Source organism: Chrysemys picta, chromosome 3, assembly GCF_011386835.1.
Source record: "Chrysemys picta bellii isolate R12L10 chromosome 3, ASM1138683v2, whole genome shotgun sequence".
Lineage (NCBI taxonomy): Eukaryota > Metazoa > Chordata > Testudines > Emydidae > Chrysemys > Chrysemys picta.
Window position 1 is genome coordinate 145,357,939 of NC_088793.1, and position 1,083,920 is coordinate 146,441,858.

Below are 1,083,920 nucleotides of genomic sequence, written 5' to 3' on the forward strand. Positions count from 1 at the left end.
GAGTGACATCATCCTTAGTTTATTTCCAGTTCTAAAGATACTAATGTGGATCAATACTTAACTGTACTAATTTACCTCTTCTCCAAAACATTATCCTTATATGGTATCCCTTATTTTTTTAAAAGGGAATAGCGTGCCTACATTCCTTTTTCAGTAACATATCCCCATTTTTAATATATGTTTGAAGTAATTTAATTTGCTATGGAAAGCTCAGGTTGGTGTTCAGCAATGCCCAACTTTTGACCTAAATTTCTAGCTGCAGTGCGTGATGCAACAAGAGGTCCAAAGATATGAATAATGTTTGGCTCCCATCTTTTGCTCAGTATTAGTCATGATGACACTGTCCCCAAACAAAACTGTTTTTCCTTAAGTGCTTTATATTGAGTCCAACTTTATGACTTGATCCCTTTGCTCCAAACTTCTGTACCAGAAAAATACATTTGTCCTCATATCAATCAGGGAGGTGTCATGTGCCTCTGATATAGCAATGAAGGCTTGTAGAACAGGTACCAGCACAAAGAGTCCTGGACGTCAAAAACGTGCAGTAATATTTCACTTCTTTGTGGGTACTGAATGAAAGGGTGTCTCAGCTATGCCAGTTCAAACCACATCACAGCTGCAGTGTCCAAAGAGACTCTAAAGTTTCAGACTCAGCCACTGCTATGTAAAATAATGCCACAGAAACATTCCCATGTCAAAAACACAACTTTTTATAGTACATTAAATAGCTCTCTCAAGCACTAAGGGAGCAGATCAAATAAATATCCTATTCCAAGTAAGACAGAGATCCACTGTGTATCTCTTCAGGAAGAGTATGCCGTCTAAAGTTTCATCTCTGCAAAGTGAGGTAATTTTGAAAATCCATCTACACTTCAAAAAGCTCAATTTTCAGTTTGTTAAAATAGTAAATAGAGTAGACTCCTCATAACTGAGGTAGCTCTTCCCCCAATTATGCTGCTGTCACAATTAAACAAAGGAGCCATTTTTAACAAAAAGAAGAACAGGAGTACTTGTGGCACCTTAGAGACTAACAAATTTATTAGAGCATAAGCTTTCGTGGACTACAGCCCACTTCTTCGGATGCATAAGTGGGCTGTAGTCCACGAAAGCTTATGCTCTAATAAATTTGTTAGTCTCTAAGGTGCCACAAGTACTCCTGTTCTTCTTTTTGCGGATACAGACTAACACGGCTGTTACTCTGAAACCCATTTTTAACAAAATAATTTTTAAAGCCTGAAAAGAATTTAAGGCCCAGTTTGTCCTATTGGTGAGCTAAGGCGAGGTCTGCAGATCCAGCTTGGGGAAGTACAGAAGTTGGGAGAGTATGTTTCCCCTTCTCACCTAAGAAGCCCTTCTGTGGGTTCACCAGGGATTTGTATGGGTTCCAGATTGGGATGGGGTGGGCCAAGGAAGAAGCACTGTCGCCTTCTAAGCCTGAGACAGTCAGGTACAAATGGATACAGATCCAGTCTGTATTAACTTGCACTGTGTTGCCAGAGGGAGAAGAAGAGGTTCCAAGTCTGTGCAGGAAGGCTGGCAGCTGCTTGTGAGTTAGGGCTCTGCCTTCCAACTCCTTGAGTTCAGATACCAGCAGGATAGGAAAGCATTCATACCCAGAGTGCCTGTTCTGCAAAGGGCAGGAGGCCACCTCTTCCCAACATCCTTCCTAGACAGCACGACGGAGTGGCAGCAATAAACAGAGACCAGAGAAGAGTCAAAGACTGAAAGGGGGCCAAATGGAGGTTGGAAGTACAGTACCAAAAGAGGAAAATCAGAAAGGAGAACATAGAAAAGGGGCAAAATGAGGGGAAGGAGGAGGACACACAAAAGGCACAGATAGAAAGGCAGAGAGGAACACAATTAGGAAGACACACGCACACACACACTCCATACCCCTATTCACAGAAAGGTGACAAAAATGAGAGGAGATAAACTGGATTTCAGTAGTGGAAAAAGGGGGTATATCAAGGCAAGAAGGAAAAAATGGGGACTCCCCCGGTATGAGAGGGTTTATGCTTTCCCCAAGGAGGAGCAGGAAGAGGGGGGAAGCCCAGTTTCCAACTCTTGTGCTATGAATCACATCTTGCATTATCAGGTGTTTTTTTTTTTTTAAAAAGTTCCTTCTCACTCTCTATATTGGGCTTTAAGGGCCATTGAGTTCAGTGCCTACGTGCTTCTGAAAATCCCCCTAGGTGCCTATCTGCATCTTGAGGCACATAAATACCTTTACAAATCTGTCTCAGAGTGGTGTGAGCAGACGCCAGACTACGGGCTTTAGCAGAGAGCTAGAGAATAATCTCCTGCCAGGAATCCCTCACTTAATAAAGTTTCTTCAGCACCGTATGCCAGTCCTCTCTGGCCACTGTGGGTATGTCTACACTACACTGGGTAGCGAGTGTCTCAGTACGGGCCCACAGATTTGGCCTAGTGGGTTTGTACTAGAAATAGATGAGTAGACATTGGGGCTGGGGCTGGAGCCAGGCTCTGAAGCCTGGGTCGGGTGAGGTGGACTTAAGTGCCTGAGCTCCAGCCTGAGTTACAATGTCGAGGCACAATCTACACAGCTATTTTTAAAGAGCTAGCACAAGCCCTTCTAGCATAAGTCTGTGGACATGGGCTTGCTCCCAGAGGTAGGGAAGACAAGTCCTGGAAGACCAAGAAATCTATGAGTGTAACTTTTTGCCACATTTTACCTCCATCCATTTTAGGCCTGTCTACACAGGACAGTTTTAGCAGTTTTACCAATACACCGATACAATCCCCCCTCCCCCCGTCCCCCCCCCCCCGTCCCCGTCCCCGTCCCCCATGCAAATGCTCTTGTTCTGGAATACTCAGTTTAGCTTCCCAAGTGACATACGGAAAAAAGGAAAAAATCACTCCTATAGTGGAATAAGCATGTCTAGAGGACCTGGGGTTATACTGGCATAACTATATCAATTTAAAGTCACACCTTAAGGTTTTTCAGTATAACCTTCCTGTGCATGCCCAGTCTTTGAGTTTTGCACTGATACCCATTACCATCATAACTAAGCAGCACAAAACAATGTGCTTTATTTTTTAAAATCTCATGATTTTTAAGCCAACCTCACAATTTTGGGGGAACTGACTAATTGTATTTGAAGAATTGGCACTGTGATGACAGAAGATTCCTATTCCCTCATGGGAAAGTCCATATGAGAAGGGAAACACTTCAGGTGAGGGAACAGGAGTACTCATGGAGGCATGGACCTGTTGTCTGTCCCCTCCCTCCCCTTGAGGAGACATTCAAAGGGAAAGTCATTTGAGTAGGGCTTCCATTGTTTTGGATAAATATCCAAACTTCTGGAGTTTCTTCCGGACCCCAAACATTTTGAGGCCCTTAAATAGGTTATTTAAATTAATCTAAAATTTACGTGCACCCTTCCAGCATCTGGAAGCCTCCCAGCTCCTTAACTTATTTGGATAATTGTCCCTGACAACAGGTATACAATGTCCAAAATTCTGTCCGTAAATGAAAACCTGTAGCCTTTTCCAGACCCTACTTGGAAATACCCCTCAAAAGAGAGCAGCAGACCTGGGATGAAGTAAAATTCTGTAATGCATAAAAGTAATAATCACTGCATTACATCTACATTTCTTCTTTTAAATTGTTATTTGGCAACTTTTCTATCAAAAGATTGAAGCTTAGAATTTCACACACCTTTAACACCTGGGTAAAATACACCTTCATTAAAATTTGCTACTACTGTCCTAATTAAGCAGCAGTCATTATCATTACTGTCATAGATTGGTTCCCTGGGAGCTGTTTCAACAAAGCGTCTGTCCCGATTAAATATGTCCAAATTAAGTGGAACGTATTTTACTGAAATAACTACCTCCATCTGGGGCTCTTTCTATCATTTTGAAAAAATGTTTCTAATAATGACCCTTACAACACACCAGAGTACAAATGTTTTTACAGAGTTAAAAAAATATATATATTGATGCTGTAACAGAGATAACACTTCTTGACATCTGCCACACTTGAGCCCTGTGTCTGTCATTTCCCTTGTTCTTTTGACTTGTCCCATGTGCCAGCTGATTATAGCCAGCATCTTGGCAGCACTCTGGCTTCATGTCTTTTACAGAGTGCTTTAGGCCAAGTACCTTTTACCTCCCCAGCTTTCGCCAGACGTCAGAAGTTTACTTTACATCTCTTTGGAACAGCCTGCCGTGGTTACCTCAGTAACAAGAATGTGAAACAAAATGATCTGAAAGAAAGCAATGTTTATTATATTAGAAACTAAACAGAAAATAGAAGTTAAACAGAATAAATGTGGCTGTGCTAGTACATACACAAGGCCTAGCTCAACAAGTTACAGCTAGGGCTGTCAAGCGATTAAAAAAATTAATTGTGATTAATGACGCAATTAAAAAAATTGTGATTAATCATGCTATTAATCGCACTGTTAAACAATAATAGAATACCATTTATTTAAATATTTTTGAATGTATTTTCAAATATATTGATTTCAATTACAACACAGAATACAAAGTGTACAGTGCTTACTTTATAATTTATTTTGGATTACAAATGTTTGCATTGTAAAAAACAGAAGAAATAGTATTTTTCAATTCCTCCATTACAAGTACTGTAGTGCAATCTCTTTATCATGGAAGTTGAACTTACAAATGTAGAATTATGTACAAAAAAACCTGCATTCAAAAACAAAACAATGTAAAACTTTAGAGCCTACACGTCCACTCAGTCCTACTTCTTGTTCAGCGAATTGCTCAGACAAACAAGTTTGTTTACATTTGCGGGAGATAATGCTGCCCGCTTCTTGTTTACAATGTCACCAGAAAGTGAGAACAGGCATTTTCATGGCACTGTTGTAGCCAGCATCGCAAGATATTTACGTGCCAGATGCGCTAAAGATTCACATGTCCCTTTGTGCTTCAACCACCATTCCAGAGGACATGCGTCCATGCAGACATTGTAAACAAGGTTCTGCTCGATAATGATCCAAAACACTGCAGACTGACGCATGTTCATTTTCATCATCTGAGTCAGATGCCACCGGCAGAAGGTTGATTTTCTTTTTTGGTGGTTTGGGTTCTGTAGTTTCCGCATCGGAGTGCTGCTCTTTTAAGACTTCTGAAAGCATGCTTCACACCTCGTCCCTCTCAGATTTTGGAAGGCACTTTAGATTCTTATGCCTTGGGTTGAGTGCTGCATCTAACTTTAGAAATCTCATACTGGTACCTTCTTTGCGTTTTGTCAAATCTGCAGTGAAAGTGTTCTTAAAATGATATGTGCTGGGTCATCATCCAAGACATAAAATATATGGCAGAATGCAGGTAAAACAGAACAGGAGACGTACAATTCTCCCCCAAGGAGTTAATTAAATTTGTGACTGAACGCATTATTTTTTAAACGAGCATCATCAGCATGGAAGCATGTCCTCTGGAACGGTGGCTGAAGTATGAAGGGGCATACAAATGTTTAGCGTAACTGGTACGTAAATACCTTGCCATGCCAGCTACAAAACTGCTATGTGAATGCCTGTTCTCACTTTCAGGTGACAATGTAAATAAGAAGCGGGCAGCATTATCACCCATAAATGTAAACAAACTTGATTGGCTGAATAAGAAGTAGGACTGAGTGGACTCGTAGGCTCTAAAGCTTTACATTGTTTGGTTTTTGAGTGCAGATACGTAACAAAAAAAAAATCTACGTTGTAAACTGCACTTTCACGATAAAGAGATTGCACTACAGTACTTGTATGAGGCGAACTGAAAAATACTATTTCTTTTATCATTTTTACAATGCAAATATTTGTAATAAAAAATAATAATATAAAGTGATCATTGTACACTTTGTATTCTGTATTGTAACTGAAATCAATATATTTAAAAATAAATTTAAAAAAATAATAAATGGAGATATACCTATCTCATAGAATTGGAAGGGACCCTGAAAGGTCATCAAGTTCATCCCCCTGCCTTCACTAGCAGGACCATGTACTGATTTTGCCCCAGATCCCTAAGTGGCCCCATCAAGGATTAAACTCACAACCCTGGGTTAAGCAGGCCAATGCTCAAACCATTAACAAGTAAACTATTAAAGGACCACTGAAAGAAAAAAAAATTCTAAATGGAAGGTGACTGTATTAATTATAAATTGGTCCAACAATATAGGGTCAAAACCTGCTCACCGAAAGCCAATGGGATCACTTAGTGAGTAACAATTTAACATTATTTTTTGTATTTACATAAACATCTCTTATTATTATTCATCCTTTCTAGAGTCAATACATGTTTTTTTTCCCCCATCAAACTACCAAGTATACCACAAAATTGCCCCTTCAGTGAGCAAAGTCTGGATTTGATTATCTAGGTATTAAAATAACCCCAAATATCACTGATATGAAGCATGCTAACTTCAAAATAATTGGAAAGAAGATTACAGGCAATGGAACAAACTCCCTCTCTCATGGATGGGGAGGGCAGCTGTCATTATGATCACAGTCTTGCCAAGGATATTTTATGTTCTACAGATGGTTCCCTTCCTCTTCAACTCTAAAGATAGAGATGTGCTGAACAAGCATTTTGTAAAATTCCTCTTGAAAGGAAAAAAGCCAAAGATCAAATTAGAGCAAAGAAAATGGTGGGATACCGTTCCCAAATTTAAAGATCTATCTGCCTTTTAACAACAACAAAAGGTGGTTATTTCCTAAACAAGGACTTGATTGATTTGACTTGGAAAGGATAATGTTTTAAAATATAAAACTGAGGTGGACTTTATATCATTGCTGATTATAGTGGATCCTTGGCTGCTCCAGTTATACTTGGCCTTTGTCTGAAGATAAACATTTCATAAATGTACCAGGAGGAGAGAAAATTGGAGCAAATCCTTTCAGACATCTTTTAATTCAAGATGGTTTTTCCATACAAAAATTGTATGTTTTTTCCATACAAAACATAATCCTCGTGAAGGAATAGCACCTTTGCTTAGTTTGAAAAACTAATTAACAAAATTGTGAGCATTGAAAATTACATCTGATCCTGTGTAGTAGAAAATTTCTGTCAAATCATTATGTGCACCATGAGTATGAGTGCACGCTTCCTTGTATGTACATGTTCCATCTAGACTCGGGGGCATACCATAGAGTTAGGGTGACCAGACAGCAAATGTGAAAAATCGGGACGGGGGTGGGGGGTAATAGGAGCCTATATAAGAAAAAAACCCAAATATCGAGACTGTCCCTATAAAATCAGGACATCTGGTCACCCTACATAGAGTTGTGTTCTCCATGCAACTGAGCCCTCACAGTGCTTGTATAGGAGTAATTAAAAGGCAGAAGTCGGAGGTGGGCAGATAGGAGAAGTCAGCATGAACATGGTCCTCAAGGAAGAGTGCATGATTTGCTACATGTAAGGGGTGGGGGAAAAGAATAGTGTTAAAGAGCTAAATAGGGACTCTGACAATGCTGGACTAAGCATATGTAGTAAACATTCCTTTTAAGGTAGCTGTACACATAAAGGCAAGTGTGAATTAATGAAAGAGCTGGACAAATAATGTAAAATATTTTTCACAATTTTATTTTCCATTTTTCAAACAGAATTTTTAGTTGTAACAAATATTGTCCAGCTAGCTGGAAAGTGCAGCTAGCTCACAGTGTGGCTAAACTCCACAGACTCCTTGCAGCAATTTTTTTCTCCAGCCTCCATAGCAGCAGACAAAGGAGAGGGGAAATGGAAACGGCCAACACTTGGAGTCTAAATGAGAGCTTAAAAGCTCACTGCTCTGTTGCTTTCAATGGCCATCCACTGACAGATGGCATCACTATTACAAATCTTGAAAGATATCTGTTTCTGCTCCACCAATGAGACGCGCCCAGTAGAATGAGGAACACCATACCAGCCTCTTCCAGTAGTAAAGAGAAAGGGCTCTTTCCTTTTCAGCAGGAGCCAGCTAGTAGTTTATTTGGTGCTCTGCTCAGCAGATCACTGTTGGTATTCCACAAACAACACATAACTGTAATGATATACATTGAACGGGGGGGGGGGGGGGCAGAATGGAGCCTCACAGAACCCTATCTTGTTGGGGTAGATGAACAGTTACCTAGTACTACTCTCTGAAATCCCTCAAAGAAATGAATGCAGCCATTAAAGAAAGAATCACCGCTAAGAAGCCCTGCTATAAGCACTTACCCTTGTAAACTTATTCTGTGGGTATTCAGACATTTTGTGCGCTGAAGACTGTAGAACATGAGACTTGGGTCAATTGGACTCACTATACATTAAGTAAGTGATAGTGTGTTGATGTGATTCAAGTTCTTTTTTGCTGAGGTACAGCCAGTTTCTGGCTTAGTTATCTTTTATCAGGTACCCATTTTCTATTCAATATCTCCCCAACATTGTTTCTGATCAGTCTGCTGCCTCTCTGACATAGATTTGCCTTCATGATGCAAGGAATGTCAAAAATACTCAGCTTTTTATTTGAAACATTATGACCCTGAGGTGCTTTCAGTGCTAGTTAATTGTTGCTGAGAAACCCACAGTTGGATAACCAGCAGTATTCTGAAGCAGCAAGTGGAATTTGGCAAAGACTGAGGCCATTCATATTAGTTCTAGGAGAAATTAAGCTTCATGATCATTTGACTCTGTGGTATTTGAGGGTGGTTGTCAAAAATTCAGTGTTTTTCTTTAAAAGATCCCTCTTTCGGACTGAAAAATGACTTTTGATACTTATATTGGTTTGCCTGCAGTTATCTTTCCCCCCATTATTCAAACAAAAATACAGTCATCTTGTGCTCTCTCTCTCTGCATACACATACTGCCAGAACTGATCTTTTCCTTCATTATTTCTAAGATATTATATTACCTTATTGGCTGGACTCCCCAAAACGGCCTTGCTACCAGTCTGCATTGCAAACAAAATTGTACATATAAACTCAGTCTCACTAAAACCTTATTTCAAATTAATCTGAAATAAAGTTGTGGAGTTTTAATATGGCCTTGCTTTAGTTTTTGCTTTTTAAGATTTTGATACTTATGATTTTACTAAACTCATTGGGCCAGACCCTGCGCCCATGCATATAGTGGAAATTTTGCCATTGGCTTTAAGGGAAGCAGGCTCTGGCCCTATAAATATTTCATTTGTAGCTATATTAACTGCCACACAAATTCTCTATCTGCCAGTGGATACCTGTTCTTAGTTAAGAAAGGTGCTCCAATTATTTTATTTGGAAGTATGGAGGGAAAAATCCTACCTTCTGCTGTATGCTTGTAGTAATGGGGGAAGAACATGTAAAGACCTCCCCACACCCTCTTCTCCCATGCAGTAGCATCATGTTGCATCCAAGCTCTCAAGAGCAGTAGGATACTGTATCTGCTGGCAGCCAAGATAAAGCCACAGGGATGATCTGTTATCTTGTGAGTGGCTAGGCATCCCAGCCCTTGCACATATGCTACAGCTTATAGGACATAGTATGGCAGGAGCATACTGTGCCCCTTTTCAAGGTCCAGATCCAACTTCTGTTGGCATCAGTTATAGTCAGGTCCTTAATTGTCCATGTACAAAGTGATATCTATTACTCTAATAGTCCCATTTCCCTGGGACTGGAGGAGGCAGAAATTGAGTTTAATTCTGTTTCTTTGTGAAAATATTTTGGTTCAAATTATCCTGATGGCTTTTTCTAATGATAGTCTTGTGCATACCTGGTTTGTTATATGCGTGTAATCAGATATTTCAGTCAGTTTAATAAAATAACTGGAAATGACATGCCATGGTTAGAGTAAAGATGCTCACTCTCTAACATGGGAACACTTCGTTAAATGGAGAGATCGGATGATTGAATTACCGTATAATGTTTCTCTAAACAAAAGCTCACTGTTGTAATTATTATTGTAATGTCTCTGATATTTACATGGCAAGGATTTGTTAACCTTTTAAAACTTCCTTAATAAAAAGATGTGGCCAGTGTCACAGCTTTCATGGGTTCCCAGTGTTTCACTTTTAGGCAATGTACAACATTCACTGTTTATTTTTTTCCAGAAGTATAGAAACAGCAATAGAGAAAGCAACACTGGGGACTTGTTCCAGATTTACACCCATGTTTCCAAGATCAGAATCTGGCCAGGACCGGCTTTAGTAAGTGCGGGGCCTGATTCCCAGGACGGCACTTCGGATTGCTGGCTGGGGGAGGAGGGGCCGCGGGGTTTGCTGCGCTCCAGCCGGAGCTCCAGCCGGAGCTCCAGCCGGGAGAGCGGGGCTCCCGAAGACGACCACCGCCGGGGTGAGTGCGCGGGGCCCTCTTAGGCACGGGGCCCGATTCCGGGGAATCGGGCGAATCGGCCTAAAGCCGGCCCTGAATCTGGCCCATTGTTTTATTTTGTTCTGAGTTACCCCCTATTTATGAGACAGCACAGAAGCTTTTTCCTTTGTATTTGCACACTTTCTTTACGATAACTGACGGGATGACTCACTTCTCATATTTGTAATATATATTCAAGACTCCACCTGGTCAAATCCCACCTTCATGATGTTATGCCGATAAATGCTTCCAGTACTTAGAGTGTGGAATGCTGGGTAGAGCACACACCAAGTCAGTTATCTATAGAGATGCTTCACAATCACTAAAAATCAGAATAAAGCCCCAGCGGTGTGAATCTGCACCAATTTAGATTTATATTTATATTTCATATTAAGCAATACATTCTTGTTCTATTTTAGCTTTCAGAATACCAAAGAACATGGTCGGAACATGATTTATTCTGAAACCCAGAGAAAATTCCTCATTTTCCTATCCTATAAACCTTCTAATCATTTGTAGATAAGATTGCTAAAGTACACGCAAGTTAGAGTGTAGAATCTAAATTTTTCTGTCATCAGTTGACCATTTATGAAAATGTTTTTAAAAGTCCTTCAATAAATAACATTTATCAATTCTAGGAATGTGTTCTTGGTTTTTTTGTTTGTTTGTTTTGTTTTGTTTTGTTTTTAACAAGGGAAGAGAGAGCTTAACTCAAAACCTATTACTTAAGTTATAAAACTACTTTCCAAAAATGATTTATTGTACAAGATATATTCCAGAAAGCTTATCTTTGTTTAACCATGTAAAAATCTACTTGTTCAGAGTCTGCATCCAATTATCTTCCCCTGTCTAGAGAACAACAAAAGTGATTAAGGGGCTGAAGGGGACTGTGTTATGAAAGGAGATTAAAAAAACAAAATATATATAGCTTGGCCAAATTACCACTAAAGAAAAATATGACAAATATGTACATGTATTTGAAAGGTATAAATACTAAGAAGAAAGAGGAAATGTGTAGCATGGACCAAGGAAATAGAGCTCAGGAAAAAATCCTACCAGTGAGGACTATAAATATATGGAGTAGTCTCAGAATAGTGGTGATGAAAACACGGAGCTAGATCTTCTGGTGCAGTGTAGCCACTTATTGCTGCATCATTAACAGCACCTCATGCTTCCAAACAATGACATATAAGGCCAGGTCTATATTCAAAAGTTAAGTTGACCCAGCTACATCGCTCAAGGGTGTGAAAAATCCACACCCTTGAGCAAGGCAATTAATTCAAATTAATTCTACCCAGTGTAGACAGCATAAGGTTGATGGAAGAATTCTTCCATTGACCTAGCTACTGCCTCTCAGGGAGGTGGGTTAACTATGCCAACAGGAGAACCCCTGCTGTTGCTGTAGCGAGAGCCTATGCTGAAGTGCTACAGTGGCACAGCCACAGTGCTGCACCTGTGCCGCTGTAGCATTTCAAGTGTAGACGAGACCTAAGGAGGTATGGACCCACCACTGCTCAGTTCCTTCTCAACAGCCTGCGACTCAAGATGAAGCAATTCCGTGTCCACTGTTCTGAGCTTGCTGCCTTTCTTAACATAGACACTTTATTCTTATTTTTTTATTTAGTTTGTTGAGTTATTTTATTTCTCTTTTTCCTCAAACCTCCTTCACCTCTCTGTGGCAATGCCTCTCCTCCAGAAGGATCTCCTGTCACTGAATTCTGGAATCCTGATCCTTCCCAACCTCTCTTCCTTGACCCTCAGAGCATGGTTCCTAGATGGTTCTCAAGTATGGAGCCAACCTGTTCGGATAGCATTCAGTCAGTTCTTCTATCTAGTAGGAAACCTAGTACTTGCAAAACTTATCTTCAGAAGTGGAAATGCTTCCATTCCTGGTGTTCTCTTCACTGTTCTCAAGAAGTCCTGCTCTCCAAAATCCTAAACTACCTTTAAAGACACAATGTTTATCAATGAGCTCAGTCAGAGTACATTTGGCTGCTATCATAGCTTTCCACTTGCCCACCAAGGACTTCTCAGTTTTTGCCCACCCTAGTATGCCCAGATTCTTCACAGACTTACACAACTTGTTTCCCCTTGTATGGAACCCTGCCCCACAGTGGGACCTTAATTTGGTTCTCAGTGTCCTGAGGAAACCCCCTTTGAACTGATGGCAACATGTTCTTTCCTCCATCTCTCCCTCAGGACTTCATTCCTTATAGCCATCACTTTGGCTAGACCAATGGGAGAGCCCGGTGCTCTCATGGTGAGCCCACATTTACTGTCTTCTACACAGATAAAGTTACACTGCGTCCCCATCCTCGATTCCTTCTTAAGGTCTCTTCAGAATACCATATTAATCAGAGGTCTACCTACCAGTGTTCTACCCCAGAGAGGAAACCAGCTTATCTACACTAGATGTCAGGAGGCCCTTGCCTTCTTTCTCAGCAGGACTAAGACATTCAGGGTCTTTCCCAGATTATTTGTTTCTTTTTTGCAGAGAGGATAAAGGGACAACCTATTTCCATTCAAAGACTGTTGAAGTGGGTTTTGGGTTGCATTTTAACTAATTATGAGTCTGCTGGGAAGAGTCCCCTCACAGAGCGACAGCACAATCCACTAGGACTCAGTCCACATCTATGGCTCTACTAAAAGATATTCCCATAGCAGAAAGCTATAGGACTGCAACTTGGTCTTTCTTTAACACTTTGGCCAAGAATTATGCCATCTGACCTGCTTCCAGGGATGGTACTAACTTTGGTGACACAGTCCTCTGCACTGTTGCCTCCTCAACACTCACCTCCTTGTTGATTTACTGCTTGTGAGCCTTCTATGGTGGAGCACTTTTAGGGACAAAATATCTCTAAGAATTCAAGTCACTGCAAGGTAAGTAACCTCTCCCATATCCAGCCCCAAGCAGATCACCCAACTGTAAGGGTGATCCTCCACTGGCACAGAGCCAATGTAGGGACTCTTCCACTACCTTCCCACCCTGTGTAGGATGTATGACTGGTGACACAAAGTATGCCCAGGACATACCTACACTGCACTGATCCTTAGCTGTAGTTTGGACCCCACTGTTAGCCAGGAGAAGTCAGAGCAGGCTCTAGGTTGCTCTAACTCATGCTGAAGACCTGACTTGCACAGAGCCACCTTGGGAGCAGGAGAGTGCAAATGAGTTTTTTTGCTCCCATCATTAGTGATATGTGCTGTGTGCAGGTCAGTCAGACCTCAGAATCTGGCTCACCAACAATAGCCTATGATTTAATAGGTCTTTCCATTTCTAATTTCTGTGCTTTAAGATTAAAGAGTGGGATTATGGAAATGATTCTAACAAACTAACTAACATTCTTATCTGGGAAACCCACAAAGCCCTGTGGACTTGTTGACCAATACATGGAGTCTTTAAAGTAATTCATTCTGTATTTTTCCACTTTCCTGATTAATTTTTGTGCGTGAGTGTGTGCGCGTGTGTATAAAAAATATGTATGTCTTCAGCCATGCCTGTTTATGGTGAATGTCTCAAATAGACATATAATGTAATTTATTACTATACATAATGGCCTACATTTTCTAATGTGATTCTAGAGTGACTAGTGATTTTTTGGATTTGAACTTGATACACCTTAAAGGATCCTGATTTTCAAATGGCAGGTAGCTAATTACTTTCTGTAAGTCTTTAGGACGCCCCTTTAAGGTGTCAAATGGGGAACCAAAAATTGAAGCATCCACAGTCAGTGATCATTTTTGAAAATTCAGCCATTACTTTTTAAGTTTAGCTCCCTCCTCAGAGTACAAACACCTGTATGTACACTCCAAGTTTAGGTGGAACCCTTATATGTACTTCCTTTACTAAGTATTTATTAGCGTACAGCACCATTATTAAATATAGGGTCTGATCCTAAAAATCCATATTTACATGAATAGGGACTATATTGTACTACAACTGAAGCATGGGAATTATGGGTCATAGGCTCTTAAATACAATGAAGAAAGAAAGGGCAAAAAGGCCAGAAATCCATTATAAATAACAAATATGCACTTTTAGTTTAAGAGCCCATTAAAATGTAAATAGCAACTTACAGTGTTCCAGTAACAGTAATCATAGGAACTCACCAGCCTGTCTTAAAATCTGCCTTTAAGGACTCTCCTAGTCCTTAGTTGAAATCCTTGAGGTAAGGTCTAACAAGAATGAAGGACATTTGAGCTAAGCTCTGGGCTGGAGACCAGTTTTACAGTTCCTTAGCTCAAACCTTTCTTGTTTTAGTCAATCAGTCCCCTATACCTTTCCCTGATATTTCCCTCCTTAGCCCTCCCCTCCTTGCCCATATATTTCTTCCCCTTATTAAAACATTTTTCTATCTTGTTACTTCCAGCCTAGAGCCAACCACTAACAAGCCCCCCATATAAACAAAGAAACCCAAACTAGAATATACAAACCACCTAATATACAGCATTTTCTGCTCTGCCCTGGGAAGTTGCAGTGTTGTTTTCCTTGCAATACTGCACTCCTAACATAAGATGGTATCAAGGTCCATCCGGCCATCCCCCTCACATGATCTAAAATGGAGTCCAACAGGCAGTAACAAACACTGCAGCTTTTCTTACTTTCAGAGTGATCTCTGCAAAAAAATTATAGCAAGGTAAGAGTTCCCACATCTTTGCACACTTCTATTCAGCTGTACTTACTTGGTTTCTTTTTTTGGCTCCCTTCACCACAACCAAAGAACTCTTAGGAGGAGTATAAAATGGCAGTAGTGATTTTTTTTTTCTTCCTTACCTACAGGCAAGAGGCAGACTTCATTTTTTTAAATATAAAAGTATGAGAATAAGGGTAATATTGAGGGAAAGTTTGGGCAAAGGGGAAGAGTTTGCATTTTGCTCTGAATGCAGTGAGTTTAGTGCACATTCAAGATCAACTTTCACATGGTTTCTGTGTGAAAATTCTGTACAGTTTGGAGGGTTACGGCCAAAATCTGATCTCAGTGAAGTCAGTGGAGTTACACCATGGATGAATATGGTTCTTTGCTTCCGAGATAACTTTTTAGAGTCAATGCATTTGAAATAAGCCACTATATATATGGTAGGAGCCAGTTCCTCAGCTGGTGCAAATTGTGAATTTGCATCCGCTGAGGATCTGGCCCCAGGAGTCCTATTTCTTTGTATCCGTTTAGATAAGCTAGACTGATAATTCTTTATTTCTTAACAATTCTGCACATTAAAGTTGTAATAACATCTGTTCATCTGTACATTTCTATATTTTGACAAAGCAAGTACTGATATCATACATTTGAAATGACAGTTTTTAAGCCAAATATATCAGTTTTATATTACTTTTTTTATTAATTAGAATACCCCCTGCTTCCCTTCAACTATTTATCTTCCAGATATTTTTCACTAACACTCTTATGCCTTCTATTCACATAAATATTTAGCACAGAATGAGATATCTGATGTGCTGATCCTTACATGTAAATCTGTACCAAATATGTAATCCAAGCTAAGTATAAAACCTGTGATTGGATAATACAATTATAAATGTTTGGAATGTTGTGATACAAGATGAAGTTAAATAGGGCTTCACATAGTCAAAGTTGACTCATCTCATACTCTAGAGAAGACCCACAAGCAGAAGAAAGATTTTGGTTTTTTGATAATGCCAATCCTTACACAGATTGAATATAGTCACATCTTTTGGTCATTCCAGGAAGCACTTCTGGCAAGAATATAACACCCCGAAGAACAACATTACGATGTCAGCAACATTGATTTTCTGGCACTGCAACTCCATTTACAAAATTATATTATTCTTTATATCCAGTACCCAAAGGAATGACAGCATGAAAAGTCTGCCAATTCCACAGCGCTAGCAGGCAGGCGGTATTTCTTTGGCAACCCATCTCTATTTCCATATCCTCTTGCTTTAAAAATAACCATTTATGATTAATTCTATATCTTGAGAGACACATTAATGGCTCTCCTTTCCAACTGGCTTTGGTGAAAAAAAGTCTCATAGCCTAAAACAAGGGTATCAGGTATGGCATATGTATCTTTCTTTCTGGCAGCATAACACAATATTCAAACAATTAATATTAACATTTATAGAAAATACATATTTATTTTACACATGGTTGTGTCAAATTCACCACTGGCATAAGTGGGAGATGTTATGCAAGATAATTAAGCCCAAAAGCTAATTGTGAAGAGTTGCAAAGGGATCTCACTAAACTGGATGACTGGACAACAAAATGGCAGATGAAATTCAGTGCTGATAAGTGCAAAGTAAAGCACGTTGGGAAAAATAATCCCAACTACACATACAACTGATGGGATCTAAATTAGCTGTTACCACTCAAGAAAGATATCTTGGCGTCATCATGGATAGTTCTCTTAAAATATCTGCTTAATGTGCAGCAGCAGTCAAAAATGCTAAAAGAATGTTAGGAGCCATCACAAAAGGGATAGATAATAAGACAGAAAATATCCTGATGTATCTGTGTTAATCCATGGTGTTTCCACACCTTGAATATTGTGTGCAGTTCTGGTCTCCCCATCTCAAAAAAGATTGGAATTAGTATTGGAAAAGGTACAGAGAAGGGAAATAAAAATTATTAGGGGTAGGGAACAGTTTCCATACAAGGAGAGATTAAAAAGACTGGCACTGTTCATCTTAGAAAAGAGATGAATAAGGGGAGATATGACTGAGGTCTATAAAATCATGAAGGGTGTGGAGAAAGTGAATAAGAAGGTGTTTTTTACCCCCTTCATATAACATAAGAACCAGGGTCACCCAATGAAATTAAGAGGCAATGGGTTTAAAGCAAAACATAAGGAAGTACTTCTTCACACAATACACAGTCAACCTGTGGAACTCGTTACCAGGGGATGTTGTGAAGGTGAAAAGTATAATTGGGTTCAAAAAAGAATTAGATAAATTCATGGAGGATAGATTCATCAATGGCTATTAGCCAAGACGGTCAGGGATGTAACCCCATACTCTGGATGTCCCTAAACCTCTGACTGCCAAAAGCTGGGACTGGAATACAGGGGATGGAGCACTTGAAATTGCCCTGTTCTGTTCATTTCCTCTGACGCATCTGAAGTGGCCACTGTCAGAAGACAGAATATTGGTATAGATGGACCATTGGTCTGTCCCAGTTCTTATGTTCTTCCATTGAAGTCAGCACAACTGGTGAGCAGTCAGAGAACAGAATTGCCAATTCGTAGAATCCTTCATCAAATGGCTGCATAACACACATTACTGCAATTGAAACCTGTAGCAGGATCCTCCTGATCCATAGGCAGCAGTCCTAATGTGGAAGGCAACTGGAGGACATGTCCTCTTGCTAAACTCTTCTTGTCGGCAAGTCATCCTTACCATATCTTACCTTCACATATAATGTGTTGCAATGCATTGCTGGGATGTGGTATTGATGCAACGTGGCATAAAAAACAATTAAAAGCATGTTTTTCCTCAGAGGGCTTGGAGGAGCACCCTTGTGGACAGAATGGAAAGGGAGAGTGTATAGAGGAGAAATGTGCAGCAAAAGGGAAGAGACAGGCAGCAGGACATGGTAGCACTTTTCAAGCACCAGATGGATATGCTGGAGACTATTACAGACCCTCAGGTACAAGTCACCCATGTTCAACTCCTGCTAGAGCCTCTCAATAACTGCATTCTGGGACCTTCCTACATGCCCATCCTCACATACCACATATGTTCTGGGGCCACTGCAGTATCCTACCACTCCACCCTGAGGGAGAGTACACAAAATCACAGTCACACATACTCTGACCTGTGAGACACTCAACTGGTGAATGTGTTTTTGAAATGAGAATGACTGTTTTTTCCCCTTCAAAGGTTCTTTTCACGGTACTTATACAGTTTCATGCAGTTACAATTAAAAGTCTATTTATGGAAAATTAATTAATCTGTATTAGTTCACAACATAAAGTGGCCTGGGATGATATCATTCAAAGATAATAGCAATAGGTGCATTTGCCCTGTTATATTACCATGCACACAGGACTCATTACAAGGTTCATACCGGAATGCTAAAAAACAATGCCAAGCAGAACACACTACAACACACATTACTGTGATTCACTATTGAAATGGTCTTTCAAAGCCTCCCTGATCTGTATAGGTGAACTCTTCTTATAGCCCTGGTATCTGGCTGCTCAAAACCAGCAGCCAGGCATTCCCCCTCCACACTCCACCCCAGTGGAAACTTTCCTCTCTTTGCTTCACAGATATTATCAAGCGCACAGCAGGCAGCTATAACCATGGCGATATTTTTTTCACTAAAGTCTAATTGTGTGAGCCAGCACCCTTCAACAGTCATTCTGCACCTGCTGAGCCTGTAATTGAAATTGTCCTTGGTGCTGTCAAAGTGGCCAGTGAATGGCTTCATGAGCCACAGAAGAAAGGGGTAGCCTTGGTCTCCAAGGATCACTATTGGCATTTCCATATCCCCAGTGGTAATCCGCCAGTCTGGAAAGAAAGTCCTTGCTTGCATCTTTCTGAACAGGCCTGTTTTTTTAAAGTGGCGTGTGTCATGCACCTTCCCTGACCATCCTGCATTGATGTCTGTAAAATGTTCCCGGTGATCCACCAGCACTTGCAATACTATAGAAAAGTAACCCTTTCTGTTGATATACTCCTTGGCAAGGTGGTCTGGTGCCAAAATAGGGATATGCGTGCCAGCTATCGCCCCACCACAGTTCAGGAAACCCATTACTGCAAAACCATTCAGAATGGTTGTCAAGAGTCACAGTCCTTTGTAGCAGGATGCAATTAATGGCCCTGCACACTTGCATCATAGCAACCCCCACAGTGGATTTCTCATCTCCAAGTTGATTCCCAGCTGATTGGTAGCACTCTGTCATGGCCGGCTTCCACACAGTGATCGCCACTTGTTTCTCCACCGTTAGTGTAGCTCTTATTTTGGTGTTGCTGCATCAGAGGTCTGGGGCAAGCTCCTCACAGTTCCATGAATGTGACCTTGTGCATCCAAAAGTTCTGTAGCCACTACTCATCATCCTGTGCTTGCATAATGATGCAATCCCACCAGTTTGCGCTTGTTTCTCAGGCCCAGAACCAGCACTCAGCTGTCTGCAACTGCTCCATGAATGCCAGCAACAACCTTGAATTGACTCTTTCTGTGTCTATGCAAGGCAGCCTACAAGGTATCGTCATATCCCTCCTGGCTCCTCTGGCAGCTCTGAAGGACCAGGTACATTGTGTTCATAACAGTCAGCACAATATTGAAAAGCAGCGCAGGATCCATGCTTCTCACAGAGGTGGCGGATGCGCGGGTTTGCGGGGCTTTTGAAAAGAGCTGCAGATAATATTATGGGATGGAGAAAACTGCATCATGGGACATTGAAACTGTGTTCCCAGTCACCTCTGCATGACTCATTTGCCTGCATGAAGCTTTTCAAACCCTTCCCAAAACACCCTGTGCCAGATGGTGGTGCATTGCACGGCAGGATAGCTACTCACAGTGCACTGCTCTCTGCATTGATTCAAGCGCTGCTAGAGAGGATGTGCACCGCTGACACAAGGACTGTAGTGTAGACATGCAAAAGTGATTTATTATTGCGGCGGCTGTAGATCATTGTAATTTATGTCGACTTAATTTTGTAGTGTAGACTTGCCCTTAGTCAAGGTCCCAAAAGAACTCTGTGGCAGAGCTGGGAACAGATTTCCTGAGTCTGAGTCTAGTGTGTTAACCACAAGACCATTCTTTTGTCCCTTAGTGCCTTTGACAGAGACAGAGTAACAAAAGCCTTCATTTGTCTTACAACACACACCTGAAAAAGTAAGAAAGGGCAAATATTTTGCCAACCTCAGCCCACTGTCTCTTAAAAAAAAATCCCTCTCATGCTAACCCTGGCTTCTGAAGGAGTCAGTTTTAAGATACCAACCACAGTGGGAATAACGGAATTAATCAAAATAATTAAAAATATTTCTTTGTGAATCTCATAATGACTAGTTAGGTTCAGGGAGAATAAGAAATGTCCATATTATCTCTGAACCTGGGCATTATTCATTATTTTAACTGTGTCCAATTTTATATACTTTGACACTGGAAAGTCTGTGACCCTTTAATACCAAGTAAGCATTTGTGGTGTTTTGTTAAAGTTTTTATCTTGTCTACACATGAACAGTTATTAACTCTATTTTCTTCGTATTCTTTTATTTTAATTTCATAGTTGTTTGTTTAGGATATATTTTAATACTTGACATTTTTTTTTTTTAAATTCACGATTACATAGACAGAGAGCGTAAGTGAAATATAATCGCTCTTCCAATAATTTTAGATGAGGCATTCATAAATAGAAAGGGCAAATATTTGGACCCCTGACCCACCATGGTTGAAAATCACAGAAGAAAATGAAAGGCCAAAGACTAGTGAACAACACTTTCATTCACCCCTGTTGAGAAGGAGTAAGACAGACTGATGGCTTTTCTTGAAGGGGTGGAAAATGAGTATTATCTAGGATCAAAAAAAAATTCTACAAGAATGTGGGCATCATCACAAGAAAAACATATATAGTATCTTATTACTCACTGCATGATTATTACAGAGCACACTATACACGCTATAAAATGGGTCAGGTTGACTTACGTATGCTGGAGGGGCTGGAATGAAATAATGAATGACTAAAGGGGCTGGGATGAATCTAATGGGAATGCCCAAGACTCCAGTCTTGCACAAAAGAGTGTTGAATGACTTCCTGGATGATGCTGAACTGTTCAGGGAGGGGGTGCCAAAGATCTTTGGCATGATGGGGGGATGCTTGTGGATGAGGATGAAAAACAAATGCCTGTGGAGTGGTTTGAGCAGGAGGCTAGCCATGAATATCCAGATGGGTACAGGGAATAAGAGCAGGGGTCCTGGTTGGAGGTGCTCCTTAAAGGACTCCATCAGATACCTTTGCAAGTTCAGATTTGGTTTAGACATGGGCTGAGAGTGGAGCTGGTTCTCATCTTATTGGAATTGCCTTCCATCCTTAAACTATATACATCTGAGGTCACAATCTGGCTCTCTCAGAAGTACAGCAACTATTGTATGGGACACTAGATGTGAAACTGGGCAGTCCTCCTGCCATCTATCCTTCCTCCACTCACATGTTGTTGTGGAAAACAGTTGTTCTGCTAGTGTGAACAGGGTCAACTGAGTTCAACACCTGTTGTAGTAAAGCGTGCCAGAAACCTAGCATACTTTGCTACTGTGGGTGTTGAACTCAGCTGACCCCGTTCAAAAGAGCAGGACAACTGTTTTCAACAGTATCTTGTGGGATGAATGGGCTCTGGTATGTTTGACACTCTGTGTCAATATGGCAATTTCTATACTGTAGACACTTCCTCTTAGTCTGCTGGAAACAAGTGTTCTAACTGCATTGCTTGTACAGACTCAGTCTCTCCACACAGGCCTAAAATTTCTGTGGTGTTGCATGACAGGCTAAGAAGCCTGATCCTCACCTATTGTTGTATCTATGAGAAATTATTCCACAGAGTGAACTAAAAGATATAGGGCAGATACCAGCTTATAGAGTGTCTGCCTAACCTATGTTGACATTGCAAATGTCCTATTTACATTAAAAACAAGACTAAGAAGAAAAGGCAAAAAAGATGTCATCAAGGCCACCTTAGTTACATTTAAACACTGCTGTGATTGAATAGGTCCACATACAATTTATAAACACTTAGACTGGTGCACTTAAATTTACAGTGATATTTATTTTACTCCTATGCATCAGAGTAAAGAAAAAAGTGTTTTTTGTTATCAGGCGGCTGGAGGCCCCACAGTCCTACTACACCATGTCCTAGGAAAGGAGCAGCAAAGGTGGATCCTCCAGGCCTGCCTAGAGAGGCTGCATGGAAGCATCCAATCAGAGCTCAGCAGCCTCAGATAAAAGGAGCTGCAGGAGTTTAGCTGCTCAGTTCCTGGATGGGACTTGGGTAAGCTCTTTTCTGCCACAGGAGCGCCACTGGCTGTGTTTGCTTAAGCTGGGAGAGAGAGGATTTACGAATTGTAATCATTAGGTAAGGGGTGAAGATAAAGGGGCCAGGTAGGAAGAGGCCCAGGAAGTAGCAGCAATGAACTGAAGTGAGCAGTATGTGGCTGCTGTTTATAGGGTCTCTGGGATGGAACCCAAAGTAGTGGGTGGGCCTGGGTTTGACCGCTGGTGAAGTGGTGTAACCCCAAGAAGCGGGACAAGGCTTCTTAGGAAGCCCAAGTGAAGGGGTGAATTTAAAGGGCCCAGAGCCTGGGCTGAAGACCATGGTGAGGGTAAATAGACTGTTTCTGATGGACTCTTTCCTTACCCCAGAAGGGGTTCATTTTGACTGTGACACCCAGCTGGAGGGCTGAGCCACTGGGAACCTGCCAAATGAGGTCAACAACCTATAGGGGTGCCAGGAGTGGGGAAAAGGACTGCAGGGGTGCCAGATGCTTCAGAGGGAGTGAACAGAACAAGGCAATTAATCGAGTGATCCATCCATGTAATCCAATTCCTGATTCTAGCCATCAGAGGTTTAAGGACACCAAGAGTCTTAGGGACACCAACATTGTAATATCTGTAATGGGGTTTGATAAAACACTGAAGGCAATACATACTTTAAAAGGAAAAGAGTCTCATAGATTCCAAGGCCAGAAAGGACCATTGTGATCATCTGGTCTGACTTCCCGTATGACACAGGCCATAGAATTTCCCCCCACAATAATTCCTAGAGCATATCTTTTAGAAAAACATCCATTCTGGTGTAACCCCTTTGGAGGAGTGCTCCTGAAATACCACACTGATACTGTAGGGGACTTGCACCTGGATTACAGAAGTAATGGGGTCAGAGGCACAGAACTCTGTTTCTCAGATTGCCTAAGATCCAGAGCAGAGAAAGAACAGGCTGGCAATGCTACTAGGACCAGTCATGAGCTAGGACTCAGAGAAAAGGGGCTGATTTTATTTTCATTTGGCTGTTGGAGTTGAGCAGAGAGAGAAGCATTACAGGTAGGGAGGACCTTTTTCTACCCTCCACACCCCTACCCAAGGGAAGACTGATTCCTTTGGGGATTTCTGGGACATTGAACACTGTCAGCGCAGCAGAGACCAGAAACCCAGGAGGCTGAGGAGGGAGTCAAGGTCACGCTACCAAGCACCAGCCTAACTGCACATTTGAATCCAGACCCGAGAGCCACAAAGACAATCTCTCCATCCTAGGTATGGAGACTTTGTAACATCCTCATTTATTTTGACATTGTGTCTTTAAGGCAGCCACCAATTTCAGCACTTTGAAACCTATCAAAGACTGAGCCTGAACTCACTACTTGCCTAGGCAGGTGCTGGGAGGAAGAAGGGAAGTATGCATTGGCTGTATATGTTGGAAGGGGTGGCATTTGTGTATTGGTAAGTTTTTCCCAATTGTTCGCTATTCTGAGTTTCCCTGTACCTGATAAAACCCTGGTTATTGTTTTATTATTCTAGCAGTTGTGATAGCTACTTTATTTTTGTGTGCACTAACACTCATCTGTATGAGATTGGGTGTTTAATATTTTCCTAAGGAACGGGCCCTCTGCAGTAGGAAGGGGTTCCTTGGGTAGAAGCACCAGGGGCCCTTATGGATGAACCCAGGAAAGGGAGAAGGCTGCAGCCCCACCTCATGGGTTATAGTTGGTTTAAAAACTGTCAGTGGTGGAGACTGCCCCATGAGCCTTAATAAGTTTAAAGGTGTTGGTGTAGTTGTTGTGCTGATCACACTGCAGAGGCAAAGTGGCAGAAGCAAATTAGCTCACCCCTGGTTAATGTCAATGGATTTAAGCCCTGATTAAGTAAAGTACTTAAGTGCTTGCTTAAGTTCCATTGAAATCACTGCGGTGTAAACACAAGGTTAAGTGCTTTGCTGAATCAAGGCCTTCAATTGTTACCTCTGATTGCCAGTTGGTGGACACTGCCGCTTCAGTTTTAGTAGTACAGAGGGGGGAAACTGAACTCCTTGGAGACCTGTTTAGACTATGTGGCAGAACCAACTTAGTGGACGTGAACTAGATAGGCTCTGTTTCAGAGTAGCAGCCGTGTTAGTCTGTATCCGCAAAAAGAAGAACAGGAGTACTTGTGGCACCTTAGAGACTCCGAAGAAGTGGGCTGTAGTCCACAAAAGCTTATGCTCTAATAAATTTGTTAGTCTCTAAGGTGCCACAAGTACTCCTGTTCTTCTTTTTGTAGATAGGCTCTACTTCCCTTCCCCTTGAGTTGGCTTAATGCACTCTCCCCAAAATGATGTGTGGGAGTTGTATTTGGATCCTGCTATCCCGTAGCAGGCCACTAAGGAAGCAGAACGACAAATATATATTTTTTAAGCCTGCGGGTGTTGCTGTCAGGGTTTAAGAGAGGGATAATAATCCTCTAACAGGCCGATAGTTTTCCTGAAACACCCGACCCTGTTAGCAGGTGTCTATTCTGCTGCGAAAGGGGTAAGTGCAAGTTGCTGACTTTCAGACACACACTATAAGGGACGTTGGAATGGTTCTCTGGGGAGTAAGTACTGAGTGTGGCCTCAACGTACTGAGTGTGCTGGGGGAGGAATCCTAGGGGCAGCCAGCCTAGGCAGAAAGTATGAGAAGTTGTTTGTTATCGTCTTGGGGGGTTTATTATTATTATTTTATTTTATTAAAGTCAAACACCTGGAAGGGGGTGGTTTGGAAGTGGCATGCTGTATGGACGGTGTTTGTAGAGCAGATTAGAAAAGATATCTGCTTTCATATCCTTACAAACATTGGAAACAGCCTCTTCTATTTTACGGCCAATGGTTACTGAGATGATTAAGGAGCTTACTGTAAAAATATACTATTTTACAAATCCCTGGATGACTTCTAAAAAGCACTATGACAATAATCAATGCTATACTTCAGCAGGGCTGCCCAGAGGATTCAGGGAGCCTGGGGGAAAGCAATTTCGGGGACCCCTTCCATAAAAAAAAGTTGCAATACTATAGTAAAATGTATTTGGAAATGTAAAAAATAACCAGTGAAATACATTCAAAAATTAATTTTTAATAATTTGAAAATACACAAAATACATTATTTAAAAACATTAAATGCTTTAATGGTATGTATACATTTGCAATTACATAATGGGCTGTTGCTGGGTGATGGTGGTTGGTGCCAATGGGCTGTCGCTGCCTGGGGGTGGTGCTGCTGTTGCCCAGGGCTGGGTGGGGAGCTGGGCTCTGGGTCAGGGGGTGCCCGGCTCAGAGGGGCTGGGCTCGGAGCTGGGGGTCAGAGCTGTGGGGGGTGGAGTCAGGGAGGTGTCCGGCTCAGAGGGGCTGGGCTCGGAGCTGCGCGTCAGAGCTGTGGAGGTGGTGTCGGTGGGGTGTCTGGCTCAGAGGGGCTGGGCTCGGAGCTGGGGGTCAGGGCTGTTGGGGGGTAGGGTCAGGGGTTGTCCAGCTCAAAGGGGATTACCGTGCTGCTTACTCCCGCCTCCCCCCTCTCCCAGAGCCTCAGCACGCCGCGTCCAGGAGCGGCCCTGGACAGCGCGGCAGCGGCGTGGCTCTACGGGACCTGAGCTCCCGCCGCTTGGCCCGGAGCTCGGAGCCCCACCCCCTTACCACACGGCTCCGAGCAGGAGGAGCTCGGGCCATGCAGCTGCAGTGCTGTCCAGGGCCGCTCCTGGATGCGGCGCGCTGAGGCGCCAGGGGAAGGCGGAGGCGGAGGTGGGGGGGAGCCTCCGACATTCTCGTGGGGGCCCCTGTGGGGCCCGGGGCCTGGGGCAAATTGCCCCAGTTGCCCACCCCCCGGGCGGCCCTGTACTTCAGAGCCATAATGACCAGGTTACTGAATTGAGACCATAGCTTATGTTTGTGGAAGAGCCTTTCCAAAAACATGAGAGTCTGGGGATGAAAATATTTTTGAGACCTTACACACAGCATGTATAGAGGTTAGAGAATTGCCTAAAGATGTAGAGTATAAGGACCACTGCATTTCAGTATAAACTATCAGGAGAGGATTGAGGGACTGTGCAAACTAGCTTCTCTGAAACTAGAGCAGTTTGGGCTAATTTGGAAGCAAGTCCTTCTGCGTGAAAGACTACTTCTGGATGGAAACCTGTGATGAAAGAAAGCAGGTCTGGTGCAGGATAGACCAGGAAAAGCGGGGACAAAGATAGTTCTCTGCCACCCTGGAACATGGGCTATTCTGAAGGCCAAAAATTCAGATATATCATCAAAATTACCCTGGCAGCTCCAATTTATGATAGTGCATCCTACGCTGCCTATTGTCTTCTGCACAGCCCAGAATCCCATAGCACCCAGTCCATCTTCCTGCCTGTGACATGCCCTCCCCACTAGGGCTAGTAAACAGATCAATACTGTATCTGCAGCAGGAAACTTCTTCCCTGGCCAGTTGCAGCACATTCACTGCTCCTACTAATTGCCAGAATGGCATCTATCCAGTCATATACAGGGATGTGTAGGTAATGGAAAGCCAACCACAGGTACAAAAAATGTGCCCCGCTTGGCCACCTCTTAATTTGCATATGTGAAGGAAGTGGCCTAAATCTGACACATACACTCTTATTTGTTATAGATTCACATAAATATAAAACTTTACACTGCATGCAATGTTTTGACAGCTTTAGCAGGTTAGTGAGCACTGACTGCTAACTTGCTTCAATCAAAATAGATGTTTGATATCTGGTTCTGGTTTTATTCAGATAATTGGGTTTATTTTTCTTTTCCAGCAAGATAACTGTACATATTACTTCAGTCTCTGGTATGTGTTAATCTTGTCCAGGTTTTTTCTAATGCACTTATATTAGAATTTCATAGAGCATCTATGTCAGTGAAGGGGGAGAGAATTGAGGACCTATTGTGTCTGACTGGCAAAGGCCTTGCTTGATTCAGAATTAAACAGTGTATTCTAGATTGGGTGCCTTCAGTGTCACTGGCATCTCAGGGTATATTTCGATGACCATGTGGAATCTATTTACTTACTTACTCTCTCCATCTCCTTCATTCCCCACCATTATTTTTCTTTTCCGATCACTTGCTTCTTTCTGCTGCACTATTTCCACTGCCTCTTCCTCACTCTAGTTCAGTCGCTGAGCCTTTTAGTTCTTTCCCTCCCCTCCATTTCTCCTTCTCTCCCCACAATTTGCTGGGCACAGACCCTGTTTCTCTCTCAAAAGTTACTCCCATCAAGTCCTTTCTCTCCTGCACACACCTACGCAATCCTCTCTCTGGGGTAGGTTGTGTTGCTCCTCAGGGGCAGGAGGAAAATGGGCAAGTGTGAGGCAGCCAGTGCTGGGCGACACCTCCTCTCCATTGTCTGTAGCTCCTCCCCACTGCCTGCCCCAAGGTGCTACATTATGAAGCACACTGTGGGTGAAGGAGCCAGAAGGAAGTGGGATCCTCAATAGAGAGACCAGATTTTCAAAGTTGGGGGGAGGGGAAAACTAGGACAGCTGTTTTAAGGTAGGGGACCAACAGCAAAGGAGAGAAGCTGGGACTCATGCTAGGGAAGCAGGGTATTTTAATAGGAAGTCTCATGAGGAGACTGGGAAGAGGAGGATGGGGAGTGCAGCTTTGCAGCGTCACAGACCTGCCACTGGGAAGCCCTGAAGCATACCAGCACTCAGTCAGCCTTTTGTCAGTTTCACAAGTGCTGCCAGCCAGTTGTTCCTTCTGGTTGCTTAAGACTGCAGGGGTAACAAAAACAGCTTTAAAAATATTCATACAGCCAATAGGGATTCTCTGGAAATACAGATGTTTCAGTAGTACACAGACATCCTAAGGATGAGGAAGGCTTGGCTACCTGGAGCACCCCCAGAGAATAGCCCCTAGCAGCTGGGTGGAGGAACCTGCTCATTTCCCACAGTCCTGCTTATGTGTGAAATTTCAAATTACCATGAGTGATAGAGCAACAGCAGGGACAAAGATTTGATACCTATCACGTGCCTTTCAGATGGAGTGAGTTTATAAATGACCTTCCCGTGGTCTTTGTAATTTCCCGCCCCCCATCACAGAGACTCTCTACTAGGTTTATAATAAAGTGGATTGTGTTACTTCAGTAACAGGTGAGCAATAGTACATGATGGACCTGCTTCTGCAGCCTTTCTGCAGACAAAATTGTATGATGGACAAGTCGAGACTTCTAGTCTGGAGCCTTCGGAGTAAATTTTCTGATGGGAGTTCTTGCTTTTGCAGACACAATTTGCACCCACAAAATCTGTATCTGCATTTTTGGACATACAATTCTAAGGCAGGCACAAACCTGAGTAGTTTTGTTATACCACCTGACTTCAGGTGGAAAGGGGCGGTTACTTAGATTCATTCTGTGAGCACAAAAATGTAGGAACAAATTATACCTGCACATAAAGAGACCAGTCCTTATACCTGCTGAGAATATACTCCTCATACATTCATAATCATATAATGGGTCTGATGCTGCTGCCACTGAAGCCAATAGATGCTGCCTTCAATGAGAACAAATTGGGGCCCAAAGTGAGAGAAATATCCAATTTTCTAGTGGAAAAATCCACTGTGATGCAAGATTCATGAGCAAAAATGTGTAATATAAGGTGGAGAACATTTTGTCCTGCTTTGGGATTCTTTGAGAAAACAGGAATGAAGGGCTGTAATGAAAGGGTCTTAGATTGCTATACCACTGTGGTTGCATTTATATTCAGAAATGCATTTCTTTGCAGCCACAAAGCCTTTGAGAAGTGAATTCTAATATTCTAATTAGATATGCATAGCAGAGCATTTTTCATTACATTTAAAAAAAAAAGGGAGGGTGGGGGGGACCAAAATCCACACCATCCTCCTGGAGTAAAGACTTTAAAGTCTCTCCCTGCAAGTTGCCGTAGAATGCACACACGCAAGCCCAAAAAAGTACTCAGAAAATGTATAAATAAACCCTGGATCCCTAAAGAACCAGATCCTGTTAGCCATTCAACCTTCTATAATGCCCAAAGCCTCAGTAATAAATAGAGAATGTTTTTCGTATTCCATGAGCTACTTTTTTCTTTTGTGGATAACTCTGAAACAATACTTTAGAAATATCAAGGAGATTTTACTACTTTTCCTGTCAAAATCAGATGTTTGACACCTCCCACCAGCATAACTCACTCATCACCCCACTGAAGCTATGACAATGTAGCTTTTATAATACATGCATGTTGTTATATAAAAATGGAGAACTGGCTTCACTTTGTAAAAACAAATTTGGGGATTCTGCGCATGCTTACGTCAAAGGGGGCCTGTCTAAGTTAAGTCAGCCTTCCTGGGCTGCCCTATGTTTAGCAATGTTGTCTGGAATCTCTGCAGCAATGTGGCTCACCCCAAGATGGCCCTCTAATCCACAGCCCTGTCCCCAGTTTACCCCTTACACCAGTGCTAGTAAGGAATCCTTGGGAGAAAGCCTTATGTCTGTTTCCATTGTTCTTGCACCAGGGGACTCCTCTCTTGGCCAGATGTGAGGCTTTTTGGACCCCTTTGTGCTTCTCAGCCCCTCTTAAATGGTATAAAGGGCCTGGCACGGGGGCACAGGATCCCACCCCAGGAGTTCAGTTTGGGACAGGTTGAATTTAAAATGACAGTGAGATATCCAGGAGGAGAAGGTGTAGAGATAGCCTGTGGTTTGGGACTGGATAGAAATTGAAAGGTCAGAGTGGAAAGGTAGATTTGTGAGTCAACCACATAGATAGCGGAGAGTCTGTGCTCCATCCTGACCAAGCCACAACAACTACACAACTATTTTTAGTGTGCTAGTGTGAACCTTGCCAACTGAAGTCTGTAGACCCAGACTCGAAGGCTTGCTCCCAGGTGTACAATAGGCATACCCTGTGAGACCTGCAAAGAAAACAGGAGAGGAATGTACGTGGACCCACCAAAAGAGACTCTTAAATAACCAAGGAAATAATCTGGATTGCCAAATATAATTGTGAATTTCTTGACTCTTATCCTTTTGTATCACTGCCCAATAGTATCATTTAAGTTTGGGATGACACTTAATACTGGCATCTTCAAATATTAACTGTAAATGTCAACAAGTTCATGAAATATGATAGTTAGGTGGCAACACTACAAAGCGTCTTTTGTGAAAGAAAGTGTTTTAAAATGCATACCTGAGCAAAAATTCTTCACTTTCTACTACTCTAATACTACTCTACATGCTGACTGCATATGTCACATAAGCATACTTCTAGTTCTAAATAATTAATCTCACATTATCCAGTATGTTAAGCCTCTTTGGGAGTTCATGCTTTGTGTATTTGGCTGACAAAGCAATATTTTCCTTCAAGATTCAATACTTTGCCTCACAATGTTAATCACAGCTGTTCAACAATACATGATGATTTTGGTTAGATTTTAAAGACAGTGGTTTAGCACTGTATTTTATGGTCATTCTAAAGGAATCTAAGATTTCCAAGATACCTTGTTGAATTTACTATTCTGTCTAATTATCCCCAATGCAGAGAGCATCTTATTGTACTAGCAATACGGAATTCTTTCATAGCTGAGAAACCAAGACTCTTTCCTTCAGTTTAAAAAAACAAAACAATTGAAATGAGAGTAATTAATGGACAAAATGATCTGGGGAAAGTAAAATTTTTAGAATATTATATTTGAACCCAGTCTTTAAGTGAAGTTACACTTGAATCTGGTTAATCCAAAGAGCCCCCTTTTCAGATAATAATTATTTGAAACTATTTTTATTGATGATCATTATAAATCAAGAAACCAACATGAACTGGGCTTAGACATGATAGGAGACATACAGGTAAGTAATCCAGATAAGGAGCTAGGTTCTGAAAAGGTCTAGTGAACACATATTTAAAAGGCTACATGTAATATTTATTATTTGTATTACAGTAGTACCTAGAGGCCCCAACCAAGTACATTGTCCTAAACACTGTATGTACGCATAGCAAGAGACAGTTCCTTCCTGTCCCAAATAGCTTCCAAGCTCAATAAACAAGACAGACAAAGGGATGAAAGGGCATGGAGAAGTGAAGTGACTTGCCCAAGATCACACAGCAGGTCAGTTGGAAATAAAACCAAGGTCTCCTGAGACTCAGTTGTAGCCTTAATTTTAAATTGAATTGATTAATATTTCTGTGTTAAATCAGCGAGTCCAGCTCCTGTGTGGCCACAGCTTTAAGATCAGTAGGCTGGAAATCACCCTTAGGCTATGTCTCACTACAGCCTATGTCAGCATAACTTATGTCCCTCAGGGATGTGACTAAACCACCCCCCTGAATGACATAGAATCATAGAATATCCGGGTTGGAAGGGACCTCAGGAGGTCATCTAGTCCAACCCCCTGCTCAAAGCAGGATCAATCCCCAACTAAATCATCCCAGGCAGGGCCCCAGGACCAACCCTTGGGGCACTCCACTTGATACCGGCTGCCAACTAGACATGGAGCCATTGATCACTACCCATTGAGCCCAATGATCTAGCCAGCTTTCTATCCACCTTCTAGTCCATTCATGCAGCCCATACTTCTTTAACTTGCTGGCAAGAATACTGTGGGAGACAGTATCAAAAGCTTTGCTAAAATCAAGGAATAACATGTCCACCGCTTTCCCCTCATCCACAGAGCCAGTTATCTCGTCATAGAAGGCAATTAGGTTAGTCAGGCATGACTTGCCCTTGGTGAATCCATGCTGACTGTTCCTGATCACTTTCCTCTCCTGTAAGTGCTTCAAAATTGATTCCTTGAGAACCTGCTTCATGATTTTTCCAGGGACTGAGGTGAGGCTGACTGGCCTGTAGTTCCCCTGATCCTCCTCCTTCCCTTTTTTAAAAATGGGCACTACATTAGCCTTTTTCCGGTCATCTGGGACCTCCCCCGATCACCAGGAGTTTTCAAAGATAATGGCCAATGGCTCTGCAATCACATCCGCCAACTCCTTTAGCACTCTCGGATGCAGTGCATCTGGCCCCATGGACTTGTACTCGTCCAGCTTTTCTAAATAGTCCTGAACCACTTCTTTCTCCTCCCCATACTGTGCTGCCCAGTGCAGTAGACGGGGCGCTGACCTTCATGAAGACAAAGGCAAAAAAAAAATTGACTACATTAGCTTTTTCCACATCCTCTGTCGCTAGGTTGTCTCCCCCATTCAATAAGGGGCCCCAACTTTCCCTGACCTTCTTCTTGTTGCTAACACACCTGACGAAACCCTTCTTGTTACTCTTAACAATCCTTGCTAGCTGCAACTCCAAGTGTGATTTGGCCTTCCTGATTTCACTCCTGCATGCCTGACCAATATTTTTATACTCCTCCCTGGTCATTTGTCCAATCTTCCACTTCTTGTAACCTTCTTTTTTGTGTTTAAGATCAGCAAGGATTTCACTGTTAAGCCAAGTTGGTCGCCTGCCATATTTATTATTCTTTCTACACATGGGGATGGTTTGTTCCTGCAACCTCAGTAAGGATTCTTTAAAATACAGCCAGCTCTCCTGGACTCCTTTCCCCCTCATGTTATTCTCCCAGGGGATCCTGCCCATCAGTTCCCTGAGAGAGTCAAAGTCTGCTTCTCTGAAGTCCAGGGTCCGTATTCTGCTGCTCTCCTTTCTTCCTTGTGTCAGGATCCTGAACTCGACCATCTCATGGTCACTGCCTCCCAGGTTCCCATCCACTTTTGCTTCCCCTACTAATTCTTCCCTGTTTGTGAGCAGCAGGTCAAGAAGAGCTCTTCCCCTAGTTTGTTCCTCCAGCACTTGCACCAGGAAATTGTCCCCTACACTTTCCAAAAACTTCCTGGATTGTCTGTGCACTGCTGTATTGTTGTCCCAGCAGATGATAGGGTGATTGAAGTCCCCCATGAGAACCAGGGCCTGTGATCTAGTAACTTCTGTTAGTTGCCTGAAGAAAGCCTCGTCCACCTCATCCCCCTGCTCTGGTGGTCTATAGCTGACTTCCACCACATCACCCTTGTTGCTCACACTTCTAAACTTAATCCAGAGACTCTCAGGTTTTTCTGCAATTTCATACTAGAGCTCTGAGCAGTTATACTGCTCTCTTACATACAATGCAACTCCACCCCCTTTTCTGCCCTGCCTGTCCTTCCTGAACAGTTTATATCCATCCATGACAGTATTCCAGTCATGTGAGTTATCCCACCAAGTCTCTGTTATTCCAATCACATCACAATTCCTTGACTGTGCCAGGACTTCCAGTTCTCCTTGCTTGTTTCCCAGGCTTCTTGCATTTGTGTATAGGCACTTAAGATAACTCGCTGATCGTCCTGCTTTCTCAGTATGAAGCAGGAGTCCTCCCCTCTTGTGCTCTCCTGCTCATGCTTCCTCCTGGTATCCCACTTCCCCACTTACCTCAGGACTTTGGTCTCCTTCCCCTGGTGAATCTAGTTTAAAGTCCTCCTCACTAGGTTAGCCAGCCTGCTTGCAAAGATGTTCTTCCCTCTCTTCGTTAGGTGGAGCCCGTCTCTGCCTAGCAATCCTTCTTCTTGGAACACCATCCCATGGTGTAAGAATCCAAAGTCTTCTTTCCGATACCACCTGTGTAGCCATTTGTTGACTTCCATGATTCGATGGTCTCTTCCTGGGCCTTTTCCTTCCACAGGAAGGATGGACGAGAACACCATTTGCGCCTCAAACTCCTTTATCCTTCTTCCAGAGCCACATAGTCTGCAGTGATTCGCTCAAGGTCATTCTTGGCAGTATCATTGATGCCCACATGGAGAAGCAGGAAGGGGTAGTGATCCGAGGGCTTGATGAGTCTCAGCAGTCACTCTATCACATTGTGAATCCTAGCTCCTGGCAAGCAGCACACTCGGTTTTTCCAGTCAGGAGGGCAGATAGATGATTCAGTCCCCCTTAGGAGGAAGTTCCTGACCACCACTACCCGCCTCCTTCTCTTGGGAGCGGTGGTCATGGAATCCCCATCCCCTGGACAGTGCATCTCATGCCTTCCAATCGGTGGAGTCTCCTTCTGCTCCCTTCCTTCAGATGTATCATCTAGTCCACTCTCTGCATTAGTACCTGTGGAGAGAACATGAAAACGGTTGCTCACCTGTATCTGCATTACTGATACATGGATGCTCCCCTTTCTTCTTCTGGAGGTCACATGCTGCCACTTTTCTTCTCCATCCTTCTGTCCCTGCTTCGCAGCCTGCTCTGATTCTTCAGAATGTTGTGCCCATAGAAGCATATCCTGATATCTGTCCAGGAAATCTTAGTTTTTCTCTTTTGCAATGCAGGGTTGATGCTTGTTTCTCCAGACCTTGAACCTTCTCTTCCATTATGGAGACCAGCTTGCACTTTGTACAGACAAAGTTGCTTCTGTCCTGTGGAAGAAAGACAAACATGGCACATCCTGTGCAGGTCATAACAGCTGATCGCTCACCATCCATATTACCTTCCTTCTAAGAGCTTCCTCAGCTGTTGGAGTAACTACTCAGAGAAGCCTGCAAGAAGAAAGCCTCAGTGGGCTCTCCCCAGGCGAAGTCCCAGTCAAACTCCCTCTGTTCGCCGCTCAGCTGGTTCGCAACTGGCTGCCTTTTTATAACGATCAGGCCCACCTGGAACAAAGCACTCCCAATTCACACTTTTCAAACAATCAAGCACATGGTCAAACTGACGAACTGTCCCCACAACAGACAGATACTCACCAACACAGCCCCCGTAATGCAGCCCTTAGTGTACCTATTCTCAGACAGATCCCAGTCAAACTCCCTCTGTTAGCCTCTCCGCTGTTACACCAACATAAGTGCTCATGTGCACAGCACTATGTTGGTGGGAGAGCTTCTCCCGTCAGCATAGAGTATTTTCACCAGATGTGCTGCAGAAGCACTGTACCTGTAAACAAGGCCTTAGATTTGGAGGCTCTAGGAACACACAAAGAATGGTCTTGTCTGTATTGTTTTACTAAGTAGATTATTAAGGTTACAATCACAAACAAAGACCAAAACCTAAGTGAGCTCACACGCTAGCAAATGCTGTATTCATACTCACATACTCAAAGATATTATCAAGTCTGGTGGATCTCTCAACAAGTGGTCAATGACAGAGGGGTAGTAGCGTAGCTAGTGGGGTGCAGGGGAAGCAGCCGCTTCCCCTCAGCACATTTTCGAAAAGCGGGGCCCACGCTCCGCTCTGAAGCTTGGTCTGCCGGGCAGCGCTGGGCTCCTGCAGGCAAAGGAGGGCAACACACCTGGAGGAGCCATGGGGAGAGGGCGGCACGGCCGGAGGAGCGAGGGGGGGCGCAGCATGGCGGCCCGCAAGTCCCCCTTCCCTCCCCGCCGCTGCAGACAACTTTGATGCGGACGGTTTGGCGGCCGGGCCCCTTGGAGCACTCCGCGGTGCAGAGGCAGCAGTTCCCGCTGGCTCAGGAGAGCCCCGCCAGCGCGGCCGCAAAGCAGAGGCAGTGGCAGAGCCCGTGCATGGTGGAGGAGCGGACGCCGCAGCTCTGCGCTGCTCATGGCAAGCTCCATGCACAGCCCGCTGTGAGGGCAGCTCGGTGCCCGCCCCGCCTCCTGCACTGACCGGGTCCCGGGACACCCCCAGGGCAGGGAGGGTCTCCCCCGCCTCCTCGCGGCAGCCACACTGGGCGGACCCGCAGCCGGTCACTCCCAGCAGGAGCCTTGGCACCGCCCTCAGCTCACCGGAATAAAACTCCCCCGAGGAGGGGAGAGCGCTTTCCCCCCTACCGCTGCGGCCTGTCAGCGTGACCCGCCCACAGCCAGGCTCCGCCAGCAGCCCCGGGCAGGGCAGCGCCCCCGGGCTGAGCGGGCGAGCCGGGCTGCAGCTTGCTCGGACCACGCCTGGTGGGGATCGCTGCCTTTTGCCCCCACCCCCCAAGGGGTAGGGCCAGCGCTGAGCCTGGGTTGGTGCTGCACGCGGCGAGCCCCTCCGAGGCAGTGACAGCGGGGTTTGCTTTCTGCTGCTGGCTGGGCCGGGCCTAGCGGCCGGGCCCTGGAAAGAAGCAGCAGAAGGGCAGGCAGCGGACTCCCAGGCTCTCCCGGTCCCAGGGGCAGCTCCAGCCCCCTCTGCACAGAGAGCCCCAGGGACCCCAGCCCACTCCCATCCCCGGTAACGCCTCCCCAAGCTCCATACCCGTGTACCCCTCCCATGTGCCCCTGCCTTTCCCTCTCTTTCACCTCCCCTCGTACCCCCATCCTCTGCCACCCTCCCTCCACATCCCTCCCCTCCACGTCCCCTCAAACCCCCTGTCCTCTGCCAGCCTCCCTCTACAGCCACGGGGGGGGGGGTGGCACAGCCGGAGGAGCGAGGGGGGGCGCAGCATGGCCGCAGTGTGGCCGGAGGAGCCAGCCAAGGGGGGCACGGCATGGCTGGAGGAGCCAGGGGGCGTGGCCAGAGGAGGAGCCAGGGGGGGGCACCTTTTTTATGTTTGCTCCCCCTGCTCTTAGAACCTGGCTATGCCACTGCAGAGGGGAGGTTCCTGCTGGGGACTTCCCTCAGGGTCTTCCCTCTCTAGCCCAGCCAGGGAACTTCTCATATTGTTCTGACCATGCATGAGAGTTCCTGGGGTCCCTGAAGGATCTGTGCTGGAACCTGTGCTATTCAACGTATTCATAAATCATCCAGAAAAGCAGGTAAACAATGAGGTGGCAAGGTTTGCAGATGCTACAAAATTATTCAAGCTAGTTAGGTCCAAAACTGCCTGCAAAGAATTACAAAGGGATCTTACAAAACTGGGTAACTGGGCAACAAAATGGCAGATGAAATTCAATGTTCATAAATGCAAAATTATGCACATTGGAAAACATCATCTCAACTATACATATAAAATGGCAGGGTCTAAATTAGCTGTTACCACTCAAGAAAGAGATCTGAGTCATCATGGGTATTTCTCTAAAAACATCTGCCCAATGTGCAGCAACAGTCAAAAAAGCTAACTATGTTAGGAACTGCTGGGAAAGTGATAGACAATCAGACAGGAAATTTCATATTACCATTATATAAATTCATGGTATGTCCACACCTTGAGCACTGCATGCAGTTCTGGTTGCCCTATGTAAAAAAAAAATATATTAAAATAAATACAGAGAAGGGCAACAAAAATTATTAGGAGTATGAAAAAGCTGCTGTACTAGGAGAGATTAAAAAGACTGGCACTGTTCAACTTAGCCCTTGGCTACACTTACCCGGTAGTTCGGCGGCGAGCGATCGAACTTCTGGGTTCGACTTATCGCGTCTAGTCTGGACGCGATAAGTCGAACCCGGAAGTGCTCGCCGTCGACTGCGGTACTCCAGCTCGGCGAGAGGAGTACCGTGGAGTCGACGGGGGAGCCTGCCTGCCGAGTGTGGACCAAGGTAAGTTCGAACTAAGGTACTTCGAACTTCAGCTACGTTATTCACGTAGCTGAAGTTCCGTACCTTAGTTTGAATTAAGGGGTTAGTGTAGACCTGGCCTTAGACGAGAGATAAGTAAGGAGCCAGGGATATGATAGAAGTCATAAAATCATGAATGGTCTGGAGAAAATAAATATATCCTGCAATTGCCACCAGTGTTACAAAGGGAGTTGGACAAGATGTGCAAAAAGTATTGGACTGAGTATGCATTCCTGTTGGACTCCAGTTTGCTCTTCAAACCACTCTGTCAGCTTTCCCCTGCATGCATTATGCATGTCAAGCTATGCTATAGGGAGTCTTTAGTATTTGAATCAACTTGCTGCTAAATGTGTACTTTTTGTTTTAACACTTTTGTTATATTAAACTTTTTGTGAATACTTTCCACAAAGCCTTTCTGTTAAGGTAATTGAATACTCTCCTCAAGTTACTGAATGTGATATACAGGGGTTCGTTGAACTCTGGCTCTGCAAGATTTGATGAAAAACAAATCTGATCTATGCTGGAACATCCAGATCTAAAGCCAGCTTGTGACTCAGAAAGGATTTCCTGTGCTCTTCTTTTCATTCGGCCGAGAATCCCTCTACATAATACCTTGCTTAGAAAATACTTATAAGAGTTGTTCCTCTGTAGTTGCTGCAGTCTTTCGGGTCACCTTTCTTAAAGTGATACAACAATTGAGTGTTGCCAGTCTTCAGGGATGTCACCCTTCATCCCAATGAGGTTAAATAGTTTCAACAGAGCATGACCATGTCTCATCCACCGTGTTTTAACACTGCAGGTGATATATCAGCTAGATCAGGAGCCTTGTTGTTTTTCAAGGACCTGATTGTGGATTCAATTTCTGCTTCCAGTATGTGGTGGCCTTTGTTGTTGCCTCTGCAGTTGATGACCCAACTGTCCTTGAGGCTAACTTAACTATTCATTTTCAGTACCCAGCGAAAATATTCTTTGCGTTTTTAAGCTTTTGATCTTCATCAACAACATAGTTTTCCTAAGCATCACATATTACTAGTCATAATTCATACCATTCATATTAAAGAGGAGTGTGGTTGTATGGTTGAAGCACAAGACTTGGAGTCAGATCTGTTATCTACTTGTGACTGGACCACAAACTTCCTGTGTAACCTAGTGCAAATCACTTACGATCTGATTCTGCCACCCGCACGCTAAATAGTACCTTACTCTGCGAGTATGGTACTACTCAATGTGAATCTGTTATTTAACAACTCTATTCGCTATTTTACAGCTTGGTAAGCGGGAATAGAATAGTTCCCTAAGTCACAAGGTAAGTATACATTCAGATACATATAAATCTCTATTATAAATATAGCACCTATTAAGGGTATGCAGTGTATTTTATCATCACAAGGATACTAGTAAAATTAACATGTCTATTTAATAATATTTTGGACCTTGGCTCACTTCTTGTAAATCCAAATTGTGAAATTCTCCTTCCCGCACTGGCATGGAAAGACCCACACAGTGTAATGACCAAGTTTCTGCTGATAGCTTGTCCCCACTGGTTCAGCAATGGAGAAGTCCCACAGGTGCATCAGCCCCTGTGGAGTGGAGATTGGGGGGAGGAGGTGTTGGAAGAGGAGCAAGAATGTGTCCAGTCGGTCTGTGATTATGTGGATCTGTGGCCCAACCATCTTGTATCTCAAGTGGCTGGTGAGGAAACACAGTGGCATTGGCTACTGCTATAGCCCATGGAGTGCTGTGCTGATGCTCTGCACCTTGGGAGGGGAGATTCAGGTTGAGATTGTGCTGTGCCTCTGAGAGTGGGTGGGGGCCTATGGTGGTTTTAAACCATCCTTGCACCCTCCTGGGTGGTTTCAGGGGCTGGAGAGGCCCCTGGCATAACTTGGAGAGAGGCCCCTGGGCCTAGTTAAGGGTATGTCTACACTGAAATTAGAGGGGCTTGCAAGGAGCTCCTCAGAAGGTAGTTTTATGGCAGTCTTCCACGATGCCTGAGCTGCAGCAATACTCCCCTGCCAGCTAGGTAGCTTTTAGGGCTCATTTATGCCACTCTGGTCCTCTTATGCAGCATAACCGGGCCAATGCGGGTGTGAGGCTCTGGTCCTCAATCTTTTCCTGACATTTACAGAGATCCCCTGCACTAAGTTGGCTTAGATATTGTAGGCACTCCAGATTTTACCCATATTAAAGGTTCTCTACTATTTTTAATATATTGCTTGGGCAGCATCCTAGAGAACTTGGCAGACCTTTCTATGGTATTTTTTAACCTGTCTGTAGAACTGAATAGAGCATTTTGTCCTTGCCATAGCATTCCATATAGGATGGCTTAAATAAACCTATACAAAATATCTCCTCCTCTGTGAAATTCTACAAATTTTGTGAATGGCTTTGGTGAACCCTATTGATTTCATTCCTTTTAAATTCTATAGGACTCTTCCACAAAGAGTATCTCCTCCTGGTTGGGAAAATCTTATAAAGACTCTGAGTTTTAAAGTTCTCTGGAACTCAGGGCCGCCCAGAGGGGGGGGCAAGTAGGGCAATTTGCCCCGGGCCCCGCAGGAGCCCCCACGAGAATGTGGGAGGTTCTCCTCCGCCTCCGCCTTTCCCCAGCACCTCAGCATGCTGCGTCCAGGAGCGGCCCTGGACAGCGCTGCAGCCGCGTGGCCTGAGCTCCTCCCGCTCGGAGACGCGTGGTAAGGGGACGGGGCTCCAAGCTCCAGGCCAAGCGGCAGGAGCTCAGGTCCCATGGAGCCAAGCCGCTGCAGCGCTGTCCAGGGCCACTCCTGGACGCAGTGCACTGAGGTTCCAGGAGAGAGGGGAGGCAGGAGTAAGCAGCATGGTAAGCCCCTCTGAGCCAGACACCCCCCTACCCCATCCCCCCACAGCCCTGACCCCCAGCTCCGAGCCCAGCCCCTCTGAGCCGGACACCCCCCGATCCCATCCCCCCACAGCCCTGACCCCCAGCTCCGAGCTCAGCCCCTCTGAGCCGGGCACCCCCCTCAACCCCATCCCCCCCATAGCCCTGACCCCCAGCTCCGAGCCCAGCCCCTCTGAGCTGGGCACCCCCAACCACATCCCCCCACAGCCCTGACCCCCAGCTCTGAGCACAGCCCCTCTGAGCCTGGCACCCCCCTGACCCCATCCCCCCCACAGCCCTGACCCCCAGCTCCGAGCCCAGCCCCTCTGAGCCAGACACCCCCCCACACACAGCCCTGACTCCCAGCTCCGAGCCCAGCCACTCTGAGCCTGGCACCCCCCTGACCCCATCCCCCCCCCAGCCCTGACTCCCAGCTCTGAGCACAGCCCCTCTGAGCCAGGCACCCCCTGACCCTACCCCCCACAGCCCTGACCCCCAGCTCTGAGCCCAGCCCCTGTGAGCTGGGCACCCTTGACCCAGAGCCCAGCTCCGCACCCAGCCCTGGGCAACAGTAGCGCCACCCCCAGGCAGCAACAGCTCATTGGCACCAACCATCACCATCACCCAGCGACAGCCCATTATGTAATTGCAAATGTATACATACCATTAAAGCATTTAATGTTTTTAAATAATGTATTTTGTGTATTTTCAAATTATTAAAAATTAATTTTTGAATGTATTTCACTGGTTATTTGTTACATTTCCAAATACATGTTACTATAGTATTGCAAGTTTTTTTTTATGGAAGGGGCCCCCGAAATTGCTTTGCCCCAGGCCCCCTGAATCCTCTGGGCGGCCCTGCTGGAACTGTTCGAAGTTACAATGCCTCGTGGACAAGTTATAGAAAATGTTGCTTTGAATCAGAAGTTTATAACATAGATGACTGTCCTAGTACCACATCCTGTCTTCTCAAATACTTCTAGAGCCCTACCCCTTCGCTTTCTGTCTCTCATCTGGACCATAATTCTCTGTACTATGAAAGAAGGCCTTGTAATTTCTCAGTGCTTACAGGTCTTCAATTGTCTGTCTCTTTCTCAAGCATCTCCCTCAGCTTTCAGATCTGCACTATAAGCTGTGGGCCAAATCCTGTTCTCACATACACCAGTGCAACAGGGAGTAAAACATGGGCCCCCTTGCTCTTCTCCACTCACTGCAGTTTTTCCAGCACTGCCTTGTTCTCCATTCAGTCCTGATTCACTATTGCCCTGCACCTCATGCCATTATTTACAATGTGAAAAGTGGGTGTAAAACACTACTTTTCTGATCTAATAGTGTTACACCTACCGGGCCCTCACTTTGCTCTTGTGTAAATGACTATGCAAGATGCAGGACAATGGTGAATCAGGCACATTGTGCTCAGTGCACTCCTCTTTTGACAGCACAGAGCTGCTTCTTTTATCCATATAAAGTAAACACAATTCAATGTCAAATGTGAGGAATGGATCAGATGCTATTTTACAGAGCACTAGAATCCACCTTTGACATGAAATGTCCTCTTTCTTTTCATAATAAAATGAACCTCTCCAAATTTGAATTGGGATGGCAGTGAAAGAGAGAAGTCAGTTAAACCACATTTGTAGTAAGAAAACAACACCCTTTCTTCCCTCAAGCAATATATACCAAAGTTTAAATCAAGCTTCATGTTTCTTTTACATAATCTTTAAACCTGCCTCAATGACAAAATTTTTCCAAAGTTTAAAAATATCCCCTATCAAGTTATTTATGCACTCAAAATATTTTTCCAGGACCATCTATTATTTCTGAGTTTGTTTTCCCAAGGGTCCTATTGTGAATGAACTCAAAAGCTACAGTTGGAAGGTATGGATTTAATCCATGTGCATAGGATCTCAGGCTCAGTCCTGAAAACACTTAGGCATATGTGCCTAGTATTAAGCATATGAGTACTTCCATTGAAGTTAATGGGACTACCCATGAGCTTAAAGTTACGTACATGCATCAGTGTTTGCAATGTAGGGTCCTAAAGAACTATAATAATTTTCAGTAAATATTTCTACGGCCTTTCTTTTCTCTGAAATGTTTAATATCTTTATTGTCCCTTGAAGACTTACCTAGCTTAATAAGCCTGTTTTGCAACATCATTTATGTTACCTGTGATTAAAAGCTAGGACTGGGAAAGCTTTGTGAATTTTAATTCACACAAGTTCCAGCTTATTTTGCTATTTCTGATTCTGGTGTCTTAGCACCCTATGAATTTCAATTAGAGTTTTGGGGTCAACCTAACGCAGAGCAGGAAAACCCAGCAACATTAATTAAGCACTGTGAATTACACATGGGATCATTTGACTTTTGATTGAAACCAGAAATAGAATTAATGTCTGTCTTGGAAATTCCTATTTGCAGGTTGAATTTAGGTGAGAGAAGTTGAATTTGGAAAGGACAAAAAGGCCCCATCTAGACTAGGAAAATAGGTCACATTTTGAAAATGTTTAAACTAACGCTTTTTTAAACACAACTTTGCAACAAACGTGGACAGAGAGTAACATCTTTTTAAGAGATGTTAGCGAGCATGTGTCCAGCTAATTCATTTTAAGGGTGTTAAGCTGTTTCTACAGTAGTGCAAAGTAATGTTTAAAAATGTATCGGCTAACACATTTTCAGACATGATCTAGTCTAGATAGGGCCAGGGAGGAAGAAGGAAGTTTTCTTTTTAAATGTACATATGACACATTTACCAACACTTCTGTTTTATAAGATTCCTTTTCAGTTAGAATGATAAGTTTCATTGTGTACGGTTTTTAATAACGCTTTTTAAAAGAGATGTGTAAGGAGGAGAAAAGAAGGCAGATGCTTTCCTTCCCCTGCACTCCTGGGTAGGCAAAGATCAGATTCTATGGAAACCATTCCTCATGGTTGTGGCTAAAATCTAATATGTCAAAAATGCAATAGAACTGAGTCATGTTCTATCAGGAATTTTATGTAGGATCCACAATTCAGTAGGAGCACATCTGCTCAAGCCACAGAGAGATGTCTGAGGGTCTGTCACACACAGAAGAGTGCCTAGATAGCTGCAGGCTAACATCAAGAGGTGCATGCACCCATGGTGTAGCTGCAGCAGAGGCATCGGGTTGTTTTGGAAGCAAAGTGGGCCTGGCTGCTGGAGGATATGAAGATGGTGGTTGAGTCTGTTAGCCTATGTGAGTGTCAATGACGAGTGAATGCAGGCTGTGTACAGTCAGACATGAGGCAGTGACCATCCCAGAAAGAATTATAACAGGAAGCCAGTTTCAAACTTAATTGTGAAGGGAACTGATGCCCCTCCATAACAGCAGGTGAGCCAATAGTGGAAAAGATACTCTTTAAAACTTGGAAGTGGATTTCTGTTTGAGAACAGGACTTGTTTTCTGTGGACAGTTGAGCATTTGCTAAGAGTCATAAATGGGCCCTCTGGTGAAAGTTTTGTTGTTGTTTTTTATTAAATGGACTTGCAGACCTCAGCTCAACATTATCCCCCGGAGAGAGCCCCACAGCAAATAGAAATGCTGATCTACCACATTACACTGGGAAAGTTCAAGAAAATAGGCTCCCAGAAGCTATCATGTGACTCATACCATGTGACTTCTGGTATCCGTGAACCTAAAAAACAAACTGCTAAGCTCAGTTTCTTTAAAAAAAAAAAAAAAAAAAAAAGGCTGTCTATCCAAATCAATTCTTTTTGATGAATGGGTTCCGTACTTGCCACCGTCTTGTGACAAAAAAGTATATTTTAAATTTGCATAATCCTATCTCAATGCCTGAAAGCGGCGCACCGGTGACCCTGGCTTGTCTGACAGTGATGATAACGGAGTGTATTCTCCAGTAGGTCCTACCATGGTATTAAGGTGCCAGGGAGGGGACAGTTGTCCTCCTTCTTGAGGTTGGGTACTAGCTAAGTTGAGGAGGTAAACCTGCCACTGACAGCATAGCCAGCATGTGGCTGAAGAAATGGCTAAAACAACATGAATAAATAGGCCCCAGTTCCTTGCATGTCCCTCGATCCATTCTGCAGCAACGGTGCTGAGTTCGATTGACGAGAGGCTGTTAAGAATCTCAGGGGCCAGAAAAAGGACTGCCCTCTCAGTGTGTACCTACAACTGCAAGACACTAATGAGGGATGACTCGATCAACCATATAATGGAGGAGAAGGCAAGGACAGCCTGCGCTGTCCTTGGTCTCTCTGAAACATAACAAAGAAAGGAGATGGAAGTGAAGTGGAGAGACAGAGGCACCATCATGTTGGGAAAAGGAGAAGGCATGAGAACTGTTGGAGGAATTGGTTTTATCATCAACAAGGAATGGTCTTCAAAAATCATCTCCTGCAAGTTCAAGTCATCACGCATTGGAGTGCTGTACCTCCAACTGAACAAGAACAGCACCCTCAAGATTATCTAGATCTACGCTCCCCCAAGCACAAATGAAGATGATGATGTGGAAGAATTCTATCAGAAACTTGAGGAAACCCTTGCTCAAAAATTCACATATACAATTGTGATGGGAGACTTCAACGCCAAAGTTGGAAGAGGGAAAGAAGGCGAAAAGTTCATTGGAAGGTCTGGCATCGGCAAACGGAATTCATGAGGAGAGTGACTGGCAACTCTGGCAGAGACAAAAGAAATGTTCATTGGTAACACCTGGTTTAAGAAAAAGGCCAAGAGATGGTGAATATGGATCACACCCAATGTGAAGAACAAGAAGGAGATCGACTATATTCTGATCGACAAGTGGTGCATTGTACAAGACATCTGAGTAGTGCCATCATTCAACACCGGTAGTGACCATCACTTGCTCAGAGCGAAGCTTAACTTCAATGTCAAGGTGGAGAAGAAAGCGCTACAGATGGCAAATCAGAGACAGTGGCCAAAAATGTTAAACAAGGCAATCCTGAAAGCCAGCATTTCCAAGGACGATTGGAATCTCATAGATAACTGCAGTGAGGACTGTAAAAACTTCACTGATAAGTTGAGACAATATGTGAAATTAGCCAAGAAAGAAAGTCCAAAAAGAGAGAAGGGAAGAATCTCGGAGGAAACGAGGAATTTGCTAGAGAAGTGAAGGAATATGAATCGAAATGATGGCGATAAACTTGAGTACTCCCTCCTCTGCAAGCTAGATAAGAAGACTAAAGGAGGACTTAGAAGTACTGAAATGAAAGGCTCTTAATGACCACTGAAGATCGCAGAAGCCTCAAAAAATGCAAATGGGAATTGACACTGTACAAGTCGACAATAATGGTGCTGAAGAACAAGGACGGAAAACCAGTCATTGACAGAACAGGGGTGGAAGCGGTCTGCAAAGATTTCTACACCAAACTGTTCATATCTCAAATAAATGTCCTACTACCAACACTTCAACAGACCAACAAGCATGCACTCCCGGTCTTCATCAGCAAAGTTCGACATGCAATTTACCAAATGAAGGAAGGGAAAGCTCCAGGAAAAGCTGGACTAACAACCAAAATGATAAGATCTGAAGGCCATGACCTCTGAAAAACCCTTGCTCAGAGGTTTAGCTGTTACTTGGAAAAGCAGAAAATACCATTCAGGTGGAAGGAGTCCAACACCATTTTGCTGTAGAAGAAAGATGATTGTGAAGATCTAAAGAATTATCCTCCAATATGCCTGCTCTCACATGTCTACAAGCTAGCTACCAAAATAATAACAAAATGACTAACAGAGTCTGGACGAGCAGCAGCAGAGAGGGCAGGCAGGTTTTCGAAGGAATTTCAGTACATTGGACCATATCTTCACTATAAACCAGCTATTGGAGTGCTCAAGGGAATACAAATTCCTTTTATGCATTGCCTTCATCAACTATAAAAAAGCATTCAACAGCGTAGAGATCAATGCAGTGCTGAAAGCTCTTGCAGAACTGAGCATCGACACAAACTACATCAAACTACTAAAGGAAGCAAACTCTGACTGCTCGATGGATATAACTCTGTTTGACACTCTCCTTCACATCCCAGTCAAAAAGGGTGTGAAGCAAGGAGACATAGTTTCACTGAAACTCTTCACAGTCTGCCTCGAAATGGTAATGAGGCGGATGAACTGGAAGGGTGGAATCAGCATCAACGGAGAGCATTTAAACCACCTCTGATTCGCGGACAATATCATGTTGATTGCCAAAAACACTATCGAAGTACAGAAAGTGCTGCGAGAACGACACAAAAAGCAGCCATGTCGGACTGAAAATGAACTGCTCTAAAACGAAATGTATACGGTCTGATGCTTTGCCAAAAGCCCAAATAATAGTCAAGGAAGAACAAATATCAGAAGTTGAACAATACGTCTATTTGGGCCAAGAAATTAACATGCGCCACAATCAGGAAGGCAAACTCTCACGAAAAAAGAAAGCTGGTTGGCACACATTCAATTCTATCAAGGATGTCCTCCAAGGAAAAACCAACAACGCAACACATGCCAGCCTCTTCAACTCAACAGTACTGCCAGCAATGTTGTATGGCAGTGAAATATGGGCACTGACGAAGATAGAGGAGCAACAACTGTCTGTCACGGAGAGGGCGATGGAAAGAAGAATTTGGGGAATTTCAATCCATGACTGAGTCCCCAGTGAAGTGATCAGACAGCAGAGTGGAGTGCAGGATGTCACTGAAAGCAGGTACAGTAAAATGCGATGGGCCGAGCATATAGCTAGGCTCACTGACAATCAATGGACTACAGCTGTTGCTGAGTGGTACCCACAGGAACTGAAACGACCACTCGGCCGACCTCCAAAGAGATGGAAAGATTTTATTATGAAAAGGCATGGCCACATATAGAGAAGGAAGGCCAAGATAAGAGAAGAATGGAAGACGTGTTGTGATCGGCGCAATCTATATGAGGGCTGAAGGACCAATTGATCAAGGTGATAAAATTGCACAAATTTGCATGAAGTGCTGCCTGGTGGCTCGGAAGCTTCTAGCCCATTCCAAAAAATAAAATCACCTATTATAGATGCCCCAAATCCCATACCAATAATGCACACCCCACATTTGCCCTTTTGCTCCCAGCACATTTATGCTCCCCCTGCATCTCTGGAGCATTCTTCTACACAAAGGCGATGTCTACACAGCAGCTGGGAGGACATGTGATAGCTCTGCTCCAGCTAGTATCTAAAAATAGCTATCATATGTGCATCGAGGAAGCGGCGAATTACACCTCCCAGCTACTACACAGACATACCCAGTTAAGATCAGACCTGAAGGAGGAGGGGTTAGAAGTTCTTTTTTATTCCCCCACCCAGACCTGAGAGGTAGCTCCAGAAAGGACCTCTTCTCACTCTTCCCAGACCTGAGGTAGAAGTTCTAGCAGGGCTCTTGACCCTATTTCCAGGCTTGGGTCTACAGGGGTGGAAAGTTCCTTCTCCCTAACACATTATGAGGAGACAGAGGCAGCAAAGTTGCCCTAAGCTGCTGGGTTCTTTGTTACGTTCTCAAGCCTCTCTACCCCTTGTGAAAATGGTATCAACTCCTTCCTATTCCCTATCCAAAATCTTCTGTTGGCTCTTAAGAACCAGTGGAGGGCTCTGTTTGCAATATACAACAGCTCTGACTGGCTTCCCTTACCTATCTCCCCCACATCCTGGGGAAGGGAAGCCCACCAGTCTGAGGGAGTCTTCCCCACAGACTGCAGAATCTCTGAGGAACACCCATAGAAATGTCAGACCTCCTAATTTTATTTCTATGTTTGAACCCCATTTTTAATGGGTTTGGGTTTTGTAACAAAATTTGTTCTGCTCCAGTAAAATCTCTTTACTTGGTGCAGGAAAGTTAGGCTTTTGCCAAGAAAATATATACATAGTTCAAAAGTTTAACAAGACATTTTTGTTCCTAGCTTCACACAAAATAACATCACTCAAAATTGTTTTGGAAATACGCAGCAAAATTAAAATACATCGAGTGTAAATCAGAGAGAGTGTGTTTATCGTAGCCTTTGAAATGTTCTAAAGCAGCCTGAGCTGAAAGGAAAGGGCCTCTACCTTAGCTTAATGCCAAGTGATTAGTCCTGTCCAAGACAATCAATTTATGATTAAGATCTTACAGAAAACCCTTGTCCTTTTGTGTTTCAATTACAGAAAATATTACAGTGCTAGCATATATATTGTTTAAAGTGAAAAAGCATCCAGAAGTAATAACTAATAACAGCAAATGGTGCGTGATGACCTGCTGGGAAAGGGCTGCTTCAGCCCCTGACTCTGCTCACATCCTTGCTGTTAAACTAGTTTTGAAGATAGAAAATACCTTGTTGGGGTGTGTGTATGGAAATAATATAAATAGGTTCAACAGCAAAGAGTAGCGACAGCAAGATCCCTTATTTCAACCTCATCTAGGGGGAAGGTTGGGTGATGAGGAGAGGGCAGAAGATTGCCCCCTGTTTCAGTAAAAACCTCACAAGGGAGCTCTTCATGGAGAAAGATTGTGTGAAATTTCTCTTGGAGTTTTTTTCCCTTCCCCTCAGAATGAGCATCGGTTCGGTCCCTAAACATGGGAGTGAAATCCTAGGCCCATTGAAGTCAACACGCAAACTCCCATTGACTTCAATGAGGCCAAGCTCTGGACATATCTCAAGGGATCTGCTAGAGTCCCAAGATCAGCTCAAAGCAACAGAGAGTCCTGTGGCACCTTTAAGACTAACAGATGTATTGGAGCATAAGCTTTCGTGGGTGAATGCCCACTTCGTCGGATGCATGTGGGCATTCACTCACGAAAGCTTATGCTCCAATACATCTGTTAGTCTTAAAGGTGCCACAGGACCCTCTGTTGCTTTTTACAGATCCAGATCAACACGGCTACCCCTCTGATACTTAAGATCAGCTCAGAGGCCCAGTGTCTCTGCACAGACTCTGGGGGATTCCTGCCTGCCCTCCTCTGGCTCCCTGGCACTGACAGGGCTTCCTTCACCAGCAGACATTCTCACAGATCTCACCTGGAGAAGAAGCAGTGTTTGCCCAGTGAGGGTGAGAGGCACCATGCAAAAGCCAGAGACATTAACTGCTGGTGTTCAGGAGTCATAGTGAACATTCCCCTTCCTTTTGTCTTTACCTCCCCTGCATCCCTGCACCTACAGAAGAACCATCACGGTGTTAGAGGTAGGGGGAGATTGTGCAGTGGCTGACTCTCACCACCTCCAAAAGGGAAAATCAATGTGCAGAAGTTTTTGTATGTGTGATGATACCTCCATGCCATTGCCACCTCCCTTTGACTGAAGCAGTTGTGGCAATCAAAAAATGTTCTTTATTTGCAGACAGTGGGTGCTATTTCTGAAATTATGTTCTGTCTGTGCAAAAACTGATTCAGGATCTCAGTATGAGGGAGTGAAGTGAGGGCAGTGTAAATATTTTTACACCTTTTTGACCTAATTAGTTAGCCGAAATTCGGGGTATAGTGCATTGTTTCAGTTAGGAGGAGAAATTGATTTTGGAGTCAAGTTTTTTTTTTATGCAATCCTGTTTACTTACAACAAATGTACAAAGTGCTGTTTCCCAGAACACAGCAGGAATCAAACAGCAGGAGACAGTTTCTTTGCTCACAGTTCCAAGCCTCTTTCCAGCCAGTACTTAGCCCAAAAGCTCTGTATCCAGGCTTTCCCCAGGGACATGTTCCTAGTGCTTGTTTTGGCTGGGTCATTGGCTTTCTGCTGCTTCTCTTTCAGCTTCCCTGCTGTTTCTCCTGCTTCTCACACAAATACACACCTCCACCAAACAATACCCAGCAACATTCCCACACCCACATGTGCTTCTGTTTTAGGAGTTGGCTGCTATTAGTTTCAGCTAACTGGTTCCATAAAGGAACTTAATTGTTTCTTACATTTATTAACAATTAAGCCTGGCTGTTACACTCACCAGTTTCTATGAGGCTTAACCCAATCCAAAACAACATAAATGTAACGGGCCCTCAACTTTAATAGCTATATATGAACAATAAATATATTCTGTGAAGGACAACATTCCAGTCTCCAAAAGATACATGTAGAAACAACCTTAAAGACTGTAAAATTCCCTGAATGTGTAAAAAGGGCAACCTCTCTAAATTTCTGTAAATGGCAAATCTAGTGACAGTATAAATATTAGGACATTTGGGAAATGAGTTGACAGGCCTATAGTCATTTTTAGTCTATGGATCTTACCTACTAGATTCCTGCCATGTGTAAAGTCAGTCTAGTCTGTAGTTATAGCCTAGTTTATCACTTTATGCTGCCTACCACAATATTAACAAGAACATAGATATTTAAAATGTATACCATATGTGCACCTTTTGGAGAGGATTCAAATGAAAATGGATAATAGATCCACGATGAAATAATTCTCAGTAAAGAAATTCTTTGGTATTCTCTCTTCTGCCAATTTACATGAAGTTATATTATATGGAAAAATACTGGGTTTTGTCACATTCCAAGATGATTGAGTAGGATATTAATAAGGGTCTGATGTGACCAGCCTATATAAGTATCTGGCAATGTAATTATGAGGTAGATCAATTTATTTTAAATAATCAATACAGGATCTTTCAACTGAGAAAGAAAGGAAGCAAGTTCAGAGTAGACATGTAATATGGATCAAATGAACTGAATACTTAGATTTTCTTATTTTTGGTGATACCTAGCCAAATAGAGAGAGAGTTCTTTGCAAAATTGAACAACAAGGCAGTGAAGTTCATGTAGGCAAGTAAAAAATTGTAATAAAATCAGAACTGGAGGGGAAGGAGTACTACTACTCACCTTTGGAAAGTATTAGATGGCTGTACAATTCTTATGGTACTCTGTGATCATCTTTTCCTCTTAATAATTTATGTATAGGTATTTATGTTAAAAATAATTCTTCTTAATATATTTAATCTTTGAAAGTTATTGTTTTTGTATATAGTCTATATACATAGTATATTTTTTATAAAGTAAAGGGAACAATAAACATTAGTGACAATGGTGACAATATTGGGTCTGATTCTCCTTTCACAATAGAGCTAAGGTGTTTTCAAAAAAGCAAATGGGCGCCTAATGCTAGGCTGTTAAATCCATATTTAATATAAACAATTGAGAAGAAGAAAAACAGGGAACCACCTTTTAACTCTTGGAAAATATGTTGGAATAGGAGCAGTGTAGCAGGCAGAGTGAGAAAAACTATGGATATTCTTTAAAAGGTAGAGACTGCCTTTCTTAAATAGACAGTTAACATGACACTTATTCTTGAAGTATACTAAAGCACTTCTAAACCACTGGTGTGCAGCCATCTGTGAGTGGAAAGAAACAGTTGTTTACCATGGATTGAAACTCTGCACAAAAGATCTTAAAATCCAGTTCTGCAAACACTATTGAGTGAACCTTGAGTAGAGCCATTGGTTTCAGGGTAGTAACCACTATGCTTAATAGTAAGTGTTTTCAGACCCTGTGTCAGGAAATGAAGAATACCGTATCCTTTTAAAACTGCAAGAGGAATTTAGATAGAATGTAGATACCAAATAGTACTTTTGGTCAAAATACAGGAGTCAAGACCTCCGGAGTTGCAAACAAGTTCCATAAAATTGTTGATGATCACTGTGGTCAGGACTTCAGATTTGTCTCACCAGAAATAGATCAACTGCAACAGCACAATGCTTGCTTATTCTATGATGGGGCTTTGGATGAAATTTCTAGGTTTTCTTTGAAGGTTTCCTATCCAAGTATTGAGCCTACTTAGTTTGTGAGAGCTAAAAATATCACAACATGAAGGGGTAAGGTGGCTGCAGAAATAAACAGAAAACTGGAATCGAACAAGATGTACCATAGATAGGCCTGGAGGCTTCATTCTGCCAGGTGTTGAACAGTCTGACTTTGATCCAGCAAAGCCCTTAAGAACAGACTTAATTTGAAGTATATGAGTAGCCCCACTGAAGTCAATAAGACTACGCACGTGCCTCAATGCTTTTCTGGATCAGGGCCAGAATGTTCAATACCTTGCAAGACTGAGATCTCGGTGAACAATTTAGGAACTGAATGTAAATGTTCACTTTCTAATCCATCCACTCCTTCCTTCATCTTTGATCAGCCATCTCTGTTTCAGTTGTAGTTATGAGTAACATTTGTAAGCAACATACTTTTTTTTAAGGTAAGTAAATAAGCTCCCTTCCTTTCACTGTTCTTGCTGCCTTTGATGTTCTGCTCAGTTGCAGCTGCTCTCCAATGCAATCCCATTTTTCTGCAAGAAATCTATTAAAGTACCCAGTGCCAAAAGCTCTCTTTATACATCATATACTTGGCACTGTAGGGATTATGAGCATCTTACAGGTCTCAGAATGGCAAATCTCATGTTCAAATACCAACCTGCCATTTAGCTGTGCAGGTGCTATAACTCAGCTCCTGTGTTTGTTCCTGTTCTCCTACTTCCCCTGAATAAAACCTGAGATTTTTCTTGATGAATTTCAGCTTAAAGTTGAACCCCAGGAAGAAAAGTCCAGCTTGAATAAATAGACAACCAGGTGAAGAACATTCTTATTTCATGAATAAGACTTTGTGTTTGCAGACAGGAGTCAGCTATTTTATTGAATACTTTCTCCAGCTAGGAAATGGAATTCCTTGCCTATTATGTCCCAGACTGCAATCCACTTCTCAGGGCCGACTCCAGCATTTCTGCCGCCCCAAGCAAAAAAAAAATTGCCGCCCGCGATTGGCGGCGGCAATTGGAAAAAAAAAAAGCCGCGATCGGCGGTGGCAGTTCAGCGGCAGGTCCTTTGCTCCTAGAGGGAGTGAGGGGCCTGCTGCCCCCGAATTGCCGCAGGTGCCGCCCCTCTCCCTTGGCCGCCCCAGGCACCTGCTTGTTAAGCTGGTGCCTGGAGCCGGCCCTGCCACCTCTGTGCAGGTGTACAAAGGGGAAGGAGGCAAGAAGCCTTGCCCCCCTTGTTCCCTAGAGGGCAGCCAAGTACAATCAGTCGCTGCAGCCCCCAGAGCTGAAGGGGCTATTTGACCCTATTGATCTTTGTGTTCTGCACATTGGATGATCTCTTGCCTACTCTTGCTCATTCCTGTGTGGCCACACAGGGTGCTGATATGGATTGGGGGGCGGGGTGGGGGTGGGCTTCTGCACACAGTCTTTTTACCGTGTCCTGCAGCAGAGATACATGGCTTATGCTGCAAAGGGCTTTTTGTGTCTGTGGAAAAGGGAACTGAATTTGCCCCTTATAGCCTACTAATGCATATCCTTTTTAGCTTATTGCTATATTGACCAAGGGAGAATCGCAATGGTCAAATGATCCCAGCGCGCTCAAGTGTACTTAAGCATGTTAAGTTAAGACATTTTCATGGTGTGGAGCCAAAAGAGACAAGTTACCTTCAAATTAGCCACTTGAAAATAATCACTGTGGATCTTCCATGGGGGACATCTGCTTCACAACAGAAATGCTATTCCATGAGACAATTCAGTTGTCTTTGACAGGTACTGAGAGTGCCAGAGAGCGGAAATTACATGGTACGTAGGCCAGTAGCCCCTTGACTGATGCCTCTGACTTTGCTGTACAAACAGAGATCCTGCCAGTAAATAGGTACTAGAAGAGTATGTATTCACTGTCACAGAATGTTACAGGGAAAGGCGCTTGAGAAGTAAATACACTGGCTAGAAAATTAACTGGATCTAATTCTGTCATACACTAGCCATGGAAACAAAACTATGCTATTATTCACTCTCTTGACCTGAAATACATTTTACAACTATGATACTAAAGCCTATCATGTATTTGTTAATAAGTTGTGTTCAAGCATCTTAAGGAGAGGCTGATGTGTCCATATGCACACAGCAAGATGGCAATGTTTTGAAAATGTAATTCTATCCTAAGTCATTTTGGCTGATAGAAAAGATGTTTTTCACTATTTTCCGTTTTTTGAGTGATTAATAATTGCATATATATGTGACCCATATATGCCAATCCAAATGCTCAAAAATCATGAGTCAGGCCCCCAAACTCATGAGATTTAAAAAAAAATCGGTTTCATTTTGTCTCTCTCCTGCTGTCAAAATGTTTGGAAATGTGAATCAATCTTCTCTCTGCAGCCATGAGGGTTAGAAACTTACTCTCATTAGACATGAGAGCTGAGATTCTCAGGTAATAAGCTGATTCAAGCAGCTGGGACTTAAAGAAAATGCCAAATATTATGAGATTCATAATGAAATGTTGAGAGTTAGCAGCAACGGTGGCCATTTGTCCCACAGTTACTGTTTCCAAGATAGGTGAATTCTTACTGTTAGCTTTCAAATCTGGAGAATCAATAAGGGACCACCTTTTCTCTTTTTTTCTTCAATCTAACTAGGTGGGAGGCACTCACGCTATGGTGGTGAGGGCTAATATAAGACCCTAACAAAAATAACAGCTTGAGCCCTGCTGACATCTGATCACAACAGTGCAGATGACAGAAAAAAGAGAAGCAGTGAAAGAGGAGGCACCCACAATAGAAATGGTCTTCAATCTGAACAGTGTCTTATAGCACAGCGGCTATAAGCAGTGCTGAGAGTGATGTTCCACCTCTTCTGTTATCACATTCTAGTGAGGGAGCAATTTAGTGCAGACGGTAGTCACAGCCCAGCAGTGGATTCAGCCATGAATGAGGCATTTGAAAGAGCATGGAATGTGTGGCAGATAGGGTGACCAGATGTCCCGATTTTATAGGGACAGTCCCGATATTCAAGGCTTTTTCTTATATAGGCGCCTATTACCCCCCACCTCCTGTCCTGGTTTTTTTACACTTTCTATCTGGTTGCCCTAGTGGCAGACCAAAGCAAAGTTAACTCATACTCTGAATTAATTGGATGCAAATTTGAAGACTCCCAGCAGAGTATTTTGGTCCCACTCTGGCTTTTAAAAAGCCCAATTCACTGGCGAGTTTTCAAACTGCTGCTGTGGCAATAAGGAAGAATGAGCTCCCTTTCCAGAGGCCCAGGGCTACCAAATACACAGGCAAGGATCCAGTAAGATCTTTAGACATGCCACTGACAAATCTAATGATGCAGAACGCTGAGTGAGGCAGGAGTCCTGCAGGGGGGAAAAAAGAGCAATCTTCTAATTAAAGACTATATTGTAATGCAAATGCATAAAACAGCTGAATTAAAGATGCATGGCTGATATCTAAGATCCTCAAACTTTAATGTTTTTAATATAGTTTTATAATGAAATATATACTTTCTAAATTCCATGTACATACTTTAGCTCTAACAACATCTGTCCTCCCTGTGCATTATGAAATGTGACTGAAAATTATACCTTGGAGGAAGAATTGTCCATATATTCACTGTTTATTACATTAACCAGTAATGTTTATTAAATTGTGCCCATCTCAATTTTATATGTATATAATCAGGAGGAAAAACATAAGGATTGATTGGAACACTGACAAAAGACCACATCAAAACAAACCCAAGTAAGTTGCTTTAATAAATCCTAATAATTTATATACCATAACACTGTAATATGGTTGTAAGCTCATTAGAACATGCTCCTCTCCATATTCAGGCCTGGGCTACACTAGAAAATTAGGTCAGTTTAACAATGTTAGTCAGGGGTTGTGAAAAATCCACACCCCTGAGCAGTGTAGTTAAGATGACCTATGTCCCCATGACAGCACTAGGTCATTGGAAGAATTATTCCCTTGACCTACCTACTGCTTTTCAGGGAGATGGATTAACTATGCTGATGGGAGAATTCCCCGGCAGTATAGGTAGTGTCTTATACTGAAGTGCTACAGTGGCGCAGCTGTGCCGCTGTAGTGGTTTTAAGTGTAGACAAGCCCAAGGCCTGGTCTACACTATATAGTTTGGTCAGCATAAACCGCCTTGCATCGACCTAGTTTTGCATGTGTCTACACTTAAAATTGTCTCCTACCGATGTAAGTGCCCCATTACACCAACATAGTAAAACCAGCTTGAACAGAAACCCACAGAGACTGCATATAGTACATTTCATTTTGTCAATAATCAGAGAAAAAAGAGCAAATGCAACTGATGGATTTTGTTCAGACACTTTTTTGGCCTCTCTTTCTCTTAGACCATTTATCATCTTTTCCCCATGATCTGTTTCCTGTGACCCTGTTAGCCTTTTGTAACAGCTGAATAAAGGCCAAGTGTATTACATCATGAAAGCCCAGAAAGCCCCTCCAACTTCATGCAGAAGAAAATGCAGTATTAAATTATGCAGGAGGACTTCAGGAGACACTTAGGCTCCGATTTAGACCATCTGCTTGTCAAATGTCTTGTCAGTATATCTTCATATTAACAAAAGCTTTTTCATCATGAGTGATAGGTCTGATGACTGAACAAGACAAAGAAGTGCCAGTGATACTGATGTATCCCCAAAGGTTCTGCCAGTGATTAAATACAAGTTTGAATTTAGCTGATGTCAGAGTTGTTGTGACTTTCCAAACCTGGAAAATAAACACTCGCACAGACACAATTCTCTCCCTCTCTTCCCCCCAAAAAGAAGAGACCACTGTGAAAATGCACCAGTGGTTTATTAAATGAAATGCACAAGCACCTACTTTGTAAGTATATTTACACTTTTTCCAAAATAAAAAGTTTGCAGTTCTGTACGTAAAACTCAAGAACACACAATCAAGTCTCCCAGTCGACTTACTAGTTATAGGTTTAACTGTTTTATACCTGCCCCATTTTTGCCAACTCATTTGCTTTTCCCACACTTAGCTTATTAAGAAGTTTTGATCAAATCAATTCGAATATGTTAAACACAATGGATGCTGAACTGGCTGTACAAGCTATAGATCATATTAAAAATTGAAAACATTTTGAATTCCTGTCTGATTTTTAATTCCACAATTTTCCACCATTTTGATACAAACACAATAACCTCTGTCACAAACAGATGGGATAGAAATCTGACTCCCATTGTAAATGTGAGAAGAGAAGAAAAGTTCAGAGTCCCCAAAGAACAAATTTTCTTCTTCCAATTCTTCATTCAGCATCAGGCTTTATATTTGGAGTCAGACACATTCATTAACTAATGGAAAGATTCTATAACTTTTCTCCCATTTTTCAATTTTGTCCTTGTGTGGTTTGTCCTTTGTTAATTATACCAAGCCAGTTTCCCACTGAAACTGTGACATCAGCATCATTGGCCCATAATCTCCCATTCCTCCTTCAATTGCCTTTGATAATGGAGTACCTCTCTGTAGGGTCCATTGTTTGTGTGTAAAATGTCCCTGTGTAATCAGCAAAGTCATCCCCGTGCTCAGGGAAATATTTAATATACGTATGGTAGTTGGATGCAAGAGGAGAGATGATTCTTCTTGAGAATTCCACTGTGTGTCATTTGGAAGCTGGAACATCAGTTCTCCTCTTTCATTCAACCAACCATGAGGGATGTAGAAGAATTTTCTTTTTTAACTTCCACAATGTGTTTTATGACTGTTGGAGATGTTCTTTCTCAATTAAGCTTAAATAGGTGGCTGAGCACCCAGGGGTCAGAAGTTTAGGATGATGATTGCACCTGAGAATCTCCCTTTTTTCTTTTATTATTGTTGTCTGAGCAAATAGTAAAGCCCTTCATCGTCATATTTTTCTGTGCGTTCTTGGGTGGCATCTTCAAAAACTTGGCCACAACATTTTGTGGTTTTCTATTTAGATACAATATCAATAGTTTGAAGATGGAATGTGGTGTTGTTTTTTCCATGTGGATGCTTGTAGCCAGTACTAGGTCCTTTCTCATGTTTGAACTTTTCTGAGTTACTGTCAATGTTGATTCTTTTAGGTCTTCCTTTTAATATTTCCTGTTTCTTTGCTTGCTGAATCTAATTATGGACCTCAACATTTAAGCCTCCTCAGTGACTACTATTCTAATTACAGGAGCAAATTCAAATACTGGTTAGTTTCAGAACTGATCATAATGATCCTGAAGAAATCCATGCATATAGAAACTCTAAATTATGTTTTGATGCTATTTCAGAGCCATTAAAATATGAAAATAATTGTAATCATCCCATTAATCTCATTAAGATGTAGATGTTCAAACTAAACATATTGATTAGACTTCTCTCCAGTTCAGAGCTCTCATGTATGGGTGAATTAGTTTAGGAAAAGAGTCAGCAGAGCACTAATTGTGCCTATTCATGGAGTCTTTACCCAAGAAAAACTCATACTGATGTTCAACCAAATCTATTTAAAACCTTTTTCTAACATCACTGTTTTTCTAGGTATGATTTTATAGTTCAGAGTCCTCCTATATGTGAAATGCTTTGTCTCTCTCTCTCCCGCACTGAGTAACACTAAATTTCCAAGTGGCATCCAAGATTTGTTTTTAAACTATATGGCCTGAAAAAGTTTGGGATCTGGTTACCTGCAAGATGGCTTTTCTCCCTATGACGTACTGCTATAGCTGCAATCAGTAGAGGCACTTCAGCTGCCTCTTCCTCCATTTAAATCACTGGGAGCTGCTGGTTAGGCTTTCTTCATTGATGGGTCCTCATTTATGGATCTTGCTCCCCAGTTTGGTCTATTAGAACCTGGATTTGATAACTATCTTGGCGTGTTGTGCGGCCTATTATTTATTCCAGGTATTTGGGGAGGTGATAGATGACACAGTAGGATTTTAAGGGGATAGAGGAGTGGTTGTTTGCTATAAAAATGTTAATTTTAATTTGTGAAGCTCCTAGAATCTAAGTGACATGTAGCTACAGCAATAAGTATACAACTGTTTACTCCTGAGGGCATTCTGCGCCAAAAAAAATAAAAATTCTGCACACAATATTTAAAAATTCTGCAAATTTTATTTGTCAAATAAATGTGGAGGCTCCATTATGGCATTAGGGAGCTTCCCCCCAGGACACGGACTCAGCAGTGAGGCTGCACCCAACCCTGACACAGCGCATGGACCAGGCCTGCCCCAGGAAAACCCCATGGCCCTGCCCCTCTGTGCCAGGCTCATCAGTTGTGGGCAGGCAGCCTCAGCAAGGCAAGATCCAAGTGTGGAGGGGATTAGTACGGGGGGATCCAGGTGTGGGTTGAGAGGGGTCTGTGAGGGCAATCTGGGTGCGGGCAGCTGTGTGGAGGATCCAGGTGTGGGGGGATCTGGATGCTCAGGGGCTTATTGGGGGGTCTGGATGCAAAGGTAATGGGATTCTGCAGAGGAGTCCAGGTGAAGGTAGTTGGGGCTCAACAGTAGGGGGTCTGGGTGTGGGGAGCTGACACAGCCCCAGATGCCATGCAGGGGAAGAGGAAGTCCTGTTCTCCCCAGCCCAGCCAGGATTAGCAGCTGAGCCCAGCACAGGATAGAAGTTACCAGCTGGGTCTGGCTTTTGTGGACTGCATTCTTAGGGTCCTCCATCCCCACCCTAATCAATGTTAGTAAAGGTCCCCAAGGAGGGACAGGAGCAGAAGGCTGCCACCTTCTCACTGGGACTACACATCTTAGCAATAACCCTGCCTCAAACAGAGGCAGGCTGTAACAAGCTCTTTTTTCCCTTTCAAAAATTACCTCCATAAGCTTGTCAAGCAACCCTCAGGTTTAAGCTGCATCCTCTCCTCCACAGATAATCTCATTGCTCCCTTCCCTTGGAGGTTCTTATCCCACAACCGCACCGTCAGATAATTACAGCTGGGAAATCTTATTGCAACTGTATAATGAGGGGGTGGAGGGAACTTTCTGCCCAGCAATGAAATGGGGGAAGAGATCTCCAGCCCAACCTCTTCTGGAACTCTAGTCTTGGGGTTGTAAAAGGGGGGGGGAATATGATGGGGTTACTAACACCACCAGCATGTTTCCCTGGGTAATCTCCCACTTAATTGACGGCGAACGCTCAGCTATTTTTAAGCTGATGTTCATGTGTGTTTCATTTACCTTGCACTGCAGTAGTGCTGTGGTGGGTATGTACCCCATATTGGTACTAAAAGACTTAACTGGAGACACAAAGTAACCAGTGCAGCTGGTTGCACCTGGATGGTGGGTCAGGCATAACTGAAGATGAAGACCAACTGAGGGAGGAGCTGGATGGTGAATGTAAAGGGAGGAATCCCAAATAAGAAAGCGTCTCCAAAGAGAAGAACTCTGTAGTTGCTCTCTGGTTGCTAGAGTGTGGCGGGGAAAGAGAGGCAGATGTATAGAAAGACCAGGGAGGGCTGTGGGAAAAGGCTTGAAGGAGTCTAAGGTAAAGAAGTCCAGGAAGGCAGCAAGGAGTGTGTAGGAGCGGACATTAGCAGCTTGCCACAGGGTCCCTGGACTGGAACCCTGAAGAGAAGAAGGGGCTAGCTTTCTTTATTGGTCCACTCCAAAAGGTAGTGCAGAAACACCCTGACAAAAGGAAGAGAAGGACCAGATCTCCTGGAAGAAAGCCGTAGGAGCCGTCACTCTGAACAAGAGTGGGAGGACAACCCTGCAGAGCCTGGGAAGGGGTGAAGAGTTATGTTTATTTGTGTTTAGTTTATTAGATTCTTGGCTTGCTCCAGAAGGGGAGGCACTAAATGTGACCTGACCTGAGGGCCAACTCACAAAAAGGCAGATAACTGCAGTGCCAGGGCAGCTTTTGGTAAGAGGGGCTAAAGGAGGAGAGCCTACTGTGCCACACCTAGCCAAGAGGATGGTGTACCAGCAACGAGGCCTCTCAGTGTGACTGCCCTGTTTATCGTCTTTCATATTTTGATGGTGTTAATAAACACAATTGCTTAATTTAAACCAGACTTCACCTGTGGGTCATTATTTCAATCCCACCTTCTTCTATAATAAATCTGAGATCTCCCTCTCTAAGAATAGTGCCGACTGGATTCTGTTAGATACAATGGTGTAAATCCAGAGTAATTCCATTGATTTCATTTGAGTTACTCCAGATTTACATCAGCATACATGAGTTTTGATTATCTGACCCACAATGGACAAAAAAATAGAGCAAATATCTCATGCCACAACAATTATGGTCTATGTTAAAAATAATTGTGATTATTTATTACAAGGATGCTGCATGGGACAAAGGTGTAAGGAGCATTTTAACAGAATTCTGCTGCAAATAAGAATGTACTGACGATTATTTGGGTGCAATCCAAGTAGGCACACAGCTTCTATTAAGAGTCACAGGAACTGTGCTTCTAGGTTTCACTGCACTATAATAAAAATGTCATTCTGTGGGCCTGCCCCATCTTCCACTGAAGTTAGCAGGACTCATTCCATTGACTTCATCAGGGGTTGGATCGAGCTCTGTGTGTCTGAGAAAAGCTAATATGGAATTCAACTGAATAAACAGTTTAGTGATGAAGATTACAAAGTAACCTTTTACTTGCTCTTTTTTTAAACAGGGGAGAGATGTTTTGCTGCCAGTTTGTGTGTTTATTTTCCAGTTACCATAGGAAATAACTGACCTATTTTCTTCCAACAATAAATACCTTTACTGAAGCTTCCTAAAATGAGCACACAGCCAAGACTTGCACTGAGGGCCCCACCCACACTGTCTACTGCTAGAGCCTACTGTGGACTGATTTAAGCATTACCATTTTTACTTGCGGCTGTGAACTGTTGGATGAGTGTTTTTTCTTACTGTATGTTTATCCTGCTGACTCTGCTGTTCCAGATCAGAGATACAATTCTAATAGGAAACCTACAGCATTGTAGGCTGTAAAGAGGCCAAGGAGCCCAGCAATGCCACTGCCCCTCATTCGTAATTGTATCCCCACAATTTTGTTTAGCTCCAACTGTGCACCTTTAAAATGTTTATTCTGATTATTCTTATTTCTCTTCTTGATCCAGATGTTCAGGTCCTGATCCAAAGCCCATTGAAGTTATGGGGAGTGTTTCACTTGACTTAAATAGCTTTTGGATCAGGCCTTCAATGCTAATGCTTTTCCTCTTTGTTTCCAGTTTAGTTAATGTAGCATCTTTTCTTTTGTTAAAAAAAAAAAAAAGAATCTGTGCAACTTTTTCAATGGGTGTTTAGCACTTCTGAAAAATAGGCTAATAGTTTCTTTAACCTATGTTATAACATTTGATTTGGCATCAATCTCGTAGCTCTTCTCCCTTGTGCTTTTTCATTTCTATTATTAGAGTAATGTCTGTGTATATATTACTCATATTGGCTTATCATGGTTTACTCAAAACAGTGCTAGAATTATTTCTGCCAAATGATAGCCAGCATTTCTATTTGTATATCATATTTGTTTTTCTTACTGCTGCTAAGCACTGTGCTGAATCTTTCAGAGTCTTATCTATCACTTTGTCCAGACACCAGTCCTGTTCAGTGTTGTACAGTATGGACAGCGAATGAGGCAAGTTTGTGTAATGAATGAGGCTGTCCAAAGGGGAATTTGAAAAGCATGTAATGAATGAGGCACAAAGAAGTGAAAGGAGAGTCTTGTGATTAAGTCATTGGACTGAGACCCAGAAAAACTGGAAGAGCCACTGATATTTTGCCCCTGCAAATATGCATTTGAAATGAATTGTTTAAAACTGTATGTCACAACTGGCCCAGTACCACACTGTACAAACACAAGTCTGTTGCAGGTGTACCCAAACACTGGGTTCCACATGCTTTGAAGCCAACTGGCCCTGGGCAGAGCATCAACTATGTTTCTAGCTCTGGAATTCTAGGGCACGCTCCCAGGCTCAGACTTCTTATCTAAGCCCCTCTTTGTGACATGAGACTTTGCAGTCCAGCTATGCTAGACTCCAAAACCACTGCCTCAGACCTCAGCCCCCGTAGTTGTTTGCAGATTCTTTTGTCCTGGAAAAAAGCAAAAGGCACATCCCTGACACAGTCCACTTCTCTGCCAAATTTCAAGCCCTCGCTCCAAAGCCTGAAGGCACAAAAGCTTCTAAGAGAAACACTTGTAAGAATTTTTATAACCTGGACAAAACATTGTATTCTTACACACACACACACACACACACACACACACACACACACACATACAATCAGCCTAACAGGGTCATATAATGGGAAGTGTTGGGCAACCTTCATTGTAAGTGGCACTACCAACCATTGTACATTAATAATCTGAGGTGCAGAGCAGTCAGGATCTTAAGTGTGTTCTGTAACTAGGCAAAAACCTGCCTCAGTTGTATTGGTGGTGTAGGTAAAAGGGGACCAGGATGGTTCATAGCAAATTCTCAAGCAGCATGTGCATTGCTACACTAAGCATATCCCAAATCCATCAGTCACATCTTTAAGTGGATTTTATAGCAATATCGAGTCAGTCTCCCCAGTAGCTGGTACAGAACATTCATAGATTCTTTAAAAGGCATTTGTTTAATCAAAACTAGTTTGCTTATAAAAAAAAATTAAATATGCAAATATACAAAAAGTACCTTTAAGATATGTACAATAGTGCATATTGCAAGAGTGTTTCATAAATTCAGTTACAATTAAGCATGACTGGAATTCTTGAGGTGGGACTGACATCCACTGGGAAGAGGAAAGGGAAATTATTTACTCAGCACTAAGAAGAGCAGGAGTACTTGTGGCACCTTAGAGTGCCACGAGTACTCCTGTTCTGTTTGCGGATACAGACTAACACGGCTGCTACTCTGAAACCTGTCATTATACTCAGCACTGGATCTCACACCAATAAAAAAAGACACATGGTTTTGATTGCTTGTCTCCCCACTAAATTCCCTTGTATAAAAGTGAAGTGATCCTAAAGATGCTCGGGGATCTGACCATTCCAGCATCTACAAATTATTTATCCAGCTAAATAGAACCCAGTGTTTATTTTAACATTCATCAGCTCTTTCGTATGTTGTTATTGTGGCATTTTTCCTTCGTTTCACTTTATTTCAAGTGGAATTCTATTTAAGATTATAGGTCACTGCCTTGTGTCCTTGGGCTGAATTTAAATCTTTAACTGAGCCACTACAAATAAATTGTAATAATTTTTATGTGATTTCAGATCATGGTTGTGCTGTTGAGAACATTTTATTTAAACGCCCTGTCACTTTTGCCTACTGCTTGAAGGCCAGTTCATGAAATGCAATAGGTGTCAGTAGAAATGTTACATCTGCAAGAAAGAACTCATGCAAATGTAAAACTAGAATGTGGAAAAATGGTGTAATACACTCTGTAATCTAATACTGTTCTGTCTTCAAGGAGATGTTTTCTATATTGTGAAGTGTGGTTTACTGGTACGATTGGTGCTTCATGTCAGTGGTGACTAAGTATATTTGATAATTTCCCTTTTCTTGGGATGTTCCTGTTAGGGCAGCTCCATTCTAGCCTCCTGTACATTTTGAAGAATGTTTTTCAATCTAATTAGGTAGAAATCTTTAGCAACACAAACTCAGAACATAATTAGAAGGGGAATTAGATCCATTTTCCTTATGGAAAAAAATAGAATTCCACCCTGTCAGAGAATGGCTGGAACTTCCAGGGAGTTGGGCCCCAGGTCACCTATGATTGGTTAGCTACCTCCCAGCTGAGACTGATCAGCTAGGAATCCGGTGATTATAAAAGCCAGCAAGTGGCTCAGTGGGGATAGAGAGCTGCTAGGAGGAGGGAAGCTCTTGGTTTGGGGAAGAGAAGCTACAGGAAATTGGTTGGCTTGCTCTGGTGTGAGGTCCTGGAGTAGGGTAGGACTTTTTCAGAGGTGGTCTGTAGAGTGGAAACCTGTAGTGAATAGATGGACCCCAGGTAGGGGGAAGGGATAATTGATATTCAGCTTGTGGAAGAAATAAAGCTGAACCAGACCCTGCACATGGCATCACTCCTTTCTGGGCTGAGGGGACAGGCCAGCATTGTATGCCCCCAAGGATCCAAAGGAAATACTCCAGATATCCATGCCCCTTGATGCATTGTTTTAAACTGAATTATATACCTAATGAAACAGTCCGAAGAAGTTATTCCCCCCCACACACACACTGTTTCCTGGACTAGTCATTCATTGTAGCAGCACAGAGAGCTCAAGAGGCAATGAACACAGGGGAAAAAATGAAGAGGAAAACCATTATATGATAGTGATGTCAGCCACATCAATGGTCATCTGGCCAGCTGGCAGCTATTCCTCCGCTTTAAATCTTAGCCATTCAATTAATGTCACTAGCATTCTTTCCCTTCCCAAGGTCTCTCTCCAGCCCCTGAGATCTGTCTCTGAATGAGGTCCCCTTGATGGTGCCTTCTTTATCTCACTCCTCTGTAAAGTTACTTTCTTCCATCCACTTAGGGAGGCTCCTGTTGGCCAGGCCTCTTCTTCTTATGTTGCCTCCTCTACACACACCCAGCTGGGTTGTTGCTGCCTTTACTGAGAGTGGAAGAATCCAGAGCTCCCCAGTCTTATAGTCCCTAAATGGCATCTCTTCTGCCTTCCCCCACCCTTGCTGCTGAGGTTTAGAGTCCCCTCTTCTGCTTCATTTTTCCTGAACCCAAATAAATCCTGCCACTGAGCTGCCCCTTCTTATGTCTGAATGCCAGAGGGGTGGTGGTGACCATAAATGATGGAACAGGCTCAGTTGGATGGCACAAGGAGGAAGCCAATCACACAGTGAACAGTGCCTTAGGTGGTCCAAAATTTAATTAAAATCCAGATGGAATCTGCTTTTGAAAAAGTGGGATGCCAGTGGCTTTATGGACTCCAAACACCAGCTTTACGCAGCTTTAACAAAGACTGTAAGTGACCCAGGATTTTTAGGAAATATTATCTTGGCAAACTTTCCTTCCTAGCAAACACTTTACATTTGGAAGGCTATAGTCACAAGGGAAAAAAAACCTAAACACTTTTCTTCAAAATGGAAAACAGATTTTTCAGGGGCAGAAATGAGTCTCTTCACCTCTCTCACACACACACTCCTGATCAAACACTGAAGAAAACTGCATTATTCATTTCCCCCATTGTTCCATTAATGATAAAAATGCATTTAATTAGACTACAGTTTGGGTTGAAATATACATATCAACAACTTAAGGCCAAATAAACTTTAAAAGAACCCTGAAGTTTAAACAAAAACGAATGAAACAAACAAAATTTAGAAGCTGAAAAATGTGAATTACTCTTTAAAAAATATGTTGCAAAGTATGGAAAATCAGTTAAGATCCCCTAAATAATCTTAACTCTGCTTCTGTAACCCTGTTTAGTGTCCCCACCTGTGTTCTCTCAATGTAAGGCTGTTTATGACAAGTACCACAATATCACAGCTACAGTAGTCTAGACAAGGGTGGCTCTATGTTTTTTGTTGCCCGAAGCACGGCAGTCAGGCGGCCTTCGGTGGCACGCCTGCGGGCAGTCCGCTGGTCACGCGGATTCGGCGGCGTTTCTGCAGGTGATCTGCTGGTCCCGCGCCTGCGGCGTACCCGCCGCCGAATTGCTGCCGAAACCGCGGGACTGGCGAACCTCCCACAGGCATGCCGCCGAAGGCTGCCTGACTGCTGCCCTCACAGCGACCAGCACGCTGCCCCCGCGGCTTGCCGCCCCAGGAACGCGCTTGCTGCGCTGGTGCCTGGAGCCACCCCTGAGTCTAGATCTGAAACCCTACATACTGAGCTAAGAAACCTGATGGCTGGGGACACATTAAACTCCATAGATATTAAGGCCAGAAAGCACCATTATAATCACTTAGTCTGACCTCCTACATACCATAGAACCTCGCCGAGCAATTTCTGCATAAAGCCCATAATGTCTGTTTGAGCTATAGCATATTTTTTTAGAAAGATATTCTGTCTTGATTCAAAGACTTCAGGTGATGGAGAATCCATTGCATCCCTAGGCAAGATGTTCCAGTGGATACCTACCCTCACTATTAAAATTTTGCATCTTATTTCTAGTCTAAAATTGTCCATTTTCAGCTTCCAACTACTGGATCGCATTATGCCCTTTTCTGCTAGATTAAAAACCATCTACTATCAGAAATACCTTCCCAATGGTAGGTACTTTATAGACCATATTTGTCACCTCTTAGCTTTCTCTCAGACAAACTAAATAGATTGAACTTCTTAAATGTCTCACTGCAAGGCAGGCTTTCCAGACCTCAAATAATTATTTTCTGGCCCTTTCCAATTTTTCAACATTTTTTTAAAGTGTGGACAGCAGAACTGGATACAGTATTCCAGTAATGGCCTCAGGACTGTGGAATACGGGGTAATACCACTTCCCTACTCCGACTTGTTATCCCCCCCTTTGTACATCCAAGGATCACATTCACCTTCTTAATTACAGTATCACAAGGGGAGGGGGGTCATTTCAACTTGTTATCTACCATGACCCCAAAATCCTGTTCAATGTCATTGTAGTCCACCATCTTGTAAGAGTGACCTACATTCTTTGTTCATAGATATATGACCTTGCATTTGGCTGTATTAAACGGCATGTGGTCAAAATGAGTCCATCTTACCAAGTGAGGCAGATTGCTCTGTAGAACTGACCTGTTCCCCTGACTCTACCAATATCTGTGTCATCTGAAAATTTTATGAGTAATGATTTTGTTTTCTTACAGAACACTGATAAACATACTGAATAGCATTTGGCAAACAATAGATCCCTCTGGGACCTCACTGGAAGCAACCCCATTGGATGATGAAATTCCCCCTTCTACAATTCTTTGTTGAGATCTATTAGTTAACTAATAACTATTTTTAATCCATTTAACATGAGCCACACTGGTTTTGTATGGAGGAAATTTTTACCAGAATATTATGTGGGATCAAGTCAAATGCCTTAGAGAAATCTAAATATATATTGTCAACAGGTTTACCTTTTTCAACCAAATTTGTGATCTCAAAAAATTATAGCAAGTTTTGTTTGTTTGACCTATCTTCCATAAAACCATGTTACCTGGTGCTAATTATGCTAGCAACCTTTAATTCTTTATTGATTACATCCTATATCAGCCTTCTCATGATTTTGCCCTGGATTGATGTCAGACTAACCAGTCTGTAGTTATGAATTTTAGTCTATAGCTATTAATTTTCATGGTTCATTAAACAATAAGTATAGTGAGTTTAGCAAAGAGTCCTGTGGCACCTTATAGAGAAACAGACGTATTGGAGCATGAGCTTTCGTGGGTGAATACCCACTTCGTCGGATGCAAGTGGGTATTCACCCACGAAATCTCATGCTTCAATACATCTGTTAGTCTATAAGGTGCCACAGGACTCTTTGCTGCTTTTACAGATCCAGACTAACACGGCTACCCCTCTGATACTATAGTAAGTTTGCAGCTGTGGACCTCTTGAACAAGATTCCCTCATAGCTTAGGGATGCAAGTATACATAGCCAAACCATGAGGTTATATAGAGTTTAAGTTGCCTGCTGTTGAAGAGAGCTTGACTACTGTGGATAGCAAAAAGCTTAAAGCAGGTTTAGAGGCCAAACGACACATTCATCTCTACTAGTGATCTCCAGAACAAATGTGAGACTCAGCGGCAATGTGATCTGGGGGATGCAAGTGCTGTTGCTTATGCTCTGCACCTTTTCTGTGGATAAACAGAGGAATTCATTCCCTACATGTACCAACCCAGCACTTTTAATGGGCATTGTTTTCTCTTTAAAGATACTTATGCCAATGTATAGAGCAGGAGCAGGAGGAATAGAGCTGGATCTTTTGACGCCTGCGTGAATGCCCCAACCACCAAGCTATAGAGTAATTCTCTCTCGCTGGCCAAATGACTCTTTAATTATTTAATCCAAAGTGGAACAGCTTCAACAGGAGAGGCTGAAGGAGCCCTACATCAGAATATCCCCTAGCCCAGAGGTTAGGCATCTCTCTTAGAGAGGGAAGGACCTTCAAATACTTTCTCCCCAACAGGCAGAGGAGACAATTGAACGTGGGGGTCTCCCACATCCGGGATAATGATCTTACCAGTGGGCTAAAAGTTATAAGGCAGCAGCTAAGCAGGGGGGTTGTGGATCACAGTGGTGCCTAAAACTGGGCCCTAGGCACCTAAGTATCTTTGTGTATCTGGGCCCAAACCCCTAAGCTTCAAAAGAATTTGAAGACTGCATGTAACTATAGTGGTCACTTGTGACATGTCAAAAGGTAAATGAAAATTAAAAAGATAATGGGTCAGATGCTCAGCTGGTTTAAATCAGTGCAGTTATATTGAAGTCACTGGACCTAGACTGATTTACCTCAACTGAGGATCCAGTTGTGGTTTGGTTTGGTCTTTTTCCTTCTGTGCCCCCTCTCAAAAATCTGACACAAAATTCCACACCTGACCCAAAGACCAATACAAATGGGATTCACTGATTTGCACCTACATTTTATTCCAGGGAAATGTTTCCACTCGTTCCTTACTAGCAACTATTCAAATTCCCTCATGCAAGTGCTATTTCAGTGCTTTACTCACAGCTGGGAATATGGGGCTTCCTCCTGGAACACCATCCTTTATTGACTCTATCAGTCATTTAACTATCACCATGGTGTCTGTACATCACACTGGATACATCAGTCTAGTCAGGAGGAGCACAGCGAAAGTGTTCTTGCGAACATCACTTACCACCTCTAACCCCAAGCTGCCTAATTTGAGCATCTCTGCAATGTACCAGTTCAACTGATCTCGAAAGCAAGAGTCCCCTAAACTTGACTCTCCTACATAAAAGTGTGAAGCACCGTGATGGGCTCCTGACTTCACTGGATATTGTTAATGAACAAATAAATTATTAAAATCATACCCAGAGAAAGGAAACTGCGCTATAAATATAACAAGCTGCTGCTTGCACTCAAGAGTTAAGCAGTCATCCATACCCTAGCTCATGTTCTAAATTATATAACTAGCTCACCCCGGTGGTTTATCCATTCCCTTCAAACATTATATATCTGCATTTGCTTCTATGGCAGTGTTATATTTTAGATCCATAGAATTTAATTGAAGACTTAGCCCCATTACCCAAGAGGGGGCAGGTTTTGTAGCTTTAATCATAACCTCGAAGCCTAGGTTTATCTTTATTTTTCAAATATGTGCTGTGGGGTCAGCACTGGGTCTTTGCGTTGATGACAACTACAAACACACACAGTAGAAAAATGAACAAGGGAGGTTTAAAATGGTTTCATCGGGATGTTGCAGCCACAGGAACCTTGATATAAACCAGCTGTGAGGCACTCAGGGTAAAACAGCATTAAGATGAATCAATTTTAATAAAACTTCTAGTTTGTCTGCCATTCTCACTGTCTCTATAAGGCTGCCAGGTTTGTTGGGTTCAAGGGATATGTTCATTATTTAAATAGTTTTATTATTTGCATTCATCCAATAAAACTTAAGAAATAAGTTCCTCACATGCTAACTATGTATGCTGCCGACTCCTAAGAGACTAGTAAAGGAGCTGATAGGCCTACTTCATGTCTCAAAGTTAGCAGACGGGTCCAAGTATAAATGTAAAGCGCAGAACAAGTCTTGTAAATAAACCCTCCAAACAGGAGAAAGAAAAGTCTTCTGAGTCATTTCTGTAACCTTAATTCTGACTGAGGGCTAGATCTGAAATAATCAGCCTCCCAGGATATCTGCAAGTACCATGAAACTAAAACATCCAGCGGTAACCTAAGGTGCCTCAGCTTGTTTCAGGTACAATAAATGTGGGAATTTTCAATTAATATATTTTTCCTAATTTACACTAAATTATTCTATGTGCATTCTATTTATTGTCTAAAAATGAACAAACGTATATAGTGTTCAAAAAGTTTCACTTGTTGCAAAACGCAAATTTTTGCAGTTGTATTGTTTTTAGTGCTGATTGTGAATGGGCTGAGGAGATGGGATTTGGGACTGGCTCTGAATTAGGTTTAGGTTTGGGTTCAGAGTCTGGATCGGAAGCCAAACCAAGACTAGCAGTTCAAGTTTGATGATGCTATAATCCTGCTAAGTATTCCCTGAAGATTTTGTCCCCAAATTGGTGGAATGCTGACTTCTTGAGATTGTCACCATTTAGGGGCTGATCAAAAATAGATTTGGAAAATTAAGTCCCTTCAAGTTTTGGTCTGATCACAAGCCAAGATCATACAGGCAAGTTTGGGTCTGGGGAGTTGAATCTGAACCCACCCACCCACCAATCATCTAAAACGTGTTTGAAATTTGAGATTCTAGTGTTACAGTGTGTCTTGCACGCCAGCAAAGTCCTGGGCTGCGTTAATACCACATCTTCCCTGCAGTTAGTTGAAGGAGAGGAAAACTCATATGAGCCACTCCTCATTGCAACCCTTGGGTGTATGCAAACCTGCAAAAGATAAGAAACTCTACGTGCAAGTACTTGGCAGTTAAGTACACCATGGAAATACGATTAATTACTGCACTGTTAAACACAGCATGCAACCTGATTATCTGTCACCCCACCTTGGAATTGTAAACAAACTAAAATGTGGGGCAAATGCGACAGGGTATAGCATCCTAAACATTTTCTTGTGCTTCAATTAATGCATCTAGCTTTCGATACAAGGAATTCAGCAGTAGGAATTTTGATGTGCCAATTAATTAAGGTGTTCAATAGTGAAAAAGAAAATGACTGATTGGTAAAAATGAATGTAACACAGTAAGGGCTTGTGTATACTTTAGCACAGCTACACCTGTGTAGTTGCTTAGTAAAGACACTGCCTACGCCAACGGGAGAGCTTCGCTCGTTGGTATAGGTACTCCATCTCCCCAAGTGGCAGTAGCTATGTTGACGGAAGAAGCCTGCTCATCAATATAGCACTGTCTACACTGGGAGTAAGTTCAGTATAACTGCGTCACACAGGGCGTGGAAAATCCACACCTCTAAGCAACGTAGTTATACTAATATAAACTGGTAGTGTAGACCAAGCCTTAGTCAAACAAATTGTCAGAGACAGTCCTGGGAAGAGTAGCAGCTTCCCAAGAAAGGGAGTTCACCCCAGCAAGGGACCCTGGCCTACCTCAGTGCTGGACCCCAAAACACCCAGTCTGCAGCACAGGACCCCTGGCCCCAATGTACACGTGTACAGGACCCCAGACTCCAATGTAGGTCTCCAGTGAAAGATCCCAGTGAGAGACCCCAGTGTACACACTTGCAGGACCCCAGCACACATCAGTGCAGGATCCAGGACTCCCCAGAGGGGGACTCCAGTGCACCTGCATTGGCATCTGTCAGTTTTGGTGTCAATCTTCTATGATGTCCATGTGTTTAGGCTTTGCCTATGGGGGCATCTGCTCACTTCCATTGTATCTGAGCACATTGGTGTTGAGTGGCCACAGCTTAGGAGAGCACAGCCACCTATTTTTCCCCAGTGTGATCCCTGTATGTGAGTGTGTATAGCTCATGGGAGCAGTTCCCAAGCAATGGAGGAATGATTCAAAAGTGGGTTATGAGACGGCACCCAGTGAGTCACATACACTAGCCAAGAAATGCAAAATCTCACAGTCAATAGGACCTAGTGGGAACTGAGGTATTGGCAGGGAGGAGCAAGTCTCTCCTCCTGGTTTCTTCTGCAGTAGCAGCTCCATCTGCCCCACCCATCATCCAATTCTATAATAGGTCCTTGTCTTCCACAGGGTTCAGTTCAGCTCCAGGTTGGGGGAGTGGTGGCTCGAGGAGCTATGGGGCAACTTCACAGCCTCTTGGAGCCAGGCTGCAACCCTCTAAGCAGCTATTACACTGCACAGTATCATTTTTTAAACCTAAATATTTCAGCCATAGTCATTCACATATTTTTGTTTAAAACCTCGTCTATATTAGGGATTTGCAGCCTGCAGAATTTCATTTTAGAAAACAAAGGTGATTTCTCTTACAGAGGATTAAACTAGTTAAACTAAAAGATTTTTTTCTGTTTCTTTGCCCTCTCAGTTTCCTCCATCAGAGCAAAACCATGTTACTGAAGAGGACTGAAAATGGCAATTTTAGAGTACTTTTGTGCAATTGACCATATTTTTTAAATGGTCATTTAAGAAAGAATTCCATTCTCAAGTACAAAATATTTAGAGGCTAAATTTCAGCCTGAAGTTACAATTTATGGCTGTTATGACCCTCTTAAAAGTGAGGGACCTTTAAATGCAATGGTGGTAACAGGCACCAGTATCTTGCTGTAATAATTTAACACTTGCAGACATTGGACAGATGTATACAAGTGCCTCTTCATACTCAGGCATCCACTAATTTTTGTAGCAAATGAACTGCAAATATAAGAGAAATATAAACTGGAATTACAGATGAAAAAACCCATGATGGTTTCAGAAGTCACAATTAGAGATATGTACAAACCAAATGACTGGGCGACATTTTTCCAGGGTATCTGAAAGTAGACTGCTCAGTACACAGTAGGCAGTACACTTCTTCCTTCCAATGTAGTCAGTTGGAGTTTTGGCCAATAGTTACATATAGCAATGCAAGTATTATATACATTATGTGAATTATCTGTGTTTCACTCATCTGATGGGCAGTAGTTTCCCTGACAAACCAATCCCTTTTAGCCTCACCTATGGAGAAACAGTGACATCCAGTGGCTAAATTGACCATAAATGTAATTATTAGACTCTAAATAGGTCAGGGCTGTTTCACAGAAGATTGACCATTCTCTTAATATCCTAAGAGTCTCTTAATATCCATAGTTTCCTATCAGCTGGTCAAGTATGAAAACCACGTTAATGGCAGGATCAAGTTGTGCTGCTGTAAAACCAGTATGAGTTCAGAATCAGCCCAATATCTTTATTTCCACTTAAAAGTCAAATTTTAAATCTGGCATCAATTGTTTGTATTTTTCAATCTGAGTAAAATACCATGCTAACGAAATTCCCCTTACAGCAGGAAAATTGTGGGTCATGTGCTCCCCTCCCACAGAAAATCCCATGAGTGGGGAAAATTACTTTTAAACAGAAAGCAGCCTGTGAATGTGAATTTGCAGTTTCAGGTACATGTTCCCTTTAAAGAAAAGGGATTTGTGACCTTGCAGAGGGGACAGGAGATACAGTCCTCAAATTTCCACAAGGAAATTAGCCTTCAAGCCACAGATTCCAGAACAACCATGAGTAGGATTGTCCATCCTTCCATGCTGCTATGAGAGCCATATGTAACACACACACCATCTGGGTGTGGTGTTCTGTCCCATCTAGTGGCACCAAGACCACTTAGGGGGGGGGGGGGGAAAGGGAGGGAGGGAGGGAGGGAGGGGGGGTGTGTGTGTGTGTGTGTGTGTGTGTGTGTGTGTGTGTGTGTGTGTGTGTGTGTGTGTGTGTGTGTGTGTGTGTGTGTGTGTGTGTGTGTGTGTGTGTGTGTGTGTGTGTGTGTGTGTGTGTGTGTGTGTGTGTGTGTGTGTGTGTGTGTGTGTGTGTGTACGCTCTACAGCCTTAGCTAACAGGCATTTGGCTTTTAGCTCATGCGGTAGAGGCTCATGCACTAAGCTCTAGAGGTCCCCGGTTCAATCCTGGCGACCAGGGTCTGTTGCCGTTACACGTACATTTGCTAGGGGGAGCAGGTCAGGCTTTTAGGTTGACTGGTATCTGTTCCAGGTTGTGACGAAGCAAAGAAACTGCCCACCAACACAGCAAAGCTTAAAGAAAGCCTTTGGGCCCTGCTCTGCTCTACCTGCAGCCAATGCCAGGCCTGGAGGGGGGATAAAAGAAGGGAGCCTGGCTTAGTTCAAGGCTGAGTGGTGAAGAGGCAGGAGCCTATCTGTCTCCCTGCCTGAAGGGATGGACCACCAGCCTGAGCAGTCACCTGGAAGAAAGCCACCAAGGGAGACTGTGAAGGAACTCCAGCACTGGAGGGAACTGACTGAGTGAACCACTGAGACTATGGGGCTCACCCTCACCAGCTTGCAGCTGCCCCACATGAAGGAGCCTGGGACTGCATCCAGGTGCCAGAGAGAATCCTGTGGGAAGCAAACTGCCTGGTAGATTGTACTAGAGGATCCATGCCTCAAACTAAATGGGCTGGTAGGAAGTAGCATAGGGCAGTAAATTCTGGGTCCCTGCTGAGAGGGATGCCAACCCTCCTGTTAAGGGATTGACATCCACAGGGCTCTAGGCTGGGCCCAGGTCTCCATCCTGTGTTTTACCCTCCTCTTCCCTGCCCTTAAAGGCTGAGGCCACTCACCCAGCCCCGAGCTGAGAGTCAGCTGATCTAAGCACTCTGCCACACAAGCCCAGTTACACAGGTCCTCAAAGGTTCTGAATCCACACTGCTTATTGAAAGAAATGTGACTCAGTATCAGTTTCTATCTTATACATTTTATTAAATCCCTTAAACTATAATAAAACTGAGAAAACATATAACCAGAGCTAGGTGACTAATTATACTTAACTAAGAATAAAACACTCTACCACATTAAGATAAAAATCAAACCAGTTATTTTCAATATTTGAGTGGAGTTAAATCTTCATATACATTCTAAGAAGGCTGTTTGTTTGATTATAAAGCCCAACTGAAGAACTTCACCAAAGTCAGTCAAATCTGGTTCAGTTTAATACTGAAACCAAATTTTCTAATCTCTGAGCCACAACCTCAGAGCCAGTTATAAAACTTCTGTTTAATACTTGAAATGGGATGGCTAATCCTTTCCTTCCCCCCTCAACAGAGATATTATAATACAAATGTTATCAGAACATTTTTGAGAAGCGGAAGTTAGTTACAGAGACCTGTTTGTTGATGTCATGACTTCCTCTTCCCAAGATGGTTGGTCTTGTTCGTTCTGGAAGGTCAGACTTTCCTCGGGTGGCTTATTGACCTGAAAGGCTAGGCCTCACAGCCTTACCCTTCATTCTTATGGTTTATTAATTGCTCTCATTCTGACTTAGGGTGCCTGCCTCCAAGATTTTTGGATAAATCACGTGTGAGACCTACTTTGGAGCCATGCATCTTGGTCCAATCAAATTTGAATTAGGTCATTATCTTTTCTGATGCTTGCTAACAAAGTCCCACTTAAGCTACCAATTTTTCAAATGTGCAGTGTTGTCCATATTACAGAGACTGTTGGTTTGTGACCTCCAGTAACATAAAGAATCTGACACACACAACCACTTTTGAGAATGTTTACAGAACATTCAAATAACGGGGAAAACCCTAGCACAACAAAACCAGTTACTCAACACTCATTCATCAGCAAAAGAAACAAACTCATACCTTTCAATGTCATCATCTCCGCTTTCTATTTTGCTCTATTTCTTAGGGTGTCATCAGTTGAAACTATATTTTCTAGAAAAATTCTGCCCCTGCTCCAATTTTGAGGCTAATATAGGGGGTTTATTGTGGATTTCAGAGGGGGGCAAAATCAGGCTTATAAGGGAAACTCAGTGGCAACCTTAACTATTAACTCCAAAATGACATCATAAAAAAATTTCCTGCTTGAAATGAAGTGAATTACAAGGTTTCCTGGCTAAAAGCTAATCTCTCTTTTTATCAAGAGAGCGGATGATGATTTCAGAAGAGGGAAAGCATTGTAATTCACTTCAGACAAGAAACATTTTAATTACTGTTGCAATATACTTGTAAGGTATGTATTGTGTACTTCTCTAGAGGCTAGTCTATATAGAGGACAATGTTCTGCCTACTGGTGCCAGCTAATTGAATTACTCCTTAGCTCAAGTGATCTATGCTTTGGGTCTGAAGGTCCTAGGTTTAAACCCTTCTAAAAGTTCACCACAGGGGTTGTTACACTGTAACATATGTCAGTGCCTTATAGCACTGCAACAAGTGAGGTGTGATTGCATATTACATGCACAAAGCTAGCTTTAATAACATGTTACGGTTGAGAAACTCAGAAGTTGGGGGATGAAATCCTGCCTCCATCCATGTCCATGACAAAACTCCCATTAACTTAAATGGGTATGTCTACACTGCAAAGAAAAACCCATGTCACTGAGTCTCAGAGCTTGGACCAATTGACTCAGGCTTATGAGGGTTGGGCTGCAGGGCTAAAAATAGCAGTGCAACTGCAGACATTCTCAAACCTCACCTGGCAGGCAGTGTTAGCCTAAGTGTGGATGGGAAATCAGTGAAAGCATAGCTCCTGAGGGACCCTTGCTGCCATGGGGAAATGTGTGGGTCTAGGACTTAGCTGGGCTTCTGCTGATGCTCCCACCATCTGTGGGATTTCCTTATGTATGTCAGCTATAACCACTACCCCTTTACCTTACCAGCTGTGTGATTTGGGAAAAAAATCTGAGAGTTAAAATTGAGAGTTGTTAGACCTTATCAGAGGTTTTTCTGCGGGGGGGGGGGGGGGAGTGGGGAGTGGGGTGGCATGACTTGACCGTAAAGCACAAATGATTGTCCTGGGCCAAATGCCAAGAAAATTTGAGTATCTGCACTGAAGTCATTGGGAATGGCAGATGCTCAGCGCCAATGGCCTTGTGTGTTTAATTAAAGGCTCTTAAGATTAGAGGAAAAAGGAAAGAGCACAGCAACAAGTAGGGGGGGAGAATTGTTTTTGGGAGGAGAAAAGTTTTTTTTCCACTTTTTTAAAAGATACTTTTCTTCCACAAGAATGCATTAGGTTTGCATACAACAGGGCTAATACAGAGAGGAGGTTAATGATCTTCTTGCGTGCTAGCTGGTCATTAGAGCCTCAAAGTGAAGAAAGTGATCAGAGAATACATGTCACATGCCCAGGCTCCCCTAATTCAAAGCAGCTGCCACCTCAGTGCATCATATGAGGCAGGTCAAGCCCAGGGTGAAGCAAGCTTTCTGTGTAAGAATTTTAATTAGCAATGAGCACAATGAAATCCATAAGCTGTTGAAAGTTAACAAGTGCTACTGTCTGGGATTTATGCTTAAAGCCAGTTTGTGCACGCACCCCCATCATGGATTAGCCATCTATTGGATAGTCATCTACAAATATTGCAGTCATCCCTCCTAATCTTATTAGCCAGCCGCTAAGAAGCATTAAGGACACATTTATACCACTTATGGGAAATAGTCCAAATAAAACTAACTAAAAAGCTACTTATTCATAAGCAAAAGCAGCCTTTTATGACTGATGGAGTCCAAGTTAATCAAATATATCAGGGGCCTAATTCAGGTCCTAAGTCTGGGAAGGTGACATGATTGTACATAAATCAGTGAAGGCTCACACCATAATTTATTGTAAAGACAAACCATGAGCTTATGTATTCTGCAGTTTGCCCCTTTTATGCATTTATTTTGACATTTTAAGTATTTCGTCAGCATCTTTTCACCTTACAAATTGGCACTGTTCTGCAATAGAATTGTAACAGGCTGTCAAGGTCCTAGGAAAAAGGGGGTACACAGTAAAATACAATTCTAAAAAATGTTAATAAAGTTTCCAAGAACATTGAAAGACCTCAGTATTTTTGTCTTCAACAAGTGTCATGAAGCTGATAACCGAACAACATCCATGACTTTGTGGAGCAAAACTTGAAGCAAATGAGGAGGGAAAGGGTGCAAAGGTGGCTTTGTGTTTCTCTGAGCCTGAGGCCATTGTTACTTTTTTATTTAAAGAGGGATGCATGGGATGGGTCAAATGTGCTGTATCAGCAGATTAACAGACACACAGAAGATTGTGCAGTCTGCTCTGCCGACTTGGAACCAACCTTCCATGGCTCTGCTGTTATGTGTGTCTGACTTTTAGGGCCCAGGCCTATTGACTTCACTTGATGAAGGATCTGACCTTCTGTGTAGTCTTCCCCCCACCCCCGCTGCTTCCTCTGCACCTTCAACCCCTACTTGCAGCCAATCATTCACAGAGGGTGAAAGACTTGACCTAGGTCCTCTGCTCACCCTCTGAGCTTTCAAAACAAGTGTCTGAATCTTTTATGCTTCCTCATCACTAATTCATATGTAATGAGAAACTCTCTTCTAGGAGGCATCATACCATGAACAGCGCTGTAAACTCCCTAGATTCACAGATTCTAGGACTGGAAGGGCCCTTGAGAGGTCATCGAGTCCAGTCCCCTGCCCTCATGCCTTCCTCACTAGGTTAGCCAGTCTGTGTCCAAATAGGGGCTTTCCCCTCCCCGAAAGGTGAACGCCATCTCTGTCTAGCAGTCCTTCCTGGAATAGCATCCCATGGTCGAGGAAGCCAAAGCCCTCCTGGTGACACCATCTTCGCAGCCAGGCATTCACCTCCACAATGCACCTGTCTCTGCCCAGGCCCCTACCTTTGACAGGAAGAATCGAAGAGAATACCACCTGCGCTCCAAACTCCTTCACCCATACTCCCAGAGCCCTGTAATCACTCTTGAGCCGCTCAGTGTCACACTCGCAGTATCATTTGTGCCCACATGGATGAGTAACATGGGGTAGTAGTCAGAGGGCTGGATAATCCTTGACAATGCCTCCGTAACGTCTCAGATACAGGCCCCCAGCAGGCAGCATACTTCCTGAGATGAAATGTCAGGGCAACAGACAGGCACCTCCATCCCCCCCAGAAGAGAGTCTCCGACCACCTCTACCCTACATTTCCTATTCACAGTGGTGGCAGCAGACCTCCCAGCCTTAGGGGTATGAGGCTTCTCCTCCTCTACTGTAGTGGGGTGATTCCTTCTCTCGTGTATCAAAAAGAGCATAACGGTTACCTATTACCACGGTGGGAGGGCTCGGGGCAGGGGTGGTGCACTGCCTGCTACCAGAAGTAACCAGCTGCCAGTGTGTACCCTGAGCCATCTCCTCCACCAGTGGTGTGTCAGTAGTCCCGTGTACTGGGACAGCTACTTCAGCTGTCTCCACAGGGACACTGTCCAGGAATTGTTTGTGGATTCAGATGCTCCTCAACCTAGCCACCTCCTTCTGTAGCTCCCCCACCTGCTGCCTGAGAGATTTCACCAGCAGGCACCTTTCATATTGGATGGTCCCCACAGCCTCAATGTCACTAAGTGGGAATTGCAAATCACCGTCTCTGCAAAACCACACCAGGATCTGGGTAGAAGCATTCATGCTCAGGCACTCTGTCTGGCTACAGGCACAACTGTTGCAGGTCTTCCTAACCATCATAGGCCTCCATCTGTCAAACTCCCCTGTCTGCAGCCCCCTGGTTGCTCTGGCTTTTAAAGCCTGCTTGCCTATGTCAGTCCCACTCCCCCGTGAGTCACACTGGGGAAGGCCAATCAAAGGCAATCAAGGGAACAAGGTCAGGCACTCAGTCCCAACTGCCACAGCAGCTGTAACTGAAACTGAAGTCACCTGAAATCAGAATTAAAATTAAAATTCAAACAGTCAAGCAAACTCACTCACACCAACAGCTAGTACTCTCACTCTCACCTGGTAGCCTATTCGGCAGTGGGATCTCTTGCTCTCCCTCTCAAACTTCCCTGTCTACAGAAAGAAGAAATATTTAATCATAAACAGAATTTGTACCTAGCACTACTTCAGCCTCTAAATGTGAGTAGGTTCTGTGATGCTAAGTGAACAAGAACATGAAGGGTGAGGACATGGGGAGGCAGGAGAGAGACCAGAGGGCTGGGCGTGAGTGTGACAAGCCACCTGGGAGCTGGAGCAAGGAAGCTGAGAGCCGTGCAAGGAAGCTGGCTATGCTGGTTGGAAGCCAGCAACGGGAGACAGGCCAGCAAGCAGGATATGTGAGACAACTGCAGTGAGGGCTGGAAGAGGAAAGGCTAAAACTGCTTGGTTAACGGTCCCTGAACCATAACCCAGAGTAGTGGGCGGACCGGGGTTCCCCTGCTGACCATTGGGGAAGTGGCACCATCAGGTCAGTATTAGAGAAGACTGCCTTTGGGTAACCCCCAGAAGGGGAAACCAAGTAGTGACCCAGCAGGAGTCATGAAGAAAAGGATGTGAAAGGAGCTGCAGGGTGGGATGACAATGAGAGGGACACTGCCAGAGGAGGGTGCAACACCTAGCCAGAGCTAATTCCCAGGTGCCACCTGCAGTGAGTGCAGCCTGTGACAAGGATGTGCTGTGATGGTTCTCGGGATACCCAGAAATGACAGCCACCTTGTTATCCACTGCCCCCTGTGAGATTTTTTTTTTTTTGTGGCAGTTGGGTGTCTGCTCTCTGACAGTGTCAGCCCTTCACTCACTCAAGCACACTCCTCTGGACTGTGTCAGTCCTAATTTTGCCTTAAAGGTTAACAATAGGTGCACCCCAACCCTTGAGTCCCTTGAATCACACTTCTGTGATATCCAGCCCCTGAGACTGGCTACTCACAGAAATCCCAGATTCTTGGAACCCAAAGATGCAGTGTAACCCAATTTACCAGTTTGACTTTAAACCACCGCTCCTGTAAGCCTTACAGCACGTGTGAACTAATAGTAAAACATAGGAAGATTTATTTAAGTAAGAATAAAAATTTAACTAGAAACAAGAGAGAGTGATGGAAACAACTGGTTAAAATACAAAACAAAATCATAAAACATGAATCTGGGTCTGCCTTCATCAGTGGTTACTCTTCCTAGCTAATATAGTAGATTTCCCCCAAAGTCAATCTTTTGCAGAGTTGGCTGGTTTCAGACAAATCAGGATCCAAGTGTTCATAAATGCCCTTTGTTCTTTAAGGGGGTTTCTCAGTTATGGATCCAGAGGGTCTTTTCCCCCCTCCTCTATTATACTGAAAACAGTATTTCATTTCTATTCACAGCCAGGGAAAAAGTCAGAAGGAACCATTGTGATCATCTAGTCTGACCTACTGCACATTGCAGGCCACAGAACCTCACCCGCCCACTCCTGAAATAGACCCCTAATCTCTGGCTGAGTTACTGAAGTCCTCAAATCATGGCTTAAAGGCTTCAAGTTACAGAGAATTCACCATATACGCTAGTTTAAATGTGCAAATGACCGGTGCCCCAAGCTGCAGAGGAAGGCGAAAACCCCCCAGGGTCTCTGCCAATCTGATGCAGGGGGAAATTCCTTCTGACCCCAAATATGGCAACCAGTTTATATATATATATATATATATATATATATATATATATATATATATATATATATATATATATATATATGGCAACCCTGAACATGTGGGCAAGACCCACCACCAGGCAGATATCTGGGAAAGAATTCTCTGTAGTAACTCAGAACCCTCCCCATCTAGTGTCCCGGCCATTGGGGATTTTTGCTACTGGCAGTCGCTGATGGGCCAAGTGCCATTGTAGGCAGTCCCATCATACCACCCTCTCCATAAAATTATCAAGCTCAGTCTTGAAGCCAGTTAGCTTTTTGCCCTAACTTCTCTTGGAAGATTGTTCCAGAACTTCACTCCTCTGACATTTAGAAACCTTCACCTAATTTTGAGCCTAAACTTGTTGATGGCCAGTTTATATCCACATGTTTTTTGTGTCCACATTGACACTTAACATGGGCAGCTGGTATTAAAGGCGGGGGAAGGCTCAGCCTACCCAAACTGCCTGCATTGTCCCACCCGAACTCCACCCCAAGACTCCCTCCTGCTTTGCGCTCTTCCTTCTCCTTTGGCCAGGGCCCTGGGCCTGTGGCGCCAGAACTGTGAGGACCAGGTGGCCATACCCCTCCCACTTTTTAAAAGTGTATGGGCCTGGCCCATCCACTTTTGGTCGGGGCAGATCCCGCCCCCTTCCCCTCCTCCTGTTCCCCCTGGGGCCCCACCCCCCAGCCAGGCCAGCATGGAGCCCAGCCGGGGAGCCTGGGCAGCTGTGGGGAACCACAGCAGACCCTCCACCTGCCTGGCATGCGAGGGAGGGAGGGGGGCTGAGAGCAGCCCCTGCCCGTGTCCCCACTCCCTGGCTACCCGGGGCAGGAGAAGGGTTCACGACTCCATGCCAGCTCCCCACAGCTGCCCGCATGGCTCTCCCCAACCCGGCTCCAGCTGGGGGGGGGGGGGCCTCAGAGAGCAGCCCAGCCTGGTAAGAGAACCAGGTCGAGGAGAGCCGTGTGGGCAGCTGTGAGGAGCCGTGGAGTCGCAGACCCTTCACCTGTCCCGGGTGGGTGGGGAACCTGGGGGATGGGGACATGGGACGGGGGCTGCTCGGGCCCCCTGCATTGCAGGCAGGTAGAGGGTCCGCCGCGGCTACCCACAACTGCCCGTCCAGCTCTTATCATAGCCAGGCTGTGGCTCTGAAGCCCCCACCTGGCCGGAGCCGGCTCGGGAAGAGCTGTGTGGGTAGCTCTGGGGAGCTGCAGTGGACCCTCCACTTGCTCGGGGTGGGGGGGGCTGAGAGCAGCCTCTGGCCCATGTCCCTGCCTCCTTGGCTGCCCAGGGCAGGAGGAGGGTCCGCGACTCCACGCTGACTCCCCACAGTTGTCCATGCGGCTCTCCTGGACCTGCCTCCAGCAAGGAGGGAGGGTCTCGGAGCTGCAGCCTGGCCATGGTAAGAGCCGCATGGGTAGCTCTGAGGAGCCGTAGCGCTGCAGACCCTCGATCTGCTCTGGGCAGGCAGGGGGTGGGGATATGGGCCAGGGGCTGCTGCCCCCTCCCACCACTGTGGGCAGGTAGAGGGACTACTGCAAATCCACAAAGCTGACCGCTCAGTTCTTATCATGGCCGGGCTGAGGCTCCTCCCCTGGCTGGAGTCAGGTTGGGGAGAGCCATGCGGGCAGGCATGAGGAGCCACAGAGTCGCAGACCCTCCACCTGCCCTGGGTGGGTGGGGAGCCCAGGGGGTGGGGACATGGGCCGGGGGCTGCTCAACCTGCACCCCCACTGCGGGCAGGTAGAGGGTTTGCCACAGCTCCCCACAGCTAATCGCGTAATTCTTATCATGGCCAGGCTGTGGCTCTGAGTCTCCTCCCCTGGCCAGAGCCAGGCAGGGGAGAGCTGTGTGGGCAGCTGTGAGGAGCCTGGGTCCCTCCACCTGCCCTGGGTGGGGGGCCTAGGACACGGGCAGGAGGCTGCTTTTGCCTCCACCTCGGATGGGGGCCGCTGCCCTCCCCCCCACACTTTTGGGAGGGCACAGCGCCCTTGCCCCGGGCTGGGGCTAGTGGGGGCTGGCTTGAAGCCAGGGACTCCAGGCAGCTGGAGCCGATGCTAGCATGCTGCCCACCCACCCAGTGCTCTGCGGTGGGAGAGGGCCTGCACTGCCTGCCTGCCCTCTGCACTGGGGGCCACGATCAGCTGCCTGCCCACTTGCCTCTCTGGGGCTCCGGCGGGGGGCTGTGCTACCTGCCCACCTGCCCATTGGACGCTCCAGGGCTGGTGGGGGGGAGCTCTGGTCTCCAGGCTCCGGTGGGGAAACAGAGGTGGGAGGGGCAGGGCCCTGGGCAGAAGGGATGGGCTGGCTGGGGGCTAGCCTCCCAAAGCCTGCAGTTCATCCACCACCCATGGCACTTAACTTAATTCCTCTCCTTCCCTGATATTTAGCCCTCTGATGTATTTATAAAGAGCAATCATATCTCCCCATAGCTTTATTTTGGTTAGGCTAGGGATAGCTCAGTGGTTTGAGCATTGGTCTGCTAAACCCAGGATTGTGAGTTCAATCCTTGAGGGGGCTACTTAGGGATGTGGGGCAGAATTGGTCCTGCTAATCAAGGCAAGGGGCTGGACTTGATAACCTTTCAGGGTCCCTTCTAGCTCTATGAGGTAGAGCTTATATATGGAGATATACCTGAGTCTCCTCTCATAAGCTAGGTTTTCCATTCCATGAATCATCCTAGTAGCTCTTTGCTGCACCTGTTCCAGTTTGAAATCATCTTTCTTAAACATGGGAGACCAGAATTGCATACAGTATTCCAGATGAGGTTTCACCAGTGCCTTGTATAATGGTACTAACACTTACCCATCTCTATTGGAAATACCTTGCCTAGGATGACATTTAACCTTTTTCACAGCTGATGGCTCATGGTCATCCTGTGATCAATCAATACACCCAGGTCTTTCTCTTCCTCTGTTGCTTTCAACTGATAAATCCCCAGCTTATAGCAAAAACTCTTGTTATTAGTCCCTAAATACATTACCTTGCACTTTGCACCTCTAAGATGTTTTAATTGTTTGTCATTGCCTCTGATGAAGTGAGGTTTTTACCCACAAAAGCTTATGCCCAAATAAATCGGTTAGTCTTTAAGGTGCCACCAGACTCCTTGTTGTTTTTGTAGATACAGACTAACACAGCTACCCCCTGATAATTGCCTCTGATGGTTTCCCATTTAAAGTTTTAGTATTGTGCAAGGCTAAACATTTAAGCTAACCAGGGCAGGGTGACAACTCCCCCTTGCCCAAATGGGACATTACCAAAACATCCTTTTACTCCAAGTCCATAAAACAAACTTTCAACAGAAATACATTATTTATTAATTATTACCCATATATAAATCTCACAATGATTGTGAATTGTGACAAGTTACAAGCTTTCTGTAGATACCTCACATAGAATCATAGGACCTGGAAAGGACCTTGAGAGGTCATCTAGTCCAGTCCTCTGCACTCATGGCAGGACTAAGTATTACTTAGACTCTCCCTGACACGTGTTTGTCTATATGTATATGACATACCATCTGATTCCAGACTTCCCTCTATTGAGAAGAGCACCAATGCTTGTGACTTTCCAGCCACATTGTGGAGAAACCAGTTCAGAGTGTTCTGATTTGTTTCCTGTGCTGCATGCTGTGTAATAACATGAGAGGCCTCAGCATTTCTAAAACTAAACTGGGTCTTTATTAAGAGAACCATTTACAGAGTTGCTGCACTGCAGCTACCATTTAAGCCACATGTACACAGACTGGCTTCCTGGTGCCTCCTCCAAATTCTTCCCTCCTGCCACTTATGCTCTTCCCTCCAAGTTCCATGAAGATTGCTGCACATTTCAGCCAGAGCTGAGACAAATACATTGTCCCAGGCATTGCAACCAACACTTGTAAACACTGTTATACCCCTGGAGTGGTTGTTGTGTGTTGACAGATGCAAGCCAATGTACAACATGGCAGGCTTGAGCCACAGCAACAAATGGTTGTTCCCAACACTTTTAAGACAATTGTAGTCTGGGCTGAAGTCACCTAATAGTAACTAGTTAAGGAAAATTACTTAAACAGCATGTGCTTTATCTTTCTCAGGGACCACCCTGGACATGATCCATTGGCAAGCTTTGGTGTAGCAAAAGTAGTACTATGGTGCTCTCTGGTGGCTTAAACGAAAAAGAGAAAATCAGGTCCCAAACATGATCAACAGAAAACAAAAGAAGAGAGAGTGATCAGTGCAAATGCTGGAGGAAAGGCAAAGTCCCTCCTTCATATCTCTTATATGATATGGCATCAAAAGGCATTTATAGAGTAAAGGCTGCCTAGCCAGAAAATCCACTGCTTTCCTGCTCTATATAAGCATGGATAAGAGGTCTTTCTTCCTCCTTTCCTAATAGCTATGCGTGTCAGCTCAACCGGGTCTAAAGACTGCCTATGAAGAGGAAGAAGAAAAAAGTTTCTTTTTATCATTGAGAGCCCTTTTCAACAAAGAATGTAGGGAATATGAATTAATCTGTTTTTAAATGGAGTTATGGAAGTAGAGAGAAGTTAAGTGACTTATCTTAGTCCATACAATAAATCACTGTCAGAACTACAGCTCATAAGAAATTTTTTTAAAAATTGTCAAAATTGTCACAAAAATGTATCCTGTTTTTAATTAAAAAATAAACACCTTTCTTGTGGAAATTTTATAACAGCACTAGTTACAACCAGGTCCCCTAGTTACAACCTAGGTCTATAACTAAGGGTACGTCTATACTTACCTCCGGGTTCGGCGGTAAGCAATCGATGTTCTGGGATCAATTTATTGCGTCTTGTCTAGACGCGATAAATCAATCCCAGAAGTGCTCGCCGTCGACGCCGGTACTCCTGCTCCGCGAGAGGAGTACGCAGAGTCGACGGGGGAGCCTGCCTGCCGCGTGGGGACCGCGGTAAGTACCTTGTAGTTCGAACTAAGGTACTTCGACTTCAGCTACGTTATTCACATAGCTGAAGTTGCGTATCTTAGTTCGAACTGGGGGGTTAGTGTGGACCAGCCCTAAGGGAGAGAGAACAGCTGATTATCCACACATCTATCACATCCCTTAGCTTGTGCAACTGATGATAAGATGCATGTGATTTCTGTGTGCCATCCTGCTGGATACCTCTGCATCACTAACACCCCTTGTCCTCACATTGTCCAAGTTTCCTCCTCAAAGATGATCCAATGTGTGAGCTCACACATATAACATCAATGGACTGATAACTGCTTCTCAGTAACAGGTATGTTATTTTTCACACGCACCCCCTACAATGTCCTGCAATGAACTCTGTCTTGGGAGATCGTCAGGGGACTTGCACAGAACTCACTGAAAGATTGGGCCCTAAGTCATCAAATGAGAATTCCAGTAAATCAAGTGCCAGCTTTGCATTAAGCAAAAAGAGCATGGTACGCTGGGTTGTTATCCCCATTTTACAGGTAGGAAAACTGAGCTAGTGAGCAAGTAATTTGACTTGGCCAGGTGTTAAATGTGATTTTCATGGGCTGGAAGAAGCAGAGCTTGACCACCGAGAGTGAAGCCCACCCCCAGAAAAAGCAGGGACTTTCCCAACAACAGCAGAGAGCAGCAGTGGGACAGGGACAGTCCCTGCTTTAGACCTCTTCCCTTGCCCAGACCTGTGTAGTCCTGGATGCCAGTGATGGGAACAGATTGCTTTTTCAATTAGTACTTTGGACATAATTTTCTTTTTTTAGTAAAAAGTTTGTATTACTTCAAGAACATGTGTGAACAACCAATAGGCAAACAAGCATAATAATACAATTATGTATGTTACATTTTTTTGTAGCTGAATTTTTTCCAAAATAAAATAAAATAGTACAACAAAAAGACATATGAGAGACAAAACAGCACAATCATAAAACTATAGTGAATGTAAGCCTTGCAATGACAGAGCCAGAGGACGACGACGTACCAGAAAGAAAAAGCGGGCCTACATGTATAATAAGGGCTTAAAAACAACACAAGGCCCATATCCATATCATAATGTTAAAAAGCAATTACATTTATCAGGATTCTTCATTACTTTTTCAGAGTTCTTCACTAAAAAGGGGCACTGAATTGTACCAAAATCACTACGAGCCATTTTTGTGCTAACAATAAGCTTTTCAATAGGAAATATATCCCATATACTTTTAAACCAAATAATTGTATCTGGAGGTTCCTTCTTTTGCCATCTCACAATTAAGGAGCATTTTGCCAGTAGATTAGAAATAAACTTAGATTTTTTCAGTGGCCACTTGCCTTTCACAGAAGGTAGCATTCAGAGGCCCACAAAATGAATTTAAGTCCAGTGGTTTAAAAGATTAAATGAAGGCTAGATGTAAAAAAAAAAAAGGCTATATTTGGACATCCTGTTGGACATGATTTTAAAAGCACCTTGCACACTATACTCACTCCAGCATATGTATTTGAGAAAGAACTTCTGGTGATTTGTTTAATAGAACACATATAGAGGAGCTAGCTGCTCTGTTCTAAATTTGGGACCAGTGCTCCAAAGAGGTCTCTTCCAATGTTGTTCCCATTTTGACATATAGCCATTTCTATCCTCCATATCACTTTTAAGAGTTCAATTAAGCCTTTATAGTCTTAATATTGGGACATTATGGCTTCCACTGCTGAAAAAGTCTTTCAAGCCTCTTTCTATCTTGAGTATTAAGTGCACAATGCTTTAACTGTAGTCTGGGAAGAAAAAGGATCTGGAGTAAATAAAGATTTATTTATTTAATTGTTTTAAAAGTAGCAGCTGTGAAAGAGATTATGCCAGATTTCCTCCCAGAACAAGGGAATTCTGGAACTTGTAGTCCAGGGACCATTGGAGTTGTAGGCCAGAGAGCAAGGTCTGCTGGGAAAGGAAGTGGTATAAATGCAAGTCACTTGTCTTAGAATGGGGAGAAACTTGTGGAGAATAAGTGCTTCTAAGGACTCTTAAGTAATTGGGGACTGGTCAAGAGTTGTGGTGGGCTCTCTGCTGAGATGGAACTAAGGAAGGGCTGGGCTGCGCTCCGCTGCGCTGTGCTGTAGAAATGTGTGGAAGGGCTAGGATTGAGGTCTGAGGCAATCAAGGGAAAGAAGTAGCCCTGAGGAAAGATTGAATCAAACAGTTGAGTTTGGAGCAGATGTCTGTTTCATTGGTTGGAGCTTCAGGGCTTGAGCCTGTGGTAGGAGGGCTCCTCTATGCCCTAGAGTGCTGCCTTAGGATGGTATCCTGAGACCCCTGTAGCTAAGGAAAAAGATCATGGATACCTAATACAAATTGGAGAAGGTCATGGTCTCAGACATCCTGGAGGAAGGATGAAGGACTTTGTGGTGCCTTGGCACTGAGGGGTGAACCTTAGATTTGTGATTTTATTTTTTTTTCAGGGGAGGGGAGACTTTTTTTCCCCATTTTTTTAGGCTGGTGGACTAACCTACCATTAGAAAAGAGAAACTGAGGCACAGAAGAGGGGAAAACTGAGACAGTGGCTGAACCTGATGGTGGAGAGGTTAAAAAAAAATCTTAAACCACTTTTTTTATTAATTGTGTTAGATCCTAAACTCTTCGATATTGTCTCCTTATGTAATCTGTAGAGTCCAGTACAATGGGGCTCTGATTCTGACTGGGATCTTTGGGCACTACTGAAATATAAATAATAATGTTAGTGAACTAGATGTGACTGGGAGTGTGGAACACTCCAAAGGTGATTTGTTGTGAGACTTTTGGTAAGTTACTTAACCTGCCTGCCTTGGTTTCCCCATCTCTAAAACAGGAACTACTATTATTAAACATGTTTGTTATGGGGGTGCCTAAGACTAATCAAGAATGGGGTCCAATCTGCCAGGCATGTGCTTACACACACTGATTAGTCCCTGCTGTGAGGATCTTACAATCTAAATAAAGAGAAACAAAAGGTGGGAGGAAAGAGGTATGACAAACAGAGCAATAGCAGCAAACATCATGTTAATGCCAAGATTTTTTTTTTCTTTTTTTTGTAAGGTGGGTTTAGTTAGGAGGGGATAAGACCTCATTAGGAACAGAACTTGCAAGTTTCTGGGTTTGTAATTTTCTTGTCCTTCTTTTAGGACATCTGGACCTCTGATAAGTGGGTGGTAGTTAAGAGGGAGGCAGACTGTCTGGCTGTGCCAAGTAGTACATTGGGATGGTGAGACAATAGTGGTAGGAAAAGACAGATGGTGCCTACTTGAGAGACCTGATGATGGGGGAGGAAAGGGCTGGATGGTGGGATGCAGGTGGATAATGGGAGGTGATAATGGGTAGCCGGGTAATGGTGTGTGTCTAGGTAACCAACAGTAGTGGACAGTGGGAAACTGTTGCAAAGCATGGTGACAGGTGGCAGTTATGGGCAAGCAGTGGAAGATGATGGTAAGTGGGAAGCAGCAGCAGCCGCCACCTGCCTGGACTTGGGCTTCATCAGCTAAAATGACTTGTGGTTATGGGAGGCAGTAGACAAGGCCCTATTTACTTGGCAGTAATTCCAAAATTCTACTTCAGCACTAACTTATTTTATTGCTTCATTTCCATCCCCACTGCAAACTGGATTCCAACTATTTCCTCAACTTGCTGCTGCTCTGTGGAAGAGGGCAAGGGGCCTGTGTTATAATCTAATTTACTCCCCCTTGTAGGAAGACCTGAGGAACAGTAAGCCTGGGAGGCAGGCAGGGTAGATTGGTTATAGGGAAAATGCTGAACTCTGCAGCATCTCTGAAAAATTCTGTATTTCAGAAAAATCCACAGGGCCCTGAATGAGATGAATGTGGAAGGTCACGTCTTAACTATTTTTTCAGGCTGTTTGCAGGCTCAGCAGGGCAAGGTTGCATTGACTTATTGCTTGGCTCATTCTCATGGTTGTCTCTGCAACCCATAAAAGCCAGAAACATAATCTAACAAAGAGATTCTGGAGCCCAGCTCTGCAGCGAGGGGTGGATTCAAGGGCCATGGGGGGGCTTGCTAGGCGTGGGAGGCAGCCTGTGGGAGCAAGAAAGGGGAGTGCATGGTGGCGTGTGAGGGGAAGGGTGCAGGCCGATCAGCCAGGCAGAAAGGTGATGGGAAGCAATGGGAGGTGGGGGTGATTTGGGGGAGGGGGAGTGAAGAAGGGTAGGTGGCAGTGTCAGGAGGGGTGGGGCTCGCTAGGGGCAGCACTGAGCTGTGTTGAGTGACAGCTGCAGGCACCGACTCTTCTTCTGGAAGAAACCAAACAGCTGTATGTGGATGGGGTGATATAGAACAAAATAGCCCCCCGCCACAGAGTTATTTCCTCTTCCCACCCCCTGGGGTTGTTTCCACCAACCAGAAGGTTTTTTACAGTCAGGTCAATGAGTCACTGCCCTAAAATACGGCCGGAGAGCCAATCGGAATGGGCGCTCGAGCAACCAATCAGACAGCGCTTTACAAACAGCCAATCGGAAGGGCAGTGGCATTGTTGTTGTCCTGTCACAGGGGGTTGGGCCGTGGAGCAGCTCGCCCGGCCCGCTGCCGCTGAGTGAGAGTCTTGGGGAGGCCCGAGGCCCGCGCCCCTTCCTCTCGGTCGCGCCTTCGCCGGCCCCGCAGCGGGCGGGGCGATGCAGCCTCCGGGCCCCCAGCAGCCGCCCCTCTACGCGCCCAGCAACGGGGACTTCACCTTCGTCTCCTCGGCCGAGGCGGAAGGTGAGAGCGGGGCTGGGCGGGTTCGCGGCTCCCGGCCCGGGAGTGGCCGAGCGGGCGGCCCGGGGGCGCCTCTGTCTCTGGCGGAAGAGGTGGCCCCTGCCCCGTTAAACTTGTGGGTGTCGGGGGCTTCTGCGGGACCCGGCAGCGTCTCTCCGTCTGGGCACTTGAGGTGGGTGGGAATAAAACGTAACCGCTTCCCTGCGAAATCCCAGCTACGCACCCGGCCCCGGGCTGCGGCTCCGTCTGCGTGGCACAGGCAGTGCCTGTGGGGCTGGTCTCCTCCTCCGGCAGCGGTGCTATCCAGGCCTGCGCCGCGCAGTGACACAGCCGTGCTTGTGACGAGTGTGGAGGTTGGGCGCCCTCCCCCCCCCCCCCCCCCCCCCGCGGCATGCCTGGGTTTGCTGCTTAGGTGGTGCTGTGAGTAGCTTGGGGCCACCATCTCCAAGGCTCAGTAACTCGGCGCTGAGCAGTAGGTATCTGAAAGCGAGTATTGTGCGGGATGCGTGGCCAGCACACTACGGTATAGTGTGGTGAATAGGCTGACGCTGCGTGAGCGGCTGTAATGTATTATCAAAATGTGCCTCGGGAGAATGCTGTCTTTATGTCAAGATATGCACTCGTGTTTAGTACAGCAGAATTATGCCACCTGTAGTTCGACTAGCAGCTGTATTCTCCTCCCCCCACCCCCCCAGCAATATCTACCCTAGGAGTATGAATGATCATTGCATGTGTATAAACATAACTGGTGGCTCTGAGAACATGTGTATGCAGACGTAATTCAGGACTTATATACAGCCCATCCTGAAACTAGAACCAGCATGGAAATCTACCAGAAAACTGAAGACTAAAGGGGGTGTGCTTATTCATGTATTAATGAACATAAACTGTGGTGAGTCAAGTGTAAAGGTAGAATTATGTAGGCCAAAAAAGAATTTGAAGAGCAACTAGCAAAAGACTCAAAAACTAGCAGCAAAAAATTGTTTTACGTACACCAGAAACAGAACCTGCCAAACAATCCGTGGCGCCACTGGATGAGTGAGGTGGTAAAGGAGCACTCAAGGAAGACAAGGCCATCGTGGAAAATACTCCAGCGGGAATTCTGTGCCATTGCACAAGTGCAGAATTAATGTCCTCTGCAGATGTTTGGTTTCTTTTTGTTTTGTTTTCCCCAAAGAATAATTGATTCTGATGGGGAGGCGAAGAGAAGCCATGAGAGGAATGTCATGCATCCCTCCCAGGCAGCGGTCCCAAGCGGGTGCATCTGTTCAGGCATCAGAAGCAGACAGGGGAGATGTAAATCACTGCCTCGGGGCTGCCCATGTGTGCATGCAAGACTCTGTCCCTCTTGCTTGCTATTGCGCTATGCCCGGTGCAGAAGGGCAGGATGCTGGGATGTTTCTGGCGCAGGCATGGGGTGGGTCAGGCCCGTGCACTGGGTCAGGGTTGGGTACAGCCTTGCCACCAAGTCCATGTCCAGGGGAGGTGAGGGGGGCTGGAGGATGAGCCCCCACCTCTGTGCAGCCAATGACCTGTGCCTTTCTAATCTAGGATGCCTTTCTTATCTAGGACACCTGGGAATCAGCTGGGGACATTAATTGGTGTTGCTTTATTTTTTGATTTGTATTATTAGATCTCACTGTCTTGATTCCTTCCTCCTATGTGCAATTCTTGCATGTCTCCAGAGTGTATACTTGCTGATTGCATGACTCCCTTTCTCCTCCAGGAAAGTTTTCCCACCCCCTTCTGCTTTTGAGATGGACACCAAGATAAGCCTGCTTACATTCTTGCCCTACCTTGTGCTAAGGATCAAATACACCTTCCTCTAATGTGGTGATTCACTGACCATTCATTTAGAAAAACATATCGGCTTTATTTTAAACATACTCAGTATTTTTCTTTCTATTTTAAGAATTTGTTTAAATTAGCCAGTCTGAGCAGAAATGTAATTCTAAAATGCACCGTTTTGCACCATTTAAAAATCAGGAGCTTAAGGGAATATTTCTTTTCTTTTTTTTTAATTTATATATAAATTTAATTTTTTAAAAACTGATTTTATACAAGGTCTCATTATTTAGCTTGCTGAGTATAAAAGAACATAAGAATGGCCATACTGGGTCAGACCAAAGGTCCATCCAGCCCAGTATCCTGTCTACTGACAGTGAACAATGCCAGGTATCCCAGAGGGAGTGAACCTAACAGGGAAGTGAACCTAACAGGAAATGATCAAGTGATCTCTCTCCTGCCATCCATCTCCACCCTCTGACAAACAGAGACTAAAGACACCATTCCTTACCCTTCCTGGCTAATAGCCATTAATGGATTTAACCGCCATGAATTTATCTAGTTCTCTTTTAAACGCTGTTATAGTCCTAGCCTTCACAACTTCCTCAGGCAAGGAATTCCACAAGTTGACTGTGTGCTGTGTGAAGAGGAACTTCCTTTTATTTGTTTTAAACCTGCTCCCATTAATTTCATTTGGTGACCCCTAGTTCTTATATTATGGGAACAAGTAAATAACTTTCTCCACACCACTCATGATTTTATATACCTCTATCATATCCCCCCTTAGTCTCCTCTTTTCCAAGCTGAAATGTCCTAGCCTCTTTAATCTTTCCTCATATGGGACCCGTTCCAAACCCCTAATCATTTTAGTTGCCCATCTCTGAACCTTTTCTAATGCCAGGATATCTTTTTTGAGATGAGGAGACCACATCTGTACGCAGTATTCAAGATGTGGGCATACCATCGATTTATATAAGGGCAATAAGATATTCTCCGTCTTATTCTCTATCCCTTTTTGAATGATTCCTAACATTGTTTGCTTTTTTGACTGCCGCTGCACACTGCATGGACGTCTTCAAAGAACTATCCACGATGACTCCAAGATCTTTTTCCTGATTAGTTGTAGCTAAATTAGCCCCCATGTACAATTGGGGTTATTTTTTCCAATGTGCATTACTTTACATTTATCCACATTAAATTTCATTTGCCATTTTGTTGCCCAATCACTTAGTTTTCTGAGATCTTTTTGAAGTTCTTCACAGTCTGCTTTGGTCTTAACTATCTTGAGCAGTTTAGTATCGTCTGCAAACTTTGCCACCTCACTGTTTACCCCTTTCTCCAGATCATTTATGAATAAGTTGAATAGGATTGATCCTAGGACTGACCCTTGGGGAACACCACTAGTTACCCCTCTCTGAAAATTTACCATTTATTCCTACTCTTTGTTCCCTGTCTTTTAACCAATTCTCAGTCCATGAAAGGATCTTCCCTGTTATCCCATGACAACTTAATTTATGTAAGAGACTTTGGTGAGGGACCTTGTCAAAGGCTTTCTGGAAATCTAAGTACACTATGTTCACTGGATCCCCCTTGTCCACATGTTTGACCCCTTCAAAGAACTCTAATAGATTACTAAGACATGATTTGCCCTTACAAAAATCATGTTGACTTTTGCCCAACAATTTGTTCTTCAATGTATCTGTCAATTTTATTCTTTATTATCGTTTCAACTAATTTGTCTGGTACTGACGTTAGACTTACCGGTCTGTAATTGCCGGGATCACCTCTAGAGCTCTTTTTAAATATTGATGTTACATTAGCTATCTTCCAGTCATTGGGTACAGAAGCTGATTTAAAGGACAGGTTACAAACCATAGTTAATAGTTCGGCGATTTCACATTTGGGTGCTTTCAGAACTCTTGGGTGAATACCATCTGGTCCCGGTGACTTGTTAATGTTAAGTTTATCAATTAATTCCAAAACCTCCTCTGGTGACACTTCAATCTGTGACAATTCCTCAGATTTGTCACCTACAAAGGACAGCTCAGGTTTGGGAATCTCCCTAACATCCTCAGCCATGAAGACTGAAGCAAAGAATTCATTCAGTTAGTCCGCAGTGACTTTATCGTCTTTAAGTGCTCTTTTTGTATCTCGATCGTCCAGAAGCCCGACTGGTTGTTTAGCAGGCTTCCTGCTTCTGATGTACTTAAAAAAACATTTTGTTGTTACCTTTTGAGTTTTTGGTTAGCTGTTCTTCAAACTACTTTTTTGGCTTTTCTTATTACATTTTTACACTTAATTTGGCAGTGTTTATGTTCCTTTCTATTTACCTCACTAGGATCTGAGTTCCACTTTTTAAAAGATGCCTTTTTGTCTCGCACTGCTTCTTTTACACGGTTGTTAAGCCACGGTGGCTCATGTTTTTTAATTTAATTTTAAAGCTCCAGTGTATGCCTCTTGTTTTGACATTCATGGCCTGTTTTGAATGTGCATCCCCCCCAATGCATCATTTTACATATAAATCATCTCTGAATTACATTGCTAGTGTTTCTGACTTCTCTGTGCAGAAATGTGTAACTTGTGCCAACATAAAATGTTTCTGAACTGTTTCAACATTGTCTTGTTCAGTGAGTGCCAAGGAGCCACTATTTGTTGCTGGGTTCTATATTGCCTTAATCCAGGTACACTTATGTTGCAAACTCTGGTTGAGAAACTAACAGTAGCTCTGCCTATGTGTTTAGGAAATGCTGAATAGGTATTGTGAGGTTATTTTTATGTATTGTAGTTTAATTATTACTTGTATTCCTTACTACACATAATACAGAATTTTAATCTGTCAAAAAACATTTCCTAAATCTTTTTTGTCTATAGTGTTACAGACATATTTGCTGATAGGTATGTTGAAATAAATTACCAAAATAATTGAAACTGGCATGATTATATTGTTTTGAAAAATAAAATATGCAGAATTTTAAAATTGTGCACAGAATTTTTAATTTTTGGTGCAGAATTCCCCCAGGATTAAGAGAGGCTAAATGAAGTCTTTGCATCTGTCTTAGTCGCAGAGGATGTGAAGGAGATTCTCACACTGGAGTCATTCTTTTTAGTTGACAAATCTGAGGGACTGTCCTAGATTGAGGTATCAATAGAGGAGTTTGGAACAAATTGATAAATTAAACCATAATAATCCACTGGATCAGATGGTATTTACCCAAGAGTTTTGAAGGAACTCATGTATGAAATTGCAGAAGTACTAACTGTGGTATGTAACCTATCACTTAAATCAGCTTCTGTACCAGATGACTGAACGATAGCTAATGTGATGCCAATTTTTAAAAAAGGCATCAGAGGTGATTCTGGCAATTACAGGCCTGTAAGCCTAACTGCCAGACCAGGCAAATTGGTTGAAACTATAGTAAAGAACAGATTTATCAAACATGTGGATGAACACAACTTGTTGGGGAAGCGTCAACACAATTTTTGTAAAGGGAAAGCATACCTCACCAATCTGTTAGTGTTCTTTGGGGGAGTGAACAAGAGTGACAATGCACATAGTGTACTTGGACTTCAAAAAAACCCTTTGACAAGGTTCCTCACTAAAGGCTCTTAAGCAAAGTAAGCAGTCAGGGGATAAGAAGGAAGATCCTCTCATTGATCAGTAACTGGTTAGACAAAGGATAGGATCATTCTTCAGAATGGATAGAAGCAAATAGCGGTGTCCAAGGATCTGTATTGGGACCATTGCTGTTCTACATATTCATAAAAGATTTGGAAAAAGGGGTAGAACAGTAAAGTGGCAGAATTTGAAGATGATATGAAATTACTCAACATAGTTAAGTCCAAAGCAGATTGCGAAGAGTTACAAAGGGATCTCACAAATGGCAGCTGAAATTCAATGGTGATAAATGCAAAGTAATGCACATGGCAAACATAATCCCAACTGTGTACAAAACGATGGGGTCTAAATTAGCTGTTACCACTCAACAAAAAGATCTTGGAGTCTTTGTGGATGGTTTTCTGAAAATGTGTTCAATGTGCAGTGTCAGTCAAAAAAAAGTTAATGTTTGGAACCATTAGGAAAGGGATAGATAATAAGATGGTAAATATACTTCTGCTATATAAATCTATGGTACACCCACACCTTAAATACTGCGTGCAGTTCTACTCACCCCAACTCAAAAAAGGTATATTAGAAATGGAAAAGGTTCAGAGAAGGGCAACAAAAATGATTTAAATATATGGAACGGTTTCCATTTGAGGAGAGACTAAAAAGACTAGGACTGTTTAGCTTAAAAAAAGAGATGGAGGGGGGGAGGCTTATGACAGGTCCATAAAATCATGAATGATGTGGAAAAAGTGAATGAGGAAGTGCTATTAACCCCTTCACATGACACACGAAGCAGGGGTTGCCCAATGAAATAAATAGGCAGCAGGTTTAAAAAAAGTACTACTTCACACAATGCACAGTCAACCTGTGGAACTTGTTGCCGGGAGATGTTGTGAAGGCCAAAAGTATACTGTGTTCAAGAAAGAATTAGGTGAGTTCAAGGAGGATGAGTCCATCAATGGCTATTAGCCAAGATGATCAGGGACACAGCCCCGTGCTCTGGGTGTCCCTAAGCAGCTGACCTCCAGATGCTGGGACTGGACAACAGAGGATGGATCACTTGATGCCTTTAAACCATCTGGCATTGACTACCATTGGATGCCAATACTGGGCTACGTGGACCATTGGTCTGACCCAATATGGCCATTCTTAATTTCTAGCTAAAAGACCCTGCAGGATTACAAAAAGCTGTGTTTGTTTTTTCTTTGTGTGTGTATGTGTCACTATTAATATGACGAAGTAAAAGTTTAAACAGGATTACGCAACACGAGTGGTTTCGATACCTGCATCATATCCACACCAGCACATCCATTGATGGAGCCAACTTGCACAGAAAAATTAGTTACACATTTTCTCCAATGTAGATTTATTGTAACGGGCAAAAATTGCTGTCTGGTGTAAAAACTATGCTCTTTTTCCACTCCTTTATTTGTCTATCTTCCTTGTCTCTGACTTCTTATTTCTTTTGGAAGATTCCTTCTCTCAGTGGGCAAAGGATACAAGAGCCACATTGTTCTCCCATCCATTGTATTGCTGCTTCATAACAGGAGCAGAGAAGATTCTGCTTTGAAAGCCAGCTTTCAAGTTGACTGTCTGCGAAAGATCTCGGTACCACTTGCACAGAATGCTCTGCCTCAGTGAGGCACCACAAACACAAGTTTTTGAAAGGTTCCGTAGCATCATACCATTACCAGTAACTGCAGGACTTGCTTGTTGGAGGCAGATTGGTGGCTTTTGATTCCTTGTGGGCCCATGTCCTTTCTATCATATGTCCTGAACATGGTTCAGTAGGACTACATGGTTAGGCGTGTAGGATTCATGATGGACTATTCAAAGTCACAGCTTGTCAGTAACAGACAACTGATATAAAGTAGTCAAAGGTCAGAAGGGACCAGTGTGATCATCTAGTCTGACTTCTGGTATTCTACAGACTATAGAACTTCCCCAAAATAAATCTTAGAGCATACCTCTTAGAAAAACATACAATCTCAGTTTAAAAATTGCCAATGATGGATGAGGACAACCTCTGAGGGGCTCTCCAGGTGCCAGTCCAGGGACAACTTTGTTATAAACTTCCAAATGCCTCTCCCAGTCCATTTCTCCTTCAGAAATGATACTGAATAGGGGGCCTTGCTTGCACGTACACCCCTCTACTGCTCAAGCTATTGCTATCAAGAGCTAGGGGAGTTCTGTCAGACTAGTTCTAAATTGCTGAAATCGGAGGAAAAAAAAGTCCTGCACAGGTTAGTGTGATGTCTTGCTCAGGTCACCCTCAAAACTGTGTGTCAGTTTCCTGTGAGCACACCAGCTTGTCTGCCTTGCCGGCAACCTTCAAGACTCTGCCAGTCCATACCTTGCCTTGCCGGTGACAGTCAGTGAACCCCAGTTCCCAGGTTTTCTTGAGATGTCTTTTGCTGCATCTAGACCTCTGACTGGACCCTCGGAGAAGGTGTTAAGTTTGCTGCCTCCAAAGAGACAACACACACTAGCCTGTTAATACACAACATGGAGATGGTTTTGTAATAAAACAAGAATAAGTTTATTAACAAAGAACATAGGGTTATGTGATTTCAAGTAAGTGAAAGAGATAGGAAAGGTTAGAAATGAAACAAACAAAACATACTTTCTAGTGACTAAAATTAACTTCAGCAAGTTATTTCTGTCTAAATAGGTTTTTCATCTATAGTCAGTTCGCAAAGACTTCAGCCTCTTTGATTGAAGGATCCACCTTTCTCAGATTTCAGGAGCTCTGGGCCCTTTTGCCCACCTAGTGATGGATGCCAAAATGGCATTCTGTTTCTGCTTGTATTTTCCAAAGTCTGTTGTCTTTGATGCCAGAGCCAGGAAGGCTTTGTGGTGGAGCAGGCTTCATTCCTATTGTGATCATTAAGTGGCCTCCCCCTCTCCCCCACTTGTTTTGCTTGAAGACTGTGTGTGCTGCCTAAGTAGGGGTACTTTACTTTGTCTTCTGACATATTACCTGGCTCAGTTTACATTGGAAATATAGGAAGAGAGGTGAAACAACATTCCTTTGTCTAAGACAGGCTGGGCTTATAGTTGCAAAACACCTTCTAACAACATATTTCCAAACACACATACATCACATAATATTAATGACCAGCATGTCATCAGTTTGCATAAGGTACCTAACATGTCACCTTTTAGATACAGATTATAACAACAGTGGGTTGGGGCAATAAGTGTGTCAGGTGTGATGTGAGTTGTGGTATGGTATGTCCTCTGCCAGCTGGCATTAGGGAGGCTTCCTGGCTCACAGTGATGTTGTCAGAAACAAAATTACAAATCAGTAAATATTTCCTTTTGTAATTTAAAAATGGCTGAACAGCAGACACAGGGAAAACTTAAGTTCCAAAAGTGAATCGTTTAGCTAACTGAGTTTAAGGCAGAATTCTAAATTGGTCTTAACATTGGGTGTTAAGTGAAAACTTTATGCATACAAACAGAATAGACTAAGTCGTTATACCATCATTATAAGTTGCATCTTGACTTTTTAAAAACTTAGTTGTATTTGCATAGTCTCTTATCCTATATCATTCACATAAAAATATAACAACAATAGACATTGTCAAATTTAAAATCCCTAGATACTATGTCTATACCCAGGATTGCTGTCAATTATATGGTTCATAGACACTATTCTTATGTTCCCTGTTCCCCGCCCCCTTTCTTTTGCTGTGTGAAAGGCCCACATAAACAGAGAAAAATGACTTTTCCCCTAGCATTGGCAGGGCAAGATTCTTAAAGACTGGAGGTGCCTCCAGGTTCCATATTGTAAATATTTGCAGAAATGCCACTGTGATCTATCTGTACTCTGTGCTAACTATGCTTACTGCTGTAAAGCTCTCAAAAAGAAGAGTTTCTGTACAAAAGATGTCACAATCTGACAAAAGGAGAGGAAAGACACCTGGGAATAGAAATACTTTAAATTGTTTTTGTTTTTTGTTTTAAACAACTTGATTTGGTTTAGATTCTACTCCTGGGCATTGCAGAAGTGCCTTTCAGATAGATTTGACTGCTGAGAGATTGGTTTCTTGGTGAACAAGTGTGTATATAGAGAGAATTTCATGAGGAAGGGATGGTATGGATAAGGCAGGAAGGTGGGAGGAAGGAAATGGAGTTTCTTTAAAGAAAAGCTGTGAAACAAAGGGGTTGAAGTCAACCAAATGAGTTCACAGTTCTCGCTTGCAAGGTTCTACACCAGTGTACTCAGCACAAGCTTTCTACAAAAGTTGTGCTTTTTCTAGTAACAAATAGTGATTGAGACTGTGTTCTTGGAAGATAGAGAATACCGTGTGGAGAAGTATCAAACTTTTTAACACAAAATGCAGCCTAGAATGGCATCCCTTCTTTTATGATCTTTCTTTCCCATAATTTCCTACTTCTTCCTTGCCTTTGTTCTGTTTTCAGTTATTACTCTGCTACTCTGTCATTCTAGTTTGTCTGTACCTCATTGCAAAGTAAGTGAAACATGCCAATACATTTTAGTTTGCCTTTTGTGGCATGTATACATAAACAGACAGAAAGCTTCCTTGCTTTGCTCCTTTTTTGTTTCTTTTAGTGTTGTGCCAGGGCTAGATCATTCTATGTTAGAGAAGTCTGAGAATCTCTTCTGACGATAGCTCTGAATAAATAAAAGCAGGGCCTATGGAGTTCTGGTAGTTTTCTTTTTTAAAATGTCTGTGTAAAATCCAGGTTACAAATTGAAATGCATCTATGAAAGGTTTTCCTGTTGTAACCAGTCACACATACAAGGGAAAAATGAGGTGGAATAGAAAGGTGCTGGAATGCAAATAGGTTGCGTTTAGTGCACTTGAAATACTAAGCAAATTGCTACTATTGTGGCATACGATAGTAATGTCATTTAACTATCAATAATATAACACAAAGTAAGTCCAAACTGTCAAACCATAATGTCTACAGTTAGACATCTAAATGAATGGGGTAACTTTAGACACCGAAGTTGGACAGTTTTGGCCCTAGAGCAATAATTGATATAGTTTTGTCAACATTTTCTGCCTATATAAAATATTTTATCACTTTCAAATTATGCATCTTATAGTGTACAATTTTATTCTATAACTTTGAATATTTCTCGGTATTACTCTGTGTAGGGTAGACCTACTGGAATACAGAAAAAATAGGCGAAGCAGTTCAAACTGGCTTTTGTGAAGGTATAAACATAGTCTTTCTCTCCTTTTTGTTCCAAGATCTTAGTGGCTCTATAGCATCTCCAGATGTTAAGCTAAATCTTGGAGGAGGAGGAGAAGGAGGAGGAGGAGAGTTCATCAAAGAATCTACTGCAACAACATTCTTGAGACAGAGAGGATATGGCTGGCTTCTGGAAGTAGAAGATGATGACCCAGAAGATAACAAGCCACTTCTGTATGTCAGAATTGCTCTTTGATATCTATCTTCATTTTCTGGTTAATAACTTTTTGTTTGTTTGTTTTCCTGAACATTGGTGAGCAGTTAGTCTTTTTGCTGTGACTAGGATTCCACAGTGATAAATGGCTTAACTTTAAGTCTGTCATTGTATTTGTAACATTGTACATCATTATCTTTATTCAAGTTTTATTTTTGTGTTGTGGGGAAGAAGAAGCTAAAACATGTTGCTTGTCTTGCTTTCGGGGAGGGTGGAAAGGATGAGGTAAAACTTGAGTATAACTGGCCATGGCTCATATAGAGTACCACAAAACGTTGTTTTCTCACTGCTTCTTTTAAACTTTTTTGTTCTTTTAATAATTAACAAAAAATCAAATCTTAAGCTTGGTCTATACTACAGAGTTAGGTCAACGTAAGCTGCCTTATGTTGACCTATGTCAGTGCCTACACTGCAGCCTTGCTCTCACTGATGTAAGTGCCCTACTACACTGACATTATAACTCCACCTCCAGGAGAGGCATAGTGCTCATGTTGGTGTAGTTAGGCAACACTGTTGCTGTAGAGGCTGCATTACCTACCTCAGCTGTTGGCTACAATTCTTGTCAATTCTGCTGGAGCTGTGAAATTGACAAGAAAGGCTGTTAGGTTCCCTGCTGTGAACCCTGAGCCAGGCTTACAGCTTGGGCTGTCTTCCTTGGACAGGTGTGGGGCTTCAGCTAGAACCCGGCTGCCCCCTAGGCTCCTGGCAGCCACTCTGAGCCCAGCTACCGGGCACCGAGAGCCGGGGCTCCCAGAGCTGTCAGAATGTGGCTGCTCTGAGCAGAGACAATAGCAGTGTGAAATTGCCAAGAATGTCAATTTCACTGCTGGTAGGCTCTGTGCTGTGAAATTGAGCCTGCGCGAGTCTCACAGCTGGGGCTTTCACCCTGGGGCAGATGGGGGGGCTCCAGCTGTGAGCCCCATGTGGCTATCAGTGCCCCACACTCAGCTGTCAGTGCCCCACAATGCCCCACTTCAGTCAATGCAAGTGCTCCTGGTGAGGACATGCTCCACTGGCAGGAGGAGGGTAGTGTGGACACCAACAGCCAATTGAGTTACTGCAGTGACTGTAGGATGACCTAAATTAAGTCGACCTAATTTTGTAGTGTAGACAAGCCCTTAGATTGTGACCTTTCTGTCCTCCTCTGTTGTGCTGCTATTAAGCTGAGTTTGTTTAGCATTGTTAAACAATCAACAACACTGACTTACTGCTAGTGTTCACTTGATATTTTGTTACTGTCTGAAATGAAGGTATTGGAAATAGTGGTGGTCATCACCATAGTCTTGAAGTAAGTGGACAGAGATTTGGATTTAATTCGGGTTTAACTCCTCTGATATATACTGACTTCATCAGGGCTTTTAAATGCTAGAGAAAAAAATATTCCTGCACTGTAGTCTTGTATACTAGGATTTTTCAGATCAAGGCTGTTTCACCGAAACTCAGTTTTAAAAGTATTATAAATGAAGTACAGTTCTTTTCCCACATCCTTTCATGTTACGTCAAAGGCACACAATCTGTTTAAAGCCAAAAATTACCATGATGCTGATAAACCCATGCTTCCCACTGTGTAAAGAGGTATGGTTGGGTTTTGTGATCTAATGGCTAGTGCACTTTGAAGCAGGTGATTTTGGTTCTGTTCCTAGTTCTGCCACTGATTTGCTGTGTGGCCTTGGCAAGACACTTAATATCTGTCCCGCAGTTTCCTCTCTGCAAAACAAGGATAATACTTGCCATTTTTTGTAAAGCAGTTGGAGATCCTCAAACAGAAAGAGCTGGGAGACAACAGATATTTCTGGAGACATTAAAACTCCATCTGCATCTCCTAGAGTAGTGAAACCCAAATATCTTTTCATATGATAAAAGTTGCACGCTAACCTTTTGTTTCAAAAAACTAAGACCACATTTCATCTCTTTTCCTAGAGAGCTAGACTGCTACATTGGGGGTGACAAAGCATCGGTGCTCTCTGTCACATAAGACTGTACACTATAAAAGCCAACTCTGTGCACCAAAAGGTGATCTGTGCATTCTTAATGTTTATTACACCTCACAATTGGAGGACAAAGCTCCTAACCTTAATGCTTCTATGGATTTAAAACATGGCAGGCTGCCAGAGAGCCAGCACTGACTCTGTTAAATTGAGTCAAGGTCAGACTTCATAGGATAAACCCGTCTTTATTGAGGGATGGCCTTATTCATGGCCCACCTCTAATGACAGCCACCACCCTCTTGAATGAGAGAAAAGTCAACGTCAGGCAACAGACAGATGCATATACACGATGGAACCTGTTGAGTGGTGGGGCTATGAATTTCACTCCAGAATTTAAATGATCATATCACATGACCTTCAGAATGAAATGTAAAACAAATAGTTGCTGACTTTAGGATGGATGGAGAGACATGCATGCTCCTGTCCTTTAGACAGTGGAAGGTACTAAAAATGTTGTGGCAAAGTTCAGTAAAAATACCTTGCTATAACAGAAGGAGATAAATTGCCCTAAGATTTGCATATACAAAAATAACTTCACTAGACTCAATAAAGAATATTCCCTGTCTGGGGAGACAGTGTAACTGCCTGTTTTCACTGGACTTAACTCATGGTCCAGCTTTTCTGAGAGAAGGCTATAAAACAAAGACCCTCTTATTTCCAGAGTACATTGTAAATGAGCATCATGGGACAAAAATCAAGCAATAACTTATTCTAATCATATTTAGCAGTTCTGTAATGATTTTCATCTGTAGAACTGAAAGTCCTTTACAAAGGAGGCCAGTATCATTACCTTCATTTTATAGAGGTGGAAGTTGAGGCACAGCATGGAGAGGGATATGCCCAAGATCACCCAGCAAACCAGTGGTAGAGCTGGGAATTGAACCCAGATCTGTGCCTTCTAATATAGTGGTCGTGATTCTGTACTTTCAGACCTATGCTCAGATGGGCAGCTGCAGGAAGTCTCTTGAAGCTCCCTACTTCAGAGCCGCCTAGTTCCAACTGCGCAGGGGCAGCCCTAACTTGCACTAGAGTCCATCGGCAACTTTACACCAATAGAGGATCAGATATAGCAGAGTTCTGCTTTGCCTCACCTCTCCCTGTCATATCTGTGCTCTGCCCCTTGAATGCTCCCTCCTTTCCCTTATGCCATGGTTGAGGGGAGCAGCAAAGCTAAACTCTGCCAGATCTATACCAATGGAGAGTTTTGCAGAGGGCAACTCTCCACTGGCCATCCCTGTCTGTTTTAAGGCTAATTTGTGGCCTGGAAGTGGGGGAGGGAGGTTGGAGAGTAGCAAGATCTGCTGCTAGAACATCTTTTACTGGTTTGATCAGCCCTTAGTTATTGCTGTTTACTCATGCTGGAAACCAGCCAGTTGAACTATTGGCATAAACTGGCCTGGGGGAAACTACCCAGTTGAAGCAACTACCTTTCCTTTAATTAAAAGACCATCTACTTCAGCTTGTTGGTATGCTTTTTTTAAACACTTTGAGGATTAATGAATCCTATGCTTTTGTTCCCTGTTGGGAGCATGTATTATTTTTAGTTGCATTATAAATAAATGTAATGTGTCTATGTGGTTGCATATTTCAATGTATATAATCTTTAAAATAGCATGACAATAAAAAAAACCTTGACAGATGAATATGGCATATATGTGCCTAGATGCTGGAGGACAGAAGCTTTGCTTTAATTCAGACTGCAGGGTATTTTACCCTTCTTTTGTGTTCCCAACCACAGTATTTATTTCAATATAGTTAATGATAAAATTGCATTAATGTTGAATAAAGTTGTTAGAAATTTAACAAGGGTTTCTTGAAGAAATATTTAAACAGTAAAAATAATTTTTATCTCACTAGGATGTTGAGATTTCATTTTATGCTGCCGGTATATCTTGGAAGTATTCCACGTCTTGTGTGTCACTGCACCTGAAAGCATGTTCATAATGAACAAACTACAGACTCACTGCTTAATTAACCTGCTCTCACAGATTAATTATGAGATGAATGATTCTCTTTACACAAACTGTTCCAGTACCAAAATATGTAGTAAAGCTTTTGTTTTACAATTGTAGGGAGGAACTGGACATTGATCTGAAGGATATTTACTACAAAATTCGATGCGTGTTGATGCCTATGCCATCTCTTGGGTTTAATAGACAGGTAGTGAGAGATAACCCTGATTTTTGGGGCCCTCTGGCAGTTGTCCTCTTCTTCTCAATGGTTTCATTATATGGACAGTTCAAGGTAGGTATAAACCTTTTATCTAAAGAGAACTTTAAATATTGTGACTTGAATGCTAAACAGTTTATCATATTTATAGACCAGTAGAAAGCCTCTTCTCCCCTTGCCATGAGTATAGTGAGAAGAATGGAACATCTAGTTCCAAATATATTTCTTTCATGGGTGTCTTTCTGCATATTAAAAAACTTGTAATACTATACTAAATGTTCCTTGAACTACATCTCTAAGGCTAATTAGAATAAAAATGTCAAGTTTTGTCTCTGAAATGGAAGTGAAGGAAGGGTGGGATTTCTGGAGGCTTGTAATGATATGCAATCTGTCAGATGCTCAGCTGTATACTAACTGGAATGACTAAAACATAAAACCTACATAATAAGTATATTTCATTACAATGCTAAAGCAAAAGACGGCACCTTTACAATGCTGGTTCATGTATGTTAAATAAAATGTAAATTGTGACTGAAATTGAGGGACCCATAGGAATCAGTGATGAAAGTGAATGTCACTTAAATTTCTGTAGTTGGGGCATGATTATAGAGTAGAAAGTCTGCACCATGTTTTTCTGTATGAACACATTCCCTCCTCTGAAATCTTCTCCCATCTTTAATTTAGTTCTCAAATACAATTTACATTGATTGTACTATTAACTTCGTAATGTTTCAGTTCCCCCTACCACTGTCCTCTTTTTGCATTGCACAGTGAAAAAGATAGTTGGCTTTCCTACATGCTTCACAAAAAAGTTTGGGGACAGGAAACCATTAGAAGATTCCCCCCGCCCAACCATGTTACCCAGCCACATACTCTTGCAAACATCTTTAGTAAGGATATCTCTTCTAGAGAGGGGAAAAATTAGCTCTGTGTCCGGACATATTAGTAATAAGTTGTTAACTAAGAATTCTAATTCAAAAGTGGCTTATTCAGTTGGCAGTTAGATACTTGCTGGTTGAACCTTCTGCATTCTAGTCATACTAGTAAGCTTTTTTTCAGATAATTTTAAACTTATTTACTGGTTTTATTACCAGAAAACCTTTGTATAAAGATCTTGAATTTATTGTGGTTACAAATAATGCCATAACTGTCTGGTACTTTTTTGTCACCTCAGCTACCTTTTCCTTCTCTTGCTCCCACCCCCATAATTAAATAACTTCTGTCTTCTTAATACCTCTGTCTCTTGTCACTTGACTTCTCCTATGATTCCTTCAGAACTCAGGGAATGCAGCTTTTGATTGGCCAGCAAGAATTATAGTATAGAGATGCTTGGCCTTTCTTCCGCTTTTCCAGTATTGCCCAAGCATAACATCCCTTGTAGTGCTTCTAATCACTGCCACCTTTAAAAAGTGACAGAACTTAGATATGAACCTAGGTCTTCTCTTGGTAGCACCTAAGTGAGCCCCCATGCAAGCTCCACTTATAATAATGAGTAAACACCTTTAACCTTATCTTTAAATATAGCAATAAGTAAGGCGGTGTTTTAGTCACGGGTATTTTAGTAAAAGTCATGGACCGGTCACGGGCAGCAAACAAAAATTCACAGCCCATGACTTGTACTATATACCTAACTAAAACTTGGGTGCTCAGGGGCAGCCCAGGGTCCTACTCGGGGGTGGGGGGTTTGGCATGACTGGCAGGCACTCTACCTGGCTCTGCGTGGCTCCCCAGAAGTGGCGAAATGTCCCTTGGCTCCTAGGCAGAGGTGCGGCCAGGAGGGCTCCACGTGCTGCCCCCACCCTGAGCGCCCACTCCATAGCTCCCATTGGCTGCAGTTCCTGGCCAATGGGAGCTTTGGTGGTGGTGCCTGCAGGTGGAGGCAGCGCACAGAGCTGCCTGGCCACGCCTCCGCCTAGGAGCTGAGAGAGAGAGAGAGAGACATGTTGCCATTTCTGGGGAGCCCCCCCAGGGAAGCGCCGCCCAGAGCCCTTACCCCCTTCTGCACTCCAGCTCCCTGCCTCAGCCCGGAGCCCCCCTCCCACATTCCCAGCAGTGTCCGGTGTGGCTGGGCCCAGGGGCTGCCAGAGCTGCTCAGGCGGCCTCCGGGCCAGACACTTCAGAAGACATGGAGGTCACAGAAAGTCATGGAATACGTGACATCTGTGACCTCTGTGACAGAATCGCAGCCTGAGCAATAAGCTATACCAGGATGTGTGGTATTACAGTATGCTATTAGTTGAGGTAATTAATTTTGAGATATTAAGGGCGTTCCTTCAACCTCCATAAGGTGTGCCCTAAAAGCTGACGAACGCGCACTCTTGAATGGCTTATTTCTATGAGTATAACTGACTAATTTTACATATGACACATTTAATGTGATTTGTTCTTTTGGATGGGAGAAAGGTGCGGGGAAAGAAAGACAGGTATGCACTGTTTCTTTCCATAGTGAAACATAATGGTTTTATGATGTGTTCTTTTTAAAATTATTACAGAATTTTAGCTGAAGAGACAAAATCTATAGTTATACCAGCTTCATGCTCTTTTCACCTTCCCCATTTGATTTTTACAGTGCATATGAAACCTTAAATCACTACCCACTTTAGGTTTGTAGCCTAAACTTGAGTTTTAAATGCAACCATACTTTGAAGCTCAGAGGCTGTCCTGGGAGCGCGGGTTCCCACTGTAGAAGTGCTATTTTCAAAGGGAAAGCAATATTTCCCTTATTCTGCTTAGCAGCTGCACTCCATATCAGCTGGGCTGCGATTTAATTTAAGTGTAGGCTAGGGACCTGAATTGCGTGATAATTTAAGCCAGTTTCATATTCATATTAAGAACTGAGGAGAGGAGGAAACCTGGGAGGAAGACTACCGCCTAAACTAGAAGTACTGTCAAGGTGTAGAAAGAGTTAGGAGTCATAACATAGATCTCTATTCTTTTGATTTTGTATTTTAAGGGTGACACACAGTATTCTGCCATCCCTAGAGACGATCTTCATCAACGAAGAAAGGAGATACAAGCTGAACATTGATTTTTCTTTGTTTTGTTGGTTTAAGCCAACAGCTCAATGTTGTCTGGGCATGCTTTTCATTGGGTGTGAAGAGATATTGATTTCCTTTTGTGTTTCAGAGTAGAATGAAAACAAACATGTTACCATCTTATAAAATCTGAGACTCAGTTGAACCCTCTCATCAGTGGATTCACTAAAATTTAGCCAGAGTTCTTTTAATTCCAAAATTTTTACTGACACTTTCCTGTTCTGATAACAAAACCACACTACGGGTAAAATACTGGTTTTACCATATTTTCTTGTTTGAGCATTCCAAACACACGAGCAAACTTGTCAGAAAAGATATTGTATAAATAATAAAATATCTGAATTTTATTTCTAAATTCCATTGTAATACTGAATAATACAAGGTTTGCTGCAGTTGACTTTCTTATGAAACCAAAATTAATTCTGAATTATAATAAAAATAATTGACTGATAAGAATTAATTGTTCTCTCTCTTTTAAGGTGGTTTCTTGGATTATAACTATATGGATATTTGGATCCCTGACAATTTTTTTATTGGCCAGGGTTCTTGGAGGAGAAGTAAGTAGCATGTGAAAGTGTGATTGATATATAAAATATTCAGAAGTGACTTGGCTTTTTGGATGCTCAACTTGCGGCACTTTAAAATCACCTAGCTACTTTCTCAAAAATCTTGACCTCCCAATATTTAGACATGAATTATAGCACAGTGTGGAACACATTGGTCTCTGTTGAAATTGAGTTTCAAGATAAATTCTTAGAGTTAGATCTAGTCAGAGAGCTGCTAGCTAGTGAACAGGTTTTGATTAAAAATAAGAACCAATCCAACTCATTTGTTCATGTAAGTCTGGATTTAAAAAACAAAACCAGACCCTTGGTCAATTTCACGTGCATTATTTAAACTGCTGGCATTTACTTACAACCTGGCCAGAACCAGAAATATATCAGAAATACTACTAGACTTCTAGAGCATCCTTACTACAATTTTCACTGCTAACATGAACTTCTATCATTAATTTAGGCATCCCAGTGGAAGAGTTACTTTGTGTGGTGGTTAATTGCAGATATTCAGAATTAATGACTATTGTCGAGTTGATTATTAATTTGAAATCTGACTGTGTATTTCATACATACTATACTAATTTCTAAATGCTGCAGTAATTATGTAATAATGATTTGAAATGCATTACTCTGTCATTACCAGTAAAGAACTTTGCATTAAAAAAGACTGGAAGTAACCAATTGTTATAATTTGCATAAATATATTACCCTGTGAATTTACATTTAATGACAGTAATATCAAAAAAAAAAAAAAAAAAAAAAAAAAGTTGCACATGTTAACAACTTTAATTCTGAGCCACAAGACAGATGCATGTACTCAACACTACACTTACTGGAATAGCTACTAATTCCATCATGACAAAATGTAAGTGTTTTCTCTGTTGACAAAACTTATGAGCTAGATTGAAGAAATTTTTTTTATTCTTTACTAATTGATTTATAATTTTCAGGTTGCATATGGGCAAGTTCTTGGTGTGATAGGATATTCTCTACTTCCACTCATTGTAATAGCACCTGTCCTCTTGGTGATTGGATCATTTGAAGTTGTATCTACACTAATAAAAGTGAGTTCAGTAATGTTTATTGTTTGTCACTATGCTTCAAAATATTATGTTGCCCTGAACAAAGTAATAATTTTAGTAACTTGTAATAGAATTTTAAAAGTACTGCTTGAATTCTTGTGACCCTCTTGTTCAGAAACATAGGTCAGGAAGTCACTCTGTCTTCCCCATAATTCAGTATAAGATATGTTTAGTTATTGCAATGTGAATGGTAACGTCAGTCATGTTCAGAGAGATGGTAGTAGAAGTAGTAATCTCAAAACACTTCTACAAAGAAGGTAAGTATTGTTATCCCCATAACACAAATGGAAAACTGAGGCAGAGAGAGCCAAAACTGACCAGCCCAAAGTCAACTACCAGTAGAGCTGGGCAAAATTTTTCAAACAAAACTTTTTTTAGCAACAAAATGCAGATTTGGTAACACTGAAATGTTTCGCAAATTGGTGTTGGTTTTGCCAAATTTGTGTCCAAAAATTTTTAGGAAAAGTAGAAATGTTTCATTTTGATACTTCTGAAATGAAACTAGGGCTGTCAATTAATCACCGTTAACTGAAGCGATTAATGCAAAATACATTAACTAGGTTAAAAAAAGGCACAATGAATCGTAGTTTTAATCACATTGTTAAACAATAATACAATACCAATTTGAAATTTATTATAAATATTTTGGATGTTTTTCTATCATTTCAAATATATTTATTTCAATTACAACAGAATACAAAGTGTACCATGCTCACTTTATATTATTATTTTTATTACAAATATTTGCACTGTAAAGAGATAAACAAAACAAATAGTATTTTTCAGTTCACCTCATACAAGTACTGTAGTGCAACTTACAAATGTAAATTTTTTTTTACATAACCGCATTCAAAAACAAAATAATGTAAAATTTTAAAACCTACAAGTCCACTCAGTCAGTCCTACTTCTTGTTCAGCCAATTGCTCAGATAAACATTGTTTACATTTGCAGGAGATAATGCTGCCTGATTCTTATTTACAATGTCACCTGTAAGTGAGAACAGGTGTTTGCATGGCACTGTTGTAGCCAGTTTTGGTATTTATGTGCCAGATGCGCTAAACATGTGTATGCCCCTTCGTGCTTTGACCACCATTCCAGAGAACATGTTTCCATGCTGAATTTAAATTGATATTCTATTATTGTTTAACTGTGTGATTAAAACTGTGATTAATTGCGACGATTTTTTAATCTCGCGATTAATTGTGATTTTAAAAAATCATTTGAGAGCCCTAAATGAAACATTTTGATTTTTCAATTTAAAAAAAAAACTAAACGAAACACTCAAAATTGAAACAAAACATTTTTTCAACTTTTCAGTTTGCTGAAAGGTTCTAAAAAGTGTTGGGTTTTTTTGTTTTGTTTTTTGATTCGCACCAAAACAATTTTTCGTTTTTGAATTGCCAGTGAACCAAAAAAATCTTTTATTTGCCCAGCTTTACCTACCAGGCCTGTGGCAGTAGAGAGTAATGAACTGTACTAGTATGGCAAAAGTTTCCTGAGGGTTTGCCTACCCAGCAATTAAAAATGCGTGTCTGACCCATGCCAGTTGACTCAGGCATGTGGGGCTTAGGGTACAGGGCTGTTTAATTGCAGTGTAGATGTTTGAGCTTTAGCTGGAGCCTGGGCTCTAGGACTCAGTGAGGTGGGATGGTCCCAGAACTCAGTCAGCAGCCCAAGCCCAAACATCTACACTGCAATTAAACAGCCCCCCTTAGCCCAAGTCAGCTGGCACGGGCCAGCCATGGGTGTCTGATTGCACTGTAGACATACCCTGAGAGGTCTCAGAGCTATGTGTGATTCTTTAAAGGCTATGCTATCTGAGTACAACTGCATGAATCTTTACTTGCAACTGTTGCCAGAGTTCAGGGAGGTGGCGGGTTGTCAATCAAAAGGTAACCTTGCTAGCTTTGTCCTGTATTCCTTTTGTATTGCTCTGTTTTGTTAGTTTATCTTTAGTTAGCTACCAGTAACCACTCTAATTTCCTCAAACTTGAATTACACTTTAGTTACCTTGCAGTTGCACCGTGGTTGAGGTTTTGCTACCTGTAATTACCACTAATTTGTATACTCAGAAGGTTAATCATTTTTTAATTACTTGTCTGTCCATTAATTAATACATAATTCTAAAAATAGGGTTACATTAATTAAATTTTAGTTACATGGTCATTATTTTATTGTCTTATGGTAACTTTAAGCAGATATGTGCACAATTCACTTGAGTTTCCGGTGCAAAAAATGCAGGGCCAAAGCCCTGTATCGAAGACATTTTAGCCCTGTGAAGCACCTATAGGTTGGCTTGAGGGTCTGTACTAGTGAGAATCTTCCAACCTGAGGGTGCTCAGGAACATTCCAGCGAGTTCTTTTCCAATTTCAGTCGGCAAAGGAGCTCCCTAACAATTCCAAATGATGTAGCTCAAGCCTTTACTATCGCAGCTTTGCTAAAGGCTATGAATATCTTACTGAATTCCAGTCACTAACCTCTTCTCCTTCCTGACACTGCCTACACAGAGCCCCAGTTTAGGAGTCACATGCGTGAGCATATAATCAAAGGACTTTTTGAGGCTATGTGCGTATTCCACTACTTATGTGAACAGATCCTTGGGAATATTGCTTGCAACAGGCTAAGGTCCTTTGACAGTCCCTCCAATTCATAGATTTCATTTTACACCAGTGTGCTAAACCTTCTTGCTTGAGGACAGTGGGTAGAGCCCTGCAAATCTACGGATATCTGCTTTATATCCGCAGATCATTTTTGCGGATTGGATGCAGACACAATTTTTGTATCCATGCAGGGTTCTAACAATGGGTGTTTGATTATATTTTACGCTATGACCCAGTTAGCTTGAGACTAGAGGTTTGTATCAGGGCTCACTTGGTCTGAGGCAAGGCAGCCAATACTGCTTGCCTCAAGATGTGTCAGTGACAAGCACATGCACACTAACTAGTTATGAGACACGCTGCATATTCACTAAGCACTGCTGCTTGTGTTCAGTCTTTTTAAAGCATTCCTGCCTTGACTTTACAAATACGATTGTGCATCCAAAGCAGAGGAATCCAAACTTGCCTGTACTTGGAGGTTTTGTTTTTTCCAGTGGGCAATGTGTTGGAACAGTTTTGTTATTTGGGGAGACATTTTACAGCCTGTACAGTGTTTGGGCCAGATGTGTTCTAGGAGAAGTAGCGTAGCTAGGGGGGGAGCAGGGGAGCAGCCGCTCCCCCACTGAGCATAAGTGGCGCCATGTCAATTTCTTGGCGTCTTTTTACTCACCCAGGGGAGTGATTTTTAAAAAAAAAAAAGGTGCCACCCGCTGCGGTGCTTTTATTTTATCACCCGGAGGCGCTCTGGGTCTTCGGCGGCGGGACCTTCACTCGCTCCAGGTCTTCGGCGGCATTTCGGCGGCGGGACCTTCAGTGCTGCCGAAGACACCTGGAGCGAGTGAAGGGCCCGCCGCCGAAGACCTGGAGTGCTGCCGGGTGAGTAAAAGCGCCGCAGCGGGTGGCGCCTTTTTTTTTTTTTTTTTTTTTTTTTAATTGCTCCCCCTGTTCCCTCCACCTGGCTACGCCACTGTCTAGGAGTTCTTAAATCCCATTTCTAAGATAACCAATATGAGTTTCTTGTAGTAGTTATTGCCTCATTTTTCCACTGGTACACCGTGGAGCTTTGTAGTCTCCAAGAGTGAGACTTCTGCCATAGATGACATCTTTAGGGAAGGGAAAACTACTTATGTGCAGGGAAGAATTCACAGATATAGGGTAAGATGTCCAAAGTTGCTTACGTACAAGGTCACTTAAGTCCTTTAGAAAACTTAACCCATAATCTTTCAGGATTCTCTCCCACTCTTCTACCCTGCTCCACTTCAGAGTGAGAGGATTCTGGATATGATGTTTTCTTGATTCAGGCTGGGATTTTCAAAGAGGCCATAGTATAGGCACCGAACTTCCATTAACTTCCTTCAGCCCCTTTGAAAATCCCAGTCTCATGCTCTAGGCCACGGGTGGGTAAACGACGGCCCGCGGGCCAGATCCAGCCTGCCAGCCATTTTAATCCAGCCCTCGAGCTCCCGCTGGGGAGTGGGGTCTGGGGCTTGCCCTGCTCTGGTGCTCCAGCTGAGGAGCAGGGTTGGAGGGCGCTCCACGTGGCTCCCGGAAGCAGCAGCATGGTCCCGCTCTGGCTCCTACGCATAGGGGCAGCCAAGGGGCTCCTCTCTGCACACTGCCCCTGACCCAAGCACCGCCCCCACAGCTCCCATTGGCGGGAACTGCAGCCAATGGGAGCTGCAGGGGCAGTGCCTGCAGACGGAGCAGCGCGCAGAGCCACCTGGATGCAGCTCTGTGTAGGAGCTGGAGGGGGGACGTGGCCGCTGCTTCCAGGAGCCGCTTGAGGTAAGCACCACCTGGAACGTGCACCCCTGAGCCTCTCCCTGTGCCCCAACCCCCTGCCCTAGCCCTGATTCCCCTCCCACCCCCTTGATCCCAGCCCAGAGCACCATCCTGCATCCCAGTCCCTCATCCCCCGCACCCCCAGCCGGAGTCTGCACCCTGTCCCGCACCCCACTCCTCTGCTCCACACCAGAGCCCTTACCCCCTCCCACACGCCAACCCCAATTTTGTGAGCATTCATGGCCCGCCATAAAATTTCTATTCCAAGATGTGGCCCTCGGGCCAAAAAGTTTACCCACCCTGCTGTAGGCAATCATGTATATATTGCTGTTACCTCTGGGATGTTAATATCAAAAGAATATTTTACAAAAATATTCTTTTTATGTCTATGCCTAAGGGAAGCTCTTGCTTCTTCTTGTTATTGAAATAAATTGGTTAGTATGTTCCAGAGCCCTTGAGGTAGGAGAATGCTCAGTAAAGTGACTAAGGTCACCAGCCAACAGGTGCTTGAGGAGACCACATTTTTTTAGTTTTTCCCATGATTTGCATTGGAGGTACAAGACCCAAGGGTAAGAATCTTGCAAGATGACATTCAGAGAAGCAGAATTACAGGTAATAATCATGAAAAAAGTTCAAGTTGAAGAGGACTAAAACAGAATGAAGAGTTGTCAAATAGTGCTCCCCTGGTATAAAGATCTATACTATCTGAATATGTACACTTACTATTTGCTTTATTGTAGCTATAGACTCTTAAATTCAAATGAGTGCACGTGCAGATGCTTGACGCCACATGATGACCTTCATTGTAAAGTGCTTTGAGATCTGTTGAGGAAAACCAGTACATAAGAGCTGGAGATTATTAGTACGAATACATGTAGGTAAAATCTCTCAAATATCCATGAATGAAAATACTTAGAGACCAACATGGTGCATCTCTCTCTGAACACAAAGAAAATAACATACTATGTGTTCTCAATATAACACTCAGTAAAAAATGTAAGGTTTCTTTCCTAATTACCTTAAAAAAAAAAGTACTGATTTTTGTATTGGTATCTGGACAGATTTTCTTGTACTGTCAGCTAACACTGTACCTTTTTTCTTTTTAAGCTGTTTGGAGTCTTTTGGGCTGCATACAGTGCTGCTTCATTACTAGTCGGAGAAGAATTTAAGACTAAGAAGCCCCTTCTGATTTATCCAATCTTTTTATTATACATCTACTTCTTGTCCTTATACACTGGGGTGTGACCTGAAGTGTTGGATGTGGCCAGAAACAATATTTTATTCACATGCAGACTGGTAAAACATAAGATTAAGGAGGCTGGAGAAAATAGGAGTGACTGTTTTGTATCCAGTTGTTGAAAAGTTTTAAGACCTAAACACACATTTGTGTATATTATTTAATTAAGCAATTATAGCTATGTGGATTTGTATCAGAGTTCTAGGTTTAAGATTCTTTAGATTTTCATGAAATAATATAAGAACTTTGTGTTTTATAAGATTGTGTAGCAAAAATACAGCTTGATACCTGTGCCATAAGCACCAGGACCAAATTACTATATTACATTGAACGGGAATATGAAAAAATATTGGTAATGGTCTCAAAGTGCAATTTTTCTTTTCAGTTAAACACAGCTGGCTTTTTTGGCACAGCAAATTCTGTATATATTTATGAAACAATCCTGATGGTTCACAGAATAGGCTCTATAATTGAGACATGAAGATATTAGTATTTTTATGTTAGAGCCCCAGATTTATTTGATTTGGCTTTTGCGATTTTATAAATTCTAATTTACTTTGGGGAAAAAAGTGTACATGTGTATTTTGTATCTATTGCTTATGTGTAGCAGATATACTCCTTGTTTAAGGATGTACATTGGGTTTTCAACACTTGAAGACCCAAGCATTTGAATTAAAATTCGCATTTATATCTCTGCCCAACGGAGCAAGACATATACTGTGTGACATTAATTCATTAAATGGCTTATTTGTGGAATCAAATTATTTCATATTTAACAAGATCTGAATTTGAAGTCACACAAAACAACTTTCAACTGCAGCATTGGAGTAAGGTGTGGGAGAAGGAAGATAATGTATCAAATTTGTGACCTTGAGCAATGTTTTAAAATGACAAAATAAACAGAATGCTTCCCTAACCTTGTATCTGTTTTGTAACAGCTTGTTCTGTATTGCTTTTAATGGTATGTAATTTAACCAGTCAGGAGTGTTTTTCTAATATACTGTTCACCTTTTGTAAAATGAAATATTAAGATTCTTAAAAGCCTGATTCTGCCTCCATTGAGTAAGTAAGGCAGAATTAGGGACTTAGCAACACATTTTCACACTAATTTTGACTATCAAATTAGGTAATATTGTGATAACATTAAATACTTCCTGTATATACTATATAAATTGTTTATGTAATAGTTTATGTTGATAATATTAATGGAAATTATGGAAAGAAAAAAATTATTGAAGGTAACTTAGCATGATATTTACTTTATTGAAAGTAAAGTTGTTTGTTATCTTTAGTAGGTAATATTTGGAAATAGGTTTTGACTGACTTGCAATTTTTTTTTTTGCTAACTTTTGTCTCTTAAAAATAATAGTAATAGTACAACCAGAGATCCTTACTGCAAATAATAAAAACTTATCAACCATTACAAGGTGATATGAGGAACTGCCTATTCTCTGTAGTAGTCAGACTACTGTGATTTAGCTTAATTCTGCAATATTTTTAATAAAATTATCCATATAACTTGAAACTTTAATTATTAATTTCATATAATTTATAATAATACTCATTAATTAAAATTTAAAGTTAAATTCTCAGCCTCCAAAAGAAACTTTGGTTTCTGTAACTTGCTTCTCTGCATGGGTACCTGGTAGTTTTAAATTAAACTACTTAAAGTTGGTGCTGGACAAATGTTGTGATAGCAAATCCCAGCTATGCTAAGTCTTACAATACTGTAAACCCAGAAAAACTTTAGTTTAAAAGTTGATCATGATACCAATCTTTGACTTCAGTGGAAGTTTTTGTTGAATAAGAACTGCAAGATTTTGTACTAAACAAATAGTATGGTTTCTAAAAATAGATTATATATCTACAGCTTAGTGAACCTTAACCTATACTAGTGTATTTTACCAATTACCTTGTTGCATAATAATCTATAGTAAATGAAATTCATATCCCAAAGTGTTTTGAAAGTATTTGTACTGTTTTAAAATAATATACGCATTAGCAGTGCAGCTCTATCAGATATGATTCTGGAAGAAGTCAGAATAATGTGCTTCCGATCTTTATAATTTATCATTATATTAGTGTTTCATGAGAAGATCCAATTAGCATTTTAAACTTTAAAGAAACCAAGTCAGTGTGAATGAATGTAGTTAACTGCATCATAAACACTAGGGGTTAACCCACTTAAAGACTGGTAGGTATTTAATGAGTTTTTACCATTTCTTGTCTGTCCTTTCCAAGTTGTGTTATAGACAACTTTATAACATGTTTATGGTTCTGAGATGACAATATGAACTTGGGTACTGATTGAGACAGTTTAAAATCACTCTTTCTACACACCCAGCTTCCTTTTCATAAGGGACTATGATCACATTTCTTTAAAAATCTTAGTTTCTTTTATGCTACTATTCTCTTAAAACTATAGTTTTTGCTGTTTTAACAGTTCCCTCCTGCAAACTAGAGGGAGGGAGGGGTGTGTGTGTGTGTGTGTGTGTGTGTAATACCCAGTGTATATATGCATATAACATAGTAAGTCTTTTATAGACAACTGCAGAATTGCACCTTTTAAAGTCAATATATTTAGTTTCATCTTTCGCATATGCTATTCAAAGAAACATACTTAAACAGTTCTCAAATGGTTCCAATAGTTTGTTATAACTTTGCATTCAATTAACTCATATTTTTAGACCAGGTATATATGTAAATACAGCATAAGATGTATTTTATAAAGATTTTGAATTAAATTTGTTTACCAAATGTATAAAGCGTATTTATATTCACTGAATCAAAACACATACATCTACATTCCTATATATGTAATCAATTTCATGTTCTAAAATTGTAAATAAATTTTTAGGATTATGAAGTATACAAACTTCTGTTTCGTACTTGAAAATGTAATGCAGATTTCCTATCATTAGTGCTGAAGCAATTATTTTCCAGCTAAGCTTATTTGCAATGGCATGGATGCAACAGTATGGGACTTGCACGTGCACAGTGAAAATTGTGTTCTGACAAACTTGTGTGCATAGTGAACAGACATGTACAAAGAAGTATTTTCCTTTCTTCCCTCATTTGCAAAACTGGTACCATTTGATGAAAAAGGCAGTACAGTTGTTGGAATTACTCTGTGTTGCCATATAATTGCTTTTACTAGGCGAAGATGACACAGTTTGACTTTTGCATGGAAGAAATCACCACCTTTTCTCTAAGTTCTATTTTAAAATTACACACCTGAATTTTTCATACTCCACTGAAATAACGAGAGGTTGCCTAAAAGTTACTATCATTTGGCCTTTAAAGCACACTTTTCTGGCTTCTCTTTTCACTGTCCTGCATCCAGTCTTCATACTATATATACTTTCTCTGCCTGCTCCCTCCATTTGCGTACACAGTCTCTGTTCAAAGATAAACCCTGATGTTGGTTCAGCTACAGGGGCAGATACTATCTATCTCATTGGCTTCTACCATAAAACAAATCCTTTTGTATCAATGGAACCCTGTAGCTTTTGTCTGCAATAACTGATCATCTCAAGTGCATTCTTACAAAGCGACAGCAGTATATTTTTAAATGTCAAATGTCCATCTTCAACTATAGATGACCCAAAAGTGCGTGTTTGTATTGTGTATCTATGCAAGCTAAAACTGCTAGCTCCTGCTGCTGGAAATTGTTCCAGTTTGGGAAAAGTAAGGGAGGGTCCTGTTGTCATAAAGACAGTTGACTACAAAGCTTAGTCCACCAGCTCTCAATAATTCAGTATTTTAAGCTATTTTTGATATGAAAAAGTAATGTTTATAAAACTGCTTGAGTTGTAACTAGAATTTAAAGAGCATAGCTATTTCTTCAGCATTGGACAAGCACTGCTTTCATCTTGAAGCTTTTAGGGCCTTACGCAAAGGCGACTGAACCCAGTGAGAGTATGACTGCAATGGGCTTTAGACCATGGACTTGACTATGGGTACATCTACACAGAGATAAAAAACCTGTGAGTGGTCTGGGTCAGCTGACTCCATCTCACAGGGTTCCGTGGCTGAAAAATTGCTCTGTAGACATTCAAGCTTGGACCCTGCAGAGCTCAGGCTTCAGCCTGAGCCCAAACCTCTACACAGCAACTTTTAGCCTCGCACACTTAGCTCCATGAGCTTCATTCAGTTGACTCAGGCCAGTCACGGCTATGCTGCAGGTCTTCTATCCCTAGGTAGGTGGGGAGACAGATTTTCAGAAGAGCTCAGCATTGTTCTCAGTGGGTGCTGCTGCACGCAGAGCATTTTTCCATAGCTGGGTGCTTCCCTTAGGTGCATAAATGGGAGCTGAGCTCTTTAAATATCTCACCCCAATTGTCATTTCCTCACACTTTGGATTTTTGCAGTGGCACTGCAAGAGTAGAGGCTGTCTTCTTTCATCCCAGTAGATTCATGAATAGCATCGTCCTCACACCATCCTTCAAGATCAGTAAGGCATTCTTAAAAGAGCATATTCTTGGAAAATAAAGTGTAGCAGTCACTTTTGATTATTTAGATCAATAGACATCTAGGATTTAATATTCGGGCACTCTTGCATCTACAGCTGCATGTAAACTGGATAATTGCTTACCTCATCAGGAATTCTGCTTCTCACTGCTCATTATATGCAACGTCCTAGAAATAGCATTTTGAAAATAAACATAACATTTCATATACATTATGTATATGAGGGCATGTCAACACTGCAATGTAAGCCCAACATTTGAACTTAGGCTGAAGACTCCCCCACTCCAACAATACACAGATTTTGCTAACCCCGGGCTTGGTTCCAGGGTCCCAGGACCCTATGGGGGTGGAGGGTCCCAGCCTGAGTCAAGCCGGGACCCAGGGTTCAAGCCCTATTGCTTTGCAGTGTAGACACGGCACTACTGGACTTACACTCCTTGAGTCTGCCAAAACTAGCCCACAATCTCACAGCCTGACTTTCTTTGTTCTCTGGACAGTCAAGTTCCCCACACTGCACCATGAAGAAAGGGCTAGAGCAGCCACATTTTGGGAGGGCACTAGGAAGTCTGGGCTATGGCTGACTGAAATCGGGCCCACATAATGCAGTGTAGACACTAGAGCCCCAGGTTAGGATCCAGCGTTTAACAATTCCTATCTGAGGTTATAAACTACCTCAAGCCCTAGGTTAACAGACGGGGGGTAGACATATCCCAAGTGTCCTGAGTAGACATATCCCAAGTGTCAGAAATTTAGGCCACTGATATAAAAATTAGATCTAGCAAATAAAACTTGCTTTCTCAGCCCTTTCCTGGGATGGATAAGAACATTGGTTTCCAATACAAGGCTTTTGATAGCAAACAAAAATTTTATAGAATCTAGAGCTGGAGAAGAATACATTTGAATAAATAATTGAAATATTTGATTTTTTAAAAGTTCAGTTTTATTCATACATATAATTCCTTATTCATGAATATTTAGATAGCTAACAGATAATAAAATGTTCATGTATCCCAATATTTTCATAATTTGAGCCTAATTTGATTGTTGTGGTACACAAATCCTTTTAAAATATTTGACAGTGTGAATTACATATCATAACTCAGCAGGCAATCACTTTAGATGCATGCATTTGACACTACAGGCTCTAGCGACTGGTGGAGTCTTATTAATCACACACACTTCTAATAAGAATTTTTTTTGTGGGGCTGGCAAAAAGTGTACAAATATCATAGCTACACTTAGTATAAATCAATAATTTATATTACTAAAAATCAACTAGGCTAAGATGAAGAGGGAAAAGGGGTAACTAGAAGTCAAAGGAGCCAGACTGCAAGCAACAACTGAAGTTCCTACACACTCAGCACAAGAGAAAAAGTAACTGAAATTGTTGGATGGGCTACACCTTCTTTGTTTAACAGGGAGTTTATTCTTATTTTAAATGGAAACTGGAACACAACTTTAAGTAGAGGGCCACAACCATCACCTCCATAATTACCTCAGGCATTCAGGGCTAACTGCCACTTTAGGCAACATTTAAGTGCTACTTACTTCTGTGAAACACCCTGTTCAGCTGTCACCTAACACTGTAAGTGCCTAAATTGCCTATGTACCTATGTTTCTGCCAGTAAAGCTACCATAGCACCTACGTTTCTGCTGGTGGGTATGTGTAAAATGGCTAGTCCTGATAGGCTAGTCCTAGTTGAGCTGCTCAGTGCCCTAGTGCAATTATCAAAATAGACATTTTCTTGCATATCTTGCCTATAGGACCCAATCTGGTAGGTATGCTCTGAGCACACCTAACCCACATAAAGGAATTTTTATGGCTGGCAGGCTCTGTGTGAGTGTGTCCAATAGCAGTGCATCCATCTGGGATGTGGGAAACCTTTTCTCAAATTCCGATTCTGCCTGTGTTTGAAACTTAGGAATTCTGGATTTAGAATAGGGACTTGAACCCCAGTCTCTCACCTCCCAATTGAGTGCCCTAATCCCCAAGCTATGGGGTATTCTGAGGTAGGTAGGGTTCAATCTCTGCCGCTGAAGCTGTTCCACTTTGAATAATAATTAAATATTAATTAGGCCAGACTAGGGTTACCATATTTTAAGTGTCCAAAAAGAAGACACTCCATGGGCCCCAGCCCCGCCCCAACTCCATTCCTTCCCCACCCCCTGCCCAGCCCAGCCCAGCCCCTTCCTGGCCCCGCCCCAACTCCGCCCCCTCCCCTGGATGCTTTGCCCCCCTAACCCTCCCCCTCCCCTGCTTCCCGCAAACATTTGATTCGTGGGAAGCCTGAAGCAGCAGGCAAGCTGGGGCGCGGGGGCGCGGCCTAGTCCGGCCCCCCAGCCGAGCAGCCGGCTAAGAGGCTCTGGCCCTGGCGTCTCCCGCCCGGCTTGGCTTGGGCCCTGGGGCGCCGGCCCCTGTCCGAGCACCCGGGGCCGAGCACCGCCGGCCCCGGCCCGAGCACTGCCGCCCCTGGCCCGGCTCCCAGCCGAGCACCGCCGGCCCCAGCCCCTGTCCCCGGCCCCGACCCCCGCCAAGCACCGCCGGCCCCCGACCCCGGCACCCGGCCGAGCATCCCCCAACCCCGGCCCCGGGCCGAGCACCGCCGGCCCCGGGCCCAGCCCAGCACCCCCGGCCCCGCACCGCGGGCCCCAGTGGCTCCAGCCCCCGGCCGAGCACCGCCGGTCCCTCCCTCCCTATTTTCCTGGACATGTCCGGCTTTTTGGGATTTCCTCCCAGACGGGGATTTGAGGCCCCAAAAGCCAGACATGTCTGGGAAAATCCGGACAGACAGAAATAGATTCTATAATCTTGTGATCAGAGCCCTCCCCTGTGATATGGGAGACCAATGGTCAGGCCCTACTCCAAATCAGGTTGAGCAGGGAGTTGAAACAGATCTCCCGCATTCCAAGTGAGTACCATAACCATTAATCTATTGGTTATAATGGGGTACAGTCTCTCTTTCTCATTCCTCCTATCTCTCTCTCTGGTTTTTCATGAAACAAGGCTGACCTGGCCTAGGCATCTAACTCCAGGAAGGCTCATAGCTGAGAATGCTTAGTGGGGAGAGGTGCCTCTCTCTGCCTTGCAGTTAGGCATCCAACCATCTTTAAAGGGGTTGGGGGGGTGGTATATGAAATGTTAAGGCGAGGGGTGGGACCTACTGGTTAGCTTAGATGGTTCCCCTCCCAGCTTGCTGGTTTCTGTAAATCCCTTTCTTAGGCACTTATCTCTCCCCATGCATTGTGTAGGGTGCATGGGCACCTAACTCATGGCTGAGGAGTCCATGGGGCACCAGGGCATATAAAAATTAAGCGTTGCAATGCTGAGCCTATGTTCTCTTTGTGGATCTAGCCCTATTTGGTGCCGAGGAGAGTTCCTACATATCAACCAATATTGTCTGATTGTTTCCTTGTACTCCCTTGTACTCCCCCTGTCTGTATCCTCCTATTGTCTTTTGTCTCAATTTTAAAGTTTTTAGGGCAAGGACTGTCTTTTGTTCTGTGTTTGTACAGCACCTAAAACAATGGGGTGCTAGTCCATGACTAGGGCTCCTTAGTGCTACAGCAATACAAATAAAATACAATCATCATCATCATCCTTCAGGGCCATGGTTTATACCAACACTCCTTGAGCTAGGGCACCTTTCCCAAGAGTGGGAATATGCAGACACTACCCCAAATGGACAAAGTTTAAACTTAGCTACTGATGACTCCATGTGAGAAGGCTACCCGCTCCTTTCTTTGGCACTGTATTTGTTACCTCTACTGTTGCGTACAGTACTGTGGTTACTGACAAAACAAGGAGTAATGGTCTCAAGTTGCAGTGGGGGAGGTTTAGGTTGGACATTAGGAAAAACTTCTTCACTAGGAGAGTGGTGAAGCACTGGAATGGGTTACCTAGGGAGGTGGTGGAATCTCCTTCCTTAGAGGTTTTTAAGGTCAGGCTTGACAAAGCCCTGGCTGGGATGATTTAGTTGGGGATTGGTCCTGCTTTGAGCAGGGGGTTGGACTAGATGACCTCCTGAGGTCCCTTTCAACCCTGATATTCTATGATTCGATGGCTTGGCTACATTTCACTTCCTGCTCCACAGTGTTTGTGACATGGGCCTCAACCCCAATCCCAGAGACACATGAAAGCTGGCAGGGTGACTCCGCAGGAATAAAACTGACAGCAACAACTTTCTAGCTGAAATCAAAACAAGTTACCTCATGTAAAACCAGTACGGTTCTCACAGTGTGGACCCTATCATGTACTCCTTGTAGATCAGAGGTGGGCAATCTACGGCCCACAAGCCATATCCGGCCCGCGGGACCCTCCTGCTGTTCCCCCTCCCCCGCAGCCTTAGCTTGCTTCACCGCTGGCGCAATGCTCTGGGCGGTGGGGCTGTGAGCTTCTGGGACAGTGCAGCTGCAGAGCCCGGCCTGACCCGGTGCTCTGTGCTGAACGGTAGCAACAGCGTGGCTGGCTCCAGCCAGGCGGCTGTAGCGCCGCCAGCCACCCGTGCTCCAGACAGCGCGGTAAGGGGGCAGGGAGCGGGGGTTGGATAGGGGTCGGGGCAGTCAGAGGGCAGGGATCAGGGGGCTTGAATTGGGGCAGAGGTCCTGTGGGGGCAGTCAGGATTGAGAGGAGGGGTTGGATGGGGCGGCGGGGGGCAGTCGGGGCAGGGGTTCCGGAGGCAATCAGGGGACAGGGAGAAGGGGTTGTTGGATGGGGCAGGAGTCCCATGGGGGTGGCAGTCAGGAAGGAAGGGGTGGTTGGATGGCCAGTAGGGGACAGTCAGGGGACAGGGAGAAGGGGTTGTTGGATGGGGCAGGAGTCCCGGGGGCGTGGCAGTCAGGAAGGAGGGGGTGGTTGGATGGGCTAGTGGGGGGCAGTCAGGGGACAGGGAGAAAGGGTGGTTGGATGGGGTAGGGGTTCCAGGAGGGGCGTCAGGGAACAGGGGGGGTTGGATGGGGCAGGGGTCCAGGATGGGGGAATAGGGGGTGGGGGCCAGGCCACGACCCCCTCCCCTAACCGGCCCTCCATACAATTTCCAAAACCCGATGCGGCCCTCAGGCCAAAAAGTTTGCCCGCCCCGTTGTAGATGGTGGGTTGCAGGCAGCTACAGTAGATCATGCTTCTGTACCAGATTTGGACTGGCTACAGCACTTCCTTCATACACAGAGAGAACACTCCTGTTGTATCTGTAAGATACTTGAATGCACTGCAAGGTATGACTCTTACCAGCTCAGGTAAGGTATGTCACATATGGTGTCAGCTAATGGCTAAATATTGTAATACAGCTTTAGCATTCCATCACATCTCCTCCCCCTTAGGAATGTAAAACTATCATTTACAAAATTTACACTATCATGTTATGTCTTTTAAGTACATTATTTCTACATACGTGGAAAAATAGTCCACTATGACCAGGTAATGATGTCCTCTACATTCACATAAATCTGCAGCTAGTCTCCTCCAAGGTCTGTCTGGTAGAGGTGTTGTTAAAAGTTCCTTGTGTTGTGTCGATTTGTTAGTTCTGTAATGTTCACATGCAGATACTTTATTTTTTATGTCCTTGTTGATGCCTAGCTACCACCCTGACTGGTTGCTTGTTCATGGCCTTTAGTTAGTCCTCTATTTCCTTCATGGATTTCTTGTTTCACTGCATTTGGAATGATGATGCAGTCACCTTTATTAGTCCATTTGACTCGCTTAATTGGCCACATAGGTTTTTCTTGCTTAATTTGCCACATTGTCTTTTGTCACCTCCTTAGTGTCCTTTGGATACTTGAGCTAGCTGCCCTAACAATTTCTTGAAGTTGTGTGTCTGCCAAGGTTGCTTTTTGTAGCTGGTGTAGTCTCTTTTCTGACACTGGCCTGTATGTGTCCACAGCATCCACGTACACTTTTACATCATCTTTGAGCTCACGGGTAGTTGAGTGCAATGCTGATCTCTCTGACAGTGTGTCAGCTACTACCAGATTTTTCCCAGGAACGTATTTACAAACTTGGTTAAATTGCATTAACCTTACCAAAAGATGGCATCTCAGCAGTGCTTGATCCAGGTCTTTTTCACTGATATGGGTTACAAGTGGTTTATGGTCTGTTATCAGTGTAAAAGAATTGTAAAAGTTCTCATACACCCATATGTTTCCCAGGCACTCCTTTTTAATCTGTGCATATTGTTTTACTGTTTCTGTGAGTATGAGAGAGCAGAATGCAGCTGGTTTGCATTCAGATCCATGTTGTTGCAACAATACAACAATTAGGCCATAGCAGCTTGCATCCACACTGACCATTGTGGGTTTGTTCATCCACAGTACTTGAGAAACTGGAATGTGGAGATTTTTTTTTTTACCTTTTTGAAGGCATTTTCTTGATTTGGCCCCCACAGCCAAGATGTGTTGGACTTTAACAGTACATTAAGTGTTTTTGTTAGTGTAGAAAGTTCTTGTGGGTATCAACCAAGGTAACTTGTATGTGTCTCAGTTCTGGTATATTCAGTGGTGCATTCAATTCTCAAATTGCTTTTACTTTCTCAAGGCTGGGACTGATTTCATCTTTCTTTACTGTCTGTCCCAAAAACTTGATTTGGTGTAGGGGGAAAACACACTTTCCCTTGTTTAACTTCAGTCCAGATTGACTGATTAAGCTTATAACTTCATTGAAGGTTTTGTTGTCATTGAAGGTCTCTTTTCATCGATGACCCACATATCAAAATATTGTCCATGAAAACTGCAACTCCATTTGTGTTTAGTAACAGTTCTGCTATCTTTCTTTGGAAAACTTCAGGTGCACTTGTAATCCCAAAAGTTAGTCTTCAAAAGCAAACTCTCCCAAAGCATGTGATAAATATAGTTAGTTTAGCACTCTCTTTGGATAAAGGAATTTACCAGAATCTATAAAAGGCACCCAGCTTGGGAAAATACTGTAGCTCCTATCACATTGGGGAGGAAGTCATCCTGTCTTGGGAGGATATATTTTTCTCTCCCAACTGCGTCATTAAGTCTTTTAAGATCCCCACAAATTTTTTTTTTCATTTTTCTTCATAACCAGTACCATTTGGGGCACACCATGCTCTTGGCTCAGAGATTTCCTCAATTATACTATTCTGTTCCATTCTCTTTAATTCAGCTGCCACTTTATGAAGCAATGTGATAGGAATCCTATAAAGTGTATGTACATTGTACAGTTCAGCATTGTCTCTTAAGATTATTTGTCCTGGATCTCCTTTAAAAAGTCCAATATCACCAAATACTACATCAAGTTCTTCTACTTTTCCATCATGGCTGCCATGCTGTAGCCGAGAAGGTTGCTGGTCTTTGATCTTTTGATCACAAACACTCTGAATGCAACATTTTTGTTTTTGTAATTTATTTGTGCTGTGAATTGGCCCATGAAGTTCAGAATTCCTCCACAGGAAGTCAGGGCTGTGTCAGGTGATTTCAGCTCTGGGAAGGGATAAAGTTAATTATATGTCCCTTCTGATATGATGGTCATGTCTGGTCCTAAGTTAATTTTACAGTTAATAGTCTTTCCATAAATATTCAGTTTCACTCTTCAGGCAAGCCTTTTGTCTTTATAAGTCTGCAGTAGTCAGTTCACTGACTGCTTTAGTCTGGCAAATGGTTACAAAATGTTCATATTGTATGCACTTATGACATCCTGAGCCTTCAGCTAGACACACATCTCTTGGGTTATGAAATTTTCCACATCTTGTGCATTTAGTCTGAATGGCTTTATAGTTAGCCTGGCACTTTTTGCTCACTGCCTTAAGGGTTTTATGATAAATACTTTTGGTAATCACACTGTGTCTCTTTACAGCTTCTAAGCTGTTTTTTTTTTTAAGATACTCCTGTGCTTCACTAATTCACTCTGCTTTGTGGCACCTTTAAGACTAACAGAAGTATTGGGAGCATAAGCTTTCGTGGGTAAGAACCTCACTTCAGATGCAAGAAGAAGTGAGGTTCTTACCCACGAAAGCTTATGCTCCCAATACTTCTGTTAGTCTTAAAGGTGCCATAGGATCCTCTGTTGCTTTTTACAGATTCAGACTAACACGGCTACCACTCTGATACTTGTCACTCTGCTTTGTTTTCTAGCTAACTATGTGTAGGGTTAAATCAGTCTTTAATTGTTGCTGCTGTGAGAGGCTTTTGTCTGTAAGCCCAATATCTGGTCTATTGCTAATATTTTCATGTTTTACAGTCCCCCAATCACAGTTTTCTGCCAAAGCATGCAAAGTTCTTATAAAAAATACAACAGATTCCCCTACTTCTTGAATTCTCTGGTGAAAACATGCCCTTTCATAAACTACATTTCTCTGAGAGGTATAAAGTGTGCATCAAACATAGCTAGAACTCTTTCACAGCCATCGCTCTGACTGTCATCAGTAAAGGCAAAGGGTTTAAAGAGATGTTCTGCCTATAATCTATTGCATAAACTAAAGACAATATCTGGGTGCTTCCAGTACCCTGGAAGAGTTTAGTAGCAATGTAAAATCTTGCAAGCACTGCTTCGTCTGTCTAGTCTAAAGGTTTGTCAAAACTGAAGTTCTCAGGGGGCATCGAAGAGTTGCATGCTGATGAGATTGATCCCAGAACCTTGGTTGCTTCCCTTCCTGTCTCTGTTTGTAACCTTTGTTCCTGTTTTCCTTTTGTTTCTGTTTTCCTCCATTGCCAGTTTGGTTATTTTACTTCTGACACCATGTCCTGCACTCTTTGTACATGGCAGGTTGCAAGGCTGCTACTAGGTGAGGCTCCTGTACCAGATATAGACGGGCTACACAGCTGCCATCGTAAGAGAGAGACCAGACGAGTTCTCCTTAAGATACTTTACTGCACTACCAGGTATGGCTGTTACCAGCTCAGGTAAGAAACGTTACACAGGCTGCCAGCTACTGGCCGCGCCACATTACAGTTTTGGCAACCCGTTGCAGACTCCATTCAGCAGCTGGCGCGGGAGGGGAAACCCAGCCAACTCATAGGCTGGGATTCCCCGCTTCCGCCCCGCCCAGCACGAGCTGTGTGAGAGGCGGGGACAATAAAGCAGGCCCAGGTAGCCCCCCCCGCTCTCCCCCGTTAGAGGGATAGACGCCTCCAGCTGTGACATCAGCCACAAGGAGACGGGCGCCCTGTTCCCTTCGCACTTCCGCCCCAGTCCCCAGGAGCGGGCATGGCGGAGGCTGCCGGGAAGAGGAGCTCGGAGCTAAGGGGAATTGCGGGTCGGGGGCGGAGTCTCTCCAGAAACAGGGCGGTGACGCACGCCCGGCCCCTCCCCCTTTCTTCCTTAGCCGTTGGCAACTGCGCTTTTGCTTTTTCCTCTTTCACCCCAGAGCTCTCGCTCTCAGTGTCAGTTCCGTATCCGGCGTGGGACGCGTCACTTCTTGCTCACGCCGGCGCTCTCTCTTTCCCCCTCTCCCCGGACCCGGATGGTGACTGGTGGCGGCCGCTGGGACTGTCACTGAGCGGTTCCCCGGGCCTGTTGTCCTGAGCGGTGGCAGCAGCCGGGAAGATGGCTGCGGCGGCGGCTGCGGGGGCCTCATGCTCCTCGGCGGCGGCCGCTGGCCCTGGATCGGTCTCCGCTGCGCCGGGCCCCTGCGAGTGGCTGCTGCTGCGGGACGGCTGCCTGCGCTGCGACGCCGACGGGCTCTGTAGCCTCTGCTACCACCCGGCTCTCAACGCCATCCTGGCCGTGACCGCCCGCGGCGCCATCAAAGTCATCGACGGTACCTCGGGGGCCACGCTGCAGGCCTCGGCGCTCAACGGTAAGTCCCGGCCTGGCCCGGGGGGAGGCGCCGGCGGAGCCAGCCCGGGCTCCGGCCCGTGGGGTAGGGGCTCCGTGAGAGCCGGGCCCCGCTCGGCAGAGTCTGGGGCGGGAGGTGGCCTCGGAACAGCTGGCGCTGGGCTGGGAGTCGGGCCCGGTGGTAGGTGGGAAGGGGGCTGTGATGGGCCGGCTGCCAGCATCTTTTCCCCCTGGTCGCTCCTCCGCCCGGCTGAGTGGCGGGGGCGATGCAGCGCCTGTTTCGGTTGGTTCCTAGGGCCCCGGCTCTCCTGTGCCTGGGGGTAACCCGGGGGGGGGGGCTGGGAGTCGCCCCCTCAGACCCGGTCCTGGCCTTGCTCCCGTATCTGAGGAGACTGGGGATCCCAGCCAGCCCCGCCGAGACGGGCCGCTGCCCGGTTAAAAACCGGTGAGAAAGGGGGAGGGGGTGTTGCGCGTGGGCGGGCAGGTGGGCTCCACTCGGTATCTTTGGCCTCTCGGGTTCCTCCTGAGCTTTCCTGCCTCTGTTGATCAAACCCGATAAATCCTTGCTTTCCTCGGGGGCTTATAGTCGGGGCAGCGCCGTGGCCAGCACTAAGACTTCCTTGTTTTTGGAAAATAAAATACAGACCGTTTACTGATGAGGTGCCAGTGGAGCATCTGTATTAGAGTTATTAAAGGAATAAAGCTAAACAGTTGTGAATCAAAGTGGATTATGTGATGGAGTGTCCTTGATTTCTTTTTATATTAATTTCTTTGTTGTTTTGTAAGTAATACACCATGCACAGTGAAGGCTCCCAGTTATTAGTACAAACCTGCTAGACTGTATAGGGCTTTACTTTAATCTTTATTGATGAAGATGTCAGTTATGTGTGGTGCTAATTGAGTCTTGATCTAAACTACACCTCTATCCTGATATAACGCTGTCCTCTGGAGCCAAAAAATCTTACCGCATTATATCGAACTTGCTTTGATTTGCCAGAGTGTGCAACCCTGCCCCCCGGAGCACTGCTTTACCTTGTTATATCAAGTATCAGAGGGGTAGCCGTGTTAGTCTGAATCTGTAAAAAGCAACAGAGGGTCCTGTGGCACCTTTGAGACTAACAGAAGTATTGGGAGCATAAGCTTTCGTGGGTAAGAACCTCACTTCTTCAGATGCAAGACTGAGGTTCTTACCCACGAAAGCTTATGCTCCCAATACTTCTGTTAGTCTCAAAGGTGCCACAGGACCCTCTGTTGCTTGTTATATCAGGTTGTGTTATATCTGGGTAGAGGTGTATTATAAATCCAGATATTAAGTTTATGCTATAAATCACGTTAGTTGAAATTTATTTTAGGTTCTATTCCAAATCAACTTTAATATCAAATCACTTTAGCTTCAAAAACCCTTCTGAGGTTTTTCTGAGGGCTTCTGTGCCCCTTGATTCTCATTGGTGATAACAATAATGTTTTTACCGTTCTGTTAAAAAGCGCTCGCTATTCACTGCATTTGTGGACATAGGAGTTCAACACTTTCTCTAATAATTGTCCACTTTTCCTTTGTTTTGGTTTTCTGTCCTGGTTAGGAAACTGATCTTTGGAAAATAAGTTCCGTGTATGAGGATTAGATCAGTTTCCCAGTTCATGAATTATCACCAGTAGAATAGAATATTCTGACAGGATTTCATAGTTTGGGGAAATAATCTTTATTATACAAAAATCCAATTCTGATATGTTACTATACTTCTGCTTTCACTATTGATTTTAAAATTACGTGGTTAGAGTTCATTAAGAGGGCTTCCTTCTCTTGAGATTTTGGTGACCACTACCAAAGGAAGTATTGATGGTTGTATACAGAATTTAGCTTAGTAAAGTCAGGTCCTGTACTGATTTCCTGCGAATTTTGCCTGTTAGGCTTGGGTAATAAATACACTCTCATTGAATATTAGGATTTAAATTATAAGAGCGAACTTCATAAGTGAGCAAAGGTTAGAAATCTGCACTCACTTTTCTTTCATAGAAAAATATATAATTCCCAAATGGTAATGGTCTCAATTCTTAAGTCTCTCATTTACTAAGTATCAGAGTTTCATCTATGATGATCTGTCAGGGGCAACACAATTGCAAAGTTGCCACTGACTGCTTAGTTTGGCCTGGAGAACCTTTATTCTTTTTTGAGTAATTGTCAACATGGATTCCACTTCCGGTGTGCATATGCCTAAAATCAGATTCTTTTTGGCTAGCAATGCCCGTTGGGATTGCACTTATGCCATGGATGTCCTTGTGCCACCTTACCTGGGGGAGGGGGAGGGGGGTATAAAGAATAGAGCAGACCCAATTGGCCTTAGTTCCTTCTTGCTGCCTATAACAGAGATGGAACCTCTGCAGTGTTCCCTTACTCTGTGCACTGTAAAATCTCATTAGCCTAGGTAGTGGTAAATGTTTTTTGCTCTGTTTGTATAGCACCTAGCATAGTGGGATCTTGGCCTATTACTAGGGTCCATAGATGGTATGGTAATATAAATTAACATTTTTTGTTCTCGCACATTGGCAAAAGGCTCTTACAAGAGATCCCCTAAATCTATTCTATCAGGACCTCCGCCATAGTGGCTGAAACAAAATCCTTGGGATTTAAAACTTGCCCCTTTTGTGGGGCTACTATCCCACACAGTGCTGGTCATTCTAGATGCGTCCTTTGCCTTGCAAAGGGACCCATCCCTGAAAGGTACTGGATATATTGCTCCTTCTCCAAGAAGACACACAAACCAAGGAGTGCCCCTTTTCAGAGCCTGAGGCAAAAGATTCTGCCAAGCCTGAACAGTCACTTTTGACTAGTGCTTCTGTGAACTGGAGCTCTACTGCCAACTCCCAGTTACACTTTTCAGGAGATTGAACCCCTTGACTACTGACAGTGGCAGAGCTCACCCCCCCCTCGGTTGTCATCAAAGGGGTGTAGGAAGGTACGTTGCTTCCAGCATGAGTGTAGGCATAGGTCACCCTCTCTGTTTTCTAGTAGAATGAGACACAAGATCCATCATGTTTCTGTCTCCACTTATGCTCCCCTTCTGAAAGGCAGTTCACTGCCCAGAGTGGGTCCTTTTGATGCATCAGCACTGGCTGCTTACCAAGCACTCAGAGTACCACCAGAAACTGTGGACTTCATTTCCTCTGGTACCAGTGCTCTTGGTATTGATAACCTCTGTGCCTATGATGCTGATCTCCTGCACAGACTTTTTCAGTACCCTAGGTGTTCTCTATACTGAAGGATCTCTGTGACCACATAACCAGAGCCCCATTGCTCCCCTCGTCGGCTGTTCTAACCTGTCCTTTTTAGAAGTGCTATTGCCTTGGTCCCAGTGAGCGATCCTGTTCATGTTGTGGGTAGGATTGGAGAATACCCTTCGACAACAGACAGGATAGCTCTCCCAACTCCCCTGGAAGAAGTATGTTCATTTTCTTCTTCCCCTTGTGAACATATCAGGGAGGTGTCTGCTGCCCCTCACTCTCCGTATTAGCTGTTTTGGTCTGGAAGAGAATCCAGAGATTACCCTATTAAACTTAGTGGGCAACCAACTAGGAAACTTCTTCCACCACCCTTCACTTGCCTCTCCTATAAGACAGCATACGTCTGTTTCTGAGGGTCATTTGGTACAGTCTTTCAGTCTGCACCTGCAGGAGCATGACGGCAAGGAAGAACACCAGCAGGAGGTGGAAGATCAATTGATCTTCCACCTCATGAGGCATGATAGATGCTTTGGAGATTGTGGGATTTTTCTTGCAGTATTTCCACCAGAAATTACAAATTTTTCTCTCCTCCATGCCTATTAATGAAGGATTGTTGGAATTGGCCAAGCATCTCTGGGGCCAGACAGTTGTGACATTTGGATCTGGTGAACCTCTCAACACAATCTTTGATCGTATTACATGTTCTACTGGACCTGGTTTAGCAAAATAGAGGTCCGATATTACACCCAGTTCCAGCATTGTTATGTCTGACAGACTGGATGCTGGCTGGTTAACTGCCATTGAAATAAATTGTTTAGCTGAAGTCCAGAATATTTTAGCATGTAGCATAAAAACCTCTACTAGACTGACTTGTGCAGCAGAACAGAAGAGGTTTTCTATTTGAGCAGCAGTGCATCACTTGTCTTCTTTGGAACCCCTATTTCTGCTATTCTGGACTATCTGCTCATTATACAACAATTCAGACTGTCCATCAGCTCTGTAAGTGTAAGCTTGCGTGCAGTATCTTCACATCATTTTCCAAGTCAGTCATACTATATTTTTGCATGCTACTCTTGAATGAGACCCTCAAGGAATCAACCACATTTCCCTCCTTCTGGGATCCCTTTCCTTCCTGGGACCTCAACACGGTGTTAAGTGACCTACTGGGACCTGCTTTTGAGCACCTAGTGACTTAGTCTTCATAGACAGGTGAGTAAAAAGAATGCCTTTTTTTAGTAGTCAGAACATCAGTTTAGCGGGTAGGGGAAATTCAGGCCCTTATGGCTGGTCCACTCTACATGGTATTCCATAAAGATAAGGTGACTTTTAGGCCTCACCCCAATTTCCTGACTAAAATTGTTCACAATTTTCATTTCAATCAGTTGATTCACCTCCCAGTTTTCTTTCTAAGCCCCACTCAAATCAGAGGGAAAGCCAAACTGCATACCCTTGATGTGGTGGGGCCTTTTCATACTAGCTGGATGAGACAAGGCCCTCCAGAAGCTTCCCTAGGCTGTTTTTAGCCTTTGCAGACAGAGTAAAGGTTGTCCAAATGGGTATCTAACTATAGGTCCTGTTATGAGAGAGCTATCTTGTATTCACATCTGCTGCTTAGAGCTCATTCCACTTGGGCTCAGGAAGTTTCTGTGGCTTCTCTAAGGGTCATCTCTATTCCAGAAATTTGCAAGGCAGCACTGCATGGTGATCAGTCCACACTTTGCCCAGCACTATTCCTTAGTTGAGGCTTGAAGAACCGATGCCCACTTAGATAGAGCTGTCTTGAAATCCTTGTTTTAAATAGCACTCCTAGCACTCCCTTCCTGACTCAGGTCACTGCTTGCTAGTCACCACAGGTGGAATCCACATGGACAATCATACCAAGAAGGAGGAACGGTTACTGACAGTTACTTCCAGGGATTGTGGATCTTTGAGATGTGTTGTCCATATGGAATCCCCAACATGCCCCCCTTCCTTGCTTCAGCGGAGTCCCATAGCAACAGGATTTTGTATTTTCAAAGAAATTGAGGTTCAGTTGTCCCTGCTCTGCTTTTTATGCCTTTGGGGGTTGTGTGTGAGCTGAGAGGATGTCCAGGGCACAGATGTGATTCTAATGAACGCTGCTAGCCGGAAAGAAGGCTAGATCTTGCATGCCTGGGGGTGTGTCTGCATCGAAAGTGGAATCCCTGTGGACAACCATCTTGAAGAACCACAGTTATTGCAAGGTAAATTATTATTCTTTATGGCTGACAAGGATGATGCACAAGAAGGAACAGAACTTTGCTTGCCTAATTTACATGTGTTTAGTTGGAAGTTTAAAAAAAAAATGAAGAGGATTTTATTTATTTTTAACTGATAAACTAAACTTACGACTCCATTATGCCACTGTTAAAGTAAATATATTTAGGGCTGTGTAACTGGAATTAAATTAAACCACTACAGTCAACATATTATAATACTTTTATACAGAGAACTACCTTAACTTGACACAAAATGTAGCAAATAAATGACTGACTTCTGATTTGCCTTTCATTCTGAAGGATTCAAAAACACCCTCCAAACTCTGTGAGTTCACTTATCCTCCAGTTAAACACTGTCATGCTTCTAAATGAAGGTAGCTATTCTGTGCCCTCAACTTAAACTAGGGGAAAAAATGGATAAATAATTTCCCCAATTACAGCAACTTTAGAGAATTTAGGTAGGTCCAAAACAAGTTACTGAAATGTGTATCTGGCCTTTACGCAAGGTTTAACACCTCTTACTTTTGTGAAAAGCTCTTCTAAAGAGGTAGTTGCAGCTGTGACACTGGCAAAAACCAATGTGTAACTTTGGGAAGGGATAGTGTGTAAGCAACAAAATTGTGCTTGACTTTGAGCTTTCATTGGAGGGAAAAGTATCCAATTCTCATGGTTTTGGAGGCAACCTTGCCTGTGTAAACCAAAAGTGTTTTTCTGGCCTTATATACACTAGAGAAACTTGGTATCTTTCCCTAAATTTAATGACTGTAGTCCCTCTAAAATGCCTATTAACACTCCTCATGTCAGCTCATACTTCCAGTGTTGCACGTGCATTACAACTATTGTTTGGATTAGATTTATTTCAAGTAAGGCTAACCGCCATGTGCACCTTAGTCTCTAATATGGGTCGAGATTGCTGGTGTAATAGCTCCAATAGTTCACTTGCAAGCTATGCACATAGTGAACAAGATCTTCTAGTGCCACCTCTTTCACCACTTGTGTTGCAACCTTAACTTGGTGACATGTCTCAACGTAAACCATCATGTTGCCAGCTGGTCTCAAGCTGATGTTTGATTCATGGTACGATTTGGGCAGAGGAAAAGATCCAGGGCCAGTTGAATTGGAGCATATGTAAAACCTAGGTATGTGAGTAAGCATATTCAGGAGTGCCAAGCCATGCCTTGACAAGATAAGGACTTAATAGGATATTTTCAAAATCACTTAGGGATTTAGTTGCATGAACCCCATAGAATATGGAATTTCTACACCTCCACATGTTGAGTGGATCATGGGGTTTACAAGGAGCCAAACAAGAGATGCCCAATCTGTTGCTGGGACTTCAGGATCCCTTTAGGATAGATATTAGGGCTGTCAATCGCAGTTAGCTCACGAGATTAACTCAAAAAAATTAATTGTGATCAGTTTTAATTGCACCGTTAAAGAATAGAATAATTGCAATTTATTAAATATTTTTGGATATTCTACATTTTCAAATATATTGATTTCAAAGTGTACAGTGCTTACTTTATATTATTTTTATTGCAAATATTTGCACTGTAAAAATGAGAAACAAAAGAAATAGTATTTTTCAATTCACCTCATACAATACCATAATGCAGGGGTTGGCAACCTACGGCATGCGTGCCAAAGTTGGCACGTGAGCCGATTTTTTTCCTGGCATGCGGCGTGGGCTGAGCCGCTCAGCCCCACCGCCACTCTGGAGTTCCCGCTGCCAGCTGCCGGCTCCTGCGGGACCCACCGTGGGTCCAACTCAGCCCCTGCTGCTGGCCTGGAGGGGGGAAGGAACCCCGGGCTGGCAGCGGGCTGAGACCCCGGCTGGCAGGAGCCGCCGGTGAAAACCCCAGAGCTGCGGCGGGCTGAACCGCTCAGCCCGCCCTGCTCTGGAGTTCCCGCTGCCGGCTCCTGCCAGCCGGGGTACCCGTGGGTCCAATTCAGCACCCGCTGCTGGCCTGTGGGGGAAGGAACCCCAGGCAGGCAGCGGGCTGAGACCTCAGCTGGCAGGAGCTGGGGGCAGAAACACCAGAGTGGCGGCAGGCCGAGCCAGTCGCTGCTCTGGGGTTCTGGCTGCTGGCCCCTCGCCAGCAGGGGTCTCTACCACGCAGCTCCACTCACCTTGCTTCTGGTTGGAGGCTCTCTTGCAGACAGGGTCCAGGCCTCCAGCCCTGCTCAGGCCTACCAGCCACCTACTCCACTCACCTCAGCTGCCAATCTTGGTTTCCAGCCCTTGCTCATCCTGCTTTCGGGCCTGGAGTCCCAGCAGGCCACCCTTTACATATAACAGTAGTTTGGTTATATATTATAGACTTATAGAGAGACCTTCTAAAAAGCGTTAAAATGTATTACCGGCACGCGAAGCCTTAAATTAGAGTGTATAAATGAAGATTTGGCATACCACTGCTGAAAGGTTGCCGACCCCTGCCATAATGCAATCCCTTTATTGTGAAAGTGCAACTTACAAATATAGATTTTTGTTGTTTTGTTATGTAACCAAGGTGGATTTGATTTAAATTGATTCAAATTTATTTAAATCACTTGTCAGGAAGACTTGATTTAATCATGGATTTCTACATAAAAGTGCATTTTTGTTGGTTGTTATAACGCTAATACATATTCTTCACAACACGGAGATAAATGTAGGTTTCATTTTTAGAAGGTACACACTATACATTTTTAAAGTGATTTATTTTGAAAACTTTTTTGATTAGTTTTACAGCTATATCAGAGAATGAATGATTGTTTGGTTATTTCATTTACCAAAGGTAATTGAAGCAGATAGTTCACCTCCCAATGACTTCATAAATATCTCCAATTCAACAGGTTAATCATTAATATTTGAAAGATTTTCTTGCCATGCTGTATTAGGAGGAGTACATCACCAGATAGACATTTAAATTTAGTTATTTAACTAAAACAACGTTACGTATTATGGATTTTTTTCTTCAACAGCAAACGTATAATATTTTAATAAAACAAGCACATGAATTTTTGAACTTAAACATTCAAGTTTTTTAAAATCAGGTTTGTTTTTGTTAAAATTGGTTAACTAAAATAGTTAAATGAAATATTAAAACAAATTAAATTGACTATGTCAGCCAGGTCAACATGAGAAATTTAAAATATTGGCTCCTACAGCTAACTCAGTTGTCTTCACCTTCATTTTCCTGTGTGTTCATAATCTGGAAAAGAAAAACAAGCTTTCCTGCTTTTTCAGGTCCCAAACGATTTCTCAATTTGGAATGAATTAGTCCAAAGGAAGAAAATACTCTTTCTACACCAGTAGGAGAAGCTACTGCTGTTAAGTGAGATTATCACTTCAGCGGTTTCTGAATCCAAGTGCTTAAGTGACTTTTCCACCAGTTCACTGGTGTGACTTTCTTTCAAACATAGATTTCCAAATTGGGTCTCTCTTACGGCCTGCTGCCATTATAGGTTTTCCCTTCTAGTGAGAGAATGGTATGGTAGATCTCAAATCAATGAAAGGCTATACTAAAGAAGACCGGAAGACTTCTGGAATATGCTGCTCAAACAGTTTCACTTTTGTTTCTATTGCCTGTCCCTCCCTTCTCACATTTATCTCCAGATTTCTTCTCCTTGTCCAGATCTATTCCGCCCCCAACAGTCTTCTATTCATTGAACTTTTTGAAACTTTGCACTTTTAGAGAGAGGTAAGGGATTGACTGTGTGTACACAAATTTGCAAAGGGACAATGGATTTGAGGTCTGTTATTTCTTACCTCTATTTATTTATTTATTTATTTATTTATTTATTTATTTAAAAACCTTTTTGCTGTTAACAACCATGTTATCTCTGGAGACACAAATCCAGTTTGAGAACTGCAAAACTAAGCATCTCTGATGGTATCTTCTAGACTGAGTACTTAGTCCCATGTTATAAAAAAAATCCAATTTAAATAAAAAAAATCAGATATAAAAAAAAATTGATTTTTATCCACCCTATATGTAACTTCACTCAAAAACAAAACAGTGTAGAACTTTAGAGCTTACAAGTCCACCTTATTCCTACTTCTTGTTCAGCCAATCTCTAAGACAAACAAGTTTGTTTACATTTATGGGAGATAATGCTGCTGACTTCTCACTTTCAGGGGACATTATAAATAAGAACAGGCGTTCGCATGGCATTTTTGTAGCCAGCATTGAAAGGTATTTACGTGTCAGATATGCTAAACATTCGTATGCCCGCCCCCATGCTTCAGCCACCGTTCCAGAGGACATACTTCCATGCTGATGATGCTTGTTAAAAAAAAAATAATGCGTTAATTTAATTTGTGACTGAACTCCTGAATAGTATGTCTCCTGTTCTGTTTTACCCGCATTCTGCCATATATTTCATGTTATAGCAGTCTCGGATGATAGCCCAGCACATGTTGATTGTTTTAAGAAGACTTTCACTGCAGATCTGACAGAATGCAAAGAAGGTACCAATCTGAGATTTCTAAAGATAGCTACAGCACTTGACCCAAGGCTGAAGAGTCTAAAGTGCCTTCCAAAATCTGAGAGGGATGAGGTGTGAAGCATGCTTTCAGAAATCTTAAAAGAACAGTCCGATGTGGAAACTACAGAACCCGAACCACCAAAAAAGAAAATCAACTTTGTGCTGGTGGCATCCTACTCAGATGATGAAAGTGAACATGCATCGGTCTGCACTGCTTTGGATCGTTGTTGAGCAGAACCCCCTCGTTAGCATGGACGCATGTCCTCTGGAATGGTGGTTGAAGCATAAAGGGACATGAATCTTTAACGCATCTGGCACATAAATATCTTGCGATGCCGGCTACAACTGTGCCATGTGAACACCTGTTCTCGCTTTCACATAACATTGTAAATAAGAAGTCAGCAGCATTATCTCCTGCAAATGTAAAAAAAAACTTTTGTCTGAGACTGACTGAACAAGAAGTGGGACTTGAGTGGACTTGTAGGCTCGAAAGTTTTACATTGTTTTGTTTTTTAATGCATTTTTTTTGTACATAATTCTTATTGGGATATGTAAGGGTTAAGTAGAGACCTGGGAAACAGCTGGTGTGCTGGTATAGTATTGGGAAGTAAAGTCACAGGCAGGCACCGTTTCTTCGCTTAATAGATAAGTGTCATCCCTCACCCTCCCCTTCAGCTTGTTGGGAATAAAGTGTTGCAGCTGCATTAAAAATGTAGTTGTCTAAAGGATATCTTTGTGTAAAGAACTGTTCTCCCCCTCCCTTCCTTTCCCAGCTACATAAATGAGAACTGCTCATGGCCCCCTCGCCCCTTCTCTTGAGAACTGCTGATTAAGGGAATTTGTAGCAACAAACACTGCAAAGAAATGTATTTTCAAGGTAAAAATGTGCGTATAATATGCGTAATGCTGTAATCAGTCAATAGGGGTGGGTTTTCTAACAGTGGGTATTTCTGTTACTTAAGGGTTTTGGGGGTAAAGATGCTCCTGACGTACGCAAGCATTCCGTTCTGGAATGCCTTGCATAACTCGAATTTTGCGTAAGTGGGGAACGTATCTCCGACCATTACGTCCCCCCAAAAACCCCTCCTATTTCTAGCTTACGGAACTTTTTCCGTAAGCTCGGATTTGCGCACGTCGGGTTTACATAACTCGGGGAGCGTATGTATTGTAACAGATGTAGGAGTGTGCATGCTAACCTAAACAAAAAGAGTGTGCTGTAACTAATTCAGTGCTTACTGGACAATTGGGTCCAGGGGAACAAGTACACCTCTACCCAGATTTAACGCAACCCGATATAACACGAATTTGGATATAACGCGGTAAAGCAGTTCTCTGGGAGGGCGGGGGCGGGGCTGCGTGCTCCGGCGGATCAAAGCAAGTTCAATATAATGCGGTTTCACCTATAATGCAGTAAGATGTTTTTTTGGCTCCTGAGGACAGTGTTCTGTCGGGGTAGAGGTGTATCACAATAAAGGATTCCATCTACTCAATCCATCTCTGGGTCAACCTGCTCCTTACAACTCTACATTTGTAAGTTCAACTTTCATGATAAAGAAATTATATTGCAGTACTTGTATGAGGTGAACTGAAAAATACTATTTCCTTTGTTTCTTTATAGCACAAATATTTGTAATCAAAAATAAATATTAAGTGAGCACTGTTAACTTTGTATTCTGTGTTGTAATTGAAATCAATATATTTAAATATTTTTGGATGTTTTCTCTATTTTCAAATAGTTTTCTATTATTTAACAGTGTGAGTAATCACGATGAATTTTTTTAATTGCGTGACAGCCCTAATAGATGTTCATTATTCTAACTAGCAGGGGAGATGGCAGCCTCCATTTTAGCAGGAGGAGGGAGTGTGTGTAAGGGATCCTTTGCAGAAGGTCTTCAGCTCTTTATTGTGAAACATAATGTACAGATTTGGGGATAGACAAAGAGTTTTGCAGGTTCTTACAAATATCGCAGCATTTGTAAAAGGCTGGACATAGCTTCACATGAGGGCAGAATTGTCCACTGCTTCCTCTACTCTGCCAGCACTTGTTCCATTAGTGGTATCTGCAAAGCCCATTGCCTGGTCAGTCTCCCTAATAACTGCCAGGACTTTTCATTCCCTCACGTGCATGGGACACCACTGCCAGTCAGGCTGGAAGTGCTCAGCATGGCATACGCAGCAGCTGTCTGAATGTGATTGGGTGGGATCCGAAATGGTGACCAAATGAGTGGCCCCGAATGGGGATGTGGTTCCATCAGTGGCTCTCGGTTTGGGCAGCCCAGCTGTATGATCTCTGACACTTGCTATCTTAATCACCTACACCATACTATGACCTGCAAACCTACACCACAACAGCACTCCCTCTCTGGGCTTCCTGACCCCAGATTGGTTGTCCTCGTTGAGGGGAACACTCAGTTTCATGGTTTGGTATTGAAATGTCAGCTAGCTCCCCATAGAGGTACAGAAAAGTCTCCTTTCCTCATCCTGAAGTTCTGGACCTGGTTCTGCTTATTCTAGATCCCTAGCACAACTTAGTTCCTGCGGTCTTTGGTTGCTCTGTTCCCTAAAATGGGGGGCAATCTCCCAATAATAATGTTTCTTAAATTTGAAGGTCCCCACTCATACTTGGCAGGGGGAAGGAATGTTTGTTTCCATGCTCCAGCTTCTTGGCAACTGTAAGAGGAAGGCTCTCTGCATTGGAACCCTTCCTCTTTTCATAGGTCTGGGGCTTTCTCCCCTGTGAATAACTACAGCGAAATGCACAACTTTATGAACACTAGTCAGTGGAATGGCTGAAACTTGTGGGCTCCCAGCATAATGCAACTACCATAGGTTAAAGGGTATTTTGAAGCAAGCAACTATGCTTTGCCTGTTTTCACCATGCCTTCCTGTTCTGAAAGGGAGTTGTGCCAGTGATTTGAAAAGATTTCTAGCATTTTGTAACGTTACTTTGCAGTTCCAAATTAAAGGCTTAATAACGTTTATATTTGCAGTTATGGGCATTGTTTTGGTACTTACCATGCACTAGATTAGTGATCCCCAAACTGTGGGGTGTGCCCCTCAAGGGGGGGGTGTGGTGCAGTGTTTGTGGGGGCATGTGGTGGGGTCCAAGCCAGCCCTCATGGGGGGTGGGAAGAGGAGAGAGTGCCAGACTGCCCCCAAGCCCAGCTACCGTCCCAGCCAGAACTCTGCTCTGTCCCCAGGCCAGCTGTGCCTCTAAGCCCAGCTTCTCCCAGTCTCCATTTCTGACCCCAGCTTTGCCTTCAGCCCAAGCTCCTCTGCTGAGTCAGTTGTGCAGTAGTGGAGTGGTGGGCGTGGACAGATTCTGTTACTGGTAAGGAGGGGCACTATGGGAAAAGTTTGGGCACCACTGCACTAGATCTTGGCAAAGAGCATTCACTATTAAGATTAATGTGTTTCCTTGGTGTGGATAGAAGTATTAAACTTTTTTTGTAATTTTTGAAAACAGCACAGTTTTTGGGGTACTCTCTCTCAAGGCCTTTTTTTGTTAAAATAACTTCAAGTTTTTGCCATAGGCTCCACCCTGGATCCTGACTTGACCTATCAATTTTCAAGCTGGTCTGACTCATCTTGGGATGTTGAACAGCGTCCAAAATTCAGCTAGAAACAGAACTGCAATTTCAGAGAGGTTCTCACTTCTCTATAATGACAACAAGAGTACTAAATAACATTTTTTTTAAAGTGGAATGATTATAAACCCTATAAACTGTTCTGTAAGTGAGAGGGTTTGTAAGAAACTTCCCCTGTGAACACGTTATTCCTTAATTACTCACTTTGGGGTTTTTGGACCTTCCTCAGATGCACTGGTACTGGCCATTGTGGGTGACAGAATACTCTATTAGATGGATCACTGTTTTGATCCAGTATGGAAATTCTTGTACTTACACTCCAATTTTACAACAATTAAAACAGCATATTTTAGTCAGGAAGGAAGGTGAATATGGCAGAGATCTGCTTACTGAACAACAAAAATAAAAATACTGAAATCACTTTTTACTGTCTAACCTGGACGTTGATTGAGGTAGGAGTCCTAGGGGGCTTGGGGGAATGAGTTGATCTCTAAGTAAAGAATTCATCATAATGTTTACACAAGGGGACAGAATTGCACGATGAATCTACATGCTATTTGCTCTTTGATGCTTGCCACAGGCAAAAAGTTTGCTCTTTATCATCATCTTAAGTCAGATGGTGACCATAAGCACGGACCATCTCCTTTACAGAGGAGGAAGAGATTCAACCATAGACAACAAAATCTGCCCCTCAGTTTGGACACTGCTCGTCTTTTTAGTATGCTTCATTTCTCATACAGAAGGTGCTTAGTGTTTTCCATCCTTTGGCTGCTGGAGTGGGTTTTGCTTTCCCCTCTGCTGCATACATGTCACAATACTTTTTCCTGTCATCCCCAATTTACTGTTGATTTGGGAATGGATCTGTGACTGGATTCAATTTTTCTAGTTTCTTGGGAGTACAAGTATTGTTGGTTTGGACTATCACTCTGCCAGCAGAACACCGGTTTGCCTAATGACTGTAGAATGAAGGCTTGACTCTTGTTTTGCCCACTCTTGTAAGCCAGGGATATGTAGAAAAAAATGAGCCAAGTCAATGCCAAGAGTATAAAGAAACTATTCCATGAACTTCTAGTGACTGGGGGTGGAATGCAGGGTGGTAATTAGAATGACTGTTCGTAGTGTTCAATGTTTCATGATTTGCCAAGGTTAGAAATATTTTGGAGGATCCAGTTCAAATGATTCCAGGATAATTAACTTTTCCAAATCCTGGTTCTGGACCTGTGATTTGTAAGAACTTAAATTCTTAAGTTTAGACTGTCCTGCTATCACATGGGCATGTGTAAACCACAGTCCACTTTAGAACTTGGAGCTGAACCTTTGAACTAGTGGAAGTTATTAGTCAGCTCTTGAGAGTTGGGTTTGCAACTTCATCAGTCTTTGATTGCGGTATCTGCTTCTGTAGGTGTAGGTAGACTATGGGATATCCTTTACCAGTTAACTCAAATTCTAGGAACTGAAAGTAGGCTAGTTTTCCTGTTGTAAACATTGAACAAAGTCCAGGTGGCAATTGTAAATATCCTTGTAGAGAGTTTTGATGATCATCCTTTGACAGCAAAAGTTTTTCTGCAAAAGCAAACTGAAGGAATCAAAATATAAAGGATACTTAGTCTCTCGATAGTCTGCACTGGAGACTTTACTAGATTTTTAGTTTAATAAAATAGGCTCTAGTATTATATAGTACATGTTAGTCTGTGGGGGTGACCACTATATTTGCAGTTTATGGCATAATTTTGAAGATGTCAAATACGTCTCAATTTTGAACATAATGGTTTTCAATGAGTCCTTGAGACAATTGTAAGTTTAAATAAGTGTAATTTACATTTTAATACTTTTGCTACTGTCTGTAGAAATGATTTTTTTCTGTAGAATGGTTTATTTTCCTTGGCTGCAGTTGTATTTGTCCATAGATATTTCTCGCTGAGGAACTCCAGCATGTTGGTAAAAGTATAGTTTTCAAATGCTTGATTTTCCATTTAAAGTGTCCTCTCCTTTTTAGGTCAGCTAGAAATAAGACTTTACAACTCTGATATGATTCAGTGGTTCCTGAGGTGGGGCACATGGCTCTCTCAGCAAGGATCTGCAAAGACAGTACACTGACAGACAAACTTATTTAAGGGAACCAGGGGAGTATAGGGGTCCTTGATACCAAAATTCTAGTTGATGAGGGCACCTGGCACAACTATTTCAGACTTTATGTATGACTTTAGAACTGTAAGTTTTATGTAGATCACTTTGCGTTGAGGGAGAAACCATAGGTGTTAAGGTGAAGCCGTAGTCAGATTATAAATAGAAGAGTAGTTTTCAGGTTAGTAATGGATTAGCTTGTTTATTATTTGAAGGAGGAAGTTTTGAACTTGTGATGGATGGCAGTTACTGAAAACTATAGAGGGATTGTGAAATATTTAAAATTCATCTGAAGTGTAATGGGGTGGAGGCAATATACATTACCTTGCATAATGTAAAATAATGCATATTGGTAAAAATAATTGAAACTACTCAGAAGTTGATGGGATCTGAACTATCAAGTTCCGCTGAGGTTGATTGGCTTCTAGTTGTTCTGTTACACATGAAAAGAGAGCACTGTAGAGATGTCAGTTTTAATATCTTGCACACTTTTGGTATTGAAATGTCTTTAAATGTTTTACAGTTTTAGAAGTGATATGTTTAAGTCGTCATTTGAAATTTTTCCTCTCCTGGAAGAAAACATTAGGATGACTATACATGAGTACAGATTATGGTATCTCTTGTCTAACTGGGACTAATTAGATTTGCTTTAGTTCCTTGCCTTTCCTTCTAGATGGAAAGGAAGGGGTCAGGAAGGGACCCCCCGCCCCCAAACTGTGTATTTTGTCTCCTTCCTCTAAAGCATCAGGGATGGCCAAAGCTGGAGATGGGACATTGAGGGCTGCGTCTCTGAGGTGGTATGGCGCATTCTCTCTCATGTGCTTAGCTGTCTGGTTCTTGCTCAAAATCTAACTGATCATCACATGTGGGGTCAGGAAGGAAATTTCCCCCAAGTTAGGTTGGCAGTGACTGGGTTTTTTTCCACCTTTCTCTGCAGCATGGAGTGTAGGTCACTTGTCAGGATTATCTGGGTGTATCTCAATTAATTCCCTGCCACTGCAGGGGCCTCAGGTATTGGTGCACCTATTCTGTGCCTGTGGAACATCATAATGTAGTCTCCTGTGTGCTGTAATATTTTGGTTGTTTGGTTTGGTGTACAGGTGCTGGGTTTTGTTGGTGAAGTGTGATATATAGACTGACTGACTGACTAGTGATCTGGTGGTCCCCTCTAGCCATGGAGAGGCTTCACCCATCTCCAGAGTACTGATCAGCTATTGAGTTTTTAGCTTGATCTATCTCTTCACTGTACAGCTTAATTCCTACCATTAACTTGACCTGCACTCAAGAAGTAGTACTCATCATCTTAAAGGAATGAATGCAAACTGTTCGTTTGCCACATATGTGCATAAACTAAACTAAGACTTTTAGTGAAAGTAGGACTTGATTGACTGCTTTCACTATAGCTCTTAAAATGGTTATAGATAATTGTTTGGCAAGAATACATGAACAGTGTCACCACATTAATCTTAAAGTGACTTTTGCCAGAGGGCTTAATAGCCTTCAAGATAACTGATCATATAGCTATTAAAAAACTAGTCCTAGACTGTCCCTTCAACGTTAACTTACTGATTCTTTAGCTAATTTTTATCTCATGTCCCAAAACACATGTTTACTGGATTGTGATAAATAGTTCTACTTCTTTTAATAGCATTTTCTTCTGTATTTTCCCATGCAGCTAAACCAGGTGGACGGGTGAAATGTCAATATATTTCTGCTGTGGATAAAGTTATCTTTGTGGATGATTATGCAGTCGGATGTAGGAAAGACCTCAATGGCATCTTGCTGCTAGACACAGCTCTGCAAACACCTGTTTCAAAGCAAGATGATGTGGTTCAACTTGAATTGCCAGTTACAGAGGTAAGTTCTACATTGTTAGTATATAATGACTCTATACTAGAGATAATGAAACTGTACTGAGTTGTTAATTTAATATTAAAGGATTGCATGCCTAATGGGATAATATTTTAATGTAAATCACCATAAAGCAGTAATTGCCCTCCACCAAAACTTGATGGGGGATAGTCCAACCTAAAATCTGGGAACAAAAAGGGCACATAGACAGTCTTGCTCCTGCTATCCAGCTGAGGCATTTCAGAAGAGAAACCTGTCCAGCAATCACTAGAGATAGGGATCCATTTCCTGCTCTGTTGTTGTCAACCAAGCAGCAGCTCCTGCTACCCATTCCAGAAACCAAGGCCCAGACTATGGAGCCCTTAGATCATGTGCTTTCTAGGCTTTCAAGAACAAGGAAAGAGGGATGAATGGCTAACATGTTGCCTCCGCTAATCAACTAATCCCCTACCTTAGAGGTGATTGAAAACACCACCTGGTCATTGAATACCACTTGAAGGAAGCTTGCCCATCTAGCTCGCGATGGAAGGATGATTCCTGGGGTCTTGTCTAGACTCGGAGTTAAGGTGTGATGTTAGCACGTTGGCTAACATATTTTAAGAGTCCATTAAAATATGTTAGCTAACGTGCTAGCATATTTTAATGTTATGTTAGCATGTTAGACATAGTAGACAGTGCAGTGTACTTCTAACATATGCTAAGCTGGTTGAGGAAAGCTAGACTCTAGCAAAATGTTAGCACATGTTAGATAACGTGTTAACGTTGGACCGCAATTCTTACTCAGGAAAAGGCCCATGTTGATAGTTAGCTCTGAAAAGAGCTTTCCAAGTCCTCAGGCTTACTGCTACCATTGCCAATGATATGCAGCTTATGCCTTCTGGGTGACTACAAAAGCTTGGTGGGTATCAAGGCCACATACGAGGACTCTAACTAGCCCAACACACTTCCTTTCCTGGGTTCTGCTCTCATTTGCTATGTCACTTATGATGTGATACAAACAGTATTCAGTTCCGTGGCTGTGTCAGTTTCAGCAAGAAGATCCCTGTACCTAAAACAGTGGGTAGTGGACACTTTTCCAAGGTCTGGACTCTTCTCTTTAAAGACTGTTTGGGAAGGAATTGGAGATCAGCAGGAACAGCTTCAGGGAGTCTAGGGCCTTATTGCCAAGAAAAAAGCAGGAAATGCTATTTTAAGGCAAGAACAGTCTGGTATAGTTACCTTTCATTACTAGAGGTGGTAACACCATCCCCAGAGAGCCCCAGGAAATTTTAAAACAGGTGTTCCGAAGAGAGCATGGGATCAGGTGGAAAAGTCCCTTCATCCATGCCTGGCCCCGTATTCCCCTGTTGTCCCAAGCTTTCACCAGTCTCGCACTCTACATTTATTAACTTTTGGTATGATGCGTTTACAAATCAGGTTCTGTATCTTGTACCCATCTCTAATAGACTGCATGTGATTCATTGGCATGTGACAACATAGTGAGGCTTTCTGCTCTTTCCTTTCTCCCAAATATTCTTTCTCTAAACTCATCACACGATATACTGATAAGTTTTCATCTTCTGAAGAGACTTGGGAAGTGTGAGGAGCCATGAGGATTTTAGTTTGCTCTTCCTCTGAGGAGCAGCCTTCGCTTGGGAGACTCTTATTGGTTTGCTTCCGTTGTCTGCTGCTCTTTGGGGAGTGAAAACAACATACATAGTAATGGTTGGTAGGCAGCAACCGAGTAGTCACCCCAGGTGGGTGGCACGGTGGGTGCCATTGGGAACTAGTGCTCCTTTTAAATGATCAGTTTCAGCTACCTACCAGCCTGCAAGCTACCCTGTTTCCCCGAAAATAAGACATCCTCCGAAAATAAGGCCTACTTACAGTTTTGCCTCTCGTTGTAATATAAGGCATCCCCCCGATAATAAGACCTCCCCGATAATAAGGCATCCACCGATAATAAGGCATTTTTCATTTCTGAAAAATAAGACATCCGCCGAAAATAAGACCTAGCGCATCTTTGGGAGCAAAAATTAATATAAGACACTGTCTTATTTTCGGGGAAACAGGGTAGCACATGGCATTGGGAAGTATTTTTGTTTTTCCCAATTCCAAACTATGAAAGATCTGACAAAACAGCTTCCTCAGAAGATGGGCTGTTAGCATACTGTAGGAACTGTGCAATGTGCTTCGCAAATAAAATACATTTCTTGTCTCTGATACCTTGATCTAGCTACTGAATCCATCAAGTCTTACATTTTCCAGGATAGTAGCTTCCAGACCTTAATTTTGTTTCTTTCCACATTTTTAGGCTCAGCAACTGTTATGTGCTTGCATAGAGAAGGTAGATGTCTCCAGCACAGAGGGATATGACTTGTTCATCACACAACTGAAAGATGGCTTAAAAAATACCTCACATGAGACAGCAGCAAACCATAAAGTTGCAAAGGTGAAGAAAGTGTCTCCAAAATTCTCTAACACTTCCTTTAAAAAAAAAAATTGACACTTCATTTCCATTGTATGTTTTAAGGGCGTTTGTAGGTCACTTTTGAATAGCTATACATTAATTCTTATGGGGAAATTGGATTCGCTTAACATCATTTCGCTTAAAGTAGCATTTTTCAGGAACATAACTACAACGTTAAGTGAGGAGTTACTGTAAGTCTATTCTAATCTAATATTACAGTTGGTCTGAGCAGCTTCACTAGTCTTCCTAGAATGGCTTTCCTTTCCTAACAAGTATAAAATTCATTCTTTCTGTTCCTCTGAGACATGAGTTTGAATTGTAAACTTCCTTGTCTACAGTGTAACAGGATTTGGTCTAAAAGAAAAAAGCCTTCCAATTCCTTAGCAACAACAACAAAATGTAATTGAAAGCAGTTAACCAATTTTAAAATCTTTGCCCAACTCTTCACATCAATATAAAATAAATATTTATGTAGTATCCATAGGTTAGGATCTTTAGAAGCAGTAAGAAAGACCCCAAAGTTTACAGTCAAAATACAGAACATACAGATGCAACGCTTCTTTTCAACTTTTAAAATGTAATTTAAATGCTTTTGCCCAAGTTGTTTCGACAAGGGGCTGGTCTGCAGTGTTTCAGTCTTAATCCAGGGGATTTGTGGCCATTAACATGCTGTTCTCAGGGATTGACTGGTGGGGCTATTGCTTCAGTATGAAATGTTCTATTGCAGTGATACTCAGACCTCAGTGGTTGAGGAGCCAAATTAGCAATCAACATTACCCAAAAGAGCCACAGTAATAGCTGGCTATAGTACTATATATTCATATTAAAACAGTATGACAGGGTAAATATTTAGAGTGTGTGTATAAAATCCATCCTCTCAGAAAATAAGTTAATACTTCAGTGCAAGTTGATAAGTTTATTGTTTAATAACATAGTAAAAAGACCCTGATTGGTTAATTTGCACTTGATTGCAAGTATGTGGAGCACACAGCAACTAGGTAAAGTAGCACAAGAGTACATTTAAAAGTGAAGTGTCCACAGGAACCGTTGGATTCTCCTAAAATTGATGCATTTTGAGTAATCTTTGAATTTATGGAAACTCAGTGTACCTGTTAGTTACCTTTGCTGAAATTCTATATTCTGTATCCTACCAGAAACCATATTGTTTTGCAATTACTTTAGCAGTAGGCATACCAATTTACACTTAAGTGGACACATGTTTAGTCCTCTAACAAACTTCCTGATTTCTCTACAAAATCTAATACTGTATTGAAAGCTGAAGATTTGAATAAAGGATGATCTGCCTCTTTAAATGTTTTATAAACTTTTTCTTTAAAAGTTAAATATCAGATCTCTATTTCTATACTATTTTCTGAGTAGGCATCAAACTTGACCTCCAAAGACTTGCAAACAAATGGTGGTTTAAAAATCCCCGCTAAAACTCTACAGAGCAACTGTATGAATTCAGGACTTTTATTTGTAAAATACATTTCTTCAGACATTAAAGACACTTCTGACTGAGAACTAAATTGGGATATAAAAAAGCATATTAAGTTTTAAGGTCTCATGTTTTTCCTGCTTTTATAACTCAAATAACTCAACTATTTTTTTATTATAATTCACCAAAAAAAAAAACTTATTTGAGGCATTTTTAGAGCTCACATTGCTGAGTTTGGCTGCCATGTGCAGTATTGAGTGGTATAAGCAAATTAATAAAAGCAGCAAAGAGTCCTGTGGCACCTTATAGACTAACAGATGTATTGGAGCATGAGTATTCAGCCACAAAAGCTCATGCTCCAATATGTCTGTTAGTCTATAAGGTGCCACAGGACTCTTTGCTGCTTTTACAGATCCAGACTAACACGGCTACCCCTCTGATACAAACTAATAAATGCACTCATTTTTCATGAGCTGCAGTTTTAAAAAATTAAACAAATATTTTTGGGTTTTTGTGTTGTATTAGCATTCTGATGCTAGCATCAATGACACACTTATTAAACACAAGACTAGGCATTAGTATTTCTTGATTCTTGTTTGATTTCCAGGTGAAATATTTGTATTGTAATTTCTTGTAATAACTTTCCGAATATCAAATTGGACATTTTTTTCTTAATTCAGTGGGCAACAGTTACGTTCCATCTTCCTCATCATGTATTGAAGTCTGTCGCCAGTGCCATTGTAAATGAACTTAAGAAGATAAATCAAAATATTGCTGCCTTACCTGTAGCCTCCTCTGTGATGGATAGGTTATCTTACCTCTTACCCAGTGCGCGACCAGAACTTGGCGTGGGACCTGGTCGATCTGTGGACAGGTATATTAAAAAATATTAATGGTGAATTTTACCTTTTGTCTGGATCAAAGTAGATTCTGATTTCTTCAATTAGGAGAAATTGGATTTATCCACCTGCGAGAAAAGAAACTGGGGACTGCAGAAACTGGTTAATGTGTAAAGGTTTAGTGTAAATGATTTTTTACAAATTTTGGCATTATTAAATAAAACTACTGCTTCTCCAAAGATACTATCTCTGTGGATTTATCTCTCCTGGGTGTTACTTCCTTAGTGGAATACTGGTTGAATTCCCCTAGCTCTTAAATTTGTGTGCCATCCCCTGCAGAGTATAAATGCTTCCTTTCAAGCATTCCCAGCACTTCCTTTTCAGCAGCAAATGGAGAAGACTTTACTTGCCTGGCTATCGCTTGAGCTTTTCCTGATTCCAGCAATGCCACATTAGGGTTAAGATAATAACTGATACCTGCTTGCCAGTTAGGTTGCTATAGTTGTATTTTTTTAGGCTGTTGCTTAATAACTTTTGGCATGTTTCTGTATTGATATTTATTTGGAGTGAAGTGTCAAAACCACTTCCTTCAGCATCTATATTTTTCCTTAATCTTCTCTGCAAGGTTGAACTTCTCCAGGTCCTGCTTGTATTGTTGGATTTCCCAAGTTCACAGCTTGAGTTGATATGACTACAAATTGATGTAGTGGCTGTCAGAGTGTTATGAGAGTTGTTTGTTTGTTGTGGTAGACATCATAGCACATACATTCGCTCATATACCTAGTATAGATCACCAAACTTAATTCTTATGCACAACAATACTGCAACACTGTTTTTATACTACAGTTTCACAAATAAAGAGCTATTTATAGTGTCGTCTTCACTTGGCAGCAGAAAACTCCTTGGACTGATTTTGGAGATGAGACTAAAACCATCTTGAATTCCCAGTTTCATAATTTCTTGTTTCAAGCATGTTAAGCAAAAGGGTACATCTACATTTATAGTAACGACACTGCACACCCATTTAGCATGGGTATAAATAGCAGTGTAGACAGCGAGGCACTGCTTAGGTGAGTAGAGTAGATTGCCCTACATGCCTGAACCCCCAGGATCTATACCTTACACAGGTTCACTACATGCCCAGGCAGTGCCTCCCACATCTACATTGCTATTGTTAGCAGTATAGTATCCCACCGCCAGTGCCTTTCTCTGCTGCAGTGTAAGGCTCTGGCAGCAGAATAGACTCTGTCAGGGGAGAGGCAGTGGGGAGCTGAAACTTTGTTCAGGAGTGCTATGTTTTCTCATCTGAAACTCTAAAGAATGAGAGGTGATGAGGTGGGGGCAGTCCTCCAACAGCACCAGCTCCCATCATAGTACAATTCTTTTCACCTGCAAAAGTCTGGGGTATGATGCACTATGGAATGATATTGGGTACTTAGTGAGTGGTGCCAAAAATTTAGGACCACTGTATTATACAGTACTCAATCCTCTAAGACCCATGTGTGGAACATACTGAAAAGATAAACAGTGGTGGAAACTAGAAAAGATACAGGCTTCATTACTTTAGCATGAATAAAGGTTTATGTAATCTCAGCTGCATAATTGAGAATTTTTAGTTTTGTTTTAGTATTTGTAGCATACAATGTATTTATGATGTAGCATATTTTCTTACATGGACTTGGCATAACTTCAGTTAAGTTTGAGCTAAAATAATGACCTTTTGGATACTGCAAAGTATGTATCTCCATCCCTGGCATCCTGGGCTGGTTTTGGTAGCAAAGATGATTCAGTGGGATTTTGAGATAGTTGTATACCTCATTTTTAGGGGTTAGCTAGGTTTTGAATATCAGACAGGGAGAATAATTTTGGTAGTGTTTAATGCTTATTCTTTTCCATCTGGCTGAAGAGTGCATAGTGGATTACAGTACATTCAAACTTTATTCCTGCATTTGAAATTGATCACGTATGTATTGCCTCATATTTAATTTGTTTGAAGAAATATTCTGAAACCAAGTGTTGATAAATCATCCTTTCCCATAGTTTTCCTGATAGTTGTAAAAATGGCTAATTTAGTTTGATTTTAATTTTATCTGTTTACTGATGGCATTTGCTTTCTTAGATGTTTGTACAGCCTGCAGTCATTTAGAACAATATTAAATGACACTTTGGATAACATAAAATGTCTCTTTTATAGGTCCTTGATGTATAGTGAGGCTAACAGACGAGAGACATTCACCTCATGGCCTCATGTAGGGTATAGGTGGGCGCAGCCGGATCCCATGGCTCAAGCTGGGTTCTATCATCAGGTAAAAAGATGATGCGTTTTGGATATAAATACATTATTGCCATATTTTACAATAAAAGAGATGCAGGGAAAAGTATGAATGCTCGTCAAAGATAAACTTCTCAATGGGTTCCTATGCTTGGATCGGTTCGTAGCACACCATCAGGTAGAAACTCTTAGCTCAAGAATTTTGAAGTAATTGAGCACTTTCTAGCTAGGAGGTGTCTCGTGCTTTCAGTGCATGGAGGCTGTCCCCAGAATTATTCCAAGGTCCAGTTCTTTTTTCACTATGGACAGTGGAAGATAATGATCTGAGTTCCCATATATGTAGCACTCTTTTAAATTTATATTTCTGGCAAAAAATAATTACTCAAATTCTGTTAATCATGTATATTACATTAATTTCTTTTCACATCACTAGATTACTGAACAATTTTTGTGTAACTGAAGACTTTCTCCTTTATGAAGAGAGCTTACATAAGGCAGAAAAAGCAAAAAGTGTGTGATCTGAATTCCTTGTTCACTAAATTACATTGATTTAGTGGGACTAACATTTTAAATTTTCCTTAATGTGGTGTAGATTCAAAACACATCTAGGTCTAGTTGATTAATTGGTTAAATATAATCGCTTTTTTTTATGTTGTTTCCCCATGCTTTTCATTAACTCCCTTAAGTTTCTAGCACTTTCTTACAGATAGCCTTCACTATGTAAATCCATATGTGGTACAGTAGATCTTTTAGTTTATTGTAAGGCTAGCTTACATCCACTGAAATCAGCATTATTTGCCAACTTCTAAGCCTTTTAAATGCACTTAAAAGGGAAGTCTTTTTTTGCAAGGCAGCCTAAAAAAACCTCTTTACTGTTAGACCGTACATGCTTGCTAGCAATTTTCAACCAAGTGTCCCTAAGAACAAATGCAGTATCATGAGAAATATCATGGAGTTGCATTTAAATGTTTCCTAGATATACTGTACTTTAATGACTTGGGGAACAAAGGGAAAAATGCTAAGTAAGGAGATTAAGTTCTTGTATGAGACACAAAATGGAATAGAATATTTGCAGTCTAACAGATTAAGCAGATAGTTTAACATTCCCCAGTCTTTTAGGTTTTATTTAAAAAAATTGCAGATATGTTAACACAATCTCAGCATTATTTATCAGCTGTCTTATATCCTATAGCTTTGTGACTTTTTTCAACAAAAATTACTTAAAGTAATTACTCTTCTTTCTTGTTTGAGACCTAGTATCATCTCTGAGATTCCTTTATCTCCAATGGCTTGGGCAGAGAAGTTTTGCAGTGCTCAGTCTCTTTTACCTAGTAGCATAGTGTTGTACTTTTTCAATTTAAAATACTGCCTCTTGCTATCTAAATTTTTGTGCGGGATATGGATGTAATGGTTAAATCTTCCTGTCAGAAGTAAAGTTTACAGTATATACAAAAAATCAAATAACTGGTTAAATTGTTTCTTTTCAAACTGATATGTTGACATTGATGCAAAACTACTTCCCTCTCATCTTTTTATAGCCTGCTTCTTCAGGAGATGACAGAGCCATGTGTTTTACCTGCAGTGTGTGTTTGGTGTGCTGGGAGCCTACAGATGAACCTTGGTGAGTCTAAGTGTGGAATGTGAGACTTATATTTTCATATCATACAGAAAGCAAAATATTAGATAAAAAAAATTAAGTGGAGCACTGTGGTAGACATACCTTCCCTGAGTTTTTCTTATGCATTTGTATTTAGAAAGTTGTGAAGCAATGGATTTCCAAAAAATACCAGTTTTAAATGCAAACTGTCCTGCCCTTTTAAGTAACACTTTATTGCACTACCTATAATACAGGAAAAGAATGAAACTGCTTGGTGAAAGCTCTTGGTTTTTCTCTTTCATTTGGAATACCTTTAAAATTTAAGGGTCTTTCTTCTGACACTCTAGGTTTACCTAAAATTTCTTCACCTGTAAATACTTATTTCAGGATTCTGTGTCAGGTGTGACAGTTGATGGTTACTGATATAAAGTGTGATAAGGCAAACGGGTTTGAATATTTGGATCTTACCGCCTTTAAATAAAGGGATCACTAGTTTTCAAATGACTTGTTAAATGTATGCATGAGTGCATTTCTTTACCTGTTTCTAGGTGCCTGATCTAACTTTGTCTTAAATACGTATCTTAAATTGTCACATTCCCTAAATTACATTCTGGCTAGCTTGATTTTTTTTTTTTTTTTTTTTTAATTTTAGCCCTTTACTTCTTCTTTGCCCCCTTTACTACACTTGATGATTTTCTCTTCTTTGGTACTATCCGTCAGGTATTAGTAAAGAATTATGATTCTTTTCAGTGTCTCCACCTACTGCACAAATTTAATTCAGAAATCTTTCACACTTGTCTTACTAGCTTTTTTTATTTTTATTGGTTTAAGACTCTACATTTCTCAGTGTCCCTTTCTGTAGAGAGAAATGTAGAACTGAACACAGTACTTAACTTACTAAAGCTACATAAAGATGAAATCTGGTATTACAAGCAATGATACTGTATGTATGAGTTAAATTTTCTCTCTTGTTATAGCATCTTACCGCTTGCTCTTTTGACATTAGTATCCAGTCAGAGCCCAGCAGTTGTCATGATAACTTCATGGTTATTTCTCTTAATGGTGTATGCAAATCCCCCTGCAGTTTGATACACGGAATTCCTTTAAGCGTTTCATACAATATGGTTATTGAGAAATAACCACAAACTAAGGATCAATAACCGTATTCTTATGCTCCGGTTAAAACAATTTCATTCTTATATGATTCAACTCTATTACAGGTTGAGATATTACTTGTACATTATGTATATAGTGTCTTCACAAACATGGAAATTGATCTTAATAGTTAGTAGTTTGTATTCTAATGCAAACTTGCTGCTATGAGAAGCCAATGTTTTGATATTTTATTTTTTTAATGCACAAAGGTCTGAACATGAAAGACATTCCCCAAACTGCCCATTTGTCAAAGGTGAGCACACACAGAATGTACCCCTCTCAGTCACACTCGCAACAAGTCCAGCACAGTTTCCCTGTACAGATGGCACTGACAGGATAGCCTGCTTTGGATCGGGAAGCTGCCCTCACTTTCTAGCTGCAGCAACAAAACGAGGAAAGATCTGCATATGGGATGTTTCCAAACTTATGAAGGTACATCTTATTTAAGAATTCAGTAGGTAATAATTGTTTTGTCAGATTTAAATCAATGTACACCTCTACATTTTTATTTGTTTAGGTTCACTTAAAGTTTGAGATCAATGCATATGATCCAGCAATTGTTCAACAGCTTGTGTTGTCAGGAGAACAGAGCTCAGGGGTTGACTCAAGGAGACCAACATTAGCATGGCTAGAAGATTCCTCTAGCTGCTCAGATATACCAAAATTGGAAGGAGACAGGTATGCTAACCTTCCAAATTTAAAAATATCTTTTTAAAATTTTCTGTCTTGGATAATGGATTAGAAATGCCATTAAACTTATTCACACTTAGTTAGAAAGCGGAAGTAATTGATTCATCATTTGCTTATTCATGGAGATGGGAGTGGAATGTGGAGTGGTGATGCTTATGTACTACCATGTGATGTAAAAATGTCACTGAAGTCCCGTCTGGTGAATGATTGTTTTTCTGTCAAAGCTTATATTTTACCCCAGTTATATTTTAAAATACTTTCCTCACCTGTCTTAATGTGTGCAGTTTTTACCTTGCAGGTAGAAGAGATACATTATCAGAGTTTGCTTGAAATATTGTTATGCACGAAGCTAGAAATAATGTGGGGGAACTTAAGTTTCAAGAATAGATCTTCATTTTAATCATATGGGATAGTAGTTAAATGCAAGTATTCTAAAGCTTTTGGAAAGTGTAGTTTCTAATCATTATGCTTTGAAATCAAGTAAAATTATTTAAGAGCTGCCAGACCTTGTTTTTTCCATGTCTTATTAATCTGCTGTATGTACAGCGCTTTTAAAGAACAAATTACTATGGAAGTACTAAGAACTGTAATTCTTTCCTTACTACTTATCTTGGTTATTAAATGTGTGTTTATAGAATCATATATGTTTGCAAGGCCTGTCCTGAGGCATTTCAATTTGTTAGCTATGACTTGATGCAGATTGAAGAGATGATATCAAGCAAAGGAAAGGATGGCAGTTGCCAAAAAAAAAACCTTTGCATATATTCACAACAAATACAGCTCTGTATTCTGTGAGATCTTATCACTATATCCAAGCATCATAAAATAATGTAGACTTTCTTTCTCTCGTGCCCATAAAACAATCATTGATGGAAAGCTCCTGGGGAAGCGAGTGGTGAAGGGTGATGTGATGAAATTTTCTGTCACCTTTCTAAACATTTTCACTGAACTTCAGGAGATCCAGAAAGCAATAGCCAGTCTGCATGGAAGCAGAAATTTATTTTTCTTTTTAACTGAAATTCATCTTCAAGTATACATCCCTATTGGTGTTCCACGTAGGATGTGTGTGTGCTTATGCACTCTTGACAGCCGATTATAAACAGTGTCTCTGCCTGCCCAATGCAGCACTGTGTGCTCCCACGTGTGGGTAGTAACGAGGCACAGACCTGCCACTGCTTAAGTTCCTTCTCTACTACCTGAGGCTTGACATGGAGCACCTGCAGTGTCCACTGCTTCCTATCTATTTTCCCACCTTTCTTACTTTTTAGCTTTATTTACTCTATTTAGTTTGTGTGTTTTGTGTGTTTTAAGTTCATTTTGTGCATGGAGGGAGCCCCCCACTGAATTTAACTCCTCAACTTTTGTGGTCTATGGCTTTCCCCATTCTGCCTAAGTCCTTGGGTTCAAACCCTGCCAGACTTGCCACAGGTCTCTTCTCTGTAGCAATGGGCACTCCAGCTGTCTCCGGTGCCTTGAAGAAACGTAGAAGTGCAGGGCTGGAAGGGACCTCAAGAGGTCATCTAATCCATGCCCTATGCTAAGTCAGGGCCAAGAATACCAAGACCATCTTTGACAGATGTTTATCTAACCTATTCTTAACCTCCAATGATGGAGAACCTCCTTTGGAAGCCTATTCTAGTGCTTAATTATCCGTATAGTTACAAGGTTTTCCCTCTTATCTAACCGAAATCTCCCTTGCTGCAGATTATGCCCATCACTACTTGACCTATATTAAGTGGATATGGAGAACAATTTAACAGCCCTTTAACGTATTGAATGACTGTTATTAGGTCTCTTCCCCCCTCCCCCCCTTCAGGCTTTTTTACCCTCAATACTAAACATGACCAGTTTTTAACCTTTTCTCGGAGGTCAGATTTCCTAAACCTTTTATCATTTTTGTTTCTGTCTTTTGGACTCTCTCTCCCATTTATCCACCACTTTCCTGAAGTGTTGGGCTCAGAATTAGTTCCCATCTGAAGTCTCACCAGTACTGAATAGAGCAGGACCGTTACCTCCTATGTCTTAAATACAACACTCCCGTTAATATACTCCAAAATGATAGTAGCTTTTTTGGCAACTGCAGTACATTGAATATAAGTCACTCATATGTGATCCATTATAACACCCAGTTTCTTTTCTTCAGTGCTTCTGCCTCTCCAGTTACTCCCCATTTTGTAGTTGTGCATTTGATTTTTCCTTCCTAAGTATAATACTTTTCACTTGTCTTTATTGAATTTCATTTTGTTAATTTCAAACCAGTTCTCCAGTTTGTCAGGATTGTCATTTTGTATTCTAATCCTGTCTTCCAAAGTGCTAACAACCCCTTCCAGTTTGGTGTCATCTGCAAATTTTATAAGCACTCTCCGCTCCTTTATCCGAATCGTAAATGAAAATACAGAGTATGTACCAGTCCCCTGCAGGGCCCCACTAGATATGTTCCCCCCAGTTTAACAGCAAACTATTGATAACTACTCTTTTGAGTATGGTCTTTCAACCAGTTACACACTCACTTTATAGTAGTTTCATCTAGACATATTCCTCTAGTTTGCTTGTGAGAATGTCATGTTGGCACTGTCAAAAATCTTACTAATTTTAAGGTATCATGTCTACAGCTTTCCCACTATCCGCTAGGCTACTAACCCTGTCAAAGAAGGAAATTACCATATATACTCGATCATAAGCCAGTTTGTTTATAAGCTGACGCGCCCCTCCCCCCCCTCAGCCTTCCTCAAAGATGGATAAGGAAAAATGGCTAATTTTTATGACCCATTCATAAGCCGACCCTGTAATTCAGGGGTTGGCAAACTTTGGCTCCCGGCCCATCAGGATAAGCAGCTGGCAGGCCAAGACGCTTTGTTTACCTCGAGCATCCGCAGGCACTGCTTATTGTCCTCTAGATCCAAGATGCCTGCTTTCATGTCATTGTTCATCATCCCCCCCCCCCCAGAGTCTTCTGTGGTCTGTTATAGGTTCAGAGCATTACCAATACAGTGTCCTTCTCTTTGGGAATCTCGATGGCTCCAAGGGTCTTTATGAAGGTCCTGTCAGCAGTAGTGGCTCACCTGCGTCAGTAGGGCATTGCAGTCTTTCCATATTTGGACGACTGGCTCCTCAGAGGCCACTCCATCAGTACTGGGAAAGATCTCTAAGAGAATTCAGATAATAAAAGCATCCCAGTCTTGCCCTCTGGACATGGTACAGCATAATACTTCGTTAATGGGGAGGTAGTATGAACACTTCGCTACCTAAATGTTATTGAATGACTTCTGTTACTCTGAAGGGAGTGTAATCTGTTGGTTATTGCATAAGAATAGGAATTGGGAACCCTGAATTCTAATTCTAGCTGGGCCCATGACATTGGACAAGTTTGTCAGCCTGCTCATGTCCCAGTTTCTGTTTTTAAAATAGGCATAAAACCTATTGTATCTCATAACATTGTGAGAATTAAAGTTTGTACAATCTTTGATGTATAGAGGCTGAGTAAATGCAAAGTGTATAATCCATGATTGCAAGTGTTGCAGTTGTCATGTTTTAAAATCTCATTGAGCTGTGTTGTGCTTTTAGTGATGACCTGTTGGAGGATTCAGACAGTGAAGAGCATTCCAGATCAGAATCTGTGACCGGTGGGTATGATATTTTTGAACACTGTATGCAAAAATCTGTTAGGAATTTAAGGATTTGTGGATTAGGCAATGAAGTTAATTTGAACTCTACTTTCTTGCATGTATATATGAAACTATATAGTGTTGGATCACCTTTACAGCTATAATACATATACACACTTTAGTCTGTGACAAGCTAAAGCTTTGGGAAAATGGCAAAATACACTTCACTTACATAAAATTCCATGGCAAGGAGTTAAAATCACATTACAAATCTTTTGTTGTGGAAAGAACTAATAGTAAAAGTAATAGTGGCATACAAATGTGTTCGCATTTTAAATAGCAGAAAGCATTAGAACAGCATAATCAACTGGGGTTTATGACCGTGAAGTAATGTAAAGTTAAATGAAGTTACATCTAGGCATTTGAAAATAAGAAGAAGTTATCATTCAGCTAGTGAAATTGTCAGTTAAATGAAACTGGAAGGATGTTAAATTTCAAAACAGCATTCAAGTTCTTCTCAAAATGTGTTAATTCCCCCCCCCCCCCCCATTATCACTGGGGAAGGATGTGCAGTCCTGTATGAAAGTAGTGTCTGAAAAGTGTTAATGCAGTATCTGAACATATAACCAAAAAGGCACATAAAATTTTAAGCTAAAGTAAAAAAGGAAGCAAAATATTGATAGCTTGAATTTGGGTCTGGATTGTCCCATTTCTGGAACTGAGGAAATAGAGTTCTGTGGGAGACTTAAAATAAAAATGTGAAATGTCAACTTTAACAGTTGTACAGTAACTTTCAGTTGTGAAAATCTTTTTCCATAGTGACAAAATTACTAAGGACCCAAAAGCTATATTGAATTATAAACTTTCTTGGATTTGTTTCTTGCTGTTTCTCACCAGTAGGTATAAACCTTCATGTTCTTTTGCTTTACTGGAGTCTGTACGGGGTTTGTTGTTTTTACTCTTGTAATGCTTGTATGCATTATCAGTTTTCATTTAATTTTATTATAACTTTTACACATCACTGGTTAAACGAACAGTTGCTGGACAAGGACAACAAGAATTTGAAATAGACTACTGATGGTAGTTGACATCTCCTCCTCACCCCCCGTAGTATTGCTACAGTGAAGATTGAGATGTAAAAGTATACTTTTTTAAAAAATACTCTCTGTAGCGGTTTTTATTTGAAAAGAAGAAAATACAGTGAGCGAACAACTTTGATGTCTTTCAGATTTTGACTTCTTTATATCATGCCATTTTGCATGATGTTCCATAGACAAAGCAAGGAGGTAGAGAAGAGGGGACAAGAGTAAACTCACAGCTACACACGTTTTCAGTTGTGTTGGTAAATTGATAATAAGGTAGGACAGGAGTGAAGAGCAAACTTAAGTCTAAAGTCAGGAAATTCAGAAGTGAGATTCCCACAGCAACTTTGAATTTCCAAGAGTTTTTGGCTAGAACAGTGTTTGTGAAAGGTACCACATACACATCTCTGAAGGCTAAATTTCTCTGTCCTTAAAAAAACTTCAGTGTAAACCCAGCTTCATTCTAGAGGGACCACCTTTTAAGACTGAGAGGTGCACTAAATGTATAATTGTAATATCTGGGAATGGTATCCGCCTGAAACAGAGTAGTAGGGTGAGCAGCAAAAAGGATGCCATGATCAACTTACTGCAGCTGAATTTTTGTAGTTAAGGGTAATGCCAGTAGTTAAACTCAACTTTCCAAAAATGTGACTTGCATATTCCTTTTTGTTTATCTGACTTTGCTGTCTAATAAAATCTTTATTGAACAACACAAATTGATTACATGGCTATCAATAAAATAACTCTCAAACTGAGGCAAAGGCAAGTTTCAGTTTTTCTAACAAGTTTTGTACTGTTGAGAAGTAGAAATATTGCAAAAAATTCAGTTTTATATTAAATAAAAATTGTTAAAGCTTTAGAAGGGAAACACTTGAAAGTCAGGAAGTGACAGCCCCCTAAATCTTAATTCTATTCGCGTGTATAGATGTAGTCTGATAGTTAATTACATGATCACAACTGCTTTTTGCAAGACCTCTTCATTTTCTGTGCAAAGTGAATAAGGTCGGGATCCTCATTGAAATGTCAAAGGACAGGGTGGGGAGAGAGAATAGAACTGCCTCACTTGCTCTACATTCTCCAGTTTGCACTCTGAATGAGATAGGGTTCTTACAGGAAAACTGATCATGTAATTAACTATATCATAATGCGTAAGAACAAGGGAGTAGACTTGAGGTGTAGAAATCTGGATCTTCAAGTTTAAATGCTAGAAAAGAAGAATTATTTATTTATTTATTTTAGGTTTATTTTCCTTCAGCTGTGTTTCAGCTTCTTCCTGGTCTGGTATCAACCTATGACTTTTGTTTGCAATCATTCATGTTTACTAAATAATGCAAAGGTTCTGCAGCTTCTCCGAGTCACTTTTTTAAAATGTTGTCCTTGCATTGTTCCAGTTTAATTAGACCAGGTTATATTTCAGCATTGATGGTGGTTCTTTCATATCTTATGATTGGTAGTTAGGAATACTGGGTGGGGGCGTGGTTTTGCTGGATGGTTTGTCAGCTGATGTGAACAGTAAAATATGGTGGTAGTGTAGCATGGGTTTATCAGCTAGGAGTGGGAGTCGAATCTGCCCTTCTGAGGGGGTCATACTGGGCTGTCTAGGTAGCTGGAGGGGGTATTGGGGTGTGTACAGCAGAGCCACTTGAGTGGCTTATGAGGTTCAGTATGGACAGCAGCTCAGGAAGGTAAGTTTGGCTTGATGGGAAAGTCTTCAGTTTCTTGTCCTCTATCATTCTGATTTGATTTTTCTTAATTATTTAAAGGACAGTTGTTAACTTTTGGGGAATAAATGTTTCTAGGTCTTTTCCCACGTATGGAAATGTCACATTTTTGTATCTTCTGTATATTTGGCGGTACATAGAGAAATGACTAAATGGTTGGTTAATAGAATTAGTCTATAATCTATACTTATTTGGTTTAGATTGTGGTGAATTATATATATATCTACTAATGCACTGTTTGTTCTAAAGGGCATACATCACAAAAAGAAACCATGGAGGTGAGCCTTGATGTAACAGCCCTGAGCATTCTTCAGCAGCCTGAGAAACTTCAGTGGGAAATCGTTGCAAATGTGCTTGAAGACACAGTTAAGGATCTAGAAGAACTTGGGGCAAATCCCTGTCTAGCTAACTGTAAGAGTGAAAAGATGAAGGAGAAGCATCTGGAACAACACAACATTCCCTTTCCTTGTTTATTAGCTGGGGGTTTATTAACATACAAATCACCTGCTACCTCCCCTGTTAGTAGTAACTCTCAGAGATCACTGGATGGTTTAAGCAGGACTCGAGGTGAGAGTGTATCAGAGCAGGGATCAACTGACAATGAATCCTGCACTAATTCAGAACTGAATTCCCCTCTGGTAAGGAGGACTTTACCAATATTGCTTCTTTACAGCATTAAGGAGTCTGATGAAAAAGCAGGAAAAATCTTTTCACAGATGAACAATATTATGAGTAAAAGTTTACACGATGATGGTTTTACAGTTCCACAGATCATTGAGATGGAGCTGGACAGTCAGGAACAGTTGCTGTTGCAGGATCCACCTGTGACTTATATTCAACAGTTTGCAGATGCAGCAGCCAATCTAACTTCTCCAGACTCTGATAAGTGGAATTCCATGGTTCCCAAGCCTGGGACATTGGTTCAGTGCCTGCGACTGCCTAAGTTTGCAGAGGAGGAGAACCTTTGTGTAGATTCAATCACTCCTTGTGCAGATGGAGTTCATTTGTTAGTAGGACTACGGACATGCCCTGTTGAATCCCTGAGTGCAATAAATCAAGTAGAGGCCTTGAATAATTTAAATAAATTAAATTCGGCACTATGTAACAGAAGAAAGGGTGAACTAGAGTCGAGTCTTGCTGTTGTGAATGGCACAAATATCAGTGTGATCCAGCACGAATCACCAGCAGATGTACAAACTCCTTTAATAATTCAACCTGAGCAGAGAAATGTTAGTGGTGGATATCTAGTGCTTTACAAAATGAACTATGCCACTAGAATAGTGACTCTAGAGGAGGAACCAATAAAAATCCAGCATATCAAAGACCCGCAGGACACAATTACCTCACTGATTTTGCTCCCACCAGATATACTGGATAATCGAGATGATGAGTGTGAGGAGCCTGTAGAAGAAATACATTTAACTCCTAAGAATGGTAATGGGAGAGAGAAAAAATCTGAGATCTCTACTCTTGGGCACCTGGTAATAACTACTCAGGGAGGATTTGTAAAAATTTTAGATCTTTCAAACTTTGAAATTCTGGCCAAAGTGGAGCCACCTAAAAAGGAGGGCAATGAGGAACCAGATATGTTTGTCTCTGTGATATACTGCTCGGGCACAGACAGACTGTGTGCTTGCACCAAAGGTAAGATACTTTTTTCAAAAAGTGATAAACGTGATAATAAAATGACAAATGTTAAATGTGGTAGAATGTTGACTGAGTTTCAGAACTACAAAAGTGCAACATATAAATGATCTTGAGGGTTGTATATTGAGGATGTTCTCAAATTCACCCCTGGGGTTCTAGAATTATTCCACATTTTAAGTTTAGGTGATCTCTCTAAAACTGGAATGTACGTTTCAGGTGCGCGCAGTGTATTGATAATTCTGTTCTTCATAGATTCATAGTTTAAAGCCTGAAGGGACTGTTAGATCATCTAGTCTGACTTCTTTTGTATTGCAGACCACTAAATTCCACCCACTTATCCTTGTATTTAAACCTAATAACTTTGTTTGACTGAAGCATATGTTCCAGAAAGACAAGGTGGGTGAGGTAATATCTTTTATTGGATCAACTTCTGTTGGTGAGAGAAGTTGGTCCAATAAAAGATATTCTGTCACCCACCTTGTCTCTCTAATATCCTGGGACAGACACAGCTTCAACAACACTGCATGTGTTCCAGAAAGGCATCCAATCTTGATTTGAAGACTCCACGAAATGGAGAATCCATCTCTTTCTTCCCTTTGTAGTTTGTTCCAGTGGTTAATCACCCTCACTGTTAAAAATCTATCTTGCTTCCAATTTCTTATTTCCAGCCGTCAGTTTTTGTTATGCCTTTCTTTCTTCACTCAATTAAATATTTTCTCCCCATGAAGGTATTTGTGCAGTAATAAAATCCCAATCCCAGGCCTAGTCTATGCTACAGAGGTCGACGTCAGGCAGCTTACGTCAACCTAATTATGTCAGTATCTACATTACAGCATTGCTCCTGCCGATGTAAGTGCTCTACTACACCGACATAATAACTCCACTTCCACAAGAGGCATAGGGCTTATGTCAATGTAGTTAGGATGATCCAGTGTCTGTGTAGACACTGTGTTTCTTACATCAGCTGGTGGTTGTCTTGTCAATTTCACAACAGAAATTGCTGTCCAGCTGCCCCTTGCTCCCCGGGAGAGCTGGGCAGCTGGACACTGCTTCTGCTCCCAGCTGGGAGCCAGGGCGAGAAGCCCAGGGTGGCTTCCCACCCACTCCTGGCAGGGAGCAGGAAGCCTGCCAGGAACCTGTGGGCAGCTAGGCTCCCAGCAGGGAGCTGCCAGCCCACTGCCTCTCCTAGGTCAGTGGAAGCGCTTCTGGTGAGGATGTGTACCACTGACCCAAAGAGGGTAGTGTGGACATGCTGTAAGTCGACCTATATTAGGTCAACTTACCTTTCTAGTGTAGACCTACCTTCAGTCTTTTTTGATAAGCTAAACTGGTTGATCCCTTTATTTCTCACTGTCGCGCATTTTCTCCAAATCTCGAGTAATTTTGTGGCTGATTTCTGCATCCCCAATTTTTTCAACTTCTTTTTATGGGTATGGACAGCACACACTATTTCATTATTGGTCTCAGCAGTGCTGCATACAAGGGTAAAATTTTCTCCATACTCCTACTTGCTACTCCTGTATTTATGCATCCAAGAATTTAACTAGACCTTTTTGCCACAGCATCACACGGGGAGTTGAGTTTCAGTTTGGGTCATTGATCTCCAGGATGCAATGCCCCATTCTATAGGTGTGGTCTGCCTTTTTTTCCCCTTTAGATGTCTGACCTTGTATTTGGCTGAATATAAACGCTTTTTTTTGAGTGGGCCTCGTTTACCAAGTGATCCAGATCACCCTGTATGGCTGCCTAGTTCTCATCTGCCATCCCACCAATCTTTGTGTCCTCTGCAAATTTTATCAGCAATGATTTTATATCGGGGGAGGGATAGCTCAGTGGTTTGAGCATTGGCCTGCTAAACCCAGGGTTGTGAGTTCAATTCTTGAGGGGGCCATTTAGGGATCTGGGGCAAAAAAAAAAACTGTCAGGGGCAGTACTTGGTCCTGCTAGTGAAGGCAGGGGACTGGACTTGATGACCTTCAAGGTCCCTTCCAGTTCTGTGAGATAGGTATATCTTCATATATTATTAATAATAATTAATAATACTTCCAGATCATTGATAAATGTTGAATGGTGTTGGGGCATAGTACAGACCCATGCAGAATCCCACTAGAATTTGATGATGATTCCCCATTGACATCTGCTTTTTGAGATTAGCCAGTTTTTAACACTTAATGTATTCTTTGATACTGTGTAGTGTTCATGTTTTAGAGTGTTGTGCAGGACTAAGTCAAATTATATTACATTTACCAGCCAAACCTGCACTCTAATCAAAGAATGAAATCAGGTTTGTGTGACAAGACCCATTTTTCATAAAACTGTGTTGATTGGCATTAATTAAATCCCTAGCTCTTTACTCTTAGTTAATTGAATCAGCTTTTCCATTATTTTGCCCAGGATTGATGTCAAGCTGCAACCTATAGTTATCTGGCTCACCTCAGCTTGCCCGCTTTGCATATTGGCACCATATTACCATTCTCCTAGTCTTCTGGATTTTCCCTGTACTCCAAGATTTATTAACAAAACAGCAGCAGGCCATAGATCTCTTCAGCCAGCTCTTTTAGAATTCTTGGGTGCAAGTTATCCGGGTCTGTTGATTTTAAAAATGTTTATCCGTTGCAGACATTGTTTAACATCCACCTCAGTTGCTAATGTACTAGAAAGTAATTCACATCCTCATGTGATAAAAGGATATCCTGCTTCTTTCCAAATATGGAACATAAATAATTATTGACAACTTCTGCTTTATTTGCATCATTAACAATAATTTTACCATCTCCATCTAGGCTTATACAATTGCCAGAACTTCTTTTGTTGATAATATCCTTATTGTCCTTGGCACTGCTGTCCATGGAGTTTCCCCAATGTTTTTAGTTTCCCATAATCAATTTTCTGTATTTCATAACTTCTAGTTTATATTGACTTGGTATCAGTTTCCTTTTTTTCCATTGTTTTGTTATTTCTAATTGCTGCTTTCACTTTGCCACTGAACCAGAGTTGGTTTTTAGGCAAAATTATCCTCTTTCTTGATTGTGGAATCATGGCTTTTTGACCATCTGCACTTTAAGTACTCTATTTTATTTACGTTTTTCTCTCTACATTTTTCTTATTGGTAAATTTTTCTCATAACTTTCCTAAGCTTTGGGAAATGAGTCCTTTTGAAGCTTCATTAAGACTGAATTCATTTAACATTTACAAATAGTTCTTAACTTAGTCTCAAAACATTTTATAAAGGGGGAAAAAATGCATTTTGTGAATAAGACCTTGATGGCTTCCTGTTCATAAGCACACCTGGCAATGATCTTGATATCATGAAAGCTAAAAGGGATTGGTTCTGGTTAATTTGTGGATGAATGTTCAAATTCCAGAAATAGCAACCATTACAAAATGTACCTGATCCGGATGTGTAAGGTGTCTGACACATTTTTCATTGAAAGAATTTCTCATACCATACTCTACTTCAGGGGTTGGTAACCTCTGGCACGCGGCTCGCCAGGGTAAGCACCCTGGCGGGCCAGGCCAGTTCGTTTACATGCCGCGTCCGCAGGTTTGGCCCATCGCGGCTCCTACTGGCCGCGGTTTGCCGCTCCAGGCTAATGGGGGCGGCGGGAAGCGGCGCGGGCCGAGGGATGTACCGGCTGCGGCTTCCCGCTGCCCTCATTGGCCTGGAGCGGCGAACCGCGGCCAGCCGAACTTGCAGCCAGGTAAACGAACAGGCCCGGCCTGCCAGGGTGCTTACCCTGGGGAGCTGCGTGCCAGAGGCTGCCGACCCCTGCTCTACTTCTTTATGCCATTAATGTTGGGAGAGCTGTCCTTTTCCAAAAATGAACTATTGCACGTCTGGCTGCTAGTAGTAATTGTGTTTATATGTCATTTTCCTGAGTCAGTAACCTCTTTGGATTGTAAACTAATAGAATCACTGAATTCTTTGGATCACCTAACTCTAGTTATCTTAAAAATTCTATTTTCCTTCAAAACAGATCATTCCCAGTATCTATGCAGAGAGGACCCTGTTCCTCTAAATACTCTCCAGTATTTGACTCCCATTTTTATATTTTCCTTACTTTAATCAGTCATCTCTCTCTCTCTCCACTTACGTTATTTTTTTTGCACAAATTGATGAGGTTTTTGGCTTTTCTTCAGATATTTTCCTGTTCTAAAGTGTTGAGAGTCTTATTGTCTAAATTTTATTAGTAATAATTCATTATATCATGAGGTGAGTAGGCCCTTTCAGGTGGCCTTTGCCATAATAAGTGTTTCTCTCCTCATTAAGGGTCTTGCAAGAGATTTGATGTAATGGTTTACTTGCAAGGAAGTCACAACTAAGAATTATGAATTATTTGGTGTTAATTTACATAATTTTGTTATTGTGGAACAGTTTTGTTTTTGTTTTGTTTTTTATTTCTACTCCCATACATTACATATTTTGGATTAGATAGCCCTGGTTGAATTTCTGGATTGTTTCTGATGCATGTGAGTGGGAAGGGAAGGGGGCTGTCTTGTGTTTGTATCAAATTCTGTATCTGAAGTCTTATTTCCCTCTTGTGTTGGTCTAAATCTTCTAGGTAAAAAAATAAAATCAATGCACTAAATTGCTATTTAAGTTCTATTCAATTTCTACCCATTGTTCTCTGGGTCACCATGATACCAAGTTGATGCTGATCTTAACTAAGCTGCCCAATAATGATTGGTGCTTCCAGTCCTACTGGTACTATTTTTAATATGTTTCTACTTGTAATATGTATCTGGAAGGTAGCTTAGAAACCTTCTCCCTGGCACATTAAACAGATGGCAAAGCTTGCAGATGAGCTCTCCACCAGACTAGAAAGCGGGGAGGCTGGAGGAATCCATCTGAAGCCTGAAAATAAAGCTACTTACTTGTTACAGAATGCAGTGGTGGAGGAAAATGATTGAAGTTTTTTTGTGGTAGAATGGATTTTGAAAATGCTGACTCTTTTGAAAACCGCTAATAGATTTAATACTATTAGTCCAGATTGAGTAGAATGCATTAGTAGTCGATATAGAGTATAAAATCCGTGATACTCCGTGGTTTCAGAAATGGTTTGTAATGATTGCCATAACCATATATTAGTGTTGGATTATTGGTAAATATTATACTAATGTTTTGTTGGAAATTTCATTTAATAATGCTGAATTTTTGTTTACTTGATTTGTATGGAAAAGTCAATTTTGACTTGCCCTCAGCTCAAAAATTAATTTTTTTTTTAATTTTTTTTTTTTTTTGGAAACTTGATCAAAATCAGTTCCCTAATTTTTGAGTAATGAGGGAGAAAATTCAAGTTTCATATTCAAAAATCCAGAACCTTTCCTAAATATGGATAACTCATGAATTGCTAAACTTTCAAACTCCCAGGTGGCAAGCTGTCGAAACTGTTAGGTCAACTTGCCAAAAGCCAACAAAACAATTAGGTAAAAACTGATTTTCTTTATTCCATTATAAAACTGCCAGTAAGTACAGAAATAGTCTTACTTTGCATTCATAATTAGAATGTCTGCATCCCACTGTAGATACATGTGTGAGAAATTAAGTGTTTGCGTCGGTCTCCATTATTCTGAAGTTTTCAGAACTTGGCCCCAAATGGAATAATGTTTTTCATTTGAGTTGGTCTGTTCTCACCCTTTTCTGAACTATAAACCCCTGTGCATCTGAAAGAGACTTACTCAGGTTAGATGTGGTCTGGACAGTGAAACTTCCATTGTATGAGCTGTATTCTGGAAATTTTCCAATAACTTCATCCTGAGGCAGACATCCGGTATAGATCATTTCAGACCAAACAGTTAAGGTTAGCCAAAATTCTAAGCAGCTGAAAACAGGATCTTACTGTGGGAAGTGTCAGGCAATCTCAATGGGTGGCACTCTTGCCTGCTGCTATAGATAAGAACATAGATGCTGGAACTTGGGGTAATGAGGTGCTACTGCACCCCCTGGCTTGAAGTGGTTTCCATCATATACAGGGTTTGCAGCTTGGTTCAATGGCTCTCAGAACCCCCACTATACAAATTGTTTCAGCGTCCCTGGATGAGAAAGTTTTAGTCTGGTAGAGATGGAACACTGCACCAATATCCATATGTGCCCACTGGGGGAGCAGGTAGAAGCAAGGTGCGTTGGGGTTGGGGGAACTTTCTCCATGACATAGGAGTAAGGAAGACATTCCATCTCGCATCTTAAATTCTGACTTAAGAGAACATAAAACTACAGGTAAGGAAACTAACTTTATATTTTCCTAAGAAAGAACAGCAAGAAATACATGGTTCACGAGAGCTACCCAAAAGTTCAGAATATCGGCAGTGAACCACTGGGAATTCTGTTAACTTTACTTTTCCGGTACTTAGCAAAGAGACACTGTAGCTGTTGGGCATCAAGTTTATAAAGAAAAGCTTAAAAATCTGCAGAAACTCATCTCTAGGTTCTTTTGCTTGCCAAGGCAAGATTACTACATGCCTAGAACTTAGTGGACAAGTGGATTTTTCAAGCCCTGACTATAAGAAGTTGAGGAAGTGGTATTTTATAGGGAATATGTTGAGTTGTTTTGAGTGGGTTTCCAGTTGAAATGTTGGTGTAGTATCAATGTATTATGGCAAGATTAGAATTATATGATACTTATGAAAAGGCTTATCAGAGTTGTTTTTGGCTTTTTTCACATGTACTGAGCTAACTGTCTTTTTGGGTATTCAAGGAACCTTTCTGGCTGATCTGTTTCCTTCATAATCATTAGCAGATGGAATAAACATTTGCATGGTTGTTTCTGTACTTTTTCTGGTAAAGTTTAAAAAATATACAGAAGAGCCTTCAGATGCTTCGCAACTACTGTATGTAATGACCAGATAATGATGTACTCGTTAACTAAAAGTGGTTGAGGAAATATATGTTTGTTTGACATAAACTTGTCTCAAACTACTTCTGTTAATGTCAACCACATTTTAGGTGGAGAGCTTCATTTCCTTCAAATTGGAGGAACCTGTGATGATATAGATGAAGCTGATATACTTGTGGATGGATCCCTTTCTAAAGGGGTAGAGCAATCATCGGAAGGCATGAAGCCCTTATCTAACCCTTCTAGTCCAGGCATTACAGGTAAACCATTCACATTTAAACACCACAAAATATATTAACCATATGGAGGGAGGGAAGGTGTGTGTGTGTGCGCGCGTTTTTTTTTTTTTTTTTTTTTTTTAAGCATGTCAAGTGATCATCAATAGTCTAGTCTTGTGGCTGCAAAAATACCCTAACTCAGTATTCTTCCCAGTTCATTTTATCTTTGCATGTTGCTTGATGTGGAGTGGGGGATAAATGTGGAAGTGACAGAGTTTTATCACTGCCAAAGCTAAACTTTCTACACCCCTTAAATAAGCCTGGTAAGCTCATTATGTTGAATTAATATCATGCATTCAACCTCTAACGGTTGTAATGGCAGGATTTATGATACAGATGCGATCTAATACTGCAGTCTAACATAAACATAACATTTTAAACATAACATTGGGTAGAAAAATCATATATAGTTGCCTGAACACTGGAGTTGACTTGGTATTCTTCAGATCCTACTATTTCCAATGCATTTTAGAAGCCTTTTTTTAGTGTAAAAGTATTTCAAACTATGAAATTTATTAGGCAAAAAAGAGAATGGAGATTATTTATTCTGTACAGATTCCTGAAAATCATTGATTAATCCTGGCTTTCCAGGGAAAGTTATGGTCGTCGTCTCTCAGAGTTTTTAAAAGCATTTTTATTTGTAAACTGAAGCTATTTTCATGTGGACTTATTGATCTGCTAAACAATGAACTCCAATGTCATTTTTAGTCATTTTTTCAGAACAGAACTGGACTTTAACAAAGGGCAGGTGCATTCCCTCAACTAGGGTTATTAATACAGCGTCTGTGAACTCTTCTGATTGTTTCCCTCTTCCTGTACGTTTTTCTCCTGACTTTATTGGGATTTAATCTTGTTCCAAGCTGCAACTTCATTCAGATACTTGGTTGCTATCTGGAAAGATTCACTCCTTCCCCCATACTGAAGGAAGCAGCTGGCTCTACCGCCCCAATATCCAGTTCACCACAAACACCATATCTAAGGCTTGTCTTCACTGTAGCAGTTAATTCAAGTTAATACAGTTGACTTATTTCACTGTAGCCTAGCTTGAGTGAGAGCGGCTGGACTGTGAAACACTGAAGATGCACAGTGATTTGATTGCCAGTCTAATTCTGCTGTGTAGCTAATGTGATTAGATTAGCATCTGAGTTGAGCTAGCTTGAGCTGTAGCCCATATCTACATCTCTACTGCATTAGGAGCGTAAGCATCTGCATCACATATATGTCGAACCATACACTCTGAACAGATCACCTAGCTCGAGTTTAAAGCTCCACTTAACTCAAACTAGAGGCCGTTGTGTGTGGATGGGAGTCAGGTTAGGGGCACCCCATATGTTTCACTTTGAGCTAATACAGTGAAGACAAGCCCATAGTTTGTCAACTTAGCTGGCCACTACCTGGATTCTTCTCTTTTCATATATCCTTATCAATTATTAAATGTTTATCAGGTCAAATTACACTTGTGTATCTCATTGCCATAACTGGGGTTGACACAGGTGTAAGTAATCGTTTTAGTAAAACCATTCTTATACACAAGAAGGAATAGAATTCTACTCTCACTTATGTTGGCTCTGTAGTGCTAAAAAGAGTTAAAATAATAACTTACTTTAGTCACAAAACAAAAAGACTTAGTATACAGGAAGCAGATCTGTTGTGGTAAATTGAAATCTTTGAATAATCACTTCAGAGTAGAGCCACCCTATAAGCACGTTTGCATCATAGGGAGCTTTTTAGAACGAGGGTAACCCTGCATCATTGTGATGTGTGGTTTAGCCTTTTTTTATTCTGTGCTAGGTGAAATGGGTGTATTCAATTTTTTCATGGATGCTGACCTTGCTATGATTATCTATTGCTTGGTCTCATGAAGATTACACTACAGCAACAAGTTCTACTTAACAGTAGCTTTAGATCACCGAGAGGCTGCAGCTGGGGTATTTCATGTAGAGAACAGTGTTAAAATTATTATACCTCAGTGTCTTTAGATTATTACATAGCAATTCCACATCCATAACAACAGTTTTCTCTGAATGGAAAGATTTTGACATGAAGTGAGTCAATAGATATTAAAAAGAAACATTCTGAAGTGCAAAAATTAAAGTTTTTGAGCAAGTTTGCTTTTAGGTATGCTGACTTCAAAACTAGCTGATTTTTTTCATGCCTTTTTCAGAAAATCTTCAAACACCTTTCTAGTGTTAGAGCAGCTTGGATAATTTTGAAATTTGGTCTACGATGTTTTGGAGAGGAAAGTATATGTAGTAAACCTGTTGTTTTTTATCCCCTTCAACAATTATTAGGAGTTGATCTTTTGGTGGACCAACCATTTTCCCTTGAAACATTGACATCCTTGGTGGAATTAACCCGTTTTGAGACTTTGACCCCACGATTTTCAGCCACTGTACCTCCATGCTGGGTGGAAGTCCAACAGGAGCAGCAGCAAAGGCGGCATCCTCAACATTTACATCAGCAACACCATGGGGATGCAGCTCAGCATACTCGGACTTGGAAGCTGCAGACAGATAGGTAAGTAGAGTAATGGCTCAAGAAAGATTGGGGTGGGTGAGACTAATTTATGTTGCAGTTGGTGTAGTAGTATAAGCTTGCTTCTTCTAATTGTTTTTTAAATAGTTGCACAGACAAGTGTGTGAACTAAAAACAAACAAACAAAACTGAACTGTTCATTCTTGATCTTTTGCATTGGCTCCCCTGCTTGAGGTTTCCATATTTGTCTCAGTGGACCTTGAAACTATTTGATTTGTTGGGGAAGAGTCAGGTGCATCATCAACCTATTACAGTAATTTGTGGAAGTCAATAAGCATATGGTTAAGAGTGATCCAGTTGATGTAGTGCACTTTTGACAGGGTTCCCTCACCAAAGGCTTTTAAGGAAACAGGGCTTGTCTGCACTTTAAAATGCTTCTGCAGTGCAGCGTCTTCAGTGAAGACACCACCTGCTCCGATGGGAGTCTCCTCCTGTTGGTGTAGACAATCCACCTCCCTGAGAGGCAATCGCTAAGCCGACAGAAGAATTTTCCTGTCTCCTAGTGCTGTCTACACTGGGGGTTAGGTCGGTTTAACTGCGTTGCTCAAGGGTGTGGATTTTTCACATCCCTGAGTGATATAGTTATACTGTAGTTATACCGACTTAATTTCCTAGTGTTAAGAGGGAAGGTCCTCTCTTGGCTCAGTAGCTGGTTGAAAGATAGGAAACAAAGGGTAGGAATAAATGGTCAGTTTTCACAGTGGACAGAGGTGAACAGCATCAGGATCCTCCAAGGATCTGTACTGGGAGCTGTCCTGTTCAGCATATTCATTAATGATCTGGAAAAGGGCGTGAACAGTGAAGTGGCAAAGTTTGCAGATGATACAAAACTATTCAAGATGGTTAAGTCCAAAGCTGACTGTGAGCAGTTGGAGGAATCTCTCAAAACTGGATGACGGGGCAACAAAATGACAGATGAAATTAAATGTTTATAAGTGCAAAGTAATCTACATGGAGGGGAAAAATCCCAACTATGCATACAAAATGATGGGTCCTAAATTAGCTGTTACCACCTAAGAAAGAGTCAACATGAATAGTTCTCTGAAAACTTCTGCTCAGTGCACAGCTGTGGTCAAAAAGGTGAAAGGTACGTGAGGAATTATTAGGAAGGGGATAGAAAATAAGACAGAATGTCATAATGCCACTATATAAATCCATGGTGCACCCACACCTTGAATACTGTATCCGGTTCTGGTTGCCCCCTCTCAAAAAGGATATAGCGGAACTGGAAAAGGCTCAGAGAAGAGCAACAAAGATGATTAAGGGTACATAATAACTTCCATGTGAGGAGACACTAAAAAGATTAGGACTATTCGTCTTAAAAAAGACTAAGAGGAGATATGATATATATGTCGATGAAATTATTAATGTTGTGGAAGAAGTGCATTATTTACCTTTTCACAAAATACAAAAACACCTGGTCACGCGGTGAAATTAATAGGCAGCAGTCTTAATACAAACAAGAGGAAGTACTTTTTTTCACAATGCACAAATAACCTAGGAGAGACATTGGCATGGGATGTTGTGATGGACAAAAGTATAAGTGGGTTCAAAAAAAGAATAGAATAAGTTCAATGGCTATTAGCCAAGATGGCAGCCCCATGCTCGGAGCGACCCTAAACCTCTGACTACCAGAGCGGAAGTGGAAGACAGGGCTGGATCACTCCATAATTGCTCTGTTCTCTATACTCCCCTTGAAGTTCTAGCAAGGGCCACTGTTGGAGACAGGATACTGGGTAAGGTAGACTCTGGGGTGACTTAGTATGGCAGCTCTTACGTTCTTATATTCTCTAAATCTCATAGATTTTTCCAAAATCTCAGATCCAGTAAATTTACTGGACCAACCAGACATTCTACATGTGGCTTCTTGTTAGCTCACTGCTTGAAGTATGAAGTCTAGTTTCCCTGACTTTTCTACTCCATGTTTTTCTCAAACTTAAATTTAGCTAGTTTAAATGGGGGAAAAAAAATTCTCTCTGCATGCCTAAGATACGCGAAGAGTGTGGGGAGAAAACTTTGAACTGTTCATACATCTTTCCCAGTTCTGAATCAACTTGGGAAAATGACCTGCGAATCGCTGTGGACAGCTTAATGTGCAGCTATGGTGAAAAAAGCAAAAAAGGTCATAGGAGGCACAAGGAATGGAATGCAGAATAATATGGAAAATGTTATATAAATAGATATAATATTACAGAATTAGAGGAGGGTCAGAGAAGGATAATGAAAATGATTGTGGGCATGGGAAAAGTCATGAAGAGAAACTGAAAAGACTGGGATTGCTTACCTTAAAAAGATGAATAGAAAGGGCATGATAAAAGTATATAAAAACAAATGGTATAGAGAAAACAGATTGGGAGTTTGTTGTGCGAATGTCATAACAGGAGAACAAGAGGGATGTTCAAGGAAACTGCAAGGTGGGAGTGTCAAAATTGATTAAGGGAAATAAATACCTTTTCACTCAACATGTAGTCAAACTGGAATTTACTGCCCCATGATGTCACTGAAGCCAACAATTTATCTAGTAATCAAAAACAGATTGGGCACTTAAGAATATCCAGAGTTATGACCTGTTGATGCAAAATTTTGGAAGAGATTTAACCCAATCCTTACCCCCAAATCCTCTCATGCTTCAGGGTTTAAGCAAATCTTTCTGTGGGATTAGTATAAGACCTTCATGAAGGCAGATGGTTTCTCTTTTCTGTTATGGGATTCTTAAACTTTCCTCTGAGGCATCTGCTACTAACCACTGTCCGCTAGTTCAGTGGTTTTCACTTTTTTTTTCTGGTGACCCAGTTGAAGAAAATCTTTGATGCCCGCCACTCAACGGAGCTGGGGATGAGGGGTTTGGGGTGTGGGAGGGGCTCAGGCCTGGGGCAGAGGGTTGGGGTATGGGCTGCAGGGTGGGGCTAGGAATGAGGGGTTCAGCGTGTGGGAGGGGGTCAGGGCTCTGGGCTTGGGGTGCAGGCTTTGGGGTGGGGCCAGGGATGAGGGATTTGGGGGCAGGAAGGGGTTCTGGGTTTGGGGGGCTCAGGGCTGGGGCAAGGGTTTGGGGTGCAAGCTTTCCTCTGGTGGCTCCCGGTCAGCAGCATAGCTGGGGTGCAAAGGCAGGCTTCCTGCTGGTCCTGGCATCATGGGCCTCGCTGCGCCCCGGAAGTGGCCAGCAGCAGATCTGGCTCCTAGGCAGAGGCGCGCAAGTGGCTCTGTGCAGCTCTCGCCCACAGACATCGCGCTCCCTCACCCCCCCAGTTCTCATTGGCCAGTTCCTGACCAATGGGAGTGAGGAGCCAGTGCTTGGGGCGAAGGCAGCGTGCGGAGCCCCATGACACGACCCCCTCTCCCTCCCTGCCTAGGAGCTGGACCTGCTGCTGGCTGCTTCTGGGGCGCAGCGCGGTGTCGGAACAGGAAGGGACTAGCCTCCCTTAGCCAGACAGCACCGCCAACAGGACTTTTAACGGCTTGATAGGTGGTGCTGACCAGAGCCGCTGTGACCCAGTCCCATCCGTTTCGCGAGCCAGTTCTGGGTCACGACCCATGGTTTGAAAAACACTGATCTAGATGAATCAGGGGTCTGATTCAGTGTGACAATTCCAGTGTTCCTATATAAGACACGACTGCACACAAGATGGTTTACTGCTTTCCTCTGTATTTGCTTACCTCTGTGTCAGGTCAGTAACTTGAACCTCTGAGCTGGTCGGCCCTTTTAGAATGGATTGGCCACATCCATGATATATTATGTTTTGAATGATTAAGTTATATGTCCATGTCATAGCAACATCCTTTTCATTTATATAGGGCCAGAAGTGTGTTAAGTGCTATATAGGGGGGAGGACTGAGATGCTTAGTCTAAGCTTAGATTAAATATTCAGTAATTCTTCAGGAAATAAATTTTTTTGCAAGAGTTGGGAATGTTAACTGTGGTGTCCTGGACAAACTTGCATCATGAGGAATTATATTCTGTATACTTACATTCCTGTTCTATTTTCAGTTGTAGAGAATTTTTCACTGCATCCTTAAACAAATCTAAACCAAAATAATCTTTCTTTCCCCTTCTTTTCCCCAAATCCTGAAACAAAATCACTTGTGCAGTATTTCTGGTGCTGAATAGTTGCCATATTCAATCCCAGAAATGGCATTTCTATGTGTTCAGTTTGTAAAGAACTTTAGGATTCTTCATGAGTGTATTAACTACCTGTGTGCTAAAGCTGAATTTGGAATGCTGTTCTAACAACCCCAGTCTTCCTTTGCTCATAACTTCCTCAATTCTTCTTGGCCTAATATTTTCCATGGTTAGTCTTTTAGCCTTAGTGGTAGCACCATTATAATAACCACTTGCCAATCGTGTGTTTTTTGTTTGTTTTTCTTCCCCTTGTCAGGTTGCAATTTGCATACTGACCAATGGAAGCTCCTGAACCCTGACTTTCTTCTTCAGCAGGGTCTTTGCACTTGGATCTGCAGAGGCAGAATTAGATGTCATGAAACCTAAACAGCTAACTCTTCAGTTTGTTGTAGAGAGATTGTGGACTCCTTTCTGAAACTGTGGAATTAATCCTACATTCCATAGCTGTCAAAAAGATTTTGGAAGGCTGGCTTAGTTTGCTGTAGGAGCAAAGGTCTAGATTCTTTTACCTATCTGACATCCTGGAGTGTTTCTTAATAGGCTTCCACAAAATTCTTTGCTATCTTACTGTGTAGATCTGCTTTAGGAACTTCTTTGCTTCTCTAAAAGGAAACCGGTTCTTCCCCAGATAACAAAGAAGCTCTCTTTGAAAATTAATCCTTGGTTTGAACACTGTTAGCTAGAAGAAAAAGGAGACACTACTGAAAGTCAGGTACTTATTGTAGAATTAAAAGAAAAGATGAAAAATGCTTTAAAAGGTCAGCTGAAAAAGTTACTCCAGGGAGATGGTTTTTCCTATTTTTTATTATAACAAGGAGAGAACACAAACTATATTTTATTATTTAGATCCTTTTTCTGTGTCACAAGTTCTTGCCCATTTGATAGCCAATGGGAATATTGGTGCTTTACAAAGCAGTATTTAATATGTGGACACACAGACACCTGGAACACATGCTAGTATGCTAGAACTATATGTAATGTTTAAAAATATTTTGCCTTTTTTTCTTATGGAAAATGCTGCGCAAAAGACTCTTCCACCATGTGCGGAACAGAACTAATGGTCAGACAACAAGCAATTAACCTTAATTACTGGTTATATGTTCCTAGATCCTGCAGTTTAATGGTGCATTACCACTGCCCGAGAGAGTTCTGACCTTGAAGATTAATATTTCAAAAATTTAATAAAAAGATGTTAGAAAATAGTTATATCAACGCTTAATATACTGCAAAGAAATTGTGCAGAAGACAGTGATATGTAGCATAGTGTAAAAAACTTAGTTCTAAATAATATATTTATAAATGTCCTTTACACATGCACTGAAAACAGTCAGGAAGTGCAGTTCTTCTTCAAGTGATGGTCCTTATTTTATTCCACTGAGGGGTTATGCGCATGCGCCCAGAGCTGGAGCTTTTAAAAGTAGTAGTGTGCATTGGTCCACACATGTGCCCTTGTACTGCCTCATGATTTTGACTGAGATGATAAAGGTCAGGGCGGACCGACTGCGCCCTCAGTTCCTTCTCACCATCGCATGGTCTGAGTCAGAGCTTCTGCTGTTCTCTCATCCCTTGTGATGCACTTTCCAAATGTAGTGAGAGAGACTGATTTATTCTTGTACATAGTTAGCATTTTGTTGTTTTTGTAGTAGTTTTTAGTGGTTTTCATAGGATTTGAGGACTCTTGGGTGCCGCTCTGGCAGTTTTCTTGCAAACCATCCTTCTCTCCCCGTTGTACCCATGCCTGGGTACTGGATTATGCCAAAGATGCTGGGGTTCAAGATCTTGAACCCATGCCCTCTCTTGTTTTCAATCAGTGACAAGTACCAGTGCAGTCCATACTGCTTGGGGGAAGCATTCATGGCCCACCTTACAATTTCCATACCCAGATGTGGCCCTTGGGCCAAAAAGTTTGCCCACCCCTGAAGTATGTGCATAAGCATGGCAGCAAGTCTTCCTCAAGGACCAAGAAAGACACTGCATTGGCCACAAGTTCCAGCCACAGAGAAGTGGTCTGTTCCAAAGCGCACAAGCATGACAAAATGTTGCAGTGCATGCTGGATCTTCTGGCCCCAGCTCCTGAGCGGCATGCCCCTTCTGCACCGGTTCTGCCAAAGTCCTGTGTATCATTGGTTCTGAGGCAGCTTCCAGTTCTATCCATGAACCATGCGCTGTTGACTCCGGGGAGGCACAAATCTTCCCCCGAGTCTCATGAACTGGCAAAGCGCCCTTTCTCCACGTACCAGAAGGGCAAAGTTTCCCTGCATTTACATCCTAGATTTCTTCTGAAAGTGGTTTCCCGCTTTCACCTCAACCATCCTGTAGTGGGGCGGCTGCCCCACTCCAGGAGAACTGGGGTTAAAAGCAGCCCTTGGAGAGGGTTGTGGCTGGGACCCAATTAAAAAAGGGATTAAGAGCAGCTGAGAGAGGCTGGTGAGGTAGTTGGCCCCAGGTGTGGCTGGCTCAATGAAGCCACAGCTGGCCCTGATAAAAAGGCTGTGGGCCAGGAGACAGTTTCACTCCAGCCTTGCAGTGGGAAGGGCTTAGCTGCTTGGGAGCACGGGGTACCTGAAGCAGAACAGTGCTGGGGAAGGGCAGGCAGAGCTGGGGAGCTCTGGCCTGGTGAGTACACAGGCTGAGGCCTTGCTAAAGGGAGTACTGGGGCTGTAGGGAGACAGCTGGCCCAAGGCAGTTGGTCCAACCCCCTTGCCAGTGATGAATGGCCATTACAGACTACAGTCTGCCCCAGAGAAAGGGGGCTAGATGACGACTGGCAGTAGCCACTAAGGCAAGATGGGCACAGAGGGTTGTGGGTCCCCCCTGGGGGGGGGTGAGAGATACCCAGAGTGTTGGGGTACTGCTGTGGGCAGAACCCCAAGGTAAGGGGCACTGGGGTCTGGGAGGGACACGGGCCTGAGGCTGGCAAGACACTGGCCAGCAGGGGGCGCTCCAAGTGCTGGAATGGAGTTAATTCACAGATGACCAGCAGGAGGCGCCACGCTGGAGAGTCTGCACACCTTGCTACCCATCCCATACATTTATCTGCCTTTTTTCTGAAGCCGCATGCTAAAGAGGAGGAATGACGTCTTCACTCCCTCAGTGTCTTAGCCTTTTATCTGCAGAGGAAGAGGCTGTTCCGGAAGTCTCTGAGGCTATTTGTTGCCATAGTGGAAAAAATTAAGGTGCAGGCCATCTCCACTCAGTTTCGAAGTGGGTTTTTGGGTGCATTACGCTTTATCAGTTATCAGGGCTGTCTCCACCCAGCGGGATATGGGCCCATGCCAAAACAGTGCAAACATCAACTATGACTGCGCTTCACAACGTGCTTCTTACGGACGTATGCAAGTCAGCCATGTGGAGTTCGATACACACCTTCTCTTCCTATTATGCACTGGTGCATGACTCTGTGATGGATGCTTCGTTCAGTGCAGTGGTACTCTGTTCCATGGTGCTATCATCTTTCTTGTACCTTCTTCCTCAGTAGGTGCTGCTCGTTAATCACCCTCGGTGGAATACAATGGGGACCATCATTCAAAGAAGAGGAGAAGGTTACTTACCTGTAACTGGAGGCTCTTCAAGATGTGTGGTCCCTATTTGTATTCCAGTCTCACCCTCCTTTCCCCTCTGCTGCGGATCTGGTAGATTTGTGGAGAAGAAATTGAGGGTGCAGTTGGTCTGCCCTGTCCTTTATTGCCTCAGTCAAAACCATAAGGCGGTAGCAGGGCACATGCGCGGACCAACGGACACTAATACTTTTAAAAGCTCTGGCTCTGGACACATGGAGCATGTGCATAACCCTTCAGTGGAATACAGATAGGGACCACTCATCTTGAAGAACCTCCAGTTACAGGTAAGTGACAACCTCTTACTTTTGAAAATGTGTGTAATGTAACACTTGGAAGCATGATTAATTTTATGTTAATTGCTTTTTCTTCAATTTGAGCTACTTTTGTAAACCTTAGTGTGTCAAGCTATGAAACTTTGATCATTGAGGGGTACTTATTGTCTCAAGTTTACACTTTCAGTATAAAACAAAGTTGGCTTCAAAAGGAAAAATGACTCATTAAAAGAAAGCTGCACCCATTTTGCTCAGCGCAGGCTTCTGAGTGTGCACCTGGTAAGAAGCACTTCTCATCCTGTATAAATTGTCAAATGTATTTCAAAATTTTGAATTGAAATTAGTATTTTGAGCCTCCTGCAGGTGGCCATGATACTGTTAAAAAGTGACAATGTTTGACACCATCAGTGAAGAAGGCCAACTTCAGAGATTGCCAACCAGATCCTGTCATGCTTTGGTACAGTTTAGCCACTGGAAGACCATTGTTGTTTAAGGAAGTATTTTCATTGTTTAAATACTGACTTAAGCCTCAAAAGAAATGTTAAGTATTATAGAGGCAGTATTGTAATGCAGGTAGTAGGAGGTTCTGTGCTTTTTCGCCAAACACATTGATTCAGCCAAATGATTTCCAAACACATTGGTTCAGTATCTTATCAGTTGGCTTTCAATGTTTTCTATATAAACTGGACATGGTTAACTGCAGTTTAATGTACTTGATTTTGCTTCAGAGATTCATGTTGATATTGAGGGAATATGAAGGAAGCTTAGACTGACTAATGTAAAACTTCATCTTTTCTCATTATGCTAGAGAAGAAGTATATGCAGAAAATAAAGTGGATGCTGCTGCTTGTTTGGTTGTATTGAGCTTGTAGACACGGTGTTATAAAATACCTAATATTTTTTCCCCAACAGCAACAGCTGGGATGAACATGTTTTTGAACTGGTTTTGCCAAAAGCCTGTATGGTTGGACACGTGGATTTCAAATTTGTTTTGAACTCAAACATAACAAACATTCCACAGATTCAAGTGACTTTACTGAAAAATAAAGCTCCAGGCTTAGGAAAAGTCAATGGTAAGAAAATAGATCTTCTTTTCTCAGACTTGTTACTTTTTAGGTGTGGTATTTTTACTGATTTAATTAGAGATGAAATAAAGATTTGTAGATATCTCAATTTTACATTTACTTAGTAATATCTTGCATTTTAACTTTCTTTGCACAAATGAACATTTATTAAACATTGGGGAGCAAAAATAAGAAAAACATTAAAATAGTCAGATAAGCACAGATTTTAAAACCTCAATGTTGTATAAAGAAGAAAAAAATATAGCTAAAGCAACAACAGTTTGAGCTGAACTTACATGTTGTCCTACTACTGGAATCTGATAATGCATTAAGAGAGTTGCAGTGTCAGACATAAATGACGGCGCTTCTGAGGTGTACAACAAATTTTCTTTTCTAAATCAAAGGATTAAAAAAAAAAGAGGTAATTCTTCCAGGTCATAATTAGAAATTCAGTTTGCAGGTGTCCATGACTAAAGGGTGTCTGAGTGCCTTATGAGGGGGGGGGGGGGAAATCTAGCAACTAGAATTCCATTGAAATAAAGGTTGCATGACTGTGAATTTAAGAGAAAAGAAAAAACAAATTCAGAGCATTTTCAGAGAATTTCCACTCCTTAAGCCATAGCTTTAAACAGTGGTATAGAGGCGTACTGCTGAGTTTTTTTTAAAGAATATCACAGAAAAGTTGCTGTGTTTCCAAGGGAACAGTATTCCAGAGTAGCAGTCTCTCAGTGGGGAAAGTATATTCTCTAAGAGTACAATATGACTAAGAATTTCAACATACAGCTTACCTGTGGACACAGGACAGAGGGAAACAAATGCTCCCACGTTTGACCTGTGTTCTTTAAGACTTGATATGAAGTATTAGTCATAAGATACTGAAGCACTCTTGGTGACCTCATCCAGAGATGGGGAAAATACCCCACTATTTGCTGGTCTGGCTGAAAATGAAGCTACTCTTTGGCCTTATAATTCACCCTCATTTATCCCAGCAAGTTTGGGTCTTATTACTTGCGGGCTGTCTTCTGTGGTGTGTGTTTTTTTTGTTTGTTTGTTTGTTTGTTTTTTTTTGTTTTAATTCATTATACAAATAGTAAAACTGGAGAGCTAAATAGGGTTTAACTAGAGCGGGGAAAATAACTCAATGTTACAATAATGTTTATTTAAATAAAAAATTGATTTAGATTCAGTTGTTACTCTTTTGTGTTAGTGTTCTATGAATTTATGTATTTATTTATTTATTTTAACTGGTGAGAAGCTCATGGTACAGAATATTTGCAGCAATAAAAATGTGACTTTATGAAATGGAATATCTGCAATGGAAACCATTTAAGAGTTATACTTAGTCAGGGAACAGAAACATACCTATATGTCCAATCAAACTAACAAACACAGCTCTGATTTTCAATATCGAACATAAATAATTGCTTGAGAGCAATGTATTATTGGTAAAAATTATTTGTCAAAAATAAAACTCAGACTGATAAACTGCTCACAAACAAATTGAGGACAAAGACTAACTTCATTTAATAAATGATGTGTTCTGTTCTAATTTTAGTACTAAGGGGAGTTTGTCAGCAGCTTTAGGATTTTTTTAGTAGAGATGATTTCAGTGAATTTTGAGCAAAAACTTAAATCATAAATCTGCTATAGAAGTTAATGTTTCTGGTTTTCATTAACACTACACAATGTTTACCAAATCTTGCTAATATTTTTTATTTTCCAGAAGCAGCAGTAGATAGACAGATCACCTTTCCTTTATCTCCAGCTCATAGTATTGAAATGGAAAGAAATGGAAAACCAACACTGGTTGAATTGAATGAAGAAATGCAGAACATGGATGTAGAGGAATCACAATGTGAGTTTAATATGGTTATTTCCCTCTGGAAACTATTATATGAAAAATCTTCAGAGATCACATTGGAACATCTATGTAAATATTTTCAAGTAATTTAAAATAAAAAAAAAATGCACATCCTTTACGTTTATGCTGGTCAACCCTATTCAGTACATTTGGCAGTTGCTCCTTTCAGTGGAGACTATACTTCGCTGTTGAAAGCAAAAATTAACTGGTGGCGACTTTGATTTTTGGTATTGTTAAATCAAGGTTTTATTTTAATTTAGAAATTATGCTATAGATCATTTTAGCAGCTGTCAAGCTGATCTGTCATGTCTTCCACTGCAACATGGTTTTAAGTGTTGCTTGAGTTAGTTTTCAAGGTAAGTGACCTTTTTTCATTGCATATCTTATTTTCCTTAGTTTTAGCATCAATGCCTTCAAAACTTAAAATATCCAGTAAAAAATTCCTAGCTACTCACACTAACTTTACAGCCTTATCAAACTCACTCAATCCCTTCCTCATTTAGCTCATTACAGCAGCTTTCCCCCCAAAACTTGAGAGAAAGTGTCTGGAAGGATATCAAATTAGATCTGTGAAGGGGTGACTAGTGCCTAGAAGTAAGTGTTGGGACTGAATAAGTGTCAAAAAACCCAAACTTCTGTCACTTACTCCTTCAAGCTAAGTCTTACTTTCCTTCTTTCTTTGCTTCATGTGGTGACCAGGTTTTCAAAGAGAAAACCAGGATACTATTGCAAGGTGTGTTTGAGATAAGGGAAAAGTTTTGGAGAGGAGGGTGTCAGTGGTGGGGAGGAGGCACGCACAGAGGTGGGCAGATTAGAATTTCAGTACATGGAAGGAGAGAAAAAGCTTCTGAAGTTTTTCCTATTCTCTCCTTATCCATCTACCCACCCCTCATTCCCTTTACCTGCTGTCCCGTCCTTTTGAAAATTGAGGTTTGTTTATTAAATCAGGATGGGAGAAAATATTTACCTCTGTACTTGTCTCTTTGCTATTTTTCCCAGCCCATCATTCTATTTTCTGTGTTAATTCTTATGTTCTGCTTCAATTTTCCTATCACCTCTCATTCATTACTTATTTCTTGCTGTCTTCCGCCTGTTTTCAGTTTCTAACTTTTTGTGCTTTCCTTGCCTTTTTTGTGTTCTCTACATACTCCTGCCTCATTTTTCCTTCCTATCCCCACTCATTTGTTTACAAATATGCTAATTGTTATTGCCAATCCCTCAACCCATATCAATCAGCTGCCTCACTTTCTTCTCCTGCTGCCATTTATTGGAAGCCTGGTGTGCCCTCCTCCTTAACTCTTGTCTCATTTCCTCACTTTGCCAAGGAGATGGGTGGGGGGGGGGGGGAGAAATGTAGGGAATATGAGTGAATCTAACTGGGGATGCTTCTCAACCTGAGACACTGTCTTCTGTGGCTTTAGGCAACACAGAATTCTTGATCCTCTGAGAAATCATCTGAGATATTCCATCTGTGCTAGTATGCTACTGCCTGTGGGCCTCTAGAAGCTGTGAGTTAGTGAGCTGGAACAGCACCAGTTGCTGTTTTGTTTGAGACAGAGTAGGTAAGCTCAGACAGCGAGGTGGGTTAGTGGGAGGAAGCCCCTACTTTACAGTCAAGATTTTGAAGCATCAGTTTTGGGACATTGTTGGTAAGTGACATAGGATTTTTTTTATTAGTTATGAATTGGTCCTTTATACTTTAAATGTACCTCTGACTGCATTTAATATAACCATTACTTGGGTGTAATAAGGACTGATTAATGTTTAAAAGTACATCACAGTTTCACTTTTATAATTTCACAAGAATGGAAAGTACCATTGCAATATTCTTGTCACCTCTGATCTGATTGTTTCAATAAACATCAAGGGTTTTTTATGGCCTTGCTTGTGGCTGACACTGGTATTTTCAGCCTCAGCTGGTAAAAATAAAATATTCTATACTCTTATATGAAGCAGCAATTAGAATACAACTCAGATTACATATGCTTATTCTAGGATTACCTCTTTCTAAATAGTTCTACACTTCAGGTAGTGGTAATGTGTAAAAAGCTTAGTAATTGCAATTGCTATTTATACTGAGATCCCACTTGAACATCCCAATAAGGTTCAAAGTGCCCTATTGTGCGAGGTGCTATCCAAATGTTTACAAATATGTGGTTTTTCCCTAAGAATTGAGTCTCTCAACTTCATTGTATAAAAATGCTTGCATCATTCTTCTCTGAAGCTCTTCTTTTTCATTGCTAATATCTGCTTTTGTTGCCATTCTTTTTTTCCCAAAGTTTATTTGTAATATGACAACTGAAAAATGAGGATTTGCAATGCAGATGTTGACTGACTCTAACTTCAAACATGGTTTTAGTATTTTAGAGCTCTGCGCATATACCAAATTTATATCCGCGGATGTGGATATCCACAGATCTAAAGTGGATATCCGAGTAGTTGCAAGGGTCTACGAGCAATAGCAGCAGCGAAAGCAGCCGCACATCTGGCTGCCGCTTGCAGGAGCCAGCGTTCTGCATGGGCAGCAACTCCGGCATGACTCAACCGACCCCAGCCCCGCCCACTGTGATGAGTACCAGGCTCAGTGGCTTGCACGCTCCCAGACTAGCGTGCCCAGGGACAGCTGCTGCTGAGTCTGGTACACCCCCCCCCAGTGGGCAGGGCTGGGAGCAGTTCAGCCATGCCAGAGGAGCTGCCTGTGCAGAGCGCTGGCTCCTGCAAGCGGCAGCCAGATGTGAGGCTGCTTTTGCTGCTGCTATTCCCAGTAGAGCCCTGCAGCTCCTCGGATATCCAGGGATATAAATTTGGTATCTGTGCAGGGCTCTTAAGTATTTGCATTGGAGTGATCCCATCTCCCTCATTTTGTCTTATTTAAATTGACATTTTCATCTGCTGCCAATGAAATCTAACATGAGCTTTTTTTTTTTAAATTAGGACCTGTGATAGTTGTGGCTCAAACCACTCTATCAGTTCACCATTCTACAGGCCATAAACTTGTGCAGAATTTTGATATTCTTTCCAGAGCATCAGCTGTGTTATATGTACAGTATATCTGAAAACTGTACTTTTTTGAGAACTTTCTGAAAATTAAAAGTACATAATTTGACTTAGAACATAGCTTAGTTATTTCTTAAATAGGTGTCAGCTCACCTATCTTACAGTCTAAATTGAAGTTTAATATCTATCCATTTAATTTATGAAAACGAATAACTTATTTTGTAACCTAACCTTATTTGATGAGGCCATATCCATGCTACTTAAATCATGTTGTGTTTTTTAAGGTCTACGGTTGTGTCCATTTTTAGAGGATCATAAAGAAGACATACTATGTGGTCCAGTATGGCTGGCTACTGGACTGGATCTGTCAGGACATGCTGGGATGTTGACATTAACAAGTCCAAAGCTTGTTAAAGGTAAATTAATTTATTACCTTATCTCTGTAAAATGTGCATTACTAGAGTATACCCAATACTTCTGAGTCGAGCGATCTCGGTTAGGATTTATCAGATTAATTCCTCATAAGACCCCGTTAATTATGGACCACTTACACCATATAAATCCATGTTTAAATGCCTGTTCTTTAATGCCTAGAATTTATACTGAATTACTAAAAAATACTTAACTCAGGTGGTTGTGAATTTTAGCCATCAAATTAAAATCTCTTCAATTTGATATAGTACCGATGTAGAAGCTCTTTCCCCTTTTTGTTTTTTCCAGGTATGGCTGGGGGCAAGTACCGTTCATTTTTAATCCATGTTAAAGCAGTGAATGACAGAGGAACAGAAGAAATTTGTAATGGTGGAATCCGGCCTGTTGTAAGGATGCCATCTCTAAAACCTCAAAGTAGTAAAGGGAATTCCCTTGCTTCATTGTTGGCCAAAGTTGCAGCAGGCAAGGTATTGAATAATTAACATAGTTGCAGCTATATTTTATGTATATTAAAGCTTCAGAATCACTTGTATAAATTGCCATTTTGGAAATGAAAGGTCTCTTATACGGTTACCATAAGAGACTTAAAACAAATCCTAGTGAAGTTTTGATTAACTGTATAAGTTTTATACCTACCAGAACTGTAGTTTAGGATCTTGTTTTTCTAGCAAGAGGTGTGATGATAACTATTAAACAGTAAAAGATCCATTCTCTCACTCAAGTCTTCTAGGCCTCCCATTGTTCTTAGAACTCTCTCTGTATCTAAGTGCACCAGCAGTATACCTCCTTAAATCCCTTCATTGCTGAACCCTACGTGTAATCCAGTGGAGTTAAAAAAAAAAAAAAAATACATACCCCAACACTTTTTTATATAAAAAAAATCCTACATTAAAAGAATGTTATTAAGGCTACAAAGTCAAGCACTAAAAATATAAGAAACACCAGTATTTAGGTTGCCTGCGCAACCTTTTTTGAGCTCCCTTGTGCCTGCATTATGGTAATCTTTAGTTACATGATCACATACTATATTTTCCTAACTTGACTTTGCAACCTTAAACAAAAATCCTATATTAAAACAACCTTATTTGCCTAGATTAAAAAAAAGAAAATATTTCATCGTGTTGACCCATATTGACACTCACAAGGGTCATCAGCAGGCTAGGAAACTTTAGATCCACCACACAGTCCTCTGCCTCTTGAACTGATGGAGTAACTGATAGATTGTCATCCTTCATTTAGATCAGCACTAGAGAGGGGTAGGACACTTTTTTTTGCCAGTGGGTTTCACAGATTTGCTGACAGCAGAGGTCTGGTGAGTTTCAGGAATCTTGGAGCCCGTTCCAAGCTTTGGAGGGGAGTGTTCCATAGTGGGCACAGACTCTTCTGCCCATTCCCCTCCAAACATCACCCCTTTCTGTTCCATACCCTCTAGCTTGTTCCTGTCTTCCCTGTCCCTGATGCCTTGTCATAGTCCCATGCTCCTCACCTAGCCAGCCCCAATTTCTAGTTCTTGGGTTTCTCTTCCCAGTCTACTTGCCCATATAGTCCCAGTTCCTCTCCCTGTGACTCCTTAACTGATCTGTCAGTCTCTCCTCAACCCTGCCCACATTCCTGGTTCCCATGTGCTCCTTGGCCAGTATCTCCCCCCGAACCTCTGCTCCTTATCCCAGATTTGGCAGGTCAAAGTCATTCTCCCTGGTTCCCAGTCAGCCAGTCTTTCTCTCCTAACTGCAAATCCCAGTCCTGTCCCAATTTCCTCCTCCCCTTTCCCTGTCGCAGTGTCCATTCCCTCTCCTCATGGCTTTTTGTCCCAGCTTATTCTGCCTTTACCCCTTTACAGGTCAGGCTCTTGTTCCCTCTGTTTGAATTAGGTAGCTTCGTTGTCCATGCTGCCAGGCCATGGAGAGCACAGTAGAGACAGATCTGCATGCTGTCAGTTCAAGTGTCCAGACTTGGCACAACCAACCCAAGTCCAGAGCTGCAGTTGCAGGGAAAGTCTGCCTTAGTCCTTGGCTGAAGCGGGGATTTTCACAGAGACCGTGAGAGTCAGAAGGCCATCCCTTGACCAATTTCAAGCCCCTGCTCCAAAGCATGAAGGCACTAGAGCTTGACAAAGAGGAGGATGCTAAAATTAAACATGGGGCGGGAAAAAAACATATTCTTCCCTCATCTAATTCTCAGGAAACATCTGAACAGTCTTGGCTGAATTTTTCAAAAAAACTCACCCTGAAGCACACTCCTAACATGGAAAACTTCAACACAAATGGTTGAAGTTTTCCGTTATAAGCAGTTGACAATGGTATCTCACAATGGGAAGTTTCAGGCAGATTTAATAATAGCAAGGCTATCAGCTCCACCTATAATATATAATAAAATTGCTCTGAGATCTGACCAGCTTCTCATATTTTGTTCTTGAAGTATTCCATCTGTCTGAACTGTTGTCTAGCTTAGATTTTTTTTTGGGTGGGGGCGGACCATTGTCAGTCTTAGTGCCAATTACATGGATGGCCATCAGTAAATAAACTATCTGAAATTACCCCTCAACTTTTATCCTAACAAAGCAGTTAAAATAAGCTAGAAATCTCCTTCTTTTGGTTCCAAAGCTGAAACATTCCATGATCACCAGCAGGGCTTTTTCAAGTGGGGTTTTTTACTTTTGGAACTTATTCCTCTTTATAGTCTCACACCTTGAGTCTGGGGATCTTTAGGGCACAAATGAAACTGGTTTAGCTTAGTTTTTAGCTTAAAAAAAAGCTAGAATACGCTCAATGTCTACACGGTACCATTAACAAGTAATAAATATTTCTGAATTTAAATTACACATCACTTTCCTTCATTTATGCATCTTGTTCAGATGAATCATGAGTGCTATAACTCTTGAAACCAATTTTTTTCTTTTCTTTCTGACCTGTCAGGAAAAGTCATCCAATAAAATTGAAGCCAGCAATTCTTCAAGAAAATCAGACAATCTGCGAGGGTGTGACTTACTTCAAGAGGTCTCTGTAACTATTAGAAGATTTAAAAAAACTTCTGTTTCAAAGGAAAGGTTAGTCTCTCTGTAAACATGTTTTATTTAAATGTTTAGGTTTTTAACTTCATTATTTATGACAAATCATAATCTGAAAGTTGGTATTTGTTGCTAAATTTAATTGACAGGAAAATGATTTAAAAATGTAAAATGGTCATATATGGATCTTAAATCTTCATACTGTGTAAACTGCAGTGGGATATCAAAATATTCTTTTCACTTAAAGAATGCCATAAATGTGTATGATTAGACATATTCTGGTAGTGAGAAATTTTTCTGGCCTTCAAATGCAAATGTATCTAGCAGGGATTTGTGTTGCACTGCTGTAAACTAGAGCATTGAAATGAATCAGACTTCACTTTTTGAGGAAAAATCTTTCCCCATTCTTAGCTTATAGGTTGCCTAGTTTTTAAACAAAACTTAGCACTAAGTATCAGTTTTACTTGAACAGTTCTTTTTTTCTGTTACTAATCTCTTCTTCTTTAGAGTTCAACGCTGTGCCATGTTACAGTTTTCAGAGTTCCATGAAAAACTTCTTAATACACTTTGCAAAAAGACAGATGATGGTCTGACCACAGAACATGCTCAAAGCCTTGTGTTAGATACCTTGTGTTGGCTGGCAGGAGTGCAATCAAATGGACCTGCCAGGTAGAAGAGATATTTCAATTAACTGCATGTAGTTACTCTTCAATATCAAATTTCCTAAATATAAAAGCTTATATAATTCTCCAAAGTACCTTCTTTTTTTTCTTTTTCAGCTCAAAGGATGGGAATGAGAGCCTACTTTCTAAAACACGTAAATGTCTTTCTGATATAATACGTGTGTGCTTCTTTGAAGCAGGGCGGAGCATAGCCCACAAATGTGCACGATTTCTAGCACTATGCATAAGGTTGGTGATTTATTTTTAAGTTTGTGTAATACATGTTCTGAGGCTAATTCTATTTAGAATTTACTTGTTTTTGTTATTCCTTGTAGTTAAATGTGCAAAATAATTTGATATGGTGGGGGTTAGAAAAGTTAATATACTAGTCATTCACCTGGGAATACATATGCTCAGATATGTTTACAAGGGAAGTGAGAGCCTCTCTCAACTAATTTTAGTTTCCCTGATGGAAAAACGTTTACAACAAACTCCTTAGAATATTTGATGCGATGGTATCATAATGCTTAGGGATTACAAGAGGAATGAAATATGAACTTTCATAGAGCATTTGTTTTTTTTGCTAGTAATGGCAAATGTGACCCAAGTCAGCAGGGGTTTGGATCTGTTCTTCTGAAGGCTTTGCTTGACAATATATCTTTTCTACCTGCTGCTGCAACTGGGGGTATGTATAAAATATCTTTGCTGTCATAAGCATATTGCATACCTATATTAGATAAGTTTTCCCTCACTTCTGTTTGATAGAAGAACAATTCTATTTGATTAGTATGAATTGCTTTTTGCCAAGTCTGTGAAATACCCATCTATTAATGTTCCATTTCAGAAGCATGCCTCTTCTATTTAAATTAGTTTAGAGATCTGATTTTTATAATGTTGTTGTTTTCTAAAGCAGAATGCCTAGTGTTACCAACAAGGATTTGATTTAATAAGTAGAGAGACCTCAGGATCATTTAGCTTGATTGGATTTATTTAGATAACTAGTTAGACAGCACATAAGAGTATAGTTACCACAGTCTGAGAACCAATCCTACATCCAGTGACAAGTAGCTTGCACTCATGGGTCAACAGGCTCCCCTTGTCACTGTAAAATTAATTTTAGTGACACTCATTTAATTACAAGCAAAAAAGCTGTAAGCAAAATATAAAAATGTAAGAACGTCCATGCTGGGTCAGACCAAAGGTCCACCTAGTCCAGAATCCTGTCTTTCAACAGTGGCCAATGCCAGGTACCCTTGAGGGAATGAACAGAACAGGTAATCATCAAGTGATCCATCCCCTGTCCCCCATTCCTAGCTTCTGGCAAACAGATGCTAGGGACACCGTCCCTGCCCATCCTGGCTAATAGCCATTCATGGACCTATCCTCCATTAATTTATCTAGTACTTTTTTGAACCCTGTTATAGTCTTGGCCTTCACAACATCCTCTGTCAAGGAGTTCTACAGGTTGACTGTGCATTGTGTGAAAAAATACTTCCTTTTATTTGTTTTAAACCTGCTGCCTATTAATTTCATTTGGTGGCCCCTTGTTGTGTTATGAGGAGGAGTAAATAATACTTTACTTTTTCCACACCAGTCATGATTTTATAGGCCTCTATCATATCCTCCTCCCCCACCCCCGCTTACTCCCTCCTTAGTCGTCTCTTTTCCAAGCTGAAAAGTCCCAGTCTTCTTAATCTCTCCTCATACGGCAGCTGTTCCATACCCCTAATCATTTTTGTTTCCCTTTTCTGAATCTTTTCCAACTTCAATATATCTTTTTTGAGATAGGCGACCACATCTCCACGCAGTATTCAAGTTGTGGGTGTACCATGGATTTATATAAAGGCAATATGATATTTTCTGTCTTATCAATCCCTTTCTTTAATGAGTCCCAACATTCTGTTTGCTTTTTTGACTGCCGCTGTACACTGAGTGGATATTTTCAGAGAACTATCCACAATGACTCCAAGATCTCTTTCTTGAGAGGTAACAGCTAATTTAGACCCCATCATTTTATATGTATAGTTAGGATTATGTTTTCCAATGTGCATTACTTTGCATTTATCAACATTGAATTTCATCTGCCATTTAGTTGCCCAGTCACATAGTTTTGAAAGGTCGTTTTGTAGCTCTTCGCAGTCTGCCTGGGTTTTAACTATCTTGAGTAGTTTTGTATCGTCTGCAAATTTTGCCACCTCACTGTTTATCCCTTTCTCCAGATCATTTATGAATGTTAAATAGGACTGGGCCCAGAACAGACCTCTGGGGGACACCACTATTTATGTCTCTCCATTCTGTAAACTGACTATTTATTTCTACCCTTTGTTTCCTTTCTTTTAATCAGTTACCAATACACGAGAGAACCTTCCCTCTTATCCCATACTTTGCTTAAGAGCCTTTGGTGAGGGACCTCATCAAAGGCTTTCTGAAAGTCTAAATACACTATATCCACTGGATCCCCCTTTTCCATATGCTTGTTGACCCCCCTCAAAGAATTCTAGTAGATTGGTGGGGCATGATTTCCCTTTACAAAACCCATGTTTGACTATTCCCCAACAACTTATGTTCATCTATGTGTTTGACAATTTTGTTCTTTACTATAATTTTAACCAGTTTGTTTGGTACTGAAGTCAGGCTTACCAGCCTATAATAGCCTGGGTCACCTCTTGAGCCCTTTTTAAAAATTGGCATCCCATTAGCTGTCCTCCAGTCACTTGGTACAGAAGCTGATTTAAATGATAAGTTACAGACTACAGTTAGTAGTCCTTCAATTTTACATTTGAGTACCTTTAGAAGTCTTGGGTGAATACCATCTGGTCCTGGTGAGTTATTACTGTTTAGTTTATCAGTTTGTTCCAGAATCTCCTTGAATGACACTTCAATCTGGGGCAGTTCCTCAGATTTGTCACCTAAAAAGAATGCTCAGGTTTGGGAATCTCCCTCTCATCCTCAACCATGAAGACTGATGCAAAAAATTCATATAGTTTCTCCGCAATGGCCTTGCTGTCCTGGAGTGCTCCTTTAGCATCTCGATCGTCCAGTGGCCCCACTGGTTGTTGAGCAGGCTTCCTGCTTTTGATGTACTTAACATTTTTTTTGCTATTACTTTTTTGAGTCTTTGGCTAGCTGTACTTCAAATTCTTTTTTGGGCCTTCCTAATTATATTTTTACACTTCATTTGCCAGAGTTTACGCTCCTTTCTATTTTCCTCACTAGGATTTAACTTCCACTTTTTTTAAAGGATGCCTTTTTGCCTCACCACTACTTTCACTTTGTTTTTTAGCCACAGTGGCTCTTACTATGTTTTTTAATTTGGGGTATACGTTTAAGTTGAGCCTCCTATTATGGTGTCTTTAAAGAGTTTCCATGCAGCTTGCAGGGATTTTACTTTTGGTGCTGCTCCTTGCACCGAATGCGCACATATGCCACCTGCCCATACGCAGGTAATCATACATGCTGCATTGGGTGCAATAAACTGGGTAGCCCTTGCTCTATTGCTGGACTACTGCCTACATTCTCTTTTTTGCTCCTGCAGCTGGTTCCTTTGTTGTTGCTTTGTTTTGATCAGGGGAGGTTTTTAAGCTTAAGTTTCAGGAATGTTAAGTGTATGTAACACCACCCAGCCCCCTCACAACTCTCCCGCAAAACTCCTGTTAGCCGTTCTTGTTCACTAGCTTCTCTGGTTGCTTAGGAGCGGGCTTTTTAAAGCCTTGGTCTTCCTGAGTAGCCCCGCCCCCTAGTTAAGGGTTGATGGGTGCTAAAGGGCTTAGGGATCAAAGCCTCGTTAAGAAGCTCTCAGCCTTGCCTAGCAGGCCGCTAGGCTCAGCACCCACACGGTCCCCCCAACAAACAGACCACATGGTATATTTCAGTTCAGCAGCAAGCACACCACAACAAACACAAACACGCACACAACAGACAACAAACTTACCCCAAGGGTCACCCAGCCTCCTCCTTCACCTGGAGAAGTCACTCACAAAACTCCCCTGTTAGCTGCTCCTGTCTATCTAACACTAATTTCGTTAAAATTACATAACTAGCAAATAAAGCATGTGTTAGAATCTTTGCTTTTTAGTCATGTATCTTAAGTGGCAAAGTAGAATTACTGCAGTAACTGTAACTATTTGTAACAAAATCAAAGCCTTAAAGGTTACTTCTATCCAAGTGTATAAGATAAAAATGTCAGTCTTCATCATGTATTAACTGATTTAGATTTTCCTTTGCTTTTTTCATACAGTTGCCAAGCTGTATGACATGAGTTACTTTTCTAGTTGCTGAGGTAACAGACATTCAAAAATAGAGGTATCAGGATTGCTAATTTAGGAAAAATGCATTGGATTGCATGGAATTAGGTTAATGTAATGTACATAAAGTTTCATGAAACCTTCCAAAAAACAAAATCTAGCATTTGATTTTCCAATAACTTAGCCTTCTTGACCAAGTTAGAGTTGTCAAGAAACATAGTTCTTAAAGTAAAAAACTGAATCCCCCCCCCCCCCCCCCCAAATATACTTACAGCTTTGTGTGCTGAAACAGCATTATCTTTAATAACTGTAGCTGGCTTGCTCGCTACAGTTTAAACAGTATTCTTAAGGATGAATCATACACACCTTCTAGTTGCAGAACACGAGCATAAATCATGTACGCATTAGAAAGACAGCATTGATGTATAGTCCTGCTACGTAAATAAAACATGGTTATATGTTTCTCTCTTCTGATATCCTGAATATATAGTTTTTCTAATTATGGCATACTATACAATTAATAACGAGATATATATTAGTATATAATATATATGATATATACAACATATGAGTCTCTCTCTCTCTGTATGTATGGTATAACTAGAAAAACTGAGCAACTGTTATACAAAAAAGAGAAAAGGGTCAGTTACATCAAATGTTAAGTTTCTACATCTGTGAATGAATGAACATTAATGTAATTTTTTTTAATGCAACATTAGCCATATTTCTGTTGAATTGAAATTCCTGTTCCCTTCTTTAGGATCTGTGTACTGGTATTTTGTATTGCTGAATTACGTGAAGGATGAAGATTTGGCAGGATGCAGTACAGCTTGTGCATCCTTGCTAACTGCTGTGTCCAGGCAGTTGCAGGACAGGCTAACACCCATGGAAGCTTTACTTCAAACAAGGTATTGAGAGGAAAATATGGAGTTGTAGGCACATTTTCTTGAAAGCACGCTGTTTACTCAAATTTAAAAAAAATGTTTATCATTTTGAATGACCTTCTTAGACACACATTGTTTCTTTCCATAGTTTGTAGTACTGGTACAAGTATGATCTGGCTCTTTTTTTCTTCTGATCTTAATTTTTGTATGTGTTTTTGAAAAGTTGAAACGAACATGGCTGTTCAACTGATTCATTTTGCAATATTTTATTTTATGAGCAAGCATTGATTAACACAGCTCTGTGAAATGTTATTTAACTGGTGCAGAGACAAGAAGGGAATTAGTAATTGTCTCTGTTTAAAGTGTTCAAATACGAATATATGTTGTGTGATATTTTTTGCAATGCATCTGTTCACCAACATTTCTCAAACAGACCAAAGGATTTCCTATTTTGAGTATGTGAAAGGAATCCAATGCTTTGGCTTGACAGAATTCGACTTTTACTTTTTCTAATTTCAACAGATAATATCAATTGTTTATTTTTAAGCATTTTTAAAGATTTTTACTATTGACATTTTCACAGTTGGGGGAAATTGGAGTAGGGTCAGACAACAATTAGACATTCAGATTCAAAAAGTTAAAACATTATAATCGTTCATGCAAATTGTCAACATTGCTTGTCCAAATATGCAGAGTAAATCCCTTTAAACTCTAAGTTCCCAAGCATCATTTTTTCCCCCCTTTTCTGATCTGTAAATTTCAATTATTGGTGGAAATATTTTTTCATCTGTATGTGTGTATGGTGAAATCAATATTAACTGACATTTACTGATGAAAAAAATTTAATCCTTCCAGCCTAAATATACTGCTGTAAATTGGGGAGTGCACAGGACCCTGCAAATTCTTGCAGTTTATTGCTCAGTCCACCATATTTTTAAAATGCTGGTACCAAAGGACAAATTCCAGGTCTAAAAACTCCCTGTAAAAATGGGTCCATGTATAAATTAAATAGCAATATTATTCCAGGCTGTGGTGGTGGTTGGTCTTTTTAGTGCAAGCGATCTATCTGGTCAACTTCTGGAGAGTGTGGGAGGGATATCAAGGAAACTGGTGTTGACAATTCCGTAGGATGCACTTTCCTGTAGCCCATTCCCGTGCAATGGAGCACTGTACTGTTGGAGGTACTTCTTGCAGATTGTGACAGTTGTTGTATGTTTTGCCACTGTTAGTCAAGCTTATTAAAAATGTGAAGGGTCTGAATAGAGGAGGAATTAGAGAGGATCCTGAGTCTCTAGATGGAAATCTATAAATCCCGCAAGCTGGCACTTAAAGGGATATAACCTCGAAATCTGGTCAGTTAAGACTGAATTAGTTTCAGGCATTATACCTACATCTGTGTTCCCACCAACATTTTCTCCTGCATTGAATGAAATTGACTGGACAGTATTTTGTGTGCAGTGTAGTTGTAGACGTGTCAGTCCCAGGATATTAGAGACACAAGGTGGGTGAGGTAATATCTTTTATTGGACCAACTTCTATTGGTGAGAGACTAGCTTTCAAGCTACACAGAGCTAAAGAAGAGCTCTGTGTTCTTCAAAAGCTTGTCTCCTTTACCAATAAAAGATGTTACCTCATCCACCTTGTTTCTCTAGACAGTATTTTGTCAAAGAAAGTAAATTGGAAAATCTGAAAAATATTTTTCTTTCAATATTAGATATTAACTTGTAACAAAAGGAGGTAAAATATTAATACAATGACTTCTTTAGTTTGACACTGTCACTTTTAAGGTTCCAGACTCTCGTTCCATCTGGTAGTTGAGCTGTTCCTTAGAAGCAGGCTATGTTCTTAATCACTGCTTACAAACATTCTATTAACGTGGTTTAACAGGAGCTGGGAGGGGGCATTGAAACATCAGTTTTCTTTTCTTGTCACCTCAACATCAAACTACTGTAATGTGTGATACTTGGGGCTGCATCTGGAGATTAAAGTTAGAGAAGAACCTGACTGACTGCATGTCAGGCAGAGGTTCATGAAGAGAGCTCGTTGTTGGGTGAAAAACAAGATCTACTTCAGTGTAGGTTTAAACAGTGTCTTTTAGCCTGCATTTTGCATGTTTTAAGACAACGCTATTATCACCAATGAATTACATATACACGAAAAACAGCTAAGGCAAGAAAGATAATTGATCAAGTTACCTCTCCTGGGGACAGGGCAACTCTTGTCAAATCTCTGATTGCTGCTGTGTTCTTCCCCTCTGTTTTCTCTACTTTTCTTGTTGTAAATCACCTATCTTTTATCTCTTATTCCATAACTTTGCAAAGACTCAGCTTATCCAGTAACCTCATCTGTGTACCTATCTATTCTAATCCCCCCTCCTCACTAAAACATTCTCCTACACAAACCCCAGTAACTAACCTAAACTAATATGTTTTTGCCTATCCCACTAAAACTTACTTGTATCATATATGACTTACTTATGTCATCTATTCTCTGCTATCATCATCTCTGGCTTAATCTAGTTGTTTTTATTTTATTACTCTGTTTTTGTGGCTTTGGGTTTTTACTGGTTAGCTTGTTTTATTAGGAGGGGCTAGGGGGCACCTGAAATTGTTAAAAATTCTTTCATGATGCTCAGCTTTACTCTGCTCTTTACTCAGACCAAGGTTTTTTGCAAATAAACCACACAAACCATGTTACATGGTTTGCACAACTCTGAAGCTGTTTCAGCTACATTCTGAAATGCCGTGTTAGCAAAGACGCATACAAAAGCAAAAATTCCTTCATGTTTTCTTAATTATAATATTCATTTCTTTAACATTAGTGTGTGTGTGTGTGTGTGTGTATATAGATAGATAGATATACACATTATATATATCTGCTGGTGTTCCTTAGCTCATCTCAACTGCAGAGGTATTGGAAAGGAAGAGAGATGGTCTCAGGTAACAGGGTCCCTGGACATCTAAGGTTTTCTAGGTTAAAACGGATACCTTAAACACTGATTGGAAACTAACAGGCAGCATGCACAGATCACAGAGCATCACTAGCATGGTGTTAGAAAGCTATGTAATGTCTCGTTTTAGTCAAATACATATATATATTTTTTAACCTAGAAAACCTTAGATGTCCAGGGACCCTGTTACCTGAGACCATCTCTCTTCCTTTCCAATACCTCTGCAGTTGAGATGAGCTAAGGAACACCAGCAGAAGCATCTTTCTCATCACATCTACAGACATCACAGCCTTTGTTATGAGCTGTTACTCTTCTCCTTGGCATTCCCAGTGTGGCTTTACCTATTAATCAAAGCAAACTTGCTGCCTTTTTCTGCTGTTGAGATTTCACACCCATGACGTATCATTCTCGTGTTATAAAATGTGTATAAAACAAAACTGCTTACATATTTAAAAAATCAGAAAATGAGGTTTTCCCTACTGACTTATTTGTAGAATGCTGCATGTTTACAAAAGTAAAGATGAATGTAATGGTATGTAGTTAAATTCAACAAAATATGAAATGTCATCTTTGTAGTATTCTAGGAGTCCCTTCAAATTACTGAGGTTAATGTACTTGCACGGTCTCCCCTTCTCCCACACTCTCTTAAATAATTGAAGTCAAATCATCATCAGGAAAAAGGTAGCATGTATGATGTGTAGCAACATTCTTTTTTTTTTTTTGTAAATAAGATGACAACCACTGGTAAATTTTTATTTTTTATTTTTTCCACTATGGAGCATTTTATGGAGTATATGTTCAATAGTATTCATAGTCTCTACAACTTCTGTGTCCTATTTTTTCTCATCACAACCATCAGTTGGTATAATACTTGGTAAATTAATGCTTAGCTTTCTATTGTCTGTGAGTGAGCAGATACACTTTTGGTGACTAGCTACTGCCGTGGGAAAAAGCCACATGAGTAAATGCTTGAGAAGGGATAGTTCAAGTGGTGTACAACTATGAAGTGGGGATGGTTACTTATCCCTCTTGAGCTGCCAATGAATGTATATGGGGAAGGGGGAGTGTGTGTGTGTGTGTGTGTGTGTGTGTGTGTGTGTGTCACAGGTAGCCATCAATTAGCAGCTCAACCCTACTTCAGCTGAACCTTGCATGAGCTGTTGAATATCTCCAAAGTACTCCAGACTCTCTCTTCATTTCCACTGTCACTGCTGTACTGCTGCTTTGATCCTGTGAATTTGATCCCAACTCAACATTGCTTAGCATTAGATCAGAGTTTTGTCAAATACACTTAAACATCATGTGGTCTTTACTTCTGGGGTGTCTCCTTTCCCCAAGCATTAGAAAGTACTAAATGATATTTTAAAACATTTCACATATGTAGCCACAACATAATGCTCTTGTCAGGAGATGCAGCTTTGTTGTTCCCATGCTACACCTGTTGTTGACTACTTTTTCCATTAGGCAAATCAGTGTAATGACTTTCTCAATGCTAGCATCATCCCAAAGAAAAAAGACTTGTGCCATTGTAAAAGGACCTCATAATGTCATCTTTGATAGCAAACAGTCTGTCCATGCAAAGTATGGTGGTCTGACTTTTGGGGCTGTGTGGAACAGTACATGTAGAGACCTTGGATGACAGAATGATGATCATATCCATACTAAACATGTTGAACTTTCTATCTCCTTCATTACCACCTACTTCATGTGGTGAAGCTCTCGGAGCACAGACTGGTCAGTTTCACCACTGCTGTTCAGTAATGGGCAGCAATGAAACTTATAAGAATCATGTCAATTTCAGTCAACAGTTGCCAGGGTTCCAGAGTTTCTGGCATGGCAGAGATGCTGTGCTGACTGCCTTGGAATCAGGGATGCTGGTGCTTCCAGAATTCATGGACAGTCTGTGGAGGCTAGAAGTCTTGAGGGTCCCTAGACCTGGGGCAATCCCTATGATGGGGTGCCCCACAGCTGTGGACCCTGGAAGCCTGACCCAGGACTTCGACTCCCAGGCCAACTGATTCCCTGAGTTTGCCCAACTCTTGGGGTAGTGGGCTGCAAGAGTTGGGAAGCCCGAGGGTCCTCAGCTCCTTTGCAGTCTGTATGGCAGCACTGTCCCAAAATTGTGGACTCTGGGGTTCAGGCTCAAAGGTAAACCTCTAAGTGGGCTGCTGAGGAGTGAGGCAGGCGAGCTGGCAGGCAAGTTTTGAAACCTCACCTAGGTACTTTTGGAAGATTAGTTAAAATCAATGTGTTTCTGCACAGTGTTTTGCTTTCAATGAATTGCTATTTTTCTGATGAAAACCTGCTCCATCAGAACTTTTTCAACTAGCTGTCTTTGCCAGAGAGATGCAGGGCATGCTGAAAACACCATTTTTGTGGAAAACTGAATGGCTTTGGGTTTTGGGAGAAAAGTGGTATATCTTTACCAGCTGGCTGAGTTAAAGCAGTAATCTAATGTGTGAGTGTTTGTAAACTGCTGTGCTGCTGGGTGGCTATTGGGCATATGAATTGTAATTCTTAAGGGTCTGTGGCTTTCTTATGTTTGAGAATATTTTCAAGACAATATTGTATTAAGTCTTAAAGACTGTTCTAATGACAGTTGCTTAGTCAAGATAGTAGGCTGTCCACCAGTGTGTGCCAATTTAGAGGATTTTGGTGAAATATGAATAATTGGTAACCTCAAAGATCCATTCATTAAATGAAAGGCATGTGAGTTTTAGTCCATTGAAATAATACAACCAAGATCCTAAATGAACTACTTGGCTTTTTGTCTCTTTGAGTCTATGCATTCTCAATAATTTATAGTTACAGCTTGGTGTCTGAAGAAGTGTTAAACTGTCTTATTCTGTTTGCAGATATGGATTATATAGTTCACCTTTTGATCCAGTTCTCTTTGATTTGGAAATGAGTGGCTCTTCCTGTAAGAATGTATACAACAGCAGCATTGGTGTACAATCAGATGAAATTGATTTATCTGACGTTCTTTCAGGTATGCACACTTTAAATATTATACTTGATCTGAAAATTTTTAAAATAGTAACTCTTTTAAGAACAATATTTCCCCCCCCCCTTTATCGGTTTACTAAGCATTTAGTATTGTAGTCTTTAAGTGACTCTGTATTTTAACCTTTGATTAGATTTGTGAAAGTGTAAAACATTAACTTCAGAGAACTAAAAAGCACATATGTGTCTCTGTCTCTGAAACTGACTTGCCTCAACTTGTTTGCATGACTTTTTAAAAATAATTGCTTTCATGCATAGAGTCTGGTGACATAGATGTTCATGACTCCTATGCTTTTTAGGTAGACACTTGTTTTGATGCTTTTTCAAATGTGGAGCCCAGGCATTACAGGACACTGATTAATTTGTGTGTGATGTATCATTATGAAAACCCTCTGTTGCTCAGGCATAAATTTTTTAATTTGTTTGTTTCATCCATACATTTGTGGTTGGTATTTCCTTCCCACTAAACCCTCAGTTTCCTTTTTCCCCTTTCATCTCAAAACTGTGGTGTTTGTTTTTTTTTAATGCCTCCTACACTTCTAGTTTGAGTTGCTCCCACTACAGCCTGTTGTCATTAAAAGTGCATTCACCAATCCAGAGGAAATCCAGCTTGACGTCACAAGCTTTTAAAGCTGCCTCTCAGCTCAATATGAAAACTCTGGTGCTGGTCATCCACACCCTGTTTTCATCAGTCATGCAGTTCCCTAAAGATGGAACAGTCTGACTTGATTGAGTCTGACTCCTCTTTTAAACCCCCTTTCCCCAAAAGACAAGTATGGAGGTCAAGCATCGAGAGATATTTAGATGGGTTAAAAAACCCCAAGAGGCTTTATTTTTGTCAACTCTATCAAAAAGCACAGTCTCCAAGGAAAGAATTCTGGAATGGAATACTAGGGAGGTGGTGGAATCTCCTTCCTTAGAGGTGTTTAAGGCCTGGCTTGACAAAGCCCTGGCTGGGATGATTTAGTTGGGGTTGGTCCTGCTTTGAGCAGGGGGTTCGACTAGATGACCTCCTGAGGTCTCTTCCAACCCTAATCTTCTATGATTCTATGAATATTAAATATCTAAGAAGTCAAGACACTTAATGGATAGCAGTCCTAAAGATGATGAATTGACATCTTTCCTGCCCACCCCTTCCTGATTTTTGTCTCTTACTACTCTGGAAAGTTGATTAACCTGTATGATTTGTCCCCATCACTGGAATAAATTATACCTCGAGGAAGCTAATTTTACTCCAGGTAGAGGTCTCTCACCCCTCAGCCTAGAAGGGAGTTAGAGATAGAGGTGGGATTATCTTTTCTTGTTTCTGATTAACTTGACAGATTTACACTTTGCCTGCAACATGGCAAAGGGATCAATCAGTAGTCTGCCATAAACTTAATGAAACTGAGAATTTTACTTTACTCAGTAGCTCAATTTTTCAGCTGATTAAAAATTTTTTAGCTAAGGATACTATTCTTGAGTTCCCCAAAAGAAGCATCGTGACTAAGAACTATAAAATCTATTTTCTTTGCAGTACTGGACCACTTCCATGTCTGATAATAGTCTCTGCTTAAACCTCTTCTTCATTGAGTTGTTAAACTTTCTTCTGTTAAGTCTAAGGATAAACGTGTCAGAAAAAATTACCAAGGGAACCAAGTGGTCATCTTCACTTACATGTAACTACATAGGTAGTACCTCATCTTAGTGACCCTACCATAATTAGTTGAAGTGCTCCGGCCATTGAACCGTTCTCTCTTTCTTATGGGATTTCTCTTTTTTTACCGTAGCCTGATTTGAATGTCAGAACAGCTTTACCTTTTAAAGTTAAATCATTGCATTCAAAGCTGTCTTAAACCAGTGGAAGACAAGGCACTATCACGACTCAGCCTTGTAATATTTAGTTCTTTGGGCTGTCTTGATATAGGTGGCAGATTATAGCCCCCAAGCCCAAGTACAATCTTAATGTAAATTCCTGCTTGAGCCCCAATTTTCTATTAATCTGATTTGTCATGATTTTTTCATAGTTGCCGCAGTTAGAAGGGTAAGCAAAATTAATCCTTTTTTAGCAGAACTATTCCTCAAGCTTTACTTAAACTACGTAGTTTTGTCTTTGTGTCACACTCTTCATTTTAGTTAAGACACATCTTGTTACTTTCCATCTGTCTATGCATCACAAGGGAATTCTCCTTCATAACTTGAACCTCCCTCAGGGTCCTAAAGTTCTTCCAAGAAATCTTGGTAATCTTTGCTTACTTTATGGAAGTCCTAAGAAAGGGCAGGTTTAAACCCATTAAAGCTGCCATTGCTCATTGGGTCAAAGTCACCATCCAAGAAAGCATGTCTTTTTTCTAACAAGCAATTTCACCAAGGTATCTCTGACCATTCAACCAGGTCAGTATCTATGGCTATGTCTACACTACCACGGTAAGTCTACCTAAGTTACACAACTCCAGCTACGTGAACAATGTAGCTGGAGTTGATGTAGCTTAGGTCAACTTACTGCGGTGTCGACGCTGCGCTGGGTTGATTGGAGACACTCTTCCCCCATTGACTTACCTTATGCCTCTCATACCCGGTGGAGTACCAGTGTCGACCGGAGAGCGCTCTGCCATTGATTTACCAGGTCTTCACTAGATCGACTAAATTGACCCCGGGTGCATCAGTCGCCAGAGTGTTGATCCTGCGGTAGTGTAGACATAGGTTTCTCTGTCCGGGAGAGAGGCTATTTCCAAAACTTGCAAAGCTGCCATCTGGTTTTCTCTTTGCTCCAGATATTATAAATTTAATGAGATTAACTTCTGAATCTAATACATTATACTTTTAAAATGTGTTCTTGCCTCTTCTCAGACTTGTTCTTTCCTCTGTATCTTAGAGCTTTTAAATCATGGGTAGTTAGGCTTCTGGCTTAATGTTTGAGATGCTGGAAGATAATCTGATGGAAGTCATGAGTGTTAAATGTTGCTGGTAATAGTGTCAATTTTGGAAGTACTCTCCTTAGGCTTCCTGGCCAATGTAAAGGATTCTAATACTGAACTTCGATGGTCTAGAAAAATCTTTGAACTTGCCCCAAACACATCCATGAGTGTGGGTGGATCTTATCAGTAAATGTTACTTAAGGTTAATGAATGTACTTTTTGCAAGTCAATATTTTGCCAATACTTCCACAAACAGAGTGCAGCCTTCATTCTTAGTTTATTTCTGCTGCTTATTCCTGATCCTCTGACCAGATAGCACTTTGAGCTACAATTAGAACGTTCAAAATCCTATACCTAAAGATACATTTCTATAAAAATTAATGTATGTTACAGTAGCTTTATTAAATTGTTTCCTCCTGAAATGTTGGGTGAGAATATGCACAGATTATATTTAACTGCTGACACAGTCCATACTTGAAAAATCTAATGACCACTATCAAAAGAACATTAAATGATGAACAAAATATTTTTTTTCTTACAGGAAATGGGAAGATTAGTGGTGGTGCAGCAGCTGAGGGTAGTTTTACCTCCCTTACTGGACTCCTGGAAGTTGAGCCTCTGCACTTTACCTGTGTTTCAACTAGTGATGGGACTAGGATAGAAAGGGACGATGCAAGTACGTTTACTGGTATATACAACCTTTTATTATTTCTACTTAGTTAAAACACAAAAATCAATGTATTCTAGATATTTGAATGCCATTTATCCAACACTTCTCTTCTCCCCCCCCCCCCCCCCCCAAAAAAAAAAAAAACAATTTTGGAAGTTGCATAAACCTTAAAATTTTAAGTTGTTAAATGGCAACATACACTTTCTTAGATTTGACAAACAATTTAAGGAAACAACATTTAAATTTAGTTAACAAATTCAAACTTCTAATGTGTATAGCACATTAGCGTGTGTTTGCATTACAACACCACATGGCAAAAGAAATTGGTTACAGTAACCAGTCCTTGAATAGCACTTTTATTTAGGTGTGTGTTGAATGTACATTTAGACATAGTGCATAAACTACAACTTTTGTAACACACAAGAAAATATTACTTTGTCCAGTTTGCTATGTGAGGAAAATGACGACTTGATACTTTCTCTCTAGCTTGCTTTTAGCCTGCTATTTTTTTATTAACCTATAAAGGAATTAAGTATGCCGTGTAGAAGTGCTTTTTGTGCTTCTTTTCTACATACATGTTTTTTTTTTCTTTTGTTCCATGCCAGTGAGTACCTTTGGGGTTACCCCAGCGGTTGGTGGCCTCTCATCTGGGACGGTTGGGGAAGCCTCGACAGCACTGAGTTCAGCAGCCCAGGTAGCTTTGCAGTCTCTCTCTCATGCAATGGCCTCAGCCGAGCAACAGCTCCAGGTGCTGCAAGAGAAACAGCAGCAGCTTTTGAAGCTTCAGCAACAGGTTGGAGGCTATTTGGCTATTTTTTCATGCTGTCTCTAAACTTCAAAAGCTGAGAAAGTAGTTACAGAGCTATACTTTTTTTTTTTCTCTCTCCCCATTTTCATAGTGCATTCTGTGAGGAGGGAACAGCTCTGGGCTGAGGATCACGTTCATTAAACAAAATGATGAAAATGTTTACCATGCAATTTTTTTCTTTTTTTTGCCTTTCAAATTCTATTTTTGTACATGTGAGGTTTTGAGGGTGGGGAATTTCATCAGTGTCATTCACTTTGGTAAAGAGTATAGTTTTGATTAACAAGCAGAAGAGCAAGATAGTCAAGGAACCACACTGGAATTAAAAGAAAGAGAAGTTGCCATCAATGATGATACCAGTTTACACAAAATAAAAATCCTATAGGGTAAAGTGGTGATTTGTATGCAATTTTACTTTTTCCTTAATTAAATCCTAGTTCTTGTTGCATTATACATCTCCATTTTATTTTTGGGATAATTACACAAATTTGAAAGTGAATGTTGGTAAGATGCACAACAGTAGTTGGTCCAATAAAAGATATTGCATCACCCGCTGTCTCTCTCTAATTGGGACCAATACAGCTATGACAATACTGCATACAAAGTAAATGTTGTCACATTAAATAGTATTCCACTTTTCCAGCTGGTGTTGGGTAATTAATAGAACCATAATGATGGTAGTTGGATGACATGCATTTTTACATAGTTTAAATGAAAGTTGAGGTTTTATACTCCATCCATAGTGCATATTGCTAATACGTTTACAGGCAGTGTTGGTGTACTCTACATACTCTGCTTTATTTTTCTTACAGAAAGCTAAGCTGGAAGCAAAACTACATCAGACAACAGCGGCAGCAGCGGCAGCAGCATCAGCAGTTGGTCCTGTTCACAACTCTGTGCCTTCCAACCCAGTAGCAGCACCAGGGTTCTTCATTCATCCTTCAGATGTCATTCCACCCACTCCAAAAACAACACCTCTGTTTATGACTCCACCTTTGACTCCACCAAATGAGGCAGTTTCTGCTGTTATCAATGCAGAGCTTGCTCAGCTTTTCCCTGGCTCAGTCATTGATCCTCCAACAGTTAATCTTGCTGCACATAACAAAAATGCAAACAAGTCCAGAACGGTAATTCATTTTCTAATGGAAATGAGACACTTAAATATATTCTTAACAATCAAGACTTAATTATTGGTTTTATTTTTACTTGATTGATTAGTAACAATTCTGTTTATTGACTTTGGTTGAGATGTAAACATTTAACTACTAGATAAAAGAATTTCCTTTTCATATGGCCTATTATAGAAGGGCAAGATAGATAATGTCCCAAATTCTATTAAAAGAAAATAGATTCCTTTTATAGGAGGTAACATAACCATGTAGCTGTAATATTAATCCTTTGAACAAGGATTCAGTGGGTTTAAATCCATTGATTAGTATTAGTATTTCCTCATGGTGCATACTAATGCAAAATATAGTGTAAGTGAAGTCAAGAATATCAGACCTGTAAATAGAAGGGACTGAATTGTTTTTTTATTCTTACAGACTTGCATGAACAAGACCTTCATATACATACAGAATAGTATACATTTTAATGACGTTTTTAATTTTACTACTGTTTCCTCCTCCTCCTCAGAATCCACTTGGATCTGGCCTTGCTCTTGCAATATCTCATGCTTCACATTTTCTTCAGCCTCCGCCTCATCAGTCCATTATTATAGAACGAATGCACTCAGGTAAAACCAGAACTCTTTCTTAACATCTTGGTTTTGTGTCATGGGATTTTCTGATAGAGGTTGAATATTTTCTAGGACATTTCGATTAGTAGTCTAGCTGCAGTCCTATTTGCCTTTGTAAATAAATGTGTATGACTTTATCATCGTATGCCAAGAAAGCTGAATGTACAAGGACACTTGCTGAAAAAATATTGCAGAGGAAGGTATGTTGGGATCTCTAGACAGGTACTTTAATGAAATACTCTTGCCAAAGGGCACAAATATCTATCTTTATATTAGCTATTTATTTACCCTCTATGGCTTCTTATTATAGAGCAAGAAGAAATTATGAAACTCTAGCGATACAAATGGTGAAATTAAGGAGAAAGCAGACAACTGTTTTGCCCATATAGCATGTGAAGAAGAGGCAACAAATAGGTTTTCCAGCATTTCATAGGTTTCTAAAAGATTTAGAAAGTTTGTATAAGTATATACCACCAATTCTTATACCTTTATGCTTTTAAGTTTTTGTGTGCACATGTACATACGTCTGTGTAAGCTTTGCTGCATAAATTGATTACCAGTACAATGGATCTAAGTCAGATATTTTGGACTCCTTACTATTTTGCAAATGAAGTCATGTCTATGATTCAGAACATCTTCAGTCAGATTGCAAGTTTAACGAACTACTTTGATGTTTAGTAAAACTGCAGATTTTCACAAATATAGTCTTTCTGAAGTATACTAAATCAATATACCAAACCGCTATTTCTGGACTTTGTATTTTTGGTTAATTGGAATGGTACTGGTGCTTTCAGCCCATCTAACTTTTTTCATAGGAGCAAGAAGATTTGTGACCTTAGATTTTGGCAGACCTGTGCTGTTGACAGATGTATTGATTCCCACCTGTGGAGATTTGGCTTCCTTGTCAATTGACATTTGGACTTTAGGAGAAGAGGTGGATGGAAGACGATTGGTAGTAGCTACTGATATTAGCACACATTCCCTCATTCTACATGACTTAATACCACCACCTGTTTGCAGGTTCATGAAGGTAAAAAATTAAAATAAAAAAAAAGCTAAAAATGAAAGTGCTTTCCCACAAATATTGATTATTTGAATGTCTTATTCTTTTAAACTCTTTCAAATGGAAGTGTGATTTGTGTTCACTTTTCTTTATGCAACAATAAAGGTTACATTACCTTTTATTACAGATCACTGTAATTGGTCGATATGGTAGTACAAATGCTAGAGCCAAAATCCCATTGGGGTTTTACTATGGTCATACCTATATCTTGCCATTGGAAAGTGAACTGAAGTTAATGCATGATCCTCTAAGAGGAGAAGGTGAAGCTGCAAACCAGCCAGAAATTGATCAACACTTAACAATGATGATTGCATTGCAAGAAGACATACAGTGCAGGTGGGAAGAAATGTGTACACAAATATTCAGTTAAATTTGTTTTAAATAGTGGAAAGACTGTCAGTAATTTTGCATTGCCACTTTCCAGGACTTGTTTAAAAATATCAGACAGTGTAACTTGGCCTTGTAATGTAGTACAGATGTTATAATATAAGCTCCGTGGTGGTGGTTTTAAAAAAAGTAAATAAAGAAGTCCTCTTTCCCTCCATTTTCAGTATTTATTTAGTAATGTATATAAAGTAACAAATACTCAATTTTAGCAATTTAAATCTTAAATGTGTTGCTATATGTGAATTTCAGTTGAAAGGTATGCTGGAATTTTCCCCCTGTAGGTACAACTTGGCATGCCATAGACTGGAAATCCTTTTGCAAAACATTGACCTGCCTCCACTCAACAGTGCTAACAATGCTCAGTATTTTTTGCGAAAACCAGATAAGGCAGTAGAGGAGGACAGTAGAGTGTTTTCTGCTTACCAGGACTGCATTCAGCTACAGCTTCAACTCAATTTGGCTCATCATGCTGTACAGAGGCTCAAAGTAGCTTTAGGTGCAAGCAGGAAGACACTAAAAGAACAACCTGACCCAAAAGAGCTGATTCAGATGTCCTCCACAGAGCAGTTACGCACCATCATCAGATACTTACTGGATACTTTACTTAGCTTACTTCATTCCTCCAATGGTTAGTGTTTTTTTTAATGTTTGCAAATACGTCAGTTAAAATATTTAAGAACACTTTTACCAGTGTTCCAGAAACCTTGAAAAGCTTAATTTGCTAATTTCTTCAGTTAGTTTTTTGAGCAAAAAGATATGCTAGTAGTGGTCATGTTTATTGTCCCACACAGTACATAGAAAGCTCTTGTATTATATTAAAGTCACATTTACTATAAAATCAGGATGGAAAAAAAAAATGTAAAAAATGGATTGTTTTATTTAAATACATTTTTCCCATTTAAAAATAGATTTGTTTAAAATTAAATTTGAAATTGACAACCTACATTAAGGCCTAAACTTCTATAATTTAAAAAATCATTTAAATGAAAATATGCTGCATTGATGCGCTCTCATCAACTTTTAATGAGATAAAGGGTGCTGCTTTTTTAATTATATACAGAATTGGGGGAAACTTCTTTTAATTTCTGAGAATAACTCAAGCGTTATAAATATCACAATATCAGGTATTGCATTAAGCATCTCAAGTCTTCATACTGGTGTGAATGCTGGTATTTACATTTTTCCAACTGTAAGTACTTAATTTTTTTTATGCAGGGAAGCTTTTGCCTTAATTACTTTTTGGTTTCAGATTTAGCTAGCAGAATATTTTCTTGATTTGGAATAGCGCATTCAAAGTGTATACAACTATTGAGAGTTTAAATGAGCAGGAAAATTTGCTTGCCTCTTCCAGCCTATGAATAAAAACCTAGTAGGAGAGGATGAGGTCTACTAATTCTAAAAACTTCAAAGGTCTGAGGCCAGATTTTTTAAGGTATATAGGCACCTAAAAAGGCAGGTAGGTGCTGAATTGGATTTTCAAAAGCACCTAAGCAGGCATTCAAAAAGGTATAGACTTCCCATTGATTTCAATCCAAGTGTCCATCCAAAGGTAGTGTTAATTTTTCTTATCTAAAAAATAAGAAATGCATCATTCATTTAACGTAACAAGTAAAAATTAAGAATCTGAATAAATGTATGTTAAGCTATATAAATGCTTACATCTGATTTTAATGTAGCCTTCTGGTTAGCAAAAAGTACCACTGAATTTAGTATAAAGTCTGTTTTTCGTTGCACATCAACATATTGTAAAACAAGATTAAAATCAATGATTTAAATGCAAGTTTCTTGCTTCCTTAATTAGGTCATAATTATAATTGGTAAATTAAATCAGTCCATCCTGCTTTAAATTGGGTAACATAATTTAGCAATCACTTTGCATAAAATACTTAAATATTCATTGGAGCAGAGATTTGGACCTGAATCTCTCTCATACCCGGGAGTGCTCTAACCACTGGGCTATAGAGCATTTTTCCTCTCTCTGGCCTAATGAAGCTGTTCCATTCTGTATAAAATATTCAACAATAGAGATTTAGACTCACCCTAGAATACTCCATAGCCTAGTGGTTAGGTTCAAATCCCTGCCGCTCTCAGGGGATTTGAATCTGGGTCTCCCACGTTCTGGGTGAGTGCTCTAACTCCTGGGCCATTGGGTCCTGCACAAAATATGTGGTGGTGTCCCCCTTTTTACCCAATCAGGTAGGTGTATTCCAAGCTGGCTTCTGAGCACACCTACTGGATTGGGCCTCAAAGGGGAAAGCCTAGTTTTAGGATCCCTCCAGGGTTTAGGCAGGAGCTAGATGTTGGGTGTCAGGACTTAGTAGGTGAATATGCACATGCCCACCAGCAGATTTTTTTAGGCACCATCAGGACTTCATCAGCGGAAGTTTAGGTGACCATAAAGTTAGGTGACAGCTGGGTGAGGGTTTTATTTTTGATTATGATAATTTTGGATTTAGATGCCTAAAGTGGCAGTTAAGCGGTTAAATCCCCTTGTAGTTCTTCAGAGCTGAAGTCTCATTGAAAGTCACTGAAATGGGACTTAAGCTCCTACGTCACTTAAGCATTTTTGAAAATTTTAGTCTTACCCTTTAATAGTCACATTTTTGCCTGTTAGAAATTTCTAACATAAAATTATAAATATAGGAAAAATCCGTGTAACTTTGAACTTACTTCAGTAGCAATCTGGAGAACCAAGAATGCTTTTTAAAAACATTTTTTTAAACAAGCCATAGATAATGAAGCATACTGAAAATAAATGTGAAGCTTATACACCTCTATCCTGATATAACGCGGTAAAGCAGTGCTCCAGGAGGGCGGGGCTGCGTAGTCCGGCGGATCAAAGCAAGTTCAATATAATGCGGTTTCACCTATAACATGGTAAGATTTTTTTTTTTTTTTTTTGGCTCCTGAGGACAGCGTTATATCGAGGTAGAGGTGTATAATGTTTTTGTATGGGTACCGTTTGACTCTGTATTTTTACCTTACGTTCACAGGTGGGGGGAGAGGGGGATTTATAGCATTCCTGATGAATGTAGTAACTTGCTACTCTTTAAAATGTGAAGACAAACACCTCTCCCCTTAAACGTCCATATGCATTTCATTTGATTTCCTTCTCTTATAAGGGCACTCTGTTCCTGTGGTTCTGCAAAGTACGTTTCATGCTCAGGCTTGTGAAGAGTTATTTAAACATCTCTGTATCAGTGGGACCCCAAAGATACGATTGCACACTGGCCTTCTACTTGTTCAGTTGTGTGGAGGTGAAAGATGGTGGGGGCAGTTTCTCTCTAATGTTTTGCAGGAACTGTACAACTCGGAGCAACTTCTTATTTTTCCACAAGACAGGTAAGGCTGTTTTGGCATAGAGATATGTTGTAACGTTTACTGTGTATGAATGATTTTACATAATTTTATTACAAAATGTTAGGTTTTTAACTTAGTATTTGGGAAGATGGCAGGTGCGTTTTTTTTCCTACTAGAACTAACAATAGAAGTCCAGAGGCTTGAAAAATGCTAATTCTGATTTTTTATTTCCTATTGATGCTGTTTTTCAATATAATGTAAGCTTTTCAATTTAAAAAGTTCCCTTTTGATTTAAGCACTGATTGAAAAGATTACCTAAATTAGAGGTACAGTGTTGTCTGGAGCCAAACGGACTTATCCAGCTCACCACAAAGATGAGAACTTCCCTTGTAATAAACTGATGATCTGATCACTACATCTAATTACAAAGAACAACCACTAAAATTATATTTAAAGAACAATTTCTTAACAGGAAATCTCCATTTTGGCAGTCTGATGCAACTTAAAAGTGAGTCCAATGCTTTCTGATGGAAAAGCAGCGTCAAAGTAGAACATTTCTAAGTTGTAAAGGAAGTATATACACTTGTAAGTTCTTAAGAGCATTGCTTGCATAGATTTCTGCTACATAAGTGAACACACTCAAACTTTTGGGTTAGCAGTATCTGGGGATACACGAGTACTCTGCCTTTGCCCTCTTGTGCTTATCTTCATCCAAAAATGTACAAAGGGGCACGGCTCCACCCACCGGGCTTGTTGCTGTGAATTCAAGAGGCAGTGATCAAGTATTCAGTAGTGTCAGTCACTGCCTCTCTTTTCTCTTGAGAGAATTTACCTCTTTCTCATAACTTACCAGCTTTAAGCTGTGCCCTTCCATCATTTCTATGATGGCCAAGAATACTTTGTACCTATTTTTCCCTTTAAGTTGCATTCATGCTATGTGTGATGCCTCTAGTAACTGCACATATCAAAACTTGAGTCTCCTGAAACTCCACCTGTTGGGACTAATGTTTGGAGGTGCCAGTGCCAGGTATATAGGTTTTGTGCCTCTTGGAAGTTCATTGTCTATGAAACTTGACAGCGTTATCCTGCTATGCAAGCTTCAATGTCAAAGGGCCATATCAAGCTGCCCTTGAGGATCTCTGATTTAATTTTATTCCCTGACACCTTGCACTGGAAGTTAGGAGTCAGTTCAGCTGTCGAGTACCACATTCACTTTGCTGGCATATCCAAGTGGGAGGTCTTTGAAGAACTCTCTTCCAAGTACTGTGACTTTTTCTGATCGAAGTGGTGCCATGACTCCGTAATTCTTGATCTATAACTATGGGCCAGCTTCATTGTGCAAGACATTCTCTGTATCAGGAGCCTCATTAGTGCACTGTTGCCTTCCTTTGTCTTGGGTGTCTTTTGTCTCATCTCCGCAGTGAATGTCTCTGCATTGGGAAACCACGGTTCTGTCCCTTAGTATAAGGGACTTAAACAATTAGACGAGTGGGCTTTCCCATCAATTATAAAAAGCCTACTGGGATCTCTGGTTGACCTCAACATCCATACTTCTCTCCAAAATAGTGATTGACATCAGGTCCCACAACAGGAGTGTGAATTCATCTAAACTCAATCATCATCCAGCTCTGTAGTTATTCTTTAGCCCAAATAAAATCAGGGAAATGTAGCGGGCCGAGCAAAGTGAGGCCTTACGCTCAATTCAGTGTAATGTCTAGCCGGCCGCAACATGATGATGGTTTTTGAAAACATCTGTTCAGGACCTATTGATTTTGATAAAAAAGATGAAAAGTCTGATGTCCACATATGTAAATGTTATGATTATATAGAAGGGGGGAAACGCAATGATCTCAGAGGCCTTCGCAGGGAGCAGAGTCACGCTGCGTATAGGAGTGAGGCAGTGACCTCAGGGTTAGAGTTCAATATGGAGGTTAGGGTGTTCCTATTATGGCCAGACCCCCTCCTAAACTGGGCCACCTGCCTGGGTTGGTTAAGGGAGTGTCATAGTGGCTGGCCTTAAGGGGGCAAGATTCCATCTCAGTATACAGCTCAGCCTACATGAGCAATGAAATGTGCAACCCTCTCTAGTCCTCACTCTCCACCTAAGAACAGGAAGCCAGGAAGATGTTTTATATAGCATGTCTGTAGACAGTATAAAGTAACAAATAGTGTCAGCTCAATACAACTTCCTAAACTGGGACAAACTGCTTCCACTGTTACATGAGTAAGGCTGTGAGTCTGTCAGGGAGGTCATGGAAGTCATGAATTCCGTGACCTTCATAACTTCTGCAGCAGCTGGTGCTGGCTCTAACAGCTAGCAGCAGCAGTTTGGGTGTGTGGGAGGGGCTTAGGGCTAGGGGCAGGAGGTTGGGGGGCATTACCTCAGGGTGCAGGGCTCCCACTGGCGTGGCTCTGCAGCTCCTCCTAGGTGGAGGGGCCTCGGGGGGGGTGGGGGGTGTCTGCTTGCTGCCTGCACCCTCAGGCCCCACCCCAGCAACTCCCATTGGCTGCAGTTCCAGGCCAATGGGAGCTGGGCAGTTGTTGCAGGAGTAGTGCATGGAGCCCCCTGGCCCCTCCACCTCCTAGGAGCTGCAGGGACATGCGGAGCCCCCCCAATACTGGTGCCCACAGACTGCCCTCCTGACTCCCTCCCTCCCCCGAGCACCCGTGGCCCCCCACCCAAGTTTTAGTTAGGGATATACAGGTCTGTCGCATTTTACTCTGAGGTTGCATTCCGCAGTCAGCGTGTAAAGCGAAAATTGCGTACAGTCAAAATTACATTGAGAGTAATGGCGGGCGGAATCGCCCCCACTACATGTACAGTATTAAAATTGTTGTTCTCGTTTTTGCCAACCGCGTAAAGCTGAAATCGCGCATGTTAAATGCGCGTAAGATGTGACAGACCTGTATAGTAAAAGTCATGGACAAGTCACGGGCTGTGAATTTTTTTATTATAAGTCACCTGTCCATGACTTTTTTTACTAAAAATACCTGTGACTAAAATGTAGCCTTACACATGAGTTGTTGAAGTGAGACCAAGGAGGATGACTAATTAGAGCTGTATTTTAACAGTACCTCAAAATTCTGAGTAACTGGAGCAGATAAAAATCTTTTTTCTTTGCAGAATAACTTCATAAGTACAACACGAGCATAAGATAGACCACTAATCAAGTTTCCTCTCTCTGCTATTGCCAGAACTAAAGATGGCTGAATACTGTTTTTTGTTCGTTTGCTGCCAATTCCAGAAAAATCAGTGTCTAGAAAACAATTTTTTTTTGTTTTCAAACAAAAAATTCAGAAAAAAATTCATGTTGGACTGAATAAAATGCTTCCTTCAATTCAGTTTTGGGCATTTTATAAAGAGAGGGAGCAATAATGGCAATTCATAGACATTCATAATGACAATGAGCAGTTATTGTGCCGGGGGGAAAAAAATGAGAATTACTGCATAGGTTAGTGCACTCACTTAGGATATGAGACCGAAGTTCAAGTCCCTACTCCAATGCCTTAAATTTTTTTAAAAAGTAGAACAGCTTCAGTAGGAGAAATTGTGTGACGCAACCAGGCTATCCCATAGCCCATTGGATAGAGAGCTCACCTGTAAGGTGGGAGATTGTAGTTCACATTCCTTGCTCACATCACACAGAGCAGGAATCGAACCTGGGTGTCTCAAATTCCAGCTGAGTGCCCTAACCACTGGGCTAAAAGTTATAAAGAGGCTGGTGCCATCACCACCACCACCTCTGCCAGCCCAAAAAATAAATGTCAAAATGAACAGTTTCATTTCAGCATTTTCAAAACACTTCAGTTTTTCAGTTCAGTAACTACTTGACAACCTTGACCCAATTTCATGAATAGTTTTGGGTTGACCAAAACTTAATTTTTCAGCATATACATTTTTTGACAAAAAAATTTCATGCAGCTCAGAATAACTCCCCTAGAGGAAGTTGCTTCCTCAGTACCTAACCAGTTAGTGGTAGTCCTCTTTTGAGTGATTGTGGTTTATATCCCATTGTCCACTTTTCTGCTTACTGCACCTGTGGATATTCTTATCCATAATCTTTTTTGAATAGTACTAATCTCTTGGACTTAATACCTTAGGGTAATGAGTGAAAGGAATGTAATGATTCTTTAACACTTCTGTTCATCATAATAAATACTACAAGCAGACATATCAGGAGATCTGCAGCTCAGATTTTTTGGGTTATTAATAGGCAACAAGTGTATCAAATTCTATACAAACACATTGCTAATTACATTGAACAGCTATATAGGGCTTATCTCTTCTGGGATCTCTCAGAGGCTATTGGGATTGGTTTTTGAGGTTTTTGCAGTTCACTATTAACTCTGAAACTTAATGATGACACTTCAAATGCTAGTATTAAACTTTTTCAGTGACTTGTCCTAACAAAAACATTCTTTCTTATCCAGTGTGGTTGAATCGTACCCATCATCTTTCCTTCTGCTCACTTCAAAGGTGGCTACAAGGAAATACAACAGCAAAATATAAATATGTGAATCTCAGTTCTTTCATGTTTTTTGGTGGTGGTGTTAGTACTGCACTCAGGTGATCTAGCAACATATCTGTGCTTTGGAGGGACTGAATAGGGACTCCTGGAGAGACTCTGATGCCCTTTCCACATTTGCAGGGGTTGCTTCACAGCAACATGAGCTGCTTTCTTCTTTGCAAGGTTTAGATGGGTTTTCATCACAGAGATCTCAGTTACTAGTGGTTTAGGAAGTAAGAAGGTGATTTTAAAGCAGCTCCATAGAAATATAAATCAAGCAGCACCTGGAACACAGGTCCATCCTCTTTGGAGTAAGAGCAAAAGACTAGGGCTGAGAATCAACCCAGGTCTTAAGTGTAATTAACTTAATTGCGCGGTCTCAAGGCCAGCATTAGTCATCTTGATTATTCAGATTTGATACTATTCTTAAAAAAGATGGTAAAAATTTTCAGAGCATCAGCCATAAATAATTGGCTGCTGTATTGGGGTGTGCAGGCTTTTGTAGGCTTATAACACATGGGCCAGCCTGTAACCTTTACCTCAAATAGGAAAAACTTCTGCTGCCACTTGAATTCTCCCTTGTCCTCCTGGATTCTTTGACGAGTCAAAGGTTGGAAAATTCTCTTGCTAACATAGGTGTTCCAGGCTGGAACTTCCAGCAAACTCAAAGCAGTGCTATTTCTGAACTTTGTTTTTGAGCCAGGTGCCATCAAAAAGTATCACCTTATTCCCTCTTCATGACCTGCTGTCAGTTAAATAGAAGAGTTTGTTCCCTTGGGGAAAAAATGATGGTAAATTGTTAAAATGAAGGTTACAAAAAACCTTACACTTCAGGCAAAAGGAGTACACCTACACGGGAATAATGTGGTGTGGATAATGTGGTAGATGGGGAATTCAGTCCATGTATGTTTTTAATTATTCATTGTTTTACAATACCCAGAATTATAATATTAAAGTAGGGACAAGTAGAATAGGAAATGAAACTGGTCAGTTCTCAGTGAAGAAAATGCATAGATTGGGAACTCTGCAGGCTTCTAATGGTAAATTACTGATGATGACTTAAGGTTAACATGAGAAACTGCAGATTTTATATTATTACATCGTCCCTCTAATAGTACAAATTGAACCCTGCCTACCTTTTTGAACTACAGCGCTCATTTTTTACCCTTACCTTCCTTAATCTTTGATTTGAATGTGTGGAAATGTTGTTTGATGTATTTTCCAGGAAGTATTACTGCATTTAAATGCTTTTTATAAGAATTATAACTGAAGAGAATTGTTCAGTGTGTTAAACATTTTTAATTTTATTTTTAGGGTCTTCGTGTTGCTTTCCTGCATTGGCCAAAGGTCACTTAGCAACAGTGGTGTCTTAGAAAGTTTGCTTAATCTCTTGGATAATCTGCTGTCACCTCTGCAACCTCATTTACCTATGCACAGGCGCACTGAAGGTAGTTCTTCATTTTAGGAGCTATATTTTCAGATTAGATCTTGATTCTAATTAAAGAGTATATTTTCATAACGGGGGCCTGATTGCACCTACTATCAAAGCAGGTTAAGTCAAAATCCCCTTTTTCACTTATTTGGAAACATTGATTTTTTTTGTGGGGGGTTAAAATTTCACATTCTTGATCTTTGCCCAAACATGACTTTTTTTCCTTCAAGTTTTGAGCAAAATCTGCCTCGCTATTCTTGTTCAGTTAGGATGAAAAGGACTTTTACATGTTTAAAAAATTATCCCACTGTGTTTTCAGACAGCTGTAGCAAAAGTAGCTGAATTTCAGAATCAGGCACAGATACAGTTCTCTTTGGGAACTAGTCTTTGTTTGTTTAGCAAATATAGTTGGATTTAATTTGACCAAATTATGGCTATTTGAAAATTAATAGAACATGCGGAATATAAAATTGCATTAAGTGCATAGCTGAAATGCCCTTAACTCATGAGTAGCTAAATGTTTCTTTCTAAATGTTCTGACTTTAAATGTTCATAGCTCTCTAAAAATTCTCAATTGATATTCTCCAAACTAGACTTACTTTGTACATCTTAAAATCATGACAAATTTGAAGAAAATCAGTTAATTACCTTTGAAATTTGTGAAAATTTCAAATTATGGCACATCCCTTAACTCACGTACACTTACAAAGTTATAAAAGGCTCATCAGTTTGGATTTATAGGTTTGCAAGCTTGGTAAATGCTAGCTGTCTCTCTCTGCCTCCCTACTATCCTGAATCCCTCAAACAAAGCTTTGTAAGTGACGGAGGGGAGTTGACTTATTGCTCCCTATCAGTCTACCAAAGGCTAGCACTGCCATACCCTCTCACTTGGTTCTCATAAGTTCTTATGATCTGCCTCTGCAATTCCTCCACCCCTTCTGCCCTCTTCCCAAAGCTGCCAATTTCTCCCTTATCTTCTTGCATCGCTATTCCTGCTCACTGAGGACTTAAGAGCTTCATCTCTGTTGGTTTTCCAGCTTCCTTCCCCTTGGGCAACACAGGTGAACACTAGGGAATTACTGAGTGTGTGATGAGCGCACCAAGTGTGACAGAATTCCCAGTAGAGGGGGAAGGGGTGAGAAGAAGCATCAAATGTAGAGAGCGAGAAAAGGAGTGAGAAACTAATGGTTCTCTCCCATTAGTCCTTCAGCTAAGGGTACGTCTATACTACCCGCCGGATCAGCGGGTACTGTTTGATATTTCAGGGATCGATTTATCACATCTTGTCCGGACGCGATAAATCGATCCGTGAATCGACGCCCATACTCCACCTCGGCAGGAGGAGTAAGCGGAGTCGATGGGGGAGCCGCAGCAGTCGACTCGCTGCCATGAGGATGGCCAGGTAAGTTGAACTAAAATACTTTGACTTCAGCTACGCGAATACCGTAGCTGAAGTTGCGTATCTTAGTTCGAACCCCCCCGATAGTGTAGTCCAGGCCTAAGAGTCAGAAAATAAGACACAACAGTAGGGGAGAAAAATAAGGTGTTTGGGGTGGAAGTGAGGGGGAGTGCTAAAATTTGGGGTGGAGGGGGGAAAAAAGCATTTAAGAAGTACTTAGATATTAAGAGAAATTGAAGAACAGAGGTATTGATATGGATAGAAGGAAAAGACATAGTATGATCATTTAAAAAAACAAAACAAAACAACCCAAACAACTTTTATACATCTTTCTGTGGACCAGACTCCTATACTGTAGATCAGAATCTTTTTGGTTTTTTTGTCTGAAACCTGGACTGATGTGCAACAATAGTCACCCAGAGAGCCATCCTACCTCTTGTCCCTCTAGTCTTCATTGCCAGTTCCAGGCCCTACCATAAAGTCTCTTCTGTTACCGTTTAAGATGGGGCAATATGTTCCAATGGACAGAGTACGGGATAGGGAAGTCAGAGTGCCTAGATTCTGTTGCTTGCTCTGCCAGTGACTGGGTGTGACACCTTGGGCAAATCACTTCTGTGCCTTGGTTTTCTTATCTGTAAATTGGAAATGATGATACTTGAGTTGACTGAGCATTTTGAGATAAATGGACAAAATGTCCTGTATAAAAACTATGTAGTTATTAAGTGTGCCACTTAAATATAGTATTTACACACAGATATGAAAATATGATTTTAGCCTGCAATGTGGTACACAATAATCTTTGGCCTACTGGTGCATGTTGTGTCTATATAGGCATCCAGTTTAATTAAAGACACTGGTTGAGTGACCTGATGGTCATTGATACACACTAATTAGTGTGTTTTATAACTGTTTTGAGGACAGAAGAATGACTCATTGATTCAGAAGGATTTCTTGTGTGATGTACAAGTAGGATGCAAAAATCCCCACCCCCCGTTAGCATGTGTGAGGCCAATGCAGGCAATAATGATATTAGTGCTATCAATTTGCAGGGGGTACTACGTCTTGCCTCAGTATGAGGGTTTCAGCTTTCCCAGCAACTGGCTGAGATTTCACTTTGAATGAGAGCTAGCTTGCTGAAGAGCAATCTGTGGAAAACAGGGGAATGTTAGTGGATTGAGAAGAATAACTGCCCTTGTTTGCCTTTTGTTACCAAGGTTCACAGTCAAGGGGACATTAACAGTGAGGGAGAATCCTTCTATTTCCATTTTCATCTGACAGGAAGAATTGTAATCTTTGCTTTTGGACCTTACTTCAGCTCTTCATGATTCCCTTCCTTCCAACTTCTTTCTGTTCTCTGAGACCCCATGCAGTGATTCTTGAGTGAAAGTCCTTTCTTCTGCTTGTGGAAGGAAACATGGAAACCCTTATTACCTAGAACTGTGTACACCATAAAATGTCTGTGTGGGGATTCTTTAAGCATTGCTTTTCTGATTTAGTAAATTTTTGAAATTAGAACAATCACTCAAATGTCACCTAAAACCTACTTGTTTAAGGGGTATTGGACATTCCCATGATCAGCTGGGTTGTAATGCTGGTATCCAGACTCCTAGACTATGTGGCAACAGTTGAAGATGAAGCAGCAACAGCCAAGAAGCCTTTGAATGGAAAAGAGAGGGAGAGATTCCTGACAGGTATGGAACACTTACAATATTTCTAATTCAAGTCTAGATTTTAGAGATCTTTGGAGCTGGCAGTACTGAACATTTTACAGTGTTCAAAAATGATTCAGAATCATGAGATTTTAAAAATACAACTTTGGATTTATTTATTAGCCTTTTGGTTCTTGAGCCATTTATGAATTACATTTTCAAACGCTTTTTCACAACCATGATGGGTATAAACTTGTTTAAAAAAAAAAAATTGAGATTTTCACATTATCGCATGATACCAGGAGCTGGAGCTTTAAGAAACACAAAATATTTTGAGACGGTCAATAATATTGCGAGAGTTGGCAACACTGTTAAACCGAAAAAAGGACAGGAGACACTGGATATGGTTTAATTAGGCTGCAACTTTATTATTAGATGTCTGGGACTACCTGGCAGATAAGTGTACAGTTCAAGTAACTCCATGATCATTTCAATGTCTACCCAGGGGCTTCTGCCAGCCCCCCTTTTTCCATCCTGGTCCCCAGCCAACCGATTTACTGGGACTCGATCATATCCCTTCCCCCTCCCTCAGATAGGTTATAAAGGAAAGGGGGGGTTGACTCCCTGCCATGCCAGTCATAGGACCCCTGTTCTGCTCCTTTAACAAACACCTCCTTTAAGTCCTTTTCCAAGCCATTTATCTGGTCACTGTATCCCTTCCCTATGGAGTACATGCACTGGACATCCACCCCACACTCTAGGTTATGATGTCACAACTCATTACTTAACTCCCTTCCCTGTTCACCATAATAAAGCCTCCCCAAACCTGTTGTGGGGAAAGCAAAAACCACACCACATCATCTTGGTCAATCTGGTGGTGAGGGAAAATTCCTTCCTAGCCCCCTGAGACAAGAGTGGCTAGTGCAATGCCCACAATGGGTCCAGACCAAACTTAGTATTTTGCCATTTCCAAGGGGAAGGAGTGTGAGTGCTGCTTTGCCTGGTCCAGAGAAAAGGGACTTTTCCTGCCAGGCTTGCTCTTGGTCAACTCTCCGGCCCTTTCAGTCCCTGGGGGATGAGTCAACATTATCACGCTAACCCACTCTACATTTTCAGCAGCTTCTGTGCCTCTCTCTCACTACCACCTGTAAAGTGCTATACTCCTTCCCCCAGCAAGCTGGACAATGGTGCCCGTACTTAAGGTGTGGTGCGGTCAACTTGACGTTTGTGTGACTGTGTTTGTAGGTAACGTGCGAGGAGAATGGTGTGTTTGAGTAAGTGTATTTCAATTTCTAGCTTAGTTGTGGGTGGGGGTTTTTTGGGTTGTGTTTTTTTTGTTTTGTTTTTAAGTGTCATCTTTCAAGGGGAGAAATGTGAGTGATAAGTATTTCGAATTATAGTGCTTTTGGTTTGTATGAGTTGAACTAGTCTTGTTTGTTCCTTTCATACTTCAGAACTTGAAAATAGTAAATGCAAAGTTGTACTGTTGACCTTTTCAAGCTATGCAGTAATGCTGCCACCTAAAGTGAGGATTGCGTGACAGTTTAGTAGAAGCCTTAAATGAGTTTATAGAATGACAACTTCTTATTGCTCTCAACAATTTTAGGAACTGTTAAAAGTGAGCCTCAAATATTGATATGTTTCTTTCCTTTAGGCAACCAGTGGAGTTTTATTAATAATAGCCTACATACCCAGAGCCTGAGCAGATCTTCTAAAGGCAACAGTAGCCTAGATAGATTGTACTCCAGAAAGATCAGAAAGCAACTTGTTCATCATAAACAGGTAACTTTCAGTGTGTACTGGCACTTTTAATGTAAGATACTTGAGTAATGTACTTTATTTCTTAAAATTCCAGCTTTGGGCATGGAGCTCATTCAATCTTGCTTTTGCAGAGGCCTGGTTCTGTAGTTAAAAGCTGTCTCTCTCTCTTGACATGCATCTCAAACTGCAGGGCATGGGATCTGCTGAAATCATTCTAGTCTTGTGGAGCATATTGTTATACTTCCCTGTGGTCCATATTTGATAGTAAAACTTTTACATTTTTGGTGAATCAAAAAACGTCTGAGTGCAAGCTTCTAGAGGCTGACCAGCTATAATTCAACAGTATATCATTTTTAAGACTGTGTTCACTTTTAAATGCACCTGTACAGGTTTTGTGACCCTGTGTTCATATCTAAAAATTCTCTTAAAATATTGGTGGTTCTTAAACCTAATCTGCTCTGACTCTGCTGGCAGCCCATTGAAGTTGTAAAATTCAAGGTTGTACAAAAACTAAACTTAAAAAGGCTCAAGTTGCAATTTGAATTGAAGTTTACTATCATATGAAAATACTGATCCTTTTCGCATCTTATTGCTTAATTTTTGTTTTTCCTATTAACATTTTCTTTTAGCAACTTAACTTATTAAAAGCAAAACAGAAGGCTTTGGTGGAACAGATGGAAAAAGAGAAAATACAAAGCAACAAAGGATCATCATACAAACTTTTAGTAGAACAGGCAAAACTAAAGCAGGCTACTTCAAAGGTATGATGTTCTGAAACTGCAGTTCACTTGTTGTCTTTTGTGTGAAAAGACCTGTTCCTGCAAAATCATTTTTGTCCTGGGTTGACTTTATACAAAAAAAAAGTGTTTCATTCTGGCTCTTATCAAGGCTGTTCTGTTTGCCGAATTCAGCAGCCATCTGTAAATGTCTGGCTTGGGAAAAATGTTTTAGTTGATTCTGCTACAGGCACCTTTTAGTTGATCATAGCCAAAATCACCAATAACCTAGAAGCGTTTGTAGTGTCAAACTAATCTATAGATCACAGTAAACCTCTGACAGCACTTGTCTATAAAGAACTGAAAATGTGCTTTATATGGCTAACTTATGAGTGTGATTTTTTTTTTTTTAAAGGAAATTGTCTTGGGTGAGTAGCTAAAAAGTAAGCATGCCAATCCTTCTCCTCCCAAAGCAAACAAATGCTGTATTGAAAACACTTGCTCTTATTTTTAGAAAGTTTAGCTTTCCACAAGCATGGTGGCAACATATAAATCCTACCTTGTTGTTATGAGCTCTGGATTCTGGGGATGAAAACAAACCCAGGCATGCTCGGAGAACAATCTAGTAAACTTCAGTGCCTTGTCTGCCAACAGAAATGGATCAGGCAGTATGGACGTTCCTTTGAGCATAAAACAAGTAGACCAGTGGCACCTTAAAGACTAACAGATTTTAAGGTGCCACCGGACTCCTTATTGTTTTTGTGGATACAGACTAACACAGCTACCCCCAATACTTAAAACAAGTAGGACTCACTTCATAGATACCAGACTTGAGTATCCATTTAGATTTTTACCTTTGGAAAACTTTAGGCTTTGGAAATCTTGTTACCTATCAGGACTTCTGAAAGCCTTTAAGGTATCATAGATGCATATAGGTTATAAAAGAGAAATAAATAAGCATGTCATTTTATAATTACCATGGGAAAAAATAGAGTTAAAGAAACACCAGCAAATTTTACCAAGCACTGCATTTTCACTAACACTCCTCTTTGTCATGAGTTTCACTTTCCTGCTCTTTCTGCTGTATTCTTGAGTTGTTAGTTCAGTGAAATAGACTCTTCTGCAGCAGCAACAATAAACCACTTCCCACCTTGCAGTGGTTAGCATGTAGTCACTTTTCCCTTGCACAGTAATAGAAGGGCCAGAAAGATTTTGCAGTTGGAACAGAAGGAACTCCATAGGTGATCAGGGGAGGGGAATCGTAGGCCTGCTAGCGAATGCTTACAGAGGCTGAAGGGACTCAGCCACTGATCCAACTGTGAAGCAGGTAAGTGAACTGGTTGGCCAATCCTGGAATTGAAGACTCAACAGTGGAGTGCAGCAGGTTTTATAAGTCAGTGGCACAGTTTTAAACACCTGCACTGCCCCACTGGCTGAAATATGCTGTTGGTTAAAGCTGTATGGGATTCACTTTACAGCAATCCTGCTTGTGTTGAAAATAATAGGTTGCATTAAAACCTTCCACATTTAATATGATCTATCTATTGTATGTACATACCATGTATGTGATAAATTACATTTTATGCAATTTTGATCACATCACCTGTTATCAGTGCCATCTTCCAGCATTCCAAACTTGGGAGTAGCTTCAAACAGCTGCCATGTTTTTTTAAAAATAAACAAACAAACAAAAAAAACCCTGTCCAGGCAAAGGTTTCCTTCTGTCCCCACTCCCCAAAAAAACAAAAACAAAAAAACCCCCTGCAGCCAAATGACAGTGACCCTTGCTCACTCTGACAAAAAGATGGGGGGGGATGAGCGGGTGGTGCTGTTAAAATAATACAGGATTCTGCCCAAACAGTGACGAATTGAAAGTATCCAACTTGCAATTTATTAGTACTAGAAATGACAACTGCAGACTATTGATTACCATATAATCAATCCCAAAGGGAGAGGCAGGAATTAAGCAATGGAAGAGTGGTCGACGGGGTGTACAAAGTGTGTGACACAAAGCTTATACGGTGTAACAAAGAATCCTTTATTGTACATGTCAAGAAATAATGTCTGTATGTTTTCATATAGCTTGAGTCTTAAGTATTTTGTGTGCCACCAGCGTGCACATTTTTACTTCTCTTTGTGCAGGGTAGTTGAGGCCCTGTATATCTGCAGTTCCAATTCTTTAGCCACTAGGAAAGAACTGAGAAGTCCGTATTCTTGATGGGCCATACATTTTAGTTATAATTTACTACTGTGTCGGAATACAATGCTTTTGAATTTATGGTAACTAAGGATCCATGAACAGATGTAGGAATATGAAAAAATTGTATCAATTAAGAGTCCAGTTTCTAAAACCAGTTTTTCTGTAAAGTAAGTATACAGAATACACAATGGTGTTGAGAAATCTATCAAACTCTAGAATATCTTTGAGGATGTGAGTATGACTATAGTCTTAGTCATTGCATGGTTCTGTTTAGGCTGAAACTATAGCGAAAGGAACTGAACCCACGGTAGTTTAATATTATATTACTAAATTCAATCTAAATAAATTTTAAAAAAGCTACTCCGTAGTATGAAAGTTGATTGACCTTTGTGTAAGATGAACTGCATTACACACTTATGGCTTTGTTACTTGAAAGCAATGCAACCAACCCAAATTTATGTCACGTTCCCATATAATCTTAATATAGGCCCAATATGAGAGTGTGGGATTCTCCATTATTATTAAAAAGTTCTAGAGGCACTGTTACATTTTTCCAACTCTTGATATGCTTACATGGAGAAAATAGGCAGTTTAGTTTAAAAATTTAACACTTGTTTTATATTTTGTAATTATGCAGCATTTCAAGGATTTAATACGCTTACGTCGGACTGCAGAGTGGCCTCGTTCTACTTTAGACACAGAAGTATCGACGACAAAGGAAACGCCAGAAATTGAGCCACTTCCATTTACTCTGGCACATGAACGTTGTATCTCAGTAGTGCAGAAGCTGGCGCTCTTTCTTTTGTCAATGGACTTCACTTGCCATGCAGATCTACTGCTGTTTGTTTGTAAGGTAAACAGAATGCTACAAAAGTAGGCAGTGGGGTTGTTAAAGTGAAGTTCATTTTTATCAAGAATTATCCTAAAGTATGTGGTCTTTCAGCATAGTATTGATGAAAATATCTTGTCAGCTGCTACTTTTGCCTTTTCTTGAGGATACATTTAAAAATACTTAAATTATTGAATTTGTAATGATCCCTAATAGTCTCAGGTTCCCATGTTTTCCAGTATTTGAAAATTACATAATGGAATTATGCTTGCAAAGTATCTCCTACAGAGCACCATTTTAAAAAATACTTTTACATTAATACAGTTTAGCTAGAATAAATTGAGAAGGGAAACCTGAGAAGGGAATATTTCATCTACTTATTTTAGCTCTACATAACTTTATTGTTCGTATGAACAAAGTATACCATTTGTAAAGGAGAAAGCTATTACTTGTTTTTTTTTCAAACCATATTATTAAATACACATAACTAGTACATTCACAACTAGTAACACTATTACAGTAAGTTTATATCCTATTTTCCTTTAAAATAACCTACTTTAGAGCACTGTCACTCAGTCATGTTTTGGCTTAAAATAAAGATTTTTGTATAAAGAACATGCTCGTTTAATTTTAACTGCAGACAAAAGTAACCAGGAACCTTTGAGGCTTTCAGATGCCTCGTTTTAGCTCTTGTTAAGCATATTGTTTGTTTTACACCCGAAACTTGGATGCAATGTATTGCATCTGTTTGTGGTTGTTCCTTGAGGCTTTCTGAAACTTTTTTAGAACTACGTAATTACAACTTTCCACCGTTTGGAAACATTTGGACTGCACCTCAGTTTGTTCAGATACCAGATCCAGGTTAGTTTTGTCCACAGGCTCCAGGTCTTGACCAGGCTCTTTCCGTTCTTGTGTCGGATTCTCTTCCAGCAGATGTGCAAAGAGAATAGCAATCCAGTGCTCCTGTCTCACTGTGATCCTAATCTTCTTCAAATCTGGTTTTAGAGTAGTAGTAAGCAAAATATTTCTTCTTTTCCCCCGACTCAAGAAAATTGAAATATCTGGTGCTTTGTTTCTTGAAAGGGATTACCTGCCAAGCCCATTCTTTGTTTCCTTCTCCTTCATTATCATGGAGCAGGCCAAATGGAGGAAGCCAAAGAGCAAGAAGCCCTTCTCAAGAGCCATAGAAGGAGAGCTCTGCTGTGACTGCTCCAGCCCATGCACCACCTTCTCTGCAATGAAAAGGGGCTCAGTCAATACAGCTTGTAGGTGGCCCCCAACTATCCCTCCTACCAGCAGCCAAAGTCCCCTAGTTGCCTCTACAAGGACAGGTCAGTCCTTCAGATCATGAGATTCAGCAAACTGATGTACCTTCCCCAAACATGGACTCCTCATGGATAAATCAAGAACCTGAGGTGGAGTTTTGATGTTAAATGTAATTGGCAGAGCCCTGGTCTCTTCTTTCTCCACTTAAGAGGAGCATCTGTGCTGCTTTTGGAATGTTCACCTGTATTTTCTCTTCAGCTGACTTTCAGAGGATGAGGAATGGGGGGATTCAGGGTTCCTATACCTACACAGGCTAAGAGCCAAAAGGACACAGCAGACGAGAAGAAGCTGGTCCCCGTAGGACCAGTTTTCCATTAAAAGGCAAAAGAAACTCATAAGGCACAGAAAAAAGCCCCAAACTGCTCCAGACCCTAACCTCCTTTCCAGGAGCTTTATCTTAACACTTAACAGAGGAAGTGTTGGCTTTGGATCATAACCCTGGGCCAAAGAAACAGAAGTATTTTCATGCAGGCATATTTGAATCTCTGGGGAAGGTGGTGGTAGTGGCCATGAGAGAGCTCCAGGCAAACCGAGGCTGTACCGGCTAAAGCCAAGGAGAATAACTCCCATCAAAAACTAAGGATTTGCTTTCCCTTTCTATTTCTTCTTCAAAGAAACTACTAGAAAAGTGGGACAGTTCTTGCAGAGAGCACTGTTGGCAAGTTGTGAAGATGTACAGAGTAATAGAGCCACCAGAGATTCACCCCCCCCCCCCCCCAATCTTCTGTAAGACTGATGAAGCAGAGGCATCCATGGCAATTCCTATTGAGGATGATTTCTTTCAATGAGACCTTGGCCATAAAGATAGAAGCCACCCTTAAGATTTTGAAAAATCTTCAGCAGCTCTTGGAGCCTCACTGGCAACCATGTACTTTGCCATAACCATAATGTCCTGGTGCAACAACCTAGAAAGTCATGCTCCTCAGGACAACAATGAAGTCAAATCAATGCCAAAAGAATCTAACCACAACATTTGTAACCTTATGAATCTGTGGACTCAGTGGGTGTGACAGTAAGAACCGGCTAACTCGGAGACCAAATGCATCCCTGTTTCTCAGGATTGTTAAAAGGATAAACTTCAATTTCCAAATTGGGTATAGGAATATATAAAGGCTAAGTGACTTTCCAAATGAAAGAAGGGAGTTTTTGTTAGAGATGGGTATTTATTCCAAATCTCTTTAGGCCTGATCTTGAACCTAAAATTTAGGATGATCTAGCTACGTTGCTCAGGGCTGTGACAAATTTACTGCCTCTGAGAAGTGGATTACTTACATTGACCGACAGAAAAAATCCTTTCCATCAATGTAGGAAGCCATCTACACTGAGGCTACAGCGGCACAGCTGCAGCGCCATAGCTGTGTTGCTCTTGTAGTGTAGATATGTCCTTAAACTCAGTGCTGTAGCACAACGCCATTCTTCCTTCTATTTCTGGGGTAAGAACTAGACTTGGGGCGCTACAGGGAAGCCTAGATTAGGTAATAGGGCCAAACCCTAGTGTGAACAGTTAGAGTAACTCCAGTCAGGTGTGTTTTCATCCAGAAATAGACATATGGACAGAAGGGGCACTGTAATGCTTTTTTCTCCAGCACCAGTAATCTTATTGAGCATGGCTTATTTGTATCCAACCATATCATCAGCCAAAGATAGGACACAGTGACCTAAGCATTAAAGAGGCAATGGTTAGATTGCCTGGACCCACTCTTTCAAATCACAGAAGGTGTCACCGAGCCCCTAGTTCTCGTGAGATACATAAATTGAGTCCCATGCTATTTACTAGACTCCAGTTTTTACATGAGAACCAGACACTTGGGAAAAAGTGTTCTACCTGAATAATTCAATGCTCTAGCCCAGGCGTAGGCAACCTATGGCACGCGTGCCGAAGGCGGCACGCAAGCTGATTTTCAGTGGCACTCACACTGCCTGGGTCCTGGCCCACCGCTCCAGGGGCTCTGCATTTTAATTTAATTTTAAATGAAGTTTCTTAAACATTTTTAAAAACCTTGTTTGCATACAACAACAGTTTAGTTATATATTATAGTCTTATAGAAAGAGATCTTCTAAAAATGTTAAAATGTATGACTGGCACGCAAAACCTTAAATTAGAGTGAATAAATGAAGACTCGGCACACCACTTCCGAAAGGTTGCCGACCCCTGCTCTAGCCATTATGCAATAATGATCTTAACCAGCCAAAGCACTCCAAACACAACTAAATACAGGGTTTTGCCTACACTCATTTTTGGTGGTGACATAGGATCCCAAACTATTCTTTCCAAGTTAAACTCCCCTTTCTATTCTACTTAGGAGAGAGTTCTCCTGACACGTTGTCCAAATCTTCAATGTGCTCTGGAGAGATTATGGTATAACTAGATGTTCATAAAGCTCTAAAGTTGTATATTAAGTGTTGCATAGAAAAATGATTAAAAGAATATTCAGATGCAAAGTCAAGCACCTAAAAATTAGGGAATCACTGATCTAGGAGGCTATGTTAAGGATTTACAGGCAACTGTAGTGTATGTTCATTATGAAAGTCTTTAATTACAGGTTCACATACTATTTTTTCCACAGGACTTCTGACTCTTTCATTGGCCAAATAATAATATTCTTACAATTAAGCCATATTTGGGTGGATTTTCATATGTCAGCACAAGGCACGTCTTTGATGGGATCCCCTGGCAAACTTCAATCCCTTCTTCAAAGCCTGGAGGTGCTACGATTGTTTCATTGAGCAGCTTTAAGAATTTAACACTGGAAAACATTTTTCACTAACCTTTTTCTCATAAATGGCCCAACAGCTTTTTTTGAAATTTTCTTAAAACACAATCTGGCATTGACCATTTTATTCCAAACTTTTAGTTTGACAAAGTTATAAGCAATGGAAAACAGGGTGTCTATTGTAAAGAAAGTAGCAGGCAACCTTAACTCTGGGTAGTTCTGCTAGCTCTGCCTATAATATGTATGCAGTGTTGTTGTAGTCATGTTGGTTCTAGGATATTAGAGAATTTGGTCCAATAAAAGATATTTCATAGAATCCTAGAAGATTAGGGTTGGAAGAGACCTCAGGAGGTCATCTAGTCCAACCCCTTGCTGAAAGCAGGACCAACCCTAACTAAATCATCTCAGCCAGGGCTTTGTCAAGCTGGGCCTTAAACACCTCTAAGGATGGAGATTCGACCACCTCCCTAGGTATCCCATTCTCGTGCTTCACCACCCTCCTAGTGAAATGGTTTTTCCTAATATCCAACCTAGACCCCCCCCCCCCACTGCAACTTGAGACCATTGTTCCTTGTTCTGTCTTCTGCCACCACTGAGAACAGCCTACCTCCATCTTTGGAACCCCCCTTCAGGAAGTTAAAGGCTGCTATCAAATCCCCCTTCACTCTTCTCTTCTGCAAACTACATAAACCCAGTTCCCTCAGCCTCTCCTCCTAAGTCATGTGCCCCAGACCCCTAATCATTTTTGTTGCCCTCCACTGGACTCTTTCCAATTTGTCCACATCCTTTCTGTAGTGGGGGGCCTGAAACTGGATGCAATACTCCAGATGTCACCTCACCAGTGCCGAATAGAAGGAAATAATCACTTTCCTCGATCTTCTGTCAGTGCTCCTACTAATGCAGCCCAGTATGCCATTAGCCTTTTTGGCAACAAGGGCACGCTGTTGACTTGTATCCAGCTTCTCAACCACTGTAATCCCCAGGTCCTTTTCTGCAGAACTGCCACTTAGCCAGTAGCAGTGCATGGGATTCTTCCATCCTAAGTGCAGGACTCTGCACTTGTTGAACCTCATCTGATTTCTTTTGGCCCAATCCTCCAATTTGTCTAAGTCACTCTGGACCCTATCCCTACCCTCCAGCGTATCTACCTCTCCCCCCAACGTAGTGTCATCTGCGAACTTTCTGAGGTGCAATCCATTCCATCATCCAGATCATTAATGAAGATATTGAACAAAACCAGCCCCAGGGCCGACCCCTAAGATACGCCGCTTGATACCGGCTGCCAACTAGACATCAAGCTGTTGATCACTACCCATTAGCCTGATGATCTAGCTATCTTTCTATCCACCTTGTAGTCCATTCATCCAATCCATACTTCTTTAACTTGATGGGAAGAATACTGTGTGAGACCGTATCTAAAGCTTTGCTAAAGTCAAGATGTATCACGTCCACTGCTTTCCCCATATCCACAGAGCCAGTTATCTCATCATAAAAGGCAATCAGGTTGGTCAGGCATGACTTGCCCTTGGTGAATCCATGTTGACTGTTCCTGATCACCTTCCTCTCCTCCAAGTGCTACAAAATTGATTCCTTGAGGACCTGCTTCATGATTTTTCCAGGGACTGAGGTGAGGCTGACTGGCCTGTAGTTCCCCGATCCTCCTCCTTTCCTCACCCACCTTGTCAGCCTATAATATAGCATGAAGATACCACTCATTTACCTTTTTCTGTCTTGTTACATCCAAAATGGCCAGGTCCATAGAGCCTTAAAGTAGCTGTTGCTGCTAAGATGGTTACATACTAATTTGCCTAGTGTCTCAGGAAATCACTTAGTGAGTGAATCAGGACTCAGTACTGTGTGCTTTGTGGCATTTTGTAGACAGAAAAGACCTTTGTTACCTGAGGAACGTGGCAGAGCAGCATCATGGCTACCCTTCATTATACTTATGAGCTTCTGCAAAGCAGGTTTCCGTTTCTCTTAAGACGGGTCCAAAGTTAGAAGGTTCTTCTCATGTGGTTGTCAATAAACTTCGTAAAATACCAAGCATTTTCTTTATATGGATGGAATTTAAATTTCTGTAGTATTCTATTTGAATATAAAAGACAATTATTCTACTTCCCTATGTTTATTTATTCCAGGGGTCGGCAACCTCTGGCATGCGGACCGGGCCGGTTTGCCGTCCCAGGCCAATGGGGGCTGCAGGAAGTGGTGCGGGCCGAGGGATGTGCTGGCCACGGCTTTCCACTGCCCCCATTGGCCTGGAGCGGCGAACCGCGGCCAATGGGAGCCGCTATCGGCCGAACCTGTCGATGCGGCAAGTAAACAAACTGGCCCGGCCTGCCAGGGTGCCTACCCTGGTGAGCCACATGCTAGACGTTGCGGACCTCTGATGTATTCACTACTTTGCATTCATTAGAGATTGTGGGGGATGTTGCGTGCTAGAATTGAAAATTTTCTTACTCAATTACATCTAAATCTATCTTTTTCCATAGAGAAATACTACTTTGTTACATTCACATCTGCAAGGAATCTTTGAAATCTTTTCCCATTAACAGGCCTCTTCCCCCAGCCTACTGCACTTGAAATTTTTTTTGAATTTCTTGTACTATGGCTTCTTCTGGGTCCATGTCTGAACTTAAAACACATTTGAATACTGTTAAATAATACTGAGTGGTTCCATAAAACTTTGGACATACTCGCCTGGTTTGAAAGTATAAGGTGCATGGCCACACTCTGGAGCCACTTGAACAAGTCTGAACTTCTTCTGGCATTTGTGGGAATGAAGGTATTAGCACAAATGCGTCTAATTCAGGTGAAAGGAAATCATTAAACAACAAATTTTCCTTTCTGTAGCATCTATTTTTAGTACCTCACACGTACATGCCTTTCATCTAACATCCTGTGAGATAAGTACTGATATATAAACCCATTGTATTAATGGGTAAACGCAGTCATAGTCAGTGGGGAACTGTGACTTTCCAGAACTATTCAACATAGTTCACCCTGTGTGTTGGAAATGGTGGTGAAAGTGAAGGACTACTAAATCTGATGCATCAAACAATAAAATTGAAATATGAGTGGGATAAATAAAGTGGGGTGATATGCGATATAGAGTTTATTGCCACTTTTCTGGGAATACTCGTTATTTGAGACTTAGTTACTCATGACTGTCATCCCGAACTTGAAACAAATACAATTTTGTTCGGGTGTTGTCTGCATGTTTGTTTTATTTTTTTGGGAAATCAGTTAAATTGTATATTTCTGAAATTCTTTTACAGGTTCTTGCTAGAATTGCAAATGCTACAAGACCAACAATTCATTTGTGTGAGATTGTGAATGAAACTCAACTAGAAAGGCTATTGCTACTTTTGGTTGGGACTGACTTCAATAGAGGAGATATCTCTTGGGGAGGAGCATGGGCTCAGTATTCTCTGAGTTGTATGCTGCAAGATATTCTAGCAGGTTTGTTAAAATTCAGGTTTTTTTTTTTTTTAACAAAATTAGGGTTACCATATTTAACCAATAAAAAAAGAGGACCCTCCACGGGGCCCTGGCTCCGCCCCAACCTTGCCCTAACTCCGCCCCCTCCTTCCTCCCACTCCCAGCCATGCGAAAAGGGCTGCCCGAGCGCTACCGGCTTCACGGTTTGCCGGGCAGCCCCCAGACCCTGCGCCCCTGGTGCTTCCCCAGCGCAGCTGGAGCCCGGGAGGGGAAGCGCCCAGCCGGGGGCGCAGGGTCGGGAGGCTGCCCGGCAAACCGTGAAGCCGGTAGCGCTTGGGCTTCGGGCAGCCCCCATGCCTCCGGACCCTGTGCCCCCAGCCGGGCACTTCACCTCCCGGGCTCCGGCGGCGCAGGGTCCGGAGGCATGGGGGCTGCCCAAAGCCCGTAGCGCTCGGCTCTTAAACAAGAGCCGAAGAGTCAGGGGAGGAGCAGAGCCGCCACAGCTGGAGGCTCTGCTCCTCCCTGACTCTTCGGCTCTGTTTAAGAGCCGGGCTGCCCGAGCGCTACCGGCTTCGGGCAGCCCCCATGCCTCCAAACCCTGCGCCGCCAGAGCCCGGGAGGGGAAGTGCCCGACCGGCGGCTGGGGTTCAGAGGCAAGGGGGCTGCCTGAAGCCCATAGCACTCGGGCAGCTCGGCTCTTAAACAGAGCCGAAGAGTCAGGGGAGGAGCGGAGCCGCCATTTTCCCGGACATGTTCGGCTTTTTGGCAATTCCCCCTGGATGGGGGTTTGATTGCCGAAAAGCCGGACATATCCGGGAAAAACCGGACGTATGGTAACCCTAACAAAATGCATTAAGCTGGAATCTCTTCCCCACCCCCAGTTATTTGATTCTCTGATGTGAAACGTGGAAAAGTCTGCTAATGTGATTAAGCTAATGAAAGCATGGAATGTCTTGCTTGTAGGTTTTACAAAGAAACAAATTGAAGATATTAGTATAAAATGAAACATTTAATTTAGATATTATGATTTTAAGCATTGTGGCCTTCATTTTCAAAAATCACTAGTGATTTTGCATACCCAATTTGAAACTTTTGACAGGGCTCTTGCTTTCAGAAGATATTGGGCATATCCTTGAGGCATGATTTTCAGATGGGGGTGGGGGGGTGTATTTCAAATTAAGCACCCAAAATTGCATTTCAGTTTTGAAAATTTGGACGAGTGGCTGCAATACTAATTAACATCTGAGCATAGAGTACAGGCTGAACTGCTAAAGGAGTTGTCTGCTTACTGTAATATATAGGAGAACTATTGGCAACAATAGCAGCTGAAGCTATGGAGGAAGGAGCCATGGGAGAAGATGCAGGAGCTTCTGCTGTAGACTCTGATGACTCTCTTCAGCAGTCTACAGTTCAGTTAGTGGAAACGATAGATGAGCCTTTGACGCATGACATCACAGGTGAACATTCAGATACTTTTTATATTGAAATGATGTTTAGGAAATAGAATGTTAAATTCTGTTTAGTCAACATTTTTAAATGCTTGATGTACTTGAGTCTTTATGAATTCTGAAGCTTGCTTAATCCTGAACACTCTCAAACCTTCCACTGTGTAATGCACAGTAATTTAGTAGTTTAGATAGTACTTTTGTGTGAATTTTAGCAAGGCATTCGTTTAAGTTTTGAGTTGTCATATATCAGGGTCCCATAGGTTGAAGTTAGCAAGAGATATCCGTAAGCTTTAGCGCTTACTAATTCTTAAGCATAATATTTCAACTTGGCCACTCAATATTTTCAACTGCAATTGTTGACACACTGACGGCTCACATTCAACTTTCGCGATTGCTTTTCAAGTGAACTCCGTGAAGAAACATTATGTATGTGGATTCAGGAGTGTGGTTGATTGATAGTGAGCTGATTAAACTAGAAATTCAACATGCTAAATGTCTACACTCTATATTGGCTGTCTGTTTAATTGTAAACGTATTTTGAAGAATAATCTGTTCCTGCGAGGAATTCATTAACAAAATGGTTAATTCTTACTAAATACACTAGGAATTTAGAAAGCAATAGAACAAAACAGCAGTCTAACCAGCTTCTAGAACAGGGGTGGGCAAACTATGGCCCACGGGCCAGATCCGGCCCGCAAGCCATTTTAAGCCGACCCGCACCACGTGGCTCCAGGAAGCCGCAGCATGGCCTGCTCTGAGGGTCGTGGGCTGCTCCACACCTAGGAACTGGAGAAGGGATATGCCACTGCTTCTGAGCCGCTTGAGTTAAGCGCCGCTCGGAGCCTGCACCCCGGAGCCTCTCCCCATGCCCCAATCACCTGCCCCAGCCCTGATCCCATTCCTGTTCTCCAAACCCCTCAATCCCAGCACAGAGCACCCTCCTGCACCCCAAACCTCTCATCCCCAGCTCCACCCCAGAGCCTGCACCCCAGAGCCTGCACCCCAGCCAGAATCTGCACCCCTGTCCCAGCCCTGATCCCCCTCCAAACTCCTCGGTCCCAGCCCAAAGCACCCTCCTACACCCCAAACGCCTCATCCACAGCTCCACCCCAGAGCCTGCACCCCCAGCTGGAACATGCACCCCTTTCCGCACCCCAACCCCAATTTTGTGAGCATTCATGGCCCGCCATACAATTTTTATTCCCCAATGTGGCCCTCAGGCCAAAAAGTTTGCCCACCCCTGTTCTAGAAACTGCTTCCTCTGGCAGCTCTACACTCTGACTGTACAGATGTTGAGGTAGAACATTACTTCAGTTTGGTATCGCATTTTACTGTTTCTAGACTCTTGGAAACAATAGGAACACAGCAAATCTAAAGGTTTCCATGAAACACGGAGACCAATAATATCCATTGGAGTAAAATATAGCACTGCCCAAAGCACATAATGGCCTTTATAAGATGAGCTAAAACTTTGGCTAAGCCTGGCTTTCAAACCGCTTCATGCACCTCTTCTTGAAAAGGTTTAATTTCTCTTTAGAGAATTAATACTCCTGTGTAAATTCAATACTGTATTACTCTTCTAAAAATACTTTTATGAAGAAAACTTCAACTATGTATTTCTCTATTCAACTAAAATTTCAGAATGTTATACTAATAAGAACAAATTAAACAGGTATTGTGAAACTAATTTTTTATTGCACATAATTTATCCAAACCTAGATTTTGGGCCTCCAGCTGAATTGAGGTGGTTTAAAAGGTGAATGGCGGGGGGGGGGAAGGGTTAGTGAAATATGAAATGTCAGTTGTTCAACAGTGCATTATGACAATTTCTCCCTCCACCCCCCACAGACACACACTCGTGATTAATAAGTCTTCCAGATTGTACCAGAACTCGAATTTTTATTTTTATTTTAAAGAGAGATGCAGCCTTTAGTGTATATGAAATTAATTTATTTTGTGGTCGTCTTGGCACATCATAAACCAGCAAAAAGAGTGTTTGCAAAAATGTTTTTCCTTTGTAATTTGGCTCATGACTGTGGGAATTATCTATATCTGGAAAAGAAATGAACAGGGCCGTCTCCAGGCACCAGCCCAGCAAGCAGGTGCTTTGGGTGGCCAACGGAGAGGGGCGGCACATCCGGCTCCTTGGTGGTAATTCGACAGCGGGTCCCTCACTCCCTCTCGGAGCGAAGGACCAGCCGCTGAATTGCTGCTGAAGACTAAAACGATGGCCATCGCGGCTTTTTTTTTTTTTTTTTGCTGCTTGGGGCGGCAAAAACCCTGGAGCCGGCCCTGGAAATGAATTCTATGTTCAGGTGTATTAGAAATATTTGTTGCAGGTTAACATTCTGTACTTACTATGTCTTGCTCCACGTATCTATCTTCCCAGTAATTAATGAATTTTGAACTTTTAAAAAAAACTTCTGGGTGAAAAAATTACTCTATCCTAATGGTAGTATTTTGTGTTTTTCAACTGAAAGGTTGGTAAAGTGGTGGGTTTTTTGTTTTTGTTTTTTGGTTTGGGGTAATGAGATACTGAATTCCCGTGAAGCACTCACATGGGTAGAATTGCTGTTTATGATTTATAGGGTTTTCAAAAAAGATGAATTGTTACTAATTACAGTGTTGAAAACAAAGCAAACTGTTCTCATTCAACAGTCTTTGCTATTGCAAAATATTTTAAATATACACAGCCCTATAATTGGCCAGTAAGCATGTTTTAGCCCAGTTTTACAGTTTGTGCTCTGTTACTTGACAATATTAAAGTAGTTTTAATCATCCAAAGGTGCTCCACCTCTATCATCTTTGGAAAAAGATAAGGACATTGACCTAGAATTACTACAAGACCTGATGGAAGTTGATATTGATCCTTTAGATATTGATTTGGAGAAAGATCCCCTAGCAGCCAAAGTCTTCAAGGTATGGCCCACGTGAGTTTTCATAATAACTTCTACCTGTGAAACAATATAATCTCTTACCTTTCTGGTGTTTGTCTAGTGATATTTCATGTCATTAGACCTGCTTTCGCTGTATACTATAAAGAAAAATATTTTGAAGTTGAAACACGCTTTGACAGGCAGGAGTGTAAACACTGAGTATAGTCATAATTTAAGGTTATAAAAGCAAAATATTCCACGATTATCTGTTGCAACAAGTCGTAAAGACAGTAGAAGGATAGTAATTAATCTCCCCACACATACTAGATTGTAGCATTAAAAAACAAAACTTACTCCTGATTGTTTCTTGCAATTCATTTGTAACCTTATCCCTCATTGGCATGAAATTTAGGCTATATATTTGATGTAATCGCACTACTGTAAAATGCATTAGCACTACTTAGAATTCCTCACTTGCCTACTTAGAGTATTAAATGAACCAGTTGCTGTGTCAATCTGTTTGGCTCCTAACGGGGGAAAAGTTAAACACTACACCTTATTTCAGAATAACAGTGTGGGAAGCTAAACACGTTTACACTTGATGCACTAAAAGGTTTTTTTTACCTAGAGTATAAAATCAGTGTATTTTAGATATAGTTGTAATAAACAGTTATATCTTGCTGCTTTTTCTTCCATAACATTTCCAAGCTCACTTTCCTCTCAGTCCATACCACTGAAACTTTCATCCAGGCTCTCATCTTGTGGCTCAACTTCTGCTTTCTGGTCTTTCCAGCGCTCACCTCAGCCCTTCAAGTTCATTTGAATTCTTCACCTAAATCATCTTCCTGGAAATCACTTAGCCCATATTACAGTCTCCCACCCATTCCCCTGTATGTCCCTCCACTAGTTCTCCTGATTGCTCGATGCCACCTAGCCCCTAACTTACCTTCTCTTTTATGTAATTGTTGCCCTCCTGCCCTTTCTTCTGCTAACAATGCCAACCTCTATCACCTATTTCTGTGCTGCTTCCACAGGCACCATCACACTTTCTTCCAGACTGACTGAGTAGGATGCTTTCCTTGAACTAGTCCACAAAACCATTACCCTGTTCATATCCATCCTCAAGACCCACTTCTATGCAGCTACAATAAATTGCCAGCTGGAAACCTGGGTAGATGATTAATAGGGACTTCTGATATTTATCTGTTACTGATTTTAACACACACACAGACACACACACACACCCTCCGCTACGTTAATACATGCTTTTATTTTATTTCCTAACCCTCCTTCCTTTTGCTTATTATACACACCATTGCTAATGGTCTTAAATTAGATAGGAAGCTCTTTGGGGGCAGAGGTGGTTTTTGTCTATTTTTTACAGTGCCTTTTACACTGAAGCCTTGAGGCAATACTGTTGTACAAATTAATGTTGATGTGTTGCACTGTATTTTTTAAGAAAGCATATTTCAGAGTCTCTTCTGCAATCTACTTGAGTCTACTGTAAATTTGACAATGAAGGCATAGTATAATAGATATGTGCAAGATAGAGTTTATTACTTAAAAGTAAAAGTTGATGCCAAGGTTCTGAAAGATAGGTGCCTAAAGCTAGGTTTTTGATTCTTTGTTTAGGCACTGAAATAAGTGGCCTGATCGTCAAACAAGTTAAGCACCCAGTAGCTCTCATTGGATTACGAATTTTTGAAAACTTTTGCTTGAATCTTAATGTAGCTGTCCAGTTTCTGTTGGGTAAAATATACTATTTACACTTCCTCTGTACTGATCCAATATCAGAAATATATTTGAGAGAATCTCAGATGGTTTCCATTTGTACAGTCGAAAGATGAATAATTTACATTTTATTCTCTCATTTGGTAAAGCCTATAAGCAGCACATGGTATGATTACTGGGGTGCTGACTATGGCACTTACAACTACAACCCTTATATCGGAGGTGTTGGAATTCCTGTTGCAAAACCGCAAGTATCCACAGAGAAGAATGGATCACAGACTGTGAGTGTGTCAGTCTCTCAAGGTAAGCAAGCAGTAGGTTTATTTCAATTCTATTGTAGAATCTTTAGATATTTTTCTAAAGTATTTGCTTTGCTGAATAGTAATTAATGGCTACTGGAATGCTGAAGTGGGCATGTGCCTTCTGCTTGTGAAATCATTAAGTGATTTAACTTTGAGATACATAGTTGGAGAGTTCATACACCAGAATTTCAAGATTCACAGGAGTATAAATAAAGTTTCTTTTACTGGCAAACCAGAGGTTCATGCAGTAAACTAGGAAAGATTATACAAATTTTACATTATAGATGGAATTAGTGTATTAGAAAAAGAAAGTGCATGCTGTAGTTAAGAACATAACTTCAATTTCTAATTCATTTTCAGTCACTTTTGACTTTCTAAAACTTTCACCTACTGTGTTGACGTTTTCCATGGTTAGCCTCTACTCAAAAGAATGATGCATTTGTTTTGGCAGTTTGAACAAAAATGCTCTAGCTGTTCTGAAGTTGTTTTTTTCAGTCTGTGACTCAATCCCTGCTACATTTAATAATAATAATAAAAAAAAGCATAATTTTTTCAAAGCTGCTTTACTGAACCAGAGATAGGACGTGTATAGTGTTGCAGGGAAAAGAGCCTTCTGTAAGTAGTACCTCTCTGAAGTTATTTTGGAAACTGGTTCTCATTCCAGAATTCTGACCCACTAAAAAATGGCGCTTGCACACATGCTCAGTACATGAGTAATTGTGGAAGGGGCAGCCAAGTGAGAAGTGAAGTATACTTTTTTTGAGAGAGAGAGAGAAACTATACTATATTGCACTTTAGTGTTCTGTTGTTAATAACTACCTGAGAGCATATATTTACAGATTACTACACAATTTTTGATATTGCTGTTCTGAGTATACATTTCTAACACTTGCTGCCATCATAAAGAGCAGTGAACCTATTAACCAATTATAATCAAAAATGAGAATTATGTGTTGGCAGTTGCTAATGTTGGATATGTAGCTGTGTTGATCTCTCAGTAGATCAAGCAGTGTCTTTTTATTCGATATTTAAATACATTATAATCCACATGTTTAATTGATACTCAAATGTTACCTTGTATGCTGCTTTCTATAGCTTTGGATGCCCGTCTAGAAGTTGGACTGGAACAGCAAGCAGAGCTGATGCTGAAAATGATGTCTACTCTGGAGGCTGATTCCATTTTGCAAGCATTAACAAACACGTCGCCTACATGTAACTATACACTGCTAAATCTTTCTCTTCACTTACTGACCATGAATTTCACTTGAAACTTGTTTGCTTGTTAACCTTAACTTCAGGATTCTCTCAAATAATTTGTAAATTCAAGTGATGATACTAAAAAATAAGTGAGAGTCATTTTACAAAGTTGTGAAATATATACCATTTTCTACTGCTGTACGGGAAACGCTATAAAGAAGAGGAATGGGTTTATTTGGAGACTCTAGTTGAATAAAGACATGTTTGGTGAAGTCCTTTAAATTTGTTTTCAAGAGCTTGATTGATGGCTGTGATTGATTGAACAAAGGGGCATACTCCCACTTGGAATGGGACTGCGTGAAATGCTTAAAAGGGAATTCCCAATAGTCTATTTGACTGTAGTGCACAGCAGAACCATAGAGCTTCTGTTGGCCAACAGCTTTGAAAGTCCATTTCAGTGGGGTCATGCCCCAAATAGTGAATGTAAAGAGCTTTATACCTGTCACTCAGGCACACCCTTTCAGGTTTCTGTAACCAGTAGTATGGTGACTTAAACATCAAAGATCTGAATATAACATGAAAAAATCAGTACTGGATAAGTAAATACAAATATTTTTTGCCTAGTATAACTTTTCCTACAAAAGAATTTATGAAAAAACTTGATTTAATTTTTTAGTAACTCAGTCTCCTAGTGGAACAGATGATTCATTGCTAAGAGGATTACATGCTGCTAACCAGACCAACCAGCTGATCATACAGTTGTCCTCTATACCTATGCTGAGTGTGTGCTTCAACAAACTCTTTTCCATGCTACAAGTCCATCATGTTCAGGTAGGGAATTATGAACTTTCAGAACTTTGGCTAATCCAGTACTTAATGCTAATATTGAGAGAAGAGTGTTACGTTTCCCCATATTCGTAGTTTTTAACTATTGAAAATAGAATGGGAAAAGACCTGTTTAGTTAAGTAGATGACTTTTTAAGTTCTCATGTGCAAATAGAGATAAAATAAATTACTAGGTATCCTAAACACTTGTCTACAGAACATAACTTTTATTTTTTTTAACACTTCTGTAATTAAAAACAGTATTGGATCTTTCACTGAAGGACATTGGGTACCTCAACTATTAATGAATGTCACTAAAGGTTAAAATTACTTAACATTTAATGGTCCTGATTATGTAAGGGCCACACTGTGGAAAAGTAGAGACCCATTTACATGTTTTGCCCTTGCATGTGCGTGCACACATGCAAATTGAACAGTATGAACATGGATAGTTGGGGGGCCTACCTTTCAGTTTGTATGCACACTTGTAGTTACTGAGCACATTTGTGTGCCTCCCCACATCCGTTTAAATATTTAATGGAAAGTCTATTGCACTAGCAGATTTTGAATAGTATAGTCCCATCATTGCTCGTGAGTAATGAAAGTCACTGGCTTTGCACATGAGGCATTCCAGAAGTTATATGCTGAACTTCTGCTGAGATATCTTAAATACTGAGATTTTCTGGCAATATGTAAACCATTCTTTTCTAAGAGAAACCTGGAGCACAGATAATTCTTAACTGTGTTTAAAATATAGAAATAAAAAGCCATTGCCGGACTCTAGTAAAAGTATTCGTATACTATGTTAAGTGAAGTTTAATTTTACTTGAAATTGCTGTACATCTGTTTGAAGTTTCAAAGCTCTTCTGAAGAGGATTGTGCTTGGTTATGCTTGTCACCAGAGCAGGGATAGAGAATGTAAATAAGATAATTGACATTTTAAAAATCAAAATAGTTTGTTTTTCACACTTCAAGGTGTAGAAGTACATTTCTGTTTTTGCTGATTTGTTACTTTATATCAGCTATTTATATATATTTTTTAATTATTTTCAGCTTGAATCGCTTCTACAGTTATGGCTCACATTAAGCCTGAATTCCAGCTCCTCTGGGAGTAAAGATAATGGCGCTGACGTTTTCCTTTATAATGCTAATCGGATACCTGTAATTTCTTTGAACCAAGGTAAAAATATTCTAGAATGGGATAATAGATGTGTAAACAGCTAGAGTATGATTTTCACAAGTGGCTAGCGTTGGCTTAACGCTCCCATTGAAGTCAATGGTAAAACTCTCTACATTCCTTTCCAGAGAATACTCTGACTTTGTTTTCCTTAACATAACCTATGAATAGCATTCAAAAAATTTATCTGAGAGCATTCTACCAGTTTGGTCTTTCTGGAAGGGCGGAAGAAACCATCACAGGATACTGCTCAGAATTAGTAGTTATGATTTCTAGACAGCTCTAGAAATAAGCAAAGCATACTTCATCCAGCCTGTACTGCTTCCTGCCAGGTTTCACTAGTGAATCCTGTCACATGCCCTGAAATCTCCAGTGAACATGTTATTGGGGATTTTGCTGCTGAAATGGCAACCCCACAGTGTACCCTGAGGAGTGGATTTTTGATCCACACAGGAAAAATAGCCTGGTCGTAGAAAAGTCTTAACCTTGCTAGCACATAAAGCACTGAAACAAATCAGTCACTGTCTCATTTATTCCATTCTGTAATTTGGAAGACTTTGGGGATATATCTTAGTGGCAGCTTGGTATGAAGGCATACCTCAAATTTTCTCCTGTAGATAATTGTGGTTAGCCTTTATTTAAAAAACTACAGTATTCTTCAGCAAAGTTCAAAACATTAAAGCCTACATTAATGAAGTTGCATACTTCAATCTGTTAGCCATAGAATGCTATAATGTATTCCTTGAAAACAAAAAAATTCATATTTTTTTTCATGTGCTGCCTTTGTTTATAAGGTGGCAGGATTTTACATTGACATTGTGAAAAATTCTACTTGTGTTAATTCATGTACAGTCTCTTTTAAATGCACAGGATTAGCAGCAAAAGAAATGTAATGAACTTTCAGTCCTAATATAAATTCCTGATTATTACCTTTTGTTAAGGGCTCAGTGTTTTGAAAAAATAAAGTGTGTTCTTCTTTACAGCATCAGTAACTAGCTTTCTGACAGTGCTGGCCTGGTATCCTAATACCTTACTCCGGACGTGGTGCCTTGTGCTTCATAGCCTAACTCTTATGACGAACATGCAGCTTAACTGTAAGTTTTCTCTGAGTGTTGTTTTTGTTATGATGCTTGAAAACTAAATTACAAATGAAATAAAGTAAAATGCAGGGTTTTTTTTTTCAGGGGATAGGTAGTGAATTTTGGTGCCATTCACCTGCAGGGTGTCTGAATCTTACCCAGGTTTTGTAGTGACTTACTATAAATCCATACTATGGGTGATGTCATGTGTGGGGAAAAAATAGAAGATTTCAAGTGTAATTCATCTAACAAACCTCTGTTTAAAATAGGATATTCTTACTGAGCATATCTGCTCCTTTCGGGCTTACCTGCTATCTTCAGTGACACAAGTTTTTGCTGCATTTTTTATTCCTGTTAACTATGCAGTATTATCACAAAGAGAGGGCGCTGGATTCTGTTCCTTCTTGTACATCATCAGAACAGCATACTAAATCATTTATACTGTTCACTCCCCCTGTAAACAGTAGGTTCTTAATGATGGCAACATTTTTATAACTGGTGATGGAAGGGAAAACTCAGCTTGACTTTCACTCCCTTGGGCTGTCAATAAAAAATAGGGAAAAAAGAGAAAAGAAAACATGCAAGGTAACTTAGCTAGATGTTTTTCCCCAGCATAGTATATATCTATAATACCTCACTACAGTGGCATGACAAGCACTTTAAAGAAGTTTAATTGTTCTTACATTTCTGTCAATCTTTAACCTTTGCTGTAAATCCTTTGTTTTTGTTTCAGAGTAGCAGCCGTGTTAGTCTGTATCTGCAAAAAGAGTGAAACATATATTGAGGAGATGTGTATACATATCTCCTCAATATATGTTTCACTCGATATGCATCCGAAGAAGTGGGCTGTAGTCCACGAAAGCTTATGCTCTAATAAATTTGTTAGTCTCTAAGGTGCCACAAGTACTCCTGTTCTTTTTGTTTTTAACTGCTTACTGGTTTTTTTTTGGTTAACATTTCTGACTTTAACTTTTTTTCCTGTGACTAGACACCCTTGTATGCTCTTCTAAATTTTTACAATGAAGTAGGATTTGAACGAAAATGTAGTTTTATTCAGATGTTGCCGAGTGGAATGTAAGTTAGTTCACAAAGTTATACTTCACCAGCACACATGCAGTTAAATCTACTTGCTAAAATAACCCTTTAAGATATAAATATTTCTGTAACTGTTTTTTGACAACTAATCCCTTAGGTCATTCTGAATATCAGGTGACATCACTTAACAGCAAACGCCGACAGGAAATTCCAATAAATTTGTTGTCAGTCCCTTGTTGGAAGTGTTAGTGCTGATTTAAGAAACTATAATTAAGTATTTCCAGGACATCCATTGCTATCCTGTCTAAATGTCACACTAATAAATCTCTTCTAAAATGCTTGATATTTTCAAAGTTCTTTACAAACTTTTAACTAACCTGTGAGTCCACACAACATCCCTTTGAGGTATGTAAGCTATCTTCTTCCTCTTATCCCTTCATCTCGTGTTGAGTAATTGTTCAAGGGTCTGCCATTTTCCTCTATTTGAGGCAATATTAAGGTCCACCTGCTTACCTTCTTCTCTGATACAATCCATCCATTGCTTTCTCAGCTTTCCTCAGGGTCTCCTGCCATACTGTCTTACACCAGGTCCTCTTTCTTTGAGGTAGGTAAATGTTACCATTTTATAGCTGGAGAAACCAAGAGGCAAAGTAACTTTCCCAAGGGTACCTAGTGAGTAAATGGCTGTCTTGAGACTATAACCCAAGGTGCCAAATCAGTCCTGTGCCAAATCCACTACACCACGCTGCTATGGAGTTCTTACACTATTTTTCACTCAGAGCAGATTGAAACTGTACTAGCTTCCACTTCTAGTTATTTTCTTTTTCTTTTGTTTTTGGCTTTTACTCTTTCCTCCCTGCTTTTTGATCAAAATTATGTTAGTGTACCCTAACTTCTCTGGCTATGGAGTGATATTTTTTGTTCATGGTGCTCCATCTGGAGCAATTTGTGAGAAGCAGTCCACAGAATAGGCCTTACTTGATAGCAGAGATTACCCTGCAGCTTTCTAGTGTCTCCATTTTTCATCTTTATGGAATAGGAAGAGAAGAAATTCTTTTTACTTGTTTTTTTCTTCTACCCACAACAAACTCTTTCTTTTCAGATTGAGAGCTTGAGTGTCTTCTCATGATAAACATTCATAATCTGAGTTTGGAGAGCTAGTACCTGTTTTTTGTCTGAAGGCAAGAGGCCAGGTCTTGCCTGTACACAAGTCCATCCAGGGCATCAGACAAAAAAAAATTCAAACCTTGTTAGGGGAACACAATCCTTTTTATGTTAACTTTTGTAAACACTCTATTGTTTTAGAAATTTACTCTGGAAATTTATAGGGCTATATGAGCTTGTCATGTCAAATCTTAAGATTTAAACTTTGAGAAATAACATGAGATTATCCCTTTTTTTTGGGTCACCTTTTGATTTGTTTTGTAATTGCAATGAGGAAATTAGCCTTGGCTCTGAGCACAGTTTTGAGTGCATTTAGAGAGGGAGTAATGATCTAAGGTTTGACACTGATGCAAGATAGAGAGTGCAAATGGTCTTGTTGCTCAAACATGGGGACTTTGTTTCATTCTTAGATGTTATTGAACAACCTCTGAGCTTATCAGTTTCTTTGAATCAGTTCTCACAGACTGGACGAAAGATTGTGTGTTCTGTTACACAGCATTTCAATTAGTGTGTGGAAAGTCACTTTCTCCTTTGCATTTTGGTCCCTGTGTGTATTCCACTGAGAGTTAAGCCACAGGCAATTCCAAGAGCTGCTATGAAGGGTGGCGGAAGAACTCCAGCTCTCCTTAGATGAAGTCCAGGATACATAGCATAAGTTCTTGGACATCCTGCAACCCACAGGATTCAGCCAGATAGGACTTCTGGTGAACGAAGCCATGCTGGAAGAGGCATGAGTCAAATGGCATACACTGGCAATGTGCAACCTCCTACCCCCAAGAGATCTGAGAAATGTGACTTTGTCCTGGCAAAGAAAGCAGAGTTTTTATTTTTCCACTTCCCTCCAAACTCCCTGGTTGTTTAGGCTGCCACAGAAAGATGTAGGCAGCAATACCCAACAGTCACCACTGATAAGGAGGCCAAACATCTGGACCTGCTGGGGAGAAAGGTGTTTACATCTACTAGCCTCCAATTTTTTATATTGAGCCATCAAGCTGTGTTGGCTAAGTATGATCTAAATTATTCAACATTTCTAGGGACTAATTATCCCAACAGAACAGGGTTTAATTTCAGGCCCTTTGTCAGCGAAGGCAAGCTGGTGGTCAGAACTGCATTATTGTCTGCAGTTGATGCAGCCGACATTGGATCAAGGTCAATGGCAACTGCTATCATGATGCACTAGGAATCATGGCTTATTCTTCCAGGTTTCGCAGGGAGGTCCAGAACACTACAGAAGACTTGCCCTTCAAGACCCTATATGAGAGGGGGGGAAAAAGTATATCCATGAGAGGAGAAGAAAGGCAGCATTACAGATCCTTTGCTGTAAAGATGACAAAACCAGCTTATAGTGCTTCTAGGTAGACAGGAGAGAATCCTCAAAACAACCAACAGGAAAACTTTCTTCTTTGAGTATTTGTCCATGTGGCTCCCACTCTGTGCACATGTGACCTTGTGTACAAGATCAGTGTCTTTTGGGCTGCACCTTACAGATATTTGCACCATTAACTTTCATTATTGAATTGATTAGATGCTTGATTCACATTCTGATTAATAACTGGGAAGGTTGCTTATCTATATTGCAAATGACTGTTTAGCAATTACCATACAGTATTGTATTAATTTATCTGTCTCAGTATGACAAAAGATGAAGGAAGTGGTAGGAAATGAAGAGGACTGACAAAATGAAAAACACATTATTTTCCTAAAACAAAATGTGAATATTAGGATTTGTTAAATAGCAAGATAGAACGGATTCTTGTTCATCTCAAAATGCAGAAAAACAGTTTCTTTGGGTTCTCCAAGATAAAATGTTTCCTTGAATAAAGCTGTCTATTGAACTAAAAGAGCAGTACATAAAATTTGATCTTAAAAGTGAGACTTTATGCTATCAGCCTCAAAATGTAGCCTCAATGATAACTTAAGTCACTGTTTCAGGTTTTCCAGAAGCACTATATCAGCTTCCTTCAGGAGCTGTATCTTAGTCTTCAACACCCCTCCCCCCCGTGACAAAGTCAGGCCAGACGACTGCAAGAGCGTGCTGCTTCTGAAGAGTCTCTCTCAAACATATAGGCCATGAAGCAAGCATCTGGTCTCTTGGGGACAAGGGGATGCCCTGGTCTCACAATCTCAAAGCCCAAAAAGTTGAAAGTACAGAGCAATGCAGCTCTGTCATCTGTTCTTGTGGAAGCAAATGAAGACATGATCAACTTGAAGCTGTTCTTCAGCAAACTCAAGAAGGACTGCAGAATTGTCTTTGCTCCTTTCAGGCAGAGCACTGCTGGGAATTTCAATATATAGGTGGTGGTTGTTCAACACTGCCCTCCAATTAACATGTTTGGCCTCTGTAAGCCTTGAGCCTTAGAATGTTACAGGCCCTTTTCCTTATGAGCTGAGAAAGAGTTACCTCAGGTCAATTAGGGACACCTGAATCCAATTAAGGGCTGCCTGAGACCTTTAAAAACAGCTCCTGTGGTGAGAGAAAAGGGGAAAGAGAACCTGCTGCCAGGCTAGTGGCAGCAGGGATATAAGCTTCTCAAGGGTGAGAGGCCGTGCTCCTTCCCATAGGGGAAACAGCCAAATCTGAGTGCCTGCTAGGGGAAGGACTGACACCCCAGGGCAAACAGGACCACAACCTGCCCCAGTGAGGAGGCAGGGAAAAGGTATCCACCTTTGTTTTTGTGTTCGAGACTGTTTCTTTTTGTTTGGTGGAGGATCACCCCTTAGGCCGACCCTGAGGCCTACCCTGAAAATATGTCCAAAGTAGCACAGAAGGGGGAAGGCAAACCCTGCCCAGAGGGGCTGATTTACCCCAGGCCTGCCATCGCCAGAGCGGGGAAGTGCTAAGTCTGGCCAGAAAAGGGAGGAGCCTTGCTGCCCCTTTCCTCCTCCTCCTTCTTCCCCCCCTCCCCCCCAGCTTTTATGCAGTGATTTGGGTCACAGAAATATTGAAAGGTGAAGATGCACTTAGCCAAAAAAACCACCTGCAATTTTTTTAGTAACTTCACCTCCAGGTAATGCACAAGGGGCAATTTAAACACTGTACCCTGAATACACTCCTCCATAAAAAATTAACTTGCAGTTTCACTACTAAATGTTGCAAGTGAAAAAGAAAAAAAATTAAGAACAAAAGAATCGCCACTAACATTACTTGGTCAATGTGATATGACCAATCATTTATTGAAAAAAGATGGTGAATACCTCATCTTCCCAATAGCATTCAGTGGATTTTTCAGGAAGATTGTATGTCTGTTTGCATCTAACTACTATAAATATATTGAACATTGCACCGGGGACACTTATAGAATATATTGTTGTGCAATGTTTTAATCTAAGGAGGGACAGAATTTACAAAAATAATTGAATGACTACAGCACATCCCCTCTTTACTGTTTCATGGGGCTGATGTTGCCTACCTCTGAGGTTGAGACGGCTGCTTCAGCCTGTTTTCTCTTTGAGCCCCAGTTTAGTTTTCTTCATCAGTCTTGGCTTAATTAATTGGACTCAGAACAATATTGACAAATCAGTGTGAAGCATATGCTCTTTACACCTCTGTAAGAATCTCTTTCAGTATGTGTTTGCTGTATCTAATTAATATGAAAAATCTGTAATTGTGGACAGGCAACTTATGACAAAGGAAAACTACTCACTGAAAATTCTTCTATTTTTGTTTTCCTCTTCTCCTTCCCTCCTGTTTCCCTCCATTTTCCTAGAGGGATTTCTTTTCATGGCAAGCCTCTCCACCATTAACTTTATTTCACTGCTTTGAAAGCTTTTCAGTTGAGATAGAAGTTGTCGGGATTTAATACTCATCTTGATTGACAGTACTTTGCCTCCTGGTGGGTGGAGACTTACTAGTTAGTGTAAGGAAACTATTGTATAATGAAGAGGAAGTCTGAGACAGAATTTCCTTTTTCGCTCATCTACATCCTTTCCAAGGGAGAAGCTATTCTTGATAAAATAGATGCCAAGGAAACTCTCAAATATAAAGAAAGCAAACTTTCTCAGTATTTTTTCCTCATCTCATCTATGGGTTGAAGTCTATATCTATCTAAATAGATGTTCAGGCCAGTACAGTTTGATGAAAGTAAGTAAATGTATCTATTCCAGTAGGGCTTCCACACTTTTCCAAGTCTGTTGTAGCTGAGTTTTCTTACTCACGTGCCTTGCATATGATTAAGTTTGCTATGTATTCATTAAGCCTTATTTTGGATCATCTGATATATTCTAATTTTACCTGTATTTCAATATCACTCTCACCCCCAAACTTGGGGGGTTTATTCCTATTGACAAATCTTGAAGTATATATAGTAGTTGCCAAAAGTCTGCTTTAAAGAGCAGATAGACTACATAGTCCTTGCCTGAGAGCTTAATGAGTGCATGTAATAATAGAAAAGACCTGGGCTGAGGAAGATCAAAGGTTAGAATAGAGTTCTCTGAACATATTGCCTCCACAAAACTAAAACTTGCTTCTATCTTAAGAATATTTTATGGGCAAATTCAGAAATTGAGTGGAGTGACTGATGTGGAATTTGATTAATGAAGAATTAAGAGAGTACTGTAATTAATGCCAATTAGCATGGGTTTATGGAACCCTTATCCTGTTAAACTAACTTGATATCTTTTTTAAAAATGAGATTATAAGCTTGGTTGATAAAAGTAAGTGTTGACATAATATACTTAGACTTCTGTAAGATGTTTGACTGGCTACTGCATGACATTTTGACTAAAAAACTAGAATGATACAAATTTAACATGGCACACATTAAATGGATTAAAAATTGGCTAACTGATAGATCTCAATGAAATTGTAAATGGGGAATCGTCATCAAGAGGGGGTGTTTCCAGTGGGGTCTCACATGGATTGGTTCTTGGACCTATGCTATTTAACATTTTTTATCAACGATCTGGAAGAAAACATAAAATCCTCTCTGAATAAGTTTGCAGATGACACACAAATTGGGTGGGGAGTAGTAAAGGATGAAGAGGACGAATCACAGATACAGAGTAGTCTGTATCGCTTGGTAAACTGGGTGCAAATAAACATTATGCATTTTAATACAGCTAAATGTAAGCGCATATATCTAGGAACAAAGAGTGTAGGACATACTTACCGGATGAGGGACTCTATCTTGGGAAGCAGTGACTCTGAAAAAGATTTGGGGGTCATGGTGGATAATTAGGTGAACATGAGCTCGCAATGTGATGATTTGGTCAAAAGAGCTAATGCAATTTTTGGATGCATAAACAGAGGAATCTGGAGTAGGAATATAAAAGTAATTTTACCTCTGTGTTTGACACTGGTGCAACTGCTGCCGGAATACTGTGTCCAGTTCTGGTGTCCCCAGTTCAAGAAGACTGTTGATATATTGGATGGGATTCAGAGAAGAGCCATGAGAATGGTTAAAAGATGAGAAACTATGCCTTATAGTTAGGGACTCAAAGAGCTCAATTTATTTAGTTTAACAAAGAAAAAGATAAGAGGTGACTTGATTAGTCTAGAAGTACCTATATGGGGAACAAATAGTGGATAAAGGGCTCTTCAGTCTAGCAGAGAAAGGTATAACGCATCCAGTAGCTGGAAGTTTAAAGCCAGAGAAATTCAGACTTGAAATAAGGTGAACATTTTTAGTGGTGAGAGTGATTAATCACTGTAACAATTTACCTAGGGTTGTGGTGGATTCTTCATCACTGACCATTTTAAAATGAAGACTGGGTGTTTTTCTAAAAGTTATGCTCTAGGAATTATTTTGGGGAAGTTCTATGGCCTGTGTTATACAGGAGAGCAGACTAGATCAGTGGTTCTCAAACTTTTTTTTTTTTCGCGGACCACTTGAAAATTGCTGAGGGTCTCTGTGGACCACTTAATGATCTTTCCAAATGTTGTTTGTACCATTAGCTAACTATAGTAAAGCACTTTGGATAAAAGTGCTATATTAATAAAAAAAAAAATTTTTTTTTGTTCTACAAATAAAAGCACACAACTCACATTTTAATATCAGTAGTATTACCTTTTTAATGCGATGGATGTGCTCTCTCTCTCCCCCACTGTGGCAGCCTCCGAGCTGGGGCTGGGAAGGAAGGGGGTCTCCCTCACCATGGCAGCCCCTGAGCAGGGGCTGGGAAGGAGGGCCGTCTCTCCCCGGCAGTCGCAGCCCTGGAGCTGGGGAAAGTCGCCTCTTTCTCTGGTTGCCACAGCCCTGCATGTCCCAAATTCCCCCCACCCCCTCTTCTCATGCCACTGTCCCCTCCCATCTACTCCCTATTCCCCCCCAAGGCCACAACATCACCTTATATATGTGTCTTCTCCAGAGTCCAGGCACCTAATTAGTGGAGCCACACCTGCGCGGCTCCACTAATTTAGGTGGGTGGCCCTTCATTCTCTTGTGCGCGGCCATCCAGGCACACATCTCAGAGGGAACTATCCAGTTGGGGGTTTGTTAGATTTGGTGGTGGGAAAATGGTATACTCAGAACCTCAGTGAATGGTAAATAACTTATAGTCGTTTATACATCATTATTCAAAATGGAGTAATGAATAAAGCATCGTGTATATAAAAGTATAAATTTTATTAATTTTTTTAGTACTTGCAGTTCAAATTCTGTTTTTATGTTTTTGTTTTTAGCTGGTTCAAGCAGTGCCATCGGAGCTCAGGAAAGTACTGCCCAACTGTTGGTGTCAGATCCCAACCTCATTCATGTTTTAGTGAAATTTCTTTCAGGCACTAATCCTCATGGAACAAATCAACACAGTCAACAGGTAATGCTGCTAATTACAAAAACAGAAGTAACTCAGAATTATAGTTAATGAGGTTTTACAACACTAGGTAAAATTATGTCCATGGCTTGCACCATCATCACTTGTATGGTTTTAGATTATTGTGATAATTTTTCTGTGTAATTATTGTTCTTCAAGTATATGTCCCGATGAGTGCACTACCATAGGCTGTATGAGTGCTTGTGAGTCTCAATCAGAGACTGCAAAGTCATGTCTGCCAGCCCTTGTCTGAGCTGAGCAGTGCCAAGTGCTCTAAATGAGGGTATATAGGGAGGCATGAGTATATATCCCTAGGGGATGCCAGGGTAAACTTCTTGGCCACCCCAAACAACATGGAATGTTGCCTGCTCTGCTCCAAGGGAGGCTAAAGCCACAATTCTCAGGGGGATGCCTGATAACACCAAGGCCCAATATCCTTCTTTATGCCTTTCCATCTATTCTGTTAATCCTTAAGACCCTTTTCAGGCGGTGCTGAGAAGGAGCAAGAGCTATGCTCATAGCACCTGTTTGGCTGAGACAGGTATGGTAACCCCAAACCCCATCCATGTCTCGGAGTTAATGTCCCTTAGATTGCTTTTCACAAAGGACCTATTGACTCAGAACTCAGGGACCATCATCCATCCTAATCCCTCCTTCCTAAATCACTCTCAGGCATGAAGTTGGTCTTTTCAGGTAGATTTCAGTCAGTTTTCTTATCCAGTGGAAAGTCCACTACTCACAAGACTTACCTCCAGAAATGGAAATGCTTCCAATTCTGGTGTCCTTCCCATCTTCTCAAGCCTTGGAAGTCCTGCTTTCCAAGATCCTGGTCTACTACCTATTAGAGTACATCTGGCTGTCATCACAGCCTTCCACTCACCCATCCAAGGCTTCAGTCTTTGCCTATCCTACAGCAATTAGATTTCTTAGAACTTGTTCTCTCTTTGACACCTGGCCCCCCCAACCTTGTTTTAAATGCCTTATGGAAAACCTTCAAACCAATGGCAACCTGCTCCCTCTTCCATCTCTCCCTGAACATTTTGTTCCTAATTGCCATCACCTTAGGAAGGAGAATGGGGGAGCTGGGCTGATGCAGCATCCGTCACCTTCTACAAAGCCAAGGTTATACTACATCCCCATCCTCACTTCCTTCCAAAGGTCTCCTGGAGCATAACATTAATCAGGAGATTCACCTACAAGTTTTCTACCCAAAACCTCATTTCTTCAGAGAAAAATCAAGCCTTCATTCACTGGATGTCCGAAGGGCCTCTGCGTTCTATCTGGACAAGACTAAACCATTCCAGGTCTCTCACAGGCTATTTATATCAGTTACAGATGGTATGAAGAGCCAGCCAGTTTTCACATAAAGGCGAAGTGGGGTTGCATCTTGACCTGCTATGAAAATATGGGGGTGCAGCCTTCTCACTGAGTAATAGCACATTCCACTAGAGCTGAATCCACATTTGTAGCTCTATTGAAGAACATTCCCATAGGAGAAATCTGGATTGTTTTAGTTTTCTCTCCATAATTTAGACCCCATCATTTTAGATGTATAGTTGGGAATTATGTTTTCCAATGTGCGTTACTTTGCGCTTATCAACATTGAATGTCATCTGCCATTTGCTTGCCCAGTGAGAGTTTTGTGAGGTCCCTTTGTAACGCTTCAGTCAGCTTTCAACTTAACTATCTTGAGTAATTTTGTATCATCTGCAAACTTTGCCACCTCACTGTTTATCCCTGTTTCCAGATCATTTATGAATAAATTGAACAGCACAGGTCCTGGTACAGATCCTTGGGGAACCTCAGTATTTACCTCTTTCCACTGTGAAAATTAACCATTTATTCCTACCCTTTTACCTATGTTTTAACCAGTTACTGATCCATGTATGGACTTCCCTCTTATCGTATGCCTGCTTTCTTTGCTTAAGAGCCTTTTGTGAGGGACCTTGTCAAAGGTGTGTGGTAGGTTTTTTTTTTTTTTTTTTTAAGTTCAAGTATACTATATCCACTGGGGTCACCCGTATCCACATGTTCGTTGACTTTTCAAAGAATTCTAGCAGATTGGCGAGTCATGGTTTCCCTTTACAAGAACTGCACTGATTCTTCTCCAACATATCGTGTTGATGTGTCTGATAATTCCTTTCTTTACTATAGTTTCAACCAATTTGCCTGGTACTGAAGTTAGGCTTACCAGCCTGTAATTGCCAGGATTGCCTCTGGAGCCTTTTTAAAAAAAACGGTGTTACATTAGCTATCCTTTGTCATCTGGTGCAGGGGCTGATTTAAGCGAAAGGTTACATACCACAGTTAGTATTTCTGCAGTTTCATATTTTAGTTCCTTCAGAACTCTTGGGAGAATACCATCTGGTCCTGGTGACTTTTTACTATTTAATTTATCAGTTTGTTCCAAAACTGCCAGTTAACACCTCACTCTGGGACAGTTCCTCAGATTTGTCACCTAAAAAGAATGGCTCAGGTGTGGGAATCTCCTTCGCATCTTCTGCAGTGAAAACCAATGCAAAGAATTTGTTTAAGTTCTCTGCAATGGCCTTGTCTTTTTTGAGTGCTCCTTTAGCACCTCAATCATCCAGTAGCCCCACTAATTGTGTGGCAGGCTTCTTGCTTCTGATATACTTAGAAAAATGTTGATTGTTAGTTTTTGTGTCTGTGTGCTAGTTGCTCTTCCTATTCTTTTTTTGGCCTTCCTGATTATACTTTTACACCTGACTTGCCAGAGTTTGCTTTCTTCTCAAGTTATTGGTAAGGTAAGTAACCTTTCCTTTGTTCATGCTGTTAGTTTCTTTAATAGCATAACTCATGGATATGTTTTTTTCTTTTCTGAACTATTCTGGAGAATTATGGTAGAATGAAACACTACAAAGTATACCAGTGATTTGATATTCCATGTGAGGGATTTCCTAATAACAATTTTGTTTTCAGATACAGTAAAATAATGCAAGTAAACCCTATTAACTGAAATCAAATTGGTTAGGAGAACTGTTAATGAACCATTTTAAGATTACGTAGTAAAGTATGTATCAAGTCAGGAAATATGAAAAGTAAGATTCTCATATTTTTTAACCAGCCTATATTACATATTTATTTGCGGACTACTTCTAATACATATGTTTCTATGTGAAAATCAGTTCAGATTAAGAGGTTTCATGTTAGATAAGCTAAATTACTCATTAAAGATCAGAAATTTTCTAAAAAAGAACTGTTTTGAGGGGGAACAATCTTTGTTTTTAACCAAGAACTGAATGTTTGTGGTGTTATGACCCATCGCTGGTGGTAGAATGCAAATAAGAAAAGTTAAGACTTGTATCCACCCAATGGAAATTCCACAGAAATTATTCAGGAATGCAAGTGTAGTTGACATAATGCTTTTCTCATAAAACATTTTACAGTCAATGTACTTTAAACAAATGCTTCCTCGTAGCATAAACAACTTTTGAAATCTATTTTCAGGTTGGGCCAACAGCTACACAAGCTATGCAAGAATTTCTTACTCGATTACAAGTGCACCTTTCTTCAACTTGTCCTCAGATGTTCAGTGAATTTTTATTAAAGTTAATACATATACTTTCAACAGAGAGGTAAAAATTGAGTTTTATCTTTAATACTCAAGTTAATTTTTTTTTTTACTTCCAGAAATAGCTGTAGGCTCTGTCTATAATACAAATAAGTGTTTCTGTAACTAGGATGTGACACTTTCATGTTCACCCCATTGCAACACTGTGTGTGTGAATCATGGCTGAAAAGATTCTACACATACTATACTGCCTAACCATATTTAAATGAGTTAATTTTGGGGTATTCTTAGCAGTACCTACGTGGTACCTCCATTGGGGTTAGAATGCCTGAAGTACATGCCCACAAATTTGCATTGGCAGCAGGTGGAATAGTGGACTCAGGACTCTCCACAAGTCCTTGCTTGAGGAACTGCAAATAGGAAGACTATATTGAGTGTTAGATGATTGGATGACATTGCCTCCTCCTGGAGTTGATTGGGGAACTTGTTCTTTGTTGGAGCAACATCTAAAGCAGGGGTAGGCAACCTATGGCACGCGAGCTGATTTTCAGTGGCACTCACACCGCCTGGGTCCTGGCCACCGGTCCAGGGGGCTCTGCATTTTAATTTAATTTTAAATTAAGCTTCTTAAACATTTTACAAAACTTGTTTACTTTACATACAACAATAGTTCAGTTATATATTATAGACTTGTAGAAAGAGACTTTCTAAAAACGTTAAAATGTATTACTGGCACGCAAAACCTTAAATTAGAGTGAAGAAATGAAGACTCGGCACACCACTTCTGAAAGGTTGCCAACCCCTGATCTAAAGTGATGCTGATTTGGGAGGCCTGCCAACAAACCCCCTAATTTTTCATTAGCCAGAGGAAGCTCTACTGGGGGACTCTAGTCTAAGGGGATAAAAGAATCTGGAGTGTGGCATGAGGAGTGGGTTAAGAGGATTGCTGATAGATTCTGAAAGTATTTCACATGGATTGGTAAAGGAGGCTAGAATGGGATTTACGAACTATGGTTTCATATAATATCCTTGCCATCAACTGCTGCTACTTGTCCTTCAAAAAATGTTATTAAACGTGCATGTTTTAAGGTCTTTAGCATTACCAATAGAAATTAATATATACTTAATTCTCATATCTCTAAAAATGTTTTCGAATAGTCCATATATTAATGAATGCTAAACACTCCCTATATCTTCCCCAGTAACCATTGAAAAAATTTAGAAAGAAAACCTTACTGTAATGGTTATTTTTAAATATAGTTCATTGTAGAAAAGATCTCATCACCAAATAACAGTATTTGTTGTTTAAACTGGTAACTAATTCTTTTCCAGTATATTTGTTTTTTTAGCCCACAGACTTTTTAGCCAAAGTCAAAAGATCATATTGACTTTATTCAGATCAAAAATATAATCAGTTGATCAGAGTGGAAAATTAAGTAGTAACTTGCTATTGCCAAGATGTAAAAGGTTGAATTCCTCATTTAATTGTTTAAATTCTGTTGTTAAAGACTTAATTCTTCCCCGCTGCAAGTATTTTACTGTATGTCAGTCTTATGATGCTACTTACTGGGATGCAAAGATTTGAGAAACCCCCACCCCTATTTAATAAGCCTAATTTTGACCACCTTGAAGTTTTCTTTGCTTCCTGGCCTCAGCAGCATGGATTGGTTACCTCCTAAATAAAATAATATATAGAGAGATACCTATCTCATAGAACTGGAAGGGACCCTGAAAGGTCATCGAGTCCAGTCCTGCTCTCTCCTTCCTTCTGCCTATGCATCTTTGTCTCTCTCTGTGGTATGAACACACAGGAAAACAGAGAAGGTAAGAAAAGGAAAAAAAGAACAAGTGCCAAAAGAAGAACGCCAAGGGCTCTGCTTCAGACAGGCAGGAGAGAGTGAAAGGCAGAGTACTAAGTTCTGCTACAGCACTTCATCCTTTTAGGTGTGTGGGATTCCTTGGCCAGAAGATACCATTCAATCAGATGTATGTCGTCTTTAAGCAGGGAGTGGCAGTTTCAGTGGAGCACAGGAGGTCCTAGCAGTCTACCTACCTTACTGCTATCTGAACTATGCCACAGCTTGGCACTTGCTCTCTGTCTTATCCAGTTCTTCAGCAATTTCTCTGCCTTTGCAAGGTCCAGGAGCTCTTGGATCTGGATGTCTCTCAAATGGTCCCAGTTTTAGTAAGTCTCACTTTAGCAGGCATTCCTTCTGTTTCTCCTTTGTATAGACACCTATCAGCCTCTCTGTCCCACAAGCAATACCTTTCAGCCTGCTTTTCTTTCAGCTCCTGGAAAAATATTTGAGTCTCGAGCCTCTGTGTGGTGCTCCTTCATCCTCCTGTAGTTCCACCCACAATATGAAGAACAGATTTATTATCTCCCGGTCTGATACTAGAGAACTTAGTCTTCACCCCACCTACAAGCAGGAAACAGTCTCTCATCTCTCCAAAGACCCATTGCCTGTTTGGCTGCTTGTTCAGCTTAGCCATGTTCTCTCAGGGTGCCTAGGCCTGAGGCTTCTCTGCTGGCCCCTGGTAAGCCTGCTCTTACAGGTACTTTCTAGCTCCTTTCCTACACAGGGCTCACAACCAATGTTTTTTTCCCCCCTGGGCTAGGTATACATTATGAGTTGGGAGTGCGATTCTCTTGCTTGTGTATACACATTCACACTAGCTCTCATTGAGCTAGTGCAAGTATAAATAGCAGTGTGGCTGGGGTAACACTGGTAGTGACAGCAGAGGCATGATTGAGCCATGCTTAGTGCACATCTACCATTTTCAGGTGGGTTTGTATTCGCAGATGTCGCTCTCCTATCATATACCCAACATAATATACAAGAAAAACAACTTGACTCAATGCATTCGGCCAGCAAATTGGATTGAAAATCAACTGCAATAAGACCAATATCCTGACCTTTAATATTGCCTCACCATCACCAGTACGGATAGAGGCTTATGTTCTCACCAATGTAGACACATTCACATACTTGGGCAGCACCATCAGCCAGGATGGTGGAACAAGCCAGGACATCCGGAACAAAATCAGTAAAGCCAGGAACACCTTTAGGAGCTTAAATACAGTCTAGAAATCATCAAAACCAAGCTCAAGATATATCAGTGCTGCGTACTTTCAACACTACTTTATAGTTCAGAATGCTGGGGAATGAAAAAGTATGACATGTCCAAACTGTCTTTATTCCATAAAACCTGCCTGAGAAAAATCCTCCATATCTTTTTGGCCCAGAACAATCTCAAACCAAGATCTGTTGACACAGTGCAGCCAAGAGGATCTGAGCACCATCATTGCCAGGAGGCGATGGAGATGGATTGGTCCAGTGCTTCAGTTGGAAACTGGTTCCATCACCAGAGTAGCAATAAGATGAACACCTGAAGGCAAGCAAAAACGAGGTCGCCCGAAAACAACATGGCAAAGAGCTGTGGAAGCCAAGCTGAAAAACCTGGGGTACAGCTGCGGAACCAGTGAAAGACTTGCCAGAAACAGTCAGGAGTGGAGGAGCTTCATCACTGCCCTAAATGCCAGAGGTAATAGGAACATGATGATGATTGATGATGATTTGTATTAAGAATGGCTCAGCTGTGCTTCCTCTGCTGCTACTAGTGCCACCACGGCTACACTATTTATACACGAGCAGACGAATCACACCACAAGCTTGTAGTGTAAATGTAGCCCTAGTTAAGCTCAGCTGGAAGCTTTTATAAACATCTTTGGAGTCCATGCTCCCTCAGGCTTTCTTTCAAGATTTGGGTGCACAGACTGTTAGAAGAAAAAGCAGGTTGACCCAGAGGTGGATATGAGTACAGGCTTCTTTACTGTGATACTTGTTCCCCTGGACCCAATTGTCTAGTAAGCAGTGAATTAGTTACAGCCCATTCTTTTTGTTTGTTAGTATGTACATGCCTACATCTGTTAAAATACCTCAAAACCACCCATTTTGTTAGTAAACCCACCCTATCGTGCACAGCATTACACATATTACACAGGCATTTTACCTTAAAAATATATTTTTTGCAACAATTTCTGCCACAAATCTCCCTGGTCATGAGCAATTCTCAGGGGAGGTAGGAAGGGGCCGTAAACCAGGACTTTTTATGTAGCTGGGAAAGGAAGGGAGGAGGAGATAACACTGCTTTACCCAAAAGGTACCTTTGAGATCCCCACGTTTCTTATGCAGCTGCAACACTTATCAAACAAGCAACAGGGAAGGGCAAAATATGGCAACTTATTTATTAAACACAGAACTACAGCCTTATGCCTTTGTCCCCTAATGCCATGTCCGCACATTAGTAGCTTCCCAGGTCTCTACTTAACCCATACATATCCCAATACAGATGACTCGGGGTTTAAGCATAAAATTTGAAATCACTACACTCTTTAGCTCCAGAGGTTCAAACCTCAGCCCAATCTCACTCAGTGTGGAAGTTAAACTGAATATCTTGCAGTTCATTTTGTCTGGGTCTCTCAGATGACATGTAAAACTAAGGACCTGGCTTTACATATAGGGTACCCCTACACAGCCCCTGGGGTGTGATTTACAGCTTGGGTAGACGTACCCACACTAGCTTTAATCTAGGTAGCTCACTAACGACAGAAACTTAAAGCTGCAATGGCACAGGCTGAACAAGCAAGTGTACACCCAGTGGGGTCAGGCAGGCTTGTGAAGCCTGCACTGAAGCTTGCGGCGCCGCATCTTAACTTCTGTGCTTAGCAAGCTAGTAAGATTCAAGCTAGTACAGGTATATCTACATAAGCTGCAAATCACATGCTTGGCTGCAGTGCAGACATACCTAGTGTTCTTTAAGTACCTATTCCTTTACACTAGCTCTGTGGTCTTAGCCTCCCTTCGCTAACCTGTAATCTGCAGGAACCACAGCTTCTGTTTCTCTCTGGATGGGGTTTCTCTCTTCTACCTCCTGAGTGATTTTTTTTTTCCCCTTAGTTTTCCCTGCTGTTGGCTAGGGAGCTCAGGCTTTCTATTGGTTCATTAGAAACTTCGCTTTTGTCTCAGCCTTGCGTAGGGGATTCTTCCTTAGTGGCAGGTTTACCTCTAATTTTCTTTGTACTGCACTCCCTCTCTCAGCAAAGAGATTTCTGCAGTGCTCTCAGTGGCCTGCCTGCCATAGTACTCCCATTTTAGCTTCTGTGTCAGGGGTTTCCCTTGTTTCAACACCATGGAGACCTCTCAGGGCCCCTTAACTCTCTTGGTGCTTTTCAATGCCTGCTGGTCTAGCTTCTGAACAAAGAGCCCGGTCTTGCATATTCTAGCTCCTTTCTACCCTCTGGTGCCAAGTTCATTTCAGTTTTAGAAGTGCTCTGATCCCTCTACACCCACTAGAACCTGCTACAATTTGTCAGTGGGAATATCATATTGAGGAGAGATCAGAAATGAACCACCTTCCTATTCAGAACGACTGGATTCTGTAAACTCTCAACTGCTGGCCACCTTCAGGGTCGGTTTCCTACAGTCAGAATCTGGTGTACATCGTTTTGGGAGAACACCTGAAGTTCTGTACCAGTAAGGGGTACTCTTGTTGACCCTAAACCTCCCTTTTAGTATTTTCCAGGGCAAATCTAGAGAATTGGAGACGTACATGCTTTTATTTGTGATGCATCTTCTCTACTAGCTATAGAAAATGTCTGCATAAGACTTTGCATTTTCACTGTGACTTAGAAGAGTTCTCTCTCAGCCTCCAATGTTAGTTAGGCATCACAATGAGACTGTGAGCTAGGAAAGTATCAGCTCCATTTTGCAGATGAGGAGGGGGTGGGCTGAGAAGTCGTGTGACTGAGATTTGTTTCTTTTTCGAGTACGTGTTCCTATAGGTGCACCACTGCAGGATGTGTGTGCGCCTGTGCACTTGCAACTGGAGATTGTATATAGCAGTGTCTGTGGACCCGCACTTGCATAGAGCAGTGCCTCATGCTCCCAGGTGAGGGCCTATAAAGAGGCATGGGCCCACCACCGCTCTAGTTCCTTCTCAGCTGCCTGCGGCTTGAGATGAAACAACTGTGGTGTCCACTGCTTTCAGCTTTTCTTATTACCTCCCATGTTTGTTTCATTTATTTAGGTTTTTATTTTACCTCATTATTTTTATTAGTTGGAGCACAGCTTATGTTTGGGGATTCCACCCCTCTGAACTTGATGCCTTGCTCTTTGTGGTCTATGATACTTCCCTGAGGTATGTTTAAGATTCTGGGGTTCAGGACTTGCCAGATTTCCCTGTCCCCCCCTTTCAACTCAAGAGATAATCTATCCTCTGACGAGGTTTCTGTACAAGGCTGTGTCACAGCATCGTACCAGCACATGCCTCTAAGGATGTACCCTGATGAGGACTTTCCAGAGCCCAGCAGATGCCCTAGATTCACTGAACCAGCCACTGGCTCCACAAGACTGCTCGCTAGTATTTTATGTTCTCTTGAAACCTGAGACGACCCAAGATGAGCGAGACCAACCAAACAAAGAAGAGTCAACTTTGGACAGTTCTCATCTGATGAGATGGTAATACCACCCTTGCCCTCTTATGCAGACGACTTTAAGGCCTTCCAGGACTTAATGAAGAGTCTAACTGAATCCTTCCACACTGCTTTGGAGGAAGGTCTAGTAGTCTCAGCATTCTCTGGTGGACATTTCACATGTCTCCTCCCAGTGTAAGGTCGCCGTACCCATCAATGAGGCACTGTTCTCACCTGCATGAACTCTGTGGTAAAAACACCTACCACTATTCCACCTGCTTACAAACACCAGATAAAAAATATAATGTTCTGCCCAAGGGAATGGAGTACTTCTTCTCCCATCCCACCCCTAGTTCCCTGCTGGTAGACATGGTCAACAAAGAGAACTGTCAAGCATGCTCCACACCCTCTCCTTCCGAGAAGGCATCTAAACGCCTTGATCTCCTTGGTAAGAAAAGCTATTTGTTGGCTGCTTTCAATTTTGAGTCACAAATTACTAGGCCTTGAAGGCAAAATATAATTTTTACTACTATTCAGTTTGTTCAATTTATTGAACAACTCCCCTGAGACCCCAGGGAACAATTTCAAGCCCGCATTTCAGAAGGTCAGCTGATCACTAGAGCTTCCTTGCAATAAGCTCTTGACAACCCCAATGTGGCTTCACAGTCCTTAGCTACCGCAGTAGTTATACACCATCCTGGTTCCAATCTTCTGGCCTTCTGAGGGAGATGCAGAACATTGTGAAAGACTTCCCCGTTGAAGGGCTCAAGCTCTTTAGTTTTAACATGGACCCCTCCCTCCACTCCCTTTCAGTCACTGGGAATGTGTGTGCCTGCAACAAACAGAAGTCTTCTGTAAGTCTCAAACAGTATAATGCACCTGATCATTTCAGTTCCACCAACAATGGCTCTACGGAGCCCCCCCAAAAAGGGGACCATCATCTTCCCACAACCACCCAGCAGGCACATTTCTCTATGCAACTGTTTTGACAACTTAGTCAAGGGCCTCAAACAGCCTCTTTCTCTGGATCTTCTGCTGCACAATTCTGCCATCCAACCTCCTTTTGGAGACCACCTATCTCACTTACTACCTGCCTGTGAGCTCATCATCTCAGACAAGTGGATCTTAAGGTGGTCACTATGGGATACTCTATTCATTTCCATTCTCCCCACATATACCCACCTCTGTTTCCCATCCCTCTTCAGGGACCCTTCTCGCATGGGAGGCTGCATCTCAGATGTGTTCAGACATGGCTAAGGACTTATGTATGCCCTGAACAGACTGTCTTTCCAAACAAATCACTGTACCTTTGCAAGTGGAAAGAACCATTAAACGTCTCAGGTGGTGGAAAGAGCCATAAAGGTGGTGATGTGAATCCTATTCTCATGTCTACCACCTTTTGGAAATCCTTACCACAGATGTGTCTCTCTTGGATTGCCAGTCTGTCAAGATAACGTTAGGCAACAGGGAAGCTATGTACTATATAAACCTACATGGGGTAGCAAGATCCCACTCTTTATGTGCAGAATGGCTAAAACTGTGGAACTGATGCATCTCCCATCACATAAAAATCTGTGAGATTTACCTACTGGGCCTTTAGAATGCAACGGCGGACTCCTTGAGCCGGAACTTCTATCAGGACTATGAATGGGAGCCCAGTGTCTATCTTCCACAGCATCTGCCAGTTCTGAAGGTAGATTTCTTCACAGTTTTGCCCAGTGTGAAATGTTGCTGCTTGTGCTCCAGAGGAGGATGTGGCCACAATTGTGTGGGAGATACCCTACTTGCACCTTGGCCCCAACTCCTGCTCTATGTTTACCCATAGAATCCTCTTAATACTCAGGACTTTGCTCAAACTGAGACAGGAAAGGGAGCCAAATGGGCCTTGATTTCCACTATCTTTGTCCACTGTGACAATTGGAACATGAGTGGCTTATGCCACCTCCTAAGGGGGTGGGTATTCACGGCATGCCTTTCATTTTTGTAAGTGCTGCTGCTGGGCATGTGGGCAGGAACCCAGCTTTTCTTCCTGAGGGACCTTTATCTGGGGGATTGCAGCAGCAATCTGACACTAGCTCAGCTACATCTGTTTTTGTGAGAGCAGAGCTATGTGGATTCAAGGATACTTGCCAAAGTTGGGAATGTGCCTCATCTTGGTTTGGTTTTCTGGTACAGTATCAGCTAAGCTTCCCAGTATCTGTTTACACTCCTAATCCCTTTGTGATGTTTCACTTTGATTTGGAGAGGGAACCTGGGATCATGCTTCTCTCGGCTTCATTTTGCTGCCCGAGGTTCAGGCAGGGCAACACAGTCGTGATTTTTACCAACTCCTTGACAATCCTGCCACTGCTGTTTTTTTAGATGTGAAGAGTCTAGCACTGAACCCCCTGTGGACACTTCTTGAGATCCTGGAGCTGCTCTTCAAGGGTTTGTGTTCTACAACCATCATCTCCAGCTTGCCGCATTGGTTTCTTAACAGAAGCCCTCTGTTGGTAGAGGCATATTGTCTGACCAGCAATAGAATGTCTCTAGCTTCTTGCTAATCTCAAAGATCTTCATGGCCTGATGTAGCATTGGGAAAGTACTGTCCTGTCTTTTTTTCCCCCACCAGAATGTTTTGGATTTCCTTCTGTTGGAATTCAAGAGGCACTTCATTCAGAGACCCTCATCCTGCAGGTTCTGACAAGACCCCTATTTGAGACATTAGAGCAAACTTATTGATAACTTCTTTCCTTTAAGATCTTCGTTTATTGTAATGACTGTGGCCAGACAAGCGAGAGATTAATTCTCTCCTCCCTTCTGTATGCTTTCAGTTATCTTCAGAAGAGTTTATTTTGTTTTCTCCTAGAATTTTTCTGCAGTTAATACCAAATTCCTCTGGGACAAGTCCAGTATCTTCCCCATCAATGACAAGAGGCTGCCTTTATTGTATGTTGAGCATGTTCTTAAGCTTTATATTTCTCATTTTCAAGAATTTAAAAAGTCAAAAAAATCACTCATGTTTTGAACGTTGCAACAAGAGCAAGGCGGCGGCTGCTGCTGTTGTTAGATGGGTATGAGGCTGCATTCTCATGTGTCTGGCTGGTAAACCTTGTGTTCTGAGCTTGTCAAATGCCATAGGACTTGAAGTCTCCACTTCAATGCTCACTTCAAGTGAGGTATTTTTCCCAGGTATATAAGGCAGCAGGCTTGGCCCTCTCTTTTTACTATCAGCTCGACCTGTTCACTTCTCTGGATGACTCATTTGGCTGCAAGGGCCAGCTAGCAGCATAATAAGGTAAGCTCACCTCCTGAGGTTGCTGCTTCTTAGAGCCATTGCATGTTCTTTTAACCTACTTTTGTAGGATGGGAGAAGAGACTTTGAAAAAGGGAAAATTACTTGCTGGTAATTCCATTTGTTGTCTCCTCTCATTCTTCGTCCTGCCTTTCTTTTTAGTGGTTGGTGTGCTGCCTCTTGCTTCCTATTTCTCTTGTATTCAATTGCTTTCTGTACAGTTCTGGTAGTTCTTTAATTGGGATGGGCAGGTCCTGACTAGGGCTTATATAATTGGAGGTAAGCTTTTTCAATTCTGCTTCCTCACTTCCCAGTAGATGGCACCATAATCCTGTCTGTCCGCTAATCATAGACTGGAAGTAGAGAAGACTGCAACAAGCAAAAGTAATTTTACCTTGGATGATATCTATAATTTGAAATAGTAGAATGCTGTATAGTAACATTTAAATACATTCATGATGAGAAATAAATGTTTTTATTGGCATAACCATTCCGACTTTAATTCACTTTGTCTATACATTACAGCATGTTACTGTATGCATGCTACATTTGACTTATGTTGAGCAACACACAAAATCAGGGTTGAAATAAAAGAAAAAGGAGTTGATTTGTCCTCTGATATTAAAGCCTCCTTTAAGTATGTCTTAAATATTTTCAAACAAGAAGTAGGATTTAAATCTCCCAAAACACAGGAAAAGCACGAAAACAGGGGTTCAGATATTTAATATTGTTTTCAATATACTTTCAAATATGATTATTGTTCATCAAAGCACTAGACTGATTGTGAAGGAAGTGTTTTTATTTTTAATTCTCTTCTCTTTCGAACTAAAACCTCACTCTGTCTTCTAAATTGCACTCTTAAGACCATATACTGAAACACTAATTCACTTTGCTTTCTGTAATGTTGAAAATTACAGAAAGATTCAATTCTAAATCAGTAGCTTATTGCTAGTTTTGAAATTTAATTTTTTCTTTTAGCTAAATCAGACTTAAATAATTCAGCTCACATTGGTAAAACTTCAAAAGTAGTAGCACCAAACATCCATTTTTCAGACCTCCAGTAAGAATACTGCCTAAATTAGAATATCTTTCATGTGACTTATTGGCATGCAAATACTTACTTTCACCTGTTTGTGACAGTCATCAGTGGAATTATTTGATACTTTTTTCCTGTGATGTTGATGCGTAATTACCCAGCCAGACCATTAAGGATTAAAAACCCAGAAAATTTGATGATGGGGAGTAAAGAATCCCTTTTTTTGCCAGAAAACAAGTGGAAATTCACCCAATGGTGGTAAAAGATTGGAGGGCTTTCCCCCATAGAAAAACTTTCTGTAAGTTTACAAAATTTTCCACTCAGTAATTTTATCAAAATTGTTGACGCCAGCATTTCAAAAATATCTCTAAGGTAACTACATGGCCAAAGAAACAGTAGTTCCCAGACTCTTTCAATGGGGGACGTGTTTACCTTCCTGATGATATCAGCACAGTGTAGAAGGGAGACTTCCCAGAAATAGCATGTAGTGCCCCATGTGATTATAAAAATTGCTATGAAAAATAAATGCCTATCCCCTCTGTCAGAGGAGCAGAAAATTACCTATGTGCTTTCAACATACATTTTTGAAAATTGCTAGGTTTTCAGAGTATGGTTAGTGAAATACAGTAAGTCCTTTGAAGAGGACTACCTTTTTAAAGATATATAAACTGTTGTCACCTGTCAGTTAAATATATTCTGTTTGATTCTCTCTTTTAGGGGTGCTTTCCAAACTGGCCAGGGACCTCTGGATGCACAAGTGAAGCTCTTGGAATTTACCCTGGAACAGAATTTTGAAGTAGTATCAGTTAGCACCATTTCTGCAGTAATTGAGTCTATCACCTTTTTGGTGCACCATTACATTACATGCTCAGACAAAGTGATGTCTCGCAGTGGGTCAGACAGCTCCGTGGGTGCTCGCGCATGTTTTGGAGGGCTCTTTGCCAATATTATCCGCCCAGGTGATGCCAAAGCAGTTTGTGGAGAAATGACCAGGGATCAACTCATGTTTGATTTGTTAAAGCTGGTTAATATCTTAGTGCAGTTGCCACTTTCGAGTAACCGAGAATATAGTGCTCGGGTTCCAGTGGCTAGTAGTACTACAGACAGTGTTTCTGATGAAGAAAAAGTTTCGGGAGGCAAAGATGGCAATGGAAACAGCTCTAATTCTCAAGGATCAACCGCATATGTGGCAGACTTGGTGTTAGCCAACCAACAAATTATGAGCCAGATTTTGTCTGCTCTGGGCCAGTGTAACAGCAGTGCTATGGCAATGATAATCGGTATGTATTTGCAAGTAGATAGTATTCATTTAAATAAAAAGCAACGTCTCTTTCAGAATGTTAAGACTTTATTCATTTTCTCCCCATATGAGAAAAATATAATAGTGTAGATAAATACATACATTTTTAAATTTTAAATTAATGGAGATATCCCGATCTCCTAGAACTGGAAGGGACCTTGAAAGGTCTTGAGTCCAGCCCCCTGTCTTCACTAGCAGGACCAAATACTGATTTTTGCCGCAGATCCCTAGAGATGGAAGTAGGGAGAGAATAATACCAAACACACACTTTATTGTGGATTGGCAATCTAACTTTTTGGAAGTTGCCTAAAATGTTTTAATAGAATAGATCAACTTGAATTATGAACAATTCAAACAGCATTATTTCTTGACTTCATCACTGCTTCCAAAAGGTAGAGGGCCATATGGTGGCTTTGGCCCTTGCACAGGACATAATCATCCCACCTCTCTCATTTCTGTTAGTCTCAGTGAATGCTAACTGTGTGTTCTGACGGACTACCAAGTATATGCAGAGGTCAGATGGTTTTCTAGGCGGTTTACTCCTATTATAAATAGGTAAGCAAGCTGAGTAGTACTGTGAACAGCAGAGCTGCCATTTAGCGAGGGAATAAATTTAGAACTCCTGTGCAACACATACATCTGCACCAGACATTCGGTGAGCTGCGAATATTCTATAATATACATTAGAATTCTTTTCAGAGGGCAATATCAAATACATTTTAGTTGCTTTTGGCTAGAAGGAGCCAGGTGTGACCGTTGAACTTCCTGTCCCATTCCCTTGGTTAATTCACCTCGCTTGTAGTGTCTCACCTAACATTAAAGTAAGCTCTCTGGGCCCAGGATCAATCCTTCCTATATGTGCTATAAAGTGCCTTACACATGTCTGGGCTCTGTAATAATAATTTATACTTCATTGCAAACTTCATTGTTAATTACATGCCAATTCTTATTTTGCAGTAGCTATGGGAATACTAATTTAATGGAGATTTAAATAGCATTAGGTTCTGTTAATGCACTCTCTATTTGTGTAAAACTGGCAGTGTTTGTCTGCCAAGCCTCAGCTTCTTGGCCTTAAACTGTGCGTTTCATCTGGTTTTACTAGGTGCAAGTGGCTTGCATCTCACAAAACATGAAAACTTTCATGGTGGATTAGATGCAATATCAGTTGGAGATGGATTGTTCACTATATTGACAACACTTAGTAAAAAAGCCACTACAGTGCAGGTGATGCTTCAACCAATTCTTACCTACATGGCCTGTGGGTACATGGGAAGACAAGTAAGTTCTCTTAAGTCTATTCAGTTACAGTTTGAAATGTTCTTTTAATAGAAATTTTACAGTCTTGTATCTGAGACTTCAGTCTGCTTTAAATATTTTCTGAATTAATCCTATAAAAAACCTTTAGATTTCAAAGCCTTTCTAAGAAACATGGAAGTCCTCACAGAGTTCACTCCATAATTGAGTTACCAATGTACATGTAATTTTAATGGTGTTTAGTCTCATTAAAATTGTTTACAAGTCGTTTCACTGCTTTAAGTATGAATTAAATTAGATTCCTTTCAAGTGATCCACATTTGTAGCGATGATACAGCTATTTTCTTGGATCTTCTTTTCTCCTTCATGGCTCTGCCTCTGTAGACTCCCATTGAAGATGTTGCATGTCCTGAAATGCTTGCAACTGTTGGGGCCATATGCACATGCTGCTTTGGTCTAAGATTCTGGAGAAGAGACTCTAAAATTTCCACTCTTGACTATTTCTCTTTCTGCTAGCCTGTGTTATGAGGAACTCAACATTTCCCCTGTATGGGGTTGGCATAGAGCTTTTTTGATTGCAGTTAATGCTGGTTATGTAAAGAGTTAAGTTTTATTCACCAAAGAATAGACACATGCCAATCCTATAACTGCTGGATTTATCCATGTTCAAGTCAAAAGTAGATGGAATCCATATGCAAGCTTCTGGCTTTCAAATGCTGGCAGTGAGAGATTTCTTCCATCCCAATCTACTTCCTGTGCAGTAGGAGCTCTAGTTCTCTTCTCCCTCTTCTCCTTCCCCCCATCCCCCATTTCTTGGTTCACCTGCTTATTTTCTGCCTGCAGTACTCAAGTTCCTGAGGTATTTCAGACTGGTGATTGCAGACCTAGCAGTTCTCCACAGCGGTGTGGCGGGGCAGTGTGTGTGTGGATGTATGCACGCATCACCTCTGTACTTTGCAGCTTTGCCCAGGTGGGCCTCCACTTTACCAAAGTGTCAGGAGCACTATAGTGGTATGTCTGAGCCTAATTGCTGATCTGGAGTCCTACAAGGCTGCCTTTCCCTTGATGAGTGTGGCCCTGCTCGTGTTTTTGTCACCCCAGGCCTTTTTTGCTCCGCTCTTCTGAGCCTAGCTTGTTCATTTGTGACCAGATCTTGGAGATGTCCTATGTAACTGGTTCCCTTCCAGTGAAACATAGGGGTGGGCCAACACCAGCTTCTAAGGAACTGCATCCTTCCCCTGTTTAATGAACTCACACCTATTTAGCTCTCTGTGGGATAAGACTTTCCCCTTCAGGGCACTGGTCATGGTGTCCAGATAGTCTTCGTTTCCTTGTTTTCTAATCAGGATTTTAGGTATTCATGTATCTGAATAATGTTCTGGCCTTCAGGCATTAGCCTTTCACCTGGGCTGAGGTGCTCATCCACATCCACCTCCAAAGCTTCCCCTCTTTAATAGATGTTCCTTGGAATCCCCCTTCTCCTGTTGGAAACTGATTCCCCACCACACAGGCTAAAGCAGTACAGAATACGCAAGAACAGATATGAAAAATTTGCTTGGTTACTTAAGCAGTATCCCAGCTTAATGAAACAGTTACTTTTATGTAGGGGGGCTTTCATCCATAATCTAGTGGACAAGCACATAGATAAAATGTTAAAACAGGATTATGACGTCTCTAACATGTCTTAGAGCTGCTTTCATCTGTCCAGCCACTTTTAAGGCTGCAGTCTTCTGGGTTTGCCATTCCTTTGCCTTAGTTGGCACTAAAAGTGAGAACACCAACACCTTGTGAATTCCTTTGAAAGGACTTCAGTTCTCTCTGCATTTTTTTTTTTTTTTTTTTGTATATTTCAGGTGCCAATGCTAATTCCATATTGTAGTTGCATTTAATCCAGGATCCCTTCAGTGTAATCATGCTGTTTGAGGAGACCCTAATTACACCTGTACCCCGATATAACACTGTCCTCAGGAGCCAAAAAATTTTACTGCGTTATAGGTGAAACCGCGTTATATCGAACTTGCTATGATCCACCGGAGTGTGCAACCCCCTAACCCCCCCCAACCAGAGTGCTGCTTTACTGTGTTATATCCGAATTCGTGTTATATCGGCTCGCGTTATATCGGGGTAGAGGTGTATATTCTTCAAGGTTGCTGATGTTGGCAAACTTTTCAGCTGCCTCGTCAGGGAAATGAAATGGCTTTTCTCCATCTTTCCTTGCCCTTAGGGGTTTCAGCGTACCCATTTCATCCCTTTGGTTCCTCCAGCATTAAGAATACCTTACTGGCTGGCTAGCATTCAAGGCAGAAGTCATCAATTTATATCCCTGTCCTCTCAAATTCAGTGAATTGTTGCTGATCTTGATGGCTGCCAGCCCTCTTGAAGGATGGTTGAAATGGTTTCTTTTCCATCTAGACTGGTTCTACTCTGACCCCCCTCCCCCAAAAAAGTCATTGGCAGTTGTCTGTTTTGGCTATTCAGTATTTTTAGCCCCATTCTTAACTGAGTAGCTTTCCCTGTTCCTAGGCAAAGAAGATTTTCCCTGAGATGGGGAGCCAGGGGAAGTATATTAATGCTATTTCATGGTAGAAAAGTGAACTGGGCACTTGCATTGGCTGTTGGGAAGTGCTGTCCTATCTTGGACGTTATCCTCAGTTGGGGGTGGGGAAGAGAGGTCAATTCTATAAAAGAAATAATCAGGTAATAAACTTCCCATTGTGTTAAATAACCTTGCATGAAATTTAGCTGTGCACTATACATCATGACTAAGTAGTTCATATATTTCTTCTAGGGTTCTCTTGCTACCTGCCAATTATCTGAGCCACTGTTATGGTTCATTCTGAGAGTGTTGGACACCAGCGAAGCACTGAAAGCATTCCATGATATGGGTAAGAGAGCTGGATTTTCCCTCATTAAAATGTGCTTAGTATAACAACATTAGGTAAGCAAATTTAAGTAGGTCAAATATGCCTTTGCTTCCTTAGTGTTAAGCAGAAATCCTAGCTTTTGGTTTCTTTTAGTTCCATACTTATCTTTAATGTACATTTTGATTTGCTTCATTTTACTTAGGAGGTGTTCAGCTCATTTGCAACAACATGGTAACCAGTACAAGAGCCATTGTCAACACAGCAAGAAGCATGGTTTCAACTATTATGAAATTTCTTGACTCTGGTCCTAGCAAGGCAACAGATAGCAGTTTGAAAGCAAGAGTGCTAGCTTCTGAGCCTGATAATGCAGAAGGAATCCACAATTTTGCGCCATTAGGTTTGTAATACTTCTTCTTTTTTTTTTTTTTTTTTTAACTTTAGGAGACACTAGATTGTACTAAGACATACATTTTTAAAAATGTCAGTGAGGTAGGATAGTCCATAAACTTTATACAAGGCTATTTTTAGAATCTGAATATGCTGATCAAATGATAATGATTTGTCTGCTGGCCTAGCCCAGAAGGTACTCATCCAGAGTCTGAGTACCAACAAGACTGGAGAGTGAAAAAGCCCATTTTGATTAAAATGAGTATATTGGTTTGGGGAGAGGGAGGGTTACAGATATTGTGGGGAAGTGGCAAAAGATCCCTCCAAATTTGAGTGACGGTATCAGAAGAAACTATTACAAAATAGCTATAAAATTGCAAAAAAATAAAATCAGTGTGTAGTTGATAGAATGAGGGTCCGTTATGCATCTTCTACTTTAGTATTTTCAGTAATTACCTTAAGAACGGATATGAACAGTTGTTGTCTTCAAACTCACTCTACAGAGAGCTTGTAAGTAGCTGAGATCTTGCTCTAACCACATAGTATATGCTACAGATCACCTCCACATCTGTTACAAACTGCTCACTGTCAGCAGCAACTTGATGCGAAGTACACATGGTAGTGTTTGGCACTCAAATAACTCTTCCTACTCTATTCTTAAACCAGGCAGAGATAGAAGACTAATGGTTAGTTCCGCTGGGAGCAGAGAGTGGGGACTTGCAAACCAAGGTTGAAAACTACTTTGCCAGGTTCAAAACCATGCATGTAGCAATCTTAATATTAGTTTCCTGTACTCTTTGAAAGGCCAGGGCAACAACCTTTGTGAAATCCTTTCAATGTCCCTAATGCAAGAGAGAGGGAGGGGAGCTTCTTTGAACCATTTGTGACCCTACCAGTAGCTTAAGATGGACACAGAACAGGCTGTAGTATTTGAGGTAGACATGCAAGACTGCTTTTAAGTCATGTGTACATAGAAATGTTGTGCATGTGTAGTGCTTGAAAACTGCACTTGCATAGGTGAGGTTTCCCTGGCAAGAGGGGGGCGTGATAAACATGGAGATACCAAGCTGGATTCAGCCCAGCACTTTCCCCATTCTCAGCAGCTGGGGTGGGAGCTTGGTATCTAACCGGAACATTGGCCCTGGACTTTGCTAACAGGCTCCTCTCACATCGTTTTATTTTGGTTGTGGCTCTAGTAGGTTTAGGATTTTGGCTAGCAGATGTCTTGCATATTTACAAGCAAAATTTCGTTAGTTGTATGTGCCTATATAAACTCTTTTATACAAGTTATGTAAATGTATTTTAATGGAAAGACCACACAAATTAATTTAGTAATTGCAATGATTAAATCAGGTTGCAGTGTTGTAATCTACAACAAATGAATAATAGAAAAATGTCACTCTTTAGCGACTGGTAATTTGAATACTAGTAATCTGAGTTTAGAATGTGGTATTAACAATTAATATAATAATTGTTGTTTGAAGGTTCAATCACATCAAGCAGTCCTACTGCCCAACCTGCTGAAGTACTACTTCAGGCCACGCCTCCCCACAGAAGAGCTCGATCTGCTGCATGGTCTTACATCTTTCTACCTGAAGAAGCCTGGTGTGACCTCACAATTCACCTTCCTGCTGCAGTGCTGCTAAAAGAGATACACATCCAGCCTCATCTTGCATCCCTTGCAAGTGAGTAGATTTATTAACAATTGTGCTGAACTGAAAAACTTTTAGGATATAATTTTAGAAAAAAAATGTTTTCTTTGAACATAAAAAACCTGATTTAAGAACACTAACAAAAGCCCAGCAGTTTGTTACCTTTGCTTTTATTATTGAGAATCAAATGCCATAGAATTTCTTAGTTTTCTGTGTTTTGTGCTGTTTGAATTAAGGGCAGGTCTACACTTAAAAAGCAGCACTGGTGCAGCTGCGCCACTGTAGTGCTTAGTGAAGATGCTACTATGCTGATTGGAGAGCTTCTCAAATAAAAATAAATAAATGGAGATATCTCCTAGAACTGGAAGGGACCTTGAAAGGTCATAAAGTCCAGCCCCCTGCCTTCACTAGCAGGACCAAGTACTGATTTTGCCCCACACTCCTAAGTGGCCCCCGTCAAGGATTGAACTCACAGCCCTGGGTTTAGCAGGCCAATGCGCAAACCACTGAGCTATCCCTTCCCCTCTCCCATCAGCATAGTTAATCCACCTCCGTGAAAGACAGTAGCTATGTCAACGGGAGAAGCCCTACTGTCGACATAGTAAGTGCTGTTTGCACCGCGGATTAGGTCAGTATAACTGCAATTTTCCACATCCCACTCTGAGCAATGTAGTTATACCAACGTAAGTCTGTAGTGTAGACAAAGTCTGAGTGCATGTCTTGCTGCTCTTCTAGTTCTGCCTCCCTTATCTGATGAGTTGGTGTTAAGTAGGAGAGGCCCTTGCATTTCATAAGGAATCAGTTTACATATTGCTTGTTTTCTTAGTTTCTGGCCCCAAATGTTAATTCTCCTCATGCCTCAGACTGGTTTCTCTGGAGCATCCTACAGGGCCTATTAAAGCCCTCGTGATGGCTGCTTTATTGTTTGTGATGTTAGACACATTCAGTTTTAATGGATTATAATCACTGACCTGATGACTCTTCCCCCCCTAGGTCCCTAATGTTGCTTCATTTATACTGGCAAAACTGCATTTTTTTGCCAGTATAGCTTATTTGCCCAGTGGGGCTGGAATAAGGTATAGCAGCAGAAGCACAGTTTTGCCAGCATAAGCTTCATACACACTTGTGATTTTAGAATACAGGTATAGTTATACCAGCAAGGTGTTCCTGGTGTAGACCTAACCTGAATAGGCAGGGCACCCTATGCCTTCTTAATTAGTTTAATGCCCAATCTTTGAAATAAAGTGCACAAATCACACTTTGGATATAGATAAAAATATGAAATTAATGTGAAACCTGTGGTCGTATTTTGCCTCTCAGCCTACATGGTTTGTTAATTTTAATGATTCTGAACTCTCTCTTTTAGGCTTTGTCTACATTGCATACTTTATAACTGCGTAGCTGTGCCGCTACAGCCACGTCATTGTAAAGTATGCTGTGTAGCCCCTCTTTGTGGCCGAGAGAGAGCTCTCCTGATGACAAAATAAAACCATCCCCAATGAGGGGCAGTAGCTTCATCACAGGGAGAGCATCTCCCGCTGACAAAGCGCTGTCTACACTGGCGCTTTTCGTTGTTAAAAGTGTTGTCGTTCAGCAGGGTGTTTTTTCACACTCTTGAGCGACAAATGTTTCAACGACAGAAGTGCAGTGTAGACATAGCCTAAGTTGGGGAAAATATTCTGATTTGTCAGTTAAAAACTGGGTACTCAAACTGATAAATGTTTTTTAAATAAAGTAGACTATCAATCACAGTTAACCCATGTGATTAACTCAAAACAAATTAACTAGGTGTGGGTTTTTTTTAGCGTTAATCGCACATCAGGGTGCCGTGCTTGGAGGGGAGAGGGGAGCGTCTTTGTGTACCTCCAGGGCAGGGGTCCCCCTCCTCCTGCTGCCCTGCTCCACTGCTGCTCCTGGGCCTCCCCTCCACCAGTGGAGCCACCCCTAGCAAGCTACTCCAGTGCACAGAGGGGGGGCTGATGTCAGGAGTGCCCATTCACCCCTCAGCGCACTCACACTCTCTCAAACATGCTTCTCCCCCCCAGCATTCAAAAATATTTAAGTAAATGGTATTCTGTTTAACAGTGTGATTAAAACTGCGATTAATTGACTATTTTTAATTTCTCGATTAATCGTGATTATTTTTTAATCATTTTACAGCCCTAAATAAAATGTTAAACCCTGTTTTGTTTCTCTGAAGCTTGCCCTTCATCAGTATCTGTTGAAGTAAGTGCAGATGGGGTGAATATGTTACCTTTGTCAACTCCTGTTATCACAAGTGGTCTCACCTATATAAAAATCCAGCTTGTAAAAGCTGAAGTGGCCTCAGCAGTTTGCCTTCGACTCCATCGCCCCCGAGATGCTAGCACATTAGGCCTCTCTCAAATTAAATTGTTAGGCCTCACTGCCTTTGGAAACACATCGTCTGCAACAGTTAACAATCCGTTCCTTCCTTCTGAAGATCAAGTGTCTAAAACAAGGTATGTTTATCAATAGTTGCAAGAAATGAGGAGAGCTATCCATGCTTTTCATCCTGTCTTTATGAAGCCTTTTATGTCTCTAAGGCAGGAGTCCCAGGTAGTGAACTGAATTCTCAGATTGTCAGCATTTCTCTCTAATCAACATCAGTAGTGTCCATTTTAAATCTTTTAGAAAATTTGGGTTTTAACTTAATACAAGGCAAGGAGTAAAAATAAATTTAAGAAATTAAATGTATTACATTTTAAAGTCAACTGGTAATAAGGAATTTACTAACCTTTAGAAAAAAGGATTGATAGTTTCTATTGGAAAATTTAAGCTGCATTAGTGAGACCTCATAATAGAATTTTTGATTTGGTGGAAATTTCAAAAAAGGAAAATTTTAATTTTAGGTTGAACTGAAAATGACATTTTTTTGAAATTTTTAGTGAATCAAAGTAAAAATTTTGAGTTGGATCAAAACAAAACATTTCATTTCTATTTTGATAAAATTTAAGGTATTTTGTCAAAAAGCAGCAGAGGACTAGATTCACAAAATGGCATGGATGACGAGAGTTATGTAACATTTAACCCAATACTTAGGGAACTCACCTGGGATGTTGGAAGACTTGGGTTCAGTTCCCTCTCTACCTAATGTAGAGCTTGGGTCTCCCACCTTGCAAGAGAATGCCCCAGCCCCTGAACTAGGAAGTATTCTCTTATGGGTCCATCTCATTCTCTCCTATTGAAGTTGTTCCACTTTTTTTATAAATAGTCCTTGATGCAAGGGTACTTGAACTTGGATGTCTCATCCTAGGTGAGTGCTCTACCCACCAGGCTATAGAGTTATACTTACTCTTTCTCTGGCTCATTGACTATTCATTGTTACGAAGGACTAGAATTGCCTCGATGATCCCAGGAAACTTGGGATTTTTTTCTAATACAGTTTTGATTTGAATTGGCTTTCAAATTTTAGAGTAACTTAGGTGAAGAAACAGGAAAACTAAATTTAAATTAGATACATAAATAAGCCTTCCTTAAGCAAAGTTCAAAGGATTATTCAGTTAACTGTGAAGCAATTTTTGTAAATTTAGAAAAGCTAAATATGCTATCCAAATTTTGCCATTACTGTTATCTTTTGTGTAATTTTAGTTCATCATGTACTGTTCATGCAGTTAAAAACTTTTATTTATATATATATATAGAGAGAGAGAGAGAGAATGCACAAGGGTGCAGAGTTAAGTTGTCTGCAACCTCATCTTTTTCAAGTTCATTGCTTTAATGGAATTGGTTATTTGTTCAAGATAAACATTCTTGTAACAGTTTTTAATATAGCATGTTACATTTTATATTTTTAAAAGAAAAATAATAGAAGAAACAGGCTAAATATAAACAAAATGTGTTACAAAATGTACAGCAAATGAGGTAGGGCTCCAGATCTCCTAAGGCTCACTGTAATCTATGATGCATTTATCATTTTAATTTATTATAGATTTCCTGTCAAATTTCAGAATTTACCTCCTCCTGGTTCAGGCTAACTATATTAGCAGAAAGATAAAATTGCACATGTAAGCACTCAAAATAATTTTTTTGTTAAAGTGCCAAAATTAAGTTGCAGGCATACCTTTGAACTCTGTAACAGAACAGTCTTTAATAATGTTTGTATACTGTTGCTCTAATACAATATCATTCATTTCACCTTACAGTGCCTATTACAGTACTATCTAATCAGATATTTATACTTCTCTTCCTGTTATTCTTCCCATCTATAAAGGTGTTTACTTGACTTAAGGTTGAGATACGTCATAATTATTACATACACTAACTCATTCTAGCTTTTTTGTTTACTATTTCAGTATTGGATGGTTAAGATTATTGCATCACTGCCTCACTCACATAAGCGATTTAGAAGGAATGATGGCTAGTGCTGCAGCACCCACTGCCAATCTCTTGCAGACATGTGCTGCCTTACTGATGTCACCATACTGTGGTATGCATTCTCCAAATATTGAGGCTGTACTTGTAAAAATTGGGCTGCAGTCCACTAGAATAGGCCTAAAACTGATTGACATTCTTCTAAGAAATTGTTCCGCATCTGGGAGTGATCCTGCAGGTGAGAATGTATTCTTTCTTAGTTTTTTTTTTTTTAATATTTGTCATTCTAATTCTTGTAACTTCTTTTGTGGTTCATGTAAATATGTTAGTAGTTGGTTGAAATTTACAAATTAAAGTGCAGAATCAAAATCTTAAAGTTGCACATCACACCATAATTTTATGTGGTATACAGTGCTGTGCTTTTGAGTGTCAATGAGGAGGCTCTACCACAGGGGTTCTCAAACAGGGGGTTGCAAGGTGGTTACATGGGGGTAGCGAACTGTCAGCTCCATGGGGCTGACAGCCCCAAGCCCACATTATATTAAATTAACCCCCCCCTTTTTTTAATTTATAAGGGGGGTAACACTCAGAGACTTGCTGTGTGAAAGGGGTGACCACTACAAAAAGTTTGAAACCACTGCTCTAGTTCTTAATTATCCTTCAGTGGTACAGCAGGATTACCAGCACAAACAAACACACAGATTATAAATAAAAGAATGCAATCAGATTAAACATCAGTTTCAGCAAATCAGATAAATATGCTTCAATCCTTCAGGATACAGGAACTGTACAATAGGACAGGTGTACATAAAATCCCAGTTGCAAACTGTGTTAAGGAATAGTTAAGGCTGAGAGTATGGCTGAGTAATTTTAAGATAAATTTCAGAAATGTTGTGATTATCACATAACTAAGCCTTGTTAAACCTAGGAAATTGAGAGTTATGGCTAAACTTACGGAAATGATTTTTTTTAACTTAACATGTTTGGATTTTTTTTTTTAATTTAACCTAATTCTCAATTGCCTGCATGTAAAATTGGATTATGGAATTACTGCAACATTCCTGTTATGTTTTTACCTTGAATTACTCATTCATTAATGTACATGAACATTAAATAAACCCGAAGAGATGGTTATCCCATGATATTTCTAATGGTTAGAGGATTTAGTTTCAACTTGAAATCACTTTTTAATTTCAGCTTTCAGGGTCAGAATCACCCATACACTGTGGTTGCTTTATGCCATTCTTGTAAAACAGCCAGAGTATACTGGCTGGTAAACCTTATTTACAGTTCCTTGGCATTGACCATGCAACCCAGAATAGCCAGAATGTACACCCAGTTTTCTACTCTTGCCACAAGTAAATAGGTCTGGTGAAAAAGGTAGCTTAAAAAAAAATTAAGTATTAATGGTCACTTTTGCTGTTTATATTTTAGCTGAATGTTTCTGTCAGCAGAGGCTAGTGTATTGATTTCTTTTCTTCAGAAAAACTCATGAGGAGTAGCTTGCTTTAAAAATGGCTGCCATCTCCTATTCTGAATAGGATTTAAGTCACATCCTGTCCTTGTTAACATGCCCTGTTTCAAAATGGCCACCAAATCTCATTGTTCCCAGTAGAAGGGAAGCTAAGCTGCTTTAAGGTAAGATGACAGTGTTCCCTATCCTGTCAGGAAGTGAAGAGCACTGTGAGGAGCAGGTTATGGTGGTGGGCAGTTTTGCTGAGAATATCCTGTGGTCTTAGTCTTATGGAGAGCAATAATCTCGAAATGGATACCTAATTGAGGACTGCAAGTAGTCTCAGTATTACTGAGAGCAATAGAATGTGTCAGCCATTTTGGAAGAGGGAATATCTTCATTAAATTTGCTGAAGAAACTCTGTTATGAAGAACAACAAGAAGAAATTACCATCACTACTTAAAAAATCATTAAATATGATATGTGCACAAGCTTTTAATGAGTTTTAACTATATGGGAAGTTTAAAGAATGGTATTCCACTTCAGAGGTAACTTAGAACAAAGTCTGACTAATTGTAAAGAACTGATTTTTAATAGATAAATTAATGAATTTACTTGTAAATTCATTAAACATTTTCTGAGTACTCACAGGTGGTATGGGGGAGGACAGGTGGCATTCTTTATATATTGAGATTGAATTCTTGCTTTAAATGCAAAAGTCAACTCAATCCTAGTATTGAGTTATAATACACTTGTTTCCGTAATTGTGTCCCACGTGCACTTTAAAAACAAAAAAATTAAATGAGTACTTTTACTGTTAATTTTTTTCCTTTTTGTGTGTGTGTGTGGCAAGATTTGAATAGCCCTTTACTTTTTGGAAGACTGAATGGCCTGTCTTCTGACTCTACAATAGACATTCTCTATCAGCTGGGAACAACTCAGGACCCTGGAACAAAGGACAGGTAAAATAATTATTTGAATTGTTAATGTCTTTAAGTATTAAAATTGTTTAAAAATGGATTACTTAGTGTTTTCTCATGATGCTAAAACATACTTTTCTTGTATCCAGTTTGAAATATCCCATGAGCACAGAACTATAAAGAAACTTCTAGTTTTGCATTTTACCTATCTTTGCATTCTCTTCAAAGAATGCTTAGTAAACTGGGCACAAGAAAATATACTTTTTAATATGGCTAAACATAAATGTGTGCATCTTGGAACAAAGAATATAGCCATACTTATAGGATGGGAGACACTATCCTGGGAGTCAGTGACATGGAAAAAAATTTGGGGGTCATGGTGGATAAGTTGAACATGAACTCCCATTGTGATGTTGTGGCCAAAGAACTAACGTGATGCTTGGATGCAGTGAAATCTTGAATAGGACTGGAAAGTTTTTTTTATTTTACCGCTGTATTTGGCACTTGTGCCGCTGCTGCTGGAATACTTTGTCCATTTTTGGTGCCTACCATTTAAGAAGGATTGTTGATAAATTGGAAAGGGTTCAGAGAAGAGCCATGATACTGATTAAAAAATTAGAAAATATGCTCTACGGTAATGGACTCAGAGCTCATTCTGTTTAGCTTAACAGAGAAGTGACTTGATTACTGTCTGAGTATCTACATGAAGAGTAAATATTTAATATTGGGCTCTTCAATCTACCAAATAAAGGTGTAACACATCCAGTAGCTTGAAGTTGAAACTAGACAAATTCAGACTGGAAATAAGGTGTACATTTTTAACAGTGAAAGTAATTAATCATTGGAACAATTTTACCAAGGGTTGTGATGGATTCTCCGTCACTGACACTTTTTAAATCCAAGATTGAATGTTTTTTCTGAAAGATCTGCTCTAGGAATCATTTTGGGGAAGTTCTATGGCCTGTGTTATTTAGGAGGTCAGACTAGATGATCAGTGGTCCCTGCTGATCTTGGAATCTATAAATCTGTGAAACCCCTTTCTTCCTTCTGCTTAAATTAGCTATTACTTACAGGTGTTTAGGGAATTGTTCTTCAATACTGGTAAGGCTGCAATAGCTCTGTTGCTTCCCCTGCATTCTGCATCCCAAAGTTTAACAGTTTAAGAGTTTTTCCCCATACACTGTGTAGTTATAAAATTACAAATATTTACAATTTAAAACATAAATTTTAAAATCACTTGTTCTTCTAATTATTGCCAATCCTGAATTAAGTCTTCTGTGGTTCTCCTGCAATGGTTAGTGACATCCCAGGTTTTACAAATGGTGCAGGAAATGTGAAATTTGAGAAACTGCAACATGAATTCAATTTGTGGCAGATCAGTATGAGATCCCAACTTTAACGGCAGAACTTGATTTTTTTTTTTTTTAAATGAACCTTGGGAAACATAAGATTTGTAGTTTACCGTCAATATTGGTTTAAAGAAATAGATAAGTGTAAATTATTTTGGGGCAGATACTTGATCTGCCTTATAGGTTCCAACTGCTGGTTGATCTTCTGTTATAATATGGTATGTGCTTTTGCCTTCTAGAATTCAAGCCCTGCTGAAGTGGGTCAGTGATTCTGCAAGAGCAGCTGCCATGAAAAAAAATGTCCGCATCAGTTACATCTGCCCAAACAGCTCAACAAGAGAGTATGGTCTCTTGATGCCATCTCCTTCCCATTTGCACTGTGTAGCAGCAATTTTGTGGCATAGCTACGAGCTACTTGTAGAATATGACTTACCAGCATTGCTGAACAGAGAGCTCTTTGAGTAAGTAGTGCAAGTAAAATATTTCACTATATGCAGTCTATAACTTCTGTTTTTCATTTATTAAAAGATGATAGGCATTTTGCTGTTTCCATGTGCAGTAATAGTGGAATACTAATTTATTTGGTGCTTAATATATTATGGTTAATGAAAAGGTACTGTACTACAGAGAAAGCCAGAGTTGACTATAAATAACATGATATTCTAAAATTATTTGGTAGTAACTGTAATAGGTGACCAAATTATTCACTTTTGTGGCCTTATTTTTAATATACAGCATTTCTGAAACTTCTTATTAAACAATTTATATGTTTTTATAGCTATTAACAAGATCCAACCTTTGTTTTCATTTCTGGGGCCATGGTTCATGTAAAACAATGTAGAAATATTTTAGTGCAATTGCAGTATAGTAAATCTCCAATATTAAGAAGATTCAGTTTCTCAAGGAGCCATATCCTTATATTTAAAACAAGAAATGAAATTTTACATTTTAATTAGTGAACTAAATTTTTGCTATAGTTGACATTTTAAAATGGAAAAGCTAGAAGATGTTCTTTTGTGGGCAGCCCAAGTAATCCAGTTGGAATTCAGCATACCTGTTTAGCCAGACCATGCCTGAGTTGCTGATTACAGTAACCATTTATTTCAGGATTATCTTCAAATTTAAAAACCTAATTAATATGATAAAAATTTTAAAAAACAAAATAAGTGTTCTCTTGGCTAGCAACCACAATATGTTGGGTAATGTACAAGCAGAAAGAAAGACACAGTAGTTTGAAAAGCTGTAGCAGGACTGGATGCAACGAAGTTTCTCAGTTGAGGAACATAATTACTAAAAGTGTGTCTATCCCATAGGCTGGGTCCAGTCCATGCATGACAGGAGTACATCTTGGAAACTGTATTTTGGCAACTAACCATATAATTTGATTGGTTTAATGTCCTAGTAAATTGGGGGGAAGCAGCAGATGTGACATATCTTGATTTCAGTAAGGCTTCTGACATAGTCCTACATGACATTCTCATAAGCAAACTAGGAAAATGTGGTCTAGATGAAATTACGGTAATTACTGCACAACTGGTTGAAAAGCATACTCAGAGTAGTTCTCAAAGGTTTACTGTCAAACTAGGAGGAAACTTATCTAATGGGGTCCTGCAAGGGTCTGTCCTGGGTCTGGTAGTATTGATCATTTTCATTAATGAGTAGGATAATGGAGTGGAGAGTATGCAATCTCCACTCCATTATCCTACTCATTAGGGAGTAGTAGGTATTGCATGCACTTTGAAGGACATGATTACAATTCAAAACAGTCCTGACAAATTAGAGAATTGGTCTGAAATCAGTAAGATTAAATTCAATAAAGACAAGTGCAAAGTCCTACACTGAGGAAGGAAAAATCAAATGTATAAATACAAAATGAGGAATAACTTGGCTAGGCTTCCCCAGGCCCAGCACATGGCTCCAGCAGTTATCTCCTCCTCTTCCTTAAGGGTGTCATAGAATCATAGAATATCAGGGTTGGAAGGGATCTCAGGGGGTTAGACTAGATGACCTCCCGCTCAAAGCAGGACCAATTCCCCAGACAGATTTTTTTTGCCCCAGATCCCTAAACAGCCCCCTCAAGGATTGAACTCACAACCCTGGGTTTAGCAGGCCAATGCTCAAACCACTTTGCTATCACTCTCCCATCAGTCTTCTTCTGATGCCAGGTAATGTAGATCAAGCTATCCTGAAGTGTTGAAGGCTCAATGTTCAAGCACTACAGATTATCACAATTTTGGGTGTGGAGGTGTTAGCTGCATATATTAATTTTTACTGCTTTCCTTTAAAAAAACAAAAACAAAACAAACAAACAAAAACCCTATGTTAAAATAGTTAGCTGCAAAGTCAAGTACTCAGAAGTTAGGAAATGCTAGATTTATGATTGCCTGTGCAATTTAATTCAGCCTTCTTGTTCATATGCACTCTGATATTCTTTAATCACATGGCCACATACTATTCTCCACCACCCCCCCACCACCCCCACCCCCCCCCCACACACACAAGACCCCACCTATTGGCTTATAAGTAGCTATTTAAACTTGGAAATAATACAAAATTTCATAGGGAGTCAATGTAAGGAAATTATGTAGCTGTGTTTTAGTCAATTAGGTCCTTTATAAGAACACTGGGGTTATCCTCTAGGTCAGTGTATCTCAACCTTTTTGATACCAGGGACCGCCTTGCTGCCTTCCTCAACTCTGTCAGGAAGATCTCAGGGACCAGCACCGGTCCATGGACTGGTCATTTAGAAACACTGCTGTAGGTAATTTACAGCTGTAAGAACTTAAAAACAGTGACTATTTAGCAGGCATGTGATTGGTGATCAAAGAGGAAAAATGATTATAGAATCTCACTAAGCCACCAGTTATGCAGGCTACTAGTTGAACAGTGTTTTCCCTTAGATATCTGACACCTAATTAAGTGTATCATCCTTCAGGGTAGACATGAAATAAATCCTCCATCTATGACAGGAGTAAAAGTGGGCTCTGATTTCAATTTGTAAGTAGTTGAAATTATCCCTACCCAATAAGATCTGAAATGCTAATACTGAAATGGGATCTAGAGTATATCCACCTGTGTGGAGAGTCAGATCACATTAGGCACGAGTGTGCTGTAGTGTGAGAGATATTGAAACTCAGCTATGCTTTTTTAAAATAATTTGTCTACTTTGAAATAAATTATGTAAATAATTAGTGATACAGTCCAGTGGTGGTGTAATGGCATTTTCAAAAGTGGATGAGTAATTTAGGAGCACAAGTCCCATTGACTTCCTTTACCATTAAAGGCAGCTCTTCTTTGACTGCAGACAAACTACAGGATATGCATTCTTTTGAGTGGTTCTAGAAGAATAATTGCATAGGTTTAATTTTATTAAATTGTACCCTATCTTCAATTGTAATTTTCTTCAGAAGAGCACTGAGAGTGAGGGTACGTAGAAAACTTCATTACGCTAAATCTACGTTACACTATTTTTCATTCTTCTATCCTAGAAGTTGTTTAGATGGTGCTTGAATAGAGAGAGTTATAAAATGTCCTGGGAACTTACTAAAATACTTTGAGATGTTTAAACCGCTTAATTGCAAAGTTCTTCACAAAGGTGGGTTACCTTATCCCCATATTTACGTGTTGCGTTATTGAGGTCACAGTTTATTCAAGGTTGCATGACCTAAATGGTACAGTTGCATGACCTGGATCTCTTGATTTACAGCCCTTGTCTTCAGTCTACTAGATAATAGCTGTATTAAATATATCCTAAAGAAATAAATGCAAATATAGTGATTTTTATGCAGTGTCCAGATTATGCTGTGATATCAAGTAGGCTAACATTCTCAGATATTTGTTAGTTAAAAAAAGTTCTACAAACCTGAATATAGTAGCATAATTCAACTCATTTATTGTATCTTTGGAAAACATTTTTATTAACTTTTGACTAACAAGGGAAAACGAGTGGCAAATTTTTGTTTTGGTGTGACTTTTTTTTTTTTTTCTCCTTCTCCTCTAGGTCCCTCTTTAACTGGTCAATGTCTCTTCCCTGCAACATGGTTTTGAAGAAAGCTGTTGATAGTTTGCTTTGCTCAATGTGCCACATCCACCCAAATTATTTTTCCTTACTTATGGGCTGGATGGGTATTACCCCTCCTCCAATGCAGTGTCAACATAGACTGTCTATGACGGATGATAGCAAAAAACAGGACCTTAGTTCATCTTTAACAGATGACTCTAAAAATGCACAAGCACCTCTTGCACTAACAGAGTCTCACTTGGCTACCCTTGCTGCCTCATCTCAGTCTCCCGAAGCTATCAAGCAATTATTGGACTCAGGTTTGCCCTCTCTCCTTGTAAGAAGTCTTGCTAGTTTCTGCTTTAACCATACTTCCAGCTCTGACTGCACTTCTCAGTCTGTGGATATTACCCAGGATAGACTCAGGAGACATCATGTTCCACAGCACTTTAATAAAATGCCTATCACGGCAGACCTAGTTGCTCCTGTACTCAGGTTTTTGACAGAAGTTGGTAACAGCCACATCATGAAGGATTGGTTGGGTGGTTCTGAAGTCAATCCACTGTGGACAGCACTTTTATTTCTGTTGTGCCATTCTGGTGCTACTTCTGGAGGACACAGTGTGGTAGCACAACAGACCAGTGCAAGATCTACTTTGCTTTCTTCAACGGCAGGAACAGGACTGACCACTCAGCAAAGGACCGCAATTGAAAATGCAACTGTTGCATTCTTTTTACAGTGCATTTCCTGCCATCCTAATAACCAGAGGCTGATGGCACAGGTAAAAGAGCAAAACCTTAATCTGTAACTTTTATTATTTTTAAGTGAAAATTTAGTTGGTACAAGATTTGAGAACATAAGCTTTTGTGGCTTAAATTTTACACAGGAAAAAATAGCCTATTGGATGATTAAGGGATGTGAATGTAGATTCTGCAGTATTTTTTGTATTTGTAGATTTGATTCTTTAATATGCCATTTAACGGAGACGATTTTGCATCATAAATATTAGCACATTGGGCTTTGTTTGATGGAAGAGAGATTAATTCTTCTGCCCGCTAGTACAATATTCAGTATGGCACATGGGGCTCTGTTTTGTCACTTACATTAAAGTGCATTTCTGTTTTGCTAACTCACTACAAGAATGGCACCTTGGTCGTGTGTTTGTAAATCAAATTTGCCCAATTGTGCACTCTTAATCTGGAATCCAAAGATAAAACTGGATGTTTTTTCTCTCTCATTAATAAAAACAGAGATGCTTGAGCAACTTTATTGCTTTCAGTGCAGTTGATTGCTGCACAGGTAACAGAAAGCGGGATGTGGCATTGCATTTGGAATTCTGTTAACATATTGAGAAGAATGGAATTGCAGCAGATGCTCTTTAGTAGCAACATACCGGTGCCCTTTTGCTATCTTGCACCCCCAAGTGACTGTTGCTGTTACGGGGAGTGTCGACAATTCACAGTAGGGAAAGTGTTCCCAGGGGAAATGTTGCTCGTAAGCGGTGGTTGCTCTTACAAGATGATGCTGCAAACAAGCATCTACTGTAGTTCATGTCCTCTTAGCCGTTAGCTCTGGAGTGCCAACAGGAGGAAAACCATTAAAAAAAAAAAAGCCTTAATTTTTATCTGTAAATTAAGTCTGAATACATACTAGGATCAGATAAATTGAGTAAGAAGAGGCCATTTCCAGAGAAGAACTTCACCCCAACGTAGTGTAATTCCTCCATAAAGCAGAAAAATTACTTTTCACATTCTTGATGCAACACCTAGTCAAGATTGACTTTCCCTCTCCATATTTTTGTCAACTAGCCTTTGTTTTTCACAATATTGCCTTAAAAATAAACTTGAATTATTATATTGATTCCTATGCTTCTTTTTTTTTTTTTTTTTTTTTTTTACTCTTAATTCATTTTTAACTTGTTTTGCTGTTGGTAACCTGTTCATAGGTGACCATTTATCCTCCTCTGGTGATAAATTGAAGATGAGATCATTTAAACCCTACTTTGAAAAATAAGTGGCGGCAGATCTTAAAAATTAATGGCCATGCTGTGCTATTAATGGTAATGCAGAACTATATTTTATAGATTTGTGCACGGTCATATTCTAAAATTTTATCTAATCTTGCATTTTTAGGTTCTCTGTGAATTGTTCCAGTCATCTCCTCAACGAGGGAACCTCCCAACTTCTGGAAACATTTCAGGGTTTATTAGAAGGCTATTTTTGCAGTTGATGCTGGAGGATGAAAAAGTGACAATGTTTCTTCAGTCCCCATGTCCAGTAGGTCTTTTGTGTATCTACATTATGAATGTCAATTCGATCTGACTACACACTACTTGTACATTCTCACAGTTGATTCTGCTTTTTTAGCAAACAATGACAGCTTTCTTTACTATATTTATTGCGGAATAGTGATAATTACTTTTTTGGTGGATGTGGGGAGAGGGTTGAAGGGCTCTTTCTAGATTTTTAATTTGCTGTATATCACTTTGACATATTTACATAAATATAACATTTAAAAGAGCCACAAGTAATTCTACTTCTATCTGACACAAGAAGTTATTGAATGCCCGGGAAGGGGATTTGGTGGAATCATTGTTGATTGGAGAGATGAAGTTTGTGGATTGAATCAGTCATCACTGGACAGAGAGAAGTGAATGGAGTTACAAATTTTTAGAGGATCTCAGTTCGCTAGAATCTGGAACCTCTTGAGGGACTTCTGATAACATGTCTTATGAATTTATTTAGCACTTAATTTTCAGTGTTGAGTGTTGAGATGGTTCTCTCATATTCTAACTTTAGTAAATTGAAAGCTGGTCAATGAATGATTAATGTTCACTGATTACCAAACATCATTGTATTAATTTAATTTTGGTTGCCTGATTATTGAAGGAAGTGATGGCAATTGAGACTGCCAATAGATAGAAGCAATTAAAACCAAAAAAAAAGTTAAGTAGTAAGAGAATTTATTTACAAGAAAAATGTTTTGCCAAAAAAAAAAAAAGACAAACATGAACTAGGTAAAATTGCAGCTTTCTTTTATGCCAACATCCTCTTGGATATAATACAAAATGAGCAATTTAAGGAAATAATTGAAGCACTGCATCCAGGATATACTCATTAAGACAGATTTAAATTCGCAAGTCCACTGCTTGATGCTACAAGTGAAGAAGTAAGGGAAAAATTAAAGGAAGAACTGAGACCATCTAATACTTCAATACTGGGAAAATTGCTTTCCCGCTTATTGATCCCCACTATTGATTCTACATTTGAAAAGTAAACCATAGAATATTATATCCAAGCAGTTGACAGTGCCATCTAAAAATACCAAGAAATATGACAAGGAGATCTTTGCTACCAGTTCAAAAAACAAAAATGAAAATAAAGAGCAACTTCTTAAATGCAATCATCCTAAACTGCTAACATATAATGTTCAACACTGTATTTAAACCTGTTGAGAAAGGAACATCTAACACAGTCCTAAGGTATATTGAGGAAGTTCAGAGGTTCTTGCCTAGTCACCATGACACTCTATTTACGTTTTTTAAAAAGGAGGATTGATGCCCAAGTTTCCCAATGGCACTTTTGGTGGAGCACCAGAAGAGTGTGTTTACATTTCCATCCAACTACCAAAAGTATGAAATTTGCACTCTTCATGAAAAGCACGCATTTTACATAGCAAGGACTCTGCAGAGAGTTACTAACTTAGCAAAAGCCATTGAAAAAGACTTCAAAGGAACGTGACATTACAGGCTACATTACTGTCACAAAGTGTGGTAATATGATTTGGTTCTCAATAGCAGAGAACTGGAAGCATACAAAAACAAATTTGAAAAATGATTCAGAGAATCTGAATTGACATCAGTTCAATTCAAAATTTTGCTAGGTTTTATAGTCAGCTCAGCATCTGTTTCTGGACCATTACTTATCACCCATAGAGGTACATTCTGTTATCTCTTCTAGCATCCCAGAGGGATCTCAAATGCCTTTACAGTGTCTTTAGGACTTGGCCACAAACCAAAGTGTGGTTCTTCAGACTCTTGGCTCTATGTGGCTGAACAGAGCAGTTGCTCAGTTCTCCTTCCTTTCCTTTTTTTGGGGGGGGCTTTTAAAGCCAATTTTCACAGCTGTTCCCCACTTCCTCTTCCCTTCTCAAGTAAAATTTGGAGATTTTAAAAAGGAAAAAATGATTTTGTCCAAAATGATACTATTTACTAAACGTCTCACCTTGGCTTTGTTCTCCCACCAACCCACCGTGCTTTACCCAGCATAGTGGATCTGGCTAGAGAGGAAGCAAAAATTGTGATGATGGTGCCTCGCTTTGAGGGACCTCTCTCTCAGGAGCCACAGAAGGGGTGCTCTACCACAGTTGTCCCCAGTCCTTGAACCCTCAATTCCCCCACAAGAAGGGGATCAGAGTCTGGATGACTTATTGGGACTTCTCTCTCACACACGCATCCTAATCTACACAAGATTCTTCTGGAGATAACTGCATAGGTAGGTCAGTTCTCCTCAATGTCCAGGACAAAATGGGCAAGTCAGTCTTCTTCAGTCCTGAGACCCATCAAGGTAACTCCAAATATATATTCCCAAGACTATTCCATCCACCTCTAAGAGGAACATTTCCATGTCTTAGGCCTTCAAGTGGTTAATGAGATCCGTTGATGGGGAGTCTATCCTTTGTCTCCCATACATCCCTGGAGTAAGATTTGGGCTCTCTTGGGGATGTTCCTTTGTGTTTCCTCACTAGTTACCCATTGAATGATGGCAGACATTGGATCTTGAAGGTTTTTACCAACACGCTCCAGCAGCTTAAAACCCCAAACGGGGGGAAAGGGCTCTGCCTTCTTACAGAAATCAGGATCCTGTCTTTCCACGGTTACAAAGTGATTATCTAAACTCAAGTCATTTTTGTCACTTGACTTGGATTCCATAGTTCTTAGGATATAGCTTTTATTTCTTTTTGCTCAATCTCAAACATCTGAAGAAAAAAATCCTAGCGTAATGTGGATGTACACAGAACAATTAAAATATATTTGCAACATACAGAATCTTTTAAAAGATTGGATTGCACATTTATATCTTTTCACCTAAACTATCTAGAACAGGGTGTAAGTTAGCTCTAACTGGGTGGGTAGAGTAATCTGATCAGAAATGGCATTTACTGTAAAGAGTAGATCTTCAGAACAGCAAATATTCTATAACACACCCTTCAAACACTACAGAGTTCTCAGATGTCATAAAAAACGAGTTTTGACTAAATTTTGCCCCAGTGACACCTATCCAACCCCTCTGCTTTTGATTGGGTTGCACAGGAATAAACTGGCCCTGCATTTGGGATTTAGTAAACAATTCTGTTGATGAGCAAGAAGTAACAGAATAATAACTTTCTGTGCAGGGCAGGGAGGATTTTGGAAAGCTAGGAGGGGTAAAAAGCAATTAAAATGTTTTAACTAAAGAAATCGGATATGAATTTAAATGGGGGAGGTAATTTGGGTTGAGAAGTGCTATTTTCAGTTATTTTAAAATAACTTTTTAGTGGTTCTTGTATTATAAAAGAAAAGTACCTATTGCTAAATCTAGAATTACTTTGCTAACTATATTTCTGATTACTCATAAATGGTATGTGATCTTCAACTTTTTTTTCTGTTGATTTCTCAATAGTAGTAACCACCTCTGTGCAAAGCTTATTGGAGTGGGGGAGAATTTCCTTTTACTTTCAAAAATAAAAGAAATTAAACCCAAAGTACCTAATATGTCAGGTGCGCGCACACTGAAGATGATGAGAGAGGGTCTTGTACTGAACTTAAACCAATAGTCTTTATTTTTATTTTCAGAGTGCTAAACAAAAACAGATTTTTGCAGCAGTTTTCTTTGTGTAAATTTTTTTTTTTAATTTGTGATGAATCATTTTACCATCTTATCAAGTTGGCATACTTTCAAAAAGATTTCTTTTGGTCTGGAGAGTCAGTGGCTGCATATTGTGATTTTACTTAATATAGTTTAACAACTTGTCATTGTTGTTGGCCTTATTTCTGAATACTTGCAAGTAACTGGTTTTTATTTATTTTTAGCTGTACAAAGGTAGAATTAATGCTACCAGCCATGTAATCCAACATCCAATGTATGGCGCAGGACACAAGTTCCGTACTCTTCACTTACCTGTCTCAACAACATTAGCAGAGGTTCTTGACCGTGTGTCAGGCAAGTTTCAATACTGTGCATTTAATTCTATAATGTGTTAAGGAAAAATTATGTGTCTGCTATTATATGTGTGTGATATCTGCATACTTGTAACAAAGTTTCAAAATAGACAGTAATCAGAGATTAAAGTTTTACTTTTTTGGGAACATATAACACAGACTTTCCTCTAATGGTTGCAGTTTTAGATTGACATACAGTTCTTTCAACTTTACATAATAGATTTAGAGGAGGCAATCTTAGACATACTTAACCGTTCAAAGCTTATCTTCAGCTGCCAGGCCACAAAATATATTACTATGCCTACATTTTCAATATTTAAAATACTTTCAAATTTTCTCCTGAGATGCTTCCAAAATCTTATGAATATTTGAGTTCAGTATTCAAAGTTCCCTTTAACTGTGTCTAAGCCCAATTTTAAAAAATTCCTTACGGCGATCATTTGCTTAATGTTTATTGCAAGTTAAACATCACAGAAATGATGTCCATGTGGAGTGTTTACCATCCTTTTCAATCTGATTTACACTCATACATATTTACCTGCAATATAAATAATATTTTATCTATAAAATGGAAATTGAGAACAAATTTTGAAAGTTATGAATAAAGTTGAAAAACAAGAACAAGATGGTCACGACTGAGGTATTTATTTTATCCAAAAATAAAATCCAAGATTTTCAGTGAGACTATTAGTCTTTTCTATATTAAATATCTATTTAACTGCAAGGACCAGTTGAACATTTTGGAGAAGAGCAATCTTTAATAAAGATTCAATTACCTTGCTCATGAAATTAAGGTTAACGTTCACAATAAACAAACATCACAGTGGCCTCTCAAGGGTCCTTGGGCAAAACCAGGAAAATCAAACTTGATGTTCCAAAGGAGAGAAACAAGCAAGGTAAAAAGCTCTTAAGCCATTTTATATATGCAATAAAGTTTAAAAAAAAAAATTCACCACAATATTAAAAAAAAAAAAAAACTTTAGTAGGTCGTCTGTATTGCTAAGCTATTGTTGACATTTTAGAGGAGTCAAAGGAAATTCAAAGTTACAGTTCCTAGAACAGTTGCAACTCTGCCACATTGCACATAAGTGAGTCCATACAAAATACATATTTTTATAGATCCTCGTATGAATTTACAAATACTTAGCTATAATTTTGACAGTATATACGAGTGTTTCCGTTAAAATTGCTCTGGAAATGTCTATATTTTCAAACTTTTTCAAATCCTCTGGTGTAGTTGTATTGACTTTGTGCATTTCTGAGGGGCTATATTTGTTTGTATCTGCTGATAATCTGGTGTGCTCTGTTTCTGTGACCAACCAGTGCTGCACTGACACTTTTTCATAATTAACTTTTTCCAAAGTCTTTTAACATACTGATGACCAGTAACCTATTGCACTAATGTAGCATCTTTCATCAGAGTATAGCAATTTAAAATAAATGGGGAAAAAATACATGAAGTTACTGGTATGTGACACTTCTATTACCAGACAAATTTCAGTAAATCAAATACCCTGTTCACTGGAGCTTTGTGATTAAAAATGATGTATGTCCTACAGTACATTTGAACTTTGATTATGTGTTGTGTGAAGAAGTACTTCCTTTTGTTTGTTTTAAACCTGCTGCCTATTAATCTCAAATTGCCGTCTCTTATGAAGTTATAATTTCCCTATTTCTCAAAGTATTCTAGCGTACTTGGGTAGACAAGGTTTAAATACCTAATGATAAACAAGCAGAAACACTTTTAAAAAAAATAATACCCAATACCTCTTTGGCTGCCTTTATGCATCACAGAGAGTTAAAAATGGCAATAGCTCAATTCTTTCTCTTTGCATTTGCCTTTTAAATTAACTCTTATATATTGTTTGGCCTGCCAGTTGTAAGAACCCTTCCATTTGAGCTGAAGGGGAGGGGGAATAGTTTTTGTAGAAGGGTAAAAACGCACACGCACAGTAACTACATGGTTATCCATATTTCAAATAGTCAAAAGTCATCATAATTGTGAAGAATATTGACTATACCACCAGAGGCAGTGGGATCTCCGTGCAAAAGGAAGGGACTGGGCCATTTAAGAGTGACTCAGTCTACTTCTGGCAGCGTCTGCAGATAGGGAAGCAGCATCTGCTAAAATAATCAGCCTGTGCAACTGCTCACTCCCTTCTCATTAGAACAACAAGGAGTCTGGTGGCACCTTAAAGACTAACAGATTTATTTGGGCATAAGTTTTCGTGGGTAAAAAGCTCACATCTTCAGATGCCATCTAAAGATGTGAGGTTTTTACCCACGAAAGCTTATGCCCAAATAAATCTGTTAGTCTTTAAGGTGCCACCAGACTCCTTGTTGTTTTTGTAGATACAGACTAACACAGCTACCCCCTGATCCTTCTCATTAGGTGACTGAAATGACATTCAGCTCAACACTTAAAACACCAGCAACTATGAGGATTATAATACTGACCCAATATAAGTGCATCCTAGAATATAGCAACATGGGTCAGTCTCAAATTTTGCTTTACAAGTACACCTCCCAGATGCAGTTTCTAATATGCCTGTTGGCTCTGAGAAACCCAGTGATGCACATTCAGAGAACCTAAGGATCCTGATTATAAAATGCAGCAGGTGTCTACGATTTGCCTGGATTTGATGGAGACACAGCTCCCTGTCATGCTGGAGGAGCTCTAGAATAGCTGGGATTTTCTGGGTTTCAGTGGTCTTGTAATTCTCTCTATCAAAAGTGAAATTTGGTTCAGACGAAGAGTAGGTGTCATCAGTCAATTTGTGTCTTCAAGCAAGGAAAATGCTTGATTAATCTGGAGAAGAACCCCAGGCAAACGGTTTATCTTTCAGTGCCTCAACTGTAGATGATCTGGGTTGTGGTATAAAAGGGGTCCTTGCAGGAAGTACATGGTGACTCCTTGGACACCTAGGTCCTAGGCCCATGTTTCGTTTGACTAGTAGAAGATGAGGATGTCACGTGGTCCTTTTTGATGTTTTCTGGATCACCTTCCCAATCGGAAGTAGACAAGGAGACTATTTGGCCATTTATGCACTATGACATCCATTACCAATGTGAGATCATCCAATGCAACCAAAAGGAAAATTGACAATTGTTTAATTCTTGCCATTAGTAGATTAATACTGATATCTAGTGTTCTGCATCTAAATAAGTGGTCTGATTTTTCAGAGGTGCTAGGTGTCAGCAGCTTCTGTTGCCTTCAGTGGAAACAGAGTGCTCAGCAGCTGAGATTTACAATATGACATCCAAGTTCAAATATTTTGGCTTACTCATCTAAGTCTACAGTTGTCTACAATTAAACATAGTAATTTATCTTTGTTTAATCTCCTTTTTTCTGTTGGTAGCAGTGATTTTTCTAACTCTGCTAGTCATATCACCCGAATACAAACAACTAAATACTTGAACTTCTGCCTGGATTGTCAAAGCATTGTTTTTTTAATAGCCCAAGGAAAATTAGCTGCAAGACTTCTTGTCAGTACTGTCAATGCCTGGTCTTTTGTTATTAAAGAAGCTTAAGATAATTTTGGTAGTTAGAATGGAACTTAAGGCTCCAAACCAGCAAGGTAATTGAGTGAAACCAAATGAATATCTAGTGAGTGGGTGAGAAATTATAATTAAATCAACATGACATCTTAATACCTATAAAATATGTGTGTACTTTTTTTTTCTCCTGCAGATACACCAAGTATCACAGCTAAACTAATTAATGAACAGAAAGAAGATAAAGAAAAAAAGAACTACGAAGAGAAAGAAAAAGTTAAAGCAGAAAATGGCTTTCAGGACAATTACAGTGTTGTTGTTGCCTCTGGTATGTGTTGTGGTTTTTTTTGTTTGTTTGTTTGTTTTTTTTGTTTTTTTGTTTTTTCCCTTTTCACCTCTTTTGTAAAATCAATCCCTCTGAACATAAAATGAGAATAATTATGTCAACTCGTATAAACCCACCATTGTTATTACTAAAGGTGTACTACTGAAAATGTTTGACAATGATATTCCTTAATTAAGCTTACTGACCTTTAGCAACAAGGTATGGGCCCCGGTACAACCACGACCACGAATGAGTTACACTGTGGTAAAGAGTGCTATTTGTAAAAGTACATGTGTCTCCCGCATGTGTCATATTGTATTTATAAAGGTCACCTAAACCCAGAGCCTTCATTTACACCGTTTGCATGGTAAATACAAATGGTTCCATAGTGGCAAAAGATGTCACGATGGAGATAAGTACGTATAAAACCAATACTCTTTATTCCACATGAATATAGAGGATTTTCCCAAAATCCTAGACCTTTTGAAAACTCATTCATATCCTTCTAAAATCAGTCATGTCAACTTCTCTTGTAAAATTGGAATGGAATGTACACTCTGTAGCTTGAACATGAGAAGTTGACTGTGGGAGAGGGGATTTAAAGTTGAACAGGTGGCTGCAGGAGGTATTGCAGACTGAACTTCTAAGGAACTCATGGTATTCTCTTAACACTTTGGCTGACCATCTTTTGAAGATGGCTGATCTACCATAGTTTCACCTGGGCATGAAAATGAGCTCAGGGAGGGACACTGGTTTCTTTTGACTCTTGAAACCAGTATTTCTCAAACTGTCTCCCCTATCAGGACCTCAGCATTTTAAACACAATTTAAGAGGTTCATCTATATCTGAACTGGGCCACTGTTTCACTACTCAAAATATGTTTAATGCAACTCAGCTGACTATAAAGTGCAGCAGCTTCAGTGGGAGAGGTAGTGGGGATGGAGGAACAGATGGGTGTGACTAATCATAAAATCATAGAATATTAAGGTTGGAAGAGACCTCAGGAGGTCATCTAGTCCAGTCCCCTGCTCAAAGCAGGACCAACACCAACTAAATCATCCCAGCCAGGGCTTTGTCAAGCCGGGCCCTAAAAACCTCTAAGGATGGAGATTCCACCACCTCCCTAGGTAACCCATTCCAGTGCTTCACCACCCTCCTAGTGAAATAGTGTTTCCTAATCCACTTTAATCCTTAAAGTGTTACTATATTTTCAGAATAAAAAAACAGCGCTTTCATATGTACCAGTGAACAAGAAAACTTGACAAGTTTTGTTCAACATTTAAAAAGATAAAGTTATGAGAGAGGCAGCATAGTCAGCGAGGGCTGACCCTAAGCAAATTTCTGTTCTCATAAGCACCATGTTATATCTCCCATCCTTTTTTTAAATAGACTTTAAAAGTCTGGTTCTTTATTGCATCATTTTACTTCTATCCTTTCTATTAAGTGAAACCTTTTAAAAATTTTGTTTATCCCAGTTATGTGTTTTTTCTTTTTTCTTGCTTTTCACTATTCTGTATCTATCCTTTTGTCTTTCTCAATTTTTCTCTTAAATAGCAGTTACTATGTTATGAAATAATTGTTCTCTCCTTCTTTTTCATCTTTCTTCTCCTGTGTTGGGTTATCTACCTCTTCCCCAAATTTACAATCTTTCTTCTCTCTTACGTTCCCTGCTTCTAATTTCTGTACTTGTACCTATCATCATCTTTCTCCATACACACACACATTCATCTCACAAAAATACACACATACCATCTCCTTACCCGCAAAATCTTTTTCTCTTGACTCTTCATCCAAAATCTCTCACACACACTAGTCTTCCCATCAAAATCAATGAAATGTGCAAACACATGTCATACATTCCAGTCATACTCATCATCTTTCTCCACACACACATGAAAAGTCATTTATAAAGTATAGAGTAAATCACGCTTAAACTGCAGCTTGTTGTGTAAGTATATCCAAGGTCCAGTTTTTATGGCAATCTAGGCTGCAGTTCTGCCACAAAATCCTCAGAATCTGCAGGACTATCTGGTGGAAACTTGAAACGGTTGCAGCTTCAGAACTTTTTAAACAAAGGTTTTATAGAATTAAGTAAACATGTAAATAAATTCAATCAATATAGTATCCCCTGTTTCTCAGTTCATTAGTATGTTCTCCCCACATTTTGTTTCAATAAACCAGATGATCATGTGTACATTTCAGAATTTACTACTACTAAATAGATCAATTCACACACTCAAGAAGATAATACTAATGAGATTACACTCCCTTCACTTTTTCGAAGCTGTCTCCACAACCATGTGAAACTGGGCTCTTGTGTATACAGTGAATCCCATGTATAGAAATATTTTAGCAGCATGCAGATCAATAATCTATGCTGTTTGTATCCAACCTTCAGTTCAGGTTTTTCCACCACAAAATTGGATTGAATAGAGCAGTGTTTCTCAAACTGGGGTCGCTGCTTGTGTAGGAAAAGTCCCTGGCTGGCCGTGCCAGTTTGTTTACTTGCCCCATCCGCAGGTCCGGCCGATTGCGACTCGCACTGGCCGCGGTTCACCGCTGCAGGCCAATGGGGGCTGCTGGAAGCGGCGGCCAGTAAGTCCCTCGGCCCGCGCTGCTTCCAGCAGCTCCCATTGGCCTGGAGCAACGAACCGCGGCCAGTGGGAGCCGCAATCGGCCGGACCTGCGGACGGGGCAGGTAAACAAATGGGTCCAGCCCACCAGGGGCTTTCCTTACACAAGCGGCGACCCCAGTTTGAGAAACACTGGAATAGTGTGTGTCCATATTATATACAAGTCCCAGCATGGAGTTAAGATGGGGCTGGTGTTTGCATCCATGTCACCCTGCTGCACTACTGAACTGCTAAATTTCACACCTGGAGTGCTGTTGGAGTCAGTGATGATCATAGTTCTTGATGCCTTCCATATTTTGATTATTATTATTTTTTTTTTCTGAGAACTCTCAGGATTTCATGGCCATTGTGATAAACCATTGGACTGTTTTACATGACTCAATTCATAGTTGGGCACATTCTTGATCTAGTGTTTGGTTGGGATTGGTGTTGGGATAGAAGGATTTTTTTACCCATGTCATGGGCTAATGATTGTCTCCTATGATTTGAGGTTTGGAAAAGGAACCTGTTTTGATGGCCTGCCCTCTGAGGTTCACAGAACCTGAGCATTTCCAGAGGGCTCCAAGAGAGAATATTGTTTCTCTGACGTACCACCTTAGTTGTAGTGTGGATGGTAGGACTTGATAATCTCTTGTAGGGTGACCAGATGTCCTGATTTCATAGGGACAGTTCCAATATTTGGGGCTTTTTCTTATATAGGTGCCTATTACCCCCACCCCCTGTCCCGATTTTTCACACTTGCTATCTGGTCACCCTAATCTCTTGCTACCAATGAAGTGGCTCCAAAGTGTCTTGTTCAGTAGCTTTGTCCTCCTGGATCACCATGGTCTTCTGATGACCTATAGCAACTGAAGTGATAGGAAGACCACGTGCCAGTGATAGAAGCTGCATGCCGAATCAGATTATTTGTGTTAAGAATTTCTTGGAACCTTTTACAATGGCTGTGCAGAAAGCAAAAAAAAATTAGTGTCTAAATCTGTCAGCAGACTTTCTTAGAGTACTGGACAGCCTGTTTAATCTGAGATGTCTTTATATGTTGTCTGATATTATTCCCTGCTATTGAGTAGAAATTTCATATTACTTGCTGATTAAAATCAGGTAGTGTCACTGAACTGTCTCTCTGGATGTGGGGCAATATCAGGGGGGGCACAAAAACTGTGTGATATTTGCTTGAATTCAGACCTTTGTCATTAACTGGGGTACTAAAGTTGTTGAGAATACTTTGTGTCATAAACTGTGCTTTGGTCCCATGTTGTCCTTGACTGGTTTCCAGCTCTATTAAAAATGTGATACAGGCACCCTTTTTTATACTTTTAGAAATCAAAATAAATACCAAGTAAGGTGTTATGTGGTTGTCACTGTGAGAGAGGGGGAGCTACTGGTAGGGAGTTCTGTAAAGTGGGACCCTCAGTTTAGGAATTACTGATCCACCTTGTCAGCTGAAAGTGAAACTTCACAGCAGCCCATGTATTTATAAATCTTAGCAGCTAGACTGCAGCATGGGTACACTGACTTCCCTTGAAGTTCATTCTCTAGCCCTTAAACAACCAAACTTAAGAAAAGTTTCCCTTCCAGCCCAACAGCAAGATATTTTGTAAGCTGCTTCACATTTTTCCCAATCACTTTTGATTTGACATAGCCTGAATATTTTTACAGCAGAGCATGCTGCTAGACCATTTTCTTTATCCAGGCTTTAAGGGTCGGAATGGAACAATAAGAGTTGGTGTTTGGCGGTGGTGATAGGATAATGCAATTTGGCTTCATATTTTAAGTGGTGATTATATCTTCTGTTTTTTAGCTCTGGGGGATGGATAGCCTTGTAGTTATATCAAAGGTGCCTAGGAACTTTTATAAAATAGTGGATATAAATCCAAACGGGTAAATCTTAAATACCTATATGCAGTTCTAATATTGCTTACTTCCTCTATGCAGGAAAGTTATCATTCCCGCTATTAGCACTGCTAGTAATGAGAACGTCTTCCATTAAAGAGTTAACTAGAAAGGCTTTTGAAACCAAAATGACTTCGAACATTTCATTTCTTTACTAGGTTTGAAATCTCAGTCAAAAAGAGCTGTTTCATCAACTCCTCCTCGTCCACCATCAAGACGAGGCAGAATGATGACAGATAAAGTAGGTAGCTCTTCCTCAGGAGGTGAATCTTCCAGCAAGACCATTAGCGTTCCAGTTTTTCATCTATACCATAAACTTCTACCAGGTAACTTCAAGAACTGTTTTTAAACTGTTGAAATAATTAACTTTCCCTTCAGTTTAAAAAAAAAAAAAAAAAACCTCAACATGATGTACACATGTAATATTAAATAGTAAGTATAATGCTGATGGATATCTGCATTCCTTCTTTCACCTCTACCTACTGCAGGGTTATAACCATTTTATCACTGATGTACCTTTCAAATGAAAGCGAGGCTTTATAGCAGCTCATGTGTCCTATAAAGCTTGGCTGTAAAAACTGAGGTATGGACATGCTGGCTTCCCTTGAAATTCATTCTCTAGCTCTTAAACTGGCAATTTAATTAAAAAAAGATTTCCCTGCAGCCCAGCAACAAGAGTTTTTGTAAGCTGCCTCACTGTTTTTGACCTCCCGGGGATAAATTCAAGAATCCGCTATATCCAGTTTGTCACTTAAGTGGATAGCAACTTTAGTGCTTTAGAGAAGTTCATTTGCCAGTCTGTGTCCTTGATTGAATGCCACAATATTTATGCTTCCTAAAATAACATGTCTTAGCCAGATTTTCATATGAAAAATATGTAAAGCAGCCATGTGCTATTCAGTATTTTGAATGTTTATAGCTGACACACAGACTGGTGGAGTGGTAAATTAAGATGACAGGTCACCTTATTGCAGAATGAAGGGTTCAGGGAAGAGTCATGAGAATCATTAGAGGTACAGAAAACTCTAATATGAAGAGAGATTGAAAAAAGATTATTTACCTTAGGTAAGGAGACAAGTAAGAGGAGCTGTGATAATATATAGAGTTATAAATAGTATAGAGAAGAGCGTCTGTTCTCCCCATCTAAAACAAGAATGAGGGAGAGTGGGGGGATGTTCACTTAAATTGAAAGGTGGCGAATTCACAACAAGTAAAATAAAATACTTTTTTACACAATGTGTAATTAGACTGGAACCTTTCCATAAAATGCTGTTGAGGTCAAGATTCAAGTGGGATTAGGGATTGAGGTCTCACAAGAATATCCACAGTTGTTATAGTCAATGCTAAAATTTTTTGGAAAAAATAAAATCTGTTCCAGAGTTTAAGTCAAACTCTGACTGTTAGGGATTATGAGGAGATCTTCACTGGGGTACAGATTGTCTCACATCGCCCTACTGCAGGGTTCATTCAGCTTCCTGGTGCTGGTCACTGTTAAAAACATGATAGATGGGCAACAGATCTGATCCAGTATGGCAATTACTCCATTCCCTATATATTTAGGCAGAGCGATTGCCTAATAAACTGGGTTTATTCAAACATGCATGTTAATACAGCCAAATGCCAGGTCATCCCACTAGGAAAAAATGTCATTTACAGGATTGGAGGTGTATTCTGGAAAGCACTGCCTTGAAAAGGACTTGGAGATCATGGTGGATTGCCCACCAAACATGAGCTCCCAGTGTAATGCTGTGGCTGAAGGGGGTTAACATTATCCTTGGATGGATAATGGGGAATGTATACTAGTAGGGAAACAATATTGATAAAAGCAGGACTGGAATAGTGTGTTTAGTTCTGGTGTCAGCACTTTAAAATTTTTGAAAAATTGAGGGTGCCTTAGGAGGAGAGCCACATGAATTACTTGTGGTCTGGAAAACCGTCCTTATAGTGAGACTTAAGAAGTTCAATCTATTTTGGTAAAGAAAAGGCTTTGAGGTGACTTGGTCATTCTCAAAGTTCTTACTCTGGGATAAGATACCTGATTCCAGAGAGTTCTTCAGTCTAGCAGACAAAGGCATAAGAAGAGCTAGAGTTTGGAAATTGAAGTTAAATTCAAAATGGGAATAGGGTGCGTTTATTTATTTATTTATTTATTTTAAGTGCGGGTACCTAACCATTGAAACAGCCTACCAAGGGATTTGGTGGATCCCCTGTTACTTTAAGTTTTTTAAAATTAAGATTCTTTTGAAAGATACTGATATTGATGCAGAAACTTCTGAAATTCTTTGGCCTGTATTACACGAGATCAGATTAGATGAGCACAATGATCAATCACTGTAGTGTCTGATTACCTCACAGTTTTTAAAGTACTTACCCTTACAGCACCCTTTGAGGTAGGGGAAGTACTAATCTCATTTTACAGATGGGGAACTGAGGCACAGAGGGACAAGTGACTTGCTCAAGGCCACCCACAGGAAGCCTGTGGCTATGCAGGGACCCAGGTCTCCAAGTCTCAGGCTACCTCTCTAACCATTCAACCATGCTTCCTTTTTTTTTTTTTTTTTTTTAAACCTGAGACCTTCATTACCAGTAAAATGAATACATTTTTTCATACACAGGCTGGCAGCCAGTAGTGTACTGTTGAGCAACTACACTCACAGCTGCTACTTGATGCAGCTCACTGGCTAAATTTTTGGTACCCAGATGGCTACCTGTCTGTATGGTCAGAACCTGCCCCACAAGTCCAGGACTTTGCCTCTGTCTGGCAGATGCAGCAGGCTTGGTTTTCTGTCACTTCATTTTGAGGTGTATCTCTTGTCTAAGGGAATAGAGACCTTTCATTTACTCTTTAAGGAGATGCATTGGGTCTCCTGGCAGCCTGCGGAGAAACAACTTCAGCCATTGAAAGAAAGCTTGCTTCTTAAGTGGATGCAGCTTTGACACAAGACAACTATCTGCTTGAAAAAAATCAAACACAGTGCTTCCTCTCTGAGAGATTTGTGGAGTAAACTTCTTAATAACAATTAAAGCTATCAATTTGGTTACCTACCTCCGTCAATCTGGTTACATTCATCCCGGTGGTACCATTACCAGTCTCCACTTATATGTCTGCTCATGGGATTTTACATCTGGTGGGGGAAAGGAGTTCAGTTGCTTGGAGATTAGATGTGTATGCCTCGTACCTTTCTGCAACTTTAGCAATCAGTTTATAAATTACATAGTCATTCTACTTTAAGAGATCATCAGACCCTCTTCCCACTGAAAAAGATCAAGAGGACCATTCTTTTTTTAGTCCTAAAACTGGAGATTATTGTGGTCTTAGACTGGCTGCCTCCCAATAAGAAAAGATGAGGGAGCAAACGCTTACCTTAAATTACGTCAAATTCCTAAACACAAGAGGTCAAACTTTCTCTCCGAAGTGGCCTCTAAAAGTTTTTGTTTCTGGCTAAAAAGACTAATCTCTGAATGAGCAATTGCTCCTAAGAATCCTGTTGCTTTGCAGTTTTAGCCTGTATTATTCTGTTAATGCCAGAATTTGTGTCCTGAATTATTTTAAGTGTGCTAAATTTCTTAAAGGACTCATTTTAAAATTTTAATAAACTAATTAATGGTAAATTCTCATAAAATTAATTCTTAACTCAGAACAAGTGCTGTAACTGGCGGGGAGGATATGCGGTTTTTCATACATAATAAAGTGCAAAACTTAGTATTAATTATGGAACCTGAAGCGGTGATTCCATAATACATGGAGATCATTGGGGCACCAATACTTCTGTCCAGTGAGCTGTATCTGCGAATGTGGGTATCCAATAGTCTATTCCAGAGTGATGGAATCAGTGCAATGACAGGACGAGTTTAAACTTACAGACTTCTCTGTCAAATTTTACTGAAGTGGTCAGGAAGTAAAGGCTTGTTAGGACCCAAGGATGTTAAATTCTCCTTTGTAGCTGTGGCATAAATGAACAAGCAAGGTGTATTAAAATTAACCTAATCAAGTAATTTTCATAAATTTGTTGTCCGGAAAATGATCCAGTTGTGTTGTTGTTTAGGCCAGCCTTTGGCAGCTGAAATGACACTTGCACAGCTTTTGACTCTACTATATGACCGTAAACTCCCTCAAGGCTACCGATCAATAGACTTGACAGTTAAGCTTGGCTCCAAAGTGATCTCAGACCCAAGCCTGTCAAAGACAGACTCCTTTAAGCGTCTCCACACAGAAAAAGGTGAGTGTTTAACTTTGTTGCTGTATTTTTAGAAAGACATGCCTAACTTCAGGCTGTTTCCCATTTCTCTCTTGCTGGTATTCCTAAATCATGCAGCTTGAGAGAAGTGGTGAGATTTATAGTGCATAGGGTCTTCACTACTAAACATTGTGAAATTACTTCCAAAGATATATGGTATAAGATGCAGAGAACAAAAAAAAATGAAATTAAAGCAACTATACTAATTGAGTTTAATTGAATCCTATACCTTCACTCCCAGCTGCCTTTTTGCCACATTTGACTCAGTCCTGAAACCCTACCCTCTTCCTGTCTGCACTTCTTTCTCCGCACAGGATCTCACTGATTTTCTGTCAAGACAAAATTGACAAGTACATCATCACCTTCACTACAATTCCCTCCTCTTTCTCCATGTCACAGAGGAAATTTTCTTGTCTGCTCTCCTCCTCTAACCTCTCTACTTGTCCCAGTGGCTCCATCCCATCTCTTTTGCACCTACTCATCCCCCTCCTTACTCGTCTCCTAAACCTCTCTCTCTTCCCTAGCTCTTTCCCCTCACAATGCAAGCTTTCTGTAGTCTCTTCCATCTAAAAAGGGCCACCCTTCACCTCACTTGCCTCTTCAACTACTGTTAGTTCTCCCTTGCATATCTGAGCTTCTTTAATGTGCTGTCTACAGTCACTGTCTGGGAGTTTGTCTCCTCCAATTCGATCCTAGGCTTTCTCCAATCCAGCTGCTGTTGCTTGCACTCCACTGAAATGCTCTCGCCAAAGTTACTATTGACCTCTTCCTAGCTAAAGTTCAGAACCAATACTCTATCGTCTTCTTCATTGACCTGTCAGCCACCTTTTGACACCATCCATTATGCTCTTCCTGAAATCCTGTCCTCTCTTGTTTCTGTCCTTTCTTGGTTCTCCTACTATCTCTAACCACTCCTTTTGTGTGTGGGATAGGGATAGCTCAGTGGTTTGAGCATTGGCCTGCTAAACCCAGGGTTGTGAGTTCAATCCTTGAGGGGACCACTTGGGGATCTGGGGCAAAATCAGTACTTGGTCCTGCTAGTGAAGGCCGGGGCCTGGACTCGATGGCCTTTCAAGGTCCCTTCCAGTTCTACGAGATGGGATATCTCCATTAATTATTATTAATTATCCTCCTCATCCATCCTCCATTTTTCTGTGAGGGTTACTCACAGTAACAGTTTCAGCTACCATTTATTTCTATGCTGACAACTTTCAAATCTGCTTCTCTACTACCGACCTGTCTCCTTCTGTCCAAATTAAAATCTTGGTCAGCCTCTCTGACATCTCCTTGTGAATGTCTAGCTATCAGATCAATCTCAACATGGCTAAAACTGTCCCCTTAATCTCTTCCACTGCAAGCTCTTCTTGCTATCTCCTTTCTAGATCACTGTGGACAACACCAACATCTTGCCCATTGCTCAGGTCTGTAATGTCCTGGGTGGCCAGGCTTGGCCATCATCTTCAACTAGGCCCTCTTTCTAGGTCCTCGCATCCAGGCTGTGCTTACATTTTGCTGATTCTTTCTGCATAATATCTGTAAGAGACAGCCTTTCCTATGCACCCACACAGCTAAAACTCATGTTCAAATTTCATCTCACATCTCAATTACTGTAACATCCCTCTCTTTGGCCTTGACAAATGCAGTCTTGCCCTGCTCATATCCATTCAGAATGCTGCTGCAGTGATCGCTTTCCTAGCCCATCAGTTTGTCATAAGAATGGCCATACTGAGTCAAACCAAAGGTTCATCTAGCCTAGTATCCTGTCGTCCAACAGTGGCCAATGCCACATGCTTCAGAGGGAATGAACAGAGCAGATAATCAAGTGATCCATCCTCGGTTGCCTATTCCAAGCTTCTGGCAAACAGAGGCTAGGAACACCATCTCTGACCATCTGGCTAATAGCCATTGATGGACCTATCCTCCATGAATTTATCTAGTTCTTTTTTGAGTCCTGTTATAGTCTTGGCCTTCACAATATCCTCTGTCAAGGAGTTCCACAAGTTGACTGTGCGTTGTGTGAAGAAATACTTCCTTTTGTTTGTTCTAAACCGGCTACCTATTAATTTCATTTGGTGACCCCTCGTTCTTGTGTTATGAGAAGGAGTAAATAACACTTATTTTACTTTCTCCACACCAGTCATGATTTTATAGACTTCTATCAGATCTCCCCCCCCCCCCCTTAGTCATCTCTTTTCCAAGCTGCAAAGTCCCAGTCTTATTATTCTGTCCTCATATGGAAGCTGTTCCATACACCTAATCATTTTTGTATCCTTTCTCTCACCTTTTCCAACGTATCTTTTTTGAGATGGGACGACCACATCTGCATGCAGTATTCAAGTTGTGGGTGTACCATGGATTTATACAGAGGCAATGATATTTTCTGTCATCTTATCAATCCCTTTCTTAATGATTCTCAGCATTCTGTTAGCTTTTTTTGACTGCCACTGCACATTGAGTGGATGTTTTCAGAGAACTCTCCACAGTGATTAAAAGATCTTTCTTGAGAGGTAACAGCTAATTTAGACCCCATTATTTTATGTGTATAGTTAGGATTATGTTTTCCAATGTGCATTACTTTGCATTTATCAACATTGAATTTCATCTGTCATTTCGTTACCCAATCACCCAGTTTTGTGAGATCCCTTTGTAACTCTTTGCAGTCGGCTTTGGACTTAACTATCTTGAGTAGTTTTGGATCACCTGCAAATTTTGCCACCTCACTGATTACCCCTTTTCCCAGATCATTTAGGAATATGTTGAATAGGACTGGGCCCACTGCAGACCCCTGTGGGACACCACTGTTTACCTTTCTCCATTATGAAAACTGACCATTTATTCCTACCCTTTGTTTCCTATCTTTTAACCAGTTACCAGAATCTTCCCTCTGATCCCATGACAGCTTACTTTGCTTAAGAGCCTTTGGTGAGAAGACCTTGTCAAAGGCTTTCTGAAAATCTAAATACACTATATCCATTGGATAACCCTTGTCCACATGCTTGTTGACCCCCTCAAAGAATTCTAGTAGATTGGTGATGCATGATTTTCCTTTACAATAACCATGTTGACTCTTTCCCAACAAATCCTATTCATCTATGTGTCTGACCATTCTGTTCTTTACTGTAGTTTCAACCAGTGTGCCCAGTACTGAAGTTGGGCTTATCGGCTTGTAATTGCCGGGATCGCTTCTGGAGCCTTTTTTAAAAATTGGCGTCACATTAGCTATCCTCCAGGCATCTGGTACAGAAGCTGATTTAAAGGCTAGGTTACATACTACAGTTAGTAGTCCTGCAATTTCACATTTGAGTTCCTTCAGAACTCTTGGGAGAATACCACCTGGTCTTGGTGAGTTATTACTGTTTATCAATTTGTTCCAAAACCTCTTCTAATGACACCTTAATCTGGGACAGTTTCTCAGATTTGTCACCTAAAAAGCATGGTTCAGGTTTGGGAATCTCCCTCACATCCTCAGCCATGAAGACTGATGCAAAGAATTGATTTAGTTTCTCTGCAATGGTCTTATCGTCCTTGAGTGCTCCTTTAGCATCTCTGTTGTCCAGTGGCTCCACTGGTTGTTTAGCAGACTTCCTGCTTCTGATATACTTATTTTTGTCCATATCATCCCTCTCTTTGCAGTCCTCTACTGGCTAACCTTTCCTATTGCATCAAATGTAAGTGGTGTGTTTTCACTTTCATGCCCTTTCACGGCCTATCCCCTTCTTACCTGTCATTTCTCGTTCACTATTGAGATATCAGCTCTCACCATTGATAGGCCAATGATGCACATCTCCATCACCCTCATGTTAAATTTTCAAACAAGCACCCTTCATGATTTCTCTTATGCTGCTCCTCATGCTTGAGGGGGCTCCACTGTGGAACTGGGTAAACATTCTGATCTAAGGGCTTGTCTGTGTGAGAACTATGCATAGATTTAACCTAAGGAATGAATTTAAGAAGATTTTGTTTAAATCCTGTCCATACAAGGTTTTATACTTATTTTGCTTAAGGCCATATCTATATAGAGACTTAGTGCATGGCTTGTTGGAGTGTGAATGTACAGTGCAGTAATTCTCAAAGTAGATAGAAGACACTCTTTGGTCTTATCTGTTTAGTTTGACTTGTTTGTAATGTATTTTAAGCTAAATGAAAAAAGCCACTCTTAAAATAAGAGTCCGTGCAGAGTTTTGCAATGGTTTTAGTAAATTGGCTTAAATTCACACCTTAGGTCAAACCAATAAGGACTTTGTCTTGTAAATAAAGCCTAAGGATTGTAGAAATCCAACTATTTTGCAATTCTGGTAACCTGTGCACTGTCACCTATAATTGTGGTACTACAGGCCATCCACAGAGTTGATATTGGTTGGATTTGCCCTCATTTCCTAACACATGGTGAGCCTTATGATTATTCTGGGGTGCAAAATGCACTTATCACTAATTACAGGTTTGTCCCTTGGTGACTACTTAGAGATTAATTGATAATTGCTGAGATGTACACAAAGGCTTTGAGTTTTATTAATAACACGGTCAGTATAAAAAAAATCACAGAACAAAATAAACAAGGATAACAGCAGAATTCACATCACACATACTCAGGAATCCATGGGGTGGTGAGATAAGTGTTTAGGTTGCCACGGTCCTGCCATCCTAAGGTCCTGCTTGAGGGGCAAGTTTGATTCCTTTTTGTGCAACTATTTCTTACACCTACTTATCTTAAAGATCATATTTGGTTAAGTCTTGGCCTCTTGTCCATATTTGTCATTCTTGCTACCAATTTTTGGGGTTCTGACTATTGTAAGCATTTACGCTGATAGATGGTTCTCTATAGAATGTTTAGCTAAATGAAGACTTTGAGGTCTAACAGTCTATCAGAAGATATTGCTAAATCTTCTGACTTATGCTAACTTATAGTAGGCCTTATGCTAATTATTATTATCACTAGGCCTCAAGCTAAATCTTATGCCTCAGGCTCACTGAATAGCCTATTTTAAAATAGTTTCTTTGCTTACTGCTATTTGCGTTATAGCTGTAGTTTCATTTGCACTAATGTAGCAAGAACCTTAACTCTTTCTAAGATATAAATGATTATTTACCTGATTACTTGAGCTTAGGTCATGGGTCCAAGATTAATTCTAAAATTTTGGAGTTTGCATTTTGCAGTGGCACCACCAAGATCTTCATCTGACTGGAAGATCATAACTCTCCCTAAACAAACCAAATTTCTTTCCGTGGGTCCATTTCTTATGAGTCCACAGTCAAATAACCTGATTTGACTTGGCAATGGAAATTAGGTTGTTCTTAATATTTTATATTGTTTTGGTTTTACCAAAAGAAAAGTTGGATTTTCTGTTGCTATTCTTATACTGATGTTTTTAACCCCCTTGAAGACTTCAATATTTGCTGAAGAAATAAGTATAATAGCTGAAGTGCTTAAATGTTCTTATTTTCTGAGTGGAGGAGAAAAAGTAAACATTCTAATGTTTAAGATACCACTTCATTTAATGGTTTGGTTCTTCCTTTCTTTTTCTGTTTTTTTAATAGAACATGCAGACTTACTGGGGTCCTGTCCTGAAGAGGAAGCAGTCACTCCAGGCGATGAGTGTATGGATGCAGTGCTGGATGAATCTTTTCTTGAAACATGTCCCATTCAGTCTCCATTACAAGTTTTTGCAGGCATGGGTGGGTTGGCCCTCATTGCAGAGAGACTTCCTATGCTTTATCCAGATGTAATTCAACAAGTAAGTCAAACAGTATGATTGTCTAGAATTATGTACTAGTTTTTTCCTTACTATAGTGATTTCCAAATATTTTCTGTATGGTTTGTTTTCTAAAAGTTAAAAATCATCCTATGAATTATACCTTGCATTTGATTGATCAAATGTTGTGAAATTTTCTCCAGCTTTGCTAATTAAATATCCTCATTAAAATCTACTACCTTTGAAGTTAGGAATTTTTCCTGTGAGAAGTTCTGAATAGGATATAAAATGGTAAATTACTCATTGGGGATCCAAATGCAGTTTTAGTGTGATGCAGATGCAGAGTTCTTCTTACTAGTGGATGAGGGAAAATTGGTGGTAAGGGTCTCATTACAAGCTGCTGTGGATGTAGTTGACTCGACTGCCAGGTCCATAGGTTCGGCAGTGGCCATGTGTAGGAGTTCCTGGTTGCAGTCTTCTGGGCTTCTGTATGAGGTCCAACTGACTGTACAAGTCCTGCCCTTTGGAGATCCTTGCTCTTTTCGGAGCAGACAGACACGAAGCTCCATGGGCTAAAGGACTCAAGGGTGACCCTAAAGTCCCTTGGGATGTACACCCCAGCCTCTTCCAGGAAGCACTATAGGCCTCAACAACCCCTCTGGTACTGTGCCCCGGCTAGCAGTCAGAACCTGCAGAGAAAAAGGAGTAGGGGTTATAGGCATAGACCACTTCCCGCTTCTATCTCTGCATCAAAGCCTGCCCAACCTAGACATCCAGGTGGTTCTAAACAGGCATTCTGATGGGATGCTCGAGGACACTGTACCAGTTCCCGTGATGCCATACCCCATTTTTCCTTTGTTTGCAAACCACCTTTTCCACTTCCTCAGTGCTTGGTCCTGTATCACCAGGGACCATTGGGTGTTGAGCACTGTAGAAGTGTGATATACCCTCCAGTTTATTTCTACCCATCCTTCCCAATCTCCCTCCCCTTCCCTTTTCAAGGACCCCTGTCAGGAAGAACGTCTGGTCCAGAATCTGTCCTTCAGGTGGGACCAGTAAAGGAGGTTCTGCTGAATTTAAGAGGGAAGGGTTTCTACTCCCATTAATCCTAATCCTGAAAGCCAAGGGAGGTCGCAGGCCTATTTTAAACCTGCGTCAACTCAACCCATCTCAAAAAGATGAAGTTCTGTATGGTCACCCTGGCATCCATTATTCCCCCTCGAGGGATCCTGGAGGGCTGGTATGTTGCCCTCAATTTTTAGAGACGCTTACTTCCATGTGTCAGTGTACTGAGGGCACAAAACGTTCCTCAGGTTCGTACCAGATCACAGTACTTCTACCTGTCCTGTCTGCAGCTCTTTAAGTGTTCACAAACAGTATGGCCATAATGGCAGCGTTGCTGAGACTATTAAGAGTTGCCTGGACAACTGGCTGGTCCAGGGCTCAGGTTGTATCCAATGTTCAACTCATTCAGTTAACTTTCAAGGCTGTAGTTCTACTGATCAGTGCAGACAAATTTACCCTTTGTCTGGTACAGAGGATAGCATTTACTGGGGCAATGTTGGACTCTACCAAGGCCAGGGCGTTCCTCCCAAAAGTTACAATTCAAATTGAGCCGATCCTTGGTGACATACTTTGAATGTCATCCAGTCTCAAAACTCTGAGGCTCCTAGGCCATATGACCTTGAGCATATATATGGCACAACATGCAAGAGTGCATCTGAGACCACACCAGACTTGGCTGACCTCAATGTACTCACCAAGCCGTCATCTTCTGGACACTGTACTCACAGTACCTTCACAGGTTCTAATTTCCTTGAATTGTTGGTTGGATCCTCTCAACGTTTGTGCAGGCATTCCTTACATATGCCCTCAACCATCAATAACTCCGGTCTCAGACATGTTGACGCTAGGGTGGGGATTTCATTGTGTTCCCTTCATTTTATGGCCTGGAAGCTCCATGGCTAAATCCCAGAGAACAGGCTCGCTTGGAGCAAATTTGCCGGATCTTACTAGATAGTAGAAAGCTCTCCACCAGGGCTGCCTACATGTCAAAATGGAAGCAGTTCTTAGTCTGAGCTTGCCAAACTGAAGTCTTGCCAATGCATTTGTCCATCCAACATGTACTCGACTATTTGCACCTGAAACAGCAAGGCTTAGCAATTTTCTCTCTCAAGGTTCACCTGGCAACATTATCAGTTTTCCACCCTCATGTGGATAAACGTTCTGTTTTTTCAAATGACACGACAATCAAATTCCCTAAAGGCCTGGAAAGGTTGAGTCTGTTTCCCCTTGGGACTTGAACCTGGTCTTGTCTAAACTTGTGGGACCAACTTTTGAGCCTTTAGCAATATGCTCCTTACTATGCCTCTTTTGGAAGGTGGTTTTCCTAATTGCCATCACTTCTGCTAGATGAGTCTCTGAATTGTGTGCCCTGACATCAGAGCCACCATGTACAGTCTTCTTTAAAGATAAGGTATATTTATGCCCTCCTCCTCCCTAAAGTAGTTTCAAATTTTCTTAGTAATCAAGCAATTTACTTACCTGTATTTTACCTAGAACCTCACACAAATAGGAATAAATGACGACCACACACATTGGCTATTAGACAAGCGCTAGCATTCTACATAGACAGGACTAAACCGTTTTGGCAGTCCACCCAACTGTTCTGGCTATAGCAGACCAAATGAAAAGTCTCCCAATCTCCTCACAGAGAATTTCATCTTGGATCATTTCATGTATCCGCACGTGTTATGAACAGGCAGGTGTTTTGCCACCAAGTAACCGGACTGCTCATTCCACAACATCATAATCATCCTCAGCAGCATTCTTAGCACAGATCCCTATACAGGACATTTGTAAAGCAGCAACCTGGTTGTCAGTGCATGCACACGCCTCGCATTACGCCATCACTCATTACTGTAAGGACAATGCCAAATCTGGTTGAGCTGTAATATGGTCTGTATGTACATGAACTCTGATCCCTTTGCCTATATTACTGCTTGGGTGTCACCAAGAGTGGAATGCACATGTTCAATCAGTTGAAGAAAAAAGTTACTAACCTTTCATAACTTGTTCTTCGAGGTGTGTTGCACGTCCATTGCATGACCTGCCTTCCTACCCTTCTACATAAAGAAGGAATGGGGGGTTGGGGAGGGAGCCTTAGGTTTAGCTGGGTGCTTTGTACTGGTACTAGTGGAGCTTGGCAGTAGAGGGTGCTCAAGTTGCCCTGATGGATACCACTGAGGAAAAAAAATTTCTGGTGACTGTGCGCGGGGCACATGCACACCAAGAGAACAACAGTTATGAAAAGTTGGTACCCTTTTTTTATACACTTCCTGACTTCTGATTGCTTTAACAGTGCAGTCTTAACATTCTCTTAATACAGTTTTTGTATGGAGTAAATTAAATGAAAAGTTTCACAGGTAATCTTTTAGGAAACAAATATAAGCATTCATGTTAACTCATGAAAATTTTTGTTTGTAATCTGTAGCTTGTACAGAATATATAGTGTGGCTACACTAATACTGCTTATAGGAACCTTGTTTTGCATTATTTCTAATAGTTTTCTAAAAATCTGCTGTCTTAACATTGTTTTTTGTTTGGTTGACTTGTTTGTTGCAGGATTCCTTTTGGGGGAGTAAGGGGAAAGTGTGTTTGAGTAGATGCATGTGTGCGTGTAGGAAGTTGTCATTTTTGCTACAAGCTTTCTAGCATTTCCTAAAGCTGATTTTACTCTGGATTCACCCAGTCTTCTCTGGAAGTTTATTCTGCAGCTGGATCCCCTTGATTGATAATGCATTGTTCTTAGCTCTCTCGTGCTTGGTCCTGGGCTCTGTGATTTGCATTGTCTCAGAGGAGTGAAGCTGTCTCAATAGTTCATGCATCAAAATTCGCTATTTAAGGTATCTGAGACTTGATCTATTAACTAATGACTGACACATTGGAGAAAGGAAATTTTTCTTAAAGATCCAAGAAACGTACACCCCAACCTTTAAGAAGCAAGAGCTTACAATAAATGTGCTCCAACACCTTTAACTGTTTTTCCAGCAAAGCCAAAGAAAACACGCACTTGATTTTCCGTATTTCAAAAGTTTAAAAAAAAGTGCAAAAATAACTTACAAGCGGCCTTCATTCATTTTAAAAAAGCATAACCCCATTTAAAAAAAAATCCTCTGAAAGTCACCTTTAAATAATACTGAAGTAGTAATATAAAATATTTGCTATTTTATTACTCGTGGATAAGGTGAACATCTTTGGGTGGATTTTTGTGTACTTCTCACTTCAATAGACATGAGTAATAATTGGTGTGACATACTAAAAGGAATATCAAAATATTTTGAGTGTTCATTGACTTCAATTAAGAAATGGAAGAAAGTGTTTAATTGCAGAAAATGGGATCTTCATAAACTGTAATGGAAAAGAAAGGTCTTACCCATAGCCATCAGTGGTCAAGATGAAATTAATTGAGAGGAATGCTCATAGACTCAGATTTTTAATGAGGTTATTCTCTGGAACAGCCTTAGTTTGTCTAACTTCCTTAAAGAGTTACTATTTCCCTCAAACTGTGATCAAGAACGATTCTCTGTAAAGCAACTGACAGTGGGTCATTTTATCTCTACAGCAAGGTATGAGCTTCACAGAATCTATATAGAAGGGGTAATGTAGTAATTTGTAAGAGCATGGGACATGCTAGCTTAGTTTTTCTCTGATTAGGCCTCCAACCTAAGTGGTATTAGAAATTCCTAATCAGACCAAAGGAGAGTGAAAAGAAAACTGTTCAGTGCCTCTCTGAGGGATGAGAGGGTTAAACTTGAAACCTTACAAATATTAACACTAACCAAAATTCCTCTGATGGAAGAAAATTATGTAAAAACTATGCAAGTAATCTCTTCAGTTTCTTTGTAGTATATTGTACTACATATATTGCCCGTGGCCAGTACTACATCAGGTTATAATCTCCTCAGATTTCATAACCTAAACAGGGTACAGCCTTGTCGTTGCTCAGAAGGGAATCCTCCAAGGAGAAAATAGGCAGCTACTCCAGAATCTGAGTATCTGATTCAGTAAGTAGTACTCTTCCCTCCAAATAGCTGTACTTCAGAATTACAGTAAGAAGCTATTGTAAGCTACAACAAGAAGCTTTTACTTCCACAGAAGTTACAGCAGGCATAAGTCTGGGCCCGTATGTCTAAAACTAGAATTTAAATAGTTGCTAGTATAACAGAGGGGCCCAATCCTGCCACCATGGAAGTCAGTGGAACTTTCGCCATTGACTACAATGGGTGCAGGATTGAAACGAGTGATTTGTGCTATGTTTGCATATATGTGCTTGTATAGATCTTCTGGCTTATGAATGTTTCGGCAGTATGCTGCTGAGCTTCATGCTTATTGGAGGCCCACCATCCCTGTGAGTCTTAAGAAGTTAATTAATGCCATTCTGACTACCCTGCCTTTCCCCCTATGATCCTAAATAAGACTTTTAATCACTGAAGAGTCTCTTTGGCCTCACGTAGGGCTGAGAGGAGCCTTCTAAAGATGTGGAAGGATTCCTGAGGAGCCTAAAAGTCTTTCAGACTTCAGGAAGTTGATGCAGAAGCAGAGTCTTGTCTTCTAGGTTCTACAGGCAGAATCATGATTCTGCAGACGTATAGAGACTTCAGAAGTGGAAATATCTGCAGCATCAGATTACCCAGTCACAGGATGGTGGTTGAGAACTGTGGTTATCAGGCAATTTTTCAGCCAGCTTACCAAGGAGGCAGTCCTTTCCTTTCAGCCTTCTGTTGTCTGCTGAATCAGATCTCTCCATTTGTAGACTTTCTTGGGTTTTACAGGAACAGGGAAAATTTGGAACCATTAAAAACAAATATACAAACAAATCCCTCTCCCACCACAAAAAAAAAACAACACGCAAACTCTAAGCAACTTTCCAATCAAATTTTAAGGCAAAGTTACAGGCACAAATTAGGGGTTTGAGCATGAGTTACCTTTTAAGAAGTTGAAACCCATGAAATGCAGAGTTACGGTTGTGCTTAAATAAGGCACTCAAATTAGGTTAACTCTGCCCCTGAAGAGGTGGCATCTTCCTGTCTTTGTAAGTAGAGGAATGGAAATGTGCACCTCACATTTCTTTTATATTTTGGTTCATACAAACATACTTCCAAAATGAAGTGTGTTGCTTTCTCTTCATGATAGCATTTTCTCTTTTCATGTAATTTAGTGCAGTTTGTACATGGAGACATGTTAGCTCTATCCCAGTGGTTCCCAAACTTTAACAGCCCGCAAACCCCTTTCTCTAAATTGTGAAATCTTGTGAACCCCCTTCTAAAAATGAATATTTCCAGGTTTTATATTTAAATTTCCTCAATGTGATGGATGCGCTTGCTTTGCTCTGCATAGCTCTTTGAAGTCCGGAACCTCTGGAGAAAGATAAAGTCTCAGGTCTGGTTCAGCATCAAGTCTGTTTCTGTATTTCGTTTTCAGATGTGCATACGAGGAAAACGCTTTCTCGCATGAGTATGTTGTTGAAAATGGTAACAAAACTGCAGCAGCTTTTTCTGCCAGAAGGGGGTACTCGTTTCTTAAACTCAGCCAAAAGTTGATCAATGACAGATTTCTGAAACTCCTTTTCAGTTCGTAATCACAGGAGAACTCAATCAATTTCTCTTTTTCCTCAGTGTTCAATATCTGTGTTGAGAAAGTGGTATCATCAAAAGGGTTGCGAATCCAGTCATTATCGCCTGATATAGCTGGAAAGTAATCCCTGAAAGTTGTGCTAAGTCCTTCTAGGTATGCAGTTATATTGGTTTTAGTGCACTGATCCAACTGAAGTTTATGTTCTGCCAGGAAGTCATGAAGATTACTAAAACAGTCAGTTTGATTGTTTTCCAAACAACTTCCCAGAATTGCAACTTCTTTATCATGGATTCAACTCTGTTTTGCACATTGAAAACTGTTATATTGAGACCCTGAAGAGATAAATTTAGGTCATTAATTCTTGAGAAAAGATCTGCTAAATAAGCTAGGCTCTGGAGCCAGACATTATTTTCCATACAGCTGGCAAGGTGGAAAGGGTGGCTGTTGGAAAAATAACTAGGATTTCCGTTCTAAGCTCAAACAAGCGCACCAGGATTTTGCCCCGTGAGAGCCATCTAACTTCAGTATGGGTCAACAGACAATCGTGTATACTACCCATTTCTTCACAAAGTACGTGAAATATTCTGGAATTTGTTGGCCGTGATTTTATGAAATTCACCATTTTCACTGCATTGTCCAGCACTTCCTTCAGTCCCTCAGGCATGCGTTTTGTTGCGAGAGCTTGTCTATGGATGCTGCAATGAGTCCAAGAGGCTTTTGATGCAACCTTTTTTTGTTCGAGCTACAAATCCAGTATACTTCCCCATGATTGATGTGGTCCCATCAGTACAAATGTCTAGGCAACGAGACCAATCTATTTCCTTTTCTTGAAAATATGCCTTAGTCAGATTGAAGATATCTTCTCCAGTTGTATGTTCTTCCAATGGTCGGCAAAACAACAAGTCCTCTTCAACCAGACCTTCATTCACATAACATACAAACAGTAGCAAAGTAGCTAGATTAGCTACATCAGTTGATTCATCCTGTTGTATAGCATAATATGGACTATTTTTCACTCTGTACAATTATGGTCTCTACATTATTTGACATGTCATTATTTCTTCGTGACAACGTATTATTGGACAAAAGTACCATGTCAATGCTTTTTTGCAGCCTTTTCTCCGAGCATGCAATGAACTACGTCTTTTATACATGGACCAATCAAGCTCTCTGCTATGGTATGAGCTTCTGTTGCTTTTGCTACTCGGTAGCTCACGCGGTATGATGCTTCAAGTGCATTTTCATTATCAGTACTTGCTTTGGACATAAAACTGGTAATGTCACTTTTCCTCTCAGCTAATTTTCGCTTGAAAAAATCAACAGGCTTGTCGAGTTGTGCAGGATGCCTAGTTTCTAAACAGTGCCGAAGTAGAGAAGGTTTGAGGCTGTTGTTTGCTAGAACATCACCACAAATCACACACAGTGGTTTTGGACATTCTTGATCACCAATGCATGTGAATCCATATTTTATATAATCATGATCATATTTTCTTTTCTTTGTAAGTGACTTTCCAGGACCATCATGATAATTAGAGGTAGATGTTCCACAGTGTGGACTTGAGGAAACACTAGCTGATTCTTGCATCTTTACACTTTACTTTTTCAGCCACTTATCCATTGAACTTGTGTACAAAAGTTCTAATAAAAATAACACAGAGAGACTGCTAACAACCAACAAACTAGAAAATGAGAAGATTCCCTCAAGTCTCACTGAAGCAAAACAGCACTCCAGAGAGAATGACAATTACAGAGGCACCATAACACAGCTACACTGGCTACAACGTGCTTCCAGCTGGTTTGGCTCCCAAACAGCTTTTCTTCCGCCATGAGGTTTCTCCCTAGGAGGGTGTCCTGTGAAGGACAAATTAGCTTGGACCACCCCCAACATACAGCACTGCTCCTGCTCACTCTGCCCTCCATACCAACTTCCCCTGTCTGACAAGGACAGGAGTCCGAGCTGCCACCTGCAGGTCTGGGGGTCTCACTGCCACCCTGCCCACCACAGGGCTCAGGCTACTGGCCCCACGCCAGGGCCTGGGCTGCCGGATCCACACGCCCTGGGGCTCCTGCTGCTGGACCCCATTGACCGCCCCAGTCAACTGAGCTCCACTGAGCTTGTGCTGCAGGTCCCGCTGGCCGCTGGAGCTCGGGCTGCTGGCCCCAACTGCCTGGCTCCGCTCTCCCTGGGGCTCGGGCTACCAGCCCCGCTCTCCCTGGGGTTTGGGCTGCCGGCTCCCCCGCTGAGAGGGGCAGGGCTCGGTCTGCCAGCCCCAACTGCCTGGCTCCGCTCTCCGTGGGGCTTGGGGCTGCCAGCCCCGCCAGAGCACTGGGGTTCGGGCTGCCGGCTCCCACGCTGACGGGGGGCAGGGCTCGGGCTGCCAGCCTCAACTGCAGAGCCCTGCTCTCCCTGGGGCTTGGGCTGTCTGCCCTGCAACAGGGTCCCACCTGCTGCCTCCAATGCCCGGATCCTCTGGCCGCCTTAATGAATTTTTTCTTGTGAACCCCCTGTAACGTTCTGCAAACCCCAGTTTGGGAGCCACTGCTCTATCCTAATGATGCTTTGAAATATGTTTGCTACGGCTTCCTAAGGCCCGATTCTGCAAAATGCTGGCATCCCTTTTTAGGTATTGGGGTGCTTTCAGCACTTGGCAGGGCCTTTTTGAAGATTGAGAATGATGCTTTTAGTATCCTACTTGCCTAATTTTGTAAATTTCTCTTGGGTACTATGTATGGCCATAAAACAACCTAACCTCTTACTACCATTGAAATATTCTTGTTTGTGTGAACATTGATTTATTGTCACATGTAATATCAGTTGGCTCAGCTGCTCGTAGTCTGGTCTTAGTACAAAGAAGGAAATGGGGGGGGAAATTCCACATCGTGCTGTGGTTGTCTTGTTTTAAGAGTTAAAATAAAGCCAATTCATTCCCTTTTTTGAACCGGTATTTGAACAGCTTCTCTCTAATAAATTGTTGTGGTAATAAGTTCTGTGGGTCGATGAGAAGAAATATACCCTCACAGGTGCCTTCTAATATAATTCTGTCTTTCCCATTTGAATGTTCTGGATCTTCACAAAATAAGTAACTAGGAAAGCACGTGAACAAGGTTCATAAGTATGTGTAAGCAAATTGTGGCATAAAAATAAAATTGAGGCTTTAATTATATCACATCAGTTTATCCAAATAATATGAACTGTTGAATTTTTTTGTCATGTTTCATCTTCATGCCTCAGGTGATCTGTGCATATTTACGTGAGGTGTCAGGATAACAATAAAACAGCATTGTGATAAATACATGTACTGACCCCCACTAGTATTCACCTCCATATGGGACCTTCTTGTGGGTGCAGGTGTCTGCCCTTACAGTTGACCGTGCAGGATCAGGACCTAAAACAAAAGCTCTTAAAGATTAATGTCACATACAGCCTCAGGATCCTAAAATCAGCAAGCTTGGCACATTTTAAATAAATATTTAAAGCCAGCCATGCAAAGTGCTTTTGTATTTTAGTATTAGTTTTAGCGGCTTGTGGTTAACTTTTCTTATTTTCAGATATGTAGCTGAAAACAATTAAATATGCTAGTTAAATAAGTTTGACTTCCCTTGTTTGCAGTATATTTTATGATTCTTAACTAAATCTAAGATTCAGTATTGTAAAATTAAATGCTAAATGCAATTTTATTTTACCTACATTTGGGACTTTTTGAAATGTTTTTTAAAATGTAACAAACGTATATTTTCTACTTCTCCATTTCGTCTGATCCATTTTACCTGGAACAGGGTCAATGAATTTTTATTTGGGCATTTTTTTCATGCATGTTTCCTATATATAAAAATTGTATATTCCTTAAACCCTAATTCTAACTGTAATGAAATTGTGTGCTTCAAGAAATGACCCTAAATGATGACTACTTCCAAGGATTGTATTAACTTTTTTGTTGTATTTGAAGGTGAGTGCTCCAGTAGTTACATCCACTACACAAGAGAAGCAGAAGGACAGTGATCAGTTTGAATGGGTTACCATTGAGCAATCAGGAGAACTAGTTTACGAAGCCCCAGAAACAATTGCTGCAGAACCTCCACCCATCAAATCAACAGTGCAAACTATGTCTCCCATACCAGCTCATTCTTTGGCTGCCTTTGGATTATTTCTTCGTCTCCCTGGCTATGCAGAGGTGCTGTTAAAAGAGAGGAAACATGCCCAGTGTCTGCTTAGATTGGTGTTGGGGGTTACAGATGATGGCGAAGGAAGTATGTACTGTACCTACTACGTTTATTTGTAAAACACTGCTAAATTGTTTTAACTTGCATTTAAGTGTATTTACAATGCGATGCTTTAGAAGGAGGTTGGAACTGCTTTGTGTAGTTTGTGAAGAACTCAATCTTATCCACATCCTGGATCTTATAAGAAAATTTAAAACTGGCTGACCGATTTTAAAATAGTTGTCATAGGGAATCATCTTCGAATGAGGGTGTTTCTAGCAGGGTTCCATGAGGATCTGTACTAGGCCCAGCTACTCAACATTTTCATCCATGATCTGGAAGTAAATATAAAATAACTGCTAATTAAACTTTGTGGATGATACAATATTGGCAGAATGGCATATAATGATGAAGACGGGTCAGTCATATAGAGCAATCTGGAGCACTTCATAAACTGGACCCATTTAAAGAAAACGTGTTTTTAATACAGCCAAATGCAAAGTTATATGTCTAGGAGCAAGGAATGCAGGCCATACTACAGACTGGAGGGCTCTATCCTGGAAAGGAGTAGCTCTGAAAAGAATTTTAAGGTCATAGTGGACAAGCAGCTCAGCATGAGCTCCCAATGCATTTCTGTAGCATAAAGGACTAATGTGATGCTTGGATGTATAAACGGGGGAAAAGTGAGTAGACTAGGGATGCGATTTTTACTTCTATGCAGTGTTGGTGAGACCAATACTGCATACAGTTTTGGTGTCCACACTTTGAAAAGGATGTTGAAAAATCAGAGAGGAGGCAGAAGAGACACAAAAATGATTCAAGGCCTGGAGAAAATGCCTTACAGTGAGAGAATTAGAGTTCAATCTGTTTAGCTTATCAGAAAGAAGATTGAGAGGTGACCTGATTACAATGTGTAAATGCTTTCACAGGGAGTAAATACTGGGTACTTACTGGGTTTTCAGTCTGGCTGAGACATGCATAATAAAAATCAATGGCTTGAAGCTGAAGCCTGACACATTCAAATTGGAAATAAGGCACACTTTTAACATTTTAACTTTGAGGGTGATAAACCATTGAAACATACTACCAGTAGAAGTGGTAGAGTCTCCATCTTTTGAATTCTATATAGCAAGACTGAGTGCCTTTCTGGAAGAGTCCTGCACTTAGGACTGAAGAATCTCATGCACTGCTACATCCTAGTGACCGAATGGCTAGGCAGCAGTTCTTCAGAAAAGGACCTAGGGGTTACAGTGGACGAGAAGCTGGATATGAGTCGACAGTGTGCCCTTGTTGCCAAGAAGGCTAATGGCATTTTGGGCTGTATAAGTAGGGGCATTGCCAGCAGATCGAGGGATATGATTGTTCCCCTCTATTCGACATTTGTGAGGCCTCACCTGGAGTACTGTGTCCAGTTTTGGGCCACACTACAAGAAGGCTGTGGAAAAATTGGAAAGAGTCCAGCGGAGGGCAACAAAAATGATTAGGGGGCTGGAGCACATGACTTATGAGGCGAGGCTGAGGGAACTGAGATTGTTTAGTCTGCAGAAGAGAAGAATGAGGGGGGATTTGATAGCTGCTTTCAACTACCTGAAAGGGGGTTCCAAAGAGGATGGATCTAGACTGTTCTCAGTGCTACCTGATGACAGAACAAGGAGTAATGGTCTCAAGTTGCAGTGGGGGAGGTTTAGGTTGGATGTTAGGAAAAACTTTTTCGCTAGGAGGGTGGTGAAGCACTGGAATGGGTCACCTAAAGAGGTGGTGGAATCTCGTTCCTTAGAGGTTTTTAAGGTCAGGCTTGACAAAGCCCTGACTGGGATGATTTAGTTGGGGATTGGTCCTGCTTTGAGCAGGGGGTTGGACTAGATGACCTCCTGAGGTCCCTTCCAACCCTGATATTCTGTGATTCTATGATTCTAAGATCTGCTTTAGCCAAACACGAGTTATTGGGCTCAACACAGGAGGAACTGGGTAAAATTTAAGGGCCTGTGATATACAGACTGTCAGACTAGATTATCTAAAGATATAATAATGATCTAGTGGGCCATTCTGGATTTAAACTCTGAATTTTGTGTAAGGCCAGACCAGTGAGTTCTTTTTTTTGTTTTTTGGGTATCACAAACAACGTACGTGGTCAGGACTAATAAAATTGGTCTTAAGACCACTAATAGAAGCTGTAGCAAATGTTTTTCTTGATCTCCTTCACCCACTGGTAGCCTGATGAAAACAAACAAATTTCTCAGCTCAAATACCTTGGCCACCTTTTTTTTGAGGGAGACCTGGTGCTTTCATGTTTAATTAACCAGACATTTATCCCTTTGCAAAGGCTAGGCCCCTAGATACCTCTAGTATCAAAACAAGAACCTGTTCCTCCATTCATAAATTGGTTAAATGCCCTAAGAGAGTACTTGTGCTCTCTAGAACAACCATCCTAGTTTAGAACCTCTGCACAAATCAAAAGAGGGAGGGACAATAAACTTCCCAATTTGCTCAGCTAGTCCATGAACTTTGACTTTTGTTTGCCTCTTAATTTCGTGTTGCTTTTTCTGTAAGCTTGTGCACACTGAGGGAGACAAAGTGAGCCAAATAACAAATGAAATTTGATATCTGGGTATTTTCCTTCAGATTTGGGTAGTAAACTGACTGGAGAACCATTCAACTCTCATGGCTAGCCTGCTTCTTTTACATAATGTAAAGATCTATATCTACAAATCTATGATATGGCCCAAAATAATTATCCTTTAAACACACCTCTGAGGCAAATAGTGTATCAATGTTCTCTCAGTTGGTTTTTCTACCATCCCCTTGTGGCTTGGCTTATGTATAGAGTTTGGGAGTCTATAGAAAATGAGAATAAATACTTTATATTTCTTGTCATCTAGACAGCAGTCGTGGGACTTTTTGCTCTCGCCTTCTTTTAGACAACAGTCTGTTTTGTTCCTTTAAAAAAAAGGTAGATGTTTTGATAAGTTTGTGTGTTGATTTATTTTTTAAAGCAAAAATCTCTAGAAAATCACTTTACTGAGTCAAATAGAGCAGAAGACTACATAAAATTGGACAGTTTTAACTATGTACATCTAATTAACAGGCAAGAATATTGTTACACTATGATTTTACAAATCATTATCCTCTTCTCCCCTTGATACAATAGGGCTAACTTTAAAAATAAAATTATAGTACAAAACTCAAACATTGGTTATCTAGTAAAACATAATTTTAGTTTTAATGTCCTGTAGTGAAAATGTATTGAATCACTACTGTTTCATTGTGTACTCCCCTCATGAACGGCATTACAGTTTTTGTTACTGCAAAGTTTATCCTAGCATTAAAAATATGTTAATAAAAGTGGAGAGGTTTTTCTCACTGGCTTCCTGGTGGGGCAGCTGTTTGTATAAACTTTCTCTAAACTTTACAGAGTAATCCAGTCTTACAATAAAAAATATGACCAAATACATAATTTAGTGCAGTGAGAGAGTTGTTAATGAACTAGCTTTTCACCCTTGGAGATAAGGGTTTAAATTTTGTTTTTAATCACAAATTATGTGCATTTATTGGTCTCAGCCTAGTCCATAAAGGAAACCAGTTCATATCTCTTGCCCATATTTCCCACCGGAAGTTTGGCTAAAACGAAGCTCAGAATAAAATAATACATTCCACTGAAGACTTAATGTTTTCAGAAATATAGCTGGATATTTTCAATAAATCATTGCGAAGATGAACATTTATGTGCTGAACTGTTAAAAAGAAATATTTAATGTTTTTATACTTTCTCAACCTAGGTCATATCCTGCAGTCTCCTTCAGCTAATGTGCTTCCAACTCTTCCATTTCATGTGCTGCGCAGTTTGTTCAGCACCACACCATTGACTACTGATGATGGAGTACTCCTTAGGCGCATGGCACTAGAAATTGGGGCAGTGCATCTTATACTTGCTTGTTTATCTGCTCTGAGCCACCATGCCCCGAGAGTGCCCAACTCTAGTCCCAACCAGTCAGAGGTAAGTTTAACTTCTGGGTAGTGACATACTTAGCTGCAGTAAGCTCCAGTGACTTAGTAACTATGGAAGTCTTGTTGCTGGGGTAGCATCACACATCTTTCTTAATCTAATGTTCTGTAGCTCTTTAAAATGAATTCTTGAGAACTAGAATTCAAGTGAATTGCAAAAGTAATTTGAAAGTCCTTGCTAAACTACTGCTGCTTACATGTTTCAGTAACCTTAAAAGGCTTATTACATTTAAAAATAAATTACTTTACTTTACTTTACCAGAATGCAAAGATTGCAGAGTCAGACACGGAAATTTAATTCTGGCTGCTTGTGCATCTGTATTATGATGCAGTCTTTAATTACACGATTCATAGTATTTTTTCCACAGGATTCCCGTCTTATTCAGTGCTCAAGATGGTCAGTGTGTAGCTGTTCAATATTTTTATCCTCACTAGGCAATGTTTGCCTCTGTCTTATATACTGCACACTATCCAACCCTACATTGAATACAGAATTATTTATTAAGTGGTTTTCATTCTTCAATAAGTGGTTCACAAACCTTAGTGAGTTGATCTTCATAACTCGGTGATAGGGTAAAGTGCTATTTTATCCCTGTTTTACAGATGGGGAAGTGAGGCACAGTGAGATTAAAGCCAAAGGGCCTAGAGCCTGAATTTTCAGAAAACTTAATATTTTATAGTAGTTAATATGTTCAAAGCACAACTCCCACTGACTTAAGTTGCAATTGTGAGAGCTCAGCACTCCCACAAATCATGCTCAGGTGTCCCAAAGTTGGCAAATAGAAGATGAGTCGCACACAGTTAAGGACCATCTGTAAAAAAATTGTTAGTGACTTGTCCAGCATCACAAGTGAGGTAGGTCAGGGGAGTATCTAATAGACTCTTCCACTGCACAGTCCCAATTAATTCTCCGAGTATTGTCCATTCTGTGCTCTGAATGAGGCAGGCATCCGGTGGGAAGAAAACTAGTATTTGATCATAGGGTCAGACAGTATCATAATGCATACACACAGGGGGATCGAATTAAGGTTCAACCTACATGTTTGTGGGTTCTCTGTCCTATGGAAGGAAACAGAACTGGAGAAGACAGTCAAGAATCACAATAGTTTGAAAGACACACACACACACACACACACACACACACACACACACACACCACACACACACTCCCCCTTGTGATCCTCAGAAGAGACTGAGACACCTATGTACTTCCGTTCCTACACCAATCAGAAATACTAAGGAAGTGACCCAACCTATTCTAGAGAGAAATAGTAGAATTGATGTTCATGAATCAGGTAAAGTTAATGTTAGCCTTCTCCCAGAAATAGCTCAGCTCACATTACTCATGGGCTGTAAACCCAGTATCGGACCAGAAAGCAGAATATTTTAGCAGTACATCTCCACTCAACCTCAGAAGTGCGTAATGCAGCCTGTCCATTACAACTGGCTGGCACATAACGCTCCACCTCATCTTTTTAATCCACTCAGAGTCAAGATATGGTATAGCACAAGTAATAATGAAAATGGAAGCTCACCTCCTGGAGCCGAGAGCTGTAGAACCAGTTCCCTCAGACTAAATGTACACCAGTGTATACTTTATATTCTTTATAATCCAAAATACATAGAAGGTATCAGAGTGATCATTGATGTGAAGTGACTAAATAAATGGGTAAGGAAAGCAAGATTCTGGATGATAACCCTAGGATCAATCATAGTTGCTCTATATCCAGGAGACTTCCATGTGTATTGAGCTGGCAGATGTCTATCTCCACATTACGCTACGATCTTGTCATGGTAGCTTTCTGAAATGTATAACCTTGCACTTCTAGCATAAGACCGTGCCTTTTTGATCCATCTTCAGCTACCGGGGTTTTCAGAGTGATGCTAGTAATAATCCTAGCAAGTCTCTGGTCCAAAAGTGCTCATCATTTCTAAATGCTATTTTAATCAAACCTCCATCCAGAGCAGCAACTCAGTAAATGAATTCTCCAAAAACTACTGTTTAGGGTCTAAACCCACACACCAGATACAATACAAAATCATGCACTAATACTGAGTGGCACAGTATTTTTATTTCCCTCTGAATGTTGGTGAACCAAACATAAGAACGGCCATGCTAGGTCAGACCAATGATTCGTCTAGCCCAGTATCCTGTCTTCTGACAATGGCCAATGCCAGGTTCTTCAGAAGGAGTGAACAGAACAGGTAATCAAGTGATCCATTCCCTGTCATCCACTTCAAGCTTCTGGCACGGAGAGACTAGAGATGCTCAAAGCATGGTTTTGAGGACAAGAAAACATATTGAAAGTCCAACCATTTCACCTTCCACTTCTGCAACAAATGCCTGTCTTGCTGAGTGGGGAACACACCTGGAAAACTAGACAGTCACATGTAGAGAATGCCACATGGAAAAGAGAAAGTATCTGTTTCCTAGAGTTCACAGAAATGAATGCACTACAAAGTTTTTATCACCACTACCTTGGAGGCGAGCATGTTTTGGTTCAGTATGGGCCCACACCATGGTCACGTTTCTGAATAATTGGTGGAATCAGAAGCTCACAGCTCCTCTCAGAAGCAAGGGAAATTGTCCTGGGCAGAGAAGGGTATCTCATCACTCAGAGCAGTGCACATACAGCATACTGATGGATTCAGGGTAGGATTGGCTGAGTAGCTATCCCACCAACGATTCTGTATGGCATCTGAATTAGGAAATCTTTGAACTAGTGACCAAGCAGTTCAAACACCTGGAAGTAGACCTCTCTCGCAAATCACAGAAATGTGAAACTAGATCACTGTTTTACCAGCGAAGTGGATTCTCTTTCAGTAGGAGCAGATGCCCTCACATAGATTACATGCTGTATGCTTTCCCACCCCCTCCTGTGAGAGTGAAATGAGAGATTCACCAAGCCTGTACTGAAGCCTATATTCTTGAGGTGAGGGCTCTCCTGAAGAGCTCAAGTCCAAAGAGATAGCATATTCATCTATAGTAACATCTTAATGAGTTTGGGCACATTGTAGTTTTACTATTAAAGTGACTTTAGATTCCAATTTAAAATTAAATCATGAATGCAAAGCATTGCCAATATATTACTGCAAAGGCCATAATATATTTATATAGTGTAAAAATGTTATTTAAAATGCTACTGCTTTTCCTTTTCTAGCAGTAAAAAAAGATTTCTAAGATGCATAGTAAATATATTTTTGACTTGTTTTTTCCAATTCAAAACTTGTAATTCAATCTGTTTATATATTTTAATATTACATAAGTGGTATTTGCTTTTTATTACAAATAGTTTAACAGCTTTATTTCCTCATTCTCTTTACTGTACTTGAAACAACACAAAAGGTGAAAATCAGAAGAGAAAATGAAGTCATCTCCAGTTTTTGGCATAGGCCAAAATTTTCAGTATGGGGCACCTGATGTTAGGCACCTAAATAAGTAACCTGCTTTTTAGAAGTGCTCATTACCCAAAGCTCTCAGTAATTCTAATGGGACCTGTGAGTGCTCAGTATTTCTGAAAGGTGGGTCACTTATTTTGGTCCTAAATATATGTTTAGGTGCATAACTTTAGGCATCAGTCACATTTTCTTTTCCGAATTCTTATCTTCTATATATGATCTTTCATCTAAGATCTGGCAGCTATCTTTTAAATTTAACACAGGCTCCAGAATATTTTAACACATGTTAAAACAGTTTACCAATCTCATGCTATTTTGCTATTAAATTTATTTTATTATTTAAATGCAGTAATGAGCACCATAAGAATAAGCAATCTGAGCACCTCCTAAAAAGTTAGTGAAATAAATGTCATGACACTCCAAGGTCAAAGTATTTTACTTTCCCATTTTACTGGAGTAGAAAGTGAGATGCCATTGAGTTTAAGTGACTTGGGCCACATATGAATTCTGTGGCAGAGCTGGGACTATACCCTGTTTCTCCTGATTTATTACTTTAGCAAGTTTATTCACAGATAATTCGTGTAGTTTCATAATCCAAGTCTTAGCAGCCTGCAGAAAGGTTTGAAATGACATTTATCTTCCATCCAAATTTGTCTAATAATTATAATTTTCATTAAACTTGGCTAGATTTTAGTGCTAGTTGTAGAGCTGCATCGTTTAACATGATCCTAATTACCCTTCATTAGTGTACATTGTAAAATATTGTTATTGCCAACGTGATTATAGTGAACAGAAAAATGATTTACTGTCCCATGCAAGCTGAAAAGCACATGGGATGATTTACAGTCCTGGTTCTGTACTAGAAATCCAGAAGCATTGCAGAGTCTTTCCTGTCCTGGGGGTTGAATTCCTATGGATGTTTGTCACGGGTTCCCCCCCGGGGTGCCACCTGGAACTGGGGTACCACTGAGCTCTCCCGACCCACCCACCTGGGCTCCCTCTCACACTGTACTGCTGTGACAAGCCCTCCAGCCTGCACTTTCACCAGCATACATACAGGTAGAGACACACCCAGCAGCAGTTACATGCAGGCTCTCTGACCAGCCCCTGGAAGGCTACCGCTAAGGCAACTCCTAAATCCACAGGCACGCACCCCCTCTGGCGTATAAACCCCAAATTATACCGTCTTCCACTGCACAGGGAACTGTACAGCGTAAGCTCATAAAATTCACCCCCTCCCTCAATGTGGAGAGGAATATGCAACAGCCATTTGCCTCTGAGCTAAGCTTCCCATACACTTCATCCCAACTCACCGGTTTAGATAAAGCAAAAACAAGTTTATTAACTACAAAAGATAGATTTTTAAGAGATTATAAATGATAGCAAACCGATCAAAGCAGATTACCTAGCAAATAAACAAAAAATGCGAACTAAGCTTAATGTGCTAAATAGATTGGATATGAATAGCAGATTCTCACCCTAAGAAATTATACAAGCAGGCTGCAGATTCTTAAGGGGCAAGTTGCACTTGCTTTATAGCTTGGAATCCCCAGGTGTTTCATTCACAGGCTAAAAATCCCTTTAGCCTGGATCTAGCACTTCCCCCAGTTCAGTCTTTGTTCCTCAGGTGTTTCCAGGAGTCGTCTTGTGTGAGGAGTGAAGAACGCCAGATGATGTCACTCCCTGACTTATATAGCTTTTGCATAGGGTAGGAACCCTTTGTTTCAAAGCTTATTTCTCAGACCAATATCTAGAAAAATACTGACATCCCAAGAGGAAGTCTGGAGTCATGTGGTCTCATCACATGTCTTTGTAGAGTGATGCAGCCATTACCTGGAGGCTGTCTGTAACCTTTTCAGAAAGGCTCCCCAGGTGGGAGATAAACTTCTCCTAAGGCCTATTGTTTTTTCCTAATGACCCATTGCCCTGAATAGGCCTTCCTCACACACTATCTAGACTGAAAGCATCTTGTCTAGTGGGCATTACTCAGGTGTAACTACATTTGAACTACAGATACATAGTCAATATTCATAACTTCAGATACAAAAATGATACATGCATACAAATAGGATAATCATATTCAGCAAATCATAACTTTTCCAAAGACACCTTACATGGCTTATCTTGCATAAAATACATCATAATTATGTCATAATCATATCCTAATAAAATCACTGCAAAGAATATGGGGTGCAGTGTCACAATGTCCATGAATTTGTTTTAATAAGTAAATAAAAAGCAACAAAAAACCTTCTTTCCTGAAGGACAGAAGGAATTTTGAAGGACTTGGACAATATGATGTATAATTCCTTTTTGTTTTTATTAGCCACAGGTGTCGAGCACGCACAACAGTGTATCAACAGAAGAACAGCAACTCTACTGGGCTAAGGGTACTGGCTTTGGAACTGGCTCCACTGCTTCTGGATGGGATGTAGAACAAGCTTTGACTAAACAAAGGCTGGAAGAAGAACATGTCACCTGTCTTCTGCAGGTATGGAATGGTGAAGTATAGATAACCCATATAGGCATTCATGCATGTGGTGGTAAGATAGTTAAGCCTGTAAAAAAGTTGTATTCTTAACCCCTTTGTCACTCAAGTATCTGAAGTATTTTACTTATTAGGCTGAAACACCCATCAGCCATTTGTGAGCCTATAGTTTAAAAAAAAAAATTTTTTTTTCCTGTGTTGCAGCTAAAAAAAAGTCTAGCTTTTTTTCTCATAACAAATGTGAATGTATGAAAGTGTAGGACTGAACCAGATGGAGCAGAAAATTCCAATAAGCTATTTGCTTAAAGACTGATGCAATACACCTGTGACCTCAAGTAATTAATTGTGCAGCTGTTTTGTTAGACATTTTCAGGCTAAGTTGCTGAAAACAGGAGGTTGTAAGCTTGATGTGCATAATAGCTTTGTAGCAAAGGTGGATGCCCCTGTGATTATATGATTGGGGGAGGGGTTTGTTCCTGACCACCAAAAATGAGAATGCATGCCAGTCTTTCAGGTTGGGGAGTATTTCTATGTTATAACACACCAGTTACTTTATCAAGGTGAGGAAGATTGCAGAGCATTGCCTTCTATAGACTGAGTTTGATGCTTTTGGACCTTCGGGACCACTTGAGAGTATATAGAGCATGTCTCTGTTCAACCAGGTAATACAGTGAATGTGGCAAATGTAAATTAGCAAGAGATCACAAGAAGCTCAAGTTTAAATGATAAACACAGATTTTTTTTTCCCTAGGAGGAGGATCTACCTATAAGTTTATAACCTCTATCATGGTGATCCATAAAAAGAACAGAACACAAAAGCGGATGTGCTTAGTTGTCAGCACATGGACAGCTCTGAATGTTCACTGAACCAAGAATATTCTAGTAGATGTCTGTGGTGCTTTTATGCTCCCATGTAGACCTATTGGCATCCAGGCAAAAGCAAAGGCAGATGATCAGAGAAGGAGACCTTGGAGCCTAGGAACAGACTAATTTCTAGTTTGCCAAATAGGCTTCTTTGTAATTTCCTCCTTTTTTTCCACCATTAGCAAGGGTAACTGATTTTTTTTTTTTAAGTCCCTTCTTATTACCCAAATTGTCCAAGAAGGCTGTTTTCAGACATAGGGGAATTACTACTACTTCAGAGCCAAGCAAAAGTTTGAATGTCTTGAGGCTGATGGCATAATCTTACAACTGATATACATATTGCCTTTTTTCATTTATAAAATGTATTTATACTCTTAAGAACTGAAAAAGAAAAATGCATAATTTAAATACATAAACTGCCACATTGTCATTTAAAGGACTCTGTTAGATCACCATTATTATACGTCCATACGCAAAAGAGTCAGTCTCCTATCAAACATCTTTTATTGAAGAAGGAAAAAAAAAAATAGGAAAACAAAACTATTAAATAAGCCTAGTAGCAAGCCATGAAATTCAACAAGCTCATGCTAACAAACATAGGGAGTGAATTCCAGAGCCCAGGGCCCTTTTTATAAGAAATCCTATCTGCAGTCAGTACAAATTTAACTCATGGAGCTGTCAGCTCATATGCCTTTGCTAATCTTTACTACTAGGATAGAGCACAGGGGAGAGGCAGTTTTTAAGGTGGCTCAGGCCTGAGCCACATAAAATGTAATAGGTAAAAAACCAATAGTTTCCAGTTAGTTTCCAAGAAACTAATTGAAGTCCTTGTAGATGATAGAACGCAAGCTTCATGCTCCCTCCAAGACAATTCACTACACAAACAAGGAAGAAAACAGCTGTATTATTCACTGACTAAAGATCAAAGGCAGTCTTCAGGTGTAGCCCCATGCAGGGAGTAATCTCACCAGAAGTGACTGAAGCATGGATAACTGGTGAGGTCCATATTTAACAGTAAAAGTTGCAGTCTCTTTGCTAGATGTTGATGATTAAGGTATTCTCTGTTGTCAACCGTCTAAGATCCAACAGGTTATGCATCATACTATTGAGAGGGCAGATACTTCTCACTGTCTTCACTGTTTGCCATATGATTTACAAATTGGATTTATCATGGGATTAAACTGGAGATAGGATGTATTTAGAAGGTAGCTATTCTAATAGGAGTGTCAGAACTCCCTCAATGACACACAACAATATGTCTAGCAATTTAGTGCTTTGAATGGGTTCTTTAAACCTAAACTTTTGAGTAATAATTTGAAGTGGCTTTATTTAATGCTTACTCTACCTTCTTAATTTAGCAAAAATAGTAATAAACTGTGATCTAGTAATTTCTGTATAGGATTCTATCTAAATCATCTTTGAGCTCGAAGGAGTAACTTCTAACATTTAATAGGCGAAATAACAAGCCAGCCATTAAGTAGATATGGACAATTTGAGTTATTATTTCTAAAATGCATCAGATTTTGACTAAGCGTCTCAATATATTTTAATTTTCAGGTTCTTGCTAGTTACATAAATCCTGCAGGTAGCATATCAAATGGAGAGACCCAGACTAGCCATGAGGGTAGAGGACAAAACAGCAATGCTCTTCCATCAGTTCTGTTAGAGCTACTCAGTCAGTCTTGTCTCATTCCAGCAATGTCGTCATACCTCCGTAACGATTCAGGTAAAGTGGTGTTCGGTTTTTTGTTTTTGTTTTTTAAGCATATTGCATTTCTTTCTCTGAAATGAGCCTGGTGGAAAAGCAGAGCTGCTATTGACAAAATCAGGGTAAATGTAAAGATTCATTTGCAAGAGAATTTCATGCTACTTGAACAAAATAGACAGTCCCTGCAAATTTCCATCGGGGTTATTTTTGACATTTAAAAAAAAAATGAAAAAGCATATTTTATTACTCCTTGATAGTAGATTTATATAAGTCTTGAGATGAAATTTGTTTGCTGTGGCTGTTGATGTGATTTCTTTATTTTGTAGAGTTTTAAACTCTTGCACAGTTTGAAATTATCCCTTTTTCAAAACTACTTTTTAAAAAATCTGTTTACAGATGCTATCACCTTGAAAAATCACATTTCTAGCTGACAATTTTGTATCTTACTATTCTTCTTCAAGAGCTAGTCCCAAGGATATTCATTATGGGTGCACATGTGCTCCTGGGAGTGGAAATTGTTCTGTAGCTGTGTTTGTTGGTTTACCTCTGCCCACTATGCCTCCTCATGCTGTGAACCAAGGGTATAAATGACAGTGTGGATTTTTGGTCTTCAGTTGTTAATCTTTCTGTCCTAAGTGTGTGGTGTTAATGAGAAATTTATAGTTGACTTAATATTAGTGTGCATACACGTGCCAGTTGTCAGCATTAACCAGAAATCCTGGTTAAAGGTAACATATAGTCATTTTGTGAAAATGTGTGAGCCCTACCATTACTTCTGAACTCTCTAAAAGTGGAACTGGGAGTGGGTATTCAGCCATGAATGATTCTGTATCTTTTAAGTATCAGAGGGGTAGCCAGGTTAGTCTGGATCTGTAAAAAGGGACAGAGTTCTATGGCACCTTATGGACTAACAGATGTATTGGAGCATAAGCTTTCGTGGGTGAATACCCACTTTGTCAGACGCTGGTTTAGTTCTCCTGAAGCTGCAATAGCTGGCTCCCTCTCAGTTATGATGTCACAGATGTCATGGATTCCCACTGGAGCTTGAAAACAGCTTGCAGGGTGTCATGTTAATATTTCATTCCTTGAGGCATAAGACAAACCATTTGGGATAGGAGCTACCTTTTTACAAGTGTTTTTTCAAAACCATGCATATATAGAACAAAATAAAGGCAGTATAGCTGGCTCTCTGTAACTACTCTGTGGTAGGTGGGGCACTGTTATTTTGAGCTGAAGCAGTCCAAAAATGTCTTCAAAGAACCTCAATCAACAAAAATTTTGAACTATGTGAAGAATGTTTCTCTGGATATTTCAGAGTATTTGACCCATCACTATAGGATTATCTCATTTTTTAAGAACACTCTGGTCAAGTATTTACAAACTTGCAGCTCAAATTTAAGATAAATCAGAGTAGCTAATTTCAAACACTATGGCTAATGCAAGTCCTGTTATGGTGTTAATCTTGATAGTTAGAATTTTTTTCTTATCTAAAATGGTGCTGACTACTTTTATGTTCCATGGAAACAACTTACTTAATTTTGCCTGAGAGAACAAGTTGTTTCGTTTATTGTGGCTGTGGGCCATGTTGTCCATAAATGACTTATTTTAAAAAGTGGTTTATTCCTTCTATAAATTAACTTCTGTAATACACAGCATATTAGATTTTTTTCTGAATCTATTCATAAGTTATTTGAATAGACTTAAGTTTGAATTTAATAATTCAGATCAAGATTTTCAAAAATAGGTGCCTAAAGTTAGGGTCCTAAATCCCCATATAGGTGTCTGCTTTTGGCACCCATTTTTTAAAAATCTTTGTCTCAGTTCTTGCAGGGCTCTGTATCTCTGGAAACGAATTTTAAAATTTCCTGTGGACTAGAGCAAAGTTACCACCCCTGTGTTCAAATGTCAGTTTTGCTGAGTGGCACTTAGTACTGTTAACAATTTAAAAAGAAGTTAAGAATCCTACTTGTAAAAAACTTTTTTAATTGTAATTTTTATTCAGTACAGGGTGTTATTCTTTCCTTAGAATACCCAATAAAATATAGCACAGAACCAGTGAAACATGGCACAGCTTTTCTCTGAGAGAGACTGACAGCAACAACCGATGAGCTGCTTCTCCTGCTGGGCAGTTGCTGGGGCTGAACAAGGTTGTCATTCAGGGAGGCCAAGCCCTGTGCAAGTCCTGCACCACATGAAGGGCAGAAGCTACTGGTTAGAGGTTCTGGATGAATGTGTCACAGCTCATACAGATAGAAAGGAATGAAAGAGATGTGGCTTTTGGAGATAGAAGAGCAAGTAGCCCTAGTTTGTTGACCAGGCCATACAGAAAGGCCTGTTTCTTTCCCCACCCTCTCCCCCACCCCACCCCATGAGGGAGTGGGAAGGCCCTGGTGGGAAATCTTAAAGAAATTAAGTAGATGTTGTGTTGCTGGGTTATTGCCAATTGTGGATATTGGAAGGTTGAAAGGAGGGATGTATAGGAACAATATATTTCATGGTTGTGAATTTAAAAATTGTCAAGGAGTGGCTAAAGTAAGGGAGAGGTGGTTCTTTTTCACGGAAGGGTACGTAAATATAAATATATGACCAACACAAGTTGCTACCATATATTGAAAATTCACAAGGAACTTCTGTGTATTTAAATTCTCAACCCTTATTTAATGTATTTTGTACTAAATTTACAAAAAAATCTGTCATCATTATACTTAACAAGTAAATCCAAATGAACACTCTTGAATTTTTCCTGATGTATTTTAATATACCTTCTTTGCTTTCTTTTTTACTTACATGTTCATTGGAGGCATTTTATAATACAACTCTTGTATCTAAATATTTTTATTTTGGGGTTAGGGAAACAGCTGTGAAGGTCTGCACTCTCAAAATATCAATCAAGGTTTGCTTTAGAGATGTTGATAGAAAGAGGACCTGTTTGAACTCCTTAAAGGAGAGAAGGAAATGTGCTGATAGGTACAGATCTGGGAAAATGAATACACCCAGAAAATATTGCCTTCTCTTCATGCATATTTGAGACAAAACATTAGCTAGCTCAAAATGAGTATGCAATTATTTGGTATAAAGACAGATGATTATATTAATGGACAGGAATCATAAAAGTGATGTTGGAGTTCTCCGCTTTTCTAGGATAGGTAACAAGAAGAGACAACTTAGAGAAACTAACAGCTTTGGATTATAAATTAGAAAGGACTTTTCTAAGGTTTGTGGTTCTAAGTAATATAGAGTGTGCGAATGAAGGTTGCATTTCCTTCCCAAACAGTGCCACAGAAGGAATTTAGATCTTTTGTGAGCACTTCGAGAACCACTGATGTAAGGTACCAGACACTCATAGATTGCTGCATGAAAATCCAGTGCTATTAATGTATAATTCATGGAGTTTTTTTGTGCATTTTATGTTTATATCTTTTCCATCTTAGTTTAAAAAAAACCCTGTTAATTACAGTTGTAGTTAGCACTTAGAAATTAGAAATATTAGAATTAAGATGGCCTATGCAACCTTGGGTATACGCATGATGATAGTCTTTAGTTATACAGTAACATAGTATTTTTTTCCTACAGAACCCTTGCCTTATTTAGTTCCTAGGATGGACAATGCTCAAGAAATGATGCAGCTGTTCAGTATTTTTTTTTTTTTCTCAAGTGTGTGGCTCCTTACCTCATTTACTGCCATTCCACGCCCTTCACTGAATATGGAACTTTTAATTTCCTCCTGGGTTTTTCTGTGATGCTGATCTGAGCATCTTTGCAATGCCCCTGCTAGTTAGGGAGGGTTTTCACAGATGAAGAATTTACAAGGCTCTACTAATCTTGTGTGCCTCAATGTTTGATTGGGCACCCAATTCAAAACACACAAAATCCTGACTTTTTTTCAGAATATTTATTATTTTATAGTACTCTGCTTTTAGGACACTTAGTTAAGAAATATACAGTGCTTCGAGTATACAAAGTGACTTTCTCAAGACCGCACAGTGAATCTATGGCAAAGTCAGGATTCTCAGCTCCTTCTAACTCTCAATCCTGTACTCATTCTTCAAGACCACACTACCTTACTGCCAGAGGTGTGCTGAGCATTCACTACTTCCATTGATTTTAGTTGCAAGTATGAATGCTCTCAGCATCTCCGGAGATGAAGGTCGAGGGATCTCAAGTGTGCACACCCAGAATATGAGTAGCACACAGTTAGTGATAGTCTATGAAAATTTGGATTTAGGTGATTTTGCCCAGCACCACAGGGGCCAGAAATAGAACCCAGTTCTTCCTGGTATCAAACTGCTTTAACCATCTTTTTTCTTCCTGCTTCATTTACTACACACCTACTAACTGTACAAAGCGAAGGTCCTACAAACAGCCTCATTTGCCACACAGCCTTGATTCATTTTCTGAGTACCATCCATCCTGTCTACTGAATGAAGCTGGTGTCTTGTGAAAAAAATTGTGTGAGATCATGTAATTAGACACTGTCACAGTGTGTTTGTGCACTAGAAAGCAGAATAAAGGTTTCATGGGAATCCTTAAATCTGGTATTTCCAAACTTGAGTGCTTGAATTTGCAGTATTAGCGTGTTTAATGTTGTAATTTGTAAGTACTTCTCTAGGGTTTTTGAAAAGACAAATATTATGCAACTCTTACACCCTCCCAACCACACACACAATCAGCAGGGCTTGAACCCCAGAGTTTCTTCAACACAGACACTAGCACTTGACCTAAAAGGTGAATTGCCCTAGTAGGGAGCGCAAGTAGACTGTTATCCTTTGTAGACATGTGAGTAGAGGAGCGTGCATAATACACTGAGTGTATTATGTATATATGAGTAGCCCCATTTTACAAACAAGTGTACTCAACTGCACTGCCCCTCAAATAATCTGCCAAATCTAAATAGATGAGACTTGAGTCTGTCCTATTAGAGATCTTGTTTTTATTCCAAGCTTCTGTAACCTCTCAGTGGGGTAAGAGGCTTTATCCAATAAGTTTTGTAAAGGGCACAAAATTATTAAAACCAGTTACTGTGACTAGAAGAAATGACTTGAATTCATGGTCTCCTGGCTTCTAATCCAAACTGAGAAACTAGGGCATTGCATGCATAGTGCTAATAAAATGTTCAGGGGTTTTCACATCCACCCAGGAATAAGCTGTATTGAGCAACACATTACCAGAAAATAGCAGTTTCAGCAGCTCCTTAACTTGCCCACTGCAGAAAGAATGGCCATGGGGTCAGCAAATGCTTACCTTTACCTCAGGACTCTCCTCCTGCTGCAAACCATGGTGAATCTAGAGATCTTTTTTTAAAAAGGGGGAAAAATAATGGGAAGGTTTTTTTATAATGGAAAATATAGGGGTTGCTATTGCTCCCTCTACAATTAAATATTGTATAGGTTGCTGCTGCTGTTATGAGATAGAATAGTCTTTCAGTGTTTTGGTGATGACTGCAATTTTATTTCTTATTTGTTGACTCATCTTAAGCATAGTTAGCTACAAATACAGAACGTGTATTGCCTGTAAAGTCTCTCGTTTGGCAGAGCTTGTTGACAGGCACCTCTGTTTATGAAATACCCTAATAGTAAGTTGCATGTGGTATTGATTTAATGACAACTCTTACAACTAGAAATGTATCTTAAGTTTTCCTGAGGTTTAAATATGTTCTGGCAGGTTCATTCTAGATTAATTGTCTCTAAAAAAAAATAATAATAATAATAATAATAAAAAAATCTATATGGCAAAAGATCACGTGTTCCTCATAAAAATTAAATTGATAAATAAGCAGATGAAGACCACTTAAATGTCACTTAATCATTTAGAAACCTCACCTTGAAACAGGTCTTTGCAACCCAAGCAGATCACTCAGTGACATCCTGCATCATTTTCTGGGGAGGAGCAAGGTGATCCGGATGTCCTTGAAATTGTAAATTGGACATTTTTCATTAATTTCCCTAATTGCTTTTTTCTCTTTAATACAGAGAAGGAAAAGTCCTTTGTGAACAGGGTGAAGGTATTCAGACATTATTCATAAGGGTCAGAGTTACAATACTACTGAAGCTATTACTCTGAGTGACTTTAATGTACAATTATATTTGTATTCTTAGTGTAGAATTACGCTGGCATTTACAATTAATCTTTTATAAAAGAATATTGAAGGAAACTCATCACTTAAGTGCGTGATGAGATTTTAATATACTTATGTCTTGTTCATGTCTAAATGAGAACATGATGCACATTTACATTTGTATTATGCTATTTTCATTTGATAGGTTTTAAAAAATTTAAGAAAGTTAACAAAACATGTTTTCCTTAATGAGGAATTAGTTATATCTCATATCTCATATTTGTAGTTTCAAGTGAAGTTTTTTACTGTTATTTCATAATTTTTACATATGATCTTTCATCCATGGGGATGGGGAGGGATAGCTCAGTGGTTTGAGCATTGGCCTACTAAACCCAGGGTTCTGAGTTCAATCCTTGAGGGGGCCACTTAAGGATCTGGGGCAAAATCAGTACTTGGTCCTGCTAGTGAAGGCAGGGGGCTGGACTCGATGACCTTTCAAGGTCCCTTCCAGTTCTAGGAGATGGGATATCTCCATTAATTTAATTTTATTTATCCAGAAAGATCATTCCTAATCATTTTTCAAATACAGGAATTACTTCATCTACTGATGAAAAGTAGCCACCTCTGCAATGAAACACAGTTCATTTGTTACATCAGTAGTTCCCAGCAGTGGATGGCAACTAGTTTGAGTCACCATCTAGTTCTTGTGTGAGTCATGATCTGGTTGAGTGTTTTATATTTTGTATTTAAATAGTAAAGGTATTTTATTTGATCTAATGGACCTCTGAGATGTATGAAGAAATAAATAGTACTAGCCAAAATTTTTAGGTAAGGGAAGGCAGAAAGGAGAAGTGATTATCATTTTTAGTCCAAGCAGCTCACAGAGTCTATGTAGAAAAGGTGGGGTAAGGGAACAGAAGATAGAAAGGAAAGGAAAAGAAAATGGGCTGTCTTTTGTTACATATTTATACAGTGCATAGCACAATGGGGCTGAGACAGGAAGGCTCTACCAAAAATTACCACTGTTTAAAAATACTTTTAAAATTAAATTTAGCAGTACTGGTTTCTCTGTGAATTGGTTCTCATACGCAACACAGTAGATCTATCAGTCTGGAGAACTGTAGACTGACTACACCAATCTGAACCCACAAGGTGAAGAGTTTGGGTGCCTCTGTATGTCTTTATAATAAAGGCTGGTAGCTGCATCACAAGCTACAATATTCTGTCTTTGTGTTTACTAGAAGAAGCTGACATAAGGCTGGCTGCTGGGAAGGCTTTGAGACCCTTGCATTTTTCAGGCATCTTTTCCTTTCTGCTTTCTTCCTTACACTTTAGTTTCAGACCCACAGAACTCAGGGATGGAGAAGTTTCTGGTTAGCACTGCTTCTGATGGCATGGCACTACTGTCTTCCTTGGCTTCCTTGGTCCTGAAGAAGAGACTCCTTATGAATGTCTTCTAATAAGAATTCCTTCTCCCCTTGGAGGAGACAGTGTCTTCCTTGTTCTGAGTCTTATTCTGCAGCTGACAATGGGGAAAGTGTTGGTGATCTGAACATAGAAGCTAATTGGCACTAAAACTATCAAGACCTACCCTAAGTTCCTGTGTGGCATTTGGTCTTCACACTTGATTTTAGATATCTGTACACAAATGCAAGGAGTTTGGGGAATAAACAGGAAGGACTGGAAGAATTAGTACATAAGCTAAATCATTATTTAATTGACCTCACAGATTTGGTGGATTAAGTCTCATGACTGGAATATTTGTATAGCAGGGGATATCTTGTTCAGGGGATAAAGGAAGGAGGGATTGCATTCTACATAAAGGATATATATACTTATTCTGCGGTCCAGAAGGAAGTGGGAGGCAGACCAGTTGAGAGTTTCTGAGAGAGAAAAGTGTTAAAAAATAGGGATGATGTTGTGCTGGGAGTCTATTACAGATCACCAAATTGGGAAGAAGTAGATGAGGCATTTCTAAATCAAATTACAGAAATATCCAAAACATAGGACCTGGTAGTAATGGGGGGACTTTGACTACCGAGACACTTGTTGGGGAAAGTTTTATACAGCAAAACATACATCCTAAGAACTTAGTGGAGACTTGATCAGGGATAATTTTTTGTTCCAGAAAGTGGAGGAAGTAACCAGGGAGACAGCTATTTTAGACGTGATTCTGACAAGCAGGGAGGAATAGGTAGTAAATGTGAAGGTGGAAGGCAATTTGGGTGAAAATGATGGATTTCATGAGTCTAAGGAAGGGAAGGAATGAGAGCAGCAGAATAAGGATAATGGACTTCAAAAAAGAAGGCTTTAACAAATTCAGAGAACTAGTAGGTAAGGTCCTATGAGAAGAAAATCTAAGGGAAAATGGAGAGCTGGCAGTTCCGTGAGGAAACAATATTAAAGGCAAAACTGCAAACTGTTCCAATGCAAAGGAAAGATAGGAAGAATAGTCAGAAGCCAATATGGCTCCATCAGTAGCTCTATACTAACATAAAAATCAAATAAGAATCCTCCAAAAAATGGAAACATTGTTACATGCTAAGGAGGAGCACAGAAGAACAGCACAAAATCAGAAAAGCTAAGGCATAAAATGAGTTCCACCTGACAAGGGACATAAAAGTCAATAAGAAGAGGTTCTTTAAATACATTAGGCAAGAAAGAGAGATGAAGGAAAGTGTAGTTCCTATACTTAGTGAGGAAGGAGAACTAATAACTGATGACATCAAGAAAGCTGAGGGGTTTAGTGTCTGTTGCTTCAGTCTTCATTAAAAAGGCTAGTGATGACTAAACACCATTAATACTGACAATCGGGATGGAATGCAATCAAAAATAAGGAAGGAACAGGTTAAAGACTATTTAGGTAGTTTAGATGTATTCAAGTCAACAGGGTCTGGTAAAATTCATCCTGGGGTATTTAAGGCATCAGTTTGTAAGCATCTGGAGGATAATAGGGTTATAAGGAATAGCCAGCATGGATTTGTCAAGAACAAATAATGCCAAAGAAACTTAATTTCCTTCTTTGATAGGATTATTGACTGAGTGGATGGGGGAAGCAGTAGACCAGTTGTATGTTGATTTTTAGTGAGGCTTTTGACAAATCCCAACATGACAGTCTCATAAGCAAACTAGGCAATATGGTCTAGATGAAAGTACTTTGAGGTGGGTGCACAACTGGTTGAAAGATCATACTCAAAAAGTAGTTATCAATGGTTTTCTGTCAAATTGGGGAAGCATATGTAGTAAGGCCCTCACGGGGCCTGTGTCTACTAGTCAATATTTTCATTAATGACTAGGATAATGGAGTAGAGAATATGCTTATGAAATTTGCAGATGACACAAAGCTTGGAGGCATTGCATGCGCTTTAGAGAACAGGTTTTTAAAATACAAAATGACCTTGCAAATTGGAGAATTTCTCTGAATTCAACAAGATTAAATTAAATAAAGACAAATGCAAAGTACTTCAGTTAGGAAGGAAAACTCAAATGCACACCTATATAGGTGGTACTGCTGAAAAGGATCTTGAGGTTATAGTGGACCACAAACTAAATATGCGTCAATGTGATGCATCTGCAAAAAAAACTAAACTTCTTGGGTGTATTAACAGGAGTGTTATATGTAAGACACCGGAGGTAATTGTCTCACTCTACTCTGCACTATTGAGGCCCTAGCTGCAGTACTGTGTCCAATTCTGGGTACCACAATTTAGGAAGGATTGTGGACAAATTGGAAAGAGTCCAGTGGAGATCAATAAAAATAATAAGTTTGGAAAATCTGAACTATAAGGGAAAGTTGAAAAAACTGGGTATGTTTAGACTTGAGAAAAGAAGACTCAGGTGCGACCTGATAAGTCTTCCAACATGTTAAGGGCCATTATAAAGAGGAGTATGATCAATTGTTCTCCATATCCACTGAAGGTAGGACAAGAAGTAATGGGCTTAATCTGTAGGCAGGAAAATTTGTTAGATATTAGGAAACCCTTTTTAACTATAAGGGTAGTTAAGCTCTGAAATAGGCTTCCAAGGGAGGTTGTGGCATCCCCATCACTGGGAGCTTTAAAAAAAAAAAAAAAAGGGGGGGGGGGGCAAACACCTGTCAGGGATGGTCTAGGTCTGCTTGGTCCTGTCATAGTGCAAGAGGCTCAAGATCTCTTCCTGCCTTACATTTCTATTCTATGCTTCATAGATTGAGACTGCCATTTTGAATGCTCTTTTGAATTTCATCAACTAGTCTAGCATCACATCACATTTGCAGATTCATTAAATAGTTGTGAAGTTTCATCCTGCTAAGTCTCCCATTGCAAACTGCTGAAAGCTTAATTTAGTTCTGAAGCAGATAATGGAGCAGCCTTCTAAATGTATAGCTACCCACATCCCTTTTTCTTCATTGTTTAAAGTTGCCTGTCCAAATGAAGTCTCTTCTACTACAGGATTAGTGAGTTAAATGGCCTTGACTCTACCTTCCTCCCCGAGACAAAATAGTACTTTGAACATAGCAGAAAATCTTACCCTATCATTTCACTTAGGACATTACTTTTGTATCTCCAAGAGATTGGATGGCATTGCATCCCTGTTTGCAAATCCATCCAATTCTGCTTAGACAGGACCTAGTACTTCAAGAAATCTGATGCTTTGTTCTTTTCTTTTATTGGCGAGAACAGAGGAATGAAAGCTTCAGACAGCTGTCTGCTGGTGGGTCCAACCTTCTAAGTGTAAAAGAAGGCTTGAAAAATAACTCAAGTCTGAGTATATTCACAATATATCTATCCATACTCTGGCAGAAAGAAAGTGTTTTGTGAAGAGCTCTACAGAGCACCCACCTGGAAATCTCCACATCTTTAGCAAGAAACTACAATGTTAGTGTTGCATCCTCATCTGAAGAGGTCTGCACAGGGATAAAAGCCCCCACCTGGCCCAGGTCAGCTGACTCAGGCTGCGGGGCTAAAAATTGCTATGTATACATTCGGGCTCACGGGATCTCAGGGCTCAGGTTCCAGCCTTAGCCTGAATGTCTACACAGAAGTTTTTTAGCCCTGGAGCCTGAGCCCCAAACATCTGAGTCAGCTGACATGGACAACTTGTGGGGTTTTTATCCTGGAGTAGATGTACCCTGAGTCTCCTTCTGGTCATTAGGCCTTATAAGCTGCTGTTCCCCCTTGATCTTCTATTCTGCTCTTCCTCCATTATGTCTGGTTGATTTGCTTGCTAATTTCCAATAGTCCCCCAGGTTGGTGGATATGCTGTGAGTATAGATGTTTTTCGTAAATATGGCTTCTAATAAAAGGAAATCTCCTCCCCCCCCCACTTCTCCCAGAGTCTGGATTTTTTTTTTTTTGTTTACCCACCCATATACATATATTCATGGGTGCTGGAACTAGCAGTGCTGGGGGTGGGTAGGGGGTGCTGCTGTACCTCCTGGTTTGAAGTAGTAATAACAAACACCAAATACACGGTTTCCATCATCAACACCTCTAGTATAAAAATTGTTCCAGCACCGCTGCATATATTTGATTGTTTAGAATTTAATCATTGGAAACTATCTACTGGAGTTTGTGTATCTATATCTCCAAAACTCTTTGCCTAGTGAACTGCCTCTGTGGTCTCAGATGGGTATGTTGAATACGATAGTTCTCTGGTGTAGTTGATACATTTTGTTTTAAGAAAGTCTATTCTTTAATTCAAAGACTGGGGTCGTTGTCCTACAGTGATAGTACCTTATAACTTAAGGCAGCCAGTGAAAAAAACATTTTGTAAACTGAAACTGCAGTGGGAACTGAGATAGAATGTAATTACCTAAAAGAAAAATTTTACCACGACAGCAGCATTAACATCCTCACTCTTGTAAATGGTGCCATGGGATCTTTACCATAGTTGCTTTCCCAAGGCTATGACCAGACTTATCTGAAATGTAAAAACAGCACAGTGCATCAATGTTGTATTGGTGCACTGGTTCAATAATATTTCAAAGAATAGATTGCTGTTTACTGAATCAAAACAGCGTCCTGCTCCCCCCTGCATTTTACTTTGCATTGTGCAAACACTAAAATATGTCTGAACTATTTCCTTAAGGCAGAGAATGATTAACAAAATTACTGCCTTAATCTTTGATATGAGTATGTGTAATTTTTCCCCAAACTTCACCCAAAGGATAACTTTATAAATAAAGTTAATCAATGCTATAATATGTATATACACGTACAGTATGTAAATACTAGAAATATTCAGAAATATCCCAATCTTTGCTACAGTTTCTTAAATCAACATGAATAGGTTGATATTATTCTTCACATACACATACTTTGTGGATTCCAGTTATTTTTTTACCAAACAGTCTATTACTTCCAATATCTATGGTGATGTCATAAAATGAAATATTTTCTGTGCCATATGGATGACCCCTAAATCTTTTATCTATCTCTGTTATATCCCACCCCCAGTGCAGTCTCATTTCTGATTACTTTTTTGACATCTCTTTATAGATGACCCACTATCAAGCTCAAAATAGTAAAAACCAGAATTTAACATCTTCCATCCCCAATCCTTCTCAAATAAATACCATATAATATCATATGATTTAATATGCTGGAGAAAAGATGCAGAAGCCTTTGCCTAATTCACTGTGGATATAGTGGAGTCCTTACTTTATTTGCTGAACATATTTTATTTCTAAATGGCTTTCATGGGCGCCATTTCTCGCTCACCACAGAGTATAGTACACCACAGTAGATTACCTAAAAGCACTAGATTATCAATTTACAGATAGCCTTGATTAAGGAATGGGATGTAGCAAAACTGCCCCAGAACAGCCCGGGAAAGAAATTGTGCTTGTCACTGTCAGAGGCACAATTATTCCCTTGCCTCCATTTATCCTGGAGGATAGTAATTTTCAGGGGTGTATTTAACAATACTAGGTGATTAGTTTTTATATAAAACAGAAGTGAGATTTTAAAGTTAATTGTGCTGTGTCCCTTGTAGCTTTCACATTTCCTGCCTTGAATGCTTAACCTTGTAACTAATGTTCTCAAGGTAGTTTTCTTTATGGAATAGGAAAATGTGTGTATGTGTACTTATATAAAAACTTTTATATACGTTTGAATTTAGATTTAGAACCAGTCCTCCAAAGACTCTCACATGCGTACCTTTAAACATGTGCAAGTTCCATGGATTTCAGTGGGAGTGGTCACATACTTAAAGTTAAGCATATGTATAGTACTGGGCCTAAATCATAAACAGTACAATAAAATATATGTGGTATAAAAAGTTGAAGATCTTTGTTGGATCCGGGCCTTAGATGGCAAACTCCTCAGGGCAAGGATTAAGTCTTTCTCTGTACAACACAGTGCACATCAGAACTCGGCAATAACCCATTCAATTTGATCTTGAGACTTTAGAGCAAACAGTTTAGAAATCTGTCAGTATCCAGCTAGAAAGAAATGCTCAATTAATTGTTAATTCTGTTCTTTACCCTTGTGTGATAATACTTTTTATTTTATTTTAAACTAAGCATCAATATAAAAATGCCCAAAGTGATTTTGTTCATGTCACACACATTCTCGAAATGACACTGTGGAGGAAAACTCTAGTAATGTGTATTGCTATCATTCGCCTAATAAATCTTAAAAGAAAATACTAAACATTATAACAAAAGTTGCAGAATTTAGTCAATAGTTAAAATTTTATTTATAATTTTACAGTACTTTTAGTATAACAGTGCTTTTTCCCCCCACACTCATTATACATTGGTATAAATCTTAGCATACAATGGTGCTTTAAAAATAAAAACTCTACTTGACTTTTTGTTTTCTGGTCTTACCTATATAGGGGTGTATCATCACAAATCTATAGAAAGCATGAGATTGAAATAAATAAAATATATGTAATCTGCATTCTTCATGAAGACTTCTATGGTGCGATTGTCTTCTGGATTTTAATTTATTTACACTGATTGTGTCCTGAATGTTCATCGGTAGTAAAACAATACTATCTGTATTTCCAGTGTTCGAGTTTCATCCTTCATGAATGAGAAGTTGAATATTGTTGGTCTGCATTTACATAATTTAGTACTCCTAACTGGGCTTACTGATGCATTTCACAGTCATTGATGAAGTACCCTTAGCCAGATACTTTGCTCTGGAATGTGTCTGATAATCTTTTGAGGCAGTGTTTTCTATTGCTTTGCATTTAGAAATCATTCTTGCCATCTCGGGTCTTTGCACTGTATACTGTAAAATTGATGCTGAAAAATGTCATCAAAGTGTAGTGTAGACATACACAAAAACAATCACAAAGAGATTGAGCACTGTTCCAATTATCCCCAGCATGGCTAAAATAGATTCTTCTTTTTCTTCATTCTCCTCTTGCTTTTTTACATCTTCTAGTGTTGTGATGGCAGAGGTCCCCATTTTTTCTGCAGTTCTCTTCACCGATATTCTGACAGCTAGCTAGGAAAAGAAAAAATGATAAATCTAGCCCTTTTGAACAGATAGTTTTGACATTGTCAAAAAAAATTGTGCACTACAGCTGTATACTAAAGATCTTTTGATTTCTTAATGCTCTATTTGTTATATCTGGCTCAGTTTTTGTTTTCTTTGTGTGGCTATATTCATATTTTAAGTAGTAGTTGTTTTGTAGCTGTGGAATTAGGCATGATGTAAAATGGCTCTGGTTTTGTTGTTGCAAGCCAATTTAATGTTTTGTCATAAAAGCTGTTTTCAGTTTGGCCTTAGCCTATTTGCCTTATTCCTTGTGAAATAAAAATTGGACACAAGCAAGTGATGGTCATATAATTGAAAATGACTGAAATAGCATTTGTGATTTCTTAGCTATTGTTGAACATTGAATGTCATGGTACAATAACAACTGAAGATACTCTTATTTGTTTAGTGATTTGTAGTGTAGAAATGTCGTAATATAATTCTGCAGTCTTTATAGCTATGCGTAAAACTAGCATTGCAGGTAAGGCATTTTTTAATCTACTAGCTTTTGGCCAGTGTGCAGTAGTAAATATTTAACAAAAAATGCAGATCTGTCAGTCTTCAGAGATGATATTCTTATTGTACTATGCCCAGAGACCATAATATTTTACATTATCAAAAATAAGAATTTGAGGATTTCTTTTATAAGATAACGTATAATCTTTCCATTTTTTTGTTGCAAAAATAAGGTTGACAGGTAACCCCCACTGTGTAGTTCTGCTTATGTTCTTAATGTATGTGCACACAAGTACCTTCTTCAAGCATTTTTCTAAAAGATTACTTTCCTTTTGGGATTAGGTACCTGGATGCTGTTTATCTGCTATGGTTTAGCATTCCTGATCAGGAATTTCTGCTCTTACTAAAATGTGGATTTAATCTTTCTAGTAGTCCAAATGACCCTTATTTATATACTTAAGATTCAGAATAACATTTTAGAGTATAATTACATTTACCTCTGAAGGTGTTTTTATTTGTTAAAGATAAACACATTGCTTTTGAGAATCAAATTAAATTATCAGCCCATAACATAACGGTAAAAAAGAAAATATTCCTTACCCTACATTGCATCAGGAATAAAATGTCATCAGACATGCTTCTTAGTCCTTGATTCAGTGGCAAACCAACCTTTTATCTTCATGGAGGGCTGCTCTTTTCATTTAAAAAGAGAGAGAGATCCTATACGAACATGAACAATTTTTTGATAAAGAAGTTAAGCTGTGGAAGTGATGGTGTTACAAAATCTTCCAAAAATACTGACTGGCTTTATCTTTCTGAAATCCATTGAAGCTAAACATATTTTCAAACAAACAAAACAAAACCCCTTTCAATATTGACACAAACTGTACATTATAATTTTTTTAAATTTCAGTTTTTCCTTAGATGACATATTTTGTTCACAAGCAAGTAATACATGCCATTTGGGTTTAATTAAAAAAAAAAATTTAGATAAGCTCCTGCTTTTGTTCAGGTGTATGTAGTTTTCTTGACTTTCCCTTCAAAAATGAGCCTTTAATCTGCTCTGCTTCTTGCTAGCCCTCTGAAGATGCTTTTTCACATTGACATGCTAGAACTCCAAATTCAGTAAACTGTGTATTCAATTACACTATGTAATTTTAGTCCAGACTTCAAAAAAGGATGAAAAAAATCTTTTATTGGCAGTAGTGTTCGAACTGTCACACACCTGCACTCAAAGCCTCTGAAAATAATTCCAAGATATTCTTCAGAACGTTGCATAACTTAGCAGCCAGTAAAATCTGAGAAGTGGAAAGACACTGGCTTTGGTTGCATACTGTAGTGAGCTGTGACATTGATTAAACATGCACTTGGCACTTGCTGAATAAAGAAGGAACTACAAACCACCCTTGCAGACAGTGAGTTGCATAACAATGTGATGGCTCTGCTGTTTCATTGTCAGGCCAGGCACATTTTAATCTTGTAACAGTGAAAGTGTGCTGCTATATAGAGGGGAGCAGAGTTTACTGTACTTCAGGGTTTTCTGATGAAGTGCTGCACGCCATAGTGACATTAAGGCATTCAAGCTGAAACAGTGTTTCTGCCTTGTGTGTTTTTATGCTTTGTTAGACAGGCTATTGTTTCAAACAGTAATTACTACTTTTAATGCTCTCCCCTTTTTATTCCCCACCCAAAGAATGCAGTCACAATGTGTATGTCATCAAGACTGTTTAGTGGGGAAATGTTCCTGTTCTCCTTTTATGGGCAGCAATAATTAGAATCCCTGTGTATGAATTAGACCTGTATTAATAGGACTGGGAATTTTTTAGCTTGGAAAAGAGATAACTAAGGGGGATATGATAGAGATCTTTAAAATCATGACTGGTGTGGAGAAAGTAAATAAGGAAGTGTTTATTTAAGAACTAGGGATCATCAAATGAAATGAATAGGCAGCAGGTTTAAAACAAACAAAAGGAAGTATTTATTCACACAATGCACAGTCAACCTGTGGAACTCTTTGGCAGAGGATGTTGTGAAGGCCAAGACTATAACACGGATCAAAAAAGAATTGGATAAATTCATAGAGGATAGGTCCATCAATGGCTGTTAGCCAGGATGGGCAGGGCTGGTGTCCCTACTCCTCCTCCCAGTCCAGGGACAGCGGCAGGTTGTATGTCAGCCTGGCCTCCCTTCGTAGTCGTCCATCAATGGGCCAGGCCTAACAGTCAGCTCCACGATGTCACAGCAGGTGCAGTGGCACTGGGCCCTGTGGCCCCCGACACAGCCCCTGGTGGGGGCTCGCTTGGTGGCCAGAGCCTCAGAAGGACCATCGGCCTCCCTCTCCAGACCTCCGAGGAAGGAGTTGGTGGGATGTATATCCTTGGCACCATGCCCGGGACCAACCAAGTGGTGGACCCTCCAGTGCTGGTGGACACACACAGTACCGTGCTGGCCTCCTCACTCTCCCCGGATGAGTCGATTACGGCCCCTCCTCCCTCTGTCCCGCAGGAGGACTTTAGGGCCCATCAAGAGCTCTTAAGAAGGGTGGCATCAAGCCTCCACCTCCAAGCAGAGGAGTTGGAGGAGCCCTCAGACTCCCTGTTTAATGTACAGTCCTCCTAGCACCGGGCAGGGTGGCCTTACCTCTCCATGAAGGGGTGGCAAAAATTTCAAATGCCCTGTGGCAAACCCCGGCCTCATTGGCCCCCGTCTCTAAGAGAGCGGAACGCAAGTATTTTGTACCCACCAAAGGGCATGAATACTTATACACCCACCCTGCTCCTAACTCCCTGGTGGTTGAGTGGGTCAACCACAGGGAACAGCAGGGCCAACCAGCTCCTACCCCGAAAAATAAAGATTCAAGGAGGCTGGACTCATTTGGAAGAAAAATGTATTCGTCCTCGAGCTTCCAGTTACGGGTGGCGAACCACCAGTCTCTCCTGGGCCAGTATGAATTAAATCTGTGGGGCTCCCTGCCCAAGTTTGAGGACTCCCTCCAGGAGCACGACAGGAAAGAGTTCAAAGCGCTGGTGGAGGAGGGCACAGCGGCTGCCAGGGCAACCCGGCTGCCAGCTTTGGATGCAGCAGACACAGTGGTGTCCATGAGAAGGGTGTCATGGCTCCTGCTCTCCGGGCTGTCCAGTGAGGCGCAGACCTCCCTGCAGGACCTCCCATTTGACGGCAAAGCTCTGTTTGCGGAACAAATGGATACAAAACTGCATGGCCTGAAAGACTCCTGCACGACTCTCCAGACTCTGGGTCTCTATGTTCTGGCTCCGGCTAAACCTAAATTCAAGCAGCAGCAGATTCCCGCTCAGGCCACCCAGTCAAAATATGAGACCGCTTATAAGAAGTCGCAGGACTATAAGAGGCGCCCACAGAGGCAGTCTCAGCCTGCCCTCCAGCCTGGGTCCTCCAAGAACAAGCAAGTGAGAAAAAGGTGGTTTTAATGGGATGCCCGGGGGATCCACCCTCAATAAAGCTTCCTTTCTCCAATTGGTTGTGCTTTCCTCCCAAAGTGGTCATGTCTGACCTCTGACCGATGGGTCCTCCACACCATCTCCAGGGGCTATATCCTCCAGTTTACTTCCTCTCCACCCAACCACCCCCTGCCTTTTCTCTTGTGTGTGGCTGCCCAGGCACGCACCTTAGAAGGAACTATCTGCGAACCACCTGAATGGAGCTCACAGACCACTAGTGGGCCACAGTTTGAGAGCCTCTGGACTAGTAGAATAATTCCTTAGTATGTTTGTAACCAGGTACAAGCTCTCTCAGCAGTTCTTACATTTTAGCATTTGTGCTGAAACTGAGCCTCAGTGTCTTCGTGAATTCTGAAATGTGACTGGAAAGAGGAACAATGTAAATTGAATTTGGAGAGACTTGGATTTATACGTTTACATTGGTTGGCATTTAGAACAAGAGAAAACACGTTATGACATTTTTATATGTAATAATGACAGTGAATTTGGGAATGTTTTGTAGGGAACAAGAATAAAAGTCACAATTTGGGAGTGCACAAGTTATGCAGGTATCCAAAAAAGTCCTAATTCTTCTGTTTTTTCCATATAAACAAAGTTAAAAGCCTCTAAGTAAAACTTTGACAATTCAACAGGGGTTGATCCCCAGAGCCTTGCAAATCTTGATTATAGATCAACATTAGTAGTGTATGGGAGTGGACCTTAGGCAGCACAAATGCATATAGGTTGTCATTTAAAGGTATTCATATTTCAAGATTGAGATGCAGGTGTGTCTACTAAAGACAACACTTGTATGAAATCAAAGATTTATCACATTGAATGATATTCCACCTGATATGTGCAGTATATAAAAGTGCTTTGAAATAGTTAACTGTTCCGTCATACATTCTCAATATTTAAAGAAATGAGACGCAAACTATGTCAAGTAATAGGAGCTTCTTTCTGACAGCTGCTTATGGGTCAACTGTAGAAGTATAAGTAAAGGTTTGGTTTTAGATAAAGGTATACAATAAAAACATTGCATATCCTATACAATGTCATAAGACAGTCTGATTGAATAATGTTTAGTTCCTGAACTTTGATTCCACAAGGAGAGTAAATGCTTTAGAAAAGTTGCAAGTTAAAAGGCAGCATGTAAAGATGAGGTTTGAGAGGGGAAATGGAGGGGAAAAGGTTAAAGAACTGGGTAGATCTTTAAAATATATTTAGGACAAAATATATAAGGAAATTCTGAAAATTTCATGTCTTGTGTCCTAAAAGGCTGTTTTCACCTGTATTTGTTTTGCATTTTCCCTAGAATGCAATGAACTGCTTGAATTAAATTGGCAAATTCAACATTAGATAATGAGCAAAATATATTCTTCTATATTAAAGCAGACATCCTGCTTTAAAGGGACAGTCCCATATTTAAGCCCTCTTGCAGGTGTCCTGACTTTTTCTTTAAAACTGGCAAATTGTCCTGTATTTTCTGTCCCTAAGCCATCAGTACTGGTAGGTCCTGCTGCTGGCCAGATCCCTGCTCGCCAGTGGCCGAGAATATGGTTGGGTGTGCGAAGCTGATGGCGGGGCGAAGATGCAGCCCCCGCTGCGTGCTGCCTCTCGGCCAGCAGGGCCCTGCCCCCTTTTCCGTTTCCAGCCGTCACTGACTGCACGCTGCAAGCTGTGGAGGGTGGTGAGTGCGGGCAGGCAGGCACCAGGCAGCGGCCAGTTACGTTTTGCCTCTGTTGCCCACCTGTCAACCCTTTACGTGCTTCCCCTCTCTGTTCTCTCCCTGCTTTGCCCCTTTGCCCCCACACAGCCCTGCTGCTCCTCCATATCCCCAACAGCGGATTTGGCAAACTCTTACATTATGTGGCATGAGTGACACATTTTATATTTTCTTGAAAAAATATTGATTTATATTCTATTCCAGGGGTCAGCAACCTATGGCACGCCTGCCGATTTACTGTGGCACACTGCTGCCGGCCGCCAGCCCCGCTCAGACCGCTGCCGGCCTGGATGGACGGAACCCTGGGTTGGCAGCGGGCTGAGCAGGTCCACTGGCCGAGACCCCAGCTGGCAGGGGCCGGCAGACGGAACCGCAGGCTTGCAGTGGGCTGAGTTGCTCAGCCCGCTGCCAGTCTGGGGTTCCATCTGCTGGCCCCTGTGAATGTAAAATGTATTACTGGCATGTGAAACAAATTACCACAAATCAATGAAGATTTGGCACACCACTTCTGAAAGGTTGCCGACCCCTGTTCTAGTCTATCAAGTTCTTCTCGTGCTCTTCACCATCATATCTGAACGCATTAATAAATAAATAATGCGAGTAAATAAATTAAGTGATGTGAGTATTACCTGTTATGGACGGTGTCTTCTCTATTCCCCTCCGCCCCTTGGACGGAAGAGGAACTAACTATGAATTTGTGTAATGAGGCATGGTGTTCTTTTATTTCACGATGCATAGTTTAATGAGTGAATTTCACTCTTGAAATAGCCCTGAGAGAGTTTTCCTCTGCACTGGTAAGCTTTACCTTTGCAGCAGACAATTATATTGTTCCAGAAGAGCAGAGTTCACCACTCCAGTCTTAATCTTATATTTCCGGTTCATCTTAAATACTCCATGCCCAGAGCATTAAGAGCCTTCAAAGTGAGGACTGAGGATATGTCTACACGCAATTAATAACCCATGGCCGGCCCATGCCAGCTGATTTGGGTTCACGGGGCTTGGGCTAAGGGGCTGCTTAATTGCATTGTAGACATTCAGACTCAGGCTCCAGCCCAAACTTTGTGACCCTCTTATCCCCAAAGGGTCCTAGAGCCCAGGCTCCAGTCCTAGCCCAAATGTCAACACTGTAGTTAAACAGCCCCTTAGCCCGAGCCCTAGTCAGCTTGCATGGGCCAGCTGCAAGTTTTTAATTGCAGTATAAGCATACCCTGACATCCTGAATTTGATGCAACTTTCTACGCAAAGCCAATGTATCATGTGGAGGACCGATTTGGTGGTGTTGTGAATATTCAAACTGCGAAGATGACCTGCTGCTGCTGCATTTTGTAGCAGCAGTTTCCTGAAGACTGTAGCTTTCATGCCTTTATAGGTTTTCAACTAAGGGCTAAGGAAGCTCTTACTAGAGTCCTCCTGCAAAATGAGACTTAATATTTCTGATATCTAAGGTTAAAAAAAAAAATCAGGATCCTTAAATCCCACCATTAAAATATATATATTTATATCTTTAGCAGCCTTAATTACATCATAAAGGCACAAGCAAATTACAATGATTCTTTTTCTTCCGTGACGCACCTTAAAGCCTCCATGGGGCCCCCACCAGTCAAAGATCAACTGAATGGTACTTGTTCTTTCCAGTTTGTCGTCTTCAATATCCACCTGCCAAAAATCTTTTTGTTACTCACTTCGGACCGCCTATTCCCTTTTGCAGTATGGATCTAATCAAGCCTAACTCTTCAAAGGCTGTCTTCAGGGAGAAGTTCCTGGCAGGCTTAGATACTTTGCGCTCATATACCTGCATGTCTTATGTAAAAATACAACTGAGCTGCTGGGGCAACTTCCTTCCTTCCACAGAAGACTGAGAAGTATTACATATAAGCTTTGAGGAAAAACATGCCCGATGCTGTTCTGCAGCTGGGTGTGCAGAAACTAATACATCATACATGAGCTGCACCTAACTTTCATTTGATTTTTCCAGCCAGTTTCTCATTAAGAAGTCAGAGGTGCAGGCTGCTGTCCTCAAAATGGATTTGGCTCTAGCTCATTGTTCCAGGAAATCCTTTCTTCTAATAAAGACTAATGCCATCCTCAGGGAAGCCCCTTTGGGTATGTTTACACAGCAAAGAAAAACCCACAGCTGTCCTGTGCCTGCTAACTTGGGCTCTCAGAGCTCAGGCTGCAGGGCTGTTTCATTGCTGTGTAGACTCCTGGGCTCCCATTGGAGCCCCAAGATCTGGGACCCTCCCACCCCGCAGGGTCCTAGAACCCAGATACCAGTCCAAGCCTGGAAGTTTACACAGCAATGAAACAGTCTGCATCCCGAACCTTGCAAGCCTTAGTCAGCTGGTGTGGGCCACTCTTGGGTTTTTCTTTGCTGTGTAGACATACACTGATCTCAGGGTATAGATAATTTTTTTAAGAGATCCGTGGTACCAGTTGCTAAAGTAAGGTGTGGTACAGAGGAGCACAGTTGCTCTTCCACTGCTGAAGACAGAGAAAAGAGAGTGCATGCTTCCCATTCTGTTGCATGGCTTTCCCTTCCCCTTGGCTAGTGAGGTAAGGGGAATCAGAAGTGACAGATGGAGCTTTGTAACTAGCTGAGGTTTACTATGCATAATACATGAGCTCTGTTACTCTGAATTTTTAGTGAAGAACCTATGAGTGATATAGATTATCCAAGTCATGATATAAACTGGTCTAAATTTGTTCATTTCTTTAAAGGCTGTTCTTTATATCAATGGAGTTTGCTTTTATTCTGAAGTATCCGCAAGCAAAGTTGAAAGCTCTAGTGTGGGATTTGCATGACTTCTATCTTTTGAAATAGAGATTTGTCTTATTTACTAGTGATTTTGTTTTTGTTTGTTTGTTACATCAAAATAAAATTAGGGTAAGATCCACCTGCCTTTCAAGTACTATAGAGAATGGAAACTAATTTATTCCAATTAAAATTAGTTGTTAGTTTGAAGTTTCAATGCATTCTTTTTGCAACCTATTTCAAACTTGCTGCATTACCAGTTAAATCCCAAGCTTAATTTTAGATCATGTTCCTGAATTTTAGAACTCACTAATAAAAACAAATTTATTCCCAATGTATTGTGGTAAGGTGATCATTCTTGAAAATTAAAGAATTTTGCTCTACCTTAGTCTGCCATCTGAAGGTGTATATTTTGGAGCATTTTTTATGGTTATTTTACAATATGCATTTTTATTGTTTCCAAGTTGTAACTGCAGTTTCCTTCTGCAATATGAACTATTTTTAGAATATTGCTGATGCTCTTTGCAGAAAGATTAGTTGAACAATCTAGCAATAGGCAGTAGAATGTAAATATGTTCTTTTGATTAAATTTATTATAGCATGAATGTACATAAGGATAAATGGCATAAAATTAAAGCTAGAACTTTCATTGTGAGTATTTCTTATTACCCTAACTCTGTTGAAAATTAGAGATATGGAAAAATAAGGAAAAGATTTCTGGGGATAGCTTCCTGAAGCAGTTTGTTGGCTGACCAGTAATGTCTTAAACTATATAGGGTTTAGACTAGAACAATGACCAACTTCGATACATTAGACCGTTGTTTTAATATCTAGATCTTAGTGATCACAGCATTAAAGCTGAGGAGATTATGTTGTGTGCATAAGTAGTGGCACAAAAATATAATTTTTTTTTATTATGACGCACCAGTAGCCTCATCTGACTTCACATCCAAACTTAACTTTGCCCACTAAAATTTGCAAAAATATATTAAAAAGTTCAGTTTGTTCTTTTTAATAGATAAAAGCTATAACCATTCCTTATCAGATTTTGTTAGATAAAGTCTCCTATATATTTCTGAAGTATATGCTATGGGAACTGCAGGTTTTCATCATCTTTTAGGTTTTCTTAATCGAAAATGTTAGTGGCAGATTCATGTGCTGAAAGGGGCAAAACTTGACTGAGGACATTTGCAAGGTGTCTGTCTGGTCCTTCTTTCTCCTCCTCTACAAAACATTATATAGGGTGTTCTTTCTCCTCTGCCAATACTCCCTTGAGCATTCAAGATGAAATTTTTAAAGTAGCTGAAGAAAATTGGGTGCCCAGCACCCATTGACATTCAGGAGAGTTGTGCACCTAAGCTCCTTAAAAATACCAACCTAACTTCTCAGAGCAATGGTATCTTCCTACTTTCTGTACTGTTGTTGGTGGAAGTGATTGTAGTCCAGAACTCATCAGGTTGAACTGGTGGCTTATAAATGTATTTTGTATTCTTTGATCCACCAATCTGGAATATCCCTTTGAGAGCTTTCAGCAGAAGAAAAGAACTGAAAAATCCAGATATTGTGTAAATATTTTATTTACTTTGGGCTGTCAGGCTTATCATGCTGTCTGAAGTGGCTCACAACTGAGTGTGACAATCTCAGGTCAGGCAGTCAGAAAATAAGGCAGACACCCCAAACTGGTGGTGGTATTCTATAATTAACTTTCACCAAGCCAGTAACAAATGTGCACTCCTGGATCACTATGCCAGTCTTACCATGGAGTCACAGTCTCCTTAGACCATTGGTGCCCACATTTTCCAGTCACCCCCCCCCCTTTACCAGTAATGGAATCTATCCATGCCACACATTCTCCCCCCCATTACTGCACATTTGGCTCAGCTGAGAAGCTTGGGCTGAAACTGATGCTGGGGGCTGAACTGGGGATGGGGGAGGAGCTAGGGCTAGAGGCAGAGCTGGCCTAGGGGCGAAGTGGAGCTGTGGTTGGATCTGGGCCAGGGGCAGAGTAGAGCTGGGGCTGGGGCCGGAGCTGGGGTTGAGGGAGGAGCGAAGGCGGGCTGGGTGGCATTCCTTCCCTCCCCCCTGTGGGGGCTGGCCTGAGCCCTGCTGCGCACCCCTCCCACCCCAATGTTCCTCCTCTGTTAAAGATTAATACAAATATATTGCACATACGTTTTATACTAGTAGATTTAGATGCAAGTTTATGGTTGCTTTCTTGATTGCAGTAGAAATATCATTTGAGTATGGTCTTGTGCTTCAATTACTTTTTTATAATAACTCCTCAATAAACAATTTAAAATATTTTTCATTATCTGATATTAGCATCCATTTGAGATTTTCTTAAATATAGTCGGGGCCTCGTACTCAGCACAGTGGGATCAAATTCTGCAGCCGTGTTAATTTATTGTAGCACTATGAAATACCCTTCATTCCAATCTCTTCTACACCCAAATGCACAGAATTGATGTAGAATTCATCAATAATTATATTCATTAATGAATATTACTGATGGATTTTTACCTGTATTATCTAGATGTCCAGTCTGTATGTTCTTCAGCAGTTATCAATGTATCTGGGCAGTCCAGCTCAGAATACCTTTCCCCTGCCTGGTATGTGCCAGGGAAGTAGTAGGGAGAGTGTAATGAGCGTCTCAGCTCCCCAAGCCTCACTTACTACTGTATTCTCTAGGCAGCCTAGTTGGTCCACCTGCCTTTTTGTTTCACTTACCCCATCGTGCTTGGTTTTATAGAACAATGAAGGGAACATGCACAATAATTCAATTAATTCCCCCTCATGGGGAAAAGTGCAGCGTAAGAGGCAATTTCAGGCAGATACCAGCAGGTCAGGGGAAAGAAACAAACAGGCACACGGCTGCAGCAAAACAACACATTCTGTAGCAAAAACAATTAATTTTGTGGTACTTTAGAAAAATGTCAAATTCCATGGCAGCACAATCATTGAGTTCACAGGGCTCCTAGTGAGATGACTGAGGCAGTTCACTCCTCTCAGACCCACTGTTTCTTTGTAGACATTTGCGGGCATCAGTTTACACTCAGTTACACTCAGTTAACATTTTCAAGGTTATCTTTACAAGCGTAAAAACTAGAAATTTAAATGGTTTCCTAAACAAAAGCCAAGATTACTTTTCCAGACTTCCCCGAAAAATCCTACCATAGGCTGTGATGTGACATGGGATTGGTTTTACTTTTGGGAAAGTTAGGCAGGTGTTGGAAATTGGGGTTTATTATAAGATATTAACTTTAATCTAAGATACTGATAATGTTGATATATTGTCCAATCCTGAAATTGAAAATGCTCAAAATAAGAGTCTCAGAAATTATTCACTTAAAAATGCATGACTATCCCTTGTTATCAGAAGAGGAGTACTCTGGTAGTTTTCTAAGCTCAAGCCTTGTGTCACTGAAAGCATGAGTTCCTACCTACACCACATAATGGAAAATTAATGTTGCAAGTGTATTGTAGTCTACATTTTTCATATACCACAACTTAAGATGTTCGGAGCCTTCAGACATCAAATACAAAAGCTGATTATCTATTTTTCATAAATGTCCTTGTTTTCATTTAAGCGTCTACTCTAATGGCTTAAAATTCTAATATACCACTACAGGTAGCTTTTTAGTGCCTTTTTATTAATCCAACACCATATAGATTTAAACTGAAAAAAACCCTATATTTTTGTCAGTATATTTTCTAAAACCTAAGAAGTGTAATAGCAGCAGCATTTTGTCAAGTACTCAAGGGGCCATTTGAGAGCCATTTATTCTAATTCTGAGCACAACAGTCTTTTCTGATGCATTTTATTTTAATATTCAAAACGGTACTGCGAGAGCACTCATGTTCCTTTTGATAAGGAAAAACCGAAAAATCAGCCTAACTATAAAGACTAAGGTATGCCAGCATTTTATATCACTTTTGCTTAAGGCTAAATGCTTTTCCTACAGGCTTTTGAATGTAAAGTGTTCTTTGGGTGAACATTGTCCTCAAAACTTAACAGAATTTAGTGTGTTAATTAGGCATATTATAAAGGAGGCTTGCCTCAGGTTGTTTCTGAAATAGAAAATCAAAAATCTGTAGAGCGTGGAGTATTTGGAACTGACACTATAGCCTGCAGCATGAACTGTATTCATAGATCATATGTTTGGAAAGGTGCAGTAAATTTGTTGGTCTGGGGAAAGCCTGCAGCTGTAAGTTATTTAGAAACAGTGGGAACAAAAGCTCGGCCCTTTAGGAAACTCTCTAAGCCATTAAATGTTTGGCTGTGTATGGCAACAAGAACGGGTTTAAAGATTTTAATTAGAAACAGATAAAACTGTGTAATATTTTGTTCTGTTTTTCTCCTTGTAACAGTGCTGCGCTTAGCTATTCTAAAACTCTTCCGAGTGCTAATGAGATTCTTGAAATTGTTCTGAACTTTAGTACCCTTATGGTTTCAGGCTTGTGAACAGTATTATGCCATGGCATCAGAATTAGAAGTCCTCAATAATTACTAAGTTTATTACATATTCTATAGATACCAAAAAATGCTATAAAAATTGATTTTGAGAGAGCTTTTAAGATCTATTTTACAATGATCTGGTGGTAAAACCACTAGGAAGTGTGTTCATATTGCAGTAGTGATATGGTAAACATTGAACTTGAGCTGTTTAATAAACAAAAGGATAGTGAGGATATATTACATTTTAATGCTTGAAGTTTTACTGTCTCATTGATGAAACCTGCACAGTGCCTTTTCCCCCCCGAAATGAATACTTTTGTATTAACAAAAATTAATATCCTTACATCTTTAAACTAATTCTTGACATACAGTTGTTGAGCTGGATTTGCTGCAGTAAATCTTAAGAAAGTGTGTGTGTGTGTGTGTGGTTGTATTGGTTTTTCTGAGGTCAGTTGAAGATTGTTTTATGGTAGCCTCAAAAGGCCCCAGTCAGGATGGGGGTGGAGGGCTATTGTGCTACCTGTTCTACATACACAAACAAAAACATAGTCCTTCCAAGAATTTAAGACAAGATGTAAAAAAAAAGTTAGTGAACAACTTGATAAAATTACTGAGCAATGGGTGCACAACTAGTTGAAAGACTGTACTCAGAGAGTAATCATCAATAGATTTCTGTCAGACTGGAAGGATGTATCTGGAGGGGGTCACACAGATTTGTCCTGGATCCAGTACTATTCAATATTTTCATTAATAACGTGGATAATGGAGTGGAGAGAGTACTTACAAAATTTGGGGATGACACCAAGCGTGGGAGGATTTCCAAACACTTTGGAGGACAGTTTTAGAATTAAAACTCGATAAACTGGAAAACTGGTCTGAAATCAGCCAGAGGAAATTCAATATAGATGAGCAAAGTACTTCACTTAAAAAGGAAAAAAATCAAATGCACAACAAAATGGGGAATAACTGTTTAGATGGTAGTACTGCTTGAAGAGGATCTGGGGGTTATAGTGGATTGCAAATTGAATGAATATACACTGATGCAGTTGCAAGACAAGGGTAATATAATTCTGGAGTGTATTAACAGCAGTGTTGTATGTAAGACATGGGAGGTAACTGTCGCAGTCTACTTGGCATTGGAGAGGCCTCAGTTGGAGTACTGTATCCAGTTCTGGGCACCACACTTCAAGAAAGGTGTGGACATATTGGAGAGAGTTCAGAGGAAAGCAACAAAAAATATTAAAGTGTTAGCAAACCTGACCTATAAGAAAAGATTGGGGGGAGGGGGGAGACTGGGCATATTTAGTCTTCAGAAAAGATGACTTGGCATGGGATGGAGGATCTTGATAAAAGTCTTAGAATGTGTTAAGTGCTGTTATAAAGGGGACTGTGTTCAATTATTCCTTGTGTCCACCAAAGATAGGACAAGAAGTAATGGTCTTAATCTGCGGCAAGGGAGATTTAGGTTACATATTAGGAAAAACTTTCTAACTTCTGTTCATCGTTTGTTATACAAAAGCAAGGAGAATTAAAATTGAGATGTGGCAAATTTAAAATGGATAAAAGGAAATGTTTTTTCACATAATGCACAATTAGCCTGTGAAATTCATTGCCACAAGATATCATTGGGATCAAGAGATTAACAGGATTCAGAAAAAGATTGGACACTTATGGATAATAAGAAAACCCAGAGTTGATATAAAAGATTTTTTTTAAAACAAAGTTTCAGAAGTTATTTAAATGTCATGAGTTAGTACGTAAGCCAGTTTGTTAATTTTCAGGGAATTGTGGGCCGTTTCCTCCATAAATGCCTCCTGAGGATTTCTTGAAGCTTCCTCTGAAGTAGTTGTGATTAGCCACCGCCATCGACAAGATATTGGACTAGTTGGTATGGGTCTGATTTAGTATGGCAGTTCAGTGTCCGTATCAGTACAGCTGCCTCCATACTAGTGTGTTACACTGATTTAACTGTCATGTTAAAAATCTAGTTAAATTGGTACAAAAATGGTATGTAAACAGACTTTTTGTGACGGAGCATAGTGAACATTGCAAGGGCTCTGCAAGAAACCCTTGGCTTACTGCATATGTCATAATGTAACAGCTGCACAGCTTCTAAAGTTCGCAGGAGAGAGGCTCCCTTCTGTGTACCTCAAGGTTTGCAAGATAGAGCTTTCCTTGGGGTCTTGCAACATAGTTTCAGATTTAATATTCCATCCTTTCTCTTGACATTTTCTTCTTAACTTGTTTTTAGGTGTGAATATTTTGGAATTGGTATTACTGCAGCATATTTATTGTTTGTTTGCATATGCACTCTATGTGCAGTATTTTTAAAATACATTACCACTGAAAAGTAAAATATAAGTCATGTATTACCATCCTTATCTAATTAAGCTGCACTCAGAATGTTAAATGATTTGTAAAAATAATTTTGTGCTGCTCAATATTATCTATTTAGTGGGTCATTAGGCCTGTCTGTTCTTGGTTTGAGTATCTTAGAATATGAAAGGAAATCAAAAGAATCATTAGATTATTGAGCTTGGGTCATATTATTCCTTAATATCATTTAAAGTGATGTTTTTATTCTAAGAAACTGCTTGCCATTAATATATTTTTCACAGGTCTTTGAATTTAAGTTACTATCATATATGCGTTGTTTTGGATCTACTTAGAAAAATGCAAATTAGGTGTGTTGCAAGTCCATAAATGAGTTCTAAATTATGCAGGCTATCCAATTTTTTAATCAACTCTTGGTATCCAGGGACTGTTAACCAGGATCCAAATTTTTAAATGTGACTTGTAATTTTGAGTGCATTAATTTTTGATTGTTCTGCTTTAGACCACTTTAAAAGGGCCAAATTTTCAGCGTGCATGCTTAGTGCTTTCTAAAAATCAAGCCTTGGTCTCAAAATGGGCCCCCAGAATTGGAGAGAGAGATAATCACTAGTCAGTTCTGAAACTCGTGGTCTATAAAGAGTCTCTGCTGACAGTAATCTTCCTATCAGAATTATTTTTAATTGCTAATATTTCAGCAATGGAATAAAAACAATTTGAATAGTGTTGATTCAGGATAAAAGCTCAAAGTTTATATTGTACAGATGTGAAAAAAGACTGAGACATTATGCCACTGCAGTTATGGTAACCGTTTCCAAGAATTATGGTATATTTATCTACCAGCTATGCCTTTCATTCTCAGCAGATGTGACGTCAGTTGTTTGTTATATATTATTAAAGATTATACGTTTTTTCTCTTTCTAAAATGCGACACACTTTAGAGAGCGCCAAATGTCAGTAAAAGTAATAATCATGCTGTTTGTATAAATAAATAACACACCTTGCATGAAGGCTTGGACTTATTGCAGTAGTGTTTAAAACAACTGGAGACTGCTCACTGGTGCAGACATTTGTAATTATTTAATTTCAGATTTTGACTACCTGGTTAATAACCAACAATTCTGGATAATGAATAACATTAGTATCATTCCCTATTAAGGTAGATACTTTCAGTATGCCGTTTTCATTTTCTTAAAAGGAATGCTTTGTGTTTGTTTAATTATTTGCATGCGTGTACATGCACCTATCCATGTGCTTGAGGTGCCCTTGACATACTTTTAAAATATTCACCTCAGAAAGAGCGCTCCAACATAATTGAGAGGCAGTATTATCCCTCAAGTTGTAGTACTCATTTGTATGAAATATGTAAACACATTTGTTTCTGTTTGACCCTTTGTAGAGAAACTTATCTTTCATCATACTAGACTACTTTTTAGGTGGGTTTCAAAATTAAGTCTCAGAACATGCATCGGCCTGTGAACTGTTTTTACCTCAATAGTAAAACATTTCTAGTGCCTCCTGTGGTGAAACAAGGAAAAGTTTGGAAGTTCAGGGTGTGGTCTCCAGTACACAATTGATGACTCATTCTACTTATCATAGCATTGACCATTATTACCTTAATTTTTTCATCCATGGTCCTGTAGTCATTTCTCTAAACACTTCTGTGTGCATCAAGACTGCTGGCTTTTTCTGGGTGTTGCCCTTAGATTTATGCATTTTAAACGCTTGACAAACTCAAAAGATGATCCAGTAATAGTTCAGCATCAAATATATATTTTGTTGTCCCTTTGTACTTAAGAATGGTGGTAAAATAAAGGTCCCTAAATAGAGAATAGTCATATGTCCAACTGTATATATTTTTAATGGGAATCTGTCATGTATGTATGTGTATATTTATGGTGTAAATAAAGGAATGGTGTAGAAAATGTTTTTTGGTAATTTTATTGCTGTTCCCCATTCTTCCATATTATTACATTTTAAAAACATATTATATACGAATATCCACAGAATTTCATACTTGGAAGTCATGCAGTAGCTATAGAATTTGTGAAAAAGCAAAAGACTGTTGGTCACATTTTATCTTGCAGCCTGTGAAACTTGCATTTTATGGGGCAACTCCTGGCTCTCATTAAAACTCCAATTGACTTTAAGAGGGTGAGGATTTCATCCTAAGTGTTCAGTGAGCTAACAAAATTGAAAGTAAACCACTGCTGACAATGCGATAACACATTTTGCTATTAAAATCCAGAGGCTACATGGATGTAGCTGATTTTTAACAGAATTATTTAGGGTCCTGTTCTGCAAAGTACTTGATCACGTGCTTAAGGTTAAGCATGCTTTGCTGAACTTTAAACTAAACTTAAATTTGTGTTGTTGATAGATATAGGCCTTAATGCATAATCTGATTGTTTTCATTTGTGATGCAAGATGCTTATAGGTAGGTAAAATAACCTAAGGCTTTCCAATAGTTACTTCCTACTGTATGGACGTAACTGGATTATTTGTATTCATTAATGTGAATTCAGTATGTGATACTGTTGGAGCCCCCGGGGTGGGGGAGAAAATTTGAAGTACGTTTCTTGGGGCCAAATGGAGATGTTCTGTAATGGTTATGGATGGAGCTATACTAACAGAATGAGAGAGCAAAAACAACGAGGAGTCCTTGTGGCACCTTAGAGACTAACAAATGTATTTGGGCATAAGCTTTCGTGGGCTAAAACCCACTTCATCAGATGCATGGAGTGGAAAATACAGTAGGCAGGTATAAATACACAGCACATGAAAAGATGGGAGTTGCCTTACCAAGTGGGGGGTCAGTGCTAACGAGCCAATTCAATTAAGGTGGAAGTGGCCTATTCTCAACAGTTGACAAGAAGGGATGAATACCAAGGGAGGAAAAATCACTTTGGTAGTGCTAATGAGGCCAATGTAAAACTTCAAAAACAGACTCCAACAAGAGACTGCTGAGCTGGAATTGATATGCAAACTATATACAATCAACTCAGGATTGAATAAGGACTGGGAATGGCTGAGCCATTACTAACATTGAATCTATCTCCCCTTGTAAGTATTCTCACACTTCTTATCAAACTGTCTGTACTGGGCTAGCTTGATTATCACTTCAAAAAAATTTTTTTCTCTTAATTGGCCTCTCAGAGTTGGTAAGACAACTCCCACTGTTCATGCTCTCTGTATGTGTGTATATATATCCCCTCAATACATGTTCCACTCTATATGCATCCGAAGAAGTGGGCAGTAGCTCTAATGCTCTAATAAATTTGTTAATCTCTAAGGTGCCACAAGTACTCCTGTTCTTTTTGCGGATACAGACTAACACGGTTGCTACTCTGAAAATGTAATCAAGGTGGCCCATTTCAAACAGTTAACAAGAAGGTGTAAGTATCAACAGAGGGAAACTAGTTTATTTAGTGACAAAATGAGAGGGGTTTGCCTAATTTTCTGTCCTATATAGCAGCTGACTCAGGTATAAAGCCAGTGCAAATATTTGAACTAATTTTTCTGAGAGGTGTAACATTGAACCTGAGCTCTTGGCACAAAACTATATTTATTTTTAACTAGCTCACTTGATAAATAGATACTTGTATATTCAGGGTTATGACCTGTACAAGGTAAAAAACTCTGGATAAAAACAAGACAAACACTCTAATCAACAAAACCAATTATGATACTTACTCCAGACTAGCTCTCTGTTCTAAAGAAAAATATAGCAACATATGAGGTAAAATAAATCATTTGTCATACCCTACACAATCTTCCATGATCAATACTAAGACTAGCTTATTAAAATATTAAGATTAATACTAAACTTAATGAACCTAACTTGGAATAGCACTTATTTCATAGAGGAAACCACAAAGCAACATAGCAATCATTTAAGTCTTTTTGAAATGGAAAGTGCTATCCTGTGAAAGATGGTATGGCACAATGATCTACACAGTGCAATCACCCAGAAGTTAAACCTCCTATCCATGACAGCCATGCAGCAGAGAAGAAAACAAGCAGGCATTCAAAGGACTTAGAGTGATAATTAGTTTCTTTTGGCTTTTTGAAAATTTAGTCAGTATTAGAAAATATAGAATAGTCTGGAAACAAAGTAATTTGGTTATGTGGGAGATCATATCTCTGTTAAACTGCCACAGTTGAAATTGGCTCCTTCCATATAAATAAAAGGAAGCTGCTAGCTGGGCATTGTATGAGGAGTCCTTGGTTTTGGAACTCCCTCTTTCAGTCCAAGAGAGCCTGAATTTTTTAACCATCCAGGTGTTTTTCTCTTTTCTCAGCAGCGTGGAATGCCTCACAATGGTTTGCTGCTGTAGGTCCCAACCTGCGCTCCTTACAAATAGCCAGACAGCATGCAGGTTACACCCTTGAGTGTCTTATATAGCCACAGCCCTGGTCCGGCCACTCTGTCCCCCACCAGCCTTGGTTACTTCCAGCAGTCTTGATTACTACTTGCAGAGTAATCCCAATACACTTCCAGTCCCAGATTTTCCCTAAAAAATGTGTATTCTGTGCTGTCCAGCACTTTCCTCCTTTCCTGGACAGTCCAGATATATAGTCCATTTCCCCTCTAAGGGGATTGACATGCAATGGACTTCCTTAAATGCAGTTACCCAAATAATTCACAACACTGGATTTGTTTTAATTAAAGAATAAAACAAGTTTAACTACAAGGAGATAAGTTTAAGTGAGTACAAATATAAGGCATTAAAGTCAGAAATGGTCTCAAGAAAAATAAAGACAAAACACGTTCTAAACTTAAACTAGACTTGGTTTAAGGTGAAATTCTTACCACATGTGGTCAGCTCTGTAGCTGGGAGCATTTCAAGTCAGGATCTACTCCTGAAGTCCGTAGGCTGTTTCTTTCGTCATCTTGTGGAAGAGAGAAATGGCTAGGGGGAGAGAACTTGGGTTGCTTTTGTCCCTTACTTTTATAGTTTAGTCACCCCTTGAACTGCAGTTTCTTGAGCCTTACCCCAAGAAGTAAGGGTGGAAACATAGAATCATAGGAGTGGAGGGGACCTCGGGGGGTCATCTAGTCCAGTCCCCTGCACTCATGGCAGGGTTAAGTATTATCTGGACCATCCCTGACAGGTGTTTATCTAACCTGCTTTTAAAAATCTCCAATAATGGACATTCCAGAACCTCCCTAGGCAGTTTATTCCATTGCTTAACCACCCTGACAGGAAGTTTTTCCTAATGTCCAACCCAAACCTCCCTTGCTGCAATTTAAGCATATTGCTTCTTGTCCTATCCTCAGAGGTTAAGAATAATTCTTCTCCCTCCTCTTTATAACAACCTTTTATGGACTTGAAAACTGGTATTATGTCCCCTCTCAGGCTTCTCTTTTCCAGACTAAACAAACTCAATTTTTTCAATTTTCCGTCAGAGGTCATGTTTTCTAGACCTTTAATCATTTTTGTTGCTCTTCTCTGGACTTTCTCCAGTTTGTCCACATTTTTCCTGAAATGTGGCTCCCAGAACTGGACACAATACTCCAGGTGAGGCCTAATCAGTGGGGAGGAGAGTGGAAGAATTACTTCTTGTGTCTTGCTTACAACACTCCTGCTTATACATCCCAGAATGATGTTCGCTTTTGTTTTTTTGCAACAGTGTTACACTATTGACTCATATTTAGCTTGTGGTCCACTATGACCCCCAGATCCCTTTCCGCAGTACTCCTTCCTAGGCAATCATTTCCCATTTTGTATGTGTGCAACTGATTGTTCCTTCCTAAGTGGAGTACTTTGCATTTGTCCTTATTGAATTTCATCCTATTTACTTCAAACCATTTCTCCAGTTTGTCCAGATCCTTTTGAATTTTAATTCTATCTTCCAAAGCACTTGCAACCCCTTCCAGCTTGGTATCGTCCGCAGACTTTATAAGTGTACTCTCTATGCCATTATCTAAATCATTGATGAAGATATTGAACAGAACCGGACCCAGAACTGATCCCTGTGGGACCCCATTCGTTATGCCCTTCAAGCATGACTGTTAACCACTGATAACTACTCTCTGGGAATGGTTTTCCAACCAGTTTTGCACCCACCTTATAGTAGCTCCATCTAGGTTGTATTTCCCTAGTTTTTTATGAGAAGGTCATGCGAGACAGTAACTGACTATTTATCACGTTATCTTCTAGATGTTTGCAAATTGATTGCTTAATTATTTGCTCCATTATCTTTCCGGATACAGAAGTTAAGCTGACTCATCTGTAATTTCCTGGGTTGTCCTTATTTCCCTTTTTATAGATGGGCACTATATTTGCCCTTTTCCAGTCTTCTGGAATCTCTCCCATCTTCCATGACTTTTGAAAGATCGCTAATGGCGGAGATATCTCCTCAGTCAGCTCCTTGAGTATTCTAGGATGCATTTCATCAGGCCCTTGGTGACTTGAAGACATCTAACTTGTCTAAGTAATTTTTAACTTGTTATATTTGTATTTTAGCCTGTGATCCGACCTCATTTTCACTGGCATTCACTATGTTAGATGTTCAATCACCACCAACCTTCTTGGTGACAACCGAAACAAAAGTCATTAAGCACCTCTGCCATTTCCACATTTTCTGTTATTTCTTCCCCTTTCCCCTCCCCCCATTGGGTAATAGTCCTACCCTGTCCTTGGTCTTCCTCTTACTTCTAATGTATTTGTAGAATGTTTTCTTGTTACCCTTTGTCTCTAGCTAGTTTGATCTCGTTTTGTGCCTTGGCCTTCCTAATTTTATCCCTACATACTTGTGTTATTTGTTTATATTCATCCTTTGTAATTTGACCTAGTTTCCACTTTTTGTAGGACTCTCTTTTTTTATTTTTAGATCACTGAAGATCTCCTGGTTAAGCCAGCGTAGTCTTTTGCCATGCTTCCTATCTTTCCTACGCAGTGGGATAGTTTGCTCTTGTGCCCTTAATAATGTCTGTTTGAAAAACTGCCAACTGTCTTCAGTTGTTTTTCCCCTTAGACTTACTTCCCAGGCGATCTTACCTACCAACTCCCTGAGTTGAGTATTCTAGGAAAGTCTGCCTTGTTGAAATCCACTCTTTATTTTGCTGTTCTCCCTCCTACCGTTCCTTAGAATCATGAACTCTACCATTTCATGATCACTTTCACCCAAGCTGTCTTCCACTTTCAAATTCTCAAACAGTTCCTCCCTATTTGTCAAAAGCAAATCTAGAACAGCCTCTCCCCTATTAGCTTTCTCCACCTTCTGAAATAAAAAATTGTCTCCAATACATTCCACTTGTTGGATAATCTGTGCCCTGCTGTGTTACTTTCCCAACAGATGTCTGGGTAGTTGAAGTCCCCCATCACCAAGTCCTGTGCTTTGGATGATTTTGTTAGTTGTTTAAAAAAAGCCTCATCCACCTCTTCCTCCTGGTTAGGTGGTCTGTAGTAGACCCCTATCATGACATCACCCTTGTTTTTTACCCCTTTTATCCTTACCCAGAGACTTTGAACAAGTCTGTCTCCTATTTCCATCTCAACCTCCAATCCAAGTGTATACATTTTTAATATATGAGGCAACACCACCTCCCTTTTCCCCCCTGTACTGTATACTAATACTTCTAGTTCTGCCTGTTTATTCCTCAAACTCCTTGCATTTGTGTACAGATATCTAAAATCAAGTGTGAAGACCACGAGTTTCATAACTGACTAGTGATTGTGTGTGTTTCCAATTCTGGGGGCCCATTTTGAGACCAAGGCTTGGTTTTCAGAAAGTACTCCCACCTCTCTCTGTTCTGGATTGCACCCCAAAATATGACACCATCCTTGGAAGTTTTAAAGAAGAAGTTAAATACCTCTCAGGGATCGTCTAGGTATATTTAATCCTGCCTCTGAGATGGACTAGATAATCACTTGGGGTCCCTTTCAGGCTTACAGTTCTATGGTATTGGATGGATGTTAGTTGTCTCATCTTCTCCTATTTAGAGTTAAGGGACTGGTAATGAGAAATGAAAACTTGTAGTATGCCTTATCTCCAAGGGTAAGATGTGCTAAATGAAACATTAAAGTGCTCCTGTATGGTTCAACCTTTTACTAATGCGAGTTGTCAGTTAATTTTTTTGCTGGAGAAAGCAGAAATGTATTTTATCATAAACTCATTCATTTGTGAATACTCTGAATTAGAGCAATAGTTTTCCTCTGCAGTGCTGTTAAAAATAGTATGTCCTAGGGACAGAGGAAGCAGCTGTGTAAAGTATCTGAGTATTGCTACATTTTGAGGATTCTATGATGATATGAAATCCAGTTGAGAAATGATATTCAATAGATATTTGAACTCATAAGTGGAAAAGAAAAATAAATATGAGGGGAGAGATCTTTTTAAAGTGTGTGCATATATTTGAATTATTTGGAAGTCCTTGATTTTTAATGAAATATTTATTTCTACCTACAATTGCTTTTATAATACATGCATGCACTAAAATTTACATCATATACAATGCCAGCTTTGGTAAAATATACTAGTAAGTGAAGTCTAATGTTGGGGTAATTTTAAAACATAGTTTAGTTAGGATTTTTTCCTGTTCACTTTGCTCCTTTTTTCAGTCTCTGTATTGGGGTTTAGCTTTGTCTACTGTTTTTGGCCCTGTGTGTTACTTTGAGGTTTTTTCCCTACTTTCTGCTCGTTTGCACTGTGACACATCTAAAAGGTTGACTCTCATTAAATGAGAGGTTAAGGGGAAAAATCAGACTATTGTTTTCAGCTATTTGAGGTCTGATTGGAAGGTATATTGTTTTTACCTTTTGGTGATTTTATAAAATATTTGTTTTCTCTCTTGTAGTTTTGGATATGGCCAGGCATGTTCCTCTCTACAGAGCTCTGCTAGAGTTGCTCCGTGCTATTGCCTCCTGCACCTCTATGGTGCCGCTGTTGCTGCCTCTGTCTGGGGAAAATGGAGAAGAGGAGGAAGAGCAGTTGGAATCTCAAGCTTCTGTTGGCACTTTATTGGCTAAAATGAAGACATGTGTGGATACCTACACCAACCGATTGAGGTATAGTAAACATTTTAATCTCTCCTGAGCTTTCCTGTAAAGTATTTTTGGTGCATTTATTATTAATTTTAGAAAAAAACAAAAGCTGCAAAGATAAATATCTCTGTGCCACAGTCCAAAGTGATAAAACAGTATACCATTTTATTGCCTCTGCTAGGTTTTAAGGTCACTCTTCATAACATTTTATGTCATTATTCAATTAAATTGATTTTTACCAATTAGCAGAATGGTTTATGGACTACGATCTATCAGTTCAATTGAGATTTAGGTTTCATTTTTATGTATATTTTTTTGTTTTACCGTACATTCCTCTTACCAGAAGTTAAATAATAAACTTGAAACTTCCAAAATAAGTTGGTATGTTTTGGATATTGTCCCTTTTTAGTAGTAGTTACTCACCGGTAGGAAAGATTGGTACTAATCTAGTGTTTGGGGGCTTAAACCTTCCATTTTCCCTAACTTTATTCCTGCTGGGCTGCAACAAGACAAACCTAACTCTTACAGGTCCTGCTGCCAATCTGAAGATAGGAGCTGCTAACTAAATAAGCTCACTCCCTCGGAAGTGGGAGTGGAGCAGTCAGAGGCAGAGAAAATGAGGGCAACTGCCCTGGCTCAATGGCTTTTAAAAGAGAGATAACATGGTTGCCATGCCTGCTGCTTATAGGTGAAGGACGCACCTTATAAGTGGGCTCTCCCCAGAAGTTTCACTACTGAAGAAAAGCCTTTGGAGCTTGTCAGTAAGGGTGATATCCAGAGGGAATCATGAGTTTTTTGCACATTTGTGTTACTGTGGATTCTGCTATACGTATACATGCACTTCATGTGCAAAAGACTGGAAATTTTTGAGTACCAGTGGCCAGTGGGGCCACACATGCACCTTGTGCTGCCGTGCATACATATGTGTCTTTTATGCCATGTGTTGGCATGTAGGTATGCGATACCATTTGCCAGATTTAACCTTCAGCCCTTACAACTGTGGCTGAGGTTTGTGTACACCTTAGCCAGATACCCTGTGGACAAAAACGGTCACAGTCTTGCCCCAAGTCCTAGGAGAGCTAAGTTGGTGGTTGGGCCCAGTGAACATACGGAAAGAGACGGTTTTCTGTCTCCTCCCTGACTCTCAAACTCATAGACTTTAAGACCAGAGGCACCCAAAGGAAGAAAGAGAAAGTACTTACAAGTTACTGTAGTTCTTCAAAGGTGTTGCTTCTACATAGTCACACTCCCTGCCTGTATCTTCTGAAGGACAGTTGGGACCGCTTCTCCCTTTTATACCCTTGTGCCTGGTCTGTGGTGGTGGTGGTGGTGGGGGGGGGGGGGGTCGATGTAAGATACGCAACTTCAGCTACGGGAATACCGTAGCTGAAGTTGACATATCTTATTCCGACTTACCTCCCGTCCTCACGGCGTGGGATCAACGGCCGCGGCTCCCCTGTCGACTCTGCAACCGCTGCTCGCTCTGGTGGAGTTCTGGAGTCGACAGAGAGCTCGTTCGGGGATCGATATTTCGCATCTTAACAAGACGCAATATATCGATCCCCGATCAGTCGATCGCTACCCGCCGCCAGTAGTCTGGACATACCCTTGGAGACATACATAAGGTGAGGAGGCATGAGCCTAGGACAAATTTATTCCAATAATGTGAATATTGATGTAATGCTCTCCAAGAATTACCATTACTGGTAAGTAACTTCTCTGTAACAAAAGAGCTGAAAGGTTCAGTGGTTTTATTGTATCAACACTTTTGATAAATTTACCATTCAGTGTGATCAAATTTACCTCTGAAATTTTCAGCTTGGATAAGTTTCAGTATTGGCTTTAAAAATTGAAGTTGTCTCCAGAATGTATCATCATTCATTATTAATTTAGCACAGTGTGAAAGGTAAGGATGTCATCTTTTAGCACAAGCGAAATTAAAAACTTAAATTATTAGCATGTACTGTATCTTGTCTAGCACATATATCATTGAAATATTGCTCAGTTTTCTATTGGCTGTCAGTACGTTAAATGTGAGCTGAGATGACTTTATCATCATTTTTCCAGCATTTGAGAGTCTAAATTAAATTCAATTTTTAGTTTCATTTCCTCGCCATTCTAGCACTTTAATCTACCCAAAATTTGATAAAGTACAGCATACACTGTATCTGCTAACTGTGATAGAGTATAATTTTTGCCTCACAGAAAAATCAGAATTTTGGAACAGAGTTTATAGCAATAAAGATTTTTTTTTTGTTTTATGTTTTTTTTAAAGCGTCCAGGTAAAAGTAGAGAAAAAGAATGGGAGAATGTTAATATGGATTACTTATTCCCATTGAAAGTATTATGACAATTTATTCTTGGTGTATTTTGTTACTGGGCTTGTTTGAATTTTAGGTGATTTTCAATGGAATGATCTTATTTAAATCTCCATAATCAGTGTTCAAAAACTGATAATCACGGCTTGTGTGTGCATGTGTATGCACACACCTGCAGACTTATACTCTGGCTGTGGGAATGTGGGGGATCTATTCTCTTCCCCACTTCAATTTTAGAACTTCATCTGCCTTTCTCTGGCTCTTCAGAAGGGCTATGAGGTCTCTCAGTAGCTTCCTCTCTCCCACATAAGTGTGGTACAGTCTTCAGCTGGGTCTTCTCCTCCCTTTTTCCCAGAAGCACACATGTATCAGAGGGAATTTAGAGAGATTCTCGGATCATTTTCCCCCTAATCTTCTAAACCCAGACAAAAGGAAAGCAGACTGTGTGGGAATAGTGTTCATACACAAAAAGGCAGAGCTGGAGTTCCACAATTATGAATTTGACTTACCAGTGGCATGTGCATTTACAAATGGTGGAATAAAACCACACTTCTTTCAAACACGGGTTAATGTCTTACCTTTGAATTACATTAGGTGCATGAAGCTAAGTTTTGGGCCCAAAAGAAAGCGGTTGACATGTTTATAAAAACCTGGTGAATGGAACCTTCTTCAGATATGCAGTCTTTTCTGCCTACAAGGGAACTTCCAGCAGAAGTTTCTATATTGACAGCATGTCATTCACATTGCTAGAAAGGTCCTGTTTCATGGACCCAAGCCAGGCAAAAAGATTTCAAGGAGGCCTAGTTCTAACCTGTAAACTTGCGTGCCTACTTAGTTTGGTGTTTGTTTTTTCTGTGCCCCAACTCCATTTGAAGTCTAAGTTTATCTTTCCCTGGGATTGAACCAAAGTATTGTTTTAGCCCTTCTGATAACCACTTTAGAATGGGGATAGGAGTTTGACTTTTACAATGTGTGCGAGACTTCCCATTGTTGCTTGGGATACATGTGGCGTAGACTGGTTTGAGATTTCTGTCAGTGATTCCAGAGGATCTTCCTCAAAAGAGCTTTGATCTCTTCAGTTTGCAAGAATCTGTTTTTAAAACTATGTTCTTTTGCCAGTGTTTGGGAATGGGCAAAGACTCCTGCCATGGGTAGAGTTGGGTCTGGTTGTTTAGAAAGGGGTGTATGATGATTGAAGCTGTGCTCATCTATTAAGTGGATTTGTTACAGAAATGTAAAACAAAATGTAATAACTAGTGACTAAAAGGGAATTAAATTCTGTCTCTGAGTGGCTACCAATATAGTCAGGAAGACAGAAGTGTCTTGGGATAAAGAGATGTCTAAATTGTAATAGATTTCAGGCCAAAAGAAATGTTAGATCAAAGACATGCCATGGAAATGAATCCCTTGAGACAGGTTTCCCCATCTAGATCAAAGGAATTATTTCAAGTACCACATGTTGATTGGAAAGAAACTGAAAGATTATCAGTAACTATTGGGTATAATACTAAAGTACATAGACAAGAAGGCAAGACAATAAAGCTTAATCAAAGGTAGTGTAACTGAAAGACGTCATTGATTGTACAGTCATCCAAAGGTTTGCATCATGTTTATAATGGTGATGGCATCCGCATGTAGACAGAGATTTCGGAGACATTTAAATGAGTAATAAGCCCAAAGGAGAGGGAAACAATAAGAGGGCTTCACTGAGAAGGGCATGATATACAAAATAGATAACATGAGCAATGATACTTGTATCTTATAGCAAGAAGGCGGGGGGACACAAAGTATGAGAATGTAAAACTGAATCCTAATCTACAATAACTACAAGATATTATATTTAGCAGGACGGTTACCTAGATATTAGATGAGATATAAATTAACCTGTAGCTGTGGTTTCCTCTCCAGTCTCTCCAACCATTATTTTACTTAAGGTTATAAAGGTTATTATTTTGATATAAATACTGCAAGGCATTCTTATGGAGAAGGTAAACCAAATTTGAATATCAAATGATTAAAGTCAAAGGTACCTCCTTGAGGTACTTGTCCAAGGCCTGTTGCTCTCCCAAAAATCACTTATAGTACACTGTCTATTGTCACAGTTGAACACACTGCCTCTGAAAATCCACTAGCATTAGACCCTTGGAAAATAAAGCACTCAGAATTAGAGACCGCTATTGAAAATTTAGCCATCTGTACCCAGTCAGTGTCTAGCTACTAAAGTAGCAGCAGATATTAAGGTCCAGATCCTCAAAAGATATTTAGGTGCCTAGGTCCCTTTTATTTCAAGTAAGGATCTATGGCCTATGTCCCCTTTGGCCTTTGAAGATCTGGCCTTAAGTCCCCTGCATCCATTAAACTGTAGACCTAAATTTTAGCTTTGGGTTTCCCACATATCACCAGAACCAAGGAATCTAACATTGCTAAAGCTAATTATTTAGCAGTTAGTCATTACTAACAAAACTTGTAAACCCAAAATATAGTTTGTTTTGGGTTATCATTGTTAATACTTGACACCTAAATCATTTTCCTCTTCCCTCTTCAAGGAATCTAGCTGCAGAGCTGTTATGGGTATGAGCTTTGTGATGATTTGCTGCGCTGTCAGACCTTGCCTTTGTGAAAATTAATAGGCCCCAGTTTTGGAATAATTTAAAGCAGCTTTTTTTGAAAGTTAGTTTCATTTTCCTGACATGAGGCTCAATCACAACCTCCTTCAATCTCACCATGTGGTGGTAAAGGCCTAGTCGTCTTAATTTATACATCTTCCACTCCATCTGTGCTCCACATTGAGAGATGCTGCCCTAAAGGCTGGGGGTTTCTCTTCTCATGGAGGACCAAAAGCCAGATTAATTGTAATCCTGTGTGGGTCTGCTTTCATTTCAGACAAACAAGTCAGGAGTGTGTGTTCCATGCTTGAGTGGGATACGTTGCTATGTCCAAGGACGGAGGTTTTGTTTAGATTTCTTTTTACTGAGAGCCACAAATCCTGTAAATGAGTGAGATCTAGCACAGTCAGATCTTGGGTTACATCTCAGTGTGCTTATTAGTGCATATCTAATCCTTTAGTTTATCTGGCTAAAGGTATGCTTCCCCTTTTTTATTGCTCCTTCATTTTTGGGAAGAGGAAGAGTCTCCAGGAGACAAGGTCCCAGGCCCCATGATGAGGCAAAATAACACACTTTCTTGTTTCTTTTAGTTGTTGGTATTTTACTATTTTGAAAAGTTTAATTTTGGAGCTTATTCCATTTCCTCAACCAACTCCTGGTTCAAGTGGGGTTTGGCTTACCTGACTTTATAATTTTAATATGTATATGTACCCAGGAGATGTACTGTATCATACATAATATGGATTCAACCTGGAGAAACTCATTCACATAAGTGGCTCCATTAGAAATATAGTGCAACTGATCCAGTCCTAGGACATAAGGTCTTTAGAGGCACCTGCAGACTTAAGGTGGTTTGCAAGGACTCTTTAGGGTAGTTCATAGAACTGGCCAAGTAAAGGAGTTTAAAAGGTTCTCAGGCTTTGCTTCTGTTTTGAGAGTAAATAGTTTAGCCAAATTAAGAGTATAACTCTATTTCCATTATAAGATTGCTTTTAATCTCCTCCTCAAATTTAACCAAAGCTGAAGAAATTTTACTCAATTTTCTTGTGTGGCATTCTGCATGTGGAAAGTTTTTCTTCAACATTTTGGGGATAGTTGGACAAGCTGTTTTTGAAGTATGATGATTTCAGAAGTGAAAAGTTTTTCATTTTCCAAAAGTCTGTTTCCCAAGTACATTTATTTACCTTGCCATTGTGTTCCAATATCAGAATTATAACCCCTTACACCTTTTGTACCCGTCTCTGTACCTTTATAAAGATAACGTTCAAGCTTTTTTTCTACTCCTCTTTTACTTCAGAAATAGTAGCCATAGAATGTCGCAGTCTTTGTAAGACTGTGAATGTAATATGACAGGAAGCTAAAGCCTGCTGATATCCAGCTTTCTAAGCTAAGGGTGGGAAAGGAAGAATGTTGAGTTCTTCTCTGAGTGCTTGCTCATGTTGATTCTATTGGGGGGGGGGGTGTACCCATGTGCACAGTTGTCAGGATTTTTGCCTTAGCACAGTGTCTGTGGGATCGGCTGTGACGCCCTCTGGAGTGTTGTGCACATGCGTCAGTATATTAAGTGCCACTGGTCCTACGCCCTCTCAGTTCCTTCTTACCACCTGTGGCGGTTGGTCAGAGCACCTTTTTTCCCTTGCCTATCAAATGTTCAGCAGTTCTCTCTTTTTCTTCAAGTTTTAGTGTCTTGTAAATAGTTTGTTTACAGTAGTTAGTGAAGTAGTTGTTAAGTACTGTAGTTAGTAAATTAGAATCCTGACAGGGACTCTGCCTCAGTCTCTGGGTTTTAAGCCTTGTTCTGACTGTAACAGGCTATGCCTGTTAGTGATCCCCATAGCAGCTGCCTGAAGTGCTTGGGGGAATCCCATGTGAAGAAGTGTTGCATCTGTAAGAACTTTCGTCCCAGAACGCAGAGTGCAACATCCTTTTGAGGACTCTCCTCATGGAGGCTGCTCTCCGCCCAGCCTCTGAGCTATCCCAGCCATACTCAACTCTCAGTACTTCGGCCTCGGTGCACAGTGCATCCCCGGCACCAGGCTCTATCCAGCACTGCTCCTCTTCTCCAGTGCTCAAAAAAAAGTTTAAGCGGGACTCCCTGGCACCAGGCAAGAAAGGCCAAGGGGCATGGGGTAAAGGACACAGTTTGGGCTGCCGAGATGCCCCCTCTCCCTCCGAGGGCTCTGCCACTGACTCCAGGAGTGGTAGGGGACCCAGACTCATAGTGGGGCCAATGCCTTCCCAGAAAGCAAAGGACTCTCCCAACGCAGCCAGCACTGTGCACTGTGATGGACCCGGCAAAGGCTCACTACGAGGGCAAGCCAGCCGTAATAACCCCCCAGAGGGTGAGTTAACGCTACCAGTCTCTGGAGCTGAGGCAGCGCTCTCCGTCGCCGTGCCCCCGGTCTCTACAACAGCTCAGGTCACTGGTTCAACACTTGAGATTTCTGGTACCGGGCTTCCGGTCTACGCCCTCTTGACGAGGTTCGCCCAGAGGGAGACATCAGTCACCGTATTGCCGGCATTAATCACTCTCCGGCCAACCATCTGCACAATGTAGATGGCCATCACCTACACTGTGGGAACGTTCTCTGACATGGTACCGATCCCCCCACTTCTGGCAGCAATCCACCTATTCGAGGCACCGTTCACCCACAGTGACGGTTAGCTGCCACGCTCAGGGGGGTGGACAGGGGCTCTCTGTCCGACACCTTTTTGCTCCCATGGTCGGATGCTCTGATGTATGCCTTCCCACCAGTGCCCTTGATCAACAGAGTCCTTATGAAGATCAAACATGACAAGGCAAAGGTTATCCTGATAGGCTTGGCCTCACCAGCACTGGTTCAGCACACAGCTGGACCTTTCAATAGCCACCCCGCTGCAGCTGTCTCTGTGGCCGAATCTGCTGTCCCAGAACCACGACGGTCTTCTGCGCCCAAACCTGGCGGTGCTGCACTTGACAGCCTGGTTACTGCATGGCTGAATGTGGAAGAACAGGGATGTTCAGCCTGGGTCCAACATGTCTTGTTGGGTAGCAGAAAGCCCTCCACCAGAGTGACCTAGCTGGCCAAATGGAAAAGGTTCTCATGCTGGTCCTCGGACCAAGGTATCTGGGCTGAACAGGCCTCGCTGCAGGCGATCCTTCTGAACTCAAGCTTGATGGGTTATCCCTGCCATCAATTAAGGTCCACTTGGCGGCTATTTCAGGCTTCCACTCCCCGCTCCAGGACAGGTCGGTCTTTGCTTATGACATGATGGTTTTGGGCTGTGTGCAGGCAGTGAGGTAGCTCAGGGTGCAGGGAGGGGATAGCTGGGGGCTGTGCGCCAGGAGGACTCCCCTGTGGTTACTGCTCCCAAAGGGCTCCCGGCTTCACTGCCGTGGTAGGGGCTCCCAGCTTCAGGCCCATGGCGGGGGGTGCCAGGGCTTGGGGTTTCAGCCCCGTGGGAGGGGGTGGTGGTGGGTGAGGCTCAGGCTCTGGGTTCCAGCTGCGGGTCCCGCGGCCCCCCTGAAAGAGCTTGAGGCCCCTTGGGGATGCAGAGCCCCGGTTGAGAACCACTGCAGTAGAGTTTGAAATAATGAGAATGTGCAGGGGGAGAATAGCAGCTGGCAAAGGCAGATTACCAAATGGATGTAGAACTCTCCTTTTGAACAGAATACAGAAGAGATTTTAAAAGAATTTGGGAGGTTTAACAGACTGGGACGCATTAAGGATAATATATTGCACTGAGATACTTCCAAAAATTACATGCACCACACGAAGTTCCATTATCACAGAGTGATAAAGTAAAAACTGAACTTGGCCAAATGGTAGAGTTAGAGGTTATTGTGCAATATGCGCACCGGCTGACTGAGCTAACGGTTTGGTCACCATAATAATATGTCAAAAACTTGTATAGATTCATACATTTGAATTCATCTTTCCATGCTTCACAGGGAAGTGATCCTCCCATCATTCTGTCCAAATCCACAGCATTCTGCTATCGCCTGTCGCACAATCTGGATGTATGTATAGCTCTAAAGATCTTGTGGTCATGCTCCTTGGTTGTTTCGTTTTTCCTAAAATGCCACAGTCTTTGGGCATGCAAACAATCCCTGACCAAATGGATTGTTAGACATTGTGGTGGCATTCAGCAAACCTATTCTTGAAGGAATCCAAGCACACACTACAAGATCTCTGGTGACATCCTGGCAGAAAGGTTATGCTTCAACTGAGGAAATCTGCAGGGCAGCAACCTGGTCTTCTATCATTTATTAAACATTTAGGTGGAGGAGGAAAGAGTGGGGAAAGTGGCTCTTTGCACATCCTGAATTCTGGCACACTAGTTACAGCAGCTTTGGAGCTGTGCTAAGATGTATCAACTTGCAACAGCCCTATATGATCATTACATCAATTGTGAAGAGCTAGAGGTTGTGGGGTGGTGGTGGTGAGGGTGGCAGAATAGGGTCGTTCTGCCAACCCTAATAATAAATCTATCTGCTAAATTCATTACTACTGGTGTTGAACTGTTTTTAGAGTTCACTGTATGTTCTTTTGGTTTTTGGTTCTTTTTCTTAGTCCTCAAACGTGCTTAAGTGCTTTGCTGAATTAGGGCCTATACATTTATTTACAATATGCTTTAAAATTAAAATTGGAGGAAGACGTTTGGATTTTCCAAATCTAAAGTAAAATATATGAGATTTATTATGGAGAATAGTAACCTGTTTTGAAGAGGGTTTTTTTAAAATAATTTTTAAAACAATAATTTCTCTTTCCGTAGCTTGACCAGCCACATTTTCTTTGCCTTTGACATATTTTTCTTTCTTGTAAATCTCAAGGGTTTTTGGACTTCTGCCAGAAAAGCTGAGGTGCAGTCTCTGTTTCTAGCAAGCAGCCTGAGAATTCTGAATTCAAGAGCCAATCTGTGGCCTTCACTGGGTGCTATTAGAGCAGGGGTGGGCAAATTATGGCCCGGGGGCCACATCCGGCCCCCCAGATGTTTTAATCTGGCCCTCGAACTCCCTCTGGGGAGCGGGTTCCGGGGCCCGCCCTGCTCGAGCGGGGTTGGGGCCTTGCCTCGCCTCGCTCCGGGCGGCTCCCAGAAGCAGCAGCATGTCCCCCTTCCGGCTCCAGGGGGCTCCGCACGCTGCCCCTGACCCAAGTACTGCCCCTGCAGCTCCCTTTGGCTGGGAACCACGGCCATTGGGAGCTGCACGGGGTGGCACCTGCGGCCGGGGCATCTCGCAGAACCGCCTGGCTGCACCTCTGTGTAGGAGCCGGAGAGGGGACCTGCTGCTGCTGCTTCTAGGAGCTGCTTGAGGTAAGCACACCCCAGAGCCTGCACCCCTGACCTCCTCCCGTGCCCCAACCCCCTGCCCCACCCCTGATCCCCCTCCCACCCTCCAAATCCCTCGTTCCCAGCCCGGAGCACCCTCCCGCATCCCCACCCCAGAGCCCGCATCCCCACCCCAGAGCCTGAATCCCACTCCCGCACCCTGAACGCCTCATATTTGGCTGCACCCCAGAGCCCACACCTCTAGCTGGACCCCTCACCCCCTCCCGCACCCCAACCCCCAATTTCGTGAGCATTCATGGCCTGCCATGCAATTTCCATGCCCAGATGTGGCCTTCGGGCCAAAAAGTTTGCCCACTTCTGTATTAGAGGCTCAGCACTTCTGAAAAACTCTTCACTTTTTTATGTACCAAAATACAGATTTAGGAAACGAACTTTAGCCTCCCATTTTTTTAAGTCTTGGTCTATATCTCTACAAACAAAAGACTACGGTGGAGATTTTGCAAAGCACAAATGGTGGGAGTTAGGCACCCCAACTGCCTTTTGCTCATTTAAAAATATCTTCCTGTGGCGTTAATACATGTGTTGCCTAGCTCCCTCTTTCCCCGCATTAGCACTCTTGAAAATCCAATATTTCTTTTAAGAAAACAATGGGTCATGATAATTTTGAACAAAAAATCTGGTACAAGGGAAAATCAGTGTTGCTACAATAAATTTACTTTGTTGTTAACATACTCAAGGGATAGCTTTATTTGATGAGGTTCAAAGACCTTAAATATCACCATAATTTACTCAGTGTTGAATGTTTTAGAAATACTCTAGTATTAACACAATTTCAGCCTATTTTAAAATTACAGAGTCTGAATATTCAGAGATTGCAAAAAACAAAAATAGTAGTTTGGAACATCAAAGCATTAAATTGCTAATTTCTACTTACATAAACAGCTTTTTGTTATGCTGATGCCTATGATGATAGGAAAATAGGAAACAAGAGGTGGTTTGGCTGCTAATCTTGTTTGAATCTTAAAATGAACAGCTGCTGTTTTTAAAACAAAGATTTACAGAGAAGCAAAAAACTCACTTAGAACTAAATGAAAATGATTTTGTGAAGTGCCCACTTTAAAATCTATAATGGCTTACATAGTGTTTAGTGCATATGCATATTAGAACTTAATTTACAAATAAACTTTGAAAATGTACACACTAAATAATTTAGCATTGTCAGTCTCATGCTTTCTTTTCAAGAGCATATTTATATTCAGATGTAAACTATTGATGGATTGGCAAGATAAAAAGATTGTTTAAAATGACTTAATCATTTACCTTAGCTACTTTTATAAAAAATAGCAATGCTATTGTACACTATTTAAGTATCTGGAATTTTTTTATTCTAAAACTCATAAGTTGGCCATTTTAATTCACATCAGGCTGAATGGATATACATAAATGTAGATTAAAATATTTAAACTTTTTAATGTTAATTTTTTCATTATTTTTATTACTTTAAGAAAACTTTGAGAGCATTACAATGTGGGGAAAAAAGGTTACACAATTTTAGGACCTAATCCTGCTCTGAGCTCTGTGCAGGGAGACCCAGTGTCGGTTTAGGACCTTCAGATGTTTTTGTATTGGATTTCTGTATTAATTTTTGGTGTAAAGTACTTTGAAAATGAAAAATGTCATATAGTTCGTTACAAACAACTTTACTGCTGGAGCAAGAAACTGTTATTTCAGTATATTGTTTTGTCTTTCTTCAAACTTCACTTTACTGTACCCAAAACATACATTTTTGCTGGTCCAGTCAAGACATATGCTAATGACTGTGATATTTAAAGGAAAGAATTCAGTTTTTATCCTATTTCATGGTAGGTGTGGCGACACATTGCATTTCAAAAAGGCTTTGTTGTTTTTAATGCTAATGTTTTTACCCATTGTCAATAATAGCCAGCTTTCTGAATATTGTGTCTGATTACAGTCCTATAACCTCTCCCCCCACCCCCTTCCCCATTCATTTCAACAAACAGGTCTAAGAAAGAAAAAGCTAAAGCAGGAGTAAAACCAGATGCTTCTGATCAAGAGCCAGAGGGGCTGACGCTTTTGGTACCAGACATCCAGAAGACTGCTGAGATAGTTTATGCTGCTACCACCAGTTTGCGCCAAGCAAATCAAGGTAAAATAAAAATAGTCACTATGTTGATGAATACCGTACATAAGATTTTTTTAGCATGCTTGTTGACATAAAATTCAGAGGCCAAGATTTAAAAAATGGATGCCAGAAGTTTGAGTTCTAGGACTTAGATGCCCAGCTGCCATTTAAGGTGGCTAAGTCCAATATTTAGGCATCACTGAGATCCTCAAAATCTCTGCTCAGATGCCATGTAGCCCTGCAGATGTCTAAAGTCCCTAGTGCCTTGCAGTTCCACCATTAAACTTCCCAAAGTTTTATCCAGTGAGCTGCCACAGTCTAGCATCCAGGTGCCTATCTCATCTGTATGCCTCCTCGGGATCCTCAAAGTAGGCATTCCCCGGCCTGTTTCACCTGTGGCACTTACTCCAGTATGCATCCTCAGAGCACACGTAACTTCCTACAAAATGGCAGGGGGATGAGGAGGAGGAGGCAGCTCCTTTGTAACCTTTATCCCTGTGGTTAGGGCACTCACCCGGGATGTGGGAGATCCAGAATAAATTCTCTCTTCTGCCTGATGTGGAAAAGGGATTTGAATATGGGTTTCCCACCTCTCAGGTGAGTCCCTTAACCACTGAGCTATGGGATATTCTGGTATGAGTCTTTCTCAATATTTCCAGTTGAAGCTATTCCACTATGTAATAAATAATTAAGCATGCATTGGGCCAGAGAGAGAGAATGAGTCTCTACTCCAGGGGCTAGGGCACCCACCTGAGAAATGGGAAACTTAAGTTCAGATCCCTTCTCCACATAAGGCAGAAGTGGGGAATTGAACCTGAGTATCCCACATTCTGTGTGAGTACCCTAACCACTGGGCTAAAGGTTGTAAGGGGCTGCCACCTCCTGCATTTCTTGACAAAGAAGAAGAAGAAAAAAAACCAACCAACCAAACAAAAAACCACAGCAGCTTAGGCGCCTACCTCCAGAAGAGGGTTCATCGCAGTGATTCTCAAGTAGAGATTGGTGTCCCAAGTCCCTTTGAAGGGCAGGGCTTAGGACTCACCCCCCCCCTCTTTGGAATTTCCTGTTGACTAGTTTAGGCAGCTTCCCCATTCAGTGCGCTGGCTTTTTTGGATCCCATTCTTGGGCATCTCTCTCTCTCTTCCCCCCCCCCCCCCCCCCCCCCTGCATAGGGAGCCTCGTTGCCTAATTCAGGGCTGTAGATTCCACTTGGTATCAAAGTGCCTACAAGTTAGGCACTGTAACACTTAGCATTGCAATGCTTAAGTCCCTTTGTGAATCTAGTCCCTAAGTCTTCAATTTTGGACTTAAGTGGCTTGATTTTCAAAACTGCTGAACACCCAGCAGTTTCCTGGGAAACATTTGGCACTCATTTTTAAAATTCTTGATCAGATTATACAAAACTGGTTAGTGTAAGGGACAATGCTGTATCTTCCAGTTTTTATCACAATTATGTAACATCTTGTTTAACATTAAGAGGAAAATGAATATGAGAAAAGCTGACAAAGTAATAACTCTGCTGTTGCAATTAAACTTCTTGAAAAAAAAAAAAATTCTTAGTAAAGTAAGTACAGAACAAAGAGAGCCTAAATTAAGGATTAAAATAGAAGAAATTTCATACATTTGGGGTCTATACAGAAATTAAAGAAACCAAAAATGAATAGCTCTTATGGTAACATAAATTTTACAATATATGTGGTCTTCTACTTATAAGCCTATAGGGTAGGGAAACATGGAATTTTATAAAAAGTTAAGAAAACTATCTTAAATTCACAATGCAAGCTGACAGTTTGAGTTTTACAGTTACATTATTTGTAAAGCAAAACTTAGTCTGAAATAAAGAGCTGATTTTTGTCATCACTTGTGGGGAATACGTGTTCAGTATCCTTGTCAAACCCCCGCCACTAGTAAATGAGAAAAGATCAGATTTTAATCTTGTGTGGAAAAATATACATCACTTTCAAATTTTTATATAACAGAAAAGAAGTTGGCTGAATACTCCAAAAAGGCTTCTGTGAAGCCCAAGCCTTTGTCTGTTTTAAGGTCCCTTGAAGAAAAGTATGTGGCTGTCATGAAAAAACTCCAATTTGGTAAGTTAAGAAGTATTAATATTGTGTAATACTGTTGTATAGAAAGAAAAATTCTAAAAACATACATTGAGGCTTCAGTCCAGGAAAGATTTGCACATGTGAATAACTTCATACAGTAGACTATTCACATGCAGAAGGTTACCCATATCCACATTTTCAGGTTGTAGTAAGTTTCATTAGATTAACCAGTGGATGTGTTATTCCTTGACTTTAGCAAAGCTTTTGATACAGTCTCCCACAGTATTCTTGCCAGCAAGTTAAAGTAGTATGGGCTGGATGAATGGACTATAAGGTGGATAGAAAGCTGGCTAGATCGTCGGGCTCAACAGGTAGTGATCAATGGCTCCATGTCTAGTTGGCAGCCAGTTTCAAGTGAAGTGCCCCAGGGGTCGGTCCTGGGGCCGGTTTTGTTCAATATCTTCATTAATGATCTGGAGGATGGCGTGGACTGCACTCTCAGCAAGTTTGCAGATGACACTAAACTGGGAGGAGTGGTAGATACGCTGGAGGGTAGGACAGGATACAGAGGGACCTAGACAAATTAGAGGATTGGGCCAAAAGAAACCTGATGAGGTTCAACAAGGACAAGTGCAGAGTCCTGCACTTAGGACGGAAGAATCCCATGCACTGTTACAGACTAGGGACCGAATGGCTAGGAAGCAGTTCTGGAGAAAAGGACCTAGGGGTCACAGTGGACGAGAAGCTGGATATGAGTCAACAATGTGCCCTTGTTGCCAAGAAGGCTAACGGCATTTTGTGCTGTATAAGTAGTGGCATTGCCAGCAGATCGAGGGACGTGATCATTCCCCTCGATTCGACATTGGTGAGGCCTCATCTGGAGTACTGTGTCCGGTTTTGGGCCCCACACTACAAGAAGGATGTGGAAAAATTGGAAAGAGTCCAGCGGAGGGCAACAAAAATGATTAGGGAGCTGGAGCACATGACTTATGAGGAGAGGCTGAGGGAACTGGGATTGTTTAGTCTGCAGAAAAGAAGAATGAGGGGGGATTTGATAGCTGCTTTCAACTACCTGAAAGGGGGTTCCAAAGAGGATGGATCTAGACTGTTCTCAGTACTACCTGATGACAGAACAAGGAGTAATGGTCTCAAGTTACAGTGCGGGAGGTTTAGGTTGGATATTAGGAAAAACTTTTTCACTAGAAGGGTGGTGAAGCACTGGAATGGGTTACCTAGGGAGGTGGTGGAATCTCCTTCCTTAGAGGTTTTTAAGGTCAGGCTTGACAAAGCCCTAGCTGGGATGATTTAGTTGGGAATTGGTCCTGCTTTGAGCAGGGGGTTGGACTAGATGACCTCCTGAGGTCCCTTCCAACCCTGATATTCTATGATTCTATGTCCAAATGTATTAAGTTTCACATACAAGTTACAAAATGATCTTTGTGTGTCTTTTAGTTCTCAGAGACCACTGCTGACCAACATTGTCTCCTTGTTTCCTTGTGCTTCCCCCATCTATCTTTCTGTATCCCTCTGTTTTCTTGTGTCTTGTATTTAAATTGTAAACTGTACAGGGCAGGAACAGTCTTTTTGTTCTGTGTCGGTACAGCACCTAGCATGATGGGGTCCTGGTCCGTGACTGGGTTCTTAGATGCTATGATAATATAAATAATAACTTCTCAAATATTTGTGTGGGGGGTTTACAAATGCTGCAAAAACAACTGTTTAACCAACTTATTTGCTTCTATGAATAATTGTAAGACAATATTTTGTTCAGAGATGCATTTCTGGAGAGTCATGAATAGGGTTGTCAAGCAATTAAAAAAATTAATCACAATTAATCGCACTGTTAATAATAGAATACTATTTATTTAAATATTTTTGGATGTTCTCTACTTTTTCAAATTGATTTCAGTTACAACACAGAATACTAAGTGTATAGTGCTCACCTTATATTTATTTTTATTACAAATATTTGTACTGTAAAAAAATAAAAGAAATAGTATTTTTCAGTTCATCTAATACAAGTACTGTAGTGCAATCTCTTTATCATGAAAGTTGAACTTACAAATGTAGAATTGTGTGCCAAAAAAACCTGCATTCAGAAATAAAACAATGTAAAACTTTAGAGCCTACAAGTCCACTCCGTCCTACTTCTTGTTCAGCCAATCACTCAGACAAACAAGTTTGTTTACGTTTACAGGAGATAATGCTGCCCGCTGCTTGTTTACAATGTCACCTGAAAGTGAGAACAGGCTTTCGCATGGCACTGTTGTAGCCAGTGTCACAAGATACTTATGTGCCAAATGCGCTAAAGATTCATATGTCCTATCATGCTTCAACCACCATTCCAGAGGATATGCATCCATGCTGATGATGGGTTCTGCACGATAACGATCCAAAGCACTGCGGACCGATGCCTGTTTATTTTTATCATCTGAGTCAGATACCACCAGCAGAAGGTTGATTTTCTTTTTTGGTGATTCAGATTCTGGAGTTTCCACATCAGTGTGTTGATCTTTTAAGACTTCTGAAAGCATTCTCTACACCCCATCCCTCTCAGATTTTGGATGGTATTTTTGATTCCTAAACCTTCGGTTGAGTGCTGTAGCTATCTTTAGAAATCTCACATTGGTACCTTCTTTGTGTTTTGTCAGATCGGCAGCAAGTGTTCTTAAAATGAACAACGTGCTGAGGCATCATCTGAGACTACTATAACATGAAAAATATGGCAAAATGCGGGTAAAATAGAACCAGAGACATACAATTCTCCCCCAAGGAGTTCAGTCACAAATTTAATTAACACATTATTATTTAATTAACACGCCATCAGCATGGAATCACATCCTCTGAAATGGTAGCCGAAGCACAAAGGGGCATGGAATGTTTAACAAAAGTCAGCTACAAAAGTGCCTGTTCTCACTTCCAGGTGACATTGTAAATAAGAAGCGAGCAGCATTATCTCCTGCATATATAAAGAAACTTGTTTGTCGTAGCAGTTGGCTGAACAAGAAGTAGGACTGAGAGGACTTGTAGGCGTTAAAGTTTTACATTTTTTTGTTTTTGAGTGCAGTTATGTAACAACAAAAATTCTACATTTGTAAATTGCACTTTCACAATAAAGAGAGTGCACTACAGTACTTGTATGAGGTGAATTGAAAGATACTATCTTTTGTCTACAAATATTTGCACTGTAAAAATTATCAAAAATAATATAAAATGAGTAATGTACACTTTTTTGTATTCTGTGTTGTAACTGAAATCAGTATGTTTGAAAATGTAGAAAAACATCCAAAAGATTTATAATAAATTTCAATTGGTATTCTGTTATTGTTTAATAGTGCGATTAAAACTGCAATTAATCATGATTAATTTTTTTCAGTTACACGCATGAGTTAACTGCGATTAATCAACAGTGCTAGTCATAAATACTCACGTTACTGGGTATTCACACCAGAAATTTTTGTGGGCCTTCTTGAAAGCTCTCTGAGTTTGGTAGCATGAAGAAGCAATAACATGGGACTTAAGTGATTTGATAATTGCATGAAATACACTAGGATGAAATTCAGTAAGGACAAATGTAAAGTACTACACTTAAGATGGAATAATCAATTGCACAAATACAAAATGGGAAATGACTGCATAGGAAGGAGTAGTCCAGAAAAGGATCTGGGGGTTACAGTGGATCACAAATTAAATGAGTCAACAATGTAATGATGTTGCCAAAAAACAAACAGCACTCCAGAATATATTAGCAGTACTGTTGTAAGCAAGACACGAGAAATTCTTCCACTCTACACCCCACTGTTAAGGCTTCAGCTGGAATATTATGTCCAGTTCTGGGCACCACACTTTGGGAAAGATGTCGACAACTTAGAGAAAGTCCAGAGGAGAGCAACAAAAAATTATAGACGGTTTAGAAAACATGACATAAGAGAAAAGATTGAAAAAACTGAATTTGTTTCGTCTGGAGAAGAGAAGACTGATGGGGAATATGGTAACAGTCTTCAAGTAGAAGCAAGGGAGATTTAGGCTAGACATTAGGAAAAACTTCCTAACTGTAAGGGTAGTTAAGCACTGGAACAAATTAATCAGGAAGGTTGTGGAGTCTCAGTCATTGGAGGATTTTAAGAACAGGTTAGCAAACATCTGTCAGGGATGCCTAGATAATACTTAGGGCTTATCTATACTTAAAATGCTACTGTAGCACTTCATTGTAGACACTATCTATGCGTGAGGGCATCTCCCATCTGCATAAGTAATCCACCTCCCTGAGAGGCGGTAGCTAGGTTGATGGAAGAATTCTTTGGTTGCTCTAGTGCGGTGTACACCGAGGGTTAGGTCAGCTTAACTGTGCTGCTCTGATGTGTGGATTTTTCACACACCTGAGTGATGTAGCTGGCTCAACCTAACTTTTCAGTGTAGACCAGGCCTTAGTCCTGCCTCAGTGCAGCAGATTGGATTTGATGACATATTAAGGTACTTCCCAGTCCTGCATTGCTGCGATTTTAATGAATCGTGAATAGTCATAGCAGTAGTCATTGTGTGAATAGTTTCTGAGATATACGTAGGTTCAGATAGTTTCACGTAAGCCATTCTAATAATAATGAAAGAAAACTAGTAAAAAATTAGTCTTTCAAGGATAATTCATAAACAGAAAAGGGGGCTAAACTTGTTCATAAATTGTTGGCTGTGGATAGTTCATCCCACTCTCACGTCAAGCTTTGAACAGCCAATAGGGACATGGGTCCATATCAGAGGTCACAGCCCTAGGCTCTGCAAAAACCTTACCTCAGGCCCAAAGCTTGCAACTGAATCAGTATGGTTAGGCCCATATTGACTTCAGTAGGGCTCCACTCTAGCACAGTGGTCTGCCCGTGTGGATCCAGTTCCAGGATCCGACCCTCAGTCAGCAAAATCAACCATAACTTAAGCAGAGAACTTTGCATTTGTCCTCCATGTCTCCCAGCATGGTTCATTAGTGAAAATATATACAAACCTTTTTGGTGGATTTCTGTAATATTTTTAAGATAATTCTTAGTAATTTTAATGAACATTTCAGGGAAGATTTTTTGAGGGGAAATGTTTTCTGAACTTCTACAAAATGTATGAATAGCATTAAAAATGTTTTAAATATAATTTATTGCTAGATGCTCTTGCTGGCTCATACACAAAATTTTCTTTTTATTTTATCAATTAATGTGTTCCAGTCCTATAAATCTTCATATGAGTAATCTGAAATAGTCCATTTGATGTCAATGGGGACTAGTCACATGGGTGACTAAGAGTTTGGAGGACTGGGTCCATGAAATGTGATTCCAGGGGGGGGAAAAACTATCCTAAAAATCTGGCCATCTAAGACCAAGAGTCAAAATACTGTATGAGAAAGTATTCTTGCAATATTTCAACCTCTAAAATAACAAGTATGAGAAATCATGTAGGATATTTGGTCTTGTAAAAGTTCCAATCCAATATTTACAAGACCCTTCATGAAGCTTGTAATAATCACAGAAACCTTCTTGAAGCTCCCAGGATTCAAAACTTTGCATCCTAAGTCCAAAGCTTTTCACCCATCCCTACAAAACAGTACAGTAATTCATGGTTCAAAACAAAGCTGTAATATTTAGACCAAGTTGCTTTGTCTGAAAAAAAAACCCAAACACCCACCGCCCACCCCAAAAAAACCCAAAACCACATCTTCCAGAAGTGAAAAAGCACTCTTTCAAGGTCCCTTGTCTCAAAAAGCACTTTTCAGATTAAACTCAACATTTACCAATAATTTACCTCTTGCCTCAGAGCATGAACAATTTCAGACAGAAGAGTTCTCTTTCTCAGAATATTTTAAATGGTGGATCAAAATCAGTCTTGTAATCGAAAGGCTCCCATAAACTTAATTATGGAATTCACTGCCATTCCTCTGTTACACAACAAAGAAGTTTGGGTGGGTGGGGGTTCAGAAAAAGAAGCCAGGACTAGTATTGAAGGTGGCTTGACAAATCATTTGTTATTTTGAGAGTAGTTTTTATGTCACAAATCGAGGTCTTGTCATTTTGGCTACATTATCTTTTATGTTAGTATCAATTTCATTTTCAGCTTATTGCCAATGAAAACAGAGTATGGAGCTGGGAGAGTTAGTGGTGCTATCTTTTCACCTTTGGCACCAAGTATCAAATTTCATTTAATGACAAATGGTAAAAAATCTGGTCTTGTTCTAATCTTTTATGAATATTTACCCGTATTAAACATAGTTGGCAGTCTGCTCCAAATTGATCCATGACTAGAATTATTGTTCATTTCTTAGGACCACAATGTGCTTAGTCTGAAATAACAGGAAGTTTTATAGATCAGAATTGAGGTACATTAACATGGTTGTGCATGGAAGCTTGTAAACCTGCTGAACTATACTTGATTCTACCCAGTACTGCTTATGCTTCATTTTCTGTGGTCACTATATTAACTCACAAAACTGCCTAGAAAAGAGGAGTGAAAGGGCCGTATATGTTTTGATTACATGGAATGTAACTTTTCAATGAGTATCAGTTTGACACTTTTTTCAACATCAATCCATTAGTACCGTTATTTTTCTGATGCAATAAAAATATTATTTTCACTATTCTAGATACATTTGAAATGGTTTCTGAAGATGATGATGGAAAACTAGTTTTTAAAGTAAATTACCACTACATGTCTCAGGTGAAAAATGCAAGTGATGCAAACAGTGCTGCCAGGGCTCGACGTCTTGCTCAAGAAGCTGTGACTCTTTCAACATCGCTGCCACTTTCATCTTCATCCAGTGTCTTTGTACGCTGTGATGAGGAACGGCTTGATATCATGAAGGTAAGAAACAAAGGTGCTTTCTGACTCTGCACTCAGTAGAATAAACATTTAGGAGAATATTTTTAAATACTCATGAGAAACATGACTATTTAATTTACCATTTTAATTGTTGCCAATTGTAACTTCTAAATAAACTTCCTGTAGGTGACTACAAAGTCCTAGCAACTTGGTATATATTCCATACCCATTCTCTGTGTGTTCACTTCTGTTAAAACTGGAGAGAGGGGCCAGATTAAAGAAAGAAATAATAGGTGCATAATTTTATTTTTGGAATTTTTTAAAAAGTGAGGTTCTGCTCTGAAAAGTGGATATAAACATGGTATGTTGCAGTTCTACATCAATTTCTCAATAACTTCCATATAAAATAAGCTCAATTTACAAGTAAAGCCATCTCTTTCTAATTACTAGCCCTTGAGACTTAGCCCAGGATTTAAAAGTCAAGTCAGATTCTTTCGTCCTTCTCATCACTAGCAATAGATTCTGCAGGCCAAAATTTGCCCATACATATTCTCATGCAACCCCATTACATTCAAAGTATACCATTAGTGGCTCCTGTTCAACCCCACTGCCTTCAGTGGGCTTGCAGAGGTGTAACTGAGGGTATAGCTACACTGCAGTTAAACACCTGTGGCTGGCTCATGTCAGCTGACTCAGGCTTGTGGGGCTCAGGCTGGCCCTGGGACCCTCCCCCCTCACAGCATCCCAGAGCCTGTGCTCCAGTCCAATCCTGAACATCTGCATCTCAGTTAAACAGCCCTGTAGTCCAAGCCCTGCAAGTCTGAGTCAGCTGATATGCACCAACCAAGGGTGTTTAACTGCAGTATAGACACACTCAGAATGACCCTGTAATTGGTATTTAGTAAACAATCTATTACTGATGTACAAAAAAGGAGCAGACTTAGCTTCCTCTAAATTGCTTTGGATGGGTGGTGCTACCAGGAGAGAGAGGCATTAACAACTTAGATTTATGACTAACGCAACCAGGTTAGACAGATTTGTAAGACGATGACATTTTTATGTAGGTATTATTTTCAAAGTAGAACTGGAGCTGAAAAATAAGTTTATCCTGTAACCTCTCAAGATACCAATTATAAAATGTTTAAAACTGCAATTTGTCACATTTCTTTTTATATAATAGGTGCTCATAACTGGCCCAGCAGACACCCCTTATGCAAATGGTTGCTTTGAATTTGATGTATATTTTCCACAAGACTATCCTAATTCACCTCCACTTGTGAATCTGGAAACAACTGGAGGCCATAGTGTGAGATTTAATCCAAACCTTTACAATGATGGCAAGGTAATGTGCATTGAACTTAGTTATGATGAAATGCAGTATTCAAGTATACTTCTTGGTATGTCTGTCTGTCCTGCTGCCCTGCTTTGTGTTGTGCTAGCAACAAAGTGAAATGGAAAAGAATCTTGCTTGTGCCTGTGTTCACTCATGCTGTCTCAACTACAGTTGAGAGGTGAAGGTTATTTTAAATTTCTCTACTGTAACCAGGGTGGATTTGATTTAAATCAAATTGATTTAAATCACTAGTCAGGAAGACTCGATTTAATCATGGTTTTCTACATAAAAGTGCATTCTTGTTGGTTGTTATAACCTTAATACTTATTCTTCACAACTCAGGGATAGACATAGGTTTCATTTTTAGAAAAGTACACACTATACATTTTTAAACAGTGATTTATTTTGAAAACTTTTCAGATTATTTTTACTGCTATATCAGAAAATGAATGATTGTTTGGTTTTCATTTACCAAAGGTAATTGAAGCAGATATTTATGAAGTCATTGGGAGCTGAACTATCTCCAATTCAACAGGTTAATCATTAATATTTGGAGGATTTTCTTGCCATGCTGTATTAGGAGAACATCACCAGACAGACATTTAAGTTGTTTTATTTAACTAAAACAACAACATGAAGAAAAAAATCCAGAATACTTAAATAGCAAACCTATAATATTTTAACAAAACAAGCATATGTCCCTCGCTTCTCACATTTATCTCCAGACTTCTTCTCTTTGTCCAGATCTATTCTGCCCCCAACAATCTTCTATTCATTGAACTTTTTGAAACTTTGCACTTTTAGAGAGAGGTAAGGGATTGACTCTGCGTACACAAATTTGCATAGGGACAATAGACTTGAGGTCTGTTATTTCTTACCTCTATATATTATTTATTTATTTTAAAACATTTTTGCTGTTAACAAGCATGTTATCTCTGGAGACACAAATCCACAGTTTGAGAACTGCAAACTAAGCATCTTTGATGCTGAGCACTTAGTCCCATTGGGTAGATAGAAAGATTAACCTAAATAATCTATACAGAAGCCGTTGGAACTCCATAAGATTCGGGTCCCTAATCATGAACTATTGGAACTCATTTACAAAACTTTTCTTAAACATTACATGAATATATTGTCTCATACTATAGAATTAGAATTTATAATCCCTATTCCCTGATGAGATATTTGAGCTATCATGTATCTTAATTAAAACTATCTTTAGATAGGTTTTTTCCTCAAAAAGCATTTTTTCCAAAAAAAACCCTAATTTAAATAAAAAATATTATATTTTTTATTTTTTTTAAATCATTGGTTTTTATCCACCCGGACTGTAACTCACAGCAACTGCACAGAGGAAGAGCAAACCAGGAAAGGAAGTGTGAAATTTGCAAGTTTTATACATACAGAATTTGTGTTCTGCCTTTGCATGAGAGAGAGAACTTTTAATAAATGTGCAGTTTATCATTAATTGTACTATGCATACATTAATATATCTTTTTTTATTTTTTATTTTATGCACTGTATATACAGAAGTGCTAATTTATTTTTCCTCCTTGAAGCCAAGGTTATCAGCTGTTCTTGACTAATTATATGTTGGTGAGGGCTCTCAAGGGCTCCCAGAAGCTGCTTGTTAAAATTTGCCTTCCAAAGTGAAGGGACATTGGGTTGATTTCCCTATTACTAATGGAATTCACCCCCTCTCTGGATACTGTCAGAAATGACTTGCCCTGGGGCTTTTTTTTCCCTATAGTATGGACTAGATTGCAACAATTTAGTGGTTTTTTGTTTTGTTTTGTTTTGTTTTAATATTTCCCATCAGAGGGGGAGAACTGTAAACCTCACTAGAAGGTAATCATCTATTCCATCCTCCTCACCAGATTTCATAGGCTGAGCACTTGTTATGTTATCAGTATCCAAAGAGCCCAAGTCACTTTTGAAAATGGGATTTAGGCTCCTAAATATCTTAGCGTAAAATTTTCAAAACCTCATAAGTCTTATTGAAAGTCACGGGACTTGTGTTCCTAAATTGCCACGTCATTTTTGAAAATGGGATTTAGGGCAAGTCATTCAGATGCTTTCAGAAATTTTACCTTTAGTCTCTCTGCCTCTCAGTTGCCCATTTTGTAAAATAGGGACAGTAGTACTTCTCTGCCTCACTGGGGTGTTGAGACACTCAAATACAGGGGTCGGCAACCTTTCAGAAGTGGTGTGCCGAGTCTTCATTTATTCATTCTAATTTAAGGTTTCGCGTGCCAATAATACATTTTAACATTTTTAGAAGGTCTCTTTCTAGAAGTCTATAATATATAACTAAACTATTGTTGTATGTAAAGTAAATAAGGTTTTAAAAATGTTTAAGAAGCTTCATTTAAAATTAAATTAAAATGCAGAGCCCCCCGGACTGATGGCCAGGACCCGGGCAGTGTGAGTGCCACTGAAAATCAGCTCGCATGCTGCCTTTGGCACATGTGCCATAGGTTGCCTACCCCTGCTCAAATACTTTGGTAATGGAGGCCACATAATTACCTAAGATTCGTAAATAGATATACTTGAGAACCCTGGCAATAATATTCCTCAGACACCAACAAGCAACTAATTCTTCCATTCTCCAGTGGGAATTTTCAAGGGGGTGCTCAAAATAATCTGGGGATGCTCACTAGTGGGATTCCTTCATAGGTCCCAGGGTGGTGATTGCAGGTGAAAGAGGAATGCAAACTGTCTTTTTGTTCTCCATAAACTATTCTTGTGTAACTTTTAATATTCATCACACTTGAGTTTCCTCCACCGCTGCTACAGGGACTCTGAAAGAGGCTGCTTAAAGCAGACGCTTCTGGGACCCTGTTGACAATGCTCACCTGCCATTGCATGTTGCTACTTCTCGGGTGGCACCTGACCAGGGCTGGCTCCAGACATCAGCTTGCCAAACAGATGCTTGGGGTAGCCACACTGGAGAGGGGCGGCAGGTCCAGCTATTCGGCAGCAATTCAGCGGACAGTCCCTCACTCCCATTTGGAGCGAAGGACCTTCCACCGAATTGCCGCCGCAGATCGTGATCGCGGCTTTTTTTTTTTTTGCGCTGCTTGGGGCGGCCAAAACCCTGGAGCTGGCCCTGCACCTGACTATATTTCAGAACGCTTTGAGATAGGCCCCTTTTCAGTGTATGGAACTTAAGGAATGGCCTTCCTGAGTGTCAGAGGTTCAGCCCAAATGATCTCCTTGAACTCTTACTCTCATACTCCCCTACTCAATCCCTTTCCTTGATTTTGTTCCAGTCTTGTATCTAGTTTCAGACATTCCCCTGTCTTCAATACAAAAGTGCTGTTGAAAAAGAGAGTCCAGTCCGACATAAGCATTCAAGAATGTTCATGCTCTCTTGATATAGTTGTGTGTGATAGCGTTCACCTATAGTGTTTGGCTTAATAGTTTCCTTTTCCTTTTTTTTTTTTTTTTTTAACTATTTTTAAGGGAAGGCAGGGAAGAATTCATTACATTCTCAGGGATATTGAATTTGTGTGATGCATACATTTTGGAACCTCCAGAGTTTGACTTTTTTGTGGGTTTTTTTTTTTTTAATTTATCTGTTTCACTCATTTGCTAGCATACTGTCCTAGTTGAACTTTGTCTATAATTTGTATAGTTTAATTTGGCTACCATTTCAAAGTTTGATTTTCAAAAAGATCTAATCTGGCATAGTTCACAATATATTTTGATGCCCTACAAATCCCTATTAGTTTAAAAATGTTGTAAGTCTAAACGTCATGTTAATTTAACTATGCAGAGTTTGTCCCTGTGCATTTTATGTTCTATCTTATTAACAATTTTTTCTACAGGTCTGTTTAAGCATACTAAACACATGGCATGGAAGACCAGAAGAAAAGTGGAATCCCCAGACTTCAAGTTTTTTGCAAGTAAGCATTTTTCCTCTTCTTCAAAATATGTTGTGTAAGAATAAATAAGCATCTGAAAAATGTCTGCTCTTTCCTTAGCTTTTCTACCTTAGAACTTTAAACAACTTTTTTCTTCATAAAATACCATGGACAAAAGAAATGTATGAGTTACTTTTCCATTTTGCCTGTGGGAACCTATGGCTAACTACCAGCCCCTCACTGAACAATGACTGTTGGTCATCAATTAGATTTCTATTATTTTGAAATGGACTTAATATGCTGTAAATGTCCCACACTGAGTCAGACCTCCTTTTCATTGATTTCTTCTATGTAAACATTTACTCATTGCACCCAGAAGCTGTATGGGATACTATAACAATCTTTATGTACCTATTTCCAGCCAATTTCTAGCTAGCAGCTACAGTCCCCAAAATAAAATACTAATATGGATTTAGCAAAACCTAAATTTCAAAATCATCATCTTATAGCTGGCCATAGTATGACTTTTGTTCTAGTATCTCTTAACAGCTGCAAATAACAAAAGAAAGTAGCTTGTTGAATTACAGCACTGTAACTAATAATGTGAATACCTGTGTATTCAAATATTCATGAGGCTAGCACCTTTGGAAAAGAGAAAATCTAAATCTGTATCTGTTTTATAAATGTCAGGACTTGACAGTCAGTTTATTACTCTTGAGAAATCTTAACTTCTTGTGTTCAAGAATTAAATGTAAATTACTGGCGACCTTGATCTAGTTAAGTCTTTTAATTCAGTGTACTCTGAGGGCTTGTTTTAATGTGTGTGACTGCGCCACTGTAGCACTTTAGTGAAGACGCTGCTACGCGAACAGGAGAGCTTCTCCCATTGGCATAGTTAATCCACCTCCCTGAGAGGTGGTTGCTGTGTCCATGGGAGAAGCTCTCCCATTAACATAGCACTATCTACATGGAGGGGAGTTAGGTCGGTATAACTAAGTTGCTCGGGAGTATGGATTTTTTACACCTCTGAGTGACATAATTATACCAATATAAGTCTATAGTGTAGACCTTGCCTCAGAAGAAGCAAGAACAACATAGCCAAGGGAAATTTACTCAAGAGCTATCCCTCGCCCCTGCACTGATAGGTTCTGGAAGCAGTCCCAGTTCATTTCTCCTTGGCTGAAAGAAGGATGGCAGTTATGGCCTTTGATGATGAAAGGGTAGAAATCTGGTAGAAATAGGGGGAGGTATCTGGACACTGAAAGGGGTGAGAGAGGACTCCTACCCACTAAGCATGTAAGGCAGTGGAAATAATACTGTTTATATGCTAGCTTTTGTCTCTGGGAACCTAGCTTGGCATCCTACTTTACTTCATAAGAGAAGCTAAAAGCATAGTGAATATTTTGACAATTTAACATACAATGCTTTTATACGAGGAGAAAGTCATTCTGATAATGATTGAGGCTCAGTGCATAGCTGACTTGTATTCAAGCATTTGCTCAACTTCCCCCATGTAGATTTTTGGAGGTATTTTCCCTTCCGGGGATTGGAGGTCTGAAATTAGGCCCCAATCCTGCAAAGTTTTACACACATGCTTAAATTTACATACTGTAAATATATATAAAATTAAATTATGCTAGTTACAGGGGAACTGTCGACTTAAAATCAAGACAAATTCAAAACTTAAGCTAAAGTAATTTCATGTACTTCAATTGCCTCTGCCACATTTTCCTATCTTTTAATTTTTTCTGTTTCTATTGTACACCAGACCCCTGCTAGAACGTGGGGTTTTGGATCCATGCGCGGTCCCGCGTTAATGCGGGGACAGCGTTACTATGGATTCCAATGAAGGTAATTAAATTTGGGATCCATGCGCAGTCCCATGCTATAACCGAATTTGCGCTATAAAGACGCGCATTCTAGCAAGGGTCTGCTGTATATGATGCATTCACATTAACAGGAAAACCAATAAAAATGATTGTACAGAGTGTTGTCAAAAGCTGAGTAAACTAATTGACTAAAATAGAGGGTTTATTCCCCTAATGTTTCAGTTACAACAGTGTTAAGTGTTACTTGTCACAATAGTGGAGAAATAGTTTTCAGAGAGAAGTTTAACTTAAACAGAGTCTGTTAGGGGTCTTCCAGTGGTGAAATGTGGTGTTTGTTTTGGAGATCCAAAAAAAAAAAAAAAAAAAGACTTCAGATGAAACCTACTGACAGAATATAGTTAAGTCAAAAATAAGACCTCTTTGAGATCTCTCTTTCAAGAATCAGAGGAACAAATAAGGGAGGACTCCAGGAAGGCTGAAGTAGTAAATAACTACCTTTCCAATTTTAAACAAACGGGAAGAGGAATTATGAGCAAGCAAATACAGGTGACAGTTCGGAAGATGCCGAAGTTTCAGTAAAACCTCATAAAGTTAACTATGTATTAGCAGAGTTAGAGAAGATAAGCTCCAAATGTGGTAAACAAACGGACAGAAGAAATTATGTGAAAGTGACCAATACTTTTTTATACATCTTGGAAACAGATAACAGTCCCTGATTTGAGAATACAAAATGTGGTTTCAGACGGAAGGACAGGGAACCCTTATTCTTTTTGTAACACATGAACAGTAAAAATAAGAGGAATGTTCATAAAGGTGTTGAAATATTCTACAGAGTCACTGCTTAAATTGTTTCCAGCGTATTAGCTACAGAGTTGACAAAATGGATTACAGGATGAAAATAATAATAATCTTTTTCAGAGTGGGCTCTTCGTATTCCCACTGTGATGAGGCACCATAAGCCTTGGGAGCCTTCTGTGAACACAGAGCATATTATAGGTACTAGGATTCTGAGAAAAGGGAGACTCAGTCCTCTGTGATCCCTACTATTGCTGCACCAAGGCCTTTCTTGACCCATTCTCCAGCTCCAAAGTTGGTGGAGTTGGCTGGTGCTGCTCTTTCAATGCTAGGGCCTTCCTCAGTGACTGCGCCTGGTGAAACCTCAAAGGTTGGTGCCAATTACACTTGCAGCACTAGAGAAAGCTACAGAGGTTCAGTCCTCTCCGAACAGCAGTAAGTCCTCAACCATCTCTAGTTCTTTCTAAATTTGTGGGAGGCCCTGGGAACTTCTGTTCTCTGCTGTAAAACATAACATTAAGAGAAAGCGGAGAAATGAGAATTCCTTGGTGCCTGGGGAATCAAGCACTCTAACAAGAAAAGGTATTGTATGAACCCAGAGATGGGACCAGTCCTTGGTTCTGGAAGTTTTGGTTCTAAATGTTCTCTCTCCAGTGCAAATGCTGAAGACACCATCTGCTGCTTCTCTTGATGCTAACCTCACTTCCCTAGTGCTAATGCCTAGATTAATCAGTTTTGAGGGCCAGTTTATCTCTGGATAGATCAAGAAGCTAGTTGGTCCCCCATTATGGGCTTTTGGTTTCAGGGACAATTTGATTGGACACAGCTGTACTTTGCAGCTTCTCTCTCTAGACTGCTCCTAGAACAAGGACTGAGGTTCTTGGTTTGTGCTCATAGGAGCTTCTAGTCTCAATCCTTTTAAGCCCCATGATATGATCTTGTGCCTTACCACCCTGTAGTGTTGTGCAGGTTCCTTGTTTCCCTCATTAGGCTTCTCGGTGTTGTAGGAAAAGGCCTAGATCTCCAGCTTTGTCTCACTTATTTTCTTAGAGATTATGGGGTCATTTTTTCTTGAACTTCTTTCTATTTTTAGTTGTTGTTTTTTTTCTCTTATTTCTTGGTGGCGTATGCGTTGTACATTTGCTTCTGAGTATACAAAAATCTGTTTACAAGCAGCATAATTTATGCGAATGTGCAAGTGAGATTGCATATATTTAATATTTATATCTATAGCCAAAGGTTTGGGTTCCTCTTTTTTCATATATTGTGGAAAGACCTGCAGAATCTGTGTGACAAATGAATTATACAAGACATAGGACAAATTGTTATCAGTATAGTGTAGATAAGCTAAATTTAGCTGGTTGATTTCACAGGAATAGGTAATTCCTGTTTTTAAAAAAACTAGCACAATGCTCTAACATATAGTTATTATTAGTTTTCAGAATGCTAAAGGCAGCCTTGGTTAGCTCATTTTAATACTCTTAAAGGCTAATGTAATTTAATAAAGAATACTGGTTTGTGACTATAGGGAGTTAACCAGATTCATGGCCAGTAATGCTTGTAAAGAAGTGTTGGTTAATGGTTTTGCTAATAAATTCCTATTAAAGGACTGTTCTGGGGGAAAATACATAATTTCAATGTTGCTGATCAGTTTAGTTTTCCACAGAGCCATCTAATTAGCATTTTGAAATGACTGCAAAGCATAGTACCAGTTAAGAGGTTAAAAAAAAAAAAAAACCATGGACATAATTGCTGCAAAATGCCATTACGTTCTTTAACATCCTGGTATGCTAATGACATGACATTTTCTTCTCTGTAAGAATCCATGTTTTTTAACTTCATATTTTTTGTGCTGTGTGTGGGATTGTACAGTAAAGTAGCACTGCAAGGGTTTCAGAAGGTTGAAATTTAACACAAGAAAACATTCTGTAAATATCTAAGTGGAAAAGTCCAGTTTTTTGGGTGGGGGAAGAGGGGTTTAAAACAGTTAAGGCTTGAGATTCCTCTCAAACATCAGGAGAGTGTTACCATGTATTCTACGATATCTGTGTTATTGTTATTGAGACATAGGGTTTTACTATCTGCTTCAATGAAATCTAGATTCTATGGTGATTTTGGAAAGTTCCTCTTTCTGACAGAATCAAAATATGAATACGCTACATCCTGGGGACTGTAGTTGTTGAATAAGAAGTTATAGGGGAGGTAATTAAACAAAATCATTCTGATTTTAAAGGTATTTCTGATTCTCACAATATTCCCTCTCCTTAAAATAGTGAATATGGCTGGACATATGATGATAACTGTGGGACAACATATAATTGTCACATATCATCTGGCAGTATCACAAGGGGGACTGGTAGCAAAGTGTGAAGTCTACAGTAAACTTTATCTTCCTCCCAGACCAGAGGCGAGACTATCGTTACTGATAAGCATAACAATCTTTCCATGTAAAGAGTGCAGATAGATAATGATTGTCAATATGTAATTGTTAGTTGTGTTAACAGGTATTATAGTATTTGTGGTCAGCTTTTGTGTCCTAATTTGGCCAGAAGTAGAATGTTTTAAAGAAATCAAACAGAAATTTACATTTGATAAATGGATTTCTATTATTAACTAGCCCCAAAGTGTGATTATTTTGCTAAAAAGTCTAAAAATTACCACAATCCGGTGAAAAGCTTACTGAGCTACTGGAACATTATCAACCTAATGACACATGAAGCGTGCAACACCCCATGAACACTGTTCATGCTAATAAATGGTACATGACTGTCTTGTCTAGACTGTTGAATAATTCCTAAATTTGAGGCCTTTGGCATAACAGATACAGAATATCCAACTCTCAAGCTGTCAAATATTGTTTATATGTTGTATCGCGGAAAAGACCTGGAATAACAGGGAAAAAAAACCTGGGAAATAAACACACCTGCAAAACTTAATACTGCATGTAAAGAAATTCTTCAGTGTGTGATTTTTTTCCAAAACGAGACGCACTATTCAGGTACTTAAATGGCTCCCATCACTGGTAATATCTGATTGCCTCCCAGCTGTACAAAAATAGGAGTAGCATTATTTATTCCTTCCTTCCTTCCAAGTCTGTAGAAGAAATACATGTTAGTTGGATTTGCTTGCTTGTTTATGATTGTGTCTAAGTGGGTGAGGGAAGAAATTATTGAGGAAAAGTGAAGCCAGAGAAATAAATTTTTAAATTTCGTTCTGAAACTGGTAACTCACTGGTCATTCTCATTTCTTGTAGGAGTGAGTTCCATAGTCTAGGAGCAGAGTCTGTGAAAGTTCTGTCTCCTGCATTCACAAGCCTCCTCCCCCTGTTGGTCAACAGTTTCATCTTAGCTGCCATGGGAGCTCATGGTCTCAGGGAGAAGCAATTTCTCAGGTAGCAAGAGCCAATTCCATTGGAGGGTTTTAAATATTTGGACAGACCATGAACTGGACTCTGTACCCTGTGAGGAGTCAGCACAGAAAGGAGACAACTGGGGTGATTGCTTACAGTCAGTTGTGTTGCTAAACAGATGGACATTTTGTACCAGCTGTAACTTTTTCAGGGTGTGTGGCTTCACTCCTATATTTGAGTTTCAGTAATCAAGCCTGGAGATCATAAAAGGGAGCGCTGTGGTCTGGTCTGCACCTGAAAGTTGGCAGCAATTGCTGCAGGGGCTAGTTGAACATCTAGTGGAACGGAGGAGTCCAAAAGGGCATTCCGACTGCAGACTGACTGACAACCATTTGAAGGCAATTGCTCTCTCTAGTGAGAAACATTATAGAATAGGCAAATTCTTCAAAGTGCTTCCCTCTTATTACCCATAATATTTCAGCCTGTCTTGGCTCAACTGTAGACAGCTGCTTTTCATCCAGGTGCTGATTTTGGCTAGGCACATAAAAGCTGGGAAATTGAGCTCTTATCTTGCAGGAATCATTTAACATCTCTATCATGGTGTTTATGTTGAAGGCAAAGCAGCCTCCAAAATTCATATTATCATAAATAGTAAGAAATGGATGAGAAAATGAAGTATGTGCTATCCATAACTATAAAGAAGCTCTTCCAAAACCACTTAATAAATCAGCTGAATAAAGCTCATATATTAGCCACAGCAATGAATGGGGATTAAAAATAATCCAGCAATTACCAGGAAGCATGGGATTTTGCAGTTGACTAACATAAAACAGACACTTGCGCAGAATATTATGGAAATTTAATACAAAGCCTGTATAAATTCATCGGTTGTTACACAAATGCAAAATAAAAACTATAGCAAAGTCTTTTAATGCACTCAAATAGCTTGTTTGGGTTTCCTGGCACTCACTTGATTTTTTTCCTTACCTCAGAGTGGTTTTTCTCTTGGACAGAGTGATTTTCTGCCCAAGGTCCTTCCCATTAGGACTTGGCTTTTATTCCTATATACTGATCAGATTGGAGGTAGTTTTATACTTTAACTAGCTTTTTCTGGACAAAATTGTTCTCCAGACTAGGTTTTTCATACATAGAGACCATCTGGGCCATAATTCTTTGCATTTTCAAATTACTTTGTAAACATTAATTGATGAAAAACAGGATAAACTGAACATTTGTTTGGAAAACATTAACTAAAAACGTAATGGATAAAGGTGCGTATGATAGAAACCCTGTGTTCACCAGAGGCCTTTTATCCTTGTTTGGTTTAGATTAATTTAGTTCAACAGACCTTTTCTTTATTCATTTATGTAATTACAGATTACATCTGGGAGAGGGGAGGCAATCATTAGTGGTATGTTTCTGTAGAATGTTAGATTTGATTGTTACAAAGAAACCTAGTTTAGAAATAGTTTGTAATTTTATATTGAAATTCGTGGTCTGCTGGTTATTTTATTTTATCAGGGTTTTATTTTGAAGGTAGTAAGAGAACACTGTAAGAGAATTTTCTAACAGATGAAAGTGGAAAATTCAGTTCAGAGATTTTAGGTAGCTGAAAACAATATACAGCAGCAAATCTGCTTATTAATTAAGACTGTGCATAATGGTCAAAGCCATGAATAGCTAATATCTATTCAGTGTCTACTATGTCTAAATTTTAAAATACCCAGAATGTAAGATGTTTGAACAGTAGATATGGCAGGGTTTTTGTGTTCTTTATATAGTGAATCCTATGAGTTCAACGTTGATTTTTATGACAAGTTTTGAAACGTAGCATTTTGGGGTGGATTTTTCAAACGCTTTCAGAGTTGGCCTAACTCAGCTCCCATTGACTTCAGGGGGAGCAGAATTAGGCTGACTCTAAACACTTGTGAAAATTCCACTCTTTATTATAATAGAAAAATCACAATTTTATTTTATAGATAAACAGAATCCAAAATAAAATAGCTTTTTCTTTTTTATATGAAACATGACATCCATTAGATAGGACAACCATAAATTGACTCAGCTTAAGATCTGATACTGAAAGAATTAGATAGCAAGACAACAGCCTTCTAATAAATCTTAAAAACACAGACACCCACCCACCCCTTTTTTTGGTATCTCTTGATTCCTGGGGGAGGATCCATGTTTGTTAGTCTACATTTTTGATGAATATAGTCTAATTTTTATTCAACAAGCACAAGAATTTTTATTTGGAAAAAAAATGACTTTTGATGTTGATATGGAGATGAAAACATAACACATTTTCTTCATTAGAAAAGTACCTCAATGGAAGCTCACAAGTATTTTTCATATGCAGCAATGGCAGCTAACTTTCATAGAGGTTCTGTTTTGCAGTTCTGATTATATAATATGTTGTAATAGCATTTAACATGTTTGAACTGCTAAATATATAAACAGCCAGTGACAGAGGTAGAGATGGAGAACTGAGTCAGACAGATTTAAGCAGTATGCAAAGGATCACTCAGTGAATTAAAGGCCGAATGAGACTATAACTCAGATGTTCTTAGATTCCAGTCCCCTGCTCAGCCCACTAGACACTATGCTGTCCCTCAGCTCACCACCTTCATTTCTTCTTGGTGCAAATTAATTCAACAACAAGAATCATTTTTATCAAAATAAGTTCACCCACCCCTACTTGTGTTATCACATGCTAGAATGACCTCCAGATCATCAGCAATGTAATAATAATGAGAATGGATCTACAAAAATCTAATTTCATTCACCTGATACTTCATTAAAAATTTTTAAAATGATTGTTTAGGCTTCTGTTTCAAATAAGAATTGTTTCTTCTTGTTCAGATGGTGAAAAGAGGGAAGTCAAGGCCAAATTCTGCCCCCGTATTTATTTTGTGTGTCTGAGAAGAATGTTGGACCCTTTCGGTTAACCATAATCTTTACAAATAACTAAAGTACCAAGTTACATTTTATTATATAGCTAATATATCAGTAGATCTAAAAACTTTGAAATAATACTTTTTTCTTTTAAAAAGAGAATGATTGACATCTACTTATTCTTTTAAATGGTTTCTTTGCACCTAAATTTCAAAGCTTTTTTTCCATGTCAAATAGAGTATAGTGTTTTGTGGTAGTAAGCTACATAGGGAATTCCACTGAAACTAAGGGCTTGTCTACACTGGAAATTAACAGCGCTGCAACTTTCTCGCTCAGGGGTGTGAAAAACACCCCCTGAGCGCAGCAAGTTGCAGCGCCATAAAGCACCAGTTTAAACAGTGCCCCAGCTCTGGGAGCCACACCACTCACTGAGGTGGGTTTTTTAGAGCGCTGGGAGAGCTCTCTCAGCACTGCACCGCAACCACGCAAGGCACGTTAAAGCGCTGCCACGGCAGCACTTTAGCGTTGCCAGTGTAGACTAGCCCTACCTCACTTCCATTTACTTAGACGTACGGTTATAATTTGCACTAGATACTGATCAGAAGTTTCAAACTTGCATGCCTAGAGTTAAGCACCTAAATCCATATTAGAACACCTAAATAGATGTCTAATTTTCAGAGGTGCGGAGTTCCTGCAGCTAATATTGACTCCAGTGGGATTGGCAAGCACTCAGCACCTTTGAAAATTAGGCCACTTAGGTACCTCAATAAAGATTTAGGGTTGCAATTCACAGGCACTTACACATTAAAATTAAGAAAGACTGATAAAAATTTTAAAGTAATAATTTTCAGCCATTTGTTTTAGTAGGCTTCTTGTGCCGAAAGTGTTCAGAAATTTTCTTAGTAATCCTGCATTTGTGATTGGTTGTTAAATTTATATTTTTTTCAGCCAAAATTTATCCAGGCATTTGAAAATAAGGGAGAATTGTGAGGAAGGAGAATTTTTGGAGAGGGAGTTTAGCATTAAATATCTGATTGCTGGCCATGGGTCTAACTGAATGTTACTACTGCACATTAGGTATGTTGGAGTGTTGTGTTTCATGTAGGTACTTGTGAGTTTTTTTCCGAGGGTTACCTAGTGCATATGGTTAGATCCCTTGTGTGTGTATATAAATCCCAATAAAATAAATAGTGAATGTGCAGTCAGCTTACTGAACATTGAGTTTGTATTTCCTACAGGACTTTTTTTTTTTTTTTTACTACTTTGAAAGTTTATTTTAGCTGCTTTTGATCTGTGAAGAGCTGAGTTTCTTCTGCAGTAATTAACCATGGCACTAATAGCTAAGTTAATTTAGGGAGAGTTGCTTTAGGTGTTGGCAATATCAGGCGATGTTGCAGGAAAACCACAGAATCCTGAATCAGGGTGTGACAGGTAATAGTGAAGCTGTTTCACTTCAGCTATTTAATTTTAATGTGTATTTTGTAACTTTTAGACTGTTTCATTTTATAAATATTCAGTTTATACTTAGTGCTTGGCTTTTAGTCTCAAAGTCTGTGCTGCATCTGTGCTACGCTTGGACTGAAAGCTAGAATTTTTACCTCCATTATGGATTTTTAAGCAGTTTGAACAAACTAACAATGGTTACGTTTTTAATGTAATAAAAGAAACCATTGTTCGTTTGTTCAAACTGCTTAAAAATCTACGTGGGGCCAGGCCAATTTATTCAAAAAATGTTTAGCTCTGGAAGTAATATGTAGCTACATATTTATGTTCTTATAGTTTTCTAATTTATTTTTTCTTTGGACTAGGTTTACAGTTGTGTGGATGATGGTTTTTATTATAAGTATAGTAATTGTTTCAGATGAAATAGATATTTACCACAATTCCCCACTCGTATGAAATATTCATATTTTACAACATACATTAATTAGTCATAAAATATTTCTTGTAATGAAGACAAATCTTTTTATATAATGTATTTTAAAAACAAGTGGTGGTCACTATGTAATGGGCTGAATTATTTTTCATTTACTTATTTAACTGCTTCTCTCCACAGGTGTTGGTGTCTGTCCAGTCCCTCATATTGGTAGCAGAACCCTATTTTAATGAACCCGGATATGAAAGATCTAGAGGTACTCCTAGTGGTACACAGAGTTCCAGAGAATATGATGGAAATATACGACAGGCAACAGTCAAGTGGGCTATGCTTGAACAAATCAGAAACCCTTCACCATGTTTTAAGGAGGTAGGTATTCTGAAACAAACATTTCCCCACTGATTTCCTTCTTGTTGAATGAGAACATTAACTATATAAAAAGGTTGAAAGAGAAATGATGGGAATATCAAGGTTCTTGCTATACTTATTAGAAAACAACAAGAAATTTGATGCATTGGTGGAGTTGAGTTTATTAGATGAGTTTGCTAGAATCTTGAAACGTCTAGAAAGAGGAGTGGAAAATCTGATAAAATGTGGTTCTGTAAAGCTTAGCTAGTTTGTATTTTTAACTTTTCACAGCATCAGATGTGGTGTTTCTTCTAACTGCATTACATGCAAAATCTGCTGATCTATACTGCAAATACGTACTAAAGGTTTAGTGATTACCAAACATTAGTGTATTAATTTATCTAACTCAAGATGCCTAAAGGAAGGAAGGGGCAGGAAACAAGTGAGTGAATGGACTAGAGTAATGGAAACAGATAATTCAAAAGCAAATTATAAATATTCTTGAGCTGTTAATTAAAATGCTACCTAGGATTTGTACTCATTTCAAAAAGTAGAGAAAACCAGTTTCCAGCTCTGAACATCACGAGTTTGGTTTAGGAGGCACTGTCTGTCTTTGAAAGGCAAAGATCAATTGACGTAAAAACAACTATCTTGAACTTGATAATTTTCTGCTAATGATATTGCCTTCAATGTACTGCAAAATGAGGTATTAAAGAAAAGATTTCACCCTGGTTATACTCCTCCAGACAGATTGACACTTATAAGTCTGTTACTAGATGTGGCAAGTGAAGAAATAGATGACAGATTAAAGGAAGAAGTAAAATAATCAGTACAGACATTAATGGAAGATGTGAAGTTGTTTGTTTGACCAACCAATCATCAGAGTCCATAGAAAAGAAGTGTTTTATTGAGAGTTAAACAGATCAGCTTTTCATTCCAGAGCTGGCTGCACCATAGTGATGGGTGAAGTGATTCCCATTACTGCCTATAATTTATACATGAGTTTGTAAAGTATTTAGTGTGTTTTCTGTCTGAAAAATGTCACCAAAATGTACATTGTCCATTCCATGTGGCAGTTCGTTTAATTTAATCTTCATTTAGCATTTTAATGAAGATATCATCAGACTATGATTTTCCTCTTTTTTCATTTATATTTGATGTTACTAAGAAACTTGCTAACTATGCAGCCAAGCAAGAAATCTGATATTTGTCATATTTTTTCTTGGACAATTTCACACCTCTATTAAACTGTGAAGGTGTGTATATCAAATTAAGCGTAACTCCCAACTGTGAGAATTGATGCCTTCCCTAACATCTAAGAAAAGTGGAATGCGTGATTCTAGCAGTTTGAACATAGTTTTAAAAAAATTCTGTTCAACTCCCAGCTAGACCTTTTACCCATGGCATATTATTTATGCTCATTTACTTTTTCTTATGTAAAAGAGGAAGGAAGTTGCTAAGTTTTGTCATAATGTCAGCTGCTGGTTGTCACTTGTAAAAACCATGCATTATTCCTACCACTTCCAACAGCAGGCTTAATAGACTTCTCTGAAACATCTGATAGTACACACTGACTAAGAAAAGAATATTCACACTAAAGATAGATTATCTTTGACAAATTGGGCACTTATGCTTTCTGGAGTTAAATTAGTATTTTATTATACTACCATTGTACAAAGATATGTTTTACCTTGAAAGTATCTGGCTTTTGTGGTCAAAGGGCCGCTAAAAGAATAAAATAACATATTTTGCTACTAACAAAATTAAATTGAACAACCTCATGACTTTCTCCTCTTCCACTTTACTTGTTATGTTAGGTGTGACATTGACTAAGGCATTTTGTAATTTTTGGAACTAGCAATGGGAGCTGAATCATTGATTTATCAGTAGAATAATTGAGCAGCTCAATATTACACTGAAAATGTCTTTTGTCCCTTTGCAGTACAGCAAGGACATGCCTAGCACTAGGTTTTTCTCTTTTTAAACTAAAATGCCTTTAAAAGACACTATGATAAATAGATTTGGTTCTTCTTCTCCAAGTATTATATGTGTAGATCCCTACTTCTGGGTGTGCCTATGTAAAGTTGGATCCCTCTGTCGAGTAACCTTGGAGCTGCCTTACATACTTCAATGCAAAATCCAACATTGAGTGCAGGAGTATATAAACTATTGCTTCCCTAGTCCCATAGGTTTCTTACCATAGTAAATGACTCCCTTGGTCGTTTCCCCCCATCATCAGTTTATCAACCATGTAAGTATAGTTTTAGTGTAAACAGTGCATTAGTTTTTCAGATTTTATTATAATTGTATTTTGGTTAGTAATTATAACTAACTCTGTAGCCCAGTTCCAAGGGGTCAGTTGCATCAGGTTCTGTGTTGCATTGGGTTACCTGCTTTGGAATTCACATATCGTGGTCAGGTTTAGTCCAATCCAAAGACTCCGTCTGGGAAGAAGACTTGTTGATACTGTATAGGCGATTGTTTGACCACACTTTGGTTTATTATGAACTATACTTGAGACCAAATAACCAGTGTGTGTCAGGTTTATTAATAGTACAGGAAAAAACGTTCTATATGATACCAATCTCCGAAGAGGAGTCCTGTGCAGCGATGTTACATTCACCTTACACAGTAGGTGTGCTCCCCAAAGTTGCACATTTTAGCTGGTATGATTTTACAGGTTACACATTTCTTTACACATCACTAAAATCCAACCCATCAGTTTGTTCCAGTTCCCTAACTTGTTGTTCTGTTCCTTCCTTATCTTTGTTTTGGGTATTAGCATTCCAGGTACTGGTCCGTGAAGGTACTTCCCTAGCTTGTACTAAGACTCGGAAAGAATGTATCTTGATTTTGACAAGTTTATTATCTGCTTGTGCCAAATGCTTACATCAGCAAATGCAAGGTGTTATGGGATACTTAGCGTACGTTAACGGGGTTGTAATAAAAGTACAAGTCAATTTGGGCTATATAGCAGCTATATTAATGCTTAATATGTATACTTTACCTTATTTATTTATTTAATTAATGTATTTACTTAAATGCTTGGAATCTATATTGCGGGTAGTAGTATCAACATAATATATATGTATGCTAGCCAGCGTATATTAGTCGACAGACTAAATTCAGGTGGTACTCTCTCCAGAGAATAAGATATTCCTGATCCACATAGCAAGTGCCTGGGCGCTTAGCTGAGAGATGCATTGTTTGTGCTAGTTTCACTCTCCAGTCCAGGAAAGTGTTAATTGTAATTCCACTTCTTCCTGATGAGTCTTTGAAAAAAAGAAAAACTGAGTCAGTGCCAGTCCCTTCTTGAACTGCCTGACCCAAAGACAAGGCAAGGGATGCACTGATCTGTGTACAATAGGTTCTGTACTTTTAGTATTTAAGCATCTCAATCATTAAAGTATTTATCCTCACAACAGCCCTATAAGGTAAGAACATACTGTTATCCTCATTTTACAGCTGAGGAGTGAGACACATTGAGACTAAGTGATTTGCCTGAGGTCATACTGGATGTTTGTGATAGAAGCAGGGAATTGAACTTGGGTGTCCCAAATTCCAAGCTAGCATCCTTAACCACTAGACCATTCTTTCTATAAGATTTAAGATGCAAAGGTATCCAGGAAGCTTAGGAGGTCTAAGAACCAGGAGTTCACATCTGACTGCTTCCTATGCAGAATTGTGTGTGTGAAAAAGGGAGGTACCATCTATCCCCTGGCTCCCGCTCTGGTTTTAGAAAGAAGTCAAGAGCCTTGATTATCAAGGGGAACTACATTGAGAGAGTCCTCAGAAATTAGTAGGCACAGGAGATGCCTCATTGTGTCCCACTTCCATTGTGATGGAGTTTTCCCATCTGTGACTTGTTTTAAGCAGAGCTCTATCTTCTGTGACACCTGCTAAGTAGTCTGAATGGGAGCTTATTTTGTCATTTATACTTCAGTAGTGCTTAGAGGCCTCAACTAAGTTGGGCCCTGTTGTCTTAGGCAATGTACAAATATTTAGTGAATGACACACACTGTCTCAAACAGCTTTCTCAGAATGAAAGTCTTGGAACCAAAGACTTCTGCTATTGACTTAATTACTACTAGGGATGTAGTCTGAGCCTTTTTATCTCTGAAGCCATTAGTTACCCTGGGTTGGTTCCTTCTCTCTCTCCTATCCTATATATACAAACTAAAAAACTGCTTGATCCCTCAGAGGACATTGGAATGAATGTTGACGATGTTGGCAGCTTTCCCAATCCTCTTTGTCATCGCTGAAGAAGCTAACATTCAGGTTGTCCCCAAAGGACAAAGAATTTCTAAAATCTTCTCTTGAATAGCTGAAATGTCAGGCACAGTTTTTCTCAGTGCAGAAGCTTCAGCATCTATTTGACTTATTGGCTCCTTAGCTGAGAGGGAGTATGGCTATCCCTATAAATTAGTCTGGTCAAACCAAACAAAAACCTTTTGGATAAAATAAGCATCTGTTCCACCTGAAGCTTAAGAAGGAAAGCAGGCACTACTAGGTTGCTGCCTATACAATTAGTGGGGAGGGAATTAAATACTCTACACACAGTTTATTCAGAGTGTCTGCTATAAATGAGGAAAACAACTCTCAGGATAGAGTTTATTAATTTACCCCATGAGGAATAATAAGGAAAAGATTAAATAAGCAGTGGAGAATATGGCCCCACGTCTACTGTACTGCAAAAATACTTAGCCTTGAAGTAATTGATAGTGTGCTTGATAAACTTCTTTAGGAAACTATTTCAGAGTAGTTCTCTAGTTTTACATATCTGTAACCCCACTTAGTGTTTAGAAATTTCTGACAAAGTCAGTGCTTAGGAGTCTCATACCATTAGTAAAAGTTAGGACTACTTTTGTGTGGTCTCTAAAACTGTACATGAACACCAAAATAAGTATAGGGTCAGATTTTGGCTCCCACCTGTGTAGGGGGCAGCCTAAATGCTGATGCTTGAACTCTAAAATCACAAGAGCATTACAGGGAGTTTTAGTACCACCAAAGGTGGTAACCGCAAGCTGACATAACTGTGGCCTTGCCCCCTTCCACGCTAGCTGATGCTCCATGGCCAGCTCTGGGGAAGAATATACTGCACAGTTGACCTTCTTCCATACTCACTTGCTAATACAAGTTCTTCTGCCTACCTGTTTACTGTTCAGGCAGAAAGTGACACTGACTAGAGACATAATTGGTGCTCTTCCCCCTTCCACCAAACGCATTCTGCTCTGAGGGCAGTGGCTTTAAAACTCATGAAAAGCCCTATGTATTATATCTGTTCTTTTCCAGATTAATAAATATTTGTGTGTAAATGTATGCCCTGTGTTGTAAATACATCTGGGATTTCTGTGCAGTCAGGGAATTTGGCTACCATTTTACTGTCAATATTTTAGCATCCAGTAAGGTATTGTATTTAGGCTTTTGTTTAATCTTCATCCATATAACACAAAATACCTGTGACAATGTTCTCATCTGCATGGGGTTTCTCAATCTGTGGATTGTGACCCAAAATTGGGTAGCCAGAACACATAAAAGGGTCCTGGGGCTGGCTGGGCTAACCTCCCCTCTTGGCATTGCGACCCTATGCACCAGGTTATAAAGCCACTCACAAATTTGGTCCAGCCAGCCCAAAACTGAGTGCCATAGTGACTCTGGAGGTCATGATGCCCAGAGCAGGGTGCCAAACCCAACCAGCCCTGTGGGACAGGAGCTGAGAGGGAATGAATCATAGGGTTCAAGTGCTGTCAGATTCTCTAGTAAGTACTGGCCCCTTAAATTATCCTCCGCCTTGCAACATCCTCTTTTCAATGCCCCATCCTGCTGCCCAGCCCCACTCCACTTTACCCCCAAATTTTCCCCCCAGACCACTTTGCCCCCAAATCCCATCCTACCCCTTACTCTGCCCCCCATGGACTGGGGGGAGGGGGGGCTGTATTTTGGGGGGGAATATCTCAGCTCACTGCTCTTCCCCCAGTTAGGGAGTTCCCTAGCTGTAATGTCTGGAATCTTAGTTCTGAGGCTACCCAATCCCTTGCTGCAACCCTGCAGAGGGTTTGGGGGTGAGGACTGGGACTGCGGGCTTCTGGGGGTAGAGGTCTTTCTGTGTCATGATAGGCTATCAAGGTTTGCAAATTAGTCCTGAGCCCAAAAAGATTGAGAACCACTGATCTACTTGACGTTTTTAGGTCAAAACTCAGTCTTGCTGTTCTTAAAAGCATATGGTTGTTGGAAGCCAGTGATTAATTTTTTTTTCTTCTTATCTTGTATATTTCTTACAGGTCATACACAAACATTTTTACTTGAAAAGAGTGGAGATCATGGCCCAGTGTGAGGAGTGGATAGCAGATATACAGCAGTACAGCAGTGACAAACGGGTAGGCAGGACTATGTCTCATCACGCAGCAGCTCTTAAGGTGAGGCATGCTAATATAATGACCGGTAACATGAAGCAACAGTTCACTTTAATGAAACTATCCTGCATGTATGAGTACAACAAGCAAAAATAGCAATATTTTAAAAAAAAATTGAAACATGATTGAAGCTTTAAAATAAACTGTAAAACTGACAGTCACAATGCATCTCTTGATGATCATTTATGAAATATTTTACAAATGAAATTTATTTCCTCCTTATGTAGTTTGTTCCACCCCATGCAAATGTGAGAGTTCAATTTTCTTCATAAGGCTTTTATAGCAGTTTGGTGTTATTTTGGGATGTATTTTGGGATATGATAAAATTGTACTATAACCAATCTGCAATACAGATTTAAAGGGAAGCTTCCCAGAAAACAAATTCCTTTCATAGACAAAATCATAAATTGATAAGCAAATAACACTACATTTAAGAGGCTTGGCACATCTAACATTCCAATGCAATTTTAGTGTTCAGTAACAAAATATATAATACTTAACAACTTTTGGTTTTTGCTTGGACAAGAGCAGAATTTGTGGCTTTATTACTGGGAAACACTTTTTCTGTTGCTAGAATGACATTGTTTCAATGCAATTGAGCTTTAAAATGGTCACTGCTTTTTATGATGAACAGATTAGAGAAATGTCCACGATGTTTATATTCTATATCTCTGTAGCATGTGTATTATCATAACCCTTTTATAGATGGTGAGTTCTAATTATCCAAAATTTTCCTGCTGTGCCCAGCACCAACTATGAGCATGGACAGTACACAGTTGTGATGCACAGGAGGACAAACCAGGACACTTTCACTGCTGTCTTCCTGACCCCAAATGCCCTGCTGCTGCAGATTGGCGTCCCATTGTCCCCTTTACTTCACCCTCAGTAGAACTCTGGGGGTATGTGAATTTCTGCAACCATTACTATTGCTGAACTGGTTGACAGCCACAGAAATAGTTTTCAACTCGTGGGAGCCTGTTGTATTATATATTTTTCCTGGATATTATTTGATTGATAATATGCATCAAAATTACTTAGAAGAATTGTGAAAAGTAACGATGTTTTAATCAGTATCTTAATATCTGTACATACAGCGTCACACAGCTCAACTCCGTGAAGAGCTTTTAAAACTCCCCTGCCCTGAAGGCTTGGATCCAGATTCTGATGATTCCACCGAGAAATGCAGTGCCACAACAAGTTCTGAGGAGACGATATTGCATGACCAGGTTAAACCTAGCAGCAGTAAAGACATCTCCAGTGATTTCAAATTATGAGTGGCATTGACATGGACTTTACAGATACAGAGGCTTTGAAGCACAAGCCAAATATGTCAATATTTGTATGTAAGAAGCTAATTATGTAATAGGTAATGAAATTGAAACTATACTATGCCCTTAAGGATATACAGTTTAATTCAAGATGATCTTTTATTTACCTGTACAACAGTGTAAACTTTTTTGTGCTTTTATTTTTCAATTGTGAGAACCACTGATTGGTATGTTTAAAAAGTTATGTATACGAGAAATGGATAAATCACTGATATATAAGGGAAACTACCTTAGGAAAGAATGTTTACTGAATGTTTTTTTTTTTTTTTTTTTTTTACTTGTAGAGTGAGGGCGGATGTAACAAAGAATATATATTGGTCATTCTTACAGCTACTATTTAAAGTCAGAAAATTTTCACTGAATTTGATAGATTTTACGTTCGGCCATATCTTCATGCTCATATTTGATTTCTAAAGAAAACCTGTATACTTCAATAAAAGTTAAATGGACATGCTCCCTCTTTTATGATTTACTGGTACATTTTTTTAAATGATCTGCCATAAAATACGTTATAGCTGGAGACTTGCACTTGTATGACTGAATTATTACAGTCAACGTATTTAATTTTATGCTTACTAATTCTAAAATGCAGATTAAATAAATGCACATGGTTTTACCTCATGCCAACATCTGGACTTCTGAATTTATCTTTTATTAGTTATTTTGTGCAAACTAATGGTATTCCAAAATTTGTCTTGATTGTTTTAAAAGGCTATTCTGGAAGTAAAGGATTTTTTTTAAACAATTGTCTGATTTTACATAGTAAAGGCATCTGTATTAAAAATAAATTAAGCATTGACAAGGGCTAAGGATATGCCATATAGGACTGCTACATTCTATAGTTAGGTATATTTTTCATTTTATACTTGCATGCATACATCATAAAAAAAAATCAGTTATTGGCTGGATTAATAATTATAAGTCTTGCGGCTAACACAACATGCACTGTTATTGGTTCTTAATTTTCAGTAGTCCTTGAGGGACAAATCAAATCATACTGGTATTACCTTAAATCACAGTTAGATAAGATATGTAATATTACATTAATTAGAGACCTGCTATATTAACAATATTCTAAATGAGGCAAGAAACGAAGTCCTTTCACCCTCTTTTTTTTTGTTCACTGTTTATAAATATCAAATTGGACTTATTCAACTTTTTCTTTATTTTAAAATGCATCATTTCTAATAATTAAAAATGCCAGCAACTTGATGTCATGTCCTTATGCGGGTGTTCAGCAGAAACGTTAAATACTTGTGTGTTATAAGTCTGCAGAGACTTTTGGCTGAAACAACCTGGTTTTCTTTTTTAAGAGATGTTATGTTAATCCATGGCCTGTCCTGATTGCACATAACTGTCAAAATACTTACTGGACTTCAAAGTATCAAATTAAGCAGGCCTATTTGCTACCTTAGGGAAATCCTTGTAATTAAATATATTAAGCAAAACAAGCAGGTGAACATTGGAATATATTTACATTTTGGTAAACTTCTCCTGCCTTGATATTATCTTACACTATGAAGTGGAATGCTAACAAAGGACTATGAGATGTAAGTTTCTCTAAAGACTGGTATTTATTTACAATACCTTTCCTTAACGTGCATGAGGTTAATTCTTTTTACACACTTCAAAATTAAATGAGTCCCACTTAGTGGAATCCTCCATGTAATGGAGGGTAAGGTGCACCCAGTATCACCTATCAGCAGGAAGGCCTTTCAGTCCAGTTCCTCACCTGAGGTGTAGCTTCACCTCACGTTGCAATGTCCTCACCCTCTTCTTATCAAAGGGGGAGTGAGATTGAAATATGGCTTATGTCCCTCCAGCAGGCTCAGACTCAGGGCCCTATGTAAGTCAACCGTGTCTGGCACCAGAGTTACCCTCCCTACCATCTGTCTCTCTTCCATGGCTCTAAGTCCAATACAAGGTAACAAAAGAAAAGATAACCAAACCTTCAGCTCAGCATGCACTTCTAATCCTCTCGGTGAGGCTTCTGCAGCAGCCTTGTCCAGGAGCCCTCAGAGTAGGTCTGTCTTCGTCCCTGACTGAGGTGCATTTAAGCTTCCTCTCTTTAGAGCATGCTCTGCAGATCTAAAGAGGTAGGGCTACTGGGCTTGCCCAGTGTGAGGTTTGTAAACCTCATCACATTCCCAGATCTCTAGCAATTACCCTAGGCTTGCACAATCCAGTTAACTATATTTTGTATTATATTATTGAAGCAAAAGCACTAATTAAGACTGTAAAATTGTTTCCATTATATATCTCCATTTTTAGATACAAATAATTTTTCCAGAAAAACTCCTTTTGGGCCAAAACTCCACACAGGTTCTCAGGTGGATTGAATTGTGACAGCTCAAGCAAAGCCACTCAAACTATCACAAACTTAGCCTAGCTGAGGATCTGTTCCATGAAGGTTAATTATCTAATGAAAATGTAAAGTCCTGCTCTCACTAACCATCATTTATTTTAAATATGTAATTTGCACCAATTTGACATTAAGTGGGTGGGCAAAATGACTGACCCTCTTCTGGTGAGTACCTTTTTGCACAGGAGATATAATTCTGATCTCACATGCTGTTGTAAATCAGGAGTAGTGCCACTGAAATGGATGCAGTGAAATTACACAGGTATAAAACCAGTGCACATGACATCAGAATCAAGCCTCTATGAATGTCCAATCAATAGAAGTTATACAATGGTGTGAGTGCAAAAATAGTATGACTATTTTACTCCAATAATTACATTGCATTTGACTTTGGCCCAGTATTGCAACTGTTGGCAATGATACAGCGCTATCCAATTTTGAATTGTTTGACCATCAGGTGGCTAAGTCTTGAAGATGGTGTGAAGTAGTAAAAAGTGCATCTTCACATTTCTGAGCCTCAGTACCTGGGAGGGAGCTGATGCATTATCAAGCTATAAAATCATCATGTTTTGCAATACCCATGGAGCAGTCAAACTCCTTTAATCAGTTCCCAAAAGTAAATTCTCCATGCTCTTTCATTAGCGTACCAGTTGCATAAAGTAATGAGGTCAAAATCTTTTCCAAAACAAGCATTTCTTTATCACTGAGCTGTACAGACCGACTAGAACAATGTGGTCCTTAAAGTCTTCGCATTACAGTTGCCTAAAATGTCAATCTCTCTTAATTTAACACAAACTATCTTCTGGCTAGTGTTGTACCAAAAAGAAGTGGGTTCTTCTATATTAAAAACAGAGGGAGATTTTCAAAATCACACAGGGTACCAAACTCCCATTTGTGTCTTTGAAAATCTCCCCCATAATTTGTAGTCTTACTTTTAGACCAATCTGCCCATCCTTCACCACTGACAGATCTACACCATACAGTCTGCGCTTTCTTATGCTGCTCTTTGAATTCTGCAGTCACCTTGCAAAAAGGTGAAAAGTTTGCACCAAGCATCTTACCTTTACTTATCAATACATCAATGGCATGTCCTGAGACTTCATGTCCTATTTCCACAAACATAATGCCAAGCTTTCTCATAATAGCACAGCCTAGAGTAGCCATAAGACTAGCAGAAATGGTTGAGCAGCCTACAAGAGTTTGCTTCATAAAAATAAAAGCAATAATTTTGTTTTAAGATTTTTGTATAGAACAAACATGCTCCACTTCATATTTGGTGGTTTTCAAGCATGTGTTTGACTTCAGCTTTTTGATGATGCCTTTGTACAACTCACTGGTTCACTTCTGAATTCCAGTCAATGTACAGTTACACAGCACCGTGCGGAGCATCCTTTTCTGCACCCACTCTTCTGCTGCTAACTTAAGTAAGGGAAATACAGCCAGCAGCTGGATACAGGAACCGTGGATACTTGCAATACCATTTAACAGGTCAAACTCTGTTTCACAACATTAGGTTTAGATCCATGCATGCAACTAATGGCGGAGTGAAGAATAAAATGCTGACTCTGTCAGGGTCTACAGTAGCTCCTATTTTTCAGCTCCTGACAGTGAGAGAACTGGTGCAGAAATGGCTCAGGCATGTTTACTACCCTATCCAAAACCTTGCTCTGAACAGGTAAAAACTGAGTATTAGTATAGACAGAGCTTTGAGATCTACAGATAAAAAGCATTTTACAAGAGCTATTTGTACAGCTATCATTACTGTGACCATAAACAAGTTACATATTAAGCAACACTAGCTTTTTATCTTTAAAACATGGCAACCTCCCACTCCCTATGTGAAATTGTTTATTTACAATACAGTAAGTTAGTCTGTGGATCAGCAGCAAGTGGGCTGACATATAGGCGTCTCCTTCTCTGCATGTGCTACATTGCTTTAAAAGAAGCTTCAAATATTTTGAATTCTTCCTAACATCTCTTTCCCATGTAAGCAATTGCTGCAGCTGTCACAAAGGGTGTAACAAACACCAATCTGGGAAGAAATGGTCTGCGTGCTCACCAGTGGATGGGGAGGTAGTCCACACTATGCAAAATTTCTGAGCTCCTCTGCAGCATGCTATCCCGTGACATTAACTCTTCAATATTCTTTTATAAACACTATTTCAGTAGTGCAAACCAACATAATTTTAATGTCTAGTTGACATTTTTAGACTTGAGGAAACAAAACCAATATCAACGGGAGTGGGAAGAAAAGAGGCTAAAGACAGTATCCTGTATACAGTTCAGACAAATACAATATCAAGTATGTGCAGAATGAAGAAATTAAAGTATTCAAAACAGCTGCATATGTCATAGAATTTAGGTGGGCACAAATGAGAGGGTGCTTTTTTTCAAGTACAAAACTGAAATTAATTTCAGTGGTCTTACAGAAACATTGCTCCAGTGTGGAATAGGTTTCAATCCATATCAATTTCCAGGACCCTGTGTTTTCTGTGGCACAATGTCTATCAGGTCAGACATCCTGCTTCTGGCTGTCACCAATACCTGATAATTAACAAACAGGAAAAAGAAAATCAAAATACATTTTTTTCAATTTCACAATGCAGTTAAGAGATTTGTGGGGGAGGGATTTCTGATCCTCATAAGTGATCTATTTATGTCCTGATGTAGAAGCCTTGATTAACCTTATTATTAACTTAGCCTATGTTGCTATAAATATTATTTGTGGCTTTAAAGCTACTACTTTTTTATTGGGTCAACATTTTCTATTATTTTGGTTGTTTTTTCCCCCACTTTTGTTTGTGGATTTTTCCCTATATCCATATTCTTGCATAGGGAACTTGTTCCCATTTGTTAGTTGTGATTTTCATTTGATTTTTTCCTTTTGGCTTTTTCTTATATTATTTGTTGTATTTTTAAAGTCTTTTCCCTCTGTTGGGAGGTTTATTCTCCATCAGCTAGTCAGTGGCACAACAATATTTGATTGGAATGACAATTCATCTTCCTGGGATATTAGCTGTTCTGGAAACAGAAATCATAAATTTAAAACATTTTTCTACAGAAATGAGGCAGATTTTTCCATATTTTAGCACCAGGAACAAACATAAGTCAGTGAAGCTGTTTCAGATAAATGTTCATAAATTATTATTTATCTTTTTAACCAACTATCTTGTATTCAGACAGACAAATTGTCACAGCAGAAATACATCAGTGCTTGAAATGTGGTGGTGACTTGTTTTTGACAAAATACTGTGTTCTACTTAGCCTTTGTGATTTTCCATAAAAGGTGCTGACATTGGGTGAAACATGCAAGATTGCACCTACACTCTTAAACAAACAATCCAAGATTTATTGGGCTAGTTTGACTCTAGAGCAGTGAACCCCAAAGTGCAATTTATATACCAAGTGTGGTGTATTGGAGTTCTATAATACAGCCCACAGGCACCTTTATTTTAATAGAGGTGCGATCCAGAGAAAACATGTCCGCGCATGCAGTGCTCCATCTTGATCAAGAGAGAGTATTTCACGCTATGATCAGTCATCTCTGCAGGCTGCACCTCCAAATACATGCTGCAATCTGTTCTTTTCTATACTTGTTACAGTAGGAGCAGCCTTTCCATTCTTGGAAAACTGCAATCTGGCCTCTCTGGTTGGGCAAAGTCTGGATCGCTTTACATTAGTACTCTTTTTCCCCCACCCTATATGTTGCAGGGATGATATATAATGGACTCATCCTCAATATGTCTGAAAAGATTATATAAGTGCCAATGCTACTGACACTTCTGTAACTCGTGGTAAAGTTGCTGACTTTGTATTTAAGATTCATTGGTTAAAGTTTGAGCAAGGGGCAGGTTCCTCATCTTGACATCAGCCTTCATGACGTGTTTTTTAATTAGGTCTGAGTGCTTCATAACCAGGCATTAGCAGTCTTTGACAGAGAAACTAAAGCCCAAAGATCGGCCATGGGTGAATGAAGAGGAGCATCTGTGCTCCCAAGGCATTTGGCAGTGAGAAGGTTGGCACAACAGAAGCAAGGTAACTTCCTCAAAAATGCTTCAGTAACTTAGGGATCCAAGTTTTATTAACTTTCAGTGAGAGTTAGGTTCCCAAATGCCTGCAAGACTTTTGAAAAATTTATCCCAAGTCTCAATGAAAGTCAATGGGACTCAGGATCCTTTGTATCATTAAGTCACTTTTCAAACTGGAAAATTTTACTTCCAATCAAATTCACACAAGTAGAGGTGGAGCTGGACAGTGGGAGTTCAGGGTAAATGTCCTGAGAGAAGACTGCAGGGTACATTCTGGGGAGCTCTGAGAGTCAGTTGTGGCAGTGAGGCTGACCTTTAGCTCCCTCCCGCGCTTTGTACAGCTGCGTGTGGGTGCAGGACCTTGGATCCAGCCCATCCACTTTTACTCTGCTCCTGTGATTTTTCTGTTGGGAGGGAACTTGTGCAGTTGTGGAATTTCAAAGCAGCGTTTCTCATTACTAAATCCTGGATTTCCTTCTATATTAATGTCAATGCTCTCAGTAACAGACATGCCTAGAAGGTTGCTGCTAACTTTGAGAAGTAAAAAGAAAAATGAAATCAATTACATTATTAGGGATTTAATTTTCCTGGAACTTTGTTCCCTATTTCTTTCTGAAGCCTTCTGTTTTTTTGTTTGTTTTTTTGTGGGGATTTGGATTTCTAGACTGTACATAAATTGAAAGAGACAAAGTTCTTTGATTTGTATATTATGCTTTTGTTATAAATTATATTAAATAAATTTGAATTCCCATCCCTCAGGACCTAAAATAATTGTAGTGAAAGTCATACGCAGTGGAAGTTAATAAAGTCTTGAGGGTAGTGGCCAAACTATACTTAAATAGGTATTTATGAAGATAAATGGACAGATTCATCTATCAAGGTTGTGGCAATGAATGAGACACACATTTTTGTGCATAGGAGCAAATCCTTAATCAGCTCTTTCTCAGGCAAACTCTCACTGAAGTCAATGAGAGTTTGACTAAGCAGCAGCAGCTGATGGCGAGAATCAGTAGTGGGGGGTCACAGAGACCCCTGCCACCTTCAAATCACCCCTGGCTCAATGGACCAACCACCACTCCACACCCTCCTTTCAAAATGCCTCTCTGTACCACAAATCAGTGGTGAGCTGGAGCCGGTTCCCACCGTGTGGGACAACCGGTTCTAAAAGGGCTTTTAAATTTAACAACTGGTAAAGCTCTGGGAGAAACTGATTAGTCAGCGTTTCCACCTTGTGGAGTTATTTTCATAAGTCCTTCCCAAAGCAATTTGGAGAAGCAGCCAGTAGGACAGATCTTGATACTCATCCATGGCCAGCAGATTAGCCAGCTCCAAGAGCCCTGCTCTCTCACACTGAGGCAAAGGGTGGATTCCCAAATAGTCTTGGGCCTTCTCAGGTTTGCAAAGGCTGCTGTATATCCACTCTCCATTGATGAAGTGGTGAACCAATTAATAAATTTCATTAATAAAAATCAAGACGAGCAATGCAAGTTGGTATATTCCTGAGGTACAGTGCTGCCTCCATGGCTGACTCTGCCTAGCGACTAGTGATGGTATCTCTGTCCCTCTCCCCCAGCCAATGGGAGCTGCGGGGATCAGCGCCTGCCGCAGACATTGTCGGCAGCCTGTCTGCCTGCATCTCTCCGCAGTGGGGAGTTTCTCAGGCCGTAGATGGCCCACGGGCCGGGACTTTGAGACCCCTGATCTAGACCATCCCTGACAGGTGTTTGTCTAACTGTTCTTAAAAACCTCCAGTGACAGCGCTTCCACACCCCTAGATAATTTGTTCAAGTGCTTAACTACCCTTCCTGTTAGGAAGTTTTTCCTAAAGTCTAACCAAAATCGCCCTTGTTGCAATTTAAGCCCATTACTTATTGTCCTGTCCTCAGTGGATAAGGAGAACAATTTATCACACTCCTCTTTATAACAACCTTTTACTTAATTGAAGACTGTTATGACCTCCATCTGTCTTCTCCAGATTATACAAATCCATTTTTTTAAATCTTTCTTACTAGGTCATGTTTTCCTAGGCCTTTTATTTATTTATTTATTTGCTCTTCTCTGGCTTTTATCCAATTTGTCCACATCTTCCCTGAAGTGTGGTGCCCAGAACTGGAAACAATGCTCCAGTTGAGGCCTTACCAGTGCTGTGTAAAGTGGAAGAATTACTTCTCACATCTTGCTTACAACAGTCCTGCTAATACATCCCAGACTACTGATTTTTTTTTTGTGCAACAGTATTACATTGTTGACTCATATTTAGTTTGTGACCCTCTATCCTCTTCTGTACTACTCCTTCCTAGGCAGGCATTTCCTGTTTTGTATGTGTGCAATTGATTATTCCTTCCTAAGTGGAGTACTTCGTATTTGTCATTATTGATTTTCTTCCTATTTAATTCAGACCATTTCAAATTCTAATCCTGTCCTCCAAAGTGCTTGCAACCCCTCCCAGCTTGGTATCATCCGCAAACTTTGTAAGTGTACTCTGTCATTATCCAAATCATTTATGAAGATATTGAATAGTACCAGCTCAAAGACCGATCCACGTGGAAGCCCACTCAATATGCCCTTCCAGCTCGATTCTGAATCATTGATAAATACTGTCTGAGTATGGTTTTCCAACCAGTTGTGCACCCATCTTTTGGACGGTTCATCTAGACTAGTGGTTCTTAACTAGAGGTTCGGGGCCCTCTGGGGGGCTGCGAGCAGGTTTCAGGGGGTCTGCCAAGCAGTGCCAGCGTTAGACTTGCTGGGGCCCAGGGTAGAAAGTTGAATCCCCAACACATGGGGCTGAAGCCCAGGGCCAAGTCCCGCCACCCAGGGCTGAAACCAAAGCCTGAGCAATGTAGCTTCGTGGGGGCCCCGGCAACTGCTCTGTTGCTACCTGCTAACACTGGCCCTGGCTTTTATATCCAGAAAACCAGTTATTGTGGCACAGGTGGGCCATGGAGTTTTTATAGCATGTTAGGCAGGCCTAAGAAAGAAAAAGGTTGAGAACCCCTGGTCTAGACTATATTTTTCTAGTTTGTTTATGAGGTCATGTGAGACCGTATCAAAAGCCTTATTAAAGTTGAGATATACGATATCCACTGCTTCCCCACCCCCATCCACAAAGCTTGTTATCCTGTCAAAGAAGGCTGTTAGGTTGGTTTGCCAAGATTTGTTCTTGATAAATCCATGTTAACAGTTACTTCATCTTTTTTTTTCCTCCTAGGTGTTTAGAGATTGATTGATTGATTGATATTTGCTCCATTATCTGGGTACTGAAGTTAAGCTGACTGGTCTATAATTCCCTGGGTTGTCCTTATTCCCCTTTTTATAGATAAGTATTATATTTGCCCTTTCCTAGTCCTCTGGGATCTCTCCTGTCCTCCATGAGTTCTCAAAGACAATCACTAATGGCTCAGAGATCTCTTCAGCCAGATCCTTAAGTATTCTAGGATGTATTTCATCAGGCCCTGCTGAACTTTCCTAACTAATTTTTTTTTTACTTGTTCTTTTCCTATTTAGTCTCAGACCCTATTCCATCTACACTGATGTTCACTATGTTTGTCATCCAAGTACTGCTAACTTTTTTGGTGAGAACAGAAACATAAAAGGCATTTATCGCTTTGGCCATTGCTATGTTTTCTGTTATTGTCTTTCCCTCCTTATTTAGTAATGGGCCTACACTGTACCTGGTCTTTCTTTCGCGTCTTATGTATTTGTAAAATGCTTTCTTGTTACCCTTTATACCGTTAGCTAGTTTAACCTCACTTTGTGACTTGGCCTTTCTAATTTTCTCCCTGCATGCTTGGGTGGTGGTTGTTTTTTAATATTCATTGTAATATGACCCAGTTTCCTCTTCTTGTATGTCTCTTTTTTGAGTTACAGGTCATTGAAGTTTGGTTAAGCCAGGGTGGCCTCTTACCATACTTTCCATCTTTCCTATGCATTGGGATAGTTTGTTCTTGTACTTGTAATAATGTCCCTTTAAAAAACTGCCAGCTCTCCTGAACTCTTTTTCCCCCTAGACTTGCTTCCCATGGATCTTACTCACCAGTTCTGAGTTTTCTAAAATCTGCCTTCTTGAAGTCACTGTCTTTATTCTGCTGCTTTCCCTCCTACCCTTCCTTAGAACAGCGTTTTTCAAAGTTTGGGTGGCGACCCAGTACTGGGTCTCTCTGGTCAGCCCCACTGACTGGGACATTAAAAGTCCTGTTGGTGGTGCTGCCCAGCTAAGGCAGGCTAGTCCTACCTGCTCTGACACTGCGCTGTGCCCCGGAAGCGGCCAGCAGCAGGTCCAGCTCCTAGGTGGGGCAGCTACAGGGATCCACACACTGCCCTTGCATTGAGCACTGGGGTCACGGGGTGGAGAGGGCGGTGCTTGTGGGTGAAAATCATGCAAAGTCGCTTGCATGCCACCGGCTAGGAGTCAGACCTGCTGCTGGCCACTTCCGGGGCACAGCACGGCCCACGGTGCCAGGAAAGGCGGGAAGCCTGCCTCTGCACCCCAGCTGAGCTGCTGACTGGGAACCGCCGGAGGTAAGCCCACACCCTAACCCTAATCTCCAGCCCTGAGCCCACCTAATCCTGGAACCCCTTCCTGCACCTCAAACCCCTCATCCCTGGCCCCACCCCAGAGCCTGCACCCCCAGCCCAGAGCCCTTACCTCCTCCTGTACCCCAACCCCCAGCCCCACAAACCCAGAACCCCTCCTGCACCCCAAATCCCTCATCCTTGGCCCCAGGCCAGAGCCCTGACCCCATTCCCCACCCCACACCCCAGCCGCAGCCCTGAGCCCCCCAAACCCTGAACCCCTTTCTGCACCCCAAACCACCCATCCCCGGCCCCACCCCAGAGCCTGCGCCCGCAGCCCAGAGCCCTGAGCCCCCTCAAACCCAGAGCCCCTGCTGCACACCAAACCCCTCATCCCTCACTCCAGCCCAGAGCCCTGACCCCCTCTCGCACCCTGAACCCCTCATTCTCAGCCCCACCCCTGCAGCCCTCACCCTTGCACTCCAATCCTCTGCTCCAGCCCTCCCACACCTGTCATCTCCAGCTCCGTTGGGTCAGCAATTTTCTTCAACTGGGTCCCCAGAAAAAAAGTTTGAAAACCACTGCCTTACAATCATGAATTCTTTCATTTCATGATCACTTTCACCCAACCGGCCTTCCACCTTCAGAGTCTCATCTAGTTCCTCTGTTTGTCAGAACCTAATCAAGAACACAATCTCCCCTAACCGCTTTCTCTACCTTTTGTAATAAAAAATAATCTACAACGCATTCCAAGAACTTGTTGAATAATCTTTGCCCTGCTGTATTATTTTCCCAACAGATGTCTGGGTAGATGAAGTCCCCCCTCACCACCACGTCTTGTGTGTTTTGGATGATTTTATTAGTTGTTTAAAAAAAAGCCTCATCCACCTTTCCTTCCTGATCAGGAGGTCTACAGTAAACTCCTATAATGACATCTTTTTTTTCTTTTCTCCCCCCCCCCCCCCACACACACCCTCACATTTTATCCTTACCCAGAGACTTTCAACAGATCCTACTATCATCTTTGATATACAAGGCAATACATCCCTGCTTTTTTCTCTGCCTGTCCTTCCTGAAGAAGCTGTACCCTTCTATACCAATCTTCCAGTCAAGTGAATTATCCCACCAAGTTTCTGTGATGCCATACGTATCCAGGCAGCCTTCAAAAAAATGGACTATGTGGACATGAATGTTCACCTCCTACTAACTACTCTCAAAATGGTTCTTGGTAAATGTAGTATCAAGAAGTAAGCACTGCACCTAGACCTTGGTATACTCCTGGTAATTGCAAATGCTCACATTGAAGCAGAACTCATGTCTAAAGGAAGTAGCTCGAACAGGTAAGCAAAAACAAAAAAAGCAGGCAGTGTTATGATAGCCTGCCCGAATGCATCCAGGATGAAACTTGGCCCCACTGCAGTCAATGGAAGTTTTGCTGTTGACAACAGAGCCAAGCTTTCATCTCTAGACTCTGTGTAAGCACTTAACTACGAAGAGCCATTTTGATATTGATTTTATACATTTGAGTTATAGTAAAATGCAACACAAAAATAACCACAAATCAATTATTGTGTAACCATGAAATAAAATGAGTTCTTGAATTCTTATTGTGCTAAACTCATCACCTCATTGTCAAACTGCCTAAATCAGGCAATGTCTGACTCTAAACATGCTAAAACATGTTCTATTAGTTAAGAAATCTACATAGCAATAAAGTGCAGAGTCCATTCCATAAAACCTCTTCCATTAGACCAAAATATACTGGAATAATTTTTCTTTCAAACATTCTTATACCCACCAGATTTAGTCCAAACCAAAATGATTAGTCCTTATTCGGGAACTTTAATCTTCAGCCTGTAAGGTCGTTTACTGGTTTCTTATTAGATGCTAAAATCCTTTATGAAACAAACAGCTTGCTCTGCTACCGTTGCAGTAAATTTGAAAATATCATATAAAATAGAATAAAACCAATTCTCTTGAGTCTGAAGGGTTTTTTTTTATTACTAGTACTGTCCTAAGTATAGATGCCCTTTGTGACCCCTTCATAGTTCCTTCTGATCATCTCTACCTCTGAAGCCAGATAGATGGCATCTGAGCATGAAGATAGACCAAGCGTTCAGTCACTTGGAAGACTCAAAAAGTAACAGGTGTAATATTAAATATATATCAGAAGGGATTATTTCCTTTTTGTTCTCTTTCTAATACATCAGTGAATCCCAAATGTTTTTAAACAGCTTCGTCATACTTATTAGCTCATATAATAAGCTCCATTCTGCCTATGCCTGATTTTACAGAACTTTGACATTTAAGCTACAGTTTTTCTCTCTTTCTCCTGTAGTACTGGTTACTCAGTCATCGTACAACTATGGTGACAGTATATTAACCTTGTTTCAGTGGTAAGTCATTTATGTCTTCAATAAATGAAATGAAGAGCATAAGGAGAAAGAATGTAAACATATAGATCATATTTTATTGTAAATGGCTACGTCATTTTAAGTTGTTCTTATAGTCATGGTAAAATCATTAATCATGATAAACTCATTTTGTCTAAAAGCAGAGGTAATACATTGGTCCATGTAAATCACTTTATGGCCTTGACAGAATGATGTTAGAATACCTAAATAGGTGCTGTAATAAATTTCCTCTTTTGGAACATTGTTTGGCAATGAAGGTTACCTAGGGGTGGGTGTGATTGGTGCCAACTGTTCACAAAAATAGTCTTCTTTAATTTCTGTAAAATGTACAGGAATACCATAAAGATGGGTTCCACACACCCCGCCCCCGAGTTTCTGAATGGACATAGACATAGCGTAACATTTGGAACAATAAATGCCCAGGACACTTCTAGAATAAAATCCTAACTCCAGCTGCTTATAAAGTTTCCTGATATTTACAGGACTGAAACTAAAGAAAAATGAACACTGAAGGATGATTAATATATTGTACCTTTCAAACTACAGTTTCTTTGAGAAGCAATTTTGGCATATTTTATGCAGGTACATCAAATGTAAAACACAGTGGGGTCCTACATATTCCATATTATGCCTTTTTTCCTAATTTTGGCTATGCTGTGATTTGGTCATGTATGTAGATGTGCTTAAATATAGCAATAATATATGATAGAAACATCATTTTATTTCACATATAAATAAATGATGTAGCCTGAGCAAGTCCTTATCCACTTATCCAAACATTAGCCAATTACTGAAATCCTACAGCAGTCTGGCAATATAAATATACATCTGGCATCAAAGAAAACAGAAGACCCGTGACATGTCATATATACAACCTAAATGTCCAAGCTACCCTCTTATTCCTCATAAAAGATTTTTCAACAAGGCTTTAAGGGAAATTGGTGTCTTCCCCTTTTGTGTTTTGTCCTTTCAATAATCCTGTTTATAGTTAAGTAACTAGTGTGTGTGACTCCAGAATGAATCAAGAACATGCACATTAAAAATATACCAGACCAGATTCTTTACTTCAACCAATTTCTGTTTGACAGGGCAGAGAGAAGGGGAACTGTGAGAGTACTAGGAGTGGCTCCCTGGTTCTCTGTCCAGTCCCAAAGGACTGTTCATCAGCTGAAGATACTTGGGATGAAATCCTGGCCCCCCTGAAGTTAAAGGTAAAACTTGCAGGGTTTCACTTCTGGCATACTGTGTGCTCTGGGCATATTCCTCCCACCCATGACTGCAGCCCAATCCAGATTATACCAATTTTGTATCTACTGAGGATCTCCAGATGGGTGTTGCAGAAAGTCTTCTCCCTTTTTGCACTGCCTGAGTGGTGGAAAGAGAGCACAGCCAGACAGAGAATCTACCCCATGTTCAAGAAGTTAGAAATTTATTAACTAGCTAATGTTTATAAAACTCCTGGAACATGCAAAGCAGTTAGGATTAACTATTATTAAATAGAGCATTTTGTACATATTTAAAATCTACATACTAGCAATTTGTTCCAAATATTAACTATACTATTTACTTTAAAATATTTAAATAAATTCCATTCTACCTTAAACAGCTTCTTGTGCTCCGATTTCTCAATGGCTTTGTAATTGGTGTAAATGCTCTTGCAGATCACAGCTTATGTAGTCTTCTAAGAAATGACAGAGAGAAATCTAGCTTGAGGGTATTGGAGTGATTTTGTACTGTTCTACAGAAAATGTGAAGTTTGATACAGATTTTAACCATGTGACAATCTGATACTGGTTCACAAGTAATCCAATTAATTGCAAACTGAATAATAATAATGATGGTGCCTAGCTCTTACATAGCACTTTTCATCCATATATTTCAAAGCTGTTTACAAAGGTCAGGACTATCCCCATTTTATAGATGAGGAAACTGAAGCCCAGGGAGGTAAAGTATCTTGCCCAAAGTGACCCAGCAGGCCATTGGCAGAGCTGGGAATAGACAACTCATGTGCCCTGAGCCCCAGTCCTGTGCTCTAACTCCTAGGAAACACTGCCTCCCAAAGTAAATTATAAAGCATAAAGTTCTTTGTAGTCTAAACTGGACAAGATGGCATTGCTTCCTCTAAATGGAATGGTTATACTTAATCTTGCTTAAAAGTTAATTTTATTAATTTTTAAGATTAATGTGCCTTACTGAAAAAAAAAAAAAACCATAATACACATATGGTAATATCGCTATGCAATATGATGCTGCTAGGCTTGAATGCATGTCAAAATTCTCCAGGATCTTTGAAAGGTATGTGATGGATAATTAAAGTGGAATATATGGAAAATTTAAAGGAACAGAATGATCAAAACTGCTTTTCCAATTTCACAGATTCTTTAACTATTACCACAGTTATCTAAGGGTATGTCTACACTACATTTAGACATCTGCAGCTGGCTCATGCCAGTTGCCTCAGGCTTGGAGGGCTTGAACTAAGCAGCTGTTTAATTGCAGTATAGACTTCCCAGCTCAGCCTGGAGCCTGGGCTCTAGGATCCTGAAAAGAGGGAGGGTTCCAGAGCCCGGGCTCCAGGACCCTGGAAAGGTGGGAGGGTCCCAGAAGTCCACACTGCAATTAGAGACCCACACCCCAAGCCCTGTGAGCCTGAATCAGCTGGCATGGGCCAGCCACAGGTTTTTAATTGCAGCATAGACATACCCTAAGAGGACTAGCAAGAGTACAGATAGCTCTATCCATCCATTTGTACCGACTTTACTGAGAAAAGACAAGGAAAAGAAAATGCATGCATAGCAATTGATAATTCTACAAAGGAATCGTCTATTTTGTAATTATCCACAGCTACTTCTTCCCAGGATGCTTATCTTTATATTCAGCCTCTATGAGAATAAAAAGATGCTTCCCTTTCAGTTCAGATTCTGCTGAAATTACCCCTCTTGAAGCCAGTGCAAAATGGCTTACAGTGATCAGCTTGGTAAATACCTAGATAGATAAAGTGATTTAGAAATCGGATCCCTCAGGTTCCAGCCCTTGTAGTGGTACATGGTTGTTTTCCTCTTTTACCAGAAACAGTTCTTAGCGTGGTTAGTTTTGCTAATCCAAGGAGGGAAAACAACACTTAAGTCAGGTAAAATAAAATGAAATTGTTTCATTCATTTCCTCTCAAGTATGAAGTTCTACTCTATCATCAGCTGCTGATATAGATGGTATTTTTTCCGTTAGGATGTTCTGACTGAGTATGCTTTATATTGCCTTCCTAACTAATAAAACAATTAGCTCTATAGAGCTGCTTGTTTGTTTCTCTAAAACAATTAATTAAATAACAAATCTTTTGCACAAACTCCTTGGTCATTAGCTTGGGTCACTTCAGACTTTCTGTTAACTTGTTTTGTTCCCCCCCCCCCCCTCATTCTATACCTGTTAATTTTCTTCTCTGTAGAAATCTTTTTATTAATAGTTTTTAACATATTTTACAGACCGACATAAATAAAGTTTTATTTGATTCAGTAAAGTAATAAGCCACAATTTTGCCTGATCCCTTCACCCACACTGCTTACTAAAATTTACTTTAGTATGGCTTATTGAAAATAATATGACTCCTTAATTTTAAATTCCTTTAAAAGCCCTCTGAAATACATATTGTAGATGTGGCATGTTAATAATGTGTCCTTCCACCATGAAACATAGTACCACGATATAAGATAGAACAGTATGAATAAAGTTATAAAACGTTACCATTATCCTACTATTCTGAATATTTCCTGTTTGTAATCTCTTTCTCTCTAGGGTCCTGTATGATACATGGAACCCTTCTCTCTCAGGTCTTATATGACACGAATCACCACTGTATCTGAGCACCTCACAAACCACAATCATAATGTACCTTTTTTCTCTTCCCTCTCCCACCCACCCAGCAGATTTCTTGATAGCTTTATAGGATTCTATGTGAGTGAGATACTTATTTCAGGAATGTTAAATCCCAGAAATTAATTTTGCATTTTAGTTCTGATTGTGAAACTCGCCGTCTCTTATCTCCTGATGAGTTTTGTGAACTTCATCGACTTGTAATCGTGGCATAGCATAGCAGTAAGTGAGAAGGGGAGAATAAGAGTGGAAGTGCCGTGCCTGTAATGCTGAATGCTACAGAGGATTCTGGGCTGAAGAGAAACCCATAAGCACCCTAGGGAAACTGCCTTAATTTAGAGCAGCCCTTGGGGGCAGTCAGTCAGTATATGGATGGTATAAAGCCATTTTACTGCCTCTTCCCCAACACTGTGACGTCTGTGCTCTCTCTCTCTCTCAGAAGACACAACACAGAATCTGCCCCAGAAACTTCAAGGTACAGATGTGTGAACTTCTCTTGCTCAGATATTTAAAAGACTGTTGAACTATTTTATTAATTTGTCCTGTCTCATTACATGACACCTTCCTCTCTATCAGCTATGGATTTTCTATTCACTCATCCTCTTCATATCACCAGAAATCTTTTAACATAGCCAATATTGCTTTCTGTATTCCCCATAGTCTTGCCACACTTCTCCCATATTTTTAGGAATGGTCCTCTTCTTCTGTAACTAATGCCCATCATTCAAGACCACCAAGATTACAAGGACATGTAATCGATATTACTTGTCTTTTATTTTGAAGCCAACTGCTGTAGTACTTTCCAGGTTGCCAAAAAACATCTTTTCACATGTCTTAAACTAGCACAGCTATTAAGTCTGCTCAGTCTGAACTGTCACTCATGCTTCTGCCCTCCCTGCCACTCTTAAAGAGACATTGTTAAATGGAATTGAAACCTTTGAAAGATGTGCTTCAAATCAACAATGTCTCAAGGGTAACAACATATGACCCACCCAAATAAAAGGAAAAAACCTATTTGCTCTTACATGTTCTTCACATTTGAGATAATATGCAATTGCACAGCCCTGTATCATTTCTATTTTTTTGTATTGGAAAACTGAATGAGTAGTCACACTTTTGTACACCTTAACAATGATAAAAATTCATATGGAAATCCATTATCTTCCAGAGCAATGTTAAAGCTGCAAAATTACTCTTAAAGCAACCATGGTTGTATGAAATGTCCCTCTATTTCTCTCAGCATATTACAAACTAGAACTAATGAGACTTTTTTAACTCAGTACTTTTTGTGTGCATCTTGCCTTAATCATTTTCTGTCAGATGCACTGCAGTCAGAAAGGGGATTACCAGCTTGCAGAATCATTGTATGCAGCATCTGCTAGAGAAGGATTTTCCTGATCCCTGTGACTGCCATGTAAGTAAAGGGAACACCTCAATGTAAAAATCTTCTAACTACAAACCCACTGCATCTGTCAGTCATAGATGATATGCTGATGTCTTATTTGAGTTTGGTGAGGACACCATTTGTACCGCCATAGGACAATAAGTGCTCAGAACCAGGGATATATATCACTTTCTTTGCAGACAATAGAAAGAGCTCTTTAGAGAAGTGCACATAAATCTGTACACAGGAAGGATGGAATTTAACTAGCTTGGAAATTTTTACTGCATTCCACTGAAAGAATGTGCATTTAAAAACAGAGAAAGAGATTAGAAGAACCAGAATATACTGGCAGCTATTCAGAGTGTATTTTAATGCACACCTACATGATCACATACTATTCCTCAAATAATATATCATACAATTTATTTTCTGTCACAGTCAGGGCATATAGAGACCACCACCACAAGATTCTCTCAGTATAAAGTCTGCTTCACAAATCCCCAGGCTGGCTCATTCCCATCGACTTCCTCCTCTCCTACTCCCAGGCTTCAGAATTCCTCCGAAGACAATTTCATGATCACATGGACTTCCGCCATTATAAATTGGTTCACTCCTCCTTCAGCTCTGCCATTTTCCTGTTCTCACAGCTCTAATTCTCCACTCTCTTTGACTCCCAAGACAAAAATTTGCCAGCCATTTATTTGCCACCTTTGACTTCCTCCATAAACCCACCACACTTCCTGCACCCTCCTTCCTCTCCATACAGAATATTGCCAAATATTTCAGAGCGAAATTGATTGTGACCTTCTTACTCTCTCTTACTCTCCCTTCTTCCATTCTATCTTACTTTTCCCATCCCTGATGCTGAGGTTTCTCACTTCCTCTCCTCTAAATCCTCCACCTATTCCAGTGACCCTTACTCCTTCTGCCTCATGTCCTTCCTTGTTCCCCACTTTCCTTCCCTTGCCTTTTTCCTCAATCTCTTTCTCAGCTCATTGAGTGCACTATTAACAACTGCTCACTCTCCCTTCCAAACTCTGTGCTTGATTCCCCTCTCACCTGGTTCTTGACCCTCAAATTTACTGAAACTATTCTTACCAAGGTCTCCAATTACCATTCCCTGGCCTCTTCCTCCTTGATTGCTCAGTGACCTTTGACACTGTCAATCATACCCTCCTTTTAAAAAAAATTCTCTTTTGACTTTTGTGCATCTTGCCCTTCCTTGTATTCTTTCTTCTTCTTTGGTTGTTCCTTCACTATCATATTTCTGTGGATCCTCACCCTTTTTTGGTGGGGTTTTAATCCCAGAGGAGTCACTACTCTTGCTCTTTACACCCTATTTTGGGATTACCTCATCTACTCACATAGCTTGAACTACTAGCTTTATGACAATGGTTCACAAATCTACCTCTCTGCTCCTGACCTACACCCAATCCCACATCTCAGTCTGTGTTCCTGACATCTTGCCCTAAATTTAAAATTAAGATGGTCAAAAACAAGCTCATCTTCTCTCCCAAATCCTCCCTTTTCCGTCTATCTTCTGCCACTGATGGCACCTCCATCCTGCCTGCCACTCAAGCACATAACTCAGGTGTTATTTTGGACTGCCTCTTTTTTAAACCTGCACATCCAGACCACATTCAAATCCTGCAGTTTCATCCTCTACAACGTTTTCAAAGTCTGACTTTTCCTTGGTCCACACCACTGAAACCTCTTGCCAGGCCCTTAGCATCTCTTTTCTGGGCTACCACTCTCCTTCCTGACACTAGTTTGTTCCCTCAGGTCCAGACACAAAATGCTGCATTCCTCTCATGTCAGTCCTCTCAGCTCTCCACAGACTCCCCCTCTATTACTACATCAAATACAAGCTTCTAGTCCTTTACTTTAAGGTCCACATGTAATCTAGCCCCTTCCTACTTATCTACTCTTGTAATTAGTCACCCCCTGCTCCCTTCACTCTGCCAGTCTCACTTTCTTCCATTCTGCTCCTTACGCATAGAACCAGTATTTTCCCCAGGAATTGAAATTGGGGGGGGGGGGGGGTGTCAGGGCCGATGAGGGGTGAGACCGTGAGGTTGAAGGTGGGCTGTATGGCACCACAGTAAAAACTGAAAAATTTTTCATGACTATTTTATTAGATTTAACTCATGTTTCAAAATCATCACACAAATTAAAGTTGGCTACTCAAGCCTTCTATGAAGCACTACATCTACATCCTTCTTGGTTCTTGTTATAATTTTGCACAACTCTGTTACTGAACTTCTTGAATGCAATGCATTCATCTTCAGTGGCTTCTCGTGTGTATGGTACTTCCTTTCCTTCAATTGATATGCTCATTAGTTAATTCACATGATCAGGCAGAAGGGGACTTCTTTCAGAACACAAAATTCTATTCAATGATTAAAAAGAATGCTCAACTCTAGCTGTTGTGACTGGGAGTAGCTAGAGATGAATTCCTACTTCTTTCATCTCAAGAAACATGGCACAAAGATCGGTTCGAGCCACTAGTGATGATAAAAAAGTTGAAGTCAAATCTTTATTCATTCATCATATGATATTCCACTCTGTGTTCAAATTCTCTATTCTGTCCTGAGCACATGGCAGCCCCATTGTTGGTAGTGCCTCACTCTGCTCAACTGTCGGTGTTTTATAGGAGAGGGATCTGTAAAAGCTACGTAGAGGTTGAGTAGAATCTAGAAGTCACTGTTGTAGATTTTTAAGAATCAAGTCTGTGTACTTTTCCAGTTGTCTTAAAAATTTCTTGTCCTCTTCACTTAAGGATTCAATATAAATGCCTTCATTAGTCAACTTCTGGACTGAAGTCTTTGCTTCTTCCAGTACTTTTTCAATGTATAGCTCTCTGATTGATCCAAATGTAGCTTCTATTGCTGGACAAATATCTACTACTGTTGTAGCAGATGCCTGGATGGCATTGTTTAATGACCCAAGTGGTTTCAACAGTAGACTTACAAGAGAGAGAATGGCAATAATCTTCTCTGAATGTAGTAGCAAAAGTAATCCACCAGCCTCACTACTTAGATCCGTCCCATCTTGGTAGATACTTTTCAAAGCCAGTAGTAATGGCTGGAGTAATTTTAAAACAACAGCCAAGGATCGCTCATGAGAAAGCCAGAGGGTTTTCCCAGGTTGGACTAATTTGAACTTCAGTCCCAGTGTATCTTCTATATTTTCCAAGATATTCAGTCTTTTTGGACTCTTGCTGAAAAAAAAAAAAAAAAAAAAAAAGAGTATAATGAAGACATTAAATGTATAGCCTTTTTAATGTCTTTTGAAGAGTCTGCAGCTCGTACGAGTGCTAGTTGGAGTAGATGGCCTCTGCAGTGTGTATAGGAGCGATTAGGGTTACACTTTTCTCTGAGCAAAGCTTGTACTCCACCATGTCTTCCAGAGAAGTTTGCAGCTCCATCAAATGCACAAGCAGCCATCTGTTTGGGGTCCAATTGACAAACATTTAACTCTAAGATGTGGGTTGTCACAGATGCAGCCGATGTGTCTTCTATAACTTGAACGTCTAGAAATGCATCTACTGGCTTACCACTGACATCAAGATAACGTACACAATGACTTAATACCTGATGTTCATTTGCATCGGTGCATTCATCAGCCATGTATCCAAATTTTTTGACTGTGGTGAGAGAGTTCTTCACTTTTTCAACTGTTGAGTCTTTCACTGTTGCACCACATGTTTCTAGCCAGCCAGTTGAGTTTCTTGCAGAAAGATAGTGAGCATTTGCTGGTTTTGTTCGGAACCAGTGTTCAACTTCAGGATGAACAAGTGACAATGCACTTAACATTAGCCTCCAGTTTGCAGTGTGTGGTGGTATCTCTTGCTTAAGGTCTTAAATAGAAAGTATGATGCCACAGCCATGTTTGTTTGCATGAACTGTATTGTGTCTCCAGCATTCTTAACAGCCTCATTAACACTCACCGGTGTTGTCCTTGGTCAGTGGAGGTTCAGAGGTGCTTTCACATGAGTTCACCTCTCAAGTGGGGGGCAAGAAGGCACCTTGCTCATTCCTCCAGATGCTCATTGTTTGCTCTGGCCACTGTTGTTCATTGTGCCACCATTCACTCCATCGTTCTGTTACCAATGGCCCTGTGCCGTCACCTTCTGCTGTCACTGTGACCTCTGTGAGTTGGTCTCTTGAGGTTCCACCCAGCTCTCAGTGATTTCAGCTGAGCTCTCAGTGGGGGAACCTCGCTCTAGTGCAGACTGGACCCTCTCTTCCACAGAAACAGTGTCCCACAGCAGGTCTAAACACTTAGACCTGGTTATCAGTGATTTCAACTGTTGTGGTCACTTAGCAAACAAAAGACTATCCTTGGAGCATAATCAGCTCTATCTTTAAACAGTGGAGAGGGGAAGTCAAATAGTACTTGTGACTCAGGCAGACCATCAAGCAAAACACCTTTTCCCACCCTTTCTCTTGATGCCCTCAATCAGCACAGGCTAATTACAGTTCTACTGCCCTTTACTCATACAATAAGAACAACATTTAATTACCCTCCCCCATCCCCACACCTTCCCCCCACATTCAAGTGATCTGTAACCCAACCCCAGCCAAAATCTATCACTTGAGCAACACAGCTCTGTTTGCTGGATACCTAGATAGATTAGGTGTGAATGTAAATACAATCTGGTCCTGAAGCCTTTCCCCCAGCCCATCACTAGCTGTCAGGGAGAGCTCATTTATACTTTGCTTACACATAATTTGAAATTATTAGGTTGGCCAACATCACCGAAATGAACGCACTGACATAGTCATAAAAAACAACAGCTGTATAAGGAAGCTAGTCTATGTTCAAACTTTTCAAACCTATGATACTTTTTCAGATTCACATATTTTATCATACACTTTAAAAGCATATGAAGTGTGTATTAATGTTTCAATTTCATTTCAAATTTCTAATCACTAAATTGGCAACACTGCATGAAACTAGTTCACAAAACTGGGGGGGGGGGGGGGGAGGAGTAGGGAAATCCCTGCATAGAACACCCTCCCTGAGCTGGTCTGTAATGCCATTTCTCTATACTCCTTTAAAGCCTCTCTCAAGACCTGTGTTTGCCATGATGCCAAATGTAAATCATCATCTGTTAGTGTAGACTTGCAGGGACTTGTGTTATTTGGCTATTATTTATATATTTTAATTAAAGAAACCTTTAACAAATAATTCTAGCTGTTCACAAAGCTGATCTCTGAATGATGCATGCTCTTTCTCCTGCTTACCTTATCCTCCCTCCCCAGTTCCTTCCAACTATTTGTTATATCCACTCTAGCATCTTAGCCTAAATTTACTCTCTCTACAGGATCCTGCATAATGCAGGTCAATCCTGATTAGGGCTTCTAGACTCTACTGTAATAATCAATTATGATAATTAGAAAATTGTTCTTGATGATGGGGAAGAAAGGCAGTCATGTTCCACCATTGAACTTCAGAAATATCTTGCGTAGACCGTCGGTTCAACAGCATGAAAATGTCATCTCTTTTTGTGGATTCTGGAGTGACGCTCAAGTCTAAAGCATGATGCGCATGCTCATGAGCAGATCGGGCAGACAGTCATTCGTGAGCATCATGGTAGCTATAGCAGTGGTATGACGCTTTTCCCTTGCAGCTAACAATCGATTATTTCTGGCGTCTTCAAAGGATTGGAAAGCTCTGAGTGTTGTGTGTCGCCATGCTGATCTATTTGACGCAGCCTTCTGTGAGCACAAAAGCATTGTAAAGTTTTTTTTGTAAAGAGGGTTATGTTGTGGGATTTCAGAACTTTGTTACGTAGCTTTCCTAATGACTGAGAAGCTTTCTGTATCCTGTTCACAATCCCTTTGTCAAGAGATCCATCATCGGAGATGTTGCTGTCGAGATAAGTAGAATTGTCAACTTGCTTTAGTTGGATTACACTAATAGATATGCTAGGGGATATGGCATAGAGTGGTGAAGATGACTGATGCAACACCACAGTTTTCTCCAGGCTGATTGTGAGGCCAAATAATTTTGATGCTTCAGTGAAGCCATTTATGATACACTGGAGACCTCCCTTTGTTTGTGCTAGGAGGGCACAATCATCCGCAAAGAGTGCTTCTCTTATTAGTAGTTCTGTTACTTTTGTTTTTGCTTTAAGCCTTGTAAGATTGAAGACTGAGGGATTGTCCTCACTACCCGCCTGGATCAGCAGGTAGAAATCGATCTCTCGGAGATCGAATTATCGCGTCTCGTCGGGACGCGACAATCGATCCCCGAATTGACGTGCGTACTCCACCAGCCCACGTAGGAGTAAGTGCAGTCGACGGGGGAGCCGCGGCGGTCGATTTGCCGCCGTCCTCACAGCAGGGTAAGTCGGATCGGATACGTCGAATTCAGCTACACTATTTGCGTATCTTAAATTGTTACCCCTGCCCCCAGTTTAGACCTAGCCTGAGCTGTCGTGTCTGTATCTGATGTATATGCCTCTGTTAAGCCTGTTTGTAGCATGGTTGAGAACTTGGGTGAACTTCAGAAATGCTAATATGACAAACGGCCAGATCCTCAGCTTGTGTGAACTGGCTTAGCTCCACTGAAGTCTCTCATTTACAAGACCCCAGTGACTAAAAATACTGATGTTGGCTTTGTTAAATGAATACAGATGAGGAGTAAGTAAAACTATATCTGGTGGCACTGAATTGTAATGGTATAAAAATCAGAGTATAATAGAACTAAAAATCTGAAAGGGTGTTTTCTTTTGTTCAGTAAATATGGCTGAAACAAGTTTAAGACAAGACATTTCAGTTTTTATTTCATCCTGTGAATTACTCACGGTTTGAAGACACTCATATACAGACTCCATCAAGTTCCCCAGCTCTGAAGTCTGCAAGAATCAAATTTGGCCCTAAAAACAGCACCACTCACCATTTCACAATGATAACTCTCCTTAACTTTTAAATTAGTCAGCTGAGCAACCGCTTTTGTTAAAGAACTCCAGAATACTTGCAGAAGTTTTAAATGTAGGGGACCCACGTTGGAAATGGATTTTTCCAAGGACACATACTTGACTCCTGCAGCACTGAAGCGTGTGTGCCAGACAGAAGTTAGGGACTGCTGCTGTAATAGCTCACAAAGCAGTAAGCTTGGCATTAGCTTTATTTGAAGTTCAATTTAATTTTACTTCATCTTGTTTGAAAAGTCCTGTACAGTACAGATGTTATGAATTCGCTCACACCCAGGCAAACTATGTAGACTATTTGTGGAGGTATGTAGAGATTAATATTTGTGGAGGTATGTAGGAACTGATCCATTTTGCGTGACAAACTATCCTTCCATCTTAGATGGTGTTCAAGTAGACTTGTGGCAATGAATCCATCTCACTTTAGTCACTTGCAAACAGAGTTAACAGAGTAAAAGATTACAGAATGTGGATAGCTTTTTTTAAAACAACATTGTCATCTAGCTCAACTTCTGATCATATTCAGCAAAAAAATGTATCTTTCTATTAATCTTCAAGGGTTTGGAGATTTCCATAATATCCCGTCTTTACTGGCTACTGCTGCTGTTCTCCAGATAAGGAGATTAGGTTAGTGGGCCTGGTGTCTCGGGTAGGTTCCGCAGGAAAATAAGACCTTAGCATACGTCATATACATGCCAAATTTTCCACTTTCTTCAGTTCACATGAGAAGCAACAATAGATTGGTCTGGGAATTATGAAAGTTATATGAAATGAGTAAACAAGTAATAAAATCTTGGTTTTACTTTCTGCTTTGCTCTTTACAGCAAAGCACCATATGAAATAATTTTACACTTAATCCTTGGCTGCCTGTACCAGTCCAATGCTCAGAAGATGGGTTTGCACATAAGCATTCAGAAGAAACTCCTTTTTTTAAAAGGCTTTGATATTTCCGACTGATTTGAATCAGCCCCAAACTGTAGCAAATTGTCTTCCAGCCTTTTTGGTGAAAAAAATATTTGACAGCAATTGGAATTTTTAAAAATAAAAATATAGAATATCAGGGTTGGAGGGGACCTCAGGAGATCATCTAGTCCAACCCACTGCTCAAAGCAGGACCAATCCCCAAATCCCTAAATGGCCCCCTCAAGGATTGAACTCACAACCCTGGGTTAAGCAGGCCAATGCTCAAACCACTGAGCTATCCCTTCCCCCCAGTTCTGGCCTAATCCCAATAATCCCCAATCCCAAATCCTATCTTCTTTGTCAGCACTTTGGGGGATTTTTTGTGTATTTAATGCCTTTTAAACATGGTAAAAATGAGGAAGCTATCTTCAGAGCCACAATCCTCAGGGCTATCACCAGTAGCGAGGCAGTAATCATGACTATTTTCCTGGGTCAAGAGTAGACAGCAACCAGCAGCATTCCTCTCAGCAGGAAAATACAGTCTCACTATGAAGCAGCTACACCGGTGCTACTGCAGTTCCCCCAGGAGAGCCAGCAGTGGGGTCAGTGCATGGCAGCAACACAACTAGATTGGAGTTCAGTATGAGTAGCCTGAAGTTCATGGAAACCCTCAAGCAACCTGACAATCTTAGGCCTGAAACATACTGAAAACGGTCAACAGCACAATAAGAGAACAAGTAAAGTTATTCAAAGAAAAGAACCTTAAACTGAACAGGAACAAATGCCAGATTGGTCTGAATGAGGCTGATTATTTTGGACATGTGCAGCAACCAAAGAGTTCAGCTATATCCAAGAAAGATGGAGGCAATTGTACAAAAGGAAAGATCCAAAACCAAGAAAGCCTTAGAGATTTTGGGGCATGTTAATATGGGTAAGAAAATTATTCCTAATAATTAAGTTTTCTATACAGAATGCTACTTGAAGACAGAACAGAATGGCAATGCTAACCGCAAGAAAAACAGTGAGGAGAATTTAAAAAGTTTGTCACATAAGTCACAGGCTTGAAAGGGTACATAAATAAAACATTAGCAAGCTAAGAACAGAGTTGGGAAAAGCTGGTTAATGCAAAGAGTAATAAACATGGGGAAAGTTACTGGGGAAAGTGAAAGTGACTAATTTGTGTCCTGAAAATAAAAGATTTAAGGGGAACAGTGAAAAAAGCAAGGAGGATTTATAATTACAGTAACTAAAAAAAAAAATGGCAGGAATACTGAGTCTGGATGGCCTCTTCCTATTCCTAAAATTTCTTATGTTCTTTGTTTCTTTTCTACTAGTCATATATGAGGCTGAGTTGTTGATACAATGTTATATCAATATATTTGTATGAATTATTATTAAGGCTGCATGTCTATCACGGAGGTCATGGAAGTCACGGATTCCATGACTTTCCGTGACCTCTGCAGTGGCCGGTGCTGGCTCAGAGGCTGCCCGAGCTGGGCAGCAGCAGCAGTTTGGGTGTGGGTGGGGGCTAGGAGCAGGAGGTTGGGATGCAGGGCAGCGCCGTCCAGAGGGAGCTCCCTGGCTCCCACTGGAATGTTCCTGCAGCTCCTAGGGGGAGGGACCAGAAGGCTCTGCGTGCTGCCCACAGGCGCTGTCCCCACAGCTCCCATTGGCTGCGGTTCCCAGCCAATGGGAGCTGCGAAGCCGGCACTTATGGCGGGAACAGTGCACAGATCCCCCCTGGCCACCCCTCCCCTTAGGAACTGCAGGGACATGTGAAGCCAGGTAGGGAGCTTGCCACCCCCGCCAACCTCCCTCCCCCCCCCCTGCACCAGCGGGGGGCCTGGGCCATGCGCTGCTGCTCACCTTGTCCCCGCCCCCCACCCCCAGCACCAGTGGGGGTCCTGGGCCATGCACTGCTGCCCACATCCCCTCCCAGGACCAGCGGGGGTCCCGGGCTGTGCACCACTGCCTACCTCCTCCCACACACACACCAGCGGGGGTCCCGGACCTCCTCCCCAAGCACCCACAGCCCCCTCCCCCCAAGTTATAGTTAGTGGTATATAGTAAAAGTAAGGGACAGGTCACGGGCTGTAAATTTTTGTTTACTGCCCGTGACCTGTCCATGACTTTTACTAAAAATACCCGTGACTAAAACATTGGCTAATAATAATTAAGGCTAACAGAATATGAAGGCTATTTATTTAGGCAGTGAGCCTGCACTCTGTCATTTGTCCAGGTCCTTGAGAGGATCTTTTCCTGGAGGTAAAATGACATCTTCCAAATTGTACCTTGGCAGAGATTTTTCCCCATTCTGTATTAAGTCATTGAGGGACAATAAAATTTTTATGATGGTTAATGCATGGAATGTTATACTGATTTTCATAGTTTGATTGTGTTTTATAGCACCTTTTTAAATCTCCTCCTGTAAGCTGCTGTACATATTGTGACACTGCACCCCATATTCTTTGCAGTGATATGATGATAATTAAAATGTATTTTATGCAAGATAAGTAATGTGAGATGTCATTGGAAAAGTTATGATTTGCTGAATATGATTATCCTATTTGTATGCATGTATCATTTTTGTATCTGAAGAATATTCTATTTATCTGTAGTTCAAATGTAGTTACACCTGGGTAACACCCACTAGACAAGTCAGTCTAGATAGTGGGTGGGAAGGACCTATTCAGGGCAATGGGCCATTAGGAAAAAACAACAGACTTTAGGAGAAGCTTATCTCCCCCCAGGAAGCCTTTCTGAAAATGCTACAGACAGCCTCCAAGTAATGGCTGCTATGACTCTACAAGGACATGTGATCAGACCACATGATGCTGGACTCCATCTTGGGATGTCAGTATTTTTCCCCACAGACTGGTCTGGGAACCAAGCATTGAAACAAAGGGTTCCCTCCCTATGCAAAAGCTATATAAGGCAGGGAGTGACATCATTTGGGGTTCTTCACTCCCCAGCCAAGAAGACTTTGGGAAACACCTGAGGAACAAAGACTGAACTGGGGGACGTGCTGGACCCAGGCTAAAGGGATTTCTAGCCTGTGAATGAAACACCTGGAGATTCCAAGTGGTAAAACAAGTGCAGCTTGCCCCTTAAGAATCTGCAGCCTGCTTGTATCATCTCTTAGGGTGAGAATCTGCTATTCATATCCAATCAATTTAATATATTAAGCTTAATTTGCCTTTTTTGTTTATTTGCTAGGTAATCTGCTTTGATCTGTTTGCTGTCACTTATAATCATTTAAACCTATCTTTAGTAGTTAATAAACGTTTTTGCTTTGTCTAAACCAGTGAGTTGGAGTGAAGTGTGTGGGAATCATAACTCAGGGGCAAAGGCTATTGCATATTTCTCTCCACAGTGAGGGAGAGGGTGAATTTTATGAGCTTATGGGGTACAGTTCCCTGCGCAGTGGAAGACAGTATAATTTTGGGTTTATACTCCAATGGTGGGTGAGAGTCTGGAAAGCTGGGAAATTGGCTGCTGTCTGCTGCATGTATTTGAGTGGTGTGGGTGAAGCTGCTCTCTCAGGTAGCTCAGTTAGGGTGTGTGGCACCATGTGCTGTTGTGTTGGGTAATAACAGGGTCTGGGTTAGGCTGACTGTGTCTCCAAGCAGTGTGAGCAGGGCCAACCCAACTGAGTGGTTAGAGGGGCCCAGCAGTTCCCACAGCTCCCAGACTGCACGCCAGAGGTGACAACCCATCACACATATCACTTAGCAAATCATTTGTCTGGAATCACAAGGCCTCATGCCTTGATCGCAGGGACTTAGACACCACACCTGTGCAGAAGTCTCTTACCAACTTGGGGACTCTAGTGCAAGAGGAATGTATATAACAATACTAATGTCACTAGAGCTGACAGAACACCTGCTAGATTTAAAAAAGTTTGTTGAAGTTGAAACAATGTGATATTTACAATGAATTGCGTAGGTTAGGGCAAGGATGGCTCTATAGCTATTCCCTGATTTATGGCAGCAAATTTAAGGCTAATCATTTCTGAGAGCATTAAGATAGACATATACTATATATGCAATAAGTAAATATGCAGCCCTCTTCCCAGTGGGTCTACATGTTTCATTGTAGAAATGGAACACACAGTTTGGAATACTAGCACACTTAGCTGTTAAAGTAAACAAGGGATACATTTAGAACTAAATTCATTTGTCAAGTTGACCGTGCTTGGAAGCTCTCTGCATGCAAAATATAGAAGCATCTGGCTACCAAAAATACTTAAGTCCTCACCTAGTTATCTCTTTCATCTCCTGAAATGGATTCAAGATGTTATGAGGCTTTAAAATGCAGATTACGTACACAGAACAAACCCAGAAGCAGATTCACTGACACTACAGAAAAGAATAGCTAACACCTACTGTTGGGGTGAATAAATAAATAAAACAGAATGCAAAGGTATGATCCTGGATGGGAAGTTTTTAAACTTTTGTGAAGTTCCTTGCATCCCTGTGCACAAGCAGGCACAATCAGATCCTAGTATCGAAATAGATTTCAGTGACAGAGTGGGTCTCTCTTGCCATCAAAACCTGGCATTCAGTCTTTCTAAAAAAAAAAAAAAAAAAAAAAAAGAGACTGGTCATATTTTCTATGGAGTGGCATAAGTCACTAGGCTAACCTGCCTTTGCCTTGTGCAATTCAACAAAAAAACCCTGCTTCTTCCAAACTTCATCCAATCTCTTAAAGAGATTGCAATGTACAAGCCTCATGCCTGAGTCTTCTCTCACTTGCACTCTTTTTTAAAGTATCAGAAGAGAATCAAGTCCCTGATCTGTCAAAGTCTGTCAGAAAGGAGTCAAGTGTAATAAGGACACTACCTTCCTCCTACACATTTTTTCCATTTTTAATATTAACATAGTAATCTTATGTCTTGAAAATGAGACGTAAATAGAAATAGCTATTATTCTATCTCAGGAACAAAGAGATGACATTAGAGGACAATCTGTTCACATCACTAGAGGCCAGATTAAATTAAGTCTTGATCTATTCCACTGTGATTCTATTAGAATCTGGCTCCATGCCAAAAAAAAGTCTCATTGTCTCCTTTGCAATATAAATTCAACTATAAAAAATATAAAAGAAGGAAAATAAAGTGTAATGTGTTCATTTTCTTTCTAAGCTTCCTGAAAAGGCAATACAGCATTATTTTAGCAGATGAAATACCTGCAGCAATTAAGACTGCATAATATATATTTTCAGAAAACATTAGCAAAACAGCTGCAGATTCCAACCATGCCATACACAAGTCTTGTATCTTTACAGTCATTCAGTTCTCCTCATGCTCACAGTAAGTCCTGTCATCCCTTCTGAAGCACTATTTGGGGGAGAGAGAGAGAGAGAGTGCAAACTCCTTTGTGCTCAAATGACTGCGTTTTTTAAAAAACATGATTTTTTCTAGAAGGTTGCATGGCACTTTACAGCAAAGTTTAAAAGACAATTGGACTTTAGATGTGCTTGTTTAGCATCACAACCATCTACAGAGGAAGGCCTTCCCAATTTTCTTGCCAGTAGGGCCATCAAAGCAGACAGATAAAGCTGTTCATTGACAAAAGTTGTTGGTTCTATGCCAATAAAGCTTCAAAGCTTGCATCATATCCATGTGTGTGAATGTAACCATCATTCCTCAGGTGATTCAGGGTTCAGAAAAAAAGCCAGGAAGACACAAAGGGTCAAGAACTTTAGAAAGAAATCAGGGGTAAAAGGAAAACTGCTGACACATAGAAAAACTAAAGGTAAGGAGAGTCAATGGAAGCTCCACAATTCCCCAGCCCTCTTGGCCATTATCAAAATCATCAAAAATATGACCTCAATGATCAGTAATTTTAAACCCATTATCCCTAAGGCTCAAAGGGAGACCCAATGAGTACCTATAAAACTACAAGTAACTACTGAGGAGAGCCATAGGCCAAATGCTTAGGCCTCTCTAACGAAGAGACACCGACAAAGTAAAGTAAATGTGAGAATTCATGTCCACACCTTTGAAAGTATTCCTGTAAGCAGAAGTGACTGGAGAATGGATTCTACAGGAGCTTACACGTAACAATGCTCCAGTTGCAAAAAATCTAAATAAGCTGACCAGAGTAGGCATTTGAAGAGATAGCTTTAGGTAGGTTTCAGCTAGAAATAGTATGCCACAACTTTGCATGTAGGGGGTGGGCTGTCACTGAATCTGAGAATTATATGATGCCATCTCCAGAGGAAACCCTGCAAAAAACAGGTGAGAATGAAAGGATGATGGAGTTCATAAAGTAAACAGAACCCTGGTAGAGAAGATCTGAGAAATCCAGTATAATCAAGACAAGGGTAGAAGGGGAGATGGAAAGCAGCCATTCCTGGATGTCTCATCCAAAAGGGTACTACTGGCACACCTCCTTTGCCTGACCTATCCTAATCTAGGGCAGGATTATCCATTTTAGAAGCAAGCCTTGGAGGACTCCTGCCAGAACTGAATAGTGGTATGCTCTTCACTCAGATTGGTTGCCACCACTTCAGCAATAATACTCAAATATGGTTGAAGGGCCCTTGCCACAAAAATTCCATGAGCGGCAGCATATGCTTGTTGAGACACATATCAGGTTATCAAAAAGGTTGTGGGTAGTGGTGGCACTGGAAGACCAAGCTTCTGTAGGGAGTGTATTTCTCCTACACAGGTATACCTGGAAGACATTGATACCTAATTCAAGACACAATGCCTTATCTGCCACCATGGAGAAATCAGGGTATTTATATTCAAAGGCCTTATGCTTAGCCAAGCATCTGTCCATGAGGCTCCATTCCTGGTTCACCAGCTCCAGGACAGCTTTGTGCAGGGGGAAGGCTACCTAATGGAGTTCCTCACATAGGTCAGTTTTGTGCTGAGTGGGAAGGATTTCCAGACGCAAGGAGTTTAGGGCTCTGATAATGATGGCCTCTGTTGAGCTGCCTGTCTCAGAAGGGTCACCCTATGTTTCCCCTTTAATCATCTCATAAGGATCCACACCATAACCCTAATTAGGGTCTATGCATTTGAGGGGAGGCAGTTAACAAAGGTTGAGAGTCATAATAGGTTCTTATGGAATCACTCTTCTCTACTCTGGTGGGAGATTCCAACTACAGTGTAGTGAGGCACTAGACACACAATATAGGATTTCCAGCCAAACACTTAAGATTACATGAGGGTCAAGTAAGAATTGCTTTACCCTTCGTTTCCTTTTTATTCATACAGTTGACAATCCAGTTGAGACTACAACAATGCTCTAAGTCTACCTCTCCCATGCATATGTATACAGAGGATGGGATGAATTCTTTCCCTACTCTTAGGATCACAGTATTGTCAGTGCCAGGTAATTTCTTTTAAGACAGAAAATAAATTAATGGTAGACATAGGATTAATACATTATCATTTCCTAATCTAGTTTTATTTACAATTCCTGCAAATAGCCTTTGAACAGAAGGATTTATAACAGCGCAGTTTTGGCTTTGCACCAAGAGATTAACAGGAAAGCTCTCTCTCACTATATGCTCTTGGACAACTTTATTCTCCCAGCTAGTAACACTCCTACTAGAATGTTCCCCTACTACAACAGTGGAATGAAGAGAGATCTGACAGAGACAAAAGTGTGTGGAGGGAGGGGGATACAGTGATTCTGTTACTACCACAGAGGAAGAGCATGCCATTTGAAACCAAGGGGAAATTTTACCTAGCCCTCTAACCATAAGAAAGACAAGAGGGGGTCACAGGGTATTATACTTGCCAAAAGCTGTAGTATTTGCGTTATAACAATAACGAGGAGCCTGGTGGCATAAGCTTTCATGGGTTAAAAACCCACTTCTTCAGATGCATGAAGTGAAAATTACAGATTCAGGCATAAATATACTCACACATGAAGAGAAGGGAGTTACCCTACAAGTGGAGAACTAGTGCTGACAGGGCCAATTCAATCAGGGTGGATGAGGTCCACTCCCAATAATTGATGAGGAGGTGTCAATACCAAGAGAGGGAAAATTGCTTTTGTAGCGAGCCAGCCACTCTCAGTCCCTATTCAAGCCCAAATTAATGGTGTTAAATTTGCAAATGAACAGTAACTCTGCAGTTTCTCTTTCAAGTCTGTTTTTGAATTTTTTTGTTGAAGTATGGCTACTTTTAAAAGTATCTGCATTATGATCAACCATTGTACATGATGACTTGCAGATGTGGGGCCCAAGTGAAAGGTGATGTGTCAGTTGTACATGTTAGTAAGTGGGTGTAAGGGAGGGCTGCATACTTGAAGGCAATAGGAGTTTGGGTATTGACTTCACTGGGGCAGAATTTTGCCTAGGGAATGTAGGAGTTTGTACGGGGATTTAAAATGGTATAATTTACATACTTAGGGCCTCATTCTCCAGTGCACTGTTCATTGCATTGTCTTCTACTCCTGTGCAAAATGGGAATAAGAATGCACTACAGTGCACTCTGAGTACCTTAGAGAATGCAGCTGAATCAGTGGTTTGTGGGAGATTCAAGAAGCCTTCTGGCAGCTTAAGGAAACTGTAGGAGAATGGGTCAAATTTCCATAACTCCGTGAGAACCCCCAACATTTCCAAGGTATTTTCTAAAATCTATGATGACAGGACAGAGTTTGCTCTTTGCTCAGCCAGAAAATTTTCTTATGCAGCTCCCAAGAAACAACTGCAAGATGTCTCAGCTAAAGATGACCTACCCATGAAGAGCTGGAGAACGAGCTCTCCAACTTTCTGGGATTGTTGTTATGATTACACCTATCCTTGAATATGTTAAAATACATATACATGATGAACTCTGAACTATATTCTGAGACAGTTACAAGCAAGATACCAATATATCCCACTTCAATCTTCCCAGCGTGACTAAGGATTAACTGGTGCCTGCGAGTTTATGAAAACTGCAACATACCAGAGATATTGTAATCACTACCTCTCATTACGAAAAAGAGAAAAAAAAAATTTAAACATTTTAAAAATCATTTATAGGAAGCCATGCTCTTGAGAGTCAAAGAAGACATATTAGTACTGAGAAAATGCAGGTCCCACTAGCAATTTTTGAACACTAAAACAAGTTAAAACTTCTTTCTGCTATAATGAAATTTTATTATTTACTTTGAAATATATATACACTTCTTTGGGGTGAGTTAAACAGAAATGTTGCCTACTTCACATTTGGCATGTAGCCAATCTTTAATTAGCCAACCATCGCTCTGGTGCAGCGCCAAAAACATGCCGCTTCTACAAGGAGCTGCACATCATCGTCGGTGGCGACCCTGCCTCCACTGCCAAGAGCCCCATGGATACTTCAGAGGACTGGAGGCAGCAGCCAGCAGAGTCAACTCCAAAGACAAAATGGTAGACGATTTGGAGGAGGATGTGGGACAAGTGATGACAGGCTCGTCCAGTGGCGTGGTGAGCCAGGACCTCTTTTTGACTCTGGAGGGGTCTAGCCAATCCCAACAGTCCAGCTCTGGTGTGCCTAAAGCAGGACAGGGAAGCTCCAGTAAGTACTCATTTTGTTTTGATAGTGCATGGTTACGAGTTAGAGATGTCCTTTATTTTGTTACATGGTGAACATGGGAGAAGGGATCAAAATTAATGACACTAGGTACTGTTTGCATCTGCTTCGCATTCCTCTGTGCAGCTACGAAGTGGGAGCCCTGCGGAAAAGTTTGTTAATGCACACCGCGATCTCCCAGGAATCCTCCATAGAGATCTCTAGGAACATTTTATGCAGATACTCTGCAATTGTCTGCCAAAGGTTCCTTGACAGAGTTGCTTTGTTTCTTCCCCCACTGTAGTAAACTTTGCTGTGCTAATCGGCAATTACTTCTACAGGAACCAAAGCAGCATGCAGGCAAACAGCATACAGACCCTGTCTGAACACACGATTGCAGGAGATGCACCCTTGTATCTTCAGTTACCCTCAGTAGTGTGATTTCAGCTTTGATCACCCCGGCTGTGGAAAACGGTGCCAGTATTCAGAATACTGTCCCTAGGTGCTTGTATTGATCCCCTTCTGAAACCACCCAGACCCTTTGTCCCGTCTTGCACCCCACTTCCCACCCCCAGGCTGAACGCACCATATTCAGTGCTCTGGCAATGCTGCGTGCTTGCCAAGGGAAGGTGAGAAAGAGGTGGATGAAACTTTTATGATTCAAGACTGAGAGTGCACACACAATAGTGACTCAGTGTATTGTTTCTTTTGCTTCTGCAGATGTGCCCTTGAGGGCCAGCTCCTACATACTGTCCGAGCGCCTCCATCAGATTAGGAGACATACAAGAAGGAGTAAGGAGGGTACGTTTCACGAAGTCCTGCAACTGTCAGACCAAGCCGATAGCGAGCACAGGTCATGAAGAGAGACAAACAAAAAACTAGAAATGGATAGCTAGGAAAGGAGATGGGCAGAAGCAGGTAACAGAGGACCAGGAGCGAATGATAAAGCTCACAGAGGACCAAATAGAGATGCGGAGGTCCCTGATTGAGCTGCAGACTTCCACTCCTGCCCATACAGAACTGCCTTCTTTGCCCGCCCCAAACTACCTACACACATTCCTCTCATGTTCCCAGCCCATCACAATACCCCCTGCACTCCACCCCAGGAGCATTTTTCCATAACGACAGCTAGACTTACACACAGCGGTGAAATCCTCACTTCAGAGAATGCTGCTCACTGTCATGTCCCTTGTAAGAAATGTTAATCTGTGTATTGCTATTTAATAAAAATTTAGTCTTACAAAGACAGTGATTCTTTATTTGTGACCTACACAGGTGGTTGCAACAGAAATTCATGCACAGTGGCAACCATCACATTTGCAGACCACAATTAGGACTCAGGCAGGAATCATTAGAGGGGTCATTCAGTGTGACAAGTAAACAATGCCTGGCTCAATTCATTATAGAAAGACACATTACTGGGGCTCATTGTCAAAATGCTGCTTCAACTCTCCCTGATTCAAATATTCTCCCCTTCCCCCTGTTAAGATCTTCTAATAGTCTTGGTGTCTGGCTGCTCAAAATCAGCCGCCAGGCGATCCATCTCAACGCTCCACCCCTGGGAAACTTTCCCCCCTTGGCTTTACAAATGTTATGCAAAGCACAGCAGGCTGCTATGAACATGAAAATATTTTCCTCACTGGGGCCTAACCTGCCTAAACGGCACCGCCAGCGACCCTTTAATCTGCCAAACACACATTCTATGGTCATTCTGCACCTGCGGAGCCTGTTGTTGAAGCACTCCTTGCTTCTGTCAAGGTTTCCAGTGTATGGCTTCATGAGCCACAAGAGTAAGGGATAGACTGAGTCTCCCAGGATCACTATGGGAATTTCCACATCCCGCACTGAAATCGTCTGGTCTGGAAAGAAAGTCCCTGCAAGCAGTTTTCTGTACAGGTCAGTGTTCCTGAAGATGCGTGTGTTATGCACCTTCCCTGACTACCCTGCATTGATGTCAGTGAAACAACCCCAGTGATCAACCAGCATCTGCAATATTATATGGAAGTAGCCCTGCCTATTAATGTACTCCATTGCAAGATGGTCTGGGGCCAAAATTGGAATATGCGTGCCATCTATTGCCCTGTCACAGTTAGGGAATCTCATTGCCGCAAAGCCATTCACTATTTCCCGCACAATACGCAAAGTCAAAGTCCTTCATAGCAGGAGGCAATTAATGGCCCTACACACTTCCATCACTGCAACCCCACGGTGGACTTCCCAACTCCAAACTGATTCATGACTGACTGGTAGAAGTTTGGAGTTGCCAGTTTCCACACAGTGATCGCCACACACTTTTCCACCATGAAGGCAGCTCTCATTTTGGTGTCTGCGCCAAAGGGTGAAGGCGAGCTCCACACGGAATTCAAGAAAGGTGGCTTTGCACATATGAGAGTTCTGCCATCTCTCATCATCCCATACCTGTATCACAATCTGATCCCACCACTCAGTGCTTGTTTCCTGAGCCCAATAGAGATGGTCCATCATGTGCAGCTGCTCCGTGAACGCCATCATCAATCTTGAATTGTTTCTTTCCACACAGCAAGACAGGCACCACGGATTCTTGTTCAGATTTGCAGGTCACCAAATACTGCAGGATCAGCTGCGTTGTGTTCATAATGCTTATCACAAGAGTGGGGAGCAAGGCAGGATCCATGCTTTCAAGCACAGATGGTGGGCATAAAGTTTACAGGGGCAGTTGAGAAGCAGCGCACAACGCAGTCCGAAGCCCTGGGAATTATGGGATGGAGAAAACTGTATCATGGAGCGGTGATCCCATCCCAATGATGCACTGCGATCCATTCCCAGAACTCCTAGCAGGAGACGGTGGCAATTTGCACAGGGGGCTAGCTACCCAGGGTGCATTGCTCTCTCTGTCGGTGCTAGAGCACCAACTGTGGACACAATCCACCAACACAAGAAGCACTGTATGAACATACATAAGCAATATAATTACAGCGGTTTATAACCGTCGACGTAACTTAAGTTGACCTAACTCTATAGTGCAGACATGATCTCAATCTCCCTGGCTCTAGATTAAGCCCATTACTTCTTTTCCTGCCATTAGTGGATATAATCAACAATTGATACCATCCTTTCTATAATAGGCCTTAACAAATATGAAGATTATTATCAGCCCTCCTACCCCCAGTCTTCTTTTCTCAAGACTAAATATGCCCAGTTTTTTAACCTTTCTTCATAGGTAAAGTTTTCTAAACCAGTGGTTCTCAACCAGACGTATGCATACCCATGGAGGTACGCAGAGGTCTTCCAGGGGATAAATCAACTCATCTAGATATTTGCCTAGTTTTACAACAGGCTACATAAAAAGCACTAGCAAGGTCAGTACAAACTAAAATTTTATACAGATAATGACTTGTTTATACTGCTCTATATACTATACTCTGAAATGTAAGTACAATATTTATATTCCAGTTGATTTATAGTTATATTGTAAAAATGAGAAAGTAAGCAATTTTTCAGTAATAGTGTACTGTGACACTTTTGCATTTTTATGTCTGATTTTGTAAGCAAGTAGTTTTTAAGTGAACTTGGGGGTACGCAAGACAAATCAGACTCCTGTAAGTGGTATAGGCCAGAAAGATTGAGAGCCACTGTTCTAACTTTTTATCATTTTTGTTGCTCTCCTCTGGACTCTCTCCAATTTATCCACACCTTTCTAAAGTGGGATGCCCAGACTTGATACAGTACTGCAGCTGAGGCCCCCCATGTTTTACATATGACACTCCTGTTAATATACCCTAGAATATTAGCCTTTTTCACAACTGCATCACGTTGATGACTTATATTCAATTTGTGATACACTAAAACTCCCAGATCCTTTTCAGCAATACTACTACTGAGCCAGTTATTCCCCATTTTGAAGTTGCACATTTGATTTTTCCTTCTGAAGTTAAGTTCTTGTCTCTTTTGAATTTCATCTTGGTGATTTCAAAAACCAATTTCCCAAGATCATTTTAAATTCTAATTCTGTCCTCCAAAGAGCTTGTGATGCCTCCCAGCTTGCTATCATCCACAAATTTCATTCTTTCCACTCCATTATCCTAGTCATTAATGAAAATATTGACTAGTACCAGACCCAGGACTGACCCCCCTGCAACTTGACAGAAAAACATTGATAACTAGTCTTTGAGTAAGGTCTTGCACAACTAGTTGTGCACCCACCTTATAATGATTTCATCTAGACCACATTTCCCTAGTTTGCTTATGAGAATGTCATGTGGGGCTGTGTCAAAATCCTCACTAAAACCAAGATGTGTCATGTTTCTTGCTTCTCCCCATCCACTAGGCAAATAACCATCTCAAAGAAGAAAATTAGGTAGATTCCCCAAACCTGAACCCAGCCGTGCAGCAGGGCTGGCAGCAGTGGTGAACTGGAGCCGGTTCCCACCATTTCGCAGGAACCGGTTAAATTTATAAGCCCTTTTAGAACCGCTTGTCTCACACGGGACAACTGGTTCTAAAAGGGTTTCTAAATTTAACAATTGGTAAAGCTCCTGCAGCTGTCCACCCTGCCCCCAGCCCCAGCTCACCTTCCCCTCCTCCCCTGAACACTCCACCCCCCTTCTCCTCTCCCTCCCCTGCTTCCCGCAAATCAGATGTTCGCGCGGGAAGCCTGGAAACAAGCAGCGGCAGGTAAGCTGGGGCAGAGGGGGGGGGGGCGCGCGAGGAGGGCTCCAGGGAGGCGCGGGGCAGCTCAGTCCGGCTCCGGCCGAGTGGCTCCCTCCAGCTCGCGGCGTGGTTCTGGCCCGGCCCTGGCGCGGGTAAGAGGCATGGTAAGAGGCTGGGCCGGGGGGTGGGGGGTTGGATAAGGCAGGCAGGGAGTCTGGGGGACAGGGAGAGGGTGGGAGGGGGCGGTTGGATCAGGCAGAGGTTCTAGGGGGGCGGTCAGGGGATGGGGAACGGGGGGGTTGGGTAGGCATGGGAGTTCCGAGGGTCTGTCGGGGTGGTGGTGGATGGGGTCAGGGCAGTCAGGGGACAGGGAGCAGAGCGAGTTGGGTAGGGGGTGGTGTTCTGGGGGGCAGTTAGGATGGGGGGGTCTTGGGAAGGAGTGGTCGGGGACAAGGAGCAGGGGGGGTTTGATGGGTTGCGGTTTCTGAGGGGGGCAGGACATGGGTGGGGGTCGGATGGGGGTGGTGGTGGTGGATGTGCTCACCGGGCGGTTCCCTACCGGGTCTTCGGCGGCACGGCTCCGGCGGGTGACGGACCTGCCGCCGAAGACCCTGTAGGGAACCGGTTCCTAAGATTTTAGCAGCTCATCACTGGCCGGCAGCCCGGACACCGACTCCAAACCCCAGATCCTGGACCGTGTGGGGACAGGCATCAGCCCTGGACCTTGCAGGGTCAGGTGGCAGCTCCAGATTCTGGGGTGTCGGGTGGCAGCCCTGCCCTCGCCCCTGCTGGCTAACCTGGACCCTGCTACGCTGGGCAGCCTGGCACCCAGACCTTGCCATGCAGCCTTTAGCACACAGCTGGGCCACAGCTGTGTGCTAATTGGGCTGCACGTGGTTGAGAACTGCGGACGTATGTACTAAATGAGATGGGGATCCAGTGAAAAAATATTATGTGATCATGTTATTAAAGACTGTATTATAATTTATATGCACAAAGGTGCTGAATTGAGGTTGCAGAGGCAACCTAATTTTGGCATGTCCTAACTTTTGAGTGTTTGACTTTGCAACCTTAACGTTTTATAACAGTTTTTTGTGTGTAATTTTCTAGGTTTTAAAAAAAGCAAACTGATAAAACAGAAATTCCACCATGTGGTATATTGGCACCCATGTCAGCATTATATCTCCATCTGAGCTGACTGAACCTCAGCAGTCAATTGCATTACTCAGTATTGGGAGACTTGGTTGAAGGCCAAATAAGACTGGGGTGGTGATCCCTGAGTGGGTGAAGCAACTGGAAGATATGGTAAGGATAATACCAGCCCCTCTGACTGAGGGATGCTACTGCCATTAGTTGACCAGGTATGCTAGCCGTAGGGCTGGTCAGACTCTCAGCTGCTGCTAGACAAGCAAGTAGTAGTGAGAGCCAGATTGGCTTCTTTCTAGCTGTGGCCCACCAAAAGGTTAGAACCACTTCTTTCACATGTGGACCCTGCAACTGTAATTCATGTCTTTTAGAATTCCTGGTACTGTCTTTCTAACCAGATAGTATGGCAGGAAATAAATGTTAATAAATTTTACAAATAGTATAGCTGTGAAGAGGACTGTTACAGCCCAGATGGAGAGATCCAAGCCACAACCTCAGCTTAAATTTATCTAGCCCAAATGCTGTCCCCTCATCTCAAATGATCAACAGTTCCATGGTAGTGTGTCACACAGGCATTTTCCATTGTGCTGCTTCATTCAGTGATCTGGACATAATGGAGATGAAATCTTTCCATATCTATTTTACACACTTAGTTGAAGTGGGGAAAAACTGTAAAGTTCCCTGACTCAAGCAGGGGACAGAGCTTCTTTCAGGAGCATCAAGAGTCAATTAAGACATTCAAGTATCAGAGGGGTAGCCGTGTTAGTCTGAATCTGTAAAAAGCAACAGAGGGTCCTGTGGCACCTTTGAGACTAACAGAAGTACTGGGAGCATAAGCTTTCGTGGGTAAGAACCTCACTTCTTCTCTTACCCACGAAAGCTTATGCTCCCAGTACTTCTGTTAGTCTCAAAGGTGCCACAGGACCCTCTGTTGCCAATTAAGACATTGTACCTGATCCTTGGACTAATTTTCCCACTGCCATCCACCTGTGCAAAGTGGATGTAAAACAATATTATTCTGATTTAGCAGCATTTTACATCCACTTTGCATAGATTTAAATGCCTACACAAGACACAAGTGGAGAATCTACCCCAGTGTTTCACAGATTGAGCTGTTTAAATGTAACCACACAGAGGGTAGAAATAGCATAGTCCTAGAAGAGTGAGAAAAATGACTCCCAGGTGGTGTAACTTCATCTTAGAGAATGAAGTTATGGTTACATGGAAGTCTGCCAGCTACTAAGTGTGAGAAAAACACATCCATAATGTAGAGAGCCAATCCATGGCCTACACTTTCCATCACTATGGACAAACACATTGCTCTGCATACATATACACCAGTAGAAAAGATTCCTCCTAGAGTTCCAACTCTTGGTGGGAACTCCTCCTCCCCCTAACCCTTTCTACACTTGCATGGCTCTCTGCACTCCTGGGTTTTCCACTGACAGAGGCCTAGTCTAGATTCAAAACTTAGATCACCCTGACCACATGGCTCAGGGCTGTGAAAAATTTAATGCTGTGACACACAGTTAGGTCAGCCCACTGTAGACGCAGCTAGGTCAATGGAAAAATTATTCCATCAAGCTGGCTACTGTCTCTCAGGGGGTGGATTTACTACAGTGATGGAAAATCCTGTTCCACTGCTGTAGTAAGGGTCTACATTACTGTACCACGGTTATGCTAAAGTGGCACCACAACAGCTCTGCAGCTGTAGTGTACACATACCCTTGAAAAGATCGATTAACTACATCAAGGGAAAAAACGCTTCTGTGCATGTTGGAAGACTCTACATTACAATATTACAGAAGCATGGTGCAGGGCTATAGTGGATCCACTTTAGAATAGACATATCTACTGTGCTCAAGGGTCTGAAAAATCCACACTCCTGAATACTGTATCTATGCCAACCTAACCCCCAGTGTAGACACAGCCAGGTTGAGGGAAGAATGCTTCGGTTGACCTAGCTACGGCTTCTTGGGGAGGTGGAGTTCTTACAGTGACGGACCAATCCGTTCCATTGTTGTGCTGCTGTAGTTCCCACATGGCCGTGACTCAATTCCCCTAACCCAAGGGTTCATTGCACCGCGACCCCCATCTGACAACAAAAATTACTTCACAACCCCAGGATGGGGGACCGAAGCCTGAGCCTGCCCAAGCCCCACTGCCTCGGGGTAGGGTGGTGGGGGTGGTGGGGCACAAAGCCTGAGCCTCACTGCTCTGGGCAGGGGTGCTAATGCTGAAGCTCAAGGGCTTCAGTCCCAGTCAGGGGGCCTGCAACCTGAGCCCCGCTGCCCAACGCTGAAGCCCTCTGGCTTTGTCCCTGGGCAGTGGGGCTCAGGCTTTGTCCCTGGGTCCCAGCAAATCTTAAACAAGTCCTGGTGACCCCATTCAAAGGTGGTCACGACCCACAGTTTGAGAACCACTGCCTCCTACATACTAACCCACTGACACTGCTGAAATAATAAAGACTCCTCTCCTTCCCTCCCAAAATTAAATAAAACTATTAGAAAGGGAGTGGGGTACACAGTTTAAGACTAGAGCACCCACCATTCACCTCCCGCTCTTCAATCCCCACAAGGCTTGCTGCCAAGTTTCTCTCCAGGGAGCCCAATGGCAGAAGATGGCCAGCAGCGGTAGCATCTCTCCATTATTGCTCTGAGCATAGGTAGTGCTGTGCTCTCAGTCCCATCCTCTGCTGATAGCAAGGACCACCTTGGAGCCGGGGCCCTTCCAAATAAAACTGGAAACGCACCAGCTCAGCAGGGCTATGAGAAACGATGATAAATCGCACTACTGTCGCTTTACACCCTCACACGCACAGGTGCAAGGCAAAGGGAACATTAGTCACTAGCCCAGCACTGCAGCCCCCAGTTCCCGTCTCAGCCTGCTCGGGGGTACCAGCACAAGCACCCCCCTCCCGTCAGCCCTCGTGATACATCACCAGGTGTTTCAGCTTGGGCGGGGGTGGGGGGTTCTGCGGCAGATAACACCTCCCCAGACCCACCCCGACCGGGGCGCTGCCCATCAAATACAGCGGGGGCTCCAAGAGTTGGTTTTGCTGTTTGTGCGGCACACGCTGTCACAAGGGGGGGGGGCTCTGGAAAATGGCCCCACAATGGTACCTAGTTTATGGGCAGCCCCATAGCCGCGGCTCCTGCGGAGAGTCCGAGCGGGAGATACCTCAAGCCCCGCGCGCGCCTCCGCAAATTCGAGAAGGCTGGCACGGTGCTAACCCCTCAGGCTGCCCCCTGGCCCCGCCTCCCCTCACGCGCGACGTTTAAAGAGCAGCCCGAGGGGCTCGGCCCGGCCGCACGCGGGGGGGCGGGGCTGCAGAAGGGAGATGGTGCCCCGCCCTGCATCTCACAGTGACACACGCGCTCAACTGCTCAGCAATATGGCGCGCGTGCGCACTCCATCGGCCCCCCTCAGTGCGCGAGCCAGAAGCAGTTGGTTCCACCGCGCGTGCGCCAACGCCCTCCGCCCATCGTGCTTTGCGAAGCTGTCATGGCGGCTCCCTGAGGCCGGTCGCGGCACATGGGTTGGGAGCTCGGTGGCGGCGGTCAGTGAGGGAGTAGCACCTCAGTCTGGCTGGTGGGGGGCCGTAGAGTGAGCGCGAGGCGGCGGCGGCAGCAGCAGCAGCAGCAGGCGTGGAGGATGTGGGCGCTGGAGTGGGCGCTCCTGAGGGGCTTCCCCAGCGCCGCGGAGTCCCGGCGGGGGAAGCAGAGCGAGTTGACCGCGGCAGGTGAGAGGCCGGGCCGGGGTCCCCGAGGCTGGGGCTAAGCGGGGCCGGTGGGACGTGCAGATGGTGCCGCCTGTTGGGGATGTTGTGACTGCCCAGCTCTGCGGAGTGAACCCGGTCCCAGGCGCTGCAGGGGCCCCGCACCGCTCACCGGGCCGCCTTAGCGCGCCGTGCAGGAGACCGGGGGTCGTTACTTGTAACAACTCAACACACACTTGAGCAGGGCGTTACCGGCCCTGCTGCTGGTGGTGGGGAATGGCACCTTGTTGCCCTCGAACAGACGGGTCAGGTAACGTCGCTTCACAGGGTCTGTCTCCTGCCGAACGGGGCGCGCTCAACTCGGGTTCCAGCGGCTGTGAAGATACAGCAGCGTTGGTTGGCAGCTGTAGTTAAGCCTATAGGGCTGCGTCTGCACGGCAAAGTGAAAGTATGATTGTAGCATGGGCAGACATACTTGTGTTAGCCTTAATTTAACTAGCATGGGTACCAATAGGAGTGTAGACATGGTGGCACAGACTAGCAACTGGAGTATGTTCCCAGGGACCCTGGAGGGCTTGTATGCTGGTTGCTAGCTCGGGTTGAAGCCTGTACTGGTATGGCTTTGCTGCTGTTGTTATCTGTGGTAGTAGACTGGAGCTAGCATGAATATGTCTGTTTCTGCTACAATCACACCTTCACTTTGCACTATAGATGCCCCCTAGAAGGAGTTTGTGGTTGAACTTGAACTGCTAACTGGAGTTAACAAACTGAGTTGCTGTGTCTTCACTGCTATTTTAACCCAAATATGGTAGCTTGAGTTAGAGCACTTATTTTTTTGCTATGTTGACCTACCCAAAATGACATAATTTAGCTTGTGCCAACCAGGGCTGACTGTACTTGATGCTACAATTACTACTAAGACAAAGAGTATGTCTACGTTACAATTAAACACCATTGGCTGGCCTGTCTCAGCTGCCGGGTTCGCAGGGCTCGGCCTGCAGAGCTATAAAGCTGCATCATAGACAGCCTGGCTCAGTCTGGAGCCTTGGCTTTGAGATGCTCCTGAGCCCGCTGCAGTTTCATAGCTTTTCAGCCCTAGCCTTGCAAGTCCAACTCAGCTGACACGGGCCAGCCAGGCATGTTTAATTGCAGTGTAGAGGTACTCAGCCATTGAGGATATCGGGGATGTACTGATTATTGTTTAACTACACTAAAAATTCTTGGTTTGACTTTAACATGACAAGTTACTGGCATTGGCAAATTGGTAATAACATGAAACTCCTTTTTATTGTAGGGAAGGAGAGCAAAACATTGATACCTGCTAGTTATTCCATATTTTTCAGTCATGTAACTAATTATAATGAAAGGTACTTTTCTTGGGAGGGTCTGATGAGGCTGTAAGTGGCCCATTTTTCTTCTAACACACTCAGTAGCTTTTTAAATGCAATCTTTCATTCTTTGTGAGGAGACTCTTCTGTATTTCAAGCACAAACAAGCATTTGCCCTCTCAAGCCAGGCATCCACCTATTGAAATACTTAAGTGTCAGTGGGGAGAGAGACTTTTGAGCTTTGACTAAGCAGGTGGTGGATTTTGAAAGAGAATGGCACAGGTCCAGATGGCCCTTGTCTGTTTTACTCAAAGAATGCTCTTATACCAATTCCATCACAGTAATATCCAAGCACCTTCCAGTTTTTTATTCAGTGATGTGACCAACATCTGTCATGTGATTTCTCTATTATCTTCTCCCCGGTGAGAGAATTGTGTGTGCAGGGTAATGCTGCTATGTGTGTTTTGTAGAGACAACAATGTTGAAGTGCACCTTGTACGTGGAACAGAAGGTGGGAAGGTTTGTAATGGTACTTACTTCCTGTGGGAGTTCATTTCTTAACTTCAAACTAACCATTGAGAAAGCTCTGTCTGTTGCACATTTGTGCTTCACCCTTACTGTAGAGAGTCCTGTTGTGTTTCAGGAGTGGAGTTATCAACCATGGTCTTCACCCTGAAGCTTTATGTGATCTTTTAGATATGCTGGGTCCAGTCCATTGACCACCTTGAAGATAAGGTCCAAGATCTTGAACTTGATTTGTTATTATATAATAAGTCAGTTTATAGAATGAAGGAGAGGTTTGATGTTTTCACAGTAGTATCTTATGTTGTTGAAACGGATGTATCCAAGGTGGGTTTCTTCACTGTTGGTCACACTATCACATGCCTTCCCTGAACAAGGGATAGGCTGTTCTGGTGAGTGGCAGCAGTTGCTCACGACCCTTTCATCAGCCAGGAAGAGCATGGGTCAAATTCACAAGTCTTGGGTCAAGACTGAATACTTACAGAGGTCCAGTGCTTCTTGAGGATTGAATGTACTGACCTGCAGGAAAACACGCATGCTATTTGCTGTCCATCATAAAGGAAATAGACTCATGCTGTTTGAGAAGCCTTCCTAAATGTGTGTGAACTTTTCAGCAATGTAGGATGATAGTTTTTTGCAGCGCTTCACTGGGAATAGTTAGGCCTAGCCTGAGCATTTCTGAAAATCCCATTCTGTGTGCAAACTTCTTGATGATAAGTGGTAAAGTTACCATGGTAAATAGTTTCCTTATCTATATAAGAATTTATCTTGCTCATTCCTTGTGAATATCTTTGGTAGCTACAGGAAGGGGTGTGTGACATAGGCTATGTTAGATGGAAACTTATTCTTTGAACTCCTTTTATAAGAGTGTGTTGAACTAATCCTTTCTCTTTCCTCGTCAGAAAATTGTCTCATGATCTCTGAAAAGGTCTTCTAGCCTGTGATACAGAGCTAGTGTCTCAGTGAGTTACCTATGGCATTTAAGACGTTTTTGCATTACAAGTGCTGGTTTCACTTAAAACCATTACAATCTTTCTATTTAGTTTTAACGTGTACATTCTGTACATGTAAAATATTTTCAGGTCTTTTGCCTGAAACTTGAGGTTTCCTTAGTGGTATTGAAAAATATGATTGTTTATGCTTGAACTCCATAGAGCAATTCATATTTTCATTGGGAAAAGGTAGCACTGATTTGTAAAATTCAGCTTGAACATTAAGCTCTCGGCCTGCTGGGGGTGTTCTGTTTGAAGAAGGTGTATTTGCATTTGATGTCAGGTGAATAGAGATTCTTTTTTCCTACGATGAGTGGGGAATGTTTAAAGTTTTGGTTTGGATCGGTCTTATGTGCCTTAAAACATCTGTTGTTTTATATCTTGCGGTCATCGCACTCTGATTTTTATTTGTTTTAATTCCAGGAAGTGAATCCTTACTGCAGTTGCATTTCGAAGGGAACTATGAGGCCATTTTATTAAGTGAAGTGATCCAGGATGTTTTCACTACACTCACGATGACAGAGGAGAAGATTGACACCTACTTGGAGAAGCTGATAGTAGCGTACCTGGACTGTTCTGCTGCAGATGCTGATAACATGGAAAGGTGGAAATCATTGATTTATTATATGTGAGGCTTGAAGAGGCTGTTAGTTTTATTAGAGATCATTTTATCTTCTATAAACGTTGACAGTATGGGACCTCTAAAACTTTTGTTCCAGGAGAACAAATCTCAGAAATAAAACTCAAGAAATCTATTTAGAAACAGAAAAATCAATAATGAATTAATTTCTTTCACTATATTATATTTCAACATAGTGGGTTCAGGTGTTTTTTTTTTTTGAAGTCACATACATTGTTAGCAGTGTTTTTATCCGAAGCTACTGGAATCAAGAAGTTAATCAGTTTTAAATTAATCTCACCTTTCCTCTGCATCCACAAACAATTGATCATTGTTTGTAATTCTGTAAACATCAGATTACGTATATGTCAATAATTAAAGTTCCACAAAACATGACATAACATAATGTTTACATTATGCAGTGTGAGTCACATTGTGAAAATATCTTTATCCTTTTAAAATTACAGAACTTAACTGAAGGACTATTTCCTATGAGTAAGAACTATTTTCTCCTCCTGACTTTCTATAAAGCATTTGCAGCATTGCCACTGTACAATACATTCAAGTCCTCTTTCTAACACTAGATGTTAATATGTCTGGATTTAATGTTTGCAATTTGTCACATAAATAATATATAGTTTAAGGATTCCTAATTGAATGGAGTTCTGGAAGTGGTTTTTTGTTGTTAGTTTTAGTTTTAGTTTGATTTTTTTTTTAGAGAAAGTGGTAGCAAGGAGAACAGACCCAGCCCAGTTGGTGTGGTGGGGAGTAGGGGCAGGGTAGGAACCATCTATATTTATAAGGTGTACAATAGAGAAGGTTAAGATTTTGTCATTGTTATTTTTAGTAAAAATCACGGACAGGTCATGGGCAATAAACAAAAATGCATGTAAGCCCATGACCTGTCTGTGACTTCTATTAAAAGTAATGGGGGGGGAATGCGGGTATGAGAGCCCAAGCCCCACTATGGGTAGGGCCCTACCAAATCCATGGTCATGGAAAAGATGTCATGGACCATGAAATCTGATCACACCCCACCCCCACCCCCTGTGAAATCTGGTCTTGTGTGCTTTTACCCTATACTATACAGATTTCACAGGGGAGACCAGCGATTCTCAAATTGGGTGTCAGAAGGTTATTTTAGGGGAGTTGCGGCATTGCCATCCTTACTTCTGCATTGCCTTCAGAGCTCGGCGGCCAGAGAGCGGTAACAGTTGGCCAGGCGCCCAGCTCTGAAGGCAGCGCCCAGCCAGCAACGATGCAGAAGTAAGGGTGGCAATACCACACCATGCCACCCTTACTTCTGTGTTGCTGTCTTCGGAGCTGGTCAGCCGGAGAGTGTCACCTGCTGACTAGGGCCCCGCTCGGCAGGCAGCAGCGCAGAAGTAAGGGTAGCCGTACCGTAACCTCCCCTACAATAACCTTGAGACCCACCCACCACTCCTTTTTGGGTCAGGACCCCTACAATTACAATACCATAAAATTTCAGGTTTAAAAAACGATATGTTTATCTGTAGAGGTGGGGAGAGCAGCATTCTTTGTAAAGGACTTTATAGTCTATCAAGTGGAAGAGGTCAGGAAGTAGAATATGCAGAGAGATATTCCGAGCTATAAGAGTACAAATATAGTGCAGTGTGCTACTGGTCTCTGGATCAGAACAGTTTTAACAGTGACTGACTTTTTCTGAAATTAAATACTGGCTGAAAATCATATAGGGATATAGTCTGGAGAAAATCTCAATATTGTAAACTGTTTCTTGGAACATCTTGTTCAGAGTATACAAAGAAGAAAGACCCCACTCTATCAGGGATTGAAAAATGTACCCAGTACGTACCAGCCCAAGACATAATCCTAATCCCCAAGATGAAATACACCCTCTCTAGCCTAGTGTGGTGCACTTTAAAGAAATGAATCTTTTGAACAGTTGAAGTTTAACTGTTCAAGATATTATCATCTGATAATAAATAGTACTCAACATTGATGCATCTTGTTGATTTAAATTAAGCCCTCAAATGATAATGTGCCCCACACCCCAATGAATTTACAGTGGACTCCACCTCTTTACAGGGTTTCATTGCTTCTCTTGCTGTACTCCTGATGTGCAGAAGGTCTTCTGTCTCTCAACTGCTCTTTCTTCTGTACCTCAGTCTTTGGTATGCCTTACTCCTCTTGTCCTACTTAAAGGAGCAGTAGCTCACAAGTTTCTGCTCTTTTTTTCCCCCCTCACCACCCACTTCTCATTTTGTGAAGAGCAGCCCTAGGCCTGTTCCACTCCCTGTCCCCTATCTTCCCTGCAAAAATAAAGTAGCTCAATCCACTCTGCTTCTTCCCGCTCTCAAAAATAACTTCTATTTATTTATTTATTTAGAGATTTGTGCCTCTGCTCCTTTCTTCTCCTTGAGAGAGAGATGGTGACTCACTGGCTCCATTCAGCCCACATGCCCAGGCAAAATAAATAAAATCTTCTCATTCATCATTTGTAGTATTTGTAAAATAAATGAGTCTAGAGTGATCTGGTGATACTCTCCCTCCTTCTGATAAATGTAGTAAGTGAATATTATTAGTTTCATACTTACTGAACTACACTGGAAAATTAACACTCTTACTCTCCTTGTTAAAAACAGTCACCAGTGAATTATGATGGTCCATTTAGGTGAGTCAGCTATCAAATGGTAACACATTTTGCTGCCAGAAGGGAGATATATTTATGGGCTTCGATCCTGAGTCAGTTGTAACCTGGAAAGTTTAGGAGACTGGGTACGTGTTACCTGCAGAGAAGGAGCAACATTTGTAGCTCAGAAGTTTGATTCAATTCAGAGTAACATTGGTGACTTCTGAAGGAACCACATTTAGCCTATCTCTGCCTGCAGGTCACCTTGACGTGTGATTTTTGGAGAGTGGAAGGAAATAATGTTTGTGTGATATAGGGAGAGAGAGGGAATGGACTATCCCAAGGGAATCCCAAAAGGGCTCAATGACCTCTTTGGGAAAAGAATAAGTCTCATTTGCTCCTTTTCTTTTTGGTATCCATGTTTGTTTTTTGTATGTCACCTTGTTGCTGTCTCCTTGGTCTTGAAGTATAGTATGTTCATGGATCCAACATGTTAAGAAAGCAAGCCATGGAAGACAGAAAAGAATCCAAAAGTTGAATGAAAGCTTAAACCACAAGAAACCTCATCATGAGCACCCCGATTGTTGACTTGTTTTTCATCCAATGCTCTATTTATGTGCTCTAACAATATATAAATTGGTCAGTTCTTTTTCTAAACAAAATCACCAATTATACATACACTTTTGCTTAGGTATATTATAAAGCTTGATAGCATATGTTCCCTTATTCGTTTGTATTGTCATGCAAGCCCAGGTCATAGATTAGGACTCCATTGTGCTAGATGCTGTACAAACACAAAACAAGAACAGTACCTGCCCCAAAGAGCTTACAATCTAAATACAAGACAAGAGACGGCAGATTTTTACAGACAGATGATGGAGCGCAAGGAAACAATGGGACAATATTGGTCGGCTCAATAGGCAGTGATCTCTGCGTACCAGCAGCCTAACCATTGTCAAGTTTTTTGTAGGCATCACAGCAAAAGTTGTTTTTTTTGTTTGGTTGGTTGGTTTTGGTTTTTTTAATGAGGGATTTGAAGAAGGATAACGATAAGGTAGTTTTGTAGATGTCTCTGCTCCTCCTAAGTGTGAGGTACAGCATGGAAGAAATCAGGAAGGTGCTTGTTTAAAAATTTAACAAGCGAGCAATAGACAGTGCAATTATTGTCTGACTGGTGATGGGAGTCAACAGTTTCTTGGAGGACCGATTGCTGTGGGACATAGTGAGAACCAATTCAAGGTTGGATGGTGTTCATGGAGCAGCTGGAGATGGTAGAGTGCCACTTCTGGGCCCAAGAAACCAGCACTGACTGGTGTTACTGCACCATAATGCAGGTTTTGGATGATGAGGAGTAGCTGCAGAACTTTCAGATGCGCAAAGCCAAATTCATAGATCTGTGCATGGAGTTTACCTCAGCCCTCCAGCACAGGGGCACCAACGTGAGAGCTGCACTGACAATGGAGAAGCAAGTTGTGATTGCACTGTAGAAGCTTGTGATGCCAGATTGATTTCTGACTGACTGGTAATAATTTGGAGTCAGGAAATCCACCATGGCAGTTGGCATGCAAGTGTGCAGGGCTGTTAATCGCCTCCTAATACACAAGACTGTGACTCTGGGAAATGTGCAGGACCTAGTGGATAGTTTTGCAGTAATGGGGTTCCCAAACTGCGGTGTGGCAATAAATGGCATGCATATCCCTATTTTATCACCAGACCACCTTGCCACAGAGTACATAAATAGAAAGAGCTAATTTTCTATGGTAATGCAAGTGTTAATAGATTACGGGGGACACTTTACCAACATCAATGTGGACTGATCAGGGAAGGTGCATCAGACACACATCTTTAAGAACACAAGACTGTTCAGAAAGCTGCAAGCAGAGACTTTCTTTCCCAACCAGCAGATTATAATTGGTAATGTTGAAATGTGGCTATTGCTTTACATGTAGGAATATAATATTGTCAGTGCACCTATTAATTTTGTTTGAGACTGATTTCATTAGTTGTGTGACACTGTGCAGTAACAGGTAATTAGTTCCTTTCAGAACTGCTGAGCACTTGGCCACATATGTTGTGAACTAATGAAGATGAATTATGTTCTAAATAATAGAATTTTATTCTGTAACAAAATCAGTGCAAACCCGCACCAGTAATTTTAAAACATTAAAAACGTAAGTTTTGTTCTGTGAATGTATTAAAAGGAAAGAACATTCATGTCCATTTCAGCTATGTATACACCAACCCTGGCTTTCACAGGTTAGTGTATGTGAAGCTGTGATTGTCTTTAATGTCCCTCAGCATAGAGTGGTAGGGATACTGCTGTGACCTCCAATGCCACATGGAATGTTGAGGTGGGATATTGTGTTCTCAATGGGCTGTGAGGGAGGCGAGCCTGAGATTGATTGATTGAACTTACAGGTCCACCAGAGTCTGCAGCATCTGTGTTTGCTGCTTGAGAAGCCCCGTTATGTCCTCGTGCATCTCCCTCTCCCTTTCCTTCTGGGACTTCTGGGCCTTTTTCCTCTCCACTCTTTCCTTCTCCAGGCTGTCTGCAATATTCACACTCCAGGCCCTGTGTTCACAGTCCAATGTAGCACTGGCTCACAGGCTCTTATTGAACACGTCATCCCGAGTCCTCTTCTTTCGCCTCCCTTATTTGGCATAGGCATTCTGAGGGTGTGGAGGGGGAGACCCTGAAGTCCACGATGGCAGGAGCTGCAGATAAAATACACAGAGGTACCATTGTAAGTGTATTTACTGCAGAAAGAGAAATGTAATATGCTAAACTCTCTCTGCTGCTCCGTTCAAGTTTTAAGCATTACCCTCTCACTCCTGCTTGGGATTCCTTGTGCAGTGCAGTCACAGCAACAGCCACCAGGAGTATGGCCTGCAGGTGGTTAAGAAAACGAGGAGGGAATTGCTCAGTTATATAGGAAAATGCCACTGAATATTGGCACCGTTTTCCGCAGGCAGGGGTGATTTTTGCTGATATCTCACTCCTGAGAGTAACGGGGCGCAAGCATAGTTACTACTGGCGTCCCAAAGTCACCCCAGCCCATATGCTGCTAGTCTGTGTACTGCAATGGTGCCTGCCGAAGTTATCGCTGAGCAGCATGGGAAAGTGTCCTACTGCGGAGGACAAAATAAGGCAGCCCTCTCTAGAAACCTTTTGCAGAGGATTGCAGGGTACTTCCCTGAAAGGGTCATAAAGATCTCTTGGAAGGATTCAAGGGCTATCCCTGTGTACATAAACAAATTTCTCTGCATGGACCCTCACACTGAACTCTGTAGAGGAATGAAAAGCAGATAGCAACTCTGCCTCTCTTGGTTGTACCACTTCCTCTTCTAGCACGAGTAAATTAATGAAAAGTCAAAAGATGTTTCCTGCTATTTTGAGAGTGCCACTCCTGTCATTGAAAATTTATCTACACGCTTACCCTGCATTGGGCTTGGCTGTGTTGCACTAGCTGAACTGAAGTGGAGGCAAAAACAGGTCCTGGCTTGCTGCGCAACTGAGTCCCTAGGTCACCTGTTCCCCCATACTCCTCCTTCTCGTTCCTCTTCCACCTCCTCCTTCTTGCTGTTCACAGCAGGGGCCTGTGACTTGGGCTTCTTGGAGGTATCCATGGTGTGTGTGTGGGGTGAGTGTCTCCACTGAATATGGCATGCAGCTCATTGTAAAAGCAACAAGCCTGTGGCTCAGCACCAAATTAACTGCTAGCCTGCCTGGCATTCTTGTATGCCTGCCGTAACTCCTTGGCTTTCACAGAGCACTGCTGCTGGTCCCTGTTGTACCCCTTCTACTGCATCCTCCAAGGAATCTGTTCATAGATGTTGACATTTCTAAGGCTGATTCAGAGCTGTACTTGCACAGCCACTTCTCCCTGCAGGCCCAGGAGATGCAAAAATCTGTCTCCCCCAGGCAGGAGTGCATTAGGAGCATGTAGCTGGCATGGTCAGCTGGCCAGCTGCATTCAACAACGGAGAGCTGCTAAATGCACTTGTCAAGTGGGGCAATCTGGAATAGGCATTTCAAAAACTTGTGTGATTTTAAAGGTCAGGAGTGACGACTGTGGTCTACATGACCCCTTGGCAGTGGAGTACAGAATGGTGACCAGAGTGGTCAGCATTGGACATTATGAGACAGCTTCTGGAGAATAGTTAGGGTCGACGTAAGTAACATGGTGTCTGCACTCATGCTGCTTTGACCTAAGTACATTGGCCATGGCTCTGTGTCACTGAAGGAGGTGGTGTTCCTGTGTTGGCATAATGGGGCTCATACATCAATGGGAAATACATTTAAGTGTAGACACAGGCACAACTAGGCCAACATAACTTTGTGGTGAATGGCCATACTGGATCACACCCAAGGTCTATGTAATTTAGTTTTCTGTCTGTCTGGCAAGTACCAAATGCTACAGAGGAAGGTGTAAGACTCCTATACTATGTAGATGTGGATTAATCTGCTCCCCACAGTAGGCCTTACCCTGATCTCTAATAGTTAGCGATTAAGCAATGAAGCACGAGACTTAATATTGCTTCTAAAATACTTGTTAATTATGACAACTCTGAATGTTCTTGATATCCATATAATATCCATACTCTCATTATTTCCCCCCCATAGCTCTACCGTCTTGGATACTGAATTTCTTCATCTTTGTTTTTCTTTCAGTAAGAAATAGCAAATTTTAAGGCTGCAAGGGTGTTTTAATTGGTATGAGACTAAATCTGTTCTATGATGTTTTTTGATGAAAAATATCATCAGTTAATTTCTTTGATTATCTGTCTTGCAGACAAAGGTTGATATTTCTGCTTGGCGTGGGCAGTTTGCAGCTCTTTGTTCAGAGCAATTGGACTGGACCTCCTGTTCACTTACAGCCTCAGGACTTTTTGCCATCTTCATTGTTACACCAGTTCTGTGAGGTACGCTTACATTTTAAAAAACTGTATTTTGGTTAATTACTGTCACTTCTATTCACTGATAGCACATGTCTCCTGTAACAATCATACACAGGTGTCCTAAACAAATGCAGGCAATGTGAATTAATAGAAATTTACTATCTGTAAATTCTGTTGCTGCAGCTAGGGTGACTGTGAGTGTCATGGGGTTTTCTCATTTCCCTGCATGAGCCTCTTCCAAGTACAATCTTAAGAGAGTATTTTAGAGTGGACACTTCAGTGTCTGGCAAACATAAGGTACAGAAATGTTGCATTCAAAGAACCTATGGCAACTTATGTCTTGCAAACTCCTGAGAAGCAGACTTAAGTGGTTCTGAGATTGTGGCTTTCTGCAAAGATCTGATATATATACAAAGCATTCCTATTTTCTGTATTAAAACATTCTTAACCTTGTTAACTCCCAGGTAATCCCAGCGATTCTACACAAGCACATATTTTAATGGGCTTCCATGGCCACACATTCGACTAAGGCACTGGATTCAAAAGTGCAGTCATAAACTTTGGGAAGGGGGTAATGTCACATTTGTAAAGCCTTTTGAGCACCTTCAAAGCTGCCATCTGGTGTTCTCACATGGAATAGCATGAGATTTCTCCTCCCCAATTCATAATATTCTATTCCAAACATCTCAACCTGGTCAGACTGCAGAACGAAATGTTACCTTTAAAAAAAAAAAAAAAAAAAAAATCAGTTTCAACAGAACAGCCAGAGGCAGTGTCTAGGGCAGGAGTGACCAAACTTACTGACCCTCCGAGGCACATAGTATAATCTTCAGAAGTTCTCAGGACTTCAGCCCGCCTGGACTCGGAGCTTCAGCCCCACTCCTGCTGAAGCCCCAAGCCCCGACAGACATCTCCTGCGGGGCTGAAGCCCCAAGATTCCCTTGCTCTAGTCTGGTAGGTGGAAGATGGGGGCTCTGTGAGCCATATTTTAAGTGCAAAAGAGCCACATGCAGCTCACGAGCTGCGTTTGGCCACCCCTGGTCTACGGCATCTCTCTAATTTATTTGGGATATGGCAGAGGCTTTAATTGCAATATAGTATATTCATAATTACTGTGAGAGTATTTAGCCTACAATGTTTTGATCCAGTTAAAATGATTAACAAAGAAGCTGTTTCTCAAGGACTGTCAACAAGGTTGTGCAACAGAAGGGAAACTGAAGGCTTGATGTTCCCAAAACATGCTGAGCATCTATAGCTGAGGTGGATTTCAGTGGGAGTTTTGGATGCTCAGCACCTTTTCAGGATCAAATCCTTAATAAATAGGGTTAGCATTAAGCATTTTCATATTACTGAGACAAACAATACTCCTACAAGATAGCAAAGGGATTTTTAAAGTTAGAACTGGTGGATAATTCTATTTACTTTGGAATCTTTTTCTTCATATACAACAAAGTAATAACTTTTTGAAGTATTATGTTTTAGAGGTATGTAGTTAGACTGAAGTGTAATTGCCACTTTCTCACCAAGACTTCTCTATATCTCTCTTCCTGTACTAATAGAAGTTAGTGTCTACAAAGATCTACTTATAGGAATACAATAGCTGATGCCTTTAGTTAAATCGTGGACAAATAAAATATACATCATCATAGTTTTTTGCTGCTCTTGCAGCAGCTGATGTAACCATTGCTTAAAACAGATCAGGGAGCTGCTTTGTTTGCACCACTTAGTGATATCAGTTCTTGCATGGAGAAAACAGAACTTTGGACAAGAATAGTTGAATCATAGCTAGTGTAATTGTAGACACTTTTCTTAGTGTCACCTTAGAGACTAACAAATTTATTAGAGCATAAGCTTTCGTGGACTACAGCCCACTTCTTCGGATGCATATAGAATGGAACATATATTGAGGAGATATATATACACACATACAGAGAGCATGAACAGGTGGGAGTTGTCTTACCAACTCTGAGAGGCCAATTAAGTAAGAGAAAAAAAACTTTTGAAGTGATAATCAAGCTAGCCCAGTACAGACAGGTTGATAAGAAGTGTGAGAATACTTACAAGGGGAGATAGATTCAATGTTTGTAATGGCTCAGCCATTCCCAGTCCTTATTCAATCCTTTGTTGATTGTGTCTAGTTTGCATATCAATTCCAGCTCAGCAGTCTCTCGTTGGAGTCTGTTTTTGAAGACAGACACATGCCTAGAATCCCGACCAGGGGTATTCTATTTGCTACCCAAGATCCATAAACCTGGATATCCTGGACGCCCCATCATCCTTTCAGTAACTGAGAGGGTTAGCAGAGTTTTTACCTTAGTAGCACAATATTATATCTGCTTGTGCCTTTGTCGCAACTGCGCGTTAGGCATTAGTTGCTATTTTGTAAGTTACGTTTAGCAACTTGTTGAGACATTAAGGAACTAAAACTGGACATCATGGTTAGTGTGTACACTCAGGCAGCCACAACCATACAAGAATAACATTAAGAGTAAGACATGTGGCCTGAAAGTACTGATAAATGTACTTAAGCGAGTGTTTTTCAAACTGTGGGTCGCGACCCAGTACTGGGTCACAGCATGTAAGACACTGGGTTGCCTTGCTCTGGTTAGCACTGCTGACCGGGATGTTAAAAGTCCCGTCAGCGGTGCTGCCCAGCTAAGGCAGGCTAGTGCCTACCTTTTCCGACACTGCGCTGTGCCCCGGAAGTGGCCAGCAGCGGGTCCGGCTTCTAGGCTGGGGGACCACGGGGCTCCGCCTGCAGCCTCCATCCCGAGCACCAGCTCTGCACTCCCATTGGCTGGGAATCGGCCAACGAGAACGGGGGGCGGGTGGTGCCTGCGGGTGAGAGTTAGGCGAAGCCACTTGCGCGCCTCCGCCTAGGAGCTGGATCTGTTGCTGGCCGCTTCTGGGGAGCAGCGCGGTCCACAGTGCCAGGACAGGCAGGAAGCCTGCCTCTGCACCCCGGCTGCGCCGCTGACTGGGAGTTACCCGAGGTAAGTCTGCACCCCAATCCCCAGCCCTGACTCCACCCCAAACCCCTATCCTTGGTCCCACCCCACAGCCTGCACCCTCAGCCCAGAGCCCTGACCCCCTCCCGCACCCCAACCCCCTGCCCCAGCCCTGAGCCCAAACCCAGAGCCTCCCCTGCACTCCAAACCTGTCATCCCTGGCCCCAGCCCAGAGCCCTGATCCCCTCCAGCACCCCAACTCCCGGCCCCAGCCCTGAGCCCAAACCCGGAGCCCGTCTCACACCCCAAACTCCTCATTCCCAGCTCTATTGGGTTGCAGGCATCAACAATTTTCTTCAACTGGGTTCCCAGAAAAAAAGTTTGAAAATCACTGTACTAAGCTACTTATTTGAGAAAATAATGAAACACAACAAATAGCAAGATTTGATTGAATTTAAAACATGGTATACCTGCATTGAGAGCCTCCTGGAATAAAACTGAATTAAGCTTATCTTTTGAAGGAATGATCTCTGCTTCTGAAAAATCCTCACTGTTACCGGTGGTTTTAATTAGACTTAATTGAAACTCTGATATTAGTGGGTTGAGTGATTTATCAAATTGGACTCTTCACCACCACAAGGTCCATTTCTATTTAAGTATTCTCTGCTAATTTTACATCCATACCTGACTTGCTTTGGATAGAGAATTATATTATGAAAAAGATTAAAGCAATATAAATGACTGTGATTAAAAACTACGGTATCAAGGAGATGATTTAATGAGCATGATGAAAATAGAATATTAGAAAAATATACATACAAGATTTTGTGTAATTTAAAAAAATCATTCTTTACTTCATGTTCTGCTGGGAAGCTAATTACATTTGAGTGGTGTTAGCCTGTCATAGTGTACTCTGCAGGAATATATTTCTAAGTATATTTAAATTCAGGTATGGCATTTTTATATTAAAAGCAGACCTATTATTTTGGAGTATGTTAAAGGTGACCTGACCTCCCCCCCCCACCCCCAAATTTAGTGTGTTTGGGGTTTTTTAGTTTGCTGGTCTCCAATATATAAAGAGAGCCTGAAATTTCCTGATTGTATTTAACATTAGAAGTTCAGATCTTGTTTGGGGTTCAAGAGTCCACAGTGAAATTAGGAGGATTATGACACTGGAAGCTGAGGACATGAAACCTCATTGAGAGAGGAAAGGATGTTCAAAGTATTTAAAACTAATTTATTTTGACATTTCTGCCATTTGTAAGATAGACTTTTTTAGGCTGCCTTTATACATCAAAAAGAAGCAAAGAAGGCACAAACTCCTTTTTTTTTTTTTTATCTTTGTAGCTTCAGTAAACTTGATTTGATACCCTTAGAATTTATATTAAGCTATGTCTACACTACGAAATTAGGTCACATTTATAGAAGCCAGTTTTATAGAAATCGGTTTTATACAGTCGACTGTGTTTGTCCCCACATAAAATGCTCTAAGTGCATTAAGTCGGCGGACCGCGTCCACAGTACCAAGGCTAGCGTCGACTTCCGGAGCATTGCACTGTGGGTAGCTATCCATAGTTCCCGCAGTCTCCGCCGCCCATTGGAATTCTGGGTTGAGATCCCAATGCCTGATGATGCAAAAACAGTGTCGCGGGGAGTTCTGGGTACATGTCAGGCCCCTCCCCCTCCGTCAGAGCAAAGGCAGACAATCGATTTGCGCCTTTTTACCTGGGTTACCTGCGCAGACAACATACCACGGCAAGCATGGAGCGCGCTCAGCTCAGCTCACCGTCACCCTATGTCATCTAGATGTGGTACTGCATTGCTACACAGCAGCAGCTAATTGCCATTTGGCAGTAGACGGTGCAGTACGACTGGTAGCAGTCATCGGCTATCTGGGTGCTGGCAGACGTGGGGCTGCATTGCTATACAGCAGCAGCTCCTTGCCTTTTGGCAGTAGATGGTGTATTACGACTGGTATCCTTCGTTGTCGTATTCCTCAGTGAGTTCGGTCAGAGGCACCTGGGCAGAGGCACCTGTCTGCAAGCTGACGCCACCTATCCTCTTCAGCCCGCCACTTGCTCTCTTCAGCCCGCGATTCAGCCCGCCACCTCTCCTCTCGTTCATATTGTGCTTTTTTGCACTCTGACATTGACTGCCTCCATGCATTCTGCTGTGCTCTGTCAGCGTGGGAGAACATCTGGAGCTTCGAGAACATATCATCTCGAGTCCGCCGTTTTCTCCTTCTAATCTTCACTAACCTCTGTGAAGGAGAAACATTTGCAACTGGTGAAGGAGAAGGGAGAGGTGGTTAAAAAAGACACATTTTAGAGAACAATGGGTACACTCTTTCACGTTAAATGTACTGTTCACATTACACAGCACATGTGCTTCCGTTACAAGGTCGCATTTTTCCTCTTATATTGAGGGCCTGCCGGTTTGGTGTGAGAGATCACTCACGCAGTGCCAGGCAACAGAATTCGGCTTGCAGGCAGCCATGGTAAGCCACAGTCTTTTGGCTTTTTTAACCTTCATAACATGTGGGAATGGTTTCAAACAGCAGCGCCCTCATTTCCCATACTAAGCACCCATTGGGTTGGCCATTTAAAATGGGTTTGCAATGTAAAAGGAGGGGCTGCGGTTTCCGGGTTAACATGCAGCACAAACCCAACTACGCCCCCCCCCCCCCAATTCTCTGGGATGATCACTTCACCCCCCCCCCCCCACGTGGCTAACAGCGGGGAACATTTCTGTTCAGCCGAGCAGGAAGGGGCACCTCTGAATCACCCCATTTCAACCAGGTGACCGTGAATGATATCACTCTCCTGAGGATAACAAAGAGAGATAAGGAATGGATGTTGTCTGCATGCCAGCAAACACCGGGACCATACGCTGCCATGCTTTGTTATGCAATGATTCCAGATTACGTGCTACTGGCGTGGCGTGGTAAAGTGTCCTACCCTGGCGGACGCGATAAGGCAGTCCTCCCCAGAAACCTTTTACAAAGGCTTTGGGAGTACATGAAGGAGAGCTTTCTGGAGATGTCCCTGGAGGATTTGCGCTCCATCCCCATACACATTAACAGACTTTTCCAGTAGCTGTACTGGCCGCGATTGCCAGGGCAAATTAATCATTAAACACGCTTGCTTTTAAACCATGTGTAATATTTAGAAAGGTACACTCACCAGAGGTCCCTTCTGTGCCTTCAGGGTCTGTGAGCACGCCTTGGGTGAGTTTGGGGGTTACTGGTTCCAGGTCCAGGGTGATAAACATAGCCTGGCTGTTGGGGAAACCGGTTTCTCCACTTCCTTGCTGTGAGCTATCTTCATTGTCTTCATCCTCATCTTCCTCGTACCCCGAACCCACTTCCCTGTTGCGTGATTCTCCATTGATGGAGTCAAAGCACAGGGTTGGGGTAGTGGTGGCTGCACCCCCTAGCATGGCATGCAGCTCCGTGTAGAAGCGGCATGTTTGCGGCTCTGCCCCGGACCTTCCGTTTGCCTCTCTGGCTTTGTGGTAGGCTTGTCTTAGCTCCTTAATTTTCACTCGGCACTGCTGTGCGTCCCTGTTATGGCCTCTGTCCTTCATGGCCTTTGAGACTTTTTCTAATATTTTGCCATTTCGTTTACTGCTACGGAGTTCAGCTAGCACTGATTCGTCTCCCCATAGGGCGAGCAGATCCCATACCTCCCGTTCTGTCCATGCTGGAGCTCTTTTGCGATCCTGGGACTCCATCATGGTTACCTGTGCTGATGAGCTCTGCGTGGTCACCTGTGCTCTCTAAGCTGGGCAAACAGGAAATGAAATTCAAAAGTTCGCGGGTCTTTTCCTGTCTACCTGGTCAGTGCATCTGAGTTGAGTGCTGTCCAGAGCGGTCACAATGAAGCACTGTGGGATAGCTCCTGGAGGCCAATAACATCGAATTCCGTCAACACTACCCCAAATCCGACCTGCAAAGGCCGATTTCAGCGCTAATCCCCTCGTCGGAGGTGGAGTAAAGAAACTGGTTTAAAGGGCCCTTTAAGTCAAAAAAAAGGGCTTCGTTGTGTGGACGTGTCCAGGCTTAATTCAATTTAACGGTGCTAAATTCGACCTAAACTCGTAGTGTAGACCAGGCCTAAGAGTTAATATATATGGGCACTATTGTGTAAGCTGGATTTTAACAACTGATTTAGCACATCCAGCAGCAACTAATATTGATTTGCCTTTGTCCACTTCTTAGAGTACCGTATATACTCAATCATAAGCCAGTTCGTTTATAAGCCGACCCCTCCAAGATGGATAAGTAAAAATGGAAAATTTTTAACCTGTTCATAAGCTGACCCTATAATTCAGGGGTCAGCAAACTTTGGCTCGCGGGCCATCCAGATCAGCCGCTGGTGGCTGAGATGGTTTGTTTACCTCGAGCGTCCGCAGGCACGGAGGTAAACCTAAGTAAACAAAGTGTCTCGGCGTGCGAGCTGCTTACCCTGACGGGCCAGGACAGCAACTGATGGGGAAATTTTTTTGGGGGGGAGAAGCTGGGAGTCAGGGAGTAACCCCTGTGACCACCCCCCACATGACCCCACCCCTAGCCTGGGACCCACCCACTCTCCCCATCCCATCCCTTCCCACCTTATCTGGGGAGGATGGCTCTGGCCTGGCTGGAGATGCTCTGGCAGGCTGGGCAGCGCGGCCGCAGCCTGCTCCGGTGGGCCAGACTGGGCAGTGCAGCCGCAGCATGTTCCAGGGGGCTGGCCTGGGTGGCACAGCCCCAGCATGCTCTGGTAGGCCAGGCGGCGTGGCCACAGCCTGCTCTGGGGGGCGGGGCCGAGCAGCACGGCTGCAGCCTGCTAGCCCCGGAGCTGCAGCTGCTTTGGAGGCTGGGGGGAGAGCAGCGTAGCCAGAAGCAGAGAGACTCTGGCCCCGCCTCTTCCCTTCTGGCTCTGCAGCCTCTCCTTGCTCCTTCTGTTGGGGAGAGGGGCTGTGTCCCACCTCTCCCTCTCTATACCCATTCATAAGCTGACCCCCTTCTCTGGTGCTTCCCTTTTTTACTAAAAAAAATTCGGCTTATGAATGAGTATATAGTACTTTTTTAACTTCCTTGGAAGGATTGTAAAGTCCAGCATTTGTATCCTAGATCAACTAATACAGAGGTCTCCAAACTGGGGGGCACACTCGCTAAGGGGGCATGGCTCGGTTCTGGGCCAGCCCCTGTGAGAGATGGGGAGGGAGCGCTAGCCAGCCCCTCCCCCAGCCTCGGCCTCCTTACCTCTGTCCATTCCCTCACTCCCGGGGCCTAGACAGTTTAAATACAAAACATAAACTTCCAATTTTTATTCTTTCCTCAATATTCCTAAACTTTCTAATCTATCCACATATTAGTACTTAATTGTCCTGATATAAATTACATCAAGAAATATGAGGGAAAACAGAAGAAATACTCTATCAATTAACAAAATAAAAGCCCAGTTGAGACGTTTTGTTTCTCTCTGAATCCATTGTTTCTTCACCCTGAATGTGCAAACTCAGAGAGAGATCAATAAAGAATGCTGCTGATTTTCTCTATCTGTGATAAGAAACCCTAGCCTAGCCCATGCTTCCATCGCCTGTCACTATAACTGCTGCAATGCTTTCTCCCACACCACTTCAAGTCCCAACTTTCCATACTTAAATGTGCTGCTGCCTGTTTCAAGAATAAACACAATCATGTCATGTTATCTTAAATACCATAATAAACCTTCCTTTTCCCCACCTCTGCATCTCATTCATTTCAGGAGCATGTTCAAAACTACCTTTCTTGTTTTCAGAGCTCTTTATGAGCTTGGTCTTAACTTTATGCTGTTTGGTTTATGCCTACTCCTAGGCAGCATCAGCATCTGAAGGCATTTCTAATTATAATTGTGCTATGAGTGCATTGATAACTGGGTCTGACCATAATTATTTCTGTCCCTGGATAAATCAGATGAAAGAACAAATTGTGAATACTGTTTTTTAGATTAGCTACAGGTAGGGTCCTTATAGACGCCTTGCATGAGCAATGTGTTCATGAGGGTGTATACATTTATTCTTCCCCTCTGAATTAATCCTATCCCCACTTAGATTATAGGTAAATTAAACAATAATCCTGTGGGATCTTTAACAGAATTGAATTATGCTTTGATGCTTATGAGTATAGATATTGAGATGGTTTAATAACTTCCAAATGGAGGAATAGCTGACAGTTTAGTAGTAGGTATGTGTTCCATTTCCCTGAAGTGATCTCAGCACAACAGCCATTAAGGAACTTGAATGCTTAAATAGTCTACCTGATATTGCCTCAGGTATTGTATGCGAAATGGTGAAAGCTGACAAATAATGACTCTGAATACAAAAAGGAAAAAAAGTACATCTCAATTTTTGGACTGAACTTGCTGGGATCAAAAAAGTTTGGTGGGTGGGGGGGAAGAGGTGGCCTCTGTGGTAAAAAGTTTACAATCTGTGGCCCTGATCCTGCAAAGACGTAACCTGTTGTATAGAAAAGTCCTATATCTGTGTAACTTATGTCACTCACTGGTGTAAATAAGCCACTGCCCTGATGACGTAAGTTACACCAACTGAAGCGCCAGTGTGGACATTGCTATGTCAGTGGGAGAGCTTCTCCCTCCAATCTAGCTACCGCCTCTCTCAGAGTTAGTTTTATTATGCTGACAGGAGAGCTCTTGCCTGTCGGCATGGAGCGTCTTCAGCAGATGCGCTGCAGTGGCACAGCTACATTGGTGCAGCTGCACCACTGTAGTGTTTCTAGTGTAGACTAGCCCTTAGTCCAGATAAACAGTTAGTTTAGTTAAAATTAGCTGATAGGTGAAAGGCCAGCAGGAATTATTTATTTTAAACACCCTGGGGCTTCGACGAACACTTAGTTTGCAGCAAGCTGGGATGTAAAACTAGCCTGGTGCTAGCCTGCTTTGAAATGGGAGTATATTAAAGAGCACTTTTAGTGTGAGCAATAAGGTCTATACGGCCACCTGGATTTACACCTCCACTTGCCACAAACCAAGTATTCTTGTAGACAAGCCATAGGGTGTTTAAAACAAATAACAATTCCTGCTGCCCTTTCACCGGTCAGTTCATTTTTAGATCACTTTTAAATTAACGAGAAACTCTTTTAGTTAATGGGACTTTCGTAAAAGCTTTGGGAATCCCTATCCTCACACATTCAAATTGGCACTTCATTTCTTGAATCCTTTTCTACACCGTCAGACTGTTCCCTTTGCTGGAAAGTATCCGTATGATTTCACTAAGAGACCAATGAATCCATTCATAATTCTTGTGAAAAAAATGCTAGTGTACTTCACAACACGATGGCCCCAAATTCCGCATTAGGGACCCCCTTCCATGGCATTATTAATTCAGGCTATTGTTATATAATAAACTTCATTGTCTTCCCACCCCACATGCAGGTTCATTTCCATCGGGTTTGAGTTAGTCTAAGCCAGTGGTTCACAAACTTTAACAACCTGTGAACCCCTTTCACTAAAATGTCGAGTCTCACAAACCCCCTCCTAAAAATGAATATTTCCAGGGATTTTCTCCTTTACCTGAGTATAAATTATAAAAGCAGTGATCTTGGAAATATAAAATGTGTTCTTATGACATGCTTATTACACACTTATTATTTATCATTACAGTATTTGTATTACATTATGAAAACGGCAACACTCTTCCAAGATCTCACTTTTGTAGCTTGTATCACTTTGAATAAGCCTGTTATAAGACAAGGCTCCTATGTTTCATCAGGGAGTATCAGATGTGAAACAGCATGAAGGTATTTAAGAAGCCAACTCAGAGTTCCTCCTACACAAGCTTGCCACCCTTACTTCTGCGCTGCCTTCAGAGCTGGGTGGCTGGAATGTGGCAGATGTTGGCCAGGTGCCCAGCTCTGAAGGCAGTGCCCCTCCAGCCCCCAGCAGCAGTGCAGAAGTAAGGGTTGCAATACCATACCATGACACTCTTACTTCTGTGATGCTGATTTCGGATCTGGGTGGCCAGAGAGTGGTGGCTGCTGACTGAGGGCCCAGCTCTGCAGGCAGCAGCACAGAAGTAAGAGTGGCAATACCATACCATGCCATCCTTCTGCGCTGCTGCTGGTGGCAGCTCTGCCTTCAGAGCTAGGCTCCTGGCCAACAGCTGCCGCTCTCCAGCTGCTCAGCTCTGAAGGCAGCGCTGACACCAGCAGCAGCACAGAAGTAAGGGTAGCAGTACCGCAACTTCCCCTACAGTAACTTTGCGACCACCCCACCACCACAACTCCTTTTTGGGTCAGAATCCCTATAGTTACAACACTGTGAAATTGACCAAAATGGACTGTGACTCTCACAGTTCTTATGCCGGATTTTTTGATATTTGGTGTGTGTTCTGAAACCCCCTCCTGCTGTAGATTAAAGCTTTAAAATGCAACCCTTAATGGCTCAAACACTAGAAGGCAAATAAAAAGAACTCAAAAATATATTATTTTTTTAAAACCTCATGATTTCTAGCCAAATCTTAAGATGGAGGAGGAGGGATGGGGGACCCTTGAGTCATGACATTTGGATGCTTGATGTTGTCAGTATTGTAAATGTCTAACCCTTTTTTTTTGTATCCTACTAAGCTCTCATCCTCATTGATACCTTTTAGCAGCAAGTTCTGTTGGTTTGGGTTTTATTCCTAAATGCAGTCTGGAGAGTGGGGTTAGAAGATCAGCTGTTGGCTTAGGTTTCTGGACATGAAGAAATGGACTCTCCATGTGGTGGTGGTTGCATGGAGGAGGGCATGACACTGTGAGAGCAACTTAATAAGAAAAATTGCTATGGCTTTCTGAAAGTCCTAGACCCATTTCTAAGTCTGGGACAGCGTTACCACCTATCTCTACCCCTCTTGGTTGTCCTTCTGACACTGCTTTAACTGGACAGATGTGTCTTTTATCCTGCTAGTGGCTTTGAAATGTGAACTTGTGCCTAATGGATTGCTGCAGCAAATAATTTTACTGTAGATTGCTGCAACATATCAAAGGTCAGAGAGCTTGTCTTTATCAAAATAGACATCTGGTTTGCTGATAGGAGGTGGGTATGCTGTGTGCTTCTTAGTACTTTATTTTATTGTATCTGTAAGCATAGGAAAAATTTAAAAAAGAAAAAAAACAGTTTAAAATCAGCACTGAATTTGTTGATGTATGCATAAATTAGTTTCCAACTAAATCCCTGGTGCTATTCTTTAGCACAGTGGTCCCCAAACTTCTCAGGGTTGTGCCTCCCCTTATCCCTGTCTGCGCCCCCCCAACTGGGGCTAGGAGCAGGGCCAAGGCTCCAGGGGGAGGGGAGCGTAGACAGAGGTAAGGGGTCCAAGGCTGGGGCCACCGCTGGGGGCTGGAGTGCCACCGGGAGCCAGAGCCCCGGACACGGGGCTGGCAGACAGGGCTAGGAGCGGAGCTGGGTGGTGCTCCCTCCCCAGCCTCCATGGGGGGGTTGGCCTGGGGCCCCAGCCGCACGCCCTGAATGATCATCTGTGTCCCCCTATGGGGGCACGCCCCAAAGTTTGGGGACCTCTGCTTTAGCATATTACCTTTTTCATAAAATCAGATTAGTTACGGATGTTGGTAAAATTCTTCCTTTGAGTGGGCCTGGTGTTAGGTTTTTGGTACAGCTGTTAAACAACTTATTTCCTTTACTGTTTTACTCACAAGTGGTTCATCAGACCATCATAGACTTCATTTTCATGAATGGAATTGAAACCACTATGCTGATGTCATGTAAAAATTCCTCTCGGTATCAAACAGTTTGATACCCAGCAGCATTGGCTGTAGGATACAAGGCTGAATTATCTAAATGTATATAAATGAATTACAGCACTACCCAGAAAAATCAGGGAGGGAAGAAAGCCAGCTTTACTATAGCAAGGATTTGACTCCACTAAAAAGTGAACAACTTCACTTAGCAAGTTTTTTCTTGAGTGTAAATTGACAGTCAAGGTGTTGAATATTGTTTAGATGCAGATAACCTTACTTCATTTGGGAACAAATTAATATTTAAACAGCCATATATATTTTGCTCAGCTAATATTACATCAGGGCTTGAACAATCCCCACTCACCCAAGATGACTAAGAATCTTTCTCAGATAAGAGATTCTCCAGAGGTTGAAGGCAAAGCTGTTACTTTTGGGGAAAAAGTACATAACTTTTGTTTGCTAAGGAAACCTTCCAAACATAAAGCAAGAGTAAACTGATGGAGTGACATGAAAATAAACATCTCCAGCTGCCTTTGTAAAGGGAGAAGGCTGTCATTACAGTTAAAATAGTTGGAGGGATGCATGGACTCTGGGTTAAGAGCAGGATGCACTGTGGGGGATGGCACCCATACCCCATTAAGCAGAGGAGACGTTCTGGAGGGCAGTCCCTTTAGCGGGAGCCATGGAACGTAATTTCCCAAGCAGAGGGTTCTGTATGTCCATGTGGGACTGTGCTGACACTATCCCCATCAGAGGACTCTGTGCTGGGGGAGGGAGGAGATAGCATGCGCTAACTGACTATTAGAGAAACACCCAGCATTAATTTATTTGGACAATGGAAGGATGCACTAAATTGACTTATTTGGGTGTCTATAAGGTGACTTAATTAAATTATTGGAGGCAGTTTTGGTTAGTTTGTTTGGTGAGCAGCATCATTAATTGATATGGGATTTATGTGCTGGGGCGGCTGTTAACTGGAGATGCAGATTTTACCCAGCAGGGAACTGGAGTCTTTAAGCCCAATCCTGCTGGTGGGGTATCCCTGCTAGAGATGAAGCAAGAAGGGGTAGGCCTTGGGGTGGGGTTGTGGCTTGAGAGTACCAGTGTATGTCAGCCTGGTGAGCAGACTTTATCCTCTGGTGAGTGTGACATTCCCCTCTGGTGTTGTCTGGACCAGTGATCTACTAGGCCACTTCAATCCTTGACTCTGGGAGCCAGCCTTACCCTGCTCTGCTGTGAGAACCCCCATTCCTGGGCTGTTCACACACAGCCTCTGGCATGTAAGCTGCTCCCAGCTACTTGCAACCGAATGACGCTAGCCAATATCTCTGGTCCCAGACACAATCTTAGGAACCTCAGTCTTGCAGCGTCCAGTTATACCTGCTGGATGCTGCAAGTTTATATAAGTTTGTCAGTTTAACAAAGAAATTGATATGTACCAGGCTTGTTATCCCAAGGAGAGTCTCTGACACACTTTAAACCAAACACACTGCTTTAGATAGAAGCAACAAACAGATGTATTGACTATAAAGGTAGATTTTAAGTGATTATAAGTCAAAGCATAACGAGTCAGATTTGGTCAAATGAAATAAAAGCAAAACGTATTCTAAGCTGATCTTAAAATTTTCAATGTCCTTAAAAACTTAAATGCTTCTCATCACAGGCCAGCTGATTACTTTTCAGTCAGGCTCTCCCCTTTGATCAGCATTTCAATTGCTTGGTGGTGGTGGTGTCTGTAGATGTAGGTGGAAGAGAGAGAGAGCATGGCAAAATGTCTCTCCCTTTTATCATGTCCTTTCTTTCCTCTTGGCTTTGCCCCCTCTCCTTCCCCCCCCCTTTTCAGAGTCAGGTGAGCATTACCTCATTGCAATCCCAAACTGACCAAAGGAAGGAGTTTCAGAGTAGCAGCCATGTTAGTCTGTATCCGCAAAAAGAACAGGAGTACTTGTGGCACCTTAGAGACTAACAAATTTATTAGAGTATAAGCTTTCGTGGACTACAGCCCACTTCTTCGGTATGCATCCGAAGAAGTGGGCAGTAGTCCACGAAAGCTTATGCTCTAATAAATTTGTTAGTCTCTAAGGTGCCACAAGTACTCCTGTTCTTTTTAAAGGAAGGAGTGACTCCCTCGAGGGTCTAACAGATTCTTTTGTTGCTGCCTAAGCCAGTGTCCATTGTTCCTGTGAGGCTGGGTTGGTTTGTCCCATCCATGCCCTGACGAGGTGTGAACTGCCTCTCTGTTCTTGGAGAGTTTTTGCATGGGCTTGCTTTAAGCAGTGAGGATACATTTTCAGCCTCATAACTATATACATGAAATTATAACCTATAACCTTACTATAACATTACTGTAACCATTACTATAACATCACTATAACAACCATGCTCAGTGTATTATGAGCCTTCTGAAGACACCCAACATGACAAACTTTGCATTGGATACCACACAATCATTTTATAAAGATGAACATGGGAGTGTAGGATGTTCCCCCAAGGTACAGAGCATCACAGTGAGGTGTTGGGTAATCTTTTTAAAGCCCTGTAATACATTATTTTCTATTTAAGTGCTTTAATATTGTCTGGTGCTGATATTATTATTTGTTCTTTCTTTTTTCAGCCCAAAGCATTATGTACAGCTGTTCTGAGTATGCTGGTTCTGGATGGTGAATCAGTCTATAATCTGACTTCTCTTCCTATCTTGCTGATGTTAGCCAGAGTGATTCTTGTGCATTCAAGACATAAACTTGCTGCTATTCAGGTATGAAATGTGTGGAAATAGTTATTGTGGTTGCCAACCATGGATTGGTTCTCATTTTTCTTCCAGTGTCTCATTCTGTCTACTATTTTTTTTCTCTTCCATTTCTTTTGTCTTCCCTCTTTTTTTGGCCTATTCTGCTTTCAGAGATGACTTACTCTAAAAGAACAGTTCTACACAACAAAGCAGTGACTATAATAGTGAGGGAATTAAAATCAAGGGTTATCTTTTCTAAAAGATAAGTTATATAAGTTGAATTTCTAATAGCTAAGCCAGAGAAATGTCTACTGGGACTTTTTCCCTTGTGAGGGATGAAGGCACCTCTTTTTCAGGAAGATAATTTCAGTGTTAGAATTTGCTGTTTTTCTTACATATATAATTAGAATAACATGAGTCTAAATATATAGTACCAAAGAGTCCTGTGGCACCTTAAAGACTAACAGATGTATTGCAGCATAAGCTTTCGTGGGTGAATGCCCACTTCGTCAGACGCATGTGTAGTACGTACAGTTGGGACAATCCTGTTTTTACATACTGTAACCTTTCTATTCCACAAACGTTTACATACTATAAAGTTATTTAAAAACTGCTAATCTTTGTAAGCCAGTGCAGCACATTCTCTGGCCTGGATGCCTGCTGCTCCCATTCTAGACAGGATGGGTTTATCTGCCTTATTCCCATGCATGGAAGTGGAGCTAAGAGATTCCTCTCCTTGAGTTTTGAATTGTCAGCTAGATCCCCACCCTGCCAGCACATTAGGAGTACTAAACAACTATGGGGACCATATCCCTATCCGCCTCCCTTCTGATTTCACATGAAAGACAGAGAGGTTTCCTTGAGTTCCTCCTTAAAATAAAGTTTTCTGACTATTTTCCTCCTTTGCTTTAGCTTAGAAGCAGTCTGATTGGCAGAGGGCGATTCTGGAGCTGGGGAGGCCCTTAGCAGCAGTGACTTCTCTCCAATGCATTGTAGATGAGCAGGCCCTGGCTTGAGGTCAGAAGCCTTCCTTGGTCCATCTTGGTGCTTGGGCAGGCAACCCCTACTTCCAGCTGCGTCTTCATAGAGGCCTGAATTAAACAGTGTGGGAGATGTTCCTGGTTGTTTTGTACTTCTGGAAGCCAGTCTCTCTCTCGTTTTTTCTCCGCTCACTCCAGATGAATGCTGTTCAGCTCCAGCAATTAGGTCAGCCAGAAAGGGAGAAAATGTACCTGGTGTACAAACAGGCACAGTGAGGGACCTCCTCCTGTCTAAAGGCTTGTTTACACTATTAAAAGTGATAAAACCAAGTTTTAATGCTAGTTCAGGAGCAACAGCTGCTGAAAACCATTTTCTGCAAGTTTCCTAATGTTACCCAGCCATTCTTTCTCATGTAAGTTTAAATCTAACGAAAAACTCTCAGTATTTCAGTTCTGTAATATTCATGTAAATGAGCTTAGAATTGGATAAAATTCTGAGAAATCTTCCTTTTACAACATTAATATAGCCCTCTTTTTCACAAATACTATTCCACATGAAAGACTAAATACTTGACAAATTTTAAAGTAATACAAAAGAAAATCCTGAAACCCTCCCCCCAAAATTAAACTTAATAAAATAAGTGCCATGCACAGCTCAACTGACTTAACTGAAATTTTTACAAAAATGTTCTTTTCTACTCTGAGACCTCTTGTGTGGCAAGCTGTAGGCCAGAGGAAATTATTATCACTGAGCTTATAAACCCCAGATATATCCTCCGCTACAGGGTTGTGAAAAGAATAGTGTTCATTTCCTAACAGTCATGTTTAAATTGCCTTTGGGTTTCTAAACAAAGTGATTGGGGGGGAGGAGGGGAAGGATTTGACCTCTTTTACAAGGTCTTCTGTTTGTGAGCCATTGCTTTGTTCAGCTTGATATCATAAGTCATATTTCATTGCAGTTTAAAATAGACAGTATTTTATACGTTTTGATAGCTCCTCTCAAGGCAGATTATAATCAACTGCATGTAAATTGGTTTAGATTTTTTTCCCTAGATGCTGTGTGTGCAGTCCTTTTAGGTTGATGTACACTTACCTGTAGAACAGAAGTGTGTGTATATATAAATACTTTCTTGGCATTTATAGACAGTAGCATATTTTAACACTTGTTTACATACACACACAGTGAAATAACCAGAATTAACAAATCTGGTAAACATTAAGGGCTAAGTGGCATTCTGTATAGAGATTCATAGTATATTTATGGATAGTAGCCTTAGTGTTATATCTTATTGGCAAAATTACACTACTTGTGAACTCTAGCATGCACATTCTCCCAGTGCAAGCAGAGTGGGGTAAGTTAAATTGGGGTAGATTTTTGTATTGCTTGTATGTGCACAACTTTAATCAGTTATAATTCTCCTTTGAGCTATGGTCTGAGACAGCTGTAGAACCTTGTCCATCCCTAGTATTACAATTTTGTTTGCCTCAGATAGGTTTCAAAAGCAAATACTTCATCATTGTCAGCTATTTTTTATTATAAAGAAAATTATTCACTCTTCCTAACTGTAGCTTCCAAAAAGCTCCTAAAGTCTCATCCAGCTTCCATTAAAGTCAGTGGAAAGGCCTCTGTTGAAATCAGTGAGAGTTGGATAGCTCAGAGAGGGAACTGCTTCCTGCCACACACACGGTAAACCATAATTGAATTTGCATGAATGTGGTATGTGTTCATTTGTATAAAAAACCCTCAGTTTTATTTAAAAAAAGATGCTATGCACACAACATACATACCTGACACCAAATCACAAACACAAGGAAATGAAAAGCTAAGCCGCAGTCAATATGTACCCTCTATTCCTCCACCCACAGACACACCTTGCCACTATTGCACCTGTTGTACACCGCAGTCGTCAACCTTAATTCTGCTCCTGTAGGGATGCTAGTCTCCGACCTCAGTATTCTGCAATATATGTAACACATAGATAGGCTTGGCAGATTTTTATTATTTATTTATTTTATTTATTTATTTTAATATTTATTTTTTTCTAATTTTAACAATTTTTATCCATTTAAAAAAAATTCTATTTGTATGTATTTTTATTTTTTCAGTTGGGGTGTGTGTGGTAGTGTTGACAGTGGGGCTGCAGGGGGCTCCCTGTGCAGCCAAGAGGCCCAAGACACTGGGGCGCAAGGTGTGAGGGAGGCTGCAGTGCATTGTGGCCCTTGACACCCAATCCTTGCAGGCAGAAGGTGAGAGGAAGGCTGGCGTCCTGGCAGAGAAGACCCTCCGCCCCCCACCCCCGAGCACCCTCCCAGCTAGGGCTATGAGAAGGAGGACAAGATTCTGGCCAGGAAGGAAGCCACTCCATTGCTGAATGGCTCCTGCTGGAAAAGGAGCCATTCAACAGAGGGGTGGCCTCCTCCGCAGCCAGGGATGATGATGACAGATCACTGCAGTTCTGCCTGGGGGTCTCTGCTTGGCCAGGACTCCGGTCTTCCCCGCACCTTGTGTCTGCAGGGAACCAGTGTCATGGGCCCCACTCACCAGTCAGATGTGTGTGAGCGCCATCCCTGGCCAGGAACTGTTCAGCAGCAGAGTATCCTTCCCTGGAGCCAGGGGCTTGTCATCCTCCTTGCAGTCCTGGCTGGGGGGGTCTCTGCTCTGCCCTGCCAGGTCCACAGCCTCCCCACACGCGGATTGGGTATCACAGGCCCTGAGACAGCACAGGGAGTCCTCTGCAGCTCTGCTGTCAGGACCCACTCATTCTCTCCCGTGACAGCAGGGCTGCAGGGGGCTCCCTGCACAGCCACAGGGCTGCGGACACCCAGTCTCTGTAGGTGCACTGATTATTACTGATTTGACATTTACTCTTATGGTCAGCAGGAAGAGGCAATGCAGTGACGATCTCCTGATCTGGCCCCAACTTCTTTGTGCCCTTCCTACCCATCCATGTAAACTTCCCCCTTCTCCCCACCTGTTAAAAGGGAGCCCTTAAAGGGGCAACACACCTTTTCTTCCAGCTGGCCGGGCACAGCCCTCCCTTCTCTCTCCCCACATGAAGATTGTGGTGAGCACAATTTTGGGGAAAACTTAAACCAGACACATAGACACAAAAAGCTTTACCTCATACTACCAGTCCAGATGCTGATTGTTGTTCACTGAAATTCATCCATAAATTCTCACTGTCCTCCTACCTTCCACAGAAAAAAAACTGTGGTGTCAAATTCTGATTTAAGATAATAAGACTATAGAGGAGATGAACTGTAAAGAAACAAAGACCCTATTTTCATGATTTTTTTTTGAATGCTCGAGTTTGTCAATATTGCATAGAATCATAGAATAATATTTTTGACCACAAATCAGATTCTTTTTCTTTTGCAGTGAATTTCATATGTAGATTTACAAAGTAAACCAGACACTTACCTTTATATTTTGTGGGCTTGTTTTAGATGATATACTGAAGATATTAAAATCTACTCAATTGTTGTAGGTTGTGCCTGTTGACTCTCTTATAAGTAAATGAAATTATTTCTTTAAAAGCTACTCTATTTCTCGTAGTGCAAAAAGCTGCATTAATATATCATTTTGGTTGAAAAGAAAATTCAGTTATGACTCCTACAGCAACTGTAACTGCTTCCATATATATGTACAGTAGAACCTCAGAGTTGCGAACGCCAGAGTTAAGAACTGACCAGTCGACCACACACATTTGGAACCAGAAGTACCCGATCAGACAGCAGCAGAGACCAAAAGAAAGAGCAAGTACAGTATAGTACTGCATTAAATGTAAACTACTAAAAAAATAAAGCAGCATTTTTCTTCTGCATAGTAAAGTTTCAAAGCTGTATGAAGTCAGTGTTGTAAACTTTGGAAAGAACAATCATAAGATTTTGTTCAGAGTTACGAACAAGCGTTCCCGAGGTGTTCATAATTCTGAGGCTCTACTGTAGTACATTTTGTCTGTCTCAAATTCTCAGATTTAAGATTGCATTAATATTTCTTTGTATTGATTTTATAAAAATATTAACAAATGTGCATATTCACACAACTCAGGATGTAATTCAGCATGCAATGTGAAATATAAATGTTCCGAGTTTTTAATGTTCACATGTTTATATGCTCATACATTGAGATAAACTTTTTAATGTGCAGAGTTCAAAATATACACAAGCTTGCCTTGCTTTTTCTCCTGGGTGACACACATTCTTTGTTAACTTGAAATTTATTTCAAACACATTTAATTTTAAACAGAATTTCTTATTTTTATTGAGGATGAACTTCATAAACCAGTCTGAAGTTTTAAAAATAGGCTGTGTCTAGGTTATCTGTGCACAGTAAAAATGCAAAGCTGCTTAGCACAAAAAACCATGATCTCTTCATGTTCTGGAAACTTGAAAGCAAAGAATTAAAATTAAAGTTAGGTTGTCCTTACTAACCTCAAGCATCATGGTCAGCCCCTCCCCACAAAATTACTAGCTTGAGTTAAAAATATGTTCAAAAATAATATATTTTGGGTTCTTTGGATTTACCTTCTGGCTTCTTAGTGTGCACTCACATCACATTTTCAGGCTTTTCTCCATAAGAGCAAGAAGCCTGTTTTTTAAAAAGCAAAAGGTGAGATTCTCATGTAAATACCTGATCCCATGACCTGAGGTTCTAAGAGAAACACCAAATATGACTTGTGATAAAATTGCACTGTAATCTGCAGACAAAAACATGGAGTTTAGGTAACAAAAGTGTTTGTTTAATATATAAAATGTGGACATAAGTATTAAAGCAGTTTTACAAATGTCTCATATTATTGACTACAAGTGAAAATGCAGTGTTGTAGCTGTGTTGGTCCCAGGATATTAGAGACAAGGGGTGAGTGAGGTAATATCTTTCATTGGACCAACTTCTGTTGGTGGGCAAGAGAAGCTTTCCTGCTACACAGAGCTCATCCTCAGGTCTGGGAAAGGTGCATAGTGTGTCACAGTTTAAATACAAGATCAAACAGATAGTTTAGCATAAGTACAACAAGGAGTCTGGTGGCACCTTAAAGACTAACAAATTTATTTGGGCATAAGCTTTCGTGAGTAAAAACCTCACTTCTTCGGATGCATAGAGTGAAAGTTACAGATGCAGGCATTATATACTGACACATGGAGAGCAGGGAGTTACTTCGCAAGTGGAGAACCAGTGTTGACAGGGCCAATTCAATCAGAGTGGATGTAGTCCATTCCCAATAATAGATGAGGAGGTGTCAATTCCAGGAGAGGAAAAGCTGCTTCTGTAATGAGCCAGCCACTCCCAGTCCCTATTCAAGCCCAGATTAATGAAGTCTGTTTCTGAAGTCCCTCCGCAAAAGAATAAATGGACACAAATCGGACATCAGGAATGGTAACATACATAAGCCAGTAAGTGAACACTTCAATCTCCCTGGTCATTCTATTACAGATTTAAAAGTCACTATCATTGAACAAAAAAACTTCAGAAACTGACTTCAAAGAGAAACAGCAGAACTAAAATTCATTTGCAAATTCAACACCATTAATCTGGGCTTGAATAGGGACTGGGAGTGGCTGGCTCATTACAGAAGCAGCTTTTCCTCTACTGGAATTGAGACCTCCTCATCTACTATTGGGAGTGGACTACATCCACCCTGATTGAATTGGCCCTGTCAACACTGGTTCTCCACTTGCGAAGTAACTCCCTGCTCTCCATGTGTCAGTATATAATGCCTGCATCTGTAACTTTCACTCTATGCATCCGAAGAAGTGAGGTTTTTACTCACGAAAGCTTATGCCCAAATAAATCTGTTAGTCTTTAAGGTGCCACCAGACTCCTTGTTGTTTTTGTAGATACAGACTAACACGGCTGCTTTCCTTGATAGCATAAGTAGTTAGCACATATTCTAGGGGACCATTCAAGGTGCTGTGGCCAATTAACACCCCTCCCCAATAAAACAAAAAACAAGTTACAGATTATTGTTGTTATAAACCCTAAATCCAGTGTCTTTATTAAGACCATGATTTATGAATTTAAATTCCCATGCTTGTCTTTTGAAAGTGTTGCATAGGTTTCCTCTGAGGATGAGGAAATGATAGGTCAGATCTAGAGTGATCACTTTGGGAAAAGTGTTCACTCACAGGTGGTGTGGTTTTTTTCTTCTTCTTTTCCTGTGAGAGTTCATTCAAGAGCTAGTGACTTTTCTGGTTTCACCCACATAGTTATTGTTGCATTTAGTGCTCTGGATGAGTATGTTGTGATACACATGTGAAAACGTGTCACATGCTGGCTCTCATCTCTCCTTCATAGGAACGTATTGAAGCCTCAGCCTTTTTTGGTGTAAATGTAACTGCAGCCAATATGTGTAGAGTAGATAAGACAAAGTTGTTCAGATACAAGCCAGATGTAGGACTGAGATCTAGCCCCTGTGTTTGATGTAGATTGGATTTTCTGACTCACGTTGGCCTGCCAGAGCCTGGATTTGATTACTCTCAGGATAGGCTACAAAGATTAGAATGTGGTTTATTTGTTGCAGTGTAAAAAGAAGTACACATGGTTTTCTGTTACTGGACAGCCTCAGGATAGAATTCCTTTATCTCCCTTCAGTATATTAATGGTTATCTATTTATGAATACTAAACTGTACTTTCAGCCTTATTAAATTAGCTTGTCTTTTGTTGAGTGTGCTCAGAATGATCTTAATATGAAATCCTAAAATGTCTGAATCTGACAGTTCCTTTACATATGTTGTGGTGAGATGTGCATGTTCCTTGAGTCAAGGAATAGATATCTTGACAAGGTGTGCTTTAAATTCTAACATGTAGAAGAAGAAAAACCTTCACTGCCAGTCTTCAACCCGTTGGTGCAGAGCTGCGTCCGAAGAGACAAATGGTTGAAATTTTAAACTATAACCCTTAAAATAGCAAGGAGAAAGAGAGGCAAGGCTGTAGGGAATTCAAATCACAACTAATTGAATTCTCCCTTTTTATTGGGTGACACCTTTTCTCCATATTATATCAAAAAGCTGTGTGGCATTTGTATTGAACTAGAAACTTTGTCATAAAGATACAGTGATAATTGTCTTATTTGTGAGACAACTTCAGACTTTTAGGACTCCCCTTTTCAGAAGAAAGGAGAGGATGTTTGGAAAGGAGCATTGTTGATTGAAGCCATCATCTGAGGGGGAATACAAGAGGGGAAAATTATTAACTGTTAAGTGACTGAGCACCCATCTATATACCCTGTTTCCCCGAAAATAAGACATCCTCCGAAAATAAGGCCTACTTACAGTTTTGCCTCTCGTTGTAATATAAGGCATCCCCCCGATAATAAGGCATCCACCGATAATAAGGCATTTTTCATTTCTGAAAAATAAGACATCCCCTGAAAATAAGACCTAGCGCATCTTTGGGAGCAAAAATTAATATAAGACACTGTCTTATTTTCGGGGAAACAGGGTAGTAAGATTTTTGTTGTTGTTTTTTTTTCTTTTGACTCTTTCAAGATTTATTTAACCTTGATATAATTTGAATCTACACTTTAGGAAACTTCCTACCTTAATGTAATCTCAAGTAGATCAGATTTGGTATTGAATTTTTATAAAGCAACTGTATTTGTGTTTTTGAAGTTATATTTTTAAAATCTGTTTATAAAAGAAAATCAGTTGTATTTATCATTCATTTAAAATATTCTTATTCTCCATTTTAGACATTGCCTTGGTGGACTTTGCGATATGTGAATATTCACCAGCAGTTGCTAGAGGAGCGATCACCTGAGCTCTTCGCTCTTGCCCAGAGTTGTATAGAACAAGGTACGTTTCAAATTATTTGATTATGTTCGCATATAATACCAATCACTTGTCAGAAGAGTTTTGTAGATGTGTCACAGTTTGCAGCATCGTGCCTATCAGGTGCTTTTGTAACTGCAGAGAGTAGAAAGACACTTCTTAAATTTACATTGGTTTAACAATTCTCTCTTGTTCATGGGTGCTCTGTTGGTTAAGGCTCTGTAATCCTAATTACACTCTATCTGCTTGGAAACAAAAAAAAGTGTTTCAGTGGTATGCCACTGTTAATATGTCACAAATTGACTTGCAGGCATTATGCCTGTCTTCTCTCTTATTTAACAAGGCTCATTTGAGTTTCAAATGTGAATTCTTCTGGTTTTGTGCAACTTTGTGAGAGACACTGAGCAATTTTCTACTGCTCCTCCTCACAGAGTATTAGAATTCTTATCAACCTGAACCAGAAATGTTCGGTACATGGTGTTCAATTCCAAAGACGTGCTGGGTTACATTGCAGAAAGAGGGCATTATTTTTAAATTGAATTTTGAAGTGAATATTGATGCTGAGGAAAGCAGACTAATAGTGTTAGAACTAAACATAAATAAAATACCATTGATTTTTAAGACATTGAGTTTATTTGTTAGCTGAAGATTTTTTGCTGTAACTGAAGCTTAAAATTATATTTTCAACAGTGTTTTTAAGACATTTTTCTCTCCCACTTAGACAGGCACTGGCATGTGTAGATTTTGCCCTTGCCAAAAATGGTATAGACAATTTTAAATTCCCTATTTTACAGGATGAACCTTTTTTTGGTAATGAAAGGTTATTTCCTGGGGTTTGAACCAGCTCTAGGATCAAGGCATGACAGTGATGTCCAGAGTACCAAATAGTAGTTTGGTGCCCTTGCAAAATCACCATCTGAATAGCAAAAACTTGTAAAATACAGTGGTAAGATTGAGCATAGAATTATATTGGGCCCAATCCTGTGAATTGGTGAGTGATCTCCACTGCCATTGGGTCCATCCGCTAAATTCTGTAGTGTTTATCTTTCTCTCTTCGAGAGCTTTAAACAAACTTCCACACAGTTGTATTGTATGATTGTGGGAAAACTTCATTTATGGACTATAAACCATTTAACTTCAGTAACTTAGATGTCTAATTGACCAAATATCTTTAATCCATAACATTGGGAAACTTGCTGTGTAATCACACTTTTCAGAATAAAGGAATTCTAGGACACCTTTACTTTCATCACATGAAATTAAATTAGTTGACATGCTGACATACAAGCCAAGGAAATCTTGGACATTAACTGACATGAAGATAAACAGCTCTGATTTGAGCTCCTAATATCCTAATTAGCAAATGTATAATCATTTTAGCAAATTGTATTTTTAAGGTAAAAATCAGATGTTGTACTGATCAGTGTGGTAATTGAGCACTTCAGAAAAAAAATTAAACCTAATCAACCTGTTGCTTAAAAAAAATCCTATAAAATCTGACCTTCGAGGTGTGCTGCAAAGCCAGTCTTTCTCTCCCCCCCCCCCCCCCCCTCGCCTTCTTCAAAGGGAAGAATTGTGAAGGTGGTGAATTGGCGGGAGAGAGAGAGATGTTTTGCCTGATTTGCTGCTGCTGGTGGTGGTGGTGGGGGGGGGGGTTTGGACTAGATTAGATGAAAATGTTGCTACTTAGTTATAAAGGAGTGGGGTTTTGCTATTTCCTTTTTTTATCTTCAGGACTCCTAGTCTGGATGGATAGCTGCTTCCTAAAAACTCTGTATAAAATTAACTAAATGTCAGACAGGTGGCTGCTGATGTTTGTTGTTCAGGCTAGGAAGTGGAAGGTGGAGGGATTCCAAAAGCTTTTTCATTATTATAGAGAATGCAAATGACCCATTTGTAATACTCTGCAGTGATTGTTGCTTTGAATACAAGAGTTGTATAGATGAATAATCAGTGAGAGGGAGACAGTGTCAACATCAGTCTATATGCCAGCAGTTATTCAGTTGCACTTGAGACTGTAGTTTATCATTTATTTGGCTGAACATTTCTATGATGACTTTGCTGGAGAGTACAAAGTACTTTAAAAATAAAGTATTCTTGCTTGTCTGAAACTCTTACTCAAATAATTAAGGTAGCAGAAAAAACAAAACCTGTAATATGGAGTATTTTGTCAGACAGCGATTTTGAGTACAGACGCCCCCTGACTTACGCAATTGTTCCGTTCCGGAAAGCCTTGCGTAACTCGAATTTTGTGTAAGTCGGAAACGTATACCCATACGTTACGCAAATATTTCCGCAACTTGAAAATCCTATTTCTGGCTTATGGAACTTTTTCTGTAAGTGTGAATTTGCATAAGTTAGGTCTTGCGTAACCCAAGAAGCGTCTGTAGTTAGCATGTGTGTTGCCTTAGAAATTCTTAAAAATAAGATTTTAGAGCAAACCTAAAAATAGGATGCTATGATTGGGGCAGACTAAGGTTATGTCTGCACTGGTGTGCATACCCTAGTACGGGTTGTGTTCATGCGGGCTTGAGCCAGCCAAACCCACCCCTACATTTGCTCTGCTAGACATGCATATAATGCTGTGTACCCATGTGCATCCACACTGCTGTCTTGGTACACAAGTTTAGTGCTACTATTTCAGGGACGGTATGCCAGGGTTCTTGGAATCACATGGAGACACTGTAGGAACCAGTTTTTGGTGTGTTGTTGGTACTATGTTGCAGTCCTTCTTGGACCCATATGTGGAACACATTTCTGCCTTGCCTTCACACATATGCTGATGCCATTTTTGGATCATGTTGTCCTCACTTCTGTTTCTGCAAAACTGGGTTGTAGTCATGGATCTATTGGATGAGCTGTTCCTATTCCTTATTGCAGGACAAATGTTTATGCAGTGGAGTAAGTGCTTGGCAAGATGCTGGATGGCATTTCAGCATTATTTTTTGCTGAAATCAAAGACAGACGCTTGCAATAACAATTCATTTTTGGCACAGTGAACAGATATGCTGAATGCCACTATTGCCTTTGGTGTACCATCATTTCTGGTGCAGGAGAAATAGCACAGTGTGATGGGATCGCATCATCCTGCAGCCTTGGGAGCAGCAGCAGTGACTCCAGTGCTTCAACATGAGGAAACAGACCTTTATGGAGCTATGTGAGAATCTTGCACTACCCTCCAGCACCAGGACACTTGATTGAGGGAAGCCATATTGGTACAGAAGCAGGTTGTTGTTGCCCTGTGGAAGTTGGCTGTCCCAGACGGCTACATGTCCATTGGAGTTGGAAAGTTCACTGCGAGGTTTGTGAGGTGATTTACCCATTGGTGGTTGGCATAAGAAACGATCCAGAAATAATAGCTAGTTTTCAAAGGATGCGGTCCACAAACTGCATTGAGGCCATTAATAGCACTCATGTGTCCATTGTTTGTTTGCCACAAGGAACAGGTGAATATGCGAACCACATATTTATGCACATATTTAACCACATATTCCATCGTTATGCAAGGCTTGGTGTACTACAGAGGCAGGTTATTACTAACCTGTGGAAAACTCAGGAAAGTTTCATGATGCTAGGGTGCCGAGATCTCTTTTGTACTTTAAGGGGGAAATGGGGACTTTATTCCCAAGAAATGATATTGTTATAAGCGGTGTATCTGTGCCACTTGTTGGTTTTGGGGGAACCCCACATACCACTCCTGCTAGGATTCATGAAACTGTACCCTGAAATCAGGAGTCCTGGAGAAAAAGAAATTAAATTTAAAGCTCTGTAGCTGCAGGATGGTCATGGAGTGAGCATTTGATAGGCTGAAGGCTCATTGGTTCTGTCTATGAATCTGCCTGGATGCCAGTGTGGCCTGCTTCACACTGCACCACAGTTATGAGGCTAAAGGCACATATTTCTGCACCAAGTGAACTCAGGATGCTTCTGGTTTGCAAACTCTGTACAGTCAGCAGGATCCTACACATGCGCATACTAATGCTGGGTCCAGGCATGCAAGGGAAAATAGGGATGCCATGTGTGCATACATCCTGGCAGCGCAGGGAGACAAAGGATGACATGGAACTTTTGCTGCTGCTAAGGGCTACCTTTATAGCCTTCCTGTGAAGCTGCTTTAACAAAAGAACGGCCATACTGGATCTATCTAGCCCAGTATCCTGTCTTCTGACAGTGGCCAATGCCAGATGCTTCAGAGGGAATGAACAGAACAGGTAATCATCAAGTGATCCATCCCCTGTTGCCCATTTCCAGCTTCTTTACATCCCTGCCCATCCTGGCTAATAGCCACTGATAGACCTATCCTCCATGAACTTATCTAGTTCTTTTTTGAACCCTGTTATAGTCTTGGCCTTTACAACATCCTCTGGAAAAGAGTTCCACAAGTTGACTGTACAGTAACTCTTCTCTTAACTACAATGTTATGTTCCTGAAAAATGTGACTTTATGCAAAACGATGTCAAGCAAATCCAATTTCCCCATAAGAATTAATGTAAATGGGAGGGTTAGGTTCCAGGGCAATTTTTTTCACTGGACAAAAGACATTATATACATATACAGTATAAGTTTTAAACAATTTTAAACAGTTTAATATTGTACACAGCAATGAATGATTGTGAAGCTTGGTTGAGGTCCTGGAGTAAGAGGACCCCCGGTTCTAATCTCCACAAGGAGGGGCTGCTCTTCCAGAGAATCCTGCAAGCAGTGGACAAAGCAGGCAGCTGCCAAACGACGCTATAAGGGAGCATTGCGCAACTTTAAATGAGCTTGTTCCCTAATAGATCAGCAATGAAACAATGTTAACCGGGACAACTTTAAGTGAGGAGTTACTATATGTCATGTGAAGCAATACTTCCTTTAACCTTACATGATGGCACATGCCAAGCTCAGCGTGTGGTGCAAAAGTTGTTCTTAAGAGTTTTGTGTTCATCTGATTATCACTTGCTGAAAGTTTTAATTTGTTTGTGCTTTTACCAATGCATATCTGTGTGAAACCCATCATTACAGGTTACTTCTAATGCGTTTACAGTTTGGGATGCAGTTTATGCTGGGGGAAGTTAAGATAGTGGTGTGATGCATTCCTTTTTCATTCTGCATGTGCTTCTCGCTGTCCATATCCGTATGTAACCCATCTTAACAACTTCGCTCTGATGTGTTTACATCTTGGGGTGGGTCTGTTTCTGGCAACAATTACAGCCATTGTTGCTTTGCATTGCTTTTCAGTTTGTATGTGCAACTTGGAACTGTAGGGGGAGCCCATAGTTACAAGATTTCCACAATGTTTTATGGTTCAGTTTGCAGCTGCTGCAGGGGATTGTTGCAGTCGTCTTGTGACTAATTGGGTTTTGAATGTCCCTACTGAATACTACTATTTACATCTGCAACTTAGAGAATTTTTCACTTGACCAGAGCTCAAAGTTTCCCAGGACCCGCAACTGCACTAGACATCTCTCTCCTAAACCACTTTAAAGCTATGCTGGACTGTGCTATGTTTTCCCCCAGACCAGACCACCCACCCCCTTTGCTCTGTGTGGCCCCAGAAGGCTGCCTGTATCCTGTAGATAGGCCTGGCCTGACATTCCAGCAAAGAAAAGGAAATTCAGAGAGAGACACTTCATTAAGTTACCTTGGTCCCACAGCTGCACCAGAAACCTCTGTCTCTCTCAGCCAAATGCAAACGTATCGTGAACTCTTCTGTGTTTCCCCCTGAGACCAGACTTCCCACTCCATGCTTTCCCACAACATTCCCTGCCTGCCAGACGGTCAGGAAAGAGACAGAGGCATGCTGATTTTTACCTTCCCAAGTTTCTATGGAATGTGGTCTGCACCTTAACCCACGCTCCCTGTGATCGTAGATCTTTGGAAAACAGTAAACTTAATGTTTAAGATTTTTTTTCCCCTGTAGGTGCATTTTGGGGTTGGGACAGAAACTGATCAGGGGGAAAAAGGTGGAGGAGGTGGTATGGAGATGGGCCGTGACAGTGGCATGGCTTCAGCATTATTCCTCGCACACAGTAACACACAGAGCAATGCTTGGCATATTATCGAGGGAAGAAAAATAATTGCACATAATTTCAAATATCCTTGTTTTTAAAAATGCAAACTTTGCACTACAAAAAGAGGGGAATATTTTGGAGGGAAGGAGTGGCTTGCATTATTAACTTACCAGCCTGGGGTTCTGCACCTTGCCGAGGCACCAGTCCATCTTCAGGGTCCTCCGTAAGGGCTTCTGCAGCCTGATCCTCCTCCTTTTCTGTGTATCAATAGTTTTCTGGCTGCTTTCTGGGTCTTCAGGGTTATCCTTGATATTTCTAGCTGCATCAGCACCCTTGTCACTGTCCCATTGAATGATGAGAATGGAAGGCAAGTATCAGGGGGTAGCCGTGTTAGTCTGTATCCACAAAAACAACAAGTAGTCCGGTGGCACCTTAAAGACTAACAGATTTATTTGGGCATAAGCTTTCATGGATAAAAAACCTCACTTCTTCAGATGCATGGAGTGAAAGTTACGGATGCAGGCATTATATAACGACACATGAAGAGAAGGGAGTTACCTCACAAGTGGAGAACCAGTGTTGACAAGGCCAATTCGATCAGGGTGCATGTAGTCCACTCCCAATAACAGATGAGAAGGTGTCAATTCCAGGAGAGGCAAAGCTGCTTTTGTAATGAGCCAGCCACACCATCAAGGACTCATTCACCTGCACATCTACTAATGTTATATGTGCTAGCAATGCCCCTCTACCATGTACATTGGCCAAACTGGACAGTCCCTAGTAAAAGAATAAATGGACACAAATTGGACATCAGGAATGGTAACATACAAAAGCCAGTAGGTGAACACTTCAATCTCCCTGGACATTCTATAACAGATTTAAAAGTAACTATTCTTGAACAAAAAAACTTCAGAAACAGACTTCAAAGAGAAACAGCACAACTAAAATTCATTTGCAAATTTAACACCATTAAGTTGGGCTTGAATAGGGACTGGGAGTGGCTGGCTATAAGCCACTCAATTTTCTTATAGCTGATAAAATGTTTTTGTGTGGCTGTCCCCACAGAAGAAACTTTAAGAAATTTCTTAAATAAAAAACGTATATCTTTTTAAAAGTTCTGATTAGATTCAGGTAACATATTAACACCCACTTCAAACGTTTAAATTCAGATATTTATTTATTTTATTTTATTTTATTTTTTATAGCAGATGATGGGCCCACTGTAACTTTAACAAACTTTCCTTTTGGGGATTATCAGTCAGTTTTTTTCCTTAGAACTTCATTCCCCTTAGGGTGTTCTGATGTCTTTTTTCTTCTTGGTTTTTATTTTGCAGTGACAAACTTAGAGACTTTGTTCACAGATGATGAATGTTGGCATTTGGCAGTTCAGTTCCATCTTGAATGTGCCTATACATTTTTGAATTACTATGAGTATAAAAATGCTAAAAAGCATTTCAGCGCAGCTAAGGACATAACCAAACTACAGATTAATTTGACAGGTAAGTTTTTTTTTTTATAAATGTTATGAAAATGTGCTTTAACTAGCCTTGTATTGCTTGAGATTTTTTTAATGGCCACGAAAAAATAGAAGGTGAGGTAATGTTTGGGAAATGCTTGCTTGTTAAGGGCAACTGTTCATTTTAAGGGGCGGGGGAGGGGGCGGAAAGGGATTGATTCTTGAGCTTGTAGCATATTCTGAATTTATATTGGTATCTGTGCATTTACAGTTTGTGCTTCTGTTCTCTTGTAAATAGTGCTGAGAGGGTGCAGAAGAAAGTCAGCACATCCACTAAGATACTTAGTGTTGTATTGTGATTTCATTTCTAAAAGCACCACTTCCTGAAGAACTGCAAAATAGTAGGCAGTCATTGTTTGTTTGTGAAACATCATTGTAATTCCTGGAAGTACTCATGTACAACATGGAAAATGAAGAGTGTGTACACGGACTGTAAATAGTAGTAACCAATGGCGCAAACGGAAAGTCGCTAAACTCTCTTGCTATTAGAAAATTAACCTTCTTTTCTGTGTCTTGTAATTCTATAGCAAGTGCAATGCACTTTGTTACATGTGGGGGGTTTTCTTCTGTGGATCAATAGTTTATGCATGATTTATGAAAGAAGATGTAATGGTAACTCCAGAAATACTATAGAGGAAATGGAGAGGATGGGAATAGAGGGAAAATTCCCCAAACTTATAAAAATTTCATATCTGCCAAGATGGGACAAGATCTTAAAAATATCTGTCTCTACATCAAATTGACCAAGAAAATTATATACTGTACAGTATTTATAGTAACCTTAGTTACAAGCTTTTAATACGTGGTTTTCTTGGTCAAAACTAGAATAACCTATCCAATATATGAAATCTAAAAAGTGGATCAAGCGATGTCATTCACCAGGAAGGAAAAAGATTTTATTTTGGTTTCTTTGTGTGGTGGATGGTAATCTTTTAAAATCAACTTTGCACCATCTGAGGAACTGCTTCATGTATTACTGCACTAGGACACATCCTGGTATGTTTCTAGTATTCAAGCAAATTCTTAAAGTCAGTGAGTCTCCAGACCTGGCTGGTAGCATGCTTCAAAATTTTGGACATAAAAATTGAAACCAATTAACTGTTGGATAGTCTATAATGATGAAACAAGAATGCATGGAGTCTGGATGGCTCAGAGGATTGGTAATTTGATTGTCTCACCTCTGTGACACTGAATTGAGTCTAGTCTATTTCAGTAGTATGTAAAAGTAGTTCTAAAGATTGTTCAGTGCTTATATGGTGTCATCAGTCCAATTCGTAATGAACAGGTGTTGACATCACAGAAAACACTATCCTGTCTTTTGGCAATGTTGGCAGACAGGACAAGAATTGATTGGCTGTAGAAACATGGAAATTGAATTATCTTTACAAACCTCCATATGAATTGATTCCTCAGAGCAAGGCTTGGGCTTACTGGCTGGGCTGTACAGAGAATCTTGAACTTCTGTTGCCTCTGTTTATACTCATGCCATAAATATAGGATTTCCCAGCTGTAAATGGGGCACTTTTTGTGAACACTAAGTTTACTTATAAGTCTTTAAAAATGTCTAAGACTGTAAACAAAAAAAAGTTAAATCTAATTTTCACCTGCATATTTCATTCATATCTGGGCCCAAATGGAAAATCATGTATAGTTGTTAAATGAATTGTAAATATAGTGTTTAAACTTTAGAATCTGACTTCTTCCCATTTGTCTTCAAGCAGTATATTCACATAAAAGTGTTTTTCCTCTTAACACTTAATTTTAGTAATCCTGTAATAAAAACGTGGTGTGCATATTGAATGTCCTTGTGCAACGTTCACGATGGCTTTCACTGTTGTGAAAGCCATAATGTGAACTCACTGCGGAAAATAATTGCTAAAATCATAGGACTTCTTTCCACATAATTTGGAATTAATTCCCCGACTTTCTAACTGGCTCCACGCTTTCTTCATTGTTCTCTATTTTAAGGGATCAGTAATTTCCTAATTGGTCTTTGATACAAATTGAATAGCATGTTCCTCTTTCAGAGGGCCCTAGTACTTTAAGGATTAAGTGGTACATGGTTACAAAGCTGGTTGCAAAAAAATGTAATCTATGAAATTGATGCTATAGCCAAGACATGACATTCTGTTATGTTTTGAATTAAGTGGATGTTAACGTTCTAGTATGTTGATATTCTAAGGTGGTTTTGTTAGTTAACTCAAATTGTTTTCAGTTCATGTATTTAAAAAAATAATCAGTGTCATATGGTATGAGAATCAGAACATAAAAGTTTAACAAGTTAAGGGACAAAAAAAAACAACCCCAGCAATGACAGTTGACTTTTGTCAACTGTTGCTTGATTTTACCTAAAAAGGCTATAACTATTTTTTTCTTAATAAGGGGCTTTAGGGAAATTACTCATTCAAATTTAAAGTTTTAATCTAGAAAGGCTATTGTTAAATGGAAAAAATAGTTTGCTGCACTCGATATATGTGTGTTTTCAATTACTACTTTAGCCAGAGGTTAGGATAACCCTAGAAATGAATAGTGGTGATCATGCATTTCTCTCAACTAAACTTGTTGTAGCGAGACTCCTAAAAGTATTGTGGTTTCTCTCAGTAAATCTATCAGAAGGGTTACGAAGATGTCTAATGTGAAGGCAAATGAAACAAACATGTGGGGATTGTTGGCATTCTAGACAAACTTGCTTTGACATTCATGTTTTGGCTGGATAGTAGGAATGTTACATCATCAAAAAAATTCTGGGTTAATATGAAACGTGCAGTCTCCAGCAAATATAATTTTAAAGCTTTTTAAGAAGAATTTCATTTTAAAAAAAATGAAATGTCAAATAATTATTTAATGACTATAGTCTTTATTCACTGAACATTTTTTCATCATGAAAATATATTTATATTTTAAAGAAAAGGTGATAGTCCCTAGACAGAGTCCAATAGAGAGCTCTGAATTTTAAAGTCCAATCTTTTAAGAACCAGGCTTAGAAAGAAATACAAAATGCTCCTGGATTTTGTAGGTTAGTTCTCATTTTGTTTTTAATTTACATGAAATTTGTAAGTAAATACATTTTCCAGAAGGTGTTGGAGATCCTGATTCCTCTTAATAGTCAATAAATCTTAATTTTCTGTAGGTGCTTTGGGAAAAAGGACACGATTTCAGGAAAAGCATGTAGCACAGCTGCTACTTGATGTCCAAAGAAAAGATGATGTCCTCCTTTCTCACCGTGAGCTAAGCCCAGCACCTACTGATCTAGAAAATTTAACAAAGGTATGCACTGGAAAGAAATTGTTTGTTCTTTAGTAGTTCACGATTTTTAAAACCCATTTGAACACACAGCAAAGCTTCTTTTTCTGGAATATTTGTGGAGAGGGGTCGGGATGTGAGTAGGATGGACTTATTTATTATTTTGGAAGAGTTTTGATTATGATTTTGGGACTATTAGTAGTGGATTTACTTGGTTTAATTTGTTTATTGTGAATTTTGAGTTTTGTAAGGGACAACCAGAGGTTAGGACAGGTATTTCTATTATCTGTTTTATAAATCTAAATAAATTACAAATAAATGTATATAAATCCCTAAGATGGGTTGTATGGCTTTAGTGACTGTCTGACTATTTGATGCACAGAGATTTTCATGTGTAGATCATATCCGGATGTTGTGATCATACATTCACTTGGCACACGTTTTCCTCTTAAACTCGTATAGTGCACAGATAAAGAAGACTGTTGTTTAATTTAATAATGTTTTAAAGAAAGTACACCTATTAATCAGGTCTCTGTCCCTGCCCTTATTTCCTTCTCCCTGAGACACACACTTTGGACCCTTTCATAGCCCAAAATGGAACTACTGAAGCTCACCTGGTCATCAGAGATAACACTGCATTACCATGTAGGTTTCTAGCACCTGACGCCCTGTCTCTCGGACTTTAGAGTAAAACTAGCATTAAATGGTTAGGAGCTAAGTCTTTAGAAGTGTAGAGCAATTTCCACTGATGTCCAAAAATCATTCTGGGGTGCAGTCTGGACCAGTAAGGATTGTGTCAGTGCCTGCCATGCAACCCAATGTGCCTTAGAAGGCTTTGCTGCTGCTGTTCACAACCATCCAACCAGCATATAGGTCACACCTTGAGTGTCTGTGTATAGCTGCAGGCCCTGGTCTGTGTGACTGGTGTGTTGCTGGCAAGCTGCTGGAGTCAGAGCTGCTGGACCAGGGCCTGCAGCTATACACAGACACTCAAGGTGTGACCTACATGCTGGTTGGATGGTTACTACTTCCTTGGTTACTACTTGAAGGCTGACCCCAACACACTCGTACTCTGAGATTTTCATTAAAACATGTGCTTTGCAATGTCTAGCCCTCTCCTGGACAGTTCATATATTAAAGTTCATTGCCCGTGTAAGGAATCAGTATTCAACAGTTTGTTACTTTAACTTGAGTTATCAAACAGTTCAGTTTAAACACAGCACTGGATTGGTTTAAAGTAAAAATAAAACAAGTTTATTAACAAAAGAAAATAGGATTTTAAGTGAATTCAAGTATAAGAGATAAAGTTAAAAATTATTATAAGCAAATAAAAGCAAAAACATGTCTAAAAGTCTAAAACTTAATCTAGTAAATTTTGGTTCAAGACTTTTGTTCAAGAGGGCCTTTCTCATCCAGAGTCTTCCAGCAAGATGATGGCTGACCCTTTCCTCGGTCAGTATGTCTCCCAGAGTCCCAAAGGTGATGGTGCCTTTGTTGTCTTAGGTGAACAAGAGAACTTGGGATTTTCTGCTCCTTTCTTTTATAGTCCAGTGAACATTTAAAGTGGATTCATCTGAAAGTTACTCTTCAAAGTAAAGTTTATACAAGTAGTAAGGAAGGCAACATAAAGTCTTGTGGCGAAGGAGCCTCCATGCTCTTTCTTCCCCACCTGTGTTTGCTGAAATGCAAACTGTGCCGTTTCCTGCCATCACCTCCTAGGGTTGCCAACTTTCTAATAGCAGGAAACCGAACACCCTTGCCCCACCCCTTCCCCAGAGCCCCATTCTGATCACTCGATCCCCCTTCCCTCTGTAGCTCGCTCTCCCCCACCCTTGCTCAAATGCTCATTTTCACTGGGCTGGGGCAGGAGGGTGGTGTGTGGGAGGGGATGAGTGCTCCAGCTGGAGATGCAGACTCTGGAGTGGGGCCTGGGATGAAGGGTTTGGGGCTGAGGAGTTCAGAGTGTGGAGGGAGCTCCGGGCTGGAGCAGGAGGTTGGGGACTGAGAGGGGCTGAGGGCTCCGGCTGGGGGTGTGGGCTCTGGGGTGGGACTGGGGATGAGGGGCTTGGGTTTCAGGAAGGAGCTCCAGGATTGAGACAGGGGATTGGGGTGTGGGAGAGGGTGCGGGCTCGGGGAGGAGTTTGGGAGCAGGCTCAGGGCTGGGGCAGGGGGTTGGGGTGCAGGAGGGGGTGCGGCGTGTGGGCTCCGGGCAGCACTTTCCTTAGACAACTCCTGGGAAGCAATGTCATGTCCCTCCAGCTCCTGGGCAGAGGTGCAGTCAGGTGACACCGTGCGCTGCCCCCCCCTCGCAGGTGCCACTCCCACAGCTCCCATTGGCTGTAGTGCCTGATTAATGGGAGCTGCAGAGCCGGTGCTTGAGTGGGGGCAGCGCACAGAGCCCCTGTGGCTGCCCCTCTGCCTAGGAGTCGGAGGGACATGTCATCTGCTTCCGGGAGCAGGGCAGTGAGTCTGTAAGCCCTGCTGCGCCAGCAGCGCCACCAACCTGACTTTTAACAGCCTGGTCAGTGGTGCTGACTGGAGCCGCCAGGGCCCCTTTTCAACCGGGTGTTCTGGTCGAAAACGACACCTGGCAACCCTATCCCCTCCCCCTGCTGTCTTGATGACCCTGTTTCCTACTTATACAGTAACTCCTCACTTAAAGTCATCCCAGTTAACGTTGTTTCGTTGTTACGTTGCTGATCAATTAGAGAACATGCTCGTTTAAAGTTGCGCAATGCTTCCTTATAACGTTGTTTGGCAGCCGCCTGCTTTGTCCACTGCTTGCAGAAAGAGCAGCCCTTTGCAGCTAGCTGGTAGGGGCTTGGAACCAGCGTGGACCGGCAGCCTCCCATCAGCTCCCCTAAGTTCCCTGTGTGTCAGCCGCCCAGCAGGCTATCAATTGCTGGCAGTTCAGCTGTCCCTCCCACCATTGCCATGTGCTGCTCCTGCCCTCTGCCTTGGAGCTGTTCCTGGAAGCCTCCTACTTGCTGGGCAGGGGAGGGGGAAGAGGGAGGCTAATGTCAGGGTGTCCCCCTCCCTCCAGTTCAGGCACAAAATTTGCTTGCCTGTCCTTTCATTATTTTCATCTTATGGTTATCATTCTGGCATTTGACTCGCCCATCAAGTAAGATGATTTGCATGTCCAAAAAAACTTGTTCCAGGACTGTGGGGAAGTAGAATTTCTTAATGCGGAGAGAATTAAATACTGTATCATAATGCATAAAAGTGGGAAAGTTAAGGCTGTATGTAACTTCTAAATCTGGCATTTGCTTTTTTTTTGTTTGTTTGTTTGTTTTTTGTTGAGAGCATCCTTAAATTCCTCTGTGTTCTGTGGAATATGGAAAAGTCCACTTGATAAAAAACCTATTAATTGCAATATATGATGAATAATAATTGTACAAAACAAAGCCAATATAGCCATCTGACTTTGTGCTTGACTAGATGCAATCAAGATGACATAGGTACTCTCTAATGCCATCTGGTGCTGGCCAGCTTTAGGGTACTTCTTCACTATGAGCTAGGGGTGTTATTGCCCTACTCACATACACATACTTGTACTAACTCTCATTGAACTAGTGAGAGTATAAATTGCAGTGTAGCAACAGTAGTGTGGGTAGCAGCAGCAGCAGAAACTCACCCACTGGTTTTCATGTGCGCTTAGCAAGGGCAAGCTGTGCCTTTGCTGCTGCTATCTATGCTACCATGAGTACGCTATTTGTTAGCTCTGTGAAAGCCAGCATGAGTATGTGTATTCGGATCACGCCCTTAGCTTGTAGTGTTAGAGGTAGCCTTGGTGTGTTTGGTTGCACCACAGAAAATATATTTTGTATCTCAGAACAAACAGTTTCAAACTTCCTTTTTGTTGCAGGAAGGTAGAAGAATAGAGCTGTGGGACGGTAAATTTCAGAGGTCTTGTCTGTAGTCAGACTTACATGGGTTAAACTAAATCTCTTAAAATCATGCCTTTAGTTAAATAGGTGCAAGACTGTGTGGAGACAAGGCCTGAGATGTGGGATGTTAGTTTAGGTCTCTTAATGCAATTCAGGTGTGTTGAATGTTGTTGGATTAGTCTAAATTGATATCTGAAAACACAGTCCTGATCAGCTTCTTTGTTTTTGCATGTAGTTTGTCAGCTTGGATTGTAAAAACATGTGTAAGACATGATCTAATCTCCGTATAACATATTTCAATTGACCATCTTACATAAGTAAGTTAACACTAACTGAACCTGTTCAGTCAGCCTAATGACTGCTGTAAGAAAATTTCTCTGGCTTGTAGACTAGAACTTGGAAACTGCTTATTGATTATCTTATAATTCCTTAATGCAACTTCAGTTACGTCTGATGAAGTAGAATCAGCTGCTCTCTTCTTAAGAGCCTGGCTCATATTGGAAGAGGATATAGCATTTTTGGTTGGCTGTGTTTAGTCAATACGTAGAAACTCTGGTCAATACCAACATACTCTTGAAATGTACTTTCAGTATACTTTAAAAACAGAACACAGATGCATATTTTCACATAAAAACCCTGTTTGTTTTGAGGGAGGAGATGAATAGAACTTCTTTGTTTTATTTGACATATTGTTTTAGTTCTAAGAATTTTGTACTACCGCCAGATTCAAGCTTTTTGGCCTCATGATTAAACTTCAAATTATTGACCTTAGATTATTTTTAGGGCTTAACATTAACTTCACCATTTACAGGGTCAGTAATCATAAAACATTGCATGTTCAATGAGCATTGAAACATAAGGTAATTACTGAGAACTGTAAAATCTTCTCTTGTGACAAACCATAAAAACTGGGGAAAAAAATCAGTGAAGATAGTTATAGTTGTTGCCCGTCTCTCTCTTGCAGACAATATTCATTTTCCTATTAGACCACTGAAAATGCCCCTAATGTCACATCTTTGACATTCTGCATCACAATGACTATCCTTCTGGCAAAAAAGGACTGGATGATGCTCCTTTCCACTGTTCAGTCAGCTGAAGAGGTTGCTGCTAAAGAATTATAAAAGCTGATTTTCAGTTCCGTTATTTTATAAAATATCTGTTGTGACATTCAAACAGTTAAATATGTTCTCTTGTGATATTAGGGGCAACAAAATAAGCTCAAGGTATTATTATAATATTTTGTCATTTACTTTAAAATGTTTTTTTTCAACAGAATTATGATTTAAATGATGACACAGTGCTAAATGAGATAAAATTAGCAGATGCTAATCAGTACCAGTTACCTGACCTATGTGCAGAAGAACTTGCTGTTATCCTTGGAGTTTGGTAAGTTTATTGGTATCTTTGTTCCTTTTGTAAAATCTCCCTTGAATCTTGTGAAGTATTAAAAAATAAAATCTCAGTGAAATAGGCCTTTTTTAAAATCAAGACTAGAGCATATACTAAGCTATAGTCTTGATAAAATCTTTCCTTCCAGAGCAGGGGGACAGCTGCAGGGAGTTCCAGCACTTCTGTTTTTAGGACTTGAGTACTGACATACACGTATGTACAAGCATATGTGTATCTTTTACTACATCACCTTACTTTAATGGATGGCCTCTCAGCTATACTTGCACTAATTTATTATTAATGCATCTACCTAATGTGATGGATTCGTTGTCATGGATGGAGCCGCCCAGCAGGATATCAATTGCCGGCAATTTAGCTGTCCCTCCCCATGCCGTGTGCTGTTCCTGCTCTCTGCCTTGGAGCTGCTCCTGGGAGCCTCCTGCTTGATGTGCAGGGGAGGGGGGCAGGAGAAGAGGGTGGCTAATGTCAGGATGTCCCCCTCCCCCCTGCTCCTGCTCCCCCCCCCTTACCCCATCTCCATAGAGCAGGGTGGGGGACATGACAGGGCTCAGGACGGAGGGAGCTTGCAGGAATCAGCTGCTGTCTTAACTTGCTGATCTACATAAAAAGGCAATGTACTTAGAGTGGGATCAGCATACCTAAAGGGGCAATGTGCATCTCTCTCTTACTCTCACACACTGGGTGTGTCTCTCTGTCTGCCATGCTGTCTCCCTTCCCTCCATCTGTGCTGCCTTGTAGAGTATGAGGCTACATTAACAACGTGTTAACCCTTGAGGGCTCAGCCGAGTGCTAGATCGTTTAGCAGTAAGGCATTCCCTGGGAAATATCCCACCCTCTTCCACTCTCTGACTTCACCACCTCAAGCAAGCTTCACAATCATCATTGCTGTGTACAGTATTAAATTGTTTGTTTAAAACTTATAGTGTGTGTGTGTGTGTGTGTGTGTGTTTTATGTATATAAATAGTCTTTTGTCTGGTGAAAAAAATTTCCCTGGAACCTAACCCTCCCCCCCATTTACATTAATTCTTATGGGGAAATTGGATTAGCTTAACATCGTTTCGCTTAAAGTCGCATTTTTCAGAAACATAATTACAACATTAAGCGAGGAGTTACTGTACACTGACTGTAGTTAGTCATATTGCTAGTGTGTTACTGAACAATGCTCTGACACTAAGGTGATGGTGTGATGTATAGAAAAGATTACCTCGGTACTGAGTTGATGGCAAGTACATTTGAACTTGATAGTTAACAGCAGACTCTCCAGACGTGTTGAAAGGAAGGATTCTCTAAACTTAAGTGAACTTCCTTTTGTATTGCAAAGCATGTACCTGCCCAACTCCAGGGTGAACCCACAGGCTTTGACTCTCAGCTCCTGTGTAGTTTTGATTGTTGGTGGACGAGTGATGCTTTTGAGTGACTGCCCTTGACACATTGTCATGATAAGGGATATAATATGTTACGGGAGGAGTTAATAGAGTAATTTCCTAGCTCAAGGCTCAAGATTCCTTAGTTTGGCACCCCAAAGAATCTGCAGTTTTCATTAGCTTTCAGTTTCCAAATCATTTCTGTAATGATGCAGACCTTGCTTTGTTCTGGTCTGTTCTTGTAATTAGTGTTCAATACCACTTAAATGGCATACATTGCTGGCTCCCATTCTTAGCAATGAATTTTTTTCCGAATGTAAATAAGACTTTGGGTTATGGAAATCCCATTGAAATCGATGGGAGCTTTGCCATGGCTAAGAGAAATTCAGGATCTGGTCCCATGTCTGCAGCAATACTTGGGGACATCAGTGCAAGTTAGATATTATTTCAGCTATTCAGAAAGTATTTAACTACAAATACATAGGATGCAATTGAATTCACAGAACACAGAATGTGTCCTCCTGCAAAAATTCTTAGATTCAAACTGGTTAAAATGCTTAAGTAATGAAACAAAATACTATTGCAAATGTTTTCCCTCTAATAAAATTTTGAGGATATTAAATGTTTTTAAAAGTCTTAATACCTCATAGCAGATGTCTGCATAACAATCCAAGAAACACCTCATGCAGTATATTTGAGCCAATATGGAATGAATATGTTTAAACTCAAACTGATTAATTTTTTTACCTCATGGTACAGTAACTCCTCACTTAACATTGTAGTTATGTTCCTGAAAAATGCGACTTTAAGCGAAACGATGTTAAGCGAATCCAATTTCCCCATAAGAATGACTGTAAATGAGGGGGTTAGGTTCCAGGGAATTTCTTTCTCTCTCTCTCTCTCGCTCTCTCTCTTAAACAAATGATTTAAAGTTTGGTTGAAGTGGAGGAGTCAGAGGGTGAGATATTTTCCAGGGAATGCCTTACTGCTAAATGATGAACTAGCAATTGGCTGAACCCTCAAGGGTTACTCTCACACTCTACAAGGCAGAAGGAATGGAGGGTGGGGAGACAGCATCGCAGACAGACAGCCACCTGTGTGTGTGAGAGAGAGATGCACATTTCCCCTTTAAGTACACTGCCTTGTTAATTAGATCAGCTTGCTGAGACCGCAGCTGCTGCCAGCTCCCTCCATCCTGAGCCCTGTTGTGTTTCCCCCCGCTCTATGGAAGATGGGGTAAGTGGAATGCAGGAGCAGGGTGGAGGGGGACAGATTGACATTAGCCCTCCTCTTCCTCCCCTCCCCCCCGCACAGCAAGCAGGAGTCTCAGGGAGCAGCTCCAAGGCAGAGGGCAGGAGCAGCACATGGCACTGGGGGGAGGGACAGCTGCAATTGATAGCCTGCTGGGCAGCTGCTGCACAGGGAACTTAAGGGAACGGGGAGCTGAAAGGGGGGCTGCCGGTCCACCTTGGTTCCAAGCCCCCACCAGCTAACTGCAACGGGCTGCTCTTCCTGTAAGCAGTGGACAAAGCAGGCGGCTGCCAAACGACGTTAGAAGGGAGAAATGCACAACTTTAAACGAGCATGTTCCCTAATTGATCAGTAACGTAACAACGAAACAACGTTAACCGGGACGACTTTAAGAGAGGAGTTACTGTACTCTTACACCAGTATGGCGGGGGGAGGAGGGAGAGAAACCCATTCATAGTAGTTTGGTGTATCATATTTAATTTTCCCTTTGTATATGACATGTTACTATGTGCATTGTCTCCAACCAGTTTTCTGTAGCTTCTTTTGTCTTTGCTATGGCACCTTTCATTTTAAATTTGTTGATTTTTAGTTATCTTTTCAATCAGTCTACATTTGGGTGACTACAGTATTTGGTAGTTTTTAAAATGCCCAACTGTGGCTTGGTCTGCCTCAGCATGGACATGCTTTTTCTCCTCTATATCACATTCTTTGACACTAAAGATAACTACTTTAAAGCCTCTCTCCTCTCCTTATTCAGTTTGATTCCAACTTCAGTCATCACAGTGCACAGGATGGTGATCAGAATAGTGTCTAGCCACCTCTCTTTCTTCTCGCATTCGTTTTAAAAAAAAAATGCATAATGTCCAGAGAAGCTTTAATCTAAGGAAAAATAACTTAATATATGCCCCTGGTGGTATTGAAACAACTGCTGAATTGGGCAGTGAAAGACAAACCTACTTTGCTTAGCTCACACAAAGGTGGCAAGCACTGCAGCTCCTAGCCTTCGTGGTATCCAGTGGCCCTGCCTGTATATGAGACCTCTCCAGGCCTCCATTCTGTCAATATGGGTTCAGTGTCCCTATGCAATCCGATTACCTCACCACAGCAGTAACCCAGTCCCTGAGGTGGTGCAACAAATACAGAAACCTGATTAAGGGAAAACGTCTAATGGTCAAAATCATGACACATCCCTCTGTCTTTTTGTCTGGGAAATTAGTCCTCCCTGGAATGCAGAAGAAGCATCAATTTGCTGGAACTGTGGCAGTTGGCAATGTTATGAGACACTTAGTGACCTGCATGATTGCCACTTCTTTCATGATGTAGACCAACAATTGCACCACTGTAGCTTATGTAAACAAGTAAGATGGGACTTGCTGCTGAGAAAAGAAGCTCTCTAAATTCTCCTTTGGGTCGAAAAATGCAGAAACTGACAATCTTGGTCTTCTAAGGGAAAACTCAAAATTTGGGCTGATTGACTGAGACACCCAAATTTGTCCATAGGAGAGCAGGAACTGGACAACAAAGTATTTTAGCTATTCTCCCTGGGATGGTGGATACCACTAGATTGATTTAACTACATTGAATGGGTAATAAATAGTTAGACCTCTTCTGTTCCAGATTTTGAGAGAAAAAGACCGATAACTTGTCATTCAGTTAATCAGACTATCAACTATGTTTTTCTCTGACAAAGCTCTGGTGGCCAGGAAAATTGTAGAGGACAAAGTCCTCATCCTACTGATAATGCTGAATTGGACTTTCAGATTCTGGTTGTTGTCACAACTGATGAAAATGTCACTTTGTCCCCCATGAGTATTACTCCACATTGAAGACCACTGATGCAGGAGCTGATCTGGTGTCCATATCAGTGCAGGTTGGAAGTGGTGACCTGTATCTTATAGAGAATACATCCTCGGAAACTTGGTTTCTCTAATCTATTGGTTGATGTCCTCCTTCAGTCCAGGCACGATTCCACATCCAAAACCTGTTTGGCAGGTTCTCATCTCCTGCAGATGGGTCTCAATTTAAATCAGCATCTAATAAATCTGTCTCCACTTTCATTTTGATGGATTCATTTGAAGAGTTGAACATTTGTATATTAAGTTTCCATGTGGGTGCATGTTAGAAACTTTCTGTGGAAAGTATCCACATGGAAAAAGTTTTGCATTACAAACTCACGTTTCTGTACTGATTAAAGCAGTGGGAAAGCTTCATCCTCTTATAATATACTAACATCACCTGGAAGCTGAATTTTGGTTCTATGATAATTAAAAGGGCATCTCTCTGAGCACATGGCTACTACATCATTGTTTTTCTTACCCACAAAAAGCCACTTTAATGGGTATTGCAAGAAGAATCAATTACTTGATTATCTTGTCAGTCAAGAGAGTCTCTTCAGCAGTTCTTTTCTAGACCAAGTGGTACTTCAAACAGCTGAATTTTTACCTAGAATTGTCTCTCCCTACCCTTTAAATGAAGGCCTTACTCCTTATTCTTTCTTTGTTCAGCCCCAATTCTTCTAATTCCTAAAGAAGTTTAAATGGCAGCACCTAGTTGTCTGTAGAGCTTTTAAACTCTTTTTGGACAAGACAGAGTCTTTCAGGAAAACACAGTGCTTTCTCTGTCTGATATTGGAAAAAAAAAAAAAAGACTTTAAGCCTCTAGTCTAAAGCAACCATAATCTGGCAGCAATAGTTGAGTTGTGTAGGAAAGCTGGTAAAACTCCTCCGCCTGGTTCGAGACCTTATTTGACAAAATCTATTTCCACTTCTTGGGCAGAGAGAAATAGAAGCTTTTAATAAGGAAATTTGCAAAGCGGCAACAGGGACATCTTATCACTCCTTCAAAGAGGATTACGTGATGTATATATCTCCTTACCTCAGATGCAGCCTTCACTTGTTGGGTCCTGCAGTCTACCTTTTTTTCTTTGATGCCTATGTTTCAGATGCTCTCTTCCTCCCTTCCCTTTTCTGGATTCTGGACTGCTGATAAAAGAACAGGAGTACTTGTGGCACCTTAGAGACTAACAAATTTATTAGAGCATAAGCTTTCGTGGACTACAGCCCACTTCTTCGGATGCATAAGTGTTTTCCAGACTGTTGTGGTGCCTGTGTATGATAATACAAGTTTGTCCTTACATGTAAATTTGTTCTTCTGTAAGTCTGGGTATTACCAGACTTACAGTTAGAATTTTAAGCATGGGAAGTTATCTAATGGGGCTGCATATGTTTATTTTATATATAGGGTGCTAAAAATTCTGATTCCATGATGCCTGTTGTAAAAAGACAAACCCATAGGTCAGGTCAACATTTTCTTAATGACCAAGACTGCCAAGCGGAGGCATAGCAGGCGGACTGGTGGATAGTCTGGCAATAAGAATCCCCTACCCTAGTGCCATCACCACCTTCCGCAGGAGCCAGTATTGCACCCAGACCCACATGCCTTAGATTGTCTGGCTTGATTCAAGACAGGCCACTTCTAAAGAATATCGGCATCTCTGGTAGGGTATCCAAGCCAATGTTGCACCCATGAAAAAAAGAACATCTTACTTTCTAATTTAATACTTTTTCAGGTAACTTAAAAATCATCAGGGTCATGGAAATATTTATTAATCCGTATCTATAGTGATATATAAAAGACACCTCTTGTAATGAAGTTTTTGTATTTATAAGCCAATACCACATCCCATAGAAACGGCACTGTTGAAACACACAATGCCAGTATCCATGCTTGAAAAATTTATGAGATAACAAAATAATCAGAGGTTAATACAAAAAGGAGGGAACCTCGTAGATATTATGGGGTAGCACACTAATGATAAGCCCAGTACGCTGCCCCTTCCACTTGGCACACTGGCTGGTATGTTAGGGTTTCCACCAATGAACTTCTCCTTAAGGGTCCGTTACTATTGTATTAATTGAACTAAGCTTATAAGTGTCTGATAATTTTGGAGTGCTCACCCAACTCCAACACAGAAATGCTGGAAGGGAAGGGGATGCTTTCTTTCTCCCAGATCTCCTAGTGGTCTGATCTCCTGGATTTTTACTGCTGCTATAGCATCATTAGTGAAATTGACCCTTTTTTGAATTTTGTATTCTATTGCTCCTGTTGGGGAAGCCCTATTTTCAAGAATGGCAGATGCAGGCTAGGACCTTCACTGCTTTGTGTGTTCTGTGTGGAGAAATGGCGGAAGAAGAGAAAAAGAGGCGATAAATAATTGATTTCTTCTTTCACCGTTCCCTCCCTCATAGTTTCTTCAGTAACAGCGGAGGATGTGCAGGCATTGTAGAATGAAATTTCGAAAAAGAGTCTGTTCCACCTCACCTAATGTGCATATCAAACAAGGTGATTTGTAAGAGTTAAACTCTGTTGATTAAGAAGAACTGTGGGCTGAAGGCGTACTGTATCATTGCAAGCCTGTGCTCGTCAGATTTCCAATTTATTGCTGGTGACTAGGAAAGTACTTTCTCTTCCAAGCTGTGGAGTACTATGTGTAACCCACACACCTTCAGGGTGTGGTGTTCTGTCCCATCTAGTAGCACCGAGACCACTTAGAGAAGGGGTCTCAAACTCAATTTACCTTAGGGCAAGTGCCAGTCCTCAAATCATCCCAGCAAGCCAATAATGTCACTGAAGATGGTGTTCAGAAAAAATAACATATATTTTTTATTTTGAATTTCTTAGAAATAATAAAACTGTCATACAACTTTATACAATTCTTCACCTGCCAGAGAGTTTTTCATGTTTGCCAGACACCTGGCAACGCTTCAGTTCTGTTGATGATTGGCTCCAGTGACTGAGCAGTTGAAACCTTCAGCATTGCAGCAAGGTGTACATCAGACAGTTGTTTGGCATTTTGACTTGTTTATATTTGTGGGGAAAAATGACGCTGCCTCCATGGCTGACTCTGCCTGGCGACTAGTGATGGTATCTCTGTCCCTCTCTTCCAGCCAATGGGAGCTGCAGGGGGCGGCACCTGTAGCAGACAGACCCAGGGGGGTGGCTGCATGCATCTCTCCTCTGTGGGCCGCGGTGGGGTGGTTCTCGGGCCCCAGATGGCCCACGGGCTGGGACTTTGAGACCCCTGACTTAGAGAGAGATTAATGAGTTTGCTCTACAGCCTTAGCTAAAAGTCTACTGACTGTTAGCTAAGGCTGTAGAGCGGACTCATAATATCTCTCTAAGTCAGGGATCTCGGTGCCACTAGATGGTACAGAACACCACACCCAGATGATGTGTGGGTTACATACTTCCCCTAGCTGAGGAAGCGTGTCCCGAGCTTCAGAGACTTCCCAGGTGAAATCCTGGACGAGCCCCCACTTGTAATGCTGACAGACCCCGGTCGGCAGCGGGCGGGATCAAACCTGGGACTTCTGTGCATGAGCCTCTACCACATGAGCTAAAAGCCAACTGCCTGTTAGCTAAAGCTGTAGAGCAGACTCATTTTCTCTCTCTCTCTAAGTGGTCTCAGTGCCACTAGATGGGACAGAACACCACACCCAGAAGGTGTGTGGGTTACATGTGCACAAGTGACTTTGGAAGTCCAAACCTTGTATTAGTTATTTTAGTACAAGTCTATGTCTGCACTGCACAGCTTCTGAAAGGTATGCAATGTAGCCGCTCTTTGTTGGCAGGAGACATCTCCCAATGAGGTGCGGTAGCTTTGTTGGTGGGAGCGCATCTACTGCCGACAGCGCTATCCACACCATTGCTTTTCGTTGGTAAAACTTTTGTTGGTCATGGGGGCTGTTTTTTCACACCCTCAAGTGACAAAAGCTTTAGCAACAAAAGTGCAGTGTAGACCTAGCTGAAGAGTAAAAGTCATGCAATAAAATTTCTGTTTATAGGTGGGCAGTGTTTAAAGGTGGTGAAGAGCACTAATAAATATTTGTTAGCAATATGACCCAACTTTAAATACAGCTCATGAGTATACATTTTTGAGAACAAGTCAGTTAGAAAGTGGTGCCAGACATTAAAATGATCTTGCCATGGTCAGTTTGTAATATATTTTTTTAAATTCTAAAATACATTGCTGTACACCAGTAACCACAGATGTGTTAAGAGAGTCCATTCAGGAAATCATCTTCTTGCCATTCAGAACTACTTACATAATGAATCTCAATGGTAATGAATTGTTCATGAATCTGAAGCATCTGTCATAGAAATTATAGCTCTGTAAGACTAAATGAATCATCTTGTCCATCTCCCTGCAATTGCAGATTTCTGTTTAAACATATATACTCTGTTGTTTAATTTGGCTTCAAATGACTTGAGCAATGAAGCTTCCACTACTTACCTGGGAACCTTTTCTTGCAGCATTATATACCCCATTCTAAGGGTATTTTTTCCTGGTATCTGCATAATTTTATTAATTTTGTCCTCTTATTTCTACTTCTACTTCATTGGACTACCCTTGATGCCTGGTCTCTGTTGTTTGTATTGCACATCTACTGAGACACTATTATAGCCCCTCTTAATTGTTTGGCCAAGATGTACATACAGAGGAGTATTTATCAATTACAGCAATCCCCTCATCCTTTTGGTTGGTTTCTTTTTGAGTGCCCTGCAAGATAGGACACTTTCTTATATTCCTTTTTTTAGTCTATTATTCACTGCAGTCATTCTTTATGAATTGCAGGTTGCTTTTTATTCTTTAAAAAGTACATTTGTCATGCAAATACATTTTCTTGGGATGGAAAGGGAACTGCACATTTTGATTAATAGTTTTTGTACTTTGTGTGTGTTGCGTGCAGAAGTGGAACCAGGAAGGTTCAATTTTATCAAAATTTGAACTCTTCTGTGCTTGCCCTTATTTTTCTAAATCTGCTGTTAATTCATCTAAAATAATTATGGTTATTAAGAGACTTTTTCTGATTTTTATCTATTTTTGGGGAGGTTGGGCATATTTTCAGTAGAAATAGAAAATTGACTATTTGCTCCTGTATTCCATACATAAAGTCACAGTCCTATTTGTGACACCATTGTTGGTTGCAGTGGAGATGGCTGTAATGTTCCCCTTCACAGCTGATTTCAGGCAAGGGAAGAAGCAGCTGAAGCAGAGAATCTTTTAAGTTATCAAGTTTCTGTTTTCATGAAAACTGCCACGGTAATTTTTTTTAAAGGAAGGAAAAAACAGACTGTGACACACAGGCAGAATTGTTTCCAAATACAGTGTTCTCCAAAGGTTTCCATGAAGCATCGGTATCATTTTAAAGAAACAAATACATCTTCAGGTGGTAAGAGGAAAGGGATGTTTGTTATTGAAGTATGGAAGTAGGTTGTATTTAGCCACATACGTGTAATAGCTAATATACAAACCCGTTAGTAATTGTTAAAAATATATTGTATTATTCCCTTGGTTACAGTAGTTTTGAGTTTTATCTTTAGCTTGAAGATTGGTATCTCTTTACATGCTTTACTAGATAGTTTACACTTCATATTTTAATGTTACTACTTCAACCAAAAAAAAAATGAACCAATAAGACAGTAAAATATTGGAAGAGAGATAGCAACTCTAGTAGTAAGAATACCTCACACTTTCTATTATAACGGCTTGCTGCTTGTAACTTTGAGAAACTTTAACTATCCAGACTGAAACTTTTCATGCTTTGTCTTTGCCTCATATTGACGTTATTTGAAAAGTTTCAGTAAAAGTGTATGAACTTGCTTCAAAGAAGGGAGCCAAATAGAGTTGGCCATGTCTGTACAAGCAGCAGGATAGGCTAGCTACCCCAAGGATGTACACATCCGAGCCTCAGGGCATGTACTTGGAGCCGATAGCCCCTCATGTTGCTGTAGCTACACTCTATTTTTAGTGCGCTAGCTTGATGAGAGCTGGCGTGAGTATATTTCCTTGACCTAGGAATTACCACCAGCTCCAAACGTAGACATATCCAACATTACTTTTTTTTCTGTCTTGCTCACTTAGACTGTAAGCTCTTTGAGGCAGAGGAAATGAGTATCTGTTTGTCCAGCACCAAGAATGATGAGGCGTTTAGGCACTATTGGAATACAAATAAAAATGATTGTATTTCTCATCCTCTTTTTTCCCTACTATGCCCTCTCTGAGCCCCCATCATCTTTTTTATCTGTCACTGAGTTCTTGAGTCAAATGTAGAGCTAGATAAAGTTCCTTGGACAAGGTATCTCTTTCCTTTGTTCTGCAAAACCTATGGTATGCTTCTCAGGTGCTGTATACATATTATGTTTGTTACTCCGGAGGAAGCAAAATGGTATTCAATAATTTTTTTTTAAATGGGATTAATAAAATCCCATGATCCATGAAAATTCCTTCCCAACTCAGAATTAGGTAGTTTTGGTGGATTAGGAGGATGTTCAGTGTGGTGAGAGCAGAGAAAACAAAATGTAGATATATTAGGTACAATACTATATAAAATTTTCAAGTTAAACTTTCTCTATAGATAGACCTCAATGAGGGAGTACATTTCTGTATTGAAATTATGTTCTGCTGTGATATTAAGGAAACATAAGGTTGAAAAATATAAATGGACAAAATTCGGGAAATGAAAATGTTCTGATTAATATGCAACTTTAACTGTGTCCATTGTGCTTATGAATGGTGACAGTCTTTAACTACATAGTTGCATATTATGTCTATAATGTAACTGTACAATATATGCACAAAGTATAATTATTATTAAAGTTGGAGGATAATTAGTTTGACACACAAAATTTCTCCCATTTGAAGGGTATAGAATTAAAGAGCATAATCACTTTTCATGTTCCATGGCTCCCATGAGAATCTTTGCAACTTTACCTGAAGAACATTACCACTGTATTCTTTATATTTTGCAATGTCAGGTACTTGGAAAAAGCAATTATAAAGTTTCAATGGTGATCATTATTTGTTTATAGTGTGATTTAGGCCTTAATATAATTTAGTGTTTCACATGGGGCTGGAATTATAACCCTGTTGTCCCCTTTTGTACCATTTGATGGACTTCATATATCGCTTGTAGTACATTATGGGATTTGGTGAGCTATTTTGATTTGTTTGTGTAAGAAATATCCAATTATATGGAGTTGTGTACCCATTTCCTTTTTTGGCTTTACAGATACATCCTACGTGATTAATATCCTTGCCATGTCTCATCTTCTGCTCTGTTTTTGGCTTTTCCCTTGTGTTTGCTCACTACAGCCTGCTGGCAGCTTACTGGGAGAGGAGCCCTCTGTCAGTGCTCCTTGACAGATTGAAAGGAGGTTGCATGTTCCAGAAATTTTACCTTTTAGTACTTCTCCTTAAAGGTTATGGAGTTTTTTCTCTGAGAAGATTTTGTCCAATTACCAATGATCAGTAATCTTAACATAAACAAGTTTCTGGAAAGACAAAAAATGGATTTAAAATACTGTCTTAATGTATCTCAATTTACACTGCTTATAAACTTAAACTAGATAAGGTATCTCGGCTTGTTTACAGAGAGAGAGAGTGGATAAAAAAGAAAACTAAACGCATAACATCCCTTGAAACTAATCCCTTTCTCTGACCACTCTGCTTCTCTTTCTGTGTCCCCCCTTAACACGCTTATTAAATCCTTCCTCTAGTTGTCCCAGTTTTCTGAAGTCAAAGAGTTATAATAGAAGTTCATAAAACAGTTTTGCTCTCCACCCTCTAGAAGATGGCACTAAGGAAGAGAAAACAATGATTTAATGCCACTTTGAAGGGCCTTTAACAACCTATCTTGGGTACCATCTTTCAAAAACCTCTTTGACAGGATGTAGCATACCCAAATGTTTGTGGGGTTTTTTTGTTTTGTTTTCAATTACCTGTGACTTATGGACAAAGGCCCAAACCCTCTGTTGCACACACATCATAAAACATTTTTTATTCATAACATTGTTTTCTAAAAGATGTTTTTAGCTTTTTGCAAATTTGAGAAGCATGCTTTATATATAAAGATTGTATTGATTGAACTGAAATTATTTTGTGTATACTCAAAATAATTCTTGTTTTACAGCATAGATTTCCAAAAGAACAACCCAATACACAAGCTAACTGAAGAGGAGCTTTTAGCATTTACGTCGGTAAGTAACTTATCTCTGTTTTTTACTATATTTATATCTTCCTTCGACTTCTTTAAGCGAAGTACTAAGCTCTGACCCATCAACTATTTTGGTGAAATTGTTTAGGGATAAAATCTAATCTGGTTTTGGTCTGTTGCTTCCATAATTATGAAAAAGCGCGTTCTGTTTCTCTGTCTCTCTCTCTCAAATCAATGCTGAAATTCAGCCTTGTTTGCTTCACCAGCTCTGCACTATAAAGTTTACATTTAAAAAACCCCAAATACTATTTTCATTTCAATGTCTTTTACAAACATTTAATGAGAGAATTTCTGACTATTTTAGATTCTGATTCCCTATTGGGAGTTGAAATGTAATGGTACAGGTCAGGCCCTTACAACAAATTCTTCACACTGATTTAGTGCTGAAAGTACTTCCCTACCTTGTGAGCATCTAATTCTCAAGAGTCTTTTGTAAATTAAATAGAATAGTGCAGTCAGAAACAGTATTCTGATCCTTGCAAAGCCTTAAACACAGGAGCATACATATTCTTTTTTGGGAGTTAACTGAACTGAAGTCATGGAAAGCTAAATGTGTATTGTTTACACATTTCTTTAGCATGGTTTCTATCTGTTATATTTGACTTATTCTGAAAGTGAAGGATTTTGTAGTGTGCTTTAGAGTGGCCCACTAAATGCAGGTTTTAGCATTAATACTCTATGAACTTGTTCTGTGTTCCATTGTCAAGGTTCATCAACATTTCTAAGTCTGTCATGAAAAGAAATTTGTGGTGGGTGGGGAGACTTTATTGAAATATTCAGAATTATAATAGTATTGTGAAAATTTATTAATCAATAGTTATCCAATAGTTGTCCAATAGTTCAAGAATAAGTGCGTCAGTGAGTGGCCTAAATGCCTGTTAATTGAAGCTTTGTTGTTGGAGAAAGAGAGAAAAAAAATCAGAGGAGGATGATATGGAACTTGCTAACCAATGTGGGAGTGTTAACAGATCAACATTTTAGGGTGTCTGAATCGGGAGTGGCAGAAGCTGACCGGTCTGTAGTTCCCCGGATTCTCCTTCTTCCCTTTTTTAAAGATGGGTACTATATTTGCCTTTTTCCAGTTGTCCTGGACCTCCCCCGATTGCTACAAGTTTTCAAAGATAATTGCCAATGACTCTGCAATCACATCAGCCAACTCCCTCAGCACCCTCGGATGCATTAATTCCAGACCCATGGACTTGTGCATGATCAGCTTTTCTAAATAGTCCGTAACCAGTTCTTTCACCACTGAGGACTGCTCACCTCCTGTGCTGCCCAGTGCAGCCGTCGAGAGCTGACCTTATCTGTGAAGACCGAGGCAAAAAAAGCATTGAGTACTTCAGCTTTTTGCACATCATCTGTCACTAGGTTGCCTCCCCCATTCAGTAAGGGTCACACATTTTCCCTGACCACCTTCTTATTGCTAACATACCTGTAGAAACGCTTCTTGTTACCCTTCATATCCCTTGCTAGCTGCAACTCCAGTTATGCTTTGACCTTCCTGATTACACCCCTGCATGCTCAAACAATATTTTTATACTTCTCCCTAGTCATCTGTCCAAGTTTCCACTTCTTGTAAGCTTCCTTTTTGTGTTTAATCTCACCGAAGATTTCTCTGTTAAGCCAAGCTGGTCTCCTGCCATATTTACTATCCTTTCTGCACATCGGGATGGTTTGTTCCTATACCCTCAATAAGTCTTCTTTAAAATACAGCTAGCTCTCCTGGACTCCTTTCCTCCTCATATTAGCCTTCCAGGGGATCCTGCCCGATAGTTCCCTGAGGGAGTCAAAGTCTGCTTTTCTGAAGTCCAGCGTCCGTATTCTACTGCTGTCCTTTCTTCCTTTTGTCAGGATCCTGAAATCAACCATCTCATGGTCACTGCTGCCCAGGTTGCCACACACGTCTACTTCCCCTACCAATTCTTCCCTGCTTGTGAGCAGCAGGTCAAGAGGAGCGTGGCCTATAATTGGTTCCTCCAGCACTTGCATCAGGAAGTTGTCCCCAACGCTCTCCAAAAACTTCATGGATTGTCTGTGCACTGCTGTATTGCTCTCCCAGCAGATGTCAGGGTGATTGAAGTCCTCCATGAGAACCAGGGCCTGTGATCTGGAAACTTCTGTTAGTTGACCAAAGAAAGCCTCGTCTACCTCATCCTCCTGGTCTGGTGGTCTATAGCAGATGTCCACCATGACATCACCCTTGTTGATCTCGCCTCTAAACTTAAGCCTATTCAGAGTCTTTGGGTTTTCTCCATTTTCATACTGGAGCCCTGAGCAATCACACTGCTCTCTTACATACAGTGCAACTCCTGCACCTTTTCTCCCTTTTCTCAGCATGACCACTGTCACTTGAACTAAACTAACTTCACTGTAGATAACTCAAGTTAATTCTGCAATGAAGGTTAATCTTATTAGAAGGTAAAAGGACACTGCTAGAAAATAGGTTGGAGGAAACTGACATCCCTGTGAATCAAGAGTTATTCAGGAACACAGCCATAAAGGTGATGGTGATGTCTAGTTACATCTTCTTTTCTGGTCTGATCGGAGCATCTTGCAAGATCAGGGTGGGAAAAGAATTTCTGGGACCCTCCCATCTCACCAGGTCGCAGAGCTCCAGCTCTAGCCCAAATGTCTATAATGCAATTTTTATAGCCCTGCAGCCTGAGCCTGACTCAGCTAATACAGGCCAGTCCCAGTTGTTTTATTAAGGTGTAGACATACCCTGAGTTACTGTAAAGGAGTGTGGTGAGGATCACGACTACTCTCTGGTCACCCCAGACTCGCTCTTTGGGTTGTCTTCCTCCTAGTATATCTTTAGAGTCTACCACTGTGGTGCTCATATCTGTCCTCCACAGCAGCATGATATTGACATTCTTGATACTGTAGTTTCATTGCTGCCCAAAGATTCTAGATAGCAGCCATGAAACTGACCAGAATCTTTTAAAATTCCCTCAGTCATGAACAGAGGAGAGGAGATGGAGCTGTCTGCAGACTCAAGAAGACAATTCTGCATTGTTCTGTTCATGTACAGTATGGTTGCAAAGAAAATCTTAAGGCTAATATTTCTAAGTTTAAACATATTTTTCTCTAAATTCATTAATTCTCTTTTCTATTTGATTGTGTGTTTTAATATTCTCCCTCCGCTCCTGTATTTTTTGTTCCTATTTAACGTTTCTTCAAATATTTTTATTCCTTCATTCTGGAATTACCTTGTAAAGCCTCATTCTCTCTTCTCTTCCCTCATACCGTAACTCTTTCTCCATTCCCCTTATTTCACCATTCACCTTTCTCCTTACCACCTCTTTTTCAAACTCCCCCCCTCTTTAAAAGTATTAATTCAAACCCAAACAACAGCTGTCAGTGTGTAAACTAAAAAATACTTGTATATCACTGGGCTTAATTTATCTATCACAGCAATGCTAATTTTAAATCATCTGCTAGTACAAGTCTGAAAAGCTTACGTAAACAAATGTGAGTAATTTATATAGTGATTCACTCAGCTTCCTGAACCATTTGCTTACAAGCACCTATACATATTATGTTGTCATGGAGCTTGGCAAGCCAAGGAGAAAAATTATTTCCAGTGCTGCTGACTTGATGTATGACCTTGAAAGCAAGTCATTCTGCTTGGTTAGCCATCTGTAAAAGTCTTTCAGTGAAGATACAAAATTTACTTGAATGTTTGTAAAATGCTTTAAGATTCTCAAGGAAAGCATTAAAGAAGTGCAAAAGATTAAAACAGACTCGACGTTAATACAATACTGACATCCACCACCGCTTCAAGGCTGGCCAACTGATGTTAAATTTATATCTGTTGCAGAAATATTACTATTGTATTTCATAGGTCTGATTTCTTGTTTCTAGTATAAAGATTGGAAAGGGTTCAGTGTAGTTAATCTTTGTCCTTAATCATTACTTAACTGTAAATTTACAGGGCAAAATCCTGGCCCTATTAAAGTCAATGGGAGTTTTGTCACAGTCTTCAGTGAGGTCAGGATTTTATCTTCAGTACTTAATCCTAATCTATTTCCTCAGGTGGCAGGTATCTTTCTAGAACAACACACTATGATTGCAGTGCTGAGGAACAAAAAATATCTGCAATTTGTAATCTGCCATGGATTTTTTAAGATACTCACACAGTCTTACTCTCGAAATTATAGATATTCCAGAAATGTAGCCTGAACCATTAGGTTTAACAATCTGATGGTTAAATCTTGCTGACTTGCATTTTTGGAACTTTTTCATATTAAGATCTGATCACCAGCTGGATACCTGTATTAAGAGAGAGATTTGATACCTCAAACCTAGACCCTTTTCAAGTGCTGCAACCCAGAGCCCTGTGTCCCATCACACAGGTACAAATAGAGCTATAAACGGGGAATAATTTGATAACTTTAGCCCTTTTATTGGTTTATGAATTATCCAAGAGCAGACTGATCTTTGCTAGCTTATTCTTCAGAATTGTTCAAACATCATATGCAAACTTCTCAACCTCTGCACTGTTTGCAAACGATTCACCTACATTTTAACTGGATTGCCCTCACATGTAAGATATGTACTTATAAATGACCAAAGTTTGGACTTACACCTACCTTTTTAACTTTCTCTTCAAGAATATAAATACTTCTGCTCAGGAGTTAAAACAGGACACATTACACCGACATAGCATGTGGGCTATGCAGTAAAAGTAAACTGTCTTATGATCGCTCATGTGATATTGCTTAGGAAATCATACTAACTGATATTTGTGAAGTGGCAGAGGCCCATCTTTTGGGTGAATTCTTCATAGAAAAAAAAATAGAATAGCATTATCATGCCATCTAGTGGCCAACTATTAGAAAATCATGGTGGTTTTTACTTGTACTCCCTTCTCAGTATTAGTGTCCCTACCCTCTGTTTGTCAGAGGGTGGAGATGGCTGGCTGGAGAGAGATCACTTGATCATTACCTGTTAGGTTCACTCTCTCTGGGGCACCTGGCATTGGCCACTGTCGATAGACGGGCTACTGGGCTGGATGGACCTTTGGCCTGACCCAGTATGGCCATTCTTATGTTCCTAGAATAAAACACTTTGAAGCACTTGCCTAGGACCACATAGTTAACTGCGCACAGTGACCCTAATCCAAATCTTTCCTTCATTTCATCTTTTGAGCCAGTTGATCCATGGCCTACTTATTGTAACATCGTAAATCCAAGTAAAAATATGTGTGGCTTGTAACCACACAATCCTAAATCTTGCCTAGAATCAAAAGGCACAAATTAGACTCTAGCCTTCATATGGTACTTTGTATCAACAAAGGCTCTCTCTTAGGTTTATGCTTTAACCTGAAATTGTATGTAGTTAGGAAAGGATCTTGTGGAAGAATCCCAAGTAAAATCTCGGACCTATCCTGCAGCTGAGAGAATGAGTCCCATCGTAACCTGAAGACTAGGCAAGCCAAATTACATCTTACTTTACGTGGGTTTAAAAAAAAAAATAAATACAAAGATGGGGAGAGTTGGTGCATCAAGGGCTCCTAAAGCATCTATTAATGAAGACTTTTAAAGGGCACTGCATGTGCTTATTTGCTCATCAGTTGTTTTCCTGTAAATTAATCAGTTGCAATTCTTTTAAGCTAGTTCAAAGCACCTTCTTAAGCATATAAACAATAACTATACAATGAAATTGGGCAAAAAAGCCATATAATAATGCTGCCCTTGGTTCCTCTAGCATTATTTAAACTGCTGTGTGTATGTGTGAGCAGGCATCTTTTCAGCCTACATGTGGATTCCTAAATCTGCAGGCTGGTTAGATGGTTGTCATACGTTCATCTGATATCTGCTGAAATGTGTCTTTCCTGGAAAAAGGAATGCCTTTCAAGATATCTTAAGAAACATCAGAAATCTTAAATCACTTTAATAAGGCAGTGGATCATCATGAGACCCCTTTACTGTGGGCACCTTTAATCAGAAGAAGTACTTGTGGCCTGCAGTTCCCTTTTAATGGATGTAGTTAAATCATAGTTAAAATAAAGGTAGTACAGTAGGGGACATTAACAAAATAAGATCACACTAATGGCCTGATTCTGCCAGGTACCCAGCACCTCTTGGAAGGTGCAGAGTGCCCTGAACACTGAGTGAAGTCTATTTGAGTTGAAGAGCTCAGTATCTATCAGGTTCAGGTCCTTAATTGAAATTTTGTATCAATGTTGATTGTAGTCCTAAAAATATTGAGAGCTACAGTGGGGACATGAATCATGCTACAAGAAGAATACGGTAGTTGAAAGACATGATTGAACTTGACAGGGAGCTTTGGTATTGCCCTAACAGTACTGATAATTAATAAGTACTGTTAATACTATTGAAGCATTATTTTTGGGTCAAATCCTGTTTGTGTCCATAATCTCATTGACTGTAATGGGCCTACATCTGAGTAGGGCAGTCTAGATTTAGTGTATAGATTTTTTTTTTTTTTGCTCAAACCCATTAATCGAACATCACATACACAAATATTTTAATAGCTTGTCTTCTTTATAGAGTAATTTATAGCTGAAATTAAAGAATCACATATACATAGTAAATTATCTTTGATTTGAATTACATTTTGGGTGTACGTAGGACTCTTTACATCTTTGAATTTAATAGCCTTGTGCTGTGCGCAGGTATACAGTAATCTTCAAGATTTTTACAAAAGTACCAGATTGGACACTAAAATTATTAACTCTTTTCTAGTGTAGCCATTTTTGGAGCTATCACATTCTTGTGATTAAATTGTTAACTAGATATCTTCATGTTAAACATTTTGGCTCCTGTACAAATTATAGTAATCACAAAATGAGTGTTTGGATTTAGGTGCGGCTAAAATAGTGATTCCATATTTTACCTGTGTGTTTAAGAATTTAAGGAAACACTTTTCTTTAAAGGATTATTTTATCTTATTTCTATTGTGATAGCACATGGGAACCCAAAGAGGAATTAGGGCCCCATTGTGCTAAACATTGCACAATCAGGTAGAGTCCCTGCTCATAGTTAGGCATGTATCGTTTTTTTCAGACCTTTTGTGTTGTCTTGTTGAATAGCACATAAAAACCAGTAATTTTCAAAAGGGAAAAATACAAATAATTATGACAGCAAATGTGCTGTCACCTCTCTTTGGTGCTACTTACACTTCTCTGTCATTATCATCTCTTCAGAATTAGCATTTGTTTCTTAGAGCTTTTATGTAGAAAGTAGAAAATAGGGCAAGAAAACAAAGGGGGAGCTAATTCAGAACATTTCCAGATGCTGATTTTGTATTGTTTGAGTACTCCCAACGCCACAAAGATTTAAAATCCCCAAAAATATATACCAAGTTACCCTTTCTCTGTTGTCAATGGATTTTCTTAGTTTAAGGCTAAGAAATTACAGTTGTAACAGTTACTGGTTTGGTGTGATATTGGGCAGTATTTTTTCCCTACAAGTTCACAAATACGTAAATAGACCGCCTCATGTTTGTGCCCTTAATATTTGCATTGGCATAAAAATCCTTTTTGTGAATCAACAAATGTGAGTCCTTAAAAACTAAAATGCTCTTCCTCTGTTAAATTTTTGCTCATTTCATTTGTTCACTCCGAATTTCTTTGATCTGGTTAATGCATTCACTACAGTACGTTTGAGAGGAATGAATGAACAAGATAACTGTACATGAGACTTCAGAATATTTTGAAAATTAAAAATTGTTAAAAATGTAACATTAAAATATCTATTAAATATGGCTTGTGACCTGTAAGGCAGGAAAGTTCATTACTATTACTGGAATGTAAAGTAGTATTATAGTACTTCTATTGGTTTCTGTAACAGACTGCAGTTATTGCTTCATTTTGTTAAATTCTAGGTTCTTCTCAGTCTTTGTTGACATAGTCCCCTCCCCAGTTCCATGGATTCTGTTCAGAAATGATGATAAAGACATTTCCATGGAAAAGTGAGGTGCTGGGGGCAGGGTAGGGCAGGGCTTTGCCACACCAGTTCAGTGCTATGAGATCCTTTAGATCTCAGGCCAGGGGCATGGGTTTGAGCAGCACAGGGAGGAGTGTTCATTCTGGCATTCAATGATCAAAGGACTCTAGCTTCAATAGTGGTACTAGGAACACAATAGTGAGGAGGGAGAGCAAACACAAATGGTGCAGCGGAAACTGTCACTATGTGCTCCCCACCTTTTCTTGATTTCATTCTCTATCCCATCTTGATTTGCCTGTGGAGTGATGAGGAGGAGAAGAGGGGACAAGAAAAGGTGTACTGCATTGGTTCACTATACTTTTAAGATTTCTGTGATTTATGGAGGGTGGAGCAGCTTGGTGCCTTTATTATGATGCATAAAATTGGGCAGGGAAGATTGGCTGTTGTCTCCCTTCAGACATTTCCAATCTGCGAGAGATCTTTTTCTTACCATTTAAAGGGAGAACAAATCTTACATAATAGTTATCCGCCTTACTGTTCTGTTCGTGTTGATCTGACTACAAAAGTTGAACATTCAACCTTCTCTTGCCAAGGAAAATATAGGCATAAGTTAGAAAAATCAGATGAAACAGATTGAAAAAACAAGGTATGATTGAGAGGGGACCTGTCCAAACCAAAGGAACCAAAAATGGACCAAATGGTAATGCTAGCCATTCTTCCTGTTCCTTGGTTTTCCACTGTGCTGATCCATAATTCCATAAGACTATTTTTATTATGGAATTTGATCTTGAGGTTGGCCTGATTTTTCAAAGGAGGTGGGCATCCACTGAAGTCAGTAGGATCCAAAGATGCTTAGCCCCTTTTTAAATTAAGCAATACATTTTAGTGCACGTTTTATTAAATGTATATGCATTGACATTTTTCTCCCTTTAATTGTATGCATTTTTTCCCGTTTGTTCTTCTCAACCTCTATATTTCATTTGGGATATTAAAGGAGAACTAGGGACTGATCAAATCAAGGCACATGACATTTTCAATGCCAAATTATTAGTAATATCTCTGCAAAAGTAACATGGCAATTTGGTTTATAAAAACTGCTTCTATAGCTTTAAATAAAAGCAGTTCATTTTTGTATCTGCTGAGAAAAGGGGTGAAGTATCTTTATATTTTTTTTATAACCAGAAAAAATACTGAGATTCTCATTAAGAATGCTCTCCTGTTGGAACTTTTGTGGCTCTATAAATTTTTTTTTTCACCTTATCTTCTGAGCAGCATTTTCAAAAATGATAGATTCTGTCAGTTACAAGATTATAACACTGCAAAAACTTTCTCACAGCAGAACTGTACTAGTGCCAACAAATGTAAGAGGGTAAATGATTTCAAGGCCATTCTGCTCTCTTTTTTCCTCTTCTCTAAGGGGCACTAGGGAAAGGAGTGAATCACTTTCTAGGAATGTCAAGATCCAAAATTTTACTGCTAATTTAATATATGTATGCTTTCTGGTCCAATTAGCATTGCTGGGAAATCGGATTGCTGCCTCTTGAGTACAGTAGAATCTGAAGCTGCCTCTTCATGCTGATGAGTTGTCATGCACAATGGCTCAGATGGTTTCTGGGGTTCTTGTTCACAAAGTTTTTAGTATGTATGTTTATAAGGTATTATGAGTAGGATTAGCAAAGAATTCTTAATGATTTTTGCTGTTACTATTTTCAGTGTGTTTTGTGGTTTCAGGTTAAAAAAATTAGATGCTGTAGTTCATGTGTTGCAGGGGACAAGTTTGCATTCCATTCCAAGATGGAGATTAAGTAATGGTCAGTTTGAAGTTGCTTTATTTTATAGAACATCATATTTATACATAACTGACTTTTTTTTTTTAATCTCCTTAAACTCTATTCCCCTCTCTGGTCTGTGTCTTCAGTGAGTCCACCTGAATGGCAGCACTGCTTGCAACACATCTTATAGGAGAGGACTGCTTTTGTAGTGTGGTTTGGGAGCAAGAATCTGAATGGGGAGAGGCTTCAACGACACTTTTCCTTCTTTGGATGATTTGTTTTTTGGTACAGTCTGCAAGGAATTACCCAAGCAACAGACTTCAAAGGTCTCATTAAACAATATTTATTAGGAAAAGAACAAGAAAACCACATTAAAATTAAAGAAATGGTTTGGTAGTCTTGTGCTCTGAAAAGTTAAGCAAACTAAATTTGATGACAGTGACTAACAGATTTTCTTCTCTGCCTTTATAATTCAGCTGCTCACTTTTTTCCCTAGCCAACCTGGTTGCTGTGTCCCAGGATTCCCCATCCCACCCCCATCAGTTTTTTGGTCAAGTTGTAACTACTATAATTGATTTCAGCTGAAAGGTTTTAGAGTTCATTATAAAAACAGGGTGGAGTTACATCCACATTTCAACAAAGTGCTGTTTGATGTGGTGTATCTACTGGGGGTTGATGAAATAGTCTCTGTTCTCCATACAGTGGTTAGTGTCCCTTCTTTATGCTAACATTCCCCTTACTCTCATTTCCGCCCCATGGCCTAGTTCTGCAGTGGTTCCCCAACTTCCTGGTTCTCAGTCAAGCGTTTCAAAGGTGGTTTTGACCTTCCTTGCTCCATAACTATCCAAGAAAATCCAGAATTTTGATTTGCATGTTAAATTGTTCCTGGTATTAGACTAAATTAGATCAGTCTGTACTATTTCTGTATATTGGACTTTTAAGCAGAAATTATTTTTTTCCTCCTAATTCCCTCATATCAGTCATTCTATATTGTTAAATAGGAATTATTGACAAATGCCAGATCCTTTGTCACAGTCCTATAAGACTGGTTATATTTTAAAATTGCAATTAAGTACAATCAATTGGTACTTTTCATTCTGCCTAATTGACCGTGCTATTGGGAAATGTTTTAATACCTTGAATTCATGTATTATCTCTAAAGAAATCAATGCTAGAAGAGCATCAATTGGTGATGTCAATTTATTCTACTCATCTACCTGTTTGAAAAAATAAAATTTAATTAGATGAGGATGAACCCAGTTTGAGGCTTCCTTTTAGATGAGAGTTTACAGCCTCCTTTCTGTTTTCCAACACAGGAGAGGTGGTTTCTTAATGTAAACATTTAATGTTTTAGTGCAGTTGGAGGTAGAATTGCATGTAAAATTTAATTGGCTCCAGAATTTTAGGTAAGCATCCAAACTTTTGTGCATTCTCCCAATTGGATTGTATTTTGGGGATTCATCAATTAAGACTCTGGTTCAAAATATTTCAGTCCATAAGCTGCTGGACAGAGAAGGAAGAGCCACAAAGGAGGAAGTTGTTTTTTTGTTTTTTTGTTTGTTTTTATATTTTAAGTTTTTTAGTTAATTTAGGGTTTATGGCTTTGATTCTGCAAAGTGTCCAAGCATATGCTTAAGGATTTTCTAAAGTGCTTTGCTGAATCAGGTCCTATAAAAACACTGGCTCGAGCCAAGTATAATGTGGGAACACAAACAGTAAAGATTCTGCATTCAGACTTTTAGACTGCTATATTTTCCCCTCTGTATCTTAGTAGAGAGTATTTTATTGAATAGTGAAAAAAATCCTTCGTAAACATTACTGACGAGAGGTTAAAGCTAAGAATAAACTGAATTCGAATACCATTTAAATACAGCAGCAGCTACACAAGTATGTTTTATATCCTGAGACTGAATATTGCTTGCTCTGGGAGATTTTATATTTAGGGAAAAGGAAGGAACCATATATCTGGCAGGTTGTTTTGATTTTATTTTCAAGATCATCTCTGAGATTTGATACAGGTCAAAGATTTGGAGCGTTAATCACAATCCTATGGGATATGGAATAGCAGTGGACAGAAAGCAAATATGGCAGTTAAAGTTGTGTGATTAAAGGCCATAATTTACATAGTCCTGCATGGTTATCCTTACGTAGTCCAACTATTTCATGGTTATCACTACTATTGCAGTGAGTATATTATGTATTTCTGGCCACACCCTTTTTCTATGGAAATGAAGTCATACCCCAATAGTAAACTGTACATATAATTATGTACATGAATGTAATTTGCTTGCTAGATGTCTAACAGATCTTGGTAATAATAATAATTAGTGTTATTAAACCGCTTTACCTTGCTGTATTCTGACTTATTTTAAGAGTTAGACACAAGAAAGCTCTGTTCACCCCTAAAATTATATAAAAATATAGTATGTTAAAATGATTTAATAAGCCTCATTTCTGTTTGTTTGAGTAATGCCTAGAGGACCCAACAGAAAATTGTGCCCTTTTGTGCTGGGTGTGCACAAAATGCATAATAGATAGTCCCTTGCCTCAAAAAATCTAATCTAAATAGACCACGGCAAACAAAAACGGGGGGAAAAAGTATTATCCCCATCTTACCGATGGGGAACCTGAGAAACAGGAAGATTGAGAGATTTGCCTAAGGTAATAGAGGAATTTCTGTGGCAGAGTTGAGAATTGAATCCAGGTTTCCTGAGTCTCAGTCCAGTGCCTCAACCATAAGGTCTTTCTTCCTCTGATCTTTTTTCTTTTACTTTCAAAGCTGCAGGACCCCGGGGGTAGTGTTTTTAAATACAAATTATCATTTTATGCAAATTATAAAATCTTTAGCAGATTATTAAAGAAGAAAAAATAACACACTACAGCTTGAAGTTAGTTCATTATAGCCTTTGAATGAACTGCATTTTTATATTCAGCTGAAAGTAACTAGGATTTTCACATGAAACTGGTATTTCTTAACCCAATTTTCAGAGCATTTTAAATAAAATAGTATTTTATTAATACTTGTATTGTTCTGTAAAATGTCTGGTTTATCAATAGTGTATGTTCAATATCCCCTTGACAAAAATAACTTGTTTCTACAGTAGTTCAGCATATGTACACTTGCCAGCCTTGCTTTTGTAAAATGGTGCATTGTCACCAAACAGTAATGCCTTCAGTTGTTGCTGCATTAGTGTGTTGTGGAAAACCTGATAGTTCCCTATATCAGGGAGTTATAAGACTATAGTATTGCAAACCCAAGCATGCAAAAACCATGAGTAGGACCCTGCAAAAATCATGTGGTTTTAAAAGTAATATCACATTGTTTCACCTTCCTCCAATTTCTTTTTCACTACTTGCCCACCCCCAGTTCAGGTAAAAATTCAACCATGAATATACCCCTCCTGTTCACTCCATAAAGAGGTTTCCACTTGCCATCTCCTCCCAAGGGTGAGGATAACTGCCATTCTCTTTCTCTCTGTCCTAGTATTTCCAACCACATATGTTCCAAAATCATCAGTCAAGTGCCAAGAAATCATGACTTTAAAAGGTTCCTTGATTTGCTTTCTGGTTTTTGAGTTTTAAGTTACACCCAATTCATGTTCTCAAGCTTTTCTCCAAAGACACAAGAGCTAGAACTGTTTGTTTTGTTTTAACAAATGTTGAGAATCTCACCTAATCATAACAGATAGTCCCTTGCCTCACAAAGCTGAGACTTTAGTTAGCCACCTCCTCCCCACTTTCATCTGCTTGTCATAATTTTTAGTCCTCTTTCCTAACACATCCTCCCCTTGCTGCCCTCAGTCTCTTTTGTTTCTGCTGCCTAGCCCTCACATAGTAATTGAGGAGGCCACCATCTTCACTGAAGGCCACGTGGCTTTAGGCCCATTGGAAAACACTGGAACATAAATGCCATCTTTGCTGGGCCTGGAGGCAGTCTTACTTTCACCTGTAAAGATTAAAGAGACTTGCTGTTGCTGGGGACAATCTTTGTCTCATTGATAGTAATGGGAGATGGTGACAATTTTGGGGAAGGGTCAAATTTTGCAAGACTGAAGGTAGAAATCAGAAATTCATAAAAACCCTTAACCCCAGATACTGTGATTGTTGTAATAAAATTGTGAATTGGTAACATGAGACCTGAAGGGTGTTCTGGAAGGTTGTTGTGACAATCCCAGAATTTCTCCTATAATTGTCAATACCTTCATGAGACCGAAGATGTAGCCCACCAAGTGGCAGCTGAGGTGTGTGTGCGTCTTTCACTCAGCAAGTCACATGTATGGGCGAATTTCTAGTGATACAACATATAGGAGACAGAACATGTGAGAAAGTGGTGGACAGAATTCCTCTGGTGAAAGCTGGCTTTCAAAACTGGGTAAGCCAGGTATGCTAAACTCCCAGTAACATCTTGCCTGGAACTGTGGATGCTGCCCTGGTATGCCTTACCAGTCTGGAGATGTTTTGTTTTTCCCCTGGACTTAACATCACACACCTTAACAGCCTTAATTTTATTATGGCATTGCTTGATAGTACATTTAGTGCCAAGCCGGGCATAAGATAGGGTTCTCCCCACTTCCAGACTGTCCCTGTGTGAGGGGCTCAGGTAGGGAGCCATAGGATCCAAGTACACCAGTTCTACACTTGCTAGGGACTCCCCCAGGCCAGGGGAATCCACAGCAGGAGTCTTGGGAAGGATTTCATTTCCCTGTGTGTTAATCTGGATGGAACAGGGCAGAGACTCTGCCACAAAGTATTGATTATGCTCCCCTGACCTTCTTTAAAATGATGTGCTTTACCCTGAGGGTGAAATGGTTGGAAATCACCAACGTACACATATTGTTTCCTACAATAGACACTTTGTTGTCTACAACAGTAGTTTTTCGAACTGCGGGTCACGGCCCAGTACTGGGTCGCGGAATGTAAGGCACTGGGTTGCGGTGGCTCTGGTGAGAACCCCCAACTGGGCTGTTAAAAGTCCCATCGGTGGTGCTGCCTGGCTAAGGCAGACTAGTCCCTACCTGTTCTGGCACCGTGCCGCACCCCAGAAGTGGCCAGTAGCAGGTCCGGCCCTGAGGCGGGGGGCCACGGGGCTCCATGTGCTGCCCAAGCACTGGCTCTGCACTCCCATTGGCCAGGGAGCTGAGGGGGCGGTGCTTACGCGCCTCCACATAGGAGCCAGATCTGCTGCTGGCCACTTCCGGGGTGCAGCACGGTCCACAGTGCCAGGACAGGCAGGAAGCCTGCCTTAGCACCCCAGCTGTGCTGCTGACCAGGAGCCACCCAAGGTAAGCCCGTGCCCCAATCACCTGCCCCATCCCTGAGCCCCCCCCAAACCCGGAGCCCTTCCTGCACCCCAAACCCCTAATCCCCACCCCAGAACCTGCACCTCCAGCCCAGAGCCCTGACCCCCTGCCACACCCCAACCCCATGCCTCATTCCAGAGTCCCCCCGCACTCACACCCTGAACTCCTCATTCCCAGTCCAACCCTGCAGCCCTCACCCCAACCCCTTGTTGTCAGTGGCTACCGGTTTGGTGCTCTGCTCTTGTTCTATGATAACAGTCGGCTGCGTGCATGTTCCCTCTGTGCTGCCCCGGCTCTGTACAGATAGCTGACACAGCAAATCCCGAGAGAACTCCCAAAGACCACAGACTCTAGTAAGGTACGAAGGAACCCAAGCCAGGTTTATTGTCAAATGAAGCACAGTAATAGTTTCCCGTAGACTCTACAAGATATACTATGAATTTGTGCCCCCTGGCAATGGATCGGCTCAGTCAGTGGCTGGACTTTCCACTGCCCCCCAGACTTTCCACTGCCCCAGACAAAGATGTGCACTCCGGGACCTACTTTTATACAGTTACAGGACAGATTACTCATCCCTACTGATGTATTGAAGTACAGCCCCTTGACTCATTGGGGGCTGTCTCCCTCTTTGATCATGTCAGTTCAAACAAATCTATCCATCATGTTGTCCTTTTGATCCTGTCTTTAATATGCACCTGCCTGTTCCTTGTTATCTCTGTGGAGTGTTCTGATGCTATCTTGGCATAAATTCCTCTTATTAGCACTTGTGTGGATGCACCTGCTTCTAGCAACCCTCTTCTCGCCAACTTCTGTGAGTGCGGCCTCTCTCTTGCTCACAGCCTAGCTTTTGCTTAGCAATGCCTGGAAGTACTTTGGTTCAGGCTTCAGGCCTCAGACTGGGCCTCTGACACAAGAGTTTGTTTCAGGGCCTCATCTTACTACACCCCTCATCCCCAGCTCCATTGGGTCATGGGCATCAACAATTTTCTTCATCTGAGTCACCAGAAAAAAAGAAGAACAGGAGGACTTGTGGCACCTTAGAGACTAACAAATTTATTAGAGCATAAGCTTTCGTGGACTAAATTTGTTAGTCTCTAAGGTGCCACAAGTCCTCCTGTTCTTCTTTTTGCGGATACAGACTAACACGGCTGCTACTCTGAAACCAGAAAAAAGTTTGAAAACCACTGGTCTACAACATTTAAAATAAAATCATTCTATATCATGTCCTAAGAAAATCTTGCATTAGTTGCAGGAGTTGAACTACTTAGCAAAATTTAAATTGAACTCAGTTTGTAGATTGTAATACTGAATGAGTTTAGTGTACACAAATTTCAGTTTTTCAATAAAGTTCTCGAGCACATGCTGCATTTACATCCTTGGCACTGAGTCTGGAATTCCTGATGCTTAACAGTTATGAGACATGCATTATTGTTTAATGTCTAGGGAAATCCTTATCAGTGGTCTCAAAGAGTTAATTTCTTCTAATTTGAATCCAAGTGCCTGATTTATTGCTGTTAAGATTGGACTTTAGGAAATAAATGCAGTACTGTGATGTGGTGTGGAAGTCTGCCCTTACGCTATTTCAGGAACAAATCCAAACCCCAAACCTGAAAAAAGACAATGCTACTACAGTCAAGCCTGACTGAAGTGGTTTTCAGCATAACACAGAATAAGTGATATGTTTGGCCAAGTAGAGTATGTCAGTAATATGGCTTGACTCCATTCTAAGTGAAAATAGAAGATATATCTTATGTGGTTTCACCCTTCACTGGTCATCGAAAACAAATTTCTTTACATAAAACAGTATCCTCTTTCTTTGTGACATTTCCTTGTCTTCAATTTTTTCCTTCTCCTGAAGAAAGTTGATTATAAGTATCTATGAAGAAAGTTTACTTTAGTGGTGAAATATGTTCCTTAAAACTCTCTATCAAAAAATTCCAGTCAAAGCAATAACAACACCGAAAATCATCTAGTATCCTTTACAAATATAGGAAGGTTAAATGTATGTAGTTTGTAGTATATTTGGAGAGTGGTGAGCTCTTAAAAGCTGAATAGGTACCATTCTACTTATATCTGTTCTGATAAAACTTTCATTATTTGAATATTCTAACATCAAGAGTGGATTCTGCAATTTTTAGGGATAAAGTATTGGTGTCAACGCTTGTTTGATATACCTACAGTATCTTTAGAAAGTGATGAATCCTAGAGTAGTTATTGTAGAAAGTTACACATTTGTGAAAACATTTAGTCACTGAGCCTGATTAAATGTTTGTTAGGCACTTTTGAAAATCCCATCCTTAAGTGATTTGGAATCGGATTTGTGCTCCTTTCTAAGCCACTTAGGGCATATGTACACGGCCCTGCAGTTTGGACTACTGGGGTGTGAATAGCAGTACACGACAAAGTGTTGTGATGTAACAGCCCTGTTGGACTCTGTGGGTGCAAACTAAAGGGTTCCTAGTTCACATTAATATAATCTTGCTTGAAAAGGATTTTACTAATGCAAACTAGGAATCTTTTAGTTCATTCCCACAGCCTCCACGTGGTAGTTCAAAGTGCAGGGCAGTGTAGACAAGCCCCTAGTTATCTTTGAAAATTCCACCCTAAATTTAACAGCTAAAGAGTGGACTGCATTATGCATAAATATTGAATCATGCTCTTGGCTGTGTATGCAAGTAATATTTCTGTCCTTGTTACTATTTTTATTCTTCTCCTTTGAGACAAATTAGTCTGAATTTGCTTTCTGGTGTCCCTATGATATTCAAGTCCAAATCAAGACGTTTTATCTTTTGCTGTCCCCCATTAGAAACTCTTCATTGCATCCAATATGTTCATCTCCTGCATACTTTCACTTAGATATTAATTCCATATGTATGCTCTCCACCATGAGGTGCACATCTTATGCACTCTTCTGTCCACCTGTCCATCCACTGAGACTGATATTCCTCTAACTCTCACTTCCCCTTTAACTTCCTTTCCTCTTATATAATGTGCACTGCTAGAGACACTGTACAGCACTCCCATGTGTGCTTCTATCCCCAGAGAAGGCAGGGTAGACTCCTTTTGCCTGGTCCCCTGCTGAATGAGAAATGGAAGTCCTGCAGCCCATTACTCAAAACTCACTAAAAAGAAATTGGGACATCTCATGGTTGGATTTTTTTCTACCCATGACAGGATGTCAGGTTCCAGTATATGCAGCTAGACCAGACGGGTTTCTTTTGCTCCACAAAGTGTAGAATATTTTGTGTCAGTGTGAGACAGGAGATCTTGCAAGAAAAACACAAAAAACAGCCAGCTTAAATGCGAAGTCATGAAATGATTGATGTTTGTTGTTCTTAAGGAGTTGTTAAAAGCGGGGTGGAGGACCAGGTATGGGGGTGAGCTTTGGACAGGAATACTTGTGTATTCTTTATGACCAGTGTGCAGTCTCACCCTATTCATCACTACCTCACTAAAGAGCAATTAAAGTAGTCAGAAATGAGATGGCCTTCTTGACTAACTTTTCTCCCTCCCTTTATGTGCAAAAATGAGAATTGGAAGGGAATGACAGCTTCTTCTGGCCCAATTCTTTCTCTTCCCCTCATGGATATCTGTGAAGAGAAGTGGGAGATGGAAACTTCTTGTCTTCTGATTCTTTCATCCAACTCCTGAAAACTCCAGAAAACCCGCTGAAGAGAAGTGCTGGGCAAGAGATGGCTTGCTCCAGCCTCCAGACCTATGTCTTCTAGCCAGAACTGGAGAAAAGGGCGACTTTCATGGCTAATAATACTCTTGCTAGAGCAGAGACTCTGCTTAGGGCAGCCTTGCATGGCTTTAACCACCACCACCTCCACCAGCAAAGGAAAGATTAAAAGAGGTGGTCTGTCAGGCCTGACTCTTGCTTTCCTCTATTGGACATGGATCTTTTTTCACTAACGGTCCTTCAGTTTTGTTTTCAGTTGAGCCCAAATATCACACACAAATTAAAATGAATAAGGAAAAGGGTAGTGGATAGGAATTACCCTTATTTAATTATTTATAAGACAGAGAAACTGCTTTTTAGAGCAGATGGAAGAAATATATAGAAAGGAGTAAAAATGTATAAAGAGCTCTGATGAAGAGAGTGGCATAATATTTTGGAGCCAAGATCTAGGATATTCTTTGCAACATTGTGTTGAAGTTGAAACAGACTCTTTGCTAATAAGTAACAGATACATTTAAGTGATTTAAAATCCAGTACTGATTAGCACTATTCAGTATTGTCTCCTAAATATTTACATTGAAAGGGGTAAATTTGTAGCCTTTTAAATGTAAATTATTATTCCTTATCTGTTTTTCGAAGTGTTAGGTACAGAATGTAACTATTTGCCTTTACAATATAGAAGCAACTAGGAGTTTCACTTCTTTATTTAGAAGGGTAAGGACTTGTCTACTTGGAGGAAAAATCCTGGAATAGCTAGTACATTTTAAATTCACACCATACTTTCTTTGCACTAACTTCCCCATGTGGACAAGCCCTAACTCTAAAATATGTGATTCTTATGCCTTTTTAAAGAGATGTTCAGTTTTTATAGCTGATTTCTGTAAGAACATTACAGTCATTTCTGCAGCCTTCCATCTGCTTTCTAACACACAGCTGGGTATCTGAACAAGTGCCTAAACTGATATAACTTACTCAGCAAATTTACCTATGTCTCAATAGTCCACTTAACACTGGGTGGGTAGCCATAATAGGATGCAAGACAACCCCTGATCTCTCATTAAGTCAGCAATTTTTGAAGTAAATAAAGCTTCATTTAAGTTTTTCCTCCCGCACCAGAGACAGAGGAATAAAATTACAAAGCTATATCTTCATGTCTGTTAAGAGTTGGGGAATCAAGTGTGAGCCAAGATTGGAAGATTTATTTTCTCATGAACAAAATGATTGTTGCCAGTCCTCCAAACAGGTTACTATGTCATACAGCTTTGCAGGAGGCTGAAGTACAGTGGGGCTCATATACATTACAGAAATGATAAAAGGGACAGCACGGTTTTTGTGCGTCCTACAAGTCAGCTAATAAAGAAAATAGCATTGGCAGCTGCCCAAAGATTATAGCGTATGATCAGCATTGCAAGATGCTGATAAAGAGCAGCAATGGTGGCTTCCTATAAGCAGGGTGACAGGGGAAGAATATATTCAAACTGACTAGAGTCGTGTCTATACTACCGCAATAAGTCAACCTAAGTTACACTACTCCAATTACGTGAATAACGTAACTGGAGTTGATGTAGCTTAGGTCGACTTACTGCAGTGTCTCTTGACTTACCTCACTCTTCTTGTTCCGGTGGAGTACCGGAGTCAACCGGAGAATGCTCTGCGATCAATTTAGCAGGTCTTCACTAGACCTGCTAAATCAACACCTGCTGCATTGATTACAGCAGCACCGATCTACCGATAAGACATGGCCTTGGTGTGGAGATAAAAAGTGAACCAAAGACCCCCACTGGGTTCAATCTAGATGTAGAAAGGAGAGCTGCTCCGTTATGGCAGCGCAGGACTTGTGCGCGGGGGGAGTGAGAGGGAGTGGAAAGTGCACTTTAAAAATAACCTTTTCTGTCTTACACATTGTATTAGAATACTTTCTAAATTTTGTGAGAGGAAAATGTTTTTCCTTCTAACCTTTTGTGCTGTCACACAGCTTGATTATGTTGAGCATCTACTCGGCGATGCTTAGCGTAACTTCAGTTTCTCTCGAATCCAGTGAGAGCTGAAGGCATTCTGCCTCCTGCAGATTCAAGGGTAATTAAAGATATTTAAGAAGTTTAAATCTGTATTTTAGGTGAGTGCAGTTCAACAGCTACAGGACTGTGGGCGAGCATTCGGGACTATGCCAAAGCCTAGTCTCTAGACTGTTCTAGATTGACCCACCTATATCGCTCAGGGGCATGAAAAATCCTCACCCCTGAGCGACTTAGTTAAGCTGACCTAACTCCCATGAAGACAGTGCTCGGTAGATGGAGGAATTCATCTGTTGACCTGCCTACCATCTGTCGGGGAGGTGGTTTTACTACAGCGATGGGAGAACCCTTTTCATCACTGTATTAAGTGTCTACATTGAAGCCCTACAGTGGCGCAGCTGCAGCACCACAGCTGTGCCGTTGTAGCATTTTAAGTGTAGACATAGCCTAAGGAACAGTATGATTAGCTGTTAAAGGCAGACATTTGGAACAATGCTGTAACTTTCCTGTTGGGAAAATATGCTTGGTGATGTGGTAACTGATGGGGCAGGGGAGAAAGGGAGGAGAGAAAACTTGTAATAAAATCCTAACTGGAAAAAAACAATACCTGGGTCTATGCAACAAAAAAGTTTTTACGATTGTTTTGATGTGAAAATTCTAGTGCAAATATATCTGTATCTAATTGTGAAACAACTTATTTGAATAAGCTTACTTCACATGAATTAAAATGTAAAAGAACCCAAATGTGTGTGTCACTTTTAAATCACTTTGAAATTTGAAATGGGCAAGTTAAAACCAAAAGTGTAAGCTATATTCATAATTATGCAATGTTATAACTTTAGTGCATAGGATACTAGACAAGACTAGACAAAGCAAATTTTAAGAATACTTCTCTAATTAAACTGTCCCTTGGTGCAGATCACTGTTTGTCTCTTGGCCTTGCTCTTGATTTTAACACCAGAAGAGGTATTTCTAATGGCTGTGGTTAAGAACTTTAAGCCCAGCTCTGCTGATGTTCAGCTAACACCTGTTGTGGTGAAATGCTATTTTAGTTGTACATTCCCAGGATTAGTTTTTATGGACTGAAATAAACCCTTGTCATATACATAAATGAGCAGCTCTAGTCTCTGGAAAAGACGTACTGAATGTGTGGTCTAAACCAACTGAAAAATATATGGGATATTAGATTAATAGTGGAAAATAGCACTAGCTGTGTGTGCTGATCTCCCAAGCCAATACAAGAGAGTAAATCTCTCTTGCCCTGTCATTCTGATAATTTTAAGATTTGTTTTTTCTCTGTCACTTCAGGTGAACAATAATCAACACTTTTTAAAACAGGTAGTGAATTAACTGAATGTTCCAATTTAAGTGTTCAAATAACAATTTGAAGAGATGTGAAAAATGACACCAGAGAAGTGATAATGGGGATATTTTCCCCCTTTTGACAGAAATTTTTGTAAAAAGTTGTGGCTTGGCAGAGCATCTGATAATACATCAAAAAAACACCAACTAAGCTGTTTTTAAAAGCAACACCTGGCAATATCTCTTGCAGAATCAGTTCTTGTGCAGTATTTATGAACACTTTACCTGATTTAAAGTCCAAAAGGAGGCAGTTAAAATTGTGATTTAAGTGGCACCAGAAAATATGTAAGACTTAACGAAGGTAATGCCACTTTTTTCCTACATAACATTGAAGGAGTCACACGAATAGGCAACTTGGAATACTAATCTGATATTTTGGGTAATAGAGCAATTGGATGTTTTTTCACTTGCCCTGTGTATATATTTTTCTTTGTGAAATTTTAACTAAAGTAGCTACAATCACCTTGAATCAGTTGATTCAAGCTGATTATACTGAAAGAATCCCCTTTTTACTGAATGATTACTGAAAAGATATTAAATTATATTTTCAGAGAAAGGAATGTAAAGTGAGGGAGAGACATATTCAAGGTCTGTTAGCGTCACCTCATAGACTTCTGAGGCCACTGGTTTTAAAAACTGAGACTGCTGTTACAAATATCTGGAATTTAATTCATTTTGACCACACAACACAAATCATGGATTTTTCACTAGAAATAGTATTTTAATACTGTTGCTCCAATACAAAAGTTAATTCCCTTTGCAGGCTTTAACTGCAAAGATTTATGGGTATTTTTCTAAAATGTTTAAATCTAAGTGGAAAAAATGTATAGTCAATTTCCTGCTAAAAGTACTACAAGCACAATAATATAGAAACATATAGGAATTTTTAATAACAAATTGCTTTTAGAACCCTACTAAAAATTTATTTTTTAGATTTGTAGCTGAAGTATTGGGTTTTCATCCAAAAGCATTTTAATTTTTTTCTTTTAAGATCTGAATTAAGTTTAGTGCTTCTGAAAGTGAGGCATTAACAGATGTGTTGAGTTCAGCTTCTGACAGCTACGGGCAAAGTGTCTGCAGCATCCTTTATGTTTCAGGTTTCTCCCTGTTCAACAATTCTTCTGTCTGTGAGATGTGGAGCAAGCAGGAGATGAGGCTACCGACCACTAAAAGATTTTTGCTTGTTCCCTAAGTGAAGATTTAGAACCTTTTTTTTAATGTGGAAAGCTAATGTACTAACTATATCAACTGTAATGTACTGAAGAAATAAATATATTAACACAACACAACCACGGTACATTATGGGTGATACAAGGCTCAGTTTAGAAATGCTGTAGTGTTAGGGATTCATCTTTTTGAACTGGACCTGATGTACTTGGCACTCAGTATTAAGGGGTGTATATGTAGTTATCTTTCAGTAGATGAGAAGTTGCAGTGCTACATCACAGCACTTTCTATCACCAGCTCGCTGAACAGTAAATCTAGGGAGTAAAGGAAAAGGCATAATAGCATGCAAGAAGAGACTTGACTGCATCCATAGAAAATTGGAGGCAATTTCTTCTGAGATGGACATCTCAAAGTAGAGAAAGGGATCAATGAAAATCAAAACTTTCTGCATAAAGTGGATGTGATGGAAAATGAGGCCCAAATAGTCTCAAAATTGTGAGAGTGCTAGAGAAGCTAGAGCAAAAGTCCTTCAATGACTAGTTTTTCTTAAATGGATTATAAACCTCTGAGACAGAATCCCTTAAAGTCATCAAATTTCATTTCTGCCTAGAGACTGCTTCTCTCTGTCAAAAGACTGCACTTATGTCCTTTTAAATTATCCTTATAAGAAACCTAATTCTTATAACAGCTATATTTGTAGGGCATTTAAAATTTCAATATATGAGGGGATTTACACTGCCTATATGCTGTATCTCTCTAAGGAGATAACACTCTTAAATGTTGAAAGTCAGCTATGCCAAATAGGATTAGAATTTGTAATAGTGTATCTAGAATAACATGCAGTGAAATTCTACTGGAAAAATCTTCTTCACAACTGTAGAAGACATGAAGGTTTTATAGCAAATAAGATGTGATTAATAAATATGGATGTTTACAACTTCTACTCAGATTGTTTTATACACAAAGTGACCTTATTCCTGTAAGTAATCAGCTTACTTCTGTTCAAGACAGCAAATCTTTAGAGATTTTTTTCATATTAGTATGTATCATCCTTATAATTATACATGAAATGAAGTATTAACTGCATCTCTTGTGCAGTACTTGTGAAAATGAGGAATTAATAGAAGGTGCTCAAGGTACCACACTGAGTGGTGGAAATTCCCAAATAGTTATTTGGAAATACCCTACGTCATACCAGTGTACTGTATTACAATCTCTTTATCGTGAAAGTTGAACTTACAAATGTAGAATTGTGTACAAAAAATAACTTATTTTTTAATGCAATGCGCCTACAAGTCCACTCAGTCCTACTTCTTGTTCAGTCAGTCGCTCAGACAAACACGTTTGTTTACATTTGTAGGAAATAATGGTGCCCACTTCTTGTTTACGTCACCTTGTAGCAGCGCCCACTCCCGGCCCCTCCACAAACACAGTCAGAGACCAACTGAAGTGCAGCACCCGTGTCCTTTTATTGTTTGTGTCCCTTCCCACCACCTACTATTTACAAGTATTTAGAGACCAACACTCCTGGAGACTACTAGCTTCCCAGCCAGCAGAGCTCTAGAGTCCACGCTCCTCCCTTTCCTGTCTCCCCCTGCTTCCTATCTCATAGCCAGCTTTATAGGGCAGGCTGGCTACCCAGGCCTACAGGTGGATCCACTCTGGTAATTAGGGCATGGCCCTTCAGCCAGCCCAACTAATACCCTTCTTTCTCTGGAACAGGGCTAACAGGCCTGGCTTGTTTCTCCTAGCCAGCACCCTGTTACACACCTGAAAGTGAGAACAGGCGTTTGCATGGCACAGTTGTAGCCGGTGTTGCAAAGTATTTATGTGCCAGATATGCTAAACATTTAAATGCCTCTTCGTGCTTTGATTTGTAGGCTCTCAAGTTTTACATTGTTTTGGTTTTGAGTGGTTATGTAAAAAAAATTCTACATTTGTAAGTTATGTATAAAAATACAGCATCTCCTCCCCAAAGTTGCAGCACTTAATTCATTTGACAGTTAAAGAATAACTGAGAATTTACAAGTAAATCTCTTAATTAGTTTAGGAGTTACAGTTATTTTAAAATGTGTAACATGAGAGAATAGATAAAGTGTTAAGTATCTTTTAATTCAGTTTCATCTATTCTGGGAGGGCTATAAACATTAAAGTGACAGTCATAATCCATATAAATGTTGCAAAGTAATACAGGGCAGGGTTAAGGTTGTATAGGTGCCCAAATTGTGCATTTTCATACCTTAACATGGTTGGATTTGTTAAGTTTAAGCTCTAAGACAAACAATTGGTTAATCCGTAGCCAAATTCCATAACACCAAATGCGTACACTATTAAACTAAGCTAGCTATTGGAAAGATTTACTAAAAATAAGATCACCCATGAGAATGCTGAAGATATGTACTGGGATAATTTTTGTAAAATTAAGCTATTGTTGTAAGTATAGCTAAAAATTAATAGATTTCTTGTGAATTGCCAGATGTGCTTGTAACTAATGTATTATTTTCCACAAAAATTTTAGTTGCTAAGCAACAAAATATTTTGATTGTATTTAAATCTGTATTTAAACTATTTTCTTCACTTAAATAGAGCAGTGCTATAAAATGGAATGGCAAAAAAGATTCTTTATAAACCCAACAAAAATTGTAAATACAGTTAGTGTAACTTAACGGTGTTCTATTTAAAAATATATTTGGTAATAGTTATATACAATATAGTTATGATTTATTTTAGACTTTCTTAGTACCTTCAGCCCAACGAAAGTTTGGTGAATAATAGAATGATGTGATAGAAACTTGATAATAAGTAAAAGAGCACATCCTTCAAAACGCAAATGGAATATGAAGGGTGTTAGTTTTTGAATTACAATGTTTATGTTGACTGGTGATTATCTGTGGAGAGATGTGCTGTTTTGATTTTTTGTTTCCTATATATTTTAATAGGAAGTACACCTGCAGCCTAGATAGGCATTTATTTATGTTGTATTTTAAACCAAAGTCAGTAAATAACCTCTATTGCCAAACCAGAGATTTACAAGTTCACATACAAAATAGCTGAACAAAAAATGTTAATATAAACTGACTTGCTGTGTTATGGACCAGAACAAGACAGGAATCTGCTGTCAAAACCAAACTTGTGGTTACCATTAAATCTTTCTCTAAGACTCCCTGATGTATATCTTAAACCCTTCTCATTCCACCACTCAGATGGATTTTGCATTCGAAATTGCTTTTGTAGCAGTTTGGGTGTCTCACTGCTGTGATTGTCATAATGACAGATGTTCTATATTTTGCATTTTAACACTTGCCATTAGCCATGTTTAAACATAATATGAAGTATGGTGTATTCACTGATGAAAAACTTTGTTAATGCAGAGTTAAGGTTGCCTGTTAGTACCTCGTGCCCTTCCAGAATGTTGAATTCAGCAAAACTCTGAACCAGGAAATAGAGTTAAGGTTTAAACCTTAAATCTGCTCCCCCTCCCTACCAGCCGGCAATAGCCACTGGGAATTATCTGCATGCACTCCAGGTGCATTTACTGTTAGGTGTAGCTGTATTGAATGGTGAAGGGATTAGTTGGAACAGCTTGGCAGAGCTTTGATTGTGATGTGAAGAGATTGGGGAGGGAGGCTATGTCCCTCCCCCTACCTTCACCTGTATTCACGATCAAAGGGAACAAGTGCATGTGTGCCTTGAGAGATCCAGTATGCTTCACTTCAGCACTCAGTTCTGTGGGTTGTGTCAGTAGCAGTGCACGGGGTGGTCTTGCCATGTCGATTGTCAGCAGTGAGGTGGGATATGAGTGGTCTGTGGGTTTAATCATGAGTAAGTGAAAGTATAGTGTTAGTTGTCATAGTGGGCAGGGTGAAGGGGTTGTAAAATTTAGCAAATGTGATCATATTTCTGTGTGTTTCTAAGTGTGTGTATTAAGCAGGTGTAAATTTCTCCTGTTCAGTACAGTTCACCTAAACACTTTAGACAAGGCGTTGCTCTCTTAAAGGGATAATGTGTTCTGAAAGTACTACACTATCTACAAAGGTAGAGTGTGCATGTCCCCTTGAGCCACTTAATTCCTGTGACAGTATACTGCCTTTAAAATCCTTTACCTAATCTTGCTGCACATACATGTGTAAATCTCTTTCGTGCTTTAGATTGATGTGTACCATTCTAAAGAGCCAAACTTGTCTTTCAACAAATAGCATTTTCAATAGCGCTTCCCCAAAGGGGCAGTAGGTATGGCACAGTAGCCGCGATCAACATTGAAACTGAATAAGATCAATTGGGGGACAATCAGAGCCATAGTTTGAGCCCCACTTGTGCACAAAAAATGAGAACTTAATGATCTTGTAAAATTGGGGGTTAGGGGGAGGCTTGCTCCAATGACCTCAAATTTGAACCACGAACCATATCCAGAACTCCATGAAACGTGGCAAATTTCAAGTGAGCAAGTGGGTTTTAGAGCAGCCTTCTCAAGCTTAACTACAGCAGAGCTGATGCCCTGCTATGGTATTTTCTTTCAGCTGAAATGAAGAATATCAAAAAGCCTCAGCAAGTCAGTGGAAAACATTTCACAATCAGAAGGTTCTATATTCTGAATATTATCTCCTTGATCCTGGCTGTGAGGCTGCTGTTGTCCAGTTCACCATCTACATGCAGCCTCAGAGAATTGGTAAGATGTCATGGGCTCATGTGCTAGCAATTTAAATATCGAGGCCCATTGCTTTGATGAAATCAGCCCCTGGATGAAGAACAGCAGATTGAAGCTGAATCTTAGCAAAATGCTGGTGGTCAGAGATAAGCACTTTGAGGAGTTTGCACCCACAATACAGTTTCCTTTGGTTAAAGGGCACACACCCAAAATTGGTGAATTCAGTCCATTGCTTGGATGTTCTCCTGGATTCCTCCCTGAAGCTAAGCAATTATATAACAGCGTTTTGAGTAACACTTTCTACTGTCTCTGGTTAGCTAAGAGATTGCATCCCATCCTGGTGGATGATGAGGTGCCTCAGTTGCACATGCCTTCATCGCCTACAAGCTGGACAACAGCAATGCAATATACTAGTGCATGAATCCGTCAACTGCTAGGCTATTCCAACTATATGCCAATATTTCCTCAATAATGCGCTTTTATCAAACCTGTCCTCAGTCCTCTGAAACTCTCTTCCAATAGAATATTGAGTCAAGTTCAAGGTTTCAATGCTTAATTTTTTAGTGCTCAGTGGCTGGAGCCCAAGATAAATGAGAAATATATTAAAATTACAAACAAGACAATAACACAAGAAAATTTTCTCACTTTCTTTTAACCAGAATATTTGCCCAGAGGGAGGTGCACCATTTCTAGAAACACTGCAATACCAGGTTGATGCATGGAGTGGATGGAGCAAGCTCCTATTCCACCTCCCTTCTTCAAAAATCCATTTAATATAAAGTTCTCTAAGATAGGATCTGAAACTCTAGGATCAGGACTGTGGTCAATATTGTAACTCTTTCCATTGACTTCAGTTCACGCTGCATCAGGCCCGTAAACCTTCAGGCTAAGCCTGTCATTTTGGCCAAGTCAGCCAAATACTAGACTAGAGCTCAAATTTTATTGGCTTCTAAATATTTTTGTTCTTTTTAACGAAGGTGGAAAAGTCAAGGTGCCCCAAACTCCTCCTACACTTTGGGCAGGATTTTCTTTAAAAATTTGCTTTTTAACTAAGCAGACTTGGAGCTCTGTTTTAACTTTTAAGTTAAATTCTTCAACACTTTTCTCATGAAATGGATTTTTAGAGGCCTTTAGTGTCTTAGAGGGATGCTGTGTCAGTTTATGGAGCAAGGCCCAGATCTTGCAAAGATATGCTTGAGTAGCAATGCATGTGAGGTAGTTCCATTGAGCTCACTGGATCTACTTACTTGTGCATAGTTGGTTGCAGGATTGGGCCACTTTTTAACAAGATACATTGTTACTAAGACTTTACATTAACGCTGAAAGGCTCTTTAAATGAACTTTTCACAGTTAATGCTGGTTGTTTCCCTTTAGCCTTCATTCATTCCATTGTATGAAAAAAAGTTAGTCTTTCATGTCTGTTTCCAGTTCATTTTGCTTTTAACATCAGTACTTCAGTTTTGGGTTACAAATACTGTGTGGGAATATTTAAATGCAGCCACGCCTTTTCTAAAGGAAACACTTATGATCAAGTTTCATAAAATCTTTTACCAGATTTAAATTTTGGGTCTAGACCTCTCTGAAAGTGTGCTTTTAAGACCAGATCAAATTTTCCCTAATTTCATTTTCTCCTTCTGGTCCTCAGGATCATATTCCAAGTTGTTTTTTCTTGTCTCTAAAATGTAGAAAGACCCTTTCTGAGACACTTAAAAATAAATTAACTGTACAGTAGATGTAAAAAATGAGACACCCACCAGAAGTGAAGTAACAGGTGTGTGTGTGCTACCCAGCTGAAAAAAAACCCAAGGATTTTGTTCACTTGAGCCCAGTCATGTACTCCCTCACAGGTCTTGTTAACCTGCAAGTTTGATTTTTTTTTTTTTTTTTTTTTACACAATGCGTGCCTTTGTAAAGAGAGGTCACGGTGTGACAATACCTCTCTGCTACAGGTGGAATAACATACAAAAGCTTTCACTTTGCTTTTGTTTGTATTGATATAGTGTTCCAGTATAAATTACCTGGATGAATTAGTGAAACAGTTTCATAATTAGTCACTTATGGGGATAGTGCTCTACTTCATTTGTGTGTGAGATTTATTTTTAAAAAAAAGAAGTGCTTGATGTCTGGTGATTTAACATGGCAGAGCTTTAGAAATCTTCTCAAAGTAAAATATTTGCCTGGGCAAGTAGCCTGAGTGGGACCGGGGAACAAGTGGCTCTTTCACTTGAGGTCACAAAAGAAAAAAGTAGCAGAACAGCCTCAAGCTCCCCAGTTACTTTATACTTTATTGGATCCCCCAGGATCCAAATGTCCTGTTCTTTTAAAAGGGATGAGGAGGAAAGCACAAAATAATCCTAGACACCACTATTCTTGAGGACGATTCTAGGGGCAGGCGAGCAAGGCAGTTGCCTTGGGCACCAACTTCCAGTGAACACCATATCTCTGTGACACTCAGGGTTTTTTGGCGAGTGGAGGTTAGGTGGTGATTTTTACTTGTTTGCTTGGCCTCTGGAGCAGCAATTAACCTTTTTCCACCCTGGCTGGTAAAATTGCTTCGGGCTGCTCCTGATTCTTCTGTAGGAGGAGAAGAGCAAGATAGTAGAATGGAACAGATGCTGCATCTCCTTAGGAAGGAGGAGGAGGAGCAGGGTTGCTGGAACTGCTGCTGTTCATTTAGTGGAGTGGTGTCAAGAAGCCAGAGCACTCCATGTGGAGAATTGCTCCTGGGAGGCTGAGGGTCTCTTGCATGTCCAGGAGGGCTTGTTATTTATTTGGGGCGAGGTGGGAGTCCTAGAGCTCTTTAATGGAGTTGATACAAAGTATGCTAGCCTTGTGGAAGATTACTTGCATTAGTATGCCCCCATTCCCCAAAGCTGCTGCTTTATTATTTCTCACATTTTCCCTACTTCCAAATAGTAATTGCTGTACTATTTCTGATTGGAAATCATCTTCCCATTATTTATACTGTGTCATCTAAACCAAAGTGCCACATTGTCTGTTGCTGAGAAACTGTTTATCTGCTGTTGTACAAAAAGTTACATAACTTCGTTGGTCTTTCCATTTTTTTCTCTCCTTCCAACAGCTGATCCCCTTATTTTTTTCTTTTCTCTGTTTAATTTCTAAAATGAACATAACTTCTTGTGAAGATTCTTTTTCAATGAGCAGATTTATTTCTGAAATTGTTTTATTAAGCAGTTTTCTTAATTTATAGAAAGTAGCACAGTACATTAAAGTACGATATGCATGTTTTTTCCCAAGTTTGATTTATTTTTTATTATCTTAAAATATAGTGATGTGTATTAATGTCTAGTTTTAGCCACAGGTCGAACGATAAAGCCTTAAGACTGCCCAGAATAATTAGAATAATTTATTTTATGGAATATTCGGAGTACGTACTCAGTGTGAATGTGAGGACTGCCCAATATTTATTAATACACATTCCGAAGCTATTCTTTAAAACCCTGAGTGTGAACAGTAGTATCTTTAAATGAGTTCTTTTTTCATTTCATTGTACTTTTTTAAACATTGTGATTAGGCAATGAAAATGAGAAACTGAGCATTTTTAGGTTTTGATATGAGACTGAGCTGATTGCTAATACAGTTACAAATAAGCCTAAGTGAAAGTAACTAACACGTGTTTTCCAATTGTTCACTGCAGTTACAGTATATTACAAAAGGTTGCTTTGTGCACAATGTATTTTCATTAAGAATAGCACAGGAGAATTTACCATGTCTCTGTTGCAATAGTATTAAAGAGTGTACCTGATGTTTTGTTTGTGTGTAACTTTAAAACAACCCAGGATTGTTATTAAGTTAAAGTTCTCCCCAGCCTATGGCTTATTTGACTGAAGTGATTAAGGCACATCAGTTTCATAGCCAATGGTACATAAGGGACTTGTTCCACATGCTAGTGCAGAGGGGAAAAAAGGGGGCTGAGTACTCCCCACCTACTCCAAAATGGGATACCCAGATTGCTGGTTGGCGGGGAGAGAGGGGCAGGTTTCTTAGGGGTGCTACTCCCCACCACCATACTGGTGGCGGGGGGGGGAGCCTTGGTTCTGCCTCTCGTAAACCAACCAGCACAGCTGAGCCTGAGTGATGAGTGAAGTTAATCTGCTGCTGGATAAAGGTTGTCAGATTGTTGTCCTCTTGGAGCAGTGGGAGAACCAGGGAAGGAATTATGACTAACAACTATTTCCCTGTAAAAAGAAGAACAGGAGTACTTGTGGCACCTTAGAGACTAACAAATTTATTAGAGCATAAGCTTTCGTGGACTACAGCCCACTTCTTGTGCTGTTTCTGGGACAGCATAGCTATTCATCTTCACGTTACTCAGGGTAGCACACAGGCTTATCTTTACTACCAGGGAGATCTCATAGACTCATAGACTTTAAGGTCAGAAGGGACCATTATGATCATCTGGTCTGACCCCCTGCATGCTGCAGGCCACAAAACCGTCCCTACCCTTTCCTTGACTCTGCTGATGAAGTCCCCAAATCCTGTGTCTTGGTGACTTCAATTGGCAGAGAACCCTCCTGCTAGCGATCCCTGCCCCATGCTGCGGAGGAAGGCGAAAAACCTCCAGGGCCTCAGCCAATCTACCCTGGAGGAAAATTCCTTCCTGACCCCAAATATGGCGATCAGTAAGACCCCGAGCATGTAGGCAAGAGTCTCCAGCCTGACCCTTGTTAGCCATTATACTATTTACCTGCTATTGCTCGGTATTCCTCAGCTAATATGTTTTACCATTAAACCATTCCCTCCATAAACTTATCTAATTTAATCTTAAAACCAGACAGGTCCCTCGCCCCCACCGTTTCCCTCGGAAGGCCGTTCCAATATTTCACCCCTCTGACGGTCAGAAACCTTCGTCTAATTTCAAGCCTAAACTTCCCCACTGCCAGTTTATATCCATTCGTTCTCGTGTCCACATTAGTACTAAACTGGAATAATTCCTCTCCCTCCCTGGTATTTATCCCTCTGATATATTTAAAGAGAGCAATCATATCCCCCCTCAGACCGCATTGGCTTTTTTCACCACCACGTCACATTGTCGACTCATAGTCATCCTCCGGTCTACAAGAACCCCTAGGTCCTTCTCCTCTTCCGTTACTTCTAACCAATGCGTCCCCAGCTTGTAACTAAAATTGTTGTTAGTCATCCCTAAATGCATCACCTTACACTTTTCACTATTAAATTTCATCCTATTTCTGATACTCCAATTCAGAAATCAATGCAGCAGATGTTGATTTAGCGGGTCTAGTGAAGACCCGCTAAATTGACTGCAGAGCGCTCTCTGGTCGACTCCGGTACTCCAGCTTCCCAAGAAGAGTAAGGTAAGGCGACCAGAGAGCGTCTCCCATCGACACAGTGCAGTGAAGACACGGGGGTAAGTCAACCTAAGCTACATCGACTCCAGCTACATTATTCACGTAACAGGAATAGTGTAACTTAAGTCGACTTACCCCAGTAGTGAAGACAAGCCCATAAAGTCTCAGTCTAGGCCTAGGTGAAGTCATAACTATTGCTGTTTCTAAAGTATTAATAGTTGACTGACAGGGAGAGATGTAGTTTTGTACCTCTTAAGAAAATCTATTCGTGTCTATTTATTGTTTTGTCTACAAATTACTGTTGCACTCTGTGAAATGAAGAGTATTGCCCTTGTCCAAATTTTTGTGCCTGAAAGTGTACTTAGGAATGTTCAGTTGCTTAATCATTTTGGGTTGTGGGGTTTGTGTTTATATTCCCACATTTGGGAACCTTGGATGTAGCTGAAATACCTTTCACTGAGAAATTTATATTGGCATCTACCTCCAACTAGTTAAACTTTTTTTTTTCATTTAGTAAAAGTAAAATGCAAACACAGATAATGGTAGCGTACCCACATCTGACATCAGACTGGAAGGGAGTAAAGCCATTTATATGGAATCAAGTGTTTTGAGGCCACTCTGGCTACCACTTTCTTAATGACCTCCTGTGACGAAGTGGCTCCCCTAAAAACATAGGTTAGAGATTGGATGATAACTGGTGAGGTTGCTGGCATCAAGAGAGGGCTTTCTGAGTAGTGACCTCACGCTGTTTCTTTAAGGGCACTCAGCTTCAATATGGAGGAAAGTAGGATGGACTAAAAACTCCTCACTAGCCTACAGCCATGAGTCAAGTTTGTAGCTCAGTAATGATTGACCACCGAGTTCTAAACACATGTAGCATAAACCTCAATGAAAGAAAGTGGAAAATACCTCACCATTGAAGGTGGCACATATATATAATCTCCTGCTTAGATTAATCTCCCATGGCGCTAAACAAATCAGCCCAGGGAAGACTGATATTTTCAGCTAACAAGTAGAAAACTCCACACAGCAAGAAACTGCATAGAACAAAACAAGTAAAATTCACTAGATTACCAACAACTCTGATAAATTCTGCTGAGCACAACTTTGTTTATGCTGTAACACCAAATAACTACTTTTTTGCTTGTATCAGAGCCACTATTTAGGGAAATAAATAGCCCTCCTTCCTGTAATCACCTTCCATGTGTTTTTTCACCACTTGTTCTCTGTCTTGCTTCCTTGTTGATTCACTAGTCACAAATTCTATTCTATGTGTACACACCCACCCACCCATATGAGATGAACTTTATTCAGATGAAATGGCATAGCAATAAAACCTTTGGTCCAGTCATTTTTGGTCCATGGTTATCTAATAGACCAGCAAATGCATGCATGTAATGTCTTGAATTTACCAATAAGATACCATGACAGAAAATTTGAATTTCAGAATAGACTGCAGTTTGGGCAGACCTGCTTGAGCAAGTGAGATATGTTGAAAATTACCATCTAATCTCTTTTTTTTTTTTACTACTTTTAAAATAAAAAATGTTAACTCTTTTTTTTTTTTTTAATTATCCCCTCATTAGTGTTTACTTTCACAACCTAAATTCTGGGCCATTCAAACTTCAGCCTTACTTCTCCGGACAAAGCTTGAGAAAGGAAGCACTCGTCGAGTGGAACGGGCAATGAGGCAGACTCAGGTAGGCCTTCCATTGTTACTGCCTCCAATCCTCATACACATTCTCTTGCAAGCATTTAGATAGCCAACTTTGAAAGAAAGCTAGCATTTTTCAAAGTATTTAATTTTGTAAATAAAAACACTATAATCCTTTGGAAGGTTGAAACCAGAACCTGTTTCCTTAACTTTTCTTCTTTCTGTGACATTCAAATGGTTATTTTGTAGTGGTTTGTGAATGCAAAACCTATTAGCTAACAAAATCCACAAAACATTTCAATTGTGTGGTATGTTCTCTTACCTTTAATTCTATACAACTTAATAGGGAAATTTAACCTTTCTGTGGAGCATTTTTTAAAATAGTCTGCCATCTTTACAAATTTAAACTTGGTTCATGTTAGTGTTGTTTCACCAGAAACCTTTACTAGTTAAATGTGTGGTGAATCTGCGTGGGGGCAATATGTTGCTGCTTTTTTCTTCTAGATCAGGAGGATAGTGGGCTGCTAGCAGGGGAAGATCCCTTGGCAGTTAGGAAGAAGGGTGTCCAAAGCCTTGGGATAAGCGTCACATTTGAAGGCAGTTAGATGAGGGCCCATCAAGTGTAATAGATTCTCGGTGTTTGTTAGAACAAGGAACAGTTAAGAAAAATTGACTAAAGCTTATAAAGTTGGCATAGTGGCATATACCTTTATGTTGAGTTTAACATAAAATTTTAATCCCATTATGAATGAATAAATAGTTGTCAACTGCAAGTAAAAACAGAGGTTAAAAAGTAGACTGAACAAATCATGAGTGCATAGAAGTACCTCAATGTGTTTCAGCTTCAGGGTTTCACCATAAATACGTATGCAAATACACTTTTATAAGATCAGGTTATTTTTTAAAAAGGGGATCTGTTTTATAATTATTCCATAAAATAACTGCTTAGGAGCTAAATTAAAATAAATAGACAAAATAAATCTTAGATTTTGAATTCTATTTATGTAGTTGTCAAGAAAAATGTAAAACATCCCTATGTAAAGTTATAGGTTCCCTAATAAAAAAATTAACTTACAATTGCATAATTTACTACCTAGCAGCAATAAATAATCATACAGTAGAAAATTAACTCAGACACCCAATATAGCAAAGCATCAAATAAGCCCCCTTTGCACCATCCACTCCTCTCCCAAAGTAACCATCTTCCCCCCCCAAAGCCTGTCAAATAAATGGCTTTTGAGCATGCCCAGAAGTTTCCAAGTGTAGGCGATTTTAGATCAAAGCAAGTTCAAGAATCGCAGAGCCAACCCCCCTGGTCCAGCTCAGGCAATTGTGCTGACCACTAGTGAAAGACTAATTTATAGGCCTAAAGGTATTTCTCTCTCTCTCCCTCGGCGTAAAAAGCTTAGATCTATTAAAACAATTGCTGGGAAGCTCAAGTACTATAATAATGAAACAAAAACCATTGTATTAATGCTTGTGTAATTTTTTAAAAAGTTAATTTAGTACATATTGAAAAGGTTTCAGTTTTGTTCTGAATATTTCTTCCAGTAGGTGATAGTTATTACTGTGCTGCATTTTCCATTGCAGGAAATAAGATGCTGATCTGGTTTTAATTTTAGAAGTATTTAAAGTGCAAGAATCTGAAAATAGATGTGGGTGGAATAAATTGTAATGTATAGAAGTTGATATAGGTAGGAATATGTTTGTAGTTAATTGACCATGTAACTCTCCATTATTAGAGCCCTGCAAATCTCTGGATATCGCGGACCATGTTTGTGGAGCAAATGCGGATACAAATTCTGTATCTGTGCAAGGCTCTAACCGTTGTTATTAATCCTCAGTCTGTCTTGATGTACATGCTAGTTTGTTTCCACTACTGTATAAATATAGTATCAGTTGGGTTTTTAATACAGAAAATCTTGATTTTTTTTTTTTAAACATCTTCCCACCGTGGTCTAAATCTAACACCATGTGTTAGGTGTGGTTCTAATTCAGAATCTTCCTTACTATTAGAAATGACGCTTCTCAGCAGGAATAGTAGCTGTAATTTCACATAAACCAGGATGTGGAAAAAGAATCCCATCACATTTGCTTCAAGTATAGTAACAAAAGCTGAAAGAAATTGCACTCAAGTTTAGAAAATAGAGAAAATTAGAGTAGAGTCTTAGACCATTATATTAGAAACATTTTTTTTATTATGTAGGCCAGCACCACAGACAACTACATGGAAATCTTGAGCATATTTATTTCTTAAATGTCAGTTAAGAATTTGATTTGATTAGACCAGATTTAGCAATAAAATTAGAAGAACAGTGTTGATATAAGCCTCCCAGAGTTTTATGCCTAGACCCAAAGGGTATTGGTTCAGAATTACTGGGGTGGAATGAAGTGGGGAATGTTGTAAGGTATTAGAACCAGTGACAAACCTTGTTAATGGAGAAATAATGAAGAAAAATGAGGGTCATTTGTTTGTAGATAAAGGTCCAGAAATTAAAAAAGGAATGGAATGTACAGTAACCATGTAATTACTGAGGGGGAAATGATTTTCCTTTTTACTGGCTTGACGACAATACAAGTATAGAAACTGAATCTAAAAGTGAAAATACTACTGCTAGAAATGTATCTGTAAATGAGATACTGGAGGAGCAAACTGTAAATGCTCTTCCCATCAGGCCCTCCAACAAAAACAGAATCTCCAACATTCCAAAAAACAAAATCGATAATTGATAAATTTACAAGGGAGGGGAGTGTGTGTGAAGCTAAATTTTGGTGACTGTGTGTGGTTGCTGGACCTCTGATATCTGGAATGCACATTTAACAGACTTATCAGTTGGAAGCAGCTGCTCTGGAGTCTGAACCCAAGAGCAAAGGGGGCTGGATGTAACTTGTGAATAAGGACTCACATGCTGGGCTAACTCAACTTATTTCATTGTTTTATTTTTTCCTTGTCTTTCCAATCCAATGACAGTTATGAAATCAAAATACATACTTACTTCAGAGGATCCCAAATTGGTCTGTTGAGCAGTTTGTGTTGCTTCATGGAGAGCTGGATGGTCACTGGCTCTCTTCATTGTTTTCACTTTCTTTTACAGTTATCTAGTGTAACGTTGCTGCCTCTGGCAGGACACAACTGAGAGTATCAGTTCAGGACAAACTGCATAGAGCAGGGCAGTTACAGACCAAGGCTGGGTTTCCTTTATTATTAAGGCACGCCAAACCAGCCAAGCAGAGAGGACTTCGATCTCACCCCACTGGCTAACCATAAGTCATACAAGCAATTCCCTTAGACACTCCAGTTTCCCAGTGTCACCATCAGTGCCACTCGTTATGACGAATGGTTATGAAAAACAATACCCCAGTAAAAGAAAAAAGGTTCTCCCGATCCCAAAGGACCAAGCCCCAGACCCAGGTCAATATACAAGTCATATTACCCACAAATCATGCTGTTGCCAATCCTTTAGAATCTAAAATCTAAAGGTTTATTCATAAAAGAAAGAAATATAGATGAGAGCTAGAATTGGTTAAATGGAATCAATTACATACAGTAATGGCAAAGTTATCGGTTCAGGCTTGTAGCAGTGATAGAATAAACTGCAGGCTCAAATCAAGACTCTGGAGTACATCCACAGCTTGGATGGATCATTCAGTCCTTTGTTCAGAGCTTCAGTGTAGCAAGGTTCCTCCGGAGGTAAGAAGCAGGATTGAAGACAAAATGGAGGGGTTTCCAGGGCCTTTTATATTCTTTCTCTTCTGGGCGGAAACCCCTTTGTTCTCCAGTGCAAAATCACAGCAACAAGATGGAATTTGTAGCCACCTGGGCAAGTCACGTGTCTATGCATGACTCAGTTTGCAGGCAGCAGCCACTGCTCACATGCTAATTTGAACTTTCCCAGGAAGACTTCTCATGTGGATTGGCATCTCCCAAGGTCCATTGTCAGTTAAGTGTTTCCTGATTGGGCACTTAATCTGCAAATGCCTTTCTCAAGAAGCTGACCAAAAGCTTCACTAATGCTACTTAGAATCAAACACATTGAGATACAAGTACATAGATGTTAGGGGGCTTATTCCTTCACCCTCTCACTTCCTTGGTCCTTCTCGCATGAACAGAGAGCAACAATACCTGAAGTTGAAAGGCGCAAACAATTCAATGTTTATTGGGGTTGTCATAACTATAAAGGGAAGGGTAACAGCCCTCCTGTGTACAATACTATAAAATCCCTCCTGGCCAGAGACTCCAAAATCCTTTTACCTGTAAAGGGTTAAGAAGCTCAGGTAACCTGGCTGACACCTGACCCAAAGGACCAATAAGGGGACAAGATACTTTCAAATCTTGGGGGGGGGGAGGGGCTTTTGTTTTGTGCTCTTTGTTTTGGTGGTTGTTCGCTCTTGGGACTGAGAGGGACCAGACATCAATCCAGGCTCTCCAAATCTTTCTGAACAAGTCTCTCATATTTCAAACTTGTAAGTAAACAGCCAGGCAAGGCGTGTTAGTTTTATCTTTGTTTTCTCAACTTGTAAATGTACCTTTTACTAGAGTGTTTACCTCTGTTGCTGTAACTTTGAACCTAAGGCTAGAGGGAGGTCCTCGGGGCTCTTTAAGTTTGATTACCCTGTAAAGTTATTTCCCATCCTGATTTTACAGAGATGATTTTTACCTTTTTCTTTAATTAAAAGCCTTCTTTTTAAGAACCTGATTGATTTTTCCTTGTTTTTAGATCCAAGGGGGTTGGATCTTGATCCACCAGGAGTTGGTGGGAGAAAGGAGGGGGGATGGTTAATTTCTCCTTGTTTTAAGATCCAAGGGGTTTGGATCTGTATTCACCAGGGAAGAGTCTCTCAAGGCTACCCAGGGAAGGGAATTAGCACATTGGGAGTGGTGGCAGCGGACCAGATCTAAGCTGGTAGTTAAGCTTAGAAGTTTTCATGCAGGCCCCCACATCTGTACCCTAAGTTCAGAGTGGGGAAGCAGCCTTGACAGGGGTGAACTTCCAGCAAGCATGATTCCAGTTTCCTTCCTCAGTGGCCCCCTTCCCAGCTCTGACACCACAGAGCAATCCCTGTTCCCATTCCCTGTTCCCATTCCCCCCTTAGCAAAACATGATTCCAATTTCCCCATTCCCCCCTTACTTCCTGATTGACTGCAGACTATATAGTAAAACTTGAGTTCTGCTTAGCTATACCTTAACCAATCATTTTACTGAAATTTAACTAACCAATCTTAACATACTGTAACATGGTTATTTAACCAATTATATTCCATCACCTTAATTAGTTTACACCCAGCAAAATTAATTATACAGCAGACAGAAACAATTACAGAACCAGACAGAGACCATGCAAATAAACATACAGAAGTGAGGATTTCACAACTACATCTATTCAGACATAAGGGTTTTTCAGCTGTCTATTGATAAGTGAGTTCTTACCAGACAGAAAACTATCAAACTAAATTTCCTTTTACATGTTCTAGGTTCTTTCCTTTCTCTGGAGGTGATAGGAATATCAGGACAGAATTGTATTCCTAACAGCCCAATAGCACCTTATTTCCATGTGACTGGTTTGGAATGTGAGGATGTGACTGCTCACTTCTCAGCTTATGGCTGCCTCTGCTGCTTAGCCAAAGGCCTTACTTAGCCTAAGAACAGGGCATCAGACTGTCACAGTACGAGAAGGCCCTTTCACAGACAGTGATTTTGATTCTTTCTTTTATATCTCTATAACTAGCTTAGTGATAAGAATACACCTAAATTCTTAAAGTATAGGCCTTTACAGACAGGCCTGAATATCCAATAGCCAGTATTCATAACTTCAACTACAAAATGGATACACGCATGCAGATAGCATAATTATAACCAGCAGATCATAACCTTTCCATAGACACCTTACTGACCCTCCTTTGTACAAGATTTGGTGCAACTATATGGTTGCATCAGTGATCTATATGGTCCCAGTTTATGTCAATAACATCACATCTAGTCCAGGAGTTCTCAAACTTCATTGCACCATGGCCCCCTTCTGACAACAAAAATTACTACACGACCCTAGAAGAGGGAACCGAAGCCTGAGCTTGCTTGAGCCCCACCACCCCAGGCGGGGAGTGAGGGGCAAAGCCTGAGCCCCAACACCCCGGGTGGGAGCAAAGCTGAAGCCCAAGCTCAGGAAGCTAAGACTTCAGCTTTGGCCCCCAGCAAGTCTAACGCCAGCCCTGGTGACCCCATTAAAACAGGGTTGCGACCCACTTTGGGGTCCTGACCCACAGTTTGAGAACCGCTGATCTAATCCTTTAATTGCATAGCATTAGAACTACCTGAATGCTGTAAATGTCAGTATTGTATTATTAGTGATAAGGCTCAGGGATATGTCATATTTTCCTACAGAGGCTGTGAGTAAGATGGCTCACCGTGCCTAAAATAGTACTTAAAATTTTTAAATGTTACAGGAAAGCATAAAGAACGGAAATGTTTGTGGACATTATACACATTTTAATGTAATGCTTGCCCGCTTTCCCAGATGCAGAGTTGTACAACCATTTCAGTTGCCTAGAAATAGAAGGCAATAAATGATTCTACAGTAGGACTCTCCACCTCATCCTGAATCCATTTTTCCTGTGTGTGTATGTGTACATATATTATACAGATAAAAAACTCACATTCAAGAATGTTTGCAACAGGAACTCGGGGCTTGTCTTCAGTGTGGTGCTAAATGGGCGCCGCTGCAATTGCTGTGGTCTGGTGAAGACGCGATAAGTCAATGGGAGAGCACTCTCCCGTCAACTTCAGTACTCCACCTCAACGACAGGCGGAAGTTAAGTTGACAGAGTTTCTCCTGTCGACGTAGCGCAATGTAGACAGCGTGCTAAGTCAATGTAAATTATGTCAACTTAAGTAATGTAACTCACGTAACTTAACTAGTGTAACTTAAATCAACTTACAGCATTAGTGTAGATAAGGCCTCAAAACCGTCAACATTGACACCTCTAGCTGGGAAGATGCAGCTAACAGTCTATGCTGGGGGGCTGCTCTGCAACAGGGAGCCAGAGGCAGAGGAAAGGTGGTTGAGAGAGGGGAAAAATGAAGAAAGCAAAGAGGAAAGCACAGCAGGCCTCCAGGTGCTAATAGTGTGCTGGCTTCATCTTATGGCCCTGTGCATTACACCTGTATTAACTATGGCAAGCACTTTCACTCAAGAATTGGACTCTTCAGTCACTCATGATGCTTTGGCATGACACAGTAATTGAATTGTTTTGGTGCTTACACAACCATTTTTCAAGCTGGAAGGGTGCCATTACATTACCATATATTGTGTGTTTGCTGGGTTAGGCTCAGCCATTGAAAGAGTGTTTTTCGCCAAGTAGTTTCTCAACAAAAGTTAACTAGATATCACTTAGGCTTTCATGTTAGTTAGGGCAGTCATGTTTGGAAAAGAATGAAATGTTATAAAGAGGAAAAATAGTAAGAATTTGACTATTCTGAAACAGTTTAATCAAATGCAGAACTAGAGAGACTGAACTTGTTTTTCCTGTTCTGCCCCCACTGAGACCCCCCCCAAGTCAAAAAGATGTGTTGTAATTTGTAATTGATTGAGAAGAGTAAAAATGCAGACCCAAAAGAGCTTTTTTTTTTTTTTGGTCAAATACATTCCCACCATCTTCTGACACTTGTCACCACAAGAAGAAACTGTTATTGTTAAAGCTTAGGTTAATTGAATGTCTGTGGTTTAGAAGCTTGTACTCAGATTGACTAGTTAGATAAAAGAGTAGATGTAAATGTTTTCTCCACTTTGTGGGCTCTTCAGGAAAAAAAAGTAATATTATTGGTAACATGAAGCAGTGCATGTGGTAGGTCAAAATTGAAATACCTGGAAGATGGAACATTTCATTCAACATATGCTCCTCCGTGCGCCTCCCACAGCAAGTCCGCCGAGGTGGGGTCCTGGGGAAGCCAGAGGTCCTGCACGCATCCCCACTTCGCAGTCAGACATGACTCTCAGCCAGCCAGTAAAACAGAGGTTTATTAGATGACAGGAACACGTTCTAAAACGGGGCTTGTCGGTCCAGCGCCTGGGACCCCTCCGCCGGGTCCATTCTGGGGCCCAGCAAGCCCGACACCCCCGTCTGCCCTCACTCCTAGTCCCCAGCCAACTCCAAACTGAAACTCCCTCCAGCCTCTCCTCCTCTGGGCTTTGTCTCTTTCCCGGGCCAGGAGGTCACCTGATCTCTTTGTTCACCTTTAGCTATTTCCTTGCAGCCCACCTCATAAATGTCCTTGTCCTCAGTTTTCTCTCAGTCCTGCTGATACTTCCTCTGGTAGTGCTTAACAGTCCTTTCGTATCACTGATACTCGATCAGCATTGACAACAGAGGAGGCAGAAATGTTGCGGTGAAATATGCTGCAGCACTTCTGCCTGCCTATTGTGCCCAGAAAGACACTATACTGGTTGTTTGAAGGTAAGTTCTACTATTAATTAGAATCATTTATTAGAAACATGTGTGTAACATAGGCAAGTATTTATATTAAGCCACTAATGTTAGTTTTTTGTTCACGTTGTTTTAAGAAAAAACATTAAACTACTGAACTGTACATTTTCTACACAAATTGTTCGAGTGCATAACAGTATTTACTTCTCAAATCTGTGGAAGATATATTTTTACTCATGCATAAAAACAGCAGAACCTTAAAACTTGAAACTTGCATGTGGCTACTCTTCATTGTGGAATAGTTACTGTCAGGTTTTTTGGTGTTTTGGGGAACAAATAACTCCCATAAAAATAACATTTATAAGTGACTTTAAATATGGATAAAGTTCACTCCCATTAATATGAAATTTCTGTTAAGTTTGTCATTGTATGGTTGCTGGTGGAATTATCAATTGGGGTTTCAACACTCTGCGAAGGCATGAGAAGGTCATAAGACTGAAAATATAAATTCATCCATCGTAAATACTTTCAATTTCTTGTGACCTTTTTTATAAAGGTTTCTTTCCAGACTGTTTTGAAGCATTGAGACCTAACTAAAAGTGATTTTTTTGGTGGCAAGTTTGGGGATTGGTTTGGTCAATTTTAAGTTATCAGAGTATGAAAAAAAACTTAAACGCAAAAACAGTTAAAATAACTAATGCACAGCTGCAGTTTAAAACAAATTTAAAGGAAAAAATGGATTAGCAGCTGAGCCCGGCACAGGGTAGGAGTCACCAGTTGGGTCTTCCCCAGTTCTGCCTTCTGCCCTACAGTGATTTACCTCTCTGCCGGAAGCCCTGGGCACCCAAAACATAGTGCTGGGGAGGGTCGCATGACTGCTCTTGTGGCTTCCTTTTGCTTCCCCATCACAAAGTCATTTTTCTGCAAGGGACATAAATTCTGCGCATGTGTAGTGGCACATAATTCCCCCAGGAGTATGGAATAGAAACTGGCCCACTGTACCCAGATTCCCTATTAGCTGTCCAGTTTGATGTTAGTCAGCAAGGCAAATTGTCAAGAGGGACTTCAGCATCTGGGTATGTTGCAAAACCTTTCTGTTTACCCAGGGTTTTCCCAAAAGCAGCGATTAAGTGGGGAGGATTTTTTTGGAGTGGGGTGGGGTGGGGCAGGTTGAGCGTGTGAGAGAGTTGCTCATTTAGTTTTGTTGACTTTTTAAGTTTTATTGATTTATAGTTGTATGGTTGATTTTCAGCTATGGAGTAAGGGTAGGATTGTCCCTCCCTACACGCTAGCCACATTTTAAATTTTCAAGCATCATTTAGAAACATATAGTTCAATACTCTCCCAGTGATCTGTTATCCACAGATCATTGGCATACTCAACCATAACAGCTCCCTGTTCTTAAAACATACTTGGGAGCTCTTAAATCTATGAATTATAAGAGCTGCTGTGGTCTGTTGCATTTTTTCATATCTAGGGAGTTTTTAATCTTCAGATATTGTCATGTGTAGTAATTTGGAACTGCAGACAGAGTAGTCATTACTTTCTTTCTGTTGGATGGGGGCGGGGAGTCTTCTTTTTTTTTTTTTTTTTTTTTAATAAATAGTCATATTCTAATGCAGCATTTTATTTACATTCAGCTATTTCCAAGCATCCAGCATAGAAGATGGAGTTAGTTGGGCATTTTCTGATGAATCCTTTTGCTTCCAGAAAATGCCGTTGCTTCAAAATTAAAGCTTTCTGCAGGAATCCATGTCAATTTCAATGAAATTACATTTTAAAGATAAATAAAAGGAAGCATTTTGCTATCGTTGAAAACGAATGTGAGAGGTTGGACCCCATAATGATTTATAGAAACATACTTATGAGTGTAAATATGACATAACTGGAATATGTTTTATGCTAGATATGCCATGTAACATATCTTTGCAAAGATTATGTTCTACTGAATGTATTCATCCTATTCGTATGCATGTATCATTTTTATATCTGAAATTATGAGCGTTGGCTCTGCTTGTATTTAAAGTGTTTGCTGTAGGAAGTACATAAGACAGATTTGGTCAACATAGTATGAAGGGGTTATTCAGGTAATTGGGAGTACTTAGCTAACAATAGACCCTGGGAGACGCCAATCTACATCTGAGCTTTCCTGGGAACGTTGAAACCAACATGTAGACAATGGCGTCGGCCTGTAAAGAACTGAATCATGCATGGACATGTGACTTGCCCATGTGACTCCAAAACTCCATCTTGTAACTGTGATTCTGCACAGGAGAACACAAGGGGTTTTCACCCACAAGAGAGAGACCATATAAGCCCCTGGAAACCCTTCCCATTTGGTCTTCAGCTAGCCTCTCCACCCCAAAGGGATACCTGAAAGAAACTGGAACAAAGGACAGTAACTACACGGGTTGTGAGTGATTGCTGGACCTTCCTTCTGTCTGTTATCACTTGGAACCACCTAAATCCTACTTTTTATATTTAATAAAATCACTTTTTACATATTAATTAACCCAGAGGAAGTATTAATACGGGGGGGAGGGGACAGCTGTGCATATCTCTCTATCAGTGTTATAGAAGATGAACAATTTGAGTTTACTCTGTATAAGCTCTATACAGAGCAACACTAATTTATTTGGGGTTGGATCCCATTGGGAACTGGATATCTGAGTGTTGGAGACAGAACCCCTTTGTTAAGCTGTTTTCAGTTAAGCCTGCAGCTTTTGGGGGACGTGGTTCGGCTCTGGGTCTGTTTGTAGCAGGCTAGCGAGTCTGGCACAGCCAGGCAAGGTACTGAAGTCCCAAGCTGCGAGGGAAAACAGGCTTAGAGATAGTCTCAGCACATCAGGTGGCAGTCCCAAGGGGGATTCTGTGACCCGGCCTGTCACAGAATTTTTTGAATTTTTGTTGTTGTTTCAAAATTACTTAATATAAAATAAATTTTGAAATTATATTATACACTATAATATATACAACAAAAACTCTAAATCTGAACAAAACATTTAGATTTTAATTAAATGGAGCACTTGACCCAAAACTAGTCTTTTCCAGAATATTCTGAAATTTTTTGTTTGTTTTGTTTCAATTCGGAATAAAACCAAACCTGAAAAATCACAGAATTTCCCACCAAACGGAAATTCCGATTCCTGCACAGCTCTTGTAAAATAAATAACACACACCTAATGAACTGGACAGTTTTACTGTTATCTTCTGCTTTACTGGAATGTGTACAGAAAAATGTAGCCTACACTTCTAAGTAATGTCAGAATACAGTTTGCAACTATAGACCGTGGTCAATTAACTTCTTTATCTAAATCATCTTGTTTTGCACAGCGCATTAAAAAATGGTTTGAATCCCTCCTTGTACTATATAGAACTATGCATAAGAATGCGACATTACTAGTCTGTTTCTTTGTGGTTTGATGGAAGATACTGTAAATACACCTCAGCCAGGCGCCTGAGGTAAATTCTGATTAATCTCTGAGACCAGGGCTCCATAGAAATAATTTCACGTGAGAGAATTTAAACAAAGGCCAAGATTTAAAAAAATAACTGTTTAAAGCTAGGCTTGTAATCCACAGTCAGGCTCCTAAATCACTGGCTTGATTTTCAAAAGTGCAAAGCACCCAACAGCATCCACTGAAGTCACCATAGGTGCTGGAACTAGGAGTGCTGAGGGTGCTGCTGCACCCCCTGGCTTGAAGTGGTTTCCATTATATATAGGGTTTACAGTTTGGTTCAATGGCTCTCAGCACCCCCCTATAAAAATTGTTTCAGCACTGCTGGAAGTCACTGATATTTCCAAGTTGCTCAGTAATTTTAAAATCATATCACTGAGATTGCTAACATTAGGCACCTATTTTTGAAATTCTTGAGCTAGGTTAGTAAATTAGTAACTAGAGTTTTCAAAATGTATTGCCTCCACAGATCACAACCCATCTTCTCCACTTCTTTGGAGTATTTGCATTTTCTGCCCTAGTGGACAAGAATTGAGGGAGAAAGGACCAGACATGTCTCTAACTTGTCTCTGTGCTGAACTGTGCGTACATAGTGGCAAGAGGAGCCTTTTTAGGATTCTGCTTTCAGTGGTTGAGTTCAGTATGAGATTTGATGGTCAGACCAATTATGTGAAAGCAAGTAACCTATCTCTGGCCTTACATGCACTTCCATTTTAAATATGTGGATTTATTGGTACATCCAGCTGAAGGAGATTCTTTCTTTAAAATTCCTAATTTACTTTCTAGTTGTAAATAATTCACACTTTTTTTTTCTTATCCTGCTAGTTCTGTTGAATTTCTATATGTTGACTTGAGACAGGTTTACTGTGCAAAACTAACTTACGGAGATAGATGGGAGGCAAGAACATACATTTCTCTCTCATAAATTCACATTTGTCCTGAAGGAAAAACTTGAATTGAGTTGTCTTCCCAATTAGAGCAGTGTATTCTATGTGAGAGGTGTGGTTATGAAAGTCTGACTTCGAGAACAGTGGGCTTTACTTTGGTGTGTTTTTTCCCTACAGACTTCAGACTTTAGGTAATTCAGTGTTCTCTCTTTCAAAAAAAGCTGACTAGGCACTGAAATATATCAGCTGATATCACCTTAACTCCTGTCATCTTATCTTTTGTCAAATATTCTTACATAGCAGCATTTACTCAACATATGCATAATGGCAGGGTTTTTATTGTTTGGGTTTTTTAAATTGCTAAATTGTTTGGGTGGGAATTAGAAATTTGATTCTTTCTTGTTCTTGCTTTATGCAATGTAAGGCCTTGGCTACACTCAGGACTTCACAGCGCTGCCGCTGTATGTACTCCACCTCTCCGAGGGGAATAGCTTGCAGCGCTGCGAGCGAGCGTGCAGCACTGCAGGCTCTGATTACACTGGCACTTTACAGCGCTGCACTCGCTGCGCTGGGGGGCGGGTGTGTGTTTTCACACCCCTGAGCACAGCAAGTTGCAGCGCTGTACAGTGCCAGTGTAGCCAACGCCTAAGGTTCTGTTGAATTTGATAAGGTTTGTATGCTCTTGGAAGTTTGATTTTATGTATGTTTTAGTATATAATGGAGGGTTTAAATTTGATTGTCTTGTATGTAAGTGTAGCCCATCTCCTTGATAAAAATGTCTATTTTTATCTCAGTGGCAATGGGGCATGGCATGGCAGGGCCCTCCCCGCTCCGCCTAGCCCAGGGAGAGGGCACTATTTACAAACCTGCAGTTGCCAGATGCACAGTGGCCCGCCTGGCCCTGTGGTGCCAGCATGCCCCTTCCCCTCGGGGGCAGGCCCATGCCATGCCACACAGCCCCCACACCCAACACAAACACAAACACCCCGAATCCCTATGGCCAGAGCCCCCCCTGCCTCCGGACCCATTATGCCCAGTGCCCCTCCAGACTCCCTCCACAAATGCACAGCACCCTGCACAACACCACCTCTGCCCAGTGCCCCCTGCCCACAGCCCCACCACAACTGCCCAGAACCCTCCACAGAACCCCCACTCCCTAGTGCCCCAACACACACATCTTCCCCACCCCCTCACAGCCCAGCACACACACACCCCCCAAGTCCCCTAGAAACTCACTCCCCCACGCCCTGCCTCCCGCCTGCACTCACCAGCCCTGCTGGGAAGCGACTATGTTTGCCAGGCTGAGCTGGCAGTGCAGCCAGAGCTGGTCCAGGGGCTGGGAATCACTCTGATCCCTCGGGAGTGGCGCGATCAGCCAGGCCAGGGCCTGCCCCGGCCGCGCTCCCTCAGTACCCACTTGCCTGGCGGGGCCCAGCCAAGCCCCCCACATTGTCCCACCTGTCCCCAAACTGACCGAGACTGGCCAGGCTTCTGCACCAGTCCCAGGTGACTCATCTCTGGGGAGACAGTGGGGCCCCACAGGTAGTGGGAAGCAAAGGCTGCCCGGAGCTGGAGGTGCACTGGGGTCTGGCAAGGGGGCAGATAGGAGCCACCGGGTGGGGCCAGAGGGCAGAGAGGAGCCTCAGCCGGGCTGGCAGGGTCTCAGGGGCAGTGCAAGCGGAGCAGGCTGGGGCCCCTTCTGAGCATGGGCCAGGCTCCATGGTGCCACTGGCGCCATTGTAAACCCGGTACTGCTGATAAATTACACTTGAATACCTAATATTGTTACAGCTGCTGTCTTATAGCTTATATCAAGGGCACCTACAGTCTCAGGCACCTTTTTATACTTAAATAAATCTAAATAATAAATGAATATGCTTTGTATTTGTAGGCACTTGCAGATCAGTTTGAAGACAAGAAAACATTGGTATCTGAACGACTGAAGATTTTCTACAGTTGTCAGGTGCCTCCACACTGGGCCATAGAGGTACAAGCTAATAATATGACATTTATTCTAGATACCATCAAATTATATTTGATATTGTATGCTATCTTGTGAAGTACCATGTCCTAGAAGCTGCAGTAGAAACCCACTGTCTGCTGCATGTTACCATATATAAATTGGAAAACTTGTTGAAAAAATTGGATTAACCTAACAATATAAGAATATGTAGATTTTTTTTTTTAAAGAAATCAAATTCTAGAAATTGTGCAGCTTTTTTATATACGTTTCTATCATACACAGAATTGACTGCTTGCTTAGAGATGTTTGCTTGCAAAACAGCTTTTCTGTATGGTCTTTTCCTTTTTTGCTTTAATGGAAAACAGAATAATAATTCTTCAACAGAAAAAGGAGCAAATAGAGTTAGGGTGTTCTACGGTTACCAAAATACCATAAATGAAAAGGGATGGTTGCCATTCTTAGGGGTCTGCTTCCTGTCTCTCCACCTACCCATTAGTGAGGTAGACCAGGTCTTATAGGAGGTGGGTCATGGCCAGAGTACTCTGGGTCAGTGGGTGAGATAACCCTGTTTGTTTCCATTTTCCACGTAAGCTTGAAGTCCTCGTATACCTCAATAAGGTTCTGCCTCCTAGATGTTGGCCTTTCACTTTGGTCCAGACCCACTCCCCTTCTCCACTATGTGATGGATTTTCTTAAGAATTCCCTCTTTTCCCCTGTGGAATCTGATACCTCATCCCACAAGAGGACTGCCAAAGCTGAAGCACTCTTATTTTCTAGTTGTGCACCTTCTTTTTTTGTAGGATGAAGAGGGCATTTTTTTCCAGCACATTTTAATTTTAAGTGGAAGGTCATGCTCTTTGAAAGATTTCAGACTGTGCTTAGTCTTATCTGGTATTATTATATTTAACCCTAAACTTGAAAACTATTAAAATGAGGTTCAAGGCTTTGAGGACAAAAGATTTCCCTAAATCATGCATTTTATTTATATTTAAATGTTTCCGTTTTATGAGAGTTTTTCCTCTTTTGATACTATGCATACTATCTTAACCAATCATCATTTCTTCCAGTGTTCCCCAAATTATTCCACATATAATCTTTCAACAAACACTTCAAATAAACACAATCAAACCTAATTTTCATTTCCAGTTGTCAGAGTAAATGTGGTTTCAGTCCAAACCAATTTTCTAAGTCAATGTTAGAAATGCTAAAATAGAGGTGTATTATGGAAAGTGTGGCAGTCTTAACTATAGTCATTATCTCTCTCTAAATTTTACCAAATTTGACCCAGAAAGTAAATTAAATTTTAAAATTTCCTGTATGTGGAATTAAATATTTTCCCTAAATAATTAGTATCCAGATTAAAATAAATACTTTGTAACATATTTAAATTATATTATGGTATACATTTATGCAGAATTGCTATTGCTGTAATAAGATGGTGTTATCACTACCATATGTGTATGAATACTTGTCAAATTGCAGAGGCTATAGATCCCAGTCCTGTAGTGAGATGCTCACAGGTGGATGCTTGCACCTGCATAGAGCTCCACTAAATTAATTTGGGCTCCGAACAAGCTTAGGGGGGTTTGCCTCCATTATCTCGTTGCAGGATTGGGGCCTTACTTAGTAAATTTCTATATGTTTCCACAAATAAAATTGTGTATTTTATATATGGTAAGCAAGTTTATAATTTCTTTAAAACTGAAGGGGATATTGCTATATTAATCTCTTTTAAAAAAAAAAAAACAACTTCAAAGTCTAGAAAACACAGCTTAATACAGGGGTGGGCAAACTTTTTTGCCCGAGGGCCACATCTGGGTATGGAAATTGTATGGCGGGCCATGAATGCTCACGAAATTGGGGATTGGGGTGCGGGAGGGGATGAGGCCTCCGGCTGGGGGGTGTGGGCTCTGGGGTGGGGCTGGGCATGAAGGGTTGAGGATGCAGGAGGGTGATCCGGGCTGGGACCGAGGAGTTCGGCGCGCAGGAGGGGGATCAGGGCTAGGGCAGGGGGTTGGGGCGTAGGGGAATCCAGGAGTGCAGGCTCCAGACGGTGCTTACCTCAAGCAGCTCTCGGAAGCAGCGGCATGTTCCACCTCTGGCTCCTACACGGAAGCGCAGCCAGGTGGCTCTGCACGCTGCCCCATCCACAGGCATCGTGGTTCCTGGCCAATGGGAGCTGTGGGGGCGGCCCTTGGGGCAGGAGCAGCGTGCGGAGCCCCCTGGCTGCCCCTACGTGTAGGAGCTGCTTGTAGGAGCCATGCGGAACAGGGCAAGCCCTCGACACTGCTCCCCAGCTGGAGCGCCGGAGCGGGCAAGCCCCAGATCCTGCTCCCCAGCAGGAGCTCGAGGGCCGGATTAAAACATCTGAAGGGCCGGATGCGGCCCCGGCCGTAGTTTGCCCATCCCTGGCTTAATAGGTTAGTTTAAAATGGAATTACTCATTTGTAAAAGTTAAATAAATATTGTATTGCAATGCTTCTGCTCTCAAATCTGTGTCTTACCTTTAAGTCAGATTTGTATGGCTGCTCAAACTGGACTGATGTGCCTTCTGGAAGAAGCTCTCAATTTTTCAAATTTTTTCCACATAAAAATCATTTATGGAGATTGTTACATTGTGTGGGCAAGTTGACTTTAAATATATTTGAAACAATACAGAGGAATTTTTATTAGGATGATTTGTCAGTGATGAACAAAATTTAGAAGTTTGATTGGGATTAATCATCCAGAAGTTGTACTTTATCCAAACTTTATCCCAACCTCATGTGTCTTGAAAGTTAGGCTACAAATTTCAGGAGAAATGTTTCTCGTATTTTTTGTGTTTTCTGTTCAGGCCAGAAATGCCTGTAACATCTTTTCTAAAAATGATAATGAACATGCATCTAACTTTTTTCCTATTATTTTGACTTTCAGCGACAACTTGCAAGCTTACTCTTTGAACTGGGGTGCACAAGTTCAGCTCTACAGACCTTTGAGAAGCTGGAAATGTGGGAAGCTGTAGTAATCTGCTATGAAAGAGCAGGACAGCATGGGAAGGTGAGAGAGTCTTATTATCTGAGCTGAGTTTCTTGGATTTTGTTATTTATATTACAGTAGCACCTAGAAATCTTGTTGTGCTATGCACTGTATTCATGTATACACATACAGATACAGAGGTGTTCTGTATTAATATAAATAGATATCAACTCACCCAACTTTTTTCTATTTAGCAGTTCAAACAGTGGCTGATTTATTGTAGGTGTCATGGCAGAAGTGGGTCTGGAGAAGGTATTTGAACTGGGAGAGGGTAGTACAGGTCAGCGTCCATGCACAAGGAGAAGTGTGTGAAGAAAATATTTGTGGGAAAATTGGACAAGCAGCAAATGAGTTTGGCATCATTGGTAGAACTGAGAGGACCTGTGGTTGGGGACACTGGGAGAGGAATGCGTGAGTGAGAAGTGGCTTTGGAGGTGAGAGCAAGAAGTTTGAGTGTGTGTGTGTGTGTGTGTGTGTGTGTGTGTGTGTGTGTGTGTGTGTGTGTGTGTGTGTGTGTGAGAGAGAGAGAGAGAGAAGGGTGATGTGGTCCTGGCTATGGACAATTAAGATTGTTTTGTATGGTGGGGTACAATGTGAGTGTAACAGATGTGGAGGTTTAAATAATCAAAATGGGGAGTTGCTGAGGGCCTGGACAAGAGTTCTGACTGTAAAAGGAGGTAATCCAGTTATAATTCCTACTTAACTTTAGTTCTCATTTAACTGTAGTTCAAACAGACATATGCTGTACATTTTGTTTTTAAAAAGCATAGTTTTAGGGCATCATTAAGATAAAGAAATCAAATACTCAAGTCAGGAAATGCAGTTTTAAGACTGAAAGTTCCACTTTAACTCTGCCTCCTTGGTTGTTTCTCTGCTGAGGTTTCTCTGAACTTCTTCCCATTGACCTAGCACTTGTGGCCAGCAGTTGGAGCACTAGTACAGGCCAGCCAGTTGACATTTACTGCTTTCATTGTCCATAGACAGGACCGCTCTCTCTCTAGTTCACCAAGGAATATGCTGATGACACAGTAGCATAAAGCTGCTGGTGGCTAGTCTGTACTAGCTCTACCAGTTGCTCACACCAATGAAAATGCACTGGTGCTAAAGCACTGATGGAAGGAATGAAAGAAAATGCTTTCTGGACATGTTGCCTGTTTGCTTATACCTTTAAATGTGTTCTGATTATGCTAATATATCCGGGTGGGAAGATTGATAACATAGGATTCCATGATAAAAACCCTGTTTTCAGCATGTAACTTCCTGAAAGGTGAAAGCTTTTCCTCCTTGGTCTCTTGGCCCCTTACTCAGATCTACTGATACGTGGAGAACCTATTTAAAGCCATACATCAGGGGCCAGTGGATGGAACCCCAGACCGACAGCAGGCTGAGCAGCTCAGCCCACTGCTGGCCTGGGGTCCTGGCCGCTGTCCCCGCTCAGCCTTTATCCGACCTGGATGGACAGAACCCCGGGCCGGCAGTGGGCTGAGCTGGGCCGGCGGCCAGGACCCCGGCTGGCAGGGGACAGCGGACGGAACCCCAGACCGGCTGAGCGGCTCAGCCCGCTGCCAGTCTGGGGTTCCGTCTGCCATCTCCACTGCCGGTCTGGGGTTCCCTCCACCGGCCCCTGCCAGCCGGGGTCCCAGCTGCCAGCCCCACTCAGCCTGCTGCCAGTCTGGGGTTCCGTCTGCCGGCACCTGTAAATGTAAAATGTATTACTGGCACCCGAAACCTTAAATTACAGTAAATAAATGAAGACTTGGCACACCAGTTCTCAAAGGTTGCCGACCCCTGCCATACATGGAAAGACTGGGCTTACATTGAGTTAAGGTTGCAGAGGCAGTTGTTCGCCTTTTTATATAGAATTGTAACTTGTCAATTAAAACAAATAACCTAGAATTTCTTATAATGCCTTATGTAACTTTTTCCAATTATACTAGGCCAATATCTAGATCATGGTAATTATAAACTGACAGATCTGTGTTTCACTGCCAACTGCCATGTCACATTATGCATGCCTTGGGGATACTGTGCTACTATGAGGACTCTTTCAGTACAGTAGAGAAATAGAGGTCAATATTTTCCATTTCCTGGAAACACATTCTGTTCTAGTTAAATTCACCAACTGCCCGTAGGGAGTTATGAAAATGGCATTCAGACAGAGTATCTGACACAGGAAACTGCTTTCAAAATTGATGTTTGTAAAGCACTTTGAAAATATAAAATGCTATATAAGTGCTAAGTAGCAACAGTACTGAAAACAAGGTTAGATCCGGAGCAAAACGACAAAAAATAGAAACATTTAACTGTAAGACAAGGAGTGAGTATATTTGTGCTCATTATCAAGAGAGCTTTATTAATGTGAAATATTCCTATTAAAAAGACACCGTAACTAGACTTGTGGAAATGCATGAGAATCTGCTAGTGCAAAATATTGTCAATGGATGGAGCAGCCTCAGAGCAAGCTGTGTTAGACAAGGCTTTGTACCTAATTCTCAGGATTGCTATTGTAAAACGAGAGTAATGAAAAGCTGAAAAAACGTACAAAATGGTCAAACACTAGAGAAAGTTAAGGGGGGAATACTAAGCACTAGAGTCATATCATGCTCCTTATTTCTACTTTTGAATTCTTGGTTGACAAAAAAGTTACAAACATCAACAATGCAGATACAGAAGTGAATAGGTAAAGTAGTGCCACAATTAATATTGCAGCATATATTAAATTCATGTATTAGATCCAATATACTTGAGAAAAGCCTAAATGATAACTGAGGGAGTGCATATAGCAGCATAAAAATTGCTAAAAGCAAGAGGTTACTAAAGTTTACTAAACTGTTTTCTGTTTTTTCTATGATTATTGGATATGATTCTATTTGTTTATTTCATAATATGAATATAATTAGTGGAATCTGGTATCCTAAAGTGAGCCAGCAAAAGAACAACACGATGCCAAGCAAGGAGCAAAACAGGACATTTATACAAAAAGAGCAATTTAAGATGTGAACACACAGTGTGTTGATAGTTACTGACCTTGTCATTCCATTTTTTTCACTTGTTGCATTCCTCTATTGGACCTATTGAAGAGCAGACACCGATCTTCATGGATGTGGTGAAAAAAGTAGGCTGAGGACAGGGGCCTGAGCTTGTCAGTATTACTAAAAACTAAAGAGGGGCATTTGTACCAAGTGGGAATGTTACTGGGAGCATAAATGTGGGGGAGGGGGCCATAGCTATAGAAGCTAAGGTGGTCCATTGACCTTGGAACCTCAAATAAGGCATCTGGATTAAAAATATCCCCCTACCCTCCAGTGCCTGCCCTGCGCCCACTCTTCCCCTTCCTCTCCCCTTTAGCCAGAGAACTGCATGTTTTGCCAGCTGGCTAATAGACCTACACCCACTACTTCCTCTCTGCTTTGCCCCCTCCACGCTGCTTGGTATGTGTCGAAGGCGTAAATGAAGGGCTGTTAGGAGAAGAGTTCCCTCCTCAGCTTCTCCTGCATTAGTTCCAGCCATTGAACCCACTGTGGTTCACTAGGGGTCAGGTGAGACATCAGAGGAGAGGGCTGCTAGCTTGGTTCTTAAGACATCATCAGGACAAGACACTCTTCCCTCCATCATCATGGCTTGGTGGGAACTTGTTTCTTACCCTAAATTGGGTATATTTAAAATAAGATGCCAGCCCAGCTCCTCACCCACCTTCCCCAGCCTTTGATTTACCTGTGAATTTCCACCTTGAGGAGTGCCAGTGTAACAAGCCAGTAGATGCTTGTGAGATGGACACTGCTTTGGAGGAGGGGAATTGCTCCCCCTAGGACAGATGTATTTGGGGACAGAGTTGTGGGGAACCTGCATAGGGACTGGCCCCCCTGACCACTTTCCATGTTAGGGAGAAGCAGGAATGTGGTGAGAGGAGGAGGAGGAGGTGTTAAGGATATTAGAACATGAAAAGTTCCTGGAATGGGGTGGGGATTCCCTCATGTGCAGGAGCCCTAGAATGCTGCTTCCCCTTCTTCCCCGGGTGGGAAAAGCCAGGAACAGAGCCCAGCTTTGCAGCTGCAAAGGCAGCAATCCATACGTCAGTGATCGTCCTTGTCACCACAGGAGAAGTCTGTGAATGCAAAACCACAAAACATTACAAATGTTACTTCATGCAGGGAAACAACAATAGGAAGAGCTGGGAAGTCTGTTTCACCCTCTTATTCTGACTGCCTATGCATTACGGAGACAATGTGGGTGAGGTAATATCTTTTATTGGACCAGCTTCTGTTGGTGACGGAGACTAGCTTTTGCACTTATACAGAGCTCTTTTTCAAGTCTGGGAAATGTACTCAGTGTGTCACAGCTAAATACTCAGGTAAGCTGTGGAGTGGCAGGGGGGAAGCGATTTCCAGCCTGTTCGTGCCCTGACCCTGCAGGCTCCACAGCAGCCCCGCGGGCAGCGGCTTAGCAACCTCTTCACCCGCCCTTCCCTGCTCTGTCCCCTAGGCACCCTCCGCTGCTGAGCCACCTCTCTGGCCAGGTTCACTGAAGCCCCTACAGTCAGTTCCCTGGGCCCTGGTGCACAATGCATCCTTACAGCTTAACCCGTTCCTGCCCGCACTGTAGCCGGGGGACAGGAGGTGGCTGGGTTATGTCGGTGGCCAGCAGCAGCCTGGAAGTGTTAGCTGCCTTTCAACACTATGTGGGCAGGAAGGGACAAGCTACATCCAGCCACTGGAGGATGCAGGGGGAGAAGAAGAGATGAGCTCTGCAAAGACACAGGCCAGGTCATCCCTCCCCCCTCCTCCACCCTCACACACCCACAGCTGGAAGCAGCTCCCGTCCCCTCCCTCCCGCACAGTGCTGAAAGGCTGCTGCTGGCCACATTCTGGTGTGAACCCTGGCAGAAATCTGGTGAGAGGGGTATGTGATCCTGTGTACCCCGGCCCCCCTCCATGTGTTGCCTCGGGAAGACGCAGCACCAGGTACCAGGAGAGGCGGATTCGTCCTGGGAGCCCAGCTAGGCATGGATGGCGGAGAGCGCTGGGCGGGGAGGGGAGGGTCAGACACACACACACACTCACTCACTCTGTACAGGATGTTACCTCCTCTTGTAAACCCTAAAGTCTTAAAGATAAGAAGGTAAATAAAAAGAATCCAACTACACAGTATTTCTTTTTAACAGGGACTCAGTCAACTTGATGTTAATTTGAACATTTGTACTGCATAGTTGAACTTGCCGTTGAACTTGCTTGAATATGAGTAATTTTGCCAGGTGTCCCGTATTCAGCATAGGGAAATATGGTCACCCTCCCAAGGGAAATGATGAAAATTTCATTTTAGGATATATTTAAAATTAGATAGTCCAAAGCACAAAAATATACAGCATTTAAGACTGTAGTATAATGAGTGAGTGACGGAGACTCATGAATGGAAAGAAAATAGGGTCTATAAAAGGGAGAGAGCAGATGAGTAGACACACAGGACATTTTGAGGCTGAGAAGCCTATTTCTGGGACAGTGTTAAGCTTGGTACATGGGAGTCTATGCAATGAGGATCAAAAAGGAATTATCCCACTTGTGCATTTCTAGCTACCAGAACATTCTTTGTTGTTCTCTCTCTGCCTACTTAATACTCTGTTTTTGTTGTAGTATCTTTCTTCGTGTTTTAAATAAGTGTTTAGTGAACTGAGCTCTTGCTTTCATTCCAGTTCAGCTTAGACACTTCTGTCCAAACCATTTAATTATAACCAAATCTTGCTTAAACCAGCAATATTTATGAAACTGTAATTTTAGTTTTATTTACCATGTTAAATTTAACCTTTTTCTAAAGTTAAATTTAAGAAGATTTGTGAAGATAAAGAAAAGTCGCTTGTTCTACGGTTTGGGAACATGCTCAAAATATATTTTTCAAAAGTTCATTTTATTTAGATTTCATGGCTAATTATGTAACATTTCAAGTCATTATTAAAAATTTATTTAACGATTAAGAATTATGAAATGAATCTCTCACATAGTGATTACACTTCATTTATCTAAATTATGGTCTTACCAAGAGAAAATCACCACTCAGATCCACATGAAGGATTTTGCTTCCAATATTTTTCTTTCTACAGAACCAGAATTCCCATCAAAGAGCAGGATACCAGTTTTTGCTCTTAACAAAAATGCACAGCATAATGGGAAATCTTGATTTAAAGCATTATCCAGATTTTTATGAGCAAACAAACTAATGATTTTTTAAAATCCAGATAAATTTGTGACTTTGTGATAAGAATCATTTGCATTAGTCCTGTGAAGATTGGAGGAACAAAGAGAGGATGAAAAACCAACTGCATAATATATATGGGAGGTGAACAGACAAAGTATTGTATATTTAATTATTCTGTTTTATCTCCAAGCTGAAATATTTATGTTGGCAATGAATCCCTGCAAATTCAGGCCAAAACATACTGGTTTTGCGTACTTACATGTAAAATGTAATTAGTGAATGGCTGGGCTGTTTGTGTAGTGTATAACAGTACTAGGCACTACCATACAGAGACCTGGGTTTGGGAGTGACTTACACAGGATGAGGTAAAGGAGCAGCATGCAATGCCCTTTTCACCTCGTAGCTGCTGTTCACAGCAGAATTTCAGTCTTGTTTAAAAACAAAAAAAAAAAGTGCCTGTACTTTCAGGTGCTGCCTGCTATGACTGCAACTATTTTAATTGTGTGGTTCTCTCTGTTCTAGAACAATTAATCTTTGAGTTCAGCTGTCAATATTTATTAATTTAATCACAGTCATAGAAATTAGAGATGGGAGGAAACATTGTTTATCTAGTCCTTCCCTCTGCCAGTTCAGGGTTCTTTATGAAGATATATTTTTCTCATCCTTTGCCCAGTCTAATAATAAATATTTCAAGTAATAGAGACTTCACAGCTTCCTTTGGAAAACTGTTCCACTGCTTAAGAACGCTTACAGGTCAGCAATTTTTCCTGACACTCATCCTACAATTTTCTGCTTCTTAATTTGGTACCATATTTTCCAATTATATTCCGATACTACCCTAAACAATTCCTCTCCCTTCTTAATGTTTATGCCCTTCCAATATTTGCAGACTGTTATGTTTCTGCTAAATCTTCACTTACCATAGATGACAGCAAGAATGTCTTGTTAATATATTAGAGATGAAAAAATTCACAACAAAGTGAAACCCTTGAAAGGGCTCTTTCTTTCTGAAGATTTCTGATTGGGCTCTTTGAACTTTATTAATAGTCCAAAATTAACCTCTATGCCCAAGATTGAGGAAGGGGCAGTAGAAGACTGCACACACATCAGCCATTTTTTCTGACTGAATTCCCTAGGGATTATGCAAATATGGGGAAGGAAAATAGCTTTCATTAGAACAGAAGAGGGAAGAATCATTCCTACATGAAGATCAACAGTGCAGTTGCCTTAGGTAGATGGAGTGACATACTGCAGGGGGATGTGATTAATAATAAACTGCTCAAACTTGGCTCTGTGGCAGGATTTGTTGGATTTAGCCATAATCTTATATGGTTCAAACTGATCCTTTCAAATAGAGAGCATACACTGAGTTGAATTCTGTATGATGCTGCTAATATCTATGTATGTTATGTATTGAGGTTACATGGGGGGGGGGGGGGAATTTAATTTATTTATTTATTGGTGAGACTAGGGAGGGGAAAGTATCTTTTTGAAACTTTGAGGTTAGAGAGAGACTGTAACCTGGCACTGAGGAGAGTAAGGCAGAGTTATAAAGGGTATTGTAGACAGCTCAATTTTAAAAGGTCTTGTGGGAACTCCAGCATGTATCCTCTCTTCCAAAAGCCTGCAAAACCTCTGAAGCTTGCTTTTTAAATGCTTACTTATTTCTGAGTGTATTTTTATTTCCTACATTTAGATGAAAATATAGCTTTTATTTGTACATTTTGTAGAACAGTAGCAGCCACAGCCAAGGGGGAGTGAAGAGAGAGGTAACATAAAACATGTTGGAAGCATTGCCTACAGACAGGGCAAATTAGAAAATGGAATAAACATTGAGGATACCTCATGAGGTGATTCAAACAAAGAAGAATACAAGAGCAAGCAGGGCCTGTCAGTAGCCTAATTAATAGCGGCAGTGCGCTACCATGTAGGAGATAGAGATTGGATTTCCAGAGTTGGTATTTGCTCGTTGGGCAAAAGATACGGTTGAGGCATGAAATGGGGAACAGCTATTTGCAGCTTTGACTTATTGACTCTTTTCCCAGTACAAAGAAGTAAAGGTTAATCCCATTTTGACACTGAGGTGCTCCCAGGTTGTACATATTTCAAAATTTTACTGGAGAAGAATTCTCCTTTTCACATAGTCGTCCTCTGTTTTATCTCCAAATAGTCCCCTGCTTGAAAATGTAAGAGTTTGCATTTCACCTTGAGTTCTTTGAAAAACTGTTTGAAAAAATTTCATCTCTGAAATGACTTCATTTTACCGCACTAGAGTTGCAATAAAAATGAATATGGCTTTAGGATTTAACATAAGTAAATCATGCCTTAAGGTTCATGCAGACATGAACAGAATTTTAATAACAGCACTTAAATGTTAGTCTTTGGGCTTTACAAGATGTAAAAGAACTTATGGAGCATTTTTTTCACAGATTTATCTCTGACACAGACTTTGTTCAAGATATTATTTTGTTTTTCAGATTTCTTGACTTTTCTTAGATTATGTAAAAAACTGCTAAGGTGTAAAATTTGAGTGACAATGGTAATATATGGTTAGGTTGACCATGGATTCTCCTATTAAGGGGCTCTATAGAGAGGGTTCGTCGGGGTTCGTCCCTCTCCGGGGCAGCCGGCACCCACACCGCCTCCCTTGGTCCTGGCCCGGCCCCTTGGGGAATCAGTCAGGCCGCAGGAGTCCGGGCTCAAGCTGTTCGGCAGGGGGCTGAGCACACACGGATAACAACTAACAGATAACTAACCCAGCCCTGGGTCAGGGCGGGGCAGTAAAGAGACCAAGGCTTAGACCTTCAGGCAGGGGCTGAGCAAACACAGGTAAATAGCACACCCAGGCTTCAGGCTCCGAGCGGCTTGGGTGTCTGGCCTCTCCAGCAGCTGCCTCCTGAGTGAGCTCTGGGGTTGAGCTCTTATACTTCCTGTCCAGCCTCTGACCCTCTGGGGGGCGGGCTTGGAGTGCTCTGGCTCCGCCCACCCTGGTGTCCGGCGGAGCTCGTCCCTCTCTGGGGCACCAGGGAACCACACCGCCCACAGGCTGATTTCCTTTTTGTTTTTATAATAGGCGGAAGAAGTCTTGAGACGAGAGCTAGAAAAAAAGGAAACACCAGGATTATATTGCTTGCTTGGCGATGTTCTTAAAGATCACCAGTACTATGACAAGGCTTGGGAGTTATCTAAGCATCGCAGTGCCCGGGCCCAGCGCTCCAAGGGCCTCCTCTATCTTCGCAACAAAGAGTTCAGAGAATGTGTGGAGTGCTTCGAACATTCAGTGAAGATTAACCCCATGCAGGTTGGGAAAGAAAAACAAATATGGTTTTTAAAGTTAGCATTTTTACTTTTTAATTGTGTTGTGTTTTTAAATGTATTTTTCAAAATTTAAAAACAGGTTAACTATGTTCACAAATGGTCAGAATAACAGTTTTAACTTTATTAATTTATTAATCTGGTAAATATTGATGATCTTCAAGGTGTGAGACTAAGAGCTCTGTCTAGAAGCAGCATAATAATGGACATGTACAAGCTTTCCTATGCAGGCTTTTTGCCGAAATTGAGACTTGGCTTGTTGCATCCCCACTATCCCCAAAATGCCAAGACACTGCAAATGAATAGTTGTTGCTAAATAATTGTGAACATGGTCTCAGACTAAGGCAATAAAGGGCGGGGCGGACTGACCCCATCTTAAGTTTCTTCTCACCGCCAAATAGTCGAGATCAGAACTTTCAGTGTCCTCATGTGACGCACTTCTAGAAATGATAGTTGTACATAATTTTACAAGTTTTATACTACTTTACAAACATTTTATTATTTAATCTATTTGGCTGAAGTGCAGTATTAAAGCGCAAAAGTTTGCAAAAGGCAACACAGTAGTACAATTATGGTATAATATATAAAGGTATTTCTCACTAACGTATATTCTTAATCTAGCTTGATATTTTTTCATGTAATATAGTTCCCTAACTGCAAAACAGTATTTCATGTGCATTTAAGAATATATATATTTTATAGGCTGCTTAGAAGTACTTAAAATAGAGATTATAAATTATAGAATCTTAACACTATTACTCCCTCCTTTTCTGCTGGCAAAAGATTTTTCAATACAAATATATTTATAAATTTGACTGACTGTCTTGCATCCTAGTTAAAGAAAATGGACCATATAGATATTTTCAGTAGAGAATCCTGCGAAAGAGAGTGACATGATGTAATAAGAGAGTGGTAGGAACTAAATCAAGGGAAAACCTACGAACTGGAGTTGTCTTTATGCCAATATGGAATGATGGGATTACATGGCAGAGTTGGTGACACAAACCTCTCTGGAAGATCCTGGCTAATTGCACTAAAAATGCAGTTGATACACTAATGAATTGTTGTGTATTAATGAATTTGTGTAATAATTAATTAAGTCTCAGTATTGACTAGAGACCTGGAAGTGTTTACCTACTGAGGAAGCAGCTTCTGCTGCAATTTACTACTATTTTGGGTAGTGACAGGGTTATGGGAGCTGCTAAATCCGTTCAGATTTAGAAACATTTATGTTGATGTTTCAGTTTAGAGCTGAATTGTGTCTTATAGCTATTACCTTGTATTGGAAATGGATTAGAACTGCCACTTCCCAGCAGGCATTGTGCTTCGTAGATGACTCCTAGAGCTCCTTAACAAACATGGGGAACACACCCACTTCTCACACCCCATAAGACCTTCCTTGGACTCATTTCTTCTGCACATCTCTTGGCTGGGTAGTGGTTCTAGACCAGCAAAGTTTTTGCTCTTGGATGAGTTTGAGGATTTTTGGCTATGAATAGGCCTGCATGAACAGCACAAACCAAGAGTGGCGTCTTATGGCCTATCCCTCCCTCTGTCCAGTAGCTAACCCCATTCTGGTCCTTTATGAAGAGATCTGCAAACCAAACAGATAAGCCGGAAATGTCTGGGAAAGCAAAATGGAGCTTCCCAAGCAACAAAGATCCATCTCTTGGTTCAAGGAGATTGAAGTACATTTGGGATCTTCTTACAAAGCCAACCACAAGGAATAAGGGAAGAGTGAGCACCATCAAAAAGGCCTTGATTTGCTGTGAGAATAAGGGGATCCTGCAGTTGGAGAAAAGAGGGTACTAACAGATCCAAGCAGTAAAGTAGTCTTATCCTTTAAATTCTCCAGATTATGATTTCTGGTACCTCTGTCATCATTGTGTAACCAAAAGCTTTAAAAGAAGATCCCAAAGAACATGAGAAAGAGATTGGGAAAAGGGTACATTTGGGAGAAATTTGGTCATATGGATAGACAGAATTCAACCAAGGGGAATGCCAGGCAAGAAAAGCAGTAAAGATAATACCACATCTGAGTTTAAAAAAAAGGGGGGGGTGGAGGCGTTGGACTTCATCACTCAGGGGTGAAAGCGAGGAAGAGGAAAACACTCCAGAGGCAGTGTTTGTATCTGTGACTAACTTGAGCCATCTCTGTGAGTTAGCAAGAACTTTTATAAATTGCGATGATGATGAGGCTGTTAACTGAGACAGGAGAGAAACACAGCAGAGCTGCATTAGAACGTTTTTGAAAATTAGAAATCTGAGGTACATCGAGGATGTAGGAAATCAAAAAAAGACTTTGAAAATGTTGCTAGCACAGTAAAAGAAAGCACAGAGAAAGGTGCAACATTCCAAAGAGTTGATTGAGAATCTCGAAGAAAAAGATTAATAGACCCTGATTATTTTACCCACAAGCTAATTAGTAATTTGTAGTAAACAAAGCACTTAACTGTTTAGGCCAAACTAGGTTTCTGATTGAGTGTTCACCTTATTTTCTGAAAAAGTTATGTGAAAATAAAAATGAATGTATTAGTGCAGTGGTTCCCAAACTGGGGTTTGTGAACCCCTGGGGGTTCATGAAATGTTACAGGGGGATCTCGGGGGAAAAATTCCCTAATGGCGGACAGAGCTGTCCTTAAAGATCCCAGGCAGCACAGGGCCAGCAGCCCGGAGCCCCGGGGACTTCCAAGAGCTATGCAGATCAAAGCAAGCCTATCTATCACACTGAGGAGATTTAAACTTCAAGACTCCTTATAAGAAATGGAAAGGGAGGTGGATTTTTTTTTTTTTTTTTGGCTGTTTTTAAAATTAAATAGGCTGCTAGTATTGTTTTTTAAATTATTATGAAGAACAAGTTTAAGCTTTGTTGTAACGTGCGTTGTTTGCTTGGACTGCTCAAGACCTGAATGTTGTGTAGGAGGAACTCTTTGAGTTGGCTTCTTAAGTACCTTCATGCTGTTTCACATCTGATACTCCTTGATGAAACCTAGGAGCCTTGTCTTATAACAGGCTTAATCAAAGTGATACAAGCTACAAAAGTGAGATCTTGGAAGACTGTTGCCGTTTTCATAATGTAATAAAATACTGTAATGATAAATAATAAATAGTGTGTAATAAGCATGTCATAAAAACAAATTTTATACTTCCAAGATCACTGCTTTTATACTTTATCCTCGGGTAAGGGAGAAAATCCTTGGAAATATTCATTTTTAGGAGAGGGTTCATGAGACTTGACATTTTAGTGAAAGGGGTTCGCGGGTTTGTTAAAGTTTGGGAGCCACTGTATTAGTGTCATTGTGCCAAGAAAGCAAAATTTAAAAGTCTGAGTAAAAGCACACTTATGTATCCGATAGAATGGAGATAGTAATGTTAAATAGTTTACTTTCCAGCCTGAGACCTTCAGAGATGCTAGAAGTTCATTGTTAAATTGAACCTGCAGTTCATTTGGAAAGGTTTGTTGTGCTAAAGTATTCTGGGCAGTTAGCTCCAGCTATTCTGTAGTAATTTGGCTGAAAGTAGGTGAGTGAACAATGTTACCTGGCATCCAAAGAAAAATAGTAAATTATAGTAAAGAGCTGCTGTACTACAACAGGGGAATTAATTGAGGTTTTCAGAAATTTAATATGATAAGCTTCTTTAAATATGGCTAGTTTTTCTTTTTAACACTCCTCTAACCCCCTCTGTCCCCCCAACCCTTCTCCCCCTCCCCCCCCAAAAAAAGAAAGCATCTGTTTCCTTGCTCTGAGATTTGTATTCCTGCTCCATAGTATGTTTATTTTCTCTCTTGACCTAGCAGGGAAAAGGAAAACAATGCACTGCCAGTGGCAGTTGCTCTTCCTTAAACCTTATTACATGAGGTGACAATTCTTTGATGAGATAAAAACTTGTAATTCAACAGTAATTTTTTTTTACAAGTGAGACTAAAGTAAACTGAATAATTTCCGCTGAAGTTATTTTTCAACTAAATCTTCACATTTATTTGTCTCACAGTATACTGAAAGCATTCTTGATGTATCAGTAATTCTACATTTTTGGTATTGGAGTCTATAAATGCTTGAGAATAACTCTCAAGCATTATAAGGTAAAGCGCAGAACACATTTCACCTGCTTATTTTGGCAATACCAAAAGCTTGTTCTAATGCAGATTATATGGAAGATTGTTGATTAAGTTCTTCCCATTGTCACAGAGACAGCTGTGCTAGATAGAGTTCTGGAGCGACCTATAAGAACTAAGACCAATAATTCAGCATCTGTGACCTTAAGCTACCTTCATCTGGGAAGCAGCTGGCAGCCTTACTGTTCCATTTTACAGTCTGCCTTCCAAAGTCTGTCTTCAGTTTGTAACCATTTTCTCTGATGGGGAGGAAATTTGAATAAAAGTGGTCTTCTGCACTGTTCTGTCCAACTTCTAAGACATACAGAAACAATTTAATCTGCCTACAGCAATCTCTGCAAAGTGAACTACAGTATCTTGGTCTCCATCTGCCATTAGAGTTACTCATGATTAAGGTTAAGTGTCTGTTACAGGTATTTTTAGTAAAAGTCAGGGACAGGTTGCGAGCAATAAACAAAGATTCACGGAAGCCTGTGACCTGTCCCTAACTTTTACTAAAAAATACCTGGGAGGAAGGGGGCTAATGGTGGGAGTGGTGCAGGGGCTAGCCTCCAGCAGCTGCTCCGGCTGCCCCAGGGATGGCCCCAGCCCACTGCTCTGGCAGCCCTATGGAATGCAGCTCTGGCAGCCCTGGGGCCGATTTCCTCCCCCGCCCACACACACTGCTTCAGTCCTGGGCCGCTGCTCCAGCATCCGTGGGATTGACAGCTGCTTCAGCCCTGCCGATGCGGAAGAAGTCATGGAGGTCCTGGAAAGTCATGGAATCCGTGGCCTCCATGACAGAATTGTACCCTTACTCATGATCACTGCTGTGCTTGTGGTGGTGGTAATTTGCATTAGAGTAGTACCTAAAGGCCTCAGTCAAGATTATGTCACTGTTGTGCTAGGTCTGAATGAACATATAGTTTACAATCTGAATAGACAAGACAGACACAGGTTGGGAGAAAGAAAGTGATGATATCCCCATTGTATAGAGAGAAAAGTGAGGCACAGGTATTAAATCACCTGCCTATGGTCACCAAAAAAAGTCTGTGCAGAGCCAGAAATTGAGCCCAGATCTCTTGCATGCCTGGACTGCAACACTATCTTTCATATCAGTTTTGAGTAGCTTGACAGTTCTTCTTCAACCTCACCTTTCTAAATATTGTGGTCATTAGTTTCTCTTACTCTTCTGTTTTTGGGTGCAATTGACAGTCAGAACTATTTTCCTATTTCTCTGCATAACAGAATCTCTGTCTGCAATTAGTGCAACTCAGGAGTTCTGGTTTTCTTTCCAAAGGCGAGTGGCTTCTCAGATCCACCCACATTTACCCCGCTGTATACAGAAGTACATTTTCTCTAGCGTCACTTTTTTTGCTACTATTATGTGTGATGCCTACTTCAGTAATGCCTGTCCTGTAAAGGATGTAGATATTTTAAATATGCTTTCACCTCTTCTATGTATGTATATTGTGCTTCTCATAACTTCTTCCTCAGGTCCATGAGAAGATGGCATAAAATACCTCCCCCTCCAAATCTCCTGTCTTTCCACAGAATCGTACCAAAACCACCACTGCTAATTGTAGTTCTGCACAAACAAATCACCCTTCTTCCTGGAGGAAAATATTTCCCTAAAGCATTAAGAATTTAAATCCTGAAGTGATTCAATGCTTAAATGACATGTTTGATTCCAGTGAGTCAGAGCCTGATTCTGATTTATACAAGTACTCAAGGTCTATATACACATTAGAAGCTAAAAAAGGAAGAAAGATCCATTCTTGTCTTCCTGGTCCCTGTCTCCTACAGGAAATGCAAAGGGGAAAAAAAGCATTTGGGGTCAAATTCAGCTGGTATTATTCAGGCAAAATTCTCACTTAAGGCAAGAGGAGTTTTGCTTAATAAAGGGCAGCAGGTTTTATTCCTTAAAGCATAAAATTAACAAGCATTCTGCTGAGAGGTGCGCTTCATTTTTTGTGTTCCATCCAAAGAAAGCTTTTAAATGAAAGCCAATCCAAGAAAAATAAAAATGAGCAGCTTTCCTCCATATAGAAGAGAGAAATTTCCTGTTCCTCAGGATGCTCTACCTAAGATTTAGAGGCAAACTGTTTGAGACAAGTTGGACAAAGTGATGTATCTTTTTTCCCCCCCTTGGATACTGAAGATTTTCATACTCCATTGTCTTCTAAAGATCTGCCTAAAATGTATCCTTTCAAAAGTTAGTTCTCTGTTCCAGAATATCTTGGAAGAAATGTAGATTCCTCCCAAAAATTATGAATGATTCAACTACATAAATGATTCATTCTCTGTTGCTAAGAATCCATTCTTCCTTTCTAGCATTGATCAAAAACTTCCTGATTTCTGTGGACAGAGTCCAGTGTTCCCAAAGATTTCTTAGATAAGAACCAGATTTTTGAGACTGAGGCTAGAAATGGCTTACGTTTTCACAGCCAGAGTCTTGCTACAATGGGTTGTGGCCATTCCGGTGACAATCAAGTAATCTGCCAGTGAGAACTCTTGATACATATACCATACCATTCATGCTACTGCCTCACTTCACCAATAGAATTACAGCATGTGAATTAGAAGGCGAGGAAAGGTGATAGTTGAGATAACTTGAGAAGCCTCAAGACTTCTTCCACGTATTGAGTTAACACCTTTATTTAGCTGTGACACTTGAGTACCTTTCCCAGAACTGAAGAAGAGCTCCGTGTAGCTCAAAGCGCTCTCTTGCACTAATGGAAGTTGGTCCAATAAAATATATTACCTCACCCACCTTGTCCTTGGGACCAGCATGGCTATAACAACACTGCAAGCACTTTCCTGGAAGTAGCGGACCAAATCATGTGGCTGATATAACTTTTCATGATAGCCTGCGTGGATTTGAGAGAGCCTGCAAATAGGTCATATATCAGTATCTCTCTGGAAGTCAGCTTGCCATCGACTGCAACTGGATTTCAAAGCTTCAAACAATGCAATAAAAGTCTTACTTTCAAGAATCTCCCTTTGAAAATCAGTCAACCTTGTAGCGAGTGGCAGTGGGCAAAGGTAACTTATGTAAACAAACAAGGTTGAACTTTTATTCTAAACTTGCCTTGGACTTCCTGGGTATAACACAGATCTGAGCCTAAATTATCATCATATGATGGTATCTGCCCTGAATTGTGTCTTCACAGTTCACTCTTATCTCTGTTTTTCTAATCAATGGAGAGACTTGGACCTCAAGCCAACAAACTAGTGCCAAAAAGGAACATAGTTTCACAAGCCTTGACAAAATTATTTTTTGAACCTCTGACAAAGTTTGCCTTACACTACTTTTCAGTCGCTTTCCTCAGAGCAATTATTATATCAGCCAGCGGAGTAGTCCGATTTGATGCCCTGCATAATAAAGTGGAATTCTTATTTTTTCTGCACAGAATACTGCCAGATGCATCTCTAAACTAGCAATTTATCTTGTTCACTTTTCATCTTAGTCAAAAATGTCATTACCCACCCTAGAAACACCCGGAGAAGGTACATGTACTCTTTCTAGATGTCCAAAGGACAGATAAATGTTACCTCAATACAGCAGAGGATCGAAGGAAATTGATTCATTAATTGATTTTGATTGGGGTCACAACAGAGGCATAAAAACTTCAAAGGCCGCTTCCTGTAGTAGTCAGAATGGCCATTACTAAAGCCTATGGACTTGATTCTGAGGAGCACCTAAGGTAGGTAGGTCCGAAGCTTTTTAGAATTTACAGGTGAAAAACCAGCTCCTTAAGGGGAGATTTTTCAAAGGTGCATATGGAAATCAGGCATCTAATTTGCATTGAAAAATTATGTCTTTTGAAAATCTCCCTTTTAAATTCCACCTAGAAACCCACAAGCAGCGAGTGCAAATCATAGAGCACTGATCTCTTATGCTGTCAGTGAGATACTTCATTTACCAGGGAAATAAATTCTGCGTTAGCTTAAGTTTCCAGATTATTTTAAGATATAGCCCCATACAGAGTACATTTAATAGTCTAATCTGGAAGTGACACAGAAGTATGGATAATAGTCACAAGGTCTGTATCTGAAAGGAACAGTTGCAACCTCCTGGAGATTCTTAAATCAACCCAGATACTGAGTATGCTCATTGGCTGCTTTGCCCAGACATAATGAAATGGAGGCAGAAAGTGTGCATCATCATCACCCAGAAACACTGCAGCCCATGACTCCTTAATTTACCCAGCACACAGGCTGAACAACATATTTATTAGGTGCTTTAAGTTTCTGTCCTTTCAAATAGCTCTTCTCAGTTTATATATAATCACACACAAACTATGTTAAAAGAACATTAAGGTTTCTTATTTACTAGGTAGCTATTCAATATTTTGATTTCTCCTTGTTCAGTGTGTGGCTCAGTACCTTATTTACTGTATACTATTCAACCCCTGGTATGGAGACAGAATTAATTTCCTCATGGTCTTTTCTATGACCCTCATCACTATATAGTATCTGAGTGTTTCATAAATTATGTATCAGAGGGGTAGCCGTGTTAGTCTGAATCTGTAAAAAGCAACAGAGGGTCCTGTGGCACCTTTGAGACTAACAGAAGTACTGGGAGCATAAATCTGGAAATCTCCAGATTTCCATTACTTGCATCTGAAGAAGTGAGGTTCTTACCCACGAAAGCTTATGCTCCCAGTACTTCTGTTAGTCTCAAAGGTGCCACAGGACCCTCTGTTCCTCATAAATTATGATTATTTTTCCACAATACCCTGGTGAAATAAGGGGGTATTACTCTCTTTTTACAAAGAGGGAACTCAGGCACAGAAATTAAGGTCAAAATTTCCAGCTAAGTTTGGGTGCCCAAATTGCGACTCCTAGGACCTGATTTTTCAAAGTACATAATATTTAAATCATTCAAAGCACATCTCCCATTGACTTCAGCTCCAGTTGTGAGTGCTCACCACTTCTTTAAAACAGACTCCACAGGGTGTCAAGTTGGGTACCCAGAAAATGAGGAATGCACAATTAGTGACGGCCTGTGGAAAGTTTGGTGTCAGTGACTTGACTAGCATCATATAGGAACTCTGTGGCAGAGAGAGAATCCAGTTTTCCAGTATTCAACTGTCTTAATCGTGAGACTGTCCTTTCTTTACATGAATCCGCTGCCTCATTCACTATACAACTTCCAGATTCTGCAACAAATGAAGCAGACAATAGTCTCCTTCCTTACATAAGCCTGTGAAATCGCATGAGATTGGGATGGAACATATTGCCAGTGGGTTTCACAGATATTTGTGTACAGCAAAGGAATATTGAGACTCATGAATCTTGTGTTCCAGTCCAGGTTCTTGAGAGGACTGTGCTCTAGTAGGCACTGATTCTTCTGCCTGTTTTCCCCAAGCTTGACCATTCTGTCTCTTCTCCTTCCCCCCTTCCCCCCCCCCCCCCCCGAATTCCCTTACAACCTGTCACTGTCTTTGTCCCACCCCGACTCACTTTCCTCACTTATCCAGTCCCAGTCTCCACTCCTCAGGCTTTTCATCCAAGCCATAGTCTCATTGCTCAGCAAGCCTAGCTCCACCCTCCTGGCTCCTTGTCGGATCTGTCTGTTTCTTTCTTGGCCTGTGGTCACCCCTGTGCCCACATTCCCTGTCTCCATTGGTTTCTGGTCCCAGCCTCCCTCTCAGATCTCCTCATCTAATCAGAGTACTCCCAATCTCCATGCCCAGCCAGTTCCAGTTCTCCCCTCACTCTCTGGTTCCTCGTCAGATCTCTCTCATTTCTCTCTCCACCTCCTTGCTACCACCCGGCTCCTGTCCCAGTCTTCTTGCCCAGTGAGTCCCATGTTCATCCCCCAGCTTCCAGTCCTAGTTTCTCTCTCCTTCCACTTCCAGCCTCCAGTCCCAGTCTTCTCCCCCTAGGCTCATTATACCAATCTACTCCCTCCCCAACCCAAGGTCCAGCTCTTATCCCCTCTGGACTGAACATGGGAAAACAGCATAGTTTCCCCAACCTCTGTTTCAGAAATGGCTGAACAGTGTTGGCTGAAATTTTTCAAAAAAAGATTCCGCTGGGGGAGACACCCAGCCTCTAAAATTTCAGCCAAAACAGTTAATGTTGTAAAGTTCTAAGCAACTGAAAAATGGGTCTTACAATAGGAAGTATTGGGCAACCTTGATAGTAGTGGTGCCAAACTTTTCTTCTGCAATGATTTTTATAATTTTATTTTAAAAGCACCGATAATTGTTTTCCAGAATCTAAGCTTTCATTGTTTTAAAAACTAAGTTTGTAGACTGTATGGCTCCAATGATTGCCTTAAAATGTGAACTAAATATAAACCGATGTAATAATGTCTGCCTAAGTCTGCAGAGAGCCTGAAAGGTTTGAATTCCCCTTTTCATCTCCCAGCGATGTTAACTCAGAAGCCTAACAATACTTTCAGTGTCAGCATAGCTAAATATTTCATGGATGATCACTTTAGCAGAAAGATCAAGCTAATGTACTACTTTTATTGGTAGGTGTTCCTGCATATGTTGGGCAGGGTTGGGTGGTTCTTGCTAATAAGGTTTCCTGGGATGAGGAGTGAAGAATTCAAATCTTACTATGTGCCACATTTAGAGTCATGTTCTATCCTGCCAAAAATTTAGAGAGTGGGAGAAAGGAGTTGCAGCCCCTTCCCAATACCAAAAGCCTCAACTGCTTTGTGGGTGTCAAAAACAACTCCCATACAATCCTGAATGCCAAAAGCCTCAGCTGTCAAACCCACCTACCTTCCATGACATGTAGAAGGCTTCTGTGTCTTTTCAATACAGATATCTGCAGCCTAGTGAAAACTGAAAATGTTGAAAGAATAAAATCAATTAATTTTAATATTAATAAACAACAGGGAATTACTGGTCTGGTTGGACTGGTGTGGGGCCGATGAACTGAAAGTAGGAGACTAGTGTGGATAGAAATATGCATCATAATGAGCTTCCTGATGCAAGGTTCATTTGAGCTACCAGCTTTTGGTCACTGACCTTGTCTGTGGCCTGAATTGCAAATGGTAACACTTTGTTTGTACAAATAACCTTTATGCTTTCATAGTGAGAGCCTAGGTTAATGTCAGAACTGCTTGCTACAAGACCAGCAGAAAAATGGACCCGTTGTGTTAATTTTGTTACAACAGGGTAGTTTGTGATACCTTTACCTACATAAAAGCCTTCCTCCACAAGTAGTTATGTTGAAATCAAAAGGACAGTGTGTGGAATAAGATACTGCTACACAGTATGAATTAGGGATAACATAATCTGACCCAATTTTTTTTCCTTCCTAGAAAAATAGTGACTCTTTCTTTCATTATTCTTATCTTGGCACTTTGAATGATGGAGGCTTTCTACGCTAGATATTAGAATCTGGAGCAATTCCCCAGCTGATTATAAAATGTTTTGAAATGTTGAAATCCAGTTTGATTTTTTTTTTATGGACGTGTTTAACCAGCAAGGACCTCAGAAAATGTTTTATCAATGTATTTAGGACTCAGTATCTAAACCAGATTACTTGTTCTGAAATATAGTACTGACAGGTTTCAGAGTAGCAGCCGTGTTAGTCTGTATCCACAAAAAGAACAGGAGTACTTGTAAAAAGAACAGGAGTACTTGTAAAAAGAACAGGAGTACTTGTGGCACCTTAGAGACTAACAGATTTATTAGAGCATAAACTTTCGTGGACTACAGCCCACTTCTTCGGATGCACGAAAGCTTATGCTCTAATAAATCTGTTAGTCTCTAAGGTGCCACAAGTACTCCTGTTCTTTTTGCGGATACAGACTAACATGACTGCTACTCTGAAAGGAGTACTTGTGGCACCTTAGAGACTAACAAATTTATTAGAGCATAAGCTTTCGTGGGCTACTGCCCACTTCTTCGGATGCATATAGAGTGGAACATATATTGAGGAGATATATATACACACATACAGAGAGCATAAACAGGTGGGAGTTGTCTTACCAACTCTGAGAGGCCAATTAAGTAAGAGAAAAATTTTTTTTTGAAGTGATAATCAAGCTAGCCCAGTACAGACAGTTTGATAAGTGTGAGAATACTTACAAGGGGAGATAGATTCAATGTTTGTAATGGCTCAGCCATTCCCAGTCCTTATTCAATCCTGAGTTGATTGTATCTAGTTTGCATATCAATTCCAGCTCAGCAGCCTCTCGTTGGAGTCTGTTTTTGAAGTTTTTCTGTTGTAAGATAGCCACCCGCAGGTCTGTCATTGAATGGCCAGACAGGTTAAAGTGTTCTCCCACTGGTTTTTGAGTATTATGATTCCTGATGTCAGATTTGTGTCCATTAATTCTTTTGCGTAGAGACTGTCCGGTTTGGCCAATGTACATGGCAGAGGGGCATTGCTGGCACATGATGGCATATATCACATTGGTAGATGTGCAGGTGAACGAGCCCCTGACGGTATGGCTGATGTGATTAGGTCCTATGATGATATAGTACTGTTTATCTTAACTTGTTGCTGTTGGAAAAGTTACTGTTTGACCAACTCAGACATTAGCAAGAGCATTCACTTCTTTGCTTTTTAAAGACTAAATCTATACTGCACATCTCTTGGCGTCATATAGGGTATGGGTAGATGCATGCCGCAGTGAAAATCAAACTGCGCCGACACTGTGGTGTGTAGCTACCTGTCAGTGAAAGGATCTGGCAGTGGGGCGGCATCGGGGGAGCGTTTCCCTGCTGCTGCAGTCTTTCCCTGTGGCAGGGAAAGGCTCAGACAGCAGGTTGCTGACAGAGTTTTCCCACTGCTGGAACCTTTCCCTGCGGTGGGGAAAGACTCCAGCAGCGGGACACTACACTGGTAAAAATAGCAGTATAGACAAGGGAGGCACTGCTTGGGTGAGTAGAGACCCCTGTGGGGTACATACCCGCATACATATTCTCAGGGTTCAGGAGTGTCTTTACTCGCTTAAGCAGTGCCTCAACATCTAATTATTGCACAAAAAAGGATTAGAGGTGTGTTTGTAGGTAATGCTAGTTGAAGCTTATCAACAAAAGTTTGCTGCATTCAAAACAAAAAAACCAAACACATTATTTGGGAAGTTTTCTCTCTCTAAAAATCTTAGGGTTTTTTTTTTAATTATAATTAGTGGGGAAATTTAATATTGTAACATCATAGGTTTTGCAGCTATAATTCATTTTTAATTATCTGAAATTTTAATGTAGAAAATGTAATTTTGTACTGCAAAACAAATTTTCTACCGTTAACAATGATATTTATAGCCAGAACCAAAAAATGAACATAATTTTCTCACAAAATACAACAAAAGAGGCAAACCTTTTTGAGTGTTATTCACCTGCTTTTCTAAACGAGTGTGCATTGGTGCTGTGCACTGTAAGCGCAAACCTTGTGTGGAGAATGAAGCAATTCCCATATATTTTATACTTTTGTATATCCATGATTGTTAAAAACTTTGGACAAAAATTTGCTCCATATTTTGTTTGGAAGATATTACTTATTGTAATACAAAGTTATATCCGATTATCTAAATATCATATAGACAGAGTCCCTACCTGATCCCAGCTCTTCTGAGAGCATGTCATGTGGAAAGGGAGGATAGTGGCCCTTCTGCAGCCCCCGGAAATACTGTGTACCCCTCCTCCATCCATGGGCCCCTGTGAATGTTGGGCACCACCTCCTCTGCCAGACACCCCCCACCCACTGTACCTAGAGAGTACCATACACACCTCATCTGCTAGGTACCCTCTGCCCCCCGCCCACTGCTCCTCCAAGAATATTAGTCACCCCTCACCTACCATCTGTTCTCTCCGTGATAGCAATCCATTTTAGTTGCTGGAGTAGGCCTTTTCTGAGACACATTTGAATTTCTCTGCCCTGTGTACTTAAATTGTGTGAAGAGAAGGCCTCATTTAAGCATCAGTTCACAGCGTGAACTACTTCCACTTTTCATTGATCAAAACCGAAAAACTACATCTCGACTTTTTCAGAATATAAAAAAAAACCTTACATTTTAAAAAAGAAAAGCAGAACAAGAGTGAGTCTGAATGTTTGCACTGTCCATGTTGTGCCATAGAAGTTGAAACCTGGGCACACCAGATTAAAGAATGTTTGGAAAGCAAACTACATTTAAGGCTAAGAGAAGAAAGCAAAAACAGAAATAAATGTACATTGGAAGCAATATTCACACAGGCATGGAAGAAAAATCAAGATTGACATGAGTAATAAGTGAATTTCTCTGTGTCCTGTACTTCTCAGGGCAACAGTTAGGCATTGGTGATGGTCTTTTGGGAGATTCTGTCTGAAAGTTCTGCCTGGCTGTGAAAATTCCTGCCAAATTCAATCAACCTGACCAAGTCATATTTGCTCTGCTCTGCCTCTTACTGCATGAAGGTAATACAGGAAGTAAAGCTGAATGAAAAACCTAAATTGCTTTGTTTGTCTTGCCAAGGTCATTTACTGTACATTGCTCTCTCATGCAGTGGGTATTCCAGAAATGGCTAATTTAAGGAAGTTGTTAATTGAAGCTAGTGCTATTTTTTGGTATTCCAGTAAAATGAAAAATATCTTCTGTGATGTCTGCAAAGATAACAAATTTGAATGCAGCCTTCCGATTGCCGTTGTACTGAAAAGATGGTGTAGCTGATAGTTAGTTGTACAGAGTGTTCAGAAGGCATGGAGTGTCCTCATTCAGCTGTAAGATTATGAAGAGTTCAGCAGTGCAAAAGCTGAAAATTCAAGCAGCTACTCAAGAAACTAGTCAAATCCTTTGCACAAAACTCAAATTTTGATCAAAACCCTTCAGTCATTGTATGAAGTATAAAAGAAATTGGAATCTTGTTCTTCAGCAGACACAACATTCTCTAACACAGAAGCGTATGGCACTCTGGTCAACAGTGTCACTGCAGAACTTTGCACAAAAGCACATCTGGAGAGATTCTAGAAAAAAACTAAATCCTTTCATGTCCATTTTGCCAGTCAGGGAGCAATATTCAGAAAGGCTTTCCAAAATTTTCATGCAAAGCTATGTCACTCGTGTCCCCTGAGGCTTTTAAGAACGAATTAGCATTCCGGAAAATTGTTGTGCTGTTTGATCACCATTGTAATAATGTGGTCTCTGATATACATTTAATGAAGAAAGGGCTAACCTGAAAAGCAAACTCCATGCTTACATGGTGATACCTTCTCCAGCCAATCGCGGCACCATTCTATTTGAATTCTGAGAAATTCACCACACCTACTTCCCAGATTCGAGCTATGCTGCTTCCCTCATCTTCAGTGTCCTGTCTAGCTCAGCTGATGTGGAAAGAATATTGTTCTAAATTCAGGTACATCCAAGACTGCAAAAGAATGAACTTTTGAACAGACATTTTGAAAAAACTGCTGAAAGCCTATTCTACCCAGAACTTTCGGATTTACACTGACACCCTTTATCTCAAGCATCACAACTGTAAATTGTTTTTAAAAGAAAAAAATTAATCACATCAGTAAACTTATTTTGCTTTCACTACTTAGTTTTCTCTGTTTTTTCCCTCTCCCCTGTCCTCCAACAGTAACCCCAATAATTATCCAGAAAACTGTGAAGTTAATTTTCACCCATTTTTCAAATAATGTAATAAACACTAAAAAAATTCTAAACAAAATAAAAACTGGAAGTGAAGGGCCTTACATATAGCGCAATGCCCTATAATATCAAGAAATGTATGGATTTGAGCATGGAGGAATCTTAACTAATTTCTTTTGTGCAGAACATACATACTGAATTCTCTTTCTCTTTGTTTTCTTTTCAGTTGGGTGTGTGGTTTTCTTTGGGCTGTGCCTATTTAGCTTTGGAAGGCTATGACGGTGCTGCCAGAGCATTTCAGCGCTGTGTGATGTTGGAACCTGAAGTATGTACAATTTATTGAAGATTTATCTTTGCTCATCTAATAGTTTGTGAAAGCAACCAGTGACGACCCCCCCCCCCCCCAATGTGATTCATGCCTTAGTTCTAATTGTTCAATTTTTACCCTGTTCATAAAGGATGTATTTTCTCATTTAGCATCACAAAAAGATTTGCTTGATACTTGACTTTTCTATTTTGCGCGCGCGCGCGCACACACACACACGCACGCACACACACACACACATGTATGTACGTACGTCCTTTATGGTGTCATACAGCATTAAAATAAAGCAGAGAATGCACAAGTTCTTTTTGATTAAAAAAATTAGAAGTGAAGGAGCATATTATTAAACAGATAATTTGTTAAAATGCTTAGTCCACTCTAGACTTTAAAGAAGCCTCCTGCACTCTTCAGTCAGCTGTGCTGCTTAATTAATCTTTCTGTGGAAGTGGCAAACTAATATCAGTTAGAAACACTCACTAAAGAAATGGCAGATAATTGGCCTTTGGGACTAAATTTGAGATTGAACTCAGTCTCCCACAAACTGGGAGGTGTTTGGGATCCACCTTTACAGGGGTGCATCATGCAGGTGTGTCCCCACCATTGCCAGGCTCACAGGATGCCAGCAGGATTATACTCCCTTTGTTTTTTGTGTGTAAGTGATGTAGGGAAGAATGCTTTGAGTCTGCACAAGGGTATGTTGGCTTGTACTGTTCTATCAGCGGGTCTGGCCTGAGGAGTAGAAACCTCTATCTCATCTTCCCTGCTTCAAGAGAAGTATATTGATGGTATTCATTTATTTTTACTAAAAAAAAAAAAAATTAAATTTAAAAAACAAATTATTTCAGTTGTAATCTGAAATATAACTCAGTTGTGCATTTTCTTGTATCCATGAATATGAATTGTTAAACTGTAACTTAAAACCAACTTTTTATGGAAATCATTCCAACTTGTTTGGTACAACTCAGTCCTGTCTGTATTCACAGGAACAGACAAGTTGATTTCCTAATGGCTTAAATGGGATTTATGTGAGTAAAGGATGCAGGATTGGGCTCTTAGTCCTGGTCTACACCTAAAATTTAGGTTGACCTAGCTATGTTGTTCAGAGGTATGAAAAATTTATATCCCCTGAGAAACGTAATTAGCCTGTCCTTAAGCCCCGGTGTAGACACCGCTACATCAATGGAAGAATTCTTCTGTAGACCTAGCTATCTCCTCTCCGGTGGTTGATTTACTACAGCAACCGAAAAACCCTTTCCATCTCTATAGCAAGTGTCTTCAGTACAGCGCTACAACAGTGTAGCTGCAGCAGTGCAGTTGTGCCACAATAGCACTCGTAGTGTAGACATACTCTTAGTCACAGTAGGCCGTTACACTAGTTAAGTCTAAACTAAGCCTGCAAAACACTGAGGCCTTCAGTGGTCCATAAGTCTGTTACCCTCAGCCACGAAGTTAATTTCATTGAAATATTCTGGTTCTGTTCTTGTTTTGGGTTTACACCATTGTCACTCCTCTGACTTCAGTGGAGTTACTCCAGTTTTTCATCAGTGTAAGTGAAAGCAGAATCAGACTCAATATATTCAATGCCAGAACAGAATTAATTTAACCATTTACAATTTAACCATTTCTCTTATTTCTGATTGTTGCTATCATTTTGTTTAGTTACCAGGAAAATTTTATATTTTTAATTAGTGTTCTTGCCACCTTAATATTTAATATGTATGTGCATTTATTAATGTATGTATATAAGAAGGAAAATTGGTCATGTAAATCTTTTATAATTTTATGTTTTATTCAAATGATTTTTCCCAAATAAGTGGAATGTCTTTGATTTTGTTAAGTGCTCCCTCTGTTGTAATTGCAGAATGCTGAGGCCTGGAACAATTTATCAACTGCATATATCAGATTGAAACAGAAGTAAGTATTTCAAAAGGTTTAGAGAATACTGCTTCCAAAATAAATATTTCTGATTTCCTTTCTCCTAACACTGAGATATTATTCTCACGATGTGGTTTACTCATTAATGCTAGTCCTCTACCCTTCAGTCTAGTCTCCCAGTAGGTTTCCTACAGTGATACTAATTAGCAATTAATCCCCTTTCAATTGGAGAAAAATATATTTAATTAGCTTTGTAAAGAGAGCAATAATTTGGAGCTGATATTTTCAAATTCATAATTCATCACTTATTATACACTAAGTACAAACGAATCAAAATTATTCATACTAGAAATGGAAATTAATTGGACTGTGAAGCCAAAAAAAGATGTGTCCATTTTAAAACAGAGGATATAGTCAAACCTGTATTGATTCATTCTATATTCAGCTCATGAGATTTGAGGGAACAAGAAATAGTTTACTATTCATATCATAAAAGCAGATGGAGATTCATATGCATAAGTCTGCTTGTTCTTTTCCCTCCAAATTAACCATTAATAGAGGAAACCCAGACTCAAAGCAGACTAATTTCTTATTTCTGTATTTTGACTTGTTGTAATATTAAAGTTCCCATAGATACCTTTTGGTAATGTTCTTGCAAGGGCTTAATATTGAAGAACAATTTAATTAAGATAATACTCTGTACTTGGACTGTGTCCCATTATATTTTCTACCAAAAAAGAATAAAACTTTAGAGTGAAAAGTAGAAGCATGAAGCATGTTCACAAGATAGTGTGGTTATGCAGTCACTCAGAATGCACTGTTTTAATTCAGAAGTAGATTAATTCAAAATGTTTCCTCTTCCAATCAGCAAATGTTAGTGTTTGACTCCTATTTCTCAACCTACAAAACATGCTATGGCACTTCAAGGGCTGTATGTGTTGTCCTATGCCTAATAATTAGAAGTATGCTTCATCAGAATGATTTCCACCTGCCCGTTTACAGCATAGGGCAAAGGCACTATTGAGCGATGCGGTCTACTTTACTTTTTTTACTTTGACTTCAATTTTATGGTATCAAGAAAAACTCTTGCCAAAATTGCAAAGTATTTTATATCCTTAATATAGACAAAAATATTAAGTGTTGGAAAATATTTTTGATGTGCTGTGAATTGAATCATCATTTTCATTTTTCTTTCCACTGTAATAACTCAGCATTAAAAAACTATTTTATTTTTCAAAAATCGATTACAACTGCAGCGAGAGGTTAATTGCGTTGTCATCATTTGTTGGCAGAATTCAGATGTAAGATTGAAAATATCAATTCATATGGCCAAACTGTATGAGGAGATTTAAACCCAAAGGTGCATTTAAAATAACAGTGGAAACAATTATTTTGGTGAAGTTCTATGGCCTGTGTTTTATACAGAAGGTCAGACTAGATGATCTAGTTTCCCTCTGGCTTTGGAATCTCTTAATCTACTGTGTTCTTTTTTAAAAACAAGAAAAAGTTACCAAGCAATAAGAATGACAGTTTTTTATTTTGCCAAAATGTAACAGCATTTACATTTACTGAAGTGATTAAATAAACACCTGCTTTCTGTTTTTTTCCTATACAATGGTTATATTTATTGTAATATTTTCTTTATATGCATAACAAACAATAGTAAAAGGTCTGTCCATTATACTAGGTGTCTTTCATTCCTGTTAATTGGAAAGGGCCAAAGTTGTATTTATCACAATAAATTGTGTTGATTAATGACCATTATATTTTTTTGCTTCTTGATTAAAACCTTATATGATCTGATCAAGTGTTTGCAGACAACTTACTACAGTAAATTATGTGTTTTTTCTTTTGTAGGTTATGTGTAAGGGGAGATTAATGGAGTATTTTTCATTATCTGTGGTTACTGAATTTAAGGGCTAGCTCAATGTCTTTTCAAAAGAAGGTGGACAACAAATAGGTCCTGCAAAACAGCTTATTTATTAACAGCTGAGGTTTCTGAGTATTCAGGAAGCAAATCAATAGTCTACTTATGTTGCTGTCCCAGGGAGAAAGGATTTGAAAGTGGTAAAGGACCACTGACTCAATATATATCACCAGAACGATAATAGAGGACGAACTATTGCAGGAAGGCCAACAACTAGGTCATCTTCACTAAGGCCAACTGGTATCACTGAGAGAGAGAAAGATATCTCAGAACACATATGAGATAGTGAGCTATGTAATCAACTGGTTTGAGCAGAAGGGCATGAAAGAAAGGGATTCTCAGGCTTTCGTGTAAATTCTGAGCAACTAATCTTAACGTTTCATCTGTTTTCAAACTATGTTCATGAATTATGTAGCCTTTAAGTAAACACAGAATGCTTTTAATATGTTATATGTCGAATCTTTTGTTTTTATTCTTAACTAGAATCCAAGCATTTCGCACTCTCCAAGAAGCTCTCAAGTGTAACTATGAACACTGGCAGATTTGGGAGAATTACCTTGTTACCAGTACAGACATTGGAGAGTTTTCAGAAGCAATTAAAGCTTATCACCGGCTCATGGATTTACAAGAAAAGTACAAAGATGTGCAGGTGGGATGGATTTCTTTTTATGCTTTTTACATGTTCATATACATTCATTTTTCTTGTAGAAATTATTTGCATCATTATCAAGTACATTTCAATAATAATAGCATACTTTACAATGAAAGTATACTTCATTATGAGACTTTGATTGTAAAGAGAAATAATTTAAATTGGAGAAGAGACCAAAACAATACCCTGAATTCCAACATCCCCAGGCTTTGGGGAAGAATAAATTTAGAGTTTGCTGGTCAGGTCCATCCCTAAATTGAACTGTTGGGGATTATTTCATTTTTCATACACTCTTATGTATCTCACTGTAAACATTAATACAGATTGTTTTAGACCTTACAGCTGTAGTAAGGTTATGATTTTCCTCCATAAATTTGAAAATGTATATCTTATACAACCAAACCTTTACAAATGAATTAAATTTCACGTACTGAAAAATATGTAATTGCAGTATTAAATCTACATAATCCAATACTATGAAAATGTAATGGATGAACTTCATATGCCTTTCACTGTAGTAAATGAAGGCTAATATTTGTTTTTATGTATTAGATGTGCTTTATATCCCTGGCAAACCTTGAGTTTGATCAGGAGATGTAAGGAATACACTGTACTATGACTGTCAAAGGCATCTCGCTTGCTCTTTTTCTTTTTCAGTTTACTTTTTACCAAGAATGCTCAAGTATTAGTGTTAATCACTTGTATAAAAACCACCACAACCAAGTCAGCCTGTTGTTCCATATGAGCAAAATCAATCAAATTTGAGATAGTTAAAATTGAAAAGGGTTTAAAGCTCTCTAGTGTATTTCAATCACAAATCAATGTCTGTGGAACATCAGTAGTTTTCCATGTGGTAAGGATTAGTCTATTGGCAGCTACAATGCTGTCATTAGGAAGGAATCATGTTTATTCATGGGGACACAGTGTAGATTTTTCTGGTTAGGAAGTGCCTTTTTGAATTACTGATTCAAATAATAGTTATGTTACACAATGCACTCCAGAAATGATTCTAATATCATTTTAGTTGGTCAGATTGTCGTTAGCCTACAAGAAGTAAAATAACGTGAACAAATTTGCCTTTTCTGCTGTGACAGTTCACGTATTCTGAGCTAGTATGTGCTCCTTTCATCATCAAGGGTGTTCTTTTAGGATTTTTTATTGGATATTCAGTTAAGCTTTTTGCATATTGCTTAGAATAATTTTCCTCTTTTGTTGCATAATTCTCCTTTCTGTTCTATTTTTCCATACAGTTTTTAATCACACACTTTGTTTAGGACTGTATTGATGTTAAATGTCCTGAGTTTTTGTTCAAGATGTCCCAGTAGAGATGGACCTTAAAAAGCCTTCCAAGTTTCTGCATGTTCTCTTTAATATAGCTATATGCAATTTGAGGGATTTTGATACATGGTTATGAATAAGCCCAAAATCTGATTAAGGATTCCAGGAAGGCTTGTATTAATAATTGTTTAGGGAGGAACAGAATACTCTAGTAGCTAACAATGAATAGATAAAACTAAACAGTTAAGTTATGGTTCTTAGATGAAACTCAGCCTGTTCAATATTTCCAGAAAGTCAATGCCCTAGACTATCTACCATCCCACCTTGCAGCCTGACATCAGCATTCGTTCTTTTCCTTCCCTCTGACACTTCAACTCCCCTGCAATGGATTAGCAGCATACCTGATAATAGACACCTAAGTAAACCATACACATGGCTAAGTAGAAATTGGTGTGTCTATCACATGCCTCTTTCCGTGCCAGTGCAACTTGATCTTCTTGCTAGATATATTCAGCAGCTCTGATATTATTTTATTAACTGCTGTACTAGTTGACATGTCAAGAAAGAGAGGGGGAAGAACATAAAAACTTTGGTTAAATCAGTATTAGGTAACAACCTAAACTAGGAGGGTGGATATACAAATAGTGCCCAACACATTAACAGTACAAACCCTTATGACCCATAAATAAAAAATTACCCATGCTCTGCTTCATAGCCCATTGTTCTAGGATCCTCTGATACAAAACTAAATGTACCAAATTAGTAGTGTATAATGGAAGTAATTTAGAATATCCCTGGTTTTGTATGCTGTGGTCAGATTCTTAATATTATTTCACCATAGTATTCAAAGATGTTTTTAAACTAATACAATTTTATTAACTCTGTAAAGGAGTTTGTAATTGAATTATAATATGTTTTCTATTTGTATGTTAGGTCATTGCTTTTCTGTTTTGGATTTGTGACCACAAAATGTAATTGTGGGAAATTATGGTTCTGAGTTTATTCTAGTTATCTAATGATATCACAGACCCCTTCATGGCAGGAAATATGATATTGTGTAGGATATTGTGAAGTTGAATGTATACACATACGGATGCTACAGGCAAAATTCTAAAGGGAAAAATATTAATAATCAGTCCCATATATAAAATAAAAATGATCTGAGGAAAAAACTGAGATGTGTCCCATTAACAATAATTGATCTTTGCATGGATCACGTGTCTAAGCTAACACTCTGGACTTTTTATAGTGATGTTATTAAATAGATATATTGTTAAAAGTGAACAACACTGTCTTTCATATGTAAGAAAACTCCCTCTCTTTCTCCTTAGCCTACAGATCCTTCTCAGCTTTGTGATATGAACACTTACATTTACAATGTCTACATTTTAAAGCATGTTAATCAGAAAAAAGTGGTTGGAACATATTGATGAGAGAGACTGTGAAATCTGCATGATTGCTACCCAGACTATAACTTCTCTGTGTCTAAAAGGAGGACTTCAGTCACTAGGCCTGTCAATCTTGGCACCTAGATATTAGATGGTTGAAGAAAAAATATTGAAGGAGAGACTCTGGCACCTTTTTAGAAGCCAATTGGCAAGTTTTTTAGGTTCGTGCCTGTATGTGAGTACAGTTTAGCCCAGGAGTCAGCAACCTTTCAGAAGTGGTGTGCCGAGTCTTCATTTATTCACTCTAATTTAAGGTTTCGCGTACCAGTAATACATTTTAACATTTTTAGAAGGGCTCTTTCTATAAGTCTATAATATATAACTAAACTATTGTTGTATGTGAAGTAAATAAGGTTTTTTTAAATGTTTAAGAAGCTTAATTTAAAATTAAATTAAAATGCAGAGCCCCTCACACCAGTGGCCAGGACCCGGGCAGTGTGAGTGCCACTGAAAATCAGCTCGCGTGCCGCCTTCGGCACACATGCCATAGATTGCCTACCCCTGGTTTAGCCAATAATTAAGTCACAATTTACCAGGAAAAAAAAAGACCTGGGCCAGAATCTCAGCTGGTGTAAACTGTCTTTACACCAGCTGAGAATCTGCCTCCCTCCAATGATTTAACCTCTGGTGTGTATGGGAATGTTATCCGAGGGACTTCCAAAAGTGTTAATCACATAACTTTTTACAGAATGCAGATCACTGAAGCCAAGCAGTCGGTGTTTATCTGTAATGTTAACATGCTGAGGATAACAAAGACACTAGATGCTCCATTGATTGTTGGGATGTTTTGCAACATCGCTTTCAGAATCAAAGCTACATACTGTACTGTCTGTGAATGTGAATTCACTGTGCGCGGCTTAATGTGAATACAGGATCCCACACAGGAAACAGCATAGAGTGAAGGTTCCTACTGCCTCTTCCCATTATGTATTATCCTCATTCAACTGGCTCATGCTGCTAGAATGTTTTGTAATAAGAGGCAGAAGCAAAAGCTTTTTGTGCTTGTATTTCTGTAAGGACACTTTCCAACAGGGATTTTGAATGAGGAGGTGGGGGATTAACATTTTCAAGACACACCTGTGCTCTCAAGCTGTTCATTAATGATCACTTCCTTGATTTTAAGCTTTAATTTGGAAAGTATTTGCAATGAGTGTATTTACAGAGAGCTGCCTTACAGAGTGCTGACTTATCGTGAGAGGCCTGTTATCTGAAGGTTCTTTTCTCACTTGAGCTCTGTCAGCTTTGATTAGCATCAGTGCAGCTTTTGAACATGTTTTCACTAGTTTGAATTTTTATATGAAAAGAGCTGTTGTACAACATAGTAATTGTGAAATGAGGTAAACTAACATCAGTTAAGATGTTTTAGGGTAGTTTTTTTTTCTTGTGTTTTTGTTTTGTTTTTAATAAATTAGTGTGGGTCAAAAAAATAGATATGAGAAAGGAGGAGGAATCCTGGTATAGTGGAGCACTGTTAAACACACAGATGCTTTGTACAGTGGTCATATGAGGCATAGCTTATTAAACAGACATAAGAAAATAAAAGCTGTTGCTTGCACAGGATCCTTTTTAACTTAACATCTATTGAATGTGGTGGAGTATTAGTGGATATGGCAATTTAACTTCTCTCAGAGGACATTTAAATAAAAGTTTAACCATTAAAATTGTGTTCTGAAAGTAGAAAGTTGTGTCTTGATTGCTAATCCTGTTTTGGTGTTTAGATGTAATTAGCTTGCAATTCTAACAAAAACATTTTTAACAGGCAATATAACCAAGACATGGTTATGATTTAGCCCCTTTTCAAGTAGAACCTATACTTTAATGTATTATTTATCTGTTTTATACTATTGAGTATGATATAGTAATAGAATATAGTGTTTTTACATTACAATATAGTTTAGTAGACCTATTTTGTAATATCACTCATTTTAAATTTACTGTGCTACCGACCAGGAATTTGAAATACATAATTGAGAATCACTTGATTGCTGTTGGTTTTGACCAAACAGTGTAATCCAATTATACTGTTGAGAAAAATATTTGTAATAGAAACATTTAGCTGTTTCATGAAAAATAAATGTTTTTTGTTGGCTAGCTTAAAGTAAAATTGTTTGGAATGTGTAATATTATTGATGCTTATAAATACAACAGTTATTATGAATAGCACAGAATGTGTTAAACTTATTGTTTTTAATATCCTGTACCCATCTCCATTTTTAAGGGTTCTAAGCTTTTCATATTTTTAGCATGATAGTGGTACATCAGTGAATCATTCTGAGTAGTCATAAATGTAGCTTTCTTGCAGGATTAATATCCTCTATCCTAACCACAATAAGGATTTTATTATCTAAGAAGTATCTTATTGTTAGGTAATGCCAATTAGCATTATTTCTTTGATATTTATTCTCAATGATTTATTAATACTATACAAGGAAAAAAACTAAGTTAAAGAATGTTATTAAAGGTTGCAATGCCAAGCAGTCAGAAAATACCAAAATTAAGGTTGTCTACGCAACACCTCCCCCAACCCCACCCTTTTTTCCTACCTGTCTCCCAGCCTCAGTCTTCATCCTGGTCTACTCTCTCCACCTCCCTAATCCGACTCTTGACCCATCTACATTCAAATGAGGCAGCACCCCAGGTGTCACACTCCTTGGTGTCTCAGCCCAGCAGGGTGGCGTTAGCAGCACCTCCTCTCAACTCCTGTGCCTGCCCTCAGCCCAGCCTATAGCATCCAAGAGCTATAAATGCAGAGAAATTCCTGCTCAGCCCTAGGCTGGAGTATGCTCAGTGCGACAGAATCTTCAGGGAATTAAGCTGCAAAGCTCTAGTAAGTCTCCACTGAGCATATGCAAATGTTGATTTTTCAAAGATTTATAACTTGGACAAATTTCCAGGTTTCCACAGGTTGGACAAAAGACACATCCCTGACACGAAGATCATCCCCTGCCAAATTTCAAATCCCTGCTCCAAAGCATGGAGACAGTAGAGATTCTCAAAGTAAAGTTTGCCAGAAATTTTTAACATGAGCATAACAATGTATTTTCCCCTAACTTTGTTCTTGGAAATGGCTGCCCTGAATTTGTTGAAATTTTCCAGTAAATTCAGCCTGAGGCAGACACCTAGCTTGGAAAATTTCAGCCAAAATGGTAAAAGTTCAGTTAAGTTCCAAGTACTTGAAAACAGGGTCTTATAATGAGACGTGTCAGGCAACCATAATAATAGGTGGTGCTCCAGCTCCCACTTATAATCTAAAATTGTATTTCTCACATGCAGCATCCTGCTCCTGGACTATTCCTAAAGCCCCCCTTCACACCAGCTTTTTTGGGAAAGCACAAAATTTCCACCACTGCTCACTGGAGGGAGGACAGATGCCTCCTGCATACTTGCTCCACCCATAAAACTCCTTTGCAGAAAGTCTAGATGAGGTTTAAATGGGTGAACTTCACTCATAATATACTTTTTGGTATCCCACATAATTGTATAAGAACATTTTTGTAAGCTTATTTTGCCATCTTTGTGTTGTAAAGTCTTTGTAATTTACTAAATTATCAGTGACTATATACTGGAGTCCAAATGTTACAGAGATATCAAAAGACAAAACTTGTTAGTGTTTATCAGAATATAAATGAAAGCTCTCTCTGACTGCTTTCTAAGGTGCTGAATATTCTGGTCAGGGCAGTGGTGGATGGAATGGCTGATCGCAATGGAGAGATGGCAACGGGGTTGAAGGGGAAATTGCAGGAGCTGTTTGGCAGAGTGACTTCAAGAGTGACAGGTGATGCGGAAATCTGGAGACTGTATGCAAAACTCTGTGGAAATGGACACAGTGATAACCCTGAAGATACTGAAAAGGTAAATGTTGAGGTTATGTTTTGTTTTTGTTTTCTAAAATGTGAGTTTGTTATAGCAGTAGAAGGCTGTTATCCTCTAGTGGACCAGCTACTGTAGCAAGATACAACACACACACTTTGCCACTGTTCCTGCATTTTGCTGCAGGCATTCTATCTTTTTGGGGTTTTTTTCTCCACATATATATTTTCTTTAGGGGGGAGGAAGATTTTTAAATTTTCCATCAGTTTGTTTTTTTAAATATGCATAATTCTATCATTCTAAACTTGGATATTAATCTTCTTCAAAAGAAGAAATTTCCTATTACAGCATCTGTTGGTTACACTAGGTTCATATTTTGAAGGTTTTCTTTGCAACCATAATGGCTAGAGATTTAATTTTAACTCAAAGCTTAGATTCTGGCGATAAGGCTGCAACCTCCAGAAAACAGTGGCTCACTGAGTCATCATAAGTTACCAAACTCAATTCTGGGATCATAGTGTGGAAGCATATTTAGGGCTTGTCTACATTGCAGTAATTCAGAAACAGCTAATCCTGAAGTACTCCATGTGGACACATTCCAGAATAAGAATGCCTTGTTTCTATGTAGCTTAAAGTGGGTTTACTTCCTCCATTTAATTCTTAATCTGTTGAAGTGTCAAGGCCTATGTACAGTTCTCTGTCCTAATAGAATATTAGCCTCTAATCCTCATGTCGTCCCCTTTCCCTCAGCCTCTCAGATCACAAATTGAGGCTAGAGTGATTGCATTTCCAAAATAACTGCTACACAACTGGAGCCCTTACTTTGTTATTCATGCTGGATGGTGCTTTACAATTTGATATTAAGTTTCCAAAATTCACATACCCATGTACACTCCCAAAATAGCTCTGGGTTATCAGATCTTCACTGAACCTGAAAATCTAAAATGTCAGCATTCAGTATGTTTTTTCTAATGGCACTCCTTGGCCAGGGCAGAAATATCAGGCACGAAGATTGCTCAATATTCTGTGATAAGTACGTGATGCAGATTGTTGGGCTTGTGGTTCACACATCCATGGTGACGTACTTCTAGTCACTTTGTCCTTCCTTATTCTGTTCTCGTCAAACTCTCCACTGTGGACTTGCATGCTTTAGCCCTCACTTACTTTTCCTCTGACTTTGATTTGTCTGATTCTCCCTCTCTCCTTTACATTTATAGATGAACAATGAAAATGATTTTGCCCTTTTTGCATTCAGAAGCACAGAAGTTGCAATATCATGTAATGCATCCCTAAATACTAATGAGACACAAAAAGTAACTCAGAGCTTGTCTACGCTATAAATGTAGTCATGTCAGGGAGCCAGGTTACATCATGGTCTTCCCCTAACCCAGTTATAAATGTGGTTTCACTATGTAGAGGAGACAGGACTTTAACTATGTGTCATAACCAGACTGGTTATGAAACATGGTTAAAATCTAGTCTACCGTGCAAATTGGAACCATATTTGTAAAAGTTAGGGTACCCTTTTGTCAGTTCCCTGACATGGCTGTATTTTAGTGTAGAGGGAGCATGAAAGAGAACTGAGAAATTAAAGTCTCTACAGGCACAACTTGAATTAATTTACAGTATCAATTTATAAAACTTTTATTGTACAAAATTTGAAAGGTCACTAGTAAGCATTTCATCTCCTCGCTGCCAAGAAGGTTTTCCTGTGCCTATTGGGCATTAAATCAAAGTAGCTGTCTATTGCAGTTTTTCAAAACCCATATAGTGTGAAAGAAGCAAAGAACTTGAATAGAATATAAAATAATGTTTGCAGTTTTTATAGCATCATAGATGATAAAGATGGGAAAAGGCCTGTTAGATCATTCTGTCCCTCTCCCTGCAAATGCACATCTGTCCCCTTTGAACACAACACTAGAAAATGTTCTAGTTGAGGTTTAAAAGACTCAAGCAATGATGCTTCCAGCAGTTCCCTTGGGAGAATACTCCACAGCCTCATACATCTGGCTGCTGTTAAGATTTTCCTGGTATTCAGACTAAATTTTTCCTTTCCTAATTTTATCTCTCTATTCTGGTCATGGCTGGTGTCCAAAATAGTTGCTGAGGTGGCAGGTAATAATCCACCACACTCTCCTTCATGTTAATCAGTGTTTCAAAGTGAAATATAGGGACACTGGTAAGGAAACATATTTTGGGGGAAGAACATGGTTGATGGGGAAGTGGGAAGTAAAAGATGCCAGTCCTGTACTTTCAGAATGAAAAACTCGGACACCTTTTATAGCAAATGGTGGTATTTATCCCTCAGTCACTCGTTCATTGTTCTCTCCTACTCCCAACCTCCACCCCTCTGATCTAGCTTTCAACCCAGCAAGGTGCGCGCACACACACACACGCACACACACACACCCTACTCACAACCTCCGATTAAACTCTCCATGGCTCAGTACCCTCTCTCTCCAAATACATCCAGGCTCAGAAAACACACACACACATGCACAACCCTCCAGCCTCAGATCTTTTCCCCTTCCTGCCTGACACCCACGTACTCAACCCCTATTTGTTGCTGGGTCTGGTAAATGAGATGTCAGCAAGGAAGCATTTGCAGGCAGCCCTATACACTGCCTCTCTGGGACTAACCCCACAGAAACCTGTATTCCCCATTGTGTGCCTCCCCTATCTACTACCTGTTCTCTTCTTGTTAACCCTTTACAGGGATTTTACAGCTAACTGGCTAGCTGGGTGTCCATCAAAGGGAGCTACTCCTGCCCCCCTCCCACTTCATGTATCACAATTCTGTTTTCCAGATAGTGAAGATGTTGAATATGACCAGATCCTTGTAGTACAGCACTGGATTCCTATTCCCCAATTTATTTTCCCATTTGTCTGGCAAGAAATGGTCTTCATAAACTCATAGTGATCAGTGGTTCTGTTACAACTTAGATATTTTCTTTCCCTTTATTTGTTCCATTATTATACTAAGGACAAAAATTGTATTGAAAGGGTGGTTATTGCCTTTCATTTATACATTTGTTTAATAAACTGGTATCTCATTTGTTTTTCATTACAAGTTTCCTGCTTATGAAAATTCTTCCTTGATTACTGTTTACATTCATTTTCTATACTTCTGTTTGGTTTTGGGAATAAATGCAGTATCAAAGCAATAACTCAGTCTGAGAAAAATAATATTGGGTAATATTTTTGGAAAAAAGCCTTGTAGTATTTAACTATATATTCCTTAGGTTCAGAACGGCTTCAAAATATTAAATATAGGTGTTTTTCCTTTTGGATATGCTTTTAATTATTTTGACCTGGCAAACATGGGTCACGTCCATCAGTCTAGACAAATTTTTAAAAAATAAAAATGATCTTCAGACACGTGTTATTGTATGTGCCTGACATCCTTGAGAGGCAATATCAGTGAACATCTGTGTTACAGCTGGTGCTAATGGTTGCAGAGAAGGGAGCCCTTCTAACTCTCAGAAAATCCATCATATTAAAGTTATGTTCAGTTTTTTGGGAGCAGTGTTTAATATGTGCATAAAGCTAAACTGGAATTCTTTTATAATTTTGCATTAATTGATTGTTTTGCAGTCACTACAGTATCTCACCAAGGCACATAAATGTGAAATGCAATCAGCAGATTGGGAGAAAGATATTTCGTCTTTTAAAGAATTGGTGAAAGGAGCCATAGAGCTTGCCCGTGGTATGTTCGCCCTGAAACATTACATTTTATATTATTCATAAAGAATATAGAGAGTACTTAAGAAACTCACTAACAAAATATGTTTTTACTTATCCTCAGATATTGGAACTGATATGGCATCTATTATTTGGGATATAATCTTGTTATTGCATGTGAAAAGTTGTCTGGGTGAGGTGAGATGGAGTTCCTGAGTACAAGATGAGGCGTATTTAAAAGGCCTGTGAGCCAGCAAACACTGTGAGCAGCACACAGTAGAGATCCCTGGAAGTTCCTGAGAAAGTACTGAGAGAAAATGATTCCTGTTTCAACCGTGAAAAGGGAGAGCACACTGGGGGAGAAATATTGTAGTGGTACTCTTCAAAGCCTCCCACAAAATAAGCTCAGCTGACTTGAGATACAGATTGAGAGGCAATTCTCAGTAGACTGTGTAGCTCTGGACTCTGATAGATTCTTCGGTCTTGGATCCTTCTCAGTGAGATTCAGATAGATATACCACCTATGATCTCTGTACTACTTGGCTTCCCTTCATTGGGGCTCAGATGTTCTTCTAGAGACCTTGGTCTTAATTAAGGGGAGAGGGGAGGAAATAAGTGATAGTTCTCTGCCAAGCCCACCCACCCACAATGCCAAAATGAGATGCTGCTCAGAGTAGATTGTGCAAATCTTCATAATATACTTCCTTTTCTTACTTCACAGCTGAAAGCATGAAAGATGTTAATGGTGAAATTTAAAGGACCAGTCTACTTGAAGGAAATTAGCACCAGTGTAACTACACTGAGGTATAGTGTAGTATAGTATACACTGGTGCAAACTCCTAATATAGTTTCTCTGCACTTGTGTAAAGTAGGGCTTAGACAACTTCATCCAGCAACAAACAGCAGTTCAGATCACTGGGAGAAACCAAGAATGCAAAATTAGGCTGAGCCACAAAGAAAGACCCCTTCTCACCAACTACTCCTTGACACAATGGATAAGCCAGTAGTGGACAAACAAGACAGTAATAAGAGATTTGGCAATTAGAAAGAGTAATAAGAATAGCACAGGGAAACATCTGTTAAGGAGGATTAGGACCTTGTGCGGAAGCTAAATTATTTCTTCATGCCATTTTTCAACACTTGAGGATGTTGGGCAGATGCTTGCACTATATTTACTCTTTCTTCTTTGAGTGATGGTCCCTATTGTATCCACTAAGGTTATACATAGGGCCCTCCCAAATTCACAGCCATGAAAAACACGTCACGGACCATGAAATCTGGTCTTTTGTGTACTTTTACCCTATGCTATACAGATTTCACGAGGGAGACCAGCATTTCTTAAATTGGGGGTCCTGACCCAAAAGAGGGTTGGGGGTGGTGGTATTGCCACCCTTACTTCTGCGCTGCCTTCAGAACTGGTGTCCAGAGAGTGGTGGCTGCTGCCAGGTGCCCAGCTCTGAAGACCGCACGGCTGCCAGTAACAGCGCAGAAGAAAGGGAGGGAATAGCATACCATGCCACCCTTACTTCCGCGACGCTGCTTTCAGAGTTGGATCACAACCCCTACAGTTATAACACAATGAAATTTCAGATTTAAATATCTGAAATCTTGAAATTTACAATTTTTAAAATCCTACGACCATTAAATTGACCAAAATGGACCATGAATTTAGTAGGGGTCTAGTTATATGCATGCGGCATGCATCCGGAGCCAAAGATTTTGAAAATAGTAGTGTCCGTTCGTCCGCGCACACCCCCTTGCTCCACCTCAGGGTTTCGTCCAAGGCAATAAAGGGCGGGGCTGACCAATGGCACCCTCAATTCTTTCTCACCACCGCATGGTCCAAGTCAGAGTCTCTACTGTTCTCTCCTGTCTTGTGACACGTTTTCTAAAAATACAGAAACAAGACTGTTTTTACCCTTGTATATAGTTAGTATTTTTGTTGTTTTGGTAGTAATTTTTAGTGTTGTAGTAGTAGTAGCAGTTTTTAGGAATTAAGGACTTTGGATGCCATTTTGTCGGTCTCCCGCTTCACTCCACCCCCCCACCCCCCTCAGGACGCACGCCCGGGTATTAGATTATGTCAAAGACGCCAGGGTCAAGATCTGCACCTCCTGCCTTTGCTCGTTCTCACTCAGTGGTGACAATCACCAACGCTACCTTTACTGCTTGGGGGAAGCCCCACATCACATCGAGGTGCAGTATCTGCTTCTCCTTCCCAAGCCATATACAGGAAGGCTGGGCTCCCTACCTCAAGAAGCATCTCATGGAGGTCACCGTCAGGCCACAGTCAGATCCAGGCTGAGGAACCTGCCCTGTACATTGGTCTGAGCAATCAAAGATAATGCCTTCTACCGTGGCGCTCCAGCCTAATTCCGCTGGTACCAGTGCTATGGACCCCGTGCTGTGGTCTAGTCGTGATGCAAGAAAGCCTTTGCATAAGCATGACGGTAAGTCTTCCTCAAGGCCCAAGAAGGACACTGCATCCTCTACAAGTTTCAGACATGGAAAAGCAGCGTGTTCCAAGGTTCACAAACACGACACGAAGTTGCACAAAACACTGGACCCGCTGTACCCCTTCCGCTTATGCCTTCCGGATCAGCACCACCAAAGTTGAGGGAACCTTCAGTTCCAAGACAATCTTTTGTTCTGGCTTTGGTTCTGACTACAGAGCATGTGCTGCTGACAATGGAGAGTCTCAAGTCAGCACCCGGACCTCATGAACTCTTTGCCTTGAAAGAGGTGAAGTCTCCACATCTCCCAGTGCACTCACCCCCTAAGAGAATCCACCTCTCCTGCTTTGGACTTACCTTTTTTGGGTTATGTTCCTGACCACTCCCCTACGACTTATACGGTTCAGATGGCACTGCCATTCGAATAAGTTTCTGACTTCTTGGCATCGGAGGATTCAGACAGAACGCACAATCCACCTCTCCTGTACCATCGTGATGACTATCGAAAGTTCCTGCCGTCTCAATGGCAATACTCTTTCCTCAGCACAGGAGTCTTTGGTATCCTGCTACATGGGGCCCTCTGCAGCAACCGCCAGATCTGCCTGGTTGGCCAAACTGGGAGTGTTGGCCCCAGTATCCGCCTTCGGAGCCTTCTCAATCCACCTGAGAGGAGTCCCTCATCTGATACCAGAGAAATTTCTCAGACTCCATTTTGTATCCCTGGCTTTCATTTTAAATAAGCATGAGTCACTCTGCCATTACAAGCTATAGGTCATATAGCACTAAAAATAGAATTGGCGGGAAAACCAAAGTAGGGGAAAGGTCAGCAAATTATAACTCTGAAGAAAACAACGGTTGCAGGCTAAAAATAGAACTGACAGTTTGGAATGTTTGGAATGTTAGCATGCGTCCAAGAAAGATCTGATCAATATTAGCAGAAGTGTCTAGAAAGTTCTGATAGTATAAAAGTTCATGTGTCAGCGGGCAGAAGCCGGAGGGGGTTAGGAACTGACAGTAAAAAAGAACCAGCAGCAGAAAGCAGCACTAGAGGGAGTCCTGTCCTGCCACTGGAATGCAGAGACATAGACTGGGATGCATAGGGAGGAGAGAAGAGAATGGTAGCAAAGAAGCAAATGAGAAGGCAGCAGCAGCAGAGGGAGTCTTGTGACTGAAGCAAAGTTATCAGACAGAATAGGCTTGTCAGTTAAAGTTATAGTCATACTGTCGGATGGCATGGTGTTAGTGTGTACTTTTGTCGGTGGTAATAAAGATGTGTGTGTGTGTGTGTGTGTGTGTGTGTTGATTGTGGAGGGAATGTTTATATGTATGACCTAAAGAACTGTTATCAGTTGCTGTCAGGAACCTACAGCAGACTGTCCATCTGAAGCAGGGCGCAGCCACTTTGGATAATTTCAAACTGCAAGGCAATATGGTTTGGGGTGCTCTTTCACTTGTTATAACAGATTTGTGTTTTTATCACATTAATATTGTTACTGTGTTAGGGATTGTTTGCACCAATTAAAAGGTGCCTTGTTTTGGAAAAGAATACTACTTGTAGCTGTCCGTCATTTATCGGAAGGCTGTGTCTGTATCCTCCAGGTAGTTCCTTAGCCACCCTGGAGACCTGTACCTTAGGAGAATAGATTGGTGATAGGTGAGCTGTTTTTGGGGTAGAAAATTGGCAAGCCAGCCAGGAGGAGCTTAAGGAAAGAAGACGATTGACACAAGACAGTAGTGGTTATTTTCTGCATGGTCGTGACGGCCAAGAAATAGTGATCAGGACCGCTAAATTATCCCGAGTGGTCATGACAACCAAGAAATAGTGGTTGGGACTTCTAGTGGTCCTGTGAACATTTTCTCTTGTACATTCAGTAGCTAGATTCGTCTTTGTCTGTGATTTACGATATAGGATTACAGACCAGTGGGTCTGGGAGGTGAAGGACCATAGACACAATCCCACAAGCAAGAAGGTAGAAACTAGGGTCGCAATCTATGTTCCTGCCATAGTCTGTGAGTTACACTAGGGAACTTAGGACTCCAGTATTATTACCTTGCTATGTGTGTCTAATAACATCTAAATGACAGCAAAGAAAGGAGAATCAAGTACTATTAAGGGTATGCTATTAGGAAAAGGGTTGGAGAATTTTGTTTTAACATATGGGAATGGTCCCTGGAAGCCTGGTGCTTTTATTGGACCTAAGGCATATGAGCAGTTATGTAGGCAATGGGAGCTCCAAAGAAAAAGGCTGGTTTACAAATGGTAGCAATGGTTTTAGAAACAAAAGTACAGGAGTTAGTTGAGGAAAATGGGGAAAGACCTATACCTTAGGAGAATAGGCTATCTTAAAAGCAGAAGTTGATATTCTGAGAACAGAGGCTGACACTTTAAGAGATACTACTTTAATGCAGGAAGCTCATGTTGCAGCCACACAGAAGGAATGAGCTGATTCAAAGGTAGAGGCTGAAATTCTGAGAACCACTGTGCTGGTATAGTCTACCCAGATGGATATGTTGCAGAAGGAATTGAATAATTAAGGAATACAGAAGTAAGAGGATTCAGAAAGGTTGGGAGATTCCCTAGATCAGAATCAGCAGCTCCAGCAGCAACTGGATTATTGTTTTAGGGAGAAGGCTCAGCTTGAGGCTGAGAATTCCACACTGCAAGTGAATACTTTAAAGGATGTGCTGCAGATTGAAAAGCTGTAGCACACTTGTGATAAGCAACGGCAGAAAATTAAGATATTAAAGGAGCAAGATTGTTGCTTCAGGGAAAAGCATACTGCCACACTGGCAGCGGTAGCTGTAGTTCTGGAGTCTCAGGACCAGCAGACCGTGACTGACCATGCGCATGGCCAGAAGAAGATGGCTTGCTTGCAGAGGGAGATGCAGGCTTTGCAGGTGGTTAATAATGTGGCTCAGGGAAGTGATGCTGGGATGAGCATTGAGAAAGCTATGCTCATAAGTTTGAAGGAAAGGAACAAGGTTAGCCCTGGTATTAGTCCAGAGAAGTTTTCTGAATTCCCCTATGGAGGTAAAGTGGTGAAGTCTTTCTTTCCAGGAGGGATGTGCTTTCCTGAAAAGAAACAACAGTTAAAAGCTGAAGGGACATTGGTTTTGGAATTAGGCATGGCAATGGAAGTAGCGGTGGCATCTAATAATTCAGGTGCTGCTGTTGATAATGTAGGAAAGCTGTATGTAAAATACAAAAGGAAGGATGGCCACTGCTGAGAAAGAAGATTGAAAAGGTATCAGTAGTGACCTTTTCTAATAGTGGTCTTCAGGGAAAAAGAGGACCAGCAAGGTAGACAGAATGGGGGAAAATGAAATAAAAAGGAAGGCCAAGGTAGAAATTTTAGTAGGAGACAGTGGAGACCCTCTGACTGAGGAGTTTAGTTTGGAAGTGGCTATTGCAATATGAGAGAAGGGACCAAATTGACAGATGGCATACTGCAGAGCTGTTCAGAAAACTAGCGGACTAGGCGGGAGCTGTACCCACATCTCCCCCGCCTTCCAAAAGTTCACTATAGGGAAGCCAGGTGCTCCCAATCTCCCCAGTTTCAGCACAAGATCCTGCTGGTTTAGGGGCACATTTAGATCGGGTTACCTGGGGAAGACATGCCATTTAATAAGGGAGCATTCAGACAAGATATGCTGATACACAGGTGCCACTTATTCATTAATTAAGTACTAAGAAATAAGACTTGTTTGTATCCCCAGTAACAGTAAAAAAAATTACAGGGAGTCATAGTAGAACACCAGAGCACAAATAATGCAGCTGTTTGGTCTGAAAAGCAGACAGAAAAACTTGGAGATTAAACAATTGATTTTAGACCACTTAACAAGGTGACACCTATCACTGCCCCAGTAGTGGCAAAGTACCTGGAGGTCATGGCATCCATAGCTGGAGGAGCTCCGTAGCTTACAGTGATTCTTCCCAATTGAAGCAATGGAAAAGAGTTATTAATGTGTATAACTGTTTAGAAATAAGATTACCTAGTAACTAGGGATGTCAAGCAATTTAAAAAATTAATCGCGATTAATCACATTGTTAAACAATAATAGAATACCATTTATTTAAATATTTTTGATGTTTTCTACATTTTCAAATATATGATTTCAATTACAACACAGAATACAAAGTGTACAATGCTCACTTTATATTTATTTTTTATTACAAGTATTTGCACTGTAAAAAAAACAAAAGAAATAGTATTTTTCAATTCACCTAATACAAGTAGTGTAGTGCAATCTCTTTATCATGAAAGTTAAATTTAAAAATGTAGAATTATGTAAAAAAAAAAAAAAACACCCTGCATTCAAAAATAAAGTTTTACCACCCACCTCCTGCACAAAGTGGTGAAGTCTTTGTGTTCAGAACTCCTCAGTTCTTTCATCAGGGAACTCTACAAGCATTCTCGTAAGTGTCAGAAGACTAATGGTCCCATCCTCCTGGTTTGCCCATGCAGTCTGCAACACCACACACTCAATCTTCGCATAAGCGGTATTTGAGTGCATCTAGAGAGCCGTCAACTGCCTTGCATCCTATCATACATACAACTTCCCCCTTTGGGGGACATCTAGCACTCTTTTTACCAGCTCGGAATGCAATAACAATAGACAAGTGGGTCTTGGATGTCATTCGACATGGCTATATGATCGAGTTCATGATGCTACCTCATCCACATGCCTCATCCCGTCCTGCTTCCAGGACCACTCTCATGACAGTATGCTCACCCTAGAGGTAGACTCCCTACTGCAAAGGGGATTGATAGAGCCTGTTCCTATGGCATTTCAAGGTGCAGGGTTCCATTCCACTTATTTCCTGGTGCCCAAGAAGAAGGGAGGATGGAGACCACTCTTAGATCTCTGTCGTCTCAGCCACTTCATACGTAAACCAAAGTTTCATATGGCAACCTTTGTAGCCATTATACTCTCAATAGAAAGAGAGATGTGGTTTATGGATCTTGATATGCAAGACGCTTGTTTCCATTGAGATATCCATCCTACCCACAGACAGTTCTTGAGATTTACGGTAGGCCCAAGACACTTCAGAGTTATACAGTTCGGACTCACCACTGCTCCACAGGTCTTCACTGTTGTCAAGGGGCTCTTATATTTCCCTTATCTCAATAACTGGATGCTACAGTGTGATCCAGACAAGAAGTTCAAGCCTCGACCTCTTTGCTGCTCCTACTCCTTTCCTCCCTGGGGTGAGCGTATCCCACGCAGTCCATATAGTACATCAGGGCACATAATGATGTGGTCTAGGCACATGGCTACATACCAGAGGATAGATTTCAGGCCTTGCAAGCACTGATTACCACAGTGGCCACCAGTACTTCTGTTCCAGCCAGAGCTTGCCTGTCCCTTCTTGGCCATGTGGCAGCATGCATGTACGTCACTGCCTTCACTCATCTCCGCTTCTGATGCCTACAGCTGTTGCTCAAGAGAGCCTATTATCCCACGCACCATTCCATGGACCTCTTACTAACAGTTTCCCCTGAGGTTCTCTGTTCCCTTCGATGGTGGATGGATCCAGCTCAGGTTTTCACCGGGATACCCTTTTTCCATCTTCTCCAAGCATGATGATCATCACAGATGCATTGCTCAACGGCTGGGGTGCCCACATAAGCAAACTCATGACACAAGGAACTTAAACTGCTCTTTGCATGGTAAGGACAGCATGTCATGCATTTCTCCCATCCATTCACTCCTGTGATGTCATTCTTATCATGTCAGACAACAATACCACCATTTACTACATAAACAAAAAAGGGGACACGAGGTCACCAGCGCTTTGTGCAGAAGCAGTTCATCTCTGGGACTGATACCTTACCCACAAGATCCTGTTGTCAGCGGCCTGTCTTCTGGGGACTCAGAACATGATTGCAGACTCTCTCAGCAGGAAATTTGTGGCCGACCATGAATGGGAGTTACACAACTTTGTGATTGCCATCATTTTCGACTGCTGGAGGACTCTGACCAGAGGCCTCTTTGCCTCCAGCACCAATAGCAAATACATCCAGTACTGCTCCTGGGGAGGGCTCGGCACCCTTTCCCAAGGCAATGCCCTAATTATCCACTGGTCGTACCAGATCAGTAATGCCTTTCCTCCCCTACCACTCCTGCTGTGTATCCTATACGAGATCAGATGGGGGAGTGGGGGAACTACGGTCATCTTGATCGCCCTGTTCTGGCCTCACCAATTCTGGTTTTCCCTTCTTTTCTGCGTGTCTACATGTCCCCTGCTTCCGCTCCCAGCTTTTCTGGAACTGCTCATGCAGCATAACGGCAGGATCAGACATCCCAATCCGCACACCCTTCACCTGAGAGCTTGGTTTTTGGATGGGCATCTTCGTTAGAATGGGAATGTTCGTTGGCAGTACAGTATGTCCTCTCAAGTAGCAGGAAAGAGTCCACAAGGCAGTCCTATTGGGCCAAGTGGAATCATTTCACCTCCTGGGCCCAGCAGAAGTGTCTTGCCCCTGAAGCCATGGGCATTCCTCTTCTCTTGGACTATCTCCTGTCCCTGAAGGAGTCAGGACTCACTCTCAACTCTGTCAATATGCTGTGACGTTATGAGTGTAATATAATATTTCATTGGAAGGTGACAGGGCCAGAAAGAGTTAATTAACTCACAGACTGACCTGACCTATGGGTGAACCTTAAGGACTGGTTAGGAAGATATGTAAATGAATAGAGCTTTGAAATGCAAGTCTGCATTGTTAGAGATCTCAAGGGTAGATGTTTGCTCAGGTCTTGTGATGTAAGCAAACAAGTCTTGTCTATTGCTATAACTTTAATTCAAAGATCAAAAAAGGAATATTAACATTTATGATACTTGAGTGAAATAGTATTATTGTCTATATGTCTCTTTGAAGGTTGTGGTAACCTGTATCTGAACTGTTTAATGGATAAATTATCCTGTGCCATGATGTTTAGAAGAAGGAAAGTTGAGCCTATTGTTTTCTCAGGCCAAAAGGCTGCTGGAAGTGTATAAAAACCTTGGGACACGATCCTTCTGCATCACAGATCTGCTTTGGGTTTCAAGAGGGGGAAACCTTAAGCCACAAGGATTGAGATCCCCAGTCATTGACTGGAGCCACCCTGAATATGGACATTGGACTATAACCTATAGACTATATCTAAAACGACTTTTGGCAACTACAAGCTCACCTCTGCTATGTGTCTGAACCTCAAGAATTGAATTCAAGTCTGTATGTATATTGATCTTTTAATCAACACACTCTCTCTTTTCTTGTTTAATACATTTTAGCTTAGTTAATAAGAATTGACTATAGCGTGTATTTTGGGTAAGATTTAAGTTATAATTGGACCTGGGTTGTGGCTGATCCTTTTGGGATTGGAAGAATCTTTTCTTTTATATGATGAGATAAGATTTTCAGTAATCATCATCATATCTGACAGGTGTGCTGGACGGAGGCCTGAGGCTGGGCACTTTAAGGGAACTGTGTTGTTTGGACTTCTGAGTAACCAATGAGGTACGATAGAAGCTACTTTGTGCTGGGTTGGTAAATCTAAGTATTAGAATAACCACCAGCTTTTGGGGGTTTGTCTGCCCCGTTTTGTTTGCAGTTCACCCTGATTGAGTGACCTCAGTTGGCTCCCACGGGCAGCATCGTCAAAGATGCACATAGCAGAAATTAGTGCTTTCCACCCCCATTTGGAAAGGCACTCTGTCTTTACACACCCCTTGACTACAAAGTTTCGGAAGGACCTCCTACAAACGTATCCTTCCGTTCAACGCACTGCTCCCCAGTGGGATCTCAACTTTGTCCTCACAACATTGATGAAATTACCCTTTGAACCACTAGCCTCCAGCTCCCTGTCTCTCCTCTTCATGAAGGTCACATTCCTAGTAGCTATTATTTCTGCGAGAAGAGTATTCGAACTGGAGCCCTCATTTACCACATTCCATAAGGATAAAGTTTCCCTGCACTTGCGTCCCCAGTTTCTGCCAAAGGTTGTATCCCATTTTCATCTCAACCAACCCACACATTTGCTTGCTTTCTGAAGCCACACACCTCAGTGGAGGAACAGTGCCTTCATTCACTCAACATCTGCGGGGCCCTGGCCTACCTGCAGAGGACAAGATCATTCAGGAAGTCTCCTAGTCTCTTTATCGCTATAGCAGAAAGGATTAAGGGGCAAGCAATCTCTGCTCAAAGTATTTCTAAGTGGATTTCAGGATGCATTACACACAGCTATCTGTTATTGGAAGACCCCCCCCACACACACTTGGTGTATACCTTCTCTTCCCAGTACACCTCGGTGCAAGACTCTGCGATGGATGCCCTGTTCAGCATGGCTGTTCTTCGTTCCACAGTTCCATCATCTTCCTTCTCACTATGTACCGCTTGTTAATCAGTCTCAGTGGAATACAATAGGGACCATCACTCAAAGAAGATGATGAGGTTACTTACCTGTAACTGGAGGTTCTTCAAGATGTGTAGTCCCTATCTGTATTCCAATCCCGCCCTCCTTCCCCTCTGCTGTGGATTTCTTGGTTCGCAGTGGAGAAGGAACTGAGAGTGTGGTTGTTTCACCCTGCCCTTCATCGCCTTGGATGTAACCATGAGACAGAGCAAGGGCACATGTGCAGACCAGCAGACACTACTACTTTCAAAATCTCCAGCTCCAGATGTATGGCATATGCATATAAGCCTCAGTAGAATACAGATAGGGACCACATATCTTGAAGAACCTCTAGTTACAGGGAAGTAGCCTCCTCTTGTAAATATGAGGTATTGTCAGAGACTGAGATGTCAAAAGAAGTAGTGCTGGAATATATTGAAAAATTAAGCAGTATCAGTTGCCAGTTAAGGATCATATCGTATATCCAAGAATTCTGAAGGAATTTAGGAATGAGGTGGTTGAGCTGTTAACCAAAATCTGCAATCTTATTAAAATTAGCTTCTATCCTGGAGTATAATAAATGCATCTATTTTTAAAAGAGTACATGAGGTGATAGTGAGACTTATAGACCAATAAGCCTTACAACAGTACTGGGTAAATTGGTTGAAATGGAAATTACAAATTTAAAAAATAGAAATAGAATTCTATAGCACCTGGATTATCTTGTTATGATGGGAACTAACCAACACAGCTTCTGCAAAGTAAAATCATGCCTCAGTAATCGCTCAGCACACCCATCTAGACATCTGTGTACCAGTGAAGTGTCTGGTGTGGTGTGTTTTCTCGTAGAGAAATATGAGGTCAGGGTTAAGGTTTTCCTTTATAGTGAAATCTTAAGGAATGTGTATACATAGTGTATGTGTTGCCGGTATATGGGACTTTTTTTTTTTTTTATAGAATGGTAGGGTCTGTCGATACAAATAGTGAGTATGACTGATGAAGGAATCCTAAAATATATCTTAACTGGACATATCCTTGTTTACGGTTTTGTTTTCTCCTTAAGCAAACTTACCATTTTTAATCAAGTTTTCTCTTTGTGGGATATTATGTTCAAAAAGTTTTATGACAGCTGTTCAGTGTTCTGATTAACTGTTGGATTTATACTTACAGGCTATCATTATGGTGTTAAATGTTCCCCCCCTCCCAACCCCTTTGCTTTGACTTTTAGTGGCAATAAAGTGCGGTAAAAACAAATCTAATCACCAGGAAGCTTTGCAGATTCTTTCTTCAGCTCGACTCAACCTGCGTGGATTGACATCCAAAGCAAAGGTGAGATTGGTTTAGAAATATCTCAGAGGAAAAGTCTCTATGACTTTCTCTAGTTCTGATCCCCCAGCCCACCTCCTAAATAGAAGACATTTATAGATCAGATAATGCCCATGAATCACATTATATTATAGAGGGATGCTTATTTCTGCTTAGTTAAGGGTCACTATTATAAGCCAAATTTTTCTCTCCCCAGCTTTGCCTAAACCAAACCAATCATCCTGAAATTTCACAGGCCAATTCTTAGCTCAAGTTAGAATTTTATTGGAAAATGTCACGCAAACTGGCACAGGTGGTTTGGAAGATTGGAAGGTTTCAGAAATTGAGTTATGTTTTACTTCTGGGTTATTTTCCATATGTGGATGACATGAGAAGAATGCCAGGCAGGAAACCATTCTGGGAGCAGGGGTTGTGGGAGACCATCTGAGAAGCACTGGGCTCCAGCTCTGCACAGATGGCAAAATCTGCCAGAATTATTGTGACTCGGCATTATTAAATATTTTTTTTAATTCCTAGGCAAAATATTTTAAACTGTAGTTAGGTGTAAACAAACATAACACTAAGCTTTTTTGAAAATGCCATAAAAATGTGACAATTCAAAAATAAAATTGAAAATTTGTAGCTATGCAGTCATCCTTAATTCTGTCCCTGTACAACCATCAACATTCTATCCTTCACTCTTCCTTCCCTTCACTGTACTGTGTAAGGTGTACTCATTTTTTAACTAAGGCCTGCTCCTGAATATATTTTTGTTGAATAAAAATTAATGTTCCTATCTGATTTTTAAGATGGTTTCATCCTGTGTCTGTACTTAGGCAGCGTGTGTAGAATGTGAATTACAGAGCATAGGTTTTATATACATTATAAACTTGGCTAAACTTGGTTCTCACCATTTAAGTACTGTAATTTAAGGATCTGGGCCTAGGAAGTTTGTATCTCTAGATATGCTGACTCCATGACTAATGGCACTTGTTTAAATGCTGACTCCAGTACCTCTTGGGAATACTGGTAAATTATTGCCGTTTGTGTGTTCTGTTTTGATTCAGTAAATAGTAAAGGACTGTATGTCTATTCTTTAGACTGAGTATGACTCTTGAAAGGAGGCAGGAGTCCCTGGCATGAGTGATGTAAACACAAGTCCAGGTGGTTTAAATCATTCTGTGTGGTGCAATCTTTGGAAAATTAAGAATCAGAGTCTAATAAAATGTGTTCTTAATTCCAAAAGTTACTGATGAAATGGACTTGTATGTTCCTGGCAGATAAGGGTGTCTAAGTTTCTGGCCGTTCTAAGAGAAGTGAAATGGGCAGGATTAAGTTGCTTGGGTGATCTGAATTGACTTTTCTGTATGTTCCAATTTTTTGTCTTAAATTTTAAACTTCACAGTGCACTTCCAAAGTTGTTTGTGTTTTGTTTAAATACTATCCCCTTCGAAAGTTTAGTGTTATACATATCTGCTCAGCAGTAACTCCAATATAGCCATTTTTTCACCTGGTTCTTGTATTTAGTTTGAGGACTCGGTGTTTGGGGTTTTTTTTAAACAAAAGAACAAAGTACTGTTCTTTCAAGGTACTAAGAATGATCTTAGGTCTTAGACTAGTGACTTGTTCTTCAGAAGAAAAGAAAGAGCAGAGAAAATAATTAAAGATCAAATTCTAAAACTTCCTGACTAGTAGAGGTGATATGAACAAATCAGTACAATTTCTATTAAAGTAAATCATGCATATCTAGTTGATTAGTCTAGTTGACTAGTTCTTTAATAACGTTAAGAAAGTAGTGGATTAAAAAAAAATGTCAGTGTAATGTAAATAATGCTGAGCCAGTGTAAATTGACTAGCTGCATTACACAGAAAGGATCTAACTTGCCTGCCAAATTCCTAGTTTGAGTTTGCTGGGCTGAGTGTCCAAAAAAATCGTATGTGTAGTTGTTAAAATGAGCAAATATATATTTCTGTAAGAAGGATTTCTTTGTTCAGTGGCAAAGCGCTTGTGAAACAAGTTGGTGACTCTTGTTCGGATCTCCATAGCATACTTGTGTTTATATGTCCATCTTATTTTCTTATATTTTGATGGTGGTGGTGACATATATATCCCATAGCAATCCTTATACCCTTAGTTAGTTTTTATCCTATCTAAATTTAGGCTTCATTCTGTCTTTTAGTCATTGAGTTTGACAAAGTGAATCACTCTACACGCTTCCTTTGGATCAAAAACATGACATTTATGGCCAGATTTCCCTTTTGATCACAAGCATGACATTTATTCTGCCACCATATTCATGCTAAGTGGTACCTCACTCCTCAAATAGTCCCATACATTTCAATGAGACTAACTTGAGGAAAGCAACATGACTAAGCATAGCAGAATCTGGCTGTCAGGTAGCATTGTCTTTTAGTGGACAGTACAAAGGAGTGACTCCGGAAGTCTTGAGATCTAATCCCAATTTTAGTACTAACATGTTGTATGACTTTAGGCCAAGGATCGGCAACCTTTAGCACGTGGCCCGTCAGGAAAATCCGCTGGTGGGCCGGGACTGTTTCTTTACCTGCAGTGTCTGAAGGTTCAGATGATTGCAGCTCCCAATAGGGGCTGCAGGAAGCAGCGGCCAGCAATTCCCTTGGCCCATGCCTCTTCCTGCAGCCCCCTTTGGCCTGGAACGGCAAACTGCAGCCAGTGGTAGCTGCGATCAGCCGAACCTGCGGATGCTGCAGGTAAACAAACTGTCCCGGCCTGCCATCAGATCTCCCTGATGGGCCGCATGCCAAAGGTTGCCGATCCCTGCTTTAGGCAAATCATTTAACCTCTCTGCCTCACTTTTCCTACATGTAAAGGAAGAATTGCAGTATTTTACAGGATTTATTGACAGTGAAGTTTTAAAAATATAAATCACTGTATAAGTGCTTAGCCTTATTATTACACGTCAGCTTCTTGTTTTCTGTTGATTGAGTTAATTAGTGACAGATGCCTGCAGCCACCCACTCATGTTCTGACATCAAATGTGACAACATGTTTATTTTGGCAATCTGGAACAAATTATATACAGTATAACATACTAGGAAAAATTACCAAGTCACTTAAAATACAGAACAACTACTTCTTTACCAAACAGATCAGTCCACACAACAGTGTTGTGTGAACTTCAGTGTGAAGGGAGGGTCTGATCCTGCTTACTGAGTTTAATGGCAAAACTTCTTAGATTAGCAGGAGTGGGCCTTAAAAGAAGCCCGGCTTTCCTTGGCAGACTGGAGAACGTCAGGAGTACTGAAAAGGAAACACGCTCTGAGTCTGAGAAGAGAGTGATAGTCATTCACTTCTATGTGTGCCTTCTGTTTGTTCACCACAAAGTGGCATTGGTGGGTCAAGTTAAGATGAGAGAGACGACCATGGATGCAAAAAAAAAAAAAAAAGAGAGAGAGAGAGATCAGAGATCATGATATGCAAATTGGGGACTTTAATTCTGTTTGTAGGATGATCTCACTGCATCTAGTTTAGATTATGATGACTGTAAATATAATTAAATATTGTTTTTGTGTTTATTATGCAGCAACTTTTTGCCGATGCAACAAGCAGTGAGGTTTCCAGTGAATTAGTTGATGAAGTAACAGCTATGGACAGCATGATTGCTGAACTGCAAGAAATGAGCAACCAGCTGAGGAATCAGTGCTGAGATAAAAATAAGATTTCCTAGAAGGAAGACAACGATGGCATACTTTATTTGCTCCAGTTTCTGCTGATGAAATTGCAACAACTGTAACACACAACACAAATTTTTAATAAATGTTTTCCTGTACAACATTGATGTCCTTACAGTCAGCTTCCCTAAGCTTCTAAACTGCTTTTAAGGTCATGTCTACTAAATCTCTTAAAATTGTGTGTCTGCTTCTGTAGGGCCTGAGTTTTCTGGAATAAAACCAATTGTATTTATAAGGCATTTATTTAGGATTAGTTCTGCCTGAGTGCATTATATAATTGGCTCCAGGATATAGCTGTACACTGCTGCAGAGTGGAGACAGTAAGCGATCCCAGTGATGTTATAGCATAGGAGGAAATGCAAAATGATTTAGATCTTGTCTTAATTGGGAAAAGGGGAAAGGTGAGACATAGGAAAAATTCTAGTTTGTTACGTTTTTTTATTTTCTGTTATCTCAAGCAAATGTCGTGTTGTCCAAGTAGCTGGGTACTTGCAAGGTGAATATTTAATGACAAGTTATTAAATTAAAAATATAGTGATGGACACAGCAGTATTCAACTTGCATCATTTAAAGTAGAGGCCATGAGACCTGTAGGGAGACTTATGAAACTCAACCACCAGTTGTTTTTTTGGTTTTGTTTTGTATTTTTTTAAGAATATCTACCTTTTGGTACAATCTGGTTTATTTCAAAAGAAGAAAAAAATGCTTTTTAGAATTATTTTTGAGTCCTAGCACTAAATCATCTCTGGAAGGAAAGTTTTAGCACTATCAGGGAGGTGTGAAATCCATCAGAGGCAGAGAAATCTCCCAAGTCCTCCTTTCTACATGGTGGCAGATTTTAAACAAGAACCATCCCACCATCACCTTGGACATATGTTTCTTATATTCAGCAGTCTTGATTTTCAAAATAAATAATGATGTCCACTGATTCTGTGTAGCATACCCATTTTTAACAAAAAGTTGAAGATGTGGAGCATGAGCTCATTTAGCAATCTGGGAGTAAACCCTCATTATTTTCCACTTACACACATCTATCTACCCCTTAAATAACAGTGGAAGTAGCAAACTTAAAATTTGTGCATAAATAAATAATTAGTAGTACTCTGCAATTAGGGTTTAACTATCCTTCTCCATTGATTGTTTTTACTATAACTATTTCTTCACTTGATGTGGCCACTTGTAAGGGTCCTCCTCTCTTCTAATGCAGCCTGTAGTGTTCCATCCCCACCCCACTCACTTTGCAGACATCCTCCATTGCACAGAACATAGACAGCTTTGACTTTGACCCTGACTGATTCTGTGTCTGGCCACTTCTCTAATAATAGATACATCATGGAAGACTTCATAGAGGTCATGGAGACTAAAGCTACCTTCACTCTGAGATATCTGACTTCTATACTCCTCAATTCAGCAACATTTGACTCAGAATCTCAAGAGGAGACAGTTGCCAATTAGGGCAGAGGGAACCCTATCATTGCAAGAACTTTGGTCTTCTCCCACTTCACAATGGAAAACTTCCTAGCGTGGCATGAGGACTGCCATTCCCACCCACACAGTCCTAAATTCCTAAATTTGGGTATTTCCACTGAAGCCTGCCCCTCACAAGCCCAAAACTGCTGCAGCCTCATGGATTATTGGTGATTCTGTGGCCCCAGAATCCTCCTGATGAGTAAATGATGGAAATTGGCAAGCTTCCTGGCACCAAAGCTAATCTGTTTTAGACTGGATACTGAGGTGGCTGGGTATACTCCCATTTCCAGGATAGAAGGTGACTTTTAACATGAAGGAATACCAGCCTCTGCTTTTAAACTCCTGCCTCTCCTCTTCTGTGATTCTATGTTAGAGCATGATAAGGGAAAGATCAGATAACTTATCAGGACAGCTAACACGGACTGTCTCAGTACTCTAAATTTGGAAGAGACTTTTGTTCAATTCTTGATGAGCAGGAAAATTATTTAGTACAATTTGTTTACATGGGATTATCTCCCAAAGTGTGCTGGACACTTCCCAAGCAGGGGGATGACACTGTCTCTGTGCTGAAGAGGTTAAAATGTAAAAAGAGACACACAAAAGGAATGGGAAATGGATAGAGAAGGAACCAGCAACAGTGGTCAGGGTAATTGTGAGAGATCTACTTATTGGTTTAATGTTTCTGTTTTTAAATATAAACTAACACCAGCTTCTTTGTAGTTATTACTAGTTCCTATTACAAACCTCAATTACTTTTCATTTTAAACATTTCTCTTTAAACCCAGCTCAGCTATACCCTTGTCCACGACCTCCAATCCACACCAACCAGGCTGTGAATGCAACCTGTCAGATGGGGTCCTCTACAGCGCCCTCCTAAGAATCTTCCCCCCACCTCTGCACAAATCCCCAGTGTGCAGGGAGATGAGAATCCAAAACAGTCACTGCTGATGTAAAAAGATAGTGGAGGCCCCTCACGTCTGGCCTGCCAATTAGTACTTGTCATTAGTTGATCTCCTGGTGTAGAATGTAAATGAGGTGTTCATACCGATTCTTTTAAATCTGTTGGTTGCCTGTAATACTACTGGTGGAACATGACTAGAGACCCAACAACAGTAGGTGAAGTTGCTCCTTTCTAAAAGATCCCAGTGGGTAGTTTTGGGCAATTGCTCATCTGCCCAGAGGGTTCTGTCATGCAGGATTCCACAGAACTCCATTCTGTTAACCCTCTTGTTCAAAAGGTTACATAGGGCTATTAGAAGTATTCATGATAAATATGGACTACAGCATGTTCCACATGCAAATAATTCTCTTCTCCCTATCCATCTCATCCAACGCTGCTAACTCAGTCAAGCAACTTACGAGAGTAAAATAGAAGACTCGTGCATAAGATGCGGAAAAACAAGCAAGACATGAGTTTCTGGATGGCCAGATAAACATGGAGCCATTGTTACTGCTTTCATTTGCACACAGCAAAAAGTTGTGACCTTTCCTTTTGAATGTGGACCTTGGCACCCTTACCAGGCCTTTATCATCTCCAGGAAGGATAATGTCTATGTGAGTCTACACATTAAAACCATTTGGAAATTACAGGTGGTGCAGAATTCACTGGCTCACCTGTTACGCGGTGTTTCACACAAAAAGCACACTCCACCTGTAATCTGCACTAGCTGCCATTCAGTTCTGAGTGAGACTTAATATGTTGATTCTGATCCAGTTTGGGTTCTGGTTGTGTTAGAGCCCCACCTCTATCCTCGTAGGATACCAGCACAGTTATGATCTGGTAGGTGATCAAGATAACAGCCACTAGTGGCAGGGCATTCTTGTGTCCTGGACTCTGGAACTCACCTCTAACCTTGGTCTGCTCTTGAACAGCTACTCTATTTTCTGAGGCTTTTTTTGGAGGAGGGGATGACCTGCATAAAGTTATGAAGGGTCTGTATGGTAGGGAGGGCAGTTTGCCTGCATTGATCAAGAGATCTTTTTTTTTTTCTTCAGGTCATTAACCTAATAAGGTTCAAAGCTACATTATTAAAGGTGTGCTGTATTTTTAATCAATGATACCTAGATTCTAGAACTGGTACTTTTATAAATTTGAGCAAGTGTGTGTGTGTGTGTGTGTGTCTATAGAGAAAACAGTACAGTGTGGTGGTAGTCAGATTTTTTTGGGATGGATGCATTACTCATGAGTAGCGAGGAATCTGTAAGGATGGTGAAGCCACAAGTTAGTCAAGCAGGTCATCCCAAACAAATGCCACATCATATCATCTTACATTTTCTTTCTCCCACTTTTTTTTATTCCTCCACCCATAATACCAAGCTGCCTTAGTACCACATAGAGGCCTAAGAGGTGGGGGTGGGGGAAAACTGGAATAATTAAGACCTAAAATGGTGTGGGGTTTGTATGGTAATAATTAGGACACATTTGTAAAATTAAATTAAGGAAATATATGTGCTTGGGTTACAGCAAGGGCTCTATTTTCAGAATGAAATGTATTGATTTTATCTTGCTCTGCATTACTTTTTCCCCGAGAACATATAAACCAGATTTTTTTTCCTCATCCATTTTTGCTCAGGCCCAGTCTCCACAGTGGATGTGAGATTGACCAAACCTACTGGTGGATGAGTGAAGCCAAGGAAACACACATCATTTACAGGCTAATATACATGTAAATTACATTTTTCTGAGTTTGTTTATCCAAATGTGAATAAAACTGGGTCCCTTCAAGGCTAAATGCAAATGGAGCAGGAAAGAAAAAGCAGCTGGTGACATACAACTTGTGTTCTCTGAACTTAAAAATAAACTGGAGCATGGGTAGGAAAATCTTATTTTAAACAGGAAAACACTACTACCATGTGAATGGAATTGTTGTCAGTCGGATTACTCAGACTGGCTGCTGTGTGTTCCAAAAGCAATTTTTGAAAATAGATTTGGAGATGGAAAACGCTTTTTTTCTTTAAAATGTTTGTGTTTATGTCAGAGAGAGACAGGGTTGGTAGTCCTGGAGTTGTGAGGATAGCTGATCTTAAGGAGTGTAAATCCAGCAAAAAAAGCATTGCATCACAGTGACTGGAACACATGCTGTCCTAACTTTTCTAGAGTACTCATCGCCAGATCGATGACCTACATGTTTAAAAGTGATTTTGAGTGCCCAACTAGAGATAGCTTAAAGGAGCCTGGTTTTTAGAGAGAGAGTGCTCAGCACTTCTGAAACATCAGATCCCTTCAAGTTGTCACAAGTTGAGCACCCAAAATCACTATTTACATCTGAAACTTTAGGCCAAAATGGACCATCTAAATCAGTTAGTAGAAGGCAGTGGATCAAGAATTAGAAAATATTCATTACAGTTCCACAAGAAGAATTTTGCCTCATGAGCTGGAAGGTCCCCAAAGCACAAAGTGTGACTGCCTTAATTTTGACCTTCCTATTTTCTTTGTTTAGGCGCTCAGTGTTTTCACATAGATTTTCTATTGGTTATCTCTTTTTTATTTTTTTAACATACCGAAGCATTACAGTTGCTCTAATTTATATTTTAAAAAGTTACATTTTCCACTGGTCTGAGTCCAAAGCTGCTTCACCTCACCTATGTAGCAACTATTACAATACAAACACTGATGCAGCTGACACATTCAATCTGAAGGACCTCTGAACAGGATGTAATGTTGTTAGGGGGAAAAAATGGAAGTCAGGGTCGATAATCAGCGGAACATGACCTCCCAGTGCGATGCTGTGGCCCAAAGGATGTGATCCTGGGGTACATAAACAGGGGAATCTTGAGGCAGAGTAGAGAGGTTATTTTACCTCTGTATATGGTATTGGTGCAGCCACTGCTGGAATTCTGTGTCCAGTTCCGGTATCCCCAATTCAAGAAGGATGTTGATAAATTGGAGAGAGTTCGGAGAAGAGCCTCAAGAATGATTAAAGGATTAGAATATGCCTTATAGTGATAGACCAAGGAGCTCAATCTATTTAGCTTAGCAAAGAGAAGTTTAAGGGGCAACTTGATTCCAGTTTATAAGTATCTATATGGGAACAAATGTTTGATAATGGACTCTTCAGTATAGCAGAAAAAGGTATGGCTAGAAGGTGAAGCTAGACAAATTCAGACAAAATGAGGCATAATTTTTTAACAGAGTAATTAACCATTGGAACAATTTACTGAGTGTCCTGGTGGATTCTCCATCACTGACAATTTTTAAATCAAGACTGGGTTTTTTCTAAAAGGTCTGCTCTAGGAATTATTTTGGGGAAGTTCTATGGCCGGTGCTATATAGGAAGTCAGACTAGATGATCACAATGGTCCCTTCTGGCCTTAGAATCTGTGTATCTAGAAACCATTATGATTTTATCATAACATGTCTGTGACCTTTGCATTATTTACTGCATAAGATAATAAGTGGTTCAGTTTGTGCTTCTTTTAATATTCTCAAAAATTATCTGTTTGTCGCAAATGCAGGTAAACATTATTTTATGTATTTATATTACTGCAGTCCCTACGAGCCCCTCTAAAAAGTCAGACTCTATCATGCTAGATGCTTGTTATTGACATTTACCTATATTTTAGTTAGAGCTGTCAACCCATCTAAAAAGGGTCTTTCCTTATTAGAGCTCAAAAGTTTTAACTAAATTGACACTCTGTAAGAAAGCAAATTCTGTGTGTTTTATATGCTGAGGTCCAGAGAGAAAACTGAGAAATGAAGACAACTTACATTTTGTAATGAAAATGGCAATAAACCATTGACTAGAGTGGCTAAAGCCACGCCATTCTAATACAGACAGGTTTTTTGCAACATTCAGAAGTGCTTATAAATAGATAGATTTCAATCGACAAGTAGCTTATTCAGGCATGTGCTCAAATATAGTAGCTGCATTCATTAGACAAACATTTCTACTAATCCTTGAGCTATACTAATAAAAGAGTAATCCCTTATAGGCTGAATGTAGTTCTGGTTTTCTTTTTAACTATTAATGTCCTTCAAAGACCAAAGTCTAATAATAATTGTATCTGTATTTGGTTTTCAGCAAGTGAGCTTAAAAATTAAGATAATCCAGGCTGAGAGAACTGTTTATTGGACCAAGAGCGACTTTCAGACTTGGGAACAGTTTAAAATATATCCTATTTATTAAATGGATTTGTTTCATTTAAAAAAACAACACCTTTGCTCTTTTTGCTAATTATGAAAGGAATCTGTGTTTTTTAAGGAGTTTCTTTTCTTGGTTACCCATCTCTTTCACTTTCTTGATCCTATTATGAAGGCAATAATGTTACATTTTATTACATCACAATCTGTGGCAACAAACTAATGTCACAAACAGCAGGTGCAGTCTTAATTGATGGAGCATGGAGAGGAAGCTCTTATTCAAACAGGTGTGGGCAGATGCTATTCTCTGCTAGGCTGGGGTAAGTAATGGAGTTATTACAGATATAAATGACTGTTTAATTCATTTCAGAATCTAGTCTATGTATTGGCAGTAACAGGGTGGATAGGTATCAGAAAACTGCTACTTGTATAAAACATTATTTTCCGACTATGCCTGAGAAAGTCCCTTTGTAATTTCTGACCTGAATGCAATTAGCTTTCTATGCACACACCAAGAATTTTTACTTCCAGTGATGTCAGGTATCCCTTACTCTCTATTTCCGTTTGTTACAAATGCTAATGACCATCTCTTGGCCAAAAACTAACATACTGGTCTATGCAAAGGAATATCAACCAAGAGCCATGAATGGAAAACCAGTATTAGCAGTTAGTTTTCAAATAAAATTGTATGTTAGCCTGTTAGTGACATGACTACCAAAGAGAAAACCATTTGTGGTGGTTAGAAGTTAAAATTTGGAATTCTGCCATTTCCCAGACTGCCATTCCCAAATGAATACTATGTTTTTCAGCCTTAAATGTGATGACTCATCTGCCGTAGTGCCTCTTGCCCCTCACTCTCTCTTGTCTTTTGGCTTCCACCATCATTAAGACACTCCCATTTGCTGACATGGTTATTCTTTCAACTTTATCTTCACCATGAACAGTATTTTTCTCTTTCTCGCTGAGTTTTTTATCTGCCTCCATATCACCCATGTTGCCCTCTGCTTTGTAAGGCCCTGCCACATTTTTATGACCTCTGCTGCATCAATCAACTGATAGATTTTTGCTGTTGCCTTGATGTTCTCCTATCCTGATCGTTTCATGTTGTCCACCTACAACTCCATGCTCTCCTCAATCGTCAGAGCCTTTCCTCCTCACTCCCATCACCTTGTCTGCTTCTCTGCACCACCCTGGCAGGTTTAGGGGCTAATGTGGAGAGGGAGTCAGGAATGAGGCTTGTGAAGGTTTTGGCCAAAGAGGCCCAAGGAAGGCCTAGGAAAAGCCAGGCAGCCCAGGAAGTGACCCAAGGAAAAGTGAAGCAAAGTGGGGTTTGAGTGAAAGGGACAGTCTCTTTGGTTTAGGGCCCCCAGGCCAGTGCTTGGAGAATAGGGAGGGCCTGTGCTCTCCTATACCTCAGTTGAGCCACTCGGAGAGGGCGAGCTTGATACCTCTGTGTATGAGGAGGAAAGTGTTGTAAGTCCCAGCCAGAAAGCTGAGGCTCTAATGAGTTGCCCAGAGAAAGTGAAGGTCCGTGTGAAGCTCCTGCACCGCGGAGAAAAGATTAGAGCTATTGATTCCACAGACCTTGATCCAAAGACCAATGCACTAACTCATCCAATTAAACTAACTAATCACCAGAGAGAGACTGCAGACCAGCTTGGGGAACTGAGGCATTGAGGGGTGGATGCATCCGGACAGCAGAGAGGTAAGCAACACCCTCACAACAGACCAAAGATTAAAGGAACCAAACTATAGTTGTCCATCTCCAATTCACTGTATGACTGTTAACAAACAGCCGAATTAGTAATTCTGAATGCTGGGGCAGATTCCAAACACACAGAATTTTTTCTTTTGTTGTATTTATAGCTGCAACCCCTTCCACTGCTCAGGTTCTGCTATTGTCTATCACCTTGTATTTTTAGAGGCATGTGATTTGATTGCAAATTTTAGTGCAGGCCTAAAACTTTGTATAGTGAACATTGTTTCAACCAATTAACATTTTCCCCCAAACTCAGGGAATGATAACTGGATGGATTTTAAGCTATGGATTTTGTTAGAACTGGGCGATTTTTGTACTCTTATGTAGTACCTGCAAAAGGAACTTCTTTAGGCAATAAGGACCAATGTAGCAATTTTTTTCGGCTGAGGCATGTCTTGCAGTTAGTCTGTATGTAGGACACAAGTTTTGACGTTATATCAAATCAGTGGCTAAAATGCTCTGGTACTTCTTTCAATAATTAAAAAAATATATATGATGAGATGGTGCCCATGCCTGATTCCTGTATAAATGATAAGGGGTAGAAGGCAGTAATCTATAAACACAGAACTAAAGAAACTGCCACTCACAAATTAAATGTAAACAATGCAATAATGTTAATACTCTGTACTTACATAGCACTTTGTATCCGTACATGTGATAGGCATTGATCTGGTCACTCCTGATGATGGTGAGTAACGCCACTGAAATACTTTTAGAAATAGTTCAACTTCTGAGTAGTTGCTGATGGTAACCTCAAATAATGAAAACTGTTACAGTCGTATTAATCAGGAACATGTCCACTGATGTCAGTGGAGCTATTCCACCATTAATTGGGCAACTGAGAGCAGTTGTGACTGCTTGTCACAAGTGACTAGTTCTTTGACTATCTAATCCCATCAACATCCTACATCTATTATATCCTTATAACTGCCTTGCTCTGTTGGGTATAATAAAGTGGCTTGTACCTTGGTTGGTGACACCAAATATGAATTTAAGATGGCTGTTATAATATAATTAACCTTCCAAAACTTCTCCTCCAACCCCAAAGCACAGTCAAGCAATGCATCTGTGACTGGCACCAAGAGAAAGCATTGCTTTGCTTTCCCAAGCTGCAGCAGGGCAAAGGGTTTCAGCGCTATCAGGCTTGCACTCAAACTTTTACAAGATTCCTCTTCTCACTGCCAAACAGAGCAATAGGTTCTTGGGTTTTCCACGGCACAAGGTGATCTCTGCTTTGGCTAGAGAAGGTTCCTGACTCACCAGTTATTTGAGTGAGCTGATTTCATATATGTTCTATCTTAGGGTTTTATACTGCCACATACCACTGTAATATCTAAGTGCCTTCCATATAAAATCAGTAGCAATAGAAAAGTCCCTAGTGGATGTTGTGGAGTCTCTGACACCTCTCTCTTCTTGGGGTCAAATCCCTGGTCAGGGTAGGGTTTCAGTTTGGGATTTTTTTTTTAGATTTTGTTGTGTGGTAGGGATTTATTGGGTAGAAGGAGTATCAATATTATGAGTGTCATTCTTATGAAGGAAAGACCTTTTCAAAGTGGAAGGTTTTGCAGTCTTTCTAAAGATAGTCAGACTCTAGTTTGCCTAATCTCTTCTGGAAAAATTTTCCATAACCAATCCCTTCAGGCGAGAATCCGTTATCCCCAGTTCTCACACAGTTCTTTCTCGGCTTTATGATCAGCATTGTCCCAGAGGACAACAGTGTCAGCACTGTCAATGGTGGCTCTTAAAATAAAAGTCAGTCTTTGATATAGCTGTGGCTTGGTCCAACACTTTAAAGTGGCATCAGAAGCTGCATGGGAGTCAATGGAGAGACTTGAGCGTGGATCTGATGGACTCGTGCCAGCCTAAGCCATGGAGGAAGAGAGCAGCCACATTCTGAACCAGTTGGATCCTGTGCATTGTCTTCACATTCAGCTTCAGAAACAGAGAATTGCTATAATCCAGCCCGGAGGTGACAAATGTATGGATTACTGTGGCCAGGTCCTCTTATGGGAGGAAGGAACAAAGTTTTTAGCAAGCTGTAGGTGAAAGAAGGCATTTTTAGATACTTATGCCACCTGGTCATCCAAGCTTAGTGAGGATTTGAACTGAAGTGATTTATGCTGAATGAAATGAATTTGTGCTTAAATTAGCATACCTTGCACCTGAAAGATGAGGACATCAATGCATGGATGCTGTCTATTTCACCAGCTTCTTTATATGTCTTCCGCAAATGCTATTAGTGTTTGGCATGGGACACATGCCACCTTATTTGTCATCTGACTGGTCAATTGGGCCTTCAAAGATGGTCAACCCCAGTGCACAACTGGGACCTCATCACTGGAATAAGTGAAAATCCTCCACACCCTTAATGTTGAATGAAATAAACGTAAATGGAGGTGGGAGAGCACAAAGAGGAACAGAGGCAGTGTTATGCTTATAAGAAGCACACAGGATCTTTTTCAGGGGAAAAGGCAATACGCCATGTTTATTGAAGAAACAACAATTAACATATGCATTCAATCACACACACTCTGTCCCGCCAGTTGATGTTATAGTTACCAGTCCAGAGTCCAGATCAATCTAGTGGCCAGCTAGGTTGATCACGGGTAGAGAGGAGCCGGGTTCTGTTGGTCGCGACACGATGATCCGGGGAAGTCTTGGCAGGACGAACCCAAAGTTTCATGGCAAGGCACCCTGTTTATATAGTGATTTTCCTTCATTGGGACCAATGAGTTTTGCACCTTCATGCTGTAATCAATTATTGTTTGATTGACGAGTGCTTGTTTTCTTAAATTGTCCTTCCCATTCTTTATCTTGTTCTTTTATTAAGTCTCTCGGCGAGTTATCCCATGCTGGTTTTGATCACAGCTATGTTGTCCCCATTAATAGGTGCCTGTCTCATCTTTAGAATCGTCAGTCTGCTCTCTTCTGACATTTCAGTAGGGACCTGTTGTAATCTTCTGGCGCCCTTGTGTCTGTCCTCGGTTCCTCCCTAGAACATCTGGTTCGGAGATGGCCTTCATGTTTATCTTCTAACACACACATTCCTCATTCACATACAAAACAGAATTGATTTACACAGAACATTTGAACAGGAACATCAAATTGTAATGCAAGAAAAAAATAATCATTGCATTCTTTTACTTATTTTAAAATGCTAAACCTACAACAAAATGGTGACCCTAAAAGGTCTGTTACTGCCTTGAAACCAGCTCAGACACAGATTCTGGCTGATTCATCTTTATCAGTGGTCCATTAGGCCATTCCTTTCTGCTTTCAGAAAGGGTGGCTGGCAGGATATGGTCAAATCATACACCAATACATTTAATACATGCTACATTATTATTCTTTATCCTTCAATCTAAATTATATAAAATACAAACATAAAATCCTACTACTACAGCAGTGTGTATATATATAGAAAGAGAGAGAGCGAGAGAGGCTGGAGAAGAAAATGTGACTCGACTCCAAGTGTTCTCATGACACAAAAATGTCAGGCTTCCCATTCAGCAGCAAGTGGCCCTCCAGCCACTTTTAATCCACTTTTGAGTTTAAAGGCATAGTGGGAACTGTTCAATATTCCAAATTTAGTTTGGATTTTAGAAAGGGAGTTGAAAGTGGCTGTTTCCTGATGCTGAAAGTACAAGCTGAGCATCTGGGGAGATAAGCTTGGGAACCGTGGAGGAAACTTAACTAAACTATAAATATATTCACTAAACATTTATAAGCTTTTCTCTGTTATTTTCTCATATTCTTATACTAGGAATTATTTTGCACTCCAGACTCAAAGAATGGTTCTTTATAAGTGTTTAAGTCCCCTTTAAAAAAAATTGAAATGTGAAACCACTAGGATGTGCTACTGATGCACTTCCTGGATGATTGAGGACCCCTCCCCCACAGTGTGAACCAATAGTATATAATGCAATTGATGCACCCCCAATGATGATTAATGCTATGACATTTCAAACATGAGGCCTTGCATAAATGAAGACTAATGGGTTTTATCTTAGTGGGAAGTTAAGTTGTTTGAGTAAAAACAGTTCAATTGACAGAATTGTCTATTTTAAGAAGACAGGCTTTTGATTTATTTTAATTGAAATGTAATTAGGGTATTTTCCCCTTTGACTGCCTGTGCCAGAATTTATGACACTGACAATATGGTATTTTGACTTCAGAAATGATGCAGTAGTGCTATTCTGATCCATCAATCCTGCAGTGAGAATTGACTGGGGAGACGCACATTGACTTCAGTGAGACACTATACAGGCACAGAGGTCTGCCTGTTCAGTTCAGGATTGGGGCCATAATGAGTATTTCCCAAATAGATGTACACACCCAGGCTCCCATCCTGCAACTACTTACACGTATGAGTAACTTTATTCATGTGAGCAGTTTCAATGACTTCAATGGAGACTACTCATCTGAGTAAAGTTAGTCATGAACATATAGGTTTGTGAGAATGGGCTTCAAAACAGTAACAGACTGAAAAGATTCTAGCAGCATCAGGAAAGTAGCATCCCTTCAGAACTATCTAAACATAGTTTTAGCAGACATTAAATGTGCCTTTACATGAGCTTATATGCCTGTACAGGAGATTATTCTTTGTGAATGTGTCAGACTTTTTGGACAAATACATTTATTAAAAATATAGATTCACAGACAAAATACCAAACTGAAATAATATGAGAAGTAGTAAAAATACAAACACATATTGGATTAGAATTTTGAACACACGTTTTATATCTCCACCAATTTTGCCCTTTTTCATTTGGCAAATTGCTGTGTGTGTTTGTAAAGGGCAGCGATATTAACATGACTTTTTAATTTACTGCTGTGTTTGTGCTCAGTACCATCCGTGATTTCAGCACAGCTCTGTGAATAGTGTTAAACTGCTGCAGAATGAGGACAAGAGCATAAATATTGTTTCTGTAGAAGTCTTTCGTAAATACTGACCTTTTAAATATACTTCTGCCATCACATGGGTGGAGGGGTTGTTTTGTTTTAAAGAAATTTGTTTGAAAGGTTTGTCAGCTCAACCCAGTGAATATATTAGGTGTTAGAAAGGACAGTATCAGGCCAATTCTGTCCCAAATTTTTAGTTAAAGTAGATTTGAAATCCTTACTTGTCTCTGAGTTGTTCTTCTGATTTTTGCCCCATTTAAAAAATACAGCTAAAGGTATTTTTTAATGGGGGAAATAGTTAACAGTAACCCTAACCACCACCTTGACTCCCACCTGTCCCCTTCCCCAAGCCCAGCAGTAGCTTTTTCCTGACCCCACCATTCCCCTGCCTCATACTGCCCCAGGACCCACTCTCGGCTGTAGGGCCATACATGAAGGTAGAGCTTAGTATCCAGGGCAGATCTGTGCATTGCCCATGGACCCAGCCCTGAAAATCATGTGATCAGAAGAACTTCTTGAGTCATAGCAACAGCTCTTTCTGGAGGCACCAAAATCCTGTGCCTCGCGATCAGATTGGGAGAGTTGGCAACATTGTAATATGGCTTCCTCCTAGGGTTGCCAAGTGTCTAATCACGCAAACCCAAATACCCTTGCCCCACCCCTTCCCCAAGACCCCTTCATCCCTGCTCCCTCCATCACCTGCTCTCCCCCACCCTCATTCACTTTCACCATGCTAGAGCAGGGTGTTGGGGTGTGGGCTCTGGGCTGGGGCCGAGGGGAAGGGGGCTCCAGGCTGAGCCTGGGGCAGGGGGTTGGGGAGCAGGAGGGGGTGCAGGTGCAAGCTCTGGGAGGGAGTTTGGGTGCAGAAAGGGGCTGGGGCAGGAGATTGGGGTGCAGGGGTGTGTGGGTGCAGGCTCTAAGAGGGAGTGTTGGTGCAGGAGGGGGCTCCAGTCTGTGGCAGGGGTTGGAGTGTAGGAGGGGGTATGGGGTGCTGGTTCCGGGAGGGAGTTCAGGCTGGGGCAGGGAGTTGGGGCCTAGGAGGGGGTGAGGGGTGTTGGCCCTGGCCAGGCGGCGCTTACCTCAGTTGGCTGCCAGTCAGCAGCGCAGCAGGGATAATGCAGGCTCCCTGCCTGCCCTGGCCCCGCGCTGCTCCCTGCAGCCCCTGAGTGGAAGCCAGAGGGCTCCTTGCACTGCTCCCACCTGCAGGTACCGCTCCTGCAGCTCCCATTGGCCGCAGTTCCCAGCCAATGGGAGCTATGGAGTTGGGGCTTAGGGCAGAGGCAGCACATGGAGACCCCCCCCGCCTCCCCCCAGGAGCCACAGGGCCATGCCAGCTGCTTCTGGGAGTGGCGTGAGGCTAGTCAGGCAGAGAGCCTGCCTCAGCCCTGTTGCTTCGCCAGCCTTTTCGCAGCCTAAAATCTCCCTCTTTGACTTCAGTAGCCTCTGAGAGACAGCACCCAATTCCAGGAGACTCCCAGTTCCCCCACACCCATCACTATCCTCTGCACCCTTCTCAGCCTCCCTGCAACCTCTAAATGTGCCTCCTGCTCCCCCTAGTGCCCTGCTCCCCCTCATTCTCCTCACCTACCTTTCACAGTGTCCTTGCTGCTCCTTACAGGCCCTGGGTCCTGTCCAGCCCTGAAACCATAGCGTGGCAGCAATTTTGGCTGTGGGTACAGCTTCAATCTAATTGAAAACAGTTGGAGGTGGCAGCCAACTTTATTAAGGGCAGCCTCACTTCCATGTGCAGACAGAGTGCAGGGAAATGGTGGCTGGCTTGCTGGCTTTAGCCCCATTGACTAACAGGCAGTGGTGGCCATTCTGACTAAGGGAAAATTCATCAGGTCAACAAAACCCCCAAATCATTAGGGATGAAATAAAATCACCAGAGTTGGCAATTCTCCTTTCTGTTGTCAGCTAGTGTAACTCACGTGTCTAGTAAGGAGATATCTCTTTAAGAGACTCCTTGGGGAGGAGGTAGGAGTGAGTTGTGTCTGGGTCATTGTCTGGAGGTATATATTGTCACCAAATTTGAAATAGTTGTGTGTGAGGATAAAGTCACAGAGCTCAGCAAGAAATTGTGCTGTGTCATCATCAGGGATACTGTTCCTGACAGCTTGTATTCCATCTGTGTGTGGGATGTTAGTGTAGAGAGCCTCCACATCCATGGTGGCTAGGATGGTGTTTTCTGGGAGATCACCAATGCATTGTGGTTTTCTCAGGAAATCAGTGGTGTCACAGAGATAGCTGGGAGTGCTGGTGGCGTAGGGTCTGAGCAGAGAGTCTACATATCCAGATAGTCCTTCAGTGAGAGTGCCAATTCCAGAAATGATGGAGTGTCCAGGATTTCCAGGTTTGTGGATTTTGGGTAGTAGATAGAATAACCCCGGTCGAGGCTCCAAAGGTATGTTGAATTGTTCCTGGTGACAATATATACCTCCAGACCAGTGGCTCTGCCATGGGCACCCGCATGGCCCCACAATATGCCAACATTTTTATGGCTGACCTGGAACAACGCTTCCTCAGTTCTCGTCCACTCACGCCTCTCCTCTACCTACACTACATTGATGACTTCTTCATCATCGGGACCCATGGGAAGGAGACTGTGGAAGAATTCCACCACGATTTCAACAGCTTCCACCCCACCATCAACCTCAGCCTGGACCAATCTACACGGGAGGTCCACTTCCTAGACACCACAGTACAAATAAGTGATGGCCACGTTAACACCACCCTATACCGAAAACCCACCGACTGCTATGCCTACCTTCATGCCTCCAGCTTCCACCCCGGACACACCACACGATCCATCGTCTACAGCCAAGCACTGAGGTACAACCGCATCTGCTCCAACCCCTCAGACAGAGACCAACACCTACAAGATCTTCACCAAGCATTCTCAAAACTACAATACCCGCATAAGGAAATAAGGAAACAAATCAACAGAGCCAGATGTGTACCCAGAAGCCTCCTGCTACAAGACAAGCCCAAGAAAGAAACCAACAGAACTCCACTGGCCATCACCTACAGTCCCCAGCTTAAACCTCTCCAACACATCATCAGTGATCTACAACCCATCCTGGACAATGATCCCTCTCTTTCACAGACCTTGGGAGGCAGGCCAGTCCTCGCCCACAGACAACCTGCCAACCTTAAGCACAGTCTCACCAGCAACCACACACTGCACCATAACAACTCTAACTCAGGAACCAATCCATGCAACAAACCTCGATGCCAACTCTGCTCACATATCTACACCAACAACACCATCACAGGACCTAACCAATCAGCTACAACATCACCGGTTCATTCACCTGCACGTCCACCAATGTTATATATGCCATCATGTGCCAGCAATGCCCCTCTGCTATGTACATTGGCCAAACTGGACAGTCACTACGTAAAAGGTTAAATGGACACAAGTCAGATATCAGGAATGGCAATATACAAAAATCTGTAGGTGAACACTTCAACCTCCCTGGCCACACAATAGCAGATGTAAAGGTAGCCATCTTACAGCAAAAAAACTTCAGGACCAGACTCCAAAGAGAAACTGCTGAGCTTCAATTCATTTGCAAATTTGACACCATCAGATCAGGATTAAACAAAGACTGTGAATGGCTAGCCAACTACAGAAACAGTTTCTCCTCCCTTGGTGTTCACACTTCAACTGCTAGCAGAGGACCTCACCCTCCCTGGTTGAACTAACCTCGTTATCTCCAGACTGATTCTTGCCAGCATATTTATACCTGCCCCTGGAAATTTCCATTACATGCATCCGAAGAAGTGGGCATTCACCCACGAAAGCTTATGCTCCAATACATCTGTTAGTCTTAAAGGTGCCACAGGACTCTGTTGCTTTTTACAGATCCAGACTAACTCGGCTACCCCTCTGATACTGTTTTAATTGAATGTCTCGACTGGCATGATTCACCGACTTCTATTTAAATCTAGTAACAGGGAGTCACTTATATTTTACTACTCTCAGTTCTTGTATTTTTTTGTAACAAGGTTTGTTTTTTAAATCTGTATACTTAATTGAGTGGTTGATCAACCAGTTAGCTGGCTGGCTAACAGTGATTTCAGCTGAGGAAGAGTCTGCATGGATTCCAACTGAAGATTCTTACAACCAAATGGAGGGAAGATATTGCTTTTGACTCAGCAGACTGTACAGATTTGGCGATCAAAGACTCTGAGACTCAGGTGAACTCAACCTAAGTTTTTGGGAACTCTGAGTTTCCTCTCAGACCGGGGGGAGGGATAGTTCAGTGGTTTGAGCATTGGCCTGCTAAATCCAGGGTTGTGAGTTCAATTCTTGAGGGGGCAACTTGGGGATCTGGGGCAAAATCAGTAGTTGGTCCTGCTAGTGAAGGCAGGGGGTTGGACTCGATGACCTTTCAAGGTCCCTTCCAGTTCTAGGAGATGGGATATCTCCATTAATTTAATTTTAATTTAATTTTTAATTCTCACTGTGTTTCTGTGGGGACTGACCTATTTAGATTTAATTTGTTTTCTTTGTGTTTATGTATAACTGTGAAGAGAATGTATGTGGATTATAAAATAGCCACGATATGTTGTAAAAATTAAATTATCATTTATTATGTCTCTTTATCATAAGATTTTATAAAGTTGTTAATTAGATTAATTCCTTTTGTTCCTTTTGGGACTTGAATGTGGGGAGATTGACCCTATGCAATCCTTGCTGAAAATCCTGAGAGACTGAATTCTGGGCCTCCAGGTGCTTTTCTCTGGGAGTTGGGTTTTTTGGGCACTGGAGAAGGGCAATTTAGCAAACTCTAGCCCACCCAAAGATTACACTAGGAGGCGGGGAGGTCCACCTGTCTTGCTGTTCCTTCCATCTCCATTAATCACCACTCTTATTAATCTCCCCTGTTATAACATGCCTCCTGCCACCTTGTCCCTGGAATTTTTCCTTACGTGACCCCAAAGAGTCCTCAGGAGGCCAATGTCCCCTCAGGGAGGCTGTGCACCCCCTTGGCCCTCTTTGCTCTTCCAGGTTCATTGGCCGCACTGCAGGGACCTTGCAGGTGAGCTCAGGATGGCTGTTCAATGCATAGGGGATCATATGTGAGGTAAGGTCACACAGGTAAGTGTGAGAAGCTGACAAACAGATGGACAAGGATTGCAGCATTGGCAGAGTGGACTGTGGGGATGTGGAGCAACACAAAGCCTGACAAGGGAGCGTAAGTAGGAAGGGGCAGAGTTATGTAGAGCCTTGAAGATGCTCATAAACAATATGACAAGAGACAATAGGTAGAGAAAAACTAACAGAGGGTGGTGAGGACAAGAGAAATGTGAAACAAATGATCATGTTTGCTACAGTAAGCAGCAGTCACTAAAGTTAATGGCTTTTCTTCCCCCAGAACAGGAGTTGTAACTTTGTTTCCTTTTAAACAGTTTCTGTGATTACTTTAATGCTTCTTTATATATAGCAGTTTTTTTTTCTGTGAATCATCTATAACCTTAATACCGCAGACAGAATATCTCAAACTGTGTAGTCCTGTTGTAGTTACATGGGACTATTAATTTGAATATTGCTTTTTTTGAAACCATGTTATAGTTGCATTTGTATAACTCTTAGAATGTTCTGTTTTTCAGCATGCCTGTAATCTCAGAAATGCTATATTCTGCCAACAAACTCTGATACACAATGACACCCAGCATGAATGCAATATTACGCTAGTCTTCTCTACAATGGAGAGATCAGTGTGAATTCAGCAACTGCTAGACACTTCTTTCAGGTGAATGGTAAGATAAGTAATTTACATGGAGACATGACCACCATTTAAATCAGTTCCAGGTCCTCAGATTTAATAGAAGAGAATATTTCACCCTACAGATAAACAAAAGATCTTTCCTTGGCTTCTGTTTAACATCTGGTATAAACATTGATTAAACGATATGGTAGGTTGTGTGCAATAAGCACCATCCCTCCCTTCAGCTGCCCTCCTCGCAAAGCACTTTCAATGGCATTTGCAAGGTTTCAGTTTAACTGACCTTTATACTCAACTTATTTTTGTGTCCTGGGTATTTTTAAGATGAGTCCATGGGAACTCCCAAACATTTTGCCTCTACAACTGGAAGAAACATTTGAGACAGTGCTGAGATTGCTGTTTGCTACCAGTAGCTTGAAGTTTTGGGAAATTGAATATTTTGGAAAGTGGATATTTTCCACTTTATAGAATTTTCTAAATGTAGAAAGACTGGCCCCATATGTTATGTTTGTTGCTAAATGGCTGGGAATGAGAGAAAGATGGTCATTCCAGGTTCTGTAGAATCCCACACACACTCTTGGGAAAGCCAGGTACGGGCATGTAGATACCTGGCTGCACAGAGAGTGGCTGATAGCCATGCTTACAAGGAGGTTATTCTGATAATTACAGGTTCACTCAGGAGCTGTATAATGCACCTGTCCAGGGGAGTGAGGGGGCATTAGACACCCCCTTATTCCTCCCTGTGGGCTACTCTGAATGCCAGTCCCTATGTAATCCACAGGTGGGAGAAGAGTGGGCACAGCCTTGACTCCTCAACTCAAATGCATTGGTACATGCAGTTGAGCCAGTATGGAGGAGGAAGTACAGTGGTCCAGCAATAAAGCATGCTCAGATTGCTTTCTCCTTGAAACAATAGGGGGAAAAGGGACCGAATTTGTCACTGTTCTCTAGGGGAGTGCAGTTGTGCCATGCCCCTTACTGGGAAAAGAATAGAGGATGCTTTTGCTGCTCATAAAAATAATGGCCAAAGTGGTGAAAGGGCCAGAATGCAGGATGAGTGAGTAGCTTGTGTGTGTGTGTGTGTATGTGTAAAATATAATTGGACTGTATGAAATTGATTTTTTCTTTTGTGAACTGTTTTTAGATTAAGCAATGCTAAATCATACAGTATAAAGTGATTTATTTAAATATAAGGAGTGAAACTACTATACCACTGTGTTTATCATGATGCAAGACCTTTTATAACTTACATACAGTTGGAAGGGTATAGACAACTTGGCATAAACAGTCCCATGCCAGATGCAGAGTGTTCAAATTAGGATTTTATTTACATAGACACAAGGGGGGTGGGGGAGAAACAATTCACAGGATCGAGGCGTCAGAGAAGTCAGAATGTTCAGTACTAAATATCTGCCTAGGAGAACTAAATTTTTATCTCCTTGATCGTGTTTCCCAGAATGCCTGGCTCTTAAAGGAGCATCTCCCTTTTCAATGGACATATGCCTACACATAATTCAACTTCCTGTTACATCCTTTCTTTGTGACACCCTTTAATAGATGTCCTAAAACTTGATTTCTTTATTTAAAAAAATGAGAAAATCAGTGGATGTAATAGCCAGATTTTAGTAAAGCTTTTGATACAGTAGCTCACAAACTCTTATCTGAAAAACTTACTTAAATTAGCTTGAATATGAGAAGTGTCACTTGGTTTAAAAACTGACTGAGGAACTGATACACCAAAGAGTAATAATGGTAAGTGACATTCTATTGAGATGGGGACAGTGGCTAATTGGATGCCAGGACTGATAGTAATTACTACTTTAATGATCTGGAAGACTGAGTAAAGAAAAATGGTAATGAAATTAATGGATTATATTAAATTTGAGAGACGGGGGAACATCAGTGAAGACACAAAAATAATATGGAAAGGGTTGGAGCCTGATCCAAAGTCCAGCAAGATTCTTTCAGTAATTTCAGTGAGCAGTCCTTTAGAGAGAGTAGAAACATAGAGAGGGAATTACATATTGAATTTGGGGAAATGGAAACTAATAAATCTTGGAGTGGGGATAATAAATAGATATTCAATGGGTGGGATTCCACTGGAAAGTAGTAATGGCACAAAAGACCTATGAGTTGTTGGATGTGAGTTTACAACAGGAAAAAAGGCCAATTTAACTTTCAGTACACAAAGAGATTATTATTTATTCTTTGTATCCTCATGCAAAGAGATAATGATTCCTGTGTCTGGTGCAGCCATAACTGGAATATTACATTTGTTTCTGAGTACTTCAATTATAGGAAGATCTCATCTGCCTAGGTATTAATACTGAAAGGACTAGTTTTGTGGCTGTGCATCTACTGGTAGGCACAGACTAATCAGAAGACGTTCAAAGAAAAGTGTAAGCAGAGTCAGGATAAGCTCTACCCTGACATCTGGTGGTGAATTATGGCGAGGGTGGAAAAGAACTTCAGGGGCTGATCTTGTTTGCATAGGCACACCCACCCGCCTAGCCTGGGACAACAACAACTGAAAGTGGTTACTTTGGCTGGTGTGGGATCCCCAGTTTCTCTGTTATTGGGGCAGGAAGAATAAAGTGTTGTTACCCTGATTCTGTGAATCCAGGCCAGTGGAACTGTTGAATGACAGAGGGACTCACCAGTAACTAAGTAGCACTTGCTAGACAAGGGGCATGGGTTACAAAACCCAGTGAATTGAGAGAGGTTGGGGACAGGTATATGTACCTGATGGTATGGGTCCCTTTTAAGGGCCTGGAACACCAATTGTACTATCTCCTCTCTCCACTGTTGAATAGCAGAGCTAAGTTTGCTTCCATTAGGAGTCTAGTTAGAAGTTGCTGAACTGAATTCACTTTGGGCCAATGGTGCACCAGCACTGGGGCTCCCCTACTAAGAGCTGAAATCACTAAAAGAGCTAAAATAGCTGAGCTGAGATCACTGAGGCTTGGTCTACACTACCCCCCCTAATTCGAACTAAGGTACGCAACTTCAGCTACGTGAATAACGTAGCTGAAGTTCGAAGTACCTTAGTTCGAATTAGTTCAAACTTACCTTGGTCCACACTCGGCAGGCAGGCTCCCCCGTCGACTCCGCGGTACTCCTCTCGGCAAGCTGGAGTACCGCAGTCGACGGCGAGCACTTCCGGGTTCGACTTATCGCGTCCAGACTAGACGCGATAAGTCGAACCCAGAAGTTCGATTTCCAGCCGTCGGACTTGCGGGTAAGTGTAGCCAAGGCCTGAGTGCTGTGTTAACCAGTGGGGGAGCCTGAAGATATATTGCTAAGCAGCTGGCAGAGTGGAGCAGTTTGAGGGACGGTTGGAGCAGTCCATGGAACAGCAAGCGAGCGAGTGGAGTGGAGTGGCGCAGCGCGGAGCTGAGCCATTTGCGGGGGCAGCTGGAGCGGTTCATGGGACGGCTGGTGGAGCGGCTGGCAGAGCTGAGCAGTTTGCGGGGACGGCTGGAGGAGCGGAGTGGCGCGGCTGGTAGAGCGGAGCCATTCGTGGTAAAGGCAGCAGAACTCCATGGAGAGGTGGGGCAGTTGGCCTCGGACCACATAAGGTGCCCCTTAACATCCTGTGTGCGCCCCCCCCCATTTCCGCCCAGGCTTGGGGGGGGGGGTGGTAAAACTTTGCAGATAAACTTTTTAACTCTGGGGCGGCACTGACCAGGGACAGAGACTTTGGGGTTGTTGGACTTTGGGGTGATTGGACTTAAGACCCTGAGGGGAAAAGGACACTGCCAAACTTACTTGGAGGTGGGTCTTTTGCTCATGGTTTGTGATACGAATCCTGTTTGCGGTGTTTCCCCAACATAATGCCGCATTGTTTCCCTCCTTTATTAAAAGGCTTTTGCTACACTCAGACTCCGTGCTTGCAAGAGGGGAAGTATTGCCTCCTAGAGGCGCCCAGGGGGTGGTATGTAATTGTCCCAGGTCACTGGGTGGGGGCTCGAGACGGTTTTGCATTGCCTTATTGAAATGGAACCTCTAGATACTGAACCCGGCCCTTGTTGCTGCCAACTCATAGGGGCGGAAGGGTTACAAAAGCAACAAAAATTATTAAAGTTTTGTTGTCACAGCAATAACAAATTTCCAAATCTGAAAACACCTTAATTATTTAAATATGATTTTTTTCAAAAAATGTAAATACTGAGCTATTTAAACTCTTCTTTAGATTAACTTTCACTTTTCTTGGCCTTACACTCAGATCACCTGTTGATGATGCCTGAGCAAGAGACAGCAGCAGTTGCTGATAGGCCACAACAAAAAACAGAAGTCTTAATGCACAACCATGCAAGTTTAGTGGCACATGGTCTGCTTGCTCCCTAATCTCTCATAAAATGGCCTACTGATACTTCAGTGAGGAAGTGAACAATGCATTGGTGTCCAGGACTAGAGCTGTCCAGAGGACAATTTCATTCCATGGCAAACTTTTTTGAAACTAAACTTTGACATTTGGTTTTGTTGTTTGCTGGAAGGAAAACAAGACCTTTTGAACATTTTCGCAAAACCAGAATTGTTGAAATCTCCATTTTTGGATTGAAACCCGAGTTTCAATTTGGGAAGAGGATGTGGATGTGGCCTGGTATTAAAGGCACTGGCCTAAGATATGGGAGATCCAACTTCAAGCCCCTAGTGTGCCTGATTCAAAGCAGAGTTTTTCTTCCCAGATTGTTCTGATTCCTAGCCCATGAATGATCTAGTATGAAAAACTCTGCTCTAAATCAGGCACAACAGGGACTTGAGTCTGGCAGTAGGCTCAAGGGGGAGGACTAAGGTAGAGAGAGAGAGAGAGAGAGGCATTTCTTTCACCAAAAGATGTCTCCATCCCTTCTCTCCTCTCCTCTCAGAAACATAAGCAATATGTGCTTCTGTTATCTCCTGGCAACACTCCTTCTTATCGCTTCTTCACATATTGCCACTTCTCCTCAGTTGTGTGATAAAGTTGGAGAAGGGGAAGGATAGCTAAAAATAGGCCAAAAATGATGGTCAAGTATTGAGGTAGTATGGAACATAGTCTGGCTTGAAAAACAAAAACATGTTGCTAAGTGGAAAAAAGTTTTGTAATTATTATTAGGGAAATACTGGATGGTGGTTGGACAGGGGAAAAGTTTGAAGAGGGGATCTACCGCAGAGAGGAAAGAGAGGAAGTTCTGAGAAAACATTAGAAGGAAGGAAAAAACAGTGTTACTGAAGAGGGAAAAGGAAGGAGATAAAAGGGTTAAGGTAAAAGGAGTTAAAGAAATAATTATTTTAAACACCTTTTAATTCATAGAAATTCCCCCACCACTACCCACTAACCAGCAAAAATATTGACAAGGAGCTAAACTAAACTGTTTGACTTCGTATATATTTGATTTATGATTTAGTACATATTTTTAATGTTTTCCTGACAGAAAAGAGGAAATTAAAAGGTGGGGAGGGACTGGGCAGAGTTCCAAAAGCTATGAGAGAGGAAAAGAATCTTTCAATCAATTGTTTTCCTGGCCAGAGGGTAGATGTCACACTATCACTAGTATTATTCCCACCAGAGTACTGCTATCCCTGTCCTCCCTTTCTGGAGATCTTAACCAGAGCCCTGTGATGCCTGTGGCTGTTGATCCCCTGATCTGAGAGAACAAGAAACATAAAAGTGAATCCTGGGGAATTGAAAGTCTTTAGCCCTTTCTTTGTGAAGCTAAATTTGAAAAACGTAAGACAATAAACAGATCACCAGGGAGGACAGGAATAAGCAGCTGAGCTCCGTTCCTGCTGCACGAGGTTAAAGGGGAACCAAAAAATATCTTGCCCTCTTCCCCCACCACACAGAAGCCTGTTATGTAAAGTGAATAATGTCAATTTGAGGTGTTCCCCCACCCCAAAGAATCATCTTGTTGATTATCGTCAAAATTCTTAGGCCAATCTTGCTCATGTTGGTGTGATCGTGGTAGACAGGGATGTCTTACATTGGTGTGACAGGCAACAAAAAAGAAAAAAGAGAGAAATATGTAGATCTTCAACTGCCTTAGCCCAGAATACTGGTATTCCCTTCCTCCCCACCCCCCACCCAGTGTCCATCACCTGCAACTGGTACTCCTTAATAGGCAGACTATCCCAGTTTGAAATTAGTATTTCAGAAGCAAGTAGTGTCCACAATATAGAAGCTTTTGTGTGCAAAAGTGTAGATACAGCTAGGTCAACGGAACGATTCTTCCATCCACCTAGTTACTGCCTCTCAGGGGTTGTCTGTGTTTATAGTGCTGCTGTGGCGCAGATGCACCAGTGCAGCTGTGCCACTGTAGCACTTAGTGAAGATGCTACTACACCAACGGGAGAGCTTCTCATGTCAGTGTAGGTACTCCACCTCCCTGAGAGGCTGTGTCGACAAGAGAACCTCTCCCATTGACATACTGCTGTCTACACCGGGGGGAGGAATGGGGTAGGTCAGTATAACTACACTGTGCAGGGGTGTGGATTGAGCAATGTAGTTATAATGACGTAAGTTTGTAGGGTAGACCAAGCATCAGAGAGATGGGATTACCTACATCGATGGGAAAAAAACGTCAATGTAGGAAGCATCTACACTGTAGGGGTGCTACAGTGGCACAGCTACAGCACCATAGCTTTGCCACTGTAGCAGCTGTAGTGTAGACATACCCTAAGCTTGTTGACTTCGGGTGTGTCTACACCACAAAGAAACACCCGCAGCACCAAGTCTCAGAGCTTAGGTCAATTGACTTAGCCTCATGGAGCTCAGGCTGCAGGGCTAAAAATAGCAGTGTAGGCGTTCAGACACCATCTGGGGCTTTGGCACCAAGACCCTTCCTCCTGGCCAGGTTTCAGAAACTAGGCTCCAGCCCAAGCCCAAATATCTACACTAGTATATTTAGCCTTGCAGCCTAAGTCCTGTGAATCCAAGTCAATTGTCCTGGGTTCTGAGACTCAGCACCACAGGATTTTCTTTGCAATGTAGACTTCCCATTGTGGATGGGCAGTTTTCTATTGTTTACTTTTGGTTGCTCTAGGAAGACCTCAGTTATGTACCTATTTCCCAGACATTTAATTTTCCTGTTGTCTCACTTTTGTACTAATTTGATTACCCTTTTTGTTAATGACAATTTTGTTTCTTGGTGGGTTAGGTACATAATTTATTGCTAATTGAAGAGGGGTAGCTTAGTGACAAAACTGGAAATGCTGGCTCACACTTGGATATGGCTTACAGTACAGTGAACTTCTCCAAGAGAACTGGAGGAGTAATTCTGGGCACAGAAATGCAATGGAACTTTATTCCCATTATAGTATTATATATTATGATTATATTTGCACAAGATATAACAATATTATATACTTTAAAAAACCCTTTAACAACTTTGCCACAATCTAGCAGCTAGGTTTGAATGTTAACCCTGATTTTTAAAGTCATGTGCACATGTGTAATATGCTTGTAAAATGGGTCTTGTGTTCCCCTGTAGTGGCCAGTCTGCACAAGATGACAACCTGCTACTGCTGCCAGCTAGTGGACTTACTCCTTTAACTCAGGTAGTGCAGATCTGTCCTTTGGTGCAGAACATCTTGTGTTCAGTCATGCTATAAAAACCTGTAGTGGGAGTTATCAAATGTGCATAGCTGACATGTACAATTTCCATAATTGTGCACACATTCATAATTATGCATATAAATGCCTGATAAATGCAAAATATACATGCATAATACACTAAAAATTACATTAAGCGCTTAATGTGTCCTTGCATGTTAAAAGCAGATATAAAGAGCCAGGGGTACAGGAATTCCTACATTAATTTCAGTGAAGTAAAACTCTACTGTGTTTTCATATTCTTTCCCCTGAGCTCCAAGAGGAAATGCACATTTTTAATGCTGCCTTTACAGTACTTGAGCTTTTGGCTGTGTTGAAATGCAGTTTTTCATCTTCTGGCTTTAATGTTTTGGGGTTGTGGTGAATACACTATAACTACATTTTCCATATTGTGCACCATCGAGACTTCTTTTTAGTTTTTCTTTTGCTTGTTCAGTGATTGTTAGTAATTCTCAAGTCCCTGAAGGGTTTGGGTGTGGTTAAGGATTCTTTCTCTCCCCATAAATTAGTCACAACAGTTGAGGTCAACTATGGTGCTTGAACGAGATATCCTTATTTAAATATCTGGGAAATTGGGTTTCTCAGTAGAAAGCCGTCAGTTTGGGAACTCACTTCCTCCCTTAGAGGGCGGGGACTGGCCCAGGATATTTAAGATGATGAAAGTTTCCTGGTCTGTCTGCTAGATAGCCTGAATTTTTGCCTTGTTCAAGGGACCTGTGGCCATTTTAAGACATATTTCATAAACCTCCAAGGATATAAACTAATACTAATGATACCTAGAACTTTTTGTCTGCAAATCTCCAAGTGCTTTGCAAAGGAGGTTAATATCACTATTCCCATTTTATAGGTGGAAAAACTGAGGCACAGAGAGGCTGAGACTTTCCCAACATCACTCAGGAGGCCAGTGACAGAGTGGGAAATAGCTTCGTTTCTCCTGAGTCCCAGATCAGAGTCCATCCATTAGGCAACACTGTCTCTGTGTTATGCACTATTAGAAATCTGGGACACCTAGCATTCCAATGGTATATAGTAGTATATTCTTGCCTTCAGAAATATAAACCATTTAGTTTTTGTGGTTCAAAAAATATACTTAACATATGTCATTTTGATTGCCCTCTTACCTACATTTTCTCCCGCACACGTACTTATGAAAATGTTCACTTCTAAATACATGCCTTATTCCTCCTACTTTAATTCCAGCAAGACGCTCACATTTCAAGATGAAATCTTTTCTGACTTGATAAACACTTTAGGGAACAAACGTTCACAGCAATTGTCTTGGACCAATGATCAGCAATATTCACTCCTTTCCTAAATTCCCAGCAACACCCATTTGCACTAGGCAACCACAGCAGCAACCACCAACACCCAAAAGTAGCCCACAATGAGGATGCCAGCCTGCACTGGGGGGCTACAGAGGAGAAGGTTGGATGCCTGTCTCAATTGGGGAGGAGGCAGGATGCTTCCTGGGTTTGTAGCATCCTGTTCTGTGCTGTAGCCAGTCCACATGATTCCCTCTCTGGTCTAATAGTACACTTCAATTTTTAGGGCATAGTGCAAGACCTACTTCTTTTCCTATGCATTTGCCTGGGATTGGTGGTAGGGTTGAGGTGTTTGCTTTAGAAATTGTCTTCCCCCTCCCTCTTCCATTCTGTACAAATAGCTTGTGTTTTATTAAATAATATATGAGTCTTGTAATACATAGCTAAACACATTTTTTAAATCAAAAACTATGTAAAATATAATTTCATTCATGCTTGCCTGTTGTCTGAATCTGGATGAGACAGACCCCGGTGTTTGATCTTTTGTCCTGGGTTACCCTGTAAACCAAAGTAGTTGGAAATGGAAAATTATTTTGCTGCAATTCTTATATCCTACTGCTGCTGAGCATACAGAGGCTGCAGCTTTTGCTGTTCCTTCATTGCTCCCCCTACTGGCTTGCTCAGGCAAGGAGGCAGCTAGCACCAACAGCTGCATCAGCTCTCAGGAGGAGGAAGAGGGGGATGCATCATAAGAACTGCACAGTGGGAAAAGGGATGGAGCAATAAGCAGGGGATGTGCCCCACCCCACTACGGGATCAAAAAGAATCGGAATGGGGGTTTTGCCTAATTAGGTACATGAGAATTTGGCCCTGTATCATTTGAGGCCCTGATAACTAAGATCTCTATTTTACAAATCCTGGAATTAACCATGCACCCAGCCCTTGGGTGACTCAGGCCACTCAGCCTCGTTTCTGCTATTTTCCCTTTTAAGGGGGAAAAAAGCTTCTCAAGTTGGCCACTATAATTTCATTCAGTGATAATAGCAAAGGTGCCCTAAAAGCCTGTGCTGGCATGTTACCATTGTGACATGAAGCCTAAGCCTCTGTATTTTACAGATGGTCTATCCGCTACATCATGGATTTCCCTTGGTAGGGAACAGACAGTTCTAAAAAGTCTTTTTTTAAAAGCGTCATTGTACTGAGGTGGTAGCAGTCTGAAGCTACAAATATAGGCTTCAACTGTGCAAGGGATTGAAGTGCACCTCCTGGGAAGTGTTACCTCAAGGGGAAGAAGGTAACGCTTCAAAGGAAATACTAGAGAGATGGTAGAGGGAAGATATAACAGGGAAAGCCCCTTTTCTCAGAAGCTGCAGACTCGGCTCCCTTCCGTGTCTGTCACCGGTGGTCTTAGCTACCCATAAAATATAATAAAATAAAGAAAAGACAAGATAATATGGTGCAAATAAAGGTAAGTGTATTAGGGATAAAAGGTACAGAAAAACTAGGGAAAATGGGGGGAGAAATACAAGAATAACACAGTGAAACAGCAAAACCATAAATCAGTAAAATAGTGGATCAGTGACTGACTCTGAGAGCTTGGAGCTCAGGCCCATAAACCCTCCCGTGGGATTCTACAAAACAATAAACAATACCCCAACACGGAAACCTTTCTCCTATTGCTCTGATGCAGCAGATGTCACGTACAGGCGTGATGCCCAGGACCTACAACTCTTGGACTGATTTAGAGTCCTTGAGGAGGAACACTGGGGAGTCCAGACGACTGATGGTTCTCGTCGCTGGCGAGGAGACCCTCTGGGATGATGGACACCAGGAGATGCAGGATATAGGAATGATGATGACAGGACTCCTCTTCCTCAAACACACTACGGGATAGATGTTGTTCTTCGATCTCAGCTCTGGAGCTCTGCGAAGACCCGACCGTGTACGAACTGTCGCTGGAATGGACAGCCCCGCGCAGGCGCTGAACAAGAGCTTATAAAGCCTTTTTGGCGGGAAGAGTTCTGAGGTGATGGAATGCTTCTGAGGTGATGGAATGCTGAGGGTTGGATTTGGCGGGAAAAACCGGTTCTGACTGGTTTAAGCTAGAGTCTGCGTAGCAAAATAAGTCCCCTCTCAAAGATGGAGTTCAGAGTTAGAGTTCATGTACTCCATTTTGAATTTCAGTTTTAAAGTCAGTGATTCACTTCAGTATTTTAAAAAAACATCTTATTAATAGCTAAGTGAAACAGTACATTTCATCTAACAGAAGTAAGGAGCTAACTATGGTTGAGATCAATCAGTGTTAAAGGTATTGAGCACATTATCATCTTCAGTTAGCTCTTATTCTGTAAGGTGCTAATGATTGGCCAATTTGACTGCTTCTGTTAAAAATGACCTGGCTGTAGGAAACTGACCTAAAAAGCAGAAGAAAACTAACCTTTTAACAAGTCATCTCAAGAAGTGGGTGGAGTTTCAATATTCTCTGCAAAAAAACTCAGACATTTTTTGGTTGTGTGGAGGGAAAGTGGCAACTTTTTTACAGCAAGAAAAATATTTTCCCAGGCTCACATAACTCAAGAAACAGCTAGATATATTTGACTCAAAAATTATCTTTCAGTTGAGAACAAACATGAAAAATTTCAACCTAAAGGAAGACAGTTTTCAGAAAGTTCTGAGTTAGGGGAGGAGGGGTTTACAATCAAAACTATTTTGCATCCCTAACTCTAGCATGCTTAACATGTGGACAGTGCATTTTGGATATCAGATGAATGTTCAACAGAGAAAATGATTGCATTATTCATGCTTTGTATTACAGTAGCATCCAGAGGCTCTTGTCAGGATTGGGCCCCCTGTGTGCTAGGCATCGTACAAACAGGGTAAAAGATGGTCTCTGCCCTAAAGAGCAAACAGCTAAAGACAGCTCACCACACTTTAGCAGCCCTTGAACCCAGAACTGTGCCTCTTTGTGGGAGGCACCTTGAATGATTTATCGGCCCCAATTTTGTGTGAAAACTCCAAAAATAGCCAGTTGACTTTGGTGCAGGATCCTCACTGTCCTATGTACATCCATTGTTTTATAAGCCAAATTATGTCACATTTATTTACTACAGAAGACTATTTTAGTTCAGCATTAAGCCACTAAGAACTGCAGAAACTGGGTCTTGGCTGAACCTTCTGTTTAATAATGCCAGTGATAGCCACACCCATGAGTTCTTAGTTAATTAAAAACAGGGGGAAAGAGATTAAATTGGTGGTTTTATAGTGCTGCTGATTTAGTCCAATTGCAGATACTATCACAGATTTTAATTCCATAGTGATGGGTTGCAGTTCTTTAGTGATTAATAATGGACATATCTCTTAACTTACTCCTGTCATGTGGCTCATTTAGCAAGGCTACCTAATGTCAGGTTATTGTACCATATGCTAATCTAAGAATCCATGCAAAGCAACTTTTGTAGCTGCTCTTTTTTTTTAATGAAAACCAGAATTGTTTCAGGAACTGAACAATAAAAGTGTTGGGAGTTTGTTTTTCTAGCTGAATTTCCAATGACAAAATATTTAAGGCATACAGTTAAGTTGGCTTTCGCTAGTAAGCCTTATTACTGAGATAAGATACATGATGCAAGAAAGTACATTTCTTACATTAGTGTTTATAAACACAAATTATATCATGTAAGATGAGCTATAATATATATATATATATGTGTGTATGTATGTACAGGGAGACGTTCCAGTCAAAGCAAATATTTTATCCTACATTTTTAGTGAGTCTGAGAATCTGATCTTCCTGCTCTTGTGTTTTAAATCTCTGTGGCTTGAACTTGATTTTCTAAGTTTCCATAGAACCGTCCAAATTGGTTAGCTACACAGCCAGATTTTCAAATTTATTTTCAATCTCTCTTGCAGTCTATCTAGTTTAGTATTAGTTCCAGGAAAAATCTTGACTTGTAGTTGGGTCACTTTTTCTTTTCAATTTAATATTTTTATTGTGGGTTTTTCAGAGATTCATAGATTCTAAGGCCAGAAGGGACCATTGTGATAATCTAGTCTGACCTCCTGTTCAGGACAGGCCATAGAACTTCCCCCAAAATAATTCCCAGAGCAGATCTGTCAGAAAAGCATCCATTTTTGATTTTAAAATTGTCACTGATGGGGAATTGACCACCACTTTTGATAAATTGTTCCAATGGCTAATTACTCTCATGATTCCAAATTTATTTATTTCTAGTCTGAATTTGTTAACTTCAGCTTCCAGCCATTGGATTGTGTTATGACTTTCTCTGCTAGATTGAAAAGCCCGTTATTAAATATATTTCCCATGTAGTAGACTGTAATCAAGTATCCCCTTAGCCTGCTCTTTGTTAAGATAAATAGATGGAGATCCTTGTATCTGTCACTAGAAGGCATGTTTTCTAAACCTTTAATCGTTCTCAAGGTTCTTCTCTGAACCCTCTCCGATTTTTCAGCATCCTTGAATTGTGGACGCTGGAACCTACTGGACATAGTATTACAGCAGTGGTCACACCAAAGCCAAATACAGAGGCAAAACAACCTCTTTATTTCTGCTTGAGATTCCCCTGTTTATGCATCCAAGTGTCATATTAGCCCTTTTGGCCTCAACATTGACTGGCTCTCCTGGAATTGACATCTCCTCATCAGTTATTGGGAATGGACTACATCCACCTTGATCGAATTGGCCCTGTCATCACTGGTTCTTCACTTGTGAGGTAACTCCCTTCTCTTCGTGTATCAGTGTGTAATGCCTGCATCTGTAATTTTCACTCCATGCATCAGAAGAGGTGGGTTTTTTACCCATGAAAGCTTATGCCCAAATAAATCTGTTAGTCTTTAAGGTGCCACCGGACTGCTTGTTAACATTGACTGAGAGCTCATGTTCAGCTGGTTATCCATCGTGACACCCAATCTTTTTTAGAGTCACTGCTTCCCATGACAGAGTCCCCCATTCTCTATGTGTGGCCTGCATTCTTTGTTCCTGGATGTATACATTTACATTAACATTTAGCCATATTAAAACACAGATTGTTTGCCTGCACCCAGTATCATAGGGGTAGCCATGTTAGTCTGGACCTGTAAAAAGCGACAGAGTCCGATGGCAACTTATAGACTAACAGACATATTAGAGCATAAGTTTTGTGGGTGAATACCCACTTCGTCAGATGCATGTAGTGGAAATTTCCAGAGGCAGGTATAAATATGCAGGCAAGAATCAGTCTAGAGATAACAAGGTTAGTTCAGTCAGGGAGGATGAGGCCCTCTTCTAGCAGTTGAGGTGTGAACACCAAGAGAGGAGAAACTGCTTTTGTAGTTGGCTAGCCATTCACAGTCTTTGTTTAATCCTGAGCTGATGGTGTCAAATTTGCAAATGAACTGAAGCGCAGCAGTTCCTCTTTGAAGTCTGGTCCTGAAGTTTTTTTGCTGCAGGATAGCTACCTTTAAATCTGCTATTGTGTGTCCAGGGAGGTTGAAGTATTCTCCTACAGGTTTTTGTCTATTGCCATTCCTAATATCTGACTTGTGTCCATTTATCCTTTTACGTAGGGATTGTCCAGTTTGTTAGATGTACATAGCAGAGGGGCATTGCTGGCACATGATGGCGTATATTACATTGGTGGATGTGCAGGTGAATGAACCGGTGATGTTGTGGCTGATCTGGTTAGGTCCTGTGATGGTGTCGCTGGTGTAAATATGTGGGCAGAGTTGGCATCGAGGTTTGTTGCATGGGTTGGTTCCTGAGTTAGAGTTACTATGGTGCGGTGTGTGGTTGCTGGTGAGACTATGCTTAAGGTTGGCAGGTTGTCTGTGTGCAGGGACTGGCCTGCCTCCCAAGGCCTGTGAAAGCGAGGGATCATTGTCCAGGATGGGTTGTAGATCACTACTGATGCGTTGGAGAGGTTTTAGCTGAGGACTGTAAGTGATGGCCAATGGAGTTCTGTTGGTTTCTTTCTTGGGCTTGTCTTGCCTGCACCCAGTTTACCAAGCAATCCAAATCTCTCTGTATCAGTGACGTGTCCTCTTCATTATTTTTGTCTCATCTGCAAATTTAATCAGTGACGATTTTATGTTTTCTTCCAGGACATTGATAAAAGTATTAAATAGCATAGGGCCAAGAACAGATCCCTGTGACACCCACTCGATGATGATTCCCTGTCTACAGTTATGTTGTCAGTTAGCTAGTTTTTAATTAATTTAATGTGTGCCATGTTAATTTTACATGGTTCTAGATTTTTAATCAAAATATCATGCTGTACCAAGTATAAGAATATTACGTCAACACCATTACCTTTATCAACCAAACTTGTAATCTCATTAAAAAAATATGTCTATTTAGTTTGACAGGGAGCATGCTGAAGAAGAATGTCCAAGTGATCTTCTCTGAGATCCTTCCTGTCCCAGTAATGAAGGAAGATAGAACACAAAAGATTCTGGAAGTGAACCAGTGGCTAGGCAAGTGGTGTAGGATTTGGGTTTTGTGGAACATTCTCCCCATAGAAAGTAGACCAAAGGACTGTATAATTTGAATGGCCTATATCTCCATAGAATGGGGACTAATCTCCTTGGGGACAAGCTGACTAGAGTAGTTAGGATGGCATTAAACCAATAACAAAATGGGAAGGTAAAAAGAGGGGAGATGTGAGCATTCAGCACAAAAATTGAGATGTTGAGAACAAAATTAATCAAGAAACCAAAGGACATTAAGAAAAGAAATTATTTAATTGCCCATTCATTACTGCTAGGAGCATGGATAACAAATGAGGAATTTGAATTGCTCGTTTATGAGCATAAATTTGATCTAGTTGTATTACTGAAACCTGGCGAGATGATGCGCACAATTGGAATGTTAAAAAATCAATGGCTCTAACCTATTTAGGAGGGATTGAGAGGGCAACAGGGGTTGGGGGAGTATTGAATCCTCACAAGGATTCCCTTGCGGGTACTATCTAGTTAACTTTCTGTATTGTTTAGGATCTCATTTACCAGTGAGAACTTTAAAATTATAGAAAATTTAGAACTGTCCCAACAGAATAAATGCTGAAACCACAACCAAATGAAATAAAGCAAATGAAAATATCCCTGATGAGGAGTTATTGGGTGAAAATCTATGGCCTGTATTATTAGGGGGTCAGGCCAGATAATCATAATGGTCCCTTCTGCTTTTATGATCTTATGAATAATTGCAAACAAAATAAAGCATGATTAAATTGAACAAAATGACATCTTGGGTGTTCTTGCACACCTGAGGTCCTGCTGAACCTGGAGGGTTTATTTGCACTTCAAATTTGGTATGTTAATTATTCAATTTAAGGCATTTAAAGTGCACTCCAGTACCATGGTGATGGACACTTTATAAATGTGTAATGCTCATTAGTAGTAGTAGTAGTAGTACATTCCAGTAAAAACATACTTCACTGACTTCCATTTCTTAACATCATGTGATGTTCAGAAGTTGGCAGGTCTTTAATCCATATTTAACATATGTTTTTGGTCTGCAGTTGTCATGACTGCTGAAATCAAGAAACCACTTATTTAGTCCATATCGCATCAAACTCCTTTTCCTAATCCCTGCCTCTGAAGTTCCATTGTTTCATACATAAGTGCTCTGCATTATCTCACGCTCCAAGTCAAATATTGAGTATTGGTGTGGGACGAGGCTTCCCGGTTTTATTGCTGAGCAAGATGGTCTTTCTAGTTGCTTGAAAGGAAGAGTTGAACAGTACAAAATTGTTTCACTCTCACCTGGTCCTTGTAGCCCTGAGTTGCTCTTGCCATCATTTTTTTTTAATATTGTTTAATTTGACAAAATAACATTGCACTGAATTAGCCAAATTAGCCCCATGGCCAGAATGCATCAGGGATATGTCTTCTCCTTCAAATATTAGGCTCCTCCCTCAATTCATCTATATTGCCCAAATTTGATTTAGCTGTTTGTTTCCAAGTACTATTGACTGGGTTTGAAAGTGATAATATAGTACAGTTTTGATCCAGCTACACTATGATTAAAAAGGATTTTCTGTGTGTGTCATTAAATGTATAAGGTTAACAAACACTGACATTACTGCTCTTTATTTAATTAATAAGGTTGGGAAGTTAATGCCTGATTGGACTGAGGCTCCAAAGTGTTTTTCTGTGTGTTGGAGGAACAGGGAGAAGCCACGCCTATGAATCACATGGGAGTTAGTACAAGAGAGATGATAGGAGAATTACACAATTTCTTTAAAAGCTGTGCACAACACAAGTTTCCCAACACCAACTTCATCCTTTCTCATGTTTCAAGAACAAGGGAGCATTCAATGAGCTTGAAAGGCAACACTTTTCCAATGGATAGAAATAAATAATTCTATTAATAATACAAAGCACAACTAGTCTGTGGAACTTATTGCCACAAGATATCACTGAGGCCAAGAGCTTAGAAGTTAAAAATTATATGAATAACAGGAACCTTCAGAGTTACTTTAATAAAAATTCACAACATGAGCAATAGAAGTTTGTAAGGAATGTAAACCCCTCCTGCTTAAAGCTATTCACCAACTTCTAATTGAGTGAGTTAGGAAGAAGTTTACTTTATGAAAAAGTTAGTCCCCAATTGCCCACTCCTGGGTTTTATGCAGCAAATATTTATCATTGGCCCTCCCCTTCAGTGTGTATTGAATGTAGAATTATTAAATAATGTACCTGAATGACGACAAGCTCTGGCAGAGCTAAAAAACAGACCAAAAAACAAAACAAAAAACAAGGGGGAAAAAGCATTAAACTCATTTTGGGCAGGGTAAATTGTGGGTGTGAGGGGTAATTGGTTTCAGAAGGCATTTTATGCCTCTGGCTAGCAAGGAAAAGGGGACTGTGTGTAATATTCACCACTCCCATAACATCAAATCAGAGTTGAGGGATAGTTTATTTTATTTAAGGGCACAATTGCTGGGCTATTACACTGAGCTCATTGTTATGTTCCTAAAAAAAAAAACCCAACAACTCTTCCTTAATTATTTTGAAACATTTTGGGGAATGGGCAGTTGTACTCAGTGGAGCCTTCAATTGTACATCAATTCCTTGATGGGACAGATTCAATAAAAAAAGAAAAGATAGGCAAGGAAACAGGTGTTGCAGGAACTTGTTCAGTCTCTCAAAGTGTAGGAAAGAATAGCACTCAGGGGAATTAGTTTAGATGTTTTATTTAGACCCTCAACATTTAAATACTAGAATAGATTTAAAATTAATTTCTAAGGCCATTGAGGTCAATGGGAGCTGTTTTAGGTACTCAGCAGTCATGAAATTAAGGCGAGTGCCTAAATATGGATTTAGGAGACTAACTTTAGCCTACTATATTTTAAAATCTTGGCCTAAATCCTTAATGAAACAAGCAACATCTGCAGAAATATTCAGATCATGCTCCATTGGACGGCCCGTTTCAGGGGTGCCCTGAGAAATCCGCCCCGGTATGTACCATCAATACCCATGGAGTCTTCCCCGCTGTAGCTGCTGGCTTGCCTGCAGAGTCCACCCTATGCTCCTCCCTCACCTTCCAGCCTGGTCTTCCCCAGGGTGCAGTTTCACTCCCCATCCTTGCGAGGGGACACAGGCTGCTAGAAGTGGGGTGAGGATGATGGAGGCCAAACTTTCTGTCATGATGCAGGGACCACGGGGCCACACCTGATCGGACACACAAGGCAATGGGGTGGCCTCTTAACCGCTGCTGGGCGCTGGCTCCTGCCTGACCTGAGTGGGAAGTGGGGTGGTCAGAGCTGCTGCTCCTCACCTCTATTGCAAATGTAACTGGCATATGGCTGCAGGTGCCACTGTACCATTTGATAGCTGGGATGGGACCCAGCAATCATTATTTTGAAAAATGGATTGTTTGCTTCTCCTCCAGGACAAAGAGCAGGTTCCAGCAGTTAAAAGTGACATTGTACAACATGGTCAAATAAATAATAAAGGAGGTAAAAGTATTTAGGGTTCATCTGATAAGTACAGCCTCACTTTAAACAAAAAAGAATTCATAGATGGGCCAGAAAGGACCACTTTAATCATCGGGTCTGACTCCTGCATAACACAGGAAAGAGAATTTAATCTGGTAATTCCTGTACTGAGCCCAATAAATGTTGATTGAAGTAGATCATATCTTTTAGAAAGACATCCAGTCTTGATTGAAATACTTCAAGACATGAAGAATTGACCACATCCCCTGGTAAGCTTGTTTCAGTGTGTAATTATCCTCACAGTAAAAAAGTTGCATCTTAATACCTGTTTGAATTTGATCTATCTTCAACTTCCAGCCACTGGATCTTGTTATGCCTTTGTCTGCTAGATTTAAGTGCCCTCTAGTTTTTAAAATGTATATAATGAAGTCCATAGCAAACTAGGTGTGAGTGCTCAGTAAAATATATTTTTGGAAGTCAGATCAGGATAACATTGACCTGTGCATAATGTGTCTGCTTTTGTGAACACTTTTTTTCTTCCCAAATTTGGAGTACTCTGTGAAATACTAAAAGAGAAATCTGGGTTACATGCAGTTGGGGTCAGACAATTTTAGTATCAATTCATAATTTCCTTTGAGACATGTGCCACTCCTTAAGGGACTAGCCTATAAGAGGAGGTGATTTAACATAGCAGGAATAGCCAGGATTGGTATGTAAGGCAGCATTGCTACATCTCAGGAAAATAATACACACTCTGGTTCAACTGTTCGTCACTTAGCTGTACTAGAATGGAGGGCCTATTGTCTGACACATGAGCTAAGCATTGATCTGATCACTTCTGACATCCAAAAATGGCAAGTTGCTTTTTCTCTTGAGGCCATGAAGATAGCTAACTTAATCCTGGCCTTTCAATGTCTTGAAATAAATTTTGGAAACATGCTTAATATCTGGTTTACCACCTTTGGAATAGTACATAGGATCAGATGGCATAAATAAAAGGGTTTAGGGCATGCTGTTTGGATGGAGATTATCCATCTGGAGAGAGGGCAGAAAATTTCCTCTTAAATCCTCTTTTATTGAAGTATTCATATACGGAAAGTTTAATATACCTAGGTCAGAAAGATTGCATGAGTAATATCTAAGTGCTACATTTAAAGTTGTTTGTCAGGCACTTAGACAACTCGCTAATTTAATATGACGTTGTTTATAGAGGCTACAACCCAGGGGTGTCTCTTTACACCATTTTATTTTTATTATTTATACAGCACTACAGGAATGCATAGTACTTACGGACTAATAAAATGACAGATTCTGTCTCCAAATAACTTAGTCTTGATAATTTCCATCATACTCCCACAGAAGAGTTTGTAAGACTCTCTCAGCTGAAAATAGTTTTATATTGACTAATCATTGTAGCATTTGTTGAATGTTGTTTTCAGGAGTCTAGTTAACAACATGAACTTCAAATAACACTAAGCACTGGGCAAATAAATATGCATTTTCAAAAGACAAAACATTAATCCTGAATGCTGCTATACACATCCTTTAATTGTATATTTCCACCTGTATTCCACCTCCCAAGAAGTGCATGTGATCTTTCCTCTTCTTGAGATCTAGACCTTTTAATAAAAACTGATTAGTCTTTACAATACAACTACTGTACTTGTTTGCTCTTTTATATAGATAAAAAGAAATCAAGTACATACAGGGATTATTTAAGGATAAACTAATTCAATCTTATTTGTGTTTTTGAAAATGTGTTATACAGACTGGAGGTAATGTTCCTTAAAATTCTGCTTTGATGTCCCTTTGGCTTTCTGGCTGTGATCAAATTCCATTTTTGTGTCTCAGAGATCTACAGCACTTTGTTTCTTTTGAAGTGTAATAATAATTGGAGTATTGAAATGTTTAAAAAGCATTTTGAGAGAGAATTTCTGATTGGATTAAGGCTGGTTTGAATCACTGTAGCTCCACTGAGCTCCATTTACATCAGGTGAAAATGTGATACTCAGCCTTTAATCATGTCATCACATTTTTTCTCAAATATCATAGTGTAATATAATCCTACACAATTTTTCTAAAATTTTAACTACACATGTGTAGTACTTCATACTATATACTACTTTGTGTAGCCAGGCAGTCCATGAAAGTAATCTAGGAGGGGAAACAGTATAAATGTCCAACATAACGTAGATAGCAAGGAGAAACAGATAGTGGGATAGAGGAGTTGGCAGAAAAGCACTATGTGGTAGCACATGGAGGAATTTACAATTAACTTACAGCTTAGTCCAGTTAGCATTGTAGTTCCCAACATTAGCAAACAATACAATGAATACTCAAACATCAAGGGCTAGATTCCACCGTACACTCGTGCTGCTTTATGTCTCCCTGATGATGCAAAGCAGCCATAAATCTAATCCTGTATTATAAATCTGATGGAAAGCTGAATTTTAATCTTGTGGAAATGGGATCAGAATTGAAAGTTGTGGTGTCTCCTATCGGGTGTGCTACCACATTCATAACGACCAAACTGGGTTTGTTCCAAACTTTATAGATTTTATCCTTCTGTTGTTGTTCAGTTGTAATGTGGAAAAATTGCTTGTGGTTTGACAGGCAAAATATTGTTTTTAAGCACTAGACATTTAAAAATGTTCATTTTTCTGCTCTAGCGGTTACATAAATTACTATAATCTGTTAGTATTTTCCCTGAGCATTAGGATTGTCATTTAAATAGTGTACCTGGCATGTCCCTTTGATCATTACAGAAGTGCCAAGTGAAATACTATTTGGTAGCATCCATGTGGAATAAAAGGCCTGCTTTATTAAAAGGGAAAGCACCCTAGAATGGTGCAATGGGATTCGGATACAAATGCTTTACAATAGGACACATTCTCATGAACTGATTTAGTATCCCAACTGAGATTCAACTCCCAGGGAGAATTCCAGATTCCTCACTTACTGACACTGGTTTATTTTCAGTGAAGGGAATGCTGGCTTCTTAGAAAAGGAGGAGGGGAGAAGAAAACTGTCTCATTTATTTTATCCCTGTATTGGTGGGTCAGGGTGAAGTTATTTTGGGGCAATTTTGTTGCATTCCTTGTCAGACATTCATGCCATAAGTGCTGAGCAGGGAACTTGCTTGCTTTTGCTTGGGCCATTTAAAAATATCAATTGTATTTGTGATTAGATGATGCCTTTCATATGAATCTTGTAAACTTTGCCATACAAGATCTTCATCACCTGTAATACTGTACTAGTGATCTTTGTCTTAGGTACATCTGGGAAGCAACAGATGGGAATAATTTTCAGTTTAAAAAAAATTGTGTGGAAAAAGGAGCATAAGTTTTAGTCATATACTGCCTTTTTGTAAATGGGTGATATTCCAAAGAGACATTGTGATTAGTTGTTTTTCTATTTTGTGCAGGCCTAAGGTGATCAGATATTTTCTTGGCAGCAAGACACACATTTTCCAGTAACTGATTGTTATAATAAAACATCCTGGATCACCTTATTAACTCTCTTGAGTCAGTTTACTGTTGTGCTTTTGGAAACTGACTCCTTAAGGTTCACAAAATGCAGTACTTACGGAGCAGTGTGTGACTTTGCCACAGATCTACAGTACAGCATACGCCAACAGGAGAACATTTGGAAATAAAGCAGAATGACTTATGTGAATTTTAACTGGCAAGCAGTATAAGTTAGAGATCGATGAGCACATCCGAAGGTAACCAGCAGAAATGAAATATGAGCATGGGTAGGGGTAATATGTTCATAATTAGAAATCGTGAATCCTAATGATTGACGATGGAAAAATCCACTTTCAGAATCATTCGTATAACAGAAATTTTAAACACGTTAAAAAGAACAGTGCACATATATGTGTAAGTATGGGTGTGTGTAGTGCACTACATCTATATGAGACAGAGAAAATGTCTTTCCTCTGATTTGAAACTCACATAAAGCCAGAGGAAATGCCAAATTCTAATGTAAATGTACATATAAAAAACCAACAACAATGAGATTGTTTCAGTCTGTTAGAAATGGCTGAGAGTACTTTATTTCTTGATTGGCAATCCAATGTTGCAAATATTGTGAAAATTTCAAAACATGTTGCAACATTTTCTGACAGATTGTCCCTATCATGTGCTCAGAAAAATGCAGAGATTATTTCTGTTCACCTTCTCACACCACTGAAAATAATTTTCAGCTAGAACAATTGTGAGCTGCTTTAGTTCGTTTCCGGTCATGGCTAGCGAGGAGAGACAATACCTATTTTATTGACTTGCTTAAGTATCATTGGTATCCACAGTCATCCATTCCCTTATTCTTAATGTGAATAATTAAGCATATGCATAAGTGTTTGTAGGACTGGGGCTTAGACTGCACACCCTTCTCGCTGGGGTACACATCTTTGTGTGTGTGTGTGTTTGTGTACAGGGCCCAACATAATGGAGCCCTCATTCAAACTGACGTCTTTGGCTTCAACTGCAATACAATCAAATAGTCATACCTCAGCAAAGTTATCTAGAAGCTCACTCAAGAAAATTATCAATGTACTGGGACAATTTCTGATTGTGTTATTTCATTTGAAAGAAGTCACTAACAAAATGAAGCTTGACTAATAGCATTTCACACACTGTATATTATCTGCAAAAAGTTGTCTGTCAGATTCTATCCCTCAGATCCGTGCGTAGAGAGGACCTACACAGAAAAGGGGCTTTGGAGTCTCCATGTCACTATCCGTCCCTGCTCTATGGGCCCTGTAAAAGGCTATGTGTGGCTGAAGGGTCAGCATTGGGGAAAAAGTGGTGTCAGCCTCAGGACAATCTCGGAGGGGGACGGGACAGGCCGGGGGAAACTGCAATTCCTATTCCAGCCCTATGGAATTTACTTGGAAAAGGTAATGCATGCCACATCATATTAACTTTCCCATGGATTCCCTTTCAAGGGACATGAAGGCAGCTATGCAAGAGGTGTTCCCTTGGACAGCCAGTTCCATTGAAGCTATGCTGGCAGAGGGTCAGTGAAGGAGGGGGCTACCAGTGGCTATAGCTGAAGCACAGGAAGACAGGGCCTCTGCACAGGTGACCCTGGTTTTTCATGGATTCCCCAATACCTATGTGGTTTCTGTCATGTTTAGGGCCATGTCCTGTGGGCTTTGCTTTGATGCCATAAACCACACCCCTCAAAGGTGTGCTCTGGAGGAAATCATTCCAAGGGACCCCTCAGAAATATCTTCATAAAAAGTCCCCTCCTCCAAAGCTTTTCATATGGAAGGGGGTACTCTGCCCCTGTGTTAAGGCAACATTAAGGCTACACAGTTAAAATGATAGAAAGCAAGGAAATGTGAAAGTTAAGGTTTTTACAGCAATATTAATTTGTCCGTGTTGCACATGGAGTATTTTGGGGGGGAGGAGAGAGGGAGAGGGTTATTACATATGTAGATTAATACGTTTTGTTTGTGGTGTTAAATGTATAAAATAAAGAAATGAAATAAAGAGGGTATGCAATGCAATATAGCAAAGGTAAAGTTATTGTGAGTTAACTTTTGCAGTTCCTCACTTTTTGTAATTTTAACTGTGCAGACATAAAAGAATACCACCATAGAATTTCCTTGATTTCATCTAAGAAAAATTTATTTCTGGTTCCTAGCTACGCTAGCATTTAAGACCCTAATTCAACAAGGCATTTAGGCACCTGAGTTATCCCTCTTCAGCAAAACACTTAATGTGTGCCATTGAATTCAGTGAGATGTAAGTACATATTTCAGTGTTTTGCTACATTAAGATTAATAGATTATAAAGCCAGAAGGGACCTTTGGGATCCTCTAGTCTGACCTCCTGCATAACGCAGTCCATAGAACTTCTCTGAATGAATTCCTGTTTGAAATAGAGCAGATATTTTAGAAAAAAAAATCCATTCTTTATTTTAAAATTGCCAGTGATGGAAAATCTCCCACAACCTTTGACAAACTGTTCAATTAGTTAATTACCCTTATTGTTTAAAAATGGCTCCTTATTTCCAGTATGAATTTGTTTTGCTTCAGCTTCCATCCATTGGATCTTGTTATGCCTTTGTCTTCTAGATTGAAGAGCTCATTATCAAATTTTTGTTCCCCCATGTAGTTGCTTACAGACTGTGATCAAGTCACTCTTTAACCTTGTATTTTTGAAGATCAATAGATGGAGTTTCTTGAGTCGATCACTCTACGGTATGTTTTCCAATATTTTAATCATTCTTGTAGCTCTTCTCTAACCCTCTCCAATTTATCAACATCCTTCTTGACATGTGAACACCAGAACTGGACATAGTATTCCAGTAGTCTGGTCGCAAAGTGTTTACTTTGTTGAATCAGAGGCTAAGTGATCACAAATTAGACTTGGATGCTCTTTTTTCATTGAGGTGAAAGAGATGGGGCAGGAGTGGTTTCACATCTTTTCTGTTATTGCTTTTAGCCTGGAGACAGTTTACCACAAGTGTGGGTTAACAGGGCAGCAGCAGACCAAATTATATTGTGATTGCATAATTTTGATAACTGAAAAAGACAAGCATTTTTAAAGGGAAAGCTTAAAACTTGTAGCATATATAGTACAGAATGCGGCAAAAATTGTTGAGTTGTCTGCGTTTTCACAAGTACATATTTCTCCTTTGTGATGCTTTTCTGCGGGGGAGGAGGGCAGGGTTCTGCTGTGGCTATCTGTGCGAGACTGCAGTCTTCTTCATGACAATTGTCCCTGCAGTATCGCTCATACTTCAGATTGGGCAGGAAAATATGCATTAAGTCACAAGAGGAGTGGAGTTCATTGGGTTCTGCTAAAAACCTTAGCAGATGTCAAGTAAGCATACTCAGAATTGCTTATATCTTTATTTTTATCCCACCTACTCTGTATTCAAGCTTGGACATGTGCATACTCCGAAATTAGTACTATTTACATGCCACATTTCAAAGTTCAGTTATTTTTGTATTATCTGTGTCAAAAAAAAAAGTGTGGCTGGGTTTGTTTTTTTGGTTTCTTTGGTTTTTGTTTTGTTGTTTGTTTGTTTTTTTCACAGTGGAAATAAGAGATGCTGATTTTTTTTTTTTTAAGATCTAAATATAACAAATTACATTTTGTGCTTTGAGATTAAATGTGGGAAAATTTGATCCACCAAAACAGATCCCGCCCCCCAAGTTAGGATTAGGTGAAACTAGTTTATAAATGAAACAGCCTCTAAACTATAGAATTTGCAATTAAGCACATTCTGTATGATCACTTCATTTTGATTGTTTGTTTATTGGTTGTCACACCTGGGAACTCTGCTGGTGGATTAGGGCCCCAGTTTGATACATACAAAGAAGACAGTTCCTGCCCTAGAGAATTTATAATCTGAGACCCTGATCTGATTTGCATGTCTAGAGCTCTATTGATTTCAATGGGTCTCCATGTGGGGGCATGCAGTTGTAGGATTTGGGTGCAGGTGACAGACAGGATGCAACAGGTGAATGAGGCAGGGAGGAAGACAGGAGTAACAGTAAACGAGAATTTATCATAAAAGCAGAAGTCTTGGCTCACCACTTATCTAACCAATGTTAAATTTATAAGCATTGCAGCAGAGAGAGGCTTTTAAGGAGGAAAGTTTTACAATTTTTTACAGGGATTTTTACCAACTGTAAGGGTTCACATTGGAGACAGACATAAGATTATGTGGAAAAAGCCAGCAATCAAGGCAGGCATCATTGGAGTGAAGCTAATCTTCAGGTTTTTACATTTTTCATTTATTTCAAATGAAGGTATGTGCAAAATAAATAAATGTTAAAAAAAATCTTTAAAATTGTTTCAGTGAGAAATTTTAGAACCTCCATTCTTAGGAGCAGGAACTTGAAACCTGGCAGGGAGCTCACCCTATTGTGAAGGAATCCACAAAAATTTGGACATATGAGCCTCTGAAAAAATGTCATTTTACACATGCTCAGTAGAGACTCGTTAGAGTTTGGCAGCTAATTCTCTGAAGGCTAATCTGCACTGAGCATGATCCATCCCCTCACAGATCCTATGTTGTGACCAGACTGCGCAACCACCATCCTGATAGAGCAGCTGAGTGTGATTCAGCCAAGGGCCGCAGGGGCTGAGCAAGATTTTCCCTGCAATTGCTGCTCCTGGCAGCCAGAGAGCCATTATGGCATTGGGCACAGGGACTGAGGATGTGGACTCCATCTCTCCTGTGTTCTCAGTGTTCCCTATGCTTGTGCCCAGGCAGTGAGGAGGAGAAGGAGGAAGCAGTGTGACTTGAATGCAGAAGGGTGAGGAATGCATTGGGAAGGGGAACAGAGGCAGGAACTCTGGGAGAGGAGGAGGTTAGGAACAGGAGCTGGAAGGAGAGGGGGCAGAGGCTGGAAACCAGAATAGGTGTGTGACGGGTTGGATCACAGAAACCCCCTTGGGGCTGCCAACTGATGTGCCAAGACTACTGCTGCCCCTGCCTTCCCTGCCAGCTTGGGACTCCAGAGCCCTGCCTAGCTGTGCCAGACATGCTTGCCGGCCACAAACAGACCCAGATCTGAAACACGTTCCACAAACTGCAAGCTTAACTGGAAGCAGGTTAAGAAGTGTTCCTATCTCTGACACTCAGATGCCCAACTCCCAGTGGGGTCCAAACCCCAAATAAATCCGTTTTATCCTGTATAAAGCTTATACAGGGTAAACTCATAAATTGTTCGCCCTCTATAACACTGATAGAGAGATATGCACAGCTGTTTGCCCTTCCCCCCCCGGTATTAATACATACTCTGGGTTAAATAATAAGTAAAAAGTGATTTTATTAAATACAGAAGGTAGGATTTTAGTGGTTCCAAGTAGTAACAGACAGAACAAAGTGAATTACCAAGCAAAATAAAATAAAGCAAGCAAGTCTATGCCTAATACAGTAAGAAAATTGAATACAGATAAAACTTCACCCTCAGAGGTGTTACAGTAAGCTTCTTTTTACAGACTAGTCTCCTTCTAGTCTGGGTCCAGCAATCATTCACACCCTCTGTGACTACTGTCCTTTGTTCCAGTTTCTTTCAGGTAGGCTTTGGGGTGGAGAGGCTATTTCTTGAGCCAGCTGAAGACCAAATGGAGGGGTCTCCCACAGGCATAAATAGACTTTCTCTTATGGGTGGAGGCCCCCACCACTCTCCTACGCAAAGTCCAGCTCCAAGATGGAGTTTTGGAGTCACCTGGGCAAGTCACATGTCCATGCATGACTCAGTTTTTACAGGCAGCAGCCATTGCCCACATGCTATCTTGAATGCCTCCAGGAAGACTTCTTATGTGGAGTGGAGCCTTCCAAGATCCATTGTTCATTAAGTGTTTCTTGACTGGGCACTTAATTTGCACATTCCTTTCTCAAGAAGCTGACCAAATGCTTTATACTAAGGCTACTTAAAAATCAAGCAAGTACACGGCCAATATTCATAACTTCGAACACACAAAATGATACATGCATACAAATAGGATGAATAGATTCAGTAGATTATAACCTTTACAGAGATATGTTACATGGCATATGTCGCATAAAACATATTCCAGTTATGTCATATATACATTCATAAGCATATTTCCATAAAGCCTTATGGGGTGCACCGTCACAGGGTGAGTATAGGAGTAGGGGAAGGAGGACAGAGGAAGGAGAGGAAAGGGGCATTGGCAGACGCTGGGGGTGGGGTATGTTAAGAAATGGGGGGAGATCTGAGGTGGGGTCAGAACTGGAGAGAAGTAACAGCAGGAAGAGGGGGCAAGGACAGGAGCTGGGGAAGAAGGATGGGAGCAGAAGGGGACAGAAAGAGGCTGTGGGGGGCAAGGCAGAAGGGTCTGTAACCACTAACGTATACTCTTCTATGGAGCCTGGAACTGAACAAAGGATTTCTGATTCTCAGCATTTCTTTGCTGTGTAGCCAATGACTGGGAAACCCACTGGCAAAAATGCCTCCATCCCCTTCTAGTGACAGGTCTACATGGAAGATAACAGCATTGTACTGCTAGCTGTTAGCTCAGGTGGTTGAGGACTATGTTCAGGATCTAAATATTTCAACCTTACTGATGACCCATATGGCAGGGAAATGGGGGCTGAAGGTTATGGGGGAATCAGTATGGTTCTGCATGGAGGACATTTTGTTTTTTCAGTTTAATTTTCTTTTTAAGAACGTAGGAAATTACATTGAAACTTATCATAAAGGAATATTTTGGTTTGCAAAGTCTAGCCACAACAACAAATTATTGTCCCATTTATGTCTATTATTCAGAACCACAGAAAATCCAATTTAACATGATTATGACTAACAAAAGCAGAATTAGAACCTGGATTATGTTGGAAATCAGAATTACTTACTTTCTGGCAATTTGAGATGACACAAATGCTTCCATTTGGAGTGAGGGGTGAGGGAACCACTATTATTTACAGGCAGATTGAAAAGGGAATTTCTATTCACCATGGCAATTTTATAGAGACAACTGAGGCCTGTAGTTAACACTTTTAATTTCTAAAATTGTGGTCACAGTGTGTTTGGACCAATTAATTAGACAAATTACAATCCTTGACATTAAATCCTGGGTATGACTGGTATGTATTGGGATGAATAATTGGCTGTCTCTATTTAACTGTTCTGGTTTTTCTTGTTTCTTTGGAGAGTTGTTTAATAAAATGCAGGTTTGATTATGATCCAGTATAGGATAAAGGAGATAAATGCATAATGAATACAAGAACATAGTTTAAAATTAACACTTTGCAATATATTTATTGATTTTATTTGATTGTTACAATGTTATGTATCTGTATAATAAAGGCATAATATGCACGGAATGGCATAAAATGAGCACCAATGTTTTTTCTACTTCTGTTTTGATCATGGATTCAGATGTGCTATCCATGTTTAAGTGGAACTTCCCATTGAAACTAATGAAGACTACTGTCTAAAAATCAGTGACATGATCTGTTCATAAGACCTTTCTTAGAAGGACACAGTCAGTGTACAAATTTGTTTCAGGAATTACTATAAACCTGACTCAGAGGTCTCCACTGATTTTTGTGGTTTACCAATAATAATTTCCTACTTAACATTTTTTTCTTGACTTTTGCAATGCTAAATATCCATTCTAAGAACAAAGGAAACTAACTGACTGACTACATAAGGGAAACAGTGAAACAAGGTATATAGTCAAATACATTAAGAAACTGAAAGAACAGAAACATTATTTTCTCTAATCTCTGTAAGCTATACTAACCTTTCGTGTTACATATAACCATGTTTTGTTTTGTTTTTTAAATCAGACCAAAGTGTGATTTTTTTGAACTTGCTGGGGTCCCTTTTAAATGTGTTTTAAATTTGTTTTGCACTTGGAAATATGTTAAGATGTGCTTCACAAAATATGTAAATCATTTTCCAGGATTCAGCTGAACGTGTGCTATTGAGTTAAGCTCTTTTTTATTCATATAAATCAGTCTTGCAGCTATTCAGGATCTTGATTTGCTGACAAATCTAATCTTGTTAGTACATTCTGTCCTTATTGTTGGTATGTTTTTAGAAAATAGCAATAAAATACCCCATACCCCCTTCCATCAGCCCACAAACTACCAACCCAACACCTGTCTTACTATAAACACTAATGTGAGAAATGAAATGTAGGGCTTGACTACATGGGCAGATAGTGTGCTCCAAGCCACGATGTGAATCTACAGGGCTCTAATCTGACACTCACTAACTGGCCGTGTGGACTATGCTACCACACACTACAAGTTCTGTAGAGCAATTTGACCGACTGCTCTTTCAAATGGGAGTATGTCAAAGTGTTCTATGTAACTTTTAGTGTGTGATAGCAGGGTCCACATAGCCAGTTAGTGTGCAGCAGGCTAGTGGACTGTACATTTGTAACTCGACTTGCTGTGCACTAATTCTCCATGTGAACACACCCTTAGGGATTAGTCCTGCATTTGGATCCTCACGGATCCTTGCACCCATGCAGAGACCCACTGACTCAAGCATCATGTATGAGGGCCAAACCCCACAAATGTGTATGCGTTTGTGTAACTTCACTCATGTCAGCAATCTCATTGGGTTACATCACCACCTCTGAGCACCTCCCATTTAAAAGTGATGAGAGTGGGTTCTTTGGGAGGAAGTCTCCATTTGGATCTCCTCTTTCAAATATCCCCACATCATCATACTGTGCAGCAAAGTCAGATTTTCTGAGGAAAAAGGCCTGAGGTCTGCCTCCAAACCTAGTGGGATCCCTAAAAATCTGCAGAGATTCAAGGGAGTCTGGTGTTGAGGTCCTGTGTCTCTGTACCAGCTCTGGCATTGCTTCCAAAATGACTTGTCATGTATTTTAGTTTTCAAAATCCTATGTAGGCCTTTCATTCTGGCCTTTTAATATTTAAAGTCCTTTAGGACCTTTAGGTGTCTCCTTTGCCAATCTTGAGTACATGGGGTTGGCATGGGTGGGGTTGTGGGTGTATGAAAGAGAAAAAAAGACAGAACCCTTTGCAGCCTAGGTCATAGAGTATTAGTAAAGTCACTCTGTGACTGCTACTGCATTGCCTGGGCTTCAGGAACAGCCACAGTCCCTGAGCCTCTCCATTACATGGTTAGGGAAGGTACTGTTTTAACACATCTAATCATAGACATAATGACTCCAACCCTGACCTCAGATTCGCCTTTGAAACTGCATGGCATGTAGAGGGTTGCATGCACGCCTCCTGTATGATTTCTCAAAATTCTGCCCCTGCTCCCTGTAGAACTGCACTCAGGAGAGGGAACAGGATTTGCCCCTTTCTAAATGGCTGGGGATTTTTTTTAATTTTTATTTATTAATTCATTCATTTTGCTTGGATGGAGATGAAACTGTTCTCTGAATAGTGAATTCAGGAAAGTGACCTCATTATAATCCTTTATAGTTTATGAGCTTTGAGAAAGATTCTGAATGACACTGAGCAATTAAGATGCCTTTTTTATAGTTCTTTCAAGTGTAATCAAGTGAGTAATTGAATAAAACTGAATGAAGGCCACAGCAGGCCACCCACATGTACACTGGCTTTCATAAGCGGTTACAAATAGATGAATAACTCAGGGTGGGGGAAGGTGCAGTGTGGCTAAGTGGTCCTATTTATGTATTATTCAATGAACTCTAGGCATAGAGCTTTCAGTTTAGAGCTATGTTTTCTGTGTATTTCTAAACAAGGATGTTCAATGGCTGATCAATGTTTTAGAGTATATTGTGGTGTTTGTTTATTCTTTTCAATTTATACAGTGGGCCACTTACAAAGCTCTTGGTGGATAAACAATCAGCATTTTAAACATCATATAATGTATGTTGTGCCTGATTCTCCACTGCCTTGTAACTTGTGTGGTCATGTGTCAACATTTGTGCAAAAATGCTCCACAACACTACATAGATCACAACGGCACAGTGTTACAAACACTTTGCACTCATTTTGCACAGGTGTAAATGACACAAGGGACATTGATAGAGAAGAATCAGGCCCATAATATTTGAGTGTTTCTGGCAGAAAAATAAGTGAATTTGAAGCAGTGAAAGATTGTAGTTTTAGGGATAATAATAATTCCCTTATTCTAATATATTTTCTTGTTCAGCGTTGGAAGAAAGCAACTTGTTCTACAATTCTGTACCATTGTCACATGACAGATGGAATGCTGTTATTACTCAAAATAATTAGAAATAGTCTACATGCTGATGTATTTCAGAAGTGTGTTCTTTTGTACAGGAGTCAAGATGTCCAATTGATATCAAATCTATGAAAAATGTTGGCATTTGAGAAACCTTCTGCTTCAAATAAAGAAGCATTGGAGTTATATTTGGAGAACATTTCTGTGAATTTAATTTTGCATACATTGCATTGGGGTTCCTGATATGAACATGGGAACAGGCATTGGTTGAATACAATAGTCTCATGATATTCCCTATTCAGATCCATAAAATCACACACTGTCTTGTCTTCTCCTCCAAATTCTTCCTTAAGACTCCCCTTTGCTATGATGCCTTCAGGGCACTACCAGCTGATAATAGCTATATAGGTGGTGAGTTGACCTATTATGCAACATGTGCTCATTTCACTGTTACCTTGTCCTCTTCTCCACCTCATTTGCCCATTTCAATTTCTTTTTGCAGCTTGTCTTAAATCTGGTCAGTGAGCTCTCTGGGAAAAAGAGTCTTCCCATTATCTATTTATACAGTGCTAACCCTGCCTAGAACAAGGCCCTGCTCATTGTTTGTAGGTGTTAATGTAGTACAAATATATATTGTTTTCCTAAGATGTGATTCTCTATTTCTGTTGCATTCACAAAACAATAGAAGTTCCCTCCGGGAGAGGAGAAAGGGCGCAAAATAACACCTGTAAATTTCCATAGATTTTCACTCAGATCTGTTTGGCTGAGGAACTAAAATGTCTGCTTTACATGTGACTTCACTGAGTTAAGTTTTATTGGAAAACCTGTGGAAGGAGCCAAAATCTGTGAAAAAGAATGCAAAAGAGAGGTGATCCAATGTGTGTCAGATCATAGGAATGCAATTGGTGACACTGTCAGATCCACACTTGGTGTAGCTGCAAAATCCATTTCCAGATACTGAGTCCCCAGATATCATGTTGGAGTAGGCACAGAGCACTGAATGTCAACATGTGGGCCAACTATTGGAGGCGGAGTTGGCAGCAAGCAGAGCATTCAGTAGGAGACCTCAAACAAACTTTAGTCTCTCAGAGAACAAAATTTCCTGTGCACACCCAAACTGGACCTTTTTACAATTGGAAAAAGAAGATTCCTAACTCTCCATTGACAAACACAGCCCTTGCTTTTCTCATTGGAAGATACTGGACTTTAAAAGTGTGGCATTTTTATGTATAGAAAAACAATTGGACCGTAGGTCATTTTAGAAGTTTCTATGGCTCCCTCTCAGTCTGGTATAGGTAAGCTCATGGAACTAGGGCATGTGGATGTACATACATAAGGATAAAAAAAAAAAAGAAACAGTCCTTAAAAGAAAAAAATCCTTCAAAACATTTTCCCTTTAACTTCTGTGGCATGTACAAAATACCTGGTGGCACGTGACTTTGCCATTTGTGAGCGTGGTGGGGGCTTCCCTCTCTGACAGTTAGTTTCAAGCCCATGCCCCTTGCTTTGGAGTGGAGATTCCTTCTCCAGCCTTGTGAGAAGACAGGAATTCACCCAGAAATCACATCAGCACCTGTCTCTGTAACCAGCAATTTTATCAGCAGTGGTCACCTTTATCAGCAGCCAAACAGTCCAAGTGCCCTCCAGCATCGGTCCCTCAGTCATCCGTCAGCGTGCTTGCTTCCCTTTGGACTCTGGCTGATTCTCCTGCACAGAGCAAGTTCATATGGGCAATGCAGGCAGGCTGCTTCCTGGGCTTTCCCCGCAGCTTCAAGCTCAGACTCTTGCTGTGGCCCTGCAGTAGCAGCACACTCCCTGTCCAGCATCCCATGCAGGCCCTCCTCAGAAAGCATCCCCCTCTACCAATTGAAGGAGAGTAGGCAGCGGGAGCTAGGAGTGGATTTCCTGCCAGCTTTATGCCAGCCAAGGCTCTGTGGGTAGAATGCTGTCCCTTTCACAATGTTGGTATGTCAGGGTGCCACAGTGAGTAAGACAAAAAACATCCCAAACTCATGCCAAAAAAAAAAAATGGTAACATTTATATAATATCTAGTGTATAAGTAAACACAATATATACGCACTCACACTGTAGAGACCGAGAGCACTAGTAAGCTGAGGAATTAGTATCCCAAGGGAAGTCTCATTACTTGAACATATTAAAACTGGCTGGGACAAAATATTGCAGAATGTACTCTAGTGAGCAATCCTGGAAGGAAGTGGACAGGATGACTTCAATTCCTACGATGCATAGAATTCTACTAAAATTGACCCATCACCACAAGTAAAGAATATTTTTTATACCAAGCCCTCTGATTATTACCTTACATGCTGCTGAATAAATCAAATGTATTTTCCAGTATCCAGGGTAATATTAAAAGCAGATCTGGTCAAATACTTAAAAAATAAATAAATTATTCTAAGAAAAAGGACAAAATTCACCAAATTATTTATTCACTGAATAGTATTTGACCAACTCTATGAAAGTGTCTGGGTATAATGTACCATTATTGAATCATAACTTTGGATTCCCTGCTATCCACAAAGAAGGCTTCTGAAGTGGCCACACTTATCATGTGACTCTTACGGTAGTATACTTGGAGAAGCAACAGGGACACAGGTTTCAGTGAAATGCTTTTATTTAACAATTCACGTCAACATAATGGATAAAATTGAATACTCAGAAATCACTAAACTCTGTCTGTTGTCTGTCCCCATGTCTCTCTTAAGCCTTCTTCCTGTTAGGGCTTGCCTACAGAGGGGGGGGGGGGGTTAAACTGGATTGATTTGATGAGTGTAATTGAACATGCAATATGCAAGCTGCACTAATAGTGTGCAAATGGGATGGCTGTGTGCTCTTTTAATTCACACCATGGTCCTTTGCGGCTTTGCTGAGTACTATGCATTCTGGAATTTTTCTCACCATGCATTTGTGGGATCCATCGCATATACCAGTCAGGTTAAAATTTTGAGAAAATCCCATATTTCTGCTGTCTCAGCCCATGTTTTGTTTCTGTGTGGGCCAGCGCCATTGTTTGAATTGCTATCAGCCAGCATGGACCCAGCAATGCTCTGTGCTGCTGTGCTGGCAACTACAAATACACTGAGGCTGCTTGGCTGTATTTCAGCTCTCAGACCTGGAGCTTCAGTTTTAGACTTTGCCCACTGCACCACTGAGCAGATGATGTGGTGGCAGCTGCTCCAGCAGGAACTTCAGCAGCAGCAGAGAAAGCAGGATGAGGAAGAAGAGGACACTGACTTGCAACTGCTGCTACAGGAACGGTTCCTTAGGGCAGCTTCACATCATGCAGCACCATTTCTGGGTTTGGGAAACCACTGTGGATTGGTTAAAAGGATCATTCTGCAGACCTGGGCGATCAACTCTGGTGAGAGAATTTCCAGGTGGTGATAGCAACCTTTTTAAAGATAGGTGCTGAACTAGTACTGGAGCTGCAGCAGCAGCATACCAACATAAGGTGCTCCATATCGGTGGAAAAGCAGGTTGCCGTTGCCATCTAGAAGCTGGCCATTCCTAGATGCTACTGGCCATAGACAACCAATTTGGCATAGGGAGATCGACCATTGGGGTCACTGTCATGCAGGTGTGTTGTGACATAGAAAAGGTGCCGATGCACCAGGTTAGAAAGCTTTGTAGTACTCAGGAGAGTGACAGGTTTGCATGAATGGAGTTTCCAAACTGTACTGGGGAAATTGATAGAACCTATGTGCCTCTTATTTGCCCTCACCTCACTCCACTCTAGGCCTCAGAATTTATAAACAGAAAGGGTTATTTCTCCATGGTGCTCCAAAGGCTGGTTGACCAGCATGGCAGGTTTACATACATAAATGCAGAATGGTCTGGAAGGGTCCACAATGCTTGGATCTTTCAGAACTCAGTAATATCTACCTTAATGGAGGAAGGACTGTCTCTCATCAGCATCATTATGGACATTAACGGTGTGGAGATTGTTCCAGTTATCCTGGGAGACCTGGCTTATCTTCTGCTACCTGGGTTAATGAAGTCACAGGCCACTCAGACAGAAGGAAGGAACTGTTGAGCTATTGCCTCTGTAGTTGCAGAATGACAATGGAGAGTGCGTTTGGCCATTTGAGAGGAAGGTGGCACAGTTTGTGGAATAGGTTGAATGCTGCAGAAAAAAATTGCCCAAGATTATAGCTGCATATTGTGTTTTGCACAGTATTTGTGAAAGTAAGGGAGAAGGCCTTAACGATGACTGGGAGACTGAGGAACAGCAACTTGCTCAGCAGTTTGAACAACCAGCAAACCATCCAATAGAAAATGGAAACTGTCAGGCAAGACTGTCAGGAATGCCTATTGCTCATACTTTGAGTCTCTGACCTGTACGTCCAGCTGTAAACTTGTGGATGGGGGTTGAGGGGTGGGATGGATTGTGAGCTCTGCAGTCTTATTTGATGGTGGTGGAAGTAGAATGTTGTGTCCAGGGGTATGCACAAAGGGGGGCAAACGGGCACCCCCAATAATCATCCGGTGAGGAGAACGAGCTCCTGCCAGAGCGGGGAGGCGGGGAAGAAAAGGAAGAATGAGCTCCGGCTGGAATGTGTGTGTGTGTGGGGGGGGGGGGGGGCATAGAACAGGCCCCTCCAAAAGGGGTCAAATTTAAATTTCTGCACATGCCCCTGGTTGCAGGCATCCTTATTTTATCTTGTGTCTATGCCTGGATACTTTTGTAAAAACCCTCTGAATTATTTAAAATTTATGGATTTCCTGTGAGGGTGGAGGGTCCCAGAGCTCAGGCTCAAGCCTGAAACCGAACATCTACACAGGAATTTTTAGTCTCACAGCCCAACCCAGCTGACCCGGGCCAGCCATGGCTACACTGCAGGTCTTTTATCCCCATGTAGATGTACCCTGTGAGCACAGCTGTGGTGGCAGAGCAGGGAGCAGCTGCTGGTGTTCCTGTATTGTGCAGGGGTTCCAGAATATGGCATGGTCCCCGTTTGAAGCACTGCGTTGCCTGCTGCCCTAAGACCACCATGTGCTGTAGCAGAGCATGCTGGCTCTGTGTGGCCTCCAGGAGTTGCCTGTGCATCTCCCTGTCTTTCTCAACAGTGTCTTTTGCCATGGCATTGGCAACACTGTCCCTGGCCACTGCAACACTGTCTTTGGTCACTCCAACAATCTCTTTGGAGAATTTCATTACCTCTTCAATGTCAAGTACAACCTCTACTTCTGCATTGTTTTGGGAGTCAGCAGTGATGTCTGCAAACATCCCAAGTTTTCTGTTTTTTTCCCCTTCGGGTTAGCTAGCTGCTCCGTTGTTGATAAAGGCCCTGTCCTTGAGGGTCTGCTTGCTGCAGGTGCCGTGGCTGTGGGAGTAGGAAACAAACCACAAGCAGTGAGTGTTCATACTCCAAAGAGACTATCATAGCATTTTTATATGCATGTCTGACTTTAGCACCCTGAAATTCTTCCCTCAGAAGACCTCAAGGGAACCTCAGAGATGGCAAGTGATGTGTGCATGAGAGGGCTGCATCAGGATTATTTGGCTGTGTGATCCATGCTGTTTGTGTTTGTCATTGTGCCTAGGAGGCTGGGTGAGTTGGGAATTATGTTCCCAGTTTTGATTAGCAGTTTTGCTGTGTCTTGGAGGTGCTTGTATGGTCTTAGAGGATTTAGTGGGGGGCGTCTGGGACAACTGGAAGGTAATCCCCTTTAGAATGTCTGACTCTCAATGATGTGACACTGAGGAGGGTGACTAGGAGGTGGAGAATGACCTAATTTAAAAAGGCAAAGGGCAGATCAGTGAAATATGCTATGAAGTTATCCACCATGATGGTTCCCCCAGAAGTGCTTCAAGAGTGGAGTAAGTTATCCCCAGTATTGTCCAGACCAAAACTAGGCATTTTCTCTGTCTTAGATTCTTTATCTCCCCTGCAGATATGGTGAAAGTGAAGTAACATAAAATGAATTAAGGCCAATTTAATTTTGAATCAGAGTTTCCACACAGGGGTTTAATGCAGTTTAACTAATCCACAACTTTAGTTAATTCAAATGAAGCTTCTATCAGGGCCAGCTCCAGGCACCAGTGGAGGAAGCACTCTATACATAGGTGCCGACTGCGTGGGTGCTCCGGGGCTGGAGCATCCACAGGGAAAAATTAGCGGGTGCTCCCCACCCACCGGCAGCCAGGTTCCCCCCACCTCTTCCCCGCCTCCTCCCTTGAGCGTGCTGCGTCCCCACTCCTCCCACTCTGTCCCGGAGCGCTGCCAAACAGTTGTTTGGTGGCAAGCAGAAGTGCTGGGAGGGAGAGGAGCAGGAATGCGGCGCGCTCAAGGAAGGAGGTGGGGAAGAGGTGGGGGGAACTTGGCTGCTGGTGGGTGTGGAGGACCCACTAATTTTTCCCCGTGGGTGCTCCAGCCCCGGAGCACCCACGCAGTCGGCACCCATGTATAGAGTAACTACCAACATTTGGGGGTTTTTTAAACATATTTGTTGAACATCAACATCTATTATAAAGACAAGAGGCCAGATCCTACTATCCAAATCCAGAACACCTGATGAGTTAAAATTAGGGCTGTTAATTAATCACAGTTAACTCAAGCAAAGATCTCAACATAATTAATCACGATTAAAAAAATTATCACGATTAATTGCACAGTTAAACAATAAAATACCAATTGAAATATTTTTGGATTTTTTTCTACATTTTCAAAAATATTGATTTCTATTACATCACAGAATATAAAGTGTACAGTGCTCACTTTATATTATTTTTATTACTAATATTTGCACTGTAAAAATGATAAAAGAAATAGTATTATACAAGTACTGTAGTGCAATCTCTTTATCGTGAAAGTGTAACTTACAAATGTAGAATTGTGTACAAAAATACATAACTGCACTCAGAAACAAAACAATGTAAAACTTTAGAGCCTACACGTCCACTCAGTCCTACTACTTGTTCAGCCAATCACTAAGACAAACAAGTTTGTTTACATTTATGCGAGACACTGCTGCCTGCTTCTTATTTACAATGTCACCTGAAAGTGAGAACAGGCATTCCCATTCAGTAGCCAGTGTTGCAAGGTATTTACGTGCCAGATATGCTAAACGTTCGTATGTCCCTTCATGCTTCGGCCACCATTCCAGAGGACATGCTTCCATATTGATGACGTTAGTTAAAAAACATGTGTTAATTAAATTTGTGACTGAACTCCTTGGGAGAGAATTGTATGTCTCCTGTTCTGTTTTGCCCACATTCTGCCATATATTTCAAGTTATAGCAGTCTCAGATGATGACCCAGCACATATTTGTTTTAAGAACACTTTCATAGCAGATTTGACAAAATGCAAAGAAGGTACCAATGTGAGATTTCTAAAAATAGCTAAAGCACTGGACTCAAGATTTAAGAATCTGAAGTGTGGTCCAAATTCTGAGATGTTTGGAGCATGCTTTCAGAAGTCTTAAAAGAGCAACACTTAGATGCAGAAACTACCGAACCTGAAGCACCAAAAAATAAAATCAACTTCTGTTGATGACATCTGACTCAGATGATGAAAATGAACATGGGTCAGTCCGCTCTGCTTTGGATCATTATCGAGCAGAACTCATCATCAGCATGGACGCATGCCTTCTGGAATGGTGGTTGAAGCAAGAAGGGACATATGAATCTTTAGCGCATCTGGCACGTAAATATCTTGCAACGCCGACTACCACAGTGCCATGCAAAAGCCTGTTCTCACTTTCAGGTGACATTGTAAACAAGAAGCGGGCAGCATTATCTTCTGCAAATTGTAATCAAACTTGTTTGTGTGAGTGATTGGCTGAAGTAGGACTAAGTTTTACATTGATTTATTTCTGAATTCAGTAATTTTTTGTACATAATTCTGCATTTGTAAATTCAACTTTCATGATAGAGATTGCACTACAGTACTTGTATTAGGTGAATTGAAAAATACTATTTTTTTTTACAGTGCAAATATTTGTAATAAAAAATAAATATAAAGTGAGCGCTGTACACTTCGTATTCTGTGTTGTAATTGAAATCAATATATTTGAAAATGTAGAAAACATCCAAAAATATTTAAATAAATGGTATTCTATTATTGTTTAACAGTGCCATTAATTGTGATTAAAAAAATTAATCACTTGACAGACCAAGTTAAAATTCTATGGGAGTTCTGCCAGTCTAGCGACTACAGCATTAGGCTCAATATGTATACATGTATCACATGACTGTTTAGAACCAAAGAGTAATATATAGATCATTATGATTTAATGAATACATTATGTATTGAAGTGCTAAGTAAAGTTTTTGATTATTTGTCTACCCATAAATTTTACAACTAAGCATTCCTACACAGTGAGATCCCTACAGAAAAAAAACAAACACAAAACAAGCGCATTCTCCCTTCACATTTAGTGGATAGTTTTCAAACCTTTTCATTCAATAAAATATACGGTTTGGTTTTATTTTTAACCATATTTGACATCCCTCTTTTTGAAAACTTCTAGAGATCTTAGACTTATATGAATTTCATAACTACAGGAGAAAAAATAAAATGCATTTTTACATATAGCATAGTACAATAATGCAGTTTGGAAAATAGAAATGATTTTGTTTTAGTTGAAGGCATAGACATTTTCTTGGCATGTTAAATGTATTTGTTTGTTTTCCTCTGTAGTTTTTCTTTCCTGTCTAACTTTAGCCTTTTTATTTTTACATATAAAGACAGACATTTTTTTGCCTCTTAATAGACGGTTACATCAAAATGATGTTTCATGGTTGTTTGGTGTAAAAGACTAAAAATAAAAACACATTGTTCCAAGCATTGTGGACAACTTTTCCAGACAGGGGAAACCAGAAGTTTTTTATGACTTAGGAAAGCAGAGTTCCCAGAGGGCTGGTCTGCTTTTCTTCCACTCTTCCCTTTAGGATTTTCTGAAAACATTTCACTCATTTTTGATTGTGCAATACATTTAAAGCCTTTTATTTTTAGGGTTCTGTCTGTCTGTCCTGTGTTCCTTTTCCACCCCTCCTCCCTGTCTAGAGCTTTCCCATGTTGTCAGAAGTGTATTTCAATGTGGGCTCTTGTTTACATGCAGTACTCCCACGATGACATGACTTCAAAGAGGGTTTTTCCCCCTCCTAATAGGGAAAAATGAACTGACTGCAAGTCTGAGCCTTTGATTTCAGCCCTATATAAGAGGCAGCACATAGCTGTGCTGCCACAGAAGGAGCCCTGGGAAGGAACTATGCCTCAGAGACGCCCATTTCCTCCCATGTTCCCCTTTTTCTCTGAGTGAAGAGAGAACATTGCCACAGAGCTTTTCAGGGCACACCATGCTCTTTCCCCTAGTGTGCCCAGCTGGTTCTGCGGGCATGTGTGTGGGTGCGGAAGGAGGGAGGGAGGTGGCCAGAGAGGCAGAAATCTGCCCACCACATACCCACTTGCTTCTACATGGTGGCATCCACCAGGCATGCCTTGCCCTCCTTCCTGCTCCCAGAGTTACTAACCAAGTAGCTCTGATGGAGTGGTGAATTAGTGAGAGAACACGCACCCCCTTATTCTCCTGCACAGCCATGTTAGACCCAGCCACAAACTATACAACTGAAATATAATATTAGCTTTTAAAAAAATTGTATATTTGATTAGTTATGTTAGCTGCTTGATAGTGTGGCTTTCTCACAGCTCAGAATTTCTTTGTCAGTAGGAGAACCAATTGAATCATAAACAGAAGCATAGATCAATGCTGCACCAAGGGCAGTGTCTGACTAAACTTAGGCCCCTAAATCCACATTTAGGCACCAAATAAGTGGCCTAATTTTCAAAAGTGCTCGCAGTCAGGAGCTGCTGGTGACTATCCTCCAATTGTTCTAGTAAAATTCAAATCATATGTTTGAGTATTTGGATGCGCTCTCTGTAAAACAATGAAAAACTGTTTCTTAGAATATGTGATTTATTCACAGTTGATTTTAAGTATATCCATATATTTCTAACTGGAAAATATAAATACACTAACAACTGAGTTTTTTTTCCATGCGCTGACATAAAAATACCTTGTGTCAACATTAGGAAAAATAATTGGTCTAATGCACCTTGCCTGTTCAACACATCAGCCATGATAATTATTTGGTATTCATTGCACATTTCTACTTTCCAATATCTGGATTTTTTTTAAGAGGAGCCTTAATTTTGAAATACCAGTTTTCTAATATTTGTCTCTTTTAAGAAAACTACAGCCCTTTCTTAAGTGTATTTTCCCTGAAATAATAGATGATTTAATTCTTATAGTTTTCCCCTGGGATTAAAGTTTAGTTATATATTGATTAAAACTGTTAGTCTGTTTAAAATAATTCTTTAATCTTTTAACATTAAATTGCTGCTTGTGGTTTAAGATTAGAAAATTGTGTCCCCCTGGAGAAAGGAAATTAAGCTATTTTGGGGTTATAAATGCAAGGAGTTAGACATGTAATCACACTCTAATATCCAGAATTGTTGTCTTATAAATCATATATATAGGCATCAGTATTAATGTAGCAGTAATTATTTTTAAATAGGCCATATTGCCAAAAGACATGCAGTTAATTTGACATGCTCGCTATCCATTCAGAAGAGGCCCAAAACCTAGCTAAAATGGAAAGAAAATTCTCACTCCAAGAACATATTGTTCCTTGAATTTATAACAAGGGAGGCTGTTCTTGTGTAATTACAGGCTTTCAGCTTTTAACTTCTGGCAGGTCTGTTGGTTTTTTTGAGGGGTTGTGTGGGGTAAGAATACAAATGCACTATAAAAACACTAGGGTTGTCAAGTGATTAAAAAAATGAATCTCAATCGCACTGTTAAACAATAATAGAATACCATTTATTTAAATATTTTTGGATATTTTCTACATTTTCAAATATATTGTTTTCAGTCACAACACAGAATACAAAGTGTACAGTGCTCACTTTATATTTATTTTTTATTACAAATATTTGCACTGTAAAAAACAAAAATAGTATTTTTCAATTCACCTATTACAAGTACTGTAGTGGAATCTCTTTATCATGAAAGTTGAATTTACAAATGCAGAATTATGTATTATTGTCTTAGTGATTGGCTGAACAAGTAGTAGGATTGAGTGGACGTGTAGGCTCTAAAGTTTTACATTGTTTTGTTTCTGAGTGCAGTTATATATTTTTGTACACAATTCTACATTTGTAAGTTACACTTTCACGATAGAGATTGCACTGCAGTACTTGTATGAGGTGAATTGAAAAATACTCTATCATTTTTACAGTGCAAATATTTGTAATCAAAAATAATATAAAGTGAGCACTGTACACTTTGTATTCTGTGTTGTAATAGAAATCAATATATTTGAAAATGTAGAAAAACATCCAAAAATATTTAATAAATTTCAATTGGTATTCTATTATTTAACAAAGACTGTGAATGGCTATCCAACTACAGAAGCAGTTTCTCCTCCCTTGGTGTTCACACCTCAACTGCTAGCAGAGCACCTCACCCTCCCTGATTGAACTAACCTCGTTATCTCCATACTGATTTATACCTGCCTCTGGAAATTTCCATTACTTGCGTCTGATGAAGTGGGCATTCACCCAAGAAAGCTTATGCTCCAATACTTCTATTAGTCTTAAAGGTGCCACTGGACCCTCTGTTGCTATTATTTAAACAGTGTGATTAATTTTTTTAGTCGCAATTAATTTTTTTGAATTAACTGCGATTAATTGACAGCCCTAAAAACACAAATATTTCCAGCACAGTGCAGCAAAGAGATCACCTCCAGTAAAAGAACATTAGTAAGGTTTCAAATTAAGCACTCAGGTCAGGAAATTCCAGAAATAAAACTGCTTGTGCAACCTTAATTCAGCCCTCTTATGCATATGACACGGTCTTTAAGTACATGATCACAAATTATACAAGACCCATGCCTCGTTCAGCTCTGAATACAACAAACCTTAATTTCTCATTGGAGTCAATGGGACATAAGCATATGATTAAAGTTAAGCATATGTTTAAGTGCTTTGCTGCATCAGGGCCTCAGTGCACAAGATGAATGGTGTTCTTCATCTTTTCTCTTCATCACCAACACTGCCAATTCCTGTTCAGTGTGATCCATACTACACACTTGCACATGAGCTCTCCCTGTCTCTATAGCCACTTGTCTCCTTGCTCTTCTCTAATTCTGCAGCATGTTAGGTAATGTTTGGAATCAGTTGTAATGGGGTCTGCAGATGTGCTGCACCTGCCTGGGCCCATGAGTGTGTCTGTTAGGTGAGTGTATTCATGTCACCTGCTGAGATTGTTGTGCCTGAGGCTAGAACAGCTGCACTAGTTTGGGGATGTGGGCGTCATGTTAGGACTTTAGAAAATGCCATATAAATCACCATGCTCTTCTTTTACCTAGGCACTTGAAGCCCTTTGTGATCAATTAATCAATTTAAAAAAAAATGACATGAGTTCATAGAGGAAACAACCCCCACCCCCAGTTCAGCCATGCAGCATCCGAAGAAGTGGGCTGTAGTCCACGAAAGCTTATGCTCTAATAAATTTGTTAGTCTCTAAGGTGCCACAAGTACTCCTGTTCTTCTTTTTGCGGAAATTCTGGTGTTACCCTCCCTGGTCTTCAGGTTTCCCCTGTGTGAAATGGGGAAGTTTCTCACCTCTGTATGTGCTTTGAGATTTATGGGTGACAAAGTGCTATGTAAGTGCAAAGTATTATTATGAGTTGTCTAATAGAACTAGATATTGTGGAGAATGAACCTGAGACAGAGAGTGTACTGAAATGGTGTACGTTTGTCTTTAAATATCCATTTTTTAAGGTGTGTGTGTGGGGAAATCTTTCAGGGTTTGCTTATCAGGCACTACTGAGATATGATAGACTCTTGCTTAAAATGTTTGCAGGAAATAAGTAGCGGCTGTGGCATCTCTGTGTTCCTGTTCAAGATTTCTCTCCAGAACAGTGAAATGTGATGAAGGGCTTTTATGCGGTGGATCTGTGGGTCATGGTATCGATGGCAGAAATCAACTTTTGGGCTACCTGATTTGGAAATCTTCCTCCATCTTGGCTTCTGGCTTAGTGACAACCTAAAGTAACTTTTGACTGACTAGTTTGTCCTCCCCTACAAGTGGGTACTCTGTTTTCAGTGCACAAACTGCAGTTAGGAATTAATCCTAAATCCACAGGCTGAGGTAGTTTACTCTGACCAGGAAAGAAGACCAGCAATTCCCCATCAAGCTGACAGGCTGTTAGGACATGTTCTAGTTTTTCTGACCTAATGAAATCTACGTAGGGCTGCTCTGATGCAGCGGCACTGCTGTAGCGTGTCTGAGGAAGATGGTCTATGTTGATGGGAGAGAGCTCTCCCATTGGTATAATTACTTCACCTCCACGAGAGGAGGAAGCTATGACAGCGGGAGAGCATCTCCCACCAATTTAGCACCGTATGGACAGCGCTTAGGTCACTGTAACTTGTGTCGCTGAGCCGCATGGCTTTTTCACACCCCTGGGTGACATAAGTTATATCGAGATAAGCGCTAGTGGAGACCTGCCCTCCGTGCACCCTCTCTAGTGGTGGTTGAGCCACATATGGAAGTTCATACTACGAGCTTGGGTAATAGAGCTGAATCTTTTAGCTCAAACAGTAGATACTTATGCTTTTAGATGCAAAGATCCCAGATTTAATCCCTATTGTTGGTGACCCATTCATGGTTGCAGCACTACAAGTGGTGGCCTGCACGGGGAATTGAATTGGGTGAATCTCTGAAATTTAAAAAAAGCTTCCCCAGCCAGAGGGATTGCGTAACACGCTCAGGGTGGCATTTTGTTCCCACTCTCTTTTCCAGCTCCCATTTACTTATGCTTCCCAATGACTCTCCATCCCATTCTGCCTGCTACTGCTTTCTACTTCTTTTTTTTTAAAGTTTGGTCCCTTCCTTTCATTTCTGCCTCCTCCTCTTTTCTCCCAAGTATCTGGCCCCTTCCCATTCCCTTTTACTGCTGCCTCCCAGCTACTCCTTTCTTTAGGGAAGGGTCTTTTGCTACTACCACCCACTCCACCTGGCCCCTTTCAGTCTGTCTGTACAGCATCTCAGATACAAGGCCATGGCCTAGTTAAGGTGTTACTGTAATACAAATAATACTATGTATAATTCATTTTTTTAAAAGCTTGTTTTATTAATATTTTTAATGTATTTCATGCTGCTGCTGCTGCTGCTGAGTTTCCAGTTTGCCACTGAATTCCACACCAGGATCTTGTAGATGCCTTTGCTACAGCATTTGGGTCCAACGTGTCACAGACTATGTTGAGTTTGAACATGATTTTTGAAGAATCAAAAGGAAACATTTTTACGTTGCTACTGGTAATAGCTACATGTTGAAACAGTACATTGAATAATTTTCGACTGTACATAAACAGGTAGTATCATATCAGGAAAACTGGACCAATTTTTCCAAAAGGATTTGGAAACAAAATGCTGCAGCTATTATGTTGCAGACATAAGAGCAATTATATATGCAGTGCTAACCTAAGTTTTTATTTCAGACAGTACTGCCAACTGTGAACTTGTAAATATAGTACCGTGGGCATGCACATGTTTAAACAAGTGGTTTCCTACCTTCAGGTTAAATTGAGTCACTTATATATAATTGTTTATGGGTTTAGAAGAGCCAGACATCATGTCTAAATGATAACAGGGAACTTAAAACGTGCACTCATTTCTCCCATCACATTAGAAGGCATTAGAAGTGCCTTCTAAAAAACCAAAAAATGAACCTGTAATAAAGTTTAGAATCTTTTCCAGGATTTCTAACTTAATCCTTCTTAAAGTATAATGACATTTGTTATAAAATATTAATAATGATAATAACTTAGCTTTCATATATTATAAAACTTACAACTAGAAAAAAGAGAGCTAATAAAACAAATGCACAAAGAACAATTACATGTTCATAAATGAAACAATTCTGTAACATAATTTGTGCCTCTGTAGTGCGCACACACAAGCCTGTGACCCGAAACATCTTAAAATGATGGGCTCGGGCAGCTAAAATTTGGAAATGTAACTCCTTTTGGATCCCTCAAGCTACCTTGTGGCTTAATCCCTACTGAAGGTCAGAAAAGTATTATTCATCTGTCACAAATGGCTAGACTTCACCATTCACACACATGGAAATGTCCTGGAAAATGAAGCTATGAAAACATTCCAAGAGCTTCAACAGGTTCATAGTCTGTTGAAAGACCATCTTGGACTCTACTCAGAACTTAGCATATGTATCATCATGGGATCCCATAAAAATTAAACTCCACCTTGGGGCCAGTCTGGTTGGTCTACAGTAATTCAAATAAGAGTGTCTTCTATGCAGCCTCTAATACCATATATACAAACTGTTAAGACTCACAGCTTCCCACCCCAAGGTTATAGATACTATAGGAATAAACATATACTCTGAATTTAGGCCTGTGTTGTCTTTCAGATATGTTGAAAGAGATATGTTGAGAGAGAGAAGTTTGAGGTTTGACACAGACTCTGGAGAGGGACAGCCTATGGACCCATGGCGACAAACTGAGTGAAGAATGTCTTTGATTTGGACTCTTGTTTGTATGGATTTTCCTTATCCCAGAAGAGGTGGAGTTTTTTAGTCTGTCATGATAACTAAACTAATTTACCAGTGAGGGGAAATGTCCATGTTCTCAAGGTGAGAAGGTAATGTTCCATGATATTGGTTTAAGTTAAGTCGAAAGCTTGCTGAATATCCCCACTTACCTAATCGATGACAGAGAATTTCACAAGGGGGGAAAAGACATTTTAAAAAGACCCGTTAAAATATATTTCTGTGCTTAATGACTTTAGAGACTGGGTAGTAGAGCATTCAATATATATTCTGACTTTAACTCAGTTGTCATGTTAACAGCTTTAAGTCTGTAAAATGTCTCATTGTGATTTATTTACTTTAATGCCTGCCAGGTGCTTTCCAAACAGTTTAGGATGGTCACTGCTCTGAGGAGCTTGGACTCCCCATCACCCCATAGGCAGCCATGTCCCATTCACAAAGAGCCATCCATTGAAGAGCCTGGTTTAAATTCCTTATATATACCTACCTATTCCAGTCTTAAAAGGTGACTTTCACACTATAGTAATAATAATAAGACAAAACTGATTGAAAAAGAATTGTACAATGGTGGGCCTAAAAAAACCTTATCGGTTGTTTTAGATAATGAAATATTGTGGTTGGATAATCTCAGTAATTTAAGGTGCATCCTATAGTATAGTGAACTACAAGGGAATGCTACGGATACTGAGATCATTATGTAATTTATCTTAAGTAACACTGGTAAGGCTTTAAGGACCACCACTGTCTTTTGTCTAACTATTTTAAGGGCTTAAGTGGAGCATAGTGCCTTGTTCAGGATCTCTGTACTGGAGCAAATTTCACCCAAATGAAAGAATAATCTGACATCATAACTGACTTTCATAGATATTTTTCCAAAGAAACTTCAGCTGTCTTCTTTGGAAGAACCATTTTATTCTCTTGCCAGGTAAGCTTGATGGGAATCTTCAAATTCAATACCCTCAGTTGTTAGTTGACAAAGATAACTGCACAGCCTCACACAGGAAATGAAGGACAATATAAATAATTTAATGCAACCCAAAATGAATAGAGAAGTAATTTGATTTTAGGTCAAAGACAGTCATCTATACTAATGCCCTGTGAGCAGGAATAGTCAAAAAGCTCAACACAGAACCTCTCTCTAAAATTAGCTTCAAGTAGGAGTTGATTATGCTTCCTGTGATAGTCCCAAACTCTGGTTCTTTTAAGTTGCTTTTTCGTTTCTCTCCTTTATTCACATTTGGGAAGGGAGAAATACATTTTTATTATTAATTATTATTATTATGTATTAAAGATTGGAATCTATAGAAAATACCAAAAGTACAGAAAAACTACATATACAAGTACAAAAGTACAGATTCTGATTCTATTAAATTTCTAGTCTTCCTGCACATGATCCAAACAAAGGTTCAGTACAAATATAATGGGAAATAGGAACTATGGCTACATAGTTGGATACTGTTTGCTACAAAAAGTTTGAACTGTTATCGTGACCTGAGTGAACAAGGGCTCAGCCCTCTATTCCCCATATACCATGTGACTCAAAGAGAAGCTTATTTACAGAGAGACTATTCAGCATAGAGCCACTTATTCTGGTAATATAATTGGAGTCTTCCATCACTTCAACAGAGTTATTTCTTTTTATGGTTTCTCACACGGGAAGCGAATCCAATCCTGGATTTGCAAATGCAGTTGCCTGTCTTGCAAGTGTAGTTGTCATTGGGAGGAGGGTTTGAGGCATTGGCTTTATGACATGCTCTCATCTCCTGCAAAGACCTTAGATGTCACTCCTCAAAAGTGGACATGGCTTCCTGGCACAGACCTCTCCATCTGGGTCTGTTCAGTGCAACAAGTTCCTAGGTTTTAATATGTATCTTTGAGATTGGCCTTCAAGATGCCTTTATATCTGAGGATGGGTTGACCCTTAGAACAGGTTCTTATGCTCAGCTGGCTGTAAAGCACCGCTTTTGGTATATGGGAAATCTCCATGCAGACCATGTGTCTGACCCAGTGAAGTTGAGCTCTAAGGAGCATGCTCACAATGCCATAGTTCAGTGTGGAGTATCCTGTCCTGCCACTTGATGTTACAGATGGATCTTAGGCAGCGAATGTGGAAGCTCTCCAGCTGTTTGAAGTGGCATTGGTAGAGCATCAGTGTCTCATAGCTGTAGAGGAGTGAGGTGAGTACAACAGTATGGTAGATTTTAATCTTGGTTCTGAGGCAGACTCTATGCTCTCTTCAGAGTCTGTGGGTGAGCCTGCTAAATGCCAGGTTGGCTTTGCCAGATGCTGAGTGATCTCATCCTCCAACATGGTGTGGCTGGAAAGTATGCTAAACAGGTAGCAGAATTATCTAACTGAGTTGAGAGGTGTGTTGTCAGTTGTGATGCTGGATCATGGTTCTCGTGATGCTGATGGTGTGGCACTGGCTGGTACATGACTTCTGTCTTTCTTACACTGATTGTGAAACAAAGCATTTTGAGGCATAGGCAAAATGGTCCATGATAAGCTGCATGTCCTTGAGCATGTGTGCAATGAGGGCACAAACATCAGCAAACAGGAGCTCTCTTAATAGCTTGTTCAATTACCTTGGCACAGGCTCCTGAGTCATTATAGATTAGATGGTGGGGGGAGGGGGTCTATTCAATCTGAAAGGATTGTGTACACCTCTGTCAAAGTCCTGGAATGCGAACAAAAGCATGGCTGAAAATACAATGGCAGAGAGGACTGGAGCCATTACATGTCCACACTCCATCACCCTGGCCCATCATGCCATTGTGAAATGAGCATATGACAGCAATCATCTTCTCTGGGGAACCAAATTTATGAAGGCGTTTCCATAGGCTCTCATGATTCACCGTGTTGAAGGCCTTGCTCAGGTCAACAAACACCATGTACAGGTCCTTGCTCTGTTCATGAACCTTCTCTTGTATTTGCTGGGCTGCAAAAATCACGTCTGTGATGCCACTGCCAACATGAAAGCCACATTGTGATTCTGGATACACCAGGTGAGAGATGAGCCTGTTGAGGACAAACTGTGCAAGGATCTTCTTTGCTATAGACCGCATTGAGATTGTGTGATGGTTGTCTCAGCTAGATATGCTTCCCTTCCTTTCGTATAGATAAACTATGAAAGCATCCTTATACTCCTGGGACATGGTACCCTGTTGCCATATAGTCTTGAAAAGGCTGGTGAGTTTCCTGACCAGGTGGGCACTTCCACATTTGTACGCTTCAGGTGGAATGCATTTGTGGCCTGGAGACTTGCCCATGGACAGTTGCTTGAGGGCTTTAATATCCTTTTCTAAAGAATGGGCCATGGACAGCTTCTCCAGGACAGGATACTGTGGGAGTGAGTCGATGGCTTTGTTGGACATAGTGGATTGATAGAAGACTATCAATGTGTTCTGCCCAGCAAGAGAGAATATTGCCTTTGTATGTGAGTAGCCAGTTACCATCTGCTGTGAAGACAGGGGTTGTATCTCTAGATTTTGGGCCATACACAGCATGGAGACCTTAATAGAAGGCTTTCATGTCATGCTTGTCAGCTAATTCCTGTAGTTCTGCAGCCTTCTGCCCCCACCAGTGGTTCTTCATTAGCCTTAATTGGTTTTGTGGCATTTGTTTAGCCTTATGATACTTGGCCTTCTTCGTTGCTGATTTCTTGTCCAAGATGTAGGACTTGTGTGTAGTATGCATGGTCTCCAGTAGCCTGTCTCTCTCAGGACATTCTAATGAAACCAGTCTTGCCTTACAAAGCTAAGTTTCTGCCTTACAAAGCTAAGAATTTTGAATGCCATAATATATGTGACATCTCTGAGCTTCTGCCAGGTTGCCTCAATGTCTGTGGAGTTTTCTGGGACCTCAGATGACACAGTCTTCAGTGTCTATGCCAACTTTGATTGTTTGCTGGGGTCTTTCATGGCAGCTACATTGATCTTTGATGGTTTGAGGCATCTTCTGGGCACCTTGGTAAGAAATGTAGTGACATGATACTTCTCACAAGCTGATGGTCTGACCACCATTCGGTGCCTCTCAAAGAGCAGGTGATGTATACATCTTTAATGTCTCTAGACCTTACAATTACATAGTTCAACATGTGCTAGTGTTTTGAACTGGGATGCATCCATGTTGTTTTATAATTGTTGGCCTGTTGGAAAACTGTGTTGATAATAGTGAGATTGAACTAGAAGAGAAGTAGTTGGCTGTTGGAGTTTGACCTTCTAATGCTGTGATAGCTTAGCACCCTGCTCCAGGGGTCAGAGTTAGCTCCCACATGAGCATTAAAGTCTCCAAGGACAATGAGTTTGTCCTGGTGTGGTACCCCTCTCATGATCCTTCTCAGATCTTCATAAAACAGCTCCTTGATCTCATCTGTATGAGTCATTGTCTGTGTGTAAGCACTGGTAATGGTGGCGTACTGGTCTCCGGACAAGTTTATGTGGAACACCATAGTCAGTCATTGACTCCCTTGGGGAACAAGTTCAGCTTAGCGTCAATGGAGAGGATGGCAATGGAGCACGTGCCTTGTGATGGCATATAGGAGCAACCTGCATTATATATGCAGCCATTGGCCAATCACTAAATCCATGGGAAGATGATGCTCTTTGGCTCAGGTAGGTAGCTCATCTATGAGAAGGACACCTCTGAATACAAATCTTGCACCAAAGTTAGCTGCTGTGCTTGTAGCATTTATCATACCAGTGCTGCAACAGCTGTTTGGGGGAGAGAGAGAGATTCTGCACAAAAGCTCTTTCACCTAAATCCATTCGTAGTGCATGTTGCTCAACTAACTCAGCTCATTCAAGTCATTTAACCTAATCAACTCACTGGAGTCCTGTTGCGCAGGGGAAGTGACGAGTGGACAGGCAGAGAGTGCTGCTGGCAGTCCTTAGTCACAGCTCTGCATACAGTAGTGATGGTCATTCTCCACAGATCAGGGCAGATATGGAGCTTGTATCCTCCTGAGGTGATAGAGCAGTGCTGCTCTCCCCGATCTGGGGAAAGGGGACTGAAAAGGAACCCTAAACACAGTCTGCCTTTTCTGTACTGTCAGGCTACTGTTCCTGGATAGTTATCCAATTCAGCCATCAAAATAACGCAAAGATTCACAGACTGACTTTTGGGTCATGGACTGTCTGAACGCTTCTTGATAATGACCAAAGCCAGGAATGAAGATTAGCCCTTGTTGCCAAAACACTGAAGAGGTATAACATAGACATCACTGCCTTCACTAAAACCAAACTCACTGCTGAGTCCCACTTTGAGGAGGTGGGAGCAGGCTACACCTATTATTGGACTTGCAAGGCCAAGGACGAGCTGAGACAGTTGAGGGTACAGTTTACCATACCATGTGAGGTTGCCCACAAGCCCACTCTGGAATACAATCACTACCATTTCAGGATAGGGGTGCTGAGATCCTGTGTATGTTGGTGTAGCTTCTAGATGGGGCATGAGTGTGTATGCTCATAATCCTGCAGATTAGTATAATCAAACATACTAGCATGTATATGTATTAAGGCTGTTCATGTCTTTGTGGAAGAATCTTCCTGAAATAAAGGCATGCTAGGAGTTAACCAGTTAGTTTCCACTGTACTCTGCCTTATACATGCATCTATCTGAACTGTCCTGGAGGACTGAGCTTAAATGGAAAAAGTAAATGAACAAATGAATGAATGGTTGACACCCCCAACCCCCCATGTACACCCCTTTTGTTGGTGTGGTTTAGCAGCGGGATGAATGACTCACTGGCTGACTGTCACTGGAATGTCTGAGTGCAGGAAGATGTTGGGGCCATGCTCTGGACCACAAACTGCATACTGTCTAGATTTGTTTGCTGTTGCTTTAGGTAACCACAGTAAATTACAATGGCAAACTTAAAAAAAAAAAAAAAAGTTGGCAACTACCAGTATTTATTTTAGAAACAACTGTTTAGGGTAAGATGCAAATGAACATGTTTCACTTTCACCATCAAATACTGGAGGTCAAATTCCTGGTCCCAACAGCAAAGCCTGAGTAAAAGCCTGCAGGAACTAAAAAGGTGTCAGGGATGTGACTGAATCCTGTACAGACAGTAGCTGCTGTACAGGGTACCCTTCACCCTACCACACCATATGGGCCTCAATCCAAAGCCCATTGAAATCAATGGGAAATCCTTCCTTTGTCTGTGGCACAGGCCCATGGAGAGGAGTATCAGATCTAGCTTGCTATCCCCTCTAATCCACCCGCTTGTAGGGCTGTGATCCAGTGGATGCACTCTGTGATCTCAATTCTCCTCAGTGAAATTGCTAGGAAGCACTGCTCCACAATGTTCAAGCATTATAAAAAATCCTGTATGTAGGGTTGGGGGGGGGAAGATGCCCTTTTGCACGGGAGACCAAAAGCATTTCAACTATTTTTAGAACTCCCTTGGGTGCCCCAGGATTTGGCCCTTAGTTAGGAAATTGGCATGAGGATCATGTGATGAGGGCACTACTGCCTGGTAGTTTGTCCCCCTATTCCCACCCACCTATCTACTTTTCTGGTTTTCTCAGCCAGACTGGAACTAGGGTTGCCAAACCTCCAGGTTTGGCCTGGAGTCTCCCAGAATCGGCATTGATCTCCCGGTGACTATTGAAAGCAATCCAGGAGATTGTAATAGGATATTTTAAGAAAATGAGATTGTGAAGTTGGGGGAAAAAATCTCCCGGAATAGCTTCAGTCAGAGTTGGCAACCCTAGCTGGAACAGCTGTGGTACAGGTGCTCCTGGATCCAAGTCACTCAATCCCCATTGGCTGGGTTTGTTGCCTGCTCTACATTACCATTCTAACCCTGCTGGCTGCTACCACGCCCATGCAGGCTAACCCTCTTCCACGTGTGGCAGATTTAAGTCACTTTTCCCTAACTATTCTCCCTACCCCTGGCCCTATGCCGCCCAAGCTGGTTTAACTGGCTGCCCCCCTAGTCCCCTCCCCTTATCTCAGACCTCCTGTAAGACATCTGCAGACAAGGCCTGGTTCAGGCTGGTCCCAGAGTTGTTTTCCAGTCCTGTTTTCAGGCTTGCTTTGGGCCTGCTGTATTCCTTCAGGCAACAGCACATGGTCCAGTCTGCAGCCTACATGAAGCAGTCTCACCCCAGCCCCACCCTATAGGGCTATTTTTCAAGGGTATCTGAGCCAGTCAATTGGCCAAGTGCCTTACTTGTCAGCACCTAGGCTGGGCTCCCTCTGTGGCATGACATTCCAGATTTGTAAACATCCTGAAACCAGAAACAAGGAGACTGCAGACTTGCATATATTTAAACAAATCTGCATAGACCTGTAGAGAGATAGGGGTGGGGGGAGAGTGAGGAAGGAGATGGGAGAGGGAGACTTAGCATCTCATTCTTTTCCCCTCCCCAACCCACCCCCAAGCACATTTATTTTTTGTTCTCCCACTCTTCTTATTCAGAAGCCTGGAAGGGCAGCACATGGAGGAACTTCACATATGCATCCCTTAGCTGCCAGGGCTGAGAGAGCAGTGCTGGGACCTTCTTCAATCTTGATATTACAAGAGGACATCTGCTGCCCCTGGGAAGAGGTGGGCTCTGCTTCCCCATAACCAGTTGTTTATCCTGCTGGGGAAGATAACATTGAGAATGCTAACCTTCTGGGTATGTGTTTAAAAAAGAAAAAAAAGTGTAAAGTAGGCCACAAAGACCCAAATCCTTTGCCCAGCACATTGCCCAAATAGTCAGGTCATGAAGCTGATGCAGAATTAGTGCCTTGGCTGCCTTTTAGATGGAGATGCCACTCTGCTTTCATATTTTCATACCCATTTCTATCTGCTTTTATACCCCTCCACCTATGCAGGTGGGGAAGAACATTGGGCCCTGACTGCCTGGATTTGTACAGTTATATAGCCTTTAGCAGTCTCTCCAATGCGGATTAAAGTCAATGGGATGGCCCTATAATGATATTTTTATTTCACACAGATAACATTCCCCTGAAACTTGAATACGTTTGAGAAGTGCACCATGTAACAGTGCAAATCAGGATCAAATGCTGAAGTTTATTTTTGTAAAGGTTAGTGTTGCTGGCATATGACATACTCATGCTGCTAGAGTTTTCAAATATTAGTTATAATATTTACTTTGGTTTTGTGAAGAATGTGTTAGTTTAAACATGTCTATTCCTAAGGTAAAGTATAGTTATTAAATTTATTTTTTTCATTTTTGTGGTTCATTCCATCTAATTTCCCCCACAGAATGTTTATTATTAGTGTGTACGGGATTGTACAGAGAAACCAGCAATAGTGAGGATAAATAATCTAATTAAAAAATTCAATTGATATTTTAATTGTTTTGTGGAGAAGAAATATTTACCTCGTTGAGGGGAAAAATAACTGCAGTGGAATACTATATAGTGGGTGGGTGGGTTTTTTTGTTTTTTTGTTTTAAATCCCATACATTTCCAAATCAGTCATTTTGTGGGCAAGTGCACTGCAGAGCTCCTAATTTATCTGTTGGAGATACTTCTGCTAGTATTGGGGGTGGGTTTTGAGGGTACATAAATGCACAAGACTACTTTCAGTGTGACATTTATGTCAGCATGTTGAAAGAAGGCCAAATCCTACTAGTCTTAAGCAAATAGTTTTGTTGGGTATGGCAGTGATCACTAATGATGGACAGAAGCATTAGGTTTTGTCCAAGTGGCTGCAACTTTTATTATAACTTACTAAACAAGATAATCCCTAAAGGCAGCTTGTTCTGGTAGCTGTGAAAGGGGAAGAAAAGAGTCGCCCCAAGCTGTCACCAGCCTCTCCGCTTTCAGTGTTTAGATCTAGTGCAGCCTAACTGTCTGTGTTCTGACCAGCCTGATTAAACTCAAGCTGTTGATGGATCCACTGTATTCCAAGATCTGCATTTACATGCAGGCTACCGCATAACCAAACCCCACCCCTCACCATGAAAGCTTGTTATCTCTGCAAATCCAATCAGGGATCTAACTCATGCTGCTGGAGTATACAGAGATGCCATTACTCTTGAGCATAGATGGAATACCCCTCAAGCAACCTTCCAACCAATTCTTGATCTAGGTCTGTATGTCCCAATCATAAATATCAGCTGCTAAAGATGATGTTATCTAGATGAAGGTGTCCAGGGTGCTGTTACAGAGTTTCCCTCATGCATCGGTGTTTGGTCATCAGATCAACATGTCTCAATGCCAGGTGAATGTTGTCCTCCGCCAATCTGTAGTCACCAGTCTGAGCTTACCTGTCTGAACCATAGCAGTTTGGACAAACTGAATTGGCCACTGGGCACAGCTACCCTATTGAAGCCCAATTCCATTCCACTTGTGCAACTCTCTTATTGTCCACAACCAAATATTTGCCCCTGAGATGGAAGATGATTAACTTGGGAGAAGGAGGGGAAGTATTGTTGCTAAAGCTCATAAATCAAAGGCAGTGTTGTTGTAGCCATGTCAGTCGTAGTTGGCTATATCACATGACACAGAGTTGAACCCACAATAGTCTAGTCCCAATAAAAACCCAATGGTGATCTGTCTGCGGCCAGCTGCCTGCTTGTGAGCTCAGTGAGCAATACTCCAGCCAACAGTACAGATCGAGAGAGGAGCCTCCTGATCCTATCCTGCCAGGCCAACGTGCAAAACTGGGGAAAAAAGCAAATAATGATGTGAGATTAGATATAAATTAATGCCCATTTATAAGAAGAGGGTTGTGGTTGATGGGTGGTAAGGAGTTACTGAAAGCTGCCTGTAAGGCTAAGCTGGTTGCTTGTGAGCATTCAGTGAAGGGATAGCTAAACCCTGATGGACATAAGTCCAAGAGCAGATAGAGCACCCTGGCCCAATGGTTAGATCTTGTTTTCCAGAAGGCCAGCCGAGGCAGTAGCTGCCCCAACTTGGAATAAACAGCAGCAATGGGTCTGTGGGTCCTGATCTACAAAGTCTTCTGAAAAATGACAAAAACTAAAATTGCAAGAGGGTAGTAGAGTCAGCATGCAAAACCAAATCGGCCTTCACCCTACAGTTCCAAGGGAGGCAAGCAACCATGTCCCAAACCTGGACTTATGCTCCTTGAGGCAGAGCCTGTTGTTCTGTGTGTATGGTGCCTAACACAATGGAACCTCATTCTCCGTAATAATAATCATAATAATTACTTATTCAGAGAGAAACAACTCTTGGAGAGGAGGAACTGAAAAAGAAACCATAAAGTTGCAGCTGGCACCATAACGTACAAGGAGAAAGCTTGCTTACCCAAGGGCTGCAAAGTATCCAGCATGAGTCTTGCAGCACTGAGACATGCATGGGTTGACCCTTAAAAGCCCCTTAAAAAGGGAGGGCCACCATTGGCCAATAGTCTGTGGTCACTTTCCCAAGCCTGGACTTCAACCCACTACTGGCTTGACTATCTGGTTCCCCTTGATATACTTATAATTACTTGCATGGATAGGTTGAGCAGGATTTGGCCTTCTGTGAAATATTATTTAATATTTATATTGTGGTAGTACCTAAAAGTCTTAACTGGAGTTGGCCCCTATGGTACTCTGTACTAACAGAGTAAATGCCACTTTCTGCCCAGAACAACAAATAATTTTCAATATAAAATGTGCAGTGCCGCTATAAAAAATTACTGTGTGAAAATTAAATTGACACCAACACATTCTTACTTGGCAGATCTGCTTCTGATAGTCAGTCATATTTGCTTATTTTAGTGACTAATTTTTTTTCCTGTTAGCACTATGGAGCCAACAAAGGTAAAAGTAAGTGAGCTGGACTCGATTCCTTCTTGATCATTATCAACAGGATTATCTACTAAGTTCCATGCACTATTGTTGTAGCCATGTCGATCCCAGGACATTAAAGAGACAAGGTGGGTGAGGTAATATCTTTTATTGGACCAATTTCTGTTGGTGGGAGAGACAAGCTTTCAAGCTTACACAGAGCTCTTCAAGACCAGAAGAGCTGTGTTAGCTCGAAAGCTTGTCTCTCTCACCAACAGAAGTTGGTCCAATAATAGATATTACCTAAGTTCCAGTTAGTTACACTTCTGCAAAGCCACTGAAGAGAGAGGGGTTGTGCCAGTGTAACTAAAGGCAGAATTTGGCCTACTGGTGATAATGCACAAAAAGAACCAAGTCTGATGGTTGAGTCTCAGGTTGAGTTTGCAGGGCTAATGGTTAGAAAAACTGATTCCCAACATTTATCTCGGAAAAAAGTAGGATTAATGCCACTGAAACCAATGGAGTTTCACCAGTGTACAACTGTCCTGCACCTTCTCCAGTCATTTATACCTGTACAAAGTGGCTTTATAACACAGCATTGCCAACCTTAAAGGTTCAGAAATCATGAGTCACACCATGAAAAATCATGAGATTTACAAAAAAGATTATATTGTGGTTTTGGTCAGTCTGTCTTTTGATTATTTTTTTTAACTCATCCGGCCCAATTCACCCCCCCTCTGCCATACTGTGTCACTGAGAGAGAACACTACTGCTCTGATTTGATAGCTGTGACAGTTCTGGTTGAGCACCCACTACTGGACACTCACCAGGCAGGTGTGTTTGGCCCCACATATTGGATCCATTTTTCTCTATGCTCCCCTGGGACTGGGCAGGCTCCAACCACAGACTTTGGCTTCGGCTTCTTGGGTACAATTCCCAGGCACAGACACTCTGCCTGGTATCACTTCCAGGGAATGGATCCCTATGGTCCAGCTGCCTTGGGCCCCCAGGACCAGTGTTGACTCCCCAAGACAGCCCAGTCACGCAAACATACCCTCCCCAGAAATCCACCCTGATGGGTATTCTGGTTTATGGTTAACTCTTCAGAGACATGTGATAGCTGAAGCAAGAAAGGCAGACTTTGCAGAAGGATTTCTAAACTAATCACTTCTTTACTCTTATACAAGTCATGAGAGCTGCAACTCTAGGCAAAACAATAAAGCACCTGTACACTATTCCTCCCTCAGAGTGTTACTACTCTTGAGTGCTCTTTGAGATTTGGTCAGTGTCTTATTAGGAGTTCCAGGTCCTTCCTGGACCTCTCTTCTCCAGCTCAGTCTTCCCTTCCTGAACATGATTTCTCCTTGTTGACTCCATTCAGCTTGGGCTGGTCCAGCAGTCAAAAATTCCCCCTCTCTCAGAAAGCATATTCCTTTGTGTTCCTTGAAGCTCCCAGCATCTGAGTTTTTAAGAGCCAGTTCTAACATCCTTGTTTCTTTGTTCCCCTTCTGGGGACTTTCCACTGCTCCAACCCTACCTCCTGCAGACAAGATGGGGACCACTGGTTTTCCCTAGGTGGCAGCCATATAATTGTTCTGCTAGGGAAAGGTTATTCAATTATTGATGGTCTTTAATGACCGTCCCATTCAGGTGCCCATCCCTTTCCCCTTAACAGAAAAGGAATGAATGCAGTGAAAGACAACCATAAAGGTGTAAACATACAAACACAAAACCAAACTGGAATTCATAAATTCACACAGACAAATTTCCCAAATAGTCGCAGTAGCATTTTACATTCACTTTGTACAGGTGTAAGTGGCTATGCAAGTTGCATGGCAGTAGAAAATCAGGCTCTTAGATGTCAAGCTTCAAAATGTAATTCTATTTGGGAAAATGTTTGTCTGATTTGTCTTTCACTTGTGCAGTTACACACTGGTGTAACTTATTCCTGATTGACACGGGGGTGACAGGAAAATCAGGCCCATAGATCTTTTTGGAGAAATCAATAGAGATTCTTAGCTGTTAGCTCCATAGAGTTTAAGGCTAGAAGGGACCATTAAGATCACCTAGTCTGACTTCCTGCATACCACTGGTCCATAAAACTTGACTCCACAGTTCTTGCATCAAGCCCAGTAAGTTGTGGTTGAACTAGAGCATATCTAGAGAGTGGTTACTCTTGAAATTAATGGTGTGGTATAAGTGGTTTACTGTTAGTTTTGTGATTTGAAATTTGGAACTTTTTTTTACTTTTTTATTTACTCACTGATGTAATTCTCACTTATTAATTGTCAATTACTTTGATTAACAGTTTCACGGTATTTTTGTTATAATTTTGTATTTCTCATTGCATGTTTATATGTTGGTTTAATAATAAAATATAGCAGATTAAAACATTGGCCTCCCAGGGGGCCATTTTCATAGTTACTTTTCAGAATATAACCTTACTTTATTATTCAAAACACAATAGTTCTGGCAGCACTTTTATCAATAGATTTGTTAGATGGCAAATCTAGTGCTGAAAGGAGACTAACAGATTCTGAGGGAAACTTCACTACAAGCAATTCTGGTGTCCATTGTTCACAAAAGAAAGATATATCCCCAGACTTAGTTTTCTCTTGTACTGTTATCACATACATTATACACTTTAGCTTTGCTGTTTATATCTTACTGTACATTCAAAGTCTGTTGCATCTTTTTCAGCGTTTGAATTGTTGAAATCTTGGTAGCACTATGATAAGTTTCTAAAGGTGAGATTCCTCTGAGGTCCATAAGGCAGTATTCTGTTCTTCCTGCTTATATAGAACGTCCTTAGGCATCAATGGAATTTCCATTCATTTAGACCCAAATATAGAACGCAGTACCCAACCTGAGAAGGCAGACAGAGCACTGACCATTTGTGCATATGGGAGGGGAGGAATATTCCCTCATAGATCATAAAGTGGCTTTGGAGCCTCTTCCTGGAAGATACTCCAGGCCAATAGTGGAAATAGCCTCGGCTACTGCTCTTCAGCCCTGCTCTTATGTTGTTCTTCATGTTGTGGCCAGATGCCATACTTGTATCCAGCCCCACATTCTCATGCAGCAGAACCACACCTGCTCTACTGTCGAGGGAACCTCTACAGCTACAGAGGAGAAGGCTAGATTTACTCCACAGAGGAAAGAGAATTTTGGATCCAAGATCTGCCATGTAGATTTGTGTCAATAAGTCTCAGTCAGTTCCTTGCATTTGCCCTGAGAATTATTCATTTTTTAAAAATTCATCTTTCTATTTCTTTTATGAAGGACTTCTAGCTTCTTGGACTTACCTCCTTTGAAGACATACAAAATAAGCTAATTTCACTCTTTGCAGATACAGTAGCTACTAATATGCCACATTTGTCCTCTATTTGACATGATTTAAAACTGTGTTTCTTAAAAGCAACTGGCTTCTGCTTTGGGATGACACAGGTGTTGCTCTCTGTATAAAAAGCCCAGTCACACATGTAGATGTGATCTCATTCTGAAAAATTTCTGAATGGCAGCAGCCTTGTGCAGTGCAGCAATCCCGAGCATCCCATCAGTTTGCCTCTGTGCTCAGTCCCCACCCCATTTAAAGGTAGTCTTTTTAAAAATCTGTTAAAAATATTTAACTTTTGTAGGTATGACACTAAAAATTATGCACCGTAACTTCGGATGCAATAGACCAGCTTCTGCATTAAATAAGATGTACAGGTTCTCTGAGATGGGGGAAAAAGGGATGGTCTTACAATTAATTTCTTAGTTATATTAAAAGTAGGAGCTACTTTCAGGCTGTATCCTCCTTGTTTAGTTTTTTTCTGCACCACCTAGACTTCCAGGGCTATTTTGAATGTAGCCTTCTTTACCAGCATGCCTCTTGTACTGGTAGCATTTTCTCTTCAAAGCATCACTGTTTAGTGCTAGGGGGAGGGGTGCAGAAGCCTTTGACATTGATGTGGTTCTGCTGTGGTGTGAATATAGCAACCCAGAACTCATCTATTTAAAACATCTATTTATATTTGAGGAGATTTAAATAGATGAGATCTGGAGGGGAGGGAGCTGTTATGCTCATTATACTGACTCTTCCATGTAGCCGTGTCAATTTAAATGGCTTCTGTTTCATATACAGAGCGGAGTAGCTGTGTCAATAGCTCTTAAGCACAAAATCCAGTCAGCTTGGGCCAGGCTCAAACTCCCAAAAGTCCTGGAAAGGAGAACCCAAGGAGGAAAACCTGGGTTACAACCTGTCCAGTTAATGTGAAAGATTTTATTCTGTTTTCAATACCTTGTTCCATTTCCCATCTATAAAGGTGCATTGTAGATGGCTCTCATATATTAGCTCCCAAATACTTCGAAGGATGGAATCTTCAGGGTATCATTAACTTTTACTACTTTTATTTGTCTGTGATACTGAAGAAAATTATTAATAAAATCAATGTTACAGAAATAAGTAAATGGAACTGGGACAAGTTTATTCCTGGCATAACTCTGTCTAAGTTGGTGGAGCTACATCAGGGAAGAATTTGGGCAATTTGGTTTATATATTATTTTCCAGCTGTGGTAGTTATTATTTATATAGTCCCTTAGATGTACATAATGCCGTATAGTAATACAAATAAAGTCCCTGCTTTGAGGAACTTACAATCTAAGGCCCTGATCCTGCAAAGATTTAAGCTTGTGTTTATCTTTACACATGTAAGTAATCTTAGTGACCTCAATGAGATTGCTTACATGTGTAAAGTTAAGCATGTAAAGTTAAACCTTTGCATGATTTGGAGCCTTAGGCCCCAGTCTAGGAAACTGATCGATACAGATGGCTACGTGGAGCCTAGTTGGACTGTGTTTAGTCATATTCCTGCATTTAGCATCCTATGCCTATGCTCTTTTATAAAGATCAATCGGATAATTAAAATTCAAATAAATAACTCTTAGCAATCACATAATTAAAGTAGTAACTTACTAAATAGTATTCACTTTGTGAAATGGTTACTTAATTTTTAGTAAAGTATCACATGATAGCATTCACTGGCAAAAATGTACTTTTGAGGTGTGAGGGAGCCATTAAGAATACACATTTGCGTTATACATTATAAGCGGATGCATCTGCATCAGGTTATACCATCTTATTTGTCCATATTAATCTATACAGTCTCTACACCACTGTTTAGCTAGTGTGCGTGTACAGGGCGATTCTCATATAGGAAAGCAACTTTATCAACCCACTCTTAACTAGTAAAATCCGAGAAGTAAAAGCCCTCTCAATGACTCAATTGAGTTCTTTGTCCCTTTCTTATAAAAGTGGGGAGGCAGGAAGCCCCTAGCTGTGGCTTTCTAGACCTACACTAACTGTATTTTAAAGTGTATTGTGACTGAAGTCTCAGCCCCATTTTATGGTTTTTCCCAATTAGGATTTGCTGCCTGACGTCATGTCTGCCCGAGATTGGCTGTTCAGTTCTGACACTCAGGGCAGCTACATATTCTCTCTCTCTCACGCAGAGAAACTTTAAAAAGAGTTTTTGAGCCTGATCTGGCTTAAAGACTATTTCTTACACACACAGAGACCACTGGCACCTCCAGCAGCCTAAACATCTGCTCCTTATTGAGAACCCCCTTCCATTGCTGTTGTTCCTCCTCCCCTTTTACTGCTGCTTAGCGCTCAGACCGTGCCCAGACCTTCCTTTCCTCTAACAATGTTTTCCTGCTCCATGGGACAACTTGTTTGCTGAAATTTCCTAACCTTTTGGGGGCGGATGGGGGAGAACTAAGTTACTCTCCTAGGAAAAAGCAAAGGCGAGTGGAAGCGGCAGCACCCCGGGGGCGGTGCAGCTCGCTCGCAGGCAAAGTGAGTAGTTGCACACACATACAAACTTTGGAGGAGAGGAAATCCTTGCATCGGGAGCGTTGTGGAGTTTGCTGGCTGCAGGGGCTCTTGCAATGGAAATGGCTTGGATCAGGTGGGGCTTTTTGCTCTGTGCATGTGTATTTTTGTCACCGGCGCTCGATGCCGCTGAAAAGAGCAGGCTGAGGAGAATCACATACGTACTGCGCCCCGGCCAGGCGGGCTCCCGGCTGCAGAGCTCGGCTCCTCTCGGGGGCCAGCAACAGCACACTTTTAACGTCGAGCGGAATACCCGGTACAGCACCAGCACCCTAGAGCGGACTCGCAGGATGAGCAAAGCGGGAAGTCCCAGCGTGCAGCTCCGCTTGGGCTCCAGCGTGCAGCTCCATCACAAACCCGGTGGCCCCGCAGCCTCCTTCGCCAAGCCAGCCAGGCTGGTTCAGCGCTCCAAACTGCAGCAACGGGGGACCCGCAGCAACAGCAGCTCCAGCCCGCAGGTTCAGCAGACGCACCCGCTGCAGGGGTAAGGCGAGCTCACCTCCCCTACTAGCCTCCTCCTCCTCCCTCCCTCTAAGCAGCCGCGCTTCGGAGGGTCCCTTAGTGGGCTGCGGAATTAATGAAGTTATCACGCAAATGCCTGCCTCAGACCTCCCACCAACAGTGCAGGAGGGGCGGGCGGTGACTTTTGCGGTCACCCTGGGGGGCATCTGAAGTAAGAGTGAGATTAATCGGCCGGGGGGAGGGAGGAAACTTCACATAGCTCAACATCAGAAACAAACAGCAAGTTCACAAAGGTGCGGGTACATACGGAGGCCGTTCATTGCCCCCAATGCAGTGTCCGCGGTAGCGATATCCCTGGGACGTTCCTCATTGTTATGGTTTGATGGATTGCTAGAAAGTGGGGAGACACCCGACGTCATTGTCCTTTCGTGCCGTGAGTTCCCCGCTCGTTTTCTGGGCTAGCCCTGCTGCAGCAGCTCTTTAAAACGGTGCCCATCGCTGCCTCCTCCTCGCCCCTCAGCGCGGCGGCTGCAGGGCTTTGTTTGTCTTCTCCCCAGCACCTGAGCGTGGGGCTGGCAACCAGGGCAGATTTTAGCCCTGACGGAACTTTTTTTTTAAAGGGGGGCGGTAATCCTTCTACCGGTGTGTGTGTGTGTGTGTGTGTGAGAAAAGCGGGGAAGAGTCGGATCCAGGCTTTGGGGTCTAATCTTTGGGAAAGCCACAAGCCATGCAACCAGCTCCGAAATCGGTAATCTCTCTCACATGCCCCTGTAGCTGGGCGCGGGGTTGGCTCGTCCGGTCATGTGCAAGGAAAGAGCTTGTGGCCCCAGCTATAGCCACAAACCCAATTCCCCTTGTGGGGGCAGGGGAGACCCCATTAGAGGTGAGGTATTGAAAACAGTGAGCTTCTGTTATGATTTAGAGCTATTGTATCTTTCAAATTAGGGGGTTTCTCCTGGGGGCTTTAAACTCCATTTCTTGCCAACTCCTGAAATACATTATAGGTAGCAGGAGTTTGTGGAGTGCTTGTCTTCAGACTCTTCCTTCTTCCCACCTTTTCTCCCCTCCTGAGGTGTGGAACAGTATTTTCTGGAAGCAATAATGGTCCAGCTGTGAGCACTGTTGAATTACAGGGCACTTCTCTTAAAGCCCTACACCTGGGCACAGGTACCTTGTCAAGGGCTGAGTTGGATTGTTTCCTTTCTTTACTGCAGGGTGAACGTCTGCGGAGGACAGTGCTGTCATGGCTGGAGCAAAGCTCCTGGCTTCCAGAGGTGCACCAAACGTAAGTGTCTATGTGGTAACTGGGGATGTCTGGCTAGCTAGGAGGAGAGTTGGTAGCCCAGGCTGTAGCCACAGGCTGTTAACCCCAGGCAATCATTAATCATCAGGAAATACCCTGTGCCAAAGTCAGAACCTACAAATTGGGGGGTGAGGGTGTGTGGGGAAATCCACGGCCTATGGATTATTTTTTATTAGGTAACAAGATACTAACAAGCTCACTGAACTGATGTTTGTTGTTTGGCTAGTAAATTTGCTTGCTTATCTCTCAATGTTTTATTTGGGTTTTAAATATTTATACACTTGTGAGAAGGTAGCAATGCTGAAATCTTAACATTTTGGATTTTCATTCCATTCTAAACCCCTGTTTCCTGGCCCTCACAACTTTCATAAAGAATGAGCATTTCTCAAATTGATTCTCTGCGCAGAGGTGAAATTTTGGGGAAAACTTTGTAAAATGTCATTCAGATGTGTTTGAGTGATCAGAGTGTGAAGGAAACCCTTGCTGTTCATGTGTTGTGACATTTGTGAGTGGAGGGGACTCAGGACCTGAATGAGGTAGAGAAGCCCCCAAACATGCAGAAGTGGGGAGTACTGACTCTGCAGCATACATCCTCCTGGCTCCAGAGACCCATGTGAGAACCACATGGTCAAGCTCTGCAGAGAGGTGGAGCTGGAGAATGGCCATGCTGTAAGGCATCCTCCCTTGCATAGCTACAGGAATTAACTGTGTAAAATAATTCTGGGTGGGTTGGTATTATTATTCCTTGCATAAGGAACCCTTGCTGAGTGGGGCAGGATTCAGGGGTGGCTGCAAACTTCTTAGCAGATGTACTGTTACCCTGGGTCTTGGGAAGAGTTGGAGGCTACTGCAGGGACTCAGGCTCTTCACATGGGTGGTCTAGCTTCTGCTTGGTATCCTGAAAATCAAACAGACCCTGGGACATTGATCAGTTTAGCAATCAGCAGTTTTGTTTTGGTTCCCTATGTGGGATTTTCCAACACAGTGGGCAATGTGGCTCTCAGTCCTCAGTGAGGTCCTATACTTCGACCTGTATGGAGAACTAAAAAAATTATATAATAGAATGGGTTGTTAAAGAGAGCACACAGAGCACACGGTTTCCCATTCCAATTTCCTTTACATTGAATGCAGTCTTTCAGACTTGCATGTCCTCAAAAATGTGTGGATTGAAATAAATGTTGCTGTTTATTTCAACAATTAAAGGTTGAAATAAACATTCAAGTAATAGATTTGATTACCTATCTGTGTAAGGAAACAGAAATATTTTAATGTGATTAATTACAGAGCTTGAAAAACATACCTGATACTAAGTCACTAACATGGGTAAAAATACCTGCATCACCAAGCTCCTGCAATTTAAGACATAAAACAGTTGTTCATTGTGTACTGTATTTAATTGCAACCTGTTGACAGTCAAATATTTTCAACACATTAAAAAAATTAATTTACTACATCACATTTTTCATTTGTATATCTTCTTTCTCTTCCTGGCTTCATTCTACTTCTTATCTCTTGTATTTCCATCAGTCATTAGTGTCTCTCTTTTTTGAGCAGTTACAGTGTCCTTTTCCTCTTTCTATATCCCTTTATAGCTTTCTTTATAATAAATTGTGTTCTGTCTTCTCTCCTATAATTTCTGCCTCTTTCACTTCTCCAAATTAGCCATTGATTCTTTTTCCCTTTTTTCCCTTTATTACTCTTTTTTTCTAACTTTCAAATTCTTCATAAAAGTCAGTCTGACAATCAGAACCATGTGGGGCAGACCCCTGTACTCATGTGGCATTTCACTTAAGTCAATGGTGGACCTCTATGGGGGAGCAAGAGTTCACTCACAGCTATTGCAGGATTGGCGTCTCATATTGTAATTCTGTCAGAACAGGGACCTGTCCTCTGTGAAGCACCGAGCCCACTTTTGGTTGCCATAAAATTATTAATAATCAGTCTCTTCCCCTTTCCTACCCACCTACATTCTCACTTGCACCCATTCACATACAGTCTCGTACCTTTCCACCCACCCTATTATACATTACCTTAGTCCATCACGTGCTTTGCTGCACATTGGGCTACCCACATTTGCCATCCTTGCCTCTCAACTGCCCTTCTCTCCAAATCTTCCCATTTCATGTTGAGGTGCTTGATGTCATTCAGAACTGTTGGTTTCCATATTATTTGTGGTCTTCCTCTCTTTCTTCTTGCGTTTTCTGGCTTCCATTCAAGGGCGGTATTTGGTAAACGTTCTTTTTCCATTCTCAGCACATGTCCCAGCCACTGATGTCTTCTTTTGTAGATTATTTGTGAGAGGGTACTTTGTCCAGTAATTTTTCTGACTTCTTCATTCGTCTTCCTATCTCTCTCTGTTATTCCCAGTATTCTCAGACATTTGTGATGAAATGCATCCAGCTTTTGCATATCTTTCTTGGTAAGTTGCCATGTCTCCCTGGTATATGTTGTGATGGTGATAACAATTGCTTTGAACTCTTTCAGTTTTTTCTTGAGGGAGATGTTTTTGAGTTGCTAGATGTTTGAGTCTTCCAAATGCAGCGTTTGCCTTCCTGATTCTTCTTCTTCTTTCCTCAGAGCTAGTACCATCTTGGCTGATAGTACTTCCAAGATATGTGAAATTGTCCACGTTCTCCAGTTTCTCTTCTTCAATTTTGATTTCTGTCCCCATTAACATGATATTACATTCTTTGCATTGTATCTCAAACCTATCTTCTCCATTTCTTCTTTTACTTGGTTTGTGCATTTTTGTAGTCCATTGGCATCTTCACTGATAAGAAGGATGTCGTCAGCAAAGTCTAGATCGAGTCTAGATTGAATTGTTCCATTTTAGGCCATATGTATCACTGTCACATTGTTTTAATCCATACACTTAAAAGTTAGGTTGACCTAGCTACGTCAGTCAGGGGTGTGAAAAAACCCACCTCTGACCATCATATCTGTGCTGACCTAGCCCCCCAGTGTAGATGCAGCTGTGTCAATTGAAGAATGCTTCCATGGATGTAGCTAACTTTGTTTGGGGCGTGGTGTTCCTACATTGAAGGAAAAAACCCTTCTGTTGGTGTAGGCTGAGCCTGTGCTATAGAGTTATGCAGGCATAGCTATGCTGACATAGCTAAGCTGGTATAGTCTCCATAGTGTAGACATGGCCTACATAGCGTTCACTTGGTTGTAACTTGGCAAAGCTATGAATAGCACCGGAGGTGCTGAAGATGTCTGGCTGAAGATGTAGGATGATAGCACTATGTTAGCTTAGTTTTGGAAGGTTAACTCCACAGCCATCAGAGCCAGAAATCTCCTTTTTAAAAAGAAAGCTTGGATTTGCAGAAATTGATGGCTTTCACATATAATTACTACTCCCCCTAAGTGAGTAGATTTTTTTTGAGCCCTGATTAAAAATCCTACTGGAATGGCTGTATTTGGTAGGGGTCACCTTCCCACATACAGAGCCCTCTGCAGAGGTGGCTGGGCCTGTAGTGCCTCCTGTTCCAGGGGGTGGCAGTCCCTCCAGGACACCCTGCTTCTAACAGCAGCAGCTGCTGAGCTCCCCCAAGCTGCTTTAATGGCAGTACTTGGTGCCCCCTTTCCCCAAAGAGTGGCAATAGGGGCACTGGTGCAGTCTTAGGAAGATATCGCTTACACATCATGTACTGAGTGGACAGGTGGATTTTTCAAGCTCTGGTTATAAACTACATAGTTTGGAGCTACACTGCTTGCTACATTTACAAGTTTCACCACCTCTATTGAGCTGCTTGATCTTACAGTCTGTTCTTGCTTCAGGGGGTGAGTTTATACATTCCTGTAAGTAACCAAACAGCTTTGCAGTTAATTGCCTGTGAGTAAATGTGCACCACATCCAACTTTAAGCATGGGATTTTCTCCTGGAATGCTCAATCTTTCCTTTTCTTTTTTTGATGTTTAAAGCTTTATTTTAAAATAAATCATTTTCAAGCTTAGCAAAACTCTGCTGCTCAGCAATCACATACTTATTGTGTAATAAGTATGGAGTTGTAAAGTTCCGCCTTAAAAGAAAACAATATCTGTGTTTAGAGCTGTTTGACAATGGGAAAATAACTTCAAACCAGCTGAGAAAATTTTGCTCAGACTCTTGAACATTCACCTTTAGATACAGACCCCACATGGAAAATTTGAGCCCAAACAATAAATATTTTGGAAAGTTGTGAGCATGTGAACTGGGCTTGGCTGTAGTGGTTGTAACAAGTAAAAATGCAATAATAAGGCACTGTCAAATTTTAAAGTGTCACTCAGTTTTTATAATACATTTAATAACAGCACTTAGTATTTGTTGCATTTTCGAAGCATTATGCAAACACACACTATTTTAATTAATTCTCCAACATTCCTTTGAGGCAGCTAAAAAGCATTATCTCGTTTGTTAGCAGATAGGGAAATGAAGGCAGTGAGAGGGGTTAAATGTGGCCTTGGGCAAGTCACAACAACTGATTGGCAGAGCTGGAATTGGAAATTAGGAGTTCCTGGCTCCCAGCCCCATACCCATTCCATTGGGTCATGTTGTTGTTTTTCAACTGCGGTATTTGGTAATTACTAGCAAATTCTTGTCTATTGGGTACAACTTCTCTTTATAGAGTTGCCCCTTTCTTTCATTTTGTTTATGATTACAAAGGGCTTTATTTTATTTTTTTTGTACTTGAGAAATTCCAAAGATTACTCCCTGCTGTTTGCAGTACTTGGAATCTCCCAAACAGTGCATGAGAGCACTTTATAATTATAGAAGAAAGAGATAAGCAGAGGAGCTGTTAAAAATATATTATAAACAGTACACTGGTACAGCATGTTAATTTGAACTGTTTCTTAGCATGCCCAGTGTAACTGTTGCATATCCTAATAAAAATACTGGTGCCTTGAGGAATTCTAAAATCCATTAATGGACTGGGACTCTGAATGCTGGGGGGGCAGGTGGGGACAGAGTTGTTGGGTTGTAGTTGAGAAAAGGAAACAGCAGCATGTTGTTGCAAAGACGTGGGGAAGGATACCTACCAGGTCAGGCGGATGAATAATCTGTCATTAAACTTTTCCATTTTACTATTAACTATTCCTAGGTTTTCCTCTCTCTCAGAACTAATTTACAAGTTGGTTCTTTTGAATCTGTTCTTTGGTTTTACTTTTAAGCACTTGTCTTTCAGTTACTCAAATTAACTTGGATAATTTGTTTCTACCTTAGCTAACTGTTTCCTTTGGATAAAAGTTCTGTTTTCATTTCAAATAGAAAGATGGTCCTCAATTGTAGTATTATTACTTCGTATTTATTTGCAGTAGTGCCCATTATGTGCTTTCCTTTCACACGCTTATTGATCCATGGAGAAAGAGGAAAGAGCCTGATTCTTGTATTTACATTCTGCTAGAATGCCTTATTGACCTACCTGCCATTTTTATCAGTCAGTCCCATTGCTGTGGGGATGGGAGAGAGTTATGAGACCTCCTGTCAGCAGAAACTGTTCAGCTGCGTCTATCAGTTTGCCCTTTCTTTGGGGAGACAGACTGCTCACAACTCATACTAGGTGAGACTTTCTCCCCATTGTCTTTGTCCCCCGACCCTGACTTTACCTGGCAGTAATAAACTCTAAATTATATTTTTCTATCTGTACTTTGAGGGATCAAGCAGTTTGTCCTCCTTCTATTGCAAATCAGATACTATGTTGTGATGTGAACTGGCACTCATTACAGCAGTGTGTTTAACACCCATTAAATAGCATATTCAAATCAAATTTCTCAGGCTCTTCAGAGCATTCAAACAGTTAAATAGGTGTCTATAGAGGACTGAAAAGAAAAGCTGTCAAATCTGGGTCCTTTCTTGAGTTGGTATGAATATGCAGTGGTGTTAAGGCTTAACCACACCCATTTTTCAAATGCTATTGGGAGGAGCCTATGGGTCCAGTGTTTTCTCTGTGGGACTGCCTGGCTATTTGCTTTAAATGTCGTGCACTTCAAAATGCACTCTTGGGTGCAAAATCCAAAAATATGAACATTTTGAACAGAATGTGTGATGATTGCTGTGACACTTGGGGTTCAACCCAGTCCAATAAGGGGTTGTTTGTACCATTTGCCCTGCAACTTTGGGTGCCTTCACTGCTGTGAGTCACAGCCCTGATGCCAACACCCTGGCTTCCGCTGCCCAGTTATTTTTTGCAGAGTGACCCCAAGCACTCCCAGATGGCTGCCTTCCTTCCGGTTTCGGAGAAAACATGTTTCTCCTTGTGTTTGGTCACATACTTTACAGCATAATAGCAGCGGGTATCCATAATTCTTCACGGTGTTAATGCATACATTTCACAATATTAATCACCAATGTGTCCCCACTGGTGATAGTTGAATTACCACCTCCCCTCCTTGTTAGCTTGAGGGCTTTGTTTACTTTATATGTAATGTATCTTAATTGTCTCTGCCTGGCATCCAGGCTGGTCAGAAAAGCAAATGCACATTCCTTTGTTTAATAAGGCAGACTGTTTATGCACTACTTGCCAAACACATTTTAAGAACATAATCTAGCGCATATTTATAACTCTTTGTACACACACCTTACACAATGATCAGTGAGTTGTTAGTTTTTTCAGTTATATATTTCATGCCACCTTTTGGGTGTATATCATAACAACAGTGTGTTAGGTGTAGTATGTCAGACCTGATCAGTGCTGACAGAGTAGTGAACTCCAATGGGCGTCTGTCACAACTGAACATTAAATAAGCAACAACAAGAACATAATTTGGAGGAGGTATAGGGTACAGAGTTGCATAAGTACTTCCTAGGTTAAGATGGACTGGTTTCATATGAAAATCTTCTTGATGTTTTGCTTGTGTAGCTTGACTTATGCCTAGAAACAAGTACCTCCTCGTGATAAAATGTTCCTTTCTCATTGACATCATTTCATCCTTCACTTTAATTGCACATAAGAAAATAAAATTTCTTCCTTGTTAGCAAGCTTATTTAAGTAAGGAGACAGAAACATCTTTCCACATATAGATTCAGAAATTTGAGTAGTCACTTCTTGATAAAAATGAAGTAGTTTTCTCAGTCCTCTCTAGCAGGAACAGACACTCCTAATCCAGATAGATTTTCTGTTATCTCTAGGTGGTGTGCTAGGCTGGGATTTTCAAAGATCCTAACAGTGAGGCACTCAAATCCCATTTAAATTCAGTTGTGTTTGAGCACCTAACTCCCTTAGATTCCTTTGAAAATAATTCAATAGCTTTAATGATTTATTTTCTCTAATCAAATTAATGGAAGGTTCTCCAGTGCTAAATATTTCTTTCAAATATTTTTTCACAGTTGAGTTTTAAGTATTGGTTTAATTTGCACTCTGTTAAACTCTGGACTCAAAATTAAATATCCTAGCTACAAGGTTGTCCATTTATGAAGTTTTATTTAACTCTACTGTTTATTTATTTAATTTATTGTCTATTTCTTACAAAATATTTTGTAGCAAAGTGAGCAAGCACTTTGGTAAGAAGGGCTAAAATGGTGCAAGTATTGGAGCTCTAAAACGCCATGCCACAATCCTTCTATTTCCCAACCCCCTAGGGTGCTAGTAGCATGCCCAGTGTACTGTCTCAGAGGCAAGCACTGTAGGTGCTTCAGCAGCTGGCCTGTAGGCTCTAGCCCTGGTGGGTCCCAGAAACCACTCAGACACATGGCTAAGTGAAAGTATTTTTACTAGGGCTGGCAGGAAAAGGGAAAGGTTGCAAATACTCCGCGTACAGAGGCTTATAGATTCATAGATTATAGGACTGGAAGGGACCTCGAGAGGTCATCGAGTCCAGTCCCCTGCCCGCATGGCAGGACCAAATACTGTCTAGACCATCCCTGATAGACATTTATCTAACCTACTCTTAAATATCTCCAGAGACGGAGATTCCACAACCTCCCTAGGCAATTTGTTCCAGTGTTTAACCACCCTGACAGTTAGGAACTTTTTCCTAATGTCCAACCTAGACCTCCCTTGCTGCAGTTTAAACCCATTGTTTCTGGTTCTATCCTTAGAGGCTAAGGTGAACAAGTTCTCTCCCTCCTCCTTATGACACCCTTTTAGATACCTGAAAACTGCTATCATGTCCCCTCTCATTCTTCTCTTTTCCAAACTAAACAAACCCAATTCTTTCAGCCTTCCTTCATAGGTCATGTTCTCAAGACCTTTAATCATTCTTGTTGCTCTTCTTTGGACCCTTTCCAATTTCTCCACATCTTTTTTAAAGTGTGGCGCCCAGAACTGGACACAATACTCCAGCTGAGGCCTAACCAGAGCAGAGTAGAGCGGAAGAATGACTTCTCGTGTCTTGCTCACAACACACCTGTTAATATATCCCAGAATCATGTTTGCTTTTTTTGCAACAGCATCACACTGTTGACTCATATTTAGCTTGTGGTCCACTATAACCCCTAGATCCTTTTCTGCCGTACTCCTACCTAGACAGTCTTTTCCCATTCTGTATGTGTGAAATTGATTTTTCCTTCCTAAGTGGAGCACTTTGCATTTGTCTTTGTTAAACTTCATCCTGTTTAACTCAGACCATTTCTCCAATTTGTCCAGGTCATTTTGAATTATGACCCTGTCCTCCAAAGTAGTTGCAATCCCTCCCAGTTTGGTATCATCCGCAAACTTAATAAGCGTACTTTCTATGCCAATATCTAAGTCGTTGATGAAGATATTGAACAGAGCCGGTCCCAAAACAGACCCCTGCGGTACCCCACTCGTTACGCCTTTCCAGCAGGATTGGGAACCATTAATAACAACTCTCTGAGTACGGTTATCCAGCCAGTTATGCACCCACCTTATAGTAGCCCCATCTAAATTGTATTTGCCTAGTTTATCGATAAGAATATCATGCGAGACCGTATCAAATGCCTTACTTAAAGAGTTACAATTCAAAGTGAGCAATAGCGGTTACTGTTTGGGTCACTGGGGTGGTCCAACTGAGTCAGGGCTCTTCAAGTGTAGTGCCTGGGGCGTCCTCTCCAGTCCAGTCTCTAGCCAAGCAAATAGGCGCTTGAAGGTTTCCAAGCCAGGTTCAGTTAATGTGTCTCAATGGGGCTACCTTGCACTAGTTCCCTGCCCAGCTGCTGCTGCTCCCACCTAAGTCCCCCACAGACCTGTGATGTCACAGACTGTTCTGAGTGTGGCTCTGTCCACAGATTCTGGGGCTTCTCTTCAGCTCCCTGCTGACATGCTGCTCACTCCCTAAAGATCCCAGGCACTTCCTGGTTCAGAACCTTTTCCCTTACCTGGCCAGGGAAAGGGGAGAGGGCTGATGGGAAACATAATTCCTGCTTAGCCAGGAGGAAGGGGCTGTACAGTGGGGAGGAGACTGATGGGAGTGTTAGTCCCCTGCTGTGCAGATCCATCACACTTTGAACTCAAAGCAACATTGATGACATCAGTGTTCTGGTCTCTTGGGCTTTTCTGTGTATTGGGGACCTGTAAGGATTGTGCATAGGGAAAGGACACTTTTGGGTCACTGCATTTGAAAACAAAAGAAGGATGTGCAGCATCTGAAAACTTAATATAATTTTGCTTGCACTTTCAAAACTCATTATATTCGTATATCATGATGCACTTAAAATGTTTTTCAAATCACACATTTCACCTTAGTATTATATGCTTTATAAGCTATGTTGAACACATTATTAGTCAAGCATTTCAAATATCAAAAATGCAATATGCGGCTTGTAACTGGCCTAATAAGGTGTACTTTTGCTAACATGAAATGTTCAATGCCTCTAGTTGAGTCCGCCTTTAATTTCTGATGTACTTTGGCATTTTAAGAGTATTCTATAAAGTTGCAAAGAGAAGAATCTTTGAGTATGTTATATTGTCATTATACTAGCCACACACTTATTTTTATATTGGGAGCAAAAGACTAAGAATATATAGTGAAGGCATTTGTTTTTGTCCCATTGCTAGAGGTCATGTTTACACAATCATTGAAGTCAATATAGGAATGTATCAAATGTTTTGAAATGGACCAGTTAAGAATTCCAACAATGTTGCACACTTTTATTAGATGCGTATTTAGGAAAAGAATTCCCTTTGGCCTCAGTTATAAGAAGAACAAAGTCCATGTGCAGAAAGATATAGATGGTCATAATATTTCCTCCACAAGGATTACAAGGATAATCTCACTTTTCCAAAGAGTTTAGTATTTTTGGCTTTTTCTGAACTAAAAAAAAAAAGCTGAATGAAAAGTTATTTATAGAACTGTCTGCAAGATGGCTTACATTTCTTTCAGCTGATTTACAGTCAAATAATTCTCAGTTTTAATGATTTTGTAGTCCTATTAGTTATCATTCTTGCAGAAATAAAAGAGTTTGTCAAATCCACTCAGTCATAATTTTTGAAAATTATTCCTATGCGATATATATACCGCTAATCAAATTGTTGTGGAAAAAAACCTGAATGGCCAGTAATTTGTAGGTGCAGTGTCTTTGCTTGCCTCCTTTGGAATAATTTTTTGAGATCTATGGATGAAAAGCTCCATATAAGTGCTAAGTATTGTTGATAGTGTATTTTATTTTTAATGTGTTCACAGTTAACTTGTTAATATTAAGGTCTCATCATTATTCCTGACTTCAGTCATTCTAGCAATTCAGTGTGAATGTTGTCTGAGTATGAACTGTAGGATTGGACCTAAGGGTATGTCTACAGAGCAATTAAACATCTGTGATTGGCTTAGGTCAGCTGACTTGGGCTTGCGGGGTTTGGGCTGTCGGGCTGTAAAATTGCTGTGTAGAAGTTTGGGCTACCACACAAAGGGGAGAGTCCCAGAGCCTGGGCTCCAGCCTTGGGCCAAACATCTACACAGCAGTTTTTAGCCTGCAACCCAAGCCCTGCAAGCCCAAGTCAGCTGACCTGGGCCAGCTGTGACCATGCTGAAGGTCTTCTATTCCAGTGTAGATGTACCCAAAGAGACTATTGACGCTTACAAAATCAGTGCAATCATAAATGTTCTTATCTCTGGCCTACCTTTTCAAAAATGTTGACCATCCTCTCTGTTCCAATTTTATAGAGACTATGCCATGGCTGTACATTCACTCCACCATAATACCGTTCAGATCTTCTAGTTAACAGACAGCTGTTGGTCTGATGTCCAAATTCAGCTCTCTGTTTCAGTGATGTAAATCCAGAGTAATACCATTGAGTTCAATGCTATTACTTTGGATGTACACCATTGTACTGATAGTAATTGAAAGACTCCAATAAGTTTACACAGGTATCTAGGTTGTTCAAATAAACCTAATATTGAACTTCTAATCACACAGGGTGAAATTTGCCGCATACAGATGGCCAAAAGGTCCAGTCCTTAAGACCCACTTATCCTCAAAAAGGGGTTGTTTTTTTTTGGTGGCCCTCTGCACAAGGGTGAATTTCGCTCATGGAGAATACTGAAATATCACTTCAATATATATACAAATATAACAATTTATATTAATATAAAAATCAGTATCAAATTAAAAAAACAGTGCTTACCATACCCTGTTATACCACACCTGCACGAGCCTATTCTAGTATAGTGTGGAAAGGAACTTGAAACCACTGCTTCTGGAGCAGATGGTATTGTCGCAACTCGGCTTTTTTCTCTTCTTGACCTAAAATTGATCCAGACATCTTTTCCAGATCTTACTACACTGGTATCTGAAACAATGCCACATTTATGTTGTTTTAATCTTGCCGCTAGTGACTATATTTTTTTAACTTACTCTATTGTGTGCATTTTGTTTGACAATTTACTCTATTTTATATGGGAGAACATAGCGAAAAGAGATCAAAGCAGATATTTTGGAAATTAATAAAGGATGGGCAATATTTCATCAAACACATGTAGACTGATACATATTGTGACAATGTGTGCAGTAATGGAGCTATTGGGAAGCCACTCTTCTATTTGAATTGATGGCTGGCTATGTGCTGTTTAAGAAGTACAAATTCAACATGGATTTATCCTTTGAACAAGAAGGAAATATTTAAGGTCTGGGCTCACTAGAAATAATACAGGACTTATAAAGTTATAAATGATAGTCATTATTTTCAATTAATTAAAAATTCAGTTTTGAGTGAAAAATATCTGAATCCACCACTCAAGAGACAAGCAAAAACCAGTTGTCTGATAGAGCTGGTCTTTAAATAAAAGTCAAGAATGTATGGAGGACTTTGAAGTGACTTTTGACAAAGGGTTGCTTTGTGAAAGTGATCCTAAATGCAGGTTTCACTGTCTAGTTCAGTGTCTCCAGTGTAGCCTTTAATAAATGGAAGAAATAAACTTGTAAACAAAATGACATTATTAGCGAGAGAGAACTTTACAGTTCAAGTTGAAAATCAAGGGCGAAGGTTTTAAAACCCACAATTGGGGTCAGATTCTCAGAAGTGCTGAGCATTCAGCAGCTCCCATTGGAAAAAAATCTGATCACTTCATTTGGGTGCCTAAATACAAGCTGATGTCGTCTGAAAATGTGTCCCCAAATGTATGGACATTTTGGATCAAATTTAGCCCTGTGTAAACAGGCCCAGATATATTTGACTTCACTGGAGCTATACCATCTTATACTAAGCCTGAATTTGACCCTATTTGCTCTCTTCTATGAAACTTTTTTTAGGTTGAAATTGTGTTTTTTTTTTTTTTTTTTTTCCCCTTATTTCTTATATTAAATCTTATCTTTAAGTTTCTCTGTTTACTATTTTTTACATAACATTAATAAAAGTCTCTGTAGATTCATTAAAACTCACTTAGCCCTGGTCTACACTGTGGGGGAGGAGGGTGGGGAGGAATCCAGCCGGTAATGAAGACATGCCCTTAGAATTTGAAGACTTTAAGTAATATTCTCTGTTATCAATTGATCTTCAGGCAATTAAGAATAAAATAAAAACACTTCTTGTATAATATTCCCAGACAAAAATTATATTAAAATGGAATTAAAGTTGAGAGTACATCTCAGTAATTTAGGAAAAAATACATTACAGGGAAGTTGGTATTATCCCAAAATCAAGTATTATAAGCCGAAGAAATTCAAAGATAAAGTTAAGTTTAAAAGAAACCCAAACATGCATATACATGGCAATGTAATTAGGGTACCCAAGTAATCTTAACTCTTCCCTGTAGTGATGTCGTCCAGTAACCCCTATGATTATGATTGGGGCATTATATTGTTTGTGGTTTGAGATTAAATGTACTTTTTAAAAAGACACATTAGATTTTTTTTTTCTTTTCTCCCTTTTGTGGTGTTACTATGGGGCAGAGTTAAGATTGTTTTGAGTGCCCCAACTGTGCAGTTCTATACCTTAACATGTTTGGCTTTCTTTTAAGTTTAATCTTAACTCTGAATTTCCTGGGTTTATAAAACTAGGTTTTGAGATGACCAAAACATTACTGGTAGGTTTTTTCAGCCTTAATTACATTTTACCATAGTTTCTGTCTAGGAATTTCCTTGGTTGTTTTGTTTACTGTTAATTCATGGAATTTTTTAATTAAACAATAAATTCAAAATAATGTTAGCATGTGGTATTTCAAAAAATGTACATATGAAATATCAACCTTTAATTTTTAAAAATATCTCTTTTTATAACCATATTCACCAGTATGTTCTAGCTGCTTTATGCCACTCTGTAGTAGCATGAAGCAGCCAGAGTGAACTGGTCAATTAAGCTGCATTGCAGTACCAGAGCAGTGTAAAGCAGCTGGAGTGTATACCCTAGTTTCCCCTTCCTTAGTGGAACCATGCGGTCAGACCTATAATTACAAAAACATTACATTAGGTCAGGGGTCGGCAACCTTTCAGAAGCGGTGTGCCGAGTCTTCATACATTCACTCTAATTTAAGGTTTCGCATGCCAGTCATACATTTTAATGATTTTAGAAGGTCTCTTTCTATAAATCTCTAATATATAACTAAACTATTGTTGTATGTAAAGTAAATAAGATTTTAAAATGTTTAAGAAGCTTCACTTTAAATTAAATTAAAATTCAGAGCCCCCCTGACCGGTGGCCAGGACCCGGGCAGTGTGAGTGCCGCTGAAAATCAGCTCACGTGCTGCCTTCGGCACGCGTGCCATAGGTTGCCTACCCCTGCATTAGGTACTCATCCTCCAGCCGCCCCCCCCCCTTTGAAATTTACAGCTCTAATCCTCCAAACACTTTTACATGTGCTTAACTTTGGAACTAACCCTATGCTTAGTGTCTCCAACAGAACTGCTGTACTCATGTGCTTCTAGTTAATAAGCATGCAAATGTTTCCAGGATAGGGGCCTGAAAGTAGGGTTACCATTCGTCCGGATTTACCCGGACATGTCCTCCTTTTTGTACTAAAAATAGCGTCCGGGGGGAATTTGTAAAGCACTCACAATGTCCGGGATTTCCCCCTCAGGCAGAGCAGACCGAGCGGCTGGGAGGGCTGCAGGGAAGTCCCGGGCTGGACTCCGGAGCAGCTGTAGAGGAGCCGGATCCGCCCTGCATTCTGAGCAAGTGTATCAGCACAAAGTGCAGCCCTCCCCTTTTGCAACTGGGAGCGGTTTCTGCCATGCAGCGTAGCAAAACGGGAGCAAGAGCACTTTGTGCTGATACAAGGGCAGCTCTCCCCTGCAGTCCGGTCCGGGCCAGGGACCGGGTTTTGTTGTGCAGGGCCAGGGACCCGGTTTTGTTGTGCTGGGGAGCTCAGCCACGTGTCCGTCTCGCACAGAGCCCAACACCCTGTTCTGAGCAGCAGGGTAAGGGGGCCAGGGGGCAGGAAGGTTCTGGAGGTGGCAGTCAAGAAACGGGGGGGGGGGGGCTTTTGGGGGGGAGTGGAGAAAGTTTTGGGCAGTCAGGGTACAGGTAGGGGGTAGGGTCCTGGGGGGCAGTTGGGGGGGTCTTAGGAGGGGGCAGTTAGGGGACAAGGAACAGGGAATCTTAGGTAGGGGGTGGGGTTCTGGAGGGCAGTTAGGAGCAGGGGTCCCAGGAGGGGGCAGTCAGGGGACAAGGAGCGGGGTGGGGGGCTGAGAGTTCTGGGGGGGAGCTGTCAGGGGGCAGGAGTAGGGAGAGGGATCGGAGCAGTCAGGGGACAGGGAGCAGAGGGGTTTAGATGGGTTGGGAGTTCTGGGGGGGGGCTGTCAGGGGGCAGGAGTGCGGAGAGGGATCGGAGCAGTCAGGGGACACGGAGCAGAGGGATTTAGATGGGTTGGGAGTTCTGGGGGGGGCTGTCAGGGGGCAGGAGTGGGGAGAGGGATCGGAGCAGTCAGGGGACAGGGAGCAGAGGGGTTTAGATGGGTTGGGAGTTCTGGGGGGGGGGGCTGTCAGGGGGTGGGGAGTGGTTGGATGGGGCGTGGGAGTCCCAGGGGTCTGTCTGGGGGTGGGGGTGTGGATAAGGGTTGGGGCAGTCAGGGGACAAGAGGCAGGGAGGCTTAGATAGGGAGTGGAGTCCTGGGGGGCAGTTAGGGGCAGGGGTCCCAGGAGGGGGCAGTCAGGGGACAAGGAACGGGGGGAGGGTTGGGGGTTCTGGGGGGGCGGGAAGTGGGAGGGTCAGGGGCAGGGCTAGGGCGGGGCTCCTCCCGTCCTCTTTTTTGCTTGCTGAAATATGGTAACCCTACCTGAAAGTATAAGGTTTACAGTATTGAAATAGTTCTAAAGACATTTATTACTGTTTTAAATAATGTGTACTACATTAATTTATTATATTCAATTAGTAAAGTAACTAAATATATTGACTAAAAACTAAAATATATTGGAATGGCAGTTTAAATTTAAGTGATTTTATTGTAGTTGCATTTCCTTTGATGGTGCCAGAGGGAATAGATATCAATTGTTGAATTGCAAGAAGAGAGTATTTTATTGGTACTTAGAGATTATTTTATGGTGAAATATTATAGGAGTTTCAAGGCTTTCTTTCAGTTGATATCACATACTGACACTTGATAACTTTCAAAGCTCTCCTTCCCCATTCTTTAACTTTTAAAACAATTGTTTCACATTTACAGCATTATTCACAAGAATACTGCTTGATTAAATGTGTGATTAGAGTGAATTTCACATTGTGTTTTTTTGTTTGTTTTCCCTTTTGCAGAGTTATGGACTAACATTTCATGCTGAGACTTGGAAGCTTTTTGTTTATTTGTAATTGAGACCCTTTGACCTCTGTGTTGGGTGTGAGATTGAAATGATCAGGTCTGAGTGCTACAGGATCTGATACAGATGGTGTAGATATGCTTCTGTTAACCACCTATATATATGAGTGCTTGATTCAACACTGCATATTCCAGTTTTAAACCAGTGTAATTTTATTGATTTCTTTAAACCACTATTGTGACCTCCAAATTCTGGCTTGACCAATTCCCAGCATAATTTAAAGCAGTCACTGTTTTTTATAGTGGCTTCTTACAGCCACCCATGGGCCACTCCATAACCCAGAAATAGCTGGAGTACTGAATATTGAGGACATATGCCTTCGACACCAAAACATCCCTCTTCCCCTGCCTTCTGCAAAGCCTCATGCCAGGAGGCTACAAGGGTGCAGAGGGCAGTGTCTGGCCCTTATACCAGGCAACTCTGGGAACCTCTACAGAGGAATTCCTGATTGGCTTCTGGCCCCTTTATGCCTCTAAAAGCTGATTATTTATTTGTTTTGTATTTCAGTGGGACCTAGGGGGCCCAGTCATGAATCAGGGCTCCATTGTGCTGGGTGCCGTACAAACACATAATAAAAGATGGTCCCTGTACCGAAGAATTTACAATCTAAATATAAGATGAGATAATAGGTGGATACAACAAACAGATGGGGGAACATAAGGTAACTATGAGATAAAACTGCTCAGATGAAAAGCATTGGTCATATAATACCAATCCCTTACCCACAGTTGAGTTTTTGTTGGCATCGCAGCAGAGGAGTTTTAAAGAAAATTTGAAGGAGAAAAATGAGGTGACTTTGCAGTTTTTATCTCTATCTAGATAATCTTCTTTGTGGAAATTCTTGGCATACATCTGAAAGGTTTTTTGCATAGGATTCCCAAGTTTTGTTTTTTAAACTTGAAATCAGATGTTTTTAAAATTAAATAGAGGTTTATTTGTTTAAAAATAAACATATTACAATTCATTTTTAAATTTGGCAACATCTATTAAGGACTAAACTTATTAAAATTATTTAAATTAAATAGAAAAAGTAATATTCAGCAGTATATATTTGCTGCCAAGTTTTAAAGAAAGTCTGGTCACTGAACTGGTACAAGTCGCTGTCTAGGCACCTGGAATCAGAGTTTTGTGACGTGCTAAACCGGTTTTTAGAACAGGCTGCTCTCATAGGAGTAGGCAGAATATTTTCTACCTTTCAGTTTATTTAACTAGTTCAGTTAAATGTCTAGTTCATTCAAAGTTAAGAAACCAATTTGGGTGCTGATAAATCAGGAAAGCTTATTTTCCTCTTCCAATCTATGAATATAAACTATATATGAGAGGATGAGATCTACTTATCGTGGACGGTGGGTATAATAGGCCAGGGGAGGCTCAGCCTCCCCCAAGCACAGATGGTGCTCTGGGCCCCGTTGTGGTTTGGCGGGGGAAATTTTTGCTTTTAAATATGCCCCACGCAGGTTCCGGGGCGGGTCAGAAGACGGTATGTGCTATTCAGCTTCTTGGGTTCATCAGTAATCTCCCTGGACTCCAGGGAGATTACTAATGAACCCGGGATGCTGAGTAAAACATACCACCTCCTCAGGGGCATACCTGCATGGGGCATATCAAAAGCTCAGGTTCTTCTTCCAGAAGAGAGAAGAGCTTTTTGAGTTTTCCCACAGGGTGCATTGGGGTCTGCAGAAGGGGAGGAGTGGTTGTGGGGGCTCTGGCCAGCCCGGGGCTCCTCTGGCCGTGGGGGGGAAGGGGGTCTCGGGGCTCCTCTGGCTGCAGGGAATGGGGGAGGGGGTGGAAGGGGCAGAGCCGGGGGCTAGCCTCCCTGAAGTGGGGTCCACCCACTGCCCATGCTACTAATTGTAAAATCTTGAAGCACATGGTGACCAGAAACAATCAGTTCAGTACACTAACTACAGATAATACTTCCTTTGTTTAGTCAATTAGTTTTAAATGTAAAATGTGTTAAACTTTTTTTCTTGTATATCCAGCACATTTAAGGTAATTTTATTTAATAAAAAAATTAAAATGCTCTTTTTGTGCATTTTAATTGAATGTGCATTTCATTCAAATAGAGCTCGACACAAGTTGCAAATAAAAACATTAATCTAGTAAATAAGAAATGCATCATTAACCATTTTCTAACATACTAATAAATGTATCCTGCAACTAACTGAGTTGTAGGGTCACCATTGGTCTTTCTTTCTAAATGGGCAGTTTTTCTTCTGGCAGTATCCAGGTTTTCTCTGGGACCCCCATTTTACAGATGGGGAACTGAAGCCTTTTAAATCGCCCAGGCCCCTGGGAAATTGCCCCCTTTTGATCCACCCCCCCCCCACCCATTGGTGCCTGGCTAGCAACCTTCCTTTAGGTAAATAACTAAAAAGTACAAATTCAAAACACGATTAAACTTGATTTATTCCTGCTTGCTTATTTAAACCATGATTCCGTGCTGATTAGGCCTCAACTGGAGTATTGTGTCCAGTTCTGGGCACCACATTTCAAGAAAGATGTGGACAAATTGGAGAAAGTCCAGAGAAGAGCAACAAAAATGATGAAAGATTTAGAAAACATGACCTATGAGGGAAGATTGAAAAAACTGGGTTTGTTTAGTTTGGAAAAGAGAAGACTGAGAGGGAACATTACAGTTTTCAAGTACATAAAAGGTTGTTACAAGGAGGAGGGAGAAAAATTGTTGTTCTTAATCTCTGAGGATATGACCAGAAGCAATGGGCTTAAATTGCAGCAAGGAAGGTTTAGGTTGGACATTAGGAAAAGCTTTCTAACTGTCAGGGTGGTTAAGCACTGGAATAAACTGCCTAGGGAGGTTGTAGAATCTCCATCATTGGAGATTTTTAAGAGCAGGTTAGACAAACACCTGTCAGGAATGGTCTAGATAATACTGTACTTAGTCTTGCCATGAGTGCAGGGGACTGGACTAGATGACCTCTCGAGGTCCTTTCCAGTCCTGTGATTCAAATCAGTGATTTAAATAATTTTTATTTAAATTAATCCATTCTGACTGTGCTGGTATTGATCTTTGTAGTTTGCAACTAATGAGACACCCCTATTGCAGTATATTTTAGAAAAATAGCAGTAATGAAAATTACTTGAATTAAAACAACTTGCTTGTATCATAATGTTGACTTCAATGAGAATTACAGGCCCCCCAAAACTGCAGAATGTGGCCCTTTGTCTGTTGTGTTGTCAGTTACTATGTTTACCTACATGGCATTCTTTTTGTTTCTCCAGTAAATTAGGAATAAATTTGTCGGCAATCAACTGTGCAAGATTATATCAGAAGTTAATGCAAGACTTATTTCTATTTTACAATCCTTCTCCCAGTAATGAAACTAGAGATCAGTACAGCATCATTCCTATCATGAAACTTCTGCATCCTGGGTATCCATTGGGCCTAAAAATGGGGCCGGGAGAATAATTTGATCCAGAATTGCACTTTTCTAATGTTATGCATTGGGTATTTAGGTACTACACATTAAAATACATAGACCAATTGAGATTCTTTAAGACTGCACATGTACCTCCTTTACTGCATTGCACTGCACTGCACCAGCAGGCAACGTAGGACACCGGACACATCAAAGCCAAAAAAGTGCTTTCTGCCTACTTTAACAGAGAATGTGTCTAGTGAGAGAAAAGTCCTGGGGAGGTAGAAAACTGAGTTGGGGGCTACTGGAAAAGTAAGATGTTTTGCACCTCCCTTTAAAAAAAAAAAAAAAAAAAAAAGAAAACAGGATGAAGGGAAGCCATTTTACTTCTCCCCAGGGATTTTAAAACATAATCCAGTTGGCTGGTGTGTCGTCATATTTTAACTAATAGGTTAAAAACTTTATTTTATTTTTCAGATTAAACAAGTTTAAATAAAACCAAATAATAGAGTGAGCACAAACCATTCGTATCATCATAGGATTCACCAAGTGTAAGAGTTATCAGACAATATGCTGGCACAGGCATGTAAACAAAAAGAGAAAATTGAAAAATCACATGCTTTACAACAAAACTATTAGCATTAAGCTTAGAAAACAGAAACTTGGATTGATTTGGCATTCAATAGGTACAAAATGAGTGCAATTTACGTGCTAATGGAGCAAGAGAATGTAGCAGGATAAGCAGCCAAGGTGGAGATGTAAGATAAATCAGCTCTGCACTTCAATTTACCCCTGTACCACTCCCTGAACTCTGATGGCAAAATGAATCTCTGGGCAGAAGACCAGCACAAGGCCTTTCCACCACTTTTATCTCTCTTCAGCCTAAGGGCCTTAGGCTGGCCCTCTGCAGAAGGGTGAATTTCACCCACCACAAATCCAAAATCAGTGTAAAGTTTACTACTTTGCTACTTACCTTGCCATTTTCTGACTAATTTTATACCCACGTTACTTTATTATGTACATCACTGCTGAATTTTGGCCCTAGTACCCAATTTTGCTCATATTGAAACCAGTAGCAAAATTCCCATTGACTTCAAGAGGAGCAATGTTGGTCCCATGGTTTTGCTGTCAGATCTGTACTTTAACATTCCACATTTTAGAAACTCAACTTTATGGAAAATAATGGTGTTTAAACACAGTAATCGCTGCGCATCTAGTTGAAGTTAAATTGTAATAATTAGGTCATATTTGTGGCATGTTGCAGATGCCTGTCTTGGGTATTTATTTAAAAAAAAAAAAGCAATAACATTTTTAAGTGGGTATAAGGAAACAATAGACAGTTTTGGGATGTATTACAAATATGGCCTCCCATTTTGTCATCCTATGATCTGATAGCAGTCTGTGTTGTTATTCAGTAACTTCAATAAAAGGGCAGCTGGGAATTGCTGTGAAGATGTAATGCAACAATTTTTCATCTGCTGTTACTGATCACTTAAAAAACAATTTGGTTAAAATTTCTCCCCATAACGTGTATTAGGCATGCTGCTGCCTCTTCTTGTGTTATAAGAGGTGATAGTAGAGTAATGCAGTTTGCTCTGCAACGCTTCATATGTTTTATATACAAATTGGAGAAACTTTTTGGATTTATCCTGCTGTAAATGAGATCAGAATCTGGCCTGTGTGATTATAAATCAAAGATTTAAAGAATTTCAAAAATTACTTGGGTGAAAGAAGTTAAGCTGATTTTAAAACCAGAGTTCAAATTCTACTTGTATTAGTGTAAATCTAGAATAATTCCATTAACTTCAGTAGAGTTACTCAGGATTTATGTTTGTGTAGCTGGAGCAGAATTTGTGAGGAGGATCCAAATTCTTTCGGTATTTTTGGCAAAATTATGAATTTGTCATCTGGATTACCATTTCATTTATTTTTGAGAGTGGTAGGAGTTTTGTTTATATTCTCAGATGTCCTAGTTGATTGTTTTGTTATGTAGGCTTGGGCTGTTTTGGGTGGGTGGTTGTCTTAATTTTGTGTGCGTGTTTAAACTTGTTAAAGAGCCTAGAAGTTAGGATAGGTGATTTTAATATATTTTAGGTGTCAGTAGAACACAAATTTTCAGGGTTCATAAAATGTGACTGATTTTATATTTTTATCCCCGACTCCTACCCAGAATGGATGATATCTGTCTGTTTCTGTGTCTGCATAACTTTATCAGCTTTTATAAAGTGTCTATCACTATAGCATCTGGATGCTGTGTGGGGATTACAGAAAAATGGCATGATCTCTCCAGAGGGGCAGCTGTTCTCTGTCTTACTCTTGGGTTAGCCACTGAGCTCCTATCTACCAACAGGTGTGTTTAATAATGCTCTAGCTATGGAGGAGTAGCCGTGTGAGCTTCCCTTTTCCACCTGCATTATCTGGTGATTTCTGTTTGCAGCTCTCTGCCAAATCATGACATAAGGGGTCAATGTGAATCTATCCATATTGGTAGAGAAACAAAGCATTATGAAGAAATTTGGCATTTCCTTCATTAAGTGTCTTTTTGAACAAGGTAAAATACAGTGCAAGTAATTGCCCTCTGATTTGCTGAGCTAATGAGTATGACAGTTATCCAGTAGTTTCTATTTAATATCTTATGCTGTGTGGAGTGTTAAACTGGTGATGAGGTAGCCATTTTTATATTGTATCAAACAGAATTTCTGAAACTGATAATCCACATTCTTTGCTTCCTTTTTGTCTAGACACAGGCATTAATATACCCAGAAGTCCATTTATCCAGCAATAACAATGTACTTAAAATATAAGTGAAATAATTTCTTAAATTGTGATAAAGTCTTCTAGTGGTGAGACTGATAGATTTTCATTTCTTCATAGCAATGTTGACGTAAAGGATTTTAGATGGAAGTGGAAGAAGATTTGTGTATCAGAGTGGTCCAGTGTGGCCATTAATTGTGGAGTTCCACTTACTTTGTCATTAAACCTCCAGTTTGAAGAATATTGTGACATGCTTAGCAACTGTTAGATCTTCTGGATTTCTCCTTGAAATAAAAGGTCAAAGGTCTATTTATTCAAAGGCCATGTACATTGGCCAAACTGCACAGTTTCTATGCAAAAGAATAAATGGACACATCAGACATCAAGAATTGTAACATTTAAAAACCAGTAAGAGAGCACTTCAATCTCCCTGGACACTCAATAACAGACTTAAAAGTGGCAGTTCTTCAACAAAAAAGCTTCAAAAACAGACTTCAACGAGAAACTGCAGAACTGGAATTAATTTACAAACTGGACACCATCAAATTAGGCCTGAATAAAGACTGGGAGTGGATGGGTCACTACAAAAAGTAATGTTCCCTCTGCTGATACTCTCACCTTCTTATCAACTGTTGGAAATGGCCCACATCCACCTTGATTGCATTGACCTCATTAGCACTACAAAAGTAATTTTTCCTCTCTTGATATTCACCCCTTCTTGTCAGCTGTTGAGAATAGGCCACCTTAATTGAATTGGCCTCGTTAGCACTAACCCCCCACTTGGTAAGGCAACTCCCATGTTTTCATGTGCTGTGTGGGTGGGAATACTGCTTACTGTATTTTACAGTCCATGAATCTGATGAAGTGGGTTTTAACCCACGAAAGCTTGTGCCCAGATACATTTGTTAGTCTCTAAGGTGCCACAAGGACTCCTCGTTATTTTTGCTGATAGAGAATAACATGGCTACGACTCTGAAACCTGTAGTAAAAAGGATGTTGAGAAAACAAATACTGTGTTTCTTTTGTTCTCATTCTTCCATATTTAGGATGAGATTTTCAGAAGCACCAGAGGGACTTGTGCTCCTAAATACCTTTGGTGCTTTTGACAGTCTCCCCTTTAACAAATACTGGATTAGAATTAGAAAACTGGAATAAATTCATAAATTATGTATGCAGGCCTTTATCTTCAGGTTTGATTTGCATTCCAAATTCAGAAACATTCTTCACCACGTCTGCCCTCATCTTTCCCCAACCTTCTCATACATCATGATGTTTGGGGCAGCTGTCTTAGTCCTTTCAACTCACTCTTCTAGCTGTTTCACTACCCATTGTGATCCTGTCCCTTGTTAGCCCATGGCACTTTTTCTTTCAGCTCCACTTAGCAAGTTTTGTTGAAATGTTATTGGCAAAAATGCTATTAAAGATTCTAGACTGCATTTTCTAAATATGTGATATTTTTATTTGGGTTGTATAAGAATCACTTCGGCACTGTACACACTAGGAGGTTATTGCTGTTGTTGGAATAGTTTTAAATACAGTTGTTGATTATGAGTAAGATTGTGAGTCTGTCAGGGAAGGCACAGATTCTGTGACTTTCCGGGACCTCTATGACTTCTGCAGCGGCTGGTGCAGCTGGCTCAGGGGCTGCCTGAGTAACTTGGGTGGCTCCCCGGAAGCAATGACATGTCCCTCGGCGCCTAGGTGGAGGCATGGCCAGGGGGTGTCGCATGCTGCCTCCGCCCTGAGTGCTGGTTCCGCAGCTCCCATTGGCCATGCCGTGCCCCACCCCCAAGATTTAGTCAGGGGTATATAATATAAGTCATGGACCGGTCACGGGCTGTAAATTTTTGTTTACTGCCCATGACCTGTCCATGACTCTTACTAAAAATACCTGTGACTAAAACCTAGCCTTAATTATGCAACAATAATTTTGGGGATACCGTGGCAAATTAATAAAATCTGAGTCCAGAGGCAAAATGCAACTAAAATATTTAGTCATTAAGATTATTTGTTTTTATATTATATATTTGTTACTGTAAATCCTTATGCCATCTTTCTGAGAGAAGGAAAAAAATCTCTCCTAAATCAACCAAAATGTAAACAAACAAATATAAACAAACTTTGTATAAGGGACCATCTTTTTGTTCTCTTTGTATAGTGACCGGGACACGTGCTAAGCTATGACTGGGATTCCTGTCCACTACAGTAATACAAATAATAAACAATAACATAATATTTAATGTTGTATTCCTCTGGTATCAAACTTTCTTTAGCTATGTAAAGTTCAAGAGGAGATGTACCACCGAAGAACACATTTATTAAAGAACATGACAATATGGAAAACACATGCTGAGATTACATAAAATATTCTGATTCCAATTTAACACCCAGGTCATGCACATGTACCATTAGCTGAAAAATTCTAAGTGACTAGCACCCAAACAATCTTAATTCCACCCCACCTTTGTTTTAAATATTTTAAGGACCAATCCGACTTCCATGAAAGTCCCAAGTAGTCTTTCCTTTGACTTAAATGGGTATTCGCCCAGGGCCTTGCATATTTTTTTAACATAAATTTGGATAATTGAATATACTTATTATTCTGTGGTGTCAGATTTGATGGTTTGTTATGACCTAAACTGTTCCAATTTTAATATAGTGGACATCACTGATACCAGATTATAACATTATGTTTAGTCTATATTTAAAGAATAACTTTATCTCTAATGATATTAGGGGTATATACAATTATTATGCTCCAGAAGAAGATTGTAGTTTGACTGTGATTACATTCTACAATAATGGGGGCTGTAAGAAATTACCTTTAGATAGTTATTTGAATTATAGTAAGGTTGTTTAGTGCAATAAACTTTAATTTAAATTGAATTATTTTCAAAAGTAGCTGGTGACGCTCATTGAAGTGGGGGATGGGCTGTAACGTGATATGAGTTTTATAATAGATTCAAACAGAACAGCTCTTTGCTGAATAGACTGCAAGGTTGATTGGGAAAATAGGAGCACCATCCTTGGGTGCAACACAACAGTTCAAATAAAAATTACAGGCTTAAAACGAAAAATACATGTTAAGAGACCAGAGAAGAGCTGGAGCTGACCAAAAATAGCCAGTACTGCAGAGAAAGAAACCACTTTAAAATTCTGCAAATAAAATATTACTGGTAACACTGCAAAAAAGAAGTATCTATTTGCCAGTTAATGTTTGTTGGTTAAATGGGATTGAAATATTCTGGTTTAAGTGGGCTAATGAAAGAGATTACCCACACAGACCACTAGACTGTTTTGTTGCAACTCTCCCATAGCTGGAGATTTGTTATAGGAAGTTTACTGAATCAGGAGTAGCACAATTTTCATTAATCATTTTTTTTTCTCACATAAATTAATTATGATTAAGCAGGTGTTAGGCTGCTGCTGGCTTTGAAAAGCTGTCTGGCATTGCTAACTAACATAACTAGACATATTGAAAGATCTATTGAGACAGGAAGGAAGAAAAATGCAGAGATTATAGTATACATTATATGTCTGAAATTTGAAGACAATCATATTGTTTTAAAAAAAACCCTGCTTTTTAGTTTAGATGGAAATTGCTCCACCAACTTTACTACACATGGCATGAATCTTATTTCAAAAGGGGAAAGAACTGTTTTCTATTTTAGAAGAGACAGTGTTTTGTTTAAAAAGCAAACTACTTTGACAGAAACTGCACAAAACTATGTCCTCCACCAAAAAATAGGGAAAATTTCTACTTGCTGTTGGTTCAGAAAATTACAGCAAGGAAAAAACTCAGTGATCTTACATGATAGGTAGGATAATGTAACTATACATTTTGTTGCTTTATGTCATTGATTTACAATGCTGATACTGATATTTATTATTACTATCTAGAATTTTTTTTTTCCTTTTAAGGCCAAATTCTGGGCGTATGTGTCTGTAAGGGATGCAGTATATCAGTGGCTCTTAACCTTCCAGACTACTGCACCCCTTTTAGGATTCTGATTTGTCTTGTGTAACCCCAAGTGTCACCTCAACTGAAAGTTACTTGCTTACAAAATCCGACATAAAATTACTGAAAAAATTGCTTACTTTCTCATTTTTACCATATAATTATAAAATAAATTGACTGGAATATAAATATTATTATGCGTACATTTCAGTGTATAGTATATAGAGCAGTATAAAAAAGTCATTGTATGAAATTTTAGTTTATACTGACTTCGCTAGAGCTTTTTATGTGTCCTGTTGTAAACCTAGGCAAATATCTAGATGAGCTGATGTGCCCCCTGGAAGATGTCTGCGTACCGCAATGGTACCTGTACCTGGGGTTGAGCCCACTGCAGTATATTCTTACTGCCACCTGTACTGGTCCTTCTTTCACCAGGCTGACTGATCCTGATGTATAAGTGGGTGCAGTTTGGGATAGAAGGGAGTGGAGTGATGGACATCAGATTTGTTTTTAGAGGCTGGAGTTGGGCAGCAGGCAGCCACCTCTTAGAGGGTTTGTATACTGCAAGATTTGCAGATAATTGAGAGCCTGTTATGGCTACAGAACAGCTGGGGCCAGGATTTGCAGGGTTTGGTTATGTGTTTTCCAAGATGCTATAGATGCATTCAGTTAAAATTTTAGGGAAACAATATGGTCTAGTAGATTGAGCATGAAGGTGAGAACTTGGAGTCCCTGAGTTATAATCCTGACAGATCTAAATAATCATTTTGATAATGCTAAGAGGCTGGGTTTTGGAGACTGACATTCTCTGTCCTCGAGTTCTTTCTCAAGTGCTCTATAACTTGTGTCTTGTTTGTTCATGGGGGTATTACAGTACTTAGCTCTGAGGGAGGTTTTGCTGCAGTCTGTGACATATGCTTTGAATGCCGTTAAAGATTAATTATTGCTGTGCTTTTGCATCAAGGAAAGCTATTTTCTTGATGGTGTTGCTAGCTAGTGCTAGGACCACTTGTATGTATGTTTTTTTTTTACACTATTACTATGCATATGGATGTAAGAGGAGTTTTAGTCTCCGCTTTAGTGGAAGGAAATAGGTGAATCATTTAACCTTTCTGTTCCTCATTTTACTGATCTGTGAAATGAGTGGGACAATTCCCAATAGTGCATTGAATATTTGTAAAGAGAATCTGGTTCCTTGTGTCAATAGCAAAGTTATATAACTTGCACCAATTTGATTTTTAGTGGGTGTGCAAAATGTGTCCAATTTACACATTGAAAGGTGGAAAGCTGGGGAATGAAGCAGAAAGCTACTAACAGGAGGGTATATAATAAAAGTAGCCTTCCACAATTTATCTTGTACTGTATTCTTTGTTCATCAGCCTTCTGCCCGTCATCATGTAAGCATGCACCTTTAATGTCAAATCAATGTGAGTTACACATCTTTACCATATATACAGTTTATATCACTGCTGAATTTTGCCCATTTTGTTTTCAACCATTAGCTTTAATTCTGTCTTTGGGAAACTCTCTGTAATGTTGCCATTGTACTTTGGGGGAGGGTTGTTTGTTTCCATCGTGCTTTGCTTCACCGGTACTTTTTAAAATGTCTTTTTTCTTAGCTAACTGTTCGCCACCATGCCAAAATGGAGGGATGTGTCTGCGACCTCAGCTTTGTGTGTGTAAACCAGGGACCAAAGGGAACTCCTGTGAGGATACTGTCGTGCAAGATACTTCTTCCACTGGAGGCCAGGGCCCTGTGGCTCCACCATGGCCAATTCCTCAGCAGGCTGCTCAGCAGACTTTCTCTCAGAAGGTGCAGGTTCCACAGAAAGTCAGCTCTGTGGCTCAGATGATGTTCACTCTCAAGCAGAAGTCCCCTGTTGGATTACCTCAGCAACTGCAATCGCAGTAAGTTCCCCCCCCCCACGTACATTCTTTGTTTCTTTCTTTTAAAATATATTAGATTTAGGGAGATGCATAATTTAAAACAAAATATTATTCCTTGTAACTGTCTCTGCAAAGCTGAGAGGAGTTGTGTAAAAGTTGCTTTTTTTTTTAACCTCATTAGGTAGATCCACTGTGCCTTTTATAACATATGGGCCAAATCCATTCAATGTACTGGAGAAGTGCCATTAAAGTCAATGTGCCTGATTCTCTTCTCATTATGATTTTTACACTGATATAACTATGTTGATTTCAATGGAGTTTACTTTTAATTTACACCTGTGTAAGATGAAAATAAGGCCCAAAATGTCATGACTGAGTTTAATTGAGAACAGAATCCAGCGTGGTAGGACTACACACATGAACGAAGGGAGTAAAATTTTACCTTTACATTGTGCTCTGGTGGTTCTTGGCTTTTTCATTTATGATATGTCTTAACGGCTAGAAAAGTTTATTGCTTTTTCATGGTAAGGTTCACCGATCTGTCAGGATGGTTACTTCAGCCTGTTTGGAACTTGGGGGCAGAACCAGTCACTGGCAACAGGGGAATTTTCCCCTCCTGAAGTTCTCTCCAGTTTTTTCTGCCTCCACAGTGACTGGTGGCTCAACCAGGCCTCCCTGCTGCAGCACTTTTCTGAGGGAAATGCCAAACTTTATTTACAATGTTTAGATTAACAATTTGGCTCAATAATGTAGCTGTCTAATTCCGTGCTGTGTCCCAGGGCTGCGTTTACCTTTTGGGGAGACTTTCTCCTGCACTCTGCTTCCCCTCTGAGGCACGGTGCCCCTGTAGGTTTCAGGGAGAGCTCTATGCAGAGAAAACCCAGAGACAAAAGGCATGGTCTGTGTCTCCTGCCTGTTGTCTGATGCTTCTTGGGAGGGTGTAAGAGAGGGATAAGGATTTCCTGTCACACCTAAAAGATTGCTGCTGCTATGAGTCATCATGCCCTAATGTCCAGATTATTATTTCCATCTTCTGTTTAGGCTGCCATGCCTTGTCATCGCCTCTATCTCTTCCTCCAGCAGTTGTCTAAGGAATGAGGAGAAGGACAGCATCCCAGATATGGAAGAACTGGCAGGCAGTAAGGGGCCTCTTGGCCCACTGTAAAAGGGGTATGCCTGCACTGTTGTGCCCTCTGCCCTGATTTCCCTATCACAGATTCTCAGGAATAATCCAGAGGCTTATGCTCAATAACAACCCCCCTTTTTGAGGACTGATGCCCTTCTCACAGGAAACGGCACCGTCGACTTCGGGCCTGCAGAGGGGTCTGTTGAGTCTGGTGCTGTTGGACTCTCCTGCTAGAGAGCGCCAGGTGGAGGAGTTGGAGTTCCCTTCCACCCTGGATGCATTTCAGGTAGTCAGGGACCTGATTGCCATGATGGCACCACAGTCCTCCGCCAGGTGGGACAAACCTCTGGCACTGCAAGGCATGGCCCCATCCAGAGATAAGCCTGTGATGATGAGGCACTGCTCACTGTCCCCAAGTTACCATTCCCTGGCACCATCCTGCTTGGCACCGCTGTGTTTTTTGTGCTCTGAGTTCCAGTTATCGGACTCAGAGGCAGAGTCCTATTACTCCAGGTGCAGCCGGCACCGATCAGAGTGGCGCTGCTATAGACAAGAGGCAGGGATGGTGCCGTGGCCGGTGCCGTGGCCAGTGCAGTGGCAAGGGCCTTCGCAATGACCTTTCTGGACCCTGTGGGCATACCATCAAGCCCAGCGCACTTATTCCAGCAGCTCCCAGTCAATAGTTTTGGAAGGGCATGCCCCTTTACCACCCCGGAAACATCCCCAGTCACAAGGCACTGAGACGGCTTCAGACTCTGGCGCAGAGCCATGTCCGGGTCCCAACTCCAGCACCAAGGCCACTGCTGGTGCAGAGCAGGTCTCACCTAGCTTTTCTCCCAAAGGTCGTCTCTCAGTTTCATGCCAGTCAAGACATTTTTCTCCCAGTTTTTTTTACCCTAAGCCATACAGTTGGGAACAAAGACTCTGCTCTTTGGATGTTCGGCAAGCTTTGACCTTTTATATCGAACACACAAAGCCATTTCATAAGTCGAACCAGCTGTTCATCACAGTAGCAGACAGGATGAAGGGCCTCCTGATGTCTTCTCAAAGAATTTCATCGTGAATCACATCCTGTATCCGGGTATGTTATGGTTTGGCAAAGATACCTGCCCCTGCACTGATGGCACATTCTACAAAGGCACAGGCCTCCTCGAAGGCATTCCTGGCCCAGGTCCCAATTCAGGAGATCTGCAGGGCGGCAACATGGTCCTTGGTCCACACCTTCACTTTCTATTACGCTATCACCCAGTGTGCCAGGGATGATGCAGCATTCGGCAGAGCGGTGCTTCAATCAGCGATTCTATGAACTCTGACCCTGCCTCCTACATAAGGCTTGGGAGTCACTACTTGGAATCGACATGAGCAAGCACTTGAAGACAAAGTGGTTACCTATCTTCTCGTAAATGTTCTTCGAGATGTGTTGCTTGTGTCCATTCCAGGACCCACCTGCCTTCCCCTCTGTTCGAGTATTCACCAAGAAGGAACTGAAGAGGTGGCGGGTCAGTGGGGACCTGTATACACTGCTATGAAGGCGCAACTCCAGGGGGCTCCACAGCTGACCCAACGGGGACCGCTAGGGGAAAAACCTTCCGATGACTGTGCATGTAGCATGTGCACACCTACTTCGAATGGAAATGAGCAACACATTTCAAAGAACAGCAGGGCTGGTGCAAGGAAGTTTCATGCCCTAGGCGACACTTCCACCTTGCGCCCCCCCGCCCAGCCCTGTGGCAGCTCCCCGCCCCCCCCCATCCGCCTGAGGCACCCCCCTGCGACAGCTCTCCCGCCGGGGAGCCGTGCGACAGCTCCCCACCCCAGCTCACCTCTGCTCCGCCTCGTCCCTGAGCACTCCGCCCCCGCTCTAATTCTCCTCCCCTCTCAGGCTTGCGGTGCCAAACAGCTGATTGGCGCTGCAAGCCTGGGAGGTGGGAGAAGTGGAGCTGCGACCGCGCGCTTGGGGAGGGGCGTAGGAACGCTCGAAGACTTGATGCCTTTGGAAAAAAGGTTTATTCCTCCGCGAGTTTCCAGGTCAGAGTGGCCAACCACCAGGTGCTACTGCAGGGGTAGGCAACCTATGGCATGGGTGCCAAAGGCGGCACACGAGCTGATTTTTCAGTGGCACTCTCGCTGCCCGGGTTCTGGCCACAGGTCCAGGGGGCTCTGCATTTTAATTTAATTTTAAATGAAGCTTCTTAAACATTTTAAAAACCTTATTTACTTTACATACAACAATAGTTTTGTTATATATTATAGACTTATAGAAAGAGACCTTCTAAAAATGTTAAAATGTATTATTGACACGCGAAACCTTAAATTAGAGTGAATAAATGGAGACTTGGCACACCACTTCTGAAAGGTTGCCGACCCCTGCGCTACTGAGCTGCTATGACTTTAACCTCTGGGGGTCCCTTCCCAAGTTTGAACCCCTCCTTCAAGACAAGGACGGGAAGGACTTCCGGATCTTGGTGGATGAGGGTGTGGCGGCGGCAAAGGCGACACTCCAGGCGGCTTCAGATGCAGTGGACACAGCCGCCCGTTCGATGACTGTGGCAGTCTCCATGCGGAGGGCGTCGTGGCTCTCACTCTCGGGGCTGTCAGTGGAGTCCCAGTCCGTTATGCAGGACCTGCCATTTGACGGCAGGGATTTGTTTGCGGAACAAATGGACACGCGTCTGCATGGGATGAAGGATTCCCATACGACCCTGCAGACGCTAGGCCTGTATGTCCCACCCTCCAAAGACAAGACCAGGCCTCAAACCTCTGCTCCTCCGGCTCGGGGAAGATACAAGCCCCCACCTAAGAGGCAGAGAGAGCAGAGGCGTCGGTCCCGACGCCAATCCCGTTCGACCCCACGACCTGGGCCCTCGAAGGCCAAGAGACTAGGGAAATGGCGTTTTTGACTTGTTGCAGGGGATCACTGGGCCTGTTGCCAGTGTACCCCTCCCACCCCCCCCAGTTAATAAAGTTGAGTTTTAGGGACCGTTTATTGGCATTCCGACTGCAATGGTCCCGTATAACGTCGGACCGATGGGTCCTCAGCACCATCTCTCAAGGGTACAGGTTGCAGTTCGTTTTGCCCCCAACCCACCATCCTCCGTCCAGGGAGCCGGCCGGGGACCCAGAGCATGCCCTCCTCCTCAGTCAGGGAAAGTGTATGGCGATGGTGGCGGCCCACCTCAGGAGAAAAGAGCTGCAGATCTTCCCCTACCTCGACGACTGGCTGCTCAAGGGCAAGTCTCAGCCTCAGGTGCAGGAGCAGATGACCTTCCTGCTAAACACCTGTGCAGCTCTGGGCCTAGTGGTGAACAAGGAGAAATCCACGTTAGTCCCGGTTCAGTGCATAAATTTCATAGGAGCGCTGTTGGATTCCCGGGTGGCCATGGCCTCCCTCCCACGGGACAGATTCGAGACGCTCAAAGCTCTCATCGCCTCGGTCACTGCCTTTCCGGTAACCATGGCACGAGTGTGCCTTCAAATCCCTAGGCCATATGGTAGCATGCACCTATGTGGTGCGACATGCCAGGCTCCAGATGAGGCCCCTTCAGCTTTGGCTGGCCTCCCGGTACTCCCAGGCCAGAGACGGCCTGGGCAAGGTAGTCACGATGCCGCCAACGATGGTGGCAGACCTGCAATGGTGGTACCCTGGAGCATGTTGCTCAGGAGGGATCCCCTTCCGAGAGCCCCCTCCCTCACTAGATCTAGTGTCGGATGCCTCGGACCTGGGCTGGAGAGCCCACGTGGGGGACTTCAGGACCCAGGGTATGTGGTCACCCGAGGAACTGACCCTGCACATAAATGTCACGGAGCTCAGGGCCATACGCCTGGCGTGCGTGGCTTTTTTTCCAGCACGTAGAGAAGGTGGTCAGAGTCCTTACGGACAATATGACCGCCATGTATTATGTCAACAAGCGGGGGGCACGTGTTCCCGGGCTTTATGCCAGGAAGCCCAGCTCCTGTGGGAGTTCTGTATAACCCACAACATCCTCCTGCAGGCCTTTTACCTGCCTGGCAAGAGCAACATGCTTGCAGACCGCCTGAGCAGGGTTTTCTCCCAACAGCATGAGTGGTCCCTGCACAGGGAGGTGGCCAGGTGGATCTTCCTACAGTGGGGTACTCCCCAGGTAGACTTGTTCTCCATCACCCAGAATCGCCAGCGTCTCCGATTCTGCTTCAGAGCAGGAGAAGGCGACGGTGTGATATCGGATGCGTTCCTCCTCCCATGGTCGGGACCCCTGTTGTACGCCTTCCCACCCTTCCCCCTGATAGGCAGGGTCCTACAGAAGGTGATGTCAGACGGGGCACAGGTTATCCTCATAGCCCTGGACTGGGCCCATCAGCATTGGTATGGGACCCTACTGCAACTCTTGGCGGCCCCCCTCTCAGGCTGCCGCTCCGCCTGGACCTCCTCTCCTAGGGGGAAGGTCGTCTCCTCCACCCCCACCTGGCTGCATTCCATTTGACAGCGTGGCTGCTCCGTGGTTGAATGAGGAAGGGAGATGTTCTGAGGATGTGAGACAGGTCCTGCTGGAGAGTAGGAAACCCTCCACATGTCGAACCTACCTAGCCAAATGGTATCGGTTCTCCATGTGGGCGAGGGATAGAGGTTCCTCTCCCTCTTCCACATCTATCCAGCTTGTCCTCAATTACCTCCTGTCCCTTAGGACCCAGGGGCTGGCGCCCTCCTCTGTCAGGGTACACCTAGCGGCCATCTCAGCTTTCCACCCCCAGGTGCAAGGCTTTTCGGTTTTCTCACATCACATGATGTCCCGGTTTCTAAAGGGATTAGATCGGGCATTTCCTTACGCCAGACTCCTGGTCCCACTTTGGGATCTGAACCTAGTGCTTTCATGCCTCACAGGGCCAACTTTCAAGCCTCTAGCCACGTGTTTGTGGTCCCACTTATCATCAAAAGTGGTGTTCTTAGAGGCTATCACCTCAGCCCGCTGGGTCTCTGAGCTCAGGGCCCTGACCTCTGAACCACCGTATACAGTCTTCCACAAGGACAAGGTTCAGCTGCGCCCTCACCCCGCCTTTTTGCCAAAGGTAGTCTACGTTTTTCACATGGATCAGGATATATTCCTCCTGATCCTCTGTCCGAAGCCCCATTCCTCCAATGAGGAACGACGCCTGCACGTGTTAGATGTGTGTAGAGCGCTGGCTTTTTACTTACAGAACCGGGCCTTTTAGGAAGTCCCCCCCCCCCCCCCCCCCCCGGCTGTTCATTGCATCGGCTGAGCGCATGAGTGGGCGACCGGTCTCCACCCAGCGGATCTCCCGCTGGATCCCCTTGTGCATTCGCACCTGTTATGACCTGGCAGGGGTGCCCCCGCCTCCTATAGTGAAGCATCATTCGACGAGAGCTCAGGCCTCATCAGCGGCCTATGTGGCTCATGTCCCTATTCAGGACATATGTAGTGCTGCTACGTGGTTCTCTGTCCACACCTTCTCCTCGCATTATGCAATTGTCTCCCAAATGAGGGATGACGCCGGGTTTGGTAGGGCGGTGCTCCGCCCAGGTAACCCTTAATACTTAACACTCCTACCCATCTCCATCAGGTATAGCTTGGAGTCACCTACAGTGGAATACACATGAGCAATCGCTCGAAGAAGAAAGGACAGTTACCTGTTCCGTAACTGGCGTTCTTCGAGATGTGTTGCTCAGGTGTATTCCACGTCCTGCCCTCCTTCCCTTTTGTCTGAGTTGTCTGGCAAGAAGGAACTGAGGGTGGGGGGAGCACGCAGCCCCCTTTATGCCGTGATATACAGGCGCCACTCCAGGGGTCACAGCAGTGCTCCTCCGGTACGGGTACTGCTAAGGGAAAAACTTCCGGCACCGGTGCATGTGGCGAGCATGCACACCTATAGTGGAATACACCTGAGCAACACATCTCGAAGAATGCCAGTTACGGAACAAGTAACTGTCCTTTATGAGAAGGCAGCTGGGAAAAAACGGTTACCTATCTTAGTGATACAATGGGAAACTTTATGGAACATGGAGGGTATTCAGGAGTCAAGGAGAAGAGTAAATTAACAATCCTGACTCCTGCCAGACACTACAGAAAGGAATACAGCTCACATGACAAGCTGAAGCAGTCCATGGAGTACAACAGGAGAAAATACCTGTTTGCAAGAGGTAGCTAGAAGAAGGGCAGGGTCAGTAGCTTCCCACTGTTGCATCAGAGCTATAAGCAGGACTCCAAATTAGCTTTACCTGGAATTAGGCCCCCCAGTTAGTACCAGGCTCTCTCAATTTGGGAGCAAAAGAGCTTACATGTAGCTTTCACTAAATGAAATCACTGGACGTTGCCCAGAGGGGGTACCCAATGGAGCTGTACAAGAATTACAGGAACAGCTTTGTCCCATTCGCAGTCTCAGCAAACCATGGAAAGGTCACAACATGAATGAAATCATCCATCATCTACTTCACGTCAGAGCACGGCAACCTGTTTCCCATCCTGTTTTTATCCCCTGAGAATCAGGGCTCTGCTCTGCTTGTTGCTATCTGAAACATCTAAATAAGTTCCTCATGGAGGCTTGTCTTCAAAGTGTTCCCATTTTGCCATCCTCAGACAATTCTTATGTTTTGCAGATGGATGGCAGCTTTTTTCTTTTCCCAGCTATGATTATTACCATTACATCTGCTCCCAGGATCCCTCTCCATGATCATGGTAGCAATAATATTGGCTTTAGGGAAGAAGAAAATTCACTTAAATCTTCCTGGACAATTTTTTCTCAGCAAAATTCTGAACAGATTGAAGCTTGAAGCCAACAAAGTATCTTGGATTCAAGACAAAACAGACACGTGGTCCAAGAGAAGTCCATTCTAGGTCTGTGTTGAGGATACAAGGTCTCATCTCTGAAGAATTTTAACAGAAGATGAAGATTGCCGTAACTGAAAACAAATGGTGTCACAGAAACAAAAATTCAATTCTTATTGGAGCCTGTTGGGAATTCTGATCTCATACACAGGGATGCTTTTATGATACAGAGTTCATAATATACCTGTCTAGTAATTCTAGGCATTCCCGCCTCATCTCTCCTTATCTCATCCATTGGCAGAGATCTAGTTCCAGTTGTATATTCTCTGCTCCTACAACTGGTGAATGCAGAGAATCAGGGTGTTTTTTTTCTTTTTTTTTTCTTTTTTTTTTTTTAAGGGATCTTCCCAATTCAGTTCAAGGAATTGGTACCAGAAGGAGAGAGCACGGTATCCACCATTTGGAACACAATGATTCATTGAATTCTCAGAGCTTTGCTTCGTCCATGGATAACAGACCTGTTCTGGTCATGACAGTCAATGAGTCTGATTGTGTTCTTCTTTCCAGTTATTATGAAAACTCTATCAGCTCTACTCCAGAGAAGTTCTCCTGTTCTAGGTAGAGCAAAATTTCCTATTTCTATGTGCACTGCTCACCAAAGGAGAGATGAACTCCAAGACTTGCATGGTAGAAGTTAGGTTGGCAGAGTGATTCTGACACCCAGAAATATTTCATTTATTTAAAAAAAAATTTTTTTTAAGTCAATTTGGAGGGCTGGTGACCAATCTCTTTGGATCTGGAAACAGTAAAGTATCCTGCTTCTCTGAATGTCAGGACCTGTGATGCGAGATCATGAATGACATCTTGCAAAGCCAGGCAAGGTCCAAGCTATGTGCCTTCCTATCTATTCCACTGATCTCCTGGGGAATACAAAAGATAGAAGTGAGAGAATAGTAGTGATATGGTTTCTGACTTTTCGGTTAACCTAGAGCCTGATTCACCTAGCTTTGGACCTTCAGATGTGTCTGCGTCACAGAAGAGCTCTGCTACTGCAAGACCAATCCTCCACTGGGGACCAGACAGATTTATTTGAATGAAGTGATTATTGGTCTCATTGACCCCAAAAGAGAAGTGAACAAATAGAACATATTCTACTGACTGGTGCAAAGTCCATAGTTTAACTGCCATGTTAAAGCCTTGAGTGGCCATAGTCCGGAGGGCTTTATTGTGGCTGTATAAGAGTGTCCAAGGAAAAAGGTCAAGTCTCTGTAGTATAATGCTCTCAGCATGTTCAAGAGAAAAGAGTTTTTGTACAGATCCCTATTTTATATGCTTCCTTAGGATGCCAACTTTATCCAACCATGCAAGGTCATAGAGCATGATCTTGGAACCTCATTTTGCTCTGAACAACACTATCTATATTGAAGCGCTGCAGAAGGTGATGTTATGTTTCCTACCCTCTAGGGTAGGCCTCCAAGAGCATACTGCCTAAAATCACATGAGTATTCTTTATTGGAAGTTGGGAACTTTCTCTAACTAAACCCATTAATGTACTTTTAAATCACTTTGGTAGTCCCTCACAACTGTCATAGCATTCATTTCCAAATTACATTCAAGAAAAATTCCTCTTTTGGTTAAGTTTCAAAGTTCAGTCCTTAGGAACAATGCAATATCAGGGCAGAGTAGTGATGACTGCTGTACTGAGATCTGCTAGATAGCCATTAGTTAACCAAATTCTACATATTGGTCATCCAATCTTAGTGAATGACTTTTCCTTTCTTTTGGCTGAAGTCTTCTTTGGGCCTTTATATTAAGGGGAGGATGGAGGAGATATTTATATGTAATCTACTTCATTTTGGATGTGGCATAGAATGTTTTGGACCTTGAGGTTCTATACAGTTCCTTTCTTATCTTTTGTTGTGGTCCTGTTTAGCATATGATCTCCGCTGTGCTTGAATCATATTCTTGTTAGATTTTATCTGTTATTTGCTATTCTTAGCAGTTTTAGGTATTTTAGATACTTTGTCTAGTGTTTTTAGCTTTTTTTTTTTTTTTTCCTGTGGCTAGAACACTTGGCTCCATGGCTAGCTCTGTCTTGGTGTTGATCACATTGCGGAGCTGAGAAAGAGGTTCAAAAGGTGACCTGATATAGTTTCTGAATCCAGTGCCCACACCAGGAGTGATTCTTTCTGGGAGACATAAGAACGGCCATACCAGGTCAGACCAAAGGTCCATCTAACCCAGTATCCTGTCTTCCGACAATGGCCAATGCCAGGTGCCTCGGAGGGAATGAACAGAACGTGTCATCATCAAGTGATCCATCCCCTGTCACCCTTTCCCAGCTTCTGGCAAACAGAGGCTAGGGACGCTATCCCTTCCCATCCTTGCTAATAGCCATCTATGGACCTGTCCTTCATGAATTTATCTAGTTCTTTTTTGAACCCTGTTATAGTCTTCGCCTTCGCAACATCCTCTGGCAAAGCGTTCCACAGGTTGACTGTGTTGTGTGAAGAAATACTTCCTTTCTATTCCTCCTAACTGATGTGTGAGGTGTGTCTGCTCTTTATTCTAAGGGCCTACAAGGATCAACAAGTGACATGTCAGACCTTCCTGATTAGGAAACCCTTGTATGTGGACTAGGGCTGGTTCAACATTTTTAATCTAAACTGTTTTTTGAGGAAATATTGGGTTTTTAGCTCTGATTTTTTGTGTGTGTGAAAAAAGTGTCTGCTTTCCACAGAAAAATTTTGATTTCTCACCCCCCCCCCATGAAAACCCCAAAATACTTAGATTTGAAATGCTGCTGCGCCTCATGGCAGTTGTAATTTGATTGCCTCATCATGACCCCATTTTCCTCTATGGGCTGGGCTCTCTGGCCAGTCTACATCTTCCATGATGCACGAAGGCCAGGGACTCCCCAATGCAATGTTACCCCTCTCCAAGAGATACCGATTGACCTGCATCATGAGAAATGTAGTTGGGTCAGGGAGCCTGGCCTATAGAGGAGTATTGGAGTGTGAAGCACCTGATCTACAAGTCCTGTGAGGCACCACAGCAGTATTTCCAAATAGAAAATTTTAAGTTTTTGACAATTTTTTTTCAGTATTTGAATTGTTGATCAACTCCAGTGGACCCATTAGGTGACCATGACCGTTGTTCCATGAAGAATTCTAGTCGGTTATCTTTGACTTCCAAAAGCCTAAACGCAAAGGCTTAGAAGTCATTTACTACAGTTTTGACACCGCTGCTGACCATGAAGCTCAGTTCCATGACTAGAGAGATTCTGCCTGAGAAAAAGAAGGCTAAGTTCACAAAGGCTTTGAATAGTGCCATGCTCTCTGCAGTATCAAGGCTTTGATCCCTGGTATTGCCAACCTCAAGAGATCAAAAATCATGAGTGGCCCAAAAAATCATAACAAGGAGTCCGGTGGCACCTTAAAGACTAACAGATTTATTTGGGCATAAGCTTTCGTGGTAAAAAACCCACTTCTTCAGATGCATGGAGTGAAAGTTACAGATACAAGCATAAGTATACTGGCACATGAAGAGAAGGGAGTTACTTTACAAGTGGAGAACCAATGTTGAAGGCCAATTCAATAAGGGTGGATGTGGTCCACTCCCAATAATTGATGAGGAGGTGTCAATACCAAGAGAGGGAAAATTGCTTTTGTAGTGAGCCAGCCACTCCCAGTCCCTATTCAAGCCCAAATTAACGGTGTTAAGTTTGCAAATGAATTGAAGCTCTGAAGTTTCTCTTTGAAGTTTTTTGTTGTTGTTGTTTGTTGTTGCAGGATGGTTACTTTTAAATCTGTTGTTGAATGTCCAGGGAGATTGAAGTGTTCTCCTACTGTCTTTTGTATGTTACCATTCCTGATGTCTGATTTGTGTCCATTTATCCTTTTACGTAGAGACTGTCTGGTTGGCCAATGTAAATGGCAGAGAGGCACTGCTGGCACATGATGGCATATATCACATTAGTAGATGTGCAAGTGAATGAGCCCCTGATGGTGTGGCTGATGTGCTTGGGTCCTATGATGGTGTCACTAGAGTAGATCTGGCGACAGAGTAGGCAACAGGGTTTGCAACGGGGTTTGTTACAGGGATTGGTTCCTGGGTTAGTGTTTCTGTGGTGTGTAGTTGCTGGTGAGCATTTGCTTCAGGTTGGGGGGCTGTCTGTAAGTGAGGATTGAGATTTTTTAAAAATAGAAAACTATACTGTGGGGTTTTGGGGGTTTTTTTTGGTCTTTTCCTATCATGAGAGAGAGAATTGGTTTTGCTCACTTTCCCAAATTTATTGGGTAAGGTAAGTCTTGCACCTGCTGAAAGAGCTTTGACCCCCACATTTACCATCACCTGCCCAGCCATTAATTCTGCCTCTGTCTAGCCCCTGCTCCATCAGTTCAGGCCCATTCAGGTCACTTCCTGAGCTCCAACGCCAGTTCTGGTCCATCAATTCAACTGCCCACCCCCACTGGTTCAACCCCCCATCTCTATGCAGGATGTGGGGAGGAGCAGAAGAGCTGGGAGAGAGCTCAGCCTGCAGCAGCTCTGGTTGGTTATACTGTGCCAGGAGGCGGGCAAGTGGGGTGGATAGCCAGTCAGAGGGCTCAGATTCAGTAAAGGGTGTCTCTTCCCCCTTCCCCATCCTCCCTCTTGGGTCATCATGAGACTGGCTCCAGTCCTGGCAAAAATCACATCACTCATGAAAAAAGATCACAAGAGTTGGCACCACTGGATACGCTCCCTGGCTCTGACATTGATGGGAGTCATCCAGTGTCATTCCATTGATGCCAGTGATTAGTAAGGGGATCGTGCAGGGTCATTATGCCGAGGGTACCTGTGACACCTGATTAGCTGAAAGAAGCCTCTCAACTAATTTTCAAGTCTTCAGACCAACAGGCTCCTTTGGATTATGTTACATGTAAACCATAGTTTCACTTTCCTCCACGTTCTCTTAGAACACGAACTAATAGGAAATGGAGTGGGGAGAATTTCTTGGAGCCCAGAAGGTCAGCGCACACCAAGAAAAAAAAGCATCATTTTTAGGATTGGAGATTGGATCTAGAGTCCTCTGTACCGTGGATTATGGTTCTGAGTTATTTATTTATCTCTCCAGTGCACATCCCTATTGTGCCTACTGTTTCCCCAGTACTGAAGCCCTGTTGCACCAGCTGCAGGGCCTAGTCATGCACAGATGGATCCATTGGGAATCAGGCTACTCATCTCCCCATTATGAGCTTTCAGTTCTGGGGGAGGTCCAAATTGGCCTTCGTTCCATCTGGGATGGATTTTGAGTCCCCTTTGGACAACTCTTGGAACAAGAGGGCTGTTGGCCCTAGGTGTAAGAACCTGCAGGGCTGGAATCTGGGACCGTGGATGTTCTGGGCTGCTGACACCTTCGCATCGCCGTGGGACACTTAGGCTGGGCTCCCTCAGGAGGACCCTGTGAGGTGGGGCTTGGCAGGAAGTACCACCCAGCAGGACCTCTGGGGTGGCTCCACCCAGCCCATTGATTGGCTAGTACTAGTACTTAAACCAGAAAGCACAAAGGGGCATCAACACAGACTGCTTGCCCATCTCTGCTCCAGACCCTACTTGCAATAGACACTAGACTCCGGCTTCCCACCCTGGTTTGTCCTCTAGTTTGCTATTTAATTGCTGTCTGTAACTTGGTGCCCAACCCCAGTCTCCTGATAACCTGACGCCTGATTCTCGGTCTGCCCACTGTCCTGTCTTCTGGTACCAGACTCTGACCTTTTGGTACCAGACTCGACCTAACACCCTGATTTCCTCACTGGACACTAGGTCTGACTGTCCACATCCCAGGCATGACACTAGGAACCATGGTTTCCTTGTTAGCTCTCACAGGAGCTACTACTGTACTATCATTCTTCCTTAGCAGCTTGGGGACAATATTTGCAGGTCACTTATTCATACCACCATATGATGATGTGTCCCTTGTGGCATAGTCTTTCTTGTACAATTATGCTAACAAGTAGAGTGTACCTCACAGTGGAGCCTCAATTTTTTTAATTAACTTATCAGTTATTTTCTTTGATAGATACGGGAGTAAGTTTAGACTGGAATGTCTGTTGGTAACAGCAGAATATTCCATAGACATTACAAGGTAAATATATTCCATGTGCCCGGGAATTCTGCCCTTTGCTTTCAAGGCATTTCAAGAAAGAGAGCTACTTGTAAAACTACATCACCAATTAAAATTTGGTTGGTTGAAATGGAAGTTTCAGCCACTCTATTTTAAGCTGTAGTGTTGTCAAAATTTGTTGGTTAAACTGGATTGTGATTGGCTGGTCAATATATGGATGAGAGGCATTGACAAATATGTCCAGTTTTAATGTTCATTTTTACTTGACACCATAGGTTTCTATCTTTTTTGCTTATGTGTATGTGATCTTCCAGCACTGCCTACCCAGGACTATCCCAGAAAAAATAGCATTTTGAGATACGCCTCAAAGCTGTGTCTTTTCTCTGTACAATTTCCCCTCATTGCTAACACTTCCTTGCTCCCCCCCTGTAGCTCTAGAATACACAAAGCTCTACGCGGCTACCAGCATTTTAACCGCTTTGCTGTCTACCACTGTTCAGGACAAATCTAGATAACATAGTGAGGCAGATGCTGGCATCTTCTTTATGTTAGACCTCCTACCATTGATACTACTAGTGGAGCTTCATTGATGAAAGAAAGGGTTCAGAAGTTGGGGGGAAATAGGCCAGTGCAGACCAGGCTGATTTAATTACAAAACTGAAACTGTACTAAGGAGTTGTTTAAAACAGCAAAAGAACTACTGGTGAATATGTATCATTTCCAGTCCTGGAGGGGTAGAGTAACAATTTCCTAGGTGATAAAGGATCTGTATTTCCTTTGGAAACAGAAACCTACAGGAAGCATCATTGGAGATTTGGTGTATCTGAAGTAGGACAAAGTATAATGGAATTTGTTTCTGGACAGCATGGACCAAATTCTGCTCTTATTAACACTGGCATAAATCCAAAGTAACAACTAAAATCAACTTTGGGAAAGCTGAGAGGCACTTTTGGCATGATCTAAATATGCAAGCATGTTAAAAAGCAGGAAAAACTGTAAAGTGCTCTAGGGAATCTAGGATATTGTAATATACTAGGAAAAACTGTTTTCGGTCCTATCCAATAACCGGCACTGTGCGCTTGATTTGTGATTCTACTGTAGGGCAGTAGCTTCTGGCATTATACCAAAAGAGCAGGTCACGGTTATGGCTGAGCTGGTGGTCTCTGTGCTAGAGATAGTTATAGCTATAGAAAACCCCTTTCCTTGCAGGAATCACTCAGGGCTTGTCTACATTGTGCCTTAGCCCACACTAGAGGGGTGTAAATTCTAGTGCATACTAGCATGTTGTGCACTAACTGGCCCATGCGGACCCTGCTAGCATGCACTAAAAGTTCCCCAGTGTGCGTTAATATATTAGCAAATAATTATAAAAATAAAGAGTATTTACTGTTCGCACCTATAAATCTGAAAGCTGGACATCAGTGTCTATCAGTGCATGGTCTGAAACAGAGATGTCCTGCATGACTATATCTCTCTGTAGAAAGTAAGAAAAAATCTAGTCTAAATATGAGGCATACTAAGGCTGTGGGGGCGGGGGGAAAGGGGACTTGTCTTCTAGTAGAGCATTAAGTATAAATATAAATAAATTAATGGAGATATCCCATCTCCTAGAACTGGATGGGATCTTGAAAGGTCATTGAGTCCAGTCCCCTGCCTTCACTAGCAGGACCAAGTACTGATTTTTGCCCCAGATCCTTAAGTGGCCCCCTCAAGGAATGAACTCACAACCCTGGGTTTAGCAGGCCAATGCTCAAACCACTGAGCTAACCCTCCCCCTTCTACTGCCCTACAGTAGAATCACAAAGTATTGGTGATGGGGTCTTAATGCAGGGACACATTGTGTTGGAGGACTTCGCTGTGAGTTTCAACGAGTCCTATACAATCTCTCTCCTGAAGACTGTCAGCAGTTGTGTTTCAATTATTTATAAATAATATAAAACTTCTTGATTTTTAAATGATTCCCCTAAACTTAGCTGAGGGGTCGTTCCTCAGTAAGAAATATTTATGTGAAATGTGGAGGTATTCAGTCTCCCAGATATTTTTGAGTTATTTGTGACTTAAAAATCTGACAATACTTGTAAGACCTTTTTTTTTCACTTCTTCAGTAGCAGAAAAATGGTTGAGATTTTCCTCACATTTTCAAAAACAAACAAAACTGAAAAAGAGTGTACACTAGTTTAGATTAAACAGCCCCCAAGGAAAAGTTTTCAACAAGTTATGAGCATATGAAAATAGGCCAGTAATGAAGGTCCCAATGTAAAGTTTAGTTTAAGAGACTGTAAATGATCTGTAGATATCTATGTACAAAAAAAGAATAAATTCTTCCAAGATGGATTCAATGTAAATTGCAATAATGTTTGGATTTTAAAGTATGCATTAAACAGAAGATTGTTTTATTATTCCATACCATCCAGCTTGAGGACAGATTTGTAGAGCACATGACACTGCTGGCATGTTTTAAAAGAAATTCCTCACTAGTCTGGATGCTATAATAAACAGTGTTGTAATCTTGTCAGATATTTATTATATACAGCTCATATAATATTTTACAACATATTTTAGTTGAGAAATATTGCTTTTGGATAGTCTAAGCTGTGGCTTGACATGTAGTTTTGTTAAAACTTTTTTTGAGATGCAATTCTATGTATGCTATACCAAGGACAAATGGGTATCAAAAACAGAAAAGGAAGAAAGAAACTTACAAGACAATACTAGCACTTACTATTATGTCATTGGGCAGTAGGTGGCAAGCTTTGCTTTTCATTCTCTTTAGGACTTATTTACATACCAAAGAATGCCAGAATTTGAAAAGGGTGGTTTGAATTCACTGGAATATGTCATTTCTTGGCAGCATATCTTGAACCACCTATTTTGTTCAATGTGTATAATTGCGTTTCTGTTGAATGCTGAAGTGGGCCTTCTCTTCCTCAAATGGCAGATGGATATGAATGAGTACATATGAGCTCTGTTTTGTTCTCTTATGGTTTCAGCAAAAGATTACTAATACACAAAATAAATTAGAAACAAATGAACTGCTGTCAATGGGCAATCCCAAATAATTTGTTGGGTGAGGCCTTGCCATATACCTCTAAAGTGGTTGTGGAGCAGCAGCACCTAGTTTCTAATAGAGAAAAACTAACTTTTTTCTGTTTACCATTCCCCTGAAACGTATTTTCAACTTTTGCCTGGTCAAGCAGTATTTTGTAATTTACAACTGGGAGTGGGGAAGAGGGTAATAGCAAAACAGTTTTGACAATTGAGACAGGAAGCAACAAGAACAACACATCCAAAGATAAACTTCTTTTTGTTTGGTGCTTTGTTTCTCCCAAAGCCACTCTACTGTGCTCATATATTAGATCAGAAGCTGGTGCACTAAAGTGTCAGGAAACCTCCACCCAGTGGTTAACAATAACTTTTGGTGGAAAAAAAGAGAAGATTTTAGAAAATATTGGTTTCAACTGTCTTAAGGCCAAAATGTGACCATTTTCTGGGGGGGGGGGAAGGTGGGCAAATTTTTTACCTCCTTTGAGAGACAGCAGTGAGAGAGAGAGTGAGTGGTTCCTGGGGCGGGAGGGAGGGAGAAGCTCCTGGAATAAGTTAGAACAGATCCCACAATGGCTACCTATGTGTTGTGCTATTGCCCAGAATCTTGTAGCATTGAGAACCCCTTGCATTGGGGCCTGTGGAGGAGTGGGGGCATTATAGTATTACTTACATTGATCCATGCTGGTCCAACGCTGGGGGAATTCTCCCTCAGCCCATTTTAACTCATCCTTTATATGCTGCTGGAATAGGCAAGAGCCAGAATTGCCTCTGGGCAACAGAGAAATGCATGTTGATCTTTATGAAACAGTTTTGAATTCTGCATGGTAAGCAGGGTTGCCAACCCTCTGGGACTGTCCTGGAGACTTCAGGAATTAAAGATTACTCTTTAATTAAAGATAATGTCATGTGATGAAACCTCCAGGAATATGTCCAACCAAAATTGGCAGCCCTAATGGTAAGCGTGAGTGAATTTAGCAGAATTGTTGCCATTGCTAAATTAGTTCACATAAAAACCCATAACAATTGTAGACGTAGAGAGTTTTTATTTAACCACTCATTTATTTTTATTGAAATATCACAGAACACAACAATTAGCATCTGCTATGAGCACCAGCTAGCCACAGTCTGTTTTTCCCCTGCAGACTAGAGCCCTGCCTTTCTAAAATGGAGGATTATGACCTTTGATTTCTCCAGTCACACCCTTACTAACAACAGAAACTGCTTCTCAAAGCAATGTTCATTTATGGTTTTCCAGCTGTTACACTGATCCAGACCCTTAGCAAGGAGTCAGGCTCTTTCTTTAGTAGACCAGAGGCTTAGTGCTTCAGGGAATATCTTGTATCCTGAAATAGTTCCCTACCTCTGAACTCTACAGGCTGCTTTTTGATGGAGCTGTTAAAAGGCTGGGAAGTTCCCACAATGGATTGTCCTTTGATCTGATCTTCATTCTGAAAATGAAGGTAAAACAGATATAATGTACATGTCCTGTTCCTCACCCCCGACCTATCTCAGAGCTGGGAGTTAGTGCAGGGCAACCAGGACAGAGAGAGGTCCTGAATGGAGTATGAGATGTAACCTCATCTAGTCTGCCTTTAATCCGAGTAGCTGATTTAAAAGGACTGCTGGAGAGAGAGTAAAGAGGAGCTGCTGCTAGTTTTTCAAGCAGTTGTGTGCAGATCAGAGAGCTCAGACTTGGGGCTGGATTCACAGTAATTGACCTGCTGAACAACGCTGTAGCACCTGCCATCCTTTCTTACAGATGGTGTTCCGCCCCATTCCTCCAGGTTCCTGCTGGGGAAGAGAGCCACAAAAGCTCTTTTCCAGCCTTCCCTGCCACAGCAGGATCAGGATGGGTTCCTTAAGTTGGTACCAGATAAAATCTTCCCTGCATTGTAGAGATGTTTTGGGGTTGGGCTCTCTGTTGCTAATTGCCATGGGGATTTATATTCAGCCCAATGGGTTTCTCCTGACTGTCTTCCTAGGTGAGCTCCATTTTGAAGCTGTCAGCCAGGGATATGTCTTTAGCCTGTATGGTCCCCTACAACTCTGGTCCCTATGAACCTTCTCCCTAGCTGAGTATTAATCAGCCAGAGAGGAATCTGTCCTTTGCTGCAATGTCAAGAAGGTGATGAATGCTGTCTGTGCCTCTCCCAACTTCATTCACAAGAGCCTGACATCCTTAAGTGACAATTGGGTGGGAACTGTTGCAGATTCTACCCTGAAGAAGTAGGAGGAATCGGGCAACTATGGAAGAAGTATGAAGCCACTTCGTTGACTGGCTTACCTCCATGCAAGGATCTGGAGTAGCCAGCCCAGATAAGGATGTGCCTTAGCCCTAGATCTTCTGTGTATTTAACACCATATAACTGGTTGTCCACAGACCAAATAATAGCCTCTTTCAAATAGCCAGTCATTAGGATACCGAGACCATGACAACTTCCTTTAACCTTGAACTGCAGCAGCCCTTCCTCTTTGCAGATCACTGACTCACAGCTTATGCATTCTGAGAATGCAATTATGCATCTTCTATTTTGTGTTTAATTTACTTTTAAATTTGTTTGATATCAAATGTTGCTTTGTCATTGTCAAAAGTAAAACAGATGCACTATTTGATGATAAGATAACTTTGGGGAAGCAGTGTATTCTAGTGGATAGAGTATATAACCAGAAGCTCTTTGCACAAGGGACTGTTCCTTGCTATGTATTTGTACAGTGCAGTGCACTTGGGGCCTCTAGGCTACACTGCAATAAAAAATCTGCAGCACTGAGTCTCCGAGACTGTCTCAGCTGACTCAGGCTTGCGGGGCTAAAAATAGCAGTGTAGCAGTTTGGGTTTGGGATGAAGCCTGGGCTCTGATACCCTCTTCCCCTGCCCCCAACAGGGTTTCAGAGCCCAGGCTGCAGCCTGAGCCTGAACTAGGGTGACCAGATCACAACACGAAAATGTCAGGACACATTGGGGTGCCATCAGCCCCGCCCACAGTCCACCCCTGTCTTCCCAGGCTCCGCCCCCTCCCCACTTGCCCCCCCCCAGACCCTTCCTCATCCCCCGGCCCCCTGCTGGCTTGCTGCGTCCCTCCTCAGTCTCCCACCCACCACTTGCCTCCTCGCCCCCCCCCCCCCAGCCACTCGCTCGCCTCCTTGCCCCCCCCCCCACGCCTGCCAGCCACTCACCCCTACGACACCAACTTCCCTCTGCTGGGTGGGTGCTCGCTCACCCCCCACCTCTTCCCGTCCAAGCATCCACCCTCACTGCCCCCATTCCACCCCCTTCCTCCAAGTCCCTGCCCCTGCCCTGCCTCTTCTCCACCTCCTCCCCGTAGCGCACCGTGTCCCCACTCCTCCCCCTCCCTCCTGGAAAGCGCTAAGTGCTGCCAAACAGCTGTTAGTCGTCGGGAAGCGCTGGGACGGGGGGAGGAGCGGGGACACGGCATGCTGGGGGGCAGAGGAAGAGGGGGGAGCTTGGCTGCAATTTTTCCCCATGGGTGCTCTAACCCTGAAGCACCCATGGAGTCGGTGCCTCCCTCCCTCTCGTCTCCTTACCTGAATATTGGGACAAATGGCGTCCCGATCGTACATTGATCGGGACGTGGGACAAAGGGTTAAATATTGGGACAGTCCCGATTTTATTGGGACACCTGCTCACCCTAGCCTGAACATCTACACTGCATATTTTATAGCCCTGCAGCCTCAGACCCGTGAGCCTGAGTCAGCTGACCTGGGCCTGGTGCGGCTGCGACCGAGGTCTTTCGTTGCCGAGTAGACGTACCCCAGGTGTTACAGTAATACAATTTATCAGTGCATTCTAAACAAAGACAAGTTTAAAAAAGTAAACTAACAGATATACTACTTATTTCTGTCAAAAGCACAGAAATGTTAAATTCACAATGGCAGCTATTGTTAATCATATGTTTTTGGTTTTAAATGCTTTAAAAAAAATTCCTTAAAACAACCATTTAAAAATTGTGCATAGAAAAGTAGTTTGTTTTAAAAACTTCAAAGCTTTTGAATATTTAAGAGGTGGCCGTAGAGACTAGGTGATGGCTCCCGTTTTAAAAGACCTATGTTTTTGTTGGCTCTAATCATGTTCTGAAAATGTCATATATTATGTGCACTGTACAACATTTTTACACTATTATTCCCTAATTTAATTTTCTGCAAATAGGCAAATCACTTTCCCCCATTAAGGCATGCCAAGATTTTTAAAAATCTAAATTGTTGCTGTTTGTTCTCCCCCCCCCCCCCCGCCCAAGTTATTTGAGCAAAAAAAGAATCTTTTCATTCCTCCAACTGGGAAATGTTCAAGTGCAGTCCTTTTCACGTTTGGCAAAAAATAGTTTCCTCCTTGAAATGAGACCAAGTGTGCCAAGTTTCACCTTGAAAGATTCCTCTGCCCAGCAAATGTTATAAAGTATGACCCTGCAAAAATTAGGGGGGTTGTATGCCAGTGCTTATAGTTCCAAATTTACTATGGACCATTTTCTATTAATTATAGTACACTCCTAGAAAATGCAGCTACGGAAATTATACAGTTCCATTGTGCTTGAAAATAAGGTGATTACTACATTAAATTACCTGTTTCCTTACTGTATTATGTTGCATGTTCCTGAAAAAAATGGTTGAAAAGGTTTTGCCATCATAAAAGAATGAAACCAAAGAGACAGTGAAAGCTGATGCTTGTTACATACTCCTTTTTATTCTATCCTTGGTGGTCTTGCAGTTGTAGATATAAAATTCTTTGGGAATGCCTGTTAAATGTTTCTCTTACCACAAGTACAGTTCAAAGTCAGATTTCTTTTTGATGCTGAAAGGGGTAGATTGCCTAAAACTCTCTGTGTATAATGGTTGCCAAGTTGTTTGACATAGTGTGAATGTTGCTGTGGTTTTGTTAGGGTCTGCTTCTCTTAATATTCAGAAAGTTCTGAAGTACTCCTGACTCTCAAAAAGGGATTTATATCTGATTCAACATCCTGCCTGGTACACAGGATGTAATATATACATTTTAAAGAATTTCAGTTGTAAGTCTTCTCTGAAAATGTGGAACCTATAGTACTTATACAACATATATATTAATTTCCTTTTTAACATGACAGCAATGGCAATATAAATAATTTGTCTGAAGACATTTGCATGCTTCACACATGTTTTTAACCTTATACAGATATGCCTGAAAATGCATGTGGTGGTGGTTAGAAACCATTGCTGGTTTTTGTCCAATATTAATAGTGCAGGTAAATGGTTAATTTGGGATTATGTGAGCACTATGCAATCCACCATTGTTATCAAGGAAATGCAGCATTTTAATTCTCTCAAACTTATTATATTAGGTACAGAATAATTAGGTGTAAAATATGGTAAATTTTAAGTACAAATGTAAAATATTGGATTTTGCTTCTCCCCTCCTCCTTTGTAGAAAGCCTACTGTACAGTTTAAACCTACTTAATCATTGGGTAATTATTTTCACTGAAGTGTTTGAAAACAATTGTATCAAACAAGCATAAATAAAATAAAACAAAACAAAACAGAAAACATACAAATTTGTATTTTAGTTTCATACAAAAACTAGTGTTAATGAAACCTAAGTTTGAGAAATCAAATAAGGAAAAGTCAGAAAATGTAGAGTTTAAGGTCTAAAGCTCATCCTCAGTTCTACCTCCTTGTGCTTATACCTGAAAACATTTCTCTTTATATTATTACAAATTATTTTACAATTAATATATTAACATGAAATATAACTGGAATTTCTTATGACCTTATATAGTGTAAGTTACAGTACAATAAATATAGACCACAACTTTAAAAAGTGAGTGCCTAAAAGTAGAGTCCTAAATCCATATTTTGATTTTCAAATGTGCTCAGCACCCTGCAGATTCCATTCAGTTCAGTGGGAACTTCTGGGTGTCAGCACTTCTGTAAATCAGGCTACTTTGTTAGGTGCCCGATGTGGATTTTTCTCTTCAGTCTTCTTTATCAGTCCAGGGATATTTGAGAAGAGAATATCAAAAGCCCCCCCCTCTACCTACAAAACCTCAACACAGCTGCAAGTGTTTTTCCTCCACGCCCCCAGATCCAGATAAGGTGACCAGACAGAAAATGTGAAAAATTGGGACGGGGGTGGGGGGTAATAGGAGCCTATATAAGAAAAAGACCCCAAAATTGGGACTGTCCCTATAAAATCGGGACATCTGGTCACCCTAAATCCAGACACTCCAGGAAAAAAAATCCTCCCAGCAACCATTAGGGGCAAGGACTTATTTCCAACTACATCCTCCTATACATTGAATAACAAGGCCTCTGCTAAGCATTCCTGATAGTACAGACCAGATCTGACAGAATTCTTAGGTTGTGCTTTCCAGGCTTTCAAGGAAAAACAGACCAGAAGGAGGAGGAAGAAGAGAGAAGAAAAAAATCATTCACCCTCCCCCACTTACTAGTGATAATGACCAGCATATACTGAGGACTGAGTATTGCACAGAGGAAACCAAATCCAAAAGAGTCATGGTGTAATATAAGGATTGCAGCTGAAGATGATGCAGAGCCAGGGAAGATGGAGCTCATCATGAGAAGGGCGAGAGGAAGAAGTGAATGTTACAGAGGATCAGAAGACATCCCAGAATCTTAGGCACAGAAGAGAGGAGACTAAAGAGGACCTATCAATCATAGAAATGTAAGACTGGAAGGGAACTTGAAAAGTCATCTAGTCCATCCCCCTGTGCTGAGGCAGGATCAAGTATACAGAGACAATCCCTAACAGGTGATTGTCTCACCTGTTCTTGAAAACCTCCAATGGCAGAGATTCCACAACCTCCCTTGGAAGCTTATTTCAGTGCTTAACTAACCATGGTAGTTAGACATTTTTTCTTGGGCTGTTGATTAATCGCAGTTAACTCATACGATTAGCTCAAAAAATCGCCATTAAAAAATGAATCACCCTGTTAAACAATAGAATACCAATTTAAATTTATTAAATATTTTGGATGTTTTTCTAAGTTTTCAAATATATTTATTTCTATTACAACACAATACAAAGTGTACAGTGCTCACTTTATATTATTTTTATACAAATATTTGCACGGTAAAAATGATAAACAAAAGAAATAGTATTTTTCAGTTCACTTCATACAAGTACTGTAGTGCAATCTCTTTATCATGAAAGTGTAACTTATATATGTAGAATTATGTACAAAAATACATAACTGCACTCAAACAAAACAATGTAAAACTTTAGAGCCTACAAGTCCACTCAGTCCTACTTCTTGTTCAGCCAATCCTAAGACAAACAAGTTTGTTTACTTTTACTGGAGATACTGTTGCCTGCTTCTTATTTACAATGTCACTTGAAAGTAAGAACAGGCATTTGCATGGGCCCTTTTGTAGCCAGCATTGCAAGGTATTTGTGCCAGATATGCTAAATATTTGTATGCCCCTTCTTGCTTCGGCCACCATTCCAGAGAACATGCTTCCATGCTGATGACATTCGTTAAAAAATAATGCATTAATTAAATTTGTGACTGAACTCCTTGGTGAGAACTGTATGTTCTTTGAGTGCTTGTTCATGTCCATTCCAATCAGGTGTATGCGCGTGCACGATGACCGGAAGATTTTTCCCCTAGCAGCATCCGTTGGGCTGGTCTGGGCGCCCCTTGGAGTTGCACCTTCATGGCGCCCAATATAGAGCCCTGCCGACCCACCACCCCTTCAGTTCTTTCTTACCGCCAGTGATAGTTGGCTGGAACGTGCCTTAGCCCTTGCTTAGCAAGCACATTCTGTACTCATTGGATATGGTTTCCTTAGTGTCTTCTTAGTATTAGAGTTCTTAGTATAGTGCTGTTGGGGGTGTACTCCTCTCCATCCCCTCTCCCCGGAGCCGTGGGTCCCTGGGGTTTAAAAACACTGTGGCCTACGCAAAGCGTACGCCGAACAGCAGTCCACACTTGTCGTGTTTATGGTGCCTAGGGGAGGGCCACCAAAAGGATCGCTGTAAGATCTGCCACGAGTTCCGCCCTAGAACCCTTAAAGAAAGGGAACAGCGGCTAAAGGTGATCCTCATGGAGGCAGCCCTACGTCCCCACTCCGACCAAGGCTTAGTGGACCCGGCCCCTAATGCTACGTCCTCGACACAGAGCACCCCACCACCGTAGTCAAGCTCGGCGCAGAGAAAGGACTCGTTCCGAGATGCCCGGCACCGATCTCACTTGCCAGTGCCTCAGAAGAAAAAGAAGCCGTACAGCCGCTCTCCTCCGGCTAAACCCAGAGATGTGAGAACCCAGCTGGGCCACAACTCCAGATCCCCTGCTGGGGCCATGTCAACTCCTGCCCAAGTGAGGCAGTTGAGTCTGGCCTGCCCTCGGTTGCTGGTCCCTACACAGCAGCTACAGCTCCCTTTGAAGCCAGAAGCTTACCAAGCCGTTCGGGATCTCCTGCACCTTACGGTGCCATTTTTGCCGCCAAGGAGGGAAGAACCTTCAGTGCTGGTGGACCCGCCCCGCCCCCTGGTGCAGTCAAGAAGGAAGCCAGCTATGATGTCAAGGCACTCCCCCTCTCCATGTCCCTCGGCACTGGCTCACTCAGACAGAGAGCCTATCCGCTCCCGGAGCTCTCGATGCTCAAGGCACCGAGGCTCAGCTCCTCTATGGTCTTCAGTCTCAGAGACCTGGGAGTCAGAGTCCGACTCCTATCACTCCAGGAGAAGCAGGAGTTGCAGATCAAGGTCTGGGAGAGACAGGAGGGAGCCCCAGGCGTGGCCTCTGCAGTGGCAGAACCCACCTCAGTGGCCCTTCTGGACCCCCTGGGCCTTTCACTGAGGAACCCAAGGTCACTGCTCCGTGACGCCTTCTGTGGCCTCAGCCACTTTTGTCCAGCCATTGGCTACGCATCTGCCCTCAGTGCCTGCCCACATGCTAATGCCTCTGACAGCAGCACTGTCGTCGACTCCAGCACTGTGCTTGGCACCGCCCTTGCAAGTGTCCTCATGCCTGTCTCCCACACCAGCACCGTAGTCGACGTCGACTACGACGCAGGCACTGACAGCCCCAGTGCCAATGTCGGTGTCGGGCCCTCCGCCTTCGTCAGCGCCTGCGAGTGGATCGACACTGGCTCCATCGACAGTTCTTTCCGTCGTACTGATGGTGGTGCCAGCCTTTGGTCCAGCTCCGGCACCATCTGGCGCAACACTAGCCTGCACACTCCCGCCACACAGCGGAGACGCTTCCGATCTGCAACCTCCTCTGAGAGTCTATCATCAGAACTGACAGGACAGTTCTCGGAGGAGGAGCAGAAGTGGCAGGAGGAGGCAACACCCATCCTCAGGCCAGGGCTTTTTGAAGGTGCGGTCAAGGACACACCAGATCAGAGACTGGATCTACCCCGCCTTACCTTTTCCTGCCGACTATCCCCTTTCTACTGTGCATGGTCCCGTTTCACTTCGGACCACAGGGTGCTCTGCATGGTAGAGAGGGGATACTACATCCAATTCTGTGCCCTGCTGCCCTTTCACCCCCCTTCCCCGTCCCTCTTCAGGGACCCATCTCACAAGCATCTACTCATCCAGGAGGTGCAGTTGCTCCTATCGCTAGAGGCAGTGGAGGAGGTTCCTCGGGAACACAGGGGCGAGGGTTTCTATTCCTGGTATTTCCTAATACCTAAAGCCAAAGGTGGCCTCAGGCCTATCCTGGACCTGCGAGAGCTCAACAAATTCGTAAAGAAACTTAGGTTCCGCATGGTCTCCTTGGCCTCCATCATCCCCTCACACAATCCAGCAGATAGGTATGCCGCCCTCAACTTGAAGGATGCGAACTTTCATATCACCATCACTCAGCTCCACAGGAAGAACCTCAGGTTTGTGATCAATGGTTCCTACTACCAATTTACTATCCTCGGGTATTCCCCAAGTGCATGGCAGTCGTCGCCACGTTCTTGCGGAGGCACCAGGTATGGGTGTTCCCGTACCTTGACCACTGGCTGATCAAAGATTTGACAAAACGCAAAGAAGGTACCAATCCAAGATTTCTAACAAGAGCTACAGCACTCAAGAAGACAAGGTTTAAGAATCTGAAGTGTTGTCCAAAATCTGAGCGGGACTAGGTGTGGAACATGCTTTCAGAAGTCTTAAAAGAGCAACACTCCGATGCAGAAACTACAGAACCCAAACCACCAAAAAAGAAAATCAACCGTTTGCTGGTGGCATCTGACTCAGATGATGAAAATGAACACGTGTCTGTCCACTCTGCTTTGGATTGTTATTGAGCAGAACCCATCATCAGCATGGATGCATGTCCTCTGGAATGGTAGTTGAAGCATGAAGGGACATACGAATCTTTAGCAGATCTGGCACATAAATATCTTGTGACGCTGGCTACAACAGTGCCATTCGAACACTTGTTCTCACTTTCAGGTAACATTGTAAACAAGAAGCGGGCAGCATTATCTCCTGCAAATTGTAACCAAACTTGTTTGTCTGAGCAACTGGCTGAAGTAGGACTGAGTGGACTTGTAGGCTTTAAAGTTTTACATTGTTTTATTTTTGAATGCAGGTGTTTTATTTAGTTTATTTATTTACATAATTCTACATTTGTAAGTTCAACTTTTATGATAATACAAGTACTGTAGTGCTATCTCTTTATGTGAATTGAAAAATACAATTTCTTTTGTTTTTTACAATGCAAATATTTGTAATAAAAAATAAATATAAAGTGTACATAATCCTACACTACACACTTTGTATTCTGTGTTGTAATTGAAATCAATGTATTTGAAAATGTAGAAAACATTAAAAAATATTTAAATAAATGGTATTCTGTTAATGTTTAACAGTGCGATTAATTTTTTAAATCGCTTAACAGCCCTAATATCTAGCCTAAGTCTCCCTTGTTGCAGATTAAGCCGATTACTTCTTGTCCTATCTTCAGCCGACGTGGAGAACAGTTGATCACCATCCTCTCTATAACAGGCCGTAATATTTTAAGACTGTTATCTCCCTCTGACTTCTTTTCTCAATACTAAACATACATAGCTTTATTAACCTTTCAGCATAGGTCAGGTTTTCTAAACCTTTTATCATTTTTGTTCCTCCCCTCTGGACTCTCGCCAATTTGTCCACACCTTTCCTAAAGTGTGGCACCCAAAACTGGACACAGTACTCCAGCTGAGGCCTCACCAGTGCCAAGTAGAGTGGGACAGGTACCTCATGAGTCTTCCATAAGGCACTGCTGTTAATACACCCCAGACTGATATTAGTCTTTTTTGTAACCAAGCCAACAATGTGATGCATATTCAATTTGTGATCTGCTGTAACTCTCAGATCCTTTTCAGCAGTATTACTGCTCAGCCAGTTATTCTCCATTTTGTATTTGTGCATTTGATTTTTGCTTTCTAAGGGTACACTTTGCACTTGTCTGTATTGAATTTCCTCTTGTTGATTTCAGACCAATACTTCAATTTGTCAAGGTTGTTTTGAATTCTAATACTGTCCTCCAAAGTGCTGTCATCCGCAAAATTTTATAAGCATCCTCCATGCCATTATCCAAGTCATTAATGAAAACGTTTAATAGTATTGGACCAGGACAGACCTCTGTGGGAGCCTACTAGATACAGTTTGACAGCAAACAATAGTTACATAGTTTTCCTTAGTAAATGATAAGTTCTGGTACAAATTTTTTGTTAAATGCACTTGATTTACACTTAAAAAAAAAGTCCTCTGTCTGTCTAAAACAGAAAAAATATTTTTTCTTCACTTACACTCAAGAAGCCTCATTGTTTTTGAAGATGCATTTTCATCACCACCAATAAATTGTGAAATACCTTTGAAATGCTTGGTTTCTTAATATTTGATATTTTTTTTTACAATAAATAAGCAGACAGGGAAAAAACAGTGCATTTAATAGACTGAATTTCACATTAAGCTAATAAAACCAAATGTGACAGGGTGTTGGTTCAAATGATACAGTGAGTAGTTCAGGTGATGAATTTCAATAATAAATCTGTTTCATTATTCAAGGGTACATAAAACTTTTGCCTTTTCTTTAACTTAGAATAAAAAATGTCAAAATCATGCCTTAGAAAGCTAAGAGAAATCTTTGAATATCAAATTTTGGGAGTATGAAATTAAACCAAAGCTGTTATCTAAATGGAGAAATTTTGCAACATTTAAAAAATAATGATATGTACCGGTAATCTATTAGTATTTGTGCTGTTGTTCTGACTGTTTGATACTTTTGTGTTCACTTTCTTACCTATGAAATAGTTGGTCATTTCTAAGAGGTAAGTGTGTTTTTCTTCTAGTTTGTTGAATGGTAACAGGGTGTGTAAGATTTAAATTTGTTTAATATATTGGGAATTCAAGCATGTATTGCTTTGAAGTCATTAAGAAGAAGGGAGAAAAAGAGGGCTATACCAGATGTGTCAGTAATGAAGCGTGTAAATCAAAAGAATGTGAAAAGAAGCTTCTAAAACTGAGCCCTAAGGATGTAATTTCAAACACCTTACAGCCTCTCCTTTTTTATAGCTTAGACTTGCTGTAATGACAGCACTCAACTTCAAGACTGAACAAAAAATGCTTATATAATAGAGAAAAAAAAGTACCATAAAAACTGGCTTACTGTTGTTCCTTTTTGTAGCCCAAAACTGAGATTGTGACCTTACATTTTATCTGATATACAGATATCGAGCCAAAATACCAGCACTGGGGACCAGGAAAGAGTCAAAAAAAAAAAAAAATCCAAGTATTGTAACTGCCCTTTTCAAAATATACTTTGAAAAATTCTTAACAAACTTTGTAGTTTTTAGATAATAATGTAAGATTTTTTAACAGAGAAAAAAAGAGAAACAAAGTGAATTTTTGAAGAGAAATAATAGACATCCATAAAACCAGAGGAATGCCTTATAGACTTTAAATTTACCTACTGCACATAGGAAAACAAGCTATTCCTAGACCTCTGGTATGCAATCTGGGCTTTTGGTCACACTACTGTAGAAAATAGGCAAAGTGGTTTGGAATAAGAGATCCAGCTTCTTCCAGACATTGTTGGTTCAGGCATATGTCAGAAATTCTTCATAGCTGTCTTCTTGCAAGCTGACATTAAACTGCAGTTAGACCTATTTTTATAATAAAGAGTTAGATTCCTTTTCACATACTTTTATCCTTGTGTTGATCATGGGCTGAAGTCAGGGATACAGTGTTGTTTTAAGTTTGTTTGCATTTCAGTGCATTCCAGGGTGACGAATGTGGGTTTCAGAAACTAGAATTAAGTACTAAGTGGAATCTCTACTTCTGCTTTCAAAGGAAGGGTAAAAGAAGTTGAAATGTAGTTAGGGTGACCCAGATAGGAAGTGTGAAAAATCGGGACGGGGGTGGGGGGTAATAGGTGCCTATATAAGAAAAAGCACCAAAAATTAGGACTGTCCCTATAAAATCGGGACATCTTGGTCACCCTAAATGTAGCGTTTATGGATCACAAGGCCAAAGGTGGGAACCACTGTCTGACAAATAGCAGAGTCCTGGGGTGAAACTCTAGCCCCTTGAAGTCAGTGGGAATTCTTCTTAGAGTGCTTGCTCATGTCCATTCCATATTAGGTGTGTGTGCTTGCCACATGCACCGGTGCCGGAAGTTTTTCCCTTAGAAGTGTCTGTAGGGGATTGGCCTTGACACCCCCCTGAAGTGGCGCCTGCACGGAGCGGTATAAGGGGCGCCGCTGGCCCTCCCCCACTCACACCCTCAGTTCCTTTTTGCCGCCAGTGACAGTGCTGGAACTTCTGCTGCTTCGGCTAGTGTTGTTTTGTTCTCTGTTCTTGCAAACCTGTAATATAGTTGTATATAGTTAGTAATTTCTTAGTTACCCCTTAGTAGTAGTTCTCAAACTCTTCGTTAGTCCCGAATGGGACTCAGCTGGGGGAGGGGCATGCCCTGATCCCCAAGCTTTAAGCCCTGCAATCGCTGTAAATGGCCTATGACCATCAGCAATCCACATACCAACTGCCTAAGGTGCTTAGATGAGGGGTACAAAAGTGACGTGCTGTATCTGCAAGTCCTTCAAACCTAGGATGAAGAAAGAGCTCAATATCCGTTTGAAAGTGCTCCTAATGGAGTTGGCTGGCACTCTGGCACCGGAGCAGCGGTCTGAATCCGCACCGAGCACCTCGGCCCCCTTGCACAGTGCTCTGCCGGTGCTGTCTATGAGCTGGCACCAGTCCCCCTCCACGGCTCCAGTCAAGAAGCTGAAAAAGACTGAGGGGAAGATCTCCTACTTTCCGCAAAGGAAAAGAGGGGGCTGGGGGTGAGCCCCGATCCGTGTTGGGCAGCTCAACATCCCTCTCGGGAAGTTGGGCCCTAGCTCAAGTTGAGCGGTGCAGCCCATCTCACACTTTGGCTGTGACTCTGGATAGAGGTGCAGGCCCCGGCCACTTCAAGTGCTGTTGATGCCCAAAGCCCTTCAAGCAGCTCAGGAGATCCTGACACTCTCAGTGCCACCCACACCGGCTCCAGCAGTACCCCGGTTTTGGGGAAAATCCATGCTGGGACTTATGCGTGTTGTCCCCACCTCCGCAGCACTGTTCCCCATCGAGAGGGACATCCTGCCATCGCTCTCCCGCCCGAAGCCGTCACGCCTCAGGACTAGAGATGCAGGCTCAGCGGAGCCCTCTTCGGTTGCCACACAGAGGGCACCGATCGAGGGACTCAAGGCATATGTTGTCGGTGGATTGGTACGGACCCTCTGAGGCACGTGCCACCCAGCAAGAACTTCTGGGCCGGCCCCAAACGTCTCCAAGGGCACGGGACCGATCGATGGTCAGAGATCGCAGATAGCCAGGCCTTCATTGCCCATCTCCTAGCAGTAGGTTGTCCTACTCGGGAAGATCCTCCTGGCAACTGGTCAATATTAGCTCCCGGTCCTGTTCGACGTCCCGGTACCAGTCGAGTAGCATGAGACGTGGCTTGTTGGGTCTCTGATGCAGATCCGCCGAACACCGTCAGTCCCTGAGATCCTGACCAAGACACCCATCTCGCTCGGACAGGTCGGCTTCAGGACGCATTGACTGGCACCGGTCGGACAAGAGCTACTGCTCCACCCGATCCTGGTCGCCCGGTACCGACCACTCCATTTACACCTCTGGCACGGAGTGAGACTCCCTGACTGTGAGACAAGCCCCCGTACTTGCGGTGCCGCCTACATCATTAGCACCGAAACCTGTCCCATGGTCCCAGGCACAGTGGCCGGCGCCATGGTACCCATGGAACCCTTGGGGGTTCACCCAACCATCCCAGGCAGCATGGTCGGTGTTGGGAGACTCAGAGAGGCCAGCAGCCTTGGTATCCCATCCCGCTCAAGGCTTCAGGGGGTAAGACCCCACAGGTCCGGGAGGACCCAAGAGAGCAAGCTGCTAGACCACCAATGGAAGTAGAAATCCCTGCGGCACCAGTATCATCCTTGTCATCCCCAGACGAAGCTATCACGGGGCCCCTTCACCCAGTTCCTCAAGATGATGCCAAAGCGCAGCAGGAACTTTTGAAAAGGGTCGTGTCCAACCTGGGTCTTCAGGCAGAAGAACTGGAAGAGCCCTTGGACTCCCTGTTTGATGTCCTCTGCTCCACGGCTCCTGCCCTGTGGCAGACCTCCTCTTCCCTAGCACCTATCTCTAAAAGGGCTGAATGCAAGTACTTTGTGCCAACCAAGGGGCATGAGTACTTATACTGTCACCCTGCCCCCAATTCCCTCATGGTAGAAGCAGTTAACCACAAGAAGAGTCAAGGACAACCCAGGGCCACCCGCAAAAATAAAGAATTGAGGAGGCTGGATCAATTTGGGCATAAGAAGCAACAGAGGGTCCTGTGGCACCTTTGAGACTAGCAGAAGTATAGGGAGCATAAGCTTTCGTGGGTAAGAACCTCACTTCTTCACTTGCATCTGAAGAAGTGAGGTTCTTACCCATGAAAGCTTATGCTCCCTATACTTCTGTTAGTCTCAAAGGTGCCACAGGACCCTCTGTTGCTTTTTACAGATTCAGACTAACACGGCTACCCCTCTGATACTTGGGCATAAGATTTATTTGTTGTCCAGCCTTCAGCTGAGAGAGGCAAACCGCCAAGCCCTCCTTGGCTGATGACTTTAATATGTGGCAAGACACAACCAAGTTCGAAGGGTTGCTCCCCAAGGCTGCCAAGAAGGAGTTCCGAATGATCTACCTCCCCATCCCTCTTCAAGGACCTCTCTCATGAGAGTCTCCTCACACAGGAGGTTAAAGGGTTGCTACAGCTGTGTGCGGTGGAGGAAATTCCTCTCAAGGACATGAACAAGGGGTTCTGTTCCCAGTACTTTTTAATCCCAAAGTCCAAGGGTGGTCTGTGGCCCATCCTGGACCTGCGAGACCTCAACAAGTACCTGAAGAAGCTAAAGTTCTGCATGGTTTCCCTGGCCTCTATTATCCCCTCCCTGGATCCGGGAGACTGGTATGCTGCCCTGTATTTGAAGGATGCATACTTCCACATAGCAATCTTTCAACTACACAGATACCTCCTCCGTTTACAGTGGGGTCCCACCACTACCAGTTTGTGGCCCTCCCGTTCGGCCTGGTGACAGCACCAAGAGTGGTTACCAAGTGCATGTCCGTGGTAGCGGCTTACCTCAGGCTCCAGGGATGTCCAGATCTACCCGGACCTCGACGACTGACTCGTCAAGGGCAGCTCCAGGTCTCAAGTCCAAAGGGATGTTGCGGTGCTTCAAGCCACATGCCTCTCTCTGGGCCTACTGATGAACAATAAAAAGTCACCGTTCGTGCCAGTGCAGAGTGCTCCTCGACTTGACCTGCGCTGGGGCATTCCTGCCACTGGAAAGGTTCCATGCATTGACTAATCTCATCGCAGAAGTCTTTGCGTTCCCTTTGACCACAGCCAGGGTCTGTCTGTGCCTGTTGGGTCACACGCCAGTGTGCACTTATGTGGTCCACCATGCCAGGCTCCAGATACGGCCTCTGCAACAATGGCTGTGAATGGTCTACTCAGGAGGTCCCAGGACCTCTGGAAAGGATTACCATTCCCCAGGTGATACTTACCTCACTGCAATGGTGGACCAACCACAGGACAGTCCTGGAGGGGGTTCCGTTGGACAACCCCCCCTCACTTCATCGAGTTGGTGTCAGACGCCTTGAACCTTGGCTGGGGTGGGCACTTCGGCAACTTCCAGACATGGGATGTAGTCCCCAGAGGAGGCGAAGTTGCACCTAAACATCAAAGACCTCAGCAGTCCAGCTGGCTTGCGGAGTCTTCCTGCCCCACCTGTTGGGCAGAGGTGGTACAAGTCCTGATGGACAACACAGCCTCGATGTTCTACATAAACAGGCAAGGGGGAGCGCACTTGTCGGCTCTCTGTCAGGAGGACCTCCGTCTCTGGGACCTCTGCATCAGCCATGAACTCCACCTGGAAGCTTGTCACCTTCCCGGGGTCAAGAATACGCTGGCGGACCAGCTCAGCAGGGACTTCTCCTCTCATCGCGAGTGGTTGCTCCATCCAGAGGTAGCCTGCATGATCTTTCAAATATTGGGAACTCCCCAAGTGGACCTGCTCGCCACCAGACAGAACAGGAGGTGCCACCGGTTTTGCTCTCTGCAAGGTCTGAACAAGAGCTCCCTCTCAGTACCTTCCTCTTGTTGAGGTCAGGGAGCCTGATGAACGCGTTCCCTCTGGTTCCACTCATCAGCAGGGTCCTGGCAAAGATAAAGAGAGACAAAGCACAGGTTGTTGTGATCGCCCGAGTGTGGCCTCGCCAACATTGGTTTGGCATGATCATGAGCTTGTCAGCGAACCCACTCTGGCCCCTTCCCAACCCCCCAGACCTGCTGTCACAGGACCACAGTCGGCTCCTACACACCAACCCAGAGTTCCTTCACCTCTTGGCATGGATGCTGTGTGGCTAAATCTAGGGGAACGGACTGTGTAGCTAAGCCTGGAGGTCCTCCTGGGGAGTAGGAAGCCCTCAATCAGACTGACTTACCTGGCCAAGTGGACGAGGTTTTCCCGCTGGGCATCCAAGTATGGTATCTCTCCCTCACATTTTTTCATACAGGCTGTCCTGAACTACCTGCTCCATTGGAAAAACCAGGGCCTGGCACACACTTCCATTAGAATGCATCTTGCGGCCATCTCCCCTTTTCACCTGTCGATCCAAGGACAGACAGTGTTTTCCCATGACATGAAGGTCAGAGGGCTCGAGAGATTCTTCCCACAGGTACGGACCCTGTCCCGCAGTGGGAATCTTAACTTGGTCTTCTCTAGGTTCACAGGCCCGCCCTTTGAGCTGCTGTGTTCCTGCTCCTTTTCCCACCTATCATGGAAGGTTACTTTCCTGGTGGCGGTCACATCGGCAAGGTGGGCCTCTGAAATTAAAGCATTGACCTCAGAACTGTCATACGTGGTCTTCTACAAAGACAAGTTTCACCTTCCATCTGAGCCAGGACATCTTCCTGCCGGTATTCTGTCCCAAATCGCTTAAGACCAGTGAAGAGAGGTGTTTTCACGCGCTGGACATCCGAAGGACCTTGGCTTTTTATTTAGAATGTACCAAGCCTTTCCGTAAATCAACTCAGCTCTTCATTGCTACAGCGGATAGGATGAAGGGCCTTCCGCTGTCCTCACAGAGGATTTCCAGTTGGATCAGCTCGTGCATAAGGACCTGTTACGACCTGGCAGGGATTCCGTCGCCGACGATTGTCAGAGCCCACTCAACGAGAGCACAGGCGTCTTCGGTGGCCTTTCTGCCGTACATCCCTATCTAGGACATCTGTAGAGCTGTAACGTGATCCTCTGTCCACACGTTCACAGCTCATTATGCCATTACTCAGCAGGCTAGAGACGACACTGGATTTGGCAGAGCTGTGTTGCAATCGACGTGTCCGTGAACTTCTACTCACCTCCAGTCACTTTGGAGTCACCTAATACGGAATGGACATGAGCAAGCACTCAAAGAAGAAAAAAGTTACCTTTTCCGTAACTGGTAACACTTTGAGATGTGTTGCTCATGTCCATTCCACAACCCGCCCTCCTTCCCCACTGTCAGAATTTCTGGCAAGAAGGAACTGAGCATGGGGGGGCGCCGGTGGCACCCATTATACCATGCCATGCGGGCACCACTCCAGGGGATGCCAGGGCCAGTCCCCTACAGATACCGCTGAGAGAAAAACTTCTTCTGGCACCGGTGCATGTGGCGAGCACACACACACCTAATATTACAGAAAAGGTAACTGTCTTTTTTGCCATTAATGTTAGTAGGGACAGGATTTCACCGTGGGTCTGTTAGTGACATACTTGCATGTTGCAGATTGTATTAAAGACAGTTCATTGTCTTAGCATATTTTTTGTGTATTTAGCACTTTACATTTTTAAAGCATTGTACAGGTATTAACAATACCTTTCAAGGCCATGTTAGGTTAGGTAAGGTAAGTATAATTATGTACATTTTACAGGTGCAGAAACTGACACAGAGGACCAAATTTATTCCTGCTGTCACTCCATTGACTTTAGTTATTGGAATTAAAATCTCTAAGCTAAATAAATCTCTAGTGTAAAACATACACCACAACCAGAATAGGAAGATTAGTGATAAAACTGATATAAGAACTCAACCATGCCTGGCTCCTTGTACTGTGCTCAGTGCACTAGATCACAGTGCTTTCCTATTAGCTGAATTAAATTGGTAGGAAAATGGATTCAAATCCAATTTAGGAAACAAAAAATTTTCTTTTTATAAGATGTCTGGCTTTATATAGTTGTGTTTAGGAAGGAACATGAAGGCTTATGTTTACTAAATTAAAATTTATGACCATAATGTAAAGATGTATATATTAGAAAAAATAATACATGCTAAAAAGGTATAACTTTAAAAAAAATAAAGCCTTGATGTTGTAGAAATTCAGTACCAATTCTATTCCCATTGATTTCACTGGGAGATGAAGCATGCGCTTGGTAATGTGCACTGAAATTTGGGTACAACAGTTCTTTCATTTTTTATTTTAATTGCTGGGATTTAGCAAACATGGAACAGCAAATATAGAAAAAGGTGCATTTATGATACTGGAAATGTGAATAATTGTGGGGTTTTAATAGGCACTTCCATTTTCAGTGAGTGGAGTGACTCTCTTATCCATTGCTTGAGAAATGGAAAAAAGCCCATCAGAAGTTCATTATTAAATCTTCCTAGGTTGAGAGAGTATATTAATTAAAAAAACAAAAAACCCCAAATTGAGCTGTTTTTAGCACAGAATTATTTTATAGCTTTAGAAGCCATTGATTTACTTTTTCAAATATAATTTTCACATATTATTTTACTTTCAAAAATCTATCTAGTTAGAAATGAAATGACAAAGTAGGAATCAATGTGGTAATTGCAGCAAGAATACAGTTGCGATCCTGTAAACCTTCACTTACATGCTTAACTTTACACATGTGAGTAGTCCCAGTGAGTTCAGTTTTACTGAGGTGTGTAAAATTAAGCACGTGCATACGTTTTTGCAGAATCGGTATTTAGATTATTGTCTGAGCCTGCAAGCACTGCACATGTGGAAATTCCATGTATTTCAATATAAGCTTAGTGGGAGTTTAACATGTGTAGCGCTACCATAACTGGTACCCTAATGAGCCTTTTCCATCTCTAATTTCTATAACGGAAGGAATAATGATTGAGTATAACATAACATTAATTGTAATATGCATTGGTCTCATTATCAATGGAACATTAAACTTCATTAATCAGTTGTAGTATATAAAATTTACTTTGAGTTGCATAGTATTTTGTTGAAAATCAGAAAGTTAACCAACAAACAAAAAGATATAGGCCCAGATTTTTAAAGGTATTTAGCCATTGCTGCACTCAACATTGCAACACCTAACCGATTTAGCAGCCTAAATCTCATTTTCAAAAGTGATTTAGGTACTTAGGAGCCTAAATCTCATCAATGGGATTTTGGCTGTTAAGAGCCTACGTCCTTTTTGAAAACGAGATTTAGGCTCCTACATATGTTAGGCATTGCAATGCTGAGTGCAGCAGTGCCCAAATACCTTTAAAAATCTGGGCTATAGTCTTTCTGTTCTGTGTTGATTTTTTTTTAAATTTGTTTTAACTTTCACTCTTTTAAAGAAATCAACTTTTATAATAAAATTTTAAGAAAACCCATTTCTGTATAACTAATCAAATGTTAAAACTTTGTTTCACAACTGTTGTAGATCTGAATTTTCAGCCTTACTTGATGTTAGGGTTCTGTTGGGCACAGAAGGGGGGTAGGTGTTGTGCACCATAACCTGGGTTATGTGAGTGGGGCCTTTCTCAGAAAATACTGATTTATTATTATTATTATTTTTTTTTGTTTTGGCTTGTGAAAGGTCTCAGAGCAGTGACCGCATAGGCAGCAGTATGCCTCATCCCTGTTCTGGGAGGACAGGCCAAAAAGCTACTTCCATTAACACTGAAGAAACTTTTCAAACAAATGATGCTTATGTTATGCTTCACTGGGACTTCTCATGTAGCAGGATTTGGCTTTTGATAGAACAAAGCCAACAATACTGTTCTGGTGACTTTTATGTGTTGGTTTAGATTTTTTTTATAGAAACAAAAATAATGTCCATTTTCTTGCTAAGCTGTCACCAAGCTTCTTTGTGTAAAATCCTTGGCTTGTTTGGGAAAGGGAATATAAAAAAGACTGCAGAGGAATTTTCCAGGCCATGACCCTGAATAATGCTATATTAGTCGCGTTAGCTTTAGTCAGTTCTTCAGTTCTGTTTAAGGGACATTTTTATGTCCGGGGTCTTGTACCAATACAAATAGGATTAGAGCTATCTCTCATTATTCTTTTTAAAGACATAGCACCATGTAGACTTGAATCCACAGTTTCTTCAAGTGTTATTTCATGTGAAAACCCATAATAATTTAACATTAGTTGTGGCATTTCTTATACTTTTTTTTGAATGGACAAAGTCATTGTCTAAATTTACCAAAAGGTTTTGAAAACTGCTGTCCTCTGACAGTGAGTGATCTTAATGTACTACCTAATTAACCAGAAAAACATCTTGGTAGGGATTTAAATTGAAATGCAGTCAAACTATTAAAATGCATGTTGTTTATACTTCCTTTCCCCCCAGTTTGGACTGAAAACTGGAAAATTCCATTTTTTGTGATGGGCTTGTAAACAGGATAATCGCTATCTATTACTCATTACTGTGGTATGAAAAGAATAGATAGGGAAATTTAGTTAAATTAGTAGCTGCTTTAGCTGTACATTTGAAAGTGCTTTATAATGTGTATTAAAATTCTCCTGTTTCTTATTTTTTCTCTTGGTGTGTGCAATTCCTTCAGAGCTTTCAGATAGAGATGGGGCACACATCCATTGCCATACCCTTCTGAGCCTTCTAGCTCAGCTGGCCAATGTGCAGGAGGGACAGCACTATGGTTCTATTTCTTTTCCAACCTTCCCCCTTTGGGGTGGCTAGCTTCCATGGGGCCAAGAGGAGAGAGCAGTCCCAGCACTTGGGGGGACTACATGGACTGTAATCTGGCCAGCAAAGCTTCTTGCATCCTCTCCTCCTGTATACATGTACAGCAGTTGGCATTGGCTGACCCTCAGGACTGGGGCAAAGAATTTTAAAGGTAGTTCCAGAGTATTTTCAATGGTGGGGCAAGATGTGTGGGTGGCTTATGTCATCCTTTTAATTGATGTATGCCTTACTTCCTAGGGCACTAAAAGGATTAAGTCATATGCTATTTTAAGAAGGACCATTTACAGTCCTTGTTGTTTTCTTTACTGTATTTCTCATTTCCTTCCAAAAAGACATCTATATTTTTAATTTGCTGGAGATATTCCACACAACATAGTGGTTTATGATGACATAGTATAGTAAAAATGAGCTCCTTGTGCAGAAATATACACTTGCTAAGCTTGAAGACTCAATTTAGGCTTGAAAGTTTCTGTATAATTTATGATCTAAAATAACGTGCACATTTCTAGACTCTCCATTTATTAAAACATAATTTACAATAGAAAATTCATTAAAGTGGAATTAAGATTTTGGTCACACAACATCCTCTTAAATTCCTCCCAGTGTTCTAATCTCTTCACTAACATAAATATTTTTGTGTCATCTGTGTATTTTACCATCCGATTGTACACCTTCTTCTCTGGATCATTAAAAAATATAAGCCCCAGTTCAGCAAAAAACTTGCTCAATGGGGCTTAAGTGTTGGCATAGTTAAAGCAGAAACCTCCCTTCCCCAGTGTAGCGCTTATATCAGTACAGCTTATTCTGGTTCACTGAAGCGAAATAAATGATACCAGTACAAATCATCTTATACTGCTGTAACTTTGTCTAAAGCTTTTACTGGCATAACTTTAGTCAAAAAAAAACAACCCACACCCAACTAACACAGTTGTGCGGTTAAAAGTTGAAGTGTGGATCAGGCCTTAGGCATGTGCTTAAGTTTTTTCTTGAATTGGAGTCATAATAAGTAACATCAAGCCTAGTATGGGAAGTTGGGGGCGGGGCACCCCGCTATTAACCTTTGACCATGCTGAAAATTGACCATTTTTTTTTCTGCTGTCTGTTTCCTGTCTCTTAGCTCATTTCAGTTTCTTGACATTTCTTCTCCTCCCATGACAATTTAGGTTCCTTAATAGCCTCTCGTAAGGTACTTTGTGAGAACCATTCGAAAATCCAAATAAATTATATAGGGCTGTCGATTAATCGAAGAATTAAAATAATTAATTGCGATTAATCGTACTGTTAAACAATAGAATACCAATTGAAATTTATGAAATATTTTTGCATGGTTTTCTACATTTCAAATGTATCGTTTTCAGTTAAAACATAGAATACAAAGTGTACAGTGTTCACTTTATATTATTTTTTATTACAAATATTTGCACTGTAAAAATGATAAATAGTATTTTTCAATTCACCTCATACAAGTACTGTAGTGCAATCTCTTTATCATGAAAGTGCAACTTACAAATGTAGTTTTTTTGGTTAAATAACTGCATTCAAAAACAAAACAATGTAAAACTTTAGTGCCTACAAGTCCACTCAGTCCTACTTCTTGTTCAGCCAATCGCTAAGAGAAACAAATTTGTTTACATTTACGGGAGATAATGCTGCCCACTTCTTAATTACAATTTCACCTGAAATTAAGAACAGGCGTTTGCATGGCACTTTTGTTGCTGGTGTTGCAAGATATTTACGTGCCAGATGTGCTAAAGATTCATATGCCTCTTCATGCTTCAGCCATTGTTCCAGAGGACATGCTTCCATGCTGATGACACTCATTTAAAAAAAGTGTTAATTAAATTAACACGGCTGCTACTCTGAAACCTTAATTAAATTTGTGACTGAACTGCTTGGGGTTGAATTGTATGTATCCTGCTCTGTTTTACCCGCATTCTTCCATATATTTCATGTTATGGCAGTCTTGGATGATGACCCAGCACATGTTGTTCGTTTTAAGAACACTTTCACTGCAGATTTGACAAAATGCAAAGAAGATACCAATGTGAAATTTCTAAAGATAGCTACAGTACTCGACCCAAGATTTCAGAATCTGAACTGCCTTCCAAAATCTGAGAGGGATGAGGTGTGGAGCATATTTTCAGAAGTCTTAAAAGAGCAATAATCTGATGCTCAGAACCCAAACCACCATAAAAGAAAATCAACCTTCTGCTGGTGGCACCTGACTCAGACGATGAAAATGAACATGCATCGGTCTGCACTGCTTTTGAGCAGAACCGTCATCCGGATGGACGTATGTCCTCTGGAATGGTGGTTGAAGCATCAAGGGATATATGAATCTTTAGCACATCTGGCATGTATATATCTTGCGATGTGAGCTACAACAGTGCTATGCAAACGCCTGTTCTCACTTTCAGGTGACGTAAACAAGAAGCAGGCAGCATTATCTTCTGCAAATGTGAACAAACTTGTTTGAGCGATTGGCTGAACAAGAAGTAGGGCTGATTGGACTTGTAGGCTGTAAAGTTTTACATTGTTTTATTTTTGAATGCAGGTTTTTTATTTGGTTTTTTTTGTTTGTTTGTTTTTACATAATTCTACATTTGTAAGTTCAACTTTCATGATAAAGAGATTGCACTAGAGTACTGGTATAAGATGAATTGAAAAATACTATTTCTTTTATTTTTTACAGTGCAAGTATTTGTAAAAAAAAAAATATATAAAGTGAGCACTGGACACTTTGTATTCTGTATTGTAATTGAAATCAATATGTTTGAAAATGTAGAAATCATCCAAAAATACTTAAACAATAACAGAATACCATTTATTTAACAGCACAATTAACCGCAATTAATTTTTTTAATCGCTTGACAGCCCTAAAATTGTATCAATCAACTGTATTCTTTGTTGACTGTTTTGTTAACATACTTGAGAATTCCAGTTGAATAGAATCATAGAATCATAGAATATCAGAGTTGGAAGGGACCTCAAGAGGTCATCTAGTCCAACCCCCTGCTCAAAGCAGGAGCAATTCCCAGCTAAATCATCCCAGCCAGGGCTTTGTCAAGCCGGGCCTTAAAAACCTCCAAGGAAGGAGACTCCACCACCTCCATAGGTAACGCATTCCAGTGTTTCACCACCCTCCTAGTGAAATAGTTTTTCCTGATATCCAACCTGGACCTCCCCCACTGCAACTTGAGACCATTGCTCCTTGTTCTGTCATCTGCCACCACTGAGAACAGCCGAGCTCCATCCCTACCCTTCAGGTAGTTGAAGGCTGCTATCAAATCCCCCCTCATTCTTCTCTTCTGGAGACTAAACAATCCCAATTCCCTCAGCCTCTCCTCATAAGTCATGTGCTCCAGACCCCTAATCATTTTTGTTGCCCTCCGCTGGACTCTTTCCAATTTTTCCACATCCTTCTTGTAGTGTGGGGCCCAAAACTGGACACAGTATTCCAGATGAGGCCTCACCAATGTCGAATAAAGGGGAACGATCACGTCCCTCGATCTGCTGGCAATGCCCCTACTTATACAGCCCAAAATGCCGTTAGCCTTCTTGGCAACAAGAGCACACTGTTGACTCATATCCAGCTTCTCGTCCACTATGACCCCTAGGTCACAGTGACGCATGGCTTTCCTTTACGGCAGCTGTGCTGTCTTATCGTTATCATATTATGTCCATTGGGATATTTTGTACTTCTATTTTTAATTCTTTTCAACAGACTTTTCTAGTACCAAATTAAGGTTTACTGGTCAGTATGTCATAGGATCATCCTAGAGAATGCTTCTTCCTAAAATCTATTTATTTTATTGCACGTATTACAGCAGTTGAATGTACAATAATGTACTGCTAACACCATAAAAATGAAATTTTGGTGTGGAATACTTACTGTGAAATATGGAATAGAGATCAGTGTTGTTTCAATGAAGACTTTATGTTGGACTTCCAGCAGGAAAAGGCTTCACACACTTACAGTTAAGCTACCCAGCCATTAAATGGTGGGTTTATTCTTGAATCACCAGAGTATCATAATGGTGGTGCCTTGTGGTCACATTCTTAATACAAATCTTCATGGGACTGGCACGAGGCCTTTTTTTGAAACTGATGTTGCTGGAGGAGGAGGAGAGTTTGGTTTGGATTTGGTAACCTCCATAAAAAATAAAACTTTTTATAAGGTGAACAAGTTAACAGACTAGTTAGTCATTTCTCTTTTTCTTGTGTTTTGCCAGTAGAGCGGTGCATAGCTTGTTGAACATGTGCGTGTGGCTAATGGCTGTGTAACATAAATTAGACACCTAGCTAATTCAGTCCGGAATTTTGAAGCATCACTTTGTCAGATGACTTGATAATGTTATGCAGGGGGTGACAAATCATAATTAGTGGTTGCTGGTTTTCAATTTGTGTTTGTGTGATGTTTTCAAATACATTTAAACGGAGACTGCCTGCACAGTAACTTTGACTAGCCTGTTTGCTAGTTACAGTTGTTCCACACTTAGGGGTGCTTTATCATTGCTCAGCTGAGGGCCGTAGTGGCAACTTGCCAGAAGCCAGAAAGCGGTACCTAATTTACATAAAATAGAGCATATTGCAGCTACTCACTTCTTTAGTATGGAGGTTCAGCCCACTGAGACTACAGATCCCAATATTCAATGCTCCATCTTAATCTAAACATAATTTGATACAGATGTTGAATTTTTAAACCTTAACTCTTCCCTTTCAGTATTTTCCATACTGTTGTAATTTTTTTCCTGAAAACGTTATGGCTATTCAGGCTACTTTATCTGTTTCTGTAATGTGTTCTTGTGAACAACATAGATTTCTAAGGCAGAACTTTAAGGATGGCTTAATTTTTCTGTTTAATTTTCTGGATAATAATTCATAAATTCTGAACAAATGACTTTATAATTTTTTTAATCATTCCAGTATAATTAAAAAATTCTAGTCCAGCCAGATGCTTCATAGCAAGTACTATTATTCTGTTGTGATATTCCTATTTTGATATGATTAATCTGCATACAAAAGTTTAATTCTGAGCCATCAGCTTAGTTGGCAAGAGAACAAAAATCATATACTTCATAGCCTTCAAGTGTGATTGAAATGAAAACAGGCTTTGAAGCTAGAAAATTGCTTTTACTTTCTTTCCTGTTTTACTGGCTGTTGCTAAAACTTGATACTCTAAGAAGGTGTTGAAGCCCACACTTTCTGGAACCTGATAGCATTCTGAAAAAAGCCGATTTATACACACATCCAGGTGAAAAGGCATAGTAAACAACCCTTCCGCCTTTATTATTCATTTTTCTAATTAATATAATTACGCCTTTTTATAATTTAATATCTTTTCAAGGTGGTTCTTTAGCATATTTGGTCTTTGAATATTCGCATTACATGAGAATGATAATCTGCTGTTGGATGATTTGTTTGTAAGGGATTTAAAACTACTTTTGTGGAGTTGCTTGCAGTTGTTTTTGATACTTTATGCTGGTACAGTAGTGAATATTAAGCTTACTGATACTGTTCTTGTTTCTTAAGAGACCTTTCCCCTTTTGAGGGCTAGGAAACAAACTGTTGTACAGTAACTCCTCATTTAATGTCGTCTCACTTAATGTTGTTTCAATGTTTCGTCCCTGCTCAGTTAGGGAACATGCTCGTTTAAAGTTGTGCAATGCTCCCTTATAACGTCGTTTGGCTGCCTGCTTGTAAGATTCTGTGGAACAGCAGCGACTTTACAAGGGAGCATTGCACAAGTTCCGCTTCTCCACCTCCTCCCGCTCCCTCCCAGCACTTCGCACTCAGGACTTTCGGGGAGGGAGGGAGGGGCAGGAGCGGGGAAGCGCTGTGTCTCCGCTCCTCCCCCTCCCTCCCAGAAAGTCCTAACAGCTGTTTGGCGGTGCTTAGGACTTTCGGGGGGGTGGGGGGATGTGGCGTGCTTCGGAGAGGAAGTGGAGTGGGGGTGGGAAGAGGTGGGCCTGGGGTGGAGCGGGGGCAGGAAGAGGCGGGCCTGGAGCATTCCCGGCAAAGTCTGAGCCTGTTCTTCTCCGGGGAAGCTGCCTCTGCTGCTGCAAAGGTGCTTCCTAGTGTCCTTGCCTGCAGCGGGCTGTACCTGTGTGGGGTAAGCCAGGGGCACTTCCCAACCACAGTACAGTACAGTCCTGTACAGTATATAATGCCTTTTTTCTGCTCCAAAAACATTTCCTTGGAACCTAAACCCCTGCATTTACATTAAATCTTATGGAGAAATTGGATTCGTTTAACATTGTTTCACTTAGTTACATTTTTCAGGAACATAACTACGACGTTAAGTGAGGAGGTACTATACATGGATTTCGGAAGACTCTTGGGTTACTCCTCTTCTCTTTATAAGCACTGAAAAATGTTCAAAATCTACCAAGATCTCAACTTTAATATATCGTCCTGTATACAAATAGGAATTTAAACACTTGATGTGTGTAGCACTTACAGTACTTAAGAGTGCCTGAATTCTCTTTTGTGTTGATACAATATTTTTACAGATATATATACAGCCCTTTTCTCCACAAGAAAGATATTGTTATATTGGTTATTGTTATACTGGCATAACACCCCAGCTGGTAACTCTTATTTTGCTTTTAGTGGCTTTTTTCAATTTAGGGCACGTCTTCACTACCCGCCGGATTGGCGGGTAGCGATCAATCTATTGGGGATCGATTTATCGCGTCTACTGTAGACACGATAAAATCGATCCCCGATCGCTCTGCCGTCGACTCCGGAACTCCACCGCAGTGAGAGGCGGAAGCGGAGTGGGCGGGGGAGCGGCAGCGGTCGACTCGCCGCCGTCCTCACAGCCAGGTAAGTTGACCTAAAATACGCAACTTCAGCTACGCTAGTTGCGTATCTTAGGTCGACACTCTCCCCCCCCCGCGTAGTGTAGACCTATCCTTAGTTTAAACCCCTTCCAGGTGATATAAACTAAAACTAAAAAAGCCACTTTTGTACCAGAAAAGCATCTACACTGGGGTTTATACTAGTATAACTGTGTTAGTTTAAATTCACACCTTACAGTGAAAAGAAAACTTTTCTGTGTACACAAGGCCACAATACTCAGTGTATGTAATTACCTTTGATCAGACCGAACTGGGGACTTTTTCTTCTGTTTTTCTGCATCATTGTCTTTAGAGTTGCCAATCCTCCAGGATTGTCCTGGAGTCTCCAGGAATTAAAGATTAATTTTATGAAAGATTATGTCATGTGATGAAACCACAAGGAATACAGCCAACCAAAATTGGCAACCCTAATTGTCTCAGTTCATTCAGTGTAATTATAGTTCTGCGAGTGCTCGTCCCGGTGTATATTCAGTGTGGCATGTGTATGCACTATGTGTGCCCAGTGTCAGAGACCAGGACATGGGCAGTCGTGCCTAGTGGTTGAAGCAGGAGTTGTATCTAGAGACTAGAGCAGGAGTCAGGTCTAGTGCTTCGAACAGGAGGCAGTGGCCAGGAATCAGAGCTGAGGGCCAGAACTGGAGTACTTACAGTGAAGCAAGGCTAGGGCCAAGGCAGGAGTAGGGCTGGAGCAAGGCTGGGAGCATGGGTGGCGGGTGAACCCCCCCTTTGGGGAGGCTAGCCCGCTGGCCCTGCCCCTTCCTCCAAGGCCTCGCGCCCACCCTACCCCCTTGCCCAGGAGAGCCATGAGTCCCTGCGGTTGGAACAGCCCCAAGCTCCCTCTCCCTGCTATGGCAGGAGGAGCCCTGAGCCTTCTGTGGCTGGCTGGAGCTGAGTGAGCCACCACCAGCTTCAGGGGAGAGGGGGAGAGAGGACATAGCCTCCAGGCGGAGCATGGGTGGGGCCATGGCCTAGGGGAGGCTTAGCTTGTCCTGGCCTTTGATACCTGCCCCCCCATGGCTGGGAACAAGCAAATGCAAAAGTTATCGCTGCCTTTGGCGAACACTTTGAGCAGCTTCTGGGCTATTGCTGCTGCTGGGTTTAAGACCTGGTCTGGTGACTCTTCCAACCAATCTGGTGGAGTAGCCATCAGGTAACCTACTACTGCAGGCCAGATGTGCTTCTTAGGTTGCCCAGAGACAGGCTCTGTTGTAGGCTCTGATTCCTGACATTCAGGACTTGAAATTCTTAAATAGCACGTGCACCCTTTGTCTCCTCGTGCTCCCATCAGAGAGCATAAAAGGCGGTGCAGATTGCCCGCCTCTCTAGTTCCTTTCTGTTGCTCTCAGTGTGAGACTGAACCCTTCTGTGTTCGTAGCCTTTCACCATTGCTGCTTGATCTTCAGTTCTGTAAATAAATTGTTAAATAGTTTATTAGGTATTTTAGGTTTAGCTAGTTCAGTAGTAGTTAAATAGTTTGGACTTGGGGGGAGGGAGGGGGTTCCACTCCTTAGTTCCCCCTCTGTTCAGGCTTGTATTATGTCGCTTAAAGTTCCAGGTTTAAAAACGCAGCCTGGCCTGAGCCCAGGTCTTCCTGGTGAGCGACCAGCACAAACGCCACCTTTACTGCCTTGGGGAAGCACACATCCCCTCAAGGTGTGACACCTGCAGTGCCTTTCCTCTAAGTACCAGGCAGTCTTGGAAATTCAGACCCCACAGACATTGAGACTCTGAGGCCCCATTCAGACCCTGGGGCCTCCCATTCCCCATCTGCCTGATCTGAGCCTCTGAGAAGTGCCCCTCTGACACCAGCATCCTCCAGCTCAGAATCTTGCAGCAGGCCCAAGGACTCCACTAAACAGGGGCATGAAGAAGGTGGGGTTAAATCACCCCACAAACTCTTGAAAAAGAGGTCTACCTCCTCCCTTCCTCTAGAACTGCCTGGGACTCTGTGCCCAGAATGGGTGCTTCTGGATCTCACAGGGAGTAGAGACCGAAATTGATGGTACTAAGAGGTACCAGTGCTCTCATGAAACCATAAACTGACTGGGTGGGACCAACCCTGACATCTCTCTGCATTGGTGACACTGTTCTGGCAGAAGTCCACCATTTCCACGACAAAACTGGTGTATTCGATCAAACCCAAGACACCTGCCAGTGCTCGTCTGGTGAGATCATGATACGCTTTCCTTAAGAATCTGGCAGTTTACACAGACACAGAATCTCCGATTCTCTCAGTCCCAATTCTGCTGAGAGAGATCCCGAAACTGTCAACTTCACATTTGCCAGTCCTGAGCTCCAGCCAAGAGGTGGAGGCTCTGGCACCATTGTTGTGTTATTCGCTAGCTCCTATCCATTGGTCAGGGTCAGGGTACACGGTATCATCAGCTCTGCCACTAGAACCTGACAACTCCTCCTCATCGGACCAAAATGACCCAGCATCAGCTCTTAGCCAGTTAGTGAGAGCGCAAAGGCACCCGGCTGGCTTTAGAAGACCCATCAGGGCTAACAGTGATTGCTCTGATGAACTGTACTGTTGGCCAAGGAGCCAAGGGTAACTGTCATGAGGTCCTCTCCATACCCTTATGATCCTGTCCACTGACTTTATTAGGCCCCTGGAATCTGTACTTTTGGGCACCGGAATACAAGGACCCTGGACATTGCTCCCAACAATGGTCATCTTCCAGAGAGGAACCACAATCTCCACAGAAGTGCTTTGATCAAGGAGGAACAGACAGTTCTGCCAGAGCTGCCAGTGGTGGTTTCTTTGGCTTCCACAGACAAAGCAGTGACACTAGCCTCTCCATCATTACGAACAATTATAGACAGTACCAGGACCTCCTGTGTAAGATTTGCTGAATCTCTTCAGATCCCAATAGAGAAGGTTCAGGATCTTATCACAAACTCCTTTTCCAAGCTACAGCTCCCTCTAGGGTGGTGCTTCCCATCAATGAGGCCTTTCTGCATCCCAGTGAGCAGTTTGGCACACACCTATCACTTGTGCCCTGACCCTAAAGAGGCTGAGAAGAAATACTTCGTTCCCCCCAAAGTAGCAGGGTATTGGTTTTCCTACCCTAATCCCAGCTTCCTTGGTGGTACAGGGAGTCATAAGAACGGCCGTACTGGGTCAGACCAAAGGTCCATCTAGCCCAGTATCTTGTCTACCGACAGTGGCCAATGCCAGGTGTGCCCCAGAGGGAGTGAACCTAACAGGTAATGATCAAGTGATCTCTCTCCTGCCATCTATCTCCACCCTTTGACAAACAGAGGCTAGGGACACCATTCCTTACCCATCCTGGCTAATAGCCATTAATGGACTTAACCTTCATGAATTTATCCAGTTCTCTTTTAAATGCTGTTATAGTCCTAGCCTTCACAACCTCCTCAGGCAAGGAGTTCCACAAGTTGACTGTGCGCTGTGTGAAGAACTTCCTTTTATTTGTTTTAAACCTGCTGCTCATTAATTTCATTTGATGGCCCCTAGTTCTTGTATTATGGGAATAAGTAAATAACTTTTCCTTATCTACTTTCTCCACATCACTCATGATTTTATATACCTCTATCATATTCCCTCTTAGTCTCCTCTTTTCCAAGCTGAAAAGTCCTAGCCTCTTTCATTTCTCCTCATATGGGACCCATTCCAAACCCCTAATCATTTTAGTTGCCCTTCTCTGAACCTTTTCTAGTGCCAGTATATCTTTTTTGAGATGAGGAGACCACATCTGTATGCAGTATTCAAGATGTGAGCATTCCATCGATTTATATAAGGGCAATAATATATTCTCCATCTTATTCTCTATCCCCTTTTTAATGATTCCTAACATCCTGTTTGCTCTTTTGGCCGCCTCTGTACACTACATGGACGTCTTCAGAGAACTATCCACGATGACTCCAAGATCTTTTTCCTGATTTGTTGTAGCTAAATTAGCCCTCATCATATTGTATGTATAGTTGTGGAGCGCAGCAGGCTGCACCAGCCCTGGTCTACCCCTTCAAACAAAGAGGAAAACAGACTTGATTTCTTTGGCAGAAAGAATTTTTCATTGGCTAGCCTGCTATTCCCCATAGCAAATGACCAGGCATTGATGCCCAAGTATGACTTCAGGAATTACAACAAGTGCTCAGAATTTGCTAATGACTTGCCACAGGAATGTAGGCCCCAATTCCAGGCCATCCTGGATGAGGGAAAACTGGTAGCAAGATCATCCCTCTAAGTGTCTCTGGATGCAGTGGACTGGCATCACATTCTGTGGCCACCTCTGTGGTTATGAGATGGGTTCATGGCTGCCGTCCTCCGAGTTCCCCAAGGAGATCCAAGTAATGGCAGATGATCTCCCCTTCAGGGGTAACCACCGTTTTAGAGAAAAGACAAATGAGTCACTGCACACTCTCAAGGACTCTCTTGTTACCCTCTGCTCTTCGGGAATATATAACCCAGAACCCCATAGGAATCATTCCAGGCTGGTTACTCCTAGATATCTCCCACTACCTCAGTCCTTTTCCACGAAAAGACCTACGAGCCCCCTAGAAAATGAGCTAGGGTCAGTTTGACAGACACACTACACCACAGTCCTATCCTCTTCAGCCCATCTGCCTACCAAGAAGGCTTTTTTTTTTTTGGTAGGATGATCAAAAGCCATCAACCAGTGTCTGTATCATCTGTTACCCCCCACTTCCTTTGGGGGCCACCTGGTCTGTTTCTCCCAGTGTGGCACCTTATCACATTGGACAAATGGATCTTGGACATCATCTCAACTAGCTACATGATAGGGTTCCTGTCTGCTCACCTCCCTCCCCATCTCTTTTCAGGGAATCTTCTCACAAGAAGATTCTCAAACAGCTCCCTGGTGGCTGAGACAATATTGGTTCACCACCATCCTGCAGTTGGCCTCTGGCCCATTCATTCACCCACAACCATTCCCAGTTCTACTGTCTTGAACGAGGGCAGGGCTAAATTCCCTATCCCAGCTTCCCTCCATCTGGCGACGTGATGGACAATGATTGTAGAGAGAGCCTGCTGAGAGGATATGCAATCCATGTTTAACAATAGCAGGAGAGACTCTACAAGAAAATGCTATGACACCAAGTGGAAGTGTTTCTCCCTGTGGAGTCAGCAGTGCCACTTATCTTCTGAGGAATTGTAAATCCCTCCTATTCTGGAAAACCTTTTCTTGTTGAAGACATCTGGCCTGTCTGTCAATTTCCTAGGGGTACATTTGGCAGCTATTAATGCCTTCTAGCCTGTGATGGAGAGCTGCACAGTGTTTACACATCTCACTACCATGAAGTTCCTAAAAGGTATCATAAGGACATACTCTCCAGTTTCTAAACCCTTGTCTTAACTGACTGTTTAGTCTCATGGTCAATAACAACATCAGTTTGTGAAGTGTTTTCTCCTTGTATGTCTGCTCTCACTTCATTTGTGTCGGACAAGTTGTCAGACAGTTACGATTCCTTCAGAAGGTTTTGCCTTCATGTGTAATCATGGACTATGAGCGAGGTGACGCTTCTTTGATCACTGTAGCTTTGACTGGCCAGTGCCCATCTTGCCAAAATCTCACCCAGTCTTTGTTTTTCAACCGTGGAAGGGATCTTGCTCCTTTTATTGTATTATTTTGTCTGATTGTACTTTCCTACTCTTTTCCTCACTAGTACAGTGTCCTTAGTCATCATTTCTTTTTGTCCCATATCTGTTGCCCTATAGCTTTATTTACTTAAAGTTTGTAGAGGCTTTTCACTTTCCATTTTTGACATAAGAACAACCAACTTGCCTAAAGGGGATTGTTTAATCACTTTTACTAAGATAGCTTTCTAGTATTGTACAGTATTAATTTTCCTTCCATCAAATTATCAAGCTCTAAATACATAGCCAAGTGGCATAGCCTCTTTCATGTCTACAATATCCCAAAAGGCTATATAGAGATAAATAATTCAATTGTAAAATTAATATTAGCAGAGAGAGAGAGAGAGAGAGAGAAAATAATTATTATAGAGAATGGAAACCGATATATTTTCAGGTGAGCTATGAGAAGAGCCAGAGAGTCCATGAGCTCGGCATGGCTGCAGAATTCACCCCGTGCCTCACAATTGTGCTGTAGAATCAAAAATTTAATTTAAAAGTTATTTACCATTATGGTTGCAAAGATAACTTCAAAAATGTGAATTTAAGACTTGTCTGCACTGCCCTGAAGTTCAGACCGCAGTGGTGTAAATAGCAGTGTGCCTGGAAGCACTGCACTGTAATTCCTCTGTGTGGGCACAAACTAAACATTTCCTAGTCTGAGTCAATGTAGTCCAGCACGTCCCTGCAACCCGCAGCTCTCATTGGCCGGGAACGGCGAACTGCGGCCACTGGGAGCTGCAGGAGGCAGTGCCTGTGGACAGCAATGTAAACAAACTGTCTTGCGGCTTGCCAGCGGATTACCCTGGTGGGCCGCAGGTTGCCCACTACGGGTGTAGACATAGCCTTAGTTTAGCTGATGCGTTGTCTTCTGCCTAAATCTACAGTATAAAACAATAGCTCTGAGATCTGCGAACTACCTCAATCCTCACAGTAAATTGCTTAATCTGAAATTTAAAGATGATTGTTTAAATGTTAACACTGATAACTGTTTCACTGCTGCTCACTTACAAGAAACATCCAACTAATTTGTTTATCCCACAGTCATTAACTGCCTCTCTTGCCTCCCCAATTGTCAGAAGACCCAACTGCTCCTTACCAAGTTGCTAAAAGCTGTAGTTTTCCCTTAAACAACTTCAGTGATGGAATTGCTATTTTTCAACACAAAAATATTGGCTCAATTGATAGTGTGGGAACAGTGTAAAATAAATTGAATATAATATAATTAATATAAAATTAATAACACTGTGACTACATACTGATTGCATCACTAATTTTCATATTTAATTAATTAAACCCCTCAACTTTGAAACATTTAAACAAAACAGTTACCAAATTTCTAGTGTGTTGTAACACAATGCCACAAAATCCAGGAATCTTCTCACAAAACTTAAGGTCACCTTGCTGCAGGCTACGCAGGACCTTGTCCATGAGACAGAAAGTTACAAGAGGGCTGTTCCACATGTCGGAAGTTGCAGAAAAATAGGCTTTCATATAAATACTGTTGAGATTAGCAAGGAAGGAGATGTGGGATAGATTAGCAGATAGGAAGGGGAAGAAAGTAGTGGGCGATCAGGTCTGATGTGTAGCTTCTTGAGGATCGAGTTCTATGATTCTGCATCTTGGTACATGTGCACAGGTCGACAGCAGTATTCTGCATATTCAGCATTCTGGAGCCTGCAGGACTGAGATGTTGGGAGACCAAAGAGAAAAGATTGACAGTACTCAAAGAAATTATGGTATTGTTGACAATTTCAGAGAAAATAGACTTGAGAAAGTTATTTATACAGACAGTGTTGCAGAAGAGATAACAGACAGATTTACAGATACTGAAAATGAGAGAGGAAGAGATTTCATGGTCGAGCATGATATCAAAATTACAGAAAGCTGAGTTCAACAGGAAACCTGAGTTAAACAGAGAAAGAAGAGATGGAGTTGTGTTTGTGTATGCTCTTCTTGTCCAGCAAAGGTGCTTATGTTCTGAAATGTAAAGCTGAAGAAAACTGAAGTAAATTTACTTGGTTTTGACAGGTCTTGAGAATGTTTAAGAAGGAGTTAAAAATCGTGTCAAAAGATATATACTCGTATAACTGAATATAATCATGTAAAGGGGGTAGTTATGGGTAAAGTAGGCATTTGTATTTGATAGACTCCTATTTAGAGAGCTTTTAAATTACAGATCTTTTACTTGAGATATGGTGAATAATGAATTTTTGTTTGTTGGAGTGTTTTTAGAGTTCCATGTCATTGCAGCTTATCTGCATTAAGTATCTGTATTAAAAATCCATACTATCAATTTATTTTGTCTCAAATAAAATCTAGTTTACGTTTTGTGCAGAATCTCAGTTTAAAAACAAACTTTTGAATGAAAGGGTCTCAAAAAAATCTGAAACTAGAAACTTCCTATTTTTAATGTGATAATTTTCAGATATTGTTTAAAGATTAATTGCTCCTGCACTGTGACTTTGTGAAGTATACCCTAGAAGAAAGTTTTTTGCTGAGATATTAACCTTTTCTAATGAAAATGCTAACTTAACCTTTACTATTCTAGCACAAATACGACACAATATATATGTTGTGATGCTTGTACTGTATCCCAGTGACAAGATTTAATCTGTACATTTCAGTTTAATATGCAATTTTTATGAGACTGAACAGAAGAATGCAAAGTTTTGAACGCTCCCTGATCTTGAAGACATTGTGAAATAGGCCATATTTTATTAGCACAAAGATATGAAGAAATCCCACACACTTATCAGTTTGAAAATTAAACCTTGTCCACAATATTATTAAATATACATAAGCAATTTATTTGAAGGAGAAAACAGCTGTCAGAGGCCAGGGTGCACTAATGGCTGTATTTTTTTTTATTTAAATGGAAGGAAAAATAGTGGTTATATTTTCATCCTTTTGAAATTCAGGCCTGAATAGTTTCTTAATTATCACAAGAGTTTAAGAAAGATCAAATAATCTTTTGTTATCGACTCTTCCATTTTATTTTGGGGTGAGTGTGTAAGAGAGGGGAGGGAATTGTCCTTTGGGGCCATATAAAAAGATTGTTCTGGCAAGTCAGTTTTCCTTAATTATTACTAGGTGTGAGGGCAGAGCATGAAAGAATCAGACTTACAATAAATAACATGAATTTAGAAGGAGGCAGCCTGAGTCAGGCTTGGCTTATTTAGTCTAGACAGGACTTTTTCATGCCAAATGTTGCTGCTTTCATTTCTGCCTGCCAAATCTGTTTGATAAAGGCAGTCCAGGAATGCTATATATCAGAGTAAGAAAACTTTCTTTTGCATGCAGGTTACTTAGTGACATTGAGGTTTATTCCTCCCTTGATGTGCTTTCATAACCTCATTAATATTTGTGATATTGTATGGATGCATTGAAACGAGAGGTGGCACAATGAGATATCTGTTCATGTGGCTCATGTACACTTTAGCCAAGGAGATCTTATTAGTCAAATGTATTTAAGTTAATATCCATTTTGACAATTTATTTACAGTCTCACTTGCACATATATTGCAGCGATATAAATCTATGTGAAATGAAATCTTATTTCAAAATCATGCTTGATGTATGCAAGTCTTAATTTTAATCTTGCAAAATAGCATGTATTATAATAGCATTAGTATTATTTAATGTTTACATTGCAGTAATGCTCAGAGGCCCCACTGAGCTATGTTCTGTCCAGACTCTCAGTAATAGACAGTCCCGTCCCAGGGAACTTACAGTCAGAGAAGACAACCAACTTTTTAAATTTGGGAGCAGGGAGAGTAGGAAACAGCAAGATGTGTGCAATTTTTATATACATTTGTGCTGTTTATAAATAATTAAAAGAAGAGTCAGTTATCTTCAGCAGTCACTCAACTTGCATATCACTAATTGGTTGATTTCTTATAGGTGTCATGGTACATTAGCTTTGAGGAGGGTTTTATTTAGAGGCAGTAAACAATGAGACTTCAGAGTTTGTGACTAGGAAGACTGAGTAAGAGGGTGTCAAAAGAGGTGAGGAGAAGGGGAGAGGAGAAAGGTCATAAAATATGTTCTTTGAGTACGTGTCAGTGTGGATCCCACTGTTCTGTGCGCATGCACCTCATGCACACAAGATTGGATTTTTTTTGAATAGCAGTGTCCAGTGTGGCTGTGCATGCACCTTCCACCACCTAATGCTCACATAAAATGTGGAGCAGCTGCTACCCTGCCTCAGTTTCCTCTTCCCACGGCTGGCAGTAAGACTTAAACCAGCGAGTGTTGAACCTGCTATTTCTACTGAGCTCAAACTCATCCTTTTTCAAGTAGTTTAATGAAGAAAACCAATCTTCACCTTCTTTATTTTTTCTTTTCTTAATTTGAATATTCCAAAGGAAAAGACACGACAACCCTCTTTCAGTGGGGCAAGATGCCTGGTGCCTACTACCAGGACAGTCTTTAAAGTTTTTAGTGTATAAAAAGTGACTGAACCACAATGGACTCATCCCCCCTGGGCGACCAGCATAGTTGATACCTACTCTGCCTGGGGGAGAGTCTCATCCCAGATAAGTATTTGGTGTGTAAATCCTTCTCCTCAAGGACTTGCAAGTCAGGGGATGCACTTGTCTAGAAGAGATCCTTCACGAGTACAGGGGAAGAGGCTTCTATTCCCGATATTTCTTTATCCCAAAGAAGAAAGGTGTGTGGGGGGAGGTCCTATCTTAGTTCGGAGGAAACTAAGAAATACATATGCCACTTTAGAAAAGGAATCCATCATTTCACCTCTGCAGGCTTAAGACTGGTTCATGGCGCTTGACTAGTGAGATGCATACCTCCACATAACCAATCATTTGGCCCACTGGAAGCACTTGAATGTTCACTGTGTGGTCAAGGCATTACCACTACAAGGTACTTGCACTCAGACTCTCCACAGTACTGTTGGTCTTTCTGAAATGCCTAGCAGTGGTGATAGCCCACCTGAGAAGGCAGGGAATTCACATCTGCCCCTACTTAGGTGCCTGCTCCTCATCCCTCTACCTGGATGCTGTCAAATTCTGCCATCAGAACAGGGTGATCCCTGGTCATCCTTCATCTCCTGTGAATCAACAGCAGCCTAGTGGATTTCCTGTGTGGGCAATCAATGACCAATCACAAATGGTTATCGCACGGATCCATTGTAGAATCGAAGTTCCATCATTTGTGAGGACAAAGTCAAGTGTCAGAACTACTGTTCCAGAGGAGGCTTGAGTCAAGGACTGTTACCAGATGCTTTCCTTTTGCATTGGAACAGAGGCCTACTCTCTGCCTTTCTACCAGTTTCCCTAATTCCCAGGATAATTTCCAAGATCAAAAGAGACAAAGCCATGATCATTCTCACAGCTCTGGCAGAGACAATTTTGTCCGATAGAGCTGCTGCAGATGTCCCATCAGCCTCTTATGCACCTAGACTCATCTCACAGCACCACAGCCAGATACTCCATCCAGACCTAAAGTCACTGCACCTGACGGTATGACTGTTGGCTGGTTAAGTACCATAAATTAAATAAAAAATAAATAAATTAATGGAGATAGCCCATCTCCTAGAACTGGAAGGGACCTTGAAAGGTCATCGAGTCCAGCCCCCTGCCTTCACTAGCAGGACCAAGTACTGATTTTGCCCCAGATCCTTAAGTGGCCCCCTCAAGGATTGAACTCACAACCCTGGGTTTAGCAGGCCACTGCTCAAACCACTGAGCTATCCCTCCCCACAAATGGCTGGAGACTGCTCCCAACACATCCAGGAAATCCTGAATCAGAGAAGGAAAACATCTACCAGAAGGACATACTCATCTGAATGGAAGAGGTTCTTGATATGGGGACATACCAGGTCCAAGCTTTGCTGCTGAAGATCCAAGACTTTTAGTTACACTTAAAACAAGCCAGCATGTTGTTCAGCTCCAATGAGATTCACTTCACAGCAGTCTCATTTTGCCATTCAACTGTACTGTCATATTTGGTTTCCTCTCTCTTCATGGTATCGAAGTTTCTCAAATGGCTATTGCTCACTTAACCACCTATTAGAGAACCAACTTCTGGTTGGGACCTCAGTATAGTCCTGCAGCTCAAGGAGTCTCCCTTCAAACCTCTCTGAATGTTCCTTATATGATATAAGCCTTCTAGGAAGTTACAGATGCCACACTTCCTGTACACTGTTTATTCAGTCTTTGGTTTTCTGGTACACACTTCCTGCTGGGGCAGAAACAAGCCAAGGAAAGGGTAGTTGCAGGCGGCAGCTACACAGAGTGGTAGAAAGTTGTTACCTGTTATATTCATAATAAAAGGTTTATCCTGACAGTGATCTGCTTTGTCAGTAACGGCATGTCTACATTTACAGCACTGTAGTGCTTAGTGTGAAGATGCTACTCTGCTCCCCTCAGCGTAGATATCCACCTCCCTGAGAGAGGTGGTAGCTATGTTGATGGGAGAAGCCCTCCCAGCAACATAGCACTGTTTACATTGGGGGATTAGGTCAATATAACGTCACTGCTTGGGGTGTGGATGCAACTGCATGTAACTGCCCCACCAGCCCTGAAAATCAGGGGAAATGCTGTATACAGTGATTTGAGCTGGATATGAAGGCCACAGGGGCAAATAAACTCGAGGATGAGCAAAAGATTGCTCTTCTCTTAATGGTGAGAGGTACAGAATCCCTAAATGTACACAATGCATTCCACACAGAGGTGGTGGGGAAAGAGGAAAGCTTTGCAGAAATAATGAAAATGTTTTGAGGATCATAGTGTTCCTAGTAAAATGTTACCTGAGAGAGAGAGAGAGCTGTTCCAGATGAGAACACAATGAATGAAAAGCAACAGAGGAGTTTGTTACAGACTTAAAACTAAAAAGTCAGTTGTGTGAATATCAAATATTAAAACTCTCTGATTAAAGACCAGATTGTCCTAGGGTATAACAATAAAAGTGTCTGTGAATGGTTACTAAGGGAGATGGATTTGACACTAGAAAGGGCAATATGTATTTTCCAAGCAGCAAAAAAACAACTAAAAAGCCTAGAGAAAGGCATAGAGCATTTGACTGTGAGTATGATAATTTTCCCCTTCCTGGTTTAGCTAACAGAAATTAAATTGGCCAAAGACCAAAACCTGGAAAGCAGGAAACCATTCCAGGAATGTGGCAACCATCATGAGTATAGGAAATTTCCTGACTCTGGCAAATATATAGAAATAGTTATAAACCCAACCATTATGCTAAAAGGTGAAGAGAAAGCAAAAAAGTGCATGTATTAATTGTAGAAAAGTTTCCTCAAGTGAAGAGCAAGAGCTATTTTTAAGCACAGTAACAGAGGAGGCTGAAAATGCAAAAGATGGACTAATTAAAATGTGAACAAATGGCACATATAGGACATACAAGATAGACACTGGGGCACAAGTAAACGTAATAACAGAAACTGAAATAGAGAGATGTAAGGAGCACATAAAAGCGGAAGAGGCAAAAGTGTCTGTGAAAGACTATAATGGAGCAACAATTTCAGTATTGGGAGAGTGCACATCAACAGTTAAAGATAAAGGAAATTGATAAAACAAGAGTTTGTGGTGGTACACAGAGGCAAGCAACCAGTCTTGGGTTTACTTGAGGTGCTTAGTCTTGTTAAGAGGATGTATACCAGAGTGAATCAGACAACATAGAACCAGATATGAAAGTATTAATGGCATCTTATGAAGATGTAATCACAGGAAATGGGTGCCTCCCAATAACTTATAAGACTCCAGAAGTATTTCACTGATCCAGATGCTGGACAGTCTAGCAGATGTGAAAGTGTACATTGATGACATCATAATTTAGGGTAATACTGCCATTGGACATTTGGGGGAGACAAGGTGAGTTAGGTAACTTCTCTTATTGGACCAACTTCTTACAAGCTCTGTTCAGTTCGAAAGCTTGTCTCTCTCACCAGCAGAAGTTGGTCCAATAAAAATATTACCTCACCCACCCTCTCTCACTAATATCCTGGGTCCAGCATGGCTACAACAACACTGTAAACAGTGAACATCTGGGATGACTGAAGAGAGATTGCAAGAGGTAATAACCTTAAAATGAAAAGGTCAAACCTCAGTTTCAAAATAACATAGTTGACGTAAAGAATGACCTCCAAAGGACTCTTACCTGATGAATCAGAGAGTCGTGCAAAACTGAACATGTGGAGACCAAAAGGGAATTCAAAGGCTGTAGGCATGTTGAATTGTGTCAGAAAATTCATACCTAATTATACAGTTCTCACAACTCACCTAAGACTGCTGCTTCACAAGGGCATCGAATGGGCATGGATGCCAAGTCTTGAAAGAGAGTTCAGTAATTTTAAGGACATTCTGTCATTAGCTCCAGTGCTGCAAGTTTTGAGCCACTGAAAGACCTCAAACTCTCCACAGCTGCCTTCAACGAAGCGTTGGGAACAGTACTATTACAGTATCATGGAACTGATTAGCTGTCAGTGTCATACGCATGTAGGGCTGTGACAGCCACAGCGAAGATGTATACACTAATTGTAAAAGTGACAATAAGTCTGGGATATGGGTGTACAAGATTTCACAACTTTCTCTCTGGTTGTAGCTTCAATGCAGAAACTGATCACAAACCACTGATTGCAATACAGAAAAAGGGATGTGGAGAAGCAGCACCAAGGATGCAGTAACTAATTTTATAAATACAGAAGTATGATGTCAGCCTGGAGTTCCTACCTGGATGCCACTTAGTAATGGTAGACACCCCCTCAAGAGCATGTGCTCCATCTAACAATACACAACCTGATATCTGGATCAGTCAGTGAATATGATAAAAGTGTCACGCTGTATCTCTAGGCATATGACATGAATTGGAGACAGAAGCAGCTAAAGATGAAATGCTGCAAGCAGTGATACAAGTGATAAGTAAAGGTGGAGACAAAATCAACTTCCTGTTCCCACTATAACAATGAGCTTTCAGTGATCTCAGGAGTCGTCTTGAAGGGGACCCAGATTGTGGTTCCCACAGTGATGTGAAGGACAACATTGGAATGAATACATGAAGGGGACCTAGGAATGACCAAATAAAAAAAGGAGAGCTAGAGAAGTTGTATTCTGGCCAGAGATAAATATTGACATTGAAGAAATGGCGAGCAGATTGGAATGTCAGAAATACAGAGATTCTCAGCAGAAAGAACTAGTGATATTGCATAAAAATCTTGCAGCTCCATGCGAAAAAGTAGGAATTGACATATTTAATCTGGAAGACATAATCACCTGGTTATAATGGACCTACTTGACCACTTTCCCAGAAATAGTCATGCTTGAAGATACCACAGCAGCAACAGTTGCAGGCACATTAAATCTGTATTTGCATGTCATGGAATTTCAAAAACCGTAATAATGGACAACAGACCACAGTTCAAAAATAGGGAATTTCTGGACTTTGCTAAAATGTACAACATTCATCATAAGACATCTAGTCCCAGATATCTTCAAGCCAATGGATTAACTGAATGTGGAGTATGTATAGTGAAGAACTTGCTCAAAAAAGCATTGGCTACAAGACAAAGATCCATCTTTAGCACTACTCAATTTATAGAGCTTCATCCGCTGAACTTTACAACAGATGTATAAATACTTGAGTACCAGATATGGGACAAAAAGAAAAGATGAGTAATAGGAAATGAGTGGGAAAATACAGTCAATAAGGGAGCAAGATCCCTTGCACAGTTAAAAAACAAAGACTTGGTGAGAATTTGGAAAGATGGGCACTGGTCAGTCAAAGCTACAGCGATCAAAGAAGCGTACCTCTCTCATACTCAGGCAAAATCTTCTGAAGGGATTGTAACTATTTGACAGCTTGAGAGAAACAAATGAAGTGAAAACAGACATACACGGTGAAAACACTTCATCAGAGGCAGGAAGAAAGCCAAGTAGCAGCCTGTAAGCATGGTGTCAAGTATCAGGGGGTAGCCGTGTTAGTCTGTATCTACAAAAACAACAAGGAGTCTGGTGGCACCTTAAAGACTAACAGATTTATTTGGGCATAAGCTTTCGTGAGTTAAAACCTCACTTCTTCGGATGACTAACAGATTTATTTGGGCATAAGCTTTCGTGAGTTAAAACCTCACTTCTTCGGATGCACTCTATGCATCCGAAGAAGTGAGGTTTTAACTCACGAAAGCTTATGCCCAAATAAATCTGTTAGTCTTTAAGGTGCCACCAGACTCCTTGTTGTTTTTGTAAGCATGGTGTGACCCGGGTGAAGCCTAGAGTAAGATTCTGGCTCTGGTGCTAGCTAAAGTGGCTTGGGGCTATAAGCAAAGAAGTTGTCCCATTTTTTGGTTCCTGCTGCCTTCAGAGAAGCAGGTCTTTGTACATTTCTTGCAAATAAACAAGATTGCATCAAAGAATTTACCAGACTTCATCATCAATTTCTACTCCCAGTTGGGACATCCCTAGGGCCCTGAACTTTGACTAGCTGCTCAGGTCAAAAAAGAGGTAATAATAATTATAGTGAAAATACCTCCTTTAAAACACACTTAAATGGTAAAGATTTTTACTGTTAATCCATATTTAAAAGGAGGGCTCACTGAATACATTTATTTAAAAATTCTTTCATTTCTCCAGTGGACTAGTCACCCTGGGCCAAATTTAGACATGGTTTAAGTAGAGAGGTCCATTAAAAAGGATAAAAATGTGTACAGTGATTGTAAACCTAAATGCTTTAGCTCATAAGTCAACCACTAACTGACGAAGAAACTTCGATAATGAGCAAGATATTTCATTATTTCTTGTATCTTCAGCTGAAATACTTGGTACCAGCCATTGTAGGAAACAAGAGAATGGCCTAGATGCATTGCTACTTGTGTGATCCAATCCGGAAATTCCTATGTTCTAACAAAATTGAGTTCTGACTTGGACTTCTGAGGAGAGATCCCCCCCCCCCCTCACCTATATATATATATTTTTTGGTAATCTGTTAAATGATGTCAGTACTTAGTAGGAATATCATAAGACAATCTCTGCAAGTTTAATAGATCCCCTTTGTATGATGAGCTATGGACTGACAAGGCCAGGAGAATGCTAGAGGCATGACCAGGTAGAATGAATTGAAACTCAAGTTGCTATGTTTCAAAGCCAAAAACTTTTATCCAATAAGTTTTCCAAACTTTATTTTGAGACCTTAAAATGAGTACAGATGCATTATCAATAGTTTCCCCTGTGTGTGTGTGTGTGTGTGTGTGTGTGTGTGTGAGAGAGTGTGTGTTTGCTTCCATGGTTAATTTATTAATTTCACCTCTTTGTTTCCCTTAAACAGAATGATTCCCCTTTCATCTCAGACTTTGATGATGAATCTTCATCATGGCCAGACACAAGAATATGTGATCAAACCCAAATATTATCCCGCAAAGAAAGTGATTTCTGGAGAACAATCCGCTGAGGATTCATTGCCTCTAAGAATGGGCCAGGATCAACTTGCATCACCTTTCCGTTGTGAGTAAAACTGTAAACAAATAGCATAGAGAAAACCGTTTCAAATCTTGGAAATATTTTGTATGATGTCTGGATGATTCTAACATGTCAAAACAGATAAGTTAAAATAATAAAAAACAAGATAATTTTCATACAAACAAGACGGTCAACATTTAGTATGGTTTTCTGTTTATAAAAAAAATGAACCTGACTCACCTTTAGAATTATGTAATGCTATTTCCACATCATGGCTTCTTTTCAGATAAAAAAATGCTTCGTGAACTCTGCTAGATTTAGATATAACAGAGAGTATAGCCAATATAAACTAACAGATCCCTTCCTCCAATCTTATATCCAGAACACACTTCTTGAGAAGCTGCCATTCTGATCAGTGACTTTTTTTAATGTTTCATTTATTATGTGTTTATGTACTTTTGCGCAGTAAGGAGATTTTTTTTAGTTCGTATTTGTAAAGAATGGTAGTATAGTGCCCAGCTTGTTGCCTTGGCTCATGTCCCATCATGTGGACAGCTCAAGGACAAGCTCTGTCTTAAAGGGTGGAGAATATGATGAATTATGAGTTAGGCATTACAAGGTGACTGCTGGCTTGATCCGAAGAAATGTTCCGCGCGTTAAAAGGCCATGCAGTTAATTTGAGGAAGTAAGGTGCTTATCTTCTATTCCCAACAAACTTTTTCTGCCTAAACTTGATTTCATTATATGTTAATGGTTATGTATTGTGGTAGAGAGAAACAGTTTCTGCTGTGAATTTAGAAAGAAGGAGCTTCACACTAGTGAGAGTAGTTAAAAAGCTGTGAATATAGCTTCCATATGCAGGTTTCAGAGTAGCAGCCGTGTTAGTCTGTATCCGCAAAAAGAACAGGAGTACTTGTGGCACCTTAGAGACTAACAAATTTATTAGAGCATAAGCTTTCGTGGGCTACAGCCCACTTCTTCGGATGCATATAGAATGGAACACATATTAAGTGTGTGTGTGTATATATATATATATATATACACACACACACACACACACACACACACACACACACACACAGAGCATGAACAGGTGGGAGTTGTCTTACCAACTCTGAGAGGCCAATTAAGTAAGTGGAAAAAAAACTTTTGAAGTGATAATCAAGCTAGCCCAGTACAGACAGTTTGATAAGAAGTATGAGAATATTTACAAGGGGAAATAGATTCAATGTTTGTAATGGCTCAGCCATTCCCAGTCCTTATTCAATCCTGAGTTGATTGTATCTAGTTTGCATATCAATTCCAGCTCAGCAGTCTCTCGTTGGAGTCTGTTTTTGAAGTTTTTCTGTTGTAAGATAGCCACCCGCAGGTGTGTCATTGAATGGCCAGACAGTTTAAAGTGTTCTCCCACTGGTTTTTGAGTATTATGATTCCTGATGTCAGATTTGTGTCCATTAATTCTTTTGCGTAGAGACTGTCCGGTTTGGCCAATGTACATGGCAGAGGGGCATTGCTGGCACATGATGGCATATATCACATTGGTAGATGTGCAGGTGAACGAGCCCCTGATGGTATGGCTGATGTGATTAGGTCCTATGATGATGTCACTTGAATAGATATGTGGACAGAGTTGGCATCGGGCTTTGTTACAAGGATAGGTTCCTGGGTCAGTGTTTTTGTTCAGTGATGTGTGGTTGCTGGTGAGTATTTGCTATCAAATCTCTGAGAGTGTGGCCTATTTAAGGAACAACATTCTCTCTGAGAGGCCACTGGAAACCCTCTGGTTATATTAACTTCTGGAGCCTGATAATTAAAAGAGGTTTCATGGCCTGACAAGACGGGTCATGAAGTAATTATAATTTCCAATTGCCTATTCTCCAATTCCAACACCAGATCCAGAATGTAACCAACTCAGTGGATTCTGAGCTCAGAAAACTGCTGCGTCTTTCAAAATGTGATATTTTAATACAAAATAAATGACTGCTGCAATTTAGTTAAGTAGCTATGTTTCATAAGAGTTCTGCTTAATTAAACCACTAGGAGGAGGAATGATGGCAATATGGTAGAATTCAATTCAGTAAGAAAGGAAAGGTGAGGTCTGATTAGTAACTATAAAAATACCCAAGCTTTTCTCTCAACCTAAATTTTAAAAATCTACTGGTAGATAGAGGTTTTCTTTTAAATCCTATTTATCTTTAAATAACTTTTGAAAAAGATAAGATAAAATAATAGCCAGATAAATATGTTCTGGGGCTAACCAAGAATTCAAAGATAACAATAAATAGAGTGCCAAATATATGATGCTGTGAGTTAAAACTAATTCTCATAATTTCTGCATTCAGTTTTAAAGCATAGACGTCTGTTGCTTTGGTTGAAAGCCAATAAATGTGGGAGGGTAGGGTAAATCTTTGGCTGTGATTTAGTCTATTGATTACTTATCTCCTTCTTATGTGGTATATATTGTTCTTTCCAAGTTAGAGTTTGACACCAGGAAGCTGGTCTACTTTTGATCTTGATAAATTCTACAGCCAGGTTACAGGTTCACCCAGGAATTGTTTGACATTCTGGCTGAACTGCATCCAGCACTAACCGTGTCTGCTCCACCAGCTTGTACCATGTAAATTTTGTTAAATAATTTCATGAAATTTAAGCATCTGTTTCTTTTCTGAAATCTTACATTGGAAACTTCTGCTGATAATAGTATAAAACAACAAACCATGTAAGATCTTGATAATTGTCAAATCAAAGAATTATGAGAGAAGCCAAACATTTTATTTCATGTGGTAGTTTATTTTAGATTCTATTTCAGACACATTTTTTGGCTCAAAATATTTTTTCCTTTTACACCTTGCATCACTGATTGAAAGAAAACGACAGTTGTTTTACTTGCATTTGTTTAGTATTAAAGTGCTTTTCTGAGATTATCCCGTTTTTAAATACACCTCTACCCCGATATAATACGAATTCAGATATAACGCGGTAAAGCAGTGCTCCGGGGAGGTGGGGCTGCGCCCTCCGGCGGATCAAAGCAAGTTCAATATAACGCGGTTTCACCTATAACGCGGTAAGATTTTTTGGCTCCCGAGGACAGCGTTATATTGGGGTAGAGGTGTATTTATTTTCTTTTGTGGCATATTTTAGTCTTTTCATCTTCAGAAGCTAGAATTGCATCAATTTGCAGTAGTTAAAGCCTAATAACCGCCACATAGCTAGCTCATAGACTCTTACATTAAAAGTAAGCAAAATCCACCTGATCCTTATATACAGGAAAGACTTAATTGTTTTAAAATGCCATATTCCTATATTGATTTCTGTTAACTCCTTAGGTAGTTCCATTCCAACATGGTTAACATCTGAGGTTAAGTTGGTATAATATTTTATAAGTCCTAAGTAATTGCAGTACAAGACACACCTTCAAAGACAGATTTGCCTTTGGCCATTGTTAGCTTGAGAGGGGGCAAGGAGAGGGGTCGATATAGACCCTGAGGGTGTCTAAGGAGTAGATCTATCAACTCTTTTCCTGAGGCGGCAGCAGCCCCTGTTGGCAAACCTGAAATTCATTGGCAGAGACTTCTGTTCTGTCAGACCAATACTACTAGGAGTAGATAGGGGAAAGACATACTCTGAAGCCACTAGGCAGAATAGGTTGTGGGGCAAGTATAGCACCTGTGACATCTCCCCCAAGTTTGCCGACGGGCACCTGCAGCTGACTTGGGGCTCCACCTTCTTTAAAGAAGCGAGTGTAGAGGGGGCATTGTTGTTGGATTTTGACCTTTGGGCCATATCTGCCCAGTTGTGTGTGACAAATGTCAATAAAATAGTTAAGATACACATAGATGTAAAATGAGCCATATTGAATAATTTTTCAGAAAAGTTTATGAGCATTTCCTGGTGGAACATTATCCCTTAATATCTCTGAGATGGAGGTGTCTGGTTTGTCTTGCCACTTTCAGAGCCTTCAGTGTTCTAGATTTACTAAAGTGTGCAAAGAATGAAACAGGTGACTTTTGAATAGTTATTGCTGCATTTGGAAGCATGCTAAAACTTTTTTAAAAGTCCACTAAATTCTGCTGAAGAGTTATATGAATGCTATGCCAATGGAGCTTGAAAATTCAGTGAGCTCTCAAGATTATGCTGCTTATATGTTAAACTTTAGTGAGACATGAAATGCTGGGTTACTCTCTACTGACCCCTCCAGGACCCGGGATCTGGACTGAGCCGTGCTCCATCCTTCTTCTGAGATAAAACCCTTCTGCTGCTGCTAACCAATGCACTTAGACCTGTAGCTCAAATGGTGGCACTAGATGCTGAAAGTTCATGGTTCAAACCCTACTGATGATGTGTGATGGAATGGTTATTACAGTTGCACATAGCAGAATTTGTTTTTACCCTTTCCCTTTAAAGAAACCAATAGGGAGACTGATAAAATCCAGTGGATTTCTACAATCTTTGGAGGCTGGATAGAAATACATCAGCATGGGTTTTGATATAGCTAGTGAGGGGAAATAGCTTCCACGCTGAAATGGATGGTTACATAGCCCACCCAGCATGGGTGAACTATACACTAAAAATATTTAGATCAGACCCAGAGGTGAGGCCATGTCTATGGCCTGCTTTATGGGAGTTCTCCGCAAGCCAATAGTTAATACCCAGAGAGCACATTGATTCCAGGAAAGTATATATCCTCACAGCTGAACCGTCATTTGCGTGAATGTAGAAATCCCCAGGGATACAAAATTCTCAGGGATTCCAATGGTAACATTAGCACCAACTTAGAAAACTCACCTGTGAAATTCCCCATTTATAAACCAGCAAGCAAATAAAACTTAGATAAAAATTCAGATAGGACTTACTGCAAGAAAAAATTCCATTGAACTTTACTCTTTTAAAACAGCTATTAAATAAATATACACTAGCCAGCATGAGTTGAACTTGAATTCTGTAAATATTAGTGCTGGGATGATGGCTTCTATAAATTAAATGCTACAGAGAAGTATAGACTAGAGGGACTCTGTGCTGTCTTTTAAATCCATGAATGTTTAAATGATAATGAAGTAACTCCTGAACAAAATGTACTCTGCTCCTGGCATTACTGTCAGCAAAATTATTGTGATAATTACTTACTAGACATACCATCTATTAGTAATTAGTAAATTCATGCTATTTGCAAATTAGAAGATACAAAAAAAGGGATAAGCAAGGCAGATTTCCACAGGTTTTTTTTTTTTTTTTTTTTTTTTTAAATTTGCTTCTTTTGATAAAGTTGCAAAATCTTTTGCTGGGAGCATAACCAATTGCCTGATTGTCCTTCCTGTGCTGCACTGAGCGGAACTCAGACACAGGGGAGAACTGAGCCTAAGAAGGAAAAGGATGTCCCCAGCTTTCCACGGGGATGCACATAATACTCGCTCCTAGCTCTGGATGGACCCAAGATGATATACTTTAGAGTCAGACACTTTTCTGGAAGGAAAAGCTCTTTTAGGCTATATTTAGAGGTTTTAGGTTCCATTTGAGTCCTTTTCAGTTGGATTTATGGCTGCACTAAAGTCAGTGGGATTTTGCCATTGACTTCAGTGGGGCCAGGATATGACCCATGATAACTAAGGCACCAATCTTAACAAGTGGAGAATACAAAGATAATTTCAGTGAAATATTGAAAACTTTACTCAACACCTTTCCACCAGTGCTGAAGCCTATGCTCCCTTGGGACCTTAATCTCATTCTCTCCACCCTCACAAAGCCACCTTTTGAACCACTAGCAACATGCTCCCTCTCCCACCTCTCAATGAAAGTGGCATTCTTAGTAGCTATTACTTCGCCCAGATGAGTCAGTGAATTCTTAGCCATGATGGCGGACCCCTCCCCCCAAACACACATGATATTCCACAAGGACAAGGTGTCCTTATGGCTGCACCCTAAATTCCTTCTAAAAGTGGTGTCTGAGTTCCACCTCAGTCAGTCCATCCACCGTCTGGTTTTCCACCCCAAGCCACACACCACCTCCACTGACAAAGCCTTGCACTCCCTCGACATCTGTCACACACTAGCATTCTACCTCCACAGGACTCGACTATTTTGCAGATTGCCAAAACTATTTATGACCATCACTGACAGGCCAAAGGGCAAAGCCCTCTTGTCCCAGTGAATCTCCAAATGGGCTTTGGGGTGCATCTGTGAATGCTACAAATGATCCAACATACTCCTGCCTGACAGAGTCACAAAGCACTCTGTACGGGTGCAGGCCGCCACCTCAGCCTCACTGACCAATGTGTCCTGGCAGGATATGTGTTCAGTGGTGTGGTGATCTGACATACATTCACGACACACTATGCCATCACACAAGCAGCAGCTACAGATGCAGCCATGCACCAGGATGTACTGCAGACGGCACTTCCATTGGCATCCTCAAATGCACTGTTTGTGCTGATCACTGCTAGCGAGTCATCTATGTGTGCAATAGGGCCCATCGCTTGAAGAAGAAGAAGGAGGAGGAGGTTTTTACCTGTAATTAGAGGTTCTTTGAGATGTGTGGACCCCACTACCCCAACACCCCCTCTGCTTTGGACTGGATTCTATAATGGTAAGAGGGAAACTGGAGAGGCGTTGACCCGCACTACCTTTTATACTCTCGGCTGAGAGCAGAAGGAGATGCACGACACATATGGGTCAACGAACACTGCTAAGAAACACTTACGGATGGACTTGGGTGCATAGCGCCCATGTACACCCATGTGTGGAATACAGATAGGGAACACCCATCTTGAAGAACCTCCAGTTACAGGTATATAACCCAGTCTTTCCAGGAATGGCCTTCAGTTGTATGACCCATTATCTGGGTCCTGATTTGAGACCGCTCGGACCAGATTCTCAGAAGGGTTGAGCATTCACGTCTCCAGCTGAATTCAAGGGGAGTGGTAGATGGTCAGCACCTCCGAAATATCAATCCTTCACTCTCAAAATAGGCATGCAGTCATTGTGACTTCCAAAGTTAGTGGATACTTTTGGAGATTTTTGTTTTAATCTTTGTTTGCCAGAGTTGCTCATCTGTAAAATGGGGATACTAATACTTCCCTACTTAAAAGGGGTATTCTGAAGATAACTTAATTTGTTTGTTTGAGGCACTGCGTTATGATGATGAGCTCAATAGGGAAAACCCATGAAGGAAAAAAAAAATCCTTATTTAGTTCAGGATGTAAAGTAACCAAGGCTTGGGAGCAACACAACGAATGAGGAGGATAAAAATAAGTATGGAACAGCTGCCTGATTAATTAAGTCCTGTCCATTCTGTGAACTCATTGAGGCAAGTGTCCTGTGGAAAAAATACTATGGGATCATGTAATTAAAGACTGTGTCAATGTATGACGGAGCATGGACAAGCTTTATTCTGGCATTTCCTAACTTTTGAGAACTTATCTTCACATTCAGAATATCATTCCTAATGTCACTTTTTTGTGCTTTAATTAAAATTGCAAACTATATGTAATCAGGAATCAGCATCTTGCTTATCTAATCTGTTTTCATGCCAATCACTGTGCTATATAAGCACCGTGCTATTACTTCATCCATCATTAAAATGCAACTACTTCTGGGATAGCAGTTGGAAACCTTTGATCAATAGTGCAAAACAATAGAATCTAGAACAGTAGCCAGAATGTAACTATCTAACTGAAACTTAGGCTTTTGCATTGTCTTGAAAATATTACAATGATTCATTAAATAGAAAAACACAAATTGATTTCATTATATGGTCATCCCTCAAATATGCAAAGATATCTCTTGTAGCTTTGTATGGAGGTTGCACATGCATCAGAATATTAATGTGAAAATCATAAAACAATCATTCTTTATTAATTACTGCTGCACATAATTGTTCTGTGTTTATGGCACCTATTTGCATTGTGTTTTTAAAATATAAGGACTATTTATTATTGTGAGAAAAATATAGCAAGACTTGGAATTCTGTTAAGTGTAGAAGATTTTTAGTTAAAATTTTGCCATAACAATATATTTAATGCCTATGAAATTTTAATTTGGATAAGTTCTTCTTTAAACCTCAGGCCTTATGCTATATTTGCCCATACTGTTTCACTGAAGACTTCGTAGGTTGTTTTGGGGGTGGCGAGAAGGTGAAACTGGATCATTGTCTCCATTGCATGACACAGCCTAATGACACCATTCCCTGTCAATAAGTGTGGGAAAACAATTGTGGGTACATGAGGTATTCTAATAATGAAAAAAGACTTTCACAGATATGACACTTAACATCTGAAATATGTCTCTGTGATGAAACATTATAGTGCAATTCTATTTTAGCTATTCAATATGTGTTGACTTCAGGGAAAATCTCAAACAGAAGCAAGTCTCAGTGGACTGAATATCCTTTTTTCCCTTCTCTTTTGATGTTTCACTTTAAAACAACATTGCATAAATAACAAAATAATTCTTCCATTTGCTTGGCTTAACCAGTGAGACATTTTCCCCCAAAAGAAACATAGGGCTACATATTAATGTCTTTTCTAAAGAAACTCTCCTCAAAGATTTTAGGCCAGGCTGCGGCAACATCAGTTTGACTATGCAGTAGCTAAGCAAATAAGCATTTGCTTTTTTATTTAAAAAAAATAGTTGCTTTGGCTACAGATACTATTAAAATTAATTTAAATTTACTAAAGTATTCAACAATACAAGAGTAATGTTTGTAAAGTTCTCTGAAATCCTTGGAGCATTATATAAATGCATCTATACAAGTGAAAATTATTATTTTAATAACAATATTAAATCTTTAATAACAAAAATGAAAAACATCTATAATGGTATGTGATATGGAGAAAATATATTTACCAGATTTTCTAAACTTAGGGTATGTGTCAGGTAGAATTATCTCAAAAAGAGAAATGGGATATACGGACAGAGTCCGCATACAAGCATTGCAGACACAGTTTGAGAGCTTCTCTTAATGGAATTGCTAGAATTTCATTAATATCCTTACCAAACTATTTTCACAGATTTGTGGGAATGTTGAGGCTCAGTCAGCAAATGAAAACTTGCACACATACACAAAAAGAAAACATATTGCCAATTTGAATGTTCAAAAAAACCCTCATGATCATGAATTCAGTAATGACAGCAGATCCAGATTGTAGGCTTGGGTTGCCTCTTCATGGAAATTAATTTAAGTTGCATAACCCCCTCTCCCCCCAAATGGAAGAACAACTATGAACCTTTTAAAATATGGAAGCTGAAATTGATGGTAGGCAAATACAGTTAGTATCTACGCTTTGATTCTCTAACAATACAGGCATACATATTAAAGAATCTGGTCTACTTAACCCTGACTTTGATAACTACAAGGAATGGCTCCGTTTACCATTTCAATACTCTTCTAAAATGTCCTTAAGGGTTGCTTCCAGGTCACCCAGCCTGCTGGTTGCTTAACCCTCGCTAGGTCAGCATCACAACAGTTTTTTTTTGAGAAGGAAGAGAATACAAGGCTCTTAACATTAGAATTGTTGTTATACAAGTCTTAAATACCCAGAATTAGTAGGAATTTTGTAAGTAGCTAAGAAGTAGTCTTGTTTCACTCATAAGAAATTGAAAATACTTTTATGGTGTTAGTTTTCTCTTGCAGGCCTGAGTGATGTTACTAACAGGCTATGTCTACACAGGGATTAAACCTTCAGTGGCCTGGGTCAGCTGACTTGGACTCAGGCTCCGGGGCTGAAAACTTGCTGTGTAGATATTTGGACTTGGGTTGGAGCTCAAGCTCTGAGACCCTGTGAGAATGGAGGGTCTCAGAGCTTGGGCTGCAGCTGGAGACTGAACATCTGCACAGCAATTCTTAGCCTCGCAGCTCAAGCCAGCTGACCCAGGCCCGCCGTGGCTGCACTGCATCGTCAATGACAAAGAATTACTGCAGGAGAATGGCCTGGAAGCAGCTCTTTATATCCAGTGAAACTAAGATTTCAGTGTCAGTGACATACCTATTTATTTTGGGATTTTATGCTAATAAACCAGTCCTTGGCTTTTTTCTGTGTTAAATGAGATGATTTTAATGGAGATTCAGTATATGGAGAGGACTGAATATATTCACAAGTTATCTCCCTGATGACCTGTTTTTGATGGCTCATCCACATATGTCACTGTTTACAGTTTGTTGACTCTCTTAGTACTTTTTAGTTGCTTGCTACGTTTCAGTAAATATAATGTTACATTAATGTGCTTTGTAAGCTCATATGCAGTTCCTCTTTATTTCACTTACTTCCTTGAAATGGTGGACAATTTAGTGTATTACACCTTATATTCAGTATCCTATTGAGGTAAAAACAACGAGAAGTCCTTGTGGCACCTTAGAGACTAACCAACTTATTTCGGCATAAGCTTTCGTGGGCTAAAACACACTTCATCAGATGTATGGAGTGAAAAATACCTTAGGGAGGTATAAATATACAGCACATGAAAAGATGGGAGTTGCCTTACCAAGTGGGGGGTCAGTGCTAACGAGGCCAATTCAGTCAGGGTGGATGTGGCCCATTCTCAACAGTTGACAAGAAGGGGTGCCAGCAATGCCCCTCTGCCATGTACATTGGCCAAACCGGACTGTCTCTACGCAAAAGAATAAATGGACACAAATTAGACATCAAGAATTGTAACATTCAAAAACCAGTAGGAGAGCACTTTAATCTCCTTGGATATAACAGATTTAAAAGTGACCATTCTTCAACAAAAAAACCTTCAGAAACAGACTTTAACGAGAAACTGCAGAACTCGAATTAATTTGCAAACTTCACACCATCAAATTAGGCCTGAATAAAGACTGGGAGTGGCTGGGACACTACAAAAAGTAATTTTCTCTCTGTTGATACTCACCCCTTCTTGTCAACTGTGGAAAGTTTCCTATTAAGTCAGTGGGTTTTGGATCAGGCCCTTACACAGAGACATAAAGATGATGATAACCTTAATAATCTGCTTTCATCCATCCTTGGACCACCTGAATCCTGTTGCATGTGAGTCCGTGTGAAAAGTTGAGTTCAACAACTGATCACACATTCTTGATGTTTATTGCATCTTTATGTGTTTTATTCTAGCCCTCAGTGCAAATTCCTATTTGGGATGTTGGGTAAAACCAGCAATGCCACTCTGCATCTGTGATGACCAATAAATAATGCTGGTTTCTGTCCTGTAGCTTTGAAAGATAATCTGGTCCCAAGTGTGGATTTACTGATTTGGGTCTACAAACATTAACCTGAGGAGCTATGGTATAATTTGATTTAAAAAAAATCAAGATAAACATGACAAAGCAGAATTGAAACCATTTTGTTAGACACCACAAACCACATTATTGCTTCTATTCATTATTTGGGCCACTTTTTTTGCTGGAATGCCCTGAAGCTGGTTGCCAGGAAACAATAACAGTATTGCTCACACTGCTATTAGGCATGTTTTTACATTGTTTTAAACATGGAAAAATGGCCATAGTCCAAAATCCTCCGTCTGAGGATACTGCCCAGAGACTTGATGGTAGTAAAATATACAAGGAAGAAGAAAGGTGATTCATAAAAACCTTTTGACAGAGACCCCAGTTTCCTAACCCAGTCATGATCATTCATATGCTACACACTTTCGCAAATGAACAAAATCAGTTACAATTATTGTGCGCGCCTCTGACTCAGACAAAAAAGTGGTGTCAGTCTCAGAGGGAATGCTTTATCCACAAAAGATCTCTGATGCAGAGGTGTATAATATAGCTATGAATTTCTTGAAAAACCACTACAGCACTTGTGCCTGCATGTGTAGCAGCTACTTTTATGGTATAAGGAGTGATGCTCGTCATTGTGTAGGAGGGAAGGGCCGGATCAAACCTTTAACATGTGGAATGAAGAAACTTTTTCAGAATCTGTATGGGTTAATGAAAAAAGATTACTTGGACAGAACAACTTTTGCTATGGTGAATTATTTAACCAAGATATGTTGTATACTTTCTATTTTATCTTAATTCAATATTAACTACGAGAACTGAAGTACGGACTTTTTTTATAAATGGGTCAGACATGTTGCCATGCCATGTGTAAGATTGCTTGTTTAATGCAATCAACACAAGTTGTTTGTTGTATACCCCTCTCTCTTCTCCCATCCTATGGCAGTGGAATAAGGGGCATATTGTTATGGTGTTACCCAGTGGGAATCAAGAAGACAAAGAGTTGTGAATCCCCAGCTCTGATTATGAGAGTCTGAAGAGAACCTCTTTCCAAAGATCTTTTTCTCTCCAGAAGTACAGAGCCTCCTCCTCAACTCTCCTACTCTCTCCCCTCTCTTTCTTTTGTATTACAGGGACACTAAGAAAGAAAGAGACACCAATAAATAAATAAAAATAAAGAAAAGAGCAAGGGCAGAAGTAAGAAGTCTGAGAGCTCTGCTTCATACTGGAGGGGGAAAAATGAAAGGCAAAGCACCCAGTACTATGGCCAAATTATATAGAGCAGGCCAGCCATTCTGTCACACTGTCAGAAGGATGCTGGATTAGTGTGATCAGAAGAGAATGGGCTCCACGGACAGGAGCATCTGCAGCTTTAGTGCGCTGCCTGCCTGTTCTCTGCTTATAGCCTTGCTCCACAGCATACCCAGTGGGAGAAGTGGAGCTGAGAAGAGAATTTGTGAGAGTGAAAAGGGGGGGATCATATGTGGAGCTGGGGAGATTTAAATTAAGAAGGCAGTAGAGCTTGTGAGAACAGAGTAATGAAGGGAGACGTAAAGATGTGGAGAGAAGCAGCACGTGAGGAAAAAGAGGGAGGTTAATGGAGATGAGTACAGGAGGCATGACTAGAGGTGGAAGGAGTTGTATGTGACGGTAGCCTGGGTTGTCAGAACCGTGACTCTGAGCAAATATTGGAGAAATACAGGAGCACAGGTAATAATGGCAGCACTGAACTTAAGAATGACACTGTGAGAAGGAAGCTATTAAGGCATCAGTTCTGTCACCCTTGTGTTAGATAGTACCTTGCTCTGTGAGTAGTCCCATTGGCTTGCATAAGGATGACAGAACTGGGCCTTTAGATAATAACAAATATATCAGAGGTCTGGCAGTACTTAATGAAGAAGGCAACAATGAGACAATAGAATTGTGGCAAAAATAATTGAGGGGCAGAGTTTTAAAAAATTGTAGGAAAAAGGCAACCAGTAGTTGCTGGCAACAATGTAATTGTAGAGGTTTGGCCACAACTAATTAAGGGATAGTTTCCCAAATCCCTATTCCCTCTTATTCATAATATTTGTGTATATATGATGATTGTACACACACACTTTACATAATATAGTAGGCCAGTGGGTACGTTTTATATAATACAATCTAGTATAAGGCCATCTAGATTTTGGATGAACTAAAACTGTGGTGCTATGTCTAGTTTCCGTGATGAGCCTTGTTCCTCCCCACACCCTCACAGCTTCCTGGAAATATTCCCACTAAGCTAGTGGAAATAGGATTGAATGTGGGGTATGCAAATGCAGACAAATTGAGTATCTGAAAAGAGGGAAAACATTTTATCTTTGCAAATAGGTGCCCTCAATCAGTGCTGTTAAAGAAATACTAGTGTGCAACTATGGAAAATCTTTTGGAGTCCATGAATGTTCTAGTCTTTGCTCTGCACTCATGGCTATCATTAAAAATACTAATGGCTATGACTGGTCTTTATACAGATAAGGTTTGAGTGGCGGAGATTTTCTTCCCATGATTGGAATGCATAAGGGCCACACAGAATTTCAGTCTTTGTGCTCAGAAGTGTGCAGATACTGTTCCATTCCTATTTCCCCAGGGGTGCGTGGCACCCTAAAAGGAATGGGGGGGGAGGCTATGCTCACCTACATTGACCTGCAGAGTGGGGCTGCGCAGCTGTGAGAATAAGGTGAATCTTGTAGTGTTTAGGACTAGATAATGCATCGCTCAGAGTAAGGGTTCCCTGAACCCCCCAGTGTATGCTCACTCTGCACATTAGCAGATTCAGGGAACCCTTACTCTGGACTATGCATTGGGCATCAAATTGAAATGTTTTTTATCTAAATTCCTTTGCTCCTAATGTAAATTGATCTTCCGCACCCTGACTGATAGAGGAACTGGGCAAAATCTTCTGGGAGTTTTTAAAGCCATGGTTTAAATTGGTCTAATCTCTGGGGAAATTTGTTGATTTATTAATGATCAGGATGATTTGTTGTTCATGACTCAGTGGCGCTTTCCCTGTATATTGTTAAAGGTTAAATAGGTCATTATTAAACAAAAAGTATAAATAAACTTTTTACTTCCACGGTAGATTTTTATACAATGTCAGCTTTCCTTTTGGCTGAAAAAACAAATCTGTTGGGAAGAATTAAACCAGGTGGGGTGGTAAAATAACTGGGAGAGACTAGCTTTAGGAAATAAGTCATTTCCTTCTAAGTTTTTGTTGTTGTCAGCAATTAAAAAAAAGTTGGTCAACTAAAGAGTTCAAAAAAATTGAATTTGTAGCTTAAGAGGGAGTACTTTTAACAAGAGAGGAAGAGAGAAAAGATAGAGTTGCATTCTTGAAGTCTCCGAATTCTTTCAAGTTTATCTACTGTGTTTTGCGCAGATATTTTCCTTGTTAAGACTGTTTGAAGTTGCCTTTAGCAGCTCCATCATAATGTTTACTGTCCTATGGAATGACTGACTGGTTATTTAAAAGTACCTACCAAATCACAAAAAAATTAGTACTATAATGTAATCAAGGAACAAAAGTTGTGAGTGGAGACTTTTTCTGCCCTCAAAATATATATAGGTGTACATGATTTTTATTAAATGTGTGGATAATTTGCTCCTTCCCACTTGTCACTCAACTTCACGTATGGGATGATACAGTCTTCTTCATAACAAGAGCAGGCAATGGGCGACGGCATGGATCACTTGATTATTACCTGTTCTGTTCATTCCCTCTGGGGCACTTGACATTGAGAACTGTCGGAAGACAGGATACTGGGCTAGATTGACCTTTGGTCTGACCCAGTATGGTCATTCTTACATTTTTAAGAGCCTGATCCTGCTCTTTCAGACATCCAATAGCAATACTCTCACTGACTTCCTTTAGAGTAGGTTCATGCACCAAATATTCTGAGGTCCATTTAAACTATAAAATGTCATCATGATTAGGAAGCCTGCAGCATACTGTAACTTTGAGGATAGCCATGTAAACTTCAGAGGGATGTGTGTAGTACAAGTAAATAAAAAAAAACATTCCACATACTCAGCAAAATTTATAGTAATTCTTCCAGAAAGAGATCTGGACAGATTAGCATTATAGACAAAGTGACCCAGGAGGTTAACCTGAGGGATTCTTATACCTTCTATAACCCTGTGCCAGGTATGGCCAAAGCAGCCGTCTGGACCATCTGGTCCTAGACCCTGCTAACTACCTCACTCTTCAGTGCATTCATTCTTCCTACTAAAATATAACAGACCAAACCCCCACTGGTCACAGTGGAGTGGTAGGGGGAAAATCTTTGGCTTTTATTCTCCATTTCTGATGCTACTAGATAGTCTCTACCCTGAAGACCTGACAGTCTTTATTGTTGTTCATGGTACAGCATTGAGTACATTTTTAGTTCTATACTAAACAATTAATATATATTAAACATCTGTCATGCTCATCAACACTCTGTCTCCGCACCTTCCAGAGGAGAAGGAAGACAGTTAAGAATGCATGAATATGTGATACCAGTTTGAGATGAAACTTTCTTAGTTGCACCTTTGCAACTCCATTGGGAATTTGGTCCAAGATAACTTAACAAACAATATCCATTTAGCACTGATGAGCACATGCCTCCAGCAGTCGCTGTAGGCAGTGGCCTTGTGAACATGCAGAAATAACTGAAACTAGCTCTGTATAGCAGAAATATCGAAGGAAGTGGTAGTAATGTTGGCTGAGTTCCCTCAAGGTGAATCTATCCCTCAGCTTATGCACTAAAGACAAGGGTAGAGCCAGGTTTTGCAACCAGGGGGTGAGGATTGGGCTGGGGGGGGGCATGGCAATGGTTCAGTGGTGGTGCTACCTTCAAGTATACCTTTTAGCTTGCTACTTTCACCCATGCTAACATGCCTGTGTATTATGACCCCTTCCCCAATCTGGTAAAAAAGGTATTTGGGAATCTTTTAAAACTGCACCCCCATTTCAAAAAGGATACCCCATGCAGACAGGAGTGACCCTTTGTGGCCTCTTGTCACCTCCTCCCCCAAGGTCAGTTCCTCTTTCAGGGTGACAGAGTGGCAAATATAGCAGCCTGCTTCTCCATGCACAGACTGCCCTGGAAGGATCCCCACTGGGGGTCCCCCACCCTAGGGAGCCAGCAGTCTAGCCTCAAGAGCACCATCTGCCCCACCCCTAATTGGCCTCTGGCCTTCCCATCCCAAGCAAACTCCTCTGGATGTCAATCTGAAGGAAACCCTAAGGTGCAGGGGAAGCTGCACCAGGCTGGGGGTGGGGGCCCGATATGAGGCAGGGGAAGGGGCAGCATGCAATATATGGCTGGAACAATGGAAGGATAATACCAGAGGGCTGGCTTCTGGACATGGGGTATGGATGGGGGCAAGGGCCCAGGAGAGACCAGGACACAGAGGAGCGATGGGGTGAGGTTTAGGATGCTGTGGGACATAAATGGGGTGGGGGAACTAGGACATGGAGGCAGATGGGTGGGAAAGCTAGTAACGCAGGGGAGGGAGCAGATCATGGGGGAGGGGGGTTTGGATGGGCACAGATGGGGCAGAAAGCTAGAGAAGGAGACTGATGACATGGGGGGCAGGACTCTAAAGGGTAGGAGGATAGGAGAAGGGGACAGCCCCTAGATGATCAGGAGGCAGATGAAGTGGGAGATAGGGGACAGTATCCCAGGTGGCAAATGAGCTAGGACAAGGGGGAAAAGACAGGAATCAGGAAGGCTAGGGTGAGACCATTAGGGCATGGGGAAAAATAGAGGGCAGGTGGGATGGGAGTAGGACAGGGGGCACAGAGAGGGGCAGGAGGACTAGTGCAGAGATGAGCCCCAGAGGGTTGCGCAAGGCTGTGGGCTCCCCCAGGCTGCCCCCACCCGGCTAAGCCCTTCAGCTGCATGATCTGTGCTGAGGCCTCTGCTCATATGACGCATATTAACAGGTGGTTGTTGCACTTTGATTTAGTTCTGTTTCAGAGAGGACTAGATCGAAGGGCTTGGCTACATTTGCAGATGTAGAGTGCTGGTAGTTAAACCAGGCTTCGGAGACCGCAGCAGGGAAAACGCTGCCGTGTGTTTACACTGTCAGCTGCAAGTGCACTGGCATGGCCACATTAGCAGCTCTTGCAACACCACAAAGAGAAGTGCATTGTGGTAGCTATCCCAGTGTGCAAGTGGCTGCAACATGCTTTTCAAATGGGGGTGGTGGTGAAATGTGACAGGGAGTGTGTTGTGTGTATGTGGGGGGAGAGACAGTGTGTTTTGGGGGGCTGAGAGTGTGTCAGCATGCTGTCTTGTAAACTCAGACAGCAGCAGACTCCCCCCCCCCCCCCCCCCCCCCGTCCACACTGACAATGAGAAGAGTGGCCACTTGACTTCAGGGGATTATGGGACGTATCCAGAGGCCAATCACAGCTCAGTAATGCAACACCTTGTCCACACTGACGCCCGGGTGTTTCAGCCAGGGCGCAGCAAGCTTTATGCTTCTTGTAGAGGTGGATTACCAGGAACACTCCAGCTGCAGAGTCCAGGCACTCTACGTGCCTTGCCAGTGTGGACACCTCAGGAGTTAGGGCGCCCGGGGCAGCTTTAATGCTCTCTCACTTGCAAGTGTAGCCAAGCCCTAAGTGCAATAGGGAACTGTTAATGCGTGTCAGGGTGTATATGGACAGTGAGTCTGTGCAGCGGCAGGCTAGTCCACTACAGATCACACCCGAGCTTGCCATGAATTGGCTGCGCTAGGCAGCTGCCTACCTTGCTTATACCTAGAGCAGCCTCTGTGCATTATACCCGTGAAGAGGCACCACAAGGACTCCTAAAGGCTGCTGGGGGGGAGGCAGTTGCCACCCATCCCTCTATAACTCTGCCATTGACCGAAGACCTAGTTTACACCTGCCTCTTGTACCTTGAGAAAATCAAGACTTTTAAATCCTCTCTATTTCTACTGTTAATTTTCTCGATAGCTTTGCTAATGATGCCGTGTCTCTATTATCTGCTCCTGGAGCCTCTTTTCTTCCTGTTTAGGCTCATTTGCTTATCTTGTTTTGCCATTATTTTGCTATTATGTTATCATGAGCACATCAAATGGAAAGCCAGTTGTACAGCAAGGTTTTCCATTTCCATCTCTTTCTTTCAAATGGATCTTGAGATGCCTATACTATACTTCTGTCTATAAATAAAGAACGTGAGCTAAGCTATGGTGCTGATGTCACCACCATACACTGTCATAAATTTGTTTAAAAAAGTAGAAGCTCCAGTTTTGTTCCTGTCAATAGCACAATGGCATTATCTTCTGAAGTTCATTAGGTAAAGATGTCAAGTATCAGAGGGGTAGCCATGTTAGTCTGGATCTGTAAAAAGTGACAAAGTGTCCTGTGGCACCTTATAGACTAACAGAAGTATTGGAGCATAAGCTTTCGTGGGTGAATACCCACTTCGTCAGATGCATATTCACCCATAAAAGCTTATGCTCCAATACTTCTGTTAGTCTATAAGGTGCCACAGGACATTTTGTCGCTTTTTAGGTAAAGATGAAGTATAGTGTGTGCGTGATCTTAAATTACATTGTCCTCCCATACCATAAATTAGGCAAACTCGAGGAAGGTGTCAAGGCCATAGCTGTTCTGTACTTTGTCAAGCCTGAAATAATTATTGTTTTTAACATCAACTCTGCCAAATCTACTAAGAAAGCATTGGAGGATACTGTTTCTCAGATAGGACTAAGTCATACCCTCCTGTGAAAAACCCACAGAAGAAGGGAAGAGGATGCAGAAAACTCTGAGCTCACCTGGCAGAGTTTCTGCCTAAAAGTTTGTGGTTTCTCTTTTTTTAACCTTTCTTCTATTTAGGGATATATATCATGCTCATGAGTATTGTATCTGAACCTGAGGATATGCAGGGAAAGTAAGGTCCATAATTATAAGGGAGGAGTATCTCTTGTCATTTTTTTCCCCCTGTGGTCCATGAGACCCCTCTTTTCCCCAGACAGATGCTCAACACACACCCTACAGGGGTGCTTTCTCCATCTTTGCACCCTATCCATGTGTTTGGCTGAGGGAATAGAAGATAAGGGTACTTGCCAGCCAGGCAGGGAAAAGAAGAATGCTAGTTCCAGGGATGCCCTGAAAAAGTGAATTGGTGATCTATCAAAAAGATTGTACAAGTAATTCTAATCACCATTTGTCACTTTACATCCTCTGTCTTTAATCCTCTATGGCTTTGATTGCATGGCTGTCTGAATACTTTACTCACCTGGAAGGCCACCTGTAAAGATTTTAGGGAGACTCTTCACTCTTATAGACATTGGCCAACATTTTAAAACCTGGTTACCTAAATTCATATTTAGACACCTAAACTTACTTGCCAAAATCCTTCCTCTCTCTGAGACACACACATATACATACACAGCAGTAGTAGACTGCAAATTTACAATTGGAGAAGTGAGAGCTAACTGAATGTTGGGTCTAATCCTTAGTCAGGCCAACCAATCCCCCAACATGTTCCTGCCATGGACGTTTTCACGTAAATTATTAGCTGTGTAGTAAAAATTATTTTGTTGATCAAATTGTATTTTAACTTTGTTCCCAAATTGTTGTACCGCTCAGGACTTGGCAGTGTTGTACAATGATTCTTCTTCGAGTGATTGCTCCTGTGTATTCCACAGTACGTGGAAACCAGTTGCCCTGTCATGCGTTTGGCCGTAGCAATGAAAAGCTGAGGGGATTTCCGGAATGGTCTAGTTCGGTCTAAGTAAAAGGCCAGCGCCCTACGCACATCTAGCATGTGTAGGCGTCGTTCCTCATTGGAGGAACGGGGCTTAGGACACAGGACTGGCAGAAAAATGGCCTGGTCCATATGAAACGCCGAGACCACCTTCGGCAGGAAGGCCGGGTGCGGGCGAACCTGGACCTTCCCCTTATGGAAAACAGTGTATGGGGGTTCAGAGGTCAGTGCCCTAAGCTCCGACACCCTGCGGGCTGAGGTGATAGCCACCAAAAACGCCACTTTCTCTGATAAGTGGGACCAGGAGCATGTGGCCAGGGGCTCAAAGGGTGGCCCCGTGAGGCGTGACAGTACCAGGTTCAGGTCCCACGGTGGGACCGGGGGTCTAGCATAAGGGAACGCTCTGTCCACCCTTAAAAACCTGGAAGTCATATGGTGGGAGAACACGGACTGTGTCGGAGGGTGGAAGGCCGAGATGGCCACCAGGTGCACCCTGATCGAGGAGGGAGCCAACCCTTGGGTCCTAAGGGACAGGAGGTAGTCCAGGACAAGCTGGAGCAGAGCAGACGGGGGGAGGAACCTCTCTCCCTCGCCCATATAGAGAACTGATACCACTTAGCCAGGTAGGACCTCCGTGTGTACGGCTTCCTGCTCTCAAGCAGGACCCGTCGAACAGCCTTGGTACACCTCCCCTCCTCTGCATCTAGCCACGGAGCAGCAGGAATAGACAACGGCAACACATCTCGAAGAACGCCAGTTACAGAACAGGTAACTGTCCTTTCCGGAATACAATTAGAACATGGTTTAGTTTCATCTACACTGGCAAAGCCAAATTGTATTTTGACTGAGTTGGGACGCTAATGGGAGTCTCCGAATACAGTCATTTTTATAGTGTAGCTAGGACCTACTTTTGTTACTCAACTAAGCATGTTTTTTACTTAGATCACTTCATAAAGGAAACCTGTTACAAAAATGCCTTTGAAATATAAAATAGAAAGACTTTTTTTTTTCTGGGAAATAACTTTTTATTTAAAGAAATCTTCCAAATAAAATATAAAACACTAATATTTCTTGTGAAACTGTCTTAGGTGCTTTTAAATCTGTCTTTTGGAAATCTTCACAATTCAAGCCATTTGATTTCTTTTTGTCAGGGAAGGTGTATCAGTAGTTATTATAAACAATGGCTTAGCTTCTGAACAATCTAAAGTGCCTTTAAATTAATTAAAATTAATGAAATCAGACGGTTGACTAAATGCTTCGTTTCTATGTATTTCTAGCCTATGCTTGTTTTTTAAGTATTGTTTATGATAAGGTAGAAACATCTGTAATGCAGCTGCTGGTCAACTAGAGTAATGCCCCTTGTTGCAGAAAAGACAGTTGGCACAATTGTTTTAATTTATTTATTTTATAAAGAGCCAGAAACAATATAAATGTATAGTCTTTTGAAGTGGGAAGATTTTCTTAATCTTCCTGAGTTTTATCAAAAAATATTTATCTAGAGGATATTTCATAAAGTGGATTGGACCGCTTGTGGGTAATCCGACTGCTTTTGCTGCAGGGGCAGTATAAGAAATGAGATTATCTTTCTCTGTATGTCTCTCATTTGTTTTTTAAATGTAAAATTTGAAATGGACAATTTTCACAAATGTATCCTAATATATTTACAAGTACTTGACAAAATAGTAATAACTAAAAATAAAACAACAAAAAAGATTTTATTTGGAAATAGTTTCAAAATAGAATCACTTCTTTGTTTTTTCTTTTTCTTTAGCTTTAGCTTTTGGCTTTAACATCCAGGTGAGGGGCCAAATATATCCATAATGTAAAACCCACTTAAGTTAGATAGTTTACATGAGGGATGAATTTGGCCTGAGGAGTTTAAACTCCAATTAGTATATGGTCAATCTTTGTTACCTTTTTAAAAAACAAAACATACAAACAAAAGGGGGAAATGGCAGATTTTCTCCTATAAGATTTATAAGAGCTCTAAAGGAGTACTTTAAGCTATTGATACTTATTAGGCCTTTCCCCTGCTTCACCTTTGTTTAAGTATAAACAGTTGATTGCAAAACTCAATCTATAATATGTAAATCCATGTGGAGTAATAGTGCCAAGAAACTGTGAAGAGAGAAGAGAGAGAGAGGAAAAAAAAAAGGGTCCAGGCAGCTGCGTCACAGGGTTTGATCACTTCAGGCTGGGGTGCCAGGAGATTTGAGACAGATGTTTTCAGACATGCCGCATGCCTAAAACATTTCCAGGGGTTGAGCTACAAATAGTGACTTAATAAGAGCAGAAACAGGAAAAGTATGCAGGAGGACACAAGAGTTTATTCACCCCTAGGTGCACAGTCAGCCTCTTTACATTACATCTGCTTGTCAGAGTTGGCTATTTAAGCTGTCATGCCCTTGGTATTGCTCTTTGTCTGACTGTGAATAAAGTGCAGCATTGTGATTACTAATCCTACTCCAGTGACTTGACTTTAAATGTGGTTTTGGAGTGCATCCCGGAGTTCTGTTTGCTAAGCTTCCTACTTCTGTTCCTGAGACACCACTGGAGATCGATGAGAGAGAGCACTGCAGGCTGCCTCCTCCTATAGACCTGTCGCTTTTTTCTTTTTATCGTTTGAAGGAAATCAATGGATACCAAAGTGATCTGTTTGTTTTTCTTTTTTTCTTTGCCTCCGCTCGCAGTGGGAAATCACACTGGCCGCATCAAGGTGGTCTTTACTCCCAGCATCTGTAAAGTGACTTGTACCAAGGGCAATTGTCAGAACAACTGTGAGAAGGGAAATACCACCACCCTCATTAGTGAAAATGGCCATGCAGCTGACACCCTGACAGCCACAAATTTCAGAGTAGGTAAGTACCCTCAAACCATACTTATCTTTAGCTTTCTTGGCTAACAGAGAGAGGAAGATTTTTAGTGATTAGTACCAGTTGCGCAGCTGTTACTCTTTGTGTGGAGAGGCTGTGCTTAAGTAAAAGCAATTGTGTGTCAGTCAAGGTTTTTGGTTTCCTTCTGAAATGTTCTTGATCATTTCCCGGATGTCCTAAAGAGAATAGATCTGCATTTATAATCTAAAGTTTCAGTTGCAGGACTACAGTGTACTGGACTACAGCTTTTCCTGAAAAAAAAAAACATAACTCAAAGCTTGGATTAATACGTTCTGAAAGATTTGTCAGATACCAAAAAAAAGTTTGTTTCTTCCCCTATTTATTTAAACTGTAGTAAATGAAGGTGAAAACTAGTTTGAGTTAGTGAAACTATCCTGAAAAGCTCCGTCTGAGAGTTGCTTGACTCTGCATTCCTATTACAGTACAGAGTTGCCAGCTTACAACTCTTGCCCTTTTTGTCCTGTGAATAAAGCAGATTTATTATGTATCTAATATCTTAACAGAAGATTGAAATTTTAGAACTATAATTAAGAATTCTGACATATTGTAATTTCTCTGTGGGAAGTAGTCATGTTACTGTTAATGCTCATGCTTCCATACTTGTTTAATGAGTATCTACAGTATACTAGTCTATAACCTAAAACTGATAAGTTATGGTGAAACAAATCCTGAATAATTTGTGGGATAATGAGTTTACATAGTTTAACTGCACTATATAATTTAATAATGGTAGTACCTCTTATGCACATATATTTTTTTCTGTAAATTAAGAGAAATCTTGATATATAGAGACAGGTATGGCATATTGACTTTAAATTCTTTATTTCACAAAAACATTTTCATGCTGCTGTTGAGAGCGGGTTTTTTGTTGTTATGAAAATACCATAGTATTTTTATCCCCACACCTTTTTTATCAATTATTTTGCCAATGTGCACTCAAGGAATCATAGATATGCACATTATAATTTTAGTTTCTTGGTAGTATAAACAAAATGTCAGGCAGCATTGATGGTGGCCAATGTTGCCCTTTTAAAAGTGCACGATATTTCGGGGAGGGGGGGGATCCAATTCCTCTCTTACATCCAGAACAGAAGATGCAAAGTACAGAGCAGTCACTCTAAGACTGTTACTAGATTACCTTGCTGTGGATGCAAACTCTTTTGAAATCTAAGCACACTCCTTGACGATGCATTTTGGTATAACATGCACCTTAGAATAACATACGTTTTCTTTTGCTGTAAAAACATGCTTTGTAAAAAGAGGAATACAGCACTGATGTCGTTGTGAAGTGTGGATATTCTGATCCTTTTTTTTTTTTTTTTTTTTTTTTAAAAGGATTTTACTAACGAATGCTTAATTAATTAATTGTAATTGACATTTACTGTTAATATGGGTATTTATTAATTCCTGGTAATTGCCACAGCTAAGCAATTTCCTTATTTGACTTTATTTTTGTTAGAAAGGATGAAACATTGAGGATGGGCACTTACCTAGTTTATTTGCTGTGTAAAGATGTTCTGTAATCTGATTTCTTCACAAATATTTGAAAACTTTGAGAGAGTGGAAATCGACCTGTTAAAACATGTAACACACCTTCCTTCCTGGCCTGAGGCCAGATATTTTTTGATTCAGCATGTACAGTAGTTTTTTAAAAGTACTCAGAAAAAGCAGTATATTATAATATTCGGTGGAAAGGAAGGGGAATGTTATGTTTGGAAATGCATACTAATAAGTGATTGTGCATGTATAGATATTTATTAATTTAGTTGTATTCATCATAATGCATTTCTCTACTTTATACACTTATGTTATAGACAGGGTTTGTTAGAAACAAACCAAAAGCATGCTTAGTTGCTCTCAGGATAGTTATCTTCATAAAAATTAAGATTAGGATCTAAGCAAAGATTTTTGGACTTTCCAGTTACAAATATAATTAGCCTGTGAATTTAAAATATTTCTTAAAAACAAGATCAGGGTGAACCAGTGCATCTATAGACTCAGTTACCTCAGTGGTCCCTAATTTTCAGGGACCTCGTGACTGATTCAGGGTTTAAAGCACATGTTTTAATGATGATCTGTGTGGTACAAACATCCCAGTTCTGATAATTGGCAGGTGTCTCGGCCTGTCCTGATCAAGACATTCTCCTAACATACAAACTAGTGATTATCTGAGCCTTGTCAGATTCTCCTGTTTTTTTAAAAATTTGAGTACATTTTATTTGTGCTGTTGGCTGAAAAGACCCTGTTCTGATATTGCTTAATGCTGCACAGTGCAAAGTTACAGACTGATACATGCAGGTGCTTTGTGGGATCATTTTCTATTGAAGCTAGGGAAACAGCATGTTTCGGTCAGAGAAAATATGTTTTTACCTTTCTATTTTTTAAAACCAAATTTTCCATAAGTTTTAAAGAAAATATCTATCCCATAAGTGAAAAGCATAATTCCTCATGCCCTATTTGAACAATTAACTCTTACACCTAATAATTGGCACCTATTGCAAGGGAAAAATCAGAACGCTGTTTTAGGTTGTTATTGAGGCTTAGTGTAATCGCCTTAGAGACAGCAGCAAAAATGTGTACATATGTGCAAGTTTAAATTGTTTGCTGGGGGCTTGAAATTAGCAGTTGTTCTGTTACATTGTGGATGAGCTTTTATTGCTCATAATGAACAAACTTTACTTTTATATTCATTTTCAACCTTAGCTTTGCAAATACTGTATTGCTGTAGTTAGGATTTTAGGCAGAACACATAGTGATACCTATAATAAGGTTTTCCAAGCATTTCCATTTTAATGGCTCATTTTCAGTTTCCTAAAATTTGCTCAGTGTTTTATCTTTTCAGATGAAATTCGGTATGCTAGCTCTTAGGGAGCAAAATTTTTCTGAAAGTTTTTTCCCACAGAAATGTGCGACTGGTTTTCAAGAATATACAGATTGGGAAAAACATGATTTTTCAGCTAACTAAAAAAAAATTGCAACCTTTTCTGAAGAGCTCCAGCACTTGATCTGGAAATGATGAAAACCTGATATTTTTAAGGGAGATAGACTCTAGATTGTAGATGTGTCTTTTCATGAGACAGTGAAATTTGGTTTAAAAAAAAATTACCTTGCACATGGATTTCATTACACAATGAGACTAATAAACTGCCAATGTTTCATTGGCATGAAGCATGTGTGAATATATAATGTGAATGGAAATTTCTGCTGAAGAGATTATCTCTCAGTATTTCACTGGATATGCCCATATATGCATAAGAAAATTGAGTGGAATTTCAGTTCTTACATATATGTAGGGGCTTGCATTATATGGTCTGTGTAGGTGGGTATAGAAGCATGCATACAGAATACAGCAAGGGCGCCTGCCTCATTCATTAGACACATTACACAGTCTATTACATCTAGCAAATAGTTGTACATCATAGCATTTTTAAAAAACAAGTAGGAAAATCCATTTAAAAAAAACTTCACTAAAAGACCATTACATCTGTAAAGTGAAACATCAAAAGTTAGGAAATGCAAAAATTAAGGTGATCTATGCAATCTTAATTCTGCCCCATTGTGCTTGTGATACAACCTTTAATTATATGGTCACATGCTATTTTTTCTACAGGACCATTACCTGAATTGAGCTCTGTAAAAGAGGCAACCATTCAGTATTTTATTTTTAACTTCACTGTTTAGTGTGTGGCCCTGTGCCTCCCATACTTCACCCCTTTCAAGCCCTGCCCTGAATGAGTATTTTTTATTTATGTATAGGGTTTCTGTGGTTATCATCTTTGTATCTGAGCATCTCGCAAACATTCATGAATTTTTCTTCACAATACTCCTGTGAGGTAGGGAAGTAATACTATCCCTATCTTACAGATTGCAAACTCAGAGAGATTAAGTGATTTGCCAAAGGTCGCACAGGAAGACTATGGCAGAGGCAAGGATAGAATCCTTGTTCTCCCATTCCCTTTTATGTCATACTTCACAACTCCTCGATCTCTCCCTCCACTTCTTCACTTCCATTTCAAATTCTCTCTTCTTTCTCCCCTCTCCTTTTGTCTCACTCTTTCTCTATTCTGTCCTTCCCTTACTTAGACCCCCACACACATTCCCTTAAGAACATAAGAACAGCCATATTGGGTCAGACCAAAGGTCCATCTAGTCCAGTATCCTGCCTTCCAACAGTGGCCAATGCCAGGTGCCCCAGAGGGAATGAACAGAACAGGTAATCATCAAGTGATCTATTCTCTGTCACTCATTCCCAGCTTCTGGCAAACAGAGGCTAGGGATACCATCCCTGCTCATCCTGGCTCATAGCCATTCATGGACCTATCCTCCATGAATTTATCTAGTTCTTTTTTGAAGCTGGTTATAGTCTTGGCCTTCACAACATCCTTTTGTTTGTTTTAAACCTGCTGCTTATTCATTTCATTTGGTGACCCCTAGTTCTTGTTATGAGAAGGAGTAAATAACACTTCCTTATTTACTTTCTCCACACCAGTCATGATTTTATGGAACTCATTCATATCCCCCTTTAGTCGTCTCTTCTTTCATCTAGTCTGTGCTGGGGGATTGGAGAAGATTTCTTTCAGTGTGCTCTCCCTTGGGTGAAAGGGGAGGTTCTTAATGGCTCTTTCCCTTCTCCTGTATTGCATAGGGCAGTCCAGTGAATACTTATGAGAACTCCTCCTGCAGCTTCCCCAGACTATGAAGTTAAAACTCACTTTCTCTGGGACTGATGCTTTGCTCCTAGGGAAAGTGATTAGGGTGCCAGACTCTGTTCCTTAGAGCATTTCCAGAAAGCCTTTGACAAGGTCCCTCACCAAAGGCTCTTACGTAAATTAAGTTGTCATGGGTTAATAGGGAAGATCCTTTCATGGATTGAGAACTGATTAAAAGACAGGGAACAAAGGGTAGGAATTAATGGTAAATTCTCAGAATGGAGAGTGGTAACTAGTGTTGTTCCCCAAGGGTCAGTCCAAGGACCAATCCTATTCAACTTATTCATAAATGATGTGGAGAAAGGGGTAAAAAGTGAGGTGGCAAAGTTTGCAGATGATACTAAACTGCTCAAGATAGTTAAGACCAAAGCAGACTGTGAAGAACTTCAAAAAGATCTCAGAAAACTAAGTGATTGGGCAACAAAGTGGCAAATGAAATTTAATGTCGATAAATGTAAAGTAATGCACATTGGAAAAAATAACCCCAACTATACATACAATACGATGGGGGCTAATTTAGCTACAACGAATCAGGAAAAAGATCTTGGAATCATCATGGATAGTTCTCTGAAGATGTCCACGCAGTGTGCAGAGGCGGTCAAAAAAGCAAACAGGATGTTAAGAATCATTAAAAAGGGGATAGAGAATAAAATGGAGAATATATTATTGCCCTTATATAAATCGATAGTACACCCACATCTTGAATACTGCGTACAGATGTGGTCTCCTTATCTCAAAAAAGATATACTCGCACTAGAAAAGGTTCAGAGAAGGGCAACTAAAATGACTAGGGGTTTGGAGAGGGTCCCATATGAGGAGAGATTAAAGAGGCTAGGACTTTTCAGCTTGGAAAAGAGGAGACTAAGGGGGGATATGATGGAGGTATATAAAATCATGAGTGATGTGGAGAAAGTGGATAAGGAAAAGTTATTTACTTATTCCCATAATACAAGAACTAGGGGTCACCAAATGAAATTAATAGGCAGCAGGTTTAAAACAAATAAAAGGAAGTTCTTCTTCACACAGCGCACAGTCAACTTGTAGAACTCCTTACCTTAGGAGGTCGTGAAGGCTAGGACTATAACAGGGTTTAAAAGAGAACTGGATAAATTCATGGAGGTTAAGTCCATTAATGGCTATTAGCCAGGATGGGTAAAGAATGGTGTCCCTAGCCTCTGTTTGTCAGAGGGTGGAGATGGATGGCAGGAGAGAGATCACTTGATCATTACCTGTTAGGTTCACTCCCTCTGGGACACCTGGCATTGGCCACTGTCGGTAGACAAGATACTGGGCTAGATGGACCTTTGGTCTGACCCAGTACGGCCGTTCTTATGTTCTTATTGGTGCAGGTGAACTGTTCTCACCTATGATATCATGGAACTGGGAATCAGAAGCTGCTAGTCCATTCTGCTTCTTTTTCTTTCTTGGTCCCTGTGAAGGTTTTCTCAATCTTCTCCACTACACTGAAAGGTTACTAAGGATCACCCAGGGATCCTCTGTTGATATGGTTTTGTGATGTCACAGGTTAGAAATGAATCTCATCCTTCTCAGTGTCCCACAGGCATATCAATCAAATAGGAGTCAGAGATATCAGCACAGACCACAAAAATCTGTATATACTTATATACCCACTGCAGTAATGCTCAAATACTCATATTATCAATAAGTGATGTAGAAACAACTTGTATGCTTTACATAATGAACAGTACTGAATGATGGTGTAGCACATTTACATGATTATATTATTAAAAGTGTTATCACATTGACAACCCTACAGTAATATGTTTACTGTGTAGGTTAGGTGTGTTTTTGAACAACTTCAGAGCCTTCCTCCATGATTTATAGACAGAAACCTCCAAGCAGAAGCACAAAGTACTTTGCTCAAATTTTACCCTCTTTTGTGTTTATCCTGTATTTTATGACGGATACTCAGTCTTCCTCATGTCCCTGAGAAAAGATAATGCACGTAGTTTTGCTCAAAACTACACAATTATTTTGCACAGCTTAAATGTCAGAAAACAGATTTGTAAGGCCATACAATCTGGTCCCTAGATACTATGGTGATGGATGCATTTGCAATGCCTAAGCAGGCACTATGCATTATCCCTGAAGATATATTTTGAACCCACTGTGATTCAATACATGTTGCATAGCAGTGAAAAGACATTTGGGCACTACATTATGAAGCAATGAGCTCTTAGGATGGAACATAGTAGTGGCAACATGAGTTACTATGTAATTATCATTATTTTAATAGGCTTTCTAGATAATTACTAAATTCTGTGAAAATATAAAGCAGTAAATAAATGCAGTATATAAACAAATAAAGTCATGTTTTTTCAGAGTTGTACTGCTCATTAATTTGTGTTGCCTCTTTAGTTTAAAGGTTAATTTTTTTTGTTATTAAAACAGTTCTGGAAAGTACTGTAGAAAACTCTTCATTAAAACACAAATGTGACTTGTAAGGAAGCCAATTTTTAACTGTAGTCTATGTATGAGAAGAGATCCAATAGCAATGAGTTGCAGTTAAATGTTTTTAAGGAAATTGCTTTTAAAAAGTCAGTGTAGGCATAGAAGAAAGAAAATGAACACCAGATTTCATTACTAAGAAACAGGATGCTAAATCATACCTTTTTTCTTTCCTTGTGTTGCTGCCATTTGCTTTTTAATACGGTGCCCAAGTTTGCTTTCATTGCTCCATTTTATATGTGGAATCCCACAGGATTCAAGAGATACTGTAAAGCTATGATAATTGAGGAAACTTCTCAAGGATAGTTTGGTTAATGCTGATACATAAATAGCACAACCAGTCAGGCATATATTTCATATAAAAGTGGAGTGAAAAGACTGATGACATATAAAGGACAGTGTGCCAGGGAAGGCAGATTAGAAGGAAGCATAAAGTCAGACAAACAGCTTGTAGAACTATTTGGATAGAAGTGGAAAAGGGCTTAAAAACTTTTCTGGCTGCTTGTGTCAGACACTCAGTATTTAGTTTTCTACCTATTATAACTGTATTTTTATTCACTTGGCCACTCTGTTGCAAAAGGTCCAGTGAGAATACCAAAAGTGCAACACACTATTTAATGTATTTTCATCTTCCTCATTATTACACTCTGATCTCCAGTACTTTGTAAGTGTGAAATCCATGCACCACTTACATTTGAGTAAAGCACTGTTTTGAGGTCTACAAGTGGGACTTAGCTGATGCAAAGGTTTTGAGTGCATCCTTTGCTTATGGGTGAACTTTACCCTGCCTGTATAGGAATTAGCATATGAAAACAAGTTGTAAAACTGGAGAATTACAAATCTGATTTAAAAACACCTTTCAGCTAGATTTTTTTTTAAAGTTATTATTACTGACATTGCTAAGGGAGCAGTGATTTAAAAAAAAATTGATTTTCAAGTTGATGGTGTCCTATTAAATGTTCTAATCAATGAGTTGGCTGTTTCTGAAGTAATGATTTAGTTCAGGCACAATATTTCATTATGATTGTCCTTTCTTAATGAAATTATGATGTAGGAGCCTTTTGATTCTCCTTGTAGTATTAACAATGTATTGGGTCAGACTTTTTATTGATTGTATACAGTCGGCATTTAGAAGCATATGAGAATCTTGTAAAGTACTCAAAGAACCTTGTCTGTCAAAGTACTGGGGAAATGAAAAAGTTATGACAAGCTGAAGTTGTGTACACAACAAATAGATGGAGTTTTGCTCAAACATTGCTTACTTTCTCTTATGTCATAAGTTCTACGGGCCAGATCCTCAGCTTGTGAAAATTGGCATAGCTCTGTTGGAAGTCAGTGGAGGTGTGCTGATTTATGCCAGGAGAGGATCTGACCCATTATAGTGAGGATCTTGCCCATGATGTTGGCTTCTTTTGAATTACACTGACTGCAAAAATCATAACTGCACATAGCCTTATTTGGTAAAAGATTTGATTCTGCTGTTCTTGCAGTAATTACCATTTCCCTTTTGTTGAACTTTATTGTCTTTTGCTTTGTTTGCTACCCAATGATTTTTTTTTCTTTTTTACCTGATAGACCCTTGAAAATTTTAGAATTCTCAACAACTTGTTTAGAAGATTAACTGTTAAATATATTGCAGCAGTGATTAAGCAAGTTCAATTTGCCTGTCAGAGTCTGCTTTAGAACACGGTTCAAGGCTCAGCATACAGAATTTATTCTCTGTTTTAGCTGGTAATTTGAAATTTAATCTGTACAAATGATGACCATACTTGAAATATTTAGTCATGCAGCAACACTATAACAGCAGTAACCAGGCATAGTACTTTTCTTGAGATGTTGGACTGTGTGGATAAACAGGAAAGGAAAACTAATGAATGCAGAACCAGTTTGTGAGTTCATTCTACATTTAAAGATCCTAGTGTATGAATACTTCATAGTAACAACTTTTGCTTCCATTCCCACAAAAAAGACCAATATTAAAAAAAAAAAAATTAAAAATGGTGCGACCTAATCTGAAAGAACCAATGAAAAATGTTAGCTAAATTGATTTTGGAGGGGACCATTTACTGCTGGTATCAACAGAAGATTATTAATTTTCCTCTCTTTTTTTATTTCCTTCTATAAAGTGAATTTTAGTGCACTGGAGAATGAAGTTCTTTGTTTATCCACAGCACATGTAGGTGCAGAGTAAACTTTCCCACAATGACCCACAAATGGGCCTCAATCCTAATCCTGACGTAAGAGCGTGGTTCAGTCTGCCGGCATATTCGGTTTTTTGCCTCCTCTGTTCAAACTATTAAAAGGAGACACACGTCCAGTACAAAATTAACTATTCTGCTCTGTTCTATATAGGTTCTTATACTGCACTCATCACTATAGTAGCTGAGTGCCCTTGTTCTGTCATCCCCTCTGTAGGGGGAGAAGTGTGAGCAGTGGGGTGTCTTGTTTTGGTAAAGTGTTGTTTTTTTTTCTTCAATGTACATATCGTGTTGTTTGTTTTAGAAAAAGCAAGGTCAAAGAATTGTCCCTGCCACTTAGAGTGGAAGGTGGTGAGGTTTGTGATGGGACTTAGTTCCTGGGGGAGTTCATTCAATGATCTCATTCCTCAATGGGTCTGGTTTGATTTTCCCTGTGTAAATAAAGCAATACTTTAACTCCTCTCTTATTTCCTGTCTTCATATTCATTAGAGAATGCCATAAGCCAAAGACAGTTCTGGTCCTAGGAAGCCTCAGGGTACGGAACCTGTGTCCCATTGGCACATTTATAATACTTCTTAGACTAATTAGCTAAATTTGCCATCTTACCTTGTGGCTCTAATAGAAGTGATATGCTAGTTCAAAAAATTACATTGTGCTGCAGTTCCTTAACCGGTCATGAGATGACGCTACTGGGGCTGGCCTTAGACAAGACTAAGAGTGACTTGTTTCCATCCCCTGCTCAGCTTCAGGACTGTAGGCCATCTCTACAGAGACAAAACACATCTGTTTTTATAGCACTCATCAAATTGTATTATACATTGCACAGTTCTTTGAATGTGCATTCATACTAAAAACCACAAGTGGAAATTTTACAAAATCTTCACCTGCAGTCATTCAGAAAACACATCAAACATCCATCCTCAAAGTTAATACAAAACAAAAAAAAAGTTAAATGTGAATGTAATACTTTGTTTTACTGAATGCAGCTTTAACTCTTATGCATAAATATATGTGTAATATATCTGAGCTATGATTACTGAAAACGAGAATGAGTGCATTTATCTTATGATGATTACACCATTGCATTTTCAAATAAACACATTACCTTGAATGGCTATAATGTTGTTATTGCTAAACCAAATGTCTTTGCACCCATCTCATTTGAATCTCAAGTACATGCCAAGATTGGATAAAATAAAAAGCTGCCTTTGAATTATCCAAGTGCAAAAAAGAGTCTGACAAATTCCTTAACTGGTGAAAACACACCTTTTATCATGGCTGGATAACTTATACAGTCAAATGGATTTATTTCAAACATTCACCTTTGAGCTGAGGACAATCACAAGAAAACAAGCAGCTATCCTTGCCCTACCAATAACAGTCTCCCCTGATTCCAGCCCCCACCATTTATGCTTTTTTGGTTTATTCTTCTGCAAGTCCGTTACTACCTCCACCCATTCATACCTTTTCCCCACCCGTTATAATCTATCATTAGCTCTTAGATGTCAATACCCCTGTAATTAAGTGCACTGTCTTTAGATGATGGACATGAAAAGTTCTTTGCACCATACTATTCCCTTCTTTTTGACATCTGAATGGTATGTTTTCATGTTTGTTTACTAATTCTTTGAGAAAATTTACACTTGTGCTTAAAAAATGGACGGGGAAATGAGCAAAATCAACAAGTTCCAAATTTAGGGGGTGAAATCCTGACCCATCTGAGGTCAGTGGGAGTTTTGCCATTGACTTAAATGGGGCCAAGATTTCACCCAGGCTATTTATGTAAAATGACATGGTTGGGGGAGGTTTTGATTGGGTTGTGCTATGCTAGAAAAAAGCTCCATTTCACTTGGAAAAATTCCCCACTGATTTTTCGAAAGGTAGTAATGTATTTTCTTCACATCAGCTTTCAGCTCTGGGGAGAGCCAACTGAACCTGAATCCTTACGTTTCACTAGGCTGCTTCTGATCAGAACTGAAAAATGATGTTAAAACCACAAGCTGTTGATTTGCCATGGCTTGTTATCTGGCTTTGGGTTCTGCTGAAATACGTGAATAAAACCTAATATATGTTGAATAATAAGAAAAAAACACATTGGCAAACAGGCAAGTAACCTCAGCCCCTTTCCCTTATGAAATCAGATTGAGAGATATCCAGTGTCTAGATCCTGGGCCAAATTCAGCCTTAGTTTAATCAAGTGCAACTCCATTGACTTAAATGGAGTTGCATCAGCTTATACTAGGGCTGAATGTATCCCATTGTTTGTCAGTTGTCGGAATTAAGCCTTGAAAATTTTGACAGTTTTAATAGACCCTTTATAAAGTCCTAGGAATTGCCAGTTATGGAACAGAAGGTATGTGGATTTCAATTAATTCCTTGATAATTTTAGAAAATGTAGGTCCAAATTTTAAAAACTTGGCATGCAAAAGTGAATGTGCATGAATTGCACAAATTGTGCAAGTTGAACGAATGGGGCAAAATCCTGGTTCTAATGAAATCAAGTCAAAGTTGCATGTATGTGAAAAGTGCTTGTGCAAATATACAACTTTGTGTGTGCCCACTGAAGATGAAATTCACCTTTTGTGGAGGACCAGCAAAAAGAACAGTACACCACTTAGTAAGCCCTACTTTGAGGGAGCCCTACATGAGGCAGCAAATGCACCCTTGTGCACAAAAACAGAATAAGGTCTATACACCACTGAAGTGTCCCATTTGAGTCCTACGTTAAAGGCTTGAGTGTGTCTTAAGTACTGAATAGGTTTTGTGCTGGCTTCCTGCAAAGCAGGGTGGGGGGTGATTTCATCTTGGGAGTTTTGCCATGTGCATCAGTTTTTTAAATTTCGCCATTAGTAAACATTTCTTACCTTCATTGTATTTGACAAAGTACTTGTCTCTTTGCTGTATTTGTAACACCTTCCATTTAGTTTAGAAACATTAAGCCGCACTGTAATGTAATATTTTATAATGGATGTAATTCAAATTTTATAGTTTTTGAGGCACTCGTAGCACCTTTTCATATTCTATTATTGCTTATTATTCATACGCCATGGATTTACACAGCATGTTATTTATTGCCGTTCCATTTCCCCCCCATCCACTGCTTCAGCAACCTCCAATTCTTAGTGTTCCATTTCCATTCATAGAGCTAGTATTTTATCAGTATCAAGTTTGCAGTCCAGATACAAGGCTTACATTTAGGGCTAAATTAATAAAAAAAATTATTTGAAAGGCTGGGTCATTCCAGGCATCTTTCCATGCACTTTTTTTTAATACAGTACACAAGACCTTCTCTTGCCATTTTAAGCAAGGAAACATCTGTACTCACCACTTGGAGCCTTCAGGAAACTTCAAGCTGTGCAATAGTTAACCTATGTAATTGCTTCATCTTATTTTTGTTCTGTTTGTCACTCCTTGCCCTTTCCTTTTCCCTCCTTTTGCTTGTCACACTCACTTGCTGTGTCTTATCTCAGTTTAGTTTGTAAACTCTTTGAGGTAAGGACTGTGACACAAATGTCTTTGTATGGCATCTGGCACAATGAGACCCTGATCCTGATCTTGCACCAGCAAAGTGAATGGGAGCAGGCCAATAGATAGCAAAGGCCTGAAGTCTCTGATGGGATCAGCCATAATAATAAACACAGTTTTTGTTACTGTGCATGCTAATCAATCCTTTGCGAAAGAGTCAAAAACAATCCCAAGCACTTACTACAACTACATTTTTCTTGACAGCAGCCGTGAATGAATGCAGATGTTTATTTTTTCAGACTGTCTTAAAAGTTGTTTTCTTATGATAGTTTGTTCAAAGGGAGTATTAATATTTGCAACTTGCTGAAGAAGTGCAGTAGTTCATGCTCTTGAACTGCTCAAGAAAGCTATGTGTGCTCTTTTTTTATTCATTCATACTATTGGAATAGTACAGGATAGATTTGAATGGCTGCTGTACATTCAGGAATATGAGTGCAAGTGTAAACATTGATTAAAGTGTTTTGAATGGATGATAACCCTGTTGCAGAGGTGCATGTTTTTAGTACATTTCTGATTGTTATTTGCATGCATAGTATATTTTCCCTTCCCACCCATCACCAATCCCTTGGTTCCTTTCCCCCTAGACTCCAGGATTTCAGTCTTTCCCTCCACTGTCTTGCTTGTCACCTATTCCCCATGACCTAATTCACTACTCAAACTCTGTCTTAGAACCTCATGTCCCATCAGTTCCTAAAGCCATCCCCCAGCAAAACTTTCTGTTTTTCCTCAACATAATCTATGTCAAGAAATTTCAAATTCCCTTCATGCTATTACTCATGATTCTGAACTGGCCCGGGAGAGTTTGGTTCATGGATCCTTCTTTATATGCCAAAGGGGATTCACTTGAAAGGGATCATCCTCACTTTATTCTTTGCGCAAACTTTCTCCAAAAAAGTTGGTATTGTGGTAGTATTACCCACTGACATAATTGGAGGGACGCCTTCTCATGTTTCAGATACTGGTGAGAGCAGGTGCACTGTGCTGGGTTTGTAACATGACTCCACAGTGTAGTTACTGCTCCTGATGATATTTCAAGATCCTCCCTCAGAGTGCCTGTGTGGCTTTGTGTTGCACAGCTGCATTGATCTCTGCCTCAAACCACTCTACGCTGTTACTTTTTTACTCCATACAAAGCTTCCAAGAGGCCTTCTAGAAACTTTCAGGCAGGGGAACTACATTCTGGTAGGAGAATGTTATAATGGCAGTGGAGCAGTTGCATTAATGGTACAACCGCTTCCACCAGCTCTCAGATCATAGTGATGTGGAGCCTTTAAAGAGCTAGTGTCACTATAGTCATGCTATTAAATAACCAGATAGCCAATACGTGTGGGACTCCTGCCCTCCCAACTCTGTGTATCCACTGAAACATGTGGACTCAGAACTTGGAAGGAGGAGAGTTCTGTGTACCTGTGTTGCCCTGATGTCAAAACATGGAAGGGGGCTTTCTCTATAGTGGCAAAAGCAGATACAATAATGCATGTGTACCAGGTATGCCCATTTAACAGTCAAAATGTTTGCTGTCAGTTGAAGTACGGATTTATGTTTTGGACTCTTATTTTGAGTGTTAATAAATAGAGAGAATTATTAATATTAATAAACAGTATATGGGTGTTCTGTATAGGGTAGGGATAGTGTGACCAGATGGCAAATGTGAAAAATCGGGATGGGGGTGGGGGGTAATAGGAGCCTATATAAGAAAAAGACCCAAAAATCAGGACTGTCCCTATAAAATCGGGACATCTGGTCACCCTAGGTAGGGAGGGACTTTAAAGTGTTAGGAACATAGAAATTGTCACCGTGGATGAGACCCACTGTTCATTTAGTCTAGTATCCTTTCTCTGACAATGGCCAGCACCTGATTCTTCAGAGGAAGACACAAGAAACCCCACAATAAACAGATGTGGGAAAATCTGCCAAAGGTCTCATCCTAATCCCTAATATTTAAAGATTGTTTTAAGATCTGAATGTGACAATAGGGTAAAAGTAACACATCTTGTACTTTCATATTATTTAACTGCAACATCTCTACTTTTATATTTTGATATATATAGTATTATTTTCATGTTTGTTTATATAAAAAGAAACTTTTAGTAAGATCAAAATTAATGTATTTCTTGGGATTATTTGACATAATTTTTACTCTTCAAAAGTCTATCATCCCAATATAAATTTATTTTTACTTTTTGCTGTAGGGAAATGTTTAGAACCTAAGGCTTGGTAATAAACCTGTGCTATTATGATACATGTAGAGAACACATAATGGTGTGTTGTGGTACCAAGGTTTGAATGGCATGGGCTTGTGATGACAATAATTCTTGAAATTGGCAAAGCAATTAATAAGTTTTGCAGGACATCCCAAAGCAATACCTATAAAACCTTTATACCACAACACACATGTATTCTGTTTGACACTTATTTTGCAAAAAATTGGTACTCTTTCATATCCTTCCACACCCAGGCTTCCTAAGAACTATGAGTCCAACTGCACGTGTTTTGCAGGGAGAGGAAATGATTACTGATGTGGTGACAGATATGGCAATTTCCTGCATATCCTTGGGAGACCTTATTGAATTAAGTTTAAGTATCTTTGGGGTCCATTGTTTAAATGAATTGTTTATGTATGATTATGTTCTACTCCATGGAGGAGGGTTATCACAGCTCCTCCAGGAATTAAAGCTAGTGGGTGGTAATTAAGGGGAATCAGCCAGGTTGCAACCCCCCGGAGAGATGTCCCTTGCTGGGGAGGCTTGCATATACTAGTTCAAACTGAATTCTCCAGAGATCAACAGAGAAAGAAAGGACTATTGGATAAATATCCTGAGTTTAAACTGACTCAGGGCCTTCTTTCTGACCCGTCAAATGGATGGGAACTTCTGTCCGAAGGAATAGGGGACCAAGCCTCGTGGAAGGGTTGAAAAGACTGACACCTACCTGAGCCCAAGGCTGGAGTCAGAGTAACCTCTGGTAAGCTTTTGTGCTTGCTTAGAAAGTTGTATGGCAACTTGTAACTGCTGGCAACTACGCCATTCATAGCCCTGGAGCAGGGCCGCCCAGAGGATTCAGGGGGCCTGGGGCAAAGCAGGGGAGCTGTGGTGCTTGTACTCACCTGGCGGCGGTCCAGGTCTTCGGCGGCATTTCGGCGGCGGGGGGCCCTTCGGTCGCTCCGTGTCTTCAGCAGCACTGAAGGGCCCCCCGCTGCTGAAATGCCGCCGAAGACCCGGGCCGCCGCTGGGCCAGGGCTCGTGGGGCCCGGAGCCTGGAACAAATTACCCCACTTCTCCCTCCCCACACACCCCCCCGGGCAGCCCTGCCCTGGAGAGAAAGCAAAGTGCAGCTGCTTGCCTTTTAGGCAGTCTGGCTTTCTGGAGATATCACAGTGTGCCTAGGGAACTGTGCAGCCTGGAAGATTTCTTGGTCAGGAGGAAGAGATGTGGGTCTCCACCCAAAAGAGGTGGTGGGTGAGGAGCTTGGAACCCAGAGTGGGTGCCCTTGTGGACGAGGGGGGAATACAGGTGCAGTTACCCTGAGCTGTGACAGATACATTTAAGAAATCACTAAAAATGACTAGCGGAGATTTTCTGTACATGCTGATGTTATTTAGGTCTGACATCCTGCAGTTTAGCGGGGCAAAAGCACAGGCCTTATATCCTTCAATAGTGGAGGTGTTGTAGGGAGATTCCCAACTTTGTATTAGTGAAGAAATTTCAGACCCACTCTCCTCTCATATTACACTAATGTAGGTCAGGATTAACCCCACTGGAGTCAATGGAGTTGCAATGGTTTAAAACCAATGTAACTAAGCAGAGAATCCCAAAGCACATTTTGTCTCCCCTCCCCTCTTTGCACTTCAAACTGTGGTTGTTTGAAGCTGCTCAGATGTTTGGAATGTTACAAGTATACTTAGAAAAGCTGGATTAGTAGGCAAACTGAACGTGATGTGGTCAGAGTTGTATGATGAATGTTTTCACAATTTATTATGTGAATATTACTACCACATGTGAGTATATTTACAGCAAATGACAAATTTAAAAATAATATATTATTATTTTTATTTTTAAAGTAAAAATAGTCTCATTGTAGTCTTGGGTTTTACCACTACTGGTGAAGAGGGTTTTTCCCCCCTGCAGAGTAATGCATGTAGAGGAAACAAAATCATCACTCTAAAGAGAACTGGATAGCCATAGAGATTGGTATAGAGAGACGGAGCTGTTTCCCCTCTAGGTTACCAATTTGATTCCAGCTCCATATTAGTAGTGTAACCTTATGTTCAATGTCCTATATGAAATATGTAGGCTGTTTTGGCCTGGTTCCAAGAGTACAGGTGGCCACCTCACAATTTACGTTAATTGGTACCTTTACTGGTAGTCTCATCAGAGAGACCAGTGATTAAATTGGTATGAATGAGAGGTATCCCCTCCAGAAAAGGGGTTAAGATTAATTTAATTTCAATACAGAAGTCTTGTACTGTCACTGCCTCTGTTGAATGAGCTCCTGCTCTGAGAATTAATATTGTGTTTTAGTCTGGAACCTTTTATCAGCACTAAATTCACTTTAAATCTTAAAGTAAAGAAAAGAAGTCATCACCCTTGTAATGAATAGCCCGTTTTCAACAACCCTTATTAAAGTCGATCGCTGCAAGAGAATAGTTTCTATTTTTTTCATAATCCAAGTTGGGGAGTGGAGGGCAAATTTTAAATAGGCCACATGGGTTTCATATAAACATCTCCCTTTCATACCATGAATGAACTGAATCTTCCATTGGTGGTGTTACTGATAGCCAGCCCTAAAAATTGAAAGCATGTGATGTATTGAATGCTAATCATTTAAAACCTGCAAATTTTCTTAAGAACTTGCATAGTTCATAGTCAGACAACCTGCAAGATAGTTTTTGTACTGCTGGCTAGTTAAAATTAAGGATTCTCTACTGATATCCCAGGAACCTGGATTATTAAAAATTTGATGGACTACATTTTATGGCGTACAGTGTATGCCACATTTTTGAGGAGGCCTGTTATATCCTCCATATTTGTGGGCACAAATCATGTACTTAGCCCTCCAATTGTTGAGAGTTTTGTTCACATTAATCACAGGTGCAAAAAAAATAAAAAAGGCAGGATCAGTTTTTGCAGGTGCAAACTGTGTCTGCAGAAAATGAATTTGCCCTTTCCAAATTTGACTCTATGGGCAAGTGGCTGGAGATGGACAACTGAGAATTCTCCATGTTTAGGGGATCTCTCTGCTGGCAAAGCCACCTCCCCCACCAGCCCTATCTCACCCCCAGGCTAAGGGGAAGGAGTGAGCAAGTGGGAGGGAGGGAAGTACCTTCTGTCCTCCACTGATGTAAAGACCTTGAGTGCATAAGTTAGAGCTGTTCTTTGCAGCTCTAATTTGTGCTGGAGCCAAGTGGTCTAGATTAAGAATCCACAACTGACTCCTGGATGGCCCCCTGTCTCTGTTCCGTTTGATCTGACACTGCTTCAAGATCTATGGCGATAGCTATAGTGATACACCGAGAATCTTGGCTACATCTTTCGGGGCTCCCCAGAGAGGTACAGAATACCATGCAGGACTTGCCCTTTGATAAAATCAGTCTTTTCCTCCAGAAGACACATGAGTCTTTACATTTGTTGAAGGACTCCAGGGTAAACCTCCCCTTCATGGGCATATACATGACAGCCCCAAAGAGGAAGTACCATAAAAAGTCTTATAAGCCAAGGCCTTTACATCTTCCCTTCTACCACCAATGCTCTTAGAAGCCACCTCGCAAAAGGCAGCAGGTACAAAAGTTCAGATACAATGCCCCACCCACCTCTACTGCAGCTACGCAACTTCACCCTCCAACCAAACGGTACTTTTGATGGGATGCTCGAGAGCTTCAAACCATTTCTGGTGACATCTCCACTTGACTCCCAGATCTGCTTTGGTTGATGTCTAGCATGATTTTCCCACAATTGGAGGACAGTAACAATGGACAAATGACTGTTAGATATTATCAACTCTAGATACACCATCATGTTCTCTCAGTCGCTCTTCAGGGATCACTCTCATGAGGAGATCTTCTTTCAGGAGGTAGAACCCCTCCTACAATAGGGACCATTAGAGCAGTTTCCCCTCAATAACAAGGAAGAGGGTTTTACTCCAAATATTTTCTAGTCCCCCAAAAGATTCAGGGTTCAGGCCTATCCTTGACGTGCAACGACTCAGTATTTTTATTTGCAAGATAAAATTCCACATAAAATTCACGTTGGCATCAATTGTACCAACCCTAGAAAAAGACATATGGTTGATAACTCTTGATATGAAAGATGTTTACTTTCACATCACTGTTCACTCTTCTCAGATTAGTGGTGGGCCAATACAGGGTATTCCCATTCAGCCTTGTAAATGCACCCAGAGTCGTCATGAAAGTGTTGTCTCTAGTAGCAGCACATCTCAGACAGGATGATTCCACTATCTTCCTGTGTCTGGATGACTGGCTTCTCACAGGCAAGGCACATCAAGAGATCATAGCATCACTGCCCCATCTCCTAACAGCCCTAGGAGTCTCTGTGAAAATAGAGAAGTCCACCCTGACTCTGACCCAGACAATAGATTCATAGGCGTGACCTTAGACTCAGTCAAGGCGTGACCTTAGACTCAGTCAAGGCAAATCTCCCTATGGACAGATTCCAGGCCATGGGCAGACTGGTAGATACACAACCTTCAGACATAGGACTAGGTGGGCCTTGCACTCTTGAGTCATGTGGTGTCATGTACTTACCTAAAGCTGTTTGTCAGACACCACCTCTGCTGCCTACTGGCTTGCTTTCAAACAGTATATGTACTGAGCAAACACAGACTGAACATTGTAGTGACAATCTCCATCAACATAAGGACCTCTCTGATCTTGTGTGAGGATCCAGCATAAGTGTGTGTGGGCATTCCTCTCCTGTGTCCTCCTTCCAACAGGACAATAATCTCAGATGCCTCTTTGTTAGGGTAGGAGGCTCACATGGATGGTCACACAGCACTGGGCTCTTCAACACCCTAGGAAACCATGATGCACATAAACCTGGAACTCAGATCAGTCTGAGAAGCATGCAGAGCATTCTTACCATTAATCCAATCTCACTACATTCTCATAATGTCAGACAATATGGCAATCATATTCTACATAAACAGGGAGGGGCGAGATCCAATCCGATGTATGAGGAAGCGGTCAATCTGTGGAACTGGTGTATCAAGAACCAGATCACCCTATCATCAGTGTACCTCCTAGGAATCCATAATTTACTGGCAGACAGCCTCAGCAGGTACATTGTCACCAACCATGAGTGGGAATTACACAGTTCAGTGGTGAACCCCTACCTGGTATCTTTTCATCACTCAGACAAACAGGACATGCAACATATACTGCTCCAGGGGAGTTCAGGACCAGTTTTCCAGGTGATGCTCTCCTACTTCCTTGGACAGACCGCCTAAACTATGCCTTTCCTCTTATCCCACTTCTTGCTTAAATACTGTGGAAGATTTGACACGACAGAGTATGAGTCATTCTCATCACGCCTAGATGGCCAAGGCAGTTCTGGTTTCCAGTTCCCCATGCACATGTCAGCTCAACTGCCAATCAGCATTCCTTTCCTTCCAGATCTTTTGACTCAAGAGAATGGCAAGATCAGATATCCCAACCCAGAAACTTTTTATCACACAGCTTGGTATTTGGATGGGCGTTAGATTGAGAATGTTCCTGCTCCCGCAATGTGCAAGCTGTCCTTACTAATAGTAGAAAGGGCTCTACATGAAACTCTTACTTTGTCAAGTGGAAGCACTTCTCTATCTGGGCCCAGTGGCTCTGTATATCTTTGGCACTTATACAGAAACAAAACGGCATCTTCCACCTATGCACCTCACATACAAGGTCATCCTGATGGGAGTGGAATCATGCCAGCGGGGACAAGGAACTGGTACTTGGAAAAAATCAGGATTGAATTTCTGGTAACTTCACTTTTTCTCTTGTATGTGCACTAGTGACTCTTCTTATACCTGATATAAAAGATCATGAGAAGTAGGTTCCAATCCTGCAGTCTGATCCTTCTGGGTGGCCTGCACTCTAGCAGAATCCCATTGACTTCCAGTGGGACTTGACAAAGGCAATACAATTCTTCCTTATGGATCAGATTGCAAGTTTGGGGCCCTCTCTTGGAAAATTCTGTCTCTGAGCCAAACCCTATATGCCCTACTCACCTGAATAGTCCCAATAAATGTAGTTAAACTTCTTACATGAGTTAAGGCTAAAAGGACCTGAGCCAATGTGTACTAGTTTATTTTGTTTTTCATACGGCCCAAACCCTATCAGCCTATGATTAAGACACAGATCACGTCTCATTATTTTCATATGATATACTTTAGTCAAACACAAGTTATTGCGCTCGCTGTAGGGGTATCTGGATGAAATCTAATGGCCTGTGATATACAGAAGGTCGGATTAGATGACTTAATGGTTTCTTCTGGCCTTAAACTCTATGAATCTATGAAAATTCAACCAAATGTCATTGATTTAGATTTTTAAAATGTAGCTCTCAAAGCTTGAGGTACATGTTCAAATTAATTTAAAAATACATACAAAATTTCTAGTTGACTTTCTGACTACATTAATTATCTTTTCCAATTTAGTGGCCCAAAACTTTCCCCTCAATCCACCCAACAACATTCAGCACACCTGTTAGAGAGAGCCTGGGAAAATAATTCTTAAAGTGTGTTCAGAAAGTCAGCAAACTGAGACTCTGCTGTAGCATCCATGGGTTAGAATGCCAAAGCCTGCTTTGGTAACTTGCTGTTCCTTCCCTCCTCACATTTAAATCTGGGAGTTATTAGTTCATGTGCCTCAGCTGGCCTCAACCACCACAATATGACATGAGGAGAGAAGCAATTTCTATGGCAGTTTACCATCTCCCTAAAACAATCCTTTCACTGAAGCCCAAAATCCCTGTCAAATTGTAAAATTCAAGGTGTTCTTTGGGGCAAAATAGCAGGTTCCACTCTTTGGGTTCCATGTTTACCTCTCAGTCATTAACAGAAACACGCTTGTATAAGGGGGAGTTCTGCATCTGTGGCATATTTCCCTCTTCCCTCAGCGTTGAAGTTTTAGGTCTTTGGAGGTGCTGAGAAAAGGAAAGAGGTAAATTCTCCTCTTAAAAAATCCTAAATTCTCCCCAACAGAGTCCTTGAGCCCAGCTATAGAAATGAAAATAGTGCAATACTTTCTGAAAATACACATGGTTGCAATTGTAATAAGGCAGAGTTAAGGTTATGATGGTTGTTTAAATATGAGTCAGTATCTTGTTTGGGAAATTTAGCCTTTGCGCTGCATATCATGCATATCTAACATTGTGTTGCTTTTTTAACACTAATAGTCTTGAAGTATAATGTCTGAAGCTTTATCTTCACCTTTAGAGGGGTTTGTGTGTGTGTTGGGGGGGAACTAATAAATGATACCACTCCTGATTGATGTAATCATCTTTCTTTTTTCCTATTTCCAGTGCAAAATTTAGAAAATAATTATTTTATCTATTTAAAATAATAACTTTCAAATGCCCAAACAAGGTCTTGATATTTTTAAAAAAAATTATAAACTTATTTCAGCACTGCTCTTTGTGGTTAATTCTCTTGCTTTGTTCTTCTGTTTTCTCTCTTAAAACATGCATAATCATGACAGGACTGGCACCACAAAGCTTGTTGTATTTGGCAATAATTTGTTTCCCTTATCTGGATAAAACACAGTACTATGACATCAATGTTTACCCATTTGGGACTGCGATTATTACTTTGTCAAACATCCCACTGGTACTAAACATTGCTTAAATATGATGAAACGGATCATCAGCTGATATAAATCAGCAAAGCTCCAGTGAAGATTTGCTGATTTACACTAGCTGAGAATCTGGCCCAATATCTATCCTCTTGTGCTTACCATATCAGCAGATTTAAAGTAGATTCCTTGTCTGAGTTTAGTCTGCGGCCCAAGAAAATGTTGTGGTAGACTTTGTCTTTGTCCCTACTGGAAACATCTAAAGTACCTTCATCAACACACTCCTAGTTTTAAGGATATCTCTAATAGCGAATCATGGTGTTCAATGTTTATATTCTCTTTTGAACAGTTTCTTGTTATAATTTGTGTAATCCTTCTGTCAGGTGGTTAATGGAAGCAAAAAGGGCTGGGTTCAGTAAATGTAGGGTCCCTCTTCACCAATAATGTAACTGGTTTGAGCTGCCAACCTAGAAACCAGGGAAAACTAAATGCACCCTTTTGGGGTACAGACAGAACTTCCCCACTCGCAAGCACTCTGAGACTAGACAAATAAGGAAATCTTTATTAGTGGAAAGGGAACATAGTCATTAACTTGAGAAAACACAGAAACCGAATATATATGTGAATAAAGAGTAAAATGCTCCTTTCCAGTAACTTTGGCAGTAGTCCATTTAATTCCCTTCCCACTGCCAGTGAGAATGTGTCCCACAAGAAATAGTCCAGTGGCTGCACCACTTCCCCCATTCACCAAACCCCACTCACTGTTTGGATCAGCGAGTAGCAGTAGTCGGAATTGTAGGTAGATAGCCTATGCAAACAAAGCTCCCTATTGCAGCACTTTTCCCTTTTCACCAATAGATGGGATACAGAGCTTTTTCCCCCTCTGGTGCTTCTGGCCATTGGGCTTACATTGGGAAAAAATGTTTACTTCCAAGAATAATATTTTTGTTATATATTCACCTTTAAAAAATAATCATCTAGGTACTGCATTAAAACGTCTCCGAGAAAAAGAGTTTTGTCTGTGGGTATGTTTTCACAGTAATCAGAAGCGCAGCTGCAGCACGTGTAAACGTACCCGAACTAGCTCAAGTAACAATAGCAGAGTAGCTACAGCAGCACAGACTTCAGCACAGGCTAGCTGCCCCTGAATACATGCCTAGGATTCCAGGCAAGCTTGTACAGACTATGCTGAAGTTCCTGCTGCCATGATTTCACTGCTATTGTTGTTTGATCTAGCTAGATCAAAGCTAGATTGGGTATATCTACACGTGCTGCAATCACACCTCTGATTGCTGCGTAGATATACCATTTGTATGGATTTGGGGATAAATACATTGGTGAGTTTAGAGATTAATGTACCGTTAAATTGGTGCAATTTACTATTTCTTCTGTTCTCCCCTCTCCATCTCCATGATCAATGTTTGTAACACGAGACATATGTAGACTCTATTAGACATACCTAGATTCATTCCTACTCACCAACCTCTAACAACCTCCACTTCTTTACCCATCATTTCTGAAATTGAGCATGAGTCTAAGGGCTTGGCTACACTTGCAAGGTAGTGCGCATTAAAGCAGCCCCGGGCGCACTAGCTCACTCCCCGTCCACACTGGCAAGGCACGTAGAGCGCTCTGACTCCGCAGCTAGAGCACTCCTGGTACTCCACCTCAGCGAGAGGACTAACATTTGCTGCGCCTTGGCTACAAGTCCCTGGCGTCAGTGTGAACGAGGTGTTGCATTACTGCGCTCTGATCAGCCTCCAGAAATGTCCCATAAGCCCCTTAAGTCAAGTGTCCACTCTTGTCATTGTTTTGAATCACTGTAGGAATGCGGATATGCCCTTTGAAAGCTCCGTTTCTGACAGCTGGCTGCTTATCTGCTCCGAGACAAAGCAACCATTAGTGTGGAATGCTGTGTGAGAGAGAGAGAGAGAGAGCAGGGGGAGGTCTGCTGCTGTCTGAACTTACAAGACAGCATGCTGACATGCTCTCAGCCCCCCAAAAACCCACTCTCTCTCCCCCCCACATACACACAACACACTCCTTGTAACATTCCACCCTATCCCCCCATTTGAAAAGCACGTTGCAGTCACTTGCATGCTGGGATAGCTGCCCATAATGCACCGCTCCCAATGCTACTGCAAGTGCTGCAAATGTGGCCACGCCAGTGCGCTTGCAGCTGTCAGTGGGGACAGACTGCAGCACTGTCCCTACTGCGCTCTACGAAGGCTGGTTTAACTCAAAGCGCTCTACAACTGCAAGTGTAGCCATGCTCTAAGTATAAAGGAATCTAATATGGTGTAATTCAGCCTTTTGAGGGGTCAGAAGAGAGGAATGTAGCAAGAAAAACAATAAATAGGGGAGTACATGAATATGCAATTTGAAGTATACCACCACCTACTTTAATTTAAACACCAAGGAACCAGAAGGTATAAGTTACACCTAGTTAGACTCTCTTGTAATCAGAAAATGAGAATAGGTCTTGAATATAAAGGAACATTGGACCACCATATACATCACCTCTGACTTTGGTCTTTTGTCTAAAAATGTATGGTATGTAAAGAATTTGAGTTAGAGGAACTTAGTGCGCACTGATTTGTCACTTCTGTTAAAACAAGTGTCTTTTCCAGTCTATGACAAATTGCATTCATTGTATTTCTGTACTACTCTCTGTGCTTTTTAAGTGCTTAGCAAATTTTCCTAACACAGGAGAAAGAATGACAAGCCTCCATCTCTGCATATGTATTAGTGCTGGACAATTTGGAACCCTCAGAAAAAAATCTGCTAGTTTCTGATACATGCAATGGAAATACTATTTTTAATTAAAAGTATTGCAGTTTTCTTGAGAGAGCCTGCCCTGTGCATTTTATGCACATGATCTGGGATTAAGTACTTTTATAGGTGACTAAATTTGAGTGGTTGTTAACTTGTAAAAAGAAAAGGCAAAGATTAATGGGGAAGTGCAGGGAATTAACTTATATGTGTATTTGGAAAAGGACACAAGGGGATGGGAAACTTTTTGACAGCCATCTTCAGCTGATTCTTTGTTACAGGCAAGGAGTTTCCATCCATGTTTAGGGCTTGATTAGATAAGTATGGGCTATTTTCTGAGGATTAGGAGGAATTGGGTCCCAAGAATTTGGTTTGTTGCACATTATTTTGATTGGATTAAAAATTTCAAACTTGACTACAGTATTAAGTTTACTTGGAACTCTTTAGAGGAGTTTAGAGTCATGAAAACAAATTACATGATGTAATTGCAGTGACAAACTAGGTCTCAATTGTTTCATACCTTTCGTGCTCCTGATTCCAGCCCCTCTGCTTTGCCAGGATTTGTCTTGCAAATACTAAAGATCTCCCAGGCCAGGTTTCTCTTTCTACCACTTGTCCTGACTCACCAAGACACAAGATGGAGAGGTCTCACCAAATCTTCTATGACTGGCTGATTTTGAACTGTGATTGCCCAGCCAGAGCACTTAGTAGCACTCACAGAAATTAAAGCCAATTACCAATTAACCACTGGAGGATCAGGAGAGTATTTTTAATTTTTGCCCATTCCCCAATACAGTTTTAAATGAAACCTGGTACCTTTTAAAATGATAGATTCATTTATGAATCAAGCACAAATCTTGATTTGCGCCATCCCATAGTGATGGATCATTAATAGATGTTGGACAGTTTTGGCACCTAACTTGGTAAGTGTATATTTTGAAACAGGTAGTTTATTTTGCAAATTAGTCTCTCTTTCTCTCTTCTTTCCCCCCTTGCTTGTGGGTTATCTGTCAGCAGACTGAAATTTCTTCTATGTTATTTTATACTCCTATTCCTCCACATTGTTATTACTAGACTATAAATAGCTAGGTGATTCCATCATTACAGTGAAGGTTTTCCTTTCCTTCAAATACAATTATAACAATGAGCCCAGGGATAAACAGGTTATAGTTTCAAGAGGTCCTTTGTCTGGATGCTGCTCATCAGTATTTATGCAAAAAACTATATGTTTTGTCTAAGTTCCTTAAGCTTAATGGGAAAATAAAACAAAAAAGTGTTTGACCAGAACGTGAGCTGTTCAAAGAAATACTGGCTTCAAAATGAATTTATATTTGCAGAGGTCTCTTCCCCAGGGCACTTTGCTCTTTATTAACCTGTATTTCCCAGATGGTTGAAAAAGAGGCCAGAGTAGCCATTTTCTTTCTGCTGCCCCCAAGTACCTCTTGTTCTTTTGAGTCTATTTTATCCGCATGATAATCCTGTCATTCCAACTCTGCAGAAATTACAACAGCAGAACTGGGCAGCCTATTCACAAAAAACAATTAATTAACCAACAATTTAAGATGTGAGTCCAGAATCTACTCTCTGTTAGACTAGTCTCAATCTAGAATAGGTCAGTTGACTTCAGAGGAGTTACTATAGATTTATTCTGGTTTAATTGAATTTGCCCCATTATTTCAGTACCTAAAGAGACAGAATTGACAAGAATGACAGGTTTCTTATGGGTTAGGAGCACCTCAGTGAGAAACCAGTTCCCACTTTCTAGTTTCCTAGACTGCCTCTCTGCTGATGCAGACTTACAGAGAATTGTATTTGGAATTTTTCACTGTACTCCCTTGTGATCTAAAACCAATATCACATTAACATTGCACACACTGCCTCATTGTTGCAAAATATTTTCAGAACAGTTATTACTTGTGCAAGAACTCAAACATGATTCTGTTTTAGGCCCCAATCCTGCAAAGGGATCAGAGCATATAGAAACCTGGGGTCCCTCTGGTGTCGTGCTTTTGCACTAGAAGTGTTAATTTTTGGCTGCTCACAGAGAAGCTGATTTTTTTAAGAAATGCCAAAAACCTTTAAGAGGAAAAGCAATTTTGTGTGTTTCAGTCACTGCTCAAATCAGAAACATTTCTCCTTTCTCTGAAATGATTACTTTTCTGTAAAGACAGCTGTTTTTTCCAGCTAAGCCACTACAACAGTTTGCTGGTACACACCATAAGGCAAGGGTTAAAGCAATCAGTATTCTGAAAGCTGCTAGCTCTTTTTATGCTCATTTATAGTGCTACAGTTTGTAGTCCTTTTATAATCAGTTCCTATAAAATGAAAATGATAAGCAGACAACAATTATTAAATATATATTTGTATAATAGAATGGAAAAACATTTTAGATTGTTTACATTTGTATGTAGATATAGTAAAATCTATCCAGTGATTGGGCAAACAAGTTCCAAATCCTGTCAATATAATGTGGTTATACTTCTGACAAGAGCCAATCCCATTGCTTATTTTTCCAATGCTTTTTATACTCCAAATGAATTACGCAGCTCAGTTGGAACTCTTGTGACTTCTAAATCTCCTAGTTTATCTTGTTACAACACACAACATGCACATTCTTTTTCCAATACTGACCTTTTATAGTAGCTCTAAGATAGCAATATGCAGTGGTTGTCAAAAGATTACACCACTTGGGTTAGTACGGACAATATACACATACAACCTGCCACTCTCTGTGGCTTTCAAATTACCTTGTAATTCAATACAATCAAACAGTTTAAATCTAACACAATATCAAGACGTAAAAAGAAAAATTATGGCTTACAAGTGAATGCTATATTATCTCTCCAAGAATCTTATAGTTATGTAAAAAGAATAACACAAATGGCTTTAGCTTATCCTGAGCAACATTGTTTTGTATTTTCTGCTTGATTTAGTTTCTGAAAGTTTTTACAATACAACTAAACTATAGTAGATTCTAAAACACTATGCTATATTTTTAGAATGGAATGAACCTCAGATATAAAAGACCACTTATTGTTAAATATTCACTTTTATGGCTTGGGGATTTAATCTTGCACTTAATATTAATATTTTCTATGTTTGATCTGATAAATTATATAGACAGGAAAGTACAAGTTGGCACAGAAATAATCAGCCATGGGTAGGTGTTTATGTAGGTGTTAAAATATTTTTATAACTTGGAACTTAGGTTTCTTATATTATTGGAATAAAACTAGTTGGCATTTTAATTATCCTAATGGGTGGTTATAAATATTGGCTCATGTCAGAAAAAAAAATATATATATATATATAAAGCTACCCTGAATAGGAGACAAATTTTCAAAGAACAACCAGAGCACATGAGGGAAATGGGAAATTCACCCCCAGCATTGTCTGATCTGGCAGTGTTTTATCCCTCTCTCCAGAGGGGGCACAGGCCTCAGGGTTTTCAGAAAGAGCTATATTTTCCAGGAAGTGGTACCCACACACAGGGGTTTACACAAGGGATGCTTCTAAACATAGCATTCTTTTTGTCATATGGTGAAATATAATCAATTAGGTTCCTAAGAAAGAAATACACACACTATGCTTGATGTGAAGAGAGCCAAACACATGAACCACATAGAGGTAATAAGCAGAGTGCTTGGCCCTGCCACTAAGCAAGTAAAAACCTGTCTCAAATGGACAGCAATTCCACAAATGTCAGAAAAAGGAAGGCCCAGATCTCTCTCCCTTCTCTACTGCTATCAGTAGCACCATTATGTATCATCAGATAATGCTAAAAATAATCACAGCTGAAGAGAAAATAACATCTCTGTATTTTTTTCTTTTTTTTGCCTTTCAGTTATTTGTCACCTTCCGTGCATGAATGGTGGCCAGTGCAGTTCTAGAGATAAATGCCAGTGCCCTCCTAATTATACTGGTAAACTCTGTCAAATCCCAGCAAAGAATGCCAATACTCCAAAACTTTACCATCAACCACAGCAGGCAAGCAAGACCATTGGATCACATGTCATCCACTCTACGCATACTTTACCACTGACTATGCCTGGACAGCAAGGAGTAAAAGGTAACTTTTTTTCTCTCGTGGATGCTTTTCCCTTTGGAGCTAGTTTTACTTTCGAATTGTGGCTGTCAGACCAGTAATGATAACGACATCTGTCTACACAGTTTGAATCTAGATACCACAGCTTGACTCCAGAGCCTACCCGAATGATTGGAAGTTATTTTCCTTAGATGGTTGGAATAATAAGAAACACAGTGTTATTGAAATGAGTTTGATAAGGTAATTTTACTTTAATTCATGGTAGAATTTAGTCCAGATCACAGAATTAAAAAGGGTGCCACATTCTTTGGTATAACAAAGTTCTTTCCTGTCAGGTGCGTAGCCAGATTTCACATTGGGGGAAAGGACAGAAGACACTGTTCCAGAATGCAGTCTGTAATTTACCTGTGACTGTTAAAGTGGCAAGTTATTAAGTTCCCACTAGTATTAGACAGAGAGTGGTTGCCTTCCACCATAATTAACTTGATGCTCAAATGAAAACAGAATCCATGTTTACCCTTACAATTTACCTCTCACTCTCAGTGAACTGTTGTATGCATAGGTTGTTTTTTGTTTGTGATCCTTTTAACTTACAGAGGCCAGGATACGGATCATAAATATCACTTCAGGAGTTTGAGAGAATTTCAGTGAAATACAACAATATTTCCAGTAAGGTTGATGAAATCACAGATAAGGTGCTACTGCTATCTAAACACTGAAAAGTATTTATTTAAAAACAAGATTAATCTGAGAAGAAAACCAGTAATCTTGCCCAAACTAAGAGATCAGAGTCACTTTCAGCCTGCTAGCTGCAACTGATGTGTTGATAATGCTTGACCTTGTTTGATAAAAAATGAACTCAGAGGACTATTTATCAATCTGTTTCATCCATGTTTGTTTCCTGGTTTTGTGGAGAGTCCCACAATTAAATTCTACAGTTCAGTAATTTAACACTATTTTTTTTGTTTGAATAACCAACCTGATTTTGACTGTAGTTGGTAACGTACAGCAAACTTTTCCATGTTGTTGCAACTGAATTAATAAATTTTAAAAATAATTTTCTGTTGGGATTAGATGTTCACAGTTACTTTCTGAATCACTTTGCTAAAAACAAACCCATCTTAATTGCATCTTTATGGCGGGTATAATCTAACTTAATAACTATTATCAAAACAGGCAATAGCTGTGTAAAAAATACAAGTAGTCATCTACTTGGCAACATTAGAATGAGAAGGTACTCTTAAGCTCCATCTCCATTCTTCAGTAAATCAGACTCTGTGGGACTGCTACCCAATCCATTGGAAAATAGGTTATTTTACCAGTGTGGAAATACTAGACCTTATCTTGGGCTCCCAAAATTACTTTGAACTTTTCTTTTAAACAAGAGGATCAAACTGCCATATACTTAATGTGACCAAGGCTTATTACTGTGAGCATTCCATTAGAAGTTAAGATATCCTGTATGAAATGGTGACCCATAAAGAAGAATAGCTCTTTTTATGTTTGGCCATAGTCATCCTTCAGATTTAATGTACAGGTAACTAGCTTGAAAAGTACAGCAAATTTCTTACTTATGTGAGGAATTTTCCTACCCCTTTGGAAGGAAGCTCCCCATCAAGGTCATCACCAGTCCCATTGCCTTTGCCTGCCATTTCCATGTCCAAGTGAGGACATTGACCAGTGGGGAGAGGAATGTTCCTTTTCTGGATAAGAGGATGAAATATATTATCCGTAAGAGACTGGTAGAAAGCAAAGTTTAAGAGTGCAACTAGACAGGAATCGAAGACATGGAGAAAGAGGGTCTTGGGGATAAACATTACCTGGGAGAAAGAACTTTCAACTTGATTTGTCACAGTCTTGATAGGGTGACCAGATGTCCCGATTTTATAGGGACAGTACCAATTTTTGGGTTTTTTTCTTATATAGAGCTTATTATCCCCCACACCCTGTCCCGATTTTTCACACTTGCTGTCTGGTCACCCTACAGTCTTGAATTGGCTGAACATCTCTAGCAGAGCTAGATGGACTTATAGAAGCCGGCAAGGCATCTAAGTCAACATCAGCCTGCTGAGAACTGTTGAGTCAGAAAGAAGCCACAATACTAGCCTGAAAGTCCTGAAAGTGTCCACTTGCAATGTATTCATGTAAGTGAACCAGCTTTGTTTGCCAGAAATAGCCATGTTATGTTGTCTTCATTATGTAGTTCAAAATGACATTAAAATAATTGTGTCAATTCCTAGTCAAAAGATTTTCCTGAGAGAGGGCTTACCTTTTTTCTTCTGGCAACATTTTCCCCTTTCCCTGTGTGCCTTGACTACAACAGACCTCTTATGGTATTAAGAAGTTCTGACTTTCTGATAGCAAGTGGAGAATTAAAAACCAGTAAAGCCGTGGAGGCATACTTGCTGGGTTCCCATCAGCTAATTCCTGGGAACTCTGCCTACCCTAAAGCTGTGGCTTCTCAGACTTAAAAAGAAAGCAGTGCAATAATTGATACTACAAGGCTGCTTCTTTTAAGCAAGATAGACTGGATACACTGAAAATGCCTGTCACAGGGTACTCTAGAGAATGAGAGATGGAAAAGCAAACATAATTTCATTACCAAAAAAACACCCCAGACTAAACTAATTAAGCCTTGTGGGAATTAGAGTTTTAGCAAAGAAACACATTTAACCATAAAGAAGAGCTGCTGCATCTGCTGGAGACAGGAAAACAGCTAAGCAGGATCAGCTAACATCCTTTATAGAGACAGCAGTGTGACAAGACTTTTGTGTGTTCTTAAATCCTTATGATGGTTTGATAGGGGAGTTATACCCACTTGTCTGACTCGCCTGAGGAGTGCATTAGAGGAAAGTACATTTAACAGATGCTGAAAATATCCCAGATACAAAGACTAAATATTGAATTCTAACTGTACTGTGGTAACTTAAAAATTAAGTGTTTTTTTTTCCAAATTTTGAGTTGAACTGCATGTATTAAATGCTTTTATTTAATAACCCAAATGGATGTAAGGCTCATAAACAGTCCTGAAATTGTTTTCTTGGAAACACAAAATTTAGAGGTGAGAAAATACTTAATACCTATCTACAACCTAACTATATTTCATTTGAGAATATTGTTTATATGTTGACCCTCTTCATTACAGGGGGGAGAGATAGCTCAGTGGTTTGAGCATTGGCCTGTTAAACCCAGGGCTGTGAGTTCAATCCTTGAGGGGGCCACTTAGGGATCTGGGGCAAAATCAGTACTTGGTCCTGCTAGTGAAGGCAGGGGGCTGGACTCGATGACCTTTCAAGGTCCCTTCCAGTTCTAGGAGATAGGATATCTCCATTAATTTATTTTATTTATTAGTTTTCCTGTGTATAATACATGAGAATTGTTTTACTTCACACTATATTGTATCCAGTCTTCAGTAGGTCATTCACCATAACATTTAGCTTGCAGGGTTTAGCATGGGTGGCTAGGGCAGTCCTTAGGCATAGGCAGCATACATGTCTGCATAGGGCACCTGAACATTTGCGGCACCCCTGGGTCTTAGTGTCCACCCAACCTCTTCTTCCTATCCCTGTTCTGACCCTTCCTGCAGGTTCCTGCTGCAGCCTGCAAAAAGAAGAACAGGAGGACTTGTGGCACCTTAGAGACTAACAAATTTATTAGAGCATAAGCTTTCGTGGACTACAGCCCACTTCTTCGGATGCATATATAGAAGTGGGCTGTAGTCCACGAAAGCTTATGCTCTAATAAATTTGTTAGTCTCTAAGGTGCCACAAGTCCTCCTGTTCTTCTTTTTGCGGATACAGACTAACACGGCTGCTACTCTGAAACCTTTCATGCTGCAGCCTGGTGAGTCTTCCTTTGGAGGGGATCTAGTACTTAAAAGTGAAAAAGCCTTGCAGACCAATTAGCATAACATTGAAACTTTAAAGAGCCATTCAAGTGGTAATGAAACCATTTAACAGGCATTTGCCAACCCCCAGGTATATACTGTCAGTTTCTGAATTTACTTACAAAAACAGTTGTGCATTACTGTAATATTTACTCACAACATGTTATTCTACAGGACCTTAATTTAAAATTTGCTTTAAAATATTTCATTAGTGTGTTGCTGAAGATTATAAAATCACATCTCTAAAAAATCCTTGCATAGATTTTTAGATGCACAATCTGAGTATTCATCTTTAGTCTTAAATGCTTGTAGGGTGACCAGATGTCCCAATTTTATCGGGACTGTCCCGATATTTACTACTTTGTCCCGCGTCCTGACCAATGTTTGGTCAGGACACTGGACAAAAAAGAAATTTTGCCTTCCGCTCTGGCGCTCGCGCCACCCCGCCCCGGCTCCGCCCTCTCCTTCCCCCATTGGCTCCCTCCCCAAATCCCCGCCCTGGCCCCACCTCTTCCGCAACCATGCAGCATTCCTCCTCCCTCCCAGGCTTGCAGCATGGTGGCGCAAGCCTGGAGGGAGGGGGTGGTGGCGGTGCCTGGATCCTGGAGCAGCTCCAGCACCCGGGCACCGGGCGGGCAAAGGGGAGCTGGCAAGGGAGGGAGACGGGGGGGCTCAGCTGTGAACCCCCCCCACCGCGCCAGAGGGCTTCTGCCCGGGCTGCTGCACCCGGGGCCTGGAGCGCAGCCTGGAGGCTGCTGCAGCCCGCAGGGCAGCGCGGTGGCTCCAGTCGGGGGCGGTGCGGAGCGGGCAGGGGCTGGGAGGGTGGCGCGGGGGCGTGGGCTGAATCCCTGCTGCTGCTGGGGAGCCCCGCGCCTCTTCCTCCCACTCACGGCTGCGGCTTCTTCCCGGCGGGATGTGCCCCCCGGCCTGCCCCACGCACATGCGGCGCGCGTCCAGCTGCTCCTTCCCAGCGGGAGGGAGACTAGGTGCGGGGGACGCGCGCTGCATGTGCCCGGGGCAGCGGGAGGTGCGTCTCGCCAGGAAGGAGCCGCAGCCGCGAGCAGGAGGGAGAGGCGCGGGGCTCCCTGGCAGCAGCGGGGATTCGGCCCCTGCCGCCCACCCGGCTCCTGCCCGCTCCCCGCTGCCCCCGCCCGGACCCACCACGCCCCGCATATGCCCGTGGCGGGCCAGGGGGCGGGAGGCTCTGCGGGAAGGGCAGCGCGCGGGGCCTGCTAATGCCCCAGGCCCCTTTAAAACTCTTTTTTTTTTTTGCTCCGCCCCCCCTCCCTTTTTTTTTGCTCCACCCCCGTCCCGATATTTTATACTACTAATCTGGTCACCCTAAATGCTTGGATCTTCAGACATTTTTTTTTAAATAAATCCTTCAAAAGACCACCCTTATCTAAGGGCACCAGTTTAATAATACTGCATAGGGCCCCATAAATCCTAAAGACGACTCTGTGGGTGGTACACAGGGCTGGTTATTTCTTATTCACCTTCTCTTCCCCTTGGAAAGCTTTAGAGTTTTGCAGGAGAGAGAATCCCTCCCCTAATTAGGCGAAGCCTCTTTGATGCTCCGAAGTAATTGTCTGTAAGAATATTCACCACCTTTGATTGTTAACTTGTAAAATGTAAGGAGATGAGTCTGTTCTTAGAGACTCTAAGATTCTAACTGTGAATGCTTAAAGTGGATTTAAGATTGGATTTAAAGGTGCACTAAGATTTTATAAAAATAATATTTAAAATAGGTTCAGAACCCAAATCAATAAAGGTTTTGGGATTATGAGACTGGTTTAATATCCATGAAATTCCATTGATTTTAACATAATTACTCCTGATTCACATTGGAATAAGTGAGTGGAAGTTCTGAAGCGATGTGCACAGACTTAAAACTACAACTCCATTCAAAAACCAAGTATTTGAAAAGCAGTCCCTCCTTATTTGACAAATCCTTAATTCAAAGTTCAATGAAGGGAGTGGTTTTTTTTTTTTAGATGGTTGGGAGGTCATCAGTGGTTTCATGGGCAAATTCAGGACTTGGCTGGTATACCAAGGTGAAATGATGAACTCTGAAGCTTTCTCTGTGTTCCAAAGAGAGAGAATAGATTTGAAAAATAGAACAAAATTTACTGTATATCCAGAGTTTGAATTCTGGGACTTAGAATGGAATTTTTTTTATACAGTCTGACCACAAATATTAATGTCACATCAGCCAGCTGGACACCTACCTTACACTGTAATCTTTAACACTGTTTTCTGTAGAGTCTTACTTTTCTGTACAAAGAGCTTGAAATCTCTTCCATTCTAAACCACATGCTATACATTTTAACTTTTTTCTATATTTGGGCTTTATGTATATTTTTTTCATTTTTTAGGCTGTCCTATATAAATTTTAATGTAAACATTAATACTAAAGAACTGTTGAAGATGTTGGGTATTTCTGTTTAACATCTGTTCTCGCTGTTTTTTGTTTTTGTTCTTCCAATTATTTTAGTGAAGTTCCCCCCTAACGTAGTGAATATCCATGTGAAACATCCCCCTGAGGCCTCAGTACAGTTCCATCAAGTTTCAAGAATTGACAGCACATCAGCAGGACAGAAAGTGAAAGTACCCCAGCCAGGACATCCCCAGGTCTCTTATCAAGGTGTTCCATATCACAAGACCCAGAAAGGATCTACTTACCCACATCAGCAATCCACTCCTCATGTGTTTCCTGTTTCTGCTAAAACTCAGCTTGGGCGCTGCTTCCAGGAGACTATTGGGACACAGGTAAGAAATATTTGCAAATATTTTTTGAGATGGGAAGCTTTAAAGCAGTATTATACAACACTGAAAAATGTTTCATCAATGAGCAAAGAACATCTCAGCATTTTTTTCCCCCAAAAGAGATATCACCTCACACTGACTGTAGAGCTTTGTTTTTCAAAATAGTAATAATAGTTCACACCTCCTGCTCTTCTCTGAGCGAGTGCCTTCTCCTGCTGCACATCAGCGTCCTTGAAATAGGGCTTTCCGGTGAGGTATACAGCTGGGTCCCCTTTCTCCCTTTACTGGATGCTTTTCAAAAATAAGAACAGGTGGTTCTCTCCTCATCAAATGGCTGCAGCTTCAGCAAGCTACAAGGAGTGTCTTCAATGGTTCATCCTCTTTTCTCCCTAAACAACTGTTTTCAGAAGGAGCAGTAGATTTGTCTCCAATGCCCACTCTCTTCATGGGCCTGCCATCTCCTTTGACATTTTTTCCCCTTAATCTGCAGCATCCACGTATGTTTTTCAATAACATAGGCCCAGTGGGTTGTGACTGCTGGATTGTGGTGTGGGAGTGTGTCATGAAAGGCAATCATTAAAGCACTGAAAATTTTGTTCTATCTAAAATAAACAATCTTGCTTCCCCACCACCCACACACCCTTACTCCTCAAGGTTCAATAGTCTCTCTCAACCTCTCAAAACATAGCCACAAATAAATTATTTAGGCTTAGTGTTGTTACCATTGATATATTTTTATTAGGGCTGTCAATCGCAGTTAACTCACGCGATTAACTTAAAAAAATTAATCACGATTAATTGCATTTATAACAATAGAATACCAATATAAAAATGTATTAAATATTATTGAATGGTTTTCTACATTTTCAATATTGATTTCAATTACAACACAGAATACAAAGTGCACGGTGCTCACTTTATATTATTATTTGTATTACAAATATATGTACTGTAAAAATGATAAACAAAAGAAATAATATTCTTCAATTCACCTCACACAAGTACTGAAATGCAATCTCTTTATCATGAAAGTGTAACTTACAAATGCAGATTTTTTTTGCTTACATAGCTGCACTCAAAAACAAAACAATGTAAAACTTTAGAGCTTACAAGTCAAGGCAGTCCTACTTCTTATTCTGCCAATCGCTAAAGACAAAAAAGTTTGTTTACATTTGCCTGTTTCTTATTTACAGTGTCACCTGAAAGTGAGAACAGACATTCGCATGGCACTTTTGTAGCTGCCGTTGCAAGGTATTTACGTGCCAGATATGCTAAACATTTGTATGCCCCTTCATGCTTTGGCCACCGTTCCAGAGGACATGCTTCCATGCTGATGATGCTCGTTTAAAAAATAAAACAAAAACATCAATTCAATTTGTGATTGTACTCCTTGGGGAGAGAATTGTATGTCTCCTGCTCTGTTTTACCTGCATTCTGCATATATTTCATGTTATAGCAGTCTCGGATGATGGCTCAGCACATGTTCATTTGAAGAACACTTTCACAGCGGATTTGACAAAACGCAAAGAAGGTACAGATGTGAGATTTCTAAAAATAGCTACAGCACTCGACCCAAGGTTTAAGAATCTGAAGTTCCGTCCATAATCTGAGAGGGACGAGCTGTATAGCATGCTTTTAGAAGTCTTAAAAGAGCAACACTCCGATGCGGAAACTACAGAACTCAAACCACCAAAAAATAAAATCAGCCGTCGATTAGTGGCATCTGACTCAGTTGATGAAAATGAACATGCCTCAGTCCGCACTGCAGTTGTTATCAAGCTGAACCCATCTCAGCATGGAAGCATGTCCTCTGGAATGGTGGTTGAAGCATAAAGGGACATCTGAATCTTCAGCACATCTGGCACATAAATATCTTGCAACGCCAGCTACAATAGTGCCATGCGAGCACCTATTCTCACTTTCAGGTGACATTGTAAACAAGAAGCAGGGAGCATTATCTTCTGCAAATTGTAACCAACCTTGTTTGTCTGAGTGATTGGCTCACCAAGAAGCAGGACTGAGTGGACTTGTAGGCTCTAAAGTTTTACATTGTTTTATTTTTGAATGCGTTTTTTTTTTTTTTTTTACATAATTCTACATTTGTAAGTTCAACTTTCATGATGGAGATTGCACTACAGTACTTGTATGAGGTGATTTGAAAAATACAATGTTTTTGTTTTTTACAGTGCAAATATTTGTTGTAATAAATAAATATAAAGTGAGCAGTGTACACTTTGTATTCTGTGTTGTAATTGAAATGAATATATTTGAAAATGTAGTAAACATCCAAAAATATTTAAAATAAATGTTATACTATTGTTTAACAGCATGATTAATCATGTGATTAATCGCAGTTAATTTTTTTAATCGCTTGAAAGCCCTAATTTTTATGCCTGTTTTTATATTAATTTGAAAAATAGAAATGAAAATAGTGGAAAAAAAATTATAATTTTTGACTTCAGAGAAGAGTTTGCCATCCTGAAAAGGGTAAGAAACAATGTTATGGGAAAAGATGGTAGCAACATCTATATTTAAGGTTGCCTGACGCTTTCCATTATAAGACCCTGTTTTCAGTTGCTTTTAACTTTGATGAACTGTAATTGTTTGGGGTCAAATTTTCTATGCTGTTTGTTTCAGGTTGAATTTTTTTTGGGAAGCTTTAGGAAAAACAGTTAATCTCTTCTTTTCTCTGTATCTCTTCACTTCTCTCTGTTTAAATTTCAAACAATACATACATAGAATTTTTTAACATAAAAATATATCAGCTTTTAAATGAACTTTGTACACTATTACTTCCTGTGTGGTACACCTATTGGTCACCTGTTCAATAGCAGGCTATTATTAAGCAATTTATAAGCTTGTTCCTTGTTAATATAACCTTTCTTCTCCCCCTTCCTCCAGCTAGTCCTGTAGTTCAGCCAGCAGTAGGTGTTTGTGCTTAACTTTACTTGATGATTAGTTTGTAAGGTGCAGTAAGATTTAAAGTGTGAGAGCTGTGTAGTTTACATCACAGGGCCATGCACTCGGATGATTGGAAACATTTCACAAAGTGTGTTGGTAAGAAAGTGTCAAGTGCAAGAAATAAATTTGCTTATCTTGGTGGAACAAGTCATCCATTTGCCGTACATCCATGCTGTATCTGCCACTCCAGATCTCAGACAGATCCACGTCTGACTTTGTATTTAGCAGACCTTTCTGCTTACCACTGTGGGCAACTAAATTGGATTATGCTTTGGCAGAAGCCTTTGCAGTGAATGCTTCTCCAACAAAAGAAGGGGGGAGGGACAAAATACAGTTTTTTACTTGCTTCTGGGCAAAGAAATGGAAGATGCAGACACTGTAGAAGCTGAGGTAGAAAAAGATTTGAAGAAAAATGAGTGCCATTAGTTTGGGCCTATTTATCACTACTCATTTAAGGACCATTCTAAGTTTAGCTTAGAGAAGGGCTTTTGGACCAAATTCATTTTGTATTTATTCACAGTGTCATGATATACAGTATAAGGAGGACAAACATGCCCTACATTATTGTATGATTATCAGATTTACTCCTCTGTTAACATGGTTTATTACCAAGTGCCAGAAATATGATAGGAAGGTGCAGGCCCGGAGCATATGCGATATTTCCCAGACAGTTTAGGGGCATGCTATCCTTGTAGAAATGCTATGTTTGTACTGGGGTATATGTTTTTTGTTTGCCATCATTGCATATTTTATGTTTACAAATTAGGGCCACGTTCTGTCTGTAGTAGTTGGAGTGGAAGGCATAAAGAATCTACTTGAGGCCTGCATAAGGGCCAGGTAGAATTACAGGCAACAGAGCACAGGAATTTGTTCCTCCCTATTCTTTTTGTTGTGTACAATGGGGGAAGAGATGGTACATACCAGTGCTATGGTGTCTTATCTGCCAGCCAATGGAGGATAGCTCTTAGATTGGTGTAGCTGCTCGCACACTCACCCTGATGACTGTGGGCTCCACAAGACATTCTGCTTGTCTGAGACATATTCTTCTCAGTACTCCCTCTGTTCTGGAGCAGTACCTCTCTGCACTACCCCCGCACGTGGGCAGTACCTCCCAATTTAGACTGAGATATGTTCCTATTTCTCCCAAACTTTATTCATCCTTTTAGTGCCAACCTTGGGAAAAAGCCTAATGCAGTCTGAGAGAACCTTTTTGTTTCAAGGAATTTAATTTATAGCTGGAATTGTAGAGCTTTCAAAGGAGCCAAAACCAGGCACTAGGACCTACCATAAATTTGTTAGGTTCAAACAGGTCTGTAATCTAAAAAGAGCCATTTATTTTTTATTTATTCAATATTTGCTTTGGTAAATGTGATAGGGCCTCTCTATATGTCCATGGAGGTTTCCAGGCTGAGTTTTCTTTATTAATACTAGCATGTAATACGTCCTCAGTTAAAATACTTGAGTCTGCTCTGGATAATTTCTGTATTCTTACTTTGCTTAACAATTGTCAGTGTTTATGTATTTTCTTGCACAGTGGCTTTGCATAGTTGGCTTTAGTACTCTAAAAACCTTTTATTAATTATTCTGAGATCAGGGGTGATTTTACTGTCTGCAAAAGAGTCAGAAGAAATGTGTGTGTGGTCCCTTCTAGGCAAATCAACCAAGCTAATATAGGATCTTGCTTATCTTCCCATTGCTATTCTCTGCTTTTAGCATGGGTGAAAAAGTGTTCTATTGATCTGATTTATAACATTACAATTTATGAGTAAACTGTCTTGAATCTCAGAGATGTACTGGGGGACTTGTCTTGTGTGTGTAGTTATGCAGCATATACATATGTGCAACCTTAATTCAGACACTTCCTGACTGTCCGAGTCTAACTGTGCAACATAAGAGTCTCATTTTGGATAGAATTTATTCAAAATTATCTGAATTTGTCCAAACCTTTTAACATCTTCTCTTTCCTTCTTTCCTTCTGATTGTATCTAAACTGATCCTGATCTTCCCTCCTTCCTCATTGAACATAATTAGCTGATCTCCCAGGCATAGGACGGTGATTCTTGTCACTCTGTGTTTTTTTCCCACCCCTTCATGGTTCTCCCCTCTCCCCAACACATTCCTGCCCACCTTACCTTTTTTGGTATTTCTTTCATGGATCTCAGTTACAAGTAGCTGTCTTCACTAGGCCTGGGCTGGCTACTGTAGTCAAATCCCAATTACTCTGGCCTTACCCAGGTCAGATACCCAGAATGTATTTTACACATTTAAGCCCAGAGCATGCAATAGTAGAACAAGCAGTTGGCCAAACCCCAGCCCAGACTGCCAAACCCACCTGGTGCCTAACCACCTAGAGCCTACAAAAGGACTATAAGTGAAGGCGGGGCCCTCACAGGGGTCAGAGAAAAGATGATGAGCAGGTGCAGGAGAGAATAAAAAATTATGACAGTCCCCAGGATTCAGTGTGATATATTTTTAGGTATATATTGTTTTATTGTGTGTTTTTTGTCCTGGAGACAAAGGTGGGCTGATGGGCACCTGTAGAAATAGGATTATTGTTATAATATTTTAAAACTTGGGTGTAGAGAAAGAGTTTATGTTCTGGCTGGCTCTTATTTTTTCAAAGTCAGTTCACCCATCCCCACAGGGTTTTTTTCAGAATGGAACTCTGAGTCAGTATTTTTTCTGGAAGATTTCATAGAATTCATTCCATTAGAGGTTCTTAGTGCTATCTCAGAAAGAAACTTTTCTTGTTGCCAAATACTTTATCAGCATCAGAAAGATTGTTGCACATATGTCAGAAACTAGCAGTAATTCATCTGTGGTCCAGACACTGATATTTCCATGTCATAAAGAATATTGGTCAAATCAATACATGTACTTGAATCTTTTTGGAAGCCAAGAGTCTGTCAGCTTAGAGCATTGGTCCACTCAGCCCTATTTATAAACCAAGCAAACAAATAACATTATGTTTTATTTCTTTAACCCCTTCCCACCGCCTCTACTGCTTTTCATTTTAATTCTAATAATGTGTCTTTACTGTGACACAGAACATCGTGTTATTTTTCTAAATGCTTTTATTGTGTCAGTGATGCACACAAAGTTTGTATTGCTAATTTGAGTCCTATTAATTTTACATATGATTAATGTGCATTTAAATTGTTATGGAACATTTCAGTGTAGATGGAATGTATGTTCACACAGGTGCCTACGATGTGTCAAGATTTATGTATAGATTTCTCTCATATGCCATTTTAAATCTTTATTAGAGATATTTCTAATATTGCTAGAGATGCTGACATTTAAATAAGTATTTTCTAGTTTTAAGGCTCTTGTCTAAAAAAATAGCTTTCCCAACATTGATCTGATTTCTTTCCAATTAAATGTAAATAAAGAATTATTAGTCACAAAAATAAATAAAAAACAATATTAAGAAGCAAGAAGGAGAAGTTGGCTGTTGCGTATTTGACTAAACCAGGGAAATTCCCATATCTTCTCTGATTAATAAGTTATAGTCTAGCCTCTTGAATAGGATTTTTTGAATGTTGGTTTTACATAATCACAGCCATTCAATTTCTGGTGGGCTGCTCTGTGACTTAAAAAAACCAACAAATTCCACCCGACACACTCCAAACTACAACGACAACAAAAGAAACAGTTTTCCTGTTTAAAGAGAAATATTTAGTTGAAACAACTTAACTGACTGAATGTACTCTGCACCAAATTCAAGCACATGACACTGCTTTTGGATCTGCACTGGTTATCTGTTAAGATGTAATCTGTGAAATGTATAGTGTTTGTTTTGACCTATAAAGCCTTCAGCTGCCTATCTGAAAGTCTGTCCCTGTTTGCATACCATACTGCTATATTCAGTGTTGTTGTAGACGAGTCAGTCCCAGGATATTAGGGAGACAAGATGGGTGAGGTAATATATTTTATTGGACAAACTTCTGCAGGTGAGAGAGACAAGCTTTCGAGCTTACACAGAGCTCTTCTTCAGGTCTAGGTAACTTACGGAGGCCAGGTCTACACTACAGGCCTATACTGGTATAACTACATCGCTCAGAGGTTTGAAAAATCCACACCCCTGAATGATGTAGTTATACTGACTTAACCACCCATGTAGAGCTTCTTCCGTCAACATAGCTTCTGCTTTTCAGGGATGAGGATTAACTATGCTGATAAGAGAAGGGTTGGCATAGTAGGATTTTCACCATAGCACTACAGTGACGCAGCTGCAGTGCTGTACATGAATACAAGCCCTCAGATTGTCACAGCAAAATACAAGATGGAACAGATTGTTTAACATAAGTAGTTCACACGTATTTCAAGGGTCCATTCAAGGAGAAGTGGCCTGTTAACATCCTTCCAGTCATAGGTAGGGGAGAAAAAGTAAGGAGAGATGGAAAGCGGATGGCGGGAGAGTTGTTAGTGGGTTTTAAATTGTTGTAATAAACCATAAGTCCAGTACTTCTATTCAGTCCATGAGTTTTAGTGTCTAGCAAAGTTATGAATTTAAGCTCCCAGGCTCGTCATTTGAAAGTGTTGTGCAAGTTTCCTTTGAGGATGAGGACTGATAGGTCAGATATAGAGAGTGGTCACTTTGTGAAGAGTGTTCACCCACAGGTGATAGGGTGTTTTTGTCTTTTATCATTTTCCTGTGAGAATTCATTCAAGAACGAGTGATTGTCTGGTTTTACCCATGTAGTTGCTATTGGGGCATTTAGTGCATTGGAGGCGGTACACCACCACGTGTGGGACCCATGGATCTGCTATAATTGAGATCAGCAAGGGTGCCCGAGCTGAACTTCTTACTGTATTAATCTATTTGATCATTGCATTTTTAAAAGTAAGAGGCATATAGAAAATCAAAATAAATAAAAAATAATCTTATTGAAGACTTCATTGGGAATTGTAAGGTATTGTCCATTTTTCAACATGACCATTGTTTAATCAAGGGAGTACTGAATTATTTAAATTATGATGATGATTGAAGAAAGTAAACGTGTAGTTGATAAATATCTCAAAGAAATTACTTTTTGGAAGCATTTTAATAAACCATGTTTTTTTCAGAAGTGATTTCAGATGGGATGTATGTATTTAGGATTGAGGTGGCCCCCATCTTTTAAGTGCTGGACTTAGAAAAGTATAGAATAAACAGACTGTGGCAGTTGGAAAAGTGTATAAGTTGGCAAAGTTCAGAGGATGGGTGGTGACACAAGCCCTGTCCCTGCAAAAACTTAAGCATATGCTTAACTCTGTTCAAATTAGTAGTCCCATTGACCTTGGGCATAAAATAAAGCATATGCACAAGTGTTTGTAGAAACTGGGCTTGAGTCACTAACATGTTTTTTCCAACTGCAAGTATTAAATAAAACACAAAACAGATCTCTTTGTGATCAGGGCAGCAAAGTACAGTAAAAGCTGTTTATTGGGCATGTTGGGGGAATGGGAGAGGGGTAGGTAAATGAAAAATGCCAGTTAATTAAGAGGGAGGGAGTTTGGGTATGGGAGGGGATGCAGGTCTGAGGATTGGGGTGTGGGAGGGGTTGTGGGGCGCAGGCTCTGGGAGGGAGTTTGGGTGTGGGAGGAGGCTTGAAGTGCAGGGTGCTGGATCCGGGCGGGCGCTCACCTCGGACAGCCAGACCTACCCTGGCTGCTCCTAGCTGGAGGCACGGCAGGCGGCTCTGCATGCTGCCCCCACCCCACCCTGAGCGCTGGCTCTGCAACTCCCATTGGCTGGGAACAGTAGCCAGTGGGAGCTGCGAGGGTGGCACCTGCAGGCAGAGGCAGTGTGCAGAGCTGCCTGCCGCACCTCTGCCTAGGAGCAGCTGGTATAGGTTGCGACTTACACGGAGCTGCCTGAAGTGAGTGGCCCACAGATCTGGCACCCCACAGCCCCTCCTGCACCCCAAACCCCCTTCCACTCCCCATCTCCCTCCCAGAGCCTGCGCTCCACATTCCCTCCCATGCCCCAACCCTCCTGCCGGCCCCGCGCCAACCGGACTATAAACCAGGCTTTCAATGAAGATTAGAAATGCCGGTTTATATTCCTTTCCGGTCGGTGAAGTGCCGGATAAAACAGCTTTTACTGTATATTGATAGTTATTAGTGAATAAAGTAATTCATTTATAGTGCTTTCATGTAAATGATGTATGAAATGGTTGTAGATGTATCAGGGATTAGTATGGAAACATGGCCATATTAATGTGCCATTTTGTCAAACACTAAGCTAGCTTGCTTATTAAACAACATAAATGACCATACTGTACTTCAGATTTTACAGACATTTCCTATGAAAATGAAAGAATATAGATTTTCATTGCTCATAGCAAATACCTGCCATATTGTAATTTGACAAATTCTTAAAAAAAAAAAAGTAAAGTAAAATCAGATGTTTCACACATTAGTACTTTTTCTTTTCAGAGCACTTTTAAAAACTTTTTTTCTTGCAAGTAGTCTTAAAAATACCAACTCATAATAGAAAATAGTTGTCTGGAATTCCTTGAGGCTCATGGTTTGGCTTCAGAAGCTTTTAAACAAATAGACTGTCAGAAAATCAGTGTGGATCCATTTACAGGATATAATGCTTCATCCACAATAGATTCTTTGCAAAATCAGTACCCTGAAATATCAGAGGATTAAAGATGTATCAGATACCAAAAACATCAAACATTGTTTTAATTACTCAAATAAAAGAAAGCTGGATAATTTTTACTTGCCTGTAAAGAATGTTCTGCTTAAGCCAAAACAAATTCTTTACAAGTCCTTTTAGAAAGTCTGGAAGTATTTAAGAGTTTCTCTACTCTTCTTATGAGACAATGCCTGTTACTGAGCCAGTGTTATATTGGATGATATTCTTTTTAACAACCTGTCATTCAGACATCCAGTATGTTGTTTGGTCATTATATCAGTAATATGATTCAGTAAATTTGGGGTCTATTAGTCTGAAGTTCATTTCGGGGAAAGAAAGATGCAATAGCCCAGTGTCTATGCCTATTGAAAAGTTTTCAGAATGCTTGACAGTGTATCTGTTCACTTCGGAGAATTTGCTATTGCGGTACGTGGAAGAGAAGTCTTTAAGCTGAATCCTGAAATCATTAGTTATTCCTCAGGCAGAGCACCCATGGATTTCAGCCAAGATCAATCAGTTAGTATCACTTTGTTAATGGTGATATAGTGACTTTTTAGTAACAGCCCACAAAAGGGCATTGCAAAGGAGTCACATGGCAGTGGGAGTCCTGGGAGGCATCCTGATGATTTCAGACAGAATAATTGTGATTGTTGTGGGACTTCTTGCCAGATTGGGATCTCCAGCAGCCTTTAATAGGAGCTCCATTTATTCCTTGGTGTACTGGTTCTGCTGTGCTGGGGAGGCTGTGGAGGGTGTGGTCTTGCCATCTCTCTAGTTCTTTTGGGGATTTTGTCACTGGCAACAGCACCCAATTTATGCAAAGACTGGGATTGTGGCTGAAATGCACACAGGGTAACAAAGTGATGTGGCTCTTGCAGCCTCTGTGCACCAGCACAATCTAAACTAACATTGGGAATACTGTGCACTTTTGTTAATTATGCAAAGTATGAGTGATATAAAAAAATTAAAGATAGACATGTACAAATGTTTAACGGTATCTGTCTTAAAGCATAATGGAAGTTGATGCCTCATTAATGGAATCTATTCAAAGCACAGTGTGCACATTAAAGGCTTGCCACTTAAATGAGGGCTAGATTTTTGTGGCAGAGCTGCACTGAAAGCAGTGACTCACGAGGAATTTCTGGGGATCTCCCCAGGGCAGTCACCCACCTATTGTTTGTGTCTCAGAACGTGAGATAGAAAGGGTTAAAGAATTATCTGTGGGGGAGCAGGGTGAAACTTCTAAGGAGGGTGAGGCTCCAATCCAAGTTTTTGCCCCAGTGAAATGGAGCTTCACTCCTGTGAGGCAGGCTCTGTGAAAGAGGAGAGCCTTTCTGGAAAGTGTGGCTGGCTGGGAAACAGGGCATGCGTTGGAAGGATCTGATGCACTATGTTGGAGGAAACAGGAACAATAGAGCTCATAAGTCAGAGTACACGCCAGCGTACTTTAGAAGTTCTGCATGGCTACCACCTTCCCCTGCTGCATATGTCCTAAACTCGGGGTGGGAAACCTTCTTTCTGTCATGAGCCATTGACCCACAGAAAAAAATCAATCGCGGGCCACTCACTCACCCAGGTGGGGGGGACACAGAGGCTCGGGGCCTCCCCCCACGGGGGGTGCTGCAGGCTGGATGAAATTAACCAATGGACCGGATCCAGCCCTTGGGCTGTAGGTTCCCCACCCCTGTCCTAAACCATGCAGATCTGGAGCACCATTTATATGGAGCTGAGGAACCCCACATGGCAGATGCCTTCCCTTGATGTCAGTTCCTAAAGTGGCTGGATGCTAATCAAATTACCACTGATTCTTCAAGCTTCAATTCCTCATAGATGTGATGGGAGCAAGATCTTAAATCATTGCCAGTATTTCTTGATAGGACTGTAAACCTCAGTTGCTAGATGACTCAGAATTTGGAATCCTTATTCTTGCTCATGGTTTTTATATGGAAATTTGAAACCATTATGACCACAGAGATCATGATCTTCAGTACAGTACAAATGCTACAGCACCACACCAAAATTAAGAGTGAGCTTTCCCTTTTTTTTTTAATCCTTATGTTTTGTTGATTTGTTTGGGGTTTTTTTCAGTTTAATGCGCTTAAATGATAAATTTAATATTTTTGGGGAAAAAACAACAAACAAAACAAAACCTGCTTCTGGAATATTGCCTCTGCACGATGCACACTGTTAGGATGGCTTTTGATGCCGCAGGAGATTGGATCCTTCTAGAAAAACTGTGTCTAATAGGTGCCACATAAGTGCCCTTCATGGCACCAAATGCTCACTGTCTGAGGTCATAAGGGGAGGTGCAGTCTCAACCACCTTGATTCCTCCCACTAAAGCTCAGAGACCAAAAAAGTAGTAGAACTGAGGAAGAAGGGAAGGGCAGGAGGTGGGGGAGAAGAATATGAGTATAAATATGCACAGGCAATATTCACAAAGAACTCCAGTTTCTAGTAAGTAACTTTTTTGAGTTTTGCAAGAGTAATGCAGTATCCAGGAAGGCAGGCTGAGCAAATCTAGTTGAACAGGAACACTGCCCTTCCAAACAGTGTGTCTGACTGGGATGCCAGGTCAAGGGAGTAGTGCTGTATACAGGTGTGAATAGAACTCCTTGTAAATGTTTAGGGCTGCACTTGCAGGAAATATTATGAAAGCTGTCTAGTTGAGTGAGCTCTAAGACTTGGGGCAATTCTGGCTAAGATGTAGCAAGTTTCAATATATACTTTTATCCTTTCAGAGAGGCACTGTGGAGAGATGGCATTTTTCCCACCCCCCACCCTACCGGTACACTGATCCCCCTGATATGTCACAAAAAATCTGACCCTATTTAAATAAAAGCTTAATACCCTTTTAACATGTAAGGTTAAGTCTAATATCCCCAGGATTGCATGTGGCTTTGGGGGGAAAAGATCTGGGGTGAAATCCTGGCCCCATTAAAGTCAATGGGAATTTATTTTATCCCTGTCTTTCAACTAACAAATTTTAAAGTCTCTTTCCCCCAGTGCAGTGGCACTGGAACATTTTTAGTAGTGGGGGTGCTGAAAGCCAGCCCCTTACCCCTGTCTGTGCCTGCCCCCCCCAAACTGACTGGGAGGAGGGATGTGTTTCTGGGAGGGGGAACCCGGATGGGGGCAAGGGGGCTGAGGCCACAGCTGGGGGCGAGTGTGGGGGCAGGAGTGGAGCCCGGGGCAGGTGCCAGCAGCCGGGACCCCACGTTCGGGGCCAAGAGCAGAGCCCTGGCTGTGGGGCCAAGTGCAGGGCCCCAGGAGCGGAGACCTGAGAGCAGGGGATGGGGCTGGGGAGCGGGGCAGGCAGCTGGGGCCCCAGGAGCAGAGCACCCCGCATGGGGCTGGGCGTGGGGCCCAGGCACAGGGCCAGCGGCTGGGACCTGAGCCCCAGGTCAGGGGTTGGGGAGCAGAGTGTGGGCAGAGGGCCGGGAACAGGGCATAGGCATGGGAAGCACCACCAGGCTTTATGTGTGGAGCCAGCGGCTGGGTAGCGGGACATGGGGCTGTCCCCTGGGACCCAAGGTGGGGAGTGGAGCTCCGGGTGCGGGGCCAGCTGCCCCGTGTAAAACCTGAGGGTGCTGCAGAACTCCCTGCACCGCTACTTCCCGTGCCTATGCTCAAGCGGCAAATGTAATCTAGTTCCTGAGTTCAATAGATGCACAATTTAGAATAGTCATTAAAAAGACCAGGGCTGCAGTATTTCCCCCAGGCATTCTTCTAACAGGTTATGGTGTTTTAGGGCCCCATTCTTCCATCTAGACTAATCCTGAAAGCACTGAGAAGAGAAAATCTCCAGTTTTCTACTAGTCACATTTCCAAGTAGCTCCACAGTTATTAACTTTTAGGCTGTTATATTGGTGTGTAACTCACCTGTTTTCGCTTGCAGAGATGGCTCAGGGTGGCACAGGTTCCATGTTGCAGAATTGTTTTGCACCTAATTGATACTCTTCAGGTACACAGCAGGTGTACAAAACTTTCTATATCCATTCTCTAGACAGAAAATCCATTTTACTTGCCTGTGCCTTGCAAAATGAAAAATATGAACAATCAAGAAGGTACATTTAAGCTTGGCAATTGCTAAAGTGTTAACATATTTACTAATATAGGGTACTAATATAGGTCCGGTTTTCCTTATTCAAGACAAAACACCATTTGAAATAAATGAGAATTTTGCCTCAGTAAGGACTGCAAGACTGGGCCAATTGCTTGCATGATTAAAGAGTCACAAATAAAAATACGCATCACTTATTTTTTTGCCCAGTCATCTTATGTTAAATTCTCTTTCAGTTTACAAATACTATAATCTTTCAATATAATTTGACAATTTCAGTAACCGGTCATAAACATTTGGTACAACTTGTGGTACTAGGGGTATTTGTATTTTTTAAATGAAATAAGAAATGACATTTAAAAATCATGGTAATACTTTCTTGTCCCTTTCTTTAAAAGAATAATGGGAAAGGTATTTGAGATGATTTGTATACCTTTTGAAAAACTGCAGAGACAGATTTTATAAAGAAAAATTTAAGGCGTTACTGCCAATGAAGAATTACTAGCTTGGAAATATACTCACTCTTTCAGTGACTGGTTTTTGTTCTGAAAGTTGAAGGGGAAAAAATACCGATACAAAATGTTTTAAAACTGAATCTGCTTACCCCCACGAAGAGGGCTAGCTCAAGGCCAGTGCACTATTTAAGTTCCACTGAGGGCTTCAATGAGTACTTCAGTGGGCCTCTGCAGGTGGGTGAGCTTTTCCCAAGATGATTATGTAATTAGCAATATTCTAGAGGTGAGCATCTTACAGTAACACTAACCTAAATATTCTTTATTATTACAGTGTGGTAAAGCACTCCCTGGCCTATCAAAGCAAGAAGACTGCTGTGGAACTGTGGGTACTTCCTGGGGCTTTAACAAATGTCACAAATGTCCCAAGAAGCCATGTAAGTGTGATTTCATTATTCTTTTCTGCATCAGTTTATTTATTTGTGCTCTAAATACCTTTTTCTTTAAGAGAAATGCTAACACTATATTTCAAAGAATCCTATTATTTGATATAAGAAAGGTGATAGAAGGTACACTCTGAGCTTCAGTGACAACAAAGTAAATTTTTTATTTTTCTCCTTCTCTTACTAAGCTAGTGATGCGTCATTGTGTTTTCTCAACGTAGGGAGATAATGATATTGAATCATCTTGCATCACCTAGCTGGAGTTATTTTTTTTTAAAGTTTGCACAGAAATGTTAAATTATAGAGGCACCAGTTCCTACTTAGAGAAAATGCAATGACATCTTGAGACCTTGAATGAACTTTTGAGTTTTAATGCCAAAGCTTTCCAAGCTCTAAAGTATCTGTGACACTTTTAACTCTGTTGTTCGAATGCTGTCTATACAATTAGGGTACCATGAAGACTTTCCCAATATTTTTGCTACAACTTGACATAATAATGTAAAATAGTGAAAAATAGTTACTAAGTGATTCTCATGAAAGGTAAACCTAATCTATTGAAACATTTCATAACTTTAATAAGAAATAATTATACCTAGTTCTTAAATGGCTTTGGGGAGGAAAGACCTGAGGTGAAATCCTGGCCCCGTTAAAGTCAATGGCACTGCCTCTAAGTACTAAAGTCAATCCCTGTCTCTAAGCACTTTACGAAGAAGATATCTTTATCCCCATTTTGCAGATGGGAAACTGACACAAAGAGAGGCCAAAGTGACTTGCCCAAGGACATCCAGCTGGCCAGTGGCAGTGCAGGGAATAAAATGCTGGTTCTCTTGAATCCCAGTCCAATACCATATTCTCTAGGCCACACTCCTTTCCCAATTATCAACATGGGATACTTAACACAAATACACTAATTGTTTTGTATGGTGCAGCATATCTTTATCCATGAATTTAGGGATACATTTTTATTTAAAAATTCTCAAAGGAAAAAACCTTGTGTCATATTGTGATTGGCCCTTTCACAGGCAGCACAAGGGCACTGAGGGAGCAGTTTTGTCAGGAGTCTTTTACAGTCCAGAAGGGGAATCTGCAAAAGTTATTACTGACTCAGTCTGGCCCATTGATTTATGAGGTAGTATATTTTGTGTCCCAGAGTCCCCTAATCTCATGATTTGCTTCCACATAGGGCACTCATTGGGTGTCTTTAAGAACATAAGAATGTCCATACTGGGTCAGTCCAAAGGTCCATCTAGCCCAGTATCCTGTCTTCCGACAGTGGCCAATGCCAGGTGCCCCAGAGGGAATGAACAGAACAGGTAATCATCAAATGATCCATCCCCTGTTGCCCATTCTGGCAAACAGAGGTTAGGGACACCATCCTTACCCATCCCGGCTAATAGCCATTGATGGACCTATTCTCCATAAACTTATCTAGTTCTTTTTTGAACCCTGTTATAGTATGACCTTCACAACATCCTCTAGCCAGGAGTTCCACAGGTTGACTGTGTGTTGCATGAAAAAATACTTCCTTTTGTTTGTTTTATAAGTGCTGCCTATTGATTTCATTTGGTGACCCCTAGTTTTTGTGTTATGAGAAGAAGTAAATAACACTTCCTTATTTACTTTCAGGCATATGTGCCAAATTGTGCTTCATAGTTGCATCAAAGCCTTAAATTTCTGTAGAACAAACTTTTCCAAAGAATAAATGTAACAGTTTATAATGGGATTTTATAAAAAATTATACTGTACATATCTGAGGATCTGTATTGCACCAGATATTCTTATATTTTGATGATGAAGATAAGAATTTTTCAGTGGTTGAGAAGAGTAGGCATAACCACGTAGTAAGTAGGATTAAAGAATTTACCATTGAAAATAGGGATAAAGCAACCAGATCATATATGTAAAAATAGAATAGCAGATATGACATACTAATATTTAAGTCTTCTCATTGGTATCATGATGCAAAAGGGTTGGTTTCTTTAACAGAGATATTGGAAGAAAAGGATACCCACAATGTTGAGATTTTTGGCAATGTTTGTAAGCATGGAGAAATTATCCAAGTGAGTAATGGGTGTGGAGTTTGTAAATATATAATGTGTTCATGTTCTTCATTCACACACCCACGTCCACCTACACTGTTTCTGTAGATTTTTTTTTAAGCATTAAAATGCTGACTTGTTTCTTGTAAAGCTGAGCAAACTGACTTATCCTAAAAACTGCCATTTCGGATTAGGAGAAAATCAAATAAACTGTTAACAGTTTGACATTTAAATTGTACCCATGTCTTCTGTTGACTCATTCACAGGATACAGATTCAGGCTCAGATTATTACCATGTTGTTTTGACAATTTTCCTTTGCCGAGTTGGTGTTACTCTCCATACTATAGTCATCTTGGAAGAAAATAGACTTTCCATGGCTTTCTCTTTTATGGTTTTGTGCTTCGTGATCTTTACTTGAGATTGAAATATTTTTATAAAGGCCAATTTTTGAGCAGGTTGGATTTAGCATTTGGTTGTCTGCAAGAACCCAATTCAGCAAAAGCATTCAAGCATGTGCTTAAATCACACTATCTCTATCCTCTCTTTTCCCCCCCTGTTCAGTAAAGCACATGCTTAATTTTAGACACATTCTTAAATCCTGTTGACTTTAATGGATTTTTGCATGTAATTGAAGTTAAACACATACTTAAGTACTTTGCTGAATCAGCAAAGCCCTACAATGTATACCTATACCTATCTCATAGAACTGGAAGGGACCTTGAAAGGTCATTGAGTCCAGCCCCCTGCCTTCACTAGCAGGCCCAAGTACCGATTTTGCCCCAGATCCCTAAATGGCCCCCTCAAAGATTGAACTCACAACCCTGGGTTTAGCAGGCCAATGCTCAAACCACTGAGCTATCCCTACCCCCAGACACTTTCGCTTGAAACAGCTTTTGTGGATTGTATGCCCATAGGCTTAATAATACTGAAAAATATGAGCAGAAAATAGAAAGAGGTTATATGTCAAAGGTTTTTGTTTTTTTTAAGAAGAGAACCTTTGAATCAAACTGTACAGTGTTATATTACAAGTGGAAGCTGATGTCCATTCAGAATGCTTGTCAATAATTAGTACTTGCTAAATGAGTAAGAAAGAAATGTAGGTTTTTATCCATCTCCCACATTGCTCAGCTGTGAGCCAACCCAACATACCCCAAACTCCACTTCACCTGCAGGAAGCAGTGACACTGAAAAAGATTTGGGGGTCGTGGTAAATAATCAGCTGAACATGAGTTCCCAATGTGATGCTGTGGTCAAAAGGACTAATCTGTTCCTGGGATGCATAAACAGGGGAATCTCAAGTAGGATTAGAGAAGAGGTTATTTCACCTCTGTATTTGGTATTAGTGCAACCACTGCTGGAATACTATGTCCAGCTTTGATGTCCACAATTCAGTAAGGATGTTGATAAATTGGAGAGCGTTCTGAGAAGAGACATGAGAATGATTAAAGGGTTAGAAAACATGATTTATAATGATAAATTCAAGAAGCTCAATCTATTTATCTTAACATAAAGAAGGTTAAGGGGTGCTTCATTACATCTGTAAGTATACGTGGGCTCTTCAGTTTAGCAGAGAAAGGTATAATATGATCCAATAGGTGGAAGTTGAATCTAGACGCATTCAAACTGGAAATAAGGTGTCAATTTTTGACAGTGAGGTTAATTAACCATTGGAATAATTTACTAGGAGTCATGGTAAATTCTCAATCACTGACATTTTAAAATCAAGATTGGATGTTTTTCTAAAAGATCTACTCTAGGAATTTTTTGGTAAATTCTATGGCCTGTATTATACAGGTCAGATTAGGTGATCCCTTCTGGTCTTGGAATCTGTGAAAATCCTTTTTCTCTCAATGCTTAGTCTGTACTGTTAAAATAACTAATGATTTGGTTTTAAGAAGGCTGTTTTGTCCATGTATACCAGTGGCCACTGACTCCTGAATGGAAATAACTGCAAGTGCCAAGACTAGCTTTGTCCTGCTGGGTAAGCACGGTTGATCTATACAGTACAGTAGCAAGGGCTTGGTCTAAGAGTGGACGAATTACATAATTTCACCCCAGCATACTTAAAGGCGATAGATAAAGGCATGATATTTGCACCTGAGGTGGTGCAGTCAGAGAGACCAGGAAGGGGAAAGAGGTGTAGCTAGTCCCGTAACTGTGACAAATATCATTTCCAATTTTTTTCATTTAACTTCAAATAATTGCAGCCAATTTAAAGGTCAAAATTGCATATGTTTTAAACCCATAACCCATGAAGAAGCATATCTATTTCTGCTCAAAATATATCCAGGGAAGCTGCATCTGAGACTATTATTATTATTAATTGGTATTGCCATAGTGCCAATTAAGATAATATTATTGTTACCAATTAAGACAATGTTATTGTTCAGGATGAGACTTAGAAAATCAACATCACAATATATCTTGGAGGAAAGAAACAATAAATAGAAACAAAACTATTAATTAGCTGAAGACTTTCTAGTTCGGCTAAAGTGAATTCATTTTGTGTTCTTATCCTTTATAATTCACGTTAGATAATTTATAATTAATAGCCAACAAATGAAAGTCTTTTAAAACTCAAAAAGATTAAAAAGACAAAGCATAAGTCTGTTTCCTTTCTTATAATTGTGGTTGCACTATTATAGAAATAAAATATTTGACTGCCTATATTTTTCTATGGATCTCAGATATGTTCAGATTATAGTGGGAGCACCAACAACTGCCATAGTTAAGGTTGCATTCATGATCCTATTCTAACTCTGATTTCACTACCTTGAACATTTCTAAAACAGTTGTCTTCCAGGCTGAAATTTTCCAGCATGGCGACTTCCCGAAAGTGATATTTTTATTTTCAGCAAGGATGATTCAGTCATTTTTGAAAATGAGTAGAGTGAATCAGAAAGTTTCCTAAGGGATTATGCCAAGTCAGGGTGTGAAAGTCCTGGCGTGGGGCTTAGCATGCTTTATTTTGTATTATCATGCTATATGTTGTATTATCTGCAAAACAGTATTTGATTGAGTAATTAAAAATTGTAGTAATGCAAACACAGAAGGAGACAGTGTTCAGGTTGCATGTACAACCTAAATTTTGGCATTTCCTGACTTTTAAGTGCTTAACTGTTCATCCTTAAAAATGTAAATGTACATTTTTTTTGATACAATTATATAGTAATTTGACTGTGCTGCTCTCCATATAAATGTGTCATACATTGTAATAACTAACCAGTAGTTTTCTTTTTTCCCCCCCAGCTTACCCTGGATACACCCAAATGGTGGAATGCCCCCAAGGTTACAAGAGGATTAATGCTACCTTTTGTCAAGGTAAGATATTTGTCAACAATTAACTTCATTTGTTTTGAGTAAATCTTTTGGGCTAAATTAATCCCAGGCCTAGTCCCATTGATTGCAGTGGAGTTACGTGGATGAATTTGGCTCATTGATTGTGCTTGGGAGAAACTAGTGTAACTGAGTCCAAAATATTGGCAGCTGTCTAGCATAACTGCAAAGTAAACAGCTGTTTGTATCCTTACTGGTCCTTTCTGACACACAAAGATGGTTTCATAAAATTTTACTTTTGTTGCTTTTTTATGAAAAATATCAGACTCAGACTTTCTTTTGCTGAAGGATGTTAAGTCTACCTTTCCTGAGGCTGCAGTAGCATCTGTAGAGCAGTATAGGGGAAGAGGAGGGCAAAGGATTCCTTTCCCTAGTTACTCCTTATTTACACTGATGTGAGAGGAGAATCAGGCCCCTCATTCAAACAGCTCTTAAATGTTTGTGTGTATATACTGTACACACAAACATAATCAACAGAAAATATAAATAGAAACCAAATTAGACAGAAGTGGTAACACAGGATAGCTTTCTAAAAGCCATTATTGGCATTGAGTTAAATCCTGCCTGTGGCACAAGGAAAGACCCTACAGAAACCCAGAATCTTTACTACAAGAACAATGGCCCCCCAACAGGCTGCCCTGCTGAGCTAAGACTGGGCAGCTCAGCCAATGGTGTCACCACCACAGCAAGCAGAGATGCAGGGCCGGTGCTACCATTTAGGCAAATTAGGTGGTTGCCTAGGACGCCAAGATTTGGGGCGCCAAAAAGCGGTGCCCCCAATTTATTATTTTTTTTACAGCGTTACTACGTCCCTCTCCCCAAGCGCGCGGTCGCAGCTCCACTTCTCCTTCCTCCCAGGCTTGCGGCGCTAATCAGCTGTGTGGCGCCGCAAGCCTGGGAGGGGAGGAGAATTAGAGCGGGGTCGGCGAGCTCGAGGAGGAGGCGGAGCAGAGGTGAGCTGGGGTGGGGAGCTGTCGCACAGCTCCCTGCGGCAGGGGAGGAGCTGCCGCAGTGGGGCGCCTCAGGGCAGGGGAGGGGAGCTGCCACGGGGGGGGTCGCCTCAGGGCAGAGGAGGATGGTGGGGAGCTGTCGCAGGGCTGGAGGGGGGGGCGCAAGGTGGAAGTTTCGCCTAGGGTGCGAAACTTCCTTGCACCGGCCCTGCAGAGATCTGACCTCAGGCAGAAGCTCCCTTCCTATACTTCTGTATAGCCATGTACTCCTCTGTAGTGTGTTAACTACCACCCTATGAAAGCCTTTCCTCTGCCACATGGACAGGCTTTGAATTGAGCACTACTCTGCAGGTAGCTCAGCACACTCCTGCAGGGCTCCATGTGCTCAACCATGCCCTGGGATGCATGATCAAGCCTTTAATAAGGCAGATAAGTACATTCAAATTGGAATAATTTGACCTTAATTGGATGTTTTCTGTTTCCTAATTTGATATTTTTAATAGAATCTTCACTTTGATTTCTAGGTTTTCCAGTATTTGAATTTTTCTGAGAAAACTGTAGCATTCTCATACAGGAATTTTGTTCTTGAGCTTTTCCTGATCCTTTTCTGGAGGTTTTTTCAACCTTAACTTCAGATTAAGCAAGCTTTATTTTTTGCCTAAGAATTTGTTATTTAAGTCACAGTACAGTATACGTTTCTTCTGTCCACTGATAAATAATTACACACTGTCAATATGAAGGGTTTTTTTTTAAATTTGTGCTTAGCAGGTAACCAAAACATGGTGCCATTAAACTGTTGACAAGTAATGGCCAGGAGTCTGATTTTGATCTCATTTATACCTGTTTTACATTTGTAACTCCACTGACTTTAATAGAGTTATTCCTGTGTTATGTTTAGGGCCCTATCAAATTCACGGATATGAAAAACGCATCACAGACCGTGAAATCTGATCTTCCCCCGTGAATTCTGGTCTTCTGTGTGTTTTTACCTATACTATACAGATTTCATCAGAGAGGTTTTTTTAAGGGGGGTTGCAGTATTGTCACCCTTACTTCTGCACTGCCTTCAGAGCTGGGCGGCTGGAGAGTGGCGGCTATTGGCTGGGTGCCCAGCTCTGAAGGCAGCACCCTGCCAGCAGCAGCACAGAAGTAAGAGTAGCAGTACCACAACCCCCTCCCCCAATAACCTTGTGACCCCCCCCAACTCCTTTTTGGATCAAGACCCCTACAATTACAATACCGCGAAATTTCAGATTTCAATAGCTGAAATCATGAGATTTACGATTTTTAAAATCCTATGACCATGAAATTGACCAAAATGGACCGTGAATTTGGTAGGGCCCTAGTTATGTTGGTGTAGAAATGAAGGTAGAATAATTCCTCAGCACAATTATAGCAATTCCTTGCTTAATGTATGTTACAAGAACAAGTTGATTACCTTCCTTAAGTAAGTCTCTGTTAAGACATCCTTCAAGCAGAGAATATCAACTCATAATGATGTTCTCACTCAAAACAAACTGTTTTGCAGAAATGGTCAATTTAAAATGGATTTGGGTTTTTTCTTTATCAGTGATAGTCAGTGAAACTAAACAGAACTTCCCTCCCTCTCATTTTGCACAATACACACAGATACAGTGACTTACTTTGAAAGTTGGAAGCTTTTTGATTTAGCCATCTTCAATTTCTAAAATTTTGCATGGTCAATATGGGCAGTTTGGGCATCTGAAAGGGTAAGTCTTTTGTTGGCTGTGCATAAAAGGCATTTTCACAATGGATCCTGTTGTCCTTGGAATGGTGAACAAAAGGGCAGGAGAAGGATGTAGATATAGGGCATCATCTTGCAGGTGTGGTGCCATGCAATGGGACAGGGAAAGAAGCACAGAGAGAGAGAGAGAGCAGTTGTGAGCTATGGAACTCATTGGAGAAGAATGGGTAGGGAAGGAAGAGGAAAGGGAAGGGTAAACTAAAGATCCTAGAACATGGTGTTGGCCTGTGGGCATAAGGGCAATCCATGAGTGGTTTCAATGCCGTGGACATAAGAAGTTGCCAAGAAACACTTTGAGGGAAGAGAGGTTGAGGGGAGAGGAAACGGGATAATTGGTATCAAAAGATGCACGCAGGAATTTTAGGAGATTGAGGTCATTTTACTGAACAGTTTAAAAAAAAAAAAAAAAGGTTCCTCACCTTCCTGTAACTATTGTTCAAGATGTGTTGTTCACATCCATTCCAATCAGGTGTGCGCACGCTGCGTGCACGGTCATCGGAAACTTTTCAATTAGCAGCTCCCGTCGGGTCGGATAGGGAGCACCCTAGAGCGGCGGCCTCATGGCACTCAATATATGACCCTGCCGACCCGACCCCCCTTCAGTTCCTTCTTTCCAGCTACTATGACAGAGGGGAAGGAGGGTGGGCATTTGAATGGACGAGTACAACACATCTCAAAGAACAACAGTTACAAGAAGGTGAGTAACTGTTTTTTTCTTCTTCGAGTACTTGTTCATGTCAATTCCAATCAGGTGACTCCTGAGCTCTCCCCTGGAGGTGGGGTCGGAGTTAAGGAACCACTGATTGGAGAACTGCCCTGCCAAAAGCTGCATCCTTTCTGGCATGCTGTGTGATGGCATAGTAGGCAGTAAATGTATTCACAGGCGATCAGGTCTCCGCTCTGCAGATCTCCTAGATGAGCACCTGGGCCAGGAAAGTGGTGGATGAGGCTTGAGCCCGCGTCAAGTGTGCCATAATAGGCGGAGCTGGAACCTTGGCGAGGTCATAGCAAGTATGGCTGCAGTCCATGATCCATAACAAAATGTGCTGTGAGGAGACCGGAAGCCCTTTCATCCAGGCTGCCACTGGTATGAACAGTTGGTTCGATTTCCTGAAAAATTTTGTGTGCTCAGTGTAGAACACTTGCGCTCTCCAGACGTCTAGTGAATGAAGTCTCTGCTCCCGCGCGTTGGCATGCGGCTTGGGATAGAAGACTGGTAGAAAAATGTCATATCCAATATGGAATTGTGATATCACCTTGGGCAGAAAGGCTGGGTGAGGCCTGAGCTGTACCTTGTCCTTATAGGAGACTGTGTAGGAGGGGTCGGAGGTTAGTGATTTTAACTTGGACACCATTCTGGCTGAAGTGATGGCAACCAGGAACACTACCTTCCACGAGAGACAGAGAAGGAGCTCCCATTAGTCTGGAGAGGACCAGATTGAGATCCCAAGTGGGTACAGGTGGTCGAGAATGTGAGTATAATCTTTCCAAACCTGTTAGGAAATGGCCCACCACGGAGTTGGCGAATACAAAGCGCCCTGACTCTCCTGGGTGAAACGCCGAGATGGCCACAAGTTGTATCCTGATGGATGATCCTGACAACCCTTGCTGTTTCAGATGTAGTACATATTCCAGGATGAGTAGTATAGATGTCTGAAGTGGAAATGTACGATGCTGGTCACACCCGCACGAGAACCTTTTCCACTTAGCTGGTGGAAGGTTTCCTGCTGCCAAGCAACACCTCCTTCACAGAATCCGAGCATTGGAGCTCCATTGGGTTTAACCATGAAGCTTCCTAGCCATGAGATGAAGGGATTGGAGGTCTGGGTGAAGGAGGCGACCATGGTCCTTTTGTGATCAGATCTGGGTAAAGCGGCAGTGCTATCGGGGTGTCCACCGACATCTCCAGAAGCATGGCATATCAATGTTGTGTGGCCAAGCTGGGGCCAGCATGATCACATCGGCTTTGTCTCTGTGGATCTTGAGCAGCACTAGTGAACAAGTGGGACCGGCGGGAAAGCATACATGAGGTGGTCTCCCCAAGGTAGCAGGAACGATGGAGCCCGGACTGTGTTTCTGGAAGGAGCAGAACTTTGTACACTTCCTGTTGCTCCTGGTGGCAAATAGGTCCACCTGGGGAAAGTCCCACCTTTGGAAGACAATGTAAGACGTCTGGATGGACTGACCACTTCTGGTTGAGAAGCGACCTGCTGAGGTGGTCTGCAATCTCGTTCTGCAGGCCTGGGAGGTAGGACACATCCAGATGAACAGAGTGGGCTATACAGAAATCCCAAACCTGGAGAGCTTCCCGACAGAGTGGGGAAGAACAGGCTCCGCTCTGTTTATGTAAAACATGGCGGTGGTTTTGTCGGTCAACACCGCCACGCACTGACCTTGAAGTCTGTCCTGGAAGGTCTGGCAGGCTAGCCTCATAGCTCCTGAGGCACCTCCTCCACTGCCCCTAAGGCGAGAAGTGATTGCACCTTCTGGACAAGGAGTAGCTCGTGAGAAGGGTCCCTGAAGAGGGACAGGGAAGGGCAGTGGGAGGGAGGGAAGGAGCAGAATTGGAGAGAATATCCTACCTTTACCGTGCGAAGGACCCAGAGGCATAGCGAACGCCCTCCGTACCCTCCGACCGGAGGGGGCCCCGCAAGGAAGGGGGCCCCTAAAAGTAGCAAAATAAATACCGCATTCCAGTTTCTGCATTGTAAGGGGCCCCATGCAAGGAAGGGGGCCCCTAAAAGTGGCAAAATAAATACCACATTCCAGTTTCTGCATTGTAAGGGGCCCCGCCCGGACAAATGTTCGGAGGGGGCCACCATTCGGAGGGGGCCACGTTCTTTGTTGCTACGGCCCTGGAAGGACCCCAACGGTCCAATTTTATAAGGGACTACACAGGATAGAAGTGGGATAAACAGTTCAGAAAGCAGGGGAAAGGATCTGGTATAGTCTGGCATGCTGTCCCTGTGTGTCCCCTCAAAACCCTTGTTTGGATCCCGACTGTGGCTTAGTCGGGCCCTGACCCTGGCTTGAGGACTGGTTAGACAGCCTACGCCTATTGTTCCTGCCCCTATGGCGGTAAGGGTCCTACCTTGAGCGAGGATGCCTCTGCTGGAGTCTTCCGCCTAGCCCTTTGTGCAGAGGCCTACCTCTTGCCTTGCGCCCTATTGCCGATCCCTGCTGCAGAACTCACCACACTTTTTTGTAGTAGTTGTTGCTACTGCACCTGGGTTTGCTCCCTTATAAATTATCTTCAGGTTTTTTTGTTGCTAACCTTGCGAGGTGAGCAAGGACTGTCTCTTCAAGTGGTGGGAATTCTAGAAGGTCTACCAGGTCTTCTGCATTTCCTTCTGTTCAACCAGCCATTGTAATGTCTCCTCCCTCCCCCAGCCTACTAAATTTTTCTAGCAGCTTCCCCCATCAAGTTCTCCATCTACATAGAAAAGCGCAGGATCCCAGACAAGCCCCCTTGTATGACAGGCAACCTCTGCTCCCATCTTCTTTGCTCTCCCACAGGCTGCTCAGAGATCTTCCCATTGTACATACACTGTGTAGTTTATTTACAGTGCTTCACCACTCCACCTCTTACATTCTTATGCTGTCATACTATTTACACGGTCATTCGGTTTAACTACTTTGTCTCCCAAGGGGTGGGGTGTGTGCTTTTATCGGGTCTCCTTGTTAATGGGCTAATTAGCTCATTAGCTACCTGGCCCCAATCTGAATTGGTAATCAGGAATTCCTCTCCTTAATCAGGTCCTCCTTGTGGCCTAACTGGTTAAACATAACTGGTTCAGTTGTTGATTCCCAGCACTGTGTCACCATATGAGGAGACTTTCTGGGACTACCCCTTTCAGAAAATGCTGGTGCCCATGTGTCATATGTGGTAGAAGGGACCAACACTTTGCCAGAGCGAACAATGCTGGAAATGTATTTTCAGAGCCCTTTCTACAGCCAAACAGCTCTCTGAAAATTGGTATCATGTTCAGGGCACCAAGAGGGAGTGCACTTTTCTCCCAGAGAGTACCCAACTCCCACTTCTTCTTAGCGTGCTGTCCCTGTGGTGGGTGCTCCACTCCAGGTGATGGTGTGTCCCGGCACCGTTGATTGGAGATCCTCAGTAGCAGTGCCTGGCTGGGCTGCGCGTGTACCCCAGCTGTCTCGCGGCTGTGGGAAGGCTGGTCAGCGTGCGCGCAGCCTGACACCCTTCAGCCCAAGAAGTCGAGACACAAACTCTCTCAAGTCTCCTCCACGGCACTGGGCACAATGGCAACATTGACTGATGTGGCATGGATCATGCGACCGCCCCCGGCACTGGTGGCGGCTTTGGCACTGCCAATGCCCGCAGCACTGACCTTGCATGCGGCACCTGTGAATGGCACCGCAAAGCACCACTCGGCGCAGAAATCAATGCATAAATCAAATGGTCGCCACTCCACCTCAGCACTGATACCAGCACTGCCACAATACCTGACTCAGACAGACTTTACCGTTTCCTTGGTACCACACTGTCCTATCCTCGGTACCGAAGGGTCACCTATTGGTACCCAACCGACCTCGCCTGTAGCATTGACCATCTTCACAGATTCGGACAATGAGGACCAGGGTGAAGACATCTTCTCTCCCCACCAATCTCCCCCATACTCTAGAAGGGAAGATGGAGACCAGCTCAGACCTAAGGACCACCACACTCAGGTGTCCTGCCAGTGGTACAGACAACCATGGATGTACCCCCCATGCCCTTCCTAATCCAATGGCCACCTTGGGAACCATGGATGGCATATAGGTTACATTATTCTAGGACCTCCTCTGCACGAAGGGGAGACGTATGCTCTCCACCCACATCACCCGCACCTGCTACTTCCGTGGCTCCTAAGCAAGGAACAGAAGCACATGAGGTTGAGATGGAGACAGAGGATCTGCCCCATGCACACAATCCTTCTTCCTCTCCGCACAAGGCGATAATGCCACCTCCGCCCACGACAGCTGATGACCTTAAGCAATTCCAGGACTTATTTAAATGAATTGCAAAAAGCCAGGACGTCCCCCAAGAGGAGGTGCAGGAGAATCAGCACAAACTACTGAAGATACTCCAACCTTCCTCTACTTCTAAAATTGTTGTCCCAATTAACGAGGCAATTCTCAAACCAGCGGAGGCAGTATGGAAAACACCTGCCACTGCACCCCTGGCATGCAAGAGGGCTGAGAGAAAATATTTCGTACCCGCAAAGGGCATGGACTTTCTTTTTTCACACCCACAGCCCAATTCTTTGGTTGTGGATGCAGCAAATCACAGAGCCAAACAATCCCCAAATCAGGCCATGCCACAGGATAAAGAGCACAAATGCCTAGACCTTCTAGGCAGTAAGGTGTACACATCATCAACTCTACAGTTCCGTATTGCGAATTACAGCGCCCTTCTAGCTAAATATGATTTTGACAATTACGGGAAACTGTTCGAATTCTCTGCTGACCTCCCAGAGGGCAAAAGAACCGAGCTCGAAACTGGGCTTATCGAAGGACAGCTAATATCTAGAATGGCGCTGCAGGCAGCCCTAGACATGGCCAACAAGGCAGGCCACACCACTGCCACGGCAATTGTAATGAGAAGAACCTCGTGGCTCTTATCCTTGGGCATACCCAAAACTCCAGATGAAGGTAGAAGATCTACCTTTCGACAAAGACAAGCTGTTCTCTGGCAAAAAGATGAGACCCTTCAAACTATAAAGGACTCGCACACCACGCTATGAACACTGGGCATATATATACCACCTCAAAAGAGAAAGAGGTACCAGCCCTATCAACACCCCAGGGAATCTACCAACACCCGACCTCACTCCAGACCCTATGAAGCGGACAGACAAACAGGCCACCTCAATGCCAACAACCACACCAACAACCCTTGGCACCTCAACCAACAACGTCAAAACCACAGTTTTGAAGCTTTGGTCGAGGGTTATACCAGCTATACAGTGCCCATTTGGCCACTGCCTACACCATTTCCGTCATGCGTGGGAGCTGATCACACAAGACCGCTGGGTGTTAGAGATAATCTCTATCGGGCTACTCCATCCCATTCACTACTCGACTCCCTACCCAACCCACCTCCCCGTCCCTCTTCAGGGATCCCTCCCATGAGCACCTTCTAAGCCAAAAGGTACAACACCTCCTCCTAGGAGCCGTGGAACCGGTTCCCACTCATTACAGAAGGAGGGGATTCTATTCCCACTACTTTCTGACACAAAAGAAAAATGGAGGATGGCACCCAATATTAGACCTCAGAAAACACAACAAATTCTTACGCTCCCAGAAATTCAAGATGGTCACTCTAGGCCCCATAATACCAGCACTGGAACAAGGGGACTCGTTTTCATCCCTCGACCTACAAGACAAATACTTTACTTAACCATAAAACACCTAATACACAACGTTTTCCTACGCTGGGCGAAGCCAAGATCTATTTACAGCTGTTGGGACACATGGCCACCACCACATTTGTAGTCAAGCACGCCAGACGACACATGCGATGCCTTCAAGGCTGGTTGAACTTGGTGTACAAACCCACTAGACACAGTCTACACAAATGCGTCATGCCACTTCGGCAGGTCTTACAATCCCTCCGGTGGTGGCCCACCCCAGAAAACCTATGCGCAGGCATCCTGTTTCAACAAAAGACATCATCAGCCATGATCATGACAGACACCTCCCTCTTGGTATGAGGGGCCCACTTGGACCACCACACAAACACAAGGCAGGTGGTCACCATTTGAGACACACCTTCACATAAACTCACTAGAACTCAGAGCAGTAAGGAATGCTTGCCTTCACTTCCTATCTGTCATAGGAAATCAAACAATTCGAGTAATGACAGACAATGTCGCGTGCATGTTCTACATCAACAAGCAAGGTCGGTGCCCGGTCCCATTCTTTATGCACGGAGGCCATGAAACTTTGATTTTGGTGTATCCGACACCAGATCAGCTTCCAACCTTCTGGGATGCCAAAACATCATGGCAGACACACTAAGCAGACATTTTCCATTAGAACAAGAATGGGAATTGAACCCCACGGTCTTACAACATATCTTTCGCCTCTGGGGGACCCCATCCATAGACCTGTTCGCCACCGTGAAAAACCACAAATGCCCTCTATTTTGCTCCAGGGTGGGGATCAGACCCGGATCCCTGAGGGATGCTTTCTTCATCACCTGGAACACAACACTCATGGACGCATTCCCGCCCATACACTAATTCACCAAGTCCTATGCAAAATTGGGGACAGCAATGCCAGAGTCATACTTATTGCACCAGCATCGCCCAGACAGACCTGGCACTCATACCTGCTACACATGTCAGTCTGTCCCCTGTGGTCTCTTCCGATGAGACCAGACCTCTTGCTACAGGACAAGGCCGGATCCTCCATCCACAACTGGAAAAGTTTGGATGCTCCGTGGTTCCGTTTACACAAGCTAACCTGTTCAGAGCAAGTCAAGCATGCATTATTGAACAGCAGATGTGCCTCCACGTGTAACACCTATCTGCAAAAATGGAAATATTTTTCCACATTGTGTTCGAACAGACAACTTACCCCCAGCACCTTGCCTCTTTCCGTGGTGCTAGATTATCTAGTAGAGCTCAAGAACTCAGGATTATCATTAAGTTCTCTCAAAGTTCATCTTGCAGCAATTAACATCTTTCACTACACAATCGATGGACTCTCAGTGTTTTCACACCTGCTCACAAAACGTTTCCTTGCAGGACTTCACAACCTCTACCCTGAAACACATCTCCCTACTCCACCTGGGATCTGAACTTAGTCCTCCGTGGACTCACGAGAACCCCGTTCGAACCCCTAGCTACTTGCTCATTACTATACCTGTTGATGAAAGTAGCTTTCTTCATCGCAATCACTAAAAGGGTCAGCAAAATTAGCGCTTTGATGGCTTATCCACCATATACTCTGTTTTTTAAAGATAAGGTCATGCTGCGCCCCCACCCAAAGTTCCTTCCGAAGGAATACTCTGCATTCCACCTCAACCAACCCGTACACCTTCCCACATTCTACCCAAAGCCACATAAAATCCTACGAGAAGTTTCTTTACACACTCTTGACCTCAGAAGGGCTATTGCATTCTATCTAGATAGAACAAAACCATTTCAAAAATCCTCCAGACTGTTTGTCTCAATAGAATGATCCAAAGGCGCAGCAATATCTAAACAACAATTCTCCAAATGGATATCAAGCTGTATTCACACATGCCGAGGCCATTGAACCCCCAACCAGGATCCGGTCCCACTCCACTGGAGCCATGGCAACATTGGTAGCATTCCTCCACGACACGCCCATTGAGGAAATCTGTAAAGCCGCCACATAGGCTTCTGAGCATACCTTTATCAATCATTATGCTATCACACAAGACTCCAGGGTGGACGCCATACTTGGCCTCACTGCCCTATCTACCTCTACTACACTTGACAGTCCCAAGTCCCCTCCTCCTTAAGGGGTACTGCTCTACAGTCATCTGAAGTGAAGTACCCACAAGGACAGCACTCGAAGAAGAAGAGAGGGTTACTCACCCTGTGCAGTAACTGAGGTTCTTTGAGATGTCCCCCTGTGGGTGCTCCACTACCCACCTTCCTCCCCTCTACTTTGGAGTTCAGCATAGGGACTCCACGGTAGAGAAGGAACTGAGGGGGTCGGGCTGTGCGGTCACTAACCAGCCTTCCAACATCTGCGAGACAGCTAGGGTGTGCGCGCGGCCCAGCCAGGCACTGCTACTGAAGATCTCCAATCAACGGCGCCGGGACGCACTGTCACCTGGAGTGGAGCACCCACGGGGAACACATCTTGAAGAACCTCAGTTACTGCACAGGGTGAGTAACCCTCTCTTCCTTTGAAAATTCTGGCCTAACCATCTAATTAACATTTTGTTCTGCATTGTTTTTGCAGTCAAAAGTCTTCTCTGTTTACAAAGCCTATGTAGTATTAGTGTGATTTATAACCAGACACTGATTATTTCATTTCATCTGAGCGAACTAATGTAATGAAACAACTCCCTTTTTAATGTGTGTAAGGATAACAAAGAACCATCTGTGTGCACATTAATATGAACAGTTTAATAGAATTGCTATCAAACTAGGTTTTTTCCCTCATCGGTACGGTAATTATCTTTTCAATGGGATGATTTATTACATACACACACGTGAAGACCCTAAAGCTGCTGTTAAACTCAAAAGACTGAACTTATTAGAGTTTTATATTTTTTTGTTACAACACACATGCAACTCTAATTTCTGGTTGGATTTAGAATTATATTTATTGTTTTGTCATTATGATAATGGCTTTCTTGGAAAAATTAAATTGAATGAAAAAAACAGCTGGTGAAAGGTTGGGTTCTTTCTGTCAAGAGAAGAGCATGTTGTCAGTAGAATTCTTTAAAAATTTTACCTTAAAGAACTGGAAAAAATGCCTGGATATTTGTTGTTTTTCAGTGAAGTAGAAAGTTGATTATGCCCTGGCTCCAGTCCTGCAAACACTTACTTGTGTGCTTAACTTTAAGCTAATGCACAGTCCCATTGGTCTTAATCTATTTAGAGTTAAGTATATGCCTGAGCGTGCACAGAATAATTAATGGGCCAAGTTCTACAATAATATGCACAATTCTGGACTTCAGGATTTGTCCCAATGATTTCAGGGGTGGTTACCCACAGGAATTTGTAGGCAGATTTTGCCCTACTCTCCCCTCTGCCTTCCCGTCAATGTTCTAATAAATGTATGCTTTCAATATATATTATTTTAAAGAGCTCCACTATTTTATAAGTACTTGTTCTATGGCAAGTATATCACATTGCTTAGTTATTAATTTAACAAAACTGTTTTTAACAGGTTCTTTTTCAATGCTCATCACTAAAAGGTCCATATTAACCATGGTGGTATCTACAGTACCAGAGTATTTTTCTATGTTTAAAATGGAAAATAACTTCTGTATCTCCAATACTGTTGTATGATAACTGTTACCAATTATTGTACTATTGTTTTTATTTGCTGTTGTAGTTGTTAAATATTGTAAAAGTTTCCTGAGTTACAGGATGGCCCAGATCACACATAACTTCATAAGTTATCACAAATACTTATAATTGCATTCAGACCCAAATTGGAAGCTAGTGCAGTATGTGACCTGATTTTCACAATGTACTAAATGCCCACTCTCTGAAAATCAGGCTCCTTTAAGGTTTCTCAAGATGGGCACTCAAAAAATTGAGCACCCAGAATCATTAATCACTTCTGAAAATTTTCACGCATGAGGTTTTCCTTTTAATAGTGGCTGTTGGTAGCTGAATTGAGGGCTGTTTTGTTTGTTGTCTGGTATTGGCATGTTATTTTTTTTATTGTGTTTTAACAGATTTGAATTCATCTATAGGTTTTGACTATGAATTCATGTTTTTGTAAACAAACACAAATAAATATATCCCCAGAAATAAGGTTGGGTTGTAGATTAAACATTGACTGTGTGTTTGAGAAGTGTGACTCTATATATCTCAGTAAATCCCATCTTGCTGGCATAGAAGGATTTGGGGTAATTTTTGCTGATGTGTTTGCTGATAGAGATCAACTATTCCTTAGGGCACGTCTTCACTACCCGCCGGATCGGCGGGTAGCAATCGATCTATTGGGGATCGACTTATCACGTCTAGTGAAGAAGCGATAAAATCGATCCCCGATGGCTCTGCCGTCGACTCTGGAAATCCACCGCGGCAAGAGGCGGAAGTGGAGTCGACGGCGGCGCGGCAGCGGTCGACTCGCCGCCGTCCTCACAGCCAGGTAAGTCGACCTAAAATACGCAACTTCAGCTACGCTATTCACGTAGCTGAAGTTGCCTATCTTAGGTCGACCCCCTCCCGTAGCGTAGACCTAGCCTTAGAATGACAACTGAGACTCTTAATAAAAAATTTCAATTATATTCTAATACCTACATTAGCAACTAAAGCTATTTTCTTTAATCCTGTCAGTGTGTATTAAGTTTGCCAGCAGGATTGTTTTTTTATTCAAGTAATCAAACATAATGGATGTAGTAAGATGCAAATAGCATACATTTCATATAGTTGGGGAGATGAGAAATCAACAACCTTGCTGTGTCACGTGGGAATAATATTTTCAATTTCATTAGCATTTACAATCATAATTGATGTTCCTACAGACAATAAAAAATAAGGGCCCAACTGTCAACCCTTACTAACATTTGGAGAAAACTTAAATGAATAGTCCCAGTATAGCCAAATAAGTACTCACTAACGTGACTAAGAGTTCCACAAATGAGCCCTAAATGAAATATTCCACACTTAGTTAATTTATAGAATGAGTTGTCACATATGTTAGGTAATTTAATATACGCACACTTCTGTCAGGGCAATAACTACTAAATGACATTTAACAATTGACTTATGAGTAACTTCTAATTAAGAAACCTCTAAGAAATTATGTGGTACTTTGACAAATTCTAATTTTCATGTAACTGATCTAGAAGATTTATTTTGTTTAAGATTAACAAGCTAAAAGAGTTTAAATGTATGAGTCTGTTATTGAGAAATAAATAAAATGCTTTGTAGTAAATGTGAATAAACATTTTTCATTCAGCTTAATTGCTTGTTGAGTTAAGTGCAGTAACTCCACTTCATGTCTGGAACCTTGTAGAAAGCAGGAGTGTTTGTGTCACCTGGCATGAAAAGTTTGCAACAGAGGTTATAAAAAGAGGACCGCAATGCTTCTCAATTCCTTTCTGGCCACTGGCTATAAGTATCAGAGCCTTTGTTCCCTTGCCCTACAAGTGTCCTTCACTATTTTCTCTCCATAATCTGGGATTTTTTCCATGTTTCTCTTTTATTTGTCAGCTAGGGTAATTACTGTTTAGTGTAGTTTGTTCTTAATGCACTCTTCTGTTTGGAAAAACAACAAGGAGTCCGGTGGCACCTGAAAGACTAACAGATTTATTTGGGCATAAGCTTTCATGGCTAAAAAACCCACTCCTCGTTTTGGGGATACAGACTAACCCTCTGATCTTCTGTTTGGGGCTTAGTCCTAGTTTCAGATCAGTAAATCTAATCCATCTCCTTTGGTTAGAGTTTTCACCTTGGAGCAGCATAGAATCATATAATCATAGAAATGTAGGGCTGGAAGGGACCTTGATAGGTCATCTAGTCCAGTCCCCTGCACTGAGGCAGCACTAAATATTGTCTAGACCATCCCTGACAGGTGTTTGTTTAACAGGTTCTTAAAAACCTCCAGTGACCAAGATTCCACTACCTCCCTAGGTAATTTGTTCCAGTGCTTAACTTCCTTTACAGTTTGGAAGTATTTCCTAATGTCTAACGTAAATCTCCCTTGCTGCAATTTAAGCTCATTACTTCTTGTCCACTCCTCAGTGGATAAGGACAATTTATCACACTCCTCTTTATAACAACCTTTTACATACTTGAAGATTGTTACCGGTCCCTCCCTTCCCCCAGTCTTCTCTTCTCCAGATGAAACAAATCCAGTTTTTTCAATCTTTCCTTGCAGGTCATGTTTTCTAGATCTTTTATAGTTTTTGTTGCTCTCCTCTGGACTTTCTCCAATTTGTCTGCATCTTTCCAAAGTGGCTCTCAGAACTGGACACAATACTACAGCCTTATTAATGCTGTGTACAGTTGAAGAGTTCCTTCTCCTGTCTTGCTTATAACACTCTTGCTAATGCATCCCAGAAAAATATTTGCTTTTTTTACAACAGAGTTGCATTGTTGACTAATATTTAGTTTGTGATCCCACCCTTCGCTGCCGAACATGGAAAAATAATGGGCTTCATAAGATATGCCTCCAATGACACCAACATACTAGTATCCAGTTGGCATGTCAGGTTACTTATACCGTTTGGGGGAAGGACAGTTGTCCAGAATGTGTTTTGATTGTGCTGTCTTAACTCCCAATACAATAGGGCAGGTGTGCTCAACCTATGGTTCATGGGCCATACATGGCCCACCAGAGCATTTCATAAGGCCCATGGCGGGGCTCCGGCTGTCAGCCTAGAGTGACCAGATGAGAGGAAGAAAATATCGGGACACATGGGGGTGGGGGGTTGCCAGTGGAGCAAAAAAAAAAAAGCTGAGTGCTCCCGGTGCAGCCAAAAAAAAAAAAAAAAAAGCCGAGTGCTGCCGGCGGAGCGAAATATTGGGATAAACACCTACATATCGGAACGTCTGGTCACCCTATGTCAGCCCCACACAGTGGGACTAGAGCTGTCTGTGCCAAACGGCAGGGCTCAGGCGGCGCGGCTCAGGCTGTCAGCCCTGGGCAGCTCTTTATTTTTGATTTGGGAGAGGGTGATGTGTTCTTTACTGTTCCCCCCCCCCTCGTTTTCTATCATTCTGATACACGTTTTATGCACTGATTTCTTTGTTTTTAAATTGACAATACCATAAATAGAAACAACCTATCTAAATACATATGAAACAAGCTGAATTTAAAATATAAATCCAACAGGTAACTTTAAATCTTTTTAAAATATGTAGAATCTGTTTGGCCCACACAAAGTTGTGTTTAGATTTATGTGCCCTCCTGTGTAATAAGGTTGGGCACCACTGCATAGGGAGACTCATGGAGGAGACATTGGAGGAGGCAATGTCAATGTATCAGCTCTGGACGTTCAATTTGTGTGCTTCTTGGTTTCATTGAGGGCTTCAGGTTCGACGTCTAAGAGCTTGTTCATTCCATATTGCATAGATCTGATGATGATCTCTGATCCTCACAGACTAACCTATTCTGAGTCCTTGGGAACTCTTTCAGAAGTTTGGCAAAAAGAGAAAGAGGAGGATGCAGGAGCACTCACCCAGTTTTCAGAGTGGAGTTCTAAAGCAGAGAAAAATCATGTATTCAAAACTCATGAGTCAGGCCCCCAAAATTGTGAGGTTTTTTAAAATAATAATTTTAGAATTCTTTTATTTGCCTTCTGGTTTCTGCTCCTTTAAGGGTGCATTTGCTTCATGTTTTCAAGTTTTCTTTGCAACTATGAGGGATAGAAGCTTTCATTTAAAAAAGTAAGCAGATTCTTATGCAGTCTCTTGATTGCAGCAGCTGGGGCTTTATGAAGAGCACCAAATAACATGAAACTCGTGATAAAATCATGAGAGTTAGCAACACTGCCATGGTGCCATTTTAGTGGAGCACTCCGTGGAGCTGTAGAGTGCATCAAATTTGAAATCAAGGACTGAGGGGACTTCTTCGCTCCCCTAATCCTTAGTTCTGTTGGAGGGAGCATCTCTGGTTCTAGAATATCTCTCAGAGCCTCCTGGCACCAAGGTCAACTTGTTGGTTCCTTGTTTTTTCTTATGGTGGGAGGAGTTGTATGTCCTTTCTTGCACCTGATTCAGTGTCAACTGCTTGACTGATTCCCCTTGATCCCCTATTGCTCTTCCTTGGACTTGCTGTCCTTTGGAAGATCTAGTTTCCCCAGATCTGAGAGCCACTGAGCTTGCTTTCTGTTTCTGTAAGTTCCCTTTCAAGGACAGACATTTCTAGGAGCCTTCCTGGTGTCTTAACTGTCACTGCCTAAGGCACTTGCATGTTTCCCTTTTATGCTCAATGATCCATTTGGCTTCCCTAGTCCCAGTCTACAATTACTACCTGGAATGGCACAGCCTTTGGTTTGGAAGCACATTTTGTCCAAGACAAAACTCACAAATTACTGTGTATTTTGGAATCCCATCATAAAGGAAAAATTACACATCCAATAAATAAAGGCTTAGAATTTACCAGATGTTATGGCTTACTCCTAGATCAATCCCTCCTGTGGATTCATCGGGTACTAGTAAAGACGTTTTAAATATTTTTTCCTCACATCCAAACCTTGGTTCGCTATTTGTCTGAGCTGCAGTGGTAAAGACCAAAGCTCAGTTTCCTGAGTAATGCTTTAAGATGCGGCCAAAAAAAAAATCAATAACTTGAAGAAGAAAGTTTATTATAGCCCTAAGCATTGAGAACTACTAGCTGGTCCTCTCTTGGTTTATTTAAATATTTGGGAGAATATCTACTGAACCATCTTCCACAAGAGATTTAGGCTCCATTTCAGCAAAGCACTTAAGCCTGCGTTTAAGTCTTATTGATGTCAGTGAGACTTAATAAAATGCTTAAAATTCAACACTTGTTGATGTACTTTGCTGAATCAGGCAAATTATTTGATTCTGAAGGTCAAAGTATTTTGTGATATCCATTAAGCATTGTGTGACGTTTCAGATTCTGAAATAAATGCAGTGCCACTTTCCTCTCTTAGAAGAGACATTTTGGGCTGAAGTCATGGGACTGTTTGGATGTTCAAGTGAGAACTGAGAATTTAAAATCTTGCATGTCTTTAGACGGAAATAGATGAGGCCTTTGAGAAAGGGAAAGAGAGCAATCCACTGGATCGGTAGGTCTATCTCAGATTCCATTCAGGAGAGCATCTTTTGTCTGTCTTGCTTCACTTTCAAAGGCAGTGCTCCTGAGGTCACTTTCAGTCCAACAGTGTCTTCCTCCCAAATATCAAAGTGGAAGATCCCAGAGACAGTATAGCAATAACTCTGCTTCCATTATTCTGTTAGCCCCATTTGCTTGGGATGGCTGTTGCCCTTATCTGGACAGTTGGATAGAGCACCATCTCCTCAAGGAATCAGAGCCTCTTTTTGCGCCATAAGTTCTCTCTCTAAATTTTCAGGAGTAAGGATAAAACTAGAAAAATCTACTCTGATTCATATCCAAAAAGTAGACTTTACTGGGGCAAGTTTCAGTTCCTTAAAGACATCTGCTTTCTTTCTGAGAGAGAGTTCAGGATTTAAGAGATTCTATTTTCTATCCTCCGTGACAGCCTCAGAGATCTGTTCAAATCATCCTTCTATGCTTACTGGCATCTCCCACCTTTGTGACTAGCCTAAGACCTCTCCATCCTAGTGTCAACTTCTTGAGCAGACACAACTATCCTGATTTTTAGACATCTGTCTCAATGGTACTATGAACTCATGCATCCCAGAACCTGGGTCAACAGAGGCTCTATTCTTGAAGAATTACAGTTGCTGTTGAGAGAGAGAGTGTGAGTGTGAGTGTGTGTGTGAGTGAAAACCCCGAATATATGAATCTCAAAGGTCCATTACATTTTGTGGAGGAATGTCTTCACATGCTTCCCAATAAATCACTTACTGAATGGAATATGAAATATCTTACAATACAAAAAGAGAGTTATGTTACAAAACTGCAAAGAGTGTTTGGTCATTTCAGGAAGTTTTTTGATATAGTGTCTAAGATTTTTTTTATTCTTTTGTGCTTACATTTTTAAAAAATTGGAGGATGCATTTTGATAGAAGTGTAGATAAAATAGGCTTCTGACATTATTAATGTTTTTGAAATTTCTGAGGCTCTATGTTGACACAAAAATGATAACTGATACTTCCATTGAGTTTACCACAGCTCCTTCAAAAAGAAATTTGGTTTCATTCTTTAAATGGCTGGTAGCCAGTGACATCTTTTAGAAAATAAGATCTCTGAACACTGTGCTAAAGGATTAATTTTTGTTTAGAATTACATTGTTCAAAATGCATGTAATGATCTCTCTCTGTTTTTGTTGAGCTAAAATGTTTTCTTTAAAATCAACACAGTGGATTTAAAGAGTATGCTGTCACAAGGCTGTGGCTTTGACCTGAATATATTGACAAATGCACATTCAGTTTTAGAAATTTTTTTAAATTCTAGTAATGTGTCAAGTAGTGTTGATTCAGTGAGCATAAATTATATTCCATTAAGGATGGAGATGAAGATGCAGATTTCATTTTACACATTTTTCAAATTCTGTCTTGAGTTTGTGACCAAATATGGACCTAAATCAACATCCCAAAAGAGTAAAGACAGTGGCCTTGTGTCTTAACAAGCTGTAGTGTGGATACTATGTTCATGGAATACGAACAGAGAATTTAGATAAAAACATAAAATACTCTTTTTGGAAGGTTACAGCAAGACTGTTTCTTAAAATCCAGAATCTTAGCATACAGCAACCAAGAGCAGAGAGCGAGAAAGCAGGCTGCTCCCTAAAGCAGAGAGGCACACTGATCCCACCTTACTCTAGGCTGAATCTTTGCAGATTGACTACTGCTAGAGCCGGTCACATGCTTCCCTATAGAGCCCCCTAGCTGAAAGCAAGCCTAAAAAAACCTTTGAGAATTTAAATTGTTGGTTTGCAATTTTAACACTGTTTTCATTACACCACTGTGGGAGTGGGAGGAGGGTGTCTTTGTACCACTTTTTTGCTTCCCTTGTTCTGAGCTTAGACAGCTGTTCACACCAATCCTGGTCCCACCCAACTGTAATGGTCCCACAAGGACCATTACAGTTGTTGGGATAGCCAAAACACAGAGGCACTGCAGCCGTGCTCCCTTCCCGATACTTCCTTGTGCTGGAGACAGCAAAGGGGATGTGATGCAGAGCTGATTAGGCCAGCTCTAGGTTGCCCAGGGTTATCTGGAACAGGTGAACACTTAGCTGGCCAATTAGGCCAGTGGAATAGAACAAAGAGGCTGTAATGGAGACCAGGATTTCCTCCAGTGTCTAGTTCATAGGAGTCTTTTGATTTGTCTTAAGCTGTAGATGGCATTGATAACCTGTAGGTTGTGTTGAGTTTTCACGTTTTGTTGGCTGAGTTATTAGGTAAAAATACTGCAGTTTGTAGGTGAATTAATGATGTATAATAGCTTTATGACACGAAAGATAAATCACTCAGCATATTTAACAGTAACCAACCAAAGCATATGTTTTCAGTAATAAATAAATGTCAGATGCAGATCTCATTAGAGTATGCACTGGAATTCTCCCTAGAATTGGCCATTAATCTTAGGAATACTTTACTATTAGGGGGAAAAGGAAGAAAATGGGCTAAATTCTGATGTCAGTTACACTGGAGTCAATCTGGAGTAATTCCATTGCAGTCAATGACCTTTATTCAGAGCTGTTGTTGAGCTGAGCATCGCACAGCCCAGAAAAGGGTTGGAGAAGGACCAAAGGTGGCTTTATGCCAATTCTGGGCCTCCCAGATTCAGAGGCAGTGGGGAACTGCAGTGGTCTTCAGCATAAACTAGTGCAGCCCCATTGAAGCAGCCCACTACAGCCAGAGCACAGTGTATTCTGGCCAAGAATCCTCCCTTCTAGCAACTGCCCCTTCCTGGTCCTCTCCATGCCTCTGAGAGACGGGAGCCAGTTGCCTGCTTTGCAACATTGTATACCCACAGAGCAAGTGTTCAAGAGCCAGAGCAGAGCCTTGAATCAGGGTTTCACATTTTGAGGTGAAATCCAGACCAGTGAGAAGAATGGAAGATTGGTGAGGAAACTACCTTGAACAAAGAATGTAGCTTGTTAAGCTGGTTCTTAGCCATTAGAAAGCATACGTTTACTTGTGTTTGTGTGTAACTCTTGGTAATGTTATTACTTCTACTTGGTATCACTTAACCTATGTCCTCTTGTTAGTAAACATGTTATACGTTTAATCTAAACCAAGCCAGTGCTGTAGTAACATTGAAGTAATTGTTAACTCCAGTTAATGTGGCAAACTGCTGAGTATTGTCTCTTTAAAGGACCATTTCTCTGAGTGGCCCAGAAAAGGGCTGGACACTTCAGGGCAGATGTTTTGGGGAAATTAAGGACTGGAAGTGTGCAGAGCCCATCTTGCCAGCTGGTGGAAACCGGGGGTGTCTGTTATGTTGTGGCAGGCTGCTCGGCATCAGCAGCACTGAACCAGGGCTGCACAGACACTAAGGCTACATCTACACTACGGGGGGGGGGTCGATTTAAGATACGCAAATTCAGCTACGCGAATAGCATAGCTGAATTCGACGTATTGCAGCCGACTTACCCCGCTGTAGGGACGGCGGCAAAATCGACCTCTGCGGCTTCCCGTTGACGGCGCTTACTCCCACCTCCGCTGGTGGAGTAAGAGCGTCGATTCGGGGATCGATTGTCGCGTCCCAACGGGACGCGATAAATCGATCCCCGAGAGGTCGATTTCTACCCGTCGTTTCAGGCGGGTAGTGTAGACCCAGCCTTAGGATACTGCATGCTTGTCTGCTGGCTGTTGGTGTCTGGGCTCTGAGCCACAGCAGCAGAACATTTAAGGCGCACAGGGTGACAGGGCAAGTGGTGACACAATGCCTTATTAGTCTGGATTGCACCCCAAAACATGACATATCGCCACTGTAGTGACTTTGCATTTACATTTGGAGTTACCAAGAACAGAATTTGGCCCCATCTCTGACTTTCTACATCAAAATTGCTGTGTTTATTTTTTAAATCAAATTTGCTTATAATTTGTAATCTTAGCCCCAAAAATTCACACCATATACAGTAAGCATATGCAGCCAAGCAAATGATTCTCAACAAATAATTAATTTATTTGAAAATCTCATCCTCTTCCTCTGTTTCCAGAATGTCAGCAAGTTGATCATAGGCTTCTCAGATTTATTCATTATTCTTATTGATTCAGCATATTTTTGCCTTTTTTTCCTCATTTTTTTTACTTTATGAATTGATTGCAAACAGTTTGCTATGAGCATTTGGTTCTCAACAATGAAAATACGAGATGTATTGGTTGGTCACGTGATATTGTTTTTGTTACGTGGCTGAATGAGCCTACCTGTTATAAACAGGAGAAGGCCACCCGACCTTTGAATCTCTAAGGGAGAGGTAGTCAGTTAGAGATAAGTAGCAGAAAAAGAGGATTAGGTAATTTTAGAAAATTTAAACCTTTCACTTTCTGGACTATTACAGTCCTTCCTAGAATCATAATTCCTGGAAAAATTAGATCACTATGAGATTTGCTGGCTGCATATGAGCTAATAAAATTTTATTTTCTGTTGATACATTCACACCAAGTAGTCCTGTATGCGTATGTGTAACTGTGGCTGAAAAGGTGTGGTCAGTTCCTTGTCAGATTCTTTTAATTGCCTATGTACCAGGACTCTAGCAAGGGATTTTTTGAAACGCTGCCTTCTTTCTGCGCCAGCATTTGTCCTATGGCACATAAAATATTCCACTTCCAATGCAGATACTTGTGTATGTGAGTTTAGAATGGCTCTGCATGATCATTTTTGTGAATAAAACTTGATTGCTTGAATATTCACAGAAAACAAACAAGCACAAGCATTGCAAATGCCAATTCATTTTTAAATTCAAGCCAATATTTGTTGATTTTTTTTCAGTATCTCCCCATCTCTATTATTAATTAGTTAATGTAAGTAAAGACAAAAAGCATTCTACAAGTACTAATTGTTGGTAAATCCTATTATTAAAATTAAACCCTCATCTCCAGTCTCATACAGTTTTGGGGCCAAATTCCACTCTCCTTTACAAGACAACATACATATCAAAACCTTCTTCTTGCTAGTTGTTATAGTGTATTTATTATTTAATCATAATCATTGTCATAATGAGATTTGTTTCTGATAGAACCCAGAATTTGCTGGGTGAGGTAAGAAGTCACCTTCCAAAAAATATATGGCCATTTTAGCAGGTTTTCTGCAACTTTCATCCCCAGCACTACTAAACTCAAAAGAGATGATTTGGCACATAGTTCATGATATAGCAGGTGTAATTAGTTCCGGTTTGTTTTACCAACTTTTAGTATGTTTTTTGTAAGGAAGTGCTCATTTCAAATTTCATTCTGCAAAACAATTTTAATATGATTTTAACGTATATTTTTATTACAGATACAAACTACACAGTGTAATAATGTTAACCTATGGTATGGTAGCTATATTTCCATCTAAACTAAGATCATCTTCTGTTATCCCCACATCTCCCTCCTACATTTTTTGTTTTACAGCATTAAAGTCACCTTTTTCATTTATAGTCATACCCTTCACGTGAGTGGGCAAACATTCAGATAGGAAATGACTGTTTATTTTAGCCTGTTTTCTCCAGGAAATTCAGCTGCAAAGTGAGTCATTAACACATTGTATTTTCTAGTAGCACTTTGACCTTATACCCAGTAGTCCTATAAAATCTGTGGCAAGGTGTTGTATGCTATCTTTTGTTGTTAAAAATTTATTTTTAATTCATGTTACCCTGAAAGTTTGTGGGATAAATTAATAGTGGTGGACAAGGTAGCCACAAATCACTAACGACTAGAACTTCAGAGTGTTAGGAACAAGTTCCATGTGTTGTGCACATGTAGTATTCTGGACAATAATGACAAAGGGCCAGATCCTCAGCTGATGTAAAACGGCATAGCTTCACTGATGTCAGTGGAGCTGCACCGATTTACATCAGTTGAATATCTGATCCAAATTATTTGCTATGCCAACTGTAATTCTAATGCTTTTTAAACTTTTCTTTATTGAGGAATTGTAAATATGTATATAAATAAAGCAGTAAAAAGAACAAAAGAATATATTTTACAATAGTAGCATACTCATTAATAATAAAAGAAATTCCTTACATAGATTTCTCACATCATTTTTGTTTTAAGTAAAACAAAATAAATGTCTGGATTAGAATATAACAGTTCATGAAGATCAGAACATAAAAACATCCACCTATAAAAGCACTCTTCCTGAGTGACAGTCAAAGACATTAGTACTTTTTTACAAAACAGGTAATATTTTACTTCTCTTTCCTATTATTTTTTTTATGCTTCAAGAAGCACACTATTCAAGATTAAGAAACAGACCTCAAAGCCCTACAGTTTTCAATCATTCAGTGGCTTTGTGGCAGTCTTTTGAAAAATTAAAGCCAACAAGGCAAGAGGACCAGATTGACAGGGATTTCTTTTTCTTACTTTGAAATGTATATGTGAGTTTTGTCCATGTCTACCACATGCCACACTTGCTATAATGAATGTGTATGCAGAGAGGTTGAGTTGATTTCTCTCTCTCTGTTTGCTGCAGTGATTTTCTGACCACCTAAATCACATAGTTTCATACTCTTATGTATTGAATCATTTTTCTCTCTGAGTTGGATTGTGCCATTTAGACAATGCCAATGCAGCATGGAGCCTCACCATCCTAGGATGTGTTTTGGACACACAGTCCATTCCCAAGTTCCTGGGAAAACAAAAAGAATGCACTGCTGCATCATTCCTTTTGAAAATTCAGACAGCTTCCCTGGTATGAGCAGACCAGAGCAGAACATGGTGAAGCTGTGCCCTGCATTCTCCTTTTGTCATGTTTTATTCCCCTAGGAGGAAGCAACTACTGCACCTGGCCTATTCTTATGTTTGGCCCTTGCAGTGTGTGGAAAGAAGGAAGGGCTGCTTCTGACTGCCCACCACCACCCTCTCTTGTACACTAGGCCCAGACATATTCTGGCTCTGATTCTTTATAAAAGAGAGAGTCAGATTTGGTAGGGAAAATCCTCAACTGGTATAAATTATTGTAGCTCCATTGAAGTCAATGGAGTTATGACAGTTTATACCATCAGAGGATCTACCTTGATGACTCTGTATTTTCTAGCTAATAAAGTAGCTGGGAAAATGGGCAGGGGGAAAGAACCCTCCCCTACAGACTACAGAATATCTGCAGAGTGACTCCAGAAAACCTACCTTAGCCCAGTGGTTCATAACCAGGGGTACATGTGCCCTTGGCAGTACACAGAGGTGTTCTGGGGGTACCTCAACTCATCTAGATATTTGCCTAGTTTTACAATAAACTACATAAAAAGCACTAGCAAAGTCAGTACAAATTAAAATTTCATACCTACAATGATGTGTTTATACAGCCCTGTATACTATATGCTGTAATGTAAGTACAGTATGTATATTCAAATTGGTTTATTTTATAATTATATGGTAAATATAGGAAAATAAGCAATTTTTCAGTAATAGTGTGCTGTGACATTTTTGTATTTTGATGTCTGATTTTATAAGCAAGTAGTTTTTAAGTGAGGTGAAATTTGGGGGTACTCAAGACAAATCAGACTCCTGAAAGGGGTACAGTAGTCTGGAAAGGTTCAGAGCCTCTGCTTTAGCCCAGTGGCTAGAGAATCCTTTCTGTACCCTCATGCACCAACCTTCCGATAACCTGTTGAAGGGGAGGATGATAGGATCAGCATATCAGTGAATCCCTAACCCAACCATGACTCACATGGAGCAGGACTCTGCACCACTCCAGGGGTGCAAGCTATGCTGGTTCTGACAATTGAGGGACCCTCCACACTTGCAGATTTACTATCTACTGTACTCGTTAGTGTGCAAAATGCACTTGGTTGCATTTGGTCTCCTCAGACTGGATTATAGCTTTTAATTGAGTAGGCACAATCTCTCCCCAGGACTGCTGCTTGCACACAGATGGAGGAGATTGTCATGTGTCTGCCCACACATACCCATACACTGGCTTTTTTCCCCTCATCCTGGTCCCTGTGTGAGGGAAGAAGCAATGAATGAGCAATCCGTGATCTCCCTGGTGCTCAGAGACTGCTGTTATGAATGGTTCCTGCACAGCCATACAAGGTGTTGGGGCACGGGGTGGAAAGCTCCTTGATTGACTCTCCACCCTGTACAGCCACGCAAAGACTTATCACAATTTGGGCCCCAGCATTAGTGCAAATTAATGAGGGTCTACTATGTTTCTGACTCTACTTTCTGTGAAAAGAGAAAATTGAGGTGGACTCCATAAAACTTGATTAAATCAAGTTATCTATAGTTTTTTTACAATGGATAATACAAAACTCCAGAAGATATTTCCTTAGCTGGAAGGATGGGCCCACTGAAGATTTTGACCTCCTCCTAACTCCATCACCCTTTTTTATTCTTCCTTTTTGCTATGCAAGCAGCAGAAGTCCTTCCATTTTGGTTTCCATCTCCGGGCCTCTGTCTCATTCTCCTTCCACAAGGGATTCTGTGGAGTTTATAAGAATTGGTCAGAATTAAAATCCAGACGAAAATGTTGAAAGTAAGTGTTATGGCAGACAGCTTGTTCAGCTGAATTTTGTTCACTGAAAAGTATCCTTTTAAGTCTATTCTGATTTTTAGAGTTTTCTTGGAGCAAATTACAGTGTTCCTATTGGTCACTAGGACACCAAATTTGTGGAGGTTATAATGTGGCTGTTTAACAAAATTATAATACTTAGCATTTATGTAGTGTTTTACACTTCAAATCACTTCACAAACATTAGCTTATTTATAATTCTGGATGATAAAAAGACCGGACAATTTTCAAATATACATTTCTCTAATTTTTAATTTAAAAAAAGAGGAGGGGAAGAGCAAATAAACACAATTTATAAGTTTAGTCATTTTTAAGTAACATTCTTGATTTAAAAAAAAAAGAAGCACTTAATCTTGAGCCAGATTCCTTTTCTGGCTGCCTTAACAGGTTGATTTCAGTACAATTTACACAGCTGGACCGGTCTGCGGGTGGCCGGAAATGTTTTAGGTAGGTGGCCATTTACCACGGGGTGAATTAATATGCAGTGAATAGGAAATCTTGCAAGGACTTTTGCCCAAAGTTCATAAGTAAAAATCATTCTAACATGTCCATCAGTTTCTTTTAAAACATTTAAGATTTGTTATCAGCTGGTTCCTGTTGAATCCCTAGATAGAACTCTGTAATGCTGTACCGTATATCAACACAATGTTTCTCTGACGAGCTTAGCCAGAAACAAAAAGAGCTGGAAGAGAGACATGGAAAACGTACAAGAACTGAGTTATGCTGATGCATCAGAACATGCACATTAAAGTTAAAATTAAAAATAAAAAGCAAATTAAACAGAAGGAATGCTGGTGTCACTGACCTCCGTTTCAAATGAAGGGGGAAGCAGCCAATATCAGCATTTATATACTACATGTATCTTAGCAGAAATGCCTAAATTTAATGGAATTCCATTGGTACAAGGGAACTGGATGTTTATTGATTGCTGAGAGGTATTTTTAGATACTTGAAGAGAAAGGATGGTTCATCTGGGAAGAGTTTTATTAGAGATATGGTTATGACAGCATCCTACAAAAGAATAATTTATGGAACAGAGTACAGGCTGGATGATTTTGAAGAAAACGTTGGTATCTCTGAATTTTAGAGGAAACATAAGCCCCTTACCTCCCAGTCATTAACATTAACCTGTGTTAGAGACCACCTTTGGTAGGCAACCTTTTCTAAAAAGTTACTGTCCCATATTGTCACCAAATGCATTGAGCATTGTTTTACTCCAACTTTATTAAATGCCACCTTTATTAAGCAGCTGATTTTTTTCTAGTTTTCTAATGGTCACTCAAGACAGGTTTCACTATACTTAAATGGGTACGTCACAGCTTGCTGTGTAAGTTCAGGAAATGGGGCAAACAAAATAAAGTAGCATACAATAGATTTCTCTCTGAGATATTTTCCATCTTTTTGGTGATAGTGAGTTGGTTTTCCATGAATGAAAATGTATAAATTGACTTATTTGCAGGGGGATAAAACTGTTCACAGACTTTCTAGCTGTAACAGTATACATTTGAAGATTTCTTTTACCTGTACTTATGTTGTAAACATCTATAAAGAACAAACATTTAAAAAGTGAGCACCAGATTAGGGTAAGTTTTAAATTTGTTAACCACAAGTTTTCTTGCAAGTAAAATTTGATTTTATCAATGTACATTGAAAGTAAATACGAGGGTTCATAACATGGGGAAGCAATCTCATTTTTAAGTTCAGAGTGAGTACTTGAAAAATGACATGGACGTAATTTTTTCTTCTCTTGTGTTACCAGTGATTCTATAAAAGATGCTAAGTCAAATGTTGCTAGTAATAGAAAAATTACTCTAACCAACATGTAACTACACAGTTTGATCCAATGTAGTATATGCTGCAGAATAAACGTGTCTTGCAGATAAAACAGCAGAATAACTCCTAAATGAAGACAAAACTGATTAATATTAATGTTCAGTTATTTCCATTCTCCCACTGATAAATATTTTTGTTTCCTTACAGATATTAATGAATGCCAGCTGCAAGGGGTATGCCCTAATGGTGAGTGTTTGAATACCATGGGCAGCTATAGATGTACCTGCAAAATGGGATTTGTGCCAGACCCTACTCTTTCAAGATGCATACGTAAGTAATAGAAATTATCTAAAATGGGGTGGTTTTTTCCTTGCAACATACAGTGAATTAAGCAGATTAGACTTTCAAACAAGCTAGTGTTGATTAAAGATATTGTAATCACATATAGTTACAAAGAAGCATAAATCATCAAGTAAGAGGTCTCTTAAATACAGGACAATAATCAAATAGGAAGATGCCATTCTGAATCACGAAGATAATGGATGACCCAGAGGGTGCAGCTCCCCAAACCAGGACATTTTCAAAGTTGCACAATCAACCATAATTCTGTCACTTCCTATTATATTAGTGCTTGATGTTGCAACCTTAATAATGTTCTTTTAATGTAGTTTTTTGTATAATTTCTTAGGTTTTTAAACAAGTAAACTTAAAAAAAGTCCATCATGTGGCATCATATTGACACCCACATGGGTCATCAGTGGGGTTGGAATCTTTAGATCCACCATACAGATCTCTGCCACTTGAACTCAGAGTAACTATAGCAATAGTAGGTTGTCATCATCTACGATGGAACAGCTCTAGAGGGAGATGGGACACTTCGTCATTTGTCAGCGGTTTCACAGAAGAATGGCTCAGGAATCTTGGGTTGTTTTTTGAGTATGTATGTGTCAGTACGGAAACCACTCTAGGTGGGTATGCACCTCAGGAGTGCCAGATAGAGCTGCAGTCTTCAAGGCCTGTCCATCCTGTAATAGATTAATTCCATTGAAAGATGTTTGATGTGCCTATCATTCTCTACAGAGCAGGTAAGTCACAGAATGCATGGTTGAAGCTTATCTCCTGGAGCAAACTAGGTCTGTTCAGATCCTGAGGAGAGGGCATGAGAATACTAGTAGCAGACAAGCCAGATTCATTCAGTGCCCTGTTTAGCAAATGCCTAAGACCAACACAGAGAAGATGGGACTGCAAAAAGATCTGGCACCGACACCTCTGGCATGGAAGCAAACTCCATTGTCACTGCAGACATCATCAGTACTAAAGCTGACACCTCTGGTATCAATGTCTGGCACCAAAAGGGAGCATTCCAAACACAGAATTAGAATCCAGGAGTAGCTCCGTGTCTTCCCACAAGATACCGTAAAGCTTCCAGAGAGAAATCCACCAAGCCCCACCTGGCCTCAAGGGCTGGTGATATGGAGCATCCTGTGGCACAAAGATCTCTGGTACCAACTCTGGCTTTGGCAACACTCTCTGCGGCATTGATGCCTACAGCTGAAGATGTGTCTCTGGAAGAACCATTAGCATCATTGGTACAAAGGCACCTACTGGTACTGGTTCACACCCCAGTATTAAAAGAACTCTATATCTTGGCACATCATATATACACAGTCTTGGATCAAGATGGTAATGCTTGCCTCCATCATTCTCTCTCTCCAAGCTCAAAACTGGTTCATGGCTCTTGACTTGCAGGATGCATAGTTCCATATAGCTATCTATCCAGCCCACAGGTAATATCTAAGATTCACAGTGAGGCCCAACCATTATCAATACACGGTTCCACCCTTTGGACTCTCCACACCTCTGAGAGGATTCACAAAATGCCTGGCAGTAGGAGCTTTTAAGGTGAAAGGGAACCCACATCTACACATATCTCAATGACTGGCTGATCAGGGGCAGGTCCCAGCGGAGGCCACTGCAGCCCTGGATTATATCCTCTCCCTTTTCTCTCAACTAGGACTCCTTGTGAACTATGAGAAATTGTCTCTTACACCATCACAGATGATGGTGTTAATAGGAGCTGTGATCGACTCTCATTGGTGAGAACTTTTTTACCAGAGCACAGGTTCTGATCTCTCCAGTCAATGATGAAGGATCTAAAATCGAATCTGACAATAATGATGGTCAGACTAGAGGACCACAATGGTACCTTCTGGCATTGGAAACTATGAATGTCTTTTGCTATGTCACATGTCAGCTTGCAGGTACATGATGCTGCATGCCAGATTTCACCTGTAGCCATTACAGCTATGGCTGAGGTTGGTGCACTCCCCTTTCAAGCATCACATGACCAAGAGAGTTGCAGTCCCACCCCAAGTCCTACCAGAATTGGCTCAATGGCTAGACTCAGAGAAAGTATGACATGGGGTTCCCTTCTATCCCCTCCCCAGCAATGACTCATAAGTGCCTGCCTGAACCAATTGCAGATGCAAGGGGCCCTGTCCCAGGATGAGCTGGAGCTGCATACAAACATCCTAGATCTCAGGGACATCCAGTTGGCCTGTGTAGCATTTCTGCCTGTTCTGCAGAACTGCCAGGTCCAGATCTTGATGGACAACACATCCACAAGGCACTGTATAAGCAAGCAAGGGGCTCTCAGTCGTTCTCTCTCTGCCAGGAAGCCATCAGGCCATGGATCTGGTGCCTTTACCGCAGGGTAACTTCACTGGCTCTTCACCTTCCAGAACCAGCAATGACTTGGCAGATTTCTTAACCTATGAGTGGTCTCTGCAGACATCCAGCATAGAGCCAATATTTTGCCAGGGAAGGCTCCCACAATAGAACTTTTTGATGCAGAGGACAACAATAAGTGCCTAAACATCTGCTGTAGAGGGGGCATGAGCTTAAGTCACTTACCAGACTCCTTCCTGCTACAGTGATCTCCAGGCCTCCTATATGCCTTTCTCCCGATTACCTCAAACCCAGGGTAATATCCAAAGTCAGATGGGACAGGACCACATTGATTCTAATAGTTCCCTATTGATCAAGGCAGTTTTGGCTCTCAGACCTCTTGCAAATATCCATTCGGATTCCCCCCGTCTCCTGATTTTCCTGGACATGATATCTTAGAACTATATCAGATATTGCACCCAGACCTGCAGTCATTTCACCTGATGCCTTGGATATTGGCTGCTTGAGCAATGCTGACAGGTACTGTTCTCAACAGGTTGCACAAATTCTCATATAAAACAGGAAGCCATCTACTAGGAATACCTACTCCTGCAAGTGGAAGCGGTTCTCCCTGTGGGCAATCCAATATAATATGAAAACAGTAGAGGCCCTGATAGCAGACATCCTCAAATACATGCTACACTTGAAACATGCCAGACTGGCCTTTAGGTCTGTCAAAGTCCAACTTTCCAGCAATATCAGCTTGTAACGCTCTGATACAATCGCACTTGGTCTTCTCCCATCCAATGGTGTTGAGATTCTTCAAGGGTCTTCTGCATACTTATCCACCTGTTAGAGACCAGACTCCTATATGGGATCTCAGCATTGTCCTCCTAAAACTTATGAGGCCTCTGTTCAAGCCACTATCGGATTGTTCAGTACATCACTTTACTCTCATGGCAGCCTTTTGTTACCTTGACCTGAATGATCAACGAGCTCCATGCCCGTATGGCTGTACCTCCTTACATATCCTTTCACAGGGACAAGATGGTTCTGAGACTGCACCCTAAGTTCATCCGTACATTGCTCTCAAAGTTTCACCTGAATCAGTTGATTTAACCTACTGGTCTTTTCCCCAAAACCACACAACACCATGAGAGCAAAAGGCTGCCTAGTTTGGATGTTTCCACAACCTGGTTCTATACCTTGATAAGACCAAACCTTTTAGATCATCTCCTCATCTTTTTATGGCTAAATCCAGTTTGTCAAAAGGTCAGCTATTCTATCACAGAGAATCTCTAAGTGGATTAGATAATGTATCTCCAGCTGTTATCAGTCAAGGCACACTCATCCATAGTACATGCAGCATCTTTGGTCTGCTTCAGAAAAATGCCAATATCTCAGATCTGCAAAGCAGCAAAGTGGAAACTTTTGTCAAAAATTACGCACTTGACATGGTGGCTAGATCTGATGCCAAGTTCTGGAAAGCAATACTTCAGTCTTTATTTCACTAATGCAACTAAAGTTCCTCATTCCCGGCATTCTGAGGTGATACTGCTTGCCAGTCCCTTATAGTGGCTTCCACAGTGACACATTCTTAAAGATGAAAGAATGGTTACATACCTACAGTAACTGTGGTTCTTCAAGATGTTGTAGTCAGTGTGGCTCCCATGAACCATGCTATATCCCTGCTGTTTAGAATCCTCAGCAACACAGGGTTTGAATTATGAGGGAACTGAGGGAGGGTCATAGCTACTCTTCACTTTATGCCCTCATAAGGGAGCATGAGGAGGCACAAGGCACATGCGCGGCTCTGACAGACAGTGCTATCAATAGGCTTTGATCTCATGCATGAAACATGCGTACGTATGGTGGGTTCCACATTGACAACATCACAAAGAATTACAGTTACTGTAGGGTAAATAACTATTCTTTCCATTTCAGGCTCTGGTGAGCAGAGTTCTCCAGTGGGCACAGACTCTTCTGCCCCCCTCCCCCTCCCACCCCCAGGTTTACCCCTTCTGCCTTGTTCCCTCCAACCTGTCTCAGCATCCATTCTGTCTCTTCTCCACACTAGCTCCTCATCCCAGTCACATCCTCCTCACCTAGCCATTGCTGTATTACTTTAGATGGAATAAATGGACTAAAGGTGTTAATGTAACCCGGTCACAGTCCAACAGTAAACAGTGTTAAACAAGGTCGGGGTTTGGTATACAGAGACCTCAGCCTACTTAGTACCATGGCAAACACACAACTAAAAATCCTTTTATCTTGTTATTAAAGATAAAGAAAAGAAGGAAAAACAACAAATTTGAAATGTAAAGTATTATATAAGACTTTCATTTTAACAGCATCCCTTGTTCCTTTTCCCTTTAGCTGGAGAGAGCTTTTAGAAGGAAAAACCTCTTGTTTGATAGACTCTTAGATGGTATCTGAGTTGGTAATAATTGTCCTTTTGGGGAAGAGAAAATAAGTTAGTTGAGATGGGCTGGAGCTGTTGTTGCTGTTGTTGGTAAAGTCCAATCCTGTTTCATCCCAGATGGTGGAGCAAAGTCTCTTTCTTTAAGGACCCACAAAGGGAATAGTGAGTGGAATAGCTCATCCCCATTATTTTGTCCACTATTTAGGCTTACTTTCCGACACACAAGTTTTGGTTCACTGATTTCTGGTTTCACACTTTTCTTGTTTACCAAGAATGATCTTAACACAGTCTTTGAATTATATCAGGAGGCCTTTTTGTTTGGACTATTTCAGTTTTTCTGTCTTGCTTTTGTACCTTTTCACATCAGCATTTGTTGTTATAGGTTATTGTGAAATGTCATTATAATTAACTTTATTATTTATTAACTTTCACTGTGTTTACAGTTGAAGTCATAACTAGGGTAAATTTGTAGGCCCAATTATCGCAAAATGATTCCCAATCTCCACTCCTCAGGCTTCTCATCCCATATCCCAGTTCTGTCTCCTTGCCCAGCAATTCCCTGTTCCTCCCTTCCCCCAGTTCCTCATCCAATCTCTCTCTTTCCTATCCTGGCCTCCACTTCCCCCAGTCCACATTCCCCGTCCCAATCTTCTTCCCTGTCTCCTCGTCCAAGCTTGATGTGTCCCTCACTCTTCCCTGGCTCCTCGTCCCAGTCACTTTGCCCAGCCAGTCCAGTTCTTCCCATGCACCCTGCCCATCCTCAGATCTCTCCCCCCTTCACCCTCATCTCCTTCTCCCAGTTCCACTGGTTCTCTGTTCCAGTCTTCTTGCCCTGCAGTCTCCAACACCCCAGGTCCTCATCAAATCTCTGTCTCCCCACACTTACTGGCTCCCTGTCCCCACCCCCATTTCTCTCCAGGTTCTTTGTCCCATTCTGCTACTTTCTCCATTTCCAGTCCTAATGTCCTTGCCCAGCCAGTTCTAATGCCTGTCCTATCCCCACCCCAACTCCGAGTCTCAGTTTCCCTCCAGCTACTCTGCCAGCTCCCAACCCCAAGGCTTTGTCACCTTATATTTTTTGCAGAGGGAACGTGTGTGGCAGAGGAAAATTAAAACAACTGAACTTGAACAATTTTTCCAGAGAAATACTGATGATTTCTTTTTTAACATGGCACATTTTCTTAGTAACAGAAAATAAAATAATTAATATGCCTCTGTCATTTTGCAGAATAACAACTTTTATTCAAAAACTTATGTACCATAAAATTATATCATAAAATTGTACATGACCAACAATGCCAACATCTTCATTTATTTTTCTCCCAAATGGTAGCTTTACAAAGAATCAAACTAATGATCCACAGAATATATAGTACTTATCTGAAGTGAAACCATAAGAATTAAAATTGGAAATGAAAAGACCAATTATACAACAGACTTCTTATCTCTGGTTAGCCTTTTGCTGTAGGATATCATTGTGCTTAGAGTTAATGATTTTCCTGAATGATTTAATAGCTTTTTTGGATGGAATACCCATGGGATTTCTGATATAATTATACATGTCTTATAAGAGAATTACAATAATATTTTGACATATTTAATAAAGTTTAGATTTTAAGACATTCCCTCACTATAACTGCAAGGGACACTTTTTTTTCCACCTTTTTTCCCTAAACAAAATTTTGTCGAAATTGATATTTTTCACACACACAAAATGGTTTTCCCTCCTACAGATTTTATATTGATTTTATATATTTTCTGAACAGCTCTAGATGGGAATGGTGTCTAATTGAATACTACATGGATCTTATAGTTAACATTGTCATTTAGGCTCTTGATGAGAGAATAAACAGCATGATACTGAATTGGTTGATGTTACAAACAACATTTAGGACAGAGAAGTAAGTCAAAAGGATATTGAGACATTAGAAATATGAAGTAACTATTTACATGGTAATATTTTGATATGAGCACCCTGTACTGGAATTCCACACATGACCCTTAGTTATGATTACCAGCACTGAATGCTGCAATCACAGAAATTAGGTATGCAATCTCCCTACCTCAAATATCAAGTATACATGTCCTTACTGTGATACTTACCTTCATGGTTGATGACACCACTTCCCTTTAGTTCAGGCATGTAATCTGGGTGGCAACTTGCTTCACCTTTCCTCTAAACATGCGCATCCAGGTGATGTCTAAATCCTGCCACTCCTTCCTATACATTTCCTAAATATGATCTTTACTCACCATCCGAACTGCTGAAACCGCATAATTTTGTTACTGTTACCTCTGTCTTCCCCCCCCACCCCGCCTTCCCACCTGTTTTTTGTTAAACTCACTTGTTGTGCCGTGTTTCAAATTAGATTATAAACTCCTCTAGGCAAGAATTGTGTTTCCTGTGGGGTTTGTACAAAACCTATCACAGTGATTGAGCCACGGTCTTCATTGGACCCTTTAATGTTACCTCAATACAGATTAATAATAATAAAAGTACTCACATTAGAATCATGGCTTCTCCTTGCTGTCCCTCTCCATATTAGGCTGTCGCGAAGGATAGGATTACGAAAAGCCTCAGTAGTGCTGGTGATTATCATTCAGAGAAGGCATGTTTTATTTCTGGATGATGTGTCTGAGCCCCACTTGCGGAAAAACTTGATTTATTATTCTTTTAATGTAACAGACAAAGTCTTTGCTCAGTGATATTGGGAAGGGAATGAGAAGAATGTATCTTTCCTTTTCTGTTTCCCCTCACTAGAATGGACCCAGCAGGGAGCTTTGGGAGGGGATGTCAACTTGAAAGCAGAGACTGGGGAATGTCCCTTCCACTCAAAAATGGAGGTGGTGGGAACTCTATTGATATTATCGTGGAAAGGATGTGTGTGTCCCTGAGGGTGGTGGGGACATGCTTTCTGACCACCATGGTATCAACACTTGTTACTATTACAGCCGTCTGAGATGCATGCCAGATGGGTGTGGGTGCTGGCATCATGGTACTACCAAGAAAATAGATGCAACCTTAGAAATATGGAAAGGATTGAAGTTACATGTCCCAGGATAAATTCAAGTTTTGTTAACAGATCTGGGAAAAATAATCTGGAATGCTGATATTTAGTGGGAGAAAGCTCTTCAGAATGCAGTAGTGCAAAAGAAAATCACCCTTACAATTTTCCATTTTTGCTTCGTTGATAATGAGATTGTCACCTCAGTATTCTTCCTTCTATTACTCTGTGCTTGATGGAGGGAAAACCTGCGCAGTACTGCAAATACATAAGAAACTTTATTTAGTTATTTGGGGCAACTTAAAAGTTTGTATGTAGTTGTAGTGTGATAAAGTGGCAAAAAAAGTCATGTCAGTTTAAAACTACATAAGCAGAGACGTCACATATTGTTCAGTGAAATTCCACCATGAAGATTAATGGAGATACTTGAAATGTTTCTTTCTAATTTCTGTTTTGTTGAATCTTTAACAAAAAACATCTTTTCTCTCAAAATTTTTCTTGGGTGTTGGAGTTAAGTAGGCATTAGCAAAGTGAAAAAGTTGTAAACAGCATGAATAAGAATAATTTCCTCCCTTAGTTAAATCAGGCTTTACTTGCTTCAGATTTCTGAGGTCATAAACTTACGACTTCTCCAGTTGACCATAGTGTCTTATAGAAAAAACAGGGTAGGCAATACCTGAATTTCTAATGTGAAAAGCTGATGGGGTAGGGGGAAAATATATATAAAGCTCAATCTCTGCCCCTCTTTCCCCCGACCTTATGTGTCTGTGCCTTTGGAAAGACACAACATAGCCCGAAATATTGCATCAGACATGAGTTCTGAGACTTAGTCACTGTCCTATGTCGCTGGCTGTTGATGCTCAAATATTAAGTAACTTCTTATAGTTTAAAAATTACATTACAATTAGTTTGCATATATGCTCTGACATTTCCAGTTGATTTCCACATCTCTGAAATCTTTGCCCTTATTTTGATTTAACTGAACCTTTCACCCAGCTCTGTCAACTTTATTTTGTTTAAATATTAAGGTTGGATGGATCTCAGCCTCATATTATGTCCACACTAGGCAAAGTTTATATCCTTTGTATGTGCAATGATCAAAAATATGCTAAAGCACTGTGATTTTCTTGGACCAGAGCAATTTTGAATCTCAGTGGAATATTTAATCTCAAATATTTGAGGGGGTAGATGGTAGAGCAAAGAGGGTGAGGTGAGGTGGAGCATTGCCTGCAGCATTACTAACTGACTATTTCAGCAAACAGCTCATAAGTCTGGTGAAAGAAACAAAAGCAGGATAATCTAAAATTGTTCCCTTTATTTAGCTGTTTTAATTGCAAAATGTCTTTTTGTTGTCAGGACTAGAAATAATCAACCAGTTGTTGTTAAAAGGTATAAAATGCAGTGAAATGTAAATATCTAATTGCCTTGTCCATTTAAGAACAGCTGTCTGATATATAATACTCAAAATAGCCCTTTTGCAGTCCCATCTGTTTGTATGGCTTTGTAAGTCTGAGTGGTGTTGTGACTGTAGCCTGACAGTGTTCTGTATTACTGTTCACCTGCTTTAAGCTTATGCTGTAGTGCTCATGCATGGGAAAGAGAGCTGTTTCTAATTCTGTGTTGCTAGAGCATGGCAACTTCTGGTGTGAACACCGGCTTTGATGCCTAAAATATCAATTTTGTGTTGTGCTCGTCTGAATTCAGATGCTGTTGATGCCAAATAAGAAATCTTCCTTATATCCTGAGTACTGAGAGACCCAGGCATTTTTTTAAAAAATTGTTGGCAGATAACAGTGTTAATCCTGTTAGCTGGTGCTGGAACTCCTGTGGTGTTTCTCATGTAAACTCTAGCGTCCTCCTTCCCTTTTTGCTGCAGCTGATAATCCTATGGTCTCTGAAGAGAAAGGGCCCTGTTACCGGTTTGTCAGTGCAGGAAAGCAGTGCATGCACCCTCTCTCTGTTCAGCTCAGCAAGCAGCTCTGCTGTTGCAGTGTTGGCAAGGCCTGGGGCCCACACTGTGAGAAATGTCCCCTTCCAGGAACAGGTAAGAGGTGCCCAGAAAAACCTCAAACGTTCACTCACACAATGTATGCAGTGTACGTACTATATCCTCTCGTACATTTTATCTATTTTTTGTATCCTGTAGTTTCTTGCTGGTTTTGTAAATGTTAATAGAAAAATACAATACAGCTTTTTTATTGTTTGGATAAACAAGCATTCCTAACAAAGATGGGATTTTCCTTTGCTGTGTAATGGTAGGCTTCCAATTTAACAAATAGACCCATCTCAGTGGGGGGGCGGGGGATTTTAAATGACTAATTCCTGTAACATGAAGATAAGGTTAGTTTACAGGGATCTGGATAAATTGAACCAAAGTGCCTTTAATACTTTTCAAACATAAAAGGCAGAAACAAAATGATGGAAGGTTTTGGGAAATAGCTTGCTCCACCTGCATGCATTAAGTTTTCATTATAAATAGCGGAAGTTACATGTGGGCAAGTGTACTCCCCGCTTTTTTCCGATATGTTTCTAACACATTTTTGTAGGGTGGTGCCAAGAATGGGTTCATCGGATTAGTAATACCTTAAAAATTAAATATTACAAATTACTTTTGGATGAAACAATCACTTGTGGTACACTTAGGGTGAGATTCTACCATCCTTACTTACTTTGAGTAACACTTTATTACATGAGTAGTCCAGTTGGGTTTTGTTTTTTTAAAAAGGCTTACTGAACTAAAAAGATGCATCAGTCATCAACTTGGTACACCAAAGAGATGGGATCATTGGTTTTAGTGAAGGCACTCACAGACTAAGATACTACTCAATGTGAGTAGTAAGGATTATTTCAAAATGCCTATTATCTAATGTTACTTAAAACTTAAATGTCAGAATTCTGAATCTTTTAAGGCTTCATTTCAAGATTAGTTCACTGTTTCATTTGGATGTATAGTAAAACAAATGATTAAAAGCACTTAACATCAGTTCACTGTTCTAGCTCAATTTTATTACCATTATGTGTATTCAATTTAATATTGTTTCAGTTGTGTTTAGTGGATTAGTAGGTTCCTGGATTTGTAGGAGATAGAATAGAACTTGAACTATAATAATACACTGTGTTTACTGAAACTGCTGCTATAGATGTCACTGGTATGATACCATAATCATTTCACAGGAAATTTTTATTCTTATCTAAAGCATGGTTTTATGGTACATTGGCTCATATTTTCAGAAGTGACTGGAAATGTTTGGCTGTCCAGCGTGGATCATCATAACAGGATCTAATTTTCAGAAAATACTGGGCCCCGTTAAGATGTTTGAATTTGGGCTCCAAAAACTGAAGCAATCAAAATTACTAGTTACTTTTGAATATTTGGGACATTATTTCCTGTATGAATATTTGACTGATAGTTCATACATCAAAGGTGACTTTTTAAGTCCATCTGTTTTTCACTATCAGACAAGTAATGTTTGAGCAGTTTTTATATGGAACAATATTCTCATCAGGTGACTAGTTATTTAATTGCAGGAACAATATATGGTTCCTGTGAGAATTCTAAAGATTAGGAAGGGCTTTGTGTCCTGCTTGGTCTAAATTAGAACTGGACAAATATCTTTTTGCAAAAGTTGTTTCTCAAATAAAAATAAGTGTTTTAATACTGTATGCTATTCATGTAATTAGAGTGACTATTCTAATTAAATAAATTAATATATTCGTTTACTAGTGAGAGAATATAAAATATACAAAAAAGTCAATTATTAATATGGGAGCCTGATTGTGTGGGTGAAATCCTGGCCTAATTGAAGATAAAAGGAGTTTGTCATTGACTTCAATGGAACTTGAATTTCACCCTACATCTTTTGCGTTACTAAAACTCCCACTGAACACACTGCAAAAAAAAATGTAGGATCCAATGACTACATACAGAAGTTCTACTTAATTAGATTCCTAAAACAATATTACAAAATAATGTGCAAATATACTTCACAGATTTATGGGTTCACCAGAATGAAAAATCTGTGGAGTATATTTGGACATTATTTTGTAATATTGTTTTTGGCACCTAATTAAGTAGAACTTCTGTATGTAATCATTTTAGAAGTAAGAAACATATTTAAGGGCCACATTTTTAAATGGACTTTAATCTGTTCTCCACTTTTGTGCCCACAAGTGAGGTTATATAGACATCAAACTACCTCATTTGTGACTTCAGTGGATTTCTAAATGACATCTGTTGTCCCTACAAAATTGCACCAGCAATTGACTGCAAGTGCCAAATTGGAGGCTGGTTTACAACTTTGCCCTGTAATATATTTTGAGCCCCTTTTTAAGGTGGGTAAAACATGAGGTAGCCATTTAATAAAATATATTACCATTTGCAAAAGTACTGTCCAAATTAGGAGTGAAAAAGCATGCAATAGGCTAGATCATGCCCTCCATTGTAAAAAGATCTGGGTGGATCAAAATTAAATGAAAAACTCAGCAAATTTTAAAGTGCAGGGTTTAAGCTGCATCACCCTCTTCAGCTGGCAAGGATTGGTGGTCTGTTGAAAAGTCTATGGGGATTGGCCTCCTACTCCATTAATATTTCAAGATATAGAGGTAGATCTTCCGCTGCTGTGAAGTATCATCACTGGAACATGAAGGGCCAGATTATCTGAGTTCCCCCCTGGGCACTATTGTCCCACATATCGACTTGATTGTATTTAGAGCAGTGATGAAAATAAGTCCCTGCTCCTACTAAACCCCTAACTTGTTTCTCACCTCTGCCAGCTCAGTTTTTCAAGCACCGTGCAAGAATCCACTATTTTGGGTGGGATGATCACAGAGCCAGAGGCCCTCTGCATCCTGCTACAACTCCCAAACCTCAGAACCTGGAGTTCATGCAGAGGGACTAATGTGGGGTCAGAATAGATGCTGCTTAGCTTCAACTACCTTTTCTTCTGATAGATTTATGAGCAGGATTTCCACTCCTCCCTTCTAGAGATGATCTGATCATATATCAGCCCTCTTAGCAAGTACTAAAGAAATACTCTTTTAAAAAATCCAGATGAAGTGTTGTTGTTTTTTCTGCACATATGGAAAGGCGTGTTATTTTTTGAATATTATACCATACTACAATATTTTAATCCTGTTATTTCTGCGTGAATCAGAACAATGGATTCAGTATACATTTTAAATTTCAGTGGGGCAAGATCACCACTGTATATTTAATTTGAAGATAATATTGCAGGGTGAAACAGGTACTATATATTTGGGGACCTTTGGAACCCTTACTTCTGGAGATATTTTGATATTAGTTTAATTTTATTTTTTAAGAAAAAATAGACATCATGTTGTTGTAGATTTCTGAAAGACACGCCACAGCTTTCCTTTAAATCATTTATTAATATCACATTTGAGTTACTGAAACATTTTTTATCTTTCATTTAAAGATTACTATATGACAAAATATTTTTTAGAATGAGATATTTTTCATGTATTTTTCATTGCCTATTTTTAAAATATCTTTACTTTTCTAATAACACTGTTTTTAAAGTCAGATTGCTACACATGACTCTTAAAAACACCAATCTAAAATATGCTTTTGCTGATAACACTTTTTCAGTGGTCTCCTCCCCAGCAAGGAGGAAGTATCCAGCAGAACTTTTCAAATTGTAGGAGATATTAGTATTTCACTGAAATAATCTTTTCCATGGTAAAATTTCATTCAATTTCACTTATTCTGAGTGACTGATTGATTTATAAACCAGGTAACTCCATGTTAGGATATATGGAGTATATCATTGTTTCACTAGAATTTTAACATTCATTATGGGCATTATCCAAAGCCAACTGAAGTCTATGGAAAGACTCACTCATGTTGAGTTCAGTGGGCTGTAGATCAAGGACTATGTCAGGTTTCTAGTGTAGTTGATTCATATCGCTTAAATAAAAGTTATAAATCAAGATTTTTCAGCTTGATGTCTCTGGTTCAGTGGTAGTGAGAAGCTAGTTTTTATTCTTTGGCAACTTCAAAAAGGGAACTATAGAAATCATAAATCCTAGTTACTTATGCTCTATAAACAATGGCAAGTTTCAGATGAAACGTCACCTCAGAAATAACATACTATTTGAATTAGATTAATTAAAAATGGTTCAGATGAAGAGGCATATTTAACACAGCTGAAGAAAGAAATAATAAACTGAAGGAAAAGCCTTTTATAGAGGAATGAATTAAGTCCTAAAGTAATTTTTCAGAAGTATTCAATATTAGCATGCAATGTTTGTTCTTAAATATAGCATATTTTGTTATAAAAATGTACATACCGTAGCAGAGTTGATTTGTGTTCATTATATTTTCCATTGTGTCAAAATATTGCACTTTTAGACTCTTAAAAGGAATATTTTCCCATCCCAAATCTAGCTGCTTTTAAGGAAATCTGCCCTGGTGGAATGGGTTATACGGTTTCTGGCTCTCATAGAAACAAGCTATATCATCACCCTGCAGTTAGAGTACAGCCACCTGTCATTGGCAAGACCCAGATTACTCAACCTGTTGCTAAAGGTACTTCTCCTCCACCTCTCCCAGCAAAGGAAGAGCCAGTGGAGGCACTGACCTTCTCACAGAAAAGTGAGCCCGAGGTGGCTGTGCAAGAAGGTGAGAGTGGAAAAGGATCTTGAACTGTAGTTTAGTAGATAGCTATTTCTGTGCATGTACTTCTGTTTTACATCCTTTTTATACAGTGTTTGTATAGAATTCGAGGGTTTTTAATAATGAAGAGCTCCATGTCACCGAATGAATTATGCTACAGACTGTAGTTCTCAGCCATTGTTATACAATAGCTCCCCTTGTACACAGAAAACTCTACATAGAGAGAAAACCATAGCTCAGCCTAATTTTTGTGAGTAATAGAAACAGAAAATGTTTGTTCTATTATAAGGATTCCTGTAATAATATTAGGCATCTCTAAAATATGAAAACTCTCATTAGTGTCTTATTTCTTACAATGAGGCCTCTTTCTGTAAGTTTTTTTTCTCAATCTTTGCATGGGTTTCTGCAAGCTCCTCTAAATACCATTAGCAGCTTTAAAATGGCCTGTTTTTAACATGCTTAATTTGAATGCAGAAGCAAAGAAATACAGACAGCCTGCAGCATGTGCAAAAATAAATGCATTGCCAACACGCTATTGGTGAACAGAATATAGGCAGGTAAAAATCTGATTGTGAGGAGTGTTGTGATGGTTTTGAGTCCTTTATATGTTATTTTCAAGAAGTAATTATGCAACTGGTTCACAGGGGCAACAGTTGGAAATGTCTGAGTAAATTTTGCAGAACTTCATGGGAAATGCAGTCACCATAGATTTACTTCTTCTGAGGATCAATTCCCTGGTGCTCCTTTTTTAAAAAAAAAAAAAACTAACATTTTAATTGAAAAAACAAACAAACATTGTAAATAGTCAATTTGTTTTGCATTGGAAAATCCTACCTTGAACTTGGCAGCCTTCATTTTGAAACGCTCAGGGATATTTCTGCATCAGGAAGGTAGAAAAAATATGAGATACTTTTCAAGTAAGTGAGTTCCATCTACTATAATACGAATTACATAAGTAGAGGGAGAGACTTCAGACTTTTCAATCTTTGAAGAGGAATTGTCAACCTGTTTAGGCCCTGAAAGGAAGATAAAGACTACTTGGTATTTTAAAGAACTCGAGGGATTCTCTCTTTTCTAATTCCGCCTTTTCAGTTGCTCATACCTTTCTTACACAGTTCCTTTTGAGCTGAAATTTTCCATGCTTAGTCTCAGCCCGAAAATGAAATTTACCCTTTTCCCACCAGAAATTTTGTGCAAGGATAAATCAAAACAACTGAAGCTAGAAATTCTAAATTTTATAGAACTCAGGGAGATGTAAAAAGTCAGGAAAGTTTGAAGAAAATTGACTCGCTAGTTTTAAAATTACGCATATTAAAAAAACACTGTGCTCACTTGAAGTCAGTAATGATGCACCTGCATGTTAGAATTTTTATCCTTTTTATACATTGAATACAACCTTTGACATTTGAAATGCAAAATATTCTTAGGTTCTATGCTCAATTTACCTGCAATGCTTAAGAACTGGAGCTGCTGAGGAAATGGTTTTTGTTCTCATGAAAAAAATTTTTTGTGGGGGGTTGGGGTCTTAAAACCCCCACAAAAACTGGGGGGAAAAATCAGTTTACAGCAATGGAAAACCATAACATTTCTACTGAAAACTAGCATTGGGCCAAAAGTGCTTCGTTTTTGGTTGCTGGAAACGGGAAAAAAAAGAATCCGGTTTTGATTTTTTGGTGACACCCCCTCCTCCCAATTTTTGTTTTGTTTTGTTTAGTCAATATTGGATATTTTCCATGGAAATTTTCATTTTGACAAAAGTCTATTTTGGTGGAAAAAATCACATTTCCAATTAAACTTTGATCAACTCTATTAAGAACACCTCTGCTAAGGATGCCTTGCTCCTGTGGTAAAGCCAGCAGAGACTGTAAGCTCCTCAAGTTGAATATCTCCAGTTTAAGTAAGTTTAACGTTCACAGACCGAACAGGTCCTTATCAAGAGATTTGCATGCTCCATTAATGACAGTTTCCTCACTTAAGGGTGGGTAAATTACAGGCCAGGAGCCTGCAGGGCTCATCAGCTCTGTAATGGGTAGACTCACCAGGCTGGGGAGCCTTTAGCATAGCACTTATGCTACATTACAGGTGCATACTGAATCTAAAGCCAGCATAGCCTGCAAGAGAAGAATCATTGCAGCATAGGCGACTCCTCCAGTGGCATAGATCTGGGATATAGGTTGCTGTTCCACCCTTCCTCCTGTCTGCCAGTATTGAGGGCAGAGCAAGGACTTCTCGTGTGATTCCCACACTGCCATACTAGAGTTATGCTGGGGGCCAGCCTGGCATACAGTCAGACTAGGATAAGTCATGAACCTCTTGAGAATGTGTTGTGTGCTCCTTGGCCATAATTGGGATGAATCCTCAAAGGAGAGGGAATAGAAACAGTGGCTCCACAGATGCTGGGCCAGTTTTCTGACTGGAACAGGGGCCATATTTTAAAAGAATTAAACTGTTAGCAAACGGCATCCTTTAGAGAGGCTGCATTGGATTTACATTCAAGATAGTCTTTGAAACTTACATAGGGTTGACAGTAGCCCTCTTTCAGGATTTAAAAGTCTCAGGTTTATCTATCAGTGGTTAGGATAATATAAAAATACCTAAGATGCATTACATTTTCAAGCTTAAATATTTAATCTAATGTTAACATTCTCATTTTTGAAAGATTATGAAGCAGTTGACAACATTTAGGGAGTAACTAACTACCAACAAATTTTCGTTTGTAAAATAAAGATTTTTTTTTTAATATGGAACTTTTGGGGACAAACTTGGCAAGAAAGTCATTTCTATTTGTTTTATATTTTGCTACTTTACAACAAATACTGCACAACTGAGCAGATTAATACCAAAACAAAAATTAATTACAAAACAATATCTTGCATGCCAGGTTTCTGCCAAATTCATTATTAAGGCCTGGTCTACACTAGAAAATTAGACCAGTGTAACTACTTCAGTCAAGAGTGTGAAAAATTCACGCCCCTGAGTGGCGTTCTTAAGCCGACCTAAGTCCCTGTGTAGACTGTGCTAGGCTGATGAAAGAATTGATGGATTACGTACATCAATGGAGTATCCCTTCCATTGGCATAGGTAATGTCTACACTGAAGCACCACAGCTGTGTTGCTGTAGCATTTTAAGTGTAGACAAACCCTAAATTTCACTGAAACCAGGTAACACAATTAGGGCCCTACCAAATTCACAGCCATGAAAAACGCATCACGGACCGTGAAATCTGGTCTCCCTCATGAAATCTGTCATGAAGTCTTGTCTTTTGTGTACTTTCACCTTATACTATACAGATTTCTCGGGGGGGAGACCAACATTTCTCATAGTGGGGGCCCTGACTCAAAAGAGGGTTGTGGAGGGATCGCAAGATTATTGTAGGGGGGACACGGTATTGCCACCCTTACTTCTGCGCTGTCTTCAGAGCTGGGTGGCCAGAGAGCGGCGGCTGCCGGCCAGGCACCCAGCTTTGAAGGCAGTGCCCTACCAGCAGCAGCGTAGAAGTAAGGGTGGCAATACCATACCATGCCACCCATCTGCACTGCTGCCTTCCGAGTTGGGTCAGGACCCATACAGATACAACACTGTGAAAATTCAGATTTAAATATCTGAAATCATGAAATTTACAATTTTTAAAATCCTTTGAATGTGAAATTGACCAAAATGAACCATGAATTTGGTAGGGCCCTAACCATAATATACATGCTTAGTCCTTTCACAAACTGTGTCTCATTACAATAACAGTGCTATACAGTAATATTATAAAAATCATTTTCACAGTCATCATCTGAGCTACAGGGCCAGATTGTCAGCTAGGGTAACTCTATGGAGCTTTGTTGAATTTGATGACTTTATGTTGATTTACTCCAGTTAAGGATCTGGCCCGTAATGTTTATCCCAAGTATTCCTTGAGCCAAATTCAGGAATTGCACATGTTTTTGATGTGGTTAATTTGGGTCCTTCACTCTCCCTTTTCCCCCTTAATTCACAAGAATATACACAAGGCTCACAACATCAACAGCAATAACAAAATTACTACATAAAAACAAATGCTTTAAAATACAATTCTGTAGTTTTGCAGGCATCACTGTGTTTCCCAGCAGCTCTGACAAGTTCTAGGAAAATTAGATAAGAACTAGCTTATGGAGCTGAAAGTTAGCGGATGAGATGGCAGGCTGTGTTATTTTATAGAGCCTGATTCTGACCTTGTTTTATATCAGAATAAGTCCACTGACTTTTGCAAAGTTACTTCTCATCTGTACCAGTGTGAGATCAGAATCAGGTCCATAGTCTTTATGAGACAGCCAAGTGGAAATTGAAATCTGATGATAATTTCTTGGTTAATTGTTTTAAAATGGTACTAAGGCCTGGAATGCAGAAATAATTTCAGAACACATTAAAATGACTCATGTTTTTGATATATATTCTTTCTATTCAAACTAGTTAATTCCTTTCCTTTCTTTCCTTTCTGGTTTTAGTGGCAACTGCAGCCCCTGATAAGGTAAAACATGAATTCTTTATTATATGCTTTCACAAAATAACTACAATACAATAGAGGATCCATGGGATTTGCATTCAGTTCTGAGAAATGTACTATATATGAGAATATAATAGTTACTGTTTGAGGCTGTGGCAATTCAGACTCATTGGTAGTACACATATTGTTTAATTTTCCACTGAAATTTACCAGTGACAATGAAAAAGCATCAGTCATAGTTGCTTAGGGCTAACACTGTGATTCATCATATGTTCATAAAGGTTAGGGCTCTGATTCATCACTCCATCTGTATTCAGCAACTCACTTAAACATGTGCTTAATGGGCTTTAAGCATCTGCTTAAGTGCTATCCTGAATGGGGGTGCTTCCTTGAATTGAGGCCTAGATGAATAGCATGCAAGAGTACCACTGACAAAAATTTCCATGATGAGGTTAAATAGGGAAGTCATACAGACTGATCTGGATTGCTTGGTAGGCTGAGACCATTCAAATACAATGTGTTTTAATATAGCCAAATGGAAGGCCGTACTTCTAGGAACAAGGAACACAGGCCATCCCTACGGAATGGAGGACTGTATCATGAAAAGCAGTGACTCTGAAAAGAATTTAGGGGTCCTGGTGGACCAGCAACTTGACATGAGCTCCTAATGTGATTCTATGGCAAAAAGGATTAATGAAATCCTTGGATGTATCAACAAGGAAGTTGTGAGTAGGAGTAGGGAGGGGATTTTGCCTCTGTATACAGCATTTGTGAGATTGATACTGGAATAGTGTATACATTTCTGGCATCAGCATTTTTAAGGGGATGTTGAAAAATTGGAGACAGTGAAGAAAATAACTAAAAAATTATTTGAGAGCTGGAGAATATGTATAACAGTGAGAGACGTAAAGAGCTCAGTCTGTTTGGTTTATTAAAAAAAAAAAAAAAGATTGAAAGGCAACTTGATTACAGTGTTTAAGTACCTCCCCTAGCTACAGAAGAATCAAAATGCTTTTAAAAATAAAATAATTAGATGTCACACAAATAAAGAGCTTATTTAGTATTTGTTTATTTACTCCAGTGACAGTTTTGCCTAATTAAGAAATGTAAAACAGGCCCCCCTACATTACAGCAATATATTGCAGTGGGCAGTGTATTATATTTTCTGCTTTGATTTGTTAGGGATAACAATAGCTATGCTTCACTTCACTCTTCCATAGTGATGCAAGCATCTCTAATTTATTAAAATAAAAAGTCTAATACAATGACCATTGCGATAAGTTCTCTGTCAGCCAAATGCCTACAGAGATGCTCATGAGTGTGCCCTATATCTGTGATATAGATATATTTATAAAATAAAATTGCACTCTAAACTGCAATTAAATATATTTTTGAACTGTTCTAAAGTGGGAGATGGGGCTGCTCATGAGTGGTAACACCAATGTTATGAGTAACCACTTCAGATAATGGCAGTATTGCATGGTATGCCACCATTATTTCATATTTTAATTAGTAATACTTAGTTTGCTGTTAACATGAATTAGATATGGAAGAACAGCAACTGTTTTTCCAGACAATAGTTCCCCACACAACTCAGAAAACTGCATTAAAATCACATCTTCAAATTGTAAATTTTTAAATACTTTTTTAGGAATTAGTTTCACTTGATGATCAAGAAAAACCTGTGCTAGAGCCTGGTCAACCTCAGCTTTCTCCTGGGATTTCAACGATTAACCTGCATCCAAAATTTCCAGGTAACTCTTTTTGACTCCTCTTTTAGCGGATGACAGTACTTGTGAATCAAAGAATGGAATACTACATTTTGCTGTATGTTCCTTTCTGTTTCAGAATCTAATTGCTAATTTGAAACTCTGGAGTCACAAATTTAGGGCCTGATCCTGCAATAATTTTACTCCTTACAAGATCCTTACAAGAACGGCCCCATTAAAGTCAGTTGGACTATTTGTGTAAGTGCGTGCAGAACTGGTTTCTCCGAATCCAGTTCTGCAGTGCTCTGCACACAGAGCTCCCATTGAAGTCAATAGGAGTGACATGAGGGGAGTGTAATGGAAGGATTGTACTGTAAAGAGTGAAATTCTTTACCTAGAAAAATTATAAAGGGAATAATAATACAAAACAACAACTAAAATTTGTAATATTATTATTAAAAGTGTGCTAAGTGCTTTAGAGAATGAATACAGAAACATTGTCTCTGCCCCAAAGAAATTACACTCTAACTTCAAACTGGACATAACATTTGAGAGTAATCCAAAGGTGCGAAAATGAGAAGGTTGACAATTAGACCACATGATGACTGTTACTGAGTGTGCACATTTTGGTTCCATTCAAGTTACTATTGTTCTTAATGGTAAATTGGTGCACTACTTGTAGCAACATGGAAGACGTGGATTTTTTGAAGGGATATTCATTAGAAGATGTTAGTGGCTTGGCTAACAGGTTTTGTGAGAACATTCAATGAACAGGAGGCAGAATGTTAAAAGTCATAGAGCCAGGAGTAGAAGAAGGAAACGGGAGTGGAAGGAGTTGCAGTTGGCATCACTGGAGGAGCAAAGGGTAGGCAAAGTGTTAAGAGTCAAGGATATTGTAGGCTGAGGTGAAATGGTGGATGACCTTGAATATGAGAACACGAAGTTTGAAGTCCATTGTGCTGTGAGTGCAATCCACCTCTGATAATGGGGACTCTCATTGAGGTGCCTAAATCTAGATTTAGATGTCTAAATTTAGGTGCAAAAAATGTGGCAACTAGACATTCTTTATTTGTTTAACCCAGTACAAAGGGTTTTTTTCACAAGTGGTGTAATTATAAAATCTTCAAACTGTTTTTCTTATTTAAAATCAAAGAAGCATAAATTACAAAAAAACCTTCATACTGTCAGATTAGTTCAATACTGTGTGTTATGTGTTGAAATATATCTTAAATATGATTGTTTTCCATTCTATGTCAAACAGCAGTGATTGAAAAAACCTCCCCTCCTATACCTGTTGAAGTTGGCCCTGAAGCTTCTACTTCAAGTGCAAGTCAAGTAATTGCACCTACTCAAGTTACAGGTATGGTACTTGCCTTTTAGTGTAAAAACAGGGTAAGATATGACTATGAACATATTCCTGACAATAACTACCATTGTATTGGGATAGCAAATAGACTATAACAGTAGAGCACAGGGGAATACTTAACTGGGAGGTACAACATAGGAGACTCATAGACTCATAGACTCATAGACTTTAAGGTCAGAAGGGACCATTATGATCATCTGGTCTGACCCCCTGCACGCTGCAGGCCATAAAACCATCCCCGCCCCTTCCCTGGACTCTGCTGCTGAAGTCCCCAATCCTGTTATTAGTGACCTCAATCGGCAGAGACCCTCCTGCTAGAGATCCCTGCCCCATGCTGCGGAGGAAGGCGAAAAACCTCCAGAGGCTCAGCCAATCTGCCCTGGAGGAAAATTCCTTCCCGACCCCAAATATGGCGATCAGTAAGACCCCGAGCATATAGGCAAGAGTCTCCATCCTGACCCCTTTTAGCCATTATGCTATTTACCTACCATTGCTTGGTTTTCCTTGACAACTATGTTTTACCATTAAACCATTCCCTCCATAAACTTATCTAACTTAATCTTAAAGCCAGACAAGTCCCTCGCCCCCACCGTTTCCCTCGGAAGCCCGTTCCAATATTTCACCCCTCTAACGGTCAGAAACCTTCGTCTAATTTCAAGCCTGAACTTCCCCACGGCCAGTTTATATCCATTCGTTCTCGTATCCACGTTAGTACTAAGCTGGAATAATTCATCTCCCTCCCTTGTATTAATCCCTCTAATATATTTAAAGATAGCAATCATATCCCCCCTCAGCCTTCGCTTGGTCAGACTAAACAACCCAAGCTCCTCTAGTCTCCTTTCATACGACAGGTTTTCCATTCCTCTGATCATCCTAGTGGCCCTTCTCTGCACCCGTTCCAGTTTGAGTTCATCTTTTTTAAACATGGGAGACCAGAACTGCACACAGTACTCCAAATGAGGTCTCACCAGCGCCTTGTACAACGGAAGCAGGACCTCCTTATCCCTACTAGATATACCTCGCCTAATGCATCCCAAGACAGCATTGGCTTTTTTCACCGCCACGTCACACTGTCGACTCATAGTCATCCTGCGGTCTACAAGGACCCCTAGGTCCTTCTCCTCTTCCGTTACTTCTAACCAATGCGTCCCCATCTTGTAACTAAAATTGTTATTGGTCATCCCCAAATGCATCACCTTACACTTTTCACTATTAAATTTCATCCTATTTCTGACACTCCAATTCACAAGCTCATTCAAGTCTCCCTGCAGGATATCCCTATCCTCTTCCGAATTTACAACGCCTCCCACCTTCGTATCATCCGCAAACTTTACCAGCCTACTCCTGCAATCGGTTCCGAGGTCAGTTATAAATAGATTAAATAAAATGGGTCCCAAAACCGAACCTTGGGGAACTCCACTGGTAACCTCCCTCCAACCCGACAGTTCACCCTTCAATACGACCCGCTGCATTCTCCCCATTAACCAATTCCTTATCCATCTCTGGATTTTCAAATCGATCCCCATGTTTTTCAGTTTAACCAATAATTCCTCATGGGGTACAGTATCAAACGCTTTACTGAAATCCAGGTATATTAGGTCCACCGCATTTCCCTTATCTAATAAATCCGTTACCTTCTCAAAGAAGGAGATCAGATTCGTTTGGCACGATCTGCCCTTCGTAAAACCATGTTGTAAATTATCGCAATTGCCACTACCCTCCAGGTCCTCAACTAATTTCTCCTTCAAAATTTTCTCTAACACCTTGCACACTACAGATGTTAAACTAACAGGCCTGTAGTTACCCGGATCACTTTTTTTCCCTTTTTTGAAAATAGGAACCACATTAGCTATTCTCCAGTCTAACGGGACCACCCCCGAGTTTACAGATTCATTAAATATTATCGCTAACGGGCCCGCTATTTCCCGCGCCAATTCCTTCAATATTCTTGGATGAAGATCGTCCGGTCCTCCCGACTTAGCCCCATTAAGGCGTTCAAGTTTTGTTTCTACCTCGGATACGGTAATCCCCCATCCCGAACGCCCCTCTGTAATGGTGCTAGTATCCCTAATCCCTTCATTGGCCTCATTAAACACCGACGCAAAATATTCATTGAGATATTGCGCCATGCCTAGATTGTCTTTAATCTCCTCTCCGGCAATAGTCTTCAGCGGTCCCACTTCTTCTTTCTTTGCTTTCTTCCTGTTTATGTGGCTGTAAAACCTCTTACTATTGCTTTTAATTCCCCTCGCTAGGTCCAATTCTACACGGCCTTTGGCCTTTCTCACTCTCTCTCTACATTCTCTGACTTCGCTTTGGTACATTTCCTTACTGATCCCTCCCCTCTTCCACTCTTTGTACGCTTTCTGTTTTTTCCTAATCGCCCCTTTGAGTCGGTCGCTCATCCAGCTCGGTCTAAATCTCTTGCTTGGTAATCTTTTTCCCTTTTTGGGAATACAGGCCTCCGACAGCTCATGCATCTTTAACTTAAAGTAATCCCAGGCTTCTTCTGCCTTTAAATCCATTAATACGTTTGCCCAATCCACTTCCCTTACCAGTCCCCTTAATTTGTTAAAATTGGCCTTTTTAAAATTATAAACCCTAGTCTTTGACTTAATTCTGTTACTCCTTCCCTGTATTTTAAACCGAATTAGCTCATGATCACTGGAGCCCAAATTGTCCCCTACTACCACTTCCTCAACGAGGTCCTCACTACTTACCAGAATCAAATCTAAAATGGCCTCCCCCCTCGTCGGTTCAGCTACCACTTGATGGAGGAATTGATCATCAAGCACATCTAGGAACATCTGAGCCCTATTATTGCTACTAGCGTTTGTTCCCCAATCTATTTCTGGGAAATTAAAGTCCCCCATAATTACACAGTTTCTATTGCTTATTACTTCTCTAAGCACATTAAATAGTTCCTTATCCATATCCTGGGTCGATCCTGGCGGTCTATAGCACACTCCAAGCACTATCCCCGGAGAGGCTCTAGAAGTCCTATTACCCATTGTAAGTATTGCCCAGACGGACTCTGAGTTGTCTAATCCATCCACTATTATTTCTTTACAGTTTATTTCACTATTGACATACAATGCCACCCCCCCACCTTTACCTCTGTTCCGGTCTTTCCTAAACAGCACATACCCCTCCATACCTGTGTTCCAGTCGTGACTGTCATTCCACCACGTTTCCGTTATTCCTACGATATCTGGTTTCAGCTCTTGGACCAGGAGCTCCAATTCCTCCATTTTATTACCTAGGCTTCTGGCATTGGTGTATAGACACCCTAATGTATGTCGATTAGCCCGTCTCCCATTAGCAGCACTATATGTTGCGGGCCTCCTAGTGTCCGTCCCTCCTGTCCTTCCTATGTCCAATCTCATCTCCACAGCTATCTCTCCTCTCATTTTACTCACCTTCTCCATACTGGAATCTGGCGTGGAGATTAACTGTGCATCTCCCAACCGTCTCCCCAAACTTGCTAGTTTAAAGCTCTTTTGATAAGATGAGCCAGCCTCCCTCCCAAAAGTCTATTTCCTTCCCTACTCAGGTGAAGCCCATCCCGCGAGAACAGGTGTCTGTCCCCGAAAGCCTCCCAGTGGCCATACATCCCAAAGCCCTCCTTATAGCACCACTCCCTTAGCCAACTATTTATTCTCACAATCCTATCAGCCCTTTGCTGCCCTTCCCTCGGAACGGGCAGAATCCCACTAAAGATAATCTGAGCCTCTATCTCCTTGAGCGTCTTCCCCAGCCTGGCATAATCTCCCTTGATCCTCTCTAACGAGAACCTAGCCGTATCATTCGTTCCTACATGAAGGATTATCAGGGGGTTCTTACCTGCTCCTTGTAGGATCCTTTTCAATCGCAGGTCCACATCGCGTATCTTTGCGCCCGGTAGACAGCACACCCTTCTGTTCTCCGGGTCCGCCCTGGTCACAGGCCTATCCAATCTCCTCAGTAAAGAGTCTCCAATTACATACACCTGCCGTCGCCTGGCAACAGTGCGATCTAGTAATCTAGTCTCCGATCCCTCTAGTCCTGACCTGTGCCTATTCCTATCTTCCCTTATGCCTTCCTGAATCCTCACGGGGCCCAGAATTGGTGCTGTCTCCATCAAATCCTCCCCCCTCTCTCTTGGACTAGCAGCTCTTCTCTTCTTCCTCACCCTTCCACCTTCAGTCGCCACCTGCTGCCCCTCTACCTCGGTATCCAAACACTCGAACCTATTCCTGAGTTCTATTCCCCCCTCACTGGCCCTTCTTTTCCTTGGCCTGCTTCTCACTGTCACATGCTTCCACCTCCCATGTTCTCCCCCTTCCATTCCCCTCTCACCATCCTCTCCCTCTGCCTCTACCTCCACCATAGGGCATTCTCCTTCAGCCTCCCCTTGCCTGTCCTCCATCAGCTGCTCAAACCCCCGCCTAAACTCCACCAGGGTATCTACCTGCATCTGCAGCCCCTTAATCTTTTCCTCCAGTAACTCTATCAGGCGACACTTCATACACACATACCTGTGTTCCGGCTCCCCTGCTAGGACCATATACATACCACAGCTTCCACATGCAGCCATCTGCATTCTGTCTGCTGCTGCTGCTGCTTGGCTCATGGCTGCTGCAATCTCTGCCCACTGCACCTGTGGACTCAGAGCACGCGCCACACCGCGCCCTCCTGCCTCCCCCCTTACCTCCCCCTGCAAATAGCACAGTAAGGAGTATGTTTTCAGCAGAGCTAGGACTTGGGCTCCCCTGGTTGCAGGTACAATTTGCTTCCTCATTTTTATGCCCACAAAATAAAGGGTGGGTGCAAATATGAATAATTCCACCTTTAGAAACCGCAGCAATAGAGGAGGACACAGAAATTGAAAGCTGTCAGAAGGCAAAGATAAGAATGGGATGAATAAAGCCTGTGAGAATTCTTTGCACTTTAAGCCTGCAGAGAGATAACTGATCCTGGATAACCTTATGAAGGTGAGAAGACATTGGAAGACAGTGAGCAAACTGAGGACACTGAAAAGAAGCTTGAGAATCTACAATGAATTCTACTGTAGATTACTAAACATCAAGGATTGTGAATTAAATATAAATATTTCCTCATGCAAAGAGGAAAAAAATAGCAGGACAGAGAACTGTGTCCCATAACTCCAAATGTGATGCACGTCTCGGTGAATATCAAACATGGTCTAATCCTCCTCTCATTGAAATCAAGGGTAAGAGTTCCTTTGGCTTCAGTGGTGCAGGATCAGAGAAGTGGACAGCAAGAATGACCCTACACATCATTATCTACACTGGTGCTTATGTCAGCAGCTGAATGGAAAGCATCACAGACAGCGGGGTCCACATTTCACCCCTGGGTCAAAACTGAAGATTACTTCCATGCTGATATTTCCAAAATTATTCTGCTAGTACTAAGGCAAAAAGAATCATGCTTGTGGGTATAAATTACCGTAGTTATTTTTCCAGCTCTAGCCCAGATCCTCACTAGTCTAGCTTCCATCTACTTCACTCCACCAAAACTGTTCTCACCAAGGTGTCAAACAGGCTCTTCCTGATCAAATCTGAAAGCGCACAATTCCCAGCCTCATCCTCTTGGACATCTCTGTGTTTTTGACACTATCTGTCAATCTGTCCACTTTGCTTGTCCTCTCTGGGTTCTGCTTCTGCCACTCTAACATCTCTTTTGGCACGTCTGCCTCTTCCTCACTCCCACTTCTGTGTAGATTCCTCATGGATCTATTCCTAGTCCTCCACTTTTTTTTTTTTTTTTTACACACTTTCTTTGGTTAATCTCATCCATTTGCATGGCTTCAACTAATATCTCAATGCTAACTAAAACATTTACCTATCCACTCCTGGCTCATTCAATCCTCTATTTCACCCTGCCTCTTACATCTCCTGGATGTGTCTCCCTCAATTTAAACATAATACTGTCAAATCTGAACTTATCTTTTCTCTCACACCCTTACTGCTCTACTTCTCTGCCACCATCATCCTCCCTATTCTCAGGACTGTAACCTGGGAGCCATCCTTTCATATTCTCACTTTCCCCACACATGCAGGTCATATCCAGATCTTCTCACTTCCTCCACCATGTTATCTCTAAGGAAATACATTTTCTTTCTTATCTATACAACTAAAACTCCATCAGCTCCAGGTGTTGATGGCTGATTTAATATTTGAATGATGACTGAGGCAGGATAATTTATTAATTTAACTAACAACTTAAAAGGGACCTTTTATGAAAACTCCTGAAATCACTAAAAGTTCATTTTAATATTGGGAATAGATAGGACTTGATTTCTCCACCTGTCACTTATACTTTGTATTACTGCTTGCAGTGTTTCTTTTCCAGCTCATCCCATATTTCTGGTAACAGAGTGTCTGCAATCAGTAGGTGATATCAGAGGTGACTAGAAGGCTCGTATCATACCTTTGGATTTAAGTAATCCCTGTATCCTTGAGGCTGTACTTTCTTGTGAACTGCAGTCACTTTTTTATAGTCAGTTTCAACACAGAAACTTCATCAGTAGAGAAAAATCATGAAACATATTCATGGCCTAACATCGCTTTTTAAAATTTGCACAAACATTTTCTCTACAGCTATCATAGCTCTTATGGCACACATGACAAGCAGCCATTCAGTTCCATGTATCTGTAACAATACTCCCCACAGCCTTTCTTTTGAAGCATTTTTGTGGAGAATTTTATCTCTTTCACTGGGTCAGATAAATTGAAGCACTGGTGTTAATGTTTCTGTACACTCCCAGTCTGAGTGCACTCTCATGATCTGGCATTCATGCCCATCCTCAGTCTTTGTGAGTTATTTTCTTAGATAAGTTATTTAAACTTCATAGCTGGGTATGAACTTATTGATCTACGTCAGCATGCCTTGCAATCTCTGAATTCCTTTTTTATCTTTGTGTCTCTGCACACTCAGTATCATTTAAATATTAGACTCAGTAAATATTGTTCCCTTTGTTTCCCATCTAAGCAGGTGATTTACGTTGTTTGAAACTGACCGTTTGCCTTATTCCACTTAACGTTGTTTTTTCTTGCAATTTTCAGTACTCTCCACAATTGTTCCTGATGTTCTCCTGCAAGACCTTCTAGTATCTAGGACAGGTTGTTATGAGGTGAAATACTTCCAGTGCAAAACATGTTCCGAAAGGCAATCTCAGGAAACATTATCTGCCAAATGGTTACTGAAAATACAAGTCTTGGAGATTTCTGTGTCCATGGGAATCTGCCAAACCCTTGTGATGCATCTAATTTGCTGAAAAATTTGGCTCCTGCCATGTCAGCAAACATTTCATACCTTGTGGGCAAGAGGAGAAATATACCTTCTAAATTGTCTTTTTCAACTCCTTTTGTCTCTGCAGTTGCCAAGGAGTAAACCCAGTCTGTCAGCTCTTCAGAATAATCCCATTTGCTATCATGTTTTCCAGCTCTCCCTAGTCTCTTTTTCTAGGCTTGTGGAGCATTTAGGGTGGCATATATAACAAGCTTTGTCTCTTCCCATAATTGCATCTTGTAAGTAACTGGGAGACACCCTTTTCCTGTGAATATGTCTTCATATGCCACAAATAGATTGTTCACATCTGCTTGAGGTTTGTTAGCAGACTTGTCATTCAGACTCTTCATGACATACCCCTCTTGATTAGACCTAGCACCTCATGTGTGTGTAAGCTCAAATCTGGTCACTTTCCTCAATGTGCAATGTGTCACAAACTCTCGTTTTACCGTTTCCTTTTTTCCCCTCAGTGACCGTTCACATTTACTCAGAAGTAGAATTTGTTCCTCACATGTAACCTCTTGTGCATATTTTTTAGCCATTCATTTGATTTTGCAGCTTCTTTCTTTGATGGATTTATGAGTAACATTTTGCCTTCACTTGAGTTCTGTGTCACTCTCTACTGCCATTATTTCCATTCCTCTTTGTTATACTGCTTGGCATACAAATATTGCCTTTTCCAGTGCCAGGTCCATGTCTCAGAGTAGCATTTCACATGTCTTTTTATCATTGCACCCCAAAGGAATTTGATCTTTAATGAGGGATTTTAATAATCTTTATACATAATTCATGGTCTTTATCCAGAAAATATATTGTCCATAGGTAACATTATTTCATGTAACACACTAGTGCTCAATCCTTTTCAATAGTTTTTCAAAGCTTTTTTACCTTTCCTCCTTCTCTTTATGACTTGAAAGGTTTCCATTTGAACACCATTTTAACAGCAAAAATCCTGAGTCCTAGACTGGCAAGGTTGGTAAAGAGGCATTACGTTAAGTTTAAGGACAAAACTAATGAAACTACATTCTACGACGGAATGTTTTGAAATTTAAAATGAGATTGATATTGTGAGATGCCTACAAAAAAAAATCCTCATATTTAACCGAGTTGTCATACTGCTTATAATAAAGTAGCCAAATCTATATTTCACCTAATTAGGAAATGTGTGTTTTCATAGACAACCTGCTGTGATATTGCTAAAAACTACAGTCTGTGAAAATAATTCTGTAATCTGCTACAGCTAACAGTTTAACATCTATGATTATTTTCATTTACTCTGTCTTCACTTTTGATTTGCATATGCACCCACTTGACTTCTATGTGCGGGGGGGGAGGGTAGGGTAGGAAGGGGCGGTGGAAGAGTCAACTGACCGTAGGTCTGTTAGTCACTCAGGATAAATTGGACCGATCAGTGTGGTCACAACTGATTTCAGGCTTTCTCTCCTTTTAGCTGGAATAACTGAATATCACCCATTTACTGAAATATTTAAGATAGTTTGTAATATTTTTTTTCTGTCTGTGTGTGTGTGTGTTGTGTGTATATAGAAATCAATGAGTGCACAGTGAACCCTGATATCTGTGGAGCAGGACACTGCGTTAATTTGCCTGTGGGATACACCTGCATCTGCTATGATGGGTACAAGCTGAATGATCAACAGACAAAATGCTCTGGTATGAAAGAACTTTTTCAATAATCTAAAGTAATAACTGTATGAAGCATTTTCAAATATAGAATACCTTGTTCCTCCAAGGTGCTATGTATACCATATGTACATGTAGAAATCCTCTTCTGGACATGCCAAAACTACATAAAAATGTAATTTTTATATATAATGCAATATTCACCAAAAGCAGGCTCTAGTGAACCTTTCAGCCAGTCAAAGATGAATGGAATTTTTTAAAAAAAGTTTTGTGTGTGTGAATTTAGTGCTCATGGAAGGTCTCACTGAAGTCACTAGGAGTTGAGGGCAATAAGCAGGAAACCATTTTAACTTGTCTGACCTGTCTCAATGAGTGAGTTTGATAGTCCAAGTGTGTGATAAATATGTAGAGCCTGGTGAATGTCAAAATCTATTTTACTTATGGGTACAATCATGCTTTGGAGGCACTAGTCTGCATTTTGGGAGGCGCAAGATCACGTCACCCCATGAGGTGCTCTGGGAGGGATCCTGCCTCAGGGAAACAGAATCTCTCTCAGATATCTGCAGTGCATATTGGACTGTTTTGCTGATACTATCCTTCTGAAAGTGCAGTTGACTTTCTTCTGCTGGCTAATGAGGAGTGGGTTGAGAAGGAAGCAGTTACCCTGGCACCTTTCCTGCCCTCTTTGGGATGTCTTACATTGCATGGCTGCTACGAAGATGTAGACCTTGTGCTCTAGGGCAGTGGCTCTCAACCTTTCCAGACTACTGTACCCCTTTCAGGAATCTGATTTGTCTTGAGTACCCCCAAGTTTCACCTCACTTAAAAACTATTGGCTCACAAAATCAGACATAAAAATACAGAAGTGTCACAACACACTATTACTGAAAAATTGCTTACTTTCCAATTTTTACCATATAATAAAATAAATCAATTGGAATATAAATATTGTACTTACATTTCAGTATATAATAATATATAAAGCAGTATAAACAAGTCATTGCCGGTATGAAATTTTAGTTTGTACTGACTTCACTAGTGTTTTTTATGTAGCCTACGTAAACTAGACAAATACCTAGATGAGTTGATGTACCCCCTGGAAAACCTCTGCGTACCCCTGGTTGAGAATCACTGATCTAGTCCAACCCACCACACTGAGTATACCTTACATCTTCGCTTACAATTGTGCAACAGCACTGATAACAGTGGGTCCACATGATAGTAACTTGGAGCATAATTTGGCCCATAGAGTGTATTTGAAGGATCGATCAATTCTTTCTCTGCATTTTTTCTTTAAAAATAATAAATAAGGTTATATATGCAAACATTCTATTAATGCAGTTTTATTGGTGAGATTTTACATGTCCAAGAACCAGAAGTACAGACCTGTAGTTGCCCACAGCAACTATAGTTGAGCCATATTTTACTTATATTAAGGGATTAAAGTTACACCATATACAAGAATACAAAAGGCTGCCTGTGAATTACAGCAGATGATCAGAGTCACAACTAAATCAGGAATCAAGTTCCTGACTTCTGTGTAAACAAAATTTCAACTGTAATACTGAATGAACACAGTAATGTTTACGTTTTGATAATATATTTTCAAATGTTCCATTATTCATTTTTACTTTATCAGAAAGTCAATAACTACTCAAAAATAATACCTCTACTGACTGGTGCTAATACTATTTAAATATATTTTATACAAATACACCTAGAATAATAATGATTTAAAATTCTTATAATTTTGTCTAGCTTTATACTGTTCTATGCTTGTAGCAATGCCAATGCTTAATATGGGGAGTACCACAAATACTGTTGTAGCATTAATTACTTGCAAACGGAAATTTTAAAGATTTGAAGTGTGTCCACTATTTAGTCTTCAAGCAATTTCAGTACTCATATAGCTTAAACCAGTAAGCATGATTTTTCCATCTACAACTATTTGATATATCCTTCTTGAGGCTCTTTAAGAGAACAAAGGGTATAGGCTTTCAAACAGTTAAACTCATTACAAGCCCTGTCTTTTCAAAGGCACATATTCGTTGGGTGGAGTGGGGAAAAGAGTCATGACCAATTATGTTACATTTTTCAATATCCTTATATTTTTATTTCTTAAACAGATATCAATGAGTGTGTTCAGACTCCCCATCTATGCTCCCTTGGGCACTGTGAAAATACAGAAGGGAGTTTCCTGTGCATTTGCCAAGCAGGATTCATGGCCAATGAAGAAGGAACAGAATGCATTGGTAACCACTGCTCTTCTTTATTAAAACAATGATGAGAATAATCATTTTAAAACTGATCATTAAGAGCCTACGCCAAAGTTAATTGAAGTAATTGAAAATACTTCCTTTGACCTCAATGAGTATTGAATCAGGCCCTAAAGCCCAGATCCTCAAAATCAATGTCCGTTTGGGGCCTAAATACCTTTGAGGATGGGGGCCTAAGAGGTCAATATCATGTTTTCTTCATGACATATTTATCAGAAAGCGGGCAAAAAAACCCAAACCCGACTCCAAGGTGTTTTATGTGTATAGCTACAGAGGGACATGATTAACCACATTGAGTGTTGACAGTTATTTATTTTTAAAGTTATTGCTTTTTGCAGGTATGAAATCAAGATTCTCCCTGATATTTTTTTTTTATTTTCTCCCCTAACTGATTGGCTGAAGGGTGAGATATTTAAAACAAATTACAAAACAACTCCTTACCTCTCAACTGTCCCAAATTTGGCAGAACAATCTGCTTTTCCACAGCTTTCCTTGGAATTACCCAACTGTCCCTTCTTGCCATCTGTAAGCCCTACAGTGTGAACACACTATTCATGTAATATTTATACATTGCCTTGATCACTCTTTTCTCCACTTCTCCCTGAGGCTTCAGTTGCACCCACAGCTCTTGTGTCCTCTTCTCTATTCCCTTTGCATAGGAAAATTGCAGGTGACTCCACATAGCTGTGGATCTGACCTTCTCTGGTCATCTTCCAACAAAGTATGTATAGGCTGTTGGATTTGATCACCAGCCTGGGAAAAATAACTAGCCACACCCAGATCAATTCATAGTCCTTGCCTCAGGGCTCTGTTTTTGTCCAACATAAAAAAGAAAATGTGGCTTGACAACATAAAGTAATAGTTCTGGTCTCAACATGAGACTGTACCCGGCCCGCCAGTCTCCTTCAATTTGGTGGTCAGAACCTTCAGCCAGCTGTGGAGACAGAGGGGAAGAGCAGTTTGCAGGGGCTCTCATCCCCTCACAGTCCTCTTCTGCAGTACAGGAGAGTATTCTCCCATCAAGCTCCTGGACCCAGGCTCCTTTATGGAGCTAGGCCCCACATCTGCATCACCAAGCTGGTAATTATCAGACCCAATCACCTGACACTGCTCCTTTCCAGAACAGGGCTGGCTGCATCCTGGCCCTTAAAGGGGCAGATCACCCTGATAGAGTGTAATGCAGAGAACTCCAAGGAACACAGAGGACCAGGTCCTCAAAAGTATTTTGGTGCTTAATTCCTATTGAAGTCAATGGGAGTTAGGCACCTAAGTACCTTTGAGGATCTGGGAATAGTTTTTCTGGATTTACACCAGTGCAGTTGAAAGCAAGATCTGTCCCACAATGTTTCTAAAATATTATTCTCCAGTGTTTGTTAAATAGCTCTTCTTAAGTTGAACATTAACATTTTCTTTTGTAATTCTCTACTTCTTTTCTATCTGGCAAACATACAAGAAAGAATGGGGGAAATTCATATATTACGTTTGATGATTAATTTAAGCTTATGTGCACCTTTTTGGTTTCTCCCCCTACCCCACTTCTCAGATTTTGTTGAAAGTTTGAGACCTCACATCTGTGGGGAAGGCCTCTGTGTAAATACCATTGGCTCATATAAATGTGAATGTTGAGACAGTGAATGCTGAATGAAAGGACAGGCCAATGTGACGGAGAGTTCTGACTCTACAGTAGTAGAAGTATGGCAGTAACATTAAGCAAGCCAAACCACTGGCAAGTTAATAGCCGTATGTTAGTACTGAATCTTCCCCTGTTGTTTCCAGACTAGTGTTTCTAATTTCTCCAGTTAACTTTAAGTCTGTCTTTCTGAGTATTTCATACCCCTCTAATTTTCATATAGCAAATTTGATCATGGCTATGTTTAACTTTTGGATATTTGATAAAAATATTAAATAACACATCCCATTATGGAAGAATAAATACAACAACAACAAAAGTAAAGCTCTTCTTTTGCAATTCTGTGATGGGTGATAATTTGGGCAATACTTAAGACTCCAGGCTAACAGAAGTTCATCTATAAAAACTCTGTCCACAATAAGGCTCATCTTTAATGTTTTATATTTGTGTAACAACAAAAAATGAGCAAAGGGATACATTTGCTGTTTGGAATATAAAGCTGCCACCAGACACTGTCATTTCATAGACTAAGAGAGAAGTCCCAGCACATCTGACCTAAAAAATGTGTACCTTTTCTTTTTGGCATGAATTTTTCTCTGGTGTGTGTTTTGTGGGATTTTTTTCCTAACCTCTTCAACATTGATTTGATAATCAGTGAATTAAAACCAGTCAATTATTCTATTTTAAATATATACTCATTTGTACTTCAATCTAAATTACCGAGCATAGAAGAAAATTGTTAACATATTTCTATAATAATTAAACAGACACAAAATACCATGTATTCTGTAGGATCCTGATTGCCTTGTCTGCGTTTCAATAACCCATAAACTGTTAGCAATCCAGCACCAAGTATTCTTTTGAGTGACTTAGGATGACTTTTAAATGTTTTTTTAACACAGTTCAAAGTATTTTTCATTGTTTTTGTATTTGTTTGAAATGATCCTCATCACCTGCTGTGGGACAGGCTGTCCTAGGCTAGTTTATTCTGGCATAAGACATATTGATCCAGATTTTCAAAAGGACTCCTATCCAACAACCAGTATGGATGCACAAGTGAAGGGCTTGTGTACAAACAAGCAAGCTTAATTGTACTTTTGTGCATGCACTTTTAAAAATGTAGGTCATGAAGATTTTCACCATTATACATCAGAAATTATGAAGTAAGCATATTAGTAAATCAGGGTTACTCAGGGGTAGCATTTAAAGAAAACCTTTTTTTGTTTTGTTTTGTTTTACTGACAACAAAAAGATTCCAAATTGAGATGAAGTCATTTGAGATTTTAAAAATAAAATGTACATATTTACATGATAGTGCTACGTTGGCTGAGCAATGAAGGAAGAACTGTGTTTATTAGAAGAAATTTAAGAAATTACTGATTGTAGGGCAGTATTTGTAAATGGGTCCAAGCAGAAACACATGCAAAACATGTTTGTTTTGTTTGGCCCTTTGCTTCAGAGAAGAAGCTCAGACCTGATTATAAATCCAATCCAAACACAAGTTGAGTGGAGAGACAGTTAGTTTATTTGTAGTGTCTTTACCAGTGGATAGCAATCAATTACTTCTCTTGGAGAAGCCATTCCAGTTAAATTCATGGGACTGGGACTGGGACTGGGATGTTCAAAACCTGGAAGTGTGAGCTTGTCTCGCAGGCTCCTCAATCCCATTGGCCAGGGTTTGGTTTGGTTTGGTTTGGTTTTTAAATCTAGCTCTGGGATGGTCCTTGCATAGTTTTTTAAGTGTTCTTTCTGGGCAAGGGCATATGAGAGAATCATAGTTGGATTATTTATATTGTGTGCTAAAGATGGGGGGAAATAAGATTATTAGAGTCCTTGCATGGTTCTGAAAATAAAATGTTCTCTTAACTTATGATTAATTTTTTCATTATTTTATCTTTCGATACATCACTTTGAGATTAAATTAATCACAGACAAGGGGAGTTGAGACTGCTTCTAGGGTTCAAAATATTGAGCACCCTCAGTGCTCATTAACTTCAGTGGGAGTTGAAGATATGAGTATCTTGCTCAGTGTCTTGCAAGATCATGCCCATCATCATTCCTTCTATCTGTCCTCCTTTACATTGTAAGTCTTTCCTGTAGGAGACTTTACATACAGACATTCACAGCAGCATCCAGTGATGGCAGCAAATAGATTTGCTGCTGTGGGTTTTGTTAGAGAACTCCTCCTTCTAGTCTGAACCATCAGTTATTTTCTGTTATATTAGTAATTGTTTCAAAACATTCACTCCGGTGTATCAAGTTTCTTATTCTCCCAGATTTGAGAGAATAGCTTCCCTTATATAATGCATATAATTCCTACAAACAAATTCTACATTGAAAACTAGTTAAGGTTGCTTAAGGGAAAAACCCTCCCACGCTAACCCTTCAAACCAAGGAAATGACATGTTAAGGGAACCATTTTCACCACATCATTACACCCACACATGACATTTACCATTCTGACAGATTCTGCAGCTCCACAAATAACTCCCTTCCACTTCCCACACAACCCCCCACCACACACACACACACACTGCACACACTACTTGCAGATCATTCACTATAACACCACACCTTACTTCAGACTTTACACACCCACACAAGCACATATAATAGATCTGGAACTTACCCAGTGGTCATATTTTAAGAGTACATACAAGTTACTATTGCTGAGTTCAGAATTAAAGTGTAATATTATCATAGGTGGAGCTGGCATTGCCGCTTATAGTTAAGGTTGCCTGACACTTCCCATTATAAGATCCTGTTGTCAGTTTCTTATAACTTTGCCGGACTTTAACTACATGGGCAGACATTTTCCATGCTGCATATCTTCCTCAAGCTCAGGTTTTTTGGAAATTTTTCACAAAAATGGTCCAGCTGTTCCTGAGAACAAGTTTAGAGGGAAATATATTATTTTGCCCATGTTTAAAAAAAAAAAAAAAAGTCTTACAGCCATTTCCTTCAGAAGCTCTTGTGCCTCCATGTTTTGGAGCAAAGGCTTGAAATTTGGCAAGGGGTGGTCTTTGTGTCAGGGATGTGCCTTTTGCTGTTCTCATGAAAACCTACCCAAATTTGGTCAAGTTCTAAGCCTTTGAAAAATTGCCATTTGCACATGCTCAGTAGAGAATTGTTAGAGTTTGGTTGCTGAATTCTCTGAAGATTAATCTGTACTGATAATGTTCCAACCCAGGGAGGTAGGGGCAGAGCAGTACTTTCCCTGTAGTTGCTTCTTCAGGCTCCTGGGAACCACTGTGGCACTGGGCACCAGAACTGAGAGCAGCGCTTTCAGTACTCCCACTGCTTATGCCTGGGCACGATAGAGTAAGAAACAGCTTGCCTTGAATATAGGGGGCACAAGAGCTGGGCAGAAGTATGGTGTGCGGAGTAGATTGGGACATGGGGTCTGGGGATAGGAGGGACTAGGAGCTGGGAGATTAAATGCATCCTGTTCATTGGATGACGCAGGAGACCTATGGAAAAAATAGTATGTGATCATGTAATTAAAGACTAGTAGAATAAGGCATATGCACAAGGGAGTGGAATTAAGGCTGCAACGGCAACCTTAATTCTGACATTTCCTAACTTTTGAATGCTTGACTTTGCAACTTTAAGAGTCTGTTACTTTAGCTTTTTGTATGTAAAAGTGTGTGTATTGTGAGTAGCGTGGTGTTCTTTTTTTTTTTTTTATGTGGAAGGGAGTTATTTGTGGAGCTGGAGAGACTGTCAATGAGAGCTCTGAGGTTTAGACATAAGCTCCCTGCTCTGATGTGACTGAGCTAGACCATCAGAGTGGAATCTGTGCTGATGCACCCACCTACCCTATACATTGCCAGAAGCTTTTCTGCAGCCTCATGGGGTTGTTCAGTCACACACACCCTCTTCTTAGACCCAATAGCCCTCCATTATCCACCCATGTCTTCGATTGCCACTCACACTGCCTGCATTCCTAGTCCTCCCACAACTTATCTGCCCTGTAATTCTGCATACAAAATGGCCTAGGGGAGCCTCAATTTCCCACCTCTATGCCCCCTCCTCAAGCTCTCAACAAATCTCACTTTAGTTAGGGAAGCTGGAGGTACAGTGAGACCTGAAGTGCTGGTGAGACAAGCCTCTACAAGGTCCTAAGAGTGGCTGGAGTTAGTTAGCTGGGGGTGCTGAAAACAGATGAGATTCACCCAAATTTCTCTAAAGAAGGGTTTTTGCAGGTTTATATTTCACCCCAGGAACATTTTTAATGCTCATAATACCCTCAGAAATTCAAGGTCACCTCAAGGAGTATTTGCCATTTTTAGTTTATTTAAATGGCAAATGGGCTGAGCTACACAGAGGTAGTCAGGTCCCATCAAAGCCAAACGCTTGATATGTCCTTCACTACGGAACCACTGTCAGCAACTCCAGAATTTAATTGTGAAGCCACAAGTGATTACCCTTGTATCTTTAATCAATTTATAAATAAAAGATCTGATCCACAACTGGTATAAATCTGTAGGGCTCCTTTGACTTCAATGGAACAGGGCTGACTTACACCAGACGAGAAGGATCTGGTCTGCTGACTTCAGTAGGGCTATGCTGATATACACCATCTGAGAACCTGGTTCAAAATACACAACTGGATATATAAATGCAGTTAACAATAATCAGACTAGTTTGTTCTTCAACAGCCTGTTATGATTCCGACCTAGATTTTCTTATTTTTAAAGATATTGACGAATGCCTGACCCAAAGTATTTGTCCAGATGAACAATGCATTAATGGTCCTGGCTCTTACCAATGCGTTCCTTGCACAGATGGATTCAGAGGCTGGAATGGACAGTGCCATGGTATGTTCTGTAGTGTTTGTATCCCAAATATTGTTACATTTGTGTTCTGAGAGACTGTGGTGTTAATGGAAATGTGCCAAAAAGGCCTCCTATTGTTGCTGAAATAGAAACTGAAGATTTCAAAATGATTTCTGGTCTTGGAGAGAGAGGGGGTCAGACAAGGTTTCCTCACTACAGAGCAATGAAAATTAAATTTAGGATGTAAGTATCATGAGATGTGAAAGTGGAATTTTAGAAATATGAAAATATGGAATTTTAAAATTTAAGAGATTTTTAAATTAGTGATATGCTAGAATGCCATTGTTAAGGTTAGTAAGCAAGTGGAAGAACTTGAGATAGCTATAATACTTCAATGTGAATGGCGTACTGTTGAAGAAAATTCAGATACTGGTTCACAATGCACACTGACAACATCTCTTAATTATTAGTATTTCCAGCAAACCATTCAGCACACCTCTAACAGTTTCAGTGCCATTCAATAAGGATCATTTTTAGCTCAGGTTTTATGATAGATTTTTCACACTCCCTATTCCTGTTTTTTTCCCAGTTGTTTGCCTTCCTTTTTTCAAGGACCGTGACATCTATTTCTGAAACTGATAGCAAAGGGCAGTCAGAGGTGTTGTGTAATAATTGTACAGTGGTACTTGTCTTCTGGAGCTGAGAGTACTGTCTGCTGGATTAATTGAGGCATGATTGCATTTCAGTTGTGACGGAAGTAATTTGTGTGTGTGTGTGTGTGTGCGCGTGCATGCATGGGCGTGTGTACATATATGCATACACACACTGTATTTTGTGCAATGATTTGGGATTCTCTACAACACAAGATTTCCATTTATTATTTGGGAAGTAAAAGGTTGACTTTTTTTATATATTCCTTTTTTATATATAGTACAGTTGAATATATAGACCACTTCAAAGGTGGTCTAGGAAGAGTGCATATTTTCTAACATTAGGCTTGATTTTTATACCGCCACAGAAATAGCTTTACAGAGATAACCCAGTTCAAAATACCAATAGTCTAGTGCAGTCCCAGAATTACATCACTTAAATTTTTCCTTTTGCCAGCCAGATTATTAGAAGTGCAAGCAGAAATGTTAAATCACTGCATTACTCAGCCCAGGGTCACAAACTTAACTGCTTGCTCCAACCAATAAATCTCTGCTTTGAATTGCTGAAGTCATATATAATCTTTTATTAAAGGCATGCAAAGTACTCTTTCCTTTTCTCTTGTTTCATGTAAAATTCTAAACCACATACAACCAAGGCAATTCATCCACACTTTTCATGATATGATCAGTCTTCATTTTCTGCTTATCCTGGACTTGAATTCCATTCAAAATTATCCACATGAACTTTAGTAGGTCTAATGGGGACAGATTTTTCCTTCTTAACTCAACTCTGTAGCTTTATAATAAAGTACCCTTTAAACAATGTGGCAAAAATCCATCCTACTATATCTGTGAAGGTATTTATAGTCAAACTTGAGAGTCCCTTTTGCATTCAGCCCATTGGTCAGATTCTTGATGAACCTTCATACCAATTGCCATTCTGTAGTTTCCCTCTGCAAGTCAGTCTTCTGTAGTTCTTTTCCCAATTCTTGTTCTCCATTCTTGCACTCCTTTTAAGTGATCCCCTGGGAAACAAATTCCAACAATCCCAGTGCTCTTTAACAGTACAAATTATATCCTCCCCTGTTTTATGAAAGGTAATCATATCATTTCATTTTAAATTAAGGTAGGTTTACATGTATACAGCATTAGGAACTGTGTGGGATAGGGACATCAAAAACTTATGGGCTGAAATTGAAAATCACATCTCATCCTCAAAGGAAATCTGCACAGCACCTTCAAAAGACGCACCTGGAAACTTAAATTCATAACTCTGCAAGATACCAAAAATCATGGGCTTAATAAAAACACTGGACTTACGGCTCATTACAGCAATCAGTAACTCACTTATCCTCCTTTGTACTATGACTATACAGGTGTTAGCTGCCCAAGTTACCTTGCAAGAATGGTCTCTTGCAACATGTGCTAATTCAAAATTTATTCCATGTTGTATTTAGCTGTGACACTCTAGGTACCTTTCCCAGATGTGATGGAGAGCTCTGTGGCAACCTGCAATTGGCCCGTGCCAGCTGACTCAGGCTTGTGGGGCTCGGACTAAGAGGCTGTTTAATTGTGGTCTAGACATTTGGGCTCAGGCTGGAGCCCGGTTCTAGGACCCTGCAAGATGGGAGGGTTGCAGAGCTCTGGCTGCAGCCTATCTCCGCAAGCTTGAGTCAGCTGGCACAGGCCAGCCACCATGTCTAATTGCAACGTAGAGATACCTGGTGTAAACTTGAAAGCTTGTGTCTTTCACCAACAGAATTTGGTCCAATAAAAGATATTACCATACGCACCTTGTCTCATTGATACAAGGTCTGGGAATTGCTATAATCAGTCCTGGAGCCTAGGTGGATTGATTTAAATAAATGCAATTTGAATCAATTGTTAATTTAAAAAAAACTTGATTATAATCACCAATTTTAATCTTTTTGTTTCCATTTTAAAAAAATCTATTATACCTTGAAATCAAAATTGCTGATGTGATTAGTTACAAACTATTGATTTTTATTATAAAGTTGAAGCAAATTTCAGTAAAATGATTGAATAAATGACAGAAACAGCATTGAGAAATTTTCTCAAATACTGTGTCTTCATATGCCACCTGGATTTTGTCCATTGATTTTCTTGCGTTCTTTACACCAAATGAGTTTTCTAACTTAGAATAAATTAGTCCAGGCCTAGAAAATGCTCTCTCCACACTTGCTACACTACAGCTACTGAAGGAGAAAAGCTGGTTTATCATTGCTGTGAATTCTATATCTACATAGCCAGCAAAATTCCCCCAGTACAGTTGTTCACTTTACTAATAATTCCTTATTTTTTTTAACGGTTCTCCTCATTTCCTGAAATGTTATTATGGTGGGCAGGATTGATGGATGATTAGCAGATGCCCAAGTCACAGTGCCAACCCCATCATTTGTATTTAGACACCTAATTTTGTAATTGGATTGAGAACATTGTGTGATATATAACAGAGTGGAGTAAGTGCTTGCTCCATCTGTTTCTCCACTGCCTGCAATTGTCTTTAGTGCTCTCTTTCTCCAGTGTTTTCTGGTGTTCTTTCAAAATTTCAACAGCATCAGCAATATAATATCTATCTCTAGCTATCATTTTCCAGTTGAATTCAATATATTCATCATGTCTTCTACATTTCTTTTTAGTTGTATGATACTATTTTTGGCAATGATGTTGCTACCTATTGTGTCAAACATTTCTTCAAAAATTGTCATGGGGACAGGTTGGTTATTAACAAACAGTTGAAAATTTCAGCCATCCAATTCCACTCCACATTTTTGGGTAGAATAAGTTTTGACATTTTTCCTGAATGTTTCCCACAATAGCAATGGGAGGAGTGCTAGTATTTGCAAGACACTGGCAACCACTAGCATTTTTAACAGTATTGTCTGTGCTTGCTAGGATTAAGTTTGTAGAATACAGGAGTAAAAATGCCAGCACTTGGTGACACCTGATCTGCACTCAAGCTGCACCAGTGTAAGCAACAATGAGCAAATTAAGGGGAAAAAAGATTAGTGTAGATAAGGATAGTGTGGACATAGCTAACTCATGGTAGAACCGTGCTTTAAAACTGTTCACCAGCCTAGGCTAGAATACAGTTCAGGGATCAAGACATTTTAGATCCATGTGTTTAACAAAAAAAGTATTCTAATCTATACTGGATTAGATTTTTTAAGTATGATTTGGACAAACTTTGGCTGATCCAGAATGGCTGGCCAAATCATGTCAGGACCCAGTTTAATTGGATCCATGTTCACACACAATTTAAATACCATTCTATTGAAATCCCATGTAGATAGGAACTAATGCATATATATATATATATATATATATATATATATATATATATATATATATATATATATATTCATGCTTTCTTTGTATTCCCAGATATAGATGAATGTCAGTATGGCAATCTCTGTACAAATGGACATTGTGAAAACATCGAAGGATCTTTCAGATGTACTTGTAGCCAAGGTTATAAACTATCTACAGCAGGGGACCAGTGTGAAGGTAGGAATGTGGCTAAAACTCAGAATAATTCATCTAATGATTCTATAGCATTTTGCATCCAGTAGGACCCCAAATGCTTTACAAAATAACTATTAATGCAAAACAACAAAATGTGCAATGTAAATCCTGCATAGTTAAAACTTAAACAAGTCAGAAGATTCAAGAGCTAAAGTTTCTGTGCTAACTTGGCTTTGTTGTGCATTCTGTATACTTTGTAACATATATTATAAAACATTATGATATCTAAGAGTATCAATCTAATAGTCTAACAAATACAAATAAACTCATGTAGCTGTTTTAGGGACTTGCTGTGGAAGCAGGGAGTAACCTGGGGATCTGTCCCTCAATCATCTTTTTATTACACATTTATACAATACCTATGGGACAGTGGGACTTCTTGGTACTATTGTAAAAGGAATAATACTTATTAATGATAATTTATTTCAGATTTCCTGTCAAACTTAAACAAATTTTAGGGGAAGATTGAGGGGGCTTGGAGGAGTGGCTCAGGAGGCAAGGCAGTCTGAGTTTAGAGGAAATATTTAGGCAAAGCTAGACTATGTCCTCAGAACCCTTTATGGAAAAACCCATTTGCTAAGTTAGGCATACATGGAAAGTTGGCCTTTCCTGAAATGCACACCTCTAAAATAAGGACCTGATCCTGCAATGTGGTGCATGTGTCTAGACACTAGCCAGTCAATTAAGTCAGTGGAGGTTCATAAATGTTAAAGCCAAAGGGACATTATGTTTATCTCATCTGACCTCCCGTATAACACAGTCCAAAGAACCTCACCCCAGTAATTTCTGCATCAAGTCCATCACTTCTTTTTGAGCTATACCATATCTTTTAGAGGGACATCCAGTCTTGATTCAAAGACTGAAAGTGATGGAGAATCCACCACATTGTTTCACAGTGGTCTATCCATGCACATCACATTGCTGTTGGCAGATATGAAATGGGTATATCTCTATTTAATCAAAACCAATTTTGATCCCCCGCCACTAGGGTGGACCACAACCAGCTAACATCTTTTTAAAGATGTTAAAGCCTGTCAATAGTAGGTGCTAAGACATTTTTAAACACAACCAAATTAAAACTTGTTAGCTAATGCAATTTTTTAAAAACACCTTTTTTCCTAGTTTAGACAAGCATTAAAGACTACACTGCTCCAGTAACACATGGCTCCCTAACATCACTCTGTGGTAATGGTTCAGTACTGACTCATAGAAACATGTGTTACCTTCTGAATCAGCAATACCACTTCCTGCAGAGTCCTATCCTATTTGGAGTATCCTATCCAAATCCAAATGTTGACCTGGGCTGACCCCGCTTAAGTTTGTGAGAACTGAAGAGATCACTCTAAGCACTGAGGGATTAGCAGTGGCTATAGTAGCAAAGAGAGACATTTGACTCATCATAGTTACAAGATTAATTCTAATATAGAGCAACTGTTTAAATAAGAAAATCTAATCTTTATGTAAAATTTGACAGTATAACAGCCTGCCAGTGTTTGCCTGAAAATCACACCCTGTTGTGATTCTGTTGGAAATTGTTTTGTGTGTTTTGCTGACACAATGGGCCAGCTGGCTCATTACCTCAGCCAGCTATGCGGGAGGTGGAAGAAGCCCTCATGCAAAGCGTATGTGCGCGCGCGCATGAAGGACAAATGGGTATTGAGAGAGAGAACCCTAAATGAAGCCAAGTCAGAGGAGAAGTCTTAGGCTGAGGTTTCATCTAATACTATTTTGAACTTACCTATTTGTTAGTAAACCAAACCAAAAGAAGAGTGATTTTCTTTTGACTCTTCAGTTTTGTTTGAGTGGGATGTGGATACCTTGTGCTTCAAAACAGGCATTTTCAGAAGCATGGCATTACTGTTTTCTTTTTTAGATACACATTTTCTTTTCATTCATAGATATAGATGAATGCCAACATCATCATCTCTGCACAAATGGGAATTGCAGAAACACAGATGGGTCTTTCAGATGTATTTGTAGCCAAGGTTACACATTATCATCTATGGGAGACCAATGTGAAGGTATGTATGTAACTTAAACTACTTATGGATTTTTTCAATGAGATCTTGAGTATTCCAACCATAGGCACAGCCACTTCTGAGGATGGAAAAGGAAGATGTTTTTCTCCTCCTCTTTTCAATTCTTTACTATCCCATTGATGGTCTCTATCTATACCACCACATATCTTATGTATTCTCACCCACAGAATTCCTGTCACCTGCACCTATGGCTCCAACAGGAAGGTGAGGAGAATAATTTGATTTTCTTTTGAGTAAGGAAATCTCCTCCTTGCTCAAATTCTAAAACAGAGGGCAGTATTCATCCCTGGTTACAAATGCTTCTGCCATCATGGAAAGTCCACCTAGGGGGCTGTCTGGGTTACAGCTGCTTCTGTGGCTGGTTTGGGGGACTGCAGCCAATCACCGCAACTCCAGACAGAAGCACTGGCAGGGTGGCCTGGCTTAGCTCCTGTGGAGCCCAGTGGTAGTACCCCTGGGGAGGAAAGCAGTGTAAACGCTACCTGCCCTTCCCCAGAGGTGTCTCAGAAGTGCAATTTGCACAACAATTGTACAAAACAGAATAAATAAAAAATACACAGCAAAATCCCAGAAGATATGCTGTGCTGTAGGAAATGATCTTCCGATCTTTTGGTGATATCCCAAATAAGATTTCGGGCCTGATATTAGCAAACTAATACAATAATTCAGGTATATTCTCTGTCTTTGCTTATTCTCATTGCTTCTTGACATTCTTATATGAGCTTCATCTCAAGAAAACCTTCAGCCCAAGGGGGCTCTCTCCAGGCTTCAAGAACAGTTGTTCCGGGTTATCTTAGAGAAAAGCCCTCAGATGGTTTCACTTTGGAGTAGACACAGACACAAGGAGGGCCAGAGTCTTCCCAACGCTTCTTCACATACAACTCCTAGATCTTTAAGTCTCATGTATAGAACAAGATTGCACATGAAGGAGCTTTGGGAAATTCTGTTCAGGGGCTAGAATCAAATAAGACATGCAGAGAAAAAGGAAGATACCATCTCCACAATGATTCAGTACCTCTGTTGGTGGGGGAAGAGTAGCCCAGGTAGGTAGTCAGGGAGAGATAGCTCAGTGGTTTGAGCATTGGCCTGCTAAACCCAGGGTTGTGAGTTCAATCCTTGAGGGGGCTACTTAGGGATCTGGGGCAAAATCAATACTTGGTCCTGCTAGTGAAGGCGGGACTGGCCTCAATGACGTTTCAGGGTCCCTTCCAGTTCTATGAAATAGGTATATCTCCATTTATTATTATCTTCCCTTCACAGACTAGGATGCCAGCTTCTCTTGCAATTCATAGAATCTAATATTTTAAGAAATCAAAGAAAAAAAGCTCTATTTCTTTGGGTTCTTGCACTCTGATCGTAGGAACTATGAACAGTTACAATAGAAGAAGGGGGGGTTGTGTAGTATGTTAGGATTAATAAAATTTCACTTTGAATGAATTTGGCAGAAAACATTATCTTTTTGTGGGGTTTGGCATTTATTCAGTGCATGGGAGTTAATTTTTTCACTTGCTCTCAGTCAAAGTTAATTACCATTTAAATAAACCATCATTTTTTCAGTTGAAAATATGATATAAATATAAAACACATTCATGTGAAATCAAATATGTTTATCAAGAGTTCACATAACGTCATAATCATTAAGTGCAATTTTATCTGAAATAAGAACTTTCACATATGCAAGAAACCTCTAAAAAAAAAAAAAAATTAAATCCAAAGATCAGAAAGAGTCTTATGTTTTTTTTATTGGGTTCATGTCCAAATAGAAAAGGCGGCATCATTTTGGTCTGCTAAAAAGTCATGCATAAAAGGTCAGAATAATAAAAATCCATCACATAAAGCTGTTTATTTTGTGTATCAAAGAAAATCCTATCGTCCTGTAGCCTATATACTGTTTTTTTTCTACTTTATTTTCTTTTACTTTCTGTTTTCCCCTAAAACTAGTGAAGCACAATCATAAAACATTAAATGGCTTCCTTTGCAGTAGTGAAATATAGTATTCATGTAATGTAAGCATTTTTGCTATAATCACTTCTTCATATAGTCCTATAGCAAAATAGCTGATTTATTGCTTCTTTGCATTTATCAGTATATCATTTCAGCTGCTACCATCATATTAATTTCACAGTGGTTGAGGCCCTGATTCTCAGCTGAGACCTTATCCCAAAGCCTATTTAAGTCAATGGAAGTCTTTCCATTGACTTCAAGGGCTTTGGATCAGTCCACTAGTGTAAATCGATATAGCTGAATTGACTTCAGTGGGGCTATGTTGAATTATACTTGCAGACAATGTGGACCTGAGTGTGAATTCTTACTATCATTACCAGTTTATAAAAGTTTGCATGGTGGCCCAGTAGTGCCAAAACACACAGGTTCAGAAAGTACCAAAGCGTGAATGCAACTCAATTTACAAAAGGTAACCAGGCATGGAACTAATGTTGCAGAAGCATCATAGTGTTTGTGTTGCATGTACATCAGAATCTGTATTTGCATCACTGTGGAGTTCACGTTTTCTAAATGTGCACCTGCTTTAGGTTTCTAAACCATTGAAGTTGCTTGTAGTGCAATAGCCCCACAGTTCACATGGAAATGGGGGAGAATTTTGTATAATTGTCTCTGCGTATAGAGGAAGGGAGTTATCTCAGTCAGCATTACAATCAACATTGTGTGGCCATTCTTCCTAAGAATGAAGAATGTACCAATTCAAATTTTAACACTGTATAGAACTATAAGGGGAAAAATCTGAGGTGTGAATGTGTAGGCAGGGAAATTAGACACACGCTACATTTAAAAATTGTTATTTTTATTTAAATATAGTAAATATAAGCTGTTACCGCAAGTTGATATACCAGTATTAAATATGTCACTTTTAAGAGTTTATTCAGTTTTGAAATTGTCTAATTTTTTTGGCAATGGTTTGATTTCAGACATTAATGAATGCCTTCAAGACAGTGATATTTGCCTTAGAGGAAACTGCATTAATACTGAAGGTTCTTATGAGTGCACTTGTCCAGATGGCTTCCAGCAGATGGCCAACAGGGGATGTCAAGGTATAGTCTGATTCGGTTAAGATATCTGATGAATGTTATAAATTGTAGTATAAAAGAGAATCCCAAATCAACAGGATTACAAGCACCTTCTTATCCTTCTCTTCTTGCTATAAACAATTATCTGCTGTGCCACAGGCAGGCTTCCCTATACTTTGAAAAACTGTTCCAACAGGCATAGTCTCAGTCTTCATATCATGAGGTAGGAATTCTTTATAAACTAACATAGGGTTAGAGTTGTTGTGTCTTCCCAAGTCCTGAGAGAGATTCATTTTGATAGCACAGGTTGTGCTGAAAATTACAACAAATCATTTTATACCATTTTTATCAATGTTGTAGATCTGTTAAGTACAAGATTTAAAAAATACAACAGGAAAATAAATGAAAAATAAGACTACACAATTGGGTATATTTATTTTGTATCTTGTTATAATTAATAGTTCCACTTGACAGAGACAATAAATATTCACAGGCAAAACAATTATTAGCCAGCAATTAAGGCTGAAAGGATTTATCCCTTCAGATAGAATACTATTGAAATTTTTTTTCCTCAAAGAACATAAATGTTTGAAAGTCTTGATAGTCAAAGATTAAGTGCCACTTAGCGAAAACACTCCAAAACATTTGAATGTATGCAAATACACGGTTAAGATCACTCAAAAAAACCTACCTTAACTCTGCCCCTCTAACACTATTAACCTTCCATTTTCATTTTGTTCCCTTTGTACTATCTTTGGAAGCAGATTTTTTCTAAGATTTTTTTCTAACAGTTTTAAGACATCCCCAGCCTATAACTAGGGACTTACTTTCCACAGATACTGTACCTTACCACTAGTAATAGTTCATTTTACCTTACTCATTTTTTTCATAAGAGCTTTAGGAAGTTCATATTTGGGTTGTGAATATCTTACATTTGGAGACAACAATGTACTTGTAGATTTTGAGTGGTATATTGAACATTGGTTTTAGAGTGTTATGTCCATGGATTAGGAGATATAACTATGTGTCTAAAGACACTTCTATAATTTGTGCAATATGTAATTGTAGTGAAACGTGAAATGACTGTGCTATTTATTTCAGAGGGGTAGCCGTGTTAGTCTGTATCAGCAAAAACAACTAGGAGTCCTTGTGGCACTCCCAGCATCACAGCAACATGCAAGGTGTAATAGATTGTTTAGCATAAGTAGTTAGCACATATTTAAGTATCAGAGAGGTAGCCGTGTTAGTCTGAATCTGTAAAAAGCAACAGAGGGTCCTGTGGCACCTTTAAGACTAACAGAAGTATTGGGAGCATAAGCTTTCAAGGGTAAGAACCTCACTTCTTCAGATGCAAGAAGAAGTGAGGTTCTTACCCACGAAAGCTTATGCTCCCGAAACTTCTGTTAGTTTTAAAGGTGCCACGGGACCCTCTGTTGCTTTTCACATATTTAAGGAATCATTCAAGGTAGAGTGGCCTGTTAACACCTCTGCAGTCCTGGGACAAAAAGGGGATTAGTGTTAGATTATTGCAAAAACCATAAATCCAGTGTCTGTTCAGTCCATGTTTTTTAATGTCTAGCAGAGTAATGAATTTAAACTCCCACTGTGCACACATTTCACAAAGCAGTCCATCTTTATCTAACCTATCACTCCTCATCCTCAAAGGAAACCTGCACAATACTTTCAAAAGACACCTACCTCTCACTAGTTAAGAGTAAGGATTTATATTTTTTGTGGTCACTGATCAGAAGAACCTTTGTGGTAGATGGGTCAGGTAATTTCACAGTTTGTGGTTGACCTCAAGGTAGGGCTTATTTGGGTGACTTACCTGAATGTTTTTGAGTGTTTTGTAGAGCAAAATCTAAAAGTACATTTTATAGTCTGCAAAAAGAACAGGAGTACTTGTGGCACAAATTTGTTAGTCTCTAAGGTGCCACAAGTACTCCTGTTCTTTTTGCGGATACAGACTAACACGGCTGCTACTCTGAAACCTGTCATTTATAGTCTGAAAAGTGACTATGTAAAAATGGCAACTTCTTAATCAACAGACCCGCTCTTTGTATGTATTTAGCCATCTGCTTACTTTGCTGACTAAAATATGTATTACTACTTTTTACCCCTAGTTACGCTCCACAACCAACGAGACTCCAAAACAGGGTTTCTCAACCTATTTACATTGTGGGCCACATATACAGCTTTCTATATGTTTTGTGGCCTGCACCCACACAAGAGTATTTATACTACCTGTCTGGCCCTGAGGATGTCACATGGGTCGCAGATGCGTGCTGATTGGGCCGTAAGCAGCCCGCGGGCTATGGATTGAGAAACACTGCTCCAGAATGTTGAGCTGATTTCTATTCTGGCTCACGCATCATCAACAGAATTATTGACTAATTCTGGCTGCAGAAATTTTTATCGTTGATGATGCTTGATCCAGAAAGAACAAAGAGTTGATTTTCTAATTCCAGGTTGAGTTTGCAGGGCAGGCAGGCAGAAAAAATATCTTTACTTGTGAAAACTGAGCAGTGCTTGACTGCTCCGTATGCCCCGACATCTTGAGAACATGCCCAAATTCTAAAGATGCTTTTTGGCTGCAGTGTGTAGAAAATCAGCTTATTGGAAACAATGTAATCTTCCAAACTCTGCTGTCAAGATCGTGTACCAAAAGCTTGGCTGGGTTTCTGGGCCTTTTGTGCCACTTGAGCAGCACAGAGGGGCCAGAAAGCAGTCAGATTGGGCCATCTGAGAATTCCCCTCCTGACACAAGGGAGTCGTCAGCTAGTGCAGAGCTGATGTAGCTAACCCCTGCACCACTCCCCATCCTCCACTTATTCTCATTGGGAGTCAAGTGAAGGGAGCATGGCTAGACCAGAATGTACTCTCTGGCTGTGCTTAGCTGACATATTGGCCCTTAGAATCTGCTTAGCTGGTGGAAGTTAGTTCCGTATGCTGCTCTAACCTGTGCTTGGGGTCAGAGTGGTGTAATTACTGGCTTCCTGGCAGCCCCTCCCTCTCTGTCAAACTTCTGTTCAGCACCACAGAAAATCTGACCCTTCACTCTAGTAAACATATTCTTACTGATTTAGCACTTTCACCCATGGCTGAAAACGGATCATGTATGACAACTGAAGCATACTTCTGCTAACAGGTATCAGCATTCCTCACATACATTTTGACAGTTTAACTGACCATCATTAACCAATGTAAATAGGTTGTGGCAATATGCCAAACACTAATGCACATTGGAATCAACTGCAAAAGCAATATTAGAGAGAGAAGTTTAAAACATTTTACAACTCTGCTCTGTATTTTCCAGATATCAATGAATGTGAAGGATCTGAACTCTGTTTGCCACATGGGGAATGCCTAAATACAGATGGTTCTTTCCTTTGCATTTGTGAGCAAGGCTTTTCTGTTTCTACAGATGGCCAAACATGTGAAGGTGAGATGAGTAGTGATACCAAAGTGAATTTCACCCTGTAGCCATATGCCACAGAAATGATTTCATGTAGTTTAAGTGCTTATGTTGCTAAAAACATTTCAAACAACATAAAAGCTGTCGTCTTCCTCATTTGAAGCACCTAAAGCTGCGTTACATTTTTTAAAGAGAATCTAGAGAACTAAGTATTAAATGCTATGCTAATGCAATATTGAATGTGCATAGTTAGTCACAAGAAGTTAAGAAATGCAAAAATTAAAGGCCAGATTCTTGCTCATGTAAGTGATCCCATTGATTGTATGAAACTAGTTGGGTAAATAAGGTGGTCACAATTTGGCTGTAAGATTCCAAAACCAACATTAATATAGCAACCTTGCATATAAAGTATTTGGTGTTTTATATTCTTATTTTTCTGGTAAACATGTAGCTTAATATTACTGTTCGTGTCATAAAATGTATAGATGAAATGTACAGAACAAGCAGCAAGACTGAGTGAATGTTAGAAACTCAACTTCTGCTTTTCTTGTCTTTTGGTGACTAACTGTGCAACCTTAATGCTTTATAATATTTAATACATTAAACTGCAATGTGTGGGGGATTTAATTGAAAAAGGAAAGAGAGAGATGAAGGAGAGAGAGAGAATAGAATAAAGAAATGGAAAAAGGTGAGGGAGAAGCAAGAAGACACACAGCTGTAAAGTGGGGAAACTATTCATAGCTGGAAAATGTTTCCTTTATTTTAAAATCCCATGGTGCGGGTGGAAGGAGAGAATTGGTCACAAAATGCACATAAATTAGAGAGGGTATTCAGACTCTTGGTAAGTTTTAAGTGTGACCATTATTGCTACAAAGTTTAGGCACCGTTAATTTAGGGCTTCTCAAATCTTTTAGCAGTAAAACCTTAACTTTTTAATGTTCTGATTGCTCTATTTGAAACAATAAAACCTTGTTTGTAATATGTTTAAAAATACAGACATGAAGAAAATATTCCTGCAGTAGAAATAAATCAAATTGGAAATCATGGTTAATTTCTGTTTGCATGGGGCTATTTTAAAATCCTGTCTTAGTGCTTTAGACATTTTAAAATTTCTTTTCAGAGCTACAAATAGTTCTTCAAATTAGCATTTTCAATTTTAAACCAAACTCATACATCCCCCTCTTTTTTTCCCTCCCCCTTCTCACATGCACGCACACACACACATGTAGATCTTTTTCATAAATGGTAGTAAAAACAGTTCCAGTAATAACAATGGTGAGAAACCTCAACCACAGGCATGGAAAGTTTGCAGATGAGGTGCACTTGGGGTTTTGTTTGGCTCCAACATAACAAAGTGTCCTGTTGCTGATTGAAAGCACACACTTGCCAGTGGTGCTGCTCTACTGTCCTTACGGCGAATTTAAAAAAAGAGATTTATGATCCATAATACACAGAAAACATTATTTTTGCCATCCACAAAGCAAAAAGTAAAAGTTCCACCAACCAGATTAAGAATGGACATTCATATAGATACATGGACTATTCAGTCCAGAAATATTGTGAAACATGTAACAACGATTCAAGAGGAATAAAACCAAAATTAAACAATGCGAACAAACAAAAAAACCAGCAGGCATCTTGAGAAGCAGTTCTAGAGAATGCACGAATAGCAGAAATACTGGATAGAGTTATGAGCAGCTTTGTGTTGGAAACTAGGGGAGATGGACTTCAGACACTCAACCAGCTTCTCCACTCCAAATGTTAGTGTTGGAGGCCAATTAACCCATGTAAGCTTATTTACACATGGTGCCACCTCTATAAACCTCACCCCATCAGTCTACTCAGGGCTGGTACAAAGACCTTCTTTGCAGTGGAGAGGGCATGTGGAGACCTCCTGCTTGGTTACTGTATTCGTTCCCCCCACCTTGTGAAAGATATACCGGGGGGGAAATTGAAGTAATTTTTGTCTAGCATATAATATACCTGCTGTAGTAATAGCTAATAAAGCCAAATATGCTGTTGGTAATGGGATATTGCTGTACTACCATGAAGAGATGGGAGTCAAATATTTAGAACTGGTATGGCACCAACCATCTTGTCAGTGCTCAGTAATTAATAGTAGCATGAACTGAAAGAGCCATGCTTTTCCTGCCATTAGAATAGCCTTGTCAAGTAGAGAAGAGACAGTGGATCTGAAGAGTTCTGGGGGTGGGATGCATTTTTATGATCTCAAACAATGAGAATACTTCAAAGTTCTCCCAGAATCCAGACTGCTAAAATTATTCATGTAAAATTGTGCAGGATATATAGACTCCATCCAGTGTTTAGCAGGGAAAGGGTTAAATGTCTTCAGTTTCTAAACAAGAACACTATAGTAGATGTCTTCCTCACTGTAGAGGATAAGGAAGAAGTCAGAAAGGTTTAAACTAAACACTCTATACCACAAGAACAAAACAAAACTCTATGTTAAAGGAACATTATCAAGGTTGCAAAGTCAAACACTCAAAAAGTTCGGCAATGCCCGAATTAAACAACAACCTCAACTAAACAAAAACAGTAGCTACTAGTTTTAGGGGTCCCACAAAAACAATGAGGCAGTCTGGCTGGGTCTGTGCCAGTTAATTAACCAGCACTATTCCTGGAGATGTGGTGGCATCATTCATGATGATGGTTATGTGTACAAAGTTAATCTTAATTACAAACAAAAAGAGAGACAGATTTTTAACCAAATAGAAAAAGATGAAATCAGAAGATTGATATCCAGGCATCTAAATAATATTTATAAACAATGGAGAGTAAAATAAAAAGTGCAAAACCCGTTAACCATGATTCACAGGTAACTGGTGATGTATATGGGATACAGATCAGGCAGTATATTTGACACTGGGAAATGTATTTTAATAACTTGACTAAGCAAGGCTGCTTATAGTCTCCTGAAGCAGTAATAATCCTTTTCATTTATAATTGGCTGCTGTATGCAATCATTTTAATTTTAAAAAATAATGAAAATGTAAAGATCTAAAGCTGAAAAAAGCTTTCAAGCAGACACCAATCACTTCAGTTCTGGTTTTTGAATGTCCATAATTTTCAGAATTCAGTTTAACATAAAATTAAAAAAAAAAAAAAAACCTATAACATTCCAGGTACTGTAAGAGGATGTGGCTTCCAGCTGTGGAAGCTACTGTTCTTCACACTAGTTGCCTTTGTGAATTTTACTTCTAGATAAGTGAACGAGAATAGCTGTTTATATCATCAGAGTAGGGGCTAACTGGATTTAGCTGCCTTTAGTAATGTGGAAAGAAGATTTTCCATCTCTCTGGGTTGTTTTCTTACAAGTTCAGATGTTTTCTGGAAAGTTAAAAACAACAACGTAAGATGATTAAGGAGCTTGTGTGGTTTAATCCTGGTCTTGAGTCTTTATGGCTATTGGCCAAAGTAAACTGCACAGCTGTGTAGACTCTACCCTCTTCCAAGGAGTAAATCAAACCTTTGTAGTAGCTGTGGTATTCCATCACTGCCCCCTTCCCAGGAGCTGAATCTGGTGATCAGGCTTGACAGAGTTACCTAATAAGGAGACTCTTGGAAGTAATATTGGGGGACTCATTAGCTTTCCATTGAGCTTGTTGAGATTCTTGCAAACGTTCTTCCCTAGCCGACTGTCGGCCAGCTTCGGCAGCAATAAGTCATGGCAGCATCCTCGGTGCTAAGCAGCAGCCCTGCCCTGATACCTAAGCCTCTCCTCTGGTCCTGGCAACTCTCAATTCTGTCCCCAGCACCACCCCAGTGCCTCTTCTGGGACACCCCGCCCCCAGCATCTCCCCTCTCTGTGCCAAGAACCAACTCACACGTAGTAGCTCCCAACACGTCTAAGTGCTACCATAACATGTTTGTATCTTTCACCCCTCCGGAGCTCCCCACCCTCTCTGCTGCTTCCCTACTCCACTTGGTATCTGTCATCCCTCTGAGCTGTCAGGGGACTTTGGTGAAGAATAGATCTTTCTAAAACAAAAAAAATGGAAATTCATACACAAAAACCACTATATTGTGTATCAGTTAAGGCTGTTGTACACACAAATACCTACCACAAACCTCAACATTGGGGAAATGAGAAGTTTCGTGATTAAAAATACATAATTTCTACCCCTCCATCCAGACACCTTACTCCATCCAGACACTTACATAGCCATTGTTCACCACAGACCACACATCACAACCTTAACTGGGCCCTTGCTGGGAAGAGAAGGAGGTTTTGGGAAGGAGGAGCAGGAACTCTGGCACTCTTCTGGGGCCATGGGTATGGTCCAGTAAATGTGCAAGTGAATTCCTCCAATGCAGTGTGCAACGGCCATCATCACAGACATACTAGACCTCAACTTAAATAATATTCTGCCATGAAGTCGGAAACTCCATCCTTGACCTGTCAAAAGTAAACCCAGAATAAATTCATGGCACTTTCCAAAATGGGCCACCTTTTTGGTGAATACTTAATGGTTTTCTAGCAAGCTTTGACACCCCTCTCACATGTGCTGAAGTAGACAGATTGGGGTCCTCGCCATAATGTATCCACCCTGACCCTGGGGCTAAAGCAGTGACCCAGAACTTGAATGGAAAACAGAGAAACCTCTTCCTTAAGCCAGAGATGCACATCACCATCACCACATGAAATAGCCACCCAGCAATACTTCACGTGGCCATCTAAACACTATATTCAAAATCCTAGTTATTCTAACTGCCCCCTCATCATAACTGTTATTGTTATTTATTAGGAGTATTATGGAAGTACCTAGAGGTCTCAGCCAATATTGAGGCTCTTTTGTGCTAGGCACTATACTGTACAAACATGTAGAAGGAAGCAGTCCCTGCCCTGGAAAACTTACAATCTGAATAGAATTCAGTGCAATTTAAGCAGATACCTAAATTTAATCACATCTTTAGGTGCTTTCCTGAAAGCAAAGTTTCCCTTAATTTGGACTCAAGTGCTTTGCTGAATAGGTATAGGCTTAAGTACATGCTTAAATATTTTGCTGATTTGAGGCATTCCTTTTAAAGATCTTGTTATGCAGGGACTCAGTCCTGCACTCATTACTCAGGTAAAACTCTTACTGATTTCAGATCAGTAGGAGTTTTGATTAAGGAATGCAGAACTGGCATTGGATTTTGAAATATATCATAATTACAAAGCTACATTTTAATTGTATAGACATATGGTATCTTCGTTACTTATGTTCCCCCACTTTTGTCTCCATGTAGCAAGATGTTTGCCCATTACAAGCCACATGCTTTACAGGGTGATTAAAGCAACAAATGCCCTTTCCGGCTGTAAAACAGGAGACCTTTGAGTGAGCTGTCTAGACAAGGAAAAATATTTGGTGCTTGGACCCTCTCTGTAGGTTCCCAGTCACTCACTGTATGAGTCAGTCATGTTCAGACTGTGTACTTTTAAAAACAAAATCATCCTCTGTGGATGTGTTATATATTTAATTAGGACACTTGTTGCAATGATGGATTTTGTTTCTGCTGCTTTTCAGTCAATGACCTCACTTTACCTTTTGAGAACAGACTTATATGATCCTTTCCCATCTGTTTTCTTTAATATATAGCTATTAAGAAAAAAGGATACTGTAATTTATACAGTTTTAAATCCCTAGTTCTTGTCTTCTCTGTGTAGACTTTTAATAGGATAACTGTGTTCTGTGGCTCAGGAATCCCTGTTATTAAATTGTAACTGGCCACTGGAAATGTATGCAGTGCATTGCTTTGTATTATCTTATACACTTGGCTCTCCATCCTATATTCATTACTCAGACAGAATTCTCATTTGACCTGAATGGAAGTTTTGTCTGAATAAAGAGTGCAAGATCATGACCTTTTTCTATGACCACGTGTACAAAACTCTGCAAACCACAATATGAGGTTAACAGATAAAATAAGATCTTATTCTCAGTAGAAAGAGGAGACAGTCAGAAAAGTGCATCCATAAGTGCATGTATCCTGGGTCTCTCATAGTACACTTGCTTTTGCTTTTCTGACTAAGGTGGATACATCTTTAATAATAATTGCCCTATGGTTATGGTGATTGGTTAGGAGATGGAAGTATTTGGAATGCAAGACAAGTTTTTGACCTCTCAACCTTGATCATGTTTCTTTAACACTATAATACAGACACACGTATTGGCTATTCTTACTGCTCTGTTTATTTTACTGATTTTTTTGTTGTGATGTTGAACAGTTCAATAACCAATTTTTTGACAGACCATTCCCATTCCTATTATCACATTCAATTCCTGTGAGATAAATGTATTAATGATAGCATTCTTTACCAAAGACAAATAACCATTTTCAAGATTAATTACTGCGGTATTTTTCCTTGATCTGTTTAATAAATCAAGATAAAAAGAATTATATTAAAAACATGTATTGGCAAAAATCAATCATCTATTGACTAACTACTGATAAAGTCTTATTATCGCATGCTTCCAAATAATATTACCTTCAATAGTAAAATATTCTTGTGGGAATCCAAGCTATAAGTGAAAAAAATTATACCAAATACAATAATAAATATAACAATAAAAGTATTTCTAAATTTCAGAGCAATGTTGAAAACGTTACATTAACATAAGTATACATTTTACACATATTTACATAAGTTTTATATACATTAATAGAGAGGATAATTAAACAGAACAGCTTAGGAGAGAAAGTGGTAAATTCTCCACCACTTGGAGTCTTTAGAACAAGATTAGGTGTCTTTCTAAAAGATACATTGTGGTGGAACTAGAAAGTATTGAGCTTCATGCAGGAATCACTGGGTGAAGTTCTGACCTATGTTATAAAGGAGGTCAGACTAGATCGGGGTAGGCAACCTATGGCACGCGAGCTGATTTTCAGTGGCACTCACACTGCCCGGATCCTGGCCACTGGTCCAGGGGGCTCTGCATTTTAATTTAATTTTAAATTAAGCTTCTTAAACATTTTAAAAGCCTTATTTACTTTACATACAATAGTTTAGTTAATATATTATAGACTTATAGAAAGAGACCTTCTAAAAATGTTAAAATGTATTACTGGCCCGCAAAACCTTAAATTACAGTGAATAAATGAAGACTCGGCACGCCACTTCTGAAAGGGTGCCGACCCCTAGACTAGATGATCAGAGTAATCCTTCTGGCCTTAGAAGTCTATGAGGGAGACTCTCCACCCGCTCCAGTCCCTTTATGCCATGTAAAGAGGCTGAAACAGCATAGAGGGGCTCTGAAGGCCCTAGATCCAGCTGAGGGAAAATTCCTTTAGAACACCATCTGAGGCAGACAACAAGAGGCTGTTCTCCAAGTACTCCTTCACAAGACTCTGCACAGGGATGGGAGTGGGGCTATGAGTGGGATGGGTGTGTTGGGTAGAACCATAGCCTGTAGCACTGCAGAGATTCTGGGTAGTACTGCTGCCATAGGCAGGCAGTGAAAGCATAGGCGCCGACTCCATGGTTGCTGCGGGGCTGGAGCACCCCCGGGGAAAAATTAGTGGGTGCTCCACACCCACCGGCAGCCAAGCTCCCCCTGCTCCCACCCCCTTCTCCTTCCCTGAGCATGGCCTCCCCACTCCTCCCCCTCCCAGCGCTTCCTGCCCACTGCCTAACAGCTGTTTGGCGGCACTTAAGACCTTCCAGGAGGGAGGGGAAGGAGTGGGGATGTGGTGCTCTTGGGGGAGGAGGCGGTAAAGAGGCGAGGCAGGGGCAGGGACTTTGGGGAAGGGGGTGGGATCGGGGTGGGGCAGGGGCGGGGCCAAGGGTGGGGGGGATCGAGCACCCATGGGGCAGAGGGGAACTCGGAGCCTATGAGTGAAAGGCTGCCAAAATTTAGGCAGCCATTGAGGGACAGTGACCAAGTGATTCAGAGACCTTAGATTTCCTTGACCCCTTTCAATTGGACTTTAGATCTGGGTATTTTTAAGAGATTTTATTGATATCATTGCTCAATGATCTCTTTTGGGAGATGAACAAGGCGTATCTTTCCTGATTTTTTTAGGCCTTTGGTATTGTAAATGATGAGGTGTTGTTGACATCTCCGAACACTGGGAGAGGTAGACAGAGCTGCACTTGAATGTCTCCATTCTTTCCTTCCTGAGATTTACCAAAGAGTAACATTGTGGAAATGCTTATCTGTCCAAAGGGTTCTCTTCTATGGGGTGGTTCAAAGTTCTGTTTCGTCAACTTTCCAGCCGAATGAATATGTAAGGCCTTTAGTGGAGATAGCGAGAATGAGTATAGGTGCCATCAATATGAGGTTGGTCGGGAAAGAGATGTTGAATTCCATTCCCAGGGGTTTTTTTTCTTGGAATCCTTCTGTAATTTACTTTTTTCTCAGTTTCTGTATGTTTTAATGTGCACAACTAATTTCACATACAGCTACAGCCTAAACTTGGCGCTTTTTATAAATTAAAAAGAATCACTTCGTTCACCACTGAAATTCAGCCACCTCAGCAGCAGAACACTGAAGGTGTTTCACAGTGGACAGCATCACTACTCAACATTTACAATAGCTTTTAGAAACGGAATGCAGAAATAACTTCTCCATTTGAAATTGCAGGGGTGATTTAAGATGGCAGAATGTAATAACCCAAACTGGGATTTAGCCAGGATACTGGGGTTAACATTCTTACTCCTGAAAAACATGCCATGAGATTTTTAATGACCACAAGTGGTCAGGACTTTGGTTTTAGGTCTTATTTTGAATGAAGATTAAAATAATATATTCACAGTACTCATAATACACTTATGATAACAGACTGCTCTCTGCCACAAGCAGCCTCCTTATAGGCTGACGTGGCAATTGAGTCAGTCAGGAGAGCAGACTTACTCAGCACAGTACTCTAGGATGCTCACTAGGGAGGGCAACAAACCAAAAATAGGAGCTACACACTAAGACCTCAATTCTGAAAACACCTTAAAAATTTGACACACCTGAGTAAGGCTGTTCATTTGTATAAATCTACAGAATTAGTGCCTAAAGGCCCGATCTGCAAATCTTTATTACTGGCACCTGTGCAGAAGGCCAACATAAATAAATGGAGATATACCTATCTCATAGAGCTGGAAGGGACCCTGAAAGGTCATCAAGTCCAGCCCCCTGCCTTCACTAGCAGGACCAAGTACTGATTTTGCCCCACATTGAAGGGGCAAAGGATTGAACTCACAACCCTGGGTTTAGCAGGCCAGTGCTCAAACCACTGAGCTATTCCTCCCCCTAAACATAAGGTCCATACTACTCTTTAAGTCCCACTTATGCGCTCAAAAGCACATGCTTATGTTCCATTGATTTCAATGAGACTTAAATACATTTTTTAAAGTTAAGCATGTGCATTGCTGAATTAGGGCCTCAGTGTGCTGGCCTTTTCCACAGGCATGAACTTCACCCATATTTTTTACTATTTAATACTAAAATGATGGACACCATAGAAAACACTAAAAGAGAGAGTTCCATTTACAAGTATTGTATTATTTACAGTGATTTTTATTGGATCAAGCTCTAATATTGTGGAGAGGGAGATGGCTAGAATTTGCCAGTCCTGCATAAAATGTCGCCCATAAATTAAATTTAGGAAGTTGTTGTTTCAGTGTTTGTCTATCTGCATGCAGCTGTTATAATAGAGTAAATCTGAAGCATGTATGTGCATCGCTATTATTATATTGTTCTAGAAAAGTGCACTTATAGATGCTCATAAGTTAATTATCTGTAGAGTATTATGTGACTAGTGATATTTTTGTTTCTTGTCCTTTGTGTTTGTTTCCCTTAACATCTACAGATACACTAACTGTATCTACTTGTAGAGATGTAATTGTCTACCTGTCAAACTGCCTTTGTATTGTGTCTGATGTTAAAATGTCTTATTTGCAGATGTTGATGAATGTGTTAACAACACTCTATGTGGCAGTCATGGGTTCTGTGAAAATACACCTGGTTCCTACCGCTGCCTCTGTTACCAGGGGTATCAGGATCCACAGGATGGCCAAGGGTGTGTGGGTGAGTTTTTAGATTTTATAATCAATACTGCATCACCCCAGTGATGAAAAACTGATTTAAAAGAAAATTTATTTCTTCATAAAATTATTTTGTCTTCCATCATTTTGTGTTAAATTTGCACCATTTCAGAGTAACACAGGACTCAAATATGTCTTTCTCACTAAACCCAGTAAACCATGTGGGTACTTACTGTGTATCTGTTTAAGGAGAACCTGTTTTTAGGATTGGAATGGAAACCAACCGCAAATAAGCTGAGCCACTCATTTTATCTATTTAAAAAAAAAACCACTATTTCTGCAAATGTCAGGCCATTCACAAATATAAATCATAATGGATTGAAATTAATACTTCAGCTTATTTAAGTGCAACATCTGTTTAGTCTCTTAGTTGACTAGCCAGAACTCTGTACTACCTCCTACAGGAAATATAGTCTGGCGTGTGGTACAGCCTGTCTGAGTTAAACAGCATACCTCCTTAGAAACAGTATGTTTGAACAGGTTTTAACATTACCTTCAGGCTCCAGGAAAGACACCTATCACTGTGAAAAGATGTGAGAATTCCATAAATGTGTAAATATTGTAGATTTCTCCAGTGAGTAATAGATTTACAAATCTGTTGTTAATAGTGGTAGTTGGACCTGAGCACCATCTGAGGCAGCACAAGTCACTAATATAAAATTAATACCAGATCAACAAAAGGTATTCATTAAGCAATTCCTTCAAACTAGATTCAGGATGAAACACATTTGCCAGTAACACTAACCTGAATGAAAACAGAGGGGAGTGAAAGAGTGGCAAAAAAAAGTTTGTTTTTTTTAATATATTTAGTAAAAAATGGTTTTATTGAAAAATTATTCTGGTCCTCTTTTGGGGCTCAGCTTGCAAGATGCTGAGTATTCTCACCCCCATTTAAACAGAAAAACAGAGTTTTAGACCTTAAATTATTTTTCATTAAAATGCGACATTTACTCCTATTACCATCTGGTGTGGGAGCACCACTACAGAGAGAGCCAGTGCTGCTTTTGAAATTTATTTCAGTGTGACGGACCAGATTCACAGCACACCCTTCACACAACTCAGGCAGGCAGCACAAAGAGAGCTTTGGAGGGGATTCCTTAGGACCGAAAACTATCAATAACTGGAGGGAAATCCACAGAAGCCATAAAGCCAGCATAGCTGGCTCCTGTGCTACCCATCCATTGCAGCCCTAAAATAATATAGGATAAGGGAGTGTGGCCAGAGTTCATGGTGTCCAACTGTTCCCAGATGATGGGAACCAAGGCCAGTATTAGAACAATAATGGACATAAAATTAGGGAGGCATAACCAACAAGCCCCGCCCTTGTCGAGAGGCTACACAACAGAAAACCCAATAATAATGGGGGATTTGAACTATCCCCATATTGACTGGGTACATGTCACCTCAGGGCAGGATGCAGAGATATAATTGCTAGTTACCATTAATGACTGCTTCTTGGAGCAGCTAGTCCTGGAAACCCCTAGGGGAGAGGCAATTCTTGATTTAGTCCTAAGTGGAGCACAGAATCTGGTTCAAGAGGAGAATTTAGCTGAACCACTCAGTAATAGCTATTATAATGTATTTAAATTTAACATCCTTGTAGGGAAGGAAAATACCAAAGAAACCCACCACAATAGCATTTAACTTCAAACACAAAAATGAGGAGGCTAATTAAACAGAAACTAAAAGGAACAGTCACAATAGTGAAATATGCCTGCAAGCTGCATGGAAACTATCTAAAAACAACATAATAGCATCTCAAACTAAATGTATACCTCCAAGTCAAAAACAAACAAAAACAGTAAGTGGACAAAAAAATGCCACCATGGCTAAATGACAGTGTAAAAGAGGCAGTTAGAGGCAAAAAGATATTCTTTAAAATTGGAAGGGAAATCCTACTGAGGAAAATAGAAAGGAGTATAAACTCTGGCAAGTGAAGGGTAAAAATATAATTAGACAGGCCAAAAAAGAATTTTAAGAACAACTAGCAAAAGAGAAAAATTAACAGAAAAAAATTCTTTAAGTACATCAGAAGCAGGAAGCCACTGGACGATTGAGGTGCTAAAGGAGCACACAAGGAAGACAAAGCTATTGCAGAGAAGCTAAATGAATTATTTGCATTGGTCTTCACTGCAGAGGATATGAGGAAGATTCCCACAGCTGAGCCATTCTTTTTAGGTGACAAATATGAAGAACTGTCCCAGATTGAGGTGTCAATAGAGGAGTTTGGGGAATAAATTGATAAATTAAATGGTAATAAATGACCAGGACCAGATGATGTTCACCCAAGAGTTCTAAAGGAACTCAAATATGAAATTGTAGAATTACTAACTGTGATAATAACAGTTTTAAAGCAGCCTCTGTACCAGATGTCTGAAGGGTAGCTAATGTAATGGCAATTTTAAAAAAAGGCTTCAGAGACAATCCTGGCAACGGTAAGCCTAGCTTCAGTACCAGGCAAATTGGCTGAAGCTATAGTAAAGAACAGAATTATCAGACACATAAATGAACATAATACTTTGAGGAAGAGTCAATACAGTTTTTGTAAAGAGAAAGCATGCTTTACCAATCTATTGGAATTCCCTGAGGGTGTGAATGAGCATGTGGACAAAGGCGATCCAGTTAATACAATGTATTTGGACTTTCAGAAAGCCTTTGACAAGGTGCCTCACCAAAGGCTCTTTAGCAAAGTAAGCAGTCATGGGATAAGAGGAAAGGGCCTGTCATGGATCAGCAATTGGTTAAAAGGTAGGAAGAAAAGGGTAGGAATAAATTGTCAGTTTTCACAGTGGACAGAATTAAATAATGGGGTCCCACAAGGATCTATACTGGGACCTGTGCTGTTCAACATACTCATAAATGATGTGGAAAAGGGGGTAACTGTGTGATGGCAAAGTTTGCAGATGATACAAAATTACTCAGGATAGTTAAGTCCAAAGCTGACTGCAAAGAGTTTAAAAGGGATCTCTCACTAAACTGGGTGACTGGACAACAAAATGGAAGATTACATTCAATGTTGATGAGTGCAAAGTAAAGCACATTTGAAAACATAATCCCAACTATACATATAAAATGATTGGGTCTAAATAAGCTGTTTTCACTCAAAAAAGACATCACTGTGGATAGCTCTCTGAAAACATCTGCTCAATGTGCAACTTCAGTCAAAAAAGCCAACAGAATATTAGGAGCCATTAGGAAAGGAATAAATAATAAAACAGAAAATATCATAATGCCACTATATAAATCTATGGTACACCCACATCTTGAATACTGTGTTCCATTCTGGTCCCCCCCATCTCAAAAAGATATATTAGAATTGGAAAAAGTACAGAGAAGGACAACAAAATTATTAGGGGTATAGAACAACTTACAAAGGAGAAGAGATTAAAAAGACTGAGATTGTTCAGTTTAGAAAAGAGATGACTAAAGAGGGAAACAATAGAAGTCTATAAAATGGTGAATGGCTTGGAGAAAGTGAATAAGGAAGTGTTATTTACTCCCTTCACATAATACAAGAACCTGGGGTAACTCAATGAAATTAAGAGGCAGCAGGTTTAAAACAAACCAAAGGAAGTACTTCTTCACACAACGCACAGTCAATCTGTGGAACTCATTGCCAGGGGATGTTGTGAAAGCCAAAAATATACATGGGTTCAAAAAAGAGTTAGATAAATTCATAGAGGATAGCAGAGTCAGTGCTAGCCCATTGAGAGCCTAAGCAGGAATATTTTTGCCCTCCCACGACAATACTAAAACAAGCAAGTTCTTATAATAAAAAGCAAATTGCGGGAGGGAGGGTGCTCTTGAACTGCTCAGGGCCTTAAGAAATTGCTTAGTCTGCTTATGGGGCTAGTGTCAGCTCTGGAGAATAAGTCCATCAACTGCCAGAAGCTGGAACTGGTTGACAATGGATGGGTCACTTGATAATAGCCCTGTTCTGTTCATTCCCTCTGAAGCACTTGGCACTGACCACTCTCAGAAGACAGGATACTGGGCTAGATCAGTGGTTCTCAACCAGGACCTGGGCGCCCTGGGGAGCTGCGAGCAGCTTTCAGGGGGTCCACTAAGCAAGGTCAGCATTAGACTCGCTGGGGCCCAGGACAGAAAGCCAAAGCCCGGGACCCTGAGCCCCTCCACATAGGGTTGAAGCCTGAGCAACTTAGCTTCGTGGGGGCCGCTGTGGCCTGGGGCCCCAGGCAATTGCCCCGCTTGCTACCCCTTAACGCTGGCCCTGGCTTTTATATGCAGAAAACCAGTCGTTGTGGCACAGGTGGGCCATGGATTTTTGATAGCATATTGGGTTGGGCCTCCGCAAAAAAAGGTTGAGAACCTCTGGGCTAGATGGACCATTGGTCTGACCCAGTATGGTCATTCTTATGTTGTGTTCTCCCTCCACTACACTGGATGTATCTCACTCACAGCAGAGAATCTGGCCCTATGAACTGTTCTTAAAACAGATTGGCCTTTGTACACAATTTGTACTTCATTAGAACTGTATCATGACTGTTCAGTTTATGGCTTTTATCAGATTCTGCTTCAAGCTGTCAATAGGCCTTTTCAACTTATTTCTCGAAGGATTCATAGAAATAGAAAAAAGACCTTTATTGTTGTGCATTCTCTTTCACATGAATTAATTTATGGGATAAAATCATAATTTGTAAAGAGTTCTGATTTTTAACTCTTTACTGATAGAAACCTGAGAGAGGTTACTGGTTATATCAGGGGTGGGCAAACTTTTTGGCCCGGGGGCCACATCTGAGTGAGGTAATTGTATGCAGGGCCATGAATGTAGGACTGGTGCAGGGGGTTGGGGTGTGGGAGGGAGTGCGGTGTGCAGGAAAGGGCTCAGGGTAAGGCTTTGGGGCACAGGAGGGATGCGGGGTGTTCAAGGGGTCTCAGGGCAGGGTGTTGGGGACTCAGGGTGGGGGGTTGGGGTGCAGGAGTGGTGCGGCAGGGGGCTCAGCGCAGGGAGCTGGGGTGCAGGAGGGGTTCAGGGTGCGGGCTCCGGTCCGGCGCCGCTTATCTTGAGTGGCTCCGGGATGGCAGCGGCATGCAGCTGGGCTCAGGCAGGCTTCCTACTTACCCTAGCCCCGTGCTGTGCCGCTCCTGGAAGCAGCCGGAACCACGTCCCCGCGGCCCCTGGAGGGGGCAGAGGGCTCTGTGCGCTGCCCTCACCTGCGAGTACCTTCCCCGAAGCTCCCATTGGCCACGGTTCCCCGTTCCCAGCCAATGGGAGCTGCGAGGGGCGGTGCCTGCAGGTGAAGGCAGCGCACAGAGCCCTCTGCCTCTTCCCCCTCTCCTCCCCCCCCCCCCCCCCCCCCCCCCCCCCGGGGATGCAGGGATGTGGTGCCAGCTACTTTCGGGAGCGGTGTGGGGCCTGCGGCGCCACGGGGGTTGCAATCCTGCGGGCCAGATCCAAAACCCTGACAGGTCAGATCCAGCCCGCGGGCCGTAGTTTGCCCACCCCTGGATTATATGGTATATGGATAACTCCTGATACCACTCACATCAATGGCAAAAATTCCCAATGACTTCAATAGGACTAGGAGCTGACTCTAAAAATCAGAATGCATAAATGCTTTTTAAAGCAAATATCTGTCTATTTCTTAGTTAATGGCTTGGGGGCAGTTATTATTAAACATGTTGGCAGTTTGCTTTAGTTTTTCTGTGCCTGCAACTTCTAGTTTGACCTTGTTGAGACCCTGATGCCACTGAAGTCAGCAGAACTATTCAGGTGCTTAAAATGAAGCAGATGCATAATAGTTTGCAGGTTCAGATCTGACTGAGCTCTGTATTCTGAATAGGAGTCATTTGGACAGTATAGCCCATCAGTCATGAAGTAGTGAGTATTTCCTTGATTTTTATATAGTTTATTTTATAACAACTGGGTGTTGCCAACTAGTAGACGTCTGTGGTTACCTACAGAATTATGGAGGTATCAGTAGTGACTACATAGTAAAGATTGCATTGAGAACTTAAATAACAATAGGGGTAAAATCCCTATCTTAAACAAATGATTTCATTGAGTTTCCAAATTCTGCACACTATCTCTTCCTGGGCAAAGGGAGTTTTCTATAATGTTTCCGCTGCCAGTGTTACTAAATCTTTTAGAAAACAAATACTTTAAAATGCTCTTTTACAAATATGGTCCTGACAACCCTCACCTTTGTTCAACTCCCTTTAGCTAGACAACCACAGCTCCTACGAACTCCAAGCTAAACATGCACATTCTGATAATGTCTCCCAAGTGGGCCAGTTGGGAATTTATATGTAAAACATTCTAAATAATCCTCCTAATTTGGCAAAACCTATTTTAGTAATGCCCGGAGTACCTAGAGCTCTCCCATTCCATGAGCTACTTCTCTTTTTTGTTACCGCCTGCTTTCCTCCACGGTTGTGTTCAGCAAATGGCTCCAGGAAGACAGACTGGGCTGCTCCAGGAGCTGGGGGATGGATATATCCAGTTCCTCACTATCATACCCAAACATGCAGCATTAACTGTAGCCCCAGAAAAATGATGTTACCCATGTACAGAGTTTTACTGGCAAAAGTAATGAGTACTTTACAGGTTCTGAGGGCACAGTTAAGTTAGTGCATGTGTGGACAATTCTGGAAATTGGATGTGTGCTTTGCAGATGGCTACGTGGTGGAAAGGAAAGGGATTTTGTTGTGCAGGTGAGGAGTCTGAGTCTGTTTTGGTTTTCTGATGTGTGGGTGGTAAGGCATGTTAACTGAGGCCCCAATTCGGGAAAGCACTTAAGCACATGCTTCAGTTCATTGCTTAAGGACATATTTAAATCCCATTGTCATAAGCACATACTTGGGTGCTATGCTGAGTAGGGATGCTTTCCTTGATTGGGGCCTTCATCTGGTGTGTATGCCAATGTTGCTTCAACTTATGATTTCCTTAATCTTAGTGATTGAATTGAAAGGAAATAAATTTCAGCAAAATTAATTCTAAGGGAGTGATGGTTTTTTTTCCCAATGTTATGAAATATAAACTGAGACAAATTAAGCCTATTTGAACTAATGGAAATAGGCTTGGCAGGATTCAGTTTAAATAGATAGATTTGATAAACAGCCCGAAATCAATGGTAGAACTGTCGGTAACAGGAGTGCAACCTGCAGGGATCAGGTGTCACCAACCCGGCAGCAGTGCAACTGCAGCCGCACTGTTATGGACCTGCTCCCTCACTCCTGTGATGGTGGATCTGCAGAGGTCTCTCTCAGCTGCTGCAGGGCCGATGGCACCCAATCCCTGCAGGTGCTAGGTGTGAGGAAGGCTGAGGTCCTGGCAGGGCAGAACAGAGATCCCAGGCTAGGTTGTGAGAAGAGGGAGGATGAGCCCCCAGCCACGAGGGAGGCCACCCTGCTGATGAATGGCTCTGTCCCTGGGCAGGAGCCATTTGCGGCTGGGTGGCCTTCCCCATGGCCAGGGACTCGTCGTTATGGCCCTGGATGGGGGTCTCTGCTGTCTCTGTCAAGAACACGACTTTCCCTCACCTTGTGCCTGGAGGGTTCAGGTGTCACCAGTCCTGTGGCTGTGCAGGGAGACCTCTGCTGTCATGGCCCCACTCTCTCACTCACCAGCCAGGAGTGTGGGAGCCATCCCTGGGCAGGAACTGTGCAGCCGTACCTCACAGCCCGTTGCAGTCCTGGCCAGGGATCTCTGCTCCGCTGGGCCAGGCTCACAGCCTCCCCTGCAGCTTGGGCCCCACGGCCATGCAGGGAGCCCCTGCAGCCCAACTGTCAGTGCTGGGAGCTCTCAGCACCCCTGCTGTCAGTCCTAAGCCCAACCCGACCCCAACCCCACCTTAATTTCCGGCAGCTATAAAAATAATTAAAAATCAGGGGGGGGGAATCAATATTACTCATTGAAATTAGAAAAAAAAAATCAAAATTGAATTCTGCCAATCCTAAATATGAGCTGTCCCATATGGCGCTGTGTTGATATTTGCTTTTCTTTTGTAATGTGACAATCATTGGTTTGTGTGTAATATTTTGCATATAATAACTTTTCAAATACTACGGCAAATTCAGGGAAAAAAGTAAGGAAGGGAAGAAGAAGAAAAGAAAGTTTGTGGAAGCTTATTTTTGTTTCTGGCTGTTAGTAAAATGAATGGGATTCTGCACTATGGAAGAACCACAGAGTTTTGCTGAGTTGGATATGTGCTAATGAGATTATAGGAGATGTTGAAAGTATTCAAACATGCTTGTAAATGATTTTGATGTAAATGGACTACCAAAACATTTTTATGGAAAATATGTGTTTGCATAGTTTGTAAACAGTGTTCCCCAAAGAAGACTTTGAACTTCTTAATATGCAGCAAACAAAAGAAAATAATTAATTACATTAATTTAGAAAGTGTCACCTTAGCTGATCCAGATAAGATAAGCAAACAAAAGAAAATAATTAATTTAGAAAGTGTCACCTTAGCTGATCCAGATAAGATAAAAGCATATAAAATCAGTAGTGTAGTATATTATATGGCTACATGTTTATTTTGGTGGATAAAAAAAGAGCCAGTATGCTTTGTTACAAATATTATACTGTATATTGCCAATTAAATATACAAAAAATAAATGTATACATTATGAAAAATAATGTAATAATTTTCGTTCTGTAGTTAGTGGATGTGCTGTATTGTGGACAGTCAGATGTAAAACTCCGATAGATTTCAGTGGGAGCAGAGTTAAGCCAGTGCTGAGCATTTTTGGTAATCCTGTGGCATTCAAACCATAGACAACTCTCCTGTCAAATAGCAACTTTTCATAGTATTTAGATGAGGTAAGAAGTGTTGGGAGCCAAGTTTAGGATTCATGGAATGTTTTTTGGTCCCAGGCCAACAGCAATTGAGAGTACCACGGGACCCAGCCCTTACTGTAGAAGAGGAGACTTGCATTGCTCCACAGGGACTTAACTAGGTGATACCAGAATAATGTTTCTGGGCTCCAGAGCAACCTATAGGGTTTTGTGGGTGAGAAGTCTATTACAAAAATGAGTAAAGGACACGGTGCAAGGAGGCAGTTTTTCAGGGGGTGGGGAGAAGAGAATTCTGTTTGTATACCAGGGCCTAAATCTTGTCATCTTCTATCTGTTGAACTCTTTGATTTCACTGACCTCTGAAAGAATGACAGCAAGTTTTGGCACAATATCTGTTAAATAAAATAAATAAATACGGTGGGTTTCCTGCTGTCCTGGTAATAGCAAACATAGCTCAAAAGGAGTCAATATCTTACATTGTAAGAAATGGGGATGAGGGAGAAAGAGAGTAAAAAAGTTAGGACTCTGGTCTACCTTAAAATCAACACTGTCATTTTATAATTTTACTGTTTTTTCAATGGCTTTTATCTCCTCAGACAAACTAATTTCCTTAGGAGTCCACTTAAGTAGTAGTCAGGTTTCGATTGTTCCTCGGGGATCGCCTTTGTTTTTCTGCAGACAATATTGGCACAGACAGAGCAGGTAAAATAAAGAGCTGTCAGTGATGGAGAATGCATCTGAATCAATTTATGCTTCATTCTCCAGATGTGAATGAATGTGAAATGCTGAGTGGGATATGTGGTGAAGCCCTCTGTGAAAACGTAGAAGGCACCTTCCTGTGTCTCTGTTCCAATGAAAACCAGGAGTATGATCCAATGACTGGACAATGTCGCTTCCACACATCCACAGGTAAAATACCAGTTGCTTTGCTTGCAGACATAATACAAAGCATAAAAAATGCACATCCTCCTGAATAACAGCAAGGATAAAAAATTGTGAAAGACTGTTTTAAAAAAAGGGGGGTGTGAAGAGTTACAACGAAAATTGTGAAGATTTGGATTTTATTTATTGCTGTAGTTAAATCACTGTTTTCTAAAGAAATAGTGTATTTTAGACCCCTTTTTAAAGCACAGTAACATAATAAGCTATGTGTGCTTTTGGGTCTGTTATTCTTGAACATGCTATAAATCATTAACAACAAAAATATGGCATAGATGCCTTTAATTTTTGTACACGAAACAATCTCAGAGCTCTGCTTAGCAGGGCCTTTTTTCACACAGTGTGGTTTGTGGAACATTGTTTCTCATGATGTGTACCATGCTGAGGTGATGTCGTCAATGTTGATCTTTGGCAGTGAAATGAAGGCTATGGCACATGAGATTTTAAATAATTTTTTTTAATTTATATAGATGACTACTGGTGTCTGGATAAGGTTGAAGGAAATGTAATGTTAAAAGCAAAATTCATATATGGTAATCCAGTCTTCTTATTGAATACTAACAGAAGAACTCACAAAAGTCAATAGTTGAGTGGCAATTTGTTATCTAGTTTGAAAAATCCCCAACACATTGGCTCATCAAGACATGGCCAGTCACCTTGACCACGTTACTTGTTGGTTATACTCTAGCCTCTTGCCCCTATTTTTTTTACTCTTGATCTGTCTTTTTAGATCGTGAGCCTTTCAGAGCAGCCACTGTGCCTTTCTCTATGTTATTCAGTGTCTAACACACTGTGGATGCTACTACAAACACCTTACTTAAAAGTTATCTTAGGACTCTCTCTCAGAAAGTTGCCTCCAAGTAGGCTACACAGCTCCAGTCTGGGGAGAGGAACAGGTCCAAGATAAGGAGGAGTAGAGAATAAGAGGTTGACAAATTGATTTACATGAGCTTTTCCCCCCAAACAAATATTTGTTTTTTAATTTTGGGTTTACATTGCAGGCTGAGCTAGCTTCTGGATAGCTTTAGAATAACTTGCTGTACTACCAGTATCCAGTCTACATAATTCAGGAGGCCCTGGAAATTTCATCCGGTCTCCCATCTCTCCAAATCTTTTGCACAAGGCAATACTCCTGGTGACTCAAATGGAACCAGGATTTGGCTCACTGAACATAGTGCCTTTTTACCTTCCTAATAATAGATCAGCGTTTTCTTTTGTGCAACACCTAAGAGGCAAGTTCTTCTTGTTAAAGAATCAGAGCTACACACTCTTTCTAGTTTATTCAGATTCCCACTTTATGTGTATATGCTTTCTTCAGTATTTTGTTCTGCAACGTTTCCTGAGATGTGCTTGCACAGGGAAGCACATTGGTACTGCAACATTGTCTATGAAACAGCTACATAATAAAATGAAGTGTGAACCAATAGCAATGGGTTGAGGATCTCACCTTACAAAGTGGTTGAAGGCGTGAAAGATCTGGAGAATTGCTGGTTTAGAAGAATAGTACACAGCAGTATTGCCATTTACTTGCTTGTGAGGAAACAAACTGCAGTATACTTTCATCTCAAGGGGCCTCATCTCAGTACTGATGTCTGATGAGAACATAAATGACAACATTAACTATTTCACTGCTGATCAAAGCATGAAAAAGGAGAGGGTAAATCATATTACGAAGATCTACAGCCAGCTATGAGTGCCATCTCATTTTGGTGCCATAAGTGGATGGCACTTGCGAGATTCTAACTATTTTTCCCCAGTCAAAAATGAGCCAAGACCTATGAGCCTAGCAGAGTCACATCAAGGGGGAGCCATTCCCAAGGAGCCCAGCAGGACATCTGAATCCAGCAGAGGGGAAGCCAAGCCCAAGAAGCCAAGCAGAATTCATGGATGTATCCAGGTATCATTTATTGCTGAGGGAAAGGAAAGCCCCCACAGTCCAACAAGCATGCATGATCATATTGTGAACATCTGTACAGTCTACAGCAAGTGGTGTCTCAGTTTGGCATCATGAATGGGCACAACTTCATTTGTGTTCAGTTTGGAAGAGAAAAACTTATTTCCTCTCAATATGGACCCCTTCTTTGGGCACTAACAAAACACATACTTACTCATTTTCTCTCCTCTGTTAAGGTTCATCATGGAGGAAGATCTTATATAGGAAACCAGACAGTATGGAAATTAGAGCCAAGTAGGAGCCCTGTACACTATATTATTTGACAAATGGAATAAGGGAACCTATATGTTACCAGGGAACACTGTAAGCTGATGTACATTGTGAAGGACAAGACATCTTACCATTCTTTTATCTCTGTTTGCTTGCACAACTGAAGGAAAAAAACACTTCCTACAATCAGTGTTTCACGGGACAGGATATTTCTTTGTGTACTATATAAGACACAAAGCATGCACTTTTCTGTATAGCTTGGTAGCAAACTCTTTTCTCATTAAGCTCAGATGGGTTCTGTCTCAGAGTCTGAAGATCCTAGGAACTGATCACCCAAACAAACTGTGAAGTGGTGGTAATACCTACGGTGTCTGTAGGTTTTGGAAAACTTTTATGTAATTTACAATGTGTTCGTTTTTCGTTAACTACCTTTTTTTTTGTTTTCATTTCATGCTGAAAATTAATGGCTAAATGCCAGGTTGTGGCTGATCCTTGCATGGGTGTGTAAGGCAGAGGAGAGCACAAACAGCCTTTCCTCTTGCACAGGGACTGGGCTCAGTCTAGTCGTTATTTTCCCCAGAGTACAAGGAATCTGCAAGGCTAGCTCTGACAGCAGTGGTACACTGCTCAAAGGGTGCAGGGCCAATGCCACATCCTTCACCTAGCACCAGCCACACCAAGGGGGTGATGGAGTTCATGCTACACTCATGCAAAGGATGATGCAAAGGCCATGCTTCCTGGAGCTTTGGCATGCCATGTGCCTGAGTCAGGCACAGTGCTTCTGGGAGCTCCTCCTGTGTGCTCCCATATCACCCCCAACATGGGCTGGTGCCTTATTTTACCTGCATGCAGAGAAAAATATCTTGTCTGCCTTATATTGTTGTAAACATTAACACGCAAATGTTACAGATGTATTCAGCCTTTGCATATTTGTTTTTATACGTGTGTGCTATTTTGCACATAGAGAAATGTCATCCCATTTCCACTCTACTAAAGAGAAGTAGGTGCCACTTCTACTGAAAGTAGGGGCAGGGCATAACTGAAGCATAACTATAATTCAGGGACTTTTTCACATGTGGTTAAAGGCTGTTCCCTCTGTATGTTCACACTTCTCTTTATTCACCCCAGGGGACCTAGAGTTTTCCTTTTATTTGGCAGAAATTCATCTATTATTTGCTATGTCCTGAAATGATCCTGTCACTATATGAACATTCAGCTCCTTAGTTCCAGCCATCTTGTTGTGTTCCAGTATTCATTTCAACTCAATACAAAATAAATTTAACACAAAATGAATGCACAGGTTTCAAAGCACCTGTTTCTCTTTTCTTTATTTTGTACCCAAAGTAAGAAACATTCACTGAAACAACAAACACTTTTTTTTTTAATATAAATTGAAAATCTGCGGGACTTTTGTGCCTTTTGGTATTTTGGGGGGGGAGAAAAAAATCTTCCTGTATATTTTTGATTTACAGAATATACTTGTGTATCCTTTTAACAAGTTACATAAAAGATTTATTTTATCATGGATTTTTGTGCATATTCAGCTGAATATTGCATATTAGTAATTAATCATTAACATTTTATCATAATTATTAATAGTCATAAAAGAAAACCTGTTCCATTGTGCACTTAAAATCCCAATATATGTGATTCCTGTACTGACTTCAAAAGTAGTAAAGGATAGTATTTATTTGAAAACATCTGTCTTCCATTAGCAACTATAGAATATATATTTTTAAAACAAAAATTGAAAATGCAAATTTTATGCATCAAACATATTCAAATAACAGCAGGAATCTGGCTTATACACACAAAGGTCAGTAAAAGGAGAATTTAGGCCCCAATCCTGCCAGTGCCTTAATTCAGGTGGAGCCCTGATCGCTGAAGTCAATATGAGCCCCTGGATCTACCTGTGCAGATGCAGTTGAAGGATCGAGACCTTATGCTGCCACTCCATCTTTTTCTCACCTCGGTATTTAAGATTTGCTCAATTACTGGGGCATTCAGAACAGTGGATTACCAGTATTCATGAAAAAAAAACTGTGCAGTTTTGGCATCCAAAATATAATATATTTACTCCTGGACCAGTTCTATAAAAATGTGGCCTCACCAAAGACCAGTTATAAATGTATGATGCAAAAACTCATGAAACTTCAAGGATAGAAAAAACAAATATATCGCTAATAGTGTTGTAAAGCTAGGAGTCTCAGGGGGAAAGTTAAGAGGAGATTTTTGGGGGGAGATCAGGAGAAGATGACACAGAAAAGAGTCATGGGGGTGTCTAATAGTGTCATCTGTTTCTACCCTATTAGCTGTGAAGCAGTTCACAAACATCTGATATTAAAGTTGGTTATTCTGATTACCATAGCTCTGCCAATGTACATCATTCCTAACCAATAACATCTCTGCTCCTCAGTCTTGGGCCTTTCTTGAACAGAGACTGCCAATGATGTCAAACTATTCTTGGTGGCTTTGTAATCTGCATTAATGTTTATTAGACACTAGACTGAGTCTGGTGTTCAAATCCAAATTGTATGTCTTTACATTTCAAGGGAGACCTTTCATACTGTCATTACTACCAAATAATTTTTATTTAAATATATAGTTCTTCTTTGAGTGCTTGTTCATGTCAATTCCAATCAGGTGTGTGCGTACCATATGCACGACAGCTGGAAGATTTTTCCCCTAGCAGTATCTGTAGGGTCGGCCTGGGCGCCCCCCTGTCAGAAATATGACAATACAAAACAGAGGAAAAAGCGCTCAAATCTTTCATGTTTCCAAAACATATATTCCATGTGGGGGTTGCAGTTCCGTATCACTAACCATCAGGTGGTGGTTAGCAGGTACAATTATAATACTTGCGAGCCATGCAAAAATTTGCAGAACTCCTCCCTATGGATTCTCATGAGGAGTTTTCCATGGTAGTAGAGGAGGGCAAATTAATTTCCTATGCATCCCTCTAGGCGGCCCTGGATGCAGTGGATGCAGCATCTCGCACCATGGCTACCAGGGTGGCCATAAGGAGGAGTTCCTGGCTGCAAGTCTTTGGCCTCCCCTACGAGGTGGAGCAGACAATCCAGGACCTCCCCTTTGAGGGTCAGTCTTTGTTTTTCGAGAAAACTGACTCTCGTCAGCACAGCCTCAAGGACTTTCAAGCCACCTTGAAGTCCTGGGACTCCACACCCCTGCCACGCAATGGAGGCACATTAGAACCCAGCCTCCACCGAGGAATTATCAACCTCAGGGTAGGCAGGACAGGTCGCGCAGGAGAAATAGGAACTCAAGGAAGAGACCTCGCCCCCTCCTCTGGTCAGGGCTGTGGCCAGTCAACCCTCCTCAGGCCCAAAACCAGCCTTTTGAAGGTGCACCCAGGGGCGACACACCAGTGCAAAGACTGGATCCATCCTACTTTACCTTTTCGTCCTGTCTATCCCCTTTCTACCATTCATGGGCCCGTATTATGTCGGACTGCTGGGTGCTCCGCATGGTAGAGAGGGGATATTCACCCCAATTCTCTTCCCTTCCGCCCTTCCACCCCACTTCCCCATCCCTCTTCAGGGACGCTTCTCACGAGCAACTCCACATAAAGGAGGTGCAATCGCTTCTCTCGCTGGGGACAGTTGAAGAGGTTCCTCAGGAGCAGAAGGGCAAGGGCTTCTATTCCTGGTATTTCCTAATACCAAAAGCCAAAGGCAGGATCAGGCCCATCCTAGACCTGCGAGAGCTCAAGTTCATATGGAACTTGAGTTTCTTCATGGGTCTCCTTGGTCTCCATCATCCCTTCCTTGGATCCAGGGGACGGTATGACGCCCTCAACTTGAAGGACGCATACTTTCATATGGCAATCACACCATCCCACAGAAAATACCTCAGGACTTCTAGTTCACAGTCCTTCCTTTCGGCCTGTCAACAGCGGCTTGGGTATTTACCAAATGCAGGGCAGTCATGGCCGCGTTTCTGCACAGGTGCCCGGTACAGGTGTTCGTGTACCTCAACGACTGGCTGATCAAGGGCCGCTCCAGGGCTCAAGTGGAGGCGCAAGTCAGATTCATCATTGCAACGTTTGACAAACTGGGCCTTCTCCCGAACGCAGGGAAGTCAACTCTGTCCCCTGTTCAGAGGATAGAGTTCATACAGGCAGTGCTGGACTCGACCCAGGCCAAGGCGTATTTACCGGAATCACGGTTCTGGGCCTTGGACGACATCATTTGGAGTCTCAGGCAGTTCCTCACCACCACAGCAAGGAATTGCCTCAAACTTCTGGGACACATGGCCGCTTGTTCGTATGTGGTGCAGCATGTCAAGCTCAGACTCCAGCCGCTCCAATCATGGCTAGCCTCAGTGTATCGGCCGGCCCAAGACAGTTTGGACAGGTTTGTTACTTTGCCTCGCCCGGGCCTCAACTCCCTTCTGTGGTGGCTCAACCCACACCTAGTGTGTGCAGGGGTCCCCTTCGTCAGCTCCCAGCTAACTCTCTCGTTGGTTACAGATACATTGGACTTGGGCTGGGGTGCACATCTGGGAGATCTCAGGACACAAGGCCTCTGGTCTCAGGCGGAGCTCGCTCTCCTCATCAATGTCAGAGAGCTGAGAGCGGTACGCCTGGTATGTCAGACTTTCCAAGCCCATTTAAGTGGGAGATGTGTATCAGTGATGACAGACAACACCACAGTGATGTTCTGTATCAGCAAACAGGGGGGTGCATGCTTCTCTCCCCTCTGCCAGAAAGCCCTCGTGCTGTGGGACTTTTGTGTAGAGCAGTCAATACACCTGCAAGCATCATACCTCCCTGGGGTACAGAACGAGTTAGCGGACTATCTCAGCAGGTAGTTCCATAGCCATGAGTGGTCCTAATGCCCGGACGTCGCAAACTCCTTTTTCCATCAGTGCGGCTTTCCCCAGGTAGACCTCTTTGCCACACAGCACAACAGGAAGTGTCAGCAGTTCTGCTCCTTCCTGAATCACAGCCTGGGCTCTATAGCAGACGCGTTCCTCCTTCCCTGGGGAGGCCGTCTCCTATATGTGTTCCCGCCTATCCCTCTCGTTCACAAGTGCTCCTCAAGATACGGAGGGACTGAGCGGTGGTAATATTGATAGCCCCAGCCTGACCCTGCCAACATTGGTATACATTGCTCCTGGACGTGTCCATGGAAGCCCCAGTCACTTTGCTGCTCTTCCCGGACTTGATAACTCAGGATCACAGCCGTCTCCAGCACCCAAATCTCGAGTCGTTGCACCTCATGGTGTGGAAGCTCCATGGCTAAACCCGGTGGAGCTCTCCTGCTCGGACTAGGTTAGACAAGTTCTCCTTGGCAGTGCTGTAGGAAACCCTCCACTAGAGCTACCTACCTTGCCAAATGGAAGAGATTTTCAATCTGGTCAGCACAGCATCGTTCGTCCCCGACGTTCCCCTCTATTCCGCTCATATTGGACTACCTTCTCCATCTCAAGCAGCAGGGACTGTCCATGTCATCAGTAAGGGTTCACTTGGCTGCCATCTCTGCCTTCATCCACGCTCAGAGGGACAGTCAGTCTTTGCCAACCCTATGGTCAGCTGTTTCCTCAAAGGTCTCGACAGGCTTTATCGATAAGTTCGACAACCGGTCCCGGCCTGGGACCTCAACCTGGTCCTTTCCAGACTGACAGGGCCACCCTTTGAACCACTAGCGACATGTTTCCTGCTCTACCTCTCGTACAAGGTGGCATTTCTGGTGGTGATAACCTCAGCCAGGAGGTGTCCGAGCTCAAGGCCCTAACATCAGAGCCTTCTCACACAGTGTTCTATAAAGACAAGGGGTTCAGCTCAGACCCCACCCAGCTTTTCTCCCGAAGTTTGTCTCCCAGTTTCACATTAACCAGGACATCTTCCTCCCAGTGTTCTATCTTAAGCCGCACTCAAGTGGCAGGGAGCAGAGGCTTCACTCGTTGGATATCCACAGAGCACTAGCCTTTTACATCGAGAGAACAAGGCCGTTCCGAAAGTCCGTGCAACTTTTCATGGCTGTGGCAGACAGGATGAAAAGTCTTCCAGGCTCTTCTCAATGAAGTTTGTCGTGGATCACGTCCTGCATCTGAGAGTGTTACAAACTGGCGGTGGTGCCTGCCCCTCTGCTCACTGCGCACTCCACCAGGACGAAGGCTTCTTCAGCAGCATTCCTGGGGCAGGTTCCCACCCAGCAAATATGCAGAGCAGCGACATGGTCCTCCATACATACTTTCACCGCACATTATGCGATTACCCAGCAGGTCAGAGACGATGCGGCCTTTGGTAGAGTGGTGCTCCAGTCAGTGGACAACTCCGACCCCGCCTCCCTAATTTAGGCTTGGGAGTCACTTGATTAGAATTGACATGAACAAGCACTGAAAGAAGAAAAAACGGTTACTCACCTTCTCATAACTGTTCTTCCAGATGTGTTGTTCATGTCCATTCCAATACTTACCCTACTGCCCTGCTGTCGGAGTAGCCAGCAAGAGGGGGGGTTGGGTCGGCAGGGCACTATATTGAGCGCCATGGGGGCGTGACTCCAGGGGGCACCCAGGCCTACCCTACAGATACTACTAGGGGGAAAATCTTCTGACTGTCGTGTGTGCACATCGGATTGGAATGGACATGAACAACACATCTCGAAGAACAACAGTTATGAGAAGGTGAGTAACCGTTTTGTTTTAACCCAAGTGAACTGAGAGTCTGATCTTCAAATATTTGCATACATACCGATGCATGTCTTTTTTGCACATGCATCATTGGATGTGCATGCACAAATTCCTGATTTACACATACACATGCAAAAAAGAGAGACATCTTGCCATGTGTGCAACAGATTGGGAGATTTACATTACACATTCTGTAGTGCTTTGCATATAGAAAATAGGAACATACAAATATATATTTAGTGGCTTGCTGAAAATCAGACCCTGAAACTTTGTATTTCTTATGTCATTTGGAGGCAAAGGGCAGTGCTATATAATTTATTTACTTAAGATTCCATCAACCCTACACATTTTATTTTTTATATTAATAATTTCGGGCACAATTAATCAAAGTTTTTAAATCTGTGCTTAATTTTAAGCATATGCTTTAGTTGCGTTGATGTCAACAGCACTTAATGATAAGCATACGCCTAAGTGATTTGCTGGATCAGTGCAATATTAAGATATAAAAATATATAAAATACCTTTAGTCTATATTTAGCCCCCACTTTTTATATCTGGAATTCTGAGGCACTAATATAGCCATCATATTTACAGTCAGATAAATGTCTGTCTGCTGGTATCTAGAATTTCTTTGGGTTTGTTATAAGAAAAAAGATTGAAAAATGTTAATAAATATTTTTAAAAACTCAATCAGATAAATGACTGTATTATCCCACAGTTACTTAGTAGAGTAAAATTTCTAATTTTTTAACAATGAAATAAAAAAATCAGAAATAACCAAAATTGTGAGAAAATAAATATCTAGGTACTAATCAATTTTTCCAAGGAAAAATTACACTAAAATATCTTTTTAAAGAATCTGTTTATTAAAAGGTTAATTTTGTGTGTGTGTGTGTGTGTGTGTGTGTGTGTGAGAGAGAGAGAGAGAGAGAGAGAGAGAGAGAAATTATGAGCTTGTAGACACAGACTGGCCTTTGTAAATTTCTTTTTTTAAAGATCTATGTCTCACTCACTTTCCAAACATTCATGACGCCTGCTTGACTAACCCTCAGTCACAGCTGTGTAAACAACAGACTTTTAAAGTGCTGAACAGATAATGGGAGGAGAAACCATCACATCAAATATAAAATGGGAATAAATAATCACATGATGAGAATGTTTCTCCTTCCTCTTGGGACAGCCTCTGAAGCTCTTTCCCTAGTAAATGGTGTGAAAACTTCCATGGTGTTTCTGCTATTTAAGCCTTTGGCACTGATTCAGTTAGACATGTGGCATCTGTCCAAAGAAAATGTATAACTTGGTGGTTAAAGTACGGCTCTCTCACCTTGGAATAACAGATTTAGTTCAGTTGAGTTTCTGCGACACATGATAGTCTTAATTTTGGTTCCTGTTGGACATCAGCTGATACCACAAAACCATCGTACTTTATGAAATGCAGTACATTATGGAAAATTGTAATTATCTGATGAAGGGAGACCACAGACTAAACTAACAAAGATGAAATAGCACTCAGCTGGGTGTTTCCCTTAATGTATACTTACTTACATTGGCAAAACAGCAAAGGAGAGTTTGCATTGTTGGTGGCAACGTGGTGTCTGCCAGCCCTTCAAACTCCACAAACCAAAACATTCACTTTTCTAAGGAAGTTAGAAACAAATTCAAATGTATGTTTTGAACTAAAAGCCATAAATGTCTATTATACTCTCTTTAATTCAAACACAATAATAGGCACAACAAAATAAATATTTTGGGCATGCTAATGTTAAAACAGTTGTAGCTAATGAAAATTAAAGAGAATAAGCTTAGTAAAACTTACTTTATTTCTTATGTGCAGCATTTTCATTTCATCATATTTTACAGATACTTGAAACTTGATGTGTGTGTGTGTGTGTGTGTGTGTGTGTGTGTGTGTGTGTTGGGAGCAGTGGTGGAAGTAAGAGCCTGAGGTTCATTTTATTCCCCCATGCTCTGTTTTACCCTTCCCACCTTGAGATCCCACATACCAGCCACTATCCTGACAACAAACAGGACTGGATGGGATTGGGAATGGTCCATTCCATAATTAGCATAGTTGGCTGCTTTTGAACTCCTTAAAGGCCCATAGAATGAGGTAGATTCTAGGACAGTGAGCTGAACCTGGGTCTCCCTCATAACGGTATAAACAACTATCACTAGACCAGCCTGATGCATTTTCCTGGACATGCAGGAAGAAAGACAGGATGTGAGGGATGTGCATTAATTAGGTCACAACTTTATTAATTTAACTCGTCTGGGGACTCATACAAGTCATCCTTCCTTCCTCACTTGTTTCCACCCATCTGAGGGGTGCTGTCAGCCCCCTGCTCTTCCAAACTGCATCCTAGCCTATTGTTGTGACTCCATAGAAGGAGGGTGGTGAGGATAAAGGGGCTGGGGAAAGGAGGTTGTCTTCTCACTGTGCAACACATTATGAGCCCCAACTCCGTTTCCCATCCTTCTCCTAAATTCACTTCCAGCTCCAGTGTATCAAGGAACCAGACTCCTATGGAATGAATACCTGCACTGGACACCTGCCACCTGTTAAGTTACAATATCTTGAACCTTACCTCCTGACCTATCCCGCCAGGTCCCTAAGCTACTATGGCGAAGGCAAAAAAACCCACCCTGCCACAGCTAATGTGTCAGTGAGGGAAACATTCCTTCCCAGTCCCCAAAAAGGCAACTAGTGCAGTGCCCACAGCAGACCACAAAATATGGTCCTTCTCTGATCCCATGACTGGGAGGGTGGTAGCTACTAATTTGGGTGTGAGAGAGGGCTGCCTCCAAAGGGACAAGTTATATATTCTGTGCCTCAGGTGCACAGGGCACTAGTGGCTTACCTTAGCCCCTCCAGCCAGCCTCCAGGTTCGGTGATGTTTTGGCCCCCTCCCCATTTGAAGGGGGGGGACCCTTAAAGGAGCCATGACTTTTTTCTTCCTGCTGACCAGACAAAGACAAATCTTTGAGGTTGCAAGCCAAATATAAATAAAAGAACAATAAGACAAACAACACAATGTAACCATGTGGCAGTTTTGATCTCAATTCTTATATAACATAATGATTTTGAAATACATTATAACTGAAGCATAAAATAAAGATTTCATCTCTTCCTGTAAATTTGTGACAATTTCAAAAAATGTCTCATGACAGTAACATTACCTTCTAGTCTCAATTGAAATTAATCAAATTTAAAAATATATGACAATCAGCCAACATGGAATAATTTTGGGTAGCTCTTTGTTATATTGCTTTGGATGGTTGTTGTCACATGTTAAATGCTGAATATGAAGAATTTTCTAACAGGAAAAATAAATATATTTTTCATCTTAAGAGTTTGCCATTCTGAAATCCCCAGCAGAAGTGGTGTTTTCTACCAATAAATTTGACATCTTTGGTTTCAAAGCACATGGGGAATCCAAATGCAAAATGTTGCAGTCCATATTTGTCAGGTATTATGGAACTGTGGAAACAAAAATAATTTCCACTTGAAGTTTCTCTCATCTCAGATCTTACTAAAGGTGAATATTTTGTGGAAACTTGAGGTTAGATGGACTAAAGTGTTTTGGAAACATGAAAGATTTGAGTGCTTGTTCCACTGTTTTGTATTGTCATATTTCTGAAATGACTTGCTCTAAAATCTCCAAAGATATTTTATTCATTTATCTCGAAGGAGAACCGGTGCCCTTTAATTATGGTTTGGTAGGTTTTGATAAGTTTTCTTGTTATTTATTGAGTTAGTAACTATGTTTTGTAGAATTATCCTCTAGGTATTTGAGAACTCTGTGACATCATAAGTTTTATAAACTCCGTAAAACTGTGGATGATAGACTAGACTCAGGGCCAGCCTTAGGGAAAATGGCGTTCTGAGCAAACTTGTATTTTGGTGCTCCTGGTCCCCATGGGCTCCCCAGGCTCCCCACCTCTCCTTTACTCCTAACCCTGCACTGTGCCCCCTTCGGCTCTAACCCCTGTACCCTGCCTTCACCCCTAACCCCTGCACTTTCCTCCTGTACCCCAAATCCCTGAACCCCCTTCATCCCTAACCCTGCACCCCCTCCTGTGCCCCTAACCCTACATTGTGCCCCCTTTGCCCCAACACCCCTATTCCCCTTCTGTGCCCCTAACCCTTGACCCCTAACCCCTGCACTGTGCCCCCTTCACCCCTAAGCCCTGCACTCCCCTCCTGCGCCCCAATCCCTGCACCCTCTCCTGTGCCCCTAACCCTACATCGTGCCCCCTTTGCCCCAACCCCTGTACTCCCCTCCTGCACCCCCAACCCTTGCAACTCTCTTCTGCAGAGTCAATATATTTTGATTCCTCTGCTTATCTCTTTCAAATACTGCTTTAAAGTACAATGCAACTGCAAAACCCACCTTAACCTAAGAGGGGAACATGTCCCCTGATTCCAGATCAAAGAAAGCACTGCCAAGGTCCTGTGTCCTGCGGAATTATGCCTTATTTAGCTGCTGTTGTTTGGGAACTACATCTTCTCTGTTTCTCTATAAGAGGCATAATTTAGTCTAAAAATTGATGTCATGCTAGTCCAGTATATCAGGCATCAGACTGAGAGTCAGGAACCTGGGTTATGTTCCTGTCATTCACATTGACTCACTATATGATTTTGTATAAGTCACTTAGAACTCAATTTTCAGTAGTATTGAACTGTTGTCTTCCACTGAAGTCAATGGGAGCTGAGAATGTTGAAAATCAGACCTTTTCACTCTCTCTGCCTCACTTTCCACATCTGTAAAATGTTTATTAACCTTTGTGACGTGCTTTAAGTGAAAAACGTTTGAAAAGCAACTTCGTAAGTGTTAATATCGTTTTTAATCATAAAAGTAGAGGTACGTGCATGACTTAAACATAGTAGAAGTACAAATATGGAAGCTCTTCCAACACCTAAATCTGAAAGAAAACAGTAGTCTGAAAATCAGGGGAAAGATTTTGAGGATTAAAAAAATCCACCAAACTTTTTGCTGACACATTTTTCTCTCCGAGGACTCTGTCCCTGAAGATAGAAAATGGTGCTATGACAACATCATGCAGTTGCTTTTCTCCCGTATCTCTTATCAAACTGATTAATTTGACATATTATTTTATTATTTATTTATTTTTCATTTTTAGATTTACCAGTAGATGTTGATCAACCTGAAGATGAAAAGAAAGAATGCTACTACAATCTAAATGATGCTAATTTCTGTGATAATGTGTTGACATCCAACATCACCAAACAAGAATGCTGCTGTACTTTGGGTGCAGGCTGGGGTGATAACTGTGAAATCTTCCCATGCCCCGTCTTTGGAACTGGTAAGAGGAGGCTTTCCATCCAGCAATAGTTTCTGAAGGGTTGTGCTTTGTACTAGTATAGGTATCCTTGGCTTTCGTGAAGGCTGTTCGTAAAGGGCCATCTCCTGCAGCAGCTTACTCAAAACTTATCCAGGCAAAATTTCCACTCTCACAAAAGCAATGGGAAGAATTAATCTCTGGTGTAACTCCACTGGCTTCATTGGAATTACAGCAGCGATAAATATGGCCTATTATTTTTCTATGGCCAACACTATCTCCAAATGTTTAAAGCAACAATATTTCTGATACAAATTTTTGCCAAATTTTATTGTAATGTTACAGTTATATTACTCCCCATAAAGTAACAAATTAAGATGAGCATTTTTATATTTTTGTCTGGCTGTCATTAGTCATAGCAGCTTAGCTTATGCAGCAATGTGAAACATTAAAATAGATATATAACATGACATTAATTTTACATTCTGCTACCTACTGTATAATACAGTTAATCATGCTGTCTGCACAACATTTTTTAGCCTTTAAATACCAATTAGAAGAGCATAACCATATGCTCTTTGGCATAAATATTGATAACAGTACTTGAAGCACAGTGTGTAAACAATGATGGCTGATATTCAATATCCAGCTGGAATAAATCATTTAAGATTAGAACATGTGTAAATTCTTCAGAATGCAAGAGATAACTTTTAAAAGAAAAGTGATTTCTTGTTCTGAGTTCTTATCTTATCCACATCTTTGAACTGGTGAAACTGTGCCTATTGCTGTGTGTTTTGGAAAGAGCCACTATACTTGAAAATATAAAAGAGGGTTTGTTTGCATTTGAGCCTATGCCATCTCCAACATAACGTAATTCATTCCCTCTGTGAGACAGATGATGCAGTTCTTATTCAGTTCCTGCTGAGGCAAAACTCTTTTTGAAGACAATAGTTAAATTCCTGTTGAAGTCAATGGAAGTTTTGCCTGTGTTATGACTGCAGCATTTGGCCATAAGGTTATACCTAGGTGTATAAGATTGCCCAAAGGGAAGTAATCAGAGGAAAGGTTGCCTTAGATTTCTGAGAATTAGAAAGTAGAATACAATTTTTAAATGTATTCTTGAACATGAACATTTTATCATTTGTTACAGTTCTAGATTTCTAAATAACTGCTTTTTTTCTGATATGATTCTTTGGTTTATTTCTCTACCAGCTGAATTTACTGATTTGTGTCCTGAAGGAAAAGGTTTCATCCCCTCTGGTGATTCATCATATGGAGTCATTACACAGAATTACAAAGGTCAGTACCAATTAGATATGCTAACTTGTATTAAATATGAACATTTCAGAAATTCTAATAATAGATAGTTTACGTAACCAGCAATGTCAACATATTACTTCAGTTTTTCAACAAGACAGAAACAGCATCTTGAAGTAAAATGTTATTCCAAAATACTTACCTTATGGTAAACCTGTATTTAGGACAGAACACTATTACAGTTTTTTTCTTTATTATTCACATTTTATTCATCTTAGGTGCTGTAACACTTATCATATTTTCCCTGTATTCATCTTATACTGTAAGAGCAGATGTTTAAAACACATAACCCCAAAGATCAGCTTTTGCTCATGTATAAGTAGCACAAACCAGTCTTTAATTTATAAATAACAAGTATTTTTAACAGTTATGGGGAAAGGCAAGTATGGGGAGAGGGTTCTGTCCTACATTAGCATTCAGGCTACAAGGTGAATGAATGATTTATGCTTAAATTATTCTGAAAATTGAAAATAAACTTAACTATGCTATTTAGAACATAATGCCATATACAATAATCTGTGAAGAAATGGACATTACTGGAGAGAGCAAAATAGAATATGTGCATGAGAGAAAGAGTATGTAGGCAAAAAACTTTATTAACAAGGAAGAGCGAGATCAGTAAAATTCCTTTGTTGAGTTAGTGAAGTCTGAAACTACTGTTAATAATTCAGGAAAGTGAATTTTCCACAATGCGTGGCATAAATGCATTGTACTTTTATATAGTTAGAAGGAAATCTGCATAATTGCCTTGAATTATAAAGTAGCTACAGTATTGCTACATAAAATTACATTTGTTCCTATCAGACTTGCAGTTTTACAGATCAAATATTTAATAACTCTGAAGTTACTGTGTATATTTATATTACATTAAAATGCAGTATAATGTAACATACAATATCTGAAAAGAGCTGTAGCATCACATAGTTAATATGTTTAGCTATGCCAACATCACCAATAGCGAAGTCAGAAACACAGTCCTTAAAAGTTATTCCATATAGGGCCTGATTCTGAGAGATGATAGGCATCTGCTATGTCCATTAAAATCAGTGGGAGTTATAGGTTCTTCTTGCTTCTCAGGAATAGGCCACTAATTTTTATATCTGAAGGGTTGCCCAGTGGCTATGGCATAAGACTGGGATTCAGTACACCTGAATTCAAGTCTCTGCTCCAGCTCAGGCCTCCTGTGTGACCTTGGGCAAGTCAGTTAATCTCAGTGTACCTTCCTCATCTGTAAAATGGAGATAATAGTAGTTCCCTACCTGACAGAAATATGATAAGTATCAATACATTAAAGATTGCGGGGTACTGAGATACTGTAGTAATAGAGGCCTTGATAGATTGACAGATAATCAGAAAGATGTCATAATTCTGTTTTGAAGTACCTGAAAAAGATCTAGTGGATCTATAGCAAATTGTACAGAACTGGGAAATCCAGTTTCTGAGTACACTTCTTTTTGGATGGAGCAGGCACATGATATTATTTGTGTCTTTGCTATGCTTATTTATTCTTTGCAACAAAAAATTGGCACACTTGATTTGTATGTGTATATGCATCTGAGATAAAAAGCAGCTTTGGTTGGTTATGCTGCCTTGCAGTTGATAACATCTGCAACTGTTAAGAGTATTAAAATGTGGAAATTAAAATATTTTATAACTAGATATGTTTTCCAGGAAAACTCTCACCATGTTAACAAGATTTTTGCATTGAACAAGTTTTGGCACTATCCTTATAAATGGCATATTTATAGTGGAGACAGTGGACCTGCAAATGGACAGATTATTTTGTAAAATGCGACATTTTTCTCTTCCGTTAACACATAATGTATTTATTTTGCTTTCATCTGCATGCTTCTTTTTGCAGGAGTAACCCAGACATTTTTAATTTGAAATTAATTGCAAAAACAAATGTATGTTCTCTTTCCGAAACCCCCAGCTCTCCCACTTTTCCCCAAAACCACGTATTCTGTTTCCATAAGAAAAGATGGAAGTCACTTGACTGTGTTTTTTTTTAATTAATCATTATAGTGGTCTTGCTGCTAAACAATCTAACTTAACAAAATATTTAATGTTTAAAATTGCTTAGTGGCTGGAAAAGTGACTGTAAAAATATTTTTATAGTCCTTTCAGCTCTTCTGGAAAAGTACGTATTTTAATAATTCACCTTGAGAACTGTTCAGCAGATGGAAAAAATAGTTTGTAGCTACATTCTTGTTACCCTGGTGTAAATCTGGAGTGACACTATTGAAGCCAATGGATTAACACCAGGGGAATTGAGTGCAGAATTTGGCCCAGTTTACCTGCTATACATTTTACCTTTCATTCTTCGTTGGCATTTCTAACACCAGCCTGGTTTAAACGAAGTAACATAGTAAATGTTTGGTAAACTAAAAGAAAAGGGGTGGAAAAAGGAAGCAAATTCCAAAAGTAACAAAAAGTAAAAGCTTGGTACAAAGTAAATAAAACTGTAGAAAAGTAGGTATGTGTTAGCATGGTTTATATTTTTCAATGAAACCTTATTAAGAGCACTAATTCATTTTAGATATCATTGATTCTATCTGCTAAGAATATGCTTCATTATATGTTTAAGTATGGAGTATACTGTGACTATTGACATGTACGATACATACTGACTACTTCTGGAAAAATATCTCTCTTGATCTAAATTATATCAAATGTCCCCAGATACAATCGTGATGAATGTCTTATGATTGTATATAGCAACAGTAATAATTATGTCTGTGTGTGGGAAATCTCCGTTGAGGTTCCTTAAACAAGTACAAAACCAACAAAATAAATCATGAGCACAGCAGAAAATAACTTCAAGATTCTAGATCATAAACAGTGGAGGAAGATAGAGGGGGTGCTCAGTCAGTAAACATGTGCAGAGAGCAAAACAGTGATTATAAGGAGCATAGGGTGAAGTGCTTGGTCAAGCCATACAATGGTAAAAGGATGATGCAAGCGGGAAAGATGATGATCACCCACAGTGGAAATGTGATGGGAAAAGCAGAACGTGCTGGAATGAGAAACATATGATCCTAGCCAAATACAGGTAAAAACTACATGCTGCACACTTGCAGGCGGTACACAACCATCACAAACAGTTGTGCCATAGGACTGGATCCCAGGTCATCTCTATTAACAATATTAGGACAATCCATCCAGCAAGCACCACTGCTGTTTGCTTATATCATAGAAACTCTAATTATGAAGTGAAATCCTGGCTCCATTGAAGTCAATGTGAGTTTTGCCATTGACTTCAGCAGGGCCCAGATTACATCTGTTGCTTCAAAATGGGGGAGACAAAACCATGACAACAGATTTACATATACATAGTCATAGACAATCGTTGAACTGAGACAGTCACAGAAGAAGAAGTTCAGCCAACATGGAAGACAGTCTTGGTCTGTTTTGCTTGAACCTAAGGCCAATTACAAAGCAAAAATACAGGAGGTGCAAACTGAGTACTGTCGATTTCACATAGCCTGGACTGTGAGGAAATGTTTTTATGCCTGTGTATAATACAGGGTACTTGAGCCATGGCTACCTCTGCCCTGCTTAGTAAGTTTATTGTCACCTCTTTCTCCTGCTCTAACCAGTGGGGTTTATCTCTTTGTCAGAACTATCCTTTTGTTGTTGTTTGCTGTCTTAGTAAACTTTTTCTTCCTTAGCCTCAGTCTGCATCAAAATATATAGGATGCATCAGGACTACCCCACTGTCAGTATTCTGGATTCAACAGGAGCTGTCCTTACTCACTTTGGATCTATAATATTGTTTTGTGTGACTCTGGGAATTGGCTTTTTTCACAGTCCAGCATGTAGGACATCTACAACATTGCTGCAGTTTGTGCCCCCCACTAATTTCAATTGGCAATATAAATCTAAAATCTTCTTTAGTAGCTTACCAGGCCTAATTTTGGCACCCGTGCACACATGGAGTAGTCCCTTAGTTTTGGAGTAGCTACCCACAGAGTAAAGGACTGCTCAGCATGAGTAAGGGTGACAGAATTGGACCTTATGTAAATACAATAGTATTATATCTTGGTATCCACCTTGTCACCTTACAATCTGCCATGAGTAAGATATAGTGCATAGCTGCAGCACCCCAGAATCAGACCAGAGAATAAATTGTGGCTCAAAGTCACAATTCCTCCCCTGCTTCTCCCTTGCTCTGGGAAGGGAGTAAGTTACTTCACCCGTTTTGTGGAGTGATTGATTTCCCCCATGCATCCAGCTAAGTTACTCTGGCCACCAAATAGGGAGGCAGAACCAAGGCTCCCCCAGTTCTCCACACCCCACCCCACCCGGTCCCAAATCATTTGCTCACAGTGGCAAGTAGCCCTGGCTGTGCTCCCAACATCCAGAGTCACAGTCAGAACAGGGGAGTAAGTGGGGCTTGCTCTATAGTCCCCTACATGACTGAGTAAGGGCTGTAACTGTAGTTTTCTCTACAGATGCAGATGAATGCCTGCTCTTCGGACAAGAAATCTGTAAAAATGGCTTCTGTCTGAACACACAGCCAGGTTATGAGTGTTATTGTAAACAAGGCACATACTATGATCCTGTTAAACTCCAGTGCTTTGGTAAGTTCTTTAATGCCTCACTCTACATTGTAATGGTATGCAGATGGACATGATCAGCAGACAGAGGGGTAGCCGTGTTAGTCTGAATCTGTAAAAAGCAACAGAGAGTCCTTTGGCACCTTTAAGACTAACCGAAGTTTTGGAGCATAAGCTTTCGTGGGTGAATGCCCACTTCATCAGACGCAAGTAGTGGAAATTTCCAGAGGCAGGTATAAATCAGTATGGAGATAGCGAGGTTAGTTCAATCAGGGAGGGTGAGGTGCTCTGCTAGCAGTTGAGGTGTGAACACCAAGGGAGGAGAAACTGCTTCTGTAGTTGGATAGGCATTCACAGTCTTTGTTTAATCCTGATCTGATGGTGTCAAATTTGCAAATGAACTGGAGCTCAGCAGTTTCTCTTTGGAGTCTGGTCCTGAAGTTTTTTTGCTGTAAGATGGCTACCTTTACATCTGCTATTGTGTGGCCAGGGAGGTTGAAGTGATCTACAACCCATCCTGGACAATGATCCCTCACTTTCACAGACCTTGGGAGGCAGGCCAGTCCTCGCCCACAGACAACCCGCCAACCTTATTCTCACCAGCAACCACGCACCGCACCATAACTCTAACTCAGGAACCAACCCATGCAACAAACCTCGATGCCAACTCTGCCACATATCTACACCAGCAACACCATCACAGGACCTAACCAGATCAGCTACAACATCACCGGCTCATTCACCTGCACGTCCACCAACGTTATATATGCCATCATGTGCCAGCTATGCCCCTCTGCTATGTACATTGGCCAAGCTGGACAGTCACTATGCAAGAGGATAAATGGACACAAGTCAGATATCAGGAATGGCAATATACAAAAACCTGTATGAGAACACTTCAACCTCCCTGGCCACACAATAGCAGATGTAAAGGTAGCCATCTTACAGCAAATGCTCCAATACTTCTGTTAGTCTTAAAGGTGCCACCGGACCCTCTGTTGCTTTTTATGTGATCAGCAGAGTTATGCAGTAAACATGCAAGGCTGAAATGTGGTAGTTATCCAGAGCTCATAGTAATGGAAGCACTGAGCTTCCTGTACTCCTGTAGCATCTTTTTAAGGGGTGCAGCATGCTCCCCCTTTCTCCTGCATGGCTGGCCAGCTCTCCTGAAGGACGAATGGAGGTGGAAGATAGAACCATGACTCTGCCTACTCCCTCCCTTCTTTTTAGCAAATTGCTCTCAGGGGCTTGCATGTCAACAACAGCTCCCCAGAGAATAGGAGCTACTAATCCAAGTGGCCTTTGTGTGCAATGCACAAGGTGACAGGAAACTACTCCCTTTTTCCACATACAGTGCTGCTTCAATCTACCGGGTACAATCTAGCTTTCTGTTCTTTGTACACAAATCAGGCACTGAATGTAGGGTGACCAGACAGCAAGTGTAAAAAATCGGGACAGGGGATGGGGGGTAATGGGTGCCTATATAAAAAAAAAAAAGCCCTCAAAATTGGGATTGTCCCTATAAAATTGGGACATCTGGTCACCCTAACTGAATGGCTGCATGCTTTATCCCACTTTAACTTTGGTAAGTGTGCAGGTTTTAATACAGTAAATTGAATTAACACTATGATTTTTATTAAGTACAGATTTCTCCACAAAGAGTTAATATGCAATGTGGAATTACAATTCAGGTCACTGATGTAACATAAGCACGTTCCTTTTAGTCTGCAGAACCTCTTAGTCCTTTATGCTTGCCATTTGATTGAAACTTATTCATAAGTGTGACCCTGACTTTTGCTGCTTAAGTGGAAAACCATATAGACTATGCAGAATAACATAATGAAAGGAAGTAATTTTTGAAACCACAATAAGAGAGCCTTTCACCTGGGGTTTCTAAGACTACCCTCTACAAAGATATTTGCTTTTCTGATTTAATGTCATTTAAGAAAAACAGCCTACTGTTTCCCTAGGGCTAAATTCTTGCTTTTCCTCTCTAAGCCAAGCTTACGAGGAGTAGAGCTGTGGTGGCCAAAAAGGAAGATCCCTTTCTCTCTGCAGAGGTACTGAGGGACCTTTGGCAGGGTGCTCATCAATGGTCCTTACTGCTACTGAATAAAAGAGCAGCATGCAGGCACTCTCTCCAGAATCTCCTATGGATTCAGCTGGCATACACAGGAAGTAGTGTGGGCATGTCTAGGGACACACCCACCTGGGCCTGTGAAGCGCTGCCACATGTGTTAATCAAGAGGCTGCTCAGTTCTTGAGTGCAGTAGGTCAGCATCCTGCCTCTCTCCTGTATGGGTGCTCTGAGTAGGGTGAAGATGTTACCTGACTCCTATTCCTCCATGTGGGCATAGATGCAAGCAGAATTTTTCCCTGTGTAAAATTTGTATTTGGGCTAATTCAAAGGTGGCACTGGGGGAAATCTGTTCTTAATTTAAGAATTTGCAGGCATTAATTTACACAATGCAACTTCTTTGATGTTGACTTTTCTTGGTGCATTTCTTCCCTTTTAAAGATACAGATGAATGTCAGGACCCAAACAGCTGTGTGGATGGCCAGTGCATTAACACTGAAGGATCTTACAACTGTTTCTGTACCCATCCGATGGTTCTGGATGCCACAGAAAAGCGATGTATCAGACCAACAGATTCAAATGGTATGCTCCATTATTTGCATTATACTGTTCCTGTACAGGATCAACAACTGACACTATTGACCATGAGGTGTTGTAGATATGGCTGCAGACCCTACCAATGGTAGACAGGGTCACTCTTGGGTGGCTCTGCTCCATTCTGAGGAAATCTCAGATGGTAGTCTTGCGCAGTTTTTTATCTATGCTGAGGACACATTCGTGTGATTCCACAGGGTTCCATCTTGTCACCCCAGTGTGTATATGGGACCATTGGGACTGTTAATGAGTAAGCTTGGTTTGAGGTATTTTCAATATGCTGATGATACCCAGCTCTGTATCTCTATCTGTTCCAACCTTGAATGTGAAGTGACCCAGCCTGCCCAGTATCTCACTGAAATTGGGACTTGGGTGAGGGATAGCTGGCTAAGACTCAATCCAGACAAAATAGAGATTGTGCTTTTACAATAGAGGAAAGATATAGGAGTAAATAGTGGGAATTATATCTGTGCTTCTGATTACTTAATGGGATATGTCCCTCATTTGTCTCTCAGCTTTGTAACTGTAGGAAGTTTATTTAGGGTACACTCAGTTCATTTTTTCAAGCTTTTCTCCACAACAAAGAGGGTTAAAAGCTTGCTACTTTTTTAATGAAAGCTGAGAATCTCAAGCAAACTCTTAATTCCAGCAGCTGGGAATTTAAGAAAAACTCCAAATATTCTAAGACTCATGATAAAATCGAAAGAGTTGGCAACACTAACTATGGAATTCTGCATCATACACATTTTTAGAAATGTTAAAACATTTTATTAATAATGGTGTGTATAGCAATGAATTCAAGCCTCTGTTCCGTGCAGCCAATGAAGAATTTAACCATCCAAGAGGTGTCCATAATAGGGGGTACTAGTGCGGATTGATTAAACATTTTATTTTATGTGGATCATACAATAAACCTCTATAAACCCTTACCTAAAACTCAGCCAGACAGTGGTGTTTTAACTAAACAAACTATGGACAAGATTGTGTTGGGCCCCTGCATGGATGTGCAAGGAGGGGAGAAGGCACAAGGGTCTCCAGACAATGCATGCACTAGGGCTAGCAGAAGAACAATCTTTGTACTCAGGAAGTTCATAGTGTTCCTGCTTTTTATCTGTTGGCACTAGCCTCTCTAAAGTAGAGAGGGAGGAAACAGAGCAACAGTACAGCCGCATTCTCTGCCACCAGCATGCAGAGTTTATGTATAGATGGATTGTACTTGCACCTTTCTTCCCACTCTCCTTTCAGCTCTCTGGAGCTCTGGGAGGCAATGTGCAGTGTCTTAAAGTGTCTAATTCTATCATTTGAAGCGTCTGGCTACATGAGCTGTAAAAACGGATCTAAACTCAGGTAAACCTCATGCTTTCAGAATACCACATTTTCCTTGTGAGTTGGGATTCAATCCTATGATTTCACATGTAGTGTGTGTAGTTGAAGTTGTATTGTTACGCCATGTAACAAATGCAGTTACTACAGCTCACCAGAGGATGACAATTCCATTTCATGACAACTTTTGTGGTTTCAACATTTGTTTTCATTCTGCATTGGAACAAAATTGAACCATTCAAATATTTTCACAAGAGAAAAATATCAGTTTTCTAAGCCAAAAAGTCACCTTTTCTATTTGGGTTTATTTCTGGGTGGCTGTGGTCAACAGTGATCAGAGAGCCCTGGAACTCAGAAGCCTTCCTGTCAAAAACTTAATTGAAACCAATATGTCCCCACAAAACATTTTAGCATTGACAAAACAGCATATTTTGACAAAAATAGTGTGTCAAAAATATTCCACCCATCTCTAGTGGACAGACTTCTAAAAAGGTCTTACTGATACAACCTTTATCCCAGGGTAAGGAAATCCAAGTTCATGTATTTTAGGGTTCACTCCTTGGATGGGATTTCCAAAGCACTTAGTGTTGACCTAACTCTGCTCCCACAGAAGTCAGTGGAAGTTCCAATAGGAGCAGAGCTAAGTCAATGCTGAGCACTTTGGAAAAATCCCACTTCCTGACAAAGAATTTCAGAAGTGGCTAGGAATTCAGTGTCCCATTCTTGGGTGCCTAGCTTGAGAATCTTTAAAGAAGCCTGTTTTTCCGAGAGTAGGTACTGAACAGTTTCTGAATACCAAACCCCTTTCAGATTTCTCAAGTTGTACAGTCAACATTTGAGCCACTCCAAATCACTAGTCATAATCACTTGGTTATAATTTCTAAGTTAAACATTTGAATTCATTAGTAAATCCATCCAACTTTGGTTTTATGTAAAGCAATAATGTTAGATTATTCTTGTAACCTTTGTTTAGATAACACTGTATTTTACCAATGTCTTTGAAATATTAAGAGCATTGTGGTAATGATGTAATACTGACTTCTTTTTCAGAACAAACTGAAGAAACTGAAGTCTACCAAGATCTTTGCTGGCAACATCTGAGTGAGAATTTAGTTTGTAGCCGGCCTCTGGTTGGAAAGCAGACTACATACACTGAGTGCTGCTGCTTATATGGTGAGGCCTGGGGCATGCAGTGTGCACTCTGTCCCATGAAGGACTCAGGTAAGGAAATGTAAATTTCAGTTCCTAAGATGATTTTTAGAACCAGTAGTCATTTTAATCTCTTGCCCTGTATTCTCAATACCTGAGTTAATAGCATAAAAAAGAAAAAGGAAATTGGCTGTCCATAAACCAGTGCTGCTAAATGGAAATAACTAAAGTCCAGTTTTTCAAAAGTGACCTCTAATTTTTGCTGCCCCAGTTTTAAAAACACTTGGGCCTGACTTTCAGAGGTGTTGAGTGTGATGGGTTTGGTCACAGACACACCCTTGGGACTGTCACCTGACGTGCTGAGATTACATCTGAGCCTCCCTGCCAGCTTGAGACTCCAGAACCCTGCCTTGTTGAGCCAGACAGGCTAGCTGGCTGCAACACAGGCCCTGGTCTGGTCCATGCCCCCAAAGCTGCAGACTTTAACCAAAAACCACTCAGCAGGTCACCTCTTTCCAGCACCCAGACACCCAGCTCCCAAAGGGATCCAAACCCCAAATAAATCCATTTTACTCTGTATAAAGCTTATACAGGGTAAACTCATAAATTATCCGCCCTCTATAACACTGATAGAGAGATATGCACAGTTGTTTGCTTCACCAGGTATTAATCACTTACTCTGGGTTAATTAATAAACAAAAGTGATTTTATTAAGTATAAATAGTAGAATTTAAGTGGTTTCAAGTAATAACAGACAAAGTAAGTTACCAGCAAAATAAAACAAAACATGCAAGTCTAAGCCTAATACATTAAGAAACTGAATACAGGTAAATCTCGGCCTCAGAGATGTTCCAATAAGCTTCTTTCACAGAATAGACTCCTTTCTAGTTTGGGCCCATTCCTTTCCCCGGTACAGTTCTTGTTAGTGCCAGCTCAGGTGGTAACTAGGGGTTTTCTCATGACTGCAGCTCCCTTTGTTCTGTTCCACCCCCTTTTATAGCTTTGTCACAAGGCGGGAATCTTTTGTCTCTCTGGGTCCCCACCCCTCCTCCTAAATGGAAAAGCACCAGGTTTAAGATGGATTCCAGTACCAGGTGACATGGTCACATGTCCTCCATTCCCCCCAAGCCTCCATTCTTTCTGGCCTAACTCACAGGAACACAGGAAGGTTTACAAGTAAACAGAGCCATTTACAACCAATTGTTCTAGTTAATGGGAGCCATCAAGATTCTAAACCACCATTAATGGCCCCCACTTTTCATAATTACAATAGGACCTCAGAGTTAACTTCATACCGTATTTCTAGTTTTAGATACAAGAATGATATATACATACAAATAGGATGAACACACTCAGTAGATTATAAGCTTTGTAATGATACCTTAGAAGAGACCTTTTGCATAAAGCATATTCCAGTTACATTATATTCACATTCCAAGCATATTTTCATAGAGCATATGGAGTGCAACGTCACATTGAGTATCAATCATTCTCATTCATTTCAGTTGTAATTGTGGGTGATTAGCACCTCTAAAACTCAGGCTTTACTTTTTTTTATTGGCATTCTGAAAATTAGAGACATTTCAGAAAATGTAGGCCTGATACATTTTGCTCATTAGTATTACAGAGGAAAATTCAGAGTAGGTTTATTTTCTTGTTATATGCTAACATATAATAAATATTTAGAAAGAAATATACTTCTTATTGTGGTCTGGGCTAAGATTAAGGATTAATAGACTAGAGGAAAAGTATTGTTCATACAGTGCAGCCAATTGAAAAAAGTACCAGAGTAAGAAGTTGTTTTTCATCTGTTAACTTGGCAAGTTTCCTCAATAGCCCTGCTGGACTGCTTTGCTTTTCAGTGAATGATTTTTGTGAAAGAAGAGTTCGTCATTTCAGAAAGTTACTTTTATTTTATAGTTTTAAAATTTCTGTCCCTCTATGGCAGATGATGTAGCCTGTTCTTTCTCTCTCTCTCTTGCCATATATGTGTGTGTGTTTGTGTGTATACATACACACATATATGAATTTTACCTTTTACATAAATATTATGGATTTTAATAACTCATTTTTTGCATATATAGAGATAGAGCAATTATATCTTCTACTAGACTGTCTACAAAGGGACATATTGACATGATAATGAAATATTACTAAAGGTATTGTGTAGAATAATTAGCCCTACAGAAGAATAAGTCTTGGTCATTTAAGATAGATAAGGAAGCCTGTTAGGGGAGAAAGAAATGGGGTATTGCTATGGATTAAGGAAATGCATGCTCCCAGGGAATATTGCCTAATGCTATTGAAATTTTTGGAGTATTAGCTAGCTGACATTGATAGTTGAAAACGAATGTGTTTGTCTTATTATTTCAAAAGTGGACATTATTTCGAAAAAAGATTGTTTTGTGTAAGGACAGAAAATTCTTTTTATTAATATGACTGGAAGCTAAACGGGTATGGGGAGAAGTCTCTGGTTATACACAGACCTCTTTCTGGGACTTGTGGCCTGAACACAGATCTGTTAGAGCAGCAGAGTTTTAAGCTGTGAGAGAAGAGATGCAATTTTATTAGATGAAAATGAGGTGATAAGTAATAGCTGATATGGACTTGTCAATAATAAATCATGCCAAACCAACCTAATTTCTTTCTTCGACAGAGTAACTAGCCTAGTGGATAAGGGGAACATAGTAGATGTGAGTTAAGTAAGGCTGGACTTAAGTAAGGCTTTGGACACTTTCCCATATGATATTCTCATAAGCAAACAAGAGAAATATGGTCTAAATAAAATTACTCTAATGTGGTTGCACAACTGGTGGAAAGACTACTCAAAGTGTAGTTATCAATGGTTCTCTGTCAAACTGGGAGGATATATTGAGTCTGGGCCCATAGATGTCTGTCCTGGGTCTGGTACTTTGCAATATTTTTATTCATGACTTGGATAATGGAGTGGAGAGTGTGCTTATAAAATTTGCAGCTGACTCCGAGCAGAGAGGGGTTGCAAGCACTTTGGAAGACAGCATTAGAATTCAAAATTCTAGATAAATTGGAGAATTGGTCTGAAGTCAATAAGATGAAATTCAATAAAGACAAGTGCAAAGTGCTGCATTTAGGAAGGGAAAGTCAAATGCACAAATACAAAATGGGGAATAACTGGCTAGGCAGTAGTACTGCTGAAAAGGATCTGGGGGGGAATAGTGGATCACAAATTGAATATGAGTCAACAGTTTGCTGCTGCTGGAAAAAAGGCGAACGTCATTCTGGGATGTGGTAATAGGAGTATTGTATGTAAGACATGGGAAGTAATTGTTCCTCTCTACTCAACACTGGTGAGTCCTCAGCTGGAATACTGAATCCAGTTTTGGGCACCACATTTTAAGAAAGATGTAAATACATTTGAGAGAGTCCAGAGGAGATCAACAAAAATAATAAGAGGTTTAGAAAACTTGACCTATTAGGAAAGGTGAACTGGGCATGTTTAATCTAGAGAAGAGAAGGCTGAGGGAGAACACAGTCTTCAAATATGTAAAGAGGACAGTCATCATTTGTTCTCCATGTTTACAGAGGGTGGTAAGACAAGAAGTAGTTTGATTAGTTTGCAGAAAGGGCGATTTAGGTTAGATATTAGGAAAAACTTTCTAACTGTTACCCAAGGAATTTGTGTAATTCCCATAGCTGGAGGTTTTTAAGAACAGGTTAGACAAATATCTGTCAGGGATGGTTTAGATATACTTGGTTCTGCCTCAGCATGGTGAGGGGAGAGATGCACAAGAGGGTCCTTCCAGCCCTACATGTCTGTGACGCTATGATTTCATGCCATGCCATACATAGGTAATATTTCAGTATTTTGTAATTTAGGCCTGGTGCACACACAATTTTTGTACCAGCATAACTGTGTTGGCTGGCGGGAGAGGTGGTAATGTTTTACCAGCATAGTTATACCAGTCCAATCTCTAGTGTGGACACAGTTTTATACCAGTATAAAGGTGCCTTTTACTGGTTTAGCTTATTCCCCTTCCTGTATAAGCTATCCCTGTATAAGCACTTTTCTACTGATATATAACTTTTTCCACTGTATGGGGTTGCATCATTTTAATCATACCATTATAGTTAAAGTGATACAGTTTTTGTGTGTAGACAAGATCTCAGTGTTCTGAAGTATTAGCCCAGGTGTGTTTGTTTCTACTTATGTTTTATTTTTTAGAATTTACTCACAATGGCCTTGAACAGCAAAGCTCTTAAGCACATGCATAACTTCACTTGTTGTAGTAGCTACCCATGTGCTTATGTGCTCTGGAAGATCAGGACCTATTTCTGCAAGACTACAAATAAAATCTGATTTTTGAATTGGCTGACTGGGGTAATTGTTGGCTGCTACCCCCAAATAGTGTGTGAAGTACATTGGCTTCCCAGACAAGAGTAAAAAGGGAGTAGGGGGATTGTTTCAGAAAGGAAATTGCAGCCTTCTCCATGTCTTGTAAGCCAAGCAATGTCACAGAACGTCTGCTGCGGGCAATTCTGGGCATTGGAAGAGTTGGCGACTCTGGGTAAGAGGTGCTTTTACACTTGCCCTCAAAAGCATGAGATTCACCCACTGATCGATTACTAAACTTACTAGGTATCAAATTAATGGTTAACAGAACTGTCTGTTTAGTATAGTTAAAATAAGACTGGGATAAAACCCTGGTAAGCATACAGTAGAGAAGAGTCCAGCACTGGCTGAGGGCCAGATGAAATGATCTAATAGGCCTTTCAGTCTCTAATTTCTGCAATTCTGTGATAAATAACTGAAAAGTATCAATTTCCAATCTAGCAGAAAAGTAACCAGAAGCCTGGTCTGCAGAGTTTGATTGCAAATCCATACAAAGAATCCTGGTACAGGAGCAACCAGGGATTGAATCTTTCATCAGGAAGGTGGTTGAGTGCATTTCTGAAGTGACACAGAGGAGGGTTAGCCAAGTGGCCCTAATGCAGCAAATTCTATTCATGTGATTAAATTTCAACATGTATGTAGTCTCATTAAAATTAAGCACATGTGAAGATGTTTGAATATCAGGGCCTTTGTGCATTTGGATAGTCTTTCTGGGGGCGACAGAAATATGCTAAAAGGATAGCTAAACTGTCAGCCAAGAGAGAATCAGCATAAAAAGTGTGGAAATGGCAGTTCTAAATTAAGTGGTAGTATAAATCCAAGGTTCCCCTTTGCACCAGTCCTGTCTGGGGAGGGTTGGAGCCCCTGAGTGTAACCCTTTAATTGGGGATTGTAGTACCATTGCTGTCACTTGAACACCCCCCCCCCCTCGTGGCTGGGGTGCTGTTACAGTGCCTTACCCATGTTTCCCTTTCTTCAGGGCTCCTTAAACAAAACTCCACCCAGTCTTGCTCAATCACAGCCCTTCTTGGGGGTCTGGGTGTTTTATTAAATTAACAAAGTTCCCAAAAACAAACACAAAAGAAATCATCCACCCAGCCTTAAGCTGGGCACAGCCCCTCTCTTCCCTAAAGAACTATCACTTCCTTAGGGATCACTGCAGGGCACCCTCTTTCCCTACAACTTTACTCTGCAGTTCCCTTGCAGTAGGAAATACCATCCCCTGTAGCTTCCTGCTGCCTTTTATATTAAAACCACCTGATTCCTCTCAGGTGGGGCTCATCTTGTAATCAAGGCTGGCTTAGCCCCAGGTTCTCCAGCCTGTGGGCAAGCCACCCTGTTACAAGGCTGATCCATGGACGAAGAGAACCAGCAAAAGAAGCGGTGTGTGTGTGTGTGTGTGTGTGCGCGTGTGCGCGCACACACATATTTATAAAGTAAAATGATCATTAAAGATCGATAAGGGAGAAGTAATGTTTAATTATCTTTTATAGGTCATGATTTTGAGTTCAATTTATGTGTTGGTTTAAAATAGAAAATAGGAACGAATAATGCTTCATGACATTTGGAAGCATTTTGTTGATTCCAGTGAGAACCTTTGAATGCTCTTTGGCTTACATGGAATAATTGTTGTTGGTTTCACCTTTACTATGTAGATACTACCTGCTTTTTATAAATAATCAAGGAGCAATCTAATTATTACCAGCAGCTAATAGAACACAATGTACAATGTGCCTGCTAATAAAAGCATATAACATTGAGATTCAGTATTTGCCTACAGATGGCCCACAAAGAAGGGCTGTGCCTCTCTTTTAAATGCATTTTTAAAATATTTTAAAATACTAAATTCTTTTTCAACGGTTGGGCTCAATGGGTTTACTCACTTACATGGGGAAAGCTCCTATTGACTTTCCTGGAGGTTGAATCTTTATAACGGAGGGCAGAAATTAGGCCCAGTATGTCAATAGGAACAGATGGGCCATCAGCATGGTGCAGTAAAGTATAAAATTAAATGTAAACTATCAGGCAAACTATTGTGATTTCACCAAAAATAACAATCTGATTGACCAGTTGTTGTGGCAAAAAGATTTCTGATATACTGTGAAACCTGGGAAGCAAGATATAATATACTGGCTTTGTATATAATACGTGTTTCTCCTTGCTGACATTGCCTCCACAGTTACCTTCTAGGAATCACATTGCTGCCAAATTTTTTGGAGTAGTTATGATGGTGGTTAGGGGCCTGTATATGTCACTGAATCTGTAACTTTATAAAAAAAAGCTTGCCCCCATAACAGTTCCCACTTCCTCTCTCTCTCTCTCTGCCAGATATTGTTGTCTAGGAAACTTTCTTTCCTTCTATGTTGTTTTGGGTTTTTGTAATAGAAAAGAAAAAGTAGTGTGACTACTGTGTGTGAAAAAATGTCAAATGAGGGCTTATCCTTAAATGAACTTCCACAATGATCTCTAAGAGCTGCAAATGAAGATTTAGACTTAATTTCATGTTTTTAAAAACCCTCTTTGCTAAGCTCCATCAGGCTGGCTCTCAAAATCTTTTTTCCTCTAATCAAGAAATAGCCAGTGCAGGTTCTCTCAAATAATATAGTTACCACATTGCTACTTGAACAGACAGGGAAGACTTCAGTTTGGACTGCCTCTCCGCTGGCAGGAGTGAGAGACTTTCTGGCAGACCATCTCGTTCAGAAAGAAGCATACCAACTCAAATAGTCATTTAAACCATCAGGGGTGAATCATATATTTATGGGTCAGCCAGACTGGGACTAGTTTTGTACAAGTCAGAACAGGAGTTGGCTTGAGGGACTGCTCAAGAGCACTTCGGAGCCCAGGTATCTTTATTTTGTACTAGACAAATTCTTCTATATGCCTTTCTTCCATGTCCTCTTATCTATTACTGTTGGTGTCTCTACACAAGAAGCCTTGAGTTCATTTATCAGTTATGAAGGATGACTCTTTTCATTCCATTGAAAACTAATTCTTTCCAATTAAATGTGTTAAGTGAATACAGTTTACTTATGTGAATTTTAATAAGCACTGAAGGAATGGGTAGGATATTTGTCTTCATTTGAAACCATGAGCCATGTTTTGATCCCAAATGGAATTGGTTTTTTGGCACTATTATATTTTTCCTTGTGGAGCAAAGAATGTGAAAATAAAAGCCTTGCTTTTATCATGTAAGAACAATTACAGATAGAAACCCAAACCTTGGGAGGCATTCACCATTTCAGGAACATTTACCAGGGAAAACTTAGAGCTGAGTGAACTGAATGAATGAATCATTTGACATGTCTTCAGTCTGCAACACTTAAAAGTGATATCATTGGCTCAGGAGAGAACTTTCACACTTCTAGGCCAGACGGTCATAGGTTTAAGTCCTGACTTGGGGACCTGGAGTTGCTCCTTTGTCAAATACCTTATACATTGTGTTGGCCAGATTTACTACTGTAGCAGTATGCATATTTCTATTGTTGGGGCACCCTGAAGATTTGTAACATATGTTAAGGAGGATCTGAGGGTGGGGGAAGCATTATCACCAGAACATTTTTATGATAAAATTGGTAGATCATAGAATGATCATTCAGTGACCTGCAGTTTCTTTTTTCCTTATATCATCCTTGTATCTGAGCTTATAGATGACAGACATAAGAGTAAATATTGGGCTGTCTGAACAGAGTTGCAGCCATTTGTCCGACAGTTTTAAAAATGGTTATAAAGTGAACTCATATCTTAAAAAATAACCTGCAATTTTTGTGTCCTGGCTTTTCTTGGAATATTTTGGCTGCTTCAATTTTTCATGGTTAGATTTAAACCTGCCCTGTCTCAACACCATCCAACATAAAAACATCTGATGACGACAGGAAACTTACATCACAGTTAATGCATGTAAATGAGAAGGGTAGAAACCGTGATCTGGTCAGCTGTAGACCAGTGATGAAAATCATTCATTGGAACCCCCCTGTTTCTGAAAATGATTAATGGGGATTCTGCTATTTTCCTGCTCTGAGTCAAAATGATTCCCATAGACCCCCTCAAAGTAAAATCATGGTTTTATGCCAGCTGAGACAGCCTCTGGAGTCGGGGAAAAAATGGGTAGCATCTATTCAAGTGTTGCTGTTTGGCAGTAAACTTGATAACTGTGTAGTAGACAAGTGTGCAATTGACAATATATTTACAAAAACAAGTTTCATAATCCCAATCAAAACTGTTGGTGCAGTTCCATAATTCACTGTAAAGCTAGTCAGACTCTTTTGGTCTTTCTGCCTAAGAGTCCAGTCCTGCAAACACTTGCTCATGTGAGTAGCCCTTACTCACAGGCATACGTGCATTGACTGTAATATTACAAAGGTGAATAATAACTACTTTCATGAGGATGAGTTTGCAGGATTTGTCTCTTTGACATGCAGGAAAGATAAGACAGGTAAGGTGTATGAAAATAAGAGAAAATCCACTAAAAACTGATGAAGTAATTTGCTGTCTGTGATCTTGCACAATAAAGTATTAAGGCAGCAACAGTACAGCTGAAATCATACAGTAACATTATCTTCCAAATAAAAGTCTTCACAGTTTTGGATCTAATACTGAACTGAAATGGTAACCACAGAAACATTCTATATTCGTTCTGGGACTCAGCAGTATGTATATATATTGTATTAGGCCAAAGAACTGACAGTTGGATTAAATAAAAAGAATTGTCTTTGTAATATTCCTGTGTTACAGAACAGTTCATCTTGACCTTTGATCTTGTAAGGCTACTTACAGTGATACTAGCTTTTCCAGGACCTGTATCACCTACTCTTTTCATCTGTCACTAAATCAATAATAGAAATTTATAGTAATTCACAAAACTTCTATTTGGGGGTTCTAATGCTCCTATCAGTTCAAACAGCAGCATTCTGAATCAAGAGGAGAAGTCTAGTCTATCTCTGTTTGGATAGTTTTTTAAAAACTTAGAAATTCTGCCTCCTTGGTCACTTAGCACTTACCTGTTCTTACTATAAGACCCAACTTCCAAACATTAATGCCTAAGTTTAAGCACCTAGGCACCTTAGTCAGCACTTAATGTAGGGTGCCTAAAGTGGGTATTTAAGTTCCTAAATATGGATTTAACTAAACTGAAGCTTCCATATTTGAAAATATGGCACATTGGCCACGATTTTCAAAAACTGATACCTACAATTGAGCCTTTATGTCCATACTTGGACACCTAAATAAAACGTCCTGAGTTTAAAATTGTTGAGTCTCCATTAGCTCCTATTGAGAATCTTATGGTGTTGGGATACATTGTGATGTAAGGGATATTGTTGCAGGGAACAGTGAATCTGGTGGGGCGGAGAGAGACCAGCAGAAATTAAAAGATGTTGAGTAAGATTGGGGAGAAAGGGGTGTGTGCATGTGTGTGTGTTGGGGATTGTGTTTTGTTTGAGGAGGATTGGTATATTAATGTGGCTTTTAAAACCTGCATTAGAAATCACTGTTCTAGTACCCAGCTGCAACAGCTATGTCTTTTCAGTGGCTGCCTCTGTGTAGCTAGGAGAGTGAAACAGTTTTGCCAGGAGCTTAAGATGTGGAGGGGGTCAGGCTCCCTCGATTCCTGTGGTGGTGGTTTGCAGGAAATATGACGCTGAAAGGGAAATAGGTAGGCTGGAGGCAATAATATTGTCATGGGCCAACTGTTACTGCTTTCTGTTTGGGGATGCATCTGCAGTCTCTAGCAGGGATAGACAGAATCACTTTGGAGTGGTTTTGTTCAGTTCTTTCTGGTAGTTCACAGATTTGGTTTTGGGTGATTGACCATGGCAGAGAGCTGCAAAATTCCATGTTCACATTCCTCCTATTCAGTGCGTATATGGTCTGCTTGGAGGTTTCATAAGGAGGCATGGGCTGCTGAGGAATCCAACTTTGTTTCCACCTCATCAGCTCTGGCAGGTCCAGCAAAAGTGCCTTACCTTGTGTCTGTATGAAATTGGGGCTTGAGTGAAGGCTAACTGGCTTGAGGCTTCCTATGAGGAAGACTGGGGAAATGTTTTTAAGGTGTGGGAAACCACCTGGCAGAGTTTATATCCGCTCTGGGCATTAGTTACTCAAGCTCACAACCTTGGGATTTTGTATTGTTCTTGGTCTTCTAGATGTTCAGGTACCCACTGTTGATAAGATTAAGTTTTATCATCTTTCCTTTGCAAGTAGGGTGCAAGCAACTATTTATTTTATATGCAGATCTAGTGACCATTATCCACGCCTTTGTCACTTCAGGATTAGACCATTACAATTTGTCCTATATAAGGCTCTCCTTGAGACGTTTTCGAAACTTCACTGGTGGAGGAGAGTACAATTACCACTAAGGAAAGGTTCATGCAGAGAGCACATTACATCAGTGCTCCAAGATCTGCACTGACTACCAGTTAGTTTCTGTCTGGAATCTAAGATGTTTTGACCTATAAAGCTCTAAATGGTTTGGACCCTGATTACTCCTCTCCCTGAATTTTATCTCTGTAGTTGCAGTCAGTCATCAAAGGTGCTCAAGCTAGGGACCCTCTAGGTGAGAGATGCTGGTAAAGCATTCTCCATGAGAAGTCCTCAGTTCTGGAATTTTTCTCTCCTTGGTCCTGCAGATCCTGGATTTTTTGGCCTTCAAGCATTTTGCAAAGCTTTTGTACTATTGGGTATTTGTTTATTTATAGTAAAGTACTTAATAATTATTAGGTTGTTGTACTGTCGTATAGCTGTTTAGATGGCAGTGGCAATTTATATTGAAAAAAATGTTTTTATTATGATTTTAACTATTTGTACAAGTGCCTGTGGTGAAGATGTAGTTGCTTTTGAAAACTTTGACTCATATATTCATTTACTTTTGATATGAACCCTGATCTAAAAAAATAGACCAGAGATTGGGTTGTGTATTTAAAAGAGGAAAAGCGAAAGCTAATGTTCCTACACCTCAAATCGTGAGTGAGTGGTTGGAAACCAGCAGTGAAGTTATCACAGACATAGCTTGACTCTTACTGTAGTTTTACTAGTCTGCCACAAGCCATAGGAGAAATTATTATTTCAGCAGATCTGAACAGCCTACGTTCTGAAATAAAAAAACACCAAAAGTTTCTGTAATAAGCAGGTTGGTAACCTGAGTTTCTTCATCTTTAACAGGAGAGTTTATCCATTGTGAGCTTTTCTGAAGCCATTTGCTTTAGAGCTTATCTCTGCAAGAACCTAAATATCCTTCCTTAATTCCTGGAAAAATCATTTGTTGTGACTAGTGCCCTTTCCTCTTTCTTGAGCTCTATAAATTAAGAAGAAATAACCTTGTCATGTGTATTTAACCTAAACTCCAATTTATAGAGGATGTCAAACATGTAAGTGAGGATAGCTGTCTAAATGTAGAACAGAAATCTTTTCAGTCTTGGTTCATAGATGATGCAATTTCCTGAGAGAGCACAGCTTAAGCAATTCAGACTGATGTCCGGAATCTGATTGGGACACATATTTTGTGTAAGAAATATTTTCTTGCCATTGTCCTTGTCTCCAGTTATTTCTTCTATGGTGAAACTGTCGCATTTTAAATATTTCTGTCATGGTGTTGATAGCTTTGGCTCTTTTTTCTGTGATGCTGACAGTTATAAGGTGCTGGGCAGAAAATAAAACTTCTTTTGTGGTGGGAGGGAGGATTTGGCGGCTGTTCATTTGTAATCATGGTCATGTCAGGAAAAACTGTTTATAATATTCTGTGTTAAATATATGAAACAATAGAATAAACTAGTTGACTGGAGATTTGGGATCCAGTTTTCAGAAGCTCAGGCACATACTTGAGCACCTCTTTTGCATGTACCTTGACCATAGTTGCATGTGTAGTCACCACAATTTTACAGGCAAATTATGTTACCCGGGGTTATCTGAACCTAAAACTATGGTAACTAATCACTGTTTTTTAGGAGGTGTCAGGAAATAAATCTGGGGGGGACACAGCACCTCCCTCTGATAAATGATTGGTACACATGAGTGCTTTCACCTAAGCACTCTTGTTTTTATTGAGTACAAAGCACACATCTAAACTAGCAATAGTCTAGAGTGTCCCAGAATATAGTTACCCAAAGTCTGAGGTTGTGCCAAGTGACAGCAGCAGGTTTCCGGTGGCCAGCCTTCCTCCTAGCTGCTAGGGAGATTGATGTTAGTGTCTTCTTGCTCGTAGAAAATCAAAACTTTTCCAAAGTACATGTTTTAACTAATTTTTTAAATAAGTAACTTAAAAAATAATTCAAAGTAACTTCTAATAGGCTAACAATTTCCCTAGCAACAGCAAAGAGCTCATAATTTCTACTTAATAGTAAAGCAACTCCAGCAAGAAACTTATAAACACAGGCACCCAGACCAACATCAGCTATCCTTGTTAGTAACACTGCAGTTGTGCAGATGTTTTTGTCTGCCTAAGCAAAGCCAAATTCTTCCTTGCTACATGGTATCCTCACTTCCAATTTATGGTGGCTAAGTGCACAAGATGGCTACAGGCTATGTCAAGTCCAGTTCTCTCATAACAATTAGATGTGCATTTATTTGACTAACACTTCTGAAAATCCAGGTACATGATGTCCAATCATTGGGCTTATATCAGACTTGTGTTTATCTTCCTTTTTTGTCACCTAGAAGTCATGGCTGACTTCTGCGCAGGTTCGCATGTGCATCTTCCTATTTTCCCCTAAAACACACTTATTTTTGCATGCACAACTTAGGCAGCGACTTTTGAAAATAAGTCCCTTTAAATTTTTGGAACCTCACACCAACTTCCTTATGCATTAGTCATTTTAAGTTACAAAATGCACTGCCCGTATATTTTTTTGAAAGTACTTCTTAAGAAGAACTTAGAAACATAATATGCACATTATAAAAAGGAAAATCCTGTTCTTGAGCCATGGATATAATAACCCTGATTAGAGCCAAGAGATAGACTAGAAGAGAAAATATAAACAAACAGTAAATGCTATTAACATAGATTATGAAACATGAAAAATAGGTATGCATTTTTTATTTCTTTATAGGAATATGATTGGTTTGAAATTGTCCATTAATGTCTGCATTACAGGTAAAATATTACTGTCATGGTTCAAGGGTAGTTGCGCCTCTGTCCCCTCTTCTGATCTCACAGAGTGCACTCCTTCCAGGTCATAGGCCATGAGCTGTCACCTCTCTGGGGAGGAATCCCACGATTCTCCCACTCTTAGAGCAGGGTGCTAGGCTACAGAACCCTGTAATAATCAGGCTTACTCCACAATAGGTTCTACTAGACTCTGTACCTGTGGTTCTTCCCTCTGGGAGCTTGTGACCAGTGGTGAATACATTGACCCAAAACAGCCTTCTGAAAACGAAGTATTGTTTAATCTTAACAAAACACAGAATAGCAAGGGGAAAGGTTTAAAACAACAAAACACATACATGTGTAGTTATCTTTCTGTCTTCCATGTAGGGGGACCTGTTAGTCTATCTTCTATCTTTTCAGCCTCTGGGGCCTAGTTCACCTTAGTTCAAAAACCGTGTCCCCCTCCCATTCAGGGAGTGTCTCTCTTTTAATCCCTCTCAGATTTTGATCTGCCCTCCCTTCATTGGGTGGGAGGGGTAATTCAGTTCTGGCAAAGACGATCAGGCAAGCCCACCACAGGGAGGGAGGTAGCATATCATAGTTAATACTCCTGGATGTTTACTGAAGAGCTATTATCTGGGCTATTGTCCTTCTTTCTGGGTAAGTTTCCTGACCACCGGGCTATTGAATTCACCTAATATAGGCATACAATAAAAATCTTTAAAGTACTCAGAAAAACACATAACGTATATATTATTCATAGTAGGGCTGTCAGACTATTAAAAATTAATAGCGATTTAATCATGAGATTTAAAAAAAGTGATTAATCGCAGTTTTAATCACACTGTTAATAATAGAATATAATTTATTTAAATATTTTTGGATGTTTTTCTACATTTTCAAACATATATCAATTACAACACAGAACACAGTGTATAGTGCTCATTTTATATTATTATTTTGATTACAAATATTTGCACTGTAAGAATGATAAAACAAAAGAAATAGTATTTTTCAATTCACCTCATACAAGTACTGTAGTGCAATGTCTTTACTGTCTAGCAGTGCGATTAAAACTGTGATTAATCATGACTAATTTTTTTAATCTAGTTAATTTGTTTTGCGTTAACTGCTTGAGTTAATTGTGATTAACAGGCCTAATTCATAGATTAATACCGGCAACTCCAAATCTGTCACAGCTATGCACCAAACAAGTGTTTAATTGAAATTTCTTAAGTGACTTTGTTAGAATATATTAGGTCACACTTTACTTGAAAGATACATTTATAAACAGTTTATAAAGTATTAATAAAAGATGAATAGATGTTTTTAATAAATGATTAATCAATTGTTATAGAGGCCAACAGGTTCTGTATAACCATGGTTTATTACCGTCTATAACACCTCCTACTAATGTGCTCATAACTATTTATAAAACACATCCTACTCATGTCTGTAACATGCTTATAACATTTATTAACCATTAATTTATTTGTAACTGTTGTACAAGAGCTAGCAATGAAGACATTCAAAACTTAGTTGTGTCTAGGAAGGCTCAGTGCGACAGAGAAAAAGTTCCCATTATCAAAATTTGCAATAGATTAGATAATAAACTATGTGCATTTTGTATTGACAGATATGCAATATAAAATACTGTCTGAGACTTCAAATTATCCAGGTCATCTGTATCAACTAGTTCCATCTCTGTGTTGCATATACAATTTTTACATGACTATAAGATGACACATAGGGGTCTAAAAATATAAACAAAACTGAAGTGTAACATTTTATGGACAGATATATTGATTCCGCTAACGGTGATTACATGGAGTTGCATGAGCCAATGCATTGCAATGGAGATATCTGTTCTCTCTGCTCAGAAAAACTACAGCACAGTAACTCATTTAAGTAGTAGACTTACTGTTATATTTACAGTAAAATGGGTAGAATCGTGCGTTGGTGCATCAACTCAAGGGAGGTCTCCAAAGAAAGCATTTTGTATCAGTTGTGTCATACATTGCATTATGTATATAATTAAAATCAAAGATAAGTACATTTTCAACACTAGTGCATAGTATGTTAATAATAATAATGGGTGTCACACATTTAGGAGGGTTGCATGTTTACTTTTTAGCAAATTGTACTGGAATATTTATTCTCACAGGCCCAAATACCATGATGTTATGTTACCGTTGCAGACTCTCCTACAAATGCTTTAAACCTGGAGAGTTGAGATTTCCTGGCACTGTATACTAATGTATTTTGCAATGGCAGAAACAGCAGGAACTCCAGACTGTCTGGCTACTGGTCGGTGGTTTCTACTTTTTTTTCAATTAGAATATTTTAAAAATGTATTGTATATAGTGGAATTAGAACCTGTCCCAATTATGAAATAGATGTACAAATACCCACAACATGGGTCAAGAAAATTCTCAGTGCTAGGGTTACATTGTATATAATGGGCATGATTTCCAAAAGGGCTGAGCATCAGCCTAACTCTGCTCCCATTAAAGTTAATGGAAGTTAACAATGTTAAAAACCCCTTCCCAAGAAAGAGAGCTCTTAAAATGGCAAGTGATCCCACTTGCATGAGTTTTGTAACATTCTAACTCCGCTGATTTCAGGGGAGTTATTCTTGGTTTAGATCAGTGTGAGATCATGGTTTTTTAGTTTGGAAAAAAAAATAATCAGTCATTACAGTTGCCTAGTTCTGAAATACGTAGTATTTAACATTCATTGGTTTTAGATTTAAAACAAATGTATAAAGAAAATTCTGTGAAAAGAAAATTACCTCAACTCTTGAAATCTCTAAACATTTCAAGAATTATTACGCATGGGATAATACCAATGTTCCTGTTCATTTTTAAGCTAAATTATGACAGCCGTTTGTACTTTGGGTAGTGTTCAGTTGCATTCCTTCCAGTTTTTCTTTGTATTGAATATTCTTGCTGTTTAAAATGTTTTCTTCATATGTTTAATATTCATGGTAAACACATTCTATGCGAAGATTTGTAAGGCACGTTGGACACACTTGCTATGAGGCAAGATTATACATAGACGTTTTAACATGATATCCAGAAAAGTGCACTAAGTCCCTTTCCTGATAGATACATCTTTCTTTGTTGTTATCTCTTTCTCTATTTTATTTTAAATATATTATTTTGGTGGTTCAGAAAGTGAAGGCATGATAGCATTGGCTAAATCGGGGCAAAAAATGCAAACAGTTAAAAAACAATCTTCTTCATACAAATCTCAGTTCTGACAATCCTAGTTGTTAATCTAATCCTCTACCTCTTCTAAACAAACACTGCCTTAAATTGTTTGTGAACAAAATGCTTGGTTTATTTTTGTGGTCTTAACTTTCTATCTACCACAATGACCCAATGGAGTTCTACGATTTATCCCAGCTGAGGATGTGGCCCTGAGACTTTGCCTCTTGTCCTGAGTTAGGGCCAGCACATAGTTGCACTGTGGCGAGCAGCCCACGGAAAGAACTGTGACTCCAAGTCACAATCCCTTCCTGGCTCCCACCCTTGATCCACAGGGAAGTATTCTGCTGCTGGCCCGTATCTGCAGCACACTACTTTTCCCTCCTCCATGGCTAACCTGTTTTGCCCAGGGGCCAGAGTCAAAGCTTTGCCTAATTCCCAATCCTCTCCACCCTCTCATCTGTGCATGAGGGAAATGGCAGGCCCACAGAGCTTGCTCCCCATTTACGCTCCCTGCCTCCTCCATGCGTAGGCTGATGATGCAGGGAGGTAGTTTGCAAGGTCACTAGAACTGAGTGATTGGTTTCTTTTGTTCTGGTCAGAATTATGAATGTTTTAAATAATAATTAATGGAAATATCCCATCTCCTAGAACTGGAAGGGACCTTGAAAGGTCATCGAGTCCAGCCCTCTGCCTTCACTAGCAGGACTAAGTACTGATTTTGCCCCCGATCCCCAAATGGCCCCCTCAAGGATTGAACTCACAACCCTGGGTTTAGCAGGCCAATGCTCAAACCACTGAGCTATCCCTCCCTTTATTAGGGTAGGTAATAAATTCCCTTTGTCAAGGGAGATGTTGATAATCTCTGTTCAGAGGGGTCTCAGGTTCTGTCTACTCTTGTATCATCCAGAAAATATCTATATATCTAAGTACTTAGATACAATGATAGGCTGTATACAAAACCCTAAGACAGATAGGAAGGCCAGAGAATCACTGTCAGAGGTTGGTAGCTCCGGCTGCCATTTAAGCTTCCATTGCTTTTTTATGAATAGGCTGGATTCTTGGAAGGGAGGGTGTTGTGTTTCTGGTCCTATGAGCAATGTGTTGTTCTTGATAGCCACATGCACATGATTTTCTCTGTGAAAAAGATGACAACTCCACCCAGTGAATGGTTCTGGCTTCTGGGCTTAAGTGAAGACAGTCTGAGTTTATGGAGCCATTTACTATCTGGAATAGTTCTACATAGTGAGAGCTTGCCGGTTCTATGGCCATCACACCAATGCCTGAGTTTTTTTCCTTCGTACTTTTCCTGTTATAGGTGATCTGAAAACCAGTTATTCTGTATGGGAAGTGTTGCTTTGATGCTAAAATGTCTGCAGCAGTAGTCAGGAAGTGGCTATAGACCCATATGACAATGAGATTTTTATTCCAAAGCATCTGTCTTGTATATAGTTCATTGCAATATGTAATAATAGTTCAAGTACAGCACTGAGGCGGATCTAACTTACAGTGTGGGACAGGCTGGTGATGTAATGCAATCCTCCTGGAGTGAGGGGGTCATCAGCAGTGGGATCAAATCTGGGACATCTGAACCGAAACAGAAAAGCTTCTACTACCTCAGCTAAAAGTTCCAGGTCTGTTTATTAACTTAGAGCTAGTGGCAGAATCATAAAACATGTGGTCCAGCCACTAGTAGAGGACAAAGAGCCACACTCTGTATGCAGTTACGGTAGCATAAAGTTACTTTCCCAAGACCCCTCTGCCTTTTCAGTGCCTTAGCCAAGCACAGCTTGGGAGGAACTGATATTTGGGCTCTCTGGTTTTAGGACATGGCCCGCATCGTGGGACAATGAGAAGTGGCTATGATGGAAGGATGCAAAGTATTCTCTACCTACACTGGCCCAGCTCTGTTGGCCAGTGCAGTGTGTGTGGGACAGGCATGGACCCACTCTCTCCTCACCCTCTTTGCCTCGTTTTGGGTGGCTAATTCCAACACCTGTTCTGGCCTGAAGTAGTCTTTGCAGTCCAGGGATACAAAAACTATAATTGCAGCTGGCCCTTGTGCAGTGGGAGTGTGGTAAGCTGCTTGTGCCTTTTCATCCCCTCCTCCTTTGAAAGGACTGCGAAAATCTGGCCCTTAATTTTTTGTACAGTTGTTAATTCAAATCCATTCCTTCGGTGTAAAACAACTGAAGTCACAAAAGGGATTAATTTGGCCCAGTACATTTTAATGACATTGTTTTTGAAGGGGAGAGAACAATTTGTAGAAGCTTCAGTTTTATGCTGTTTCTAGGAAAGACATTTATTTCCAGCTGACAGGCACTGCTGTAATGTGGCCTTTGTTACAAGTGTGCTTAGTTGTATGTCCTATTTTGCTTTCTCCTCCTCAGAGGATTATGCCCAGCTGTGCAATGTTCCAGTTCCAGGATCTCGACGACCATATGGACAAGATGCTTTGGTTGACTTTGAGGAACGCTTTACCCCAGAAACTGATCCATTCTTTGTTGAAGACCGTAAGTAAATATCACTGTTATGTAAAATTCTTGAAAGCAGGATTATAACTTGGATTACTTCCCTGTAGTTGGCTTCATTCATCTGTTTGCTTCTGAGTAATGTGACCTATTTATTTATGTTCTACTTATTCCTATTACATTAACTTTGTCCAGTGTTCAGGTTCCAGCGCCAGAGTTGTATATGAGCCCATTTGGGCCCAAAGTACAATATTATTTTGTTTAATATAGTGAAATAATGTGTGCCAGGTATACTGAATTTATATTTACCAACAGATTTACAGCTAAAGGTCAAAAAAAGCCAGTTTTCCTTCTCACAAATTAATTTTTCTTTGGAGCATGTGACTCAAACTCCTTTGGGGTATATTAATTTTTTTTTTTAATTCTTCATGCCAGCTTTCCATGATTTTCCAGCAGAACTTATGTGGGGGAGGTGGAGTCTGTGCATGATGGTCTTACTCCAAAAAAATTGCCTAGCTTAGCATGACCACTGAGTATGATTTGCACAGGCTTTAGTTGGAATGCCAATGCACACATAAATGAATAGGTCATGGGGAAAGCAAAGGTCTTGCTACAGAATCTTATAGAAGTAGGGTTCTAAATTTATGCTTGAAAAATACATGGTTTTTTTATTGAATAAGAGCCTGATCCATCTCGCTTTGAAGTCAATGGAAATCTCTTTGATCAGGACCTAGGCCAGGGGTTCTCAAACTTCATTGCAGTGCAACGCCCTTCTGACATCAAAAATTACTACATGACCCCAGGAGGGGGGACTGAAGTTTGAGCCCACTCAAGCTCTGCCGCCCCGGGGGTGCCAAAGCTGAAGACCAAGGGCTTCAGCCCCAGGCAGGTGGCCTATAATCTGAGCCCTGAGGCTTGGGCTTTGGCCCTGGGCGGTGGGGCTTGGGCTTTGGCCCTGGACTCCAGCAAGTCTAAGCCAGCACTGCTGACTCCATTAAAATGGGGTTGTGACCCACTTTGGGATCCCGACCCACAGTTTGAGAACCGCTGACCTAGATTACTTGGACTGCCTTGAATTCAGCTTACACCCTTATACCAGAGCTGAATTTGGTCCAGCATATTTCTTCAGTCTTATGTTAGAAACAAAATGGTGGTTACAGAAGGGACAGGCAATCCCAACTGCCTTGTACGTATAGCATGCAGGTACCACTTCTCTCTCACCCAACATGTCCCATTAAAATGAATTAATAAGTTAAAAGAAATAACGCTAAAAGAAATCAAAATGATAGCTTTGAACAGGGCCAGAGGACTACAGTGAGTAGCAGAAGTTTGAGATGTATTCCCTTCCACTAATTGCACAAGTACTAGTAGGATGAAATTCAATAAGGACAAATGTAAAGCACTAAACTTAGGAAGGAATAATCAGTTCCACAAATACAAAATAGGAAATGACTGCCTACAAAGGAGTTCTGCAGAAAAGGATGTGGGGGATATAGTAGGTCACAAACTAAATGTGAATCAACAATGTAATACTGTTGCAAAGAAAACAAACACCATTCTGGAATGTATTAGCAAGAGTGTTGTAAGCAAGATACGAGATGTAATACTTCCACTCTACTCAGCACTGATAAGGCCTCAGCTGGAGTATTATGTCCAGTTCTGGGCACCACACTTCAGGAAAGATGTGAACAAATTGGAGGAAGTCCAGAGGAAAGCAAAATGGTTAATCAGAAAATCAAAAATGATTAAAGGTCTTGAAAACATGACCTATGAGGAAAGACTGAAAAAAATGGATCTGTTTAGTCTGGAGAAGAGAAGACTGAGGGGACATGATAACAGTCTTCAAGTACAGCAAAGGTTGTAATAAAGAAGAGGGTAGGAGATTGGTCTCCTTATCCACTGAGGACAGGTAAAGAAGAAATGGGCTTAAATTACAGCAAGCAAGATCTATGTTGGACATTAGGAAAAACTTCAACTCTAAGGGTAGTTAAGATCTGGAACAAATTGCCTACGGAGGTTGTGGAATCTCTGTCACTGGAAATTTTTAAGAACAGGTTAGACAAACACCTGCCAGGGATGGTCTCTAGATAATACTTAGTCATGCCGCAGTGCAGGGGACTGGATTAGATGACCTATTGAGGTCTCTTCCAGTCCTACATTTCGATGATTCTATTAAATATAGTCTACAGAAACCAGGGTTCATCTCTGTTTAATACCTAACAAACCTAGCAGACTTTATGCAGAGTTGTACAAAGCTAAACAATATTGATTTCTAACACTGATGAAAATTATCAAAGCACAATGAAAACCCCAGAAAGAGATGATAGTGTCCCCAATATGATGAAAGAGAAATAGAGTGGGAGACATGCTTTCTATTCCAATGTCCAAATTATAAATGGGTGTAAAAAAAAGTACTTCCTCAAATTATAAGCAATGATAAAAGACTTTCTATTAATAAGTGATTAGAGAACTGTGTGTAACCCTAGGAGATATTGAAGAGATATCAGAGCTAGGATCTCTCTAGCATCCTGCCACTAAATCAGAAACAATAATGCCAATAAACTCAGAATATAACCCAGAACACATCTGTGTAACCCTATCCTGGGCAGATACTGTATATGCCTTGGCAAATACCCAAAGTTTTGATCCTTTTGGACATTTTAGCCAGTTGTATTGTTGTTGTTGATAATTTTATTAATAAATATTTATTATGTGGTAGTACTCAGAGATCCCAATTGGGATTGAGATCCCCTTGTGCTAGGTGCAATACAATCCCAGAAAAGTTCTTGCCCTGAAAGACTTACAGATCTTGACATGCCAATTACATATTTTTCAATTTTATTACCATCAGATTCTCTTAGAACTGCAAACAAATATTTGTTACTTGTTGCAAGCAAGTTTGAAAATAGACATGTGCAGTATGGATTATAGTGCAAACAATCTTGTTTTAACCAGTTTCAGCTGACGAAAAATTTCAGCATGCTATATGTGAGCACAGTGGAGAACAGATGATGTCTTTCATTTGTAAAGAATTTGTTCAAGAGCACCACCTTTTCCCTGCTTGACAGTGCTTGTTTTTCATAATTAGTCGTCTGTATGATGGCTCAGCAAATGCCTGCAATATAAAGAAGCCACTGTAAATGGATTAAAATATAATAGAGGTTGTTGAAAAGTTTCCTGCTATCTTGTTGTAAACCAAAATAATCTACTCAATAAATTATTGTATATCTGTAGCTTACTGCAGTTTACTATATTAATAGGAAACTTCGTAATGATCCCTACTATATGTGAAGGTGTGTACTCAACAAAGTAAATATATATTCAAGTTCATTTCTAAGTCTCCATGGTATGTGGCACCATTTTTGTTATGTTGATCTGTTCCACAAATCAACCTTATCCCAAACTGAGCGCATTTTGGCCACAAGTGGATATGAACCTGTGAAGTATCCAGACAACCTTGAAGAGCCAGTGCTGGACGCACTAGATTTGTGCAAATAGAGGGCATATGGAGGAGGACAGAGAGGGTACAATTAGAAAGGTAGGGCATGGATAGAGAAAATGTGAGATGAGGGAAAGAATGAGAGAGGGGCCTGGACTAATAAGGGAAAATGTGAAAAGGCAGATGGAAGGGAAGAACTGTAAAAGAGAGGAAGAGATTAATAGAACATATAGTTGAGGTGTATTATACATACCAAATATCTGTTAAAAATGATTCAAAATATATGAACAGGTTTTAGATATACCAATGGTCTGTTTGTGGAGTTAATGTGTGAATTAAATGTCAGTAGAAAACCCCCTCTATGCCTTCCCTGCCATGCACACACCAAGACCGCACAAAAAACCCCAAACCCCAGTGTATTATTTAAACTGGATCAGGAGGGATGATATTAAATGCTGTGGACTTTTTCTCAAGTATTCTTTTTGATGTGGTTGGCTGCCATCTACAGTTCTGTTTGATTTATTGCTTCTAAGAATGGAAAGATAGTAAGACTGTTGTATAATGTTAACTTGTTGGTATTTAGATGAGCACGTTAATCTTACTGAAATTCAATGAGCATTTATAATTTTTGAGTAAGTTTTAAAATATATGCATTCTTCCCCTATTATTATTTTGTTATTGTCTAGAGACCCTAAAGCAGGGCTCAAGATTTCATCATAACAGGCATTGTACGAACTAGTAAAACAAAGACAGTCCCTATCCTAGAGAGCTCACTACCTAGGATTATGACAAGACACAGTAAAGTAGTTTATAAGTATTTATATCAGTGCCCATCATCCAAGTATCTGAGTGACTCCTAAAGAGTTATTAGCCAAAACTACAATAGACTAGTAGTCTAATTTCCTCTTACTTCACTCAAGGCAGTTGGGACTAATATTTTTTTGCATGTTTCATCTAGAGCAGGAGTGGGCAAACTTTTTGGCCCAAGGATATGGAAATTATATGGTGGCCATGAATGCTCATGAAATTGGGGGTTGGGGTGGGGGTGAGGGCTCTGGCTGGGGGTGTGGGTTCTGGGGTGGGGCCAGGAATGAGGAGTTCAGGGTGTAGGAGGGGTTTCCAGGCTGGGGCAGGGGTGTAGGTGGGGGTGATGAGGGCTCCGGCTGGGGGTGCGGCTCTGGGGTGCAGGAGGGTGGGACCGAGGGGTTCGGAGGTCGGGAGGGGGATGAGGGCTGGGGCAGAGGGTTGGGGAGCGGGAGGGGGTGAGGAGTGGAGGCTCCAGGCAGTGCTTACCTCAAGCAGCTCCCGGAAGCAGCAGTATGTCCCCCCTCCGGCTCCTACATGGAGGTGCGGCCAAGCAGCTCTGCATACTGCCCTGTCTGCAGGCACCACCCATGCAGCTCCCATTGGCCCCATTTGCTGGCCAATGGGAGCTGCAGGGGCAGCGCTTGCGGCGGGGGCAGCGTGCAGAGCCCCCTGGCTGTCCCTACGCATAGGAGCCGGAGGGGGGATGTGCCGCTGCTTCCAGGAGCACGTGGAGCAAGCCCCCGGCCACGCTTCCCTGGCAGGAGCTGAAGGGTCGGATGCGGCTCCCAGGCCATAGTTTGCCCACCTCTGATCTAGGGTAATTACAATATAACTTCTTCCCTCCCCTTTTTATAGTAATATTTAGAAGAGCTTTTTATAATTATTTTTCAAATTACCCTAAAATACTTCTACATCAACACTATAAACTATTATAAAGTCTGATTTTACAAGATTTTATTACAAAGTAATATTTTATCAGAGATAATTTATCAAAATGTGTCTCTGTTAAAAATGGATCAAAGCTTTTAACATTAAACACATTTCAAACAGCCATTTTTTTCCATCTTAAAATATAACTATTTTATTAGTACATTAAAAATTCCAGATGGAGCAGATCTGCTAAAGCTGACATATTTTCTACAATGTTGAGTCACATCCCAGTAAACCCCTGGGACAACTAAAGAGTCTCACAATACATTTGTAAAAAAAAAAAAAAAAAGATTCAGCATCTCTCTAACTTATTTGTTTGCAATACTTTCTCCACCTAGGTTTTCTGAACAGCTTTGAGGAGTTACAAGCAGAGGAATGTGGCATTCTGAATGGATGTGAAAATGGCCGGTGTGTGAGAGTCCAGGAAGGCTATACTTGTGATTGCTTTGATGGCTACCACTTGGACATGGCCAAAATGACTTGTGTTGGTGAGATTACAATGCAATATTTTACATACAATTCATTTTTTGTATTTTAGCAGATTTACTCACACAAGCAAACCCATTCACTTGACTTCAGTGGAACTACTTATGTGAGTAAAGTTACTCATTTGCTGTAAGAGTTTGCAGGAGCAAAACCTTTCTGACAAATGATCATCTGAATTATGTTAAACATTCTAAATCTATATATGATGTATTGAAAGTCAGTTTTCACTTGAGCAGCCATCTCTGAATTCCTAGATCATTTGAATATCAGTGAACAGTTGTCCGAGGTATCCATGAGAAAAATGGGATTGTGAAGTGTATACTAATAATAATTAGCTAGGGAAACATACTATTCATAATAGTTATAAAAAGTATGTTAGCGTGCCTGTGTCAATTTCAATGCTAAACGAACTAGTATGGTAAAGGTACTATTAATTAAAAGATGCTCAGTAATAACTCACATCAATAAAATGTAATACATTAAAATGCAGAACAAGCTTTGGTTAAAATTTTCAAAAGTATCTAAAGAGAGTTAGGAGCCTAAGTCCCATTTTCAAAAGTTACTTAGGGACAGATTTTTAAAGGTATTTAAGCACCTACAGGTTCAGATAGGTGCCTAGTGGGATATTCAGAAGTACCCATGTGTCTAACTCCTTTTGAAACCATAGAATTGGAAGGGACCTCGAGAGATCAATCAATGGGAGTTAGGCACCTAGGTGCTTGTGAGAATTTCACTAGGCACCTATCTGAATCTTTAGGCACCTAAATATCTTTAAAAATCTGGCCCTAAGTCACTTTGGGAAATGTCATCCCTTATCTAGCTGTATCATATGTTTTCCCATATACATGTATATATATTCACATGTATTTTCTGTCCTTGTTTCCCCAAGTTTTTTTTAAGTGAATTTATTATTCATGTAAAGAACTGAACTGAGAGCACTGGAGACTGACATACTCTTATTATCTGCAGAACAGATGCAACTCTAGTAGCAGCACCATACGCTTCTTAACACTGATCTTCCCTAATGACTGTCTTCACTGCCAAAAAAAGGTTTTGCAATGAGATAACTAATGTATATTAGCTATATCTCTGTAAAATACTAGTGAAGGCAAAGGGTCTGTGGTTGTTACGGCAAAGTAGCTAGCTGAGGTCAACCACAGGTGATGGAGTATACTGTTGATTTTGTCTAACTGCATTGCAGTAAAAACTACTCACACCATGTCTCAAATAGGATTTTACAGCAAGATAGTTACTACGCATTTTTTATCTCTCTGTAAAACAAACCAAAAAAACAACCATCTTTTTGGGCAATGAAGGCATAGCCCTGCTGCATCTCAGTCCAGTGCTATAGAGATTTGCTGGAGGAGTGAGGTAGATTTCTCTTCACAACTATTAGTCACTGGCCTCTCTGCTAAGACTGCCAACTAATGCTAGTTGTATTTGTTTTCTTTTTTAATATGGCTATGTAAGAATTGTATTACACCAAGAACTGAGATCAACAATTCATTTCACGTAGACCACTGAACAGTCACTGGATGGCACTTTATGAGAAAGCTTCAAAGGATTAGTTCTTCCTCAAATGAAGGTCCCTATCGTATTCCACTGTGGGTTATGCATGCACACCATGCTCTTGGAGTTGGAGAATTTGAAAGTAGTGTTCATTAATCTGTGCATGTGCCCTGACTTGTCTTGTGCTTCCATCCGAGGCGATAAAGAGCAGGGCAGACCGACCACATCTCCAATTCCTTCTCACCACTGCATAGTCTGGTTTGGAACCTTCAGTGCCGTTGTCTCTGACGCAGTTCTAATAATTACAGTTGTAAATAGTTTTATCAGTTTTAGCCGTACTTTTTCTAATTTTATTTGTTTCTTAGTTTTAGTAGTTACTAGTTTTAACAGTTAGATTAGAATAGACTTCGGTGATTTTCACCATCTGTCCTCCTACCTGGTAACTCCTGTTCAAGTACTAGACTACTAGAACTCTGGGCTTCAAACTCTGTGCCTCTTGCTCACAATCCTTCTCAGTCACCTACAACCACCAACGCTGCCTTTACTGCCTGGGAGAAACTCGCATGCCGGCTAAGTGCAGTATTTGCCGGTCCTTCCCCAGCCATCTCTGAGAAGGCTGAGTACTTGTTCTCTGGAAGTATGTCATGGAGATGGCCCTGAGACCTCATTTAGACCCAGGCCAGGGAACCCTATCTGTATGTCAGCCTGATTCAGCGAGGAGTGTGCCATGTGCTCCTGCATCAAACTCTGGTGCCAGCAGCACCGCCCCCACAGACCCATGACGGGGCCTACTCAGGAGATTAGCAAGCACTCCCCTAAGTCTTCCTCCAAGTCCAAGGAACTGAACATTCCCTCCACTAGCTCGGCCCAAGGGGATGTAGCACGTTCTAAGTCCCACAGGCATGAGAAGAAGACCCATAAACAATGGGATTCAATGGTTCCTTCCAGGCAGCAAACCATTAGTACCGCCATCTCCGGCACCTCACAAGACGCAAGACGCTCCCACACCAGGAAGACTTCAGCAACGGTACTGGCGACCGGAAAAGAGAGAGTACTCCTCATACCAGGGAGATCCAGATCCATGGCTGCACCCCAAGATGTCTTTGCCTTACCGAATCCAGAGTCTCCTCCTCCATAGGGTACCTCCACTTCCAGAGAACTCATATCTCCGCCACAGGATATGCCTACAATATTGGGTCTATCACCCTCCTCACATGTGTTATACACCAGCGGTCCAACCTGATCCAGCTAGATTCCCATCCTCATAGCTGGACAAAACTGTGACTGCGTCATCCCCTTCCCCAATGGATGACTTCAGACAGTTTCAAGACCTTTTACAGAGAGTTGAGTGGAAACTCCAAATCCAACTGGAAGAGATCCAAGACTCACAGCATAAGCTTCTGGACATTCTTCACACTTTGGGACTGACAAGAACAATACTGCTGATCGACAAAGCCATACTGGAGCCATCCAGAACAGCATGGCACACCCCTGCCACATCTCCCACCACCCCTAAAGGAGTGGAGAGACACTACTACATCCCGGCCAAAGGCTCAGAATTCCTCTTCTCTCACTCAGCTCCAAATTCACTGGTAGGTCAGGCTGCTGTAAAGAGGGCTAATCAACAACACCTTTGAGCCATACCTGTGGACAAGGAAGGGAAGCATTTAGATATACTTGGGGAAAGGAAAAGTCTTCTCTTTTTCCAATTTACAATTCAAGATAGCCAATTATCAAGCATTGTTGTCTACTTATGACTTTCTGAATTTTGCTGAATTCAAGGAATTTGCTAATAGTCTCCCGTCAGATTGTGCCTGCTTTCAGGCCCTGGTCAAGGAAGGGAAACTCTTAGCCAGAACTGCCTTCCAATCCGCAGTGGACATGGCTGATACTTACTCCAGGGCCATGGCTATGGCTATTGTGATGCATAGAGTGTCTTGGCTTCATGTTTCTGGTTTTCCTAGGGAGATCCTCCTAGGACGAATCACATCCCTTTTGACGAATCCCATCTCTTCAAACAGAAGACAGATGAATCTTTGTATACACTAAAAGCCTCCAAGGCCACCCTTCACTCATTGGGCATCTACACTCCTGCCCCAAAATGAAAGTTCCACTTTCCGTTGTCCAAACAGAGGTACAGGTCTCCACAATTTTAGCAGCAGAGACCCTATGAACTTCCACGCAAATGACAAAAGGTCCAAAGTTCTCGCCCTGGGCCCTCCTCTCAGGCTTCAACATCTCAAACCCAACCACAAGCCATGAGATACTTTTTACATGAGCTTAAGAACCACCACCCGCTGAACCTAATGCCTCATGACCTTCAACTCCTTTTGGGGGTCATTTAGCATTCTTTTTCCATGCTTGAAGCATGATAACAATGGACAAATGGGTGCTGAATGTCATCCACCATGGCTATACCATCAAGTTTGCAATGCTACCTCCTCCAAGACCCCCACTGTCCCCTTTCAGGGATCATTCTCACAACAGTATTCTTGCCCAAGAGGTGAACTCCTTATTTACCACAAGGAGCAGTAGAACACCTTCCTCTCAAATATCAAGGAACAGGGTTCTACTCAACTTATGTTCTGATATCCAAAAAGAAAGGCAGCTGAAGACCAGTCCTCAGCCTCTGCCACCTCCGCCATTTCATCTGCAAACTCAAGTTTCGCATGGCCACATTGGCGGCGATAATTCCATCCTTAGAAAAAGGCATGTAGTTTATGGCTCTCAGTATAAAGGATGCTTACTTCCACGTTGATATTCGCTCTGCTCACAGACGTTTTCTCAGATTTATGGTAGGCTCCAACCATTTCGAATATAGAGTACTACTCTTCAGGATAGGTACCTCTCCCAGAGTTTTCACCAAAGTATTTTCTGTAGTAGCAGCTCACATCAGGTATTATGGTCTCCTTGTTTTTCCATACCTCAACGACTGGCCCATAGGTGCCAGGAAGCCCATGAGTTGACCTCTATGTTACTCAGCCTCCTTTTTTCACAGGGAGTCAGCGTCAACATTGAAAAGTTGATCTTCAACCCCAAGCAATCATTGCACTTCATTGGGGCTACCCTAAACTCTATCACAGCATGGGCATACCTATGCACAGACAGATTTCAGGCAATGAATGTCTTCATAGCCCACATCATGAACAACCCTCGTGTACTAGCCGAGACTTGCTAATCTCTACTTGGCCACATGGCCTTATGCACTTATGTGACCCCTTTCGCGAGACTTCACCTTCCCTGCCTTCAGACATGGCTTCATTCAGTCTATATACTCACCGGACCGTCACTCTGTGAACCTTATACTGACAGTCCCAGCCAAGATACTGTCATCCCTTCTATGATGGACAGACTCACATCACACACGTGTGGGAGTCCTCTGTCTTCCCTCTTCCCCAGACAAAACTATCATCACTGACATGTCCCTGTTAGGCTAGAGGGCCCATATGGACATCTCGAGAATCCGGGATGCACATCAATATCCTGGAACTTGGAGCAGTAATGAAGACATGTGAATTCTTTTCTTCCACTCCTTTGCTCTCATCATGTCCTGGTCATGTCAAACACCACCACCCCTGGTTTCTACGTCAACAAACAAGGGAGAACAAAATCTGCTGCTGTATGCACAGAAACAGTCAATGGCTGGAACTGGTGCATCAACAATCAGATCACCCTGTCTGCAGCTTACCTTCCAGGAATGCAGAATGTGCCTGTGAACTCACTCAGCAGACACTCTGTGATCGACCACAAGTGGGAACTTCACAACAAATTGCTACTCAACATTTTAGCACAATGGGAGAACCCAGCCAGAAACCTATTTTCTTCTCAAACAGCAACTGTGCCACTACTGCTGCAGAGGAGCCCTCAGTTACCACTCTAGGGCAATGCTCTCCTTCTCTCCTGGTCAGACCAACTCAACTGTGCCTTCCCTCTACTACCACTCCTACCTCAGGTGCTACACAAAATCGTAAGTCACCACAGTTCTTGATTGCAATCGCCGAGGGGATGAAAGGGCTCCCTGTCTCATCCCAGCATATTTCATCGTGGATCATGTCCTGCATCAGAACGTGCTACGGCCTAGCTAAAATTCCAGCCCCACCGTTAACAGCGCACTCCACAAGAGCACAGGCATCATCTGCCGCATTCCTTGCGCAGGTCCCTATCCAAGACATATGCAAGGCAGCAACATGGTCCTCCATCCACACCTTTATGTTGCACTATACTATCACCCAACAGGTAAGGGACGATGCAGCCTTCAGCAGGGCAGTACAGTAACTCCTCACTTAAAGTCGTCCCGGGTAACGTTGTTTCGTTGTTACATTGCTGATCAATTAGGGAACATGCTTGTTTAAAGTTGTGTAATGCTCCCTTCTAACATGGTTTGGCAGCTGCCTGCTTTGTCTACTGCTTGCAGGAAGAGCAGCCCGTTGCAGCCAGCTGGTGGGAGCTTGGAACCAGAGTGGACCGGCAGCCCCCCATCATCTCCCCCTATCAGCTCCCCACTCCCCTAAGTTCCCTGTGCAGCAGCTGCCCAGCAGGCTAGCAATTGCAGCCGTCCTTCCCCCCACTGCCATGTACTGCTCCTGCCTTCTGTCTTGGAGCTGCTCCCCAAGACTCCTGCTTGCTGTGCAGGGGGGAGGGAAAGAAGAGGGGGGCTAATGTCAGGGTGTCTCCCTCCCCCCTGCTCCTGCACCCCGCTTACCCCATCTTCCATAGAGCAGGGGGGACACACCAGGGCTCAGGACGAAGGGAGCTTGCAGCAGCTGCAGTCTCAGCAAGCTGATCTAATTAACAAGGCAGTGAACTTAAAGGGGAAATGTAGAATGAGAGAGTTAACCCTTGAGGGCTCAGCCAATTGCTAGTTCATCATTTAGCAGTAAGGGAAACATCCCACCTTCTGACTCCTCCACCTCAACCAATCTTCACAATCATCATCACTGTGTACCAGTATTAAATTGTTTGTTTAAAACTTATATTGTGTGTGCGTGTGTGTGTGTGCGTGTGTGTGTGTATGTATATATAGTCTTTTGTCTGGTGAAAAAAATTTCCCTGGAACCTAATCCCCCAATTTACATTAATTCTTATGGGGAAATTGGATTTGCTTAACATCGTTTCGCTTAAAGTTGCATTTTTCAGGAACATAACTACAATGTTAAGTGAGGAGTTACTGTACTACAATCAGCAACTCGGTGAACTCCGACCCCTCCTCCGTCAAACCTGCTTGGGAGTCACCTATTGGAATGGACATGAGCAATCACGCGAAGAAGAAAAGACGGTTACCTACCTTTCGTAACTGTTGTTCTTCGAGATGTGTTGCTCATGTCCATTCCAAATCCCATCCACCTTCCCTGTGTCGGAGTATTCCAGCAAGAAGGAACTGAGCAGGCAGTGGGTCAGCAGGGACTTATATACACCACCATAAAGGCGCCACGCCAGGGGGCTCCACAGCTGACCCGATGGGTACCACTAGGGTAAAACCTTCCAACGATCATGCACACGGCACGCGTACACACCTTTTGGAATGGACATGAGCAATCACTCAAAGAAGAACTCGAAGCTATGATGGCAGACCTGCCATTTACAGTATTCCACAAGAATTAAGTCTCCTTAGGCTTACACCTGAAATTTTTACCAATCCATTCACTTACCCGTTTTCTTCCCAAAACCTGCACACATCTGCAGAAGAACATAGAGTCCATTCCCTCAACATCCAACAAGCTTTGGCCTTTTACCCGCAAAGAACAAAAACAATCAGGAAGTCCCTTACGCTGCTTATTGCGGTAACAGAGAGAATCAGGTGACAGGCCATCTCTACCCAGAGAAACTCCAAATAGATTTCCGGCTGCATTAAACTCTGCTACTAGCTGTTGAACCTACTGTGCCCCCCCACACACACGCACACTGGGGTATGGGGTCACTCCATTAGAGCTCAAGCAATGACCATGGCATCCCTTCAAGATGAGTCTTTCATAAACATATGTAGAGCAGCCATGTGGAGTTCTGTCCACACATTTGCAACACGCTATACCTTGGTGCAGGACTCAGCGGTGGATGCCTCCTTTGGCACAGCAGTTCTCCACATGACCCTTCCATCCTCCTCCTTGTACCCTCCTCTAACTCAGGTATTACTTTCAATCACCCACAGTGAAATACAGTAGGGACCATGACTCAAAGAAGAGGAGGAAGTTACTTACCTGTAACTCGAAGTTCTTTGAGATGTGTGGTCCCTACTTGTATTCCACTTCCCACCCTCTTTCCCCTCTGCTTCAGATCTGTCAAATTCACAGTGGAGAAGGAACTGGAGATGCGGTCAGTCTGCCCCGCCCTTTATTGCCTCAGACAGAAGCATAAAGAAAGTCAGGGCACATGCATGGACCAATGGGGACACTACTTTAAAATTCTCTGACTTCGGGCACATGGTCCATGTGCATAATCCATAGGAGAATACAGATCAGGACCACACCTCGAAGAGCCTCCTCATTTTTTGTTGGTAAATATCAATTTCACCATGCACATGCAAACTGACAAAAAAAAATTCCTTCCATGATTGAAATTTATAGATAGGCAAAGTAAGAAAAATGCTGCTTCAGAACTTCTTAGAGTTTGACTGAGGATATTTACTTTGTATATTTTGATATGCGATGTTGACAATTAGTTTTTTAACAGTTATAAAACTTTAATTTTTTGAATCTGTGTCTACTGTCATTAAACAATTGTCTGACCCCAACCAAAAAAAATTCCTCTGACTGCAAAAATTTTCAGATAAAAATTGAAATGTTTAAAATCCATAATTTTGTGAAAATGTGAAAATGTATATAGATAAAAATAGAAAAAAGCTTAAAATAAACATTGATATTTTCTGTTGAAAGTAGAAAAAAATAAAAATCAAATTCTGCCAAACCTATTTAGAAGTGAGTATTAATAATAATTGTTTGTTTATTAACAGCCTGGATTGAATTCAAACTAGTGATTTAGCATTGAAAGTCTCTTTAAACCATTACTGATTCCCTAGGATATCCACTCCACTGTTTTCTTTTCCATTAAATGTGTATTCATTAAAAAGCTTTTGACCCGCCCTAATATAGTTCTGCCTAATCTGAAGTTAATACACAGTTTATCACTTTTTATACATGTTCTACCATTGATGATGATAGAAGTTAATTTAATGCATCCAGGGGGAAATAGTCTTTGTGGAGGAAAATGGCAACATTGACATGTTTAGTTATACTGTAGTTTTATCTACATGTTCTGGTGTGTCTGTTTTTGCAGATGTGAATGAATGCAATGAACTGAACAGTAGGATGTCTCTCTGCAAGAACGCCAAGTGCATTAACACCGAAGGTTCATACAAGTGTTTGTGTCTGCCAGGCTATGTACCTTCAGACAAGCCAAACTACTGCACACCACTGAACTCAGAAATAGACAGTGAACTGGAGTAGAGGAGAATCTACATAACCTAAGCCCATATACTCTGCACTGTATAAAGAAAAGGAAGAAATGTATTTAACTTGAGCTGAGGATGCACCTAATTTAGAGTGATGACTATATGGAAAACAGCATTAAAATGTGTTTTCTTGAAGGTGAAATGTGATGGGTTGATATTCATCAGCTTCACTGAAATGACAGACCAAATGGACACATTTCTCTATATGGAAGAAAATCAAGTATATAGTGTGTTCATAAGTACAACTCATTGGAAATGGGCAAAACAGTGCTGTTATTTTAAACAGAAGAGGGAGTGGTTGTTTTGGGTTTTTTGTTTTTACTATTGCTTGATTTAATTGGCATTTAAATAGCAGTGAAAATATTTTATATTACTTTTTTTCATTTTTTGATTGTGCAGTTCCTTTCCTACCATTTCTCTTCAAAATGTCTTTTTCTGAACAGTGCAAATTCTTTTATACAGATTTTTAAGGCCATTTTATAAAAGTTGTAATGCAGGGTAATGCTCCTCCAGTTCTTTTCTGGACTGGAACATTGGTCACTGACTTTTTTAATTGCCAGTTGTCTGTCCTGTGGAGCAGGCACTGTTTGTTCTCAAATGTTTATACACCTTGGAGAAAAGTCCTTTGTACTCATTTTATATTCTACATGGTCTTTTACTGCACTTAAAATCCTTAGAACCTTTCTTGCCAAGTTTCAAAGCTGCTAGTGGACAACCATTGGATTCCTTTTGTACATTAAAACAAAAGATTTGAGCTCATGTCTGTATTGTAATATGTACATTGAACACAAAAGAGATCTTGTATGATTACCCTAACATATTAAAGCTGTATATTATAACTCAATAAAATCACTTTTTTTCCTTTTTCTTTTTTTAGAAAAGAAGCTGTTTATTAATTGTAGATTATCTTATTTCTTTCATGGATTTACTGATTGTTATTGGCATTTGTTTTCTCAGGTTTTACAATGGAGTCAACAAAATTAGGGTACCAGTGTATATCTCACTAACCAATATTCTCATACACTATTGGATTTATTTTACACTAGTCTAGTTTTAAGGATTCATCGTGTTATTTTTTTCTTTTCTCATATTGTTTTATCGAGGCCAAGACTTTCATTGCAGGAGGTCAGACTAGATGATCACGATGGTCCCTTCTGACCTTAAAGTCTATAGGCACCGTTCAAAAGACTCAAAGTTAGAGTCCTACGGGGAGATTTTCAAACACACCTAAGGGAATTAGGCTGACTTGAAAGTTGACTTTTCCTTGGTTTTGTGCTTCTAACTCCCTTGGGCACTTTCGAAAATAACCCCACTAAATCCTTAGTTAGGCACCTATGTAAGTGGCTTGTTTTTCAAAAGCAACTCCCACTAAAGTCAATGAGACTATTGGCACAACTAAGAGCTGATAATGAGTAATGGTGGTACAGTCTAGCCCCAAGTGGGCTATGCTGGTAGAAGAGACCTATCAGGAGCAGTAGTATAATTCAGCATGTCCCTGTTACAACAGAGGCCACAAGCTCCATGCCCTTCATGCTAATCAGCTAGACGAGGAAATCTTCCTTCTTGTCCTAGTTGAAAATAGATGAAAGTGGCATGAAGGATGGAGGAGTCCTGGAGCAGCAGCACTCTGTCACAGTTCTCTATGTGGATATCATTCTCTTCAGATTGATGGTGACGGTTCTGGGATTATGTGTGGACAAATGAAGAAGAGCACAGAGGAGGTGAGAGAGAGAAACAGGTTTAACAGAGAAGGGAGATGTTTAGCACAAGTGCAGAGAGAAGTAAGATTAAATTAATCAAAATGGACATAAAGGAGGGAAGAAAGACTACAGGAGAAGCTGAAAAAAGACGTCTTAAAGCAAAAAAGATAAATAAAAAATAAAAAGATTTTAAATAGGTAATGTAGTGGGTTGGTGGTGGTTGCCCTTCTCTCCCCCTCCCCCTAGTTCCGTGGGAGGCCACTACCTCCCACGGAAGGGGCTCTGACCTGCAGTCAGGGCAGAGCAACAAACAGGAGGCTCAAGACCGTAGTCAGGGTGGGGCAAGAAGTCCTTAGGGCTCAGGCAGTGATAGAGCACCCAAATACAGTCTAGGGGGCTCAGGCAAGATTCACAGAGCCCAGTGTCCTAGCTTGGCTGACTGTAGGCTGATGCAGGCCTCCTGGCCTACAGAGCGGGAGTACTGCCACCCCAGGCAGGAGGGATGCAGGCCTGTCGAACTCTACCGCATCCTAGTCCAGGGCCCTCACAGTGGCGGAGTGATCCGCCACTGGGTCAGCAGGGATCTGCCCGCAACACACTGACCTTGTACGAGGCCAGTTCTTAACCAGACTGTTGTTTAGTTTTCCTGAGCTACATTCTACCTCCTCCTCAGGGTGTACCTGGATCCGTAGGAGGTCCTCTGGTTGTCAGGGAGAAGTCTCGCGGCAGTCCCAGCAACTCCTCCGTGGCTTGGTCAGCAGGTGGCTCCCAGCTTCACGGGCCCGTGGCAGTCTCCCAGCTCGGGAGCAGGCAGGAGGCATCTGGCTCCTTAGGCAGCTGCAGCCCAACTGAGCTCCCAGATCTGCCTTTTATACTTCCTATCACACCTGCTGACTTCCGGTGGGAGGGCTGAGTGCAGCCTGGCTCCACTCACCAGGGCTCAGTGAGTGGTCCCTCCCCCTCTGTGTCCGTGGGAGGCCACTCTGCCTCACTACAGGTAATCATAGAAATGTAGGAGTGGAAGAGACCTCGATAGGTCATTTACTCTAGTCCCTTGCACCCAAGGCAGGATTAAGTATTATCTAGACCAGTGGAACCCAAACTTTTTAACTCACCCCTCCTAGAGGGGCCACCCCACAGATTGAAGACCTCTATTCTAGACCATCCCTGACAGGTGTTTGTCTAACCTGTTCTTAAAAACCTTCAATGACGGAGATTCCACAATCTTCCTTAGTAATTTGTACCACTTCCTTACAGTAGGAAGTTTTTCTGAATGTCTAACCTAAATCGCCCTTCCTGCAATTTAAGCCCATTGCTTCTTATCCTGTCCTCAGTGGTAAAGGAGAACAATTATCACCTTCCTCTTTATAACAACCTTTTCCATACTTGAAGACTCCTTCAGTCTTCTCTTTTCCAGAATAAACAAACTCAATTTTTTCAATCTTTCCTCGTATGCCCTGGCTTGGGTCGAGTCCAGTACTGCCCCTATTAACTCTATCCTCTGGTCGGGAGACAGGGTCGATTTCCTCTTCATTTAGGAGTAGACCCAGGCTCTCGAAGGTAGCTCTGATAAATGTGACCTGAGTTTCCACCTGGGTCCTGGAGCGGCCTTTGATCAGCCAGTCATCAAGGTATGGAAAAATCTGTACCTGGTGCCTCCGCCAGAACGTGGCAACGACTGCCATGCCCTTGGTGAAAACTCGAGGTGCTGCTGACAAGCCGAATGGGAGGACAATAAATTGGTGGGTACCACTGACCACAAACCTGAGGTTCTTCCTGTGGGGCTGAGTGATTGCGATGTGAAAATACGCGTCCTTCAAGTCAAGGGCGGCATACCAATCTCCTGGATCTAGTGAAGAGATGATAGAGACCATGCAGAACTTGAGTTTCTTTACTAACTTTTTTAGTTCTCACAGGTCCAAGATAGGCCTGAGGCCACCTTTGGCTTTCGGTATTAGGAAATACTGGGAATAGAAGCCCTCGCCCCTGTGCTCCTGAGGAACCTCCTCCACTGCACCTAGTGATAGGAGCAACTGCACCTCCTGGATGAGGAGTTGCTCTTGAGAAGGGTCCCTGAAGAGGAACGGGAAAGGGGGGTGGAAGGGCGGGAGGGCACAGAATTGGATGGAGTATCCCCTCTCTACCGTGTGGAGCACCCAGCGGTCCGAAGTGATATGGGACCATGCACGGGAGAAAAGGGATAGTCGTCAGGAAAAAGAAAGGCAGGGTAGATCCAGTCTCTGATCTGGTGCACTGTCCTCTACCACATGTTCAAAAGGCTGGTTTAGGGCCAGAGGGTAGATTGGGCTGGCCAGAGCCCTGGCCTGAGGATGAGTGTTGCCTCCTCCTGCCATTCCTGATCCTCTTCTGAGAACCGTCCTGTTGGTTCTGCTGATGGAATCTCAGAGGAGGTTGAGATCAGAAGTGTCTCCACTGTGTGCCGGGAGTGTGCAGGTCCAACGACTTGAGGGTGACTCGTGAGTCTTTCAAGCTCTGCAGCCTCCTGTCTGTCTTCTCAGAAAACAGAGTCACACCCTCAAACAGGAGGTCCTGAATAGTCTGCTGGATCTCGTAAGGGAGCCCCGAGACTTGGAGCCAGGAACCCCTCCTCATGGCTACCCCAGTCGCCATGACCCTAGTTGCGGCATCCGCAATATCCAATTGGCCTGGAGGGAAGCCCGGGAGACTAGCTTCCCCTCCTCCACCAAGGCTGAGAACTTGCTTCAGGAGTCCGACGGGAGGCGCTCCATAAATTTGGTCATCGCCGCACAGGTGTTATACGAGTACCTGCTGATGATGGCCTATTGGTTCGAGATACAGAGCTGCAGACCTCCTGTGGAATAGACCTTTCTCCCAACAAGGTCTAGACGCCTAGCCTCCCTGTTTTTAGGGGAGGGCCCTTGGAAACCCTGTCTCTCACGCTGGTTAGCAGCGTCCACAACAAGAGAATCAGGGTGGGTGGGAGTATAAATGTTTGAACCCTCTGGAGGACACGAAATAATGCCTCTCATTGTGGTTGGCAGTGGGCAGCAAGGAAGCTGGGGTCTGCCATAGGGTCTTGGTGGTGTCCACAATGGTTTTAATAAGTGGAACGGCAATACAGGAAGGTCCTTTGGGGATGAGGATGTCCACCGTGGGATCAGCCTCCTCGACTACCTCCTCGGCCTTATTGCCCAGACCCTGAGCAGGCCTGTGCAGCAACTGCTGCAGCACCCTGTTGTCCTCGAGTGCCGGGGTTATGGATGTACCTGCCAATGCTTCATCAGGTGACGAAGAAGAGGAAGCACTTATACGAAGCGGATGCTCCCTGCCATCCGCCCCCAGGGAGTCCCTAGACCCTTGGGGCAGCGTCGGTGCCAGTGATGTGCTCGATGGTGCTGGGGCTGCAGACGCCGGACCAAGTGTTGGCGCTGCCATCAGTACAATGGGAGGAACCATCGATGGAGCCGGAGCCGATCCGCTTGTCTGCGCCAACGAAGATGAAGGGCCCATTGCTGGCATCGGCACCAGGGCCGTCAGCGCCTGCACCATAGTCAACGTCGACAATGGTGCCAGTGTGGAAGTCGGGCACATCAGCGTTGCCAAGGACGGTGCCGGGGCGGTACCGAGCACAGTGCCGGAGTCAACGATGGTGCAGCTGTCAGAGGCATTGGTGCATGGGCAGGCGCTGAGGGAAGATGCATAGCCGATGGCGGGATAAAGGTGGCTGAGGCCACAGAAGACACCATGGAGCAGTGACCTTAGGTCCCTCCCTGTCCTTGGTGAAAGGCCCAGGGGGTCCAGAAGGGCCACTGAGGTGGGTTCTGCTACTGCGGAGACCATGCTTGGGGCTCCCTCCTGTCTCTCCCAGACCTCAATCTGTGGCTCCTGCTTCTCCTGGAGTGATAGGAGTTAGACACTGACTCCGAGGTCTCCGAGACTGAAGACCACAGCAGAGCCGAGCCTCGGTGCCTTGAGTGTTGAGAGCTCGGGGAGTGGGTAGGCTCTCTGTCCAAGTGGGCTGGTGCTGAGGGACATGGAGAGGGGGAGAGCACCTGGACATCATAGCCGGCTTCCCTCTGGAGCACACCAAGGGGCAGGTTGGGTCCGTCAGCGCTGAATGTTCTTCCCTCTTTGGGGGCGAGAACGGCGCCGTAAGCGGTAGCTGCTGTGTAGGGGCTGGCAACCGAGGGGGGCCTGGACTCAACTGCCTCACCCGGGCAGGAGTTGACGCGGCCCCAGTAGGAGATCCAGAGGTGTGGCCCACCTGGGGTTTCACTTCTCTGGATTTAGCCGAAGGTGAGCGGCTGTCTGGCTTCTTTTTCTTCTGAGGCACCAGCACTTGACGACAGTGCCGGGGCGCTCCGCGCCAAGGACGAAGCATTAGGAGCTGGGTCCCCTGAGCCTGAGTCAGAGTGGGGGTGTAGGGCTGCCTCCAGGAGGATCACCTTAAGCCGTTGTTCCCTTTAAGAGTTGTAGGGCGGAACTCGCAGCAGATCTTACAGCGATCCTTTTGGTGGCCCTCCCGGTGGCCCTGACCGTAAACACGAAGAGTGTGGATCGCTCATCGGCATGCGCTTCACGCAGGCCAGTTTTTAAACCCCGGGGACTGCAGCATACCACGGCTCTGGAGAGGTAGAATGGGGGGGAAGCTCCAACAACTCTATACTAAGAACTCTAATACAAAGAATGGATACTATGGTAACTATATAGAGTAACTACAGAACACTCTTGCTAAGCAAGGGCTAAGGGAAGTTCCAGACAACCATCACTGGCGGTAAGAAGGAACTGAAGGGGTGGCAGGTCAGCAGAGCTCTATATTGAGTGCCATGAAGGCACGACTCCAGGGGGTGCCCAGGCTGGCCCGACAGATGCTGCTAGGGGAAAAATCTTCCGGCTACCATCCAGGTGCACACGCACACACCTGATTGGAATGGACATGAACAAGCACTCGAAGAAGAACAAGCACTGACTGGTGGGACCACATCGTTATGCAGTTATGGGATGTCGTGCAGTGGCTGCAGAACTTTTGCATGCAGAAGGCCACTTCCCAGGAACTTTTGCAGAGTTTTTCCCAGCCCTGAAGTGCAGCAATGCTAAAATGAGACCTGCTCTGACAGTGGAGAAGCAAGAGACGATCACTGTGTGGAAGCTTGCAATGCCAACCTACTACCAGGCAATGGGAAATCAATTTGGAGTTGGTAAATCTACCGTGGAAGCTGTTGTGATCCAAGTGTGCAAGACCATTAATACTTCTAAGAAGGATAGTGACTCTGGGCAATGTGCAGGACATAGTAGATGGTTTTGCCATGAAGGGGTTCCCTAACTGCAGTGGGGCGATAGATGGCATACATATCCCTATCTTGGTACCAGATCACCTTGCCAGAGAGTACATAAACCAAAAGGGATACTTTTTTATTGTGCTGCAAGCACTGGTGGATCACAGGGGGCGTTTCACCAACATCAGCGTAGTATGGTCAAGAAAGGTGAATGACAAATGCATCTTTAAGAACACGTGTCTGTTCAGAAAGTTGCAAGCAGGGACTTTCTTTCCAGATCAGAGAATAACCATCAATGATGTTGAAATGCCAATAGTGATCCTGGGAGATCCAGTTCCCCACACTATTGTATTCCTCTCATGTACTTCTGATGTTGTTAATAGCTCTAAAAATGATACACTCCAGGTGAAATCCCAGCCCCAGTGAAGTCAATGGGAGTTTTGCCACTGACTTGCATGGAGCCAGGATTTCACTCTCTGTTCTGGTTCATTTCCCCTTCCTTACTTACACTTACTCTCAAACCCCAGGTGAAATCATGCTTACCCTTCTCATTGAAGTCACTTCTTTGATCCAGACAATAATTCAGCCTCCGGTCGCATTTCAGGTCCTTTTCTGCGCTCCACTTCAGATGACTCCTCTCTCAACTCTTCCCCTGCAAACCCCTCCATTATCTCCAAATCCCTTGTTATCCACATGGTCCCCTCCAACTGCAGTTTCCCTGTACTTTCAATTTCACCATTCCAGTCCCCTTTTCTCGCTATAAATCTGCTTTCTCCTCATCCTTTCCAGTCAACTATATTTAAGTTGATATGATAGGTTTATGGAGGGGATGGTATGACGGGATAGCCTAAATTTGGCAATTGATGTGCCCAATGTCCTGTGATGGGATGTTAGATGGGGTGGGATCTAAGTTACTACAGAGAATTCTTTCCTGGATGTCTGACTGGTGAGTCTTGCCCACATGCTCAGGGTTTAGCTGATCACCATATTTGGGGTCAGGAAGGAATTTTCCTCCAGAGCAGATTGGCAGAGGCCCTGGGGTTTTTTCGCCTTCCTCTGCAGTGTGGGGCACGGGTCACTTGCTGGTGGATTCTCTGCACCATGAAGTCTTTCAACTACGATTTGAGGACTTCAATAGCTCAGACATAGGTTAGGGCAGTGGTAGGCAACCTATGGCACGTGTCAAAGGCGGCACGCAAGCTGATTTTCAGTGGCACTCACACTGCCCGAGTCCTGGCCACCAGTCCGGGGGGGTCTGCATTTTAATTTAATTTTAAATGAAGCTTCTTAAACACTTTAAAAACCTTATTTACTTTACATACAACAATAGTTTAGTTATATATTTATAAGAGACCTTCTAAAAACGTTAAAATGTATTACTGGCACGTAAAACCTTGAATTAGAGTGAATAAATGAAGACTCGGCACGCCACTTCTGAAAGGTTGCCGACCTCTGGGTTAGGGGTTTGATACAGGAGTGGGTGGGTGAGATTCTGTGGCCTGCGTTGTGCAGGAGGTCAGACTAGACGATCATAATGGTCCCATCTGATCTTAAAGTCTATGATTTACAGGGTCACATTTACCTTTGGCTTCGATGGGCTTACACCAGGGTTGAATTTGGTATCAATTAAATAACTATTTTAGCTTCTTAATGCGCCAAGGCTTAGGGAGTCCAGTAACTCAAAGTGCCAAGTAATAAATATAAAATAATGTCAGACACTAAGCAAAATTCTCAGACCTACCACAGAATAAGTTTAAATGAGCTATTTTTCAAGAATGTGTTGCAGAAATGCTTACCTCACCCAATCCCTTCCAAGTCCCCTGGTCACCATCATCAGAAATGTGAATTAAAATGTACTGTAATCAAGGGCCAAGAAGGCAGAAATAAAGTCAAGCTGAATTTTCAGATGTGGTACATTTTACAACTTTTTTTAAATGACCTTCAGCTAACCCAGTTTTATCATAGCAGCACAAAATGGGATAAACGCCAAGGGCCTGACTCTGTTCTGAGCAATACTGATGTAAATCAGAACTAACTGTACTGGAGTCAATAGGGTTACACTGTTGTAAAACCGGCATGAGATCAGAATCAGGCCCCAAGCTATGGATGGGCTACAGACCTTGCTTATACACACCAGATGTGTTCATTATAAGATGCTTCAATGCTCTGCCAGGGATGGCTGAGGTTCATTAAAAAAGTAATTTTACACAAAGTGCCATCTAGTGGCAGAAGGAGTTTGTCATTCCAGTGCATCTTCCCTTTGACATTCCTATCATTTACAATATTAACATGATCGTGCTGACTTTGAAGTTCAGTACAAATTAGTCTGATAATTGTCTCTGAATTGTACTGATTTTCTAATTATTTGCCCCAAATGCATAACAACTTGGTCATTTGGCTGTCCATTAGTTGCAATGACTGGCTGTGGTTGGTTTCGAATAGTTTCGGCTTCTTCTTGTGTTGCATCTACCATCTGTAGTTTGCACTATTGATTGTTCTGTCTGAGGAACGAACTGTACATGTTGACAATTTCTGTTGAACTCTCCACTGTCAGTCTTGAAGACTTACCATCTGGGAACTGAATTATTTTTCTTTACAACAGCTGGAGTTGTCCATCCTTTTTCTCCATCCAATATAACATGAACATGGTCACCAGGTTCTAGATCTGGCAGTTCTTTAACTGAATGACGTCTATTGTAAAAATGTTGATAAGCAAAAGTGCACTTCAGTTTCTTGATAACTCTGCAATATTTTATGTTGTTCAACTACATTATTTCTATGTACCTGGAAAAATAATCCATGACTACTAGGTAATGATGTCCACTGAATTCACATGAATCTGCAGCTAGTCTCTTCTAAGTTCTGTCTGGTAGAGGTGTTGTTATTAAAGGTTCTTTGTGTTGTGTTGGTTTGTTAGTTCTGCAATGTTCAGATGCTGATACTTTATTCTGTATGTCCTTGCCAATGCCTGGCCACCACACTGACTGGTTGGCCTATTCATGGCATATAGTTAATCCTTGACGTCCTTCATTCATATGGTTTATGATTTCTCTTCTCATTTTGTTTGGAATTATCATGCCTTTAATCATGACTCCATTTGACTCAGTTAATTGTCCATGCACCTCAAAGTAGTCTCTTGTCACTTCATTAGTGTCCTTTAGATACTGCCTCTAATGTAACTTAGAACTTCCTGAAGTTGCATGTCTGTTGAGGTTGCTTTTTCCTCAAGATGAGCAGTGCAAATTTATTAATTGGTTCTCCACTTCATCAATGGAAAGTGGATATACACTAGCCTTTGCAATCCTGAGCTGATTTGCCACACACTTCAGACAAACTCACTGGTAAATATAAACACTAGAAGAAGATAGATTTTAAGTGATAGGCAAAAAGTCAGAGTGGTTACCAAAAGAAAAGAAAATATAAGTGTGCAGTCTAAACTCTCAACCCTCTTAGACTGGGCAACTAAGCAGTTTTTCTCATCCCACTGGATACTGCAGTTCATAGTACACAGGTTTCACCCTTGAAACCTGGGCCAGTCTCCCCTGTTGGAGTCTTAAGACTTCTCAGTGTCCTCCTTGCTTGCAGCATAGGTGAGGGCAGGAAAAGGGCCAAGCATGGGCCCCCCGTGTTCTGTTTTATACCCTTAGTCCATGTGCTTGGAGAATACAAGTCCATGCATATCTGGTGGGCATTACTGAGATCCCAGGCAACACTGAGCAATTCCCCTGGTGAGTCATTGAATTGTAGCTCCCTTGCTGGACAATGACTGTTGATGGTTGTTTGACACCCCCCCGGGTGTTAGTTACTTGCCTTGCTGTTGTCTCTGGGGAGCTAATATCTGGCTGATTCCCCCACTTACAGCATGTTTTAGTGACAATCATAGAACACAATCTCATAACTTCATATGAACTAAAGATATATATATATTTAGATAGAACAGTGACTTTCAGATGATCATAACCTTTTCCCTGATACCTCACATGGCATACTTTATATGCAATATCACAATTATGTACAGATGAGGAATACGGGAGTCACAGGGTGCTCCCCCAAGGTATAGAATGTCACACACTGGTAGTCCCAAAATGTAATCTTTGAAAGCAAAATATCCCCAAGGGTGTGACAAATGTAGTCAGTTTAGCACTTTCTCTGAAGAAATTTGCTAGAATCTGCTCAAGACATCTAGCCTGGAGAATACCGTAGCTCCTTTCACTCTAGAAAAGAAGGCACCCAGATTTGGGAGGATATATTTTTCTCTCTCAACTAGTTTATTAAATCTTTTTAAATCCACAAAGATTCACATTTTTCCATTTGTCTTTATAACTAGAGTGATGGAGGATGACCAGGTCATGCTAGAACAGGGGTCAGCAACCTGCGGCACATGTGCCAAAGGCGGCACGCAAACTGATTTTTAGTGGCACTCTGGATGAACAGAACCCCAGGCCAGCAGCAGGCTGAGCGGGGCCAGTGGCTGGGACCCTCGCTGGCAGGGGGCAGCGGATGGAACCCCAGACCGACAGCAGGCTGAGCAGCTCAGCCCGCTGCTGGCCTGGGGTCCCGGCCGCTGGCCCCGCCCCGCTCAGCCTTTAGCCGACCTGGATGGACGGAACCCCGGGCTGGCAGTGGGCTGAGCGGGGCCGGCGGCCAGGACCCTGGCTGGCAGAATAACTGAACGAGAAGACTGAGATCCCCAGAATTATTCTAGCCTTGGAAAAGACTTTTGGGAAATGGGCAGCATATTATATCACTGCCACTATTTGGAGTTACAAACTGTGATTTACCAGTTATATTTTACCTGCTTTAACCTCTCAATAACTCTCATTCTTTTTTTCTTAGCTAAGAAACCTATAGTTAGTTTACTATAGAATTGGCTGTCAGCATTGTCTTTGGTGTAAGATCTGGAGTATCAATTGATCTGGGGCGAGTCACTGGTCCTTTGGAACTGGGAGCAATCTGATGTGATATGATTTTTGGTTTTAATAACCTTTTATCACAAAGTTCAGTTTGGGTGCCAAGATAGACTGGAGAGGCTAAGGCAGGGGTTTCAATTTACGTTCGGGCCAGTGCCAGTCCTTAAATCCTCCCAGCGAGCCAATAATGTCACTGAAGATGGTGTTCAGAAAAGAAAATGTTTATATTGTATTTTTTTATTTCGAATTTCTTAGGAATAATAAAACTGTCATACAACTTTAAACAATTCTTTACCTGCCAGAGAGTTTTTGGTGTTTGCCAGACACCTGGCAATGTTTCAATTCTGTCAGTTTGTTGATGTTTTGCCTCAGTGACTGAGCAGTTGAAACCTTCAGGATTGCAGCAAGGTGTGCATCAGATAGTTGTGTTCGGTTTTTTGACTTGTTTATATTCGTTGTGGAAAAAAGTGATCCTGCCTCCGTGGCTGACTCTGCCCAGCAACTAATGATGGTATCTCTGTCCCTCTCCCCCAGGCAATGGGAACTGCGGAGGGCGGCGCCTGCAGCAGACGTTGCCAGCAGCGTGGCTGCATGCGTCTCTCCTCCACAGGCCATAGTGGGGAGATTCTTGGGCCACAGATGGCCTGCGGGCCAGGACTTTGAGACCCCTGGGCTAAGGGGACTGTCTGTGACACCATGGTAAGACTGGTATAGTGATCCAGGAATTCACATTTGTTACTGGGTTGGTGAAATCTAATTATAGAACATACCACCAGGTCTTTTGATCACCTACACTCTGAATGCATAGCTTTTGTCTTTGAAAGTTGTTTCTATGGTGAACTAGCCCATGCAGTTCCAAATACCTACAGGGATGGGTCAGGTGACTTTAGTTCTGGGTGTAAGGACCCAGCTCTGCAGAACCTGGGGAAACTGATAGTCCCACAGTGCCAACAGGAGCCTATGCAGTGATACAGCCAGGGAGCAGTGTGGAGAGTAGGTGCCACAAGAAGTACCACCCAAGAAACTCAGAATGACAGTACCCTGCAGTCCTCTGATTGGCCAAGTGCCCCTATTTAACCCCAGGGGTTGCCCCAGGAAGTTGTTTGTGCAGCTACACTGACTTTGGCCTGCTGTAATGCCAGTCTTTGCCTTGTCTCCTGATGTCTGGTCTCTGACTCCAGCTTGATTTCAACTTCAATTCCTGCCTCTTGAGTCTAGCCGGATACTGCCTCTGATCTCCAGTCTCTGACTCCAGCCTGACGATTCTTACTTGATACTATCTCTGACCCTGGCCTGCCTCTGACGCTGACTCTTGTTTACAGAACCTGGCCTCATTAGCACTACAAAAGTGATTTTTTCTTCCCTTGATATTCACCCCTTCTTGTCAACTGTTGAGAATAGCCCACTTCCACCTTAATTGAATTGGCTTGTTAGCACTGACCCCCCACTTGGTAAGGCAACTCCCATCTTTCCATTTGCTGTGTATTTATACCTGCCTCTGTATTTTCCACTCCGTGCATCTGATGAAGTGGGTTTTAGCCCAAAAAAGCTTATGCCCAAATAATTTTTTTAGTCTCTAAGGTGCCACAAGGACTCCTCGTTGTTTTTGCTGATACAGACTAACACAGCTACCACTCTGAAACCAGTTTCTAAGCTAGTTTTAGGTCTTTCAAGTTTGTCAAGTTTCTCTAGGGGTTTTGGTGTTTCACCATTTCAGACTGTTTTGCTATTTGAATAAGTGTGGCAAGGGTTAAAATTCTCTTCAATTGTAGCTGTTGTGAAAAGTTTTTAATCTGTATAGTTAACCCAATAACCAGCCTGTCACTGATATTTTCATGTTTTGCATTCCCCCAAAATCACAATTTTCAGCCAATGAATGCAGAATGCTTACAAAATATTCAACATTTCCCCCTGGTTCTTGATTCTCTGGTGAAAACACACTCTTTCATAAACCACATTTCTCTGAGGTATGCATCAAACACAGTCAGAAGCCTTTATTAGTCATCTTTGTGACTGTCTTCAGTAAAGTCAATGGATTTAAAGATACACTCTGCTTGCTTCCCCATAGCATACATTAAAGAAGATACCTCTATACCTGCAGATACTTCATGGAGTTTGTTTGCAATGTGAAATCTTACAAAATATTGTTTCCAGTCTGTCCATTCTAAAGGTTTGTCAAAGCTGAAGTTCTCTGGGTCACTGAAGAGATCATACAGATATGGACTGGCTACAGAGCTTGCTTATACACACTGGATGTGATCATCATAAGATTCTTTAATACTCTGTCAGATATGGTTGAGGCTTTTAAAAAAAGGTATTTTACGTACTGCCACTTAGTGGCTGAACAGTATAATACAGTTTAGCATTCTATTACACAAAGTGTTTAATGACTGGAAAGAAAGGTGGGTAAATACAACAAGGAATTGCAGACACAAATGCAGAGATTAAGCTCCCAAAATGTGTTTGCATTACAGACTACATTAAATATGATATGAATAGAAAAAAAACAACAGAAGTGAAAGCAGCTTTGTAGATGTATATTGTTCAGAGCTTTTAAGAGCTGAGGTACTCTCTACCTCCAGTCATTATCACTAGGGGTCAGCATAGCACCTAGATTCCCAGTTCGTTCAAGATTATTGTATGATCAGCTAACAAAACCTGTAATTTGGGGAGTGATAAACTGTGTATTTATAAATAACCTTAACATGGAAAAATAATCTTTATCTGAATCTTCATGCCTCACGTGAAAAGCCAGGATCCATACTGAAAAGAGAGCAATCAGGGTTAGCAGCTGAAAAGTCAGAAACAAATTTCGGGATAAGAACTGGTTTCAGAGTAGCAGCCGTGTTAGTCTGTATCCGCAAAAAGAAGAACAGGAGTACTTGTGGCACCTTAGAGACTAACAAATTTATTAGAGCATAAGCTTTCGTGGACTACAGCCCACGAAATGGGCATCCGAAGAAGTGGGCTGTAGTCCACGAAAGCTTATGCTCTAATAAATTTGTTAGTCTCTAAGGTGCCACAAGTACTCCTGTTCTTCTTTTTGGGGATAAGAACTGTTTAGGATGCTTAGTGGGCTGAGTAAGGCAATTGAATTCTAACAATTATTTATTTTAAAAACCTTCCAATAGTCTAAAGTAAAAGGTATCATGTAAAAATGGGAGGATAATCTAGTAATCTCTCTGCTGCCTGGGAGTCAGGAGCCTTGGGTTTGAGTCATAGCACTATCACAGACTTTCCCTGCTGACTTTGGGTTATACCTACATTTTCAGCTCAAGTAGACATATCCACACTAGCTTTGAATGAGTTAGGGTGACCAGACGTCCTGATTTTATCGGGACTGTCCCGATATTTGCTTGTTTGTCCCGCTTCCCGACCGATGTTAGGTCGGGACACTGGACAAACAAGCAAATGCTCCAGAGCCCAGAAGTGCTCGTGCCCCCCCCTCACCCCGACTCCATCCCCTCCTTCCCCCATTGGCTCCCTCCCCAAATCCCCACCTCTTCCCCAGGCTCACCATTCCTCCTCCCTCCACAAGTGCTGGAGGGAGGCCCCGGAGACGCAGGGGGAGCACGGGGCCAGGGTGAGTGAGAGTCCGGCCTGGCCCCAAGCAGGCAGGACTCAGTCAGGCGGTAGGGAGAGGAGGGGGGCGGCCCGCGGGGCCAGGCGGCGGCTGTTCTTCCCCCCGGGCAGCGGGACTCGGGAGCAGCCGCTGCTGCAGTTCCCACTGCCGCGGGGGGAGGAAGCAGCCGATGGCCAAGCTTGGTGGCTGGGGCTCTGGCGCCCCTGAACTCCCCGAGCCTGGGCCTGTTGCGGGGATCCAGCAGCGCGCACGCTGCATGCGCCCAGCCCCTAGCCAGTCGCGTCTGGGCTGCTGCCCAGCTGGTGCAATCCCGCGGCGGCCCGGGGGCGGAGGCATCGGCAGCCCAGCCCTGTTCGTTCCCCTGCGGGACCCGAGCAGGACGGGGGGGCTGGGGCCTGCTGCCCCCACTGTGTCCGCCGTGGGATTGCACCAGCTGGGCAGCCAGCCCAGGGCTGGGCACGCACAGCGTGCGCGCTGGGTCGCCACAGCAGGCCAGGCTCGGGGGGTTCGGCCCGGGCGCCAGAGCCGCAGCCGCCGAGTTTAGCCACCGGCCGCTTCCTTCCCCCCGCGGCAATGGGAGCTGCAGCAGCGGCTGCTCCCGAGTCCCACTGCCCAGGGGGGGAGAACAGCCGCCGCCTGGCCCCGCGGGCCGCCCCCCTACTCTCCCTACCACCTGACTGAGTCCTGCCTCCTCAGGGCCAGGCCGGACTCTCACTCACGGCACCCCGCTCCCCCTGCGTCTCCAGGGCCTCCCTCCAGCACTTGTGGAGGAGGGTTTTTTTTTTGCCTCTGCCATCCTTTTTTTTTTTTTTTTGCCCCGCCCCCCCGCGTCGTTCCCCCCCCCCCCCCCATATTCCAATATTTGCCCTGGGTGATCTGGTCACCCTAAAATGAGTTAGCATGCTAAAAATAGAGCATAGCTGTAACAGTGTGAGAAGCTAGCTGCCCGTAATACGTGCCTAGCATCTTGGATGAGTAAATACTTGGGGCAGCAACCCACTTGTGCCACATGACCATACTCTACTTTTAACATGGTAGGCCGTGTCTATTCAAGCTGGGAATCACACGTTCCAGCTTTCATGTAGACATACCCTTTGAGCAAGTCACTATGCAGCAGTATCCTCATCTATGGATTTGGAATGATAACACTTCCCCACTACACAAGGGTGTTGAGGGGTTTAACTCATTTTTGTAAAATGCTTGGGCTCACTGGATGGCAGATGCTATACATCTACTAACTATACTATCAGAGGGGTGGCCGTGTTTGTTGCTTTTTACAGATCCAGACTAAGAGTCCTGTGGCACCTTACAGACAAAGACGTATTGGAGCATAAGCTTTCGTGGGTGAATACCCACTTCATCACCCACACATGTGTCTGACGAAGTGGGTATTCACCCACAAAAGCTCATGCTCCAATACGTCTGTTAGTCTATAAGGCGCCACAGGACTCTTTGTTGCTTTTAGCTATACTATATTACAGGTAAAGGATTACAATAATTCCATACATATCCAAAAATGTCGAAGAACAATACAGTGGCGAAGTGAAGAAATGGCAGTACATGATTATGATTATGACATCATTCTACATAAAAACAAACAAGTCTTGCCATACTGGGTCAAACCAATGGTCCAGCTGGCCCAGTATCCTGTCTACTGACAGTGGCCAGAGCCGGATGCTTCAGATTGAAGGAACAGAACAGGGCGATTTCACATGATCCATTCCCTGTCACCCAGTCCCAGCTTCTGGCAGTTGAAGGTTTAGGGACACCTGGAGCATAGGTTGCATCCCCGATCATCTTGGCTAATAGCCACTGATAGACCTATCCTCCATGACCTTATCTAATTATTTTCAATCCAGTTATCCCTTTGGCCTCAAAACATTCCATGGCAACAAGAGCCACAAGATGATTGTGCATTGTGTGAAGAAGTACTTCCTTTGGTTTGTTTTAAGCCTATTCATTTCACCAGGTGACCCCTAGTTCTTGTCTTACACTTTCTCCATACCATTCATGATTTTATAAGAGTGAAATGCCTGCAAGCCTCATGGAAACTATTTAAAAACACCAAATTAAATGCATACCCCCAATCAAAAACAAAAGACAAAAAATAGTAAGGACCAAAAAATACCACCATGGCTAAAGAGCAGAGTAAAAGAGGCAGTTAGAGGCAAAAAGGCATCTTTTAAAAAATGGATGTCAAATCCTACTAAGGAGAATAGAAAGTATAATAAATTCTGACACGTCAAGGATAAAAGTATAGTTAGGCCAAAAAAGAATATGAAGAGCAACTAACAAAAGACACAAAAATTAACAATTTTTAAGTGTATCAGAATGAGAGAGCCTGCCAAACAATCATGGGACCGCTGGACACTCAAGGTACAAAAAGAGCATTCAGGGAAAACAAGGCTATTGCAGAGAAGTAAATGAATTTTTAGATCAGTCTTCACTGAAGAGGATGTGAGGGAGATTCCTATACCTGAGACATTCTTTTTAGGTGACAAATCTGAGGAACTGTCTCAGATTGAGGTGTCAATAGAGGAACAAATTGATAAATTAAACACTAATGTCACCAGGACCAGAAGGAATTTACCCAAGGAGTTGTGCAGGGACTCAAATATGAAATTGCAGAACTACTAACTGTGATATGTAACCTATCACTTAAATCGGCCTCTGTACCAGATGAAGACTGGAGGATAGCCAATGTAACCCAATTTTTAAAAAAGGCTTCAGAAGCTATCCTAGCAATTACAGGCTGGTAAGCCTAACTTCAGTACCAGGCAAATTGGTTGAAACTCTAGTGAAGGACAGAATTATCAGACACACAACGTACATGATGTTGGAGATGCGTCAACATGGCTTTGACAAAGTCCCTCACCAAAGGTTCTTAAGCAAAGTAAACAGTCATGGACAGAGACCAACAGTGCAATCTTGGTTTCATGGAACTCAATGGCAAAATCCCAAGTGAGCCAAGATTTCGCCCCAAGTGTCAATGCTGATATGCTGTATTATCTGGATCTTTCAGAAAATTCCAATACCATCACTCATGAGATGCTACTCTATGTAATCTGGTAGGGGAGGGTGGAATCATCCCTCTGCACTTTCCTTTCAGAGAGCTCATCAGTGATGGCACTGGCTAATTGCTTGGAGTTGTGGACTCCCACAGGACTTTGTCCTATCACCACTCTCATTTAAGGTTTGTCTTTAACTACTAGGAGAGATGGAGAAGAGGTTTGTGCTACCAAGTCTTCTATATGCTGATAGCGCTCAGCTCTGTCTCCTTTTCAACAGTCCCTAACAGAACTGTTCCCTGCTTTCCCAGTGCTTGGCAGAAATAAAGAATTGAATAAAGGACAGGTATCTCTAATTCAAGCCAGAAAATTTAAGTGACACTGGTAAGCAAATGTAATCACTCTGAATTATTGCCAAAGAAAATTAATCGGATTCTCCTCTCTCTGACACTGATATAAATCAGGAGTAATTGCCTTACATCAATGCAGTTATACCAGTGTCAAACTGGTGGAAGTGAGAGGAGAATGGGGCCCATATGCTGCTCCCACACCTGAGCTTATCTGTCAGCAAAAATGGTGGCAACTTTGGGGTCTTACTGGATTACACACTAACCCCTGACGTCTAACTAGCAACAGAGACCAGCAACAGCTTTTTATCACCGTTTGGGTAAGAGATGGCAACTACAGCGCATCAAAAAACAGACAAAATTTGCAGGAATTTTGAAAATTTAGAAATGTTTTCATTCTATGTTTTTTAACAAAATGATTTGGGGTTTCACAATTTTTCATTGTTTTTTCATCGAATGTTTTTCATTTTCAAAATGAATCTTACTAATCCTAATGTGCTCATTTTTGCACTGCATTATTTTCACAAGAACAGCTATCTGCACCTACTTTTTAGCAAATACTTAACAGCGTACAGAATTCTGTAGGGAAGTCGCCTCTTACTAAGAATGATACTTGGGCAAAATATTAGCATTCTTTGATTAGTACAGTAATCATGATAGATAAACAAAGAATTAAGTGTTTTTACTAGGGCTGTCAAGCGATTAAAAAAAATTTATTGCGCTATTAATCATGCTGTTAAACAACAATAGAATACCATTTATTTTAAATATTTTGGATGTTTACTACATTTTCAAATATATTAATTTCAATTACAACACAGAATGCAAAGTGTAGAGTGCTTATTTTATATTTATTTTTTATTACAAATATTTGTACTGTAAAAAACAAAAGCATTGTATTTTTCAATTCACCTCATACAAGTACTGTAGCGCAATCTCTTTATCATGAAAGTTGAACTTACAAATGTAGGATTATGTAAAAAAAAAAACTGCATTCAAAAATAAAACTATGTAAAACTTTACAGCATACAAGTTCACTCAGTCCTACTTCTTGTTCAGCTAATCGCTCAGACAAACAAGGTTAGTTACAATTTGCAGGAGATAATGCTGCCAGCCTGCTTCTTGTTTATAATGTCACCTGAAAGTGAGAACAGGCATTCACATGGCACTGTTGTAGCCGGTGTTGCAAGATATTTACGTGCCAGATGCACTAAAGATTCATGTGTCCCTTCATGCTTCAACCACCATCCCAGAGGACATGCTTCCATGCTGATGATGGATTCTGCTTGATAATGATCCAAAGCATTGCGGACTGACGCATGTTCATTTTTATCATCTGAGTCAAATGCCACCAGCAGAAGGTTGATTTTCTTTTTTGATGGTTTGGGTTCTGTAGTTTCTGCATCAGAGTGTTGCTCTTTTAAGACTTCTGAAAGCATGCTCCACACCTCATCCGTCTCAGATTTTGGATGGCACTTCAGATTCTTAAACCTTGGGTCGAGCGCTGTAGCTATTTTTAGAAATCTCACATCGGTACCTTCTTTGTGTTTTGTCGAATCTGCTGTGAAAGTATTCTTAAAATGAACATATGCTGGGTCATCATCCGAGACTACTATAACATATAGGACCAAAGAATCCCATGCACTGCTACAGACTAGGGACCGAATGGCTAGGCAGCAGTCGTGCAGAAAAGGATCTAGGGGTTACAATGGATGAGAAGCTCAATATGAGTCAATAGTGTGCCCTTGTTGCCAAGAAGGCCAACGGCATTTTGGACTGTATAAGTAGGGGCATTGCCAGCAGATCGAGGGACGTGATCATTCCCCTCTTTTCTACATTGGTGAGGCCTCATTTGGAGTACTGTGTCCAGTTTTGGGCCCCACACTACAAGAAGGATGTGGAAAAATTGGAATGAGTCCAGCGGAGGGCAACAAAAATGATTAGGGGGCTGGAGCACATGACTTGTGAGGAGAGGCTGAGGGAACTCGGATTGTTTAGTCTGCAGAAGAGAAGAATGAGGGGGGATTTAATAGCTGCTTTCAACTACCTGAAAAGGGGTTCCAAAGAGAATGGATCTAGACTGTTCTCGGTGGTAGCAGATGACAGAACAAGGAGTAATGGTCTCAAGTTGCAGTGTGGGAGGTTTAGGTTGGATATTAGGAAAAACTTTTTCACTAGGAGGGTGGTGAAGCACTGGAATGGGTTATCTAGGGAGGTGGTGGAATCTCCTTCCTTAGAGGTTTTTAAGGCCAAGCTTGACAAAGCCCTGGCTGGGATGATTTAGTTGGTGACTGGTCCTGCTCTGAGCAGGGGGTTGGACTAGATGACCTCCTGAGGTCCCTTCCAACCCTGATATTCTATGATTCTATGATATATGCAGAATGCGGGTAAAACAGAGCAGAAGACATACAATTCTCCCCCCAAGGAGTACAGTCACAAATTTAATTGACGCATTATTTTTTTAACGAGCATCATCAGCATGGAAGCATGTCCTCTGGAATGGTGGCCAAAGCATGAAGGGGCATATGAATGTTTAGCATATCAGGCATGTAAATACCTTGCAATGCTGGCTCCAGAAGTGCCATGCGAACGCCTGTTCTCACTTTCAGGTGACATTGTAAATAAGAAGCAGGCAGCAGTATCTCCCGTCAATGTAAACAAACTTGAATAATTCAGAATAAGAAGTAGGACTGAGTGGACTTGTAGGCTCTAAATTTTACAGTTTGTTTTTTGTTATGTAACCAAAAAAAATCTGCATTTGTAAGTTACATTTTCACGATAAAAAGATTGCACTTCAGTACTTGTATGAGGTGAATTGAAAAATACAATTTCTTTTGTTTTATCATTTTTAGAATCCATATATTTGTAATAAAAAATATAAAGTGAGCACTGTGTACTTTGTATTCTGTGTTGTAATTGAAATCCATATTGACAATGTAGAAAAACATTCAAAAATATTTAATAAATTTAAATTGGTATTCTATAAGTGCGATTAATCGCGTTTAATTTTTTCAATCACGATTAATTATTTTGAGTTAATCGCGTGAGTTAACTGCAATTAATTGACAGCCCTAGTTTTTACTCTGTTTCAAATGTATTTATTTGGAAGTTTTAATTCTGCTCTTGTATTTTGTTTGCAAATTGGGATTTTTTTTTTTTTTTTTGAGCTGGACAGTCTTGTTAAAGAACTGAACTGGGCAACATGAGATCTTCTATTCCTGGTTGTACTATCCATTTGTTTGTGTGATCATGGGCTAATCACTCTGCCTCCTGTAGTGCACCCACTCCACCTGGATACCTCCTTTAATACCAATCTGTTTACAGGATTTGATGGACAGGCCTGGGTTCTTCTGGATCCCTCCACCCACTCAGCATGGTGTAACTCAGAGGTGGGCAAACTGTGGCCCGCAGGACCCTCCTGCCCGGCCTTTGAGCTCCCGGCCGGGGAGGCTAGCCCCCACCACCCCTTCCCCCCCCCCCCGCTGTTCTCCCTACCCCACAGCCTCAGCTCGCCATGCTGCCAGCACTCTGGGCGGCAGGGCTGCAAGCTCCTGTCGGGCAGCGTGGCTGCGAGAGCTGCCAGCCTGCCCCGGTGCTCTAGACTGCGCAGCAGCGTGGCTGGCTCCGGCCGGGCGGTGTAGCTGTCAGTCTCGGTGCTCTGAGCGGCATGGTAAGGGGGCAGGGAGCAGGGGGTGGTGGATAAAGGGCAGGGGGTCCCAGGGGCAGTCAGGGGACATGGGGCAGTTGGATAGGCGTGGGAGTCCCAGGGAGCCTGTCAGGGGGTGTGGGTGTGGATAGGGGTCGGGGCAGTCGGGACAGGAAGCAGTGGGGGTTGAATAGGGGGTGGGGTTCCATGAGAACGGTTAGGGGCGGGGGTCCCAGGAGGGGGACGGTCAGGGGACAAGGAGCAGGGGGGGGTTGGATGGGTCGGAGGTTTTGAGGGGGGCAGTCAGGGGGCGGGAAATGGGATGGGGCAGATGGGGGGGCAGGCTGTTTCGGGAGGCACAGCCATACAGTTTCAGAACCCCGATGTGGCCCTCAGGCCAAAAAGTTTGCCCTCCTCTGCTGTAACTGCTTTATTTTCTTCCCATATAAATTTATTTGGCAGTGCCTCCATTCCCCTCATTCTTTCCTGGCAGTGTCACCAGGGCACCTTGGCAGGAAAATTCTAACCACAGGGTAACCCCCACTTACTTGCCATATAGTTGGAGACTCCCAAGAAATACTGTGACCACGATATCTTCTGGGCAGCCATTAACAATGTGGCTGACTGGGTTCAGTATAGCCAAAGGACTCACAAATGGGATAAGGTGATAAGTCCTTCCTCAGGTTTAATAGGCAGCAGGTAATAAAATCCCCAACACTTTAGCCCCTGGCTTGAGGACACAGTTTAGGGAGTAAGGGGTCTCCCAAACAACTTCCCTGACTAGCTAACTAAAAGATGGTGTACTCACAACCTCTGTGAATGATCCTCAGGTTCAGAGATGACTCTAGACTCCTCAGTCACTGCAGAGGGGATGATGTGCAGTGCTGGCAGACCTGCTCCATGCAGGAGTCAGGCTACTTCTAGTCCCAGGATTTCCCCTCCCCACCAAGGGGTGCAGGGCTCAAGGTGCAGATTACAAAACTATCCACAAATCCAAACTTTAATCTCAGACACACTCACAGCAGGCAGCAGCCCTGGCCTAGCAGTCAGAGCAGTGGTGCCATGTGGTGCCTGATCTGTGGCCTAGAGAGCTGGAGGGCAAACTCAGCCTGGCTGGGAGAAGTTTTCCCAGCAAAACTCTACAAACTGGGAGTCACCTCGGAGCGGGAAAGGTTCAAGCTGAAGGGTCTTGCTTTTAGGTCCCCAAAGGCCAGTTCTCGGGGGAACCCTGCATGCAAGTCTGAGACTCTCCAGCTCCCCACCCAGCCAGACCTGCCCTTTCCCTGGATGGCTCCAGACTGCTCCAAAAATGGCTTCTCCCCTCTCCTCAGCTCCCTTGGCTGGGGGGGGGGGCGGGGGCAGAGCATCTCACTCCTTATTGGTTGCCGAGCAGACTCTAAGTCTGCCTCAGCTCCCGCTCCCTCCCAGGGACAGTGTGCCTCTCCCTGGGCTTCCAGTACCAGCACACAGAGCCCCAGGAACCTAGGTAAACTCCTTAGGGGTTACACTTCATTTCTACATCAATAAAATGAGGATAATACTTCCTAACCTCATAGGCCTGTTGTAAGGCTTAAGTTGTAGGTGTGTAGGAAGATTGGATGGAAGACATTATAGAAATGTCAAGCCTTAGGATTGTGAAGTCATGGCAGCCACTCCGGTACAGTAACTCTTCACTTAAAATCATCCCGGTTAACGTTGTTACGTTGCTGATCAATTAGGGAACATGCTCGTTTAAAGTTGCGCAATGCTCCCTTCTAACGTAGTTTGGCAGCCGCCTGCTTTGTCCACTGCTTGCAGGAAGAGCAGCCCGTTGGAGCTAGCTTGTGGAGGCTTGGAACCAGGGTGGTCCAGCAGCCCCCCATCAGCTCCCTGCCCCCCTAAGTTCCCTGTGCTGCAGCCGCCCAGCAGGCTATCAATTGCCGGGCAGTTCAGCTGTCCCTCCCCCCACTGCCATGTGCTGCTCCTGCCCTCTGCCTTGGAGCTGCTCCCAGAGACTCTTGCTTGCTGTGAAGGGGGGGGGTTAATGTCAGGGTGTCCCCCCTGCTCCTGCACCCCGCTTACCCCTTCTCCATATAGAGCAGGGAGGGGACACAGACAGAGAGAGACAGAGAGAGCCTGGGGCAGCAGCTGCTGTCTCAACTTCCTGATCCACTTAAAAAGACAAGTATCAGAAGGGTAGCCGTGTTAGTCTGGATCTGTAAAAAGCAACAGAGAGTCCTGTGGCATCTACTTAAGAGTGGGTCAGCTTACTTAAAGGGGCAGTGTGCATCTCTCTCTCTCTCTCCCCCACACACAAGGTGTGTGTCTATCTCTGTCTGCTATGCTGTCTCCCCTCCTCGTGTTCATGCTGCCTTGCATGAGAGGCTATATTAACAACAATCTGTTAACCCTTGAGGTCTCAGCCGAGTGCTAGTTCATCATTTAGCAGTAAGGCATTCCCTGGGAAATATCCCTCCCTCTTCCACCCTCTAACTTCACCACCTCAACCAAGCTTCACAATCATCATCGTTATGAACAGTATTAAATTGTTTGTTTAAAACGTATACTGTGTGTATATCTATATACTATACAGTTTTTTGTCTGGTGAAAAAAATTTCCCTGGAACCTAACACACACACACCCATTTACATAATTCTTATGGGGAAATTGGATTCGCTTAACATCGTTTCACTTAAAGTCGCATTTTTCAGGAACATAACTACAGCGTTAAGCGAGGAGTTACTGTACATACCCAGGGCCCTGGGCAGGCTTGTGCTGTCCGTGTTGCCCCAGTTGCCATGCTATTGTTTGAGCTAGCTAGATCAAAACTAGCTCAGGTATGTCTACATGTGCTGCAGTCAATCATCTGATGCTGTGTAGACATACCCTTAATGTCAATAGATTAAAGTGCCAGTGGATGGCATTCAATAATACATAGCATAGTTCCTGGGTTTTGTAGGACTAATAAAACTTGTTGTGCACTACAAATGGTTTCCTCTGGCAGTTATTTAAATCAGCCCCTAACACTGTACTCCCCCAGTAATGCAAGGCAAACAAACGGAGGTGGGAAGGAGAGGACACCATGGAACTATCCCTCTTTACACTGGCTGCAGAATGGGACCAGCATGTAGGGTGGGAGTGCATGCTGCACCCGATATAGGGGTATGGCAGCCTGCACACTTGACTTGTGTGCCAGGGAGCTGCAGGAGGAATTCTACCTTCCAGTGCCCCCCTCCCCTTGGGTAATACAGCTCTACACCAGTGGTTCTCAACCAGGGGTACATGTACCCCTGGGGTTACGCAGAGGTCTTCCAGGGGGTACATCAACTCATCTAGATATTTGCCTAGTTTTACAACAGGCTATATAAAAAGCACTAGCAAAGTCAGTACAAACTAAAATTTCATACCGACAATGACTTCTTTATACTGCTCTATATACTATACTCTGAAACGTAAGTACAATATTTATATTCCAATTGATTTATTTTATATTATGTGGTAAAAATGAAAAAGTAAGACATTTTTCAATAACAGTGTGCTGTGACACTTTTGTATTTTTGTCTGATTTTGTCAGGTGAAACTTGGAGATACGCGAGACAAATCAGACTTCTGAAAGGGTTACAGTAGTCTAGAAAGGTTGAGAGCCACTGGTCTACACTACCACAAACACAGGATTTTGCAGAAAGGCATAATTGAGTCTTATGCTCTAATAAATTTGTTAGTCTCTAAGGTGCCACAAGTACTCCTGTTCTTCTTTTTGCGGATACAGACTAACACGGCTGCTACTCTGAAATCTGCAATTTAGGAAAGCCATAGAGTAGGAATGGTGCTGTCAGACAAAATAAATCTCTGTTCTGCTCTGAGACACACAATTCTTCTGATTATTCCTCCTCAGCAACTCTCTGTCACACATCCTTTCCTCCTGGTGACTGTCTTTATATTAGCTGTTGTAGCTCCATCAGCTACTGGTTTTCCAAAGAGATTTTTAAAGTGGAAGTTGGAAGCTGTCTCCACCAGGCCTTCCATGAGGGAACGGAGTACAAGCTTCTGGGGTAGAGTTTTTTTGTTTGTTTGTTTTTTAAATTGGGAATACATTTTTTTTAAAAGCACTACACCATGGATGAGAATTTCCTCTTGGTGTCTGATGACATCAGACAGTGCCAACAAGAAATCCTTCTTAAAGCCTTCCATTCAATTCTTAACCCTTTGGAGATATTTTTGATTAATGTTGAGGAAAGGTATAGCTGATTTTTGATGCTCAAGAAAATTGAGGCTAACAGCTCTGGCAGATGTCATGCACGATTTCTCCCACAGTCCTAACACACACATCTGCACCACTCCAGACATATGTCTCTTTTGGGCATAGACTGCACAAGGTGCTAATAGTGCCAGATTATGTGAATTTATGTCCAAAAACACTGGC

At 41.0% G+C, this 1,083,920-nt stretch overlaps 4 protein-coding genes, 4 long non-coding RNA genes and 1 pseudogene across 33 annotated transcripts in view; 6 read left to right on the forward strand and 3 right to left on the reverse strand.

Moving 5' to 3' along the window:
• The window catches only part of LOC135982450 (uncharacterized), a 9,358-nt gene extending 9,272 nt beyond the window's left edge, over positions 1-86 (forward strand). The window contains exon 3 of the long non-coding RNA XR_010599801.1: positions 1-86. This exon is cut by the window's left edge and continues 3,246 nt beyond it. This is a non-coding gene — a long non-coding RNA (uncharacterized LOC135982450).
• Positions 87-14,807: 14,721 nt separating this feature from the next.
• On the forward strand, positions 14,808-57,262 carry LOC122173523 (uncharacterized). The gene is made up of 5 exons (XR_006174030.2): positions 14,808-14,917; positions 17,753-17,902; positions 19,367-19,510; positions 55,828-55,887; positions 56,766-57,262. It is a non-coding gene; the product is annotated as an uncharacterized LOC122173523 (long non-coding RNA).
• A 34,330-nt stretch (positions 57,263-91,592) lies between these two features.
• Positions 91,593-118,532, forward strand: YIPF4 (Yip1 domain family member 4). Its single transcript, XM_005296270.5, has 6 exons — positions 91,593-91,828; positions 102,446-102,620; positions 106,721-106,892; positions 110,332-110,409; positions 111,360-111,473; positions 116,980-118,532. Exons 1-6 carry the CDS (start codon positions 91,744-91,746, stop codon positions 117,115-117,117), a joined length of 762 nt encoding a protein of 253 aa, XP_005296327.1. The 5' UTR covers positions 91,593-91,743; the 3' UTR covers positions 117,118-118,532.
• Positions 118,533-130,977: 12,445 nt separating this feature from the next.
• BIRC6 (baculoviral IAP repeat containing 6) lies at positions 130,978-424,525 on the forward strand. The gene is given in 76 exon segments (XM_008174422.4): positions 130,978-131,009; positions 131,011-131,065; positions 131,067-131,328; positions 148,619-148,800; positions 151,088-151,225; positions 153,362-153,555; positions 155,715-155,826; positions 157,331-157,413; positions 158,754-158,976; positions 159,062-159,222; positions 162,799-162,857; positions 165,892-167,286; positions 174,233-174,382; positions 176,692-176,917; positions 185,797-185,957; positions 187,672-187,803; positions 191,091-191,222; positions 191,527-191,705; positions 194,154-194,284; positions 194,753-194,914; positions 195,025-195,156; positions 195,495-195,592; positions 199,912-200,059; positions 205,841-205,974; positions 209,427-209,561; positions 210,161-210,348; positions 211,173-211,487; positions 211,996-212,095; positions 212,914-213,128; positions 213,289-213,497; positions 213,830-214,176; positions 216,671-216,890; positions 222,671-222,804; positions 225,741-225,878; positions 227,491-227,618; positions 228,227-228,358; positions 231,151-231,366; positions 238,661-238,844; positions 240,125-240,280; positions 243,057-243,190; positions 245,028-245,181; positions 246,276-246,392; positions 247,054-247,208; positions 248,256-248,382; positions 249,363-249,473; positions 258,277-258,410; positions 261,876-262,003; positions 273,442-274,004; positions 275,127-275,302; positions 278,067-278,163; positions 278,345-278,539; positions 280,014-280,214; positions 282,382-282,661; positions 284,495-284,751; positions 286,820-286,928; positions 288,475-288,696; positions 292,236-293,016; positions 294,368-294,511; positions 298,306-298,435; positions 302,126-302,257; positions 306,936-307,103; positions 310,824-310,997; positions 316,551-316,747; positions 327,289-327,589; positions 331,318-331,535; positions 337,269-337,433; positions 339,852-340,020; positions 378,511-378,721; positions 390,914-391,059; positions 393,015-393,125; positions 399,697-399,914; positions 401,053-401,214; positions 405,036-405,113; positions 415,996-416,184; positions 422,445-422,579; positions 423,671-424,525. Coding segments are annotated over 76 exon segments (14,652 nt in total). The 5' UTR covers positions 130,978-130,992; the 3' UTR covers positions 423,851-424,525.
• On the reverse strand, positions 353,714-356,261 carry LOC135982453 (uncharacterized). 2 transcript variants are annotated; one of them, XR_010599809.1, is made up of 2 exons: positions 355,588-356,261; positions 353,714-354,494 (listed from the first exon to the last, which is right to left on the reverse strand). It is a non-coding gene; the product is annotated as an uncharacterized LOC135982453 (long non-coding RNA). The 2 variants fall into 2 exon arrangements; XR_010599808.1 differs by having other exon boundaries at positions 353,714-354,498; positions 355,588-356,246.
• LOC112060477 (uncharacterized) lies at positions 419,296-468,853 on the reverse strand. Of its 2 annotated transcripts, XR_010599805.1 has the most exons (4): positions 468,717-468,853; positions 438,821-438,904; positions 428,694-428,810; positions 419,296-419,435 (listed from the first exon to the last, which is right to left on the reverse strand). It is a non-coding gene; the product is annotated as an uncharacterized LOC112060477 (long non-coding RNA). The 2 variants fall into 2 exon arrangements; XR_002889764.3 differs by lacking the exon at positions 419,296-419,435 and having other exon boundaries at positions 428,672-428,810.
• A 216-nt stretch (positions 468,854-469,069) lies between these two features.
• TTC27 (tetratricopeptide repeat domain 27) lies at positions 469,070-641,817 on the forward strand. Of its 9 annotated transcripts, none has more exons than XM_005296273.5 (20): positions 469,070-469,336; positions 472,578-472,758; positions 480,178-480,307; positions 495,567-495,707; positions 504,353-504,455; positions 511,759-511,923; positions 515,071-515,207; positions 520,347-520,459; positions 533,071-533,137; positions 567,927-568,040; positions 582,650-582,745; positions 585,635-585,757; positions 594,996-595,223; positions 611,102-611,200; positions 613,062-613,114; positions 615,486-615,651; positions 622,035-622,232; positions 625,785-625,896; positions 637,929-638,029; positions 641,569-641,817. In XM_005296273.5, exons 1-20 carry the CDS (start codon positions 469,249-469,251, stop codon positions 641,689-641,691), a joined length of 2,538 nt encoding a protein of 845 aa, XP_005296330.2. In that variant the 5' UTR covers positions 469,070-469,248; the 3' UTR covers positions 641,692-641,817. The 9 variants fall into 9 exon arrangements, with proteins under 9 accessions (XP_005296330.2, XP_065445280.1, XP_065445279.1 ...); XM_005296272.5 differs by having other exon boundaries at positions 469,107-469,336; positions 472,578-472,782; XM_065589208.1 differs by lacking the exon at positions 567,927-568,040 and having other exon boundaries at positions 469,074-469,336.
• LOC112061696 (U2 spliceosomal RNA) lies at positions 561,684-561,807 on the reverse strand (annotated as a pseudogene).
• Positions 641,818-724,894: 83,077 nt separating the features above from the next.
• On the forward strand, positions 724,895-1,057,933 carry LTBP1 (latent transforming growth factor beta binding protein 1). Of its 16 annotated transcripts, none has more exons than XM_008174437.4 (32): positions 725,190-725,751; positions 726,944-727,014; positions 754,862-755,150; positions 818,408-818,583; positions 841,149-841,316; positions 870,658-870,882; positions 877,239-877,513; positions 891,951-892,053; positions 897,349-897,420; positions 926,088-926,210; positions 935,851-936,018; positions 940,381-940,614; positions 945,082-945,104; positions 946,732-946,834; positions 948,051-948,149; positions 956,994-957,119; positions 959,216-959,341; positions 965,696-965,815; positions 969,829-969,951; positions 971,868-971,990; positions 974,933-975,055; positions 978,348-978,473; positions 988,340-988,465; positions 998,012-998,155; positions 1,012,146-1,012,328; positions 1,013,517-1,013,603; positions 1,018,076-1,018,204; positions 1,020,699-1,020,839; positions 1,023,225-1,023,395; positions 1,042,371-1,042,493; positions 1,047,966-1,048,115; positions 1,056,892-1,057,933. In XM_008174437.4, the coding sequence occupies exons 1-32, from the start codon at positions 725,324-725,326 to the stop codon at positions 1,057,059-1,057,061; spliced, it is 4,848 nt and encodes a 1,615-aa protein (XP_008172659.2). In that variant the 5' UTR covers positions 725,190-725,323; the 3' UTR covers positions 1,057,062-1,057,933. The 16 variants fall into 16 exon arrangements, with proteins under 16 accessions (XP_008172682.2, XP_008172659.2, XP_008172663.2 ...); XM_008174441.4 differs by having other exon boundaries at positions 948,054-948,149; XM_008174453.4 differs by having other exon boundaries at positions 940,546-940,614.
• Positions 1,057,934-1,083,920: the final 25,987 nt, after the last annotated feature.

What these genes read in the sequence shown, in the direction of transcription:
- TTC27 (XM_005296272.5), top strand. Translation starts at nt 469,249, where the DNA reads ATGTGGGCGCTGGAGTGGGCGCTCCTGAGGGGCTTCCCCAGCGCCGCG. An exon ending in ATAAACTTGCTGCTATTCAG is followed by an intron (nt 495,708 to 504,352) that starts GTATGAAATGTG and finishes TCTCCATTTTAG; the next exon opens with ACATTGCCTTGGTGGACTTT. An exon ending in AAAAGTACAAAGATGTGCAG is followed by an intron (nt 615,652 to 622,034) that starts GTGGGATGGATT and finishes CTGCTTTCTAAG; the next exon opens with GTGCTGAATATTCTGGTCAG.
- LTBP1 (XM_008174437.4), top strand. Translation starts at nt 725,324, where the DNA reads ATGGAAATGGCTTGGATCAGGTGGGGCTTTTTGCTCTGTGCATGTGTA. An exon ending in CCTGCATCCAAAATTTCCAG is followed by an intron (nt 946,835 to 948,050) that starts GTAACTCTTTTT and finishes TATGTCAAACAG; the next exon opens with CAGTGATTGAAAAAACCTCC. An exon ending in TGCACCTACTCAAGTTACAG is followed by an intron (nt 948,150 to 956,993) that starts GTATGGTACTTG and finishes GTGTGTATATAG; the next exon opens with AAATCAATGAGTGCACAGTG.
- YIPF4 (XM_005296270.5), top strand. Translation starts at nt 91,744, where the DNA reads ATGCAGCCTCCGGGCCCCCAGCAGCCGCCCCTCTACGCGCCCAGCAAC. An exon ending in GAAGATAACAAGCCACTTCT is followed by an intron (nt 102,621 to 106,720) that starts GTATGTCAGAAT and finishes TTACAATTGTAG; the next exon opens with GGAGGAACTGGACATTGATC. An exon ending in CATTATATGGACAGTTCAAG is followed by an intron (nt 106,893 to 110,331) that starts GTAGGTATAAAC and finishes CTCTCTTTTAAG; the next exon opens with GTGGTTTCTTGGATTATAAC.